At 35.4% G+C, this 937,200-nt stretch overlaps 3 protein-coding genes, 3 long non-coding RNA genes and 1 other non-coding gene across 65 annotated transcripts in view; 4 read left to right on the forward strand and 3 right to left on the reverse strand.

Moving 5' to 3' along the window:
• Positions 1 to 64,968, forward strand: part of LOC106507094 (uncharacterized) — a 398,065-nt gene extending 333,097 nt beyond the window's left edge. The window contains exons 6-8 of the long non-coding RNA XR_014829345.1: positions 25,423 to 25,494; positions 28,631 to 28,750; positions 64,845 to 64,968. This is a non-coding gene — a long non-coding RNA (uncharacterized LOC106507094). The remainder of the gene's footprint in view (positions 1 to 25,422; positions 25,495 to 28,630; positions 28,751 to 64,844) is intronic.
• On the reverse strand, positions 48,370 to 48,476 carry LOC146396039 (U6 spliceosomal RNA). The gene has a single exon (XR_014830652.1). It is a non-coding gene; the product is annotated as a U6 spliceosomal RNA (small nuclear RNA).
• Positions 64,969 to 145,597: 80,629 nt separating the features above from the next.
• GULP1 (GULP PTB domain containing engulfment adaptor 1) lies at positions 145,598 to 409,155 on the forward strand. 50 transcript variants are annotated; one of them, XM_084999181.1, is made up of 17 exons: positions 145,598 to 145,728; positions 231,392 to 231,517; positions 255,407 to 255,488; positions 255,833 to 255,916; positions 304,134 to 304,188; positions 311,610 to 311,684; positions 315,998 to 316,059; positions 318,044 to 318,124; positions 356,469 to 356,540; positions 362,432 to 362,530; positions 367,032 to 367,169; positions 379,366 to 379,482; positions 379,733 to 379,756; positions 380,161 to 380,253; positions 396,136 to 396,274; positions 400,555 to 400,649; positions 407,183 to 409,155. In XM_084999181.1, exons 8-17 carry the CDS (start codon positions 318,113 to 318,115, stop codon positions 407,252 to 407,254), a joined length of 861 nt encoding a protein of 286 aa, XP_084855307.1. In that variant the 5' UTR covers positions 145,598 to 145,728; positions 231,392 to 231,517; positions 255,407 to 255,488; positions 255,833 to 255,916; positions 304,134 to 304,188; positions 311,610 to 311,684; positions 315,998 to 316,059; positions 318,044 to 318,112; the 3' UTR covers positions 407,255 to 409,155. The 50 variants fall into 50 exon arrangements, with proteins under 50 accessions (XP_084855307.1, XP_084855278.1, XP_084855292.1 ...); XM_084999152.1 differs by lacking the exon at positions 318,044 to 318,124 and adding an exon at positions 394,218 to 394,442 and having other exon boundaries at positions 379,676 to 379,756; XM_084999166.1 differs by lacking the exon at positions 318,044 to 318,124 and having other exon boundaries at positions 379,676 to 379,756.
• On the forward strand, positions 223,893 to 752,649 carry COL3A1 (collagen type III alpha 1 chain). 3 transcript variants are annotated; one of them, XM_084997936.1, is made up of 51 exons: positions 223,893 to 224,018; positions 724,318 to 724,715; positions 724,967 to 725,017; positions 725,447 to 725,560; positions 726,850 to 726,930; positions 728,838 to 728,891; positions 729,344 to 729,397; positions 730,174 to 730,227; positions 730,847 to 730,900; positions 731,065 to 731,118; positions 731,770 to 731,823; positions 732,263 to 732,307; positions 732,447 to 732,500; positions 732,948 to 732,992; positions 733,586 to 733,639; positions 734,067 to 734,165; positions 734,717 to 734,761; positions 734,911 to 735,009; positions 735,199 to 735,252; positions 735,376 to 735,483; positions 735,673 to 735,726; positions 736,317 to 736,415; positions 736,713 to 736,766; positions 736,929 to 737,027; positions 737,355 to 737,408; positions 737,537 to 737,590; positions 738,157 to 738,210; positions 738,769 to 738,822; positions 739,153 to 739,197; positions 739,716 to 739,814; positions 739,900 to 740,007; positions 740,265 to 740,318; positions 741,843 to 741,896; positions 742,011 to 742,064; positions 742,759 to 742,812; positions 743,420 to 743,527; positions 743,985 to 744,038; positions 744,321 to 744,374; positions 744,572 to 744,733; positions 744,855 to 744,962; positions 745,931 to 746,038; positions 746,709 to 746,762; positions 746,852 to 746,959; positions 747,427 to 747,480; positions 747,855 to 747,962; positions 748,259 to 748,312; positions 748,408 to 748,515; positions 749,386 to 749,680; positions 750,725 to 750,912; positions 751,252 to 751,494; positions 752,233 to 752,649. In XM_084997936.1, exons 2-51 carry the CDS (start codon positions 724,434 to 724,436, stop codon positions 752,377 to 752,379), a joined length of 4,398 nt encoding a protein of 1,465 aa, XP_084854062.1. In that variant the 5' UTR covers positions 223,893 to 224,018; positions 724,318 to 724,433; the 3' UTR covers positions 752,380 to 752,649. The 3 variants fall into 3 exon arrangements, with proteins under 3 accessions (XP_084854062.1, XP_084854063.1, NP_001230226.1); XM_084997937.1 differs by lacking the exon at positions 223,893 to 224,018 and adding an exon at positions 713,863 to 714,060 and having other exon boundaries at positions 724,513 to 724,715; positions 724,967 to 725,070; positions 725,404 to 725,560; NM_001243297.1 differs by lacking the exon at positions 223,893 to 224,018 and adding an exon at positions 713,863 to 714,060 and having other exon boundaries at positions 724,513 to 724,715; positions 752,233 to 752,630.
• On the reverse strand, positions 470,130 to 571,605 carry LOC102160390 (uncharacterized). Of its 5 annotated transcripts, none has more exons than XR_014829368.1 (5): positions 498,285 to 498,415; positions 491,896 to 491,967; positions 483,817 to 483,937; positions 477,503 to 477,616; positions 470,130 to 471,661 (listed from the first exon to the last, which is right to left on the reverse strand). It is a non-coding gene; the product is annotated as an uncharacterized LOC102160390 (long non-coding RNA). The 5 variants fall into 5 exon arrangements; XR_014829369.1 differs by lacking the exons at positions 470,130 to 471,661; positions 477,503 to 477,616 and adding exons at positions 484,051 to 484,143; positions 484,386 to 484,452; XR_014829370.1 differs by lacking the exons at positions 470,130 to 471,661; positions 477,503 to 477,616; positions 498,285 to 498,415 and adding exons at positions 479,805 to 479,937; positions 571,510 to 571,605.
• Positions 752,650 to 768,804: 16,155 nt separating the features above from the next.
• COL5A2 (collagen type V alpha 2 chain) lies at positions 768,805 to 915,739 on the reverse strand. 4 transcript variants are annotated; one of them, NM_001105289.1, is made up of 54 exons: positions 915,486 to 915,691; positions 844,007 to 844,231; positions 839,343 to 839,356; positions 834,363 to 834,395; positions 833,098 to 833,130; positions 831,702 to 831,755; positions 826,261 to 826,371; positions 824,864 to 824,941; positions 823,220 to 823,264; positions 821,888 to 821,941; positions 821,415 to 821,468; positions 819,960 to 820,013; positions 816,281 to 816,334; positions 815,247 to 815,300; positions 814,308 to 814,352; positions 813,856 to 813,909; positions 810,996 to 811,040; positions 809,865 to 809,918; positions 807,514 to 807,612; positions 807,142 to 807,186; positions 806,926 to 807,024; positions 805,205 to 805,258; positions 804,871 to 804,978; positions 803,726 to 803,779; positions 803,009 to 803,107; positions 801,772 to 801,825; positions 801,089 to 801,187; positions 800,928 to 800,981; positions 800,780 to 800,833; positions 799,531 to 799,584; positions 798,692 to 798,745; positions 796,889 to 796,933; positions 796,508 to 796,606; positions 795,391 to 795,498; positions 795,044 to 795,097; positions 791,745 to 791,798; positions 791,476 to 791,529; positions 791,017 to 791,070; positions 790,502 to 790,609; positions 790,342 to 790,395; positions 789,499 to 789,552; positions 788,578 to 788,739; positions 787,805 to 787,912; positions 786,584 to 786,691; positions 784,865 to 784,918; positions 782,866 to 782,973; positions 782,295 to 782,348; positions 780,095 to 780,202; positions 779,655 to 779,708; positions 778,542 to 778,649; positions 775,781 to 776,072; positions 774,011 to 774,198; positions 771,155 to 771,394; positions 769,735 to 770,479 (listed from the first exon to the last, which is right to left on the reverse strand). In NM_001105289.1, exons 1-54 carry the CDS (start codon positions 915,580 to 915,582, stop codon positions 770,333 to 770,335), a joined length of 4,500 nt encoding a protein of 1,499 aa, NP_001098759.1. In that variant the 5' UTR covers positions 915,583 to 915,691; the 3' UTR covers positions 769,735 to 770,332. The 4 variants fall into 4 exon arrangements, 3 of the variants coding, with proteins under 3 accessions (XP_084854450.1, XP_084854451.1, NP_001098759.1); XM_084998324.1 differs by lacking the exon at positions 839,343 to 839,356 and having other exon boundaries at positions 768,805 to 770,479; positions 843,999 to 844,231; positions 915,486 to 915,739; XR_014828846.1 differs by lacking the exons at positions 769,735 to 770,479; positions 771,155 to 771,394; positions 774,011 to 774,198; ... (6 more) ...; positions 784,865 to 784,918; positions 786,584 to 786,691 and having other exon boundaries at positions 791,745 to 792,309; positions 794,638 to 795,097; positions 915,486 to 915,739.
• LOC110257158 (uncharacterized) lies at positions 912,416 to 926,631 on the forward strand. The gene is made up of 3 exons (XR_002339402.2): positions 912,416 to 912,552; positions 923,487 to 923,589; positions 926,495 to 926,631. It is a non-coding gene; the product is annotated as an uncharacterized LOC110257158 (long non-coding RNA).
• Positions 926,632 to 937,200: the final 10,569 nt, after the last annotated feature.

The following is a 937,200-nucleotide window of genomic DNA, read 5'->3' on the forward strand; positions in this document are numbered from 1 at the left end:
GGCTATTAGCATCAGTAATAAATATTAATGGTAGCCACCACTTATTGGGGACTTATGATAGGCCAGGTACTGGTTCTAAGTGCTTTACCTATGTTAACCTATGTTACTTCCAGCCGTATCAGATACACAATATAATTTGGTCCATTTCTTAGATAACTAAATGCCTTAAATTTCTGTGCAGAATTATTTAAAACACTTTATATAGGGTTACACAACTAGTGAGTAGTCGTGCTAGGATTCAAACTCTGACAGTGCAACAAAGGCCATACAGTCTGGAAGCATGTATACTTACTACAGGTCACACAGAGGGCTCCAAAAGAGGATGTGAAATTCCTTAAAGAAGTGCCTGCAAAATTCATTCTATACTGTACTGACTGTCTCCTCTCGATGCCTAATCTTTACCAGTTCCCTGAGTCCAATAACTCTAGCCTCCCTTGCTTTTCCCTGAAAATGTATCTATATCATCTCTAGTTTTGTACATTTCTGGTTTATAATCTACCTTCTTGGGTCCTCATTTGTAGGGTTTTCCTCTTTCTGAGACACACAAATGCATGCATTGTCTAATAATCTGATATATGAGAGCTCTGGTGGTCTGACGCTCCCATACCCCTGCTTTATAATTCTGGATCCTTGACAAGGAGTTTTTAAAAAGTAACACCACCAGTCACCTAAGTGGCCTTCACATTCCAAACTACAAGTCTTAGATTAGATCCAGTTTTCAGGGATTTTGGTTTATGGGGTTTGAAATTTACCATGTGGGTATTAACTATCTAGAAAAGTCCCAGAGAGTGGTAATTTGAGATACCAGAGCTAATCAGTCTTTGGAATAGGAAAGTGGAGATGGATATAGAACCGATGGTTATTGAGTGCTTATTATATATAGGAATTAGGTGTTTTTTTCTTTGAGTCTGACCATCTTGCGGTAATCTAGAACATCAGCAAGAAGAACAGAGTTTATAGCTTTGCCCAGTTCTTCACAGAACTTCCCAAGGTTACCTCAATATTTTTAATTGAGGGTTTGTAACAGAGGGAGTTTGTAATTAAAATATATGTCAAGTTTGTAATCAAAGTATGTATTAAGTCAAGGCTTAAGTGGCAAACAGATACCAGCCTCAAACCAGAACCTTGGAAAAACAATTCCCTCCTCAAAGGATTAAAGCTGTAACATATTTGTTATAGCAGCAATTTGAAAGGGAATAGAAATCTTTAAGTTTATATTCTACTTATTTGAATATTTAGTAAAATTGTGCTTCTCTACAATTTACAACAAATAGGTTTTTACTGGGTTTTTTTAGGAATGTTCTTGCTGACTCTAATTGTATGGCTGTGTTGCAGTGTTATTCAGCTACTTGGCTTTAACTTCTGAAATGGCTTGAACAGGAAAACAAATGACCTGAGAGCTGAATTTAGTTTATTTTGCTGATCAATGCTCTATATTTTTATGGCTGTTGGAATTCTCTTGTCAATATGTTTATCATGTTGACAATATGACATTAGAACTGTGCTTTTAATACCTAGAAAGTATATGATCATGAGTTTCTTTAAATGAAAAGACTCTACTAAGGTTACCATTAAAATGACTATCAACTTTTAAAATGATTGATGTTTAGTTGATGCCTCACTACCTTATCTTAAAACTTCTAAGAATGTAATATGACTAGATTCTTATTGCCAGACTATAAACTCACTGCTATTTCCATGTGGAATGATAATCAGAGTTAGTCAAAAAATGATTGTGTGAACTAAACTATATCCATGGAGCCAATAGGCAAACTAGTAAGAGGAAAAAAAAAAAGGAAGAAAAAAATTAACCAAAACAAACTTTTGGTTTAAAAACATCAGATAAGAAGTTCTATTTGTTCAAATGTTTTCCTTGAGTTTGTAATTTCTATTATTAACATTATTTCAGAAAAAAAAAGTCAAGAATTTTTATGCTTCCTACATAATTTCACCCACACTTCTTTGAGTATGCTCTAAAATAATAACCATAGCTGCCAGTAGAAGCTTAGGGATTTTATAAACATCAATCAATGTCACAGCTAGACGTAGATGAATCGAAGAATACATCTGTAAATCATGAAGTGCCTTTTCTATGACCCTAGTCAGTTATTTCATTAATGAACATTTAGATTAAAAATAAAATGCACTGCATTTTTATCAGGGCAGACAAGGTTATAGAGATGGGGAAAGGAAGGGGAAAGATTGGTTCCTCAAATATTTTATTTGGAAAGGGGTTTAGACATGTCCCTGACTTCGCTTCTTTACCTTCAGGATAAGCCATCACAGTCCTTGAGCTCTAACAAATGTGGTAAACTGAAGTAGAAAAAAGTAAAAGTGTTTGTGCCTGTAGCTTAGAAGCAGGTGGAGTGATTTGCTTAAATAATCTGCTAGTCTCCAGGCTCCTCTTAATTCCCATGTGTTCTAATGCATGGTGTGAGGTGGAGGATTGGGGTTTCTGGGTTCTTCCACTCTAGAAGAAAAATTATTTAGGACAGGCGCCACAAGACAGGAGGGTACCTGATTCAGCTGTAAGTAGCTGTTTCAAATGAGGTAATCCAAAGAGGGTACAAGTGAGGACTTTAATGCTTTTGAATTATTTGTCCCTTTCACTCCAAGTCCAAAGCATAGCCAGTTGTATCCTCTCACAACAGAAATGGAATAAGCAGAAGGGCCCTTCAGTTCTCTGAAGTGGTTAAAGTGTGTCATTAAGGTTTCCTACATCTAGAGCTGAGGCACTGAGCCTAGTCAGCATAGAAATCTCTTCTTGAAAATTACAAATAAACCATAGTTTCTGGCAGTAAAATACTTCCTGTGGACTCTCCAGATTACCTCAACTGTCCCTCCTGAACTCCTATCTTGAAATCTATAAGCTCAGCATTGCTCCTACTAACTGACTCAAGAAGGAAAACACTTGAAGAGAACTGATAGCTTATCTATAAAATGCTTTTTCCAAAATGTTAGTTTTAGGCTTTCAACAGTTGACTCTAGAGAGTAGGTCAGTGTCTCACTATAGGACATGGCATACCTAGCCCACTGATCTATAGTCTTAGCACAGTGTGGACTTTCATACTCCACAGAGCCTAATGTGAAATATTTTTAATATCATCTTTGCCTAAAACGGAAGTTACCATGGAGATACCATCATTTTCTGCTGTCAGTAATTGAAATGTGCAGTGTCTCCTAGTAAGACTAGCGAATTTTTTGCATACATACTATGTCCCCAGCAGGTAAAATTATGTCGCACAGCTTGAGTCATCTAAGAGCAGTCAACTCAGGGATCTGAAAAATATAGAATATATCCCTATTACCTTGACAGTGATTCATCTTTTACTCTGGAGAAGTCAGCATCCTTCAGTAAATGAACTGAAGATCTCAAATTTAACTAGGGTAGTGTTGAATTAGATACATCCATCTAACACAGTTAATGCCCAAATGTAATCCATGTTTCTCTAAATTCCATCCTGTTTAAACCTTCATGAAGTAAAGTTTAAATATCAGGAAGAAAAGAAAAAAATTATGAAACTAAATAAGGTGATTCAAAAATAATTGCTAGAATTGTTGTAAGCGGTTCAAAATAAGTAAAACAAATTCTGTCATGACAGATTTTAGAGTCTTTGGATTTAGTCTCCAGAGCCAATATTCCATTTGAAAAGCTCTAACTCACAATGAAAACAGTGATATTGATGATTAGGTGAAGTACTTCATTCAAATTTATAATATTTGGAAGACCTTTCTGAATTTTTTTATAGTTCTGGGATTTCTGTCATTTTATCTGCTATGAAATGCATAAGCTTTTTAAACTGAAAAAGCCAAATCAGGCAATCTTTGCAACTATATTTTTTTCTTCCCCTGAAAAATGAATTCAGCCACTTTATCTAAACCGTTTTAGAAGCTTTTATGATAGTCTCAAAATATAATCTAATTTATTGTCATGAAAAGAAGTCCTTATCCCCTCATGTTATAAATACTTTTATATGTTGAATATCACCTTAATAATATACTAGGCTTCTTTTTCAACAGATTATAGGAATGAATAATTCAATTTAATATCTTTCATGAGAAGCAAGCAGATTTTAGACACAATTATACCACTACTGTGTCTGACCTCTCTCTCATCTTATCAAGAAAATGGATAATAATAGAATAAGCTCTTCACTGTGCTCATTGATCTTGCCTTGATTCCACAAATAGATTCTGACTGTGTTCCAGCATGAACAGTCTTGATAGAGATCCTAAGCTATTAATGCATCAACAAAGTCTGTACCATAATATTACTCTAAGACTCAGACCCAGGAGAGTTTCTGGCAGCTAAAATTCCCTTATTGTATGCCTTATGTGTGTGTTAGCCTCACCCTTGTTTTTTTAATATCTGATTAATTTACAAACTGTTTTAGATTAATACCCTGTATCAAATAGAGAAAACAACTGTCATCTTGTATATTGGTGGTTTTTATTATTAAAAAAAAGAAGGGAAAAAAAAAAAAAAAAAAACAAGATTCCAGAAGTTCCCATTGTGGCTCAGTTGAAACATACCTGACTGGAATTTATCAATCCCTGGCTTCGCTCAGTGGGTTAAGGATCTGGCATTGCTTGAGCTGTGGTGTAGGTCACAGACATGGCTCAGATCCCACATTGCTGTGGCTGTGGTGTAGACTGGCAGCTGCAACTCTGATTAGACACCTCGCCTAGGAAATTCCATATGCTGCAAGTGTGGCCCTAAAAAGAAAAAACAAGCAGCAGCAACAACAACAAAAAAACAAAATTCAGAATAAAAAACAAATTAAACTCTTGGCTAAATTATTACTAAAAAGAAAAATTTAGTATCAATAAAACTAAAATTAAATAATGATTTTTGATAGAATTTATCAAAATCTAACAATAGTAAATTACTCTTCTAACAAATTAACTTATTCTATCATTTTGGGATATTTGGCTATAATTCATCCTAAAATATCCCCTGGGATAAAACCCTACCAAAAAGCAAAAGTTGGGGTGGGGAGGATTCATGTATCTATGGATGTTGATGAACAACAAGGAGATCAAATAACAATGGCATATCTTAAAAAGAAAAATTATGTCAAAATCAGCTCTTCCATTTTTATGTTGCAATACATTGAAAAATTGCCCAGGGAACTTGGCAGTGAAATACTCTCTTTTGAAAATAAAATTGGCCCTGCTCCCAAGTTCTACTATAACTCAGTTTTCTTTGGAAATAAGATGGCCCTTTACCACTTAGTTCTAATACTTTATAATTATCTCTACCTACTTTCTATTATCAATACAACCTATTTTTTAAAAACATTTTGATTATTTTAAATGTTAGTAATCCTCTAGTCCTTATGGTACTAGATTATCACTTTCTGTTTTGTTTTATTTTTAAAGGTATTTAGGTATGCATGTATGTATTTACTCTTTTTGTCTCATGTTACTTATTGGAAGACTGTAACCTGTCCAGAACTTTGTTGCGGTTAGAAGAGAACATACTTGAAAAGCTTTACTCAGCTTAACTGGTGAACTGTGATACCAGGACCCCCTGCCCTGGGACACACCTGCAGACACCTGCTGAATCCCAAGAGGTTTCCCACAGTCTTGTGTTCCTTAGATGCAGAGGCTTTTCCCTGAGTTCTGGGGCAGCTCCAGATCTGGTCTGAAAATAAAGCTAAGTTTGCCATCTTGTCAGCTCCTTGTCATTTATATAATTTAGTATTGTGAATCGGTTACTTTATATCCATTTTGAAACTAGTCATGGTCTAATTGTGTTTTCTTACAAATGACAAAAATTACATTTAATGTCTTTTCCCATTCTTTTCCTATTAGACCATTTTGGGATCCCCATGAGTACTGTCAGCCACCATTTCCATTCACCTACTTTCCATTAGTGCCTAAATGAGAATAGCATTTCTAACTCTTCATCATGTAAGTTGATTGTTTACTAAAAACAACTATATTCCCTTTATGATGTCTATCCCTTTTGCTCAGAGTAAAATTTCTAATTTCAGCTTCAGGTCATCTATAAGACAAAGGACCATAATAATAAAATTAAGTTATGCCAAAATAAAATAGATTTCTCTCTAGGCTAATATGAAAGGGGAGGGGAAAAAGATTTATTATATGCAAATTTGAGCATTAATTGGAATTTATATTCTTTAGATGTTTTCCTAGGTACTATCATAATATGAAAATACCATAATTTTAAGAATATTTTGAAAAATTTTTATTTATATTACATAATTAATATGATTTAAGTTATTTTGATTGAATTATGTTCTAAAACGTTATCTATTGGATTTACATTTATAAAAAGCAATTATTCAGACTGTTAGTTCCTAATGAGCTTTCTTATTAGATGGATTTAAAGAATTTCTCATTTGCTTATAACATGTAGTAAAAGAGCCCACAGATGGCTGATACAACTTTTGAAAAAAAGCATATGCTCAGATTGCTCTCCAACATCTTTTTAAAAATTAATTATATGTATAGTAATCACCTTAAATTCAATCTAAAAATAATCTGTCAAACGTTTTGAAATAAGTGAAAATTTCCAAGGACATTTGGGTAAATTATTGCTAATAAAACACCAAATAGACAAATCTTTTCATGCATAATGTCTTATCACTACATCCCAAGTTTCTGTATTTGTGGGGGTTTTTTAATCTACTGAAGTCCTCCTGGTAATAATTTATACACCCTGTATATAGAAAAATTTTAATATTCAGTCAGGCATCTCTTTACTCAGGAAACATGTATTGAACTCCAACTCTCTTCCAGGTAATATGCTAATCACAAAGAATTCTAAGACAATTGGGAAGGAGGAAACATATTTGAATATATGTACAATAAGAGTTATGAAAGTATAATGTATCATATGGTTTGATTAATTATAGTATGTAAGTAAAGTATTAGAAAATACTTCAAATGTGCAATATGTTAATGACACAGCAAATATCTATGTAGCAACTGCTCAGCCTTAACATAATTTACATTTTCATATACCTCCTTCATATTTTTTAAAAAATAAAATGTAGCAGGTAAAATTGAAGCTGCACAGCTCTCTTAGATTCTCTCTCCTTTCTTTTAATAGCAGCCACTGCCTTGAATTTCTGTTTCATTATTTCCATTCATCATTTTATACTTTTAATATATTTGATTCGGAAAGAATATATAGCTTTCATTTGCATATTTTCATACTTTTGTATATGGTATTCAACTTCATGTATCATTAGTTAATTCCTTTCCCATGTCAATATTAGGCATTCTAGATTTATCCACATGAAATTAATTCCAACAATTTTCAAATAAAAGCTCTGATTCGTGAACAATCTTGTGTAGGTTTCCTACCCTATTAGTGAATGAAAGCATTTCTCTAGGGTGTATTCCTGGAAATGGAATTATTTGGTTGGGCATAAGGTAAATTTCTTTTGTAGCCTTTCTAGTGTGGTTGCACCAATTCACTCTTCTATCTGCATTGTATAAAAGTTTATATTTTGAATTTCCATCATTGCCAACGGTTGTATTTTCAGACTCTATATTATTTTGCCAAACTGATGAGCATGAAACTATAACTTATTTTTATATGTAGAGGAATGAGTTCCCTTTCATAGATTTATCAGCTTCCTGATTTTCCTCCGGTATGTATATTTCCTATACATATTCACAGACTAGTTTTCTATCAGGTCAGGTTTTTTTGTCACATTTTAAATATTGAAGATCTCGAAACAATTGAAGGTCTCACTGATATCACCTGAGGCAACCATAGTAATTTACAATATGTCTTTTAAAGTCCTAAATGGTTGTCAGGAGAACTGAATTAGCTAAAGTATATAAAAATTTATAAAACTTGGCACATGATACACAAACAATAATACTTGCTCCTGTCATCCTTATCAACATCATCATCATTATCATAAGTTAGCAGCAGCAGCACCAGCAGCTCACTCTCCTTCTTCTTCTTCTCCATCTTATTGTCTTCTTCTTATTATTATTATTATATAGTACATTACCATATGTGTGTTTCCAGGCTCCCTATTTGGTCACATTTTTCTTCCAGTTATTAGATAACTGGTATATATTTTCTATTCCCTTATTTTTATGTTTTCTATATGATTTTAACATGTGTGCTTGGTACAAAGCATGTTACAGTACTCTAGTTTTTCAAATCCATTTATTTCTAGTTTTATAGGTAAGAGAATACAGTTATTCTCAGATTATTACTAATATACGTAAGCTTAATTATCTCACCTTATTTTTTAACTTGATCATTTATCATTCTCTTCTTTTAATTATTTTTTTCTACTTTCTTGTCTGCTGCTGAACTGATAAAAATTTTCTATATTTTCCTTTTCCCCTTGTAATGTTTGGAAGCCATTCTTTCAGTGGTTACTTTTGTATTTTTGACGTACATTCTTAACCATAATTTTTTCTGTCAAGGTCTAAAGTTAATCGTTTTTTTTTCCTTCTGAACATTACCAAGAGTTCAGCATGTTTTAATTATTCATCATGTAGCCCTTCAATCTTGATATTTTTGTCTGTCCTCTTATTTATATTTATTAACATATAAAATTTTATTTTATTTTTCAGTTGAAATAAATACTTTTTTGTGTGTTTGTTTGTTTTTCTCACCCCAGTCTCCATTTCTTTTTATATAGTTGGTAGTTTCCTAATTGTCTCTAATTATCTCTGGAGCCCTTTAGTTCACAAAAAAAAAATAATAATTGTGTTCTTTAGGTTCCTGCCTCATGGTGATATTGAGGTGATATAGCAGATTCCATCTTCGGGGTGGCACTTAGCTCAGTTTTGGGACTCGGAGCTGAATCCCCCATTCCACCTACTATCCCATCCCTGTGTCTCTAGCCAGCAGTTTCCTAGGCAGAAGTGACTAACACGTTTTCGCAGCCTTATTTTTCAAGTAAAATATCACCAGCCATTCTACACCTAAGCTGTAAGTATTGTGCCGGGCTCTAATAACCTAATTGTCATGTCTTGTTGAAAAATTTAATACCATTATCCCAAAGAGGCCAAATCATGGATACTCTTCTGTCAGCTTACAGACCCAGACCCTTCAGCCTTGTGGCTTCAGCCTCACTAGCTCCTTTACATTTCTGGTTTCATTACTGGTTCACAGAGATGCTCATCTTATTTTTGAGATGGTGTGTTTTTTGGCTATGTTACTGTTTTGTCTATCTTTGTTTTGGGGTCTGTAGCAGAGAAAAAGCATCAAACTAAGACCATCCCTGCCATTGTAGCATAAATCTTGAATTGGTTCACCTAAATCTGGATATGCTTAAAATTCAAATTTCATACTGAGGGAAACAAAAATTCATTTCTTATCCTTTATTTTGCACAGCCATTCAGTATGAAACTGTGGGGTTAAGCGCAGTTGGCAATGAGATTTATTCAAAATTATAACCAACAATTGTTAATTAGTTAATTGCATTGATGTTATCAAGGTTATGTTACTTTTGTGAGAAAACAGGGCTTTTTCATATTATCTGAAATATAGTAATGAAATTTTATGATGGCTATGAATATGCATTTATATAAAGGCAAAAATAATTCCTCTTGTTTCTATATCAAATTTTTCAAAAATCACACAGTTTGGAAAATACACACTTGCTTTGTATTAACATATCATACTTATGTAGTTGTTCAGCAATTCCAGGGTGTTTTAAAACAGCAGTATTTGGATATAAAAAGAAATAAGAGTGTATACTTTTCTACCTACTTAAAGTATAATTGCTGCTTTAATCCCGTTAACAAAATTTAATTTTAGGTTAGGTCATATGTTTACATTTATTTTCCAAATCAGATATGTTTTTTCTAATGAACTCCCATTGTATGCTAACCCAATTATATTTATTTCAATTTCCTTTAAAATGTAGAGTTACTTTCATCACTTTTTTGAGTCAGATTGTTACTCATTAATAGTGGGCTGATATTTATTAGTTTTTGTATTTTTCTAATTTCTATGATATAATTTTATTAACCATGTCCATTTTTCTCACTATTACATAAAAAGCAGTAATTAACTAATTTAAGTATATATATGTTCTGCTGTTAAATTCAGAAGTGATTAAAATAATACTTTATATGTTTCACACTGTAGTCAGAACACTTTCACTTACATTACCTCATTGAATTCTCAGAACAGCAGCAGGAGAGAGGCAGAGTCTAAGAGTTATTTGTCTACCCATCCACAGCAGCAATGGAAAATAACATCCAGATAATTTGGTTCAAAACTGTTTCCCGTTTGGAAGTTGCAAAAGTATTGATGCAAAAGACAAATGATAGGGTTGCCACTATGGCACAGTAGGTTAAGAATCAGGCTACAGTGGCTCAGGTCACTGCAGAGGCTTGGGTTCCATCCCTGCCCCAGTGCAGTGGGTTAAAGGATTTGGCATAGGTCACAACTGCAGTTCAGATTCAATCCCTGGCCTAGGGAACTTCCTTATTCCACAGATGCACCACGCCCCCCAAAAGACAAATGGCAATAAGTAGTAAGATATAACTCACAATTGAAATAAAAATCATTAATTAATTCTTTTTTTTTCAGATTTTAATTTTAATGAAACTTTAAGTACATGGATAACCATTATTTCCCTCCCTGACAGAGGTTTCTGGCCCAGTCAGTTCTTGGTCAGAGGTGGTCCAGGCAATGTCTGCTTTCCAATGGGGCCTCTTGGTGGGAGTCTCCAAAGACTCAAGCAGAACTGTTCTCAGCAAGGATTCATTTATTAAAAAAAAAAAAATGTTGTTATGAAAAAATTATAACTCTTTGGAAATTCAAAAGATAATTGTATTACTTTTGGAGGAAAAGTATATCTATGTAGTTCTCTACTGAGAACACTGAAAATTAATTTTAGATAAGAAAATCGATGGGTTTTCCAAAAGTTTTTGGAAGAGAAGTTATATAGACAGAAACAGTTAGAGATTAATTTATATGAGTTGGTTTAGCAGCAGTAAGGACATTGGTCAGATTGTATATTTTATATATATAATCATATACAAAGAGATCATATATTATAATATTAGACTTTGGGTAAAGTCAAATAGACATATCTTTGAAATCTAGGATGAATATATGTGTGCAGTAATATAGGTATTCATCATTCTGAGAAAAATATGTCTCTTGTACATCTCATACACATCTCATACACATCTCATACATATTTTTTTGAGTGAATGATACTTAAAAAAACAAAAAATAAGAGGCCAAAGAGCTGGCCCCTGCCCAAGTGAGACAACTGTAAATGAAAAATAAGGGGCAGTTTAAAGTTGAAACTTTATCATGCAATAAGAATAGTTTCAGTATGTCCTTCATAATATTATTAATTAGTTCCTAGCTTTATGTAATATTTTAAAATAATTATTTAAAATAATTAGCTTTCTATGTATTTTGAGACAATATAAAATGAGTTAAATAACAAGTACTTGTGAATAATTTCTATCTATAATGATTAAAGTTTGACCATGTTTTTGCAGCCTCTCTTTCCTATTTCCTTTGTGGACTCATACTTAATCTTAAAGGTCATCTCTTTGTCACTCAGTCTTTATTGTTCTCTTTTGCATTATTATGTAAATTAGACAAAAAAAGGGTCAGGTAGTAAGACGTACTAAGTGCAGTATGTCTGAGGACACAATATTGAACACAGCCTCTGCTATTACTTTTTTAAATGAATACTAAAGTAACAATGCTACTTTGGTAGGTCAATGGAGAAAATTTTCTTTTTTTTCTTTTTTTTCTTTTTTTTTTTTTTGTCTTTTTGCTTTTCTAGGGCCGCTCCCATGGCATAAGGAGGTTCCCAGGTTAGGGGTCGAATCGGAGCTGTAGCCACCAGCCTACGCCACAGCCACAGCAATGCGGGATCTGAGCTGCGTCTGCAACCTACCCCACAGCTCACAGCAACGCCGGATCCTTAACCCACTGAGCAAGGCCAGGGATCGAACCCACAACCTCATGGTTCCTAGTTGGATTCGTTAACCACTGAGCCACGATGGTAACTCCGAGAAAATTTTCTAATAGGCTTACCATAAAATAACAGATAATTATAATGACCTCATAAGATTTCTGTGGAAGATAACTAATAAACTATTGAAAACTCTGTTCAAATGTAAAATTTTTCAAGACTATATTATGATCAGGATTACTGTCCAAGACTATAAAAAAATGAATATGATTTTTTCACAAAATTAAATCTAACAATGAGAAAAATTGGTAATCTAACTATACGTTATTTGTTCCTGTTCACTTGATAAAAAAATGCTCAGACTGCATTCACTCTAAGAGGCTGGGCATAAACGATTTAATGTCAGAGTCTGGATCAACAAAACAACTGTAGTAATTATCATTATTTCACATCATCATTTCAGTTGAAACAATTTGAAGAATTAAGCATTTAAAAATACCAGATGTTTAGAATACCAAAAAGTTCTAAGACTCAAAATGTTCTATTGGCCTTAAAAAATATAATTACATATTTCATTCCAACCCCAAGAGCCTTGTCTACATCTTATTTTGTCCATTCAATCAAAGGAGTAAGAAAGAGAAGATGATTAACCAAATTGGTGTCATGAATATGTATGTATAAATGACAAATGTATGTGCATGTTAAGATTTAGATGACAAATGTGGAGAAAACCCTAAAGCAGTATTGAATATTTTAGACGTTTAAAAATTCAGACGACAACCTTTAAAATGATAGTTCCCATATCGTTTTTAGAGGATAGGAACTAAAGCTTTAAAATTTAATCGAGTTAATACTCATAAAACAAAGCTGTATGTATCAGACATGATTACATTAAATATATAGGTAGAAAACTCACACAATGTGTAAAATAAAGACTATGATAATGCCTTAAATTTCTTACATTTTAATTTTCTTTGAAGTTTTTGTTTTAGATAATAATCCTTATGTTGAAATTAAAATTTCTTGTTTTAATTCTTTTGAGTATCTCCCATCTTGTGAAATCGGTCATCCATTCCTTTTTACTGCCTTTAATGGTCTAGGGCATAACCACTATGTCCCTTTGTCAGTTATACCCTGGCATACTGTCAGTAAAATAGAAGCAGCTGATCATTAACCAACTCTGAAATTTTTCCTGGACTTACTTCTTCCCTTACTACAATCCAACAGTGACACTTTTTTTTTGGTCTTGTTTTTCACATTGCCCATTTGAATGTGGTTTTGGTTTGGGGAGTCTGCTTTATTTGGGAAACCTAGACTAACACCATAGCTACAGTGAAATATACTTATATTACACTTTTATCATGCTTGTCCGTATTACCTCCAAAATGTATGCTTCTCCACTATCAACCATTTCCAAAAACCAGATTCTACATTTGTTGCTCAAAATAGTGACCGTCACCTATATTTCAGAATAAAACTACCTTTAATCCTTTTTTTAGTGTTCAAGAGTATGCTCAAACACATACATATTAATGAGTGCATGTATATGTGTGATTATGTTTGTCGAAAGAATGTTGCTAAAACTCTGCAGATGAGAATGTTGCAAGGCTAAGTCCATTACCTTCATCAAATAACCCAGCATTTCTGCAGGGATGGATCATGGCATACAGTTGAAAGGTGATGACTTAGTCTTTTGATGCTTAGTTCCCAAATTTGTGAATATGCACTGGGACAATATTTCTTTTCTGCTAAGGTTGAAATGCATCTCTCAATTCTGGAAATGAGTGACATTTGAAAGGCTTTGGCAGATACTCTGGCAACATGGACTATTTGGCAATAATAGCTATGATAGCAGAAACCCCAAGGAGCCTCAGAGGAGGCTCAGGGTCGGAGGCGAAAAGATGTAGCAGAGACCAGAGTCTCCAAGGGGAACCATAATGTGTTCCATTAGCCAAACTGCTGTCTCTCTGCTAGCAGGTAACAAAGCTTTAAAGGCACCAAAATCCATTGCTAAGAAAGTGAAAAGTGAATGAACTGAATTAACACCAACACTGAAGAAGAGAGTAATTCTCAGTCATGACTGACCATCAGAATTGTATTCAAAACAAAACCCCCAGGCTCCATCTCCAGAGAGTCTACTTCAATAAGGTTTAGGAAACTAGAACAAACCATATAAGGGCTTGTAGGGCAAGATAATTTAGATTTTACTCTGAGAGAAAAGGGAAGCTATTTTAAGCACTTGAAGCAAGGAAGGAATATAATTTCATTTATATTTTAAAAGTGACATTCTAGCTGTTCTGTAGAGAAGAATTTGTGATAGAAGGGACCAACATGAAGGCTATTGTTGGAGTCTGGAGAGATAATTGTGGCTGGGACTAGAATAGTGTCAGCAAGGTAGAAATTTGTCATGGATTTCAAGTACATTTGACTAGAAAAGGCAATCCCTAATAGATTGAAATGAGGGGATTAGGAAAAGAAGCAATGATGCATGACTTCTAAATTTTAAAAAATTAGCCTACATTTAAATATGATGAATAACCCATACTATCATTAGCCCTATTAAAATTATGAATAAAGCCATCAAGCCCCAATATCATGGAGCTTTCCAGATCATCTTGACTCTGAGAACAGTGAGGATCTCTTTTAAATCCTGGAAATTAAGTTTATTTTTAGTTGTAAGGAGTATTGCTACTTATACCATATAATTTTGGGAATACCACATGATTATTTACTCCCAATGATATAATGGCTCTGTAAGAAATGCCCACTACAGAGAATATAATACTTGTTTACCTCAAATTTATTGAGCATGAAATATATACTTAGTAAAATACATGTTATCTTTAGAAGATACAAACAATATGTATTGCTTTAGAATGTGGAAATACCCTGGCAAACATCTATAGTCTCTTTCTTTGCTGCAATATTTCCTAAGTTGTTGTCTGCAATATGTTAATGAGTTTCATAAATAAGATTGATTATCAAATAAGTTTTGAAAAATAAATTAAGAAGTTTCTCTACTATGGAACTTTTTAGTGTTTTTCTCTGTTAATGTGCATGGAGATCTTGAAGAGATATGTAAGATTTCCTAAACTCATTTTAAATTATTACTTTTGGACTTCCTTAGTGGCTCAGAGGGTTAAGGATGCAGTGTGTCACTGCTGTGGCATAGGTTCAACATGGGCGTGGAAAAAACATAAATTAGTTTAAAAAGTAAAATTATTACTTTTGAGTTGCATATCATTCTTTAATGTCAAGAAGGTGAGGTACTTTTGAGAAGCAAATAAAGTCAAAAGGAGATGGGCATTGTTGCTTTATGCTGAGATAAGTTTTTCAGTCACTCTCAATCTCGTTGATTCTTACCCATTGGCCAGACTTGTCTCCAGGAGCTAAAAACTTGACATTGTAGTTCTCTTTTGTCCCCTCTTTACTCCCTTTGGGCTCTCTCTTCCTTCTAAATGGTGATATGAGACAGCCAGGGATGTGGACCTGACCTGGAGACACCCTGGACTGAGAAGACCTGGCATGAGAGGCTCTTGATTTTGGGGAAAATTATCTGGCTTCTAGTTCTAGTTTTTATGCTCATTTGCTTGTTTTCTGTCAACTAAATTGACTTTTCTCATCAGAGGACAGGATTAATGGATATGAAGTCATTTACCTTCTTGAACTTGAGCCTGTCCTCAGTGAGGCCACAGAGTCCCTCTTTTGAACCTTCTAGCTAATATAGTCCTTCTAAAGCTGTTTTGATCTCTAATCAAAATAATAACAATGTTTCTATACTATGCCTCCAAATCTGTGTATACATTTCCTCAGGTGTCTCAAAAGCAAGAGGAAATAAATTAAGGATATTTTATTAGTGGTCCAGGTCATCTACCTCCCTCATCTCAACCAATTTTCACACTGATTCCAAGAAAGTAGTTCTTAATGAATCAGTCTCCTCTTGTCTTTATATTTCTTATACCTACACCATCTTCATATTCACCACATTTCAAAATCTTAGACATTTCCTTCCTCATTCCCAACCTCTAATTGGTGTTATTTCTTTTTCTTTTTCTTTTTATATATATATAATGATTTTTATTTTTTTTCCATTATAGCTGGTTTATAGTGTTCTGCCAATTTCCTACTGTACAGCATGGTGACCCAGTTACACATACATGTATACATTTCTTTTTAAAAATTTCTCTGATTTTCTTAGTTTAGGTATGCTGTCTCTTCTGTGATTAATCTCTTGTTTGATAATGGTCTATACATTTTCACTAGATAGTGAGCTCATTAAGAGAAAGGAATGAGTTGTTTACCCTTGGTATTCCCAGAAACCCATGTAGGAGTAAATGCATGTTGACATAGAAATACAGGAACAAATGTGCAAATAAGTGAATGAATTAATTAGCATGTGAAAGAAGGAAGATTTATCTTTGTAATAATTTTCTGAGCCATTCTTAATGGTATTATCCTTTTACCTCAATTATTGCCATAATCTTCTATAATGAGTATATTGTTCTTAGTCTCCCTCATCTCAATCCATTTTCATCCTCTGCTGTCTGACCTATTATCATGGATCATCTGCTTGATTATTTCATTTTTCTATTTAAAAACTCTCAGCGACTTCCCAGTGATACAATCTGTAGTAAAATCCAAACAGAAGCAAATACACTTCAACTTCTCTCTCTTATTATAAGGATACTCATTACCTGGAATGGGATGAGCTATTCTCTCTTTCGTAGTGTCTCTGGTGCTCCATGACTTTACTGTCTTCTTTAAACTATTTTTTTGCCAATTAGATTCCTGAACCCCATTTTTATTTTCTGGTTATGCCCACCATGGCCCCTTCAGATTCTTCCCCTAATCATGACAGTTGTTCTTTAATCTCCACCACCCACTAATTTATTCTCACTGTATTTCTTATTTAAAACTCACTGGCTTACCTTGGTTATTTGCAGAAAATATTCAGTAGGATTTGCAAAAAATATCTTTTCTCTGAGAGCATGACAGGAAGGCAGGACTTTATGATTAAGAAACACAGCCCATGAGAACTACCCTTTTTTTTTTTTTTTTTTTTTTTTTTTTTGTCTTTTTGTTGTTGCTATTTCTTGGGCCGCTCCCGCGGCATATGGAGGGTCCCAGGCTAGGGGTTGAATCGGAGCTGTAGCCAGCGGCCTACGCCAGAGCCACAGCAACGCAGGATCCAAGCCGCTTCTGCAACCTACACCACAGCTCACGGCAACGCCGGATCGTTAACCCACTGAGCAAGGGCAGGGACCGAACCCACAACCTCATGGCTCCTAGTCGGATTCGTTAACCACTGCGCCACGACGGGAACTCCCCCAGAACTACCCTTTTAAGAGCTGTGGGCAGAGCAGATGATCTCAAAATGGGATATAGAATGAAAGACACTGGTGCTGGATCTAGTCTGCATGGCTAGCTGTTACAAGCTGTGTGTCCTTGGGAAAGTTTCCCAATCTCTTGTTACCTTAATTTCTTTATTTATGTACTGGTGACTGTAATAATACCGACTCAGATGTGAGGACAATCTGGCTGCAACATCAGTCACCTCATTGCTCACTGGGTATGATTTGGCTTATCTGGCAAGGCAGATGTCTCCACTGCTCCATGTATCTGTCCTGAACCTGAACACTCAGTAGAAGAGGACAACCTTCCCCAGTAGAGGAGGATGCTTCATCACATATACACCAGTGGCTGCTCTCTCTTGCTAGAACCTCCAAACAAGCTCTCTGGTAGGACCAACCTAATAGGATTTTGTAAGTACTAAAGGACTACATATGCATAAGGCACATGGAATGTTACCTGACCCCTAATAAGCACTAAAAGTGTTAAATAGTTAATTTTTATCTAACTCCATCAACACCCAGGTTAAATGAAACTTCCAGCCCAAACTCATCTAAACACCCTACTCACCACCATTCCTAGAACAACTGAAACACAGATATTAATTCTTCTCCTCTGAAATTGTCTTCCCTCTATTATACTGGATGGTTCAGGCTCTCTCTCATGTTATTTGCACCTCCCACTTTGGGACAACACATATCAAATCTTTGCTTAATTTAACTCTATTTAAAAGGAAATCTCAGTTTTGAATTGTGATTTTTTTTAGCAAATATAATATTTTCACATTTCTCAGGAGATATATAGTTTTAAGGAATATGATTAGATCTTGGTCATTTTTTTCTCTGGCTTGCAAATTGCTCATCTGAGAGTGGGAATTCAACACCTCATCAGGTCCACTGAGCTCACTCTATGCTAATCTGAAGTGTCCTCCTTATTTATTAGACAAAGATAGAGTTAATGGGCATAGTTAATACTGGCAAAGTCTGATATTCCAGCTCATCGGGTCCTTATTATGAATAATTATTTTATGGAAGACTCGCAGTTGTTTAAACTAGATGAATGATTGGAATAAAATGAATGCCCAGCTTACTAGTTAAAAAGATCAATTACTTGAACATACAGTTAAAGAGAGTATTACTTCTAATGTAGTTACTGAAGTTGTATAAATGTTTATCAATCTTTATGTGTAATAGTATTCAAGTCTTTTTTTGTCTCAGGAAATATTTATTTATGGCAAATGCTTATCTTCCAATGCCATTCATTTTTAGAAAGGGGAAACAAAACAGTGATTATGTATTACAGATTTAAAAATGCAAACTATCCTAATAGATAGAAGGACTCTTTATTGAATAAATAACCTCATTTATGGTTAGTAGTGGCCAATGCATAGATTCTGACCACTACCTCTTTTAGAATCACAGTATATTTTTGGATAGCCAAATATTGTCCAGAGATCCACTAGACTTCTACCTCTCTCAGATATAGAATCCCAACTAATCATCACATCTAATTCAAGATGCCATTGGTTGATTTTTCAAATGAATTCTCATATGACAGAAATGAGAATGAATAGGAATCTTGAAAGACAAAAATAATGGTGGCCAAGAGAAAATTCCCATCTAGTACAGGATATTGGTTCTTTAAAAATGAAAATGCCAGAGTTCCTGCTGTGGGTTAAGGACCTGACATTGTCTTTGTGAGGATGTGGGTTCGATCTCTGGCCTTGCTCACTAGGTTAAGGAGCTAGCATTGCTGCAAGCTATGGCATAGATCACACATACAGCTTGGATCCCCAGTTGTGGCGACTGTGGCATAAGCCTTCAGCTCCAACTCAAGCTCAGCCCAGGAGCTTTAAGATTGCAGGTGTGGGAGTTCCCATCGTGGCTCAGCTGTTAGCGAACCTGACTAGGATCCATGAGGATGCAGGTTCAATCCCTGGCCTTACTCAGTGGATTAAGGATCCAGCATTGCTGTGAGGTTGCAGATGCAGCTTGGATCCCAAGTTGCTGTGGCTGTGGCATAGGCCAGTGTTTACAGTTCTGATTGGACCCCTAGCCTGAGAACCTCCATATGCCACATGTGTGGCCCTAAAAGACAAAAAAAAAAACAAAAAACAAAAAAAACAAAAACAAAAAAAAAACAGATTGCAGGCATGACTGTAAAACAAAACAAAACAAAAAAAGGGGGAAATGCCATTATCAGTTATTCTAAAACAAACAACCAACAAATTCTGACTTTGATTAACCTAAGTTGAAAAGTGAGAATGGCATAGAGAAACTGAGACAACCAACAGCAAGGCTGGAATAAAGGCTGTAGCATGCATGAGCCAAGCTGTAGATGCACAGGGCTTTGCCATTTGCAGCATGGATGCACACTGCTACCACCTCTGGCACTGAGAACATTTAAACTTTTCAGACACACAGCTAGGCACTCACTGCTTTGCCTCAAACTTTCTACTCTACCACTGACATCTCTGGCTGGCCTTACTCCAGATGTTCCTCAGTTGACGCATATTCACCATAGACTCCTACATTTCAGAGAATATATTTCACCTATTAAAAGTTAAATATGATCTTAACATACTGAGTGAATTACAGATCATTCTTATAGACTATTGTGAATTTTTAAGCAATTATTACAGTTACAAATACTGTTCAATGTGTATTAGGGAGAAAGGATTGCTTTTATAGTTCTGGAGTTGTTTAAAAGATTTTTCCAGTCTCATAATCTACAGCAAAGATGATCTGCGAAAATAATATGTAATTAGAGTTCATGTTTCAGAAGTGAACACAGTCAATATAGTTCAGAAAGAAGACAGTCAATAATCATATAAGTAAAAACATATGACTCTTAATAATGATCAATGGAACTGAGAAAGAAATAGTTCCTTAAATATGGGAATCATCTTTATTTTATTTATTTATTTATTTTATCTTTTTTGCCTTTTCTAGGGCTGCTCCTGTGGCATATGGAGGTCCCAGGCTAGGGGTGTAATCAGAACTGTAGCCACCAGCCTACGTCAGAACCACAGCAATGCGGGATCTGAGCCGCTTCTGCAACCTACACCACAGCTCACGGCAACGCCGGATCCTTAACCCACTGAGCAAGGCCAGGGATCGAACCTGCAACCTCATGGTTCCTAGTTGGATTCGTTAACCCCTGAGCCACGATGGAAACTCTGGGAATCATATTTAAATATATATTTAATATAAATATATAAATCATTAATAAAGTATGGTTATATTTGATATACATGAAGGCATAAAAAGGAAGCAATGAGTTTAATTTTAGAACAGTGATTTTTGGAGTAATATTATTCATATCAATGAGACATACATTCAGTGTTATTTTTTCCAGTAAAGATAAGATTCAAATTAATATCACTTTATGGAATCAAGGGGAAACATATGAGTCAATAGCTATAGCTGGAAAGTCATTCCATAACAGCAAAGTCGACTGGACCACATAGATGTGGAACTGGTGATCTTGCTGTCTGCATCACATTGTCTAGACCTACAGAACTCAGTTGTTATAAATACCCACAGTGCTGTGCTGCTAAATGTTTAACAGTTAGCTTTCTGATTGTAGTTCCAGCATGAATGTTAGTTGATATGTTTATTTACATTAAGTAAGGTGTGAGTAAAATAAAGATGTATGCCATAACTTCTGAGTTTTATCAGTGATATGAATTATTATTTTATTTAATTAGGCAATACCTTTTGAATAGTGGAAGTTTCCTCCTTTATAAAAACTCTATTCACATTAAAAAGCTACAAAAGGAGTTCCCACTGTGGCTCAGTGGTTAACAAATCCGACTAGGAACCATGAGGTTATAGGTTCGATCCCTGGCCTTGCTCAGTGGGTTAAGGATCTGGCGTTGCCGTGAGCTGTGGTGTAGGTTGCAGACACGGCTTGGATCCTGAGTTGCTGTGGCTCTGGTGTAGGCTGGTGGCTACAGCTCCGATTAGACCCCCTAGCCTGGGAACCTCCATATGCTGCGGGAGCGGCCCTAGAAAAGGCAAAAAGACAAAAAAAAAAAAAAAAAAAAGCTACAAAAACTCTACCTTTTAAAGTTGAGGCTTTATTATTAACATTTTAACCCATTCTATATAATTTGAGAATATATTCAAATGTGTAAGTTCATCAAGATATCTCTAGTGAATGTATAGATCTAGTTCACACATGTATTAAAATGGTGATTTGATTTTTATCTTTCACTAAATAAGTTTAAAGAATATAAATGATATGGTGATATAATAGAGATGGTGTTTTATATATTTATGTACAAATACAAGATCTTTTTTCAGTAATTTGTTAAAATTTGTTTTATTAAGTAGTAAGAAAACAATATAAAATAAGTCACTAAAGTGTGATTCTGGACCTCTTTCTGGTCAGAGTCTCTAATGAACGTGTAGATATACATACAATATTTTAAATTAAGTATCTGAGAATTCAGTAATCCTAGGGTTTAAAAATGCACATCAACACATATATGCACTCAATTCCCATCTAAGGCAAACATTTATTTTGCTGAAAAGCAAAAACATGCTAAGTTCTTTTTCCATAGGCCAAATAGATTAATACTTCAAATGGGTGAAAAGCACAGCATGAATAACTAATACAATTTAAGGCTTCCTATCTTTTTCCAGAAAATTGAGCCAAAGTATCTAATCAGTCCAATGTGCTTAAATGGGGTAAACCTGATCTAATTATGTCGTTTCTTTCTTTTTAAAGCTTGCCTTGGTAGAAGATGTGACTCATTAGAAGTTGTGATACATCCTGCCAATAAAATCTAGCAGATTGCACATTAGAAGCAGGTAATTAAGTTAATATATAAGACACATAAACTCACAAGTCCTATTTTAAGCTTCTAATCAGTCAGACACCACAGGAAAGACAAATATTTGAAGCTAAATGATATTTTCAGCATATACACATGCCATTTTTAAAAGGCAAAATTAATTCATTATTTTAGCACATAAACACCTTAAATGTTAAAGCACAAAGGAAATTTTTCTCTTAACTTGTGAAAGAAGGGTCATGAATGTTGGGGGTCATGCCTTCTGTTGGCTACCTCAATTTGTATCTTCTAATATCCTGATTTATGTTGTTGGTTCCGAGAGTTACTCCGTATCCATCAAAATTTTCATTTTGGACCTAATTTAAGAGTGTTTGTTGTTGCTTAAGACCAAACTTCTTCACCAATACACATTTATAAGATGAGGAGACCAAAAACATGTGGCCATCATATGAAAGATAATGGTAAAATACACTTTATCAAAATAAAGTGTAACACATATCAAGAATAGAAGATTAGTATAAATAAAGGGAGAAAGATGGAAAAGTAGCCTTATAAAATATATACTTGCATGTAATAAACTAAGCAAGATTGTTAACTATTTAATGATCAATCCAGAAAGATTTTCCAGCATAAGTGAAATATTGTTAGATACCATTTAAGAGATGGGGCTTGGGAGGGGAGTCAGATATTTTGGTAGTCATTGAAGGAAAATAATTTCAGTCTGTGGCATTGCTTTGAGAGGGGAAAAAACTCAAAGATGGGAGTAAAGAAAACTGACGTAAGGCTTCCAGGAAATAAGTTCAGAAAATTGTATTTTAAAATAGAAAATTAGGAGGAGAAACACATCTACCTTAGTGGGAGAGTTTTGATGTATGGCATAAGGACCTGAGACTTGATCTATAGTGGAATGGGAAGACAGAGATAAACTTCCAGGGGCTCAGAGTGGGTGTGATATATTCAAAGTATCCTAACTAGAACACCTTTGATGGTAGAAATAAGGGTAGATTGTCGGGGCAGAGCCTCAATGGATGAGAATAAGAGTATTGAAAGAATATCCTGTGAAGTGACAGTTCCAAAAGTATTTCTAGAAGAAATGACATCCAGGACTGTACTGCAGGTAAAATAGGAAGGGTGTCTCAGGGGAACTATATGAAGAAGCAGCAGGATCTTTCAACCCAATGTATATGACAGTCAAAAGAGAGATGCACTGAAAACCACTTTATGTCCTCACTTGAGATGTCAGCAAAATAACACATTTTCATCCAGTTAGATGGATATTATACAAGTAGGAAAAAGTTAAATTATATGTGTGAGTATAATTATGTATATATATGTGTATCTTCATTATGTGTAGCTGAAGTTGACAATAGGTCACTCAATCAAATTTGAATACACACAGATGCTATAGAAAACTAAATACAAAACATGAGTGTGAAGTGGAAGGAGTGGACCCCATCCTCTGTCCACTGCATTAGACAGTCTTTCTTCTCATATGGAAATAAGGAGAAAATAATAATCACAAAGTTGAAATCAGAAGAGTAAACCTCATTAGGCTGGTTATTAGAAGGATAAAGACATTATTATTATTATTACTACTAAAACCTATCAGTTCAATTTGAAAGCTGAAGAAAGAAAGCATTTACTTCCTTTTGTTTTTAGTGATATAACTCTGTCGTCGCAGTATTTTATTTTTAAGCATTAAACTTAATATATGAAATCCCTGACAAAAGTTCACTGTGTCTCCCGATTATTTTATCTTGCTATTTTATACATGAAGACAGTCTTGGATAATACTCTCTGAAGCATCTACTGTTCTCAGTGATCAAAAATTTAACAAAGCTTTAACCAAATAGGGGGAAAATTGCATTATAGTAAGAAGCCTTTACTCTTAGTTAAAATGTATAAGGAGATAACAATGTGAAGGTACCATCTTCAAAGTTTAAAATGAATCTTTAAAAGAAAATGTGCAGCTTTTCATCTGCATTTTTGTGTATAACTGAATAGGAAAATCCACATTTGAGAGTGTATAGATTAAAATATCTAGGAAAATGTCAGCATAGTATAAAAGAACCTAAAAGGGAGATATTGTATATTGCTGTGTCAGTGAGCATTTATTCCAAAATACTGCAATAAGCTATGACCTGAAGAGTGTTTAGGACCTGGCTGAGTAAACAGTGGCCAAAAGAACATTTGCGATAGAGAAGCATATGTGTAAAAACTTCAAAGAAAAAAATAACTGGAAGCCAAATGAAAATTTAGAGGGGGTTAGGATATAACAAGAGGAAAAAGTGGCTTGAGGTGAGTAGTTATGAGTAAGACCTTTAACACCATCTTAAGGATTTGAAGCATATGCTAACTATAAAAAGTTATTAAAAAGTATAAAGCAGAGGTTTTTTATGAAAAATGATAAGAGAGTAAAAAGAAAATCAGGGACACCAAGAAACATACTGCTGCGATCGAAGAGATATAATTGCAGCTTGAATTGAGAAGGAGAAGTGAAGTAAAAGGATTATAAAGTAAAAGAATTTAATGGGAGATTTCAAGTCAGAGTTCAGGAGAAGGACAAATAATGAAGGAGGATACCAATATTTCTGGAGCAAGCAACAAAATGGGGCAGGGGTGATGGTAGTAAGTGGATATCAGAAAATTTAAGATGTCTGTAAACATATATGAGTGCTGGATATATGGGGCAGAAAATTGTGTGTGTGTGTGTGTGTGTGTGTGTGTGTGTGTGTGTGTGTGTGTGTCTGTACTAAAGAAATACATTTGGGATCAAGCATATGAAAGGCTTTGGAAGCTTATCATAATGGATAAAAGTGAGGAGTAAAAGCAAAGATAAGGATGCCTAGAACTGAGCCCCAGCAGCATAGAAGAGAGATTAAGAAAGGTCAGATTTATAAGAGGAAAACCAGGAAAATGTGCTATCAAACTTCTTTTCACAAACAAATAGAATGTTTCTAGAATAGATTCTTAGGCCACAAGGAAAATCTCAATAAATAATAAAATTTAGAGCATGTTTTTAAGAAACTGATATATAAATGTAAATATCAAAACCTCAAAAACATGATCCATAAAAAAAAGTTGGGCTTTTATTTAAATTTAAAACTTCTGTTCAGTGGAAGACAGAAGTTCAGAGAAAGAAATAAAACACAGCTTGATTGGGGGTAGATATTTGCAAAACACATAGGCATGTGTTAGTAAGCAGAGCAAAGAAACTCATCCATTGCTGGTAGAAATGCAAAATAGTATAGCCACTTTCAGAGACAGTTTTGCAAGTTCTTACAAAACTAGACACAATCTTACCATATAATCTAGTGATTGTGCTCCTAGGTATTTACCAAATTGATTTTAAAATTTATATCCACACAGATCTCCACATGAATGTAGCAGCTTTATTCAAAATTGTCAGATACAGGAAGCAACCAAGGTGTCCTTCAATAGGTGAGTGGATAAATAAATTATGGTATATCTGTACAATGGAGGATTAATCAGTGATAAAGAAAAAGGAGCTAGCAAGTCAGAGAAATACATGGATGAATCTTAAATGAATACTGCTGAGTGAAGCAAGCCAAGGTTAGCTTGATGCCAAATATATGATGTTCTGGAAAAGGCAAAACTATGGAAACATTAAAGATATCAGTGGTTTCAGAAGATCCAGTGACAAGGGAAGAGAATTGAATAGATGTTGTGTGGAAAATCTTTTTCAGGACAATAAAACCATTCTGTGTGATATTTTAATAGTGGAGATATGACATTACCCATTTTCCAAAATCCTTATAACTTTCTTGCACAGAGTGAATTTTTATCCAAATATTTTTAAAAAATGTTTAGAAGGTTGGGAATCCTATGATGGAATGTAGAACATAGCAAGACAGTCTAACAGTATTAAAATATATGAAAGAACTTCACTAAAGGGCGTGGAGATAAAAAGCATTAAGTAATTTTTTTTTAATGAGTGGAATCTCTAAGACTAAAGGTGAAAGAAACTGGAAATAAACATTGTATTCTAGTACATAAAATTAATCTCCATGGGGGTATGAAGTAACAATTCTGATACCACTATACACTTATATTAGAATGGAAAGATTAAGGAAATGGATGGTAGATGGTGTGAGCCAGGTTTCTCACTTTTTTTTTTCACATACATATACACATGCTATTTTCTCACATTACCATACTCCATCATAAGTAACTAGACATAGTTCCCAGCGCTACACAGCAGGATCTCATTGCTAATAAATACAAACTATTGCCTTTGGAATAGTTTAGGTTTCTCACTTTTAGAGTGTGGGACAACAGAGAAACAAAGGAAGGAGGGTAGAATGATTCATCTGGTAATGGATTATAGTTGGAGTCATTGTATTTAGCTTAATGTGGATAAAGATGGTTACATAAAGAAAGGTATATAGATTTATGTATATACACAAGTTTATACACATGAATTCCTTTGATCTGTCAGCTGAGAAGACCTAGAAACAATGAACCTCCAAGAGCAATGAACACACCTAGTTCTTGGATCTTGGTTTCTAATACTGTCCTCCAGCAAGAGAAACCAAGATCATTGGAGAAATGGCTTATGCTAGGAATGGGGCAGAAAATATAGAGATGAGCCTATAGTATCTTGTAGTGTTAGAAAATAAGTATTCAAAAAAGAGAAAATTTAAAAAAAAAAGGAAAGAAAAAGTAAACTACAGTGGTGCCAAAGGAATACATGAGCCAAATGAAATAGCTGCCAATGGCCAAGCTGTAACAATTTGAGAAAGAAAATAAATGAAATAGTACTGGATTATAGCCCAAAGTATTAAATAACTATGGGTCCCTACTGATATAAATAAATAATCAAATAAATTTTGTAAATGGGAGAGAATAGACATCTCCAATGCAAAAGAATTCCAAATAATTTATGTAGATACTCTCCCCTCAAAGAAATGGAGCATAATTTTCACTTCTTAACTGTGGTTGTGTACAGTGACTTCTTTCCAAATTACAGTATGCAAAAGGGGAAACAACTTTACAGCAGAGAAACTTGGCAAATGCTATTTCAACAGGTAATCAAAATAAGTCACCTTGACAGTAGGTATATTGCTACGGTATGATGAAAATGACATTTTACCTCTGTAGTCTTTCTCCCAAAAATCCACAACCCTAATCTGATCATAAGAGAAATGTCAGGTGAAAACCAGTATAGGGACATTCTATAAAATATTTGACTACTACTCTTCAAAAGTGTCAAAATCTTCAAAAACTAGGGAAGTATGAAAAATTGTCACAGCCAAGTGGTATCTAAGGAGACCTGACAACTAAATGTAATGTATTCTTGATGGGATTCTGAAACAGAAGAAGGACATGCATTAAAAACCAAGGAAATCTAGGAAGTTCCCATTGTGGCTCAGCAGTAACAAACCTGACTAGTATTTATGAGGATATGGGTTCGATCCCTGGCCTCACTCAGTGGGTTAAGGATCCGGTGTTGCTGTGAGCTGTGGTATAGGTCACAGCTGTGGCTTGGATCCTGTGTTTCTGCGGCTGTGGTGTAGGCCAGCAACTGTAACTCTGATTTGACACCTACTCAGGGGACTTCTATATGCTGCAGATGTGGCCCTAAAAACCAAAAAAAAAAAAAAAAAAAAAAAAAAAAAGGAAATCTTAAGGAAATATGGACTGTAGTTAATATTAACATCACAACTTTTCTGTAAATTAAAAACTGTTCTAAAATATAAAGTTTATTGAAATGGTACTTAAAAGAAAAAATTATACTCTGAAGGTAAAAAATTTTATCCTCAAAGTTTGAGAGGAAAAAAAAATATGTCTTTTAGAAAAGATATTCAACTGTCTACATGAGATTAAGGTGTGTGAAACTTAAATACAACCTAAAGTTAACTTGGTTTGACACAGAGTCTTTCATCTTCCAAATATGTTAAATATACTTTCTTTTGAAGAGATGTGCCAGCTTCTTCTGCTACTCAAATGGGTTATTTCCAAACATAATGTCTTTTTAGTTTTCCTATGCTGCTGGTTCTCTGTGACTTTTTAATGAAGATCTTGTTTGTTATTGCTTTTATCTATGCCATTATTTTTCAAAACAATGTGCTTCTTTATTACAGTTTCCAAATAATGAATCAGGAAAACATTACCATTTTATTGAGAAAATGCCACCACCCAACGCATTCTCTTTCTTTCATTACTTGCATATTTTTTTACCTGAATTCAAAATAATTTATTGCTTTCTTTTAAGAAATGATTCTACAGATCTCACTGGTATATTGTCTTAATAGATGCATATATATGACAAACACTCTTATTCATGAAAACATAAGAAAATGCATTTGTTTTGAGACCTTAGGTTTCAAATGGTACCCTAAATGATGTAAATACCAAAAGATGGGGTAAAAATTAAAAAAAAAAACAACAACCTGTCTTCATCTTTAAGTATTACTGTGCATTTTAGATATACACAATTAAAAATCAAATAAACTTTAACTTTCCAAGATGAATAATTGGATAAGGTAAGGATGTCTTACTAGTTGATTATTTGAATTGCATCAATAATATTTTTTCTCTTGTTCACCATGTGAAGTTCTATACCAGAAGAAAAACATAGTGATTAAGTGAACCTTGGTGAAAACCAAGCTTCCAGCATTTTCTTAAGACAATGAAGATTGAAGGATTCAGTAAACTGTAAAGTGGTGTGTGAAAGGTAATGTTTAATTATATTTTAATCCCTGTGAGAATATGAGTTAGAGATGTGGGAAATCAACAGATTGTTGAAGATGCTAAGGCCATTTTAGGTCATCTTTCACAAGACCAGGATCAAAATGAAATTAAAGTCTTCAAAAAAAGGATCAGGATACTCTTCCATTTTGTAGCTTCCTCCTGCAGACTTTAAGGGAAGGTCTAAAAATCTCTTCCGTTCACAAAGTGAAGGATCAACAGAGCCTTTTTAGATAACTTTTGCCTTAAACTTATCACTGTACTTATCTGAATGCTGGGGCACCCACCTCTATTGTTCAAACCTTTTTCCTTCCTGTTGATAAGGTATAATCACATTAGATTAGATTCAAGTCTTCTATTTTCCCACTGTGAATGCTTTCATGGAGGTTGTGATTAAAGAAAGTTTCACCATTTGCCCAATAAAGCATGGATAAGCACCTCCAATTTTCCTCAAAGGCAGACATATAAAATTGCATAAAATGCAACAATAGGGCTAAAGTAAAATGGCACATTAGCATTTAAAAATTCTTGAATTTTTCATTTTTAACTAAATCATGTTGAGGATTTTTATTTTATCTTTAATTTTCTTGTCCTTGTTTCAACTTTTTACAAGGAATAGTAATAACATTTATAGTAATAATAAAAAAATAGTGGTACTTTACATATACCTTACGTTGTTATTTTAAAACTCTGATTAAAATTATATAATACAATCAGAATAAATTCTAACCTTCTTAAATGTGACTCATGTCTGTTATTCTATATCCATCACTTTCTAGATGCACTCTGTACTTGAGCTATTCTAAGTTGCTTATAATTATGGGAATATGGAATTTTGTCTTTAGCCTCTGGTACTTTTTGCATGTTTTTTTCTCTACCTCTCCTCCTGTTAACTCATATTCATCCTGCAAATCTTGGTTTAGAAAATTCAGCCCTTTTCACTCTCAAGTTTGGATTAGATGACCTTCATTAGTGCTGACTTTCATAAAATATAGCACTTCCAGTATCAGAGTATTTAATGTGTTTTGAAATTGCCTGTATACTGACTGTATTCATTACTATACACAAAGCCCTTAGTCTTCAGTGTGCAACTATTGCCTGACACATACCCATACCTGGCACATAGGAGGTGATAAGTAGATACTTATGGATAAATGGATGATGGAGGGATAAATGGGGCTTGAGAAAATCTTAGGAAAAGAAAAACAAATGGGGGCGATGGGCCTGTCCAGGTGACAGGGAGATGAAAGTGCACACGGCAAAAATCCTCCATCATAAGAATGAAAAGGAAAGCTAGAGCTGAGAATCTGATAATGGAGCAATAGTGGAGGTGGGGAATACATGAGGCTGGGTTTGAAAGCAGAGAAGATGTTGGAATAGACAGGTTGGAACCAATGATTGTTCTCAATCAGTACAGTAGCAGAGTTCAATGTGTGCTTGAATGTAATTGAATAGAAATACTTAATATTGGTTAATGACAGAAATAAGGAGACCAGAAGATAGTTTCAGTAATCCAGGGCAAGGTGGCTAAGGCCTGGAAAAAGCTAGTAGTTCTGAATAAGGAAAGGTGAAATCAAGAATTGCAAACAATGAGAAAATTAGGTCTTTAATCCATTTTGAGTTTTATTTTGCATATGTGCTAGTGCATTTATTCTTTTGGCTTATACATTAATTAATGCTTCGTTAAGCCTCCTTTTTCTTTGGAAAGTTAATAAATCCTTAAACCTCATAATGAATTAATTGATCAGACTAGCAGTATCCCACTATTAAGCATTCCTTGCTCCAGGGTGATAGTTTTCGCAAATTCAACCCACATAAATGTTATGTGTTTTTATGGAACTAAGTTTTCTCTTTTCCTAGTAAGCACAGAGAAGAAGAGTATTAAGAGAAAAAATAGAAAAAAAGAGCTATTTTTTTTGTCTCACTTCATTTATACACTTTAAATATTAAACAAAGACCTATTTAAAGAAGTAAAAGTGAATGACTGTGCCATGATGTATTCATGGCTCTCCTTGCCCCTGTGCCCCTTTAAACAGTAAAACATATTTTCCTGATGAGTTAAAACTCTCAATGATGGCCTCACATGACTGGAAAATAACTCACGAGAACAAGATCTGAACCAAGGCTCTGAAATTCATTATGGGAAATGTGCAAAAGCATCCCCCTCAGAAGAGCAGTAGCAAACATAGATGGCATTGTACTTAAGTTAAAAATTCTCTCATGATACTTGGAACATACTCATAATTATGCAAATTTAAAAGCACACATTTTTTCTGGAATGTTAAAAATTAAAATTAATTTTGAACCCAGTAATGACAGGCATGATCTATATTGACCAATACTCTCCTTTGCCTTAATATGATCGGGTCACATTAAAATTCTGGCCAAATTCTCTTTTTATCTACTTAGTGGGAAAACACATTTTTCAAAGTTTATGAATGATGGTTTTATAAAAATGCAAGTATGATCCAGTTATTCCCCGACTTTGAACTGTTCTGTGTCTTAGCGTTGCTTTTGGTCTGTTCTGATAATTTTAAACTAGCCTATAATCTTCTTCCTATATCTCCCATTCATTGTATGCTGTTTTCCCTTTGCCTTCTAGATCTCAGCCATGCTGATCTTCTTTTGCTTTCTCAGATGTCACTGTTTCCTCCATTCTCAAAACTTGAGCCTGCCAGTCACTCCCCTGGATTAGGGTGGAATTCTCTGTCCTGGTAGACTAGGGCAAGTACCCCTATTGTCATTGTCTGAGACCTTTTCTTCATAATACATAACAGTATATAATTGTATTTTTGTATTATGATTTGATTGAGAATCCTGCCCACATTAGTCTTTAAGTATCCTGATAGCAAAGATCTGAGGTGCTTTTTATTATATTCCCTGTACTAGCCCAGAGCCTAGCACCTGGCAAGCACAGAAATATTTACTGAAAGAACAAACAATTTGATTATTGGACAGCACCGGAGCTGCTGCATGGGAAATCATGCCCCATAGGCTCCAAATTCAGAGCACAAAAGGTGACACGTACTACATTTAGCATATGTCATAGCTTTAGTCAACCCAAGATTTCTAGATCTTCAGAGAGCCATAAAGTAGTGGGGACACTCAAGCTCCAAGAATAATTATGCTCTTATCCTGAAAAATAGTGCACAAAATGATTAAAATACCAACTCTTTTGGACTGTGACATTGGACATCATTTCAGTATTCCAACTCATGCTCATCAAGGGCTTTGATTCGCTTCTGTATGTGTGTGAGTAATACCAAATGGGAAAAGCATCATTTATAAAAAGCAGTTTAGAAGGCCAAGTTCTTTAGGATACGATCCACTAAGGAGAAAAGCAGTGGAAGTGGTCTAGAGGCTTAGACAAAAAGACAGAGAAGTGAGGATATCAACTCTCAGTTCTCAGCTGTGCTACTCCCAACTCTATAAATTTCTCACAAATGTCTTAAACCAAGTGAGCCTCAGTTCCTAATCTATAAGACAGGGATAAGAATATTTACTGTATATATGTAAGGTGCTTAACACATTTCTACATTAGAGGGAAGGCACTGTCAGTGATGAGCGCCAGTGTGGATAGTGCCAGTAGAATTAGTAACTCCAGTAGACATATGAAGACAAGAATCAGTTTTTACTAAGATGTCTTAAATGGCATCTGTAAACAGAATTTTAGCATGTGCATTAGCATGTCTTTTCATAAGTTTAAACTAAGCAGATAGCAAATATGTTTCAGTGAGGGAATTTTTCCTATCTTAATTGACTGACATGTTTTAGTAAAAATTATAGGAGACTATCTATAATCTAATTTTTAGCTATTTTGACTTTTAAATTGCTTCTACCCTTTGATTTTCTGGCCACATCAAGGTAAATATAATCAAGTTTGCACATTTCCCATGCATCTTTTATTGAGCCAGTTTAATTTTGTATGTTTGTAATGGCCATTTTTTTGGTTGTCTGAAACATGACAAACTTTTTTTTTTTTTTCCCACTGTACAGCAAAGGGGTCAGGTTATCCTTACATGTATACATTACAATTACATTTTTTCCCCGCACCCTTTCTTCTGTTGCAACATGATTATCTAGACAAAGTTCTCAATGCTATTCAGCAGGATCTCCTTGTAAATCTATTCTAAGTTGTGTCTGATAAGCCCAAGCTCCCAATCCCTCCCACTCCCTCCCTCTCCCATCAGGCAGCCACAAGTCTCTTCTCCAAGTCCATGATTTTCTTTTCTGAGGAGATGTTCATTTGTGCTGGATATTAGATTCCAGTTAGAAGTGATATCATATGGTATTTGCCTTTGTCTTTCTGGCTCATTTCACTCAGGATGAGATTCTCTAGTTCCATCCATGTTGCTGCAAATGGCATTATGTCGTTCTTTTTTATGGCTGAGTAGTATTCCATTGTGTATATATACCACTTCTTCCGAATCCAATCATCTGTGGATGGACATTTGGGTTGTTTCCATGTCCTGGCTATTGTGAATAGTGCTGCAATGAACATGCGGGTGCATGTGCCTCTTTTAAGTAGAGTTTTGTCTGGATAGATGCCCAAGAGTGGGATTGCGGGGTCATATGGAAGTTCTATGTATAGATTTCTAAGGTATCTCCAAACTGTTCTCCATAGTGGCTGTACCAGTTTACATTCCCACCAACAGTGCAGGAGGGTTCCCTTTTCTCCACAGCCCCTCCAGCACTTGCCATTTGTGGATTTATGAATGATGGCCATTCTGACTGGTGTGAGGTGATATCTCATGGTAGTTTTGATTTGCATTTCTCTTATAATCAGCGATGTTGAGCATTTTTTCATGTGTTTGCTGGCCATCTGTATATCTTCTTTGGAGAAATGTCTATTCAGGTCTTTTGCCCATTTTTCCATTGATTGATTGGCTTTTTTGCTGTTGGGTTGTATAAGTTGTTTATATATTCTAGAGATTAAGCCCTTGTCAGTTGCATCATTTGAAACTATTTTCTCCCATTCTGTAAGTTGTCTTTTTGAAACATGACAAACATTTTAATCACTGCTAAAAATTACAAAATAATTCTGTTTGTACCTCACACTTACACAGTATTTTCAAGTGGATGTATCTATAATATTTAAAATTTTTAATTTTAGGAGTTCCCGTCGTGGTGCAGTGGTTAACGAATCTGACTAGGAACCATGAGGTTGCGGGTTCAATCCCTGGCCTCTCTCAGTGGGTTGGGGATCAAGCGTTGCCGTGAGCTGTGGTGTAGGTTGCAGACGCGGCTCAGATCCCGCGTTGCTGTGGCTCTGGTGTAGGCCAGCGGCTACAGCTCCAACTTGACCCCTAGCCTGGGAACTTCCATATGCCGTGGGAGCGGCCCAAGAAATGGCAAAAAGACAAAAAAAAACAAAAACAAAAAAAAAAAAAACACTGCAAAAAATTACAAAATAATTCTGTTTGTACCTCACACTTACACAATATTTTCAGATGGATGTATCTATAATATTTAAATTTTTAATTTTAGGAGTTCCCGTCGTGGCTCAGTGGTTAACAATCCAATTAGTAACCATGAGGTTGCGGGTTTGATACCTGGCTTTGCTCAGTGGGTTAAGGATCCGGTGTTACCATGAGCTGTGGTGGAGGTCGCAAACACGGCTCAGATTCCACGTTCCTGTGGCTGTGGCATAGGCTGGCAGCTACAGCTCCAATTCGACCCCTAGCCTGGGAACTTCCATATGCCGTGGGTGCAGCCCTAAAAAGACAAAAGACAAAAAAAAAATTAATTTTATGTACTAGGTGAAAGGAGGTACAGAGCAAATCTTAATTTATTAGAAGACAGTTTTATTGAACCACCATAATAAAAAGAAAAACTAACACAATGGTTATTTGCATTCACACAAGGCAAAAATGATTCTCTTATCTCCTAAGTCAATACACAGATATACATCTCTTTTTTTTTTTTTGAAAAAAAGAATTTACATGTCTCACAAATCCATTAACATTTATTTTTACCCCGTGTTCAATTATAAGCTGTAATAAGGATTTTATTTTCAAGTTCTCAAATCCTTAGGATACAGCAAAATATAAACACTGATATGAAAATTGTATTTCTACCAAGATGGACATTTGCAATAGGCTTCAGAGTGTCTATCAATTCTCTGCAGACTATATCCCAATGGTTGTACATGTTCTCATGTTTCTTAAGAGTATGTCAGAAATTTAAAGGAGTCTCTCTGTCCCTGGATCTTTGAAGTGAAGGCCATTATATAAGAGAAGACACATTTTGTGCACTCATGAATCTTACATCATGGAGAATATGGACAAAAAAATGTAAGAAATGTGTGTATAAGTATGTCTCATAATGGGAAAAGCAGCAGCATCTACTTTATATTCATTCATTCATTAAGCATCTTTTGAGAATTAAAGTACAAGCAAATTATTCTAGGTTTTGGAGATAAAGTTACAAAAAAAAAAAAAAACAACCCAATAAATCTTTAGTCTTATTGAAGCTATATTCTAGAAGTGGTGACAATAAACAAGGTCAACAACAGTAACAAAAGTCACACATTAGAAAGCAATTAATGTTAATGAGACAAATAAGGCAGAAAGTGAACCTAGAAACTATGGTAGCAATGGGAGAGGTTGCAGCTTTAGACAGGGAAGGTCTTGCTGAGGATACGATTTTTGAAAAATGATCGAAAGAAGTGTTTTGAATCAAATCACTGAAAGACAAGCCTTCCAGGCAGATGAAATACAAATTAAAATAGGGAATGTACACGTGGTTGCATTCCTTGCTTATTCAAGAAGCAGCTAGGGAATCTACACTTCATGCAGTGGAGTAATAAGCAAGGGACAGATTTATAGGAGATAAGGTAGTTATGTTGTGAGCCACATGGGAAGTCCTGTAGGAGATAAGGTAATCAGGCCCTGTAGGTCATTATAAGAATTGTGTCTGTTGTCTGACTGAGATTGTGTGACTTTGGAGGATTTTGGACAAAAGAATAACATGAATAGACATGTTAAGGAGTCTTACTCTGATTTCTGAGCTGAGAATATACTTTAGGAGTATAGCCATGAAGTCAAGGTGACAGGCTAGGTAAGAAGACAATGTCATCATCAAGGTGAGGTATGATTATTATCGTTTGGACAAGTAGTAACAATGGAAGTGGTAAGAAGTAGTAGACTCTGCATAGATTTTAAAGGTAGAGCTCACAAAATAATGACAGCACATTGGATGAGGCACATAAAAGAGATCAGTAAAATGACTGGAAGGCTTTTATTCTGAGCACATTGAAAATAGAGGTATCATTTACTACCATGAGGAAGTGTGGGGTACAAGCAGAGTTGAGGAGCATGTTATTCCAGAACCTCAGCTTTTGACATATCGTGTTGGAGATGCCTATTAAACATCCAAGTATAGTTTTCCAATAGATGGTTTGATATATGATCCTGGAATTCAGAGGAGAGGTCCTGGCTGAAGCTATACATTTGGGAATAAGAGAAGCATCAGAATATACAGTGTATCACCAAAAAAAAAGTGGATAAAAAGTAAAGTGAAAGGGGTTCCTAGGATTCTGAATCAAAATTTAGAGATCAGGGAAACAACAGGAACCAGCAAATATGACCAGTGAACTAGAGGGAAAAAAGCAAGCATGTAATCATGGAAGTGAGGAAAAAAATGTATTAACTCTGCTATATGCTGCTGAAGTTTAAGTAATAGGGAATTGACCACTAGATTTGACAACATGGAGGTCACTTTTCACCTTGACAAGATTATGTTCAGAGCCTAGTTAGGGCAAAACTTGATAGAGAATTGTAGATTAAAATTTAAGATCATAACAATTGACTTCCTTTTCAATGGTTATTTCTGCAAAAAGGATAGAAAAGAGGCAGGATCTAGCAAGAAAAGTAGAGTCAAGAAAAATGCTCTTCTGTGGGTGGGAGAAATAACACATCTTTATCTACCTATGGAAATGATCTGGGAGATGTGGATAATGGATGAGCAGTTCATAAGATGGTTCATATTTTAACATTCCCATTCTGGCATCTGGGTGGAGAATACACTTGACAGGAACAAGAATGTAAGCAGATCAAACTAAGTAACAAGAATGGAAATGGTGAGAAATAATTCTAATCAGGATAGATTTTGACGCTAAAAGGGAAAAATTAATAAAAATAATTTCCTTGAGCAAGTGATAGGTGAAGAAATCTAATGAACAAGTGTATGCATTTAGCTTTAAATAAAAGCATGGAAGCACAACAATAAAAACAAGAGAATATGAACATGGACAGAGCTAGGTATATAGATGGAGTGATGGAGCCTTGTAAGTGGTGTTTTTTTGGGGGTTTTTTTTTGTTTGTTTGTTTGTTTGTTTCCTTTTGCTTCTATTTTCTCAGTAGCATAAGAAAATAAGTGTAAGCTTAGGATGTGGAACATGTAGAAATGGACTGAGGAAAAAGGAAAGTGTGGGAAACTATCATTAGTAGAATAGAAGATAGAATAGAATAAGGAACTATAGCTGGGCACATTTAAGAGTTCATTTGAGGTACATGATTATGAATTTGAAGTCAGACTAGCTGGAAGTTTTCATGTTTTCCTTCAGTTATTTTCAGCTACATAAGTATAAACACAGAGTTGGGTTTAGCCAGAATGTAGTTTAGCCAGACAAATACAACCGAAAGAGGCAAGAAATTGACAGAGTAAGTGAGGAAATAATAGTCTTCAATTGCTGCCATAGCGAATCACCATTAATGTAGCAGCTTAACACAAATGTGTAATCTTACAGTTTTGTAGTTCAGAAGTCTAACATGGGTCTCACTGGGCTAAAATCAAGGTATCAACAGGGTTACATTCTTTTCTGGAGATTCCAGGGGAGAATACATTTCTTTGCATTTGCCCATTTTCTAAAAGTGGCCCACATTCCTTGGCTCATGGACCCCTTCTTACATCTTCAAATCCAATAATGACTTTGCACATCATCATGCCTTTCTTCCATAACCACACGTCTCTCTGACCAAAGCAGGAAAACGGTTTCCTCTTTTAAGGACTCATGTGATTGAATTGGATAATTTCTTCATTTTAATGGTCTTACCTTAATCACATTGTCGTGGCTTTCTGTCAAGAGCAGAGTTCTGATTTTCACAATTTTGCCAGTATTTTTGTTGTATTTATGAAGTGGATTTATGGAGTTTCTCATTCACTCTGACATTTAGGGAGTCCCTATTGCTGCTTAGAGAGTGGGCTGGAAGGCATTGTAGATGGAGGATACCCCCAATGAGGTGGCATTTGCAGTGCCCTGAAGAAGAATGGTGATACCTTGGGCATGTAGTTGCAGAGCTATAAAGGTGAGACTTGAAGGGACTTGCAGTATATTTATCCTTCTTACTGACTGATTCCAAATCTTTTAACACTTATTTCCTCTCTCATTCAATCAAGGATATAAGAGGAAGCAATAAAACTTCATGCTTTTACTTTACCTATTTTATTAATTCATAGGAGAACAAGTCTTAACTCCTATAACTTTATCCTACTGTTAGTAGCTTTTTAAAACTCTTTGGTTTGCAAGGAGTAGACATGTTCTAACCTGGGCCATGTGCCCTTGTGTAAGCCTATCCAGATTTGTATTTGGATTAATTCTTACTTAAACACAGACTTTCAATTACTGTGTAATTCACAGGCACTTGTATCCACACCTTTTTCTCCTCAGCCTAGGTGTATACACCCATGAGGTCTGATTGTTCCACTGAGGGTACAGTTTAGACGAGTAGCTTTTCTCTGAACCTTAAGGCTTTCTAAACTAGGAAGGCCCTGCTTCATCCTGGTTGGCTATATTTATTTTGTTCTTTATGCCTCCTAAAAATTAAACAAATAGGTTTTGATTCAATTTGAGTCAAAACATTAATGACAAAAACATTGGTAAAGATTTTTCTAAACATAGAGTGACCAATAAAAGGATTTTTTATTCTAGAAACACATTTTGGTGAACATTCTCTTCAAAAATAAGTCAAATGCTGATATATTCTTTTCTATTTCACTCAGTTGTAATTCACATCTCATATCTACACTAATAGAAAAGTAAACACACTTTTTCTCTGAAGAAACCAATGCCTATTCATGCATCATGCCATGCGTCCCTTTCGCTACCAGATAAACACCACATGCTAATGACCTCTGTCAGTCTTAGAGACTGACACTATCTAGAGGGTAGAGTAATACTAAGAATAGTATATATTTCATTCTGTTTCTCCTAATTAAGAACAAAGTAGACAGACCAACAAGAGTTTTAGTGGAATTGTACATTTTTAAAGTTTATGAAGTCTATTCTAAGTCACACTAAGTCAAATTTATAAATGTCCTGTCTACAAATTACTGTAATTAAGCCTAAGAGATAATTTGAACAAAAGTAATTTTCTTTTTCTTATCTGTGATCATGACTGGACTGTCATTTAAAAAAAAAAGACTTTGGCCTTACACTTGAAAGTGGTTCTTCAGACTGTAAAAGGAATATCTAGTGAATGATTTGATGTGGTTCAAATTTTAAAACAAATAGATTACTTTTAAGACCTACTACCAATATTTGGTAGTATGTTCATTTATTTTTATATTTGAATGAGATATTTTGATGTGTTTTCTAATTTAGAATCAAGGAATGAACATAATACTCAGGTTTTAAGTTTCCAATAAATAATTTATGCTTATATATATGAGCTTTTCAAGGTCAAGGACTTACTGAATTTTCTAATACTAAGATTCAAAACAGTATATGGTTATTCTAGAATGATCATTGAGTGTGCAGGAGAAAGATGAGCAGAAATATTCTTGGCAGGAGTTCCCGTCGTGGCGCAGTGGTTAACAAATCCGACTAGGAACCATGAGGTTGCGGGTTCGGTCCCTGCCCTTGCTCAGTGGGTTAACAATCCGGCGTTGCTGTGAGCTGTGGTGTAGGTTGCAGACGCGGCTCGGATCCCGCGTTGCTGTGGCTCTGGCATAGGCCGGTGGCTGCAGCTCTGATTCGACCCCTAGCCTGGGAACCTCTATATGCTGCGGGAGCGGCCCAAAGAAATAGCAAAAAGACAAAAAAAAAAAAAAAAAAAAAAAATTAAAATTAAAAAAAAAAAAGAAAGAAATATTCTTGGCATATAGGTTTTAGACTTCAACCCAGGGTTGTTTTGGTCAAAATCTCTTCCCACAAAAATATCCCAAAGATTCAAAACACCAACAAGAGTCTTATTTTATTGCCTTCTTTATTCTGTGTTTAACCCGATTGTTGTGTCTTCTCCATTACCCATGCCTTTAATTAAGTTCAGAATTCTCTAGCTGATATCTCTCCAAGAAATCTTCTGATACTTGTAACCAATCTTTTATTATTTGCCTCATAGCATTATGATGTGGTTTGTAATAGAATTTAGAAGATATTTTTGCTATGGAAAGATAGCTTAGAGACAGATGATCTAGGCTCTTTTATAGGCAAAAATATCAAAACCTAGAGAATCATAGCAGGGACTTGTTCAAGTTTAGACATTGTATTGGGGCAGAAGCAGGAACTGACCTAAGGTCTGCTTTAAAGCAATTCAGAGTTGATGAGATCCCATGTCATCCAAAACACATTTGTTCTAATGTCTACTTTTTTTTTTTTTTTTTTTTTTTTTTTTGGTATTTTTGCCATTTCTTGGGCCACTCCTGCGGCACATGAAGGTTCCCAGGCTAGTGGTCCAATCGGAACTATAGCTGCCAGCCTACGCCAGAGCCACAGCAACGTGGGATCCAAGCCATGTCTGCAACCTACACCACAGCTCAGGGCAACGCCAGGTCACTAACCCACTAAGCAAGGCCAGGGATCGAACCTGCAACCTCATGGTTCCTAGTCGGATTCATTAACCACTGAGCCATGATGGGAACTCCCTCCAATGTCTAATTTTAAATCAACATATCTGAATCATGTCAAAGAATAGCAGGAAAGCACACAATATATACCACAAGCTTAAGCCAGTTCCACCATGGCAGATATGCATACCACCTGCATAGAGTAAAGGTAAATGAAGTGAGAGAAATGTCAGTTTAATATATATGACTGTCATAAAAACCTATGTGCAGCAAAATAAGGCATTCCTAGAACTTTGACAAACTGAACAGGGAAATCAAGAATAATAGCTAGCAAGTGTGGTGAGCGACTTGTGGAAATGATCCACCCTGAAGAACAGAGAGAAAATGGGTGAAGAAAAAGCTTCCATCAGAATGACTACAGCAGTCTCAATTATACAATTTTTATCCTAATCATAATAATAAATTATTCTGTAGCTTAAATCAATTGTAGAAATGGATGGAGTTTATCATAGACACAATCAGTGGTACTGAAACCTGTCTGAAGGAAAAAAATGTCAGTGTAAGGGGATTTATCAGAATGGCGATTATTATTTGTTTCTAGTAAACTCTTTAAAAACCCATTTCTTTGGTTTCACTCTTTTCTATATAGACTTTTTTATTAACATACCTGTCACCTTCTTTGACAGCACAATCTCCTGAAGGATCTAACGTTAATTAGGAAAATTGTGTCAGGGATTGGAGAATCTGTCAGTTTTTAGCATCTGTACACATGAAGCACTAAATTTGAAGATCATAATCATTCTGGGATTAAAGGAGAATTTTCTGTTTTGAGGCAGAAGCAATATTTAAGGTTTCTTTGTTGCCTGGATAAAATATACCTTCTCACTAGTCAGCTTTCTTTCCTCTCATTCCATATTCACGGTGCTCATTCATTCACCTCATTGCCAATTTGGACTCTGAGAGGCTCTATTATTTGGAGGGCAGTGATTTAGAGGTAAGAACATCTGGTATTCCAGGACTGGGAAAAAATGTCCCCTTAGTGAGTTAATAGGCATTCTGACTTAAATATTTTGAGTTTTTCTACTGTTAACTCTCTCTCTCACCTCTCTCATGTTCTAGATTTACAAATCTGAAGTACAGCCCACAAAATGTATTTATTCCACTCTGTGTATCCCCACATGTGATGTCCCACCTAAGTGAAAGGCTGGCTTCCTGTTGTCCTTTCAAATCATCATAATTGTTGTCATAAAACTGATGCATATTTTTTAATTAGAAAGTTGTGAAATAAACATGAAATTTTAAAACATGAGAAGAAAATAGCATAAAAAGAAAGCCAGCTCTATTTTTTCATTTCTTCTAAATGCTCTCTGAACTCTAAACTCTCTCCTTTAGCTTCATTCCGCCTCATAAAGACCTCTTTATTAAACATTCTTGCCAGCTTCTTTGAGAGGCTAAGCTCCTGGAAGACAGGAATTCAGTAGTAATAGCTTTTGTATCCCTGGAGTCTGGCACAATGTCTGTTATATAATGGCCACTAAATAATTTTTTTAATAATGAGAAAATTAATGAACGAATTTGCTTTCTGACGGAAAGAAACAATTCATTCTTTCCTATATGTCTCATATGTTTATAGGATCTCTAAGTAATCATTATCAATAACAAAGAGAATTGATTGAGTGCCTGTTTAGATAATTGTATTCAAATAATGAGCAAGCATATTCTTTCTCTTCTTAACTAGATGACTCCTTTGTTTTGAAGTACTGAAGTTCAAAATAGTATTCAAGATAATTTGTTAATAAATACATTAAAGGAGGAAAACAATTATACAAAAATGAAGATACAGGAGTAGATGAATAAAGAGAAAATCCAGAAATATTTCTTATAATGGATTCCTCTAGAGTTATGACTCCAAATATGAAAGTCACAAGGTAGAGGTTTGCCTTCCATGTTGATCAGAAAAGCCTTGGAATTTTAAACAACTTACTTTATAATTATTTATTAGGTAATATTTACTGCCCTTGCTTTCATTACTCTTGGACATTAGACACAGTATGAATCTATGTTGATCATTTATTCCAACATCTGTGTAATCGTGTAAGAGGAAAGAGGTCATTGTTCAGCATAATAATAGTGCATTACAGTACCATTATAATGGCAAGTAATTGAAAGAGAGCAGGTGTTTTCCCAGTAGATGTTTGTGATAAGCAAAAGATCGCTTCTCCCATACTCAAGTAGGCCATTGCCATGATAAAGATGACAGTAGTTTGGAAAATTATAAAGCTCCCATTTAGTCAAAGTGTGTCCTTGTCTATGACTCTGTAATCACTTTTTAATGGGCTATGCTGACTAACTGAACATGCATTATCTATGGTTCTCATAGTTTTTATTGCCTAACCTCTTAAGTACATCCCTTCATTATTTCCATGCTACAGGCTACTTGTCTTTTTTTGCTTTAAAGTTAACATCATCACCAAACTTGTGAATGCTACATTTCCAACTTCTCTTCAAATACTATGGAAAATCTAAATGTTTTAAAAAATAAAAATTCAGGAAAAAATTCTGGAGAAACTAATTGCTAGATCATGGCACTTATTTTTAAAGTTTTACTGCTTTTATAACAAAATAGCCATTTGGAGTTATGCATATACATCAGTCTTCATAGCCAATTTGACATTCTTTTTAAGAATTTCAGCTCCAGATTTTCAGATCAATGATGGAAATTAATTGATCTTAATTAATTAATTAAACAAGCTATGATTATTATTTTCTACCACTTCTAGTTCAGGATCAACATTTTGATAATTACATTCCTGAACCCACCTTCCAGGTTGTTTTTTGAAGTGTAGTGCAATATTTCAATGGCTGCTAACCTTAATAATATAGTAATATCTCCAAAGAAGAAATTCAAGATAGCTTATGTTGACATGACTGAAACTATCTTGACTTTTTAAGGCAAGTTTTCATATGGCCTCAGTATCTACAGTAACAGATGGTTGGTGGTTATTTCCCCTACTTGTTTGTTGCATATTCAGATTCCAACATCAAAGCCTCAGCTGGAACATCAGGTAGAAAAGTACTGTCTAGCATATTTAAGTTTTGCCAAATCCAAATGCCAGTGTAAATCCAAGGCCATAGTGCTCTGTTCAGAGACATACCACCTATCAAATATTAAAATTCACATCTTAAACCTAATAGTGAACTATTAAGTGAACTGTTAATATAATTATAGTGAATATAGTGAATTAATGGTGAACTATTAATATAATGATAAAAGAAAATGATAGTTTTAATTGTGTAAACTAGAATTAATTTAATTAATTAAATTGAAAACGAGAACAACTCAATCAAAAATATTTCTGGTGATTTTGTTCAACAAAACACACTTTTACTATACATATACTTTGTGCAAAATAATATGGTAATTATAAGGGGAGCAGAAGTGGCACAAGCAAGGAGCAATACAAAGTAAGACACAAATCCTGATTTCATTATACCTACAAATAGTATTTTTTAAATAGAGAAAATGCTAAAATACCTTTTATAATCTACGTAATTTTATGATTTGGGTGTTTGCTATTTTTTTCTGTATTGGAAAAACTCTGTCTCTCCTTTACACAGAACACTTCTGAAACTAGATGTATATAGGTTTTCCACACATCAAGCAATTGTGTAACACCTGCTGGTGTCCTACAATTCAATTCAGTTCTGACAGTATCTACCTGGGGTTATCATTAGATCCTGCAGGTTAAGTGATTAGTCCAGCAAGACTGTACCCCTACCCACTTCTCCCTCATTTCAGACACCAGTCCCAATTCTAGGTTGTCATCTGTACTTCTAACCTCCTGGCTGTAGATTGGAGGTTTTTGTGAACCTTTCCTGGAGTTCAGTTAATTTCTAGAGCAGCTCAAAGAACACAGGAAAACATTTTACTTATTAGATTACCACTTCATTATAAAAGGATATAACTCAAGAACAACCAGATAAAAGAGATGCACAGGACAAAGTGTGTGAGAGAGCCACTCTTCCAGTACCTCCAGGTGTTCACCAACCTATAAGCTTCCCAAATTCATACTATTGGGAATTTTAAGGCGGTTTCATCACTTATACATTAATGATTATTAACTCCATTTTCAGCCCCTCTCTCTTTTTTGGAAAATAGAGGGTGGGATAAAAATTCCAAGCTCCTAATCATGGCTGCGATGGGCTTTTTGGTGACCAACCTTCATCCAAAAGCCCATCAAGAGTCATCTCATTAAATCAAAAATCATACCTATCACCCAGAAAATCCCAAGGGATTTAGAAGTTCAGTGTCAGAGGCTGTTATCACTCAGGAAATTACAAAGGTCTTTCTTAGGAGCTCTGTATGTCAGAAACCAGGAAATATGTAAGAAATGTATTTCATATTATTTCAAAGTTTGTTGAAAGCAGAATAAGCTAAACTATAATAGAGATTCAAGAAAGTAATAAGTGACTGTTATCTGATGGCTTGGCTCATGGAAAGCTTTATGAATGAGGTAGCATTTTTAAAGAATGGTAGAAGTCAAAAAAAGGTAAAATAAAACAGTAAGGAGAGGTGTAGAAGTGGGACAATATATAGTGTGTTAAGGAAACATCCAGGTGTCCAAATTCAGCATCTGTGAAGAATAATAAGAGATGAATCTGGAGAAACAGGTGGGAGCCAGATCACTCACTGAGTGCCTTAAAATGCGAGCCTGACAAGTTTAAGCTCTAGGCAGTTGGAAGTACTGGCAGTTTCTGTTTTGTTTGTTTTTTAGCAGATGGCTCAAGTTTTATTAGAATTCTACTTAAGAAAGAATAGCCTTTTAGTCTTGTGCTGGGTGGAATTCAGGAGTGGAAGCAAAATGAGAGACCTTTACTCTATATGGTGCAGACTCAAGCCCTGGATTGAAATGATGATGGTAAAAGAGAGAACTTATGTGGGTGAAATTATTTCCCTTTTGAGATCTTGAAAGAAAATCTTTCTACATCCCTTATGCAACTATTATCTTGTCATATTTTAACAGTGAAAGTCTATCATTAACATTTTCTGCAGTAATTTATCTTGCTAAATACTAAAATAGTTTGTTTGCAATGTGAAACTTTATTTTCTATGCTGTCTCTGTGAATGTGAAAGTGGTCTGAAGGTTGGAAAAATATTGGAAGTTAAAGAGATATTTGGTGGTCAAACATATTCATATTCAGAGTTTTTCATTTGTTGTCTTTCAGAGGTCTTTTTAAGAATCAGTTTGGCTTCCAAACTAATAGCTCAAAGAATATAATAAAATTTAGAAGCCATAAACATATAGCATAAATAACCAGTAAAAGGAAGAAAACTCAATACATAGTTGTAGAACTGATTTAACTGTTGGAACTGAGTGATGCAATAAACTTGTTGGGAAAATAAGGCATAAAAATAGAAGCTAGCCATCTGAAAATATGGACCTCAATAAAGTAGAGAAGCATGTATTCTTTCATTCATTTATTCACTCTATCATGACTTAACCATGACCTAGACATTATATTTGACAGAAAACTGACTTTGTGTTTTTAATCAGTTATTAATTGTTTAGTATGAAACAATTGAAATGTTTTCTAGTATTTAAGGACTATAAAGCATAAGTAAATATACTAATATTTAAGGCAATCTTCTACATAATTATTTTCTTTAATAAATTCATACTATGAATCAAATATATGAGCAATGATGTTCCTTAGATTTCTCCTTAAAGTAGCAAACACTTGGACACCATGTGAATTTCTGATTATTTTGGTATATATGTGTTGCTATTTACATATTGATTGTATCTTTAAAAATTATTTTATAGTGGTCTATTTATCAACATGAAAAAATACTTAATATATTATTAAATTTCTAAAGCCAAGCTAAAATTTACATAGTATAATTTATCATCTCTATAGGTAGAGAAGAAAAAAATTTTATAAATGTGTGCATTATAAAATGTATTGATTACTTTTAGAATCATAATAGCAGTTATTTCTGAATGAGGGGCTTAAAGAATGATTTTTATTTACCCTAATATTTTTCAAAACATAATTTTACAATTGGAAAGGAAAACACATATTTTAACCTTACCAGTTTAAATAATTTCATATTTTAAGGGATATCTGAAGATGGAAAATTTTTCAAATAAAATAGTGTGGGCATTCTTTTAGCCCAGTTTAAATTGTACTAGAGAATAAAGGAGCCGTTCCCTAGTAGCCTAGTAGTTAAGGATTCAGCATTGTCACTGCTGTGGCTTGGGCTTGATCCCTAGCCTGTGAATTTCTGCATTCCATGGGGCACCCCCCCAAAAAAACAAAAAGATTAAAGGGAAGTTTATAAAACTTATTCTAATTCAGACTTATTCTAATTTTCAACAGTGGGAAGAGTGTGCATTACATGAATAGAAAATATATAATTAAAATAACTTCAATATAAAATATATGGCTGTCGTGAAACCCATTGATATTAAAGCACACGAGAGAAAGTAAGCCATTCCCAGAATTTTAACAAGATGAAGAATGAAATCCAGAAGAATAGCAATCAAATATTATAAGCCACCTGTGGGCAATTGCCTACTAGAAGAAGCAGAAAGTAAATCCAGGAATAAAACACTTAGGTCTGGCCAGATTTATAAGAGAGACAAGAGCAAGTAAAAAAGCAAGTCTCCAGCTGTAATCTAATCCTAAAAATAAATGAGGATGTGTCATAATCCATTATAAAAATAGATGAAGCTTACCCTTGTCATAACAGTTGTCATAACAGAATTTACATTACACAAAATATTTTCCTAATACAATATTCTCTAAAAGGACCCTAAAACTGAAATAATGAAAGTAAAAAATGACACTGGTACTGGATCTCACTTTTTACAAAGTACATTTCATTAACCATGTTTTCCTACTTTTTAAAACTTTCTCTTTTCAGATAACTGTAGATATATGTAAAAGTGTGAGAAATAATACGGAGGCTATACTTGTCATCCAGTGTCCCATAATGATAACATTTTGCATAACTGTAATGCTATATCACAACCAGAAAGTGAACATTTATACGATCCATTGACCTTATTCAGATTTCAGCAGTATTATATGTTATCATTTAGTTCTAGTTTATATGTTATCATTTAATTTAGTGTATATTTAGTTATATCTAATTTTGTCACATGTATAGATTTGTGTGACTATGACAGAGTCAAGATACAGAATAGTTCCATCAACAGAATCCCTTCGGGTATGCTTTTATGGCCAAAGCTACTTTCTTCCTCCCATGATCTTGACCCCACCACTAATCTGTTCTTCATTTCTGTAATTGACATTTCAAACATACTGTATCAGTGGAATCATACAGAATGTTATCTCTTGAGATTGGCTTTTTACATTCAGCTCAATTCCCTGGAGATTCATCTAAGGTGTTATAGGGATCAGTGATTTGTTCGTTTTTATTGTTGAGTGGTATCCACTGTTGTCAGAGATAACGATTCCTTCCACTTTATTATCCTTTTCAAGATTTTTTTTTAACTATTCTAGTTTGACTTTCCATATAAATTTTAGAATAATTTTATCTGGGTCTAAAAAAAAACTTGCTAAATTTTTTATAAGAATTGCATTAAACCTATGGCTCAATTCTGGGAGAGGTGAATCTTCTTTTCTACATTGAGTGTTCCAAACTATAAATATATGTTTCTCCTTTTATTTGGGTCTTTTTAAAAATGTTTTATTAGAGTATAGTTGTGTTACAATGTTGTGCCAATTTCTGATGTGCAGCAAAGTGACCCATTAATACATATAGATACATTTCCTTTCTTAAATGAACTTAAAAATATGGAATGCTTCACAAATTTGCCTGTCATCCTTGCACAGGGGCCATGCTAATTTTCTCTGTATTGTTCTAATTTTAATGTATGTACTGCCAAAGCAAGCATTATAAGATCTTTTTTTATAATTTCTTCCATCGGTATTTATAATTTCCACAAGGATTTTGTAGAAATTTTATTGTATTTATACCGAAGTATTTAATTTTTATTGGAGTGATTATAAATGTTCTATAGATATGCATTATTAGCATATAGAAACAGATTGATTTTTGTGTGTTGGTCTTATATCCAGTAGCCTCGCCTAAGTGACTTATTAGTTCTAGGATATTAGGTTTATTTGTTTGGATGGTTTTTGTTTTGTGTTGTAGACTTCTTGCTGTTGTTGACATAGGCAATCACGTAATTTAAAATTGGAGACAAATTTTCTTCCTTTCTAATCTGTATGCTTTTTACAAGCATAGCTCAGAAATACTACAGGTTAGGTTCCAGACCAATTTAATTAAGCAAACATTCCCATCAAGTGAGTCACACAGATTTTTTGATTTCTCAGTGAATGTAAAATTTATGTTTATACTGTTGACAGAAATAATCAATAAACAATCTATAATAAGGTTAGAAAAGAATATTACTGGAGCCAACCTGGAGACTATAGCCCAGAGACACAGATTCAAGAAGCACTTGAATTGTGTTCTGCTGGACTACAAAATAGGGGAGGCTTATAAAAATAGAAACTGCAAAATTATGTAAGTTGTTTGTCAAGAGTTATAATTGGAGCTGGCAAGAAATAAGAGTGCTTGTTAAGCTAGCATTGGTTGGGGTCCGAAATGGTTGCATAGTTACAAGGAGAAACCTTGAGATCATAAGGTTGCAGCTGGCAGCTGCTAGCAGATGCTATTTTGAGAATGGCTGGTGGTGTCCTTGAGTATGAAAGTGTTCAGAACATTCAAGTTCTCAGTGATGCAGGAATATATCTGAAACTACATACACATGACCACCTTGCTCCATTTTGGATGCCTGAACCACAGTTTCTCCATTTTAATTTTTAAATGCATTCTTTTCTTTAACAGATACAGCAGGTATACAGTGTATGTTTGACAGCCCTAAGACATGTTGTACTAGTTAACATCAGGTTCAAGTCAAATCATGTATAAGGTAGAATGACTTTCACATACCTCAACATGTGAAAATTTCTTCCATCAACACTATACTGTAGTCTCTTATGTGTTCAATAGAATTATCTATAAAAATAATGCATATATCTTAATTTTAAAATACTTAATTGCTAAAAAGTGCTATCATCTGAGCTTTCAGTGAGTTATAATCTTTTTTTTTTACTGGTGAAGGGTCTTATATCCACTGATCACCACTTGATTAGTCAGTTGTTGGCTGCTGACTAATCAAGGTAGTGGTTGCCAAAGGTTGGGTGGTTATGGCAATTTCTTAAAATAAGGCAATAATGAAGTTTGTCCATCAATTGACCCTTTCACTGGAACACTAAAAACCATTGTGGGGTTATTAAGTGGCCTAATTTCAATAATCTTGTGTTTCAGAGAATAGGCAGGCCCTCAGAGAGGAAGAGAAACAGAGGAACAACTGGTCAGTAAAGCATCCAGAACACATACAACATTTATTAAGTTTGCCATCTTATATGGGCACAGTTTGTGGTGCCCCAAAACAATTACAATAGTAACATCAAAGATCACTGATCACAGATCACTAGAACAAATATAATAATAATGAAAAAGATTGAAATTTTTTTGAGGATTACCAAAATGTGACAGAGAGACACTAACTGAGCAGATGCTGTTGGGAAAAAAAAAGTCAAGTAGATTTGCTTAAAGAGTGCCAGCAACCTTCAATGTGTAAAAAAAAAAAAAAAAAAAAAAAAAAATGTAGTATGTGCAAAGTTCAGTAAAGTGAAGCACAATGAAATTAAGTATACTTTTGCTTTGTTTTCTTACTTTTTAAAGTGTGCTGTTATATATAGATAGATGAAGATACCAAGAGTTCTAAAAATATATACCTACACAATTTTATTTTCTATAAATAATAGTTTTAATAAAATGAAATATAGAAAGAAAATTACACTGTAAACTATCTCTAAACTGTATTATTTTGTAATCACTTCAAGTCAGTCCCCAAAAATGACATTAATAAGTTGGGAACACATTTCTGTGGGTAAGTTTCGCTCAACTGTATCAAGTATGTTGTTAAAATTATTTTTCTTCTCTCAACAACTAATTTCTTAGAAACAAATCAGAATAAATTGAATCTATTATAGTCTGTAATCTTAATCAAGAGGTTTTTATTTTAATCACTTCAAATATAAATGAGTATTCTTATGATTACCACAAATTAATTATAGTCAAGAGTTTGGATCTGTTATGAAATTAAAACTCTATAAATTCTTTTTTTAATGTCTAAATGAGAGAAAGTAATATTACAAAAGTTTCATTTTATCTTTTAGCAATACCTTCAAAAATAAAATTTCATACAAGGCTAACTTTGTCTTTGCACAGGGAACTCTTGCTTTGCCAAATGGTTGAAATCAGGGCTTTATACTGTGGATTTATTATTAATAGATCTAGGAGAGCATGTTCCAAAGAGCATGTTCCATAAAATACTGGCCAAAAGAGAGATTCTAGCACAAAGGTATTCATTGATTAGTTTAGTTTGGGATAAATTATATAAATCTCTTTTCGAGATCATTACCTATTATCTTATTCAAAGATCTCTGAAGTCCTGCCATACTGAAACCTTTTTACCTTTGTTTAATTCATTGTTTCTTTTATTTATTCGACCATTAAACATACTCTGGACTAATAAACACACCAGATTTTATAGATTCTTAGAATTCATGCTGGGAAATGCTAATGTAGGAAATGCTGGCCTAAGCTGTTCAGTAAGTGCTTAGTGCTTAGGGATATCGAGGGGGAGGGGGAGGCATTACTGAAATATTTGGTATTCTCTTTTCTCTAGTCACTATTCCTCTGGATATAATGCCACCATCTGGTACTAAATAATGGTGTGCCAGTATCTGACTGGATGACTAGTAAACTAATCTGAAAACTGTTCCTGCTAGTTTATAGCTGAACAAATCTTATTGTATAAATGCTTCACAGCTAACATAGCAAGTCAGTGCACTTCTGTGAATAGTACAGAGTATTTGAAAAATGTTTATTTTTCTCCCACCCTTACCTCTGTCTCCAATACTTAGACCCAACCAAATTATAGTTGTAAGCACCTCAGGAAATGTGACAGCCTTAAAAAGCTGTTTTGGAGTCAGCAAACTTTTAACTTTCCATATATCATACAACTTGAATGACTGGCCAGTCTATGAAGAATGTCTATTCAAATAAATGACTTTAAATTCTAGCTGCTGTAGTTGATTTCAAAGGAATACTAAGATTAGGTCAATTTGAGACTATCTCTTAATTTTAATTTTGTTACTCTTATCAAAGGATATTAGCAATATAGCAGCTTATAAACTTTCAAGTTACAGTAGGCTCATAGAATGAATTAATGTCATAATTTCATATCACTGACAACCACTGATTATGTTTCTCTGAACTTGTTTACCCAATGTATTATTTTAAATTAAACTACCAAAATGAAGGAATTACTTTTCAACTATTTTATTAGCTGCTTCTAATCATTCGAATTGTTGCTCTGCTATTTTTTGTCAGTTTTTCAAAATCAAATTCCTCTTAATGGAATATTTGCTACACTGTTTCTCTGTTTACATTAAAGAAAAGCTGTGAGGACACTATGAAAAGCCAGGGAATACATTTCTTTTCCAAAAACTATCATACCAAAGTCTTTGTATGAAACAGTCCATTTTATTATCCTAGCAATAACCTTTAAACCAGTTTAGTCCTCTTTCAATGAAAACATGTCAAAAACTTTGACTCGATTTAACATAACCCTTGGCTTATATCTCTTTTTTGAAATAGCTCTGTGTTTACATGTCATTCCTAAATTTCTTAAATCCAGATGACACTTTTTTTGGTTATTCTTTTAAAACCAGCCAAATCAACACTTAACAGTTTAAAATACAACAAATATTAAAAGCAAAATGAATTTTCTTTTTATGTTTGACCATTGAATTTTTTCTAAAGCTTATAAAATTTCACCTTCTGCTTACATTCTTCTCCAGAAAGAACTAATACTTTGAAACATTGAAGAGACACCTTCATGATACGTAAAGAAAACTTCTGTAATCATCCTTGTGCATTTCATATTTTATTTTCATATCACATATGTCTATGTTTGCATTTCAGAAAATATCTAAGCTTCTTAGAGACCTGAAGCAGATCTTTCCAATAAATATTCAAGAGCAAGCCTGGTAGGATTTTCAAGAATTCAGGTGTTGAAGTCAACTAATTAGAATAGGGATTTTTGTAAGAATTTGCTCAGGGAATTAAGAGCTATGACATAAAGATGATTAGGACTATAGGGAAACTTGTAGGTAATTCTCTCATTCTGTCATTCCAACAAAGAGGCAATAATCTCTGACTAGTTATTGTACATTCTTCCTAACAAATGAAATTAACTCTTAACTTAACCTGGTTCCTGGCAAAATTATCTAGACATATTAGCCTACTATTCAGCCACCTCACTTGGAACCAGATAATTTAGGCACATATGATATGCTCTAGAAATTGTGGGATATTCTTGTTGAAAACATGTAAACTACAGATTTGGATAGTTAAAGCTCTAAACTGGAGAAGCCCTGGGCATAATTCCTTGACAAATATGAAGATGTATTTTTACAACCACATGTAATACCTCAAATTTAATGCCTAGGATAGCTTGATTTTCTTGTTTGCAATCAACAAAAACTTGTCAAGTTATCTCAAGTAATCAAAAGTTGTAAGAATAAATATTGTGGTTCATACGTATTAGGTTATTTTTTTCAGCCTCTTTTCTCTGAAAACTACCTACCTTTAACACTGAAGTCGCTTCCACGGTCCTTTTTCGGTGTATAACTCTGCTTCCTCAAGTATCTTAATAAAACATCTAAAAAAAAGCTAGGATAATCAACTATTTTTGCCTACAAATTAGTAATTTTAAACTAGATAATAGAGAGTTTGAGTTCATGGGAACTGAATTAGATTAATGGCAACATGTTAAAATTTTCATAAAATCTTATTTTTTCCACATCTGGTGGTCCAACTATTCACTGGGTTGGAGTCAGTGATAGGCCCAAGTATTTCATAATAAATAATTATTCTTACAGAAGTTATTGTAACCAAAAGAACCTTGACTTTTATATATGAACATTTAAGTTCATAAAATGCTGAGCAGTCAAAGCTGAATAGCATGGCCTGAGAAAAGCCAGATACCTGGCTAAATCTGGAATCTATGGTAATGCTTATCCTAAAATTTTTAGTCCATGGGCCATGACTGAAGATGCTTGCTAAAATTCTTTGTTTCAGGCTATGTCAGTTTTTCTCAATCTCTACTATATATTTTTTCTCTGCCTAATAGTGTCTGCTGAAATGGGATTTCAGCTTCCTTAGGATGTTGACTTGTTATAACTCTTCAGAGTCTTAACTCAAAACCTTATGACTTCTTAGCTTCCAATCTCATTGCTAACAGTATTTTTATTTTAATAGTTTTAGTTAAATTTCTAAGAAAGACAATTACCTTTTCTTGTCCAGTTTGCCACAGATCGATGGACAGCCATCAGTGGAATGACTGTCCTTAAGTTACCTGATGACCTCTTGTTCGTACAACTAAAAAAATCTCAGAATTTGTATAGCTCCCCCATTTCAGCATTGCAGGTCCATCTAGTACTAGGACAAAAAATTATTAACTTTACAAGCTTTAAAATTAGACAGAGTTTAACTTAAAAGAAACTTATTCTAAAGCTAAATATAATTTTGTTTTAAAATAGAACGGCAACATAGCTCTGTCCTTGATATTAGATAATAATATCTGAAATTGTCAGATGCCAAGTTGTAAATTTAACTATTCAATACTACATATCATCATGGGGACCTAAAAGTGGGCAATTTTAGAGACAGATGATCCTTGTTGGTGGTTTACAATGGCTTTTTATCATGCATTTCTAAGCCTGTTGTCATAAAAACATGAATATCATCAGATGGCATCTGCTTCTCTAGATATAGTAGAGACAAAAATGGGGAAGGAAGTACAAGAGGACTTATATTTGTGAGACTTGGTCTTTTTATTTGGGAAAAAAAGCCTTTCTCAGTATTTGTGAATACATGCCATTGGCCAAATCTGTGTCACATGGCCTCCCATGGCTATAATGGAAACTGAGAGTGAAATGACTTTGCTTCCCAACCTAATGTCTGCCTTCACAATATCTGCCTCTGCAAATATATAGTTCCTCAGAAAACAGAGGATTCTAGTTTGGAAAGCTGGAGTCAGTAGATAAATGGAAATGAAGAGCACAGCCTACGTACAGCCAGTATATCTCATGTGAAAATAGTTTCAGGAAAAAAAAAAAAAAAGTTGGTTGCTTTTCAGCAGCACTGTAGATCTCAGATGTATGTGTACAGCTGAAGATAACATGTATCAAAGTATCTTAAACCCTACAATAGATGTCTTTTGTAATGCATACCGGTGTGTAAAGCCTCCCAGCAGTCTTAAATTTATTATTGGGTGTTTGTTTTGTCTTGCTTAAGAGTCATTTAAAATGGAGAAATATCAACAGGTATCGTAGAATAATGAAATAATAAACTAATAATGCCAATGTGGATTAACTAAATTAAATGTGGATAGTTTGTATACTACCATAGTAACTACTTACTCCATCTGAAGAAAGCAGAACTCTCTTATCTATATAGTTCTTGCATGGAATTTACCATTAACCAAATGTGGGACTACTCTTTTTAAATTGTTTTATAGCACAAATGAGCAACTTAGATATCAGGAGCCACATCATGTCCCCTCCCTTAGATCCTATTTTACAAAAGTATCAGTGAACAGTGTGTAATTTATTAATAATTTTGTATGGGACACAGAATATATCAAAAGCCCACAGCAAGATTCTTGAAATCCTATGAAGGGATGTTTGCTCTCCAAATTCCCTTTGAAGCCAGACTGTCACCAAAGAGTCTAGCTTACTTCATCTTTAATCATGTAGCATATAGCCTTGCTTTCTCCTGTCTCCTTCATCTTGAATTTTTTTTTTCTTTTTTTTTTTTTTTTTTTGTCTTTTTGACATTTCTTGGGCTGCTCCCGTGGCATATGGAGGTTCCCAGGCTAGGGGTCTAATTGGAGCTGTAGTCACTGGCCTACACCAGAGCCACAGCAAGTGGGATCTGAGCCGCGTCTGCAACCTACACCACAGCTCAAGGCAACGCCAGATCCTTAACCCACTGAGCAAGGCCAGGGACCCAACCCACAACCTCGTGGTTCCTAGTCGGATTCGTTAATCACTGCGCCACAACAGGAACTCCGAGAGAGAGTCTTTTATTACAAAATGTGCTCTCTCCTTTGTCAAAAAGAGTTGTTTCTTACCTTCTATCTAATACTTACATACTAAATCCACCATGTTTGGAAAGTCTTTCCAATTAATAGCATCCTCTCTTCGGATTTCCCATCGTGGCTCAGCAGTAACGAATGTACCTAGTATCCGTGAAGATGCGGATTTGATCCCTGGACTCGCTCAGTGGTTTAAGAATCTGGCATTGCTGAGAACTATAGTGTAGGTTGTAGATGTGGCTCTGATCCTGCTTTGCTGTGGCTGTGGTATAGGCTGGCAGCTGCAGCTCCAATTTGACCCTAGGCTGAGAACTTCCATATGCTGCTGGTGTGGCCCTAAAAGACAAAAAAGAAACAAACAAATAAACAAAAATAGCATCCTCTTTTCTTAGAAAGCAAGGAGAAGTGATAAATAGAATTTTCATTGCTAAACTAGAAAATTATTCCTATTATTTACCTTCCTCCAACTCCCTATCTTAGTATATCTTGGCCATATTTCTTTCTATTTTATCTTTTTTTTTTAATGAACACAAGTTAGGAGAACATATAGAATCAGAATAGTAAGTAAACTATTGGTGAGATGATGAAGAGATGAGAGAATACAAGCTAGTATTATCAAGCAGTACAAGGACAAAGTGTTTTTATCCTTGCAGAGAATATATTTGGAAGTAGACTCAATATCAGCTAATGTATGTTCTAGGAATATTTTACACTGTGAAAATACAACTTACCAAAATTTGTGGGATATAGCAAAATCAGTTTTTAGAGGTAAACTTATGGCCTTGAAAGCATATATTACAAAAGAAGAAATATCTAAAAATCAATACTCTGTCTCCATCTTAGAAAACTTAAAAAAGAACAGTGTAAGTCTAAAGTAAGCAAAAAAAAAGAGAGAAATAATTAGATCAGAAATGAAACTAGGAGTTCCCGTCGTGGCGCAGTGGTTAACGAATCCGACTAGGAACAATGAGGTTGCGGGTTCGGTCCCTGCGCTTGCTCAGTGGGCTAACGATCTGGCGTTGCCGTGAGCTGTGGTGTAGGTTGCAGACGCGGCTCAGATCCTGCGTTGCTGTGGCTCTGGCGTGGGCCGGTGGCTACAGCTCCGATTGGACCCCTAGCCTGGGAACCTCCATATGCCGCGGAAGCGGCCCAAAGAATTAGCAAAAAAAAAAAAAAAAAGAAAGAAACTAAAAACAGGGAATTAGTAGATTAAATAAAGCCAAATTCTGATTCTTTTTTAAAGATCAATGTATTGATAAACCTGAAACCAAGTTTACCAAGAATAAAAGAAAGATAACACAAATTACTAATATCAGAAACAGAGGCCATCATATCAGATCCTATAGAGATTAAAGAATAATAAAGAAATACTATGAGCAACTCTATGCCCATTTTGATGAAATGGACCAATTTCTTGAAAAACACAATTTAAAACTCATACAAGAAGAAATTGATCATCTAAACCAGCCTGTATCTTTTAAAGAAATTGAATCAACAATTAATAAACTTCTTACAGAAAACATCAATGTCAATTGGCTTCACTGGTGAAGTCTACCAAACATTTAAGGAATAAATTAATCAGTTCTTGGTAAGTCACTTTTTAACATATGCTTAAACATATTCTGTATATTACCTTCTCCCAAATTTAAGGAAAATGAGAATTGTGTCCTGTTGATTAAGTTATTCTCTCTCAATTTTAATAATTTCCTAAAACTACTTAGAAATATATGTAGTGTCCCTATTATATGTCTATTAAAGAAACATACCAATAAAAGTTTGGATATACAAAAGAGAAGGAATAAATTGTACGTCATAGGTATCCCTCTCTTTTTAAGGTTTTGGGACAGTAATGCATATAATGCCTAAAAACAATAAGGAGAAAAATTGTGCCTAAATCAAACATTTCTGACTTTTAGAACAAATTTTTAAAGATTTACATGTTACAAATAAAAGTAAATACACTAATGTCTTAATAAATCATAAAAATCTTTCTATGGCCATATTTTTCTTTGAGTTCTATTACAGTCAGTATGGATTTTATATCACTTTACACTTCTGTTTTTCTGAAAGCTAAATATGGTGTAAATAAATCTATGTATAACATTTCTTAATAATGATAATGTGGGAGTTCCCGTCGTGGCGCAGTGATTAACGAATCCGACTAGGAACCATGAGGTTGCGGGTTCGGTCTCTGCCCTTGCTCAGTGGGTTTATGATCCAGAGTTGCCGTGAGCTGTGGTGTAGGTTGCAGACGCGGCTCGGAGGCTCGGATCCAGCGTTGCTGTGGCTCTGGCGTAGGCTGGTGGCTGCAGCTCCGATTCAACCCCTAGCCTGGGAACCTCCATGTGCCGCAGGAGCGGCCCAAAAAAATAGCAAAAAGACAAAAACAAACAAAAACAAAAAACAAAAAACAAAATGACAATGTGACAATATATACTACTACACACCATGATAGTTCTACAAAATTAAAAGTACTTATCGTGACTGATTTATATAAAACAATAAAATATATGTAATATTTTTTGAAAATTCTTATAATGAGCTGAAACTTGTGCTGATTACATTTTATGCAAGTTATTAAAACATGCATGTATGGTGCTTAACTCCCTATATGATGCCTCATTTTTCAAAGAGAAAATGACAGTTATTCTTAGAAGGTCTTCAGTTCCCCCAGGAAGTATTGTCAGTGAACCAAAAATGTTTTTCTCTTTCCTTAATAATGTTTTAATTTTTGGTGTAACATAGTAGAAAATGTTATTATTCCTATTTCTGTTTCATTATTAACAGATCATTTCCTTTTTTTACGCCCAATATGGCTAAGAACTACAATTAATCATGATTTGTCTAGCGATATTCTGAAAACTAACTCTTAGGATTTAGGATGCCAGCCATAACATGTTTCTTTGAGACTAGACTAAAGCATAGTAAGGAAGTTAATTAAAAGTTAATTTTCTGAAAAACCATGATCAGTAGTGAAACAGACTTCAAACCGCAATATAACTAAGACATTGTTTCTTTGGATTACTTAATTGTGGCAAGGGTTTAATACAGACAAATCGACTACACTTTTACATTTGCTATAACATAAATAATGGGATCTCTCAAACTATTTTTTCTGCTATGTAGAAGAAAACTATAAATGCCAAGTGCAAGATCCTTCCCATCCAAATTTCAGTTTTGCTAAATACAACAAAGCCTTTCTTCCCCACTCATAAGATACATCTGAGTGTCACAGATGGTGACATTATTGAAGAAATAATTTGAATCCACTTAAACATATTTAAGATATAAATTATTCAAATTCCTCATTATCTTTTTTTTGAGAGAATCACTTTCAACACACTTCACAATTGATTGGACTAAAACTAGTAACACCTACTGCAAGGAGGAATTACGTTAAGTGAATAATTTGTGATGATATGCACTGTATGAAGTGTCACACTATTTAAAAAAGTGAGTCCATATTTAAAAAAGTGAGTCCTTTTTTATGCCATAAATTAATTGTACAGATAGATGAAAAACTACCTTGACACCAACTCATATTCATTTCATTAAAATAACCAAAATTCTTATTTAATATCCTCCCCAGAATTAGTTTTATCATTCTCCTTATAAATTTCAAATCCTTATCAACAATGAGACATTGATATGTGATTACCACCTTCTTAGAAACAAAGATAATAAAAACATGCTTCAGTCACAAATAAAGTAAAAGAAAACCAAGGACTTTAGTTAATTCTATGTAAAATTCAGTGAAGAAAGGTACAAAAATAAATACGTTGGTAACTAAAGATATAAGGGTACCATAACATGTGCTACTCTTGGTGACCAAAAAAATTTTTTTAATTCAACATTGTATTAGTTTCCCACAGCTGCAATAAAAAGATACCACAGGTTAGGTGACTTAAAACAACAGATAGTTCTGAAGGTTAGAAATCCAAAGTCAAAATATTGGTACGGTCTTGCTCCCTCCAAAGCCTCTAGGAGAGGATCTCTCTTTGCCTATTCCCCAGCTTCAGATGGCCCCAGGCATTATCAAGCTTGTGGACCAATCTCTGCTTCTGTTGTCACATGGCTGTCTTCCGTCTGTCTCAGATCATAGAACAGATCCTGGATTTTCCAGAAAGAACTGCAGGTAGGGCCAGAAGAGCTTTCCCCTCATGTCCTGGATATGATTCCCTTGCTGGGTATATCCAATACCACATGCTTCCCCCATTTTAGGAATAATCATACTATATTGTAATTATTTACTTAGTTGTGTGTTTCACCTAGTTTATTCTAATATTCCTAAAGGCAAATTCGGTGCATATTCTGCTCATTGTATTTCTGGTGTATTAACAGTGCCTGGCACAATCAGTACTTACTAATGAATGAATTTTTCAAAATGAATAAATGAGTAAGTGAATATACGAAGCATTGTTGAGAACTGTGGTTGAGGTTGCAGGAGGGCAGAGGGAGGACATTTACTTTGTCTATTTCAGGGGAAGGAAGATATTGAAAATACTATCTCAGGATGAGAATATTGTTATTTGTTTTTTGTTTTTGTTTTTGTATTTAGTAAAAGAGAGCCAAGAGAGGATAGAAATGCAACTAAAAGCTACTTAATGAAGTACTGCCTTAGAGAAATGATTATCAAATTTTGAGCATGTACAGATGATGTAGATATTGTGTTAAAAACACAGGTCTGATTTAGCACATCTGGGATGGTACATGTGATACTATATTTCTAAAAACCTCTCAAGTGATACTGATGCTTGGTAATATCACTATCCTAAAGTCTGGGGACAAAACTTTAAGGGACACTGTGCCAGAAAATGTAGGACAAGATGGATTCAAGGGAACTGCAATAAGTGTTACCCTAGCAAGGAAGAAACATTTCAGTTTACACAGACAGGTATATAGACAGGTGAAGACAGAAACTTGAAGAAGGAAAAAAAGGGAAATTAATAGGATATTCTCAATTCTCCAATAAATGGGTGAAAGATTACTTAAGAATTAAAAGTGAAGAGAGACCAGGACTTGCACAAAGAAGAAATATAGGGAAACTTTTGCAGGGAAGGTACTGTGACAATGGTTCTCAATTTTTGACTTTTCCAAATAAAATTGCCAGGGACTTTTTTAAAATTCCAATGCTTAGATCACACACCAGGCCAGTTTATCAGAATCTCTTGAGAGTGTCCCAGGTGTCAGTATTCATTGGAGCTTCCAAGGATGAGAATTACAAATTACCCAAATCAGTTTGGCAGCTGTCAATGATTTGAGGCAGATGAGACCAATAGTTTTCCTCTCCTAGAACCTCGCTACCAGGTGATATGTGATGATAACAGTAACTCTCAGACTGAAGTTTTCTATGTTGTTTTGGCCATGCCTACTGCATGCAGAAGTTCCAGGCCAGGGATCAAACTTGAGCCACAGCAGTGACAATACCAAATCCTTAACCAATATGCCACCAGGGAGTTCTCCGTATTTATAAAAACCTACAAAAATAGTTAAAGCCATGTTAATGTAAGCTACATGAAGTCTCACCTTTCTATCCTTTTAGGCACTCCAACTAATGTCTTGATAAAAATTTCAGCTGAGGCAAATTCAACCAATATTTGCTGGCAAATATGATCACCTATTATGATCCTTCCTAGTTGGATCAAGAGAAAACCCTCTAGACAAGCGAAGGGGAAAATCATGGAACACTAGAACTCGAGTGATCCTCCAAAGGTGTCCAAATGCTGATCTTCCTAGATTTTGGTACCCTGTTAATGGATACCTGTATAACTTTTTCTTTATTCTTATTTTTTAAATTGAGGTATAGTTGATTTACAGGTGTACAACATAATGATTTGATGCTTTTATAAATTATTCTCCATGTAAAATTATAAAATATTGGTTATATTATTCCCTGTGTTATGTGTTCAATCCTTATATCTTTTTCTATACCTAGTAGTGTGTATATCTTAATCCCCTGCCCTTATTTGGCCCTTCCCCACCCACCTGTGCATTATTTTTAACCAATCATGTATCTTGTATCACTCATTTTGCAGGTAAAAATTTATTTTATTGTTTCCTATGTTAACAAATTAGTGCAAATTTAGATAACGCTAATTAAATGGCTTGCTAAACCTATGGCTGAAGTTTGGGCCTTTGATTAAAGTCTTTCAAATGCTAATTAACCACCCTTGAATTTAAACAACTGATTCTGGTACTAGAAATTTAAAGAACACTTCCTAAAGTATTGATTGAAGTCAATATCAGCAAAACATATAACATCCTGTCTCTATGTAGAAGGTGAGGGCTATTTGAGACTCTGGTTGTTATTACTATGTAATTGATGGGTGCTTAGTGAATAGAGGCTAGAATTGCTAGATATACTGCAGGACATAGAAGAGTCCCTTACAAAAAAGAATTTGACAGACTCAGTTTTGAACTGCCTGTCTAGTAAATGAATATTTTATTCATATATATCTGGTCCCAGACTTATTCTCTACTTTACAGAAAAGTGTATTTCTGCAACTTTTTAGTAAACATATAATTTTCCAACTATGCAAGTGACTTATGAGTTAGGGACAACACTTGCTGTCCCTAAATCTTTATCAAGAATTGCTTATAATTACAAGAAATAAAAGTCACCAATGCCAGCATTAATCATACTATTTGAATCAATCAGTACAACACACAGTGTCCATCTACATTTGTGGCTGTCGTAATCACAGTAATATTAAACACTGGTGCAAACATCAGGCTATTTCATATTGCCTCTTAGTATAAGTTGTACATAATCTTTTATAAAATAAAATGCATATAATTTTATTATAACTTTCCTTTTATATTATAACTGTTTCATTTATGTTACAGTAATTTAATTTTTTAAAATTCTATGTCTAAGTTGGTCATATTACTTAATGGATTTCATTTCATAATAGTAAAGAGACAGTTTAAAATATTAAGCCATCGGCTACACTGCACTGTTTTAAGGTAAATTATAGAAAATATAAGAGTTTTTGAACAAATCTGTTAAATAGTGTTGTGGACATGATAACTCAATAGAAGACAGAGTATGTGCTTTTAAAGTTGACTTAATCACATTGTTTTGTGATGTTTTCCATCAGCCCTTTTTAGTTGATCCATAAGCATAGTTGTTCCTGAAGATGACAGACAATAAGAGGTGAGAATCACTTTGACTAAGTTCATAAACTCATCTAACAAGATGAAAAAGTGTGTTAGATGTAATTAGATGTGTGAGTGATCGGAAAGAGACAGGAATAAAGATTTTCTTTTTCAAAGCAAAACTCACATCAGACAATGTTAAACAGGTAAAGAAGACTTTATTCAAGGCTGCTGCAACAGAAAAGAGATTAGCAGGCAGTATAAACTCAGCTCCATTTAAATATGAGCCAGGATAGTTTTTGAAAAGCTGAGATGGGTCATCAAACGTCATTTGTATTTGCTAATTGGCCTTCCCCAGAGCAAAACTAAACCTTCTCAAACCTCAGGATGGAAGGTAGTCTTGTTACTTAGAGCAAGGAACACCGCCAAGTTAGACCCCTACCTTCCCACTGGGATTTGGAAATAGGGGTGCTGCCTCCCTTGTTTACATTTCAAAGAGATGGAAACCCTGTCCCAGAAAAAGACATTCCTGGGTTGAAAAACTTCAAGGGGAGAGAAAGAATTATAATTACGTCTTTACCAAATAAGATGTTCTAAGAAAAGGAAGGTCAGGGCTAGAGTCAGGAAGAAGCCTGCCTAAAATTCAGTCAAGCTGAGGGAAGCATTAAGAACACCTTGGTCACCTCCAGATTAATCACCCTGAGAACCATAGCTGAATCCAGTGACACTGTAGTTTACTCCACGGTTTCTAGAACTCTTCTTTAGGATGAGGGCATGACTGTATTTTGAATCATTTGCCCAGTTTTCTTGGTCTAATTCCTCTAGTTACTAAAATTTTGAGGCTAAGACAAAAGCAATTCCCGTATAGGTTCTATCACATGTGAAGAAAATACTGTGGCTGATATTAATGTACACATGAAAGATAAATCCGGAAGTGTCTGTCAAATGTGTTATTGCACTTATACATCTTAATGCACAGGGTGAATATTGCATTTTATTGATGAATAAGATTGCCCCAAATGCCACAATTTATCATGATTTACCCTATTAACATTGACAATATAAGTAATTACTTAAATGACTAAGCAATAAAATAATTTTACTTTATAAAATTCAGACTCAAGACCCCACAAGTACATTTTATATACTCCTTAAAACTGATCTACTTCTGCTATATTCCATCTAAAATAGGTTTTCATTTATATAATGCTCTACTGGTAGAACACTGGGCACTTACTTTAGAAATGTGCATTGCATTTTAAAGTACAAGACAGTGCAAAATACAAAACCTCTCATTATTATCTCCACTTGAAAATATGTTTATGCAAGACTTGAAAATAAGCAAAATGTTTTCTTAAGAAACCATTAAGCAAGAATTTATTTATCCCTAAGGATAGAAATAATCGTATCTGGCTTTATAATTTATCTAATATGTCTAAATTTGCAGATAATTTCTATTAGAGTTTTTCCTAGATATACCCTGAAATAACAATTTCCAGATACCAATAATGAGTCTTTGAAAAATATACTGTAATATTTTTTCTTTATCTCTCTTATTTGCATCATCTTTGCTTCATATTTGTCCCTAAATGGTTAAACACAGTTCTAATAATATGGCACTTGGGAGCCAGAGAATATTTCCTATGTAAAGGATCAAAAAAAGTGCATTTTTCTCTTCCAAAGTCTTGTTGCTAGTCTGTCTTATTTAGCCTCTTGAGTAGACATAATTCTTTTTTTTGTTCTTTTTTTTTTTTGGCTGAGCCCCATGCATGTGGAAGTTCCCAGGTGTGGAACAGAACCCAAGCCACAACATAAACTAGAAAATATTTAGCAAGGACACCTGTTTCATTTGCAATTTGAATCATTAAAAATTAATTTGATCATTTTTTTAATTCAATTTATTCATCCTAAATTTCCCAGGAATAAGAGAACAAAAATGTTTGAAGTGAGGCAAATCGCTCATTTGGAAAAGGAGGTCTGAGACTCCCTGTGGGAATGAGGGTGATCCTGCAGCAACTCCAGGCAGCCTACTGTTTGGAAAATCAGTAGATTCAGAGGCAGGTAGATATGGATCTGAATTTCAGATGTATCTCCTGGCACGTCTTCTTTTTTTTCCCCTTTTATTTTTAAATTTTTTAATGATTTTTATTTTTTCCATTATAGTTGGTTTACAGTGTTCTGTCAGTTTCTACTGTACAGCCAAATGACCCAGACACATATATATGTACATTCTTTTTCTCACATTATCTTCCATCATGTTCCATCATAAGTGACCAGATATAGTTCCCCATGCTAGGCAGCAGGATCTCATTGCCTATCCACTCCAAATGCAATAGTTTGCATCTACTAACCCCAGAAAACAAAGAATGACTTGTTACTTTCTTTCTTGTCTATATTCACATATCAGCATGTGATTATTAAATTGTTCTTCACCTTTATATTGTTAAATATGCTCAGAATTTAGACTGTTTAGCCCTCTTCCCTCTTTAGCAATAATTTTATAATTTTTATCTATTTTTATTTTATTTCTTTTTAACTTTCTTTTAAGTTCCTCTTTAACTTTGCAGTTCACACCAGACAAGAAGTAGTGTGAGTAAACTTTCAGATCGGAAATGTATCATCCAGTGGATCACCTTTAGACATGTATCTAGTAGCAGCCACATGGTTCTGATATTTCCCCTGATCTAAATCTATCCTCTCCATAAAACTATACAAAGATTCTACCTGTAGAATAATAGATGGCTTTTTCCTTCCCTGTATTTTCCAAATTTTCAAATTTTGATGATTTCAACTCAGCTGCTGCATTGTATTTAGATGACACTGACCTGAGGTAGTAATAGAATGGTATTAACATTTTTTAAAAATTCCCCTTGTTTTGATTCTCCTCTCTTTGCAAGAGTTTCAACTCTGAGTTCCTCCCTGATAGCTTTTATTTTCTTTAGGACAGTGTCTTTTTTTGCTCACCAAATATTGATCTCGGTTGCCCCCTGCTGTGTCTGTGGTTTTTCATACCCTTGCTCTATTTCCTTGTGGGGTCTACCATCAAAGCTATCAAGACTGGCACCAGAGGTAGCACCAGTCAGGTTGAAAGCACCAAGACTTGATGTCTGTTTCCTATCCCAAACATAAGCTAGTCTGAATGGACATCATGCACTGGAAACTGCAGCTCAAACATTGCTCTTCTGTTTTAAAAGACCTAAGTAGTGCTTTCAATATCTTATATAAAATATAAAGCAACTGACACTAAGTTTTTCTTTTTCTCTCATTGGAGCTTTTTCCCTCTGGAGTTAAGACATAAGTTCTTGGATGTGAGGCACAGAATAATCTAAGGAGAGCCTACAGCTTTAGCTCTGATCAGTTTTCTCCTGCTACTGATGCCATGTCTTTAAACCAACCTTACATGCCTTTACTCTTTATGTTGTTTTTTCTCCAAAGGGATTTCTTTGTTTCTTAAGTAGGCAGGCATCCTAAGAGATAAATTTTCCTAATGCCACTTACCCCTACATGGCTGCTTTCACAATAGTTTAGAAAAAAAAGACAAGTCTAAGTTCTATTCTGAGTTGTTTTGGGATGTGTATAGCCCCCTTCAGTAAAAGGACATCTTAAGCTCTATAGAGTACAGTTATTTATTGTTGGTTGGCTGGTTTTGTTTTGTTTTATTTTCCCCCTAGGCAGACATAATAACAGTTAGAAGAAGAAAAAAAGAAGTACCTATGTCCCAATCACTGGGACTTAATCTGAAGTAGGCTAAAGGGAACTATGGAACACTAAGTCTTATATGGTGCACTACAAACAGAAAAGACTAAAGAACTCACTCTGAAGAAAGCAAAGAACATTTCTCCCAAGATGCCACTAGCAAATAAACAAATTAACCTAAAAACTGCAAGGACAATTCGTTTCATATTTTAATTACATCTATAGCTATGATAAATTTTATACTTTATTATCTTCAGCATTTTCATACTTTTAGATATAAATAAAAAGTGCAAAGTTGGAGTTGCTGTCGTGGCTCAGTCGTTAACAAACCCGATGAGTATCCATGAGGTCGCAGGTTCAATCCCTGGCCTCTCTCAGTGGGTTAAGGATCTGGCGTTGCTATGAGCCATGGTGTAGGTCGCAGACACAGCTCAGATTCCCTGTTGCTGTAGCTGTGGTGTAGGCCAGCAGCTACAGCTCTGATTTAACTCCTAGCCTGGGAACTTCCATATACCATAGGTGCAGCCATAAAAAGCAAAAAAAAAAAAAAGTGCAAAGTTAATGAAAATTGATAGATTTTTTGAATTACTAAACCCATTTTAATTTAGCAGTATCAAAAAACATAACTTCATAGTAAAGGCATCATGGGTCCAAGCAAAATACTTAAGTGGAATTGATAACATGTTACCCTACTATGTAGCAAATTAAGATTATTCTGTGCTTCTAGATTAGCAAAACTATTCTACCAATGCTGAAATAAAAAATTAACCCAGGAGTTCCTGTTGTGGCTCAGTGATAATGAACCCAATTAGTATCCATGAGGACACAGATTCGATTCCCTAGCCCCCCTCAGTGGATTAAGGTCCGGTGTTGCCATAAGCTGTGGTGTAGGTCGTAGGTCGCAGGTTTAGCTCAGATCCTGCGTTGCTGTGGCTGTGTCATAGGCCGGCAGCTGCAGCTCCCATTTGAACCTTAGCCTGGGGACTTCCATATGTCACAGTGTGGCTTTAAAAAAAAAATTAACCTAATGAGTGATTTTGTGGATGATTTACTCTTGAATGGCCATATTCTACTTTGGCATTCTCCATTTACTCCATTTTACCTTTTAAAGTAGTCAATCTTGAAAGGAACAATATATATATTTTAAAATATATATTACATATAAGTATACATATATACTATGTAGAATATATATGTGTGTGTGTATATATATAGCTAAAAAGATCCCACTAGAAACCCCTTCTGTTGGTTTTCTTTTCCATCTCTGAACAATGTCCTGGATAGAATCTATAGCTATGCATTAACTTGTGGATATTTGAACTGTATTTTTGTCAGATATTAAAAATCTTTGTCTAATTTAATATAGGCTCCTTGGAGAGATTGTGGGTTTGGCTCCAGACCAGTGCAATGAAATGAATGTCGCGATAAAGTGAGTTACATGAATTTTTTGGTTTCCCAATGCATATAAATGTTGTTTACACTATACTGTAGTTTATTAAGTTTGCAAGAGCATAATGTCTAAAAGAGCAATGTGCTACCTGAATTTAAATACCATATTAATAGAAAATGTTAACCATTATCTGAGCCCTCAGTGAGTCATAATCTTTTTTCTGGTGGACAGTTTTGGCTCAGTGTTTGATAGCTGCTGACTGATCAGGGTAGTAGCTGGTGAAGGTTAGGGTCAGTGTGTCAATTTCTTAAAATAACAGTAAAGTTTGCTGTATTGATTGACTCTTCCTTTCACAAATGATTTCTCAGTAGCATGCAATAGCTTTTGATTTTGATAGCATTTTACCTCCAGAACGTCTTCAATATTGGAGTCAGTCTTCTCAAAGTCTACTGTGGCTTTATTAACTAAGCTTGTATAATCTAAATCCTTTGTTGTCATTTTAACAATCTTCAAAGCATCTTCATCAGGAGTAGATTTCATCTTAAAAACCACTTCTTTTTCTCATCCATAAGAAGCAAATCCTTATTCATTAACTTTTTTTCATGAGATTGTAGTTCTTCAGTCCCATATTCAGGCTTCACTTCTAATTCTAGTTCTCTTACTATTTCCACCATATCTTCTGTTACTTCATCCACTGAAGTATTAAATCCCTCAAAGTCATCCATGAGGGTTGAAATCAGTTTTATTCCAAATTCCCATTAATATTGGTATTTTGACCTCTTCCCATTTACAAATGTTCTTAAAGGTACCTAGAATTATGAATCCTTTCCAAAATGTTTTCAATTTACTTTACTCAGATCCATCAGAGGAATCACTCTCTATAGCAACTATAGCCTTACAAAATGTATTTCTTAAAGAATTAGACTTGAAAGTCTAAATTACACCTTGATCCATGGCCTAGAGAATGAATGTTGTATTATCAGGCATGGAACAGAATTGAAGAGTTAAGAGTTAGGGCCTTGCTATGGATTAGGGGTTGACCTGAGGAAATGTTGTGGTTGGTTTGATCTATCCAGACCACTACAACTTCCTCCATATCAGGAAAAAGGTGGTTTCACTTTCTTATCATTCATGTGTTCTCTGGAGTGGCACTTTTAATTTCCTTCAGAACCTTTTTCTTTTCAATCACAACTTGGCTAACTGGTGGTAGAGGCCTAGCTATTAGCCTGTCTCAGCTTTTGACATGCCTTCGTCACTAAGTTTAATCATTTTTAGCTTTTGATTTAAAGTGAGAGACATGCCCCCAAAACAGTTACAGTAGTAGCATAAAAGATTACTAATTACAGATCACAATGACAAATATAGCAATAATGAAAAAGTTTGAAATACTGCAAGAATTACCAAAATGTGGCACAGAGATATGAAGTGAACAAATGGTGTTGGAAAAACGGCATCGATAGACTTGCCTGAGGCAGGGTTGCCACAAACCTTCAATTTGTTAAAAATGCAGTATTTGCAAAGTACAATTTAAAAAAGTGCAATAAAATAAAATAAGCCTGTATTAATTAATATCAAATCTGGCTCCTTCTCTTGTAGGACACTTTCTTAGAATCCTTGGAACATCTTCCTTTGTCAATCAGCTATTATTACATGACAAACTACCCCCAAAATCAGTGGTTTTAAACAACAATATATTATGATTTTTCAGAAGTCCATGGTTTGGCTTAATTTTTTGAGTGGCTGAGTGGCCCTGTTCCACCTGTCTGTCACTCTTCGTCCCTCTGGGATGAAGGGACCAGCTGAGGCATGTTCTTTTCATAGTCATGGCAGAGGAATGTGTGAGAACAGCCTACTGTGTAGGCATGATTCAAATCTATTTTGTGTCACATATGCTCTCATTTCAATAGCCAAAGCAAATGGGCAAGACCAACATCAGTGAAGCATATACTCATTCCATGGAATGGATCAACCATACTCTCTCACATCCCTGACCTGCCCCAGCTCCCATGGCACTATTCTCTGAATTAGTGATGCAGATAACTGGGATCTTACTGCTTTTTCTCAGTCTTTTTGTGTAGAAGTTGGTACATCTTAGAGGCAGTCCTTTCCACCTCCAGAATAGTATCCTTTTAGAATAATTCTAGTCTGCGACCTTCTAAAGGGTCTTTATAGCCCATTGAAAAACTCAGCATCTTTGAGCCATCACACTATAAAAGTTGTGGTCACTTCCACAACCACTCTGTCTGTTTACACCACTCAGAGGCATTTCCAGTGAGCTTTTTGCTATTTGGTTTTCCAGGTGAAATGTAGGCATTATCTCCATGACCTTCCCAAACTCCGGGGAACATAGATCAAGATTTTCCAACATTTACTCATGTGTTGGCACCTGGAATCTTTGAACTCTCTTATGTTGCCTGATCACCAAGATAGAAGAGAAGAAAAACTCAGGCATCATAACTTAGCTAAAAGTTTAAGTATCCCCACCCCCTATCATCAGAGATCACACAACAGCAATGTGCTATAGGTGAGCAAAATCTGCCACCCAAAAATGTGTCTCTTTGGCATGAGAATTAATTTAGGTTGATTATTTTCAAGGCCCAAAAGATTCAGGAAGAAACCTTGACCTTCCTCTAACTACCTAAAGAATGTAGATAGAGCAGCTGTTCCAGGAAGGGAGCAATCACCATAGTTAACTATAGTATGAGCTAGGTGTACAAGCAGGGAGGGATCTAGCAAACTCTGTTTGTTAAAATTTCTCTGTATCCCACTTTCTCTGCCTGGTCCAGCAAACATTTGTTTAGTAAACATTTGCTTTTCTGTCTCCATGCCAATTGCCTTCCTTCCCTTTGAAGTCTCAAACCACTACTCCCAACACTGTCTTCTGTCTTTAGCTAAACATGGTATTTAAGGTGAGATTTTAGCCATTTGGGTGAGTTACTTAGTTCTCCTGGGTCTCTCCCCTGTATAATATTATTAAATTTTTGTGTGATTTCCTCCTGTTAATCTGTCTCATGTCAGTTTATACTTTAGAACCTAGAAGGGTAGAGAAAATTTCTTCTTTCCCAATCTTACCATCTTCAGAGCCCCATTGCCCTTATGTGCTTTATTTTAAGTCTAATTTAGAATGCAGAGTTGGAGCTGAAAAAGTGAAAAGAACACATATATTTTAATCAAGATATTGACAATTAACTATTTTATGAGGGTCACCTGTGGAAAGAATAATTAGAATGCCAAGTTTGACGTGATAAGTAAAGGTTAGTTTTACTCCTTTCAGTATCAGCTCTGAGAGTATCAATACAACACAAAACTGTTGGTCCTTATGTTTGTTTCAAAGTATTCAATTTATTAAATATAGATTAGTTTATTTATGGAAAAATTAAATATAGAATACTGTAATCAATTTTGGCATATATGCAAATAAATTTCATCATCTACTACTTTAAGTTTCCTGGAGATGATTTAATAAAGTATCAAACACTGGGTAGCTTAAAACTGCAGAAATTTATTGTCATAATTAGAGAGACTAGAAGTCTGAAATCAAGGTGTCAGCAGAACCATATTCCCTCTGACACCTGAGGAGAATCCTTTCTTGCCTCTTTCTAGCTTCTAGAGGTTTGCCAGCAGTTATTAACATCCTTTGGCTTGTAGGTGCATCACTCCAATCTTCCATCTTCCCATTTTTTCCTGTGTCTTCCCTGTGTCCTCCCCCTGTGCGTTTCTATCTCTGTGTTCAAATTTCTCCTTTTTGTAAGCACATCAGTCATGCTGAATTGGAGCCCACCTTAACAACCTCATTTTAACTACATTGCCACTGTAAAAACATGAGACTCACAGAGTAAAAAGGTGACTTACCTTAAATTTACACAATGTTATGTGTCAATTATATTTCAATAAAGCTAGAAAAGATCTATCCATATGAGGTAACCTTCTGACTGCTAGGGATTTAGGACTCTAACTTATCTTTTTAGAAGGAGTACAATTCAACTCATAGTATGTACATTAGTTCTATTAAAATTAATGTGGCAAGATAATGGTAACTAAGGTGATAAATCTAAGTCTGTGGATTTGCAATAAAAAATTAAAGGCTAGTGAATATATTTATAACACAAATTTCTCATGAGGAACTTACTCTGTAACTCCATAAGCCATAACTTCTAATGCAATTTTTATTGGAATTGTATTATCTTGTGGATTTAATATGAAAAGTTGATTTCTTTTTGATATGAAATATCCCATCCATAAACACAGTATTGTTTTGCATATACTCAAGCACTATCTTTATATTTTTATATTAACGTTGTTTTTCATAATAGTCTTGGCCATTTCATGTTTGATTAATTTCCAGAAAGTTTATACTTCTACTATAATTGGTTATGAGGCCCATATAATTATATAGATTAATAACACATGTCCATAAATATCTTTCTCTTCCTCCATTCCTTTTCTCTTTCTGTCCATCTGGGTTCACACATACACACACACATACCCTCCATATTTTGAAGATATTATAGAGGATATTATTACTACATTGGGAATTGGAGCGATCATGGCATTAAGAAGTAAATAACAAAACAAGAAAATGACTTTGCATGGCCCTGATAATGGTTTTTCAGTAAGTGAAGGGTGTGATTAATTGAACTTTATGCACTTAAAGGCAATAATTCAATTGCAAAATCAATGTCTCTTTATGATTTTGACACTTTTAGATACGAAGAAAAAATTTTATATCCAATGTGGTGACAAATGCAATGAAAGAATAAGTTTCCTCTGACTAATTAGACAAGTTTAGATAATCTTTAAGATGATACTACCAATAAATAACAGCAGGTTTAAAACTGAAGAGAAAAATATTCTTCATTGAAGGAGCAGGAGGGGGAGAATAGAAAAAATATTCCCCTACTTGGATTGTTCAGTGCTCACTAGGAGGACTTCTTCATTTCAGCTGGTCATTTTGCAGCAGTCTAGTCAGAGAATTTAGGTCAGGAGCCACATCTTCCAGGAAGGCCCATCAGCCATTTCCTTTGCACAAGAATTGTCTTCTCAGCAGTCTGCAGCTGTCCTTTTACAAGCTTTTCTTTTTCATCCCCAGGTGACAGCCCAGGTAGAAGGGAATGTAACTCACTTGAGGTAGATGTGCTGATTACTCTGATTTTAAAAACGAAAGAGACAAAACTTGCTGTGATATCTCCAATGGCCTAGCTTCCAAATTATCTGTAGTGATGTGCCCAGTTTCAGAAATCGTTGTAATTGGAGCAATGTCAAAAGACATTATTTCTCAACAGATTACCAAGGGACAAAAATAGAAAATAAATTCTGTCTCACAAAGAAGGGGAAAATATTTGATAACTCTTCAGCAGAGAGTACAAAGTAAAAAGTAAGCAGCAAATTTTGCATTCAGGCAGAGGATAATATTTCTAATTCCTTCTGTTCCACTTTTTGCCTTATTATCTTTTTTTTTTCTTTGGTTTTTTTTTTTTTTTTTTTCGCTATTTCTTGGGCCGCTCCCGCGGCATATGGGGGTTCCCAGGCTAGGGGTCGAATCAGAGCTGTAGCCACCGGCCTACGCCAGAGCCACAGCAACGCAGGATCCGAGCCGCGTCTGCAACCTACACCACAGCTCACGGCAACGCCGGATCGCCAACCCACTGAGCAAGGGCAGGGACCGAACCCGCAACCTCATGGTTCCTAGTCGGATTCGTTAACCACTGCGCCACGACGGGAACTCCTCTTTTTTTCTTTTTAATTCTTAGGTCATATTTACCCCAATCAGACCACGATAGTCATGCATGGTTCACCTAGTTTGGGCAACTATGAGAACTGACATAACTAAGTCTCACTACATAAATCTAATAATTAGCTAAAGATATAAGAGAGGTCTACCCTGCAGATTTGTTTCAATAACTTTTTATTCTGAAAAAGAAATACCAGGCAGTTTAGCTTAGCACTGCTTTGTTTTCCCTTAAATAGGAGCATTGCTCTTTCAGTACTTTCATATTCCCTTAAGCCAGCTTTCTCTTCACGTTCCACTTCATTGTTGCATTCCTTCTAAGTCCCTTAGATCTGGCATCACTACTGCTTTCTCTCGTCCCTGGATTCTCTGCTTTTAACCAATCACCAATTTTGCCAATTCCTACTTCATATTGTCTTCCACAATCTTCCTTTAACTTCTATTCCCTCATTTCTCATTAGCAAAGGCTAACATACATATTATGTTTTCAGTTCCAGGAAGCTACGTGGTAAAAAGAAGGGCTCCTGGATAGCTATGTGGACATTTTAAAAGAAGAAGGAAAGAATCACTCTAGTTTTATCCCATGGAAAAACCAAACTACCAAACATTATTCTTTTCAATGAGGTTGTGAAGTTTTAGTCAGTATGTTCACTCTTGAAAGTGCTTCCTCTGTGCTCTCTTTCATCCTCAGTGTCAGCAAAACATGCACTTTGGAATTCTTTGCCATCAAAACTTATTATATCATTTTTATTCCTTTTCCTGTCTTGCATTGTGATCTCCTAAAAGAATGTTTGTATAGCTTAGGGATGTGACTCACTGGTTGAGACTCTGGCACTCAAACTCTTGACCACAGTGGTCTCAATAAGGCCTAAGAATAAGGTAGATTTCATAGGTCAGGGAAGATAATCACCTAAAGTTAGAGCAGTATCTTCTATCTTTGAGTCATCCATATTTTTTATCTAGGGGCTTGAACTATTTAGTGATAGATTACATATAAAACTGTAGCTGGAAATAAGCAAAATACAAAAGAAAAAAGTTCTTGAACTCAACACTGAAAACCCAGCCCAAATTACACAATAACTATGTGTGAACATGATTTTTAAACTTCCAAACTGTAGGTCATAGAATCTTTTAATATGATTATTCTCAGAAAAGAAGTAATAAGGAGGCAGAAACACTATTTATGAGTGTTTCTATTAAGAGAGTAAGGTTTTGTTCCAGAAATTATGTGCTTATAACTTTTAACTCTTTAGTGAGCTCTTCAAGTTATTTTGCTTGATTGTTTTTATTGGAGTTAGGAACTTGTTATTTCATTTTTTTTCACATTTTCTGTTAAGCTATTCAGTTGATACCTTTAAACTACAGAAATATAGTTCAGTTTGTTTCAATTGTTTTCCCAAATTGCCATCTCCATTTGTCTGTTATTTTTTTAGGAAGTTGATAATTTTTCTTTTCTTATAAAAAGCCTTTTCTATTTGATGATTCTTCTGCTTCCAGAGTAATTAATTTTCTGTTCATAAAGTCCCTCATTATGTTTCCCAGTAAATATTTATCTTTCTATAAATCCTGCAATCTGTTGCTTTGGGTTTTTTTAAATCTGCCAAAAAAATACTATAATGAAAATTGCTAATCTCTATCTGCAAAAACTGAAAAATAATCAGTTAACAGATTTAACTTTATTAAGAACTCAGATCATAATTTCACTTTACAAATTGTGACTTTATAGAAAATGCAATGCAGTTCCATATTTTCATGTAATTATGAAAGCCTTTGGCTTAGCAGAGGTATTAATAGGTTCCACTGAGACTCATTCTGAAAAAAATAAAAATAAAAACAAAAGAAAGGGACTATGGAATTCCTCCACAGCAAGCAAAAGTATTAACAGGTTCCACTGAGACTCATTTTTAAAAAAGAGTAAGGGACTATGCAATTCCTCCACAGCAAACCTCTCTACATTTTTGAGTGGCATCAACTCATGCTGGTGCTACAGATGATAGTAAACAGAGGATGAGCATTTATGTGCAGAGACCCCAGAGAATGCCTCTGGATTCGCCATGCTCTGTCTTCAGCCCGGAGGAGTTCAGGACACAGACTGGAAAACCAGCCAGAGGGAGGACCTTCTTCTTACCAATCAAGAAATGAAATGGAGATAACAGTTATTTTATGAAAATTATAATGAAGTATAAAAAGAGAGAGAGAAGAAGAACATAAATGAATAAATGAATAAATAAATAAACAAATAAATAAATAAATAAATAAACACAAAAGCAAGCCTGATATCCTGGGCCCTCTGAAAATGATAAAGCTCTCTTTGCAGCATGAGGTTGAACTCATTTGCCATTTGTCCTTGAATTAGGTTTTTAAAGCTTAGCTGTCATCTAGAAATCATCCCATCAATTCAAAGGAAAAACAAAAGAGAAACCCAGAGTAATTTATCAGCCCTGGTTGCCCAGCTTGGATGCAGAATAGAAACAAGAAGCCAGACTTTCTGACTCCAAATCTAGGCCCTTTCTCTCCATCTTACTCTTAAAAATGGGAGAATTGGGGATAATTTTTCTCTAGACTGAATTCCTATCTTTGCAAAAGATTAATCCCTCACCTGCTATCTAAAGTCAACTTTGGATCCTTATGTTGATCAAGAGCTAACGACTGACCTTATACTGACCTCTTTCCCCTCTTCTTGAACAGCTCATGAAGTCATCACCCCCATTACATGATCTTTCTGTTTCTCTGTGACTTCATTTTAAAATCCTCTTTTCTGCCCCTGCAATGCTTCCTCGCTGTCCCTTGAATGTATCCCAGGCACATTCACAGTTCAGGGCTTTGCACTTACTCCCCTGTAAGCAGGTAACATTATGCCTCCAGATACTTGCATGGCTCACTCCCTTCCTACCTTCAGTTTTCTGCACACACATCACCTTATCAGTGAGGACTGTCTTAACTGTACTACATGAAACAGGCCCACCCCAACTTTAAGACTCTCTATTTCTCTTCTCTGCTTTCTTTTTCTCCATAACCCTTACCATTATGTGACGTGCTATGTTTTGTGTATTCATTTGTTGATTGTTCTATCCACTAGAAATATAACTTCTTTGAGGGTAGATTTTTTTTTTCTCTTTTTTTTTTAGGGCTGCACCTGTGGTATATGGAAGTTCCCAGGCTGGGAGTTGAATCAGAGCTGCAGCAGCCAGCCTGCTCCACAGCCACAGCAAAGCCAGATCTGAGCCACATTTGCCGACCTACACCACAGCTCACAGCAATGCTGGATCCCTAACCCACTGAGCAAGACCAGAGATTGGACAACATCCTCATGGATACTAGCCATGTACTTAACCCACTGAGCCACAACTTGAACTCCTGAGGGTATATTTGTGCTTGTTTTGTGTGCTACTGTATGCCCAGAACCTAGAACAGTACTTGATATAATTTGTACTCAATAAGTAGTTGTTGAATGAATTAATTGTTAGAGCCTCTCTGGCAGATTCCTATTTCTCCGAGTTCCTTTACCCCTCAACGTAGTTCACCACTGCTTTTCTTTTAGGACTGCTAGGCATTCCAGATAGAAAGAGACAGAAAAAATGAAAACTTGAGATTAGCTAAGTCACAAAGGAGAAATTACATCAGCAACAAGGCAACAAAGCAATAGGTCTCTGTTGGCTATGTATACATCAAGGGAAATGAAACATAAATGTCAAATGTAGTGATGAGCAGTCCTCTCTCTTTACCTTGCTCCCAAAGGTATAAAGTTATATCCTTTCTCAAAACTCCCACAAGTTGAATAAACATCTATCTTACCAGTCATTATACTCTGCCTTATATGTTTGTAAATGTTGGTCTCTCTAACCTGAGATTCTTAAGTCAGAGATGGTGCTACATCTGTGTTTCCCTCAGGATAGTGACTTATAAACAGGAGATGCTAGAAAATGTTTACTTGGTTGACTTAAATATTATAGAGAAAGTAGGACAGAAAGAACTCCATGAAGCCTTGTATCCCTGGAGTCCCAGTGCTTGGAGCAATGTTTGCAGATAGGAGGAAACCAATAAATTTGGAATGAATGAAAAAAATAAGGCGACAGAGTTGGAAAAAGGCAAAAGTTCAGAGTAAAGGGAATATGGGTAAAGTGATTCATGCCAAAAATGAGGGGAAAAAAATTTAAAGCCTGAGGCAAAGAGAGAAGCTCTTCCAGAAACAGACTGAAAACTTTGATGCTTTACTATGTCTTCATTTAATTTTTCTTTGGACTCGTTACACTTATAGCAGTCAACTGCTCACCATTAACTATCTCCCACTTGGCACTTACCTACGAGATAACTCTGTGCAAAAGTTTCACTCTCCCTTCATTTGTGGAAAAAATAGCCCATGAGCCAAGAATATACTCCAACTTTATTTCAATTTATTTAATATGCCTAAACACTCTCACTGAGACTTCACTTCACAAATAGTTCCAAAAGCCTCAACTTCTCTACATAATTATTAATATTTCAAGCAACAATATGAATATACTCTTTTTTTCAGATATTCACTCAAAGGAAGTTCTCTGTAAGTTTTTTTAAACTGAACAATTTTAATTTATTGAACTTGTCATAATAAATAATTATTATCAAATTTTCTCTAAACATAAGCTTCAAGTCCCAAGGATCTGTTGTTTAGAAACATAAATATTTATAGAGTGACCCTTGGAAATCCATCATTCTATTAGGTGCTTGTTAACCACTGTAGAAACAGATAAGTGTGTACAGGCACTGAAATACCTACTTATCCTGAGAAGCCAAATCCCATAAACCCAGATAAATTAACTCTATTCAAACTGATTTGATCAGAGAACCACCAGGAATCCGAGGCATTTGCCACACTATTAGCAAAAATAGTGCCTAAACTGCTTTCAAATTGAATCAAGGACAGCAGTAGGATATAAAAGAAAGTATCAACAATGAATGATTCTAGAGCTTTCCTTTTGGTGCTTCTAAAGGAATGTAGGCTGACTTTATTTGAGCTGTTGTATGTATAATTGTATTTTGTACATATAAAATAGCATTTGCACACTAAGAAATCAATGGTAAATTCAAAATCATTTTAAAGTGCACAAGTAACTTGGGTTTTAGAATTTTTTAAATTTATATGTATCATGTGTGGATTCCCCTGCACACCCCTTCCAAATATAGTGTGTTCCTGTGAAATCTGTTGTTGGTTGAAACAGTGTAAAGTGAAGAAGCAATTACCTTTGAATCCTCTTGCTAATGGATGCACAAAGTAAATTGAAACAAAGCACAAATGTTTACAGACACCATTCAAAGCTGTGGGCACTTGATGCTGAGATACTGAGTGTAGGTCCCAGGGAAGGAGCTTGGCCCAGAGGTTCTTGCTGCCTCTGTAACACTGTCCTTCAAAACAAACACCGAGTGCTACTTTTACTTTCTGCCCTTTTTCCATAAAAGTGAAAATTCTCTTTAGATTTCTTTCAGTGAGTGAAAACAGAGACTAATGTAGGTCTTCTAAAAGCAAAGTTGTGTAAACTTTAAAAAGTGAGAGATAGTTGTGTATCAACAGCAAGTTAGTATTATGTTCTTGTAGAATTTGAAAGACAAGCACAGCATAGCTAAGATAAAACCTGCACACAGCACATTTACAGTGAAATACATTGGTACACTTAAATTAGAAAAATATGAGGCCTGAAGCTTTGAGCAATTGACATCTATTTGATAGATTCACAGAGAAAGGAAAGATATTTGAGGCAGCAAGAACAACATAATTATAATTAATTATAATTTTAAAAATTATAATTCAGAATATAATGAAACAGAAGACTTTCCAGAAATATCTCCATTATGTAATGATTTTTTATGACCCTTTTATTTATAAAACTATTCCGTAAAATATTCGTCAAGTATTTAATATCCCCAAGTCTGGAATTATTGCCAAAATCCTTAATTATGCAGCTCTTTACTTATTTTATTTATTTATTTTTTACAGTCGCACCTATGGCATGTGAAAGTTCCCATACCAGGAGTCATATCAGAGCTTCAGCTGCTGGCCTATGCCACAGTCACAGCAACACTGGATCCAAGCAGCATCCAGTGACGTATGACATAGCTTGCCGCCGTGCTGGACCCCGAACCCACAGAGCAAGGCCAGGGATCAAATTTTCATCCTCACAGTGATGTCAGGTCTTTAACCTGCTGAGCCACAGTGGGAACTCCTCAGTATATTAGTTTATAATCTTTCTTAGTTATGAGTTTATAATAAACTATTCTTTTCACCCCGTAAACTAATTTTAAACCATGAGATTTTTTTCCCCTATGACCTTTTAGTTTCATGAATGTTGTAAAGAAACAAAGCAGATTCCTTAAGCAATTTTTTTTACAGAGGAAAGAATATTTATTTACAACTCTTTGAAGGAAAACATCTTCATATACTGAGAGATCCTTTTCACTGAACTTATAGGTTAAGATATCTAGAAAAGGAAAATAAACTTCTGTCCAAGTATTGATAGTTGTCTGAGAAGCTTATTTATCTCCTTGGTTATCTTACCTATTTTAAATGAACATAGTCTGCCTTAGAATATTCAGTGTATATTCCATGCAGAGGCTAAAGCCTCATATCCTCTGTGGTGGCTGATGCTTCTCCTTGAGAACTAAGAAATACATTCTCCTGCCCAAGATTTTCATTCCCTTGGAAGCATAACTACCATATGTTTGCCTACCTATTGAGGCTTCTATTGTTTCTGCCCTAGGAGAGGGTTCCAGAAACTAATTCTATCCATTGCACTGTTGACAAAGGATTTCTTTGGATTTCCCATACAATCCTTCTGTCAGTTTCTTTTTGAAAGCCTGTTGGCTAGTCTCTTTACACCTGAGATCAACAAAAGCTCAGCATACATTACAATGACAGTGTCACATAATATTTCAAAGTCAGATGTTTTCTCCACAGCTCTCATCACTTTAGTTGTTGTTAGTTTCCCCCACTGATACTCTTTCCTTCACTATATATATATATTTGAGAGTTTTCCCCTCCTTTTCTCTGACTTACCCAAGTCCTATCTTTCCTGAAAACCTTTTCTACTCTGGTGTCTAGAAACCACATTCCATATTTACTAAGCTTTCCTCTCAACACAAAATCCTCTCTTTGTCTCCATGATTTGGCCTCAACTCAAATGTAAATCTTTCCTTGGTATGATCTTTACACTGGAACCTTCCCAGGAGAAGCTGTTTTTACACTCCATGTTCCATAAGCCATTTCGCAATATAAATCACTACTCCATTCCCTAATGCTACCTACCATTCACTTACATCCTTATCAGGTTCTTAAAGTGATTGCAAACTTTTTACCCAAGCAACAGAATTTCTCTAAACTCTAAATTCCCACATTACTCCCTAGTCTTGACTCTTTACACACCTTACTTCCATTAAACTGGGCTTCTATTCCCTCAAACAATCAGTATTTGTAGCCATGACCTCTATGTTGTTCATGTTTCTTGCCCAGAAACACTTGATTTCATCTTTTATTCATCTTTAATGACTTCCTGGTAGTGTCCTTGTTGTTCTCTGAACATACCAAACTTATTGTCACTACTGTTTCTCTACACAAACTCATTTCTGGACTGTATATGTCAGTCAGGATGATTTCAGCTTCAGGTAGCAGGAGAAAAAAAAAAAGAGTATTAAACAATAGAACATATATTGGTTCACATAAGTAGAAATTAGAGGGAGGTCATGCTTTAGGGTTGGTTGATCCAGAGCTCAATACTATAATAAAGTTCATTAATTCTTTCTACCTTTTGATTTCATCACCCATCATGCTGACTTCATTCTAAATCTAGTTCTTATGTTCTAAGGACATCTTCCAGTTGGAATCAGGATAAGATGCTTTCTCTTTGATACCCAGAATTGGATTGTCATCAACCTCTAGAAAAGCTGTCAACTTCCCTTTCCTGAAACCCTCATAAATCCCTCTTTTCATCTCATTCCACAGAAAGAGAGTCATATACCCATTCCTAAATCAATAACTGTGACCAGGCAGACGGGATTACTTTGGTCAGCAGGAATTTGGACCCAGCCCAGGAGCTAGAAATGAGCATTTCGGAAGGTGGATATATAGATAGATGATAGATGATAGATAGGTAGATAGATAGATAGATAGATAGATAGATAGATAGATAGATAGATATGGAGATATGTGTAGATATAGATAGATAGATCTATCTATGCTAACAGAATTGTCCCTATGTTGGATACTAATCCAATGTGATTCAGGAATTGAGCTTAAGGAATCTATAGAAAAGGATGGTTCCCATAATCCTTAGAACAGTGATTTGCAAACCTCCTTTTTGTTTGAGAAACGTTTTCCAAATGAATGCTTGTGCAGGGGCTAATATTGAAAGATATCAAAGCAAACCTCCTTTTCTTGCAGAGGACAGAGGTTAGCAATGGTTCCTTATCTACCCAGGAAGCTTCTTAAGGCTAACTTGAAAACTCTGGAGAAACCCTTGTGCTGCATAGGATGTAGTTAGAGAACCAATGTCTTAGATTGTTTCATGAGTGGCATTCAGTTATTTTAACCAGATTACAAAGAGGGTGATTATTAACTAATATAAGAATGGTGTCTGAATTTATTCCTTATTACTTATTGAGTGACAAAACTCTATACATTCTAAATAGCAGGCATGCTGTTATCATAGTTGATATTTAACTATGAAAATTAATAAACTCACTGTGATTTTACTTCAAATGAAGAACTTTTCTGTCGCTACATAAAGATGGATACCAGGAGTACCTGTAAGACAGAACCAGGATTTTATCATGAATCATAAGATTTACTCCATATATGTCAAAATCTAACCTGGAGTTAATTTGTTTATCCTAGGTAATGGTTTGGCCAAAGGAAAGTCTTCATAGAACCACATTTAGAACCATTAGATCACATTTAGGACCAGTCTTTTTGTACCAAGAGAAAAGCATGACCACATAGAGCCTGAAAGACCCATTTACATTTTGAGTTATTTACATTATGAATCCTTGACATTTTGATTCAAAGTTTAAAGACCAGACCTGTAGCCACTTGAATTTCTCTTCCCCATGCATTTCTACCATTCCCTTTTATTGTTGAGATGTGGGGAAAGGAGATAATAAAATGTCACATATTTTTAGTAATCAGTCCAGACTTCCTACAAGGACATTACTTTTCTACAAGAATAGTCAGAGATCAGTCACAGAGGGTTCATAAAGTGTATTAAACTCAGGTATCTGAATTGCTTTTTTGAGAGCTAGCAAGTCTTGATACTGCCTGTCAAGCTCTTATCAGGGACAACCACTGTGATGGAAGAATAAAGTGAGAAATAGAGTTATACACTTGAAAATGCCTAGCTTCCCCTTCTTAGACTTCAAAAGCTGTACAGAACTTCAGTCATGCTTAAGTCATCTCAGTGTCTCTAGATAGAAATGAAACCAGGACCACATTCCAGCACCAAGCCTTCAGTTTAGTTGTTTGTTATTGTACTTGTTCATTTGTTTGTCTGTAACAAACAACTTCAGAAGGAAATAAGATACAAAACGTATGCCACATTTCTCAACTTTTTGTTCATAGCAGGCATCATTAATCAGAACTGGCCCCTACTGATACAACCTATTTGCCATTCCCGATTTGTTACACTAAAATTAACTTTAAAATGAGATGATTTTAGAAGATTTAATACCTAAGATGAACAAAAAAATAACCGTATGAACCAAACATAATTAGAGAAGATGGGTAGCTGTGGAGAAATCAGAGTTAAAACTGAAGAAACCTGGAGTTCCCACTGTGGCACATTGGGTTAAGAATCCAGCATTGCTGCAGCTGTGGCATAGGTTGCAGCTGTAGCTCATATTTAATCCCTGGTCCTGGAAGTTCCATATGCTGTGGGAATAGCCAAATAAACAAACTAACGAAAAACCTTAAGAAATCTGGCGTAAGAAAATAGAATTAAAATGTACAAAACTTCTTAAGCGTATGAAAACGTTACTTCATTTTAAAAGCTAAGGTTTAAACTATAAATGTATGAAGTCAAAAAAAACTAAAATGGAGAAAAATGGGAAAAAATTTAAAATGGGTATCAAGGAAAAAGATAGAACCTTCTTGAACAAGTTTTCAAATGAGACAGTAAGAAAAAAAGAGTTGAAAACAATAAGGTAACTGATGAAATGACAAAGTTTTAAAAGTCTAACTGGAGTTCCCATCGTGGTGCAGTGGTTAACGAATCTGACTAGGAACCATGAGGTTGCAGGTTCGATCCCTGGCCTTGCTCAGTGGGTTAAGGATCCAACGTTGCCCATGGGCTGTGGTGTAGGTCGCTGACGGGGCTCGGATCCTGCGTTGCTGTGGCTCTGGCGTAGGCTGGTGGCTGCAGCTCCGATTAGACCCCTAGCCTGGGAACCTCCATGTACCACAGGAGCAGCCCTAGAAAAGGCAAAAAAGACAAAAAAATAAAAATAAAAGTCTAACAAATTGTAGAGTGGGAGGAATAGGAATACAGTTTCATTGCTAATGAATGATAGAAAAACTGATTTGCCTTAAATTCAGGCTGACAACCACTAATGGCCCATACACTGCCCAATATCATAGGTCTCTAGCCAGTTTCCAGTTGATATACTCCACAAAGGTCAAAGTCTCCACTGTGCCTTGTGGTTATGCACCTTATAACTGTAGGGAGCACTCTTCTCACAGCATGGTAACCCCTGAAGTGAATGGGGTACAACTTGCTCATCTGCGCATGGCTGTCCTGCCCTCCACGGTGTTCTCAAATCCTCTCTTCTCACATTCTGACTCCTGGTGCCATCTCCTCAGTCACTCTCAGCAGATGAGTTTACACCTATTACAGACAGAAAATAGCAAATGGAATTACATCAAAATTCTGCCTCCAGGCCTCCAGTTATTTTTCATCTGTCTTCATCCTTTTCTACTCTCCTGCAGATGGAATTGCTGTCTTATTACTTGACTAGAGACAATTACTCCACTACCAATTATGTCTTTTTCACAATGTCTTCAAATTGTTTGTATTTATGATTTATTCTATAATAATCTAATTATAAAAAAATGTTCCTATCTTGGAAGTTTTCTGGTGGTCTAGTGATTAAGACTCTATGCTTTCACTGCTGTGGCCCAAGTTCAATCCCTGGTCTGGGAACTGAGATCCCACATCAAGCTGCTGAATGCCCTGGCCAAAGAAAAAAAAAGAAAAGAAAAGAAAAGGTTCCTATCTTAAAAGATCCTCCCCTTTAGACCCTCTTTTCCCTTGAGCTTCTGTCCCACTCTCTGTTTTCTCATGATGAGTTTTCTTTAAAAAGTACACCACTTCCGCTCTTGGTAAATCCCCTTTAGTCTGCTGTAACTAGGTCACTAGACAATGCCATGTAACTAAACACAGAGTGCATTTTTCTTGCCTAAATCAGGAGATTGTAAGTGACTCTGTCTAACTTTCAGTATCCTTAAAAGGAAGAAATGACCTCCTCTTTTCCCTTTCCTTTGGCCTGGAATGTGTTCGGCATGGCATAGGCTACAACAGCCACCACAGGTCCGGAGATAAAACTATATCCTGAAATTCATAGAGTTAATTGACCAGCCCTGTATTACCTTCCTCTGCACTGTTGAAAATGATATATATCAATTTCTATCTTGTTTAATCCATTATATTTAGTATTTCTTTCATTAGAACAACTTAAGACTAAACCCTGACCAATATATTGATGTTGATGACTCTCAAATCTGTTTTTCCAGGGCAAGCTCCAAATTCCTATACTCATCTACTTACTTGACGTGTCTCATAGACATCATAAACTAATAAATCCAAAAATTAGCATTTTTGATCTTCATCTGCAAACTTGATTTTTCTCTTGCTTTCCAGTCTTTGATACTCATACCATTATCCACTGACCCTTGGAGTCATGTTGGTCCTCTCCCGATTCCTCACATTCTTGTTCTCAGGAAGGTACCCAGTCCCTTCCTGTTGATCAACAATTTATGTTTCTCTTTTTTCACTGCCAGTAGCATAGTTCATCCTTTCTGACCTCAAATCTTCTAATAACCTGAGCATGACCTGCATAATACAGGGCTTTGTGCTTCTCAGTCATTTAATAGGACACTCTGTCCACGTCTCTCCATGCCAGCTGTCTGGGGTTCTCTCATTTCCTTACACCCATTTAACTGTTTGTCCTCTCAGAGTCTTTGCCTACTTTTCCTTCTGCCTGGAACACTCTTCTCTTTGTCTTTGCCTACATAATCGCTATTCTCCTTCATGACTTAACATTGCTTCCTACGGGAAATGCTTCCTGTACTCCCAGGCTAGGGTAAGTTACCCTATTTGTTATAAACTTCTATGGCCAACTGGAAATATTGTTTTAAACAATACACTTTTCAACATCTAATTCTGTATTTACTTGAAGTAATCATTCATTCATTTTCCTACCTAGAATGGCGAAATATGTCTATTCTATTCTCTCCAAGCCAACACTTGGAATCAGGAACAATTCTTTATACAAGCTTAGGTGTTCCGTGAAAACTTTTGACCTCTGATTTTGAAAACAATGAACAATAGATGGCAATGTTGAAAAATAATAATTAAAGCATGTTTAACTAGGGCTTAATTTAAGAGACTTTATTAAACTAGTAGTCTGAATTGCATTCACTCACCAACTTATTTAGTGAAATGAAATGTCCTGGTTTATGTATTTGAGCAAATTATCCAACAAATTATTTCCTAATTTCTCTACTACTAGTGAAAATGTTTATGAAGACTTTGTCATAAAATAGGCAGCAGATAAGTAATGAATAAAAGGAATGAAAAATACCAGAGGAGAGAGGACACAGTAAAGAGAAATCTGAATAAGACTAGCATTTGTTCTTTCAGTGACCGAATAGTTTTGCTGAAGTCGCTCATTTAGGCAAGGCAGTAACACATAGTGAGACTTTTCTCCCATAGATTTCTCCAGTCTAGCTTTTGTAAGTGAAATAATAGATGTTGCTTTTTTGCTCTTATTGGTGTTTAGCTCATCCATTTTAAACAACTATATATCTGAGCTAGATGCCAAACTTAGAAATATAAAATGGCCATTAGGTGGCTCTAATATTCTCCACCCTACAATTTTTAGTACATTTGTGTCAATGTAACCATCTAGTCAATACAAAAAAGTAAAAAAACAAAAAACATACTTTTGTTGCACCGCTGCTTTTCTTTGTCTAATTGGTTTGTGCTGAATAGTTAAGACATATTCTTATTTGAGAATAATCCTTTCTGCCTTTTTGTATTAAGGAAAATCTGCCTAATATTTTGTAGGAATCCTTTAAACAAAGGCTCTACCACTATGGTCCCCAACAGTTAAGTTTATGTGTGTGCATTGGAGTATATTTAACTTGACGAATTCACTTAAGTGACAATTTCCAAAGTTAATAAAAATCACGTTGATATAAAATGTCATAGGAAATTTTCCTTTTAAAAGAAGAAAGATAACTCGAAGAATAGCCAAGGTGATTTAAATAATTTATCCTCCAAGAAGAGGACCTTTAAAATCCCACAATAAGTGTTATAATTTTTCCATATGCTCAACATATAAATATCCTAGATGGGAAGTTCCCTGGTGGCTCAGTGGGTTAAGGATACGGTATTTTCACTGCTGTGACACTGGAACTTCCGCAGTCTAAATAAATAAATAAATATCCAAATAGTCTATTCTGTACTGAAAAAAAAGTCCATTTCTTAAGGGACAGCAGCACAAAACAATTAAATAAAACAAACCATGACTTGTCATCACGTTAGGATTCATGTAAGTGATGGAAAGAGAATAGACAAGAGGACTTGTTGAGAATCTACACACACACATACCAGCTCATCAGTAACAAGATAAAATTGTCCACATTTGTCTGAGTATGCTGTAAAATAGATTGAAAGTTGAAGTGCAGCAAAGAGGCCTTTAAAAAGTAACAGTTAACTGAGTTTGAAGAATCGGTACTCCTTCTTACCTAACTAATGGGGGTTTCATCCTGAGGCATATAAAAAAAAGGAAACAAAGAGAAATCTCACCATATGACCTTTGGAACATTGTCTTTACTTCAAGAACCTACCACCTCTATGTCTTGGCTTTTCAATTTCGAAGTATTTATTTTTGTTTGAGTTTTCTGAATATTAAATATTGTATTAGACAAACTCACAGGGAAGCAAAGCTTTCTAAAAATGTCTATCAGAAAACAACAACAAAAACAAGCCATGCTTGAGTGTCTGCAGGGAAGATAACTGAATGAAAGAAAAGTAGTCAAATTAGCATTATTCTCCTCTGAGGTTCACTCAGGAGCCTACTCCACCTGAGAAAATAGCACTCTCCAGTCCAACCCTGCCCATTAAAAAAATGTTTTACACACAACTAATGATCCAAGATAATGCTAAATGTTAGGAGCAGCTTAAGTATAAGAAACCTAAACTCATTTAAGGAAATGGCTCTGTTTTTCTTCCCATTTATACATCTTCTTAACTAACATGTCAGCAAATAAAAATTATATGTGCTTCATACCCTACAGCTTTCTCTAAGCACTCCAGATAAAGTGATAAGAAAAATTTTCAGATTAATTAAACTCTAGCCTGAGCTCATGAAAAAGGTAAAGTTAGCAAAAAGAAAATGGATTTACTCTAAGAAAGCTAAAGGAAGAATCTGTTGGCTTCCTCTCCCCATCTATGAAATGGAAATGCTCACAACTATTCTCTGTTCTGTATGGTACAGCTCGATGGATCAGAAGAAAGATTGGATGCAAAAATCTTCACAAGCATGAAGGACTATACAAATTCTGTTAGTATTGCTGATAGTATAAATTCTGCATAGTATTCTGATAGTATTGCTCTTAGATACTTTGTAGATACTATTCATTTCCAAGCAACATGCAAAAACAAAGGTAGAAAACTTGCTTTTATTTTTATCTATATGAATAATTTTTCCAATACAAACTCCTTTATCAAAATTTCTCAGAAGTGATGGTTTTAATCATTTTAATAAAATTTCAAATGAAAACCTACAGTACCCAAGATGGTACTATACATATTTCATAATCATTATTTCTTTGTGACTAATTTGGTGAGTTTTGATTCTAAATAATTTAGCCTAATGGAATAAGTTGTAGAGATGCATAATTCAAGGTGAAATATTACTCTATCCATGGTAGTTGTCAGTTTCTTTCAACCCTAAGCATACGTTGAAACATTTTTAAGGTTTATTTTAAAATTTTAAAATTATTTAAAATTCACTGTTTGTAGTGAGCACTAGTCAGTTTTGGCTGCCCAGCATGTAAATTCCTTTTGCTATGTTTAGATGTTCCACCTTTCAGGTCTTGGTGGAATGTAGAGCTTACTATTGAATGTAAAATACTAGAAACTCACTTTTGTGGCCTCCCTCACAGTGCAGCCAATCAGATACATAGGAAATAAGAGCTAGAGATTCAAACATAACTTGAAGCGATTTCAAGAGGAATGCCACTAACTATATAGCCCCCATGAGCATCTGTGGCAACACTGGCAAATGTAGTGCCACTGTTCTATGCCAGCAGCTCCAGAGTAAAAGTTATGACAGGTGTTTAATAGTGATTTCGTCAGAGTCCTCCCTGCCCTGTTCTGCCATGATTTTAACTGTGACCCTGGTTCTGTGGTCCCCATAATCCCTCTTCCTTTTTTTCCAGGAAGTTCTATCTACAGTCATCCTTTGTTCTGCTAGCAACCCAATATCATTTTAACAAAATTTATAGCCGATGCTGATACACTATTGATAATAAACTATTGGTACTTTGGCCCCAGAACTTCTGCATGCCATGGGTGCAGCAGTAAATAAATAAACAAATAAATATGCCCTTGTAAAAATCCTTTCCAGTTCTCCAGTCCATCATTTTGACATGCTCATCAGTAACTCTTTATATGTAGTATTAAAAAACAAGAAGTTGTAAGTTTTCATTGAATAGATTTAAGATGCAATAAAAAAGCAATTCAGTAAATTACTTCTATGTTTTAACTTAATACCTATGTTTGTTTTATGGAAATGTATAAATGCACAGTCAAAAGTTAAAAAATTTAAATGTCATCCATTTTTCTCCTGTCCATATGGAATTTCTTTCATCTTGATATAGCTCCATGTCACGGCTCAGTAAAGTGAAATAGTAAAGTATTATCACCTGTGGTTTCTGGCACCACTCAACCTGACTCCAGGAATTAGTCAGAAATGCCATACCTAAGACAAGGTCAGGGGTATAACTGTAGATTTAACATCTTTTCTCCTAGCCTCCATAACCATTTTGTCTACTCTTCCATATCTGTAAAGTCAGCCAACTGAAATATCCTTGTTAATACTATTAATAGAATTATCCTTGCTAATACTATTAATAGTATTTGTTAATAGTGTCCGGAGAACAGAACTGGGCCGCCTTGGAAAATCACAGCAGTAGCTGCATGAGGAAGGCCCTTCACTCGTAAGAGAACACACACAAATAGCCAAGGAATTCATTCCAACTAATCTTTATTACTATAAGAATTTTAAACTCATGTTGGAGAGAGGCTGTGAGAATGCAGTAGGGCATGGCCCTCATATGGGTGAAACAATGACTGAGGGTAAAAGATCAGGTTCCCTGGAGAGACCACTTTGGATGGGTTCACAGCCAGCTGACTCCAAGGGGCAAATGGACAGTAATCACTGATCCCTGACATTTATATGTGGCATTCCTAGTACATACAAATGTGATAAATAGGTATAGAAGTGAAAAAAAAATTCTAGAAAAGAAAGAGGAATGTTATACTACTCAAGTTATAGTAGGTTTCTTGAATTTTATTTTAAAATATTTTTCTGGGAGTTCCCCTCGTGGCTCAGTGGTTAGTGAATCCGACTAGGAACCATGAGGTTGAGGGTTCAATCCTTGGCCTTGCTCATTGGGTTAAGAATCTGGCATTGCTATGAGCTGTGGTGTAGGTTGCAGACGCGGCTCAGATCCCGCATTGCTGTGGCTCTGGCGTAGGCCGGTGTCTACAGCTCCGATTCGACCCCTAGCATGGGAACCTCCATGTGCCGCAGAAGCGGCCCTAGAAATGGCAGAAAGACAAAAAGACAAAAAAAAAAAAAAAAATCATTAAAATATTTTTCCTGGAGACACTTTGTCACAATTTCTCCAAATCTTGGTTTTCTTTATGTATATGCTTAATAGAACTTAGTCAATATTTGGATGTGGAAAATAATTGCTCTTTTCTTAAAGGTAGGGCTTCAGACCCAGCCCCATGAATAACAAAAAAGATTTTTTTTCTTTCTTATAATCAAATCTCATTTAATTTTGCAGTTTAGTCATTAACCTTATTCAATAGATATGGGTTTTAATGTTACAAGCTGTTTAAAAAATAAAAGTTATCTTTAAAGAACCATGTTTTGCTACTATAAAGGTTATCTGATAAAAACCTGCCTAGATTGCAAAGACAAATCCACAGGCAACACCAAACAACAATCTTTGGGTCCACAGCTTTTGTTCAGCTACATTTGAAGACTATTTCCTATGCTGAAATAGTTGGAGCTGAAAACACATGGCTCTAGAAATTATGTTAAGTAGTATTCATCAGAAATGTACCATGAAGATGAAAATAAACAGAATAACCATTGATATCCTTGACTGCAAGGAAAATCAGTACCATCTATCATATTGTAATGATGTTTACATCACCCGGGAGTTTTTCAAATAAACATTGGAGTGAAAGGAGTCCTCTAGGAGAAAACATAGTTTTCAGTATTCTCGGAAAACTGTCATCTCCATTTGGTAAACTTCACACTCATTGTTTAGTTGTTACGAATTAATTTGGCTACTTGTCATTTCAGATTTTTTTCTTCTTACCTACTTTTGAAGCATCTAGTGTTGAATTTTCTGGTCAAACAGTCACTCATATGAAACTTGTATTCTAAGTTTCAAGTCTTTGTGTTCTATATTTAGTGTGGGTGGGTGTGTGCGTGCATGCGTGCACAAGCACTCACACACACAACCATGTGTATGAAAGAGAGACAGAGTGACAGAGAAAATGATGCATATTTGATGTGATAAATTATAAGACCCTAAAGGAAAATATTCTAATGCATAAAATTTATTAGCATCCAAATTTTCTTGTTTAGTATGCCTTTCTGAATCTATAAAACTTTTCTGAAAATCTACTAAATACTTTTTCAAGAGAATGTTGCTTATGGTTTTCCTGTGCTTCTGTTTGTTTAGGCTTAAGGCTTGGGTGGGGGTTCCTTGTATTGTGTGTGGTTTTCTAAGAGCAGAGGATAACATTTTTTGTGTAGTTCAGTTAAACTGAAATCAAGAAATGTAACATATGACTAGACTTTGAAGGTGATTCTAATACAATTCTTTATATGTTCAAATTCCATAATCAGGGGTAACATTGCATTTTAGTAATCCCATTTATTGAGGGTTTTTTTTTTTTCTTTTTTGTATTGAGTTAGTTAATCTTGAATTGGTGATATGTAATTTTGATTTTTTTTTCTCCAGGATAAAAGGCCTTCAATTTTTCTGCCATTTTTCATGTGAAATGACTGCACCTCCTCTTCGTTCTGATGATTTCTCCAGATACATTCCAGTTTAGGCCTTACTTAAGAGGCAGTGCCCATAAATAAACCTAGCCTTCTAAGTAGAATGCGATAATAGCACACTTGATGTGGAAGTTGACCATGCAATTGGTCAATAGTGGTCAATTAATTTTAATGAAGAAATATTTCTTACTCATTAGCCACTCACTAGCTTAGGCCTCCAACTCCTCTCACCTGGGCTAATTCAACAGCTGCCTCGGTGATGTCTCTTCCTTGCAACCACTTCCGCCCCCACCCAGCTCTATCATCACCACGACTGTCAGAAAACCTTCCTAACACACAAATCTGATAGTACCACTGACTGCCATGTGTCAGACATTTGCCATGTGCTTTATCTTCATTTCCCAAATTCTCTAGTTTAGTCTTCATGTTAGAAACTGTTATGTATTTTATAGCTGATAATACCAAGATTTGGAAAGAATGGCTAAATTTCCCAAGATGACACATCCACTGGGTTGGGGAGCTGGAATTTGAATAGGTCTGCCAACACCCAAACACCATATCTGTACCTACCTCAGAATCCAAGTATCCATAGAAGGTGTATCACTTTCTGACCTCATCAACTGCCACTTCCTCCCCACACAGTAAAATTCAGCAATTGCAGTTTCCTGGACTTTTTATTCTCTCTCACAGTTCTTTCTGACTGCAGTATCCTTTCCTCATTCTTATCTAGAGATAACGATGTTGAAGACAATCCTGATAAAAATGACATAGTAGTTTCCTAGAGCTACTGTAACATAGTACCACAAACATGGTTGCTTTTTCAAAAGAAATTTATTTTTCAGTTCTAGAAGCAAGTCAAAAGTCAAGTGTCAGAGGGCCATGTTTTCTCTCTGCCAGCTTCTGGTGGTTGCCAGCAATACTTGGCCTTCCTGAGTTTGCATCTGTACAACTCCAATCTTTGCCTCTCTCATCACATGGCTTGTCTTCCTTCTGTGTTTGTCTGTGTCTTTACATGTTTTCCTCTGTGTGTGTATCTATCTCCATGTCTCTCCTCTACTCACAAGGATACCACATATGAGTCCACCCTACTCCAGTATAATCTCACCTTAACTTTCATCTTAATTACATCTATAAGGACCCTAATTCCTAAATAAGTTCACATTCACTGGTAACAGGGGTTAGGACTTCAGTGTATGCTTTTGGGGGAAACAATTCAACTTACAACAAATTGGAACAGTAAATAATAATAAAATAATAGCAAATTATTGTTGCCATTGTAACTGACAAATCCACATTCACTTTAAGCTATTAAAATTCAGTTGAGGAGTTCTCATCGTGGCTCAGCAGTTAACAAACCCGACCAGCTAGTATCCATGAGGACGTGGGTTAGATCCCTGGCCTTGCTCGGTGGGTTAAGGATCTGGCATTGCCATGAGCTATGGTGTAGGTTCACAGATATGGCTTAGATCCTGTGTTGCTGTGGCCGTGGCATAGGCTGGCAGCTACAGCTCCGATTGGACCCCTAGCCTGGGAACTTTCACATGCCATGGCTATGGTCCTAAAAAGACAGAAAGACAAAAAAAAAAAAAAAAAAAAAAAAATTCAGTTGAAACATTACTTACCCTGAGCAGCTTCCCTGATACCGCCTCTTCATCTCACATGTTAGACAATGATGTGTTCCTTCCTCTAGATCCCTATTCACATTTCCATTACAGTATTTAGACATGCTGTAATTATCTATGTCCAAGTGTTTTCCCCTCCAGAATATGAAATCAGATCATCTGTCTTATTCAGCTTCTTAACCTTAGTAACTTGCCTCACAACTAGCACGTAACAGATATGCATTAAATAGCTGTTTAGTTAAATTGATTATCTGCTGCATTGCCACACTGATAAATACCATAGTGCTGACAGGGTAGAATTCATAGAGTACTCAGTATGTACTCACCATTGTCTAAGTATCAAAAACCCTGAGTGGTCCGAGTTTGTTTTTTGTTTTTTTTTTTCCTACTTGCAAACTATGAAGTTAGCCTACTACAGTTTCATTGATGCAGGCAGGAAATTATAATGTCAGGGTCACAGGCAAATGACTTTATTACGCATGGCACAGCAGTCCCCCTGAGTTTCAAGATTGAATCTGTTCTTTCTACCTCTCATACCTCTCAACACCCGCAGCAACAGTGCTGCCCACACAATGGGTTTGTGTCACAGCTGGGGAACCCAGAGTTTAAGAAACCTTAATCTCTTTTTCTTTTAAGAGCCACACCTGCAGCACATGGAGGTTCTTGGGCTAGGGGTCGAATTGGAGCTGCAGTTTGCAAGCCTACGCCACAGCTAGCAACACCAGATGCAAACCAAATCTGCAACATGTGCCGCAGCTTGCAACAATACCAAATCCTTAACCCGCATCCTCATGGACACTATATTGGGTTCTTAAACTGCTAAGCCACAATGGGAACTCCCGAAACCTTAATCTTTTAAGGAAAGTTGCTAGCAAATCTGCCAAATCTTTGTCCTAGAGGGAAATAATATCTTTAAAAGATAATAATCCTGGCCTCTGCCCTGATGGGAGACATTATCTCTATTTCTCATGACTGTTTCCTCTACAAACACCCTTAAAAAGATAGCTCAGAACAAAAAAATCTAAGATATGCAGAAAAGCCATGGAGAATTATATACTGTAATATGTGTTTTATATTCATTACTTCACTTAGCTTCAACCTGATTTTATCCCTCTTCGTAGATAGGCAAAGTAATGCAACTGCTTTGTCATAAGTAGGAAGTGGAATGAGACTTTGTGATTGGATGAGTTTCCTTTGCCTGCTGCTTGTTTTTAGGGTTTCAGAAAACTTTTTTACACCTCACCATCTTGATTCAATGAATGCTTATTATATGCTAGGAACTATTTCATGTGATTTTATACTCTTTAAAACAACTCTAAAGTATAGCTGTTATAGTAATAACAACTCTGCCTACCTCATTAAGATGGTGAAAATAGTAGTTGAGTTAATATCTGAAAGCATTTTTTGTACTGCCTGGTGTACATCATGTTTGGAGCATTGAAAAACCTTCCCCAGTCTCATGTCCCTTAGAAAAGTCTCTCTAGGAGTTCCCATCGTGGCTCAACAGAAACGAATCTGACTAGCCTCCATGATAATGCAGGTTCGATCCCTGGCCTCACTCAATGGGTTAAGGATCCGGTATTGCCATGAGCTTTGGTGTAGGTCACAGACACAGCTTGGATACCACCTTGCTGTGGCTGTGCTATAGGCCAGCAGGTACAGCTCCAATTGGACCCCTAGCCTGGGAACCTCCACATACCCAAGGTGTGGCCCTAAAAAGACAAAAGACGGAAAAAAAAAAAAAGAAAGAAAGAAAAGAAAAGGCTCTCTAGTGCAGTGGTTCTCAAACTGCTGGGTGCATACTCAGTGCACTATAAAATAAATTTGGTGAGTCAGGAATAGCATCTTAATAAAATAGACTAAAACAGAATACTACAGAAAGTGAACAAAATAAAGTAGAAAATGTTAGATTGCATCTCATCTGAAAAAGGAAGATAATGTGTGTGTGTGTGTGTGTGTGTGTGTGTGTGTGTGTGAGTGTGTACATGCACACACTGTCCCAATGTATACTAACAAAGGTTTGAAAGCCACTTCTTCAGTTAAATTCTGTATATAGAAATTCATGTACTGCTAAAACCTCTTCACTCTGGAATCTAAATGTTTGGACTAAACCTTTAAAAAAATTCTATCCCATTTTCAAACAGATTTTAGGTAAAAGTAGTCAACTCACCATCAAATTATCACCAACTGCATTACCAGAACCTAGGTTTGTTTTTTTTTCCCCAGTATTTTCTCCAATAGAAAGTCTACATTTTAGCTTTTAAAATCAAGGAGCTACAATTCAGGGATCTTCTTTTCAGGTTCTAACACAGCTAGTCTGGCTCAGGCATTATGGCATTTCTTATTTAGTCTGAAAAAGACTTCAGTATTAATCTTAATAAACCTATTCTTTCTTTTTACTAGATATAAACACATAAAAATTTGATGCTAATAAAAGTTATTTTTCTTACAATGACCATTTCTCTTTATATTGCTCTCACACAGTCTTTTAACTAATTCCCTTATAATTTCCTCACATGTTGGGATGCATCCTTCAAGGAAATTTCCTTACTTTTCATCAGCAATCAATTAGTAATCATTAGTTAGTCTATCATTTATTCGATTCATTTAGTGCCAGTGTCCCCTTTGATGGAATATTTATACCCTCTAAATATACAGAAGAGTTAGATTTTATTCATTTAAGCAGGAAGAGAGACTAAGGACTTGAAATTACATTCAAAGCTTTCTCAATAAGTGTTGGTTGTCTTCTCTACTTCTATGAATTCCTCTAATATTAGTTTCCTGTGGCTGCTGTAACATTATCACAGATGTAGTGGTTTAAAACAATAGAAATTTATTATCTTATAGTGGTAGAGTTCACAAGTCTGAGATGGATCTCATTGGGTTTGTGAGGTGTTAGCAGGACCACACTTCTGCTGAAGGCCTGCCTTAGAACCTGTTCCCTTGCCTTTTCTCGCTTCTAGGGGCCACCCACATTTCTTGACTCATGACACTTTCACTCTGTTGTCAGAACCAGCAGCTTCAGGCTAAATCTTTCTCATGCTGCCATCTATCTGTTTCTCTCTCTTCTGCACCCCCTCGTCCATATATAAATACTCTTGTGATTACTTTGGACCCTTTCAGTTAATACAGAATAATCTCTCTAGGTCAAAGTCAGTTAATTAGCAAACATAATTCTATTTGCAACCTTAATTCTCCTCTGCCATGTAATCACAAATACTGAGGTAATATTAGAACATGCAGTTTTTTAGGTGGCTAGTACTCTGCCTACCACAGTAGGAAGAATAGGTAAACTATTACGTGTAGGACACTAGAGAAATGGAAAGAGATTTTTTTTTTAAGTCAAAATAGAAAGAAAAGGATGATGGATAGTGAGATACAGAAAAGTATAGGTATAGATGTACCTGGCATGACCTCATTCACTACCTTCAGGTACAAGTTAAAAATTATATTCTCACCAAAAATTTTAATCTCCCAAGTGCCAAAATTAACAAGATGTTCCAAAACTCTCTTTTGTTTTAAAACTCTCTTCCAAGAATTATTCAAGAACCTTAATGGTTTACTCAGTTCAAAAGGGAGTTCCCGTCGTGGCTCAGTGGTTAATGAATCCAACTAGGAACCGTGAGGTTGCAGGTTAGGTCCCTGGCCTTGCTCAGTGGGTTAAGGATCTGGCGTTGCGGTGAACTGTGGTGTAGATTGCAGACACGGCTCAGATCCCACATTGCTGTGGCTCTGGCGTAGGCTGGCAGCTACAGCTCCGATTGGACTCCTGGCCTGGGAACCTCCATATGCTGTGGGAGCGGCTCAAGAAATGGCCAAAAAAAAAGACAAAAAAAAAAAAGAAGGTATACTCTTCCTTCCAAGATCCTACTGGTAATAGATTAGTAAATTAAATCGGGGCAGGAGAATTCCTAGTTTTCGTTGTTCCCATTTCAGTTATTACCAGAACAATGGAAAATATAGACTAAAGAGAAATATGATACTAAATAGAACTTTATCTATTAATGAAACTTAAGGAGTAATTAAAATTATACCTAGTACAAAAACAAACAAAAATATCATGTCTAGTGAATGTTCCAAGCAAATCATATCTCAATCTGCGAGTAAATGTTTGAGTACCAAAAAAAAAGGGGGGGGGTGATGCTCTCTTAATTCATTTATAACCTTAATACCAAAACTTTTCACTAGGAAAACATAAAAGGTCAATCCTATTTATAAGCATAGCTTAAATTTTTAAAAAATATTATCAACCAAAATCAAGCAACATAAAAAATAAATGATCAAGTTTTATCTAATCTCCAAGATATAAAAAGAGATGAAATTCAGACAATATATTAATGTGCTTGGTTTACTTAAAAATTAAAGGAGAAAAGTCAGATTGTCATTTCAAATGAGTAAGAATAAAGTTGTTTTTTTTTTTTCCTTCTTAATGGCTGCACCTGCAGCATATGGAAGTTTCTGGGCCAGGTGTCTAGTCAGACCTGCAGGCCTTTGCCACAGCAACACCAGATTTGAGCTGTATCTACAACCTATGCTGCAACCCAGGATCCTTAACCCACTGAGCAAGGCCAGGGATCAAACCTACATCTTCACAGAGACTACATTGAATTCTTAACCCACTGAGCCACAGTGAGAACTCCCAGGGACAAGGGGGAAAAAAGTATCAGGATTTGGTTTAGAGAAAAAAATTAATTCTCTACAGACTTTTAAAAAATATATTATTGGAGTTCCCGTTGTGGCGCAGTGGTTAACGAATGCGACTAGGAACCATGAGGTTGTGGGTTCGATCCCTGCCCTTGCTCAGTGGGTTAACGATCCGGTGTTGCCATGAGCTGTGGTGTAGGTCACAGACACGGCTCGGATCCTGCGTTGCTGTGGCTCTGGCGTAGGCTGGCAGCTACAGCTCCGATTCGACCCCCAGCCTGGGAACCTCCATATGCCGCGGGAGCGGCCCAAAGAAATGGCAAAAAGACAAAAAAAAAAAAAAAAGTAAAAATTATATTATTAAGGCTTTATTTTTTTAAGAGCAGTTTAAGGTTCACAGCAAAATCAAAGAGAAAGTACAGAGATTTCTTATACATCCTCTACCCCCACACATACATAAACTCCCATTATCAGTATCCCCCATTGAAGGAAAAATCTGTTGAAACTGATGAGCCTATTGGCCTATCATTATTATCCAAAGTCCATAGTTTAAATTACAATATAGGCGGTTCCCTTGTGGCACAGTGGGTTAAGGATCCAACATTGCCGCTGTTGAGGGGAAACTGACCAGGGGGAACTTCTACATGCCACTGGTACAGCTAAAAAACAAAATAAATGAATAAATTACAATATAGTCTTTATATTGTGCATTCTAAGGGTTTTACCTTTAATGAAATCAATGTGTCAATTATTTTCTTTAATAGATTATGCCTTTGTTGTTGAATCTAAAAACTCATTGCCATACCCAAGTCATTTAGATTTCTCATAGTTATCTTCTAGTTTATAGTTTTGTGTTTTACTCTTAGGTCTCTGATCCATTTTCAGTTAATTTTTGTGAGGGGTACAAGGTCTGTGTTTTGATTTCTCTCTCTCTCTCTCTTTTCTTTACTTTTCTTTCTTTTTTTTTTTTTTTTTTTTTTTTTGCATGTAAATGTTTCAGCTCCATTTGCTGAATAGACTGATAGGCTGTCTTTGCTCTGTCATATTGCCTTTGCTCCTTTGTCAAAAATCAGTTAACTGTATAATGGGTATCTATTTCAGGGCTTTCTAACCTGCATCATTGATCTGTTTGTCTGTTATTTTACCAATACTGTACTGCCTTGATTACTGTAGCTTTATGGTAAATCTTGGAGCTGGATAGTCAATTCTCCAACTTTATTTTTCTCCTCATGTTGTATTGGCTACAGTCTTAAGTATGTTAGGTATGTGTTAGGTATGATGCTAGCTGTAGGGTTTTTGTAGATATTCCTTCTCATGTTGAGGAAGTTTCCATCTATTACTAGTTTACTGAGAGTATTTTTTCATGAATGTATGTTGCGTTTTGTCAAATTCTTTTTATTCATCTATTGATGCGATGGATTATATTCATTGACTTTCAATTATTGAATCATTTTTGCAGAACTAAGATAAGTCCCGATGGTTGTGTATGTAATTTTTTTAAAAATTGTTGGATTCAATTTGCTAATACTTTGTTAAGTATATTTACATCTATGTTCATGAGAAATTTTGGAGAAATTCCAATTTCTTGTAATGTTTTTGTCTGGTTTTGGCACTAGAATAATATTGGCCTCACAGAATGAGTTAGGAAGTATTCACTCTGCTGCTGATTTCCAGTACAAATTTTAGCAGGCTTGTATAATTTCATCCTCAATGTTTTAAATTCTCAGTCTGATAATTTCAAAATTCCTTCCCTATCTGGTTTTAGATCATGTTTTTTGCCTTTTGGCATACCTTATAGGTTTTTCTTGATAGCAGGATATGAAGTATTGGATAAAAGGAATACTACAAATAGGTCTATGGTAATGGTTCTCAGTCTTTTAGTGAGTCTTTGCTTCTGGACGTTGAACTTCACAAAGTCTCTCCATTACTCCTCCTGCTCCCATAGGTGGGACAGGAGGGCTAGATAGGCTGGAGTTGAGTATTTACCTTCCCCTGGATCAGTTAAGCTTTGATAATACCCCTGCTCTGCTTAACTCGTTTCTCCTAAGGACAGGCATTTTTATGAAGAACAGCATGCTCTGGTTTATTTCAAAATGGTTTCTTTTCCCCTCTCCCTGTAGGAAGTAGAAGGGGATTTTTGGTCTGATATTTATTATGGGAACATGATTGAGCTCCTGATGGTAAATTTCACAATATCATGGGGGTCCTCCTATGACTTGGTAACCTTGGAGTTTTTTGCTTTCAGAATTGTCTCCACTGAGCCTCCAAAAATTCAAACATTACAGTTCAGGCTTTCCTACCCCAGCATTGGGGTTTCTGCTGGTGAGGCTCTGCTCTGGTAAAGATGACCTATATTTGCCTGTCTATCTCTCTAATCTTGGTGCAGAGGTTTGTCTTGTGTCCTCCTCTCTCTTACAGATCCAAGAAGAGTTATTGATTTTTCAGTCTACTTAGCTTTTTACTTGTTAGGACAGAGTAATGACTTGCAAGCTCCTTATATGCAAGGACCAGAACAGAGGTTCATTACAAAGAAAGTTTAAAAAAAACTACAAAGTATTAAAATGACTCCATGGTGATGAAATAAAAATTTATATTTTAAGATAAGACGAGAACAATTTGAACATAATTTGTTGTTCTGCACATTTTGACCTCCTTCTTCCCCTCTAGTGTGCATTGTGCATCTAAATTATGTGTTAACCAGACCTTCCCAATGGCAGAAAGACCTGCTCAACCATAAAAATCATTTTTCTTCTTCTGGCACTAGCCATGTAACTCCTTAGAAGAAAACATTCTATAAGGGGTCACAGTGACCCACCACTAGCTTTGTACATGCAGACATCTTAGGTGCAACGCCAGTAACTCATTTCGCTTAAAGATAGTAGTGGTGCTTGGGGTTCCCCATCGTGGTGCAGTGGTTAATGAATCTGACTAGGAACCATGAGGTTGCTGGTTCGATCCCTGGCCTTGCTCAGTGGGTTAAGGATCTGGCATTGCCATGAGCTGTGGTGTGGGTTGCAGACATGGCTCGGATCCCACATTAATGTGGCTCTGGTGTAGGCCAGTGCTCCAATTAGACCCCTAGCCTGGGAACCTCCACATGCCGCAGGAGCGGCCCTAGAAAAGGCAAAAAGACAAAAAAAAAAAAAAAAAAAAAAAGATAGTAGTGGTACAGAACAGATAAGTCAGATGGTCAGAGGAAATTCTGGGCCATGCCTAATTGAAGTTCTTAGCTTTAAATTCTTACTATTGCCTTATTAATGTTACTAGATATATTACTTGTATTCTGCCTACTTTATAAGACCATTTCTTGCATTACCAAATGTGTGACTGAGCCTCAGATAAAAGTAATCGTGATTAGGAGTTCCCTGGTGGCTCAGCGGGTTAAGGATCCAACATTATTACTGCTGTGGCTCTGGTAACTTCTATGGCACAGGTTCAGTCCCTGACCTGGGAATGTCTGTGTCCCATGAGCATGCTCTAAAAAAAATTAGTGATTAGGTGACTTGAAACAATTGACCAAACATATATTTCTGTTAAGATTAATGACTATAATAGTGTAACTCTAAAATGTGGGAAGACACTAACAAGAGGGAATCTTCTCTTAGACCATAACACACTGGTTAGATAGATGGTCCAGGCACCTTTGGCTACCATTAACAGGGTCTGGTCTATTAATAACATAGTAATGTCTCATCAATGAAATCCTTGACTGACCTGGGAATAAGCATTCCTAGTGACGTGGGACAATTTGATCATGAAATGCCTCCCAAACCTTAGTTGAAATTAAGACCAAAAAGAAAGCAATTGTAAAATAAAAACATTGCCTACCATCCACTTCTCCAAGAATCAAGTCGTTAGCCATTGCAGTCAACTACCTACAACTCACCCTGAAAGGAATTCGGGGTTGAGATCAGGATGAGGCACTCTGTGCTCTGGGGAAATCAACAGAACTGGCCCTCAAATCGTTAAATATTTTCAGAAGGAAATTTTTATGAAATAGATTCTTTCATCTTTCCATACTTAGAAAAGCACTACAATCATTGACTAAGATTGTGTTCCTCAAGACCAGCACCAACCTTATATGGAGATGTGCGCCTGACTGCACACACCTCTTTTGCCAAGATCACATATATATCAGCCTCCCCCTTCACCTGTTCAAAGCAGTTCTCAGATTTCTCCGAGACACTGCCTTCCCAGTTTTAATCCTCACTTTTCCTCAAATAAGATTTTCCATTTCATTCTTAGATTGAGTATTGATTAATTTTCTTCATTGACAGTGGTAACCTTCTTAATGAGGCTTCCTTTGATCAGCACTAGCTACACACACACACACCACAGTTCACATCATATCTGTTTTTCCCGGTTCAATTTTGTATCTCTTTAGCACTTATCACTACCTAATGTTTTATGTTTTACTCATTTATTTTATTTATTACAACCACTGGAATATTAAGTTCCATAAAGGCAATGGTTTTTAGCTGATTTTTTTTATATACTGCTATACCTCCTGTACCTTACAATACTTAGAACACAGTAAGTGAATAAATGAATGAAGAAACACATAGAAGGATTCAACAAGATTACTGTAGATTTAGTATATTTTTAATCAGAATCTCAACAGGATTTTTCTTGGAGCTCTGTGGTCTCATTTAAAACGTATATTGAAGAGTAAAAAGCCAGAGAAAGCAAAAATTTTAAGAATAAAAAAAATGAAAGAATTAGGAGTTCCCATCATGGTGCAGTGGTTAACGAATCTGACTAGGAACCATGAGGTTGCAGATTCAATCCCTGTCCTTGCTCAGTGGGTTAAGGATCCCGTGTTGCAGTGAGCTGTGGTGTAGGTCGCAGACGTGGCTCAGATCTGGCATATTGCTGTAGCCAGTGGCTACAGCTCTGATTGGACCCCTAGCCATGGGAGCAGCACTAGAAAAGGCAAAATGACAAAAAAAAAAAAAAAAGAAAGAAAGAAAGAAAGAAAGAATTAACCGAACCAGAAAACAAGCTCTAGTATTTGAGATTGTGTGGTTATAATTGAAGAATTAGATAGATGATTAGTTTAATAACTCAAAATACAGATAATTGATACATGATTTTACCAAAAATATAATAATGGACTATTTTACAAATGGTGCTAGAAAAATTCTTAATCCATATGAAACAAGATAATTCTATATTTCTATATCATCTCATATACCAAAAACTCACTTAAATTTCAGATGAGTAAATACTTTAACATAAAGAGCAATTCGTAGCCCTTCTACAAGTAAGGGTAGTAGCCTATGTTTAGGACTCCAGATAAATGAGTTTATTAAACAAACATGAATAGGTAAGCTCCAAAAAATGATAACTTTGACCACACTGAAATTTAAACATTTAGTACTATAAATAATTTCATAAAATGTGAAATATCTAGCCGTTATTAATATTCAGAAACATTATGGTTACCTACAGATCAGTAAGAGAAAGTAAAACAATCTAATTAAAACAAAACAACAGTAAGGGCTAGGAACAGGCAAGTCACGAAAGGAGAAACCCAAATGGTTGAAAAACTGATGGAATGGTGTTCAATCTCTCTAGAAATTAGGGAAATGAAAAATAAGATTGTAAGAAAATGCCATTCATCAATTCAGAAACTTTTTTTAAATGCCTGGTTCTAGAGAGGAAGTAGAGAAAATAGAATCATACCTTGCTGAGGGAAATATAAGTTTGTAAAATTTCCCTTGGAAGGAAGTTTTGCACTGTCTTGTAACATTTGCATTATCTTGTAATATTGGCGATGCATGTGATCTAAGACCCAGCATTTTCACTCCTAGGCATACATATATCCTGAAGAAATTTAACACTTGTGTATAAGACACATAAATCAAGATAATTTCTAAATCATTTTTTAAGAATGATAAGTAACATTATCATGTAGAGTCTTATTCTACTAAATGTTTTACCTATTTAGGTTTTATATTAACTATTTTAGGTTTCACAACAACCCTCTGAGGTAGGCGGCTAATTATAACCCCTTTTGTAGATAATGAACTTAAGGCATGGAAAGAGTATAGAGTTTGCCGGTTAACACAGCTGGTAAGTGGTGGAACAAGGATTTCAAAAGAGGTATCTAGCCCCACAGTCCATCCTCCTGATCTATATGCTATACCATCCCCAAAGCCTACAGGGAAGTATTTCAAAGCAATCTAAACATCTGTCAACAAAGGAATAAAGTGTATAGCCATTCAATAGAGAACTTTGCAGTAGCTTCATCTATCTACGTGGATATAGCTGAAATCATAACCCTCAACAACAAAATTTGCAGATGAATAACTCACTTTTATATCATATATATATGTTATTTAAAATTATGTACATATGGAGTTCCCATAGTGGCTTAGTGGATTAAGAACCCAACATAAGCCTAGGAATTTCCACATGTTGTAAGTGCAACTGTAAAAAAAAGCATGTTTTAATTTAAAAAATTTCTAAAGATTAAAAAGAAAGAATCTGAAGCAAGTCTGACACAACGTTAATATTTGTCAGAATTATGAAACAGGTACTCAAATGTTTCTTGTATTATTTTGTAAAAATCTTTTGGAGGGAAAAAACCATCTACCCCCAACCCCATCATCTCATTCATGGTTAAGGATATTTTACACGTGGACTCCTAAAGTTGTGACTCATCACACTGAACTCCACTCTCCTTGACATAGTTGCTGGATCAAAACTGGAGTCTTGGTCACATGCGGTGCTAGACCTGCTCTCCCCACCCTCTGTTATTTTTGGCCTTGAGTCCTACTGCAGCCATCATGGTGAGTTTACTTAGGTAACATGTAGTATTATTTGCCTTCAAAAGAATTAAGATCAGCTTTCACCATAAAAAGTGGATATAATAAAACTATATTATAAAAGAGAATGATATATATATACCCTGTGTCTTGCAGAGCTCCCCCAGGTGTTCTGCAGATTTTTCATGTCCTCCTCAGGAGACCTTGAACCCTTCCTACCAAGAATATTAAGGGAACACCTTTATAAGGAAACAATAGCGATAGCAACAACAAAGTTTTCATCACTCTAAATTCATACCACTAAGATGAGCCACTTAAAGGATTCTAAACAAATGCTGTCCACTCAGAAAGGACCCACTGTCTACCCCAAGACCAGGAAGCTGTTGACAGCTTTTAAAGAGCAACACTGACTGCTCAGCTTCTGGCTGATCAGGTTTCCACCAATATACTTCATTCATATTTAAACGCTCTCTTTAAGAACCTGAGTGTGGATATGATGATATTCTGTCTCTATTTTTCAAGTCATCTGCAATTTTAAAAAAAGGGGGAATTTTACCGTGGCTTTAAAAAAAGGCATTTTAACTGGAATTGAAAACTTTAAGTGGAATGAATTCTGCTTCCACAGCTCAATTTCAGGCATCAGTGAGTAGGGGGAGATTTGCCCCCTTACTCCCTATTTAAGGCTTTGACTTTGCTTATGTCTAAATCTAAAAACATTCTTTTACTAAAGTGATTATTTCCACATAATTAAATTCCCCCACCTCAACATATTTAATTTCCACCTATGCAATATTTATTTTCATTTAGGAAATAAGTATCTAATATTTGACTGTTGCAATAATTTTTAAGAAGCTGTTCATCTCTTTATACAATACTGTTTAGAATGCAAAAGAGTAGTGGTTTAATTTGGCACTTACATAATTTCGTAGAAAAATATCCCTTTCCTCCCTGCCTTTCTGTATTGAGAAAGGATGTCAATATGTAAAATATTTTCTCTATTATGTTTACTATTATGATCATGTTATCATGAAATATAACTTAACCTAACATTTTAAAAACAAATATTATTGTAGATGTGGCTTACTTCATAAATCTATAGAATTAAATCTATACTAAATAATCCTACAAGAAGAAAGTGTGCACATTTATTTTTGAGAATTCAAAAGGAATACTCTTTGAGGATGAATGTAAATGATGTGCTCTCCACAATTTAGTGTCTTTCCACACAGATACTTCAAATTCCATTGTGACAGGGACACACTTTATTTTACCGATGAAAGAAGTGAGGTAGATTAATCCCTCCATCCCCCCCTTTTCTTTTCTTGGACAAAATGTTTTTGGCAGAAGTCAAAACTTTATTATTCTCCAGACAAACTGCTTGAGTGCTCCGTTAATAATTCTGATACAGGTTCTGCCACATGCCTGACATGGTAAGATGTGTTTGGCAGATGACATCAGGATATAATCTGAGTGCATAGTGGTTCATGTTAGAAGTGCTTATACCTAAGAATTGTATGGTTTTAATGTAGGAACATCAGAGTTCAGCAGGCCCTAGATACTACTGTGGATTTATAATGTTTATCTCTAATTCATTCAGTAAATGATTTTCAAATGCCTACATATGTGATGCACTAACTAGGTGTTGAGGAAACAAAAGACTAATAAAATTAGTTTCTTGACTGAAGGAATCTTGGTTTCATGAAGAAGCAAACACAAATAAACAACTATTGAAAAGTAAAATACTATGCAAAATAGTGCATTTTTTTGCCATAATGCCTCTGTGGTGGAGTGTATAATTAATTGTCTGTAAGTACTCACTGTCTTTTCCAGTTAGGGAAGGGAAATCATTTTTACATGAGAACAATATTTGAGAACTTAATTACAAATAGTAAAATATTTAAATATCTGTAACTTCTTTGATTACATTAGGTATAAATTATGTAGATTTTTAAATGAATAATTTTTAAAGGAACAAACTATCTGCAGATAAAGGATGATGAGAAGGAAATCACAAAGGTGAACAGTACTAATGAGTATTTTTCAATATAATTCAAAGTTTAACTGGTTTCAGATGTTCTGAAAGAACTGGGTAAAGAGTGAGAAGATGTTAGGAGATCAAGTAGGTGATATTCCTCAGTTTGAAGTCAGTTAAGCTTCAACTTCTCTTCTCACACCCCCTTTAAATATTGCTAATCGAGGATTGTCAGATTACAGCTCTGTACAGAAGAAGGACATAGCTGCAAAACCAGGATAAGCACTACTTCTCTAACTCTGCGTACCCGAATCACCAAGGGATATTATTAAAATGCAACTTCTGAGACAGCAAGTCTGGGGTTAGGGTCTGCATTTCTAACAAGCTTCACCTGATACCTATCCAGCCAATCTTGTCATCACATATTTGTGTGTCAAGATTGGTGCTGGTATGTTTCCAGTCTGATGCTCTTTTGTCTGTGATTTACTACCTTAATTAATTAGCTATTCACTATACTTTTTTTTTTGCAGTAACAAAATAATTTCTTTGTAGGTGATAATACAATGAAAATAATCTCTTTATATTACTTAATCTACCATTTCAGTTAAATTGAGTGAATTTTGGAAAAATGAAATGGAATGAGAAAAAGATATTTTCTCAAATAACTACTTAAGAAAATTAAGCAAGCAGAAAAATAAAATGAACAATACTTTGTCTAAATGATAGTTTGTTCTTTATTAGACCATATAATACTATCACTTAAAATACCTAAATAATTTTTGTAATAGTAAGTCAGTTTTGTTCTATCTAGATGACTGGCTTGAAATAATATGACTAAATTTTCCTGTCCTAATCTATATAAATAAGTTCGATAAAATTAGTTTAATATCTTCAAAGTTCTGAAAATGTATACGAATGTTTAAACCCTTATTTAGCATTAACATAAAACAAATATTGGTTAGTGGATTTAATACAAGTTTAACCTCAAAGCCCAGATCATCAAAAGCAAGAGTATAGAAATCTGATAGCTTAATAAGACAGGGTAATAAGAGGTTTGAATACCAGCTCTTCTACTTCCTGGCCAAGGCTATGTTTCCCTTTAGTCACTTAATAAAAAGAGAAATAAAGCAAAATTTTATCTCCTAGGGTTGTTTTAAAGACTAGACAGTTTAGTAAATGTAAGAATTTAAAACCATATATACATATGTTTAATGTGTATAAAGGCAAGCAAAGGACAGTCCCGCTTCAATAACAAATTCTGTACAATTCTTGTGGTGGGGTTGAGAAGGAAAGGGAAGAGTCCCAGTGAAGACCTAAATAAACATTCCTCCAAAGAAGACATGCAGATACAAATAACAAATAACAAATGCTGGAGAGTGTGTGGAGGAAAGGGAACCCTCCCACACTTCTGGGGGGAATGTACATTGGTACAACCACTATGGAAAACAGTAAGGAGGTTCCTCAGAAAACTGAAGATAGAACTACCATATGACCCAGCAATCCCACTCATGGGCATATATCCAGACAAAACTTTCATTGAAAAAGATACACCCATATGTTCATTGCAGCACTATTCACAATAGTCAAGACATGGAAAAAACCTAACTGTCCATCAACAGATGAATGGATCAAGAAGATGTGGTATATATATACAATGGAATACTACTCAGCCATAAAAAGAATGCAATAACACCATTTGCTGCAATATGGATGCAACTAGAGATTATCACACTAAGTGAAGTAAGTCAGAAAGAGAAAGATAAATGCCATGTGATATCCTTTATATCCCTTATACCACAGAAGTGAACCTATCTACAAAACAGAAACAGACTCACAGACATAGAGAACAGACTTGTGGTTGCCAAGAGGAGGGCTGGGTGAAGGAGGGAAGGATTGGGAGTTTGGGATTAGCAGATACAGACTATTGTGTATAGAGTGGATAAACAAGTTCCTACTATAAAGCACAGGGAACTGTATTCAATATCCTGTGATAAACCATAATGGAAAAGAATATGTATCTGGATAACTCTATTCAATTATTAACTGCTCAGAACCATTGTAAATCAACTGTACTTCAATAAATTTTTGACTTAAAAAATAAATATATGCCTACAAATTAGGAAGCTATTTATTAAATTAATCATCAAGAATAGAAAAGTGAAATATTAGAGGAGTCCGAACTGTAACAAAAATAAGCATAGCAATTTTTAAACTATAATTATTAAAAATATCTTGCAAGTTTCCTCTATAATAGAAGCTTCAAAATAAAAGCAAAAACTCCAAAATTCAATGTCAGTTGTAAATTAAGCCTGAAAACTTAAAGGGTAAACAAAAACTATCAAGTTTTTTACCATTAGTCAAAGTCAAGTACAGTGATCTAATAGAAAGGACATGTTCTTATCAGAAGCATGAATTTTAAACTTCTTACGGGAATAGTTTTTTTTTTTTCTTGAATAATTTAGTAATGTTAAGTGAAGTCAGTCAGAAAGAGAAAGACAAATACCATATGGTATCACCTATATCTGGAATCTAATATATGGCACAAATGACCTTTCCACAGAAAAGAAAATCATGGACTTGGAGAATAGACTTGTGGTTGTCAAGGGGAGGGAGAGGGAGTGGGATGGACAGGGAGTCTGGTCACCATGCTGTATAGCAGAAAATTGACAGAACACTGTAAACCAGCTATAATGGAAAAAATAAATAAAAATCATCAAAAAACCACAAAATTTAGTTGAGTAAAATTGGCTTTATAATAGGGCAGCATCCCATCTAGCAACTTCAAGGAGCTATAAAAAAATGAAAGGCTTTTAACAAGCAGAAGGTGGGTGGGACGAGGAAGTTAAAGTAATAAATTATTTCAAGCAAAGTCACTTTCGCCTCTGGGAAGGCAAGGGGGTCTTATCACTGCAGATGACTACAAGAGTGTTGATCAGGAATTTCCAGACTGATTGGTTTAAAATTACTCTCCTGGGAGAGACTGAAATTGCAGTTAGGTTAGGTATTAAGTCTTGGTAGGGCTTAGGATAAGTGACTTCAGTTTGGGCCTGTTTCCTTTTTCTTTTTTCATTTTTTAAAGTTTTGTTGAAGTATAGTTGATTTACAGTGTTGTAATAATTCCTGCTGTACAACAAAGTGACTCAGTTATACATATACACACATCAATTCTTTTTCATATTTTTCCCCATATAGATTATCACAGAATTTTGGGTAGAGTTTCCTATGCTATACAGCAGGTCCTCATTGGCCAGTCATTCCATGTATCACAGTGTGCCACTCTCAAACCACCAGTCCATCCCTTACCCCACTCCCAACCAGTCGCCTTTAGTAACCATAAGTTTGTTTTCAAAGTCTGTGGGTCTGTTTCTATTCTGCACATAAGTCCATTTGTATCCTTTTTTTATATTCCATATATAAGCAATATAATATTATGCTTGTCTTTTACTGTCTTTACTTAGTATGATAAGCTCTAGTTGCATCCATTTTGCTGCAAATGGCATTATTAATTCTTTTTTATGGCTGAGTAGTATTCCATTGTATATATGTGTCACATATTCTTTATCCATTCTTCTTGGGTTTTTTTTATTATTTATTTATTTTTATTTTTTATTGTTATTTCAGAAAATAGTTTCAAACGATGAAACTGACAAGGGCTTAATCTCTAGAATGTATAAGCAACTTATACAACTCAACAGCAAAAAAGCCAACAACCCATTTGAAAAGTGGGCAAAAGACCTGAATAGACATTTCTCCAAGGAATATATACAGATGGCCAACAAGCACATGAAAAATGTTCAACATCCCTGACTATTAGAGAAATGCCAATCAAAACTACCATGAGACCACCATTCCTCTGTTGATGGACATGTAGGTTGATTCCTTGTCTTGGCTATGGTAAATAGTGCTGCAATAACATTGAGGTGCATATGTCTTTCTGAATTATGATTTTCTCTGGATAAAGGCCCAAGAGTGGGGTTTCTGGATCATATGGTAATTCTATTTTTAGTTTTTTGAGGAACCTCTATACTGTTTTCCATAATTATTTTACCAATGTACATTCCCACCAACAGTGTAGGAGGTTTCCCTTTTCTCCACACCCTCTCCAGCATTTATTGTTTGTAGACTTATGAATGATGGCCATTCTGACAGATGTGAAGAGATACCTCACAGTGGGTTTGATTTGCATTTCCCTAATAATTAGTGATGTTGAGCATTTTTTCATGTGCTTTTTGGCCATCTGCCTATCTTTGAAGAAATGTCTGTTTAGATCTTCTGCCCATTTTTTGATTGGATTGTTTGGTTTTTTTGGTATTGAGTTGCATGAGTTGTTTGTATAGATTGGAGATTAATCCCTTGTCAGTTGCTTCATTTGCAAATATTTTCTCCCATTCTGTGGGTTGTCTTTTCATTTTGTTTATGGTTTCCTTTGCTGTGCAAAAACTTTTAAGTTTAATTAGGTCCCATTTGCTTATTTTTGCTTTTATTTTCAATACTCTAGGAGGTAAATCTGAAAAGCTATTGCTGTGGTTTATGTCAAAGTGATCTGTCTATGTTTTCCCTCTAAGAGTTTTATGGTATCCAGTCATATATTTAGGTCTTTAATACATTGTAGTGTATCTAAACAATGGGATACTGTTGGCAATCAAAAGGAATGATGCATTTGTACAAAAAACAACAAATTGGGATCTCAAGATAATTATGATGAGTGACAGAAACCAAAAGAAAAAGACAATGTAAAAATATGATTTAATTTATATTAAATTCTAGAAAGGAATATAAGCAGACTTCTGCTGATGGATGTTTATTATCTTGATGTTGATTTTACAATTGTATACATATGTTATAAACTTAACAGTTTGCACACATTAAAGTATACAGTTTATTTTATGTCAGTAATGCTTCAGTAAAGCTGTTTTTTAAGAGGGGGCAAACAAAATACATATAATTCCTGCAATATAAAAATATAACAAAAATATTTAAGAATATATAATTAATAAAATGTATTATATACTATATTAATAATAATATATAATAAAATATAAATTATGGTTTAACAAGTTCTCTTTTTTGGGAGAACTGAACAGAAGTTTTTGGGGTTTTTTTAATTAAGGACAATCTTTTTACAAGTGATAAATATTAACACATTTCTTAGTGTAACTTTGCTGTACGTCCAGATAGCTGGTGAGGTCTCTCATGACAGAAATTAGTACTATTAGTGATAATTTTGCAGCAGCACCAGGATTGTGTACAACACTGATTCTAGTGACTGTGTAAAAAGAATGATGAAGAATAACTGCCAAAGGGCAAAGGACTCAGACTATTTCCTCCAATAACTTCTGCACACACATTTTTTAAAGAGCAAGATAATGAATGTTTCCCAGGTGAGGAGGAGAAAAAGGAATTAAGGAGCTTAAAAAATATAAATGCAAGAAAAGTCCCTGTTTTCTTCACCCCAGTTGTGGGATTAATCTCTTTCAGTAGGACAGGCTTTCAACTACTCACAGGAGAAAAAAAATCATTCTTAGAACATCTTGCCCAGGTTCAATATTCCCCAGATAATTATTTTCCATCTAAAAGGAATGTTGGCTCAAACATAAATAAATAAACAAAAAACGTGTGAATTTGGAAGCCAGACAGACTTAAATTTGAATCTTGGTTTCAATAGCTAAACTTTAGGTTTTTTTTTTAAAATCTATGTAATGGATGAATTAATGCAAGCATTGCAAGATCATTGTGAAGATTTGAAAAAATTTGTATGAACTATAAAAGGTAAAAGGTAGTAGTATGAAATTGTCTAAGCTCCTCTATATTCATTTATTGATTCATTCATTTATTCATATGGCCCCTATTTCAGCTTCTATTATATATCAGAGGTCAGATACTCTTCTAAATGCACGAATGCTATCTGTGAAAGAGATAAATATTTCCCAGCCTTGTTAAATTGAAGCATGGGAGGCTTGCAATTAAATATAGTAAAAGTAATAAGTTATGTTCTTTGTTGGAAAGTACAAAATTGAAGCAAGCTAAAAGAGATCAGTGGTGCAGGGGTGGGGGTTGGTTGTAATTTAAAATAAGGGGGATTCAAAGTAAGCCTCATTGACATGGTGATATTTGGCAAAGGAGATAAGGGAATTAGCTTTGTGAATATTTGACAGAAGGGCAGGAAGTGAGAAAGCTGGTGCAAAGCCCTAAAAGCTGGAAGATGCTTTATAAGTCAAAAGCAAGGAGAAAAGGGAGAGAGATGATATTAGAGAGATGCTGTGGTTGTGGGGATAGAGGGGTGGCTAGTAGTGCTCATGTTGGATTTTACAAGTTACTATGGACTGGCTTTTCCTATTAGTGAAATAGAAAAGTTTTGACTAGAGGAGTGACATAATCTGACTTTCATTTGAAAATATTCATTCTGGCTACAGTATTAAGACTAAAACATTTGAGTTGAAAGCAGTTAAGAGTGTATGGCGTTGTGCTATGGTAGTCTTTCTCCCTTAGCAGGTTCAACACATCTTTAATAGGATTATATGAATTTAACCTGGTTAGTGGCTTAGGCAGCAGGAAGGGAGATGGAAGGAGATCCTGAGGGGACTGTATATTGTCTTACAGTGTAGCTGACCTTGATGGTCTTTAAGAAGTGGATGGAGCTTTAACAGAGAGTAGTGGACCATTAATGCAGTCACAGAGCATTCAGAAGAACATGGAAGGTCAAGATTTTTAAGATTATCAACCCACATATCCCATCCCATGTGTCAGGATCTAATTTTTCCCAATAAGTCTCTGGCCTTGTCAAATAGATATATCTAGTTGAGAGTTTAACTTTGTTCAGAGCTTGGCTACATTTGTGATTGAGTCCGGGGCCTTGGTTCAGCTTTTTCTTCCCTTTTCCTAAAGAGTTTGAGAGTTATGGTATCAAGGAGTCTCCCTGGTTTTTATATTTGGCTTTTAATTGCTAATGGTTCATTCTCAGTTTTTCTTAACCTTTACCCAGAACAATTGTACTTCATAATAGCCAACCAACTTCCTTGCCCTTATAATCAAAATTTCCCCCTAATGTTTCTCAAATGCTGAAACATCTCACTAGCTAATATAGTTTATTTATAGACCATCTCCTACATCAATGGAAAAAGTTTTTATAACTACTTTGTTACCTTATGCTTTCTGAACTTTTCTTCTGAATCTCGGTTACCAATGACTGAGTCCACTTTCCTAACTGGGTGATAGATGATCTGGCTCCAGAATTTCATCCTAACATCTGCTTTCTTAAACCACTCCCTGATATCAATTTTTGCACATTGAGCTTTGGGGGAAGAAGAATCTAAGAGGTATATTAACGTGTAGATATTTATTAAGAATCTTGTCAGGAAGGGGGAAAAAGCAGGATTGATCAGAAAAAGATGAGTTATAATGCAGTCCAAACTAAATTCCCAGCTGACCTTGGTGAGGAGATATGGCACTGGAATGGTCCTAAGGGTTATCTTGAGTTGGGGCAAGGTGACCAGATGCTTTATTCATACAAACAGATGGTAGGTACTGAACAGAAATTTGATAAAATCACTTATTAATGGGAGGTTTTGTTGGGAGCTATGATTTAACATTCTGAAAGGGCCCCACAATATAAACACTTCTAGAATAGCCTAGAGCATGATAAAAGCAATAGCTCGCATATTGTGAGATAGGATTGCCATAATTACTGAGGTAGACAGTGAAATAACAATTTAAAAGACTCACAGAAAAGTAAATTTGGGGATGGAGGTGTGGGAGGTAGTATGATATAAGGCTGTAAAACCTCAACAGTTGACCACATTCCATGAGAGGGCCTTGAAGGTCACAAAAGCAAGAAAAGTTACACACATAGCAGGAACACCTGCATCTCTAAGAAGTTTGGTGGTTGTGCTCCTCAGCAGCTAAGACTGACAGTTGGCAATACCATTACAGAACTGGGAAGGGAACGATAAGACCCCAAAACAATATAGGAGAGATGGCAGTGACTGACGGATGGAAATCTGCATCTGGTAGCCGCAAGGGAACCTTCTCTGAAGAGAATTATAGAAATGGTCTTTAGAACAAGCCAATCCAGGAACAAAATTTAAAAAGTAGTGTTTATTCTGTTTGGTCATAAGAAATCAAGGATGAATGATCAAGAGGCCAAAGAAAGTGACAGTCATAAATAAGCATCATTCCTTGACTGCTTTACTGACCTAGAATCCTTTGGCTTGCCAAAAAATAATAAACAAAGTAAACCTCAGACTTCTACAAAACTTGTCTCATTTGCCTGAGTAACTGTACACTAAAGGAAGAGAAATGTATTTGGAGAACAGTTGAACACAGGATCCAAGTAAATAGTGATACGCATAAGCATGACCTACCTGATAGAATGGGGCTAAATGGGCCAGGTAATAAATGGGATCCTGGGGCCTAGCTACATATTTTTGAAGCCCATTGCGAAACGAAAATACAAGGTTTCTAGTTAAAAAAACTATTGAGAATTTATAGAGGGCAGCAGTGGAGCATTAACCCAAGTATAGAATACTTCTAAGTATGGGAGCCTATGCAACTGCACAGGGACCTGTGCCCAGATATGACTTACAGTGGATTCATTTGGTCTTTGGACCCTCCCAGTTGTCAGCTCCTTGTTCCCCAGATATATAATTGGAATGAATCTACTTAGCAGTTGGCACACTCCCATATTGGGTCTTTGACATGTGGGGTGAATTCTCTGATGCACTACATAGGTTCCCTTTAAGAAAGACATAATTATTCTGCTAATTCTCTGGAGTAATGCCAGAAGCCAGCTCTCAGCCATTAGTCCTCTTTAGGCATTGCCTCAGCTAGAGAAATTTGCCAAACACAAAGTGATGCCTTTGTTTGGATGCTTCCATCCAATTACTAATCATTACTAATCATGAATAGAGGTTCAGCCCAAGCGGCCCAAGAAATGGCAAAAAAAGACAAAAAAAAACAAAAAAAAGTCCTGCACATAAATTTCCATTCCAACTCTGTTTCCCAGGGGACCCAACCCATGACAGTATTCTAGCAACTGTGACTGAAATATTCTGAAATCAAAGGCAACCACTCACCTGAGGGGCCCAGCAGTTTATACAAAGAAGAACAACAAAACATTTAGTATAGTTCTTTATTAAAATAGAAGTTTGGAGGAAGAACGTTTAAAGACAAACATATATGCAAAAGAATTTCTGTAAATGATACATAACCTTGCACTAAAATCTCTGCAGATAAGATAAACTATGGGTACTTTTGAAATTTCACAGAAACAAATAGATGATCTAGTGCAAGAGATAGCTCCAAGCACCACACAAAAGCACTAACACATGGAAAAAGTAAGTGAAGATAAGAGACTTAAAGAATAGATAGAGGCAACCTATCTAACAATTGAAAAATAGTTCCAGAAAAAGAAAAAAAGAATACATGGAGAGAGGCAATGATTAAACTAATAGTAAAAAAAAAAAAAATTCTTCAAGCTAGATAAAGCTTACTCATTAAAATTCCTCATCAAATTCCAAATAGTGTTCATGACAAAAATTTTCTTTTTTTTCTTTTTTTTCTTTTTTTTTTTTTTTTTTTTTTGTCCTTTTGCCATTTCTTGGGCCGCTCCCCCGCGGGCATATGGAGGTTCCCAGGCTAGAGGTGGAATCGGAGCTGTAGCCACCAGCCTACGCCAGAGCCACAGCAACGCTGGATCTGAACCGCGTCTGCAACATACACCACAGCTCACGGCAACGCCAGATCGTTAACACACTGAGCAAAGGCAGGGTTAACCACTGCGCCACGACGGGAACTCCATGACAAAAGATTTTCTACCAAAGCACAATCTGGTAAAAATTTTTGAACTCAAAAAATTATGAGAAAATTCTACAAATTTCTAGATAGAAAGAACTAGTCTTTTACAAGGAAAAAGAATGGCTTATGTCTAACTTCTTTTCTTCTAGAGAGAAATGGGTTAATACTCAGACTACTGAAAAAAAAAGAATGAAAACCTGAGAATTCTGTAGTCAAAACGGATGTCATTCTCCTGAAACAGAGAAAGATATTTGTGGATATAAAGATTCAGAGCTTATTATCCACATTCATCATTTGAGAATAATAGTTAAGAAAAGTGTTACAGTTAAGATGCAGCTTTATCAGAGTTGATAATTCGAGATAAAGAGGAAGCAAAGGTTAGTAATAACCCTGGAGATATATAGATACAGATATATAGATATAGATATCTCAGAGGATAGCGGACCATCAAAGAGTATGAATGTAAGTTTCTAGTTTCAAAAAATCTTAATATAGAAGGGGTATGTTCCAAGAGAAATTATACAACTTGTAAGAAACTAAAATATTTACCTGCCTTAGTGAAATCCAGGATCAGAATTAGGAGTGTAGAGAGAAAGGGAAAAGTACTCCTGCATGTCCCAATGAAATAGGGCAACATGGTAGAAAGGAAAGTTATGTTCACATAAAAATAATCCAGGCACATAAGACACTTACTTAGGTGATTTCTTGCAGTCTGTACTTGTTACAAGACATATGATTGGTGTCACAGTTTCCATAATAGAAATGACATAGTTTTGATATGACCACATTTGCCAATATTTACTATAATAATCAACAAATTCTGTTGATTAAGAAATAGATTAGAACAAGACGCTAGAATCTGGGAGGGGGAAATCCAAGAAAACTCCAAAAGAAAATGGATAGAAACAGCTGCAAGTTGCTTTTTTCCTTCAGCTACAAAACATCCCCCTCTGCTTAAAATGTTTTTGCCTTGAATCTCAACTCTCATTGAAAAGTTTTACTAAATAATTAAGAAAATAAAAAGAGTGAATGAATCAGTGAATGAATAATAAAATTCACATACTCAACTCCCAACTATAAATGTCACAGAGAAGAATTACCTGCTTTTTAATAAGAAACAATTTACTCTTAGAATCTCTATTTTAAGGTACTCCTTTTTCAGAATTTCTTTTGTCTTTCCCTTTACTGATGTTCTCTACATAAAATGAGTTCAGGTTTCTTTGTAGTCATTAATCAACCAGTAAAAAAGAAAATGTGTAATATATGCAAATTAAAAGCATTTTTCCAAGTTTTTTGTACCATAAATATGAATGGGAAGATGTGTGAATGTTTTCATACAAAATCACTGATATAGCTTATAACAAGTGTTTTAGTAGTCTTACCTATTGTTCTAGTTTTTTTTTCTCTCTTCCTACCTATAGATGAAATAATATGTAAGAAAAAAGGGATATTTTTTTTTCCATCAGAATTTTCTAGCCAAAACCACAACACAGAATGAAGATATCTATCTGCAACATGATCAACCAAAGATTAGAACCTAGAATATAGAAACTATAAAGCAATAGGAAAGAGCAAATAATGGTATTCTACACAATAGCAGGCAATTAAATGAAAGAATGAACAAGTTCTAGACATATCAACATGGATAAATACCTAAACATGAGTAAAAATAAAGCAAATTCTCAAGAGTTATCATACTTGGTATAATATATGTAAATTTAGGATCTGAACAAATAATAGTGTAAATATAATGTAGATAGAATATATGCCTTCAAAAAGGGAAGTGCAGGGATTGGTTGGGGAAAGGAACATTTAGCTGTACCTATAGCTTTTTTTAAAAGGACAAATTTGAAACAAATTAGACAAAATATGAATATCTTTAAAATTGAGACAGGTATGTCAGGTTAATTAAAATATTTTCACTCTATTTAAATATTAAATCACATGGCTTTTAAATGTTGTGGGCTGAAACACTGTCTCTGTTACTCTGAGTTACTCTAAGCAGCAAGCAAAATAGATTATTGAAAAAAAAGATGTCACACCACATTTTTTTCTCTCAAACGTTGGATCTATAATTTCATCTTCAATAAAAAAATATATCTATGATCCAAAGAGTTAGCTTTTATATTTTTATGAGAATATTTTAAAAAGTGGAATCAGAAAAAAAAGTAATCTGATTCTGTCTTGAAATGGAATATGGCAACGTAAAGAATTAAATGTGAATAGTATTCTACTTAAAATCACAGTGCATACCATTTGACTGTTTGGATCTCAGTTTCTTTCTCTAGTTTTTTCTATTCTGTACTACATTGCCCAGATCCTCTCGCCCATTAACTTTAGCCAGTGTCAACCAAAGGAAGCACTCACAGGACCTTAGAATACAGAATGAAATAAATCAGGATGTTTTACCTCATAGTCTCTCTCCATAAAGCATCTACCTCCACTGGCATCTCCAGCAGTGGCTGAATTTTGGTGGGCCTTTTAGCCCACCAAATAATCCTTCACAGCATGTATTAAGGTCTTATTGTACGGACCCACTGTATTTCCAGATACTCCTAGGTTTATCTTTGGCTTCTGAAATTCAGTAATGTGGCCTTCTTGCTTTGTCCTTCCAGCCTACTGATGATGGCAATTTCTTGCTATTACAAATTGTCTTATCATCCTTATTTTGGCCTTGCAGTTTGACTTTCACCTGTGTAAATATTCTCTGTGTTAAATTCTTCTTGTTTGAAATCTAAGGATAGTTTTCTGACTTGATTCTGACTGGTACATCAATACCATCAAAAACAAAAACAAAAAACTCAGCGTGCCTTGCTATTAGACCCTCCACAAACAAGTATAAAATATATGGACAATATAATATAGAACTCTTTTTTGGGAAGTTCTTATTCTATTAAAGGGAGGAACTCACATTCCCAGATCCTTTCATTTTCTGCACTTATGTATCATTGTGAAATTTGTTAATTTATTCCTTCAGTCATCTATTCATTCATTTGACAAAATATTTGATGAGCATTTATCTTGTTGGTAAATTATTGAGGATATAGCTATTGACAAAATTAAGTTGCTGCTTTCAAGGAACTTAACAATGGCAATCTTTCTAAGGCGTTTTAAAATAATAAAACGATATAATCCCCTGGTGGTAAAAATTAATGAAATCAAATCATCATCTATAGCTATTACAGACTGTTTGTCTCCCTCCACATTCATATGCTGAAGCTTTATTCCCCATTGTGATAGCCTTTGGGAGGTAATTAGGGTTCAGTTAGGTCACGAGGGCATTAATAGCCTTATAAGAAGAACTAGCCTCTTCCCCTCCCTTCCCTCCATCTCTCTCTGTTCTGTCTGCATGCAAGCACCAAGGAAAGGCCATGTGAGGAGATAGCAAGAAGGCAGTAGTCTGCAAGCCAGGAAAAAAATCTCTGACCAATAACTAATGTCATGGCATCTTGATCTTGAACTTCCCAGACTCCAGAACTATGAGAAAGGAATTTCTGCCATTTAAACCACCCAGGTAATCGTATTTCATTATGGCAGCCCAGTCTAATACACTATTTCATATACTGAAGTTTAGCAAAAAAGATTTATTAAGATGTCAAACTCAGCATTCATTTGCTTTTTCTATTTTGAGTAGATAGCTAGAATTTTCTCATTTTTTCATTAGGAAATTATCTTTCAATGTAGTATATTTCAGTACATGACTAAAAAGTTGTTTCACAAAAGTTCAAAGTTAAATTCTCACACTTGTTGGCATGGGAAAGAGTTCCAGTTTACTCTAGTCTTTTGATATATTGACCCCTGTACAACAATATACTTGTTCCTTTAATAGAATGACTTCTAGTCCTTTCATTCAATAGGTAACATGCAACCTCAAAGCCAGATGTTCATGTCAATTTAAAGCTACCAGAGTAAACAGAAGATAATTACATGTATTTATCTCAAAAGTTGCATTTTATTCATTGTTTTTGATTGTTTGCTTATGTGTTATTGGGTTGAGGTGAGGAGTTTTTTGGCATAATGTGTATTTATTGATACTGCTAGTCATGCAAACTATTTCATTCAGTTGGGTTTTAAACAAAGTCAGAGTTTTCAACTCTGAATATGCTCTATTTGGTATTTGTTTATAAAATTGTTATTGTGCGTTTTTCCGCACTGTATAGTCACCTTATTTTTTGGTCCCCACGTGTAAACTTCAAGAGAGAATTCACATGGTAGCTCAGAAGAGATAAGGTATTCGACAAGACATGCATTCTGCTTTAATGCCCTAGTGAGATAAAGAAAATTTTTGATGTGGGGATGCTTTAAAGTACCTCTAAGTTTTCAGATTTCATTATATACAATTTGATGAGGAAAATCACAGAGCAATAAAAAAAAAAAAACAAAGTCCTTCACAGCGTAGCTATCTAGCTGAGAAAATACTCTTGGAGCAGTTATGCCCAATGCAGTGCTGTGTTCAGTTTGTTTTGTTTTTCTTCCTTTCTGGTATTTGTATGCATTCAAGACATATTTTATTGCAATCCACTTTTACACATAGTAAGTGCTGGTGGATAAAAAATGAATCAGATAAAATTACAACCTTCAATAAGCACACAGTGATGAAGATAACTAGATATTAAGAAATAATTACATTATAGTGTTATATGTACACAGATGGTGTGTAAGAGATGAAGCACTGGTACAGAGTGAAATGAAGTTTGCAAGCAAGAGATGAGGAGAGGGAGATGCATACTATCATTGGAGCTGCCATCGAAAACATCAGTATAATCTTTGTGCTGGACCTTAATCTAAAAATATAATATACCTGGATAATGAAAGTGCTTTTCCATTGCTAGACCAAAATGGAGAGAAGGGTAATATGGTAGGAAAAGTCCAAGGAGGAGGGTCCTTCAACTCCTATAGCATTATTACTATCTTTTTGATTCAGGATTCTTTCAATTTCAAGCAATAAAAACCCTAAACATGTTAGCTTAATATAAAAACGGAATTTTTTTTTCATGCAACAGAAACATCCCGAGATAGCATCAGAAAAGAAGATACTGGAAACTAGATCCAGATGAATTTATGAAAGTCAATATTTAAGTATCATAAAATTGCTGGAGATTTAGGTTGATGCACTAAGGGATTTAAGAGAATTGATCATCTTCTCCCTACTGATTCTTGTGACCATAGAAATAATGATACCATTGCCTCAGCAAAGCACAGTCAGTAGTGAGGAAACTGGAGATACTTAGGAAGCCAGGCTTACTCAACAGCTACTATCCTGCTGTTTATAAAATTGTATAATTGTATTGTAAAATTGTAAAATTGTATTGTATTCTTTGAACTTATAGGTATAAAATCTACCTTATGAAAGAACATATTCATTGAAGTGCTCATTTTCACAGTTCGTCAAATCTAGTGCTCTACTGGATCCACTTATTTCTTAAGTAATTCTGAGATGCCATTATCAGAAGCACAGCTTGTTAGACAAAAAACCCTTCTAAGTCCACTTAGAAGCTAACTGCTTAATTGTGTAAGGGGCTATAAAAGAAAAGGAAAATGTTCCCAAACTTCTTAACTTTCTGTATCACTCAAAAGAAAGTTGAATTAGAATGCATAAAATTTATAAGATTTTATTAAGACCAACTAAACAGCTTCTTCCTTTTCTACAGTATTTTTTCCTGAATCCCAAAGAACTTGTTTATATTACACATTTTATTACTGACATTTGGAGCCTATACATTTGCTAAATAATTTCGAATGTGCAAAAGTTTTGTCATTTTAATTAGGTTATAACCACCTAGTCGATAGGCTATGCTTTTTATCCTATCCCTCTGCCAGCCAGCTGCTACTACAAAGTCATTAATTTATTCAATTATCCTCTTGCTTATCAAATACATCTCTGGCTAATTGCCAGAGATACAAAGATAAGTATGATACTATCCCTTACTATAGATTTCAAATTAATTGTTTTACAACATTTCTTACCAAAAGTGTGTCCTAATAAATAAATCACTACACTGCAATCAAGAAAATAGTATGAGGAAATTCTCAGGGCAGCCTCACCAATGAGATGATTGTTTAGACTAAATTGTATAATGTAAACTGAGCTTACTTGAGAGAAGGAAAATCAACTACTTCAGTGTCTAACTTTGTTTCTTTCTATCTGTCTGTGCTATCTATCTATCTATCTATCTATTTATCTATCTATCATCCATCTATCTATTATGGGTCTATTGACGAAAATTCCTTCAGATCCTCTTTATCTAGAATTTTTTTAATTTTCCTTAAATTTGGGGAGTTTTTACTAGTATAAAGTGATAGCTTGGGATTATTTTCTTTTAGCACTATGAAAAAGTTATTTCATTACATGATTGTTTCTGCAATTTTTGAGTCATTTGTAAGTATTTCTGTTGTTCTTTTAAAGATAATACATTTTCCCCACTCTTAAGGTTTGTCTTTAGTTTTCGTCAGTGTTAATATAGTTTTTGAAACATGTTTTGTTTGAATTTATCTTGAATGAGTTCAGAAAGCTTCTTAAATCAGTTTTGGAAAAATAGCAGCCATTAGTGATCACTTCAAGTATTGCATTCTCTCTCCTCTCCTAAAATCACAATGCTAGTAAGAAGGAAAGATTTGGTCAACTCCAAGAAAATATGCCTTTTCTTTTATTAGCTATGCCTTTTTTTTTTTCTGTGCTATAATAACAAGTATTTTAGCTAAAATATAAGATGAGCTTTTCTATTTCCACCTTTGTTCAAAAGAATCAATTTTGGAAGAATTTTCTCAAATATCATTTTCTATAAATTATTTTAATGTCTCTCTAAACAAACCAAGGGTTTCAAAGACACAATTTAACTTCCCATTTCATTATGTTTAAAATGAGATTTTATCTTTTTCTAGAAACACAGTTTTAACCTATCACAAAATATTTGCTAAGTATGTGTGTGTCTGTGTGTGTGTGTTTTCAATTCTCCATTGTTGGAGATTTCTTAGAACTAGAGTTTCTAACTTAAGCAGTATTTCCTGACTTTAATGTTAGCATCTTTTCATTTATATATTGGGACTTTATACATTGTTTTTGAAGTTGTTTTTATATTACTCCTGATGACTTTTCTTTTAAACAATTTCCTATTTCCTAAAAGGGCATTTTTAACAACATACCATCTCATTGTTTCTTTCAATTATAATAGGCTCAGAATTTTTAACATGTACTGTTTAAGAAAAATGATTTTCAATATGTAACAGGGGAAAGATTTTTATTTATACCACTAATTAGGAAACATCACAAAATACTATTTTAAAAAGAACAATTATTTGTCCCAAGAAATATTATGACCAAGAAGAAAATAAACAATTATTGTTAGAGTAGTATTTGAATTAGCAAAGTATTATACTAATGTTCTCTTTATGTATTTACACTAGTATATCTATATAAAAATAAAATAATGTCCAAATTATTCTTTAATTTTCTCTAAATTAACACCATTTTTCTCAAGAAATGTTACCCTTTTTCGTATATGTAGCTTCACATTACGTAATTTAAGATTAATTGATCTGATATGAAAATATACCAAATTTTAAAGAATGTGTTAAACTGAAACCACAAGGGTATATAAAGTAGGAGAAATGAAAACATGAGCTTAAATATTTTCACAACTGTAAATATGCAAGAATGTTTTCTTACGAACATTCTTATAAACAAAATGTCTATGTTTATTTTCATTTGGAAAAGAATAAATTATCTTAATTATTGTAATTATACATGCAATTTCCAATGTTGCTGTTTACTTATCTATTTTATCGTATATAATCAGTGTCCATACACAGAAGCATGGTATTTAAAAGTGAAAAGGCAACCGATGTAGTAGAATCTCTGGAAAATTATTTATTAAAAACATTTGTAGATCTTATTAATTAAAATTATACCTTTAAGTGGTATTTTTCTAAAGTTAATATAGTTTATGTTGATTCTAAACATTATGTTGTATGGTTGAAATAAATTACCTATTTCAACTGAGAGTGTAATTAATCAAATCTGTATTATTCTCTATTTTGAAAACATTAAGGTGTATCATAACACTAGAGACCTTTGCTCCAAAGCATCCTGTCATCTCTACAATGAGTCCGTGAGGAGAGGGGCTTAGCCAAGGCTGAGATTTTAGGGGTTAAATGGGGTCAACCCATTTAACTCTGGCAATCCAAATTTATTTAAAGGATCACTAGAGGAGTTCCTATTGTGGCTCAGCTGGTTACGACCTCAACTAGTATCCATGAAGATGCAAGTCTAATCCCTGGCCTCCCTCAGTGAGTTGAGGGTCTGGCATTGCTGCAAGCTGTGGTGTAGGCCAGCAGATGGATTTGACCACTAGCCTAGGAACTTCCATATGCCCTAAAAAGAAAAAATAAATAAATAAAATTTAAAAAAAGATCACTAGAGAATTACCAAGTATGTAAATACTTTTACTTATTATTGTATTAATCCATGCACTGGAAAATAAACAGAGAAACCAACTACAGTATGAAAAGTGTGAGCTATTGTCCAGAAGGTTCAGGGCAACATGGAACCTGAATGTGTACCTCAACCACTATGAACTTTGGTTTATTATCAAGAAGGGAAAAGAAGTGTCTTAGTTCAGAGCAAGCTGGAAAAATGGAATTGAGATTTCAATGAAAGGAACATTTAATGCCATTAAATGAAAATTGAAAATAATAAAGATGAAACAAAATATAATGAAAGAACAAGAACCACAAACAGAAAAAGAGTGATTCAAGAAAAATAATTTCTGAAGTGAAAAATATAGAAATTGCAATTTAAAACTAGGTGTATAGTTTTTGTTTGTTGTCTTTTTAGGGCCGCACCACGGCATATGGAGGTTCCCAGACTAGGGGTTGAATCTGAGCTGCAGCTGCCAGCCTATGCCACAGCCACATCAAGGCCAGATCTGAACTGTGTCTGCGACCTACACCACAGTTCATGACAACACAGGATCCTTAACTCACTGAATGAAGCCAGGGATCGAACCTGCGTCCTCACGAGTACTAGTCAGATTTGTTTCAGCTGAGCCACGATGAGAATACCTAAACCTAAGTGTATAGTTAAACATTGGAGTTCCTGCTGTGGTGTAGCAGGTTAAGGATCCAGCGTTGAATCTGTGACAGTGTGGTTTTGATTTCCGGCCCGGTGCAGTGGGTTAAAGTTCTGGGGTTGCCCAGCTGTGGCACAGGTTGCAGCTGCAGCTCAGATCTGATCTCTGGCACAGGAACTTCCATATGCCCTGGGTGTGGCAAAAAAAAAAAAAAAAAAAGGTGTGTTGTTAATGCATGAATAGATAGAGTGAGACAAAATAAAGTAAATGGAAACAGATCCACAAATATGACATTAGTATACAAGTGATATGGAATTATAAATCAGTAAAGAGGTGGACAGTTGCTGGGACAACTGGCTATTCACATGAATGAAAGTAAAATAAAATTAGATCTTCATCTCATATAAACAAAAATTCAGTCCGGTTAAGTCAAAATATAGAATTTTAGGGCATTTCAAACTGTATTTGCATGTATTTTTTAATTGATAAAAAGATTTTTCTCTGTAAGCATTATTTTAATCTATTCTAGATAACCTTGATTCCTTTTTTATGGAAATATATTTTATATACATACTTGCCTTTCTTTTCTTTTTTATTATGAGCTAGTTATTTATAAAAAAATGCACTTCCTAAAATTGCAGGTTTATTTACTATAGTTAAACTATAGTCATCCATCAGTCAATATTTTAAACATCAACTAAAAGTAAGGTACATAACATTAAAGATGGTTATAAAATCTTTAAGCTTTTTCAATAATTCTTGGTTAATATTTTTGTTTCCAAAATTTCCTCTATTCCTTTTACCATCTATCATACACGTATTCTAATGTATTTAGAATACATTTTCTAAATATATTCTTTAAACACATGGTTAAATCTTCATATGAATATCTGCCCCCTCTTTTTCCACCCTCCTTCCCGAGAAATATGCTTCATGGTCTCCTTCTGAGTTTCTATGGTCTTTTCAAATGTCATGTGTTTTGGTTATTTATTGCTGTGAAAACACTCCCCTAAAACATAGTAGCTTAAAACAACCTCCATTTAATTATTATGTAATACTACAGGTGTGATATGTGAACAGAGCACAGTGGGTTTGGATAGTCTCAGCTCCACAGGATGTCTGCTGGGCAGGACAAGCTACCTGATTTGTCAGGCCAGTGCAAGGTGAAAATGTGAAACTTCGTTTATAAATTATTAAGGATTTCAAGTTGGTGGCAGCAAGAATACTAAACCAAGCAGGGAGCTTTTAAAGGCATGGATATCTTCTGTGTGACTCTTCAGGTCACATACCATCGAGCAGCATGCACTGCTGTCAGTGCTGGAACATCCAAAATGGCGTCTTCACTCATATGTTCAGTGTGTTAAGTTGGATAGTTGGAAAAACTGGGCACTTGGCTAGAGTGACTCAATTGAGTTCACTTGTTTGGGACCTTGTTCTCACTGTTGGCTGGGTTTCTTGGTTCTCTATGTAGTTTGAGAACTTTTCTTTCCACATGGCATTGCCGCATGGGCTCTTTGGTTTGGGCTTCTCGCAGCCTGGAAGCTAGAGTCCAAGAGAAACAAACAAAATGAAAGTGCCTTGTTCTTTTTAAACCTGGTCTTAAAAGTCCACTGAATTCTACAGGGTGAATCTAGTCACAGGGCCGGCAAAGATTGAAGGAGAGGGTAATTAAGCTGTTTCCCTTGGGAGAAGTAGAATGTGATGTGAAGGGGAAGGAAATATGGAGATTACCAGATTAAGTGCATAATGTTAGAGATAAGATGATGTAAAAATGTTAGGTAGAAAGCTTAGCATTTGAACCCAAGGTTGTTTTCAAAATTCACACTCTTTCTACTGGTTCAAACTTTATCCCAAGGATGAGAGACTGTATTTACTTTAAGAATTACATCAAAATAGAAGGGCATATAACTATCAGGTTTTGTTTTTGTTTTGCTTTGATTTTTCAGAATCATGGTGTATAAGCTAAACACATCAAACTTAGTTAACATTCAGTGAACTGGGGATTTAAATTGGAATTGTAAACATTTTTCACTAAGTGGTATTTTTCCACTAATTTTTGGAATAAAGAGAGGAAAATATATTGCTTTCATACTACTAAATGATTTCTATAGAACTCAAATGACATAATATTTCTATCAATTTTATCTTGTTATAATTTAGGCATTAGAAAACTACAGCTAAATTAAAAAGAATGCAAGTTGTATAAAATTTAGGAAATGCAAACAATTTAAAAAATTAACTAATTTTTATTTCTACCACCAAGACTAGTGGCTATTATGCACATCATATCACCATTGTACACAATTTAATGTGTGTTTTTTAATCACCATTTTACACAGTACAAAAAAAAATCAGCTTAGAAACATCTATTATTATTTTATTCATCAGGACCTTCTCCTTACCTTAAATTATGTTTTTTCTGTATTGTTACATTTGTTCGTGGTTTATTCTCAGTTATCTATTATTTCTAAGATTTGGCCAAATGTTACTTGCTTCAGCAAAGATATTACAAAGAAAAGGAATTTTTTCCTGTCCTGGAGTAGACTGAGGTTTTAGAGTCAAATTATTTGGCAGTAGATGGAATAAAGAATATGAAACAATAAAAGAAACAGTGTTATCTGAGATAGAAGAAGAAAACTGAAGGAAATGTACAGTCTCATATTTCCAAAATAATCCTACTAGATTTTCTTACATTGTTATTTCTCAAATAATACCAACAGCATAACTTTCTTACAAAGGGAAAAAGGAAAGTCTTATCCATAATTTAAGTGTGAGTCTAAAGTAATTAACTGGTTCATTCAAACTTTTGAAAATAATACATTAGTTAAAATTACATCTTTTACAGAGCTTTCTTGCCCTCAATACATTTTTTCCTATTTCCCTCATATTCTGGAATGGGAGGTTAAATAGAATTCACTGAGTTGTTTCCAAGTCAGAGTGAGAACCTTTAAAAACAGAGCTCCTAACAGTGTGGCATTGTTTCTAATTTAATCTTTCTTAAATATTTTCCACCACTAACGTTCTATGAAAATAATGCCTTACAGAACAAGTCTATTTATAAATCAGAGTTTTCATATTTTTCTGAGTAATAATACATGCTGTGTGTGTCCTTACAACATACTCTGTATGATTTCCAAGTGGAATCATGCTGTGTCACAATGACCAGTCCAATTTTCCATTGTATAAAAAATGTATTATGTAGCTATATCCTGAAGCAGATGTAAATGAGGTGTATCATTACATCAAAATTATCCTTCAGTTTTGACAGCTAGGTCTTATATTCCAGATAGCAGTTTTCATGAACTTTTTATATTGAATAAAATGCACATAGGAATCCATGTTTCGAAAACATGTTAAATGTGTTCTTTTCTCCTTTGCAAACTCGTTTTATCATTGCTGAAATGTCAACAAGCAACATTATAATTGCTTAACTTCTCAACTTAGATTGTAATCTTTAAAAAATTATTTCTGAATTACCATAAATTATGTCACAGTTATTTCTAGATGATCTTCAGGACATTTGCATAACAGAACATTGAATGGGATTTTCCTGCTGTCCTATTGTGCTCTAGCCTTAGGCTAGAGGTAAAGAATGTACATTCTAAAGGGAGCCTCCCACAAGTGGTTCAGTCCCAGCTAACTCTGAAGCAAAACAAACCCCTTTTTAACAGACAGTGCAGACAGGAAGAGGACTGGGACCTAAAAAGAAGGGTTGTAGTCCTCAGCTTCCTGGGGAGTGCAGTGTTCACAGAGAAAATTTCATGCCATCTCACTGAGAAGATGGGGCTCTCCTTAGCCTGTGAGTGGGATTCTCTCCCATAGACCCACTTACTCTTAACTCTCTGGCAAAGTGGTGGGTACTACAGAGCTTCAAGGCAATTATGAAATCTAAGTAGCTGTAGCTGCTATTTTCAGAATCACCCAAATTAAGACTTTGTTTGTTTGGCGCAGGAAAGGTGATAGATTATCACTCATCTCTACTTGGGTTTCTGTCATTATTTCCACCAACCTTGCCTTTAATATGCAAAACCCAGCTTTCAAAATTCCAAATGAACCTTTTCTCTCTCAACAAAGCCTGTCACTTGGAAATCAAAAGCACTTTTGCTTTCAAGGTATTGTTTGCAAGATGAATTTTAAAAAGCAAGAATACATGCACTTGTATGTGCATAAGCATAGGACAGAAGGACATATTGCTACCAGAGCAATGGGTACAGGAAGCATGTAAAACAATATCTAATTTACTATCATACACTATTATCCTGGGCTGGTACAGTTGATGCACAGGGCTCCAGAAGAACATAACCAAGATGCAAATCCAATTGGACTTCAATTCACGCATTTTTTGAAATCTTTTTCTGTGTCACTACGTTATTTCTCTCTCTCATGATCTCAAATTATTTTTTTAAACTTGTCAAGGCCAATTACATAATAATGACATTTATTACTCATATTTATGACTAGAACTTTTGCATCTGTTTAACATTTGAGTGTTCTTGTCGAGAAAATAAAAATAATACTATCACATTAACAAAAATCAGTTATTAAAATTGAAAGCTATGGAAATAGTCTACTTAGTACAGTTGAAAAGTCAAGACTTTCCGTACACAAATAAATGTGAAAATTACCTCCTCTCTGTAAAAATAAAACTAAAGATATTTACCAGCAACAATTAATATTTATATAGTACTTTTGACCATGACCTGGCTAATAGAAACTAATTTTGTAGCTGATACAAAATAAAATATTCTGAAAAAGAACACAAAATTTGTAAAATAAGTTGCCTTAAGACTTTTATTCTCAAGCAAGTATTTGAATATTGTTTTACTTTAAATATTTACAATAAAAAGGAAATTATTTTCCCACACTGGTTGAAATAATAAGCACTAATACTCTTGGCTACTAAAATTATAATCTTCTTCTACTTTTAAACATTATTTGAAGTAGATAATGAAACAATATTGTTTCAATTATCCATTTGAAAATCCAAGCATTGTATCAACAGATGTGCAAAAAAATCCCCAGATTCTTACATGATATACTTTGCTTGAAGAAGAAATTTTAGATGTTAGTATCATAAAAACACATTCTGCTTTGCCTAAAGGCATCTAAGTGGATTTTGATATTTGAGTATTATGTAAATGATTTTTCTAAATATCTTTTATGGATTTTCATATTTATTTTAATGTCAAATTGGATTTCAGGATGCCCAGTAGGCAACTGATATTTTTAAGCTTATAAACTATACCCATTTTTACACTTTATGTCATTCTTTTATATTTTATTTGCATGTTCCTTCTGCTTCCAATAACTATAAAATTTATTTTTAAATGATAGAAAATCTTCAACATGCTAAGTTCTATGCTTCCCCCAAATTTAATGAATCCCAAACCAAAGAAACTTATATTAAAACCCCTCTATCTTTAAAGAGAGTTACACTCAAATAAAATCCAATTTTATGAAAGATAAATCTTTTTTGCTTCTTACAAATTATTAGTTAAAATGTGTTAAATATCTTCAGTCTAACCCTGCAGATTCACTCTCCATCATCCTTTATCCTGCTCTGCTCCCTGGAGAAGGACCCATCAGGGCTGCCTCCCATTGCTTCATTGCCTTCAGATTTTCAACTGCAGTAGGGCAAAGGGAAGCAGCAGCAGGAGATGGGATTGTGGGAGGAGAGTGATGGCAGCACATTTATAAACAAACCCCCATTCTCTTCCTGACCAGTTGCCATTTGGCTGTGCCCCTTACTGAAGGCCACAACTTTTAATAGGTATTCTCCACATAATTATCCTGTCTGGGTTCTAGTAACCTTTCTTCCCCCTTCCTCTTGCCCCTCTAGGTCTAGGTGTGTTAATAGCTTCCCAAAGTATTTCCCTGTGAGGATAACTATATTTCTTAAAACTTGCGTACACCTTTATAAACAGTCTTTTAATTAAACTCTTTTCAGATTACCTAGTTTGAATGACCTCTTTGTTTCCTTCCAGGACTCTGACTGATACATACAGTTTCTCATAGAACTTTCTGAAATATTTGTGTAGGTTAATACTCCTGGTACTAATGGAAGCTTAAATATTTTTATACATAAACTCATAGGTCAACCTGTTGCTAGCGCATCAGAGTAACATGTAATCTAAATTGCCAATAACTATGCATTTCTCTTTAATATCTCATTAGCCCCATTGTATGATGTAGAGTCTTTGTTCTTCAGTAATAACGAGTGTTTCTTTACAGTTTACCTTCCCTCATGAGCTTCTTAATCTTATCCTTTTCTGAAATTCCTTTAATCATAGGCTTTACTCGCGTGACTGTTTTCTCAACAGCTGAGATTAAATATTAACTTAAAATAATGAAAAAAGTGTGATCCCTGGTAAATATAACTTTAGGAATTTGCATTTAATAGGTTCCCTAGAGGTACCCATTCCATTCTAGTTTTCTACATAATATTAAAGATTATGAAAATATACATTGCAGGGTTGTAAAGGTAGCTAGACAAAAGCAGTGGCTACAAGAACTAAATTTTCCATTATCATGTTATATCATTGACGGTTCTCAGAAGTCAGGCGAATCTGAAACATCAATAATGCAAAATTTTAAGATACTCAAAAATGCTAGAGTCATGAGCTGGGCTCATAATTTGTTAAATTAAATCTGTACAACCTTCTGGTACCTTTTTCTAATATAATAATCACATTACTCTAAAGTTTGTCATTTTTATGCCCTCTTGTATTTAGTGCTCAGATACCCAATAATACTAAATTTGATAAAAAGGGAGGCCAAGTCCCTTAATTGGTCTCCCCACTTTCATTTTTATACAACTTCAGTATTTTTTTCTAAACAGTCACCCCAGTGTATTTCCCAAAACAAAAGTGTGTATTAGAAGACTTTGAGTAGCTCACATCACTTTTACAAGATAAATTCAAGACTGTCACTGAATACTTACTAACACACTAATCTGTTTGAACTTCCTCGTATTTATCTTTGTATCTCAAGCTTCTCAGCCTTTGATCGTACTCTCTGCCAAGAATGCCTTTCTCTGTCTTGCCTGCCTGCTGAACACCCAATCACATTTCAAAACTCAGCTCACTTTGTGACAATGTACCTGGTTTCTCAATTGTTAACACATCTTGCCCCCAACACTAAGGAATGTACTTATTAAATGTAACCTGCATTTATTTATTACATGAGTTTCTCTCCATTAGGCTGCGAATTCCTTAAGGGCAAATACAGGGCTTATTTACTATCATTTCTCTGTACCAACTCAATGCCTGGCATTAGAGGTACTCAATTCTGAATGCAGCATCATGAGTGATGATGGAACTCCTGGAGCAGGTCTGACCTCCATCATTCCTGCTCCCTAGCAGTACACTTACTCCAGTTCTTTGAACAGACACAGTTTTAAGATTCAAAGGAAACTCAGTCAAATGATGACATTAGATGAGGTGGAAGAAACATACCACCTTACAAAAGAATCCCAATTAATAATTGCAAAAATGGTGAGGAAAAGAAAAATCACTGTTAGAACATCATAGTCAAGTTGTTGGAGGCAAGATCTGTCAATGCATGTTAAAATTACTGGGCAGAAGTTTAAGGAGAAATTGGATATATTCACATAGTCTCAAAGTATCTCCTCCTATTAATTACAAAGAGAAAAAGAGTAACTTTACAGTGGAGAAACCTGGTGGATACCACCTTAACTACATTTACATCACCAGTGAACTCATGTCAATATCATGTACCTCCATGATGATAGGACAAGGATGCTTCACCTCTGCACTATCTTCCCCCAGTATAATTATGAGAAAACAGCAGACAAACCTGATTTGAGAGACATTCTACAAAATACTCTTCAAAAGAATGAAGATCTGGAAAGACCAGGGTAGAGGAAGGAACTCTTAGGGAAGCCACAGATTAGGGGAGATGTAAAAGCTGTGTGGGATTCTGGAACAGAAAATGTACATTTGCAGAAAAACTGGCAATATCTGAATAAATGCTATTGATTACTTGAAAGATAAAAATAAATACATAACTGGAACTTGATACTTTTTCACCACCATTTTAAACTTCTGGTTATAAAATAAATAGTAACTGGAATGCAATGTACAGTATTATTGACTATAGTTAACAATACTGTATTAAATATGTGAAAGTTACGGCAAGAGTAGATCTTAAAGTTCTCATCACAAGAAAAAAAAATTGTAATCATGTGTGGTGGTGGATGTTAACAAAACTTCCTGTTGTGATCATTTAAAAATATACTACATATATCAGTAGTTCCTGTTGTGGCACAGTGGAAACAAATCTGTCTAGGATCCATGAGGATGCAGGTTCGATCCCTGGCCTCATTCAATGGGTTAAGGATCTGGCTATGCCATGAGCTGTGGCATAGGTCTCAGATGTGGCTTGGATCTGGTGTTGCTATGGCTGTGGTGTAAGCCCATGGCAATAGCTCCAATTTGACCCCTAGCCTGGGAACCTCCATATGCTGCAGGTACGGGCGGTCCTAAAAAGCAAAAACAAACAAACAAAAAAACAAACAAAAAACATGCATATATCAAATCATTATGTTGTATACCTGGAACTAATCAACATATAACAAACCTCAATAATTTATAAATTTATTGAGATACAGTTGATACACAATATTACATATGTTTCAGGCATATAACAAGTGATTCAAAATTTTTAAAGGTCATATTCCATTTATAGTTATTATAAAATATTGGCTATATTGCCTGAGTTGTACAATATATCCTTGTAGCTTATTTATTTTACACATGATAGCTTATACCTCTTAATCTTCAAATGTCTTTTTTTATTAAAAAAAAAGAGTCAGAAATATCTTTTACTTCCCCAAAGAAAAATGTAAGGTTATAGTTTAATTTTTAGCCAAACTATTATTTTCCTTTTATTTTGGCCCACATTGATTCAGTTTCAAGACAAACTCCCATAAACATATCAAAAAATCAAATAGTTTTATGTTTCTTTGTACAACTACCATATATTTTATATCTACTTTCCAGTCTATGTTAAATGCTTTACATTTACTAACTAGTAATTTTGACAAAAATGCTGTTTCAGAAATGAGGAAACTAATTTTAAAGGAGGGGAAATTACTTGTCCAAGATTCCATAGCCAGGAAGTGGCAGAGCACATATTTGAACCCATGACTATGACTCCAAAGCCCATATTTAAAACTATGCTATGCTTTTTCCTTCAAAAATCAACAGCCCAAAAGTTCACATTTATAAGAAATATCTGAAACAATTCTGCAAAAGGATTTTAAGCTGCGAAAGCTTCTTGAAATTTTAAACACTATCTTATAAGATAAATCCATGCTATCATTCACTTACACTTCATTAATTCTCCCCTAAACTCATGGCCCAGTACACAAAATTTTCAATAAAAACAACTTAATGTCATTAAGTACTTTATTATATTCTTCATGTGTGCAATGTATAGATTTTCAAATAGGACATTGTCTTTATAGATAATGGTGTTCATTTTAAGATCTTCAGCAAGTTATTTTTATGTAGAAAATGGACGATCCTTACCTACACTATCAGTATGTGTGAAAGATTGAAAGATTTGTGTAATTTTTATGTTGCTTCTGGAAGGCTTCACTTCTGAAATTCAACAGTGGGCTTGCACAGTTACACCTCTTGAAAACCAGCCAATTTCCATTGGACTGATAGCATTTTATCTGTGTGTATTCTCAGGTTGCCGGGCTAGAGAGATTGTTGACAGAGAACCAACATGACAGGTCTATGTTCTAGTGATTCATGTCACAGATTGCATTTTGCAGAAAAGTCACTGTTGGAATTATTTAACCCTTGTAATGAAAAAGAGACTCAGTGCTTTGTTCTTAGATTGTGATAGGACCCAATGTTCCCTTTGCATTTTAAAGAATGATGACATTTTCCCAAATCACATTATATCAAGCTCAAGCGTATAGGTGCATTGCTTTGCTTTGCTTTTCTGTCAAGCCCTATCCTCAGGTCTGGGTAAGTTCTGATATAGAATTTTGAAGGGCATTTAAGAAATTAGCATTTTCATAAAAGACTGCAAATCATAATTTTCCAAAGAAAAAGTTTTCTGTTGCTCCAAATCACTTTTTAGACAATCTAGAATGTATTATTTGTTTCCAACCTTATTGAAAAAAAAATTATTCTACTTACAGTAAAATTGTTTGTTCTACTTTTTTGTATTTTAAGTATGTGAGGCTTCAAATGGACAAAATATCTTCTGAACTCAGCAGTTTTTCGTGCAAATGAAACTGCTTTGAGCAAACTTTCCAGGCCTGCAGATGCTGGGGCAGGAGAGCATATCTCAGGAGACCACTCCTGGTCATTAGGCCAGGCCTTTCCATGAAACAGGTCCAAGTTTTTCTCTTTTGATCATGACTGGCTTCCACAAAAGACACTCACTCTGGTCTTGGGTGCACACAAACTGGAAATAGAAGTTGAAACCTGACCTGGATTAAGATCTGTGTTTTCCTTCATTCCTGCTGTAAAGTAGGGTTTGGCATTCCAAGTGTTTTTGTGTGTGTGTATGTGTATGTTCTGTAGTTCCTGTAGAATAATGGCCCTTTCATTCTCAGCAGTAAACAAGATCTCAACAAGTAGCAGCGTAATGGGTTGGAAGGTAAAGATATCATATAAGTGGGTGGAGAAGTCAACTCTGTTCATGTTGGAAATGCATCTTCTGTTTCAGGTTCAGAAGAAAAAATTGAATAATGAAGTGGTTCAGGTAAACTGATATATATGTTTAACACAATTCTAACAGAAGACTTTGGGATTCAAAGGCAGAAAAGAAGAAGATGTGATAAGGAAACATAAAATTACTCCAAAATTCATTTTGGCAAAATAAACTTGATAGAATAGTGATGAAACTTTTGAATGGGATGTAATTAAGGGAAACTTAGCCAACAATTTTTTAAAAAAATTATTGGCTGAAAAAATTAATAACATTTTATTGCAGGAATACACTGAAGGATAAATGAGAAAGGGCTGCTGCTAGCCCATCTGGTGCCTTTGTGCAAACTAGAGAAACCCTGAGCACCCTTCCAAGGAAGCTGTGCAGGTACTTAGCTAAGAACTGAGGATGTCTTTGTATTAGAAAGATACCCCTTTCTTCATACTCATACTCATGGATGAGCTCCACTGGCTTGGCTGGAAGAGGAGCCTGGCTGCATTTCAGTCTGCATTATACCTTTTTTGGGGGGAATGTCTTACTGCATTATCTATACTGTTTTATCACACCTGGGAGTTCATAAACAGACACTATTTTATATCTAAATTGATATATGATAAGGATTACTTCTAAAATCACTGCAGAAAGAATAGATCATTCAGTAAGTGGTATTGGACACTCAGGTAATTATCCTGGTGAAGCGGGGGAAAGACAGAAGCCCTTAGATTTCATCAACTAAATTGAAAAGAAAAAACAAAAAGTGAAACTACAAAATATTAGAAGAAAATATAGGTGATCAGTTCCAGTAGAATGTCTTTATAAGCATTACCAGAGAACCTAGAAATCATAAAAGACCACATATAAAGAAATTCTATACAGTCCAAAGAAGAAGAAGAAGAAAGAAGAAGGAGGAGAAGAAGAAGAATCCCACAGTTAAGGATTTGGCATGCTGTGAGCTGTGGTGTAGATTGCAGATGCAGTTCAGAGCCCATGATGCTGTGGCTGTGGCATAGGCTGGCAGCTACAGCTCCAATTTGACCCCTAGCCTGGGGAAATTCTATATGCTGTGGATGCGGCCTGAAAAGAACCAAACAAATCACAATAATTATTTAAATTAAGTTTAAAGAAACAAATACTTTAGGTTTTTTTCTATACATTAATACATTTATTAAAGAACACTTAAAATGAGTAAGGAGAAAAAAATATACAGGGAGTTCCCTTCGTGGCGCAGTGGTTAACGAATCCGACTAGGAACCATGAGGTTGCGGGTTCTGTCCCTGCCCTTGCTCAGTGGGTTGACGATCTGGCGTTGCCGTGAGCTGTGGTATAGGTCGCAGACACGGCTCGGATCCCATGTTGCTGTGGCTCTGGTGTAGGCCGGTGGGTACAGCTCGGATTGGACCCCTAGCCTGGGAACCTCCATATGCTGCGGGAGCGGCCCAAGAAATAGCAAAAAAAAAAAAACAAAAATATATATATATATATATAAATCCATAAGGAAAAGAGGAAAATAGGCAATAGGCATAAACAGCCAATTCATAAAAGAAAATATCAAAGCTTCCTAACTATATTAACAACTTTATTAACAGAGAAAGTAATAAAAATTAAAACAGGAGTTCCCGTCGTGGCGCAGTGGTTGACGAATCCGACTGGGAACCATGAGGTTGCGGGTTCCATCCCTGGCCTTGTTCAGTGGGTTGGGGATCCCACGTTGCCGTGGGCTATGATGTGGGTCGCAGACGTGGATCGGATCCTACGTTGCTATGGCTCTGGTGTGGGTTGGTGGCTGCAGCTCCGATTGGACCCCTAGCCTGGGAACCTTCATATGCCGTGGGAGCAGCCCAATAAATGGCAAAAAGACAAAAAAAAATTAAATCAATTATTGAGCTTATTTTTCACTTAAATTATTTGAAATCAGAAGTGTCTGGGAGAAAAAGCAATGACCAAGTTGGCGTAGTTTACACAATAGCATTTGTACATTTAAATTATATATAAAATACATTTTTAGAGTTATTTCTAATTCAGGCACACCTATATAAACAAAAAAGATACATATTAAACGCAATAGAATGAGTATCTGTGCTAGGTAAGTGAATAGGAGAAAATAGGAATAAAATGAGAGGGGTCTGTGGGAATTTGCAGGATAATGTGATGTGACAGACACCAAGAAGCACGCTTCACACAGCCAATCTGCACCTGTTTCCTTACTAACTACGTACACAATATAGGTAAAAAATAAAATAGAAGTGAGTAAATGGTGTTCTGATACTTTTGAAGAAATGGCACTCAGTTATATGTTGTGCATGGGAGTACACATTTTCATAAACTTTCCAGAAGTAATTTGATAATATGATATTCAGTTATTAGGAGGGGCAGGTGAGTAAACGTTCACATTAACACCTGAACTGGGGGATTGCAATGGCCCAGAGAGCAGCTAAGAAGCTGGGATGTGGTGAAAATGGTGTCACTGTGGAAGATCAACCTCCTAACAAGTTGGAGCCTGAGCAAGATGCAGTGGAAATCTATACAGAAGGCAGCCTGGGCAATGTACTGGAGCCTTAGGTGGGTGAAGAGTCCAGAAGAAAGCTGACCTTCTTGAGTTGTTGGCCCTTGAGCAGAACAACGAAGATGTTCCTAAAGAGGAGTGACCTGACCTGGCCACATAGGGGAAAGGGCTGTGACAGTATGAGAGACTAGTATATATGACAATATATAATAAGAAAAATGGGAGTGGAAGCCATATTTTTACCAGAAGAGAAGGGAGCTACAAATATGAAAAGTGGTATTGGCTGAAATTGAAAACAAGTGTATGAACTCATGGCTTCCATAAAGAGAGAGAGAGGAAGGAAGAAAGAAGGAAAGAGAGGGAAAGGAAGGGAGGGAGGGAGGACGGAGGGGAGGAAGGGAAAAGAAATAGGTGTATGTTTTCTCTTCTTTTGGCCACTGAGAGGACCTAAGTGAAGCAGAAGTCCAATAGCAGCAACGTTGGACCTAGAACTCGAGCTTCTAAATACCATTCTTTGGTAAAAGGGACTGACTTCTTTGGAGAAATATCTGATTCCAGGGTTGGGGTTGGAAAAATACAAGATGAAATGTAGATACATTTTTGTGCCCTAAGTAAGAAAGTGCTCCTGAATGATAGAGACTTTGCAAAAGAGCACACAAGTCAGCTTGAAAACTGAGCCAAACCGAAGACAATTTGATTGTCAAAGTAAATGATAAAAACAGATTATAAAGTGTTTGAGTGAAGTAGGAAACCATATGTCTATACTAACATAAATAAATAAATGAATAAATTGAAAATTTGATGAGGAATGAAATACTTACATAGTTTCAAAGTACCCCCCCCCCAAAATACCTACCAATTACCAAGGAAAAAAGATTATCATTACAGAGAAGCCTGACAATATCATCACCTTAATCAAGTGAAGATCATCAGCAATGGGACAATTTAATGTTAGATGCAACTTGACAGAATTTTAGTAAAAAGAATATAGTATCAGAGCTCTTGCTGTGGCACAATGGAATTTCCAGTGAGCCAAGTTTGATCCTTGCCCTGGCACAGTAATTTAAGTATCCTGCATTGCCGAAGTTGCTACGTAGGTTGCATCTGATCCCTGGCCTGGGAACTCCATATGCTCTGGGGCGCCCTCCTGCAAAAAAAAAAAAAGGAATATAGTATCATACTTCCTTGTTTTAGCAGCCAAAGATTCATAACTTGAATCTAACATGATAAATTAAAAGACGTTTTGCAGTATAACTAGAGGGCAAGTCTCAAAAAAACTATTAATGTCATTGAAGTCAAAGAGACATGGTAACTACATGTTACATGTGATCTCAAACTTGACCCTGTTTATATAAAGGACATAATAAGGATAATTGGAAAAAACTTGAATGGGCTCCAAGAGGTAGATATAGAAATGTATCAGTATTAATGTCTTGAATTTTGATGATTTAACAACCTTTATGGAGAGGTCTGTGTTTATAGGAATTACACTAAATTGTTTGGGGAGGAATGGGATATTGGGGAGGAATGGTAAGTATTGTGTGTGGTAACCATACCCAAATGCTTCAGAGAAAAATAATTATTTGCACTATACCTGCAAATTTTCTGTAACTTGAGATTTTTTTCAAAATGAATCAGAGTCTATTCTCTAAACTTGAGAATCTACTTCTAGGTATTTATTCTGATGAAATAACTGGTAAGGGGTAGGCAAAATATGTACAGATGGTGTACAAAAATATGTGCACAAATGTTCTTAATTTCTTCAGTTATAATACCAAAAGTGTCAATAGACACTGGTAAGGGAAAAGCTCACAATATACTGGGATATTGTTAGGAAGTAGTAAGTATGTACAGTATACTTTCATGTGAAAAAAAGTGAAAGAGGAAAGAAGTGGCTCAAGGTATTGGATAAAGCCTTTCTTCTACTCTTGATTTCCATGCAAAAATTTTTTTTCTGCATCTTTACTCACTTGCCCTTGGAGAAGTGTTATGACATATTTGATAAATACATTTAGGAATAAACCTGGGAAGAATTATTGGGAATGCAGCGTTCAGCTACATTCCTCCTCCTCTTCCTCCCCATCCTCCTTCTTCTCCTAATCCTTCTTCCTCTCTCTCCCTCTCTCTCTCTCTCTCTCTCTCTCTCTCTCTCTCTCTCTCTCTCATGCTCTCTCTCTCTCTCAGATCTCAGTGAACTCCTTTTTCAAAGACACTAGCTCCTTGTAGGTAGGGAACCTGGGAACCACAGTGAGACTGAGAATGTTATTTTGGTTGTTCATTTTTAGATCTACCAGTTCAAACGAGGTCTCTGTTAGTCCTACAGGTAATATTTTAGCCTCCATTTTAAACTTTTATTTTATTTTTCAATTTATTCCCAATCCAATATATATAAAGCAAATATTAGCAATGGGTTCTCTCGATGGTGACACAGGTGCTATTGCCCTGTTCTTTCTTTTGCAATTAATATATCTCATGTTCTTAATCAGGAGGACCAAAATTAACTGAGAGATAAAATGATAGAAGACAGATAGTAATTGTAACTCTGGAACCCTGATTCCCTTAGGAGTTCAGTGGGCATTTGGCTTTTGTTGCACATAACAGAAAGAAATACACCCCTTTTCGAACGCTCCTGCACTGTTGGTGGGAATGTAAACTGGTACAGCCCACTATGGAGAACAGTTTGGAGATACCTTAGAAATTTATACATAGAACTTCCATATGACCCCACAATCCCACTCTTGGGCATCTATCCGGACAAAACTTTACTTAAAAGAGACACATGCACCTGCATGTTCATTGCAGCACTATTCACAATAGCCAGGACATGGAAACAACCCAAATGTCCATCGACAGATGATTGGATTCGGAAGAAGTGGTATATATACACAATGGAATACTACTCAGCCATAAAAAAGAATGACATAATGCCATTTGCAGCAACATGGATGGAACTAGAGAATCTCATACCAAGTGAAATGAGCCAGAAAGACAAAGACAAATACCATATGGTATCACTTATAACTGGAATCTAATATCCAGCACAAATGACCATCTCCTCAGAAAAGAAAATCATGGACTTGGAGAAAAAAGACTTGTGGCTGCCTGATGAGAGGGGGAGGGAGTGGGAGGGATCGGGAGCTTGGGTTTATCAGACACAACTTAGAATAGATTTACAAGGAGATCCTGCTGAGTAGCATTGAGAACTTTGTCTAGATACTCATGTTGCAACAAAACAAAGGGTGGGGGAAAAAATGTAATTGTAATGTATACATGTAAGGATAACTTGATCCCCTTGCTGTACAGTGGGAAAATAAAAAAAAAAAAAAAAAAAAAGAAATACACCCCTTTTCAATTCACATGACTGAGATTTTGAATTCCATCTTGTGTTTTATTTCCTTTTAGAAAAATTTTCAAATACTTTAACTGATTGCTTTGCAGTAATACGGCTAAACAACCAGTACATGAGTATGTTTTTGTAATAATCAGCAACAAAATTGTTATTCTCACCATAAATAACAGATCTGTCTTAGTCAAAGTTCTTTTAGTTCAAGTAAGAGTAACTTGAAACTGGCTTGAGCCAGAAAATTAATTTTAAAATATTGGGAGGCTGCTGAGTCTCTATCAGGGTCCATATATTCCTATGATGACTGGGAAGGCTTTTCAAACGGAAATCTGAGTATTTGCTATGGGGAGAATTAGGCATATTGGTAGTATTCTGCCAGAACCCCTGCAGCCCTTCTCCTTGGCATCTCCCTTCTTCAGTTCCAGGGGCATGCTATAGATCTGATTTTAAATCTTGTTTTATTTGATTTTAGTGTTTTTAAAAACTTGTTTCTGACATCCTTGAGGTTTTTATACCTCTAAGCCATTTCATAAAGCAGTGCATATCGAAAGTCAGGTTCTAAGAATTACAGAGCAATAGCAAATTTGGAGATTCTAAACACTGGGAGGAAATATAAAAATGAGTAATCTTTAGCCTTGTATGTCATGACTGGAAAAAGAGAGTTATAGGGATCCATGCTTCCCCATTCTTACATCTATGATGGATATACTATGTAAATTAACTATATAAATAAATAGTTATATAAACTATTATTTATATAATAGTCTAAATTTATTTTATATTTATACTATATAAATTATAATTTTTTCTCTTTTTGGCAACTTCCAAAATTTCAAATATTGTGTTAAAAGAACACAGAGATGTTTATAATTATATAATGGAAGCATGGGTTTGATCAGCTGGTCAACTTCCTTATTCATATTGGGCTATCTCTTGATTTATTTTTATAATCATTTTGATATTAAGTAAGCATCATTTTTTAGTGATTGAATATTGTTATTTACAGAAAAAGCAACCAACATTGTCCTATGATTCATGTTTTCAGTGGAGTCATTTTACTGTGTGCTTGGCTGTTGTAATAAAGTAGGAAGCATACTGAAAAGATAATAATGCCCACATATGAAGAGGCCTAATTTCTGGCCCTATTTGGCGTGTCCCAACAATGAGATTTGGGGAAAGTCAATTAAGATTATTGGACTTCAGTTGCCTTGTATTTAAATTAAGAGAGTTTGGCTAGAATTAGCTAATCCCTAAATTTAGTTTAGTTTTGTCTTTGTAGGGCCATACCTGCAACTGTTCCCAAGTTAGGGGTCGAATGGCAGCTGCAGCTGCTGGCCTACCCCACAGCAACATGGGATCCGAGCTGTATCTGTGACCCATACCACAGCTCACAGCAAAGTCGGATCCTTAACCCACTGAGCGAGGCCAGGGATCGAACCTGCTTTCTCATGGATACTAGTCAGATTTGTTTCTGCTGAGCCACTACAGGAACTCCTAAACTTAGTTTTCATTTCAAAAATTGTGATTTTACATTTTTAAAGCATTTGGGAGAAGAAAACTGATTCAATTAAAGTCTTTGGGGGAAATTTCTAGTACTATCTTCTAGTTACAAATATAGTGTGACATAAGAACCAAATATTTATTGACTACTTTCTCCATGCCTGATGCTATTCTAACTCCTGTAAATGTGATCTTGACTCTATGAGTTCTCTTATACAGTTTCTTTGGCAGCTGTAATTGTGACCAGTGACCTAGGGTAGAGAATAAGTGTGTAGTCTTGAAAGGAATATGACCAGTCTGATTCTAAGCCCCAGATTCCACTGTAACACAATATATTTAAGTCTTGCAAAATGCTTCCCCCCCTCTCCATCTATTTTCACATTCAAATTAAAAATTTAGTAAACTAAATTCTGAGCAATGTCTAGAAAAACTTTAGTAAAGTTCCACTTGTTCTCAAAGAATCACTTAAACGAGGATACTACTCCTTGTCCTTCTTCCCACATAGAAGTTAATCGTGTCAGTGAGAACATTTGCTGTGTTTTCCCTTGAACCTGTAGAAGTCCTGAGTTCTGAGGTTAATATCTGAAAGGAGCAAAGGAGCATTATCTGGTGGTGTTGGCAGTTTTCTTTCTTTCCCTTCCTTTCTTTTTTATTTTTAAGGCATAACAAAGTGCAGAGATTCGATCTGAATTTTTTAAAAATGAGGAAAAATAGAGAAAAAGTGTAGAGGTGCAGTCAGAGCCACAGCAAACACTGTATCCACGCTTTCTTGATAAAGGCTGTAAAGAAGGCGTGTTCTACTCAAATTCGTGTGTCTGCTTCTTTTGACACTCTTTCCGCCGTTGTTAAGCAGCACAAGTGTTTTAAGATTGTGTTCGGAAACACATAGAGATAAGGGAAGGCAAATAATCCCCATTCAGTGCTTCAGGCAGGAGGTTCGAAAGGAAACGCGGCGGGGGACGAGGGCTGGGGGTGGGAGAGGAGCTGCATTTTTGCTTCTGTGCCGGCTAAGAAGCCAGCAAGGTAAGGCTTCCCTTCTCCAGTCGGGTTTCTCTCGCATTCCATTCTCCCCCATGGGTCCTGCGTGCAGACGACACATAGCTCAGTGGGCGCACAGGAGGCGAGCATTAGAGATTAAAGAAAGTCAGCGAGATTGAACACGGGCGTCCCGTTTGGAAGTGTCCAAGGAGACCAGCCGAGACTGGGAGCGTTTCCTTCTGGCCGAGAGGGGGAGCCCCGCGTTCCCAGCCTGGAGCGACCCGGAGTCCCGAGCCTCGAGCCCCAGCCGCCAGCCAGCGCGTTTTGGCTCCAGCCGCTAAGGAAGAGGAGGGAGGGGGCAGAGAATGCGTAGAGGGAGGGGACCGGAGCCGGAGGGTCCCGAGTCCAGCACGGTGTTGACGTAGAGAAACTTTCCCTCTCGGCCGCGGAAACGGCGCCCCGGCTGTGCTGGAGCGGAGATCGCCAGGTTCCGAGGACGCCGCGGCTCTCCACGCCCCTGCCCGGAGCCTGACCCGACTGCATCAGTCAGTAAGGTACGGAGAGACGCCGTTTATCCTGGGGCTTCGCTGGCTGCAAACCCCAGCGTCCCGCCAGGTAGCGTTCAGTCCCTTTTAAGTCGACATCCTGAGAAACGGCGGGCCGGTGGTCAGCCCCGGCCGGGTGCAGGGGAAGGAGGGCGCGGGGCTGTGAGCCGCCGCTGCTGCCGCTGGGCAGGTTGCAAAGATTGGGACAGTGAAAGGCTTTGGGAGACGTCCGGCAAGGAAGGAGAATAAGACCTGTTGACGACCGCTGTGGCAGTGCTTCAGGGATGACGAGGAGTCAGTCTCACGAGGTCGGGGACGCAGTGTTCTCCCGACTCCTGGAGCCCTTTGTGGTAACTTTGGTCCGGGTGACCGGGGCCGGCGGGCGGGAGCTGGAGGGAGCCGAGGGTCGACTGTGGTCAGTACGGCTGCGGGGGTAGGGACCAGACGCGACTGAGCAAGCAAGTCTTCGCCGGGTCACAGCGGGGCGACCCAGGAGCTAAACTTCTTTAGCTTAACCTCCCTTTTGTTGGCCGCGGGAGGGAGTGTGAGCAGGGGGGGCGGGGAGGCGCGAAGCTCCGAGGCCCGGCCGCGGATTCTTTAAAGCCCAGGCTGGGAGGGCCCAAACTCAGGGGCCGCGCCCACAGGGTTACCCTTTGGCTGGGTGGGTCAAGTATTTCTTTCTGGTGGGCGCTACTTAGAGGGGCGCGTGGCGCTGCGCGGTATTGAGACCCTGGGTTCTCGCTGGGGTCCACCACCCTGTGGGCTGAATCACTGCACGGATCAGAACCCAAAGAGATCGGTTCTTCCCTGAGGCTCCTGGGGCCGCCTCTCAGACTTCCCTGTGTGCGGGAGGGAACTCTGGGCAGGCTGGTTTTCTTGGAATGTGTTTACGATGTTGAATGGAACTTGAACAGGAAGCTGGACGCTGCAGCTGGAACCAGCTTGCCAGGGTAGAGTAAGGAAGACGTAGCTGGAGTTGGACTTGTCATGTGCACTTAGTACCTTGGGCAAACCCCGAGTAAAAGCGGGCCGTCGATCAACATATCCCTTCCTGGGTCCCAATAGTTTTTCCCGACTGAGCTCACCTTACTTTCACTTGCAATCAGACATTTGAATGCACTATTTCAATCTGCAAATTTGACAAAGTATAATGCAATTAGGAAGGCTTTAATAACTTTGGGACCTGCTTTTTTTTAAAAAAAAATCTTGCATCAGCAGTTGAGAATAAAAGTTTTTGAAGAATGTTCTAGTTATGACTCCCTTCTAGGATTAGAATGAGACTAGGATACTGGTGATTTTGTGTCTTTGATGCCAAATGGGTGATAAGGTGCTAAAAGAAGGCAGTAATGAGACGGAGTGAATGTGAGGAAGTAGGAAACTGTGAGAGGAGTTGGACATTTTTCAGATTTGCAAATCAACCCTTTTTCTGCTAGTCTTTCTCTCCTTCCCCCACATAAACAAGTGGTCTTGCTAGAAAATCCACCAATTGGGAGAGTGCAGTCACTGGCGACTACAACCCTTGCTGGAAACAGCAGACAGGCTAAGGTACTGCCCCACTGCATAATTAAAAGGTCTCCTTGAGCTGTCCAGGAGTGTTTTCCAAGTTTTTACGACTGACAAGGAAAGAAGAGAGGAACCTGGCCGGCAGCCAAACTAGACTGAGCTCAGTAGCCAGGCATGAAAGAGACTGGGGAAGTTGCAGGGGATAATTGGAAAGGAGCTGTTGGTTGTACTTGGATTTAAACAAGGGGTTTCTTTTGCAATGAGAATTTTTAGGTGACTAAGATCAGCCTTCTTGGCAAAAAAAAAAAATAAATAAATAAATAAACCGAGCATAGAGTGCAGTGGGATGTGACAGAGGAGAGTGAAAGAAGTGGTTCTAGGAGGGAAGTGAGATCCTTCCCTATCTGTGTTGCTGTGGAATAGCTGGGGGCATGATGCATTTTGCACTAATCATTCTGTGCAGATACCCACACTTTGTTGCTTTTTGTCTCCTCAACTTGGACCAGGCTTGCTGAAACTTCAAGCTCTTGACCTTGACTTTCCTTGTTTTTCCTAGCCAGTATGAACTGAAGACTTGGGTTTTGAGCAGATGGTTTTCCACCTTAATCGAATAATTCCATTAGGTATTCTCAAATGGAACAGATTTGGGTCATGAAATTAAAGTGGAAAATGCATCCAACTGTCTTCCTTGTATTTGTCAAAGTAATCCAGATAATAGATCTCCTTCACGGAAAGGAGTAGAAGTTGGTGTGATCTCAGTATTTCTCGCATTTGCCTAATACTTAAGGGCCTGCTGCTTCTAAGTTACAGACCAGCCAGGACCTCAGAGCCTTATCTGAAATTAGTTCCCATCGTTTACATTGGAAACGTTTTATGTTTCCTCTATTTTTTTTTTTTTTTCAGGAATGTAGGTCTACTATTGTGGGTTTGGGAGTTGATTAGTAAAAAATTGCTAATGTAATTTGTATTTCTTCTGGGTTGGTGAGTTTGAGATTGTGAATATCAGCCTACTCTGAGATTGACTTTATGAATCACCCTTGGCAAAGTGTTTTCCTGTTCCTATGATTTTAGTTTTCCACTTGCAAAGTAAAGAAATTTCCTTTACATAATTACAAGCTTACAGTGAGCATTAAAAAGATGAAGTTATATTAATAGGTTTTTAGACATAAAGGTCATAGGGCTTCTAGCTCAGTTGATTCACTTGAGATTTATAGGGGTAAATTGGAATATTTATATCTAAAATACACATTTAATAGTGACATATCTGTATTTAATTTATAAAAATTACTACTTTGCATTTTAATCATAGCTTTAGTTTAATCATAAATTTTATTCTTTGTGAATATTGGGTGAGATTATCTTAAGGCTAAAGCTGAGTCATTCTCTCAAATAGAAAAGAACAATCAGCAGATTCTGTTTTTTTTTTTTTTATTTTGGCTTATATTTATACTTAAGGACCGGTTATGTTTTTAAGACCAGCTCAATTTTGCCTTTATGAGAAGTTACCAAATATATTTGCAGAATTTGGCTCCCTTCTCGGAAATAACACTTGAGAGACAGAAATACACTGATGATGTACAAACAAACTTTCTTTTCACCATGGCCACAACAATTTCCTTAAAAGTTTAAAGGGTATATTTAGGAGCCATTCATTAATTGATTCAACCAGTATTTGTTTCATACTTTCTATGTCACAGGAAACATCAGGTTTGGATCTGAATCCTGGCACAGAACTTTTCAGCACTGTGATTTGTGCAGGTTATTTTACTTCTTAAACTTTTTGCCAACATATAATTTATTATCTGTGTTGCTATCTGTACTGTATGAACTTGTTAATTATTGATATACACATGATAATAATTGTTAAATATTTAATTTTTCGTTTGACATGTCATTAGTAAAATGAGTGCAATAAGCTACCTACTTTTTTTTCAATGTACTGTATCTACCCTTAGTTGCTTAGCTTAACTATTTTTCAGTTGAACAGGTCACTGTATTAGAGAAGGAATACAGAATAAATATGAATAAATTAAAGTATAAAATCTTTTGGTAAAATAATTATAACTTTTAGACTATCATTAATAGTGAATCTATAAAAGGTGGGAGCAAATTATAGTTGTATTTATGGTCATACTAACACGATAGACTTCTTTGCATAATCAAAGAATGAGTGAGTGTTCAGGGACATAATAGAGTAATTTTAATGTAAAATATCTAGTTTTGCTTTTGATTTCAAGTTAACTCTTTAAAATCTTAATCTCCATTGCTGAATATTAGATAATTTTTATTTAGATTTTACTTAGCAGAGCACTTTGCGGTTGCAGTTTGTTTTTTAAAATCTCTAAAGAACACTAAAAAGTTGTTTTATTCAAATGTAATAATGAATTCAAAAGTAATTACCAGAGACAACTGAATGACCGGCCTGAGCCCTGGTCTCTAAACGTAATTAGAGGCTGGTGGATCTAATAGTGTTTGTCTTAATGCATTTAGTGATCAGGAAACTTAAACTTGTTCCTATGGGAGCTTAAATATATTCACATTGGAAAAAAAAAAAGTATAAACTTTGAGCGGAGAAATTGCTTTGCTTCCAAATAGTGAGGATATGAAGTTGAAATCAACTCTTTTATTTTTAAAGATAAAGGCTACAAGTTATTGTTCCAGAGTTAGGCTTAGAAAACGTTCTTATACATTTCTTAGGCCCTGTTATTTGTTTCTTTTGTGTTTGTTTTATGGTAAGAAAATGTTTTCAGATACTCTAGTGTTGCTTACACTGCATGATTATTTTTTCATCAGAAGACAGTTAATTGACTCAAATGTTGTGCAGTAGAGTGTCAGTTTTTACTGTTGAAATGTATAGTTATGGTAAATTTGGAATTATTTTTGTCATTCAGTATTATGTACTTAAAGATATTTTTGGAAAGACTTCTCTAATTTGCACAGGTAATATGAGTCAGTAAGTTAGTTTTTATAACATGCGATTGCAGAAATCAATATGACTTTTGAAAAGAGTTTTAAATAACACCATATATATTTTTCAGGATTCACCTGAGACCGTATCTAGGTAGTAATAGCTGCTATTCATGTTTGTTTTTTTGCTATTAATGTTATGTAAATATACCTACATAGTCTTCCTCACATACCTTCTGAAGAGGAGATTCAGAATATACCTTAGGAACTTCCAAGCTTTGGATAACTAATCCCTCCTTCATATATATGTCACATGGATGTATATAATGCATGTAGAATTATGACATATATATTCTTTGATGTTTCTCTATTTGTGCTAGGTATATTTTTCATGGGGAAAAACAATGTCAATCAATTGATATTTCTGAGCTAATTTTTACCATTAATTTAAAATCTTTTCCAGACAACTCTTGCCATAGGTTCTTGATTGCCCTCCCCCAAAAAATTCTAAAGGAGTTTTCAGGCTTTTATTTATACCTGTAAAGGTAAAGAAAAATAGTGGGAGAAACCTATTATCATCATTGTTGGTTAATGGTTCTGATGATGACAAAATCATCGAAGCCTTTTCTACTTAAGTAGAACACAGGCAAATGGGCATTTAACTGCTGTCATAATGTAAATGTAAATTCACTGCTTGGAAGATAGCTATTACTGGTATGTTTGTAAGGTTCTGCGAAGTGAGAATTGTGTGTGAATGTAGTGTTTTCCTGGTATTGTGTGGCTTTTTCTTATGGTTATTATAATTGACCTGTTTCCTAAAACTTCAACCACAAGTTCTCCAAGAATTTCAGGGAACTTAAATTTTGCCAAGCTATGAACCAAAAGCTCATTGAGTGATTTGGACCCAATCTTTTGTCCTTAGAAATGATGATAGTCATTAAACTGACCAAAACAGGAGTTCCTATTGTGGCTCAGCGGATTAAGGACCTGATGTTTCTGTAAGGATGTGAATTTTATCCCTGGCCTCCCTCTGTGGGTTAAGGATATGACATTGCCACAAGCCGTGGCATAGATCACAGATGGGGCTCAGATCTGATGTTGGTATGGCTGTGGCATAGGCCACAGCTACAGCTCTAATTCTTCCCCTAGTCTGAGAACTTCCCTGTGTTACAGGTGTGGCTATAAAAGAAAAACAAAATTAAAAAAGGACCAAAACACAGCTAGTGGAGAGGTTTGGGAGAAGAAAATGTAGATCACAAGTAACTTACTAAAGGAAACATCAAGAATTGACTGTATAACCTTTTAAAATAATTATGTAATATTTCATCAAATGATAACTAAGATCTTGAATGAGGTAATACTGATTTTGGACAGCATTTTAGCTAAAAAAGCAAACAGAACTATCTGTTTGGTGGCAGCAGATCTCCAAATTTGGGGTAACAAAAAGTTGATATAAGAGAATGAGCTTCATTTTAGCCTCTTGATTTCCCCTCTGTTTACAACCATCAAGAGTGCCAGTAGAATCTTAACAGCAAATAGGTTAATTTACCCAGATTTCCACTTGGGTTAGTGGATGTAACTTGATGTAAGTACTGATAAAAGATATATTTAAGAAGACTAAGAGCACTAAGTGTTTTTAAAGGTCGACTTGCATGTTATTCTCTGTAATCTATTTAATTTTGTCTACCTTTGAGGAACTCCATAATAAATACAGAATTTTAGCTGATAGTTGAATCTTCCTGCTACCTCCTTGAGGTAGTATTAAATGTGCACTATTGTCATCATAAAAAATGACTTTAAATGTTGATTATTGCTGGTGGTTTACATAAATACAGAGAAAGTTTAGCTTATTGTAAAAAACGACTGTATAACTGAGTTAATTTCAAAGCAATTTATCTCTGTGCTGCTGTAGTAACTGAGTATAATTAATAAGAGGATGCAGCTTATGCAGCAGTGTAGTTTAGCAAAATGCATTTGAGAGAATTGTTAATCACATTTGCGTAAACGAATTATATTTGAAATTATCTAAATGCCATCTGAAATGGCAAAATATATTGAATTTTCAGATATATAAAGTAAGAATTCTTTATAATAAGAATAGGTATTGTTTTGAAATTTCGTGAGTTATTATTTCTGTTTTAATGCATCATCGCGACTTTGGATGAGTAGGAGAAAAGCCTTTAAAATTCTAAACTGGGAGTTTCCATCGTGGCGCAGTGGTTAATGAATCCGACTAGGAACCATGAGGTTGTGGGTTCGGTCCCTGCCCTTGCTCAGTGAGTTAACTATCCGGCGTTGCCATTAGCTGTGGTGTAGGTTGCAGATGCGTTGCTGTGGCTCTAGCGTAGGCCGGCAGCTACAGCTCCTATTTGACCCCTAGCCTGGGAACCTCCAAATGCCGCGAGAAGGGCCCAAGAAATGGCAAAAAGACAAAAAAAAAAAAACTAAACTGCAAACAAACAAGATATATCATATTGCCCACATTGCCTTTAATTCTTTTTAAAGGAGGAATTGCTACTAAATTTAAAACATCTGAATTATCATAGGCTTAACTGATTAAATTAGATAGACTAGGAAACTTATGATTAATTTGGATAAATGAAATTTCCTAGATTAGTGCAGATGAGGCTTTAAAGAACAATGTTATAATCAATCTTTCTTTGGGACTTTCTTACTCGATGAGATACTGACTTTGACTCAAGTCCTCATAAAAATTTGCAGTCTGTTTTCCCCCTCTTCTCATTCTGAAAAATGTGACTATGTTTAAACTATGAGTTGACAAGTAAAGGGATTCTAATATGATCTTTGAATTTAATAAATATTTATTGAATACCACTTTTTTTCTGGCAATTAGATCCTTTTTATAATAGGTGTCAGAGACTGATCTCAAATTAACTTTATTAGATTTAAATAGAACTTGTTATTTTTATATAATTCTGTGCCACGATGGAGAGAATGTTGAAGGAGTAGGGGTGGAGGCTGTTTATCAGCGTGAGGGGAAGCAGTATCTGGAAAGAAAAAGTGTGGTGGTGATTCCTGGGCAAAGATGAAGATGTGTTAGCAGGCAACAAAGCGGGGGCAGCTCAAGATTGCAAGTGGTGTGTGCTTGGAGGCATGGTACCATTTGAATGGGTTAATAGAGCAAGCTGAATTTTGGAACTTCAGAGATGTTTCTCCTTTCTGTCTTCATGTTGATGACTATGATCATTAGTAATTACATAAGCGAGTTTAGGAACTTTAACTGGATTAATCATCATAAAAAACTCTATCTTATTTTTATTTTTCCAGATCTAACTAATGTGTAATTGGAGTCATAAGGTATTGTGTGTGGGCTCCATTTTACACTCCAGGGGATCCATGAACTTGGATATAAAACAATAACATTATTACTCTAAAGGGTATCTCACTTAAGTTTAGTATCATTATAGTTTTGAAGGCAGGGAAGCATGCACACAACTAGTCTTTACATGTAGCTTCTAGAAGCTGCACATATTTATTGTCATGTCTCATTGCTCTGACTGCACATATTTTGAAATTTTTTTATGTTTACAACCAGTTTAAAATTACAATAAAAATTACACCTGCTTCTAGGTATTATTTTTATATGTAGATATATCTATAGATATGAAGCTGTGTATCAAATTTTAAATATAATTTTTGTATTTTTTAATATAATTTAATCATTTTACTTTAAGCCTGCTTTTTTTCACATAATTTATATTTTGTTTCATGCGTTGAAAAACAGATTTTGAGAAGGGGTCCATAGACTTCCTTAGCTGCCAAACGGATTCATAGCTCAAAAAAGGTTAAGAACACTTAGAAATCTATACTAATTTATTTAGAGGTGCCAGTAGGCTGTGCTGTCATTTAATGAGGTTAAAAGAAATTGAAGCTATTTAACTCAGTTCTATCTGATAGCATATAGTTATACAGCGGTGTCCTAAATTGTCTTTGAAAGTAAATTCCTGATAAATAATGCTTATTTTGTGGATAATTTGCACTATTCAAGAAGAGTGTCTGTGGTTTTTGGTAATCTTACTTAGTGACACAGTTCAACAAAGAAGCATTTAATTCTATTTTAGAACTTGTACATTTAAAAATAGGTTTATCTTTTTCACATTACAACATTAACTATTTTTTTCTTTCTTTCTTTTTTTTTTTTTGTCTTTTTAGGGCCTCACCCATGGTATATGGCAATTCCCAGGCAAGGGGTCGAATCAGAGCTGTAGCTGCCAGCCTGCCTGCCTATGCCACAGCCACGGCAACACCAGATACAAGCTGGGTCTGTGAACTTCATCATAGCTCATGGCAACGCCAGACCCTTGACCCACTGAGTGAGGCCAGGGATCCAACCCCCGTCCTCATGGATACTATCCAGGTTAGTTACCGCTGAGCCAAGATGGTAACTCCAGCATTAACTATTTTTAACAATTCCTGGTTGGCTGGTAGTTTAGTCTTGTGGTACTGATTTGTTTTTAATATAAATGTTTTGTCTCCTCAGCTTCACTTTAAGTTTCAGGAGAGAATAGATATGTTAAGCAGGTTTTTGTATCCCTGGTTAGTAACAGGTAACCATGCCAGTATTAGCAATTTCCTCTGAATACCAAGGAAGAAATAAATAAATTATGTGCATTGGAAACTTGATATTTCTTTATGCATCGCTGAGTTACTTAAGGTTATACATTTGGTTAGATGATGTGTATTATTCGTGACCACTACTGATGAAAAATTTAATGTATGCCAAGAATTCTGGAAAATAAGAATACATAATACATAAAAGTATAGCAAATTTTGGTGTTATGAAGGAGATATATAATTAAACATAGATGACGTAATTTTTGCCCTATTTTCCCTTTCTTCTTTTTGCTTGACTTGGCAACTCTATGAAGATACCTTCATTTTAAAATTAGTTTCCTGTTTTATTGGTATTTGATTTAATTGAAATCGATGACTCAATTTTATTTTTGAAGTATGTGACAAAAGCTATTTCTTTAAAATTATTAATTTGAGATAATTACTTTGTAAAGCTTCAGATTCAATTATCAGTTCAGTTGTAGTTAGTCTGGAGCACCTTAACATTCTAAGCGGTGGGTGCAAAGTTTTGTACTTGAATTGACAGTAACTTCAAAATCACAGTGAATGATGATTGTCTTTTAATTTGCTTCCTGTTTGTGGCTCTACTTTGTGTCTCCTTTAATGGTGGGCATCAACATGCCTTTGCCTCCCTTCCCTGTTGCTCTCCATGTTCCCTCTGAATGACACTGGATAGCACAAGCCAGGTGGGATTCTCTACCGAAAGGTAATTCTCCTTTCCTATTTATGCACATCGATTCCTAGGAAGCATGTTTTCACTTCTAAGAGTCACTGACAGTCCTTGATATTGATGGTTCATTGATGATTTCCTTATTCCTTTTTGTTCATAGAACTCTGATATTATGCAGATATCCACTCTTTCCCACATAAATCAGAGGAAGACAATTCATTCCTAAGAGAAGTGAAATTTGGATTAGGCTGAGCTAACCGGTCATGGTGTTTCTATTCCCCTTGTCAGTGACTGATTATTGTGAGGTCACTTGTTTCTTGTCCCAGTCATAAACAATTATGTAAAACGACATAGCTGTAGGGAGATCAGGTAGAAAAAAAGTTTTTTACACTTGGAAAGGGGACATTGGCTGAGATAGCCTGTATCAGCTATTGATTTGGGTCCTGTCTCAAATTGCAACAGAGGGTCATCTTCTGTCCTTGAGGAGATCTAGCCCAAAGGCAAAACAAATGCTTTAATGATGAAAGAAAAAAATGTAAGGAACCTGGATGCTTGATGCCATTGTTGGGTTGCTGAATCAACTTACCATATTTCTGGGTTTACTATTGTGTGAGAGAATGAATTTATTTTTCAAACCAATTTGAACTAGAACTTTCAGTTACTTAAATGAGATGGTATCTTAATTAGAATATTTATTAAGTGGTAATTTAGGTAATTAAAGGAAATTTATAGACTACTTGGGTTTTATAAGCTGTGGATATGACTGGTGCTATTACGCTATACAAATATTTCATTATTCCATTCACCAAATTTTATTTTGTTTTTAATACAGTAAATTTATTAATCATCTTAGTTAAATGTATTCTGGGTTGACTATATTCTACGTATATCTCAGAATACATTATTCAATAAAAAATAAAATAATTTGAAGTACAAATTCAAAATCTAATCTATAAAATCATACCACTGTTTGTTCAGTGTCTTTAGTGTATTGAGAACATTAAATGTATCTTAAGAAACACTAAAGGAATCTCAGTGCTTTGTCTGAGTAATTTTAAGATTGGAGTCATGATAAAACTAACATAATTATTTAAATATAAATATAAGAATAAAATTAATAAAATAGTGAAGTGCAGATCCATTCACAGAGATTAAAAAATGCAGACATATAATAATCTAGACATATAATAAACTAGTCAGAACTAGTTATAAACTGGTTATAAAACTAGTTCACGAACCATAAACAATTTAATTATTTTCTGCCACTATGTTCTTGAGTTAACTTTTTTGATGATTTAGCATTATGCACATTTTTTTGATAATTTGTTATTTCAAAGTATGGAGATATATCTGAGTCTTTGTCTTCTTGTTCTAAAGTGGTTAGGAATTACCCAAAGCTGAGAATTGACCAAAGCAAGAGTGACATATATTTTAAAGTATTAATGCTGTCCTTATTGGAAATGGCTAACCAGTAGTTTAAGCAGGAGGTGGAGGCAAGCAAAACCAGGAATAATCTAACAGGCTCAGAATAGGCAAGTATCACAGTGGGCAGTTTTGTTGGAAATGAGTGAGTGTGAGAAAAAGAAAGTTAAAGATTGTGTCGGCAGTGGAGATGAAGAAGAGCAGTTGTTGAAACTGGAAGTGGAAATATTACAGATATTAGAAGCCTGCAGTCAGGCATAGTGGCAAATGGCTCTTTGGTCAAGAAAGAGCAAGGCTATTGTATTGGAACTCTATCTATGTGGATGTTGAAAGCATGAAGACAGGTTGGAGAGGGATATGGAGAGCCAGTAATTTGAATACCAAAGGAAAGTGAGAGACCTTAGGAGAAGTTACTGGATGGAGATATCCAAAGAACATTACTGTGATTGAGATGTGCTTATTAGTTTTATGCATAAAAATGAGGTAAACATACTTGAGATGCTTGCTCTAGGAGATCATGACCTTTCAAATTTAGGCAAAAGAACCAGAGAATACAAAGTACTGCCATTATCAGAGGATTATTGTTCTTTTAAAAGCTGTGATTCAGGGGTTGGTCTGGGGTATCTCATTATCCAGAATCAGAGTGCCCTCTGATTTTCCTTGGTTTTAAAGGGACCCACATTCTTATGGGCTTTTGAATGTGAATAAATGTCTCTTGGTATGGAAACTTATAAAGGGACTCTGCTTATCTACTTTGGAAATTTTAGTTGAACATGTAAGTTGCTCACAGCAGATGTAAAATGAGGAAGAGGTTAAGTATGCAGATAATTAAAATTCCAACTCTCACTAGTGCTGAAATAATCAAATAAGTTGAAAATGGTAACCACCCCCCACCCTCATCATTGTCTCTCTTTTTGATCTTCATGGCATGAGAATTCTTTTCTTAATCTGTTCTCTTATACCTGTGAGTCCACAAAACATTTTTTGAACAAGAGAGAAATGGTAATAAGAATGTAATGGGGATAATATAATATCTTATAATCAGGATAATAAGAATAAATTTTGAGGCCAGGCTACCTGAAAATATGGCCCCTTGACATATTGAATATTTCAACCTGAAAGAATTTGAAAAATGGCATGTGAAGGAAGGATGTTCTGAACTGCTCTTGAAGCAGTTCGTAAAATCCTTATGCGAGAAGTACCCTCTCTATCCTAAGAGGAAAGGAACATCCTTAGCTCTGAAAACATAGGGACACAGAGAGGTATCTCAGTGAACTTGCTAAGCTTCCCTTAGTTTGCAATATTTAGCTCATACTCTCTGTCCTATCATACCTTTCTGAGACTTGTAACTCTCCTTCAAACTTAGCATAAAAAAGAAAATGTTTAGGTTTAATTATTTTTGTTCAGGTCTTCATTTCTTTTTTTTGGCTGCACCTGGGCATGTGGAAGTTCCAAGCCAGTGATTGAACTTAAGACACAGCAGTTTCAACACTGAATTCTTAGCCACTAGGCCACCAGGAAACTCCTGGGTCTTCATTTCTTTATGCAGGTACTATGTCATGAAAAACTTATATTAAACTGTCTTTTGTTACAGAGAGTTTCAGATGAGAATCCAGGAGGGTAGAGGGAAAAAAATATTTTTCCTCCCCTACAAATAGCATTTATAGAGTGCTCACTATGTCCTAAGCATTGTGCTAAATGTTGTTTTTAATGATTCATAAATGATTAAGAAATGTGTCTACTGTTCCATAGCTGGCAAACAGTGGACCAGGCAGATAATAGGGTGGGAAGTAGCGCATCTTAACCACTGTATAAGTTGGGGAATGTTCTGTAAAGTGGCCAGAGTCCCCCTAAAGGTCCTCTAGTCCTCTTCACTGGTGAGAGCAAATAACCATTGAATACCTGATGGTCTAGACTCCTGCCTGAGGCTTCACTCCCCGTGTTTTGCAGCACCATGGGCTGCTCATCTCCTAGTCTTAGAAGTGACGACTTGGAACTCCCATTGGATAGGATATTTGTTTACTTTACTCTGTTTAGTTAGATAAAGTATGAAAATTAATTCATCGCCTAAATGGTGTCTGCATATTGCTTTGGCTTTCTCTTGATGTGAATTGTCAGGAGAGTTAAAATGTTGAGTGAGAAAATATGACTTTTTTTTTGGTTTTTAGGGCCTTACCTGCGGCATATGGAGGTTCCCAGGCCAGGGGTCCAGTGGGAGCTACAGCTGACACCACAGCTATAGCAATGCCAAATCCGAGCCACGTGTGCGACCTACACCACAGGTCACGGCAACGCTGGATCCTTAACCCACTGAGCAAGGCCAGGGATTGAACCCACAACCTCATTGTTCCTATTCGGATTCTTTTCTGCTGTGCCACGACAGGAACTCCAAAATATGACTTTCTTAATCCTGTATTTCCTTGGTTTTGTCAAAATGATAAGGTTTGTATAAATAAAGCCCAAGGTATTAAATAACTAATATTATTAGTTTCTAATAACATGTCATGTACTTTTCATTTAAGCATTTGATATTTCCTTCACTGAGAAGATGGACTAGGTAACTTCAAAGAACATTTCAGCCCTTACAGCAGTCTACATTTTAATTTTAAATAGTTTTTTTAAAACTAAAACAAGTTTCTTAGTCAAAATAGTTTATTTAAAGTTGACCTGATTTTAATACTCAATTTCATCCTTTTGTCTTTTTTGAGTAAGTTAACAGACATTTGATCTCCTGTGGTATTTATAGTTTCTGTATTCTGAAAAGGTTCTCTTGAACACTTAGAGTCAAAGCCTGGGGGTATGACAAATCTTCAAGCTAGGAAAGACTCAGCAGTAGAAAGCAAGGAGCACAGAGTGAGTGATTCAAGCAAATAGGAAGTCCTAAAGGAGCGAGTATATGATTCTGCCACAGAATTGCAAGACTGAAAATAGAGCCGGAGAATAGAGTGTAAGGGAAAGAACTAGAATTGCCGGAGATAAAACCAGTGAGGCAAAGACTGAGTCTTAAAGGACTTTCAAATGCAGGGTTCTCTCTTTATTCTGTTAGCAGTTGGAAACCCTTGAAGGATTCAAATAAAGTTGGTGGCAAATGTCCTCTGCATTTGTGAAAGATTTAAGTAGATGCACTACCAGTAAGTCTAGGCAAGAGAAGGGGTAGTTGAGAGGGATGGCAATGAAAAATGAGTTTCTTCCAGAGGTATTTAGGAGGAAACAAATCTGTACATTTTGATGATTTGTTAGTGATTGTGGAGCAGGCCAGAACTGTGGCATAAATGTTGATGCTAAGATTTCTAATTTTGGCAACCTGGGTGTTGGCATCCATCAGGAAAATGAATAAAGTAGAAGTAGAATTATTGAAGGAAATGAATGATTTCAATTTTGGACACATTTTGATATGTCTCTGAATCATTTCTTTTGTAGATGTCCAGTAGCAGTCATTTATGTATATACACATATATGCCTGGAGCTAAGAAGTTTGGTGTTAGCTGGTGATATACACATATATATTTATTTCTCTATCTATCTATCTATCTACCTATCTATCTATCTATTGACTTCAGATTACAAATGGTAGATTTTCATTTAGAAGGGGCCATCTTATGACAAGGCTCAGAGGAACAGAATGCCAAGCCCCAAGCACAACTAAGAAGGAATTATCAGTGATGTGAAATTTAAGATAAAAAATAATAATTTGAGAAGGAGAGGATGATCAATAATCTTAAATAGTATAGAAAGATAAGTAAACCAACAGATTAAAGTGTCAATTATGTGTCTGTTGTACTTGGTGAGAAGGTCCTTCGTGACTGTAGTGAGAACAGTTTTGGAGGGATTATGTATGTGGTGAGTTGTGGAGTAGAGTAACTGAAAACACAGTATAAATCTGTAGGTTGTTCTGGAAATAGCTTGAGCTTTGGCCTCTTTGGAGACAGGATTTGCTGTTTACAACCCGAGTGCTCTTCAACGGGCAAATAAATCACATATTGTTACCCTTTCTCAACCTGTAGGATGGCACAGACAGTAACTCCATGCAGGATTAAACATGTTGCATATAGCATAGTGGCTAGAGTTTTGTAAGTGGTCCGTAAATGGCAGCTAGTGTTATTATATAAATTATACTTTTTACACTGTTATATTTAACCTCACAATAAAATGATATTCTGGTAGTTCCCGTCATGGCTCAGTGGTTAACGAATCCGACTAGGAACCATGAGGTTGTGGGTTTGATCACCTGGCCTTGCTCAGTGGGTTGAGGATCCGGTGTTGCCGTGAGCTGTGGTGTAGGTCGTAGATGCAGCTCGGATCCAGCGTTGCTGTGGCTGTGGCGTAGGCCAGTGGCTACAGCTCCGATTCGACCCCTAACCTGGAAACCTCCATATGCCGTGAGAGCGGCCCTAGGGAAGAAAAAAAAAAATGATATTCTGTTTTCATTCTGAGTAACAAATATGCTATTGTATGTAAATGAATTTACCCTAAACTATAAATACAAATGGAACAACTTCAGGGTAGTATGTCTTTTGCAACTTCGAAGATATAATAAATTAGGGGAGTACAGAATGAGTCTCTGTTTTTGACTATATCTCCATCAAAAATTATATATTTTCAACGAAAGAGCCCCACTTAAAACATCGTGTAATTTGAACTGAGATATATCTCCTCTTTTTAGACTTGTTTTGGTTCTTTTTTATATATTACAGATGAAACATGGTAGAAGAAAACTTGTAAATATTAACCTGAAACAAAGTAAGAAATCCTTAATCCTAAAATTATGTAGGATAAAGCTATTTTTAACTTTTTAGTGTATATACAGCAACACTTTTTTCTAAATTTTACAATTGATGCATGCTGTTGCAATAAGTTAAGAATACTGAAGAGGATAAGGGGAAAAATGGTTTCACTGATTGATTTGATGACATTTCTTTAGTTAAAAAAAATGATGTTCTGTGCTACACACTAGTTGTTAATTTGACTTTTTTACTTGTTGTGCTGTGACGGCCCTTAGAGCTGTCTTGGGTGTGTGGACTGGTATCGGGGAAGAAAGAATTGGAGGAAAGAATCCTGTAGATATCACTTCATGATTTCAAACCCACGTTACTTTTAAGGATGAACGTAACAGGCTGTGGATTGATAACATCTAAACAGAAAAAAGTAATCAAGGATAAATCATTTGACAGTGGTTTCTGTCAGAATCAAGATTTTTTTCCCTGAGAAGACAGGTGACTGAGGAAGGACCAGTACGCTATAAACAGATCAACACAAGAGCCAGTCTGTGCCCCTTTGCTTTTTCTTACTCACACTTTCAAGACTTGGTTCATTTTTCAACCCAATAGCTGTATCCGTGATTACCAGAGGCCTAAAATCTGGATTATTTAGGCTGGTATTTTCTGGATGCACCCATTAGCACCCACATATGCCTGGACTCAACTTATTTTTGGTTTCTAGAGAAGGCTGGATCTCTGAGTCTCTTCTTGGTTTCAAACAGGCATTAAAGTCACTTGGACCTCGAGGATGGGATCTGTTTTTCAAGTCTCATGTTTAAAATACTTCATTTCCATCAAGGGCTAAGAGCAAGCAGCATTGTGTTTTGTAAATTTGCATTTGAAAACGATTATCACAGAAAAGTATTTTAGAAACTAATTTTCAGTATTAAAATTTAAACCTTACAAAAACCAGCTTTTGATATTTTTTTTTCTCCTTAACACTTTTAAAAGAAATTTCCCCTGGTTAAAATTTGGAAAGCAAAGAAATATACAAAAAAAAAAAAAAAAAAAGAGAGAAAACAAACTCACAAAGCAGCAGTGCAGTGGGGCTAGGTTTAACCTTTATGTACTTCCCACACATCTTTTGCACTGAACCTGTGCAATAAAAGATCAGGTGAAATGTGTAGAACGTGAGCTGTTATGGAAGATTCCCGATGAGTTTTTGAAGACTTACTGCGATACAGATAAACTTGGCCCCTTACCAAATGTTCCCATGCTGTGTAGTCTTGCTTGGGCTCCATCATTTACTAGCTTAGGGATCCTGGGGAGGTTATTTAGCATCTCTGGAACTTTTTTCTTGAATGTAAAATGAAGGTAATGACCTGAACCTTGTGTGTATCACTGAGAAGCATAAAACAATCTTCCGTGGCACCAGTAGATTTTCACAGAGCTTTCTCTTATGTGTGTTGACTTGAAAAACACACAGACTGAGAGTTGTGAGTCTTAAGTTTTATTCAGGGACCTTCCTGAGGACTATAGCCTGGGAGATAGCCTCTCAGTAGCTCTGAGAAAATTGCTCCAAAAGCTAGGGAAGAAGCCAGTGTTTGTATGATTTTTGACTGCAGAGTATGTGCAGTCAAGCATGCATCTTTGTAAAAGATTACTGCTAGTCACAAAGGGCAGATAATGATTTTAGTGCTTTTCTATGAAGGGGAAGAGGCAAGAATCTGAGTTCATTAAAATTCTTCCTGAGATATACATCTGACCATCAAAAGGACCTGCTTTTCCAAAGCACAAAGTGTCTCATCCTGTTTTTCATACTGAATTTCTCTCAGGGTGCACAGTTGGTCAGTGACTGCAATAGCTAGCATCTTAATCCTTGTAGAACAAGATGCTGAGCAGAATATTTTGTCTCTTCCCTTGGCTTCAAGATTTTTACAGTTTGCACTGTCTCCATTGGGCTCAGAGAGCAGGCAGCATCGGATTTCCTTGTTTTCCTTATCAGATAGGGAGGAGGCTTCTGAGGGTCAATAAATGGTTAAAGTTCCTATTGTTACATTGTTATTTTTGAAACTGTTCCTTTTCATAGTTTGAATCCAGTGGCATTTTCCTCTATCAGTCTGTATTTTGGGAGATGTAACATTATGAATGGTCTCTATGTGAAGAAGAAATTGTGTTATCTTCAGATTCCAATCCTGTATAAGAAAGCAGTTTCTGACAGTGCATCAAGATTGATTATTTGATAGTGATGTTCTGTTACTGAACCTATTTGGAGAAGGGCTGAATAGCTATGGTCAGTGCTGCTATAGAAAATATCCTGTAGCTTCTCTGTAGCTTGAGACATTAGGTAAGAAAATTTCTAAGATTCACCTGTGATAATGGTTGAAATTTAAATGGAGTGATCAGTCTCCTGGAGTAACATTTATAAAATAAGGGAGAGCCAATAATTGTGTGCTAAGTGGAATAAAACTACTGAGATTTAATCATGCAGAACTTCATTCATTCAAAATACTTTGCAAAGTTTATTCTTATGTACCAGCTACTGTGCTAGATTCTTCCAAAGTATCCTCCTGTCAAAGAAATGTGGACTAACAAGCTTAATCTGCCTGCTCCAAATTCAGTTTCTTTGAAGTCTCAAATTCATTTGAATTTGAACTTCTACTCTATAAGCTTTGTTTTAATGTGGAATATTTATTTTTATTATAGTGAGGCTACACCTGTCCTTCAGGATTATGGCGTATTTGTCCTGTGACTTCATTTACCCCTTGGCTCGATGTTACTTTTCCCTAATAGCTAGTATATGTGCCTCTGTTAGTTCTATGGCTGAGAGCTGTACTGAGTCCATCAAGGTTTCAAACCTTGAAGAGAGAAAGGTAGAGAATGGAAGAAATAGGAGAATAAGGGTAAAGGTAAAGGATGGAAGGAACTTGGTAAACTGTGTTTATGAAATCTTATGGCTTTGGGCAAGATGGAGTGAAGAGATATGAGGATAACATCATGGAGCTAAGGAAATGTTAACATATTCTAGATGAGGGATAATAAGGGCCTGAGTGTAGGAGCTGTCAGTAATACTGGAAGAGAATGAATTGAAGTGATGTTTAATTTATAGAATTGTTGGCTAATTGGATGTGAGCATTTTAGAAAGAAGGAATAAAGAGGCTCAGTGCAGACTTGGATTGTTGAGTAGATTGTGGTACTGTTCATCACAATAGAATACACAATACAAAGACACGATGCTAGGAAAAGACTAAAAATTCCACTTTGGATTTTTGAATTTGAGGTGTTTGGGGACCATTACCGAGGAGATACCCTATAGCAAGCTGGATATGCCATTTGGAAATAAGGAAAAATCCTGGGATAGAGATAAAGCTTTGAAAATTATCAACTTAGGGTGATTATTAGTTCCCTGATGTCAGACCCTTGAGAGCATTGATAGTTGAGAGGAATTAGAAAATGAAAAGGCAGCAAAAGAGACTGAGAAGAACCCCCAAATGAACCTGAAGTCTTTATTTATTTATTTTTGTCCTTTTTAGGGCTGCATCCACAGCACATGGAGGTTCCCAGGCTAGGGGTTGAATTGGAGCTGTAGCTGCCAGCCTACACCACAGCCACAGCAACATGGGACCTGAGCCGTGTCTGTGACCTACACCATAGCTCATGGCAATGCCAGATCCTTAACCCATTGAGTGAGGCCAGGGGTCACACCTGTGTCCTCATGGATGCTAGTTGGATTTGTTTCCACTGAGCCACAATGGGAACTATTTATTTAAAACTATTTATTTAATAAATACTGTGAAGGATTTATTCCACAGAAGAGTCCTGCCTGCCTGGGAGGTCAATAATAGAGATCTAAACTAGAATCATCCTATAGGGATAGGAAAGAAAGGACTGACTTGCCAAATATTTAAAAAGAACTATTTTGTAATGTTCAAGGTAAAGGCCAAATTGCACCTAATTTAAGGCAGGTATTTCTAGAACTGGCCAGTTTAGCTGGCCAGGGCTTCATGTTCATTTTAGGGTTGGGGCTTTCTGTGTTTACACCATGCCACTCCAGAAACTGAATATGAATTTTACAGGTTGGCAAAGTGAACCTCAATCCATGGTCAAAGAATGAAATATAGGACTCCCTAGGTTATCCTTAATTCCCCAAAGACTGTGTCTACAGTTGTTTCCACCAAGCTATTCTTAAAGGTAACGAGAATTGCATTGTGGAGTTATCTGTACCCGTTTGTGACTCCACATTGGGCTTTGCTGATTCCCCACACCATTTTGAATTTGACCAGTCATTGAAGTAGACGTAGCTAGAAGTGAATATGAGTATATATAATCCATTATGACAAAGTGGTTTTTCCTAGATTATTGAACACTATTTACTATAGGGTTATATTAATATTAATCAGATAGGCATTTCATTATTTATGATAAACACTATAAATTTGTGCCTATATGTCAAGTATAGTTATATTATTAAACATTTTTATTGTCTTAAATCAAACCTGATTTTCATAAAATAATTCTGCTGGAAAAATAAAGAATTGAGAAAGAGTATTGAAATAGAATTCAGACCCTACTTTTGTTCCGATCTTTTTTGATAGCCCCTTCAATACAATTCCAAACAGCATACCTAGATTTGTTATTCTCTTTAAGTTTTTCTTTAAAAACCAGGACTTAAGAAGATACCCAAGGCTTTAAAATTTTCTTCTTTATAAATTTTTTTTCATAAAAAGGAAAATAAAAAGATAAAAATTCATATAAAAGAATCTTTTTAAATTAACTTGGTAAGACACTGTTCTTGGATATAGTACAGAAATGGATTCTTTTAGCACTTCATCTAGATTCATTTTTAGCACATTTTTAGTTGTGGACTCTTGAATTTTCTACCTGATTCTTGGTACTAACTGGATAGACTTCATCGGATTACTTAGAATTTAGGGGGGTGGGTGAGAAATAATAATGTATTTAAGTGTTAAGTCCTTTTATGCTTGTATGTCTTGCTCGCTAAAATGGATGTCCTGCAAAAGCAGGAAATGTGGTGCATTTGCTTATCTCTAGAGACCAAAACCTAAAAGCATGCCTTAAGATGAAATGTGCCTCATCCAACATGCGTATCCTAAAATAATGTCTTGGTAAGAGCAGTTTGAAAGATGCAAATGTTGGTTAATGGATTAGGGAAGGACATACCTGTACATTGACCCTTAACCTATCCATTACATGAGGACTAGTGCTTGGAAAAATCAGTTTTTAATCTCAGAAGTATCCTCAGAAAGATTTCAGACTCTTCACCATAAACCACACAGCTCTGCAGACTCTTGCATTGGCATCTCACCACCTCACCTTGTGCCATGTGAAGGAATGATAGGATTTTTCATGGCCCACTTTTTCTATGATTATTTAGGATTATACATATGATTTACCTATGTGAGGACTTCAGTCCTAAAAATATGTTGCTTCTCAGATTGAATTGGAATAGTCTGAGGTCGAATGAAATAGAAATTGTATTTTTACAAAATGTACTGGAAGCAAAACGGAGTTGACGCTATCTAGTCAACTGGTATTTCAGTTGATAATTGGGGGAACAAATTCTAAGTAGTGATAACTAAAGAGAACTATATCTAGCATAATTTAGTAGTAAGTTGGTTTGCATGTGTTTGTTGGAATGATACATGGATTTATTCTGGTATCTTTTACTACATTATTTCAAGTTTATTTCTCCATATTGTGGTGCAGCCAGTCAAAATGTTTATGTGTTGAAAAATGCCACTTAGTAATAAAGCATGAGAAATAAAGACTAAACATGTTTTTAATTAGCCAATGCTCTGTTAGTGGATAAATATCCTTGAAAATTTGAGGAGGAAATTGGTTTTACCTCTAATATATAATAATATACCTAAACATATGATCATATGACTATAAGCATATGTTTTGTAAAGACATGTTTATAATATTCTTTAAAATATGCTAGTAAATGTATTAGTATAGTTGTTTTATTCTTTGTATATTATAATATCTGTATCTATAGCCGTTCATTGAATAGAAGATGATTTTAGATGGAACAAGAAATATTTTTCTGAGAATGAAATTATAGTTCCATAAAAAGGTTGATTTTATGATCACAACTTTTTCATTTACAGTTTTTCATTGTTAATTTTTTTTTTTTTTTTTTTTTGTCTTTTTTGTCTTGTTGTTGTTGTTGTTGTTGTTGCTATTTCTTGGGCCACTCCCGCGGCATATGGAGGTTCCCAGGCTAGGGGTTGAATCGGAGCTGTAGCCACCGGCCTACGCCAGAGCCACAGCAACTCGGGATCCGAGCCGCGTCTGCAACCTACACCACAGCTCACGGCAACGCCGGATCGTTAACCCACTGAGCAAGGGCAGGGACCGAACCCGCAACCTCATGGTTCTTCGTCGGATTCGTTAACCACTGCGCCACGACGGGAACTCCTTCATTGTTAATTTTTTATACCTTGGCAAGTCTATCTTAAGCATCAGCCAAAATTTCGCTTGGCTATTTATTGTAAATTACCCTAGTTGATGAGTGAGCAAACTTTATGATAACCTGCATAATTTTAGTTGGATGAAATAACTGATTTTCTTCTGATTCTTTTTTTTGCCCCTTAAAATGATATGTTAATAAATGAGAAAAATCAATCATAAAATAGCAAAGTGCAGTTATTTGTGCTCAGAATTAAATAAAGCAGAATGGAAAAAATTCAAAATGGTTCTTAATTTTTCATCAACTATTGATGTGTATACTACATCAGTGAATCAGAATAGCCCTCATAAAAGTTGTAAAACACTTATAGAATCCATTTCAGAAGTGTACAATTTTTTTTATAACTATTAGGAGAATTTGTAAGTTCTTAAAAATGCCTTAAGTGCTGCAATGGCATCAACTGATTAATTTTCAGAAAGAATCAAAGAAAACCTGTCAGTAAAATTCCCAGGGGTAACAATGATGTGCTGATGGTATTCAATTGTTCTTCTTTTTCAATAAACTCCATATATGGAAATTTAGCTCAATATGTCATTTAGTTAATGAGCGATTTTTTTTTTTTTTTTTTTTTTTATTTTTCTTAATGTCCACACTTGCTGCATATGGAAGTTCCCGGGCCAGGGACCGAATCCAAGCCCCAGCTGCAGCAACACCAGATCCTTTAATCCACTGCATAGGTCAGGGAATCAAACCCACACCTTCGTAATGACCCAAGCTCCTGCGGTTAGATTCTTAACCCAATGCGTCAAGGTGGAAACTCCATGTTTTCTAAAAAGTTTTTTAACCCTGTGAAATAAATTCTGCAGGATTTCTTTAACTAGCAAATTCCTTTTTCGGAGTATGATTTAAGCTGTTACAACAACTTTTAAACAACATATATCTCATATAAAGCGATATTGTGTTAAGTGTTTACAGACCATAGCATAATATTTGAATTTTGCTTTTCGGAAAATTCATTAAAAAAACATTATTACACATGAACACATTCCCAGCATAAAAGATTTGAATACTCCCAAGATCTAGCAAAATGTGAATGTTTACCTTCATGCCTTGTCACACCCATGCTCCTCAGAGGTAAACATTAAGAATTTAGTATGCATTATTCCAACACAAATTCTATCCATTTACAAACATATACACCTTCAGATGTTGGTAAATGTACTCTGGGGGCCAAAAGCACCCCCAGCTGATGCACCTGTCCTCTAGGAGTGCATAATCCCTCATTGAGAACATGGTTTAGTAGCATTTCTAAACTCTTATTTTTCTGGCATACATTTGAAGGGATAGATATTGTTCCCTAAACCAGTCCATAATATGTTTTTTGTTTTTTGTTTGTTTGTTTGTTTTGCCATTTCTAGGCCGCTCCCACGGCATATGGATGTTCCCAGGCTAGGGGTCTAATCATAACTGTAGACATTGGCCTACACCAGAGCCACAGCAACTCGGGATCCGAGCTGCATCTGCAGCCTACACCACAGCTCACGGCAACGCCGGATCCTTAACCCACTGAGCAAGGCCAGGGATCGAACCCACAACCTCATGGTTCCTAGTCGGATTCGTTAACCACTGAGCCACGACGGGAACTCCAATAATATGTTTTGAAGTATCATTAAAATTGTATAAATACAACACTGTTAGAACTTCATGCCATATAGCTATAATTGACTTTAACTCTCTTAGAAATAAATAGGTGTTTGCTGTATAGTTGGGTTAAAATATGTATCTATATTTAAATAATTGCTGTGGAAAAGACCTCTCAACTTGAAAAAAATGTCCTTCCTATCTATATGGGTGAAATCTGAAACCTGAAATTAAATCTTTTTCCTTATGTCTTGAGAAAGTTATTTCAGCACTTTAACTCTTAGTACTTTATATGTGTATGTACACACACACACACACACACACACACACAATGTATATGCATTTGGGCTATTGCAATGTGACATATAAACATGTATTCTGAGAAGGTGTTGAACCAAACCAAACTACTTTCCAGAATAGACCAGGGATCATCATAAAGTCTAAATATATATGGATTTTTTTCACACATAACCCCTCAGTATTTATTTTCTCAGATATGTGAATCTGAGTATGTTCAATTTAAATGAAAATGACATAAACTGAAATTTTAATATTTTGTATGAAATTTGTGAAGCTCAGTAAAAGTGATTTAATAATAAAAATCCTACCCTATGTACTATCTAGGAAATGTTTTCAGACATATTTATCTTTGAAACTTAGCGCTTTGGCACTCCTCCAGAAAAAGGGCCAAGAGCAAAAAAACTGACCTTCACAATGAAATCCAGACTACTTCAAACAATGTTTCCTGTATTTTATACTTTATATTCCTATTTCTGCCCTTAATATATTTTCTTGTTTAATTAATTTCCTGTTGATTTTAAAGGAATTTCTTACTATAAGCTATTTTAAAAGAATTACGTATTTCAAGCTTTTCTCAATATATATTTAAATCATTTTCTTTGCAGAAACAGCACTCATCAGTTTTTGAAGTTAAACTTTGAGTGTTTTTGTTCTTTTTTATGTACCACAACTTCCTAATCCAATCATCTGTCCATGGACATTTGGGTTGTTTTCATGTCTTGGCTATTGTGAATAGTGCTGCAATGAACATGCGGGTGCATGTGTCTTTTTTAAGGAAAAGTTTTGTCCAGATATATGCCCAAGAGTGGGATTGCTGGGTCATATGGTAGTTCTATGTATGGATTTCTAAGGTATCGCCATACTGTTCTCCATAGTGTTGTACCAGCTTATATTCACACCACTAGTGCCAGGAGGGTTCCCTTTTCTCCACACCCCCTGTAACACTGAGAACTATGTCTAGTCACTTATGATAGAGCATGATAATGGGAGAAAAAAGAATGTATACATGTATGTATAACTGGGTCCCCATTCTGTAGAAGAAAAATTGTATTGGGGAAATAACAATTAAAAACATTTTAAAAAATTTGAGTGTTTTTGAAATCCAAGCATTATATTAATTTTAATCTGTCAAATTATGGTTTTCAATTCAGCCATCTTTAAATCTGTAATTTCTTTTTTTTGTTTTTTGTTTTTTTTTTGTCTTCTAGCCATTTCTCGGGCCGCTCTCGCGGCATATGGAGGTTCCCAGGCTAGGGGTCGAATTGAATCGGAGCTGTAGCCACCAGCCTACACCAGAGCCACAGCAACGCAGGATCCAATCTGCGTCTGCAACCTACAGCAACGCCGGATCGTTAACCCACTGAGCAAGGGCAGGGACCGAACCCGCAACCTCATGGTTCCTAGTCGGATTCGCTAACCACTGCACCACGACGGGAACTCCTAAATCTGTAATTTCTGATTCTCTTTTTATAATTTCTCCTTTAAATTACCCAGTCCAGTTTAAAAGATTTGAAAATGTCAAATGCAATAGAAAGAGGAAATGTTTTCTTTGTTCTCAGACTGATATAAACCGCATTCTATATATTGAATTTAATACTAATATAAATTCTGACTAAAGTAATAGACCTTTTTTCCTTAAACTTGAGATCACGTAAAAATTATTATAAGTAATATTATGATAAAAATATCTATGCCACTAAATTTAATGGATATTAAAATCTATGTGCACAGTGTCATGCTAAAAGTATTTTCCATATTTAAGTCTTTATTGTTTCACTGGCAATATCACCAGCAATATGAGTATCACTGTACAGCTTTTAATATTTTTATTTAAATAAACCTGACTTAAAACCTAAATATATTTAAAAGAGAAATATAATGGTCCATATTTTTCAATCCACATTAAAATAAATAGTAAAATGAAAAAGGCTACAGAAAAGGTTACTCATGAATCACTTTATGTCATCTATCTAATCACCTGCCACATTTGGGAAACACTGATTTGAGAGAAATAATCTGTGCATTATAAGAGTTAGCCTCTGATTTGCAGAGGCTTCAGGTTACAGAAGTAGGAATTTTCCAGAACGTGACCAAAAATTCTTCTGTTTCATTATTTTGAAATTTGATACACAATGATCCCTGTAAAATACTCATTGCTATAGAATATAGTGGAGTCTAATACATATGTCTTAGAACTCTTTTTGAGGGGGAAGGAAGGAGATTGGTGTTGGCTATTAGGTGGAATTGTGAAGAAAATAACAATATGGCCTCTTCATTTGGTTCTGTTCTCATGACATTAACTTTAGTAATACCTTAAAGGAGAGAGTTGAAACTGATTCTAGTTTGTTGTTTAATTCTAAATTTCCACAAGAATCATATTAAGAACAGTTTATAGCATATGGCTGAGCATAATATTAACGGTGATATATTTCAAATTTGTAGTTGTTCTTTTACCAGATATTTCTTTGGTTGTTTCTTGGTCTTTCACAACACTACAATTCTTCCCTACCTTTGTTATTTCAGCTGTGTCATGGAGGTTTATTTTGGAAATGTGTATTGACTAAAGTTTCTTACTCTACCCTCACTTAGCTCTATGTAGTAAAGGTCACATTTATTTAGAATGTAGACTTTATGGCTGAGAGGTACATTAGAACCAGCCAATTTCCATTCCATTCCATTCCTATTACCTCTTTGACCTTAATTTGGCCTTTACTACTTCTTCCCTTATTACTTGAAATTCTGTCTTAACTTTTCTCTCAGCCTTTGGTGTTTTCTCAATCTAGTTCATTGCAGCTCTGAATTTGTTTCATCTTTGTCAAAAGTCTTCAACATTGCATCTTTGCAAAAACCTCTTTTTTCCTGCTGTGTTCCCGCCATTATCTGTCATATGTTCCTATTCCTCTTGTATTCTACACAAACTATAGTCATTGGGCCTTTAGGAGACTGTACCTGTGCTTTTTCTGTCCTCTTTTCTTATTCACTTACTCTTTCTCAACACCAAAGTATATTTACTTGTCTGTTAATAAATGTCTACACTCCTTTCCAGGCTCTCTACCCCTCACTTGAGGCTTCTTGGGTTCTCTTTTAACCCTCCACAACAGAATGTACTACCTCTCTTCTCCCTGAATCACCACTGTACTTCTTAAAAAAAAAAAAAAATAGCATGACTGTAACCTCAGCATAGAGGTAAGGCATGGATTTTTGGGTCTGCTTTGTTCCCTGTGCAACTCCCATGAGCAGGGACTGTGTTGTGTCATATATAGATAGTCCCCGATTTACAGTGATTCTTATGATTTTTCGACTTTACCATGGTGTAAAAGTGATATGCATTCAGTAGGAACCATACTTAGAATTTTAATCTTTTCCCGGTCAGCAGCGTGATGTAAGATATTCTCTGACACAGGGCGGTGGTGGTGAACTACAGCTCCCAGTCAGGCAGGTGATCAAGATTGCAATAGTCTATACACTTACAATCATTCTGTACCCAAATAACCATTCTAGTTTTTTTCACTTTCGGCACAGTATTCAATAAATTACATGATATATTCAACACTTTATTACAAAATAGGTTTTGCATTAGATGGTTTGCCCAACTGGTGGACAATATAAATGTTCTGAGCATTTTAAGGTAGGCTAGGTTAAGTTATGATACTAGGTACTTTAGGTGTATTAAATGCATTTTTGACTTAGGATATTTTCAATTTAGGATGAGTTTATCAGGACGTAAGCACATCATAGATTGAAGAAAATAGGTGTTCTTTTATGTTCTGGGGACTATATTCTTGCACACAAAGTTGTGTTGGCAATGCATTGTTAGAAGGATGAATAACTACTTATTTATGAAAGAATGTTATTTTAATATTTACCCAAAGAGTATCCTGAAGAATCTCAGTGTTTTTTGCCACCCACAGGGAACTAATTTCCTTTACAATAAAATGCACAGTTAAGGGGTTTGCGAGCAGGAATTGAATGAAAATTCACCATTGAAGAGAGAGCTGAAGATTTCCTTTGCGTGTTTGTACAAAATTGGAGAAAGAGGTTTCTCTTACCAGCAATGCTTCCCAATTGTTTTTAGTCGGTGTGTACCTATCAAATGTATTCAGTCCCACTTCATTTTAGAGCCATCTGGGGTCACTTATGAGCCCTAATGCCAGTTTCCAAATTTTAAGGGGGAAATTGCTGTGGCAGTGAATTCAGAGCTCATGGGGCATCCCAGTCTCTTATTCCTCCATGGTTTATTTATCTCCTTGCAGCAGGTTACCAGACATGAAAAAAGATGACTTGTTTGAGAATATGAAGAATATCAAATGATTTTGTAATTTGATAATAATCTATTAATTGATTATTACGTGTTTAGGCTCCTGAATATAATAATTTGCTTTTATACTTTCTTGTGTCTTCCATGAAGCCTTGTTATTGCAGCATGCATGATGTGGCAAAATTTAGTACCAGGTATATTTTTCTTAAACGTAGACCAAAGTGCTAATGACAAAAATAGGAAAGGGGATTTAATTATATGACATAATAAATCTAAAGCCTGGACCTCCATGCTGCTTATGCACAGAGGTGTCTGTGATTACTCTGAGCACTTTTTTTTTTTTTGTATTTATTTGGGACTAAATGAGTAAATGACTCAATGTCAGCAGTGTTAATTAAACTCGTTGAAGAATCTCTGATGCCTCTGAATCATTTTCCAGGAGACATTCTGAAACTAGACCTGTAACAATAATTGCTTAGTGAACATAGAAAATGCTCTCCTTTCAAGAAGAGTAATATTCAAAGAAGCCTCCTTCTAAAGGATCCACAAGCATTTTTTTTTCTCCCTCCTTAGATGCCTGTTTATTTTAACTGGAATTTTAAGACTGAATATAGCAATTCAGGATTCGTTAAGTTTATACCTCAGCTTAATTATTTAACCAGTTCAAAAATTGATTTCCTTTAGAAGCATCTTCTCATTTCTAATCTACTGAAGTCAGTGGCAGATATGTTGGTGTTAAATGAATCTATTGCATACTGAAACTTTTATTAACGTGTATTTTCTAAAACTCAGTGCAGTAATATCTCTTCGTATATCCTTAACGTAGATTACATGGAATTGTGTTGATATTCTCTGATGTGGAGAATCTGGGGCATTCTCTAGAAATATATAAGGTCTTGACTATAGTTGGAAGACTCAGAGAATACAATATGATTTCTGATTATATTTTAGACTGGCAGCTTTGAATACAATGGAGATAGTAGAAGGAAAACAAGTAAAATTTTTAAGTATGGCTATAGTTCCTTCATGCTTTGTTTAATCTCCTGCTATATCTGGTCAAATAGAATTATTTTAAATTTGATTTTCTTTGTTTCTTTCTATCAGAGATTCGTATTTATACATGGGAGAATTATGTGTAGAAAAACCCCATACTGAACTGATATTCATAATTGACTATAACTTTTCTAAGTTTTTGAATGCTCCTTTAGATAGCAATAATGTTATTAGTCTTTCTGTAATTTTAAGAGGAATATATAAATATCTTAAAATTTCATTTTATTTTATGGTTAAATATTTTTTGCTGGCTTTCCTTTTATAGCTCTTTATTTGGAAATAATTTCAAAACTGGAATGAATTTGTAAGGATAGTCAAAGGGGTGCCCTTTACCTACAGTAACCTATTGGTAATACTTCATTTATGTTATCATTCATGCTCTCTCTCTCAATGTGTGTATGTGTGTATATATACATGTGTGTTTATGTAATATGTTTATATATATATTTATGTGTATTACATTTTTTTTAAACCACTTAAAAGTGACATTTTAAAAAACTTTGTTTCTAGTAAGCCTTCTTATATCCTTTATTTTTGAATACATGTGTTCATGATTTAATCAAGATGTTTTGGTCTGATTTAGTGTTGATAATCAGAGCATTCTGGTAAATTTGACTTTCCATTATTAGTAATTTTTATCCTAGTTGCAATTTTTTTAATATTCTCCAGGCTGCTTTATCGTAGCTACAATTTTTATGCTCAGTTTATAGGACTACTGTGAAAATTTGTAGAGCAGTAGAACCAGTATATGCTCTTTCTTCTATCTTCCTTTGAGGTATTTTGACTAATAGTTCCAGGGGAGGAGGTAAGGGGAATGGTGGTACAGGGAGAGGATGGCATTAGCTCTCCATAGGGTAATGTTGGCTCTTTGGGATAGAACTACCAGCTAACCTTGTCACTTAGCATAGTTACCACTTTCATGTTCAAGGTGGGTTTTAGTATGAAAATTACATATTGAACACAGATGTTCTTGAGTTCTCACTCTTCATAGATCCTTGATTTTCAAGGGTGTAGACTAATATTTCATTTTGCTACTTATTTCATCATTACTCTTTTATGCATTGCTCCAAACAACAGACTAATGTAATACTTGTATATGTTCTACAGTCTTAAAATACAGTTTCAGAAGGACCATTATTACTTTCTTTGCAGTTTCCTGCTATGCTTGAGTAGGCATTTAATACATGCTGACTGAATTAAATGATGACATGCCCCACGCAGCTGCTCGGCTCCATTTTTGTTAGCTTACTCTTCAGATCTGTGTTATCAACAAGGCAGTGTCTTTGATCACCTGATGAGGTGCTTGAAGTTTTCTGAATGTTTTCCATGTTCAATCTGGAGCTAATATATACAATCTGTATAAACTTTGAATTTCATAATATTTTAATAACAAATATTTTATTTCATACCTCTGATGTAGAATGCTCAATGCTTTATCTATATTATCTTTAATTTTTTACCAAAATCTTATGAAATAAGTAAAATTATTGTTGTTTTAAAAGTGAGAAAAGTGAAGCTTACAGGGTTAACATTAGATAATAATACCTCCCTTATTGTATAAATGTGAGAATCGAGACACTTATATGTGTTGGAAGTAGCTCACACAGAGACTGGCACATAATAATCCTTCAATAAATAAAAGTTCTAACACTATTGTCATTGGTTGTTGTTATCACTCTTATCAGTGCCAGTGTGTCATCCAGTGGCATAGCTCATGTTCTGCCTTATCTGAATCTATGGTCTATGCTGATTATATTTAATATCTTTCAAACTATAAATGGACTGAACATTTGATGTAGTTGTATTTATTACCTTTACCTTATGCAGCTGTGTTCTTAATGACTGCAGAGAAGCCAGGTGTTAAGGACCTGCTGGAATAAGTTTTCATCATTGGCTTTCACTTCCAAAGCCATCCTTTAATGGTGAGGGCTGACACCATGTTTCATGCTGATGACACCACTACTAGAAGCTCTGCAACAGATGGTAGCTGTTGTGGAGACTCAGTACAGTTCCCCTGGACTGTGCTGCCAACTCAGCATCATTCTGCAGATAAGCAGTTTGCCTTTATAAGGCATCAGTGTGAGGTGGAGAGATTCATCTGTAAAGCCAGAGGGGGAATACAAAGATTCTTACTAAGATGGGTTGAGGACTGTAGCTGAACTTTGTTCTCTGTGTGGCATTTTGTGTCCAATTTTAAAAGCATATGGCCAGAGAGCTACTTCACTGTAGGTCCATTTAGCAAATGGGCTGGTGTCAGGTTCCACATAAACCAAGAGTTTACATTTTACATTGAGAACATTTTTATATGAGGGCCCTGCGGTTTCAAAGTGCTCACATAGGGGCAAGAGGCCTGCTGTCCAGAACATGCAATTGATGAAAGCCTTAGGGAATAATGATAGGGAGTTGAGATTCCTGTGCCAACAAAAGACTCTTTGTTTCACAGAAATTTTCATCATTTGGACAGGATTATTTGAATCTGGTAATGGATGGATAAGGCTTGCTCTGCTTGTGTCTATAAACTGGGAATCGTTTCTGTGCGACATGTGGGAACTATTTCTTTGGGAGGAAAAAGAAGTGTGTTAGCTTTTCCGACATGCCTTGTAGATTTCCCTGGGACTGCTCAGATAACAAAACTTTCAGTGAGCTATAGCATTGGGACTGCAGAGTGATTTACTGTGAAATTAATGAAGCTTAGGCTTTAGGCTCCTTATTTTCCTGGGTCCTTTCCCAGACCTTGGGCCTTATTCACGTGATCATATGTAAAATTTGCAATTAAGATGTTTTAAACATAATCAGGTAAGATGGTAATCTTTCTGCCCACCTACTCCCCTCTGTAACATTTCTTCTAGTGCAAAGTGTGCTCAAGTTGCCACAGTCAGTTTTAGAATCTGGCTGACGGGATGCTGAGTTGGAGATACACATATTTTGGGCTTAGTGGGATATATTAATGTGAGAAATATGAAATTGTCATTTTTGGAGTTCAAAGATGACTGAACATTGGCAATTTCGTATGGTCATATGTGGTTGGAAGTTAGTTCAGTGTATAATTAAGTTATTTCTACTATCCTGGTAAAGGAATGTCTTCCAGGAATCTTCCCACTGCTCACTGAGCCTATATATCCAGTGTGATGAGTACGTGGACAGAGGTCATTTTCTGAAATGCATGTGTCCCAGAGCACCTGGTGCAGAAAACATGAATAAAGGAGAAACAACAATATATAAAACTTTGAATGACCTGATAGCAAAAACTGCATTATCCTTTTAGTCTTCCCATAGAAAGTAATATACAATCCTTAAAATATTAAGAGGCAACTAAAGTGTATAAAGCCAAAGTAAAATAAAACACCATAAAAAGAAAATATACAGAGGCATGTCTAGTAATTACTTGAAAACATGCAGTCTTTCTGGATTTTGTGATTTTTTTGTAATAAGTATTAAATTATTTGTCTGTGATATTTTGAAATTTATTTACTTAAAGGGCTCCCCTGCTCCAATATGTAAACTTCAAAGTTCATAATTCTTGGATCTGCCCCTAAATAGGAAGCCTATGGAATGGGGTCCTGATAGCATACAGGTTTTCTTCTAGGAACCCAAAAATCCTTTTCAGAGATTATTTTTATAACTTCTTGAATTGAGGATCAATCATTGTAACATAACTGATTTCCTTTCAGAGAAAAAAGGTGTGTAACAAGATGAAAATAGATTATAAGAATGATACTAGAATATATAAATTTATGTTTCTAGGGTTAGGATTAGAGCAAATTTCGAAGACCATAGCAACTCAATCCGTGTGTTTCTATCCCTGTCTTCTCTCAGCCTTGTTTGTCACCATCTTTCCTTTCAGGAAAACAAAGACAGATAGGGATCAACAGTGAGTAAGATTCTTTACTTAATGAATTGGGTGTGGGTGTGAAAAAACTTCTCTAAGGCTATCTTCTAGTATTTTCCAATCTGTCTCCTAATGATATGTTACCCTGGGAGCTTTGTTTTTGCTTTTTCTTCAGGGGTGGACTGGGAGGCCCTACTAGAATCAGCAAATACATTATTTGCTAATAAATTGCCCATCGTCATGAATTTCTCAGTTTTCAGAAGTAAAACAGATGTATTTTTCTTCTGCCCTGTTGTTTTATTTTTTCCTCTAATTGTACCGACTTCAGGGAATCTGGGAAACTAACGAAAAATGAATGCTCTTCTTATTTCTGCATGCAAGTCCCCAAATGTCACAAATAATTTAGAAAACTGAGGAATCAGAAATTCTACTAATGTTTGTTCCTCAAAGAACTTTTCTTTAACGAACCCTTGTCAGGGGGATGAAACGTCTCATGAGAAGCACTGCTTGATTTATTCATGTCATAGTTGAGTATGTAGGATGGATATTTAAACATTTAATACTCTCTTACCCTTCAGAATATAACATACGTATGACTTTTATCCCATTGTTTGTTTGTTTCTTTCTTTCTTTCTTTTTTTTGTCTTTTTAGGGCTGCACACATGGCGTATGGAGGTTCCCAGGCTAGGGGTCTAGTCAGAGCTGCAGCTACTGGCCAACACCACAGCAACAGCAACACCAGATCCAAGCCACGTCTGCAACCTACACTACAGCTCACTGCACCACTGGATCCTTAACCCACTAAGCAAGGCCAGGGATCAAACCAGCAACCTCTTGGTTCCTAGTCGGATTCATTAACCCCTGAGCCACAATGGGAACTCCCATTGTTTCTTTATCAGAAACATTTATGTCATAAATCAAACATCAGGGATCAACTTACCATAAATCACTTGCAAAGCATCAAGGTTGGCAGTGGGTGGAGGTCAATGCAGTACCCACCCATGACCCCACCTCCTTTCTTGCATGTTTTTCTGTCTTGGTGAACACGATAACCAACTTAAGTTCTTTAAGGCAGAATGTGAGACAAGCAAGATACCTCATGACCTATTCACCATATCAAGCTTATTAAGCCTTCTCAGTCTCTTCATTGGATGACCTCTGTGGCTCCTAACTCCTTCTGACCCACTGTCAGAGGAGTTCTTTTAAGTAACCATAATTTCTATAGCATGTTTCAAAGCCTTATTCAATGGACAGTCACCATTGCTTTATACTGATTCATTGAACAAATACTGCTTGAGTGCTAGGGAGAAATGGAATGAAGTGATGGGCTGGATGTCTTCAGATATCTCTTCCAAGTCCATTAATTACTCTTCTTCATTTTGCTCTCTGCGCTGGGAGGCAAATCAATACAAACCATATTAATAGACCCCCTTGGTAAGAGAGAGAGAGAGAAAGAGAAAGAGAGAGAGAGAGGTAAGAGTTCACACTATTTATTCTCTTAGCTCTTTTCTTGCAGGTGGTCTTAACCTGACTGCTGCCCCATTCCAGTTGTCAATGTTCCTCTCAAGGCCGCCCTTTCTCCCTCTTGGACTCTTTCTGGTTTTCAGTATCTTTTCTCTGTCTGCCCTTTTAAGAGCTAAGAGTGGCAGTAGCCCCACTATTACTATTCATGTGGTTCTGCATTATCCCTTTTGATTTCCCTACACCCTTCCCAAACTCTTATAAATAGTTCTTTATTAAACTCTCCATTGATTATCTTAATTTTAGTGTGGTACTCATTTCCTTCTAGACCATGACTGATACAGATCTTAGCCACGGAATACCTCCATGATGCTTTGATATATCAATGATATATGAAGTAGGTGAGGAAAAAAGTCATGTAGGAAAAGAACCTTCTGGGAGGAAAAAATCTTTCCTTGGAATATTGGAAGGACAGCAAGGTGGACTGGGTAGCTGGAATGAAATAGTCAAATGGGAGAGTAGCAAGAAATTAAATCAAGATAGTAGTGGAAAGACCACAGAGTGCTTTATAGAGCTTATTTCCAGTGTGAGATTGGAAGTCACTGAGGGTGATGACTGGTTTATAATGTGTTGTTCTGGCTACTATTTGGAGAATAGACTGGGAGCAAAGGTAAAAGCAGGGAGGCCAGTTAAGAGGTTTTTGAGAAAGTTGATGGTGATTGCAGCAGCAAAAGTAGTGAGAAATGGTGGGATTCTGTAAGTATTTTGGAATATGGAGACATGATTTTGCTGATGGTTAAGAAAGAATCAGAATCCTGACAAGTTTATCAATTAGGTGAATGGACCTGTCATTTCTGGTATGGAGATGACCACTGGAGGAGGAGTTTAAGGAGGAAGATTAAGAATTTGATTGGGGAACTGTTAAGTTCGAGATGCATTGAAGTAGATATATTGGGTGGGTGTGGCTCATAGGAAATGTGTAGGGTGGTGGTACAAATTTAGGAGTCATTAACATATAGGTGATATTTAAATTGAAATTACCTAGGTTGTTGATTCTCAAACTTGTTCGATATTTGTAAATATAATTTTCACTGTAAATATATGGTGGTCGGGTCAGTCAGTCAACCTCTCAGAACAATATTATTAGAATTAGATGTGGTATTTTATGAAAATAAAAAGAACTTTTATGTTCTATAATTAACACGTATACAATGTAAGCGTCTATAAACAAGCATATCCATTAAGATACTGATGTGTATATAAACTCAGGTAGACATATAAAGTGTAACATAAAGACTATGTTTGAAAATATTTTTTGTCTTTTTGGAAAGCATTTTTATTTAAATGTCAGAAAGTGAGAGCAGTCACTGATTTTCCTGCCAAACAAGGAAATTAAATTATAACTCAGAGAAGAAGAACATAAGGAACATTATTGCAACTATCCCTGAAATGTCAGTCAGCTTTTAAAATGCAATTATTTTAAGCCATTTGTTTACAATAGGGCATCTTTATTTGTATACAGTTTCAAACACTTGGCCCTTGTGTGGTTTATCTCTAACTAGCATCCATGAGGACACAAGTTCGATCCCTTACCTTGCTCAGTGGGTTAAGTATCTGGGTTGCCTTTGAGCTGTGGTATAGGCAGATGAGGCTCGGATCTGATGTGGCTGTGGTGCTACAGCTCTGATTTGACCCCTAGCCTGGGAACCCACACATGCTGCAGGTATGGCCCTAAAAAGACAAAAAAAAAAAAAAAAGAAGAAAGAAAGAAAATTGGAAGGTGAAATTAGATTACCGGTATTTCCATAGTTCTGCGCGTGCATGCGCGTACACACACACACACACACACACACCACTCCCCTTCAGCCCCGCCCCCTTCCCGTCCTGACTCAGTCCCCAGACTAGTCATAGTATGCCATGCATACCTGTGTCCTTCACTCCTTCAGCCAGAGCCTTTACTTTTTATTTGCTCTCTGTTAGTGCTACCAAGGAAGACATTTTTGAAATATAGGGTCACCGGTTTAATGGTCTTAGAAAACCAGCTAATTGCTAATCTTTTCTAGAAAAATAATTCTTTTCAATTAATGATGTGAAAGTTTTTGTCAGCTTTGAGAGCTGCCTTACATCTAAACCACTGTCCAAAAAACATCCAGTCAGTTCCATAACTCTCTTCCCAGGTAACTTTTTTTTTTTTTTGCCTCTGAACTATATTTTAGCCTTGACATTCTTTAATTATGGAGTCTTGGAATTTTACAGTTGAGACAGACCTTAGAAATTATCTCTTTCAGCCTCTTTCCTGATACAGAATGACCACCACATCCTTGAGACTAGTTATTCAAAATCTATTTGCAGAGTACGAGGGGCTCATCAACTAGGATGGTAACCCATTCCATTTTGTAATAGCTCTTATGCTTTTCTTATGTGCAGCCAAAATAAATACCTTTGAAACCTTCATTTTTCTGTCCTTTACCATAGGGATTTGAAAACACTATCTGTGGTTAGTGACTCTCAAAGTTTACTGTACATAGAATTATATTCCAAGACACCAACTATCCAAAGATTGTTTCAAGAGATTAAGAGATGGAGTCCAGCAGTCTACATTTTTAATAAACTTTTTACCTGTTCAAACTGCCTCTTGCAGTTCTCTCAAGGGCAACCAGCCCTTTAGCCATCTCAAATTACGTACAGTTCCCCACTTATGATACAGAAAGTTAAATTTCCATGGGCTAAGAATATGCTTCTCAAGGAAAAAATCTCCCCGTCTTCTCATCAGCTTAGATAAGACTGCTCCAAGGAAAGACATCTCCTCTGTTCTTTATACTACTTTTGCCTCCTCTGCTCTGGTAAGAATTTGGTACACAGGTTTTCCTTTATAGCTTTAGAGAGTGGCATAGATCCTATGAACACAAATGTTTGTTGAAAGAACAAACGGATGACTGATAATATGGCCTTGGACAGATTAATGAGGTGACAACAATGCTGAGCATTATTCTCCTGAAACTGAGTTCCCCCAAACCTGATTCCTTTACTGGGTTTATGATTAGTATCTCTATCCAAATCCTTATTATCTTCCTTGTCCCACCCCTGTTCTCTTCAGGATTGAGGAGTATCAAAGGAAAGGGGAGTTGAAACCAGACAGAACCCCACTGGGCCTTCCAGGTGCAAAAGCCCCTCCATATCCCGTTTTTTTGTTTGTAGAAAAGGGTTTTAGTCTCCTAGGCCTTCTCCGAGTTCCAAAGAGCAGATTCAAACAGTTAATGATTAAGATGACGGAGTCACAGGACTCCTAGTTCCTCCTGAAGGGATACAGATAACAATCTGATCCACATCTTTGAGTAGTCAGGTAGGAAATAACACCCTCAACTGGTGGAGGATGGTGGCTACATGCTGATCACAAGCACCAGACCTCAGACTGGTTGGAACCATAAGGTCGAGATTCCTGAAACATCATCCTGATACCTCACCACTAACCAATCAGAATGTCCACAGGCTGATTATACACACTATGACCCTGTCCCCTAACAATGTCTTTTGAAACCCTTGCCTGAAAGCCATTGGGAAGTTCGGGTCTTTTGAGCATGTACTGCCCGTTCTTCTTGTTTGGAGTCCTGTAAATAAACCCTAACTTTGCTATAAACACCCCCTATCAGAGTTTGGGTTTCTGTGTCACAAGCACACAGAGCCTGTGCTTGGTAACACCCCCTGTAGAACAGTGGAAGAGTCAGTATTTTTTATCCCAAGATCATAACTCTAATTTGCCCTGAAAGGACTCAGATGCAGTAACATCTGCTATGTGACATATCTTCTTCCTTGCAAGTCTTTGACCTCCATAAAATCACCTTTATGATAAGTACTGGGAATGATAAATGACTCATTAAAATTTACAATTTTTAATGATAAAAGTCATATATAATCATCATAAAAATATCAGAATGTAAAGATAAGTGAAAGTATAAGTTGTCCCATAATCCCAATAGGCAGAAATAATACTACCATTCCGGTGACATCCCCCTAAATTGATCTTGCTAATATAAACAGATGCTATTACATACAAAAATGGAATCATATAAACTATTTTATAACTGAATTTTTCATTTCACAATATTCTGTGATGAGTTATAGTGATGACCTACAATCATAATCACATGAAGAGTAAGCAGGAGCACCATCTCAGAGCATCTCATACACCATTTTAAAGAACCTGGGAATTTAGGCAAGTAACTTGATGACCTTTATAATGTGACAGCAGCGTGGCAGGTAGATTGGAGGGGGTGGCTGGAGATTGCAAAACTATTCTGGTACTAAGAAAACACGTTAGAGGCAGGAGTTATTAAAGGGTTGGAATAAGCAGAACGTCTTGACTGAGTGGTTATGGGGGATAATGAAGAGGAAGGAGCCTGGCATGATTCCTCGTTTTTTGTAGACAGTTTCTGGGTGGCTTGGATTCTAGCATCATTTTCTGCAAGTCAGTAGATAGGAGGATATTAGTCATTAAAATTATTTTCAATTTAGAATATTATTCCTCTCATGGTATGGAACAGGCAAAAATTACATGGCATATAATCGGCATAAAAGAGAATAAAATATCGGAATTCTCCCTGTAGACCTTGTTTTCCATGTGCCCATCTCTATATTTAATTTCAGCATTTTTATGTCTCAGAAGCTTTTTGTGGCCTGGAAGGTTTTCATTGTGACTTCTCATTTATGCTACTTCTCCCTTTGTCTGTGTGAATCTAGAGATAACTGTGAGAGAGATAATAACCTTTTAAAAAAATCAGAAAGTCCATATTGACCAGATAAGAACAGGATATGCATATGGTCTCTGTAGGCATCATTAGATAATTTTACATAAAGGGTAAGACTCTACAACTAAATGAGCTTAAGTGATTTTTTCAGTGTGTCGATGGTAGCTGCTAATGCAGTGTATCTAGTCAGTTGATTTGCAAAAGTAATTTTCTTGTACCTTGACCAAGAAATAGCGACTGCTGTATCTCTAAAGCAAATTTATCATACATTTCTAAAAGTAACATATATTTTAATTTTTAAAAAAGGTACAAAAATGGAAGTAAAATGTAAAGTATAATTTGATGAGTATTCTTCCATATTTATATGTGTCTTGTTGCCTGAAGAAAAATGCATGACCTAAAAGTTGAGAATTATGATTTATTCGGGGGGGGACTGGCTGAGGACTTAGGTCCATGAGGCAGCCTCCCCGAAAGCTCTGAAGCACTGTTCGAAGAAGTAAGGGAGGAGCCAGGATGTATGGGGTGGGGGGTATCAAACACAACAAATCAGTAATCAAAAGATTACTGCTAATTAAAGAAAACCAGATATCGCCAGTTAATAAGTTGAGCTCTTGTCTATGTTTGGGAAGATGCAAGAGTCTGGGCTCATGGAGATCATTTCTTCTATATGCTCCTTAACTGTCTAGGGCTGGTGTCCCATTTTTCTCCATCCTGAATCCCCTCAGGGTGCACAGTAGCGTTGGCTGCAGTGCCTGATGGCTTGATGGCTGCAGCATCCTTTATTTATTGACATGCAGGCAACACTTCTTTGTCTGTGGTTTGTATAAATACCCTCTCTTTCTTAAAGTATATTACTCAAATGATATAAGATGATAGGAATAAAACAGCCTTGGAAAATATTGTGTAATTTAAGTCTTGATAGGCGATAGCATTCCAGCTACTCAAGCAGGTGACCATATTTTGGGCAAAAATGCTTATCTGTTACTAAAAAAATCAGTAATTTGTTTAGGTGAAACCAGGATTAATTGTCTTTGTAGTTGTTTTCTCAAAGGAGATAGTAGTTATGTATGGCATCTGTTACTCTTTTAACTTCTCTCATCACCCCAAGAACCTAATAACCTTAGTTTAGTTTGATAAAAACAGTTGATTGAGGAACATAAAGAAAAGATAACCATTTATCCTCCAGCATCTGCTAAAAGGGAGTTACTTTTATATTCCTTAGAGTTGGAGAAGAGGCTGTATGTTAGAAGAAAAGATGTAAAAGACTTGCAGGGGTTTTTTGTTGTTGGTGGTGGTGGTGGTGGTAGTGGTTTTTTTTTTTTTTTTGCAACTGTTAGTGTCCTCTGGCCTGAATTTTAATGACCACATATCACTCTGAATTTTATTGGGAACTTTGCCCTCAAGCCTATGAATAGCATTTTGAAACCAGAAGATTCTCTGAGATCTCTCCTCAAGACCAGCTGCAGTTCAGATGTGGCCACTTATTGTTCTGGAATGAGCAGCTTAGACCCGTCTAGCCACCCTGTGGACTGTCCCCGTACAAAGCTGTTTCTGTCCCACATAGGCAGGAACTCCAGTCTCAACTGTGGGGCCTGCTGAATTAATCAAAGGATGCTTAGACCACATTCCCTAAAGACTAGCAGATTTCTATGGTGACTCCACCCCAACCCTGTGAACTCCTGCCCTTTTATGTGACAGCTGGAGAGCTGAGAGCAGTCTAACTTTGGCAAGACAGCTTAGGAAGAATGCTCTCAGAGGTTTATTAGTGAGAAATGTGGGTTTACATGTCCTTTTGCCTGTCAAAATTTATAATTAACATTTTTAAGCACCTAGAATTTAATAAGCACTGAATTTAGTGTGACTTTCACTGCTTTGTTTAGTCTCCATAACACCTGATGAGATACCTGTGTTTATTTCTGTTTTACATGGAAGGAAACTGAGAGTATCCTAAAATATGAGTGTTTAACAATTTAGGAGGATAAATGGGTTTTGACTCTGACTGCACATTGGATTCACTTGAAAAGCTTTTTTTCCCCCAGGCTTGGGGTTGAATCAGAGCTACAGCTTCAGGCCTATGCCATAACCACAGCAAAGCCAGATCTGAGCCATGTCTGTGACCTACACTGCAGTTCATGGCAATGCAGATCCTTAACCCACTGGGAAGAGCCAGGGATCAAACCCATGTCCTCATGGACACTTGGGTTCGTTACTGTGAGCCACAACAGAAACTCTGAAAAGCTTTTTTGAAATACAGATTCTGGAGTTCCCTGGTGACCTAGTGAGTTAAGGATCCATTGTCACTGCTGTGGCAAGTGTTTGATTCCTGGCATCAGAACTTCTGCATGCTGTGAAAAATAAAAAAATTAGTGAATAAAAGTACACAAACCATCTCCTGAAGTGGTTCCAGTTTGCAGCCAGGGTTGCAAACCTTTGTCCTAATTTGTCTGACATCCATGCCCTAGCAAATCTTGGTCCCTGAACCAATAGCATTTGCATGAAGTAGAAACTTGTTAGAACTTCATACTAGCTGGACTCCTCCCCCACCCTCCAGCTCAGACCTGCTGTATCAGAATCTGAATTTTAAAAAGATCCCTAGGGAACTATTTGTACTGCCTTTGCAACTTTTCTGTAAATCTAAAGCTCTTCTAAAATTAAAAATGTTTATTAGAAAAAAAAGAGCATGTTTAGGATACAAAGATCAAAACCTTCCCTCCAGAAGCTCGATATAGCAAGAGAGAAACTTATTAAAAGGCAATTTGCTAAGAGCAATAATGGAAGTAATATAGAAAGTGCTGTCACTTTATGGAAGGAAATGAAAAATGCTGCTTGGAAGAATTAAGAGAAAATTGCCCAAGGAAGGTGACTTTAAGGCATTCTGGGCACAGAGAAGGACACAAAGGACAATTCCTTTTAGAAAATTTGCTAACATGAAGGGAATTAAAAAAGAAAATAAACAATGAAAATATAATGTTGAAAACTCATGTATGTATTTTTAAAAAATGATAAATCCAAACCCCAAACTGAGGATTAGTGCCAAACTAGAGAGGTACTCATAATTAATGGGAGAATTTCTTTCTCCTTTTTGAGAAAAGCAAAGTAATTAAGGGACAGTTAATCATTTGTAGTATTAGTGCTCTTGAAGGGGGTTGAGGAGAAGCCATTTTTTGAAATTCTCTCTTCTGGGGACTGTTGTAACCTTACTGTCTTGAACTTTCTGGTTCCTTAGAGGTGCTGTGCTTTATTTCTTCACGGGGCCTTTGCAGCTGCTATTTTCTCTGCCAGGAGGTCTGACCCCGTCTCCTACTCCTGGTTAACAACTCATTTTCCTTCAGCTGGGATTCTGCCCAGAACCCCTTCTTCCAGTTTACGCTCTAGGTCAGATACCGATCTTCTGGGTTCCTATAGCATCTTATATATGTCGCATTATTGCTAATTTTCTATGTTTTTATCTCCTGAAACAGTAAGTACCTGGAAGGCAGGGATTATTTTTCAATGGCTTCTGTGTCTCTAGAACTTTTTTTTATTATCCCGATATATGCTTTGAGGGAATTCCCTGGTGGCCTCCTGGTTAGGACTCAGTGCTTTCACCACTGTGGCCCGGGTCCGGGTGCATGGGGTCTGGGAACTGAGATCTCACATGGAGCTGCTGCACACCATGGCAAAAATAAATAAATAAATAAATAAAAAGGTTTGAAATAAATGAAAAGAGTGAAGTAATAGTTTATTTTTGCTCTTAGTTTACAGTTACAAGATAATCTTTGGAGATAGCTGTAAGCAATTGAAATGTCTTTAACGTTAACAGCTAGGGAGAAATTTAGAAACTTCAGCCTGTGCATAACAGGAACCTATGCCTGACATAAAGCAGATTCCCAATAAATTTTAGTTGTGGGAAAGAATGAACATTTCATTTTAATTATGAGAACTCTGATGTAGATTATATTAAGGGTATTTCTCTTAGCTTGTTATTAAGAGAATGAACTCAGATGTGTTCATGACTCAAATTTAACAACCCTTTTTATGGCCTCCAAATGTTAAGCACCCATATCTGTCACTTGTTATAGAGTTAACAGATATGTATAATATACATATATAGTCGTATTTAATTCTCTGGGAAAATGATGAGGCTTATGTTAGGTTTGGGGGCACAGATTTGAACTCAGCAATGTATGATTATAGAACTCATGCCTTTTTCTTCATCAGTGTTCTGCTCTTCCCTGCTGCCTTCCTTTCTTTAAGAAGCAGCTGAAACTGCTTACCTTTCTCTTCCTGGAAACTGCATGGTCAGGAATCAAGGACTTGCCCTTTATTACTCTTCTGTGTGGTCATATACAAATCATGGAATCTCTCTTCCTCAGTCTCCACATTTATAAGATGGATCAATTAAACTATAGCAGGCATCCATTCATTATGCAAAACATATTTGAAAGGCTAACAGTACCAGACAATGTTCTAGGTGCTGAAGATACAGTAGCAAATAAAGGAAAGACAATTCCTATAGTCCCACAGAACTGACATTATTGTGATTATGGCAGTTGAAGCTGAAAACAAATAAGTAAAACAAAATCAAATGGTGATCAGTACCATGATGCAAATAGAACAGGTGACAAGGAAGAATGTGGCTGGAGTAGGGTGAGCACATCCATGGATGGGGTGGTCTGGAAATCTCCCGCAGAAAGTGATATTGAAGTTGAGACCAGAAGGCAAAGCAAGAGGTGGCCATGAATACATCTGGAGGCGTAGAGTTTGAAGCAGAGGGAAACTCTGGGGCAGAAATCCTAAAGCCAGAAGATCTCTGCGTGTTGGAGGACCACTAAAGACCACTGTGGCTGGTGGGAAGAGAGTGGTAGGAGATGAGAGCAGAGGTTGGCAGTTCCATGTTATGGATCTATATTCAATGGTGGAGGCTGTTTCTCAAATGCCAGGGTGCAGATACTCCGGGGAAATCTATCCTGATACTCTCACATCTTTGATACCTATGGCATCTTAGATATTTCTTCCAACATCTTTGCCACTTTTCACATGTTTGGGAAAATCCTTTCTTAGGAGCAGTGTCCCGGAATAGAAGCCAGAATCTTGCTTCCTCAGCCTCTTGTGCATCAAGCACATGATTATGACCCAGGCTGTGTTGATCAGATACACAGGTAAGATTTCCAACTGGAAATTAATGACAAGTAACAGGCACTATAGACTCCATTCTGGTAGTGGTGGCAGGTGATTCATTTTATCTATAGGAGTAGCCATGCAGAGTTCCTGATAAAGCGTCCGATGTACACATTTTGTTTAGCAAAGTGGTCTCTGGTGACAATGCCTGGTGATGGCAGCAATTCTGAGCCTATGGAACCAATTCAACACTCTTGTTTAGGACTGTTTCTGACTGTACAGCTTGGTTCTTTAGCCATCATGGAGTTTTTGTGAGTCTCTAATATCCTTCCATAAATTTCTTTTTACTTACATTTACTAGAGTGCATTTCCATTGTTTGCTATTAAGAGCCCTGTGTCAATGACCCCAACCTTGAGTTTTATTTTTTTTTATTTTTTTTGGTCTTTTTGCCATTTCTTGGGCCGCTCCCGTGGCATATGGAGTTTCCCAGGCTAGAGGTCAAATCGGAGCTGTAGCTGCCAGCCTACACCAGAGCCACAGCAACGTGGGATCCGAGCCATGTCTGCAACCTACACCACAGCTCACGGCAACGCCGGATCATTAACCCACTGAGCAAGGCTGGGGATCGAACCCGCAACCTCATGGTTCCTAGTCGGATTCGTTAACCACTGCGCCATGACGGGAACTCCCCAACCTTGAAAATAAAGGTCTAGGAGATTTACTACCTGTATCTGAGAAGCTTAAATCTATGGGGTTCATTCCAGCTCTAAATTCTTTAATTAGCAGCTAAAAGTGACCTGAAGATGTGAACACTGCTTATTTCAAAACCCTATTTCACATGTTTTTATTTACAAAACTAGTATTTGTAAACTTGTTCCTGTTGTAGAAGCCTACTTTATTCTTTGCAGACTTTCATGGGAAGGCAGACTAATTATTCAGTTGTTTCTTCTGGAAATCTCTCACTGACCTTCTTTAATTTAAAGAGCAGGATCAAGTACAAAGACGCTACCTTCCCATTAAGCTGAAGATCTCTTCAGGCTCCCAGAAATATCACTCATAAGGGATGCATTACCCTGGATAACTCCTCTCTCATTAGGAGCTCCCCACCCCCCTTGTAGGTAAAACTAAGTGAGTATTTAATTATTAATTGCAATCTTAAACATATATGCACTTTAAGAGAAATGCTTATCTGTTTAGTAGTCATTATTTGAATAATATATGTAACTAGCCATTTTTGAGGTCTGCTCTGCTGGATTTGAGAAAGGGCTTCTAAAAGTTAAGTGGTCCTTAATGGCTGCACAAAAGTAAGGTGAAAATATGTTTATAATTGTCATCACCCCCATCTGTCCTGCACTTGTGCCAGGCTATTCTTGGAAGAGTTCTTAAAAATGTAGCTACTTAGCTAAAATGGCTTTTCATTTTCTGCCTCTCTGGCTATCTGTCCACTCTGTGTTCAAGTTCTGAATCTTTACTAACTCATGCCAATTTTATTTCTTAGAATATATTCTTTTATTTATAGCTGAATTTGTTTTCTTTTTCATTGACATGTCAGTTGAATGCAGTGCTCTGCATGATGACTGTACAAGTCAAGAAAATCACTCTTTCACCATCTTCGCAGGTAAACATGGTGATTCCTGGAAATATTTTCACAATGGGACTTGCTCATTGTTACAGATAAGAGGGAAAGAAGTACCCCATTTTTCTTATTTAAAGGCATTAGCTCTCAATGATACCACTGTATACTCTTAAGAGTGACTTAGATTGAGTATCAATTGAAAAGCAGATTTTTGACTCAGAGTGTCTTTATGTCAGATATAATCACTAGGCTTATGCATATTCAGGTTTTGCCTTTGGCAGTGAATTTTCAGCAACTTCATACTTAGTTCGTACTTTCTCAGGAAGTTTAGGTGTAAACATATATGGTCACTTGAATGTTAATACCTAGGGAGATTCTCTTTGCTTTTATGGGTTTAGAGATAGAATGCTTAGGGTGGAAAATTTTCATTCTGGAATGTCTTTTCTGGGTGTTTCTTTTCCTCCTTTTGACTTAGTACATGATGCACATTTTAAATTATGTGTTACAGCTGGAGATGTGTATTTGTTATTTTATTAGAGAGATTTTGAGATGTTAAAGTAATTCTTCTAAATAAACATAGCTGGATTATGGGTATATGATGGTTTACTATATTATTATGTTACTTTATATATGTTTGCTTTTTTTTCATCATAAAAAGTTGAGGAAAACATTATATGTTAGACTATTCTAACACTGTGACTTAGGCAGTACACTAGGCTTCTTTGAGCTTCAGTGTCCTGAACAAAGAGAATACATAAATAAATAAAGAAATGCTTCATTTATAGGATTAGGATTTTATCATGAAATGAATGCTCTAGTGTTCCAGTGTGGACTCTACTCTGAAATACTATTCACATGTTGAGTATTAATTATAGAAGGGTTTTGTGCAAGTGTCACTCAATATTGATTAACCTAAAAAGAACTAGATGGAGATTTGCATAATTGTTTTTTGTATTAGAAAAATGGAGGATCATAGAGGCCAAGAGAGGACATGGGTTGCCTTTAGAAGGTGGCCATTTAGGAAATGGTGGAACACTTTGGGGCGAGAAACTCTTCATTTCCTGTGTTAGTGAAGTAATTGGTGATCCTAGTTAAAAATAGATAACTGTTTGTCTTAGGAGATATTCTTAGTATTATCTTACTTAAATTAGTTGGATAGAAGGATAGGTAGATAAATATGTGATAAAAAAAACATGTATGGAAAAATTTTAATAATAGAATCAAGGTGGTGAGAATACCAGTGATCACTGTTAATTTTTTTTTCAACTTTGTTGTATGTTAAAAATGTTCATAATAAAAATCTGGGGGAAAGTTAAATTACCCTTAATACTTAAAAAGACTGTCTTAAATTAATATCAGTTTTGTGGGTGAGGTTCTTTAACACTAGAGCAGCTGTCACTGGAGAAATAACAGGCTAGCTTCTCAGGGAGACTCATGAGAATTTATATTTGCTCCAAAGGGATAGACTTGGAGATGATCCATTATGAATATTTAATTCTAATTAATAACAGATAACAGTTATTCAGAGTTTACTGTATGCCTGGAAATGTGCAAAAATTTTAACATAAACTCTTGTATGTTTTTCATAACCACAGAAGAAAGAGTGTTATTATCTTTTGTTATACAGATGAGGTAGGTCATTGTGGCTTAGAGATGTTATATATGAAGTTCATATGAATACAGGAATTTCCGTGATGGTGCAGAGGAAACAATGCAGCTAGGAACCATGAAGTTGTGGGTTCAATCTCTGGCCTCACTCAGTGGGTTAAGGGATCCGGTGTTGCCGTGAGCTATGGTGTAGGTCTCAGACGAGACGAGGCTTGGATCTGGCATTGCTGTTGCTGTGGTATAGGCCGGCAGCTGTAGCTCTGATTAGACCCCTAGTCTGGGAATCTTCATATGGGACAGGTGCGGCCCTAAAAAGCAAAAAAAAAAAAAAAAAAAAAACAAAACACATGAATACAAAAATGATAGAATTAAGAATAGAATTTGGCATTCTAATCCTAAGACCTATAGTCTTTACTGTATGTACCATATTGTTTCTTTATAGCAATTATTTTAGGTTTTTTCCTAGATTTTTTTGTTTTTTCTACCTCTTTCTGTGTGCTTCTTTATTTAGCTATATATATGAGCAGGTATATATCAAATGGTCCAGAAAGACTATTTTTGGAAGTCAAAAGGGAATTAAATGAAAATGTGTAAATGCATATAGGTAATCATATTGTATCAATTTCCTAGGACTACCATAACAAATATCACACACTTGGTGGCTTAAAACAACAGAAATGTATTTTCTCATAGTTCTGGAGGTGAGAAGTCCAACATCTATGTGTTGGCAGGGTTGATTTCTTCTGGAAGCTCTGAGTGAAAATCAGTTCATGGTTCGCTTCTGATGATGGTTGGCTGTCCTCAGCAAACCTTGGCTTGTAGCTTCATAACTCCAGTCTTGGCCTCTGTCTTCACATGGCCTTCTCTCTATCATTCTGTGTCTCAGATTTTCCTCTCTTCTAAGGACGCTTGTCATCGGCTGCTGAGCCCACCCCTAATTCAGAATGATCTCATCTTAGATTTTTAACTGATATAATTATCATTTGCCAGCCTCTATTAACAAATAAGGTCACAGGTACCTGAGCTTAGGATTTGGACATATTTTGGTGGGGGTTATTATTTGACTCACTGTTTATGTTTTACGTCTGTATTAAAGGCATAGGTAAAACGGTACGAGTACAATGCAAACTTTAATTTCAGACTATCTCAACTAACTGATTACTTAGTTTTAAGTGTATTTTAATTTGCTATTTTATGTACATTATCTCAATGCCAGAAACACCCCTTAAAGATTTTAGACTTAAATTTTATTTTCTTTCTGCTGCTTTGCTAGTAAAAATACATGCAAATTGTCATTTTTCAGTTATTTCCTGAAGCTATGATATTTGAAATTATTTTTAAGAGGCTCTAAAAGGTAAAAAATATTTTCTCCATCTCAATGGGGTCTCCTGATTCTCATCCCAAAGCACTTACTAACATAAAGTAAAATATTAGCACTAGATTTACTGAAGAGAGATTGAATTTGAAAGATTGACATGACAAAGAGAATGTAATATTTGGTGAGTGACCAAAATTTGGGGCATCTACAAGAGGAGAACCAAACTTGACATCAAGAAATCTGGATTCTTTTCTCAGCATTCTACAAGTTCTCCACCTCTGTAGAGTGGAACAGAAAACAAAACTTCTAGAGAACAAAATGAATGTGGAGATAATCACAGCTGGCAGATTGCTAAGAGCCTAGGAGAGGGTAATTCATGAAGAAACATGGATCAGATTTTGAGCAAACTTCTAGAGATTAAAAAAGGGAACCAAGAGTGAAAGGTGATCCATACATGTTTAGAGCGATCTATGTATTTTTGACATAAATAGAAATACTTGATTTGTTTTTAATCAGTTTAGTGGTATATTAGGACCTAGGAGGATGCGAAGTGAACAATAACCAGTAGTAAGGAGTTCCCTTGTGGCCTAATGGTTAAGGATCTGGCATCGTCATTATTGTGGCTCGGGTTTGATCCCCGGCCTGGGAACTTCTGCATGATGTTGATGTGGACAACCCCCCCCCAAACAAACAAAACCCCAATAAAAACCCAAACTCCCAATAACCAGAAGTATTGCTGATGCATATCTACTTAAACTATCTTATTTTAACATAAAGCTTATACAAATGTATTTATTAGTCAAACTTTTCAAGTAACTTAATGCATTTTCTTTGAGTGTGAGTCTGTTGATTGGAGTTCTACAGACTTCCTTACTTAAAAATACCCATGACACATCATCATCCCAATGATTACTTCATCAAATGAGCAGGAGAACTTAGAGACATTTACACACATGCACATTCCTTCTAAATTGTAATAATTTTATCCCAATCTTTTTTTTTTTTTTTTGTCTTTTTGCCTTTTTCTAGGGCCGCTCCCATGGCATATGGAGGTTCCCAGGCTAGGTCTAATCGGAGCCGCAGCCACCGGCCTATGCCAGAGACACAGCAACATGGGATCCGATCCGTGTCTGCAACCTACACCACAGCTCACAGCAATGCCGGATCCTTAGCCCACTGAGCAAGGCCAGGGATCGAACCCGCAACCTCATGGTTCCTAGTCGGATTCGATAACTACTGAGCCACAACGGGAACTCCTATCCCAATCTTTTATAAATGTATTGCCCACATATAATATGACAGTAGGGAGTAAATACTTGACTAAATTGTGGTTTTTTACTAGGAAGGAAGACTGAAGAATAGATGCTTGTTGGGCAGCCAACAGTTTTCATCACAGTGAGCATGCAACAGAATTGGTGGGAACAGGACTGCTTAAATACATATGGGACAAAGTCTAGTAGCTGTAAATTTTCACTTAGCTACGGGCAGTGGTTGCTGTGGTTTACATGTTAATGGAGAGTTTCAATTTATCTAGCAAGTGATGAACTGGTTAAATGGAACTCTGTTTTGAGAGCCTCTATTCTTCTAAGTGAGCTTTAAAATACTACAGAGGCTGACACAAGATGCAAGTGGAAGGAATTTGCAGAGAAAATTAGATTTGAACCAACTTTGAAGGAGAAGACAGTAGAAGGATTCATGATAAGGAGAGTGCTTGTTTGTTTTGTGAGGTTGAGAAACTGTATCAATTCCTGGCATGTGTAGCACAGACTGAGAGATAAAGAGGAATTCCCAGCGTTGAATTGATTTCAGGTCCTAAGAGAGCATTTCTATGAGGACTGGGTCACCTAGTTATGTAGCTATGCTGTTGGGTGGTCTTTTCTTGGGTGGCCATTGTTATCCCATTTGAACATGGTAAATCAGACACAAATGTAGATGTGATGATCTTGGCGGGCTGAAAACTGTATCTGTTTGTTGCATGATATCATTTATATACATACACACATTTAGTTTAATATCAGTTAATTAGAACAGATACGTCTTTGCAAAATAAGGTTAAATACTTTTCTAAAGTGTAACTTTGTTATTATAAAAACAATTAGAATCTTATTTTCATGAATAATATTTTTTTTTTGCCAAAACTCTGAACAATGCTTGTAAATATCTTAAAAATTTCAGATTATGTAATTTAGGCTCTGCCAGAAATGCACTTTTTGCTTACTAAGTATCGTTTTGAAAAATTTTCTTTTTGTTTTCATGACCCATTTGTAGTGCTGGCTGTGAAGCAGATGTACCTCCTCCCCTCCATTCAGTTATGCAAGACTATTTTCCTAAATCATTAGCATCATACCACTCTCCTAAGCAATTTGCACTATCCTCCAGTTGCCCCTGCTGTCACAACAGAACGCTGTAAAATGTTTTTCATGATCCTTTTTACTTTACCCATTTTTTAAAAATCCCTTTAAGAAACTTCACTACACTTCGGCTAGCTTGTTTGATCTCACAGACAATGGGAGGGAACTTATCTCAGAGGACAATAAACAGGGTAGAATGGTGAAGGGACGCAGGATTGCTGTGTTTTCACCTGTACGTGGGAAGTAAGAAAATACAAATATTCTATGAAGACCACTCTTCCAAAAAGGTTAGCTATGAATGGGAAGGGATAGAGTGGATATAAGATTTTATTTAAATTAAAATAAATGTGATTATAAAGAAGCAGTAAGAGACAATAGAAATAATAGAAGAGATGAGAAAATTGATATATCCTGGACCTATTCACTCTTCCTGAAACAGTGTTCTCCCTCATTTTTTCAAACCCTTATTGATAGCAATAGCTTCACTATTACTTGAATATATTGAATGTGTCACTCTGTCAGATGTTATATGAAGAGAACTATGAGGTTCTTATTCTTGCTCTTTGGAATTTACTGTCTAAAGCCATAGCACATGCTTGTGATTAGGGATCATTCCTGCTTTGAGCATGTTCTTTCACAGGGTTTTAATAGGGCCTATTTTTTGAGAGTTATGATTTAATACACCTATCTGAATCACATGGAGCGGAACTTCTTAACCTTGGCACCAAAAACAGAAATAACCCTTGTTTTATAGGCGCTCGTGCTAGTAGTATTTTATCTGGCTTCTATTGTTTAAGATGATAACATTGTTTAAGATGGCTTGATCAAAGGTAGAGTTAGAACCATGTAATGATCAGTTGTGTTATAATGGGATGGTTGGCTTGAGCCCAGAGAGAACTTTCAAAGACATTGCAGACATTTCCAGGTTAGTGGGACTTCCTGATGAGTCAATTAATGCCTCCAAATGCTTATCAAAGTAGTCAGTTAGTGGCTGCTGGACTCAAGTGTACACAAAATTCTAATGAAGGCTAATAACAGAGTCTTAAAAAAAAAGACAAGACTTGGAGCTTTTTTTTTGGAAACAGCCTTCATAATCCATTGTGAGTATTTGATAAATCACAGTATTAAAGAATGTTTTACATTTGTGGACTACCCATTACTTACAGTTTATCAAACAATATCATTGGCATTATTGCTTTTGATTCCCAATACAGGTGATCCATAGGCAGAAGTGTTTCTATTGTATTATCACGGGCAAGGAAAGTGAGGCTCATAAACATTAGTATTAACAGCTGACATGTTGAGGGCTTATTATGCACCAGGAATGGAGTTAAGAAATTTACATGTAGTTTATCTTTTAACACTTTCTTGTACTATAGAGGTTATTAATACACAGATTTTGTAGTTGATAAAGTTGAGACAAGGCTAAGTAACTTATCCAAGTGTATATTGTCTGGTAAGTGACAGAGTCAGGACTCAAACCCAGATGGACCTGCCCAAGGGCAGTTGGAGCCTCTGTGTAATATTATGTTGCCTCTTCAGGCTCTTTATAAGTGAGTTTTCTTTCTTCTCTGTGGCTCTTATAACCTCTAATTACAATAAACTATGAGAAACCATACATTACATAATAGTTATTTAAATACCCTCAAAAAAGTCAGCGGACTAAATATAATCTTGCTTTTAATTGGCACTTGAGTGATTTCAGTGTCCAGTCAGTGACTGGTTCTTCTGATAGGGTTTTTTGTTTGTTTGTTTGTTTGTTTATTGGAGAATTAAAACATATTATCTACTGAAGTGAATTTTGGAACTTGTTATCAACTAGAGCCAGTACCTGTTTTTCCTTTGTAAACATTCTAGATGTAATAGGAAAGGAATAAAATTCACTAAAGGAGGGATTTATCATGAAATATTTGAGAAAACATGATTACTTTATATAGCACTTGACAGATGTGTTCTTAAGAATGCTTATTTTAATGAAACTGTTAATTGATATTTATGGGCTATATCAATATTATATAACTATTCTCTGATATTAGCTTTAGATATATCTAAGAAGAATGCTAAACTTATTTTATTGTTGGGCAATAATCTGCATTTAATAGTTAATGGGTCATATCCACCATGCCAGGAAGTTATCTAGTCAACTGTGTAAATATTGACTGGGACATTAGCCCATGGGTTGGTTTTATACACTAACAGCCCCCGCTGAAACATGTAGTCCATTCAGCAATTGCAGAGTATGCTCCAAGTCTTGCCTCATGATTTAAATGTGATGCTGATGTTACTCGATGATTAATATAGGTTAAACATCCATTTGTGTAAACACCAGTTCTTGTTCTATGGAGGTGAATAAAAAAGATTTTGGTTAAAAGCCTAATCTTGAATTGTTCTTCTAGTCATATCTGAAACAAATAGGACATCATCAGAATACTTAAAAGTGGAAATGAGGAGATATGATGTTTTTTAAAAATTTTATTTTGTTTACTATGGTGTCGCAAGAGTTGTAAAACTAGTGAGAATTCCCATGTACCCAATACCCAGCTTCCCGTCTGGTAACATCTTACATGACTATAGTACATTATCTACTATTAATAAATAACCTGAAGTGACAGTTGCCTACGTATAAACCAGTTTTGCAAATATTGAAATTTAATACCTTTCTCTCAATAATAGATGAAAATTACTGACACCTTCTGATACACACAAAAAGACAGATATTAAAATGTATCTCAGAAAGAAAACCTGACATTTTATCTTTTTTTTAAGGAGCTATCATTTATTTAAAATGGACCACCTAAGAGTTCCTTTGAATAGCTACCAATAGGAAAGACTTATACATGTAAATATAAGGTAATTACAATATAAATAATTACAGTAATATCATTTTATCTTAAAGAAATAAATTAATGCAGAATGAATTCAAAGTTCTGGTGGTTTTTGAAACTTACACTTTCCAAAGAAATAAAGTTTCTACAAATTCCTCATTCTAACACAATTTGTTTATGCGTTTTTCCATTGATAAACATCTAGGTTATTTCTATTTTTTATTTATTTTGAATAATGCTGCTGAGAATATTTGTGTAAATTTTTTTTGTGTGTACACATATGTTTTCAGTTCTCTTGGGTATATACTTCAGAGAAGAATTAGTGGATCATATGGTAACTCTGTTTTTAATATTTTGAAGACCTGCCAGACTCTCCCCTAAGTGGCCACACCACTGTACAATCTTACCAGCCATGTTTGAGGATTCTGATTTCTCTTCATGGTTGCCAACAATTCTTAATGTCTATCTTGTTTATTTCAGCCATGTTGCGGGGTGGCATGTAGTGTTATCTTTTTGCGGCTTTGATTTTTGTTTATCTGATAACTAATGATATTGAGCATCTTTTCAAGCATTTATTGGTCAACTGTATATCTTCTTTGGAGAAATAGCAATTTAGAGCCTTTGCTCTGTTTTTAGTTGAATTTCTTTTTTATTGTTGAGTTGTTCTCTTATCAGATGTATGATTGGCAAATACTTTCTGCCATCCTGTGAGTGTCTTCACTTTCTTGATGACCTTTGAAGCACAAAATTTTAAAGTTTTGGTGCAAACCCATGTTTATATATCTTTTGTTGCTTTTGCTTTTGGTGTCATATCTAAGAAATCATTCCCTAAATTAAAGTCATGAAAATTTACTCCTACATTTTCTTTTATAGTTTTAGTTGTTGCATTATGGTCTATATACTACATTTTGAATGACATTTTATATATAGTATAATGTAGAGGTCCAATTTCATTTTTTTTGGCATGTGGATAGCTACCACAATTTATTGAAAAAAATTTTTCTTTTTTATTTGGCATGGCATTATTGCAGAAAATCAATTGATAAATAAATGAAGGGCTTATTTTTGACTTTCAGTTTTATTCCACTGGTCTATATGTTTAGCCTTAATGTCAACACAACACTGTTTTAATTACTAGAGCTTTGTAGTAAATTTTAAAATTAGGGAAAAGGAGTTACAACTTTTTTTTTTCCTTTTCAAGATTGTTTTGTCTATTCTGGGTTCTTTGTACTACTATTTTGGCATCAGCTTGTCAATTCAGAAAAAAAAAAAAATCCAAGGCAGCTGGATATTGATAGGGACTGCTTTAAATCTGTAGGGTAATTTTGAGGAATTGCCTTTTAAACTATATTAAGTCATCTATTCTGTGACCGTGGAGTATCTTTCTGTTAGTCAGAGATGCTTTAATTTCTTTTAATAACATTTTGTAGTTTTCAGTGTACACATCTTGTACTCTTTTGTCAGATTTATCTTATACTAGTCTTATTAGTATTATTATAAATAGAATTGTTTCCTTAATTTCACTTTCAAATTGTTCATTACTAATATATAGAAATAGAATTGATTTTTGTATTTATCTTACTGAACTGTTGTATTAGTTCTTAAATTTTTTTGGTTGTTTCTGTTGGATTTTCTATATATAATATCTTCTGTGAGTAGGGATGATCATCGTTCTTCTTTTCCATATTGTTCTGCTCAGGCCACTGTATCTAAATACCACTGATTAAGTGTCTTACTACAAACATTTTGTTTTCAGTTCAGAAGACTGGGAAATCTAAGATCAATGTGGTGGCAGATTCCATGTCTGGAGAGGGCTCTCTTCCTAGCTTGTACATGGCTGCCTTCTTGCTGTATCTTCACAAGACAGAGAGAGATCTGGTCCCTCCTTATGAAGACACTAGTCTCATAATGGGACACCACCCTCATAACTTATTAATCTAATCCTAATTACTTCCCAGAGGCCTCACCTCCTAATAGTATTACACTGGGGAGTGGGATGGGTTTAGGACTTTAGTCTATGAAATTTGGAGGACACAAACATTCCATCCATAACACTCCCTAATCTGATCCCTTTTATTTCTTTTGCTTAACTAATTTTGATTTTTATAGTAAAATACATATAATAATATTTAATCATAACAGGTTTTAAAGCATTACAGTCATATTCATTTGGACATCTGTTTCATTCAGTACAACAATGGGTAAACCTGGAAAGCAAACTATCCTCAGTGTGCCAATATGGTTGTCAGCTGATGCTTATTGAAGGCAACATTAATTTCCAGGAATGTAGCAGGCATTGTGGAAAGTATTTTTGAAAAATGAGGTCTGTCCACAAACTTAATTTTATAGAAAAGCCAAGTTTCAACATGCTTGAAATACCTCCAAAGAAAATGTAGAACCAAATACAAATTCTGTAGGTATTAGGAAAACTAAATTGAGATTGCACACAGAGGCAAATAACAAGACTATGGAAATGACAGAATGCAGTCTCATTCTTTTAAAGAATGGATTGGTCTTGGCAAAGAAGGCAAATAAAGCAGAAATTATTCTACATACAAACTGGCATGAGTAAGGTCAGAGTGTAGGGAAAATTTTTTTTTTTTTTTTGTCTTTTTGCCATTTCTTGGGCCGCTCCTGAGGCATATGGAGGTTCCCAAGCTAGGGGTCTAATCGGAACTGTAGCTGCTGGCCTCCACCACAGCCACAGCAACGCAGGATCCGAGCCATGTCTGCAACCTACACCACAGCTCACGGCAACGCTGGATCGTTAACCCGCTTAGCAAGGGCAGGGACTGAACCCGCAGCCTCATGGTTCCTAGTCGGATTCGTTAACCACTGCGCTACAATGGGAACTCCAAAGATTCTTTTTTTTTTTTTTTTTTTTTTTTTTTTTTGTCTTTTTGCCATTTCTTGGGCCGCTCCCACAGCATATGGAGGTTCCCAGGCTAGGGGTCTAATCGAAGCTGTAGCCACCGGCCTACACCAGAGCCAAAGCAATGCAGGATCCAAGCCCCGTCTGCAACTTACACCACAGCTCACGGCAAGGCCCAATCGTTAACCCACTGAACAAGGGCAGGGATCGAACCCGCAACCTCATGTTTCCTAGTCAGATTCGTTAACCACTGCGCCACGACAGAAACTCAAAATATTTTTTTAAATTATTTTTGACTCCAAAAAAATCATGCAGGGGCTAGAATATAGTGTGAGGAAGACTGAAGAAGAAAAAAAAAAAAAAGGAAGAGTGGTAAGATGCATCTTATAGTAAGACAAATATAAAGAGAAGAGGATACTCTTAATAATAATTGAAAAGAAGGGTGACAAGAGAACCTCAGGGGGACAAAAAATAACTCTTGTTATAAGATTGATGACAGTAGAATGAAGAGGAGGAAGTGGCAAAAATTACTGATATTGCCAGCTAAAAATCTGAGAAGAGATCCTGTGAATTGGTCGAGGACTCAAAGCCATGAATGGCAGAACTAGGACTTAAAATAACCCTCTGACTCAAAATCTTGCTGCATTTCAGGAGTAACTACAGAGGATTGTGGGCTTTATTACACCCCCAAATCTCCAACCCATGTTTCTCAGCAGAAAAAATTGTACTTTACAACAGAGGAGTGTGAGGTCTTCACAAATTCTAGAGGTTTTAGCCAAAGGTGCTCACAGAAAATAGGAAAAAGGGAAAGAGCAAACATTTATATTAAAAATTTACATGAATGTGTTATAATCCATAATATGCAACTGATGCTTTTGTTAGCATCACCCAGTCACACAAGTTTGGACTCCTATGGGTAATCCTACTGCAGGAGCCAAGTGTAACTGATATATTGTGCTCCCTTTCTGTCATTTGACTTGAGAATCCCGTGTACATACTTCATGTATTCATTTATTTATTGAGCAAGTATTTACTTCATCCCAAATATTCATTTACATCCCAAGCTCCATGAAGAGAAACTAAGGCTTTGGGAAAAGAAGAAGGTAACTTACTTCTTCTAGTAGCTAAATTTTTCTTTACTATCCCCACTCTTTCAGTGGGGGGTAACATTGCAACCATACCAGTCAGGGATAATCTGAGTTTGTACCAGTTGTCCCAGTATCCTATCTAGTTAGCTCTCTTCTTACTGTCAGAAGTGTCCCAATTTGGATGCTAAATTACATGGTACCCTACATGTGATAGATTCAAACGCATATTTCAGTAAAATTTCACTTTGAATGCTAATCTCCAGCCTTCAGCATTGCTATTGAGGAGCTGAAATCAGCAAATGTTCAGTGTATGAATGACACCAAATCTTCAGTAATTTTAGTTTGAACTTCCAAGAAAACCATCTAAACTAGAGGTGAAGAAGTCTGGTAATTCACAAAACGAGACAACACTGATTTGACATTTATGGAATATAGTATATTTCTATTTTAAATAAAACCAGTTAAATAAAACCTCTTTCCCCCTTTCAGTTGATTGCTAAGGCTTTAGCAGAAATGTGAGATGAGTTGCTTTTGTGTACAAAGACTTATAATAAATAAACTATTATCCTGGCAAAATCCATAAGATAATAAATGAGGCAACAGCTTTAAATTTATATTCTTTATTTACAGGGTGGAAAATACCTTACTAGACCCTTTAAGTGAACTGTTTTAGAAAAAGACCTGGTAGGGATAGGAAGAACTTCCATTAGTGATAGGAAATACTAAATAAAAAATGAAAGCTAACATCCACTAGGCCCTCACTATATGCCAGGCACATTTTTAAGCCCTTTACTTATACTTATGCCATACACAAACCTTGATGATATTATTTTAACCCCACAAATGAAGAAAATGAGAATGAAACACAGATTAGTTAACTTGCAGGGCCACTTAATTGGCAATTTAAAACCAGGTATTCTGGGTCCACAGGCTGTGCTTTTAAATACCGCTTAACAGCTCTCCTTTGTTCTTGGGTGCCCATTTACACTTAATAATGATGATGCTATGTTACATTTTTAGAACACTTTTTGGTTAACAAAGTCCTTATCTGCATATTCTGCCATATTCTCTTTGTCTGTCTGTCTCTCTCTTTCACACACACACACACACACACACACACACACGTGTATATATGCATAGATCCTCTGAAGCAATACACATTGATACCTTCTTATACAGAAGGGATATATTTATGTGGTTTGTCTAAAGTTTTCCAGTTAGGAAGCAGTGGAACAGAGGTTGGCTGAAGCTTCTTCATAGTCTATGAGCTTGTCATTCTACAGTGCACACATCACAATGCACATGCTGAAATTGTTGTCACATTGGACCCTGGGAAGAATCCTTCTTGGCAGCATAAAAATGGAAACCAGCATATTCATCAACCTTTTATCCTGGATATTTTCCCATACTAAGGTGACTTTATAAAGTTTCATGCTGATATAATGAATCCATCAAAAATAGACTGATAGTTCACTTTAATTTCCCATCTGTGAAATAGTGGTAATATTAGTACTTAACTGTATACTTGCTGTCAGAAATTTAGTAACTAACACATCTGTAAAGCACACAGAACTGTATCTGGTACTCTTGTTATCTCATGTTATTAATAAGAACTGGGTTTTTTAAGGTGGAGTTCCCATCGTGGCTCAGTGGAAACAAATCTGACCAGTATCCATGAATACGCAGGTTTGATCCCTGGCCTCCTTCAGTGGGTTAAGGATCCAGCGTTGCCACGAGCTGTGATGTAGGTCGCAGATGAGGCTCAGATCCCACGTTGCTGTGGCTGTGGTACAGGCCAGTGGCCAGAGCTCCTATTCAACCCCTAGCCTGGGAACCTCCTTATGCCTCTGGTGCAGCCCTAAAAAGACAAAATAAAATAAAAGTATAGGTAGGTTGTGAGAAATCATCCTCATTATTGGAAGTAACTTCCAATGCACAGGCACCTCTGATCTTCAGAAAACAATGCAATGTTTTTGTGCTAATTATGAAGAGAGATTGTCAATGACCAACACATACTTGAGGAAAGACCTCTATGCAGTAAAGTTTGAAGAAATATAAAATGTATTTTAGGAAGTTCATTTCCTCAATGAATTCATACTTTCCCAACATTTATAAATACATTAATTTCTTCAGGGCCTGCAAAGAGTGAGGATTACTGACAATGGGGATTGATGTTTAATAGAGTGTAGTGTGTTTCAAAATGAAACACAGTTTTTGCAAAATGAAGAGTGTTGGAAATGATTGCACAACAAGGTGAATGTACTTATAACTGAACTGTTCACTTAATGGTTAAAGAGGTAAATTTTATGTTATATATATTTTGCTAGAATGAAAAACTTAAAAAAAGAAAAAAATGGGGTTTTTTAGTCTTAAGAAATCTTACTTTCATATTTTATTCAAGCCCAAATCTGTGGAAGTTAAAAAAGATACACAGGAATAAATAACACATGAATCAGAAAGTTGTCAAATAAGAAAATTGGGTCTATAATAAAGGAGCTTTGACAGATAGCTCCTCCCACCACCTTCCACCCCCAAAGACTGAATAGAAAACTGATGTAAAAGGCTGATGAGCAAAAATGAAATAGGCAAGTACTTCATCAAAGACAAAAAGAATACAAACAGAGTACAGTTTAAACATTCCATAGTGAAACATCCATTCTGTAAATCTGAGAAAATGCCGAACTTGGATTAATAGGTTTTATTTTTATATTTTTATTTACATGAGTGAAAAGTATTATTTCTTTTCCTTTCCTTTTACTCCCTCCCTCCCTTTCTTCCTTGTCAAAATACCCAGTCTAACTTGATTTTGCAAAAGATACTCTGCTTTGTTTTTTGTTTGGTTCTCTCAAGCTAGTCAGCTAAGCAATAAGATGTTTGTTATAACACACAAAAAAGTAAGAATGACTGTCAGACTTTGGATAAATGTATTTGTAAAGCATTGACATGGCCCATTATCACAGCAGGGCAAGTAAACAAATTAGTGTATTTGCTAAGGAATTTTTATCTGTGACTCTTGTGCTTTGGTATGGTATTGTTATCACTGCACTTAATTTTATTGCATATATTTATTTATGTTAAATTAGAAACTAAGTGAAATATTTCTAAAATCTTTTAACCTATGTTACTAATCTGTATATCTTTAGACCACTCACAGACTCACAAATTCACATCAGCTTATGTACGGAAGAAGCAATAAAAGTTAAGTGGCAATTCTTAGTATATTGGGGTTATAGGCCCTTTTGAGAATAGGCTCAAAATACCTATGAACACATCTAATATTGTATATAATTTTAGGTCATCTTGGAACTTCTTGGAATACATTCATATAGCTATAAACTAGTTGGAGACCAAAAAACCTCCCCAACTAAGAGAGAATAGAAAATAGAATGAAGACCTTGTCAGAGATGCTGATGAATAACTTTCTAGACCAAGACAGAACAATCAGTTGCTTTCGGTGATGAGGTTTTAAAAAATTTTACCTTTAGGATACATGTACATATGCCTTAGTACATAGTTGTGTAACTTTTGATAGCTATTATTTCATTTATTTATTTATTTATTTATTTATTTATTTATTGCTTTCTAGGGCTGCACCTGAAGCATATGGAAGTTCCCAGGCTAGGGGTCGAATTGGAGCTGCAGCTGCCAGCCTACACCACAGCCACAGCAATGCTATATCTGACCTGCATCTGCAACTTACACCACAGCTACCAGAATCCGGGTTCTTGTTTGAGCTGAAGAATATTCTTTGCCAACACACAGGTGGCAAGCAAACAAAAGTCTTTGTTACAGGAAGGCAGACAGCTCCCAGCACAGACATTGGGATGGGGAGGAAGAGTTACTGTCCTCTAATCTTCTAAGGAGGTTTTATCTCTTACAGACAGGGATACCAATGTGGGGTCCTGTATTATCAGTTCTTCTCCCTATTGGCCTTGCCCAACACCTGTATTGGGCCTTGTCCAGTAGGGGCTTAGAGTTAGGATAGGCTCCATATGTTTAATGGAACTTTTATTCTTCTTTCTCTAGACTTAGAGTTGCCATTTTTACATTTTTTTCTAACAGTAAGATGTGTAGATCAGAGGTTAATGTCCACAGATGTACTTTCAAAGTTAATCTTCCAACAAGCAAGGCCTGTTTATCTTGATTTGTTTTTACAAATTTTAAACCATGGACATTAATCAGGGAATATATCGAAGCCCATATGCCTACACTAACTACCTGAATTATTATTCTGCCTCAACAGTAACGCCAGATCCTTAACCCACTGAGCAAGGCCAGGGATCGAACCTGCATCCTTTTGGGTACTAGTCAGGTTCGTAACCTGCTGAGCCACAACAGGAACTCCTGTTATTATTTTAAAAGGATAATTTTCTATTTCAGTTTGTAGAATCTTACTCTCTATTTTTAAACATATAGATATTAATCATTTTAGTTAAGTATCAATTTTAACCCATGTAGAAATATTCAAGTACATGTAAACAATAACCACTCCAAAAAAAGTTGAAATAACTTTTAAAGAAAAAGGCATTGTCATAGAGAATTTCAAAATGATGTGTTCAAAACAATGTAGTCATAATCAGAGTCTTCAGAAATTTATTCTTCGTGATAAATAAAATCTTTTTAAATCTTTCTATTAAATAGTAATTGGAAATTTTCATTTTCCATATAAAATAAAATGAAATACAGTAAAATTAATATATATATATGAAATTAACAAATCATGGTCTCTTTATTTTTGTATATTTATACCATTAACTTATATTCATGTATGTAAACTTATGCATCACTGATACACTGTATGATTAGAATAAAAATTTTCACTTTTTAGCCATATTTAGGTCATGGGCAGTACAGTTCTGAATATGAGGAAAAATCCTTTTTCATTTTATCAAAGTTCAAAAACTTTCTCTGTAGCCTTATATCTTGATATATTTTATTCAAGATCCTCCTGTTGGTAAGCAGGTGATGAAGCCCACCCAATAAGATCAGCTGAAAAGATTAATTAATGTTATAGGTCTTAGATTAGAATGGATATTTAATCAATGTGTATACTGGGATCTATTAGGGGGTCGTTTTGGTGGCAGATCACACTGATTGGTTGTATTTTAGGTACACTAATGCTTTGAAGTACCAAACAAAAGGACAAACAGACTTGGCACCGAGAAATATTGCATTCTGTATGTTTTTTACTTTTGTGAGCTAGGGTTTAGGACAGATATTTCTTGATAACATCATGTAAATTGTGATAGAGGAGAAAGAAAGGAAATAGAAATACTTGAGAAAAACAGTTATGTTATTAAAGAGGTAAGAAACTGAAAAAAGATTTAGTATTAAGAATCTAGATTTTTAAAATTATTAGGCAAAATATTGCATAACTTCCTGCTACTATAATTCTAATAGAGATGGTGACAAATATAATAAAATTTGGAGTTCATGGAGTTGAGAACTGAACCAGCAAATTTGCCTTATTGCCTAAGAAATTATTTTCCACTGAATACTAAGTTTAGGGTTAAGGAATATGAGGGGGGTTTTGTTTGTTTGTTTTTCATGGCTGTACCCATGGCATGTGGAAGTTCCCAGGCCAAGGATTGAATCGGAGCCCCAGCTGCAACCTATACCACAGCTGCAGGAACAGCAAATCCTTTAACTTACTGTGCCAGGTCAGGGATCAAATCCACGCCTCCACAGTGACCTAGGCTGCTGCAGTCAGATTCTTAACCTTCTATGCCACCGTGGGAACTCCTGAGTTAATATTTTTTGAGGTGATTGGAAAAAGAATAGATAAACTCTTAACATGTCAAATAAAAAAAAAGAAAAGAAAAAGAATAGAAATAATGTTTATTTTTAATAACAATTATAGGATTCTAAAAAAATGTGTGAGAAAAAGCTATAAAATCACAAACAAAAGTTTTTGTGTGTATGCTTCATGGTTGTTTTTCTGGTATTTTCTTATTGTCCTGAAAAATTTTGATAGAGATACAAAATTATCTTTAGGAGACATTTAACAATGTCAGTATAGAATTTACAGGATAACATTTAAGACTGCTTACTCCTTGCACAGTGTTTTACATGAAGAAAAGAAAAGAAAAATAAACTTGTTTCTAATGCCAAGTGTATTTGAGACCATCCTTTTAAAAGCATGAACACTGAACATCCTTTTTTAAAAATCTGTAAGGTATTATTTTTTTTAATTGAGGTGTAATTGACATAAAAAGTCATGTTAGTTTAAGGTGTACACTATAATGGATCAAAATTTGTATATATTATGATATGATTAGCACAGTAAGTCTAGTTAACATCCATCTTCATACATAGTTATAGAATTTTTTTTCCTTGTGATCAGAACTTTTAAAATCTGTTCTCTTTTCAACTTTCTATTATGCAGTACAGTTAAAATTAACTGTAGTTTCCATGCTGTATGTTACATTTCCATGACTTATTTATTTTATAACTGAAAGTCTGTACCTTTGACTCCCTTCATTCATTTTTCCCACCACCCACCCTCTATGTTGTTTCTCATGGTGGCTGCACCGATTTATATTCCCACCAGCGGTGTACAAGGGTTTCCTTTTCTCCTCACCCTTGCCACCATTTGTTATTTTTGTCTTTTTGATAATAGCCATCCTAACAAGGGTGAGATGATATCTAATTATAGTTTTTCACTTGCATTCTCCTGATGATTGTTCATGCTTTGAGCATCTTTTGGACATCCATTTCTAATCAGAAAATATCGAGTAATTGATACATTTAAAAAATAAGTAATCAGTCTAGCTTCTTAATTATATGGTGGGTAATTGACTCAATTATATTCTTTTGGCTCTTTGGTCTTTTTATTTTGAGAAGAGAACCAAAAATTCTTTTTGACTTAAAAAAAATGCCAACATAATTATAAGATAATTACAAAGATGTATTGGAAGGCTTATCAATGATAATTTTCTTCATAGATAAATTTAGTATTTTTAAATTGAATTTGTATGCCAAAAAATACAGAAAAGTTTCAAGTATCTGTTTCAAAGTACCTATAAACTGATATGCTGCCACCCTGCTCTCACTTCCTTATAAATTTTTAACAATTTATTCTTTGAACAGATATTTATTGAGTTACAGTTAGATGCCAGGCATTGTACCAAATGTTGAAGATATAGCAGTGAGCAAAACAGATGTAGTCACTGATAATTAATTAGGCTCCAGAGTGGTACAAACCATGAAGGAGAAGTAAATGGTGCTATGATTATGTTTAACAGTCCTTAAAATGAGAGTAAAAACACTGGCACAAGCTATTCTCTACTCACTCAAATTATCTATCTATGTAAACCAAAATTTTGGAATGCTTTTCTCCTCTAGCAGGTTAGTGAATACATTTCCTGTTATGTTTGCTTCATGATTCTACAACCTGCAAAATCAAAACCTTTAATTCGGTGGTGATCAGATTCATCTCAGAAAAACTGGACTTCCTGTGTGGCTCACAACATCTCATGGAAAAAGTTGTACAGTTTTGAATAAAAGTGGTGGTGAATAAAAGTGACTTAATAGTTACAGATGTAAGAGCCAGTTGAATTAAAAAATGATGCTCATTTAGGAGTTCCCGTCATGGCTCAGTGGTTAACGAATGCAACTAGGAACCATGAGGTTGCGGGTTCATTCCCTGCCTTGCTCAGTGGGCTAAGGATCCGGTGTTGCCCTGAGCTGTGGTGTAGGTTGCAGACACGGCTCGGATCCTGCGTTGCTGTGGCTCTGGCTTAGGCTGGTGACTACAGCTCTGATTGGACCCCTAGCCTGGGAACCTCCATATGCCACTGGAGCGGCTCAAGAAATAGCAAAAAGACAAAAAAAAAAAAAAAAAAAAAAAAAAAGATACTCATTTAGTATTAATTTTCCTAAAGAGAGGTGACAGGCCTAATATACTTGATTGTTCTTTTTTTTTTTATAATTTTAGAAGGAAAATACTTTGTTTTTTTACATGATATTAACAGTGCTATAGGACTTAGAAAAGTGAACTCAATTTGATATGTTGCTTATACATTGGTTAGCTTTAGGAATTGTGCAAGATGATGTATGTCTGAGTTATTGTCACAGAAAGGAAAGAAAAGGATAGATAAGTAAATGGGGGTAGGAAAAAGGTTGGAAACTAGCTAAATATAAAGATTTCAGTGTTTATTTTGTGGTTGTTTCATATTTTATGACTACAGTTGCTTTAAAAAATATCTTGTAATAGGATGTGAACTCTTCGATGTTGGAGAATTTTGTTTCCCCTTTGGAAATAAGCTCTGCTGCCTCTTGATCTCCAATTCTCTTTGATTGACATCCTGTAGTTAGTGCCTCACTGGCTTACTTTGATGATTTTACCTAGTTCATTCTGTGATTCTCTAGTTATAATCCTATAAACAGTGTCATTCATGACTCAGAATGTTTTCTGACCAAAATAGGCTTCACTTCTACTCCTAACTGCTGATATTTTTCAGGTAGAAAGACCTTCAGTCACAATCCCTAAAGTCTCTGTTTACTCAGCATAACTTTTAAAGACACCTGATTGAGCACTATAAACAACTCCATGTTTTCTTTTAACATTGGTTTTTCAAGCAATGAAAATTTCCTCTACTAATTGGAAACTACTAGAAACATTCCAAGATTTTCATCACTTTTTTTGGCACCAAATCTTGGATGTGTCAAATTGTGGAAAGCCCTTTGGCAGTAAGAGCTGCTTCTACCTGTGAAACCTTTAATCTGATTTCTTGAGGAAGATTTGATTTAATTATTAATGTTGACTAAGTCAGTGGTGAGCCATTTGATTTTTGTTTGAGTCAAGATGTGCACAGTGTTTGATCCCTATACCCTTGACAGTGCTCTTGTCTGCTGAGTTGCTGGAGGAAGAGATTTGGCTGCTATTTTTGGAAGGATGGGAAGATATGACATGCTTACTTTAATGCAGGGCAATAAGACATAAACTGCTTTCTAGAATTTTATTGTGGGAGTTGATATTTCATTTTATTATCAAGTTATAAAAACTGAAGAGTAAATAGCTCAATTAACAGTGTTAGTTTTAGTATATCATGCGTTAACCACACAATTGAAGGCTATTATCATTCAACACAATCATGGAAAGAACTCCTCCTTTATAGTGACAGAAACTTGAAAACAAATTATTTTCCCCAACAAATTAGCAATCTGAAACGGTCTTTGCCTTTCTAAAATGTCCATGTACTGTGTAACATTGAACAGATGACAATTATAGATATCTTGACCATTAAATATTAAATGCTAAATATTGCATGCAACATTCCAAATATGATCATCTCTGTAAATGTATTTGATAGGAAGTAGGTGTCTTCATTTATGTCACTCAGTCCTTCATTTATTCACTTATTACATCACAGACATCTTTCTCTCTAGTCATTCTCAAGAAACACATGCCTAAGCCTTTATTGCATACTATTTAAGTTAGAAATGCGTAACACTCAGGCATTTGCACATTTTAAAACCTTTTAGGGTTTCTAATATACGACTAGATTTGTAAAGCATGTTTTTGAGTAGTAAAGAAGAAAGCTAAGAGCTCTCATTTTAGTGAAGGAAACATACAATAAACAAATGAAAAATTAAGCTGCTGATAAACACGAAAAAGGAAAGTAAGAGTAAGAGGAGAGGGCATGGAAGCATGTGAAATTATTATAGAGCAGGAGTCAGATAGGAGCATTTTTTTCATGTGGTGACATTTGTGCAGAAGGTTGAGCGATGGTTGAATTGAAGATTCTTGAGCTACATGAAGGTCTAGGAAAAAGGTTGTATAAAGACCCTAAGACAAGAGTGACCCTGGCTTGTTTGAGGCAGAGCAAGAAGACTTGTGTGGATGGGTTGGAGGAAGAGGAAGAGAGAGAGGAAAGGAAGAGGATGGGAAGGGAAGAGAGAGAGCTCAAGAGAGAAAACATGGGACAGCTCATGCAGGGTTTCCTGGTGAGAAGGGTAAGCAGAAACAATTAATGATTTGACCTTATTTACATTTAAAAAAAATTACAAGTATATCATTATCGTTACAAAAGAAAATACAGAGAATATCTTTGGACATTCCACCTTTGATGTTATTATGATTTGTCAGGCATTCACACCTACAACAAATCTAGGTGATTCTTTTTTCCAAACTAAATTGTATGAGAAAAAAACATATTGGGGCAAATTGACACACACATACATCTTTTGATGACCTGGTTTAAAAAGCAACTTGGTTTTCACCATGTCTTTGATGTGTTTGGTAATAATTATTACATTCTAATGGGGAAGAGGCATGTTTCTTTTAAGAAAATACACATGTCATTTATGTTCAATAAAACTTTTTCTTAATTCAGAGGGACTTTGAACAAAACCTAGTTTACATCATGATTGTCTGTCTTTTCAAATATAATTCTATTTCCTTTTTAATGACAAAATGTTCTTTATGAATACTGGTATATATTGCCAGCTGCATTTTAAAAAATAGAAATCATTTCATGGCCTCTTTCTGAATCTGATTTTATATGCTCTTGACTACTTGCATGTCAGATCCTTCTGCATTCCAGTTAAGAGGTTAGTTGTAAAAATTGACTCACTTTCTGGAAATAAAATTGTTAATCATGAAACCATCTCTATCTCCTCATTTTTCTGGAAGCATTATGAATAAAACTCTGGAGGTACTCCAAGAAAAAGTGTTTTCCTGGTGAAATAAAATAAGGAATCCTGTTACAATATATTTTTGGAGCTTCAAAATACATAATAATATTTTAAAAACATGAGAAATACCAAAGTAAAAACATTGTTTAAATTTATTTTTCCAAATGTTTTCCAAACCTATGTAACTATGGAACCTTTTGAGTGTGTGTGTGTGTTTGTGTGTGTGAGACATGTATTTCATGTAGTGTTTTTCCGAATTAATTTTGAGAAAGGTTATACTACATATGTAACTGAGTTTTATTTCTGCAGGTTTTATTATTGATGCTTTACTCACCTGCACATGTTTATAAATGGAATAGTGGATGGTTTATGATTCTTTTTGACACTGAGCAGACGTGAATTTTATTCCCTTATTATTACCTGAGAGACTTACAAATAAACCTGTTGATAGGTTGCTTGTTTTCCAAAGTCTTAAGTTTACATTCATTGATGACTCCAGGCTTCTCATGGAAAGAATAGCTGAGGTCCTCCTAGCCATAAGCCAAAATATTAAATGATTTTTTTTCTTTCATAAGCCTTGGAACATTGAGCAGTATGGGTTCTTTCTATTTTTTTTTTCTCTATTATCTGACCTAAAAGGCTACTAGGTAATACTGGAGAAGAGAGTAGAACATTCTTTGATTCCTTTGGTGTACACAGTGGCTTTTTCCACCAAATATGTGACAATTGAACCATCTGGAGAATTATCACCACTTACTTCCAACCAGGTAAAGGATATAGAGTAGATAGAGAAAAAGAAACTGATGCTGGAGTTCCCGTCGTGGCTCAGTGGTTAACGAATCCGACTAGGAACCATGAGGTTGCGGGTTCGGTCCCTGCACTTGCTCAGTGGGTTAACGATCCGGCGTTGCCGTGAGCTGTGGTGTAGGTTGCAGACGCGGCTCGGATCCCGTGTTGCTGTGGCTCTGGCGTAGGCCGGTGGCTACAGCTCCCATTCGACCCCTAGCCTGGGAGCCTCCATATGCCGCCGGAGCGGCCCAAGAAATAGCAAAAAGACAAAAAAAAAAAAAAAAAAAAAAAAAAGAAAAAAAGAAACTGATACTTAATAGGAGGTGGGTTCCATCTATTGTAAGAAAAACCAAACATGGATTTTAAAGACAGGTGGAAGACATAGCTGTGTAAGTGATTGGAAAGCCCTTTCCACTCTTAGTTTCCCAGGAGCAATGGATATATTAAATTTTGAAAATCTATTTCCTTCCCAATTTTAATATCTTTTCTGTTAACATCATTGCCTATTTCTTCTAGAAAATATTATTTTTGTCAGTTGTACTTACAGAATTCAGAGTTATAACTTGAATTGCCTTTGGTACTTTCAAGGATTCATTTTTATACCTTTGAACAATAGTAGTGTGTTTCTGCATGTGATGTTTTTAGTCTAGAGAAGATAATTGGTGTACCTGTGGACTTGGAGATGCTTTGCAGGACCTTTATAGTCACTCAGGGAATTGAATCCATTGAACAGGAACTATTGAAAGCAGTGGAAATGCATCAGGTAATGGTTGACTAGTGGTGGTTTTAGTGGTGTCTGTAGGGACCAAATTATGGAAGCCTGTGAAATTTATCCTGCAGATTCCAAGGATGCACTGAAGGATGGTTAATAGGTGGGTGGCAGAATCAAGATTTGCATTTCTGGGTGGTGCAGCCAGGAGGTAGGGCAAGAACTGGGGGGAGCATGCAGATGATGAAAGTTAGTCCAGTTTTCAAGGCAAAGTGTTTTTAGCGTCTGGCAGAGGGAGTGGAGAAGATGGAATAGATTCTAGAGCTCTTTTGAAAGTAAAATGGACAAGATATGGTGGCAGGATATAAGGAGTTGACTAAAGGGAAGAGATGTGATGTAATTTGAAGGGTTGGCAACATTTTCCTAGGTGAAAAATTTGGAAGCAGAGCAGCATTGGCTGTCACAAAGATAAGAGCTTATTTTGGTTTGTCTAATTTGTGACACCTTTGGGAGCTGATCTAGTGGCAATGATCTTGCTAGTTATACTTCATATGCTTGTGCAACACTGAATATTGTAGATTGTGTTTTATTAAACATAGCAGATCTAATAGTGCCATTTTTCAAAAAGTATATTAAAAATCTTCAATTTACATGCAGTGGGCTTTAATATATGCTATGGCTACTTTCTTGTCTGTCTTACTCAGAACTAGCCTACCTCCCTTGGTATTGCTCAGAAAAATCTTTTACTATCATTAAACAAATAAATCCTTGTTGTTTCCTATTTGATTATCCTGCTGCTGGTGCTCAAGTAATTGGAAGCCCTTTTGCCATGCTGGGCATGCACAGCCCAGAGGAAGTCCTGTTGGCTTTCCATGTGGGGGTTTGAAGTTCTGTTACTTGGAAGGAATGAGCCTCCCGAGAACATCTTTGGTTTCCCAGAATTACATGGGTAACTTACTGGTACAGAGATGTGTGTGGAGAGAATTCACAGTGGAACGTGAGGATTTTATATTCCAAGCAGCATAGTCAGAGTATCAAGTTCATGGTACCAGGCCCTCAGCACCTGCATCCATGTTCTAGTGAAGCCCAACTAATTTGGAGTAGTCTATCTCTAGAATGTATAAAAGAGAGATCACATATATTTTATTTCTTGTAGTAATAGACAATGATTTTTTCTTCGTGTGTAGTTAGATTTTAGTTTCTATATGTAGATAAATAGAATATAAATTACTTGAGGGCAGAGAATCTGTCTTGTTCATCATTGTATCACTACTGTCTGGATATATCCCTGACACTCAGTAAGTATGGATTAAATAAATGAGGTTTATAGTTACTGAAACAGTGATTTCAGTTTCTCTCTTATTGTCTGTCTCTGTGTGAACTGGCCAGAAAGGATAAAGGAGAGGGCACACGGCTGGGGAAGTTGCCTCAGTTGTAAGGGCAGACAGTGAGTTCCAGCAGGTAAATAGAACTGTTGTGTCCAAGGTTACCTTAGACTCCCTCCAGGCACTCTCATGGAAATAGCTTAACTCCAGGAGTTCAGGTTGAAGCAACAGGGAGCCTTAGCTTGTGGGTATAGCACAGCACAGCCATGGAGAATCAGATGGCGTTTAATGCATATATACCCCAGGCCTTTACAGGTGTTTTTTGAGGTCTAGGTGAGCCCATGCCATTGAGTAGAATTTATTTGTTAAGTTATAGTTCTAAAGGTGTGACAAAAGTACAGTATCATCCTAGCAACTTCAGAAACATGTACCAAGTTAGTAACAGTTACATGCCAACCTATATGAGGGATACACAGTTAGGAAAGTGGACATCTCTGTTTTTCTTACCAGAATGGGTGGCTTTGGGAGGGAGGGACTGTGACTCAGAGCCATCAGCATGTCCTTCAGCCAATAAGATGAATGATCAACATCAATGAATGAGAAATGGAAAAGTCTATTTTGCTCTTTGCCCTGCCAAGCTTTGGCTCTAGAGTGGGTGGGTGGCAACCTGGCGTAAAACCTGGGAATAAGGATGTGGTGATGGTCCATGGCGCACTGCAACTATTAGTCCTCCGCCTCCCTTTTCCTTCCCCTGTTGCATCCTTTTACTTCTCCTTACCTCCTTTCTACATCCTATCCTCTCCTCTTCTCCCTTTTGACGTGTTCATTCCCCCTTTCTCATCTTCCTTTCTTCCAGCTGCAGAGTATGATTTTTAAGGACAAATTCTGTACCTGTATTTTATATTATAGGAAAATAAAATTTGGTGCATAAATAAGGATGATCTAGGGAAAATGTCTGGATTTTGAGAGATGCATAACATTGAAAAGAATTAATTTTTCTGCTATATGAATATCATCTATGAATACATTTAATTTAGCCTTGAGTTAAAAAAAAAATTAACACAGGAAGGAAAATACAGAAGCCATAGGTAAATCATATCTGCTTTATTGCTCTTATGAAGAAACAGAAAAATCATAGCACAGATTTGTTTGTTTGCTTTTGCTTTTTAATTAGCTGTAGGAGAACAGATGTCTGCAAAATGTAGAGCATATTTTCTTTTTTGGAGAGCACACTTTTTCAGTGACTTGAGATGTGTAAATTTGTGTGGCTTTCTTTTTTTTCATTGGATTACTATAATTTTTGAGACTATTAATTTGGTAGGGTAAAAAATAATATTTTTACAGTGTTCTATATGGTAAAGTTTTGATCATTTGTGGTTTTAAGACTGATTCCTTAGGTGACTATTGAGCCCAAACAGAAGAGACGATGCTGGGTTCTTTTGATGCAAGGAAAAACACTCACTCAGTTTACTTCCGTAAAGTGAAGTTTAGGAATGAAGACGACAGGAATCCCATTCTTTAAGAGAACCCAGGGAAGATGGACTGAAATTCAGAAATGGGAAGTAACCAGTACAGCTTTTCTGAGCTGATTCCCTCTCTGCCCCCTAGTGACAGAGTCGATCCTTTGCCGTTGGAAGGATGTAGCTCCCTTCTGTCTGCTTTTCCTGCTCCTACCAGCATTCTTTCTCTTCTTTCCATATATTTCTCCACTTTTCTTTTTGACTCAGTTTCTGATCACTCATAGTTGTTATTCTTCATGACTTCTACTGCTTCCTAATATCAATAAAGCACATTCTCCCTGTGTATCTTGTTTTCTGCTCTAAGTGCAAATAGTCTGATTCTCTTCCCTGTCAAAAGTTCAGAATCTAGAGCATGTTCTTGGTTCACTGTTGCTTTGTTTAGGTGGAGCTTTTGCCTGAGGTCTCCATGCAGATGATGCAGTCTTATCTTAGGTGCACATTTTAGTCTCCTCAGAGGGGAAAGTTATGCCAGGTGCTTCCAGGTGGGTCGATCTTGTAGCAGGAGGACCAGGGCAGGACCCTCATAGATAGGATTTATAGGCACTGTAGGCATTTTGAGAGCAGCAGATGGCTAGTTTGCATATAGTGAGAAATTACTTTGGCATAGGAGTGTGGTGGTTGGAGGACACTAGCCCAGTGACCTGTTCATATTTGGCTGTCCATGTATTTTGGCCTTGATGAAGCAATCAATGAATGAGAAATAACTGTTCCTTGCTTAGCTTTGGAGGCCTTCCTTGGATCTCATTCCATGTTTATTTATCACCCTTCTCATTTAATTCACACATTTTTCTTCCAACTTAATTTTTATTTTGCGGGTTATTTCAACCCATAGATGGGGCATACATGCATACACACACACACACACACACACACACACACACACACACACACACAAACAATTTCTAAAGGAGTTAAACTTATTTCATAATGAGGCTCTTTCAGTTTTAAAAGATGATAAAGATTGCATCTCAGAGTGTTGTCTCTATCTTGGACAAATTACTTATCTGAAAGTATAGTCTCTGAGCATATACTCAAAGACTATATGGCTAACACTGGCAAAAAAGCAGAGTTACAGTTTTTAAAATGTGAGAAGAGGTTGTGTTTAAATGTATATATTGCTTCTGTTTCACTAACTGTGTGTGTGTGTGTGGTTTTATTACTATTGGTATTTTTATTTGTTTGATTTTTGGCAAGGTGGACCTTGATGACCTATTGGTAAGATTTTTCTCTCTTCTAGCACTCTGCCTTTCATCCCTCAAATCTTTCTTGTATATCTATTGAACATTTACAATGTACCAGACACAAAGAAAGTGATTCAGTTTTTATCTAATTCAGACATACAGTAAGCCTGTGATTGCTGTACTTATAATTCAGCTGGCAAGATGTAAATAGATTAGAAAGTATGGTTTCCTTGATTAGGCAGCAATTTTCAGTGTGTACAAGCACCTAATATATTCTTTCAGACTTCACGCTGTGTCTGTTTTCCTCTATAGAAGGTTTCCTTGGCAGGTACTAATAGACGAAAAATAAATTTCACCATTATTTTATTTGATAATAAGCAATTCATAGCTTTGAATAATTTTCTCACAAAAGCATGAATTAGCTACAATGGGTAAGAGTTTTTCTCTTCCGGTATTATCAATTAAAGCTTAGAGTTCACTAAGAATATGTGAAATAAAATGGTATTTAGTACATGGAATTTTAACTTGCAAACTGGATGTGGGTTATCTTCTAGTCGTGAAAAGTAAATAGTCAGAATTCCTGAGTTGTGGTCTTGGCTCTGATACTTCTAATTCGCCTCTCAATATTAATTGTATTGATTTTAGTTTTGGTAAAATAAGGAAACACAGCCCTTTGGGGACAGGGTTGTCTTGAAAGTAAAATGCTATACCACTGAAAAACATTTTGAAAAGCTAAAAGATCCTAAAAGATTCATCATCATTGGCGGCTGACCTCGTTTAAATAAATTGCTATTTAGAAATTAAGAATTAAGTTAGATGTAAGCTCCTAATAAGATGACATCTATTTTAGTTTTTATAGTAACAAGTTATAATATCTTAAATGTCTCATTCCTCTGCTAGATTTAAAGCTCCATTTCTTTGTCTGCATGCCCAGTGCAGAGCACTGAGCAAGTATTCAGTAAATGTTCATTGGATGAATGAGACTGGGGAGGAGATGAGGAAAGAACATTTCTAACATCATAGTCTGATTACTATAAACTAGAGGACTAGCTTTCAGCCATATTTTGGAGAGAGGACAATCTATTAAACAGGTCATTGTTTCCCCTTTGCCTCAACCTATAAGACTGTCAGGTTTTTGTTTCTTTAATTTCACCTTATTTGCCATTGAGTGGGTATAGAGAGGATATGCTCTTGGTAATACCATCTTTGTTAGCTGTATTAGGTGAAGCCATCATTGCCTAAAAGAATGTACTTGTACTGATTTGATTTTTAAGTGTTTTTGTTCATAGCAAAGAGATGAAGATTGGTTTGCCCAGTCTTACCTGGTTGTGAGTTCTTCCAAAGAGTGACCTGCTCTGGCTAATGCTAGTACTTTTCCCTGTAATAATAGATTCAGAACATTACTGAGACTGCTCTTTAATCATTTATTTCTTTTAACTACTCACAGCTTGCAAATTAGACATAGGTGGCATTACATGGTTTTTTGATTTCTGAGGCTCAATGTTGAAATCTAGTGACATGTCTTTGCAAAAGTTTACATGTATGTGTGGACTCTGATATCCTTTAGAAAATGGAAATTTGGTTGTCAATTTTACTTTTTCAGCACAAGTCATAAATGCTCCTGGAATGCATCTTTTTTTGGCTGGTAACATGATCTCTTACACTATACTATGCTGTTTGTATAGTAGTTTACAGTTTTGAAATTGTTTTCATATGGAACTCCTTTGAAAATACCCCTGAAGAGAGAAAAGACAGGTATTATAGGCATCGTGTTACAAGTGCTCTGTAGGTTATTTGACCTAATTTATATATAAAATACTTAATTGTCAAATAAAATTAGACAACCTAATTATGTTGACATCGCCACACTTTTTACCATTCTGATAAATCCATGAACCAAGGAGAGGCTGTCTATATCTATGCTAAATCATATCATTGGTTTTGGGGACCTTATGTCTCAAGAGATTAGGCTCAGATGAGAGATCGCAATCTCCTTTGTTCACAGATAGGAAACAATCTTCATTTATCGCAGAGTACCTGAAGAATAACTGAAAGAGAGATTTTTCATCTTTTATCAAGATAGAAATGTCTCCCTTCTGGTGAGGAAAATGACTAACAGAAACGGCTGAAGAGAAAAATGTTTTTATAGCTTGGATAAATATAATGGTGGTTTATTGTAAGTGCTTTATGTGTTTATTTTATAGCTTTGTCTCTATCCTGTGGGGTCAGGGGGAGAAACGATTCAAATATATATTTATAATCCATGACCTCTTTCTTTAGTGACTATAGTTTATTGAATTCTGTTTGAGATGGGGCTAAGGTCTAAAAGAGTGGGAGGGGGCGGGAAATGGAGAGAAAATTCTAGAGGAGGATCGTGTGTCTTTGGGGAGCAATGGATATTTAGATAGCGTAATATGTTTAAAACTATTTGTGAAAAAAGGAAAATGGTCATATTTTTTTTTCTTAACAAAGGAACAATGAAGAAAAATGAACTTGGTAAGCTAAACTTTTATTTCTTTATAGCTGATATTTGAAGAGAACTTTTTGGTACCTTATGATATTCTGTACAGTCTTAAAAATAAAGTTGTGAAATTGTAGGCCCAAGTATCTGATATACCCTTAAGTATCTTATAAAGTTTTTTTTTTCCAGTCTATAAACACTGATAGTTCAAGTCTTTATTTTTTATGGGTCATTCAGATAGCACATAGTAGATATCAAATCCTTATCAGACAGTGAAAGTCTATAAAAGGTCCAGATGTCAAAGCAAATAGCTTTAGAAATTTCTATGACCAGTTAGTAAGGCACAAAAGATTTACTTGGTGTCATTCTCAAAAACTTAAAAGAAATAAGAAGGTACCTTATTAGAATACAGTTGGGTTGAATAATTCTTTTCAACTGCCAATCAATTTTTTATTTGCTTTCATGTAAACCATAATATTAATTCAGCAGGAGGAAGAGATATCACCCATCTTGTATGATTTTTAATTAGTAAAATTTCACCTCTTATCACATATGAGATTTATTAAGTTGTTCATATCTATCCTGAATCTGTTAAGTATAATTGTTTAAACCAATCGCATTTATACTGTATTCAACAGAATTGAAGATGTGATTAATGTAATAGTCCAACCTAAGTTCAATGAAAAGCTATATTATATGATTTCCTAAGAAAACACAAACATTTTAAAGTATGTAGATTCTGCCCTGATAATTCTGAAAAATCTAATGATGGCACATTATGCCTTCAGCTTCAAGCAACAAGATACCTTCAAACACCAAAGGAGTTGTTGAATAACAATTTTGTAGAAAATTTTTTTATTGTTTTCAATATATCAATCAATCATTTTGGCCTGTTATTATTTTATACTGTTAGATCAATTTAGGGAAAGTCACATAAAACATGTATTACACATTAGTAAATAACATATTTGAGAGTGATTATTTGGTTGTACTTGACATAAAGCCAACTAAAACAAAAGGTATATTGGTTATGATAATTGAAAGTTCCATAGTGATGCCTCAGACATAGCTGAATCCAGGCACTCACTCTCAGAGCTCTGTTTTCCTCTGAGATTCATTTTAAGGCAGGAAACCTGAGAACAAAATAGCCATGAGGCTTTCAATCTTCCATTTACTCAAGTGGATAGGAATTGCTTCTTTTTATTTATTTATTTTTATTTTTTGGAATGGCTTCTTTTTAAATAATTTTAGAAAAGGGTTCTGATTTGACTTGCTTTGTTTTAACTTAATCCAACTCTCTTTTTTTTTTTTTTTTTTGATTTTTAGGGCTGCACTCACGGCATATGGAAATTCCCAGGCTAGGGGTCAAATCGTAGCTACAGCTGCCAGCCTATGCCACGGCCACAGCAACTCGGGATCCGAGCCGCAACTGCACCTTACACCACAGCTCATGGCAACACTGGATCCTTAACCCACTGAGTGTGGCCAGGGATCAAACCCGCAACCTCATGGTTCCTAGTCACATTCGTTTCCACTGCGCCAGGTTGGGAATTCCAGTTTAGTCCAATTTTCCATTCCTGAATGAATATGTATGACTAAGGTTATGGTGCATTAACTGGCCTATCCTGGATCATAACTAAGAAGAAGGAGGAATGAAGTATAGGTCTGCAAGGGAAACCGAGGGTGCTATTATGAGAATGTATTTTGCTTTGTCTTTGTTTTTGTTTTGGTGAGAGGCAGTGGTGGCAGCAGCAAAGCAGAATGTGTACATCCACTGACTTAAATGAAGAGTGAAATGTGTAGCATTATGTGTAAATCCCATTGAACAAAAGAGCAGCAGCTTAAAATGGTATACTAATATTTGGTAGCAGAGCAATGTAAAGAATGTTTGTAAAACCTTAATACTTGAAAATGTTGGCTAAAGAAAGGCCTTGGAACATAACCAATCATCATACAAAATACTTGTGATCGTGGCATTTTTGAGACTTTTTCATGTGTAAAATAATAATTATTTGGTTAACAGTGGATACATTTATATACTTTTTTGCACTGAATATATTAATATAGAAGGTATTGCTGATTTTATTGAACAATGTTTGTGTAATTTAATTATACCCAATTATGGTGATATTGCAATTAATTTAGACTAAAGACAAGGATTAGTAAAACTCTCCTCCCTACCCCCTGCCTTAACTGTAGGAAATTGGAACGCTGCATTAGAACTCACAGAAATTTGCCTTTAAATACATTATTCATTTCATGGATATTAATGTGAATAAAATTAAACTCCACAGGACTGGAAAAATTAAACTAATGACTTTTTATGTAATCCAAGTTAATGAACACTTTCTGGTCCAATTTTTCATTAAGGAATCAACCACAGTTTCTTGATTCCCTTCATTTGAATAGTCTCTATTGTGGACTATTTACCAAAATGCTTAATAAGAGCCTTTGATGAATAGGTGCTCTATTTCTTTCTTTCTTTCTTTTCTTTTTTTTTGGCTTTTTAGGGCCACACCTGAGGCATATAGAGGTTTCCAAGCTAGGGGGTGAATTGGAGATACAGCTGCTGGCCTACGCCACAGCCACAGCAATGCAGGATCCAAGCCATGTCTGTGACCTATACCACAGCTCGTGGCAACGCCAGATCCTTAACCCACTGAGCAACGCCATGGATCGAACCTGAAACCTCATGGTTCCTAGTCAGATTCATTTCCTCGGAGCCACAATGGGAACTCCAGGTGCTCTATTTCTATACATATTGAAATATATTTACACAGTTTTACAGTTTTGGGGTATTAATGTAAAGTCTTTTAAAAATTGAGTGGCTTTTAGCATAGGTGTTTTGTAAATTTAATTTATAAATTTAATTGCTGGAATATGTTTTTATTGTATTAAGTACTATAGTAAAGAATAGTGACTCATAATTTTCATCTTCTAAGTTGAAGGAAGGAAAGGAAGAAGAGTGGAAAGAAGAGGTAGGAAGAAAGAATGAAGGAAGGAGAGAAGGTGCCTTTTAAAAATGGGGAATATTTGAAAAAAATTCTATTCCCAAATAACTTGGTGCTGAAATCCATATTTGCAGTGCTTTAGAAATAGTCCTAGTATTAGGAGATACAGTGAATAAGATAACTAATTCAAAAAAATTAAATGTAATTAAATCTGTAAAATATATTAGAGAAATAAAATTTTAACCATTAATTAAATAAAAGTCTTTGACGCTTTTGATAATGACTTAGTTGCTTTAATACCTTTGTATCAATTCATAGCTCAGATCTTAATATAAGGATTAACAACTTGTATTATTTTGTGTGTAAAATATGTATCCAACATTAAGGGAACTCTAACATACAAACCAGTCTTCCTAATTTAATGGAGGAGTTGAGGAAATAAATGTAGTAATCTGAGAGAAGAACAATGAAGGCAGAGGAAACTAAAAAAGTTCAAAGGTCCTGAGACTTGCATGAAAATCTCAAAAAAACCTTGTCAAAATATAAAAATAAAAAGTCACATCAAAAGGAAAATAAACCTTATAAATTAAATATTTAATAAATTAAACACATAAAAGCTGCACTTCACTTGCAACTAAAGCAGTGTACGTTTCAGGAAAAAAGAGAATTTTTTTATAATCCAATTGTCAAAAGATTAGAAAAAAGATCATTGCTGGAAAGGATGGCTTGAAATTAGCATGGCTTGAAATTAGCATTATCATCTGCTGTTGGTAGAAGTCTGTATTGGTATGTCTTTCTAGAAAGCTATTTGGTGATATATAAGAAAATACTTCAAATACTTTTTCACCTAGTAATTTCATTTCTAGGAAGACGTAATAAAGGAGTAACTTGAGATGAGCACAAATGGTTATACATGAAGATGTGTATTGCAGTTCTAGTTATACTCTGAAAGTATGGAACTTTTAAACAATTCATCATCATAATAATTGTCTTGAATTATTGTCTTTTTTTTAATGTGCCAGGCACCGTGTGTGGCACATTTATATAATGTATAGTTAGTGTTTATTTGTTAATTTTCCTACCACTGTGTTTATAACAGGTCAGCTTTTCCTTGGTGAAATTCATCTTTCATAGTGGATAGTAGTCGTGAGTCTAAAGCAAACTGGCCATTATCTGTATCTCCATTGGCCTATGACAGTCAGTGAGTCTACATCCAAAGTGATTGATTAGGGATGTGTGTGTCACCTTATTGGCCCAATCAGAGGAAGTCCCAGAATTTTTGATTACTGACTAAGGGAGAAATGCTCACTCTCCTTTAGCTCTCACTTTTGGTTTTGGTCTGGATTTCTTGCTCTTTTTTTCTTTTTCCCTCACCTCTTTCCTCCAAACATTTCTAAATGTTCCATTCCTTTCTCTAATCAGATTTATTTTCTTCTTCAAATTTCCATCGCATTAAGAAGTTAATCTACCCCAGTATGAATTTCACTCTATCATACATATTCACAAACTCAAGTAAATTTTTAACCCGTGCCCAGTTTTCACTACTTTGAAACCATCTCAGTGCCCAGGTGGTGTTTTACATAACAAGATCTAAATATTTGAGAGGTCAGAGTTTGTGAAGCGCTAATGTTAAAAAGAACTAATACTTTACCTTAGCCTGTTTACGCTGAAAAATATAATAACGAAAGTTTCATAGAAAGTGGCTTGTGTTTTCCACTGATTGCAGCAGAAAGACGAAATGACTTGATAATGGTTCTCCTACTTCTTCTAATTAGGAAAATTTCCTGCTGGTGACAGCTTCAAAGCACTGCTAAAAGTTTCATGTTAAGTGGAGAGGAAAGAGCTAGATTTAATTTGTTTTTAAATTCGTGAACTTAAAATTGCTATTAATTCTGAAATAGTTTGTCATATCTCATCCTCTATCACTTTCTTCTTTACCATATTGAGAGCTGAGGGTTAAGAATTTAAAACACACATGAAACTGTAACGGATGATGTCAATTCTTGCTCCTGCTTGACATCTCTGAGAATAGGAAAGACCAGAACCAGGGCTGCCTTGGTCTTGTGCTCTTCTTACATTAATTAAATCCCAAGCACCATTGCCCTTTTATGTCTTACAAATATGAATGCCCTGAGTCTATTTCTGTTTTCCATTGCCGTTTAACAAATATACACAAATTCCTAACAAGCAATGTGTTGGTCTCACCTTCTTTCTTTCATGGTCACTTCAGAGCCACATGAACCACATGATCTTCCTAAAATACGTCTTCTTACACCACTTCCTTGTTTTCCCTCTCATACTCATATCACCTTTAGGATAAAATCCAAATTTCATAGCATAGCATTCAGGAGGCTTCTTGATATGGCCTTACTGTACTGCAGAAATGTCTTATAAATTAATTCCATAAACTCTATTTTCAAGTCATGTATACCTAATCCCTTACCTGTGCTTAAAAGTAGCAGGTTCTTTTCTCATTTCTGTGCCTTTGCTTATGATGTTCCCTCCACCAGCTGTGACCTTAACCAGTTTCTTCATTGACACCTTCTGAACTGATGGTTCATAGGTTTCATATTTTTAAGGAAGACTTTCCTGAACCTTCTCTATGTTTCTTCAGTACCTCACTTTGCCATTAACATAGTCCTTATTGGGTTGACAGATTCAAAGGAGGGTATCAATGGATTTTCCTCTCTCTAATGACTAGTACTATTAGGCATTCAGTAGGTATTCATTGAATATTTGTTTAATGAACTAAATTAGTTTTCCGGGTTTACTTTCCTTAGAGCATAGGGATATCATTAGGACTGGATGGATGGCACTGCCTCACTAAGAAGACTAGAACGTGCAGGAAAAGCTTGCCTCAGGCTGCTTATGACAATCATCTCATGTTTGTATTCCTTGCCTAGAGCATTAGGGTGAAAACATTTGAGAAGGCATCTCTAAGGAAAGATGCTAAGGCATTTGGACTAAGATGCTCAGGCATGCTAAGTCATTTGGACTTTGTCCAGAGGGTGTTGTGGTTAGATTATTTGTTAGAAAATTATGGCCGACTACTGATGGGTTGGTGAGGACGTAAACTTGGAGAGGTAACAAAGTGGAGTGTTCTGTATTAAGTAGAATTGAATTTATTCCGATTTAACTGCATGTAGATGGTAAGGGAAATAAAAGGGATTAATAATGCCAGGTTTCTGGCTTGAACAGTTAGAATGAAAATTGTACTATAAATGTAATTAAAATCACAGGACAAAGAAAGAAAAACAAAAAAGATAATCATGGGCCAAGGATCTGATTTCATATATTTTGACTTTGGATGTTTTAGATAGAAATAAGAAATGAATTACCAGGAAACTTTTTTTGCAACATTTTGCAAATTAATTTAAAATATTGCTGAATTCTTGGAGCTAGCTATAAAAAGGAAAATAAGTAGTCAAACGATTTTTAAAAAAATTTTTAAGATCATAATAATGGTGGTCTTTATTTCAGGGTGGTCTCTATTTCATTTGATGACAAGTAAAAATAGCTTTTAGCTTGGCATGTTTGTTTAGGTTGGTTTTATTATGTATGGAATATTTAAATATGGAAAGTATTATATTAACAAATTGAGGCATCTAGTTATATAGCAATGTTAATAATGTTTTTCTTAAACTAATACTGTTAGAAAAAAACGAAGATTTCGGTAAAGAAATGGTTGTCCTCATTTAATTTCACGTATGTCTTTGGATTTCATTATGTAGAACAAATGGTGGGAAAAAAGAATAAATTTGAGTGTATTAATTGTGCATACTAAAAATTTAAGAATCAAGATTTTATATTTGAAAGTAAAAATATGTTAAAAAATGCAGCTTATAAGCACTTCTTTTTTTCAAGAATATTTAAGATATCCTTTATATGAACAAATCTAAATCATATAAGACAGTGGAATAATAGATTCGCTTCAGAGTGTATGTCATTTTCCTGCAAGGAGAAAGATAGAAGTGGGCACAAGTTCATTCTTGTTTTTTGATGTGGGTATTTTTGTGTTCTTCTTTATTCTGTCACATTGCATAAAATATTCTATGTTGAAAAGTATTTTCCACAGTGAGAGTGGATTTCAGTCGATTTGAGATAGAAATAAAAGCTGTGGAGATAAGTTGAATTAACCATTTTAAGTAAAATATTTACTTTGCTGTACTTTTTTGAACAGTTTTCTTTTTAACAGTAATTTTTTTGAACAGTTTTTTCCTTAACAGTTACTTATGTTATTTTGGGTGATTTCCTTCTTATTTCATCCCATTAGACTAGTATTTGCACAAAATAAATAAAGAACTAGCCATTATGCTAAAAAGAACTAATCTTGTCTCCTCTTTTCTCTCCCTTCTCCAAGACTGACACAAAATAAAAACTGATTTGATTTGGATAATCACTTTGGAAGTCATGAAGTAGTTTCATGGTTACCTTTGCTGTGCCATGTTTGAAATTTCCTATGCAGGATGAACAGATCTATTTTTAAAGCTAGAAGTATGTGATAATGCATTTTGAAGAAAGATAAAATGAGTTGTATCATTTATATACCTTGAGAGTCAACACTAAGAGAAACCATGCATATGATCTAATAAATAATAGCATCACTGGGGAGATAAATTTTTTTTTCACTAAAATTATAAAATACTTATAAATGGCCTTAAAATATACCCTGCTTATATTTTAATTCAGATTTTCAGTTGTTGCCTTCTCTGTGAGATGCTGATGATGATCTGCCATGGGCCCTCCCCCTCAGCATCTCCCAAATAAGAGAGCTTTTTTACTTGAATTATTGACCCCGAGTTTGTCTCTGGGGCCTCCTAAACTAAAATCCTTTCTTTCTTTGTCTCTAAAGTTATGTTAGAAAATGAAAAAGAATAGGATGAACAAATAGATAAAACAGGCCTCTAAAGAAAACTGTGGCTAAGTTGGAAAAAGATAGTTTCAGAGTATTCAGATGGTTCAGATACAAAGAGGCAAAAAAAAAAAAAAAAAATATTTGAGGTCTGTCTTTATAATTTTAGAAGTAAATATATATAGGTCTGGCTTTATCAATGATCTGTATCAGAAGGATGGAAATAGGCAGAATTATGGAGGCTAGATATGTTTCTGTACTTTTGCTCCACCTCAAAAAAAAGAAAGAAAAAAAGCTATTGTTGCTGTTTTGGCAAGAAGAGATACTATACTATGAATCTTTCTGCTGCTATTTAAATTGATATCAGAGGTCCATTTGACATGGAATTAAGGAAAGGCATGATTTGTGCTGTTGCATCTGGAAGGACTTTTTCCCTTTGTCTGTTGGAATAAAAATGTAAAAATCTTAATCATCCGCTATGTCTGTTCTAGTTATAGCATGAGAATAAATAGAAGGATAAGCTACCATAATGCTTCTCCATAACAGTCAAAGTGGAATGAAAGTTAAAATAGATCAGTGCTTTTCTCGAATTCTGTTTCACCTTCTTAATCAGGGACAGAGTATGTGCTTGGTTAGTCTAATTAGCTAATAAGTAAAAGAGATAGCTGGGCCTAGTTGTTGCACAGCTCGAGGGACAAAGGGGGTATACTGTTGACTAACTATCACTGTATCTTAATAGTAACCTATCCATGAGTTAAAACATTTAACTCATTATCTAGCAGTCTTACTATTTGACTTTCTTTAACAATCTGTTATTCTACCTTTGAAATAAAATTACATGCATTACTATTGTTTTCCTATTATTGGGTAACTTTCTTGAACTTTCACAGGAAATATTAGAATTTTACAATATGTATTGTAATATCTAAATTAAAATACACAAAAATGTAATTATTGATTAATTCTACTGAGTCCAGTTTTAACTTTATTTTTAGTTATATGTGATTCCATCTAATATACACAAGGCAGAAAGTAATTGAAGGACAATTCAGATGGCAGCTGTATGATTGAAAGTCAAGTGTCGCATATTCTTTCAACTGTATTTGAACATATCTACCCAGGTAAGAAGAAAGGATTGCTTGTTTATGTACTTAACATTTTGAAAAAATATTTGAAACTATAAAAGTTGTTTTTTTAATACCAATTATTTATAAAGTTTTACTATAGAAAATAGTAAAATACGTAAAAATAAAACAAATCATGAATGAGTCTTTTTTAAAAACAACATCTGTTATCATTTTGTTCTATATCATTTGATTTTTGTTTTGGTACCTTTTGCCTTAAAACAGGTTGGGCTAATATTATATGTATTCTTTGTTGAATTTCTTTATTATTTTTGTAACAAATCTATTTGTTCTATTTGAGAATATGAATGACTACTTCATATATTCCATTGTATCTGTTAATATAAACATAAATGATTAAATAGGAGTTCCTTTGTAGCTCAGTGGGTTAAAGATCTGGTATTGTCACTGCCGTGGCTCTGGTTGCTGTTGTGGTGCAGGTTCTTTCCTTGGCCTGGTAACTTCATCATGCCATGGGTGCAGCCAAAAAGAAAGAAAAAAATAAATGATTTAAAATATTTTTTAGATTGAGTTTATTATTTGGAGAATATCCTTATAGATAAATTGATGTATACACGGTGCTCACTTTTCATTAGTGGAGTTACTAAAATTAGAGTCTCTGACCCAATGGCTATGATATTTTAAAGGCTTTTTGCATTGAGAACTATTTCTAGATACTCATATTGCAGCAGAACAAAAGGTGGGGGAAAAATATATACATGTAAGGATAACTTGATCCCCTTGCTATACAGTGGGAAAAAAATAAATTTAAATAAATAAATAAATAAATAATAAAGGCTTTTTATTCTTATTGTTGAATTTTTACCTCCATAAGGTGGTAATGAATTATAGTTTTCATTAGCTGTTTCTAAAAACATTTGTTAACCCATTGAATCATATCATTCAAAAAAATTTCCCTAACAAAACCTGGTTTGTGTTCAATTAAAAATACAAAACTAAGTTAAGATTCTGAATTTTGGTTGCAAGCAACCCTTGCATGACTAAGCCTGGAAAAAAAGTGAATATTATATATGAATAATCCTTTCATTCTGTCTAAAAATACATTATTTGTAGATGACAGCAAGTATATATTTATTCAGTTAATATTTATTGAAAACTTACTGTTGCACTAAACCCAAGCTCTATGATTATTTGAGCAATGATGGTAGTGATGGCAGACATTAGGGACAGGAAAGCACAAAAGTGCTTGCCTCTTCTCATTTTCAATAAATTGAGACAAAATAAGAAACATATTTCAGTTCCTGGGTACAGGTAGGATATATTAAGTGTCAAGAAAGAAGTAAAACTAAAGGGCAACTGCTGATGATACTTTCATCTTGGGAATTGAACCCTTCACAAACGAGAGACCAGTTGAGTTGTGTTTTTTAGAGGAGGTAGAACTTTGGAAGGTGAACATTTTAATGAAGGGCCAATTGGAGCAAAGATACAGGGTTGAGAAAGCCCAGGGGATATTCTGGAAATTGGAAAGATAGGGTAGATACAGCAGAGTACTGGGAAATATGTTCTGTGATTTGATTCCTGTACTTTGGCATTTATATTTCATCATTATATGATGAGGGACAGTTGCAGGGGAATAAGATGATCCATGATTTATTCTAAGAAGCTTAATTTAGATGTGATATGTGCATTAGACTAATGAAGAGAGAGAAAATCCAAAGGGAGGGAGAATAATTTGCAGACTTTTCTGGTTTATTTTCATTAGCATCTGTTTAAACACTTGCTATTTGCCAGGCACTATGGTAGGAACTGTAGAAAAAAGATAAAGAAGACATTGTCTTTTCTCCTGAGGCTCTTATAGTGTAGTGAGTAAGACGTGCATGGCAAACAAATGAATATAATACATCATGACAGTGTAACAATGGAATCATATTCCAGGTAAGACTAATTGGTAACTAATTATATTGAGATTCAGGTACTGGGTTAGCAACTGATACAGTTTTCCCTAAGACATCAAGTCTGTTCAGGATTACCCTAGGGAGTTCCCGTCATGGCTCCGTGGAAAGGAATCTGACTAGGAACCATGAGGTTGAAGGTTCAATCCCTGGCCTCACTCAGTGGGTTAAGGATCGTTATTGCTGTGAGCTGTGGTGTAGGTTGCAGATGCGGCTCGGATCTGGTGTGGCTCTGGTGTAGGCTGGTGGCAACAGCTCAGATAAGACCCTAGCCTGGGAACCTCCATATGCCATGAGTGTGGCCCTAAAAAGACAAAAAGACAAAAAAACAAAAAACAAAGATTATGCTAGAAGCAGTATTTTCCAAACTTGAAAAGAATTCAAACAAGAAACAGTGAAACTTCATCTAGGGTAAAAGCAGTAAAAATAAAAAACAAGGAAGTGGTAGAAGTGGTGGAAGATTAAGGAGAAGGTCTTTTATCTTAAGCAAAAAGAACGTCTTAATGGCTAACAGATGTGGGGGAAAATAGCAAAAGTAGGACTTTTGTATTGGTAAAATAATAGGTTTAGTTTTACTTGTTCTCTCATTGAGTTTTGCTCCTACCTTTGCTAGAGCCCTCAAGGAGTTTTAAAATTTCATTGTAATTTTTTACATAATTAAAGACTCATTTAGTATAAAGAGTGATACAAGTTTCCTTAAAAGTATGAGTAAAAATAAGTGTAAAAAAAAGTATGAGTGAAAATAAGTTAACACCAAACAAAACGTGTGAAGTATGAAGTAATGACCTGATTTGATTCATAGCCACTGTGTATATAATTTAGCTTTAGCCTTTCCAGCAGTCACAAAAGTGGATATATGTTCTTGTCCTTAGAGCTTAAATAAATTTGTTATAGAAGTCTTAGTATAATGGACAGGAAAATTGTCCTTAGCATTTAGAGGTGCCTTAAATTTTGTGTTGTTGAAAGGAAAAGGATCTTTGTTAATACATGGTTATATGTCATATATATATTACGTAGATAAGTTTGTGGAATTTGAGAATTCAACCACTCCAGGAAGTCTTTCCTAATTTTTGGAAAGTAGGCCAGATCCTTCTTCCTTTTGCTACGTACCTTAACACCATTTACATTCCTTGGTCATGCTACTCATTGTGGTTTTGTCTTTCGTTTCCTGAGACTAAGATTCTTACTGAGTGGGTTGCCATTTATCATTACAGATATAAATACACATCTAAATAAAACTCACCACAATGTTGACTTAATAGATACATCTTAAATGCAAAATCAAATCCACTTTCATGGCTTGTCTTAATGACTGCTGTCCTAGCCTAGACATTTTTGTGAGCTCCATGTTAGTTTTCAATTGCTGTGTGATAAATCACTTCAAAACTTAGCTTAAGACAGTGCTATGTATTATCTCACAATTTTCTGTGGGCTATAAATCTAGGCACAGCTTAGCTGAAGCCTCTGGCTCTAGCTCTCTCATAATGTTGCACTCAAGCTGTCCACTGCAACTACAGTCATTTCACAGCTCAACTGGGGCTAAAGGGTCCAAACCTAGCCATGGAGGGCCTCTCTCTGTAGAGCTGCCTCCTAATATGGAAGCAAGAAATCCAAGAAAGAACAAAAGTGAGCACCCGTGACAGAAACCACATTCCTTTATAACCAAATCTAGGAAGTGTCATCCCATTTGTGGTGAGTTGAGCGATGGCCTCCAAAAAAGCTATGTTCCCAAGTCCTAACCTCTGTTACTGGTGAAGGTGACATTATTTGGAAAAAGAGTGAAGACTTCAAAGGTAGGTAGAATTAAATTAAGGATCTGGAGTGTGAACATCCTGGATTAACCATATGAGCCTTAAATCCAATAACATGTGTCCTTGTGAGGAAGACAGGAGAGAAGATTCTGTGAAGACAGAGGCAAGGACTGATGTGAGGCAACCACACATCAGGGATCTCCTGGAGCCACTGGAAACTGGAAGAGGCAAGAGCAGAAGCTCCCATAGAGCCTTCAGAGGAAGTATAGCCTTTCTGACACCTCACTTTCAGACTTCTGGACTTCCAAAGCATGAGATAATAAATTTCTGTTGTTTGAAGTCATTCAATTTGTGGTAGTTTGTTCTAGAAGCCACAGGAAACTAGCACACAGCCCTTTTTTGCTGCCTTCCATATTTTAGCAGTGAGTCATAGGTCCAGGCCACATTCAAGGGCAGAGTACGCAAGGGCATGAGGAATAGGAGGCAGAGATCTTCGGAAGGCATCTGAGAATCTTCTATCAGATTTCCAAATGCCTCCGTTTGTGTGATGTTTGTTCGACATATCTGTGTAGATGGACCAAACTGTGCAAGCCAGAGATTAGAATCACATTCCTAAAAATTATGATCTTCCTTTTGTATCTCCTATCTCTCTAATTACTATTCATTTGCATAGTCAAATTGGAAACCTTAGAGTTAATTTGAATTTCTACTTTTTTCTCAATACTTACAGCCTTTAATTGATTAACCCAGTCTATTTCTTTCTGTTCCTTAAATTACTTTCATCTACCCCTTTCTTTTCAATCTCTCTGCCACTGTTTGCGGGCTTCTATTATCCCTTTCTAGAAGTAGCAGTCTAGCCCCTAAAATGGTCAATCTGTTTCTGAGTTTTTCCCTTCAGATCTTTCCTAGCAAAGTGGCTTTTGAAAACTCAAATGGGATTATGTAATTCCCTTTATAATTAACATTCTCAGAAAAAAAGATCTAGTTTGTGATCTGACTCTTCCCTTCCTAAAATCCATACTGTATCTTTAATCATTCCTTAGTATAGATCTATAAAATTATAGTAAACTTTCCAGATACATTATATTCTTTCATTTTTGCTTGCCTTTTTCTGAGATTCTCTTTTTTCCAGTAATCATATGTGTTTGTTTGTTTTTATATCCAAAACACCTAGCAGAATGTCTAACATAATGGCCAACACAGAATAGGTTTTCATCTGTTGTAAACTAATATTAAAGATGAAAGAGAAGAAAGATGAAGGGAAGAAAGAGGAGGCCTCAAATAGCCATAAAATGGCTAAACTCACAGACTTGCCTAACAGGGAAACAAATGAAAGAGAAAGGGAAACAATAGACTAATGATGGAGCAAGACTGGATAATTTAAGGTAGGATAAAGGCAAATGTGTGTTCAGTGTAAATGTGCAGAAGTAGAAGGTCAAGAAAATGTGACAGAAAGAGAGTTTTAGTTTTGAGACCCTAAATGAAGTTTAGTTTCAAATGTGGCTACAATGTTGTTTTATGCTTTTAGGAATATTAAAGTGTATATCCTCAGGGACCTTACAATATATTAGGTGACAAGTGTAAGGAAAATGATGTAGTCGTTGAAGACAATAGGAGTGAAATAAATAGATGACAAAAATGTGATGCACTGTTAAGAAAGTAGCAGAAAGGAACTAGAAGTATAATTTCTTTTGCCCCCTTTGATTGTAATAAGTAAGACTATTGCCTTTGGAGTGGATAAGCAATGAGATCCTGCTGTGTAGCCCTGGGAACTATATCTAGTCACTTATGATGGAGCATGATAATGTGAGAAAAAAAGAAAGTATACATGTATGTGTAACTGGGTCACCATGCTGTACAGTAGAAAATTGACAGAACACTGTAAACCAGCTATAAAGAAAAACAAAAATAAAATAAAAAACATTATATATATAAAAAAAGTCATTAAGTCCTGCCTATACTGAAAAGGGTAATTGGATTTCACCTGAAGAAAGGAGTATTAAATAATGTGTGAAATTGACAGAATACTGTAAACCAACCATAGTGGAAAAAATAAAATTCATTTAAAAAAATAAATAAGACAAACAGCACTATAGTCTGACGAGTGTCTCTGGGGAAATCCCTCAGTGGAAAGCAAATTCATATCTTATTCAGGAGATGTGTTATGCTTGATCAGCATTTGAACACCAAAGGAAATAATCTTTAAGCCGTTTGAAGAGATTGAAGAAAGCCGTTTTGCTTTCACTGACCTTTGGTTGTACATTGAAAATTTATATTCAGTACATCTGTGTGTGTAAACCATACTTCTAGCCTAATAATTGATGATACTCAAGTTAATCTTTACTGATATAATATTAACATTCAAGGAAGAGATTTAAAAGAAAAAAGTATTGTATGTATAGTTAAGTATTGTAATGAATGGTTTCTTTGTAAATTAATTGCTATTTGAATGAAATAGTGAAATCTGGGGAAGTGGTTTTTTCATCATATATTAGTTTCTATGTTACAAAGTGGTGAACTGTGGGCTTTTTAGTGTAAACTAATTATTCATGCTGTGAGAGTAGTGTATATGATATACCAAAGCCTTCACTTATTGAAAGGTAACATTCATTTTTTTTGACCTCTGAACCATATTCCCCAAGAGTATTATAAAATGGTTTACTTTGATTTTAGGAGCATAATTTACATTGGGAAAATTTAATATAGTGAAAAATAAAAAAAAATCTTTAAAAAGGATAACTTTTACACATAAAGACAGAAATAAATGAGGAAGAATACTAGGATTTACATAATTGTGCAGTAAATGAAGAGATGGAAATTGGTCATCTCAGAGAAGGAAATTGGTTAAGTCATGGGTTTGGAATTGCATGGTTCATCATTGGGTGGCCTGACAATCTAAACTGGAATCTTTTTCATCAAGTGACTATCTGTGATCAGTCAATACTTATTTATACAAGTAGTCTTTACTAGGTGGTAATCACATCTACCTCTGAAGAGTCTTTCAATTATGGTTCTTAATTTGCAAGTAACAAAAACTATTTCTGGGGACTTCAAGCCAAAGAAGGCATTTTTTGTAAAGATATGTGTTAACTCATAGAATCAGAGGGTATTCAGAAAAACAGTTCTCAGGAAAAATAGGAGCTAGAGTGTTTCCAGGGATCTATGCCAAGACCAGCTCAACAGGATGGGGCTGAAGAACAGGTGCTGTGAAACTTAAGGAAAAAAGTTTACATAAAACAAGACACAGAGACATTTATCTTAAGTAAAGGTGGGAACCGGGGGACTCAAGGTCTCAGGGACCAAGAGTTCTGCCTCAAGAAACCACACTGCTTTTACTGTGCTCTTTAGGATTAAGTCAAGTGAGGAGGGGCTATGGATGGAGGATATAGGGTTTGTTTACTATTTTATAAGTTCTTTTATTATTTTAAAAGCCACTTAGCTGGTAGAAGGTTAAGCTTTTTACTCTGACCTTTAGGCACATAACAATCATTAGAATTTGAGTTAGCTATGTATACATAGCTTTCCAGAGAATCCTCCCTGTGCTTCCGCATTTGCAGCAACCTGACCTGCCTAGGTTTGCACCTTGGTTCTCTTTGCTAATGCATATTCTGCTAACCACCACTCATAAACCGCTTGGCCATGAGGTTCCTCTTTGTCTTATTCTTTAGAGGACATATCATGCTTGTGCAAATGGCATGCCATTCTGCACAGGTCCAGCATGCCTAGACCAACTCATTATGTCCTCATTCAGTTGACCCTATGAATAGCTTATGCCTTTAGGTCTTTGTTCTTAAGCGTAAGTCATTTACCAGCACTGTGACTGTTTTTCAAGCAGGAAGATGGGATAAAGTAAAACAGGACAAGATGGAGTTTTCAGCAAACAGGCTAAGAAAATATTGTAGAAACATGTCTTGCGATAGATCTAGAAAGCAGGAAGTGGGGACTGTGAGAGGTACTCCTTGGAGCTAAATCTGGACCAATAATGTAGTTTAATGCTATTCCTCCCACATTCACAAAAGGAGTGTGCATGGCTGGGTTTGAATCATGTGTCCTCTGCTAAGAGCCATGGCACTTGATTAATGATTCTCCAGAGACTGCCAGCATGTAGGGTGGTTAGGTTCCCAAAAAGAATTTCAAAGTTTTAGAATCAGGATGGGGAGTTGATGTGGGTGGGGCAAGTAAAAACAATAGAAATTGCTAAAATCTTTCTTCAGAAATATTATTCGAGGAGTTCCCGTCGTGGCGCAGTGGAAACGGATCCGACTAGGAACCCTGAGGTTGTGGGTTTGATCCCTGGCCTTGCTCAGTGGGTTAAGGATCTGGTGTTGCCGTGAGCTGTGGTGTCAGCCAAAGATGCAGCTCGGATCCCACGTTTCTGTGGCTGTGGTGCTGTGGTGCAGGCTGGCAACTATAGCTCCAATTGGACCCCTAGCCTGGGGACTTCCATATGCCTTGAGTGTGGCCCTCAAAAGACCAAAAAAAAAAAAAAAATTATTCGAAATCCATCAAACTTAAATGGTGATAAAATCTCAAATATAGTTTTGCCATTAAAATGAACTTGGGTTAAATAATAGTGTTTCTTGGGTTTCCATAGATACCTACTATTATGAAAATTTTATTCTTTCTTTCTTTTATCCGTATGCTTATTAATTGCCTGTCATGTGCTAAGTGCTATCCTGAGCAGTGAACATAAAACTATAAACAATAGTATTATTCCTTACTTTGCTTAGAGCTTGTAGTCTAGTTAGAATTGAAACATGTACAACAGTTAATACATTTCAGTAAGCCTAGGATGGGAAGTGTATTAGTTTCCTAGGGCTTCTGTAACAAAGAGCCACTAATTGCATGGCTTTAAACAACAAAAATTCTAGAGGCTAGAAGTCTGAAATCTAGTTGTCAGGAGGGTCATCATGCTCCTGCCAGAGACTCTAGGGGAGGAACCTTCTTTGTTTCTTCCAGCTTCTAGTAGCTGATGGTGTTTCTTGGCTTTTGGCAGCCTAACTCTGATCTTTGGCTCCCTCTTCATGTGGCCTTAGAGTACTTTATACCCTTCTTATAAAAGTACCAGTCATGGGCTTAGGGTCTATTCTAAATCCATAATGATTTTTACCTCAAGGTCATGAGCTGATTCCATCTGTAAAGACCCTATTTCCAAATAAGGTCACATTCTGAGGTTCTGATTAAACATGAATTTTACGGAGATGCTATCTAACCCACTTATGGCGGGTACATGATACCATTTTCCTAGTAGGGTCCCTGGGCCTGTTATAGGGGTATATTAGAGAAGGCCACCTAGTGAGAACTGAGTGGGAAGGCCACCTAGCAGAAGGAATGGGATGTATAATGGACCCTCCAGCACTTATGAGGAAGCATAGTTCATTAGAAGAACTGAAAGTGGTTCAGTGCAGCTGGATCAAAGAGTACACATGGCTGGGTAAGAGGTAGAGAGGAGAGAGATTGTGACGAGGTTAAGTAGGGCAGATGTTAAGGGAATGTGCAAGGAATATGACATTATCCCAAGTGTAGTGGGGTGCCACTGAGGGAATAACCATTATAAAATGCAAAAAGAACAAAGTTAAAAAAGCGAAACTGGGACACACAACTGAATCTACAGCAAGATCTCAACACTCTATGTATCTAAAATTAAATGCTCAGTATAAGAGTCTCTAGTTCCATACATGTTGCTACAAATGGAATTATTTTGTTCTTTTGTATGGCTGAGTAGTATTCTGTTGTGTATATATACCACATCTTCCTAATCCAATCATCTGTTGATGGACATTTAGGTTGTTTCTATGTCTTGGTTATTGTGAATAAGTGGGTGCATGTGTCTTTTTTAAGGAAAGTTTTGTCCGGATATATGCCCAAGAGTGGGATTGCTGGGTCATATGATAGTTCTATGTATATTTTTCTAAGGTACCTCCATACTGTTCTCCATAGTGGTTGTACCAGCTTACATTCCCATCAGCAGTGCAGAAGGGTTAGCAATGAGATCTTGCTCTGTAGCACTGGGAACTATGTCTGGTCACTTGTGATGGAGCATGATAATGTGAGAAAAAAAGAATGTATACATGTATGTGTAACTGGGTCACCATGCTGTATAGTAGAAAATTGACAGAACACTGTAAACCAGCTATAATGGAAAAAAATAAAAATAATTACATAAAAAAATAAAATGAGAAGCATCACAGACAAGGCAAAAAATTAAATTAAATTAAATTAAATTAAATGCTGAAAGTAAATGCACCTGTTAGCAGTGGTTATTCTTAGGGGACTTCAATTTTATTCTTTCTAACATTTTGAAAGCATGGTGAGTTCAATGAGCATATATTACTTTTACAATGAGGAAAAAAAAAGGCTTTTTTGGTAAATTGTAACACATTTGAAATAAGATTTTCATAGCATAGTTTTTTAAAAATAAGTAATTAATTTTAAGGATTGAGTATCTTTTGAATTAGGAGGAAAAAGAGTTATGAGTGAATAAAGTATTATACCACCTGAGCCAGGTATTTCATAAAATACCCTGAAATATCTATGGGGATATAGATTGCACATCCTCAGCTGGGTTAAATAGCCATTAGATAAATCAGGGGAAGAACTTCTACTTTTGGACATAAAATAGGAAATGAATTTGTATTGAAAGCACTTTTCTCTTGATTTTGAAAACCATGTCAGTGAATGAGCAATTTAATAAAACATAGAAATTGAACCTTTTATGTAAGTTGTCATTGGCAGTGCCAGGTTGCCTTATGTAAGGTGATTAGACATAACATTCCTGTGAAGATTTTACTAATTTTTGTAAGACTGAAGTGGTATTTAGATTTCTGGAATGCAAAATTAGAGCTTTAATATTAAATCTACTTTACATATCCAAGGGTACTGTGAGAACAGAACATATTTGCATGTTCTTCTGTTTTTTTCCACCCGGTTTCAGAATATTAAACACCTATTCTGTTAACACATACTGGATGATATGATAGGGCAATTAAAACTCTCACGTCCTCTTTAGAATATTTTCTTTTTTTGAAGTTACTGAGAGATAATACAGCTTAATTAATGTCTCATAATAAGGTTTATAAAAGGCTGAATGCTGGCTAATACTTGCAATTAGGAAAATCATTTGATACATCTACAAGAGGTTTTTTTTTTTTTTTCAAAAATGTTGATAATTGCTTGAATCACATTGTTTACTTTGATTCATCAATAAAATTATTTGCTAATCCTGACTTGGATTGAAGTATAAACATTTTGTTGTTCAAGGATAGTTCAGAGTTCGAACATTTTGCTTGCTAATGACTATTAAGTAAGCAGACCTTCTTTCTTTAAAAATAGCTTCAAATATACTCTACTAGTAGGTATACTAGAAATATATTTATTGGTTAATTTAGTTATAAGAAAATGTAATTAATAATAATTGTAATTTTAAAAGTACACTTACATTTCAGTGGAGAGTTTAACTTTTTCATAGCAAGTGTATATTAGACTCTTCCAAGAATATTTTAGGTGACTTGTCCTAATCAAAATTTAACTTAATGGACTATGAGCCTGAAATTTGACTAGAAAATCTGCCTGCTTGAAGTTTATAGGCCCTCCCCTTGTCCCCCCATTCTTTCTTTTTTTTAGGGCTGTACCTGAATATGGAGGCTCCCAGACTAGGGGTGGAATCAGAGCTGTAGCCCCTGGCCTGTGCCACAGCAACACCAGATCCAAGCCACGTCTGCAGTCTACACCATAGCTCACTGCATTGCCGGATCCTCAACCCACTGAGCCGGGCCAGGGATCGAACCTATGTCCTCATGGATACTAGTTAGATTTGTTTCACTGAGCGGTGACGGGAACTCCTCCCCTGCTCCCTCCATTCTTGAGTGGAGTTTTCTAAACTCCTGAGAATCAGAAATCTTCCATGGCAGTCCTAGAAACATTAATAGTATTGATTTTAATGTCCAACACTTACATGTTGCTTAGTATCAGGCACTGTTTTTAAGATATCTTTACAAATTAACATATTTAATCCTCAGAGGTATGTTTTGAGGTAGGAACTCAGTTTACAGATGAGAAAGCTGGGTCAGAAACACACAAAGTAAATTTGCTCAAGATCAAATGGTAGAGAGGAGATTAGAACGCAGGTATTTATTTTATCCATTGCACTACTGTATGAAGAACACATATATTAACCATGAGAGAGAGCATTTTAATCCTCAGATATCAAACACCTTGTCAGTATTCCCTTGTCAGTTTCTCGTGGGAAGATCTGACATTACAACTCTGTGCTAGACACATTTCATATTTCATCTTCTCCCACATTTTGTACCTCTCATCCTCCTCAATCCTTCTCATGTTTCATTTATCTCAGATCCTTTAACTCTTCTCTTACCTCATATTCAGTTAGTTTTATAGTTTTATTTACATGTTGTCTAGTATGCATCAAGAGATTCTAAGATAAACCTCTTATTTTAATTAGAAAGGATGAAAACATCATTTTGAGAAAGTAAAACATAAGTACATTATTTCTGTGTTCTAACACTGATATAAACAGCCATAGTAAGTTTCAAGGTAATGAGATTTATTAAAATAGTTTTTGATATCCCCTTTCATAATTTAAACTTAGACTTGATATTAAATTTTATTTTGAGAAGAAAATTATAGAGTTTCTATTCTTTATGATAAACCAAGCATACACAGTCATGTCCCAGTTTCTAACCTCACATCCCTGGATAGAACAGAAAATAAGTATGTATAATTCAATTCAGTGCTGTGTTGGAAACTAAGTCAGAGAACCCTCAACAGACCAAAAGGTATGAGGAACCTGGAAAAAAATACAGTGTCAGATTTGAGAAGGAAGCCACAACACGCTATGCACCTTACTAAGGGTGAGTACAGCACAAGAATGTGCCATTCTCGGAAATGAGAGGTTCCAGATTCCTGGAGAAGCCATGAGTCCAGGGATGAGTAACTAGTTGCTTAGTTGTGGTAAAAACAGAGGAGTAGTTCAGTATTCAAACCTACAGAGGCCCCTTTTATCTTCTGTGGTGTAATCACTGAGGATGCAGGCTTGGATTAGAGAAAAAGAGTGAAGTGTTCCCATACTAGCAGTGATGAGGAGAATCAGGGAACCCTACCACCAAAGTGGTCCTTTCTTCCCTCACTCTCATTGAAGCCAGATTACAGCCAGATTATCAAGGGTTAATAAAGTAAGCAGGGTGCAATTAATATTTATTAATACTTAGCAGCACAGTGGTCGAAGAGATTTTCCTTGGGTAGAAGAGAGTAAAACAGATATTAATTAATATATTGCTCATATTCCTTTAACATTTCCATTAGGCCAAAGCATAAATCAGAAATATTTCAGCCTAAAATTCCACTGTATATTTGAAATGTTAGAAATAATGCTAAAAATCGGGAACCAAGATGGAGATCATTATATCATTTCAAAACAAAAAATTTTTTGAGAATGCCGTCTTGTTTTATTTTGTATAATTCTTTCCAAACTTACAGTACGATGTGTCTTTTTTACTTTAGAACATCTTCAAATATTTCAATTCTTAAACCATAGAAAATATTTCAGTCTTAAATGGTGTCATAATCAGAATTTCACTAAGTTATTTTCTGACAAATGCAGTTTAACAGCAGGAAGAAAACTTGTTTGCCTGTGTAGAGTTTGAGCTGTTTATTCTGTGTGTAGAGTTTACACTGTTTATTCTCATTGTTTATTCTCACTTCTCAAGGACAATATAAACAATTTTGAAGAAAATAAACTCTGATAAAAAATGAAGTATTTGAATGCAAAAAGGTATTTCTCCATCCCAACCTTTATTTAGGAAATAAATTGAACCCACTTTAAAGAGTAGCAGATGGCACTCTAGTTTGTCAGGCTTTTATAATGACTGGATATTTATTCTAGAAATAGAGAGCTGTGTGCATGTGTCTATCTGTGTGGTAGGGCATAAAGAATACTTTTTTCCTATCTCTGAGCTTTGAAAGTTTCCAAAATGTAACAAAATATTTTAATTGTTTTAAACTGTAGATTTTTTAGCTTTTTGACACTGGCTTGCTTCTTTCCATTGCCAAAACTAGGTGTAATATTATTTAGCTTTATTAGCCTATTATCCTCAAGCCTAACAGATTCCCAGTCATACTCTTAATATTTCATTGCAAACAAACCTTTTAAATTAGTATTGAAAAGGTGTTGGATACTTTTCCCCTCTACCCCTGATAGCCATATGTATAATGCTGAGGAAAGTTGGAATCTTTTGGAGTCCTTGGTTTTTTCCCAAATTACAGAATTGCTAGCCCATTAGTGTTTTTAGTATTGTTGCTGTTTCAGTAACTAGTCAGAATGATGCTGGAATAAAGACAATAATATATATTATTTAACATATATTTTTAAAGCTCCACTTATTTAGTGCCTGCTTTGTTTCTGGTACTGATGTAACTGATGCTTTCATACGTATCCAACATTTATTTCTCAAAAAACTCAGTATATAAGAAACCTCACATTCTTCTCTTGTGCAGATGAGAAAGCTGGGATTCAGAAGGATTAAGCTACTTGCCCAAGTAAATTCAGGAAACATAACCCTGAAGACAAAGTTCAAGTTCAGTGCAGGCCCTTCTGACTGAAATTGGTCATTTTTTCACAGTACTTTTAAAAAAATTGTGGACATTCTTTTTGTATGAGGTTCTGCATCAGCATTTTTTTAGCATATTAAAAATTGAAGTAAAGTTGATGTACAATATGTTACAGGTACACAGTATAGTGATATACAACTTTTAAAGTTTATACTCCATTCATAGTTTTTATAAAATATTTGTTGTTATGTCCCATATTGTATAGTATATCCTCATAGCTTATTTTACACCTGATAGTTTGTACCTCTTAATCTGCCACTCCTGTATTTCCTCCCCTCTTCCCTCTCCACACTGGTAACCACTAGTTTGTTCTCTGTCTGTGAGTCGGTTTCTTTTTTGTTATATTCACTAGTTTGTTGTACTTTTTAGATTAGATATATAAGTGATATCATACAGTATTTGTCTTTTCTCTGTCTGACTTAATTCAGTTAGCATAATGTTCTCCAAGTCCATCCATGTTACTGCAAATAGAAACATTTTGCTCTTATATGGCTGAGTAGTATTCCAGTTTGTGTGTGTGTGTGTGTGTGTGTGTGTGTGTGTGTGTGTACCACATCTTTATCTGTCAGTGGACACAGTTGTTTCCATACCTTGGTAATTGTAAATAATGCTGCTATGAACATTGCCTTGCATGTATCTTTTCAAATTAGTGGTTTTCTTCTTTTGTATTCGTTTTTGTTTTTGTTTGGATACCTACTCAGGAGTGCTGGGTCATATGGTAGTTTTATTCATTTTTTGAGAAATTTCCATAATGTTTTCCACAGTTGCTGCACGAATTTACATTCTCACCATCAATGTACAAGGGCTCCCTTTTCTCCACATCCTCTCTACACATTTGTTATTTGTGTTCTTGTTGATAAGGGCCATTCTAATGGGTGTGAGGTAATATCACATTGTGGTTTTGATTTGCATTTGCTTGATGATTAGCAATGTTGAGCATCTCACAGTAATTCTTAATAGGTGTTAATAAAGATGCATGTTGCTGATATTTTCAGAAATAATATCATATGCATAAGAATGCAGTATAAGATCTGGCTGCTTCTTGTACTTTGTCCTCATTCTCCCTGCCAAGCCCGCAAGAGTGAGAATGTAGGTACGGGCATTTGAGGGCGTTATTCCCGACTTCCTAGGCAGATGCTTTAAGTTGCTGGAATTGTTAGTTTCAGTTTGGACCTGTGATACTTAGTCATGATCTCTATATACATCATTCATTCACATTCATTCATTCATTCACACTTTTATTCTGCGGGTATTTATTGAACAGCCACCATGTGCCTGGCACTGTTGTAGGCACTGTGGATTCAGTAAGAAGCAAAATAGACAAAACCCCTTACTTTCCAGTGCCAGAGCATTACTGCAGCCACTTCCTTCTCAATTTCCATGACCATGAATTAAAGGACTTCTTTAAAAATAGAAACTGCCTTTTCAGTTTTTTGGTTTTTTTGTTGTTGGTGTTGTTTTTTTGTTTGTTTTTGTCTTTTTGCTTTTTAGGGCTGCACTTGTGGCATATGGAGGTTCCCAGGCTAGGGGTTCTAATTGGAGCTACAGCTCCTGGCCTATGCCACAGCCACAGCAACTCTGGATCCGAGCCGCATTTGTGACCTACAACACAGCTCACAGCAATGCTGAATCCTTAACCCACTGAGTGAGGCCAGGGATCAAACCTGCAACCTCATAGTTCCTAGTCAGATTTGTTTTCCTTGTGCCATGATGAGAACTCCAGTTTTTTGCATATTTAAAAAAAATGAAATAATAATGGAAAAAATGTAATAAGGTCATTAACTGCAAGCTAATACTTTACAGATAAATCTGACCAACATGTAGAAATTGTTAGCTTTCAGACAGTGCCACCATGTTATAGTTTGAAATTTCCATTGAAAGTACAAAGAATGTATTCATAATAAGAGAGACCCCCATAGAGGTGTCTGTGAACAATATTCAGAAGCCTGGACTGTGTGAAGGTTAAATTCCACCTCTCTAACTCTAGATCTGGATTTAACTATCTGTCCCTCCTCGCTTCCATGGATTGACAAGGGCAGCCAGGCTATTCTCTCCATTTAGATTCTGTCCAACTCTATCCTTTAACTTCAAACGCTTGGTCATCCTCCTCTGCGTCTCAAAGTTTATAACGCTACTGTGAACATTGGGGTGCATGTATCTTTTCAAATTGGTCTCTTCATGTTGGCAGAACATGTGTATTAAGGCTACAGTTTGGGGTCTGTCTGAGAGCTTACTTATAGGACAGTATTCAAAGCATAACTTTTCTGTATCTATAAGAGTTTTATTGATTACATTTTTGAACTGTTTCTGTCATTTTTATAGAGGTAGCTGGGTGTTTTAAAATGTTGGTGACCCATAAGAGAAGGCCTGTGGTGACTGAGAATGTTTTTGGCTTATAAGTCTGCAATTACATATTAGAATATTTTCTATGAATTATCTGTAGCAGCTGAAGTCAGAGGATTACTTACTTGAACTGTAGAATTGCTGCTGAGTTTGAGACCAAACATCAATTTATGTTCAAGATATTAATGTGCATGGTTCAGTGGTTCTCCTCCATACTCCAATACTGGGAAGCATTTTCCTCCAGAGGTATTTTGGTTTTATTTTTTGTCTCAGGATACATACTCTCTCCTTTACCACCTAATAGATTCAAACTATAGTTAAGAGATGTTTGATGCTAGATATTTAAATATTTCATACTGACAAATAACTACAACAAAATTTTCAGCCAGCTTTATAAGCATATTATGCTCATTTGTTATCTGCTTTTTTGGTGCTTCTTAGAGTTCACCTTGAGTATCATTTATCTGTCCTTTGTAGTGATTCCATGTTGTTGGATAAGGATTTATGTCCCCAATTTATAAGAAAATGATGGAGATGTGGCAAAACTCAATTAAATATCGTTATTCCTTTTCCTCCTTAATAAAATATTACGAGTTCCTTGTTTTTTTTAACTGATATTTAACCCAATCTACATTTAATTGCAAAAACATCATGCTTTACCCTTCACTCTGGAATCTTTGGATAAATTTCCAATCTTTCAGTTTTCACAAAAGGCTTGAATTCCTTGTATAGCAAATTTGATTAAATAGTTAATCTAAAACCATATTGAGTCAGGTAAGGCAGCTTTTCTTTGACTAGAAGAGCTGTATCTCTTTCCTAGAACTAGTCCTCTTTTCCAGATTCACCAGGGCTTCAATTTACTACTAAAGCTTTAATTCTGTGGTATTTTGTCTGCCCTCCTACACCCCCGTACTTTCAGGCACTAAATCTTGCCCATTAAACCTTTTAAATATAATGCATTTACCTTCTTCTGTTCTCGGAAACAAGCTTGTTTCTTTACCATCATCTTTTTCTTTTATTTTTCTTTCTTTCTCTCTCTTTTTTTTTTTTTCCCCCACATCTGCAGTATGTGGAAGTTCCCAGGCCAGGGATCAAACCTGTGCCACATTTGCAGTCTGTGCTACTGCCATGGCAACAGCTGGATCCTTAACCCCTGCACCACAAGGGAACTTCCACTCTATGGTAATCTTGCTTGAGTTACAGTAACTGCTTTTTAACTCTTCTAGTATTTGTTTCAGTAATAGGAATATATTAATATGTATATTTACATGCAGATTTAACATCTCCCAGTCAACTTCAGTTGCTTCCTATTGCAGTGCTCAAGGTACTCAACAGCTTTCTTCCTGGTCTCACCTCTTCAGCTCTGTCTGTTGTCACTCCTTCCCCACTTCTCTGCTCTTCATCCTTATTGGCCTGTTTTCAGTTCTTTGAATACAATGTTTGCACACCTTCAAACTTTGCACACCATGTTCTTTCTGCTTGGTAAACTTTACCTAGATCTTTCAAATTGTAGTTCAAACATTACTTCCTCAGGAAAGGCTCCCTTGATTTTTTAAATTTAGTTAACGTTCTCTTTAATGTGCTACCATAACACCCTATATATAATTATTTTTTTCTTCTCATTATGTGTGCAATAATTTTTTCCCAGTTTCTGCCTTTCCTGATAGTGTGTAAGCTCCACTGGACATAGGTTTATTCTGTCTTGTTCACGTGTATTATTATATCATCCAAAATATAAATTCATAGCAAATATTATTTAAATGAGGGACTGAATGATTGAAAGATACTTTTAAAGATGGAGTATTTTTGAGATAAGTCAATTTATCTCTTTTGTATCTTTCAGATTATCAAATTCTTTGATATTATCTCTAAATAAATGACCTGAATAATTTAAAAGCCTATGCCTTTACCTCATGCAGTAATTATGACTAAATGTTAAAATAACTTTTTGGGGAATAAATTGTATAACTGGTTATTATATTTGTTGAGAGATGTTCCTGTTTCAGCTTGGTAAACACTAAATTTACTTTCATGTATTAAAAATAAAGTTAATGCTGTTTTATAAGGAAAATGTTTTTAGTTATTGATTGATTTTTATATCCTGCTATTTGGTGACCAATTTTTGCTCTATGTCTTCCTTACTGAATTCTGTCATTTCCTTTTCAAAGAAGCTACACAAATATATTTTAATTGGAATATTGACTACAGCTCTGTAACCATTAGACAAATCATTTTTATGACTTATTCTAGCCTGTAGGCAGTTATTCTAAATCACAACACTTCAGTAATCTTCATTAGAAAAAAATGATTTGTGTGTTTTTTAAGAGCTTAATTTAGCAAGAACTAAATAAGGATTTGACAGATAAGATGCTTGCCCTCCTAGAGTGTTCAAAAGAATGCTGAGGCTGGAAAGGCTAAATATGTCAGTAGCTTGGCAATTCCTCTGAGAACTCAACACTATTAATCATTAAAAGAAGTTTTTGTATTTTGTCAGGGGCTTATAATTTTGTTCTATTCTAAAATAATATTTGTGACAGGAAAATGATTTCATTTTCTGTGTTTGGATCTATGAAAATTTTTAATCACACAATGACAGAAATAATTCTGGTCTCTTCAGAAAACAAACTTTATTTAGAGTAATTTATAATTTCTTAAGTGGAATTATTTTACATGACTGTTTTATAGTTATAAAACAGGTTTCTAACAGAGTTGAATAGGTGGTGTTACATCTCTTTTGTAAAGATAATCATTCTTGGTCTTATGGAATAATATTATATTAAGAGTAAATATGTTACCATGTGGAATGAATCTTAAGGTGTTGTAATGCAGTGTTTAAAGATGACTTTTAGCAGTATGCAAGAAATGAAAGTTGACTTCCCTCATTTTGCAGTCCCAAATTACTTTGCAAATACCTAAGATTCCTTGCTATAGATTAATATGATCCTGAGAATTTTCTTCATATTTTTTGGTACCTCTGATAGAATATCTGATAGAATAAGGAGTAAATCTAAGGAAACTGTGTACTTTATAGACAAGAGTAAAAGGCACATTTTGGGGACTTTTATTTAAAGACTAGAGCATGAAGCTACTATGGTTTCTATATCTCAGGGATAGCTGGAATGATTTCTGATAAAATCTAATTCATCTAAGTGATAAAGCAACTTTATCTCAAAAGATTGCAAAGAGATATATAATATATATATAGATATAAATAATATATCTATGTAATGTAGCCCAGATACCAAAAAGCTCAATGCTAATTCCTGTGAGTTGGCTTTTTGAAGTGTCCCATGATAACTTGAAGAATGTGACACTTATTCTTCTACACTAGCAAATTTCAAAGAAAAATTTGGATGAAATGTTAACATTTGTCTTAATCCTTTGTCAATGTAGAACAAATCAGAGAAAAAAAAAAAGATGTTTGTAATTGGAAAAGAAAGAATAGAAGAATTTAGAATTCAACACCTGTTTCTGATAAAGACTCTCCAGAGAGTGGGCATAAAGAGAACCTATCTCAGCATAATTGCCTCTCAGTCTTGGGGTTATTTCTGACACATATTATGCACCTATTGACAACTTGTTGAGCACTCTTCTGAAGATGTGGTTCTTTCAAGGTAAGGTCTCATCAGATCCAGTAGTGCATCACAGCGTCAGTGAGAACTCTCATGTATATATATTTTTAAAACCAAAATATACCAGAGCCTCAGGCAACAATATCATGCCCTATGCAGCTACTTTCCAACAAGAATGGGGGTCATTGTTAGTGACTCTCTAGTCTCATGCCTTTTCTTGATCTTTTTCAGTATATACCTCTAAGAAGGGAGACAAGTCTACCTGTGGTACCAAAGCTGCAGCCACCAGAGGGGGCCCTTAAGCCACCTGTTGGGAAGCTTCATCAGCAGTCTGGTTCCCTTTGACCATTAACAGTGTCTACTTGTTGATGTCTAGGATAATGCATGATAACTATAGCCTCTGGCAGAGGAATTACCTGTCACAGGATATTTTAATATTTTATCAGGATATTTGATTTCCCTGTTCCTTACATCAAAAGCCCCCTTTTTTTCCAAATGGCTCCAATGGTTATTATGAAAGCATACCTAGAATTGGTGTAGGTATTTACCTTCTTACCCTGAGACAGTTCTATGGCTCGGGTGAATGCTATCAGCTTGGCCTTCTGTGCAGATGTACCAGCTGGCAAGGCCCAAGCCTCAATCACCTGTTCCTGTGTGACCACTGCATACCCTGCTCATCATTGTCCATTGTCCATGAAGCCGTTCCCATCAGTATAGAGAATCCAATCCACAGTTAGCAGAGGCTGGTCACTCAGGTCAAGTCTGCTAGAAAACACAGTGTCTGTGATTTCCAAGCAGTCATGGTCTACAGCCCTACCCTCACCGGCAGGGAGGAGGGTGGCTGGGTTGAGGGCTTCTGTTGTTCAAGTAGGCATATTAGGATCATCTAGTAGGACACTGACTAATCCTGGAGTCAGTACCCATCCTTGTTGCAGCAGTGTCAATGCTTGATGAGGAATGTTCCCAGTCATTTCCTGGCCTGAAGCAAAAATTTTCAGCTTCTTTTAATATATCACAAGTAAAAGCTACTGCTCTTAAGCAAGGAGGTCAGCCTCTAGCAGTTTGTTCTAATTATTTTGAGAAATATGCCTCCAGCTGGGGCACTTCTCTAACATTTTGAATGAGGACCCCCCAATCCTAGTCCATGTTTTTTATGCACTTGGAGACAGAAGGGTTTCCTGAGATCTGGCAAGCCCAAAGTCAGGGCTGTTATTAACTTTTATGATATTGGAAGCATTCTGGCATTCCATGGTCCAAATCAGGGCCTCTGAGTCAAGGCCCTTCAGGGTTTCATATAAAGTTTCACAGTAAGACCATTTTTAGATATCCAGATTCAGCAAAAGCCAGACATCCTTAGAAATCCCCTCAATTGTCTTCAGTTGGTGGGGGCCTTAAGAGAGCTCAGGTAGTAGGCTTCGTCCTCCTTTTTTTTGTACCAAATCCTCAGTAATTACCAGTCTCCTTCACTTCTGTGCCTTGGGGGGAGAAATTTTGTACCCAGTGTGCTGGGTGATTGAGCCCCACGATAGTATTTTCCAGGTGCTGGTGCTGTTAGTAGGTTGGACTGGCTGTTAACAAGCCATCTACATATTACAGTAGCATTCTGTTAATTCTAAGTCTTGCAAGTCTCAGGCTAATAATTCCCTAAAGACGGTGGGGGAATTCTTAAATCCTTGTGGAAGTCCAATCCAGCAATACTGGAAGACAGCCTAAGTTTTGGGACTTTGTTATTCAAAAGTAAGCAGAAATTGGGATTATTCCTTCAAGGGGTTGCAAAAAAAAAAAGCATCTTTCAAAACTGAACACCATTTGTAATCTCCTGGAATGGCCATCAAAATAGTGTAAGGATTGGAAACAGTAGGATGTATGTCCTGGCCAATATTGGTAATTACCCTTAAATCCTGGACAAATCTGTACTTATTGGTATGTGGCTTCTTGACCAAGATGTTAGAAGGGGACCTGCATTCTCAAATGAAGCCAGAGATTAAAAATCTGTAAAGGAAAGTTTGTTTTCCTTCTAAGACTTCCCTTTTAACCAAGTATTGTTTCTTCCTAAGGGTTAAAACCCTGTTTTTTTTTTTTTAAATTCATTATCACTGTCCTCACAGTCTTGGCTCTCCCAGGGATACCATCAGCCCTTGTAGATTTCAGATAGAAAGAGTCTCAGTTACATCGTTTGGTTGGGTCAGGTGCAGATTGGAGACACAGGGCCTGCTCTGGAGGAACTTGGATTTTAAGCATCTGTTTTTGGGGGGAGAAAACGAGTTTTCTCTTTCTCAACTTAAAACTCGAGTTTTAAGTTTGCACGGCAAACCTTATCCCAGAAAAGGGATAGGTCAGTCTGCCATGTAAAGTAAGCTATGTTTTAGGTTTAAGGTTCCTAACTTTCATTTCAGAGGATGAAGAAATGGATATTGTTGAAGTTCGCCTGTAACCCCCACCACTGCATTGGCATTTTTTGAGTTTCCAGTAAATTTATTATTCAGCACACTGTAAGTGACCCTGATATCAAGTAAACATAATATATTAGTCGATTCTCTACTGTCAGTTGTACGTGGAGCTCCTATGGAATTGAGTTGGAGGAACCAAACGGTGTCCCTGGGCAGCCTCATTCACTATTTGAATCATGTTCTTGTTCCACCATCTACCTCTGGTCCTTTCTTTTGACATTCCTTATCCTTCTAATTTCCTTTCAGCTTTGGGCAGTCTTTCTTCCAATGTTCTTCTCCCTTACAGTATATACACTGATTTCCCCCTAAGAGGGCTTGTGCCTTGCCAGGGCCTTTTCCAGGTAAAAGTCCTGGTTCCCTTTGAAGAACACTTTGAACAAACAGTGGCTTGTTTAAGCCTCCTGGTTTCTCTGGCACCTTGTATGCTATGTCAACCAATTGAAATGGATTCATTCCGATTGCTCCTTCTAAATTCTGAAGCTGCCTCCTAATGTCTGGGCACTTTGTCCTGTAAAGGTCATGTTTACCATCCAGGTATTCTCAGGGACTTCAGGGGCCATATCTGAATACTTCCTGTGTACTTGTTAAGTTCTTTTCTACCAAGCAGCTGTATTCTCATTAGCCTCTCGCTGCATCTCTTGAATTTCATTTAGACTCCTTTGTTTAGGGCCCCCTTTCTGCAAGCCAGCCAGAGTACACTGGCCATAGTATCCTAGTTGGAGCATGCCATCTCCATTGGGGGTTAGACTTGGCCATTGGAACAGCCAGACTGGGTTCTGGGGTATTGGCTGGATCTCCTAGTGGAGGTGACTGACCTCTTTTCTGGCTTTATCTAAGACCAGCCAGCATTCAGTCAGCAGTGAGCATGATACTCATCAGAGCCTGCACATTAGCCCAAGAAGGGCAATGAGTTGAGACTATGCTAATAAGCATTTCAACCATTTTTTGAGGATCATCTTTCTAGGGTAGACTAGCATTTTTCCAGTGAAGTGAGTCAGCAGTAGAAAAAGGAGTATAAGTCCAGTAATATCCAATGGGTTTTCCCTGAACATTCAATCCACCAGCAGGAAATTGTTTTAACGGAAATTACCCTCCTGCTGGATGGTTGATTCCCTAGCCAAATTAGGTGCCCTGTCAAGTCTTAAGTGGAGAGAGAGACCATTTTGGGCCCTGTCTTATAACTCTGTTTTCGTGGTTCTAAAGCATTGGACAAACAAGAGTCTTTTTCCAGGAACTGGCAAGGGAGGAAGGCTCCAGATTGAAGATCTTCCACCATGGCTCCAGGTTGAAGATCTAGTAGGACTGAAGCAAAGGTCAGTTCAGATAGTGGAGGGAGGTTTAGTTCCTGTAGTGGCAAATCTTTCTCCTCCATAGCCTGCTGGGTTTCATCAAAAGAGGGAGTAGTCTTTTTCCCTTCCTTTTAGCCTGTTGTACCATTAGCTTATTCTCTTTATTAGAAGAGCCTTTGCTGTGTAACAGTATAAAGGCTTGTACCCAAAATACCTCATTCCATTTCCCTGATCTTTGACTGAACAATTCTCATGTGGAATGGTATGGCAGTTCAGAGATCCATTCAAAGACCACTATTCTTCTGGTTCTAAAACATACAAGGGCCAAATAGTATTACACCACAAAATCATTTTCTTCTTTGTCATAGGATTATAGCTATAATTCTGCCAATCTGCTAAAATCCTTCCCAAGGGACTTCAAGATGGAATGGATTCCCTCCTGCCCTAACTAGGTACATATTCTTTTTCTTTTTAACTTCAAATAGCTAATCTGTAAACAAACAAACAGTTTCCCCTTTGGAAGAGACTGGTATGGAGTGACCACTGAGCCATTTCCCACCCCAAATGGTGCCAACAATGACCCTTCTGGTCCAAATGGCACAAGTGCCCAAATGGGCAGAAAGGAAGGCTCCCAGCTTTCACCAGTAGACTTACGCAGTGTTTCCCTCTCCCAAGTAAAGTAAAAGTAGGCTGTTTGTGCCAAGCAGGAAAAGGTAGGAAGAATCTCATAAACAAATGCTTTTGGCAGCTACTGGGATGTGTCCCCCCAAATCTCCCTCTTGGGACTGACAGGATATAAGCAATGGGGTTCCCCATTGGCCTACCCAAACACTCCTGGCCTTTCAGACAGGGGGTGGCTAGGAGAGGTAGGGATAAGACACTCCTGGGCTGGTTTGCCAGAAATCTGTTACTGCATTCAGGTTTGGTTGCTGAGTTGTGGCCCAGCAGTCCAATACTGAGAGACAAATGTTGCAGAAAAGGAAAGATAGCTTTATTAAGAAAGCCAGCAGTCCTGGGGAGAAGGTGGACTTGTGTCCCAAAGAACCAGTTCCCAACTTTCCAGGTTTTGTTCAGAGATCATATAGGGAAAAGAGAAAGGGCTGTGAGTTGGACGGGGGCAATTTTCTGTTTTCAGAGATGATTGCCTTTGTCATGGTTCCATGACAAGTCTTATTTGTGCTGGAACATTATCAAAGTCATAAATCTCTGGCTAGCTAATCCTGAAAAGCAAGACACAAAGGGCAAAAACAAAACTAATCTTCAATCTTAACAAGCATCACCAGCTTTTTCCATTAGCAGCAAGGTAAGCTAAGTTAATGGTGATCTAGGGTAGAAGTCAGATGTGGTAAGTATAAAGTCATAGTCATATCGTAAGTAAGAACTAGGGTTGGAGTAATGCCAAGGAGCTGAGAGTCTCTAGTTATAGTCTCACTGCTTCAGTTACAGAAATACTTTAATTATTTCAAAATTCCTCAAGGTAACATGGAATGAGTCCAACTACTCTTAGTTAAAAGTGAATTTCATGGTTTGCAAAGTGATAGAACTAATCCAAGATGCCCCAGTGCTCTGTTTACAAAATTCTATTCCAGGAATCTTTTGCCCATCCTGTTACTAATAATGAAAAAGGAAGGAAAGATATAATCATCTAGAATAAAGTGAGAAATATACTTTAAAAATTTTATTGAATATATATTTACAGTGTTTTTTTAAAGTTCCTATTTTTTATAAGCATTGTTTTCACTCTTTAAAATGAAATTCCTTCTTTCCTTCTTTCCCTTTCTTCCTCTTTTTTCCTCTTCTTCTCTTCTTCCTTTGGGAGGTCTTTTTGGGGTGATGAAAATGTTCTGCCTAAGTGTAATTAGATTATGTGATGGTTGCACAATTTTGTAAATATTCTAAAAACCATTGAATTGTGTATTTAAATGAGCGAACTCTATGGTATGTAAATTATATATCAAGTAAACTGTTTTTACAAAGTGAAATGCCAGAGGTTAACTAAGGTGACGGGACTGGAGTGAGTAAAGTACAAAGACACTAGGTCTTTTCTCAGATTGATTACAGCAAATCACAAGGCTAGCCACTCCGTTTCAGAACTCAATTGGTAAGTCTTTTCAGGTCTTAACAATCTTGTGCTTTTTAGTCTTGTGTTGGAAGAGATGGACTGACAATCAGAAAATTGGCATCAGTCACAGCTTTAATTCACCTATTTCAATTTGTGGACTTTGTGCCCTACATCCTGGGAAGGGAAATTGTCAGTGATAATTCAGAGACAGGATTTGCCCTTTATGAAGACAAGCCACAGGATGGCAAGCCCTTGAATACGTAGTGTTCAACTGAAAGCTGAATAAATAGCACACAAAATATACAAGACATTTACCGCATTTAATCAAATATAGTTGAGTAAACATATTTGGACATTTGTTTTTAAGGTCTGATAGTCTTTATTCATTCTCAAGTAAATGCCCAGATTACAATGGTGAAGACTGAGTTTTTGAAAAAGTGTTATAATTTCTGATTTTGAAAAAGTTTTGGGTACCCAGAAAATATTTTTGTCCACGTCAGGAAATTTTTCAAAATGCTTAATGGTTAATCTTTATTGTAAAACCGGGACAGTGAAAATCCAGGCAATCAAAGTAAGTGTGACATTATACAAATACTAGGTTGTTTTCTTTTTCTTGTTCTGTAAAGCAGCATCAATTTGGTTGTTTTCGTTACTTTGTCTCACTCATTACAGCAGGAAATTCCTTTTTACATTATCTCTTATGGGATAACATTGCTGCTTTTTAATGACTGTGAGTGCTTCTCAGGGAACACTAGAGCTTTTAAAGCATGGCTCATTGGATTATAAAAGATTTTTGTTTTGTTACATGTTAGCTCAAACTAGTGCTGTTTGCTAAAATTACCCAATAGTTTCTTTGCACTTAGTGTGCCAGAAGTTGTCTATACACTCTAAGTTATGGGAATAGTGCAGACGATATTTGTTAGCAGGAAGAAAGATGCATTTTAATAGTTTTTTCCCAATGACAACTATATAATTTATTCCAATTATTTAAAAATAGCAAAAAATATATTACTATTGAAGTCTACAGAATTAGTTCATATTCAACTGTGCTATTATTTGAAAAAATTATATTCACTTCATTTTAAAATGTTGTTCCTTTCTAATACATGAAGATATCCAATCTTAAAGTTTGGTTTAATGGAAGTTTGACTTCATGGAAACAGTTATTTAAAATTCGAATTCAAAGGGTCCTTATTGATTATTTGGTCTCACCTTCTCATCCACAAAGAGCAAATTTGTTCTTTTAAGGAGGAGCTTATATTTCCCTCATTTAAAAGTTTTGAGGAGTTCCTGTCGTGACTCAGTGGAAATGAATCTGACTAGTATCCATGAGGATTCAGGTTTGATCCTTGGCCTCACTCATTAGTTTAAGGATCCAGCGTTGCCATGAGCTGTGGTTTAGGTCGTGGACGTGGCTCAGATCCCGCGTTGCTATGGCCGTGGTGTAGACCGGTGGCTACAGCTTCAGTTCAACCCCTAGCCTGGGAACCTCCATATGCTAATTGTGCAGCCCTAAAAAAAGAAATAAATAAAAATATAAAATAAAATTTTTGAGTCTGTCACAGTCATTAATAAATTTGTCATCTATACCCCTGTGAAAATTATGAAAATTTAAATATGTGAAGTCCAAACTAATAAAGTTTATATTTTAACTTGGAATATTTGTGTGTGTGTGAGAGATGTGTTTCCAGAGGGATGTAGGAGTGAATACAATGTCAGTATTCTCAAATACCAAAAATGTTTTTATCTTAACATCAGCCTTCATTTAAAGTGCTTAATGTTTTTATCTTAAAACATTTTTTTACTAAAATTTCAGATTAAAAAGATAAAAGGTTATCATCAACAGTCCTTTGTTGTTGGTACTTCCATTGCCTCCATTCAGTCATTCATCAATCAGTTCAGTGTTTTTTATGTGTCAGGTTTGAGCTTATAACCATGCAGAGGGCATGGCTTTTGTGTTTGAGAGTCTTTTCTGTTTAATAGAGTGAAAACATGTATAAGTTAATAACTTCAAATAATGTGAAAGATAATATATGGGGACATATGGAGGAAGTGACCATCTTTTGGGGAGTGGAGCACTCAAATGCATATTTAATATGGGAGAAAGCTTGACAGGCAGAGAGACAGGTAGAGCTGAAGAGTGGAAGTATGAAGGACTCAGTAGGAGACTGGAAAATCACATTTTAATTTTTAGGAATATAACTGTAGCTGCTTTTTGCTTCCCATGTGGACAAACACCTCAAGTAGAGCTAAGTAGCTATTCTTTTTTTTTTTTTTTGCTCTTTGATTTAAAATTATATTACAAAGCTACAGCAATCAAAACAATATAATATTGACATAAAAACAGAGATGAATGGAACTGAAGAGAAAACCCAAAAATAAATCCACGTATCAATGATCAATTAATTTATGACAAAGGAGGCAAGACTATAATGCAGAAAGGATAGTCTCTTCAAAAACATGTTGGGAAAAATTGACAGCCACATGCACAAATAAAACTGGACCCCTTTCTTATGTCATACACAAAAATCAACTCAAAATGATTCACGTGTTTAAACATAGACCTGAAATTGTAAAATTCCTAGAAGAAAACGTTTGGGGAACATTCTTTTTTTTAAATTTATTTTTTATTGTTACTTCCCCCAACACACTTTTTTTTCCCACTGTGTAGCATGGGGACCCAGTTACACATACATGTATACATAATTTTTTTTCCCATTGTCATGCTGCATAGTAAGTATTTACACATAGTTCTTAGTGCTACACAGCAGGATCTCATTGTAAATCCATTCCGTGTAGCTATTCTTTATTTTTATTCCAAAGTAAAGTGTTGAACCTCTTTCTTCATATTTTCTTTTATATATCTTTTGCATGTCAAAAAATTCAAAATTAAAAAAAAAATCCACAATGTAGATAAACATTGAATAACCTCTGGACACACTGTTATTTTCTTGACCTTTTCATTTCTTTTTTTTTTTTTGGTCTTTTGTCTTTTTTGTTGTTGTTATTGTTGCTATTTCTTGGGCCGCTCCCGTGGCATATGGAGGTTCCCAGGCTAGGGGTCGAATCGAGCTGTAGCCACCGGCCTACGCCAGAGCCACAGCAACGCGGGATCCCAGCCGCGTCTGCAACCTACACCACAGCTCACGGCAACGCCGGATCGTTAACCCACTGAGCAAGGGCAGGGACCGAACCCGCGACCTCATGGTTCCTAGTCGGATTCGTTAACCACTGCGCCACAACGGGAACTCCTCATTTCTTTTTAAGTTTACTTTTTTTCTCCATCATGTATTATATTTTTTAAACATTTTATTTATTCCTTTCAAAATTCTTTTTAATACTTCAGTCTAGAATTCATCAGCCTTCATTTAAAGTGCTTAATTAGTGATAAATTTAACCATTAATTAGTTCTTATCAGTGGCCTTTTTTTGCAGCTTAATAATTTAGGCATTTTAATTGGTTAATTTCTAATAGCAAATCAGTTATCATGCTTTTACAAATATGTATGTATTACACATACACTATGCACATATATCAGACATACACACATAAAATTTACATATGATTTATATATATATATATATATATATATATATACTCATAAATTCATTCTTGGAACTAAATGATAGGCCATTTCTTCAACAATTTCCTACACCGAAATAACATTAGTCAATTTGATGTTTTCTTATTTGGCAAACATGAAATTTAAAAATAGAAACTTATTTTAGACTTGCTTTTTTACTTTAGATTTTGAAGCTCTGATATATTTTCTAATGTAATTGAATATGTGTACATCTATTTGAAATAAATAAGCATTAAAATTAAATAATTTTAATAAAATATTATTAATTAATATTGAACTCAGGAATTGTGATTTAGAAAAAAATCCCTGCAGCACATTGAAAAGAAATTTTCTCAACTGTTAACTGAAAGTACCTTTTCTTTCCTAAGCATTTTCCAGGACACACAGGTTACAGGATGTAATAAGACTCTCTTTCTCACTTGTGACTATGTAAGAGCAGTGGAGGTTCTCTTTGTGCTAATTAGAGGCACTGACCCTAAGGAGACACTATTTATTTCTCTGCTGCTTCAGTTTCCAGACCCCTGGACTCCTCAGACATCTCTTTGACCTCCTTTCTGAGAAATACTGCATAGAAGATGATTTGCTCGCAAATCAGATAGAGATTCAGGTTAATCTTTCATACTATATGGTCTGCTTTTCTAAAGTCAACCACGGAGGGAGTCTTTTTCCTAGCAGTTTCCAGTTTATTCATTTCTCCTGAGGATGAAAGAAAAATCAGGTTCTACCAGCTGAGGGTGAGTTTTTCGGAGTTTGCTTATAATTATACCCTGCTTTTCTGAAGCACTCAATGAGCCCAGGAAAGAATCAACATTATTATCCCATTTTAAAGATGAGATATCTCTGTTCCTTTAAAATTATTGAATGTGTTTGCAGAAACAATTTATTCCTATTTTATGATACCAATGAAAGAAATTCAATTCTAGATAGTATATGATTTTCCCTTGGCCATATAGATAATGATAGTAACAATCAGAACCTGTGTTTATCTATTCCTAAGGGAGTATTTTTTTTTTTTTTTTTTTTTTTTTTGCTGCACAATACTGCTTACACATATATGCCTCTTTCATTATTTTTAAATAAAACAGTAGATTGTTCCAAAAATTCCATGATGATGACCTGATTCCATTTTAAGAGTACTACATCCTTGTAAATACTCTTTTAGAGATTTCTGAGAAAGAAGTATTTTAAATTTTAAAAATGTGATAAAAACAAAATTTGTGTGCTAATGAGTATTTTCTAGATCCATATAATTTTAGTAACTGGAAATTCAATTAGACGTACTGTTGTGAAAAATTTAACATGTCAAAATTATTTTCATATAAGTTAACAGCATGATTTCATATAAGTTAACAGCATGATTAGCATCTTAAAATAGAGTTGAATTGAAAATAGCACTTTTTAAAATTTATTTCTCTTTATTTTCAGACCTCTATTATGTTTCTATTTTAAAAATATATATTTTATATATACATATCCACAAATATATATACATGTGTATACATATATATGTATGTCTATGTGTGTGTACTTGAGTTTCAGTCCTAAAAATAAACCTTTTTTAAAGTCAAGTGTAGCTTTGACTCATTTCAGGATATTTTGGTATTTCATTTATTCTAGGTATTAAAAAATAATTATGTGTTCTTAAATGTGTAGCTATTAGAGGAATCATTCTTTAGCCAAGTGATATCAATCTTTCTGTTAAATTAAAATGTCAAGGAGGTCCCATCGTGGCTCAGCGGAAATGAATCCAACTTGGAACCGTGAGGTTGCAGGTTCAATCCCTGGCCTTGCTCAGTGGGTTAAGGATACGGCATTGCCTTAAGCTGTCGCAGATGCAGCTCGGATCTGGTGTGTCTGTGGCTGTGGTGTAGGCCAGCAGCTGTAGCTCCGATTAGACCCCCTAGCCTGGGAACCTCCATATGCTGGTGTGGCCCTAAAAAGACAAATACATACATACATACATACATACAACAATCCCAAAATAAAAAAAAAAAAAAAATTAAAATGTCATATGTAAAGTTGAGTAGCTGAGAATGTTATTTGAATTGATGACAAAGAGGACTACTATTAGCACATACAATATGCCTATTAAAAATTGCAATTCTTTTAATTTCTTAAAATCTTTACATGTGTGTAAATTTTATAATATAAAAATACTTAAAAGTACTAGTGTCAGTTGAGTTGAATTCACTGTAATAGTTCCAAATTGGTTTTAATTTTACTATGAAAAACGTCAGACATGTACAGAGGTTCACAGTAGTGTAATGAACCCTCATGTATCCATCATTTATCCTCAGCAATTTCCATGTATGACCATTTTGTTCATTCCTATGGCCATTCCTTACCCCTCGCCTAATATTATTTTGATGAAAATTCCAACATTCTCTAATTTCATCCATAAGTATTTCTGTGTGACTCTCTAAAAGATAAAACTATTTTAAATGTAATTACCATGCTATTGACTTTAAAATAAATAATTATTTAATATCATCAATAGCTAGCCATGTTTAAACTCCCAACTGTCTCATAAACATCATAGTGTTTTCAATTTACTTTTAAAATATAACCCATCTTCCTTAAAAAGTCCAAAATTTATAATTTTTCATGTCTTTTTGATCTCTTTTAATCAAAAATTTTCTCTTTTGGAGTTCCTGTCATGGCTCAGCGGAAATGAATCTGACTAGTATCCATGAGGATGCAGGTTCGATCCCTGGCCTTGCTCAGTGGGTTAAGCCACGAGCGTTGCCACGAGCTGTGGTGTAGGTCACAGAAGCAGCTTGAATCTGGTGTTGCTGTGGCTGTGGTGTAGGTCAGCAGCTACAGCTCCAGTTTGACCCCTAGCCTAGGAAACTCCATATGCCATCGATGCCCTAAAAAGATGAAAAAAAAAAAAATTCTCTTTCATCTCTCTCTCTTTTTTCCACATGTAACAAATAAATGTTGAAAAAGCCTGGTCCTTTGTGCTGTAGAGTTTCTCACCATCTGGATTTTAATGATGAGGCATCCCCATGGAGTAGTTTAACATGTTCCTCAGTTGTATGAATTTTCTGTAAGCTGTTAGTTGGATATAGAGGTTTGATCAGAATCAGGTTTGATTTTTCTTTCAGCAAGTCTGTTTCATAGTGGTGTAATGTTCTTTCATCAGGAGTTATGTAACCTTTGTTTTTCTTGGTTTGATATTAATAGCCATTGATGATTAATTGCTTCATTAATTTATTAGGTATTGAAAATAAATATCCCAACTCCATCATTACTTTTTCACTTACTAGTAGGATACTTCTAAAGAAAAAATTGCTCTTCTACTATTGGGTTAAAATGAAATGGTATATATAGGAAAATCAAGATTAAGTGGTTGGTTCTTTACCTTTATTTGCTGGCTCTCAAAGTAATGAATTTGTTTTCTGGCATTTTCCACTGTTGAGTGATGAGTTATTATCCTTTTTATTCTTATTAGCTCATGGATTTAGACATATTTGACGTGTTTCAATCCATTGTAGTTAATTATTCTAATTGATGATGAATTTTCCATTGGGGCCTCTTCAAGCTTGTACTTAGAATCTGTGTAATTCCTGTCTCAGACATTGAATCAACTATTTGCCCAAGGAACTTTGGTTTGCTGGTGAAAAATAGTATTTTCAAGACTAAAATTTGAGTGCCAGAATGCTGCTCATTCCTTTTCAATATTCCGTTTTTTACGAGATAGAAATGTGTCGAGTATTTATACTGATAGTTCCAGTTTGAAATCGGGACTGCAGAGTTTTTACGTAACTATTTCTGTTTCACATATGTATCTTCTTTCACGTTCGTTAAGAATCCCTGTTCTCAGTACTAATGAAGGTAATATAATATCATGTTATGCACTGTTTTCCCACTATATACACAAAAGAAACTCTCAATCGCAATTCCAATACTGTCTCACCTGTGAATACTGAAATGAGTTTAAATTTTGTTTGCACTTCCTTTTACCCTTATGATACATCCCCTTAGAGATATTAGGTCAAATTACTCCATTTTGGACTCACATGAAATAGCTCCTATCTGTGTGGTTATGCTACCAATAGGTTACATATTTAGGATCATAATTTTCATTTTATTTTCTATTTTCTGAAATTACCCTTTTAAAATTTAATTTTGCTTTATAATTTGGTAAAAATGTACCTGTTTTCGAAGGTCAGTCTGTTAAACAATGTATACTTAAAGAAGACTGGTTTCAATCTTTGTCCTCTCCAGCCTACATCGTCTTCTCATTAGAGATGACCAATGAAGTCTGATAATTATGACACAATCTTTTTTAAAAGGAAGTTTCTATTGTACAGATGTGTTTTAAGCATAATATGAAAAACTCCATTTAATCTTATCTAGCTTTCCATTTGTTGTAATTTTACTGCAATAGGCATATATCATTTTTTTCTCTATCCTTCTCTCTTCTCTGTATGTGTGTATACATGCATATACATACATTTACACATCCACTGTGTAGTACCTAATAACACACGTAAATATAAAATGTTTTTCAGAACCATTTGAGATGAAGTAGCAGACATGCTGTTCCATTACCTCTATTATTTCAGTGACTTTCTCCTGAAAACGAGGACATTCTCCTTTTTAACCACAGTATAGCCATCAGAATCACAAAACTGACATTGAATTCCATCATCTCACTCACTGACTCTATTCATGTTTTGCTGATAGTCCCAATAGTGTCCTCCAAGATCCAATTAAGGATTGCATATCACATTTAGCTGTCTCTTTAATCTCTTAGTTTGGAAAGTTACCAGGCCTTTTCTTTCATGACCTTGACATTTCTTAAGAGTCCTACTTTGTAGAATATCTCTCAGCTTGGGTTTGTCTGATGTTTTCTCATGATTAGATGATTAGATTCAGGTTATGCTCTTTATTGCCTTGAACTTCATAGAAGTGATGTTGTGTTCTCAATACATCACAAGTCACACGATGTCTCTGTATCCCAATTCTGGTGATTATTTTCTCAACTTGGTTAATATGGTATCTGCTATTACTCTTCTGTAAAGTTTGGCAATCAGTAGTTTCATGCAAATTAGTAATTAGTAGTAGGAAAGTTATTTTAATATCTTGTGAATAACTTGAGCTTCATCAAATTTCACCTGTTAGTTTTAGCACTGATTACCCTTATATTCATTAGTTATTGCTGTGATGATCACCAAATAGTGACTTTTTAAATCTGTCATTCCTATATGTTGGCATTCTACTATAAAGTATAACTTTTCTTCTCCATAACATATGTCTTTATCATTATTGACTCATGGTGCCTATTTTATTCAATAGTTTATAATCCATTACTATCATTATTTATGTTGTTCTTTAAATTGTCTCAGTGGTAACTCTTTAGGCTCCTGTGTCACATTGACATGTCTCCATCATTCTTTGAGCACTTTTTTGCTTTTTGGTACAGAAGAGATTTGGGCTTTTCTTGTATTTTCTCTGCTTTAGTCCTACTATCAATCATCTCTCCAAGGACTGCCAGCACTGGCCTTGACAAAGAACACACAGGAACTGGCTGGCAGGTCCCAGTTCAGCATGGTGAACATATCAGTCTAGTCCTGAGTAATACCCTGGGCTAGACTGAGTTCTGACTGTATGAACCCTTTGTTTTATGTATTTATTTATTTATTTATTTAAATTAATGAATTTTATTACATTTATAGTTGTACAACGATCATCACAACCCAATTTTATAGCATTTCCATCCCAAACCCCCAGTGCATCCCACCATTCCCTAGCCTGTCTCCTTTGGAAACCTTAAGTTTTTCAAAATCTCTGAGTCAGTATCCGTTCTGCAAAGAAGTTCATTGTGTTGGTTTTTTATTTTTATTTATTTATTTATTTTATTTATTTATTTTTTTTGTCTTTTTGCTATTTCTTTGGGCCGCTCCTGCGGCATATGGAGGTTCCCAGGCTAGGGGTCGAATCGGAGCCACAGCCACCAGCCTACGCCAGAGCCACAGCAACGCAGGATCCGAGCCGCGTCTGCAACCTACACCACAGCTCACGGCAAGGCCGGATCGTTAACCCACTGAGCAAGGGCAGGGACTGAACCCGCAACCTCATGGTTCCTAGTCGGATTCGTTAACCACTGCGCCACGACGGGAACTCCAGTGTGTTGGTTTTTTAGATTCCACATGTAAGTGATACCATATGATGTTGGTGTCTTGCTGTCTGACTGACTTCACTTAGCATGATAATTTCTAGTCCATCCTTGTTGCTGCAAATGCTGTTATTTCTTTCCTTTTAATGGCTGAGTGAGATTCCATTGTGGATATGTACCACGTGTTCTTGATCCACTCCTCTGTCAGTGGACATTTATGTTGTTTCCATGTCTTGGCTATTGAAAATATTGCTGCAGTGAACATTGGAGTACATGTATCTTTTTGAGTCATGGTTTTCTCTGGATAGATGCCTAGGAGTGGGATTGCTGAATCAAATGGTAATCCTATTTTTAGTTTTCTGAGGAATCTCCATTCTGTTTTCCACAGTGGTTGCACCAAACTACATTCCAACCAACAGTGTAATAGGGTTCCCTTTCCTCTACACCCTCTCCAGCATTTACTGTTCATAGAATTTTTGATGATGGCCATTCTGGCTGGTGTAAGGTGGTATCTCATAGTGGTTTTGATTTGCATTTCTCTAATGAGTGATGTTGAACATCTTTTCATGTGTTTTTTTTGGCCATCTGTGTGTCTTCTTTGGAGAATTGTCTGTTTAGATCTTCTGCCCATTTTTTGATGGGGTTGTTTGTTTTTTTGGTACTGAGCTGCAAAAGGTGTTTATAAATTTTGGAGATTAATCCCTTCATTAGTTAGTTGCTTCATTTGCAAAGATTTCTCCCATTCTGTGGATTGTCTTTTCATTTTGTTTAGGGTTTCCTTTGCTGTACACCCTTTGTTTTATTTTATGTTTTGTTTCAATCTTGTTTTCCTGATGAGCAATATCAGATCTCATCTTCTTTCTCTCCTCATTAACTCCAGCATCTGACTCAAATTATTTTATTTATACTCAAATTATTTTAATGATGAAACTTTATTTTACCATTAATTTATAAAAGACAATTAACAAGACTATTCTACTTTTCAGAAAATTTCCATGATTACATCTATTTTTGATTTTGACCTTTACATTGTACACTATGTAGTCTATCTTGTGCTCATTTCATCTTAGTTTTACATGTAAACATATACATCTTTTAAAATTTTGATTTCTATTTTATAAATGAAATTCACAACATAAAAATAATTAATGTCAAAGTGTGCAATTCAGTGGTAGTTAGTACTCTTATAGTGTCCTTTATCCACCTTCTCCATCTAGTTCCAAAATGTTTTCATTGTGCTGAGAGAAAGCCCCATACCTATTAAGCAGTCAGTCTTTATTCCTACCTACCCCTAGCACCTGACCACCACCAATTTGCTTTCTGATTTACTCATTCTAGATATTTTTAAAAAATGAAGTCCTATAATAATCTGTTTTTTTGTCTGATTTCTTTCACTTGGTACAATGTTTCTGAGGTTTATCCAGGTCATAAAATGTATCAATATTTCAGTCCTTTTAATAACTAAATAATATCCCATTGTGTGTATATACCCGATTTTGTTTAACTATTCATCCATTGATGGACATTGGGTTGTTTCCAGATTTTGGTTAATATAAATAGTGCTGCCATGAGCATTGGCAACCAAGTATTTGAGTACTTGTTTTCAATTCTTTTGGGTCAGTTCTTGGGTCTTGGAGTAATTATATGTTTAACTTTTGAGGAACAACCAAACTGTTCCATAGTGGTTGCATCATTTTACATCCTCACCAGCAATGTCTTCATAAAGGTATTATTATAGCGATTCTGGTGAACATGAAATGGTATCTCATTATGGTTTTGATTTGCATTTCCCTAATGATTGATGCTGTCAGGCATCTTTTCATATAGTTGTTGGCCCTCTATGTATCTTTGGAGAAACATCCATTCAATTCCTTTGACCTTTTTATTTTTCTTTTAATGGCCGAACCCACAGCATTTGGAAGTTCCTGGGCCAGGGGTCAAATTGCAGCTGCAATGCTGAATCCTTAATCCACTGAGCGCGGCCAGGGATCAAACCTGAATCCTCACAGAGACTGAATCAGGTCCTTAATCCACTGAGCCACAACAGGAACTCCTAACCATTTTTAATTGGGTTGTCTTTTTGTTGTTTGAATAATAAATGTCCTTTATATAGTAAAGATGCATTTGATGTTTACTATTAGCCTTATGTGATGGTTTCTCCTATTAGTTTGGCTGCCTGAAGGTGATACCTAAGGAAGAACTGATTGGAATGTTTCCTTAATTCTCACATTCAGACAACATTTGGTCTGCATACTAATATTTCAAAATCACTAGTTGATTGATCTAAAATCATTAGTTCCATTTTCCTTTCTTTAATTGCCTTCTGCCATTAGCATCATTGTCAAAACTTTGATTTCAATCTGACTTTTTTCTTCTTTGTAAGTACTTTGAAGTTTTTGCCTACATTCCCAAAGTAGTTTTTTTTCCCTTACTCTTTCTTTCTTTCACTTTAAATTTTATTGAAATTTGACTAGACTATATCCTGTTGGTCACTTTGGTGACTTTGCCCAAGTATACATATTCATATGCACATATTTAAAAATTTTTTTTTCCATTATAGTAAGAGTTTTTTTTTTTTAAGTTTTAATTTTAGTATTCATTCTGTCTCATCACTTTAGCTGTTTTCTTTGCGGACTCATTATATGTTGGGAGGTTTTTTTTTGCATTCTATATTTGAGACTTCATTTCAAATCCTTTGTATCTCTTTCTTCATTTCTTTTTCTAACTTAAAAATTCCTCCTATTTTTATCTTTTAGTTCTTTATAGCATTGCTCTGGTTTAGTTTTCTTTTCTGAAATTATTGATTTCATTTATTTCTAAATTTTCTGAGTTTTATCACCTAATTTTTGAGTTTTCTTAATTTTTATTTATGTCATTTTTCATGTATTTTATTTTCTTTATTTTGGCTTATTTTGAAAATTTAGGCTAGAATTTTAATCTGATTTGTTGTCAAGTCTTTGGTATGCTTTCATTGCTTCTGGTGATATTCTCTTCTCATTTTCTTTTATGTTTTTATTACAACTTTATAAGATTCAAATATAATCCTTTTTTTCATTTTAATTCTTTCACATGAGTTAGGATTGCTGAAAGTTTGAACAAAAAAAGTGGCTTACAATAGATCTTTCTTAGCTTCCCAATGCTGAAATTCTCTATTCTGTGATATAGCTTCATACTTTCAAATTCTGGCCCTATCTTTTCCCCTAAACTTTTATGGACTTTTTCTTTAGTCACCATTATTCTAGTTTATCTCATTTGTTTATCTCCCCAGAATTTATAATGTGTAGCTTTTGGAAATTCATGGTGTCCAGATTGCTCTGACCATTTTGGACCTTAACCCAAATCTCTTGCCCTCCTCAGTGAGTTGGAATGGAAAATGCTCTCAGTCGCTGCAACTCTCACTGAGGACTCTCGGCTATTTTGGTGTGTTACATGATCTTTTGATTTCCTTTATTTTCTCCATCACAGATGTTGTTACTGTGAGTGCCTCTGGCTGTCAGTTGTTTATCCCCACTCAGTTGCATTATGAGACTCTTGGAGATAGCTCGTGTATTCATTTTCTATGCCTTGTAACAAATGTTATGTTGTATTAAACATGTTACTGCTTAAAGCAATAGTCATTTATCACCTCACAGTTTTTGGGTGTCAAAAGTCCCATAGACTTTCTAAGCTGGGTCCTCTTCTTAGGGTATCACAAGGCTGAAATTAAGGTATTAGCCAAACTGCATTCTCATCAGTAGACTTGACTGGAGAAGAATCTGCTTCTAAGACTCCATGAGTTTTTGTCAGAATTCATTTTCTTGCAGCTGTACAATTCATGGCAAAGTCATTGAAGAAAAGTCAAAGTCTGTTCTTTGGGGGAGAAGCTGGGCTCTCTTCATAGGCAGTTCACAGCATGGCTCTTTGCTTCTTCAAGGATAGAAGGAGAGTTTCTCTCTTCAGAAAGGGCCCTGTCTCTCTTTTAAGGACTTTCACTTGATTAACCCAGGTCCGCCCAGAATATACTTTTTTGATTAAAAAATCAACTGTTTGGGGACCTTAATTGTACCTACAAAATCTCTCCACCTTTACTCTGTTATCTAATGTAATCCTGAGAGTGCTATCCCATTATATTCACAGGTACAGCCCATGTTCAATAGGGAGACATTTAAAGGGTGTGTATACTAGCAGGCAAGAATCTTGGGGACATCTTAAAATTCTGCCCATCACATTTTGTCACCTAATTTTATTGTCAGTTTCATACCTGGATTTTTTTTATTTTGCTCTACTGGTTTTGTTACAGCTGTGTTTTTTGTTTTGTTTCTTTCTTTTTCTTTTTTTTTTTTTTTTTTAGCTCTTGCACACCTGCAGCAAAGAATTGAAAGTGTAAACAATCTCTTAAAGCAAAAGTGTTACAGCAACTTTGTTAAAGCAAAAGTACACTCTCAGAGGGAGAGAGGGCCACCCCTTGAATAGGGACTGGCCCCGCTTTACAATTGGGTTTCCCTTATATCCCCTGCTGTGGACTTCTTCTTAAGAAGAGGCCCACTCTGTGTTTGTGTGTGAGGGCTGCATGTTGGTTGGTCTCTGTATGAGTGTATTTGATCTTCTGATTGGTCTAGAGAAGGATATTTCATTTGCATGGGGGACAGGTTATGGGGAAGTTCCCTGGAGAGTCCCTTTACATTGTGCCTGCATGTGTTTTTATGGCTCCTATAGAGGCAGGGTGAGGAGTAGGCCACATACCTTTCCTAGTAGGGAGTATGAAGGAGTAGGCCAGGTTGCTCAAAGTGGGAGAAGGGGCTTTGCATGAGTCAGGTGGGTTGATGATAAGGGTCTGGTAATTCTTATCTTGGCCAGAGGCTTCGAGTTCAGTCTCCTTGAAGCGGATTTGAAGCCCAACAGTTGTACTGTCTTTTTTTAAGTGAAGGAATTCACAAATTATCCACCATTATCAGCTTTTTAAAAATCCTATAATTAATTTTTATGCTAACAAAATTAAACAGGAGGTAATATAATAACAAAAGACACTATAGTATCATAGGTGTGATCTTCCTATTTTATCAAAGTGTAGGTACTTAAGTCCTCATCGTTTTATTTGTGGATTACCTTCCTCCTTGCTAATTTAAATAGTCCTCCAAGAACCCATCACACAGAAAAAAAAAATATGCCCTTTTTTGGTAGTAATTAGTACATTTTACTGTCTTTTTTCTTTGAACAGTGGTTTCCAAAGTGGGATACATGAACCCCTGTAGGGAATTTAAGGAGAAAAAAAAAAAAAAGAAATATTGAAATTTTTAATCAACATCAATTTTTATCTCATATCTTTTAATTTCTGTTTTTAGGTGTATTTCACAATATCTTAATATTAAGAAAGTACAGTCATTAGATTATGTATTATAATATATCCTTTATGTATATATGAATTTGTACATGTGTTGGGACACATGCTCAAGAATTTTCTACATACAATCATTGTAAAGAAAACATTTTGAAAACTGCTTTTTTAATAGTGAAATACTTCAAGAGGGGCTATATACTAGCTCTATATCCTTACCAATAAAATAGGCTGTTTTGCCATAAAAATAACAAATATTATTACTTATCTGGACCATAGCATTATTCATCATAGTCTTACCTTCTTTTATCAGATTTACCATACTTGTTTTGCTAGGGTAACTTTGCTAGGATCTTGTTTTTAGTATGTGAAAGTTACTGTTGAATTATATTTTTCATATTACTCATTAATATTTGTTAACTGATAGGACACATTAATACTTGAGGCAATGTGCCTGAATCTTTTATAGAAATGTAGAACTTATGCTTTCTAGGTTACATTTTGTTCCTGAAGAATGAAGAGCATTAAGAACTAAATTTACTGATTCTTTTTGAAAATGTTCTTCAGGCCTCTTTAAAATTCAGAGCCCACACAATCTAATTGGCAGTTGCACATATCAAGTTGAAGTTGGAATTGATTATACATTGGTATCATCTGTTTGTTCTATTTAGAGGTGAAATAGCATTTTTTTTTCCCCACTTTGGCTTCAGTATTTGCTTGGCAAGCAAAGTGCTTGGAGTTGTAAGTTATATCGGCATAAGAAAATGAAGGAGAATTTTTTTAAAAATTAATTCTTCAAAAGAATGTTTAGCAGTTCTGAGATCAAAGGTCAGCTAGTAATATCTTGCATCTTATCCAAAAACAGATATTAATTCCCTAGATGCACATAGCATGGTGCCTGTACAACACCAATGAAATAAACATCCTTTTTGGCTGTCAAGAAATGTTTATTTGTGTTTTTTGCCCCTATGAGTGAAAGTCCTGCTTCACTTAAAATTGTTTTTATATCCCCACCCTGTGGACCTGAGTGGAGACCTGGTTCTGCTGCCCCAGCCCCCTAAGCCATGCATAAGGACTGAATGTTGTTTGATCTTTGTATGGGGCGTATCTGATCTTCTGATTGGTCTTGGGCAGGATACCTTATTTGCATGGGGAACAGGTTATGTAGGTGGGGTGAGGAATGGGCAGCATTCCTTCCCTGGTAGGGAGTGAGCATCTCTGTTTGCTTAAGGTGGAGAAAGGGACCTTACAATGAGAGAGGACCAGAGGGTTTAACCTCCTCCAAGGGAACTTGAAGCCTATAAGCTAAGACTTAACATATTAATAATGTGTTCTATCAATTCATAAATGTAAAAATATTAAATTAAAAACTTAAAATCTCAACAATTTAAACTGAATAATATAGAAGGATTTTTTAGGCCATCTACAAATTTGATCTTGTTAACACAAATATCTTTGAATCTGTCAGATAATCCAAACAATGGCATGATCTTTGTAACTTTAACATTGACTTGAATATTTTTAAATGTTATGATAATTGTACTGCATAGTACTTCATAGACAGGTCAGGAAGAGATCAAACCAACATGAAAAGTAAGTATCATGCATATTTAGATACCACACTCCATGGTTTTTGTGATTAGAGAAAGGAAAAGTAGAGCATAAGCTACATTGCCACCAGCCTCTTTGTTACTCTAGTTGAAGCTAGCCCCAGGTATAAAGAAAGGAACAGAAACAGGGGCTTTTGCTTTAAGATTATGTTTTAGGAAGTGTTTTTCCAAATCAGTAGTACTGTTAGTCCATCTCTTAGAAAAATGTCCAGAAGAGAAATCTTGACTTGCAGTTGACCCCCAAGTTTGCTTCATCCTCATTTTTTTTCCTTTAAGATCCCACAGATCACTGATTTTTCACTTTCTTTCAAATCTGCTATACCCCATAGTCCAGCTGTTAGTAAGAACTTTGGTTCCATCCTCAAAATGTATGCACCAATTTTTTCCACTGTGTCATTAAGTCCTTAGGGCAAAATACCTTTATCTGTCATTTCCAGCAAGCCCCCTACTTGGCCTCCCAGCTTCCTCTCTTTTGCAATGTTCCCTCCCGTTGATGGTCTATTTTTCATTTGCTGTCAGAGTGATACTTTAAATAAAAAGTTAAATAAAAAATATATAGGCTTTTTTGCTAAATATTCTCTGTGTCTTATACTTAAGAACAGAATCCATAACCTTTACCATGTTTACAAAGCCCTCAGTATCTGGCCCTGCTGACCTCTTCTCCTACCACTTTCCTTCTTACCTGCAGCCTCTGTATACTGGTTTCCTTGCTATTTTTCAAAATGCCAGACTTGTTTTTCCCTCCTGCTCTTCTTAGAAATCTTCTTGACTTACTGCCCCACTTCACTTAAGTCTCAACTCAAAATCGTGTTATCTTCCTTCTCTAAACCACCAGTCTAAAATTGTGGCCCATCGCATCAATTTCTTTTTACCCTATCTTATTTTTAGAGTACTTTTCACTGCTTAAAATTGTTATATATTCATTTTATTAATGCCTCCTCCTACCTCCAGCCCCGCCACCAACACACACACAAACAAGAATGTCAGGAGAGCAGGGAGTTTGTCTTCTTCAGCGCCATCTTCCCAGCCTTTGGATCCATGCCAGGGAACAGAGAAGATGCTCAGTAAATATTTGTGAAAAGGAAGAAGGAAAGAATGAAGGAAAGGAGGGAAAGAGGGAAGAAAGAATGTTGATTTCCTTAAGGCCTGTTTTCATTGTCCTTGTGAAAGGAAAAAAAAAAACCATGCTATTTCCTTCTACTCACAACACATCTGACAGCTCATGTGTGAGTTTTCCACAGCACGCAATTCTCCAGTTCTTGGTGGACACCAACTGACCATATCTACCTGTAGTTAGTACAGATCTCACAGGTTCATGATTCCAGTCCCACAAGGCTGCCCACAAGTCCCAGATTGTCACCTGTACTTTTTCTGACCAGTTGGATATAAATTCCCATGATCCTCTTTGCACGTTTAATAATTTGTTTATAGAATTCAGGGGAATAGTCCACTTACAATTACTGATTTATTACAAATTATATTTTACAGGACACACATGAGTAGTCAAATGGAGGGTCCTCAGCACAGGGGCTTCTGTCTCTGTGCAGTCCGGGGTGCCCCACCCTCCAGGCACATGGGTACATCTTGTCCACCAACCCAGAAGCTCTTCAGACTCCTTTATTTGGGGTTTTTATGAGGTTCCATTATGTCGGCAGGGATTATTAGACCATTGGTCACTGCATTAAGCTCAGTCTCTAGTTCCTCTCCCTCCCCCAGAGGTGGGAGGTACAGCTGAAAGTTCCAACGCTCATATTTAATCCTCTAGCAGGGAGCCCCCATCCTGCAGGAGTCACCTCATTAGCATAAATGCAGATCTGGTAGAAAAGGGCTTATTATGAATAACAAAAGGCACCCCTCTCATCCCAGTCACTCAGGAAATATCAAAGGTTTTAGGAGCTCTGCCTGGATCCAGAAAGAAGACCAAATATACATTTCTTATTATATCAAAACATCATACCCTCTAAACTGGAATGATCTCTCATATTACTTTAAATACTTGTTTCATTTGATACTTTTACTCTCTATTATTTATTATTTATATGTATGCACACATTGAATCTTTCCTGATGACTGTCATCTCCTTAAAGCCAAGTTCTGCTCTTTGATTTGAGTATATAGTATCATAGGCTCTTAATAAATAATTGTTTAGTGAACAAGTCACACTACTCGGCCTTGCCTAGGTGAGTTTTGGTCTGAGGCACCTCCCAAAAGTGAGAATTAATTGTGATGTTATTATTATTCTTAACTTTCTGCTCAGTTTCTTCCAATGCTTTTTATTTACTTATTCCATGTTCAAATAAGCTAGTCAGGGACAGGCCGTTTGAGTGGCTTTGGGTAAATATCAAGTTAATCTAATGTGGACTGAACTCTCCTTCTATTTTATATAGTTAGAAATATTTGAAAGATATCCAAAAAGTGTTTGAGTGTTCAGCCAAATTCTGAAGATAGGAAAGTCATTCTGGGATAGAAGATATAGCCTTGGGCTTGCTGAAAATGAGATTGCTGACATCCAGCTACATACATAAAGCTTGAGTGTTGCCACCACTATGAACAGGAGGTTAAAAAATAAAAACCTGTCCACTGATCTAGGTAAGCAGTTTGAACACTTTTTTCCGTATAGGTTCTTGGATGGGAGAAAAATAATCATCAAGTAATTCAAATTCCAGGCCTAGGGAGTTCCCGTCATGGCTCAGAGGAAACGAATCTGAGTAGGAAGTGTGAGGTTGCAGGTTCGACCCCTGGCCTCGCTCAGTAGGTTAAGGATCTGGTGTTGCTGTGGCTGTGGTGTAGGCTAACAGCTACAGTTCCAATTGGACCCCTAGCCTGGGAACCTCCATGTACCGTGGGTGCGGCCCTAAAAAGACAAAAAGACAAAACAAAACAAAGGAACAAAATAAACCCCAACAAATTCTAGGCCTAAAAATGCAGGGAAGGGAATTCTGATATATACTACCAGTGTGGTACAAGAAACCCAGTCTGAAATTAATATGAAATTCTATCCAGAACAAATCAGAGTTCAGAAGCAGCTATGCATTGTTGAAAAGCAAATACACTTCATTTCAGCCTACTTCTTGCATTTTATCTTCAAACATCTCACTGGCTAATGCAGGTTAGTGTTCAAGCCTAAAGCCAGCCACCATGAGGTTGTGTCATGGGTATGTACATATAATGTTGTAACATGAGAGTGAGGAATTGGGAACAGTCATTCATTCAAACACTGTGATAATCCAGTAGTAACTAGGAAGAGGAAACAAAAAATGTATAGTAAGGCATAGAAAAAGCACAAAATAAAGTTGCATGAACAAATCCAAATATATTAGTAGTGTCAATATATGTAAACAGATAAAATTGGTTAAAAGGCATGTTATCAGACTGAAATAAATATGAGTTCAGCCATACTAAGTTTGTACAGTGCTTAAAATCATGTATTCTTGCTCTAAGTGTTTTTATGTGATTGTAATAAATGCTATTGTGTAATATTAAAAAAAGTGAATCCAGCACAAAATACCTTCATTTATATGTGAAGTAGATATTCCACAAATATTCAAAAATCAAATTTCACTTAAAGGTTTGGGAGGGGATTTTTTTAAAAAAGAAACAATTATTTCCTCAAATTAGAACTATAATTATCATTTTGAAATTATACTGTTCTCAAAAAGCCATATCCCATTACTTTTCATTTCCCTAGGGGAACAGAAATTGATATTCAATAAATATTTGGAAATGATGGTGAGCTAATAATCTTAACAATCCAGAGAATAAGTGAATTCAGAAAAAGTAAAATTTGGGGTTGGGAAGGGATAGATTTCATGAAGATTAAAATCTAAAAACTCATGAATTTTGCTAATGGAGAAATCCTTAGCCCCTCACTTAAAGCGCATTTGTCATTTTATATGGCATTCTAATCAGCTTGATTCTCCAAGTTCCTGTCAGGTAGCAAATTAAAACCATTAAATTAAAGTTAGAGGAGGAAAAAAAATCTGTCCTAGAAAAATTCTTCAGCAGACAAAGCTGTACATACAGGAATGTCTTTATAACATTCTTTCTATATCCTCAATCCAAAAAATATTTATTAATTAGAGTTTGGATAAATAAATCGTAGTGTATCTATACAGCAGAATGGCAATTGACCTCCTCTCCATTTTATTGAAGTATAACTGACAAATAAAAAATTGCATATGTTTAGTGTGTACAGCTTGATTTAATATATCTATATATTGTTAAATGAATACAACAATCAAGCTAATTAACACATTCATCACCTCACATAGAAACCTAACTGCTTGATGAGAACAAATAAGATTTATTCAGCACATTTCAAATTTGCAATACAGTATTATTAACTGTAGTTGCCATGTTGTACATTTGACTCTCAGAACTTACTTATTTTATAACTGAAAGTTTATACTCTTGCCCAGCATCTCCCCATATCCCTGACCCCCACGCTCCCACCCCAGCTCCTGGCACCATTCTTCTCTCTATTTCTGTGAGTGACTTTTTTAGGTTTCAGATTAAGTAAGGTCATGCAGTATTTGTTTTTCTGTGTCAGGCTTATTTCTCTCGGCTTAATGTTCTCTAGGGTCATCCATATTGTTAAAAGTGGTAAGATTTACTTCTTTTATGGCTGAATAATATTTCATTTTGTATATATACCACATTTTCCTTATCCATTCATCTGGACACTTAGGTTGTTCATATACCTTGGCCATTGTGAATAATGCTGCAGTGAACATGAGAGATGTTTGTTTATCTGATATGAGAGTAGCCACCACTAATCTATTTTGGTTACTCTTTTCATGGAATTTCTTTTTCTACCCCTTCACTTTCATCATATGTGTGTCCTTAAAGCTGAGTTAGTCTTTATAGGTAGCATATTGTTGGATTTTTTTTTTTTTATCCTTTCAACCATTCTGAATTATTTGATTGAAGAATTTAATCCATTTCTATAGAAGTAATTATTTAGACATAAGGATTTAACTATTGCCATTTTGTTAATTGTTTTCTGATTCATTTGTAGTTTGTTTCTTTTTTCCTCTCTTTATATCTGCCTTTGGTATTTTTTGATTGGGACTAGAATCAAGTCTCAAGGCTCCTTTAGGGACACAGATTGACATGCCTCCTGCCAGGTTCCTGAGGGGGCAGGAGTGCCCCTAGATTGGGGCAAAGTGAGGCTTGAGCTGGGTCATAGGGTTGCCTAAAGATCCTAAGCTGGATCAAGATTATTGGGTCTTCCTTCTGGGGCGTAGATGAACTTATCTCCCTCTAGTTCCCTGAGCAGACAGACCACTCCTGGAAAGGAGCTGAAAGGAGCTAGACCCAGGTTAAAGGGCTGCTTCAGGATCCACAGACAAAATGCCTATATCTGGGGACACAGACAGGTGTGTCTCCTGGGTTAGGGGAGGTTTCTGGGTAGCCAGGACCACCTTTAGCCTGTGACTGGGGACTGAATTCAAGTTACAGGGCTCTTTAACGCTCTGCAGTGGAGTTGAGGTTGGTAGGCTTGTCTTGGGGCACAGACAGGTGTGTCTCCTGCCCCATCATTGAGTAGCAAGGCCATTTCTGGGCTACAGCCAAAAGGAACAAGACCCAAGGTTTAGGGCCTTTACAGGGTCTATTTAAGACCGAGGAGGTTGGTGGGCCAACCTCCCGGTGCTCGGACAGGTGTGCCTCCTGGCAGTTGTCTAAGAGAGCAGAATTGCTCCCAGCCTGAGACTGGATCCCAGAGCTTCCAGAAAGCACTTTTGACATTGATAGCTGTCAAGTTGTTGTTGCTGAGGGGGAATATGAGCAGGACAGCTTCTCTTCTGTCCACTTGCTGATATCACTAGGGTAATCATTGACCTTGAAAGATGTGACAAGTGAGAGAAAGGCTGCAAATACACCTCCCTCACACACACACACACACACACACACACACACACACACACACACAAATGCTGTGTGTACATGTGTTTGTAACATTCTATACCAAATTGTTACCAGTGGTCAGCATGGTCTTTGAGGTATGGCTCTACCAGGAAGAAACAACTAGAAGAAGGGGAGAAAGGAACAGTAGTTAAAGTGGGGAGATGGGTTTTAATCTTTCCCTTTCTGTATCTCTGTATTTTTCAAAATTTTGTAACAGATATGCAGATTTTTATCATAAAAAAATCAATAAGAAAAAAGTGTAAAATACTAGAGACACCATATGAAGCAGTGTTTAAGAGTAAGGTGATGCAGGAAAACCATAATGAAATGAGACTGTATCGCATCAGGTAGCATCAGATGATAGGAAAAGGAAATTGTTTATATCCTTCCTTATTTATGCATATTCTACGTTTTTCAAAAAAGAGCACAATCGAAACATCTAAGAGAATTCAAAAGTGAGGAAATGACACAGAAGGGATAAACAAAGGAAGTGAAACTGAAGTGAACTGGTTTATATATGTATATCCTGGGGGTCTAGCATATTTGCTAAAATAGGCCATAAATATGGATTCCAAGTTTTCTATAGAACAGAACAGATAAAGAAACCTCATTCAGTGTTCATTACACAAAAACGTATCTACTTGGGGGAAGGTCTAGAAGTCATTTTGTGTTGAGCTGAGAATAACTGCTGAAGCTCCTTTCCAAGTCTCTCTCAGCTACCAAATTTAACCGTACGAAGGTTCCATTCTGACATTTAGATACCAGCCAGATTTAAAGACAAAAAAATCTGAAAAGTTACTCATGTGGAATATCTCAATCCTCAGGGATAAGTGGGAGCATTACTAATATTTTTCTGCAGAATCACACAAACAGAAATATATTTTGATTTTGTAGTATTTCGACTTTGTAATGACTCCTATCTTCAATTTACCACCTGTGTTGTGGGTTATGGCTATAAATTTTGATTAATTGTAGTGTTCACAAGGCCTTTACTATAATTTGCACAAGAATTGGAAGATATTCAAAACATGCAGATGTAAGAGTTAACAACTTGAAAGCAGAACTGTGAATGATCATGTACTTGATTACCCAATACTTTAAGGATTACTTTTGGTAGGAAAAAAAGATGAAATTTCACTGTTACCCTCATTGGGAATTTTCATTTATGTTAATGGTGAAATAGTCAGATAATCATGATCTGTTAATCAGTTTCAGACGTCTGTTTCCTCCATGCTCAGCATGGTGTTAGGGGGATGGATGGGGGAGGGAGATGTAAGAAGTGGCCTCTACCTTGGGTTGTTTACACAGAGGGCAAATGCATTCGAATAGCCTTGAAAGCCTGATTGGGACAGGTGAACATGAGGTTGACACTGTATAAATCAAAGTGTGGAGATGAATATAGCATAACCAGAATTTACAGAGCCCCTTAATGTTTACAAAATACTTGCCCATATGTTTGATCCTCCCAGAAACCGCAAGATTTCTCTTAGTCTCCTAGCATATATAATAAACGGTAGCTATATATGTCAGATCCTCTACAAGCCCTTTTGTATGCTCTTTCACTGAATCGTAATTACAAAGTAAGTGGTTATTATAAGCTTTAAAGTTTGGGAATCTGAGGCTGAGGACAGTTGATATTTAGTCTACATCACCCTCTAAATTTGTTGCTGGGTGTGAAACCAAGCTCTGCCCTCCCCGAATCCAGTGAGCGTTTCTGCCAGCATTCCAAGGTGCTAGCATCCTGTCTGTGGTGCTTATGCTCAGTTTCAGGGTTCATTACATGGCATCAGAGAACCCTTGCAATGGGTGTTTGCTTTCATGCTTAACCACTCACCCACAGTGAATCTTTTAGAAAGCTACCTAAAAGGGGAAACCTGAAATTCCATATTATCTTGGTTCAGGTTAACCCAAACGATGAACAGAGAGGCCTGGTACTGTCTAGTCCACCTTGAGCCCAGCTCCGTCCACCAGCTTCTCATCTTCTGTGGTTTGGCTAAATGAGTCAACAAAGCCTCTCCCTTCTTTGCTTGAGCTAAAATGGATTTTTCTTTACTTGGGACCAAAAGAGCTCTGACTGATAAAGCTTTGTTAAGTTTAAAATAATGCAACAGAGCAAACATTTTGAATTAGACTTTACGATGATGGGTTGATGGGTTAAGATCATTGGTTTTCAAAAACATGAAAAATAGCCTTTTAAAAACTAGGTGTAAAGTTGTCAAATGTCAGCACATAAAAATGTTCTTTTATTTTTAGAATGTCAGTAAAATGACTCTTCTGATGATGATTACAGAGAGACAGTAAGAAATTAGCTAAAATGAAGGGTACTGACCACATTCTAACTCAGTGGTTGGCCAAAAGTCTTCAAGCTGGGTTTGTGCTTCCAGGTCCTTAGGAGCCCCAGTGCTCCTTTTGTATTGCAACTGGCAGAATTTTCGTGTTTATTTTACCTGCAGGTTCTTGAAGTCTTCTCAGTGTTCAATATCTGATCGAAAGCTACATGCACCACACTGCAGACGTTCAATGGGAACTCTCTATGGGGTTTTGTTTGTTTGTTTGTTTGTTCTTTGCTTTTTAGGGCCGTACCCATGGCATATGGAGGTTCCCAGGCTAGGGATCGAATCGGAGCTGTAGCCAACCGGCCTATGCCAGAGCCACAACAACACCGGTCCTGAGCCTCATGTGTGAACTACACCACAGCTCATGGCAACGCCGGATCCTTAGCCCACTGAGAGAGGCCTGGGATCGAGCTTGCAACCTCATGCATTTTTAATCAATGTTTTTTTTTTTTTTTTTTTTTGCTATTTCTTTGGGGCCGCTCCCACAGCATATGGAGGTTCCCAGGCTAGGGGTCGAATCGGAGCTGTAGCCACCGGCCTACGCCAGAGCCACAGCAATGCGGGATCCGAGCCGCGTCTGCAACCTACACCACAGTTCACGGCAACGCCGGATCGTTAACCCACTGAGCAAGGGCAGGGATCGAACCCTCAACCTCATTGTTCCTAGTCGGATTCGTTAACCACTGCGCCATGACGGGAACTCCATTAATCAATGTTAAATACAATGACCACCACTGCACCACAAGGAAAAAATTTTATAACAGTTTCAACTCTGGAACCTAAGGAGTAAAGCAAATAAGTAGTTAGAACACTATTTTATCAATTTATATTTTCATTAGTTTAGATTACAAACCAGCAAGCATTTCTTTGAAAAAACTTTTTATTAAAAAATTATTTTATGAAGTTCTTTTGGGTCACAGTAGGTTAAGGATCCAGTGTTGTCACTGCAGTAGCTTGAGTCACTACTGTGGCACAGGTTTGATCCCTGGTCTGGGAACTTTCATATACTGTGGGCAAAGCCAAGGGAAAAAAAAAAACATTTTATAAAATACCTTAACTGAAAACATTTGAGTTTCTAAGAAGTTTTAATTGTATCTGAACATGAAATTTCAATATATATTAAAATAATAATTCTAATCATACGTACTTTCTCTCAGAAAGTCAATTGCACATGTTTTCTTTAATTTTTATTTTTTGGCCTCATCTGTGGCATATGGAAATTCCCAGGCCAGGGATTCAACCTGCATTGCAGCAGTGACCTGAGCTGCAGCAGTGACAACACCAGATCCTTAACCTGCTGAGCCACCAGGGAACTCCATGACTCAAACATATTAAAAAAATTTTTAATTACAGTTGATTTACAATGTTCTCTCAATTTATGCTGTACAGCAAAGTGAAAGTGACCCAGTTATACACACACGCACACACACATTATATACATTCTTTTCCTCATAATCTCTTCGATCATGTTCTAGCCCAAGTGATTGGGTATAGTTCTCTGTGCTATGCAGCAGGACCTTACTGCTTATCCATTCTAAATGTAATAGTTTGCATGTACTAATTCTAACCTCCCAGTCCATCCTACTTCTTTCCCCAACCCCTTGACAACCACAAGTCTGTTTTCCATGTCTCTGAGCTGTTTCTGTTCATCTGCTTTTCTGTTCAGATAGGTTCATTTGCAATTGTACATGTTTTCTTATGCAAAAGATAGTTCTAGAAAGTTTTTTTTTTTTTTTTTTTGTCTTTTTGCTATTTCTTGGGCCGCTCCCACGGCATATGGAGGTTCCCAGGCTAGGGGTCTAATCGGAGCTGTAGCCACCGGCCTACACCAGAGCCACAGCAACGCGGGATCTGAGCCACATCTGCAACTTACACCACAGCTCACGGCAACACCGGATCGTTAACCCACTGAGCAAGGGCAGGGACCGAACCCCCAACCTCATGGCTCCTAGTCGGATTCGTTAACCAATGCGCCACGACGGGAACTCCTAGAAAGATTTTTAAATAGCCACTGTTGTATCCCACTTTTTTCTCCTAGTGCTACATGAGTTTCTAGCATTCTTACACCTTTTCTGGTTCCACTTAGGCCTTTCCTCTGGCCCAGACCATTTCAGTCCACCCTTAGGCGATTTCCCTGCCTTGTAAACTCTTCCTATTCAAATTATCCTGTTCTCTGCTACCAGATTAATATTAATAAAACATATTTTCTTGGATCAATATCCAATATCAGTAACTGTCAAAGTATTTTTTTTTTCTAGCCTAAATTTAATTGGGAGTTCCCATTGTGGTGCAGCAGAAACAAATCCGACCAGGAACCAGGAGGTTTCGGGTTCGATCCCTGGCCTCACTCAGTGGGTTAAGGTTCCGGCATTGCTGTGAGCTGTGTAGGTCGCAGATGCAGCTCAGATCTGGCGTTGCTGTGGCTGTGGCTGAGGCCAGCAGCAGCAGCTGCGATTAGACCCCTAGCCTGGGAGCCTCTGTATGCCACCGGCGCAGCCCTAAAAAAAGACAAAAATAAATAAATTTAATTGGAAAAGCTGGCTCCTCATATAAGCCAAGAGTGATTTCTGCCTTCTTCTGGATCACTCCTAGGTCACAGACTCGTGGCAGTTTTCCATGACCACACTGTATTCCTTTCAGTCATCAGCACATCAGCACACTGAGCTGCTGTGCTGGAAAATGCCCAGGGCTTGTTTGATCAAAAGCAGTCAATAAATTTTTGTCGAAATTCTAAGGTTGTGTATTCTGGGCCGGAAAGATATAGACAGGTTCTACAAAAATATTCTATGTCTTTTTATCTAAAACTGACATTATCTTACAAAAAAATTTTAAGAATCCAGTCTACTAAGTGTCCATTTTGAATAACAGAATTATAAGAATATGAAGGAATTTCAAAAACGGACTCCAACTGATTGTCACCTCATTTTTTAAAAATGTTAACATTCTCCTTGTTTTGTCATATTTGTAATTGAGAACTTTGTATTTGTCAAAGAGGAAGAGGTTTCTACTTCATGCAGAGATAGAACTTTGAGTGGCTTAGTATCATTAGTTTAGGGAATCCTAAGCCCTGTATTGTTTTTGACTTTGGTTGGTGTATGATCCTTGAAGTTGATTCCACTCAGCCTTATCTCAATTCTAGGTCCCCTCATCCAGTTGCTAACTATGTCCTGCCATTTATCCAGCCCCTTAATAAATTAAAATTAAAACAACAAAAGTTCCCGCTGTGGTGCAGTGGGTTAAGAATCTGACTAGAGAGCCTCAGGTCACTGTGAAAGTATGGGTTTGATTCCCAACCCAGTGCAGTGGGTTAAAGGATTCAATGTTGGCACAGCTGTGACATAGGTTGCAGCTGTGGCTCAGATTCAGTCCCTGACCTGGGAACTTCCATATGCGAGGCCATACATTTTTTAAAAACCATTAAAAAATAAAAACAACAACAATAAACTACAAATTAAGGAGTTCCCCTTGTGGCACAGTGAAAATGAATCCAACCAGGAACCATGAGGTTGCGGGTTTGATCCCTGGCCTTGCTTAGTGGGTTAAGGATCTGGCATTGCCGTGAGCTGTGGTGTAGGTTGCAGATGTGGCTCAGATCTGGCATTGCTGTGGCTCTGGCATAGGCCGGTGGCCACAGCTCCGATTAGACCCCTAGCCTGGGAACCTCCATATGCCATGCGCGTGACCCTAAAAAGACAAAAACAAACAAACGAACTAAAAAACCCCTACAAATTAAGAATTCTTAAAAAGACATTAAAAGCAGACAAGGAAAACAGGTATAGAATGTATTTCATAGTGAATAATTGGGAGAGTGATTCAAAGACAGTAAATATGAGGGGACTCACAGAGGCTCATTTATGAGTAGCTAAAACAACGATTATGAAAATGATTGTATACCAAATGCTCTAGCAGTCATTGGCTTTGACAAAAAAATAAATATAATAATTTTGAAAGACAGGATTAGCAATGAAAGAGACATATTTCAGGTCTCTGCATGATTTTTTAATTTCCTACCACAGAGTCCTCTCCAGGTCTGTCATGATCCTGGTTTAGATCCATTACCATGGTTTAAGAGATGTTTCATCTTTAAGACATTTAGGTTGGTATGTTTCAGCATAACCACAGATATTTTCATTTTATTCATGCTCTATTCATTTACTCTTTGTTTCATTTTAAATTTATTACTAATCCTAGAAGTTGAAACTATTCTCTTAACCTCCTGATAAATTCCATAGGTGGATGGGAAAAGCAGTGAAACAAAATCGAGGAGTTCCCATTGTGGCACAGTGGAAACGAACCCATGAGGATATGGGTTCTGTCCCTGGCCTTGCTCAGTGGGTAGGGAATCCAGCATTGCCATAAGTTGTGGTGTAGGTACCAGATGTGGCTTGGATCCCGCATTGCTGTGACTGGGGTGCGGGCAGGCAACTTTAGTTCCAATTTGACCCCTATCCTGGGAACTTACATATGCCCCCCCCCAAAAAAAAAAAAACCTGAACATGTCAGATAATTTTAGGAAAGCATCTATTGCAAAGAATGGTCATTTAAGATCTTATCGTGTTTGTGATTACAGATTTACATGTAGTAGACACTATCAGCTGCATATCCTTCAGCCAGTCTCCCATCCTTTCTTACCAGTGAGCCCACGTGAAGAAGCTAAAATGTTTGATACTTACTTTCCCGTGTTTGGTTTTCAACGCGTTCTAGTTGTGAGAACCAGTTCTTCTTGGAAGCTTCTAGAAAGTTTGTGGGTTTATTCCAGTGAGTAAATGAAATACCCTTCTTGCTACATTTGTATGGGTTTAGGTGAATAGGAGCAGTCATTTTGTGAATGCAAAGGCACAACCTAAAGACAAACGCCAACATACTGAGGATCAGAGCAGAAGAACTGAAAGCACTGTGGTCTCTGGTGACAGCTATGTGTTGCCGTATTTACCAACCCAGGAACCATTTGCCTTCAGATTTCTTGTTATGTGAGACAATAAGCCCCTATTATGCAAGCCATATTTAGTCAGTCTCTTACTTGCATCCCCAAAGCACCCTAAGTAAGACAAACTGGGTCCAAGTTTGGCAGCTCTTTAAGTTGGCATCATACAATTGTGCATAGGAAACACGCACATTCTGACTTCCTAGATTCTGTGTTCAGCCTTGCTTCCTGGGTTTTGTGTTTGGATTCTGCTGTTCTGACTGGGTGTAGGTAACTTGTCTGTCCTTGTCTGCCGCAGGTGACTTGTCTGGTCTAGATCTCTTCAGGGTTTGTGCATGTTATGTCCTCAGGATTCTCTCATCCCACTACATGGTAACCAGGCAAGATTTTAAAACAGTAAATTTCAATTTATACACATTGAAAGTATTGTGGGGTTTTTTTGTTTTTTGTTTTTTTTCCACTGGCATAAGTGAAGTATGATTTAGTTAATTATGTATTGGTATTTCTTGCTAGATGTCTTACAGGTTTGGGAATAAGAGTTGTTATGGTCATTTCATTGTACACAGTGGTAATTTAGAAGGAATTTGCTTTAATGAATCCAAGGTGAGAGTCAGGCTGATAAAGTAGAAAGTTCAAACATATCCATAAGAGTCACATCAACTTACAGTAAAATTCTAACTCTGCTGCTTTGATTGACACATAGATTTGGGTAAATCATTTTATTCCGTTCGTCCAGATGTGGTCATATCGAATTGCTACCACTCTGAGAATATAATTTTGAAAAGTAAATGAGATGCTGTAGTTAAAGTACTAGTGCATTGCCAGGCACACACTAGATACCAAATACATGGTATATTAACTCTCCAGAGCTCCCTGAAAATGAGACTGAGGTAAGAATTCTAGTTACTCTATTAACCCATTGATTCTATTTATTTCATATCCATAGACTGTATGACCCTCTACATGTATCTTGCTATCTTACCATTGATCATAACATGTCCTTTGGGAGAAAGAATTTAAATATATTTCTTTCAGGGTAAAACATAACATAAAGTATCAGTATCTAACATTATTATAGGAATATAGAGTGCATACTGGTCAAAGCAAAAATCAGACACCAAGACTAAACACATGATAGAAAACATCAGAGCCTGTAGTCTGTATCAGGTCCAGAAAAAAGAGGTAAAGTCAGAGGGATATGGTTCAGATTCTGAGATAGTGGAATTTCTGAGATATTTTGATCTCATAATGGTGAAAGGGAAAATTATGAGCATCCTAGAAGGTCTGTGATTAAAAGTTTAAATAGATGTTTGATCACGTGTATAAAGTTGCACTGCTAAATTGTAACTTATCTATTTTTAAGAAATATCAGAATTCTCACTGGGTCAGCAGGTTAAAAACCCAAAATAGGAGTTCCCGTCGTGGCGCATTGGTTAACGAATCCGACTAGGAGCCATGAGGTTGGGGGTTCGGTCCCTGCCCTTGCTCAGTGGGTTAACGATCCGGCGTTGCCATGAGCTGTGGTGTAGGTCTCAGACGCGGCTCAGATCCTGCATTGCTGTGGCTCTCTGGTGTAGGCCAGTGGCTACAGCTCCGATTCAACTCCTAGCCTGGGAGCCTCCATATGCCGCAGAAGTGGCACAAAGAAATAGCAAAAAGACAAAAAACAAAACAAAACCCAAAATAGTGTCCATGATGATGCAGGCTTGATCCCTGGCCTCACTCAGTGGGTTAAGGCTATGGCATTGCCATCCATGCTGTGGTATAGGCCTCGGCTGCAGCTCCAATTGACCCCTAGCCTGGGAACTTCCTTATGTGGCAGATGTGATCGTAAAAAAAAGCAAAAACAAACAAAATCTGTGTAACCCTTTGACCTACATTATTACAATCAGTTAAAACCCATATTGTTTTCCTCCTTTGCAACCCCAATTTTAGTTCCACTAGAAAAAACAAAAAACAAAAAACTGTTTCCCCACATCACTAAAGAAATGAATAAATTAAAACAAATATTTTATGTAACAAATTTATCTCCCTTCTATCTTCCATATGAGAATGTATTTGTATGGAATTTGTAATATAATGTAAAAGTCTCTTGAACTTATCATTAGAAGACCTAGGGTTAAATATTCAGTATGTCTTTTACCAGCCTTTTGATTTGGAGAATATTTAAAACCTACATGATCCTCTGTATACCCATCTATAAATAGTATTGCCTGCCTCAAAGAATGGCTGTATTAAACAGAAACATATGTGAAAGCACCTAGATAAACAGAGCCTGGCACAAAATAGGCACACAGATGATGTTTGGTGAATCACACATTATTCTTAATTTTGGTGTTTATTGCCTCCCACCTTGCTTTCCCTGGCCTTGCAAAGAAACAGAGTATTTATTTTGCAAAAATATGTTAGCCCTATAGCAACTTTACTCTCATTTATCTTGTCATATAGTAAAGCTAACCTCAGATATAGCAAATGTGTTTACTATTTTTTCATCTTCCTTCATCCATAAGTTTTCTTTATATTCCTCTCCATCCCTAATTGAATCTCTATTTGAGCCTCAGCTTTGGCTGGCCTCCCCAATACATCTGTGTATTTTTTCTCACTAAAGAAATTTTTTAAATGAATACTAATTTGATAGTAAATATACTTCTGGTAACAGCATTATGGAATCCAACATAGAACAGTATGAGAACACAGATGGCCATGAGCATTGTGAGATCTCATTGCTTCCATGGGTTAGTGTGTGCAATATAGGGTAAGTAGCACAGAGATAAAGCTAGAAAATTAAAATAGATGTTTCTGCTACAGATTTTCCAAATAAGAATACATTTCTGCTAATGGTAAAGAGTGCAAAGCGGAGTTCCCGTCATGGCGCAGTGGTTAACGAATCCGACTAGGAACCATGAGGTTGCGGGTTCGATCCCTGCCCTTGCTCAGTGGGTTAACGATCCGGCGTTGCCGTGAGCTGTGGTGTAGGTTGCAGACACGGCTCGGATCCTGTGTTGCTGTGGCTCTGGCGTAGGCTGGCAGCTACAGCTCCATTTAGACCCCTAGCCTGGGAACTTCCATATGCTGCGGGAGCAGCCCAAGAAATGACAAAAAAAAAAAAAAAGAGTGCAAAGCCATTCCCATTGCTCTGGGATTCGAAGTCTTGGAATCATGCCTGGAAATAATGCATTGGAAGGTTATATAAGTCTATGACCATAATGAATTATTGCCACATTACTGGCAAATTCATTGAGAAACTGGTTTTGCCTGAACTTTAAAGGAAGTAGAGTATAGCAATAGTTCAAATGGCCTCTGTAGAGTTTCTTTTTTTTTTTATTTTTTAAGGTATTTGGAAAATTGTCCTTGTCTCTGATTTACTTTCCTTCTCCTTTGCTAATAGTTTAAATTTAGATTTCAGCTAATTCAATTTTTCTAAGTCTAAACAATATTGCAATATATATGGCTTACATATTAACAGATGCAAATTGGAGTTCCCATTGTGGCTCAGTGGCTAACAAATCCTACTAGGAACCATAAGGTTGCTGGTTTGATCCCTGGCCTTGCTTAGTGGGTTAAGGATCCGGTGTTGCCATGAGCTATGGTGTATGTTGCAGACATGGCTCAGATCCTGTGTTACTGTGGCTGTGGCGTAGGCCATCGGCTACAGCTCCAATTCAACCCCTAGCCTGGGAACCTCCATGTGCAGTGGGGGTGCCCTAAAAAGACAAAAGACAAAAAAAAATGCAAATTGATTATTACCTAAAATATTAAAAATGTACATTATATGAAGAAAATACCAAAAATATGTATTACATTATCAGCAATACCATTAAGACAGATATTTTAGTGTTCTTGCACTATATTTTTGTCATCATAACAGGTGATTTAGAATTTCCAGAATGTGACAAAAATAATTCTGACTTTAGTAGCTAAAGTGGGAATTTTCTTTCAGATTCACATTAATTTGCTATCTAATTACTGTTTTAATCTTAATATTTAAAATATATAATTGCTTATTGGTTTATGATCAATAATATACACACAGTTACATTTTTGATCCATTTCTAATTAATATTTTGAATTAGAGGAATAATAGTTACCCGGAATAACTAAATGGAGGAAACGAGTTGACCACACAAATTTTGTAATGACTCTTTAGTATTAAAAAAGCAGTGTATGTTTAATCACTGTAGAAATATATACATGTTACATTTATACATGCAATTATATATTATTCAATATATATATAAGTATATATGTGTGTGTATATATAATATATACACATATATATTCAAGTACAAAAATCCATGCATCTGTGACTAAGATGTATTACTATCATTTTCTATTTTTTTTTTTTTTTCTTTTTAGGGCCGCACCCATAGCACATGGAAGTTCCCAGACTAGGGGTCAAATCAGAGCTGCAGCTGCCAGCCTACACCACAGCCACAGCAATGTGGGATCCGGGCCACATCTTCGACCTAACACCACAGCTCATAGAATCACCAATCCCAACCACTGAGCAAGGGAAGGGCATCCTCATGGGTAGTCAGGTTCATTACCGCTGAACCACAATGGGAACTCCACTATCATTTTCTTAACACTCTTCAATTTAGTATGTTTTAATCAATATAAAAGGAATAGAAGATATTAGAACATGAGATTTCTTTTTTGAGCCAAAGATGTTTTCTGTCTGGTAGATATATTTGGACTTACTAAACTTTCAGAAGGAATTGTTCTTCAACAGTCCAAAGCAGGGAACACAGCGGAAGCAAGAGTAGAATTCCTCCATTTTTCAGGAGCTCCATCACTACTGTTCAAAAAGAGCTCTAATTCAGTCTGAAGCACCATCTGTCTCACAGCCCAAGTTCACTAAGTTTCAGCAACATTCCCCCTTTTTAATTCCTGATTTTTCCCAAGCAAATGAGAGGTTTTCCCTTTACCTTATAGCAAATTATACTCAGGCCATAAATGAAGATATGCACTCATTTAAACTGTGAAATGTGGTGACTCTTTTTGGCTTAAAACAAAAGCAGTACTGGTGTATTAACTATTAACATTATATTTTGGTTGATGATTTCTGAATTTAAATTACTGAAGAATGAGTTTTCTACTGATTTTTTTTTCTAACAGTTTATTTTCTAAAAATATAATACATTCCAGAGCAAAGACACGTTGTTTACTGTACCTGGCCAACACTGTCACAGAAAAGATCAAAGACATTCACAACATTCAGTCACTTTTTTTGGACTGCTGAGTGAGCACATTTGTGTAATGTTAAAGGAATGAGCCAGGCTGCATATTGTCACATAAGGTTTACATTATGAGAACAGAATGTTAATAGGAAAAAAAAAAAAAAGGCACTAAGAAACATGAGAAAACTCCAGATTTCGTTTCCCTTTAAAAGAACGCTTTGATTTCACCTCCACCAAGATAGGACTTCTTTTTAATGGTGCATATACTGCATTTTTATCCTTAAGTAATGATTATCTGCTTATGATTCTATTGGTTAAATGGAGAAATCCCAGCATTTAAAATGTGTTTACACTTTGCCAATAGTCCCATCATTTTAAAATGCTTATTTTAATTTAAGCTTCTTATTCTCAATTTTAATATTGTTCTCAATATTAATCTGAACTTTACAAAGAAGGTCACTGGGAAATGTACACCTTATCTCAGTTTACTTTTATCTTTGAATCCCTACTAGGGTGTACTAGGAGAAAGAGGAATAAATTTAAAATTGCATGAAGTCATTTCTAATCCATTGAAACACTTGTTTTCTATGCACGATAGAAATGTATGTCATACCATAGATATATTAACGTTTTAATATAAAAGCAAAGGTAGATGGACCTCAATTTATGTTTTTAAATATTTAGAATTCAATATTTCTCTAACAGATAAAATAAAATTTTAAAAGATGTGTAGAATTAAGATGAATTTTGTTGTAATTATTTGCATTATTTTTATAACTTTGGATCATTAAAAGTAAGTATACAAACTACAGTATTTAATATATTCTAAAACGCAGCTAATACTTAGCTAAACTAATAGTCAAGCTGATACTTAGCTTTCTAAATATAAGTAGGCTAGGGATCAACTATTCTTGTTATTCCCAGACAGACTTGTTTCTTCTCTGTCTGGTTGCCACTAAATCTGGAACTTATATTTTTGTGACTTCTCTTTTTATATGTTAAAAATAACAAAAGCACCAGATCCAGAAGCAAGTGTGTGCTCCTGCAGAGAAATCACACAATGAGCCTTTTCACCTCCAGGTCATTGGCCTGAAAGCAGAGCCAGCCTACCAGGTTGTACCTGACAGCAGTTCTAAGATACAAAAATGCAAAGTAAGGAGATGGACTCACATCACATGGTTCGAAAGTCTCCTTGCTAGATATTAAAAATGCCAAGGATTATATTTGTATCTGTTCCCTAACATACTTAGAGACTTTTCAAACCCACCTTGCTTAAAAGGATTTTCTCATTTTATGTTCTGTAGTTCTCACCAACCAAGATTTTTATAGAGCTTCCTTCTTGTATCTTCTGTTATGAACCTAATAAATACACTGTTTACATGTTTTTCAAAACTACAAATGCCACGTCCCTTCCCTGCTCCCACTGCTGACAGTGGGAGGTGTGTCTTCCCACCGTCCCCATCCCCATGGGAATCACAAGTCCAGAGTAATCCACACTGATATTTTTTGTATTATTTTTGTTTCTAGATATGGAATGTTAATATTTATTAATATAATACCATGGCATATTTCAAAAGCAGTAAATACACCTTTAAGAATTATTAGAGCTTACACAATTAAGTGGTAAGATACAAAACAAAAATATCAAATATACCTTTGTGAAGGATTGCCTGTGAAACAGTAAAGTTGAATAACTATATCTGTTGAAAGATGTGCTTTCCTTTTCAAATTAGAATGACTCACTTCTGTCTTCCATTTATTTATCCATAAATATTTATGTACTAAAATTACATAATTCACAAGATACTGACAATACTTTTATTTCTGTATGTGAGTACATATATACAAGATACTAGCAAAATGGGGAGGAATTCAAAAATATTGATATATTTAGAAATATACATGCTTATAAATATTAAAAAAGTTATTGTTTTATAAAATTATTTCATCCTAAAAATTATTATAGATTTGTTGCCATCTATAACCCCTCTAGGATATGTTTATACGAATATTTTTCGGTCGTTAGATATATGCTTTTAGAGGAATTGGCATTGATTGGTAGATGTGACTCAATACTTTTATCTCTTAAGACTTTGAAAGCAAAACTCAAATTGAGCAAAGATATAAATATTAATCACAAATCCCAGAGATTGGGAGCTCTGAGTGTTCCTTTTGCTTTGCAGTAAGCAAAATCTAAATAATAACAGTTATTGACTTATTTTAAGAAACAGAACAAGGGCCACGTGTAGTTTGAATTTTTGTCTTTTTCTCTGAATAACTTACTCAGAGGAGAGCATCACCTTTAGTTAACCACTCCGTTTGGTGTCTAGTCCAGGGAAAAAAAGGAAATTACTCCATTAGTGGAATGGAGGCCAGAATATGAAAAGAGTCAGAGTTTCAAGATTTTTCAGTAGAGGAGTCCCGTTGTGGTGCATCAGATCCACAGCATCTCTGCAGCTCCAGGACACAGGTTCGATCCCTGGCCCAGCACAGTGGGTTAAAGGACCTGGCATTTCTGCAGCTGTGTCATAGGTCACAACTGTGGCTTGGATATGATCCCTGGCCCTGGAATTCCACATGCTGCAGGCAGCCAATTAAAAGAAAAAGGGAAAAAATTTTTTTTCAGTAACTCTTCTAGAAGGGTGAGGGTATAGTTGCAAATACCTGAGTACTCTCTTGGCATTTCTCTCCTTTCTCTCTGTGACACTGGACTCCAATTTCTCAGCCCAGACCTGCTCATTCCTTCTGGCAGATCAGCGTCAAAAAAACCTAGCTGAAATTCAATAAAAGGACTTAATGAGTGAAAAGGATGGGGAATTTCAAAACTGAAAAGTCGTAGTACTAATATATAAAGATAATCAGTAATTTTAGTCACTGACCCACATTTGTGTTGAAATGCACATTAAGCCCATAGGGACACTAAAATGTATCTGCCTCTAACCTGTGCTGCCCCGTTAAAAGAAATTCAGGAAAGCCTTCTTAGGTATAAATGTGTTAGTATGGCAAATATAATGTATGAGGGTGTATGTATGTATATATTTCCCCCTTGGTTATTAAACGGTGGACGAGTTTTCCTACTATGATAATTTAAAAATATTTCTGTAATAGTAAATTGTAACTGAATATTTGTGTAAACTTCAATAAAGAGATTAGTAAAAGAGGGGATAATTGATGTCATTTCTAAGGCAAGTCTTGTTTCAATATATGGAATATAATTTACCAAGACACTTTTACTTCCCTTTTCTCACTGTTATACTTGCCAGGAAAAATCCCTACTCCTATTGACTGACTGTTCTCTTCTATGCTTAAGTAGCCCATAAACACGCATGGAACAAACACGCATGCACACACAAACTCATATGAATGTGTTGATTAGTCTGCCTTTTTTTTAGATTGCAGTCCTCATCGGGTTAAAATTGCCCAGATATTCAACTGCCTTGTCGCTTCAGTTTGCTCTTCTATTCGAGACTACTCTTTTCTGATCCCTCCTCTCCTCTTCTCTTCTTTAATCCTTAACCCCTTCATTTTCCTCACTTAGAGATAATAACCTGCTTTTTACTTAACTGATAAGATGCATGCAATTAGAAAAGAAATTTCATATTTTCTCACCACTAATTCTACTTCACTACCAAATACTTTTATATGTTCCAAAGACTCAGCCTTTCCTTTAATGTTAACTGCTGCTCCTTTTGTCTAAGGATGGTCACTTCATTTGTGGATTTGACCATATCCCTTTAGGCCTGTTAAAGGAATTGGCTCCTGCATTTATTCTTTCTCCTATCTGTGTCATCAGTTTTCTCCTGTTAAAGTTAACTTCGCATCAGCCGAAATACACCTGCAGTTGTACCAGTAAACATCTGTTCCTTGAATTTATCACCCTTAAGACCTGCCTTATTACTTGCTTTCCTTTATAAAATTCCATGAGTTTCTCCACTTCTTGCCTTTATTTCCTCCCTTCATAGTCTCTCATAAACCAAATCCAACGAAGCTATCTTAGCTCCTCCAACCCTGACACTACAATGCAAAAGTCACTGATAATCTCCATGTTGCAAAACTGATAGCCATTTCTCAGACTTCCTTTTTGTAGATATGTCCGTATTATTTAATCTTCTCTTAATGAAAACATTCTTCATTTGATTGCTAGAACTGCACAGTTTCTTGGTTTTCATTTGATTTTGTTGGCTGTTTCTTAATTATCTCCCAGCTTAATCTTCTTTTTCTGCCTAATTTATAAAATTAGGCATGCCCATGGGCTCAGTTATCATTTGACTATTTATATCCACTTCCTAGCTGACCTCATCATCTAGAAACTGGTTACTTCACAAATTATATTTCTATTCCAATTCTGCCTGCCAGTTCCAGACCCCATATCTAACCATTTACTCAACTTCTCTTAGACATCTAGTAGATATCTCAAATTAAAATATCCAAAACAGAAGTCTTGAATTCCACTTTCCAAACTTTGCTGTCCCCAAGTCCCCTTCTCAGGACATAATTTACTCGGCTAAAGAGAAAAAAAGAAAATAGTTTTGTCCTTGTGTTCTCTTTCCCTTACTTTCAATATCCATCCATCAATTAGACTGGTCAGCTCTCCATTTGCAATAAAGATCAAAAAATATTGGAAAGTGTCTGAGGACATGACATAATGGAAAAAAGTAACCAAAGTTTCAAGAACTTTGTGGCAAAAGTTAAAAGGGGAATCTACAACTCTAATGATTTCTCTCTCTTGATGGAGGGAGGATGATAATGGTTCTAATTCTCAAGAATTGGAAAGAACTGGAATTAAACTAAACAAAGGCTGGGAAGCTGTTCCTGTACCTCCAAGATAAGAGAGAAGGTGAAGAGACTAGGCAGAGATTAATGACGGGGAATTTGGATTTCGGCCTTAAAGTGGGTAATCACCATTGCCCAAATGACTAGTGGAGATAGAAAAAAAAATGAGGGGATGTGAATGGGCTAACATCAATCATCTCAGTAAAGTAAGAGGCAAAGTTATCTCCTAGCAAATGACTTGACAAGCATATAAAGCATATTTGAAATAGCTGCTATGAGGTATCAAAGGACAAGGAATAAAAGGAACACTGAGTAGCCAGGAGGGCCCAGTCTAGATTCCTCCATTGTGTGGAAGATATGGTTTTCCAATCTTAGATGAGCCTCTGTGTTTTCCTGTACTGAAGGGCAGGGGCTCTGACATCACCCCATAAATGTACCACAAGACTCGCTGTATCCTGGGTGACTGAATAAAGAAGAGGGGCAAGAGAGAGCCAGCCTTGTATACATACATATCATACACACACACACACACACACACACTATATATATATATATATATATTATATACATATGATTTATATATCGATGGCAAGTGCAAAGTATTAAAATAGTCATACTCCTTAGGGCTGCTCCAAATCAGTCCTCTGATTTATTTCCTTTTATGCCCATTCTTTACCCCCTTTCTCCCTCTTCACTACACTCAGTTGTTTGTATTTTTGTTTGTATTTATTCTTTTAAAATTAGTATTGTACTGTTTGTATTTATACTTTTAAAATTAGTATAAGCACTGTGTAATTTGGGGATTTTCTTGGTCACCTTCTTATTGGTTGTAATCAGTATTGTTCCTAAGATCCATTCATGTTGTTATGTGCACATTTAATCATCATTTTCAATCAGTTGTTCTGCATAGCAGTCTCTGATGTACCTCTACCACATTTTGTCTGTTTCTTCTACTGGTGGTAAACAACCAAACTGCCCCAGCTCCTTACCACAAAAAGTATTAACGAGATTTTCCTCAGAAGTCTTTGGGGATCTGTGAGAATTCCTTTGGGATGAATATTCAGGAACAGAGTTTCTGAATTATAGGGTATGTGAACATTAAATTTGCTTAAGCACTATGGATTGGTCTTCAAATGAGCCTTGATATTTATAAATGGTCCCCAATAGTGCTTGAAGGCTACTATGTCCTAGTTTTCCTCAACTCTCCTTGAGTGGTAGCACTACCTGGAAGATTCTTTAAAAATGGTAAAGTCAGGACCCTATATTCTGATTGAAATAGAGTAAATCTTTGACATTTAATAGTTTTTAATCTTCCCAGGTGATTCTAATGAGCATATAAATGTGAGAATGATTGTTATAACGTCATAACATCACTGATACTTGGCATTATACAATTTTCTAACTTTGCCAGTCAAATTAATATAAATAATATGGTTTAAATTTGCATTTCAGTGATTACCGATACGTTTGAGCATATGTTTATATGCTTCTTAGCCTTTTGGGTTCCTCTATAAACTGGTAGTTCTTATGGTTTGTCCATTGAGGGGAGAGTTACTGACTTTTGCAAACTGATTTTTAGTAAAGTCTGTATATTTTAGATATTACCAGATTGAGAGAGACAACATATCTTTTCTCAGAATTGTCATTTGTCTATTACCTCTTTCATGGTTACCTTTTCTGAAATGAAATCTGTAATTGTATAATCAAATTTATTTCTATTTTTGCATATTTTTTGAAGAAATTCTTTTCTTGCTTTAGTTCAAAATGATATTCTTTTTTTTTTAAAGGTCACACCTTTGGCATATAGAAGTTCCTGGGCCAGGGGTGGAATCAGAACCACAGCTACAGGCCTACACCACAGCCATGGCAACACTGGATCCTAACCCCATCTGCAACCTACACTACAGCTTGAGGCAATACTAGATCCTTAACCTACTGAGCGAGGCCAGGGATCCAACATGCATCCTTATGGAAACTTCCTCAGGTTCTTAACCCACTGAGCCACAACGGGAACTCAAAATGATATTCCTTTTACATTTTCTTATATTTTATAGGTTTTGTTTCTTATTCATAAAGGCATCAATGCATTTGAATCCCAACGTTGTGTAAAGGATAAAATGTTTTGTTTTGTTTTTTCCCCTGATTTTTGAATACCATCTGTTAAAGAGCATATCCTTTGATTTGTGATGTCCACTTAATTATATACTAAGATTCCATCCTTAATCAGAATTAAGATACCATCTTTCAGGAATGTTTATGAACTCTTTATTCCAATCTATTTCTTAAATTTTTTAAAATTTCTTGCAGTGTTACACTGTTTTATGTTTTGTTGTTTTTGTTACACCTGCAGTATACAGAAATTCCCAGGCCAGGGATTGAATCCAAGCCATAGTAGTGACATGCAGTGCATTTTCATAAGTTACTAAATATAGTTGGAAATTTTGATTATATGTATTATATATATAAATTATTTAGGGAGTAATTGACACTTTTATAACATTATGTTATCAGAGCAAGAAATATATCCATTCGTTTAACTCTTCTTTGTTTATATACAAGTTAAAATACTTTTCTTCGTAGAAATATTAAGAATTTTTATATTAACTTCCAGTGTACTTTGTACTTGAAAATATCTTCAAGTTAATTCAAGATTTTTTGTTATAAATTTTCAACAGATTTTCCGAGCTAAGATATATTGCAATAAAATACGTTATTTTAGAAGACTTAATTTGTTAATTCACTTTGTAATTAAACAGGCATTTTCTATAGATATGAACTAGATGCTAAGGATATAAAGAGATGAAATTTTTAAAGCCCAAATTCATTTACTTTTCCTGGACATCTTTTTGCACTTTATTTAATGTGAAATGAAAGTACCCCTGAGTGCAAGAGACTGAGACGGCTGGCTCCATTTGAGTAGATATATTCAAAGGAAAATTTGCGAATTATTTCAGTGAAGTAGGTTGACGTTAGTTGCCAGCACTCTTTCTAAAATATGATCAAATGGAGTGTCAAATAAAAGATAATTCCAGATTTAGGTAAAGAAAACCTTATTTGAAAAGATGACTGCAATAAAGGGAGTGGGTGATGGCAGTAGGGAGAATATGCCAAGCATAAGATCTGTAAGCCTCTCGATAGCTAGGCAGAAGGGGGCTTTTCTCTTAAGAGTGAAAGAGCCTGGAAAGAATGGGATGTGGGAGGGAAGATAGGATGAGGATGGGGACGGTACACCCAAGAATATTTTCCTCCCAGGTCAGCCTCTTCTTAGGCAAGACTGTGAAGGGAGGGTTGAGGCTGCTAGGCTGAGTCTGGGTCAAAGTTCAGGATCCTGGGAGAAGGAGAGAAGCTTAGCTAAAGTTTAGTCAAATCAAAGTAGCAGGTATTTTGTCCAAATTGGTCAGTGGCATAAACAGTTCAGATAATCATTAGTGAAGCAAAGAATGGGAATTTGGAGGGTATAAAGTCTGGCCTTATCTTAGGGAAACAGAGGAGTGCCCTAAAGCTAAGTCCTGTGGGGAAGGGTGGTTCTTTGTTGCAAGCCATTTCCAGAACACAAAGGGAAGCAGGGTGGATTTCCTTAACCTTTGTTATTTTCCAGGATCATGGGCTAGGGTAAAGTTCAGTATTGTCCGGATGGTGATGAAGATAAAGAGATTTCTGAGGAGAAATGTTTAGGCAGCTAGATGGCTAAGACAGGCAGAAAGCCCACTGGCAGAAAGCCAGCATATTTAAGATTATCATAGATCCACTCAAGTTAAAAATAGAAAGTTTTGATTGAAGTAGCAGAGGCAGAATGCATTATTAACTGGGGTCAAGCGGTATTGCTTGTAAGCAAGTGCCTCTAGTACTAACAGTAATGCCGGTAAGGAAAGCATGATTTTCCAGTGGAAGTATTTGGAGGCTCAGTTTTGGAGGATTTGATTTCCTGCCCATCAGTGCCCACTCAGTGAAGCCTCTAACACTGTGAGATGCTCTAGATATGAGGTCAAAAGATATGAGAATTCTATCTATCTTAAACAAAACTCTTAAAACAAAACTGTATTAAGTGGTTAAATAGTAAATATATTCATATTTATGACTGATTGTTAGAATTAACATAGAGATAAAAACTGCTTACCATAAGAAACACCAAAAAAAAAAAAAAGGGGGCAGAAAAAAAACCCCGATCACATTAAAGCAGGACATTTAAATAAAAAAATCCTTCCAAGTGAAATATGCTAATAAAAACCAGAAAATTTGAAACTGAAATAAAGTATTTTTTGTTGTTGCTTTATCTGTAGAGATCAATCAGCCAAATCTTTTTGTGTGTGTGTGCTTTTTAGGGCCACACCTGCAGCATATGGAAGTTCCCAGGCTAGGGCTCGAATTGATAGGGATGGAATAGGAACTACAGCTACCAGCCTATGCCGCAGCCACAGCAACGTAGGATTTGAGCCTTGTCTGTGACCTACCTACACCACAGCTCACAGCAGTGCCGGATCCTGGACCCACTGAGTAAGGCCACAGACCAAACCTGCAGCCTCATGGATACTAGTGGAATTCCTTTCCTGTGTGCCACAATGGGAACTCCAATCAACTGAATTTTAAAACATGTATTTTACAAATTCTAGTCTTAAAATACATAAAGTCTTGAGCCCTAGACTATATAATAGCATTAATTGAGCAATCAAGCAGTTTTATTCTAGTCTTTCAAAGGAATTCAGACAGTTTTGCTAAAGATAATATTACCTCAGTAATTGGATCCCACAAGTTCTCACTCACAGGATATGGATATCAAAGTGTTTGGTGAAATGAGGAAAACAGCAAGTCTAAAAAGATATAGGTCTTTTGTGTTCAATCAGAATAAAAAGGAGGAGTTCCCGTCGTGGCGCAGTGGTTAACGAATCCGACTAGGAACCATGAGGTTGCGGGTTCGGTCCCTGCCCTTGCTCAGTGGGTTAACGATCCGGCATTGCCGTGAGCTGTGGTGTAGGTTGCAGATGCGGCTGGGATCCTGCGTTGCTGTGCCTCTGGCGTAGGCCGGTGGCTACAGCTCCGATTCAACCCCTAGCCTGGGAACCTCCATATGCCGCGAGAGCGGCCCAAGAAATAGCAACAACAAGAACAACAACAACTAAAGACAAAAAGACAAAAAGACAAAAAAAAAAAAAAAAAAAGAATAAAAAGGAGAGACAGTATATTGTGATTTAAAAGGGGGGGGTGGATACTGAGAAGGACTTCTACAAAGAACATCAAAATCTAAAGTTCATGGAGTTCCTTTCGTGGTTCAGTGGTTAACAAACCTGACTAGTATCCATGAGGACGTGGGTTCGATCTCTGGCCTTGCTCAGTGGGTTAAGGATCTCACGTTGCCATGAGCTATGGTGTAGGTCTCAGATGAGGCCCTGATCCCATGTTGCTGTGGTCAGTGGTTTCAGCTCTAATTCGACCCCTAGCCTGGGAACCCTAAAAAGCCAAAAATAAAATAAAATAAATAATCTAATGTTCACAATGAAACTAAACCTAGATGCTCAGAGGAGAGTCATAGTCTATTGTAAATAGTGTGTGTTTCAAGATAATTATTTATCTTAGTTTAACTTATTTATTGTTGTGATTGTCACATTTTAGAGAAAGGTAACTGACCTCCCATTAAGAACATAAGATAAGGAGTTCCTACTGTGGAAGGCCTGGTCCTCAGCATCTCTGCAGCACCGGGACACAGGTTCGATCCCTGGTGGAGCACAGTGGGTTAAAGGATCCAGCAGTTGCCTCAGCTGTGGTGTAGGTTACAACTGGGACTCAGATCTGATCCCTGGCCCAGAAACTCCATATGCCTGAGGGTGGAGAAAAAGAAAAAGAAAAAGGAAACAAAACAAAACAAAACAAAACAAAAAATGTAAGATAATGAAGAAAATCCAGGGAGAGAAATAGTTAATTGATCTTTAGATGCAGTTTTCATGAAAAATCTTAGTATCTGATTATTGAAACAGACTGCTACAAGCCTGCCAAAGTTTAGCTCAGAATTTTATAGATACTTATGAAGTATATTGGGGTACTTACTCATCATGCCCCTGGGATTGCTCAGACAGTTTGAGATTTGTGCTACATGTCCTTTCTCTCTTTTGGCTGCAGGGGCTCAAAAAGGACCCATGATATCCTCATTCTGGAGGTGCTGAGTGGTGGCCTCACTTCCAGGCCGATACCCAATCCCTGCTTGGAGCGTTGTGATATCCCAACATTGCCATAATTATGGCCCAGATACTTCCTGCACAATACTTAGAGGGTTTCCAGCTCTGGGAATGACTTTTGAACATGCCTCATTCAAATCATCTTTTGGTAGAAAGTGTTATTGTCAAAATAAAGTGGTTCACATTTCAGTAGCTTTCATTGTCAGTAAGGATAGGTTGCGTATGCCTATTTTTACTTTTGATTCATTGTAGCCTTTATTTTGACCTCAGCCTTGGCATTGGAAGAAATCCAGACCCTTTATATTTTGTCCCATAGATCTGGTATTTCTGTACCTTGTACTCTAAGGTTTTCCCATATAATAAGCCATTCTGAAGAGTTGACCACATTATCAAGCACCAAAGCTCTTCTTAGACCGTCTCTGCTTCTAGTCAAGGGTGTTGAAGAATAGTCTAGAGCCTCGGGGAGGGCCAGGGCATGGCTCCCAGAAGGTGATTAGCAGTGCGGCCAGGAGTCCCATGCCTGCAGTCAACACACACCACACATGCTCTGCCCTTGGGCCTGAAACCTTCTTTCCTCCTCTCACATTTAACCTTTGCCCATTTGGGAAGTGACTGGTTACCTACACTCTGAAGCATCCCCATTCCATGCTTCATCCTCTCACTTTCAATGGTACCTACCTCTTTTCTAGGGCTCATCATTATCCATGGAGTCCCATACCCATCCTCCCTTACCTCTCAAAGATGGTAAGTTCTTTGAAAGCAGGGACTTTTCTTTACTTATTTTCACTTCTCCACTCTTACAATGCTCATCAAATAATGTGGTCTCCATATTATCTACTAGAAGGGAAAAGGATGTTTTTATAAATGTTAAGAGATACAGGGGGAGTTTCCGTCAAGGCACAGCGGAAACTAATCTGACTAGGAACCATGAGGTTGTGGGTTCGGTCCCTGCCCTTGCTCAGTGGGTTAAGGATCTGAGGTTGCACTGAGCTGTGGTGTAGGTCACAGACATGGCTCAGATCTGGCCTTGCTGTGGCTGTGGCATAGGCCATCAGCTTCAGCTCCGATTTGACCCCTAGCCTGGGAACCTCCATATACCACAGATGTGGCCCTAGAAAGACAAAAAAAAAAAGAGAGCAAGAGAGAGAGATAGGTCGATTTCATTTAAAAAAAGGAAAATAACTATAGGCATTTATATCCCAAGTTAGGGAATTACAAAAGACACTAATGTTGCTATTTCTCATAAATTATAAATGTATAGTCTCTGAAACACATTATCATGTGACTTCCTTTCCTGTGAAATATGTTTGTTTACTGGTTAGTTTTCTTGGCTACCCTTAGATAGTATTGATCTACAAAAGCAAAGATTCCCTTGCAAATTACAGTCCTAAAATATGGTGAAGAAGAGTATTACAAGATTTCTTACAACTGGGAGATTTAAAAAGAGAACCTTTACAATAGAGATGAATTAGATCCAGAAGACTGTAAAAAATGAGCTGAGTTCTCCCAGGAAGATTTTGGAAGTTTTGTTCACCATTGCAAGCAGGGAAGTTCCAATTGTTAGCACCTACTTTAGAGCATTTAGCAACGTGGAGGATTTAATGCAGGATCTAAAATTGTCTGACATTGTCTCAAGATTACCTTCCTAAATTATATATTCAAAAAGCACAGAAAAAGTTTGAGAATAAAAAAATGCATATTATATGCATTCACAGAAGAAGCAACTTTTTTGACTTCACCTAGTTTACCATCCTACACAGAACTAATGATGAGTTTTCATTATTTTAGCATCATCTCAGATCTCTTAGGGAACAATAGTATTTTAGTGTCTTATGACATATTAATGTGAATCATGTTTCAATCAGTTTTGAGGGTTTTTTTTTTTTTTTTCTTTTAACCATGACAGAATTCCAGGGAAGTTTGATATTAAATGTACTCATAAGGATAAAATGAAATTCAGAACCAGCTGTTTTTGCAGCTTTTAATATTCCTACCACATAGAGTTTCTTTAGTCATGACAGTATGATTTAATTTTTTAAAATAAATGCTTGGGCAGCAGGTTGCAAAGCAAGAAACTGCCATTCATTAAAAAGCTACTCCAAACTTTTTCTGAGCTAGTTTATAAATATCTGTGAATTTCCTTTGGTAAATAGTTTTCAAATTTGTATGTCCTGGATTTATTTTAAAAAATGATTGTTGGCTTCACATTTCTTTTAAAAGAAGGCCTAAAATTTATAGAGTAAATGAATACCAAGTGGCCTTATGGTATTTTGTCATAAAATTTGGGATTATATAATTCATCTAATGACATCTGCCTTTAATGTTCTTAATGTATTTTAAATTTTTTATTTAGAGGTTTAAAATTTCCAATTGGCTTTAAAATTGAAGTGATAATATGATAATAAATTACAAACGTATTATGAGTTATGAGTTTTTTTCTTGATCATGGTTAAATATTCCATTTATATTTTGACATAGCTATCAAATGAATTTATAAGGTTCCCTAATGATATTTACAGTATGTTATAAATATTTAATATAGGATCTTAATTCTGGGTTCTTAAGAAAGATAAAAGCAAAAATGTAAATAGCGGTGTTTTATAAAGAAATTCAGAATGGCTACCAGAAAAAAAAGTCCCTCTTACCTTTCCCCATATATAATTAGATTATCTGTTTCTTCTTGATTAAGCTTTGGTCTTTTTCATATTTTGTAGATGTTCCCCCTCTATCTTCTAGTTGGCAATGTTTCAGATTTAAAAACTGCTTCCATCCTCATCTTTTTTCCTCTATACATAATGTCTTTTCTTCTGGCTGTTTTTAAGCATTTCAATTTGTTCTTGAATTTGAGCAATTTGATTATGATGTGTCATGGTGTTTTTGTTTCTTGTATTTGGTGTTTAAGCTTGTTAAATCTCTGGATTTATATTTTTAATCATTTGGAAAATTCTCAGTCTATATTTCTTCAAATATGTTCCTATCCTTCTTCTATCTCTCCTCTCTTTCAAAGACTATTTGATCACACGAAGTTTTTCCATAATTATGTGATCCTCTTTCTCTCCCTTTGTTTTTGTTTTTGTTTTTTAGGGCCACACCTGTGGCATATGGAGGTTCCCAGGCTAGGGGTCAAATCAGAGCTGTAGCCACCAGCCTACACCAGAGCCACAGCAACATGGGATCCGAGCCACATCTGGGACCTACACCACAGCTCACGGCAACACCAGATTCCTTAACTCACTGAGCAAGGCCAGGGATCCAACCCGCATCCTCATAGATGCTAGTCAGGTTCATTAACAACTGAGCCACGTAGGGAACTCCCCTTCCTACCTTCTTACTATCCTTCTATCCATCCTGCCTGCTCACAAGACTCTTTTCTGTCTGTGTTGCATTTTGAGTAGTTTTTATGTCTGTATCTTCAATTTCATCACTCTTTTCTTTGCAATATCTTATCTGCTATTTATCCCAGGTAGTGTATATTTTATTTTATACATTATGGTTTTTATACCTAGAAGTTCAATTTAAGTGCTTTTTTGTATCTCCCACATTTCTAAGTAGCAACTGCTTAATCAGTCCTTTGGGTTCTTTTTTTTTTTTTTTTTTTTTTTTTGTCTTTTTGCTATTTCTTTGGGCTGCTCCCGTGGCATATGGAGGTTCCCAGGCTAGAGGTCGAATCGGAGCTGTAGCCACTAGCCTACACCATAGCCACAGCAACGCGGGATCCGAGCCGCGTCTGAGACCTACACCACAGCTCACGGCAACGCCGGATCGTTAACCCACTGAGCAAGGGCAGGGACCGAACCCCCAACCTCATGGTTCCTAGTCGGATTCGTTAACCACTGCGCCACGACGGGAACTCCTCCTTTGGGTTCTTGAGTGTAGGGAACCTGTCTGAATGTTCTTGCCAACCACTGCTGTTTCCCATGTCGCTTGTCACTCGTGGATCAGTTTTGATTAATTTTTCTCATTGTGGATTGTATTTTTCTGCTTCTTTGCACACATTGGGTGCAAGATATTGTGCACTTTACCTTGTTGGATGCTAATTATTTTTACAGTCCTTAAAATCTTTTGAAGCATAGTTTGAGATATAGTGAAGTTACTTGGAAATAGTTTAATTCTTTTGGGTCTTGTTTTTAAAAGTTATTAGGTAGGGCTAAAGCAACATTTAGTCTAGCCTTAATTTTTTCCTGCTGATAAGGAGAAACTCTTCTTAGTAATCTAGTTGAAGTTCTGTAAATTCAGAATTTTCCTTCCTTGCTGTTTGCTCTTTAGTGAGCTACAGACACTGTTCTTTCTAAACTTTGAGGGGGCTCTTTCCTCAGTTTTGGGTAGTTGTCAGTATTAGACTCACTTGTAAGAAGGATTTTCTGCAGGTATGTTTAGGGCTCTCTGTGAAGCTAACTCCTCTCCAGTGCTCTGGATTACAAAATAGGCATCTTCACTTCACCACATTATCAGCCATACTTCCAAAATTCAAGGAGATTGCTTAGATTGGACTGAATTCCACCTCCCTGGACGAGTGCCTGGAAACTTTCTCCATGCATTAAGCTAGGGAAATCATAGGGCTTACCTTATTTGTAATCACTGTCCATTGTTGCCTGATGTCTAATGTCTTAATGGTCTTTGTTTTATACATTTTTGTCTCATTTTTAGGTGTTTCAGATGGTTAAGATAAATATAGCCTCTGTTACTTTCTCTTGTTCAGAATCAAAGTGTCTGTATAACTGAATGTAATATATGGAAAGTTGGTAACATAAATTTTTTTTTTTTTTTTTTTTTTTAGGGCTGCACTTGTGGCATGTGGAGGTTCCTAGGCTAGGGGTCCAATCAGAGCTACAGCTGCCGGCCTATACCACAGCCGCAGCAATGCGGGATCCGAGCTGCGTCTGTGACCTACACCACTGCTCATGGCAATGCCGGATCCTTAATCCGCTGAGTAAGGCCAGGGATCAAACCCACAATCTCATGGTTCCTAGTTGGATTCATTTCCACTGGGCCATGATGGGAACTCCATAAATTTCTAAAAAAAAAAAGAAAATAAAAGAATAGAGCTCCCGTCGCGGCTCAGTGGTTAATGAACCCGGTTAACATCCATGAAGACGTGGGTTTGATCCCTGGCCTCTCTCAGTGGGTTAAGGATCTGGCATTGCCTTGAGCTGTGGTGTAGGTCGCAGATGCAGCTTGGATCCCGCATTGCTGTGGCTCTGGTGTAGGCCAGCTGTGATAGCTCCGATTGGACCCCTAGCCTGGGACCCTCCATTTGCCACAGGTGCAGCCTTAAAAAGACCAAAAAAAAAAAAAAAAAAAAAAAGATAAATTTCTGAGGAAGGTTTGAGCTATTCATTGAATGATAAGTGCCTCTTGTATTATATACATTGGGGAAATCAGTGTAAGTTCTCATACCATATAACACTATTAATCCTGAAGACTTTTATATTTTAAAAACAGGGTTATAAAAATATAGCACACACAAGTATACCTAGAGACACATAGTATTCGGTATTCAATCCTGGGGAGTATAAAGTTAAATGAGTGTTGTCATACATAACTGATGGCCTTGCTGAATTGTTATAATCCCTTTGTGTTTAATTAAAAAAAAAAAAGAAAAAGAAAACCTAAATAGTAATACTTCAGACCTTATGATCTTCACTCTGGGATGCTATTAAAGGTAATTTTATGTGAATTATTTCTGTATATTTGCTGAAATTTAAAAATAACAATTTTTTAATGATAAGGAAATTATGTGTCCATGTGTATACAGCCACTGAAACAATGTTTATGAAAAGTTTATCCTAAAGGAAAGATTTATGTTATATTGTAAATGGAAGTAAAATATGTTTATGTAGAACTTAATTTCTTAATTTATTAACATGTTAAATTGATAAAAATATATAACTTATCATCTCAACTGTATAGTGCATGAAAACATTAATACTTTAAACAAGTATAAGTATATTAAATACTGACTTGGTGTAATGCACTGTATTATATATATGTTATAGTGTTAACATACATGACATATGGAGTTTCTGTCGTGGCTCAGTGTGTTAAGGATCTGGCATTGCCATATGAGCTGTGGTGTAGTGCTGAGACCAACTCAGCAGATGAGGGCTGAAGAACGGGTGCTGTGAAACTTAAGGAAAAAATTAACATAAAACAAGACACAGAGACATTTACTTTAATTAAAGGTGGGAACCAGGGGACTCAAGGTCTCAGGGACCAAGAGTTCTGCCTCAAGAAACCATGCTGCTTTTACTATGCTCTTTAGGATGAAGTCAAGTGAAGAGGGGGCTATAGATACAGGATACAGGTTTTTTTTATTACTTTAAAAGTTCTTTTATTATTTTAAAAGTCACATAGCTGGTAGATGTTTAAGTTTTTATTGTGACCTTTAGGCATTTAACAATCATTAGCATTTGAGGAAGCTTGGCCTTAGCTATCTATGCATAGCATCTAGAGAATCATCACTGTGCTGCAAATGGCATGCCTATCTGCAGCGACCACGCCAGGTTTGCACCTTGGTTCTCTTTGCTAATGCATATTCTGCTAATGACCACTCATAAACCACTTGGGGCCATGAGGTTCCTCTTTCTCTTATTCTCTTATTCTTATCATGCTGTGCAAGCGGCGTGCCAATCTGCACAGGTCCTGCATGCCCAGACCAATGCATTATGTCCACATTCAGCTGACCCTATGAATAACTTATGCCTTTAGGTCTTTGTTCTTAAGCTTAAGTCATTTACCAGCACTGCGACTGTTTTTCAAGCAGGAAGATGGGGTAAAGGAAAAAGAGGAGAGCTAGAGAGAAAGCCTCCATCTTCTTAGAGAATACATAGGTAACAGTAAACAGAATGTCAGTAGAAATATAAATGGTAAAGACCATTCTGATATGGTTTTAGAAAAGTAGAACATGTTTCTGAACAAGGGAAAAAAGGGGATCCTTGTTATAGAGTCACCAAAAATTCAGCCGAATTGTATTTGTATTCCAGTGTTTTGTGGAGGGTAGAGCTTGGCATCAATGAAATTGGATATTAAGCTGAGGGGATTTCTAAGCCAAATATTGAAGGAATGGCTTTGTTTCTCCTAAGTGATTATGCTAAAATGCCAGAAGGAAATGAATTTGTTAAGCAGAAATAATCTGATCCATGTAGCAGAGAACACCAAGAGCCCAGCCAACCAGCCCTTTGAGGAGATTAGTATCCATGTGAACCACAGACCTAATCAGCTCTTCTGGCAGAAACACTGCCAGTTTCAACTGAAGGAGTTGCAGATGGGATGAAATGAAGAAAAGCTATTGGATTTCTTAGCTCCTATAGGACAAGATCATAGAGCTATTTGGCTTGAATGTGCACTATTCTTCAAGACTAGGGATAAATGATCTTGAAGGTGATTCAGAGATCATCAAGCCTCCTTCCTTGGTTTAAGGGAAAAGGAGGTGTACCATGCATTGCCTTGGTACAGAATCAAGCTTAGCCTGAGGGGGGCATGACCTCCACTTTTCATAATCAAAAGACTTCTGTTTTTCCACCACTGCTGTTAATGATAACCCAAAACTTTACCACACTTCTTACCAACAAGATCGGGGAAAAATTAATCTAATTTCTTCCTAAATTTGCAGGTAAAAATAATTCGTGATAGATGCAGAATATGAAAAAAAGAAAAAAGAAAAGAAAATTAAGGAACTGGAGGGATTTGATATATTCAGTATACTCATTTGATATACTGTGGTTTTTTTGCCTGTTTTTTAGGGCTACATTTGCAGCAGGTATATCGAATTTCTCAGGCTAGGTGTCGAATCAGTGCTATAGCTGCCAGCCTATGCCACAGCCATAGCAATGCCAGATCTGAGCTGCATCTGCAACCCACACCACAGCTCACAGCAATGCCAGATCCTTAACTCACTAAGCAAGGCCAGTGATCGAACCCGAATCCTCATGGATCCCAATTGAGTTGGTTACCCCTGAGCCACAGCAGAAACTCCCTGCTATGTTGTTCTTATCGGCTATGCCACTCATAATATTTAGTACTTTTGTTTATTCTTATCCAGTGTCCTCGAGGACATTTCAGAATACTATTTGTAAATGTTTAAAAAATTTAAAAAGACTTCATGATTAAAAGGCATTTGGTCAACATTCCTTTATTTATGCTTCACTATTTTCTTATTTTTATAGGATATAGAGTGTGATTGAACTGAACATCTATTTGGCTGATCCTCATCATGAACCGTGCTTTTAGCCGGAAGAAAGGTAAGTGTGCCCATTTGAAGCACCTGGGAGTCAATTCAATATTACTGTTAAAACGGAGCAGAGATGTTGAACATCAGTTTTTCCTATTATCAAACTATGTGGCTCCAGAATGAAGTTAGAGTAGAGTAACCCAAACCTGTAAATATTGCTAATTAATCTTTTTTGGTTATCATCCCAATGAAGGTGTAGGATTGTTTAGTGTATTTAGTTCAGAAAACATTTATGATAATATGTTATCTGGCTATATGATTCTGTGGTGTGAAATTACAAAAAATAAAGTGATTTGACTTAGGAAGTTAGTCCTAACTTCACTTTTCATAACCATAATACTAAATTTCCTGGGTTTACATAGGTTACAGTGATTTAAATCCACTCATATGTGTATATTTCACTTTTATTGAATAATGTGTGAGGATTAATATTAGGTGAATTGATAGCAATGAGGCCAAAGTAAATTTGTTATTAATTTTACTGTAGGAGTTTAAAATAAATTTAAATATACCATAGTTATCAGTACAGGAATGGACACAGCTGTTTTTTTTTAATAAAATGACTTTTATTTTTCCATTAACTGTTATTTTTTTATAAAGTGATTTTTATTTTTTCCATTAGCTGTTTTTTTTTTTTTTTTAAAGGGCAGGAAAACGTGACATTTGATAATATATTTCATGATATACTCATAGGAAAGATAGGAAAATTTGATAGTTTTCTATAGTTCAGTGAAGTTAAAATAATGTATCCTTGTCATCCTGGAAAGAGTTCTCTAGTGATGGGCACCAGGCTGTCTCCTGTTTAACATGCTCTCAGTGACCTGGGAGAGAATACTTAGACAATGCTGCTCAAGTTCTTAGGTAATTGAAAGTAGGAAGAGATGGCTGATGTGGTAGGTATGTGGGGAGGAAATGACCAGTTTGGTCATATTCCATACGACAAACTGAATAAGATACTGTAAATTGCCAAACATGGGTCTAAAAACTCTAATGCTTCTATACTGTTTATATATTGTTATTATTGGGAAGATGCACCCAATTTCTGTGCAGGTAAAAGCATGGCTGAAAAATAAAAGTCCTCAGTGTGATTATCAAGGGTTCTAGTTCATTTTCTAATAGATGAATAATGAACCTTCTTGAACCAAGAAATAGATTGTCTGTACTACTCCATGCCATCAGGCACAGTGTGTTCTTGCTTTAAAGGATTAATTGATACATTACAACATGCCTGGTTATAAAGGATGACTTCAGGACTTTCAGCCATGTAATAGGAAGCATAGCTGAGAACTCTTGGTGTTTTTCCTTGCAATGTTTGAAGACCTTTGAATGTTCGAATGCGGTTATTTAGTTATGGGGCTAAGTTTAACAAAGGGAAAATAGGTGTAAATTATAAGGTCATTGATTAAATGTAGGGAAAAATTTCCAACAAAGTTGTACTAAAATATAATGGCATTATTCAAAGTACTAACTTTTTTTGTTACTGAAAAGAGAAGTGTTCAAACATTTGGATGTGGTACAGAGGATCAATGTATTCAGTAGGGATTTAGGTAAAGTGAAGAACTTTTAGGCACTTTTCAACCCTGGGAAACTAGGAATTTATTATTTTACTTATTTTTTCTGAGTAAAAGGAAAGCAAAATGACATTTGCTGTAGTCTCTAGCTTGCTTCCCAGATTTTTGTGATTTTTTTAATCACACTATCTTGTTTTTTAAAAACTCTTCTAGATCCTCCCTCTTTTTTTTCCTTACAATTCCTTTTCCCATGGTTTTAAAGTAGAAACTTTACATTTCTAATTTACTATTTATTTGAAGGGGATTTGGAGTGTTTTTTAATTACTATGCCAAGAGCTGGATAGTGAGATGAGTAACTAGCAGTTAAATATTTGTTTCACTTGAAGGCAGTGGGACTAGAACCATGAGGAAAATTAGAATGATTTAGAGAATCAAGAAGCAGAAGCACCTGCTATTTCCTGCTTTGCTGCGTTCTCTTTTTTCTTTTGACGTCTCTTATTATTTCTGTCAAGTGATTATATGTCTTTATCAGGAAATTATTGATCAACATTTTACTCCAGTTCAGTTAGAACTTGATACCAGAAGTTCTGCTTTAAGTCCACCAGTCACTTTGGACTCTCATGTAGTACAGCTGTTAAAAGAAAAATTCTTGGAGTCTGTGCTCCTAGGTTCAACCAATCGCACTCTTTAGTTGAATTTTAATTTGAGATGCAAAACTGAAATTTTATGAGGGAGTTTATATAATTTGGCCATTGAGAACTATAATTGTAGCCCTAGAGGATATATAACTCATCTTTCCAATAACTAGCATCATCATACACTGTACTGTACTCTAAACAAAGCAAGACGCTCTTCTATCATTAAAAACTTATCTCTTATTTATAGATATCCAATTTACTTGGTTATCATGTGTAAACTTACTAAAAGTTGCTTCATCCTGTGCCTCAGAAACCTAAGGAAAAGAGATAGTTACGTTAAACCTAAATATAATTTTTTTTCTCTTTTTATTAAATCTCTCAATTAGTAATTTGCCTGGTATTCTTTGATGGAATTGGCCAGATACTTCACTGATTTTAATTGTAAATGCTTTAATGGTTATTAGAGTTGCTCATAGGTTCTGAAAAAAGACCAAATGTACTAGAATTGCATCATTTGGGACTATTTTGAAGAGCTCTGTAAAAATTACTTAGCTTCATAATCATAGATTAAACCTTAATGAATGTATTTGTTTTATAGCTTCTTTCTCTATGTTAGCTTTCTTTTTGATTTTTAAAAATCCTATAGTCTGTATTACATCAAAATGAATCATTTAGTCAAAAAAGCGTAAAATATAGCATGTGAATAGATGTGATTAAATAATTAAACTAATTACACTTTAGGTTCTTCAGCTTATCAGTTGACGTACTGATGAGTAGCTATAACCATAGTGCAAAGCACTTAAAATTCAATAACATTTAAATATTATTTCCTTTTTATGAAAATTTTACTCAAATATATCCATTAATCCAACAATATTTAGTTTTAAATTTAATTAATTAATTAATTAATTAATTTATTTATTTATTTATTTATTTTATTTTTTTGTCTTTTTGACTTTTTTTCTATGCCACTACCGCAGCATGTGGAGATTCCCAGGTTAGGGGTCTAATTGGAGCTCTAGCCACCGGCCTGCACCAGACCCACTGCAATGTGGGATCCAAGCCGTGTCTGTGACCCACAACACAGCTCACAGCAATGCTGGGTCCTTAACCCACTGAGGAAGGTCAGGGATTGAACCCGAAACCTCATGGTTCCTAGTTAGATTCGTTAACCACTGAGCCATGACGGGAACTCCAGTTTTAAACTTAATATAGTCAGAAAAGGCACTTTCACTCTCTTAAGCTCTGGTGACAAGAATAATGGTGTTTACTGCGTCTTTCTAGATGAGCTCTTAATCTAAATACGTTTTGAACACCTAGATTTACTGACCCAGTAGTCAGAGTGGTTTGACATCTGACTGATATTTTGAAATGTTGGCATTTCCTTTCATGTGAATGTTCACTATTGAATTAGTGATTACAGTTTAATTTCAAGAAAAGGAACACATTCTAGAGTGTCAGTGTTCCTATTTCTGCACCAGTTCCATTATCTAATATCTTCTGTGGGTCTAAGGACCACTATTTGTACCCTCTCTTCAAGGTCAGACACATCTGTATGAGTTAACATAGAGTTTTGTCCTATCATTTTTTTTCTTTTGCCAAAGTATACATTAAAATGACATGAAGGGAAGTTCCCTTGCGGCACAGTAGGTTAAGGATCCGGTGCTGTTGCATCTGTGGCACAGGCTGCAGCAATGGCATGGGTTTGTTCCCTGGACCAGGAACTTCCACATGCTGTAGGTACGACCAAAAAAAATCTTGATGCTGAGGAGTAGTAATAATCATAACTAAAGAGCGGGTTATAAGACTAATAACCTGTAATTCATGAAAGTATAATGTAAAAGAAGAAAGATAACACATTAATCATTTACTTAATTGATATAATTACTTATGGCCTAACTGATGTTACTTTTTAATATTCTTTAAAAATTAAGAGTTGTTTTATTATTTGAAAACTTTTAAAAGGAAAAGACTTTTATATCAAGGAAAAATTCCTGTAATGCTTTCTGGTTACATTGTTCTTATATCTGACTAGTTATGCTTTGTCTATTTGGCAAAAGAATCTCAGAATGAGAAATGCTTCCACTCATATCAGACTCCTTACAAATGCTAATGCATGAATGACACCCTTAGAACCTGTGATTCAATTTGACACTGTGTATTCTTCATTGCAGACAAAACATGGATGCATACACCTGAAGCTTTATCAAAACATTACATTCCCTATAATGCAAAGGTAAAAAAATTCATCTGATATCACCGAATTTTATTTTGTTATAATATTATTGCTGATTTGTGGCTGATCTTAGAAAGATCGCTCATGCATTGGAATTGCTTGGTATATGGTCCCTGAAAAAATGTTTCATGAATAAAATAATTTTGTAGTATATAATACGAGAAGATATTTTTTTCCAAAGAAGTATTCTTTATTGAAAAACACTGTCCTTTATCATTTCTGTTTAAGTCATGCATGTATTTTCTTCCAATGATTTTAGCTATGATTTTCAGTATCATGGCCTATAGGAAATAAAACAATCAACAAATTAGTTTCCTTTAAAAATACTTCATGTTGCATTACACAGACGAATGTAAATACAAATGTGGAAATGAGCTACAGTTTTAGTGAATGTAATTATCACCCAAAAAAGGAGACAAAAACTGTTAAGAAAATGCAGAAAAAGATGCTTTTTTAATGAATCTTTTGTTCAGATTGCTGCATTTTAGTAGAAAATGGAAACAGTTCTATGTCTTCAAAGCTCTGTGTCTTCAAAGATTTGATTCATTGCTGTTATTGGAAAAGTAGACAAATCAATGAATGCAATTTACAAGAGTCTTTAGGAGTGCCCATCATGGCTCAGCAGAAATGAATCTGACTGGCATCCATGAGGACACAGGTTCTATCCCTGGCCTCACCTGGTGAGTTAAGGGTCCACTGTTGCCTCGAGCTGTGGTGTAGGTCACAGATGTGGCTCAGATCCTGCGTTACTGTTGCCATGGCTAGGCCAGCAGCTGTAACTCCAATTTTGACCTCTAGCCTGGGAACCTCCATATGCTGCAGGTGTGGCCCTAAAAAAAAAAAAAAAAAAAAGGAGTCTTTAAAGAAAGGTATTATTTTATAATTAATGATCACAAAACTTGAAATAGATTTTAGAAAAATCTGTTTAAATTTGGGAGAGACAGAAGTGAATTAAGGAAATGGGTTTGGGAATAAGAATAAGAGAGTGGGCTAGACTTAAGCAACTGACTTTCAGAAATGGCATGGGGAAAAATAGAAAATGATAAAAATTATTTACTTATTTGTTTATTTTCTTTTTCAGCTGCCTCAAGGCATATGGAGTTCCCCAGCCAGGGATCAGATCCAAGCCTCGGCAACCATGCCCCAGCTGTGGCAACACTGGATCCTTAACCCACTGTGCCAGGCTAAGAATTGAACCTGTGTCCCAGTGCTCCAGAGACACAGCTGATACTTTTGTGCCCCAGTGGGAACTCTGATAAACTTATTTTTATAAGAGAGCAGTGGACTGGTATACTCTACACTGAGATGTAAGGAGATTACTTATGAGATATTATTTCAGGAAACTTTTTCTAAAGATTTATTGAACTAAGAATCAATAGTGTTTAATAAAGAACCTCTACAGTGCTGGTCTGAGTCTGAATCAGCAGGAAGTAGCATTTAAAAAACCATCTAGAAGTCCTTCCAGAGGGTTGCTCAGTAGTGAGCTTTTTAGAGTGCAGCAACTATTTGTCTTCTTACTGACTTTGCAACAAAGAAAATGCTAAAAAATGTTTTCTGTGTGAAACTAACATACTTGAAACCACTACAATGCTTATAAGTTTCCCTGTAAACTTACCATGAAGATTGATTGCCATGATTTAGTTTTTGCCCTTAAAAGTTTACTTAACTGAATGAGAAAAGATGAGTTAATATTATCCATCTTTCCAGATATTCCTCATATTAGCTCTATGACATCTTCATAGAAAAAAAATTATCTAGAAAACCACAATTATTTTAAAGCACATACTTCATTTTTTAAAATCTAATCAGTCGACATAGAATTATATCCATAAGTGAAAATGATTGAAGTGCCTCATTTTGAAATACTGGTTTATAAAGGGTTGAAAAATTATATTGTAATTAGGACTATCTTTAAATCTTTGGGTTAATGTGACAATGGAGATCTGCTTGTCTACATGGAAAAGTTGCCCTTGCTAATTCACAGGTCCATAACAACTGTAAGACATCCCACACAAAGTAGAAGGCACATCTTCCAGACAGGAGTCAGTCAAATATGGAAGAGCAGGTTGGTTTCCTTCATTCTCATGTGACTTTCTGAGTGATATCACGTGTACCAAGAAGTGTTAAAAATATTTGAAGGACACTTTTTTTTTTTCTGAATTCCTTTCTTTGTGGCACTTTTAAAATTGATTGTTTAGTTGTTATTCTTGAAAAATTTCTCTACCTCTTATTAGAATACCTATACCACTTGAAAGCCAAATTCATGTCCACAGGAAGTATCTTGGAACAACAGGAAAAAAATACAGACTCTAGAACTAGATTGCCTTGGGTTACATCCTGACTCCAATACTTAATAGCTGTGTGTTTCGGGGCAAATTATTTAACCTTTCTGTGTCTATGGTTATTTGCAAATAGGGGTGATAGTAATTTATCATTAGAGTTGTTATAAACATAAAGATGTTACACGATGTGTTAGGATAGTATCTGGAATAAAATAACCACTCATAAATGTTAGCAATTATTAATTTATCTTTTTATTTTTCACTGGACTTACCAAGTGCCTATCTCACCGTAGATATTCACTAGATATGTGTTTGATGAATTAATGCATAATAACATTTCCAAAGTAACTACAAAATAGTTAAATTTCATTGAGCCCAGGGTATGCAAGGAACTGTGCTGGTATGTTTCTATATGATTTAATATTTCCATGAACCAGTACAGTGATTATTAATGTTATTACCACTTTACATAAGAGAAAACTAAAGCTGAAAGATTACTTTGCCTATTGTCACAAAACAAGTAATGCAGAGCCAGACTAAAACAAGTAATGCAGAGCCAGACTAAAAAACTGAAGTCTATCTGACTTCAAAGATTTGCTTCTTTTATGTATATAATAACACTTGATTATTGATTCATTAAATGACTGTTATGTCTAAGGCACTACTGCTAACACTTAATTGAACATTGGTGGGGCTTCAGACACACGGGTTGTATAATCTTATGGAACTTTTTATCATAAGGAAATATCTTACACAAATAACTAACATAAAAGGCAGATCTTATTCTTTGCCATTCAAGTGGCACTTAATAGAAAACTATGAGAGAATGGTGAGTCACTCCTGTTTTATGAAACTGGGAGTGAGATAGGGTTTCTGAGAGTCAAAACAAGAGTGGATTGACTATTTTAAGCTGAGGAATCTGGAAGAGGAGGAGCTCTGTCGGGTCTAAGGCACAAACTGAAAATGGGAAGAGTTGGGTTGGGCATAAAATGCTAATGATGGTAAAGTACTTTATCAGTCAATGTTCCACCTAAGAAACAGAACTAGTAGAATGTACACACATACACACTCACGTTTATTTCAAGGAATGGGTTACACAATTAGGGGTCCTGTCCTGGCAAGTGTGAAATCCATATGGCAGATCATCAGGAAGGGCAGGCTCAATCTCTTGGGCAGGCACTGACTGCAGGTAGAATTTCTTCTTCAGGAACATAGCAGGTCTGTCTCAGTTCTGTTAAAGCCTTTAAAGTGATTGTATCAAGACTAGACAGATTACGCAGAATAAGCTCCGCAGAATAAGCTCCTTTTCGTAAAGTCAACTGATTATAGATGTTAATCATATCTACAGAATAACTTTGTGACAACATCTAGATGAGTATTTGATTGATTAACTGCATAGTGTACCCTGGTGAAGCTGACATGTGACATTGACCATCGCAAGTATTAATGATGGACTAAGATAAATTGGGAAGGCTTTGAATGACAAGAGAAGCAATTTGTGTACTGAACTAATCAAATAGGATTTGGGGAAGATAAATCTATAGTCATCTGAAAGTTGATTTGGATCAAGAGAGATAAGACGACATTAAACTTCAGCTATCCAGTGTGTGGTTTTAAGTTTATATGGGATAGTAGATAAACATGTAGTAGAAAATAAAGTTGAAAGAATGGATGCAACAGAGAACTTACTTGTATATGGTAGAAAACAAAAATATCTATTTTTGTTCTATCTAAAAGGGAAAATGATCATACCATTAAAAAATTGCCATCACTTTATTCACTGTTGGCATCCACTGGTTACAAATTAATCTGATAAATTTAACAGAGCTGTTTAAGAATTACAATTCTTGGAGTTCCTGTCATGGCTCAGTGGTTAACGAATCCGACTAGGAACCATGAGGTTGTGGGTTCGGTCCCTGCCCTTGCTCAGTGGGTTAACGATCCGGTGTTGCCATGAGCTGTGGTGTAGGTCTTAGACGCGGCTCGGATCCTGCATTGCTGTGGCTCTGGCGTAGGCCAGTGGCTACAGCTCCGATTCAACCCCTATCCTGGGAGCCTCCATATGCCGCAAGAGCGGCCCAAGAAAATGGCAAAAAGACAAAAAAAAAAAAAAAAAAAAAAAAAGAATTACAATTCTTCCTGGGGAAATATGTAATAACCTTTACCCTTTTTTCAGTTTTAAAGTAATTAATTTTTTGTTTTCATATTCTAATTTCTTTAGTTTCTTTTTTAGGAGCATATTTTATTTCCATATTCTTTCATTTTATAAAACATTCTATTTCAAAAATTCGCATTTAATATTCATAGTGTACTTATTTCAGATCATATGTAGATATAAAATAGTAGTTGGTTTTGAAAGCATTTTCTATGTAGGGTTCATTTTTTGTTGTTGTTTTAATGAGCAGTCACAGCATTAGTACTAGCTAATTGGGAAGTCTACAGTTTTCCTATGTACCTTGTAGTGATGCCCCTGATGGGGCAGGGGTGTCACATAGTACCTCACAGGTGGCTCAGGGTAGGGCACCTCAAAATATGTCGCAATGGCATATTGATAATTTTGAATTAAAATTACTTAAGGAATTGCCAACACAAGAGGAACATGCTAACCTTCTTTTCTATCTTTCTAAAAGCAAGAAATAAATCTCTCTTATGAAAGGTGCATTCCCTACACCTGGAAATAGGACACCCTTATTGCCAGAGACAGGGGATTTGGACTAGAAGCTGACATAAACAAACCTTGTTAGTTCTTTAATTTACTACCTCAAGCCCATATTCTATTTAGATTCTTCACTGTTTGAGCAACCCAAGTTTCTTTGGCTTGTCAATTCCTCACAAATTTATTGTTTCTTTGTCTTAACAGTATGAAAATATAAAAGCTTCCTGTTTTGGCCACTTCTTATGTGCTGTTTTTCTGAGACCTTGTTGTACATGAATTAAAATTTGTTTTTTCTCCTGTTAATCTGTCCTGCATTAATTTTATTATTAGTCCAGCCACAAGAACTCAAGAGGGGTAGAGAGGTAAGCTCCCCCTCCTCGATATAGACCATTGTAAAATTTGAGAACTCCCCATTTACAGAGTTTTGATAGAAAGAATGACAAGAAGTAAGACAAGTTTACCAAGAATCAGCTGTGAGGCAAAAATGAGTACACGTCAGGAGTCTAGTACAGGGGTCCAGGCAAGGAGAGTGATTGTGGCTTGAAGCTGAATAGGAGCTGAAGAAGGAAAGTGGTAGGCATCCAGGTATGTTTTGATGATAGTGCTGAAGGGCTCTATAGGTGGATTGTGTATTAGCTTTCTATTGCTTCTATAATTAGAACATTAAAGCATAGATTTAGAAATAATTTTTGATCACCCTTAAGGAAGAATGTAGTATTTTCCATTTCTCCAAACTTTTGATGAGATGACTAAACTGTCTTTTCTATATAAAGATGAAATATTGGAACAATTTAATGAACTTATTATTATGTTGGTATGAGAAAGTCATTTCCCAGATGAAGAACTGTCATGTAATTTATAAAAAACACATTTATTTATTGTTTTGTTCTAAAATGTATAACTGCCCCCCCAAACATGATGTATTTATCTTTTTATGAAACATCTAGCTTTGTTAAAGTATATAAGAATTCAATTCTAAAGAGATTACTACATTATTTGGCACCATGTGGCAGTAAAGAGAGTCAGTGTTCCTTGATTTTCTGTTTACTGTGTTTCAAACAAATAGGAACATAGACCTTGACCGTAAAAACTTCTGACTTCTCTAGGAAGAGAGAGCAGGCACATTAAATAAATTTTGGAAGAAAACTAAGTAGATGATGACCACCAATAAACTATGAAAGTTAAAGAGGTTTAAAAAGAAAGATTGTCATATTTCAGTAATTTCTAGAAGTATCAGAGTTTCATATATGAAAATACATGTTTTTTCCCACTAGATGTGGTTGATAAATCAGAGAAGGTTTGACTGAGCGGTGACCCTCAAGATGGTCTTTATTCAGTGAGTTTGTGGTTTCAAACCAGCTTTCTCAATCTTTACAACCTAATCTTTTTCAACAACATTTATAGCCTGTAAGCTCTTATTTGGCTTTGAAAAAACAACAGAGAACAAAAACAAAACAAAAACCAGATGCAATCTCAGATATGACAGTGGTTAGAACTTGAGTTCTAACCCTTAGATAGTTGAAATCCACATCTTAGCCACTTACATTTGAAATTTCCAGCTAAACTTATGCAATAGTCATTAATGGAGGAAAATTAGAATCTAGAAATGTAGTGTGTTCAGATGCATGCCAACATCTGCACTGATGCTTTTAGAATTTAATAGCCTCATAGTTGCTACAGTGATTGGATCAGCCACTTCTCAGTCAAATTATCTGGGTTCAAATTTCAGCTCCCCCAAATAATATCTGAATTACGTAACTTTTCTGTCCCTTAGTAGTCTCATTTGTTAAATGAAATTAATAATCGTACCTACCTTATTGGATTATTAGGAGGTTTAAACGAGTTAATGTATTTTGAGAAAACCCTTAGATTAGTGTTTTATATATCAAAAGCTTGTTATGTCTTTGTTACAAAATGTGTGCTGTCAGCTCTAGAGCTGGACTGGTTATTGTTATCTCTTGAAATAATTTAGCCTTTGCATTGTTATCTGAGAACAGAGAACCAAGTTCCTAGAATACAAGTCAGATACCATATCTTTTTTTTTTTTAATTTACCTCAGAAACGGTGAAATCAGCCAGAGTATCTGTTGTGGCTAGTCTGAGAGTTTCAATTGGGGAAGGAATGGCTTTTCCTGCAAGGATGGCAGGAAATGCTAATTACCTTGTGGGTTAATACACAAAAGGCAGCTTTGATTATTAAAGAAAAATACCTCTGTAATCATACTTTCCTATTACTTTCAGTTTTCAACAACTGTGTTCCAGAGCAAGATGTTAATGTAAAGATCATCTTGGTCTTAAAATTAAATGCAGAAGTATAAGGAAGTCTACATAAACCTTTTAAAACTGTTATGCAGTTTGATTAGTAAGAAGTAAATAAAGAGAGACTGTTACAACATTATGTGGCCTAATGAATGATGGTAAAGGAAGGTATTAATAGAACTAAAGCATTTTACCAAAGCGTCTCAAAATTAGTTTTGATGAATATATGATAAATTACCCTACAATGGAAAGTTAATATTATTTTATGACTTAATAGAAGAAAATTTGACATGAGACATAAATGATGTCTATAGTCAGGTCAAAAGAAAAAAGAAAGGAAATTGGGAAAGAAAACATTCATGTTCAAATTGAACCTTGTGAAACCTTTAAAGGTTGGGAAAAAGCTACATCCTTCTTTCTTTCTTTTCTTTTTTTCTTTTTTTTTTTTTTTGCCATATCCCATGGCATGTGGAAGTTCCTGGGCCCGGGATTAAACCTGCCCCATAGCAGTGACCCAAGCTGCTGCAATGACAATGCTGGATCATTAACCCACTGTACCACAAGAGAACTCCAAAAGATACATTCTTATAATCAATGAGATGCATTGCTAAAACATCCAAAATAGTTCAGAATTCCAAATTCATAAGATTCTTTTCTTTTTTTCTTCTTTGTCTTTTCTAGGGCCGCACCCGTGGCATATGGAAGTTCCAGACTAGGGGTCTAATCGGAGCTGTAGCCACCAGCCTATGCCAGAACCACAGCAATGCGGGATCCGAGCCGTGTCAGTGACGTATACCACAGCTCATGGCAACGCGGGATCCTTAACCTGCTGAGCGGGGTCAGGGATTGAACCCGCAATCTCATGGTTCCTAGTTGGATTCGTTAACCACTGAGCCATGACAGGAACTCCAAATTCATAAGATTCTTTTTTTCTTTTTTTTTTTTTTTTGTCTTTTGTCTTTTTTGTTGTTGTTGTTGTTGTTGTTGTTGCTATTTCTTGGGCCGCTCCCGCAGCATATGGAGGTTCCCAGGCTAGGGGTTGAATCGGAGCTGTAGCCACCGGCCTACGCCAGAGCCACAGCAACGCGGGATCCGAGCCGTGTCTGCAACCTACACCACAGCTCACAGCAACGCCGCATCGTTAACCCACTGAGCAAGGGCAGGGACCGAACCCTCAACCTCATGGTTCCTAGTCGGATTCGTTAACCACTGCGCCACGACGGGAACTCCAAAATTCATAAGATTCTTAATGCAGTTTTGTAATAGCAGGAAACATAAGCATTTGCCAGTTTTGCTGGTTGTGGATGGATACCTGGAGGAATGTAAAAAATATGAAGAATATGAGTTGCTCAACTACATTCCATGTAATTCATTTTGTTTGTTCAAAAATCAGTTTTTAGTTAATTTCAAAGTGTAAGAACTACTTCAAAAAATCAATTGTAGAGTTCCTGTTGTGGCACAGTGGGTAAACAATCTGGCTTGGGTCACTGCAAATGTTTGAGTTTGATCCCTGACCTGGTGCAGTGGGTTAAAAGGATCCGGTGTTGCCACAACTGAGGTAGTTATTCAATACCCAGCCCAGGAACTTCCGTGTGCCTCAAGTGCACCATAAAATTAAAAAATATATATATATTTTTAAAATCAATTTTATGTAGCACCTTTATAAAAAGTTTTCTTAGATTTTAAAATTGGTCCTCAATAAAGCTAATATGTACAACTTATTTTCATTCTTAACATGTAAACATTTTATAAGCATATCTGTTGAACATTAAATGTCATTCCCTTCAATTAAAAGTGATATATACTGTTATATTTATTGATAGTAATTCTGCATCTGTAACCATATGTAAATGTCCCTTTCTTTATGTGTCACAGCAGTGCTGACACATACTTAAAAGGAAATTAGAATGCTATAATGTTATCTTTCCATTGCTTTCTTTAGAGTGGGAAGTTATAAGTGTTTTTCATACCTAGACAATGTGAAAACAAATAAGAATATAGTAATAACTGGAAGTTTGTTGAATTATGACTTTATGGTTGGTATGTGCTTATAAAATATAAGAATAAATGTAAAAAGAGAAATGAAACTAAAGACTGAACATTACCTACTTCTCAATTCTTAAGATGAATTTATAAAATTAATTTAATTTTTAAAGATCATATGCTTATTTTAAAAAGAATACTTTGTTTCCTCCCCCAAGTTTTCTGAATTAACTAGAATAGTTATTTATTTTAAATTTTTATTTATTTAGTATTATTTTTTGTTGTATATACAAACCATTTTGGTTTCAAGTGTATAACATAAACATTCCATATTTGTGAATATTGTGAAATGATCACCAGAAAAATTGAGCTAACATTTAATAGTTATTAAATGTAATGTTGAAGTTCATCATCATTGGAAACTATTACTCTATATGAGAAAGTTCTAAAAAAAGTGTAATGTGGCTGTTAGAAGTTGCTGAATAGGAAAAAAAAAATTTACTGAATAAAAACTAAAGACTCCATGTTAATTATTCCTTACATTTCATTGTGGGTTTCAGTGTCTTTAAAAAGACAACACATGTGCTACAGGTTCAAGACATTTAGTCTTGAAAAGGACTTCGGGAATCATTTATTCCAGTGCCATCATTTTCTTGATAAAGTAAATCGAAGCCTAGAAAGGCTAAGTGATTTGCTAAAAGCTTGTATAACAGGATAGCAAAATTAGGTCTAGAAATCGTCTCCTCTTCAACATTCATTTTTTCTTTCCATTGTAATATATTATTCCCAATTTTAAAGAGATAACCTACTTAGCAGGCACATGAATGAAACCAGAGAAAAAATAGACTGTGTGTATCTGCCTTTTGTATATGTCATATGTGAGATTGGTTCCTCTGTGGAGCCCTGTCCATAATTGATCCCTTGAACATCATTTAAAGTCAGCCAGGAGTTTGGCAAAGATATGAGCCTAGCAGATTAAAGTCTATACATGCCTCCCTAACAGAGAGGCCACAGAGTCTTGGCTTTTGTAAAGTATTTTATTTCCATTACTCTGCTTTGCATAATAATATCTCTGTTAATATCACCCCTGGATAAAATTGCCTTTGGTGTAATCTATCTTTAAATGCCTCTTCAACTTGAGAGTACCTGATCATAAATTAGGATTTTTCTGAATGTTGGATATATTTATTATTTATCTCATATTTCTACATAGTTATATGTGGCAATACATGAGATGACAAGAAAGCTTGTTCAGAGCCGAAGAGTATAAAAAATGAAAAGTCTGATTTGATCTCAAAAGGGTCAAGAAGTAGCATTCTGAATCCTGAAATATGAAGCTTAGGGATCTGAGCAGAAAAGACAGGAAATATCGTAGTTTGGGAGGAAAAGTGTTTGAAAAAGGTAAAAAAAAAAATAATGTTTCCATCAAAATCATTTCAGTAGTGGTTTTGTTGAGTAACTAAAACAAACATATGCTAAATATAAGAAGATTAGCAAAGAGGTGAGTGTTTTTTGAACAAAGGAGCCAATAGAAATGAAAAATGGAAATGAAGATGAAGGGGTTGTTGTGAGAGCAGGAATACAGCAGGAAATACCAGGGTTTTTAAAATCATTTAGATTTAAACATCTAATCAGCATTATCATTGGATATATGGTTGCATTTCAAATATTGATTAGAAAACTGTAGGTACAAGAAAGTTGCCTCCAGAGTTTTCTTTTTGTTGTTGAATTTGAGTGGTGTGAGATAAGGAAAGTAGTCTGTTCATTTCAGAGACAGAATCCCTTCAGATTACAAACCAAGATGCCAGCTCCCCTGTCCTTACATTTTAAGAGACATTTGGAGGAAAAAAATCTTTCATCCCTTAAGAAATACGTACATAAATACACCTATTTTAAATCAAACTAAAGTCATTTTTGCCCTTCTTCTAATTTTATGAACTATGGGAAACTTCATCTCCAGAGCAGTTATGCATATTTTTACATTTAAGAATGGTCTCCTATTGTGTGCATATTTCTTCTGTTTCCAAGAAAGTGTTTATCATCTTCTCTTTTTAGTTCCTACTGAAACTAAGTACTTTCTTTTTCTGAACCTTTAAAAATCATATTCAAGAAAGTAAAGGTAGAGTCAAATGTCAGTCTGTACATCAGAGAATATCAGAGCACTTCCTTTCTCTGTGACTTGTATAGTCGTGATAGCAAAGCAGTAAAAAGAAAGGCCATCAGGGAGCTAAAGATCTGATGTAATTTATGCAACCATAGCTGAGAAAAGATATCATCTCAAAGAGAACACAGGACAAAGCATAGAAGAGGCAATTGTTCACACTATAGATCTGCACTGTATTATTTTCTAAGAATAATAACCTTGTTTTTTTGTAAACATAGTATGTTGCAAGACATGTTTCCTTGAAAACTCCATCTTGTCCTTCTTTACTTTATCCCATCTTCTTGTCTTACTTTATCCCATCTTCCTTCTTGGAAAAACAGTCATAGCAGTGCTGGTAAATGGCTTAACCTTAAGAGCAAAGACCTAAAGGCATAAATGACTTAAGCTTAAGAACTGTTATGTGCCTAGAGGTCAGAGTAAGAGCTTAACCCTTTACCACCTAAGTGGCTTTCTAAACAAACCCTGTATCATCCACCCATAGCCACCCCTCACTTAATCTCACAATAAAAGCAGTGTGGTTTCTTGAGGCAGGGCTCTTGGTCCCTGAGACCTTGAGTCCCTGGCTCCCACCTTTACTTAAGATAAATGTCTCTGTGTCTTGTTTTATGTTAACTATTTTTCCCTAAGTTCCACAGCACCCGTTCTTCAGCCCCATCCTGCTGAGCTGGCCCCGGCAATAGTATGTGCTCATTATTAAGATTTAAGCCATACAGAAAAGCACGGAAGTATAGACATCAACACACTGCTCAAAATCCTAGCAGGCAGATATAACCCAGTATTATTTTTGATTAACATAAGTCTATGCATAAATAGATAAATAGGTAAAAAATAGCATTCAACAATGTATAAACAACCCTATACCAATAACTTTCTAAGCATTTTCCAGCTATTATATCCTTTTATCTTCACAAATGCCCAATGAAATTGGGAATATTAATATCCCCCATTAAACAGTGGAATTATAACATTAAAGGTATAAGTAATTAAATAATTAAGGAGATTGAGGCTGGGAATGAATAGATGCAAAGAATTAACTTTATAAGAAGGAAATTTTAACATGCATGCTATTTTGTAATAAGAAGCACTGAACTTTACTTGAATTTAGCAGAAGAAAAAATGAAACTGAAGTCAGTCTAAGGAGTTACTAAATTTCAGATACGTATATCTGTGCCAAAAGTAATATTAGTTCCTCAAAGATTGCTCTTGGGTTAAAGGAAGACAATTATGAAAGTCATTAAGTGTTTGGCATCCTTCTGTTTTTCCTTAACAGAGCATTTCGGTTTTTGACAGTGTGTACATGTGAATGATGGGGTGGATAGCCTACTTTCATTTCCTACCTCTAGTGTGCTTCACTCCTCAGTTTCTGCTGCTCCTTTCACTTTTACTTGCCAGGATTTGCAACATATACATTTTGTTCTGAAACAATAATTCCCCAGTTGTTTAATCTTAATTGTGTATTGAAATGGATTCAAATCACCAACACCCCATTTACCATTTCTTCTCTATTCCTGAGTTCTGTATTCGATTTTGGTTTTCCTCTTCAAGAAGTACTTTCCGAGGAGGCTTCATAACTTCAGTATATCATGAGGTATTTCACATTTGAGAATGTCTATCATCTTAGATCTTTCTTTCCCTCAGAACATTAGTCCCTGCTGCACTGTCTTTCCTCATTCTCTGTTGAGGAAAATGTCTGAATCTACCTCACTTTCCCCCCTGGAAGGTATCTTACTTTTTCTGTATGGATACCTGTGACTTCATTCTTTATCATTAAGTTTTAATAACCTAGCTTATGGGCCTAATTTAAGTCCCAGCAAGCATGCTTTGGAACCAGAAAATGACATCCTCAGTTCTGTTGGGAAGGCTGCCTATGAGGAGAAGTTAGAATAAAATGTGGTTTATGGTCTTCAAAATATAAAAACAAATTCACTTTTTCAAAGAAATATATATGCTAATTAAGAGCTATTATGCTCTCAGTACAGCAAAACCAACAGTTCTGGATGTCGGAAGGCAGTGTGCTATAATCAAAAGAGTGTTGGGTTCTGGAGTCTCATAGAAAGGAGTTGAAAGTAAACTCTGCAACTGAAGAGCAAGCCTATATTTAACTCATTTTTCACATCTATAAAGTGCAAATGATATCTTCCTCATAAAGCTTTGTCTGTACAGTGCCTGGTACATGGTTGGTACTCACTAAATGTTGGTTTTCCCCTTTTCTCTCTTTCAGGTCTACCTACATTTAACAAAGATTTGATATAACGTTGTTGCTGTGGGAAATAACTTCCATAGTTTCAAACAGTCAACATACAGATTGGAGTTTTTAGAACATAGGGTATTCATTAGGAGATTAGTTCCTGATTCTTTGCATATTTGAATAGCATGGCTATCCCAGGATTCACTGTTGTGAAATAGTAGAAGCAAGCTGGTAGACTCGCACAACCCCCCCTCTCTTCCTACCCTGTCTCAGGCAGATTTTATCTGTGATGGAATTACAGACGGTGAGAGGCAGGCAGCAATGGTTAATTATTTCCTAGGAGATTTAGAGTCAGAAAGGCATAAATCACCCCACCCCAGACTCTGCAGGTTCAGATAAAAAATGGTGCCCTGGGCAGCAAACAAGCAGTGAAGGGGCTTGATCTACCTTTAGTTGATCCCCAGTCATAATCCTAAATAATTAAAGCTTGATCTCTAGCTCCGTGAAGTTTTGCATTTATTTCTAAGGATTACCATACCACTTACTTGGTAACATGTCTGCTTTTATTGCTCATTAGAATGGTATTACTCCAGGCTTGCTCATACAAACACTTGCTGAGACAATGGGATGTAAACAAAGCAAGTCTTACAAGCAGAGAAGCTATTTCCATTTGCAAATATTCAGACCAAATGATATGTTGCAGGAACTGCTGGGGAAAATAGGTGGGATTGCTATGTTCAAGCCTTGCCAGGAGAAACATGTCAATAAATTTACTTTTTTAAAAAGTTAGTAGAAAGAGTAAGGGAACAACAGCTAAATAATTTAAGAAGTGAACTTAGAATTCTACAGGTGCTTTGGTGTGTTTAGGTGTGAGTGTGGCAATGGCAGGTTAAAGTAGTATCAGGTATTATAATGAATGAATTGATTGTCCTTTTTGGAAAAGTAAGACAAAAAAAATTTATGGCAAAGATGTGCTGCAGAGCATAGACCTATGAGCATTGTATCAATGGTACTTGTGCACATTTAGCTTGAACTTTTATAATGGATTAGTGAATAAATATGTTTTTTACCATCTAATTAGTAGATTTCATAAGCAATATTCTCCCATATGTTTTCCAGTTTACTATAATAAAAGTATAGTAAATGATCTAAATAACAGAACATTAATTAAGTGGGTGCAGTGATTCTTTCAATGGCCACCATTATAAAATGGAAATCACTGTAGTTAAAAAAATAGTTAATGGACTATTACAAATTTAAATGATTTTGTTTTCAATTTCACCATGAATCACCTCATGGTGAGATGATGTGTATAATTGTATCTATAGGGGTTTGGTTTTATGGCATAAATTAACAATCTTTTAAGCTAGTACCAAGAGCCAGGTTTGTAATTCCAGAATATCTGATTAACAAAAGACATGAACTTTTACTTTACAGATGTTTACAGACTGGTTCAGCCCTCTTCTTTTTAGCAGGTACTAGGTGCCAGACTCCAGGTGTTTAAAGTGCCTGCCCCACAGACCCATGGAAGAGGTAGACTCTCTCCAAGGATTACACAAGGCTGGATGATTATTAGAACATACAAGACCCCTTGGGCCTCATGCATGTCCTTACTCATGCAAGGCTTTTAAAAAAGCAATGCAAATGTTACGGTGAGAGAAAGAATTCACACAGAAGCATCAGGAGCCCAAGAAGCTTCCAGACATCCCTCTCTAGGGTGCTTGGTTAGTCACACAAGACTCATCTCCAGATTACAAGCCACTAACATATGTGGAAGGAATTTGGGGTTCAGAAGACTTTTTTATTTTTATTTTTTGTCTTTTTGTCATTTCTTTGGCCACTCCCACGGCATATGGAGGTTCCCAGGCAAGGGGTCTAATCGAAGCTGTAGCCACCGGCCTACGCCAGAGCCACAGCAATGTGGGATCTGAGCCGCGTCTGTGACCTACACCATAGCTCACAGCAACGCCGGATCCTTAACCTACTGAGCAAGGCCAAGGATCGAACCTGCAACCTCATTGTTCCCAGTCAGATCCGTTAACCACTGAGCCACGCGGGAACTCCCTGTTTTTATCTTGGCCAAGTATTTAGTATCAGGCTTCTACACATTCCAAAGATATGCATATAGCTGGCTCACTGTCTTACACACCATGGCACCTTGAATCATACTGAAGTGTTATCTGTGGGAAGGGTGAAGAAAGATTTCCTAATGGAGATCAAGAACCGGTAGAGGAGTTCCATCATGGCTCAGCAGGTTAAGGATCTGGCATTGTCACTGCTGTGACTCTGGTTACAGCTGTGGTGTGGTTTTGATCTCTGGCCCAGAGAACTTACTGCATGCTGCAGGCTCAGTTAAAAAAAAAAAAAAAAAGGAACCAGTACAAACCCTCAGTAATGGAGACAAGGTGGCCATTACAGTCAGAGGAAACAGTATATATGACCTTCCAGAGACATCCCAGAACATGACTAATTGTAGAAAGGCTAAGGGTTCAATAGGTTGTAGTGCAAATGTATACAGGTAAAGTAGATAAAGAAATATGAGGCTAATCCCCCAGTTGTATTCCTAGGTGATAAGAGTGCAGTGATAGACACAAACTTAAAATGGGGGTAATGAGGTTCCAGGTCAGAAATATCTCTTGGTTCCAGGCATTGAATTAGGTCGTATGGAACATTTAGATTGGAGATATGCAAGAAAGAATTTAAAGCAAAGAATATTCAGCATAATATTTTGTGACCATTCAGTAAACACTAAACAACTAAAAGGGTAATTTTGTGATCTTGCATTTTAAAAGCTCTAATAATTTCTGTCAGAAACCTACATGTTATAAATAGGAAAAACAAGCTAACAAAAATTGCTTTTAAATCTGTCTCATGCTGTGAACTTATGTTAGAACAGACTACTGTTTTCGAGTTTCAACATTGTCAAGGGAAAGGATGTTTTTCTCAGTTAACAAAGGTGCTTGCAGAAGATCAGGTGAAAGTTGGCTTCCTGTGGAGGAGTTTTGCCTTGAGAATTTCAATGTGGCTTTTTTTCACTACAGAGAATCAAATGAGACTTTCTCTTCTTTTTGTTCCATTTTCTCTTTTATTCAAGATTTTTTTTTTTTTTTTTTTTGGTCTTTTTGTGTTTTAGGGCCACCCCTGAGGCATATGGAGGTTCCCAGGCTAGGGGTCCAGTCAGAGCTGCAGCTGCTGGCCTACACCACAGCCACAGTAAAGAGGGATCCGAGCCATGTCTGTGACCTACACCACAGCTCATGGCAATGCCAGATCCTTAACCCACTGAGGGAGGCCAGGGATCAAACCCGCATCCTTGTGGACACTCAGCTAACCGCTGAGCCACGATGGGACCTCCTATCCAAGGATTTTAATTTGACTTCCAAAATAATTAACTGAAGTTAAATTCATGTATACAAATATACATAAGGTACACACATCTGTATATATCCATATATATACACTCATGTAAGTGCAGGTAAGAATAAGAACTGAGTTTATTGTCTCGTACAGATCAAAGGACAAATGATACCAGCTTTTAAATCTGCCCATCTTCATGTTTGCATAGCATTTTTTAAATAAGCAATTTCTTGACATCTGAAAAAAAACCCCACAAAACTTGATTTTTTTCTAAATGATGAGCCACTTCCTTTCAAATACTAAACAGCAAGAAGAGTCATCAATATCATATTGTATATGTCCTCATCCTCCCTCACGATGAAATGTCTAAAAAAGTAATCACAAACATCAAAAAGCCATTTTCTGTGAACCACAAAATTACCTATGCCATGTAGAGTAGTGGTCTCTATACCTTTGCAAACTGCAGTGTCTCTTTGCTAAGTATCATTACCTTACATTTGTTTTTGCTTTTGCATTACAGTGAGATAGTCAGAACCACTATTATTATATTTTACAAATAGGAATACAATCTTAGAGTGCTTAAATTATCTGTCTAAAGTCACACCACATAAAGACTAAAACCTGACCTGTGCAGATAAAGTTCATTTAAGTTCTAACCTATTTGAAATACCATGTTTTTCCTCTCCAAGCTGCCTTCTCTAATTTCAGAAACTAATAGTAGACGAACATATTGTATAACTTCAAAATTTTTAAACTTCAAAATTTTTAAACAGATATAGTATTTTTATTGTCACGTATATGCCTTTTATTTTGAATTTTACGTTAAAGCAACTTTCTGCATAGAAGTATAAAAAAAGAAAACTGCTTTTGAGAGCTGTGGGCTTTTATACAGAGGAATGGTGCTGTGTGCTACCCTATTGCCCCATTTTTTTAAACCTATACATGCCCTTTCTGCACTATCCTAATACAAATAGACATTTTAATAAGTAGGGCATGCATGTCTTTGACCAGATTAAGAACTGTCACAATGCTTTGTGGCACAAGGAAACGTTATCACTGAATATGCAGAAGTAATCTTATTTGGTTTTATTTAGAATTGATCAGTGCTTCTTAAACTGGTGTGCTTGTAAAAAAAAAAAAAAAAAAATGCAGATTTCCTGTTCATGTATTTTGATTGAGTAGGTCCAGAGTGAGCCTAAAACCTTGCACTTTGACTGCAATTGTACTTGTGAAGCACTGGGAAAGACAGGGTATTTTCTTTGTGTTGGAAGATACAAATAGCTAAAAACACCAAATGAAATACACAGATAAAGCCTATTTAATCAATGCTCTCTACCTTGCTCCCTACTACTCTTTAGAGGAAGCTAATAATGAGCTGAAAAATTGAGTTGCTTTAGTTTCAGTTCTTTTTGCTGTTGCACACCAGCTGTAGCAGTGTTAATAAGCATTAAACCATCCAAAGATGATGATTAGGAAGAATAAGAAGAAAATTGCAGGATCTGAATAATCCATGTACTGGTGATACCTGGATGAATAAAACTTTCAAGTACAAAAGTCTTATAATAAAATGGATTGTTATAAACTAAGGAGTAAATTTCCAGTGCAGTGGAATACTTTTCTTAAGCTGTTCCTGTATGTATTTGTATAGTATAGCTATCTCTATCAAGATTTTCTGAATGTCTCTCTATGATTAGCAAGACTTGTGGAGTCGAATTTATCGGGAGTCATTTGTTTTAGTAACCCCTTGCCTTTCTCCAGTTTCTCTTTCATGCTCCCTCCGTGGTGACTTGCCCAACTTCCTTTTCCTTGAATTCATATTCTCTAACCTGCTACTTTTGATCATATTGGATAAGGGTTTGTGTTTGGTCATTGGTATGTGCTAACTGACCCCTGTTTTAGCAGTGATACTAGTCCTAGCATTGTCGACTGCTCTAAATTGTTAGACAGGTATTCTCTTCCCATCCTCCTGTCAATACTATGAGGTAGTTAATGTAATTATAACAACTCTCTATATTGTTACCTGCTTTGGTTCCTATTATGTCCCCTACTTCACAAATAAGGATGTTGAAGTTTAGAATAATTAAATTTCTTGCCCATGGTTACATGGTTATTTTTTAAATTAGAATTCACCTTTAATGTGTTTTATAATTAAATTACATGAAGAACAAAAATTATCTATTATAGTACCTAGACATAGTGGTGGGCATCTGCTATTCGTCTCACCATTATCAGTCCCCCATACTATTTTTTGTTGTTGTTTTACATTTTTTTCTAGTTTTATTGAGATAAAATTGACATAGGACACTGCATAAGATGTATAGCATAATGACTTATACACCCTGTGAAATGATTACCACAATAGGTTTCATAAAATCCAACATCTTGTATAGATACAAAGATAAAATTACAAAATGTTTTTTTCCTTTTGATGAGAACTCTTAAGATTTACTCTTAACAGCTTTCACATATATCATTCAGTAGTGTTAACTATAGTCATCATGTTTTACGTTAAATCTCTAGTTACTTATCTTATAAATCCCCCCACCCCCAGCTTCTGATTGGTTACAGTTATTAATCAGCAGAGTTCTCAAGTTCAGACAGTATGATTTTAGAGTATGAGCTTCTAATCACTGTAGCCTGTCATCAGGGCTTAGAACTTGAAAGCTTTTGACTTATATAAGTAGAAGTTGTCTCCTGTTAAAGATTTCCTGTATCTTATTCTGTTCTGTTAGAAGGAGTTTCTCTAGGTCTCATTGCTTGATAGGCTCCTGCTCTTCTGATGAAGTTTCTAGCAATTTATTCCTGAGAAATTGCCAGAACAGAAAAGAACAAGTAAGTATCCTATTGTCCCGCCCTCTTCCAGAACGTATCTGCCAGTAGGCTGCCTTCCCTTCCTCCCTCAGACTGCCTTTCCCCACCTTGAACACTCATCTTGTCACTTCTTCCTATGCACTAGTTTTTCCAGAGCTAAGTTTTCTGTTCCTCTGCTTATAAATTTCATTTTATCCAAAAAGTACATTTGTTCCTCATTTGCTCTGATTTCATAGGGCACTCATGCTTTATTAGAGTTCTGGTACTTAGGAAAGCCCTGGCAGGGTAAGAAGCGATTGTGGGAGGCTTTGAGTAGAGAAGGACGCAAAGGGTGGAATGGACAGTTCTACACTGGGCCAGTTCCTGTAAGAAGAAGGAGCGAGAGGGGACAGAGCCAGATTTGATGGCCATGGATAGAGGAGTTCCATTAGGCATTTAATTTGTCATGATTGCCCCATGGTTGATAAGGCGATTCTTAAAAATTATCTGAACATTTTAGAACTCCTCTTTTCTAAATTTGCCAGAATTAGAACTTAGACTCACTTTTAATAAGGAGCCTATGGTATGTTTGTTATTAGCTCTAAGAGTATACTAGGGTAAATCATTTACTTTGTCCATAAGGTAATGTCTATAATTTTAATTTATGTACAAATGAATATTAATTATCATACTAAAGATAAAAAAAAATTGTCAGCCTTCGGTCTGCAAACTTATGGAACATTTCCTGATGTTTTCGTTATCCTTAACGAAATGAGGTATTATAGGTATTGAAATGAGGTATTATATTGAATGAAGTATTATATTGAAATAAGGTATTGTATTGAAAACAGTATGTGACACATAGAGATGTTAGGAATCACCCCTTTCTCTGTGCTTGCCAGCCATCTGCAAGAACTTCATTTAATCTCTGAGTATTTCAAAATGCCAGCAGAACATAACTTCTTGACGGAGCTTTTAAAGGACACTCTAATGGAGTTTTCTTGGAAAGTCTCCTTTTCCTGTAAACATAAAATAGATGTGAATACAGCTGCCATGGGCTTGGCATATAAACCACTCACTGAATCATTTCTACAAATGACTCTGAGCATATCCAGCTAATACTTTATGAATCCATGAACCAGTAATGTTCTCATCATGTTTATTTTGGTAATATTTTATAATAGAAAGTGTTAGTAATTGATATACATTTAAATTAATTCTCAGAGATCTATCCCTACCTGCACCCTGACTCTCTGGATTTAACTTTATGTTAACACATACTTATTAAAATTGTTTGTAAACTGTTTATTATAAATGGCCCAAATACATTTTTTCCCTGATAGTTACTACCTTTGATTTAGTACTACACAATATCTCAAAAATAAAGGTAGCAATGATACTTAGGAGAGCTAAGTAGGAAAAATATTTCAGCTGTCACTACCCTGTAGAAGGGAATGTCATGACTTCTAACATCCAACATTAAGAGTGTTGAGATAAGGAAAGTTCTAAGAAGAACATATTGTCTGAAAAATAAAACTGGCAAAATGTCATGATTCATATGTTTTCAGTTTGGAAAACCTGACTCTGGAATCTCCTTGAGACTTTCAAAAGCTCTGTGGATCTACTGGAGGTGAATCTAAGGAGAATCATTTTTAAAGCAGGGTTTGAGTTGCCTGTAAGTTATATATACACTACAATCCCTCAAAGTGCATTTCACAGCCAAGAATTAGTTCATGGTTGAGTAAATTAAATGTTGATGTAATAATTATAAAGAAAGTTATTTAAGAGTTCCCACTGTGGCACAGTGCCTTAAGGATCTGACTGCAGCAGCTCAGGTTGCTGCAGAGGCTCAGGTTCAATCCCCAACCCAGGAACTTCCATCTACCCCAGGTGCAGCCAAAAACAAAACAAAACAAAACAAAAAAACAAGAAAGAAGAAAAAGAAAAAAAAGAAAAGACAAAAGAAAGGCTGTTGTGTAGGACAGAATGTAAAAGCCAAAGTAATTAATGTTTTATCCTGTTTTGATTGAAAGTGATAGGTATCTCTCTCCAGTGCACCTGGACATAGTAAAGAAGATGATAGGTTGATATAAAGTCAATAATAACTGTGAAGTTGTTTTCCATATTCATAGTTATTGTAAAAATAAAGCTAATATCTAGTGGTCTATTTGAAATGTAATTTACTATCAAACAATCCTGCTAGTGAGATCACGTATTAATCCAGTTACATGTCAAAGTCCCATTTTATAATGAAACACTTATTTTTATTTTAATTTTGCCTTGTCAACAGTGAATCTTACAGTTAAATGATAGTGTTTCTTTATGCTGCTGCTCAAGAATTTCAAGCCTAGTTTATGACCCACTTCTAGCAAATTTACAGGATTTCATGGTTTTTGACTATAAGCCTATTTCTACTCTATGTTCTTGATTTATTTTCCCTTAGCTTCATTTTTATAATTTATTTTACCTTCCTCTATTTTATAACTCTTTATAAGACACTTTAAATGCATTTGGGGACATAGTGGAATTATTTTTTAAATCAGTGAAATGAAAAAAAAGGTGTTTTTTTCTTTGAAGGATTAACAATGCCTGGGTCTCTGGAAACTCAAGATCAATCATCAGCAAAATCCCTTTTGTCTTTCACCTCTCCTTTGAACCTTGCTTCTTCTTTCTTCAAAGAAAACCAGCTCCTTCAGAAGACCCTAAGTCCCCTGTTGCCTTTCCCAACCTTGACACTTTCCACAAGTGGTGGATGTTTTCTCTGCCCATCTCTCCTCAGAACACCTGTCCTGGCAGGCAACTGAGTTTCCTTCTTCTGTCTTTCTCCCTCAAATCCCCTAGATCTGAGTCTCATGTTATCAAACTGTGCCACTCTTCCTCACCCACTGACAATCCTCACCCCTTCCTTCCTTCAGTTTTCTAGTTTCTAGTCATTCTCCCCTAAATAACTCCATGCTAGGAAGAAGATTATACAGAATGGTCATTCTAGTGGCAGTGCCCTTGTGAGGTAGTAACCTCCCTGTCAGCAAGTATGCTCAAGCAAACAGATATCACATGCCACATCTTTGAACGTGGCCTATAACTCATTTGTCCATTGAGTGCAGATGTGTTATTCTCGCTGGCAGTGGAATTATCAGTATGCAATTCTATTCGTACAGAAAATCATAACCAATAGGTTAAATACTTTGGCCTCAACTCAGTACATCTGTCTATCTACATATTGACCTTGAGGGATATAAATTCAAGGCATTGAGATCATTTACATGATGTGTTTCCTGAATGCTGTGCTTTGATCTTCACAAACTGGATCATTTACCAGGGCAAGTTTCAACTTTAGACAATGTCTAGTCACTGAAGTAGAGCATTTCTGATTACCTCAGACTAACTTCTTTTGTACCATATGGTTGACCAACTGCATGATCTCATTAATGAAATTACCACACACTTAACATTGTATACTTACACCACATAATTAAAGAAGCAACATAATTATAGTAACTTATCAAATATTTACTGTATTAAACATAGAAGTTTCTAAGAAAAGATCATATGCAGTATACTTATTACCTAATTAAGTTTTAATGCAGTATTTCCTATAGATTTTAATCTTTAACATTTGATAAATAGTACTGTATTTATCATTTTCCTTTTGTCTTTATTTTAAATACTGACTCATGGTTATATTTAGACACATACATTTCAAAACCACTATTTATTTATTTATTTATTTATTTATTTATTTATTTTGCCTTTTCTAGGGCCACACCCATGGCATGTGGAGGTTCCCAGGATAGGGGTCTAATCAGAGCTGTAGCTGCCAAGCCTATGCCAGAGCCACAGCAACAAGGGATCCGAGCCGCATCTGCAACCCACACCACAGCTCACAGCAACGCCAGATCCTTAAACCACTGAGCAAGGCCAGGGATCGAACCCGCAACCTCATGGTTCCCAGTCAGATTCGTTAACCACTGAGCCACGATGGGAACTCCTCAAAAGCACTTTTAAATAACAGATTTCCATTTATTAAATTCCTGGAGTTATACTGGGACATTAAAATCGGGAGGGAACTAGCATGACAAACACCCTTTCCTTTCAGTCTCATTTGTATAATTTCAAAGTCATAGATAAAAACCAGAAACTAATTGATTATAGTTGTTTTTTTATTATATTCTTGGATCATGTAGTATGGAACAGTTTAATTTCAAGGAGACTTTTTTCTTTTTATTATAAAATAGTTTTACTTCTCTTTCTTGATGAAGTGAGACAAACATTCAATACTAATTTATTTTTTATTTTTTTTATTTTTTTATTTATTTTTTTGTCTTTTGTTGTTGTTGCTATTTCTTGGGCCGCTTCCGCGGCATATGGAGGTTCCCAGGCTAGGGGTTGAATCGGAGCTGTAGCCACCGGCCTACGCCAGAGCCACAGCAACGCAGGATCCGAGCCACGTCTGCAACCTACACCACAGCTCACGGCAACACCGGATCGTTAACCCACTGAGCAAGGGCAGGGACCGAACCCGCAACCTCATGGTTCCTAGTCGGATTCGTTAACCACTGCGCCACGACGGGAACGCCTCAATACTAATTTATTAAGTAAATAACCATACTAAATTCAATTGTCTCATTATCTTCAGCAATCCTCAGAATGATTCAATTTAGAAGTATCACTACCATGTTTTATAAAGACTAACAGATTTGGGGATATAAAGTAGATTGACGCAAAAACAGAGTAGCAATAGAGCCAAAAGTCAAATCTTAATCTCCATGAATCCATAGATTCTTCTTAGCTCTATGTCATTGTTCAGAATGAAGTTTGACCTGGTCATTCAGTAAGCAGCCAATCTTTGAAGACAATAAGAATTAACAAAAATGAAGCCCCTTGACTTCAGCGTTTCCCTGAAGATTTGTGTTTTACACATGTGGCAAGTTGATTAATTTATTATCTTAATAACAAATGGAAATGCAATCAAAGTACAGAAGAACCAACAAACCACAACCTGAATTTCTTCCTTCTCAAAAGAAGTGTTTTTTTTTATTTATTTATTTTGGCCATGCCTGTGGCATGCAGAAGTATCGAGGCCAAGGATCAAACCTGCACCACAGCAGCAACCTGAGCGACAGCAGTGACCACACCAGACCCTTAATCCACTAGGCTGCCAGAGAAGTCCCCAAGAAGTATTTTTAGAGCAGCAAACCAAAAAAACACTTTCTGTGGAGAGGCTAGTATGACTGTTGAGAGAATAAGAGAAAGTTATTTGCCCTTCTCCTGACATTTTCCCTACCAACCCAGTTTGCCTTCTTTCCTGCAAGCTGCTAGCAGGATTTCTATAGGCAGGTTTGACAGATGGGGTTCTATTGACTGAGGCCCCACCAACTCCAATGAGATGATGTAAAGGACTTCAAAAGGCCCCTCCCCAAGGTGTCAGGGTGTGAAGTGCTCTCTACCTTCAGATAAAGAATTAATCGTGTTTAAATAACAGTAGCTCTTGAAATTGTTAGTAAAATTCCTTTTCAGGGTTTATTGGAGCCTTATAGATTGAGGCTTCCTGTGTTCGGATAGATCTTTTAACTAGAGCATGCAGTAACAGAGTGTAAACTTGTGGTACAAAGAGAGAATACCATTTGTTTTCTAATTCTTACATGTAACAGCATCATAATTTCTATTATGGAAAACTATAAACTTCATGTATAATTTTTAAATTTATACTAGATTAGCTCTGAAATGAGATGCAATTAAGTATAATTTTAATGCTATTATATCCTTGCTCTACTTCACTTATCTGTGTATTTTAATAGCATTTATTGCTTTTAAATGAAAACAAATTAATCTTAGGATTGAGACAGTATATGTATTTTAAATTAAGCCTGATGGGCAAGAAATTGAAATAGTATGTCACAAAATGCATAAGTTAAAAATGTTAAAAATAAAGCTTTCTTTCAACTTTAGTTATATTAATAATGGAACTGCATGTATGGTATAGATTCTTCTAAGATACCAGTTTTACAGTCTTAAAATAGCAAATTTAAGTTATTTAATATATTAATCAAATATATCATAGGAAATAGAAACATATATAATTCTTTCTGAGAAAAGTAATATGCTGCAATATAATTCTGTATATATAAAGGGATGTTTTTATATCTTTTGGAATTATATTCACTAATCAGGTTATTAAATTTTTAGAGGTATTCCAATAAAAACATAAAGGTCTGTGTTAATACCAGGATTAGAATTTTCAAAGGGCAACTGGAAAATGCTCTCAAAAGCTCCCTAGGCATATGTGACAATTGATTTTTTTTAAAGGTCAAGGAAAAATCAAAGAAAATCAGCATATAGTAGAGTTCGAGAAAAACCAATTAAGCATTGCAGTGAAGACTGGTGGTAATTAGTTATAATTGACTTCAAGTATTGAAAAAAAGACTAAGTAAAATTGTCTTTAAAAAGAAAAAAGCATGGATCTAAAAAATAAATTATCAAATTAAGTTAGAAGTATAGAGAATCACCCTAATGGTAGCAAAAGCAGAAAGAATGAGTTGTAACCATAGAAGCAGAATAGCTGCTCATTTTTACAAAGAGGAGGAGAGAGAGAATTAGGCTATTAGCTAATGAGATAAAACAGCATATGTCCTTATATCAGCATCTGATTACAAGGCAGATTCCTTATGTAGATACACTCAACTGATTACACAAAACAGAGTGACCCACTCGTTCTCCTGTTCTGCTGTAGGAGTTGCCAGGACCCTGCCAGGGTTGGATGCTTGATGTGTCTGTGCTTCCCCATCTGCCGCTTAATTAGCTAGAGTCATCTGCTTCCCAGCAGATTATTAATAGAATTTTGTTGAATCTATAAAATAAGGATGAAAATGGCCTGACTGTTGTTGCAAATAAAGTCACAGACTTTGTTCCAGCATTATTCTAGGATCTAGAACCAAATAATCAGTACTTAGGCAGCACTTAGGAGCATTTATTGAATGGAGAAAATTCTTTTTGAATGCCTGACACTTTTTGCTGACCCATACAATTTTTGGTGACAACCCACTTATAAGTATAGAGATATTTTATCTATGTTTTATAAAAGAAGAAGCTACTACTCAGAGAGTTTAAGATTCATATGCCTATTAAGTGGCAGAGTCAGAATTCAAACCCTGTATCCATGTGGTTCAAAAACCCTTTTGCATGGTTCCAACCAAGACACTTTCATAGAGATCTTTGAGTTTTCTGTTCATCACTATACAGTGCCTGACACAATATAGGTCCTCAGTAAACAGCTCTTGAATAAAAGAAGTCCTGCTCTGTGCAGAGCCTGCTATCCTTTGTGCCAATGGAAGGGAGTAGGATAGTACATTCATAGTCAGTGACATTGAGCTTGTCTCATTCCGTTCCAGATCTTAGGGTTTTGTTTGTTTGTCTTGGGTTTTTTGTTGTTCTCTTTGCCTTTTCTTGTGTGTGTTTGAATCTCTAAATCTAAGAAATAAGACCCCAGGGGGCAGTATTCGGTGTTTGCTTGTACCATCACGACATACTAAAGAATGTTCTGCATGCAGTGGGCTTTCACAGAGTGATCAGGTTATATTAATCATGGACAGAAAGTCTGTTGAAAGAAAGAAAGAAATCTGCATTTCAGGAGTATCATTAGCCCACACTATTTAATATGATCCCTCATTTTCTGTGATGTTTAAATGTTAAGGAGAAGTTCTGTTCACAGCTTGAAATGAGGTCTTCTCCAGGATGCCTTAAGATTTCAAAACTTCTCACTTACAGTCAGAAAACTCCACTATGGCAATTATTGTCGATTTGGAAGCTTTCTTGTTGCTGTCTATTTAGATAGTTGGAGTGGAATGGAAGAACCTGTGAAAAATTATCGGCACCCTCTCTGGGCATTGAAGAAAGGGGTATAGCCTACAGCATCATTAGTAGGTCAGGGATTTGGGTCTGTTTTGTTCACTACTGTATCCCTGGTATCCCCAACAGTACCTGTGACACGTAGATGATGCACAACAAATATTTTTAAATGGATTAGTATGTAGACATGATGATGATGATAATTAGGGTGTAGAAATTATGATGATGATGATACAGTGTCTCAAAGCGGAAGTAATGGGAATGCTATCCCCTGAATTAGGAGGGATACAAGAGCTTTTAAAGAACATTCTCTCCAAAAGAGGGGAAAAAAGATAAATTTAGCTCAGGGGAGCTGTGAGGGTTCTTGAAATGTTAGAGCCTTCTCCAGATAAATATATTCTCTTTGGACAGAGTTCAGGAACACAAGAAGTTTGGGGGCAATTACATTGTTGAAGTTTAAAACTGATGTAGAATGGTAGGCAGTATATTATATTGCCAGAGCTTAATTAAATGCCATGAAAATTAAGAATATGAAATGGATACTTGTTATCACTGTTACGTAACATTGTTTTATAAGCAAGGAAAATGAAAGAATTGGTAGCAATATTGAAAAAGAAAAGAAAATGTATTTTTGCTTTATTAATAATTACATTCCAGTAGACTCAAATTTTTCAAGCTTAATAAGAAAATTGGGTAAGCTGACCAGATGTGGGATAGATGTTTCCTACAGTAACAATAATTTATTATAAATAGAATTTAAGAAGCTTACCCGAAACTATAAAGGACCTGGAAATATTATTTAGCAAGAAAAGTACTTGGCCTTCCTGAAAAACAGTATAAAGACTTGCTGATAATGCATCAAGTAAGTTCTAAAAAAAAAAAATCTCACTTTTCTCAAGTTTTACATAATTGATTGAATTGCAAGTAAGTTAAATTACAATGAGAATTTAGAAAAATAAATGTTTGAAACTAGCCAATAAAATTTTGAGGAAAAAATACACTCGTGGTATGAGTTGGTGAGGGTTCTAGATGTCTGTACAGCTAAAATCTGATTATCAGTGGCCTAAAATAACCTTTTTTCTTGCTTACTTCATAATCTGATATGGACAGGTTGGCTTTTTAAATTTTCTTGCTGTGACTTTTATTTTATCATTGCATTTTAATTTCTAATCATAAATTCAGTGAATATTCACTCTGCCGCTGGTTATGTTTTCTTATTTAATTCTCACAAAAAACACTATGTGTTATCCCCATTTTATGAATAAGGAAACTGAGGCTCTGAGAGGCTCAGAAAAATAACTGGTAGAGGAAACTCAAGTTACCTAACTGTAAAGACAAGCAAATATTCATTTGACTTTTTTGGATTTTACACATATCTCACAGTAGAAAGAACATACAACAAAAAACTTAATAAGCCTAGTGGATATGGAGTAAATGGGTAATATATACCCAGTATACTATATTGTCTTTCATTCTATTTCTGTTTTATTTGAGATAGCAAAAATAAAAAGTGTGTGTCTGAAAATTAGGAAAGCTAGAGTCTTAGCCCTAATTCAGCTACTGAAAGTTTTGTGACCTTGCGAAGTCACTTCACCTTCATGGTCCTCAGTTTATATTTTCTATAAATTAATGAGAGTTGAATAAATCTTCACAGTTCACAATCCAGTGGTTCTCGAATGAGAAAATGGGTTATAAACCATGTCTGGATCCAAAACCCATGCTTTTGTTTTCTTCTAAGTTGCTGTTTATTTTTGTTAACACTTCTGTTTATTACAACACAGGTGAATGCCCTGCCCTGCCCTTCACTCCTCAGATGTGAAGGAAGTTTGACAAGAGAGGGGCCTCTAGGACAGAACAAAAACTAACTACCTCTTATTGCGATCATGTGACTGGAAACTCTATTTTAGAGACCCTTCCACAGCGGGCAATAAGCACAGTTCCTCGTTTATAGCAAATAGGTTTATTTTGGTTTAAACTTAGAAACTTTAAAAGCCAGAGCCTGTTAAAATAATACACTCTGTATTCATGCAAAATAAGATAAGATGTGTTAATAGAAAGTTACTATGATAAAATGAGAATAAATATCAAATCAAATGTAAAATGTAGACTTTTAAATATTGACCCCAGTATTTTTAAAATTTTCTATTAAATTCTGCTCCTCTGCTAAAGGATAACCTTCAGAGTGTTTAGTTTAAAAGTATAACCTTTCTTTTTTGGCAGATCTATTTTATTTTATTTTTTAGGATTATGGTTTTGATGATTAAGTAATAGGTTTAAATTTGATTGATTCTGACCTTTCTTTAGCAATTGACTATTATGATGTGCTTTTGAAAAATGATTTTTCCTGTATTGCTTGGCACTGTGACATGGCAAGTCAGCCAAATAAAGACTATAAAATAAAATTGGCTTACTCCTATATGGCTTATCTACAGGATGCAGTTGAGTAGCTAGAAGGTTTAAGTACTTGTTTTTTGTTTTTTCACACATATGCAGTCAAGTTAATACAAAGAAAATTATCCCCTTAGTATACAGAGATAGAGACATACTCTTCTTTTTTTTTTCTATAGTTAGAATATCCATTGGTTATTATGCTCCCAATAGATATTTATTAGCTTTGATTTTAGATAAAGCTTTTATGTGGTAAAAAATGAAAGTTATTTTCCTTTAATACTTTAAAATAATTATATAGAGAATGTATTATCTACATAACAACTGGCTTATTTTGAATTTGATATAAACAAAACATAAATTAGCTCTTTCTTATGTTAAATAGTGTCAGATTTCATAGCAATTAGGCTTAGTAACTCAAGTTAATTATTTTAATTGTTGTTTATCTGGCATTTATTTTTAAGAAACCTACATTATTCATATTTATAGTGATTCTAAAAACATTTGAGAAAGCAAGCAAAGCAGATGTAATAATTGGGTCCATGCAATGTCCAACACTGCTCTCTACTGGCAAAGAAGCAAGTCATAAAACAAACTATTCAGTCTTACAAATGAAAAAAAATCTATTTCAAGTAATAGTTGAAAATGAAGGAGAAATTCTCAAACTTTCACAGATGTTTTTGCAGAATGCTTATTGTAGGCATAATGGAATACAGTGAAATAACTGGAAGAAATGACTGCAGACATCATGAGACCAATTTAAAAGAAAAGCCTGTGTGATTTTAATTAATTGAAAGATAGTTGTGGGGGTTTTGGAAAATATTAAGTCAAACACGAAACATCTTTCTAGCATTCTGATTTTTAAAGTCTAAAAAGTATTTTTATATAATAGTGATTTTGATGATTTTTTTTTTTTTTTAATAGCCGCACCTGTGTCATGTATGGAAGTTCCTGGGCTAGGGGTTAAATCTGAGTTGTGGCTGCAGCCTATGCCACCGCATCCAAGCCGAATTTGCAACCTACACCACAACTCACAGCAACACGGGATCCTTGATCCACTGAGCAAGGCCCCGGATCAAGCCCACATCCTCACAGGGATGTCGGGTCTTAACCCCCTGAGCCACAAAAGAAACTCCCTGATGATATTTTGTTTTTAATTTCAACAAACTGAAGCTTCTAAAATACCCATTGTTAGTAATCTTCTAAGTATCCAAATGCACTGAGCAAAGAGATAAATAGGTTGGCATATTGGCGTGGCATATGTAGTTAGCTTTATACTATAAAAAATTTGCTCTTGGGGGTAGGGAAAAATTTTTTTAATTGCTCTGTATTTGTCAAGGTTTTTATTGACTGTTTTCCAAAGGTATTCTGTAGTTTGTAAAATCTGTGGAAAATATATTCTATTTTGTTATACCTTTCAATATGTAAACTAAGAATACACAATACATTTTTAGATCACTATCATTTTTCACAAATTAATATATTTTAAATGTCCCCTTGGTGTTTTATAGCTTTCTCATCTGTTCATATTATTTAGAAGTCATAGTCAGTGTTTTAAGCTTCAACTGTTCTTTTTTTTTTTTTTTTTTTTTTTTTTAATGGCTATACCCATGGAATATGGAAGTTCCCAGGTCAGGAATCAAATCCAAGATGCAGCTACCTACACCACAGCTGTGGATCCTTTAACCCGGAATCTAATCCATGCCTATGCAGTGACCCTAGCTGTTGCAGTTGGATTCTTAACCCACTGAGCTACAGAGGGAACTCTATAATCTTCAATCCTATTTATAATTTAACTAGTAGCCAAAATTTAAGTATATACACACATAATAATGCCCAATAAGTGAATCAATCACATACAGTCAATTAAGAGGTTTTGTTTGTTTTTGTAGGGTTGCCGAGTACCGGCATTGGCTGATTAGTTTTATTGTAGTAAATTTAGTATATATATTAAATTTTCAATGATAATTTACCTTTGATTATGAAAAATAAATTGATGCTTATTTTCCTTGATACTTTTTTCTGTAGTTTCTAAACTTTCTATAGTGAACCTACATCACTATTAAAATATACATGAGTAAACAGGAAAAATTTATTGTAAATTTCAAAGCACAGGCACACAAGATACACACTTGTACTTATGTGAAGTCTAGTGCCTGATCACATAAAAAAATGTGTTGAAAAGAATGTTTTGTATTTGATACCATAAAGAAAAATAATTGATAAAATCTGGAATACTTAGAGTAAGGGAAATAGCACTCAGCGTTATCACTAGCCATGGAACACATAACTTTCTTTCGCTCTTTTGCCACACTGAAAAATTGCGCTTGCAGTTGCTGCATGTACAAAGCAAAACAGTCTTATATGTTATACTCTTTCTCATCATTATTTTCTACCACATGGAGGAGCTAAGACATAAAGTTGCCAAAAACATAAAAGCAATTATTTTTTGCTTAGTTTTGTATTACCAATACCAATGTCCTGTGTTCTAAGAGAATATAATTTTTTTCCTATGTTTTTTATTTTGATTAAATCCAAAGTAGAAAAGAAAAAAATTTTAAATCGATTATCTTTTATTCAGCATACTTCCCTTAATATCCATCCAGGTTGTGTGTATAACAATAATTCATTCATTTGTATTGCTGAGTAGTGTTCCATGGGATGGATGTACCACAGTTGGTTTAACCATTTACTCACTGAAGAACATTTGGGCTGTTTCTGACATTTGACTATTACAAATAGATCTGTTGTAAACAACATTCACAAAAATATTTGCAGGAATATAAGTTTTCCTCTCTTTGGGATAAATACCAAAAAGTGTAGTCACTGTATCTTATGATAAGGGCATGTTTAGATTTCAGAGAAACTACCAAACTGTCGTCCAGAGTGGCTGTCACATTTTACACTCCCACCACCAGCAGCATCCTATAATTTTATTTGCTAATCTGAAAATCCTAATTATTTGTGGACTTTTCCTAAAAGTTGAGAGTTATGTTTTATTTGGGGCAAAACGGGAGGCATCATCTAAAGTAACTGTGAGAGGAGTTCCCGTCGTGGCTCAGTGGTTAACGAATCTGACTAGGAACCATGAGGTTGTGGGTTTGATCCCTGGCCTTGCTCAATGGGTTAAGGATCTGGCGTTGCCGTGAGCTGTAGTGTTGGTCACAGACGTGGCTTGGATCTGGCATTGCTGTGGTTCTGGAGAAGGCTGGCATCTACCGCTCCAATTAGACCCCTAGCCTGGGAACCTCCCCATGCCGCGGGTGCGGCCCTAGAAAAGACAAAAAACAAAAAAACTGAGAAAACTGCTCAGAGGAAGCAAGGTGGGGAGCTAGAACATATAGGAGTTTTGTAACAAAGGGCAGCCAGTAGGAATAAAAGATTGCTGTTAACAGAAGACATCTAGATCTCTCAAGGAATTTAGCACTTTTGCTTTTCTGTATGAGAACATGCAAGGTCTGGGCTCGCTGAAATCTTTCCTTTGATATGCACCTCAGTTATCTCGGGCCAGTATCCTATGTTTTCACATCCTGAATTTCTTCAGGGTGCACTGTCCGGGAGTGGCTGCAAGTCTGATGCAGGTATTCTTTGTTTCCTTCCTGAGTTCCTTCAGGGTTCATCTGCTCAAAGGTGGCTTCAATCAATGAATGATGACTGTGACAGCCTTTGTTTAGTGATACAGCAGATAATATTTTACTTCTCAACTAATATTAAGGATCTAACTTTCTTTATTTTCCTGAACATTAAACATTATTGTTTGCGGCATTATTCTCTTTCATCTCCCTCTGCAACATGGCAGCTACATGGGGTCCCCATGATTCTGGCACTCCTCAGCCCTTCCACTGAGACCTCAGTGCCAAGGTCTCCCTAACCCACACCTTCTACCCAGAATTCTGCTTTCCTAAGCTTCACTTGAAATACGCTACTGTTGAATCTGCTTCCCTAGCTGACTCACCAGGGGAATTTGAACTCAATATGTTTGAGTACATGTTTCATTTCTTCCTTTCATTCAAGTCTCTATTAAAACATCACCTTTCTCCATGTCCAGCTATAATGGAAAAAAATTAAAAAAAAAACAAAAAATAAACCATCACCTTTTTAGAGAAGACTTTCCTGATCACGCAGTCTTAAATATTACACTTTGCAAAGTCTATGCTATTATTTATGTTATTTTAACTTATGCCATCTAAGATATATCTGTGATCTAGACATGAACATAGAAATAAAGATGAATGGATAGATACATACATACATACATAGACAGACAGATACACACATATGTACAAGACACAGGTATGCTCACTAGGACATAAACTCCACTAGAACAGTAACATTTTCCCCTTGTTTTACACTCAGCACTTAGTAAATGCTTGACTCGTAAATACTCAGTGTTTTGGGTTTTTTTTTTTAAGGAATAAATGCACATGTCCAATATCAACTTGTTACCATTTGGGGGCTTAATTTATTTTCTATTTCATCATCCTTTTTTTTTTTTTTTTTTTCTTTTTAGGGCCACACCTGTGACACATGGAGATTTCCAGGCTAGGGGTTGAATCAGAGCTGTAGCTGCCGGCCTATGCCATTGCCACAGCAACACCAGATCCAAGCCATATCTGTGATCCACACCACAGCTCAGGCAAGGCGGATTCTTAACCCACTGAGCGAGGCCGGGGATCAAATCTGCATCCTCATGGATACTAGTCAGATTTGTTTCCGCTGAGCCATGACAGGAACTCCACCTTCGTCCATGTCCATTTTAAACAGTCATATCTCCCCGAGGCTTAGAAAGAAAAAGCAAAACATCCCCCAGCTCTTCTCCCAGCTGTCACTCACTGAAGCAACCATTTGCAACTCATTGTTTTCTTCTTTATTCTTGGATAACCTGCTCCACTGCTATGCCTTGACTTGTCATACTTGCAGTGGTTATCTACACCCTCTGTCATTCCTCCCTGTTTCCTGGGTTCCATTGCTTCTTCTGCTTTATTTTATGCACTCCCCACTTTTGTGACAGAGAACCAGGGCATGGGAGTTTAAATTTTCAGTCCCTTCCACATCTCTGTGTGTATTTTTTCTCTCTTCGTAATCCGTAAACTTGGCTCTAAATCTTTTCTTCCTTAGAATTTGAAGTTATTTTTCTTCCATTGTGGCTGACACAAAGTCTGATGTCATTCATATTCCTGGTCCTGTGTGTTTTTTTCTGTTTCTCTCTGGGATCTTTCGTGGGCTTTTCTCTATCTTTAGTGTGTTAATGATGAGCTTAATATCTTGTGCTTGTCTATATGTTTTCACTCATTACAATGGTGTAATCTTGAGCCCTTTAGCCTGAAATTTCATATCTTTGTTTCTGGAAAGGTGCTACATAATTTTCTTCCTTCAGTTTTTATAGTTCCCTATTTCTAGAACTCTATCTGGCTTGGATGTTGGATCTCCTAGAACAGTGGTTTTCACATTGAAGCTTGCATCAGAATTTCCAGGAGAAGATATTAAAATAGATTGCTGGACCCTCCCCAGAGTTTTCTGATTCAGTAGAATTTGTTATTTATAACAACTTCTCAGATAATGCTGATAGTACTATTCCAGGGACCAAATTTTGAAAAATGCTGTCCTAGACCAATTCTCTAATAGTTATATTTTTAATCTTCTTTTAAAGTATCTGGCTTTTGCATTTTCTGTTCCCTTGACCTGACTTGCCTTCCCTCATGCATCTAGATGCATCACTGCCTTTTTGGTTGGTTTACACTTCACTTTATCAGTGAGGTCTCCACCCATCCTGTTTGAAATGGCCTAACTCACAGATGCACTCACATGCTTTGCACTTCTGTTCCTCTCTTCCTTCTTTCTCTCTCTCAAGTAATATATAATTCACTTATTTATATAACATTGCTTGTGTTTGGCTCCCTCCACTAAGGTGTAACATCTGTAAGGGCAGGCAGTTTGCTTTGTTTCCTTTTCTGCTGTATCCCCAATTCCTAAAATAGTACTTGATAAATAGTAAGGACCCAATAATTACTTCCTGGTGAATTTCCTCAACTTTATCTTCTAATATCCTTTTTACTTTTTAAGTTGCCTGCATCATATTTTTAATCTCGGTGAGTTCTTTGTTGTTCTCTAAATACTGCTTTTTATATTATCCTGTTTTTATCATGGATGAAATATATTTATATTGACTTTGGATTTTTAGTCATCTTTTTTTTGTCCCTGCTTTCTCTCTGATTCCTTCCTGCTCTACTGTGTTCCTGTTTCTTTGTTTTTCTCCCTATTTTTTTTGTGTGAGTAGCTTTCCTCAAGTATACACACATATGTGATACATTTTGCTGTTGAAGCCTGACTCAAAAGCTTGCTAGCAATTCTGTGTACCTGGGCTTGTCAGCTGGTAGCAGCAGCTCAGGTGGCCCATATATTTCATGTAGAAACCCCAGCGGTCAGCAAGCATTGTCCTTTGAGGGGAGGCACTTGCCCTAGGGAAGAATCCTGGTCTTTAGGGGCTTAGAGGGCTAACAGCCAGTCTTCTGGGAGACAGGCTGGGAAAGTGGTCCAGTGGGTGTTCAATTCTGCATGTGGACATTGGCTCTTTTTCTTTGTTTCAGTGGGATGCTTCGCCTCTGCTCTTAGTCAGGCTGAGCATTTCCACAACTCCCCTGGCCGTGTTTTTCCAGCTAGTTAACAGCTCTGTTGGGATGGGATGAATTAATCCCTTGGCCATGGCTTGATTCATTTCCATTTTTTCTTTCACTCTTTGGGCCCCAGGCAGAGTGGGAAAAAATGAAAACTAAAGTCCTACGACTAACCTGTACTGGGTACAAGCCTTTCGAGAGCACTTACGACAAGAGTATTTCAGTGTTTGTAAGTTTTGTATACTAGATTATATGTCCCTGAGTGGAAGTGTTTAAGCGTTTAACAGCGTGTTAAGCCAGTTTCTCCCAGAATTACACCCAGAGACTAAGATTTAGGGGCAAGTGATTTGTTGAGGGAGTGCCCCCAGGAGCAACAAGCAGGACAGAGCAGGGGAAGAAAGCCCCAGCCTCAGCCTGATTCTAAGGGAAGCTCTGCATCATGATATTATGCCTTAGAGTTTACCCCACTTTCAAGCAAAGGACCAGGCCTCTGTGCTTCCACACCAGTCATTGGCTCAGGAATGTTGATATGGAGGGAAGCAAAAAAACTTCCAGGCATTTCTAGCTCTCAAGACTGGCAAGGTTATCTCATTGCCTAAAGGGAAATCCTCTGAAGTCTTGGGTGTGAGCCATTACCAGCAAAGCCTGGGGAAGCTGGAAGATGTGCCCCAGCGGTGATAAAGAGGGTCCAAGGAAAGCTGAGCAGGCACCACCAGTATCCACTAAATTCTAGTGTCTTCCCGAAACAGTCATTACATAAAACAGTGGCATTCCCTCATAATTTTAAAGCACTTTGCAGTTTACAGGATTTTTTTTTCTCATCTCTTATTATAATTACTCTGCAGAGCAATTTTATAAGGGAGAAGAATAATCTTATCTTTATTTTTTAAGAGTCAAGTAAGGCAGAGATTGTGACTTTCTTAACATCTTCAGATTCTAAGCCTAGAGTTTATTCCAGCATGCTGCATCAGACTCAAGAGTCTTGCAGATACTTTATACAGACATGGAAGGCATAAAAATATGAACTTTTTAATCCAAGTATCATGACCTTTATAACTTAAAAATGCAGGAAATATTATAAGGAATAATCTGCTCCTCAGTTTTTTAAAGTATTTCCATTCAATTCATCCAACAGGACATAGAACATCTAGGTGGCAAAGTCCATATTAGATATCTTTTTAGTTTAGTTCTTACCATCATTCAAGGCTTCTCCCTGTGCTTTATTTTCAGACAGTTTAATTAAAGCCAGTGTGAAAGAAACGCATTAAAAGTTCCTGGAGCACTACAAGAAGTTGATTCATTTAGAATGTTCTTGGAGCTCTTCCATAATTTTCCCATATGGGCCTATTTACATGTAACACTAATGACTCATGACATTACTGCCAATGTACGAATATCTTTCCACAAATATTTCCAGTAACTTTTACAGTCTGTTATCAACAGATCACATACTTCTTTCTTGTAGTTCAAGAATCACTTATCAGTATAGGGTCTGCTTTTGCCTCCCTGTACCACTAACACTAGACCACCCACCAATGGGGAAATTCTCCGTGATATGATAAATTCAGGACATTGAGAACAGGAGTTTGCTCCATGGATTTACTCAGAACTAAATAGTGTCTATTGTGTTAGCTCTCCTTCTGTCACTTGAACCCTTTATCCTTTCTGGATGATCTGAAGCAGTGCTTTTCAAATCTGGTGGCATGTTAAAATCATCTGGGGAGGTTTAAAATACACAGATGCCCTGGCTCCTCCCCAGACTAATTAAACCAGAGTCCCAGGCACTGGTCTAAGTTTAAAGCTCCCATGTGATTGTATAATGCAGCCAAAGTTGAATACTTTGACCTGAAACAGAAGAAATGTAATGGGTCCATTGGTGTCAGGAATTGATTTAGCATCTCTTATATCTTAGTAGCAGTTTTTCAGTGTCTAAAAGCTGAGAATTTCTCCATTTATTTTGGTCTTTTTTTGCAAGCCTGGTAACCAACTTAAGGTCACAGTGGGGCAAACCAGTGCCTAATGATATATTACATCTAGACGAGGTAGCAGTTGTTTTGGCATAGTTTGCACATATAACAAAAAGAAGCTGTTGTACCTTATCAAATCTTAAGACTGAATCTTTTTGGCCTTAATGCTTCTGGGCTTCACTCTCTCTCCATGAGGTCATCGGAAAGGGATCAGCGTTATCGCCTGTATTTCCAGCTCACCATTTCTATCTACCTTCCACTATTCTCCTGACCTCTTACTATTTTCTCAGTCTGTACCTTAGACTTTAGTACCAGGAATCACCTGTGATGCTTTTAGAAATAGAACTCCCTAGCCCTACCCTTATTAGACCAAAGAATCTACGTTGTTCGTTTTAACCGACTATAGAGAGCCCATTTTGAAAAACAACTCTAATTTCTTTAGTTGTCATTGTTAGTTTTTCAAGAATGCAAGAAGGAATAAAATGCGATTTTAAAAAGATACCCTGACATTACTATTTTGCTCTCTTCCGTTTTGTGAGTTAACACATAAAAAAGACTCTACTCAATTATTTGATGCAAAGTGTATACAAATACATATTCATGCATATATCTATTTATATAAGAAGTGATGAATTCATGACTCACTTTGGTGTCATAATTGGTAGTATGTGACAAGAAAAAAAGTCTTTGGGAAATTATATATGCCTAGTGAATTTAATGATTATTTGCTATTTATATAGGAATATTCCATAAAATAAAATATCTGTATTTCAGTTCTAATTGGTCATAAACATTTCATTACACTAAAAACCTCCAATGATATTTTAAAACAATAAAATTATAGAGCATGTGTGTTTTATTTTTTTAATGTTCTTTAGCTTATAGCTTTAGTGGGTGATATATACCGGGTGTTAAAAAAAAGTGTGTATTTTTAAATTTTACATGTTATATGAATGTCCTAATTGGAAAACAAAGACATTGTAAATTGTATTAAACCACATTAATATCTCAAAATATACTATTGACAATTAAATAACATAAAAATTTATATGCTTTAAATTTTCAGAGAACAATTTTCAATTAATATGTTTTCAGTTTTAAATTTGAGATCATCCTTATTCCTTTGAACCCAGTAAAAAGCTACAAGTAAAATACTTAGGAAAAGTACGGGGTTTTTTTTTTTTTTGTTTGTTTGTTTGTTTTGCTTTTTAGCCCCTCACCCATGGCATATGGAGGTTCCTAGGCTAGGGGTCCAATCGGAGCTATAGCCACTGGCCTATGCCACAGCAACACCAGATCTGAGCCGCATCTGCAATCTACACCACAGCTCACGGCAACACTGGATCTTTAACCCACTGAGCAAAGCCAGGGGTTCCTAGTTAGATTCGTTTCTGCTGCACCCTGATGGGAACTCCAGGAAAAGTATGTTTTAAAAAAACTTTGATTAATAGGAATTGTATGTGTTTTTTTTGTTTTGTTTTGTTTTGTTTTGCTTTTTAGGGCTATACCTGCAGCATATGGAAGTTCCCAGGCTAGGGGTCTAATCAGAGCTGCAGCTGCCGCCGGCCTACACCACAGCCACAGCAACACCAGATCCAAGTTGTGTCTGCAACCTATGCAGAGTCTTTTTCACAGCTCGAAGCAAGGTGGGATCCTTAATGATTGAGCAAGGCCAGGGATTGAACCCGCATCCTCGTGGATACTAGCCAAGTTCGTTACAGCCGAGCACAGTGGGAACTCCTGTGTGTGATTAATATATTCACATTTTCATATAATATAAAAGAATGTAAATTAATAACTTTTTTAGGACCTCAATTTACATTAGTATCACATCATTCTGTTATTCCATGTTGTATATCAAAATGATTTAATAATGTATGATATAGTAAAGCATGTCTCACAAATGACCATTTTCAGTTTCTTGGAAGCACAGAAGTGGAGCAGCCCAAAGGAACAGAAGTTGTGAGAGATGCTGTAAGGAAACTAAAGGTAGGTCAAGCCCTCCAAATAAATGTCTAGTGTATTCAACTTTGATTACTTCTCTGAATGTGGCACACACTCTTTGTATTTTTTTAAGGTATAAGTTCCATACTCAACAAAAAAATGTAACAGCAGTATTTCCCAAGTGTCATTTAGTAGCTTGCCTTTACTTTGCTTGGATAATTTGGACTCATGCTCTAACTCAAAACCCAATAATGACAGAACTGTCTCTAATATTTAGAATATCATATCTACCAATTGAAAGTATAGAGCTAGAGGTAATTCCAAAGCAGAGTTTTGCAGTGACGTTGTATGTTAAGGATGTCCCAGCGGACAACTGCACAAGGATCTGGCCATGTCCATGAGCAGATATGAGGAACTTGTGAGACTAAGGACAAAAAAGGACATTTAAAGCAACTCCACATATTATTACCAAGTTTCCTGAGAAAATCTTATGAAAGCTGCCACACATCCTTTACATTTTTTTCTGATTGCATTCCATCCCAAAAGACATTGTTCCCACTGAGATATTAAGATTTGAAAAACTCCTTCAATGGAATTCTAATGTTTATCTCAGTAGGAAAATTTAACATAGCAATATTTATTAACACAGTTTATTGTTATTCTCTGTGGCTGCTATCAAAAATTTTGAGAAACAGCCTTTCTCTAACTATTCAGTTAGGGATCATCTAATTATTCCATAGTAGGACTGTGCCTAGCAATTATTGTATAGGAGGAATGGTGCCAGGCAAAGTCATAGACACTAAAAAGTATTACTTTGCTTTGAGAATGTTTACCAACTGGAATTTACTGAGTGTTTAAATTGAGAAAAAATTCATGTGGGTTGGCTTATTTTCTGGACAAAGAAATAAAAGTAGGTAATTTTTGTATCTATTTTTTATGTAAATATTTTATCTAATTTTACCTAATTTTTAATATTTTAAAAATAATTTATATATTTTATGTTTTACTTATTTTTAAGTAAATGTACTAAAAGGTCTCAAAATGGTATCACACCCATTTGGAAAAAAAGAGGACTAGCCTAACCATTTCTTTCATTAGGCAATAAGTCATGCTTGCACTTGTTTGGCAAATAATTTTAAGCACTAATAGAGGATTTAAAAGGTCTCAAAATTTATGGACAATGTTTGGAAGATTCTATTTAAATATTCAAAATGTTGCACATTCTGGCCATGATTCCAACCTGACTACAATTAGAGTGTTTTATAAAAGAGTAATGATATTTACACTTAATATTTCTGTGTACCTAGAAGGTTCTTTATTCATTAAATCTAAATCCAAACCGAAAAGGATTCAATTACATAATGACTATATAAAATATAAAGAGATATTCCAGATGATATGCTTTCCAAACAATGGCTAGTTTTCGTATATTTCTTGTGAGACTTTATATGTAATTCTTACATAGTTTCGTATTTGGAAGTGTGCTCTATTAATAAGGGTATGTGACTCAATAAGATAAAAGTCATAAAAAAAATAAATAAAAGTCATGCAGCATAGCTTAAAAATGTATACTCAGTTGATAACAGCTTTTGTCTTTCAGGTATCTTCCAGAATACTTAATCTGATAAGCAGTGTGTACTCTGTTGATTGCAAAAATTTTATAGATCAGGAAAGTATATCTAAGGATAATGATTCATAAACCAATGAAAATGAAGAAAACAAGCCTTTTTATTTTAATATTTTCTGGTTTCTTTGTGTCAAAGGTTAGATACTACAATTCAAGAGTATACAAAAGTATTTACATTTAAGAGTTTAGTCCCTGGCTCCTCTTTAATTCTGTTGTCATGAAGAAATGGCCAGAAGATGGTGCTATGGCTCTACTTAAAAAAAAAAGAAAGAAATTTGCTTATTAATTCAGTTTTGACACATCCCCCATTTTAATTTCCTGCTTATTTTTCTTAAACATATGTTTCCTGATTACTTTTTAAATTCACTATGGTTCAGTAATTTTATTTGCCACATAAGGTAACATTATATTTATATTTAATAATTTTTTTAAAGTTTGCAATGTTAATATATTGGCTTCTGACATTAAAGAAAAATTCAAAATTTAAGGCTAATACAGGATGTTAGAAACCTTCCAAGATTTTCAGTAATGTATTTTTAATCCTTCTGTGTTTAATGATGCTTAACTGTTTTCCAAGAAGAATTTTAAACTTTGATTTATTTTATTGAGTACTATTTTTCTATAATTTTGTGGAGAATTTATAAAGTTTTCATAAATATAATTTTGTTAAGTGTTTACTTTCAGAAATTCAATATTCTCTGAACAACATATTTTTCCATTTCTCAGTCATGTTCAACAATTTCTACCACTTATGCATGTTTAGTCTACCATTTAAGAAAATACCAAATTTTTCAAAAAGTGGTAATTTAAAAGCCCTTTTAACTTGTGCATATGTAATACCATTGTTATTGTAATGAATTTTGTTTTTAATAGTGAGTTATTTTTATTCATACAACAGGATTAGAATTAATTCATTAATTTTATTGCCTAATAAGTATATTCCATTAATAATTAGTTAGATTTCACTTTTTTAAAGTCTTTCGAGAAAGGAATAGAAATTGTGTGATCATGATAATTAAAATTCAATTGCATTCCCTTTAGTATTCTTTAAACTATTCCACTTACCAGTAGCATATTATTACAAAGAACTTTATGTATTTCAAGTAATAGTTCATCCTTCCACATCATTTGCGGTGATAAAGGCTTGTTTTTATTTGTTTGTTGTATCCAGGTAACCTCCAAAATTCTTAGGCTTTACCCCCTTTTACTATTTTTTTTGGACTATTGTATTCAAGCTTTTTGGTCATCTAAATCACTCTATCTAGATGACCAAAAGATAAATTCAGTGGAGCAAAAATAGAAAATAAAACTGCAAAAAGGCTGTTTAGCATTAACATTCCAGTAATAAATAGGGAGAAAAAAAGAATACAATGTAAGAATGAAAGTGTCTTCAAAATGTAAATTAGAAGTGTTCTGGAACACAGTTGAGAGGTCTCCAAGTAGGAAAAGAAATGTAGATCATGCAAACTATAGAATATGGTCATCTTAAATTTTAAAAATAAGGGCAGGAATGAGAATATTAAACCGTTTAAAATATAGATTGAACAGATGTAACCTTAAGCTTAAATGTTTTGCAATATCTATGCAACAATCAAGGCCAGTAACCAGTGAAAACCTTGATAAACATGACAATAGAACTGAAATTTTTTTTGTCTAACTCAGAAAATGTGCTGTGCAAAAGAAAAGTGTTATTTAGTAGGTAGCAGAACTAGGTTCTAGGCCTGATTGCTATAGATTCATGTTATGATCCAAGTAAATAACTTCTTTGAGACTTACTTTCTCACCTTTGAAATGGGAGGATTGGATTGGGTGACCTCTGAATCTTCTTTGAGCACAATTACTTTATCTTGATGTGAAGCAGAGGAAAAGGTTTCACAAGCTGTAGGCCAGGTATTTTATGTTCCTTTCTTTTTCTTTGTCCCATTCTCTTGCTTCCCTTCCTCCCTCCCATGTTTTTTCTACTTCTAGCCCCTACTTCCTCCCTTTGTTCATTTTTTCCATTATTTCTTCCCTTTTTTTTTTTTTTTTTTTTTTTTTCCGGGCAGAAAAGAAATAACTCAACAGATAAGTTTAATATTAGTGGTTGTTTTGTGATGTACTTTTTGGAAAGTAAAAGAGGTCACAGGAACGGTGGTGTCCAGATGTGGAAAAGGAGCTATTGCTCATTGTCTGTTTCTGGAAAAGAGCAGCACCCAGGAAGCCAGCTTAGACTGCTTCTGCAGCCAACCATGGGAATGGCTTTGTTCAGATGCGTTCCCATAGATGGAAAGCAGCTGACTTACTTTGTCAGACTCCATATGTGAAAACCCGCAAATTGTTTTGATTATACCAATACAGGAAGAAGATTATGAAGGGAAAAGAAACAAATTAATCCACTTTCTTTGGGAGGGAGCTGGGATAATTTTTAAAGATCTTTACTGAAGCAAAACATAGTTTCTTAAAGACAAAAGAAAAAGAAAATTCCTCTGGCATGAATTAGTCAAATTTATGTGCAAAATGTAAGACTGCTGAAGACCAAGAAAAAAAGCTGTCTGTATTTATAGAACAGGACAGACAGCAAGCTGAAAAATTATACCATCCAAAATGAAATAAAAGAAATAGAACCACCCCCTGACCCCCCCATTCCCCCTCTGTCTTGGCTAACAAGGCAGACACTTCAAGGCATTCTTATATGCATTAAGTACATTATTCTCCATGCAGTGCAAAGCCATGAAGAGAGAAAGAGGCCTTCAGCCACTCTCTGCTCTGGGACTGAACTATACCATGTGTATTCACATCTGGCCTGAATTAGAAAGAAATGCACAATGCAATAAATATGACACACAAAAGAAGACTGAAACCCCACCCTGCCTTACGTATAGTCTATTTTGAATCAAGTTAGGGTGAGCCATATGCTGAAAAATTTTATACTAGAAACTAACTTTTGAAGCCCTCACAAGGGGAGAATGAATAAAATTATTTTCCAATGGTTCTTTTCTGTTTCTTGAAAAAAAAAAGGTAGGCAGGGGAGGACGGAAAGAAGGAAAGTGGGGAGAGAGTAGCATTGCCAAATAAAACTAAGACACTTGGTAAACTTTGAATTTCAGATAAACAATGAATGATTTTTTTGGTACAACTGTGTCCCAAGTATTGCATGGGACATACTTATACTAAATAGCATATATATGTTATATATAAGTGTGTGTGTGTGTGTGTGTGTGGAGTGTATATGTGTATTCTAAAATAAAGATTTTTGAAAATAGTCATTGTTTAATATTCATATTTAACTGAGCTTCTGTAATTTTTCTACCACTAAATCTGACAGTGCTGAGAGAGAGAGGAAGAAACTCCATCCACTAAGTGCATGAGTATTCTGATTTTCTTTTTGATTTTTTTTTTGGTTTGTTTTGCTTTTTAGGACCGAACTCGCAGCATATGGAAATTCCCAGGCTAGGGGTCAAATCAGAGCTGCAGCTGCCAGGCTATGCCACAGGCACAGTAACGCCAGATCCAAGCTGCATTTGCAACCTGCACCACAGCTCACAGCAATGCCGAATTCTTAACCCGCTGAGCGAGGCCAGAGATCGAAACGCTACCTCAAGGATACTAGTCAGATTTGTTACCACTGAGCCACAATGGAAACTCTCCTTTTTGATTTTATAACAGAATCTAACATGCATTTATATATACCTACTAACTCAATAAGAAGAAACAATAAATACTACTATGAAAGCACTGAAAAAAGTTTGTCTTTGAGAAACCTACTATATTTCTACTTCTAGGCTGAGTCTTGTTCTGAGTCTTTTAGCTGGGAAAACTACTTCAGTTCCTAGCTTCAGTTTGAAGGTAGTAGTCTGTCTCTTTTCACTCATTGATTTGATTGGGTAGGAGAGTACACCAAACAAGGTAAGTATTTAAAAATGGCAAAGATGACATATCCAATACTGGTGGACTTAAAGTTCTCTGAAGTTATGGCAAACAAAAGATCCAGAGAAAAAGAAATCTCTGCTTCTTGATCTCTGCTTATTTTCCCACAAAGAGTTTTCATTTTCTGTTTGGTATGAATATAGTTTTTTAAATATCATGGAAGAAATGCATTAAAAATGTTTTTTAAAGTTATTGGAAATTAATATGATTTTAATTACAGTAATGGAAGATTACTCTGATTTCTAAATATTTAGGTGCTGTGTGGGGTTTCTAAAAACACTTTATAATGGGTGATAATTAACTTAATGAAAGTTCAACATTGAATACAAACTCCAAATATATATTTGTGGTCATTTTACTTAGAAATGGAATTATTATTTTGTGAATAAATTTTCATTTGTAGTTTGCAAGACATATCAAGAAATCTGAAGGCCAGAAAATTCCTAAAGTTGAGTTGCAAATATCAATTTATGGAGTAAAAATTTTAGAACCCAAAACAAAGGTAAGGCTTATTTTTGAACATTGGAAGCACTCTAATCTTTAATTAATTGCAATTACATTCTTATTTTAATGAATACTTAAAATTTGTTATCCATTAAAACTCTTTAGTTCTCAGTTAACTAGACTTTAAAACTCCATAGGATTTATAGGGCAAAAAACGTCTGGGATTGCTTTCTGAGTGGTTTGTTCTTCAGTCTCTTTGAGATATCAAAATTTATATTAAGTAGATTTAATGTTATTTGGTCTGATATTTAAGAATTTTGTATTCATGTGCTGTGAAGGAAATGCATGTAAGTGTGCTTCACTGAGTGTGAAAGAAGACAAAATCTGTATGTTGTTCATCAAAAAGTCCTGGACTGACCCTTATTGCCTGTAGACATAGTCAATATCTATTGGTTTATCTCCATAATAAAATACCACAGACCTGCTGGGTCAAACAACAGAAGTTTATTTTTCATAGTCCTGGAGGCTGGAAATCCAAGTTTTTTTTTTTTTTTTTTTTGGTCTTTTTGCCTTTTCTAGGGCTGCTCCCTGTGCAGCATATGGAGGTTCCCAGGCTAGGGGGTCTAATCAGAGCTATAGCCACTGGCCTATGCCAGAGCCACAGCAACGTGGGATCCAGCCATGCCTGCAACCTACACCACAGCTCACGGCAACGCTGGATCCTTAACCCACTGAGCAAGGCCACTGATCGAACCTGCAACCTCATGGTTCCTAGTCAGATTCGTTAACCACCGCGCCACGAGGGGAACTCCTGGAAATCCAAGATTAAGTTGACAGAAGCAGGCAAGGTTTCTTCCAAGGCTTTTCTCTTTGGCTTGCAAATGGCAGCCCATCTGCTGCCTCTTAACATGGTTGTCTGTGTGCACACACCCTTAGGGTCTCTTTGTGTGTCCAATTTCCTCTTCTTTTAAGGACACAAGTCAGGTTGGATCAGAAACCACCCTGAAGATCTTATTTTAACTTAATCACCTCTTTCAAGCCTTATCTCCAAATACAGTCACATTCTCAGGCAAGGGGAATTAAGGCTTTACCATATATGTTTGAGAGGAACATAATTCAGCCTATAACACTGTATAAAATTAAAGTTCCTGTATTTAAGAGCTTTTCCTCCTACAGATCCAATGAGAAAAAAAGTTGAAAATATAATCTATTCTAGATTCATATTTATTAATATGTACTAATATGTTGTGAATGTGAATTTTTTTCACCTAAAATTCCTATGTTTAAGCCTAATCAGCAATGTGACTATATTTGGAGATAGAGCCTGTAGGGTAATTAAAGTTAAATGATGTCTTAATTGGGCCTTAATCCAGTAAGGCTACTGTCCTTACAATAAGAGAAAGAGACACCAGGGGTTTGTGAGCACAGAGGAAAAGCAATGTGAGGACACAGCAAGAAGATAGGCATCTGCAATCCAAAGGGCAAGACTTCAGCAGAAACCAAACCTTCCAACACCTTGACCTTCGACTTTTAGCCTCCAGAACTGTGAGGAAATACATTTCTGTTGTTGAAGTCACCCAGCCTGTGGTATTTTGTTATGGCAGCCCTAAAAAATAAATATAGTACTTTATTCACAGAACCTCAGAATTACTGTTTAGTAATGTTGGTAAACCACTGAAAGTCAGTTTGGAAAAATTGACTAACGTTCAACTCCAATTATTTTTCAAATATATATTATCAATACTTTCTTTTAATAATGTAGTATGCTTACTGACAAATTAATTCAACATGAAAGCCCAAGGAAACCCTGGACTATAAAAAGGTTATGAAAATATTTTTACAGATCTTGGAGTACCCTTGCAGCACGGTGGGTTAAAGATCAGCTTATGTCACTGCTGTGGCATGGGTGTGATCCCTGGTCCAGGAACTTCCATGTGACTCAGCCCTGTGAATGAATGAATCAATCAATAAATAAATAAATAAAATTGTTTCACAGGTCTGCAGTTTTCACTAGTCCAGGTTTGCCACTGATACCTTCAATCTATGTGCTTAACAACCCCTGACAATGTCTTGCTCTTCACAGTGGACTAGCAGTATCTGCATCACCTGGAAGCTTGTTAGAACCGTAAAAACGCAGGCCCTGTTCCAGACTTACTAAATCTGTAATTCAAGAAGAAACACAGTACCTACCATGCACGCTAAAGTTTGAGGAGTTCTAGTATAGTGCACAGACTGCTGGCTACATGCAGTAGCCTTCCCTTTCAAATTATAATCCGTGGAATACTTGCATCAAAATGCCTGAGACATTTGCAAAAATAAGTCCTACCCCATATCTTAGCCTACAGAATTGCCATGGAGATTTTGCCTTTTTAATATGTTTGAGGACAGCTGGACAATGGCATGGATGCACCCACAGTTACTGTTCAATTCCAACTTAAAGAATAATTACATTCCTTCAAACCTTTCAAACCATGAATTTAAGACCTCCCATAGCTGTTCTAACTTCCTCCCATTCTCTATACTCGATATTAAATAATAATTAAAGAGTTGGAGACTTCACTTTGGTTATGGTTATCCCACGATTACTATTGCCAAGATGGCTGAAAGCAGACAAAAGAAGTCATGGTGAAAGGAAACTAAATATATAGTTTTATATATATATAGTTTGCCAGGAAACAAGGCAGTTGCAAATGAGGAATTATCTACTGAACGGTGTGTCTGCTGAGATGAATTCATTAGGTAAATGGTAGTTACTAAAGAACAGTAGGCTGAGGAAGCCATAAACTACAGAGAGACAATTCAGCCAAAAGTGTAGCAACGAATGAAAAAGAAAAACAATCCTAGTCCTGCATATCCTTTTTAAAATCAAGTGCATGTCCAATTAGAACAGGTCATTTGTAGACAGTGTTTGTGTTTAAAGTTTTTTCTAAACCATATGGGTCAGTTTTGGAGTGTATGTGTGTAATTTATGAATAGATAATTTCTTACATGAATTTTAGGACTTGCTAAACACACCTTGAAATATGTAGGCCTGATAATACATGTTATGTATCTTCTACACGTGTTCTTGTTTGTTTTGATTAGAAACTACCAATAATATATCCTAGACCATAAGAATTTCACCAATACCATAATCTATAAATTATAATCTACTAAACCATTCTTCCGTTATTGAGCATTTAGAATGCTTCATTTTTTCAGTAATTAATACAGAGTTTAAGTATTAGGAAAATACAAATATGATTAAATGCAGTATATAAAGAGAACTTCTTTAGTGTTTAGAATTGACAGTTTAATAATGGCATATCTTTACAAAAGCACAAAATGTAAAGACTTAAGGATACTGCAGGATAACTAACACTGGTTTAGTATCTGGTGTGGAGTGTGTGTGTATGTATGTATGTATGTATGTACGTATGTAAAAACAGACAGAGAGGCAGGTGGATCATGGGAATCCCAAATGAATGGAAGGATGGATGAAAATGGAAGCAAAAAGCAATCTCAGTTGACTCCAATATCTTTCTTTCTGTGCCTTCATCAGAAGTTTTAGTTAATTGAGCATTGTTTCTCCTTGCTGTTGAAATGGATGAAACAGGCTATCTAGTAATGACAAAAACCATTACAATTATACAGTATACTTCCTCATTTTAATTTTGACGCTTGCAAACCACCGTTTGCTGACTACCATTTGCTTTGTATGTGGGGAAAGAATGCAGTACTGTGGATGCATTCTTTTAACATCTATTTGTATATCTCATGTACTTGTTTTCAATCTGATGAGCAGTAATGCAATTCAGTTTGGTAGATCAAATCTCAACAAGCTGACACATCAAACCTTGAACTTGGAAAGATTCAGTGACATGCTAGCTGTAGTTTTATGTATATATACACACATATATATATATATATACATGCAATATTTATTTTTGTACTGATTAACAAGGTTGATTCAGTCATTTGGATGCTGGATGTGTAGACCTCCATTCACTGCTCCAATGGAAATATTACAGAAGTTGCAAGCATGATCTTCCTTAGACAGAAGAGTTTCAGTAGTATATATATATATATGTTACCATGAAGATATGTACTGTGTAGTTATGTTTCATATAAAATTGTGTACAGATGAAGTTATGTTTTACACAGGAATGTTTATTTGCAGCAGTAAAATAAAATGAAAAGTATTTTGGTTAAAAAGCATTCTTCTAATTCTGTAACCTTGTGGAAGTATTTTAATCTCTCTAGACCTCAATATCCTCCTAAGTAAAGTTGCACAGTTTAAAGTAATGGTTTATGTAGCTCCCTTGTAGCTCAGGAAGCCCATGAACCTCTGATCCTTTTTTCCCTTGTGTTTTTCTAACTGCTATTGAAATGACTTAGTTTAATCCTGAGTCAGGAGGTTTATCTCCATTACATATTTGTTAAAGTTTGAGGTGTATATAATTATAAAACCAAAATATGATAGGTAATGTTTCATAAATTGTAAATTATTAACACAGCTGGTATTTCAGAAAATGAAAAAAAGTCTCTTCAACTATGTTTATTTTCGTCTGTGTTCACAGGAAGTTCAACACAATTGCCAGCTTCACAGAATATCATTTTGTGCAGATGATAAAACTGACAAGAGAATATTCACTTTCATATGCAAAGATTCTGAGTCAAATAAACATTTGTGCTATGTATTTGACAGTGAAAAGTGTGTAAGTATGCCAGATGTTTTAGGGTGGTTGGTTCTGTTTTACAAGCCAGGAATTGTCTTGTTTCCGGTATTAGTAAAGTATTTGGAAGTGAATAAGGTCTGCAAATACTTAACTACACTAATAGATTCATCCTGTCATGAGAATATGTTTTAGGATTTCATTCCTAACTAAATTCTCATGTTCATGGGCACAAGCTTGCATGCAAATATTTTTTCTTAGAACGTCATGCCTGCTTATGTTATACATTTATTTATGTTATAATCATTTAATTTATTCGGAGTTTTAAACTCAAGTACAGTTTAGTGATATGCATAGAATGCAAAAGTATAATAATGAGCAGAGTTTTGTTTTTTTTTTTCCCCTGGAGTGTGATGGATCAGATGAAAATAAATATTTTAAACTCCAGGAAATGAAATCTGTATGGCTCCTCAAAAAACTTTAATACTTTGAAAATCTGGATCTTGATTTTCATTATTCAGTAAACTTAATATAATGAAAGGTGATAGAATTGTATGTGCTTGTGTATGTGCCTATTTGAGTTCATGTGTGTGAGCTTATGAATGTACTCTAAAGTAAGAACAATTAAGGAGGTCCAAAGCTAAATTCTGTAACAGCTTTTTAATCATCTGGGATCCTAAGGAAAACCCTATATCTTGACTATAAGCATAAGAGAATGCTAATCATAACTTAGTCTAGGGTCCTGTTATAAAACAAAGGAAGTGAATTTGAAGCACACATTATAGCCATTGATGGCTTTACTTGAAGAAGAACATCTAACCTCAACAACATGATTGCCTTCAACAGGAAGAAACTTTATTTGCTCATTCTTCATACTGCCAAAAATAGCAGGGACTAGTATTATCAGCATTATGTAATTTATTTCTGTGGTTTCAGTATTCAGGAGCTTCTGGAGAACAAATACTTTTTGATTTGTTCATGTTAACTCCTACATCAGGTGGATAATAGGTTCTCAATGAATTTTTTTCCTTAAAGAAAACACTATGTGGACAAATTTACAAAGGTAGAGCAAGTTATTATCTGTATTATTTAAACTACAGTTCTCTAAAATGTTAAACTAATGTGCTAAGCTACTTGACATCATAATACATTCTAAGAGTTTAATGAACATTTTGAAACTTGCCTCAGAAAAATATGTTTATCCATATAAGACAATATTTTGTGAACAAGACGGAACTTTATATGAAGTTTAAAAAGTCAGTTTTTGGAGATCCCATCATGGTGCAGCAGAAATGAATCCAACTAGAAACCATGAGGTTGCAGGTTTGATCCCTGGCCTCACTCAGTGGGTTAAGGATTCCGCATTGCTGTGAGCTGTGGTGTAGGTCACAGAGGCAGCTCAGATTCCGAGGTTGCTAGGCTGTGGTGTAGGCCAGCAGCTACACCTCCGATTTGACCCCTAGCCTGGGAACCTTCATATGCCACAGGTGCTGCCCTAAAAAAGACAAAAAAAAGTTGATTTTTAAATTTATCTTATTGAATGAATGCATTGTATTTAATGTTCCAGTTGCTTCTTAACTATGACAGCTTGCAGATCTTTTCTCTGTGATTAAAAAGACTCAGGTTGATATTGGCCAAATATCTTCTACTTGTAGGATATTTTAATCTTTTACCACTTATAACACAGTAAATTCAGTTGTCTTTCTTTCTTGTCTTACACATAGAAATAAACTTCCTTGGGCTCCTGTCAAATACTCATAAACCAAGTCCATTATAAATATTGGTCTTCTTATAGCTTTTTATCACATGTTTTATCTTTCTTGATCTCCATCCAAATTTGTTACGTGATTATTTAAAATATAAAAGTGCCAGAATTCCCATGTAGTTATATTGTTTTCAAAGTATAAAGTTTATTTTTTCCTGATCATAATTGTTTGTAACTGATTTCCACAATTTCAATTATTTGATCCATTTTTGTCTCTGGATATAGCATATTAGCTTTCTTTTTTCTTAAAGGTCGAAAATATTTTCTTGACACCTACAACAGTGGCTCACAGCCATTAATGTGCATATTATGAGGAGAACCTTTTAAAATACAGCTCATTGGTTCCCACTTCAAAAAAATAAGTTCATATCAACTGGGGCTAGAACTCAGGAAATCCTCATTTAGCAAGTTTACCAAGTGATTCTGCTTTAGCTAGGTGGAAGTCTGAACTTTGTAAAGCAAGGATCCAAGATAATCTCTCCAGCTAGAAGGGAACATCACTTTCATTAGCTTAAAGAGGACATGTTTCCTCAAAGTTTCATTATGTCATTTCCACTTCAAAGTTTTATTGGCTCTAATTATACCAGTGTCCACACCTATAAAATTTATTTGATATGTATGTAAAATTTTTTAAATGCCATCCTCTCCAATTTTCTTTTTATATAGTTATTGAAAATTAAAACAGCAAAGTAAATTATGGCCCAATTGGCACAACCCTTTCCTCTTATTTTAAGAAACAAAGTCCAGAGAGGTTTGAGTGCCTTTCCCAAAGTTACAAAGCAAGGTAATAATAGAATCAGGATTAAAATTTAAGACCTTAGATTGCCATTGTGACATTCATCCAGTCATGCTATATTGCAACCATAAATGTGACCTGTTCCAGGGACCTTGTCCTATTTATTCATTATATTTATCCCTTCAGTAGTACTTCCCACCAAGAGGACATAGCAATCCCAAATTTGTATGACCAAATTATAAATGAACCAAAAATTGATACAACTGAAATGATATAAAATGTAAATAGACAAATAGCCAATTATAATTGGATATTTAACCACCACTTTCCTTAAAATTAGTAGAACAACTAGACAGGAAATCATCAAGAATATAGAATTACCCAACAACATCATCAACTAATGGGATCTAATTAGCAACTAAAGAGAACTTCATTTAACAACAGCGGAATGTACATTGTTTTCCATTGCCAAAGGAACACGTACCAAAAAAGGCTGTATCCTGGGCTGTAAAACAAATCCCAAAAGTTTAAAAGAGTTGAAATTATAAAGCATATGTTCTCTGACAACAAAAGTCAATCTAAAAATCAGTAACAGAAAGATAATAGGAATGTCTTCAAAAACTTGGAAATTTTGTTTTTCCATATATCAAAAAGTACATCATATTTGTAAACATCAGTTTGTCAAACAGAAATCTAAAAATAAAAAAATTAAATGCATGAACTGTATAAAAATGAAATATAACATATCAACATTTGTGTAATATAGCTAAAACGGTTCCGAAAGAGAAATTTATAACAACGAAGTTAATATATTTGAAAGCAGAAAGTCTCAAATCAGTAATCTAAGTTCCTATCTCATGCACTCAGAGAACAGATTGTCAAATTAAATCAAAATAAGCAGAAAGAAGGAAATAAGAAAGATAACAGAAATTAATGAAATTGAAAACAGAACCAAGAAAATCAAAACAAAGAGCTGGTTCTTTGAAAGATTGTAAAAGTAAAAAATTTTTAGTTAAGATTGGGAAAGAAAAAAAAAAAAAAAGACACAAGTTACCAATGTCAGGAATGAAACAGGATTTCACTAAAGACCTCCATATATCAAAAGAATAATCAGTAGAGGCCAGAGGAGAATATAACAATATCTTTAACATGAATAAAGTAAAATGATGTCATAACAGAATTTTATACCCATTGAAGATGTCTTTCAAATTTTAACTTAAAATATTTTGAGATAAATTAAATTGGAGTGATTTCTCACTAGCAGAACTGTGCTTCAGGGTATGCTAAAGGAAGTTCTTTAACCCAAAGAGAAATGACACAAAAAGGAAATTCACTTGTACAAAAAAGATAAAGGAAAAAAAAAAGCACAGGCTAAAACCTCTACATTTATTATGTATTCCTTATTCTTTTTTTTTTTTTCTTTCGTCTTATGCCTTTCCTAGGGCTGCTCCCATGGCATATGGAGGTTCCTAGCCTAGGGGTTGAATCAGAGCTGTAGCCGCTGGCCTATGCCAGAGCCACAGCAACTCGGGATCCGAGCCGCATCTGCAACCTACACCACAGCTCACGGCAATGCCAGATCCTTAACCCACTGAACAAGGCCAGGGATTGAACCCGCAACCTCATGGTTCCTAGTCGGATTCATTAACCACTGCGCTACGATGGGAACTCCTATGTCCCTCCACCCTTTAAAACAGAACTGTTTTAAAGCAAAAAATTATAGTGTTGTATCATAATGTTGTATAATGATGTTAATAATGACAATAATAGCACAAAGGAGGTATACTGTGGGACTTAAAGAATGTATACTATTTCAAGGTTGTTATTATTTATGTAAAAAGATACTGTATTAACTCTAAGTAGACTCTGCTAACTTAAGGGTTGTTATTATTTATGTAAAATGATACCATGTTAACTCTAAGTAGACTCTTAACTTTTTTTTTGTCTTTTGTCTTTTTAGGACCACACCCATGGCATATGGAGGTCCCCAGGCTAGGGGCTGAATCAGAGCTACAACTGCTGGCCTATACCACAGCCACAGCAACCTCGGAATCTGAGCTGCCTCTGCAACTTACAACACAGCTCACGGCAACACCAGATCCTTAACCCACTGATTGAGGCCAGGGATCGAACCTGCGTCCTCATGGGTACTAGTCAGATCTGTTTCCACTGAGCAACGATGGGAACTCCTTAGACTCTTAACTTTTAATCACTAGAGCAATCCACTAAAAAATAATTCAAATGTATATAGCTAAAAGTCTATAGAGAAAGTTAAATGGAAAACAATTTTTTTTAATGAAACTAAAAGAAGACAGGAAATGAAAAGAAACATGAAAACAGATGGACCAAATAGAAGATAAAGAAATAGAATACAGTTACAAGGTAAATGTAAAAAGACTGAATACACCAATCGAAGACTGAGATTATCAGAATTTTTTTTTTTTTTTTTTTTGTCTTTTTGCCCTTTCTAGGGCCACTCCTGCAGCATATGGAGGTTTCTAGGCTAGGGGTCGAATCGGACCTGTAGACGCCAGCCTACCCAGAGCCACAGCAACTCGGGATCCGAGCCATGTCTGCAACGTACACCACAGCTCATGGCAATGCCAGATCCTTAACCCACTGAGCAAGGCCAGGGATCGAACCCTCAACCTCATGGTTCCTTGTCAGATTTGTTAACCACTGAGCCACGACGGGAACTCCCGGAAAAAATTTTTAAACGTACAACTGTTTGCTCTCTAGAAGATACATACTTTAAATATAAAGACAAATATAGTTGAAAAACAGAATATTGAAAAAAAAATATTCCAGGAGTTCCCATTGTGGCTCAGTGGAAGTAAATGAGCCTGACTAGTATCTAGGGTGTGGGTTTGATCCTTGGCCTTGCTCAGTTGGCCAGGGAACCGGTGTTGCCATGAGCTGTGGTATAGGTCGCAGATGTGGCTTGGATCCTGCGTTGCTGTGCCGATGGCATAGACCTGCAGATGCAGCAGTGACTCCACCCTTAGCCTGAGAACTTCTATGTATTGCAGGTGAAGCCCTAAAAAAGCAAAAAAAGAAAAGAAAAAGAAAAAATATGCCATGTGAACAGTAAGTATGAAAGTTGGTGTGGCTATACTCATATCAAAAACGTGACCAAGGCAAGGAATATTATCAGACATTAAGAGAAACAGCTCACAATGATTAAAGGACCAATGAATTCCATTTCAATAGCGTTGCTTTTTAAGAAATTAAGCAGCAAGAAAAATACCTAAGTTAGAGGAAGAAATAGACAATGACCAATAGTTTGAAGCCATTCTTAGCACTTGAAAGAATAGAAATAAATCAGTAAAGTTACAAAAAATGAAAAAAAATTATTCCCCATTTTGATACAGTTGATGTGTATGTATAGAACATCATTATCCTAAACAACAGCATACTTTCCTTGTGAGTACATATGGGATGTTTTCAAAGATATATACTGGACCATATTGCAAGACTTCAAATTCCAAAATTGAAAATATCACAGAGTATGTTCTCTGACCACAAATTATGAAAGTGTTTTATGTTTAAATACACTTTATGTAACAACAGCTCAAAGAAAAGTCATAAGAGGAATTAAATTATTTTTATCTCAGTAGCAACAAAACACAATGTATCAAAATTTGTGAAAGACATTAAAGCAGTGCTTGGAGAAGTATTTATAGCTTTAAATGTTTCTATGAGGAAAGACAAAAAAGGTTAAAAGTAATCATCATACTATTGACCTTAAGGAGTTAGAATAAGAATAATATAAAAACAAAATAAAAGGTCAAAAATAAGAAAAAGGACAATGAGTGATGAGTGCAAACAGGCAAATTATAAAGAGAATTAATAAAGCCAAGAGTTGATTCTTTGATGAGGATGATAAAATTAACAGTTCTCTAAAAACGAAGATCAGGAGTTCCTGTTGTGGCTCAGCATATTAAGATTCAGATATAATGGCCATGAGGATGTGGGTTTGATCCCTGGCCTCATTCAGTGGGTTAAGGATTCAGCATTGCAAGCTGCAGTGTAGGTTGCAGATGAGGCTCTGATTTGGTTTTGCCATGGCCGTGACCTAGGCCTATAGCTGCAGCTCTAATTTGACCCCTAGTCTAGGAAATTCCATATGCTGTGGCCATTAAATAAATGAATTAAATAAATAAATAAATAACAACTCAAAGACAAAAATGAGAGAAAGCACAAATTACCAATATTAAAAATAAAAGCATGGATTATAAATAAGTACAGATCCTACATCTTTATAGTTATTATTAATTAAATTTGGCAAGGAGAAATTGATGAATATTTGAAAACTCATGTTACTGAAACTGAATAACAAATCTGAATATACATGTAATAAAATATATTTTTTAAAAAATCTCTTGGAGTTTCCATTGTGGCGCAATGGAAATGAATCTGAATCTGACTAGTATCCATGAGGATGCTAGTTCAAACCCTGGCTTCACTCAGTGGGTCGGGGATCTGGTGTTGTCATGAGCTGTGGTGTAGGTCACAGACCACAGCTCAGATCCTGCATTGCTGTGGCTGTGGCGTAGAACAGCAGCTGTAGCTCTGATTTGACCCCTATCCTGGGAACTTCCGTATGCTGAGGTGAGGCCCTAGAAAGCAAAAAATTTAAAAAAAAAAAAAAATCTTTTGGAGTTCCTGTCGTGGCGCAGTGGAAATGAATCTAAGAACCATGAGGTTGTGGATTTGATCCCTGGCCTCACTCAGTGGATTAAAGATCTGGCGTTGCTGTGAGCTGTGGTATAGGTTGCAGATGTGACTCGGATCTCATGTTGCTATGGCTCTGATTAGACCCCTAGCCTGGGAATCTCTACATGCCGCAGGTCCTGCCCTAAAAGGACAAAAGACAAAAAAAAAAAAAAAAAAAAAAAAAAAATCTTTTGTCAAATAAATATCAGATCCAGATAGTTTCAATGGTAAGTTCTATAAAAAATCATCTCACAGATGCAGAAAAAGCACTAGACAAAATTCAATCCAATTGATGATAAAATTCACAGTATCCTAGGGACACAAGGAATGTTTTTTTATTTCAATAAGGACTTTAAAAACCCTGCAGGTGGAGTTCCCGTCGTGGCACAGTGGTTAACGAATCCGACTAGGAACCATGAGGTTGAGGGTTCGGTCCCTGCCCTTGCTCAGTGGGTTAAGGATCCGGCGTTGCCGTGAGCTGTGGTGTAGGTCTCAGACGCGGCTCGGATCCCGCGTTGCTGTGGCTCTGGCATAGGCCAGTGGCTACAGCTCTGATTAGACCCCCTAGCCTGGGAACCTCCATATGCTGCACGGGGAGCAGCCCTAGAAAAGGCAAAAAGACCAAAAAAAAAAAACAAAAACAAGAAAAAACCCTGCAGGTGACTGACATCAGAATTAGTGGTGAATTATTATATGCTTTTCCCTAAGACTGGGAACAGGGCAAGGTTGTTTATTCTTACCATCTCTATTTAGTATGGTAGTAGATATCTTAGCTGGGGAATAGTCTGTGAAAATAGTCCTGTGAAATCTATAAATCACTATAACTATGAAGCAAATTTAGTCACAGAATTCATGGCTCTCATGCAAAAATTGCTTCTGCCTACTAGAAAAAAGAAAAATCTATTTACTATAGCATCAACAAATATAAAATAATTAGTATTTTTAAAAGAAGACATGCTGAAATCTCTAAAACATTGCAGAAACTACAGAAAACCTAAAAAAAATGGGAGAGAGAAACTATATTAATGGAAGCTTTAGTTTAGTTAAATGATCAATTCCACCAAATTGATCTGTATTTCAATATGGTAATTGTCAAAATCACAATGGGATTTTTAGTAGAAGTTGAAAAGTAGTTTTTAATATATAAAACCACACAATAGCAAAATTAAACCTTGAAAGGAAAGACCAAAGCGGGAAAACACATTCTATCTGACCTCACAAAATACTTTAAAGAAACTCTTATCAGAATCGGTGGTACTGATGTAATGATAGATAAATAATAAGTGAACATTACTGTAGAGGCCTGAAATACCCACAAATACATTGTCAATTGATTTTTCGACAAATGTGACAAGACAATTCAATGGAGAAAGTCTCTGACAAATGGTATTAGAACAACTAGCTAAATATATGAAAAAATAATTAAAAATTAACCCCTACCAGAGTTCCCATGTGGTTCAGTGTGTTAAGGATCTGGCATTGTCACTGCAGTGGCTTAGGTCACTGTTGTGGCACAGGTTTGATCCCTGGCCTGGGAACTTTCACATGCTGTGAGCACAGCTAAAAAAAAATTAACCCCTACGTATGCTACATAAAAATAATTTGAGATGAATCATAGATATAAAGTAGAAGCTTTTATATCAGACTATAAAACTTCAATTTTATAGTCTGATATAAAAGTAGAAGCTTTTATAGTCTGCTATAAAACTTTCCCTCTATGAACTTTGAGTAGGCAATGACTTCTTGGAAATGACCCCAAAAGTACTAAACATAACAGAGAAAAGAGTTTGTACAATGGCACTTTTAACCCCCTGCCAATTTTTTTCTGTTATTCTGCAATCTATATTACAAAGTGAAATGGCAAGTCACATACATACATCTGAAAAAGAATTTGTATCCAGAATATATGAAGAACTAAATATCAGAGTTCCCATTGTGGTTCAACTGTAACAAACTCGACTAGTATCCATGAAGATGTGGGTTCAATCCCTGGCCTTGCTCGGTGGGTTAAGGATCCAGGGTTGCTGTGAATTGTGGTATAGTTTGCAGACATGGCTTAGATTTGGCATTGCTGTGGTGTAGGCTGATAGCTACAACTCCAGTTTGACTCCTAGTTTGGTTCCTTATGCTAGGAAACAAAATGAAACAAACTTAAAACAACAAAATGAAACAAACTTAAATATCAATAATAAAAGGACAAAAAAACCTGATAAAAAATGGGCAGGAGACTGTCTTCCACAGGGGAATCCAAATTGAAAACACATTGTGTTTTACTCATGCCGTAAAATGACCAAATTAAAAAATGTTCATATTTGTTGTTGGTGAGAATGCAGAGCAAGTAGAGATCTCTTACTATAGGAGGGAATGGAAAATGATACAAATACTTTGGAAAACAGTTTGGCAGTATTTTATAATGTTAAACATAGACCCGTCTTAGGGTAGGTATTTACCCAGACATATGAAAACATATGTCCACAAAAATTTTTATAAGAATATTTGTATTTGTAACAGTTTTATTTATAACTAAGAACTGAAAACATCACAAATGTCCCTCAGTAGACAAATGGAAAAAATCATTTGCGGTATATACACTGGATGGAAAGTAATCAGCAATAAAACAAATGATTCATGTAACATTTGAGAAACTCCAAAAGAAGATAGACGCAAAAGAATATATACTTTATTGCCCATTTTATAGATTAAAGGACAGGCAAAATTGACCCTTGGCAATAGAAATTAGAGGGATGATTATCCATAAGAAATGTGATTTGACTAGAAGTAGCCATAAGAGAACTTTCAAGGGTGATAGAAATATTCTATTTCTTTAATGATGCAGTGGTTATGTAGGTACACACATTTATCAAAACACATCTGATTGTACAATTATGATCTGTACATTTCATTGTATATAAATTCCCCCCCCCCCCCAAGAAGTGTGAGGCTTACAGAGTCAGATATTATGGATTTGAATCCAGGTTCTTTAAGACTTTAATCAAGTTATACAACCTCAAAGAATTGCAGTTGCATAAGTATTGTGGGGGTAATAATAATCCCCACCTTATAGAGTCTTTATGAGAACAAAGTGAGATAGTATATGGTGAATATTTACTAGGGAGCTAAATGCTGTCTTACCGTAAAAAGGGAATATGGCTTTTAAAAAGTTATAATTGTAAAAAATAATTACTAATGAAGTCAAATGTTATAGTGATGAATCTATGGTGTTACCATTTAAATGATTCTCTGTACAGCTTGGGTATTTGAGGAAAACACATTGTCCTATTAAGAGGACACAATGAACTCATTTTCATTTAGTTAGTATATTTTATTTTATTTTATTTATTTATTTTTTTGCCTTTTCTAGGGCCACTTCCCACGGCATATGGAGGTTCCCAGGCTAGGGGTCTAACCAGAGCTGTAGCCCCAGCCTATGCCAGAGCCACAGCAACATGGGATCTGAGCCGTGTCTGCAACCTATACCACAGCTCACAGCAATGCCGGATACTTAACCCACTGAGCAAGGCCAGGGAGCAAGGCCAGGGATCGAACCAGCAACCTCATGGTTCCTAGTCGGATTTGTTAACCACTGAGCCACGACGGGAACTCCAAGTTAGTATATTTTAATATTCCTTAATGTAGCTATTTTCTTTTCCTGCATTTATGTAAGACAGATAGTTCTCATATATAATTTTAAGCATATATTTTGCATTTAGTTAATGGAATTAAACACAATTTTTTTTTTTGGCTAAAAGCCTTTTTAAACAATTTCTGAACTAAAAAAAAAAAAGACTTGATGTCTTAAGAAATCTAAGCTTTATTGGTAAAGCGTATTTTCAATTTAGACTGCACATGGGAAATCATTAAATTTTTAGGATTTGCAATAGATTAGTGAAAGCATGGCATTTTCTTTCTTTTCTTCTTTTTTTTTAATGGCCACACCCACTGCATATGGAAGTTCCCAGGCCAGGGATTGAATTCTAGCCACTTTAACCTACTGCACTGGGCCAGGGATCGAACCTATACCTCCACAGCGACCCAAGCTTTTGCAGCCGGGTACTTAACTTACTTTGGGAACTCCAGCATGGCATTTTCAAGATTTAATATTGTTACCAATTGTTATGTCATCTAGAGGTCTTATAATTAAATATGAAGTACTTATGATGCATTAAATCAATTAATGCCTTTACCAAACTTCTTTATAATGTCAATAAAGTAAATAAATCTTTATTGAGTGTTTACATTATGATATAAGAGTGGAGAAGGAATGAGCTGGGTGGACTTAGGACGTTTGTGACAGTTTCTCATTGATAGATCAGGGATTGTTAATTGTTTAGGAGGCCAAATTCCTATAGCAGATATATTTTGTTCAGTTAACACTGTTTTTTACAAAAATATTGTTTCCTATCAATTAAAATTAGGAGCTTTCCATATAAAAATTTGGGATTTCTGGCCTCTTCTCACCTATTTAAAAATCTGACAAGTCTGGGTTGGAATTGCCCATTTCCATAAGCCAGCACTTAACTGGAACTGAGTAGCAGTTTGCTCCGTTTAAGAGAGGGCACACCTCAGGTTTTCCACAGACACCAGCCAGCCAACCTCATTCAAGTTACCTGCCAGGTTTAACAAACCCTCCTCACTATGAAAATGAAGTAAATAGCAAAGCAAAAGAAAAGCTGCAGTTGCCACTATGCTTTCATTTAATAGGCACCAAATATTTGAGGAAGGAGGAAAACAAACTAGGGGGAAAATACTATGATAAAAGAGGTGAGACACTGGATGGGACTCTTGCTTCCAACTTCAACAGCTATTCATTTAATTGCCAAAAGATTTCTTATTTTTTATGTTGGACATAGGTAGACATTGAACTATTATGTTAGCATAGGCTACTATACTCATTTACTCCATCTCTAACCCTAGACATTGCCCTTTGGCAGTACCTCCTGTTAATGTTTTTTCTTGATCCAAAGAATAGTCTGACATATTATTATTAAAATGCAAATCTTCTTTGTTTGGTTTTTACAAAGGCTGAAGAGATAACGTTAACAATTGGCCAAGCGTTTGACCTGGCATACAGGAAATTTCTAGAATCTGGAGGAAAAGATGTTGAAACAAGAAAGCAGATTGCAGGGTTACAGAAAAGAGTGAGTAAACTAAGCTTGTTTCACATTTATGTGATGTAAGTACAGGGAAACTTGCATATCATCAAACAAATTTAAAAGGCCTGCCATTAAATTTTCCCCACACTGATTGGAACTGCTTTCACTGTGTTCCTATAATTTTTCATTCCTGATCCCCTGCACAGTTTTTAACCATTTTATATTGAATTCCCACAAGAACTTAGTGTTCTCATGTGACTTTGCTTCACTTCCTGATGCTTCTCATGGGGATCAGAGCAGCAGAAGCAGCAGATGCTGGGTAAGTGGTTTCCCATGCAGCTCAGATTCCTTTATAATTAAATTACACCCTTTCTCCACTCTCTTCAAAATCGTCATAAGCAAGTTTCACTGTCTTGCGGTTATACTCCAAGATTATGGGTACAGATTGCACAGTGCTACAAGAAAACACAGAGATGAGGTATCAGGAACACGAAAGTTGCACACACATAAAAACATGTTTTAAATGTAATAATATGCCTTTCCAGTGACCTAGAATTCTATGATAAATCCCAAGCTTTATCAAAGAAATTTTTTCCCGTGTCAAAAAAACACATTAAAAATTTAAATAATATGAAATCCTGTTCATTAATGTAGTCAATATAACAACCAATATTTTCCAGGAATGCATTTCTGAAGGTTATTCAATAATCATTTGCTTTTTAGATTCAAGACTTAGAAACAGAAAATATGGAACTTAAAAACAAAGTACAAGATTTGGAAAACCAGTTAAGAATAACCCAAGTATCAGCATCTCCAGTAAGTATATAGAATGCATGCATCTTTTTGTAGAAACAAGATTTCATGGTGATAAAACATGTCTGGATCATCAGCTCTTCAATATTTCAAATAATACTCTGGTGTCAGTAATTTTAAACTAAATGGAAATAGAAATTAAAGGTGCTAAATAAGATTAATTTAAAAATTAAAAGTATCTAGGTAGCTCAAGTCAGAGTTGTTTTTCTATGTTTCTAGAAAAATTCAGCCCTCAATTTGGTCTTTTCCTCTTTCTGGCATAATCTTTCTTTCATTCCAATCAATTACTGTTTACTGAGGTTAGATTTAATAATCTAAGCCAATCTACCCTTGGAGTATAGAACTTCATTATAGAAACTGGACTGTTAACAAGATCAAATTGGTTTCTTATATTACATAGCAAAAGTTCCTTTTAGGAGTGACACCGTTATATTTCAGACACTAAAATCAGTAGTAGTCTCTGCAGACAACTCTCAGTATTTTATAATTAAATGTTTTACTTTTCGTTTATCATAGATTTGAAATTCTTTTCTCAATGCCATGCATGATGCCATTATTTTGTGATTTTTGGCTAAGGTAATTTTTTAGAGGAAGACAGAAATTAAAACAATTACTTTTTTTTACACACAAAATATACTTAGGCATTTCATTTTCTTTTTGAATCATTTGTACCACTAATATTATCCATTAAAATGTGTATTTTATTTGGCATTTAGAAATTTTAATGTTTATAACTGTTGGCATGATACTATGAAGTGATCACCATTATGGCATTTATCAACTTCTGAAAAGAATTTTCACTGCAAAATTTTATTTGCCAGTCCATTTTGGTTCAAACTCTAGGTTAACTCAATGAAAACTTTGTGTAGGTGTGTGTATATATATATATATATATACACACACACACACACAATATATATATTGCTGTACTAGACTATTTCACCAGTTCATTACCATGAAATATGCTTCTATAAGAAGCTGCAATTAGGGTTTTAAATTTGATGTGCCCTGGAAATGGGTCAAATTCATTTTTTCTCTTCTGGCCTCCCACTTTGCCATCTTCCACACTGAGAAAGTTCATATTTCCATTGCTCAGTGTATCCTGTGTGACAGTGGGGTTGACATGGCTGAGGTAAGAGAGGTTGGAAGTTGAGGTTCCAGTGTTGCTGTGAACCTCTGTTATGCACAGTGAGGTTCTAGAGCATCCTCTTCAGGTACTGGTTTTATTATAACATTGCTCTCTGTTTGTTTGTTTTTCTTTACTACCATTATTATTTGCTTCTCATCAGGATTATGATTTTTTCTTGCCTTCCCCACCCCAAGGAAAGTCAAATTCTTCACCTTCAGACCCAAAAGGAGCAACATTTTTTGGGGTCTTATTGAAAGTCTCATAAGCCATCCTGTGAAACACATTAGGAGTATAAAGATAAGTTGAAGTTAAGGGAAGTTGCTTTTTGAAGCAGGCTTAATAAGGTGGTCTTTGCTGGAATTCATTGCATATGAAAAGTAACTTTACTTCAGACTTTGTGTTTACGAAGGACTAAAAATAAGATCCATCACCATTTTGAATACAAACCCAAAGCTTATTCATTGTGTATCTTCCTTCCTAGAAAGAGAGCTAGGGGTACATGTTAAAGGGTGTGGTAGATTTGGGAAGAGCAGACAAGTTTGGGACATGTTGGTAGAACAGCACATCTTTCTTTATCTCCTGAAAGCAGACACTGCCCTAGACTAGCACCGGGGCAACTGAGCAGAAGGTGGGTCAGGGTTGGAGTTGTGCATGTGCATTGGTGATCTCACGTGGTTATCAGGACAGCTCCAGAAATAGCAAGGGCCAGAAAGAATGAAATAACACTCTTCAGTTTCTTGGGCCCTCTGGCTGAGATAGTTATTAGAAGCAGTGAGCTTGAAAGTTGGTATGTAATTTCTATACATATGGAATTCATAAGTATGCATATTCATTTATTCAACAATTCTTATTGGTGGAGTCAGTTATGTAAAAAAAAAAAAAAAAAAAAAAAAACCACAATAAAATCATTCAAATAGCCAGTTATCAGAATGGAGTAACTCTCAAGTTGTCATTTAGTTTATTATCATAGGCATTGTGTTTGTCTCAGTACTGAATGCCTCAGAGGAGTGCTTCAAAGAGTATGACTAAAAGGTTCAATTAAATAAAGAGAAATAATGTTCTCTAAACCATTCTTTTGTGCTTTATGCACCTGTGTAGAAAATGTATTGCATTATTGATCATTATGTAACTAGCTCAAATTATAACTTTTGCAATCTCCTTATATTCTTTTATCACGGTTATATCTTTGTCTTTGTTTTTCTTTAACTTTTAAAAATTACTTGTCTCATAACTTTTCAGCTCCTTAGAGTTTCATTATGTGGTTTTTGAAATTGCTGATACCTCAGAGAATGTACATTTTCTTTAAGATTAAAAAATAGAATTATTCAATTCTTTTTAAATTTTATCTTTTTCTATAAAGTTGATTTACAATGTTGTGCCATTTTCTGCTGTATAGCAAAGTGACCCAATCATATTTACATGTGCATTCCCTTTCTTATATTATCTTCCATTATGTTCTATCTTAAGATTCCCCATTGTGGCGCAGTGGTTAACGAATCCAACTAGGAACCATGAGGTTGCGGGTTCGATCCCTGGCCTTGTTCAGTGGGTTAAGGATCTGGCGTTGCCGTGGGCTGTGGTGTAGGTCACAGACACGGCTCGGATCCCATGTTGCTATGGCTATGGTGTAGGCCGGCAGCTACAGCTCCGATTAGACCCTTAGCCTGGGAACCTCCGTATGCCATGGGAGCTGCCCTAGAAAAGGCAAAAAGAAAAAAAAAAGAAACTGGATATAATTGCCTCTGCTATATAGTAGGACCTCATTGCTTATTCATTCTAAATGTAATAGTTAGCATCTACTAACCCCAAATTCTCAGTCCATCCCACTCCCTTCCCTCTCACCCTTGGCAGTAACAAGTCTGCTCTCCATGTCTGCGAGTCTGTTTCTGTTTTGTAGATAGGTTCATGTGTGCCATATTTTAGATTCCACATATAAGTCATATCATATGGTATTTGTCTTTCTGACTTACTTCACATAGCATAAGAATCTCTAGTTGCATCCATGTTGCTGCAAATGGCATTATGTCATTCTTTTTAATGGCTGAGTAGTATTAATCCACTCATCTGTTGATGGACATTTAGGTTGCTTTCATGTCTTGGCTATTGTGAATAGTGCTGTTATGAACAGAGTAGTTTCTTTCTTGTTTTGTTTTGTCTTTTTTTGGTCTTTTTTTTCCTTTTTCCATGTCTGCCCCCACAGCACATGGAGGTTCCCAGGCTAGGGGCCTAATCAGAGTTGTAGCTGCCGGCCTACACCCAGAGCCACAAAAACGCCAGATCCTTAACCCACTGAGCAAGGCCAGGGATCAAACCTGCAACCTCATGGTTCCTAGTCAGATTCGTTAACCACTGGGCCACAACGGGAACTCCAAGAGTAGTTTTTGAATTATAGTTTTGTTCAGATATATGCCCAGGAGTGGGATTGCTGGATCATATGGTAGTTCAATATTCAGCTTTCTGAGGAACCTCCATACTGTTCTGCATAATGGTTGTAACAATTTACATTCCCATCAGCAGTGCAGGAGGGTTCTCTTTTCTCCACACCCTCTCCAGCATTTGTTATTCGTAGGCTTATTAGTGATGGCCATTCAGACTGGTATGAGGTGGTACTTCATTTTAGTTTTGATTTACATTTCTCTAATGATTAGTGATGTGAATTCAAAATTTTAAATTGCTAAAGATACCTGATTAATTTAAATGATTTTGAAGATACTGTTATAGGTACTTATTAACTTATTTCTAAAACATTTTGAAGAGTATAAAAATATTTTTGCTTTTTATGTTCAATTTTAGTTATGTAGCTAAGAAATAACTTAATATAACTCTAAGTCATCTCTTTCATACCTGTTGAAAAGATGTCCCAATTTTCTGATTTAAAAATAAACTAAAATAAATAAAATTAAAATACCTGCAATTAATTATTAAGTATGAAATATTGCCATGCTTATAAATATCCACTCTGCCAAAGGTTTATTTTATTTTATTTTATTTTTTTAGGGCCACACCTATGGCATATGGAAGTTCCAAGGTTAGGGGTTGAATCGGAGCTACAGCTGCTGGCCAACACCACAGCCACAGCAGTGCAGGATCCCCAACACTGAGTGAGGCCAGGGATCAGATCTACATTCTCATGATACTAGTCATATTTGTTTCCTCTGCACCACAGTGGGAACCCCTGCTGAAGGTATTAATTATTCAAACTATTGAAATTGAACTTGAAAAATAATGAAAATTATAAATAATTAAAATATAGAGATTTTTTTTGTTGTTTTTTCTATTTAGGGCCACACAGGTGGCATAAGGAAGTTCTTAGATTAGGGGTTGAATTGTAGTAGCAGCAGCTTCCAGCCTTACACCAGAGCTCACAGCAACACCAGACCCCTTACCCACTGAGTGAGGCCAGGGATGGAATCCCCATCCTCCGGTTACTAGTTGGGTTCCTTAACACTGAGACACAGCAGGAACTCCCTAAAATATAAATTCAAATTATATGTACCTCTTATTTAATAGCTTGCAATGAGTCTACAGTAAAGTGAATTTCAGTAAAATTAGAAGTGTTTTACATTTGTTCTTTCTTATGAAATGTGAGCATTAGTTTTACGGAACACGCAATTTGGGACACCAAGTACCGCACAGAGTGCCATTGTGCCCAGCAAAGTTCATGAACAGTAAATGCCTGCTAGACTTATAACTCTGGAAATGAGATTCTGTAGGTTTTGTTTGTTTTGCTTTTAGAGGACTGAAGGCTAGAAGGCTCCAAAATTGTTAAAGTTTTTGGCAGTTTGTCGAAAGGATTACAGGCAGCAATTAATATGTTAACTGAAGAAGCATTGGAGTAAATTGTGAATCCTATTATGTACATTGAAATTAGAATATAGGTGGGTTTGTTATATAGGATTAATTGGGCTTCAGCTTCTCCATGAGTTTTTAAGTGTGTAATGATGACAGGAACCCCCAAGACAGATGACTCTTCTCAAATGACCTCCAAACAGGCCTTAATTCTATTGGGAGCCAAATTTTCCTAAGTCACAGTCACATAGAGGTAACTTTTTTGCCATATAAAGCCCTCCAATTTGGAAGTGGTTCTCTATAAATAATTTAATAAGACAGTTTGGTTCATTAAAAAAGATACAGTAATTTTCTGAAATATCAGAAATTACTAAACACAATATAATCCATCAAGAAACTGCTAGTCAAAGTAAAATAGATTTATCTCTAATTTCAGCTTTTACATAGTCTTTGAGAAGAGGGAACAAAGAGAACAAAAGTTTGAATGGAATTTTGAGGGTTTTGTGGCATTAAATTTAATGTAAAAAATGAAAATGATGTAAATTACTGGTATGGATGCTATTCTTCTTATCAGCATGTGACAAAGTAACAGATAAAGTCAGTTATGGGAAGAATCAGAAAAATAATAAGAAACATTGTAGGTAAAATTTGATTAGATAACTAAACGATCACAAGCCACCTCCCCTAGCAAGTGATCCAAGGTTAAAGTTGAATTTCTGTAACATAGAACAGTTGCTCAAAGGTCAGTTCTTCAAATAAAAAATTTCAGTCATATAGATGTTGATTCTTCTATTCTGTATTAAAGCATAGATTAAAAATGTGAGGCCCTGGTACGTAGAATGTCCACGTGGAGAACCTTTGCACTCTGAAGAGTCACTGTGTGGGTGAGAACATAGATGAATTTCTCTAGTCTCCTCAGAGGCATCCTGAGGAAAGGTGGCTATTTCTTAGATGGTAGCCCACCAACCACATATGTTTTATATATGTCAATGTGATTTGGTCATAGTGATGTATTTTGAAAATGAGAACTCATTTTAGGTTCAGTTTTTTTTAAATTTTATAATGATTTTTATTTTTTCCATTATAGCTGGTTTACAGTGTTCTGTCAATTTTCTATTGTATAGCAAACAGTCGCACATACATGTATATATTCTCACATTATCATGCTCCATCATAAGTGACTAGATATGGTTATCAGTGCTATACACCAGGAAGGTTCAAGTTTTTAATAAAAATCTTTAAGAATTCTAAAAATTCTCTCAAGGTATGATTATATAAATTTTATTTTTATTTTTATTTTTCCTAATCCCACTAAGTCATCACTGGTTATTTCAAAATGATATCTAAGGGATATATTTTAAGTATTATAATGCCTACCACTTTGATTTTTATTTTCTCATATTTGCCAATTGGATAGATTCAATACAGTTGTGATCTGTTACAGCAGCTTGTAAACCATTTGTTAAACATCTTATATGACCATATGATATTATAGACCTTAGGTTTTAGCAGTATATAAATTTCAGCTCTTAAGAAACTTGCATAGCATAGAGAAAAAGAGAGATAATAAACCCATAGGTAAATGAATAAATAAACTTGGAAGTTTAGATCTTATGCATGTTATGAATAAAATAAAATAGAGCAGAATTGAAGAGAATGATTAGGAGTTTATTTTAGAGACAGTGATCTGGGAAGCCCTTTCTAAGAAGGTAGCATTTAAATTGAAAATAATTAAAAGTTACTGAAAATAAAAAGTTAATCACTACAAAGAACTGAAAACAATAACAAGAACCTTTGTGCATAGTAACCAAGAGACAAAAAAATTGAAGAGAAACTCAGAGGCTAGATTTTATAGGCCCCATGGTTTAATTTTTTTTTCTTTAATTGCCATGAGAAACTACTCACAGTTTTAAACAGGGGATTTGGAGATGGTCTGGCTGCTGTATGCACCATGGGATATAAAGAGGCCAAAATGAGGTTCCTGAACTGGTGGGAGGCTATCTCAGTATCTAGGAGAGGAGGAGAGTAAACTGGCCTAGAATTCTGTCAGTTGGGGTGATGTATATAGCTTGATATATTTTGGAAATAGAATTTGAAGAATTTACTAATGGATTGGTTGTGGACTCTAGAATAAAAGAGGCATCTGGATTGTCCCTCAGGGTTTTATCCTAATCATCTGGGCAGTGGTGCCACTTTCCAAAATAGACATCACTTGGGGAAGGCGAATGATATACAGTCAGTATTTTTTTCTTTCTTTTCTTTTTCTCTTTTTGGGGCTGCACCTGTGGCATATAGAAGTTCCTGGGTAGGGGCTGAATCAGAGTGCCTCTGCTGGCCTACACCACAGCCACAGCAATGCTAGATCCCAGCTGTGTCTGCAACCTACCCCAAGCTCACTGCAATGCTGGATCCATAACCCACTGAATGAGACCAGGGATTGAACCCTCATCCTCATGGATACTGTATTCTTAACCTGCTGAACCACAATGGGAACAACAGTCAGTATTTCACTTTTGCTCATGTTACTTCTGCCTGCTAGACCACCAAGTGGAGACACTTATTAAAAGGTTGGATATACAAATCTGGCATTCAAAGAAGAGGTCTGGCTTCATGATAGAGTACTCAGATTTAAAAGTTTGCTCTCATGGAGTTCCCGTCGTGGCGCAGTGGTTAACGAATCCGACTAGGAACCATGAGGTTGCGGGTTCGGTCCCTGCCCTTGCTCAGTGGGTTAACGATCCGGCGTTGCCGTGAGCTGTGGTGTACGATCCGGCGTTGCCGTGAGCTGTGGTGTAGGTTGCAGACGCGGCTCGGATCCTGCGTTGCTGTGGCTCTGGCGTAGGCCGGTGGCTGCAGCTCCGATTCAACCCCTAGCCTGGGAACCTCCATATGCCGCGGGAGCGGCCCAAAGAAATAGCAAAAAGACCAAAAAATAAATAAATAAATAAATAAAAGTTTGCTCTTTTTCTATCATCATTTGGACTACTATTTATTGTTTTAGTTCATACACCCAGTATAAACTTTAATGTGAGATTATAGAGTGGTTTAGTTCTAAGGAAAACAAGAGGCTTTTTTTTTCCTTTCTTTTTTTTTTTTTTTTCTCAGTATTAGATTAAAAGACCTTCTTCCTAACTACAGAAATGTATATTATTAGTATATATCTCAAACCTTTTTTTCCAGTTAAAACCAATTCCTCATATGCATAATTAATAAAGAACTGCTCTTATTTTTCAGTTTTTCATGTATAAATTGACATTCTGTTTTTTTAACTTGTTCTTAACAGAATGCTTACAGGTCTCCTAAATACCACTAGAATGATTCAATCTTGTATTCCTTTTCTGGCAAATGAAATAACCTTTTGATAGTCTCCATATTACGTACCTCTACATCACACTGAATTTGTGGAAATCTTTTCATTGGTTTTAGAAATTGGGTCTTTATTTTATATGGTCATTTAGATACACTGAGAAATTTCCGTTACTTGACTGTGCTCTTTGCTTTTTGCTGTGTTCTAGTGGTTTGGCAATAGATTAGAGGTTGGGTTTTCCACCATTTGGTACTAATTAACTAGGGACAATCTGATTTCCATTTATTACATTCACATGGAAGTGCTGCCTATATTTATATGAGAAAAAAAGGGTTTATTCGGCCCTCCTAGCCTCATGAATGACTCCAGAAGATTGTTCCATTATAAGATGTGGGCATAGCAAGTTAAATCAAATTGTTCTTCTTGATTCTTGTGTTTGGATGTTTACATTTTACTTTTCTGGCTAGAGAAGGTTTTAGCCAAATCAGACTATTGCCAGGAAGTTAAATGAATAAAATTGTAGTCCTAAGAAATACTGGACCTTCTATTGCTGAGTATAATAAATGTCTCCCTTTCAATTAAACCAAGTGTTACCGGATAAAATTCTACCTTTACATAATCAACTGTGTGGCCACTGATTAGACTCGATAGGACAAATTATAACCTAAAATGAGTATTTCGCTGTGGGTAAATAAAACTGCCTATTTATCATCCTCTGGGGTTTTCTCAACTACTATTGAAGTCAAAATGAGCAAGAGAAGATTGTGAAAACTCTGAATTACACAACAAGCCAAATGTGAATCTCTAAACAAAGGCATAAATTTTAAACATGAACATTGATTCAAGAATATTTGTTGCCCACAAAAAAAATGACAACCAGTTCACAACTTCACTTTCACAATTTTTACTTACACACATGATGATTCTGAAGAAGTAATCCCTATTTAACAGGGAGAAAAACATATTTCATTCCAGTTCTGACCTCAAGTACCTAATCAAGTCATCTGATCTCTTCTTGTTCCAGTTTTACTCTTTGGGATACGTAGATCATGATATCCATTTAATTTGCAAGATTCCTATAAGAACATGCAAAGGTCTTACAATTAAGAGACCAATATAACCAAACTGTGTATCTAGAAGTCTTAAAAATAACATACATGGTACTATAAATTCTAAATTCTAGAAGTTGTTACTTTTAAAACATACTTCTTTTTTTAAATTTAGTTTCTGCTACAATTGTATTTTTTCTTTTCTTTCTTTATTTATTGCTTTTTAGGGCCACACGGAAGGTATATGGAAGTTCCCAGGCTAGGGTCAAATTGGAGCTAGAGCTGCCGGCCTACACCATAGCCAAAGCAACACCATATCTGAGCTGCCTCTGCAACTTACACCACAGCTCACAGCAATGCAGGATCCTTAACCCACTGAGTGAGGCCAGGGATCTAAGCCACATCCTCATGGATACTAGTTTGGATTCCTTTCCACAAGCTTATTTAAAAAGTGACGTTGAAAATGTGCCGAAATAGTGAACTCCAAGATAATGAATCTTCATGGCAATGTAGAAGGATTTGCTAGAACATTTTATGTTACATTTGCATTTTCCCATCTTTAACGTTTTTCATAATCTACCAGCTTTTTAACTAGAAAAATTTCAACATGTACTTGTTGAACACTGTTCCTCATTCCCTTTAGTAGAATGATTCAGATCTTGTGTACCTTCCTAGAGACCAAAGCCCTTAAGATTATAAGCATAAAAGGATTTGTCAAATAGTAGTGCCATAAACCTCTATAGGAAAGTCTCAAAAATTTGGTTTCTAGCCATCTGTCAAAATGGTCAGAAACTGATAGAAAGGCCAATGTAAAAATATGTAACCATTTTCACTTGATATTTCATTTCTTAAAAAAAAAACATCCTCAATCAGTTAAAAATGGAGAATTAAAAAATGCCTCGTTCCTGAACCCTTAAATTTAGAGACACTACTCCAAATATTTATCCAGTGCCCAGATTGGCACTGTATGCCATTTAGGGGCTATATTCACATATTTAATAGGCCTAATAGTTTGGTGCAGAATCAGATTCTATTGAAATATGTCTGTATATTTAAATATGCTGGGCTTAGATTTCATTCTTATAAGGAATCAGATGTAACTTGTAATTCCCTGACTTGAATTGTTTATGAGTCAGGAATCATAAACTCAAATGTCAGCAGAGCCCAGGCTATGGCATAAATGTGTGAAAGGGATTGTGTAGTGGAGAACACACACCAACTTAAAAGACACAGCAAATACTCAATCCCAGTCAGTTACTGTTACACAATGTGTGTGCCCACTTTCTAGATTGTCTACTTCTAAACGAACTCTCTGGATTTTATGTACAACCTCTTAATATTAACCTGTAAGCAACTGAGTCAATATTTTAAAGACCTCTGTGACCCAAACAAAAAATCCTAGTTGACCAAAACTGCATTACTGATGACCCAAAGTAAACATAATAATTAGTGCTAGAGTTTTAAACTTTAGATACCAAAATTATTGGTAGATATCCCTACTTTACCCTTCTGAAAGTGAACATACTTCTTAATTGGGGTATTTAAGTACCCCAATTGCTTATTTTCATAGTATATACATTATTCATTTGTATATATATACTTTCTCAGAAAAAGTAGAATGCATGGTATTAACACCATGATAAAACAGTAGAGCACTTTCAAGTTAGGCTATATTGGCTTTTAGCTTGTTTTGAGGCACCTGGTAAAGATTTTTGATTGATACAAGTCATAAAACCATATATAGTACTCTTATTTGTGTTATAAGCCAAATGATACCAACAACACCTTCCATTTAATATCTTTTTTTTTTTTTTTTTTTTTGTCTTTTGTCTTTTGTTGTTGTTGTTGTTGCTATTTCTTGGGCCGCTCCCGCGGCATATGGAGGTTCCCAGGCTAGGGGTTGAATCGGAGCTGTAGCCACCGGCCTACGCCAGAGCCACAGCAACGCGGGATCCCAGTCGTGTCTGCAACCTACACCACAGCTCACGGCAACGCCTGATCGTTAACCCACTGAGCAAGGGCAGGGACCGAACCCGCAACCTCATGGTTCCTAGTCGGATTCATTAACCACTGCGCCATGACGGGAACTCCTTAATATCTTTTTGTGTTGTACTCAGTACAGACATCTGTATCAATTTGCAATTTAATTTTAAAATGTCTGCAGTATAACTTAGACAATAAATATTCATTGATACTTAACTAAGTACTCCTATGTGTTATTTAAAGTATTTAAAAAAAGCAAATTTTGTCCAAAAAGAGCCTTTGGTTGTTACCTACAATTAAGTAAAAAGTGGCTGCCAATTACAAAATTTTACAGTAAACAATATAGACCATAAAAAATTATGCAATTATATACATACACACATGCATGTATGCATATCTATAGATAGATAGCTCACTATGGCGATCAATAGGGAAAGTAATGATTATGTGACTATATGCATATTAATAGAGTGATATTTAATTCAGACCATCAGTAATTTGCTTCCACACTGAATTCTTTCCTCAACTTAAATTTCTCACTCTGTGGTGCCTTGTTTTCCCTTCTGCTTCCTGAAATGTGTGAAGAGGTGACTCCTAGTTTAAAGATTCTTTCAAACTTGTTGGTTCTCCTAACTATAATTTTAGTTACAACCTTTCACCATGAGGTTTATCAAAAGCCAGATTTGTGTTAGCTGCCTCTAAGTTCTATTAGTGTTGAAAAAAATCTCTGCAGTGTGACTTATAGCTGAGAAGTCTGGCTCTAGGCCAAACCCTTCAGGCCCTACCAAGTTACAAGCCTCAGCCTCATGGGGGACAGCTGCCCTCTGCACCCCAGATTTAGTGCACTGCATGGAAGAGTTGCAGTCAGGGAGCCAGCTCCTACTCCACCCAGGCCAGCCACACTGTTATGCACAACTGCATTCCCAGCTCAGGTCTCCATTTGGAGGCCTCCTTACTGAAGGCCCTTGGCCTAGGTCTCTCTTAAGTGCCTCTTTCAGACCACCTTTTACGGGCTTTAAAGACACTTTTCTCCATATGACTCCTTTTTCAGTATTTTCTACTCTTAGTTCTTTTCCCTTTTTCTCTCTCTACCCCTCCTCCCAAACAAAACAAAATAAAACCAGCCTTTTGTTCGGGGTTCCCTCAGAAGGAAGATAACATCCTGCTTCTGTACTGATACTTCTGACCTTTGCCCAGTGCCATTCACTGGGGAAAAATGGGGCATTTAGGGAGCCAACACTTTCTCTCTGCCCTCTTGCTTACACTATCACAGTAAATGAATAAAGACTCAATTATTACGTACTTTAATTTTGGTGGTTGTTTTAACAGACTGCTCTGACATCTGGCTGCTCTGCTCTATTCCAACTCAGTTCTTGACAGTAGCTTTCTATGATGTAATGGAAATAGCTTCCAAAAGTCATCCAAAGACTGGATGTGCAGACCCAGTACAGTGTACTACTTATTATTATTTGCTATCTCTCTGACTTATTTGAAATGCCGACAACTCCCTTCACACATGCCCCCAAAGTTTTACCACTTGGAACTCACTAGCTATAGACTGGACATGATGAATAGAGTCAGATTGTATTGAACTTTGGCTTTGCTTCTTACCTTATAAAGAATAAGTCACAAAGATTCTATGGGCCTTGAGTCCCCTATCTTTATTATAATAAGGACATACTATTACTATTGTTAGTCCTTCAAAAGAATGTTTTGGAGTTCCCGTCGTGGCGCAGTGGTTAACGAACCGACTAGGAACCATGAGGTTGCAGGTTCTGTCCCTGGCCTTGCTCAGTGAGTTAAGGATCCGGCATTGCCATGAGCTGTGGTGTAGGTCGAGTTGCTGTGGCTCTGGTGTAGGCTGGCGGCTACAGCTCGGATTCGACCCCTAGCCTGGGAACTTCCATATGCCGCAGGAACAGCCCAAGAAATGGCAAAAAGACAAAAAAAAAAAAAAGAATGTTTTGAGCCATAAATCTAAAATGCATGTAGCCCTTTTTGAAAATTCTAGAAAGGGTCTTAACATTTTACTAGACTTTACTCCAACTTCAGTGACTGTAATTTTCTTATTGCTATTCTTTCTTCTCACATTTCATTACACAGAGGCTCCCCCAGAAATAAATCTTCAGGGTTTTGTCATTTTCCTCTCCATTGTCTTCCACTCAAGTCATACTGAATGCAATATTTTATATAAATATCTAAAAATGTAATATTTCAGTGAAAAATCATCACACTAAAACAACCCAGAATCTGGAGAGTCTTGCAGTAGGAAAAAAGTGTTCTCAAACTATTTGAGTTTTTTTGTCTGTTTGCTTGCTTGCTTGCTTGCTTGCTTTTTAGGGCCACACCTGCAACATATGGAAGTTCCCAGGCAAGGTGACGAATCAGAGCTACAGCTTCAGGCCTACACCACAGCCACAACAACTCAAGATCCAAGCCATGTCTGTGACCTACAGCTCAGGGCAATACCAGATCCTTATCCCACTGAGCAAGGCCAGGGATTGAAGCCGCATCCTCATGGATAATAGTTGGGTTCATTACCACTGAGCCATGATAAGAACTCCCAAACTATTTGTTTTAATTTTAGGAAAGTTATTTTGAAATTACTTATCATTTTTCACCAAATATCCTTTTATGAGTAAATTTTCATATATACTTTTTTCCTCCACGTCTTCTTTCTTCTTAGTATATATCTGTCATTCCTTTACAGCTGCTGCACAAAATGTCTGATCATGAACAACATGGGTTTCAGAGATGCTCACCCTCTTTCTGGCATAATACTGATGGTTCATCTCCCTGTCTAAATATTTCTTCCATTACTGTCACTCCTGTCAACTCGCCTGATTCCAGACTATCATTGGGACTGTTAATACCATCACCTTCTAAATGTGGCCTTCCAAAGCCAGTCAGTGAGAGCAGCATCCCAAGACCTCATGTAATTTGCTAAACAGAAAATTTTTATTATCCCATTTATTTTTTTTTAATTCTGCCAAAACATACCATGTATATTGTAATGAAAAAAATCAGGTATGTCTTTAACTGATGTTAAGTGATCTGGGGCTCTTGGTGCTATTTTTGCATCCTTTGATCATCTGATATTAGAGAGTTTCTGGTAGAGAGGGGTGGTACAAATCCACAAAAAAAAAAAAAAAAAAAGTGAAATAGGACAGGTACTTCCCAGAATTTATTGGATATGGTAGTTGGGAAATTAGGCCCTTAGTGATATTGGCAAAAGCTATTGAAATCAATAGAATTCAGCAAAAAGAGCAAAATCTAGAATGATATGAATTCAGGATTGAACGAAGTAAAAGTTAGGGTAAGGAGCTCAGCTTTGAAAGGAAGAGAAAGGAGATGAAAGTCTAGAGAGGTAAAGAGGGACTTGGGTAAAGACCGTTTTGGTTGAAAGTTTTATTTTTCACAACAGTCAAGAATTGAGTATCTTTATTTCTCTACAAAGAGAAGAGAGATGGAAGCCAGGGAAAAGAGAGGGCTAGGATGATTTGGAGAACAATATTCCTGAGTAGGAGCAAAGAACAGGTGGATAAAGTTGCCTCCAAGTCTTTGATAATGTTAATCACTGATAAACTGTTAAAGTAAATTGCTAAAGAAAGGGAGATGACAGCAGTGTTCCTGCATTAAAAAATGTACTAACAGTCATGTTAACTGAATAAGAAATCTGTCATTCTTTACACACATTCAGCCTTATTTTCTTTATTATCAGCATCATCTGTGAATCAGAAAAAATACATGTATTATGAGAACACAAATTTTAATATGAACCACTCTAAGCAATTCTAAACAACGTTCATGTTCTTATAAAGTTTTCCTCACTATTTCTCTCCAAATTGGGAATTCCCTTTCTTTTATAGAAGACAAATAAGATATATGTATGAAAATAATTTTTTCCCAATATGACAATCAAAGTGATGATTGTTTCATTCTTACATTATGTCCTAGCCCAGACTAGCCCAGATAACTTAATGATTGGGGGTGTGTGTTTAGTAATTGTAATAAACGAAAATTACTAAAGGTAGCTATTTATTGTAGAAAGCTTGATGAAATCTTATTCCAAGAATAAAGGGCATTGCAATGAATGTAATAGTTGGCTGCCATTATAATTATATGTACAAATGAAAATAGACTCCTTAAACTTTTAAAAATTGTTATCAAATGCCTTTAAATGGTTATATTTAAGAAGGTGCATCTCTTATGTTCATTTATTTCTAAATTTTATAAGCTTATGCAAAATATGTTACCAAAATCATGTTTTTATATAAATAGTTTCTAGCATGTTTTCAGTTCTCTAATATAAATGGCAATTATTTCTAGATATACAAAAAATCCAATATATCTTTTACATCTATCTAGAATAGTACCATCAGCATTTCTGTCGTCATCTTCAAGAACATTTTTGTAGAAGTTTTCTTGCCAATGAGTACTTGGCCTAAGTGGTTGAATCATATGAATTGGCAATATTTAACTACTTTTGATCTATAGAATGGCAGGTTCATCTGACTCAGCCGCATTCGTTGTTGTGGTTATGTTATGTTTTATATATGTATGAAATGTTTAGCGTTAAAAGGTTGCTGCAAGGAATAGTGCCCTAATTCATGTTATCTTCATTGCAGGCAGGCAGTGTGACACCTAAGTCACCCTCCACTGACATCTTTGACATGATTCCGTTCTCTGCACTGTCACACCAGTCTTCAATACCTACTCGCAACGGCACACAGCCTCCTCCAGTACCTAGTAGATCTACCGAGATTAGTAAGCTTTCTAAACAAATCAATATTTTTGGCTTTATTTAAGTACATTTTAGATGTTTCATTAACATTGTATGGCAATTTGTGTACCTTACCAAGCTGACTAAAAATTTTAATCACTGCACAATTATGTTAATATACGTGCCAAATTCAGTTAATTTTATTTTACTTTATAATTCAGAGTATACTGCTAAAGACATCACTATTTGCAGTTGCAACTATTTTATGAAAGGTGGTATTTTGCTATAGGCTTAATTACAGCATAATACGTAGTACCTAATTATGTTTTTATGGTGTTTAGGGCTATATTTTTTAAAGGTTTTTAATGATTAAAAACAATTCTAGCGGTAATTATTTTAATCATCTTTGACATTTTATAGAGCTCAGTTTACATTTTTTATTATGGAGTACATGGATAGTCTCAGTTAAAGAAATATGTAAATCTGTGAATTCCATGATTTACATTTTATTAACCCCCTGTAAGTGTTCTTTCTTGGATGTCTAAAAAGCTGTAAATTCATTGCTTTTCTGACTTTCTGTATGTCTGTAAGGAACATAAAAGTCCCTTTTTGATGAATTGGAAAGCATCTAAGAACTGCTCACCATCAAGGTCTTGACTGTATTTTGCTCTGTGCCCAGTAACAGAGAGTGAAAGAATAGTTTCCAGTGGCCGTGATCGGTCCTCAGAGCCAAAGGGGCACTGAAGAAGAGACTTTTACATATTCTTCTCTATTCCATCCCCTCTGGTTCACATTTAAGACATTTTCAATGTAACTCTGAAGTTTTAGCTTAAGGCTATTAAACATTTGGGGGCTTATAGTTTATTTATTTCCCTTGTGGAATTTTTTTTTTATTTTATTTTCCCACTGTACAGCAAGGGGGTCAGGTTATCCTTAGATGTATACATTGCAATTACAGTTTTTTCCCCCACCCTTTCTTCTGTTGCAACTTGAGTATCTAGACATAGTTCTCAATGCTATTCAGCAGGATCTCCTTGTAAATCTATTCTAGGTTGTGTCTGATAAGCCCAAGCTCCCGATCCCTCCCACTCCCTCCCCCTCCCATCAGGCAACCACAAGTCTCTTCTCCAAGTCCATGATTTTCTTTTCTGAGGAGATGTTCATTTGTGCTGGATATTAGATTCCAGTTATAAGTGATATCTTAAATCCCTTGTGGAATTTAACAGATTACATTGCACCTTTTAGGCATTCAATAGATTTCAGAGGACTAATTTGTAAATACAAAGTCATAACATTAGGACTTCAAAACTCAGTGTACAAAAATATTTCAATACTTTACATAAGTTGAAACATGGTATATTTAAATTCCTCGGAATATATTTTGTGTCAATGCAAATTTTTTTCAAGGATATAACTCATAATATACACATCTTAGTGTGTTTTTTAGAAAATGTTGCCAATATCTTGATATCATAAGGGGTAATTTTTGTCTCTATGAATGTCCCACCTCTCTTTCTTGGCCACTGTTTTTTACTTTCTTGGACTTCATCACTGATTTACACATTTATTTATTTAATTCAATGGGCCTTTGTTTAGCATGTACAGTGCACTTGAGTTATATGCTAGAATTTGAAATATAAATTAGCAATGTATCCACACTGGAAGATTTTAATTCAAGTAGAAATATAAGTTGAGAAGAGCGATTTTAAGATATTTAGAAGGGATAATTCATCAGGAAGGTAATTGAGATCTGAAAATCAACTACGATTCAGGATTCTAGATCAGATGTTAACAGGAGAGCTAGAGGTAGAGAAGGAGAAAAATGATGGTTTCTCTTTTAGACATTTATGAGTTTTGAAACACCTTCTGTAAATGTAGGTAGAGATAATCAAATGGTTTTACGGTATTTTTTTAATGAGAAACTGAAGTAACACCTTGCTATATTTTTTTAATGTCTTCATATCCTGAATGCCAAAATTTAGTATATACAGCAGTCTATATCAATAGATAGAAAGATTAGATAAATAGAAATGGTGTTCTGATTACCACTGCACCATCTCTCTCTACCTATCAATCATCTTTTTGTCTATCTATAACTCATAATTAAAGGACAGATTATTCAACTCAATTTTAATTGTAAAACTCTAATCCACTGGGACTTCAGTAATAGGACTTTTGTTTAAATTAAATCTTAAGTGTATTCATTCATTTTCTTTATATTCTAAATACATCAAAGCAGAAACCTACAAGATTGTTCCTTAGTTTCTGTCCTTACTGCCTGAGAACTCTAGCAGTTCTCCAGAACATATTTTTGATCTTTGAATATGTATCAAACTTTAATTAATTTGTTTAAGATCATGTTTCCTAACTGATTATAAATTACATGAGGGAAGAGACTTGGTTGTAAAGTCCTTTCCTCACTGCTTTAATCCAATGCCTAGAAAAATGTATGGCACATAATATGGGTTCAATAAATATTTAGTAGATAAAGGAAATAATGACTGAGTAAAGAATCACCTATTTTTTAATTCTTCCATTCTTGCATTAGATTAAATAATTTTCATTTTATTAATTACACAGCAAAATCTTTTTAAATTGTGAATTGAACTTATATGATTTTTTTGTTATAAATTTTAGGTTCATCTAAGCTGAATGAAATATGCCAAAGAGCTCTGTAATGTTTATTAATTTGCACAGTGTTTATATCTATAGGTAATATATAAAGTAGCATTACCTTAACTTGTGGGGGAGTTATGGACTCTTGAGAATAAGATAAAAGTTAAACATGTCACAGAAAAACACAACATGCCCACTCATAAAATTTTGCATTGCATTTCAAGAATAAGGATGCCTTTTAGCCCATCTGAAATCTCTGGTGATTTTGAGTACTAACTTTAAAAAATCTCTGTAATGAGTACATGTTTCTTCTGATATCTATACTTCCTCTTTATTAATTCATTTTTTTTGACAAACATCTACCATATGTAAAGCATTGTTTGATGTGTTTGTGGTATGGTGGTAACCAGGATATCCTCCAAAGAAAAGTTCCTCTGTCTCTAAGTTCTGGTTTATTGCCTACAATAAACATCAGACTGAGGAAAGCAAACAGTAATAACAATAATAATACCCATCAATTATATGCAAGATGACAATAAATTCCCATTTGTTAAGGACCACCCTGGCTAATACCTTTTGTCTTGGTGAAACTATTGGTAGCACTCTTCACTTTTAGTATCTTTATTTGGATGATAAATTATATGTTCTTCTTATTTATAAAATACTCACCAGCACCAGGAGCTTCTAAGCATTTCACATTTATTAACTTACTTAGTACATGAATCTGCAAAAAACTGTTATAAATAGGGAAGCAAGAATCTCTCATAGTGGGAGTCACAGAATGATTTTGAGGATATGGTAGAATTCAAGTGGTGTAAATACTCTTTTTTTACATAACATTGAATTTAGAGAATATGGTTTCCCAAAAAACAAAAGTCTTGAAACATTATAAATTCCCCAGTCCATATATAATTTAACTTTTTGTCAATTAAGGCTGCATTTGAATTGATTCAGAAGAAATAAACATCTTATATTAAAAAGAACTTTAATTGTATAATGTCACAGTCTTATCAATTATAAACATCAATTTTAACTTTGATACTTCTTTAGTGATTCAAAACAACATATACGTTAAAATATACATCTGGAGAGCTCTTTGGTAGTTAATTACTGCTGTTTTTAAAAAGAAATTTGGGGAATAGAATGCATTTTTAAAGAACCTATCTCAATTGTGTTATCTACGAAAGTGATATGATTTCATTCAGCATGAGATGATGTGCCTTATTTCTTTTCTGGCTAAAAGGTGAGATTAAAGTACATGAACTATGAGTAAAAGCACTTACTAATCTACCAGGTCCTATATATTGCTTCACTATTGTGTTGCAAAGTCATCAATAAATGGAACAGGGAAGTCTCAGTGAATAACATATTAATTTTAGTACATTTAAATTGCTTCAGTAAAATATGGATATTTTAATATATTAGTTATCAAATATTTGATGAATTTAGTATTAATAGGTCTTAAAGACACAGGAAACTATGAATACTTTGTAATCAAATAGTCTTTAAGTCATAATGAAATGGATCTTCGCTTCTTTGTTGGTATTTAACCAGCCTAAGTTCAGGAAAGCCCAACATGAAGTGTCCATGTGGATAGAGGCTCATTTGGTTGTGCAGGTATTTCTTTATGTAATCTTGCCTTTGAAATCTGACTTGCCCCCACTCACTCCTTGTCATTTCATTTACTAAATTATTTTCTTCCTTTTAGAACGAGACCTGTTTGGAGCAGAACCTTTTGACCCATTTAACTGTGGAGCAGGGGATTTCCCTCCAGATATTCAATCAAAATTAGATGAGATGCAGGTGACTATTTTAACAGATTGGCTCATATTTTTTTTTCTTTTTTCTATGGCACTAAGAGGATGCTAAACATTAAAACTACTATTCCCTTGAATTATTATCAATTACTTAAAATAATTACTTTAAAGTCATAGTATACATTTAGTCCTAAAAATACTCAGACAGATGCTAAGGATAAGGTTTTGCTGTATTTTGTTCTGAATGATGCAATTTATGATGGCAATAAGATGGTTCATTTTTTTATACAAAATTACATGAATTCTAAAGATTCATTATTCAAAATTCAAAAATTAAAAGGTCATTGAACTAGATTTCCAAGATTTGATCTCAGTTTTAACAATTATGAATTTCAAAATTGTGAATGGGTGGATGAAGGAAAATCTTTGTAAGAATGATATCAGTCTCTCTTAGAAAGAACCATTGTAAATAAGGTCAACTATATGGTTGGTGATGGATGGAAATTAAACTTTTAGTGGTAAGCACACTATAGTGTTTATAGAGGTAGCAATATAATATTGTACACATGAAACATATAATGTTACAAACCAGTGTTACCTCAATTAATTAAACAAAAAGTTAGAGCTGTGAGCTAAAACAGAGAGTTCCAGAGGAGCAGGGTGGGTATTAAAAAAAAAAAGAAGCATTGTAACTGCAGTTCATAACCTCTGGGCTCTTACTGAAAAAGCAGATACCCAATGACAACGTCTTCAGGAATGTAGTCCAGTTGGGTTTTCATTTATTTCTCTCCCTTTTATTGTTCAATTCTTAATTGCTCTGGAATTTTGAACATATTGGTTTCGAAAGCTTTGTAGAGTGGAGCATGATTAGTAAGCAATCTTATAAGCACTATAATAAAGCCTTCTCTTCATATTTCCCTTTATATTTTGATGAAATTATTATGTCTTATTTTTCATCAAAAAGGCTAGATATATGGTAGAATGTTGACACAGACCAATGGTATGAAGCTGATTAAGGAGATGTGGTGAAAAGAAGGCGTGATATTTATTTATCAGGCCTAGGTTAATACATTCACTCTCTATGCTTCACTTCCTGGGAAAAAAATTAGTTAGTGGATTATGATCACACTGATGAAACACTGCCTCCTAGAAGGAAAATAAATATGCTTTCACAGATTTTAGACTGCAGGTATGAAGCAGTCTTTTTTTCTAGGTATTACATGAATTTCCTTATTGTTCTAGATCTCATAATAACTTTGCATTTTAAAATTTAGATTTTAAAGTATATGTTAAAACAAAATTTCTCAAGTTGGGTTATTTATAATTCCCTTTTACATGAAAAATTATTTTAATTCTTAATATTGACTTAAACTATTATTATAGCATTTCTTAAGTATTTACGAAAAAGTTATAAACATTTTATCCTTATAGCTATTATTATAACATTTCTTAAAATATTTACAAAAAAATTATGAAAATTATATCCTTATAGCTTTTATACAACTATTAATTCAAAACATAAATTAAATAAAAACAAAATTACAACACCTAATAAAATTCAAATTAAGAACTTTAGTAGTTTCTATTGTGGCTCAGTGGGTTAAGGACTGAACTTTGTCTCCATGAGGATGTGGCTTCCATCCCTGGCCTCACTCAGTGGGCTAAGGATCTGGCATTGCCACAAGCTGTGGTGTAAGTCACAGATGTGGCTTGGATCCAGCGTTGCTGTGGCTGTGGAGTAGTCCTCAGCTATATCTCTGATTCGACCCTTAGCCTGAGAACTTGTATTTGCTGCAGGTACGGCCATTAAAAAGAAAAAAAAGAAACTAAAACCATCAACATCAAACTTCTATTGATTTCAGCATGTATCCTGTTTGATGATACAATTTCCCTTCATCTTTTCTGTAGTTCAAATACTATGAGAATTTCACTCAAATAGTGCATGATTATTTAGTAAGAATGCTTTATTTACTTCATATGAAATTAATTTCTTTCCTTTTTCATCAATTCTACCAATTATGCTTGTACTACTTGAGACTAATGCTTTTGTAGAAATAAACACAAACATGGGCACTGATGTGGTAGTATTTGTTCTCAAAGATTATATATAACAACAGAATGTCTATTAATATTTTTTAGATTTTCACACAATAAATATTTTCTATAGATTTTTTGAAGATAAGCCTATATTTCCAGATTCTTGTCAGGACTTAGTTTGGGAAATACTGTATTAGAATGATTTAATAATGTGTTAGTCAAATAATGCTACACTGTGGTATTTTTGCTTTTGGTTTTGTTTTTGTTATTTCTAATATATTCTTAATGTCTTTTTTATTTTTTTCTGCTTTCATGGTGGGTAGCGCCAGAGATGGTTGGTATATTGTTTTCATAATTTTAAACAACTTATTCTTAAAGCTAAACCTTAATATTTGCATGTTTTATTTAGTAAGTACTCAAGTAGCAGTTTCATATGGATATGTCTGATTATTAGTTGTGTTTAGCGAGGTTTTATAAGCCATATTTTGGGAGTTATTTTTCAATTACTTGGTCACATTGTCCACCTCATTTTTCAATTACTTGGTCACATTGTCCACCTCATTGTTTGTCTTTCTTTTAGTCCACAGTTTGTTTGCAAGGTCACTTTAACTAAAGTAAAATAGTATTTTATCTGAAGGCTGTGGTGACTTTCATTATTAATCTTATTAGCCTAGTTAATTGAATGAACACATTTAGTCACTGTTTTTAATCTTTGCATATAATGCAAAAACCTAATACAGTATAATGGATTGCATAAACCATACTGAGTAAGCCTAGTGAACTTTTGGTTTTCCTCTTTTATTTGCAGAAGAAATCAAAGAAATATTTCATGAATATAAGAATTTAAACAGAAATATTAAGCCATATGATTTTTTAAACTTGTTAGATATTTGTTTGAAATCAGTTTAGATGTATGATTTGACAAAATTTAAACTTCTCAATACATGTTACCAACAGGCAAATCAATGTAATAGTATTGATAACCCAGAAGTGTACCTTGTATGTTATAATAATTCCATACATTAAAAAAGAAGCATAGCAAGTCAATGAAAGAGTTTCGCAGTAAATGGTGTTAAGTCAACTACTTAATAATTTGGGAGAAGATCAATGTATAGCTGAAATGTGTAACAAATACATAAATTTTAGAAGCATTGGCATTTTAAAATGTTTGAAATGTGATTCAATATTTATCAGATTTTTGAACTGGAAAGAAATTTTTACTAACAAAATAAAAATATATACATATAGTCTCCTATAGAAGAACTTCTATAGTTCTTTTAAATTTTCTCTTAAAAAATATAAATATAGCATATACGCATAATTTAAGTAGACAAGTTATTAGGTCACTAAATAATCAACAGATAAATAAAAAAGTAGTTGTTCACAAAAGAAGACCACAGGTGGCTACTTACTTGTAGACATGTTAAGTCTTATCAAAGAAAACATACAAATTAAGAACTATAAATGCTGTTTTGCTCATTAAAATAGAACTTTTATTTGTTTACTAATATAAGTACAAATAAAAGTGTGAAATAAACACTCTAAATCATTTCTGGGCCAGGGTCAGTTCATAGCATCCTTTTGGAGAGTAATTTGTTACTAATACTTGGATTTGTATTTGATATTAAAACTTTAATAAAATCTATTCTGAGGAGAAAATAACTATAAATATGGAAAATCTCAATTCATAAAAGCATCCAGTCAATCTTATATGTAATTATGAAGTATAGGAAATGAATCACGTAAAATTAATAGAACATTATAAAATCATTTTAGGGACTCAAACTAATAAAGTTGTTCTTCTAAGATTACCAAAAAATAGAAATGTGTATATATATATATATGTGATTCAGTAAATACATTATATATAATGTATAGTTATTTGTAATATTATTAAAATTATTTTTTACTATATAGGTAGAGTAAAGGGAGACTTAAAGGGAATGCGTCAACATGTAAATTGCAGCATATGAGTAGTTTTTTTTTCCTTGATATGGTTTTTTCCCTATGTCAAGGTAACAAAATGCAACTGGGCAAAATATTTTATATTAGTAATAACATATTAATAACAAAATCAGTCTTTTGTGTGATATTAGTTTATAATAGTTTCCATTACAACATAAATTAAATAAAGCCTTATTTTCCTTCAGAGGTTTAAAATTCAAGAGATATGAAAACCTTAGAAGGATTTAGAACCCATTATATCATAACTTACTAAATGAGACCTAGAAGGAAAGGTCAGAAAATGTGTGGGACATTTTATTTTAGGAGGAAAGAAAACCAAGGAGATATAAAACAATCTGTCTGTCAATAGGGATAATTAAGTTAATCTAAGAGGACTCCAAAAGAATCCTTAAAAAATCATGGAGAAATTCTTGTGATATGACTTTGTTGAAATAATGATAGATTCCTATTTTACTTTGATTGTTATTCTGCCTTTCATATATTTATAATACATTGATAAATAGTATTTTCAGGGTAATTGAAGTGATAGCAATGTAACATTTAAAAAACAATTGTATCAAATTTTTCCAAAAGTAATATATATCCACGTTTCTTATCTATCTATCTATCTATCTATCCATCTAGTTTAGCAGAAGATGACATAGTACCTAGATTCTTAGATATCCAAATAAAAGATTTTTAAAAACAGTTTGCTTTCAATATTTTTAATTTGAAGTAGAGACTTCTCTAAGTATTTGGCAGCTATTTAAAAATATACGTACATGTGGCAAAATATTTCTCCTGGTGTTAGTCTTAGTCTTTAAGGAGTTCCTGTCATGGCTGAGCAGAAATGAATCTGACTAGTATCCATGAGGCCTCGCTCAGTGGGTTAAGGATCTGGGGTTGCCTTGAGCTGTGATGAAGGTCGCAGATGCGGCTCAGATCCCGTGTGGCTCTGGCTGTGGCGTAGGCAGCAGTGGTTCTGATTTGACCCCTGGTCTGGGAACTTCCATATGCCATACCTGTGGGCCTAAAAAGCAAAAAAAAAAAAAAAAATGTATACACACACACACACACACACTCATAGATATAATTTGTATTCTAAGTACCAGGAAGTAGTTTTGAAAAACCCTTAAAGTGACAGCATTGCTGTGTGGTCTTTGTGCTGTAGACATAATGAAGAGTGGTCTCTATAAACATTAATCCTGAAAAGGGTGTTGCTTGCATTTTGTAATGAATTCTTCCTCTATATGATACTGTTTACGTTGGATGTATAATAAGATAGATACATTGGATACCTGATCTAAGCGAAAGTAATTTGAGTAAATGCAAATAGATACGCAATTGGCTAACACACAAGTAGATAAAAAACAAAACATAAAGCAGAACAGAGGACAGAAGTCTTCTCTTTGAGAGAAATTTTCTTCTCCTGGGGAATAGACTGCCCTTCACATTTCATTTTATGAGCAAGGATGGGGGGCGGAGAAGGTGATAAGACCAGAGATGGTCCTCAGTTCAGTTATCTTATACAGAAAAGAGAGCTTTGAGTAGGGAAGGACAAACTCCTTTGCCACTAACTTTTAACTCAACTCCCCCCCACAAAAAAAAAAAAAAAAAAGAAAAGAAAGAAAGAAAACCAAGACAATTCATGGTAATTGTATTCTTGCTCTCAATAAATCAAAGGCAATGTAATTTCCAGAAATATCTAAAACATACTTGGGGAGAGTGGGATTTGAAGCAGTAATTTGCTACTACAGGCAGCTGCAAGGCTGATAAAGGAAGCTTTCTCTGTGGCAAAGTGGTCTGCAATCCTGTGTTCCATATAGGATACAGCATTGCATTTAGGGAAAATATTTTAAAGTATTTTACCAGGCTCTGGACAGTGGTAACCAGGAAGAAAAGGTGAAAATCATCAAACTGTTATCAACTTGCAGTCTAGCTATCTTATGTTTAAATGAATATTGCCCTTTCAAACCAAGGGATTTAAGCTACAGGAGAATGACATAATTAATTAGACTTTTCTGAAAAGAAGCGTTTAAGTCTTAAAACTACTTAATTCCACATATTTCTGTTTTCTTCTATCTCTTATACATGCTAACCTCATGAATATTTAAAACTTTTAAAGGGATAATGGGCAGTTCCCCTGTGGCTCAGTGGTTAACCAATCCAACTAGGTTGAGGTTGCGGGTTCAATCCCTGGCCTCGCTCACTCAGTGGGTTAAGGATCCGGCGTTGCCCTGAGCTGTGGTGTAGGTCGCAGACATGGCTCGGATCCTACTTGCTGTGGCCTTGGCCTAGGCCGGCCGGCGGCTACAGCTCCGATTAGACCCCTTAGCCTGGGAACCTCCATATGCTGTGGGTGCAGTCCTAGAAAAGACAAAAAGACAAAAAAAAAAGGGCGCCCTAATGGGTAAGAAAGCACTTGATAAAAATTTGACAAGCCAACATTTGACATGATTATTTCTTAGTTGATCAAAGTGTGAAGATTTCAACTTCTGTTCATACTGTCTCATTTATGGTTTCTTTCCTTTCTTTTTTTTTTTTTTTTTTTTTTGCTATGAACATTTCCTATTTTAATGATTTTACTTTGTTTTATAGGAGGGGTTCAAAATGGGACTAACTCTTGAAGGCACAGTATTTTGTCTCGACCCATTAGACAGTAGGTGCTGATGTCAAGAAGAAGAGGTCCTGAATGTGTTAAATTTGTTTTGTATACATATGTATCATTCATCATTTACTTACGACAGGTATTATACATGTGCCAATATATTTTTGAATATCTTAACTTTTTGATGATTATTTCAGTAAAATTTCCCAACATCCACTGTAGATCTGTAATATTTTGTTTGAAAAACAACCACTGTAAAGTAGGTCATACTTTTATGTTCCTTTCTGTTTCTGTTTGTAAAATTTATAATTGAAAGACAAATTATCCAAATATCTGCCTTGTCTGAGTTCTAAATAATTAGTTTTTTCGAATTTCTGCCCACACTGCAGGCTACTAATTTATTACTGATTTCCCAAAAGCCATACCTTAATAATGTGTTTGAAAGTCCTAAAGAGATACACCAATGCCAGACTAAATAGGTTCTGTATTCAAACCAAGAAACATGTTATCACTCATGAGACAGATGGCATTTTATGTATGAAATGTTGTTCATATTATTGGGAAAATGTAAACTTTGAATATAATATCACCAGGTTATTTTTAGCAGGTAAGATAACAAAAATATAAATTCCAATATTAATTACACCAAATGTATTTAGAGTATTTATTAGTAAAGTCAAGGTAATAATTTTAGTTATTATTATCAATTATACTCTAAATATTTTATTTATTTCGTCAATAAAGATTTGTGGAAAAAACAAAAACTTGCTATTTACACTTAAAATTTAATTTCTAATGAGGTAAGTTACATTACCAGACAGATGTTTACTGAACATCATCTGATCTGATGTTTTCTAAAAAATGTTTGGAATATATGCTATTGTTTCAGTATCTATTGCCCATATTTACTTTACCAAATATATTTTTTCTCACTGAATAAGACTGTCCTTCTTATATTTTTCTCCTTTAAAAAGATATTTTCTCACCAAAGTTTATTTTGTGATGGCACATTTGTTTTGATACTTTAAAAAATCTATGGCACCTCTACTTATGAATTGTCAATGTTATTTAGCAAATTTAATTTGTATTTGATTTGTTAAAGTCAGAATGTCATATTTCACAAAAATCAAATTACTGCTCAGTTTGGTTTTAATATGAACAATAACATTTTCTTGTACCTGATTCTTGACATGCTGATGAACTCTGACTTTTAAAAATGTTTCTTTCCTATGCCTTTGCCAGTTACGTAACAGATTCTAATTTGTCCTCAGTGCAGCAAAAATTTATGGTCAAATTTATAATTTGGTTCATCACATTATAAGAAAAATAAATTAATGAACCTGTGAGCTTAGATTGAGGGTAGATCTCAAAAATTTTCTTTTCTTTTAGTCATGGGGATTTACTTTAAGTGCTAAAGGTATATTTTCACTAGGAAAAGAGATCAAATATGCTTATGCAATATTATATTTGTATGTATCTTCATAATGTTCTATGGTATATATAAGCCTTCTTGTTTGTTTTCTGTTATTTGCTAAGTTGTACCTTAACTAGAGGTAGTATATGTTTCATAAAGAGGAGTCTTTTTAATTTTGTTTGTCATATAGTATTTTGGAATTTGTATAATGAGAATGTTTAGAAGCCATATCAATGGCTTTTTTTAACAGATAGAATTTGTATTTTTATTGTACTTTAAAAAGCTTTATGTAATAGGTATATATTTAGTGGCAATTTATTATCAATGGTAACACAATAGAGTACTTTGCACATTTAAGGTATGTTCCTTTACCAATTTTTAATGGTAATCAATTCTGCTACTGGCATGATTAAACAGTACATAATTGGTCATTAATTATGAACATTTATTTCACCAGTGCATTTTTATGAAGATCCAGTTGAAAATTGTATTTCTATGTAAACTCAGTGATATGTTTGATTTTGCTGAGAATAAATAATTTTAAATAAATTATATTGTATAATTTACTCATTTAATAACCTCTAATTAATTTAGGCACATTCTGAAGCTACTTCATGCCAGATTTTCCTGGTCATAAATTAAAGCCAAAAGAAAGACAGAATGAGAAAGAAGAAAGCATGAAGATATTTTACCTTTAATTTCATTTCTTACAGCCCACACACATTTTAGCCTTATGATGAAACATCCTTTGGTTGTGAAAACAGTGGACTTCATCCTGTTGATGAGAGAGATCATAGTTTGGTTCCATTCACGAAGCATTTGGTATAATAATTATATTATGTAAGTATCTCTTTTGAAAATGGAGAGCCTTTTTATCCTGGTAATACAAAGAGTGTCTTGGCCAATGGTCTTAAAAAGGTGGACTTGATAATAGGATTTGAGCTGTGGCTAATTGGAATATCGTGAAGACGTTTTGAACCTATTTAAAACACAATGTAAAGTATTCGAATGGCACACAGGACTCACATGCACAGCCTTTGCACACCTATGAACAATTCATCCAGCCATTCAATAAAGTTCATTTATTACTCACTCTATGTGAATGACATGTATTGGGTGGGTAGGCATGTCTGGCAAGTTTGCTAATAGTCATTGTTAAATTGAAGATGATAGGAGCCTTGCCTTTAGTGAATTTATCATTGTAAAGGAAAAGTAAGGCAAATATATGAATAAATAAATGAAAGTTAATATATATTAAAGTACTATGTGAACCAAAATGGATCTTGAAAACACTTATATTTAACTATGTTTAAATTTGGGTACCTAGCACTGGCTAGTTTATATAATGTTAGATAACCAGTGTGAGACTTAGAAAGACAGGCCAATGACAGTAATTTTCTTTATCTCTTCTTGTTTTTTGTGTTTGGGCTTTAAATTTTTTTTTTAATTTTAGTCACATTATGGGAATTTGTTTTCACAGAATTCTAATAAATTTTGTGTTGTTGCATTTCTAAATACTGACTTTTATTTTTACCCTTTTTGATGTTACTTAACATAACCATGAAAACAACTGGCTGTTAATATTTTTCTGTTCCAGTGTTTCCCTCTATAGTTCCAAATTCAATATTTATTCATGATTTTGGGTTTCAGCCTCTGTTGAATTACTTGAAGAATCTTGGACTCAGTTTTGACAACTGAATCCCAGCTCCACCCAAACTACACTTTTTACCGGCAAATAACACACTGTTGATATGGACATGGGTATCATTACCCTTGGACCCCTAAGTCTCATGCAGGAAGTGCCTAGCTTAAGTGGCCTCTCCTTCCTAGATAACCTCAGACAAATGTCTCAAGAACTTCCCCCTCCAACACCCATCTCATAAACTTGACACAAACCTTAATTCTTATACACTTGTTACATGTCTTGATCTCATGTTATTAAGGTCCAAATATAACCCACTTCTAGAATTCTCTCCCTCAAAACATATTTTCTCTGGAATTCATCTAAAGCAGGATTCCTTACAGTAGTGAGGAGACTGCCTCCTAAAATAATTTGTATCTTCTATTTCCTTACTTTCAAGTGAAATTTTATGAAACTGGATATTATTTAAATAGCAAAAGCCATTATCTTTCTCTGAATTCATTTCTTTCCACTCTAGTTCATGAATCCTAAGACATACAACTTCCAAAATCATAGTTAAACAATATACATACTGAAGAAGGAACTGAGTTTAAAAGTTCACTTCAAATTTTTCTGACACTACAGGATAAACTGAAAGATCTGATTTTCTTATTTCTATATCACCAACATTGGGTTCTGTGTGAGCTAACAGTAAGTACCATCACAACTGTATAACCAAAACTATGCTAAAACTATGCCTTATAGTTACCTTTAGCTACATTTTTGGTATTTATTCAGATGCACACTCAAAATTCATTGAACCAAATTTTTCCAGTTTGTAAGCATCGTTCTAGGCATTTTGGAACTTGAATTGACCTTTTAAATGTTGCTGTTTTCATTAAAAGAATCTAGCTAGAAGCTGTAGGAGCTATCTTCTTAGAAGAATTCCCCAGTACACACTGGGCCTAATTAGGTTTTCTGTTCAAGGACATTCTGAAATCTCACAGCATTTTCTCTGTCAATTGTAGTTTATCAACTTATTGTTACTAATATATTTTGTAAAAATCAATAAAATACTGTATTGGAAACATCTTTTAAATATATTTCAATAAAGTTTTTTTTTAAACTTCTGTTTATTCTCCAAAAATCTTAAAGGAGGTTTGCTTTACAATTTTATATCTTCTTTGGTGCTATAAGCATTCAGTGAAAGATTGAATGATTCTTAAGCATGTTTTTTGCTAATGATGTGAACTAAACCTTCTTAGGCTCTCTATGAAAGAAAAGAATGACACGCCTTCGAAGTAAATATTAGGAGATAACCATTTTGTTCTCTCTTTTTTTTAATCAGTATTTTAACTGTCTTCATATGTAACAATGATTTTCTACATAAAGATTTTGACATTCTCTAAGAGCATCTATTAACCACCATAGCTTCATAGACTAAGAAAATGTGGCTCAGTAAAGGGAGGAAAAACAATTGGTTACTGTTTATATGATTATGTTATATTAATTATGTTAGTATTATTTATTAATTGATTATTAGAACTTCAATGAGGCTGTGAAGATTCAAAGATTAATGTTGTATAATTAAGGGACATTGCCTACACTCAGCAGGTGGAGAACTATATTTGTTGAACATATGAAGTAAAAAATGATAGGAAAGGCTCAAATTGAGTCTTTTCTTGAATCCAATGTTGTGGTCACACGGTTTTCATTGGCTTTAAATGTTTTTAAGTTCATTTATTTGTCCTTAGCTTTTTATTGTCCTCTTACTTCAAATGACATTTCATAGGAACATGTTGGGACCCTTCCCAGTTGACTACTCCTTCCCCTCTGTCTGGCCAAGCTGCTATGTTCTAGTCTGTTCCAAAGGTCACTTGTTCCAGTTGAAATAGCTGTCTGGATGGCCTGGAAATAATCCAGATACTGGTTCTTTCCTGCAAAGAAAGCAAAGAAAGATGTTTGTTTCTTGGCTACATTTTGAAAGGAAAAAAAAATTTATGGCTGAATCTACTAGTAGTTGAAAAAAATTAATGTAACTCTGAGACTAACTGAAAGGGTTATTATTTTCCAGTGCTTTGTATTATTTTGCTTTTCTATATAGTTTTCAAAATGTAATATTAGTATCATTTATTGATTGGTATTAAATAGCTAAGTACATGTAGAAAGGGTATGAAGACAGATTTTGGCCAAGATTCAGTTTATATTAATTTCTCTTGTACATAGACAAACACACGCTTCATTTAGCTATTTAGTTCTTCATTTATTTTACTCTTGGCATCTTCTTCAACTGAGAAAAAAAAAAAACTTGTACTAGACAGTACAAGGGGTGGGAGGAGACAGATAGTGAGTGGGTATCACAAATGTTCAAAGATACCAACTAACCCACACTTGGCAAAGTGACTAGCACAGATACCTGACCTGTTCTCCCTTCATTTTTCAGACAGTTTGGACCATTTGCAGGCTAGGGAGTGATAAGTATGATGCAATTATGTAAAAAGCTGTTTCTATAGTAATTCCTCTTTAATTCCTTTTAATTCTCTGATAATGCCTCCAGTTTTCATCTTTTCTACATAAAAGGAATTAAACAGGAAAGTGCCTGAAGAAAAGCTGGCCACTTCTTTCATGCCTTCCTGCCATCAATGGCCATTAGAAAAATATATATCACTTTTTTTGAATCACATGATTTTGAAAATTTCTAAACCATAGTTACGTGAATTAAGTAATTTTTTAAGAAGATTACTTACATAAACTGCATTTGCTTTAGAACAACTCAGTCTGAGCTATAGGCAACCACTGAACTAGATTGAAAACTTCATTCTTTGATGTTAACTTACAGTTATAGCTCTAGACTGATCTTTGACTTTGGGAAAGTTGTGTAATGGGGTTCATAAAGTTCCTGAACATTAGCTATTCTTGGCATAAAAAAGGAAGTCTTCCAAATAAACCAAAGATTAGAAAACACTGTCATAGAAAGCACATATTTCCTCTTTTATTTACACATACTAGTTATAAACAAAAATTGAATCAATGGCTCCTAGGTAAATAGTGCCTCTGGAGGACCAGGGTCCTATAAAAGAAGACAACAGAAACCACAAAACTGTCTTGGCTTTTGTATCTGTTTATCATCTTAAAATCCATGTGTAGAGTTCTGTCCCTTCATAACTAAGTTGAATGGGAGGCAAAAGCATGATTCAAAAACTCTCTCCTTTCTCAGCCTTTCCTAATCCCAGGGACACAGACCTCAGAGTACATGTATTTACAGGGCAGAAATGGGACCTGTGCTTCCTTCAAAAGTACTATTGGCTTTTCCATATTTTCAAAATAACTTTAAGATAAATGATGTCTCAAAGGAATTCCCATCTTTCCAAGTACACATTAAACCTTAAAAATGCCAGCAAAAAAAAAAAAAATGCTGAAATGTATAAGATAATCCTAGATCAAACTATCAAAGCATAAATATTCTTAAATGTTTACATGGAGTCAAATATTTAGACTCACAAAAAATTTGTTATATTTCTGGATTTTATAGACACCTACTTGTATGTGCTTAGGTTTTGTAATGAAGCTTCATATGTGAGATTGTGAATAGTAGAATATTTTCTTGAAATGTATTCAGATAAAACTTTCCTTTGACATATGTTGTGTTTAATCCTTTGTTATCAGTTTTTTGGTAGCATTTTTCTTATTGCTGTACTTATAAAGAAAAGAAAAACAGAACATAAAAATTCCCCAGCATGCCTGTTATATCTTCCAAAGGCAGCAATTGCATTTCTCATCACTCTGTATCCCTTCCTTAAGGCTTAATCATAGAACTGAAACTAGAGAAAACAGCTGTCTTTGAAAACCACAAGGGGCTAAGTATTTATTTTTGCTATGCAAATTGATCAGATCTGTACAAACCTTTAGAAGATATCTTGCCAAAAAACCCTAAAGCAGTACCTCATTCTTAGCGAACCGTTCAATTTTTTAAAAAAAGTAATTAAGAACATATATATAATCAAAAAATTAATTAGAAAGTTTGTAGACATAAAATAAAGTCAGACCATGGAAAGCCCATGAGTCATATGACCTAGTTGAGTTTATTTAGAACACACACACTTAAAATTTTGGGATTCCATCAAAACCAGATTGTTTCCCGTACTGTTCCCCAACTCAAAATTAGAAGGTCAAGGGAAAATTGTACAAAAATGTCCCCAAAAGCAATGCATGAAAATTGTTTAACAACCAACAAAAAAATTAAATGGAAAAGTAAAAGGAAGACTATGTTTTATCAGTTTGAATTTTATGTGTTAGAGACTTCAACAGTTTTTACATCATATAATATTTAATATTAACTTGCATATAATACCACTCATTTTTTCCTCTAGCAATTATCAAGAAAATTGCCATAGTGAATTCATTTTTTCAGATGTATAATGAAACAGTGTAGCTAGGATTTAAAGAACACAGAGAGCTATTTTGGAATGTGCTTGCTCTCAAAAAAGGCCAAGTGAGATTAAAATAAATGCATTAATTGGTTATTGTTCTTCATGAGAATGAGCAATTTCAAGTAGAGAGAAACTTCAGCTCTGTTTCAAAAGGTCAGCTGTGATGGTATTTAAGAAGAAAACTGAAGTCACATTTTTAATACTTAAGACAGATGCCTTATGTTAAAAGGCTTCTCTGATGCCTTTTGTGCTGACTGAAGTCTACTCTCCTGGGTGGGTATAGATGGAAAGAAAAAATAAGTTATTGTGCTTCACTGATTCTTTTATGTGCCCTAACTGTACATATTTTGAAGGGAGAAATGAAATTTCTGTGCCCTGGCTGCACCTCCGCTCTGACTATGCTCATTTCAACAAGATAAATCTTTCTCTCAAAAGAAAAAAAGAAAAAAAGATAGAAAGAAAGAGAAGCTTCTAGAAATGTGGTTCTGAGTTTGGTCTAAGTCAATTATTAAAGTAGCTTGTGTTATTTAATAAAAATTTGGAAAAAATAGAGACATACTTCTTTTTTTCTCATTTCCTAAAGGCTAATATATCAAAAGAAATGGTCTGAATAATGAATCTATATTGACAAGAATAATGTATATTTAGGACTGCCAAAATTTCAAGACTACTGATACAGATTGTGGTATGTCTATGTGGCCAGAAAGATCATTGTGAGATGAACAATCTTTTCCATTTGGCACTCATCACAGAATATTTCTTGGTATATGTGAAACCACAAATGCATCAGTGGGTACTTACTTGTATGGAAATACTATACTCAAACCACTAATCATGGCAGCCAGATTTCCCAGAATAAAGCAGTTGCTCTAGAAACTCTGCCAACTACTTGGGATAAAAATATGTCCCCAAAAAATTGCGGATCAGCATAATATAGCAAGATTATTAGTAAACTACAGAATGTGATTCTAAAGTAGATGGTGTTGAACAGCAATTCATGCTGCCTTATTCTTTCCCTTAGGGAGGTTTAAACAAAAGAAAGTTCAAACAAAATCAGTTATACATTCAGTCAAGCTGGTTTGCATCTAAATATCTCTGTCCTGCCTAAATAAATTTTAACCCAAAATATGGAAGACTTTTGTATAGAATACAGGTCACTATATAGAAACAATTTTTCTCATTTTAAAGTACATACTTATTCAGATATTTTACTAACATTATTCTTGACTTTATTATTTGACATAATATTTCATAATAGTTGTAAATTAATACGAATTAGAGCCAAGGCAATTATGGATATAGAAAAATGTTACTTCTATTTATTTATAGATATATTCCAGACAGATTTTGTATGAAAGGCAAACATATCCACTATATTTAAGCTTCTGTAAGAACTTCAAATTTTAAAATCTAATGATTATGCATATATTCATTAAGCATGTTTGTTTTTATATCAAGATTTTGTGAAAATAAATTCACAAAATGTTTCTATTTCTTAATTTTACTGTATACTTTAGTACTACATAATGTTCATTTGCTCTACAAGATATTTTTTAAAGTTAGCTTACTCATATAAATAATGCTTTTTTCTGTTCCCTATTAATTTATCTCTAATATGGCACCATACAGAAAATTTTATTCAGTGTCTTCCATTGAGCTATTTCAGTAGAGCAGAAATCATCTATTAGTGCTGTGATAGAAGGATTATTTACTATCAAATGTTCTAGCTTAGGTTTTTCACAGAGTACATAAAGTGGTAGAGAAATTTCTCATTGTGATGTCATAACCCTTTATTCCTATACATGTGAAAGTGCAACATGGACTATTGAGTTTTTGATATGAATAGTCAAAAATTTGCAAGCTGAAAGGAGTTTCTGCTGTGGTGCAGTGGGTTAATAATCTGATTGCAGTGGCTCGGGTCACTGGTAGAGGTCTGGATTCTCTCCCTGGCCAGATGCAGTGGGTTAAAGGATCCAGTATTGCTGCAGTTGTGGCTGGGATTTAACCCCTAGCCTGGGAACTTCCAATGGCATGGCAGGTGCAGCCATTTAAAAAAAAAAAAAATCTGACTGCAGCAGCTAGGGTCACCATGGTCACTCGGGTTTGAAGCCCAGCTGGGTACAGTGGGTTAAAGGATCTAGCATTGCTGCAACTGCAGCATAGGTTGCAGCTGTGGCTTAGATTCAATCCCTGGCCCAGGAAACTTCTATATGCTGTGGGTGTGCCCATAAAAATACAATACAATACAATGCAATAATACAATACAGTACTGATTGCAGACAAGGATGTAGCACAATAGAAACTCTCATTCATTGCTGATGATAATGGAAAATGGCACAGTGTGGCAGCTTCTTACAAAACTAAACACGGTCCTACCATTTGATTCAACGATAACTCTCATAGGTGTTTATCCAACTAATTTACACAAAAACCTGTATGTAAATGCTTAAATCAACTTTATTCATGATTGCCGCAGATAGCAACCAAGATGTCCTTCAAGAGGTGAATGTATAAACTGTGGTACATTTGTACAATGTACATCCATAAAATACTATTAAAGGAAAAAAGAAATGAGCTATCAGACCACAAAAAGATGTGGATGAATTTAAAACACATTGTTTCCCATTCTTGGCCACACCCACATCACATGGAAGTTCATAGGCCAGGAATCGAATCTGAGCCACATCTGTGACCTATGCCACAGCTGCTGCAACACCAGATCCTTAACCCAGTGTGCTAGGAAGGGCATCTAACTGACAATGCTACAGGGACAAGATGGATCATTAATCCACTGCACCACAGTGAGAACACCTTAAACACATATTTCTACCCCAAAGAAGTCACTCTGAAAAGGCTATGTACTGTATGATTCCAAAACTATGTATTGTGGAAAAAGCAAAAGTACAGTCATGGTAAAAAAAAAGGTCAGTATTTGCCAAGGGTTTAGATAAGGAGAGAGAATTTAATAGATGAAGCATAGAAAAAAAATTTAAAGCAGTGAAACTATTTTGTATGATACTATAATGGTGGATAAATGACACTGTGCAGCACATGCAGAAACTTAATGCATGAAAAATTTTAAAAGTCACTTAGGATATTGGGAGATCCTAGAATGAAATGTGGAACATAGCAAAAACAATCTAACTGTAAGAATGTATGGAACAGGTTCACAGAAAAGGGAGGAAGTAAATGTGCTGACCTAAGTCATCTTGGAAATTAGTGGGTCTTCAAGGCAAAGTGAATTGTGCATAAGCAATATGCTCTAGGTCTTATAGTTATTTCACATGGGGATGTGAGTAAATAATTCTAATACCACTATATATGCATGTTGGAATTAAACAATTAAGTAAATCTATGGCCAATGATGGTAACCAGGTTTCTCACTATTGGAGTGGACGTTTACAGATAAGCAAGGGAAGAAGCCCACACAGTGATCTATGTGGAAATGGATTAGATTTGGATACACCAGCAAAGACCCATTTTTAACTTAATATAGATATAAATAGTTACATATAGATATATTTATAGATAAGCATGTATACACCAATTAGAATACAAACATTCCTTGCTTTGTCAGCTCAGAGGCTCTAGAAGCAGTGACATCCTAGTAGCAATGAGCACATGTGTTACTTAGATCTTGGCTTCTAATACCATTTTTCAATAAAAGGAACCAGGGCTCCTCCTTGAAATGTTGGTTGATTCTATAATTTGTGTAAAAAATACCCCCAATGAGTTTGGAGCATCTTGTAGTATCTGAAAATAAGGAAACAGTTAAAAAGAAAAGCAAGAAAAGGAAAACACACTGATGGATTGCATCAGAGGGATACAGGAGTCAACTGAAAGAACTTCCAATGGCCAAAGATGGAAAAATTTGAGCACCAAAATAAAGTAGAATTGGATTACAATCCAAAGTTACAAATAAATATCCATGAGTTTATCTTGATATAAACAAGTGATTGAATAAATTAATAAATTGTGGAGAAAAGATAAATATGGCATACAGAAGAATTCCAAATAATTTGTGCAGATACTTTCCCCTCAAGGAGGTGAAGCAGAACTCCCCACTCCTTAAGTGTGGACTGTTTAGAGAAAAGCATAACATAGGGAAAAAAAAATGGAAAATAGTACAGCATCAGAAGTTGGGAAAAGTTAACTTTGCAGTGGAAAAACCTGAGAGACACTACCTCTGACAGGGAATCAGTGTTCACATCAAAAGTAATCAACCATGTTGATATTATGCACCCTAGAAACGATGGAATCAAAATGGCACTTTACCTCTGAGAACGTCCTCTCATAAACCACGGCCACATCTACTCACAAGGAAAAATCATCAGACAAGTCAGAATAGAGGGCTGTTCTACAAAATAGCTAACTAGGATGACTCAAAACTCTCATGGTCATCAAAAACTAAGCCAACGTGGAATTCCCTGTGGCATAGCAAGTTAGGTTCTGGTGTTGTCACTGCTGCAGCTTGGGTTGCTGCTGTGGTGAGTGCGTGTTTTATCTCTGGCCTGGAAACTTCCGCATGCCACAGGCATGGCCAAAAATAAGCAAAAACAAAAGCAAAAAACCTAGGAAAACATGAGAAATTGACACTGCCAAGAGGAACCTAAGGAGATGTGACTACTCAATAGAATGTGGTATCTGGATGGGATTCAGAAACAGAAAGAGGACCTTAGGTAAAAACTAAGGAAATCTGAATAATTTTTGGAATTTAGTTAACAATAATACATCAATATTAGTCATTAATTGTAACAAATGCACTAATCAAGACAAGTGAATAAGAGAGGTATATGTGTGCAGTACATGGGAACTCACTGAACTATCTTCGTGATTTTCCTCCAAATCTAAAATGATCTCTGAATTTAAAAGTTTATTTTAAACATGACTTAAATGTTTTCTAGGGAATTTTTTAAATTAATTAACATAACACTCAAATATTTACAAAGCAAAATAAAGATAAAAGAAGAAATTAACTTTAGACATGCCAGTTTTTCTCTAGACCTAAGCAATAGAAGAAAAGATGATTAAATCTAAAAAAAATAAGAGAAATGTGCATCATAAATACAGAAGTGGTGATAAACTAGAAATATGTGAGAATTAATTTTACATAAACTCAGTAAAATATTAGATTATTTAAGTTGTAGAAATGTTACAAAATGATATTTTACAATGGTATTCCAAAGAACCTGTTTATTTCATTTTAAGGGTTAGTGTCTGCCAAGTGTAAATAAAGTAACTTTGGGAGATGAAAAAATAGTATGGCATATATAATATACTTAAGGTTACACAGAAGAAAAGATATACACATATACTATTGTGCAGTCACAGGTTAAAAGTGCAAAAGCAAGTGTCTATTCAGATTTTCTGCCCAGTTTTTTAATTGGTTTGTTTGTTTTTTTGATATTGAGTTCCGTGTGTTGTTCTTGTATTTTGGAGATTAATCACTTGTTGGTCACTTCTTCAGAAATATTTTCTTCCCTTCTGTGGGTTGTCTTTTCATTTTGTTTATGGTCTCCTTTGCTGTGCAAAAGCTTTTAGGTTTAATTAAATCCCATTCATTTATTTTTGTTTTTATTGTCATAATTCTAGGAGGTATATCAAAAAGATATTGCTCCAGTTTATGTCAAAGTGTGTTCTGCTTACGTTTTCTTCTACGGGTTTTATGGTATCCAGAATTAAATTTAGATCTTTATCCTTTTTAAGTTTATTTTTGTTTATGGTGTTAGTGTTCTAATTTCATTCTTTTACATGTAGCCATACAGCTTTCCCAGCACTGCTTAATTGAAGAAGCTATCTTTTTTCCATTGTATATTCTTGCCTCCTTCATCAAAGATTAATTGACCATAGGTGCATGGGTTTATTTCTGGGCTTTCTATCCAATTCCATTGATCTACACTTCCGTTTTTGTTTCCATACCATACTGTCTTGATGACTGTAGCTTTGTAGTATGGTCTGAAGAAATAGAGATGGCTAAAATGCACACGAAAGGATGTTCAACATCACCAATTATTAGAAAAATCCAAATCAAAACTACAATTAGGTATCACCTAACACCAGTCAGAATGGTCCTCATCAAAAAGTCTATAAACAATAAATGCTACAGAGAGTGTGGAGAAAAGGGAACCCTCTTACACTGTTGGTGGGAATGTAAATTAGTACAACCACTATGGAAAACAGTATGGAGTTTATTTAGAAAAGTAAAAATATTACTACCATATGATCAAGCAGTCCCACACCTGGGCATATATCCAGAGAAAACCATACTTCAAAAAGATAGGAATTTCTGCTGTTGCGCAGTGGGTTGCGAATCTGATGCAGTGGCTTGGGTCACTGTGGAGGTGCAAGTTTGATCCCTGGCCTAGTGTAGTGGGTTAAGGGCCAGGCATTGCCACACCTGCAGCATAGGTTGCAGCTGTAGCTTAGAATCAATCCCTGGCCCAAGAACTTTCATATGCTATGGGTACAGCCAAAAAGTAAAAAGAAAAAAAAAAAAGAAAAGATTAGATATTCATTGCAGACTGTTCATTGCAGAACTATTTATAGTAGCCAAGACATGGAAACAACCTAAATGTCCATCAACAGATGAATAGATAAAAAATTGTGGTGCATATGTAAAATGGAATATTACTCAGCCATAAAAAATTAAATAATGCCACTTGCAGCAACATGGGTGGGACCAGTGATTATCATAGTAAGTGATTATCAGTAAGAGAAAGATGAATATTATATGATATTAGTTATATGTGGAATCTGAAAAAATGATGCAAATGAATTTATTTAAAAACAGAAACAGACTTACAGACTTCAAAAACAAAACTATTGCTACCAAAGGGGAAGTTTCAGGGTAGGGAGGGTTTGGGAGGATGGGATGTCATGGCAGCTATGATATATGGAATGGATGGTCCATAGGGACCTGCAATCTAGCACAGGGAAATCTACTCAATTTTCTATGATAATCCATATGGGACTGGATATGTGTATATATATATATATATATATATATATATATATATATATATATATAACTGAATCACATTTCCTTACAGCAGAAATTAATACAGCATTGTAAATCAACTATACTTCAACACAATTTTTAAAAAAAATTTAAAATGTGCAGAAGCAAAAACAATGAAGGCAGAGCTTCTGTTGTGGCTCCACAGAAATGAATCTGACTAGTATCCATGAGGACGCAGTTTTGCTCCTTGGCCTCATTCAGTGGGTTAAAGATCTGGCATTGCTATGAGCTGTGGTGTAGACTCGGCTTGGATCCCATATTGCTGTGGCTGTGGCATAGGCCAGCGGCTACAGCTTCGATTGGACCCCTAGCCTGGGAACCTCCATATGCTGCAGGTGCTGCCCTAAAAAAACAAACACAAACAAACAAAAAACAAAACCAATGAAGGCAAATGAATATAATCTCATTCAGTCACATCAGATGCCACATAAATACTTTGAGTAGAGCAATTTTTTTTTGTTGGAGAGAAACGTGAAAGTGTAAACATAACACATTATGTTTGCAACAATCATGGAAAAGGTGTTGAATCAAGTCGAAGTGACTTCTATTTGTCAATTCTATTAAATCAATCCAGGCCAGGAAATACTGTGTCAACAAGTGACCCCCAATTTTCAGAAGTGAACAACAGTTTTTTCACTCACATTTCATGCCCATTACAAAATGTTGCTTCTGTTTACCCCAAGATGGATCTACTCCAGGCTAAAGGAGCTGTCTCTAACTGGAGCATTACTGAGTGTGTGGTAAAAAAGGAAAAAGTCATGATGAGCAATTTGCTGACTCTTAACACTTCTGCTTGGCAGTGGCACACACCACTTTTGCTTAGAAGTGAACATACATTATTTCATTGGCCAAAACAAGGACATGCCTTTTCCTGGGTTCATCAGGAAAGGGATATAGTGGGAAACTACAAGGAAGGAAACCAAATTTTGCAAGCATTGACATAATCCATCATACTCATTAAATACCTCAAACACTTATTGTGACCTTAGAAAAAACTTTGTGACCTTGGAAAAACACTTAGTATCTTTAAGCTTCAGTCTCCTTGCCTATAAAATATAAACAATATTTAATGACAGAGTTAAGTATAAAATGAAAATGAATACATAAAGCATCTAAATTAGATAGGAACTAAATAAGTGATAGCTATTATTATAAAAATGCCCAATGTATGTCAAGGTACTGTTACAGCAATGTCAATTCTTATGCTTCAAAACAATTCTTAGGTAATAAAAATAAAGCATTAAGGAAATTAATATAAAAGGGCTTAACCTTGTATTTCTTTCACTCTTTTATATATCATCAAATGACTTAATAACAAATATTATCTGGATACATTTTTTAGAATAATTTCATTTGGTCTGGCCAATAAATGTCCTGTAATGTTGAGCTGCTTCTTTGCTCCATATGATATCTTTAATGAAAGTAAGATTCAATCTTTCCAGGATTTGATATCCAGAACTAAATAAATCATAACAAGACCTACATAATTGAAAACAGGAATATTGGTCTTTTGAAGGGCTTACCCCTGCAATAGTGGCCATTGGCATGGCTTTCAAAATGGGTCTGTGTCTGCCAGAAGCCTTTGCGCTGAGCATGGCTGGAGAACTGAGAGTCCCACAAAGTATAATCTGGGTTGCCTTACTGGTAAGCCAAAAAACTATGTGTTTTCTCTTTGGTTTGAAATTTTCCCAAAGAAGAATTCAAACCAAAGCCAAAACTGGCTAACAGTCTTAGAAAATATGAGTACTCAGGCAACTCAAATGTGCTGAACTGTAAATGGCTGCTGACAGAGGATCTGTTCAATTTTGCTTCGTTGAACATGGTAGACAGACTAGAAAGTGATGCATAAAGCTTAGATGGACTGCCCTTATCTTTCTTCTGCTTGACAATTTGAATTTTTGTTTCCATGAATCTACACTCTTCTGATACTCCATTTTATACAAGAAGAGATTCTTTCTTTCTCACTAGTAGGTCTCCCCTCATGTTCTTATTGTTTTTATCCACTTCTACTTGGATACTGTTAAATCCTTAGATTTAATGTTATCTTATGTGACATCTTTTGCCTTTCCATCTAGCTTTTAGGTGCTTACTAACAGCAACTATAAAGTATACTTTTTTATGTCCTGCCCAGTGTCTAGCACAGTGCAGTTATATATACAATGTATTAATAAGCATGCATTTTGCTCATAAACCCTTTCATCTGTCTACTCATCATTTTTCTTGGTTTTATTGCTATCATATATACAAAATTATATTTTTCCTCAAATATAATTATGGTCTGAGGGTTGACTCAGAGAAATATTTGATTAGTTTTAACCGAGGAAACAAAAACTATTTTTAAATATTTTCAAGTCAGTCCATGTGGGACTTTGCTTAATAAAGGCACAATTTAAAACTGTATTTGTCCTACATAAATCTCTAAAAACGTGTGTTTAAGATATTCCTGGCATTGAAACCACCAAGCTGCTCTCCTTGCATAAAGTCAGAAGAGAGTACAGATACTTTCAGCAAAAATGTGGGAGGTTGGGTAAAAATGGAAACTTGAGAATTATTAAAGGATGGATTACCCAGAATGGAATATCTGGAGTAAACAATCCCAAACTGGGCTTCAAATCAGAGAAATAAAAGAGGGTGAATGCAGGAGATGCTGCTGAATTTGGGCAGTTTGAGCTATAACTTAGTAAAGATCTTTTGAGCTTTCACAAACAAGAAACAATATAAGCAGTACAGCAGCCTTTTCCATGTGAAAGAGCCTGTTTGGAAAAGACTCCATTTCTCCAGAATCCTGGGAAGAAAGGGCCCAGAGTCCAGGGGACAAGGGGCTTACAGCAATTACAAGAATCAAAGAATCGCCCAAGGAAAGACCACTTTGGAAGTGTGGCACTGGGAGGTGAGAGTCAAATTAACATGTTTGAAATATATGCAAAATAATTAAGATGTAATAATGTCACAGGACAAGTTCCCTAGGAAAAGGACTCTGAGATGGATATTTGCATACAGGTGGTTCAGTGGGGATTGTTTTTGGCAGGCAATGCTGTCTTTGCATGAGTGAGAGAGGTGGGTTGGGCAGAAGGAGATGTTCAACTGTGATGCAACACAGGCTTCAGTCATCCAGCAGGGAGCTCTGGGGCTGGAATGAACCTTCAAAGATACTCTGAACTGAATAAAGTGGGCTATGTCTACTCCTGGTTTAGTAATTATATGCAAGTTGCTTTGGAGTATCCCAGTTAATTTGACTGAGGCATCTCCCTTCAGCCGAAAATAATTACTGGAGAAGGATTTGACTAGGAGCTGTTAGAAGGCAATATTTCTGGCAACCAGAAACATCAATGCCTTGGAACATCCTAATGGAGGTATGTGGGGATCTAAGATTTTCCCATTTGGAAACAGCCCCTCAGTGATTGTGGTTGGTCTTTGTTTCATGAAGAAATGTACATGAGTAAGATTGATGGGAAAAACTAGGGCTTCCTCCACTGCAGCCGGTATTTACAAAGCAAATAATTTTTATCATTATCTTCTACTACTATCCATTTTAAATCCCTGTCATAACTGGCACATTTTTTGGTATAAATGCTTGCTCTAGTGGGGAAAGCAAGACACTTATTAACAAGGAGACTGAGGCTCTGCCTGACATAATTTTCTAGTTTATAACTTCTACATTTGTTTATTTATAATTAGAATTGAGCAGAGGAATTACCAAGCAGTACCCCCAGTGGATCACCTGGCCCCATTGTGTAGCAGCAGCCCTATTTCCACCTGTTGATCAGAATAGATTATTCCTACCAGGATAGTGACGCCTTTCCTTGCCAGAAGACCTCTAACATGAGGAGCATCAAATAAATGATGGCATAGATAGCATAAAATTTAATGGGACTCTTGCTATTTTCCTGGTAGAAGCACTTCTGAACAAGGAATTGAGACTTCTGAAGCCACAGAGCCAAAAATTGCAGGAACTAGAAGCATAAATTCCTCCTGGGGGGTCATTGGGAGAAATTGTAAGCAGGGCCACACTTACTCCTCGGTTATGGGTACCATGTATTACACCTGTCAGTGACACATCACTGATAATGGTAATTAATTGAAGGTATATATTATGCTTTGGATGATGACTCTTCATGCTAATGGAAAATCATCTCCAAGTTAGTAGCTTAGGTTCATTGTCAAAAGGCCATCATGCTCTCAGGAGTGCAGTTCTTGAATTATACAATATGTGACTGGACCACTGGACCCCCAGGATATGTACTCACTACTGTACCTTCTATTCTGTAAAATCAGTCCCTCAGTCAAAAGCGATGTTACTCAGAAATTCCTTGTTAATATAACAAACCCATTTTAAGTCCTGAAGTCTTATATGCAAGAAAGGTAAAGCCATACCCAGAACATATATCTATTATATTATAGATGGATTGCTATGCCTTCTATGGTAAAAGTGGTCCAATATAGTCAAGTTGCCATTGAATGCTACTTTTCCTTCTCAGAGAATGTATTTGGGGAATTTGGGATGTCTTCCACTACTAGAAGACTGACATTGGGCAATGCCAGTGACATTGTCAGCCTTAGCGAATGAGAGCCTAGGCTGCTGGACCATGCATTGCTCCCATCTCTGTCACAATGATACTCTGTTCTTGTACAAATTTTTCTGGAGACAGAGTATGCCTGTGTCTACAAAACTTTCTAAGTCATTCTTATGACCTGAATGTTAATTACAACTTCCATAATGCCATCCACATGCCATAAACTCAGATTTACTTGTTCTTGATCCTACAATTTTTCTCTAGGTCTCAGACCAACAAACCAATTCACTCATCACTGCCTCTAAGTCTGTATGTATATTATTACAAGAAGACACTTCTTCACAAAGTGGATGATTAAATGCATCATCAATAATATGCTTATTTTGAGGATTTCCTGTCATGATGGTCTTACTGGGAAATGGAATGGAAAAACATCCATTCTCCAGGTCAAATCACATATCATTTATCTGAGACCCAGTTAATCTGTTCTGGCAGAAGAGCTGTAATTGAGACTACTGATGGGTTGAATTTGTTTTGGAACACTCATCTACCAGCAGTGAGAATCAGACTTTTGCATTAAATAGAGTTTTGATGGGACCATTGATTCTGCATCCTTCAGATCTTTAATAATAGAAATATTTACTCCCATTCCCACTCTCCATTCTCTTGGAATTCAGTTTTTATTGTTTTTGATTTACTCTCTTGTCTGGAGAAGGAGAGGATATAGTTTCAATGGTTTCTACTTTAATTATTGCACTGCAATGTCTCTGACTCTATGGACCAAAGAATGAATTTTGGAGTTTTGCTTAATAATACATACATTAATTAAAGTTATAAATTTATATACCAGGGGAATGACCAAGAACCCAACTGACGCATTGCAAGTTAAACTTTAGCCAGGAATTCATTTATCACTAGGCCTCAAACACTGTCACTTTAACAGAGGGTCTATGATGAAGTCTTGTGTCTTCACAAGTTAATTTTTTTTCCTCAGTATACAATTACTCAAATAATAGTCCATAGATCCTTTGGGAGAAAGTTTGCTATATGTCATCATTATCATATACACTTGATACAGTGTTGCAGAGTCCTTATTTCTGAGGATTTGTCTTCTTCAGTCAGTGGGCTCTAATTCTGAAAACATGCTTAATTATAGCTCTAGACAAAGGATTATGAAATTTTATTGGAGTAGCTGAACTCAGTCTCCTGATTATCTATCCTTCACTTTTCACTGATCCAGGTAAACTGTTTGAAATTTTTGTCTGTACAGGGTCTTGAATGGGAGAAAATTCATCATCAAGTAATCAAATTCCAGGCTTAAAAATGCAGTGAGGGCACTATGTCTAGTCACTTATGATGGAGCATGATAATGTGAGAAAAAGGAATGTATACATGTATGTGTAATTGGGTTACCATGCTGTACAATAGAAAAGAAAAAATAATGTATTGCGGAATAAAAAAAATAAAAATAAAAATAAATGAAAGAAAAAAAAAGCAGTGAGGGGAGTTCTAATACATACTGTCAGTGTGGTGCAAGAAACCTAAAATTAATATAAAATCTTATCTAGGACAAACCAGAGTTCAAAAGCAACTGTGAAAATTTCTCAGCAGGTTATGAACCCGACACAGTGTCTGTGAGGATAGGTTCGACCCCTGCCCTCGCTCAGTGGGTTAAGGATCTAGCATTGCCACAAGCTGTGGCGTAGGTTGCAGATGCAGCACAGATCTGACATTGCCCTGGCCATGGCATAATCCTGTAGCTACAGCTCCAGTTCAATCTCTAACCTGGGAAGTTCTATATGCCACAGTTATGCTGAAAAAAAAAAAAAAAAAGATTGGGCCTTTTCTGTGGCTTCAGAGGGTTTAAGGCAATCTTAGTATTCAAGATTTTAATGCATTTACTCATGTGTCCCACTCCATTTCTTCCCAGTCATAGCCCTGACATTGTGTAATGGATTTCTCAGTTTGAGAATTCCACCTTTTCTGGAGCCAGCCTCTTCTTTATATCCTGAATCTTTCCTTAGTTTTTTCCTTCCCTTTAGATGAAGCAGATAAGAGTCTCTCTCTCTCTCCTTTTTTTTTTTTTTTGCAAGGTGTTTTAATGAGTTCTCAAATATTTCCCTTTTGGAAGGCGGTAGGATATTATATTTAAAAAAAAAAAGTTGTGCAATGGGGATGTGGGATGGAAATCCTATAAAACTGGATTGTGATGATCAAAGAGTCTCTTTACATTGTGTCAAGGCTCTCTGGTTTTCATAGTTTGTCTTAAATTGTTGATTAATTGTTTTTTACAACTATTGTTTTCTTTTGTTTTTCTTTTCCTAATCTATCCACATACTCAAGCAACAGCTATCAGATTCCACAGTCCTTATAATTACTACATTATCCAAACCCTTGAGAATATATGGTATTGCATCTAGCAGTGTGTTCCCTTCCAATGGTACCTGATCCTTTTCATCACTTTTATCAACTTCATTTTTGCTGCATCCCAGGCCCTTGGTATTCTGCCCATCAGCAGTGATTGGTCTTAACCGTCAATTTGCCAAAAATTTACTTGCTTCAAAATATCACCTTAGAGTTTGCCTTTTAGGACCACACCCTGTATTAACTGTCATAGGTCAGTTTCCTGAGGAAATAGACTCTGTCTTGGGAATTTGCAGTACCAACACTTGTAAAGAAAGTAGGATTGGGCAGAGGGAGAAATTGCAGTGCAATGTAGTTGCAACAAAGACTTAAAATGATCCCATATGGAACCCTGTAGTTGTAATCTCTTTTCAGAAATGTCCCAAATTAAAGAAAGTTTGTACATCCTATTTAGATTAGTCATCAGATATAGCCCTCCCTGAGGATGGTGTGTAATGTTAGGTGAGGTAGCTCCCTTTGGCAGAGGGCAATTCCTAGGGACACATTCAGCTATAGATCCATCAGGGGGCAACACTACCAGCATTTGGGAGAATGAGTACCTCAAGCTCTGTGGAAGTATCTGAGAGGCAGAGGCATACCATTCAGCATCAGTCTCAAACACTGTATGGTAGTAAAATGCATCACTGTGCTTGATTTGTAAAACAAAATAATCTCACTCAGTAATAAATTTTAATGATATTCTGTCGTAACATTCCCAGTGTCCAGATGTGGTAAGTATATTTTAAAAAGAGCCTCCAGATTCCCACCCTGTAGTTTACATGTCCTGTATGATTCCCTTTTCTCAATGTGAGCAGGACCAGTGAACATAGTGGGCCATCAGTCATTCCCATGATTGTGTTACTAATCTATTGAATTTGAGTTAATCCAAAGGAAGCGATTATCTTGAGTGGGTCTGGAATACTCAAGTGAGCCTAATAAAAAACAGTGAAGAGAGTTCCCATTGTGGCTCAGCAGGTTAAAAACATGATGTTGCCTCTGTGAGGATGTGTGTTCTATCCCTGGCCTCCCTCAGTGGGTTAGGATCTCGCATTTGCTGCAAGCTGTAGCATAGGTCATAGTGTGGCTCAGGTCCAGTGTTGGTGTGGCTGTGGCATAGACCTCAGCTGCAGCTCCTACTCAACACCTAGCCTGGGAACTTCCATATGCTGCATGTGCAACCAATAAAAAAAAAAGAAAAATCAGGGTGAGGAAGACGGTCTACCCGTGACCATTAAGAAGCTGCACACTCCCTTGCTGTCAGAATGTTTGGGAATGGAAGGCTTCTGGCTGCTAAGAGAGAACCGTGACTGACAGCTAGCAAGAAACTGAGGGCTCAATCACACAAACACAAAGTAACAAATTCTGTCAATAACCTGAATGAGCTTAAAAGAGGACCCCAAGTCTCAGATAAGAAGCAGTTCCAGTTTTGGAACTTGACTCCAGCCTTATTTCAGCCTTGTATGATACTGAGCAGAGAATCCAGCTAAGCCATGCCTGGACTCCTGATTTATAGAAACTGAGATAACAAATATGTGTTGTTTTGAGTCACTACATTTGTGGTAATTTTTATGTGGCAATTGATCACTTATGACAAACATTTAAGACACTCTACAACTCAAACTTGGTTTATCTATCCTGGGGTATTTCTCAAGATAAGCCAGAACGAAAACATTTTTTCAGTACTTCCAGCTTTCCTAATTTTGCCCCTAAACACATGGTTCTCATTCCTGCATCTGTACTTGTTCCGATGATGTGTCCTCTATGTGGAATTCTTGCTTCATCCACTCCACTTATCTAAATATGAATCATTCTTCAAGTTCCAAGATCCACAACTTTTATACAGAATTTAATCTGTATATGAGACTATATGTATATATATGACTATATGTATATATATGACTATATGTATATATATGACTATATGTGTATGTGTGTATATCCATATATATAAAAGACTATAAATACATACCCATAGCCTTAAAAAGTAAGAGAATGTGTATATGTGTATATATATGTGTATGTGTGTATATGAGTGTATATATGTGTATATGAGTGTGTATGTGTATATATATTTTTTTTTTCCAGATTTATTTCAAAAATGTGACAAACTTTGGAGAGAGGAATATTCTATGTCTTTTTCTCCCCACTACCGTCTTTATCCTAGTTCAATTTTGATACTTTAACGATAAAGTGGCTACTGAAATAAATGGGCAAATTCTACAGAATGAAGAGTTGGCATTAGGGGGCAAAAGGGACTTTGTACAATATTTATTCTAAAAATCCCATTATACACACAATGAAAGTGAAGCACAAAGAGTTTAAAGTCAAAATTCCTCAGTTCTAAATTGGAATAGAGATCTAATATCTCCCAGTTTCCAATTTAGTAAGTTAATGATCAGAGAAATGCTAAACATAACAATAAAAAACTAGATCCGTACTTGTCTAACTCGTAAATAATTATTAACTTGATCTATCACGAGTGATGGTATAATATTATAATAGGGTATCAGAATATTGTCATGAGTAGTGGGTCTATGTCTCTAAATCCCGAGTTTGAACCCTATTTTGCCATAGTGAGTTATATGGCTTCTAGTAAGTAATCTTTGCTACTAGTGATAATTTTATGCTTCAGTTTTATATAAAGAATATCCGTAATAAAACGTACTATCTTCTAGTGTATTTCCCACAATAAAAATTGGCTTAATTACATTTCCTTAATTAAAAAATTTTTATTACCTTAAAAAACACATAAGAATTGTTGCACTAAAAATTGTTCTGAAAAATATGTTGGATATATTGTGCCATTGCTTTTGGTAAGTGAAAGAAGCCCTTTTCTTGATGTCCAGGTGATGTTTAGACAGACAAGTCTGTAGGTGGCGTAAACAGTCAACAGAGAGCCAGCCATTCACAGAATGGGAACACGTTGGAGTAACTGATAAACAAGCAGGAGAGAGTGAGTGCGAAGCATGCTGACAGTTCAATTTTTTATTCAGATTATTTTAACAAACTCTTCCCAATTTGTCCCTAGAGTGCTTCAGAATTACTTCTAGATTTTACATTTTTAAGGAGACTTCCAACTTGTGAGTATTTTTTTTTTTAATCAAATTAAATTTGAATTTCGGGTCAATACAGCTTGAAGGTCTTTGGCAGTACTCCACTTATTCCTGATGTTCTGCAATTGGTGATTCATTGCTTTCTCTAGAATTCATTATTTTAAAGTAAAATAATTCTGCTCTAAAAATAAAAATGCAATTCTTAGCATTGCTTGATCACTGATTTGCATGTTGTAACGAATAACTACAGAGGGACAGAGATATTCTCAGTGAACTTGTAAACAAACACACTTTTTTTTTTTTTTTGTCTTTTGTTGTTGTTGTTGTTGCTATTTCTTGGGCCGCTCCCGCAGCATATGGAGGTTCCCAGGCTAGGGGTTGAATCGGAGCTGTAGCCACCGGCCTACGCCAGAGCCACAGCAACGCGGGATCCGAGCCGCATCTGCAACCTACACCACAGCTCACGGGCAACGCCTGATCGTTAACCCACTGAGCAGGGGCAGGGATCGAACCCGCAACCTCATGGTTCCTAGTCCGATTCGTTAACCACTGCGCCGCGACGGGAACTCCCATTTACACACTTTTGATTTGGATGGATAGAAACTATTGAAGCAGCTTTGTTTTTCTTTTTTGTTTGCTTTTTTTTTTTTAGGGCTTCACCTGTGGCATATGGAATTTCCCAGGCTAGAGGTCGAATGGGAGCTGCAATTGCTGGCCTACACCACAGACACAGCAACTCAGGATATAAGCCAAATCTGCGAACTACACCACAGCTCACGGCAATGCTGAATCCTTAACCCACTGATGGAGACTGGGAATGGAACCTTTATCCTCATGGATACTAGTTGGATTTGTTTCCGCTACACCATAACGGGAACTCCCACTGAGGCACTTTGTACAATTAAATAAAAAAAAAAAGAAAAGTTCTAGGAAGTGCTGGGTAGTTTAATAAAACAGCCAAATAAACAACTCCAGATAAACCATATTTACCTGGCAAGAGCATGTTAGAGATATGTTCACAATTTTTCCTCAACTGTTTTCTGGGTCTGGGGGAAAAAAAGATAATCCCCCAGTTCCCATGCCAATATTGGTTTCATGTGCTACTATGGGAAATATACTTCTTCATGCCTTTTTCCTTAAAGGAAAGATGGTAGATCTCTGCTTATTTAGTTGAGAAAGTGATGATGAGTGGTAAGTAGAATAATGGATGTTAAAACAGAAAAACAGTGTAAAAAAACTATCAAATACAAGAAATTGGCTTTGTTCATTTTGGTTATGAAGGAATCAAGAATATGTAAATATGTTTCATTAATAAATAGATACTTGATTTCAGTGAATACTGAATATACTTGCTTAGAGTAATGTGAAACTCTCTATCAACATTTAAAAATGTACAAACTAATCTAATTGTTATTCATTCGAAGTATAAGAGGAATGATTTTGCGTCTTTGGTTGGGAGGGAGAAAAATAATGCTTATCAAAATGATTCTTTCATTTTTATATAGTTATCTGGAAAGACTAGGGAGGATATTGCTTTCCTTCTAGCAGACTTCACATGTTTAACCACTGCACACTGGCCTGATATGAAACTTGACACTGTCATATGAAACAGTGGGATTTGGGAAGGAAAGAGAAAGAAAAAAACAATCTGACTCATTGCGGCAGAGATTTCTTATTCTGATAATCTCTCTCTGATTTTACAGATCACAATTTGATGATCATGGACAGATCACAATTTGATGACTTTTTTTTTTTATTTTACAAGGAGAAGTAAAGTTTTGTAGCAGAACAATTTATTTTTTTCCTCTTTCTTTTTCTTGCGTGACCTGACCACAGACTGAACCCGTCACTGCAATTGTGCTGTTTCCACTTTGGTTTATTCTCTGATGTGAAATGATATCATGTTTCCGTTGTTTCTGGATAAACTCAAGCACAGGCTAAACCTCAGCATGTCTTGTGGCTTTGATCTAAGCCTCTGTCTATGGTTCATAAGCCCCAGACAGTGCTATGGTAAAATATTTGCAAACTGTCTATTTCTTATAAAACTGTTAAGTTTTACTGAAATGAATCTGGTGATTTTCATGCCTCTATGTGTCTCTTCTTTTCCAGATGCCCAACATGAAAGGGCTAGAGCCTACTTATCATACAAATAAATAAAAATCCTTTCATTAAAAAGTAGACTTTCTGCTTGGAACTTCTAATTTAGCATTTTCTTTCCTGGAAGGGTCCCTACAGGCCTGAAGATTTGTTATTTTTGTTTGTTCATTTTTATATCTCAGTATCACTGACATTGTTCAAATCATTTAATAGCCTGATTTTTTTTTCTTTCTTTTTAGGGCCTCACCCGTGGCATATGAAAGTTCTCAGGCTAGGGGTTTAATCCAAGCTACAACTGCCAGCCTATGCCATAGCCACAACAACATAGGATCCGAGCTGTGTCTGCAACCTACACCACAGCTCACAGAAACACCAGATCCTTAACCCACTGAGCAAGGCGAAGGACTGAACCCGCAACCTCATGGTTAGCAGTTGGATTCATTTCCATTGTGCCACAACAGGAACTCCTAATAGTCTGATTTTTTTAAATCGAATTGCTCAAAAAATTAAACAAATGACCAAAAACTCCCTCTAAGTTCAAATTTCATCACATGACTTATTTTATATTGTCTTTATCTGATATTAAATTTAAATAGATTGAGACTAATTCCCAAGGCAGATTTCATCAATATCATATAATGGATGTTCAACTTTCTGAGATCAGATTTTGGAGGCAAATATTCAAAGTGAGAGACTGCTGAACATACTTCCTTTCTGCCCCTAGTCAGTTCTTTATGACATTATGGAAGTCAGCTAAAATCCTAGGAGACATGTTAATTTTACCTGGCAGCTCATCTAGGAAGTCTCTACAATCTGTGTGTTACCTCCTTGTCTCCACATGTCACTCACCCCATAATGCTGGTATATATATATATATATATATATATATATATATATATATATATATATGAAAGAAAATTTTTCCCTTCTTATATTCATCCATCCTCATGTAAACACAGACACAGACACAGACACAGACACACACACACACACACACACACACACACACACAGAGTTATGTGCTATTTTGGACATAGTACGTAGCATAAAATACTACATTTTATTCTTATATCTCAATGATTAATAAATGCATACATGAAGGGATTTTTGTTACTAAAATTACTTACCTCCTTATATGCCTTTGTAGCTGTGGTATGACATCCCTGGGTAAATCTGTATTTTTCCTTGATATAAAAGGAAATAGTAAGATGATCTTTTTATTTCCCCCTTTGCATCTTGGACTACAGGCATTATGCCTAAATGTTTTTTAGCTAGTTTGTACTATATGGATAAAAACTAGGTACTTACAGACAACAGAAAATATGGTGAAGCCTCTTTAATGGCGTTATGCTTCCCCCCACCCATACCAATTCTGAGCTATTTACCTCTGAATTTCTTGTTATGGCAGAAAAAATATAGTTAAGCCAATAGATTGAATACCTGATGCATAGAAAAAAACTAAACAACAAAAATGTATGTATTTTTAAAAAAACTATTCAATCAGTAAGGCCTTAAAGTAATAGCCCGTAACTTGAATTTTTGTCTCTTCATTTTATAGTATCTGAATTTTCCTGTCTGGAAGGAAAAAAAATAAAATCTTTTTTTTTTTTTTCCAATTATCAGAATTCCTGGCAAGTAGGTTTAAGGGCAAAATGATAAACTCTTTCTTTTCATAAAAGGAATACTGAGTTCACAAGACAATGTAGAGAATAATTGAACTATCCATGTAAAAAAGAAACACTAATTTTATAATTTCATAACTTTCAAATGTTTAGTTTTTATTTTTTTGTGCTTTTTAGGGCTGCACCCACAGTGTATAGAGATTCCCAGGCTAGAGGTCTAATCGGAGCTGTAGCCACTGGCCTGCGCCAGAGCCACAGCAACTCCAGATCCGAGCAGCACCTGCGACCTACACCACAGCTCATGGCAACGCCAGATCCCCAACTGACTGAGCGAGGCCAGGGATCAAACCCGCAACCCCATGGTTCCTAGTTGTATTCGTTTCCACTGCACCACGATGGGAACTCCAAATGTTTATTTTTTTATTTTTAATGATTTTTATTTTTTCACTATAGTTGGTTTACTGTGTTCTGTCAATTTTTTACTATATAGCAAACTGACCCAGTCTCATACACACACACACAGACACACACACACATTCTTTTTCTCACATTATCTTCCATTATGTTCCATCACTAGTGACTAGATATAGTTCCCTGTGCTATGCAGCAGGATCTCATTGCTTATTCATTCTAAATGCAGTAGTTTGCGTCTATTATCCCCAAGCTCCCAGTTACTGTCTCATAGGCTTAGAACTGATATTGAAAGATCACTAAGTCATACATGTATTTATCCTCCAGGTGTTTCTTCTCTTCAGAGAAATTAGGAATAATTTATCTAAACCATATATGAATATTCTGGGATAGCCCCAGTTTCAATAATTCTTACAGGCCATGCACCCTGATCTCTTTTTTAAATTATTTTACTCTTTGTTCTAAAACTCTCCCTGTAGGCTATGCTATTTTGGAAGTCAGATGTAAGTTCTCTCAGATTTTGATCCTTTTTCCTTTCACTCATTTTGAGGTTTTACTTCTCTATATGAATTCTAAATTTTTCTTTGAGATTGCACTTCGATTTTTTTCTGTGTCTGGGATCCCTCACAGAATTCATCACCTTGCTCAAAACCTAAAATATACCCATCCACAATTTCTGTCTGACACTCAATGCCTTCTGAGACATAGTGCCAAGCCAAACTTCTTAATTGTGTCTCCACCTGCATTCTTGTGCAAAAGAAAGCTGGACCCTTAGGAAAATGAATTGCATTATTTCTAATGATTCATTTTCAAGGCAGCTCTGAGTCCATAACATTCAAGAAGTCCCTTAGTAGTATAGCTCTGAAGACCTCTTAAAGGTTTGGTTAGAAAAAAAAAAAAAAAGAAAGAAAAGAGGATCCCTTGGAATCTTTGTGTTAAGGATGAAGATCCGGTTTCATTGCTCAATTATGGAGCTAAGGCTCACAGAAAGTGAAAGACACATCTCAAAGTTATATGCATGTGGTAGAGATGTTACAAATCACCTTCAACCGATTGGTCTCCAACTTGTTTAGATCATTCATCCAAACCTGATCCTAATGCTCCATCCCATCATGCTAGTTACAGTCTTGATGCACGTGGACATCATGGGGCTTCTTGGGATTATCTACATCAAGTCTGAGCAAAGTTTTGTGGCACAGACAAGGGTTAACTCCTGCTCAGCCATTGGTGGTGGGGGTTGGGCTTCATTAGTGCAGTGAGATGACCAACCAGGCTAGCCCCAGATGCATGTGACTTTATGTTCCTACCAGAGAGAAAAGACTGAATAATCAGTCAAAGGAGCCTCAAGCTCAACTAAGACCAAGTTTTATAACAATGTCTCCTGAAGGAGTCTTTTACTTGGTTCCGTATCTGACATTTTTACTTGGCGGCAACTTCTATTCTTTCTTAAGTACCATGACTGTGGTTGAGTACCTAGACTTCTCTCTCCTCCCTTCCAGGTTCCTGCTGACCCACCTTTCCCCATCTTCTTTATCTCTCAATATCTTCTTCACTTCCACTTCAAATAAGGAAAGAAATATCTTGTGTCATGTCTTTTCATAGTAGGACAAAGTTCCAATTATAGACTCAGAGTCATTTGCAAAAAAACACTCTCCAGTTCCCAGAGGACACAGAGAAGCTTAATCACACAACCTCCTCATTTGATGCAAACTAATTATACTATAAAATCTAACTACATATAATATAAACATTTACATACATATATACACATGTATAATGAAATGTTCTAAATTTAAAATAGAATACAATTTCTGTTTTGCTTCATTTAAGCTATGTATTTTATGTTGCCTCTTAAAAATCATACCAGAAAAGAAATGGGGGTGGGGCTACGTACCTCAGGGACATCCATTTTGGATCTTACAAGTCTCATTGCTAAGGAGCTTGACAATGGTCCTGATGTGGGAAATCCCCCAGTTCTAGCTTCTATTGCAGACTCAGCCAGAAGCTGGGAGATATGCAAGAAAAAAGGGTGAATACTGCAGAAGCTTGCAAAGTTTCTTTTGTGCTTGGCATCACAGAATACCAGGAACAAGAGACATAGTACACAGCCAATGGTGAAGACACCAAAAAGCCCCAGATTGGAGCATTACTCATCCCCAGACACTGTGAAATTCAGGATTTAAAGATTTCTCATTCCCCCAAGTTTCAAGTGTAATCTTATAACTGGAACTCAAGATTGAGCAGTTGTCCCCCCTTATATTTATGAAGAAGTTATTCTGTGCTCAGCCTCAGGTATGTGAACAATTTCAGGAGAGAACACTGTGTGCCCTCAGCTAAGGTCAGAGTGATGAAAGTGAGAGCCTCCAGAGATGTTTAGTCTGAGGAATCCACGGGAAACTAGAATTCATTCTGAGCACAAGCACCTGACAGAATTGGGACAGGAACCTTGGAGGTGGAGACCTTGAATGAGGCTGTTTTCTACCTCTCTCCACAGCTGTGACGTCTGAGTAAGGAAAGCAGGATGTGGATGGGAAATGTTAGAGAAAATGCAGGATGCTCCTTTTCTTTTGAATGTTTTAGATGCTTTGCCTGAGATCACTGTACTGTGAGAGCTGAGCCAGGCCAGGGATCTGGAAGATAACATTTGCTGTTTGTTCTTGGTGTCCGACGAGGTGCAGCGCTCTAGGATTCTTGCATGTGCAGGCCTTGCTCTATGTGGAAGGGTTTGCTGTGGATAAATATGAGTGTATATTGTTCAGGAAAAGCTCAGTGGGTTGATAGTCCTTTCATCATCCTTTGTGTAACTCATGGCCAAGAAAACCCCTGGAGGAAGGGCAGAGATCTGAGGGGAATGGGCTCTTCAGGATCCAAATGCACCCTTATTCTTGCTGACTTCCTGTGGGCATTAGGGTTGGCAGTCAAACTCCTGGAGGCCTGGGAAGAATAACCTTGTTGTAAAGCTGTCTCCCTTGAATCTGTCTCAAAAAAAGAAAAGAAAAATGAAAAAAAGAAAGAAAAAGAAAAAAAAAGAAAAGAAAAATGAAAAAAAGAAAGAAAAAGAAAAAAAAAGTCTTCATACAGATGGTGAAAACTTTTCTCAGCCTCTACTGGGGGAAAGTGAAAAGGTTAAAAGTCAGCATTCATTCCATTCCTGAATCTTAGAGCATCTTTATAATTCTGTCGAGAGCAAGCAAAATAGACCTTAAAGGTCTCATACTTCAGCAGTCTAATGTTGACACAAAGGCAGCCAATTTTGATGGTTTTTATAGATGGCTCTTGCCCAAGATTCCAACTCAAATTCCCTAGGCACTGTTCTAGATTTGGAGAGTCAGTGGCAGAGTGGGCAGAAAACTGTGGAATGAGAAGGGAAGCTCTAGGCTTCCAGGCCCCCATTCTGCTGTAGAACTTTAGGAGAGGCCAGGATGAAGCCTTCATAACAGTGTATTTTATTGTATTTAAATTTTCATTATAACATCTCATCAAATCTAATGCCATATGGGTATAAATTTTAATCTATACACTGGGGCAAGTACCTTACTTCAGCCGTGCGTAACTCAGGAATGGTTAGATAGCATTCTAAAAACTCTAGTTACCAATGCACACATCAGAAGGAATTAACAGAAAGGAGGTTTTAATATTCTATTTTATTTTTTAATTTATTTTTTGTCTTTTTTTTTAGGGCCGCACCTGTGACATACGGAGGTTCCCAGGCTAGAGGTCTAAACGGAGCTGTAGCCCTGGGCTTACACCAGAGCCACAGCAACGTGGGATCTGAGATGCGTCTGTGACCTACACCACAGCTCACAGCAATGCTGGATCCTTAACCAACTGAGTGAGGTCAGGGACCGAACCTGTATCCTCATGGTTCCTAGTAGGATTTGTTTCCTCTGAGCCAGGATGGGAATTCCTTTTTTTTTTTTTCTTAGGGCCTCACTCTTGGCATATGGAGTTTCCCAGGCTAGGGGTTCAACTGGAGCTATAGCTGCCAGCCTACACCACAGCCACAGCAATGCTGGATCCTTAACCCCCACTGAGTGAGTCCAAAGATCGAACCCGCAACCTCATGGTTCCCCAGTCGGATTCTGGTTCCTGACACAACAGGAACTGCAATAATTCTATTTTAATATGCCTTCGCGAGTTTATTGTTTTTTTCATAAGAAATGGTAGAAATCCATGTGGATGAGCTAGACATAACAGACAGGCAGCTTGGCTCTTGTGCAAACAGAATGAATAATCTGGTGGGATAACATCCTAGGCTGAGAAATTTGGTCTCATGCAAAACCATGTAAAGTGATTCTACTCTGATGAGAAGATTAGCAGCATCCTGCCCCTGAAGCAATGTTGAATATGCCTCACATGAACTTTTCATGAAAGGCACTTGATGGAATGTCTAAATCTTGGAACTCCCCAAATTTATGGAATAGAATTATAAAATGGTTTTGTGCTTGCTTGCAAATAAATGTAGATATGGCAGAATTTGGTCTTAGATTGCTTTCATTGTATCTTATCATTAACAAGCTCCAGGACAGGGGTAAAAATGAAGGTCCATATACCCTAAATTTAAATATTTAAAGTTAGAAATCAAGTTTTCAAACTTTGAAGTAACTTAACCTTCTATCCTTCTACCTTGACAACTGAAATATTATTGATTGATACCATCTAAGAGGAAGAACTTAATTAATTAACAAAGTTGCATCTTGCCTAGACCAAATGCTTAAATCCATAATATTTGGTTTAATTTAGATAGCTCAGAGTTTGTATAGACATTCTAATGCTAGGTACTATTTACTACAGATGGCTTTTAGTAGCCAGGTATAATATGCTTCTAGGAAATGAGATAATGTAATGCTTACTATTTTGGAGGATTATTTTCAATTAAGTTATGTGTGTATTTGGATAATTTGTTCAGATCAGACAATAAATAGGCAATGAAGGTAAGAATAGTAGTGAGTTTCTAATGTTTAATAATCAGTAATTAAATGTACATTCGTATCATACCTGTACATAGCAAAAAAGTTAGTTTTACATTCAGTTGAAGTTTCCAGACATTTAAAACTTTTTTTTATATTAGTGTCACCTGTTTATTTCACAGTCATTTTTTAAAAAATTTTATTGGAATATAGTTGACTTACAATGTTGAATTAGTTTCAGATGTACAGCGAAGTGAATCACACACACATTCTTTTTTCCCCATATAGGTTATTATAGAACCTTGAGTATAGTTCCCTGGGTCCTTGTTAGTTATCTATTTTATATATAGTAGTGTGTGTATGTTAGTACCATTCCCTTAATTTATCCCTTTCCCCAAGAGTATCCTATTTTGTAATTAAAAGTTTGATTTTGAAATCTTCTTTCACAGTTTTTTAGAATTTGTTATTTATTCTTAAATTTACTTCAAACATGTCTGGGATGCTTGGCAAATGGAAACAGAGTCTCTCTACTATTGTTAAAAAACAAAGGATCTGTTTTGAAAAAAGCCTCTACTTAATTATTGTAGTCTCTGAAATATTCGTGTTACTTAAATTTATTTCCCGTGATGTAATCTTTTCAATCCAAGAGATGACCATGTGAGCGGCAAATGCAAATACAAAGGAGTAAGACATTATGTCCTAAGTTTTATGAATCAACTCTTTTTTTCCTTGACTTTTCTTTGCAAATGTTACTGTTATTTACTTTCACCTAATTCTGTGCAGAGCATTTTGTTGGGTATCTGGGAAATTAAAAGTTTGGCAAGTCACAACTCTTGCCCTCAAAGTTGCACATATTTAAAAAGGTAAGATAAAATTTGTACATTATTTTAAAGGAAGTATATTGTGGATATATCTGTATATTGGATTTTCAAGGGCAAGGAAAACTCTCTTTATGTACGTTCATATATGTTCTTGGAAAATATAGTGTTTGGAATGCAATAAAGGTAATATAACAACAAGGCAACATTTTATGATAATACAATTTAAATTAATAATTATAAATTAGTATAATGACTACTTATATAATTTCACTTTTGTGATTTCATTAATTGCCTACTACTTATGTAGTTAAAACGCATATCATCCTAGAGAAATGAAAGAGTTAATTTCTTTCTAAAGTGCAAGTTATTCTAAACATTATCACAAATGGGCCAAATTCAGTTTTCTTAAATTTCATTTTATCTAATATAACAACTCTATTTTGCCTTTTTTTTTATGCCTTCAGCCATGATTTGAAATCTATCCAGCTGCTCATACAAAAGTTTTTATTCAGGCAAATTTCTCCTGGATAGCTTTTACAAATCTTTATTTCATTTAGTTTCCATTTCTCTTTAATCAGTTCTATAAGTGGGACTGAATTAAAAAATTCAGCTTATCTTTTTGAGCTGAGTAGTAGTAGTCTTAATATGCTCTAGGTATACGGATCTCTAGCCAAACAGAATAAAACCAGAATAATTCTTGCTTCCTAAATAAGTTTTTGAAGGAATGCCCATACAAATTCAAGGTACATAGTTTGTAAGGAGATAGATAAAAGTCTCCTTGAACTTTTGAATGAACTCTTGAATCTGCTACTGCTTTTAGCCAAATCACTTTTGATTTTATAAAACAAGTTGACTAAAGAAAACTGGATTTAATAGTGTGACAAAATTATTTATTTACAATTACTTCCAATATTAGTTTGCAATCATCATGATGGTTAATTTTTGTGTCAACTTGATTGGGCTAAAGGGTGCCCCAGAGAGCTGGTAAAAATTATTTCTGGAGGTATCAGTAAGGGTGTTTCCTGAAAAGATTAGCACTTGGATCAGGATCAGTAGACTAAAGAAGATTGTCTCCACCCATGCACTGTGGGCCCAAATAGGACTCAAAGGGAGAGAAAGGGCAAATTTTCTCTCTCTGCTTGAGCTGGGACATCTATTTCCTTCTGCCCTTGTACTTCAGTGCTCCCAGTTCTTACGCCCTTTGACTCAGACTCTGGGACTTACTCCATTGGCTGTGCTGCTTTTCAAGCCTTTGTGTTTGCAATGAAATTACACCACCAGCTTTCCTGGGCTTCCAGCTCAAAAAAGGCAGACAGTGAGACTCTCAGCCTCCATAATCGTGTGAGTCAATTCCCCATAATAAATCTCTTTCTGTATGTCTTTTTATACCCTATTGATTCTATTTTTCTGGACAATCCTAAAAATTCACCAATAATATTTCATTTACTTGTTTGATATTCGGTTATTGAAACCTCATTTGGTGTCAGGATGCATGCTCAGCTCAGGAATAACAAAGCTGAAAGCTCAGTTGTAGGAAGTTTTGGCCAGACTTATGCTATTCACCAATAATAACTACTTCTCATTATTTAGCAACTATAAGATAGAAGCATATGCATAGACTTTCACAAAATGTATTTAATATTTGTCATATTGCAACTCAAACACATTTTTACATAGTCATGAATGTGGGCAGAGGTCAGGGTTATAGGTCACTTCATTCTTACTGTGACAAGCCTTGGGAGCCAAACTTTCCTGAATGTCTTGGTCCTTCTTTAGGTTTTACTTGGGCTTTCTTGTTTTTCTTTTTTTTTCTAACTCCTAAATATATCTCAACTAAAATGTAACAATACATTTTCTGCTTAATCTCTCCAATCAAGTATTTATTAATATTAATAGGATTAATCTAGGCTTTAAAAAATATATCATTTACTCAAAAGTAGGAACTCTAGTTTTTTTTTAAATAATTGCCATACATTTGAATCATTCTTTATCAAATTTTTTCTTATATGTTAAATTATTTGCTCTCCTTTGAATGGAAATGATTGGAGAAATAACACACAACTTCTGTGTGTTGTCTGAAGGCCGGAAGCTCTGTATTCAGAGACCCCCAAATTAGAGGAGCTCAGTACTTTGGCAGAGAGACATATGGCACCCACCTCATGTTTCTCAGAAAGAATTTAGCTCTCTCTTTTAAGTACAGCACACTTAAAATCTCTAGAACAAAATCTTCTTATCTTTTCTTAGTCCAAGAGATAAAAATGCAGCTGGACTCATGGTTTTGAATTTCTTTGAGGAAAAGTGTGATTTACATCCAAAGACACTAAAACTGAACTGTAGCCATTTCACAATGTTACTATAGGGTCTTATTCTCTCCGTGTCCTTACAGAGAACTCACTAACCACTATTTGACCTTGCAGATGTTTGCAGATATTCCACTGTAGCTAACAATCTTTGTTGTGCCTTAGTGCTTCACCTCTACTTGTTTTAAGTCTTAATCCAATTTTCTTCTGCTTAAACAAGGGATGGGAAGGTGGAGAAAGATGTGATGACAGAAAAAAGATGATTCATGTAATTTACAGGCTTTCTCACTAGATGCAGTATCATTTCTCTGCGAAGACTGTTTTAATGATTAAAGTGTGCTGTAAGACAGTTTTTTCAGCCTAATTTATGTAATATTGTGACAGTTCTGCCCCTAAAAGTGAACAATTGGTGGTGACCCTGAAGGAGGAGGTCATGTTCTAGGAGGAGAGAACTTGATCTTGTTTAGTTTAAAATATATTACTGGAGGTAGGTGACCATCCTCATCTTGCCTTGAGAAGAGTTTCTGAAAGAATAGAATGGGATTGACAATAAAATTTGACACCAAACCTGTTCTTACATCTCTTCTTTCATTTTTTCAGCATACACTTACTGACTGCCAACTTCATGATTATCTATGTGCCAGGACTGGGACTTACACAGGCACTACAGATAAGACTCTGCTCTCGTGGTGATGCAACATTGTGAGCCTTGTGCAGGGAGAAAGAAAATGAACAATAAACAGATGAAATGATTTCAGTTATTGATAAACACTACGAAAAAATTAAATCGTGGCAGTGAGACGCAGAGTAACAGTGATGGTTCAGGAATATATAGTGGCCAGTGAGGGTGGAGGATGGCAAATAGTGAGATGAGTCGTACAAGACAAGGATGGAGATGTAGGTAGGGGCCTGATGGTAAGCATGTAATATATTTAAATATAGGATTTATAATTAAAGTAAATGTAGGAACAAAAACGAAAACATGATGCAAAAATTTTATATATATATATGTATTTTTAGGGCTGCACCTTCAGCATATGGAAGTTTCCAGGCTAGGGGTTGAATTGGAGCTGCGACTGCCAGCCTATGCCACAGCCACAGCAACACTTGATGAGAGAGGCATCTGCAACCTATGCCACAGCTCATGGTAATGCCAGATCCTTAACTCACTGTGGGAGGCCAAGAATCTAACCTGCATCTTCACAGACACCATGTTGAGTTCTTAATCCTCTGAGCCACAACAGGAACTCCATAAATATTATATATTCTAATAAAATAGAAATAATGCAAATTAAAATTATAGAATTAGGGAAAGAGAAGGAAGACAGTAGAATGAGCTCATTGATTGTTTGCAAAGGTGATAGTGGAAATCAAAGGGTAGCATCAATAGCAGCATACAAGTTAGTAAAATATTAAATAAGGAAAACAGTGGACTAAGGGCATTTAAAGAAGATATGCGTACAAAGGTAACAACCAGAAGAGAAAAGGAAAAACTCCCTACATACTTAAAGAACCATTAAAAGGTATTAGAACAGAGAGAATATAAGATGCAGAGAAATAAACATGGCAAATATGCCAGGATGCTCATAAATTATAACATAAAATACATGGTAGAAATGATCTCAAATATATGGCATTAATATAGTTCAATGGATTTAATTCATATTTTAAAGAAAAGTGTTTTCAACTTGAATTCGAAAGCAAAACTAAATGCTGACACACCTCAGTTTACAAATAAAGGGAAGGGTAAATGTCAAATATACTAGACAAATGGAAAATGTAAAACACAGGCAGTGTCACCCTAATATCAGAAAAGAAGGATTCAGTGTGAAAAAGAACACTTTTAATGCAAACTACCACAATTTTTAATAATTATATAATAGTTATATATATTTATGCACTGAAATAGTATAGTAGCTGCCTTTACAAGTTAAAAGGTACAGTAGATTCAAGAGAATATATGTGTATATATGTATATATATATATAAACACACAAATAAGAGGCTGCTATTGAATATGAGAGAGCAAATTGACAAAAAATAAGTAGAGCTGTAAAATACAAAGCTATATAACAAATAAGTTATATTTTATGAATACATATATAATCTATATGAAATTTGCCCTCTGATAATAAAGAATATACTTTCTTCTCAGGTGCATGTGGAATATCACAAAATTTGATAATATGTTAGGTCCCAAAAATGTATAAGCAAATTTTATGGGATAAAGATATTTTAATCAACAAACTTTGATCATAATGCAGTAAATATTATTTTTTTAACATTGTAAGAGAAAAAAATGTATGTTTTTAACATCATTTAATTTGTTAGAGTCACAATAAAAACTAACATATGAAGTAGGTGGGAAAGGGTGAATTCTTCTATAACCCTGTGTAGAGAAGGGCTTCCTAGTAGTGAATCACATGTTAAAATAATGGCCTCCAAGGATATCTAACCTTAATCCCTGGAGTTTTTAAATATGTTACTTTACATGACAAAAGGGAGTTTGCAGATGTTATAAAGCATAAGAACATTGAGATGGAAAAATCTTCCTGGATTATCTGGGTAAATCCAATGTAACCACATACATTTTTTAAAGCAGAGAACCTTCCCAACTAGGCCAAAAAGAAATGTGGCCCCCAGAAGAAGGAAGTGTGACAGGAATTCTACATGACTTTCTGACTTTGAAGGTGGTGGAAGGGATCACAGTGGAGGAATATGAGCAGCTCTTAGAAGCTGGGAATGGAGAGAAAAAGGATTCTCCCAGAGTTTTGAGAAAGTAAGGTTGTCTCGTTGACACTTTGATTGCACCCAGTGAGATCTATATCAGACTTCTGACTTACAGAGCTGCAAAACAGTAAATTTGTCTTGTGGTAATTCATTGCAGCAGCAGTAGAAAACATATACACCTCATAATCCAGATGGCATAAAAAATTGACACATTGGACTCACAAAAATTTTAAAAATATACTTGTCTTGCATCACCACAAATTCAATAGGTGCATGAAAATCTAAAAATATATTTTACTATGCATCAGATATAAGTGGCTACTGTCCCTAATATGTAATGAAATCTTACAATCTAAGGAATACATGATTAAAACCCAATTATAAAAATGGGCATAAGACATTAACAGATCAAAAAAAGATATAATTAAGGCCCTTAATTATAATAAGATAAAGGCAAATTAAAATGACATTGAGAGAAAAGTTTCTGCATCTAGAAAGATGGAATAGACATACTTTGCCCTTTTTTCAGTACAACTGAAAACCACGAACTTTATTATATAAATTATACTTAATACTCAGAAAGGTTGAAAGAAGGCTGACTGGCTAGGAGCCTCCAGAACCAAGGAAGGATGCAGGTGAATTCCTTTGGTTTTCTTTTTGACTAATATGTTTTCAGACTTGGGACTGAATAAGCTTGCAGCCCAGAAAAGCAAATGCTCACAGACAAAAAAATGCCCCATTGAAAGCCTACTCTCTGTAGCCAGATTCCTAGAAAGGCAACCACTCTACTCCAGGTAAACACCGCAGACAAACCAGGTAAACACCACAGACAAACCTGTGGCCTGACATATCCCCAAGTCAGCAAATGTTGAAAGGGGAACCTAGAGCTTCGACCTTCTACCTGCTGCAATGAGGCATTTAAACTCCTCTGTTGGGATGGTATGAGAGGCCTAGGAAGGGAAATGTGACATTCATTGCCACCAGATGTAGAGTCCCCAACCTCACCATGGTGTCAGTAGATGCCAACTAATTAGAGAACCTAGACTTCTTTCCCTCATCCAGAAGTGATGAGGGTCCCCTACACCACCTCACTAAGGTGGTGTCAGAGGAGGCCCAATAGAGAGTCAGGAATTTCACCACCACCACCCAGTGGGAATGAAGCCACACACTTCTCTGGTTTAAGTGGAGACCCTGTGAGGAACAGTAATGATATTTGCCCTGTCACCTATCCTTGCACCCTGGGAGGTATCAGTGGCAGTCTTATTGAGAGCCAGAACACCCACCCTCACTCATCAATAATGGGGAGCATCCCACTCAAATGTCAATGGCTGGAGTGCCAGAGCAGGGAAAAGGAAGTTGGCTAAATTAGAAGGTTCAAATAAGATCTATAAAGTTTACATCATTGCATGATACCCAAACTTTCCAGTTTAACTAAAGATCAGTCATAATACAAGGAATCAGGAAGATCTTAACCCAGAAAAAAAGACAAACTGAGGTGACCGAGGTAGTAAAATTATCTGACATTCTAAAGCAGCCATCAAAAGAATGCTTCAATGAGAAATTATGAATGCACTTGAAACAACCATAATAGAAAGCCTCAGCACACAAATATGAGATAGTAACTACTAAATGGAAATGTTAGAATTGAAAAATATACAGCCTCAACAGCAAAATGGAGGGGAGGGTAGAAAGAATTGGTGAACTGAAAGATTTAAGCATAGAATAATAGAAATAGAATACAAAGAAAGAAGCAGAGCCTTGAAGTTATATGGGAGGATAATGAAAGATCAAATGTACTTGTTGGAGATTCACAAAAGAGAGGAAAAAGAGGGTGGGGATGAAAAAATATTCAAAGAAAGAATGGCTGAGAACTTCACAATTTAGCAAAGGACACAAACTTACAGATATGAAAAGCTGAGCAAATCCAAATCAAAGAATTCCACACAAAGACACATCATAGTCAAAGTTCTAAAAACTAAAGGTAAATAAAAGTTCTTGAAAGAAATAAGATAGATTTCTCATAGGAGAAAAAAAATTGGAATGATAGTGTATTTCTTATTAAAAACATGGAATCCAAAAGAAAATGGCAAAACATTTTACAAGTTCTGAAAGTGAAGAACAGTCATGAATCTCATATCTGACATAACTATCTTTGAGGAATTCGGAAGAAACGGAGATATGCTCAGACGAATAAAACATTATTTGTTGTCAGCAGGCCTGTGTTTTAATAAAAAGAGGTATTCTAAACAGAAAATGAACGATAAATGAAGAAATCTTGTATCATAGGAAGGAAGAAAGAATATAGCAAAAATTGGGTAAGTATGATAGAATTTGTCTTGGGTTGTCTAAATTATTTTTGACTATTAAAAAAAGTATAATACTATCTAATGTTGGTTCTAAATGTATGTAGAAGAAATATTTAAGACAATTATATTATAAATGTGGAAGGGTAAAAGGATGTAAAGGAGGAAAGGTTTTTTACAATTTACTCAAATTGTAAAATTATGACATTAGTAGTTTTGAAAAGTTATGTATATAACATGAAATACCTAAAGGGATAAATAAAGTACAGAGACACTCAAATAATTTTAAATCAGTAGAATTCTAAAAAGATGTTCAAGCTATACATATAAAGCCAAGACAAACAAAACAGGGATGAAAAACAGAACTATCAGAAAAAAATGGCAAAATTAAGCCCCAACATGTTAATAATCACATTAAAGTTAAATAATCTTAATACACCAAATAAAAGAGAGAAATTGTCAGAAAGACGTGGCCCAACTATAGATTGTCTATAAATATAAAATATAATGATAGTGGCAGATTTAAAGTAAAAAGATGGGAAAATATATACCATGCATACATTTATCAAAAGAAAGCACTGAAAGCTATATTACTATCAAATGAGTTAAACTTCAGAGCACAGGAAATTGTCAGACATACAAAAAAACTATTATCTAGTGATTAAAAAGGTCAGAACACCAATAAAACAACATAATCCTATGACAAATAAGAGAGCTGCAAAATATGTATAGCAAACCTGATGGAAGAGATAGAAATGGATAAACCCATGATTAAAGTTGAAGTCTTAAATACCTCTGTCTCAATAAAAACAACTTAGACAGAAAATCAGCCAGGATACAGAAGAATTAAACACCACCATCAACCAACAGTATTAAACTGGGTTTTACAGGATGTTTCCCCAACCCACAGCAGAATGTGCATTCTTTTCCTGTGTCCACAGAAGATAATCCAAGATAGTCTACATCTGTGGCCATAAAATAATTCTCAACAAATTTAAAAGAATTGATATCACACCAAGTGTTCAACAACTATAATAAAATCAAAACAGAAAGCAGCAAGAGATAAGATGAAAAGCTCCAAACACTTGGAAACTGAACAACGCATTTCTAAATAATTCTTTTGCTCAAGACACATTCTAATAATACTGAGAAATAACAAAATACAATGTCAGAATGGAAATGAAAACGCAATGTGTTAAAACATCTGAGACAGCTAAAGCAACACTGAAAGGAAAATTTATAGCACTAACACATATACTACTTATTAGAAAAGAAGAAAAGTTTCACAGTGATAATCCAAGTCTCTATCCAAGAATCTTAAAAGCCAAAATAAACTCAATGCAAGTAGAAAGAAGGAAATTATAAAGATAAGAGTATAAATCAATGAAATAAAACATATGTATCAGAAAAAGAACAAATAAAACATTCTTCGTTTGCATACAATATGATTGTCTAGGAAAAAAAATCAAAAGAATCTACAAAATGTCCCCAGAATTTATAAGGAGGTTTAGCATACTCACAAGATACAAAATAAACGTGAGAAAATCAATGAAATTTCTATATACTACCAATATACTTGAGAACTTCAAAGTTAAAATTACAGTATCATTTACAATTGCTCAAAAAAACAAAATACTCAGGTGTAAATCTAACAAAATTTGTATACAGAAAGCTACAATATTCTAGTGAAAAAAATAAAAGAAGATCTAATCACTGGAAAGACATACTTTATTTAGGGATTGGAGGATTCAACATAGTAAAGACAAATTCTCCTCCAAAACAATATACATGTTTAATGCAATGCCAATCAAAATTCCATAAAGGCTGTTTAAGATTATTCTAAAATGTGTATGGAAATGAAAAGGAACTTGAATTGCTAAAGCAACTTTGGAAAGGAGGGATAAAGTAAGAAGAATATGACTTTTAAGAATTAGAATATAGTCTTGGCTTGATCACAGTTCAAAACCATGTGGTATTAGCAGGTGGACAGATACATAAATCAATGGAACAGAATAGAGAATGAAGAAATAGACACATACAAATATGCCTAACTTATTTTGGACACATGTACAAAAACAATCCAATGGTGAAAAGATGACTTTTTCAACAATGGTGCTGGAGCAATTAGATATCCTTAGCAGGAAAAAGTACTTGACCTCAATCTCATACATTTTACAAAAGCATATCTTGTACCTAACTCCTTCCTTTTTTCATTTCTTCCTTGCTTTCCTCCTCTTATATACCTTTCCCCTTTATTCTTTCTTCCTTCCCTTCATTTCTTGCTGCATGTCTTTTTACCTCCATTCTCTCTTGTCTCTTCCTTTCCTCCTATATTCCGTCTCCTTCTTTGTTTTATTTTTTATTTTCCCTTTCCTCTCTTATTTTCCTGATTACCCCAAAAACTATTCTATACACTTTCAGATCAAACATTACACAAAATAAGAATATTAGGGGGTACAAAAAACGTAAATTAAGTGAAGCAATGATTAAATTAAATTTATCAACTCTTTAAGAATTGAAAGCTGGAGTTCCCATCGTGGCTCAGTGGTTAATGAATCTGACTAGGAACCATGAGGTTGCAGGTTCGATCCCTGGCCTTGCTCAGTGGGTTAAGGATCTGGTGTTGCCATGAGCTGTGGTATAGTTTGCAGACACGGCTCGGATCCTGCGTTGCTGTGGCTGTGGCATAGGCCAGTGGCTATAGCTCCGATTAGACCCCCAGCCTGGGAACCTCCATATGCCGCGGGAGCGGCCCAAGAAATGGCGCAAAAAAAAAAAAAAAAAAGAATTGAAAGCTATGAAATTTAAAATTGTTTCTAAAGTTTCTGGGTAATTATAAAAAGAAAATATATTTTAAGGGTTATGGTTTTATTACCCAAGAAATTAAAATGTATCTTAATGTGTGCAAAGACATTTCTCCTGAAATTAAATTTAGCAGAACATTTTTGCATTAGTTTGGGTTTGAGAAACATTGTGGAAGGAAGTAGATTCTACTTAAAAAAAAAATGTTTTGGATGCAGCTATTCTCTAGCTAAATATATGCTTTATTACTGGCCTTAATTCTAACATTTATCACTGACATATTTGAGGATTATTCCTGGATTATTCATTCCTTTAACCTCAACTGTGTGGAATGCAGTATACTGAGAATACACTCAAGTTGACTGTAGCTGCCTTGGCATTAACTTTGAAATTCCCAGGATCAGTGAGCTTTCAAACTACCTTCTGTTCACATGCTGCAGGAAGTTCATTGAACATGACCTTCTAGGTTCTTTACTATTAGGGTCCTACTAATAACATTTACTACTCAAAGTGTGACTTGAGAACCAGCAGCATACATCATTTAAGCTTAGGAAAAAAATGTGTAACCTCAGGCTCATCCTAGATCTACTATTTATAATCTAGATTTTAACAAGATTCCCCAGGTTATATGTATATCACTTATTTTGCACATGCTTGGGGGCTCCTAATTAGAGGTAGACTCATTTGTTGCCATGCTGGTACTTAGCATCTTCCACTTGGCTAGACTATTGTTAGGGGAGACCCAGGCATTGTTTTATGTAAGCCTTATCAAGGAGCAAAGAAAAACTTTTCAAGTACAAGCATACTTTTTTTTATTGTACTTTATTTCATTTTCCAAATATTATTATTATTATTTAGATTTTTAACTTTATTTTTTTTTTTTTACAAATTGAATGTATATGGTAACCCCGTTTTGAGTAAGTTTATTAGCACCATTTTCCAAACAGCATTCATTCACTTTATCTCTCTGTGTTACATTTTCATAATTTTTGCAATATTTTGAACTTTTTCATATTTATTTATATGTTATAAAGATCTGTGATCAGTGATCTTTGATGTTATTATCGCAGTTGTGTAGGGTGCCATGAACCACCCCATAAGACAGTGAATTTAATTGATAAATGTTGTGTGTGTTCTGATTGCCCCACTGACCAGCCATTCTTCCATCTCTCTCCCTTTCCTTGAACTTCCCTACTGCATGAAACAAAATAAAATTGAAATTATATCAGTTAATAAACCTACAATGTCCTGTAAGTGTTGAAGTGAAACGAAGGCTCTTTCACTTTAAATCTAAAGCTGGAGATGATTAAGTTTAGTGAGGATGGCATGTCAAAAACCAAAGAAGGCCAAAAGCAGATCTTTTGCACCAATTAACCAAGTTGTGAATGCAAAGGGAAAGTTCTTGAAGGAAATGAAAAATTCTACTCCAGAGAACACACAAGTGATAAGAAAGCAAAACAGCCATATTCCTGATATGGAGAAACTATTAGTGGTCTGGATAGAAAATCAAAACAGCCACATTTCCTTATGCCAAAGCCTAATCCAGAGAAATTACTACATCTCTTTAATTCTAAGAAGGATGAGAGAGGTGAGGAAGCTGCCAAAGAAAAATTTGAACCAGTAGAAGTTGGTTAATGAAGTTTAAGGAGATAAACCATCTCCATAAGGTAAAAGTGCAGGGTGAAGCAACAAGAACTGATGTAGAGGCTACTGTGAGTTATCTAGAAAATTTAGGTAAGCTAATGAATGAAGGTGGCTCCACTGAACAACAAATTTTCAGTGTAAACAAAATAGTCTTCTTTTGGAAGTATATCCTAGGACTCTCATAGCTAGAGAGGAGAAGTCAATATCTGGTTTCAAAACTTCAAAGGTCAGACTGACTCTTTAGTTAGAGGCTAATGCAGTGGATGATTTGAAGTGAAGCCAATATTCATTTACCATTCTTAAAATCCTAGAGCTAAGAATTATGCTAAATCTACTCTGACTGTGCTCTGTAAATGGAACCACAATGACTGGATGATAGCATATCTGTTTATAACATGTAAGTGAGTATTTAAGCCAACCGTTGAGACCTATTGCCCAGAAAAAAAGATTCCTTTCAAAATATTCCCACTCACTGACAATAAACCTGGTCACCAAGAGCTCTGATGGAGATCTACAATGAGATTAATATTGTTTTCATGACTGCTAACATAACGTCCATTCTGCATCCTGTGGATCAAGGGGTAGTTTTGACTTTAAAATCTTATTATATAAGAAGTACATATCATAGGGCTATATAGCTGCCATAGATAATGATTCCTCTGGTGGATCTGGGAAAAGCAAATTTAAAACTTTCTGGAAAGGATCCATCATTCTGATAATATAAGAATATTTGTGATTGATAATAAGAGGTCAAAACATCAATATTCATAGGAGTTTGAAAGAGGTCGATTCTAACCTATTCTTTATGGATGACTCTGAGGAGATCAAGACGTTAGTGGAGGAAGTCACTGCAGATGTGGTGGAAATAGCAAGCGAACTAGAATTAGAAGTAGAAGATGAGACTGAATTGCTACAATCTTAGGCTAAAACTTTCACGGATGAGCAGTTGCTTCTTAGGGATGAGAAAAGAAAGTGGTTTCTTGAGATAGAATCTTCTCCTGATGAGGATGCTATGAAGATTGTTGAAATGACTACAAAAGATTTAGAATGTGACATAAACTTGGTTGCTAAAGCAGCAGCAAGGTTTGAAAGAGTTGATTTCAAGTTTGAAAGAGATTCTACTGTGGGTTAAAAGCTATCAAACAGCATTGCCAGCTACAGAGAAATTGTTTGTGAAAAGAAGAGACAATCGGGTAAATTTCATTGTAGTCTTATTTTAACAAATTGACACACCGACCTCCACTTTCAGCAAACACCACCCTGTTCAGTCAACAGCTGTCAACAACATGAAGACAAGACCCTTGCCCAGGAAAAAAATTACAACTGACTGAAAGCTAAGGTAATAGTTACCATTTCTTAGTAATAAAGTATATTTTCTTTCCTTTTTTAGCCACACCCACAGCATATGGAATTTCCCAGGCCAGGAATCGAATCCAAGCCTAATCTGCTGCTTATACCACAGCTGTGGCAAAGCCGGATCCGTAACACACTGTGCTAGGCTGAGTATTGAATGAACCAGCAACGCCACAAAGACAAGCAAGATCCTTAATCCACTGCACCACAGAAGGAACTCCCAGCAATAAAGTATTTTTTAAATTAGGATATGTGCATTGTTTTTAAGGACATAATAGTATTGCCCACTTAAGCTAGTACAATAAAGTTTAAACATAACGTTTTAAAATAATCAATAATTATTTATTCCTCAGTACTGGAGGCTGGGGAGTCCAAGATCAAGTGTCTGGTGAGAGCAAGCTTCCTGGATCATAAACCCCTGTCTTTTTGCTGTAACCTCACATGGCAGAAAGGGCAGGAGAGCTATCTGGTGTTTCTAAGGACTCTAAACCTATTCAGGAGGGCTCCACTCTCATTACCTAATTGCCCCCAAAGGTCCTCCCACCAAGTACTGTAACATTGGGGAATAAGTATAACTCACATATTCATGTGATTCATTTTAATGTGATATCCAATTCACTGCCGTGGTATGGAACCAAACCCACAATATTTCTGAGGTATGCCTATAAAAACATCACATGCACCTTCATAGTGAAGAAAAAGTTATTTTTTGAGGCACTAGACAGCTTGAATTTATATTTATTGTCATAGTTAAATGTCATAGGTATACAAACATTCCTGTCAATTTTCCGCATTTAGCATGAAATTAGAATGCAACGACATTATATACCTGTACACAAACCACATACTACTCTAAAAAAATTTTCATGTGGAAATATACTCTAGTCAAGGAGAGTGTTATCACTAATGTAAGTACTACCAGTTGTCACTGACATATTTTAAGCTCTTTCCTGGATTATTCATTCTTCAGCCTCTACCATTTGGAAACACTTTGCAGTTTGACTTTCTAAAGCCAAATGATGTAGTAAATTTCATTCATCACTGTGAAGTATAGAATAATACATAAGTACTACGCTTTGGAGTTCCCTTGGTGGTGCAGCAGGTTTAGGATTCTGGCGTTGTCACTGGCCCTGAAATTTCCACGTGCCCTGAGGCTGGGAGGTGGGGCGCAAAAAAAAGTACTGCACTTTCAGTGATGCATGAAGGCAGTATTTATACAATAAAAGCTTTTTTTACATAATTTTTTTAGAAAGAGTATAAATGGGATAAGATTCAGAGTAATAAGATCTTACTTTTATTCACAATTATTTACCAAGTGGTCCCAGAAATAACCTTTTTTGACACTTTGTTTCATCATTTATGAATAATAAAATTAATGGTTTGATTTTATAGAAATAATGTATATTGTACCAATGTAAATTATTAGTTCTGCCTTAATTTTGTTTGAAAATCCAAGAATACATGGTATGTTTTGCTTTTGTGAGATGATATGAAACAGAGGAGATCCGTGATTATGAAAACGGTTTTGAATTCTTCATTTAAAAGTCATTTATGAAAACTAGAAAAAATTTATATTTCCTGATACTCAATCTTAGGGAATTGTAGTTCAAGCTGTAAGGTTTTGATTTTGCAGCTGTGTTTATTGAGATAACTTTGGGCTAAGTGTCGGAAAAAAATATTGCTGCCAGGAAGTCCATCACTAAAGATTTTAAGTTCCACTAAAGCTGCTAAGGCTGTGTTTCTCAAACATTGAGTTTACAGTAATAATGCAAAAGTTCTCATTACACCACATTTTATAAAATAAAAAAGTTACTAATAAACCTTGATAAATGTCAAAGAGAAAATTGTTCAATTCCAGTGTTTGAACATCTGCATGTCTTTTGGTTCAAATGGCTGAATTGGAAAGTTTCAGTGAAGGCTGAAGAGTTTTAGAGATTAGGTTTAAGAAATCTTGCCAAGAAAGCTGAAGCAGAGCAGATTGTTAGCATTATCTTGCAGACAGGAGGACACTATAACTGATTTCAACATTCATTTCCTCCTTGTTCTTTACTCAACTCTGACTTCCTTTGAAAGACTGTTTTCTGAGACCACAGAGCTGGTACATGTACTGACTACAGACTTTGAGGATGGAGACAAGTGTTTGGCATCAAAGGTGCAACATGGTAGTATATTGGTGATGAAAAGGAATTGCCAATTACTGAATAAAGCTGAGAGTTTTGGAGTTTTTAAGGCTTTTGGAAATTTCATACTTTCATGCAACATTAACTATGAAGTTTGTTGATATAGAAACATCAGTACTAGGCATTTCTGATTGGAGCTTCAGCAAAAGATCCCAAGATCCATATGGCATCAAGAAAGAGAAATTATTGGGTTCCACAAAGCTTTGAGTTTAGACTACAAGCATCTCAGCAGTGCTCAGTGTGACCTGAGGAGCAGAATACAGTCCATTAAATTTCTCCATTGATGGGGTCTTATTACCACAGTAGGTCCCACCCTTCGCATGTAATGACTGATACTGGATATCTCAAAATCATCAGGAATAGCAGAGAAACTAAGATTTAATGTGATCAAAAAATAAATTAATATTTTATTGTAGGAGGCAAATACACTAGATTTTGATTCTAGTATGTTATGCACTATGTTACCAATTTAAAACAATAACTTAACCATGAAAACAAGAAGTGTGTACTTGCTATTCCCCTATCAATAAAAAGTCAGTTTTACATTAATAGCTGTCCTATGCTCAATTCACAAAGATAAAGTTTCATTAAAGTTATTTCTGGAATTCCTGTGTGGGTCAGCGGGTTAAGAACATGACACAGTGTACGCAAGGATGTGGTTTTGATCCCTGGCCCACTTTGTTAAGGATCCTGAACTGTTGCAAGTTGCAGTGTACGTTGCACTTGTGTCTGGGATCCTATGTTGCTGTGGCTGTGGTATAGGCCAGCATCTGCAGCTCCAATTTAATCCCAGCCCCAGGCACTTCCATTAGCTGCAGATGTGGCTGTAAAAAAAAAAAAAATTATTTGTAAAGACTATTACAAATTAAGACAAATGAAAATTAGTTTGGAAAAATTACAATGCATCAAGAAGCAAATACTGTGTGCACTTAAATTAACTGAGTCTTTGGAAAGAGTGGCTAACTGACAAGAAATTTGAAGAGCTTATAATGCTATGAGATTGTTTTTAAAACAAATATTTATAAAAATGCTATCAGTACATGATTTGTTTAAGAAAAGCAATGAAAGGGAAATTTGTTGCCAGCAAATTTGAGTAGCTTAAAGCAAATTTAGGCTTAAAGCAAATTAGAAAAATAAATTTGTTCAAAATATTTCATGTTCTGAAGTAGAGAAATGATCTATGTTACATTAGAAATCTATCTTCAAGGAAAAATTTTAGCATGAAAACTAAAACAAACAATCTAGAAAATTACCAAACAACTTTTTGCAAAAATAAATAAAAGGAGTGGTCAATGCACCAATAAGATCTGAGTTTATATAGGACAATAAATACATTTTGAAAGGAAATTGTTATACATTTGGCACAACTAATCAGGAAATAAAATTGTAAATAAATAGATTTAAGTCAATCAATGGAAAAACACAATTATTGTCACCATATTTATGAGGATATTCTGGCCAATTATAACAATAAATATTGTAAAATAGGCATAGACTTATAGAAAGTAATAAGATAATTATGAAGTGCAAATAATTCAGTGTTAACACCGACCCTAAAAATATGTACATCAACAGTGAGACATAAAAGTTTTGAGTAATGAGTTTAATAAATCCCAGGTTATTATGTTGCATTTGTTTAATTAAAAGGTAAATCTTCTTAGGCAGTATCTGCTTCTGTCAGGTGCTACAGCAAGTGTATCACCTTCTTAGGCAGTGTTTCTAACAATGATGACTTGTATACTGAAGTGGCAAATAAATGAATAACTCAACTAACATTATAAAAACTCAAGTAAATAAGTACATATTGCCCAATAAAAATAAAGCTTTTATCATGCATTTTTTAGTAGGATTTTGAACAAAATAAGGGCAAGGGAATCTTCCAAACTTTTACGAATTGTGAATTAATCCATAAAAGATGTGACATTTTAAGGGTTACCCAAAGAGAATATTTTGACAATATGAGGGTAATAAAAGAGCATTGCTTCAGTTTACTTGATAGAAGTGGTAGTAGCAGACACATTTGATTACTAAGAATTAAGGAGATAGGTAAATTGTGAAATTTTGGGAACCAATTGAATAAATTTCTTATATTGCTCTGCACTCCAAAATAAGCCAAATTATTCTAAATGGTTGAGTCTTAGACTTGTCAGTCCAAGTGCATCTATCACCTTACACCTGAATCATCTTATCCATCTTTTGGTGTATACCATGACCCACCAGTGATGGCCACTGACTAGATTATCTTACTTAAACTTTGGTTCATCATATTTGCTTTGCCATTCTTTGCGTTGGAACCTCCAATGACTCTCAATCTCTGTAATTATGGACAATTCCTTAGTCTGATGTTCAAATAATTGCTCTGCAGTTTTATCTTCTGTTGCAATGTAACATGCAACCTCTATCTAAGCCACCGTAGGCTTTTTGAACTTTTTCTAAACATACATCATGCTTTCTTGATTCTACTACCTGTGTTTGAAACACTTCTCTACTGTTTGTAACAATGAGCTTATTTCAAGATCTATCTCGTGTGACAGAGATCTCTTGAATAGACAGAAATTCAGCTCTGCACATTTAGGACAGTGCTTGGAAACTGGTAAGCCATGTATAAATAATTATAAATAAGATGATAATACTTGAGTTGAAGGACAGATTTCAATGACAGAGGTACTAAATATGTTCTATTCTTGATAATCTGACAAAAATATTGTATAAACTGTGCTATTTTCATTAATATAAAGCAATTGTATATTTAGATAACTTAAGTTGGTCATAGTACATATGAGTAAATAGAGCAAAAAAAATTTGTGGATGTTACTAATTGGATGACTTTTTTATAATGCAAATTTTCAATCTGCCATTATTATTAAATTGGAACTGTACATAAAGATTATCTTTTATACATGCTTACTTCTGTATTACATTAAAATAATATTAATCAAACGTGGAGCATATATTTAATCTGTTTTGACATAATATCTAGACCATATATCTCCATTTTATGCATTTTTATACAGATTATAAAGAAAAAAGTATTTCAAAATACTTTATCTGCTGAATTTAAGATGTGACAGAGTTTGGAGGCTTACATTTAAATGTTAAGCATTTTTTCAAAGTAATTGAAGGTACTTAGAAAGTATCTGTTGATTCAAACGCAAAATTATGACAGAAAAAATGCCATCCTACAGATGAACTAATGCTAGTTCCATATCAGCAAGACCTAAAAAGCAACGAGACTTATGAAGGAATCGTATTTCATGTATTAAAAAACACCAGGGTCAATAACAAGCAATTTCAAAGCTGTGATGTAAAAAGAGATCTGTGTCTCTTTTGTGCATATGTTTATCTCATAGGTTTGCATTTACTTTTCTACTTCCTACCTTAACCACGCTGATGACTTATCTTATCCATGGAGTGGTATCATTGCATAGACATTTTTCTGTGTGCGGATTAAAGTTAATATATGTGAAATCCCTTTCTCTCTTTCCATCTGAAAGTTTCCCTGTCTATCCACAGCATATTATTTAAAATAATTTAAAAAACAATTCTGTGTGTGTGTTTTAAATAATTTAATCTATTCCAGCTTTGCTATGTGGGTGTTCTGGTCCCTAAGCATTTTTTAAGTGTAATATAGTTTGTGAACCTCTTAAGATCTTCTCAGGAGGGGAAGCTATCATGTTTAGTACAACACAGTCCTCAGTTTCTGGTTTCCTCAAAGTACTAATATCAGATTTTTGACTCTCTTCCAAACATAATATGCTTTGCTAGATTTTTCTTATAGAACCTAAAGGAAATGAGATAGGTCCTTTGTTTTCTCATGAAATAACTGAAGAAGCCTCCTCTGATCACTAAGAAACTGGAAATAGGCTGAGAGACAAGAACTCTGGTGTGAAGAGTGTTTACTAAGATCCCTTTTATGGCCTAGTAATATCTCTCATCTCCAAACCCATGTAATGTGTTGTGACCCAGGAGGTTTGTAGTTCAGATCCTCTTCCTGAGGATAATACTAAGCTCTAGGAGAATATGCTACAAAATGGTGTGAATTTTGTGTTGGTGTCCTTCGAGACACAAGGCATCTCTGGCTTATTTTTAATCCTTCATTGGGTTTTTTTTTTTATAGGGTCCTTTACCAATTCCCTGGTTAGATATCTAGTCTGTGTCTCCTACTATGGCATCTTCTCATCCAGATCCCCAAACCTCAACTTTAAAGAATCTTCTACTTCCTTCTGCAGGGGAAGAGTGAAGCAGGGGAAGTTTTAAATGCCCTTCTGCAGTACTACCACCATGAGGAAGGGTGCTGGTCCTCTTATACCAGCAAATAATATGCTGCCAATTCTCCCCTATGCAATCATACAGAACTCTTGCAGGAGATTATTGAATGAGAACTGACATCTTGGACTCTATCTTAAAAATATCTGTACAGTTCATCTTTCATTTTGGATCTCTAAATTTTAAAGAGGCTTCTCTCATTTACCACCCTTTCCATGGAATCGATGTAAGGCAGGGCAATAAGATGGTAGAAAACTTCCATTTATACCTAACTCATTATTTTTTCCCCCAACGTGTTGTTTTCTCTAATATTTCCTACCTCCCTCTCCAGTTTAGAGGATCTTATCTTTCCAAGGACTATAGATAGTTTAGCTATTGCCAAAATAATGCATATAACAAACCACCTCCAATTCAGTGGCATAAACAATATGCTTGAATGACTCTTTTTTTGCTGCCCTTGCAGCTAGGGGACTAATCGGAGCTACAGCTGCTGGCCTACACCACAGCTAGAGCGATGTCAGATTCCAAGCCGTGTCGGCAAGCTACACCACAGCTCATGGCAAGGCCAGATCCTTAACCCACTGAGCAAGACCAGGGATAGAAACTGCAACCTCATTGTTTCTAGTAGGATTTTGTTTCCGCTGCACCACGATGGGAACTCCTGCATAACTCTTGATTAGTGGAAGTTTAGCTTATCAAGTCTGGGTTCAGTTGAGCTTGACTCCAAGTTGCAGATTGGGTCTAGATCTGTTCTACCTTGGACCAGTGGCTACTCAAGGCAAGTTCTCATGGTGAAAAAGCAGAAATGAATGCCTGGAAACACTCCACACAAGGACATCTTAAGCCTCTTGTTCATATGATGTTACTGACATCCCTTTGGCCCAAATAACCCACAAGGCCATCCTCAAACTCCAGAGACTACAAAATATACTTTGTCCATCATGAGACTACTGGAGAAAGCCGGATGTATAATGCTACTACAGGGAAGTGAAGAATTAGGACTAATAATTCAAACTATCATAGATAAGAAGAGATGAAACATCACTCAGCAACTAGTACCCCTAATTCAATAAAAATTTCATATTTTCATTTGTCAACTTTTTCCTGAATCAGGAGAGACCAAAGTCTAGTCTGATTAGGGAGAAGAGCGATGGAGTGAGTGAAGCTATTTTAGGGATATTCAGCAAAATATACAAACATAATTATAGATTTCATCAAGCATTTGAGTCTTCTTTAACTCTCTGGAATTCTCTCCTCTCTTCCTCTCCTAGATTAGTAATATTTGGAAATTGATATTTTTTAATCTTCGCTCTCTTCCTCTGACTCAATGGAGGTCACAAACTTCTTACTTGGCCTGAAGACCCTATAACAGTGGTGCGAGTGAGGTGGGGGATGGGGGAGCTGGCTTCAAGAAGGAGACATATAAGGCTCAATCCATGCTAAGTGTCTGGGAAGCAAGGCTTGCTCTAGCATTAAGTCCACAGGGAAGATGGAGAGCAAGAACTAGATTGGAAGTGGAGGTTTACGATGAAAACCAAGTAAGACTGAGTGAGTGTTTGGATAGGTAATGCTGGGAGATGTATTTACTAGATGCCAGAAGATAAAGCATATTTTAATGAATGCCTGCAACTGAATCTGTTCATTGGAGAGGGCAATCTTGAAAGTTTTTAAAATTTAAAAGTTTTTTAAAAATTAAAGTATAGTTGATTTACAATGTTGTGCCAATTTTTGCTGTAGAGCAAAGGGACCCCATCATATCTCTATCTCTAGCTATATCTATCTATATACATTCTTTTTCCTCCACTATCTTCCATCATGGCCTATCTCAAGAGAATGGGTATAGCTCCCTGTGTTATACAGTAGGACCTTATTGCTTATCCATTCTAAATGTACTAGTTTGCATCTACTAACCCCAGACTCCCAGTCCATCCCATTCCCTCCCTTGAAAGTTGTAAGTCTGCTTATATACATGTGCCTTTTTCCTTGCATATTCCTTTGATTTATAATTATTACAAGGATAAGAGAATGAAAAGAGCAGAATGAAGTTTAGCATTGCTAAACTTCATGTTTCATGGAGAAGGGGTATTGTGAGGATTTTGTCCAGGTTTAACTTCAAAACCAAGGTATCCAAACAGATACTACAGCTAAGAATAAAAGCATTCTTGTGGTTAAAATTACCATATGTCTGAAATTTTGCCAGGGCAGTTTTCCAGGGGCATACATGTGGCTGATGACGTGAAATCTTAAGGTACATTTCATAATACAACTTTGCACACTAAGATTGTAGAGATTTTTAAAGATCCAAAACAACACTAATGAGACATCGATATCAACTATATGACCATTTTTTGCAAAATCCCCCAGTGTACACGAAAGCATCCTCAGTTGTTGTGTTTGTCATTTACCCTCTCTTCAGCTTCCTGTTAGAATGTACTTGGTTTTGTGTGTATTTCTACTTGCGTATGCATGAGGTAAAATTCTTTTTCTCTTAAAGATACAGTCTTCCTTTTGTAATATCTTGACTTTATCTTACCCCACTCACCCCCTATTCTAACAGATATCATTACACTTAGTAATAGACAAAGATACATTTTACAATTAAACAGAAACTGAAGGCACATCTGTGAAGAATTTTCAATGCAATAGTACACCAAGTTGGCATACGGAGACTCACTAAGGGATAAGGAGACAGCGACTCACTCAGAAAATAGCCTATTTCTAGCATCTGGGTATAGACTGTATTCACTTACGTAGTATTGGTCAAAAGATAACTCTTCCATCCATATAAACTTGAACATTTAGGGTCCCCTGGAAGGAGTAACATCTTGAGTTTTGGAATGTAGGTAGCTGTAGACTTTCTAGAGCCACTTAAATAGGATCCAAGACATGTTATGGATTTAGAAAACCAAAGTATCACTTTTCTATGGCTACACTTGATGAAGGACTAGCTTCCTTCATTCATTTTGGAATTAGGTGGCATATAAATCATTAAATAAATGATTACTCATAGTGCTGAATTGTTAATTAAATGCAACACCTTAAGTGTGTATATTACACATATCTCTTGCCTCAAAGGAACATCCTCCATATTATTAATAGAATAAAGGTTATACTGGATCCTGAGGTAATTTCCCACTCCTTCCTAACTTCTAATTAGAATGACAGAGGGCCTTTTGGCCTGTTGTAAGGTAGACAAATGGCCAATGTTTGTCATGAGATGATCAAATGAACACTGAAAAACCCAGGGGAAAGAGGTACTCTCTGTTACTGGCCTTTTTGCAGAAAAGAGGAGCCAAGGTTTTTTATATATATATAAAATCTGGTGTGAGAGACCCACAGATAAATACAGGAAGTCCTGGTGATCAGGAATTTCCAGGTGTGCCTTCCATTCCTATAATGTAAAAGCCATGACAGACCACAATGTGACCATGGGAGTGAGATGGTACACTGCTGGTTTGAAGACAAAGGAGGGAGCCAAGGGGTACAGGCTGCCTTTAGAAGTGGAAAAAAGCAAGAAAACAGATTCTCCCCTAGAGTCTCCAGAAGAAGCCAGTCCTGCAGGCACCTTGACTTTAGCCCAGGGAAACATACTCCAGACTAGAAGTGAAGAGGATATATTTACATTGTTTTAAGCCACTAAGTCTAAAATAATTTGTTATAGCAGCAGTAGGAAACTAATACATCGGCTTATTCAATATTCATCCGTGGGGACGCTGGGGAACCAGATGCACAAGGACTGCTGGCGATTAGGTCCATTTAAGACCAGTTTTGAATAAAGAGTATGAAATACATTAAAAAAAAAAAAAAAAAAAAAAAGCCATGGAGTTCCTGTCATGGCGCAGTGGTTAACAAATCCGACTAGGAACCATGAGGTTGCGGGTTCGGTCCCTGCCCTTGCTCAGTGGGTTAACGATCCGGCGTTGCCGTGAGCTGTGGTGTAGGTTGCAGATGCGGCTCGGATCCCGCGTTGCTGTGGCTCTGGGTAGGCTGGCAGCTACAGCTCTGATTAGACCCCTAGCCTGGGAACCTCCATATGCCGCGGGAGCGGCCCAAAGAAATAGCAAAAAGCCAAAAAGCCAAAAAGCCAAAAAAAAAAAAAAAAAAAAAGCCATGAGAGATCAATTACACAAACATAAATCAGTAGTGACGAATATCTTTAAACATCACATTTAGATAACACTCATTGAACTAACAGCTCAAAACAATCTTATGTGGTTTGGCAATTAGTCTTATGTGGTTTGGTAGTTAGAGGCCAGATCACAGTTTGTTTTTTTTTTTTTTTTTTTTTTTTTTTTTGCTTTTTAAGGCCACATACGAGGCATGGAGGTTCCCAGGCTAGGGGTCAAATCAGAGCTACAGCTGCTGGCCTACACCATAGCCACAACAACGCAGGATCTGAGCCATGTCTGAGACCTACACCACAGCTCATGACAATGCCAGATCCTCAACCCACTAAACAAGGCCAGGGATAGAACCTGCAACCTCATGGTTCCTAGTCGGATTCATTTCTGCCGCACCGTGATAGGAACTCCCAGATCACTAATTTTTATGCCAGATTACTCACAGTTATTTTAGATACAGGATTTTTGTAGGTTTAGTCTTATAAACTTCTTTTAATAGGACAAAGGAATATTTGTGGCAAGTTTCACACCAGGAATTACTTTAACCAATAGCCCAAATCTTTAGAAATATAAGCTCTGGTAAGAGCATTATAGAGACCTACTTCTAAAAAAAAATTCTTAGGTAGGATGGCAGATGTACGTATGGAAATCTTGAAATGGTATTGATCTTATCAATTTAAAACTGTAGGACTTGCATAAATACTGTAGTCAAAGCCAGCTCATAATAACACCAGTTTATTATGAAGTACTTTTTCAAAGGGAAATCAAGAGCAAAGAGCAAGTGTCAGATACATTTAGTGAAGTCTGTATCATTGCTGAATAAGACATCCCTCATTTATGTGCTCCCATCCCATTAAAAACAAAAAGTTGGCCTCAATCCATGGACAAAAGTGTGTTTATAGGAGTTGTGGGATCCAGTAACATATACCAAGGGACCCAAGAGTAGTCTTGCCCACCCGTGCATTGGGTATCAGGCCTATAGATTTTGGTGCCAGCTGTGGAACCTGCAGCTAACCATTAACTGCCTCCAGTCCTCTCTGCCATGGTCCAAGAGCCACAGACAACATTATCTTAGGTAATCACTCACAGATGAGAGAGCCTTTATGGAAGTCTAGGTTTCCAGCATAGAAGTTCCAGGATGCCACTGGAACCAAAAAATCTGAGTTTGGAAACAATGGAGATGGTAGGAGAACTTAACCTGCATCATCCCTCCCCCAGGACTGCACAGCTCACAGACAAGAAAGAGCTTCCTAGGTCAGTGATTTCTCCTGCAGGAGAAAGTGAGTGCCTGTCGATGAGGACTGGACTTCCCCAGCTGTGCAGGATGCTGCCCAAAAGCCTCCTCTCTCTCTCACCCTACCCAGAGTGCCAAATCATGAGCTGAATGACTGGGAACAGGAAGAGGCTGGTAGAGTGGAAGATAAGATTGTTGGAGGGCATTGAGGGACTTGGATTCTACTAAATTTGTTGTGGACTATATCAAGAAGCCTACTCACAAATCGTTGGGGGCTTCTTCCCCGTGGAACCCCCAACTGGCCCAGGGGCACCCCCAGCACTCCGTGGGTCTCACCCACACACCCCTTCTGAGGCCAGCTCCCAGAGATATTTTAATTTCATAAGTCTTTTACTCTTTACCAAGACCAAGATTCAGGGGATTTTTAAAAATCAACATTAAGCTTTTAGAAGAATAGGAACTTATGATGAAAAAGAATGTATTGATATTAGAACAATAAGCAGTAGTATTCCTTTTCTAACCATATACATTAGTTATGTATCTTCACAGAGATTTTTTTAAACTAGCAAAAATTATGTGGTATCAAGAAGATAATATTTGTTTCTGTATAATTTTTCTCCATAAGGTAACAAAATTAATAGATTTATTAATTTAGTAATTATTGATTAAAGATGTTATTCATGCTCTTTCAAGTTGCTGGACATATACACATTTTTAATTTTATGATACTATAGAGGAAACTTAAACCAATAGGATGAGATTTAGAGATGTTTCACATTCAAGGTTAAATTTGGACTGATACTTTTATTTATTTATTTTTTTGCTTTTTATAGCCACACCTGTGGCATATGGAGATTCCCAGATTAGGGGTCCAATCAGAGCTACAGCTGCTGGTCTACGCCACAGCTGCAGCAATGCAGGATCCAATCCTCGTCTGTGACCTACACCACAGCTCAAGGCAACACCAGATTCTTAACCCACTGAGCGAGGCCAGAGATCCAACATGCAACCTCATGGTTCCTATTCGGATTCTTTTTTGTTGTGCCGTGACAGGAACTTCTGGACTGATTCTTAAAGGAAAATTACTTCTAATTAGAGAGAAGGGAGGACAATGAATACCAAAAGAACAGTTGGACATGTTTTCAAAGCAGAGACTGTGGATACCAAGTTGTATTTTCATGGGTTGTCAAGTTATGTTTTCATGTTGAGGAATAGCAGCATAGGAAGAAACATCCATCTGTTTTTCAAATGTTTTCTGATGTCCTCAACACATAGATCTTATATGGAATAAAATCGAAAAAAGATTGCTTTTATTATTTAGTGTGAGTGGAAAATAATTATCAATTTAACTGTGAAATTTAACTATTTACCAAACAAAGTGAATAAATGTTTTTTTTTTATCAAACTTGGACAGTTATCTATGTCAAAATATAGATAAATAGTTGCTTCATCAGTTAAGGCTTTGCTTTTATTCTTATGACTTGCTAAATTTTTCCAAATATTTCAAGATAAATTTAAAATTCTCCAAATAAAATTAATTTAGTTTTAATAAATGTGATAGATTTTAACCACACTGACTTTATTATTAAGAAGTTATCCTCTAAAAATATATATCAGAACCTAAAATTTTGGATAAGTAAGGAATCACCTGAAGAGACTTCAGACTCAAGAAATGTTTTTAAATTTCAAGAAATAGGTAAGTGCAGTGATAATATTGAAAATAGTAGAAAGCGGGTAAACATATATTCTTGAATATTATGGTTTTTCTCAATATCGGTAAAAACATAATTATAGCACTTCAAAAGATTTATATGTACATACTTTGAAGATCACAGGATTCTGTGGGAAAAAAAAAAAACCTGTCAACTTTGTTTTAATAAAAAGAAGTCCAGAGTAATTCTATACTTCTTTATGCATAGAGGATAAGAGACCACAGCAGTCAAACTATTTCCCTTTTTCTTTACACAAGTTATTTAGTTTCATGTGTCTTGTTCCAAAGTTGTTTGTAAGTTTATCATATCATATCACTGGTTGCTTGAAATATGGGCACATTGGAATGTTCCCACTGCACCGATGGTACAGCAGTTCAAGGATACAGCATTGTCTCTGTGGCAGCAGTTTTAATCACAATCCTGAAGCTGTGGGTTAAGGCTATGACGTTGCTGCAGCTGTGGTATACATTGCACCTGCAGCTTGGATTTGATCCCTGGCCTAGGAACTTCCATATGCCAAGGGTGGGGCTGAAAAAAAAAAAGCACATTAGAATGTTTCCAGTTGTAGTTTACAAAAATGGGCTTTTTTAGTCAGCTAAATTTGAGTTTATACTAAAAATACGAGGAGCAAAGAAGAGCAGAAAAACATTTCACAATCACTAACATTGATAAATTTCATAATAGACTGACCAAGAAAAAAAGAAAGAAAAAAGGAATTATCTAATAATAAATGAAAAAAGGAATATTATGGAGTTCCTGTTGTGGTGCAGTGGTTAACAAATCCCACTAGGAACCATGAGGTTGCAGGTTCGATCCCTGGCCTTGCTCAGTGGGTTAAGGATCCAGCGTTGCTGTGAGCTGTGGTGTAGGTCACAGACGCAGCTTGGATCCTGCGTTGCTGTGGCTCTGGCGAAGGCCGATATCTACAGCTCCGATTGGACCCCTAGCCTGTGAACCTTCATATGCTATGAGTGCGGCCATAGAAAAGATTTAAAAAAAAAAAAAAGGAATATTATTACTGACCTCTCAGACATTGAAAAGGTTAATAATAGTACAAATAACTCATGTAAATCCAACTAGTTGGAAGAAAGAGACTAATTCTTTGAAGATAAACTTATAAATAGATAATCTAAATAATTACATATATGATAAATTGAATTGCTATCTAAAAATCTTCCAAAAGAAAGATTTAGGCCCAGATGATTTCATGGACTAATTTAACAAAAATTTAAGAAGAAATCATGTCAATTCCCTACAATCTTTTCCAGAAAATAGAGAAGGATAAAATACTTCCCAAATCATTTTAGGGAATGTACAATACCACGAAATAACACAAAAGACATCATTGGAAAAGAAAACTGTAAACAAATGCTTGTTAAAAAGAGTGTTTTTTCAAATAAGAGTGAAATTTAAAAAATTAATATTATAATCTAAATGTTTATATTTTACCTAAATTTAAATATTTTTATAGATATTTTTGTCTAAACAAAGGACAGCAATTAATAATCTAAAACACGATCATAAAGACTTTTTAAGAGTTGCTTTTTCATTTTGTTTGTTTTGGCACATGACACTGGAGTTTTCCACTCACAGAAGACTACCAAGTAAAGGTGGACACATTATTTTAATAGATTAGTTTTGACATTGTGATCCAGAACATTAATTTCTTTGTTCTAAAGCCCTAAAAAGTTTTAGGCACTGGTTCTTGAATGGAGTGCAAAGTTAAGAAACTGAGATTAGGTTCCTAGCTAAAGGATGATGAAAGCAGTATTGGAATGGAAGAGGATAGGAAATTTGGGCTGTAGGAAGCTTCCCTATAGTGTTCACTGATCCAATTGCCCATATGGTTTGCTCTGTGTTTCTAAGGTAAATGATTGGGTTAGGAGTGTTAATCAGTATGAGTCTAACCCTGCCTTATTCTAGTCTGTCTGCATTAGGATTGCTACACTTAATTGTAATGAAGTGGGCTGAATCTTCAGTAGGTTCTTAACTTATTTAATTGATCAGATTTTTTGATATATACTTCCCATATTCTGTTCCCAAATTCACCACAGTCTCCACACTTAAATTTCAGTATATCATGGATAACTAGAATTTAAATTTTTTAAATGTGGGAAATGATAGTATGCCACATATAAACTCTAAAATTCCAGACATATACATGTGATTACAATTTACCAGATACATGCATATTGAAGACTTGTACAACACTGCTCTTTGAAGAATTCAAACAGCATGCATGTTTTAAATAGCAAAACAGTTTACATTCCAGAATCCTTATGATCCTTTCCCTAAAACCTTTTGCGTGGTTTTGAAAGTGTAATGTTCTCAGGAAAGGAATTTTCATTTAAAGTTGACATAGATACTTACCTCTTGTTTTTAAACCAGGCTCTGGGTTTATTGCCATAACTCACACACAGAGCTGTTTTACTTCTAAGATACTGAACACTTTTGATGTATAAAATTTGTTTTACAATACTCAGAAGGAGTACTTAAATATTTTAGCAGACACTGCACATAATCATAATCTTTCCCTGTACGCTGAAACTTTCTCATGGTCTCTACTGTTAGATATAGACTTTTATGATGAATGATAATGAATGAATCCAGCCTCTTGAAGCTCTTTCTAGACAAAGGTCACTGCTATCTGTTGAGAAAATTAAGGCATAATTTAAAATTTAGCTTTTAAGAATAAAATATTTTGGAATTCTCTTGTGGTGCAGTGGGTTAAAAATCCAACATTGTCACTTCTGTGGCCCAGGTTGCTGCTGTGGCATGAGTTTGATCCCTGGCCTGGGAACTTCTTCATGCAACAGGTGTAGTCAAAAAAAAAAAAAAAAAAAAAAAAGGTAATGAAATATCTTGACAATAGATTCTTAATTAATTTTCCTACTCACATCTACAAAATTTACTAACATAAAGTTGGAGAAGAGATTGGGGACAGAACATTTTCTGCTACAACATTCATCAATTTCCTTCCTAGTTTCCTAAATGTTATGAATAATTACTACTTGCTGTTAGTTTGTCATTATTAACTCTTATCCATTTAAAAATTTATTTCTTTCATTTTATAAATCATGAGGGAGCAGAGATAGTCTTACTTTGAGTTTTTCAATAGAAAATGGTTATGAAATTCAGTAAACAAATACAGAAATTCTTAAGTAGACAATAGGCATATGGTCCCTGGCTGTCAAGATATATTTTTAAAATTTTAGTGTAACACACACGATAAAAAATTTACTATTTTAACCATTTTAAAATGTGCAATTAAGAGTCACTTAAGGAGTTCCTGTTGTGGTTCAGTGGGTTAAGAACCTGGCTAGGATACATGAGGATGCATGTTGGATCCCCGGCCTCACCCAGTGGGTTAAGGATCTGGCGTTGTTGCAAGCTGTGGCATATGTTGAAAATTCAGCTTGGATCCAGTGTTGCTGCGGCTATGATGTAGGCCAACAGCTGTAGCTCTAATTCAACCCCTAGCCTGGAACTTCCATGTGCTTCAGACATAACCCTAAAAAAAAAAAAAAAAAAGGTAATTTAATACACTTAGAGTGTTATCAATCATTGCCACTCTGTATTTCCAGAACATTTTCTTCATCCCCAAAGGAAACTCCATACCCATTTAGCAGTCATTCTCCATCCCCTCACTCCTCCAGCTGCTGGCAACTATTATCCTGCTTTCTGACCCTATGTATTTGCCTATTTGGGGGTATTTCATATAAAATAATCCCCTACATATTTGCCTATTTGGGGGTAGTTCGTATAAATTAAATGATACAATATTTCTCTTTTTTGTGTATTGCTTTTTTCATGTAGCATAATGTTTTCAAGTTTGCTATTGTAAAATGATCAGTACTCTATTTCTTTTCATGGTTGAATAATATTCCATTAAATGTATGTACCACATTTTTGTAGCTCTTCATCAGTTGGTGGATATTTGGGTTCTTTTCACTTTTTACTATTGCAAAAAATGCTGCTATGAACTTTCATGTGCAACTTTTGTTTATTTAAACACCTGTTTTAATTATTTTGCGTATATACCTAGGAGTAAAATGGCTGAGTCCTAAGATAAGTCTATGTTTAACTTATTTAATTAATTATTATTATTTATTTTTCTGGCTGCACCTGTGGCATATGGAAGTTCCTGGGCTAGGAGTCAAATTGCAGCTGCAGCTGTAGGCCTAAGCCCCAGCCACAGGAATGACATTACATCTGCTACCTACACCTTAGTTTGTGGCAATGATGGATCCTTAAACCACTGAGCAAGGCCTGGGATCAAACCTGCATCCTCACAGACATTATGTCAGTTTCTTAACCCACTGAACCACAATGGGAACTCCCTATGTTTAATATATTGAAGAACCCCCAAACTGTTTTCTACTAGGGCTGCACCACTTTTCATTCCCATTAGCAATGTGTGAGTATTCCAGTTTCTCCTCATTCTTGCACTTTCCATATATTCTCTATTTTAAAATTCTAGCCATTCTAGTGATGAACTAGTATTGCACTGTGGTTTTGATTTAAAAAGTGTACTTTTAACATGATATTATGTATTGAGGGAGAAAAAAATGATACATCTTATCAACTTTGAATTATTTATACATAAAAATTGAATGTAGAGAAATTAGAAATGAGACTATGGAAGAAGTTGTTTTTGGATTTAAAACATATGACAACTTAACAAAATTTAATGTTAACTAAATTCAATTCTATGCATAATCTACACATGCATTACTCTCTGGCTATCACCATTATTGAAATTATATTCTCCCATGCATTGCTAATGAGAAATATAATTTATGAATATAAAAACCTGTGAGATAAAATCTGAATTTCCAAATTTTGATATTAAGTACACTTCCTCTTTTTCAGGCTGCTAATGAAATGATCAGATGTAATTTTTCTTTCTTATTTTTTTTTTTTTAATCTCTTTGAGGCCACGCCCATAGCATAAGGAGCGTCCCAGGCTAGGGACTGAATCAGGAGCTGTAGCCGCCAGCCTAGGCCAAATCCAAGCGGTGTCTGCAACCTACACCACAGCTCAGGGCAACGCCAGACCCTTTAACCCAATGAGTCAGGACAGGGATGGAACCTGAGTCCTCAAGGATGCTAGTCAGATTTGTTTCTGCTGAGCCATGATGAGAACTCCCAGATGTAATTTTTTAAACTACTTTCTTGCCTTTGTGCTTTGTATTTTGGCAATGATTTGCAAAACTTAACAGAAGTTTTACTTTCTTTACCTGAGATCTAAAACTTTTCTTACTTAAGTGAAGAGGCACAAACCCTTTTACATATCAGAAAGAAGTCCTAACAGAAATACATTGGTTTCTACAATTGAGTTATAAAATGTTAAGCAAATTTGTGCTTCAAATTGAAAAACTGAAACAAGAAAAATGGATATGCTTCCCTTTAGCTATATAGATTAAACTTCACATCATAACATCAGTAGGTCCCAAGGAACTTATCTTAAAGTGTCTGTGTGGATGTATTTAGAGATGCTGTGGGTCTTCATTGTCAGTGTATATCATGTCTATGGAATCTTTTTAGTAAACAGAGTCCATAGAATGAGCAGCTGCACTGATGATTTTAACAGTTTCAGAAAGATGTTTTATGTAATGCCAGGTCAAGTTTTGCTCTACCTGATAAATATGGAAACAAGTGTATAATGCATCAAATAGTCCTAGAGATGCTTTTTATTTGACAACACATCTGGAATCTATAAAGATAATTTTGCATTTATAATCTGCTTTGGAAAAGATAACACAAAAAATGTTTTGAAACCTAGTTATTTAACACAAAATAGTTATAATTGTACCCCTTGCTAAAAGTTTTTTTTCCCCGATGGTGAATTTCCACACATGGAATGGTGGGAAATCAATAGAAATGAATTTCAACTTGTCTTCAATTTTACAAGTGAATGCTTTAAAAAAGAACGTGAAAATGGACAAAAGGATCAGTTATAGAATTCACAAAAGATAAACAATTCAAAATAAATAGCAAAAAACAAATGAGACTTTATTAAAACTGAAAAGAACAAAAATGAGTGCATAAAAATGAAAATATAGATACAAACACCAATTATTTATTATAACAGATTAAAATATATTTTAAATATATGATAATATATATATTTTGTTGCCTGAGTCTTACTTTACGGTAAAATATAATCGAGGAATAATTGCCCCTTTTTTGTTGATTAACTCACAAATGATTTAGTGACTACTCTTTTTTGCTATTTTTTTCACTTAACTATATTTGCATTACAGATAACATAAAATCAAAACCTTTGGGGAGTTCTGTGTCTCAGCAGAAACAAATCTGACTAGTATCCATGAGGACACAGGTTTGATCCTTGGTCTCACTCAGTGGGTTAAAGACCTGGAGTTGCCATGAGCTGTGGTGTAGGTTGCAGACGTGGCTCAGATCTGGCGTTGCTGTGGCTGTGGCATATGCTGGCAGCTGAAGATCTGATTCGACCCCTAGCCTGAGGACTTCCATATGCTGCAGCTGTGGCCATAAAAACAAACAAACGAACAAACAAACAAACAAAAAAACGCCTTTGGAGATGCAAGGATCTTAAGCAAGACACCTAAAGATTTAATGATATATTAGAGAAAAATATTTAACAATATGCACTGTTGTGTAGCTGTTACACTTCAGCAGCTCACAGGGTCTGAGAAACTCTCTTATTATGCGTGATGTCAATCCTTCCTCTGAACTCTTCACTTTGCTTGTATAATGTATGGTGGTCATTGTACTTTTGGCCTCTTCCAAAGCACACAGAGTTTGAACTTTTTATATGATTTCAGTATTTCATTAGGTGTCAACTTGAGATGTGTGCATATCTAGAGCACAGTAACTAAATACAGCTGCCTCTTTGGGAATTATGACATATTCTTCTTGTCTGGAGCCAAGAGAAATGGCTGCAAAGTAACAGAGTGGCTTTCAGGGGGGAAAACCAGAAAAGACAGAGCCTTCCTTCTGCAGAAAGGAGAAAGAAACATCCACATTCTTGGTCAGTTTTCACTCTTCTTTGAGCTAGTTTACCATGTCACAGACGTCCACCTCACAGAGGTTGTTTAAGAATGAAAAATAGAAATTGAGCCTTTCAAGAAGTGGAATGACTTTACATTTTTCTGTCTTGTTTATACAAATTGGTAAAACTGAAACCCTTACTTTCAAAAATAATACAAACTGCAAGGTATCAAAACATTCTGTCACTTTATCTTATCATTCCTGGCATTGAGTCTCCTTGCTTTTTTAGTGTCTTTGGGAGAAATGTTATCCTAAGTGAGTGGAGTTTCCAAGTCAGCAAAACATTCTTTCAAGCACAAAACTTTTTCATCATTTTAAAACATTTGGATCCTAGAACTCTTTCTAAAATTCATTGTTCTCTGTTTAATAAGACAGCAAATATTGAAGTAATATATATGGAAAATAATTTATTAAATTATCCTTTTATTTATTTTATTTTTTTACTTGTTATTTCCCCAATATAATTTTTTTCTACTGTACAGCATGGTGATCCAGTTACACATACATGCACACATCCTATTTTCTCACATTATCATGCTCCATCATAATCTAATATTTATTTTATTTTATGGTGGCTTGTGTTCTCCTTTTCAGCTTCTCCATTATCTCCTTCCTCTCTTTTCCTCCTTCCCTCTTAACAACTCTTCTCTACTTGTTCTCTCCTTTCCTTCCTCTCTTTTCTCTCTCTCTTTTTTTTCTTTCCTTTCTTTCTTTCTTTTTTCTTTTTTTTTTTTTTGTTGTTGTTTTTTACGACCACACCTGTGGTATATGCTTACAGCAATGCTGGATCCTTAGCCCACTGAGCGAGGCCAGGGATCAAACCCACAATCTCAGGGTTACCGGTAGGGTTCATTTCCGCTGGGCCACAATGGAAACGCCTCTCTTTTCTTTTTACTCCTCCTTTCCTCTTTCTTGTTCTGTCTCTTCCCACCATTCATGACTTTTTTCTTCTCTCTATCTTTCCATCTTTCCCTCCACCTCCCACCATGGAGTGATTAGGTCTTTCTTCAAGTGTCTCCCCACTACTCGATCTTTGCTTTGATCTCCTTCCTTATCTCCATCAGTCCCTGTTCATTCTACCTCAGGGACACTGTGACTTTAACCCCTGGTGGTGATTTCTCTAAGAATCACAAGTTGCTACTTTGGGAGCTGGGAGTGGATGGAAGTGGGTGGAGGGAGGGAGAGGACAGGAAGAGTAGCATGGGGAAATGTGGAGAGCGAGTCGACTCCAGGTAGCTGCCTTGAGGCTGCTCACTGAGTATCTAGCTCTCCCAAGCCCTGGCCGTTGAGTTTTGTCTCCGGGAAACTTGATCCTAGACTAGCCTTCTAAGTCCCAGTGTCCAGAAGGGAGTCTGGCTCTTTGTTAGCCCACAACAAATGGTGTTTGAGTGAATTCCATCCTCAGAAGGAATGGCTTTTATCCCTAAAGAAAAGGTTGGTAGTGGGATAAGCTTTAGGAGAAGGTTGGTAATAGGTGCAGATTGCAGTTAGGGTTGAGTTAGATTGAGTGTTTGTATCAGGATAGGATTAGATTTAAGATCTGCTTGAGGATTAATCACTTACTGGCTCATCTATCCATCAGATATTCACTGAAACCTTCCCTACTCTGTGCCCTGTACTGGTTGCTGGCACCCCAAAGATGAATAAGCTTGCCTCTGCCCTCAAGGAGAGACAAATAACTTTGACCAAATGTAACAGGTGCCACATTTATGTGTAGAGGACCAAAAAAGGAAGCAATTGTTTCTACCTGATGAAGTGGTTAGGTGAATATTTTCCTGTTAGGGATATTTCTTCATTTGTTATGAAGTTGTATAACAGTAATTTTGAGTAAGTTTCTTTATTCTTCAAGAAATTTGGGTTCAACAATGCATAATTTATTCATCATATATTTTATTACTATTATTTTTATTATTTTGCTTTTTAGGGCTGCACCTGCGGCATATGAAAGTTTCCAGGCTAAGGGTCGAATCAGAGCTGCAGCTTTCAGCCTAGGCCACAGCAGCCACAGCAATGTGGGATTTGAGTTTCATCTGTGTAGGTCACACAGCTCACTGCAACACCAGATCCTTAATCCACTGAGTGAGGTCAGGGATCGAGCCCACGTCCTCATTTATACTTGTCCAGTTTGTTACCACTGAGCCACCGTGAGAACTCCTCTTTTATTTTTTATTATGAGCTTTCTATTATGTAAAAAGAAAGAAAGACATATTTCTGCCCTCATGGAGCTTACAGTCTAGTGGAAATAAAAACAATAATCATTTTGTACTTATTCACAGGTCAGAAACTCTAATATCTTAGCAATTAGTGTCAACTTTACCTCATAAATGAGAAGAGGATGCATTTCTATCTGCAAATTGCATTAAATAGCAGCTTCCTTAATTTTTTCTTCCTTTCTTCTTTCTCTTCTTTCTTGCCTTTTTTGCCTTCCTTTCTTCACCCCAGAATGAAAGAATAAAATATACATATTTTGGACAATATCTGCAGGAAATTGGTGATTTATCATCTTCATTATCATTTTACTAATAAAAATGGTTTCTGCTTATCAAGCACACAGTTTATTCCAGGCACTGTTTTAAGCACATGCCATATCTAATTATAGAAATGTTACAGTGTGAACATAGGCTTATTAGACTTCATAAAAAACACATGATATACATAAAAACAAAGACAACACTGCACATAATCAACAGTTTATGGGGGAAGTGGGAAGGGTGAAGGCTGAATTTAAACAGGATCCACTGGAATGACCGAGGCAGTATTTTAGAAAAGAAAAAAAAGTTTTAACCCCCAATTTTTAAAACTAGAACAGCAAATATAATCCCAAGCACAGTTTTGAGATTATTTATTTATTTATTTATTTTGCTCTTTAGCGATGCACTTGTGGCATTTAGAGGTTCCCAGGTTAGGGGTCCAATCAGAGCTACAGCAGCCGGCCTACACCACAGCCACAGCAATGCAGGATCCAAGCCGAATCTGCAACCTACACTACAGTTCATGGCAACGCCAGATCCTTAACCCACTGAGTGAAGCCAGGGATCGAACTCACAACCTAATAGTTCCTAGTTGGATTTCTTTCTGCTGCGCTACAATGGGAACTCTGAGATTATTTATTTTATACATAACCTGTAGGACATACATTCTTGGTAAATTACACATAGTAAAATGTTGAGTTCTGTTCTAGCAAGCACTTAACTTCCTGGGTGATGATTTTGACCCTGTGCAAGCTTTGGTTTTAGGTTTTGTTGGTTGATCTATTCCAGGTTTTAGGCTTTGTTGGTTGAGCTATTCCAGGTTTGCCATCTCCTGTCCTGCTGGGCATAGCACTTGCTCTTAGGGCATGATTCTGGGAGTAAGGATGTGGCCTTTTTGCCTCAACTGAAGGCCTAGTAATTTTTCTGCCAAGTCTCTTCACTCTGTCCATGCCCAGGTTCCAAGTTCTTCCCTGCATCATGCAACCTCTGAAATCTGTTCAGCCCTCAGCCTACTGGTAGCTGTGAGGATGGTCTCCGGGAATCTCACTCTGTGAATCTGCAGCTCAGGAGTTGGCCAAGAACCAGAGGAAATTTTTGTGCAGTTTTTATGGTTCTTTCCCTGTGGATCCTCCCTCTCTAGAACTCCCCCCCAAAGTCCAGCTGTGCTGGCAGCCTCAAGTGGTGATCTCAGTTCACTTCCAGAAAGAAGACTGCTCTCTGCTTGGACTCCTTTTCTCTGATTGGATTGGACTGTAAAACTACCTCAAGTATGTTGTATGCTATCCGGAGTCAAGGATCTCAGACTCATCATCTTTATTTTAAAAGCAAGATGTAAGTTTAAAACCCAAACATTTTAAGTCAAAAATTTGAGAGTAAGAAACAATATGAGGGACATAAACATTTGGATTTTAGGCAATGAGACTCCAGTAATCACTTGGTGGTTTTATCAGAATTAAAAAATGTAACAGACTGAATTTGCCCATTATGAGTCTCGACCATTTTATCATGGATAGTAAAGATTTTAATACAAAAATTTGGGAAAGGATATAGAATTTAAGTCCTTAAACTCATGAATCCCATGATGAAAAACTCATCATTTTTCATGCTGAGACTACTTTCCTGAATGTTTTTTTAAGATGACTGACACACAGACAGAACAGTTGATGTGATTTGATTTCAGTCTGTTTCTCTCTGATATGCACCTGTGACTAATACTCTGAGTAATAGTCTTGGTTGTCTGAAATTTAAAGTGTTTTGGGGGATTTTAAGAAATACTAGAATGATACAGATGTCAGATTAATGCACTACTTCATATGGTGAATAACTTAAAAAATAATGTTAACCTAATACACTGGATGACTTCTGTTGACAGTATTCTAAATGAATAAAAATGAAAGTGCTAATTGATGTTGTACAATTTATTTTTGACTGTTTCTGTAGTTTACATAAGAATGATAATTTTTACCTTTGGCACTTTAATACCATTTTAAGCATAGAATTATACATTGATTTTTATTCAAAAACTCAAGTTTTTATTTTGCTGGAGATAGGTGTTATGAAATAGCAACCATTAAAAACACTTAGGAATTTTTTAATATTTAATATTAATTTAATAAGTTTCATGGGAACAGTTTTAGTTGCTTTGGACATATTCTTGTGATCATGAAAAGCTGCTTTCTCTTTCTCTCTTATTTTCTTCATTTCAGAAACAGCTGGGATTTTGAAGTTTAGAAAGTGTGCAGCAAATCTCAGTTCTGGTTAAAAATGTCTTGGAGAATCTCTATATAGTGGGAAATGAGAAACAGATCACTTTCAATGTATTTTATCCCACCACCTATTTTAATAAGATAGTTATTCATTAGTAGCTGGTTGACAAAGGTGATGACATTTGGTTCTCTCAATTTTTAGTTTAAAAGATTATACAGGTAAAATTCATTTTAAGCCCTTATTATGCACACAGCTGTGTTATTGTTCATAAGTCAATGGATTTTTAAGTAGGTTTAACTAACAGAAGCAGTTGTAAGATGCAAAATATTGAAGCTGAGACTCAAAATGGAAACTATTACAGCATAGGGAGCAGAACTAAATTTCAAAGGATTGGAGATCTGCCAAGGCTCTTTTGAAAACTAAAGTCCCACATACCTATGGCTCCCATGGCAACAGACACAGGAAAAAATAAAAAGAGGTTCAGTGACTATCACATGCAGAGACAAGCTGTCCCACAAAAGCAGAACTGAAGGAAAGAGTGGGTCACAATATTACTCTTCGTTTTGGAAGTAATCAGTAAAAAGGGAAGTCAATGATTTCCATTTCCTATAAAATCTAAAATGTCTTAAACACCTTAGCTCATCTTGGTGAGAGCCACATTAAATAATTTTTTTTTGGTGTTTCTATCTCTCTTGATTTTTGTCACCTCAGAATGTTAATCTTTAACTATAGACGGGATCATTCCAATAACCTGTTATTCAAACATAGCAAATGTAAACATTTGTGAGAAGGTGGCAAGATTTTCTTGACTCCTGGTGCATCTTGGAACTCAAGCATGGTCCCTATATATAGGGAGCATTCAGTAAATATTGTTATTGGTATTCATTCTATTTCATATGTTTTTCCATCATTTAAGAAAGATATAATATCTGCTTGACATAATGATAATAAGCCTATTATGTCAACTAGTTTTTGTGATATAGCAAACTATCCCAAAACATAGTGGCTTAAAACAACATTTGTTTAGTTCAGGATTCTGTAGTTATCAGTTTTGGTGGGACTGGCCAGTTGTGCTAACCTGGACCAGGCCTGGTCCTAGCTAAGATTTTTCATTATGTCTGTAATTGGTTGCCAGGTTAGCTAGGAGTTTGTTTGGCCCAAAACAGTTAGATAGAGTTCCTGTTGTGCCTCAGTGGGTTAAGAACCCGACATAGGGTTCATGAGGATGCAGGTCAATCCCTGGCCTCACTCAGTGGATTAAGGATCTGGTGTTGCTTCAAGCTGCAGCATAGCCCTCAGCCGCAGCTCTGATTTGATCTCTAGCCCAGGAACTTCCACATGCTTCAGGTGTGGTAATAAAAAGAAAAAAAAAAAAAGGTTAGATACTATAAATTGTGCTTAAAAGGTCAATGGTTCATGATTGATTCTTGCTACCTCCTGAAATATATTTTATTTTATTTTATTATTATTATTATTTTTTGTCTTTTTGCCTTTTCTAGGGCCACTCCCGCAGCATATGGAGGTTGCCAGGCTAGGGGTCTAATCGGAACTGTAGTCACCAGCTTAAGCCAGAGCCACAGCAACGTGGGATCCGAGCCGCTTCTGCAACCTACACCTCAGCTCACGGTAGCGCCGGATCCTTAACCCACTGAGCAAGGCCAGGGATTGAACCTGCAACCTCATGGTTCCTAGTCAGATTCGTTAATCACTGTGCTACGACAGGAACTCCATTGAAATATATTTTAGAAAACTATAAATTTAACCAATAGCTTCCAAATTTGTTTTTACCAATCCTATATTCTAGTATAGAGCTGACTGATTTTCAGGTTGTCAGCCCTTTGGGGGAACTGTAGTGATGCCTACAGATATTTAAATTAGATAACCCTCTAATTTGGGGAGCGATATTTACAGCTGACAGGCCAAATCTAGCCCACCATCTACTTTTGTAAATAAAGTTTTATCGAAACACAAATTAGATAACCCTCTAATTTGGGGAGCGATATTTACAGCTGACAGGCCAAATCTAGCCCACCATCTACTTTTGTAAATAAAGTTTTATCGAAACACAAACATAATCATTTAAAAATATATTATCTCCTACAACTTCCATGCTACAATGGCAGAATTGTCACAGCTCAAATGTTGGTTTCCTAAAGAGGCTTTCCCTAAAAATTCATCTAAAGAAAAAAATCTTAACCTATTTTGTTATTCACTTCCTGAACATGTGGACTATTTTCCATCACTGTACTTATCAAAACTTGCACTTTTACATTTATTTGTTTGTACACCTGTTTATTATCTGTGTTCCTCAAGATAACCTCATGAGGGCAAAAATAATGTCTACCTCATTCATAATTTCTAACAAAGTACCTGGCTCATAGTAGATGTTCAACAAATGCTCATTGAATAATGGAGAAATAAATTGCCAAATGGGATTTCAAAAACTATTGTTTATATATTAATAAAATTATAGGACTTTTCTGCAATGTTTAGACATCTCACATTTACCAAGAGCTACTTTTAAAGAGCAACATTTAAGCATGTGTGTGTGTAATAAGGCATATAATATATGTAATATAATACATATAATATATATGTGTAACACACACAATATTTCATTGCTCTCAAGTACTCCTTTCTGAGCACAAAATTCCCTCTCTAACCATTAACCATCCATCCATCCATCCAAACTCATCCATTTGTCCTTTTACTATTGTAATTACCAACCCAATGTTTTTCCAATTTAAAATCTAATGACTACAAGGAAATTTTCAAAATCATTGGTAATTTTAAAAACTAGGATCTTTTAAAGGTTCCCTCGTATTAAAAATCGAGTCCAAATTCTCTAGCATGTCATTCCAGTTGACCCAACTTCAGGTTCCCTTATATGGCAAATCCTATATGCACCCTGTTTTAAACTTCTATTCATAATACTTCTCAGTATGATTCCCATCAGTTAATATAATTTTATTATCAGTATTAATTCAGTTAACATCTTGTCACAAATATGTGATGCAAGCAACTCTACTACTCTGTATAATAGGGGGAATTATTTGTTAGTTAATTGCACTTACTGTTGAACTTATACTAAAAATTCATTTATATGTATAACTCACTAAGAAAAGGTGCATTTTCCTTAATATGCTATAATAATAAACATTTTTACTTGTGATATAGGCATCTTATTTCGGAATAGACTGGGAAGATAGTCTTAAGTAAGCTCTGTGTGTTTGGATTTTTAAGGTCAGTTTAGAAATAAATTTAAAACATAGGTTGATGTGTTTCTAGAAAAAAAAAAGCAGCTGTGGAGCATTTCAAGTATTTGATGTGTTTAGTGTCTAAGTGCTAACAATGCCCTTTTTGGAACAAGTGGGGGTGATAATCTTGGAGAGGTTTCAATGGGTACCACACCATTCGTCCCCATTCTTTTCATGTTATAAATCAAAGGGATTAACTGGATCATTTGTGCCTATTTGTAAACCTGCACATTTATGGTTAATTCTTTGAGCATAAGAATTAAAATTTCAAAGTAAAAGCAAAACTTCTTGAGATGGAATCACAATCACAATGTGGATAAAATGCATGCAGAATTTTGGGATTAAAAAAAAAAAGGTGACACCTCAGAGTTCCATGCAGTTTCTCTTTCTTTTGCTTTCCCTTTAGCAGAAAAGACTTTCAGTTCCCTCCAGTTCAGTCTTTTTTCTCCTTTTCCATCTTTTGATCCATTGCCAGTCTCCCTGTCTAAAGCTGGGCTGAGGGAAGGCAGACTGAAAGCCTTGGCTGCAATTAATGCAGCAATGATATTCTGGACTGGGCATTGGATTTGGAATCAGAGACGTAGACTCGCATTCCAGTTCAGTAACTCACAACCTGGGTGATCCTGACCACATTTTGAGCCTGTTGTCTCCCTTCCCTCACAAGGTAGTTTTCAGAATCAAATTAAAAACTGTACCTGAGGGGAGTTCCCTGCTGGCTCAGCAGCTTAAAGATTGGCACTGTCATGGCTGTGGCTCAGGTGGCTGCTGTAGCACAGGTTTGATTCTTGTCCCAGGAGCTTCTGCATGCCATAGGCACTGCAAAAAAAAAAAAAGTGAGAATCCCCAGACACCCATCTATCATTAGTCTGTCACAAGTCCTTTCTCACAGGACCTGTCTGATTTTTGGCTTTTCTCTGCTTACAACATACATGAGAAATTTTGAAAGTAGATTTGGAACTTCAGCATTCCATTTCCTTCCTAGTGTCAAACGTTCCAGTGTTCCAGAATATTTATTGAATATCCTGAAGAAATAAATTAGTCAGTCATTATATTGTTTCTTAATAGCTGAGTATTGAGTTGTGTAGACAGTTAATATCTAGATGACCAATTGCATTTTCTGCTGATCATCAGATATGACCTGTATAATGAGGATGACATCAGAACTTAAAAAAATAAATAAATGAGTAAATGAATAAAAAGACAGTGACAATTAAGTATCCTTCTGAGGTGATATGAAGGCATCTAAAATCACTATTTGACTTACTTTCTTTTAAGAAATCCCATTTTAACTTTAAGTGAAGCAGAAAAATTCTATATCAGAGCTTCTTTACCTGTGAAGAATTTAAACATCTGGTAAGCAAGGGCTTTCATAAGAAACTTAGTGAATGCAATTGGTGTAACAATAAATTATCTTGTTCACAAAATGATTCAATGTTTGTTGAATGAACAAACAGGTGAACGTATATAGTAATGTCTGTCAGGATTATGAAGGCTAGGAAAAAGAAAAATGAAGTTGAAAATTGTATATATTCATAATTTTAGACTCACAACTGAAAAAATGTTTATCACTATTTCACAGTAGTATAATAAAAATTTAATTTGAGAAACAAAAGTTTTTAATCTGATAGTTTACTTGTGGAGTCCAGGAATTTGTAGATAACATGATGGCTGTCTTCTTGAAATTTGGTGCTTTGAAATTTCTAATAAGTCACTTTCTGGCAGATATGCACTATTATCTTGTTCTAAGAATCCACCCAATAATTTACTGAACACTTATTGAACACCTAAAAAGATTAGGTGTTAGATACTATAGTAAGAAAGATGAAGAGGACACTTTATTCTCAGGAATTCATTCAGTAGCTCAGACAGGTGTGTAATTATAGCATAGCATCTTCTCTCAGTTTTAACCTGGTTGACCTGTTTATACCATTCATGTTTCTTTGGAGTTGTCAACTCTTAAGAAAAGCATAGATTCCTAACATGTGTATGCTGCTTTACCCTTGGCTAAACACAATAATTAACTGGTCCTTTAAATGGTTGGAAAACAACACTGTATTTCCTTTAGAAATAAATATGATAAAACCAGAAAAAAACATATTTTTCTAACACAGGCCTTTAGGGTAAATGGCCAGGAAGCAGGTTCTTAATATCTTCTAACAACTAAGAGTTTGTTTATAGATTTCCAGATATATTTGCTTACAGAGTTTGAAAATAGTTGAGATCATGAATGAAATTTTAAAGCTTTAATTACCATGTAATATGTCTTTGAGATCTTTCCTTACTGAGACCTAGAGAAAAGGACATGGTAGAGAGTTGTTCTGATTCTGCACTGGTTCTCTCCCCGGGTGCTACAGCTAAGGATGTAGACATTCAAATAAATCTGAATTTTTCCCATAATTTATTAATAAGCTTTTTGACTAAACATCAAAACAGCATAACTAGATCATACAAATGTTGCAGAAAGAGAGCCTCTGAGAAAAACATTTTGCCATTCAATGCATAATATAATTTACTTAGGTTTTGGTGAGGCAATACCTAAATAACAAAACATCATCCTGAAATATTTTGTTCTTATGAAAATAAGAATTTTTTTCACATGGTAGAAATCATGGAAAAATCAAATAATGTTATAAAGAGAACTCGTGCAGATTGCAAACATCTATGAGAAATAATAATATATGTGTTTTAGGCGATAAAATTAAATTTCAAAAATTAATGCGATATCATGAATGAAAAAATCTTGAATGAGATAAATTTGCTAAATGTTACTTGGCCAGTTTAGATATGAGATCAAAAGTAAGCCCTGTAGAAAAGATAACTATAATTTTCAATGACTGTATTTTCAAAATACTATTTTCATATAGTACTCTGTGTGAACTGATACTATTGAATTCCTAAAAAATGCAAAGGAAAGCAATTTTCTCAGTTGTCGATAATATTAAAAATATCTATTTTTAAATATCTACCTTTAAATTCATTTATAAGTACCAATTAGGCATGATGAATAAATTACATAGAACTTCCCTATGACCCCACAATCCCACTCCTGGGCATATATCCAGACAAAACTCTACTTAAAAGAGACACATGCACCCGCATGTTCATTGCAGCCCTATTCACAATAGCCAGGACATGGAAACAACCCAAATGTCCATCCACAGATGATTGGATTCGGAAGAGGTGGTATATATACACAATGGACTACTACTCAGCCATAAAAAAGAATGCCATAATGCCATTTGCAGCAACATGGATGGAACTAGAGAATCTCATACTGAGTGAAATGAGCCAGAAAGACAAAGACAAATACCATATGATATCACTTCTAACTGGAATCTAATATCCAGCACAAATGACCATCTCCTCAGAAAAGAAAATCATGGACTTGGAAAAAAGACTTGTGGCTACCTGATGGGAGAGGGAGGGAGTGGGAGGGATTGGGAGCTTGGGCTTATCAGACACAACTTAGAATAGATTTACAAGGAGATCCTGCTGAGTAGCATTGAGAACTTCGTCTAGATACTCATGTTGCAACAGAACAAAGGGTGGGGAAAAAAAAAATGTAATGCATACATGTAAGGATAACTTGATCCCCTTGCTGTACAGTGGGAAAATAAAATTAAAAAAAATAATTTTGTAAGCAAAATGATGTAATAACCCAAATTTTATGTACATAGTATTTTTTTTTTTTTTTTTTTTTTTGTCTTTTTGGGCCTATCCCCACTGCATATGGAAGTTCCCAGATTAGGGGCTGAATTGGAGCTGCAGCTGTCAGCCTACACCACAGCCGCAGCAACACCAGATCCGAGCAGTGACTGTGACCTACGCCACAGCTCACAGCAAAGCTGGCTACTTAACCCACTGAGTTGGGCCAGGGATCAAACCCACGTCCTCATGAATACTAGTCAGGGTCATTACTGAGCCACAATGGTAACTCCTGTACATAATATTCTTGAAAGCAAAAAAAAGCATAAAGAACTTTTTAGAAAAACAATAGTATTAATAAAAATATTTTAAATGCATAAAACAAAAAGTGCAGTCTTTGGATAATGTTGCCATTTTTTCACATAAAGAATACTAGAAAAGTAAGTAGAAAGAAAGCTAATTTCTGCTGTGAACCTCACCATCAGCCTATGATATCGGTCTTAGAAAGAAAGACATCTAATGGACAGTTCAGTATTCTGGATACCATATGAATAAATCACTGTTAACTACTGAAAATTTTGCAATTGAAATTATGAACAGAAAGAGAAAAATTATTATGTTTTTTTCTGTAATCTAGCTTGAGTCTTGATGAAATGTTATACTACATGTATAATGATAATTTATCTCATGATTTTTCATACACTTCTGTGGTCCTTGCTGTATATCTAATTTTGCCATTATTACCAAAATTAAAATTTACCGAAAACAGTGTAAACCCCAAAAATATCACAGAAAAGATTGTCAAATCTAGTGACAATATCTGTACTAAATTAGATCAAGTAAACAATCTTAAAGAATTGCATTTTCAATAAAATATTTAACTACTTCATTTCATCCTAGCGATTTTGAGTTGCTAAATGTTATGGTTAAACCTTCTAATTTTTAAATTATTTTTGTATTTTGATTTTTGTTATTCACCCAGATATACCCTGGGGTTGTTATGGAGAACTATATAGTAGCTTCCTTTAGTGACTCTGCTAGAATTATGCCACTTTTTTAACTGCTTTTTTGTGTCATTTCATATAGATGTATTATCAATTATTTAACCATTCCATTCTGATTGATTGTTACCAACTTTTTAAAAAAATAGTAGTGCCCTTAATTTCTGTATATCTACACTCACAGACATTTCTATAGGATATTAACAGAAATAGCATCAATCAAAGAGTATATACAATTTAAAATGATAGAAATTGCCAAAGTATTCTTAAAGGGTGATGAAAACTTTTACTCCCCTCAAAATTGAAAGCGAATGTCCCTTTCCTTACAGTTTGAGAACGCTAGGCATTATAAAGCTATTTAACTCTTGATTTCTTTTTTTTCGTCATAGTAATAATTTTATTTTATTATTTTTTATAATGTGTTTAAATTTTTTTTTCATTATAACTGGTTTACAGTGTTCTGTCAATTTTCTACTGTACAGCATGGTGACCCATTTATACATACATGTATAGATTCTTTTTTCTCACATTATCATGCTCCATCATAAGTGACATAGTTCCCACTGCTACACAGCAGGATCTCATTGCTAATCCATTCCAAAGGCGATAGTCTGCATCTATCAACCCCAAGTTCCCAGTCCATCCTGCTCCCTCCTCCTCCCCCTTGGCAACCTCAATTTATTTATCTTGGTATTAAATGCTTGCAATGAGCACCATTTTACACATTTTTGACAAGTGATTATTTTTTTCTTTGTTGAATTGCCTCATTTTCTGAGTCCAGTTTCCTATTTAATTATCTTTTTTGGGGGAGTATTGATTTCTAGGAGATATTTATAAAATGAAACTAATGTCAATTCCTTGTCCTTTCTACATGGTGAAAATATTTCTGCCAGTCTGTTTTAGATCTATTTCAACTTAATTTATCAAATTTTTTTCTGAAATGAACTAGAAATGTAGTCAAAGCTGTCAATCATTTTTTTTATGACTTCTAGTAAGAAATAGTTTATATAATGTATATTGGATATATGAATTGTGTACGTATATATTCATAATTATATATCAATGAGTTTTAGAGTTTTTAAACATTTAATTATTTAATATCCCAAACCTACAATAATCCAAGATTTTGACTTTCTATACCTCTTAAATATTGCTTTCAATCTAGCCAGTTTACTTCTGAATTTATCTCTGTCTTATGGAAACTTGTTAAATGCACACAATGGCACCACAACAGGCAAAGTACACTGTTTCCTAACAGACTAAAGGCACAAGCTCAATCAGTACATTATCTGCTTTCAAAAGACAACTGGTGACAGTTTAAAAGTGTTTTATCACTGTATGCCATCACCATCCTTCTAATCTCAAGGAAGAGTTTTCTCACTGTTCCCTAACTGCTCATCAGGCCTGTGACACACTGAGGTTTTTCTGCTATGGAAACACCCAATTTGTGTATCAATCAGGAAACACAAAGTTATGCCTGCAGTAATAAAACCACCAAATCCCTCACAAAACTATGGTGTAAAATTGTCTATTTTCTCATACTGTGTATATATCCATTGAGGGTTATATCAGGCAGAAATGATGACTCTCCCTAGATTCTGGAATATTACGCAGTGGCAAAATATTTTACTTTCACTCCTATAGTTTTTCACTCCAGGATCCAGGCTAAAAATAGTCTCTATCTAGAAAAAAAAAGCAAGTTTCTTGGAAGACAGAGGAAAGAAAAATGGAGTTAAAGCTTCTGTTCAGAAGTTGCATACATAATTGTCACAAATGGTTAATTGGTTCAAGCAAGTCACTTGCAATTCCTGGGTTTAATAAAGCAGAAATGTACAATGTTCTGGCAGGGAGAGGAGGAAATTCATGACAATAATAAAAGCAACCTATTTCCTTAAAATTCACCTTTCCCCTCTGTTGTTTCTATTCTCTCTAGGGATTCTTTCTTGGTCTTAAGTCATTTTGCCGTATGTTCTAGGGTATTTGAATTTATCTTCTACATGACTAATTTAGTCTTCAATGGTGTTTAATCTATTATTTTTCTAATCAGTTTAAACATGCAATTAATTCCAATGTACTGATTTCTGTTCTCTTGATTGCTCCAGTTTAGAGCTGTCCAGTCTTGTTTGACCAATGTTATATTCCCATAAATCTATTATGGATGTAGATTTATATTCAAATTTTCCTTTTTATTTCTCACATTATCTTCTTAAATCAATTTCTTTCCTTACTTGATCTTATCTTAAATATTTTATGATATTTTATCCTTCATTTATATTTATTAATGAAAGGCTATGCTGTCAGTATAGGTAGATGATAGTATAGGTAGCTCTCTCTGCAGTCTGTCTCTGGGTCAGACCTCTCTCCTGACTTAGGACTATTTGAAATCTGTGCAAATGTGTGAGGCGTACAGATGGGCAAGATTCACTTTAAGTACAAGAAACAGCATAGAGACTACTTGTTTTCAACTATTACAATAAAGAGAATTTTACTTGGGAAGAGAACATTTTCATGCATATTTTTTCTTTTTGATATCTTCACGTAAGACTTCCAAAATTTTGTGTATTCCTTCAATCTTCAATAAACAAAGGATAGAAAAAATTGAAATTTATTAAGGAAGAAATAAGAGTGAGACATGAATATCTCTGTATTTTAGCTTGGACAACTCAACCCAATAATATGTGGATGAGAATACTAAAACTCCCTGGCTCCTTCACTTATACAGTTAAATGACTACTTACTCATTCTCCCAGAACAGCACGATAATTTATGGGGCTAGACGAAAAATCTGAGTCATTCTGTCATTGTTGGGATAGATAATCCTTTCAGGGCCTAAGCCCAGTAATTTAAATGTATAGTGTTAAATAAATGATGGCTTCTTAACCCCTGTTAACCAAACTCTCATGCATTTCTTTTTCTCTCTTTATGTTTGATATTTAAATATCAAGTTGTTGCATTGGCTTTGTGAGTAAAGAATTTTCAGTGAGGGGTTCGTTGAAAGGAAAGAAAAGGGAAGTAAGAATGCTGGAATGCAATTTATTACAGCAACTGAGATGGTAAAAATGGATGTTCAGACATATAAAAATATCTTTTGATATGTGGCTATGGTTTTGTCTTAGATGGATTTCTTCTGTGGCTCTGACTCAGACTCATGTGCTTCTCAAAATCCCTTTTCAAAGGAGATTATTCTATTTTTCTTTTTATATACCAGATTCTTTTCTCTACCAATGGTCTCTTCCAGCGGTCACTGGCTCCACTCCATTGACAGATTATGTTTCTGTTTCTTCAAACCATTTTACTCCTCTGAGATGTTATGAAAATGTTCTGTTTTCTTCAGTGTTGCACACCCATATGCCTGGAACATAGTAGGCATGTAATTCATTTCATTGAATGAATTAAAAATGCACAAATCAGGCATCTAGTTGTACATGTGGTGATAAGTATTTCCCTAAGTGTGCATTGTTCAGAAGAATTGAATCATAATAATTAAAACCACATCAAGATCCACCACCAAACTCTTTGATGGTGAAGCCATTCTGTCATTCTCACTTAATTATAACAATTCTTGTCATACTGACCTAGACATTTGAGGCACAGATTTTGATAGATTCATGTCTTTTTGATATTTTGGGGGTTGGATCCCATCTTTGTGCATTTTTTTTATATTGAATTTATTATATTTTGCCATATTTTTTATTTGAAGTGTTTGCTTCCATTGTTTATAATTATCAAGTAACCATATCTTAATATTATAATTTTAAGGTGGTTAATATTTAGTAAGTCAATGTTAAAAGTTAAAAGAACTAAGACAAATACATAATTTAAATTTTACTTACCTTCACAATTTATTTTTAAATGATTCACTGTTGTTTTGGTTGTAAAGAACAGAAAAATTCAAAATTCTCTTGGTTATTTGATTTATTAGCTCACCGAGGAAGAAAAAGTAAATAAGTGCAACCAGGTGTTAGACACAGATGTGTATTACTATAGTTAATAATATGTCATGCTTTTCCCCTGAAAAATCTCCTAATACATTATTTTTCGGAATCATAAGTCATTGCAATGCAAACCAAAGATTCTATTTAAAGAGGAAACAATCATAGCTCAATATATAATTAAATCTTTATTTACCTTCTTCGTCTGTTCAGATGTCCACTGGTTGCAGGACATATATTCAGGAACATGTTGGCTTGCATTCATAAGCTTTGATGGACAGAGCCGGAATAATATATGATCAGAGGGTATCAAAGAATTAAAAAAATCACGCTTGAATTGAATTTTAAGAGCTAGGAACATAAAGATGCACATTACATAAGACTAAAGATCTTTGCTCTTGAAGCCAGGCCACCTGGGTTCAAATCCTGGCCCAGTTAGAAACTGGAAAATTCACTTAACCTCTCCATGTCCTAGTTAACTCATCTGTGAAATGGGAACTTTTTTACTTAGGGGTATTCACCGAATTTACACTTGTGTTTTCTTAGTCTGGATGAGATAATAGTGTCATCTCCTGGAGAGGTGTTAATTTACTTAAGGTTCAATCAGTTATTGACAGGAGTGGGATGCCCATGATTGGCTTAGACTATAAGCCAAAGTAAAACCCCAAGGCAAACACTGAGAAAACCACAGAATTTACTAAACTACCTTCAATTCAACAATTAGTAATGGCTAGTATTTGCTGAGTACACAGTATATCCCAGAGAGTACTGTAAGGATTTTTCATTTATACTGTCATTTATTCCTCAGAGCAAAACTGCAATTAGGTATTGTGTCTTCACTTCACGAAAGAAAAAATAAGGCCCAAGAAGGGTGAAATAATTACACCAAGCCACATGGTTTGCTGGTGTCATGGCATACATCTACATTCTTATTCACCGTCAGAGACCATGCTCTTAATCACTAGACAAAGCTATGCTTCTATTACTCGTAGCAATGGAAGGAAGTTAAGTTAGTGAACATTAGGAATGAGAGTTAACTCTTAGACCTTGTCATTTACTGCAGATCTATTTGGTTGAAATCAACAAAACACTAGCACAGTATGATTATGAAGTGAACAAATGCATGGAAAGAAAAGGACACATGTATCATACGGACAGTAGAACTGTCAAGATTTGGCTATCGCCTATGGGGGAAGATATTTGCTGCAGAGGATACAATGCAATTTCTCTCTCTAGGAGATGTCTCCAGTTTGAGAATTTTGATTCCATTTTCATGAGATATTAGGGTGTGGTTTATTGAAAAAAAATATGAATTAGAACATCAGCAATATTCTTAGTATGTAAAAGTACAGAATAACCATGTAATGGTCTTAACAGAAAAAAATGTCTAAAGAAACTTTTTTTGGGGTCAAAAACCTCATTAGATTGAGAGTGCTATTTAATGGTGAATGCATGTAAAATAAGCATTGTGAGAAGAAAGTAGAAGAGTGAAAGATAAAATTATTTCTATGATGATCAAAAATGTAATCCAATCAAATATAAAAACTTGTGTGAAAACTTCAAAAAATTACAATAAATATACTACTGAAATGATGTTCTCTTTCCAATAGATACTATGTGTGTATGTGTGTGTTTACTTATTTTATTAACTAGGAGAAAGGGTATATCTCTTAATACCCAATTGGGCCCTACACATACTTTTATCTATCAATTTCCATGTTTTAGTTTTAAACCGCTGTTACTTTAAATCAAAAATTGGCTGGCCTATATCAGAGTATCCAGAGTATAAAATTTCAGTTTCCTCAGTTTTAGGGCTATTCATTTGGTTTCGCACATGGAAAATGAAGCTGCAAACTTGGGTAAACAAAGCTAGTTGATTTTTAAGGTAATGATAGGACTTGATATAATAGAAATGGGCTCCAGTGTTGATAATTATTGAGCCTCTTTCTTTCATAATTTTTCTATCTGAGAAAAAAGGATTACTCATGTAGAGTCTCATTGCCTTTCACTTTCTGTTGGCTTATCAGTGGTTAGCTGTGGCAGCCAAAAAGATGTTCCACTATCTCCTGTCAAGCTAGAACCTGTCATGAGGAGTGGTTAGTTGAGAGTCTTCAGCTGTGGAATAAATAAATATTTTCATGATTTCAAGATGAAGTCATGCTTTTCCTAGAAAGCACAGACAATATAAGACAGACACTGGCAGAGCATGATGGGAATATGAGTGGCTGGCCATTTCTACACGGTCTAAGTCCTTTCTACCCAATCTTCTTTCCTTAGTTCTCTCTTTTCATAGGCTTCAGATCTATATAATGGCCTGAAGGCTCTTCTTGCTGCCTATTTCTGATCCTGTCACAGGCATTGTCTCCTGTAAAGCAAGTTGCACTTTTAAATCTGTCTTGGTTTCTGCCTTCTGAAGAATTCAACTGGCACATGTCAAAGGTGAACACCTTCTCTTTGTGATGGTGTTCTCACAAGAAGCCAGAGGGATCCTTATCAGTGGGTAGAAATACTAGCAAAACACATTTATATTTGTGAATAAAGATATTAATTAACTCAAATATATTTGAGAGCTTACTATGTTCCACACTATTCTATGCACTTGAAATATATCAGCAAAAAAATAATATAAATAACCAAAAAATCAATATAGAAGAGATATATCGCTCAAAGTGTCCCAAATTTAGCTATTTACTAAAAAAGTACTTTGGCATTGTCAGCTGACCCTATAATCCAATATAAGTACTAAATTTATTAATCATTAAATTTAAAATAAGAATAAAGAATAACTCACAAAAACCAAAACTGAAACTATAGAAGGGCTAGAAGAAAATAGTTGCAAATATGCATCTATTCTCTATGTGGGAAAAGTATTTTTCTAAATATAAAAAAATTGAATTCATTTACTAAGCTGTAAGAACTTCTGCACATCGAAAACATTGCCATGATTTCTAATGCAAGTGGTGAGTACAGTAGTAATACCTTTTGATGTGGAACCACCATATTCTTTCCAATTGTGTTGGAGACATGGAAGAAGGCTGACACTCAGAAGAACAAAAGAGTCTTACAGAAAAATGGTAACTAAATCTACAGAAAAAAACACTCATTGTTTACCCAATTTTACAATTCACAAAAGATACCAGGTAATAAAAATACTAAGCTGAGATGATTCCCAGCTTCCCTGGAGACATACAGCTCTTCATAACCATCGTTTTTGGCCCACAGGTGAAGTGCTTTGAAGCAAATAGAAATTCTCCTTTTTCATTACACAGGTCTTTGACTCTTTACCTCTACTCCCTCTATGTTAGGAGTTCTTTACCTTTTTTTTAGGGTAAACATTTAATGATTTTGGCAATCTAAAGAAGCCTATAGACTATATCTCAGAATAATGGCTCTTAGATAGGTAAAATATAATATCTAGGATTCAAAGGGAACTAATTATACTCAAATACATTCATTAAAATATTTTAAAAATTATATGATGTAAAAATAAAGCTTTTTCTCATTAATGTTATAAATAAAAATATTAGCATAAATTTAATGCCTAATTCTAATAAATTTTATTTTGAAATACATGCAATATCTATGATGTGAGAGAAATATAGCTTTGATTTCTATTGATAATAGCACCACAATTATGCCACTATTTTCTGTTTTTAAGTGTTTATAATTGAAGCTCATGCAAAATTTTGGTTGGAAGTTGGTGAAAATAAATATGTAGTTTATTCTCATACAAATCCATAGACCCTGAAAATTGTTTTTGGAAATGTAGTCCAAATCTAGAAAAGATCTGGAAAAGAAGTAAGAGTGAACTGGCAACAGTACAATGTTTTCTGGAATGAATAGTTTGTATGAGTAAAACACTATGGATAAATAGTAATTCAGAAATAATTTGAGGGAAAGTTGTGTTTGTAAATTACACTTTTTTAGTACACTCTTAATTACCAGCATCAGAAAACGGAGCAATAGGGCAAGTGCCACTACAATGTAGAAGTCACGTCAGCAAAAACGTGTTGGCTAAATAAAACTAGCCTAGGAACAACACAGGCGTAGCATTTTGGAAATGCAAAGGCCAAGAGAATGTTCTCTTAAATAATGCTCACTTGCAACCATTTGGTTATTTACAATGAGACTAAAATGAAATCAGGTTCAGACTCTGTGCCACATAAATTAGGAGAACAGAATGGAGTACCACTTAACAGCGTTTAGGCAAAGTTATCTCTTAAGATGTGAATATCTTGACAGGTTTTCTTTCATAAATGAAAGCAACAAAAATACATAAGATCACCTGAATATATAATTCAAAATCTAAGTATCGTGATAAGATTAATAGTACACAAAAGAAAAATATTAGCCTTAAAACAGAGCACTGAATCTAGTTAAAATAGAAGTGATTATGATTATTTGCATTTAATTATTTATAATATAATAATAATTGTTATTGTTTTAAATATATTTTAAACATTAATATGTCAAAACTTTTATATACTTATATACTAATTTTAAAAATACTAGTGATTGGAGTTCCTATAGTGTCTCAGTGGTAACATAACCAACTAGGATCCATGAGGATGTGGGTTCAATCCCTGGCCTCACTCAGTGGCTTAAGGATCTGGCGTTGCCATGAGCTGTGGTGTAGGTAGCAGATGTGGCTTGGATCTGGCATTGCCCTGACTGTGGTGTAGGCTGGCAGCTGCAGCTCTGATTCCACTCCTAGCCTGGGAACTTCCATGTGCTGCAGGTACGGCTCTAAAAAGCAACAAAACAAAAGAAAACAAACAAAAAAAGCAAAAAACAAACCAAGTTATAATCTAAAAAATCAACTTAAACTAAATTAAACTAACTTAGTAACTTAACTAAACTAGTATTTACCCTAAGAATTAGGAGGGAAAAGAAAAGAGTAACTTTCGGCTTAACACCGAATATTAAAGAAAAGATGTCCAAATGCTGTTTGCTAGAAATCTGAAGTTGATCAAATCAAAACAAGTGAAACAAAAAGCTTTGAGAAAAAAGATGAGTGACTTGTAAAAACAGGGGATCCAATACTGATATGTTAGTATAGAAACCAAAGCAAAACTCGTTCAATAGGACACCACCAGTAGAGTATTGATTACAGATTTCCTAGTGATAAAAAAGCAATTGCACACATTACAATAGAATGAAGCATACTAAAAATGAGAGGAAAAAGAAAACCTTACTTAAATCTCTTCCTCAAAACTCATTGAAAACAACAGAAAGTAATAAAAAGGGTGGAGGGGGAATATCTCATCAGTGATTTGAGAAAACAACCAAAACCTCAAACCACAAACCATGGAGTACACTTGCCAAAACTGTAAAGCCTGGACTTTGTCAAGAGTTATATTTATTGCCTTTAAACTTTAGCAAAGTACATGTTCTCCTCAAGGGTCACCTTCATGGAAAGCATGTGTTAAGTAGAGTTTGATTAGAGAGATTGGACCTGGTTCAGTACAGGTCATAGGTTTTATATACAGTGTCCAGAAAGAAATCCAGTTCAAGGTTGGTAGGGAAGCTAAGGGAAATATCAAGCTGAGAAGTAACTTCTTTCATTTAGCATTTGGTTTCCTGGCTCCGGGAGACTACAGAGTGGAGTGGAATGAAAGAAGGAGAGGAGCCAGACCACCAAACAGCCAGCCTGAACCTGAACAGATATGGCTGTGAAGCCCATGCTTTCTTAAGCAGAATTTGATGGAAGTTATGTCTTTGTACAAAGAATGTGGACACATACCTAGAAAACAGAAGGGTGTGTGTTCTGGACAGTAAATATTCTGCGTGCCTTATTTCCAACTGCCTCTCCTTACACTGTGTTTTCCGGAGGCCACTGCTCATTCAAAGGTGAGTTTTAGGAGTTCTCCTGTGGGTTAAGGATTGGCATTTTTATTGCAGTGGCTTGGGTCACTGCTGTGACACAGGTTCGATCCCTGACCCGGGAACTTCCACATGCCATGCACATGGCCAAAAACCCCCCAAAATCCTAAGACGAGTTTTAATGGGAAGCAAACTAGTAAAGTTTCTATACATAAAAACTGCCAAACATAAAAGGAACAGACATATAATCAAAAGATAAACATCATACACCTCCGGAAGAATCACTCCTTCAAAATATAGAAAGACCTTAGAAATCACCTTTTAAAACCTCAAACTAATGAAAGATAACCTTATCTTTTTTAAAGAGGTAAAGAGATGAGAAAAAAGTTTTAAGAAATCAGAAGCTCATAGATCAGTGCAAATGAAAAACTTGAGAATAGGAAATAGGGAAGAAACGAAAGTGAATTAAAATACTAAAGGTTCGATAGAAACAAAAAAAAGAGATAATATCACGGAAAAAAATGTCAGAAAGATGTGGATAGACTTGAGCCAAAACACGTAACAAAAGGAAAATGCCAACTAGCTAAATAGGGCTACACAAATTAAAAATATGGTAACAAAGGACATCTGGACCACACATGATCAGCGGTTTTGAACAGAACAGAATACAAAGAATACAAAATCTATTCAGATATATAATAGGTGCAAATTTTGAAACAAAGATTGGACTCTCTAGACTTATGGAACATGCGTACTACTTACCAGGGAAAATTGATAGAGAACAATAGACACCACACGCCTTGGGGGTTTAGCATCACTAATTGGTGTCCAGACAGAACGGAACAGCCTTTTATACCAGAAGGCAGTGCTTTCAAACCAGTAAATGATGTCTCCAAATCCTGAGACCAAGAAAATATAACCCTTGCTTTCTTTCTTAGGAAAATTTTCATGTATAACAGCAGAAGAGATCGCAAGTGTCCAAGAACTTTAGCAAATTCAGATCCAGACAAATGACAAATAAAATTGTTCTATGACAACCAGCATAAAGAGACCAGTACTATAGAAACTAACTTGAGGAGATGGAAGAGAAATTGTAGGGAGTAAAAACTCCTTTTAAATATAAAACTGAAATCAGCCATAGTAATTATTTCATTTAGAAAGACAGAAAGGAGTTCCTGTCATGGCTCAGTGGTTAATGAACCCTACTGGTATCCATGAGGACGCGGATTCCATCCCTGACCTTGCTCAGTGGGTTAAGGATACCACATTGCCGTGAACTGTAGTGTAGGTCACAGACGCAGCTGGGATCCCATATTGCGGTGGCTGCGGTGTAGGCATGCAGCTACAGCTCTGAATCAACTCCTAGCCTGGAAACCTCCATATGCTGTGGCTGAGGCCCTAAAAAAGACAAAAGACAAAAAAATTAAAAATAAAAAAAGAAAGGAAGTATGAATATAATTGTATCAAAAACACAAATCAAGGGACTAAGAAGAACATATGTGCATTATATCATCTTTACTAACAAGGAATGAATAGAAACTGTATTAATGGAAACATAATTTTTTAAAATGCCAGAAAAACATCAATAACTCTGACAACCTATGTAAAGGGTATGGGAATGGGTCTTCATTTTACTGTTCTAACATATTATCTGTGAATACCAAAATTTTCAAAATAAGAAGTTGTGACAAAATGTGAAAATCATTTGTTGTTTAAATAAATCTCCAATCACTTCAGGTTTTTATTATCTTTTTAATTTTTGGCCATATCCATAGCATATAGATATTCCTAGGCCAGGGATTGAACCTGTGCCATGGTAGCAACTCGAGTAGCTGCAGTGACAATGACAGATCCTTAACCCACTGTGCCACAAGAGAACTCCCTTATTATCCGTTTATTTATTTATTTAGTTTTTTAGGGCTGTACCCACAGCATATGGAGGTTCCCAGGCTAGGGGCTGAATTAGAGCTGTAGCTGCTGGCCTATGCCACAATCACAGCAACACCAGATCCTTAACCCACTGAGTGAGGCCAGTGATGGAACATGCGTCCCCATGGATACTAGTCAGATTCATTTCCACTGAGCCACTACAGGAACTCCTCTATTATCCTTTTAAATATTAACTTCAGAATAATATTTTAGGAAATAATATCACTATAAATAAAGAAGCCATTGCCTGAATTTTAGCAGTTCCACCAATTTTATGGCAAATTTAAGTTACATTCAATTAAAATTAAATATTATAATTTTATTAACACTAGAACACATCTCTAAAATTAAATCTGTATTTTTTTCTTTCTTTCTAGGGAGTTATCTGGAATAATGGTGATCAATGTTATGGATGATTCTAGTAATTGGGATTTGGATGAATTTAAAAAAAAATATCTTCCTCACATTTGTAAAGGCGTTATTTTTTAAAATTAATTAATATATAAGTAAAAATTTATATGCACATATGGATAAAATTTCAGAAACTTAATAGTGAGAGTGTATATCTCTAAGAATTTGCAAAGCATTTTTTATGATTTGGAAACTATCTTTTTTTGGTTATTTCTATTTAATTATTTATTTATTTTTTAATTGTTATTTCCCCAATACATTTTTTTTCTACTGTACAGCATGGTGACCCAGTTACACATACATGTACACATTCTATGTTCACACATTATCATGCTCCATCATAAGTGACTAGACATAGTTCCCAGTGCTATACAGCAGGATCTCATTGCTAATCCATTCCAAAGGCAATAGTCTGCATCTATTAACACAAGCTCCCCATCTGTCCCACTCCATTCCCTTCCCCCTTGGCAACCACAAGTCTATTCTGCAAGTCCATGATTTTCTTTTCTGTGGAAAGTTTCATTTGTGCCTTATAATAGATTTTAGATATGTGATATCATATGGTATTTGTCTTTCTCTTTATGACTTACTTCACTCAGTATGAGAGTCTCCAGTTGCATCTATGTGGCTGCAAATGGCATTATTTTGTTCTTTTTTGTGGCTGAGTAGTATTCCATTGTGTATACATACCACATCTTCCTAATCCAATCATTTGTCAATGGACATTTGGGTTGTTTCCATGTCTTGGCTATTGCGAATAGTGCTGCAATGAACATGTGGGTGCATGTATCTTTTTCAAGGAAAGTTTTGTCTGGATATATGCCCAAGAGTAGGATTGCTGGGTCCTATGGTAGTTCTATGTATAGTTTTCTAAGGTACCTCCATACTGTTCTCCATAGTGGTTGTACCAGCTTACATACAGACCAAAGGAACAGAATAGAGAACCCAGAAATAAATCCAGACACCTATGGTCAATTAATCTTTGACAAAGGAGACAAGAACATAAAATGGGAAAAAGACAGTCTTTTCAGCAAGTATTGCTGGGAAACCCGGACAGCTGCATGCAAATCAATGAAACTAGAACACACCTTCACACCATGCAGAAAAATAAACGCCAAATGGCTGAAAGACTTAAATATAAGACAAGACACCATCAAACTCCTAGAAGAGAGCACAGACAAAACATTCTCTGACATCAACCTTACAAATGTTTTCTCATGTCAGTCTCCCAAAGCAACAGAAATAAAAGCAAAAATATTAACCAGTGGGACCTAATCAAACAGACAAGCTTTTGCACAGCAAAGAAAACCAAAAAGAAAACAAAAAGACAACTTACAGAATGGGAGAAAATAGTTTCAAATGATGCAACTGACAAGGGCTTAATCTCTAGAATATAGAAGCAACTTATATAACTCAACAGCAAAAAAGCCAACAACCCAATTGAAAAATGGAAACTATCTTTATTAAGTTTTTCATATATTAAACTACTGTAGAATATACCTTCTTTTCAAATAGTCAAAAATCACTTGCAAAAAATAGCATTGTTCAAAAAATAATATTAAAATTATAAATGTAATATTTAATATAACAAGAAAAGTTCAGCAAAAATTGTCACAAACAAAGCAGGAAAGGGTTTTCTTAACATTTAAAATTTTATCATATTATAGAGAAAATATGCATTTGCTACTAAAGAACCTAGGATATGAATAGAAAGAGGAGAAAAAAGAAAATATTTTTTAAACATTTTATGAACACTATATACTTAAAGAAACTGAATATAAATATAATGATAACACTTTTGATTTGGGTTATTTTTAAACTGAGAATTTGCAAGTTTTAAGAGTAATGTTAGAAAGACATTCATTCATTACTACTCTCATTTCATTACTTTCTTACTAGTTTCAACATTGTAACAATATTAAGGAAAACATTTTTCCAATAGTCAATTCTTTTAAAAAATATTCTTTCTTATAATGTGTTCCAAAAATATGACTTCTAGGAATTTATCCTAAAAGGGGAAAAAAAAAAATCTGACAATGATACTGAAACTGTGGGTGGCATGGTATGAAATAGTGGAAAGGACATGGACTCCAGAGAAAAACTGGCTGGTTAAATCTTATTACTGCCTCTTACTAGCAGTGTGACCTTAACCTTGCTATGCCTCAGCCGCTCATCTGTAAAATAAGGATAATTATAGTCACAGGGTTATTATGAAGATTAAGTGAGACCATATAGAAACATGGTTCGAAGAGCTAGTGTTAGCTGTTATTACATGCAAATATCCCATAATAGTGGTATTTATAACAGCAAACACCATAACAAACTTAAAGTCTAAAAATAATGGAATGATTAAATAAATCATAGTTCACAGATAGAATTCTGAAACCACTGTAAAATCTTTGTTGAGGAAATATTCATCTATAGATAACACTTATGGATTGAGGCAGAGTATAAAAGTTATCAAAAGTAAGGCTTCAATTAGTTCTAAGATTAGGTAAATATTCCCAAATATTTATAGGAATTTAGTGAACTATCCCTGATTTTTCCTCCATGTTAATTGTATTTTGCAAATATATACATGCACCAAATTTTCTTTTCCTTTCTTTTTCTTTTTCTTTCTTTCTTTTTTTTTGGGGGGGGGGGCTGTACCCATGACATGTGGAAGTTCCTGGGCCAGTGGTCTAAACTGCACCACAGCAACAACTCAAGCCAGTGCAGTGACAATGCTGAAGCCTTAACCAGCTGTGCCATGAGAGAACTCCAACATGCACTAAATTTTTGTGTTGAGTGTATATTGATTAAATAAGCAGAAATTAATGAATTTTAAAAGTTAAGTCACTCATGAAACAAATACACAATACCTTCTTTATAATCTAAAATGTACCTTTCTTGAATTAGAGAAATTACATATATGTAACTTAGTCCAATAAGGTATATTATTGTATAATTTCAGAAAACTAATGAAAAAGAGACGATCCTAAAAACCTGCTAATATGTCTGAATGTTCATGTCCTTCAAAAATGTGTATGTTGAAAACCTCATATCCAGGTAATGGTATCAGGAGGTGGAGCCTTTGAGAGGTGATTAGGTTATGAGAGTGGAACACTCAAAATTGAGATTAGTGCCCTTATCACCATGTGAGGATTCTACAGAGTCTGCAACCCACAAGAGGCCCATCACTTGACTATGCTAGCACCCTGATCTCAGACTTTCAGCCTCCAGACCTGAGAGAAATAAAATTCTATTGTTTATAAGACACCCAGTCTTCAGCATTTTGTTATAGAAGCCCAAACAGGACTGAGATATTTCTGGAAAGGGGAGGAAAATGGTCACGGGGATGAATGATTACAGAATACTCAACAGTATATGGGAAGACAAAAGACTTTGTCTTCTCAACCTTCGGAGAAGGAAAGTTTTTCAACCAACTTTAAATCTAAAGTTGGCTGTATGAACAGTTAGAAAGTGAAGTATATGTAACTTCTGACCTCCAGGGACTGTATAAACACTTGTCTTTTATACAACCATTCTCAGGAACTTTGGGGAGGATATGCTACACAAACCTGGATGAGCAGAACAAGGGGGGATCTAGGATACAGGAAACAGCATATCCAATAAAAGAGGGAGGCAAAGAGATTCCCTCAGATGATGAGGAATGCAGATGGCAGATGTCCGCATATAGTGGCCACTGAGGGGAAAGAGTCTAGAATGGACTATATCAAACTACTCTAGGAGGGTCTTATTTTAGGTTATTAAATAGAATGCCTGATTAATTTGGATTTATTGTAACAACTTTAATACTGCCAAGATATGGGGCTTAAATAATGGAAAATAAAGAGAAAATTTTTAAAAATTGAAAAATTCAAATCATTTATTAATACCAACAAAAACAAAAGCCATACATGAAAGACCTGTAATCATAGTCTTCAATATCTAATTGTAATGTAAATGCCAGACACTAAAGTAATCAAAATACAACTTAACTATGGGCATACCCTGGACATAGTGTGGGTTTGGTTCCGGACCACCACAATAAAATGAATATCGATATAAAATGAACCATACTAACTTTCTGGTTTCCCAATACATATAAAAGTTTATGTTTATGCTATACTGTAGTCTAAATGTGCAAAAGTATTGAATCTAAACAAGTAATGTACATAGCTTATTTAAAAATAATTTATTGCTAAAAATGTCAACGATTATTTGAGCCTTGGTAAGTTGTAATCTTTGTGCTGGTAGAGAGTTTTGCCTCCATGTGATGGCTACTGGCTGATCAGGGTGGTGGTTGCTGAATATTGGGGTAGCTGTGTCAATTTCATAAGACCACACCAATGTTTTCCTCATTGTCTCTTTCTTCCATGAATGATTTCTCAGTAGCATGCAATGATTGTGACAGCATTTTACTTAAAGAACTTTCAAAATTGAAGTCAATCCTCTCAAAACCTGCCACTGCTTTATCAAATAATTTCATGTAATATTCTAAAGCCTTTGCTGTCTTTTGAATAATCTTTACAAGATCCTCAACAGGTGTAGATTCTATCTCAAGAAACCCCCTTCCTTTACTAATTCATAAAAAGCAACTCCTCATTCATTAATATTTATCCTGAGATTGCAGCAATTCAATACCATTTTCAGGCTCCAGTTATAATTCTACTTCTGCTATTTCCACCACACCGGAAGTTAATTTACCCACTGAAGAACCGAACCCTCAAAGTCATCCATGAGGGTTGGAATTAACTTCTTTCAAATTCTTGTTAAAGTTAATATTTGGACCTCTCCCTATGAATCTATATTCTTCATTGCATCTAAAATAGTGAATCCTCTCCAGAAGGTTTTCAATTTAGTTTTCCCAGATTCATTGGGAAAATCATCAGCTATGGTGACTGCAGCCTTACAAAATGTATTTCTTAAAGAGTAAGACTTGGAAATCACAATTACTCCTTGATCCATGTGCTGCAGAATTACTGCTGTGTTAGCAGGCATAAAAACAATAGTAATCTCATTGTACTTCTCCACTGAGCTCCTGAAAAACTAGAGCATTTTCAATGAGTAGTGATATTTGGAAAGGAATTTTTTTTTTTCTGAATAGTAGGTCTCAACAGTGGCCTTTAAATATTCAATAAACCATGTTGTCAACTGATGTGCTGTAATCTAGGCTTTATTTTTCCATATATAGAGTGCAGGCAGAGCAGACATCATAATTCTTAAAGGCCCTAACATTTTCAAAATAGTAAATGAGCACTGGCTTCAACTTCAAGTCACTTGCTGCATTAGCCCCTAACAAGAGAGTCAGACTCTGAAATTTTGAAGCTGGTCATTGGCTTCTCCTCTCTAGCTATGATAATCCTAGATGTCATCTTCTTCCGGTAGAAATCTGTTTTGTCTCCACTGGATATTTGTTGGGTAGTGGAGCCACTTTCATTCATTACAGTAACTAGAACTTCTGGATAATTTCCTGCAGCTTCTACATCAGCACTTACTGCTTTACCTTGCACTTTTGTATTATGGAGCTGGCTTCTTTCCGTAAACCTAATGAACTAAACTCCATTAGCGTCAAACTTTTTCGGCTTCTTCATTTTTCTTAGCCTTCATGGAATTGAAGAATTAGGGTCTTGTTCTGGATTTGGCTTTGGTCTAAGGGAATGGTGTAGCTAGTTTGATCTCTCCAGATCACTAAAACTTTCTCCATAACAGCAGTAAGGCTGTTTCACTCTATTATCATCCATGTGTTCACTGGAGTAGCACTTTTCATATCCTTTAAGAACTTTTCCTTCACATTCACAGCTTGGCTAATTGGCTCAAGAGACCTAGCTTTCTGCCCATCTCAGCTTTAGATATGCCTTCTTCACCAAGCTTTATTATTTCTAGTTTTTTTTTTTATTTAAAGTGTTACTCTTCCTATTATTTGACTGCTTAGAGGCATGGTAGGAGTATTAATTGGCCAAATTTCAATATTGTCCTATCTTAGGGAATAGAGAGAGAGAGATGAGAGAATGTCGGTTGGTGAACAGCCAGGACACACACGGTGTTTATCAGTCTTATATGGGAGCAGTCATGTAATTACAATTACAAAACAGTTGCAGTAGTAACATCAAAGATCACTGGCCACAGATCACCATAACAAACATAATAATAATACAAACATTTGAAATACTGCTAGAATTACCAAAAAGTGACACAGCAAATGCTGTTGGGAAAAAAAATGAGCCAATAGACTTGTTTGACACAGGATTGCTACAAAATATCAATTTGTGAAAATAAGCAACATCTTCAAGGTCCAGTAAAACAATGTGTACCTGTATGTTGGGAAGAAGGATACTTAGGTAAGACATAACCTAAAGGGGAGAGAAAGTGAAAGGCAACTAAAACTCCATTTCTATAGTGGTGAGTAAGTAATGCTTACAGAAATCTGAAATACATTCATCAGTACACAATAAGACTAATTGAGCATTAATATGGCTCTTATTTACCACTCTCACTTGTTCCAGGACATGCAGTCCTAAGTACTTTTCTGAACTTATTTCTGAAAAAGCAGAACAAAAGCCAGTTATCTGGACACTTCTGAATAACTCAGGCTAACAGACTCTTGGATCAATTTGGGGTCATATTTTACAGGCCCTAAAACAGAAATGAGCAAAGCATGCTTAAAAAAAAGAACGAAGGCACATGTGGCTTGCAGGATAGTGTGCTATGAAAGAAACTGAATAAGACAAGGTTCAGAGGGTACTTGGGGGTGTTATGACAACGAAACTTTCAAATGACAGTTGAATTCTTCCCCAAGACATCTGTTTCATGAGAGAAAAATCAGTGTGGATATATTATTTCAGATTATGGTTAATCACAGCCAAATGAACCCTTGTGAATACAGGAATTATGGGTTGAAACTGTAGGAAGAATCATATATTTCTTCTTTGGTTAGTATCCCTAAATTAAGCCATAATATGGGAACTTTTGCTCCTTCAGAAGTATTGGCAAGAAAGAATCTTCCCATTCTTCTGTCCCTCTCACTCTCACATACCCACATTGATTGCTGAGTCTGAGGAACGGGATTGCTGCATTCAGAGCTGAAATTTACCTTAGCTTTCTCTTGCTGCTTCTGTGCTCCATGAAGAGAACTAGTGTCCTGGGCCACTCTCAGCTGGAGGTTTGCCTGACTGTGTCCTGGCTGTTAGAGTTCTTTGTACTCATTTAAGTTCAAAATACTCATTTAGTACAAAGAAAGCCTTCATTCCTCATGTAGCTGCCTAAATTACTACAAAAGATGTAACATAACAGTAAAGACACTAAAAAATATAAACTGCTGGTTTGAGAATCTCTGCAACAAAAAATTCAAAACAGAACAGAATAAAACAAAAACATTCAAAAGCAAAATGTCTTGGTATAGATTTTTTTCATGTATGCTTGCCCCATAATCAAAGGGCTAATTTGAATTTCTATTATAAATTTTTTCTACACTTTAAAAATTTTGAAGCAACTTTAAAATTATGAAACAGCTTGCATAATATGAACTTCCTATAAATTCTGTTTCATATAATTCTGGGATAGTATTCAATTTGACTTAATGTTTATTTGATTGTATCCTTGTATTGTCCCCGTTTATTGACATCTTTTATAATATCACAGCTTGGTTAACATAATGATATTGGTACAGAGTAGGATGCACTGGGTCCATACATAGAGAAGAGTATCTGTAGTGTCAGCAGCAGAAGCCTCAGGAATCCTGACCTTGAGCCAGCAGGAGGTGACCTAAGGGCAAACAGTATTGGAGGCCAGATGTGAACTATAAAGTTAGTGACATCCAAGATGGATTTGTGTTGTAAGTAAGAATTCCTAGAATTATTAGGAAATGGGATTATGTTAAAGGAAGAGTTTATGTGAACTTCAAGTCATTGTGATTTTGTCATTAAAAGGCTGGTAAACTCACAGGATTTTGAGACCCAAGAGGAAATATCTACTGTGATATAATTGCCTTTTTTTTTTTACTACTCAAATTACTCTTCTGAGTAATTTGATATTCTTAAACTGTTTTCTGATAATGCCCGGGCATTATACACAATTATGAACCTGGAGTGAGTTCTGAAAAATGTGACTGGAACCAAAATTATATGAATTAATTTGTATTCATGACATTCCTTATTCAAAGAGATGATTGCTATTACCAGACTAGTACTTCTCCTTTTTGCCCCCTGAGATTAAAGGAGTACTATCTTATTAAATTCTAAGTTAACATTCATAATAAAAGATTGGAGAGAAAGGAAAGTGGAGGAGAAGGAGAAAAAGCTTGTTGGGGATCAAGGAAGAGTGATGACTATAGAGGATAAAGAGGATGAGAGTTGGAAGGGCAATGTTATAAATGTTGCTAGAATTTTACACTTTGATTATTTTCAGAATTCTGTGAAAAATATAGGTCAATGGTTTTTAACTGTTTACAAAATAGCTTAGTTGCTGAACTGCATTTGTTTGACTTCTAAGTGGTTCAGACACACCCAGAGAGCTAAGTAATATTACATCTATAAATAAATAAATAAATTTACTTATACCTATGAATAGATAGTTAATCCTATTTCACTCTAGAAAAATATTCATGAGCATTGCTAAAATATACTCAGGATGAAAACAGAGAAACAGCTGAAACTGTATAGTTTCTGGGAAAAGATTTTTCCAGTATTATTTCCACTAATCACAAGCCAATTATTTAATTTATCCAATACTTAACTATGTAATTCTACAAATTTTTCTTATTGAGGAATCCTTGGAAGAGGATACAGTAGTTTTATGTTTTAAGTTCTCTTGATGTTGAAATTGGATTTGCTTTTCAGGAGTCTTCTGGACACTTTTGATAATGGTAATTCTAAGCCATCTTGTACATTCTATAAACTGATAAACTACTAAAGAAAATTCTCACATAGAAAATTTTCAGTCCAGCTGTTTTCCATGTTCATGTTTCATGAACAAAATTGCTTACAATCATTAAAATAGAATTATGTGACTCATAGGAAATATTTTCTCATATTGTGAAGATTGTTAGAAATAATCATTGAACATGGGCAATCTATTTTCTTGGAGAAGGAAGACAATTTCATAAAGGTGTATAGTTCATGTGAACTTCTGGTGAAACACACTTTTCTAGAAACAAGACTTTAAAACATATATAAGTTTTATACCCTTCAGAGCTAACATATTTTCTGTGTTGATCTGAAAATTCGTTGATTGTGTCTTGCTCCACCATTTCCAAAAACTTTTAAATTCCTATTTAGCCCCACTGCTTATGCATGAATGTAAGTTACTACTGCAGTACCTTCAAGAAAGACCTTGCCATCTAGGTGCAAGGAGTGTGGTTAGCTGACAGCCTCTAGCCGTTAGAACCTGGAAGATCTGGTCACTTTTGAGCTAAGGTCCAATACCTCTAGAGCAGCCCATGCCAAATACTGCACATAGTGAGGATAGTAGGGCCTGGCGAATTCTGCACAATGAAAGACTTAAATGGCTTGTAACTTTTGCTCCAGAGCTCTCCTTTGGGTTGACTCAGATTTGGTCAAAAATGAATTATAGTCTGAGACACTCTTTGCCCAATCCTGCTTTCTCTGATCCCCTGGGTTACCTCTCAATAAATCTCTTACACTTCTAACTTCATTTCAGCATCTAACCAGAGATTATTAAATACTCCATATATCCAGCATCAAAAATACACATCTGGACCTTATTTTCACAGTTGATGATGTGAGGGGAAAGAATTCTGGACCCGTAGCCAGAGGATATGGATTTAAGTCTTGTTTCCTACATTATCTAACTTTATGCCTGGTGAAATTGTTTAACCTTTCTAATGATTAGTGTCCATGTTAGCAAATAAGTGTTTCAAAAGTTCCACGCCAAGAGATAACGTGAGGCTAAAATGAAAGCATGTATGTAATGGGGTTTCTAGAAATGCTCTAAGGCATGGGTTTATGAAATGAAATAAATGGTCATTAAACTGTAACTTTGTGCTTTTAAATCTTCCTCTCATCCCACCCCTTTTTATAGTATTGGCTTTAAAGTATTAGAGAAATGGACCAGTTCATATGAATGAACAAGATTCCCATGAACCATCAATTGAAAGAAAACATCAATGCTCGTTGATCTGTGGAGACTATTGTCTTATTTCTCCAGTATTTTAAGGCATAATGGATGCACTTTCCTGTTATCATTTATGCAAAAATATCCAAGCAGGGTGACTAAGTGCTGAGAAATCAAACAAGAGTTACATAGGCTTTCTGTACTTTTATTTCTCCAAGTCTGGTGTGGAAGTCTGCAACATAAATTGTTACAGCAAAAGTGAGAGAAAGATAAGTACACACAGGCCTTCATGATAGCACAGGGAAGGGTTGATAATTACCTATTAGGGATGGTGGGTGATTATAAAAACAAAGTGATATTTAATCTTAATGTGAAAAGGTAAATAAACATTCACCAGCCCAACAAAAGCAGCGAGTGGAAAATGTGTTTCAGGTAAGTGAACTGGCATTTGTACAAAGGTCTGGTGGTGAAAAGAGAAAAGTTCCTTTAGGTAACTTAATTTGTTGTGTTTGTATTTTGGTGTATGTAGTGTTTGTGCAGGGCAGAAGTACATGAGTACCCAGGAGAGAAGAGAGTGAAAAAAACTAATCAGGTCATGAGGGCTTTTGAACTTGATGGAACGGGAAGCAGAAAACAGTATTTAGAAGGAAGAGACAAAATTAGCTTCTTTACATTGAAGAAATTTTGCTCTGATGGTGGCATAGAGATTGGATATAAGTTGGGGGTAAAGAGGTCAAGGCTATAATAATGAAATCCTAGTAGTGCTGACATTTCTATGCAAAAAGGACAAATGCAAGTGACAGCAATGACTTGTAATTGTTGCTACCTGGATGTGGAGTAAAGAGAGTGGTACAGGACAGAAGAGGAGAATCCTTAAGTGGCTTTCTGATTTCTAGCTTAGGTGATTAGGTTGTGGCAATGCAGAAGAGGAGAGATAGTGGGGTTTTTTTGTTTGTTTGTTTGTTTTCTTTTCTTTTCTTTTCTTTTCTTTTCTTTTTAATTGGCTGCTCTTGCGGCATATGGAATTTCCTGGGCCAGGGATTGAATCCAAGCTACAACTGTGACCTATGCTACAGCTGAACAACATCAGATCCTTTAACCCACTGTATTGGACTGGGGATCAAACTTGCATCTCTGCAGTGACCCAAGCCACTGCAGTCAGATTCTTAATCCACTGTGCCATGGCAGGAACTCCTAGAGGAGAGATAGATTTTATTTATGATAAAATAAATAGATATTGTCTATTCTCAATTTTAGGAGTATGGATTAGAGTTCAGTTCTGGATTTAATAAATCTAAGTTCAGAGACCCCATCATGGCTCAGTGGTTAATGAATCCAACTAGCATCCATGAGGATGTGAGTTTGATTCCTGGCCTTGCTCAGTGGGTTAAGGATCTGGCATTGCTGTGAGCTGTGGTGTATGTCTCAGACATGGCTTGGATCTGGCGTTGTTGTGAGCTTGTGTAGGCTGGCAGTTGTAGCTCTAATTAGATCCTAGCCTGGGAACCTCCATATGCTGCGGGTGCAGCCCTAAAAAGAAAAAGGACAATAAATAAATAAATAAATCTAGGTTGTTATTAAGAAATTCCAAGATGTACATGTATAGTAGGACTTAATTCTCTTACTTAGGAGGTTTTTTTGTTTTCAGCCTAGGTTGGGGCCTGAAAGAGACTTGAGAATCAACAATATGAAAAAGCTAGTTAAAGCTGTGAGGGTCTATCAATTTGTCTGGGGGAGAGAGTTGGGTAAAAATAGAATTTTGGTGTTAGCACAAAAAGATGGTTAAAAGGAAGGTCTAATTGTAACACAAATACAAAAATGGTTCATTTTTTTTTAACCAAAAAACCAACTGCAAGTACATTTTTTGCCCTTTGGTTCAATGAAAAATTTCAATTACATGAGTTAAAGAAAAGGTCTTTATTTAATAATACATTTCCTTGAACTCATTATTTTCATAGATTGGGAATTTTGACATAAAAACAAATTTCAATAATTCTTTTTCCTCTAGCTTAATGTTTAAAGGTAAACTTGTGGCGATGACAGCCTAAGCTAAAGCTGGGGGGAAACTCCTGGCTGTTGGCAACCATGGCCTTCAGTCTTCCGGGTTGGAACCACGGATCTCTTCAGCTTTGTCCCTAACACTTGCTCCTGAGGAATCAATCTGGAACCCAAGGGAAGCAGACGTATCTGTGTCAGTAGCCCTAGCAGACGAATGCCTCCCCTTGCTCTTTGTTTGGAATGAGAACAAACACTGGAAATATAACATCATTCTTTTCTTTCAAGAGCAAGCTTCTATCTGGAATAAAGTTAAGTCCTCTTGAAACACAGCAATTAACACAGAACTGCATGTACTTATAAGACTTTGGGTCTTACAGCTTAATATTACTTGAGCACATCATACTTTTACTGCCTTTACTTTGGGCTCCACTATGGCAAACATCAGCAACTTACTTGTATTATCTTACAACCAACTGAGAAGATCACTAACATAGTCTCCTAATTTTCAGTTACTAGCATTTATCATTAGCATGCATTTAAAGTTTATTACAGTAAGGTCTTTTAATACCTGCTAGATGTCTATTTCCATTTAACTAATAGTGAAAAAACACTGGGTTTCTCTAAATACAAACTTTCTATTTACCAGCTGCTTCTAAAATGTAAGACTATACATTTTATGTCTTTTGATTCTGCTAATCTGCCATCATTATTTTCAAATGTATTTGCTATGTTGCTTACCTTCTTTGTGCTTAAATTATAGGCAAATTTGGAAATAATGTTTTGGACTACTGGCAAGTTCTACCTTCAGTCTTAAAGTTTTCTACTGATGGAAAGAAACTAAGATAGAAATGAGATAAAATTATCCTGCCTGGATATGAAGAAATGCAATTTGTATTTAATTGCCCCATCACTGACTTCTCAAGAACAGTGAAAGATGAACAGATCTAAAGATCTTAAAAGATAGCAATATAAAAAAAAAAAAAGGATCCCATTGGTGTTGGCTATGTGACATTTCTGCAAATGTTTCCATGTGTTTGAAAATATTTTTTAACAAACATTCTGGAATAATGTGAAGAAAAATAAAGATGCTTTTGGGAGTGGGAGGAATGCTTTGGACATCATCACTTTCCAAATTCTCATTATCTCTTCAAGTATGACCTACAGCATTTATGAATAAAGTTATATAAAGACTAAAAAGTATCTATGAGATCATTTAAGTCTACTGTTCTATTGAAGGCATGGTGACCTTGCCTTACATGCATTATTCCTAGTGAATAAATAAACAGGTATATATTTATATCTATAAAAAAATCAAATTAACCATTGAGGAATTTTGAGTGATTTCTTTTCCAATAGGATTCCCTACTGCATGACTCATGAGAAAAGAACTTATTGCATAAAATATTCAGGGAATATTCAGGTAGTAGACAAAATTGTGAGATTTTTGTTCAAGTCAGTTGCAAAACATTTTATAATTTGCAGTAAGATATTTATGTAAAGTTCATCAGGTAAAATATTATTAAGGAGACTGACAAATGGACTATAATTATATATTTTTAAGAAAACATCTGCACATTTAATAGCCTGTTACTCTTGGTAAGATACATATTTTGAAGTGTAAAAAGTCAAAATATGTTTGGTCAATGAAAAATGAGCTAAAATATAAATAATTATAAAAATAAAACCAAGTAAGGAAGGTATTTAAATGATTATTTTCTTTTTTTTTTCTTTATGTTTCTGAGCAGTTAGGTAAACCCAACTCTTACTCTCTTTCTCAGAAGAGTTGATATCATTATTAACTACTGAGAAGAACTAAAACATCAGAAATCAATGTAAGGTAATATATTTCTGTGCTGGAAGAAATAGAATCAACAAGAATGATGGCCAGACTGTATGGAATCAATTATACCTGGCAATAAAACGAAAAGGATTGCGTTTCTTTTGTGCAATATTTTCCACATTGGTTCCAGCAATTTATGCATCATTAGTAACATCTGTGTCAGAAAAAAAAAAATCAGTTCAAGCTAAATCTAGTTTAGCAATGAAAAATAAAATCAGTTAAAAACCAGGAAGAGGTGGGGTGGGGGGAGAGACAGAGAGAGAGGAGAGAGAGAGCTTTGGCTCATTTGTTTTCTTACATCACCTGCAGTTTGTCCTAAGTTGTTCCAGTAACAGATCATAAAGGAAGCTGGAGAAGGCTAGATATATGAAATCTTTCTACCACATACATTGCACAGGCGTTTACTAAATACAGTCATATTTTCACTCCCTTTAGTAAACTGGAAACAATTCTTTGGATGATTCACTTGCTTAGGGGAGGCTAATTGAACAAGGACCACTAACTCCTTACTTCTGTTTGGCTGCTTTGTGTTAACAGCTACTCCTAGAGAGGAACAGCAACATGACCAGCAGATATAAGTTATCTTTTACTGCAACATTTCCACTAAGATAATATGTTCAATGTTTGTCTTATTTATATACACACATAGTTCTTCATGGGAAGTAAATGTAATGACTAGTCCTACAAGTAAATTCTTTTTTCTTTGCTTTGGTTGGAGGGCAAGTTCAATCCTAGTTTGTCACCTACATTGTAAGCCTGGACTTCGGTATTGTCCTGTTGTGAGCAAAATTTCAGTGGGAATGGGCCCTGCCTGACAAGAGTATTTTGGCCCATGCTAAATGCCTGAATGTTTTTTGTAAAAACATTTTTTTTTTTCAACTGTAGCCTTTCAAGGTACCAGCATTAATGCTTCAAGGAAGCACATCTTTAAAGGTTTTACCAAAAGAACACAAAGCATGTTCACTGCCATTTATTTATCATTATTTCAGTTCCTACTATATGCCAGGCATAGCGTTTCTTGCAGAAGTTAAAAACAAAAAACAACTATGAAATTTTAATAAGGACAAAATAGAAAATAAATTTCAAACTGTAGCAAAATAAGAAATACTTGAGGGTATGCCTATCTCCATGTTTAGCCGCCTGCGGATCATCATGTAAAACCTGTTGCTAAAATGAATATCTTAATTTTGAGGTTAACAGTTCTTTGTTCTGGAATATCTTAGGCAGTTCAGAGTAAGCTAATGTGACTTAGAGGCTAAAAACTGAGTATCTCTGGCAGTCAAAATCATTTCAAAGATTGGTTTGGAATGAACTCACTATTTACGGATACTACATCATATGCCTTGGCTATTTCCTGGCAATGGGAACTAGAAAGACTTCTCATTTGAATTTAATAATATGGGTGTGGCAATCCTATTGAAATGACTAATTAGGGCTGGCACGTGCACTGGCCCTTTGGATAGTATTAGAAGATACTCTCCTGTCTTTTCATGTGGAAACAGGGCCATAGTCACAAGACATGTAGATACAGACATGACATTGACTCAGTGACTTTTCATCTCCATGGCACTCTCAGCTGATATGCAGGCTACCTATCAGACAGGTTGGAGAGAAGTCAAATAAAAAAACCTTTTAGTTGTTGGAAGATATAAATTTTTATTTTTCTAATACATTCTGTCACTTTGTATCTGGTAAGAATAATTGTTGTAGACTGGAATAAGGCTAGGATAAAAAAAAGCAGTCATTTAAGAACTATATTTTGCAGGAATTATTTTCTAACTGCTTAATAGGATCTTCTTGAACGATTTCATAAAAACCAAAAAACTAATAAATATCTTAACTTCTTAAATGTCAGTATATGAATGTTAAGAGAAGATGCAGGTAATAAATCTAGAGGAAACATTGTCTCGAAACTATCAGGACTGCTATGGCTGCAACTTGAATAATTTGGAACAAAACATGTATGTACTGGCCAAGAATGTTAAAACTTAAGAAACCTGTTAACATTGGGCTAGTTGAAAGATATCTTGAGGCTTTCCATTTATAGGAACAATCTCACCTCCCACTATATAAACAATATTTTTCTCTGATCTGCAGTCTGCAGTTAAATGCATTCCTTTGACATTCTGAATATGAGTATATGTAAGCATGATAACCTGCTGGATGGCATGAAAAAACCACACATAAATGCAATTGGTCTAACTAAAACATACTTGCAGTTCATTCTCATTTTCTATTGTACAACACTAAAATATCGACTATTTTTTATTCTATTAAAATTAAGCAATTGTTTTCCCATTTCCCTGCTTTAACGGGGTAAAAATAATGATCCACTTTCAAAAAATGAAAAGGAAATTCCAGGTTCTGAGAATCTAACATTCGAAGTAACTAACATAACAAAACTTATCTAAGATTTTTATTTTCATTAGAATTGTTTCATTTTTAAAAATCTATAGATTGGTCTATTTTAAACAAAAATTTCCCTCAGTTTTATCCAAACAGTGATGCTTTCGAGTATACACATTGAGTGTATATTTATTTTTTAGCATGCCAGTGTGACATTAGAGCAAAAATTTCCAAGGATATTTAGAACTTGAACTTAACTTTTAAAATCTTTTTGTAGGACGTAACTGTTATTCCGAGTTTCTTAATGACAAGAAGAACAGAACCAGATTTTGGAATACAGATACCACAAATCATTTGCAAAACACACACAGAGGAGAGTCTTTCTATTTCTTTATTCTAAAGAATATGGACTTTCTCTATGTACAGGTATGATGGGACCTTTGCCCTAGATTTCCCCAAATGGATGTGTCAAGGTGAAAGACAATAGAGGGGAAATGCATGGGTGCTTATATTTGGTATTGGGTGACAAATATTTGGTGAAAGGAACACAGAAAATTGTGAGCTGTCCAACAGCCACAGCAATAAAGATATGCACAGTTTGTTTTTTGTTTGTTTGTTTTTTAGGGTTACTAATGAAGGGAAATGAAAACTTGAGTACTTGAGTACTTGAGCACTTGCTTGAGTCTATTCCTTGGACCAGGTCAGGGCAACAGGGCAGATATGCTAGAATCACTGGCTTGCTTAGTGGCTGCATTAGTACCAGTGCAGACAGTCAGCCAAACTCAATCAATTTCTTACTCTGTGCTTGGGTACAATTTGATCCTTTCTTTTTTATTCATCCAACCACTCTTTATTGAATGGATAGCGTGTGTACTGTGTGAGTTACTGGAGATGTTGGGATAGAAAAGTACATACATGTTCTTAACTCAGTTAGCTTACCTTCAGGGGAGGCTAGTTTGTAAATAAACAAGTAGAGCCCATGTGGGAAGCTAGTATTTCACCCACAGCTACTTTGAGGCTGAACCCAACACACTCTCATATTTCGACTCTTTCATCACTACCACCAGGACAGTTGCAACTTTGGAAGTACTTCTGTATGTAATGCATTTTCTTTTTCTCAACCTGGAATCACTTTTTTAAAATCTGAGAGTTCAGTTTTATTTTCTAGGCTCTTTATCTCGCTACTGTTCTTGGTCTATTTACTCCACTTACTCCCTTTTGCCTCTTTTATGGCATCATGCAATTTTGTACCAGCCCTCAACTTGCCTTCCCCCTTTGACAAAATTAAAATTAACCTGGCTGTTATCTTCCTTGAGTAATATTTCACCAACTTAGAAGCATCTTAGACCACAACTCCAGCAACTTATGAGAAAGCACTTGCTCTTTTAGGAGCAGGGTTTGAATCCTTTGTAAGAAAAATCACATTTCTCTATGCTAATAACACAAAATAGCAATACTTGCCTATACAGAAGTTTTTGTAATGTTAAATAGAAAAAGCTTTTAGTCTCTCCTGAGACAATAAGGAAAGATTTCACAGAGGAGGTAGCTGTTGACAAGATTTAAAGGACGAGCAAAGGTTCACTGAGCAGAAAGGCAGTGGAAGTAGCCTGGAGGTACAGCCTCAGTGCCTCCAATTCCTTTCCTCTCACAGATGCTAGAAAACTCTAGACTCTTGTCCCTCTCCTTTGTTCCTTCCTCTGTTGCACTTCCCATCATTATACTGTCCTGCTTCTCTGCTTAGCCCTTAGCTAGAGGAATGCATGATCTCTCCCAAGGAGGAGGTAACTTGTAGGTTTTTTTCTTTTTTTCTGGCTCAGAATGGAAGACAGGGAATAAAACTCAACATTTCTTCAATTTGCCTAATTGTTATAGTGTCTGTGGCAGGGATGGATGATATATATATATTGAGAGGAGCAGCAGGAGAAGAGTCCATATGGTCAAAACAGAGGAACATAAGGGGACATGGGACATTTTGAAGGATCAGAGGAGACAAAGGCACAGAGAGACTTGTGGAGTTAAAGATATAGTACTGGTCTTTCCCATGTGTCAGTGATTCATGCACAAAGAAGACTTAACTACATAGCAGGGAAATTTGCCAAGAAATATAAATAACAACCAAAAAAGATACATTAAAAATCAGAGTCCCCGTTGTGGTGCAGCAGAAATGAATCTGACTAGTATCCATGAGGATGTAGGTTCCATCCCTGGCCTCATTCAGTGGGTTAAGAATCTGGCGTTCCATGAGCTGTGGTGTAGGTCGCAGATGCGGCTCCAATCCCACGTTGCTTCGGCTGTGGTGTAGGCCAGCAGCTGTAGCTTGGATTTGACCCCTAGCCTGGGAAGCTCCATATGCCATGCATGCAGCCCTAAAAAGCAAAAATAAATTAAAAATAAGTAATAATAGGAAGGCAACATTTATATAAACTGCTTTAAGTTTTTACTACTTAACTTTGATGGATATAATGCACGTGCAAAGCACTAAATGTCACAGCAATATTTTTAGAAGTGTTTTTTTTTAATTTCAGAAGTGTTTTAAATTTCCTCATCAATATCTTTAGTAATACCACTGAACATCAAATTCATGAATATATGTGTGTCCCCATCTTAATTTTACGCTCCAAGAGCAATTATTCACTAATCAATGGATTACTAAAGAATTCCATTTAATCATAAGTTCCTCTGGGAATTACATATTGATTTGAAAAATTGATTTGAAAATAAGTATTGATTTGAAAACTTTTAAGGAACACAATTGTAAAAAGAAAAAGAGAAAACATGAAATTTTAAGGCAAAATTTAAGTATTAGTCCTCTGTAATGTGCACAAAATGCTGAATTATCAATGAAATTTTTTTAACCCACCAGAATTGGAATTAGTTTTTCTTATCCCTTGCCTCCTCTGAGCTTTGTTTTATCTCCTACAAGGTTTACCACTTTTGTCTAATATCTTTATTGTTTCTTCTATACAAATCTGCTTCCCCAGCTAGATTTTTGTGGTCCAAGCAATGTCATATTTATTTTTTCCATACTAAAGGTATAACAAATACTTTCTGACATGAACATGGGAGGGATCAAGGTACATACTGGAATTTAGACAGAAATTGAAGGAGACAAGATAGGAAAAAAGAGTATGTTATAACTGCAGCTGTTTTAAGAGTTATCTCAGGAATAATTTAAACTAGATCTATGTTACTTGGTGTTGATTTCCAAGTCAATAAGCCTATATATTCCAAATGTTTCTATTTTACTTTAGTAAGAAGAAAATCACAGGCATATTATAAACATGGCATATTATGCAGCATAACATTTTAAATGTCATCTAAATGGAGTGAGGGAATGTGTTTTTTGAATAAATAATTCAATCCAGAAATGTGAGTAAATAATTGAATAAATGATTGAGTAAAAAACTGAATCCACTACGTGTTTGTAAAACAACACCAGGTGCAGATAATGGCAAATAAATTCAAGGTTTAGACTCTCAAAACAAGCGATTTACATTCTAAATAAATATTTTTAATATATACTTTTAGTCAAATTTCTTTACTAAAAATCCATCCAATTTCTGTTCCTTCCAACATTATGAAAAAAAAGCCATTTTCTGATACCCACATTAGAGCTGATATTATGGAGTTCCTGTTGTGGTTCAGTGGGTTAGGTACCTGACGTTATCTCTGTGAGAATGAGGGTGCAATCCGTGGCCTCACTCAGAAGGTTAAGGATTTGGCATTACTGAAAGCTGCAGTATAGGTCACAGATACAGCTTGCTTCCATGGCTGTAGCATAGGCCTCACCCGCAGCTCCGATTTGACTCCTAGCCTAGGACGTTCCATATGTTGCATGTGCAGCCATAGGAAAAAAAAAGAGTTGACAATATGTCTTTTTTTAAAAAAATAATTATCGGAGTTCCTATCGTGGGTCAACAGCAATGAATCTGACTAATATCCATGAGGACACAGGTTCTATCCCTGGCCTCACCAGTGGGTTAAGGATCTGGCTTTGTTGTGAGCTACAGTGTAAGTTGCAGACACGGCTCAAATCCTGCGTTGCTGTGGCTGTGGTGTGGGACAGCGGCTACAGCTTGGTTTCGATCCCTGGACTAGGAACCTCCATGTGCCATGGGTGTGGCCCTAAAAAAATAATAATAATTGTTAGTATGATGAGTTAAAAATTGTTTCTAATTATTTTAATATATGTTTTTCAAATTTTAGTGAGGCCGAGCTTCTTTTAAATGATTATAGGCCATTATTATTTCATCTATTGTGAGATGTCTATTCATATTTTGGCTGCTTCCCATTGAATTTTTACCTTTAAAAGAAGAATTTTAGATCTTTTAAAGTATATTTTAACTGTTTATTGTATATACTGCAAATATTTACTTAGCCTTTTCATTTATCTTTTAAACTATTTAAAAATATACATTGTATATAGATATTTTATTTTTACACAGGCTGATGTATCTGTCTTCTGTTTTAGAGTTTGCATTTTGAGTGTTAATTACTATGACCTCCAATCACATACCTCAAAATTATGATTATAATCATAATTCTCAGTTCTGCAGTTAATGTGGTTAATGTCATATTATATAGGTTTTAAAATAAATATTCCATCTTTAATTGAAATTCATTTTTATTTTGTGAATATTTTAGGGTAAGGATTAACTTTACATTTTTCTCTAGATGACTGTCAGCCACAGAGTTCCCTGGTGGCTCAGTGGGTTAAGGATTCTGTGCTATCACTACTGTGGCTGGGGTTGCTGCTGTGGTGTGGGCTCAATCCCTGGTCCAGGGACTTCTGCATGTTTTGGGTGAGGCCAAAAAAAAAGAAAGAGAAAAAAACAAAACAAGAAAATCAGTCAAATATCCCAACACAGTTCAATGTCATTCCTTTTTTTTTTTTTTCTTTAAAAAAGAATTCCAGAACAATTAAGGAGGACATATGGAATGGACCTATCTGAGAATGGTTTTGGATGAAGGGAAAATCAACACAGATTTTGGGGGTAATGAAAGTACAGATTAGAAGGAGATGACATGGTGCGCAGTAGCAGGTATTAGAGTTCATTGAGGTTTGGTTGATTTTATCAGATCTGTTTCCTAAGTGAGCTGCAATGGCTTAGCCTCACACTATTCAACGAAGACCTAGTAGCAAGACAATCTTTTTTTGTTGGTTGCAGAACTGGGTGCCTGAGATGACGGACAGCTCCACTGCAGCAACAAGAGAAGGAGTCTGAATATTCTGGATCGGTGTGCACATGTGGTGGGCATTGCTGGTGGCATGTAACAGGAAACAGGCTGGCTGCTCCCTTGATTTGTGGTGGGCAGTGATGTTTGCAGGCTGCATGTAAGCCTCAAGCATTTGTTGGAGTGGGTGGCCAGGCCATGTTTCTTCTACATGAGTCAGAAGAAACAGACCCACTGAGAATAGTATATAAGTTCACTACATAAAATTTACAAATACGTGTTTGGAAGATTTCTGTAAGAGGGATGGGAGTAGACTGGGGTCTAAGACCAAGTAAATAGGGTATGTTACATAAATGGAGTTGTAATAACTTCTATTCATCAATGTAAATACTGCTTATGTTTCCAAGAACATTTGGAATATCTTACGAGAATAAATTGTTTGAAGCCAAAGTAGAATTTTTCCCCCCAATATTGAAGGTTACAAAGGATTTCTGATTCATTTATGTAACTTGGTTTTAGATGAATTGCTGAAATTTAGTGTCATTTTAATTTTTAGTATTGTTTAGTGTAGTGTGTACAAAATTACCTAGGAAATTTAAATTTTATTTACTGCAAGATAAAAAGTATACTTTAATACTTTTAGAAATTTTCATTTTACAGAATTATAGACCCAGAGATTTTTCTTACATCTGCATTTTCTTACCACCCTTAATCTTAGCATCTGAGTTGACTTAAATTTGAAATCCCAAGTCTAAATTAACATACATTTGTTTTTGTCTTCTTAGGAACAGTTTTGAATCATCAAGTTGTCTTTATCTCAAATGGCAACAGTTATGAGCCCAACTTAACACCATGAGTGACTTTAAACATACTTGTTGATGTAAACATCATTGTGTATTGGAAATGAAAGAGAAACTTGTGGCAGAATCAGATTCAGGAGAAAACAACCTAAAATGCAACTGAATATTTGCAAATATTGAGTGCAAAGGAAGATTTATGTGCATCATCTCCAGGCTTCCTGATACACAAATTGATAAACTGGGGCAAACAAGATAAACTGAGTTCTTTCTAAAGCATAGCTCATTTGTGCAGAGCTGTGCAAGACTCCAGGCCCTGAATTCTAATACTCCAGGATTTTTTTTTCTGATGTTTATTCACCTGTTTAGATGTAATATGTTCCAATCTTCAAATTTAAATAATGTTTGATTGATATGCCTTATTATAGACATTTTATAGTTTAGGGTTGAGTATGGGTTTTAAAATGGATGGTACAGAACAAATCCTAACTATTGTTTCCTAGCTGTATGACTCTGACATGACATTTGGTCTCCCTAAGCTTCTCTTTCTCCCGTTGCAAAAATGGGCATTGTTGTAATTTTATCTACCAAAAAAAAATTTGTGGGGCTCTAATGAGGTAATCTCTTTAAAGGACCTATATTAGTCCCTACATATGTTGATCACTGATTTATTTTCATTACAGTCTCAAACTTTTCTAGTCATTTTGACTATTCTTTAGCACTTATTATTTTCAATTGTATTCTGTTTTTCTGTATAATCTTTGATATATAATCTGACTCATTCTGGAAATTAGCATATACCTCAACTCAGATCAAGAATTTTTTATGAATCCTCAGGAAGGGTCCGTTTTCCTTTGAAATTATAAAATTAAAATAGCATTATTTTACATATCTTAGAAATATTGAAAGCACTTTAGTCATTCCAGGGAATATTTATTACCTTGCCTTTTAGTAAAAGAAGATATCACTTGCATATTCCAGAAATAAAATCATGGGCTGTATATGCACCACACCCAGATTCTGAAGCATGTTATATGTATATAATAAATACATTGTATATCTTTGCAGTTCTTTGACTAAGCATATATGTAATTCCACAGATTGTTTAATTTCATGATTTTTTTTTCCAAATTTGTTTTTATGTAATTGTCATCTGCTTTATATACAGCCATTTTTACAACTCTGGGAAACATCTAAGTATATTTCTGAAATTTATAATCTGAGAGTTTGGTTCAAAAAAAACCATTTGTCTCTTAAAAAATTGTTCTTGTCAGGTACTGTGGTAGATATTGGAGATAAAAGAAAGGGAAAATGGTTTCTCAAAATGCTTACAAATATGATGGTTTATATGTATTGTATTAGAGACAAGTGCTTATATATCTAGGATGTTAAAAAGACAATGTAGGGAAAGAGCTATTCTAAACTAATAACGTGAGTGGTTTTATTTATTTATTCCTGCCAAATTTATCTGCATTTTATTTATTATTATTATTATTTTTTATTACTCAAATGAATTTATCACATCTGTAGTTGTATAATGATCATAGCAATCCAATTTCACAGGATTTCCATCCCATAACCCAAGTACATCCCTTCACCCCCTGAACTGTCTCCTCCGGAGACCATAAGTTTTTCAATGTCTGTCCTACAAAGAAGTTCAGTCTGTCCTTGGTTTTAAATCTGTGTTTCTATATTGGTAAAGTTGACTTGACTTAACCTGCAAATTCTTATTTTTCTGCACATGAAACTCAAGATATAAGTTAGCACAGGATTTCCCATCGTGGCTCAGCCAATGGTTAAGGAACCCAACTAGGATCCATGAGGATTGGGGCTGATTCTCGGACTTGCTCAGTGGGTTATGGATCCTGTATTGCCATGAGCTGTGGTGTAGGTCACAGACTCTGCTCGGATTTGGTGTTGCTGTGGCATAGGACAGCAGCTGTAGCTCCGATTTGACCCCTAGCCTGGGAACCTCCATATGCCACAAGTTCAGCCCTAAAAAGTTAGCACAGAGAGGTGAGATGGTTAACACTCTGGCTCTAGGTTCTGCAGTCAGACATAGCTGGGTGTAATGACTCCTTATTTACAATTTATTTGGGTAAACTGGGAAAACTTTCTAACTTCTTCAGTAGTCAGTGTTCATGTACTGAAAGTACACATAGGATTTCTATGTGGATCAAATTAGAAGTGATAAGACATGCAAATATCTTAGCACAGTGTTGGATACAAAGTTGGCACTCACTAAATGTTAATTATAATTTTATGATATGAAATGTCAACATAAATGTCTACCATCAGTGAACGACAATGTTTATTTTTGTATCTTAATTTTTGTTCTTTTGTGTACTTTTCAAATCTTTGGTAAATAAGACTAGACAGTCTCACAGAAATAAGAATCTTTTAAGTGGCCTCACACAAAACATGATATATTCTTGACACATACTTCATTTTCATGATTGACATAAGTTCATGGAAATCATTATAAACAGCGGGATAGCACAGGAAAAAAAAATGACCTTTTGAACTTACATTCTAAATATTCCTAATCACAAAATATTCTTTTGTTTCTAAGAATATAGTCAATGTGGTTATTGTTTTTTTAAAATGCGGTTGTTAATTTTATAAAATATTTGCCAAATTCTCTTACAGTAAATAATAAAAAGGAGCTCTGTATAACTGTGTAAGTTCGAAGTCAAATAGGGCTTCTTGCCAGTGACACAAAATAGAATGCCATTATGTTTAACAACATGCAGTCTATTATTCAAGGAAGAACATAGATGGATCAGAATTCCTACTGGATGAAAATGTTAAATATCATCCTGTATAATACTGACTGTTCAAAAACTGATTTTAAAGCATATGTAATTTAGACCTAACAATGATAAACTTAAAAATTAAATAATGTGCCATCTGAAGCAAGTAATAGTCACTCTATCCAAATTATTTATTCTAAAAGAAAAAAAGTAAAAAGAAAAAATAGTAAAAAAATTTAAAATTAAAAAAATGAGAAACAAAAGAAAAAATAGAAATAAAAATATTTTTAAAAAATTAAAAAAGAAAGAAAAAATACAAAATATTTCTTCTATAGCCAATGGAGCAATATAAAGCTGATGCCATTAAAAAAAAACAATTGTGGAGTTCCCGTCGTGGCGCAGTGGTTAACGAATCCGACTAGGAACCATGAGGTTGCGGGTTCGGTCCCTGCCCTTGCTCAGTGGGTTAACGATCCGGCGTTGCCGTGAGCTGTGGTGTAGGTTGCAGACGCGGCTCGGATCCTGCGTTGCTGTGGCTCTGGCGTAGGCCGGTGGCTACAGCTCCAATTCGACCCCTAGCCTGGGAACCTCCATATGCCGCGGAAGCGGCCCAAGAAATAGCAACAATAACAACAACAACAACAACAACAACAACAACAACAAAAAAACAATTGTAACTATTAAATTTAAAGTTATATATTTCTGGTTAACTTGATGTGAGTTGAATTGTCAAACTCTTAAAATTCATTTTTATTCTTGTTATTTGTAATATACCAGAACTTATGAAATTTCTAAAATTCTAAATTACATTATGACAAAATATTTTTCTTCTTAGCTAACAGTGTATTCTTATTCAGAAACAATGGAGTTTTAGGACTGAAGTGGGTTGGGACAAGGAAAATGATGAAAATGAAACATGAACAATGAAAAATATAAAACGTCTTTTAAAGTTATTTTAAATATTTATCACACTTCTGGATTTCATTTTTATTACATTTCAGTGAAGTACTTAGAAGTACCATCTGGATCTCCAAATCATCCTTTTATATAATAATTTCTTTAGTACTTTGTGAATATGTCCTTCAGACTTAGACCTCAGAAATGATGATAAACAAAGGCACCAATATTAATTTGAACATAGTTTCTGACATTTAAAATATAACACAGCTATGAAAAATATTTACTCTATACTTCATTTATTGAGATAGTAATTTTTTTCTACATTTTATCAAAGAAATTTGAATTATGTATTTAATAAAATTTTCCACAGTTTATAATTTTAAATTAAAATGACACAATGCAGTACTGCAAAAATATAATTTTCAGGTTTATTCGGAAATGTTTGTATAATGGTGGAGTAATTTAATAATATAAAAATAGGATAAAATTATATATAAAAAGAGAAGTGTAATATTGAGCAAGATTTCCCCATTAATAAGCTATTAAAAAAACCCCAGAAAACTAAATTTAAAGGAAGTACGAGAAAAGAAATGATAAAGATAATTGGAAAGATGGCAAATTATAAGAAAAAATAATAAAAAAGTTATTGTTTAGAAGTTAAATAAAATTGATAACCCCTTACCTAGACTTGTCAAGAAAAAACAAAAAAAGAAGAAATGAAAAATCCATTGTAAAAAGTGAAAAAAATTAGAATCCTTCCCAACTGATTTTATGTGAGTTGGGATGTATTCTAATTGAAAAACCTGACAAAGATACTATAAAAAAAAGGAAATTGCAGAATAACCTTCTTCATGAACAAGGATGTAAATATCCTTAATAAAATATTGACAAATTGAGTCTAGAAATATTGTAAAAATACAATAATTTGTGATCAAAAAAATTTATCCCAAGGATTAATGTTAGGTGATCTGAATATTGATTTATAAAATGAAAGACATTACTAGAAAATTAAACCAAAGCATACAATCTCTTAAAACATGCAAGGAAAAGCATTTGACAAATCCAAATGCCATTCATGGTTAGAAGCTCTTGGCAGAATAAGAACAGAAGGGCATTTCTGCCACCTAACAGAGAACCTCAATGAAAATTATAGCTGAGAAAGCAGTTTCCAATTCTGCATGTAAGGAGCTTGGAAGTTACCACTTCATCTAACAATAAGTAAAAAGGTAAGCATATTAAATAAACAATAACCCTTGTTGGATCCATGGAGAGCAGAGGACACAGGGCAAACTGCTGTCCCCAAGACCAGAGAAGGGAGTCATGGTTTAATCAGACCAGGGATTTACAAGCAGAAACCCTACAGGAACCAGTGCCAGAAAGAAAATTCTAAATGGTAATTGATGAATTGCTGGAGGCTCAATGTGGACAGTCTAAGAGTTAAAAATTCAAGGGGATCCAGTCATGGGGAAACCCATAGTTTTGTCACACTTACTTTCCAGAGATTAACCAAGTTCCCACAGTAAATATCTGACTAAATAAATATCTTGTGCTTCCATCAAGAGAAAGGGAAAAGGAACTATTTTGATATACACCAGAACACTTTCTTCTTAAAAAGGGCAATCATCAAGGAAAATCTAGTCAATCAGGGCCTAGCCCATGGATTTCATCAGAATCTGACATGGAGGAAAGAAAATATCCAACTCTAGCCTACTTTAGACATCCCATCCCACCTGAGGGAGGGGGGAAATAAAGCAGAAACTCTTGTAAAGTTTACTGTCCAGAGACAGAAGCTCACTAAAAGACTGAGAACAATGTTTACATATGCATAATGTGAGAAGAGAGAAAGCAAGAGAAAAAATATTTGAAACAATAATGGCTGGTAATTTCCCCTAAATTAATGTCAGACTGCAAACTTCAGATCCAGGAAGCTCCGAGAACACCACACAGGATAAAGGCAGACAAAAAACAAACAAGTAAACACACTACACATTGGCATATTACTTTCAAACTAGAGGAAATTAAAAGATAAATACAAATCCTGAAAAGTCAGAGGACAAAAACACATCACCTGTAGAGGAACAAAGATAAGAATCACATCTGACTTCTCCACATGAAACCATGTAAGCAAGGAGAAAATGAAATAGAAAGTGGTGAGTGAAAAACACCACCAACCTAGAATTCTGTACCCTAAAAATTTATCCTTCAAAAGTGAAGGAAGATACAAACAAAAGTTGAGTATGTTGCCAGTAGACATGACTTGCAAGAAATGTTAAGAGAGTACTTAGGAGTGAAAGAAAATAATATAGATTAAAAAATTTGATATACATAAAGTAAGGAAGAATGTTAAGAAGGAAAAGTGAAAGCTAAAAACTTTATTTTTAATTAATCTAAAATGTAAGAGTTTGTTCAAATTAATACAAAACATGTATTTGATTATGTGTGCTTATGTATATGTGTCATATGTGTTTATATGTATATATGTGTGTATACATACATGTGCTTATGCATAAGTGAAATGAATTACAGTAATGATACAACTGTTGGGAGGGAGGAATTAGGATTTCTTGTTGGTAAAAGTTATGGGTATTATCCATGAAGTGGTTATACATTATGGTTGACCCTTGAAACAAGGGAGTTATGCACAACCTACCCAAGTGAAGTAGAAAATTTGCATATGACTTTATAGTTAGCTTTCCATATCCATTGTTCCACATCTGAGGATTCAACCAGCCATGGTTTGTGTAGTACTTTAGTTCATATTTATTCTAAAAAATCCATGTAAATGTGGATCTGTGATGTTCAAACCCATGTTGTTCAGGGGTCAACAGTGTTTAAAAGTAGACTTGAATTATTTGGAAATGAATATTAAAATCTCTAGGGCAACCACTAAAAAAGTAAAAAAGTAAATATTACTAATATTCCAAGAACAGAGAAAAAATAGAATCATATAAAATGTCCAATTAAAACCCACATAGGGGAGTTGTGGCAAAACAGAAACGAATCTGACTAGGAACCATGAGGTTGTAGGTTTGATACCTAGCTCTCTCCAGAGGGTTTAAGATCTTGTGTTGCCATGAGTTCCAGTGTAGGTCATAGACACAGCTTGGATCCTGTATTGTTGTGGCTGTGGCTTAGGCTGGCAGCTGTAGCTCTGATTCAACCCCTAGCATGGGAGGCTCCATATGCCATGAGTGTGGCACTAAAAGTCAAAAAATATAAAAAAAAATAAAACCCACAGAAAGGCAGAAAGAGTGGAAGAAAAAAAGAGAACAAAGGATAAGGGCAGCAAATATAAAAGAGGAATAAATATGATAGATATTGTTCCAACTATGTCAAATAATCACTTTGAATGCCAATCACCTAATGTACCAATTATAAGAGAGATTAGCAGAGTGGATGAAAAACAAAGACCCTACTGTCTGTAGTATACATGATACCCACTTTAAATATAAAGGAACATATAGATTAAAAGTAAATAGATGGAGAAAAAATATACCATGCGAACACTAATCAAAAGAAAGCAAGAGTAGCTCTATTAGTTTCAGACACAGCAGTCTTCAAAGCAAGGAAAGTTATCACGAATAAAGGGGGACGTTACATAATGACAATAGGTCAGTTCTCCAAGAAGATATAACAAACCTTAATGTGGACATGCTTAACAACAGAGCATCAAACTATGTGAGGTAAAAACTGGTAGAGCTGCAAAGAGAAATAGATAAAACCAGTATCAGTTTTGGAGATTTCAATACTCCTCTCTCAGAAATGGATGGCAGGAAGAAAACAGTAATGACAGAGTGAATCTCAACAACACCATCAATCAACAGGATACCATGGACATCTACTGACTATTTCATTCAACAATAGCAGAATACAGACTCGTCTCAAGCTCACACAAAGCATTCACCAAGATAGACCATATTCTAGGCAATACAATACGCTTACCAAATTTAAAAGGATTAAATAGAAATCATACATTTGCCTTCACAATGTAATTAAATTAGAAATAAATAACAGAAAGATACCTGGTAAAACCTATAGCTAACCTCGTACTCATTGTGTTATGCGTATACCCCCCTTCAATCAGGATAAAACTATATTCACTTATACCACTTCCATTTGAATAAAATTTTTTTCGTAATGTTTGGACTGTGTTATGTGGAAACAACATTTGGGAAGGGACTCTTGGAATACAGGAGAAAGATATGAAAAGGCTAAGTGGATAAGCTCCAAGAAATACTTCAAAATTTTAATTATAGCAATCTTGTCTATCTGTTGTGTATATTGGAATACTTTGTAAGATTTAATTTTAAAAGAAAACTTTTAACTTTAAAATTGTTAAAACTTTGCTGGGATGAATTATCTCTTAAATATCTCAAATTCTATGATTTGTGATAGAGATTATAATCTCTAGGGAGTTATACATAGAACTAGGAAGAAACAAATTTCTGGCAAGAATCTCTATGCTAATTTTTACCTTGTAGTATGTAAAATACTTAGTTAATACCTTTGTAACAATAAGGGTACCACTCCTTCCAAAATGTTCATTTCAGTAATATTCCTGAAATTTGGATGCCTCTTGACTGCCACAAGTGGGGTAACTCATGATATATCTGTTGTGTTTTTATTTGTACAATGCTAACTTAGTAATGGATAAAATATATATTCATGTGACAGTCATCCCACTTATATTATTTACTTTGATAGCACAACATGGGATGTAATTTCCTTTCAACTTGAGCAGAAAATTTTTAATTTAAATGGATTCAAATGTTGTAGCAGTGAGAAAAAATTCTGTAAACAAAACCAGCTTATTGTTACAAGACAGGTGCTTAACATTCAGCAGAATTTCTAGAGCATTTCTAGTTATGTTATAGAGCATAACATTTTTTTAAGTTAGGTAATCTGTGTTGTGTGGTTCAACCAATCTAAAGGCAAGAAGAGATCAAGTCTTCATATGTCAAAAGTTACCAGCTGACTTTTAGGAGACACCATTAATCTGCCAGAAATACACAATTCATTTAAAGGGGAAAACGAAGTTGTTAATTTAACTGAATAGGAAATTCTGATAAAACTTTATTATTCTTCAATATAACTCAAAATTATAAATTTAATCCAAAATATGATAAAGATCTCAGGATTAAAAAAACAAAAACTACAAAAATGTTAGTGTGATATTCAAAAGTAATTCAAAAAATGTTTTAGCCTCTTAATATGAAGAAGACTCAGGATCAGATTTTGACTGGAATCCACAAAAGTGATATATAATTGTGATATCATTACTATAATTCCCCAATTCTAAGAGTCTATAATTGTGGTGGCCATGAAAATGCTCTGCTTAGATCTCAAATCTCCACTGCAGGGAGCATAACTCATCAAAGGCCCCATGTGCTGCACTTCGAGATCTATCACTGAATTTGCACAGAAGCCACACTTCTCAGGGGTACCCTCAACCAATGATTGAGTCAGGCAGAGACTTAAAGAGGGGACTATTCCTGAGAAGTTGTATCCTCCTCTCTCAGGCCATTTTGGTTTAAAAACTTACTGGTTTTGCTTTATGAGAATTGCACTGCAATTTCCTCCCAAACTTTCTTTCTTTGGTCTCTCCTGCACCAAATTTGGACTTGCTCCATGGTCTGAAAAATCTCCCAGCTTCTTCTGGCCCCCAACCCATTTTCCCTCACAGAACTTTTTTCAATAAATCTCTTACAAGGTTAACCCACACAGTCTCCTCACAGAATCCAAACTGACAGAGAGACTTAAAACTCAGTTGGCAAATGTTTCCTATTGTTTATAGGTTAATAAAAAAGAAAAGTGTGATTAATGTAACACTTATTTCCAGAAAAAAAAGTTACCACATTTATCATGTTGTATAATTTATAGCTTTTTAAAATTGAGAAACTATATTAATGGGAGTTAGAGTTTTCAACAAATGAAACCCTGTCTTTTGAAAATTTTGAAATTTTACGGAGTTAGCCCAAGCCCTCTAACCCATTTTTGTGTGAAGTACACAGTTCTGCCCAAGATTTCTTCAAATTCCCTTGTGCTCATATTTGCATGGTCATTGCTAGCTTTTAGTTACTGCTTCCTCTGCATTCTTGATTTCATTTCTCTTCTCTTGCATAGTGGAATTTTCTTTTTCCTTCTTTCCAAGTGAAATACAGAACTCAACTATTTTCTTTGACTTCTATTTTTTATAAAGCATTGATAAGGCATTTATATATGTGTAATAGAGTTTACAAAGGTTTTGGAAATCAGAGAAAGATTATTTAATAATAGGCATTTACTTGACTATTAGATAAGTCTAATCTTTTGTCTTTTGACCAACTTGATGTGAGGAATATTTCACTAGCCTACTTTCTCTTCACATTCCACCCTCCTGCTGTGATAGCCACATCTGTCCATCTGTGTGTCTCTTTACCTTTCCCCTCTATATCCTTCCTACTTTTCTCCTACCTTCAAATTTATATTTATTTCTTAGGCAGAGAACTTTAGTAATTTCTTTTTTTATATATATAAGGATTTTTATTTTTTTTTCATTATAGCTGGTTTAGTGTTCTGTCAATTTTATACTGTATAGTATGGTGACCCAGTTGTACATACATGCATACATTCTTTTTTCTCACATTATCATGTTCCATCAGAAGTGACTAGACATAGTTCCCAGTGCTACACAGCAGGATCTCATTGCTAATCCATTTCAAAGGCAATAGTATGCATCTATTAACCTCAAGCTGTCCATCCATTCCACTCCCTCCCACTCCCCCTTGGCAACCACAAGTCTCTTCTCCAAGTCCCTGATTTTCTTTTCTGTGGAAAGTTTCATTTGTGTCATATATTAGATTCCAGATATAAGTGATATCATATGGTATTTGTCTTTCCCTTTCTGACTTCCTTCACTCAGTGTAAGAGTCTCTAGTTTCATCCATGTTGCTGCAAATGGAATTATTTTCTTTTTTTTCTTTAGGGCTGAGTAGTATTTCAATGTGAATATATACCACATCTTCCTAATCTCATCATCTGTTGATGGACATTTGAGTTGTTTCCATGTCTTGGCTATTGTGAATAATGCTGCAATGAACATATGGGTGCATGTGTTTTTTCAAGGAAAGTTGTGTCTGGGTATATGCCCAAGAGTGGGATTTCTGGGTCACAGTAGTTCTATCTGTAGATTTCTAAGTTACCTCTGTACTGTTCTCCATAGTGGCTGTACCAGCTCACATTCCCACCAAGAGTGCAGAAATTTATATGGAACCACTAAAGACCCAGAATTGCCAAAGCAATTCTGAGGAACAAAAACCAAGCAGGAGGCATAACTCTCCCACACTTCAGGCAATATTACAAAGACACAGTCATCAAGATAGTGTGGTACTGGTACCAAAACAGACAGACAGACCAATGGAACAGAACAGAGAACCCAGAAATAAACCCAGACACCTATGGTCAATTAATCTTTGACAAAGGAGGCAAGAACATCAAATGGGAAAAAGACAGTCTTTTCAGCAAGCATTGCTGGGAAAACCTGGACAGCTGCATGCAAATCAATGAAACTAGAACACACTGTCCCACCATGTGCAAAAATAAACTCAAAATGGCTTAAAATGTAAGATAAGACACCATCAAACTCCTGGAAGAGAACATAAGCAAAAGATTCTCTGACATCAACCTTACAAATGTCTTCTCAGGTCAGTCTACCAAAGCAACAGAAATAAAAGCAATTTCTTTATTGACTCTTGCCAAGTCAGGCTTTCAGACTTCACCAACTCTCTTCTTAATTATTCAGCAATTTTTATAGAAATACTATGTAATAATCTCAATAACTTGATCAATCAAAATAAAATATGTCCTTATCTTTCATAGGTCTCATTTGTTTTAAAGTTTAGTTGATCCAAGTTGGGATGTGCCTACAGATTGGGATTCTTACTGTGGGAACAGCAGGTACCAAGGCTGGGGGGAGATACTTTTCTTAGTGGATTGTGGAAACTCAGGAGGCCAAGATGAATAATATATACATAAAGCCTTAAAAATAAGTAAATATAAAGACTTGCCTTGTGTCACATTTGCTCATGTTTCAATTGGTCAAAGTAACTTGTAAGGCCATCCAAGCCAAAATTAATAAAGTAGATAAATGTTCTCTGACTACTCTAAGGGGAAGTAGTGCAGTCACACGGCACAGTGTGCTAAAGTGTAATTTCCTAACAGAGAGGAGTGATGGGTAGAGAACAAGAATCCAGTCCATTATAATATCCAACTCCCCAAAGGTATTTTCCTAAGTAAGGTCATTATCTAAGAGCAACTCTTTTCTATCAATCATTAAAATAATAATTTTGGCCCTTTTAAACATAATGTGACTCTTTGAAATGCAAATACAAGACCTGGTTCTGACTTGTGGGACCTGGGGATATGCAGAGAAATAATGACAAAGAAAGAGTGAAAAAAATACCAAAACATAACTGAATCACTTCGTTGCATAGCAGAAATTATCACCACTCTCCAAATCAACGATACTGTTAAAACTTTAAAAACTAGAAAACCAACCTTCAATTATGTGTTAGTATACAAATCAAAATTACAAAACAAGTGAAGAAGATAATGCTAAAATAGTTATAAACAAAATCAATATTTATTTCAGTTCATTCCAAATGAAATAAAATAATAAAGCAATGTAAAATTGATTTCATAAGAAATATATTTATGATTTTTAAAAAGATGAATAACAGTCATGTATAGAGAATGTAAATGATAAAAAACAGGTAGAATTGACACAAGAAGCAATCAGGAAATCTGAAAATGAAATATAGAATCATCGAAACTTAACAATAACACTAACTGGTAAATGCAGTGGTGGTACTGAAGAAGTCTCCCAGGATGCAGCATAAGAGAAAAAGACATGAAATATGACACTATTGAAGACATAGAGGTTGGGTTTAGATGTGTCAACATAGATCAAAGAAGAGTTTCAGAAGAAAAAAGTAGAGGAAAGGGCAGAAAATAGATTTTTGAGAAGAAAATAGGTGAGGGTGAGATGTTTTTTATAGAACTGAAGACATGTAACCTCCAACTGAAAGTAGGAAGCAATATATAAATGATAAAGAAGTAAATATCAACAGCTAAATGCTGTGTGAAGCAAAACATCAGAGAAAATGAGAGGAAAAAAAGGCAGATCCACAACAAAAGAATATGTGTTCAACAAAAGAATCATTCACCTGGAATCTGTCATTCAACTAATCTATCATCCAAAAATGTAGGTCAAATAAAGACAGTTTCAAATACACAAAGATGAGGAGAGTTTTATGAACCACAGTCCACTCTGCAAGAACTATTGTAGACATATGCTGTGTAATACCACACAATTTCATATCACTGAAAAATTTACAGGTGATTTAACATACTATTTTGTGCAAATTCTCAACAAATATTAAAACTGAAGTTGCTGGAAGTGATAAGTAACATGCTCCAATTCATATAGTAGACTCAGCACTCTAATACAGGGTCTATGAATTTCTAATATTAAAAAATATAGTTACAGATTTGACCTGTCAGATCTAAGGGCTGATTCTGGAGTTGTAACTGGTTGCGAAGAACAAGTTTAAGTTCTGAAACTTTAAGTCACTAGCATCATCTGTTGTCAGAGGGGAATTAGCTGACATTTTCCTGCCCTGTTCATCTGGAAAACCTGAGAAAAAATTTTGATTGATGAGGATTGCTTTCTGAGGATTTGGAATGGCTGTGTGTGTATAACTATTATTTTATTCACTTATTGTTATTTATCTTGTTTACTTCATTTGGCTCTTCGTTTGGGCAAGTGTAATGGTTATTGGAGAGTTCCTTGTTAGCCTTGCTGGTGCAGTAGAGTCATGACTCAACTCCTATCTGATCCCTGGTTACTGATGAAGGATTTGCACATATTTATTTATTTATTTATTTATTTATTGTCTTTTGTCTTTTTATTTTTTGTTGTTGTTGTTTCCATTTCTTGGGCCGCTCCCGCGGCATATGGAGGTTCCCAGGCTAGGGGTTGAATTGGAGCTGTAGCCACCGGCCTATGCCAGAGCCACAGCAACGCGGAATCCGAGCCGCATCTGCAACCTACACCACAGCTCACGGCAACGCCGGATCGTCAACCCACTGAGCATAGGGCAGGGATCGAACCCGCAACCTCATGGTTCCTAGTCGGATTCGTTAACCACTGCGCCACGACGGGAACTCCTGCACATTATTTAAAACAAAAATAGAAACCAGGAAATTCTTTCTTGGAACCATAATACTGTAGACACCTAAAGTTTTTAAGAAGATGAAATGGAGATTAATTTTCCCAATTCTGCATAAACTCCTACTACATTTCTCTTCTAGGTACTTATTTCTGGACAATAGGAAAGCCATATAATTGACCACAACTTTAAAATAATCAATTACTCATATCTCATGCTATGAATATGGAATGTGGTTAGTTGATGCCAGTCATTGTTATTTAAAATATAAATCTATTCTCCCAAAGCACAAGAGAATTAACCACTGGTTGTTTTAGGGTGTGGTATGAACTAGTCAGTTAATATTTTTGGCTTTGATTATACCTCTGAGAGAAGTGTACTAAAAATCTGAGCTGTTCCTGTAGCTGGTACGTGTTACTCAGAGTACATGTGGTAACTGAGAATTGTGTCATCATGGAGAGGAAGACTAATTATTTCCAGTGCCCTCACTGAAATTTAACTGTGTTCTAAAATATACCTGATAGATTTTAATAGGGCTGGTGTTTACAAAGCTCTCTGTGGTTAATGTGGTCATGTCTATAAAAGAATATAAAATTTATTGAATTTGGTTAAGTTCCTAACCTGCAAAATGAAAGAGATTCAATGACCTCAATGTTGACATATTTCAGAGGCAATTTCCAACAAATGAAAATGAAATATGTGACTTCTAAATGTCACTACACACTTGAGAAGCAGTATGAGTATAATTGGAATCCTCCTACTACAGACAGTTTTGGATGCCACAGGTCAAGACCATGGAAGAATGCTTGTCTAGAGGCAGAGGACAAATTTGTACAGAGTGAGTGTGGGGAGCTAAGCCAGAGAAGTCTCTTTAAATTCTATCATGAAGCAAAGAATCAAATAGCTTGAGATATTGGCAAAGTCAAGAATGCTGAGATTGACTCAAGAGAATATTGGATAAAACCGGCTTGATCCTGGCAGAGCTCTTGTGTTTTCTTTATAGTGTGATTCATGGGATGGGGTCAAGATGAAATAATCAAAACAATAAAAGCCATAGTTAATAGTTAATGATCTTTACTGTGTACTGGGCACATATTTTGTTCTCCACCAGATGATTAGAAGGCTATGATTAAGCCCTTTTATACACTTGCCCTCTGCTTCTCCATGCATTAACAACACCTTCTGAATCTAATATCATTTCCCACTGTATGTTCATTATTATTATAAAGATTGATTTTTCTTTTGATTAGTGTTAGCATGGTGTATTTTCCTCCATCCACTTGCTTTAAATCTATATTCGTCTTTATATTTAAAGTGGGTTTCTTGTATGCAATATATATAGATGGGTCCTGTTTTTTGATCCACTCTGACAATCTCTGTCTTTTAATTGGTGCATTTAGACCATTGATATTCAAAGAATTATTTGACTATTTGAAAAAATATCTACTATATTCATTACTATTTTCTATTTGTTGTCCTTGTTCTTTGTTCCTATTTTTGTCTTCCACTCTTTTTCTGCCTTTATGTGGTTTTAATTCAGCACTACTTAATTCCATTTTTCTCCTTTCTTAGCATATCAGTTATTCTTCATTTTTAAACTTTTTTAAATGGTTGCCATAGAGGTTACAATGTACATTTCTAGCTAATCCAAGCCCAACACTATACCATTTTATGGATAATATGAGTATCTTGCAATAACAAAATAATTCTAATTCCTCCCTCCTGTAAGTTGTATTATTGTTGTCAATCATTTATTTATATATAAACACATGTATATATATACATACACATAATCAAGTACATTGTTGGAATTATTATGTTATCTGTTGAATGAATTAAAGTTTTTTAAAAAAATTTACCTTAATTTATTCCCTCTTTGACACTCTTCCTTACTTTATGAGGATATGAGTTTCTGATCTGTATTATTTTCCTTCTTTCTAAACAGCACTCTTAACATTTCTTGCAAGGCATACCTACTGGGAACTAGTTCCTTTAATCTTTGTTTGTCTAAGAAATTCTTTATTTCTTTTGTACTTTTGAAGGATAATTTTATAGGTACAGAATTCTAGGTTGGTGGGTTTTTTTTCCCCTCAAAACTTTAATTAACACACCTCATTCTCTTGTTTGAATGATTTCTGAGAAGTTGGATATAATTCTTTTCTTTGTTTCTCTATAGGTGAGGGTTTTTTTTCTTCAAGCTTCTTTCAGAATTTTTCTTCATCTTTGGATTCTCTGTAGTTTGAAAGTAATATGTCTAGTTATAGATGTTTTGGGAATTTTTCCTGCTTGGTGTTTTCTGAGCTTCCTGGATTTGTGGTTTGGTGTCTGAACTTAGTTTGGGAAACATTTTCAGTCATTATTATTTCAAATATTTCTTTTCTGGTTTTCTCTCTTTCTTCTCCTGGTATCCTCATTATGTATGTGTTACACCATGTCACACCATTGTCGCACAGTCCTTGGTTATTGTTTTTGTTTTTTGTTTTTAGTCTTTGTTCTCTTTGCTTTGTGGTGTTCAAGGATTCTATAGATATAGCCTCTAGCTCAGAGATGCCTTCCTCAGTCATGTCAGCTTGCTGTTAAACCCATCAAAGGCATTCTTCCTATCTGTTAAAGTATTTTTTATCTCCTGGATTTATTTTAGTTCTTTCTTAGGATTTCCATAGTTCTGCTTACTTTTCTCATCTCTTCTTGCCTGCTGTCTACTTAATCTACTAGAATTCTTGGTATATTAATGTTGTTTTAAATCCCTGGTCTGATAATCCCAGCATCCCTGTCAAGTTTGGTTCTGATCCTTGTACTGTATCTTCAAATCATGTTTCTCTGCTTTTGGGTATGCCTTGTAATTTTTTTCCTGATAGCTGGACATGTTGTGCTGGGTAAAAGGAATGGCTCTAAATAAGATTTAGCACATGTGGTGATGAGCTGTGTGGAGGGAAAATATTCTGAGTCCTATAATTGGGTCTCAATCTTCTAGTGAACCTATGCCTTTACATTGTTGACATCACAAGAAATTCTCAGTGTTTTTTTTTTTTTCCTTTAGATGATTCAGGATGGATAGAGTGTGCTAGATTCACATATTTTCCTTCTTCCCAGTCAGTTAGGCTTTGATAATACCCCAGGAGTTTAGGTTCTGGTTAACTGGCTTCCTTGCTGGCTGGTCTTCTTAAAAAGATGCTCTATTTCAAAATTGTTCCTTTTCCCCTCCCCATGTCAGATGCACAATGGATTTTTTGGTCATATTTACTCTGAGAAATTGATTGAGCTCCTGGAGGAGAACTCACCATATTATGTGGTCTTCCTGTGACTGGATCCCCTGGCATTTTTAACTTTCAGAGTTATACATATTGAGCCTACAGCAATTCATCAATAACAGTTCAGGTTTTCCCACCCCAGCACTGGCTCCTGCTGTGGTTCTGCATGAGAATCTCTGATCTTGTAAGACATGACCCCCTGTTTTTGCTGGTCTGTCTCTCCAATCTTGAGACATTGTTTTATCTGAGTACTGGTCTTTTAGGGATCTAATAAGCATTGTTGATTTTTCAGTCTATTTAATGTTCTACTTGTTGTTAGGAAGGAGCATGACTTCCAAGCTCCTTACATGTGGAAACAGAAATTCTCTCAAGATAAACTTTTCTTACAGTTTATGACATACTACCTCACTGTTCATCTTTACAGCATAAAATAGCATTTTTCTTTATTCTTTTAAACAACACAGTTTTCCATAAACAAAAGTCAAATACATAAACTTTTACTGATTTGTTTTACCTACTTTTAAATTTGGGTGCATGATATTCTTTTAAATGTTTATCATTAAATGATAGCTTTTAATAATATCATTAAAAGTTTCAGGAACTTTTATTGAAAGTAATATTATCTTCATAAGCACACATAATTTCTTTCTTCTGCTATTTGTCTCTGAAAGTACCCCATGTGCCTGCTGTATTTAGTAAATATTAGTAGATCTAACAATATAATATTTTTGCTTAAAATATTGTTACTTCTCAACTTACAACATTTAAGCACAAACTTCCCAGAATAATGCATATCACTCATTCATAACTTAGTTCTGTAATTTCATCTCTTTCTAGCCTTACACTCTATATTGTAGCTAAATAGCTACACAATAACAATTAGCCAATTCATAACATTCTGCCTTTGTTCAGGCTAAGTCATCCCATAGTCTTCATTTTTAGTAATGACATTTTTTAGATACTCTCAGAATTTGAATTGATATAGCCCTTTTATAAGCAGTCTAATCATAGCATTTTCATATGCACAGATACATACAGATATTATTTTTTGCAAAATTATCATTCTATGGACCAGTTTTGTTCATAGTCACTCTAACTCTGAAGTGAGATAGGTACTCATGCCACCCTCAATCTCCAGTGTTTATTCAATATCCAGGACACTCTGCATGCACTGACCTAAATTAGAGCCCATGTCCCCTGTTTATCTTTTCAATTATACTATTTCTTATGATACAATAAACTATATATTGATGGAAATCTAATTTTTAATTATGGAATATTTTAATTTGTATCAATTAAGTGATATTCACTCGTAAGTATTAGAAATCTTAATTAAAACTTTTTTTTTTAAACCACAAAAGGCTGGTGCCAGTTCATGTAAACTAAAACTTTAGGAGTAGAAGGACTTCAGGATATATATAAACAGAGTTCTAACTATTTCCCAGTGACTCTCTCACCTTTGGTCACAGGATATTTCCCATCATGGTGGCAAAATGGCTGACATAATCTAGGTTTCACCCAAAATACACTGCCCCAAAAAAGAAACATAACATGTCTTCCCTACTCCAGGAAGGGGTGGGTTTAGGTCAGCAGGACTCATAGGCAGAAATTAGTGGCAGATACATAATTGAAACCAGGAATTGTGATTCCAGTACTAATACATGATTATCTATAGAAAATTACAATGTTTTTGTCCTTTTATAAGATAACTAAAGTAAGAGTCAGATTTTATTCTACATTATACTATCCTTAGAATTCCTCAAGGTTCATAAAAGGATCTAAAATTTACTGGTTAAGATATTTTTACACAAGTTTTTAAATATTAATGTTATACCTGAAATATTCTAGAAATATTCCAGATTTCTTACTCAAATAAACCTCCAGGGGTTACCCTCAAACTTTTCAAAATAGAACAACAGACAAAACAAGCAAACAAGCAAGCCTTATACTATACTCTGGATTACATAAAATATTAAATTTATGAATTAAAATATTTTTGAAATATATAGAAAAGAAAATAACACCCAATAAAATGGGTGTTATTTCAGTTATAATGCTTCTCAAAAAATTATGACTAAAAATAAAGGGTAAAATTTCAGTTGATGGCAACTTTCTATGAAACAGATTAAATGAAGTCAGTAATAATAAATACTAAAAAATAAAGTAATAGAAATGACTCAGAAAAAGTCATTTTATTGGAAATTGTGCTCACAATAATTTATGCACTTCAATGAAAAATTTAATTTTTCAGGTGCCTCCCTCTTTATAGAAGATATTTTAGAACATATTTTATAACCACCCTATCTTCATGTTGGGTGTGCACTATAACATATTAAATCTATGGGAGGTGAAGTAATTGCATATTCAGGCCAAAGAGAGACTGGATTTCTTCTGAAAGTTATAAGGAGGAGTCCTTTTTCAGTATTCTAACACTCAAAGTTGATGATTTATAAAATGTACATGGCCTCTTCTAACTCCGCCCATAGTTTGCATGTCTTCTTTGTGCACCCTGTTTACCCCATCTAGATTCCTTTCCCACTATTTTCTGTAATGCAAAATTTATAACATACTTCTGTGTGTTTGTACCAACTGTTCTTTTGGTATTCATTGCCACCCCCCTTTAATTAGAAGGAATTTTCCTTTAAGAATGATCCAGATTTAACCTCCAATGTGAAACATTTCTAAATCCAGTTTTATTGGTTAAAATTTCCTCTATAGGAGTTCCTGTCATGGCTCAGTGGTTAATGAACCTGACTAGTATCCATGAGGACATGAGTTTGATCCCTGGCCTCGCTCAGTCTGGTAATGATCTGGCGTTGCTGTGAGCTGTGGTGTAGGTCGCAGATGTGGCTAGGATCGTGTATTGCTGCAGCTGTGGTGTAGGCTGGTGGCTACAGCTCTGACTGGACTCCTAGCCTGGTAACCTCCATATGCCACAGGTGAGGCCCTAAAAAGACCAAAAAAAAAAAAAAATTCCTCTATAGTTTCATATAATTAAAGGTGTGTATGTGTCCAGCAATTTGAAAGGGCACAAATAACATTTTTAATCAATAATTACTAAGTAAATAAACCCATTAATTTTGTGAATTTATAAAGAAAATTATACAGAAGAAATTAAACTTTGTCTTTTTGATATCACATGATTTTTGCTAATTTAAAAATTCTCTGTGAAGATGGATAACAGTAAGACTAATGTCAATGGTTACAAAGAGATAACCATTGTTGCTTTTTTTTCTATTATCAATATAGTCTTTTACATCATAAGTTTCCTATTCTTCTAAACGCTTAATGTTGGATTTTAAAAAATCCCCGGAATCTTGGCCCTTGGTAAATATTTAAAAGACTTATGAAATTAAAATATCTCTAATGGATAAGAAGTTGTGACAGATTCTGCAAATTGCATATATAATATACATTTCCCCAGATTTTGTTTGATGTGGGAGTGTCCAGGTAAATACATCAAATTCTCCATCCTCTCATATTGCTGAGGATGACTATATTTCTGACCCCAGAATCAAAACAATTTTTTTAGTAAATTGCTTTCCTGTTACATGTGTTATTCATTTCTTTCTTTTTTTTCTGGAATGTGGATGAGTTAGAAGTGAAAGGGTCATGTTGAGATCCTAGTGATCAAATCTGCATATAAAGAATGAATGGTCAGAAGATTCTTATTCTGACCACGGTGTTGAATAGCTAAACCAGTCCTGCCTGAATTAGATTCCTTGCCCTATGGAAATTTAGAAAACAGTGTAATTTATATGCCTTACAATTCACCCATTTTAGTCTATTCACATAGCAACATGTTTTTAAGGTTGATCCCATGTGGTGTCATGTATTGGTGTTTCTTTTATATGGCAAAATAATATTTTGAATATTAATATTCAAAAATGTATTTATGTAGGACATTTTGTTTGTCCACTGGAAGTGAATTGAGCATTTGAATTGCTTCCACTTTTTGACTTTTACAAATAATGCTGTTAAAATATTAGCGTAGATTTTTTTAGTATGTGTGGATATGTTTTCATTTCTCTTGGGTATATACCTAGGAATAGAATTGCTGACTCATGATAATTCTATGCTTAATTATTGAGGAACTCCCAGATTATGTCCTGGAATTAGCTAAACTTCTAAGAAGAAAGTGTCATAAATTTATAACATTACAAGATAATGATTTGCAGTATGTTCCCTTCATTTTATGTTTAGGAAATTCTATAAAATCTTTGCTCACTGTAACATATATAAAGATGTTGCAGATTTGCAACATTAATCAATGTGAATGAAATGTCACACCATGTAACTTTGTTATACCATATGCAAAAAGGATCCATTATGTAACAACTTAAATATTTAGAAAGAAAAAAAAAATCAGGCATTATAATTTACAACTCTAGATTTACCCCTGGGTTTTCTTAAAGAACAAACTTTTATATGTGAATATATATTACTTAGAAACTTGATTATTAAACCCTTTTTCAGAAAAGTGTTACTTAAATGAGAAAAATTACATACACTTTTATTTATAGCTTATTGGCTGGTGAAAACACTGAGAAGTAAGGAAATAAAAGCACAGTATTCTGTGAGTAATCCTTGCTCAATTCAGTCACACTTGGCTTAGATCCACTGGAGGGACTGTTTTAGAAATGTACTCAATGTCTGCAGTTTTATGGCTAGTCTTTAAGGTATGGAATATGTTCCATATTACTTATTATCATAGTGTACCAAACTAACGAATTAAAAGTAGTTAATGTTGGAACTAAAAAAAAAATCTTTGCCAAGTTGTAAGAAGTGGATTTAGACATGCCCAAGCAGTAAGGAACAGAAATATCTATCATGTGTTTCTGTCACTTTTTGTGAAGGATACAGGGCAGGATGGATATAGGTCATAATTTACAACAGATGCTAAAGTAGAAAATCCCTAATCTTTATAAAAACTTTACATTTAAAGGAAATCATACTTTGCTGGTTATAATATATTAACAATTTAAATATATTTTGAACACTTTAAAAAAGCAATTAACTCATGAGCAAAAGAAATTTTAACAAAATAGATATAAATCCCATCTACATTGTCTTTTTTTTTTTTTTTTTGTCTTTTTGCCTTTTCTAGGGCCGCTTCCTGCGGCCTATGGAGGTTCCCCGAGTAGGGGTCCAATCGGAGCTGTAGCCACCAGCCTACACCAGAGCAATAGCAAGGTGGGATCAGAGCCGTGTCTGCAACCCACACCACAGCTCACAGCAACGCCGGATCATTCACCCACTGAGCAAGGGCAGGGACCGAACCCTCAACCTCATGGTCCCTAGTTGGATTTGTTAACCACTGCGCCACGACGGGAACTCCCATCCAGTCTGTTTTGAGAAGCCACACCATCAATCATGGCACAGAATGAGATACATTAATGTAACTGCCTTCAGAGCTCATGATCCTGCTGCTTTCTTAAGGAACCGAGGGTAATGCCTTTCACTGTCAGGCAAATATATTTCTCATTTGTATTTGTTTATTGTAAATAAGAACTTTACCTAAATGAGAACAAAATATTTCATTTATATTGATGAAATTGTAGAAGCTAGTAACAAATGAAAGTGAAATAAATATTTTCACATGTGAGAGACAATGAACTTTTTTTAGTTTAAATAAATTAAATTAAATTTTAAAAATAAATAAAGAAAGAGATAATGAATTGTATAGATTCTGCTCACCAGGCCAGGCAGATCCTAAGCCAGAAATCTGTATCATCTTATACATTTTTCTAGTTACTTATATCCAAATGACACCAACTGATTTTATTTCTTCATTGCATCTTGAATATACCACCCAAACTAAGACACCTCTTCTCTCCTATCTGTGTAACTGACATATGTTTTGTTTTAATTTTTTTTTTTTTTTTTTGTCTTTTGTCTTTTTGTTGTTGTTGTTGCTATTTCTTGGGCCGCTCCTGCGGCATATGGAGGTTCCCAGGCTTAGGGTTGAATCGGAGCTGTAGCCACCGGCCTACGCCAGAGCCACAGCAACGCAGGATCCGAGCCGCGTCTGCAACCTACACCACAGCTCACGGCAACGCCGGATCATTCACCCACTGAGCAAGGGCAGGGACCGAACCCGCAACCTCATGGTTCCTAGTCGGATTCGTTAACCACTGCGCCACGACGGGAACTCCTGTTTTAATTTTATGTATAACATATATTTGATAAGGAAGAGAGATTATACAAAGTAAAATAAGGATTTTCACAATATTTGCAGTTCCCTAGACTTCCCCCAAAATTCGTATAATTTAGTCTGTATCCTTCAAAATAATTCATGCAAATACGAACACAAATTAACTCATGGCAGCACAATGACACACATATTTTTGGCTGTGCCCGTGGCATGCAGAAGTTCCTGGGCCAGGGATCGAACCTGTGCCATGTAGTGACCTGAGCCACAGCAGTGACAGTGCTGAATCCCTAATCTCCTGAGCCACTAGGGAATTCCCTGACACACATTTACATAGCTTATCAAGGTTGTAGCATATACTCTACAATGTTCTACAGTTTACATACTCCACTTAACAATATATCTTAGAGGTAATTCTGTGATAGTTCCTATTGAAACAATATTTGTTTTAAAAGTAGCATAGTAGCCTCTTCTCTAAATGTATGATAGCACATTTGATACATTATACAACGTATATTTTATATTTTATTTTACATGTACATTGTCTGATGAATGTCCCTTATTAATATATATTTCCACATAGTTTGGTCAATACAAATAAGCATGTCCCAATGCATATTCATAAACTTACAATTTTAGATGCTTGAAGAGTAAAATTGTTGGAAGTGGTTATATATATTTTGTTCTTTTATATCGACAAAATGATCTCCAAAGATTTTATGTCAATTTACTCTCCCACCAGTAACAAATGGTGTTGCCTGTTTCTCCTTCTCCTTGTTTATAGAGCATTTAATGATTTTTAAAAATTCTACCAATATGATTGGTAAAAAAGAACAAATTTAACTTTATATTTCATTTCACTTATTAGAAGTGAGATTATATATCTTTCTTTTTTTTAATTTATTTTTTATTGTTATTTCCCCCAACACCTTTTTTTTTTTCCCCCACTGTACAGCATGGGGACCCAGTTACACGTATATGTATACATATTTTTTTCTCCTGTTGTCATGCTGCGTTGTAAGTATCTAGACATATTTCTCAGTACCACACAGCCGGATCTCATTGTTAATCCATTCCAAAAGCAATAGTTTGCATCCATTAACCCCAAGCTCCCAAATCCATCCCACTCCTTCCCTCTCCCCCTGGGCAACCACAAGTCTATTTATCTCTTCACAAGTTTAAAACTGATTTGATTTTCCTTTTATGTGTGCCATTCATGTCACTTTACCAATTTTCATTTGGCCTTTGGTCTATTGGGATTTACCTGTTTATATAAACTTTTAAATATGAATAAAACTGACTTTTTTTGCTCATATAAGTCTGTTTGGCTTTTGACTTTGTTTCTGGTGGGGTTTTTTTCCCAGTTATTTTATAATTTTTATGAAGTCATATTCATACTTTTTGATCTCTTAGGATTGTGTTACTTCATGTTTGTGTTTGTCTGCACCCAGCACAATGCTTGGCCATAGAAAATACCATACAAATATTTGTTGAAAAAAATTGTTGAATTAAAATGTGAGGATGTTTATGTATTTAAATCCTAAATCCAATTTATTTCTTCTCAATTTCTATTAGATTTTAAAGTTTCTAAAGTGGAAAATCAATTCTTCAAAGTCTTATTTCCCATTTTCTCAAATACACTGGAAATTGAAATTAGGATGAAACTACGAAGCAGTTTGTATAAACCTGACATTTTTAAATGCTGAAAATCAAATTATATTTTTAATAATAATGTCTATATTTTGTAAACACAAGTTACTTGAGTTATTTAAGATTCAGCCAAACAATTGTCAAAATCACTTTAGTATCTGACTAATGAACTAAATTACAATTTATTATGACAATTCATGAGTTAAAAGCATCTTATTCGAGTAGTTGAAGTAAAGCAGTTTTATTGTTCTTAAATAATTATTTCAAGTCATTAACATGTATTGAACACATCATTTCATATTATATTCCCAAAGAACCTAAGATTTGAAAAGGCATTTATGAGTTATTTCAATGTCAAACCAAATTTTGTCATTAAAAAAAAATCAAGCAATGATCTCATCATTCATATATTGAGTTAATGGTACCAATAGTGGATCCCAAATATGAAATGGGTTAAGTATTTGCTCAATAATCCAGTATTTTCTGCATCACTAATTCCTATCCTTATTTATTTAGCAACCCTCAAGGAATTCAAGATGAAGAAAATTTATGTTGGTTAAGTATTTCAGGACAATTTGTAAATTTATAAAAACTATATTTAATAAATTGTCAATATAACTCATATGTAATTCTATAAGTCATATCTTCAAAATCAATTTAAAAGGGCTTTAGTTTTATCTTAAGATGTAGAAAACTTGAGAGAGCATTGTTCTCCTTCCAACAACGTCAAGTTGGATAATTTACCAAATCATAAATTTTCTTGAACCCATCAAAAAGCTGAGGCCGCAGGAAATCAAGTAGCCTTAAGTCTAAGGAAATACAGGTGCCTCCAAAGAGAGGCAAGATGTGAACACTGGTTCACCCACAGGAAGCATGGTAGGCAGGGACATATATCAAACAAACTGTTAGGAAAATTAGCTAAATGTTTTAACAGATTTCTAAAGGTTGAATGTTGGCTAGTAGAAGAGTCTAGATTGCTTCAAGCTATAGACATAAGGAGATTGCCCTTAATCTCAGGCTTTTGTCCACTCCCATCTCTAGGTGCTCATAAGAAAGATTTGGGTCAGGCTGGGCAATCAGGGATTGTCTCCTGATTGATGTAGCCTTCATGAGGAAAGTAACAACCACTCTGGGAAAGCCACAAAACCTCATCTGGATTATTCTTTCCCATTTCCTCTACTGAACATCAGCTTTATACAACTGAGGCAAACACCTGTAGCTTTCAAAAAACACCTGGAAATCCACTGAAGTTTAAGAAAAGAAAGGAAAAAATAGCCTTTGATACCAGGGAAAAGTCAGAACATTAGAAGTCATGTACCACTGATATAGTGACAGGGTTACTAAGAAAGCTCCAAGATCAGGGAACAGAGTGTGTGTAGACTAAGGGTAGACATCTCAAAGTGACATCTTTAAAATACCTCAAGGGAAAAACATGTCAAATGAATACCCTCTCTAGTATAAATTATTTTCAAAAGTGGAAGAAAAGTAAAACTTTTTCAGATAAAGAAAAAACAACATAGTTTGTTTATTTATTTGCTTTTTTTGCTCTTTAGGGCCAAACCCACGGCATATGGAGGTTCCCAGGCTAGGGGTTGAATCGAAGCTACAGCTGCCGACCTGCGCCATAACCATAACAACACCAGATCCCAGCTGCGTCTGTGACCTACAGCATAACTCACGGCAATGCCAGATCCCTAACCCATGGAGTGAGGCCAGGGATTGAACCCGTAACCTCATGATTACTAGTTGGATCCATTTCCACTGGACCACAAGATGGAACTCCATAAAAACAGCATAGTTTATAACAACAAACACCCACAACAAAATATTAAAAGTAATTCTTTAGACAACATGTATATAATAAAAACTTGAATTTACACAATGGATTGAGAAACACTTGAAAAGGTATAAATGAAAGTACATATAAAATTAATTTTTTCTCATTTTTAATTGCTCTATTTACTGATTAATGCAAGCTGCATCAGCTTGTGTCTGAATTCCATCTCAAACTTGAAATGCAGATATTCTGTAGAGGGTTGATACCAAAGCTGAAGGTTGAAAATCAAATATTTATTATTTGCTTTAATATAGACTAATGTCTGAATGTATAAATCAATGAGTGAACTGAATGAAAGTTCTCACCTCCTGTTACTCACCATCAATATTGGATGAGTACATTTATAATTTTTTTTTTTTGTCTTTTTGCCTTTTCTAGGGCCGCACCCACGGCATATGGAAGTTCCCAGGCTAGGGGTCTAACTGAAGCTGTAGCCGCTGGCCTACACCAGAGCCACAGCAGTGCGGCATCTGAGCCAGGTCTGCAACCTACACCACAGCTCACGGCAACGCTGGATCCTTAACCCACTGAGCGAGGCCAGGGATCGAACCAGCAACCTCATGGTTCCTAGTAGGACTTGTTAACCACTGAGCCACGATGGTTACTCCCATTTATAATTATTAAAATAAATTTATTACCTTCTACCAGCTTATGAAAAGAACTGTAAGTAGGATGTTAAGGGAGGGGGAATGAGATATTAAACAATAATGATTATCTTCTTGAAGCACAAAAAAAAATACTTCTTCAAACACAGATAGATTTAATTAAATTACAATGATGTTCCAAAATTAAAAAAAAAAAACAAAAAAACAAAAAACAGCGTTCCCATTGTGGCGCAACAGAAGTAAATCCAACTAGGAACCATGAGGTTTAGGGTTCTATCCTGGACCTCACTCAGTGGGTTAAGGATCCGGCATTGCCATGAGCTGTGGTGTAAGTCACAGATTCGGCTTGGATCCTGCATTGCTGTGGCTGTGGCATAGGTCTGCAGCTATAGCTTCGATTAGACCCCTAGCCTGGGAACCTCCATATGCTGGTGGTGCAGCCTTAAAAAGACAGACCAAAAAAAAAAAAAAAGAAAAAACCTAACATAAAGTAAGATATTCTTTTGATAAAATAGAAGCCAATTTTTACCAACTAAATGTCTTAGTATCAACAGTTCATAATGCATATATAGATAGTATTTCTAAACAGTACCTGTTATTGAAATTCATTTGTAGTTTTGTTACTAAAAAGTATTTTAAAAGCTAGGTGGAAACTTTTTTTTTTCTTTTCCATTATGGTTTATTACAGGATATTGAATATAGTTCCTTGTGCTATACAGTAGGACCTTGTTGTATATTTTATATATAGTAGTCTGTACCTGCAAGTCACAAATTCCTAATTTATCGTTTCTTCTCCTTCCCCTTTTGGTAACAATAAGTTTTCCACATCTCTCTGAGTCTGTTTCAGTTTTGTAAATAAGTTAATTTTTATTATATTTTAGATTTCACATATATGTGATATATGATATTTGTCTTTCTTTTTCTGGCTGACTTCAGTTGGTATGATAATCTCTAGGTCTAACCATGTTGCTGCAAATGCCCATTATTTCATTCTTTTTTATGGTTGAGTAGTATTCCACTATATATATATGTACCACATCTTCTCAATCCTTTCATCTATCAATAAACTTTTAGTTTGCTTCCATGTTTTGGCTATTATAAATAGTGCTGCTATTGGGGTTCATCTATCTTTTCCAATTATAGTTTTCCACAGATATATTCCCAAGCATGGGATTGCTGGATTACATGGCAATTCTATTTTTAGTTTTTTAAGGAACTTCCTTACTGTTTTCCATAGTGGCTGCACAAATTTACATTCCCACACATGATGTATGTGGGTTCTCTTCTCTCCACACCCTGTCAAGCTTTTATTATTCATAGACTTTTTGATGATAGACATTCTGTCCAGTGTCAGAGGATGTCTCATTGTAGTTTTTGTTTATTTGTTTGGTTTTCTTTTTATGCGCACATCTGCAGCAAATGAAATTTCCTAGGATGGGGTCAACTCGGAGCTGCAGCTACCAGCATATTGCCACAACCATGCAACACTGGATCAAAACCACATATGCAACCTACACCACAACTTGCAGCAATGCCAAATTCTTAACCCACTGAGCAAGGCCAGGGATTGAACCAGCATTCTCAAGGACACTACGTCGGGTTCTAAACCCACTGAGCTGCAATGGGAACTCTCCTCATTTTAGTTTTGATTTGCATTTCTCCTAATAACTAGTGATGTTGAGCATCTGTATGTCATCTTTGGAAAACTGTCTATTTAGAGCTTTTGCCCATTTTTGATTTGGTTGTTTGTTGTTTTGTTTTTGAGTTGTCTGAGCTGTTTGTATATTTTGGAAATTAAGCCCAGCAAGGTGAAAACTTCTCTTAAGCACTCTCCTCAGAATTCTGCTAATAAAAAGCTAGAAGAAAGAATGCTGAAAACCAATAACTATGTTAGCAAAATGTTCATGGAGATTTAATGACAAATATAATTTTCACCCTTTTGGTTTTACTAAAGAGTTCCACAACAGTATCATTTAGGGGTCAGAGCACAGTTCTGACATCCAAGGTTATTGTAACCTTCAGAAAGAACATGCTCAGTGATGAAAACTTCTCAATTGTCACTTAGCTGTTTTATATCTCAGGCAAGTTATACTGGCAAGTACATGTGTGAGGAAATATTTATATATTCTTCTTGACCATTGTGGATTGGGAGTTTTAAACTAAAAACAAAATATAAAACATATCACAAAATAGTATACTTTGCAAAAACATTGGACTTTCAAGCATCATCTATCCCAAGTGATCACATGAGATTCCTAGAGAAAACAGAATATCTATAAAGCAGTAAGAAAAACTGCTACTGCAACTGGCCTTAGAAAACCAAGACTGTGATAAAAAGTGCTGGTTTGCAAAGAAAATGGCCCAGTCCTCTTAGGGAAAATGATTCCAGTTTAAACCATAATTGGCAGATATGATGTCTGGTCTCATAACTCTACCAAATATAGTCTTCACAGTTATAGGTGGTTGATTTTGCATAGTTGAAATTAATTACATGGTTAAATATTATGTATTATTAAAATTCTCCTGTAAAAACCAAGCTCTCGACAGGTTCTTAACACACAGTGACTTTCTTCATGATAATTGGCAAGCTAAGTATGAGAATTTTGTGAAATAGCCTCATGCCTCCAAGATTAATGTTTTGTGTATCATGTAACTTATTGAGTCTGAGCTTTCCAGATGCCATTTTAATTTTTAGGTGTTGCACCAAGTTGTGAAACTTCAGGGACATTAATTTACTCAATGAAATACAAAGGATATGCTATTTTAGCAGGGTTTGTCTTGGCAGTCCATCTGAGCAATCAAACTCACCATCATCTAATATATATTAGAGATATATTATACTCTAATATATCCTTTAATAGGCCTGAGATCATCAGGGGACAAACATCGAGTAATTTGGGAAACTTTAAAAAATGAACATATGGCCCCTTTATAGACAATAAAGGAAAATAATCAGTACTTAAGCACTCTCATTAGGATGAGAAGCTTCTTTATCAAAACTAGAGGCAACAGATGTATGGGGGAAAATTGACAGAAGAAAACAGCAAATATAACATTGAGTAGAAAAAAATGAGCCAATTATATGCTTCATCTCTGCTTACAACAGAAGTAAAGACTAATTTTAAAGAAACGGAAAAGTCTAGTGAATGCCAAGAGAATTTTTCCATGCATTATAGCTCTTTGGCATAGAATCTATATGTATTTATCCAGATGTTAAGGGTGGAAATTATGGGATTTAATTGTAACTGGGTGTATTTGAAGTACAAAATAGTAATAAAATGAAAATAGATAACTGAATGTGAAAAAAAAAGTACTTGATTCTTGAAGGAATTTAGGATCACACCATGCTGTAAATGTTTAAGTACACTGGCGATAAAAACACAAACAAAATTGCTTTTCCTCTAAAATTCACACAGAATAAAATGACGGTACGATGATATTTCCTACAAACAATTTTGATGCAAACCATTCTATGATCTATAAAAGGTATATTTTAACAATATATATTCAAAATACTATTTTCTGATTGTGCTCTGATGAGCATTCCTTCTTTATGAGGTGATAACGGAAAGAAGCAGAACCCTAGTGGGTAAGAGCATGCACTCAGGATCCCCTAGACCAGGGTTAAAACCCAGTCCCAACATGTGTAAACTGCATGACTGGGCAAGTGACTAACCTCTCAGAGCCTCATTTTTCCCATTTGTAAAAAAAACCATCCACCTCAGAGAACCTGAGAGGATTAAAGTCAATTAAAGCAAATAATTGGGATTATTATTATTATTACCAAGAATACTTTTACCAAGGAGTAAACCTTTTATTAGGACCATCTTGACTATTTCTGATGTCAAATGGGTATCAGCGTAATTGGAGCAATTCTGTTTCCAGAGCACAATTCAGTTTCCAAATCACCTTCCCTTAAGCTTCCTGACTCCCAAAGTCTCTTAATCTGATTAGTTTCCTTAGTTTCAGGAGTGTAGTGCCTATGGGAAAAAAACTAACAGGAAGGGATTGAGAAAGTAGGCAGGAGCTAGGTTCTGTGTATATTTTTGAAAATCATGCTAAGAAACTGTAATTTTATTCAAAGTGCAATGATAAGTGCATAGAAAGATCACCCTTATTGCTGAAAGGATAAAAGGAGACAGTGCTATTTTTTATGTAACACAAACAGTACAGTGATAATTATCTGTGTATATTCAAAAATTAAAAGAAAAGGGGAATTTTGATCCTCCTCCAAACCCCATAGGAATCAAAATAAAAAAAATATTTTTACAAAGAAACTTAAAGTACAAGTTACCTAATTCATTTCTCAATATTTAAATTTTACTCAGAAAATATATCTGACTCAATTTAATGAGTTAATAAGAATTTAGTGTTATTCAAATAACTTCTGAGTAATTCATTCTTTAGAACCTACATTTTTTTTCTGTTACTTATTTCACTATTGGTGTATGGGAAAAGGTCATTTAAAAGTATGCTAGAGGAATTCCCATCATGGCTCAGTGGTTAATGAATCCAACTAGTATCCATGAGGATGTGGGTTCAATCCCTGTCCTTGCTCAGTGGGTTAAGGATCTGGCATTGCTGTGAGCTTGGTGCAGGTCGCGAAACGGCTAGGGTCCCGTATTGCTGTGGCTGTGGTGTAGGCTGACAGCTACAGCTCCTATTGAACCCCTAGCCTGGGAACCTCCATATTCTGTGGGTGCAGCCCTAAAAAGACAAAAGATAAAAGTATGCTAGAATCACAATAATCCCTGATATTCTCATAAGAGCTACATCTTTCTGAAACCTGTTGTTCAGACTTTTAAATACATCAGTTCTCTTGGAGTAATAATGAAAATAGAGTCACCATTCTCATCTTCATAGGAGATTAAATAACTTACCTAAAGCAAAACTCACAGTCTGGTGCTTAGCAGTAACTCATCCAAGCACATTTTAAAAGTTTTCATTGATTGACAGTTGAGTTCCAGAATTGATTATAATACCTGGAAACCAAGAATCGGAGGGGCATTTACAGATGATCTGCTCCTTTCTTCACTAAAGAAGCAGAAACTCAGAAAAGTGATTCCCAGTTAAAGTAAAAAGAAACATATTGGTAGTCAAGTGACTTAGCTTCCAGGCCCAGTTCTGTCATCTAAATTCAAAGAATGAGTATTTAGTTTAAAAATAAAAGAATTAGTAATATCAAAAATAAGAAGAAAAATAAAAGTCTATTTCCCTGAATTTATTAAAGAATAAATGAAGTACCCAGACATAAGTCTAACTTTTGTTGAAAGGAAGTTCAATGGCATCTTAAGCATTTCCAAAGAAACTTATCTTCTAGTTCTCATGAATATCCCCAGTGGGTCCATCCTGGATTTACTCATTCTGCATCTTATAATTCCCATGTTTAATGGGAGGAAATACGCCAAGAAGAAAATCTCTGGTGGTCAAGGAAACAACTCCTCAGGGCTCAGCAAAAAAGATAGAACAAAACCCCCGATTCTATTCTGTGTAAATGATTGAAAAGAAAGGCTCTCTTTTGGCTGGTAATGTCTATGATGATAGTAATTTAGGGAATAGCACAAGCAGAAACGTCTGGGAAAGTGATGAGAGAGCGAAAAATAGAGATTATAAGTGAAAACACAAGTGTTACAATATAGCAATAATTGTTATTTAGTCCAATGCCCCACACAACACACAGCTGAATATCTAGCTGTCTGTACCCAGCACGGTACAATGATTTAATAGTGAAACATGATATTGATTTGAAGAATAGTTCTGATATAATAAAACATATTTTTTAATTAGGGAAGAGTTCTTGTCGTGGCGCAGTGGTTAACGAATCCGACTAGGAACCATGAAGCTGAGGGTTCGATCCCTGGCCTTGCTCAGTGAGTTAAGGATCGGGCATTGCCGTGAGCTGTGGTGTAGGTCGCAGATGCGGCTCGGATCCTATATTGCTGTGGCTCTGGCATAGGCCGGAGACTACAACTCTGATTAGACCCCTAGCCTGGGAACCTCTATGTGCCATGGGAGGGGCCCTAGAAAAAGCAAAAAGACAAAAAATTTTAAAAAATTAAAAAAATAAATAAAAAATTAGGGAGAACTCAAAGCTAGATAGAGGATTAACTTGTTAAATATCACTTATTTTTCAAGATTACTGTATAGTTGAAGTTTTAACTTTCCCTTTCGGTGACATACATGGGTTGTTATGTTTATCATTATTAAATTTTTATCCATTTGTGAAATTCTTGGTTTTTTAAAATTATCTTTAATAAGCAGGTTATTTCTTTGCACATATATTATTCAAATTCCTCAAAAAGTAGTATAATAGTTTGTACTTGATAAGCCTTCATTAATTACTTGTTGATTTTATCACCATTGATTCACACCAGTGAAATTATATTTACTCCTACCTACTTACACTACATCTTTAACTCATTCATTCTCATTCTAATTAAATTAAATATTCAATTTTTAAATGAAAATTATAAAATTATATAATTAAATGTAGCGCACTTTGTTAACATCTATTGAACTGTTAAAAATGACTAGATCTATGTTGTAATTGTAACATTACGCATGAATATACTTCTAAATATTATCATTAATTTATCTAGTGAAATTTACCGATAGAGCCCCAGCTCAAGTATTTGTATTAAAATATACTGCCAGTGTTAAATTTGGGAGTATACTGTAATATTCTTCTATCCTTCCTTCTTTGTCTTTCTTCTTTTCCATTCTTGCTGCCAGCCCCATACCTCAGTTTGATTATTTTAAGATTTTGCAGTGGTTCAGGGTTGTGAAGTGACTTTCATGCTCACATGTTTTAGTCACTTCAACTCTCCTATGTATTTCTGAAAAATTAATTGCTCTAAAGCATTTATTTCATGTGTCACTTGTCTGTTAAGAAACTCAATTGACTTTCCTATGGAATAAAGGCCACACCTCTCATCCTAGCCTTTAAAGTTTTCCACAGTCTGGCCACAGTCTAGCTTCAGCACTGGCTGTGTTCCAGCCAAACTGAACCATGCAATACTCTATAAACCACCTGTGATTATTTGACTCTATTCCTACCATCTGGAATGCCTCTCCTTCCATATATATTTGCATATGCTGAAATAATCAGCCTCAGCAATGAGCGAATTATCTCCCTTACCAAAAGCCCACGTGTGTCACTTATATTGCTTTTGTCACTCTGTCATGGTTTTGTGAACTGCTTTTATGTCCAACCTATTTAGTAAACCTCTATCTACTTAAAGTCATTTTGTGTTTTTTTTCAAACTGCTCTCTGCTCAGTATTGTGCCTGTCTTATAGCACACTCATCAAATATTCAATAGAAATCTCTGGACCAAAATGTGAGTGCACCTTATTTTCCTCTTTCATATTTTCTAAACTGCCATGCTAGAGCTGAATATTAAATGTTCTGAAGTTGACATGATTTGTATTCTTATTAAATCAAAATCAAAATTATCACATTTTGCATTCATTCCCATTACATTCTGTGGAATTATCAAATGCTAAAATCTGATTCCACTTAGAAATAGATAATCCCTGTAATTAGCGGTCCTTGAAAGGAAAAAATTAAAACAAAACAAAAGCAAACCACACTGCTATATCATTAGGATTATGGAAATCTGACTTTTGGAGTGCTGGTTTACCATGAATCAAATCACTGAGAGAATTTTACCAATGAGCAAAGTCGCTCATTCAACGATTATATTTATTGCCTGAAACAATGATTCTTAAACTTTTGGAGTTCGTGTATATTTCATGATACTCATTCTTCCTTAATGTCCTGCTTTCTGAATACTGGTGATTTTTTTAGTAATTAAAATGAATTAAGAGCTACTTTGTTCTGAAAGGCTTTATGGGGTGGTAAAGTTTGAGATTTCCACCATAATCTTGGACATAATTTTGAACGTCCTGAGTTATTACACAAGGACATGGAGAAGTCCTGTCATATCATTTGATGTTGTCAGTTTCCTAACAGGAGCACATATTGTCCATTGTATAAACATCTGTGCAGAATGAAATATGAAACCAAATATAATAAAATTTTCAGCATTTTTGAATCGGAGTTTAATGATATGGTGAAAGGGGATATCTGAAAAAATTTTGGTTTGATTTGCATAATGTATTGTCTTCACACATAACGTTTCTATACTTCTTACTAGCTGCTAAAACCTTTGACATTTCTTATTTTTAAGTTTAAGTAACTCAAGTAATGAATTTTCCATCCAATGACAGCTGTTTTTGTCTAAATATCATTTTATTGGAATGAGAATTCTTCTTGCATGTTGCTGTTTTACCCTGTGAAAATTTGCATAATGCTAAACATTTGTTGTCCATGTTTTTTGTTCACACCCTTCAAATTCTTTCAGCCCTATTCCCTCTTACTCATCAGTTGGCCTAACTGAGAAGATTTAGTTCTTTTCATCTGTTAAAATAAATCAATACCATATTTTCAACAGAGCATTTCTATTCTCCATGTATTCTTTGTATTCTCACCAAATTTTAGAAGACATTCTGATACAATCGTAACTAGGAAAATACTTCATGTGGTTCCAAAACTGAAGTATAAAAACAATAAGTATCACTAAATTAATTATTCAAGGGCCAAAATGGCTTCTAGCAAGTGTTCCATTATCAAACCACATAATGAAGAGCAACCTCCTCTCTATCATCTCACAGGACTTGGCAGAGGAAGACTTTGAACTACGAATTGAAGAAGAGAGGAAAGAATCCTGAACAGATAGCTTACAGATGCACCCACTAACTTTTGCTAGCGTGCACTAAAGTCTACAGAAAATAACTTACAATTGTCCTTTGTATTTCACGTGCTGTTTTATGTTAGTATACTGAAGTTTCCATTGATGTAATTAATTTTACATTAAATTTCAACTTCCCACTCTTATTTGTGAGTGGAACAACAATGCATATTGACATATTGATCCGTATTTATCTTTGACGACCTTACATCTTTGTTCTTTTTTTTTTTTTTTTTTTTTTGGTCTTTTCAGGGCCTCACCCGCATCATATGGAGGTTCCCAGGCTAGGGGTCTAATCAGAGCTGTAGCCACCCACCTACACCACAGCCACAGCAACGTAGGATCTAAGCCACATCTGCAACCTACACCACAGTTCATGGCAATGCCGGATCATTAACCCACTGAGTGAGGTCAGGGATCGAACCTGAAACCTCATGGTTCCTAATCAGATTGGTTAGCCACTGCACCACGATGGCAACTCCCACCTTGCATCTTTTTAAACAATTAAGACTAAACATTGGGCACACAGAATTTCATGGTGACCTCCTACTATCTATGTATTTTTGGAGAATTATATCTGGTGTGGTAACTGCCTCTGACTTTCTCCCTGAGGTATGTTTTACCTTCTTTCAAAAAGAAAACACTGTATGCTGAAGTTATGAACACACACGAGTGTAATTTGTCAAATTTAAAATATAAAAAGAATTACAGAAAGTATTAATCATACATTTTTGTGAAAATATCCTCAGCATAGGCATACTTCATGTTGTTTAATAATACTTAAATTATTGAAAACCACAAAATAGGAACTTTTTTATTTATAAAGACTCTTCTAGATGAAATGACCTTTTTAGACACAGATATATAGCTGACTCTTAATTTTCTATATGAAACAAAAATCCACCTACTTGAGCATACATCCCTTCACAGCTCTCCAAGACTACTGGCTTTGTCTCCTAATTTTAAGAACATTTTACCATTTAAATCACTTCTTATAATTATACGACAAAGACAAAAATTTATTCATAATATCCACTAAATTTTTTACATATTACTTGGAGGTAGAGGTCAAAGAGAGGCTTGTCTTATTCTCTGTTAATCTTTATCACACCAGTGAACTAAGAGCCTCTTGTTTTTACAAAACGGAGAAGACACTGCTAAGAAAAGGAGACACATTATCTACCGATTTTTTTTTTTTTTTTTTTTGTCTTTTTAGGGCTGAACCCACTGCATATATATGTTCCCAGGCCAGGGGTTGAAGCAGAGCTGTAGCCCCTGGCCTATGCCACAGCCACAGCAATGCCAGATCTGATTCGCGTCTTCTTTGTACCTGGCACTAAATTAAGTGCTGGGAAATGGGGGAAATTAAGCATACACCTGTACCCACTCCCCTCACACAGTTTCTGTCCCATGAGACTCAGTTCAGTCAAGAATATAGACAAATTATTATTATGATAACTGGAGAGCTTTTTACATCACACTAGGATTTTAGATGGTATTTTGAAGAAGTGAGAGTTACAGGATGATTATATTGAAAGTTGAACGAATAGTTTAATACTGTTAAGAAGGATGTATTGGTGCAAGAGAAAAAAGAGGCATTATTTTCACCATAATTTCTTTATTTCTCATCTTAAAACAAAAAAGACAAAAGAGAAATTTAACAGAGAGAAAGAGGATGAGGCAGCAAAAAGAGTTTTAAGGGTTGAAAGATATAGGAGATATAGCAGTTAAAGGTGAAGGCAGAAGAGATGAGTATCACTTTCTGGGTGCTCTTCTCATGTCCACAGCCACATTAAGGGGAGAGCAAGCAGGGGCACCTTGGCCACGGCTTTAGTCTCTATTGAGGACATCACCTGAACAGGTGGGGAAGTATGGTGGCTGCTAGTTAGCTAAGGTGTTCCTTACAACTGCTAAAACGTAAATTGAATTGGCTTCTCCCAAGCCAAGCATTGGTAAGTTCAGCTTACACATTTGGTATTTTGGTAAGAAGATAAAACTAAATGGAATGCTCTTTACGTTCATTAACTCTGCCCCCACTGCATAATGTTGATTATATCTTTAAATAAAGGCAGTTTGCAGGGACAAACAATTATTAGCTTTCCTTTTGCATCAGATAATAATCTTGGCTGGGGAAGCCCCATGTCTCTGTCAGAACTTGAATATGCATTTAGATATTTTGTCTTTTCTATAGAAATGAAGAAGAGAAAAGAGAGGCCAGAGAGGAGGAAGCTATTTGGAGAAAGAGTCCAAACACACATAAAGACAAATGTACCTAACTTTATAAAAATTGACAATCTTAGAAATAAAGGCAATCCAAAGGGAATCTGAGAGGAAACTCAGAACCTCAGAGATGAGCTAAAAGATTTTTACTAATAAAAAGATCATGTTAAAGTAATCTTACCAAAGGTACAATAGATAGTAAGGAAGAATGAAAGTTCCAATCTCTGAAAAATTAGAAAGAGAAAACAGTATGTGAACCTCTGTAGAGTATGTGACATATGTCATGTCCTTATATGGACCATGTCCTGGCCATAAAACAAACCTCAACAAATTAAAAAAAAAAAAATGAAATACATAGAGTATTTTCCAACCACAACAGAATCAAGCTAGAAGTCATGAATAGAATGATAAAAGAGAAAACTTCTAAACATGTGAAAACTAAGCACCATATTACTGAATAATTCAGAGCTCAAAAAGGAAGTCTCAAGGTGATCAAGAAATAGGTCAAATTGAAAGAAAATGAGATACAATATATCAAAAATTTGGTGATACAGTTAAAGCATTGCTGAGAGGGAAATCTATAACACTAAAAAGATAATAGTGGAAAAAATAATGTCACAAATCAATCATCTAATCTCAAGAATCTAGAAATAGAGGAGCAAAATAAACCCAAAGCAAGAAGTAAGGTAAGATAGACACCAAAGAAATTGAAAACAAGCAAAAAATATAGAGAGAAGGAGTTCCCATTTCAGCCTAGTGGAAATGAATCTGACTTGTAGCCATAAGGCAGGTTCAATCCTGGGCCTTGCTCAGTGGGTTAAGGATCTGGCATTGCCGTGAGCTGTGGTGCAGGTCACAGATGCTGCTCAGATCTGGCATCGCTGTGGCTGTGGTGTAGGCCAGCAGCTACAGCTCCAACTAGACTCCTAGCCTGGGAGCATCCATGTGCCTCGGGTGCGGCCCTAAAAAAGACATATATATATGTATATATAGAGAAAGAGACAGATAAATTAGTAAAACAAAAAGCTTATTCTTCAAAAATGTTAATAAAATTGACAAATCTCCAAGACTGACAAAGAAATAAGGAGAATAGATACAAATTACCATTTCAGAAATGAAACAGAAGATAACCACTACAGACCCTAAAAATATCAGTAGGAATACTACAAATAAACCTTGACTGTAGTTTGACCATATTAATGTTAAGATCTCAGACATGAATTGTCCATTACTACTGAGGCAAACTGTATGTGGCATGTACATAAATACCAGATAATACAAATGTTTGACTTTAATTTTTAGAAGCAATTGACTGATAACATAGGTTGTGGACAGACCATGGAGAAATCTTGAAAGACAGGCTAAAGAGTGTGGAATTTTTTTTCCTAAGTTGTAAAAAATTAGTGGGTGGTTTTTAAATTGAGGAGCAGATGTTCCGTGCATTAATTCAGTATGAAAAATACTAGGCATCAATGTGGAAAACTTTTAATTCCAAACTATGGTAGTGAGATTTGCAAAGTTGGTGTTCTAAAAAGAAATCATTTCCTTGATATATGGACTTTAAAATTAAATACAATTTGTCAGTGTTGGCAAAACCCTGGCTCCATCTCTGGTTCCTGACTGTTGGTGAGTCATTCTGTGATTTCAAAGAATATATCTGAGTTTGTTTTTGTTTTATTTTAACTCAGTTTCCTAAAAAGCTATGCTTGGTTATGCTATAGAAAGGAGAACAGAAGTAAACTCCTACACTTTACCTAATTAAGCCACTACCAGGTTTGCAGCTTTGGCCGTATTATTTGTGAATTGATCTTCTTTGTGTTCAGAGTGACTTTTTATTTTTATTTTTTTAGGGCCACACCTAGGGCATATGGAAGTTCCCAGATTAGGGGTTGAATTGAAACTGCAGCTGCTAGCCTACACCACAGCCACAGCAACAGCAACGCCATATCCAAGCCATGTCTGAGACCTATGCTGCAGCTCTCAGGAATGGCAATGCTGGATCCTTAACCCACTGAGTGGGGCCAGGGATTGAACCTGCATCCTCATGGATACTAGCTGGGTTTGTCACCACTGAGCCACAACAGAACTCGCAGAGTGACTTTCGAATCTTTGTTTTGTATGGAGTGGTACTTTATCTTGGTTTGGTTGGGTTGCACGGAAATACAGAGAATTTGGCTTAGTATATAAAATTTATAAATAGTAGTCAAACTCAAGAAGCTACAGATTGTAAAGTTTACGTATTTTTACTAACCTATAATAATGAACATTTTTATATCTCTTTATAAACTGGAACTATAGTTTTATAGCTACGTGCTGAGATAACATTGGCATTACAAAAAGTTAACATTTCAATGAACTTTATTATATTAACACTTGTTAAAATATGCTCAGGAGTTCCCGTCGTGGTTTAGTGGTTAACGAATGAGACTAGGAATTATGAGGTTGCAGGTTCGATCCCTGGCCTTGCTCAGTGGTTTAAGGATCCAGAGTTGCCGTGAGCTGTGGTGTAGGTCTCAGATGCAGCTTGGATCCTGCAATTGTTGTGGCTCTGGCTAGGCCGGTGGCTACAGTTCTCATTAGACCCCTAGCCTGGGAACCTCCATATGCCATGCGTGCAGCCCTAGAAAAGACAAAAAGACAAAAAAATATATGTATGCTTAGAAGCGTGGATTATATAATTTGAAAACCTTTGACCATTGGATATTAAAATCCAAATTAATTTGCTTTCTATATATATGAGGTCTGGAACACATGTTTTATTGTGAATAGGTAATATTAATTAGAGTCTTCTTGAACTGAATTTGGTCAGTATTACATTTCTAATGCTCTTTCCTTACTAGTTTTTGGTCTTAAATTTCCTTCTCTACCTGACAACTTATACCCTGTTCAAATTTTACTAACGAACCAAATGTTTTCCTACTGGATCAGAAAATAAGATGTTTATTTTATTTTAAAATGAAGGTAATTCTCCATGGGAAATATGTGAGATTTTAATTCTCCGTAATCTATATTCACATATTTATAAAACCAAATTCCTTTCAGTTGACAGAACAAAGATTAGCGATTTTTGTAGCATAAGTTATCTGTGCAGGAATGCACTGCACATTGACTGAAAACTATCATATAGTTAATGACATACAGGGCCTGGGTCAGAGGTCTGAATTCCAGCATCTTTCTGCCACTTTTAGCCCCAAGAATTTGCATAGTTACAGTTTCTTTCACCCAGTTTCCTTCCTGTTAAAGAGTAATAAAATGCTAAAATTAACAGTAAAATGATAATGATATTTAAATACATATTATCCTATGTCACTCTAAAAATTTTGAACACACTTAACTCTGGCAGGAATTAAGGGAAAAAGATCTTGATGGTGGGAACAACAAAATTAAGAGCTAGTATAGCTACATGTTAAATTCAACTACCTTAATAGAGAATAGTGAGTCTTCAGTTAGCTAATAGAACTAAAAATTCTTAGGGTTTTGACTGGTTGTTGCCTCCTTGTAAGTGAACTGTGTGATTTAGTTGCTTAAAAAATCATGAAATCTCATGTTGTTGCATGTATGATTATGCAACAGAAGTCATGTCAAGGACTGAGATGTTGCCAGAAATTACTGAAGCAAACTTCTAAGTGGTTAAATTGTTCCATGTCTTTATTAACACCCTCCTTCCAATGCATTGTATACAAGCACAGAATGACATTTTGAAATTTTGACATGAATCTCTCCAGCTTAAAATAAGTCCATGGTTCTCTGTTGCTTTAGGCAAAAGTGTCCAAACTCATTAACATGGCATCTACCTCTCCCTGGAATAAGACTTCTATTAAATCTCCTGGCCTTATCTGTGCCCATTCCTTTTGCTCTTTGATCCTGGACACTGTTTGTGACACACTCTCTTGTAACACCAGGTTTATCTCAGCTCTTTGTGTCTTTACCCATAGTGCTTCCTTTGCCAGGATTTCCCCTCATTCTGTTCTAGTCTTCACTCTTGACTCAGTATGCTTGGAATAACCTATTTATCTTTCAAGATGCAACTGAATCATTCTGCCTTAAAAACTACTTTCTGATAATTGACCATTCCTATAGTTCTTTTTTTAACAAAAATTTTAAATTTGTTTATTATTATTGTTGTTATTATTATTATTTGTAGTGGGAACACTTAACACACAATTTCCCCTCTTAAATACTGAACTGCATGATACCATATTGCTAACTATGGTAGATCTCTAGAACTTATTCATCTAGCATAACTGAAGTTTATACCCCTTGAACAATGACCCCTCTCCCCCATGCCCCAAACCCTAGGCAACTAGTATTTGATCTTCTGCTTCTATGAGTTTGACTATTTTGATACTGTACATAAGTGAAATCATACAATATTTGTCCTTCTGTTATACTCTGTCCTACTGTTAATAATACTTACAAATTTTTTCCTGACTACTAGTTTGCAAGTCCCTTGAAATACTCATGTCTGTCTCATTTCTTATATCTCTAGCTCATGACTAAGTACACACATGGTTTTAAATAACTATAGTATGTATGTGTTCTAACATAATGACTAGGTATATCAATCCCATGTAGCAGCAGTGGGCAGAACCAGAATGTAAGCTGGGCAGAGCAAACTGCTGTAAATTTTTAGCAATTAAAAATGTTTAATAAAAAGTTTGGATAAATCATCTAGAAATTAGATTGTAGGAGAGACTGCTTCCTTGGATGAGGAATTAGATTAGATATCTAAATAATAACAACATAATAATAGTAATCATTTTATTCATATTATTACTGCCCACAACAATTAATGAATGCTTGTATGTGCCAGGTACTATGCTAACTGTTTTACACAGATTATCTCCTGTACCAGCAAATAAATAAATAAATGGAGGTTCAGGTATATGAATTGATTTGGCCTTGTTGCACATGATTGATTGAAAAAAATTCACACTTATTTTGATCTGAGTCCTGAGCTTTTGCTTTTCCATGTGATTTGCTATAGAAAAATAAAGTATATTCTGCATTTCTGTGGCAGCTGAGAGGCAGAGCCTGAGGCCACAGCATCTCATCTGATGACTGTGATACAAGAGCACTAGGGCCAAGACAGAGGCCAGTATCAAGGGAACAGGAAAATTGAGAGGGCACCATGAAAATAAGAAAGAGATTCTTAGAATGCAGAGGTCTTGGGGAAGAGGGACAGGACCTGAGATTCAGGTTAATGAGAGATGGCAAAACATGGAGGCTGGTTCTGCTCCCTTCACCCTCTTCAAAAGAAACAGAAACCACCACAGAAGCTACATAGTTTTTGCTTATAGATTTTGGCAACAAAGAGCTTCCTTGGACTCTTTCATCCCTTTGGCACCACCCCCAACTCCATTCATTCTGCCTACACTTGCTCGTTTAATATTTTTTTAAACTAGAAACAAAGCTTTCCAGTTTACAATAAAATATAAAATTTGAGGAATGACACCTTTGTCCAAGAGTAACACCTAAATTTATCACATGGTTAATATCCAAAATGCTTTTATTTTTCCCCAGAAAGCCAAATGATTACTGGACTGCACTATATCATTTTCTGGGAGCATATATAATATATTTGTTTTTTTACATTTAGTTTTAGCCTGGAGCATAAATAGAAGGAATTTGAGCTGGGGCCAAACTTTGGAAATAGTAAGAAAAGAGTTCATGAGAACACGTGTTCATAGACCATTAGACATAATGAAAATGAATCTTCCAGAGGCCATATTGCCACTCTGGCAGAGGCAAGGAATAATATGATTGCAAAGAAAGGCAAAATAGTTTAGCAAGGCTCCGTAGAGATCTGATCACACCATCCTACTCTAGGAATTCTCTTCTTCCCTTCCTCAATATAACAGTCCTTACCATTTCCATCTGTCCTTTAACTGACACCCATGCCTCAATCTATAATAAACTTGCTTTACCAGAGCAGGGGTATATTAGAACTTTGTTCTTAGTATACTCTTTGCTGTTCAAAATTTTATTCATTTTTTTATTCTCCAAATTCTGTTGACTTCAGTTCAAACTAAATCCCAACCTGCTCTGAGGTGAATGAAAAAAGGAGGATACAACTGTTTTTGACTTCTCACTACTTTGTAGAACTTACCACTTTCTGTCAAAGAACTTTTTCTTTAATAAAGCATAACTCACCAAATATCCAAATGATTCTGTTAAAGTATGTGTAACAGATTGCTTACCAAATTCTGTTGAATTTTTTCTCATATTAATAACACATCAGAAGCATTATTTATTATTTTGATATTTTGTGCATGTATAAATATATATCCTACAATTTACAGTTCAATAATGTATTAATGTATTGTTAATGTAATATGATAATGTAAATTCATGTATTATTTGTAATATATAAATAAATATAAAAGATATAATTTATACATATATAAAAAACTATAATACAGATATATTGAATTGTTTTTTTCTTTTTTTTAGGGCCACACCCAGTGGCATATGGAAGTTCCAGGCTGGGGGTCAAATCAGAGCTGTAGCTGCCAGCCTATGTCACAGCCACAACAGCACCATTATCTGAGCCACATCTGCGACCTATACCACAGCTCACAGCAATGCTGGATCCTTAACTCACTAACGAGCCCAGGGATCAAACCTGCAACTTCATGGTTCCTAGTCGACTTTGTTTCCACTATGCCATGACAGGAAATCCCCCTCCTCCCCAGATACCTTAATGTTCAAATAGCAGCCTTAATATGTACACAGTTGTGGAAAATAAAACATATATTTCATGTTTGGAGATGTAGTATAATCCCCTTTAGGTTCTAACCAAAAATGCTGATGTGAAAATGGGGACTTATGGACTCAGAATCTAATAATTCTTTCATTTTTGTTGGGATTAAAATAATTAGGGAATAAAAGTCTAAAGTAAAAATAGTCTTTATCACCTTAAACGTCTATGTTTCAGAGGACCTTATATGTTTCAGTGGACCCATAATTCTGTCTCAAAATAATTTGTCAACTTCTTTAATATGGCAGGTTTTAGTGCAGAATAATAGTGAATATCTTTGTTATAATCTTTACCGGCAGTTCTCAAGATGTATTTTATTGAGACCTATGATCACTCACTATGTTAAATGTAAATACATGCCTATGAATTTATATTATTTGCACCAGTGGAAATTCATTATTTTAGAAACATAATATGCAGATATTTAGAAATTCTAACTTTATTTTTCAATATCCTGAAATAATTCGATAACCCTGATCATTTTATAGCAACCCAAAGATATTTTCTGAGTATTTTATAGTACTTTAAATATTTAGAGTAATTCACATATTAAGCTTTCTCTGAATTAGTTTATTAATAAATTTGTTCAAGTATCTATTAAACATTAGTCACTTCAGGATGTCGAGAATCAATTTATAGCCACCCACAGAAGTTCCTCCAGGAATCTGAGGGTGATGTTTTTGTTTTTTTTTCCAGTGGCAAACAAAAGTTTATTCTTTAATCAAAGAATAGAGTGGTGCAAAGTATAGGTTCTGGCTGGGGAGAGGGGTGGATTTCTCAAGGGACTGGTTTCTCAAATCAGCTATCTAAAACCATATTAAAATAATTACTCATTACTAGATCTAGAAATAACATAGTATTAGTTTATTCTTTGTTCATTACATATAAAGCTCCATAAAGTTTGTTTGTTCCTCTTTTTAAAGGTCAGAGATTCAAATTTCTAGTATTTCCCCATTCTTCAAATGTGTTTATCTATGAAGAGTTGAAAGATCTGAAAGTGAATTTCAAATATGTGTAGTCCTTTAATTATGCCCTTAAAGATAGTACAGACCTTTCCCTCTTAGATGAATAAGTGCATGCCTGAGGCTGAGGCTGAAATAAACCAGCCCTTGCTTTTCCCTTTAGCAGCATAATCATCCCTACCAAGTCTGCCTCCGATGGGCAACAGACTATCCTCTCTCTTTGGTTACCCTCTCTCTTCTTCCATTCTGTGGGTCCATGCTGATGAAAATGATCTGCTGTCTAAACCTCTGGAAATTGATTGCTTTAGAAACATAATATGTAGATATTTAGAAATTCTAACTTAATTTTTCAACATCCTGAAATAATTTGGTAATATATTTTCCTAGGTAATCCAAATGTCTCCAGATCCTCTTTCATCTAATGTAGCTGGAGCTAGTGCAGAGCACTCTGCCATATTTCTGAAGATTACCAGAAGATATATCTTGTCTCTTGGTCACTCTTATCTCTCATTCTGAACTCCTGGCTTCCTTTTAATCACCGTGGCCTCATTGCTCACTGTTCATGCCAGATGCTGTCCTCTCCCCGCCCCTCCGCCACTTATTCCCAAATGTGGACATAAAACATTCTGTAAGTCCCAATTAACACAGAGCTAGTGTGCGTATAAAGACTGTACTAGAGCTTTGAACCTGTTGGAGAAGAATCATAATACAAGACATGAAACACGTTAAAACTGGGTATAGATATCATGTTGCTTAATTTTTTCGGCCATTCCTATAAAAGAGGGCTCTTTTGTGCCTGCCCCTCTCTGATGGCACAGACCTCTTCTGATGTCTCTGTTTTCTGCTTATCATCCCTCCTCCCCCACCCCCCACTAACCAACAACCAAGAATAAATCCACCTGCAACAAGTCATACAAAGAAAGACAAAACCTTCTCTAAGGCTAACACCCTCTACTTCATTACAGAGTGAATTCGTGTATTTTCTTAACTTCTCCCTATAGATGCTTCATTTCCTATAACTACAAAGCCTATTAAAGAGCTTTCCTAAACAAAGGAGCAGTTTTCCCTAGAAGTGAACCTGTCGCCACAGAAGACGTAAGGAATTACACAGACAGTACTCTGCAGTTTGTTAACTAACATTTTCCCCACCTCCTTTCCCATGACTTTGCATTTCTCTGTTTGCATAATCTCTGTCTAACTTTCTACCTGGAGAAATATAATTTCAAGCAGCATTTCTAAGAAACCGTAATCCTGTTCTCTGGGAAAGGACAGCCACAAGCAAATCATCTGAAATAAGAGTGAGTAATTTGGAAGAGGCAGACTGGTTTGGCCTGGAGAAGGTATGAAAACATGACACAAGGGAAACTCAGACTTTGTATGGGACTGAAGAGTTTTGAGCATTTGTATCTTTTGAATGAGGATTGCAAATATCTACATATCTACAGGCTCATTAATCCTTTATTAATGCCAACAGTTGAAAATAAGTCTTTGGCAATGTTCTATCTGCTTCAATCTCTCTGTGCCAACCCCACCTTTCAGCATTTTTAAGCCAAAGTTATCTCTGGGCCAAAAGGCAATAAATATCTTCTATTCCCTGGTCAAAAAATCTGCAATCACTAGTAGCTACTCTAGGCTGTAGAATTCTCTCTTCCATCCCTCTGTTTCTTTCCACCACTGTTCCAGTTTTCCTTCTTGTACCTTTCCATTTCTCCCATGAAAGCTGTTCCCTCTCTCTTTGTTTCTTAATTCTTCTTAAATTGGGGGGAGGGAAGCATTTGGGTTAAGGAGGGCAAGAAAGGCTGCAATATTCACTGTCCTTTTGTTCCCTAAGATAGACAGTCTTTCCATACTTCACAACATTTTCTTTTCTCTAGTAGGTTTGCTGTTTTCATGACAGCTTTGTAAAATTGCATTCCTAAGTTAGTGCATCACTGTTTTTTGTTGTATGCTCTTGAAATTCTCCAGAACCCTTAACCAAGCAGGCTCAGTAAATGGAGTTAGTATTTGGGCCCTCCAAAGAGTCAGAGACAAAAAAAAATAGTTACTTGGTCAAGAATTTTTATACAGTACTTAACCATCTGAGCTCACAAGATAAATGGCAGACATTTATTCATAACACAGTCAGTGAAACTGGGCTTGTAGAAGGCTTTTTGGTCCTTGTTATTTGCAGGAATACTGAGTTCTCAAAGGATAACTCTATATTTAATTATGCTTATCGACACACAAAGTATGCAGCACATAAATATTTAATTACATAACTACATAGTTCTCACAGTGAATATATGTCCCTGTTCTTTACACAGAAGTAGCCTTGATTCCAGGCAGCATTGTCCACATTATGAAAGGCAGAATTAGAACTTTTTTTAAGTAGTTAATAAGTAATTAAAGTAGAGTGGATTAAACTAACATAGTTTGGAGAACATTGCAGAGATAACTCGACTTCCTAAACTTTTAGAATGTAGGATTTATGCCTTTGTTACTTTTCTGAAAGATATGGACTGAGTTTTTTTTTTTTTTTTCCTGAGAAGCTACGTGGCATTACTTCATCCTCAGATTCACTTTTGCCCTTGGACTCCTTCTCACCCTTCTCCTCCTTAGGGAGAAAGAGAGAGGGGGAAAAAAGTACTGTTTTAGCCAACTGGCTTTATTAAAGCTTTCTCATCTACAAGGCATGAGAATATGTTTATGAATCTCTTCTGATTGGCAATAAGATGTACAATTGTTCTCTAATTAGAAACTTCTGAGTCCTATCGTATTGTTTAACCTACCTCAATCCCAGTGCAAGTTGGTGACATGGGTCAACTAATAATTTTATTTAATTATTATTAGACAATGTAGGACTAACTAAAAACTACCACCAGCATTTTGCTGAGTTATTTTCTTTGCTGGTGATGAGAGCAGGGAAAGATGGAGCTCTGGAGGGAGGGTACTGGAAATCACAGTGAACTTGGTTATGAGATTGAATGCTAGCCTTGATTCTGACAAAATGTATCTGTATGGAGCTGACCAAACCCCGCAAGATTACTGGAATTTGGTTTTCCTGTCTGTAAAAATACAATTTATAAGATTCTCTCTAGATCCTGTAATTCTAATTAACTCAGAGAAAGAGACTGAAGGACGGGAAGAAATACACACATCTGTTACCAAATGGCTGGGTGGATTTGAGAAACCCATATTTAGTTAATACTTTATCAGTGTTGTTTTGCTTTTGCAACATTTTAATAAAAATGTTTGCTAACATTGTCAAGGAATTTCCTAGCTAAAATACAATCAAGAGATATCTTTGAAGACCATTTCTCTCCCTGTTCCAATTCCAACTCTGGGATCTACCACAACTAACCAAAAATATCAATGTCATTGACAGATAGTAAAAGATACAGTTAATCATACCTCATTGAAAATCAAACAGTTGCCTCCTTTCCCTGATGTTTGGCTATAAACAAAATCCAAAAGCAGTATCTTTTATTTGTGTGTGTTAATTCCTGTTCGTGTGTTGAGAACATCAGTCAGTGACTCATATTACTGACACACAGCCAGCACAGCTGGATAGGCACAGAATGTATTTCATAACAACAGGACAAAGAAAGAAAGACAAGGAGAAAAGTTTATTTAAAAAATTTGTATAGCTTGCTGTTATAAATGCACCATGCAAACTTTTCTAAGAAAATAGCTTAAGGGAAATGCAAGTTATTTGGACCTAATTAAAAATTACTTTATTAACTCCTTGAAGGTAGCTATTCCCTCTAGAAACCTCACTTTCCCCGACTGAAAAGAAGCAACAATTTATGAATATTACCAGAGTGTCCCTCTGGTGACAAGTTAGAGATATAAATAAAATCAAAATACTTCAGAATAATTTTGGAACTCTTTTGAAATAAATAGGAATAGGAAGTGGATTAAATGTAAGAGGAAAAAAAGGTATCATTTAACTCCTTAGAGAACTGATAAATTAACTTAGAAATATTTGCACTCTAGCTTTGAAAGGGTGAGTCAATTGATGCAGAACAATGCCAAAGATGACACGTTTTAACGGAATAGTCCATGGATAACATTTCCCAGTGCAGTAAATGTAAATGACATTGTCACTCATTGTGTCTTCTATCTACAATATATAGAAAGTCAAATTAAGTTGTTGACTGGATAGTTAAATTAAACATAAAGTTTTTAAGATATGAGATAGGTTACAATATGTCTATTGTCACTGGTTTTTTTTTTTTTTAAGTTCTCATAATTGTAAGAGGAAAGATCACTTCTTCAGAACGTGCTGATAGAGAAGGCTTCCTTGAGCCAAATAACTTATGATTGAGAAACGAGTGCCTTGGCAAATCCCCTATTTAGACAGAGCTCACATATGCTTCTCATTCTGATGGTGAGAAACCATGCTAGAATAATCAGTCCAGCCATGTTCACCTTCATTCTGAGAAATACAATAAACAGCAATGCATTTGTAGAGAGGTATAAGATGTATTACCTTAACAATTGATGTAAAATTTTTCCTAAACGTGTATTGTGTTTGTTGGAGGAAAATATCTTGGAAGTCATTTAGAAGTGGAAAGTGAGATTTTGAAGGCAAGAGAAAAATCTGCCATAAGAAAAGACAAATGCTTTGAATTAGAAATAAACAGGAAACTGGGGGTGAAAGGAAGAATAAAACAAGAATCATAGGCAAAAGAAGACCTTGGCTACATGATCACAACCTGGAGACCAATATTTGGAATGAGGGAGAGAATTTTAGATACATCAATTATCTAAAAGTCTATTTTTCTTCAATTTTTTATCATTGGAAAATAGAGTAACATAAAATTTAAAATCTTAACAATTTTAATTATACACTTCAGTGGTATTAAATATATTCATAATATTGGGCAAACATCACCGTCATTCATCTCCATAATCCTTTTCATCTTGTAAAACCTCCCCCATTGATCTGTAATTTCACTGCCATCCTAATCAACATTTCAGCAGGACATTTTTCACAGAATTTGAAAAGTTGATTGTAAATATTTATCTAAAATCAAAGGTAATAAAATAACAAACACACTTGAAAAATAATAACAAATTTGTAGTTACATCTTCAACTGGGGGAAAAAAATCTACTCAATAAGTGGAAATATAACCATTGTATATTCATTGCAAAATGAGTGAACATCAAGCCCTAAATTATACAAAATTCATCCTGATTATATAGTAGAAATAAATATGAAGCTGGGAAACTAAAGAAGAAAACGTGGAATATCTTCTTGTCTTTAGAATAGGTAAAAAAGCCTTATACAGAATACAGTAAGAGATAATAGAAAAAATTTCAAAATTAGATTCCTTAAAAATTAATCCACATGTTATTTGAATATATGTTTAAGAAAATAAACAAGGAGGCCAAGTAATAGGAGAAAATAATATGTATGCATCTATGGGATAAAATACTTATATCCATATAAGTGTGGCTTTATTTCTGTGTTGTCTATTCTGTTCCATTAATCTGTATGTCTGTTTTTGTGCCAATTATACTGCTTTGATTACTGTAGCTTTGTAGTATAGTTTGAAATCAGGAGTGTAAGACCTTCTATGTTCTTGCTCAAGACTTCTTTCTTTTCTTTTCTTTTTTTTTGAAAATTTGGATTCTTTTGTGGTTCCATACAAATTTTAGAATTATTTCTTTAAGTTTTTTTTAAATACCATTAATATTTTGATAGAGATTGCATTGAATCTGTAGACTGCCTTGAGTAGAATGATCATCTTAGTATTAATTCTTCCAATCCATGAGCATGGCATATCTCTTCATTTGTTTTTACTGTCTTCATTTCTTACAACAATGTTTTATTATGTTAAGATATGATCTCCCGCTACCCACTTTGTTGAAAGTTTTTAGCATAAACGGACGTTGAATTTTTTCAAATGTTTTTCTACATCCATTGAGAAGATCCTATAATTTTTAATCCTTTATTTTGTTAATGTGGTGTATTACATTAAGGCTCTAAATTTTTTACTTTCAGCACTTTAAATGTCCTCTGCCATTCTCTTCTGGCCTATAAAGTTTCTGTGAATGTTATGTATGCTTGATGTTGTCTGAGAGGTGATCAAAACTTTTCTAACTAAAATTTTTTTTATTTCCTTCTTCCTTTCTTTTTTTCTTTCTTTCTTTTTGTGTTGTTCTGATTGTTTGATTTCCACTATCCTTTCTGTTTGCCTTTCTGTTCTTCTGTTTCCACTATCCTTTCTGATTGCCTTTCTGTTCTTCTGTTTCATCTCTGCTATTGATTCCCTCTAGGTTATTTTTTTTTTTATTTCAGTTATTTATTTTTTATTTCAGTTATTGTATTCTTCACTTTGATTGATCCTTTCTTACATTTTCTAAGTATTTGTTGAAGTTCTCATTGAGTTCCTCCATTCTTCTCCTGGTTTCATAAGCCTCCTTATGACTGTTTTTTTTTTTTTTTTTTTCTTTTTGAATTCTATCAGATGAATTACTTATCTCCATTTTATGAGGTATCTTTTCCCCAGAGTTTTATTTTGTTCTTTCATTTGTAACATATTTTTCTGTTTCCTCATTTTGTTTGACTTTTGGTTTTTGTTTCTACGAATTAGGCAAAACAGCTACCTCTCCTGGTCTTGAAGGAATGGCCTTGTGTGGGAGCATCTCCTGTGTAGATTGCTTGTGTCTGGTGGCTTTGGCAGAACGGCTGGGGCTGGAGGGATCCCAGGAAAGAGGTATTCTCCTGGGCATGCTGCACCCTGGCCTCCTTGGAGGGACAGCTGCGGCTGGAGCTGGAGCAGTGCAGTTGGGGATAGTCCTGAGGGAACTCTAACAATAACTCATTCCAGTGCCTCCACTCCAGGGGGTGCTCTAGCAATTCCATGCTCATTTGGCAGAAGCTCCAAGGTTGGTAAATATAGACTGCCTGTATAGTCTAGATGCCCTTTAAGTTGCCTTTTTTTTCCCCTATATCCCAGGGCAGGCTGGCAAGTCCGTGATCAGGCCCCTCAGCTATATCCCTCCCTATTGCAGGTTTCCCTGATATGGGGTGGGGGTTCCCATGGATACAGCATCTCTATATTTTCCACTAATTTCTGTGTGGTCCTTCTTTGCGAAATAGTGTTCAATTAGTCCTCAGGCCTTTATCAGGAGGAATTTTTCTATATGTAGATTTATTTTCAATATGTCCATGGGAGGAGGTGAGCTCATAGTCTTCCTATACCATTATCACATCCTTCCCTGGGAGGGTTGTTTTTAATTACATGGTTCTCTAGCTTATTTAGAAATATTTAGTTTATACTTATCTTGTAACATCTGATTAAATGAAGCATATCTTTTGGTGTCTATTTTAAACATTTAATGATTTGAATATTTATTTGGTTTGGGAGGTTAAAACAGAAGATGTGTTTATTTTTTAAGACTTCTCAGAAAAATATAAAATCCTTGCCTTTGGAAACAGGCCTAAAGATAGAAGCAATTATTAAAGTTGAATAAACCTTCAGTAAAAGTTATTCCCTTTGCCTTTCCCCCTCCTATTAGTCAACTGCCATTATTCAAAGCTTGAGTCCTGCAGCATCTGCTATAGAAATCTTTTATCAAGCTCCTCCATGTGCCAGCATGGGTTATATGTTCTACTGAGAATTTCTGTTGCAGCCTAAGTTAGTGTACATTTAGTTGAATGAGTGGGCTGTGTAGACGTTTTGCCAGACTTTGATTTCAGGCTCTACCACTTATTTTGTGTGTACTTTTGACAAGTTTCCTAAACAGTTTGTTCCTTAGTTTTATCTGTACCTGCTATATGGGATTGCTGTGAGGACTAAATGAACTAATGATTGAGAGGCATCTGAAGTAGTACCTTGCCCAAGTGAAGCACTCAATAAACACTGGCTACCATTAACATGATTCCAGGCCAAGCACAGAGTATCACAACGTTAATTGTCCTTGTCTATCTTCCTGAATACATTAGTTCACTGAAAGAATTCAAACAGTTGGCCTGCAATCCATTTGTTCCCTTTTCAGGGAGTGGAGGAATTCTTTGGGGGGAGGGTAAAAAGTTACCCAGTCTTATTGCTTTGATCTTTGAACCTTTAGGTAAATAGAGTAATAGTATTACTAAGAGAAATAACCTTATCTTTGAATGCCCTTATTCAGATGCCCCTAACTAAAGGATTATTGATGATAAATAAACCCAGACTCTATGAGGCATAGATATCTAGAGAATGTCACATAAGCTATATAAATCTCTTGGAATATAAAAAATGTTTCATAACTTAAATAATTTAAATGTTCCTTACCATGTGAAGAACACTGCCACACCTCATGCAGAGCCCTCATCCATTATTCTGGACCAGAGAGCACACGTCCATATAGAAAGGAGGAATGTACATTTTTTTTTGTCTTTTTAGGGCTGCACCCATGGCATATGGAGGTCCCCAGGCTAGGGGTCAAATAGGAGTGATAGCTGCCAGCCTACGCCACCGCCACAGTAACGCCAGATCAGAGCGGTATCTGAGACCTACACCACCGCTCACCGGAACGCCAGATCCTTAACCTACTGAGTGAGGCTAGGGATAAAACCTGCATCCTCATGGATCTTAGTCAGGTTCATTAACCACTAAATCATGACAAGAACTCCAGGAATGTACATTTTTTAGCAACAAAATTAAACTACTGCTTGGAAGCTCATAGGATGTCTCAAATCTCTTCCTGCCACATTGATGCTTTTCTTTTTTTTTTTGATAACCTATACCTCTGAAATTATTAGTAAGATTTCTCTTTCATGCATGTCATTTCATAATCTGTATCTGTATTTGCTCAATTTATAAATTATTGTAACTCTAGAGACTTTGCCTTTGATCTCCAAGACCATAATGTACCTGTTTCAGGACTCAAAATAAATACTAAAAGACTACCGATACAATAAAGAAATAATTTTTTTCCTCTGAAATTCAGTCCACTGACTGATGAGTGATCACTGCTCTTCTAGCTGAGACCACAGATGCATCAAAAGGTTCATAAATCATGCACCATCATTCTGTGAAATACAGTTGCCCTTGTTTCTTATATAATTTAATATGAAGATGAGGTTGTTGCATTTGTTCACATATTATACTATATTTAGAAACTTAACTTGTATCCCTATCTCCTGTCAGCCAGATAACCTCCAAACTAATGTTTTTTTCTCTATCCTGGCAGAAGGATTTGGACCACCTAGACGAATATGTCACATTTATTCAGGAGTTAGCACAACTTAATTATTCTGAAACTTATTCTTATTTGGAACAAAAGTTAGATCTAGCTTTCTCAAAGTAATTATGGTATTATATGTATAATTTATGTATTTTTAAAATGTTTTTTATATTTTTAGAATATCTTAATTATTGAAGCACAGTGGAGTATTGATAGATAAATATATGATAGATGGGTTGATTTATTGATAGATAAAATAGTAAGACAGATATGGGACTTGTTCAGTGACCACAAGAATTGTTATCCTGGTTTTATAAAAATTTTAAAAATAATGTGATGCTTTTCACCTTCTGTTAATTATTCTTTTAATTGTTATTTATATAAATACTATTTATTATTTAATATAATTTAAGGTGAACAGGCTAGGCAGGCTTCAGCCAGGTAAGAAAGAGAGCAGCTATTGTTAAATGTGTAATTATAAGAGAACAATTATAAAACAGCATTTGCTGTATCAAGGTTATTTCTCTGCCTCTGCCAATGGCCCAGTTTTCTGAATACTCCTTTGTAAAATCTTTTCTTGGTCTTTGTCACACATTGTCAAAATAGCTTGTTTGTGTGCTGATTTCATCCTAGAACTAATTGACACTCATTTTTGAATTCTTTTGTTAAGGACATCAACAACCATTCTTCCATTTTGCCTTCCTGCCTCACTTATAGTTTAACTCTTACTGGGAAAATAAATCTAATTTCCCAGAGCACCCACTTAACAGGCAGCATTCAAGAGCTTATGGAAAAATGGATTGGGATAGAAAGAAATTGGTGTGTTTTCCTAATTAAAAATAGGTACTGGTACCAAGGCTCTTTTTTCCCCTTCACACAACGCTATGTGGATTATAATATTGAATTCATTCCTAACAGTTTCTTTTGACTGAAAATTGTAAAGCTTGTATGATAGTCATCATGAGGTTTTACCATGTGGACAATGAAGATACACAGATTTCTAAAAAAGGAAGAACATATATTTGCATAATCTTTATTTCTAGCTCATGTCAAGGAGAAATGAAAAGGGATACCAATAAATGAGAGGACATCTAAAAATGAGAAAGGGAATATCCATGTGCTTCATCTTCCCCAGAGTTCCCTACAGTGGACATGCTTCTTTCTTTTCAGGGTATCGGTAATGCTTAAGTTTTAATTGTATAAAGTGACAAATACACCAAATCTAGCACATTTTAATCTACCTTCCATATTTTAAGACAAAATTAATTTTTGTACTTCCTTACCTAGTTTTTTTTTTTTTTTTTTTTTAAGGACTTCATCTGTGGCATACAGAGGTTCTCCCATAGCAGTCTAATCAGACCTGTAGCTGCTGGCCTACACCACAGCCACAGCAACACCAGATCCCACCCTCATCTGCGACCTACACTGCAGTTCACAGCAATGCCAGATGCTTAACCTACTGAGCCAGGCCAGGGATCGAATCGGCATCCACGCAGACATTATGTCAGGTTCTTAAAACACTAAACCAAAATGGGAACTCTTGTACTTACTTAACATATTCTCTTTAGCTTTTTTAAAAAATTAAAATGTAGCTCATAGACAGTATTACACTGGTTTCATGTGTGCAAAAGAGTGATTCAACATTTAAACACATTATGAAATGATCACCACAATAATCCTACTAATCATTTTTCCCCTTAAAATTTTACTATATTATTGACCAGATTGTTTATGTTTTTTTATTACAACCTGAGACTTACTATTTTATGCTGGAGTTTTTGTGCTATTAGTTCCCTTCAGCTATTTTGTCCAACCTTTGGCAACCACCCATTTGTTCTTTGTTTCTGAGTCTGTTTTCGAATCTTTTTGTTTGTTTTGTTTTTTAGGTTCCAAATGTAAGTGAAATCATATGGTATTTGTCTTTATCTTTATGGTTAATTCCACTTATCATGATACTCTCTACATCCATCCATGCTGTATCAAACGGCAAGATTTCATTCTTTTTTATGGTTCATAATATGTCTTTTTATTAATTTATCCATTGATGGACACTTAGGTTGCTCCATATCATGGTTATTATAAATATGTACTGCTATGAACATGGGGGTGCATTATCTTTTTGAATTAGCATTTTTGTTTTCTTAGAAAAAATACCCAGAAATGGACCTTCTGGATCATGTGGTAGTTCTATTTTTAGTTCACTGAGGAATTCCATACTGTTTTCTATTCTGGCTGCCCTAACAACAGGGCATGAGGGGTCCCATTTCTCCATATCCTCCCCCAAATTTAGAATTTCTTGCCTTTTTGAAAACAGCCATTCTGACAAGTGTGATGTGATATTTCACTGTGGTTTTGATTTGCATCCCCTTGATGATTAATGATGTTGGGCATCTTTTTACTTGTCAATTGTCCATATATAAGTCCTCTTTGGAAAATGTCTATTCAGGTTTATCTGTCCATTATTTAATTGACTTTTTTTATATTGTGCTGCATGGGTTGTTCATATATTTTGAATATTAACTCCTTATTGAATATATTACTCGCAAAAATCATCTCCCATTTGGTAGGCAACCTTATCATTTTATTGATGGTTTCCTTTGCTTTGCAAAGGTGTTTTTAGTTTATTTTAGTTCCATTTGTTTATTTTTGCTTTTGTTTCTCTTGTCTGAAGAGACAGATCCAAAAAAATATTGCTGAGACTGCTGTCAAAGAACTTGCTGTGTGTGTTTTCTTCTTAAAAAGGGTTTCAAGTCTTACATTTGAATCTTTAATTCATTTTGAGTTTATTTTTGTATATGGTGTGAGAAAGTAGTCCAGTTTTATTATTTTGCATTTAGCTGTCCAGTTTTCACAACATCATTTATTGAAGAGGCTGATCTTTCTCCATTGTATATTCTTGCTTCCTTTGTGTTTGGGTTCCTTTGTGTAATTCTCTATTTATTTTTAACGCTTGCTATTTGAATTATATGTCTTACTGTGCATCTCTCTGATGATCTTGTTTGAGATTCTCTGTGCTTCCTGAACCTGGATGTCTGTTTTCTTCTTTAGGTTAGAGAAGTTTTCATTGATAATTTCATGGAATACACTTTTGCCCTTTTCTTTCTCTCTTCCCTTTCTGGAACATCTTTAAGGTGAATATTGGTTTGCTTTATGTTTCAGACGTCTCTTAAACTTTCCTTGTTTTTTGAATTTTTTCTATTCTACTGTTCCATTTGGGTAATTCACACTATTTTATCTTCCATGTAGCTTATGAGTTCTTCTGCATCACCTAATCTGCTGCTAATTTCTTCTGGTGTATTTTTCATTTCAGTTACAATATTCTTCAGTTCTCACCAGTCCCTTTTATTTTTTCTAACTCTTCGTTGAAATTCACACTCTGTTCATCTATTTTCCTCCCAAGTTCAGTGAGCTTCTTTATAATTAATATCTTAACCTACTTATTGGTTACATTGCTTATCTCATTTTTTTTGTTTAGTTTTTTTTTATGAGCTTTTGTCTTGTTCTTTTTTTTTTTTTTTTTTTTTTTGGAACATCCTCTCTCTCTCATTTTGCTGAAATTTCTGTGTCTATTTCTATGTATCATTTAGGTCTGTTACATCTCCCAATCTTGAAGAAGTGGCCTTATGTAGATGTCCTATGGGTCCAGTAGCATGTTTCCCTCTGGCTACCGGAGATAGATTCTCTAGTGGTGTCCCCTGTATCAGCTGCATGCTCACTTTGGTTCTGGCAGAGTCAAATACTGTGGGTGGGCTGATAAGGATGGCTGGCTCCTGTCCCAGCTGGCTGTGAGGCCTTGCCTCATGCAGTTGTGGCAGATACTCTGGTAGGTGAGTCAGGGCCCAGCTTGGCTGACTGCATGCCTGGCACTGGGCAGCAGCTGCAGGTTCACTGGTGGATGACAAGCCCCCAGCTAATAATCTAGAGAGAAAATTCCATAACTCCGCTTGCAAGTACCTGTGTCAGTTCAGAACAAGATCCTCAAAATGATGCCACTAATGTTTCTATCCCTAGGGATAGTCTTATCTGCCTCCTACTTTTCTAGGAATCTCTCCAAGATCAGCAAGTGGATCACCCAAGTGCCTTTAAACTATTGCCTCTGCACTGTAACTTGGAGCATGCAAGGTTTTGCAAACACCGTTTAAGAGTTCGAGCCTCTTCCTTATAGTCTTTAAAAGTTCCTGAACATAAGTACTACTGATTTTTAGAGACAGACTTTCTGGGATCTCACCTTCCTGATAAAGGACCCTTGGATTGGAGAGCCTGATATGGGACTCAGACACTTTTCTCCTTGGAGAGGACCTCTGTGGTTGTAATATCCCTCTTGTCTGTGGGTTGCCAACTCAGAGATGTGGCATCTCGACCCTCCTTCCCATCTCATTGTGGATCCTTCTTTGTATCTTTAGTTGTGCAAAATGTTTTCTACTAGAATCCAAGTCATTCTCTTAGATAATCACTCTGTAATTAGGTGTAATTTTGGTGTGCCTGTGGAAAGAGGTGAATTCTGGGTTTCTCTACTCTGCCATGTTGATCCCACCCTGCCTCCTATTTAGCTTTAGCACTCTGTCCATTTGTTTGTGCTAAATAAAAGTTCATTGGTATTTGCAATTAATTGTTTTCAAAAGATAGGCTGAAACTCAATGTCAACAGGATCTTAACTGTCATGTAGTATCCACAAGACTTCCTCTTGTTTACATTTCTTCTGCATTATTCACAACTCAGTAGGGAACCTGAATGCCATTTAATTTGGTTTTCTAATCTCTCTCTGCCTTTTCTGTAGTTCTTGTCTGGCTCATCCATATTTTCTACTACTGTACAATGTTCCTGAACATTCTGGAGAGATGAGTATCACCAGGTAGTTACTGCTGCTTCAAATTCACCAAATTAAAATAGCAATTAATACTCCACAATTTTGAAGCTTAACATAATTATTTTAGTGATATAATAAATGTTTTTTATAAGACTTTAAATTTCTGTTAATTAAAAGTGACTAAGAATCTATTTCAGGAAAATATCTTAAAATATTACCTTGAACATGGTAATTTAAATAGAAGTCAAGAATTCCCTTGTGGTGCAGTGGGTAAAGGATCTGGCATTGCCACTGCAGCAGCCCAGGTCACTGATATGGCATGGGTTTGATCCCTGGCCCAGGAACTTCTACATGCTGCAAATGTAACCAAAAAATAAAAATATAAAATAAAATAAAAAGACACCAGCTAGAGTAATACAATGGGGACTGATAATAATAGCTTTTAATTAATGAGTTTTATTCTTTAAGTCATCTATTTAACAAAATTTTGTTTAATATAAAGTAGGCAATTCATTATATGGCAGGGAAATGCTGGAGGATTTTTATTACAAGGTCTGCTAGAAAGACATTCTAGTTCTCTTTGACATGAAATATTGCCCCATAACTACTACCCAAAGGATAACATCACATTCACACCTCATAATAGAAATATACCAGATTGGAAATTATTTCCTCATAGATGAAAACCTGTATGTACATCTATTTATTTTCATCATATGAATATAAAATCTGTAGCACTTCTGCTTAAGGAAAAGGTGAGCTCAAGCACTAACCTGTCCATATGGTTAATACATATGGATAATTAAACCCAGAGTGTTCTTTTACAACCCATGCTTCTGTAAGATGAATGAGAACATGTGCACTTGGTAAATGGAGGGTGATGTAAGTACAATATAAATTCATGTAGGTCCCTATGAAATTTTTCCTATCACATTAATTTGTTTGCCATCAAGGATTTGCAGCTGAATGCAAAGCACACTAGAACAGTTAATGTACCAGACCACAGAGGGATACAGTGCTTTCCAGGAAGTCCATCCATTCCCCATTCTTCCTCTTGGCTCAGGTGGATCACGTGTTCAAATTTTGAAAAAGATATTTGTGTACAGCCTCTAGTAGGTTGATAATTTCCTTTGATTATTTAAATATAGAGCACATACCACTTTTAATTATATTCAGAAATATTTTCTCTTCTCCCACACATTTTATTTAAATGATGTATCCCTTTAATATTAATTACTCTTCATGCATATATTGATCCATGTTTGTCACTGACAATAAATTACTAATAAAAAGTGAGTCAGGATAGCAGTTCCTTGGTTAATTGTTTCATCCATGTGTTTGCAATGTGCTAGGTCACATTATTTGCAGGATGTTCATATATTCACTGGGGAGCCATGAGCAATGGAACTGTTGGAAATATCTGGCTTCATGTTGTACTATAGAAAATGGAAAATTCTGAGGACAGCTGTGTAATATAAGCAACAGCTGGAAAAACTATGTCCAAGAAAAATGGGAGCCTTGGGTATCTGTGTTATCAACCAACTAAAACAAATCATACCCTTTCCCAAGCTGAATATTTAAAGTCTAATTTCATAAGATTTAGAGTAAATTTTACAGTACAGTTGAAACAATATGTTTCTACTTATTTTATTTTTGTGCATACCCGCCCTGCTTATTGCCAAATATATAGTAAAGGGCTAATGTAAATAATTCAAAGGAACACTGACTTCCAGACTGTGTTCTCTAAATACAATTTTCTACTGAAACAAATCGGGATTCTTGGGGGAAAGAATGTTGATTACCGATATGGGGCAGGAAACACTGACTAATGTTTCAGGCCAAGTTGAGCCTGAGATATCTTTTCATTGAATGCAAGAAAACTGTAAATATTAGTGGAGTCATGGCAGAATGAAATAGGTGCCAACTTGAAGGAACTCCTACTGCCCAATTATGGGACAGTTGAGTGTCAGAAAGCACAGTGATTGAAATAATTGAAGCATACCACATACATAAAAAATATATAAGTTCATATTGATGTTTAAGAAACTTGGACATTTCTACAGTTTGCTATGATACCAATTCATTGTTTTAAATATTGACAAATAAAGGTAAAGACTCAAGTATCTATTTTACCTCTTTTTGTGGATATAGTTCAGACTAGCAAAAAAGCTAATGAAAGAAACATGTTTTTTAATAGAATAATCACAGTTAATGAAAGAAGAAATGATAGAATTACAAGGTTATTTTCAAACACCAAAAGAAATAATGGGTATATACATGAATAATCAATGGCTACTCAACCATTAGAAGATAAGTTGATGGGAAACTCTATAAAGAGTTAGGCTGATTTCACCTGAACCCACTGATGAACCTTACCATCACTAAAAGTGAATATATAGACATTTAGTGCTTATGTTGTGAAACAATAGGAAATAAACAGCATTCCATGTGAAGTTTTCTTGCTAAAGATTGATATATGAATATAATCAAGCCTCTGATAGCAATTTATAGAAAAACAAGGAAGAGAGGATCACATTAAATGATTCCACAAAGACTCAATCATTCAAATTAAGAATCAAAGGCACTCTTGAAAACCAATATCCCAGTTTTGACTTGTAAAAGCACAAAAAAAAATGAGAAAGGGCTGTCATAAATTTTAAAAGACTAAGATACATATCAATAAAAAATTGGACGTCTGTTTGGACCCTAATTTGAACAAACTGACTGCAAAAACAAAATCAAAATCACATTTTTATACAATTGGGGAAAATGGGATACATTTTAGATAAATTAAGAAATGATGTGTAATTGTTCATTTTGTGGGATGTGATGATGGTATCGTGGTATATTTTGTAAACATCCTTATCTCTTAGAAACAGAGAGTTCCCACTGTGGCTCAGTGGTAGTGAAACTAACTCAGGGATAGATATGTGTTCTATCCCTGGCCTTGCTCATTGGGCTAAGGATCTGGCATTGCTGTGAGCTGTAGTATAGGCCGGAAGCTGCAGCTCCAATGCTAACCCTAGCCTGGGAACTTCCATATGCCACAGATATAGCCCTAAAAAGAAAAAAAAAAAGATACAATTAAATACTAACATGTGAAATTCTTTGATATCTAGGATTTGCTTTTTAGCATTTAAAAATGTCTGAATGATAAAACAAGAAGTTCAGGATATTGATCATTGTTGGAGTGATGGGTTATAGATTTAACTATATAGCTGTCTGTACTTTCTAAATGTTTTATAATACAAAATTAAAAGAATAAAAACCAAGTAGATAAATAAGACATCACTGGCTGAGTATACAGTGCCCAGAAATAAATATTAGTATATTTGAAAATTTTACCGAAAATAAATGTGGTAGTTGAGATATGTATAAAGGATGCTTGTTTTAATGTTAGAAATAGCATAAGACATGCTAAAAGAAAATATTTAGGCCATCACATAAGAGAATGTACAATAATATAAATAAGTGGTAGATTTAACAACCAGTCTAAGAATTTAAGGGCATTATTCTCTGAGGAGCCCTGTAATCATATTCTGGAATTGGTTAGTTTCCAACAAAACCATGAACATTCACCACCTCCCCTGAGGAATCTATTAGAGTTGGGTGGTGAGACTGGGAAAAGTTGCATTCTATATAATTTCCACTCCTCCTGTGGAGCCATGGAATGAGAGTACGAATGGCCAGTTAAATTAATTCATTTTTAGTGTTTGTGGAAGATGGATCTGAATCTCTGGGAGAGATTATTAGTGAGATTTAACCTCATGAATGAGGTTAATGTCCTTATAAATGAGGCCTGAGGGCTGAGAGAATTCTCTTGCCCTTCCCAGCATACATATATAGGGAATAGTGAAAAGTTGGTGATCCGCAACTCAGAAGAAGGCCTTCACTAGAACCATGCTGGCACCCTGGTCTTGGACTTCCAGCCGCCAAAACTAGGAGAAATAATTTGTGTTGTTTTTAAGCTAACTAGTCCATGGCATTTTGTTACATCAGCCCTGATAGACTAAGACAGTGAGCATAATTAATAAACTCCCCATGTACTTTTCTCTTTCAAATAAATTAACTGTTCAGTCCACTAAAAATCTTGAAAGCACTGATCAGCTCAGAAGCAACAATTATCACAAATACCCAGGTTTTGACTGGTCTTGTGGACAAACCCTAGTGGGGTCCTTAATGCAGCACACCTTTGTGTAGCCCCCTTACCTTGAGTGCAAGCAGAATATGTAACTTGCTTCTAGTCTATAGAATGGACAAAGATGATGAGATATCACTCTCATGATCACACTACCTTATATAAAATTCCATGCCATCTGACTTTTGTGAGAGAGATTCTTCTGTGGCCTTGAAGAAGCCAGTTGCAGTGATGTGAACCACTCATAAAGAGGGCCATAGAGTGGGGACCTGCGGGTGACATCCAGCCAACAGCCAGTAAGAAGGTGGGGCCCTTAATCATACAGACATAAGAAAATGATTTCAGCCAATAACCTCAATGAGCTTGAAAGCAAATTATTCCTTAGTCAAGCCTCCAAATAATAATGCAGCTCAGCTTGAATCTTGGAGTTCAATCTTGTGATACCCAAAAGAGATGACTCAGCTAAGTCATGCCCAAATTTCTGACCTATGGAATCTATAATATAGACATAGTTTTATTTATATGTATAAAATTATACGTGTGTGTGTGTGTGTGTGTGTGTGTGTGTGTGTGTGAAGTCACTAGCTTTTTGTAATTTGTTACATAGAAGTATACTTTGTCTCAACAAGAAAAAACAGGAATCCTTGAAGGTATGACTGGTTGTGTCAGAAAATATACTATGTAAGACTAGAACATTTTGTCATCAAGAAAGCAGAATATCCTCAAAGACTATCTTTGTCTTATTAAAAAGTACATAAAGAACCAACTTGAAGAAACCTCCACTGGCTAGATATGGGGAAATTTGATATCAAGAAAAATGATGACAGTAATGCATTCTAACACATTAAATACATTCTAGGGATTCAAAAGATCCTTGATATTTTTGGAAGTTATTATGCCAATATCTCATTTTCTTGAATATTTTAATTACAGATGATTTGTATTTTTTTTTCATTTGTATACAATCTCTGGATTTGGGCACATTCCATTATATAGTAAAAACATATAATATATAATAAATATATGATATAATTCCACAAAAGATCTGATTTCTTCGACAAATAAAGAAGAAAAGAATGGGTAATTATTTTGGACTTTAAACTCTAAGAAAATATGTTCTAATGCAATATGTAGAACCGGTTTGGACATAAGCCAACTTTAAAATACATGTGTGTGGCAGTGGGAGAAATTTGAAACTGGATATTTGATGATATAAAGTATTAGTGTTCACTTAAAAAAGTTCATGGAGTTCCCCCGTGGTCTAGCAGTTAAGGATTCAGCTTTATCACTGCTGTGGCTCATGTTCAATCCCTAGCCTGGGAACTTCTGCATGCCACGGGGAAAACCCCCCTCCAAAAATTGTTCCTATCCCTTGGAGATATAAGTTGAATTATTTATGGCTAATATGAAGACATGTCTGAGCTTGTAAAGTATGGGTTATCTGACACATCTACCCATAAAATCTGATATGCCAATTAGTAAGAGTCTAATGGATGGAATTTGGTCCAAAGAAGTTCTGGAAGCACATATAATTTGCATGACCTAGTGACTCTTTTTTGAAATGAGCCTCTTCGTGTTCCATCACTCTCTCAACTTCAGTCAATGTCACAGATGGCCTCCCAGAGAATTTCTTACAACCAGTTGACTAAAAAGAAAAATATTTTAGTCTGCTTTATGGCTCCATGACATAAGTATATAGCAGCTGATAATCCAATTCTGTGGTAGAAATCTTTACTTAGGTGGGTTCTAAAGGATAATGGAAATAGAATACACCCCCTGTGGCAAAATTTTGAGTGACATATCTTTTACACTTCGCTGTGATGAGCTGAAGTTAAGATCTGCAGTATTCATGGACAGCTGTTAATGATATGTGGGAAAGTTCAGGGATAGAATTAAAAGATGAATGACAAGACATTTTGTGAAAATTCATAGATCTTTCAAAATAGGCTTAAAGTACAAAAAATAGGTCCTTTTCGAAGGAGGTTCTTAATATCCAAATGGAAAAAAACCTGCCATATGGATGCTGTATGTGATATGAATTTCCACTCGCTTCAGCCATAGATCCGTGGGCTTATGGTGTGGCAAGGATGGATTTTACTTTAACCATGTAACATTTACCATTCTTTTTCTTTTTTATTTATTTATTTATTTTAGGGCCGCACCTGTGGCATATGGCAGTTCCCAGGATAGGGGTTGAATTGGAGCTGTAGCTGCTGGCTATGCCACAGCCACAACAACACCAGATCAGAACCATGTCTGTGACTACACCACACTAATGGCAACACCAGAACCTTAACCCACTGAGTAAGTCCAAGGATTGAACCTTCGTCCTCCTGGATGCTAGTCAGATTTGGTACTGCTCAGCCACAACTGGAACTCTCATTCTTTTTCTCTTCAACTGGGCAATATTTTAACTCCCTTCTAGATTTTTGGGGAGTTCTCCATCTGATGAGCCTTGCTGGCAGTAGAGTACATACTTTTTTCATTATAAAACCTGAAAATGACTGTTCTTTCCAAGCCCCCCTTGGAGTTAAGGTGCAAACATAAGACCTAGGTAGGCGGATAAAATATATCCACCTTGGACTTTGAATCAGGAGCTAGTGATCTTAAGACTGAAACCTACATATAATTCTCCCAGGAGGTCATGGTGGTAAACATTAAGATTCAGTTCTTTAATCAGCAGTGGTAGAAGAGCTGGAGGTAACATCCAGAGTCTAATATATTCAGAGTGGGTATATGTGAAAATTAAATGTATTTTGATGTGTAATTGTGTTGCACAATGTCCTGACTATCTGTGCTCTTAACAGCTCATTCATGCCACCGAGATATAGATGCCACATTAATAATAAATGTGGTTAATTTTAAGGCCACCCAAGTCTTGTTCTGTTTCTCTCATTTGCTCTTGTTGCTCATACTCAGTTCTTTTGGTTCTGTCCTTTTCTTATTGGTGATCTGGTTGAAAGGAATGTCTGGACTTGCTTTGTCCCTGAATCACATTTAATTACATTATTTGTGATTTGAGTGAAAGTCCTTCTTGTTCCTTTCTTTAGCCAAGCTTTCAAAATATATTAATCCATCTCAGGTACAGACTCTGGATTCCCGTTTTTCTATAAAAGGGAATCTAATAATGAAAACAAAGTACCATGAAAACAATTTAGTAGACTTATTTTCTCCATTTTAACTATCATTATTTACCTCTTCCTAGATATTTAAAGCAAAATCTCATAGACATCTAAAGTTTGGTTTGGATAACTTAATATCTGTTATATGCAATTTCAACAGTTTAAAAACATATTCTACTTACAGAATAATTATTAACAATTTTTAAAATTTTGCTATCAAAGGAAGACAACTAGGATTTCCCACTGTGGTGCAGTGGGTTAATGATCTGGCTTGTCTCTCTGGAGGCAGGGGTTCTTTCTATCCCCATCCCGGTCCAGGCATAGTGGGCTAAGGATCCGGCAACACCAGAACCTTAACCCACTGAGGAAGGCCAGGGATTAATAATATTGCTGCAGCTGTGGTGTAAATCACAGCTCTGACAAGCTCAGATTCGTTCCTGATCAGGGAACGTCCATGTGCCATGGGGCAGGGAGGCCAAAAGAGAAAAAGAGAAAGTAAGAAAACTATTGCAGATACAAAGATGAATTCTAGAATATCAGAAGAAAGAAATTATTATTTGCAAGATATTCAATTGATTCAGTGTTCAATGCTAATGTAGCCTACCTCTCTCCTTATTTTATTTTTCCTATTCAGATTGAAACATAATCAACCAGCCAATCAATGATTATTCTAAACCTCTGTTTAGACCTGTTGCTATTTGGATTAGGGTTGCAGACTAGAAAACAGGGAAAGAACCAGCACTTTGATGGGAAAAAAAAAAAAGGCCACTACTGAGGATGAAAATAATACAGTAAGCCAAGTGACAGACTATTGTCACTGAAGACCACATTTATAACAGCCATCCTCCTTGCTGTTTACCTTCACCTGGTCACAGACAATGGGCAGCACACAGAGACCATTGTGTGACCTGGTACTTTGACAAGTTAGCAGAATTCTTATTGTATTCTTGGTGAGCTGGATAAAGCCAATCAAGGCTTATTATTTTATAAACTTAGTGATATAATTAAATGAAATAAAACTGAATAAAAACAGGTAAGCAAAAGGCTCTACTTTCTATTCAGTTCAGTTGCAATATTGCTGTATTATTTGCTTCCCAGTTACTGAAATCTACATATGGTAAAAGGGATAGAAACGGGGTCCTTTTGTCCCGGGACATGGTTTCTCTCACAGACTCTTCAGAAATCCCTTGGGAGCCCTTAGCTAGATTGTAGAGACTCTCCCACAGGAAAGAAGTAGTGGTAACCCACGGTAGAGGTGAACTTTTCCATTTCACCTGCTCTAATGGAGGCTATCCTAAAGACTGCTGATTCAGAGGATATTTAATGCAATAGCTTCACTTTGAGGGTCTTTGACTAAAGAAAAAGGGGGAATTCTGTTACCTTTTTTATAAATAAAATGTCCTGCAACTGTTCCAGTGTTTTCCTTCTCACCGAAGCGTGGGAGGAGGTTACAGGGAGCAAATGAAAGTGAAGTATAATACTATTTATCTCTCTTTGATCTACAACAGGAAATTGTAATGATAAGACTTTAAGTTCCTGATTAATAATGAAATGAATGATGTGTATTTTTCTTTTTGAGGCGTTCTTCCTGGGAATTTTTACTTTGTGCTATGGTGGCTTTCTCTAGTACTAGATTATATATCTCTATGAATAAAGTAAGCTATAAAAATCTTCTCATGTTGGTTTCATGGAAAAAAAGAAACCCTGAAAATGATATGTACAAAGGAATATGACTGTTAGCAGATACTTTTAAACCACACTGATCTGTCATAGGCAGGAAAATATTTTGATGACTAACTGTGGTTATCTTGACTAAGCATCTCCTTATTTATTAAGTTTCTAACTAGGGTCTTTAAAGATATTAAATTAACTTTGAGATCCTCTTACCATGGCAAGTAAGTGGCTAACGTGTTTTTCCAAAACTCTGTGCGGAGTTGTAATTTTCTGTGGGGGATTTTCCCAAATGTTGAAATGCCCTCCCTGGTTCCCAACGACTAAGTTCCAATTTGGCTGGCATTTTTACAGCAAGACTGGAAAACCATTTTTCCCAGAGAAGTCTCTTTAACTAATGTTTCTGCAGAATTAAAGGTAAAACAAAGATTGCCTGAAACTGAATGGTCCTAGCATTCAGACCATATGTCTCTATGTGGTTCAGGCCAAGGTGACAGATATTTCTCACTGTCAGCAATAAATTTTAGAGTGATTGAACAAACCAGGCACCTTCAGCTCCTCTAAGTCAGGGAATCAGGATAGGAATGCGTTGGTGAGACAGGCTTAGTCCTGGCCAAAGTCTGGAAAGAGTCAGTCTAACACTGTGAGCTTCTGGGGTCCGGTCCAATGCTGACTTAAGACAGGAAATGTGTGCTCCGATGGCGCTCTGTCAGACCTAGTTGGGTCTAAGACGTGCAGAAATCACAAAACGTACTTGAGGCTTTATGGCTCCAACTGGTAAATTCAACATTAAGCCTCTCTTTCCTGCTTTTTGACCTAATAGGAATTCTCCCCCTTCGTTGTATTTAAATACTACCAAGTGTATTTTGGCTTTTGCTAAGTAGAAAAGCAGAAGTCTACTGCATGTGCCCTGTCTCTGAATTTGAGACTGCCATGATATCATAACTAAAGGGAGCACCATTAATCACCTGGGGCCTAGAAAAATCAGGGAAAGAGATTTTTCTCTTAATAAAATCCAGACTAAAGTTGAGGTGGTGAGAGGAAAATGCTGAAAGAAAAAAAAAATCTTAACTAGTATACTTGAAAACTTGGAAATATTTAAATTGAGCTGTTTAAAATTATATATTATATATTATAATATATATATATCATAAATACATGGAAATATTTATATACACATGCAATGTACCATACATGATATAAACATAAATCACATATAATTTCTATATTATGCTTACTACAATTTTGTAAAAAATTTTAAATAAGTATTTTTATTATTTTTTTAATAATTATTTCCCCAATACAATTTTTTTTCCTACTGTTTAGCAAGGTGAATCAGTTACACATACATGTACACATTCCTTTTTCTCACATTATCATGCTCCATCATAAGTGACTAGACATAGTTCCCAGTGCTACACAGCAGAATCTCATTTTAAATAAGTATTAAGTTTAGGAGTTCCTGTTGTGACTCAGCGGTAATGAACCCAACCAGCATCCATGAGAACAAGGATTCAGTTCCTGGCCCCACTCAGTAGATTAAGAATCCAGAATTGCCCTGAGCTGCAGTATAAGTCACAGACACAGCTTGGATATGGAGTTGCTGTGGCTGTAGTATAGGCCAGCAGCTGCAGCTCCAATTCAACCCCTAACCTGAGAACTCCCATACGGTGCAGGTGCAGCCCTAAAAAGCAAAATAAATACATAAATAAATAAATAAATATTAAGTTTAGAAAAATGTGTTTTGTTTTAACTTTAAACGATACTCATTTTTAACAATCCATTTACCATTAGAGGTATGCCCATTAAAACAGCCCTTCCCACTTTGTTGAGTTTAAGGGTGAAACAGAGACTACATCAAAGAAATTAAGCAGAGGTAGTAACACTGGTAGAAGCTGAAAGTAAAATGGCTTTGATGGTAAATCTCAGACACCTTTTTCCCAAAGAAACCCTACTGTAAATCACGAGGATTTGTTCTCTCTGTAATCTAAAAGAATGACATAACAGAGATGTAATGGAGTAGAAAGGTTTACTCATGTACATCAACATACATCATACAGAAAAAAATATTATATTCTGTGAATGAGATAAAAAGCCTGAAAAAACATGACTTGGTATATTGTAGATTATTATTTTCATATAATGAACAAAACTTTTAGTTGGCAGCAGGGCCTATGAGTTTAAGTAAGAAGAGTAAAATTAATTGAAAACTTAGAGATAACTATCTAGGTCTTCTAATAAAAAGAGAAACACCCTCATATATTGAGTATATTTTTTTTTATTTCAGGACAGTTTTGTTTAGAAAGATAATATCTCAGGCTTCCTTCAATATTCAGGTCCCAGATCAAGTTGAAGGATTATTACTTCTACAAGCATTTATTTTTTTTTAATTTTTAAAAATTGTAATCAATTGTTATTTCCCCAATACATTTTTTTCTACTGTACAACATGGTGACCCAGTTACGCATACATGTATACATTCTAAGTTTCTCACATTATCATGCTTCATCATAAGTGACTGGACATAGCTCCCAGTGTTACACAGCAGGATCTCATTGCTAATCCATTCCAAAGGCAATAGTTTGCATCTATTAACCCCAGCACCCCATCCATCCTTCTCCCTCCCCCTCCCCCTTGGCAACCACAAGTCTATTCTTCATATTTTTCTGTGGAAAGTTTCATTTGTGCCATATTTAGATTCCAGGTATGTGACATCATATGGTAACTGTCTTTCTCTTTCTGACTCTAGTTCCATCCATGTTGCTGCAAATGGCATTATTTTGTTCTTTTTTGTGGCTGAGTGGTATTCCACTGTGTATATATACCACATCTTCCTGATCCAATCATTTGTCAGTGGACATTTGGGTAGATTCCTTGTCTTGGCTATTGTGAATAGTGCTGCAATGAACATGCAGGTGCATGTGTATTTTTCAAAGAAAGTTTTGTCTGGATATATGCCCAAGAGTGGGATTGCTGGTCATATGGTAGTTCTATGTATAGTTTTCTAAGGTACCTCCATACTGTTCTCCATAGTGGCTGTACCAGATTACATTCCCACCAACAGTGCAGGAGGGTTCACTTTTCTCCACACCCCTCCAGCATTTGTTATTTGTGGACTTATTAATGATGGCCATTCTGACTGGTGTGAGGTGGTACCTCATGGCAGTTTTGATTTGTGTTTCTCTAATAATCATTGATGTTGAGCATTTTTTCATGTGCTTTTTGGCCATCTGTATATCTTCCTTGGAGAAATGTCTATTCAGGTCTTTTGCCCATTTTTCCATTGGGTTGTTGGCTTTTTTGCTGTTGAGTTGTATAAGTTGTTTGTATATTTTAGAGATTAAGCCCTTGTCAGTGGCATCATTTGAAACTATGCTCTCCCATTCTGTAAATTGTCTTTTTGTTTTCTTTTTGGTTTCCTTTGCTGTGCAAAATCTTGTCAGTTTGATTAGGTCACATTGGTTTCTTTTTGCTTTTATTTCTGTTGCTTTGGGAGACTGATCTGAGAAAACATTTGTCAGGTTGATGTTAGAGAATGTTTTGTCTATGTTCTCTTCCAGGAGTTTGATGGTGTCTTGTCTTCTATTTAAGTCTTTAAGCCATTTTGAGTTTGTTTTTGTGCATGGTGTGAGGGTGTGTTCTAGTTTCATTGATTTGCATCCAGCTGGCTAGGTTTCCCAGCAATACTTGCTAAAAAGACTGTCTTTTTCCCATTTTATGTTCTTGCCTCCTTTGTCAAAGATTAATTGACCGTAGGTGTCTGGGTTCATTTCTGAGGTCTCTGTTCTGTTCCATTGGTCTGTCTGTTTTGGTACCAGTACCACAGTGTCTTGATGACTGTGTCTTTGTAATATTGCCTGAAGTCTGGGAGAGTTATGCCTCCTGCTTGGTTTTTGTTCCTCAGAATTGCTTTGGCAATTCTGGGTCTTTTGTAGTTCCATATAAATTTTGGGATTGTTCTAGTTCTGTGAAAAATTCTTGTACTTAAAAAAAATTCTTGGTACATCATTGCTTGGTATATTCCTTGAAGAGAGTATCTTGGATCATCACACATGCACATTTTCATATGCTGCCAAAGAGTTGTTCAAAGTTATAATACTGGTTTATACTTTCACTGGCATTCCAGTTGACTTCTGTCCTTCTCACCACCAAAAGCTGTCATTTTAAAAAATTTCATCATTTTAATTTGCATTTCTCTGGTGACTATGTTGAGCAATTTTTCACATATTTATTAGCTATTTGAAAATCCTTTCTTGGTAACTGTCCAAGGCTTTTCCTCTGCTTTATTAAATTCAAATTTTTGCTTTTTATCTCGTGTGGATTCTTTAATTTCTCTTGAGATTCCTTTGACCCATGGGTTATTTAGAACTATGTTGTTTAATTTCCAAATATTTAGGATTTTTTCAGCTATTTTTCTGTTATATATTTTTTAATGTTTTCTGCTGTTTTATTTTTTCAACTTTTTTTATTGTTATTTCCCCAATACAAATTTTTTTTTTCTACTGCACAGCATGGTTACCCAGTTATACATACATGTATTGACTTTTAGTTTAATTCCTTTGTGGTCAGAGAAAACAGTTTGTATGATTTCTGGTCTTTTAAATGTGTTATGTTTTATGGTCTATATGAGTGAAGGTTCTATACGAGCTTGAGTAGTGCCCTGCTGTTACTGGATGGAGTATTCTAGAAATGTAAAGGAATAGTCTATAAATGGTGAGGTGTGAATGAGGGGAACATTCTATAATCTTCTAATTAAATCTTAATCCATTTCATGGACCTGGGTCTCAGGGCCATGACATTCACAAATTCTATCTACAGTGATACATTTTTTTCCCCTACTCCCTAACTCCCCTCTCTGGCTACAGCATTCTCCAAGCCCTAACACCTTGATTATGTTAACTGCCCCCCCATCTCTGTAGAGGCAGGACTGCTAGAGGGAGAGGAACTGGGAGGAATTCCCTTCCCAGTTCTTTTCCCTTTAGAATAGACTTTTGCTATAGAGGAGGCTCTAAATGTGTTTCAAAATGATTACTCAAACCAAGAAGGGATTTTTTTTTTTTAAGATGTTCACAGTGAGAACTCAGTGGGCTCACTGAAGCTAAAGCCTACTAAACAGTAGAGGCCCAGAGGTATTTCTGGTTCCCATGCTAGTCCACACTCAGCTTCCAGCAGTTCACCACATTTACCATTTAACCACTCACCAAGTCATGGCTCCTGTGACTTCAACTCCAGGTAATCCACTTTCTAGACTTGTCTATCACTCCAGATTGTGAGATGGTGTTTTTTCCTGAAACCTTAGTTCTCTGATAGGTCAAACAAAAGTTGTTGATTATCATATTATCCAGCTTTTTCTTATATAAGAATGGGATTGATAATTTACAAGCTCTTTACACGTCAGAATTAAAAAGTAGAAGTCCAATATATGTTTAAGGATTCTTTGTATATTCTGTTTCCCTTATTTTGTGTATTAGAAATATTTTATTTTACTGTGGCTATGCATTTCATCTTATGGTGTTTGGGGTGAAGAGAAGCTTCTGATTTTAATGTCATAACAATCAAAAGATTCATTTGTTGGCAGTATTTTTGTGTTCTAATATGGCTAAAAGTTATGAAGATATTTTTCCATGATTTCATTTACTAGCTATATGGTTTGATATTTCATATTTATATCTACAATGCCCCTGTGCCTGGGATAGGGATCAAGATTAATTTTTTTCCATAGGCTATATAGAGTTGACTTGGCACCTTCATTGGAAACACAATGCTGTTCCCACTGCTCTGGTCTTAAAGTAAGGGTGCATTTAAGTGTGCTTCTGATTCTGAACCTTATAATCTGTTGTATTTGTTTATTTGTCTGTGTTTGTCTATCACATAATGCTTAATTACTCTTATAATAAAGGTAGTTAACTATTTAACTATTTTATAATGTCTTAATATTCAGTAGTAATAGCCTCCCAAATTTGTTCTTATCTTTAAGTTTGTCTAGACCCAGAGTTGGCCGAATTTTTCTCCAAAGGGACAGATAATGAATATTTCCCACTTTGTGAGTTAATTTTATCTGATGTGCTCAGTTCTGCTATTGCAGTGGCCACAGACAATATATAAAATAATGGGGGGTGGTTCCTGTTGTGGCACAGTAGAAACGAATCTGACTAGTACCCATGAAGGTGTGGGTTCAATCCCTGGCCTCGCTCAGTAGGTCAGGGATCTGGCACTGCCATGAGTTGTGCTGTAGGCCACAGACATGGCTTGGATCCTGGGTTGCTATGGCTGTGGTGTAGGCCAGCAACTCTAGCTCTGATTCGACCCCTAGCCCGCAAACTTCCATATGCTGCAGTGTGCCCTCCCTCCAAAATAGCCCCTCCCCTGAAAATGATGGGTGTGGTTGTTTTCCAATAAAAATTTATTTACAAAATAGGCAGTAGACCCAAATTTCGTCCACAGGCTATAGTCTGTAGAACCCTGGCCTAGACTCCTTTAAATCTTGTTTGGATTTTAAATGGGATTGAAATGAAGTCATAAAAAAAGTTAAGAAGACATCACATCTTCATATTATTGAGTATCCTAATCCATGAATATGAGACTGTTCTCCATTTATTTAGATCTTCTTTAATTTGTCTCAATAGTGTTTATGGTTTTCTGTGTAGAAATTTTGCACATCTTATTGGATTTTTTTTCTAGGTATTTGAGTAGGGGTAAATAATTTTCTGTAACTATTGGGATGATTATATTATTTTTCTTTTAAATTGTTGAATTACAGTGATTAACTATCAAAAGTAGATTAATATTTTATTTCTGTAATAAAATCCATCTGGCATAATGTATTATTTTTCTAATATAACACTGTATTTTTTGGTGCTTTTATTTTGTTTAGATTTTTCATGTTTGTTCAGAATAGAGGTTGGTCTTAATTTTCTCTTCTTGGAGTGCATCTATAAGTTTTGATATCAAGATTATGCTGGCCTTATCAAAAGGACCAAAAAATATTTTTAATACCTATATTTTGGAAGAATTTTCATAAGATGAATGCTGTTTTCCTCTAGTTTTAAGAAAGAATTTACCAGTAGGGTTTGGAAATTTCTTTGGGAAAAGATTTTTTTTTTTTAAATTACAGATTTAACTTCTTTAGTAATTACAAAGCTATTCAAAATTTCTATTTCTTATATCCATTTTGGTAAGTTTTTTTTCTTTCTAGAAATTTATGCAGTTCATTTAAATCTTCACAATCCATTTTGGAAGTGACTAGCTATTTAAATTTAAATTAATTAAATTGAATACATTAAAAATTTTTGTTCTTTAGTTAGTCCAGACACTTTAAATACTCATTTGAAACAGGTAGCCAGAAGCTACTATATTGAATATGCAGATTATAAAACATTAATCATCTTAGAAATTTCTATTGGACAGCACTATTCAAATTTCATAGCATATATTTTTATAACTTTTTTGTTTGTCTTTTTTTGTCTTTTTGCCATTTCTAGGGCCACTCCCGTGGTATATGGAGGTTTCCAGGCTAGGGGTCTAATTGGAGCTGTAGCCCCCTGGCCTGCGCCAGAGCCACAGCAACGTGGGATCTGAGCCACATCTGCGACCCACACCACAGCTCACGGCAACACCGGATCCTTAACCCACTGAGCAAGGCCAGGGATAGAACCCGCAACCTCATGGTTCCTAGTAGGATTCGTTAACCTCTGAGCCACGACAGGGACTCCTTTTATAACTTTCTTTTAAAATACCAGTGGCATCTAAGATGCTACCTCCTTTAATGTTACTGATATTACTCATTTATTTATTTTTGTATCATTTTTCATTAGAGTTATTATTTATTCTAAGTAATCAACTTTTGGCTTTGTTGTTTTTTTTTACCACATTTCAGGTTTTTGTTTTGTTTTGTTTTGTTTTCTTAATTTCATTAATTTCCTCTCTTTATTACATATTCTCTCTCATTTTTTCTTGGGTTTTATTAGCGTCATATTCTAATTTAGGGAGTGAACACTTGGATAATTATTTCCCATCTTTTGTTCTTTTCTAGTATATGCATTTGAGGCTAAACTTTTTCCTCTAAGTATAATTAGCTGCTTTCTATATGTTATATTTCATAAGCACTCAGTTCCAAGTATTTTAAAATTTTTATTGTAAACAGGCCCACTGGTTATTTGGAATTGTATTGCTTAATTTCCAAATATTTGTAGATCTTTTAGTTACCAATATTGAGTTCTAGAGTAATCTAACAATGGTTAGAGGCCATACCCTATAGAATATTAGGCCTTCAAAATTGACTATTTATGCAAAAAATAATAATTATTTTCGTAAATGCTTTTTATGCATTTGAAAATAATACTTATTTTGCAGTTTCTGTATTTGTTGTATTCAGTCAAATTTACTAAATACTGCTCAAATTTTTATTTTATGTTTTTAAATTTATTTTTGTTATTTCCCCCAACAGACTATTTTTTTCCCACTGTACAGCATGGGGACCCAGTTTCACATACATGTATACATAATTTTTTCTCCCATTGTCATGCTGCATTGTAAGTATCTAGACATATTTCTCAGTGCTACACAACAGGATCTCATTGTTAATCCATTCCAAAAGCAATAGTTTGCATGCATTAACCCCAAGCTCCCAACCACGAATCTATTCTCCAAGTCCATGATTTTCTTTTCTGTTGAAAGGTTCATTTGTGCTATATATTAGATACCAGATGTGAGTAATATCATAATACTGCTCAAAATTTTATATACAAACATTCTTTTTAGGACTGTATGAGACAACCTGCTATATTAATCCATATAGTCAGAATAATAGGAAATATATTAAAGCATTATAGCTCTTCTTTCCCGACATTTTATACTTTGACACTTATCATTCTGAGACTACATCTTAACTCAAAAAGTAACTCTAATGATGAAGATTGGACAATCTGACATATAATTTTGTCAGTAAAGAGATGATTTTAGGATAATATTAGCTAATAGTTGTAAGGGGGAAAAATCTAAGGATTTCTGATTTTGAGGTGATAAAAACACTCATCAGAGTTATTCTATGGTTGATACATCTGTTTACGTATGCATTGTGCAAACGTACTTCAAGAAGGTGTTTGATAATAATATATTCTTATTTATACTCTTGTTAAAACCAGGGTATTACTTGAATCAGATATTATTACATCACATTTCTTGTGAACTCCAGAAATAAACACAGGACATCTCACTAAAACAATATATTTGTTCTCTCTTCTAAATTTGTTATAGGGTTTGGATGTATTTTTCAGAGGAGAGTGGTTTTTCAATCTTAAGAGAATCTAAAATCTTAAATATCACAGATTTTCCCATGCTTGATTCCTGTCATCCACAGTCTTGTGAAATAATTTTCCAGATATTACCACTCAATGTTTGGCCATGATCTAATCAAGATTTTCCTAAGTTTAGCTATCCTAGATCCTTGCTCGTTATCCCAAATACTTGTTACTTTATTACATTCGGAGATGAAATTTAGTCACCCTTCTTTTAATGTTATTTTGAGACTCTTGCTGAAAGTTTTGTAAGGATGGGATTTCCATCACTACCTGACTTTATTGATTTCTCAGAAAAGCAAACAGAAGCCTAGAGGCTGATTTGGTCTACTAACACTAGACATACTGAAAAATATGGTCAGTGGTATAAATACAGCAGAAATTGATTCCATGACTGCTACATTGAGAAGGAAAATATACTTTGGCTTTCACACAAAGCACACAGTGAACATGGCCAAGCTCTCCCTTGCCACCAAAAGGATTCTCTCAGAGGTAATGACTCAACTCAGGCAGCTGGAAAAAGCATAAATAGTTGCTGTAATTGTCTTGTTAATGAAGATATCAGACCTACAGGCATTTTATTCAAGCAGTCAGAAATTTGATGTCACGTTCTTACTTTCTTTGTAGTTTTAACAATAAAAATCACTCTGCTAGTTGATCCTTAGAGACAAAATGCCAATTGCAACCAAATTTATTCCTGTTAATGATTATATTGTGAAAACTCCCAAGAGTTATTAGAGAAGCAAAATGTAAGATCTATATTTCAATTGAAATCTCATTACTGTAATAGCCATGCCATGTGCTGTGTATTTTCTCAAGTAGAATTTTTTCTATATGATACCAAATCATGTAAATGGGAAGAAAAAAGTAAATTCCAGCATCCAGATACAGGAACATGATAAGCTTATACTGGTGGGTAAATTTTGTTATATAAAATTTTTGTGTAAACTAAGACTGAATTGTGTCCATTCACGTATTTGATCAGTGCAAATATATGGGTACTATTCTTAATCAGAATGGGGGAAAAGTACATATATCTAGTACAAACACTGTAATAAATTATTATAGACCATTCCTTCGGAAAAGAATGATATAAGAAGAGCATATGAGACAGAAATTCCACTCTATACCTTTGTACCAATTCTATGTCTAGATGAAAACTCCTCTACTTATGTGCAAAACCTCTTGTTTTTAAGACTCAGAAAATCTAGAAATGCTATATATTTCCTTTCCTCATGTGTGCATTTTATGACTACCTGGGCACTCCCAACCTTCCCTAATAATTTTGGCACCGAGCTCACCTTTTTTCTTTATAAGCTCTTTGGTTTTCTTGGGTGACTTCAACATCCACACATCTAATATTTTAGTTTGGGGACATTTCTTAATTCAATACGCCTCTCACCTTCAGCAATCTGTTCCCATAATCATATACTGGATTTTGTCATTCCTTGGGACCACTTTACTCTGAAATATTAAAATTAACTAATATCTTATATAAAAACCTCACTGTTACTTCACAAATCCAATCTGGTCTGCTCTACCCTTCCAATCACTTTGGCTTACGAATCACATTGAGAAATTCATTCCATTGAACTTTCTGCTCAACATCTCTTAGCCCTTTTAATCTTAAAATCTGCAAGTTTCACTCCATGGTCCTTCACTTTAACTTCCCTCCTGGAATATGTTGAGAATCCTTGCCCTTTGATTCACTGGATATTTTCAACATCTCTAAGCTTCTCTTATTTTAAAGACACTATCTCAAAGAAATTCCTTGAGATTAAATACAAGCATATATATATATATATATATATAATTATATATATATAATTTCTTCGCTACCAAAAGCTTTGAAAGACACACTGTTTCTATTTTATTCCCCTTTCATAACTGACCTACAATCTGGCCTCCATCTCCAGCAGTCTAAAAGTAATCTTAAAGTTACAAGGAATCCTATTGCTAAATCCAGTTGTCTACTCTCCTTCCTTAATTGGCCTCTTGGCAGCCTTGGTCATGGTTAATGTCTGTCTTCCCTGCTACTTTGTATGATATATCAGATGTCAGTATCTGAGTAATAAAAAAATATTCACTTATACCTAATCCAGTCCTTTCACTCAGATCATCCTCCTTGTCCCCTACTTATTAAAACCTACCCATCTTTCAGAATCGTTCTTATATTTTAGCTCACTCACAACTATATCCTTGATTATGCTGTGGGAATTATATTCTTTTGAATTCATTCAACATTCAATTAAAAATAATATTTATTAAGCATCTGCTTGGCTCTGATCTATGTGCATGGAATAGATCAATAACCAAAAATGAGCTTCCTACACAGGAGAAGACAGAAATTATAGAACATTGTCTTCATCATCCATTTAAAAATTAGTTGTGATACTCATTTACATGCCTTTGTTTTAAAAGGATATCATTATAATTTGTTACGTATACTTTTGTGAGTCTTAATACATTAAATTTAAAGTTGTTCATATCTTCCTTTAAAAACTAAAATGGTGTTGTTGCAAGCTGTGGCATGGGTCACAGATATAGCTAGGATCTGGTATTGCTTTGGCTGTGGTGCAGGCCTGCAGCTGCAGCTCTGATTTGACCCCTAGCCCAGGAACTTCATCTACCACAAATGCAGCCATTAAAAAAAAAAAAGAAGAAGAAAAAAGAAAGGAAGGACTGTTTGTTGCAATAAGTATCTCTTTGAATGCCTATTTTTGTGGCTACCCACAAAAATACAGCTTCTTCGTGTCATTTTTATGAGTAATCATTACATCCTTTGGTGAATAATCTATGGGAAAATAGAAATTTTGAAATAACTGCAAGCAGTAGATTCTTAATACACTTTGTAAGTATCTTCTCTCTCTCTCTCCATATATATATACATATATATATATATGTATATATATACACACACACATATATATATCCTAAAATGAGAACTAAAAACTAATTAAACACTAGGGTTTATCTACACATGTAGAATTAAAATTGGCAAGCAATTTCCATAATTAATCATATAAAACAAAATATATGAAATATTATTGAAAAGATATTTGTAATTAGATTTTGACTGTATGAAATTCCACTATTAGTGATGGTTCATAATTTGGCCATAAATATAGGTTACTTTTAATATAAAATATGAAAATAAGGCACAGTAGAGACCATTTGATCTCATAGTTATTAATTGAAATACAAGAAGATAGAGATTTTTCAAAACTTGCTATCAAAACACTCTCCCCTTACTTCTGATTCACAATATTTGGGATAGAGTGTATATACAAGTATTTCTATGGTGTGTTCCTGCTTCATATCTGTCAGCAAGTCAACTTCTATTACGGTTAGAGGAACTGAGTACTAAAGAGATACAGTATTTTACAAAATTAGAGGTACTAATATAAAAAAATTAAAATATAGTAAGTCACATATTAAAATGATGTTTAATCACTTTATTGAAAGTATGAAATATATATTTTTGGCTTTAAATTTCCAGATCCTATTGAAAATATATAACATTCTTGAAATTATAATTTATGGATATGAGAAAAATCATATGCTCATAGGAACATGTATTAAATTTTCTATAGATTTTCCAAATTTCATCATAATTATTTCTTTTCTATGAGTGGCAATATTTTTTTTCCTTTTGAATAGCCAATTTATTTTGCATCTTACTGACTAGATGGGCTACTTCAAAAAAAAAAGGTAAAAAATTGTTTTAATTGAGGTAAAATTCACAAAATATAAAATTAACCATTTTAAAGCAAACAATCCAGTAATAATTAGGACAGTTACAATGTTGTGCAATCACCACCTCTATCCAGTTCCAAAATATTTTCATCACTCCAAGAGGAAAATTTATACCCATTAAGAAATTTCTCATTTCCCCTATTTTCTATCCACCTGGCAACCACCAACCTGCATCATTGTCCCCATTAACTTACCTCTTTTGGATATTTTATATAAATAAAATCATATAATATGCTACCTTTTGCATCTGGTTCATCTCACTTATCATAATATTTTCAAGATATATTCATTACCAGTACTATATTCTATTGTGTGTATACAACCATTTGTTTATCTATTTATCCAGCAATGGGCATTGGATTGTTTTTACTTTTAGCTGTTGTGAATAATGATGTATGCACATGCGTACATGTATTTGTTTGAGTACTGATTTTCACTTTTGGTGGGTGTATATAGAAGGACCACTTTTAAGGAAAATAATATAAGAACTCTTGAATGAGTTTCCACATATCTAAAATTAAAAAAACAAGCTATTAAAAGAAATATTAAAACAAAGATTTATCACACTGGACAGATATAAGTGAATAAACAAGGTTGATTGCCTTCCATCTCTGAGTTCTTCTAGGTATATATGCTTAGATTCCTTTCATCCCACTTCCCTGCAGCTACCACCATATACCTTTCCATCCCCATTTCTATGTCACATCCTATCTCATCTGAGGAATGAATGAGAGTAAAACAGTAATGACTTATTTGCCAGAGTAGCTTTCAGATTTCTTCTAGTAACTCAATAAACAATGTTTGTGATTTTCTGGAACATGGCTATGTTTCATTTAGCCAGACTACTCACAAACCCCTAGCAGAGTGTCATGCTAAATAAATGGAAATGTGGGTGAATGCATTTTAAATGTATCAAGATATATTGTGTTTTATGACCACTTTACAATGAGACTAGCTAAGTTTCACCTAAATAAATATGAAACCATGGAGCTCTCTTCCTTTAATGAACTTATGTGATAGAAATAATTGTAATATCACATGGTTGACTTTTTCTCAACCATTCTGGACTTTACTACTGAATTTGTGGAGACAATCAAAAATACTGTCAACTTTATCCAATCTTATTAAGAACTGTAGAATAATAATAACCCCTACAAGAAGTTTTAAATGCTTGTAGAATTTTTAAAAAAAGTAGAAAAAAATCAATAAAACCAAGAGCTGTTTCTTTGAAAAGATAAACAAAATTGACAAACCTCTGGCTAAACTCACCAAGAAGAGGAGAGAAAAAACCCAAATAAACAAAATAAGAAATGAAAAAGGAGAGTCACAACGGATACTGCAGAAATACAAAAAGCCCTGAGAGAATACTAGGAACAACTGTATGCTAACAAATTTGACAACCTGGAAGAAATGGAAAACTTTCTAGAGACTTACAGCCTGCCAAAACTGAATCAAGAAGAAACAGATCAGCTGAACTGACTGATCACTAGAAATGAAATTGAATATGTCATAAAAATACTCCCTACAAATAAAAGTCCAGGACCAGATGGCTTCACAGGCAAATTCTACCAAACATACAAGGAGGAAATTATACCCTTCCTCCTTAAAGTTTTTCAAAAGGTTGAAGAAGAAGGAACAGTCCCAAAGACATTCTATGCTGCCATCATCACCCTAATTCCAAAACCAGACAAAGATACCACCAAAAAAGAAAACCATAGGCCAATATCTTTGATGAATATAGACACAAAAATTCTCAACAAAATTTTAGCCAACCAAATCCAACAACAGATAAAAAAGATCATATACCACAACCAGGTGGGATTCATCCCAGGTGCACAAGGATGGTTCATTCAACATAACGTCATACACCACATTAACAAAAGAAAAGTAAAGAACCACATGATCATCTCAATAGATGCAGAAAAAGCATTTGACAGAGTCCAACATCCATTCATGATAAAATCTCTTACCAAAGTCGGTATAGAGGAAACATACCCTAACATAATAAAAGCCATTTATGACAAACCCACAGCAAATATAATACTCAATGGAGAAAAGCTGAAAGCCTTTCCACTAAAATCTGGAACAAGACAAGGATGCCCGCTCTCACCACTGTTATTCAACATAGTATTGGAAGTCCTAGCCACAGCAATCAGACAAACAAAAGAAATAAAAGGCATCCAAATAGAAAGAGAAGAGGTAACATCCAAATAGAAAGAGAAGAGGTAAAACTGTCACTGTATGCAGATGACATGATACTATACATAGAAAACTCTAGGACTCAACCCAAAAACTACTTGAATGGACCAACAAATTCAGCAAAGTAGCAGGACATAAGATTAACATTCAGAAATCAGTCGCATTTCTGTATACCAACAATGAAATATTATAAAAGGAATACAAAAACACAGTACCTTTTAAAATTGCATCTCAAAGAAACAAATACCTGGGAATAAACCTGACCAAGGAGGTGAAAGACTTATATGCTAAGAACTATAAGACATTAATCAAGGAAATTAAAGAAGATGTAAAGAAATGGAAAGATATTCCATGCTCCTGGGTTGGAAAAATTAATATAGTAAAAATGGCCATACTACCCAAAGCAATCTACAGATTCAATGCAATCCCTATCAAATTATCCATGACATTTTTCACAGAACTAGAATAAACAATCCAAAAATTTATATGGAACCACAAAAGACCCAGAATTGTCAAAGAAATTCTGAGGAACAAAAACCAAGCAAGAGGCATAACTCTCCCAGACATCAGGCAATATTACAAAGCCACAGTCATCAAGACAGTGTGGTACTGGTACCAAAATAGACAGACAGACCAATGGAACAGAATGGAGAACCCAGAAATAAACCCAGACAACTATGGTCAATTAATCTTTGACAAAGGATACGTGTGTGTGTAACTGGGTCACCATGCCGTACAGTAGAAAACTGACAGAGCACTGTAAACCAGCAATAACAGGAAAAAATAAAAATGATTATATATATAAAAAAGGAATTTTCACAGAATAATTCATAATAGCCAACACCAGAATCATCTAAATATTCCTCAATAGTAGAAAACACAAGTGAATTGTGGCACAACACAACGGACACAATTAGCATGGAAAATGACCAAACAGTATCTTTACATTTAGGCCTTCGATTCATTTTTAGTTTCTTTGTGGGTGATGTTAGAGAATGTTCTAATTTCACTCTTTTACATGTAGGTTTCCAGTTTTCCCAGCTCCTCTTATTGAAGAGACTGTCTCTCCTCCATTGTCTATTCTTGCCTCCTTTGTCATAGATTAGTTGGCCATAGGTGCTATATATACGAAAAAAATCTGAAAAAGAATGGAAATATATATATGAAACAGATTCATTTTGCAATACACCTGAAACTAACACAATATTGTAAATCAACTATATGCTAATAAAAATTTTAATAAGTAAAAAAAATAAATAAAATCAGAGAGAATGATTTAAAAAAAAAAGACCAAACATGCTATATACAACAACATGAATGAATCTCACAATCAAAAACCTGAATGCAAGACTCAACCCCAAGCAATTCAGACAGTATGATTCCTTTCATATAAAGTTCAAAAACAAGGCAAAAATAATTCTTGATATTAGAAGGCAGAATAGTGGTTATTAAGCTGTGATGAGCTGGGTGATGCACAAAGGGTGTTTCTAAGATGCTGGTGATGCTTTATTCCTAGACTTTGTTGGTTACATGATCTGATATTTTGTCACAATTCACAAATCTGTACACTTTGATATAATGTATTTTCCATAACATGCTTTATTTCAATAAAAAATTTATTTAAAAAATTGAAGATAAAATACCAAATTTCACAGTGTGGAATATGGTCATTATTGTTTTAGCACTGAGGACTCCATACCACCCTAGCACTCTTATTCTCTGCATCTAAAACATGAATATAGTCTTAAGATACTTAAGGAGCTATTTCAGCAGACTCTAGCTTTTTAGTAAGAAAAAATAAAACTATTCATTTTTAAAAGTTTGACTTACATTCCAAAACATTATGTAATTTCCTGTTTGATAGAGGAAAGTTCCTTGCTTAAATGATAAATGACCTTTCTGTGTCCTCTACAGCATTAGAAAAACATCATTCTGTAAAATCCCTTTTAAGTTTTCAGTTTTTGGGGGGGTTATTGATGTTCTTTCAATGCTAGAGAAGGGAGCTGAAATTCCTGTTATTGGTTTGCATGACTGATTGTAAGCTTAGGACTGGGATCCTCAGAGTTGCTAATGCAACTCCTTCATGTTTCTGATTACAGTTGTACCTAATGCAACTTAATGCATTAATACAGCTTGATTATTCTTTATCCTTAAAGTGGCATTTTTTATCCATAAAGCAAATAAGTATAGAATTTTACATCAGATTGCACTTTGATAAATGTATCTGTTCTTTGATGATTTAACTATTAAATAAGCAAGTATAACTAATTTGTTTCAATTAAAGGATTTTCTTTAGGTAGCCACACATCAGATTGCATTCTTGCATTAATATATAGTCCCTTGAATTCTTTTTTTATATAATGATTTTTATTTTTTTCTACTATACCTGGTTTACAGTGTTCTGTCAATTTTCTACTGTACAGCATGGTGACCCAGTTACACATACATGTATACATTCTTTTTTCTCACATTATCGTGCTTTATCATAAGTGACCAGATTCTAATTCAAATTGTCAATTATCCTTCTCATGAAAATATTTTTTATTATTTTTGGGGCAAAGTTATCCAGGATTTCTTATTATATTATTTTGTCCTATTTTTAGTTAAATAATAACTAAGTCCATGTAAAGAAAATAATAGGTATGTGCATTGAATGCATTGATTCATCAATATATTTTATTTCTCTAGAAAAAATTCATTAATAAAATAACTAATCTGAAAAACACCAGTTTTCTGTCTACACTAAAATGAGATTTGGGAGCCATATTTTATGTGGAAGGTGGACTGTTAGAAATGCCCCATACTAAGGCTGTGTTTGTGCATCAGAATATACAAGGCTATTGTTAGTAAAAAATGAATTATTGCTCTCTCTTGGGCTGAACATTGTTTATCACAGAGTGTTAATTGTATAAGTCAATCAGTCACAACCCTTAGATAATTTACATATTGGTGAGCCAAGCACTACCTCATTATATAATGATCCACACTAGCTCTTGCTTTTATTTTTGCTTTTTCCATTTCTCAAATATTTATCTTCCCCCTTTCCTTTCAAATTAAAAATAAGCTTGGATGACTCCCGTAAGATGGAGAAAGAGGCAGATTGAGTAATGGAAAAATGAATAAACTTGGAATTTGGAAGCTTGTCTTCCAGTCCTGGCATTACCCTTCACCATTTCTTTGGGCAAATTCAGTCTTTGTGAGTCTCAGTTTCCTCATTTGTAAAATGTGGATAATAACTCTTGTTCCACTTACCTCACTAGTTGTTGTGAACGACTGAGGTAAAGGCGAAAGGTCTGTGAAAACCTATTACATAAGTGTAAAGCGTTACAATTACGACTACTACTTTTATAGATTTATTGGGACTAAATTTCTAACCTGGTGTCCTTGCACCTGACTCAGTCACTTTACTTACATTGAATTTATTTTTTGATAGACCTAGAATCTTCAAGACTCTGTCCAATGTTGTAACTTGTGAGGGAATATTTATTTCAAGCTTTAGAAACTACGCTTATTTGGGTGAAAATGGTTTGCAAAGACTACCACATCTCCTGTTTTAAATAGTTGTAGAATTAAAGCTGAGGGGGAAAAATGCAGGGGGAAGCATCTCTTATGAAATCTGAATCACACTGGCCATCTCCGTGTATCTAAGTGTATTAGACTGAAACAGAGGAGCTATCTCTTGTAAATGTACTACCAGGGGGCACCCGAGGCCATTTGCTGAAAGATACTGGCTCTGGCTCAGTTACTTCTAAGTAACTTCCAGATATTTTCCCCCATGACTTTACCACTTGGCTCCCCTTGCTAGTCAGCACCAGCCTCCAGGCTCTCCCTTTTCCAGACTGAGCAGTGCTCCCCACCCTGCTTTACTTCCTCTAAATGCCAAAGCTTTGAGGTTTCCAAAAAGCAAACACAGCCTGATCCATCGTCCGGTGGCTGCATTTGAGTGTCTCAAACCATTTATTCCTTTTATTGGCCTTGGAGACACAGGATAAAGAAAACTTAGGGGAAGGATCCTGGAGTTTTAAAAAGGGCTGACTCATGTGCCCTAGGTCACAATGACCTTTTGGAGTCCTCAGAACTTTCTCGACATACCCTCAGATCTCTCTAACCAGTTGCTAGCAGCATTATCACAGAAGTAGCAGTCTGTAATTCCCCCTAGACTGGTGGAGCCCCAACCACAGTTGGGAGATACAGCCTGAATGATGACAGAAGCACCCTGACTCCAGCGTGGCTTTGTGTGTGGCAGGAAAATTATTTGGTCCAGTTGCTCTACTTAAGGATTTCCTCAACTGGTCAAGGGGATTTAAATTGTGGAATGGAAAACACTGGCCTCTTTTCTCAGTTATGTATATGCATCTGTTATTATGCTATATATTTCATATACTTCTAAATTATATTTTCAATGCTCACATTAGATGATTCCTAATTTTCAGGTGCTGAAAATTGCTTGTGGAATACTGGAAATAAGAAGAAAGGAGGGGCGCGGGAACAGTTGCCTAGAACATCACTTGTAACGTGTTGACAGTATTTTCCCTCTCCCCTTCAGGAGGGTGTGAAAATCAACTCAGCCAATAGAGAAATAGTTTAATAATACTGCAGCCAGGGATCTCTGAGAAGTGCTTCCAATTCTCCACATTGATCTTAGCAGTGACATTTCTATATTGACATCAGTTTTCACTAGTTCCCACCAGTAAAACACCACCAGTAAAACACAAATTCCATCAGGTTGCTCCTATTGAGCAGAGCATAGTCTGGTTTGACTACTGAATATTTTATAAAGTGATCCATATTTTTATTTTATAATCCCTCAAAATATTTTATATTTATCTTCTTGTTTCAATTTCAACATTTCCTGCTTATTTCACATGTATTTCCTCTGTGTAGGTCTGTGCCACTATATATGGTAAGGATTTCCAAAATGCACTTTTTTCTAAATATTTTTCCTTGAAGATTTTTTTTATTTATGTGCAATAATCTGAAAAAGTAACCTCTCCTACTTCCAAAGGCAGTGCTCAAGCAAAACACTTTCACTTTCCACTCTGGCCCCTTCCTTTTCTGGCTTCATCCATTTTTCAGACCTTAAAATAAATGTCCTTCTTTAGAGAAACATCCCATAAATTCTAAGAATAGTTTAGGTCTTTCAGTAATAGATCCACATAGGTCCCAGTACTTCAGGTTCATGTCAAATTACATTGTTTCTAGTAAATACCAATTTGTATAATTGTTTGTGTGATTTTAATGGCTTTATTTCTGGACTTGAGGCTGCGTGAGGGCAGATAATCATGCTTTTCTTGAACACCGCTAAGTTTCCTTTTTCTACCAGCGTACCTGGAACTCAGTAGTAGCACAGAAACATTTTTGCATGAGTGAAGAATGAATAAACCAACCACTCTCTGGCATACAATTCCCTGTGAACCTAAAACATGTAATCCTGATGAAACCTGGTGAACATTTATGCCACTAGTTGATCAGGGGTAGAAGCAAAAGAGTCAGGAAAAATTGCTTCTCTGAATCTTGCATTAGTTGACTAAGTTTTCATGATGCATTAATTCTCCAATCTTCTCAAGCTAATTTTAGACTCCAAAGCCATGTAGAGATGATCTGTTTTGTACTTCTGACATCTTTTGATGGACCACCTGACAGCTCTAAGTCAAATACATTTAGAGTCTAGCCCTAAGACATGGGTGTATTCTCAGTTCTCAGTCAGTTCAACCACTGCATAGGCTGATTCAATGGTTCTTATCTGCAGAAGGCAAAAGCAGAGGTGTAGAATTATTGCTCTCATTGCTCTTAGAATCTGTCAATGGTGGTTGAAAAGATAAGGATGAGACATTTCTTTATTTCTTCTTTTCACTATGTCTGTTAAAGAGATTACCAACAACCCACCCTTTTTTAGGTCCCTCTGTGCATATTAATAATTTGTCATTCTTTCTGATTACTCAGTTATACTGATACAGTCATCAACTGAGTCTACTTGCTTGCCAAACATTAAGAAATGACCACTAAAAAAAAAAGACAAGGTCAGGAATGGTAAAGACAGCAAATCCTTTGAGCCATTTTATTAGACTCAAAAGAGTCATTTTGGTGACAATATTCCTTTGCTTTAGTGGAAATAGACTAAAACCAAATTCTCTCTTGACTTCTCAGTTAAGAAGCTACTACTTATTATGTACACACAAAATAGATTTCTTATGCACTCTCTTCTATAAAGACATGGTTCAAAAGTCTTAAAGTCCCCAATGACTGTCATGCACTCTTTCAATTCTAGGTAAACTTAAAACTTTGGCCTTAAATTTCTTTTTCTAAACAAATTAAACAACACAAAATCAATTTGTTTATTCCAAGGGTCATTGTTATTTGTTCTGAATATATATTTTGGAAGATATGCTTTGAGCACAGTACATACACTCAACAATTTTCACCAACAGATAATTGTAATCTTCGTAGTCTTTATACTTAATTTGATTGTAAAATGTGGGGCTTAGACATCAATTTGAAATGTTTGGTAATCTTTTGTTTCTCTTCACTGTAGGGCTTGTGATATCAAAACCAACATGTGGCAGAATTTCTAGGACTAATGCCAAACATATGGTATCCACAACCAGTCAGCACAACCTTTGGAATTCTAATTGCAAAGAAGTGCCAAATGAAAATGCTTAATAGTACACATATGGCCAGTTGAGGATTTCCTAATAGACTGATTTCTCTAAGGCCTATAAATGTCTTTGTCATGTAGAACAGACCAATTTTAATGTTGCAAGAAAGACCATGACTAAATACAGTCTTTTAACATTTTTATGTATTTTTAAGATATGAAAATAAAATGTAATCTTCAAATCTTTATTAAACTTTTAAGCCTTCAAAGTCTCTTTTCCAAAACTATATGCAATCTAGAAGGGCCTGCTAATTATCCTACTCATTTTTAGCCTAAGGCTAACAGAATTAAGGATGCAATCATTTTCCTTGAACTAGATACATAATTCCATGAAAACACTACCACAGCAGCATAAATCTGACATTTAGCTAATGCTGTATTTATAATAAGCACTAATCATGGAATCAAAACTTTTCAGTTCAAAGGATGTTGAAGATCATCTAGTTTATTTTTCATTTTTTATTATTTTTATTTTTCCATTATAGTTGATTTACTGTGTTCTGTCAATTTCTACTGTACAGCAAAGTGACCCAGTCATATATATATATATAGTCACATTATCCTCCACCATGTCCCATCACAAGTGACTAGATACAGTTCCCTCTGCTATACAGCAGGATCTCATTGCTTATCCACTCCAAATGCAATAATTTGCATCTATTAACCCCAGATTCCCTGTCCATCCCACTCCCTTCCCCTCCCCCTTGGCAACCACAAGTCTGTTTTCCAAGTCCATAAATTTCTTCTCTGTGGAAAGGTTCATTTGTGCCATATATTAGATTCCAGATATAAGTGATATAATGTGGTATTTGTCTTGCTCTTTTTTACTTACTTCACTTAGTATGAGAGTCTCTAATTCCATCCATGTCGTTGCAAATGGAATTATTTTGTTCTTTTTTTATGGCTGAGAAGTATTCCATTGTGTATATATACCACATCTTAATCCATTCATCTGTTGATGGACATTTAAGTTGTTTCCATGTCTTGGCTCTTGCGAATAGTTCTGCTATGAACATAAGGGTGCATGTATCTTTTTCAATGAAAGTTTTGAGCTAGTTTCATCTGGTTTAAATAATTCATTGGATACAAAAAGAAATTGAGATACAGAAGTTTTTTGACTTTCCCAAAGCACACAGCTTGAATGTGCCTGAGCCCAAACTGAACCCATGATTTCATTACCCAATCCCAGTGTTCTTTTCATTACATTAGTCTATCAAACACAATATATTATCATAAAGAATTTGAATGGCTCTTTAAGACTTTGTTGAAGTGATTATTTTCTTAGGAACAAAATGAATGAAATTTTGGCCTTTCGTTCAACGTTCTTGGGGGGTGTGTTTCTAGTGTCTTCTCTTTATAGACCCCATCTTGTATGAAGCTGGTCCTTCCACGTACTATACTTTCTCAACATAAAAAAAAAATTTATGTAGCTGACACAAGTCTGACTTTCCTCTCCTATCTGCTATCTCAAACCATTATTCTAGCCTCATCACAAATTAATAGCTTAAGTGAATTAAAATTGTCTCTAGAGTCTATGGCCAAATTTAAAAAGTGAAAATTTTTATGTCACAAGTTATTTCATGTATATGGTCACTGTGATTTAAGGGTGAGGTATAGCTTTATGTCTTGAAGGAAGAAGTGGTATATAAATTTAGGTGTGGGAGCAATTGTTGACTCCTTCTGTGGACAATCACTTATGTAAGTTAATGGTTCTTATTTATGTAAGGCATTCCTGTTGTGGCTTAGCAGGTTAGGACCCAACATTGTCTCTGTGAGGATGCAAGTTCTATCCCTGCCCTCACTCAGTGGGTTAATGATCCAGTGTTTCCACAAACCATGATACAGGTCATAGACGTGGCTCAGATCCCATGTTGCTATGCTGTGGCATAGGACTCAGCTGCAATTTCAGTTCCAATTTGACCCCTGTCCTGGGAAATTTCATATGCCACAGGTGTGAGAGTATGGTGCTATCTTGAACTACTAATTCACTTTCACTATAGCATTGGTAAAATAATCAAAAATAGCAAAGATATTAATGAGTGTTTTGTTCTAACTAGGTCCTCTTTTTTGTCATATGACCGTGTGTCACCTTCTGCTCTACTTCTGAATTACTTCTTTGTGTCAATAGTAAGGAGCACGAGTACTGGATCATATAGTAAAAGTATATTTAATTCTGTATAAAATTCCATATTGTCTTAATGGTTGTATCATTTTACATTCCCGCTAGCAACGAATGTGGGTTCCTTGTGCTCCACATTCTTGCCAGTATTTAGTGTTGTCAGTGTTACAAATTTTGACCATTCTAATAGGACTGCTGTGCTATCTTATCATTTCAATTTGCATTTCCCTGATGATATATGATATGAAGTTCTTTTAATATGTTTATTTGCCTGCTATATATCTTCTTTTAGTGAGGTGTCTGATAAAGTCTTTGGCTCATTTTATAACTGGGTTGTTTTCTTATGGTTTAGTTTGGAGAGTTCTTTGTATATTTTGGATAATAATTTTTTATCATAAATATCTTTTGCAGGAGTTCCCGTCGTGGCGCAGTGGTTAACGAATCCGACTAGGAACCATGAGGTTGCGGGTCGGTCCCTGCCCTTGCTCAGTGGGTTAACGATCCGGCGTTGCCGTGAGCTGTGGTGTAAGGTTGCAGACGCGGCTCGGATCCCGCGTTGCTGTGGCTCTGGCGTAGGCCGGTGGCTACAGCTCCGATTCAACCCCTGGCCTGGGAACCTCCATATGCCGCGGGAGCGGCCGAAGAAATAGCAACAACAACAACAACAACAACAACAACAAAAGAAAAAAAAAAATCTTTTGCAAATGATTTCTCCAAGTCTGTGACCTGTCTTCTCATTTTCTTGATATTGTCTTTCGCAAAGCAAAAATTTTTTATATTAATGAAGTTCCAACTTAATTATTTCTTTCATGGATCCTGCCTTTGGTGTTGTATATACATAGTCCTCATTATCCACAAAGTCGTCTAGATTTTCTCCTATGTTATCTTCTAGAAGTTTTATAGTTTCATGATTTTTATGTATGTCTATGATACATTTTGAGTTATTTTTTTGTGAAGGCTGTAACATCTGTGTATACATATTTTTTTGCATGTAGATATCCAATTGTTCCAGCACCATTTGTTGACAAGACTATCTTTGCCATGCTGTGTTGACTTTGCTCCTTTGTTAAAGATTAGTTGACTATATTCATGGGAGTTTATTTTTTGGCTTTCTATTCTATTACATTGATCCACTTGTCTATTATTTCACCTATACCACATTATCTTGTTTACTGCAGCTTTATAGCAAAACTTGAAGATGGGTAGAATCAGTTCTTCAACTTTATTCCTCTCTTTCAAAATTGTGTTGCTTATTCTAAGTCTTTTGCCACTCCATATAAACTTTACAATGACTGTCAATATCCACAAAAATAATTTGAATTTAACTGGAGTTTCATTGACTCTACACATCATTTTGGGAAGAACTGACATTGGTTTGGTAATAACTGAATCTTGACCATGTTGAGTCTTCCTATCCATAAACATGGAATGTATCTTTACTTATTTAGTTCTTCTTTGACTTTGTTTATCAATTTTGTGGTTTTTGTTCATATTGACCTTGTATATATTTTGTTACATTTATACATGTTTTTTTTTTTAATTTTGGGGGAAGTTCTTATGCCAATCGTGTGTTTTTAATTGCAAATTCTACTTGTTCATTGTTGGCATAATTGACTTTTCTGTACTATCCTTGTATTCTTCAACCTTGTTATAATTTCTTACATGTTCCAGGAGTTTTTGTCAGTTTTTTCCTACATGAATGCTCATGTCATTTGTGAACAAATATATTTTTATTTCTTCCTTCCCAATCTGTATACCCACTGTTTCTTTTTCTTGCCTTGTTTTACTAGCAAGGACTTCCCTTATGAGGGTAAAAAGAAGTGGTGAGAAGGGACGTCCTTGTCTTGTACTTGATCTTGGTGAAAATCTTCAAGTTTCTCATCATGAAGTGTGATGTTAGCTGTAGGCTTTTTGTAGATATTCTTTATCAAGTTGAGAAAATTCTCCTTTATTCCTAGTTTTCTGAGAGTTTATCATGAATATATGGGTATTGGTATATCTGCTTTTTCAACCACAGTTTATTTACCTAAACTTTTATTGCTCTAATGTTTCTCTCCCTAATTTTCTTGGCACAAGTTCATCATATGTAAGAAATTTAGAAGATGTTACTTCCTCTAATGAATACCCACTCTACTACTTTTCTCTGAAAGATGATGATAAATCTGTTTTGTGAAAATGTCATTGAATAAAGATTCCCCATGCAAAATAATTTTTAAAGTAAAAGTTGTAATATGCTTGTCTGACTTTGAGGGGAATATCTCAAGAGAGATATGTTGATTTTAACATAGAAGACTGTAACTTTTTTTTTTTTTTTGTCTTTTCCTAGGGCTGCACCCGTGGCATATGGAGGTTCCCAGGCTAGGGGTCAAAGCAGAGCTGTAGCTGTTGGCCTACACCACAGCCACAGCAACACCAGATCCAAGCTGCCTCTGCGACCTACACCACAGCTCACAGCAATGCCGGATCCTTAACCCATTGTGCAAGGCCAGGGATTGAACCCACAGCCTAATGGTTCCTAGTCGGATTCATTAACCACTGAGCCATGACGGGAACTCCTATAACTTATTTTCAAATTTTATTTATCCTATGATTATTTCTTCACTTCATTTATTAACCCCCCCTTTATGTCTCTTTCTACTGTTCACACTATTCCCGAGATTCAAGCAACTTACCTTCATGACAGTTTGGTATTAATTTATTTTATGTTTGCTATGAATATTTTATAGAGTTCCCATCATGGTGCAGCAGAAACAAATCTGACTAGAAACCACGAGGTTGCAGGTTTGATCCCTGGCCTCGCTTAGTGGGTTAAAGATCCAGCGTTGCCGTGAGCTGTGGTGTAGGTCGCAGATGCAGCTCGGATCTGACACTGCTGTGGCTCTGGCATAGGCCAGTGGCTATAGCTTCGATTAGACGCCTAGCCTGGGAACCTCCATATGCCACAGGTGTGGCCCTAAAAAGACAAAAAGACAAAAAAAAAAGAATATTTTATATTCATAAACCATATACCAAGTAAATTTAATAATTGTTCCAAATATTTCATTTCTATACCAAATAAAGCCTCAACTAATCATACTAACTAAAGGATCAGGGATGTCTTCCTTGAAGAAGGAGGTGAAAAAGGACATTCTAGGCTGAGGGAAGAATGTGAATCTATGTGTGGGTCTGGAAAGTGTACGAAATAGTAAATGAGCCTGTATGACTAAAACAGGCTTAAACATAGCTTGAAGATCATGTTTACAACATGTTTGTTTAGGTAAAGCAATATTTTTAAAGTGTTTGAATTATTTGTCAATATTTAATAACCGGGAGATTTCACATTATATTTCAGATTCCTGGTTTGTCTTGAAATACTGAAATGGAAATTCTGAACCTGCTTAGCAGGGCAATATAAATTTATCAGGCTAGGCTGAATTCAGTAAACAATAGCAAATTTTCAATAACTTAACACAATAAATATTTATTTCTTCCCAAAGCAGTGGTTCAACAAAGGCATTCCTGATCTGGTGTCTTTTCTGGATAGCTTTCCACTGAGTGATATATCAAAGGCACATGTTCATTTTATTTTATTATTATACCCTCCTCTGGGTCTTTGGTGTTCTCTCTATTCAGCAGGGGAAAGAAGAAAGAGAATAGAGAATTATGCATGGTAGGTTTTATGGTCCAGGCCTAGATATGGAGTTTGTCAATCCCACCCATGTTTCATTAGCCAACAGTCAACCACATGCCTTACCTAATGCCAGTAAAGGCTGGGAAATATATTTTAGCTGTGCACTCAAGAGGAAAGAAAATGGCTTGTAGACAATCTTGTTTTACTACATGATAGCTGGTTGGATGTAAGTAGTCTCTACTCCCTTATCAGGCTTGTGTGTCCACTCTGTCACCACATTTGTACCTATTCTGCTAGGCTGATCTGGGTTGCCTTTCTGATTGCTATAGGCATTTGAGTGTGTAATTCTCAGGGTAGAAAATGAAAAGGTATATGTTTGGAAGTAGTGAAAAAGGCTTTCTCTGGGAAAGGATTTAGTAGACCTTGTATTAAACAGAAATTTTGTTCTGCTTTTTCTTTTTTTTTTTTTTTTTTTTTTTTTTTAGCAAGGGCACAATTCCCTCTTTAGGTCAATGACCATAGAAATATGTACCAAGAGATACAGTTGTAGGACCTGTAAGTCAATCACTAAATATTTTATAACTTTCAGCATTGCTTTTGCTGTATTTCTAAATGAAATGGAATACTTGTGGCATTTTTATGGTGCAAGCATTTTTTCTCATAGTCAGAGAACTATGATTTATGGACCATGATTTTGGATGTCTAAGAAATGTTTAATACATAGCTTAGTTTGTTGATATTTTTACCTTTAAGCCCATCAATTTCTTGATTGTTCAGATCAAGATAAAGCCAGAATTTTTTGAAAAATCTTTCTTTGAAAGCATAATTCTTTTAAAAGTTCTATCTCTTGGAGTCCCTGTTGTGGATCAGTGGTAATGAACCCAACTAGTATCCATAAGGATGTGGGTTCAATTCCTGGCCTCACTCTGGTGTTGCCGTAAGCTGTGGTGTAGGTGGCAGACATGGCTTGGATCCCATGTTGTTGTGGCCGTGCAGCTCCAATTCAAATCCTAGCCTGGGAACTTCATATGTCACATGTGCAGCCCTAAAAAACAACAACCACAAAATAAAAAAAAAAAAAAGTTGTATCTCTGAAACCTGGGAACATGTTAGGAATTTCTATTTTGATCTTCCTTTATGCACTTGCTAAAGGGAAGAGAATACAGTTGGCTCACTGTATCTGTGGGGTTCTGCATCCATGAATTCAACCAACCACAGAGCAAAAATAGTAAAAATAAATAAATAAATAAACAAACAAAAATTCCAGAAAGTTCAAAAGAGCAAAACTTTTTCTGCACCATTTCACATAGCACTTACAATGTACTTAAAACTATTTACATAGCATTTACAATATATTAAGTGTTATAAGTAACCTAGAGATGATTTAAATATATGGGAAGATGTGTGTAGGTTATATGCAAATACTCCACCATTTTCTATATGCAAATCTTGAGATTTGCAGATTTTGGTATCAGTAGGGGTTCCCAGAACCAATTCTGCATGGATACCAAGGGACAACTGTATAAGGAAATGTTCTGATGAAATTTTAGTGATGGGAAAGAACTTGAGCACCACTAAATCTACCCTCATCTCACAATGAAGTCACTGGGGTCACAGAAGGTAGACAGTCTTGTCCAAGTACTCAGAGACATTTAAGTTTGGGGAACTCCTTGTTGTTTTACAGCATGGTTCTTTCACCTGTCTCCAAACCATCATTAAATTCTGCAAACACCTTTGAGGTGATGGTTTAGGGGACATCTCGATGGCATTGGCGGGGGGCACAGACAGACATAGATTAGGAAGTGCAGCATGGAACTGATTTAAAGTGAGCATTAAATATATTTCCAAAATATGCTAGGAAGTTTAATTATCCCTAAAGAGACATTTTAAGATGTTGGAGCTTTCTAATACCATCAAACAAACAATATTGTCTCTTACTATTGCTCCTTCATTCATCTCTAATATTTCTCAGCTGCAAATTCTGGGAGTTTCTCTCAATATTTTTTCCACACCCCCCCCCCTTTTTTTAGGGCTGAACCTGCAGCATGTGGAAGTTCCCAGGCTAGGGGTCGAATTGAAGTTGTAGCTGCCTGCCTAGGCCATAGGTATAGCAACACAGGATCTGAGCTGCTCTGACAGTTCAGGGCAACGCTGGATCCTTAGCCCACTGGGCAAGGCCAGGGATTGAACCCATGTCCTCATGGATACTAGTTGGTTTCATAACCTACTGAGCCACAACAGGAACTCCCTTTCCACCCCAACTTTTATCACTCAGTAAAGATCAGAAAGACAGAACTGGCAGTAATGTCGTTTATTCCTTTCCAGGCTCTGGTGGAATTTAGCCGGTCATACCAGCCCACATTAGAAATGTCATGTTAGATTGGTTTTCCCTTATTCCCATCTATAGAAGATTCCTCATCTCCCTCCATGTCAGTTATAAGAGAGCTCTTCACTCTTCTTTCTTATGAAGGGCTTGTCCCTTCCTGGATTTTAGTTTATTTAGATTACTTTTTTGTTGTCGTTGTTCCTTGATGGGTTTTTATAAAAGATACCATGATATACTTTTCCAGTGTTTTGATTGGTTTAAAACTTCTAACATCTAAAATGGAAGTAAGACTCTTACTAAAAGTTGAGAACAGAAAAGCAAATTATAGAAAGGTTTTTAGTATGTAGTGAACATTTTTCAAGTTTTAGGTCCTATAGGACCTAAGAAATAAGCAAACAACAAAGTTCCTGGGCCTCAGATTTTCTTGTTTCTAGTACTTCTGTCTCCCCAGTAGAGTATCAGAATTCAGACATAATCCCTACCATAATATACCATGACAAGGACTTCCTTGGTGGCTCAGTGTGGTAAGGATCAGGCATCGTCACTGCTGTGGTTCAGGTTCAATCCCTAGTTGAGGAACCTCTACATGCTGCTGGCATGGCCAAAATATATCACACACACACACACACACACACAAAACATATAAAATACAAAATATATATATATATATATATATATATATATTATATCAGGGAAAGTTATGCCTAGACATATGACGTAGCCAAAGGAGGTTCTCAGAATCACATTGGTGAACCTACCCAGTCTTCTGCAGTCTTTCTGTATCTGTTTAGAGAAAATACTTCTGCCAGGAAATATTCAATAAAAGAGGATTGAGGGGCTCCCATCATGGCTCAGGAGTTAATGAACCCAACAAGTATCCATGAGGATGCAGGTTCAATCCCTGGCCTTGCTCATTGGGTTAAGGATCAGGGCATTGCTGTAAGCTGTGGTATAGGTCACAGATGTGGCTAGGATCCCTTATTGCTGTAGCTGTGGCATAGGCCAGTGCTACAGCTCCAACTGGACTCCTAACCTGGGAACCTCCATATGCTGTGGGTGAGGCCCTAAAAAGACAATAAAAACAAAAACAAAAGTAATAAATAATTTTAAAAATGAGGATTGAATCTCTTCTTTTGGTTACTCTGGTGAAAGAAGGTCAGACCCATTGATGCCATAAGAAAGAGATCATAAAGCTACATCGTTTTTCTTGAGCAAGAAATTCCTTCTGTGCTAAAAAGATAAAGTCTCGGGTACCACATGACCCTTTCTATGCTGCTTACATAAAATGCACAAGCCCATAGACCAGAATCTCTCATATGAAAGATTCCTCTTATCTTATGGTCTAAAACTGACCCATAAATTTCAGCTGTTCCTCTATGAACAACAAAAGATCAGACAAAGAGCTAAAGTATCCACTTGTATCCTCAATATGGTATATATCCCAAGTATAGTTTGCTCAGCTTAATTCTTGGAGCATTAATAAACCAAAGTGCAAACGATCATGAACAGTGTCTTAGGAATTGATGTTCATTATAACTCAGTAGTTGGAGTTCCCTTCATGGCACAGTGTGTTAAAAATCCAATGGCAGTGGGTCAGGTTGCTCTAAAGGTACAGGTTTGATCTCTAGCCTGGTACAGTAGGCTAAAAGATCTGGTGTTGCCATAGCTGTGGTATAAGTTGGATTTGATCCCTGACATAGGAACTTCTATATCTTGTAGTGCAGGTATTAAAAAAAAAACCTCAGTGGCTGACAATAATAATAATGATGGTATAAAACTTATTAATAATGACGATGAAGTCATATGTTTCTGGTACTATTCTGGTTCTTTATATTTAAGCCATACCAAAACAAAGCAAAACTCTAGGAGTTGGGTAAAATTTTTATCCCCATTTTACTAATGAGCAAATCGAGGAAAAAAGTGGTCAAGGAATTTGTTCAAGCCACAGACACTTGTTTTTTGTATATAAAGCTCATAGGAAAGAAACTTGAATTATGCTATTATTCATTTGCAATTTAAAGTAACTATTTTAATTATCAGACATTATTGTCATAATGCTGATGAAGATCAGGTGTGGGTATTCTGACTTTGCACTGAATCATTTTTTTAACTGTTGATTTATACTATGAAACCTCCATTCCTGTCTGTGTTCTTCCTTCACAATAAATTCACCTATATCCTGAAGTGAAAGGAAAAATGTTCATGGAATATAGACTACTGAAGTAACAAAGGAAAAAAGCCAAATTGTACACATCTTTAAATTTATCATTATCACTCCCAAAAATAAAATACACTTGAATTATACAATATTACTTTCATTCTTTTACTGTTGTGCCTTTTAAGAAAGTTGATACATAATAAATTTTACCTATCATTAAAATCACTCAAATTTAAACGTTTTCTTACTAACTCCTTTCTCTTCCTTATACTTTGAAGCCTTTTTTTCCAGATAACATATTTCAATTTTAGCATTTTTCATATTATTTGAAATGGCATTGAAATGCTCATGCCCAGCCTCCATTCAATCTGCACCATGGATGGATCGGCTTATATCCATGAGTCCCTCTGTAAAAGTGGAATACTTGAGGCTAACGGGAGACTCTCCCATTAGTTTATATTCATACTGAGTAAAATCATAACCTAAAATATCATTTTCATTATTTAATTAAAAAAATTAAATCCACAATAAATGACTTTACTTAAAGTAATCCAATCATGAATTTGACAAATCTTTCATGAAGCATTCAATTATGAAAAGAATCACCATATAATAACAATGACAGAATCAGCGGCTTAATCATTCTTTCAACTTGCATACACTCACGAAGCATAGCTGCATGTAGAGGATTCTGTGAGAAGTTTTTTCACTGGCTCATCATTAAATGTCTTGCTTTCCCCACTGGTTTTTCATGTCATTTAAAAAAATTGTGTAATAAACATTTATATATAATTTGTATTAGTCTGTTTCTAGGATTTAAAAAATTATGTCCTCTGTGTATGTAGCCCCAAGATGAGTGTCATTGCATGCAGACATTTACTTGTCAGAGGTACAAAGAATAGAATTCACCTTGAAAAAGGAACTTGCCCAAAATGAAGGCGGCTGTTTTCCAGAACTCTATGTTCCTAGAAATGATTGAGTTTCTAGAAGGCCTTCGAGCATGGGTAAACTGATCAACTTACACCTGTAAGGCTTTCAATACAAGGAATGTTATTTTTAACGATATTAATAGTCTTTTCTGTTTTTTGTGTATCTGATCACCTCCCTTGAAATAGCGAAGTTTGGTTTTTTTTTTTTTTTTTTTTTTTTTTTTGGTCTTTTTGCCTTTACTAGGGCTGCTCCCACGGCATATGGCATATGGAGGTTCCCAGGCTAGGGTTCTAATCAGAGCTGTAGCCACTGGCCTACGCCAGAGCCACAGCAACATAGGATCCAAGCCGCGTCTTCGACCCACACCACAGCTCACAGCAACGCCGGATCCTTAACACAGTGAGCAAGGCCAGGGATTGAATCTGCAACCTCATGGTTCCTAGTAGGATTCATTAACCACTGAACCACGACGGGAACTCCATAGTTAAGATTTTTAATGCAAGAATTAAAGACAGTGGAGTTCCCGTCATGGCTCAGCAGTTAGCGAACCTGAATAGCATCCATGAAGACGTGGGTTCGATTCTTGGCCTCGCTCAGTAGGTTAAGGATCACAGACATGGCTCAGATCCTGTGTTGCTGTGGTTGTGGTGTAAGCTGGTGGCTACAGCTCTGATTGGACCCCTAGCCTGGTAACCTCTATATGCCATAGGTGTGGCTCTAAAAAGACAAAAAGACCAAAAAAAAAAAAAATTAGAGACAGTGTTAGTGTATTGCTTCTTATATTCAAAATAGAAATTTTACAGAAAAATATTATTAACAGAGAGCATTTTCTAAATTTCTTCTTTACCTATGCTCCCTCCACGTCATATCTCCCACTGAAATATCAAAAGTAAATCTTAGTTGATTAAATCAGAGGGTTGTGCATAAGGAGGTTCCAACAGAGGAGGAGAAATTGGGGAAATCCATTTCCTACCTACCCTAAGGAATTGTGGGGAAAGTGTAAGGACAGGACAAAAGAGTATATGTAAAGATTTCATTTAGTCTCTCCCACTCATCAGTTGACCCCAGGATTGATGGGTGTTTAACCATCAATATCAAGACAAATTAGAGGAAATTAAGAATAGAATGCCTTGGCTGAGTTCCATGCAAAGGACTCTGGAGTAAAACTGCTTCCTGAGCCGCTGATTCCAGGTCAAAGTAAACTTGGTGGAGATCTGTGTGTTTGGACAGGAAAGTCCCTCATATTTCATCCTTCTGATTGGATGGAAGCAAGAAGCAGATGACCATCTGGAAGGGAGGATTGCCAGAGGAGGCCTCCATCCAGGAGGAGCACAGAAGTCATGTGGGGGTCACCTGGGCAAATGGGTGTCACAGCTGGGCTGAACAAGTCCTTCGGTAAAGCTGAATCAGCCAAGGGGTTACTTTGTGCCTCTGGTGAAGACCAAGGAGATCAAGACATCTCTGTTCATAAAGATATTGCCTTGGTCAGGCCATTCAGAAACCAAAAGAGGCAAAGGTCAAAGTTCAGATCTAAGGACACCACCTCATCAATGCCAAAACTTCCCTAAGTCTCCTACTGTCACACCGTTACTGCTTCTTTAAGATCTGTCTTGAAGAACAGGGTCAGGGATGGTGGTATGAAGGAAAACTGTTTAAAATAACTAAAGGGACTTAGTTTGCCTATGAGACTAAAAATTAGATCGTTTTGGTTTTTTGCCTCTTGTCTAACAAAGTCTGTAAACACATGAGGAAGACTATTTATCAGAGGCCAAATAAAGATGCTAAAACTTTTTTTCTATATCTTAGTGACATTTTTTATAAATTATGTCCTTGGTATATTAATTTAGGGATATGGATTTTATGTCTTTATATTTAGATTTACTGCAGTATTACATTTGTTTGTTATTTATCCTTACAAGAAAATTAATAATCACAACAAATATTGACATTGCTATGTGCTAAATATTGTCCAAAATTATTTACATAAGATGAATCATTTATTTTTCATTTAAAAAAAAATCTAGTGAGGGTGCAGTTATTGGTTCCACTTTTTCAGGAGTAAAAAAACCAAAGCAGAGATGGTCAATTCATTTGCCAAAAGTATAGAGTTAGGATTCCAACCAAGGCATGCTGATTACAAAGCTTGCTTTTTAAATAACTGGCTTGAAGACTGAGAATTCATTACACAGTTCACTTTGATCTGAGACTGTGTCAAGTAAGTCACTTGGCACCAAGTAGGGAAAATGTCTGGATGAATAAAATAATTTTTTACTGAGTTGATCATGTCTATGTTTTAAAATGGCAAGTACGTTTTGGGTTGTCTCTACAGACCTTAAAAAAAGATTGCATTTTCTTAAGCTATATGAGTTGAAAACTCCTCTGTTGGGATTTCAGTTTGCAGGTCTTCTATTGACCTGTTTATAGTTCCATGTGTTCCATTCATCATTAAGTGGAGACCTCCCAACATAATAATTAGTCTCAGATTAATAACAATTTTATTATTCCTCTTATTTTAGGTATTACTTCTGGTTTTCTTTCCCCCTTCTGCACTCCTTCCACTCATTTATTTTCATCTTCTCTTTATATCTTTATCTCATCATCTCATCTTTTTCACCCAGATTAATTCATCAGTTTCTTTTGGCGAGAGCTAATTTTTCTTCATTAATCTTTTGCCTTCTTCTATCGATATGATCAACTACAGCAGAAAGTACATTAAAATAAGAGGCAGAGATTCTAAGTCAGTTAATGTTGGCCAAGTCATTTAATTTTTCTAGAACTCTGTTTACCCATCTATAATATACAGTCATTAACATAGAAAGTTTCTAAAATTTACTCTAGTTTAAGATTTCTTCATTAGACTTGTTGAGTATACTGTTACACTTTACATAGTACATGATTACTTTAGGATGTGTCTGTATAATGCCAAATGTTAAAGCAATTTAATAAAATCATTTAGCCAGTCATCAGATGTTTTGTCTCTTTGACACCAACCATCTGGAAGAACTGGATTTTTGACATATTTGACCTAATACTTGACCTGGCACTGGATAGGGCTGCCCAATCTATATATTAGCTGAACTGATAGTGTGTATCTAGTTCCCCAAACGTATTTTATATGTTAATGAGGTTCTTCTGTCTAATATCTGTGTTTTAATTGCAACTACATTTTACAATTTCTCAAGAGCTAATTAAAATTTGAATAAAACCCCAGGAACTTGGTGAGCCTAGATTACAGAAAGATTTATCTCATTAGCAGATGCGAATGAACATTCTCATTGAATTTAAGGATGAGACAGACAACTTGTTTCCTATAGGAGTTTCAGTATTCAATTTTTAAATTCTTGGAAGAATCAATTCCTGTGCTACCAATAGCTATAAGTGTTATCTAACAATTCTTAGGCTTCTATTCCTCATACATGCATATCTATCCTTATTCTCTAGAGCCAGAGCTTGCTCATTCCACTTGATCATTCCTTATGGATGATAAAACACATTTGGTTACCGTCCTCCTTTTTCAAATAACTAAAGTACTTTAAGATGCTTCCCTTCATGATACCATCTTCGAGATGCATTGTGTATAGGATCTGTTTTGTTTTTCAATTTAAAATGTCTATGCCATTGTCAAAGGGTGGAATATGCTTTGCTGGATGCACAGGATTAAATGAATAATTATGACTATATGGTCACTTTGTTTTAGGGTTATTGGAGAAAGCCCGGATGCAAATAATTAAAGATTGGAGACTGTATGGAAATGGGAAGAAAGTCTAGTTACAGTGAGTCATGGTTAATAAAATGTGCTATTTATTGATTACTTCTATTATAGACATTAAAAAACTATAATATTTTCATTTTGAAACTTAGGACACAAAGGTTCAAAAGGGCTATAATAACTGCACAACCATACAAATAACTGTCTGCATCGGAATTTATACTCTTGTCTGTCTGTCTCCAAAATCCATACATTTTCAAATACATAATATTGCCTCTATACCAAAAAGGTCTAAGGACCTTTATCTCACATAAACCCCACAGATATATTTGAACTGTTTTGAAAAGTTTTAAAATAGTATTTCAACATTGGAGTGTTTCACATAAGATCCAGATTTCCAACTTCTTTAGAAAAAGTCAGAAGTTCTAGCAAGACCAATCCCATTATTAGGGAGTTAAAAAAATAGTGTCTATTGCCCTTTAAAATAGACATATGTTATCCAGTTTGCCCCAGTCCCCACCACCTTTTAATACCTTCTTTTCAATGTGTATGAATATCTTCTGTATGAAAATATTAAATAGTTTGTCATTAGACTACTAGGAAAATACCCATTCTAGTTAACTTACTTAAATTACATGTACAGTCACATTTAAATGCATGTGAAAACAGCTAGATGTTAAAACAGGAGAGGAAGCCAGAATTGAAAAATATATACATTTCAATGAAGTTTTCATTTAACTACCATCTAGTTAATGAATGTGCTGAGAATCTCTCTTCAGTTCTAAATAAACATTTATCTATAATTTTAGTCTACTGGAGGTATAACTGCCCAAATTCATGGTCACCTGAATGGACTTTTTATTGTTGTTGTTGTTTTTGTTTTTGTCTTTGTCTTTTCTAGGGCCGCACCCTTGGCATGTGGAGGATCCCAAGCTAGGGGTCTAACTGGAGCTTCAGCTGCTGGCCTTCACCACAGCCACAGCCGTGCGAGATCCGAACCACCTCTTTGACCTAAACCACAGCTCACGCCAATGCTGGATCCTTAAACCACTTAGCTGAGTGAGGCCAGGGATCGAACCCGCAACCTCATGGTTCCTAGTCAGATTCGTTAACCACTGAACCACGACGGGAACTCCGGTCACCTGAATGGTAAGAAAAATGTATCAAAGACATTGCACACAAAAAAAATGTGACACATGGGCAGCGTTGGTTTACCATAGCATCCAGATGGAACGCATGATCCTCTCTAATAATGTGTTTCCACTCAAAACAATGTGTTCACAGAGCCAACATGCTCTTGCTCTTCTATAAGACTATGACACATATACATCTGTCTCCCAGCTGTGTAATCTAGAGTTTCTAAAAATAAAAAGAGCTATTTTCAAATAAATAAATCTTAATAACATTAATTTTTTGGATAAATGTTTTGAGCCAGATGAATTCCATATCTGATGCCAAATCTTATCCTTTCAACCCATTATGATTTTGCCACGAAACCAGAAGTGCTCAATGTCGTTATACATTATAAATGTTGTTTTGCATAGTCCTTCCCTAATAGATCTTGTTTAAAAAGGGTAATTTAGTCCATAAATACTTGGTAGAAGAGTCTGGTTTAGGAGGTAGTAACACCATACAAACTTCGAACTTGCAGTGTTCCAAGCAGTGAAGTTATTGGCTAGAGAAACCACGAAATGGCAAAAGAATAATAAATGGTATTTAACATTTTATTTTTTTGTTTTCCTAACAAATTTTGTTTTGTGCCTATGTTCTAGACACTGGATCAAATATTGTAGACACCACGTTAAAGAAAACTAGGAGTTCTTGCTGTCACACAGTGAGTGAAGGATCTGGCATTGCCACAGTTGTGGGGTAGGTCACAGCCTGTGGCTTGGATTTGATCCTTGGGGCTGGGAAATTCCATATGCTAGAATACGGTGAAAGAAAGAAGAAAGGAAGGAAGGAAGGAGGAGAGAAGAGAAGAGAAGAGAAGGGGAGAAAAGAGAAGAGAAGGGGAGAGAAGAAAAGAGAAGAGAAGAGAAGAATATATGGTCCTTGCTCTCATGCAGCTTGTATTCTAGTGGAAGGGAAAGGTAATAATCAAAGAATAACAGGCAAAAATGTTCTCTGCCAAATACTGTGAGGGAGATTTGATCTGGAAAGAGGTGACCTCCTCAAGGAAATGAGGTTTTACACAGAAATATGAAGGACAAGTAGGTGTTAACTATGTGAGAAAAAAAAATGATTAACGTAGTAGGCAGAGGACATTGCATTTGTAAATGGCCCATAGTGGATGCATGTAGTGAGTACAAAGGGATGAAAGAAATTCATTATGGCTGAGCAGGAAGCAGACCTGAATGTGAAATGAGTCTAGGATATTAAGAGAAGGTAGACTATGATGGGCTCTATCTACCATATTTAGCAGTTAGTCTGAAATAAATGGAAAGCTTTCAAAGCATTTAAATGGAAAATAGCTTGATTTATGTTACGAAAAGTTCACTTTGACTGCCATATGAAGAAGTGATTTTTAAGATTCCAGACTGGATGGATGTAGGTAGCAGGCTAGTACAGTTACTAGATGTATTTGCTATTTATGGCTGTGTCCTGTGTCCTCAATGTCTTATGAAGCAAATACATTTTCCCACAGATTCCGTGGATCAGGAATCTGGGCAGTGCACAGTTGGGTTCCCTGGCTGTAGCTCTCTCACAAAGTTGCAATAAAGGTGCCATCTGGAGCTACAATCATCTCAAGGCTCAACAGGACAAGGATCCACTTCCAAACTCACTCACATGGTTGTTGGCAGGATTCAGCTCCTCACGGGATCTTGGATGAGAGCTTCAGTTTCCTTGCTAGCTTTTGGCAAGAAATATTTCTCAGCTCCTTGCTACTTGGGCCTCTCTATAGGTCAACTCACATTATGGCAACTGGCTTTCAACAGCATGAGCGAGTGAGAGAACAAGAAAATGAGAGCAAGATGGAAGTCCAAGTTGTTTCTTGACCCAGTGTCAAAAGTGATATTCATTAGTCACTTGGTATAGACCCAAGAGTAGGCTATAATATAAGCACATGTATACTTGGAGGCAGAGATTACTGAGAGCCATCTTAGATATTTATCGCACTGGGTAAGAGAATGGTAGCTTGAATTAAGGGATAGAGATAAGTATGTGGATTCTAGAGATATTTACTTAAAGAAAAAGATAAAATGAATTTGGTGATAGATTTTTATGGGTTAAATTTTGACCATTCCCCCAAAATTCATATGTTGAAGCCCTCCCCCTGATACCTCAGGATGTGATTACATTTGGACACAGAGCTTTTAAAGAGGTGATTAAATTAAAAGGAAGCCATTAGGGTAGACCTCAATCCACGCTGAGTACTATCCTCATAAGAAAAGGAAAATTGAACACACAGATGCCTGTGATGCACGCACACAGAGGAAAGGATCATGTGAAGATATAGTGTAATGGTGGCCATCTGTGAGCCAAGCAGAACTGCCTCAGGAGGAATTGAACCAGCAGACACCTTGATCTTGGACTTCTAATTCCACAACCATGGGAAAACATGGTGTTTAAACCACATAGTCTGTGGTATTTCATCATGGTAGCCCTCACAAACTAATACAATTGTCAATTCTGGGGTTGAAGGAAATGGAAAAGTCAACAAATTTTCCTAGGCTCTTTAACAGAATAAATGATCATGCTTTGTACTGATAGAAAATACTAAAAGAGGATCCTGTTTGGGCAGATTCTTTTTTCTTTCATTAAACAAATATTTATTGCTCAACTATTACGTTCTAGGCACAATTGAATGCCCTGGGGGTAGAAGAGACAAAACAAGCAGCCACTGCCTTCATGGAGATTACATTTCATGTAATGTAAGGGTCTGCCATTCAAGACAGCTGAGGTGGAGATAGATATTTATGAATCATCAGATTAAGGGAATAATTAAAGGAGCAGGAGATACATAGAGAGTAGAAAATAAAAAGAAACCATCAAAGGGAGAATGTAAGACCAAGTCTTGATACACTCTAACAATAAATATACACAAGAGGAAGGGGAAAAGGAAGAGAGTAGGAAAAAGCCAAGGGAAGAGAGTGTTTAAAAGCATAGAAAGTGTTCAACAGAGTGGAATGCTGGTGAGAGTTCAGATGAATTGAGAAATGAAAATGTGCGCTGGATTTAGTGCCATGGAGGTCGCTTGTAGAGTTGGTGAAAGCTGAATGGGTAGAGGCTCAAGACTGAAGAAGGTGCTGAGTAGAGAGTGAGAAAGGTGAGGAAATTATATAGATAGGAAGAACAGATATCTATTCCAAAAATGTGTGTGTTGAGGGGTAGATGGAAAGAAGGAGCTGAGTGAATGAAAAGAGTGTGAATCTACACAAAAGGAGAAAGGTTAGGAAATCATGTTAGGTAGCTAGGCAGAAATAGAGCATGAAACCCAAAGCAATGGTTTTATGGGAAGGATTGACCCTGGATAAGAGAAAGGAGAGCTTCTTCATTACAAGATGCAAGTGGCTTGCAGGTTGGTATGAGGTGGAGGCAGTATGAATAGTGGTAAAAATATAGACTCAAATTAGAGTCCTGACAGCCTGAAAATCTGACTCTCCACTTGCTAGTTGTGTGACTATGGGTAAATTACTCAAACTCTTTGGTGCCTCCATTTTCTCATCTATAAAATGGTGATAAAAAATAATGCCTATTTCCCAGGGCTGTTATAATTATTGAATTAGTTAATCTATGCAAAGTTTTAAAGACTAGTGCCTGGCACACAATAAGCATTATGAGTGCATTTATTACTATTTTTTTCTAAATTGGAGGTAAGGTAATCTGCTGAGGGTGAGGATGAAAGAGGAGAATTGGAGGTTTGGTGACAATAGAAAAAGTCATGGAGAGGTACTGCTGAGAGTGGAAATGTGTAGTAAGATTTTTTTTTTCTTAAGACCAAATGAAATTACCAGACATTTATGGAAACCTCCATTCTATGGAAGCCAATTACACATTTTTCTCCAGTCCCATGGGAGATTCTCCAGAATAGATAATACAATAGGTCACAAAAGAAGTCTAAACAAATTTAACAAGATTAAAATATGCAAAATATATTTTCTGTCCATATGGTCTAAAGCTGGAAATCATAATAAGATGGCAACATAGAAGGCCCCTGAACTCATTTCTTCCCATGGACACACCAAATCTACAGCTACATGTGGAAAAAATTCCTCTGAAAGAAATCCAGAAATTAATTGAATATCTACTACACATCAGGTAAACAAGCAAATACAGACATCACATTAGAGCTTTTCCTCTAAGATCAGGAACAAGACAAAGATGCCTACTCTCACCACTTTTAATCAACATAATATTGGAAGTCTTGGAGCATTTGGGCAAGAAAAAGAGATGTCATCCAAATGGGAAAACAAAAAGTGAAATTGTCTCTATTTGCAGATGACAGGATATTACATATAGAAAATCCTAAACACTCCACCAAAAACCTGTTAAAACTAAGAAACAAACTCAGTAAAGTTGCAGGATACAAATTTGATACACAAAAATAGTTTGCTTTTCTATGCACTAACAACAAAGCATCTGAGAAAAAATAAACTGACAATAGAATCAAAAATAACAAAATAGGAATAATTTTAATCAAGGTGGTGAAATATCTGTACACTATAAACTACAAGCCTTTGATGAAAAAATTGAAGAAGACCCAAACAAATGGAAAGGTAGTCATGTTCCTGGAGAAGAATAATTAATAGCATTGAAGTGTCCATATTATCCAAAGCCATCTATAGAATCAATGCACTTTCTATTCATATCTCAATGGAATTTCTCACAGAAATAGAAAAAAATCCTAAAATTTGTATGGAACCACAAAAGATCTAAAATAGCCAAAGCAGTCTTAATAAAGAAGAATATAGTTGGAGTTAAAAATTTTTCTGATTTTTAATTATACTACAAAATTATACTAATCAAAACAGTGTGGTACTGGCATGAAAATAGACACATAAACCAATGGAACAGAGTCAAGAGGCCAGATAAAACCCTCAAATATATGGTTAACTAATATTTGACAAGATTGCCAAGAATATTCACTTAGGGAAAGGATAGTCTATCTAATAAATGATGATAACCACATGGAGAAAAATGAAATTGGGCTCCTGCCTTGCACCACACACAGAAATTAACTTGAAATGGATTGAAGTTATAAACATAAGACCTGAAACTATAAAACTTCTAGAAAAAAAATGTACTGGATAAATCCCTTCACTTCAGTCTTAGCAAAGATTTTTTGGATTTGACATCAGAAGCACAAGCAAAAATAAAAATGTAAGGACTACATCAAACTAAAAATCTTCTGCATACTCAAAGAAATGATCAACAAAATGAAAAGGAAATCTATGAAAATTATTTGCAAAATATATATTTAATAAGTGGTTAGTATATAAAATTGTAAGAACTCATAAAACTTAATACCAAAAAAACTGATTAAAAGTGAGGCAGAGGAACTAAACAGACATTTTTCCAGTGAAGACATCCAAATTGCCAACAAATACACAAAAAAGTTCTCAACATCACCAATCATCAAGGAAATGCAAATTAAAACACGATGAGACAACACCTCAGATTTGGCAGAATGGCTGTTATCAAACAACAAGTGTTGGTGACAATGTGAAGAAAAGGGAATATTTGTGCTCTAGTGGTAAGTTGTAAATTGATATAGCCAGTATGGAAAATCATATGCAGACTCCTCAAGATATTAAAAATAGAACTACCAAATGATTCTGCTTTGGGCTATCTATCCAAAGAAATGAAAACAAAATCTTGAAGCGATATCTGCACTTCCATATTCGTTGCATCATTATTCAAAATAGTCTATATATACCAAATGGAATATTTTCAGCCATGAGAAGGAAGGAAATCTTGCCATTTGCTACAACATAGATGGACTTGAGGGTATTATGCTAAGAGAAATAAGGCAGACAGAGAAGACAAATATTGTATGATACCACTCGTATGCAGAATCTTAAAATGTGAACTTAAAGAAACAGATAATAGAACGGTGGTTACCAGGGGCTTGGGAGTGGGGAAAATGGGGAGAAGTTTGTCAGTGGGTTTCAGTTAGAAGAGAAATTAAATTAGGGATGTAATGTAGAGCATAATGGTTATCGTTCCTAATGCTATATTGCCGAGACCAGTTCAGCAGGATGGGGCTGAAGAATGGGTGCTGTGAAACTTAAGGAAAAAAGTTAACATAAAACAAGACACAGAGACATTTACCTTAAGTAAAGGTGGGAACCAGGGGACTCAAGGTCTCAGGGACCAAGAGCGCCACCTCAAGAAACCACACTGCTTTTATTGTGCTCTTGAGGATGACATCAAGTGAGGAGGGGGTTGTAGGTGCAGGATATAAGGGGTTTTTTTTTTAACTATTTTAAAAGTCACATAGCCAGTTGCTGATTAAGCTTTTACTCTGACCTTTAGGCATTTAACAATCATTAGCTTTTGAGGAAGTTTGGCATCAGCTATCTATGCAAAGCATTCTAGAGAATCACCATTGTGCTTTTCTGCCCAGGGCGCCTATCTGCAGCAACCCAGCGTGCCTAGGTTTGCACCTCGGTTCTCCTTGCTAATGCATATCCTGCTAATGACCCCTCATAAATCCCTTGGGGCCATGAGGCTCCTCTTTCTCTTATTCTTAATAGGACATATCATGCTGGGCAAACAGCGTGCCTATCTGCACAGGTCTGTCGTGCCTAGACTGACGCATTATGTCCTCATTCAGCTGACCCTACGAATAACTTATGCCTTTAGGTCTTTGTTCTTAAGCTTAAGTCATTTACCAGCACTGTGACTGTTTTTCAAGCAGGAATATGGGGTAAACTAAAGCAGGACAAGATGGAGTTTTCAGCATAGAAAATAGAAGCAAAAAGGCTAAGAAAATATTGTAGAAACATGTCTTGTGACACTATGTTATATACTTGAAAGTTGCCAAGAGAATAGATCTTAAATATTCTTAACACACACACACACACACACACACACACACACACACACACACACACACACTAAGGTAATTATGTGACATGAATGAGATGTAGATAATACTATGGTGGTAATCATTTTGCATGTATGTATATATATGCATCCAATCAAGACATTGTACAATGCAAACTCACACAATGTTATATATCAACTAGATAGCAATTTTTAGAAAAATGATAATCATTTAGGATAAAATAATTTAGTGTGGCTTTGTCTGTTGAGAAATATTAAAAGTGCATCAGTTGAGTACTTGAAATCCCTTAAGTGATATCCTTAAGACAAGACCCTTTCCTCAAGATATTATAAAAAGGAAAGAAAAAATAAAGGAAGCATTGCTTTGGCATTACTACCCCTGGGAAGTGGAAATTGCTGCACTGAAAAGAATGAAGTAATTGAGAAAGATTTTCAGAAAGGGAAAGTGTAGAAGAACATTTAATAATCTGCATAGTTTCTTAGTGAAAGGTTAAATTTAAAACTGGCCTTCAAGGAGTTCTTGTTGTGGCTCATTGGGTTAAGAATGCAGCAGAGTATCTGTGAGGATGCTGGTTCAATCCCTAGCCTCTTTCAGTGGGTTAAGGATTTGGCCTTGCCACAAGCTGCAACAGGGGTCACAGACGTAGCTCCGATCTGGTATTGCTATGTCTGTGATGTAGGCCTCAGCTGCAGCTCTGATTCCACCTCTAGCCTGGAGACTTCCATATGCTGCAGGTACAGTCCTAAAAAGGAAAATACACACACACACACACACCACACACAAAAAACCACAAACAAAAAAACCCACAAAAAAAAAAAAAAAAAACACCTGGCTTTCAATGTTCCTGTTCAGGGGAAAAAAAGTCATAGTTCGACTTGAAATGCTGAGACCACCCCAACCCCTCTGGTGAGTGAGTGGTTGTGCTAAAGTGACTTCAATCCTCTCTGTAACCTCTGAGACACTTGAGTACTATCTGTGTAATCTCAGATCTCAGATCAAATCCCATGGCATCCCAGGGATTTGACAACAAAAGTAACAGTTATTCTCTTCCTGGAAGAGGCAAATTTTATGCACACATTCACAGCCTGAAGTTATTTTAGATATGGGTCTGAGATCCTGAGGCAGACTTGGAACTGTTTATTCGAACACCGAATTTGAACGTGGTGCAGTTTTAATTTCAGAAGACTAGAAAGAAATTTCTCACTTTCATTACCTATCGATGGATTTTTCATAATATATTGTCAAAACTCAAAATTATTGTTATAATTCAGAGACATTGTGCAGAAATTACTGAAATGTATATTTGGATCACAAAAATTCAAGTTTTAATGACCAGGAATCTCTGTTGAAACCCAGAGGAACAATGTTGACTGTTACAAAATAGATGGGTATGAAGTGGCTCTCATGCCAGGACAAGGCAACAATCCAGCAGCTCTTTTGGATCAGAGGATGAGGAACTAGGTTCAAGGCAGAAATGGCTTGCTAGTGTTAAATATTTAAACTGAATTCTAACATTACTTCTTGACACGTTCAACTGATGATATGGAGTGGGAAGACATGTAACTGTACAATTCAACAAATGGATCCCCTGCTGGAATCTATGTTCAGTAGGAATGTGGTGATTAACTGGGGTGGATCCCGGCTGAAAATGAAGTCACTAAGCCTAATTTTGCTTCTTATGCTAACCACGGGCAAAAGCTCTACCTCTCTAAGCCTCTGTTTTCCCACCTGCAAATAGTGCTTGATTTTAATTGATTTCTGCGAATTTTTCAGTTCTCAGATCTGTGACTGTGTGTCTAGGGCTGCTGTTTTCTAGGTCAGCTATAACAACATTCCCTGGAGTGTGCTTAGTAACTTAGATGTATTCACAGCAGATCATCCGTTGCTTGCTGGAGATAGAATTCAAGAAGGGCTTAATTTCGTGATTTTAAAGAGGCCCAAGGAGCGTATTTCCTCCATGTGGTTTTGGTTATAGGAAAATGTATAAAGTACATCTCTGACTCAACTTGTGGGTGGTCAAGTAGGGGGAAAGTAAACAAAGACTGGATCTGTAATATGTTAGGTCACTGCAATTTTGTGTTTGTAGAAGCTGCCTGAGAAAAGATAAACAAACAAATGCTCAAATCATGTGAAAAAATAAAACTTTTTTTATATGCAGCTAAAATCACACAGACTATACTGCTTCTTAAAATGGAGAAAGCAAAAGATGCCAAATTTTAATCATTTTATATTCTTTTCTACTCCCACACAGACACTAGAAAACAGACAAGAACCCTCCTGAAAATTATCTTTGCAGCATTAGTAATCTGCAAGTTAACTTCAAGTAAACCAAAGCTCCATTTTGCAAGTTTTCTTTGTCCTTTACATATCCATAGATAAGTATTTTTATAATAAAATTGTTTAAGTACATGGAATTTTAATATAGCAGGATGTAATAAAGGCTCACATGGAACGTACATGCTTTCTTCACAGGAAGTCACAGCATTATGGAGCTGTCTTATGTGAAGAAAATGTAACATAAAATTTTGGAAATATACTATGGAAGTTTTCCTATCAGCTAAATAGACCCAGTCTTTCGATGCATTGAATCAATTAACATAGGACATTTATCATATACCAATAAAAGACAGATGAGAATTCAGACTCACAGAGATTCCATTATTTATTTTTTATTTTTTTAAAAAGCATAGTTATGTAACATGTGTTTATTTATTTATTTATTTATTGTCTTTTTGTCTTTTCTAGGGCCACAGCCTCGGCTTATGTAGTTTCCCAGGCTAGGGGTCTAATGGGAGCTGTGGCTGCCGCCGGCCTACACCACAACCACAGCAACGCCAGATCTGAGCCGTGTCTGCGACCCACACCACAGCTCATGGCACCCGGGATCCTTAACCCACTGAGCAAGGCCAGGGATCGAACCCGAAACCTTATGGTTGGATTCGTTAACCACTGAGCCACGACAGGAACTCCAGATTCCATTATTTAAAATTGCACGATATTTATTTTTTTGAATCTCTGAATATAAATACTGATTAAAAATCAAGTTAATGTTATTTTGCTGACAATACAGAAAAATCAACCTCTAAGGAAATTTCAAAAAAAAAAAAAAAAAAGGCCTGAATCACTCACATGATCTGTATCTTTGTCATGGATGGATAATTGGTATTTCTCTGTTTATAATTATTTCACTTAAGTCAAGGAACTTTTAAATGGAAATTATCAGGGCAATTTGGTATCACACATAAAATCTCACATTTGAAAGGGTTGGAAATAATCCCTTTAATTATAAGAATAATTTCTATATTTTTAATAAACACTTCCTTTCATTATCAGATGTTGTCTCTGAAAAAATATACCGTGCTGATATCTTAAAAGAGAGGTATATGCAAACATTTTAAACACTTTATTTCAGTTTTTTTTTTTTTTGGTTGTTTGCTCTCTGCAAGTGTACTATAGACATATTCATCTGTGTACACTGATGAGGGCTAAAGCTAAAACAAGAACTGATATAACAATACTCAAACCACAACTCTTAGGCCGTACTTAGCTGTTTTCTGGGCTGAGAAAGAATTCAAATATTTTAATTTTTATTTCACAGTTTAAAAATCACCAACTTGAAGTATTTAAAAACATAACTAGGAGTTCCTTTCATGGCTCGGTGGTTAATGAATCAGACTAGGAAACATGAGGTTGCAGGTTCAATCCCTGGCCTTGCTCAGTGGGTTAACGATCTGGCGGTGCTGTGGGCAGTGGTGTAGGTCACAGACGTGGCTTGGATCCCTCATTGCTGTGGCTCTGGCGTAGGCCGGCAGCTACAGCTCCGATTAGACCCCTAGCCTGGGAACCTCCATATGCCGCAGGAGCAGCCCTAGAAAAAGGCAAAAAGCCAAAAATAAATAAATAAATAAATAACTGTTGAGTAGAGGGAAGATACTATCAACTTTTAATCTTTTGACTAATTAATACTGTTTTATTTGGTTGCCATGTAAAAGAATGCGATTTCTACTTAATTTCAGACTTCTTTTAGTTTTTTAATGTGACATTTCTTAGAAATTAAGAAATTTTTACTTTAAGCCTTTAAAAGCATTAGTTAGCCAACTCAATTCCTTGTCCAAGAGCAGGAAGTAGATTTCCAACACACACTTCATGGTAAAAGGGCCTCTGCCACACAAGTGAAATTATATGGTATTTGTCATTCCCTGTCTGATTTATTTTACTTAGCATAACATCTAGGTCCATCTGAATTGTTGCAAATAGCAAGATTTTATTCTTTTTATGGCTGAGTAATATTCCATTGTATGTATATATAGCACATCTTATTTATCTATTCATTTACCAAGGGACAATTAGGTTGTTTCTATATCTCAGCTGTTGTGACTAATGCTGCAGTGGAAATAGGGGTGCCTTTATTCTTTCAAATTAGCATTTTTCTTTCTTTGGAAAAATAACCAGAAATGAAATTGCTGCTTGATATAGTAGTTGTATTTTTAATTTTTGGAGGAACCTCTGTACTTCTTTCCATAGTGGCTGTATCAATTTGCATTCCCACCAATAGCACATGAGGGTTCCATTTTCTCCATATCCTCACTAACAGTTACTATTTGTGGTCTTCTTGATAATAGCCATTCTGAGAGGTGTAAGGTGATAACTCATTTTGTTTTTGTTTTTGTTTTTGTTTTTTTGCTATTTCTTTGGGCCGCTCTCGCGGCATATGGAGGCTCCCAGGATAAGGGTCGAATCGGAGCTGTAGCCACTGGCCTACGCCAGAGCCACAGCAACGCAGGATCCTAGCCGCGTCTGCAACCTACACCACAGCTCATGGCAACGCCGGATTGTTAACCCACTGAGCAAGGGCAGGGACCGAACCCACAACCTCATGGTTCCTAGTCGGATTCGTTAACCACTGTGCCACGATGGGAACTCCTCATTTTGGTTTTGATTTTCATTTCCCAGGTGACTGGTAGAAGATTATCCCTCAAAAAGATTGAGGAGCAGCCATGGGAGAATAGGAAAGAGTGGTGTCAGAAAAGTGGGGCAAGAGATTTTCATGAAGAATACTGGCTAGACTTCACCAAGATGTCTATTACTTTTTTTTTTTTCCTTTGTGTGTAGCAAGAGCAATTTTTTTTTGAAAAATAATACCCAATTACTTTACTTTTCTGGAAACAAGTTTTTCTCTCCCCATACGCCATCTACTTCCCATCTCAGGAATTGTGAAAAAAACAAAGTGGAGAGGGAAGGGATAGCTGATGGGTGAGCTATGTGAATCCAAGCCTCCCCTCTCTGCACATCCGCCTGGAATGTGACAAAAGTGTTAAATAAATTGAGGATAATGCCAAAGGAATGAGGCTTTTGGAGAAGTAACTGATCTAAGAGGCAATTTCATGCCAACAGAGTCCTTGCCAGTAAAACTATGAGGGAGGTATGGTGTAATCAAGCAGGGAAGAAGTCTAGTCCTCATTTTATAAGGCTCATGGATTCCAAGTTTAAAGCCAGCAGATCTCTCAGGGGGTCTGGCATAGGTGGCAAAGTGAGAGATGAGAGAGCCAGAGAACACTGGCAAATGAGACCAAGACTCTGAGAGGTGTATAGCACCTTGTCCAATGGAGGACAAGTTAGTAAAGAAGAGAACCCCAGGGCTGAGCAAACGAGAATGAATAGGCTACAACTTAACCAGAAATCCTCAACAGAATGACAGTGGACAAGTCAGGTCAGTTATATGTCAAGAGAGCCCCATCATGCACATTATTACTAGGGGATTCTTTTTTTCCTTTTGTCTTTTTAGGGCTGTACCTGTGGTATATGGAGGTTCCCAGGCTAGGAGTCAAATTGGAGCTGTAGCTGTCTACCTACACCAGAGCCATAGCAATGCAGGATCCTTAACCCACTGAGCTAGGCCAGGGATCGAACCTGCATCCTCATGGATGCTAGTCAGATTCGTTTCCACTGAGCCACAATGGGAACTCCAGGGATTCTTTTCCCCTGCCATTAAAAGGTCACAAAATGCTTCTCCCTCATGCCTCAGAGGAGGATTCTGAAAGATTTGAACTTCAAAATTATTGAGTTAAATCTAAAGAGCCTCTTTAAATTATACATTCTAAATATTTAAATTGATCTATATTTAATTTCTTCCACCCCTCAACTTGCAACTACCTAATGGATGAAGGTGATAGGGATATAAAAATCAATTTTAGAAAATAAAGAAATCGTATCAGTTTTCTGACATACAGTACAAAGTAATTTATTTTTTCAGGTTTCAAATGTGCTATTTATTGACTATTTTCATGACTATGAATACGTGTTTCCACTGTGGAAAAGAAGTTAGCAGAGTACATTCTCGTGACTGGGGAAAGGATTTTCTGAAGTCATCCTCAATAGGGCAAAAACTGAGCACAAAACAACCTGAATGTTGGAAGTCAGTTCTTTATATAAAGTCCCTTGTTAAAACATAATAAAAAACAAACCAAAAAGAAGGGGAAGGAAAAAATGTAAAAAAAGAGAGGAAAGAAAGGAGAAAAGAACATGGGAGCCGACTAATTGCTCCTCCCTGGCTGGCTCCATGGTCTCTTCCTCCAGCTGGGTGCCCTCCTGCACCTAGAGGGCATCTAGCTTCTCTGCCACTTTCTCAGTGCTATCGTTTTTTGCCGGATCCTGCCCAGTCACAGGGACGTGATAAGAAACAGAAGTACCGCTCCTCCCAGCCCCGCTGCACCTGAGCACCAACCTACCGGCAGGCTGCTCCTCCTCGTGCCTCTAAGGTCACAGGTAAACGTGCTCACGCCTGGAACCCAGAGCAAACAGGTGATGGCGAGGTCCTCTCGAAGCCCCTTTAGCTCCTGGGGGACTCCAGGAGACATTGTGACCTGGCTGCCAGGCCGAATGCCAGTAAGCATACATCACGGCCCTGAGCAGCCGCTTGCCCCCAAGAAAGCACTGCGTGTACCCAGGCGGCCCCCTTCCCATTCATTGACAGGTCAAAGTGGTCACAGCGCCCAGGGCCGTTCCTGTGGCAGACAGAACAAAGTGGCTATTTTTTCAACCAAAAAATATACATCATTTTTTGGTTTTTCATCCCTCAATAGTTTTTTTGTTGTTGTTTTTGTTTTGTTTTGTTTTGGCAAGGTTGACCTTTTACTTGAAGAGTTAAATGGAGTCAGTAAATGAGGTCAGAGCTCTCCATTGTCCCAGAAACTTTCTGTCCTCAAGCACACAAATATTTTTTGGATTACTAGGCATCTAAAAATCTTTGATTAATGACTGATGCCGTTTGTCAAAAGACTCTTAGCAAGAGAGATGCAATTTGTAGCTGTCGGTAATTGAGTATGTGTTGATTATTTGGTATGTGGTAGTTAGTTCTGGATAAAGTTTGGAAGATATAGTATGTAGAAAAGGAGGAAGGAGGTCTGATATATAGAAATTCCTAGGAAAAATGAATGGAGTATGGGGCTAAGAACATCTAACTGAAGCCCGGGGCATTAGGTTATTCAGATGAGGAGACACTCTAAAACATAATCGAAGACATTGAAATTAAGGGGAAGAAGAATTGAAGGTTAATACAATTAACATTTATTTTTATTTAAAATGCACAAAGATGGGAATCCCATCATGGCTCAGTGGAAACAAATCTGACTAGTGTCAGTGAGGACACAGGTTTGATTCCTGGCCTTTCAGTGGGTTGAGGATCCAGCATTGACATGAGCTGTGGTATAGGTCCCAGATGTAGCTTGGATCTGGCATTGCTGTGGCATAGGCCAGCATCTACAGCTCTCATTCAACCCCTGGCCTAGAACTTCCATATGCTGCAGGTGTGGCCCTCAGAAGAAAAAAGGGAAAGAAATGCACAAAGATTTTTAATTTTGTATAATATTCCATTGGATCTTCACGCCAATCTCAGAATCTTTTATTATCTCTATTTCATCAGTGAAGAATCCAGAATTTCAAGTCCAAGTGGATTTATCCAAGGTCATATCACATCATGCGGCAGAATCAGAGCTGGAATCGTTGTTTCCTGCCTCCATGTGCATTTCTTTTCTAATTTTCTGTTATAGAAGCAACTTTGCAAACTTCACATGTCCAGCTCTATGCTTTAGAATAATCCAGAATAAGAATAAAGTCTAAAAAACACAATGGCCCATCAACTTCCAGGACTATAAACACTTGAGCTCATGCGATCCAATGTAATCTCTCCAGCTCTGTTTTTCATTAATATTTAGATTTACTAACATGTGCCTAAACTCTAGGATTAGGGTTTTGAAATGTTTTTGGTAAAAATTATTTCACTTTGTCTAAAGTACAAAAAAAGATGACATGGCACATAAGAGTTGCTTGCATTCCAGACTTGTCAAAATGAGAAGGACGAATGAAATAAAATAAATATAATATAAATATATAATATCCAAAATCTGGAAGGAGAAGTGAGGTAGAAAAGCAATAAATAAATAGAAGTTATTTCTTAAAAAAGTAAATGCACTCTACTGTAAGTTACTGACATGCAAGTGTTGTTTGTTATACTGTATTATTGATGCCAATTTCTGAATTCTGCAATATCTTTCATCAGTTTTGAAAAATTCTAAGAGATTTTCTTTTTCTTTTGCCCCCTTTTTCTGTCTTCCAATTATATATATGCTAAATCTTTCAAGTTTTACTTTCTCTTTTAGTCACGAATGAAAATTACATCTTTTGATAACTCTGTACTTGATGTAATTTCTTCTAATTTATATTCTAGATTATAAAGGCCCTCTAAAAATTTGTTGAATCTGATTTTCAAAATATCTATGGAGGTTTTTTCTATAATTTCAATTTGATTATTTTTCAAATATGATATGCCATTTTAATATATTCCTATCTTCAATCTTGTCTTTTATTATTTTTAACTTAATTATAGGTAGGATAATTTCTTACTCTGCCTCTAATAATTTCATAATCTGAAGTCTTCACAGTCAGTTTCCTTTTTCTCTTATTTCTTCTAGCTCACAATCATTTTCTTTGTGACTGATCATCTTTTAGTACTGGTTATATTTTTAAAATATTGAACCTGTGGAAAAGGTTCTTATGTTTCAGAAAAGATTTATATTCTTTTCTGACATATGGCTAGGAAAGATACCTGTCCGTGGTCTACTTTAAACCACGCAAACGTCTCAAATTCCTTGGATCATCCTCAGTTATAGACCTGGTTTGTAATTCCATGCAAGATTAGTTCTCTTCCTGTTTGTATTCACCAAGAAGTTGTAGCCCTTAGAGTCCAAATTAACGTGAAGATCTTCTAGTAGACTCTCCACCTTATTTTATGCCCTCAGTTTGAAATCTCTCCTCTTCATTTTAGGCAGTTTCTAATTTTTTAGATCAACAAATGCCAATAGGCAAAAGTAGCTTCTTATGCTTGTTTCCCTGCTTGATTTCTAGCATTCCATTTATTTTTGTCATTGATTATTGCTTAAAATTTTGTGATTTCCTTAAGTGTTTTAAGGGAAAATTTTATTTTTTCAAAAAATCTTTTATCTAAGTTTTAAGTTGCTGTTAGCAGGGTAAGTGTTCTGAATAACGTAGTCCATCATTATCAGAAACAGGAAGTGTCTCACAGTTTTTTCTAGGCCTTTTCATTATATTACTTCTTTTTTTCTGTTTAATTTCCTTTCCTTCCATCCGTTCTTTCCACTATCTTACACATTTGCACTGGAATCAATCCTGACTCAAATGAAAGTGATTTTCAAAATCTAAAACAGCAGAAAGTCACTGTTGCTGTTAGTCTGACCCTCATCTTTCGTTTTTATGGAGCTGGGAACAAACCCTCATCTTGAGCCCCAGGGTTTATTTTTATTTATTTATTTATTTATTTCTCTTCTGATTAAGATATCTTATAAGACATATCTTATAAAATATTTATTTTATTTATTTATTTTTTCTCTTTTGTGTATATTGTCTAGAAAGTCTGGACCAATTTTCTAATATTGTTTCAGTGACTTATTTTTCCAACTCTTTCTATTTCATTGCTGAAATCCTGTTTGTACTCTTAAAATTTCATTGCAAATGTTAAATTTGTTTAGAAAACACCATCTTGATGCAGATGTCTGACCTTTATCTCCATGTGTTATTTTCTACATGAATCATTGTTTCAGTGCTTCATTGGCCTCACACAAACCTCAGTGAGTTTCTGAACTTCTTTGGTACTGACTGCTAATGGAGTTACCTCATTTTAACCTGCTTTGTGGATGCCAGTTCTCCCTGCTGACTCACTTTGTCCCACTTCCTCCAGCAGCATATGTGGTTTACCCACAAATTTTACCCTTCTCATGGACTAAATGTGGTTCCAAATTTTGGACCCCCTCTGAGGATACTATCAGCTTATGAACAATTTCATAAACTTTCATGTCACAAAACATGACCCTTCACCATTTTTCAGTGAGAGGTACAGAAAAAAGATGAAAATTAATTAGTTTATTTAATTATTTGATTACACATTTTTCTCAAAGGTGAGATATTTAGGGATGAATACATCAATTGAGTCAGCAGTATTTTGGCCACAGCTGCAGCATGTAACCAAAGCCACAGCAGTGACAATGCCAGATCCTTAACCCACTGAGCCACCAGGGAACTCCAAGTCAGCAGTATTTTTAAAAAACTGAAAATTCCTACTAACAACAGGAATACCCCTGCTTTCGGCCATTGAAAGTTGATTGCATTGACAGATTCTCTCTCTATGAAATTTATTAAATGTACTTATCTCAATATTTTGGCTTATTTTTGGAACCCAACTCATGGAGGGAAGGCATCAGACATAAAATGTGAATTACAGCTGTGCTATTTCAAAATGAATAACGTCTACTGGGTGAGACACTGAGTCAAGGGTTTAGTTTGCAGCATAAGGAAAATATTTGTGAGTGTTGCTGGAAAAGCTGACAGCCTACCATATGCAGCCTCCCTTTTAGATAGAGAAACATGGTAACGGGAGCAAATTGCTATTTTGGCTAGAAAACTAAATGCAATTTATGTATTCACATCAGTTGTATCCAGAAGACTCTCTGTAAGTTTCATCTTCTTTTTCTTGTTTTAGAAAATAAAGTTATGGACTTTGAAAACATTAATATAACATTAACTTCTGGTCATAAATTCGGTGGGAAATATTTTCTGGAAAAAGTCAGCAAAATTCTTATTGCTCAACATGGAATGTTATCTACAAGAGATAGTGGGCTTAAAATTGAGTTCACTAGCCATTGCTCCCACAAGCATAGGAAAGTAATATGATCGTTGTGTTGAGCTAGGCAGATTTATTGAGGTTGTGTTTTCTAACTATTCATTCATTATTCAGATAACATATAAAAATTTCTTTATTGAAAATACAGGTTCTTCATTTAGATAAGTTCTTCACATAGATCAATTTCACTAGACAGTTAATACTAAAAGTTAGAGAAAGTTTTAATTACCTTTCAGGAAGAATGGATCTAAAAATATTAGGCTGTATGTATATTTAAGGCAATTTTTAAAAAAAAATATTTGAGCTAAATTAAACTGATAGGCAAGAAATTGGCGAGTTCTTAGCTGAAATCTCAGTTTATTAATTCTAAGGGGTATTCCTTTGCTGTCATTCCTGAACCAAATTTGTACTAATACGTGAGCATGTATGAAGTATAACTTGGCTATTTATGTGATGGGATTAAAAGGGACTAATGGGATTATTGATGGAATTAAAAGAATACTGTAGTACCAGTCGAAGCAATATATTTCTAACACCATCATAAACTAGCTGTATAATTCTGAATAAAGGGCAAAACCTCTCGTTTTATGTTAGAATACTTTGAAATCATTGAAAATATAATAGTGAACAGGTCATTGAAGGGGCAAACCAAACTATTCCATAAAATCTAAGTGTTTTCCAAATTCAATCAAGTACATATTGAGCTACAAACTTAGATGGCATGAACTTGCCTCTAGTAGTTCAACTCCATCCATAGACAACACAGATAGACTAGCAGAAGTGTAGGGTAGTTTATCTGGAAAGTACTTTTCAGTCTTTCTTTTCTTTGACAATTCAAGATGAGACCAGCTACTCTGCCTGCCTGAGCAATAAGACTTCAGCATTAGGGAAGTTATGAGACAGATGCAGTACACACACAGTTAATTGAAAGCAAATGAGCTAATGAACTCTAGGGAGGCAACCATCTTGCAATATAAAACATTTTCTTGGCTTCTAAAGTAAGAATTGATTTAATAATGCAATAAATGAAGTAATGTGAAAACAGAGAGCCAGTATCAGTCAGTCAAAACCTGTTAGCAAGTTGACGAACCTGACCTCATTTTTAAAAAGCCTTTTGTATGGGCAAATAAGCATCATTATTAACAAAGTAAATAAAATACAAATATGTTTAAATTTAACAGGTAAATTTAGGGATAAATTGAAATCTTTATCAAGGACAACTGGGTTTTTAGATAGCTTGAAAAAAGTCAGAAGTCATGGTTCATCCATTTATATAAAAAGCCATAGTGATTAATTTTAACTATTGCAGTCAACTATGTCAACTATAGTCAACTATGGTCATTTATTAATGGAGTCTAATGATCTTATCCAAAATTGGTTATGTCCATTAGAGATGATCTGAAGAAGTTTTTAAGTCAATATATTTGGCACAATATAAGAGACCTGAGAGGAAAAAAAAGGGAGAAAACACAGTGAAGGGAAAGGAAATATTGTCTGTGATGACTCAACTGAGACTAGTTAAATCCTTCTGGGATTACCAACAAAAAGTCCTTTAAACTTGTTTTAAAAATCTGCTTTTTGAATTTGTTAGACATATGTGAAGTAAATTAGAACAATGATGAAATCAGGTAGTACTGCCAGCAAACTTGCCCACTGTCTCCCCCCCAACCCCCAACTTCTCTAAGGAAAAATGAAATAATGTTCTAGAGTTGAAAAATAACTCTTTTATTGTACTGTGCCAGTATGGGAAGTTGGCTAAGAAATTAGTCTGACATGAAGATACCTTCTTCTGCGTTTCCTTCATCCAGGGAAATTAAAAAAGTGTTTCGTGATGTAAGATGTCAACAGATTAATGCAATTGCTTTGCAACATTGTCAATTCAAAACACTAAATTTAATTCAAGTCCTTTGCCAGCCATTATTATCACAAAACACTTGTGATTAATTTTAAGTCATGCCCTTACTGCTTAAAACAAAATATTGCACAAAAATAAAATTTCTGAGATATTTGAGAATTTATGAAATTAGCTGTTATATATGTAGATGAATGCTGACATGGCTGACTTTCTTCAACTTTGGTTTACTTCAGAATTATTGTTGAATAAAACAATATCTCATGTAATTGTAAGAGAGAAAACTATTAATCCTAATATCTAAAACAGACTTCAAATCATTATTTAGTTCAATCAAACATGAAATTGATAGCTTTTTTAGCAGAAAGAGAGTTATTTTTGGTCTGCATATCAAGAAAAAGAAAATATGAGATTTTTAACAAAGCAATGTCATTTAGCTATAAAAATTTAAAAAATAAAAATAAAACTGCTTTACTAGTAGATATCCCTCATACATCTACCAAATAATATATAGACTGTATATAGTTCTTTGCCACAAGAAAAATATTTAGGAACTAACGGATAATACTATAAGATTACTTAGTATTCCATTGTGTATATTTACCACATCTTCCTAATCCAATCGTCTTTTCAATGGACGTTTAGGTTGGCTATTGTGAATAGTGCTGCAATGAACATGTGGGTGCATGTGTCTTTTTTAAAGAAAGTTTTGTCTGGATATATGCCCAAGAGTGGGATTGCTGGTCATATGGTAGTTCTATGTATAGTTTTCTAAGGTACCTCCATACTGTTCTCCATAGTGGTTGTACCAGCTTACATTTCCACCAACGGTGCAGGAGGGTTCCCTTTTCTCCACACCCCCTCCAGCATCTGTTATTTGTGGACTTATTTATGATGGCCATTCTGACTGGTGTGAGGTGGTAGCTCATGTAGACTTCTGGTTGCCAAGGGGGAGGGAGAGGGAGTAGGGTGGATTGGGAGCTTAGGGTTAATAAATGCAAACTATTGCCTTTGGAAAGGATTAGCAATGAGATCCTGCTGTGTAGCACTGTGTAGTCTAATCACTTATGATGGAGCATGATAATGTGAGAAAAAAATGTATACATATATGTGTAATTGCATCACCATGCTGTACAGTAGGAAAAAAAATTGTATTGGGGAAGTAACAATTTAAAAAAAATAAATAAATAAATTACTGTATATAGCACATTGTATTTTCCTTTAATTAAAAAGTCCTAGCTGAAAAAATTTTTTCTCCTTTATCAGCTTTAAGAATTTTTTTTTAAAGAGGGGAAAAAATAAGGAAGAGGGAGGGAAGGAAAGAAGAAAAGAAGGAAAGAAACTCAAATCTATGCTCTTTTTCAACAGGTTGTCATTTGCCTACCCACTCAATGTGTTTCCAGCTTTAAATGATCTTATATCTGAAAAGTTTGTACATATCACAGAAATCTAGTAGAAAAGAAAACCAATTTTCCTAGTCCAGTGATTTCAAAATGTTATTGAACTAATTAACTAAATAATTTCCATTTCTCATAACTACATGCAAGCCTCTAAGTAACAACAGAGGAAGCCATAAAATGGTTTTTTTCCTTCTCATGGGTGCAGAATCAAATTAATAATGACACATTAGTCCAAGTAATAAAAGGTTTTGTAATTTTTCTGTATGTGGGTCTTTCCTGAACATTGCCGTTCTTGCTGATATCGCATCTTGATATGCTCTTTTTCTTCTTCCTGGCATTGAATATCTGTTTCATAATACATAGTAAAGACATTTAGTAAATTATACAGTAAGTACCAAGTCTATATTCCTTCTGCCTTAGTTGAGTCAGTGGCCAATCTGATAATTCTCTGCAAGGTTTTGAACCGAGAGTCTAAGAGAAAACAACCACTGAGTCACATTAATAGTGAAACTTTAGAAGGAAGGTCCTTCAAACACTAAAATACCACTGCTTATGTCTCCAGATCCCCCATGGTCCTTAGCCAGAATTATCACTGCATATGTCCCCAGATTTCCCTGGCTTTCTTCTTGGTTGTTCAATGCCTAATTACATTTCCAGTAAATTTTGTTTTATGCTTAAACTGGATTAAGTTTCTGTTACTTGCACATTTAAAGAAAATTATAGCATGTAGTTTGTGTGCAAGTGAATTCACTAATTCATATATAGTATATGTTTTACTAAAAACCACCTTTCTTGGAGTTCCCGTTGTGGCTTAGTGGTTAATGAACACGACTAGAATCCATGAGGATCTGGGTTTGATCTCTGCCCTTGCTCAGTGGTTTAAGGATCTGGCATTGCTGTGAGCTGTGGTTTAGGTCGCAGACACAGCTAGTATCCGCATTGCTGTGGCTATGGCATAGGCCGGCAATTACAGCTCCAATTTAACCCCTAGCCTGAGAACCTCCATATGCCGCTGGTGTGGCCCTGGAAAGACAAAAGACAAAAAAAATAAAATAAAAACCGCTTTTTTTCCCTTGAAAGAGGGGATTTACATAAATATGAAAGAAACGGGAAAGTACATTTTTTTGAAACCGAAAAGAGACTCTCAGAATATAGACCTTCATATTTTCTCTTATAACCTGGATCTGACTACGTATTTAGAAGAAAGCTTATCTTCAGTCATTGCATACATTTGCTGAGAGATTAAAAACTGCTATATTTTTCTGTAAGAATATTTGAATTTTTAGCCTGTATAAACATATACTTTTTTTTGCACCAATGCTTATTGAATCAAGAAATTAAATATTTACATTTTGTCTTGACTAGTAATTGATATAGATAGAAATTTTCAAGTCCAATGATATAATAGGATCTTTACTGAGTTCCAGAAAATGAAACAAGACATAGAAATAAAAGAAAAGGATTTCAGTTGCATTACAGAACTATTCTCTGTGGGCACTCCACTTCCCACAGCCTCTAACAATCAGGCAGCGTAAATGGCTTTAAAGTGGGATCAGGCTTAAATAAATACATTCTCAGCCACCCAAACTGTCTGCTGATTTCTGAAGGTTCAGAAACATTGGTGAATGTTTTGCATTTCTGGATTCTGACCTGGATTGAACTGGACACACTGAAATAATGTGAGAAAGGCTGTTTTTTGGCTAGAAGTGGAAATAAATCTGCCAGCATTCCCGTGAGCACGCCTTTCTTCTGTCCAACTTTGACTGTTTGAAAAGTCAAGTTATGTTAGACCCAGCCCTGAATCTGAACTATAGCTAGACTCTGAAACTTTTCAAAGAATGACAGAAATGTCCAACCCAAATTTGTGAGGGCAGAGCTTTGAGGAGGGCTGCTATTGCCACAAGTCAAAAACATTTGGTGAGAGAAGTGGACTGTCCAAACGTGTCAGTGGACACATTGTCCTGAGCAGCTGAGGTGACCAGGAGGAGCTGCTCACCTCATATGTGAACAAAACCACTCCAGATAGAATTCCCTAGCTGAGGTTTTTGAAATATTTTAGAACTAATCTATCATCCATGTTTAGTGAGAAGCAGAAGGCTTGCCAATAGTTCAATCTCCGTTCCAGTCTTAGCATACCGAGCTTATGTTTTACTGATGGGATATTTGAGATGATAGCATTTTGTAATGTATAAGTAAACTTGAACTTTATTAATCTTCAAATTGATCTCCTCTTACCAAATATTATTTTACTTTTAGGATTATGAAGTTTTGCAAAGAGGAACACAGGGTAATGACTAATCTGGGGCTGTGTAACTGTTACACATTCTGATAGTTTTTCTTCTCTCCTACTTACACACTTATCTTATTCAAACATAATTTTGTTCTTTTAGAGTCATGAAACAGAGCTGAAAGTCTCCTTCAAAGGTCACATCATCCGAGTATATCCTTCTGAGGAAAAGAGTGGCATGGTATTCCCCCTTTACACAAATATTAGATTTTGCCCAGGCCTGCATCCACAGGATAGTCACAAATGGAGCCCATTTTTGCCTTTTCTGTCACCAGGGAAGAAGGAGTAACAGCTGGATCATCTCTTTTGTATATTCATCTTTTATGTACTTAGCGATCAGACTCATCTCTTAGTGTTTAATCAAGACTAAACAATGAGGATCCTTTGGACTTTACTCATCACTTTTATTCCCAGTTCATTCATAATCATGTGGTTGACCCCTGAAACTTTCCTGATGTTTTCCCCTCTTAAATTGTAGGATTATAAGCAACAGTAGTCTTGAAAGGATATATGTTTAAAGAATTTCCTCATGGTTCTTAAAGATTTTTATATATCACCTTACTTCTGTAGTAAGTGTGACCCACCATTGACATGTGTGCTCAAACGGGGTTTGTTATTTCACCCATTTCCAGCAATGTTTTGTGAGCATGCTGACAGCATGTATTTTCTTCCCATGTCTGCTATTTTCACCCCAGCTTCAATCAGGAAGCTAAATATTTATATTTGAGTTTTACTGATAACCAATCTGATATCTTCAGCCACCTGATATTTACATGCCTGTCTATATATGAAGGGTTTTAAAACATGACCACTACCCATAGAAAAGATTCTAAAAGCATCTAAATTCATTTTAAACAGGTAGAAGAAAGAAACATTTAAACAGGAGAAGCAGGAGTTCCTGTGGTGGCCCAGCGGAAGCAAACCCGACTAAGAACCATGAGGTTGCGGGTTCAATCCCTGGCCTCACTCAATGGGTTAAGGATCCGGCATTGCTGTGAGCTGTGGTGTAGCTCACAGACGTGGCTTGGATCTTGCACTGCTATGGCTGTGGCAAAGGCCAGGAGCTGTCGCTCTGATTCGACCTCTAGCCTGGGAACCTCCATATGCCACAGGTGTGGCCCTTAAAAAAAAAAAAAAAAAATAGGAGAAGCAGCACATTTCAGAATCAATGAACTAAAGAATGAATTACCCTGCGACTATTACTCTAAATTACATTGGAATTAGACTTTCCAGTGTGCTCTGCTACATAATTACCTTTAACAAGACACAAGCAACCAGAAGAGATAATCTTCAGAGTTGGCACCCCAAATTGACATTTGTTATTAAGGACAAATTCAAGGGCATAGTAGCCCAATATATAATAGATATATTTCTATATTTATTGTTATTGTTCCATATAACTTCTGTGCCTTAGAGCTGAAAACAAGTTTTCTAAATATAACCATTAATGAGGAAATAGTTACTATCCACCTTGATTTCTTTTTAGTTTAAAATATTTAATATGCTAAAACTTTCATCCAATACCATTTAGTCTTTAAACTGCTGTCTGTTAGGATACTTTTGGCTACAAGTAACAGAACACCTGAAGGAGAGTGGCTTAAACCATTAAAATATTTATTGTTTACTTAACAAAAACTCTCTCAATGTTGATCACGCAGCTTAGGAATGTCATCAAGGATCCAGGTTTTTTCTCTTCTGTTTCACCATATTTTCACATTTCCCATTTGTCTTCTGATTAATAGATGTCTACTGTAGCTCAAGACATTTCTATCTTCAGAGTAGGAAGAAGAGGAAAGAAAAGGCTCATCCAACATTAGTCTCATATTTGTCTCTTTTATCGGGAAACTTATTTTTTCCCAGAACGCCTCTTCCTAGGAGAATTTCTCTCTAATTACTTTGTCACTCCCATCTGCAAGAAGTCTAGAAAACTGAGTTGCTATCAAATTAGGACAAAATTACAATGCTTAAAATTAACTAATCACAATTTATTTCCTAGTTTTGGCAGATTTCCTTATTTTTCTGGAGATCAAGACCTCTCAGTCCACCACTTAAACAAACTGGACTTCAGTGAAGCAAAAAAGTAAAGTTTGGGAGCATCTGTTGGTAGGCAGCCAAGTGTCTACCACAGTAACCATCCTTTCTGAGCCTTTTATGTACTTTAATAGGCACCTCTTATAATCAAACATGTCTTGACAAAGTTTCAGGAAATAACATCAGACAGTTTTCTCTAAAAGGGTGATGTGAAAAAAAGGCTGGGATGTAGAAATGAAAGGGCTCACTGTGTCTCCAGGCTCTATGTCCCTGTTTCATCTGAGGTGATGGCTCCTGGGGTCTCTGGAGGGCTGGGCTGATGCTGAGAAAGCCCCAGACATTCCTAATGTCTCTTTCCCCACAGTGATCATACTCTCCCACAGTCAGGTCTGGCCTCTCTTCCTTCTGGAGACCCTCTCTTCCCAATCCAATGAATTTCATATATGGGCAAGACTCATCTCAACCCAGCCTCAGGGAGACTCAGCCAGCTGGTGGAGGGACCAAGTACACAGTACATTGTGTTGAGATATGTAACAAGACATGGATCTTTCCAAGCCTCACTTACCTCACCTGTAAAATGGAGATAAAAATAATAGCTGCTTCACTGGATCATCATAAGGATTAAATAAGATAGTTACACATGCTAAGAGTCTTATAGTCTGACTATGAAATGTTTAGATTTATGTATGAAATTAATGGTCAATGACCACTGCTTAGTTGAGGTGAAACAGTTGAGGTTCAAAAGGAAATAATATCAGAGACTTCTCTAAAAAGATATAATAAATGTGGTCTACACAAATAGAAAAATAAGAATCATCTCACCTTTCTCCTCTACCACATTAAATGTTGGAAGTCACTAATGTAACATCCACTGAGTTTTCAAGTGGAAAAGTTGAGGACCCAAGACATTTTTACTTACATAATACAAACAATGGAAGGAGCTTCAAATACTCGAGGACTTGATGTGTAGCCCACACAGTATTCATGGGGGGGAGGGGGAAGTTATTCAAAACATACTTTAACCAAAAATAGCAGCCAGCGTCATCCTTTTAAAATGTAGGTCATATTGTGTCATTGTTCTGATCCAGTCTCCAGTCCCTCCCTATTCACTTTAGAGTGTGAAGGCAATAGTCAAAAAGGACCAAGAAACTCTGGCCATGATTATTTTTCTTCCCGCATGTCTGACCAGCCTCAGTGTTGGTCACTTATCTCTGGTGGCAGGTACTTCCTTGCTGGTCCTCAAATAAGCCAGGCAAATTCCCACCTCTGGGCCTTCACAGAGACAGTCCTCCCTGCCTGGAAAGCAAGATTCACTCCTTCCATCTTCTTGCTCAAATATCCCTTCTCCCTGTGGCCTCCTCTGACCAAATATTTTCTTGATTATCCTTATCCTTATTCCATCTTCCCATTTCTTGCCATCTGCAATCTGTGCTAGCATGTGGGTTCTCTGTCTCCATATCTATTAACTTTTCTTCTTTTTGCTGATGTCTGATCCTATTGCTCAACTTTATTTCCAACTTTCTAATTATTTTTTTGAATTAGATCTCTATTATTTAAATTTTTATGCATATTTTTTATTTTTAAGACTTCTTATCTTAATCTATGATTACTCCTATTCCCTAACTTGTTTTTGTTTTATGGATTAGTCTCTCAAATATCTCTAAGGAGACATATTAGAATTTTTTAATTCCCTTACAATTTATTGCATTCTTTCTACATTGAGGATCTGTTGTTCTGTTTGTCCATCTTGGTCTTTCTCTCTCAGGATGTTTAAGTATTCTATAAAGGCCTAATAAATCCTTCACTAACAATGCATATTTATGGACAAAATTTGATTTGACTTCACATGAATTGCTATTCTTCTCAGTAGTATATATCAATTGACCTGAGTAGGTAGGGCTGACTGAGAACACCCTTGTAAATCGATGGTTCCTGTTGAAAACTATGTTTTTCTTTATGCTATGGACATAGGAATAGGAAGGCTAGCTCAAGAACTCCACCAATGCCAAGGTAAGGTATGTATTATTTTGGAAGTAGACAACTTTTCCACAATATACTTCTGCCATGCACTGTCTCTCCCTCTGCTATTGTGGATATACGATATCCTTTCAGGTTCTTTGTTATTCCTTTCACCTCACCTCACAGACTATGACTAACCCTTCCCCAAATCTTTTACTCACTTTGTATAGAAGGTAAGTCTTGGATTTCCAATGTGAACAAATGTTCTAGAAATTGCTCCCAAAAAAATACATGGGCAATGAAGTGTTAAATTAGATCATATGCATTTCTTTGACTCTTTCCAATCCTGTTCTTTCATTGCCCACCATCTCCAAACTTCAAATTTCTCTGCAACTCAGCTAGGAAGAGCTTCTGTCTTATCTGGACCATCTTGCATCTCTTCTTATCTGTGACTTCATTTTAACTCATCTGCTTTATCTATTCTATCACCCTTTCTACTTTCAGAGTTCCAAAAGTTTGTCATATCTCTGGTTTCCTGGAGGAATCCTTTCTGGTCTACTGTATTACCAGGGAGTAATTATGTTTTATATATATATATATATATATTTTTTTTTTTTGTCTTTTGTCTTTTTTGTTGTTGTTGTTGCTATTTCTTGGGCCGCTCCCGCGGCATATGGAGGTTCCCAGGCTAGGGGTTGAATCGGAGCTGTAGCCACCGGCCTACGCCAGAGCCACAGCAACGCGGGATCCGAGCCGCGTCTGCAACCTACACCACAGCTCATGGCAACGCCGGATCGTTAACCCACTGAGCAAGGGCAGGGATCGAACCCGCAACCTCATGGTTCCTAGTTGGATTCTTTAACCACTGCGCCACGACGGGAACTCCATGTTTTATATTTTTATTGCCATTCAGTGGGATCTGTGGATGGAGGGGAGGTTCCTATGAGTGTCCAGTTTGCCACTGTAGACTAAAAAACAGGTGAAAGAGTTAACAGTACAGTGGTAAGAAACATTTCAGATGAAGAAATTAGAATAATAGGAGTAGGAAATGTGAATTAGGGATTTTCCTAAGATAAACCAACATGTCATCCCCTATTCAGTTTTTAACCTGAAATAAAAACAACTTCCCCATGTTTTTATATCCTTGTGAATTACCTCTTTTTGTATCTCAAGGATTCTCATGAAATGTAATGTGATGGCCTGATGGAGCCAACATCTATCTCTTTAGTCTTTACCTAGGAAATTCAGAAAAGGTAAATGTGGAAGTCAGCCAAAAGTTCAGGCTCTGGTCTTAGGTCTTAGAGCAAAGATGGCAATAAAATTTACCAAAGAAAAGTAGGACCACGTTCCAAGCAAATATTTTGGATATAACATTAATTTTATAGAAACCATCTATAAAATATCATGGATGAAATTTCTCTCAAACTTATTTTAATACATTCTTAATCTGACTCTTTCGTCTTTGCTGATTTTTTTAATTTGGCCCTTTGATTTGCTCTTTATTCTTTCCATCTCCACCTCCTCTGTAAAATCCTGTAAGAAAGTAATTCAAGATGATAGAGGCAACATCTTAATTTCATTATGATTTTCCATCCCTTAGCAATTAGCATCACTAGAGAATGACAGATGCAGTTGGACCAGGAGCCTAATACTAAAACTGAGTTTTTGAGAACAAAAGTGAAAACATCAAAGCCAGCAGGACAAATGAAGGAGGCACAAACCCACCACATTCTCTAATTTAACACAAAGGAATGAAAATCCTTTTTTTCAATTTTAAATTGATGACTCAACTAAATTAGGGCAAGAGAAACTGGGATATAGGATTGGCGGGTTTGATGCAAGTGTTAATTTACCATTGTTTTCATATTTGCCTTAATGACTGCTGAAATGTACATATGTTTATGATGGTTGTCACTTACAGTCTGAAGTTTCATTAGATGATGGAAAATCTCCCTTGGGAGTTTTATAATAGCATAGCCAACCATCATCTGGTTTTGATGATTTTGGAGACGGAATTTTTAGGTCCCTTCCAGCTCTGAGCCTATGTCTGGGTCTAAACGAAATGAAACATTCCCAAACAATTTTCCTAAATGCCCACATCAGCACTTCCTGGTGCTGCCTTGTCTCAACCGTGAGCATGAATTTGGAAACAACCACTTACCATCCTTTATCTCAACAACATTCACCCCAAAACACACTTCAACTGTGGTCTTCCAAGGATGCTCCTATCCAGTCTTGCCACATCTGCTTCCCTGTCTTCCCCTCCTTTATTCACACACTTGCTTACTCTTTGTGGCTCATCAACTAATCCCTCATTTCTCCTCCAAGTCAGGCTGCCCAGCTGCAAAGAGCATCATTAAAACATGGTTTGTATATCTCCTTCCTGCTCTGATGTGAAGTAAATCCCTGTTTCAGAAGGTGTTTTTCTCTAGAAAATTCCATTCTTTTTTCTAAGAGCTAAGTTTTTACACAAATAAGGAAATTAAGACTTTTGGCCTTGGTAGGTAAACAGTTTTCACACCTGCATACAGTGATCTAACATTAAGCAATATTTTTTATCAAGCTCAACATTATCCATCTTTGATTTATGATATAGCATTAATCCATCTCTGCTACAAAAATTCTAAATAAAATTAGGACAGCTAACAAAAATACTTTAGAGTCAAGTAGGTTTTTGAATTCTGTTTTTCTATTGACTTCCATTATAACATAGGGAAAAATGGAAATAATAATAATACCTAATATTTCTTGAGCTCTTACCCTGTGCCAGGTGCTATTCTCAGCACTCCAAATGGAATAATTCATTTAATCTTCACTACATCTCTATGGATTGGGTGTTATTTTTATAACTATTTAATGCATAAGAAAATGAGATACAGTGGTTTTACATACCCCTCCCCAAATCACTACTACTATGTGGTAAACTCAGGATTCAGATCTATAGCCTAGCTCCAGAGTTCATTGTCTTAACCCACATAACCTCAATATAATAAAATAGTGCTAAGTAGTAATAAAACCATGAAAATTATTTAATGGGAAATAAAATGATGGGCCACCAATGATAGTACTGAACATTTTAATAATAATGTAGATACATGCTGGGAAATTTTACAAAATGAGTTAAAATAAATAGTTATTTACAATGAAGGATAAATAATACACAAAGCTTTTTCTACAGTAAAATTATACTATGCACGTGCTACATTCACACACTCCCCTAGAGCTACTATGAAATGACAGATAAGTATGCAAAATGCAACACTGTGCACAATAAATGTTTGTTGAATTGGATGAATTTTTATTGGTAGCACTAAAGGGAATTTTGAGGCATAAAATACTCAAGTGCCTTTTTCAAACTAATTGAATTAAATTCTATTAGGATTTATAAACTTTGGAGTAAATCTTTTTTTAAGTCTTCAAGAAGGAATCAAGAAGTGGAAATGGGGGCTGCACCACTCACTATTATCCCTACTGACTCACTAGCAAAGTTTTTGTTTCCTGTTTCCACAATTTTATGCTCTGTTGCCTAAGGTCTTAGTTCCAAAGGGTTGAATGCTTCTACCAGGAGATACAACAGTGATTTCATTGAACTGAAGTTAAGACTGTCATGGAACCACTTTGGGATTCTTTTTCTTCTGAATCAATGGGCAAAGAAGGGAGTTACAGAATTGGCTGGAGTGGCTGATTCTGACTGCCAAGGGGAAATGGGACTACTACTCCACAGTAGAGGCAAGGAAGAGAATGGCTGGAATGTAGGAGATCCTTTTAAGTGTCTATTGGGTCATCTCACCAGAGAAAGAATCTTGACCAGCTGAGGTGCTTGCTGAAAGCAAAGGGAAAGTAGAATGAGTATTACAAGGAAGTGGTTATAAATACTATCTACGGGAGTTCTAGTTGTGGCTCAGTGGGTTAAGAACCTGACTAGTATCCATGAGGATGCAGGTTTAATCCCTGGTCTTGCTCAATGAGTTAAGTATCTGGCATTGCCGAAGCTGCAGTGTAGGTCATGGTTGAGACTTGGATCTGGCATTGCTGTGGCTGTGGTGTAGGCTGCAGCTGCAGCTCCAATTCGACTCCTATCTCCAGGAACTTTTGTATATCATGTGTGTGGCTCTAAAAAATTAAAAAAAAATACTATCTATGACAGTGTGATGTGTCAGAAATGAAGACTGTAATTCTCATCAGCATTTCTGCCTCATTTTACTAAGAATATGTGTATCAGATACATGTATATATACACATATATATGTTTTCTTTATTTTCTTATTATATAACATGTATTGATTTTATAACATAATCTTTAAGTACAGTTAATTTTACATCATATTACTCAAGTTATAGGACATTAAGAAGAAGAGGAAACATTGTCCAAGGACTTTACCTCCTCTTCCAGGGCAGGCATTAGTGTGTTTTGTATACAGGATAGCTGTATCATGGTAGGTGATATTATGACCTTGTTATTATCTTTATTTGAAGATTAAGCATGGTTTAAAGATATGTGTGTGGGTATTAATTAGACAAGGGGTTGACATGGTGGTTATTTTTATGTGTCAATTTGAATAGTCCACAAGGTGTCCAGATAAAACATTTGCTTTTTGGTGTGTTTATGACAGTGTTTCTGTATGAGATTAACACGTGAATCAGTGGACTCAACAAGGTAGACTGCCCTCCCCAATGTGATTGGGCATCAACTAATCCATTGAATTTCTGAGTAGAACAAAAAAAGTTGGAGGTATGAAGAATTTAGCCCTATTTTTCTGCCTTGCTACTGGAGTTACCTGATTTCATTTTCTCCTACCCTCAGATTGGGATACACATCACTGGCTCCTCTGGTTCTCAGACCTTTGGACCCAGCTTGAATTACATCATCAACATTCCTGGGTCTCTAGCTTGCAAAGAGCAGATGGTGGGAATTCTTAGCTTCTGTAATCACATGATCCAATTCCTCATAATAAATCTCCTTTCAAGGTACCAACTATTGGGTGTGAGATAGGTTAAGGTGTGTATTGCACAACATGGGGAATATAGACAATATTTTGTAATTACTGGAAATGGAGTGCAACCTTTAAAAATTATAGAAAATATTTTTAAATTTTTTTTAAAGAATATAGGATAGGTATATCTCAAACATTTGTGAGAGTTTTGTTCTGTTTTGCTTTTTAGGGCTGCACCTAAGGCATATGGAAGTTCTCAGGATAGGGGTCGAATCTGAGCTGGAGCTGCCAGCCTACACCACAGCCACAGCAACACAGGATTGTTAACCCACTGAGCAAGGGCAGGGAACAAACCAGCATCCTCATGGATACTACATGGGTTCATTACCACTGAGCCACAATGGGATGTGTGTGTGTGTGTGTGTGTGTGTGAGGTTTTTTTTTTTTGTTCTTTTTTTGTCTTTTTAGGTGAGTTTTAAGTGCAGAAACATTACTTAGAAAATCAGAAAATGTATCTGAGGAACTAAAGTACTCTTGCTAACTTACTGCCTTTTACATTTTGAGAAACTATCTATAGATTTAATCACAGTCAGAATGGGATCTTAAAAAAATCTCCTTTCATATCCTATTGGTTCTGATTCTCTGGAGAACTCTAATATGATATTATTTTTAATTATGTAAATAAACTAAGTCAGCTGCTACCCAAGATTTTAAAAGAAAGAAAAAGAACAATGGCTTGACTTCTTACACTTTTCATGAGTTGGTACTGCTGTTTGTGGTTGCCAGGCAACAGCTAATTGCATATTTTCTACAATCCCATTGGCAGGCACTTTCTTATGCTTCTGGAGAATGATCTCAGGAGACATCTGGAACTTGTCCTTCCATAGCATTTTTATTTATCTTAAAATTCTTAATCCTAAAGTGATATCCACCTCCCCAAGCTTAAGAGAGTGCCGTGGCTGACTAAGTATATAGAGGGAATCCTAGTCTAACTGCCATCTCTTGTTTATCTTGCCAACTTGGCAGCTCTTAGACGTAAAAATATAATCAGAAAATTGAATATCTAGCACACAATGTAAACCGAATCATATCTGTTAACTCCTTAAAGCCATATTATCCATCTATTTACTAGTATAGATTAACTACAAATTTAACTGTTATAATGACTATGGTTGATGCCCCCAAATCTAGTTTACCTAGCTCCAACAAGTAGTATCAATACAATTTTTGACAAAGGTTGGACCCTGACTGTTGAAGATACTCTTGATAATCTCACCACTTTGCCAGTGAATGTATTAAAGAATGAGTCCTTTAATCAACTTGGTCTGATGAGGCATAAAAGAAAATATTCACGAGGCTTCCAGGAAGTTCTTTCACTCTCAAAAACAAGTTATAGGAAAAAAATAGTCAGTCCCCCTTTCCCTTTCTGCCACTGCATATAAATAAGGGAACATGTAGCCCTTATTGCTATTGAAACAATTATTTAATGAATTATCTGTGCTACTTGAATATTTAGCAGCATCCCTGGCCTCTAGAACTAGATGCCAGTAGAAACCTTCCAGCTGTGAAAATCAAAATATTTTAGGTATTTTCAAATGTTCCCTTTTGGGTAAAAATCTCTCCCAGTTGAGAAATATTGACTTAGAAGAAGCTGGAGGAATACATAGCAGCAAGAGGATACCAAAATAAATTAGATTTATGATTATATCATTGAATCTCTAGATCGACTAATTCTGAAACTCTCTTCACATCTGGTCTATGATGTAAACTAATAAATTCCTTTATCTTTTAGCCAGTGTAAGTGGAACTGGCACTTGCTGTATGCAGCTTAATGGATACTGGACAGGATCTGGAGTGAACGGATAATGGTAGGAAAAGGTAAAATAATACAATCTTAAAGCAAAGGCTTGTGAAAGAAAGTGAGGGATTTACTACTGTGGCTCAGCAGTAAGGAACACAACTAGTATCCATGAGGGCATGGGTTTGATCCCTGGCCTTGTTCAGTGGGTTAAAGGATCCAGCATTGCCATGAACTATAGTGTAGTCTGAAGATGAGGCTCAGATCCTGCATTGCTGTGGCTGTGGTATAGGCCAGCAGCTGCAGCTCCCAAATGAACCCTAGCCTAGGAACTTCCATATGCTGTGGGTGCAGCCCCCCACCAAAAAAAGAAAGTGAGAAATATGGGGTATAGGGCACATGATGGTTATTAACTTGGAGAAGGAAGTACTAAATTAGGTTGTGAAAAGGGATTAGGAAAGAGCAGAGCCACAAGATAGATTTGTTTCTATTAGAAAGAATGTTATACAAATGCTAGCCCCCATATTGTTATTCTTCTCACATATTTGTTTCAAGAGCAAATCTAATACATTTGCTCTCCGACTCCCCTAAATGACTACTTCATATATCTAATCTTCTCAAACTACCATCTCCCCATCTTCACTGTCAGCCAGTGACATTGCTCTCTACTGCACTGTGAAAATGAAAGCAGATGAAACCTTCAGATGCCCCCATCCAAATCCATTTACCAACCAGAACTTCCATCCATATAATATACTTTGTCGTCTGTTACTATAAATAAACTCTTCCAATCTCTTCATTTTTGCAATAAATCACATTCCCTTTTTCTTGCTAAAACACATAATCCCACAAATTTTCCCTTTCTCTCTATCCTGTATTATTCCAATCAGCTTACAAGCATGCTACAATTTCTCCCACTTTGTGTTAGTCTGGGATCTCCAGAGAATCAGAGTCAATAGGATATTTACATCTCTATTATATCTGTGTCTGTATTTCTATCTATACTTCTATATTGACGATAAAGAGATAGATAGATAGATAGATAGATAGATAGATAGATAGATAGATAGATAGATAGACAGATAGATAGATAGATAATAGATAGAAAGAAATATATTATAAGGAATTGGCTCACACAGTTATAGATGCTGAGAAGTCCCAAGATTGGCAGTTGACAACCTAGAGACCCAGGAGAACCAATGGCATATGTTGCAGTCTGAGTTCAAAGTCAGGAGTAAACCAATGTCCCAGCTCAAACACAGATGGAGAAAGCTCACTTTCCCTTGCTTAACTTTTTTGATCTATGCAGGCCTCCAATGGATTGGATGAGACCTGCCCACACTGGAGAGGGCAGTTTGCTTCACTCAGTCTATTGATTCAAATGTTAACGTCATCCAGAAATACCCTTAGAAACACACCCAGAATAACATTGCACCAAATATCTGAGCACTCAATGGAGCAGTCAAGTTAACACATAAAATTAACCATCACATATTTTAAATTGAAAAAAAAAAATAACCTTTTCATGACCTCACTTTCCCTGCCAGCAACAGCCACATTCGCCTACTTTCTTTTCCAGCAACTTCTCAAAAGTTATCCTCAATAGAGCTATCTGTACTCATCTCCCACTCTCCTCCCACTATGCTCTTTTAATGTCTCTCCAGTCAAACTTTCACTCCCATTTCTCCACCAGAGATGCCTTTATCAAGATTAATAATGACCTCAATGTTGTTAGAGTCAATCAATTTTCATTCCTCCTTTAAAATAACTGATCAGGAGCATTGAACAAAGCTGACCACCCCCTTCTCCTTGACATATCTTTTTCCTTAATTTCCTACAGCACTGCCATCTCCAGGTTATTTTACTAGGTCCTCCTCATCTCATGTACCTCAGTCCTGAGCCTGGCGTCTCAGTTCTTGGTTCTATTCTTTTTTCTCTGCTTCAACTTACTATTTTGGTGATTTTTGCCCAATCAGAGATATAAATTGATATGCTAATGTCTTCCAATTTTATGTTTCCAACCCAGACCTCTCTGGAATCTGAAACATGTATATGCAGTTATCTACTTGATATACAGTCTTTATGATCTAATAGATATCTCAAACATAAGAAGTCCAAAATTATATTCTCGACATCCTCCTACCCACACATGATCCATCCCACGTTTACCTTTTCTAAGTCGAAGACTTAGCTGTCCTTTTAGTTTTTAAGACTAAATGACTTTATAATCATTTATGATTTCTCTCTTTCCCTCACTCTCCAGATTAAATCTGTCAGTACATCCAGTTGGATCTATCCTCAGAGTATATTAAGAATCTGATTATTTCTTAGCAGCTCTGATATTACACTCTACCATATATCTTGCCTGAGTTACTAAAATAACTTCAAACTGATGTTCCTGTTTAAGTTCTCCCCCCACGACTCTAATATTTTCTCAATGCCAGAGAAATATCTTTACAAGAGCAACATTACTCCTCTGACAAACTATCCACGGGTTCTCTACCTAAATTTTACAAGCCAAACTTCTCTTTAAAAACCTCAAACCTTCTATAAAAGATGACTTCTCTACTTCTTCTCCTGCATTCCCTCTTCCTCACTGCTCCAGTTGTCCAAACTTTCTTCTTGTTCAGCAAATACCCTAGGGCATGCTTCTGCACTATGAATCAGGGTTTGATGATTATTTTGTTGATTGACCATACTTAAGAAAATGATTGAGAAAATATTAATAATGAGGATTAAACTGAAAAGTATGTAGCCTTTACATTTTGAATAGCATAAAAACAATTAAAGAAATATTCTTCCAGTATTCAAAAACTATTATGGAATTCAACAGAGAAATTACTCAAAGTGTTGACTAATGAATAAAGTTCCAATATGTGTCTTTGCTATTTCACTTTCATCTTACTCATTAATATTAATGAAAATGTTAAATGGGGAGTTTCATTGTGGCACAGCAGAAACGAATCCGACTAGGAACCATGAGGTTGCAGGTTCAATACCTGTTCAACTCACTCAGTGGGTTGAGGATCTGGCATTGCCATGAGCTGCAGTGTAGGGATGCAGCTCAGATCTGGCATTGCTGCAGCTGTGGTGTAGGCCTGCAACTATAGCTCCGATTAGAACCCTAGCCTGGGAACATCCATATGCTGTGGGTGTGGCCATAAAAAGCCAAAAAAAAAAAAAAAAAAAAACCCCAACAACAAAAGAGAAAATGTCAAACAGTGTCCATGTCAGAGTTGCATTTACCCATCATTTACTTACAGATATATGGATACTGGGTTTAGCAAAAATCAAAGAGAGTATCTTGTGAGACTCATTTGGCTATGTGGAATTTACAACAGAGTACTTTATTTCACAACAGAGTATCTTTGATAATAAATTGTGTGCTATCTATATACATCTTTTAAGTAAGTAAACATTATATATAGTAAGGTTATGTGTATAGATAAATTTATTTATGCATATAGTTAATATATGTGTGAGTATATAGGCCTATGTTTATTTCTCCACAGATTTGGTGGTTAAACAGTATCACATTACTGAATCGTGGGCATATCCCCTAACTCTGAAAATTTCCTAGACACAGTTTCACATATAAAAATTAATAGGTTCAATGTGAGAATAATACAACCTAAAAACTGCCCAACCAGGTGCCTAGTAAGAAGTGGAAACTACTATGACAAAGATTATAATCACTGTTATTAGTACTTTTACTACTACTAGATGATCATGGCTGGTCCCTGCTGTGTTAATTCCTCATATTATTTCTTACCCTCCTTGTGTGGCTTAGAGAAGCTTATCTGAAAAATACTTGTGCCATGTACAAATCCCTCAGGTATTTGGTTTTTTTCCTATTCTAGTTTGCTCGCCTCAAAACAAGAGAGCTGTATTTCTCCCTAGACTTCAATGTTCTCATCAGTGAATGAAGGCTGAAATAACATCACACAGTGTTGTGCATGCCTTTTTGTGAATGACTGACTGTGTCTATGAGCTCTGCTTCCAATTCTGACATTTTATGATATTTGGGAATTGAAAACACTCCTGACTATATTTTCTATAAAAAAGAGTAATGTCTTAGTCTTTTTTAGTCTTATCTTTACATCCTGAGTCTAAGAATCCTGAGACTAAGAATCCTTAGTCTTATCATTACATCCTGAATATCATTTTAGCTCAGTATACAACATATCTAGCATATTTCATAATTGCATATTATTAGATTAAGAAAAACTACTGTAGGAGTTAATCATTTTCCTTTTGTTGACATTTTGTGTCCTATGTTATCCTACAAATTCTATTCTACAAGAAATAATTTTTTTCCATTTTTATGTATTAGCATTTTGAATTCTGCTTTTGAATGAGATCTTAATTTCAATGTATAACTAACTTTTAGTATAAAGGGAAATTTTTTTAGTTAGTCTTATATCCATTTAGCTTATAACATTTTTATTAGATTTGATAAATTTTTAGTTAAATACCTCAAATTTTATGACATTATCTTTTCCTTTGTGATATTTCATGTAATTAATTCTGATGTTACCCTTAATAGAAATTCCAAAAACTATTTGAATGATAGGGATAATAAAAATTTTCCCGACCTCTTACCACACTATTTGTAGAATATAACTGTTTAAAAATATGTCAAAAATTTGACTTCTCATAATTTTTAATTACATTTAAAAAGGTTTCTTCTATTATTATTATTATTATTTTTAACCAAGAATGGATGCTGCTGATGTTTGTCAAATACCTTTTTGGAGTGTAACATTGCCTGATGTAATTGTTTCATTTTTCTCAATTTTTTAATGACAAATTATATTGGTGAATTTCTCTATATTAAATCACCTTTTCATTTCTGAAATAAGCCAGTTTAGACTTTGGATAATACGCACTGATTTATTCCTTTGTTATACACTTGGGATTTCTTTAAGGACTGGAACTTGTTTAATAAGTGTCTATTTGGCCAATGTGCATATTGGACTAATCATAAATTTTCAATTCTCAGGGAATTAGAATCAAAATCTGACCTCCTGACTTAGTAGCTCTGACTCGGGCAAATTAGAATCTCTGAGTCTCAATTTTATCATCTTTATGCAGCACTATTATGGGTTGCTATAAGGAATTCATAAAGGATAAAATGTGAGAATATATATAAAACCCTAGCCAGGACCTCTGCCCTCAGTAAATGTTAATCTACCTGTTCTGTGAGCTAAGGAGTAAGGAGAGTAGCATAACACACACACACACACACACACACACACACACACACACACACACACATATACTTTCAAATGGATCAGGGTGGCCCCTCTCCTGAATTATAGTGGAAAAATCTGTGTCCATAAATAGCAAGGGTGATATAAATATCACACTAAATAAAGTATTTTTGACTATTCATGCTTTAGTAATAACAGCCACTGGTAAGTGAATCTCCTGGCTGTCCTACCTTTCCAGCAGTCTCTCTTTTGCATAACAGGACTATTTGATCCAAACATGTGTTCATGTTGAGCCTTTCCCAGGACTCCTTATTTATAACTACACTGTGGCCAGTGCAGTTCTCCTTACATATAATCTCTAAAACATATTTGCAATTGAGTACTTACTGCCATTTCCTTCTCTGAATTTCTTTCTAGGACACATGGAAATGAGGAAGGCCACTATTTGCACAGCCAAACATTCTGTGTCCAGAAATTTCCTTTGGCAGTCAATGTAGCAGGTTTCTAAGTGTGATGAGAATACATACTACACTGTGAATTGTGAAAGCAGCTACTAGCACTATGCCTGGCATAAACCAGGTTTTAAATAAACACTAAGTGAATGAATAAATGAAAGGAGAAGAATTCAATTTTTGTAAAAAGAAGTCATTTGTTTGGGAAATATTTAGCACCTTAAAGAACTAGGAAAATGTTTTAGTAGAAAATATAACTTATTCATCTACCATTCATTCATTCAATAAATATTGATTGAGAGTTTGCTGTTTTCCAGGCAAGTCACTCTGAACACCGCTCAGCACGACATGCTCGTCTACATTGGAAGACTGCAATCTGCTGAGGAGATGGATATTGAATACAATTCCAAAATTACCAGGTAATGGAAGAGTCCAAATACACAAGCATATTAATGAAGAATAAAAATACAGAAATTTCATGTTTTATCTATAAAATTGTAGGATTCAGTGTGTTGATAGAATGTAGATTCTTTAATCTGCATTTGTACTGTTAATGTTCAAGAATGATAATTTAATATATCATGACAGGGTTCTGAATACTGGATGATCCAAATCGTGGCTCAAGGTCTAATGTTAAATAAGTTTATTATAAACTCATCAACTACAACATCAAGGGGTGATGCATATGACCAAAAGACCACATTGAGATTCAGTGGTTTGGAGATTCAGTGGTCTCTTTCAGGAGCTAAATATCTCTTTCCTGCCCATCAATGACACAGCACCAAAAATACTACTACTTGAAAAAACAGATAGCTAAATCTTTGAAAGCTAATCTAGTATAACCCCCCAAAACTGACAAAAGTAACACAAAAGAAAAAGCAGAATATGCTCAACAAACTGACATATAATCAAACAAAAATTTACTTAAAAATAGTTTTAAGAAAAATAACAGATGAACTTCTCAGAAGGTCGAAGATCCTATGTAGATAATCAAGAAAAGAATGCTTTCAGACCAGTCTGAATCTACAGTCTGAACTAGGGTAACTTTTGCTTCCAGTGAGATAAAGCAACAAGTAAACAATTAGCATGCAGTATGCTCATCCCTGGCAATAATCATCACATCCTTTACTGCCTTGTTCCCATAATTTTCTGGCAACAAGTCATAGGTCTCTTAAGATATGTCAGTTTCTACCCACACAAATTCCACTATGAATGCCTGAGGCACTCTTGATAAGATTCTGAAAAACCACCAAAGCCTTTCTCACCCACCTCCCACTCTGACACAGTAAGTGGACCCCCTCCCATTACTTTCTACCCTTATAAAATAATCCTATCAAGGAGCTTTAGGGAAAACAAGATTCTGAAAAGCAGAATAAACCTTCCCCTGAGGCAACTGATTGCCAAGGCCTGGCTCTCTCCTTAGAAAGGGAAATGGAAAAGTACAGTGAACACAAAATACGTATAAATATTCCAATATACTTGACATACTTTCTGACTTGGATTACCCCCATTGACCTAAAAAACAAAAATAAAAATTCCCTTACCCCCAAGACATCTACATTGTTATTAAAGTCATCAAACTGTTTTTTTCAGTCTTCTGAGTTATCGGCCAGCTTTTGTATAGAAATAAACTTCAATTGAAAAAAATCATTGTCAATGTAACATCTCACTGGCCTCAGCATTTTTGGTTAGCTCCTCCTTCAACCATTCTCTTTCCTTTGTGTAACAACAACCCATTGGTAATACTCCCAAATCTAGTCAACTCTCAGCCTCTTCAACCCAACAGTTAAGAGTTCTTCAAGCCTAGGCTGTGAGACTTCTCTTTATTCTACACTCTCAACTAAATTTATAGTTTCAATTACCAATCTAGTCAACTGGTGACTGGATACCCAAGTCTTTCAAATTTACATTTTTAGCCCTAGATTATTTCATTGGTTTCCAAACCTGCACAGGTACCCCTGCTTTGTGAAAGTCTTCACCACTTCACTTTTATGAAAGACCTAGGTTAGTACCTGTTTTTGCTAACAGAAAGACATTGAAGGGGATTTTTACTTTTACAAAAAAAAAAAAAAAAAAAAAAAGAGAAAAACAAAAATAGTCTTAAACATTGGTTGTTCAGGGAGCCCATGACAGATAGCCCAAACCCCAGAAGTGAGTGTGGAGCGGCCACGCTCCTTCTCCAGGAACTACACTTGGCATCAAGATGCCAAAATTTTGAACTATGTCCATGATCATCTGTGCTTTACCTCAATTTATTTAATGCATCCATTAGCAAGAAGTGTCCTGAGGTAATTGCTTTTGGCTTCATGCCATTTCAGCTTAGGAAAGGTGTCATAGGAATAGTCTACTTTCAGACAGCAGGAAAAAGATGTATAATATAAAAACCACTGTGAAGGTTTCGCAGATCCACTTGGATATCTCAGATGCATCTCAAACTCAACATGGGCCAAAACCAAATCCTCGATTTCTCCCCACCCAGTCAAAACTATACAAATGAATGAACAAAGCAAGTCCCTCTCCACAGAAGCAACTATCTGGTTCTCTTCCAGTGTTTCCTATCTTAATATAGTGATCATTCATATTCTAATTGTATGAATTAGAAAGAACATAATTCTTTTCCTTATTTCCACATTTCAATAAATTATTTAGATTCAATTTATAAGCATCTCTTAAATGCATTCACTCTTCTTTAACCTGCCTTTTACCACCTTAGTATTGGCTTCCTTTTGCCCAAGACTTAATTTCTGAGTTCGCTAGTGATTGGACTCTTATAGACATTCTTATTCCAATCCAATCCTTTCTTCATACTACCATAAAAGCAATGTTTTGAAATGTAAAATTTCATCACTTTGTTCTTATTTGCTTAGAATCTCATGAGTGGCCTTTCAGCCCAAGGAGAATGAAGACTTATAACCTTCATATAGCACACAATGCCTTTCATGGTTTCAACCCTGCCTACATCTCCAGCTTTGCCCCTCACACCTGTGCTCTATGCTCCAGCTTCACTGGCATTTTTTTACTTTCTCAAAATGTTATGTTCTGACACACAGCAGAGATTTTGCTAGAACTCTTCTCTCTGCCTGGGATATTCTCTGTTATTTTCCCAACTTTGAAGAATAGTTACTGAGGTCAAATATCGCTTCCTGAGGAAAGAATTCTCAAACACCACAGAGCAGGTCCAAATTCTTTTATTATATACTCTGGTAGCACAACATGCCAGAACTTGGCTTGTTGTGTATTAAATAATAATTTGTGCCATAAATCTGATTAATGTTTTCTTTCACAATACCTCTCTGTGCTGGCAGGCACCATGGCTACTTTTGTTAACATTGCATACCTAGAGTCTAGCACAGGGCCTGTCGTATAATTGATGCTTAATAAATTTTCATGGTATGAATAAATCAAATGAATTGATTCTGTAGAGATGGATATTCATTAATTTGATAGATTGAAATAATGAAATGTCTTTTTTTCAGTTTTATACCTCTGAATACAACTACATGGATACAACTTTTTTTTTTTTTTTTAGGGCTGCACGGGCAGTATATGGAAGTTTCCAGGCTAGGGGTCAAATCAGAGCTATAGCCACCAGCCTACCCCGCAGCCCTGTGGGATCTGAGCTGCGTCTGCTACCTATACCACAGTTCATGGCAACACCAGATCCTTAACCCACTCAGCGAGGCCAGGAATCGAACCTACAACCTCACGGTTCCTAATCGCATTCATTTCTGCTGAGCCACAATGGGAACTCCTTCATGGATACATCTTGATCAAGTAAAATTGACTAAAAAAAAAATGCCAATTTTCTCTCCCATGTACATAGTACTGTTTCTGAATGACTAGCTGGCAGTGGAGCAAGAGTGATGTAGAACTTTGTACTTGTACTGATTCTCCAGTTTCATAATGCAAAATGCCAGCAATTGAAACATATTGTTGATAGATATATTTATATTTTTATAAACATATATATTTTATCATAAAATATACTGACAAAATATTTAAGGGAGCTGGACCTTCCCCATCTCCAACAGTAAAATTTAGATTTAGAGCAGTCTTTTTTTAAATTCAGGAAGAGATACTTTTGACATCTTGATACCAGCAAGCCCCACAGTGATAGGATATTATACTTTAACTTAAATGTGACTAAATAGAAGTAATGGGAATTCTCTGGGCAATGCTTTACTATTCTCTTGAGAAAGCATCTGATTTTAATGTTGAATGGTAAAATTTACCATAGTTGGCTAATTTACCAGCCACGCAAAGAAGGAAGAGGCATTATTTTAAGTGGTTTATGCAATTTAAGGTGGTTACTGCCAATTTTGAACTGAAAAAAATTGGAGGTAATCGAGGCATTCCCTTGTGTCTCAGCAGGTTAAGGATTTGGCATTGTCACTGCTGTGGTGCAGGTTCAACCCCTGGCCCAGGAACTTCCACATGCTGTGGGCATGGCCAAAAAAACAATTTGAGGCCATTGACTTAAAATATAAACTACACAGCAAATATCCAACCATAACCAATTCTTTGAATATTGGTGTATAAATTCAATGCATATGTAATACCTATTACCGTGGAATTATGATTTTTAATTATCACATAAGATATCAAAGTTTGTATTTTAATTTCAGAATATATTGATTGACTGTAAGATTATCTACTAGTCATAAAATGTTCAGCTGAATATGTCCTATGCTGTAATAAAGAGATTACTATGTGCCACTTTACTGCTAATGTCATTGAATCAAAATTTGTATGACACTCCACTCCTGTTTAAAAAGCTATAAATACCATTACACAGAAAGAAACACTAAAAATAGATTCAGAGACCTTTCAAATGAGAAAAATGGCAAATATACATTTAGCTAACAAAACTGAAGACATCACATTCATTCAACAAATAAATATGTCTGATAGCTAAAAATGTTTCTTACATCCCAGAGCTTAATGTAGTCCTGGCTCCAAAAATTTTAATCTCAATTTTGATAATTCCCATCATATAGAGATTTATTTTTTAACCTCAATTATTGAAATCATATTATGATTCTCATTATACCCAAATAGTACATGAGGTTGACATTTAAATGTTCATATTATACACACAAAACAGAAAATAAATGCTTTGATTTCTCACTAGTTGATTGTGTTACTTTTTCAAGTATTTTTAAAAATCTCATATGTATATAAAACAATAAAATTAACTTAAAAAGTAGATACCATGCTTAGAAGTGAAATTAGTTTTTCATTTCTTTTCAGTAGCAGAGTCTTCATATTTTAAAGTAATCTAAGTCATTTATGAAAACAAATTTCTCATCTGTTCCTCATTACTATTTATACACCTTCTAGATCCACCCCACAGGTTGGCAGGAATCTGCCTAGTTATGTTGTTGGAGAAAAATATTCATTCTGCTGGAGGGAAGCATGAATGAATGGGGTGTGTTCAAACATCAGCAGAAGTGTTTTTCTTGAACTGCATCAACTGTTCTTTAATGCCAGTTCACTCACTGACTAATGCAAAATCACACACATTTCCAGCACAATGAGGGAGAAAGATATCAATTCTCCATCCATGTCATTTGAGACATGAGTATGGAAACCAGCCATTCTATCCAATAACCGTTTTATTTTATCTATTCATCACAAAATGGTATCTTGCATTCAGGTGAATTATATCTGGATAGACAGAAATGCTCCAAGAACAAATAATACTACAGATAAATAATATCAGTAGGCAAAAACCAGCTATCCCTTTGTCTTAAAATCCTCAATGACATTAAAGACTCTTAACCTGTCTCCACCATGACAGGAAGTCCTTAAGGACAGGGAATACATGTTAAATGTCTTTTGTTGGGTTTTTTTGTTTTATTTTGTTTTTGTTTTTGGCTGCACCCACTTCATGCCGAAGTTTGCAGGCCATGGATTGAAACCGTGCCCAAACCACAGCAGGGAACACCGGATCCTTAACCCACTGTGCCACCAGGGAACTCCTGTTATTTGTATTTATACTACCAGCATTTAGCAAATATTTAGACTTTTAGTAGGCATTTTTAAAATGTTTGCAAGAGGAAAATGTGTCAATTCTCCATTTAACATTCAATTAATAAAGAAAATCACAAGGTGTGGAAGAAAAACACCAGAATTGTATCAACCAATAGCTAAGATCTTGCTGCCACTCCTGCCTACTTTGTTCATCTTGCAATGGTTTTCATATTTAGTTGCACAGTGGAGTCATCTGGGGGAGTGTTTTCAAAGATCCCTCCCAGATCACCTCTCATATTAAATACATCAAAATCGCTGAAAATGAGAAGCAAGCATCTGTATTTCTTAAAGCTTCATTGTTGATTTCAATGTGCAATTAAGTTTGAAAATCACTCTCTCATAGAGAAACCTGAAGAATGAAGCTATTTCACTGATATGTTTTAAAAAGAAAACTCTAAATTAATTTCAAAGTTGATAATAATGAAAATTAATTTAAACAGACTTAGGTTTTCTTAGAGAAGAATGGTCAATATTTCAGTTCCTCAATCCTAAATTGCATATTTTCAGATCAAAAAAATGAAAATATACGTGCTTGAAAATTTGCATGATGTGATAGACAGTACATTCCACCTCTAAGGAAGCTTCCTGGGTTTTCAAGACCTTCATCCATACATTAAACTATATATCTGTTTTCTCACCTGTAAAATGACCAAGTGGGGCTGAATCTCTATGATTCTTTTAGCCCCACAATTCTGTAACTGGTTTGAGGAGCATCCTGAATGATTAACGTACAACTTTTCAGAGTTCCCATTGTGGCTTAGAGGTTAATGAGAACCCATAGCATTCATGAGGATGTGGGTTCGATCCCTGGCCTCGCTCAGTGGGTTAAGGATACAAAGTTCTTGCCGTGAGCTGTGGTGTAGGTCACAGAAGCGGCTCGGATCCTGCAATGCTGTGGCTGTGGCATAGGCCAGTGGCTATAGCTCCTGCTGGGCCTGGAAACCTCCACATGCCGTGGGTGTGGCCCTAAAAAGACAAAAAAAAAAAAAAAAAAAAGACAAATAAATAAATAAAATGTACAACTTTTCATTTGAGAGCGTATCCTTTGTAACTACAATGAAATAGGCTTTTGGTGTCAATGAAAGTTCTTTATTTTATACTTGAGTTCTATTAAATAATAAAAAATAAATCTAGAGCCCTTTCATTCAAGTTGAGTCCAGATACCAAAAATCCCTGCCCATTGTCCACATGAATAATTCCAACTGCTGGCCATCATATTCTGCAAAACATAGTTCATGGAATAAGATTGATTCTGACCAAGAAAGGGCTTTGCCAACTAAAGAGAACTGTAAGAATTAATTCTAGCTGTCACCAATTTCTGGAGATATCATATAAAATACTTTATGATAAATATATCAGAATTAAACATAAAATCTAGTCCATTGTTGAAAGTTTCACTCTGAAATTTAATATTATATCTAATCTTCCATCTTTCCTTCATACTTTCATAATTTTTTTGTGGGGTTAAGTGCCCAATATCTATGTCCAAAGTCAGTCTGAGGTAGAGCCAAGGTTCGTACTCTGTGTTCTTGACTCAAGTCATGGATGTTTCTTACTATGCCTGCTGCCATAACCAGGCACATTGTTAGTCATGTGGTTCTTTTTTTTCTTTTAATTGACTCAATTTTTAATTTGATTTACAGTGTCTACCTCTTCAGTTCTTTTCAAGGCAGAGGAAGGGACTGAACAGATTCTCACACTCATGCTTGGAATCCGGGACAATGGCATAAGAGACAGTGAAGATGTCAGTGATACTAAGAAGGAGCAGAAGAAACAGAGTTCTGGGATTGGAAATGGGAAATGTAGTATCAGCTTTACCATCAAATGACTATATCTTCTTAGGCAAATCAACATATAAATAAAGACATATAAATGGAGCATTTTTTGTAGTTTCTTCTTCAATACCTATTCTAATGTAAGTTTTCTTAGTAGTAAATAGATGATACTTAAACTGACCAGGTTGTCACTTTTAATTAAATTTGTTTCCTTCTATGAGTACAGACTTCAGCTAACTCTTTGTCTATAGTAAACTGTGTATAGATCACCAAACAATTTTCTCAAGTAGATGTTTAATTAAATAATTAAAATGTCTTATTATGCCTTTCAAAACCATAAGTAGGTAATTAGAATCTTTTCTCTGTAGTTTTGATTGAATTGACAGAAATGAATGCCTGATTTCCCAATTTAGAGTGCATTTTATTTCTTTATTTATAATACATTGACTAAATTTTGTATATGTCACATCCCTTGACCTAATAATGTTAAATATTAAACAAATCTGTAGAAACCACATTCTAATATTCCAATTACATAGGTGTTAACAAATCTATCTGTATCTAAAAATCTATATTAAAAATGTTCCTGGAGTGTAAAGACTTCCAAGATGACTCCCAAAATATCCTATCCTAATCCCTAGGATTGTGACTAAAACAGACATTACTTTCATGATTAGGTTATTAATGGGATAATTGACTCAGTAGGGATAATTGACTCAGTAGAGGTAATTGAAGTGTGATTGACCTAATCACAAGAATCTTTTAAAAGCCAAGATTTCTGAGGCTAGTTACAGAAGAGGAAGTCAGAAATTCAAAACCCAAAAAAGGATCTCAACACCATTGCTGGTTTGAAAATGAAGGCCACTTGACAAAGAATAGGGTGGGCACTCTCTTGATAGCAAGGGAATGAAGACTTCACCCCTTCAACTGCAAGGAACAAGAATATACTTACAAGTGATATTTCCACTGAGACTCCAGATAAGAACTCAACCAGCCAACATTTTGATTTCAGCCTTGTGACACCCTGAGCAGAGAACCCAAGCACACTATACCAGATGTGTGTCTGAGAAAACCGAACCAGTAATGGACATTGTTTTAAGCCATTAAATTTATGATAATATGTCACAGAGAAATATAAAACTAATACATCCCAGCTCAGTCTCAGTTTTCTTTTAGGTAAAGTTAACAGTTATAGATGCATGCTATAGGTAAAATTATCATTCAAAAATAAATTAAAAATATTTTTCATGGAAGAGCTTTGCTATAGCATTTATTCATGCTTTCTTTGGCAAACATAAATTTGATTTATTCTCCCAAATGATAAACTATTCTATTTCTAAGCCATTCCAGAAAGTCCCTTCTTAATGCATTTCTGTGCTACATAATGCATCATTAGGAAATTTGCTCTTAATCTCTATTTCCTCCAAATAGTGAAAATTAGTATAATTTATGCTTGCTATATGCTGCCCCTACTGACCAATATTATCCCTTACACAACAATTTATACATGCTGTTGTTAAACAATAAAAATACATAAACTCCTTGAAGTTGTTAGAGATGAAAAGGGAAGGACTGTAATGGGAATGAGAATGGTGGTAAAGACCCAAGGAATCTTAGCAGCATCTCATTTCTCTCATGAGCTGCTGAATTTTTCTCTTAGTGTATTGCTCACAACAAATTTCCTCTAATTTGTCATAAATTTAGCTTCATCTATATGTGTTCTATGCTCACATTATAACAATTAAATTTATGTAATTCTCACAAAAACCCTTTGAGATAGATGCTATTGGTTTTTTCTTTTCAATTTTAAGACAATTGGCTATAATGTATAAAGAAATCCAGTATATTCATGTGTATCTGTGGAGGTGTATATGAGGCTATTTCCCTGTTATTACTTTAAGAGTTAAGAGGAGAGAAAATGACAAGTAAATATGGATAGGACCAAGCACAAACTAGTAAACTAAAAAGAATATTCAATTTTTGGAAATTCATTTGAAAAACTAATAAGCAATGATTGCTTTGTGGGTAAATTTGCTTGTGAGCCTTTTTAAACTCTGAAATATTTCAGATATCCAAGGCAACATTCAATATGCCATTTATTTCAAAGAACGTATAGTTTATGATTCTGAGCTGTCGCTTATCCCTAGTTCCCACAATTTATCACTCAGAGACCACAGACTCGAATACTCTTTTCAGAATTTAGCTGGGGTTTCTTTCATCTATTTTGTTTTTAAATTGAGATCTATGATAATTGAATCTACTCAGTTTGTTCTTTTCAGTCCAATAATATGTGATAGAATTAACCATAAAAACCATAATTTAAAAGCTGATTATTGCAAGAAAAAAAACCCCAACATTTTATGTACTGGTTGCCTATGATTCTTGATTGCACTGAAATGGAATAGAAACATCAAATTGATTAGCAATTAGAGATTATTTTTCCTAAACTTGTGCTTAGCTACTAATATTCAATGAACTCGCCCTTATTTCATCAGTCAAGTTCACAAAGCCAGAGAAGCATACTTTCTAACCACTTCATTTGACCTATCAGACAATAGACATTTATGTATTATTGATATATTTTATTCCAGTGATAAGTTTACAGTCTTGGTTGAAAGAGAAATGTTTTCATTTCTACACTGAACTTAACTGAAAATTAGAAAGATTCCAAAGAAGTAAGTCCACCAAAGCTGCAGAAAAAATTTAGAGATACTGACCTACTTAAAGGACAGTGGTTTGTGATAGCAAATCAATTTTTTATTTTTTAAAAAAACTGTGGAAATTAGTAAAAGTTGAATAATTTTTTTTTTGTATTTCTCAAATAAAATTCTTTGAATGAAAACTTCTATAACTTTGTTGGATGTATGGTATTCCTTTGACCCAGGAAACCACTCGTGGTCTTCTCATGTTTTCATTGTCTTTAGGTTCACTTTTAAGGTCTAAACCAAAGAATTCCTCAACTTTAGAGAAAACCACCAAGGTTTACATGGTTTTATTATTGTTTCTAACAATCTTGGTTGTATAAGTCACTTTCAAAAGGCATACTGGTTTTCTTTCATCTTCCTCTGTCTTCTCAAATGTCTTATAATTTCCTAAAATGGATAGCTAAAGATTAAATTATAATCCAACATCTAATATGAAAGTTGATTTCAATTTCCTTCAAAGATGGGAAGTAACCAGTTTCCTATACCGTGAAATACCTAATTTTGTTTATGAAGTATTTAATAAATATTGTCTAAATGATTTCTCAGCTCTCTGTGCATGGGTAAGTAACCTCATATGGAATATTTACTATTATTCAGCAAAATTTCTAAATTTTTTTTATATCAGAAGATTTCTTCTGAGGGCACATCTCAGGTCATATTATTTTCTTCTGTTCATGAAAGATGACCAGAGAAGGCATGTTTTTGGGAACAATTTAAAATTGTCCAATTCTCCATGTTCTCTTCAGCTAGCAGGGGGGAACCCTAAAGTCTCTTGCTAACATGACAGCAGAGGCTTCATCAATCTGATTCCTTGAGTGACCATACTTAACAAAACCCCTACCAATCTGCATTGACATGTAGCATAAGCACAAAATAAATCTATTTTATGAGTTCTTTGTCAACTCTGGATACATGTTCTTTATCAACTATGCAACCTGCAAATATTTTCTCCCAGTCTGTAGCTTGCCTCTTTACGTTCTTAAAAGTATCTTCCACAGAGCAAAAGTTCTTAGTTTTTAATAAAGTACTTTTGTTTTTCTTTCATGAATAGTATTCTTGGCATTGTATTTATAAATTCATAACCAAATATGGGGTCATGCAGATTTCCTCTAATTATTCTTCTAGAAGTTTTATAGCTTTGCATTTTACATTATATCTTTGGTCTATTTTGAGTTGATTTTGTATAAAGTGTCAGATCTGCATATAGGCTCATATTTTTGCATAAGGACATCTCATTATTTCAAAACTGTTTAAGAAAAAAAAATACCCTATCGGCATAGAAATGCCATTGAATTTTTGTCAAAAATCATTTAACTATATCTGTGTGTGTTTACTTCAGGGCTTTCTATTCTGTACCATTAATCAATGTGTCTATTTTTTGTCAATACTAGATTGTTTTGATCCTGGTAGCTTTATAGTAAACATAGTAGTGAATAAAATTCTTCTTTCAGAATAGTGCTGGGTATTCTAGTCCCTTTGACTTTCAATATAAATTTTAGCATTTTTTTAAATGCCTACAAAAAAGCTTGTGAGGATTTTGATTGGATTATATTTAATCTTTAGATCAGGCTGGGAAAAACAGATATCCTAACTATGCTGAATTTTCCAATTCATAGACAAGGAAATACCTTTTCTTTCCATTTACTTAGATGTTATGTGATTTCTTTCATCCACACTTGCAGTATTACACATGCAGATTCTGTACATATCTTGTAGATTTGTAATTAATTGTTTCATTTTTCTTTTTCATGCTTTTATAAATTCTTTTTTTTTTCTAATTTCAAATTTCAATTGTTAACTGCTGGTATATGGGAAAGTAAATGCCTTGTGCCTCTGTTGCTTTACATCATTGAAGTTTTTGTGTTATTTGCTACCAATTAATTATCTTGTTGAATATAAAAATTGTACCAAAGTATGCTGATTCCCTAATAAAAACCTAAACTATGTCTTACTGTCTTAAGGATCTAATAGCTGGCAGTGAGGAAAAGTACTGGAAACTGAAAAGATGGAGATTTGTGCTCTAGAGCATGGTGAAACACTTGCTAAGTCCTATAATAACATGAAAGGTAGATCATGTTCCCAATGCACTTGTAGCTCTAGGGGAATGTATTGGAAAGTTCAATATTGGTTATGTGTTTTGGTTACCATTAGATAGTTTGGCAATAAATTGCCAGAAATAAACAAACTTAGGAAAGAACCAGCCAGTTTCCAAAACAGAGAGAAAAGGGCATAGAATGAGTCCAGAAAATACTTTTTCATCCAAAACTATGAACGATAAGATTGAGAAATATTTTGTGAAATCAAAATCCATTAAAAACCTTTCAAGTGATTAAATTACCTCAGAGCCAGTATCAAATTAAGTGTATTTAATTCATAAGTCCTTTCAGTTGTTAAGAAGAAAAATATATTAGATCCCAGGGTCTCAAAGTACCTGACACTAAAGACAGAGAGACAGAGAGAGAGAGAGACAACATGGAAGAGAAAACAAAGTAATGTAGCAGTTTGGGGAACTATGTCTTAGAAAATACCATTGGTCTGGTTATAGGCCCAAGGAGCTGACTAAAAGCAGATAGATAATAATCTTACTGAGTTTCTGAGGAGTCTGTTTCTCTTCCAGACTTCAAATATTCTTTGGGAACCCAACCATATATAGGCAGGAAATGAGTTAAGAAAGCAGAAATGCATTTTTCCCAGTGTCCACTTAAGATGTGGCCAAGAAATGTATTGGGAAAGGAATACTCTCCCAGAGGGTGAATCTAGTGACTTGAAAAACAATGAACTAAATTCTTCCTAAGGAATAGAATCAGAGCATAAACAAGGAACATTCCATAACTCCAGGGATGAGAGCCTCATTATATCTTCCCCTTGGAATTTTAGAATTGCTGTGAGCCAGAGTGAGTAGAAAGTCCCCCATTCTTTCTCTTTCTGAATGAGACTATTTTTGTTTTTCTTTCCTACCCTTGCATATTGCACATGTATCTGGTTGGGAAGGTGGTGCATTTTAGCTCCTTTCAGTTCACTGTTCTCCAAATCAAGGGAAGCCACATTATGACCTGATGAATAAACCAAGGAGTGATAGATACTCAGAGAGCCTGAATTTTAAGTTCTATACCATGACTGGAATGGACTTTTGGATTTTCTTTTCTGAGGTGATGTGGGTAAATTCTGCATATGGGAAGGAGATTGAACATAACACTTGCTGATGAAAAGAGCAAGCTGTGATATATATTACTATCATTCCCAGAGATTTCTGGTTCTCCTCTCCTTCCATGAATACGCACTATAAGTTATGCATTGCTATGGGACTTGTTTTGGCCAATGGGATGGGAATGAAAGAGATATGGCACCCTTGAGTGGAAGCACTTAAGAAATTCAATTCTCCTGTTCTTTGATCCTACCATGGCTAAGCATGAAACCTCACATTCAGATGGCAACAGAACCTCAATTAAGATGGTCTTCTGAGCAACTCCAATGAACATATTGCCATTTCTTGACCTGGATCACACATGTAGCATAAACATGAAATAGATTTCTGGCCTTTTAAATCACTAAGGTGTGGTGATTCTTTGAGTTTCAGCCTAAGAAAACCTATACTGATTATTGCACCAAGTAAATTGCTTAACAACCCTTAACACTTTGTTAACACTTTGATGAATTAAAGCTCAATGACTTTGTAGGTAAGTTAAAATGTCCAGATCCTGCATGAAATTCTCAGAAAAAAAAAAAAAAAATCATGACTGTAGTCAAGTTTCTAAATCCCTTCAAAATGCAGTATCCATAATAAGTATACTAGAAGAATAGGATATACAGATCTGGAAAAAGCCAACCTTGTAAAATTTGTTTTTTGAACACTTTTGCTTCTCTTCCCTATGGCCATCAGTCTCCAGAGAGACCTAATCTCCACCCATCATCTCCAATCTCTAAATACATAATCGTACACAACTTAGTGTACAACAATGTAAAAGTGGTGCCATTTGGAGTTAGTGCAAATTATTGCTATTACTTTGTTTGGAAACCTTGGAAAAAATGATTTTGGAAACCTTGTGAAAAATAATGAGCAGGTTTATACACATCTCCAGTAGAAGCAGTAGTATTCAATCATATTTACCCTCCTCTTCTCTTTCTTACCTTTTCCTTTTCTCTTTTTTTCTATTTTTCTCCATTTACTTTCCATTTTACCATGCCTCAAAAAAAGGCAGTTTTAAAATAAAATGGAACAATGTGCTATATCAGAAAAATACATGTGATGATGTATTCATTTACAGTTTAATTTCTCAGACCTATGTTTTAAGACATCTAGGAGTTACGTAGGAATCCAGAAAAATTCTGTTTTAGAATTTGAAAATTGAAACAGAGAAATTCGTTTGTCTGGTTTCATGATAACAAGGAAATTAAGATACTATAGCTGGTAAAAACAAATACAACTAAATAATAATGTAAAATCTCATTTTATAATATAGCATGTGGTGTGCTACTGATTATTCTGGACATTTTCACTAAAGGTTAAAGGAAATAGATATTAGCACTTTATTTGAAATGAAGGCAGATATATGAAATACATCTTAGTTATTTTATTTCTCAAGATATTATTATTATCCATTAAAAATCTTTCAAGTCATTTAACACCTAGATATGGTCTGAAGGTCCCAATGTCCTTTGGATAAAAGAAATTCAATGCATAACAACTAATTTCCAGTGATAAAAAAATTAACAAACACCTATATGTGAATAACATTTTTTCAATATCACGTCAACATTAAATGGAGTACATATTGGTTTGAAAAGACAATTTAAAAGTATGAATGTAAAGAGCTATAAAGTGTCAACACAAAATATATACAACAAAGGAAGACTTTCAGTGTAGAAGACATTTTGATTCTCTCAGGAATATGTTCCCAGGATCAGACTATTGACTGAGGGCTTTTTTCCATGGCAGTGATGAGACTCAGCTGGGCTGCTAACCATCCCCTCCAGGGAGCTGGCAACTCCAAAGGAGATTGCTGCAATGGGCTACCCTGCCCCCACCCTCGCTCTGCTGCCCTCAGTGAAACTGTCTGGGAAGACAAAAGCATTCAGACAGAGAATTCGACATCAAGTTTCAAGCAGTGCCAAAACCCACTTTATTTAATGTAGGCAATGACTTTCCACCCACAGCTTCCATCTCTTCTAAATGTTCCAGTCCTGTCGGCTCATGAACAATCTTTTCCTGTGGACAACTGCCAGTTTCTTGATTATTATATTTTCCTTTCTAACTTTGAACTGAATTATCTTTCACTGGTTGAAAAATCTTGCAGAAATGTCCCCCAGTAAAAGTTAACTCTTTCTTTTCATCTTTTCTTTTTACCTTATGGAAAATGTAAGAATATGAGGCTAGCTAGCACTAAAGTAAAATTAGAGTTAGAAAAGTAAAATCAAATCCATATATTTTATTGGCACAGGGAGGAGACTGGTTTGTGAAGGAAAAGTGGTTGATGTTTGATACTATATATTACCTCTTTCAATGTAGAACTCAAACTCTGATACCTTAGTCTTCTCCTTAACTTTTTGGAAATTTACATTTAATTTATTTTCATATTCACTAACATAGCCACAAAAATGCTGGTTTTCTCTAATCCACTTTTTTTCCTCAACATTCTTCATTATAGCTCACCTTACTTGGCTAGAAGGTACTAGGTGTGACTTTATGTATATAATTGAATAAGGCTATTTTAGCATAGAATGAGAAAGTTTAACCAGACTCATTTAAATCTTATGACTACTTAGTAAGCATGATAATGCAGGATATGGGAATAGGAATGAGGGATTTTTAGCACTGGATATAACTATCGAAACAAGAGAATACAAATGAGTGTTTTTAAATTCTCCTCCTTTGTGAAAAAACTAATCACCATCTAGTTTACCTAGACCAACTGGTTTTCTATACAGAGAAAATTTCAAATTTTTAGACTATATTTCATTAAGAAAGTATTGCTTGAGGCTCAGATATCATGAGGGGTTGGTAAATTGTTGGTTTCTTTGGATATGGGTATAAAAATCTGCTCATATACAAATATATACAACCCACAAGGAAGATATTATCCATATGTCCTACATTTAATGTGAGAAATTTTAAGAGCCTCTTCTACCATAGCCAAGGGTAGGGTTTTTTGAAATAAACAACACTTCCCAAAAAAGCACTCTTTGGCTGTCGCATCCCAATGACACACCCAATTTCTAGTTCCCTTGTAAAAGCTTCCACTTCATTTGAGGACAGGTGCCATATGAGGTCAAGAGTACAGTGGTCGGAACACGTTTTACACATGGGCAATGGTAGACATGACTTCTGGATAGAAGAATGAAAAGTTAATATATCTGAATGTCAGTTAACAACTCAGTCTTTGGTGGTGATGACGGATGGGTGGGGAGGGCCTTGTATGGCTTTCTTTGTCTCACTATGGTTTTAGCAGTTTCAAAAATGTACACATGATTCCAAAATAAACTACTCAGTATTAAATAAAATAATTGGAGAATTTTATAAATTTTAATGGTGCTCTTTACTTTGATATAAAAAAATGTGCAAAGGAAAAAAATTGGTTTTCTGTGAGTAATTGAGGCATTAAAGTAGTAGTAGTAGAATTAAAGTGTAATAATAATAACAATAATAATAATATTATATTTTATTTGGCAAAGAGAAGCATCTATGGAAGTTCTAAACAAATTGCAAGTGCCACTTAGTAAGCATGATAATGAAGGATGTGGGAAATGGCAGATCTCTGTCCAGTTGGAAGGTGACAACAAGAAAGATTTATTTTTCATTAAAAGTCAAGATTTCTTTCCAAGTTTACTAAAGCCCCTTTGCCAAAATCATTAAAATTATTAAGAGTACAAGGTATAATGCTCCTGTTATTTAATAAATTAAAGGATTTCTGAAGTGATATCTATTACTTGCCATTTTTCTCTCTTTGTTTACTTAGCTCATACATTTTAACTTGAGGTAACTAGTTTAATCTTGACAAGTCATCTTGACAGGTAGAGAGAATATTTAGTTTATTCTGTAACTTGAGGAAAATTGTCTTTCTATCCATTCAACATCTTTCTATCCATTCATTTAACATCAAATGGTAAACATTCTATAATGGCAACGCCAGTCTTGTATATTGATTGAAAGTGTGGAGACTGTACTAGTTTTCTATTGCTGCTATAACAAATTACCACAAACTTAGTGGCTTAAGACAACACATGTTTTTTAGCTTACAGATCAAGAGATGAGTCCAATGGGTCTCACAGCCTAAAACCAAGACAGAGCTTGCATTCCTTTCAGGAGGCTCTTGTTTCCTTGCCCTTTCTGGCTTCTAGAGGCTGCCCACATTGCTTGATTTGTGGTTTCCTTTCATCTTCAAAGCCAGTAGTGGCTGGTGGAATCTTTTTCACACGATATCACAGTGACCTAACTCTTTTGCCTCCCTCATCCACATTTAAGAACCCCTGTGAATACCTTAGGAGCACACAGATAACCAGGAAAATCTCCCTATTTGAGAGCCAGCTGATTAGCAACCTGAATTTCATCTACTTCTTTAATTCTTTTGCTGTGGACACCCCCATATGCACAGGTTCTGGGAACAAGAATATGACATCTGCCGCCTGCCACAGAGCTATGCTGTACACATTTGTGAAAAGGAACATTTTAAGGAAGTGATTTTCAGTGTGAGACATGTGGTTATTAATATACTGTCATGAACTTCTCCAGCAACAAAAACCATCTGCATCTCTTCCTAAGGCCACATTTTCATTACATCTAGCATCTTCTTTCCTTGGAGAAAAAAATAATTTCAAAAAAATTCATTTTCCTTAAATGAGTTACTTGCTAGGCATATATTCAGGCCCACCAATTAATTAAAACCTTTGTAGAAAAAGTAACGAAATTTCCGTATTTTAAAAACAACATGCAGTTCAGCAATAGTTTCATTAGAATGAGTGATTCTTCAATAATATCATAATAATAATGTCAGGAAGTCTTCAAATGTACAGTTCTCTTCTTTAAACCTTAGCCTAATATACTCAACAGTTTATTTTAAATGAGAAATTTACCTAGTCGAATGCATAAAATCTTTTTTTCGAACATTGTAAACAGCAAATTTAATCTATAAGCAATTGTATGTTTATTGTTTTGTATTCTCTAAAGGTGTTGTACATACTTTATTTCAACAAATCACCAAATACAATTGGACATACAAGTGTGTCACTAGCCTCCCCTTGAAGATGAGGAAATGGGGGGATTAGAGCAATCTGTGATTTTTCTAACATTACTCATCTGGAAAACAGCACAAACAGATTTCAAACCCAGGGATTCTGGCGATTGATTTATGGTGAAGGGTGCTTTGAATTCTGGCATTTGTTATCAGAATAGTCTGATAGGAAACACTCATACTGAAATACAATAAGATTAGAATTTACGCTCTTAAGATTGAATTTATGAAAGTTCAGGAGATATTAAATTACATAGGCAGGTCTCGGTTTTGTAATATAATAATTTCAGTTATTTAGTATTATTTCTATGATTTTGACTATTACCATTGCATGAATTCAATATTTGTCATGAGCCATTGTATTTACATGGATACATGTTTTCTTATATTCATAATTGGTATGAGCTGAGGTACAAACATAGTCAAAAATAATAGATTTAAATTGTAATTTTTCATGTTAAAAACATAGTAATATTAACATGTTTATGCAAGATAGCCTTAGCAAAATTCTGAGTATGAGGGAATTTTTCTTAATTCCTTGTATTTATGATGTTGAAAGTATTGGTAGAAATTGGCGAACTGTACTGCAAATCCACAGATATAATTTTTCCCTCAATGGAGGCATTTATTTTGAATTTCAAAAATTTTGCCTAAGCTCAGAATTGGATTTTAAGTTACTATGTTTACTTAATTGGTTTTCTCTGTAATTATATAGTCTTTCTTTGTATACCTAAGAATCCCTGCCAAAAGTGCTAATCACATCTTATCCAAGTCCAGATATGCCTCCTGGTTTATCTATTTTATTATTCTATATTATTTCTAGACATTATGAAAAATAATCAAAACCTCGCCTCAATTTTTCTAATTCTCTTCCCTTCTGTTTTGTTCTAATTTCTTTCAAGAATTTAAAAGTTTAGTTTTCTCATATAAAGATTTTCTCTAAGTACCCATAATGCTTTTTAGCCCTCTTTCCATGTTTCACATGCAATCAACGCCATTCAAAGAGGTGTGGTTTGATGGATCTATTACTTCTCCTGAACTCATATTATCAACTTCTTATCACCCACAAAAAGAAATCTACCTCTTCATTGTGTTTTCATTTGCCTGTAATACATGTCACATATTAGCATATGCATAACTTCATGCTTTTGATAGCATGAAGACATAATTATAAAAACCAAACAAACACAAAACATAAAGTAAGAAGTAAACAGTCTAGTCACAAATAAGGTTTAGCTAAAACTGCATTGGCATTTATCACAAGGTGCCATGAAGGTCTGTTATGACAGTTAAGGAAGAAACCTGAATATTTCATTTTCCAGATTTTGTCCAGAATATTTCATTTTCCACCCACTATAATTTCGTTTTTGCATGAATTGGTTTTTCCTCCCTATAAGATTAATGTGTCTTTCTCCAAAATGAGGTATTATACCAAGATTAGTCACTGGGCTCCCTCACCTCTGTTTATTTTCTAGAAAGTTTACAATATTAAAAACTAGAACATAGGGTGAAAAAGAGAGGCCAAAAGAAACTAAGACTCTAGGATGAGATTCAAAAGAACTGTTTCAAAGATGCCATATTCTCATTTAAATTACTGATTGAAAATGTCATGTGTATTTAGATATTAATGTGGTAAAAGTAATTCTTCTTTCTCCATTAGTTGCTTAAAATCATACTTTTTAAAATTTTATTTATTTATTTATTTATTTTTTGTCTTTTTTTCTAGGGCTGCACCCACGGCATATGGAGGTTCCCAGGCTAGGGGTCTAATCACAGCTGTTGCTGCCGGCCTACTCCAGAGCCACAGCAACTTGGGATCTGAGCTGCATCTGTGACCTACACCACAGTTCATGGCAACGCCAGATCCTTAACCCACTGAGCAAGGCTAGAAATCGAACCCGCAACCTCATGGTTCCTAGTCGGATTCATTAACCACTGAGCCACGACGGGAACTCCTATTTTTATATTTGATCCATGACTTTCTGGTGAACATTGTGTATTTCTTGGCGTTTCTAAATTGCCTTTGTATTTTTATTGTTATTGACCAAAAAAAAAAAAAAAAGGCCCTTTCAGTTGATCATTTTTTCAACAAAATTGTCTTGTTTTCCCAAAGACATATCTCCTGGAGGCCTCCAACTTGTACAGCTCTTTTGCACATGACACACATACACAAATCTTGATTATTTTGAGTGATAGCCCCACTTAGCATTCTGCTTTTTGTATCTGCAGCACTAAGTCTCCCTGTGGCATCTCTTGGACAGTTAGATTCTCTACCAACATGCTCAACTCTGTCATTTGTGGGGCACTGGAAAGAGAATGAACAGAGGTCCATTTGGTATTTGGCTAAATAGTTAAAGAATATAAACCAAGTCAACAAACTGCTAGTAAATTATGCTTTATCCCTGAGCCTTACGAGTGTACATTCATAAAAATATATTTTAAAATGTGTAAAGCTATGGTTTGTATATTATTAACAGTCAAACTAATATCAAAGATGATTGAAATCAATTATTACAGTGCATATACGCACTCTGTCGATACCTGACATTTTTTTTTGGAAGGAAAAAAAAATTAAGATATAATAAATTATCATACATTTAGTCCATAACATTTGCTTTTATTTATTTCCATTTTAGCATGTTATTATATGCTAATCTTAAAAATATGCAATAGGGAGTTCCCATTGTGGCTCAGTGGTTAATGAATCCGACTAGGAACCATGAGGTTGTGGGTTCGATCCCTGGCCTCGCTCAGTGGGTTAAGGATCTGGCAGTGCCATGAACTGTGGTGTAGGTCAGAGACATGGCTCGGATCCCTCATTGCTGTGGCTCTGGAGTAGGCCGGCAGCAACAGCTGTGATTAGACCCCTAGCGTGGGAACCTCCATATGCTGTGGGTGCGGCCCTAGAAAAAGCAAAAAGACCAAAAAAAAAAAAAAAAAAAGAAATAAAATGCAATCATATTAAAAATATACCTATAAAATTAAAATAACTAAATTATGCATTTTTCCAAAAAGTTATTATTATAAATTATTTAAAATTATCTATTAGAATTTAGAGGCAAAGTATAATTATAATTATTAAATACTAAAACTTTTAGAGTTCCCATTGTGGCTCAGCAGAAATGAATCCGACTAGTAACCATGAGATCATGGGTTCAATCCCTGGCCTTGCTCAGTGGGTTTTGGGTACAGCGTTGCCGTGAGCTGTGGTATAGGTCATAGACATGGCTCAGATTCTACAATGTGGCTGTGGCTGGCAGCTGTAGCTCCAAGCTCCAATTTGACCCCTAGCCTGGGAACTGCCTTATGACACAGGGGCAGCACTAAAAAGCAAAATAAATAAATAAATAAATAAATTTAAGTCAAAATGATTTAAGTAAAGCTAAAATTGTCATAAACCTGTAGAAATTAAATTAAAAAAATACAATTATATCACTTGGCAATTTATAGAATTAATAACACACTTCAAATTTGGTACAGCTAGACCCCAGAAAGATATAGTGAAAATAACATGTTTAAGATTGCAAAAAGTAATACATTAATTGTTTAAAATTGCAAAATATCCCTCATTGCCATGAGCAGTACCTGTGAACACCACGCTAACTTGTGAGTGCTTTCAAAACCGCAAAAAGGAAAAAAAAGTAAAGTAAATCTCAGCACTACTAGGAAAGGATGATACTTCATTAGGCAAGAATCTATGGTAATCATGCTATTTTAGTGGAAGTGTATGACACATGAATTTGTCTTTTTCTTGTCTAGCACTTCTGCCACTCAGATCCTGTGGGCACTCCAAAGCACTGTCAGTCCACAATTTTGGACTAAAATGAAGTAAAATTTTCACAGCGTTAGGACTGAGTTGACTTTAGCTTCCAAACATTGGGCAAGAGAAGCAGAAGAGTTTCCTAGGGGTCAGAACGGTGTTAGCTCAGACAGTGGATGCTCTATTTTGCTGCTAAATGCTGGATCCTTTGTGACAGACAAACTCAGGCATTCCTTAATGTATAGTGAAGAATTAACTTACCCAAAGGAAGGTCTGGTCTTTGTCCTTAGCTACTGGGAAGTGATTCCAAGCTATGGAATGTCTTGCTGATAAGCACATCTTTGTTTATCAGAGGCTTTGGCCACCATACAATCTAACAATGTAATTTGTGCTGAGGGCTTTAGACTATGCAACATTAATTTGCACCTCCATAAGAAACTGGACACTAAAGGTATTAGCCAGACCTCTGGAGGGAGGGGTGTACTGGAGTCTAAAGGACAGACTTGTGGGTAGTATGTGAGCCCCAATAAAAAAAAAATTCTTGATACCAAACACTAGCATGAACTTCTCTGCTTGTAGTACTTTTTGAGTTTGTCACACTTCAATGCCAGGAGTGTAACTTGTTCCTGAGGACGATAGGAGATTCATGCTCAGAACCCTTTGAGATTTGCCCTATTTGTCTTGTTTTGGCTGATTCTAATACATATACTTTCTCTGTTAAAAAAAAAAAAATGCTGTAATTATAAATATATTGCTTTACCAAGTTCTATGAGCTATTCCGCAAATTCTCATACCTGATTGGCATTCTGGCAATACCTGAATTTTTAGTCAGTTGGTCCAAAATGAAGGTGGCCTTAGGGACCCCAGACTTGTGGCTGGTGTCTAATGTGAGTGCAGTGTTTTAGGCACTATTCCCTAGATTGTACAATTTGTCTAAGCTCCAGGGTACTTAAAGTATTTGCTTTTTTTTTTTTTTAAGACATTAAACTTTTTTTTTTTTTGGTCTTTTTGCTATTTCTTTGGGCCGCTCCCGCGGCATATGGAGGTTCCCAGGCTAGGGGTCCAATCGGAGCTGTAGTCACTGGCCTACGCCAGAGCCACAGCAACGCGGGATCCGAGCCGCGTCTGCAACCTACACCACAGCTCATGGCAACGCCGGATCGTTAACCCACTGAGCAAGGGCAGGGACAGAACCCGCAACCTCATGGTTCCTAGTCGGATTCGTTAACCACTGCGCCATGACGGGAACTCCTAAGACATTAAACTTTTAATTGGAATTTTAAGATACTCTTTTAGTAAACATTTAGGGGGGAATCTACCTTGTTTTCAGCTTTCATATTATAAACATGGACATTTGCTTTTTGTGTGTTTGTACATGTGAGTCCTTTAGAGCAGAGTGTCCATGGGAAGGGTGTCTCTCCCTAGTCAATGTGTGACCTTATTCCTCAGAACACCTGTGTACTTGACTTTGTTTAATCCGTAAATAATACTTCTCCACATTTCCTCTCACTGTTACCAAGCCAAGCTCCTTGTGCTCACCTCATGATAGGCCAAAACATCAAGAGAACAGTCGCTGTGGCAAGGATAATGACTTTTAACTGGAAAGCCAGCAGACAGAGAAGATGGTAGACTAGTGTCTCAGAGAACCATCTCCCCTCAGTCAGAATTCAGGGACTCCTTTTACATAAAAAGAGGGGGGGAATGGGGTGTGTGGTTAGTTGTTGCAAACTTCTTGGTATAGAAATCCTTTGTTCTTGTAGCTGTCCATGTACATAAGGTCACACCTCACGATATTCCTATGAACCTCCAACAAAACATGTTATTCTCCATTGTGCAAATTTTTAATCTAAAAGTATAATACTCTTTTTTAAATAAGATTTTTATTCTTTCTATTATAGTTGATTTACAATATTCTGTGAATTTCTGCTGTATAGCAAAGTGACCCAGTCATACATATATATAAACATACATTCTTTTTCTCATATTATCCTACATCATCTTCCATCACAAGTGACTAGATATGGTTCCTTGTGCTATATAGCAGGATAAAGGTCATGGCCTCGAGAATAGACTATCCTGTGTATTTCAGGCTACAGACAGCATCCTTTTGCAAAAGGTGCAGAGCCAGGATGACTGAGAATATGTGACAGAGGACAAGGTTTAAAGAAAGGTTAAAGTAAAGGGAACAGATCCAATATGGAGTCAGATTTTCTTTCGTGTTACACTGCAAAAAATCCATTGTCTGCTGACTTCTTCCTTGCCCCTTCACATTTTCCTTCACTTGTGCGACCTCTTTTTTCTTTCTAAACTGCTTATGATTAAAGTTTAAAATTGATAATATTTGATATATGTATATGCTCATGAAACTATCAACAAAATCAAGACAATAAGCAACCCCCCTTCAAAATTTCTTTAAGTCCTTTGTCATCGCTCTCTGCTCATCCCCAACCTCTCCCTTCCAGAAAAGCATTTATTTGCTCTCTGTCACTATAGATGAACTTGAATTTTATAGAATTTAATATGTGTAGTCAATGAATAAATGCTTGTTCTTATTTTTTTATAACTATAACATCTATAGCAATATCACCTCTCTCATTCCCAATATGGGTGGTTGGTTTATTTTCTGTATTTTTTTTTTTCTTTTCTTGATTAGCCTGACTAGAGTTTTATTAGTTTTCTTAATCATGTCACAAATTACCATTGTTTTTATAATTTTTTTCTATTTTGTATGGTGTTCTGATTTCCTATTACACTGATTTTTTGCTTATTTATTATTTGTTATATTTTGAGTTTAATATAGGCAGCATCTAGTTGAGTTTATTTGTCCAGTTTGACAAACTCTATTTTCAGTTGGATATTTGGGCCGTTTATATTTAAAGCTAATATAAATGGCCCAAATATGGCCCAAAGCTAATATAAATGGCCCAAATAGCTTATAAATACAAGCTATTATTATTAAGCTTAGTTTTAAATTTCTGTTTCTTTATCTCATTGTGCATATGTGTGTGTATCTCTGTTTTATCTTGCTTGAATGCTCTATGGGTATATATACATATATATTTGAAATATGTGCAAATGTTACATAGCCCTTTGCCTTTAAACATTAAAAATAACAATGTTCTCCCATGTAATCATGGTACAATTTCAGTTTCATAAATTTATATCAATACTATTCTTATATTTAATTTATCCTCAATACTTCAATTTTTGTCAGTTGTTCAAATGATGTCTATATCATTTTTTACCTCTAGTAGAGGACTTATTCCAGGGTCAGATATCATGCTATCTACCATGTCTTTCGAGCTTCCTTTAATCTGGAACATTTCCACAGTCTTCATTTATATTTTATAATATGGACATTTTGAAAAATAAAGACTCTCATTTTAAGTCATTTTTTCCTTTTTTTTTTTTTTTTTTTTTGGTCTGATATCCTCACAATTATATTTCAGTTATGTCTTTTTTGCTAAAATATTGCATAATTGATGTATATCTTTCCAAGTTATCACAACTGGAGGCATGATTTCCATCTGCCCCTCACTGATTATGTCCATTTTGATCACCTGGTCAAGTCTCCACTGAATAACTACAGGTTTTTCTCCCTTAAAATTAATAATTAGTCTGCAAGTATTCTACTCCTAGTGATAAGTTAATTTTAAATTTATCATACATTCATGATCTTCCTTAATTCAATGTATGGCATGTTTTTCAATGCTTATTTTCCAACTCTGTGTTCCTTCCATGTTTATCCTCAGAATTTACTATAAAGAAGAAATTTCATTTCTCCATTTATTTATTCTTCTATTTATTATCAATATGGACTCATGAATTCCCATCTGCTCAGTGGATTCATTAAGGTGCGTAATTATTTCAGTGCTCAAATTGTGCCAATTTGACCAATTAGACTATTGTTAGAGCCCCTTCAAATTGGGACCTGTACCATTATGACATGGCCCTATAATTCTGGGTTTACTACTTCCATACTTTGTGGCCTAACAATACATGTCAGAACCATCCTGTACCTACTGTGGCCCAGCCCTAGTATCAGACATTTCTGCAAGGTGTCTTGTTTCATTTTAAGAAAGAGTGGTAACAGAAAACAAGATATGGGCACTCTGTGGGTTCATTGCCACTGGGGTGTCATTTCTTCTTGATCCTTTCCTAGGACGGAGCTAGGAAAAATATGCAGGTATATACATACACTTATCTAAATTACAGATACTGGCATACAAAGGCATATATAACCTTACACATGTACATATAAACACTCACACACACTAATAAAAAATATTTAAGAAAGCATGAGTTCACACCAGTACCTCCAGTTCCAGTCTAGACCCATCGGTCTCTCACATGCCTTTCCCTCTTCACTATCTACTGTTTTTCCACAGTGAAAACTCCCAACAACATTAAAACATTTATTCTGTTACTTAACATATTTTAAATAGTTTCAGAATGGCCTTGCTTACACTAATACAATACGAAACCTAATAAAAAGATTTAAGGATTTGTTTGTGATTCTTCACACCGCATTTTGCTCAAGAGTAAGAATATGTAAATACCCTGCTCACAAACTACTTTGGCTAGTTTATTTCACTTATTATTCCCTATAGTGTGCTTACAGTATTCAACTGAAATACAATTAGGACTCTCTGTTTCAGTGTTTTTGAGTTTTTGAGTTTTCTCCTTTCCCATTTATATTAACTGATATTTAAATTATATGACAATTTCAAATGTCAAAATTATACAAAAGTGTATTTTCATTCTCCTTTATAGCTTCTACTTTGTTCTCCACTTAATTTTTTCCACCACTTTTGTCTTTTCAAGCTACTGTGAAACTTCAATTCACAAATCAAGCCATGAAAATATTTGAACTTGGAGAAAATACATTTATATGCTAATTATTAACTACTCTTTTCACTGTTCTCTTAGTTCAACTCAATTAGAATAGTTTTATTTGGCACCCAAATGCTGTAAACACAAACATAAAAACAAAGACTATTGTTTGGCCCCAGCTGATTACAGAAGTGCCATACTTATTATCCAGAGTATACGTATGCATGTGGGTTTGTTTATATCACCAAAATGAGACTATAATAATATAGGGGAGCTTTATAGGGAACTCACTGACTTCTGAGAATTCATCTGTGGATTCAAGTATGAGAAACATGTATACTTTTCCAATTATCTCTTTCTTAGGAATTTTACTATAATTGGCAGGGGGCGAAAAAAGATAAATGCTACCACCATTATTAGTTTATGTATAAGCCATTGGATTTTGCTCTTTAGTGGTACATCATTTTCACAGAATACATAAATATAGAATGATTCTTATTTTCTTTTTTTGGCCGTGCCCATGGCATGTGAAAACTAGTTCCCTGGCCAGGGACTGAACACGCTCCACAGTAGTAACCAGAGCCACAACACTGACAACACTAGAACCTTAAGCCACTGAGCTGCCAGGGAACTCCCAATAGTGACATTTTTTAAAAAAATAAGTAGTATGTGTGTGCTTTATTAAATATGACATGTTCATATTCTTCCTAATGGTATGAATGGTAAATTTTAGGAAAACTCTGAACCTAACTGATAACTTTTTCCCACATTCTTCATTTGAGTTTTGGTGGGAAATGTGCTCAATATTCAGGTTTACTTATTAACTGGAGAATGAGTAGAGATTCAATGTTAATAATCAAATTATGGGTATAAATAAAATAGGATTTGTCCAACTACCTGTTTTCTTACATCTCCTCCTACTTTCTTCATTTTGTGCTCCTAGGCCAGCCAGTATGCTGGCTCCTACATCACAAACTTGCTCAGTGCTTTATCCATCTCAAAATCTCACTCCGATCAATTTCTTTTCCAAGTTATTCCATATGTTAATTTCACATTCTTTTCACTCACTTCTCAGATCTCACTTTAACATATCAGACTCGTTCATTTCGTATTTCTAGAAATCACACTGTAGTAAACTGAAAATTTTGTGGTGAATTAATATCCAACATATTATAAAGTCATCTTTATACATATGGATAAAGCAGAAAAATTCTAAGTACCAGTCTTCAGTTAAGGCAGAAAAATAGTAACTAACCAATATGAGTACCCAACATTTGGCTTTAAATGATAAAATATGGTAAGCTCATGTTTTTTAAGGCTAATATTTATTAATTTTTAAGTCCTCTTTCTCACATATTATTCCTGTATTCAGTTAGGAATTTGTTCCTAGAGTCATTGATATCTTATGGAAGCAGAACTGGAAGAAAAGCATTACACTAAAATGTGAGTTGGGAGTATATTGGCAAATAAAAAAGAAAATTCAAGGCACAATGAAACAAGGACTAAAACATTCATATGTAAAATTTTTCCCTGTAATTTGTTTTGTTTGTTTTAGTGCATATTTAATTTTGCCAAATTGGATGAGAAAGAGAAAGTTCTACTTAGTGATATATAGGAGCTCTTCATCAGCATTCTTGTCTTAAGCATGAAGATTGAGTTTAATCCTCTAATGAGACCAGATGGTGTACTATCCTGCATTAGCTCATGATCTGAGAAGAACTGCAACACGTGGCAGACTCAGAAAAAAGAGATGGATTCCAAACACTTAGCAGAGCTCTGAAAGATGGCAATAATACTTTGGCAAGGAAAAATCGATACACATGATGCTGGCAGCAGTTTCAAGCTCAGACTGGTTCCACCCTTTTTTTTCACCTACATTTCCAACTTTGTTTCAGAACAGTTATTGTTGCAGATTTGAGAGGAGTGGACAAACAAGAAGACTTATCAGGCTATGAATATGTGAGGCCATTCGGCCTTCTCTACAGCACGGCTTCTAGGTTCAGGCAGATTGAATAGACAAATAATTTGTCTCATTATCCTTGAAAGACAAGGGCAGAAGAAATCTGATCAAAGTTAGGGGAAATAAGAGGGAGGCTAATCTTTGGTGGTTTGAGAAGTCTGGAAAGATTAGAAGTATCAAGCATCCTAGAAAGATTTGAATAGGTAGTATTAAAACAGCAGGAAACACTTAACACAGTGATTGATAATTTATGGAACATGATTGCCCAAGGGTTGATGCTGTTTGAAGATGTTGTGATTTAATAGCAATTTTGAGGAATATGTAGATAATAAAATACAGTTAGTTCAGAAGTACTTGAATAAAAATCCATTGCATAGAAATGACCCCTGAGAGGTGTCCTGTCCACTTCTATCCAGGGAATCAGTCTCAGTCTTCTGGTGAACAGTGGGCTGGGTGAACCAGGTCCTGGCCTGAAGGGTATTTTAAATGCACTCACTAAAATCTAGTAAATTTATTGAACAATCTGTATACTCACATAGATTTTGTCTTATCTGGCTGAAAAGAATAGCCTTGTATGTTTTTTACCAGATATTTATTTAGTAACTGTTATGGCCTGGGGAGCATATTGGGTAAATAAATAAATAAAGTAAGAGAGTTGTGATTTAAAGATAACATTGAAATATTTTCTGCAGGACTTTAGATGTGTTTTTATTATCTAATTAAAATTTTTTTAAGATAAGAAAATTTATCTCCATGAAAAATCTGAGCTTGTCTTCTTTTAAATACAGAATAAAGTCTAATCCCACTCCTTCAACTGCCTGTCTTTCAATTCTTTCTTATTCATTCATTCTCCTTTTTATCTTCAACTAATATCAAATGTATAACATAAGCTAGACACCATGCTAAGTTTTGGCGATCTGGGTATGAGTGAAACAAACAAGATGACTATCTGCATGGTACTTAGACCCCAAGAGAGGACACAGAGGAATAATCAATTTAAATATTTGAGAAAATGCCCATACTGAATAGTACTTATCAGGAACAACTGGCTGTGTTTCTGGGAAAGCTTCCCAGGCAAGATCATCTGACACTGAGAGACCAATAAAGTGGATTGTGAGAAGGGTGTGTTGAGCAGGATGTAGGTGAATATCTGGAAGTAAGAAAGAAGTGATGAGTCTGAGGAATTTAAAATAGTTGGGGATGACCAGAATGAAGACTAGGGCGCTAGGACCTGAGACAAGAAAGTGAGATGAAGAAAGCTAGCATGGCTCTTCTTAAAATGCAGATTTTTCTTCTAAGGGTGGTAAAATCCATTGGAAAATTATAAATTGGTGAGTAGCAGGATCAGATTGGGATTTTAGAATAATTTCTTAAGACAGTGCAGAGAATAAACATAAAAAGGAGAAAGAATGGAAGCAGGGCTAGAAACTAGAAGGGTGTTACCCGAATCCAGCAGGAGATGGACTGAAGTGATGATCTCCAGGGTTAAGATGTGTGACACTCAGGAAAGAGGTAAATGTTTAGGGTTTATTTATACATTCATTTGTTTTACAGGTATTTATTGAAGACTTCCAATGTCCAATATGAGATTTAAATAAGACAGTTCAAAAAGTGCTTTGTGTAACATTTGAGCAAACATTTGCAGAAGATGAGGGAGCAAACCTTGCAGATATTGGGGAAGAGTCATGTGGGATGAGGAAAAGGAGGAAAAGAAGAAGGGGAAGAAAAAGAAAAGAGCTTGTAGGATAAACACTAGCTAGATTACTCTAAAAACAGACATTTAGATAGAACTCTTTCTCAAATGCATTGCAAAATTTCCTGATTCCTTTAATAGAATATAGTATATGACATCTCTAACTAGCAAACGTTATTGACAGTACTATGCAACAGGGCTTATTCAGGGGCCAGTGGCTATTATAGATGTGTTTGTTCCAACTCTGGATGTTTTGAGGCATTATGACCTGGAAATAAGAAAGAATAAATAATCTTCCTTTTAGATTTCTTTTATTTATCCTCTTTCTTACTTTTTCTCCTAAAAAACTGCTGGGGTTCACAACTTGAATGCAACTCTGTTTCTTATCAAGAAGAGATACATATGTAAGCCCTTTGGTTCTCAGAATCTTTCAATGCCCAGGTTTACTTTTATAAGATTATTCTGGATGGTTGAGGAAGTTGGAAATGATACCACACTCAGTCTTTTCCAGATACTATAGAGGAGGGGGAAGGGTAGCAAGATCATTATAGAACAGGCCAAGACTGGGATTTAGGTATAACTGGATGACTCTCTTTGTGTGATATTGGTGGAAAATAGACATGATATCATTTTTGAAATAATTTGCTCTGGAAAACTCATCCTGATCCCTATGGACTGGATCATGTGGCCTTCACATATTTCAAACAATATTTAACAAAGCATTTATCACTCTGAGTTGAAATTGCTTCTTGTTAGCCTTCCACACAAGATTTATTAAAGATATGGATCAGGTCTATTTCCTCACTAAGTCCTATGCCAGGCATGATGCTTAGCACACTATAGGCATTCAATAAGTATACATTTAGCTCATATATGAGGGCATGGACCAATTCAACATCCATATTTCCCTGTAAGACCAACCAAATCTGGAGTTCCTGTCCTGGCTCAGTGAAAACAAATCTGACTAGCATCCATGAGGATGCAGGTTTGATCCCTGGCCTTGCTCAGTGGGTTAAGGATTTGGTGTTGCCGTGAGCTGTGGTGTAGGTTGCAGACGCTGCTTGGATCCTGTGTTGATGTGGCTGTGGTAAGGCCAACAGCTACAGCTCTGATTCAGTTCCTAGCCTGGGAACCTTATATTGCACAGGTGCAGCCCTAAAAATACATAAAAAAATAAATAAACATTTTTTTTTTGTCTTTTTGCCTTTTCTAGGGCTGCTTCTGCAGCATATGGAGGTTCCCAGGCCAGGGGTCGAATCGGAGCTGTAGCCACCGGCCTAGGCCAGAACCACAGCAACGTGGGATCCGAGCCGCGTCTGCAACCTACACCACAGCTCACGGCAACGCCAGATCCTTAACCCACTGAGCAAGGCCAGGGATGGAACTCACAACCTCATGGTTCCTAGTCGGATTCGTTAACCACTGCACCATGACAGGAACTCCAAAATAAAAATTTTTTTAAAAAACCTTACCAACATTTTTTTTCACATCAACTGCTGTTGCAGCTATATATCTCTTCACCATATTCTTTAGCAATCAGTTTTTAATAGATGCTTTTACATTAATCTCTTATACAACTTCATTATATTGATATCAGGCTACCATCTCTAAATTCTAACATTTTAATTTTAATCCTAACGCTATTTCACAATATGTAGTTTTGTATTACATACAGACTTGATAAGAATTTCTGCCATGTCTATTAGTCATTACTCTATAGGAATATTAGATTTCACAACTTTTATTTCAATATCATCCTACCTTTAAGTTTTTATTTGTCTGGCAAAGGATAATCTGAGAGATTTTGCCAAAAGTCACCAACATGAACTTCAGAATCAAGAAGAAAGTTCTAATTAGCCCCAAATATGTAGCCTTGTCCAATTGGAAGGTAGTAATGTTGAGATTTATGTCCCATTATTTTAAAGTATGTTCACTGCTCTCTGCACAAATAAGGGTTACATTGTTATCAGCACTTTCTTAAGTCAGAGTGAAGCATTTGATTAGAAATGCTAGTAGAGAGCATGCTTGCAAGACCTTGGACCTTCTATAGGACAGTATGAATCAGACTCGATTGCTGTGACTGACAAATAAAACAATGTGACAGCCAGATGAAGAATATGCTTGCCATAACTCAACAAAGCAGTCACAAAAAGACTAACCACCCATCTGTGCATCATGAATATTAACAGCCCCAATATTTATTAAGCAGTTAGTATTGCTTTCAAAATGCTGCATCTTTTTATTTGTTTATGGTTTTTTGTATTTCGGCCACGCCAAATAGAATCACAGGATCCTTAACCAGTAGGCTACCAGGGAATTCCATGAATTGCACATTGTGTTTCTGTTTGTATCCTAACAAACTTAGTGCGGTACCTTGCATATGACAGGCATTTGAATAGTATAATTAGTTAATATATTGGAAACTGCTGGATTTATAATCAAGTAGATACTACTATCTACCTAGATACACTTACCTGAATTTGTGGAAAGTATTTTGGAGGCAAAAAATGCAAAAAATTGACAGTGTCCTTAAAAATCAAAATCTGTAAAATGAGAGCAAATCTATCACATGATTAAAGTAAAACAGTAAATTAAAAAAATTGAATTTAGTTAGCTGCTTTAATTTAGCTGTTAACAATCCACAATGTCCTCCAGTATAAGTATTTTTGATGTTCTTCAATTGCTTCTTAGCACTGAATCAACATGTAATATACATCAAAATAAAAATGTTGTTTGAACAAAAATTTTTCTTTGGAGAAATTGAAAGATAATCAAACTCTTTTTAAAAAAAAATGATAAAGAGAAAAAGTGATAAAGAGAAGACCAAGTGGAAAAATGTTGAAACATCTACAAAATATTGTTTTAAAGAAAAACTTATGATCCTTTTGGAAATATTTGTCTAAGTATGTCATTTCGGGACAGCTCCCTGCCACATATGTAAGTTCTGTTGGAAATTGTTCATTTCTGCACTGTCAGGATGGGATCTTTTTGTACAGTTTACAACGTGGACAGGCTCTGAGGGGAGGGAAAGCCTAATTTTTCTCTTTCTGGTTTTGCTTGGCTAATCCTAGCTTAATATTGACTGCAATAACACTTGGATTGTCCTAACAGATTCTGAAAATAGTAGAAATAGTATTAAAACTATAGTTTAGTGGAAGAATGAGATTTTACACACAAACCTCTTTATTTATATATGTATTTAATATTATAAAAACAGAATATATAATATGTATATATCATTTATTTAGTCTTTAGCTGTATTCATTTCAGTTTTTTTCCTCAATTACATCTTTGTTTGAAACAAAACACACATTGTGTATTTTACAAAATCACTTTTGTATCTAATCTATAGGATTGTCTTTAAAATTATTTTATCAGACCTCAAAGAAAATTGGAATTATTACCTTATATTCTTGTTTTGTTTTCTGATGCAATGTCACACAACTTGAGCTGTCTAACTCTACTGCTTCACCAGCAATTGCAACAAATTGTTTTTGGTAGTTAAAAAATTAAGCCTACCCTCAACGGATTCACCAATGGAAACTGGAAATAGTATGTTTCGAACAAATATGTAATTGTGGAAAAAAACTGAAATAAATACAGCTACTCCAATTTTTTCATTGAAGATGAAAACACTCATTTAAACATAAAATTTCTGATCTATTTAAAAGCATTTAGGGCTATTAAATTCAACTTAATACATGGGGAATAAAAGCATGGATCCCAGAACCAGATTTCCTGGGTTTGAATTTTGGCTCTGTTCACTAATCATGTGATCGTCGGTAAGTCATTTTGCTCATTTGCAAGACAGGTACAACCTTACTCATATTCGTAGGGTTGAGGTAAAGACTAAATAAATGATATATACATATTATATATTCTGTTTTTATAATATTAAATACATATATAAATAAGTACATATATATAAAACAATGTTTGGCACATAGCACTACATCAATATTTCTGTTATTATTATTATTAAAGGCTTTATTTATTTATTCATTTGTTTTTTGAGTGTGTGCATGGCATGTGGAAGCTTCCAGGCCAGGGATCAAATCTGTGCGACAGCACTGACCTGAGCTGCTACAGAGACAACACCAGATCCTCAAACTCCTGCACCACAAGGGAACTCCTGCATATTGTTTTCCATTATGGATCATCACCCACAATTATTTTTTCATGAAAATAACCTTCTTTGTACTAATAAAATTGAAACATGAAAACTCACTTCTAGGAATTCCCATTGTGTCTCAGCAGGTTAAGAATCCAAATAGTATCCATAAGGATGTGGGTTCGATCCCTGGCCTGGCTCAGTGGGTTAGAGGATCTGGCGTTGCCATGAATTGTGGTATAGGTTGAAGACATAGCTTGGGTCCCACATTGCTATGGCTGTGGCGCAAGCCAGCAGCTAGAGTTTAGATTCGACCCCTAGCCTGCAAACTTCTATATGCCTCAGGTGCAGCCCTAAAAAGACAAGAAAAAAAGAAAACCGCTTCTTCATTCATTCATCCAATATTTAAAATACTGAGCACATTATCTGCCAGGAACTGCATCAGGTATTAAACACTTAATATTTTTGAGGTTTTATTTTGAGATGATTGAAGCTCTCTGCATTAACATTATTTAGGGCCAGGTGCTTAATTAGCACAGTCAGAAACAATTTCTGAGAATAGTTTAATTGTAAGAGGCTCTCTTTCTCTTCCTCACTCAACTCCATTCCTTGCCTTTATCTCTACAAGCTAACATTTACAGGCCAAGCCCAGCTTTTTCTTATAAGCTTTAAAAAAAAAAATCTCTTGGATAGTAATCCAAAATAAACAGTTCAAATAAGATATGCTTTGGGAAAATGTTAATAAACTTGCCTTGGCAAATTAGTTGAGTTCCCTTGTATTACTTTCATTTGGCAGAGGTTTTTATTTTGGGGACTTAAAAAAAAAAAAAGCAATGAAGAAAAATATAAGATTTTATAGATGGATACTTTTAGTCTAAAGTGATGATTTTCCTATAAAACCACTATTGCAGGTTGAGAATTAGGAAACTTTTAATTTAAAAGTAAATTATATAAATTAGACTGGAAAATAATGAAATCACTAGAAAGCTTAAAATCATTGGTATTGGCCTGGATTCTCACATCTCATCAGTCAGCTGGTCCTTACTAAGTACTTGCTCTTTGAGAATACTTGCAAACTAGGAGAAACAATGACCACCAGAACAGCCACTGCCTTTTCTCCATGGAGCTTTAAGTCTTGCAGAAAATATAAAATAATAATTATGAGCAATCAGGAAAATTATTATAATAAATACATAATTACCAGAAAATAAATGAATCACTCCAGGGGAATGTAGCCATTCAATATGGCCCATATATTGGCATTCTTTTTCAATATGTTAAAATCCTGTGTCTTAAGATTTCTTTACCCCAAACTCTTTTTTTTTTTTAATGGCCACACCCACAGCATATAGAAGTTCTTGGGCCAGGGATTAAAGATGAGCCACAGCTGCAGCAACACCACCAGGAATCAAACCACACCTCTGCAGAAACCTGAGCTGCTGCAATTTGGATTTTTAACCCACTGCACCACAGCAGGAATTCCTTTACTCCCAACTCCTGACGCCTGTTTCCCCTAAGTCCTAAGCTGTTGAAAAGAGGAAATGAGAAATGTCATCTTCACCTTTTTCAGCCAAGGAGAAGAAAGTTTAACTATACTGATGCAGTGCTGGAAAAAACCACTAGAACAAAGCTAAAGCCATGATGGTTATGTGTGTGTCCCCAAGGATGCTATTGTTTCCTCTAGTTCCGTTGTCACCCTTTCTTCTTATGAACTGCTATGAAGAATTTTGCTAACTAGCATGGCTGCAATCATTAACAATTTGGTGATATTCCAAAATCCACAACCCCTAGAAATTTTCCTGGAGTCCCTACTTGGAGAAACATTGCAAGCAACTTACAGCACACTAAATCAGAAAGGTTGGCCTGGAAAACCATTTATGTAATTTCTCTGCTTTTGTTTTGGGGAATCTTCCAAATGAAGTGTCTAGAGAATCAGATATAATTCTGAGCAGGGTATGCTAACGTGGCTTCAACAATGATTTTACTTTTCTTGTAATTTTGCACTCAACATCATTTTTTCCAGCGATGTGTCATGCTGTCCCAGTTGACTGTCTGGCCATATTTTGTTCTGGTGTTTGCTATAGCAAAAAGTGCAGATATAAAATTACCTTCCTCAACTTGATGTTAATTTCAGTGAAATCCCTCAAGATGCATCTTGTCCCCTTTCCTTCACTAAATCTAGATGATTTCGAAGAGTCCATTAGTTCTTGATTATATTTTTAATAGGAAATAGTAACACTCTGATATTTTTAATTAATTCAAGAGCCTTGTTTTAGCTATAGAATTTCTTTTTAATTAGTTAGACATCACTACTAGTAACTACCAAACATTTCTTCCTATTTCTTCTCTTCCCCACCATAAAAGTACATCACATATACACTTCAAATTGGGAGATGGGAGATGGGGAGGGTCAGGGAATATTCACACAATCCTCTGCAGTTTGATCACAAATTTCCAAGAACTATTAACTTTTAGCTTTTGGCCTCCCACTGCCAGTCACACCCTGTGGCTATTTCAACATTCAGCAGGCAGCAATCAAGAGAGATACAACCCTGATGCCGAATCTAGGTCACAAGGCTGCTCACTTTGGTTGACACTAATAACCAAAAACTGGATTCTAACTTCTTCACACAGGGATCCTCTCAAGAATTCTACTACCTGACTTCTATATGTTCCTTGGCATATTCAACTAAACCAACTGATGTTTCCATTCTTCTTCAGGGAATTTAAATCAATAAAGCAAGCAATACAAAACAAGGCATTCGACATTTGTTTTACATTATGTGTGGGGGTGCCTTTGTGGAAGGGAAGGGAAGGTAAATTTCAGTATTTTGATGACGATATTTTAATTTTTAAATTCCTTTTTAAGATTTTGACTGCAAGGAAACTGAGTCAAGTGAAACAATTGAAGAGTGTAAGAACTCTTCTTTGAAGAATTTCGTTCTCATGAAACTCATTTATATGTCATTTAAAATTTTTTATCTCCAAAATAAAACAGGTTAAATTTGTGATACATTTCTAGCTCAATTATTTAAATTAATTTTAAAATTAACTTTTGACTTTCCTGTCATTCTCTCTTATAATCTTTTGCAAATTACCTGTGTTTCCTTCCATTAAAAAAATTTTTTGTTGCTGTTGTTTTCTTTTTTAATGGTCTTTTGTGATACTTGAGCTAAACACAGAGTTTGAATGCTTTCAATCTGTTTGCTAACTAGTTCTATTGTTTATTTTTTTCTATTTTAGAAATAAATTTATAACATCTGGAAGTTTTAAAAATCCATTATAAATCCAAAGACTTCCTGTGCTGGAAACTGTGACCTTCCCGTTTTCAGAGTGATAGAAATATTGAGGATAATTAGCTTACTGAAAATTATGAGTTCTAAAGAATACAAAAGAAAAAGAATACTTCATATGCATTTTGTTGGATTAGGAGTTTCATATTGTATATTGCATGCCACTTGACATTTGTTAATTGTATACTATACATAAGTCCCTGTAATATCATTAGGTATAAGGTGATGAATAAACATGTATCTCAACCTGGAGTAGCTTTCAATCTAGAAAGAAAGATAAAAACACTATAAATTAAAAGAAACCAAGAGCCATGGGAAGTTCAGGGAGATGAGAGGAAGGGGAAAATCATCTCAACAGGGAGGATCGGAGAGATTTCTTAAATTTGGTGATCTTTGGGTTGGGTATTAAAAATTGAGCAGGATTTGAGCATATAGAGATGCTGAGGGATCATTTCAGACAGAAGGGCAGCGTAAGCAAAGGCATGGAAACAAATAAATATGTTAGGTGTTGGGAAAAGGGAACCATTTGATTTGTTAAGAAATTAGCACCTGAATCAGGATGAATTGCATATCAGAAATGTTCTTAAAAAGTGCTGGGGGAGTTCCCATCATGGTTCAGCAGTTAAAGAATCCAACCAGTATCCATGAGAATGTGGGTTCTCTCCCTGGCCTCACTCAGTGGGTTAAGGATCTGGCATTGCAACAAGCTGTGGTGCAAGTCACAGACACAGCTCAGATCCTGTGTGGCTGTGGCTTAGGCCAACAGCTGTAGCTCTGATTCTGCCCCTAGCTTGGGAATTCTATATGCCAAAGGTACAGCCCTAAAAAGCCAAAAAAAAAAGTGTTGAGGTAGGGTTGGTTAATGGAGATGGTGACTGGACAGGAAAGAATAGAAATAAAGCAATATGAATCTGGTCAGTATCATCATCCAAAGATTAGCACTTTGAATAATCAAGAAGACAGATTTTTTATGTGGAAAATTTCCCCTTGGAGTGGTTTATTTGCATTATTCAGATGCTTTGACTTAATCACTTCATGAAATCTATCTAACATCTGTAAAATGGTGAAGAGTAGATTCCTGGTATGGGTCCTGAAAATTTCAAGAAATGCCTATATCATTAAACACCTAATTTTCTTCCATGTACACTTTTATTTATTTATTTTTCAGTAAGTTCAAAACCTGGAGAGGAACAGCATCCCATGCATTCTGTGGCCAATGGCCTAAGCAGGAAGATTGCTTCAGAATTTGGCACAAACCGTGGTACCATTTCCATGGGCACAACTGAAGTGACTTTTCCCCAGATTTTTTTGATTTTGTTTGGTTTGCCACCAGGAGTCACTGCATTCTTTTCTTTGATACAAAAGAACATTTCTTGCCTAAATGGAGTTCAGTTTTATTTCAGGCGTTAGCATCTTCAACTTTAAGAAGACCTGTGTGGTGCTTTCTTTAGCTCTGAAGATCCCACTTACACCAGCCAAAAATTGCCTTGGGCACAGCTTTCCAAATATCGGCATTTTAGAAATCCTGTTCCCAGCAGGCATCCACAGGTCCCAGGATGGTGGGAAGAAAATGTTCAATATTTTAACTACTCCATTCCAATCCAGTCATTCTTTTTTTAGATGGATCACCTACTACCTATTATCTACACAGGACTATACTTGCTGTTGCATGTGATTTTTAAAGGGGATGGGAGTGAAATGTAAGAACAACCTATAACCAGGAATAAAATAAATGTATAAATAAACATAAATATAAAGCAAAGCTAATGAAATGGACATTACCATATGAAAGCAAAGCCTCCACAGGACAACACTTGGATCGTTTGGAGAAAAAGAAAGCTACTTACCACAACTTCCTTCCACCAAGACTCTAACGTTGCAGCTATTCCATAGACCAATAACATGGCTAAATATAGAGCATCTTTAAACACTATTTAATACATAGACAAAAATGCAGTCTTTAGACAAACAAAGTATTTTTTATAAGAGTAATAATTATGACCTGAAGAGGAGGTAGTTTTCATGTAAAGTTATACCTGGAAAGGCCATATTACTTCCATTTATTTTGGTAGAGAGAAGCAGATGGCTCTAAATTTCTGTGGCCCGAAGACTTATTTGGATTAAAAGACCCTAAATATGGCCCCCTGTGGAATATCTGAATGTAAAAATATTGAAAGGAATTAAAATCAGTCTCCATTGGAAGCATGTAAATCCAATGAGTTTGACTTTGGCCTCCTATCTCATGCTTCTATCAGAAGATTGTGATTTGGGCCTTTTTATCTTCAGACAGAATTGGCTTCATCTGAAAAGCTATTGCAGCTGTGTTGGATACTGCTGAAAATTCCTAAGTATGACTCAGATGACAAATTATATTTGATAGAAAGTCTGGTGGGATTTACAGAGTGGAGCTTCAATCCTGAGAATGATTAAGTTAACTGAAGACCCAATAGGGAACTTCTGAACTCCTACAAGATGTTGATCCCAGACTCTGTGTCACCTTTGTGGCAAAATTTATAAAAGAGTCATACTGTTCTGGGATGAATCCATATGTTAGTTAATGAGAGGGATTCCAATTTTCTATGAATTTTCAAATATAACTGTCATAATTAGGATGGCAAAAATATATCATTGAAACATAAATATATAAAGATTTCATTCCAGGAGAACACATTACAGTACTTTATAAACTTTCCCAATTCAAACATGTATATTAAGTCAGTCTCCAGGAAGTTTTACTTGCTCAGATTTTTTGTCAACCTTTAAAACTATATATGAATATATTAAATATGTATGTGCATATATGTTACAGGTAAACATATACACACAAGACATACAAACACAAATGTGAATTCTCTTGCACACCCTAAGACTGAGCTCCCTCATTCAGTATAAATTAATGAGTATTTATTCCAAACTTTTTAAATTACAGCAACACTGGAAATTAAGGATTAATGAGTTAAAATCAGAATATTTCTTTTTTAGTTGGCCATTAACTCTACAACTTTATCCTTTCTCTTTTCTCCATCCTTTTACAATCCTTCTTTGGGAAAAAATATGTAGTCACCCAATTCCTAAATTGCATAAAAATATTATTACCACATCAGTGACTAATCTAAGTGGAAAACATGGTGAAAAAAAAAATTGGAAAGTGTGCTCTTTAATTCCAATTCCAATGAGTAATTTTGAGAGTCATGTAAACTCTTTGAACTTTCTGTTCAATCTTGGGGTAATTTTCAGCTGAAAAATTCAAGGAGAGAAATGCAGAACCTTGGACTTACCAGCAAAGGATATTAAGAAATAGATAAAAATAGAGATACTTAGTGGTTCTAAAATGAAAATGTTGTAGCCCACTTCATTTTACTAAAGGTCAAGGAAATGTGAATCCTGCCCAAGAGTGAAATTTCTATGTTAAAGAGAAGTGGCTATCGATACAGTTCTATAGGAACAAAAATAGGGAACAATTAACTCTAATGTGGAAAATAAGAGGAAATTAAAGGGTCTTGCAGAATTAATCATAGTAATTGTTCAAATATTTGCTTGTCATGTCTCATTACCAATTTTACTGCCCCAGTCTCAGATATATCTGTGGTTAAATATATCCAGGTCCTTCAACTACAACATGACATTTTTCAACCACATTTTGGCTCTACCACACACACATTGGTATTTGTTTAAATTATTTTAAAGGGAACACATCTCTCCAAACATGGTTTCACCACATAAAGTAAGTGAACTGATCCTTCTAAGAATGGCAAAGAAAACTTACCTTGTATTTTACAATTGTAAATTATCCTATTTTAGGCTGCAATTCTGCTATGGAGTCAGTATGTTTTAAATGTATCTTATCACAGATACATTTTACAAGGTCCTACAGTGATATGAAAGCATAAAGAAAATATCCATAAAAAATACATCTCCTTTTCTTTAAAAAAGAAAATCATACATGAAGCAGTACAAGTGAGAGAGGCTTTTCTTCCATGTGTTTTTCATGATGGAGATAATTGATTTTCTTATTGCTATTGTAGAGAGCACTGCTGACATTCACTGGCCTACTGAGTTCATCACAGCTGTGCTTATGTATCTCTTCTCAAGCTCTGTTTTCCACTGAACTGGAAAAGATTTGAATTTCTGTTTGATAATTTGCCACACCCTTGCTTTGCCTCATCTCTCTAGTCACTCTCTTGGTTAAAGGAGCACCAGATTAATCAGTGCTTTAGTTGGTGCAAGTGTTTAGATTTGTGTTAAAACTCAAAATGCAATCCAGAGAGCAAAATGACATGTCTATGTGAGCTGGTTAATATCAGGGCAGTCCAGGATGTATGGAAAAAAAATGTGTGTCTAGATTACAATGAGGGCATCAGCTCTTGGGCTGCATGAGAGAATTTACCAGCATGTATGTCTCTCAGCCATGACCCCAGCTGAGATTCACATCCATCTAGACACCATATAAGAAAACATTTTGATATGAAGAGGGAAAAGAGGATCTGGGACACAGAATGCAAAGGATGCTGGTGCAGGACCTCCAAATATACTTGAGGTGGTCAAGAATGCTAAATCAGAAAATCAGGAATATGAGATTTATCTTGGATCTCTCGTGGATACCCTAAAACACAACAATGTTTTTTTGGTGTGTGTGCAAAATATCAGCTAACATGTCTAAAATGAGTGCATCAATTGTGAATTTTTGTCATGGGTATAAAACTTTTTAAATGGATAACCAAATTAAGACTTTTAGGACAAACAAAAATACAATAGAAATTGTACATGAAATGCATGAAAAAAGCATTATTTTAAAAATAATAAAAATTCTAATGAAGAAATTTAATACATTTAAACTTTTAATGATCGTTTAAAATAATAAGATAATGAATATAGATATACAAAATTTTTATGTAAGTGTCAGAGACTTGCTAAAAATAAAAAAAAATCATGTTTCTGAATTGGTTTGAACACAAGGGGATTTTTTAAGAAAAAAATTAAATGATTGAAAGGGAGAAGCATATAAATGAGTCTTTTCCCCCAACATCTCCACTATGACCCAGTAGCAAAGCTTATTTTCATGACTGTTCAGTTGTTACTTGTTTTTCCTTCAAGTAGTGACTCTCTAGTCTACAATCAGAAGATGCACAAGAGATTGGTCCAACTAATTTTCTTTTCCTGTCACTAGATGATGTCATCTACATTGTGATGGCTTTGTGTTTTTGTAACTGGGCCTGTAGGCAGGCAAATGTACTTCTGTGCTTGGTTATAGAATAGATGTACATCTAGAATTATACAGATAATATGTGAAATTTGAGTAACATGAATGGGGAGAAAGAGAAAGAAGAAGCTGAAAACAAGCATAATAAAGGAAAGTTTTAAACTGGGTACTAGAGCAGTGACTTCCATGAATTGGTGTGAGGTGAGGAGAATACTATGTGCACATACATGCATGAGGATGGGCATCATTTAGTTGATGTGGAAAAAATAAAATAAATGCAAAATATTTTGATTAGAATTGAATAGTTCATGTAGAATATAGCGATGACTGAAGGAACCATGGACTGATGATTAGGATGTAAAGGAATATCTTTATTACTAGAAATAATCTGGTATTGAGAACAAGCATATTTTTCTTGCAAAGATTACCTATAAATAGTTTTTGTTCCTCTTCCAAATATAGCCCAGAAATTACTCCTCAGATCCAGAAATACATTGAAAAGCTATATTAATGTGGCCTGGAAATTTTAGAAAATTTAGAAATATTTATACTAGCATTTATACCAACCCAGGTAAAATGATAACTTTTGGTACTGTTTTGACACTTCATTTGATAAGCTCTTTCTCTGTTTCTTACAAAGTCAAGACATGAAAGGCTAAATTTTTCTCTGGCAAAATCCATTTCAGTTTTTACAAGCAGCATAAAATTTGAAATCTCAGAAGAGGTCCCCCTTTGGCTGGCTAAAGAAATTTGTGAGTAGAAACAGCTATAGATAAGCATCTAACCTTTGAGGTGCTGTTTAAACATACCTTAGGTACTTAGTCCTTTGACATGTGCCTGAAACTGAACTTCCAGGACCCAGAGTGGATGATGAATGAAAGGGACATCAGAGGTTTTTCTTCCAGTTAATCTTTTACAGTTCCCTATTTAAATTGGGCCGGGTGGATTCTGGCAAAAGCCCAGTATAAAAATCTAGGAAGATCAGGTTTGCAAATTAGTCATGCTTAAAAAAAGGGCATCAAGCAATTTCTCAAAATTATGCATTTGTTAATACTATGAGGGAAAATGAAAAAATACATACATCAAATTCTTCCATTAAAACTCAGGGCAGAACATTTTTATATCTAAGTTATGCAAACATATATATGACTAAAATATGTAAAAAACTTATACATAAACAGATGCACACAAGCTCCAGATGTGTAATCTTTCTTACTTTGTGGGTTGTGTCTTCCATAAGGGAAAAAGACATATTAATCATTTCTTTTACTGCTAAGGGGATGGGTGCTGCTCTCATATTTCAGAAAGGGGCTGGAAAGTGAGGGAAGCCAAACTTTTTCCTATTTAAGGCCAAAGCACAGGAATCTCAGTGGCTGAGTTTTATGACGGGCCCGGTGCTGAAGGGCAGGGAACAACTGATGGTGCTACTTTGAACTGCTTTTCTTTTCTCCTTTTTGCACAAAGAGTCTCATGTCTGATATTTAGACATGACGAGCTTTGTGCAAAAGGGGACCTGGTTACTTTTTGCTCTACTTCATCCCACTGTTATTTTGGCACAACAACAGGAAGGTGAGTAGGTACTAATTTTGAGAAACTTTATGGGGTTTTTGTCTTTACTTTTTCTTACAAATAGGTCTAAAGGGGAAAATAGGTCTCCTAAAAGCTAATTTCCTCTCTAAGCTCCCAGCTGTGAAATGTAGAACTGACCTGAATGCTGCCTTTTATTTTTGCTTAAAAAGAATATTGTCATTTTTGTATTTAAAAGTTCTCTGGTTGTTCCAGATAAAGATGTTCTTGTACTAACTTGTTTTCATGTTAACGGCACTGGAAACTTTAAATGGTTTTTAAAAGTTCCCCTCCTGGATTGTTAACATCTTGGAATGCTTCCCTAGGCAATCTGGAAGTTATTTGTCTCTTGTAATACTTTTATGCTCTCCTTTGTATTCTGGATTCTTTGTCAGGATAGAGAATTAAGCATTGTTTAACCGTAAGATAATGCATTTAAAAAATAGCATGCATTAAGTATAGTCTAAAGGAAAATGCTACACATTATTAGAATCATTGAAGGTATTTCTATAAAAGAACAACAAGGTAATATCTGCAAGGCTCTTTAAACTGGTTCAAACTGTAAAAAATGTTTCATTGTTCCTGTTTTTATTTGGTTTCCAGCACTTACATGGTGGATTAGTATCCATTTTCTAATAATTTATTGTTAAGGGTCTAGTGTTTTCTGCATGTTCTACATTTTAACTTCATTTACACTTAATAAAGAGAATATTTATTGAAGTACTTTCAATAGAAATGTTTGACTTTTCCACAAATAAGGTAAAGATACTAGCACTGTTTGACTTCAAAGAGGTGATTTGTTCTATTTTCTAATTAGTGCAAACAATAGTTTTCATGTTCACATTTCCTCAAAACCATGTTTGGTTCATTATTGCATTGTGTGAAAAGATTTCTTTTAATTCATATGTTTCTCAGAGTCATGAAAATACCGGACGTATTGGAATTAAAACTTGCATAGAGATCAATCTTTAAATGCTAAATTCGAAGATGCCAGAAGAAATTATTACACATCCACTTCTATTTGTACATAATAAAAATTGTTTACATTTAAACCTATAGTTTTTGCAAGCACAGTGTCTGAAAAAAGTGTTTTGTCTCTAACATCAAATATCTTTAATGTCCTCACAGGTCATATATGTAAGTGAGGGGGGAACACCAATGACATGTCTTCAGTTACATTCAGCCCATGGCCACAAAAGCAAACATCCATATCCCTTGTTCCCCTCATTTCCTCTTTCTTTTTTCCTCTTCTCCCTTCCATTCTCACCTTTTTATCTCTCCACCCCTTTTGGCTCCTTTGGACCTCCTCCCCCTTGTCATTCCTTCACTGTTACCCCACCCCCTTCCTAGGGAAGCCTCTCCCTCTCCCTTTCCCCTTCCTCTATCACCCCCCCTTCTTCATCCCCAAGTGTCCTCCCTATGCCTCCATCTCTTTTCTTTCTTCCTCTTGCCTCCTCCCTCTTTTTTTTTCCTTGAATTCTCAGTCCTCCTTCCTCTCTGCTCCTCTCTTCTTTCCCTCCCCATTCTATTCTCCCAGAAGATGCTACAAATCCCAGACCCTGGCTAGGATACCAAATGACTTCTACCACATCCCCACCTCAATCAAGACTTCTCTCTTTTTTAAAGTTCTTAAATTCTCCTAATTTCTGGAAAAAAAAAAATCACCAAATTCCCATTTATTGGAAAGACTACAAACCTTTGGTGTTTAGTTCAAAAGCAAAACAAAATATTTGTAGTTGCCTGGTGATCACAATTTTTTATAATTTTTATGGCAAGTTTTCTTCTCAATCCCACTTTAGAGGGAAAAAATGTTTGAGATCTACATAACTTTATATCACATATGTTTTTTTCTATTTTCTCTTTTCCCTTCAGCTTCAGAATATAACAAATAGCTATGAAAATCTGTTGATACATTTATAGGCTTTTATGCTCAAAAGAAGTTGAAAGAATTTTGTTCATCTTACTGCTTTTGTTTGTCATGAAAAAAAGTTTAAGTTTTTTAAGATAGTACATCTTATGTTCCCTTCAGGTTTTACAAAAAAAAAAAAAAATTCTGTTAGATTAGCTTCGGAAAGGTTGCAGGAGGTGGTTGAATATACAGCACTTTGAGAATAGTCATATATAGTCCTGGAGTATGGGTTTCTTAGAAATGCCCTGAGAATCCCACAGAGAAACAGCGCAGCTCTAACGAACACTAACTTCTAGTCTACTCACACAAATTTTCTGGAGCATAAAACATGTCCTCAAAAAGAATTTTGGTCTTTTTATAAATCTGTGAAAGTTCTATTTAATTCATGTATTTTCTTCCACCAATGGAGAAATGTGGTCTGTTTTATATTTCCTGTAGTTTATAAACATGCCAAATTTAAGCACAAAGACTCGCCACCTAGTGGCTGACAGAGTTACCATTTGCATGACCAATGCCAACATAAATTCAATGCAGCTGGACTCTGTATTTCATAATGAGATTTAAAAATATCATGTGTTAATTTTAAATATTAAACACTACTTTCCTAAGAAACTAAGTATGTTGCTGATAAAATATTGCTAAACACACATACTCACAAATACATGGTAACAATATTCAAAGACTTTTTGAAAATGTGCTTAAATGTTACCGCCATTTTCAAAATTCCATATATAACTACTCCACATATAACTATTTTTTTGAATATTTGTCAAGTTTCTGATTTTTTAGAATATTTTACATCTGTATTTTCATTACTGTTTATTAGACAGATAAAAGAATAAAAAGATATTACCAAGTATTATTACTTCACTAGGGCAGGGAGATAAGCTTTATTTTAATTAAAAGTGTTCTGACATTTGAGTTTATATTTTGATATTCTGACAATTCTGCTGTGATAATGAACCGTGGGCCTTTAACTATTATAGAATTAAAGTCCATTGTAAAGGGATTCAGAGAATCAGTTCCTTATCACAGGTTGTGATACTCTATTTCCTTTTATGCTTATTTCTATTATGCTTTAAGGGGGGATTTGTAACCGATCAAGCATATTCAAGTTTTCTGGTTTGTGCTGCCTCTAAAATTAAACACGCCAAACTAATGAAAGCATACAGCACAAAATCACTAGAAACAACAGTACTTTTAAAAAGAAAGAATGCATAACTGCTCTGATATTTCAGTGCAAGTCACCTAACATGGATTCAGTGCTTTTCTTGAGATTATACATCTAGGAAATAACAGAGTTAAGACTAGGACCAAAATTCTGTTACATCTTAGGTAATTAGAAGATACAAAACATACATTGAATCCGAAGCATCGGATTTTTAAAAATTTTTTAACTGTCCTTGATAAGAGATACTAAAAAATCGTATATTGTCCTAGAAAACATAAGATAATGCACTTCAAGGTGAATAAAAACATAGATTTTTTTTTCTGTTGAATTGATAAATCAAGTTTTTAAATAGGTGGTTCGTCCGTGATCTAACCAGAAATTATCTTTGGTTCTGTAATGATATAAATTCCAAGTAAATAAAGCATTGATACAAAATTTTGTGTTTTTCATTCATGATACCTTGCATTTCCCTCCTACCTGTAGAGTATTCAACATTAGATGATTTAAAAGCCTATGAGTAAATAGATATTCTGATTAAATTCTGAAATTAAATATCTCCATATTGTAAGAGAAAAGAGCAAAGCCTCTGGAACAACTCTGGGAAAGAAAGCAAGCCTGTGATTATGTGCTTTTAACTAATTCAAACTCTTGGGTTGAATCTTCTGTCTTATCTACAGGCTCATTTTAAAAAAATCGCGAACTGTTGGGTGTCTGTTTTCCAGGAGTAGAGTTAAGACTAAAAGCCCTCACAAAAAGTCCCTGCTCCACACTTGGAGAGTCTCAGGCAGACCTTGAGTGGTCACCCAGGGGGAAGAGTGCCATCTACCGAAACCCTGTGGTTTCCTTTGTGGATGATTGGAGCAAAGCGCCAAAGATCATGCAGCTCAGTTCTTTCATTTTGTAACATCAAACGACACCACCACCTTGAAGGGATTAAAGTGGATTGCTTAAGAGTTAAAGTTTTAAAGTTGAAAGATGTTATTGCCTTTGCTGGACATGAACAACATTTGTAAAGTTTCCAGGTCTACAATAACTTTTTGGAAACGCCTCTGTGGGCTGTTTCTTGTAAAACAATTTTCCCTCGCAAAAAAGTTTAGTGCTGTTGTTTTCCACACTCAGAAAAAAAAGAAAAGAAAAGAAAGGAAAGGAAAGGAAGGGGGTGGTATGGTGAATCTTGACGTTTCAAAGGGGAAACTGCCTGTTTCATGTCAAGATGACAACGGAAAAAATGAGATGGCAATTCTTACACAAATCATTTGTTAACTGCAGTTTGGGGAGTTACATTAACCACTAGAATGTCTGTCTGTGCCTAATGAAAACACAGCAGAAATGGATTCCTTTCAGATTAACTAATAAAACCCTTGTATTTTCCATGACTGAGGTCAAGAACTGGCTTTTAAAATGTAATCTTAGTGAACAAAATGAAAAGTTCAAAGAAGAAGGCAAAAATTAAAATGCCTCGAAGACGTAAAAATTGAAGCTAAAGGATCCAGATCCTATTAAAAGTTAAACTTCCTTTGAAAACTCACATTAAGAAATTACTGCTTCAGTAAAAGGCATTTATTTTTCTGAAACTGTTTTCTATAGTATATGGTGTGGAAGATAGCAAACAGCGACTGTGTTTCTCAAATTAATTAAAATCTGAGAAACGCTCTTGAGCTGCCTGGTATGTTCATAATATTCAAATTTAGAAGGGAAGCTTTTAATGAAATTAGAAGTTAATTAATAGGAATCATTTAATAACTATATTTTCTGAAAATCAATATCATAGTGAACCATCTTAAACATGGGTTTTCTTGCTTGTGTGTGTGTGTGTGTGTGTGTGTGTTTCATTGACTACATAAGCCTTATCTGTTTGTTGCTGTTGCTGCTGTTAGGATGCTGTTTCTCAGTATCTAGTAAGCCATATGCTGAGTTTCCACTCACAGTTAATCTTGATGGTGGTCTGGATGTCATTAGGGTGGTCTCAGAGATAAAACTCTTTTTCATAAGGTCAGGAGAAAATAAACAACAGAATTCAACTCCAGATGTTATCTTCCTGTTCTAGGGCCAGAAAGAAAAAATATTCTGTAGAAAAATGTTACTCCTTAAAAAAAATATATATACTTATTAGATTCTGATTTTAAGTTTGCATAACTTAGAAACCATAATGAGACAGAACTTTGAAGCTGGCTTCTCTAATCCTACCTTGCCTTTGAAACTTCAGAAAGGGAATAGAATGCAATAGTTTCAAATGTAAGACAACTTTCCTAGGTTCAAATCTTAGCCTTACCCCTTACCATATAACCTTGGGACAGTTACTTCATGTCACTGTGCCTCAGATACCCCATCTGTAGAATGAAGATTATGAATGCACCCACCTCATAGGGCCTTTGGGAAGGTTAAGTAGCATAGATAGGCAAAGCACTCAGAACAGTGCCTGAAAAATAGAACATACAGATACAAACTCTACCTAGTGTTAGTTTTACTAACTCTGGAAAATGAAATTACTATGAGGAAGAAATTAAAGTACTTAGTGACTTGGTGATAAGGAAGATAAGATGTAACACTTTGGTTATCAGACATAAAACTCAAAGGTGTTTGCCAACTGTAATTACACAAGTAGAATGTATTTGCCTTGGTATTCCTATAATTTGTCACTAATCAGATAATATTGTAATACAGTTGCTGATTGTTAGATATAAGATACTTTTAATTCTAAATCTCTATTTTTTATAGGATAAAATACTAATCACTTTAAAGCAAATTTCTAATTAGGGACATAAAAATCATATATCTATCAAGAATAAAACAAAGAAACATCTAGAAATGATGATCCATATTTTCTTGGTTTTTTTGTTGGGGACAAGAATAAGCATAATCTACATTGTTCATGCAAAATAACATTTTAAACTTGAAATTATCCACCTATATAGGTCTATAGCTATTTTCTTCAATATTGTTTGTCAACTTATGTAACATGTTTTACCATATTCTGATTAATATATAAGCAGTAGAAACATATTTTATAAAAATGTATTTTCTCCAAATATTAGTATCATTTAAAAGCCATACATAATTCAGCTGGAAACTATATGAACTCCCTCTATTCACTTATAAAATACTCAACTTTCTACAGTAAGAGAAAAATAATATTATGATAATTTACATATCACACCTGTTATTTTTAGATTTTCAGGTTAAAGAACAGCTTTTCTCTGAGGAGGATTCAGTGAGAAAAGAAAAGAAAAAAAAATTCAACTTGTCACTCAAGCTAAAATAACAATTTAATTGGACACTTTGGGGCATATTATTTTTATTCCAAAAATGGAATTAAGACAAATATAACTTGCATTATTTTTCAGTCATAAGAGTAAAATTCTAGCAAATCAGCATGTTAACATTTGAAGAATGGAAACCAAAACAGCAAAAAAGAAAGCTTTCAAGGACATCTAAAAATATTAGATTATGTTACTCAGTTTTATTTTTCTTTAAAGTTTCAAAACAGTGAGCTAGGAAATAAAAGAAGCAGAGTGGATTGTCATAGACTAGCTTTATTTCCTTTTATAACTTAGAATTCAGTTATAAAACAAGGAGATGACTTAATCTAATGCATTACTTGTGTGACCACAAATAAATGTATTTCAGGACTGTTCTTTGTACTAAGGAACAGAAATATGAAGTGACATGAGAGGTGGAGTTTAAAATTAATTACAAATTGGAATAGGGAAGACTGAGTTTAATCAATAACAATAAAGGAAGGAATTGTGAAATCCATTGCTTGCCCAGTAGTAAAAATGAAATTATTTGCCTTTATTTAACACTTTCACAAAAGAATTTAACTCTTTTTTTTTTTTTAAATCAAAGCTGCTCTGAATTTAGATATCTTGGGGGGAGGGAAGGAATAATATGAGATGACTATTGCTTCTGAATTCCAGTTTCTATTTTATTGCTAAATGCTGCAGGTGTCTAACCAGAGAATTTTATCCCTCTTGAAAACAAAACGCTTTTTTCCTTGACTCTGCCATGATTTTCCCATGTATAACTAGGCTATGGTACTAACACTGAGGGCCATGAGACATGTGTGTGAGAGGTTTAGCTTCCTAGAGAACATATTGCCAACCACATTTTGTCATGTACTAAACAAAAAGTTAGAGGGAACTACATAAAACTCTCCATTATTTCAACAAGCGTGAGTTGGCTAGAACAGCAGAGAAAAGTGACTTTCAGCTGCAATTTCAATAGGCACTGACTTTTCAGGAGAGCCAAATTTCTTTCAAATGGATGAGAAATAAGTTATTGTAATAAGCATTAATTCTTACTTTTCAAGCATTCCAACTTTCTTTTTTCACTTAGAACAACATCATCTTTAAAGAGAAGTATACTAAAACAACTTTTATGTTGAGACCTCTATGTTTTAAAAAGCATAATACACATGATTTCTATTAAACTTTGGAAACAAAAGGCTAAATAATTTTCATTTACATAATAACAATGGGTTTAACCAAGTTATAAAAAATTCATTTACAATTGTAATGGTAATATTATGTTCATTTGTTTAATAGTTTACAGAGCAAATGGAAAATACTGTATTTCTAGGTTGTTATGATACCTTAGATGAGACATACACTAGAAAGATAAATACACAAGGGAAAACATTTTATGTTAATATTAAAGCAGATTAAGAATAAAGGAAGAGAAGATATTTAAAATATTAGATGCTTATCCCTATCTTTAACTGTTTTTTTTATTTGTCATTAATACGCTATCAGTATCCACAGCTAATTATTATAACAGAGGTCCTATGTTAAACATAGAAAGGTATTCTTGATCCAGAGATAAAGAGCTAAAATAACCATTAGTATATACTAGTATATTTTTCTTTTTTCTCAGACTTATTGAAGTATAATTAACAAAATTGTATATATTTGAGATGTACAACATAATGTGTTGATATATATATGTGTATATATATATATATATATATATACACACACATCATGAAATGATCACAACATCAAGTTAACTAATATACCTAGCACCTCACGTGGTTACTTTTGTGTGTGTATGTTAAAAACCTTTAATATCTTACCAATTTCAAACATACAATACAGTACTATTACTTATAGTCAACATTCTGTATACTAGTAATATTTTCAAGGAATCTAAGGCTGAGATCCACATTACTAATGGGAAAATTTTAACTAAAACATCTGTTGGAACATTGTCCATAAAGTAAATTTAGAGAAAGTTTTAAAATGATTCATTTTAAGAAAAGGGAGCCAGTGTAAAGATTGAAGAATATGTTTCATGCAATTTTACTAAACAATCTTCCATCTTATTAAAACTTTTAGACCTTTTTCAAAAACCAGTGAACTTAGTTCCTAAACATGTCAGTTCTGCTTTGAGAACAATGAGTTTAATGCCTAGAACCTCTTATATTATTTCTATTTATGATAATATAAAAGAGATTGTGCTTCTCTTAAGCATACCTTGCAAAGCACCCCTTAAATAGGCCTACTTCATTCGCACTAGGTCAGCATTTTGGCATTCAGCTTTTACTCTCACAAAGTATAAAGGAATGCTCCTTTAAAAGCTTAGACAATATTTCTTTCCAATGTTCTCATCTATTTCAAACACAGAGGAGAAACTAAAATAACTTTTTAAAATAAACAGATTCTTGCCTACTTAAAATTGCAATGAAACAAGCATGGTTTCTTTTATTAGCTGTAAACCACACTGAGTAATTATAACAAGTAAGAATGGACATTGAAACCTCTTGAATCCATCAAGGGTGTGGCCAAAGATCATTAAAATTGTATCATATAAGTGGAAATGAGAAATGGAGATATGCTGTACAGTCCATAGGTTCTAAAATTCTTCTTTTTGTGTGTGAATTTTACTGAATCATCTAAACTTCCAAACCCAAAATATTTAGCATTAATTTAAGTTTGGAGAGGATACAGAAAGAGGAAGCTTTCATGGCTGTATGTAGCATATAGATGGAAAAACCTCAGGATCCTCTCAAAGGCCTCTTGGCCACAAGGCACCAAAAGATGTAGTTAAACTATTTGCCTTTTCCCAGCAGGCCTCTTTCAACAGACATTTTCAAAATCTTGGCTCTGAGAAAATAACATTTCACTGTTTCATAAAAATGCAAATACTAAACAAGTATATGATTTGTTGTTTGCAAAAATTCTTGCAGATGTTTAGAGACTTCTTATTTATGTACTCAATTACTGGCAAGCTATCAGAGCAATCCTCAGGAACTAAAGTTGTATTCAACCACAATCTACAGCTAATGCCTTAGGAATTGAGACCAGGTTTTATTCTGGCATCCCCTAAGCTGATTCATTGTTAATAGCTGCTGAAATGTCAGTACCTTATATGTAATTAGGAAACAAGTCTAAAATTTTGGTTGAAGAGAATTTTAGACCACTTTAAGCCACAAATACACATGGTCATGATTCATATTTTTTCCTATTATTTTTACATTTTCCTTGCCAATATTTGTTTTAAAAACTTTTTTGCTATTGCTTTTAGTGATTTGGAAACCTATTTACATCCATATGGGATACGTTATATATTATGTCATATTATGTTGACCTTCTAATGCCCAACAGAGATAGCAATGCTATTCAGTACATGCAGTAAGCTTTGTTAAGGTTTTCCCAGGAATCTGGGAGAGTTTTAGGCTGCCAAGAGTAGCTCAGTTTTCCCCTGACTCTCTCACCTAGCTTAATAAAATCCAGAAAATCTGCAGGGTTAGTGACAAAATCAACTTTAGAGTTTAATGCTCCCATCTACAATGAAAGGAAAGAAAAGCAATTAGAAGCAAAAACTTGTCTACAATTGCACAATTAATAAATGTTTAAGTGCTTATGGGATTTCCATTGCTGTTAAATTCTTACTAACAAGCAAAATTAAAATACCTACTGGCTCTAAGGAAAATTTACCTCAGTGTGCCAATTTGATATTAATAAGCATATTTGATATTTTAAGCAGCCCCTTATCACTTAAAAATTATGCAGGGGAAAATGATATTCTTGGTAATTTAATTTCTTTCTTTCTTTTTTTTTTCTGTCTTTTTGCCATTTCTTGGACCACTCTGGCGGCATATGGAGGTTCCCAGGCTAGTGGGTCTAATCGGAGCTGAGCTGCCAGCCTATGCCAGAGCCACAGCAACACAGGATCTGAGCAGCATCTGCGACCTACACCACAGCTCACAGCAAGGCTGGGTCCTTAAACCACTGAGCAAGGCCAGGGATCGAACCCGCAACCTCATGGTTCCTAGTCGGATTCGTTAACCACTATGCCATGACAGGAACTCCTGGTAATTTAATTTCTGAATTTTTTTGCATGTGCAAAACATCACACCATCTCTCTTGTTTTCCAGCTATTGAAGGAGGATGCTCCCATCTTGGTCAGTCCTATGCGGATAGAGATGTCTGGAAGCCAGAACCATGCCAAATATGCGTCTGTGACTCAGGATCTGTTCTCTGCGATGATATAATATGTGATGATCAAGAATTAGACTGTCCCAACCCTGAGATCCCATTTGGAGAATGTTGTGCAGTTTGTCCACAACCTCCAACAGCTGTGAGTTTAAAGAAAATCTGTATCAAGATTCATATTTAAACCCATAAATATTTCCTATGCCGTAGGAGCTTAAAAAGAAACAAAAGTAATGTCTGGCAAACAATTATACAGGTCTTACAAGTAAAAAGTGAACAACATCCTGTTTAAAATCAAGAATTGGATATGGTTTAGGATAAGAAATTGGGATACACTTCATGGGAAAGCTGTTTCTGTCTATGTCTCTTTTAATCTGTATCTTTTCCATTTATTAGCCCACCCGCCCTCCCAATGGTCATGGACCTCAAGGCCCCAAGGGAGATCCAGTAAGTAAACACTGTGCAGTAAAATGAAGTTAATTCCTTGATTATTTTGCTGGGTTTTTTTCCTTCTAATAGCCTTTCCATATTTGAACTTTAATCATCTATACATTTCCTTTGGTACCACGTATTAAATAATGACGCACAATAACTCAAACTGAGAATCCATAACTGTGCGTGTAAAGATTCTGATTTCCCGAACTTTGTATGTCTTCAGCCTTATTATCAGTTTAAAAAATAAAATAATACATCAAAATGCAAAGAAATAAATTACATTGTAATTATTTACACGATTTTGGGTAAAAATATTCCCAAGAAAATGGATTACTTATATTGATTTCTTGCATTATAAAGCATAGAAGCTACAATTTGATAATATTCTAAATCACTAGGACATCTCAGTGTTTATTCATGTTTATCCCTGATTTTTTTTAGGGCCCTCCTGGTATTCCTGGGAGAAATGGAGACCCTGGTCTTCCAGGACAACCAGGTTCCCCTGGTTCTCCTGGGCCTCCTGGAATCTGTGAATCATGCCCTACTGGTGGCCAGGTAATAAATCCCAGGACTAAAATAATTGCCTCATTTAAAACTGCCTAGTTCACTTTCTTTTCTTTAGTCTATATTACCTCTCATTTCTGTGGGTTCCTTATATCTATTCTCTGATTTGATGTATTTAACAAATTCCTATTAGTGCTTATATGTGCAGGCACTATTCTAAGTGCTTTGTAAATATTCACTTTTCCTCATAATTCTAGTGCTATCGCTACTATATCTTTGCAAAATTTCCCAACCTCTCAGCAGGCATAAAATGTATGCTCTATGTTTGAGAAATAAGCAAACATTTCCCCAAAAGAATTAACCTAGAGGATTTTAGGAATTGCTACAATTGTGCTTTATTCCCCTTATAATCCTGATGGGAAAGCTTCTGAAATTTTGGAAAAAAAGCAGCTGAAGAGCTATGAACACTCCTTAATGACTTCAAGTCAACAGTATTTTTCTAGCCTATGCAACTACCATTGCCAAACCTTCAGAGTACATCCTGCTCCTCTTAAAAAGCATGGCAACCAACTAACTCTGCATGTAAAATAAATAACCAAACAAATAAATAAGACAAAATTTCTGCTGCATGAAATTAGGAAATATTAGAAATTTACATGTAAAAATTACCATGGGCTTTTTTTCTAAAAAAAAGCTTTTTGAAAGTCAATTCAACACAAAGCAAGGGGTATAGTCTAACTTATTCTTATTCTGGTATGATACAGAATCCACTGCTCGGCCTAGAATTCAAAATAAAATAATCTCCAAAACAATCCAATAAGCACAAGAGCCTTTTATTATTCCTGTACTTGTTTTCTATGGGGATGTTTATTTTGATATGAATCTATTAGACATATTAATCAAAAAACTGGAGCTATAAATTTACTTGTATCATTAACTGCTGGGAAAGTAATTTGACATCTCAATTTTTCTGCTCAAAATGACAAGGTCAGAGTATATGATCTCAAGGTACTTTCAGTCTTAGTCTATGATCCTATGTTTCTTATACTATGGATTGAATTTAGAAAAAATAGTTTTAGTAAGAGCACATAGAAACAAATCATTTAAGGTCAATATTGCACACAGTTGAAAGATTTGTGCATTGCATAAGCAAGTATTTCTGTAGGATATCTAATATTCAAAGTTACAGAGAGATAGATAATTAATACATACCACACTCAGGCAGGCAGAAAACTTCCTGTCAGTGAATAGATATTGCATGCATTTCTTCTAAATGCTTTTGAAAAGAACTATGACCTATATATCAACATGATCTTATCTATCTGGTCTCTTTGCCACAGAACTATTCTCCCCAGTATGAGTCATATGATGTCAAGGCTGGAGTAGCAGGAGGAGGAATCGGAGGCTATCCTGGGCCAGCAGTATGTACAAATTTGTCAGCATTTTAGTGCATTATTTAGCCTTCAACTATGTTAAGTATTGAATGGTTGTTCTTCTAGTAATATGGTATTATTACAGAATTATGCAAAATAGCTTATTCTTTTTTAAGCTGGGAAAGAAAATGGTAGGATTATCATGAACTTTCTATCCTAACTCATTTTGCCATCACTGCCTCTTATTTCATGCCTGTTTTGCCACTCCCTTCCTTCTTTACACAACCACCTATACCAGGGCACACCTGCCTTCATGCTTAGGTCTCACTCATGTATTTTTTCATTTTAACCAAACTATATTATTTTTTCACTTCCACTATTCCTCCTTTTCACCTGAGTTGTTCAGAATATTCTTTTAATGTCTGTCCATTAATTAAATGCTACTTTCTCAATGACAATCCAAGTAATGACTGTCATATGAGTGATGACTCATCTCAAATCCTGAACTCAAATACAAATATTCCCAGAATTTATGGAGTTTTCAAATTCATCTACTGTAAAAGATAGCTGTTCATATTGTACTCAAAGGGTTTCCCTCAATGTAAATGACTTAGAGTTTTAACAGAAGACAATGACATTAAAGCATTGAAATTTGGGCATGTGTGTGCAGGATGCATGGTATCCCATGTAATTGACCCCAGTAGAAGAATAGCCTCTTAAGAGGAGCAATGTTAGGGAAGGCTATCATTTTACTGCCAGGAACAGGTACATCTGTGTAAATGAGACATGAATCTGGATTCCCAGCAATCACTAAAGATTGTTGTCCAGATCATTGGACCCCATATTTGTGACTTTTAAAACTAGAGAGGACAAAATTCCAGCTATAAATCTAAATGATCAGTTAAAGAAAGACCATAATTGGTATAAAGTAAACTGTAAAAAAGAGAATTTTACTAATCCTTAAAGTTTCAGAACCTGTTTTGTTGTTGTTGTTTGTTTTTTTTTTTTGGTATCTGTTAAAGCCAGCAGAACAATTATATTAACTATGTATATAGTTGATGGTACTCTATATACCATATATATATGGTGTGTGTGTGTGTGTGTGTGTGTGTGTGTGTGTATAAAACTATGTATATAGTTGATGGAACTATGTATACATCTGGTGGTACTCAGCTACATTCACATTACGAGTCCTATTTTCGATACATAGTTTTTACTAAAAAACTAATAAATCCACTACTTGTAAGTTCCAGAAGAAAAACTTACAAGAGAAAATTTAATGGCAAACTGTAGTTTTATAAATTTATTGTCAACATTTATAAATAGTATGCCACAAAACTTAAGATTTCCTAATTTAATCTGTATTTCTGAACAATGATGAATCAGTTGTTTATAAACATAATTTATTGTTGTTCCATGTATGGTGATTTGCATTTATACTTCTAAATCTTCATATCAACACAACTCAGCAATACAGTTAAGAAATTTTGGATTGATTTACATCATTATTTTTAGAAACTGGCATTTATAGAATGCAGATAAATATTTCTCCACATTGAGTTGGGCTGCAAGGCAAAAAGTGCATATTCAGAATTTCCAGTATCATCTTAATGTGGCAGAAATTCTTTTAGCATTTTGTGTAGGTTTTTCTAGAATTTGAATACCCTTTTGGGGGAATTCAGGCCAACATTTTATACATTTACCAGGTTTTTTTTTTAATTTACCAGTCATTTTTATTGACTCAGAGGGACTTTCATTTAGAGTAAAGTTTTTGTGATAAGATATTCATTTAAATATAATAAAATGAATTGTATGCCTGAATAGTTACCAGTGAAGTATGAGTTCTCATTTTTAAATATGTCAGGATCGTTCCAAACAGAGGCATCTCTAATGCCTGGATAAAGCGTGTTTCAGATGCATTTATTTTGTACTTATCCTTCAAATTTGTGTTCCAGGGTCCCCCTGGCCCACCTGGTCCCCCTGGTGTATCTGGTCATCCTGGTGCCCCTGTAAGTATAGCCATTAGTGGGGATTTCTTCTTCATGCATATTATAGGAATCTTGCTGTAATTTAACCATTCCAGCATGTATAATCCCAGTTAAGTAGAGAAGTAGCAACCAAAAACTATCATTCCTTCAAAGATGTTGGAATTTCACATTTAATTCCTTTCCAACAACAATTATCAGCAATTGAAACCTTGGTAAAATTAAACTACATGTTTAATTTCCATGTAATATGGCTTTATGTTTGAAACAATTCCGTTACAATGAAATTAAGTGGGTGGAGTGGGATAAATTAGCTCTATTCTGACATGAACATTTTTGGTTTCAGTCTTTATAACTGGAATAAAATTCACTGAATAGATTCACAAATCCTGATTTCATACTGGCTTCAAGATGTAAATGAATCATATGAAGATTAAGTTAGTTTAAAACTATTTACATGTTATTCTTTTCACTAGGGTTCTCCAGGATACCAAGGGCCCCCTGGTGAACCTGGGCAAGCTGGTCCTGCAGTAAGTAACAATTATATCTATATTTAATAAATTGACAATTCTAGATAGAAACCACCTTCATTTTCTAAACCATAATCTTAAGACTCTACAAAGTATAGATTTAATTTATGCTTACATTTTAAAGTAATAAATTATATTTTTATGATTATTGATCTGGTTTCACAAATCTTTTGAACTCTTTTAATGGTTTAGATATTTTGGAAATGCTTACTATTTTAATCCAGGAAGTCCTCAGCTAATTAGCTGCCGTAACACCTACTTCCTAGTGCAAATACAAATCCTCTGTCTTTTTAATGAAGATTAATTTTTCTGGAGCTACTCAGTTCACTTGCATGTTTACTCTTTTGAAAAATATTTTTTAAACTTAATTTAGTAGAAATAAGCATAATCTAACAGAGTCCCCGAAGTAAACATGTCCTATAAATAAGGTGAAGTTAAAGTTAATATTTCAAAATATTTATAAATATCTACATACTTAAAAATTTAATATATTCATAAATTTAGAAGTGCATTTGGGTTTATAAATAAACATATTGATATAAAATACAGATACATGATACTTTTAATTTTCAGAAAAACAAGTTTAAAAACAGTAAAAATTGCATATAGTATTGGTATACTATTAACTCAATGTGTCATTTTCATGATGAGAAACATTGATAGAATTTTCTAGAAGGAGTATTTTTCTCTAGGGATACACATAATTATAATAATGCATTGATTGTAACAGAAAAAAACTATAGATACATATTCATTTTTTATCTCCTTATTTTCAGGGTCCTCCAGGGCCTCCTGGTGCTATAGGTCCATCTGGTCCTGCCGGAAAAGATGTAAGTTTTTAAGACTTGAATGGGATACAGCGAAAACAATTTGGAATGTTCTAAATAGAATGCCTCATATTCTAGAATATCAAAGAGAAAAATCTTACTCAAAAAATTGTTGACATCTTACCCTTTGAATTTATATAGTATTTGCATAGCTGCATAAACCATTTTTTGAATCCCAAACAAAAACCCCAAATGTGCTTCTTGACTCAGTTAAGATTCCTCCAGTGAGTAGACCATTTATCCAGAGAAGAAGCTTCTCTCTGTCTCTTATAATGAAGAAATAGATAACAGCAATTTATGTCCTTGAAAATTTGAAAACATCATTAATATTATACCATTCTTTCCTTACCATTTAATTTTCAATGGCAAATTCTTCCCACTAAATTGAGAGATTGTCATAATATTGAGGTTTGAGAGATGCCTACATTTTTTCTAAGCTTATGTCAAATTGGGAGAAGCTCTTTCCATTCCTTTTTCTAGGAAAGCTGTTCTCACAACAATATGTTTAGCCCAATCATTTTCATGGGAACTTGGTGAGAAAAATGCAAAGTAATCAGTTCACTAATTGGCTACATGTTTTATCTTACACAAGCTCCCATATATTCTTTATTTCTCCACCTAGGGGGAGTCAGGAAGACCCGGACGACCTGGAGAACGAGGATTGCCTGGCCCTCCAGTAAGTCTTCAGCATCCAGTAAATTACTTGGAGCAATCACAATGAACTTAGATTGAAAATTATTATAAAATTACATTAAACTGAACAAAAATAGAAGGCATTGTACTCTTGGGTGGTGAGTCTCTGAAAGCTCAGCAGTATTTTTTTTTATTTCTTATTTTTAGGGTCTCAAAGGTCCAGCTGGCATGCCTGGATTCCCTGGTATGAAAGGGCATAGAGTAAGTAGAGTTTCTAAACTGACTATGAGTTGTTCCCTTTGGCTATGCTTACTATCTAGCCAATTTTATTGGACAATCAAGTGTGTGCCAAAGTGATTGATTTTGACTAGTTGTTCGATTTTCAATCAACTTCATTTTTGACCAAACCAACTACTTATTTTACATAAAGTAATAAAGCTGACTTTAAGTGTATGGAAAATACTGCAAAAGAATGATTTGTTTCCTATCACCACAGCCAGAAAATATGAAAATATATTATTGACAACTATTCATTGACTTAGTCAATATGATTTATGGAGCAAAACAAATGACTTTATTCTATGCAAAACATTAGGTAGAGTCAACCAACTGAACCCAAAATGTGTCAACTTACTATAAATAAAATCTATGAAACTGAGGGGTATTTGCTACTCTATAGTTAAGGCAACTTCCTAGTTAGCCTTAAATTGTACCTTCTAATTACTTCATATTTTTTGCTATAAAATTAGTGTTCAATGTCTTCAGTGCACTTAAAAGCATTTGATATTATTCTTGTCAATTTTGAATATAGTGCTATGTGGTAAAGCTAGCTATAAAAAATAATGTCAGGTTTTAACATTTCTGAATTGTTAACAAATCTTAATATTTTTACTACTTTTTTGTATTTCACAGGGCTTTGATGGACGAAATGGAGAAAAAGGTGATACAGGTGCTCCTGGGCTGAAGGTAAATAACAACAAAAGCACATTTTCGTAAATTAACTTTTTAAAATGTTGTAGCTATATTTAAGATTTATACTCTAGTGTTTACCTTTTTCAAAAATTTAATTAAATTTTGCCTTTTAGGAACTAAATAACAGCAACTAATTGAGCTGTTCTGTTAAAGCTTCCATGAAAGCTGATAACTTGATCTGTCTAGGTTAGAAATGATAGAGCATCCACAAGTAACACACTGATTTACATTTTTGCATTTTAAAAACAACTCAAGTTTTTAAAATGCAAAAATGGAGATTTGTAGTAAATAAGATCACTGGCAAAAATTCGTACTATTAGAATGTAATCTTTTTCTTAGTCTCCATACGTTTTATAATAATACACTGTGTTTAAAAAACTATAAAGCTCTCCTCCTGTTGTACAAAATGGTAACCTATTTTACACTTTTCTAGGGTGAAAATGGCCTTCCAGGTGAAAATGGAGCTCCTGGACCCATGGTAACTATGTTTCTTATCATACAATTTTCATTTTTACTGTGGAATTATATCTAACCCAAAACTTGCTTCGCTCCCTCCCCAGCCATTTTTAAGCATGTCTAGTTTAAAGTAAGACTGCACTTTCAATTTTATCCTACAGGGTCCAAGAGGGGCTCCTGGTGAGCGAGGACGGCCAGGACTTCCTGGAGCTGCAGTGAGTATTCTTACTGCCATTGCACACTTACCACCCAAGTCACAGATAAGTGTCTTAGTCAGTTTTCAGGCTGTGACAATTTACAAGAAATTTTCTATAAAATTGCATTTAAAGTAACTAAAACAAAACTTTAGCATAATTATAGGGAAACCAATACGTGTTTTATAGTTATTTTCCAGGATTTTTTAAAAGTGTTAACTTGGCATATTCATGCATTAATTTGCATTCAGTTCTGTAAAACACAGAATCCAATCTTTCTACATCAGATCATTGATGTACACATCAGAATTTTAATAATTTGTATCTAAAAGACTATAATTACTAGGCAGATTTTAATATACTTGAGGAAAAGTCAACTCAACTGAATCAGACTTTCAGTTAAAAATGCTTACTTGTGACCAGCCTTTCAGAAATAAGAAGATAATTAAGACAAACTTCTCTTTTTAGGGGGCTCGAGGTAATGATGGTGCCCGAGGAAGTGATGGACAACCAGTAAGTAACTATTTATTTAACCCTGATGTGCTTTAGGTTAATGAGAGATTATGGAATTATGGAATGTTGGAATAATATGGATTGTAGACCCCAAACTCAACATTGTTCACAAATATCTGATTCAAACTGACACTAATCTCATAAATGAAACCTAGAAATAATCAATGTAGAAACACTAAGCCCATAAACAAAATCCTGATACTTCTTATCATACTTGGCCCATTGCTAACATCTGTATGGTATTTATGTGTCAGCTAAAGGCCGGTATTGGGTATGTCAGTTAAAAGGGCCCTGCAAAATAGATAACAATGTTATCTCTATTTTACAAATGAGAACTCAAGCAAAAGTAACTTGCACAAAATCATAGAATTCGTGGCAGAAGTGGTCGGGTACAGGGGATCCAAATTTTCTAACTTTAGACTTTACTTTCTATTTTACTACATTGCTTCCCCACATAATATTCATCCCTGATGATAAATACTATTCCTATCTACATAATTGCCTTCTGTATTGTGTCTGTATCCACTTATAATTTACTAGTAGTGTTAGCTTTCCTTTACTTGATTAACAACTCTTGATATTTTAATTTTTAGGGTCCCCCTGGTCCCCCTGGAACTGCAGGATTCCCTGGTTCCCCTGGTGCTAAGGTAAACATATATGTCTATAGAAGAATGTAAATATATACTGGAGACAACAAAAAAATCATTGGATTGCTTCTTGAAAATGGTTCTTATTAACAGTCCCTGGATTTCTTTGATCTATATAGATCTTTAAAGACTTATTCTTGATACCAAAAGAGGTGGTGTTGTCCCTGGCATTCAGCTATTCTGATATCCTCTGACATCTTTTTTTTTTTTTTTCCCAGTCTCTTTCTGGGAACAGAGATAACACAGTGATTCACGTAGTTACCATTTTTTTCTGCCTTTATGATTAATGACACTTTGCTTTAGTTAGAGGATCTAGTCATACTACTCCAAACTTTGGGAGATGGATTTAAATGAGACTGAATAGCACCCTGGCTAAGAGATTAGAAGTGGAAAAGGGAGACTGACTATTTAGGGTTTTATCCCTTAGGGTGAAGTTGGACCCGCGGGATCTCCTGGTCCAAGTGGATCCCCTGGACAAAGAGGAGAACCTGGACCTCAGGGACATGCCGGTGCTGCAGGTCCTCCTGTAAGTACCAAATTGGGCTGATGAGAGGAAAAATGTAGCTACACTTATTTCATGAAAACATATGTGTTAATGTTGCTATCAATTAAAATTACTTTTCTGAAAAAAATTTTGCTTAGTGCTCTGCAATGACTCTACTGTGATAAACAATGATTTGACTGGTACTGAAATTGGTAGTTTTAGACTTTTTTATACTTTTCTAGAATTTATGACTTTTGTGGTTATATGAAGCAGAATGAAGCAGAGGTTACCTTATACGATGAAGAATATGCCCCCAAACTAATCACCAATCAGAAAAATTCATAGAAGAAACAAGACCAAAAACCTCTTCTGTTTATGTACTTATTTAATAATTTAGACCAAGTGCATATTATCTTTAATTTATTCCAATAATGGTAATTTTTGCTACATTTTATGTGCTGTGCTATAGTCAGAGGAATCACCTAATCTCTAAAAAGCACAACATCCCCCAATAATATTTTGCAGTTATGTAAACAACTTCATATAAAAATGCACTATTTGCATTATTGGTAATGTGCTCTTTCCCCCTCTAGGGCCCTCCTGGGAGTAATGGTAGTCCTGGTGGCAAAGGTGAAATGGTAAGATGACCCCACTGCTTACCCTCATCTCAACCACACACATATTATTGGTTTCCTTTGCATTTTGCATGACAATACACTTTTAAATGATCTATTCAGAAAAGAAAGTTCAAATTTGGCTAATTTTAATGTTCTTGGATTGTTTTTAGGGTCCTGCTGGCATCCCTGGAGCTCCTGGATTGATGGGAGCCCGTGGTCCTCCAGGACCACCTGGTACCAATGGTGCTCCTGGGCAACGAGGTGCAGCAGTAAGTTGCCTTTCCTTTTCCACACCTGGAAGATGTAGCTTAATTCTCACCACAAACACATAAATAGCAGGTTCTTTGTTCTTGTTCTGTTAAATTTATATTAAATCTTATAATTGAATCAGGGATGACTGGGGATGGTTTTGATCGTCTATTCTCCCTGTCTTTAAACCAAGAATATGTTTCATTTAGGGTGAACCTGGTAAAAATGGGGCCAAAGGAGAGCCAGGACCACGTGGTGAACGTGTAAGTATTGCACCAAGAGATTTGGTTATTTCTTAGGAATATATAACATAATTAGGAACTACACAGGTAAAAAAATTTGCTTGAAAAATAAAGAAAAATTCCTTTATTGGCATCCTTTCACAGGGGGAAGCTGGTTCTCCGGGTATTCCAGGACCCAAGGGTGAAGATGGCAAAGATGGTTCTCCTGGAGAACCTGGTGCAAATGGACTTCCAGGAGCTGCAGGAGAAAGGGTATGTTTCCCACAGGCATCTAAAAGGAAAACAATCATAAAACTTCACCTTCATGGCTAGGTAACCATGTTTTTTCTTAATTTGAGTAGTACTCAGTCCCAAATATTGTTTTGAAGCACTTCATAATGTGAGACTTATGGAAAAGATTTAATACTTTAGACTGACATATTTGCCTTTCACAATTTCCAGGGTATGCCTGGATTCCGAGGAGCTCCTGGAGCAAATGGCCTTCCAGGAGAAAAGGTAAATAACTTCAGTTTGGATTTTTATAAATTCTGGTGCTGTACATAAGTGTATTCTTCAATACAGTTTCCCATTAATTAAAACCTAAATATCTGAATGAAATATCTTGAAGTTAAAAAAGTAATAATAATTCCCAGTGTAAAGCAATGATTCCAGCCCCTCCTAGCTTTGTAACTAAAGTCATTTATCCTCTATGAGAATTCTTTGTCTGTCAGTTGGGAATTATCTATCTCAAGATCACTGCAAGAATAAGTTAAACTAAAATGCCTGAAAGTTCTTCAAAAACTGTGAAGTGCAATACACATCTGATTTCATAACACCAAATATATTTGACTTTATATGCACCAAAATACATTGCTAAGCCCACTAAATATTGCTTTTTAAAGCATGTGATGTTCATCAGTGTTGTCTTAAGATATTTCCAAGGTGACAACTCCAACTAATATGTAACAGTGATTTATATTGAGCATGCCGGTAACACCCTACCTCTATTTAAGGAGCCAAAAGAAGTTCTCTAGTTGCAACCTAAGTACTGTCAATGTCTAGGTCAATGAAGGCTCTTTTACATACCTGTTGGTTTCACCATGTAGGGTCCCGCTGGCGAGCGCGGTGGTCCAGGCCCCGCAGGGCCCAGAGGAGTTGCCGGAGAACCTGGCCGAGATGGTGTTCCTGGAGGTCCAGGATTGAGGGTAACGTTCTCTTTACCCTTGTTTGACTGACACTGTCCATTACTAAGAGGGAAAGCAAATGAATAACATTTAAAAACAACTTAAAGTGTATCTTTTGTAGGCTCAAAATAAAACAAAATTCTTTTAAGAACATTTAAGCAAGTATAGTTTGAAGAACAGAAGAAAGGCTTAACTAAGATATTTACAGTTAGGAAATCATGTGTGTAGATATGAGGCTAAATGGAAATCTCTAAATATTACAGATTGATTTTTTTAAGTTATCATTTTAACATCAGCTAACTAAATTCTTCGATTTAGGGCATGCCCGGTAGCCCCGGAGGACCAGGCAGTGATGGGAAACCAGGACCTCCTGTAAGTACATTTTTAACCTCTCATTTTACAGGCCCAGAGAATAAGTCAATGCATGGTTCAGACTAGTCCTAATGTATGTTGTAGAGCCTTGATATGTATATTGTATATTTTGATCAGATTTTTATCTAATCTCTATTAATATAATTTTTTTTTTCTCATTAGGGAAGTCAGGGAGAAAGTGGTCGACCAGGTCCTCCAGGCTCACCTGGTCCCCGAGGTCAGCCTGGAGTCATGGGCTTCCCTGGTCCTAAAGGAAATGACGTGAGTTCTTTCCTTCATGTCTTCAATAAGTATTTGACAGAAAGCCTTTCACTTTCCACATGGGAATGCAGATAGCCAAAAATTGATCTCCACTTCAAAGCACAGAATTGTGTATGAAAATCAAAATACCACGTGAGACGGGAGCTAAAATATTTTTTGTGCAGTTCTGAGCCAAGAGTGGAACATTTATGGAAACCTAGTTCTAGAAAGTAGTGTTTGATTGTGGATGTATGCATGTGTCAGGGGAGAGGAATAGCAAAAGCATGGGGGAACACTGTAGGGAATGGTTTCCTTTGGAGAATTAGTAAACACTGGCTCCTTCTTTAGGGTGCTCCTGGAAAGAATGGAGAAAGAGGTGGCCCTGGAGGTCCCGGCCTTCCGGTATGTAGCTTTCACCCATTCATTTCCAGCCTTGTGGTAAAGGCATTTATCTCCAAACCTGTGACTTTTCTCTACTAGCTGACTAGCTTTATCTCTGCTTCCCTAACTGCTTTTTTTTTTCCCCCTAGGGTCCTCCTGGAAAGAATGGTGAGACAGGACCTCAGGGTCCCCCAGGACCTACTGTAAGTTTACTCACATAAATTGGAAATGGAAGTGGATGGGAGTGGAGAGGAGGGAGGACTTTGGGAATTATACAGTGTCCGACACTTTATCATTATGATTCACCAAAACAATTACCACATTTACTTAGCTAATTAGCTAGCTAAATGCTGACGTTGAGCAAAGTTTATGTTGTACATGTCTCCTTTGCATCACTTCCACAGGCCAGACTCTGCCCCCCCTTCACACTATTGATTTTTAAACAATTGGCCTGTTGAAATGAAAACTATTGAGGTGAGGGGAGGGATAATATATACACACTACTGTGAAAAATAGATGATTAATGGGAACCTACTGTATAGCACAGGAAAATCTACTCAATAGTATAATAACCTATATGGGAAAAAAGAATAGATGTATTTATATGTATGACTAATTCACTTTGCTGTACTCCTGAAACTAATATAACATGGTACATCAACCATACTCCAATAAAATTAAATGTAAAAAATAAAGAAATGAAAACTGTGTGGCTTCAACTTCAAAGGATATTTTATAATGAAGTATCTCATTATATTTTTCTACTTAGGGGCCAGGTGGTGACAAAGGAGACACAGGACCCCCTGGTCAACAAGGATTACAAGTAAGAACTTTTTATTTAAAAGTTATTGGGCACCTACTTTTGCCAATGTTTTCCTTCGATAGCTGGATTTGTTGAGTTAATTGACAGTTCAATTTTTTTGTGATACTAATAGATTACAATTCACCTTAAGCTTAAAATTTGTGTGTCTATATTCTACCTTGAAATAAAATAATAGGCAATGTTAATAGACATACATAGCTTCTGTGTCTATTCTAGAATGGGCACATTAATAATTTTTTAAAAAATAATCTCACAATTATATATGCTTATACTTATTTTCATTATAATTTAAATTTATATAGCCAAATTCATTTCACCATGTTCATCAATTCATTTTTATTTATGGCAAGAGAAAGAAAAGAGGGAGATGAATATAGCTTCGTAATACATAATTATCACCTCTCTGTCATTGGATTTTGAGAGCTACAAATTTTCCATGCCTAAAAAGGCTGCTAAAATCACTTTCTGAATACTTTGCAGAAAGATACTTACAAAAGATAAGCTTTTTTACAAACAATGTTTTAAGTGATTACACAAAACAAATATTATTTGTTATAGGGCTTGCCTGGAACCAGTGGTCCTCCAGGAGAAAATGGAAAACCTGGTGAACCCGTAAGTTGCATGTTATTTTTTCAAAACTTAGAAACCAAAAGAGTAACTAGTAATTACTTATACATTATTAGCTTTTGCATTTGCTCATGCTATGGTGTTTGAGTTTTAACATTTAGCTTTGAAACATTCATTAACAAAACAAGGAAAATTATTCAATCATAACTATTACATGGAAAGTTTGAATTTTAACATAAAAGGAACTGAAGAAGATAACACAACTCACAATTGGATAAATTATACAGTACACAAACAAGTCAAGTGTGTCTTTTGCTTATGCTTATATATTATACATTCTGATAGAGACCTAATCATTCAATGTCAATCTCCTAGGGCCCAAAAGGTGAAGCTGGTGCACCTGGAATTCCAGGAGGCAAGGTAAATATTTCAATTTCTTCCTAATTTCTTCAGCATGTTATGAAGGTGTTGTCAGTGAAATTTTTAGAAGCACACCATTGCAAAAGTTTGGTGAATCCACTTAGGGTAACCGAAGACATTTCCAATACATTGTATTTGTATTACCTGGAAAAATTAAACTTTCTGACATTAATAAACACTGTAGAGTCAACCATGGGCCTGAAATTTCAAGAGAAAACCTTTGTAATGCATTTGGTTCCATACAGGAAAACTGCCTTGGTAGAAGAACTTTCATAATGTGCTCTTGTGATAAAATAATAATAATAGTTCCAAAGCTAGCTCATCAGGCCACGTATCCAACTTTCCTTGTTTAACTTTTTTTGAGTTTCCATTTGTTGCTCAATTGATCAAATGTCTTTTATAGTTATAAAAATGTCCAAATTGTTCAAAAATGTAAGAACCTCATAGTTTATGTCAAAATAATAATATGATTTTGGCATTGAGTTTCCTAACAGGGTTATTACATTTTGCTACTACAGGGTGATTCTGGTGCCCCCGGTGAACGTGGACCTCCTGGTGCAGTAGGTCCCTCAGGACCTAGAGGTGGAGCTGGCCCCCCTGGTCCCGAAGGAGGAAAGGTAACTCCACGTGATTCAATTCACAGAGTTTACAAAATGCATTAGAGTTCCTTCTTGCGAATTCCTATATCTCCTCTAATTTCAGGGCCCTGCTGGTCCCCCTGGGCCGCCTGGTGCCGCTGGTACACCTGGTCTGCAAGGGATGCCTGGAGAAAGAGGAGGTTCTGGAGGCCCCGGCCCAAAGGGTGACAAGGTACCAACTTATTTTCTGTTAATTATGTAATATAACAGACTTTACTGGTTAAAGGAAGGCAATGTTGCTGGAAAGTAATCTATTTTCAAAATTAACATTATCATTTGATAGTAATTGAAATTTGATATGGATACCTAGAGCAACTATTAATCAGAACACTTACTCTACATTAAAGAGCATCTTGGGGTCACTCCTCTTCTTGGCATGTTCTCATTAAGGATACCTCTAATCTGATGACATTGGCTTTTATTTGACAGGGTGACCCTGGCGGTTCAGGTGCTGATGGTGCTCCAGGAAAAGATGGTCCAAGGGTGAGTACTCGAACTGGGGAGAAAGGATTTACCTGTACACGAGTCCCTCACCTCAACTCCTATTTTTTACAAGAACATGTCACTCATGATAAGTTAGACTATACTTTTGCCACCTTCTGGGCATTAAGAAAACCGAAATGACTTGATTGTTCAACTTCCTGATTTATGTCTATTGATACCTAATAGTTCAACAGTGACCTGAGCATGGAAAATTCTCAAAAGTTTGATAAAATTTACAAGCTAAAGTCATAATGTCACTAAAATCCAGGATAATCAATACTGCTCATGAAGTTTTTTATTAAAAAAAATATTGAAATCCCATGGTACATTCATACTACTTAGCAATAAAAAAGAATGAACTGTTGATACATGCAACAACTTGTACAAACACGGAGAACATCATGCTGAGTGACAGTAGTCAATCTCAGAAGGATACATACTACATGATTCCATTCATATAACATTTGTGAAATAACATAATTATCAAGATGTAGAATAGCTTTGTGCTTGTTCAAAGTTAGGAACTGGGGAGAAGAAGCTGAGTGTAACTATAAAGAGGTGACATGAGGGAGTCTTATGGTGACTGTACATTTGAATATCTTGATTATGGTGGTGGTCATACAAGGCTACACATACTAAAATTGCATAGACATGTACATACACACATGAGTGCATATATTATTCAGGGGAGACCTGAATAGGCTCTATGGATTGTACCAATGTCAATTTCTTGGTTTTATACTATACCATAGTTGTGTTAAGAAGCAATATTGAGGAGGGCCAGGAGAAGTGATAAGCAACCTTATTTCCAACCTCCTGTGAATCTATGTAACTATTTCAAAATAAAATAATAGCTAAAAAAACACATTAAAATCAATTCTATTCACATTAGCAAATAACCTAGATATGACTGTAGCAAATAAACATGATAGCCAAATCATTAGATAGTCACAATCTTTACTATAATTGCCTTAAATAAATTCGTATATACTTCACTTTTGACAGACTAGATGGGTAAGCCATCATCCATCAAGAACCAAAAAAAAAAAAAAAAAAAAAAAAAAAAACCTAAAAAATAAAGTATGCATGTATTTTAAAATCTAATATTTTATTTATGTAATGTAAGTAAAACTTCAATATTTGAAAATGTCAATGTGAAAACTTAGTATGTGTAACATATTTGGAATACTTAAATGAAATATTTTGAATTATCATGCACTTGAATAAGGCCATACACTTTAATTTTAAAAGGTATTACTGTAAGATACATTTTATTTATCTTCTGCAATATAAAGAAATTGAATCAATAATTTTCCACTGAATTGTATAAGCCATGGAATCTTATGTTTATTAAACTCTACAGTATTTATACACTGAGGGAAGAGAAAATCATTCAAGCCATCAAATAAAATATATTATCTAGTTTATTAGATGATAATATGTCCATCTATATGCTCTTTGATAAATAGAGAAAATGATGCTTTATATCTTCAAAATTACAAGTATATTTCTATTTTTTTTTAGGGTCCTACTGGTCCCATTGGTCCCCCTGGTCCAGCTGGTCAGCCTGGAGATAAGGTAACACTTAACATTGCTTAGAAATAAAAATAAAATATCTTTTGTTGGGTTTGGGTTTTTTTTGTGGGGGGGGGAGAGAAAGAGGGAAATATTAATTTTTTTCTCTTTATTAAGGGTGAAAGTGGTGCCCCTGGACTTCCTGGTATAGCTGGTCCTCGTGGTGGCCCTGTAAGTGTTAAAGAGATTTCAACATCATTTTAACCCCACACTGGCAGCAGCTACCTGTGCTTCCCTCTTTAGTAATTCTGCCAAGTAGCCCTAGTCTCAATGATAGGATACTGTCTTTAGGTATCATATGTCAGGCAAGGGAAGGTTACAGTTCTAAAATCTAAAATTCACAAGAGACAATTTTAAATCTTGCTACTTCCTAAATAATTCTAAAAAAATAAAAATTGCACAAAGAATATGCATTTGTAAATAAGTATTTCTTAAAGCTATAGGATCTTTGTCAAGGTCCTTCTAGATCTAAAATTCTCTACCTTCAGAGTTTGCAGACTCTGGAGAGTATATAGTAAATGTTTTTAGTTAATTAATTAATTGAATAAGTGGTGCATTTCTCACCCCTTTTACCATATTTTTAAATCCCTACATTTTAAGAAATTATACAGTTGTTTGAAACACTTCAAAACTCTCAAATTATTTTTCTTGCAAATGATATCAGAGCAGAAGGAATCAATGATTCTGGTGTTGTCCACTTCTAATATTATTAAGGAATGGAAAAGTCTTCAAAACTTGAACTATGTTAGTTAGTTAGCTTTGCGCACTTCCCACCTAAAGGAAAATTATGATGATATAGAGGATTACATGAGCTTCCAATGGGAAGGTGTCTTCACTGTGACTAATGAGATGCTTTTCACTTCAGGGTGAGAGAGGTGAACATGGGCCACCAGGACCTGCCGGCTTCCCTGGTGCTCCTGTAAGTATAAAGTTAAAGCATGCCTGTGCCACGGCCCAGAATCGCAATCTGCTTGAAAAATAGCAGAAGTATAAGTCAAATCTGGATTTTAGTTGCTCTCAGCCACTCATTCCCTATGGGATTAGTTTACCGACCCCCCCCCCCGGCCTTTTTTAAATTTTCTTGCTATCCTTACTGTTTGAAAGATGGAGATAAAAACACCTAGCCTGGCTTCATGCCAGGTTAAGGAGGCTAAGATGATTTCCTAGGCTTAAAGCACTCTGAAAATTTTGGAAGTTCTTCCATTATTAGGGAATACTAATTAACATTAGCTGTAATCCCCTTTTTTCTCAAATGCCTTTACCGGTGCTCACTTTGACACACACCATTCTCAGAAAGACTTCTCCCTTATGACAATAATATGCACTTTACCACTTTCCTGATTATCTTCTTTTATCATGTAATGTTTTCACTGCCTTTGTTTTTCCATGTCTTCAAAAAATCTTTTCCAATTTTATTTCAACATATATCCACCTGAAGAATCCTATTTTCTGAAGAAAAATAATGATAAGCTCAGTGTGTTGTAAAGGATGTCAGCTTACTGGCTGTTGTTGCTTTCTGGATGTAGGGCCAGAACGGTGAGCCTGGTGCCAAAGGAGAAAGAGGCGCTCCTGGTGAGAAAGGTGAAGGAGGACCTCCTGGGATTGCAGGACAGCCCGGAGGCACTGGGCCTCCTGTAAGTAGTTCTCTTCCTCTAAGCCTTCTAATGGAAAGCACTTAGGTTTGTGGATAATTTAATATTTCATACTGAGAGAACTTGTCATGGTGTCCAAAGCGTACCTCATAGGACCACAGTTCTGAGTTTGAAGGTTGGCTCCAACAATCTAGATATAACTTCAATCAACTTATTTTACTCTCCTCCTAGACTTACTCTTTTTCAGATGTTTTATTTTTTATTATCATTTTTTAATGTAGTTTCTCATTTCTGCTGTAGCTTTTTTTCCTTAAGTTTTATTGAGGGACATAGAACATTATGTAAGTTTAAGGTATACAACATAATAGTTATATATATATATATATAACTGAAAGGTGATTATCACAATAAGTAGAATTATTGACTTTGAAAGGCTTAATACTTCTCCCAAGTTTTGCTTTTGGTGCTATTCTTATACACCATTTCCATTTCCACACAGGGTCCCCCTGGTCCCCAAGGTGTCAAAGGTGAACGTGGCAGTCCTGGTGGTCCTGTAAGTATTGGTCCTCTTAACTATTATTGAAAAACATTAATTGATATAAATCTGTATAAAAACTGCTTTCAAAGCACTAGATACCTAATGAGAGTATAAAATTATAATCATTCATTGGTATGTGACTTATATGTAAATTCCAAGAGGGAAAAACAAATCGTAAGTGATCTCAGAGTAGAATATAGGTCCTACCACATTTCTTTTCATTTATATGTGTTTTTAGTGATTAATTATTTGTTCTCTTTGATTTTTGAGATTCAAAAATGTGTTATCATTTCACAGGGTGCTGCTGGGTTCCCCGGTGGTCGTGGTCTTCCTGGTCCTCCTGGCAGTAACGTAAGTACTTTATAAAGTATTTTTTTAACCATATATTCCATAAAGGGCATTTATATATGCATATAATGAGAAACTTACCCATTGCTACTTCTGTTTGTATTAAATCCCATATAAAATTGTTCAAACGCAAGTAAAAAAGGGAAGAAAATTTTACTTTTTCATTATAAAATATTCAAATTTCAAATATTTCCTTGTAGGGTAACCCAGGCCCCCCTGGCTCCAGTGGTCCTCCAGGCAAAGATGGTCCCCCAGGTCCACCTGGTAGCAGTGGTGCTCCTGGCAGCCCTGGAGTATCTGGACCGAAAGGTGATGCCGGTCAACCAGGTGAAAAAGGATCACCTGGCCCCCAGGGCCCTCCGGTGAGTGGTTTCTTTTCTTCGCTCTATTGATTGACAATAGTTTTAATTTCAATCACAAATTCAATAGAGGAAAACACAGTCAAATAAAGGAGAACTAAGACTTCATTGTCTGTCACAACAGGGAGCTCCAGGCCCAGGTGGAATTTCAGGGATTACTGGAGCACGAGGTCTCGCAGGCCCACCAGGCATGCCAGGTGCTAGGGGAAGCCCTGGCCCACAGGGCGTCAAGGTGAGTGTAATTATCTTTCTCTAGACTCTTTGTTTCCTTTGGTAGTCTTCAGAGCTCACATAGCTATAGCAAGTACGTAATGAATAAGTTTTCCTGTAATTAGATCCAAATTCTTGATGTTTCCACATTTTCAGGAAGCATGCGTATTATTAAAACAAAAACAATGTGCCTCACAGACCAGCCTTGAACACAAACGTAAATAGATTGATATCACAGAAAGATACCTTGCCATCTCAAATATCTCAGTTAGGAAATTTGTTGGTATTCTTCAGTTTGCTGACCGTTGGTCTTGAAGAGGGAAATAATATCAGCTTATAGACCTAGAAAGTCTTTAATTGATACCAATTATCCATCAACTCAATATATTTTGTACTCCTTTCTTTCACTAATATTACTGTACCAGCCTAGTGCTTAGTATCTTAAATAGCCATTTAGCAAATAGGGTAATAAAATTCTATTTTACTAGGGCTCACATTTTGACACTTTGAGCATCTCTTTAGATTAAATGTCATACAGTATTGTAGTGAAATTACAGTGTAACATTTAAGTGTATCCAGTTTATATGAATGTATCCAATAAATGTATATTCCTTAAACAGAGCCAAGTTGTAAATGTAACCTAATTCTAATGTGCACCATAAACCTATAGTTTATGATGGCTCATTATCATTTTTTTCTTACCATAGCCCTGTCTATTTATGCACCTCACATTAGGATGTATTCTGAATGTGATGATCATTGTAATTAGTCAGTCTTTTAGTATCCAGAATCACTGGGCAAGCTGACAAACACAAGAAACTTCTTCCCTAGAGCCTTTCCTTTATGACAGGAATAGTTTTAGGGGGAAAAAAATCAAGAGAAATTGAGTAAAACAAGGTTTTTCCCTGGGATATAAAGACAATCTGAGAATGTCATAGTAATTGATTTCTTAGGTGAAAATACAAATTGCTTTTATTCCTTTGTATACAGGGTGAAAATGGAAAACCAGGACCTAGTGGTCTCAATGGAGAACGTGGTCCTCCTGGACCCCAGGGTCTTCCTGGTCTGGCTGGTGCAGCTGGTGAACCTGGACGAGATGTGAGTACTAGTTCTCAGGAAATATCCAGCCAGCAGGGTAGTATTTGAGAATTTATTTTAGCAACAGTCAAATTGGGCCTTAATTTGGGTCTAAAAGTGTAAATATTGCCACATGCCGAAGTTTCCCTTCTTTCTCTAGTAAAAGATAGTTTTTCTCTTACAACTTAGAATAGCCTTAAAATATTCATGTTCATTAATATTTACCCAATGAATTATCATTAAAGGAGAATAATAGGATCTTTAGGTAAATAAAGAAAAAAGTTGGGAGGTGGGGAGAGTCCCAATTTACCCTCTGGGTAAAAATGTTCTGCATGTTATCTGTGATTAGTCTTTTCTTAAATTGTAGATTTCCATTATCAACTTAAATTACTGTGTGTCAGGATTTTATTTATTCTCTCTCCTCTAAGGATCCTTTTTAGACTTTTTTTTCCTACTCACTTCTCCCTCTCTCACCCATGAAACTTTAATACTCCAGATATACTGCTTATCTGTTTAGATATTGTTACCCACTGCAGGGCTACTCCCATTGTAATATATGTTTTTCACTCCCAAGAACCAATTGTTATCCTCTTTAGGATGATATTGTCCCCTTTGAGAATGCATGGCTTAGATGGTATTAAAATGGTTCCAAAGAATTTGATTTCTTTTCTTCCTTTTTTTCTTTACTCAGGGAAACCCTGGATCAGATGGTCTGCCAGGCCGAGACGGAGCTCCCGGTAGCAAGGTACACCAAACACATGTACAGTAGATTTGTGTAATTAAAAGAATAACATGCCGGTCAGACCTATTTTGTAACCGTGAACTTTTCCCCAGGGCGATCGTGGTGAAAATGGCTCTCCTGGTGCCCCTGGTGCTCCTGGTCACCCAGGCCCACCTGGCCCTGTTGGTCCTGCTGGAAAGAATGGTGACAGAGGAGAAACTGTGAGTTCTGAAGGATACAATCCTTCTTGTCTATTTTCCACAATAAAGAGGTCAATAGGTAGAAGATAGAAAGAACATCACATCTGCTAACCAGAAGGTCTGCTCTTATCTGTTTCAGTTTTTTTAAGCTAGTCTTCATATAGGCAATTGTGGTAGTAAAGATACAGGAGAAATTTCCATTATTAAAATTCAAAACCATGTTAGTCACACCAAGTGTATATTCACTTGGAAAATATAAGGTTGAATTAACAGGATTTTATCAGTTTTCCTGTTTAGATCCCCTGGTAAAGCTATAAACAGAGAAAGCATTTTGAAGGAAGATATAACACTGACTTTCAATTATAGTAGGCATACCATTATTCCCTCACACTGAAAGTATTAATGTTTAAATAAAACAAAACTGTACCCATATCCATAAATAAACAACTTACTGTGCGTTGTTGTTCACTTGTTTATTTTAATTTTAGGGCCCTGCTGGTCCTGCTGGTGCTCCAGGTCCTGCTGGTTCAAGAGGTGCTCCTGTAAGTCTGATTTTTTTTTAAAAAAAGCTAATTCTACAGTGTGGAAAATATTCTATTTTCTGGCATGTTCAGGAAAATGGGATGGCTAAATATGTATCTATAGAACCAAATTTAAGCTTGATGATATAGAAAGCAATTTGGGACCTAAAAGTTCCTTGGGGCTGTGCGTATACAGGTCAATTATTGAGGCTCTATACAAATCTTAGTCCAAAATCAAAACAACCACAAGAACAATCTTTATTGTTCCATGTATATGGTGTTCTGTTGATAGGATTTCTAGCTTGCAGAATGCTATAAAATGGACTTAATTGTGATAAATTCCATTCTATTTTTCTAATGTGTGTATAACCTTAATTTGAAATGTGCTTGTCAAGGGTCCCCAAGGCCCACGCGGTGACAAAGGTGAAACCGGTGAACGTGGTGCTAATGGCATCAAAGGACATCGAGGATTCCCTGGTAATCCAGGTGCCCCAGGTTCTCCAGTAAGTGCATCCACTTTTTTAGAAAATCCCCTTCAATGTGTTTAAACTGATAAGACTGGCAATTCTTAGAGACCAAGAGTAGAAAATTTTTCATCTCCGAAAGTCTCTGCTGAAAGAGATTAGAAATGGATTTGAGGGTTTATTTGAAATGGTAGTTAGTATGAGACAATGGGGAGATTAAAGGAAAAGGAAATCGTGTTTCACCATGATCCCCATGTTTCTTGATCTGCGTTTGATTATGCAATTTCCTAAACCTTTTTAAAGTCTTCACTTACATTCATCTTCCTTTCTTTTAGGGTCCCGCTGGTCACCAAGGTGCAGTAGGTAGCCCAGGACCTGCAGGCCCCAGAGTATGTACCACAGAAAGATATTAGAAGGTCCATATTTTTAAATGTTTGCACTGCAGCAAAGTATTCTAGCATTGTGATATCGTGTAATTTCTTAGGGACCTGTTGGACCGAGTGGGCCCCCTGGCAAAGATGGAGCAAGTGGACACCCTGGTCCCATTGGACCACCAGGGCCTCGAGGTAACAGAGGTGAAAGAGGATCTGAGGTAAGACATAACTTATAAATATGTGTTTTTAATTTGCTACTCTATCCTTCACCTATATTGCTATCCTTCACCTTTGTGGAAACACTCTATCAATTTTAAAAACTGAGATAGTGAGTTAAACACAATGTAATTACTGAACTTAATTCAGGAAATGAACAATGACTTTAAGATATTCTCTATCACAAAAAAGACTTTCTCCATCACACTGTAACAACAGGGAGGAAAAAACCCTTCTTAAATTTTGATCTGATAACAATAACATCAGAATAAAGACATAGCACATTAGCTACATGAATTCTGCCAGTGCTGATCTCCTAATAAAGATCTTACAGGTATGATAATAATAACGCTTTACCAGTGTAAAGTACATTTTGCTTCTCAAATAACTTCCATGATTCCACTTTTGCTACTGATACTATCATTCCTAATACATTCATATTCCATACCTTTGGGGTAAATGGAAGAAAAACTATTGTCCCCACATGTTACGTAATCAAAACACAAATAAATTAAGTGGTCAGCCTCCAAACACAAAGTTAATGACAAATCTGGAATCAGAATCTAGGTTTCTGTCATGTCAGCATTAGAATTATTTACATCATTTACACAGAAGGAAACAGGATAGAGTAAAATTTGTGTTCCAACACCACATCTTCTTGCATCATGGAACACAATAAATTTCATGATGCATGAATTATAGTTCTTATAGATGGGTTAATATTTGATCACAAAACAATTCAAACTTTTATTGAAATAATTATGATGACATAATGTATTGATTGCTTGTAATGCATTTTCTTGGGCTGGCAACATATTCTTTCAGTGAAGACCAAACATGCAGACTTCAATGATGTATGTTATCCTTCCCAGGGCTCCCCAGGCCATCCAGGACAACCAGGCCCTCCTGGACCCCCTGGTGCCCCTGGTCCATGTTGTGGTGGTGGGGCTGCTGCCATCGCTGGTGTTGGAGGTGAAAAAGCTGGTGGTTTTGCCCCATATTATGGAGATGAACCAATGGATTTCAAAATCAACACCGACGAGATTATGACTTCACTTAAATCCGTCAACGGACAAATAGAAAGCCTCATTAGTCCCGATGGTTCTCGTAAAAACCCTGCTCGTAACTGCAGAGACCTAAAATTCTGCCATCCTGAGCTCAAGAGCGGTATGTTGGGGAATCTTTCCACACTCATGGCAACAGGATTACAGAGAAAGCTCCTAATATTGGAATTTAGGGAAAAGGAAAGTTTTATTGTGAATAGAAAATATTATATAGCAGAAATGGTACTTTAGTAATATTAGTTGAATTAAAACTCCTCAATATTGTAAGAAAACATGAATTTTGCAGGTATACTTAGGATGTAATGTAACTTCAAAATATTCCAAATGTGGGAAAATTTAAAAACAGTTTTACAGGAATTTTAATACCAATCAGAGTTTAACATGTTTCTGCATATCATTAAAAATTATTTGAATGCTAAACAACATATACCACTGTGTTCTCAATAACAAATATATATAATTTGATCAGAAATAATTTTCAATTTAATTATTGCAACATTTATTTATTGAACCTAAATTTTTATAAATATAGTTACTAAATTTTGCAAATTAAGAAACAACTAAATGGAAAATTTCAGAATATTAAAATTCAGAAATTGTATAGAATCAAATCTAATATTGTAATAGAGTAAAGTTTTGCATATATTAGGTTAATTTTTTATGAAAGGCAAAATTATTTCAAGCTTTCAAATATCTTGACCTGGAAGATTGACTGTTAGAATTCATTTCTGAAAATTATTTAAAATATGGGACAATTATCAATCATGGGGGCTTTCAGATTTATTGGCATAAATAGAGATTAGGTAAAGAGTTTACATTATTAAGCAAAACTACAGTAAAGAGATTTAAAAAAAGAGAAATTTCAGTAAATACATCAATCAAAATGTCTTGGCTCAGTATACCTTCCTTGTTCAATATCAAGATGCTTATTTTTTACCCCAGTGCTTTCTAACTGTTAACTCTTCTTTACTTCAATAGTTTCAATCTAAAAGCTTCTCTATTATGCTATACTATAAAATATAATGACATAAAACACAAATACATGAACAGTCATCATTACGTGTGTCTTACAAGATAAACAGTTTTGGTCCAAAGCCTATAACTGAATTTTATAACTGATTTCCATTATCCTTTTGTGACTATCCAGGAGAATATTGGGTTGATCCTAACCAAGGCTGCAAAATGGATGCTATTAAAGTATTTTGTAACATGGAAACTGGGGAAACATGCATAAGTGCCAGTCCTTCTACTGTTCCACGTAAGAACTGGTGGACAGATTCTGGTGCTGAGAAGAAATATGTTTGGTTTGGAGAATCCATGAATGGTGGTTTTCAGGTAAGAAAGGATACCCAATTTTTTTTTAAACTAAGCCATCCCTACTTACTTTTTTTCCCTCCCATTTGTTCATCACAAAGTAAAGTTTAGTTAATAAATGGAAAAGTGCAAAAGATTTTATATATGCAGGTATATAACTACTTTTATAACTTGTCTCTTAAGACCTAAAGTAGATTATATTATTCTTTGTCTGCAACCATCTTTCACTTCTTAAGACATTCTTTAGTAATACATAAAATATATGAACAACTTATATTACAATGACCATGCTACACTGCATGATTCTCTTATAATTGCAGCTAAAATGTTTGACCAGCTTTATTTTTTTCCCTATCACAGTTTAGCTATGGCAATCCTGAACTTCCTGAAGATGTCCTTGATGTCCAGTTGGCATTCCTTCGACTTCTCTCTAGCCGAGCTTCCCAGAACATCACATATCACTGCAAGAATAGCATTGCGTACATGGAACATGCCAGTGGGAATGTAAAGAAAGCCTTGAGGCTGATGGGATCAAATGAAGGTGAATTCAAGGCTGAAGGAAATAGCAAATTCACATACACCGTTCTGGAGGATGGTTGCACTGTAAGTAACAGCATTTTTATAAGCATGTATTATAATGAGCTCAGCACTTCTCATTTAATCACCCTATTTTGAAAAATATATGAAAATAATGAGGGTGAACAAAAGATGGCATCTGGCATGAGTTATACTAAATCTACTGATTCATTCCAAAGAAGGTTAAATGCCACAAAAAATGAACATGTTTTCTCAGCCTCCAGGTGAAAACCAGTTGATGTGAAAGCAAAGGAAATTTAAATCCATGATATAAACTTTATCAGATAATTTAGATGGTTACTATTAATTCTACATATTAGCCATCATATGAACTCAATATAAAATCTTTCTTTTTGAAAGTTATTTTAAAGGTTAACTTTAAGTCAATCTTTTGTTACTATTAGTTATGAACAGAAGGAGAATTCAGCTCTAAGATTAGCAAATTCCAATGTGAGAGACCTATCTACTTAGTAAACCAGCTCTATTCCTTGTAACAATGACCAGAACCAAGATATCTTGGAATAGATTAGCCTATGGCAATCTCCCAACTGGGTTTACCCTGAATCCATTAACAATATGGTGTATCATCTGAGAGGATTATAACTTTGAACTGAAACAGGTCTCATAGGTACAGAAAATAACATGGCAAGTTGGCAACTGCCTTCAAGCAATTTTTTTTAACTTCCTCAATCAGAGAAAGTATCTGAGTAACTATAATGTCATTACCACTGACATTTTTTTTTTTTTTTTTGCTCTTTTTTACAGAAACACACTGGGGAATGGGGCAAGACAGTCTTCGAATATCGAACACGCAAGGCTGTGAGACTACCTATTGTAGATATTGCACCCTATGATATTGGTGGTCCTGATCAAGAATTTGGTGCGGACATTGGCCCTGTTTGCTTTTTATAAACCAAACTCTATCTGAATTCCCAGCAAAAGATTTCACACTCCATATGTGTTCCTTTTGTTCTCATCTTGTCAACCAGTACAAGTGACCAACTAAATTCCAGTTATTTATTTCCAAAATTTTTGGAAAAAGGATAATTTGACCTAAAAAGGATACTTTTTTCTGTCACACCAAATACAGTTCGAATGCTTTTTGTTCTATTTTTTTACCAGTTCCAATTTCAAATGTCTCAATGGTGCTATAATAAATAAACTTCAACACTCTTCCAATTACACTGCGTTACATTCTTTGAATCCTAGCCCATTTGCAAAGCAATGACTATGTTTATCGTTAAAAGATAACCATTCTTTCTGAAATAGTCAAACACGCAATTCAAAAAGACCTCCCTGTTTCAACTACCTCAACCTGGTCAGAAACACAAAAGTCCCAGAAGATGAAAAACATTTCTATAAAATGCCAAAACTTATACATTTCCCTGATTAATTTTCTAAAATATTGGTTTAAAAAGTAGAGTGTAGTGCAAGAATTTAAAGAAATATTTTAAAAGCCGTAATTATTTTAATCTTGAAAATCAACTGCTTTTAAAGGTGCTTTACTTTTTTCTTGTCATTGCTGGTCAAGACTTTGGCAAGGCTTTAAAAACATGTTATGGTGCTAATGTACTTTCACTTTTAAAACTCTAAGTCAGAATTGTTGCCTTGCATTCAAAACTTTGATGCACACCATCTGTACATGTCTCCTGTCAAAAAAGATTTATTGGTGTGTCACTGCAGAGGACTCTCACCCTATATCCTGTAAAAGTCAACAACAAAAAACAATCATGGGGCTGCTTTTGTCACAGTAACACAGAGAATGTGTTAAAATTAAACTTTGTAAGCTTGTATGTGGTTGTTGATCTTTTTTTCTTACAGACACCCATAATAAAATGTCATAAGAAAACATTCCTGGTTTTTGTCAACTTTTCATAGATTTTTAAAAAATGCATGTTTACACTCAGGAACTTTAGTGATTTTTCTTGAAAAAAGCATGTTGAGCTTACATTATTGAGCTCTCTAGCTCAATAATGTAACTCATGCTCATGTTCAGAGTTAATACTCAGTGGGAAATCTTGCAGGTTTTTAGATCATATTTAGCAGAACCCCTCGGGACATTTTGAAAACTGAAGGCTTCTATTTGGCACAACCCCTGGAAATAGTAACATAATAAATTGTGTTACTATTATTATTCCCAAAGTGGGAGTAATCAGGGAGGAAATTTCCAGTAATTATAATAAAAATAAATAAATAAAAAAGGAAATAAGCAGGGTTTAGCAAAACAGACATTAATATTAAGAATAATTGCAAGCTTAGGCTTTATCTACCACCGCTACCCACCATTTCATTGCCCTCTTGGATCAGCCCGTTTGCCACCAACAAGTTATAAATCTCTTAGTTACTAAATTAAAGTAGTATTGTCTTGTGTATCTGACTTTATAATTTGAAAAGTACTTGCTCTACATGTTTAGTAATAATAATAATACTTTAAAAAATAACAGTAGGGAGTTCCCATCGTGGCGCAGTGGTTAACGAATCCGACTAGGAACCATGAGGTTGCGGGTTCGGTCCCTGCCCTTGCTCAGTGGGTTAACGATCCGGCGTTGCCGTGAGCTGTGGTGTAGGTTGCAGACGCGGCTTGGATCCCGCGTTGCTGTGGCTTTGGGGTAGGCTGGGGGGCTACAGCTCCGATTGGACCCCTAGCCTGGGAACCTCCATATGCCGCGGGAGTGGCCCAAAGAAATAGCAAAAAGACAAAAAAAATAAAAAATAAAAAAATAATAAAAAATAACAGTATAATACTTTCAAAAATGAAAACCCCATCAGTCAAATGTCAAGACTTTAATACACTTATCCTCCAAGGTAGAGGCAAGCAATGTTAGCAGTTTCTCATGCATCTTTTTAGAAATATCTATCTATCTATTTATCTATCTATCTATCTATCTATATTTACTGAGACTATTTACACCAGGCATTAAAGATTAAATTCCTTGGAACTTTGTTTTAGACATATTCAGAGCTAGCAATATTTGGTTAATTCTTTCTCACATGGTATCACTCTGACATTGGCTGTCTTGCATCATTTTTCATTTATAGGGACTCTTTTAAAGACATCAGTCCCAAGTAAATAATTCAGAATAATCTCCCCATTTTAAGGTTAGTTGATTAGCAAACTTAATTCCATCTGAAACCTTAATTCCTCCTTGCTTTGCCATCTAAAATAACATATTCCCAGGATCCAGGGCTTAGGATGTGGATATATTTTGGAGATACTATTCTGCCTACTTCGACAGTGATGCAAAGAAGTAAGGATAATGGTAGTGGTCACAGTGGTAGGTAGTCAGGGCAAAAATAGCCAGATTTCTAAAGAAATTTGGCCGGGAATACCATAAATGTCATCCAGTGTCCAATCCTTTGTTTTCAACAGGTCTGCTTCTGGGGTATGATTTTGAAGATGGCTCTGAATGTCAGCAGTCTCTTCAGATCTCTTCATTTTATGAACCTGGGTTCTATAGCTTTCTCTGAATTTCCTGAACTTCAAATAAAATCTATAAATTACATTTCTACTTAAATTAGCCCAAGTTGGTTTAGGTTGCTTGCAACTAAGAACCCCTGACTAGACTAAACAGCAATGAGGGAGGGAGTAGAAATTCAGGAAAATGGAGAGACTCTGGCATCAAATATTGTACTGGTTAGGAATAAATGTAAGAAAATCCAGGTTGTATCCAGGGATGAGAACTGCAGTCCATGGAAACAGGATTTATTATTTGTGGTTACCTGGAATGATTTTCACTTTGAAGTCAAGACTTAAGAAGATGAATGGTCTCTGCTGTACAATAATACATTTAAATTTCATGAGAAATTGCTAGACAGCATGGGGGGGGTATGGCTGCTTTTCTAATGAAGCACAGAAAAAGAATGACAAGTTCAAATCCCAAAATTCTTGACTCAAGGGGAGGCAGGAAAGCTATAGCATTTCCCTGTGCAAAAATAAAAACATAAATAGTTTAAAATATATTTTAAAACTCATCTCTTTGTAGAATTTTGAGATAACTGCAAAGCAAATATAAATCTTAATTCAGCAGATAAACAACTTCAACACAAATCTAAATAGATTTTCTAATTCTCTGTTTGATTTTTATGTAATTAGGAAATAAGAAGATCCCAGAAATTTGAATGGGATTTCTGGAAGAATTCTCTTCAAACATTCCTGTTTCACATTATATTTCTTTATCCATCTAAAATAAGATCCCTTATTTCCTGCCTGATAATAATTCTGCCTTTCTTAAAATGCAAGATGCCTATGAGAAAAGACCAATTCTCCTCATACCTCACTAGCACAACTGATTATTGTCTTCAGATTTACAACTAGAGTCAGATCTCAGAATGCTTCAGGGAGGTAATAATTAAAAGGTTGATCTTAGGAGGAAGCTTACACATGAAAAGAATAGAAGGATTTAGTTAATTAATGTTGTCTAAAATCTGAGCCATATGTGTGGAGTTGAGTGGTGAAGTTACTAAACAAAGAAGAATTGTGCAATTCAAATTAGATAAAATTTATCTTTAGGTCAATGTAACAGTGAGTGCTAGGAAAGTTATAATTATGAACATGGTTGGTTAACTGAACCAGGCCTCAGAAGCAGCCCAAAGTAAATGAATGTGAGACATCGCAAACGTCTTGGCAAAAGGAGAATGTAACTCAAAAATGTAAGATAGACTGTCAGAATGGCTTATATGCTCAAGGTGGACCACCAAGGTCTTGAGAAATACATAGCCAGATGTGTGAAAGCACCTTTGAAAACCTCCTTGTAAATGTGTCTGTAGTCAAAAATAGAAGTAGACAAAATCCAACTGAGAAAAACCTCTTAGTTTCAGTGGAAATGACAGGAGTCCATGCTAAAGGGACTCTCTAGACTATCATAAACTAAAGTAAGAAGAACCGGAAGAGACAGCAGGGTGGCATGTTTTTTTTTTGTTTTTTTTGTTTTTTTTAAATCTTAACAGAATTTTTTTTTCTTGTTTTTAGGGCTGCACTTGAGTGATATGGAAATTCCCAGGCTAGGGGTAGAATCAGAGCTGTAGCTGCTGGCCTAAGCTGTAGCCATAGCAACATAGGATCTGGGTTACAACTGAAACCTACACCACAGCTCAAGGCAATGGCATATTGTTAACCCACTGAGCAAGGCCAGGGATCATGGATACTAGTCAGGTTCTTAACGTGCTGAGCCACAACGGGAATTCCAGAAATATCTTTAATGATGGCTAATTGATAGTGGCCTACTAGATGGACTCTTTTAAATGGGTTGCCTGTGGCTGCTTCATTTAATTTTTTTTTAAGGGCCGAATCTGAGGCACATGAAAGTTCCCGGGGTAGACATCAAATTGGAGCTGCAGCTGCCAGTCTACACCACAGTCACAGCAACCCAGGATCTGAGGTGCATCTGCAACATACAACACTGCACATGGCAATGCCAGATACTAAACCCACTGAGCAAGGCCAGTGATTGAACCCACATAATTATGGATGTTAGTCAGGCTCATTACCCTTGAGCTACTGCAGTAACTGCCCATTGAATATTTTATAAGCAAAAAAAATTTTTTTAATGATAAAAATCCAGTGCAGGTGAAAGGAGAGCTTAGTTGAACAACTGCACAGGCCATAGGACTTTCACCCAATTGCCAAACAATGAGTTCATAGTGCTAGCATCTCGAATGAAGAAGGTCAGTGCTCTGGATGTTGTCCCCTGCAATAACAACATAACTAATGGGCAGTTACCATAGGACAAACATTGATCTGGTCACTTTAAACATTGATCTCATTCACTTTAATCCTGTGAGGTGCTATTATCTTCATGTTAACCAACTTGATCATAAAATGTTTATTGAACATCTCATGTGTACCAATCATTGAGAAGATAGCTTAGCTGAAGTGAATTTCCTCACTAATACCTGGCCATCCCTTTTCTATCTCCTTCATCTTCCTCTATCCAAGTCATTAGAGTAAATTAGTCACTTTAAAAATCTAATTTTTCTCCCTTAACAATCTTATCTAATTCCACAATTTTAGTCATCACTTTCACTGAAGATAACTTATAAATCTACATCTGCATTTCATGAAACTAAAGACTCATATATTCTATGTTCTAATTAAAATTCCCACTAAAGTTTTCAAATATTTTTCATGAATTAAGCAATATGGTAGTCTTGAGGATCATTCCAAGCTGAGGGATATTCTTGGTGTACTCAAAGAAACAGCAAAGGTAGCATATTTGGAGCAGAGTTAGCACATGGAAGTGTAGTACAAGAAAAGACTACAGAAAGAATGAGAGACAGACTGTATGGTATCATATAGGGAGGAAACCATAGGTCCAGGTTTTCCGAGGAAAACCCCAGTTTATGCATGTTTATTTAATGTCTCAAAACATTTAAAATTTTAGAACTCTCATAAGTATCCTGATTTGATGATATTATATGATCACCCTACTTTTATTTCGTTGCCATGAGGATTTTTGCCTTTGTTCTCAGTGAGATGAGGAACCATTGAGCAAATGGATGACACGATCTTGCTTAATGGTCTTAGAATGTTGCTGTGACTGCTCTTTTGAGATAATAGCATATTGGAACAGAATCTATTAAAACAGTTCAGAGTCCACTGCAATACTTTGGTGAAGGTAGCCTCCACCTGGATGGTAATAGTGGAAGTGATGAAAAGTAATCAGGTTATGGATATACTTTGAATAGAGAGGCAGTGGAAAGTGCTAACAAATTGGAGATACGGTCTAAAAGAATGAGGTGCCAAACATGAATCCAAATGTTTTGGCCTGATTAACTGGAAGAACAGTCACAAGTAGCTGAGATGGAGGAGACTGTCAAGGTAAAAGATTTTGAAGTGCTAAAAGATTTAACAAGACTGGGCACGTTAAATTTAGAATGAATCTATCATCTAAGAATCAATCATCTAAGTAGACTTGCTGAGTTGGAAGTTAGAAATCTGGAGGTCAGAAGAGAGGTCCAATTTAGGGAAATAAATTTAGGAATTTTAGCATATGTGTAGACTTTATATCCATGGAAATAGATCAATCATCAAAAGATTGAGTTTTGAAAGAAAGGAGAAATTGCATAAGAACTGAACTCTGGGATAGTTGAATATTTTACAGGTTGGAGAAGTGAAAAAGAAGCAGATAAGGAGATGAAGTAGAAATGATGGGAAATCAGGAAATTGTAGTGACCTAGACATTATGTGAATAAAAATGTGGTTTAAATTTGAGAATTATAGCATATCTAGAGGATAAGGAAGCTTAAGATTGATGTATTCCAAGGCCACTAATTACATATTTTAAAAAGTGAGCTCAAGGATTTACCTGGTGGCTAAGTGGGTTAACGATCTGGTGCTGTCACTGCTGTGGCTTGGGTCACTGCTGTAGCAATGTTTGACCTGGCTTGGGGATTTTTGCATGCTGCACGTGCAGCAAAAAATAAAATAAAATAAAAAATAAAAAGTAAGATCATGTGAGTTTATATTAATTTTCCTATACATATAGATGTCAAATACTGATGTAATTAAATCTTCTAATTCACAGTTCTCACCTTATCTCTTTCTTGATGGAGAATGGAATAGAACTCTCTTTACCTTCAAACTGGTATCTAAGCAAAAATTATTTCACTCGTAAAATTTATTTTATGTCTTGGGGGTAAAATTTTTGCAGTCATTATAACATTTTTGTAAAATGGAGATAAGTAAGACAAAAATTATTTCTCACATCAGTGAACCCTTCTTTAAAGTCTTCTTTGAATATGACATAATTCTGACAAAACACATGTACAATTCTGTATAGTGCTTATTTCATTTAACACAATACCATTTTTATCCATGAATTTTTTATTTTGATAATAATTAGGAAAAATATAGAGAAAAAAATTAAAGGAATGGCACCAAGGTTAGAAATAACACCAAAGTGACTGTACTGTTATCTAGTTTATACTAAAATTATACTTGTCTGAGTTCTGTCTTAGAGGAATGTCTTTATTTTTAAAAGTGAGTCATAAACTGTGAAAAATATTTTCCTTTCAGACATAACTCTCCATTGAGTCATAACTCACTAAGTGAGCTTGATACAACATTGGTGAAAATATTTCATGTGACAGAGCATACATGAAACCTCTCACCAAATTGTATGTTTCCCACTTTACCACACCCAAAGTTGTCAGAAATTGTCGAAGAATCACTTTTGACTCAATGCCATAAAGGAAAAAAGATTAAGATCCATAGCCAGTATTTTTTTAAACAAATTCTTGTCTGATAATTTTTGCTTCCCCTTCTTCTTTTCACCTCTTTAAATCTTGTTCAAAAAGTATTTCCCTTTAGACTCCTGAGTGTTTTCACTAAAATACATAGAATGACTTGACATCTTTTTAACCACATTTGTCATGACATTTATTAACAGAAGGCCACCCTATGTAGTCCATAAAAGTTATAAATGGGAATTACTGTATTTCATGCCAGTTTAGTGTTAATGGGAAAGCAACTATATGTTTGTTGGAATTTTGAAAATGAGACATTTCACAATTAAATAAAAGGGAGAAAAAAATTAAAATATTTAACTTCTGTCTTAGATTAGGTTCCCTGGAAACATACTCTACGATGGCGACTTATGTATGGAAGATTTATTGGGCATCAGCTCAGGAGATACTGAAAGCCAAGCTTGGACAGAAAGAGAAGATGACCCACATGCAGTTGACACGGAGGCTTCTGGCAATCCTCCAAGAAGCTCTGGCGCCAAGATGGCCTTTCTGAATTGTTGTAATTCACAGTAAGAAGGATGGGTCTGTGTATCCTTCACTCAGATACTCGCTGACTCTGGGCCAGAACCTGGAAGGAATGGAGAGTAGGGGAAACTTCTGTAAGGCAGTCTTGGCAACTGAAGGAATCTTCAGTGAGGGACATGGCCGTGAGCCCTCCGTAATAGGAGCTGATAGGTCAACACTCTGGCTCTGAAGAGATAACATGGCTGGAACAACACATTATCTACTACAAGCTCCGATTCCACTCTCACACTCCGCCAAACACTCTAGGGAAATATAACACATGATTCCTCTCTGTTAGGAATGTGTTGTCTAGAATAGATCATTTGAACCCATATGAAATGGTACAAAAGCCTTCAAGATGAACAATTAAGTGCTAAATTGTGCTCTGTCAACCGTGCAAGATCTAGGTAGTAGAGTAGAAAATGAATTGGCCAGTGATGATTATACTGTCATAACATTCTTCTTTAAGAAAATTAAACTTGAGTTGTACAGTAAAGGAGTATGATTTTGGTAAACTGGAGCAAATGAAAGCTACTTTAGAGTAAGAAACCAAAAAAAAAAAAAAAAGGAGAATTAGAAACAGGAATGATTATTCCACGGTCATGGGATGGTGACAAATCCGGGCTACCTAAATCTATTTATATCAACTCAACGACATTATTGAGCAATTATTAATGCAAAGCTCAGAACTACATGCTCAAAAAGATTTGAGCAATAGAACAAGATTCCACAAAATTTAGAAACCAACATGTCACAGGACTCAAAGTAATAAGTTGTATTAGAAAGTTAGAAAGGAGTTCCCTGGTGGCCTAGCAGGTGGGGATTTGTGGCTCAAGTTCCATCCCTGTCCCGGGAACTTCTGCATGCCATGGATGTCGCCAAAACAAAGAAAGAAAGAATGATATAAGTCACATAGAGAGGCACAAGAATGGAACCATCATGCCTCTTTGGAGGCATTCAGGAAAGGTTATGTGAAGTATATTTGGCAATTTATATTAGCCCAGTTTCAGCTGAAGCATGGGTTTCATGTAGTGGTGTTAGAGTCTGCACCAAAGAGCTTAGAATAGCAAGGTGACAGATTTTTGTCTTTTTTTTTTCTAATCTACATTTCATGGAGATCCATCAAAAGAATGATATTAAATATTGGCAGGCTGTTGCTCAAGGGGAGCACAAGTTCAAGGGAAGTATAGTGAAACAGAATCAGGTTTATAGGCAATAAAGAATGAATACATTCTTCTATAATGAACCTGTTGCAGGATAAAGAAGGATGAGTCTTCATTTTAGGGAAGAAAAGGATGAGACTAAAGAGACTTGGCAAGGACACAGAGAACTTTTTTTTTTTTTTTTTTTTTCAAAGACTAGACCGAGGGAAGAGTCACAGGGTGTAGACATACTTACTGAGGAAATTAGGTTAAGAGGGGAAAATGGGGACAGCAAAAGGAGGACATCAGAAGTCATGCAGGAGATGTTTCTATTTAACACAGAAGAACTCAGTGGAAAGTTGCGCAACTTCAGTCTTCCGCAGAGCTTTCTACGTGGCAGTTCACCATGACAGTGATTCATTTGGAAGGGTGGTTCAACATGATAAAATGTGTGACTGATTGGAGAATACCAGGTCAGGGGCGGCTAAGTAGATTTGGAAAGTATCCTTATACAGATGGTCGATGAAATCATCTGGCTCCAGAATGAAATTATTAGGGAGCAGAACTTCCAAAGAAAAGGGCAAAAGGACAGCATGATGTGACTGTGATGAGAAGGAAGAAAGCATCACAGAGTCTGGTTGGCATCCTGGAGTTTTCAATGGTTTAGGAAAAGGAGGCTTTAATTTTGAGGGCTAAGGTTGGGATTAACTCAAGAGTTATGAGGGCATAGAGGAAACTAAACAGAATGAGGGTTATCATTTGTGATTTTGATAAAAACAATTTGGATCTGATTTTCAAATTTCACCTTGAATTTAAACCACCTGGAAACTGTCCCCCATGGAGGCAGCAGGAGCACAGATTTGAAGGCGCAAAGACTGCCACTGCCTGCAAGAATCCACAGAAAACAGCATTAATTCTGCAAAGAAACGTGTCTGATGTTTCAGGGAGGGACTTGGACAGCAGCTTCCTATCTGAATCTTTAGGGCTTACATTTTGACTACAGCTGTCCTCAATTTCTGTTGCATTTTTCTCATTAAAGTGACTAACAGATGTGGTCGTTCTTTATCCCCAGCTGCCTTTCATTATAAGATCAATCTCATAACAGTTCCAGCTGGTGGGAAAATTGTTCACAATGCAGATCTACCTTCCTCTATTTATTTACACTTTGATCCACGTTTTTTTTACCTCATGTGGGCATAGCCCAAACTCTTCTAATATTAATGGAATTAACCGTCGTTGTTTATATGCATAGGTTTTTGGTATGCCCTCCTTAAAATGTGAAATTTAAGTTCCTAGATAAAAATGAATGTAATCTTCATGTTTTTGGTTTAACTTGGATGATAGTCTCATGGTAAGGAATCAATGTGAATTAAGTACCATTTATGTGTATTGGTGGTATCAAAATAAAATCCAGCAGAGAATTAAAAGTACAAGTTATATAGGATCATGCTCAATTAGTAAAATTTTATCTTTAGGGTTTCTTATTATATATAACATTCTCATTGGTATCTTTGCTCAGATTTATTTTCAACCAGAATTTTCATCTTTCTTCATATTTCCTTCTCTTGATCTTCTTGAGTTTAGTGTAAAAATGAGAATAAGAACTGCATTCTTGCATCAAAGGAGGCTTCAGTCAATCTTTTCCAAAGTTCACGGTTACATTTAGCAACCAAGGTTCAGGATCCTATAACTGAAAAATAATATTCCTAATAATAGGAACATGATTTTCCTCTTTCTCTCTTTTCCCCTAAATATTGGTGTTTCTGGGTGATCTGTTCTGGCTCACTGCTCTCCTTTGACATCCTTCTTGAGTGACCTCATTCCCACCCCAAGCTCTAATAGCTTCTCGATGTGATGGCTCTCATATTTTTAGGTCTACTCCCCAACTTATCCCCTGAGAGATGCTCCACAAATACATCAATTACAACCTCAGACTATTTTGTTCTCTATCTCCCATACTGTAAATGTCGTCATCTTCCATTCAGCTACCTAAAAAGTGAGAAACTGGAGAATAATCCTAAATTTCTCACTTCCTTACCATCCCACTCTTTAACAAGATTATGTTGATTCTATTTTTTAATTATCTCTCAAGTCCCTCTCTCTTTCTCTATCCTCAGTGGTATTGACTTCTCATTCCGTTTCTTTTCCTCCAAAATTGTTTTAACTAGTCTCTCTGTTGGCAGTTCCCCGTTAAAAAGTTCTCCCTGAGGACTGATGCTGAGGTGATCTTTCCAAGATGCAATCACTACATGTGTTTTACTTGCCTAAAACACTTCAGTATTTTGCAGTAAAAGTTTTATTGCCATTTAATTAACTTTATTAACTAATTTATTTAATGGCTGTGCCCACTGCATATGGAAGTTCCTGGGCCAGTGATTAAATCTGAACCACAGATGCAAACTATGTTGAAGCTATAGCAACACAGGATTCTTTAACCCACTACCCAAGGCCTGGAAACCAATCAGCACCTCCATAGTGACCTGAGCCACTGCAGTGGTACTCTTAGCCCACTGTGCCACAGTGGGAATGCTACTGATACTTTAGATTTTGTTCTAAGGTATTAGCCTACATGCAAGATATTCAACATCTTTGGCCCATCCACAAAAAGCCTAGCATATTTCCCAATTTTTTAATGACAAACACCTTCCTCAGGCATTTACAAGGCCCCCCTAGAGAGTATGGTTACACCCTCTAGCTGAGAACCAAAAATAAGAGCTAAAAAAAGAGAAAAAAATTTCAGAATAATTTTCATTCTCTTTAGCTTGATGTACCTTCATGGTAAAGCTTTCTACTTTATCTTCCAACAATCCCTTGTATGCAATTGACTGCCATGCTGGCCCATTTGGGGTTGCCCAAACAAGCCACATCTTTTAAGAACCACATGCCTTGTTATGCTGTTCTTTTTTATCTGGTATGACTTCATTTCTCATTTATCCCATTTCTCTTTATCCCTTAAAACTCATTGAGAAGCATTTTCCAGCTAGTTATCTTTGCTCCTTCTCCTCTCCAAACCCCAGCCTTGTTTAGAGGGCATACATCTATGATACCACCGTGCATACTCCATTTAGATCAGTTATCACCATGCATTCAATTCAGTTGGTGTGTTGGTCTGTTTTACCCACTAAAAGTTAAAATGGTTACAACAACATATAAAGCATGGGACTTCCTGTAGCATCAACTGGATAATCATTTTACTTTCCAAACAAAAAAAACACACCAATATCCTTACATGAAATACACATGCAAAACAGGCACTCACAACAGATTCTTAGGCTATAGAGTAAATGAATTGGTCACCATTGTGAAATCAGTTTTGTTATGTAAATTTTAAGTTCCACTCTATTTTCTATTTGTATTTGCAATTTTTGCAAGAGATATTTTAAGTTACTAAGCATGTGTTAAAAATTCATTGTCCTGGAAGATACCAGTGTATCCTGCTCTTTATCTTACCCCAGATCATTTCTGGCCATAACTGGTCACATTTACAGGAATTCTAAGTAAACTGATTTGATAAAATGACTTTATTCATTCCACATCCAGTAGGAAAAACAGACAGAAAGTGTTTTTGAGTGTTTTCCTGCATCTTCTTTTATACCTAACACAACCAGACATTCTAACATTTGTCAAATTCATATAGATGGTATGTAATATCTGACTGTTTTCATACCATTTTTTTATTTATAATAATATTACATATCTTCCACATATTTATTGGCCTTTATATTATGGCTTTCTGAATTATCTATATGGGATTTTGCATCATTTAATTTTTTTGTGCATAAGTTTAAGGGATTTTTGCAGGTAAAGTATATGAAGTCTTTTCTGTCATAGTTATCACTAAATTTTTCCCTGTTTGAACAAGCTTGTAAGTATGCTTATTGAGAGTTTTATAATATAGATTTAAAATGTAAATTTTAAATTTAGAATCTGATCTTTCAACATTTTACTTTGTTATTTATATATTTCTTTTCATTATCATTCCAAGATTATAAAACTACTCAAAATATTTTATGCAAATAATATATTGAGAGGTTTTTTTAAATTGAAATATTAAGTCCACTTGGGAAATGAGAAGAAAATATTTAGAGTTCCCATCATGGCTCAGTGGTTAACAAATCCAACTAGGAACTATGAGGTTATGGGTTCGATCCCTGGCCTTGCTCTTTGGGTTAAGGATCCGGCATTGCTTTGAGCTGTGGTGTAGGTTGCAGATGTGGCTTGGATCCCGCGTTGCTGTGGCTCTGGCATAGGCCAGTGGCTACAGCTCCAATTAGACCCCTAGTCTGGGAACCTCCATGTGCCACGAGTGCAGCCCTAGAAATGGCAAAAAGACAAAAAAAATAAAATAAAATAAAATAAAAAAAACATTCTTTAAAGTGATAAATGTCTATCAACTAATACCATCTATTGAATAAATGAGAATTAATTGAGCTATACATTAAATTCTAGTATATATAGATTCAATTCTAACCTCTTCTTTCACTATGGTGTGTAGCTATCTATTATTTTTCATGTCTGGTAGGAACAGTGACACATCTTGACTACTCATTTCTATTTTGGGGAGGATTCCTTATAACTTTCTTGCATATTTTTGATTCTAATGAGCCCTAAAGTGATTTCATCATTTTCCATGCTTTTAAAATCCTATAGGGATTTTGAGTAAGATTGTACTTATGTATTAATTTAGGAAAAAGAATTACATTTTTCAGGTAATGAACTTCCCTATGTGAGAAAAAGGCACAATTATTCCCATTTTCATATGATTTTACATTATGTCAGCCAAGAGTTATAGTTTTTTTCTATCACGCTCTACAATTGACTTGTCAAATTAAGTCCTTAGTGTTGTATGTTGCTATTGCTTTTGTGCATAGAATCATTTCTTCTATTATGTTTTCTATCCACTAATACACTATAAACAGTAATCATAATATGGTAGTGATAATAAGTGCTTCACACTAGTACATACATCAAATATGAATATTCTCTAAATATACTTTTCCAGTCATACAGTGTATGTTTTCTCATCATTCATTCAATGAATGTATTTGGAACAAACACAAATACCAAGAAGTATGTTGGATTCTTCTGAATATCCCCTGGCTTTGTAACAAATCAATTAATAGAGAAGATTGGTATTAATCAAGTAATCATACAATTACAGAAAGCATCATAATTTATGCTGTAAGGGAAAAATACAGACTGCCAAGAAAATTTATAAAGGGAGATTTTATCTAACCTGGGAGGTAGTGAAGGTTGAGGAGTCTAGGAGGGATTTCATGAGGATGCAGCATTGAACAGAGCTCTAAAAGATAAGTACAAGTAAACTGGGCAACAGAAATATAAATGCAAATGGCCTCTGACAGGATGGCGACTCTGGCTTTTGGGAAAATGACAGAAAATTATTGTGGGGGAGCAGAGAGTAAGGCAGCTGGTGGCAAAATGAAGCTTGAGAACTAGACAGGAAGTCAGGTCATGCCAGAGCCTCGTACAATACCACTGAAGTTTTTTTAAGGGGTGTGTGTGTGCGCGTGTGTGTGTTGGATGGAGAGGGAGAGTAAGGTGATGTATTCATGTTTATATTTCAGATTGATTGCTTTGGATCTCCTGGGAAGAATGGATTAGAAGAGAGCAAGATGCTTGCAAAACCATTATTAGGCTATTGAGGGAGCCCAGGTGAGAAACAATGACAATGTGGACTAGGATAGTGGCAGCAGAGATGGAACAAAGGGTATGGCCCTAAGGAACATTTAGGAGTTGAAACTGAAAATACTTAGCAATGCCAGAGAGAGGGGTGACAAGAATGACTATCAGGTTTCTGGTGCCTAAATAGATGAATTATGAGGCTCTTACCTGGGATATTGGGAACATAGAATATAAACCAGCCTTGAGATACAAATACCATAATTCTTTTTAACATAATGAGTTACAAGTACCCCTGAAGTCCAAAGGAAGCTGGTGAGTTAAACATTTGCATGTGCAATTCTTGAGCTCCCAGGAGAGATCTGGATTAGGTATGTACATCGGAAGTAATGACATTAGACAGTAATTAAAGCCATGCATGGATAAGGGCCAGTGATAAGACAGTATTGAGTGTGAGAATAAAGAGAAAAAGACTGATCCCTGGGGAATGCTGACACTTCACTATTGAGTAAAATGATGTACTGATAAAGAAGGCTAAGAAAAGCTACTCTTGGGTAAGCCAGCCAGCGTGATGAAAGCATCAGCCTATTTACTGGCTTGCTCCATGCTCCAGGACTTTGGTTGTCTTTGTCCATCATTGCCCTCAGCCTCCAAATTAGCTTTTAAGAGATTATGCTTAGTGTCTCCTAAAATCTTTATACTTTCAAAGAAAAGAGTTATCTTGAGATGGTTCTTTTTTTTTCACGACGGGACAGGGACTCTGAGATAGTTTCAATCATTGGTTTGAGGAATTTTTTTTTTTTTTTTTTCAGTTGCTTTCTGCCATGTAACATTGTTCTCTTGAAAAGAATTGTTCTCCAAAATTTCTTAGAATCTCTTTTCAATTTGGAATCAGTTATATTGAAACTGGTCATACTTTGCCAAATTTTGTATTATGAGTTTGGAACTTTTGGGGTGACATTTGTGTTTCGTTGCTTTTTCTTCATTTTTGTTAATTTGGGGATTTTTCATTTGCATTTTTAATAAAGTAATAAAAGATTAATGTCACCCATACTCCCCAGATGTAGATATTTCACTTATGATGATGTAGAGTTTGAGGTGCCTATTGGGCACAAAGGAAAGAAGTACTCTAATCTAAAGGGACCTATAGATCTGGAACTTGGGCAAGAAATTTGAGGGCTCCTGGAATGGGGCAGAATCACATTTATAACATGTATGAGCTCCAAATAAGAAGTGGTATTTCTATAGCCGGAAGTTATTAGTGCTTTTGAGGTAAGAGAATCAACACATTTCTGTCTCATTCAACTGAAATTGCACAACCTTTCTAAGTTGGCCTTGGAGGAAGTTTTAATACAAACAAAACTCACAAATCTTTAGGTATATGCATATTCAAGTTCAGGATGTGGAGCTCAATAATAACCAATTTGGGGAAAAACAATATTGTGAAATAAATAGTGAAAGAAAACTCTGAAAACATTTACGCTAAATTCATATGTGATACATTGAGACATATGTTTTATTATCAGTTTATTCAACCATGAAAAATCAGTTGCTTTTCTCTTTTTATCAATAGTTATGACCCTGAGATTTTTAAGGGCATAGACAGTGAGAATTAGTGTCCTGTTGCCTTTGTGAGTGATTCTGCAAATTGATTTTTCATTATAAGCCAGTATCTACAAGATGAAAGGTATTTGTTGTTTTATCTTTTAAACAAATGGCAAACAAAGAATACCACAACACCTACTTTTCACTATTGAAAATGAAATGGATCTCATAAGTTCAAAGGAATTCCACGAAACAAAAACCATTGACATGACAAAAGCGTGCATTTAATTCAATGCTTTGCAGAGATACATGACTAAAGTTGTGTGCATGGCTTGTCCTTTGGGATGGTCCCAGCTGTTTATTTTTAAAGAAAAAAATAAAAATGGAGCCAACAAATGCAATTAAGGAAAAAAAAAAATCCTTGAGACATAAGGGCACCTACATGTTCTAGTCTAAGAAACATGCAAGTATTACAAAACATTCCAGATACAGTATGACAGATGAACAGTGAAAAGGCACTGGAACAATGCTCCTTCTTTCAGAAACGGGAAATCTAACAGTTACGTTTTCACAAATGGTACTGATGAAACCATCTTTATTTTTAAAGAATTTTATAGAAGGAATTTTAGCACCATCATTAAAGGAAAAATAATAATACATTTTAGCCCTGCCTATCTCCAGTCTTGGAATAATCACAGAAGCATAGCACCTTTTAGTATCTAAAATATAAACAAGAATAGTTAAGTCCATCCCAGCTTCTAGAGATGAGGTAGCTCATGCTAAGAAATATTGGGTCATTTTTCCTATGAGAGTTCAAAGGCCAAATGTTCTAATTCTAGTCATCACATTTGATCAGAGTCCTGCAACTCTGAGTTTCTAAATCTTTTTCATTATAGGCTTGAGGAAGATGAGTTTGTACATGTGGAAGACTTTCAACTTTGGGTCCTGAACATTTGTTTATAAAGTTGTATGGAATTTATTTTGCAATCAAATTCTTCTTAAACGAGAAAGTGCAAATGGCTTACTCACTTAACTTCTATCTATATTGATAGGTTGAGTCAAAAGGGAAAGGTAGCTTTAAATTTGAATGAAGAAGTCTAGATTTACCACACTTTACCAAAATTTAAATTCACTTTTTTTGAGCGGAAATTCCATTGAATATATATTATTTTAAAATTCTATTTAGGACAGAAACTGATATATTTTCATGGTTCTCTCTAAAGAGTCTATCTTTAGTTTTACAACATCAAGACATGCATGTGGGTTTCTATCACAAGTATAGACACTTTGATTTCATTTTTAATTGTTAATCTGGGAATAAGAGGTCACAAAAGGGCACTACTTTCTATGTTTCAAACTGAAGCCATGTGAAATAAACCTATGTTGTGGTTTTACATACCCCACTCTTTAAGCTACCTGCCAGGAAGAAGAATTTTCTCATAAATACTAAGCAACTTTGTATTACATTGAAATAAATTGAAGAAAACAGAGATTTATTTATTCAATCAGTTTACTTTTTTTAAAAGGTGGTCATTGTCATTGGTCATCTTAAACCTAAACTGCTGTATTGCAAAATATTTTCAATCAATTAAAACTTGAGGACTGTAAGTAAAATAAATATTCTGAAGGATAAGGAGGCCAGGCACTTAAGACCATATATACAGTGCTGATGCAGGATCAGCCATTACTTCAAGAGTCTCAGGATCAGCTTCAAACAGTCAAAGTCTTGTGAATGGTGGTGGTCACTGGTGGTGGGGATGGTGTGCATTGTCGATGTATCTCGGCTCGCTTTACACAAAACAAACTGGCCCAATTTCGACGCCAAATTCTTGGTCTGTACTGCCAACATCCACAGGGGCAAGATCTATGATGGGCAAGCGTGCCACATTCTGTGTTCTATATTCAAAGATGGTCTTGCCCACGTTTCCATTTCGTTTCTGGAATTCAATGGTGCAGTGAGTTAAGAGGATATACAAATCGTTCCAAAGATGTCAGACAGAAACTTCCAAACCAATTTTTATCATGTAAAAGAATAATTTTTAGAGCATTACTTAAAAGTAAGAGCACTGTGACATAAAGTGAGGTACTGGCCTACCTGGCAGGCATTTCTCTCATGCTTTAAATTGAGGAATTGCCCTTTGTTCTTTTGCAACTTCCCAAATGGTCACAACAACATGAGTTATGAAAGCCTTTTTGGTTTTTACAAGTGAAACCATAATTCATCATTAAATCTTTTTTTTTATATCTAGATATGCAAGGGGGAAGACATATAAGTCAGTGAAAAATATAAGGTACCTCAGATTGATTATATATTTTAGAATCATAGAACTCCAAGCATGGAATTAAGATGAAATAAATTAAGTAACTTGCGGGAGAACCAAAGTGACTTTGTAAAGAGCTGCAAGGATCCACTCCTTTTTTTATTGTCTTGTATTAAATGCTCTAGTGTGCTTCACATATAACACACATTCAAGTTCACCCTAAGGAATAACTATAAACTGCTGTTGTGTTTATATACAGAGTAAAATTGCCCCTCCCCAGTACCATGACAGTATTTTTAACAAAATAAATTTTTTTCTTCAACCCAATCAAAATGGATCAAAAGTACTTACAGAGCAAGTATCGTGAAGAACGGTGTATCTGAATCTAACATTTCCCTCTGCTTTGATTTCTAAGTCATTTGACCCTTTCAGAACCACAGCTTTCTTGAGGTTCTTAGCCTGATCATCCATGTATCCTACACTGTTTTTACAGATGTAAGTAATGTTCTGGGAGGCTTCTTTTGATAAAAGTCGCAAGAAGGTCATTTGAGTAATGGCTGCATTAGGTGACTGGTGGTCTCCATAAACAAACTAGAAAAACAAAAGGAGTCTTTGTTATTCGTGTCCACTCCCTTGAGTTCTTGTGGTTGAACTAATAAAACTGACACAAGGCAGATTAACAAGAGAAAAACAACTTTAATTCGTCACACACAGGTCTAGAAATGGGACCTAAGAAGTTGCTGAAGCAGGCAGCTGTTATACTTTTCAGACAAAGAAACAATAAATTTGAGAGGAACTGACAGGACAAAGAGACTTGGGTTTGGGTACTTAATTGGTAAGGAATTTAAAGTTTGGACTTGGGTAGTAAATTAGTAAAGAGGTAACAAGGTTTGTTTATACAGGCTTTTCGATTCTAAATTCCCCATCTCTGAGGATAAGGATGTCTTTTTATCTCCCAGAACTGGGAGGGCACCTTTCACAAGGGAGATTTATTTCCTGCTTTCAGGGAGACAGAGAGCAGGAGTAAAGTGTCCCTCTTGCATTAACCTTTTCTTAAATAACTTTAATTCAAAAGAATATGCCAAGGAAGCATATTTTGGAATGTTCTGCCCTGGGCCCCAATATATGTAATATGGATGGGTTTTATAGAGCTCTGTGTGTGTGTTTGTGTCTTAATTTCAGACAAATAAATTTTGGAGAGTATTACTTTTATTCTTTCATATGAGATATTCTACCTATATACACAGAAATATCTTAAAATTTATATAAATATTCATAAGAACCTTTGTCTTTACTACCTCAAACAAGTAGCGATGAAACCAAAAATAATTATAACTCACCAGAGAAAGTTTAAATTTACTTAAATTTTTGAATTTGCTTCTCTATTTGTTTAAAAAAATTTTGAATATTAATTTTTAGAAAAAGTTATATACTTGAGCATAGGTGTGGATGTTCAATCGTGTATCAAAAGGAACTCACTGTTTTTATTGCTAATTATAAAAAGAATTAGGACTAAATTACTGGTATAAAATCTTTCTTAATCCAACTTGTAAAAAATATGAATTATGAACTTTTTACTGGCTCAGAAAAACAAATAATAAAAAATAATAATAATTTTCTACAGCTAACAATATTAAAAAGCTTGACCTCTCACTTAAGTATTTTGTAGTTGAATTTTACATGGTATATACCAGATTTCTAAGTATTAAACATATAAACATTTTCTTAAAGAATTTCTTACATAAGTTCTGATTCTCAATTTATTAAATTCTCTTGGTTTATTATTCTAGCAGTGTATATTTAGTAAACAAGTCATTTGTTTTTACACTGAGAAGGTCTTGTACATTTTGTAAGAAATTTTGTGAGTGGTTGAGCAGGAGGGTACGGTTTTCATTTTGAGTATTTTATCATCTTTCTTGAGAAATTCTTAATAAAACAGTAAGCTACAAAAAAAATAATAATTTCCTGTAGGATATTTCCTTCTCATCTTCTAGTTTGAGTTTTATTTTCAAGCTCCATTTGAGCTTTTTTACATTATGTATTAACTAAATTATATTTCAATTTGGTATATTTAAATTTAAAAATTTTCCTGTTCATTAAATAATGGTAGATTCTAGTATATCTCGCACACACCCATAATGTCTTCCTACTGCGTTTATTATGCACATGATTTCTGAGAAAAGGTCAAGACCAAAGTTGAGAAGAAAACTTTAGAGTTAGACTACCATAAAGAGATCTGGAATAAAAGATTCATATTGCACTCATAAGTGGCAAGGCTAGTTAAGACTCTAAATACTGGACCATGAAAGAAACATAGAAGGGAATGGACTCATAAAAATATTAACATAATTTATATAATTATAAAAATGCCTTAAGTTTAAATAATACTATAAAGTTTACAAAGGGATTCCATTACTAAAAATAATATATTAATTATCTAATATTTATCTGTAACTTACCAAATACTGGATATTATATTAACATTATATTAAGTACTTTATCTACACACAGAGATTGTAAGATAAATATTAGCACCCTCACTTTAAAATGGTAAAACTGAAGCTTCAAAAGGTTAAGTGACTTTCTAAGTTCCCAAAGTTAGTAAAGATCCAGGTACGAGTCACCTAGGTTGCCTGATCCTAAATGTAATCCCTGTCTTTTGACCATGGCGAGAGCCCTTCAGCTGTATCCCACTGTCAGTGTCAAATGCATTAAAGGAACTAATATGAAAAATAATTACTTCTGTATATTCAATCAATGTGAAAATTATCATTCAAAATTTATGTTGATTTAATTCATAATGGTATTTTTTTGTTGTTTTTTTCTTTTTATATGAAAGTCCTCAGCTAGGGATCAAATTGGAGCTATAGCTGCAGGCCTATGTCACAGCCAAGGCACTAAGGGATAGGAGCCACATCTGTTACCTATGCCATAGCTTGAGGTAACCCCAGATCCTTAACCTATTGAGTAAGCCTCATGGAGAGTATGTCAGGTTCTTAACCCACTGAGCCACAATGGGAACTCCCTAATTCATAGTCATGTTTCTGCAATGATATTACAATTGTAACCAATGAGACTATATCACCTCAAAATAAATATGGTAAAATAAACCTGGTAAAACAATAGAGCATAGTTCTAAATAAACATTAAAATAAAATAAATAAGGATAAGCAATGAATACAATTTTAAGTAAGCATATTAAATTACCTGAGATCCTCTATTCATGTCAAGACCATACCAAACAGGCTTATAATCAGGAGATTTGCTGGCCCACCACATTTTCCGTGGTATACTGTATGGGTTTGCCGAAATACACGTTTCTCCTGTTTCCATGTTGCAGTAAACTTTGATTGCATCTTCAGCAGATCCCTGGTTAGGATCAATCCAGTACTCACCTATTTTCAAAAATAAAAAATTTGCTAAATAAAAAGCATTTCAAACATTATGAGTTTCTAAAAGAATTAAGAGAGGGTTTGAAAATATGAACTCATTGATTAAAGACTTTTAAGAAAGAATCCCAGTTAAGGAAATACTCTGCATCTAAGGAAAAAGAACTACTATGCATATGGGTTCTTTCTACATGCCAGGCACATTCTAAGGCACCTTGCCAAATGTGAAGAAACACAAATGAGAAGAAAATATCATTACATATATTTTCTAGATGAGGAACTATTCCAAAAAGAGTTAATCTACCGTAAGATGCTTTGTAAAAATGAATGTGTTCTCATTAAATTTATAAAACCAATATTTTAAAACAAATAATGGAATGTAATAAAATAATGTATTGTCAAAATGATGAATGAAGTAGGTAAATGAGTCAAACTATAATTAGAATGCTATGAATTATTTCACTGGCTCTATTTAAAAATTATTTCATGTAGAAGAGATTTTTAAAGCAGGTTATATCAAGTTAGTGTTTGGTGCTAGAAACACAGTCTAATAAGCACACAATTACTTTGTTGCGCATATGTCTCTATGTACATATCTGAGTGTGTATGTATATTCTGTATACATACATAAAATATGCATAAAATATATATGAAATATGTATACAATATATGTATATTTATGTTATATAAATAAAAAGTTTATATAGTAGTATTATATATAATATATAAATATATGTATGCATATAAATATATATGTGTGTATATATAATATGTATTAAAAACTGCATTTTAAATGCTGAACAGGTGGTCAGACGTAAAATACAGAGGCATATCAAAATGCTTACTCTGCAAAGATAATTTTAGCTATCTCTGTCAATGTCATTTTAAAGCCAACTGAAACTCTTAAGCATTTCATAGCTCATTCTTGTGGCCGTCCTTCTTCACCAGGTCTTATTAATCAAAATTATAGAATTTTGCAAACTTTAGGCATTATGTACGCAACTAAGGAAAAAGACTATTTAATTTCAAAATATTTTATAACATTACTGTAACATAATCTTTCAGCAGAGATTACTAAAGTGTGATTTACAGAACATTAAACCACATGAAAGAAATCCCGTACTCAAATAAATTTGGGAAATAGTGTATACTTTATTCTACTCTTCATGATCCAACCATATATGTCATCATACTAAACCCCTGAGAATTATTGTGGTAACTTAATATGTTTAACCTTTCGCATTTAAAAAAAAGAAAAAATGGGTCTTCTCTGTTAGATGTAAGTATTTTCTACATTTATAGCACCACAAAATTATCAATATTTTAGGACTTCTGGATGGAAATGGAACTACCACCATGAAACTGCAGCAATAATAGGATATGTCCTCTATTACAGAACTTATCTCACAGCATAATTTTTCATATCATCAACTGTCCCCACCAGTAGACTATATATTCTGTGCCTGTCTACCATTTTATCTCTTGCTTCTATTACAAAGTAGACAGTAAATAAAATGCTCCGAAATGCATTTGAGAATTACACATCAGAGACAACAAGCTTTGCTCAAATGGGCAGCTGTCTACTCACCGCTCTGCTTTGCAGAATGGCAAAGCTTTAAGTCATCACAAGTCCGGGCAGGGTGTTTTTTAGAGCCATCAGGGCTGCGCATGGTTTCAATCTGACTACTGAGTGACTTCAGAGTAGCATGGACCCCTGGGTCAGTTTTGTTTTTGTCATCAGGAGCCGCCTGATCTTCAGTAAACTCTGGAAGTGGATCTGGCATGCTCTCATCATAGTGCCCCATGATATCCCCAAGAGCAGCTGTAAGGTGGCCAGGGGGACCCGGAGGGCCAGGTGGACCAGGCTCACCAGGAGGACCCTAATTTAAAAAAATGGAAAACACATTTAATTCAGTTTGGGGGTTTGGTTTTTCAATTGGATGCAAAGGCACTGATGAGGCTTGGTGCACAGGAAGTTACAATGAAACCCCTGAATTTGATGGTTACAGAGAGATCTGTAATTCATGCCCTTTTTAAACTAGATGGTTCTGGCCCGTGAACCCATAACATTCCAAGAATGAGAAATGATGCATAACTGTTTCTCAGGCAACATACCTGCAAGACAGCATCTGAGATAAAGATCAAAGCACAACACGGAGTTCCCGTCATAGCGCAGGGAAAATGAATCTGACTAGGAACCATGAGGATGTGGGTTCGATCCCTGGTCTCATTCAGTGGATTACAGTTCAGGCATTGCCTGAGCTGTGGTGTAGGTTGCAGATGCAGCTCAGATCTTGGCGTTACTGTGGCTGTGGCATAGGCAGGCAGCTACAGCTCCGAATGGACTCCTACTAGCCTGGGAACCTCCATATGCCGTGGTGTATCCCTAAAAAGACAAAAGACAAAAAAAAAAAAAATCAAAGCACAACATATATGCTCTGATGTTTACCTTAAAGATGCGATACATTTTATGTTAAGAATAGGTAGATATGTACATTCATTTCCAAATTTATTTTGGGCTAGACAACTGAATGTTTTAAAAGGATTTATGGACAGAAGCTGAATGAGGATATGCAGAGGACTTACGGCTGCTGGTTCTATAAGACCACATATCAATACAAAGGAAATACACACCAGAAACACCCACAAGAGAATTCCCCCCTGTTTCCAAATAAGGAGAAAAGCACAGGAAATCTTTATGTGCATTAATTAGTGTATAGATAAAAATTCTCTGTACTAAACAAAATTGGAGAAATTTCTCTTTACATTTTTCACTAACAAAAAAAAAAAAGAGTTCTCACAGAGTTCCCACTGTGGCTCAGAGGGTTAAGAACCCACCTAGTATCCATGAGGATGTAGGTTTGATCCCTGGCCTTGCTTAGTGGGTTAAAGGATTCAGCATTGTCATGAGATGCGGTATAGGCTACAGACATGGCTCATATCTGGTGTTGCTGTGGTTGTGATGTAGGCCAGAAACTGCAGCTCTGATTCGACCCCTAACCTGGGAACTTCCATATGCCATGGGTGTGGCACTTAAAAAAAATAAAAAATAAATAAGATAAAATAAAGGGTTCTCTTTTTTTTTTGAGTTAATTGGAGATAAGCATGAAACGTGGCAGAGTCTAGAAAAGTGGATCTTCTCTGTTAATTTTTTTCTCCATTTTCACAGGGAAGAACTGAGCAACTTGAGAGAATCGTCCAACAACCTGAAGAGATGCGTGGTCTGCAACTCTTACGGGGAGCTCAGTCCTGACAGGTAGAAGGCTGGAGCTCTGTTACTGGCTCTGCCACTTGTTATATGGCTCTGGACAAGTTGTCTCAACCTTTGATGTAAACATTTCCTCATCCTCAAGACACTATTGAAACTGGTTTTGGGTATTTTTTTTTTTTTTTTGGTTTTTTGGTTTTTTGGTCTTTAAGGTACTATCATGATCCTGTACATTCCTTTATGCTAGCTCAGGGGTAGAGTTTCTGCTTTTTTTTTTTTCATCAAGGACCACTAAATCACAAAGTCAAGTCAATTAAAAGCCACATAAGTGAGAGTCATTCCAATTCTGCAGCTGTTTTCCATTTAAGGTTAGAGAAATAAATAAATAAGAAATATTTCTTTTGACCAGAGGAAATGTAAAGTTATTTTTTCCATGTAACAAATAATAAATATTTGGTTTAACGGTATTTCCAAGAAAGGGCAGAGACAGAATAAACAAGAAAAGGAAAGGAAAATAAAACCAAAGAGGAAGAAACACCAGGGAGGGGAACAAAATTATATATATATATATATATATACACACACATGCACATACATACATGCGTGCATGGCAAATAGGTGAGAGGTTTTTTTTCAAAGCTTGGTTTTTGAGAAGTCAATGTCTAACTAAAGCAATTTATAATTTACATAATTCTCAAGTTGATACTACTGAAATACTCTATTAAAAGTTTTAATTGAAATCCTTTCTGAATTTCATTTTCAGTGAATAAAACTTCAATATCATATGCCTTACTTTTCAGGATTTTCATGAATGAATACATGCATCAAATCTCACAGTCTATTGCCACTTAAAGCAAAGCAACATTTTCATAACTCTAATTATAATACAATCATAACACTATTTGCTCATTGGCATCACATGAAGTCAAGGCCAGGTAGCTTGGACTCTTATTTTATATACTCTGAATAAGCTGTATTAAAATGTATGAAATAGCTTCTTATACAGACAAGCTCATGACTTTTAGGCTTGTTTTCAGAGTTCCTTCAGTCTTGTCCATCATGCTGCACAGACCTTCTTTAGATAGAATCCAAGCTATGGGAACCAAAAGTATTACTTGCATACAAATCTCAGTGATTTTACCTCGGGGCCGGCTTCTCCAACACTGCCTCGCACACCAGGAGGTCCGACTGGCCCAAGCGGCCCAGGGTTTCCCTCTTTCCCCGAAGGACCAACAGGGCCTGGAGGACCCTGCAAGAAACAAAGACTGTATTTTAGACTTCAGGAAGAAAACCTTTGCCGTGTATTTGTCTAATCAAAGGACTATTTCTTTATGGAGCTATCACAATGATTTCTCAGATTCATTTTCCTAATGACTAATAAATGTAGTTCCAGCACTTTCCAATGTTTACTACTTCATCACACACAACTTCCCCATCATCCATGCAGAGTAAAAGACCAGTGTCACTTAAAAACTTTAATGGACTAGTCATTGACTTTTACTGGTAGATGTTTCATCAAATTTCATGTATTATAAACTTAATTAGAAACTCAATTAACTAGGAATAAGCAAATGACAGAAGTTGGAGTGTTATAAATTAAATTTGTGTGCTTATACACCAGAATCTCATTACATCCTAGTAATTTTGATACTATTCTCAATTTTATGTATGATTTATTTACACTATATTAAGACAAAGCAGAAATTCCTTCTAATGATATTCCCAAATAGTTATGTATATGTCAATTGTCTCATGGCATTAATGACCTATTAGAGGCAGCATTAATACTAATATAGAATTTCTAAAAGCTTCAAATATTGGTTTTATTTTATGATTTGCTTCCTAATTAGCCTTATGCCAATGACTTCTAAGGAACAATTACAATTACTTAGAGGAATCTATATCCAGCTTCAAAATCTGTCTCCACTTCATAGTAAATCTTATTGTATTATCTCAAAGAGTAAGATTAAATGGAAATTTCAATAAACACAGAATACGAAAATAAACTAACAGAGAACAATATCCACCCTAGGTAAAAGTTTTAATTTATGACCTATGAGGTAATATGTCGTATTTCAGGATATTTTTACTTAAAGGTAAGGGCTGAATAGTTTGTCTCATACATTCACTGCCTGCTTCAGAGAACCGAGGCCCACCCAGCTTCAATGCCATGAAAACAATACCCAAATACTAAGAATAAGTCACCAAGCACATTATTATTTGCATCTGCAACTTATTAAGTTTTGTTACTTACTCTTGGGCCAAATGGCCCAGGGATTCCAGCACTGCCTTGTTCACCATTGGGACCCTAAGTAGGAAAAAAAAAATGATGCCAGAATATTTATATCCTATGAATTACAATTTTCAGCTTTTAAAAATGTCCTATCATTGACTTTAGCAGCACTAACTACTTTCATAAAGTAATAAATCTCTACAATGTCTACATGAGTTGACCAATAATAAACCCAGCGGTAGGAGTAATGGTGCAATCCCCTTTTGCTTTTTTTCTTAGAAATTACAGCAAATAAATGAACAATTATATAGGATAACTAGGTAATTAGTTATTCATCAAGATATTCTTTAAAAAATGAAAAGACAAAAACATCCATCCATTTATAGACAAATAAATATTTATGTCAAGACACACGTGTATTTTCACTTGGAGGGTAAGTAATACTTAAAGGAATAACTTACGGGAGGTCCAGGAAGACCTTGAAGACCAGTGAAGCCTCTGTGACCCTTCTGACCTCGGTCACCTCGGTCACCATGATCCCCTTTGTCACCGCGAGGTCCTTGGGGTCCCTAAAAAATAGGGTCATGGAATAGATATTGCCTGTTGAGACCATAGTTTACTACAATTTTACTTTGTGCAACTGTACTTGCTACATTTTGAGTACTATCTTTTATACATATTAATATATTTACTTATCTAAATAGTATTAGACCTACTAATTTTTTTCTATTTTTCTCAAAGAATGAAAGTGGTCACTAAAAACATAAAATGCATAGTAATGCTTTCCAAAAGATTCAGATTTTTTTAATGTTTTTCCTACAGTCAGACTAAAAAGAGGTAGTTTTAGGTTTGATCTAGCCTGAGACATTTTTCAAAGACTATATTTCACATATTTAGCTGATATCATTATGTAAAAATATTGCCACTACATATTCTTTTAAATTAAAATGAGTTCTTATTTACTTATGTTACTTCTAAGAATAAAACATTTATTAAATTTGCATATGCAGATAAACTAGCTAGATATGACAGCTGGGACTATACTAAGAAATTGGCCGTACTTAAAAGTTGCAAGGACAGTAGACTTTACAAGTTCAAACCACAAAAAAATAAAATTTCTAACTATATGAAATTACAGATGTTAATTAAAATTACTGTGGTAATCATTTTACAATATATACCTATATAAAATCATTATGTTGTACACCTTAAACACATACAGTGTTATACACGAATTATAGCTCAATAAAACTGGTGGAAAAAAGAAATTGGCAAAAACTTTTTTGAGCAAATGAAAAGAGGAATATCATCATCAAGCCACACTTTTCTAAAGAAAACACAAATAAATTCTATATGATCCTCATATCTGCAATATCTGTACCCAAATTTATCAACCCTAATCCTGGGGAACTAAAGAAAAAGTAACAGGTAAGAATCTAAGTATGGGAATAGAAGCTACACTAAGAGGTGAAAATTATCTGATCAATCTTATAAGTCAGAGGCTTCTCCTTTGTTAGTTTATTTTTAAGTCTTGGGGAATAAAGGCAGCTCCAAGGGTTGAGTAGTTCACAGGAAACTGATAAATAGCATAGAGTCACCTATTATAGGTGAAGCTTCTGTTGTCTTTAAAGTTTTCCTAAAAGAGAAATGAAACTATCCATCCAACTTTGGAGAATGGAGGATCATCAAACAGACTGGCTCTCGGGTTAATCTTTCCCTTATTAGTTTTTTGTTCTTATTTTGTTTGGTTCCTATTTTGTTTGGATATACTAATTGTCAAATAGTATGGGAATCTTTTTTATAATAAAAACAAGACTAGATCTCAGTAACTTTTATGCATTTTATACAATAATGTACTTAAATGCTAAAATCAGTCCGAATGTTTTTATCATGTCAGAAAGGTTAGTTTAATTTAGGGATTTCCCTAAGTTTCATAATTAAAAGTAAACTGAACCAAATTAACTAACTAAACCAGAAAGCATTAACTAAATTATTAACTAGAATTCATGGAAATCACGGAAAAAAAAACTGTAACTGGTTAGAAAATCATTTTTGACATTAACTATGAAATCTCCTCAAGCCTAGCTCAAATCAAAGCTGAGAATGATGATTTACTAACAGGACATAATTCTAAGGCTAAAATTGTTTTTCATGAGTATAGATATTCATTTATATAATGGGTGTGAAAGAAATATGATCACAGGCTGCCCATAAGAGATGCTTCATTCATGAAAAAACAACAATCATTAATCTGGAAGCAACTGCAAATACAAAAAAATCAAAACATGGGTAGGGCAGTCTAGTTGAAAATAAAATATATTTGAATAGCACTTTCGAAGTTTACAAAGAACTTTTAAACCCATTTCCCTATGTAAATATTAGAAAATCTCAGCAAATGGCACTATTACTGCCATTATTTTGGGAGAAAATTGTGACTCCAAAGTCTTGATTGATTACTGAAATAATTCACAGTTAAATTCAGAAGAGCTATATTAAAATTATAAAAACAAATATAAACACCTGGATATTATTTTAAATTAATATTTTGTCCAAAGCTTGAAGAATTTGGTAATTTTCATTCGTGAACCTTAAATTGTACTTATTTGGGAGTATATTTTATATAGGAAGACATATTAAAACAAAACAAAACAGAAAACTTACAAGTAAGCCACGTTTCCCGGCTCGACCAGGTGGTCCTATAGGACCCCGAGAACCCTAGAAGAGATGTTCACAAAAATTGATATGTTAAAATAAGTGGATAAATTATATAGATGTAATATTCAAGAACATGTATTTGTAGTTGAATATTTATATGTGTGTATGCGTATCTAAGGATATACTATTATGGCTAATTAATTAAAATCAGGGTAATGTCCTTAAGTATAAAAAAAGAATATGCTCACTATAACTCCAATGACACTTCTAAGGTCAGTTTTACTAATGGACTTCACTGAATGAAGATCACCTTAGTTGATTACATAAGACATTATTACTTAAATTTGACATGATACTTATTATTTGATTTCCTAAAGATGATGAAAGTCAAAGCATCAGGGTTTTTGAACACCTATTAGAATTAAATTTTTAAGACTAAAAAAATTAAATCATCATTGACCATTTATTATTCTTTAGAGTCCCTAAGCACACATGTCATTGTATGCATGCGTATATGTAGCTCATAAGACAGCATATTGATGTTTTTAATGGTCAGTGTAAAATGGACACTTCTTACCGGGTCTCCTCTTTGTCCTGCATCTCCTGGGGCACCAACAGGGCCGGGGGTTCCAGGGGCACCCCGAGAGCCCGGCAGACCTGCAGGCCCAGGGTCTCCGCGATCACCCTGACAAGAAAACCATGATATTGTCCTTTTAATATTTATTCTAAAATAACAGTATTCTATATGCTCATGCTATTCATAAGGAAAAAAAATATTTTTTTAAAACATTATTTTACTTAAATATTTTACTTAAATTTATTATTAATAAATCAAACTGAAAGGAATAAGATATTTCTCCCCAGTTTCATCTCTGCCCTCATTCTCACCCTATTATTCCCATAATCAAGATTGCTAGAGAACAGGAATGGTTATCTCCAGAATTCAGCCTGTTTCTTTGACCAGAAATCCTTCCAACTGGGGTATCTGTACACTTGGTATAAACAAAAACTTTCCAGAGTGTAAAAACCAAGACAGAAAATTTTAAGGAAACCACTTCCTAGTTTTCAACTTCACATGTGTTCTTTCAGGAAACTGATTTGGAGCATCCTTCCTTATCACTCTTCTCCCATTTCATGAAATAAAAGCAGATCTTATCCCTTGGCAGTCTTACTGCGGTGCAATGCTCCAAGGAGTAAACACCACTGGGTATCAAACTAAGGGACTTTTCCAGAATCCAAAGTCACCTTGAGAATAAAGCAAAGAGGTATTTGGAGATAAAGAGAATGCTCCTTATTTTACCCAGGTGACTTAATTAGGACAAGGTTCCAAACCTTACTTGTCTCTTTAAGAGGTCAGAGAGAGATTATTGTTAATATTAACATATATTAATACAATTATTTGACTTGAAAAAAATGGAGTCTGTCCTTTTTTATGGAAATTAAGTCTTTTTGACTAATTAGTTTGGTAACCAGGACAAACTGGTGATTCGTTTAGAAAATGGACACGTAATACATTGAATATTGAAAGCACATATACACTTAGGATTTACCACAAATTACCTCCTTTGCAACTATTAAAACTTATGATTAAAATAAAATGTGATGGCAAGTTAAAATATCCATAGGGCTACACAGAATTTCAAAACCGAATCAGGGGATACATCAGCAAAACCTTTGACTACTGTACTAGAGAATATACACCACCAAGGGAAAAACTCAGATGCTAAGAGAATTTGCATTCCCTGGCTTTATGGTAGATGGCAGTGGGGAGGAGGGGCGGAGTCCTCAAAACTCTTTCTTCCTCTCTCTTTGAATGCCTACCAGACACTTTAAACACATCATTTAAAACAAAATGCCCAGTGGTATAGGGATTAATCACATTTAAACTATTTGAAAACTGAGGTTCAGAAAATTTGTTCAAGATCACATAGTTAGTTACTTAAGGAATCAAGATTCCAATCTAGGTCTTGCTGGTTTCAAAGTCCACGTTGCATCATAACAGACATCAGAGAGAGTTGGGGTTTTTTATTTGTTTGGTTGCCTTCTGTTTACTACTCTGTAGTCTGAGACAACTGTGTGACTTCCCAAAGGCACTAGAGCTTCAGATACGGTTGGGGATATTTTCAGTTCAGCACCCTTCAAATTTTTTAAAACACATCATGAAATATAAAATATTTAGAGAGAGATGGATTATTTCCTCACGTGACATTCACTTTAGGTGAGTAGAGAAATTTAGATGTTATACAGCTTCCGTACTTTTGTGAATGAGTTTAATAATCAGACTACTTCATATGTATCTTTATTCAAAGCCTTCACGATGCACCAAATATGAAAGCAATTTGTTTCCTACTGTTAATTTGAAAAAGGCCATCTCACATTGCTGCATTGCTGTGTATTCAAACCTCATTTCACTTACAAGATCTACTCAAATTATGACCTAACAAAAAAGACTGCTACTATCAGAAAAATCAGGGCCAAACTGGAACCAGGAGAAGAAAAAGTAGATTTTTACTTTTCAGTAAAATGGTTCAAATTTACATCACTCCAGATATTTTAATCAGTGAAATTGCCCTTACACGTTCTCCAACAGCACCATCCCGTCCCGGAGTACCGTCATTACCAGCTGGACCCTATAAAGAAACACATTTGAAAAAAGAATTAACTGAGTAATAAAAAAAAAAAAATCACATTCCAATTGTCAGAAAAATTATAGCATGTTTCCCACCTCTCTTCCATATTATAAATTAGCATTTATGGAAATTTCAGTAGAAGCAAGTCTTCTGCCATATTTTTATTACTTTGATCTGCTTGTAAAATTATTAACACATTCTTATATTTTTGGTGCCAATTTTAAATACAGTTTTATTTGACACATATTTTCCACTTATAATATAGTACTTCTAAAGTACAATATCATTACCTTTCCCTGTGTACATATTTCATATTCAAGTGTTAAGAATGCCCATTATTTACTACAGCAGCTCCACTTTAAGACTGTCCTAGAATTTGCTATAGATTTGGGTTCTTCAGTGTTTGGTGTCAGTTGGCTTAACCTCTTCAATGGTGGGCCCAGAGGTGCCACCAGATGGAGGAGCTCCACCACCAGGGAGGCCCCTGGACACTCCTCCTGGTGTGCCTCCTACACTTCATCTAAATTCTTACTTTCTATTTTTTATATTAAAAAAGAAAAAATAGGAGTTCCTGGTGTGGCTCAGTGGAAATGAATCTGACTGGCATCCATCAGGACGCAGGTTTGATCCTGGGCCTTGCTCAGTGAGTTAAGAATCTGGCATTGCCGTGAACCATGGTGTATGTTGCAGATGTGGCTCAGATCTGGTGTTGCTGTGGCTGGTGGCTACAGCTCCGATGGGCTGGCGGCTACAGCTCCGATGCAATCCCTAGCCTGGGAACTTCCTTCCATATGTCATAGGTGTGGCCCCAAAAAGGCAAAAAAGAAAAGTATTCAAAGTCTTTGAAATAAATAGACAAAAAAATCCATTCCTGGTATTTTACATTTTGTTTATATTACCATTGTATGGTTTTCCTCACTTTTACTAACCCGAATAATACCTTGAAAGTTCTGAAATAATTATGTTTAGATACTAAATTACTTTTAAAAACATAGTCTTCTTTCCCTATTTTCTTTCCTTTTTTTTCCCCAGAATTATACTTTTACCACTTGATCAAAAATTGCTCTGAAAGGCATTGTTTCTTTCAAGAAGATGTGACATTAACTATTTTGTGATTTACTCAATAAAGCACTGAAGAGAGGAAATTCCAAATTGCAACTTCTCAAATTACCTTTCCAAAGCTGATTTCCTCTCAAAAGAGCCTAAGGGAACATGATATCCATAATGTTACTTTATAGGGACACTTAAGCAAAATGATCTCTGCTTATTTTGCCCTTTTCATAAGCTGGAACAATTATATTAATCCTATCACCATAAAACTTGGCAATTCTGATAAATATGCCATTACAGAATGAAATAATAACAAGATAAAAGACAAATGGTTATGTTCTTTCACCTTCAAAACAATTTGGTAACAACTTAAATCATCAAAAATACTTGATTCCAGAATAGATGGTCAGAGCAAAGACACCAATATCATTACCTTTCCCTTACGTTATCATTTAGTCAACTCTTTAGAAAAGAATACATTAAAAAACATCACTAGGAAACTTCCTTCAGGTCAAAAGTACAATTTCTAAATTTCTAAAGTGATTGGTAAATAAAAAAAATGTCCCCATGACACCGAGCTAGGAAGGGGAGAGCGATTTTCACTACAGTACTTACCTCAGGTCCTGGTTCTCCCACAGGGCCATTTGAGCCTGGGGGTCCCACAGGTCCAGGGGGGCCTTTATCTCCTGGTGCACCAGTCGGTCCTACTTTTCCTGGTGTGCCCTGAAATGAAAGTATAAATAAGGCAACCACTTCTGAAGAAGTTAAGGATGTCAGTTCACATCAAGGCTATGTTTATTCAAACAGCATCCCCACCCCTCCTTCTATGAGAATAATTGTCCATTATTCCACAACACCCATGTCACTGGAGTGCCTTCTGAGGGGGTTGCCTACTTCTTATCGCACTCATCTTGACATATAAAAGTAACCTTTGCACCAACTCAGATGCACTTTGGGTTCTAATCTGAGGTACTGTCATCAGTTCTGGATGTCTTTCTTGAATCTGCATCACTGGTAAGATATGCTCATCTTTATTCATTTTGCCTTCACTTCCCTTTATTTCTATATCCTGGCACTTTGGTCTCACTATTGGCAGAGTTTACTTCCAGGTTCCATGGCTCACCTCCATAACACCAAAACATCCCTTAACCCCTGGTTTGCTGGTTTCAGATCTCCATCCACATGTCCCCAGTTCCAAGGTGCCAGCAGTACCTCTCTCTGTCTTCATTCTATATAAAACATCTTTTTTTTTTTTTTTCCCCTCAAACATGTAAACTTTCAGCAGTAAAATTTAGTCTCTTCAAAGCTAACTTTTATCCTTACTCTAGGGAATATGAGATTCTTCACAGCCTCCAGGGACCAGGAGATTACTTTCAGAATCCTTCTTTATAGTTCACCCCACTTTCACCTCCAGTATGACTTTAGCTCAACTACTTCTTCCCTTTGATGGTTTATGAAAACTTACTCTCTGAACTGTGAAATACGAATGTTTCTGTTAGGCATGTTTATTTAAAAAGAGGCTACCTACTCACCAGGAGATCATCCCCCTTCTCCAACTCAATGATATTTTTAATCTTTGAAGAAAGATTTAGAGTCACCCAAAATCCATATCCTTATTTGTCTACTTCTCTAGTCCCGGGGTTAAATAAATATATTTTTCAAAGGCTTTTGAAGGTACTTAAGTAAAGAATTTGACATTTCAAGTCAAAAGGCTTCTGAGATATTCAGAAGTTGTGTCTGAAAAAGACTTGTTTATTAAGAAAAAAACATAAATCCTCTCTTCACAAGTTATATTACCCATAATCAGATGAAATATTGACCAATACAGCTACTCACTGCTGGGCCTGGAAGGCCAGGCATCCCTCGCTCTCCACGCTGCCCGGGCATGCCGACGATTCCTCTTTGCCCAGTAGTTCCAGCTGGACCCGGGGGACCATCTGGACCCTAATTTTGAAGACAAACTGTAATGAGAAGTTCTCCAGGGAAAACCATATGCAAGCACTTTATAACAGATCACAGCTTTACCTATTTTTTGGGTATGAGAATAAGTTCTCTGTTCCATAAAACCATCTACTTTTGAGTAGTCATAATGTGTAATTCACACCAAACCTCTAACATGATTTAAAGGTGAGAATGGCTAATTAGTTGGGAAGGAACTTGAATATTAATGTGAATATTGGTAGAATAAAAGAGGTAGCTATTTGGGCAAATAAGTTTCCTCTTTTAGAATGACAAGGAAATTTTTAAAACAAAGAAAATAAATAGGGCTCTATCTAAATACATTATGTTGAGGCATATGAATATTAAATAAAATAGTTTGCTTTAAAAAGTTTTCTTCATTCAGTATGGATATTTAACAAAAAAAAAATGTTTCGTTGTTAGTTTTTGAAAACCATATCCATTACTGTTGTATTTTTGTATCTGTACATACACCTTTTTCCTAGAGCACAGAATAGTAAATTAAAAACTTATAGGGTACAAGGCACTTAAAGGATTACAAAAGTGCCCAGGATAATATATAACCCATTTCTCTATGGCAGTAGTTATTATGGGTTTCTACCAGTAAATATTCCAGTTAGAGATAGTCTAGAACCAAGATGCAAACTTACAGGTTGCCCATCTTCTCCTGGGTCCCCTTTGTCTCCTGGGCCACCAGGAGGGCCAGCTGGTCCTCTATCTCCCACTCGCCCGTGAGAGCCGGGGTCTCCACGAAGACCTGGAGGTCCCTCCTTCCCAGGTTCCCCTAAGGGCCCTGCAGGTCCTGGAGCTCCCTAGTACAACACAGAAAGAGATCCAGAAGGGCAAAGTAGAAGCCATGTTAGAAGACCTAATGCCCTCAGAGGGAGATTCCCAAGCCTTACAGGTCCATTTTTCCTATCAGTCACTCAGTGGATTTAAATAAAACATAATACACAACTGCAGATTCATTTCCCAGAGGAAAATCTAAATTATTTGCAGATGATTACCTTTGAGTCATTATTAAAACCGTGCTGACAATATTATAAATCAGCTATATTTCAACTGAAAAAATTAAAGATAAAAGTAAAGTGATTTGAAATTTTTTAAAAAAAGTGTGTGTTGAATTAACTTGAATTTTGAAACCTCATAAGGCTCTGACCCAACTATGAATATGTAATATTTATTCTGTCTGATTTGATGTTATAATGAAATAATAACATTTCCTAACTGAAAAAAAAAATTATTATTAGCACACAAAACTGTTAGTATTTAGCTGCCAAATGAAGTAATAGTCAAACATTGGGGTTAAAAGGACTTGTAAATAAACTCCTCTAAGAAACATTAGATGATTAAAGACGGATTTGCCTGACAACATACCAGTATGAATTACTGGGACAAGAGAATTTAGGTCAACAAATAGGTCAACAAATCATTAAGGGATTAAACAAAAGAACCAAAATAACTCAAATACATATATGTGTAGCATAATATTATGTATAGGTATGTGTGTATTTTTATGTGTGTATGTAATTACTCCACTATTAATGATCTGAATTACTGAATTGACTTACAGTAGGACCTGGGGGTCCAACTCTGCCAGCAGAACCAGGAAATCCTGTAGCACCCTAGAAATATAATATCACACAATGTTATTTTTTTATTATAGTTGACCTACAATGTTTTATCAATTTCTGCTGTACAGCTAAGTGACCCAGTCATACATATATATATACATACATACATTCTTTTTCTCACATTATCCTTATGTTCCATCACAAGTGACTAGATACAGTTCCCTGTGCTGTATAGCTGGATCTCACTGCTATCCACTCCAAATGCAATAGTTTGCATCTACTAACCCCAAACTCCCAGTCCATCTGACTCCCTCCCTCTCCCCCTTGGCAATCACATGTCTAAACAATTCTAAAGTAAAAATTAGCTACACATACTTTCTAGGGTCTATTTTTTTACAGGGATACTTAGGCCTTTATATTCCACTCCCTGTTTGTGATCAATATTTTTTTTTTTCTTGAATCCTATGTGTTTGAGAATGGATCTGGATTAATTGGTAGGAAGGATGCTATTTTTCTCTTTCCACCTTCCATTTATCTCAAATATATATAAGTATGTTCAAGGTAAGGCCTAGAACCACATCAATATTTTATATAACAGAAATATAAAGTATTTTCACATTATTTGTTCCCTCTTCTACAGGTAATATATTATTTATGTTACATATGAGGCAGCTGGGCCTCCAAGATCATAAGATCGTCATCAAAGTAAAGTGCTTTCTACTACAGTACAGTTATACAACTAATACCTTGTTATAGCTTCCAATTAACTTAAAATGGCTATAAAGTACTAGACATCTGTATCTAGCTGTGTGTAATTTCCAGAGCTTCAAACCAACTTACAGGAGGACCCTGAGTTCCTCGACCACCTTTCAGTCCAGGAACACCATTAGGACCCTAAATAGAAACAAACAAAAGATTGCTGAGGTAAAGAAAGATGGTCTAAACATAAGGTTTACATTGGCACTGGACTCAAGTTGTGTCTCCCTTTTTTAAGACTTACATGAGGGCCTGGGGATCCTGCTAGACCTTGTGGTCCAGGAGACCCAGCATCTCCCTTCTGTCCTGGCTCTCCAGGTTCACCTTTTACTCCAGGCTGCCCATCAGGACCCTATATCAATTGAATAATTATGCAATTGATTTTAACACTTATAGACAAATCATTTTATAATAATTATTACTAACAAACCATTTTTTTTATATATTGTAAATTGCTTTGTAATCGCTATAAAAGCTTGAAAGTAGAAAATATTCCAATGAAATTTTTGAAGATGGTCTGAAAAAATAAGTTATCCCACCACATTTTTACTATAGCAAATATATAATCAAAATAATGTAAATTCATCCATTTTTGCGTCAATCAATGAAAAAATGTATTGAAAATGAGAATATTGCCTAGAAAACTATGTTTTCCAGACTCTTGAATATACTTTCAAAACATATGACAATGATAATTAGACTTATTGCTATAACAAAAATAATGACCATTTGCAAATTAAGGATACTGGAAAATTATACCTGGGGTCCAGCAAAACCAACAGCTCCAGTTGGGCCATTTTCACCACGAGAACCCTAGAAGACGACAAACATTACCGTAGCTTTCACACACTTTAAAATACAATTATATAATTCTGTAGTGTTTTATAATGTATATATAAAGAAAGTAGACATATTGCTTGAGGCAGCCTCATAAGGGTGATGTAGAGATAAGGGTCATAGAAAAAATTTCCAAGGCCCAAGTCTCAAAGGAGCTTATAAATATTTAATAAATGAGGTGCTTACTTAAACTTAATAGACGGTATAGAAATAATACACTGATTTTTTTAAGTTTCATGAGAAAACTAAAAGGTAAAACCAGGAAGTTAAAAGAAACTTAAATCCAGTGGGCATGGTTTTATATTAAAAAATCAAAACAAAATGATGAATTGTTTTACTGCTCTATCTCATACTAGAGAACATCAAAATACTGTCACTTACAGGATTGCCACGGGAGCCAGGTGGGCCAACTAAACCTCGAGGGCCAGGTTCACCCTAGAAAGCAGATTTTAGGTGGTTATTGTCCAATGCAGTAGCAAAACATAGTCCAACTATAGGGCACTGGGCTCTAGATGTGGGGCAGATGGAGGAGAACTCTGTGGTAAACTCTAGCCCAACCATAATATTTTATGAAAGAGTAAACACTACGAAAAAGAGCCGGCATTCAATCTCATGATTTTGAGTCCACAAAGTAACAATTTGTGAATTACCTTTTCTCCGGTGGGACCTGCAGGACCTGGAGGACCCAAGGGACCTGGAAGACCCTGTCAATTAACAGAACATAAGCATATTGAGGAAAAGAATGCACAGAAATTTTCAAGTTTAAATAAACTAACAAAGAAAGGACCATATTGTTATGGCTTAGCTGCATGTGTAAAACACGACCTGTAATAAATGATATAATCTGTATCTCCTCAATGTTTTTCTATCTAGCCTAAAACAATTTCCACTGGATTTTCTCCACAAAATGTGAATCTCTTTCATCCAACTCAACTCATCCATATATAACACTGTCTTTAAACAGCACTACGTTACTGTTACCCTTCAACAAATGTTTCTATGTTTCTTAGCCTATTTAATTTTGCTAATACCTATGTGAAATTGGACTACAGATTGAAAAGAGGCTTTTCTTCTTTCGTATAGAATACTAAATTCTTAAATTATGCTGATGAAATATCTCATTTTTTTTTTTTAAAGGGAGGAGTTCCTGTTGTGGCTCAGTGGAAACAGATCTGACTAGTATCTATGAGGACACAGGTTAGATCCCTGTCCTCCCTCAGTGGGTTAAGGATCCAGTGTTGCCTTGAGCTGTGGTGTAGGTCGCAGACGCGGCTTGGATCCTACCTCGCTGTGGCTGTGGTGTAGGCTGCCAGCTATAGCTCCAATTTGACCCCTAGCCTGGGAACCTCCATATGCCATGGGTGCCGCCCTAAAAAGACAAAAAAAAAAAAAAAAAAAAAGGTAAAAAAATGTGAAATTGTGCTAATGCATTCAGTCTTCTGCTTTCTCCTGAGGTGAAAAGGAGTGGCACTACCCAGCTACACTGAAGCTGACAGCTTCCGTCACTCACAGTATAGGGGACTAGCTACTGCATGGAGTTTCCTTGACACATGGTCACAATCTTTACACTGCTGTTTAATCTTTCAAACTGGAGTCCTTTGCCAGACAACTTTTCTCTATGATATTTGTGCATTTGCCTCTTCACAAGCCTCCCAGATATTCTTTTGTCATTTAATTTCCGTATGCATTACTAAAGAAACTTAAGGAACAAAGTGATTTTTTTAATTGTATATTTTTGACAAGAACATGAGAAAACTGATCTTAAATTCTCTAGATCTATAATAAAACAATATTCCGCCGGCCATTTACCTAATATACTTCTTTAAAGGATCTGATTAAATATAAAGATGACTTCATTAAACTCACAGACTTTTTTCATAGAGAAAAAAATGTTATTCATTTTTTCCTTTACCATGAGATTACAGCAAATACCCTGCTTCTTCTGCAAAACAGTATATTTCCCTCACTAAAAATAAAGCAGGCATTGCTTAAATCTTGATCCTATTACACTGAATTTTCGAAGTAATTCAAAGGAATAGTACAAACGCATTTCAAATTTCTCCTTAAACTATCAATGCATCACTCCTTCAAACAGCACATCACTACTTACGGTGCATTCCAGACCAACCATGATATGAAATACAAACAGCAAACCAGATTTACTTACACTGTATTTGACATAGTAAACCAAATATTAGATTTAATTAAAAAGCAAGAGACAATTTGTGTTCATAAATTTCCTAAACTATTTCATCCTTAATTAGCTTTTTAGAAAAAAAGGGATAATTATCACTAAGGCTAAAACTTTTCTATAATATACTTTATTTTTTAATCAAAAGTTAAAATAATCACCGTATTAACAGTGGCTCAATGGGCAGAATAAAAATATTAACAGTGGCTATGTATCATCTCTTATTTATTATTTATTTTTTAAATTAAAAACAAATTTTTGGGCCACACATGTGATATGTGGAAGTTCCTGGGCCAGGGACTGAACCCTGAGCCACAGCAGTAATCAGAGCCATAGCAGTGACAATGTTGGATTGCTCACCCACTGAGCCACCAGGCAACTCTGAGTGCCATCTCTTTTTTAATAATACAGCTGCTACTGTCAGGGCACAGGATGACAACTAACAACAAAGCATGTCATACTAAAACAGAAACTATTTATCAAATATCAAGAACTATTTCCAGGAAATATTGAACGTCTGAGTGACTGTAACTACCTGAGATAATCATTCATGTCTGAAAATATATTTTTAATCTGATTGCCTGATTATCCTTGGAATTGCAAATACATTCTATTTTTGAGGACATAAGGCTAATTAAAGGTCAATTTTTGACATGGAGTTAAACAATGCTTTGAGGTCAACAATGCTTCTTTACATTTCACTTATTCAGTCTCTTTATTGATGAAAGCATTAATGATGATTCATCAGGCAGTAATTTTCTCAACCCAACATGTAGTATATTGCGAAACATTTATCACACCTTTGTCTACTCTATAAAATTCTACTTGCCTGCACTGGAATGAAATCTAAAATGACTCATTAGATCATTATTCTTTTTTTTTTTTTTTTTTTTTTTTTTGTCTTTTCAGGGCCGCGCTCGTGGCATATGGAAGTTCCAAGGGTAGGGGTCTAATCGGAGCTACAGCTGCCAGCCTACACCAGAGCCACAGCAATGTGGGATCCAAGCTGTGTTTGCGATCTACACCACAGTTCACAGCAACGCCGGATCCTTAACCCACTGAGCAAGGCCAGGGATCAAACCCGCAACCTCATGGTTCCTAGTCGAATTTGTTTCCACTGCGCCATGAGGGGAACTCCTAGATCATCACTCTAATTTTAAAATTGCACATGAAATTAAAGGATGATAAAGATAAAAAGGGCCCCACTGCTTAAAGCACCAATCTCACATGTACAATAATAATACGTCTTATTTCATTCTCTCAATAATGACTTTACAGAGTTCCCTCATGGCTCAGTGGAAATGAAATCTGACTAGCATCCATGAGGATGCAGGTTCGATCCTTGGCCTCACTCAGTGAGTTAAGGATACGATGTTGCCATGAGCTGCAGTGTAGGTGGCAGACCAGGCTTGGATCTGGTGCCGCTGTGGCAGTGGCTACAACTCGATTCGACCCCTAGCCTAGGAACTTCCACATGCCGAGGGTGTGACCCTAAAAAGACCAATAACAGTAATAAGAATAAGTAATAATAACAGTAATAAGAATAATAATAATGACTTTCCTTTTTGGCTTGTTCTAAGTTAAGGTAAGCAAAATTAATATCTATGGTCAATCAACGTCAAATCTAAAATTTAATCATTTTCCAAATCCTGACCACCATGGAAACATGAACTTTATTTTGGAAAGTTCAGGCAAATTCATATGATAATCATGACGTTGATTCCTAGCCCAGGTGATAAAATGAATGATTTCACTTACTCTCGCTCCATCATTTCCAGCTGTGCCTTCAGCACCTTTCTCTCCTATGCCTCCCTGGGAAAAAAACACAAAACACCATTTAGTCAGTCAATTTCTTTATCCTGTGCTTCCGGGGAAGCTTCATGACAGCAGGGATTTATCTCTTATGTCCATAGCTGTATCCCCTTGAGCCTAGAACAATGCCCCCAGACTGTGTATTTTTTTCTCTCTCTCCCCATATATATAAATATGAGAAGAAAGAAAGAATCAATTAATGAATGACTTGTGATTCAGGATGGTAGAAGTCTGCCCAGGAGATCCTTACCAGTAGAAAGTCTAAATGGATGAACTAAAAAAACCAAACTTACTCTGTCACCCTTGGGGCCAGGAGTTCCTGCAATTCCTCTTTCTCCTGGCATACCTTGAAGACCTGGTGGGCCTGTATCTCCAGGGGTCCCACTTGGTCCTGGACTGCCCTAGAATGAACCAACAATAAGTTAGCTCACCTACATGTTAAGGTTGAATCACAGAGAATTTCTGTTTTGGTAGGGCAAATAGAATCTCAGCAATTTCATATGGTTTAACATAGTGCTTAATATTTTTCATTTAGGAAAATTGTCTCATTCATTAAAAAAAAATCAGACCTTCCTGTTTTGATTGTTGGTTTATGCTTTCAATGTCTCTTTTGGGAAATTCAGTACCAATTAAAATAAAATGACAGAGTTGCCTTTTTTTTTTCTTTTTATTTTTTTGGCAATAGGCTTAGGGATTCTAATAAAAAAAAAAAAGACATTACATTTAGAAAATGGAATATTCTTTTCTTTCTCTAAAGAACCCATGATATTAAGCTGGTTTTCAGGCTCATTGAGTAACTAAATTGAAGAAGATCTTATGCAATCACCTGTCCCTTGAAGATGATAAGGGATGTTGTATGATCATGGAAATTCGTCTTCAATTGTTTGCACTGAAGTTGGCCACAATGTCTTTTACCAATTTTAAAATGGCATCCAAAAAGAAATGGTACTGATTTTTGCCTTATTATGTACTCTACTTTCAGATTTCAAAAATGACATATGTTCATATATTTAGTAAGCAGAATTATAGAAACTAAGACAAGAAAAAGGAGATTAGGAATACCTTCTTATACTATGCAACTTTAAATTTCCTATCTCTGCTTATTAATAAAAGTCATTAAAAATTTTTGTAAATAATTAGAAATGCATTTGCATATGAGAATGCAACACTACTTTGTACCATGTACTACTTTGTACTACCATAAATCCCATCACAGAAGAGACTCCTTTTTCAGCTGACTCTTTAGTGCCAAAGAAAAGCCAAGTAGGTGCTCATTAAATATTTGTTAAAGAATAAAGTATATAATCAAGTATTTTGTAAAAACAAGAGATACATATTCTAGTACCATCATGTGTTATTAAGCAGTGATTCTAGAACATTTTAAAACACCGAGCTCATGACCATACTTACTTTTGGGCCATCAGGACCATGTCCTCCAGCCATTCCCTTCTCACCAGGAAGTCCAGTTATTCCTGGTTCTCCTCTTTCCCCTGGATTTCCTCGTTCTCCCTAGCAGAACATAGGAATGACAAACAGACTCAGTGCTTGATCTGAAAATGGGTGAAAAATGTTTCTGGAAATCTGAAAAATGAGTTCTATTGGGGAAAAATTTAGAAATAAGCAACTTGAAGTAAGCATATGCAGTTTCACAGGACAAAATATCTTTCATAAGATTAACTTTCATTGAGTATAAGAATTTTAATGATTAAAATAAAGCCTGGTTTAAGATTAAAGATGCTCTTTTAAAATGAAGCCAATGGAAACTCAGTTAATCATGAAGAAAATACTTACTCTAGGTCCTAATGGGCCAACTGCTCCAGGATCTCCAGGAACACCCTATAAAATAATTTTTTTAATGAATAACTGTCACTTATTTTAGGTATTTATTAGAAATCTTTCCAGATCATATAGCTAATTTCTTTTAACATACTATTTGAAGTCTGACTAAGCCCATAATAGTGAAAAAGGAAAAATGTGTATGGCCTCTCATAAATGACGGACTATCACTTATATTGCATGGAAATACTTTTCCAGAAAAATTTATACTATACCCAAATGATTAATCCTTATCAAGGAGTATATGCAAAATATTATCTCATTAGCTTTTTTGGTGACAATAAATGTAAGCAAAGGCTTTTTATTTCATAATGGAATGTGAAAAACCTTTAATAAAAGTAAATTAAAAGCAATGAATTATTAATCTTTTAAATAGACCCAATTCAATTCAATTTAGTAAATATTTCTTGAACATGTAAAATGGACAAGACTCTACTAGGAATTGTGAATTCAAACTAATGTAGTTTGAGCTTAACTAAAGGAAAATTTGTCATTTTAAACTTCTCTGTCTGATATTGATAATAACTGTATCATGTAGGTGTCCAGTCTTGTCCCTTGAAATGCACTGGCTTTGCTGTAGCCTAATCTTCCTAAAACCCAAATCTAATAGTATTTCTCTCAACTTAAAAGCCCTTTGTTAGCTTCCCATTACTCTAATAATAAGAAAAAATTAGACTCGAACTAAGACTTTCCATAATGGCGCCCCTGTTACCCTCCAGGCTCATCTTCACCCTCCTCAAGTTGTATTCCACATTCCTGACTTACCAAACTTGCTTAAATTTCATTAGCAAGCTTTTGTGCTTGCTATTCCCATTTCCTGGAGTATTTTCTTTCTTTCTTCTTTTTTTTTTTTTTTTTGCCACCTGCAGCATATGGAAGTTCCCAGGCTAGGGGTCAAATTGGAGCCATAGCAATGCCATATCTGAGCTACATCTGCAACCTACACCACAGCTCAGGGCAATGCTGGATCCTTAACCCACTGAGCGAGGTCAGGGATTGAATCTGTGTCCTCATGGATAGAGTTGGGTTCGTTACCACTGAGCCACAACAGGAACTCCTAGAGCATTTTTTCACCTTCCCTCCTCCTGCTTATCATCACTCATCCTTCAGATATCATAAAAGATACTACTTGTTCAGGAAAATTTTCCTAAACTCCAAAGTCTGAGTTAGGTGCATCCTCTAGGTTTACACATACTGTGCCTCGCCTACTGTTGTAACTGACTTCCTACACTGTCTCTTATTAGAATAATATGTAAGGGCAAGGTCCATGTCCATATGGTTCAGTTGGTTAAGACCAAGGTTTAGTAGAGCTTAGCATAGAGTGCAGAGCAAATATTGGTTGAACAGTTAAATGAATGAATAAGTCACTCAAAAAAATTAAATACACCAATGTGCTGGTAAAATGATAGAGATAAAATGGTAAGTTTCTGTGCATAACCATTTATGAATCCTCCAGTAAAACTCTACAGTTACAATAAGATATATTTAGTGATTAAGAACACAATTCTATAAGTACATGATCTGGATTCAAATCATATCCTATGTGACTTTGGGAAATTTACTTAACATCTGCATGCTTCATTTTCCTCACCTCGAAAATGGGCATAATAATAGTACCTAGTACATAGAGTTGTTCTGACGATTAAAGGAGATTATAAATGTAAAGCAAAGCAGAACAGAACAGAGTGTTATACATAATAAGTGATAATATAAGCCAGTTATTTTTAATATTGCTATTCTTGTTAATTAAAAACTTACCTGATCACCTGGTTTTCCACCTTCCCCAGGAGGCCCTGGAGGACCAGGAAGCCCCTAAAACAAAAGTAAGAAAATGAAATTGTGACTTTGGAAGTTTAATAAGCCACCAGTGTTAACAGTTCACCTTTTATAATGGATGGAGCTCTCTGGTTGTATTTTCAAACAAAAGATACTGTTCAAACAAAAGTTAAGCAAAGCAAAATGAGAAACCTGTATCTTCTAACAATACAAGGCAGCTAGTCAGTTCATTGGTTTAGATATTTGTTTGCACACCGCTTAGCAAAAAAGAGGTAAAATTATAACAATAGGTTCTTTATATTTGTGGGGATATGTATATATATATAATATATATTTGTGGGGATATATATATATAAAATATATATTTTATATTTTAACAGCTCTGAGAACAATATTTTAGGCTGCTAGAGTAAATACTGAAAGTCAGTCCTGAAAGTTTTTTCCGAAATTATAATTATCCATGCTATTAACTAATCTACCATACTAAAAATTTAGATAAATCATGAAAATTTGATCAACAAAAATTTAGACACTGTGACAATAAAATTAGATAAGCTTTAATATAGTTAAGTAAACTTTATTGAGATATCAAGAACATTACATGATTTTTTAATTTGTTATTAAATTTGGGTTTTGATCAGTTTTTCAGGGGACGTCTGTTCCTTCTCTTTGAACACAAATGTTGTATTCTGTATCCTATTTACTAAAAGAGGGATGACTTCTTTGAAAATTGTAGAATTCCACATCACTCAACCATATCATTTTATTAAAAAGCACTTTAGTTAGGGGAAGAATAAATGGACAGCTGCGTTAGTGCATACCTGAAAGCCAGTGGGGCCTGGAGGGCCCTGTTCTCCTCTCTCCCCAGCTAGACCCTAAGTTATAAAGGAAAGAAAATCATGAACATGAAGAGCCAGATTCTTCTGCCTGCTTCCTGTTTGTGTGAACCACCACAAATATTTCTCCTTTGTATTTCTTCTAATCACAAGTTTTTCATCTTTTCCAGGTAATAAACTAGTCCTAAAAACCATCTAATGGTATTGTCTGAAGTCCCTGTGGGTGAGAAAAAAATCTTCTAAAGCCAGTGAAGAAACTGATAATATGTGTTTATTTTTAAAAATGGGGAAGAAACTGACAATATTGGACATGGACAAATTCATTACTTTTGCATATCTAATCTAAAAGGATAATGTTTCCATTGCAGCTTGTTTCTCAGTGTCATAAAAATTATTAATCAAGCCTTCAAAACTAGAGTATCTAAAGAAAACAAAGCTAACATTTTAGAAAGATATTTAAATTGGCCTATTCCAAAACAAATAAATATGCAAAAATGTTTCTGATAAACACAATTTTAAAATCCTGAGATGGAAATATACCTCAAAGGATAAATATCAGTCCCTCCTCCAAAAAGCTTAAATAAATTTCTATAAGACATTGTTAGGAAAAAAAGGTATAATTCAATATTGATATGTTTTATTTATTTATTTATTTATTTATTTATTTATTTATTGTCTTTTTGCCTTTTGTAGGGCCACGGCATATGGAGGTTCCCAGGCTAGGGGTTAATCAGAGCTGTAGCCACCGGCCTACGCCAGGGCCACAGCAATGTGGGATCCGAGCCACATCTGCAACCAACACCACAGCTCACAGCAACACCGGATCCTTAACCCACTGAGTGAGGCCAGGGATCGAACCTGCAACCTCACGGCTCCTAATCGGATTCGTTAACCACTGTGCCACGTCGGGAACTCCAATATTGATAGGTTTTAAATAAAATACTATAAAATATTTCTCAAACATTATTTTCCTCAGTTTCAACTGTGACAACACAGAGATGATAAGGTAGCTTTTGCCATCAGCATTTCTAGAAGTTTAAAACGGAAAGGTCAACCACTCTATTTAAAAAAACAGAAGATGTCAGCCCAAGAATCAAAAGAAAAGATATAACTGAAATTCTTTCATCTTGCACTTTGTTATTTACTTCCCTCTGAAACTTATTCTTAAGTAAAGTCTTGGACAAACATCATTGAAGAATGCAATGTGAATATATTCTTATTAAAAATTACATACCGGCGGACCCACAGGTCCAGAAGGACCGACTTCGCCATCTTTTCCAGGAGCTCCCTAGCATGGCAGAGAGAGAATTTATGAGATGAGGCCATGAGAATTTGGAGAATTTCATATCTAGTTTGTCTTTTAGCAGAAAGTGTATAGTTACCCTCTGCCCAGGAACACCAGCATTTCCTGCTTCTCCAGGTTTTCCAGGGTCACCCTAAAGAATCAATACAAGCTAATTTAAATTTTAGTCAATTTGCTATAAACATGCTTTTTCCAAGTGAGGATGATGGTGAGATGGCAAACATTATACACTGTACTCACACTGCTACCTTTGGGGCCTGGAAGACCCATACTCCCAGGCTGCCCTCTGATTCCTATGGAGCCTGGAGGCCCTGGCCGGCCATCCTCCCCTGGAGCACCCTACAAAATTGACAGGAGCAATGTAAGTTTTACATAAGACTCTAAATTTCATATCATCCAAGCTGAGACTTGTCTTTGCTTACCATAAAAGTTACACACAATACTATGTATCAAATAAATAACCGACAAGGACCTAAGTATAGAACAGGGAACTATATTTGATATTTTATAATAATCTATAAGGGAAAAAAATTTGAAAAAATTAGATATATGCATCTAAAACTGAATCACTTTGCTATACACCTGAAACTAACATAACACTGTAAATCAACTATACTTCAATTAACAATATTTTTTTAAATTTAAAAATAAAGTCATCAAAAAATAGTTATGTAATTTTTAAATTATGCTATACTTTTTAGTGAATCAGAACAGTTGAGTGTTTTAAAAATTGCTGAGATATCTGAGCATTTAGAACAGAGATTCTATTCTTATTCTATACATAAAGTCTATCTTTATGTCTCCTCATACTCTTATATTAAGAGGAGAAAAACAAAATAAACCTTAAATAAATATCTCATCATTTAAGTTGCATATCTTTTGAGAAATATTACTGATAGTGAACTTTTGTTTAAATTACTTACCAAAGGTCCAAGTTTTCCTTCAGGACCTTGAACACCAGGATTTCCTGTCAGACCCTAAAAATTGAAAGCAGTTGTCGGTTTGTTGCTGATGTGCAATTGAAGTAAATTCTAAAGAGTAAAAATGGCACTGCATTTAAAAGATCAAGCTCCACTTTGCAATGTCCACTCTCAGTAGCCTAGGGCTCCTCTAGACAAACTCACAGGACCATCATGGGCCTCACCCAACCTGTCTTCAGAAGGATACAGGGCAGACGACACAGCATGCCAATGAGGCATCACAGGTGGACTCTCCATTGGGAGGAGTGCTCACAGCACAGCCTCCCCAGCTAGCCTTTGGCCTCCCACAAGGGGAGGCCAGATGTGAGGGAACAAGTCTACATGGTGGCTGTAGGAGCCACCCTAGTTTGAAATCTCACATAACCAATATTTGTAATAGCACCCTGGACATTGTATACCGGTCCCAGCAAGGTGAACCCCCAGGTACAGGTCCTTGCAAGTTCAGGAAATCCAAAGCTATGCCTCCTATCAGGTTTTTATAATTCATTCATAGTCCTCCAAGTCCAATGCAATCTATAATCTGGGCTCATTTTTACTAAAAGCAATGTTCACTGGTCATTTAGCTGGCATTCCAGCTTTATCAGGTATCTAGGAAGAATACTGAAGCAAAGATGAACCCAATGCCTGTTTCTCATTTAGAAGGAGAAAGTATGGTAGGAAACTTACTCATACATTTAATATTGGGTTTAAGACAAAGAGCTTAGGTTGAGTCAGATGTATTTCCCCATGCAACTTTTTGTATAATACTTTTCTCTTTAAGGGGCATTGCTGACAACTTAATATAAGGGTAATTCCATAGTTCAAATGAATGTTCAAGTGACATTTTGTTAAAATGAAATTTATCAGGAAAGATGTCTGCCAAAAGTCAAATACGTTTTTGTCAGGAAGAAAAATTATAAAAATTGACAAACAGGATTTTTTTTCATATCATGTGGCAAAACTAATGATACATACTCCTTTGGAAAAAAAGAGACTAAAAGTTACTGTGCTTTCTATACATGATAAAAATAACAAACCTTTGATTATTAAAAATAATGAATCAAGTCAAACCCATAAAAACAAGTATTCCAAGTCATAAAAGCATGCTATTAAAAAACAAAAGAACAAACAAAAAACAACCCTTCAATGAATTCTCAGAAGCATTTCTCCAGGGTTGATGTAGCAAATACTGTGTTCTTACCCGAGCACCTGGAAGCCCAGGTTCGCCTGGACGTCCTGGATCCCCCTGACCTCCTTTAGGTCCTGAAGAACCTACAGGACCTCTCTCTCCTTGAGCCCCCTATTTCAAAGCAAAAGAGAACATGACAGAAAAAAGAGAACAGGGAAACGAAAGCAAGCATATACAAAATTCTTGTTCTACAAATCAAACCCCTAGTATAACATAAAAGAGTTTGTCAAAGGAGTTACAAAAACATTAAACATTTTTGTAAACTTGTCACTTCACATTTTGTTCTCATTTGGATTCCTTGTAGAATAGTGGTTCTTCATCATTAACTACTTAAAGTTGTGTCTAGAACCTCACTCCAATAATTTAGAGTTAGAAAAGAAAACCCAGAATTTTGAGAGTTTAAATTACTACACTCTTGAAGGTAAGTCTAGTAAAGGAAAAAAAAAAACATATATTGGCTAAAGGAAAGGTCTATGGCCTGTTCTTCTCAGGACTGTCCCTGGAAAGTTTGAAAACAAACTCCAATACACCTCCAACTATTGTCCTTCCCTGCCAAGTCACTATAATGAACATATTTCATAAGAAGGACTTGTTAGGCATGACATCTGTGTCCGACTATTTTTTAGATCTGGACCCACATGGGCCAATGCTAGATCACCACGGTGGACAATGGCATCTTTTGCAGCACCAGCCACATAAGTGTCATCAACGTTGATGGGATAACCTCACCTTTGGTCCAGGTAAACCATCAGAGCCTGGAAAACCACGATTGCCAGGAGCACCCTACAAATGACCAAAATGAAGTTCTTAATTGTTGCAGATGTTTTTGTAATATATAATGAGTGGGTAATTTTTATTTTTAATACTATAATATTTTAGGAGCTGTGATCAAGCCAGTACAATATATATGTATGTATATATATGTATGTATATATATGTATGTATATATATATATGTCTTATATATGTATAGAAAAGATAACCTGACTATACAAAAATTTTTAATTTTGAAAAATATATAAGGACTGAGCCAAAATTATCCAAACCGAAAAAAAATTCTAACTCATTGTAAAATTAAACCTAGCAAAAAACTGATGCGCAGATATGAGAGGCAAAGGAATGGCACCATCAACCACAATCAAAATGTTGTTGATTGCATCTATTAGTGTGGTTTTCGATGTGAAGCCCTCCGCCTTCTCTGAGGTTCTATATAAAAGGAAGGTGATGTTGTTATTCTCCCTTTCAGACCTGCTTCATTACACTCCAGTCATAGACCTTTTCTGATCTTGAAAATCACCAAGCCCTTTCTGGCCTCCTGGTTGTGTGTTTGCTGTTCCTTCTGCCAAAACTGCTCTTTCACTCAAGTTTCCTTGATAGGTCATCCTTATCTTCAATTAGATGCCATCTTCTCAAAGAATCTTATTTCCTAATCACTCGATCTAATGTCACACTACTGTTAAATATTCATAGTTACTCTTTATCACATAACCCTGCTATTCCCTACCTGTACATGGCACTTATGCAAATGTGTAATTATATTTTTATTTACCTGCTGACTTGCTTTTTGCTTACCTCTCCACTAAACTATTGTTTATAGCTCCCCCATGAAGGCTGAGACCACAGTGTTCTTGCTCAATGATATATCCCAAGTACCATATATCACATTGGCATGGTGTAGTTGTTCAATCAATCTTAGTTGCATGAATGAATCAACCATGATTAGTTGGCTCCTTTAATTCAAAGATAGTCATATTGAATTGTGCAGTATACCTGCTAGAATTTCTCTTAACTGCTCTACTTTTCTTAACTATCCCAAAAGTTACTCATGTAATTTGCCTACAACTATAAGAATTTATTTTATTATTCCAATTTTACCCTTTCTCCCATCGGGCCTGGAGGACCGACTGTTCCTGGATCACCACGAGGACCTCTTTTGCCTTCTTCACCAGGTGGGCCTATTGGTCCCTGAATACCATGTGGCCCCTATTAAAAAGAGAAGGACAGTTACCAGAAAGAGTCATTCACCAGGTGAGTTATAGTCAAAAGATTCATATAAGGAAGTCAATCACAAATTTTAAATTATATTAAACTATTTTCATCCAAAGGTATTATAATTCTCCTTGTCATGACTTTAAATACTTGAGTACTTGGACCTTACACTTCTGGATAATGTTCGTATTCTTATCATTTAAAAGAAATAAAACCTTACTGGTTCCCCTTTTGGGCCAGCTTCTCCTTTGAAACCTGGAACTCCTGGATCACCCTAAAACAAAAACATCAGTAGTTGTCAGAATTAGGATATTGGCCAGTCCAGCCTGCTTTAATTATTACAATGAATGGGCCTTGAACATTATATGCAGCCAAGTTTGTACTGAAACAGCAGTATAATATTTCTTTTTAACTTTTGCAAGTCTTCTAAATTGCATGTGAAATTTTATAAAATTCAGTATATTTACTATTTGGCCATAAAAAAAGAACAAAATAATGCCATTTGCAGCAACGTGGATGGAACTAGAGACTCCCATACTAAGTGAAATAAGTCAGAAAGAGAAAGACAAATACCATATGATATCACTTATCTAGAATCTAATATATTGCACAAAAGAACCTTTCCACAGACAAGAAATTTGCTTATTTTAGAGTTGTCTTCAAGAGATTTGTTTTTAATCATGCATACTAGGATAATAAGAATTATTAAGTTATTATTCCAATTTGATAATAAAATTACAACTAACAATTACAATTGCAATAGGTAAATCAATTTAAGTATATTCTAGGAAATAGATTTGTTCACCCAGAATCAGAACAATTTTATGTTTATATTCTATTTGTTGAGATTTGACAACTTCAAATAGGGTATTTTATCTTTGGAGTTGTCTAGGGTTTGGAGTATGTGTGTCTTTATAATACCAATTATACTTGAGTTTGTGGGAACCAGATTGCTAAATTGAGAACATGATAAAATCAAATGTTAAATATCAGCAACACTCATGTTTTAATAAATCTTTCACCAGCATTATGTATCAGTATAACTAAATCACTTGGAACAGAATCCAAAATATTTGTTTTAAGTAGTACTAGGAAAAAAAGTTTTAATTTTTATATATCAAGCTAAAAAATCCATGGAGTTCCCGTTGTGGCGCAGTGGTTAACGAATCTGACTAGGAACCATGAGGTTGCGGGTTCGGTCCCTGCCCTTGCTCAGTGGGTTAACGATCTGGCGTTGCCGTGAGCTGTGGTGTAGGTTGCAGACGCGGCTCGGATCCCGCGTTGCTGTGGCTCTGGCATAGGCTGGTGGCTATGGCTCCGATTCGACCCCTAGCCTGGGGACCTCCATATGCCGCGGGAGCGGCCCAAGAAATAGCAAAAAAAAAATAAAATAAAATAAAATAAATAAAAATAAAAAATCCAAAAGCACAACTTCTCAATGTATTTATTTCTTAAGGAGTAACCATAATATTTTTATCAATAAATAATATTTCTGCAAAATATGGAAAATCATCCAATCTGAATATGTTGGAATCACTCCTCATGAATAAATCTCAAGAAATAGCTGTTGAACCCATTTTTAGCCAAACTGTCATTATAAATCCCCATGAAACCTCTGTATTTCCCTATACTGGTTTGCAAAATATTTCCATAACATTCAACTATTCATAAAACTCTATGAGGTGGATCATGAACTTATGACCTTATCATTTTAAATAAAATAATACTAAAATTTAATATAATGCAATAATTTTCCATTTTGAATTTAAACATCTAAACTGTACATTAACATTTGGCTTCCACTTTGCAAAAATTCCTTTCTTCCTTTGCCTCATTCAGGTAAGTCACATTATCTTTGTTTCACTGTACCTAACTGCTATTTCTCTTGGCGATCTTAGTTGTGTTATACTAACGGATGATAAATGTTTTAGAGGACATTACCGGTTGGCCTCGAATTCCTGGAGGTCCAGTACTACCCTGTGGTCCTGGAGATCCAGGGGGGCCTGCTAAGCCAGGAGGACCAGAAGTACCTGGAGAACCCTATCAGAATACAAGAGTAACATGATGAGCAGAGACCTAGGCAGAAGTCCACAGTCACTGTCCAAAGGATTGTGTCCATTTGAACTTTGGGTGGCATAAGTGCAGTTAGTTACTCACCGTTGGGCCTTTGGCACCAGGTGTACCATCAGTTCCCACTGCACCCTAAAAGATACATGAAACGTTTATGACATATTAAGCCATATCTAGGGTGGTATTCGGATGTCACCCATCTTCCAAAAGGAGGCAAAAAATTTATGAAAAAAGAAAATCAACTACCATTATGTCATAAAAATCACTTGTATGACTAATTCCTTTTTCCATGAAATAGACAAACTTTGCAGAGTTGACAAGGGAAATGTGGTTTTTTTCATGGATTCTACACACTCATTCAGCTTCAAAGAGACTGTATTAAAATAGACTGCCTTTGTTCTAATGTTATATAACATATCCAGCTTTCAGTGATAGTTTATAAATACACTAGGAACTTACAGGAAGACCTTGAGAGCCAACGGGACCTGGTGGCCCAGTTTCACCTCTTTGCCCCTGAGGACCTTCAGGGCCTCGTGCCCCAGTGGGACCTGCTTCTCCCTAAAGGGGTACAAGGGAAATGTTAATTTAAGAAAAGCATAAATGCGGTGTGGTTAAAAGCTGATTGCTTATTTGGAGTCTTACTTTACACACCCAAACACTCAAAGAAGTCAAGAGCACAAAGAGATTTACAAGGGGTGTGTGCCGAGCCTAGCTTAAGAGTGGACTTGCCTTCCTACACCTCTGGGTCTAATGATGCCCCCAGAATGTAGAGCAGAGCCAAGTGGTCAAGGTCACCTTGTAGCTACCTTTGTTTCAACCTAAGATAGGGGTCCAGATAGTAAATAAAAATTCAATATGCCTGGTTAAGTTTTAATTCAGATAACTAACAAATGATTTCAGCTTACATTTGCCCCATGAAATATTTGACACATGTTTATACAAAAAAAATTTATTTATTTATCTGAAATTCAGACTTAACTGGGTTTCTGTCTTTTATCCAACACATTAGGTACCTAATTTATATCTAAACCTAGAGGGACCTGGACCTTGAATTTTAGGACTAAAATTCTAAGCCTAAGGGGGTCATTAGTACCACTAAAACACACAAATCCCTACTGAATCCCTATTACCTTTCACTGAAATACAAAGAACCAGATGGGAAAGCTTGTTCTTATCCAAAGAGCCAGAGACTTTGAAAGAACATTATAGATGTAGTAGAATTTTGGCTCCAAAACAAGGACCTGGGTTGGTGGTCTTTATGCTGGGGTGGGGGGCTGGTAGAACAGGGAAATGATTTCTGAAACAGTTTTGCAAGGTGTTTGACTTTATTAAACAGTTTTCAATAGCGAACAGCCAGTACCAAGAAAACCCGGAAGGAAAGGGAAATATACAGAGTGAGCTACTGTATAAACTGTGGTTGCTGGTGAAGTCTTCCCTAGATATTACAGCAAGAAACCTCTTCCTGCTAAGTCTTAGTCCTGGACATTGTGAGTATTCTTTCTCTAATTCTCTAGCCAGTGCTCCGTTTGAGGGTGGAGTCACAAAGAGAGGGAAGGAGTTTTGCATCTGTGACTGAGGTACTTAGGGAAGTTGGGCCCTCCAAGGTAAGAGTCAGCAGCAGAAGAATTAGGACTTCAGGGAGCAGATCAGATACAGAGGGGAAACAAAGAAGGGTCCACTGAGTTCACATTGAGTTCTCAGTTAAAGGAGGGACTGGTTAGTGAACTGATTTAGGGCACCAATTTAAAGCAGCCACATCCCTGTGGCATAGAATTTAAAGTCAGCATTAGAGAGAGCCTGAAGAATAATTTGATTTGATGACTCTCACATTTCAAAGAGTATGTGAAATGTCAACTGCAGACTTTCGTTTGTTTTGAAGTTCAAATCCAACTTGAGTTCTTACTACTCACTAGAAGCATGAACCTATACTGAGGGCATCCTCTACCTCAGGTACTGTGCTAAGGGTCTGCACATTATCTCACTTGATCTTCAACAAAATTCCAGGAGAAAACTAGATTTACAGAAATGAGGTGACAGGCCATGGTCATTTCCATACAGCAAAACCTTGTAAGTAGATACTTTCTTTCTTCAAAACGAAGAAAATTCTTGCCAAAGAAAAACGGCGTGAGAAGAATCAAATGCATTGTGTTATTCAAAATTTGAAAGTAGTGTTTTGAATTTACTCACTAATTTAGCTAATATAATCTTAGTGACCTCCTACTGTAACCCTTGAATTTATCATGCAAAGTATTGAGAGAAAGAACAAATTATGACTCATGACAAATGTAAATCATCCCAGCAGAATATTTTAATCCATTCCCATGTGCAGAGCCAAATAGCCTCCCTCCCCATTCCTTTAATGATTGTGTAAACTGAGTGGGGAGAAGGGAGGGAGATGTGAAGGCCAATACTGTGAGAGAACAGCCCTTTGAGAACCTCTAATTTACTTTAACCTTTTACTGTTTAGAACATTCTGGTATTTATTACTGTCAGGCACTGTATCCAAGAACAGAGTTCCAACTCAGATTAAACAGTTATTCCTTGCAGCTGTTACAATTGTCTGGCATTAGAGCTCTAAGGCAACAGATGCCTTGATATTACAATTGTATGATTATAAGTAATTATCTTTTAACTACTTATTATATAATAATACCATTTTCCCCCTACCATAATGGACATTAAGAATACTCTAGGCTCTTTCCTTCAATAGGAGCAACTACCATACACTTCAGTGAATGAAATGACAGTTTTACTTAGGGATTCATGTAATTCAATCATGTCACCAAGAGCTAAAAATACAAACGTCTTACCTTCATTCCAGGATTTCCTGGAAAACCAGGGGAGCCAGGTATCCCAAGAGGACCCTATTAAAGAAACCAGAAAAGTGATAAGACAGTATGTAATTAAGTTGCCTTTTATACGTTGACAACATTCTGCATTTTGACACATAATTTAGGAGTAATCCGCTTTGTACTTTAAAATCAAAAAGATAATATATAATTTCATTGTAAGAATCTTCTAACATTGATATGAAACAGTGCTCAAAGATATGACCAGTAGTACTAAACATAATAGGATTGCCTAGTTGTAGCATATAAGAGACTGCTAGTCACAAATACAAACTGAAACAATTGCTTAAGAAATTACTTTCTTTGTGTTAACTGAGTAATAAAGGTAGTTTTTCAGAAAGTTCTGCATTATACCACAATCTAGGACTTCACTTTATAAAAATCATGCTTAAGAATCACCTGGATATTTTAGAGTAATTTTTTTCAAGCTAGTAAAAAGAGAATATGTGTCACTATACTACATTTGGGAAGGAATGAATAAAGTTTAAACCATTGATTTAAAAGCTGGATTTAAAGGAAATGAAGTGTAAGAGGAATTTCACTCGAGGTTATTCTGATTCTTCACTGAATCGTATTTTAATTCCATCAGTTCTGCATTAAGAAAACTCCTTTTAAACTATACTTCATTTTCTCTCCTATAGTTATTTTTTTCCTTTTTATGAGTAAGAAGAGAGAAAATATCTTAAGCTGAAATAATTTCAAATCTGACTACCCTCCGTATTTCCCTGAGCTCATCGTGTTTTTCACCTATCCATCCTCTGGACCAGGCTATAATTTTCCTCTTTTTATACACTCGTCTTTCAAGACCTGGTTTGAAAGTTTGCTCCTCTTTAAGTCTTACCTTACATCTTTGTCTCACTCTAGTGTAGGCGAAGGTAGGTTCTGATATTTCAGATTCCTTTCTCTACTATAGCAGTTAGCAGTGGCATTTTTTGCTACAATATTAATAGCTATATCTCTCTCTTCCTTGACATGGTAGTTTTGAAAGCAAAGTACTGTGTGTTTATCATGTTTAGGACACAGTAGGTTCTTTGTAAATGTAAATGAATGTACAAATGGAAGAATGAAGGAATATGACAATAATACACTCACCATTGGCCCAGGTTTTCCAGGCATACCATGTGCACCTCGTTGTCCCTAATTAGGAGAAGAGATACGATTGTATTTTCTACAGGACTTGCTCATGATTCATTTACTTTATAAAAATTTCCATGTTTAAAATTGCAGAATAAATATTAAAGTTAACTGACAACCACCTTAAATAGGTTAACAGCAATAAAAATACATATTTACACAACACAGGTAAGGTAGCAATAAATATAAGTATCCTTATAGCCATAAAAAGAAAAATCAAGATTGGAAATATAAAACTGATTAAGATGGTTCTTTTTACTTGGATGTATCACCTTCTATCAAATGAGCTCAAAGACAATAAATTTTGAACTTCTTGGTCTTCTTCATAGCCAGAATAACTCAGAGGAAGAATGTGCTCCTTGTAAAATGAAAAAACTACAGCACACATGTACACACATGCACATACAAAGGAAATTAAGTAGTAGTGATTGCTGTGGGTGTCACCCAGATCCCTCTTGAGAACCAAAGTAATCATTCCACCACTGCTGGAAGTGTTCAGAGCTGATGGCTCACAGTTGAGATCCTCCCCACAAACTGCCCTCAGCTGAAAGAAGTTAGCTATCCCAAGGTTATGCTCCTTCCATGGTCAATGCAGTTGTACAAAGGAATAGCCCCTATTTAAGACAAGTCTGAAGAGCCATCCTAGCCCCACAGTTCCCATGGAACTGAAGATTCATGGAGACTGAGGTATCTGTTACAGCTATAACACAGTTTAATTTCTTCCTGTGACAAGTCTGGCTTATTTTATTAATAATTTCATAAGTACAGTTTCTGAGCCCTCCCCAATAAATTTCCTACACCTAAGTCTTTACTTTGATGCCATTTCCCATGGAAAATGATCTATGTACCACTGGTGCCAGAGGTGGTACAAGAAAGCAGCCTCTAAAATGGAAATTTTAAGCTGGATTCCTCACTGGCCAGCTGGAGATGGTGTATGGATTTCTCTTGGCATGCTGTAGTGATGCAATAGTAAACATTGACTCCAATGGTGAACTGAGAGCACAAGTATAAGGTAATGGGATATGGGTGCAATAGCTCAGGCATTTGAGAAGGTTTAGGGGATGTAACAATTATAAAGTTAATGGAATTGCATGGGTCTTGTTTGAGTGAATCCACTGGAGAATGATATTGTAAGGCTGATGGTAACTAAACATTAAGATAAGCCCCCTTGGCAGCATTTAAAAATATGGTTATCTTCTACAACCAGAGGGAAGAAAAAGCTGAAGATCAAGTCCAGGACTCAATGACAAAGGTTTAAGAGCTCTTGAGAAATTCGAATTCTAAAACATGAGAAAGTCTGCTATGGCATGGTCAGGGCCCTTGATTGGAAGGCCCTGAAATTTTGCATCGGGATATCTTAAGAACTTTAACATCTCAGATACCCTGAAGCCTCTGAGCCTATAGAAGTGGTCCTTTAAGAGCTTATACTTCCCTCTTACTTAAAGATGATAGAGAAGCTTCTACTTTACTGGACAACACATGCTACCATCACCACCACCTGCCTCTCCCCCAGCCACCAGACCAACAAATAACATCAAGTCACAAAATAACTAAGTTGAAGAAATGCTATTTCTGATAAAAGAGGGAAGAGACTGTACATCAAAAAAAAAAAAAAAAAAAAGCTACAAGTCCTATACATCACGTAAAGGCAGGATCCAAGAAAGAATGTATGGGTATAGGTCCTGAAGGTACTGGATAGATAAGGACAGGGATGTAAAGCTGGAAGACTTTAATGATTTGGAAGCACTCCCCCATGATACATATTTAATACCCTGATAACAGGTGGGAGATAGTGTTAACATGGGTAATGGTTCTTGGAAACCTGGAAAGAGCAATGGCCACACAAATTAAGATAGAAATGGCAGAACTGCCTGGGCAAATGGCAGAGGAAAGCACAGAAAAGTGAACACAGTAGATTGCATATACTACATATGGATGGATAAGGTGAGAGCTGACTATATTCTACAATATTCTCTCCATTTCCAGAGGACACTCTGCTTACAGTGATAAGAAAGGGCCTAGTGACAGGGCCTCACTTCTCCTGAACCAAGGCCCTGACTTTGGTACCATTGAGAGGCTCTAAGGTGATTGTCTTCTGTGGGCTAACGGTAGGGGATGCTGTAAACCCGGGATCCCTAATTCTAATGGGAGGATAGGATATCAAAATAATAGAGGTCAGGTGGCAGTCTTTAACTGTCAGAAAAGTGGATACAATGTAATGAATTGCAAGTGTAGCCTGACCTTCAGGGAACCATGAAGAGAATTAATAGGATACACCCCCACCTAGGTTCAAGGTTCATGAGCAGACAGACTAGCTCTCAATCTATACAATTAAAATAAATCAAAAGAATATGATCAGGAGACTAATATTTAAAAGGGTTTATTCATAGCACTTACATTTTAGAATTGTGATGAAACAAGAAATAAAGATGTTTAGAAGAATGCTTGCCAAATAAGTGCTTGGGAAATGTTACCTACTATTATAATGTTACTACATTCAAATGATTCTCCATGGACTATATTCCATGCTGCTAAATGTTTTTATTATTTTCTTATTTTTTGTGTTAAAATAAGTAGGCAACAAATGTACTGTGATTATGTAGGATGCTAACATTCACAGAAGGTAGGTGAAGGGTACCTGGGAACTCTTATTCTATCTTTGCAACTTTTCTGTAAATTATTATTAACTTTTCTAAATTATTTCAAAATAAAAAGTAAAGAAATTAAAAATTTAAAAAGTAGGCAACTTGTATTGTTATGCTCATTTAAAAGGCATATTCTGTAAAGCATTTGAGAGAGCTGAAATACACATACTTACAGGAGCACCCTGTGGCCCAAGTCTCCCTCTCTCTCCTGGCATCCCTCTTGGACCCTATAAACAGATGAGAGAGAGAAAACATCCCTTGAAACATCTTATTTGAATTCTATGATAATTTGATTACACTGCTCAATATAATTGAGACTCAATATAATTGGCCTAAATAGATTTCACTTAACCTAACTTTAGTGGCCCAAATCTACAATAATCCTGATTTGACCACTGGCTATAGAAAAATCATAAGAGCATTCAACAGTTAAGGAAAACAATGCAATGCAGGAAGCCTCTTCTATTTGAAGAGGGCAATTCTTAGTGTGCTTGCCTTTCAGGGGGTAATTTAGATTATTTCACTAGCTAACATATTTTTCCATATATGTTTTTTTCTCATTTAAACATTCTCTTAAGGTAATTTAAAAAGCAAAGAAATAACAAAGAATTAAAATGATACATACCATAGGACCCATAGCACCCATTGGACCAGTAGGGCCAGCTTCACCCTGAAGAAAAAATAAGATCATATTACAATATGAGAAGCCTGCAATTGATAATTCACATCATTTTGCCCTATGTGTATGTTAGCTTAAAGGCTTATGTTCAAAGGAGCAGGCATACTTTCAACGAAGGATGTTGAAATTCTATTGTATCACCTCTTCTCAAAATGCAATGGAAACTTAGTTTCTACAAAAATGTCTAAAATAAATTTAGAGGTTTAAACAAGATTGATAAAACTATCAAACCTAGCCACACTAATTAACATTTTAAAACTAATTATTTGTTTATGTCTGATAATACTTTAGGTCAAGTAAAATTTTACAAAGCTGAAGCTGACTATAACATTCCTTTAAGATCTCTATAGGAAGCTTAGAAATAATAAATTTAAAGTCAAATACTTTTCCACATGAATCTCATAGTACTTTCAACTAAAAAGTCCTCTGCACTTTCTAGATGTTCTCTCTCTTTCTCTCTCCAGAAACATAAATAAATTTTGGGAAGAAACACTGGCCAAAAGGCCCTAGAATTAAAAGCATACTAAATAAAGCAGCTAATGAACCATCTAAATCCCTCAAATATTTTTAAAGAAGAAAAAAAACAGTGAATGTGGCTTAGAAGGTAGATTCTTAGTGCCACCTTCATATAGAGACAATACCCCTCCTACACAGGTAGAAACCAGTGTTGTGGTAGCTGTTCTTTGTGGCAGAGTTAGGTCATGTCATGTGTCCTGCTAAACCTATTGCCACTTATCTAGAAAAAATTAAATTTATCTACTTAACCATTCATTTTTTATATTCCTCTTTCCTCCAAGATTATTTAGGTAGTCCTAAAAAAATTTTAGACTTGAGGCAGAACCAAATGCTGGTTGGTGAGGCTGTATTGAGATATTATACAATTACCTTGGAACCAGTTGCTCCAACTTCACCTTTAGGGCCCTCAAGACCTTTGTGTCCCTGAAAAGAAAAATGTAAATTTGTATTTTACTGCTTTTTCAATCCTCAGATGCGTAAAAGAAGAACCAAAACTAAGCTCACAGAAAGTGACTTATGAAAACGGACCTCAAATTTAAAGTAGTTACTCAAAATGTTTTCAAATTCTCAACATTTTAAGAAAGTCTATTTAAAGAAAATTTCCCTCTTTAAAGAAAGTTTCCCTCTTTAGATAATATTTTCAATTTTTAATGTTCTCTCAAATATTTATGACTTCATAGAAATTTAATTTATAGCTACAAATATAAAACATATGGTGGCTTTAGGGAAAACAAATAGTTACAGAGTTTATATAGTTATATGACATAGTGATATATGTTACATATCACCAGGAGTGATATTCAAAATATTTAATAACTAGCAAAGCAGCAAGCATTCTAATCATAAGCTCAAACACTTAAAACATAGGCCAGCCAATGTACACTGAATGAATATCAACCATACTTTCAGATAGATAGATAGATATGTAATTTTTACATATGTATGTAACATAATAATTACATTGATTATCTTGAGTTATCAAAAGAGAAGCAGTCTATGGCTTCCCATGTCTGAGTTGCCTAGGCCCCTCCTGTGATCTAATGCATGGGATCTAGTACCATGTCACTTATTCTACTATGTAGTAATTGCCTATTTTTAAAACTATATCTCATAGCCTGAAGCTGAAAGTCATGGACATTTCTCATTTATCACTGTTTTCTCTTTTATAACACAGTATTCAATATACAGTAAGAATTCAAAATATATTTGTTTATAAAAACAAATGAAATTCAAAGGAAATGGAAAAAAGCATTGTGATTTTTGGTAACCACAGATGACTACTGCAAGCACAGCCAGTTAGAAACAACTGACAAATGGAACTGTAAAGATTTTGAAAGTCATGCTCCCCAGACCCTATTCCATAAGCCACAGCATCTGAAAGGATTACAAAGGATTGAACTTACTCGGTGACCCTTCAGGCCTGGAAGACCAGGAGCCCCAGGAAATCCTCGAGCTCCCTGTGGGAGTTGGGAGGAATAGATAAGGCATTTCAGTCATTCATAAGATTGTATAATACACTTCAAAAGAAAATCTGGTACATAGTTTTTTTACCAACAAACCTAACAAGGAAAAGAAGTATAATTTTATCTGTCAAAATACATCTAGGTGATTAAAAATTAGCAAGGCAAACCCCCTGTTAGAAGTGGAAACATATCTTACACAGAGACATGGACTAATGCCAGGTATTGACACTTTTAAATTTGATGACACTTTTAAATTTTCGAATAATTTCACCATATTATAATTAATAAAGAAAAAATAACAGTAAGTCTGAATCAACACATTTAGTGTCTGAATCATGTAGGTCAAGGTATAGGAAAAAAATCAGGAGAACTTAAGGAAAACTTGGCTTTCCCTCCTTTATATTGTGTTTTATTTGTGGTAGAAGAATAAATGCATTTGTAGCAAACCAATTTGCTTTATTTTCCCAAATTTCTAAATATTAATAGCAGAATATACTTAGAAAGAGGATGTTAAAATGTGATTGGAATATTTTTAAAGTAAAATATTTAAGAAATGTTTTTAAAACTATAGGAGTTCCCTGGCAGCTCAGTGGATTAAGGATCCAGCATTGCCAGTGATGTGGCCTGGGTCACTACAGTAGTGCAGGTTCAATTCCTGGCCCTGGAAGCTCTGCCCCTCCAAAAAACTAACTGAGAAAATGAAATATCCAATAGAAAAGAAAGTCAGGAAACACGAAGAGAATGGGTTGGTTTCTTGACTCAATAAGTTCTCAATTTCTGTTAATTCTCTGCATCCTTCACCTAAACATATCAAATTTAAAAATGATATAAATCAAACACTAAATCAAATCCAAATGACAACTATTTTTAAATGATGATTGAAAATTTTTCCTCATAACTTCTTAAAATATATAAGGACAACAGTGACTTAGTTATTCACTTATTCTTGTTGCCTACGTTAATTAGGTTTTGAATTGAATGCTATTACTACTGCCACCATAGACTGAGCTCCTTGATAGCACAGACTGATACTATCAATTATTATCAATTAGTATTATTAATCTGCATATACCTGGCTTTTAGCCTTATGCCTTATTAGTGGGCATTCAATGAATAAGCATTAAATAGACAACTGAATAAAAAAATGGTTTAACATTCATCATCTCCACTCTTTTAAGAAAATTTTTTAATTACAGTTGATCTGCAGTGTTCTGTTAATTTCTGCCATACAGCGAAGTTATACATACGTATGTGTGTGAATATATATGTATATATACACACACACACATGTATATACATTCTTCTTCTCATATTATCTTCTATTGAGTTCTATCACAAGTGATTGGATATAGCTCCCTGTGCCATACAGCAGGACCTCATTGCTTATCCATTCTAAATGTGATAGTTTGCATCTACTAACCCCAAACGCCCAGTCCATCCTACTCACAGCACTTTTCCTTTTCTTCCTTTCTTTTCTTTCTCTTTTCTTTCTTTCTTTCCTTTTTCTTTTTCTTTTTCTTTCTTTCTTTCTCTTTCTTTCTTTCTTTCTTTCTTTCTTTCTTTTCTTTCTCTCTCTCTTTCTTTCTCTTTTTCTTTCTTTTCTTTTTCTTTCTCTCTCTCTTTCTTTCTTTCCTTCTTTCTTTTTTTAGGGCTGCACTTGTGGCATATAGAAGTTCCAAGGCTAGGAGGCTAGGGGTTGAATGAGAGCTGCAGCTGCCAGCCTACAGCACAGCCACAGCTATGACGGCTCTGAGCTGCATCTGCAATCTATGCCACAGCTTGCCTCTATTTACTGTTAATTAAATGAATGAATGAATAATTCAATAAATGAACTCTGTATGATAAAAGAAAAGCAATGATTCCTCTGCAACCTCTTGCAGGGAAAATGTTTCTGTAGTGTTTTGCAGGGGGTTATCACAGTAAGGGCACATAAAACCATGTCTCTGAGCAAATAAAGCTTCACTGATTCTTCTGTTTACACAGCCCTACTTAGGAATTCTTTCATTTCAAAAACTCCCTTTAAGTTTTTCCACTGGATTGCTTCCTTTTACTGAGATTTGTCTCCCCTCCATCCCCAGCAGAAACTTAGTACACATCCATCTACGCCTATAGGGGAATTACTATGCTGTGTTATTTCAAATAATTAGTTAACTTCTGAGTTTTTGTGGTCTGCAAGGGAATTCTCATGTGATTATATATCTCTACTATAACAAGAAAATAAACCAGATGTACTAGTGCTCATAAAATGTTTTTCATTCTGCTGACCCAAGACTGTCATCACACCCAAATCACGCGTTGTTGCACTGCACTTGCAGAGTGCATCTGTGACATGCTGGCAGGACGCATTTCCTCCCCATGGAGGGCCCCACACTGTGAGTATGTGCAAAAGTGCAGCAGGGTGGGAGGTTCAAGCGAGGATTGGTTGACATGGACATCTGTGCTAATGACTAAACCACATGTCTTTGTCTGCATTGACTTTTCAGGCTAATGAGAGAGGAAAGGAAAGAGAGAGCAGGGAGCTGGGGAACTGGTTTTGTGTTTGAAACTAAATAACCCTTAGAGTCCCATAAAGGATCAGCATTTATTTGTTTAAAAAAAAAATCTCAGCATGGAATCTCATCAATTTTCAGAAAGTAAATGGAGAATAATTCAGTATTGTTGGATGTATTGAGTGGTAGAAACATTAGGCTATTATAGAAAATACAATAAGCAGAAGGCCAAATCAGTTTAGGGGATGTTGGACAAGGAGAAAGTTTAAGAGCAGGAATTTTAGAATATTTTTGCTTGCTTATCATTTTCTAAGTTTCCTTTATTGCCTGTGTAGCACACCCTAGGGGAGAGTCTGTCAAAGTAATATGAGTAAAGTAAGAAAGGTGGGTTCAGACTGTGGCCAAGTGGCCCAGGTCTTGAATTCTGGTGGAGCTGTTTGCTAGGGACCTCTCCTTCTAGTGAGCCAAGGGGGAAGAAAACAGCTGTATTAGGAGAGTTGGCGATCAGTGCACCTTGTAACAAGATCTTAGGACCCAGAACATCAATCCAGACTTTTAGTCAACAATAGGGTTTGGGGAGCAACCAAAGAGGCATCCTGTCCACAAGCTATTGTTCTAGCGTATATGTGTATGTGTGTATGTGTGTGTGTGTGTGTGTGTGTGTATATGTATATATATATATATAAAACAAATCAATAAACTCTTGAAAGCTGTGGTTTTAGACATGTGAAAACTACAAAATAAAAAAATCTAAAAATGTTTTCAAAAGATAAATGGAATGGAGATGTTATGAAATGTAAGTCAGTCAGGTTGGTGACTTACCTGAAAATTTGATACTCATTTTGGAGAGAATCCATGTTAGGTTATGATATAATTCTCTGGCTCTAGGAGGGTCATTCATATGGCGCCAATGCAAAGCAGGGAATTGGAATTAGCCCTCACTCTTGCAAAAATGCCTATTCACAATGGCATTTTGTGAATGTTCCTTTCACAGAACAGAATGTGTCTTGGTGAGAGTGTCTAATGCATATGCAGACAATAAACTGTGAGTTCATGTTAAATATTCTTTATTTTTTTTTTATTTTTTGAAGTTTGTCTTTACATTGTTGTACTGATCAGAGTAAACTTACCGGAGATCCTGCAAATCCCACTTCACCAGGATTTCCATTTCTACCCGGCTCACCCTTTATGGAAAAAAAGGAAAATGGGGGAAGCAAAGAGGGATTAAAATGTTCTCTTCTGAAACTATATAACAAATTAACTGCAGATAAAAAGGCTTCTTTAGAAAGCTCATGCCCAATGCTCTAAGCAGTGTAAAAACACTGCATTCTATTTTTCGTGGCAATCCATTACAGCAAATCAGTCTGTGGAGGTTTAATTCATTTATCAGAAGAATTAAATATAAACTACACTTGTCTGACCCAGCTTACCATTTTATGAACATCAAAATTACACACACGCACGCTCTGAAATTCTTTCTCAACATGTGGCACTGAATTAAACAGTGCTTCTTAAAATAACATCTGCCATTTTTCTTGTGATTAAAAATATTAAAAACTGCCAAAGATATTTTCTTTATGGCCAAATTCATTGTAATCCCCTTAAATAAGTCTCATAACATACAAAGAGAAAATATTTTCTTGGTTTAATATCACACAGAAATTGATGGTCTACCCATGATTTGATCCTCAACTTTTGTACAACTAAGAAAAGCATCATGGGAGTTCCCGTCATGGCTCAGTGGTTAACAAATCTGACTAGGAACCACAAGGTTGTGGTTCGATCCTTGGCCTCACTCAGTGGGTTAAGGATCCAGCGTTGCCATGAGCTGTGGTGTAGGTCGCAGATGTGGCTCGGACCTGGCGTTGCTGTGGCTGTGGTGTAGGCCAGTGGCTACAGCTCCGATTCAACCCCTAGCCTGGGAACTTCCATATGCCATGGGTGCAGCCCTAGAAAAGGCAAAATAAATAAATAAATAAATAAATAAATAAATAAATAAATAATAATAATAATTAATTTAATTAAATTTTTAAAAAAGCTTCAAGCAAAGCAGATCTGTTGTTATATACCCTGTTGTTTGATCACATGGTCTCAATGTTAAATCTGGAGCTGAGTCTTAACTTTAAAAATCTGATTGAAGAAATGACTTTTTGAGGACTGGAGAGCAATACTGACACTATTCTTCTAACACATTTTAAAAATCCATCTACTGAGGACCTGATAATGTTTTGGGATTGGAGCAATGTATATTTCCTTGAGATCACATCAAAGTCTACCTCCAAAAGTTGTCCCAATTCTAGTATCTCACGGAGAAACTGTAATGAAAACCCTGAAGAATACAGACAAAGATATAGTACCTAATGATAAAATACCATCAAAATTAAGATGGTATTATATCCATCTTAAGATGGAGCACTTTTAAATTTTTTGACTCCACTCTGAGCTTTCCAGCTTTGATGGACTTTAATGACAGTTAAAAGTGGGGGAAGTAAATTGGGAAACAATGAACAATATCCATGTTAATGCTGTAGCTCCTTCTTAGCCTCTTTCAAAATTTCAAAGCAAAATGAAGAAAGGCAGCTTACATCTTCACCAGGTTTTCCAGGGGGGCCCTCTGGTCCACGTGCACCAATTGGACCCTAATAAAAAAAATGAAACAGAACAAAAAGAAGAATATTTACCTACATTTACCCATACATATCAATAATATAATCCAAACTATTGTTGAGACAAATGAAAAATATCAGAGAAAATAACATTATTAATATTCCAAATTTTATGTTCTATCCCTCAAATTATGTACTCAACAGAAAAACTGTTTTAATTTCACAAATGAAAATAGCTCTGCACTTTCTGCTAAGCACATTTACAGCCTCTGAATTTAAACACTCTGCCATAAGAAACAGTTAACTTAAGCACAGTCCATAATACAGGGCTCCTAAACTGGACTGTAATTTCTTGCCACAGTAGGAAAAAGCTGGTAAAATAAATAGCTCATGACATCATTATAATGGTGGACCCATATTTAACTGGGTCTACATGCTTACTTGACATTTACCATTGGTCCAGGTTCACCAGGTTCACCAGGAGGTCCCATAGGGCCAGCACCACCCTAAAGTTGAGAGTAAGTTATATGTAGATATGTAATATACACACGTAAATATAGATAGATACATATGTACATATACACATACATACAAATTATACAAAAAAGAAAAACACAGTACTAAATTCTATATCCTCTGCGGTATAGCGCAATTGTTCAAAATTCTGGCTCTACCACTCTCCGGCTGTGTGTCTTTGGATGAATTCCTTATTTCTCTATACCACATTTCCTAATCTGCGAAATGAGAATGATATGGTACCGCCTTCATTTTGCAGCTATAGCTCTTTAGATAACTAATGCATGTTAAGGACCTAAAACAGTGCTGGCATTCAATAATGGCAGTCGTCATCATCATCATCTTCTTCCTCATCAGCAACTACACTTTCTACACACAATGGCAGTAAAACTCCACACACAGTAATGAGAATACAGTATCTCTGACTGAGCTAAGAATTCTTTTCTTTCTCTCTTTTGAAAAATCACCCTCTACTGCCTAATTACTACAAAAATGAAAATAGCTCTATATCACTATTTTATTGATATTTGATAGGCTATGGAAAGAAAGTACCATATTATATTCTTTTTAAATATTCCATAGAGTGGAGTTTCCACTATGGGTCAGTGGTAACAAGATCAATTAGTAACCATGAGGATATGGGTTCGATCCCTGGCCTCGCTCAGTGGGTAGAGGATCCAGCGTTGCTGTGAGTTGTGGTGTAGGTCACAGATAAGGCTTGGATGTAGCATTGTTGTGGCTGTGGTGTAGGCCAGCAGTTGCAGCTCCAATTCGAACCCTAGCCTGGTAACTTCCATATGCCATATGTGGGGCCCTAAAAAGCAATGCATATATAAAATATCACACATGTATATGTGATATCTCGACAATTACTTCTTGACATAGAGTGATCATCTTGATAATTACTTCTAGTAATACCACATGGCATTGTCCTTCTATGATCTGATTTAATAGCCCAAGTCTTGGCACAAAACTAATTATGAGAATTTCGTCATGACATAAGATAATGATCTGTTATTTCAGAAGCAGAGGCACATAAAAATTCTTCATATTTGAGATCAGTCACATAAGAAACCAGATGATAAAACTCTAGCATCATGAAGAATCTTTTAAAAACATACTGCTTATTCTTCTGAGTGAAAATTAATTGAATACAGTGCATGCAAAGTAAGCATTACAATATGCAATTTAAAGTCCAGCCAAAAGCAGTCATTCACAGAGACCTTATTTATACATTTTTCTTTCTTGCTACAGTATAAAAGACTTACTTGCTGCCCCTGTAAACCTTGAGGTCCCCTTGGGCCAACAGGACCCTTAAAAAACAAACGAGAAGAAGAATTATGTAGTGTTTATGACAATTAAGTCAAACATTTCAAAAATGTTGAATCAGCTTTAGAATCTGAAAAAGTGAATCTTTGTCAGTGGAAGGCGATGACATTGTCGTTCTGTACTCAACTGGAATACAGCTAAATTCAAAAAGACTCAAACTTGGACAACATTTGGGATTATTTTGTACATACCCTCACTGTCATAAAAAGAAATAAAGAATATGCCTGTACACACCCAATGTCTTTGGGAAAAGAACACTTACATGCTTAAGGGATGGTTCTGTTAAAGCAGAACAGCCAACAAGGAAAAATCTTGGCAAGCATAAAGTCATCATCAAACTGATCTATTTAATTCTTCAGCTTCACAGCAGCTAACTTAAATGAGCAAGTTGAATTAAAGGTTCATGAAACTATCAACAATGATGACTAAGTTATTTTAAATGTAAGTTTAAAATGATCTAGAGCACTGTTTTCTGGGTTCTTTCTTTTATAATACACATTTAGGTATCCACACAGGCTTTTCCCATTTAAACATGACATGATTATATTGAGGTATAACAAAGGGAGAAAAAGGAAAATGCAAGTTTAAAAATTGTTAGTATATGTCTATGTAATTTTTTAAATGTCATACTTTAAAAGGTGAGATCAAAATCTGGTTTGTTCTTATGTTGAAAACTTGAATTTTTGTTTTGGATTGATCAGATTTTTAGCTAGTAAGAAAATAAAACCTTCATTAAAAAAATAAACACATATATAATCTGAAACTCAAATGATTAAACACTCATACATTTAAGAAAAATATCTCAAGATAATCATTGAATACAACCATACTGCTAGTGACTTAAAATATACACAAACAAATAATGTTTAAGTTACTTGTAATGCTGGTCTTAAGGATGGGTAAAAGGGGTGTTTTTCTATGAAGTCTGACTTCACACTTCTTATTGTCTGAAATGTCATTAACCTGGAATGCCTTTGAATTATGTTATGAGCAAAAAAGCATGGAAGAGTTGGTTTGAATAGTGTTAATTCACTCCAAATACCCAAATAAAGTACCTACCCAGAGAAAATGGGAATCTTTCTGGCTGTTGAAGAAATTCAAAAGAGGATAGAAATGGCCCAGGGAGTAAATTTTAGAGTTGTTGGTATAAGGCAACCAGAGAGTATTAAGATACGTAGGAAATAATACAAATTACAGTGGCAAAACTTCTCACTTCAAAATTTTGCCAAATAACCTTCTAACAATACCATAAAACAGCTGCTCTTTTTAAATTTAAAAAGTACAGTTTTTATTGTTGTAGCGGTGGTGTTGGTGGTTATACATTTTTTAACTCTTTATTTTCTTCAAATATTAAGTGAAATACACAGACAACCTTTATTAATGTTGACAAATAGTTTGCACAGTTATGAAAGCAACACCATTGGGCTTTTAACTGGCTCAGGGCAGGGTTTGATAAGTTAATTGAATGAATGGATGGATGGAGGGATATGTTTTAAAAGACATTACTTAACTAGCCAACTCAAACCTCTCTGTGTAATGATTTTTCCACAAGTATTTTGATTATCAGTAAAATCTGCACTTACCACAGAGCCAGGCATCAGTCCTACTTGACTCCCAAGTCCAGATTTTTCATCCAACCCAGCCATCTGAGCTGAAAATGGCTGTAAAAGCAATGTGTTGACATTATTTCCACTGTAAAAGACATATATTAACATACTTTTTTAACCTGAGAAGTGTGCATTCTCTGGGATTCCTAAAGAATGGCTCTTCTGAGAATCATTTTAAACTTTTGACTTTAAAGCAAGGATAAAGATTCAAAGATCTTTTTCATTGCATGTGCTTTTGATTGAACAATCTTCCTCAGGGTATTTTATTACTATGTTGCTTCAGAATAAGTACTACAATGAGCCAAATGTCTGATACTTGATAAAAGCATGGATTATTCTGATAAGTATTTAGCCAGTCTAATCGATTTCAGGTTCAAATCGTTTCATTTGAATTCCTCTGACAATTAGAGCATGCCAAACAGCTGAATAAGACCTAAAAGTCCCTTTAAACATTTGTCCCTAAAGACTCCAGACTCCATTTAAGACTATTTTACTTAGATGTTATTCTTCTTTGTGGCCAGTAAACTTTAAACTGTATTTATAAAAATTGAATAAAATTTTATAAATCTTGGAATGTTCCAAAACTGGCAACGGTTTTACCTATTGTCTTTCACATCGAAAAGACTCTGGTAACCCAACTGACCAAAACTATCCATATTCATTCTAAAACTTCTATGAATTTTCTGATTTTAGTGAGAAAAGAATGTGCATATTCTGTTAAAATTGGCTATTCTTTCTACAATCAGTTGAAAATCGTCTGTATAAATTACTGGAAAACAAAATATTTCAGGGTTCCATACATTCCCTTGTCATGCTATGCAACCTACTCATAAACCCCATGCCTCTGCCACTAAGAATTCAAAGAGGCAGGTATAGAAAGACATTTGGTTTTACTCTACTTCTGGTAGGAAACTAATATTCAGGAAATAACCAGGTAGCAACTTTTAGCATCTACTCAGTGGCCCTTTCACAGATGTTGCCATGGATGCATCAACCACCTTTGGTGTGAAGGACACGACAGATTTTGTCAGTCTAGAGGACAGAGAAGGATGAAGACATAGTTCTCTTTTCAATTAATAATGGGAATAATGCTAGTGGTCCTTTAGAATCAAATGGAAAAAATAAAATTCCAGTGTTCAGAACTAAGAACTACAAATAACTTGAAGCAGCACTTTTTAAAAATGATACTTTGAATTTTCCAACAATTCCCTGTGGATTTCTTAGTTTTATTGTTATTCATAGCAACATTGCATGCCCTCAGTTGCTCTCTACAGTCAAGGGTCAACATCTGAACACAATTTAAAATCACAACCATAAATTAATAATGTAATATATCATCCCAAAGATGATATTGGACAATGCACACAACTCACTCTGCTCATGCCATCTGGTCCTGGGTGAGACGGATGTCCAGGAGGTCCTGGGGCACCTGGTTGACCAGGAACACCTGGTTCTCCATCAATTCCCTGAGGACCACGCGGACCCTGGAAAACAAGCAAGTAGAAGTTAGAACCCATTGCTAAATACGTACTTAGTAGGAGTTCCCGTCGTGGCGCAGTGGTTAACGAATCCGACTAGGAACCATGAGGTTGCGGGTTCGGTCCCTGCCCTTGCTCAGTGGGTTAAGGATCCGGCGTTGCCGTGAGCTGTGGTGTAGGTTGCAGACGCGGCTCGGATCCTGCGTTGCTGTGGCTCTGGCGTAGGCCGGTGGCTACAGCTCCGATTCGACCCCTAGCCTGGGAACCTCCATATGCCGCGGGAGCGGCCCAAAGAAATAGCAAAAAGACAAAAAATAAATAAATAAATAAATAAATAAATAAATATGTACTTAGTAGAAAACAAAATGCACAGACTTCTCAATGGAGAAGTGTTTTCGTTATTTTTTAAATGACTAGCCATACTGTATGATTCCAACTCTATGACATTCTGGTAAAAGCAAAACTATTGAGACAGCAAAAGGTTGGTGGCTGCAGGGGTTAGGGTGAGGATGTGGGGGATGAATAGACAGAGCACAATGATTTTTAGGGCAGTGAAAATACTCTTAAGATACTATAATGGTATACACATGTAAATATACACTTGCTTGAAGACACAAAATATATAACACCAAGAGGGAACCTTAATGTACACTATGGACTCTGACAGGGGATGTTGATAATGGGGAAAGCTATGCATGTATGGGGGCAGAGAGTATATAGGAACTCTCTGTACTTTACCTTCAATTTGATGTAAACCTAAAACTACCTTTAAAAAATTGTCTTAAAAAATAGCAAGCCAGCCCCCTACAGTATGTTTCATCAGCTATGCCAACATTGCAGATTTCAGCACTGGTTACAGCCTCTACCATCAGAACATGGTATATTCTGTGTAAGAATTTTACTTTTGATGTGTTAAATCCCCAGTAATCATTCTTCTTGGAAGACTGAATTCAGTTCATCAGTATTTTATAATCAGCTTGCTTATTTGGTTGAGTTTTGCTCTTCAAGAATATCTAATCAACATTGTCTTTTTCTTTTTTTCTTTTTTTTTTTTTTTTTGGCCATGCCCATGGCATACAGAAATTCCTAGGCCAGGAATCAAACCTGTGCCACAACAGTGACCTGAGCCACAGCAGTGATAATGCTAGACCCTTTAACCACTCGGACACCAGGAAACTCCAACAATTTCTAAATTCATTTGTCTGTCTTAGATTAAATTAACTTTGTATGTGCTTGCTTAATCTCTCCTCACTTATAAAAAGAATGTGATGGGTTCCTGATCGGGGTTTGTGGTTTTTCTCATCTTTCTAATTTTTTAATGCTTCACATATTTCCTGGCTGATAGTAGACATTCAGTATATGCTTATTACATTTTCACATTTCAATCCTCTTTACCCTAGTACTTGAAGTCTGGCACGCTTTATTTTCCCTACCACTCCCAAAGGTAGACCAGAGCAATGAGAAGGAGAGGGAAAGGCATGGGGACTCTGCCAAGTCTAGTTCTCAGGGAAGTGAGCAATGAGCGTTAGCTGCCAAATTCCACCCTCCTCCTAACCCACATTCTGAAGGCAGCTTGGGGAACAGCCACGTCCTCAGTTCTGGAAAGGCTCCGTCTCCTAACCTCATCATTCCCATAAGACTTGTTAAGTATTTGCTGGCTTTTTAACCCTGGAGATTCTAAACAGGAAGAAAGAAAGGAAAGAAAGGACTAAAGAACTCAAAATCCAATGTGATTTTACTAAATAGAAGCAGGGATCAAGAAAAATATGGTAAGTGAGTTAGAGTTTAATAGCAAAAGAAGCTTCTTATGCTTAAGCATGAGAATATCTACATAATAAGCCAAAATGACCTGATACAGCAGAGGGAGTAAATATGGGATAAGCAGAGGGGGCAGTTTGTATAGGATGTTTGGGGGCATAATAGCTATTGAGAAATTTAACTAATATATTTCAATATATTCAAACATTTATGTTTGACATGTTTACTTTCTGGAGTAGTGGAATAATTCAGCTAATTTATCTATTCAAATAGAAGTAGGTAACTTAGCCTAAAAAAGCTCACATTTTCAAAACTAATTTCTCAGAAAATTATTCTCACCCTTTAAAAATCAAGACCCTTCTGACTGCTAAACCACTAACAAATCACTGCACTCTTTTTTCATTATACATAATGGAGGCTAATTTTTAATTGCTATATAGGACTTCTGAATCATATAAATGTGACACCATGAGCTGGAAATGTATATTGGCAATAGTCCAGCCTACTCACAAAACCTTGTGTGGAAAACTCTTAAAGTATTTTTAAAGTGTGAAACTGATCATTGATAACCAAGTATTGTTAATATTGAGAAAAATGAGATAAAAAAATAACAACAACAACAAAAAAAGAGCTAAAACAATCTCTGCTCCCAAAGAGATTTCCAAAGACAAAACCAAAAACAACATTTAGTGTCCGTGGGAGTAGAGAGAGGTTTGGCTAATATTAATCCTCAAAAACGTATGTCCTTTTTCCAGTTCTCTGTGATTAATGATCATGTTTAAAAGTCTGCTCTGAAGACAGCTCACTTTCTCACTGGCTTCATGATGCATTCTGTGCCTCCATGGTATCTCCTCTAAATAGCTTACATGATTTACTTCCATACAAATTGAGATTAAAATCAATAAAAACTTGTTAAAGTTATCAAAATTAAGTGAGCATAATGAGCATGATTATAAGAGAAAATAAGAAAAAATATTATATATTTTACTGATAAAACTTTAAAACAAAAATTATGTTTAGAATACATTAAAACACATACTTTCATATTTCCAAGTGATCTGATGCACATAAGTTTTATATTAAGGTGAGTGTTCAATGTATAATTATTCCTTCCCATCCTCCAGAATATTCCCAGTATCTCAGGCAGCAATCCACGATAAAACAGAAAGTACTTGTAGATTGCCACTAGGTGGCGACTTTAAACAGTCCCAAGTAGAAAAGACTACTAATGATGTTAGAGTTAGTAAGAACTGGTATATTTCCACTTTTACAGATGAGGAAACAGATCTATAGAGGTTAAGTGTCCTGTAGAATTAGAACTCAGCACACCATTGACTGTCCACCTCCTGACAGGTTCCTAGTTTGTCTCTATGAAGTTTCCAGGACAATACACTTAAAACTAAGGACATGCTGAGAGCCAATCATGATGATAACTGGTTAGTAATAAAGGCTTCATGAAAGTATCACTACATCAGTAGTTATTAATCTTAAGCACTTTCCACCCCTCACCAAGGGACATGTGGCAACACCAAGAGGTATTTTATGAGGGAGGGGGCAGGTGCTGCTACTAGCATCTAAAGGGTAGAAATGAGGAATGCTGCCAAGTGTCCTACAATGCATAAGGAATTATCTGGCCCCAAACATCAATCGTGTTAAGAAATTGTGTTCTACTGTGTGAAGTAGTGGTTGATGGTTATGGAAGTAAGGGGAGAAAAATCATATTTATGATAACAGCACCAGCTTATATTTTGCTGGCCATATATCTCTTGTCCAGGTAGACAAGTCTTGGGACCTGAGATAAAGCATTCTACCTGTATGTGTTTTATGACATCATTCCAGTATCTTGAAAACAGCCATGGTGGGAGTATTTACACCAGGGAAATCAGCAAAAGCTACAGGCACATTTTTTAAAATGAGTCAGTTACTAAACACCATCACACGACTGTTTGCTAGGATAAGAGAGGGACAGATTTCCTACTTGGGTGTCTGCCAGGATTGCCTTGCTCAATTCTACATAAATAACTATTCCTCATTCTTTTCACACACACACACACACACACACACACACACACTTCACACTGACTGTCTCAGGTCTAATCAAGATAGGAAATGGAGCATATCACTTACAAAGAGAAAAGAAGAGAAGGGAAGGGAAGCAGAAAGGAGGGGAAACAGAAGAGTAAGAGGAATAAGGAGTAGATTCACTGAATCCTAACAAGAATTTCTGGAAGTCCAATCACTGTTTCCATAGCAACTTCCGCCTAGACTTAGGACTCAGTTTTATCAATTATTCTGTGCACATCGACACACAGTGTTTTCTACATGACCACCTACCTCTACCCAACTGAAGTCACCTTCCAACTATCTGTCATCCTGGACACTGGACAGACATCTGAAGAACTACCAACAGTGTTTAAGTTACCAACATAGGCAAGGCAACTCAGCAGAACAGCAACGAAAAATGGGACATAAGGTAATCGGAACACAGTACTGCTGCCCAACTACGTGGCTGTGCATTACTTCCCTGGGGCCACTGCAAATACCTTCCATAACTCCAGCTGCAGTTTGGAAAAAGTATTGGCATCAACCTATACTTGGTGAAATGTGTAGAAACAAAAAATAATATCAAGGATGAAACCAGTGGCAAGCATTTCTAGCAACATAATCTAAAATAAGGCGTTTCCTTGTTTATATATTTAAGGTTATTTGTTGCTTCCTTGCTCATCTATTTCTCCCATTTAGATATAGATAAATAGATGTTTGGAAGGTTAAAAATCCATAGAGAGTTAGATATTAGTATATATAATTTTAGACAGAAAATCAAACAGCATAAATTTTTTCTGATTGAAATATGGGATGATGATAGTAATATATAAAATAATATAGGTATCTAGTATATAAAAGGCATAAGTTTTTGAGAATGATATATAGAAAAGAAGGAGAATTGGGGAAAACATTTGGTATACATAATGTAATAACCTCACGTCTTAAGAATATAGAGTTGATTAAATTTGAAGGTATTCCCTTAGTAATGAATTTGTTGATTTTTAAAATTACTCCTTTGACAGCTCTGCAGCAGCCGCTCAGTGGAAAAGGCAATGTTACTCAGGAAATAAATTCATATACAACCACTTGAAAGACAATTTTGTCCTCTAACATGTCTTTTTCCTTTATTCAATATGGTTATTCCTGCAGTGACCACAGATCACAGAACTTGGGTTTTATCTCAACAATGCATTCTTGGCATTGTTTACTCATGAGTTACAACCTCTGAAAACAACATGAGGTATTCATTATATTTCCTTAGATCCTACTTTGTTTTAATTTGATCTCATAAAGGAGAAAGAAATATCACGTGTTATCCAAGAAGATAATAGGTAATTAGTAGCACGTGATAATTTCCTCTGAAACAGGATCAATACACAATCACTCCAAGACCTGAATTCTGGCTCATATTTAATAGAAGTGAGAAAGGAACAGTACCACTGGCTCTTTGCTGTAAAGAGGGAACAGGGTGTAGACGGGCTTACTCAGTACACAGCACAGTTCACAAAAGGGGAACTCCACTGTCAACTCACAGGTTTTCCTTTTGGGCCTCTCTCTCCCCTTGGTCCTTGAGATCCTGGAGGTCCCTAAAACAGAAAATGTCAGTTATGCCTGCAAAACATGTATACTTCAGATATTTTTGTTTAAAAGGTTTACTGATAAGAAAATTGCAAAACAAGTATCACCCTTCTTTTTTTAATTTAACTCAGTTGAAGACTATTGAAAATAAAGCCTTGTGAATATAAAAGCTCTGTGTGCATAGAAAGGCTGTTTATTTTAGTGTTGAAGCTTAAAGGCTTGTAAAGAAATAAGAGTAATGTTATAGCAATGTGGAGCTCAATGAGCTGTATATATTAGTTTGAACAGTAACTGTAAGTTCGTAAGGATCCTTTTTGCTGTCTTATCTCAGACACCAAAACCTATAATTCGGATTTTGAGAACTACATAATTGTACAAAACTCAAATTTTCAACTTTATGAGGGAATGTATGAGTTCATATTGGTAAATGACATCCCAAACTATTCATCAAGTTGCCGATAAAAGCAATGGAGAGAGAAGCCTCCTATTCTATTATGCTTTATGCACCTTCAGGTATCTAGTATCTTTTTTTTTTAACTTGATTTAGAATGTTGCATCATCTTCACCTGTATATTTAAAACCCACTGAGAATTTTCCAAATAGTAATTGCGGTTATTTCTCCCTTAAAATAACAAATGATTATTACATTTCAAAAGTGGCATTTTATGCCAGTATCTTAATTTTTTTCTGGAAAATAGCAGTTGCCAGGAGAATTTTATTTCACTTCAAAAGAGAGTTTTAATTGAGCTATGAAAATTAAACCATGCATTTATTCACTCAATCCAACATACAGTATTGTTTAAAAGCAAAAGCTTCAGAATGACTAGAGCAGATTTGTCAAAGTGTATTAGTATTTTACTTATGTTGATTTAATGTGCTTTAAAATTTACAGGAAGTGTGTGTGTGTGTGTGCGTGTAGTACCCATCTGGTTCCCTATGACTGCTACTGCTACACCAAACCTGAAATCAGTAGTCTTTTATGCTCAACCATAAATATGTTACTCTGATGTGTAATTCTCTAATTCTACTGCAATATATGATTTAATTTTGGTAACAGATGAAATTAAGTTTCTTTCATTAAACAGATGAAAGTACCTAATCACTCTCAAATAGCAGACTCAAATGTCCTAATTTGAATGAGTAAAGTTGACCTAAATAGGGTTCATCAATTTCATTCATTGCTGCAAAGGAATGCTTAAACTTGAAGATGTTTCAAAACAAAATGTTTCAAGAAACCCAGCATCATTGTTTAGTAAATTCTATTGTCTTCTCATAGATATAATACCTATAAAGATTTCCAGTATCTCAAAGAAGTTAGGAGTACCACAAATATCGGACGAAACTACTTACTGCAGGTCCTGGACGTCCACGTATGCCTGTTACCTAAATGACAGACAAGATGATATGTAAGGATAAAGTTTCTAAAGATTTTTAGAAAACTCAATAGTCAAACAAATAATAACAACAAAAGCCCCAGGGATTAAAAAAAAAAAAAATTGATATTGACACTTGATGTCCATTTCCTCCTTGCCTACAAAGTTAAGATAAGACATGATCTAATTTAAACTCTAATCCAGGGAGGCAGTACAGGTATAGTAAGAGCACCAATGCTGGAGCCTAGAGGCCTGGGTTGAAATCTTAACTCTCTCCCTTACCAGCTGTATGATTTTGGACTAATTAATGATCCTCTCTGTGCTTAAGGTTCTTCTTCTGTAAAATAGTGATAAGGATTATGAAATTTACCTCCCTCTCAGAGCTGTTGCGAATACAAGTAAAAAAATATTTGGGAAGTGCTTAAAACAGCACCTAAGACATTGCAATTGTTATTATTATTTTTGGTCATGTCCATGGCATGTGAAAGTTCCTAGGCCAGGGATCGAAACTGAGACACAGTAGTGACAACACCAGATCTGATCCACCAGGGAACTCCAAAACAATGTGTTTTTAAATGAAAAAAAAAAAAAAGAATTATTTACTTTTTAGGTAATCTTTATTAAAAATGTGCCAATTTAAAGGCAAAGCAAAAATGCAAATATTGCCAAATAAACCAACATGCTGTACTTTTGTCTTGACGGAATGATAGTAACTCCTTTAAAATCTAGGAGAGTGGTGGTTAAAGAAATTTCATCCTATTTAATGATATACTTTTTGATCATCTACAACTTTAAATACTCAAGAACTCATACAACATGGAATTTAAATCAAGATAATGGCATAATGTATTTTCAGTAGTATGGCACATTAAATCATGTCTTTATATTTGAATTATATGGTTATTGGTACTATAAATATACATTTTAACTATCACTTTATATCAACATACAATATTTAATTCTGTAAAACCCTAATTTATACCTTTAGTCATGGAACAATAAAAGTCAGGAATATTGTGAAAAATAAACATGAAATATTTTATTAAAGAATTGATCTATTTTGGCTACTTATTTCATACAAAAAACTTGGTTATAAAACAAATAATTTCCCTTTTTTGAAAGTATGTACATAAATAATAATATACAACAATGCTCTAAGTTTAACAAAGGTACATGAAAACAACACACACACACACACACACACACACACACATCTATATATCTATATATATATATACTTACAATAGGCACTAATCCTGGTTCTCCTTTTTGTCCCTATGAAGCAAAAAAAAAAGTTCAACTAGCAAAATATATGGCTTGTTGAGTATTAACATGTCATATTAGAATATTCCATGGAAACACTGGAAATGTCTATGTAAGAAAGGTTAAGAAAAAGATTGGAGTTCCCGTCGTGGCACAGTGGTTAACGAATCCGACTGGGAACCATGAGGTTGCCGGTTCGATCCCTGGCCTTGCTCAGTGGGTTAAGGATCCAGCGTTGCCGTGAGCTGTGGTGTAGGTTGCAGACACGGCTCAGATCCCGCGTTGCTGTGGCTCTGTCGTAGGCTGGCAGCTACAGCTCCAATTTGACCCCTAGCCTGGGAACTTCCATATGCCACAAGTGTGACCCTGAAAGAAAGAAAGAAATTAGGAGTTCCTGTCATGGCGCAGTGGTTAACGAATCTGACTAGGAACCATGAAGTTGTAGGTTCAATCCCTGGCCTTGCTCAGTAGGTTAAGGATCTGGCGTTGCCGTGAGCTGTGGTGTAGGTTGCAGACACGGCTCAGATCCCGCGTTGCTGTGGCTCTGTCGTAGGCTGGCAGCTACAGCTCCTATTTGACCCCTAGCCTGGGAACCTCCATGTGCTGAGGGAGCAGCCCAAGAAATGGCAAAAAGACAAAAAAAAAAAAAAGAGGTTAAGAAAAAGATAAAAAGAAAAAAGTTAACAGTCTTTAGAGGAGTTAATCAGACATTAATCATGAGAAAATACTACTTTGCTGAAAGACACAAAAAGAAAACTAATCCAATGTGTGAAATATGTAAAGTTGTTTCCCTTCAGTTTTTACAGTGAGCAAACCCAGAGTTGGCTAGACCAAGAAATGCTTGTGATGAAAAAGTGTAAAGTCAAAGGACTGTAGGAAAAACCACCCAAAGACCGAAAAAGCAAAGGAAAATACAAAAATGTGAATAATTTGAATTTTCACACTCACATTACATGCCACCTAGTTTTTTGTAAGTTATGCTATTTCTGAAACACTTCCCACCCCTTTTTTAAATTCATGGAAGAATCTGAAAAATAAGAGATGTGTTGTGTGGTCATCTTCCAAAAAGAAAAAGACAAGACATAATTCTATTAGTCTGGTAATTCTCAATATCAGGAAAATCTGGGAAAAATACTAGTTGAATAGGAAAATAAAATAATACAAGAAACTATCACGACTTAAAGAAAACAAACCAGGCAGTTTAATTTTCTTGTATAACAGATGTAGCTAACACAATAGATATAGATGGAATTTCTTTTGATACTTAGAATATTAGATTATCAAAAATTGTATTCCTTTTTTTTTTAACGGCCACACCTGTGGCATATGAAAGTCTCAAGGCTAAGGGTAGAATCAGAGCTGTAGCTGTCAGCCTCCACCACAGCCACAGTAATGCCAGACATGAGCTACATCTGTGACCTAAGTTGCAACTTGTGGCAACGCCAGATCCCTAATCCACTGAATGAGGCCCCAGATTGAACCTGCATCCTCGTGAACACTATGTCTGGTTCTTAACCTGCTGAGCCACAATGGGAACAGTAAAAATTGAATTTTTTTTTTTTTTTTTTGTCTTTTTGCCTCTCCTAGGGCTGCTCCTGCGGCATATGGAGGTTCCCAGGCTAGGGGTCAAATCGAAGCTGTAGCTGCCAGCCTACGCCAGGGCCACAGCAACACGGGATCTGAGCCGTGTCTGCAACCTACACCACAGCTCACGGCAACGCTGGATCCTTAACCCACTGAGCAAGGCCAGGGATCAAACCCGCAACCTCATGGTTCCTAGTCAGATTCGTTAACCACTGCGCCATGATGGGAACTCCTACAAATTGTATTCTTATGGCATGATGTTAAGTATATAGTTTAAATAACATTGGATGAATTATACCTTTATGTACCTCTTTTTTTTATCGCATATTTACTGGTATTTTTTATTTCAGGATTTGGCTTCCATCCAACAGATTATGGTCTTCCTAAGGTCATGATTATGTCTACTTCACATTCTGAGCTGAACACAGAGAAATTCTCAATAAATTAATATATTAGTTTCTACTAATACACTATGAAAATGCTTTTCCTAGGCAATTACAAAGAATGAATACATTAAGGATTATAGCTAAACTACAGAGAAAGCAAGGGTAATGAGCTCTATTTTATTTACTTTTTCCTATCACATATAATACTTTTTTATCTGATTATAAAATTAATATGAGTTCATAGTAAGGAGTTTTGAAAATAGAGAAAACATAAACTAAATATCATACTCAACAACCAAGAGTATCATGGTCTTTTTAGTTTTCCATCATATACCTGAGCATGATTTGTTTACCTAATCAAGCCTAAATATTTTCCTCTTAGATTTTGTTTTTATTTAAAAAGTTATTTTACAATCTTTATTGTCTTAATAGTGGACTCAACTACAGAACAATACCCTGATTCTAATGCTGAGGTAGCTAATAATCAGGGAGTCAGGAATAAATTGAGAATTCAGAGGTATTGGAAAGGGCCCTATAGAAGCAGGAGGATGTAGGTAGAACACAAGAGTCTGAAAAACACCTACAAAAAGACTAGAGAAAGAAGGGATCAAAACATAGGGGCCGAAAAGTAAAACAGGCTTATCTCTGCATTTCCACTTCCACTAACTTCTAGACTATGTCTTTCCATTTTAAAGACAAAAATAATAGAAATTAGCCTTTTAAGACGTATAAGAGCTTTCTTTGAAATACTAAGAAAGTTTGAATTGTTCAGAAATAACAATAAGGAAAGGACTTTATGAGAGTGATGCTGAAGAAAATGTTCATTTTGAGAGCAAGTCTAGAAAAACAAATGAAAAGAGAGGAGAAATTATTTCTGCCAAAATTAGAAAAATGAGCCTTCTCTTGTTCCACAATACTTTATATGGGATTAAACATTCTAGTGTCAGGTCCTGATAACACATTTATCTAATGATTCTATGATACTTCTTATTTTGGAAATAAGCTACAAATATAAATATTTGTTGCTTTGTTCACATGGGTTTTGAATAAATCGATTTATGTGGAGTGATAGTCTTAATAAATTGGATTTTCATAAAATTCAAGTACTCAGATTCAGAGGAGAATTAGTTTAACTTCTCATCTGTTACTCATCACTTAATACTTGGTAGACATGCCTCATCACTTTTACAGGATGCCATTACCACAGAGGCAGTCACAGCATTTTTCCCACCATCACGTCATCTGCATAATTTGCCTCATACAGAGTTTTAAGAAAGCCTCAATAATTATTTAGGGGTTAACATGAATGAAAGAATAAAATAAAAACCAGTATTATATAATCAAGCACAAATGTTATTTATATAACCTTACTCTGTTCTCATATTTCTTCCTTTTTTTATGGCCACACCCACAGCATATGGAAGTTCCTACACCAGTGAATGAATCTGAGCTGCAGCTGCGACCTATGCCACAGTTGTGGCAACACCTGCTGAATCTTTTAATCCACTGTGCTACGTGGGAGAAAGAACCTGCACCTCTGCAGTGACTGGAGCTGCTGCAGTTGGATTCTTAACCCACTGCGCCATAGCAGGAACTTTTGTTCTCATATTTCTGTTGGCACTTAATAATAAATGACAGTCATGAAGATAATAGCACACGACTAGAGTGTGCTAAATTGACAGCTGCTATAAGTATGTCCTTCTCCCAGGTGTCCCACACCACCTTTGGAAAAAGACAGTAAACTGTACAACAGCCTGAGCATTGTCCCTCACTAAATTGAGTGATTATTAACCAAATTAAATTGATTACATCAGGGCAGTTCTCACTGTCAGTTTTTTTTTTCCTTTACTTCACAGATTGTTTATCCATCTGTCTACCTACCTACTCACTTATCCATCTAGTTTGAGGCCTATACTCAAGCTTTTAAGTTTCATTTTTTCTTTCAGTTGTAAATTTAATGTTACCTGGTGTTAGCAGTCCTTCTCCTTTGACATATTCAAATCTAAATAATTTCACAGTATTTATGTCAAATAAGACAAATTTATGGTATTGCCCTCTGAGCCAAAAAAATGTAAAGGTAACCAGGCCCTCCTCTTGATAGTATCACTTTCATTTACCATGAAGATATGGCATTTGCTTTATCTGATTACCTGATTATCACTTTACTGAAGTTTCATGCACGCAAAGGCAAAGAATTTAAATTTGCTGGTAATCTGTCTAATATCTGCTATGAAATCTGTGATGGCTGCCCATTTCCATTCTTGATTCCTGTGCTCTTTCCATCTGGATAAGACCAAAGCAACTGCCATAATTTTCAACTTTACCAGAAAACTGAAAGCACTTCCAAGGAAATGGAAATTTCTTCACTTCAGTGGGATTACCTATGTCCAGATGACAATTGACTAAGCTGGCTGAGCTGAACCAGGGTCATGGCTATACCCCAATACCCCAATATTGTCCTCTGGAGTGTAAGGCTTGTCTCTGGGAGTAGGGAGAGAAAGGGAGTTGACGTTTGTTAGGGACAGTGTTCAATTAATTCTTTTAATTAAATCTACTTCCCAATCAGTGGGAGTGGAACCATAATTCCACTGATGCAGAACTAATACCCTCCTTTCTTTCCTTCCTTCCTTCCTTCTTCCTTCTCTTCCTTTCCTTCCTTCAATTAGATATTTATTGCACTTCTAATATATGTAAGGTATATCCTAAGTGCTGTGATAAATGCAAGTAATACAAAGGTCACTATGACGCAGTCTCAATCCCTAAGGGATTCACAACCTTCTAGAAGAAATATATATAACAAAAATTAGCAAAGTAAAATATAAGTAACTGTAATCTATAATCAAAGTAGCTAAACTTTGCTCATATATTTATAATTGTATGGTACTTCATACTTGACAAAAGGCTTTCAAACACTTCAAAGCACAGTCCTATGGACAGCATTAGAATAAAAAAAAAATACAAAAATGCAACTATGCAAAGTAAAACTTACCTTTCTTCCTCTACCTATAAAAAGAAAAGAACAAATACATTATTTTATGCAGAAACAGGTACTGAGAATCTCCTAAATATTTATTTTTAGCAATTTGTGTGTGTGTGTGTGTGTAGCCAGAATTTAATTTAAGCACCTTTTCTTACCACCATCAGGTAGAACTCAAAAGTTGTTTTGGATCAATATTTCCACAAAAGGCAAAATAATGCATCCCTTTGGAAAATTCTGATGTTATTTGAATATTCTTCACATCCTTTATATTGCATTTAAAATCCATCAAATTATAAAATTAACTATTAAAAGTATAATTATCTTTAATCATGTCTATTTTTGTTTTCTATAGTTTGTTGAGTAGGTTATTCATTCACATGGTTAAAAAACCAACACAAAAATATACTAATAAAGGTATACAATTACACAGTGAAAAATCTCCTTCCATCTTGTCCCCTTTCTTCTGTTTCCCCACATTTCACTTATTAGAGGTCACTATTACTGATTTTCCTATTATTAATCTTCCTATCCAAGAATAATAGAACATTACATTTGTTAAAGTCATCATTTTAATTAGTAGTGTTTTAAAGTTTTCTTCAAAGAGATCCTGAACATTTTGTGTTAAGTTTATCCTTAGCCATTCTATCCTCTATATTGCTATTAAAAATGAGGTATTTTTTAATTGCCATTATTTATGCTATTAGGTAATTATATACAGTAAATCTACTAATTTGTTAATTTTATACTGCATTATCTTACTAAATTGTTTCATTTTGTTTTTTTACTTCATTCCCTCAGATTTTGTAAGTAAACAATTATGTTTTCTGTAAATTGATCATTTTACCCCCCTCTTTTCTAATTTCTAAGCCGCTAATTTCTTTTTCTTGTTTAATTGTTTAATCAGGTACATTCAATAATGCTAAATTGTGTCATTAAAATGGACATCTATGTTCTATCTCTGAGTTTAAAGAGAATGTATCTAATTATTATTAAACATAGTAAAGCTTCTAAGCTGAAATGTAAATATTTTGTCATGTTAATGAAATGTTATTACTAAGTATCTTCATCAAGAATATATATTCACCTTTGCCAAATATTTTCAATTATGGAGAAAAGCATATGCTCTTTAATACATCTGTTAAGATGACAGCTTTCCTAATGTTGAATTATTCTTTTACTTAAGGAATAATTTCTCTTTCATGGCTATTCTTTTAATGTGCTAATAAATTTAATATTTTATTTGTTTTTAAACAAATATTTATAAGATTACTCTAGTTTTCTTTTTTGTGCAATCTTTGCCACATTTTGCTCTCAAGAATATACTGCCTTCACAATAAAACACTGGAAGTTTGCCTTCTCATTGCATGTCCTAGAAGAGCTTAAAAAGCATTAAAACTGTTGGAGTTCCCACTGCGGCTCAGTGGTTAATGAACTCGACTTGTATCCAGGTTCCATCCCTGCCCTTGCTCAGTGGGTTAAGGATCTGGCATTGCCATAAGCTGTGGTGTAGGTTGCAGATGCTGCTCAGATCCTGTGTTGCTGTGGCTGTGGCATAAGCCGGCAGCTGTAGCTCCAATTTGACCCCTAGCCTGGGAACCTCCATATGCTGTGGGTGCGGCCTTAAAAAGACAAAAAGAAAGCATTAAAGTTGTCTGTTTTGTAATGGTTTAGCACAACTGTGAAATCATCTGCTACTTTTTAGAGGTCTATCTGTTTTACAAATTTTTCTATTTTTTTCTAGGAAAATTAGCATGCTCACTTTCTCTTACCAGGGACAGTTTTAGCAGTTTATATTTTCCTAGGAAGGTATCCATGCCATATAAGTTTTCAAATTTATCAGTGTAAAGTTGTGCAAAGAAGCCTTTCATTATTCTTTTACGTTCTTTGTTTTCATTTGGTCATTTTCCTATTACCATTTCTTATTTTATGGGTAATTTATTTTGTTGATTTCTTATAGAACTGTCTTTTTAAATTTGCATGTTATTGCTACTATATTTCAGTTTTCTCAGTTTTAAACTTCTGTTTTTTCTCTATGAATTTCTTCTGCTAATTTTCAGTTTATTTTGTTGTTCTTTTGATATGGATGTTAAACGCACATATTTTTATTCTTTTTCATTTTTTAAGAATATAGCTGTATTTTTCATTTTTAAAAAAAAATGTTTCACAATGTTTTCAAGAATATATGTATTGTTTGGGATGTTAGTCCTTCTGATGCTTAAGAAGATTTATATATTGACTTCACTATCATTATACTTTTACATTACTTTTAGATATTTATTTACTTAGACAGTTTTTATTAGCTCCATTAAAATGAGAAGTGATAAAAAATTACAGTGCTTCCTACTTCTTCTCTTCCCCCTATGCTTTCTTCCAGCACTCAATTTAAGACAAGGAAATGCCCTTTCTTAATATTTATTTCTGTAGTGTTAAATGTGCTACCAATATTCTTTAACTTCTACCTCTTAAAAGTGAGGAATTAACAAACTCAATTCTACTTCATTCCTTATTGTCGTCTCCTTTCATTATATATTAGTTGTACTATTTCTCTATTGCAGATTCAATAACATTTACATTCCCGTCTGTCACCCTAAATTGCACTTTTGTTTTAGTCCCCTTCTAGAGTTAAATGTATCAGTGCTCACATCAGTTCTTTGACAGTTACCCCAACTAACTCTTGGTCTTTGTCTGTCCCATTGTAGTTTCCCTAAGAAATTTATGGAAACATTCTCAGAGTTCCTGTGTGTTTTGTTGTTTTCTCTATAATTTTTATACTTGAAGGGCAGAACAGATTTTTAAACTTTGGTCCCACATATTTCTTTCCTTGAGAAACATGCAGCTATTATTCTGCTCTCTTATGGCACTGAATGGAGAAATCTGTGACTAATCTGAATAGTTTTTCTCCCTAAAATTTACAATTTTCTTTTTCATTGATTTTTCAAAGGGTTCTTTCTTTTTCTTTAAAGATTAATAACTTTACTAATATGTGAGTCTATACTGAGTCCTCTATGTCAATTTTTTAAACATTTGGTGTCCATTTTCAATATCAAAATGAAAGTTTAATTTTACTTCAGAAAAGTTTTCTTGGATTATATCATTATTTGTTCTTATCCACTGCATTTATTTCTTCTTTGGGATTCTTCTTAAGGACCATCCTTTACCTATCTTCTATATTATTTTCTTTCAAATCATTTTCACTTGTTAATTCTCTCATTTCTATTTCTACATGCCATACTATATTTTTTGCAGTATCAGTTCTCCTTGTGCATATTCTTATTTCACCTTTATTTTCCTAAGATAATTTCCTTTTCCTTCGATTTTTTTTACTCATCATTCCCTCTTTGTATTTCTAAATTATGACATTATTTCTTAGAGACAATTACTTCATTAAGTTTTATTTAGCTTATGGTAAAATGGTTGATCAGAATTTTTACCTTTTCAGTGATAATATATTTACTGGTGTGTTCTTTATATCATAAATGTAGCTAAACTGTGCTACTTTTTCCCTTATAGTATCTTTCTATCAACGCTGTTGTCAGCTCTTTTTTTATTACTTTTATTCATTTTGGAATAAATTGAGCTTTCCTAAACTGGCTATTTACAGTAAGTTGTGTATTTCATTCTTTTTTTTTTTTTTTTTTTTTTTTTATTTGCTACCATTGTTCCAACATGCTCTTCATTTATCCCCACAGGTTTAATTTTGTTTTACTCCTGGAGATTCTGTGCAGATTGTATCTACTTCAGGTTAGCCCTTCAGTGTCTTGTTTTTAATTTTTCCCATTGTATCTTCCTTATAAAAGGCTAAAAATTAAACCTTGGCATTTACTCCAGGAAAGCTGTTACTGTTGAATAATATCCAAGAGGATAACTGATAAATTACTACCTGATGCTTCCATGGAAATACTTTTGATTACTTCACTGTATTTGTTGTTATTTGCAATGAAATTGGGGGAAAAAACAAATCCTTGACACTGTCTTGACAAGAATGCACACAAGTCTCCATTCATGACTACTAAAACAGATAATCTAAAAGTTTAATATTAATCTTATCTGGTTCACAAAAACACATAAATAGGAACTATACAATCTATGTTAAGTGCAGACACTTTTATCTAAAAAAAAAAAAAACCTTAGAAATCAATCATTTATATCATTCTTTTCTCCAGGAAATTGATTCCATTCTCTTGACTTTCTTAGCCAACAGTAAAGCATTCTGCATTTATGAGCCAATGTAGTAGAGAGTGCTGTGACACTAAATAACATAAGAAATAATTATTCCATTACCAAGTGCAAAGTTGGCACCAGGGAAGATAAATGTGTTTTAGATCTCCTCTTAGATATTAATGGACTTCATAGAAAACCAACAAATATCTTGGAGTCACCTGGCATGGATAGGGTTACAAATGACCACTTAAGTGGTACAAGGAATTTTCAAATTAGATATAACCACCTAAAATGCAGCCGAAAAAAAAAATCCCCTGGCTTTTAAGAAGGTAGGAAATGCGTTTATTTTCATTGCTGTTAGATAAAATGGGTGAGTGAAATTATTAACCCCAAAGACCAATGAATAGTGTCTTAATTATTCTCTTGGGTTGCTGAATTCTGGGAGCAAAAAATACTATAAACATAAAGATGAATCATTGGACCAATTCTGAGTTGGCCCTAAGCAATCTTACCAATATTGGTATTGCCACCTCCAGTTGTATGCGGACAGACAGGACAGCATTCCCCAGGGGGAGTTATGGGGTCAGCACATTCAAGCACATCCTGGCACTGTATCTTGTCACAAAGAATGGCACCATTGTCACAGACACAGATCTGGCAAGGGGCAGGTTTCCAAATGTCCCTGTTTAAGTACATCTGACCATTCTGAGTGCAGGCTATTTCTTCACCATATCCTTCTAGAATAAGAAAAAAAAAAAGAAAGAAAGACAAAAGGAGGTTAGTAATCTTGAAATTTCAGAATCTGGGAAATATTTAAGAAGGTGAATCATTTTGTGGGTTCTAAAAAAACTCTGGGTAAGCAGTGACCTCCAAAGGAGGCAAAACACAGATGAACTTACTTCATTTAGCATTTAAAGACAAAGCATCTAATTCACAATTAAATTATTATGATACTTATATCCTAGCATGATAGGGTAAGGAAAAAATGCGATGAAAAGCAAGTATACTTAATCAGAAAATGCTTTTCAAAATAATTTTTGAAGATAAAAATAACCAAACATGATAAGATTATGTTTCAAGGATAAAAATAAGCTATTTGTAAAAGGAGGGGGGAAAAGAGGTCTAAAGAGAATACATTATTTCAGTGATTGGTCAACCCTATGTGACTGTCAACAGACTACAAACTCAGTAAATTCCTCAACAACAGAAAACAATAGGTATTTGTGTACCATGAAGAAAAACTTAAATTAGTTTTAAAAATTAAGATAGAAAAACATGGTTGGACCTAGAAATTATCATGCTAAGTGAAGTTAGTCAATGAGACACCAACATCAGATGCTATCATTTACATGTGGAATCTAAAAAAAAGGACACAATGAACTTCTTTGCAGAACAGACACCAACTCACAGACTTTGAAAAACTTATGGTTTCCAAATGAGACAGGTCGTGGGGTCAGGGGGATGTGCTGGGGGTTGGGGATGGAAATGCTATAAAATGGGGCTGTGATGATCACTGTACAACTATAAATGTAATAAAATTCATTAATTTTTTTTTAAAAAAAACATTAAGGTAGAAAAGAATAATGGTGACCCATTTCATGGAGTGGATTTCCATTAAACATCCTAAACTAAAGGTGCTCCCTAAACTGTAATGGAAATTCAAAGCTTATACAGGCAATGCATTCATTATCTTTGCATCAAAATTAACTAAGGAAAGTCATGACCAAAACAGTATGGAAAGATATTACATAACATCTGCCAAATACTTTTCTACATTTAGATAAAAATTAACACAAATTTGGAAAATATATATGTACATTTATATACATAGTAATAGTAATTCTATTATACAGTTATCATAAAATGAACACAAACATTACATCTTTAACTTTGTGATTCTTAAGAAACAAAACTACAGTATTTTAAAATACAATGTGGATCATATAATCCTTGCTTAATTGCTTCAGGAGCTTTCAAACTACTTAAGTTCAAAGCTCCTTTTTAAAGCCAAAGGCCCTCCCTCCCAGTCCATGTACAACTTGATCTTTTTGCCTGGAATACCTTTCCCTCCCTCAACTCAGAGGCTGATAGCTCACAGCTCACTATTATGTTTTGCTTAATTGCCACCTGCCCCCACAATTCTTCTCTGATTATCCTGTAAAAAGACTTCCTTTATGCAATTGATATGCTTCACAGAACTCTTTAAAGAGTTCATTCATTCATCCATCCATTCATTCATTTTGTTTTATATACAAGGTAATTAAATATTTACTAAAGTGAAACAGCTAGGCAAAAATTTCTGCCTTCATAAGACTTAGCACTATTAGTATGTATTTATTTTTACTTGTTTATTTTCTTATTTCTATCACTAGACAATAAATCTTATGAAGGTAATAACTAGTGTTTCTTGTTCATCATTTGTATTTCTAAAGCTTGACCTCATACTATGCATAGAGCTGATATTCAGCAAATACTTGTTCAATGGATATGAACGAATGAACCTAAATTATGGTTCACCAACTTAATTGCACCAGAATTAACTTTGTACTTTACAATTAGTTTATGAAATAAATTTATAATGTTAATGTAGAAAACTATAGATGAAAATGGTCTCAGTTTAGAGTCAAGACATTAGTCCAAACATCCATCTGCTTAACTTTAGAAAGTTTTTCTTGTATAACATTCTTCTCACTGCTCTATGGAATATTTTGCTTCACATATTTAGTCTTTCATCACAGATATTTGATAAATGGAAAACTGTTTTCAGACATGACAACACATTCTGGCTTGTGTGTTACTCAAAAGAAGAGCACATGGATAATTCAAAAAGATACATGCACCTGAATATTCACTGCAGCACTATTTACAATAGTCAAGACATGGAGGTAACCTAAGTGTCCATCAATAGATGAATGGATAAAAAGATGTGGTATATATACACTGGAATATTACTCAGCCATAAAAACAATGAAATAATGTCATTTGCAGCCTCATGGATGGATGTAAAGATTATCATATAAGTGAAGGAAGCCAGGCAAAGACAAGTATTACATGATATTTCTTATATGTGGATTTAAAAAAAAATGATACAAATTGACTTATATACAAAACCAAAACAGATACACAGACACAGAAAGCAGACTTATGGTTACCAAAGGTAAGGTGGGAAGGGATAAATTAGGAGTTTGGGATTAACATATACATAAAATACTATATATTAAAATACATAATAAATAAGAACGTACTGTATAGCACAGGGAACTATACTCAATATTTTGTAATAACTTATAATGGAAAAGAATATGTAAAGAATACACACACACACACACACACACACACACACACACACACAACTGAACCGCTTTGCTGTACACCTGAAACTAACACAACATTGTAAATCAACTATATTTTTTTAAAAAAATAAGAGCATGAAGTTTCTAATCTGTTTCATCTTCATCAAAAGATGCTTATCACATAATACATGGGTAATCAAGAAAACAATATTGGCTCTACCTATCTAGTATTACTATAGGCATTTTAAACTAAGGAGAAAATAGGAGTTCCCATTGTGGCTTACTGGGTTAAGAACCTGACATAGCATTCATGAGGATGCAGGTTTGATCCCTGACCTCCCTTAGTGAGTTAAGGTTCCAGGGTTGCTGCAAGCTGTGGAATAGGTTGCAGATGCAGCTTGGATCTGGTGTTGCTGTGGCTGTGGTGTAGGCCTCAGTTGCAGCTCTGATTTGACCCCTAGCCTGGGAATTTCTGTATGCTGCAGGTGTGGCCATAAAAAGAATAAATAAATAAGTAAATACATAAATACATAAATACATAAATAATCTTGTTTTCATATGATTCTCTATAGAAATATTTTGAAAAAATAAGAAATTTGTAGTCAAATAAGCAGCATTACTTTCAGATAAAAAAAAAATCACTTTGAAATAATGCAGTTCCATGGTGAATATGTCCACAAAACACAACCTATACAGAAATGGACTTATACCCACAGTCCATTGAACTATCCCATTAAGTAAATAAAGGATAACTTTGTTCATTAAATTTTATGATTGAGAAAGGAATACCCAGCCACAAGTGCTGAATATCATTTTGGTTGAAAATGAGATACAACACAACTTCAATTAGTTTGCTTCTCCCTTCCCACACCCTGGAGGCAAAAGTGTTCACATGTATTTACTGCAGGTTATGTGAGTATGTGCCTACAACTGTACATGCAAAATATTGAAAGTATATGTTTTCTGCTCTCAAAAATACACACTATCATTGTGAAATAGATCTCAATTTCACCAATAAAACAACTGTATATGGGGAAATAGAGAATATAAAAAAAACAAAAACAAGATGATATACAATAATACTGTCAATTAAATATCATTAAAATGTGTGAGAGACTCTTTAGGGGTAAATTATCCTGTAATCTATGGTTCCTTCAGGATTGGAATAAAAAGACATTCTCTCAGTCTTGTGTTAATTCATAGGTCAGTTTCTTCCTGCAAGTTTAAGACAGCATGACCTCAATCCAAGGAGCAAAGAAGTAGGCCACTATATTACTTGCTTTAAATGATAATGTTAAAAGTTACTTTTATACTCTGAACCATCACTGGTCCTTTTCTCCCTGAGAATTTATAATTAAATTTAAGATGATGTGGAAAGTTAGTTGGAATGCTTTTAAATAGCAAGGAGATGAAAAACCACATTTGCTGCTAAACTCTGCCTTCTCTTCCCCCACACAGAATCCATGCACATCACAGAGGGCACAGAAACTCAGTGAACTCTCATTGTTTTGAGTCTGAATGAAAGACATGTACAAAGAAATGCTGGGTAGAAAATACAGGGTGGCTTGCAGTTCTCAAGTTTGTACATGGTAGTTGGGTACATTATGATTAGGCTGTCTCTTCTGTTTTCTACATAGATGTTTATTTAAATGAAAAGAAAAGTAAAATAGGAAACAAAATTGTAGCCAATTTGCAGTGAAGTTGTCATGACATAATTATTTTATGAATGACAATATTATTAAAAAATAATTAAGTAAGAATTTTCATATGACATTCTGAGACAGTCAATACTGTCCTTTCCTAATTCCTCTATAGCAATCATAAAATTAACACAGGCTGACATTAACCTTTATCAAAGGCCTAGAATTTTAAAAATACTTCTTATAAAATCTAAAAAAGTATTCCAAAACCAAAATATTATGACATTTGTATTTTTTTCTACTTATGTTTCTTTAACTTTCCTAAAATTGAGGAGGACTAGTAGCTATCTGATAGTACTGCCATTATTTTGTCATCTTCCATGGTATTGTAACTTTCAAAAATTTTATCTTCTAAACCACATGATTCTTTCACTCTTACCAAACGTTCCAACAAATTGATCCAATCCATTGCAAAAATCATTACCACAAACATCTTGGCACTGATATCTTAGAGAAAAGAGATGTATTTTATCTGGCCATGTTTTGTTTGAGAGTAATTCAGGTGTCCTGTGTTTCTCATATATCCTCATAGATCTGTCTTCTCACAGTTTGTGCTTTTAAATTTAGTTGTAAGTATTCAGTCCTTAATCACTAGATGGCAGACCAAATCCACCATCTTGTTATAGTAGCCATTTAGAAACTCAGTCGTCAGACCTGCTATGTGACAACTATGGGCCACACCCCAGGGCTACACTCCTTTATTATAATTACAGTTGTATAAAAATGTTTGCATAGAAATGGACTTACTGAAATCTTTGACTGTCCAAGAGAGACGTGATTCTATTTTTAATACTAAATTACTGGAGTCTACAGAAAAAATTTGAAAAACACATAAAATAAATGCCCTCTAAGCCTATTAACTAGAGATCTTCCTTGCAGAAATGTGTTCGAAGATCAGAGAAATTTTTAATCTCTTATTTAGACAAGTGTTTGTTCAGATCATTTTCTCTCACTGGACTGTGAGCTCCATACATGTGTTCATCTCAGTAGCCTTCACACCCATGTCATATAATTAGTCTTTGATAAGTATATTTGCTATGTGGATAAATGTTTGAGTACAGGACTAGTTCACAAGGAAGGAAGGACTAGTTCATTTATGTGCTTATTAAAAAGACAGAATGAAGCCCTCTTTCCTCCTTTCCTAAACTTGCCAGAGAGGATGTGCACTTAAGACCCCAATTTGAATGAAAGGGAAAGGGTGGTTCTTGCTAAGTGTGTCCTTGACATCTAGACCTTTGTATGGCCAGAAAGGAGGAAGACTGTTTCAGTCACTGTGGCTGTTATTTTGAAAAAAGTCTTCATAAAGTTATAGTAGCCCATCAGTCTTCCTGGCCTAGTTGGTCTAGGTTCTTTTTGGGATTATAAAAGTCTGTGTTAACATTATTTAAAGTTTCTCTAACTGTGAAAGTTTTCAAAGGATTAGAATCATGGCAAGGTCAGCTGATGCACTCATGAAGTAGTCAGAAAATGCTTTATGGAACAAGGGAGGCAGCAGCAGAGCAGACCCACCGGCCCCCTCTGGACCAAACCACAGATTCTACCTTTCCTAATGCACAGCAGAGCTCCAGCTGCTGGTTTCAGTTCCAGAGAATCTTCCAAGGAAATCCCTCCCTTCCTTCTGCTCTCAGGCTCTGTTTATTGTCATAAAGGACAGACAAAGAGGTTAGAGGATTCAGTTCTTTCTTTAGACCCTTCTGACTGAATGCCAACAATTCCACATTCATCATTTCTCTTTCCTTATATGATCCCCAACATTTCAAAAATTAGATACATATGAAGCCACCAGGGATAGCTGAGGGGGTTCTGTTTTATGCTTTGACAATATTTTCCCACCTCAGCCTCTGGGTCTGTGAGGAGAGTGGGTGGGTAGATGAGTATGGAGAAGGCCTGAGAAGTTTTCCATCTTTTGTTTTTTTAATCCACTTATAGACTTGTACTTTCCTACGAGCTCTCCAAATTTAAATCTCTTTTTAGGATGCTTCTTCAAATTATTACTTCTTTGTGTCCTTCTCTATTTTTTTTTGTACCAACTAAACAAGAGCAACCATTCAATGATAATTTGAGCTGAGTTAAATTTCTGTTCCAAGAAGGCCAATCATATTTTATATTCTAAAGCAATAAAATAACAATTCATTTTTAAAACCTATCTTGAAATCTGAGAAAGTAAAAAGAAGGCAACTCACATATAGTATTTCAGTGATGTATGCAAATAAAATGAGATTAGGTAAATTACAAAGGTAGTTCCTTCAATGCAACTATAGAATGTGTCTCAATCTCATATGCAAAGACTTTTCAGCTAACTAGTAAAACTGCTATTTTTCCTTTACTTAAAATGGAAAAAATAAAAAGGAAAAATCTTTTTTTATATTAGGTACTACTTAAGTTTCTTTCCATGTATCATTGGGAAATCTAAATGACTGTGGCCAAAATGTGAAACTAAAACTACACATAATGCACATGTAAATTCTCTTCTACAATTTTGTCTGGAAAACCAACTTTCAGTCTGTTAATCCATTTAACACAGTTGTTTTTTTTTCTCCAAGTACATGGCTCAAACTATTGATTAGCTGTAAAAACACCACAAAGAGAATTGGGCCTGTCTTATATTGAATGCATTAGAAATTTCAGGAGTAAATTCTATAGAAAATCCCTATTCTCAAATATTAATCCTAAATTAATAATTAAGTGTGGTCTGTGTTATTCCAAATGTGTCTGCCTGGCTAAATGCATGAAAGGATTTGAATTTTTTGAATGCAGCCAGTCTACTTAATCTCTCCCCAGCAATGACGTCGCATGAAATAAAGAAGAGAATAAAAATCTGCCTAGCTATATATATCTACTTCAAATGGGTAATATCATAGCTTTTCTGTAGTCTGGAGATAAATTAAGTAAGAAAAAATTCTGAGCAATATATAGTTCCCAAAGTTCAGATTTCCTTCATCTCCCTCAAGTCTTATCTCAAATGTTATCTTCTTCATGAAGCCTACTTTGACCGTCTTACAAAAAATCGAGAATACCACACACACACACACACACACACACACACATACACATACACACACCCATAATACCCCCCGTCTACCCATTCCTATTCTTTTTTCCTTTAATGTGGTATTTAGCACTTTTGAACCCACTATATTATTGTATTTTTGTCTAATTTTTATCTCCTCGTGATAGAATTATAGATTTATAAGTCAGATATAATTTATTCTGGCTTGTCCATTGATACATCCTGATATCTTAGAATAGTAGTCAGAATGATAGTGAATGCTTATTAAATATTTGTTGTAAAAATTTGTTGAATATTGCATTAGCACTTTAGATGGTGGAGTTGTTTTGTAATTGTAGAGTTATTACATAACTAAAAAGGTTATTGTTATAAAAGAATATTTAGTATGAGATATTCAAGTAAGTATAAGATTAAATAGTGTATATGATAAGGCATTTTTACAATCAAGTTAACTCTGTATCCTACGACTTTTTTGCAGTTGCATTTTGCTTTATTTTCCTATCTTTTCTGATACAGAATAGGCTTCTAGAGAAAATCTAGACATCATTCTAGTCAGTTTATTCCTTCTAAATCATTCTTTATTGACTTATTCTTTGTTCACTGCCCTTATCCTAAGTTGAACTTGCATTTACAATGAAATAAACATTCCACAGTTCTCAATGGCTCTTTGATCTCATTCATTTTACTGATTCTAAAATATTTTTTTAAGTGTCTCAAGGAATTTGAAGGAGTTATCTCTTTCAGCACTATTTTCTGGAGTGGGGGTGGGAGGAGCACTAGCGTTTTTATCCTAATGGCATAATTTCTGAGTTTATCCACCTGTGTATATTTAGAGACTTGAACCCATAGTACCCAACTTTGTCCTCATCTACCTAGACTTAATTTATGTCTATTTTGTGGCTATTAAAAATTAGGAGGTTATTTCTCTGAAGAATAGAAATTCTACCTTTCTTTCTGGCACTCCCCTACCAAATCACTTCCAAATTCTTTAAAAAGACTAACGCCGTTATTTTAGAATATAAATCCATCTCTTTACCTTCGTGTTCAGCTTACCTTCTATAATGCACATTAATGACTATACAGAAACCATCTTATTTAAAGGCCAAGCCTCAATGTGCATTGAATTCCAACAGTGGACAAATGCCCCAGTAATATTCAGGAAAAGAAAGAAAAGCTGCTGCCTCTACTGGAAAGTTATATTAATAACTTTCTAGATGCACGACAAAGTTATTCACGGGGGAAATTCTGTGCTTGTAGGGAGAACAATAGACAAGAAAATCAAAGATAGAAGGAGGAGGAGAAAGAAGAGGAGGAGAAAGTGGGAGAGACAGAGGGAGAGGGAGGAGGAGAGGCTAAGAAGATCAGCCACCAAGACAGCCATTCTCTCCTCCCCTTATATCTTTACTACATTGAAAAGGAATATTTTCAAGTTTCTTTAGCAAAATACAGAACTAAAACTGGGGCTATTTCATTATCCTGTGGTTAGATAAGAAAAATACAAAAAGAAAAAAAATGAAATCCATGATTTTGACCTGTAAAGCCATGTGCTTCTGTGCAGTTATTATCCTCAACAGGTAAATGAATGGGGAAGAAATGAAAACATCCTTATGTGTTGGAGTTCCCGTCATGGTGCAGTGGAAACTAATCTGACTAGGAACCATGAGGTTGCATGTTCGATTCCTAGCCTCACTCAGTGGGTTAAGGATCTGGCGTTGCCGTGAGCTGTGGTGTAGGTCACAGACATGGCTCTGATCTGGTATTGCTGTGGCTCTGGCGTAGGCCGGCAGCTACAGCTTGATTAGACCCCTAGCCTGGGAACCTCCCTATGCCGTGGGTGTGGCCCTAAAAGGACAAAAAGCCAAAAAAAAAAAAAAAAAAAAACCTTATGTGGAGGAAATATGAACATGGACAAGTTTTATTAGAATTTCAAAAGTGTTAAGTTATTAATAATTATTCAATATTGTTCCTTTTAGTTTTGTTTAAATTCCAAACTTTATCATTACTATTTAATTTCTTAAAACAGGGTGACTATAAAGAAAATATAAAGGAAAGGAACACACATTATTTTCTTAAAACATCTGTAGGAAGATTTAGAGTTTTCAAAAAACTTGTCATTATTTGTTCAATCCCAAATAGCTATGGAACACTTGTTTTGTACTAACGCATCGGTTAGCAGGTGTTGAGATCAGAAGAGAAGAATGTAGAACATTTGCTAACCTGTGGAGGGTAGGATTTTGGTTGTATAAAAAGGACAGATTAACTAGGTTTGTTTGGTTTAACAAAGCAAAATGTGCCTCAGTTTCTTTACTCATTAACCTATAGGAAAAGGTAGAACAGGGAGCTTTCACTTAGGTGAAATGAAATATAATAGCACGTCGCACATAAATTCGCCTTAAATTCCTGCTGAAAGTTTGTCCAAATAAATTAGTCAACCTAGAAAAAGGAATGGTGGCATTATTTAATCCATTTAGTCAATACTTATTTATCCAGAAAGTTTTACTGAATACTTGTCTAGTATAAGAACATAGTTTAGGTCATAGAATGAGACATTTGGAGTCCAGCTTTCTTGCCAAAAATGATCGAAATATACAGAAGCTGCAAAAGGTAATGAAACTTTCTTATATGAGAAAAAAATAAGTTTACAATTTAAGAAAAAACAAGAAATAATAAGTTTAAAAATTAAAAATAAATTTAATAAGAAAAAAATAACAAATGTGTATTTCAATAGTTCATCTGGAAACTATGCATATACAGTGAAATTTTTATAAACTTAATTCTCTTTTCTCATTAACCTATATGAGTCCTGGGCCCTTCTGAATTATTGCTTCTTAGCCTGGAAACCTTTCTCTGTGTTTTGAGGGATCTTTGCCTAATGCTATTTATTTTAATTAGCTAGAACTAATTCTCAGAAACAAAAACCTGAGGGCTTTCTAAAGTTCCAAGCAAAAACAATCTTCAATCATTTGGGGGGAAGAAGTTATGTTTATAAAAGCAGACTTCAAAAATGCTAAGAGTAAAAGGAATACAGAATTCCAAATAGCATTAATTTAAGAGTAGACTGATCATCTACTGACTTTCCTTCAATGTCTTATTTGTAAGAAAATGTATCTCAGACTCTAGGACAGTCTGAATGCATATCAGTGAGAGAGTAGAAACCCATAATTCACACCATCCAATGATCCTCCACAGTACAGCAGCCCCCCTTGTGATAATATAGTTTATTTAACAAATATTTATTATCTGTTACGTTGCTAAGCATTGGGAATACAGAGGTAAGGTAATGAATTCCTCCCCATCCTCAAGAAGCTCACAGACTAGGGAAGGAACCAGGGAACCAGTCCAGCAATAGACTATTAGAACAAAGTCTTTAAGAATAAAACTAGAAGCAAACCCACGTTGTTGTGAGAATATATAGGAGGGGCACTTCACCTAGGCTAGAGGTCAGAGAAATCAAAATGGTTCTGTAATGTCTTTATTTCCTTCCTTTAACTTAATAGCCCTTTAGTTTTTTTTTTTTTTTTGAAGTTATAAAACTAAGATCCAAAATGGTTTCTTCCAAAAATTAGCTTCCAAGCTGTATAATACTGTCACTCCTGGCTCATTGCTGGTACCTGGCAATGAACTCCTTCTTTCTGCCAACTGGCTGAGATGGATATGAAGGAGCATGGGCATTTCCTCTCATTCTTCACTTCCTATTTTCATGTCTTTGGCATTTATTCTCTTGCCTAAGGATGAAACAGCAGCACTCTTGTTTCTAAACCTCCTGATGCCTCCATAGGTGGGTGCCTTAGAAGGGAGCAGGGATGCAGTTCATCAGTCATGGAGGTATAGAAGCCAGGACAGTGTGGACAGCAACACGGGAGGAATCGGTTACCACTGATGACTAAGTCTGGCAACACTGTGATGAACTATAAATGCATTTTTCCAGGTCCAATTCTACAGCCATTTGGAAATTCAGTAAAGTTGAATTTAAATACCATTCCTCAAATTCAGATACAGAATTCTAGGTTACACTGCCTTCACACTTTAGGAAGTCAAAAATTGTGTTGTATAACATTTAGCTTGAAAGACAATAAGTTTCATCCTCAGATGCCAGTTTATAATTTAGAAAATTTAGAAAAAAAGTTATCAAATATCTGAGCTAGAAGTTCACTAATTTTATACTCAAAAAATCCACTCATATCCATTTTCATAGATTACATAATGATCTATCAAGAGTCTACTCAGTGTTTGACCATATTCCATGATATAAAAGTAAGAGACACATAAGCTACTCCAGAATTTTTAGTTGAGGAAATAAGAAGGAAGTTTATTAAAATCACGCTTTTAACAAATATTTACTATGGATTATCTAAATATAAATTATCTTCTATTCAGTTATTTCTCCAATGAGGACACATAGTCAAGGAAGCACACTGTTTATATAAGACACTAGGTTTGAAGAATTATAGATAAGAAATCTGAAAAGATGGGATAACATTGAGGTGAAATTTTCTGAGGAGAAGTGACTAGAAGTGGGGTCTAAAGTAGGTCTTAAAAAATGCCAGGTATTTGAGATGGTGGAAGAAAACTCTGCCTGAGACGGGAGCAGGAACCTCTTAAAAGAGGCTCGGAGAAGAAGGCAAACATGTCGTATCAGGAGGGAACAGTTCCACTTACTAAAAAAAAAAAAAAAGAGGTGATGTGAATTCTTGGTAAGTGCGAAGGTAAAACAGTGACTGACGCACAGAGTGTGTCCAGTAAGTAAATGAATAAATGAATAAATAGAAGAAGGTCTAGTAAGTAAATGAATAAGTGAATAAATAGGAGAATGTACAAGTAGCTTTCAGGAACATTAACAATAGAACTGAAGATGAATTGGAAGCACATGAGACTAAAGGTCACTCGTTTAAGATGCAATACTGTAGTTAGGAGAAATAGCTGTTCTAGAAATGAAGAGGGGTAAAAGCATAAGACATCGGATAGATAAATCTGATTAACTATGGGTTTAACTATGGGTGGGATGAGGTATTAGAAAAATTAAAAAATAACTTTTGAGGTTCAGGAATGAATGGAAGAGCTAACATCTATTGAATATAGTTGTGGGCTGTACTGTGTACTCCACTAAAAGAAGTTGACCTGGAAATAAGTCCTTTGAAGATGTAATTATTTAAGATAAGGTCTTACTAGAATAGGGTTGGTCCTTAATCCAAAATGACTGGTGTCCTTATTAAGAGAGAAGAGACCACACAAACACAGACACATGTGATAGAGGCAGAGCTTGGAGGGCTGCAGCTGCAGAGCAGAGAAAATCAAGGATTTCAGGCAACCATCACAACCTAGGAAGAGGCAAGGGAAGATTATTCCTCTACAGGTTTCAGGGAGATCATGGTCCTGCCAACACCTTGATTTTGGACTTCTAGCCTCCAGAACGGTGAGACCATACATTTCTGTTAAGCCACCCATTGTGTTCTAGTTTGTTATATGACAGCCCCAGGAAACTAATACAAATACCTACAGGAGATTGGTCTGGACATTGACTAAAATGAGTTTTGAAAGTTAAATAAATGTACTGGAGAAATTATAAACCTTATTTAAGGCATACTGGAATGAATATTAAGGAAGAATAGCCCAGTATAAATATTAATAGCCACTCTTTATTGTGTTGTAAGCACTATGCTAAGTTCCTATGAACATTTTATAGTTTTAATCCTTAAACCACCTTCACAGAGGCTTGGATCACAGAGTTGGTGAGTAGCAGAGCCAATATTTGAACAACCACACATTCCGAGCTACTGCATTCTAAGGTGGGCAGTTGGACTGCTACTTATAGAGAGTAAATAAAAGACAAGCTTGTATATAAAGGATTTAAAATTCACACTTTAATTGTAGATTTTGAATATGTGAGATTAGTAACTTGACAATCCATATGAAGGATGAAGAGCCAAAGGAGTCTGGATTAACTTGAAAGCAAAATTTAAAAGAGCAAAGCATGGTTTACCTTAGAGATAAGAAAAGGGAGAGATAATGCTCTTTTAAAAATGAGTTTGTTATCAAAGGGAAGCAAGTGAAACATACTAAGAATGTGAAGTCCATTCTTTCTTTCTATTCAGCTCCCAATTCTAAACGGTCAATATTTCATTTCCTGATGCTATGCTTGTTTAGCTACCAAATGTTACCATCCTAATATCCTGTGAAATTTCCCCCAGCTTTCCTGTGGCTTCACAGGATATTGATGGGAAAAACTAGCTCCATGACACAAATAAGGCTTCGGGCATTTTGATGAGTATGGATAGTAAATGACTGCATTCCAACTATTATTTAGTTTTTTTTAAAGACTGGTTTATAGGGCACAGGAAATGAAATTTTCCCCCAGAAAATTCAGCTTACATTGTATAAAGGTGATTCCCCTCATAGCAAACAACATACTTTATTCTATCTACTTTATTTAAACTAAAGAGGGTGATGCTAAAAAAGCTATTTGGGGAAATCCAATAAAATTCAACATAAAAAATACAATTTAAAGAAACCATCAACCACCTGCTTCTTATATTACACCTTATTCAGGTCTTCATTTCCTTTCATTTTGCTGAAGTCTGAAGGCGTCTTTACAGGAGTTGTTAACTGTTTTCCTTTTTTAAATAATCTTCTTGAAAGAGCTTTGAAAGTAGAAACTTCTTCCAAGACCCAATCTACAACCTCAATTTTTTCCTGTTTAACAACTATCAGTTCAGTCACAATCAATTCAGCTGGCATTAATGATACAGAAATAAAAGCAAATAATGGAATAGACACAATTGCTCATTTTGTTTTATAATAATAAAAGAGGGCATGTGACCTAATAAAATGAAAACCTGACCTATTTGCAACCTGATTTAATGGAAGATAATTGGGTGAATCTGAATGTTCTTATGATGTTAATAGAACAGTACTAAGATTTATTTACTGGAACATTTATGGCTAAATATCAAAAATAAAGACTGATGGGATTTATCATGTGCTCAGCCAAACTTTTCATTACTGGATCATATTATCAAACAGGATAATGAGACAACAAAGTGGTCTAGATACAAAAACAAACACACAAACAAACAAATAAAACATCCCTGCAGTATGTCTCCACCAACAAAACCTCTCTGGAGTTGCAGAGCTTCAACCACAGGGGAAAATGTCATTCTCAGCATCTTAATTGCCAAAGAGAATAGATTTAGAGGCATTATTTCATGCATGTCTACATTTACCAATGACTTCTCTGTGAGTTAAGAATTCTAAGGCACAGACAAAATCCTTCTCCATATACACACCAAATTGCATGTCCTGTACAGCAGAATTCATATATTCAACATCATTCTACCTCATCTCATAAAGTTAAGAGGCTTTTTATCTCTTATGGGCCCCCTAGGCTTTGAAGTTCTTAAACTGTCCATTAAGTAAATGAAGAGATTACCCAGGACTCACAGGAATACAAAACGTGCAGTGATAACCCTCTCTCAGACACAACCTTGTGCTACTTTATGCTAGCCCATGTATGATAATCTATAAACCCTACTATTTAGAGTATTCTAATGATACCAGAAATTTAAAAACTACTTCTTCTATGGTCTAGATTATACTTAGTTGTTGAGGATTAATTTAGCTCAACTTGAATCATTCAGTTTTTCAATCTTAAAAGTGAAATAATCTAACATATCTGTGAAAGAAAAAAGCTAATGTGACAATAAGATAGCAAATGTCAGTCAATATATGTGGATTTTTTACATGGTGTGTTTTGTGTGATGGAAAGGAACGATGGCAAAATTTCCTCAGTTATGACTATTAACACTACATTGATATCTTCTATTTTTAAAAATATTGGAATTATTTTAAAATAAAAAGATATTTTTCTTCCTTATTTGACAAAATCTATAACATTTTATTTCTTTCATGCTGCTAAACAAGGATTTCAAGAAAAGTGATATGGCACCAAGAGCACATCAAGTGGAATATTCTGCAGAATTTAAGAGGAAAGAGGAAATTAGCTCTTTGGCAGTTACACTAAAACCTCATAAAATCTTAAAACTCAGGTGGAATAAGTTATGTTTCTTAGTAAAGCATGTAAATAAAATAATATAAATCAAACCTAATTTCCCCTACAGAGGTAGTAGATAGAATTGCAGTAAAAAATGCATTTCAAAGGGCCTAACAACAGCAATGACAAAAATGACCATGTTCAATAAAATGAAATATATACAATTCAGTGTGCCACACAGGGGCCTTGAAAAGATCTTGGCAGAGTAAAGGAATGAAACAGAGTCTCCAAAGAAATATCCACAGAAACACTCCAAGGAATGCTAGGGCCTTGAGGAAATACCGCCTTTATCCATCCTATAAACATTGAGCACCTACTGCGTGCCATTTCTCCAGCAGGTACTAGATGAGAACAAAACAAAAGATACCATTCTAATTCCAAATAGCCATAGCCCAGTGAGGAAGACAGATAATTAAGCAATTAAAGTACCCTGGTAGAAATAAACATAGGATGCTAAGGGAGCACAGATGAGCATTGCTTCAGGCATTTTGTAGGCAGTACAGGTTAGTCTTTCTGGTGGAAGCTGGTTGTTAGGAGAGAATTGGGAAAGAAGTAGAATTTATCTCATAGCTATATGTAATTCACTATGGCTAGAAAGAAAAGAGGGAAAGAGAAGATAAAGAAAAGGGAATAGAAATTGAATGGTGGGTTAAAGGGATAGGGCTAGAAGAAATGGCACCTCTTTCTTGGCTCCAGCTTCAGGGTGAATAGGACTCTGCCAACTCAATTCAAGAGGAATAGGAATGGGGAATGAGAAAGCAAACTTGCAGCTCTAGCTGATGAAATTTTCAGATAAATTTCAACTCTTAATCCAGTCATTGGGAACCCCTAAAACGCAAAGTGATTCGGGGGAATGGAAATTGAGGGATTGAAGAAAGCTAAACTTTTGGTTTTATTTTGCTTTTCTAATAATGGCACTAAATATTACTTATGTAACTTTCGGCAACTGATAACTTTTTTGGTCCTCAAATTTTTTCGTCTAAAAAATAGGGTAATATTAACCCCACCTCCCCTCCCCGCAAGATTGCTTTGGGAACTAAATAGATGTGAAAGTGCTTTGAAAAATCAATGTTATTCAAATGCAACCATTATTATTAGTTAGCACAGAGGTTCCAAGACCACATTTTTATGTATATCAAAAGCAAATTCACGCTCTCCTCTCTCTCTCCCTCGTAAGTACATATCAAAATCTGGCGTAGGTTAGGGGAGGAGAGAGAAATCCTTCATTACATTACATTCATATAGGGCTATGATCACAGTAGAGGAATCCTGTTTCTCCCACAAAGACCCTGAGGTCAAATATTCTGATTTGATCAGTCCTCTGATTTGTGCACATAAATAACATCACAAAACAGGAATGCATGCAGATTTCAAGAATAGCAGTGCTAAGGCATAGGGACGAGGGGAAAGTTGATTTCTGTAGGGCAAGAGTAATTTTTCTGAGTTGGCACATGATACAGGTCAAAGCTGTCGTAGGAGTTAACTGGGCCTGTTAATACCTCAATATCTGAGCTACCTTCCCACAGCAATACACCTGAGTTTAATGTAACCACAGTTAATTATATGGCACTTTGATAGGAGGCTTTTTAAGTTGTCGTGTGATATTCTGTAATTTCAGCCAATAGGACCCATACCTTGCCAGTTATGTTTTAAGTGGTATTGAGCCTGCAGGGATGGGAGGCAAATACGGTATCATCTTTCAGAGACATTTAAAGCTTTGGGTTATTTTCATGTCCATAGCTGATGACCTTTCAGTTTTTCCTTTAGTCAAAGATTTCACCCCAAATCAGTCTCATAAAAATTATATGTGTTTCGTGACTTCAAATGCTGTGTATCCCTCCAACTGAAAGGTTTCTTCTCAATTTTTTTTTTAACTTCAGCCCTTATTTTAAGTTGGTGCATCCGAAGCACTCAAAGAATTTTCTAAAAAATACCAATTCCTAGATATGATTTCTTGTGATTCTGATTTTGTTTTGCAACTAAAAATCAATATATTTTTAAGTGCTTTTCTGCTTTTTGATGCCAGATTTGGGAACAGTTACTACAGTCCTCTTCCAATGATGCACTACTTTCTTCAAATGGAAGAAATAACAGGAAAACTATTGTTCCTTAGTATAATCATTCCCATTTAAGGTGTTTCCTTCCTTATGTCCAAGTTGTTAGAAAAGAATATATTTTCTCCTTGCAATAACACAGATAAAAGCTAAATGACATTCCCCTTCGTAGATGATTTACCACAAAGAACTACCACTCAAATAACCACTCAATAACCTCACTCAATCTCACTCAATAACCATTTTTTTAAAAGTATAAACATCCTTAAATTTAAGTTGTCTTAATCATTATGACTCTTTGGAATTTTAATAATAAATCTCCCTTGAAAAGTATCCAATTGAGATCAGAACAGGGAGACTCTGGTATGAATGTAAGAAGCTGCAAAGCTCCCTAAGAATCCATTTGTGCCTTTATGGTCCACTAGTGAGTTGTTCCACTGGGTAGAATTCACAGACCAAAAAAGAAATCTCAAGGAAAACGTTTCACAGGGAGAATTTAACAAGAAAAAACAACAACTACCTTATAGAAAACAGATGGCTGACATTACTAAAGCTGGAAAGCTGTCAGCTGTGCCTTTGCCTATTTTCTGTGCTTTTATAAATTGGCAGGAAAAAAAAAATCCCTTACATTTTACCAAAAAAGGCCTAGCCCAATGATTTGCTAAAGATATCTGCAAATCCACATTTTGAATACGGAATATGTTAAAATGACTGAAGAATGACTTTTTAGTTCCTTTCATTTTGGAAGGTGATTCTGAGACATTCCTTAAATGCAAGATAGAGAAAAATGGAATAATCAAAATAATAGTTTATATGACAAATGTAACTTTTGTTTTCATCTTTTAAAACCCTCTTCTCTTTTTCATGAACCTCCTATTTCATAAATCACCTATTTAATCTCAAAATGGACAAATTTTATGGTCTAGGAAATTATTTTCAAGTTAGGAATCAAACAGGGACTTAACTGTACTTTGTGCAATCATTCAAATTTAATTTATGCTAAGACTTAAGAGGCTGGAGTATAATTTAGCCATTTATTAAACAAACATATTATATAGCTACATTATAGAATATACATACTGGGAGGTTTACAGTGATATAAAGTTCATTCCTCTGTGTGGCACAAACACTTCAGTTATTTTAAATTGTGTGCTTTTAATGGTTCTATCTATAGCAGCTATGAATTTTATGACCATAACTGACAAAGAAATATGAAAGAAATAAACATTTAACTAAAGTAAGATATCTATATTATGATATTCAAGAGATATTTTTGGCTATAGATTTAAAATACTTTTGCAGAGTTCCCATCATGGCTCAGTGGAAACGAATCTGACTAGCATCCATGAGGATGCAGGTTCTATCCCTGGCCTCACTCAGTGGGTTAAGGATCCAGTGTTGCCATGAGCTATGGTGTAGGTAGCTGTCACAGCTCGGATCTGGTGTTGCTGTGGCTGTGGTGTAGGCCAGGGGCTGCAGCTCTGACTTGATCCCCAGCCTGGGAACCTCCATGTGCCATGGGTGTGGCCCTAAAAAGACAAAAATACATACATACATACAATATTTTTCTCTCCTTATGTTTCTTCACTTCAATTTGACAAAAATGTATTTTCTGTCTTCTCTATGCCAGACAATTCCCTGGACACTGGTGGGATGCAGCGATGGACAACACAGGGCTGAATACTTTTACTTCTGAAAGGAACAGTCTCACCTGGCTTTGTATGATAATTTTCCTTCCTTTAATAATTCATGGCAGTATTTTGTAGATAGAATCTATGTGCGTAATTTGGACAAATTACTGCAAAACTTGTTCATCACAGAGATATTGTGGGAGGAGCTTCTATGTAAAAATGTTTGGTTTTCACTTATAAGAATAAGTGAAAAGAGATTAAATTTTGATTTTGAATTTTTAAAAATTAATTTACTCATTTATTTAACAATTATTTATTGAGTATCTAATATATGCTCAATTTCAAAAGGGCACTTACTTCTATAAAAAGCTGATCATAATCATCCCCAATTTTTGTTATACTACCTCTTAGACTACACTGAGGCAGAATATCTCTGTCTTATTCATTCAAGGTGATCCCTTGACATCTAACCAGGGGTATGAGCCATAGGGGGTGTTCATTGTAACTGCATGGTTAACTAAAAGGAAGAAATCAAATCAAAGGATTGCTACCATATTTAAATAGCCACTTTTGCTCTGAAAAGATTCCATATATATCTATCATTTCTTCAACAGGAATAAGTGTCCACTTCATTTTATAGATGAAGAAATATTCAGAGGATAAACCAGTCTACAATTTTAACTTTTGTACAGTAGCTGTGAACTGTGAGTCCAGATTTAAAATGCCAAGTCACATCAAATGTTCAGTATATTTCTTTTTTATTCACTCAAAACAGATGTTTGAGTATGTGCTCTGTGTTGGCACCATAGCAGTTTTAGGAAGTGTGGACAGAATATAAAAAGTCTTGTCCTCAAAGAATTTACATACTTGTGGAGGAAATCAGAAAATAAGCAAATAAATACATTATCATATGATCTGTCTAATAGAGATAAGCAAAGAAAACTGCAGCAAGGAAAAGACAGAGTACTAGGAGAGACGTGAATTGAATAGACAGGGTGAATAGGGGTTAATTTTGAATAATCAGGGATGATCTCACAGATAAAGTAGAATGTGAGCAAAGATCTGAAGGAAATAACACAGTACTTTTAAATGACCATTCTTATCAGGAGGAATGTCATCTTCAAATATTATAATCATCAACACTTATTTCAAGTTCATTCTTGAGTTATAGGAAATAACTGACAGCTAAGCATATTGTAAAGTTCATAAATAGGACACTTTACAAATGTGACTTAACAGCAAATAAAATACAAAGCATCAAAAAGTATTCTTGGAGTTCCCGTCGTGGCTCAGTGGAAACGAATCTGAATAGGAAACATGAGATTGTGGGTTCGATCCCTGGCCTTGCTCAGTGGGTTAAGGATCACAGACATGGCTCGGATCTGGTGTTGCTGTGGCTGTGGTGTAGGCCAGCAGCTACAGCTCTGATTAGACCCCTAGCCTGGGATCCTCCCAATGCCATGGGTGCGGCACTAAAAAGACAAAAAAAAAAAAAAAAAAAAGTATTCTGTCTTGCCCTTAAATTGTTCACACCATTTCAAAAATTTCAGGAAAATATGACAATCATTCAGTGAGAAAATTTAACTTTTGTTTAAATAGTTCTCAGCTGAAAAACAAAGCTTAATTAATTAGATTAGATTGCTTTAAGACACCAAATCAGACAGTCTTAGAACACTCCATTGGACAAAAGATTTAAGAGACAAAGGTTGGGTCGAAGCTGCCATTGGATACTGAAGACAGCTTTAAGCACTCTGCTTAATTCATAGAGAAAGGTATGTGTGTGTCACTGGCTGATGGATTTCTGTTGAGCAGGAACAATAAGCAACTAGGCTTAGAGCTCACTAATAAGATGATCAGCCTGTCTGGACCTGGGAGATATGGAAAAATATATGATTCTTGATGCAACTGTCTTTAGAAGAACACACTAATGATACTCTCTTTAGCCCCCAAAGGTAAAAATCTAGCAACTTTAGTGAAATGTGAATTTAAAAACCAAATTGTTGATAAGAATAAAAACTAATTAAATCAGTTTTACAGTCTCTCTCTAAGAGAATTTTCTCATATATATGTAAATTCATGTATTAATAATTATATATTTCTCATAATATTTGAATTTTGAGCAAAATAATTTATGTCCTGTATTTGATAATATAAAATATAAATACTGAATTGAGTTTAATTCAGAGGATATTAGATTTGATTATAAGGTATCTATAATCATCCACTGAGGTTCATATTTTGATTGTCTTGTATTAAAATGTTTGTTATTTGAAAAATTAAGTCATTGAGATATATGAACTTGTGATTAAACATGCTCATGGCAAGGTTCTTTGACCTCAAGAGGCCAGAATAGCCACGTTTTACATCTATTTTTATGATATGTAATCACGGCCTACTTTTTAGAGACATAAGTAGAAGTTTCCTACCACATCAACATTCCATAATAACAGTATCATTTTGGTACAGACAACTTCAGAAAATCAGAGTGAAAAAATGATCTGTTTTAGGAAGAGTTACAAACTTGATTATATATTTAAAAAAAAAACTTTTGCTAATCAGATAAAATGAATTTTACATGCTTAAGGGAGTTGTATAAATAACTTTTTAAGCCCTGGTTTCAACTATTAAGTAAAAGCCATCTTAAATTTCTAACAATTTGTACTTTTATGTAAACCAAACACCATGAATTATTTTTAAAGCATAATAGGATTTTTTAAGAATGAATGAAATTCAACAAAATCACAATATAGCAATAAAATATGTATAATTTTTAACTATGTTTTATTGTCAAAAATCAATAAAACAATATTTACTGAGTAATCATGCCTGTGAATGCCTGGCTAGGAGCTTCTGAAGTAACAACTGGGGAGATAATCAGTTACTCACAGATAAGGAGTTAAAGATGCGAGGAACTTGGGGGGCATTCTCGAATTTGGTTTGCCTGATATAGAATATTCTCCATAAGGAATAAGTGGAAGAAATGCCAGAAAGTGTCAGTTATCTCCAATCATAGAAATCCTGAACACCAGCTAACAGCGTTGTATTTAATTTGCTTGATGGTGATGTGATAGCATTGAAGTCTTTTCCTTTATGGAGTAGAAAAATGAAAGAAGGAATATTTAATCTCCTGAGATTTTAGAGTAAACCGAGAGAATCATGGAGAAAAGAAAGATTCCAGGCAGCAAACCGGGTAAGTAGTCATTACTCTGGTTCTAGTAGGAACTGAGCAGGGTTCAGCCTAAGGACAGAGGGGAAAAAGAAAGACGCTAGAGGCGCTATGTGAAGGCAAATGTTGGTGACAGAGTTAGAGGAGTTCAGAAGTTATTTCTTATAAGATAATGACTTTTTGGAGCACTTTGTCCTGCCTTAATGAGTGGAAAGACTAATTTTTTTAGGTGTCTATTTCTGAACAAGAGACTGGGGAGACATCACTGCCCTGCCCTTACAGACCTTACAGTCCAGTGAGGACATCCATATAGAATTGGGTCACCATTCCTGAAAGCTCTTCTATCACTAATTAAAAAAAAGAAGCAAATACTGAAAATATGTTCATCAATGTTCTTCGGTATTAAGAAAGAGTTCTAGATCTAACATTTTCTCCATGCTGCTCGTTTTGTTTTTTGTTTTGGCTGCACCCAGGGATCGAACCTACACCACAACAGTGTTCTGAGCCACAGCAGTGATGACACTGGATCCTTAACTCACTAGGCCACTAGGGAACTCCATCTCTATGCTGCTCTGTTATTAGTAGCTCCAGCCCTCCAGTCTCCAAAAGTCATTCACTTAGCAACTTCTCTCACCAGCCAGGAAGCCTTTATAGAATTGATAGTAATTTTAACTTGAGTCTAAAAGTTATTCAATTAAGGAAGTTGATAACATAAACATAATAATCTTTTGGCACTTTGCCACACGCTCCTGGAGTGCATCATTTTCAACAGTTTTGTGTAAAATAAATTTAAATTTGATGAAATACAAAGGAAAAAAAAACATAAAAACATCCTCTTCGAATCTGGAAGTTGCCAAACACCAAGAAATAAAAGACAAATTCCAGGAAAATTAGTCAAATTATATAATAAATGGCAATGCAAGGAGTTTTATGTATATCTCTTTAGCCTGTCTAAAAAGAAGATGAGGTGGATAACCAGTTTAATGATTCACAAAATGAAAACCTCCTGGTCCCAGTTAATCCATCATTAGTGAAAACACTAGCTCCTCCATACCTTAATAACCACATAAAATTAGTACGCTCTAAGAAGTTATAAGAAGCATTAGTTTCAAAGCTTTGGAAACTCATCTTACTTTTAAGAACAGTATCCATACCTAAAATAAAGTACTAGCTTAATTAAAAAACCCATAACTTCTAATTCAAACCAACCAAAGAGCAAAAACAGAGCCTATCACAGATGGTCACAGATTTCTAGATTTTTATCTCAACCCCTTTAGCAACTTTTTTTTTCCCTAACCTGGATAATTATATGTAATGTTTTGGGACAAAATATTTCCTCACAGGCAACTGGGTATTCTGAATAGCAACCCAACTGTTTTCAGTGCTCCATGGAGCTGCAAGGTACCCGGTAAGAGAAGCACTACCCAAGCCTGCAAATGAGGTACTACAATGATTTCTAACAAATCCTACTCTTCTGTGTCATAATTATTGGTTGCAAATAGTAAACAGAAAAATGAAAGGTAGTATCCCACTTGGCAGTTTATTGTTCATAATAATCTGCAGGCTAAAGTACTTCAATTGTTTTAGCTTCAAACAGTTGAAAACATGATGGTCATACCTACACACTTAGGAAATCTCCGGATTAATGACGATGAAATGGTGACTCAGCATTTGAATGTTGGTCTTTTTCAATTTTATAAGTTATTTAAAAGGACTTTATTTAAATTGATGGCAGTCACAGTAATGATAGAAATAGCAATAGAAGGTTATAGTAATTGAATACATGATATGTGCTAAGTACTGTCCAAATTGTTTTATATACTTGACCTCATTTAATCCTAAACATATTATCATCCCTATGAGGTAATTGATAGTGGCTCACAGTGATTAAACAACTTACCCCAGGGCCAAGATCCCCACACCTCAGAAGTGATAGGTCCTGGATTTAAAACTAGACAGTATTATTGCAGGTGTAAGCTTTTTCATGAGGAATAAAGATCAGCAGAGAAACAAGTTTTCATTAATCATACATTTTTTATCAATCATATTCATTCTCTGGTTGCACTTGGGTCAGGTGGATGTTAGTATAAAGTAATTGGTAGCATAAGACTTACTAAAATAGGACCCTTGCTCAAGCTCTCATTTCTCAGCACTAAAAGTCCAGAATCTTAATGGTTAACTCAGGCAATATCCATCAGATTTATTTTTCTAAGTGTTAGTTTATGTGGTATAAATTCATACGAATTAATTTGTATATGAAACCAACATGTTGTTCTGCAGACCAGAAAGTTCCACTGAGTTCAGCAGCATCTTCTAGTAGAAATATTACTAATATGTATGTAAAAATATCTAGTAAAAACCCAACATATGTATGTATGTATTTATGTATGTAAATAGAAATATTACTAATATGTATGTAAAAATATCTAGTAAAAACCCAACATAAGTATGTATGTATTTATGTATATATATAAAATATAGTTTTATATTATATATTGTGATTGTTGATATTTTCTTTTATATAAATGATTATACACACTTGTAGGCAACTGTAATTTTTATAAATACATATTATACATAATATTATATATGCGTAAACATGGTGAAATTTTATGTTTTTATATTTATACACACAGACATGCATAAACACAGTAAAATTTATGATGCCGACAATTCTGCAATGACATGGGGGATATTACTAATATGTATGTAAAAATATCTAGTAAAAACCCAACATCATATATACGTGTGTATGTACTTATATATATGTAAATATGTGCCTATATTTCTTTTTTTTTTTTTTTTTTTAATCTTTTGTCTTTTGTCGTTGTTGTTGTTGTTGCTATTTCTTGGGCCGCTCCCGCGGCATATGGAGTTTCCCAGGCTAGGGGTCTAATCGGAGCTGTAGCCACCGGCCTACGCCAGAGCCACAGCAACGCAGGATCCGAGCCGTGTCTGCAACCTACACCACAGCTCACGGCAACGCCAGATCCTTAACCCACTGAGCAAGGGCAGGGATCGAACCCGCAACCTCATGGTTCCTAGTCGGATTCGTTAACCACTGCGCCACGATGGGAACTCCTGCCTATATTTCTATACACATATATATAAAACAGTTTCATATTATATATTGTGATTGTAGATATTTTTATATTTATATACACAGATAGACACACATGGATAAACACAGTAAAATTTATGATGCTGACAATTCTGCAATGACATGGGGGAGGGGGAGATGGATAAATTGCTAAACCTGATTTATTTTATAAACTTTAAAAGTTTCCTTTTATACTGCATTTATTTTTATACTTCAAACCCTGATTTAAACAGTCTTTGTTTCTTGTCAGTCCACTGTCTTTTTTTTTTTTGATAGGCAAGAAATAGATTTATTACAATAGGACACCTGTGAGAGATGCACGTGGGCAAGCAAGGAGGCACTCTGCCTATCAGTCCATTGTCTTGCCAAATATATTTACTTTAGTTCAGTCATAAAACATGGCAAGCTATAAGCTTGCTTCACTTCTAGCTACTTACAACCTGGTTTTATTTTCATTTTAATTGTTGATGGCTCAAACTTTTTATTTTCCCATAATGTTCATCATTTTAAAAACAGAAAACAAATGTCAAATACAATGCTGAACCTGTATTCTATATATTTAGCATACCATAAATCTATATTCTACAATTAATAAATATTTACTTCATCCATTTCCCTCCTGAATAACACTAACTGGACTGATCTCTAAAAGCAAAGGTACAAATACAGTGCTTTTTTTTTGTTTGTTTTGTTTTTTGTTTTTTGCCTTTTCTAGGGCCGCTCCCACAGTATATGGAGGTTCCCAGGCTAGGGGTCTAATCGGAGCTGTAGCCGCCGGCCTATACCACAGCTCACAGCAACGCCAGATCCTTAACCCACTGAGCAAGGCCAGGGATCGTACCTGCAACCTCATGGTTCCCAGTTGGATTTGTTAACCACTGAGCCATGACAGGAACTCCAAAATATAGTGCTTTAAATAAAACAGTAAAATGTAGTTTATAGATCCTGAGTAAATTATCATTGGCCATTTACACAAAAAAATGTAGTTCAAGATTTATAAAAAATTGTGGAGTTTCTGCTGTGGTGCCAAGGGACTGGCAGCATCTCTGGAGCTCTGGGATGCAGGTTCAATCCCTGGCCCTGTGCAGTAGGTTAAGGATCCATTGTTGCTGCAGCTGGAGCATAGATCACACTTAGGCTCAGATCTGATTCCTGGCCCAGGAGCTCTATATGCCCCAGGTAGCCAACAAGAAAATAAAGTATGGACTTAAAAAAAAAGAAAAAAAAAAAAAAAAAAGAGTTCCTGCGTGGCTCAGCAATAACGGACCTGACTAAGATCCAAGAGGACACAGGTTCAATCCCTGCCCTCACTCAGTGGATTAAGGATCTGGCGTTGCGGTGAGGTGTGGTACAGGTCACAGGTGCAGCTCAGATCCTGCATTGCTGTGGCTGTGGCACGGGCCAGCAGCTGCAGCTCCAATTAGACCCCTAGCCCCAGGAACTTCCATATGCCACAGGCGCAACCCTAAAAAGACAAATAAAAAAAAAAAAAAAAAGAAGAAGAGGGGAAAATCGGGTCTGGAGTATACAGAGCCCTAGGTACTCTCTACACAATTTTTCTGTAAATATAAAACTTTTAAAATTAAAAATATATTTTTAAAAAAAATGGCCAAAGTTAAAGCATGTCAAAGTACAATTGCTTAGAATTTTTATGATTATCTAGTTCTAGAAAGTGAGAATAAAAATAAGCATCAAAGTTTTAAAATAGTTCATTTATACTAACAAAGAGAACTCATTTTAGCATATACACACACTCCATGCAACACCATATAGAGCAAAGAACAAAATATAAAACTTTCCCAGAACATTAAAACACCAAAAATATGCTCAAGCCCTCAAAGATGAACAGAGCCTCCTGATTCCCACTCTAGAGCTTTCCTAGTGGCCAAGTTGCTGTCTTTCCTTTATTCTGTCTTAAAGAGATTAGAAAACTATTCCGAACATCAGTATATTTTAAGTCTAGAGGCACATTTGATGCTTTATTATGAAACACAGATATGTTACAGAACAGATAGCTGAACATAGAGATACTGCTGTGCTTCAAGAAAGCTAATGATAAGGGTATAGAAGTTTTATGTGGAAGTGTGTATGTCTACATATATACAGAAAGGAGGAGAGAACAAGGAAGTTTGTCTTTGCTCAAAATGTATAATGCTATATTGTCAGAACTTTAAAATAGACACCCCTTTCCTTTTAGGGTATTATCTTTATCCCTCCCCCTTCTTTTTATTGTCTCATTTCTCATTCTAGCAGTTTAGCAGTTTAATGTATATTGGGAAAAATCTCTTCTAGCATCAGAAGACTCTGCAATAGAAATTACTAGCAGGGACACCTTAAGTATTTCTTTTTCTTTTTCTTTTTTGGCCACCCCATGGCATATGGAGTTCCCAGGTGAGGGCTCAGATTCAAGCCTCAATTGTGATGCACACTGCAGCTGCAGCAATGTTGGATCCTTTTAACCCACTGTGCTGGGCCAGGCATCGAACCTGTGTCCTGGCACTCCAGAAACACAACTGATGCTGTTGCACCACATTGGAAACTCAGTCATTTATTTTTCTAGGCCTCAATTCTTCCAACTTAAAAAATACATTTATTAATCCTCACCTCAAGTCAAATGGGATAATTTACATGAAAAAAGCACTGTAATTTATTAAGCATTACACAAATATTTTTTCTTAATTGATATAGATTCAAATATTCTAAAATGTATTAAAAATCATACTTTTCTCATTTGAAATTTTAAAATATTTTAATAGTAAATCATCATTCTTTTATTGAAAGGAATAATAGCAGATATATTCTTTTTAATAGAGATGTGCTGAAAGTAAAGAATTTTGGTAAATAAGGCAAAATTGACAGGCAATGAGTAACATGGGCTAAGGATTCTAGATGGTTTGGTGTGGAAATACAGTATGCAACAAGTCAACGAAGACATTTGTTAATTAAGATGCTTAAGTTCACCAGTAATAAAAAGAATTATTACTAAGTGCTTACTTTATACAAGGCATTTTCAGATGGTATCCAATAAACACACAACTCACAATTATTTTAGGTAGAAGTTATTCTATCTCCCCATTTTACACATAAAGGGACTGGGGCTTACAGAAGCAAGCGATTCCCCCAAAGTACCGAAGAGTTAGTTTTCAAAGCTTTATTTATATGACTAAGAAGGTCTTCTTTCTACTACTTTAGCCCACAGCTATGTCACTGATATATAGTAGAATGCCCATCTGTCCAGGATGATTAATTTGTGGCTCTGGCTAAAGTTCTCCTCTCACTTAATAAATAAAATGAGTTTACACAGTCACACGGGTCACATGGTTAAAGCAAACTTTTCCCTTGAATTCTTGAAATTTACCAGTGCTTCAGGGAATGGGTGAAATGCACTGCTAAATTTCCTCTGGATTCTTAAGGTATATTCTGACCTATAAATAAGGTTAACTGGACAGTTAATTGGATCAAAGAGATTACAGAGCTTAGTAGTGAAGCCATCTCTTCTAAACTTGAAGAAATCCAGTTGTTCAATATACTTCACTTGCTTAATTTCATAGTGAAATTTATGTCAAGGATCAAAGACCAAAAGTTAAGCTTTGTGATACTAAGGAAAAAAAAATTGAGATGTTTTACGGATAGTCGTTTTACAGATACTATCAACCTCTTTTCTGGAATCTCTTATGCCTTCTGCTAACAGATTATATAAATTTGATGTAAGTAATGGCTAAATTTTCCCTAATTATATGTAAATATTGAAAACACTGCATAGACTTGACAATCTACAATTGGAATAGATACAGACTATCCTAAAAGATTTAAATTAAAACTATTTAAAGCGTTTTGATATGATGGAAAATAACTTTAAACCAAAATTTTCTTTAAAATAATAAAATTCTGGAAGTTCCCATCATGGTGCAGGGGAAACAAATCTGACTAGGAACCATGAGGTTGTGGGTTTGATCCCTGGCTTTGCTCAGGGGTTAAGGATCCGGCGTTTCCGTGAGCTGGGTGTAGGTCACAGACGCGGTTCAGATCTGGCGTTGCTGTGGCTGTGGTGTAGGCCAGCAGCTACAGCTCTGATTAGACCCCTAGGCTGGGATCCTCCATATGCCATGGGTGCAGCCCTAAAAAAGACAAAAAGACAAAATAAAAATAAAAATACAAATAAAAAATAAAATAATAAGAGTCTTTTTAATACAAAACGTCTTCTTTCCAAATATATATGTCTAAACATTTATAATTCTCCCCAAATTATTTTTTCTTATTTTCGAGCTCAATGCTTAAAATTTATAAGTAAACAGTACATTATTATTTCCCCTATGATAGTCAACTAGTTCACCATAATTATAAATTTTATTTGTTTATATTGTGTACTATTTTTTATCTGTATTTTCCCTTAAAATTTAAGTCGACTCTTCCATTTTTGAACTGAGCTCTAAATAAACCTAAGATTTGATAAGCTATATAGTTTTTTCCTAACATAAAGCACATAACTTTCAAAACATAAAATGTGTGCTACTTGAAATTATCCCATGTATCACTACAGACTCATTTCCTATACTTTAAGAAACATTCTCATAAGACCACAAAATTTTAGAGTAATTTTTTTGTTCTTTGGATTGGTTTCATTTTTTTTGTTCCCAAGCCAAGGATCAAACTTACCGCTGCAGTGACAACACCAGATCCTTAACCCACTATGTCACAAGGGAACTCCAAGACTGAAGTAATTTTTAAAGTTTATGGTTTATTCCATAAAAATCATAAGCAGATTATCAATTAAGGAAAACAAATGATCTTCTATCGAAAAGAATACTTTAAACCTATACTGAGCTAACATTTTTGAATGCCAATTCAGTATTACCTACTTGCTTTATTTAGGAATGCTTAGTAATTGAGTACACATATTAGGGACTCAGTAATGGTACTCTCAGAATAATAATTATTATTGCATTCATGAATATCCATGGTATAATAATTTGAATAATCATTATCCATTCCTCTACATTCAGAAAATACATCTTCAGATTGTATATCCACATGGAGTCAACCAGAAATTTCTCTCCATGCTTTACCTTAATCATGCCCCCTTTCTGCTTTCAATACCACAGACATCCTGCAAATTTCTTTCTACTATTGCTACCCTGTAATCTATTTTAAGTGTAGGTACTAAAACTGCCTTCTTAAATGGCACTTCAACCATGTCCCCCTTCTCAAACCTCAGCAATAGCCCTCAGTTGCACTCTGCCCCAGTAACAAATTCATCTACACCTTCAGAATTGTGTCATTTTCTTCACTCTGACTGTTGCTCACATCCTACAAACCTCATTTACTGCTTTCTTGCTACCTACCCATTCTCTGGACTTTTCAACCTCTAAAAAATTATTTTTAAACACTAATTTAAAACCTAGATTCTTAAATAAATCTTTTTCACATCAGCTACAACTACTCACAACTCTCTCCCAGTGTGTAACCCATAAAATTTTCTGGGTTCTTAGCCTCTAGCTTCATGCCCCACAGAGTATATTGCACAGAGTAGGTACTTCCTAAACTACTAAAATTCCTTTACTTGCCTGCATCATCTGTACCACTACTTGGAGGGCTGCTATTTATCATTTACATTTTGTACATTTCGCAAAGACTCCAACTGAGGGGGCTAACAGGAGCTGGCATTCATTCCAAGCTTCCTTTGCCATGCTATGAACCCTAGCCAGAAGGCTGCACCTACTGGGTGAAGCAAGGCCCTTTTGCTTCACTTTATCTACTTGCCTAAGATCACCTGGAGGTTACATCTTCTCTAATTCACACAAAGGTTATGTAAAGGCTAGACCTGACTCTGTAATTGACTTTATTATTTTCACACTGTACATTTTTTTCCCTAACTTAATCCCTTCCTAATATAATCTCTCCCACTATCTGTATTAGAATGAGACTCTGTCCATGGTGTAAATGAAGAATTTATTCAACAACTAGGTCTTGAATATCCACTGTGTCCCTTATACTGTCCCTTATACTTCACAAAATAAAACAAAAATGATAGTATTATCAAACAATTTACACTCTGATTGAGGAGACAAAGCACATGTGAAACATTCAGACCAACATACACTTTGATTTGGTGTGAAGACAATTGCTCCAGGCAAGGAAAGAGAGATTCATGAAGGTTAGATTAACTAGGAAAGATTCCACAGGAAAAACAAATCTTAAACCAGCCTTTGAAAAAGGAGTAAGATGTGGCTAGGCTATAGAAAATAATAAAGACATTACAGCACCATGGAAAATGTCCGACAAATGGAATGTCATAAGTAGGGTCTGTTTCATCTTTAAAAAACATATAGCTGGAGAATTGAATTCCTGAAGAATTTGACATGGTAATGAAGATTAATATATTAGGGATCACCAGGGTAGAAATTTGGTCCAATCTGTTTCCCAGATTGTTAGGGGAAAAAAAAACACCCGAGTGCTTGTATTTATCATCTGCAAGCCAGATGGTTATGGAAAGGGGTTCGGGCTCTCAAAGACATTCTTCCCCTACAAGAAACATGTTACTGCGATGCAAAACTCTTGAGTCTCTAAAAACAGTGAATTCAAAAGTACTTGAGAGTTTTCTCAAAATTCAAGAAATCAAAAGATAGATAAATAAAAGAAAAGAAATATACAGTTTGACACACATGAAGAGTAGGAATCTCAGTTCCAACAAGCAAGTACTTAACTAAGAATTTGCTTTTAGTTTTATCTAGTTAGGGGAGCAAAAGTTTTATTTGGGGGCAAGAGTTTTCTTAAAGGAGAAGGAGGAAAAGCAAACAACCAGTGCTTATTTATTGTAAATGTTGGATTAAAAAACTGGATTGTGATTTTATAAATATATACTCAGCTTCATAAAGGCTCATAGGCTTCAATGTTCCTGTTGTGACCACACAATGCTGAAAGATTGGGAGCAAACAAAATAGATGTACATAATATTACATGTAATACTTTTTCAAAAAATGTGACTGAGTTCCATGAGCCATCTTGTTTAATTTTTTAAAGGTATACATTTTCATCAGCATTCTTTAAAATCATAATGAACTTGAGAAATAGTAAATGCTTCTTTTTCCAGCAAATAATGTGAAATGCTAGCTGAACTAACTCGTCAGTATGAATAGAATATCCTGAGCAGTAAGTACAGTTTGAGCACTGAGCAGCCCTGACTTGCTGATGTGGATGAAGAATTCTCCATTTGGTTCTGAGTAGGAACAGATGCCTCATTTTCTTTTAGAAAGGAAATTACATTCTACATAAGAGGAACTTAGCTCTGCCAAATTAATAAGATAAGAGATTTCATCATCTCCTGGAATACATTAGCACACAATTTTCCTCCTATTACAATAATTCTTACTGAATTAGCCTTTTTTTAAGTTTGGAAACTCATGGAAAACTGAGCTATAGTGCACAATCAGCATGCCTTTAGAGCACTGCAGAATTCTTTCTAAATTCCTACATTATGGCACAACGGGAGCCATGAGTGTTTCTTTATTCTCATAGGTTTCCTTACCCCAGACTCTGAAAAAGTGGGATATGACAGGATATAAGAATTCTTACATGTAAAAAGCATGAAAAATACTACATGAGAACTATGAATCCAAAATAAACCTTACCTAAAAATGAATATAATAATGTGAGAAATCACTTCCATCAAAAATTAAGGATAATAGATGTGGCTCGGAGCTGGTGTTGCTGGGGCTGTGGCCTACGCTGGCAGCTGTAGCTCCGATTAGACCAACCTGGGAACCTCCATATGCCACAGGTGAGGCCCTTAAAAAAGCAAAAAAAAAAAATTAAGAATAATTTATTCCTTGAGCATCATTACTTTGTGTAATATTTTTACAGAGGTTCAAGACAATGTTTACCGAATTTCTCATTTAAGAGTAAAAATACAGTAATGAAATATACTATAATACACTAAAATAATGAAACTAAGTTGAAAATATACACAATCCATTCATATAACCCTAAATATGTATTAAATACATATAATATTTAATAATGCATGGTTACATGTAGGAATGGAAGTATGTATGGCAGCCATAGGAATGGCACCAAATCTAGCTGGGGATCCAAATCAAGTAACCTGTAACTATTCATTGCTCTTTGGATCACATACTAAATTAGAAACTCCAAGAATGCAAAAATCTTATCTGATCTCTCACCATTATATAACTGGTGTCTACTCTGTTGCGTAGATTGTTGTGTGCATTTTAAAAATGATAGGTAATAATCTAAAGAAGATTTTATTCAGTACAATTTATATTGCGCAAGTACAATATTTTTGTTTGTTTCTTATTATTAATTTATTTACTGCTTTTTAGGGCCACATCCACAGCATATGGAAATTCCTAGGGGTCAAATCACAGCTGCTGCTGCCAGTCTATGCCACAGCCACAGCAATGCCAGATCTGAGCCACATCTGTGACCTACACCACAGCTCATAGCAACACCAGATCCCTAACCCACTGAGCGAGGCCAGGGATTGAACCTGCATCCTAGTGGGGTTCATTACCACTGAGCCACAATGGGAACTCCCAGTACAATATTTTTATACAAAGAATATATTTGCTAAGTTGCTTAGAGTATAGAGAAAGCCCATATAAAAAGTGAGATCAGGCTATAAAAATGTATGAAATAAGGAAAGGATTTTTGTTTGGTTGGTTTTGGGCTGTCACCACAGCATGCAGGAGTTCCTGGGCCAGGAACTGAATCTGTGACACAGCTATAAGCCATAGCAGTGACAATGCGAGATCCTTAACCTGCTGAGCCACCAGGGAATTCCAAAAGACTTTTTTTTTTTTTTTTTCTCCTAAAAAGAAAGGTAAGGGAGAAAGAAAAGAGAGATGAATAAAGATAAAGAGATGGTGACAGAGACAGACAGAAGTGTGAAAGGACAAAGAAGGAAAGTAATTGAGATCTTTGTCCTTAACAATGTGACCCTTCCTTAGAACCCTAAATTTCCAATTAAATTATTAAATTCTCAAAAAAGGACTTGAGAGTGGCATACATGTTCTTTATGGCATATATGAGTGAGATGCTGATTCTCACATCTGGACTAACACAGAGCCAGACAGTAGAATTACATAGAAGGCAAAGGATCATAGATTTAGGGAAAGTTGCTTATAATTTAACTGGAAAGTGATCTATAGCTACCTTTCTGATAATAGTGGACATTTTGATTACATTTAAATATATGAATAACGAAGAAGATAGGGAAAAATATTCCAGGAAGATTTGGGAGAAAGTACAGAGTTGCAAAATGTTGTTTAGGAAGAACTTTGCTGTGAAAGAAAAGGAAGAGTTCATGTGGGAAGTAAATGGAGACAGGGTAATTAGGGACCATATGATCAAAGGCTTTGGTTGTTAAACTAAAGATTACAAACCTCATTCTGAATGCTACAGGAAACTATTTTAAGGAAAATAATCAGAATAGTATATGATAATTAATAAAGTGAAAATACTTGATAAATCAATGATCATGCAAATGAATATAGTCATTCATCCATAGGCAGATAGAGTTCACATTTAAATGCAAGGATACAAGAGATCTGCTTGCTAGAACTGAATTTTCAGAGTCTAGACTGATTTGAGCAGAAACTAATGTAGGTTGTACCATGAGCACCCATTTCTGTCTACTCATTATTTACAACAATTAGGCTCAGCATCTGGACAAAGGAAGGAATGCCATATAAAATAATTTAATTTTAAGAAAGAGAGCTCAGGAAAATGTGGCCATTATTAAAAAAATAAAATAAAAAGGAATAGTTTAAAATAAAACAAACCACAGAAAGTCTGGAGACTATTTTAAAATACAGCATCAGAAGCCCAAGATGAAATCATAAAAACAAGCCAGATGCAAAAAAAAAAAAAAAAAAAAATGCTTTTACAGCAAATTGTCACAGTAAAAGCTGACTTCACAGAGAGTAAAGCAATAAGCATAAAATGTGAAAAAAGGAAGATTCCAAAATGTGACAGATCAGATACAAATAGAAAGAAGGCATATCAGAAAAATGTCTGTGAAAAATGTGAAAATATCTTCCAGGGAACATCAAAGCCACTAATGAAAAGGATCCTTAAAAATGTTAAAGGGAAGAAGAAATCCAACCACAGAATCCAAAAGAATCCTAAATATAAAATGGTTATTTGGAGAAAAGTCTAAGAATAGTTATTTTCTGTTTGGTGGGTGTATTCACATTGTGACTTCAACAATTAAACTGTATATTGCGGTAGGCACATCAGAGGTACTAGATTCAAATTGCCAAAAATACATGAAATATTTTATTCCTTAGAAAATCTGGCACAGGAGTTCCCGTTGTGGCGCAGTGGTTAACGAATCTGACTAGGAACCATGAGGTTGCAGGTTCGATCCCTGCCCTTGCTCAGTGGGTTAAGGATCTGGCGTTGCCGTGAGCTGTGGTGTAGGTTGCAGACAAGGCTCGGATCCTGTGTTGCTGTAGCTCTGGCGTAGGCTGGCAGCTACAGCTCCGATTTGACCCCTAGCCTGGGAACCTCCATATGCCGTGGGAGCGGCCCAAAGAAATGGCAAAAAGACAAAAAAAAAAAAAAAAAAAAAACTTAAAAAAAGAGAAAATCTGGCACAGATAAATATTTATGATGCTATAGTATCTATACAAAAATTATGAAAGAATTTAAGAGTGGATGTTGAACAGTGAGCTAAGACACATGACCTATCAATAACAAATTACACCAAGCCAGAAAAAGTAAAATATCAATATGAGCCCTATGCACAAATACAGAATCCACTTAAGACCTTGGAAATCTAAGACTCATTCCCACCCAGGCAATCTTATGGAATCTGTTATAAAGTAGGACATAACTATGTACTTAATACAAAAGAACCCACGGAGGAATCATGGTCCTGGAAGGGGAAATGATGCTTGACTAACCTATTAGTGTTGTCAGGCTAATTAAGCAATTTGGACAGAAGAGACCTGGTGGATGTAATTTATTTATATTTTCAAAAGGCCTCTGACAAGGCTCATACCAAAACTACTTGAATACTTAGTCACTGTGAGACTTAGGAAGATGTTTTGACATGCATAAGGAGCTGGCTTAGAGTCAGGAAACAAAAGGTAGGAGGGCCAAATAAGTATTTCTTCAGATACAGGAGTTCAAATAGTGGCATCTTCCAAGGAGTGGAGTGCCATAATTCCTTTAGACAAACCGTGCCCAGAGAATTCTCCAGTCTTACAGATAACAGCAGTGTAATTTTTACCTTCAGATCTGTCTACAAACCTTCCCAATATTCTAGCACCCAAGCAAAATCCCGCAGCTAAGGAAATGAGATGAGGAGAAAGTGGAGGAGATGGAGGAGGAAAAGGAGGAGAAGAGGAGAAGCCTCATCTCTCTCGTGTTTTCTGGGTCTCTACCAAAAGAGCTAGTAAAAAAAAAAAAAAATTGAGCATTCTAATCATAAATCCTTAGAATCACTACTTAGACAATCCTGACCATCCTAAACCCTCCTGGGAATTAAAAAAACCAAATTGTGAGTCATTATCATTGAAAAGTTCCCTGATGCTCTTAGTTGATAGATAAAAGGACTGATGAACTTCTCTGTGGAAAATACAGTTACATTTACAGAAAAACAAAATTCCATTCATTGGGAAGGGGGGGTCCTTAGATAAAAAGCTACATTACGCTGGGAAAGACTCAGAAAAATAATCTGAATTTTTGTATAGTTATTTCTGAAGATATTCCAGCAAGACGCTAGTTTAAAAAGCCAATATATTTGTGAAGAGATAAAAGCATATAAACAAAGTAGTATCTGACACTTAAAGTAATAATATGGCTGGGCCATATTATGTGGTTTAGGTTTCTGCATCTAAGGAAAGATACATAGAAGTAGAAAGAATCCAGCAAAGACCAAGCACAGACCCAAGGGAGATAAGCACCTGGATAAATCCATACAGAAGAAATGAGCCTTCCAGGCTGAGAAGATGAAGCCAAGAAGAGTATGATAGGCCAGTGACCTCTACTTAGTCGTGGAAGGTGAAAATTGAGACTTGAAAGATATAAATACAGGATTGAAAAGAAAACATTACCAAATTGGTAATCAACATAAAATCCATACTGCCCACCTATATGGTATTAGAAAATTATGAAGTACTGCAACAATCAAGATTTAGCTAAACCTAGAAATGCTAGGCAAAGAACAAAGATATTCTGAAGTACCTTTAAAAGTGTTTCACCTCCACATATTCTAGAATCATATATTTAGCTGAATCTTCATTTTTTTCTACAAAGAATCACTGCACAAACTTGATCCCACGTATAGATCAATAATTCATATAGAACATGGCCTTAACCAAAGATGGAATTTCTAAAATATTTGAGTGGTAATTAAGTTCATTTTATTTATTTTTATTTGTATTTTTAATTTTTGGCACTGCCTGCAGCAGGTGGAAGTTCCCAGGCTAGGGACTGAACTTGCACCACAGCAGGGACCTGAGGCACTAAAGTGACAATGCCAGGATCCTTAACCCACTGCACCACCAGAGGACTCCAGAGGTCTTTTTTCCTCTCTCTCTCTCTCTCTCTCTCTCTCTCTCTCTCTCTCTCTCTCTCTCTCTCTCTCTCTCTCTCTCTCGGCCTCCCAGGGGCATATGGAATACCTAGCCAGGGATCAGATCTGAGCCACAGTTGCAACCAACACTACACCTGTGGCAATGCTGGACCCTTTAACCCACTGTACTGGGCCTAGGATCGAACCTGCGCCCTGGCGCTGCAGAGATGCTGCTGATTCCATTGCACCAAAGCAGGAATTCCTTTAAAGCTCATTTTAATTGCAATATGTGATTTTAGAAGAAATACTGATTGTTCTCCAATAAAAGTTTGAAAAATGGAAAATGTTATTCCTCCATCAAAACCATTTTACTCACTTCTTATCAAAAAGAAAACTTGATATATGAATCTCAAGGTAAAAGTTTTCTCACCATTATATCTTATATGTTGTTTCAGAAACCAGTGATGAAGACAACTAGAACTAAATTTCTACAAACTCGAGCAAGACTGTTTTAGAAAGTAAAATAAATGCAGTAACATTTGCTGATTAATAAGCTTGGAACATTAATATTTCATGATTACTAAAAATTTTTACTTTCCACAATCTAAAATAAATTACTTGTAAATATTTTTAATATTGGGTCTAAATTCATTTGCATAAGTCTAATAGAATAAAAACTAATGTGATACTGATACCCTCACAGTCTCCTCAGTTCCTGATTCACCATAACAAAGCATTGGAATGGCAGCTGTTTTACAAATTTATTAAAGAAAAAGTACATTTTCAGAGAGGGAGAAGGACTCATAAGTGCACCGGTTAAAAAAAAGAGGGCCCAATTCACTCTGCAATAGTCTTTATACCCCACAATGTGACCTGCGTGTAGACCCAACTTGATCTTCTGATTGGTCTTGGGCAGGATACCTTATCTGCATGGGAACAGGTTATATGGTGGCCTGGTGAAGAATGGGTGACATTCCTTCTCTAGCAGAGAGTGAGAGGCCCAGGCTGGTCAAGGTGCAGGAAGGGGCATTACAATGAGACATGGCCAGAGGCTTTTAGGTTTAATCTCCTTGAAGGGAACTTGAAGACTATAATACTACTTTAGATTTATAAAAAAAAAAACAAAAACAAAAACAAAAAAAAACTTCCACATTATTAACCAAAAAAAATCACATATAATAAAGATTAACTATACAATTAAATTGTGCTTTTTAATGTGATTCTAAATGGGATTGTTTCCCTAATTTCTCTTTCTGATCTTTTGTTGTTAGTATATAGAAATGCACTTGATTTCTGTGTATTAATTTTGTATCCTGCGACTTTGCCAAATACTTAGGAATAAACCTACCTAAAGAGACAAAAGACCTGTACTCTGAAAACTTAAGATGCTGATGAAAGAAATCAAAGATGACACAAACAGATGGAAAGTTTCTGCACAGCAAAGGAAACCCTAAACAAAATGAAAAGATAACACACAGAATGGGAGAAAATATTTGCAAATGAAGTGACTGACAAGAGATGAATCTCCAAAATTTATAAACACCTTCTGCCGCTCAGTACCAAAAAAAACAAACAAACAACCCCATCAAAAAATGGACAGAAGATTTAAACAGACAATTCTCCAAGGAAGACATACAGATGGCCAAAAAAACACATGAAAAGATGTTCAACATCACTAATTATTATAAAAATGCAAATCAAAACCACTATTGGGTACCACCTTACACTGGCCAGAATGGCCATCATCAAAAAGTCTACAAACAATAAATGCTGGAGAGGGTGTGGAGAAAAGGGAACCCTATTGGTGAGAATGTAATGTGGTGCAACCACTGTGGAAAATAGCATGGAAATTCCTCAGAAAACTGAAAAATAGAATTACCATTTAATCTAGCAATCCCACTCCTGGGCATCTATCCAGAGAAAACCATGACCTGAAAAGATGCAAGTACTCCAATGTTCATTGCAGCACTCTATACAATAGCCAAGACATGGAAACAACCTAAATGTCATCGACAGAGGAAAGAATAAAGAAGATGGGGTACATATGCACAACAGAACATTACTCAGCCTTTAAAAGGAAAGAAATAACGGTATTTGCAGCAACATGGATGGACCTAGAAATTATCATGCTAAGTGAAGTCAGTCAGACAGCGAGACACCAACATCATATGCTATCACTTACATGTGTAATCTAAAAAAAAGGACACAATGAACTTCTTTGCAGAACAGATTCTGACTCACAGACTTTGAAAAACTTACGGTTTCCAAATGACACAGGTTGCGGGGGTCAGGGGACACGTGGCAGGGTTGGGATGGAAATGCTATGAAAATGGGTTGTTATGATCACTGTACAACTATAAATGTAATAAAATTCATTGAGTAATTAAAAAAATTAAATTAAATTAAATTAAATTGGACTTGGCTAAATATCAACATATTCTGCTAACACAGAAAATGAAGTACATTAAAAACGGCTGATCTTTCCAGCCGGTTAGTACATAAAAATCTAGATTTCCTTTTCAAGTTTTTAGTGGTTGCAAAACAGCTTGGAAGGCTAGCATTAGAAATTTCTATCAACAAATCATTAGCCTCCAGAATAAAAATGTGGGGTTCTACAATGACATTCCTCTTTCATAGCCAAATTTTCTAGAGAAAACTTTTATGATAACACTTACTAAAACAGAACCTTTTATTTTCTTTGTAATGTCTTAGTGGAAACTTAAACATACACTTTTCAAAAATGATATATGGCCTATATGGCTATGTAATTTCAAGCTTAGTGCAAGGGCTTTAAAATCCCTCTGTGAAGTGTATTTTATGTGAAACCTCAGTTGTTATGGTTTGCTTTAACTTATGTAATTATGTATGAGGTCAATATGGAAAACTAGCCCTCACTCATTACTGGCAAACATTCCTAAACAATGTGTGTGCCTTCAGGAATCAAACTAACAGGCTCACAGTCCATAACAAGGTCAAATGAAAGCGACCAATTGTTCGGCCACTAAACGGTTGTGATTGTTTCCTAAATTACAATTGTACTTTGGAGATGGCTTAACAGGCAATAAATTATATCCCAGATGCTCTCAGATGACAAGCAACAGCACAGGAAATGAATAGAGTTCATGCTAATTGTCACATATCAAAGCACAAACACAAATCTTCCATTATGTCAATATAAAAACCTTTGAGACATGGTGCATAAGAAAGATTTCTATTTGAAATTTAGTCAACTAAAATTCACAGACATGTTTGAAGATATAAAATTTAAAGCCCTTTAAAAGTTTTCAAATTTAAAATGTTAGTTTGAAATGTCAGTGTCTCAGTGGGCTATAATTATTTCTATCTTTCAAGAAAAACAATCTAAATCAGGCTTGGATTTCTTTCTCCATTAAAAAAAAATTCTTTGAAAGATTAGAGTTTTGTACATACAATAAGCGTCCCTACTCTGATATTCATTGGTCTGTTTGGTTACTTCAAGATGTGGAGAATTCACCACTTCAGCAAGAGCCCATTCTATTTGTAGTTAGGTCAGATCATTAAAAAGATCTTCCATATCACAAAATCAAATACCTCGGAATACACCTGACCAAGGAGGTAAAGGACCTATATGCCGAGAACTATAAAACTTTAATCAAAGAAATCAAAGAAGATGTAAAGAAATGGAAAGATATTCCATGTTCCTGGATTGGAAAAATCAATATTGTGAAAATGGCCATACTACCCAAAGCAATCTACAGATTCAATGCAATCCCTATCAAATTACCCATGACATTGTTCACAGAACTAGAACAAACAATCCAAACATTTATATGGAACCACAAAAGACCCAGAATCGCCAAAGCAATCCTGAGAAACAAAAACCAAGCAGGAGGCATAACTCTCCCAGACTTCAAGAAATACTACAAAGCCACAGTCATCAAAACAGTGTGGTATTGGTACCAAAACAGACAGACAGACCAATGGAACAGAAGAGAGAACCCGGAAATAAACCCTGACACCTATGGTCAATTAATCTTTGACAAGGGAGGCAAGAACATAAAATGGGAAAAAGAAAGTCTATTCAGCAAGCATTGCTGGGAAACCTGGACAGCTGCATGCAAAGCAATGAAACTAGAACACACCCTCACACCATGCACAAAAATAAACTCCAAATGGCTGAAAGACTTAAGTATACGACAGGACACCATCAAACTCCTAGAAGAAAACATAGGCAAAACACTCTCTGACATCAACATCATGAATATTTTCTCAGGTCAGTCTCCCAAAGCAATAGAAATTAGAGCAAAAATAAACCCATGGGACCTCATCAAACTGAAAAGCTTTTGCACAGCCAAGGAAACCCAAAAGAAAACAAAAAGACAACTGACAGAATGGGAGAAAACAGTTTCAAATGATGCAACCGACAAGGGCTTAATCTCTAGAATATATAAACAACTTATACAACCCAACAGCAAAAAAGCCAATCAATCAATGGAAAAATGGGCAAAAGACCTGAATAGACATTTCTCCAAAGAAGATATACAGATGGCCAACAAACACATGAAAAAATGCTCAACATCGCTGATTATAAGAGAAATGCAAATCAAAACTACCATGAGATACCACCTCACCCCAGTCAGAATGGCCATCATTAATAAATCCACAAATAACAAGTACTGGAGGGGCTGTGGAGAAAAGGGAACCCTCCTGCACTGTTGGTGGGAATGTAAACTGGTACAGCCACTATGGAGAATAGTTTGGAGATACCTTAGAAATCTATACATAGAACTTCCATATGATCCTGCAATCCCACTCTTGGGCATCTATCCGGACAAAACTCTACTTAAAAGAGGCACGTGCACCCGCATGTTCATTGCAGCACTATTCACAATAGCCAGGACATGGAAATAACCTAAATGTCCATCGACAGATGATTGGATTCGGAAGATGTGGTATATATACACAATGGAATCCTACTCAGCCATAAAAAAGAATGACATAATGCCATTTGTGGCAACATGGATGGAACTAGAGAATCTCATTCTGAGTGAAATGAGCCAGAAAGACAAAGACAAATACCATATGATATCACTTACAACTGGAATCTAATATCCAGCACAAATGAACATCTCCTCAGAAAAGAAAATCATGGACTTGGAGAAGAGACTTGTGGCTACCTGATGGGAGGGGGAGGGAGTGGGAGGGATCGGGAGCTTGGGCTTATCAGACACAACTTAGAATAGATTTACAAGGAGATCCTGCTGAATAGCATTGAGAACTATGTCTAGATACTCATGTTGCAACAGAAGAAAGGGTGGAGGAAAAAATGTAATTGTAATGTATACATGTAAGGATAACCTGACCCCCTTGCTGTACAGTGGGAAAATAAAAAATATTATTAAAAAAAAAAAAGAAAAAAAAGATCTTCCATTGAGAATCCCAAGTGGCATTTTATTTATTTATTTGTCTTTTTAGGGCCACACCTGCAGCATATGGAGGTTCCCAGGCTAGGGGTCGAATCTGAGCTATTGCTGCTGGCCCACGACACAGCCACAGCCACACCAGATCCAAGCCGTGTCTGTGACCTACACCACAGCTCATAGCAACACCAGATCCTTAAGCCACTGAACAAGGCCAGGGGTCAAACCTGAGTCCTCATGGATGCTAGTCAGATTCATTTCTGCTGAGCCATGACGGGAACTCCCCCAAGTGGCATTTTAGAGTATACCTATGTATATAAATACAGAGCAGAACAGCCTTTAATGTAATTCAGTGAACATACTGTGAATTATGCGGCAGCCAAAATCAACCTACCTATACTTTCTACCATATGGCTCTACCTGGCCTGTCAGAGTTGCAAGAAATAAAACTAATTCATATCCACACTGACGATCCCTTTAAATATCTTGAGGTACAAACAAGGCCGCCACCTCCCCATCTTACCTTCTCTGATAGGTACTCAATCACTTACACTTTGTATTACAATAGAATTACCATATTCTTCCCTGAACATACTTCTAAAAAGTATCTTCTTTAAACTAAAATGATCTCTATGGCCAATGGTCTTATAGTCGGTCCCAAAAATGGTTTTATGGTTTATATTTAAAAGGCATAATGACAAGTGAAACAAACTTCAGAGTGAAGATACTCATAATCTAGATAACAGACCTTCTCAAGAAAAGCAATAGTGAAAATAAATGCGCTTGAACTATTTGTCTTCTATTGTATCTATGACTGAAGACATGAATGCATGGTAAATGCTCAAAGAGAAGTGATTGTATAGATCATCTAAAAATCAAATAAACACCTGACATTTAGCTATTACTTTTATAAGATTCTATTTCAGTGAGCTTATCCTCTTTCCACAATGAGTTTCAAAGGTGTATTTAAATTAAACACACTTTACATATCCCAGTAAGAAATGATATAAAAGCTATACTTATTTTAAAAACCACTTTGCTTTTTGAAAAAAATCACATAATTATTGAGTTCACCTGAAAGCTGTATTGTTGGGTTTATGCTCCTAGCATTTATGTTAGAAAGAGAACTGCTCTGCTCCTTTGTTTACTTAAGAGGTTTAAGAAGATAAAGCCTTACAATTCAAGGCACAATATTGTTTTCAAACTTCCAGTACAATCATCTAATGTAGGAGAACATTTGTGTTTGGGTAAAGAAAATCTCACTGGGAGTATTTTTTTGATTGTTGAGTACCTACAATAAAAATAAAACCTAAGGAATTTTGTAAGTTTAATCCCTATCATACACTGTGTTAAATGTTGTAAACTTATTCTCTTGTTAGATAAGTGAATTCGATAAGCAACAACTTTCATCCCATTTTACAAATGAGATAACTGAGACTCCATGAAGTTAATTTCCTGCTCAAAGTCACAAAGAACAAGGCAGCCAGAGATGTGGATTTACTGCAGTTTGACTTGAGAGACCCCACACTTCAGAATGTTCTATATACTTCCCCTGGACCAACCAAGTGCTAGATAGTGAGTTTGTGACAAATGCACAGAAATAAAAATGATCTCTATCTTTTAATTCCTAAGGAGAGAGAGTCAAATAACTACAATGTAAACAGAGTTATTAAAATCTCAGAAAACTGAGGAGTCATCTACTCTGCTTTAAGTATTTGAACACACATGATATCAATCTGCACCGAACACAAGGCAGGCAGAGCAAGTAGTCTTATCCTCTACACATGATAGGTACAGAACCTGAGGCTTATGTGTATGATTTAAAACAGAAGATCACACCTCTGTTAGGTGGAAGAGCTAAGATTTAGGCTGAAAATTTCTAACTCCAAGTATAATAATAGGTAAGGTCAGCGCCCTCTGACTTCTAGGCTACACAAATGATGATACCAAAAAACTCTGAATTTTATCTCTCATGTTTCTTTGGAGGAATCAGGATGGCAAGGGGCATGAGCAACAAAAGATGAAGTGGCAGGAAGATCAACACATGGTGTAGCTCAAAATTTAGACTTCAAAGCTCTGACGGCAAATTCACAGAGGGACATAGCCAAATGTCCAGGTGTGGAATGATCTGCTTCCCCACAGGGATCTCTTCCTGTTATCCTGGCTCCCCATACTCCACCCCCTGGGAAAATAGTTGGAGTATGAATTAGGTTTTTAGGTTCCAACTCCTGCAGAGGCTGGCTTTTTCTGGCCCAGGACCAGGCTTAGCACAGAGATTGGGAAAAAAAAAATCTCTATTTCAGAAAAGATCTGTGGCAGGATGGATTTTTAGAGGGAAGGAGGGAAATGAAAATGATTTAGAAAGCAAAGTCCAAGATCTCAATAAGATGTAAAAGCAGATGGGAAATTTTATGTGTCTTGAACTGCTTGGAACTGGTTGACCTGTTTGGGATGTCAGTTAACTGTCTGCATTTTAAAATCAGCACATAGGGTAAAAGAATGCTGGAATAAAAGAAGCAACGTGATATTCAGGGTGTAAAAGGAAATAGTTCATCGAGGATGGATTTTTACGTTTGTATTTTCTTCACCTTTTATGGAACAATTCCAAGAGGGTGCCTAATATTAGAGACAGTACCTGGTTGCCTGTGTGATTCCATTACAAGAGCTCATGAAAGGTCAACCTGGCCAATCTGTAAATTCAGATAGCTTCGAAAAATGTGTTTTTTGTAACTGGACAAAAACATAATGCTAATTCCGGAGGTTGGCTGAAGGGGACAAAAGGGAGAAAAAATCATTTATGCATGCACTTTGCATATATTATTTCATTTGATTCTCACTACAAGTCTTTGGTGATGATGCTATAACCCCCATTCTAGATATGAAGAAACTGGACAGTTTAGAGGTTAAACAACTCAGCGAAGGCCACCCTGGTAACAAACAGTGAACCCAAAATTTGAAGACAAATCTGTTTGACTCCAAACACACAGGTCTTATTAACCCCATAATATCTTAAAAAAAGCATTAGCCAGGAAGAGTGTCCCGATTAACATACTGACATCAATAGTTACAAGAAAGATAATGGAGGTATAGGAAGGGGTATGTGGGGTGAACAGCAGTGATAAGCTTGTGTGTGCATCCAAGGCCAGAGGCAGACATACTTTAACTACATGCAATTAATGGGGCTCCAAATTTTGCTTTCTTGGCTCAACTATCTTCCCTTTATCTGTATTCTCTGGGTTCTTCTTGCCTTGCTTACTATGTGCCTGATCCCTCTTACATCAACTCTTCACATCCCTTCTAGTTGTTCTGGCAAGACATGTTTCAGTTTTCTGGAGCAGTTGCCAAAACAAGCATTTCAACATCTGGAAATCATCCTCCATCACTTTCACCAGTAAGACATATTTGCCTTAAAAGGTAGTTCCCATATAGACCCCTGGAGATTCCACATTACCTTCGAGTAACAACTTTCCAATATTCCCTGGCTATGGAAAATTGCAACCCACTGACTTCAAACTCTGGCACTTTCTATCACTTTAATAATGACATATTTTATAAGTCAATATTACAGCATCCTAAAGTAAAATAATTTTAAAAGGAAAAATTAAGACAAATGATCAAGCAAACAAAAAAGCATACAAACACACACACACTCTCACAATTCTCTAGATTCTTTAAAGGAGACAGACATACCAGAAACTCTGTTTTGTTATTCTATCATACATGATAGTTGAAAGTCAATATCACTAATATAAACTGCAAAACAACAATGAAATAAATACATAGCAGCAATAACAACAAAAATTCACTATCAAGATAAGGTTCTACTTCAAGAATTACTAACAGAAGACTTAAATTTTACTGAAGATGAGCATCATTTGCTGGGGGAGCCAGGATTCAAGACTCCTAGTTCTGCTTCTTGCACTGATTTGCTTTGTATTTTTAGCAGGGATGAATCAGTTCCACAAAATGACCAGGAAAATGCCTTCGATAAAGGACAGGTAGGCAGTGCCCAGTAAAGCAGAATCTTGATAGTCCCCCATCTTCCCCCACCTTCCCTAGAACAATGCGAAACTGCAGTTTAACGCTCTACCTACACAATCAACAGCCTTCTGAAGCCATCAAAATAAACTATTATTTTTAATGCAGAGTTCCACCAGACTGAGTTTCACGAGTTTAGCATCTTGACTGGATTTTATGCAACCTTTTTTCCTTGAATTAACAGCAGTTAAAAAAAAAAAAGAAAATGAAAAAAAAAAAAAAAAAAGACTGGTTAGTTTTGTAGATCTTTTCGTTGCTGTAATATGACATGAACCTTAGAGATGGTAAAATAGAGATAGTTGGAACTAATGTACAGAACCAAATTTTTTAAACTTTGTTTTCCTTTAACTTCTGTGAAGTTTCACTTATCTAAAAAAATTTATACAAATATGAAATGTAATGTTTCATATTGCATTGCAATATAGTGCACTGTAACATAGTATTTGTAAAATACTCTTTGTCTAATAATATTAAACAAAATTAAATAAAACCTGAAACAAAATTAAGGCAATCAGTAAATGCTTGTGGAATGACTGAATGGTTCTTTATGGGTAATTAAGATGAAAGGGTAGCCATGACCCTAAAGCACACTGAGAGGTTTCAAATGCTATCCATCCCATCCATTTTATTTTTATTTATTTTTTTAATATGTTATTGCCATTTTTTTTGACTTTTGACTTTATTAGAATGTCCTTTTTTTCTCACTACAAATATTCCTCTTTTCTTTTCTTTTTTTTTTTTTTTTTGTCTTTTTGCCATTTCTTGGGCCGCTCCCGCGGCATATGGAGGTTCCCAGGCTAGGGGTTGAATCGGAACTGCAGCTGCCAGCCTATGCCAGAGCCACAGCAACGCAGGATCCGAGCCGCGTCTGCAACCTACACCACAGCTCACGGCAACGCCGGATCGTTAACCCACTAAGCAAGGGCAGGGACAGAACCCACAACCTCATGGTTCCTAGTCGGATTCGTTAACCACTGCGCCACGACGGGAACTCCCCATCCGTTTTATTTATTTTACAGCACTTATTGCTCTGAATTTTGCTCCTTCTGTCGGGAATGGCCTTCCCTTGGACTTTCACACGTCTGATATCATCTCCTCATTCAGATCGTCACACAAACTAAATCCACTTTAAGTAAAGGAGCACTCACTACTCTTCAGCTCTCCAGAATAGTACCATCCAGAGGACTTTCTGTTGGGATGAAAATGTTCGATTATCTGCACTGTCTAATAAAGTAGTCACTAGCCACACTGGCAGCACTTAAATTTAAATTAAATTAAATTAAAATATCTACAAGTGGTAGCGGTTAATGGATGTTATATTGGCCAGCACAGCTTCAGAACCCTACTCTGTTTTAATTCCTTTATGCCACTTTAGTAACTGAAGTTATCTCTTTTGTAAAAAAAATATTTTGTTCACATATTACCTTATCCTATTGCATTAATTTTTTAATTGCTGCTAAAACAAACTATCACAGACTGAGTAACATTAAAAACACCAGCAATTTCTTCTGGAGGTCAAAAATCTCAAATGGGTCTCACTGACGAAAATGAAAGTGTTGGCATTCCTTCTGGTAGCTCTAGTAGAGAACTCATTCCATGGCCTCTTCCAGCTTCTAGAGGCTGCCTGTATTCCTAGGCTCATGGATCCTTTCCATCTTCAAAGCCAGCAACATCAGGCCAGTCCATCTCTCCATTTCTTTCTTCCAATTCCCCTCTTCTACTTTTATATTGTTGAATTTGTTCTTACTGCTGCTATAACAAATTGCTACAAATTTACTGTCTTAGCAATACAAATTTATTATCTTGCAGTGCTGGAGAGCAGTAGTCTAAAATAGGACTCACTGGGCTAAACTCAAGGAACCCGCTGGACTGAACTCATTCTGCAGGCCCTAGAAGAGAATTCATTGCTTTGTCTTTTTCAGCTTCTAACAGCCACCTGCATTCCATGACACAAGGCCCCTTTCTCACTTTTCATAACAAGCAACATAATACCTTTACATGCCCTTCTTTGATTCTGACCCTGCTCTGGTCATTACATCTTTCCCTGATGTAATGACCTGATCTTTTCTGTCTCCTTTTTAATCTTATAAAGATCCTTATGATTACATTGAGCCCACTCAGATAATCCAAGTTAATCTCCCTCTCTTAAACCAGCTAATAAGCAACCATAATGCCATCTATAAACTTAATTTCCCTTTAACGTGTGAAGTAACACATATACAGGTTACAGGGATTAGAGCGTGGACTTTTTTGGAGGGGCACTACTTGTCAGCCACATCCTGGAACAGAATTCTAGTTCCATGTGATCAGAGACCTGCTCATTGTTGCATTCCCAGAGCCACAGAATTTTGTCTATATCACACTGCATTCAATAAATATTTGTTAAAGAAATTAATTTTAAATTTCCTTTTTAGGGAACAATTTCTGACTGTGTATACTGAAGGTGATAGAATTTAAAAAGAAAAGAATGAAAAAACACCATAAAATTATAATTTATATTACATTTGAAAACAAACCAATATACTATTTCTTCTTTTTAACAGTGTTCTTTTATAAGGACTTGGCAAGACAAATACACTCAGTTTTCTAATTATAGTGATGGTTTTGTCCTCATATATTAACTTGAAAAGGGTCTGGCTATACTGCTTTTTTGGAGAGATTGCCCCAATAAGTTATAGGCATTATATAAAAATATCACACATTTATGCATTAATAGAAAAAAATTAATGTTACTTTTGCATTCCACAAAATATATATTGATGTTTTTCAACTATGTTTTTGTGCTAAATATTTGAGTTTGTTTTCTAGGGATAAATTCCATTAAACTGTCAGTGCTACATTATCTTCTGACACTTTCAATATAGCTAGTATAAAACCCAGTGTTAATTCACACTAGGGAATATAATAAGCATATGGTCTATTAAGTTACTCTAATAATTTTCAATAAAATAGTGGAAATATGATGGGAGGATTAGTTGCTATGGTAGATGAAAAATAACATCTGGTAACAAAATGGAAAATTCAGCCTAGGCAACTGTTAATGTGACTATGCAATAGCTTTGATTGCCTTCAATATTTTTCACCCAACTCCCCAATGGAGAGCTCAGCAAACAGGCCATAATGAAGCAAGTAACTAAGTATTCTATACAATTTAATGAAGTTGTAGGTATAGACAGGTAGATAGATCACCAAGCACAGCAAAATGTTCTAAATGAGTTTTGTGAGATATATGAAGATCTGAATACAAATAATGCTAAAACTACTAAATCACATTAAAAGTGAAAGTTGGATGAATTTATTTTCTTTCTTTAAAATCTCTTTCTTCCATGTTTATCAAAGCATATACAAATAACAACACATTTGGAAGTTCAACCCAAAACAAAAGTAAAAACAATATAATATTACAGAAGAATTTCAAGTATTCATTGAGTTAACAGGGCATACTACGGACATTTAAGTAAAAAGGTCCAAAAAGAACAGGAATACAATTTCATCAATTATCTTGAACAATAATCACAAACAGAGGATTCTGTTGTTTTCTTAGGCAAAAGGAAGTAAGAGCTGCACCACTTTGCTGAACTGACTGGACGGAAGAGACAACATGGAATCCCAACCTAGGCTATTGTCTACTTCAAAGTGTATTTCACACATACCAATAAGAGGAAGTCTGGAATGTAATGTGCTTTGGATGACAAAAATAAAATGTGGGCTAATTCTTCAGCAGAACTAAATGTTTTGTGGTATTCTTGCTTGAAATAAAACTTTGCCAAGAGTTTGGTCAAAATGCCCTACTCCTTCTGGTATGTTCTGGTTTGAAGAAAGAATATTTTTACCATCAGTGAACTGACTGAAATAATAAACAATTTTTATTTGATGTAAATTATACCTATATGATTTTTCTTGATTTAAATACAAAAAGTTATTTGTGACAATTAAATTTGTAAGACATTCCCATTCTATATACTTGTTTTTCCCTCTCTCTCTAGATAGACTACGAGTTCAGTGAAAACAAGGGGTCTTATACACTGTGGTATCCTTACAGCTTCACATAATACCTGGAACACAGCAGTGTCCAATAAATGTTTGTCGAATTGGAATTAGAAGATCAATTTTTTTTAGGCAAATCATACCAGTAATTAATAGATGAATCTCTGAGAATCAGCACAATAATAGCTGAAGATATGTGCAATGATTAACTCCATAGAAATCACTTTATTGAATACTTCATGGAAAATTATATTATTTTAAATGTAATAGCAAGTATTCTCATCACATACAGATCAAATATCATTAAGCCAAGGAGAATTTTATGCAGCTTTCTTTCTAATCCACTGATTATAGTCCTTTACTTTTGTACCATACTTCTCCAGCTCTACAAACATTTCCTAGCACTAAAAATATTAACATAATGGAAACACCAACAGACCATATCTATTATTTCATTAATAATATTCAATAGATCCTTAAGGATTAGAAAACAACATAGAACTAAAATTATCAGAGTATAATCTAGTTAAATATATGACCTAATAGAAAGCAATTATAGAACTAAAATTAGCTGAGTACTATCTAGTTAAATACATGACCTAAATGGCTAACACGTGAAATTAGTTCAGTAATTAGTATATGAGAGTATACGAGAAGTCTAGTCTCTGAAAACTTTGCTTTGATTCTTAACTGTTTGGACAACCACTCTCAAAGGTGAACACAAAACTCCACACTGCCAGATCTAGTACCTTTCCTCCATCACCTTTCCCTTGGATATCTGTAATAAAATTACCATTGATTTCTTTTTATAACACCTCTGATGGCCTCCACAGTACTAAGACTGCTGCCTCCTTCCTCTCTGAACGCTTCACTCATTCCTGACAATGCCAAGTGATTTTCCCTTCTCCTGCTGACTCTAAGCTTATTCTTAAAAGTTTAACATATTTTAGTGCATATTACATAGTCTATTTCTTAGCCTAATTATTTCAAATGTTTACTTTCCAGCTAAATTAGAAACTTCCCAAGGTTAGGAATCAAGGATTCTACTTCCTAATTTATTAATAAATATATAGGTTAAGTGCACCTTAGCACTCAGCTTGCTACATAGGAGTCAAATAAGTATTCTTATTGCCAGATTTAGTGATTATCAATGGTAGCACAAATTGGTATAAAATTTCTGCAGGTAAATTTTTAAACTCATTTGTAATTACCTTCATGGAAACATACATATTTTGATAAAAAATGTCACTACCATAAGAAGAAAAATATTTTCTTAGCAAATAAACATTTTCATTGAAGATCCTTCCACTGAAAATGTTTGGTTCAGACATCTCATATTTACAACTTTTGACTAATTTATAAACCAGCTTAAGATGGTCTACATGTATGTTGTTACTTATATATCCATCATTTCTCTTTACAAAAGAGAAAGTATATAACTAGTTGTATCTCTCATATTGAGATTCTTAAATATGAAGATTATTTCTTATTCTTTCTACTTACAATTTTTAACATGGTGCTTAGGATTCAGTGATCAAGGAAACACTCAATAAATATTTGGCCAATTACTATTTCATTATCTGTATAATCAGTAAGCCAGGACAGAAAGCCTAATAATTAGAGGTATCTTGCTGAATGCTAAACCAGCCTTAGTTTTTCTTTCCAAAAGTTATATTTGGCTCTTGCCCTATAACACAACTTGTGATTGCATTTGCTTTTGCCTCTATGCAGAATCCAGGTTACATGATTTCCTATTTCATCTCAAGAAAACATTTTAGTTGGATAAATTAAAAGTTATATGGTTATTTTCTTCTCACTATAGCTCTTCATGATAATTCTCAACTTCCAGGACTCAAAAAAATCTAAAAAAAAAAAATTATAAGCTTCTACAAGAGATTGAATTATACTTTCCCTAATCATTGCCTATCACAGATTTGGTCTCACTGAAATCTCTAAGAATATAGCACTGAATAAAAATGATTTTCAAATGGTAGTGTGGATTGTTTTTCTTAGTAATTAAAACTGTCTCCCCTGTGGCTCTGGTGTAGGCTGGCGGCTATAGCTCCGATTGGACCCCTAGCCTGGGAATCTCCACATGCCGCGGGAGCGGCCCAAGAAATAGCAAAAAGACCAAAAAAATAAAAATAAATAAAACTGTCTCCCTCTTTCCTTTTCCTCTCTCTATAAGATACAATTGAAAAAAATCCCAGGAACCAGAAAATCTAGACTCTCTATCTCTGTCCAACATCTGCTGCATCCTTCATCCCTTATGAGTCTCAGTTTCTTCATCTGTAATCTAAGGTGCTGGGTTTTGACATATATGTCAAATGAATGAATGTACTTTGTGAACTACACAATCCTACTTAGATATAGTGTGATATTATTACTAATAGAATCAGAAGATTCTACAAATAAATGTCAACTGACTATAGACCACTGTCCAGCACAGAAAATCCTAGCCTTGCCTCTGAGAAAGTGAATCTTTTTATTGTTGTTATTAGGTTTAATACCTGAGGTAGGTATTAAGTGGGGAGAAGGGGTTAGAAACTGATAGAAGGTTGAAATTATCAAACAAAAGCAAAACATACTGACCAGCCAGAAAAAGAAACAACATGTATCCTGATGTAAGCATTTTGAGCAACTGTTTGATGTTTAACCAATATTCACAGTAAAAACAAATGATTTACTGATAACTTAATCTTGATATCATGCTAGTGCAAATACAGGAATAGGTAAAATAATTGGTCTCAAAGGACATTCTAGCATACATAATTTGTTTAAATTAAATTGATTTAATTTTAATTTTAATTAAAATTGATGCATTAAAATGACTTGGACATTAAAATAACTGAGATAATAAAAGTTGATGTACTCAAGCATGAACTATCACAACCTCCCCCTCCCACCCCATATACCCTGAATTTATTTCTTTCACTTGAAGCTACAACTACATCTTTGCCTCCTTGCATCTAATGTCAAAGATATAATAGCCAATATCCTCTTAAAGGCTAACTCTTCTTAACACTCAGTGTTTTGTCTTCTCTATCCTGGTTGATCTTTATTCCCCCTTTCTTTCTGTATCTTCATCATCTCCCCTTCCATGGGACTCTTCCACTAAGTCTATGAACTTCCTACTGCATCATCTAAAAACAAAGTAAAACAAAAATCCTCACTTGACTCTACTCCTTATCCTATATATGGTCCTATATTTCTTCTTCCTTTCACAATCAAGTTGCTTAATGAAGGGGGGGGGAGGAGTCTATACCTATTAATTCTAGTATTATTAGATACTGCATTTTAAACAGTCAAGAAATTATGCAAAAAATTGTCTATAATTTAAATGAGATCATCCTACATTCCATTCTCCAAGCATTAAAGTAGTTGTAGTTTCCTGCAAAACAATGCTAAATAATACTTCTGAGTATTTCTTCATTTATTTTTTCCTATATAGATGCTATCTTCTTGCTCCTCTTATCAGATTTCTGCTGGTTATTGCACAGCCATCATTTATATATTAGTTCTGTCTCCTCCAAGAAATCAACCTTTGCTCTTACAAGTGCGTTAGATATTCCTCTGCCATTCTTTTTCATCATATTTACTATACTGTTTTATCATTATTTGTTCAAATGTCTATTCTCTTCATTAGGGATGCCCATTAAATATAGGAGAGTGTGTTAATCATCTCTGTGTCTCCAAAGCTTGACTAAAATCACTAAAAATAAAATAGGTAAGTTATAAAATTCTCTTGTTTCTGTATTGTAGCCAGTTAGTGTCCTTTGAAGTATGTATTTTTATGAGGTTTTACACAAAAGGGCAAACCTATATATAAAAAGCTGATTCCATTTTTTTTAAGTTTGCTGCTATATATGTGTGTGTGTGTGTGTGTGTGTGTGTGTGTGTGTGTGTGTAAACAAGATTACATAATGTAATTGGGCAACAATCTGACAATTAATGGATAAAACGTATTTTATTTTATTGGCCATGCCTCTGACATGCAGAAGTTCCCGGACCAGGGATCAAACGTGAGCTACAGCAGTAACCTGAGCCACAGCAGTGACAACATCAAGTCCTTAACTGCTGGGGCACCAAGAAACTCCCAGAGGGCATTTGATTTTAAAACATCAAAAGAAATATATTTAAATTGTTAGTCACAAGCATTTATTGAATACCTCTTATATGCATAGCACTGAATCTATATCTGACTTTCTGGGTTGGAGAAATTTCTTTACAGTTAAAGTGTATATAACTAAGAGATCAATGACACTTATTAACCGATGTTAAAACAATGGACAATGAAAAAAAAGGTTCTATTATGGGCTAAATATGCCATAAAAAAGGGAAGTGGTATAGTTTAGAGAAAAAGATCAAAGATATCTGGGATAACCAAAAGGTTTCAAAGAGACTATATGGCAGCCATGATTATGATTTGAAGGATGTGGATGCGTGAAGAAGAAGCTGGCATACAGATTACAGAATGGGGTGAATGCAGGGTAATGACTCTACTCAGGTGTTTCCTCCTCTGAGACTTTCCCTGACCTCACATCCCATTTTCCACCTCTCAGGCAGTATGTGTTAGAGATGCTTTTAGAGCTCCCCGAGATCCTCTGTCTGTCTCCATCACAGCCTGGACCACATGTTTTTTTCTTGATTTTACTTGTCCACATTAGACAATTAGCTCCCTGGACTGGGGGAGGAGGAGAACAAGGATTAAATATTCATTTCTGTATCATCCAGTAAAGTACCTAGTAAACAGGAGGTACTCAGCAAATGTTTACTGAATTAAGGAACAATGAAAGAATGAAAATCGGCTGCATGGTAGGCATACACTGCTCTGTAGAGAAGAGTAAGTCAAAATCATCATCACTTGAGATCAGAGCATTATTTCTTTTAACAAAAAGTCAAATTTTTCAGAATCATTTGAAGTAAATTCTAATGTCATTAAAACACTTTTATAATGGTTCTTGAAGATGGAATGGGATTTATACTCCCCAAAGATGTAAATTATTATCAAGTACTTTCAGATGATCAAGTATATGTCATTTATTGAAGAATATATTAATTTAGAACCTGACAGTTTTCCCCCAATGGCATTTCTTATTTTAACATAGATGTGAGCATTTATGAGTGCCTTTTAAAAATCTCATCAGATTTTTAATCTAAATTTTTCATGTGCCTGAATTAGATACATGCACTTAAAGCTATTTTCTGTCCGGAATGCCTGGGAGCAAAATTCTAGCAGGGCCTGGGGTCACAGATGTTTAAAGGACTAAGTCAGTATTAGTGAAGGAGAAAGATTGGGAAATAAAACACAAAAACGGAGTCCCTCATTTTTCTCTGAAGAAAAGGGGAGGCAAGCAGCATGTTTCAAAAGTTTTGTGCTCAAGAAATGTCAATGGATGAAATCAAGCCTTTTAAATATTCAGACTAAACCTGTACATATCTCCCAACAAACATTACTGCAAAGAAAAATAAGGCTCAAAAAAAGAATAAAATAAGAAACTGAGAACAAATATGATAACCTCATGATCAACTCCTCAGCTAAAGCTCAGAAATTTTTAATTCTCCTTCCTTCCTTCTTTCCTTCCATCTTTTTTTTTTTTTTTAAAGGCTGGAGAGAATAGCAGTTAGTAGATGCATTAGGTTGTCAGGAAAAATAAGCAGTTTTCATTGCAAAGACAAATCCATCAACTTTAAGGTAAGAGTCCAGGATGCCACTAAACTCTGGCCATCATATCATCAAAAAATATTTAGAGAGTTCCCATCGTGGCTCAGTGGTTAATGAATCCGACTAGGAACCATGAGGTTGCAGGTTTGATCCCTGACCTTGCTCAGTGGGTTAAGGATCCAGTGTTGTGGTGAGCTGTGGTGTAGGTTACAGATGCGGCTTGGATCTGGCGTTGCTATGGCTGTGGCGTAGGCCAGCAGCTGTAGCTCTGATAAGACCCCTAGCCTGGGAATCTCCATATGCCATGCCATAGATGCGGCCCTAAAAAAAAAAAAAAATTTAGAGAGCATTGAGTCTTATGGTTATAATAGTGTAACCCAATATGTAATAAATTTACATATGCTACCTATAATTGGAAAATTCAAAATTAATATGAAATATACAAAATCTACTGCCAGATTATTGTGAACATTTCCAAAATGCTCTTTTACAACAATGTCTAGGAACTCTGTTGTAAAGCCATTTACTAAAAATCAAATAATTTTACCGAGCTATAAATTGGAAGTGATGTTCCTTAATGAACCACAGTCAGGTAAATAACTGGAAACCTCAATCAAAACTTCAAATCCTAATTTAAGAGTACAGAGACATATTACCTACAGAAATTATACATAATGCCTCGATTACCAAAACATGTACATGAGATTTTTACAGTGATATAGCACAAATGTGACCTGTGTGAAGTAAATTTATATAAACCTTCTGTGGTCAGTGACTTTCAGAGCAGGAGGTAGCCCAGGGTTAGTACATCACAGGTTTTACAAAGGAGGAAACTGAGGTCCAGAGAATTTAAGTCACTTCCACAAAATCACCAAGTTAGTTTATGATAGAGCTACAATTACAATACAGATTTCCTGTGTCCTGGTCCAGTTTTAATTTAGAAGCTTTTCTTTAAAGTTATTTCAACAATTCATTCATGGAAGAAAAAAACAATCTATTTAGTTGAGGTCTTCATCTCTTTAACTGCATGTTTCTCTCTGTGCAAGATGAGAGTCTTAAAATATACCAGAAAGTAGACAGGCTTGAGGGATGATGGAACCTTTGTCTAAACACTTGGCTCAAATTGCTGTGGATACTTAACACCAGTTTAAACTTCTGACTCAGAGTCACCTTGTGACCCAGGAAAAGGAATACCATGCTACAAACAGGCCCTTAGAGCTTAACTTTGATTTCGCGACAGGCTTCCTGATGAGAGATGAATAGGGAAAAAGTAGTCATAATAGTGGATTCAGCCTTCTGCCAGGAAGCTACAATTTTGCTTGTAGGGAGACTGTAGTCCAGTTATATTAGAAAAAAAATCACATTTTGCTTTTCCATCTGTTCTGCTTATCCTCAAGTCAAGGTCTCTATTCTTATTTTTTCATGCTTAAGTCCTATTTGGGGGCTTTGGGAGTTTTCTGGAAAGTTGTGTAAGCAAGGTGTTTACTCTCCTCAATGAAAGGTTTGAAAAAAACCCACCAATTTTGCTTTCTTTCACATCCATGAAGAGTCTTATATTCTCTTGGATTATAAACATTATCATTTACTTAAAAGCAAACATTTATTTTGTATTCAACTAACTTTTCCTTACAGTAAAAGCATACTAAAATAATAACATTACCCTTATAAAGGCTTTTAAATCTGACCCAAAATTCCTGCAGATATTATACATTCTTTATTTTGAACCCATGAGATGTAAAATAACAGCTATTATCCCTGTTTTCTAAATGAGATGTAAAATAACTATTATCCCTGTTTTCTAAATGTGTTAAGACTCCAACACATTATATTTATAAGGAATTTATAAGGAAAGAGTCAGGACTTTACTCCAGTTGTCTGACTCAGGGCCAGTGCTCTTTGGACCATCTTGCCATGTTGAGTTAGCGGAAGTTGAATGAGTTCACGCAGCTCCTTCCTCTACAGTGACCACCCAGGTGGAGGTGCGTAACATAAAAACATTGCCCAGGGTTCACATAGATCTGTCTTGAACCAGAAAATATTAGAAAAGTAAATTGATGTTTTATGTATTAGGATAGTTTCACTTTCCTTGAACAATTCTACCTGAACCAAATGTGTAAACAACTGTCAACAGCATTATACTAGAAAATTAAATAAATAAAATTAAATAATTACACATATCACTAAGTTTGTGAAATGCATCCTAATACCAAAGTATAACTTTCGGGTGTTATACCAGTTTGCTTTTCTTGACTTGCTTTGTGAATATTCAAGAGCCGAGCACAGGCCTAGTCCAAGGGAAAAATATGAAATAAGTAAAAATTCCTCATTGCCATTTCCAACCTCGCAATTATATCTATCCCTACTCCTCTCTCCCTCTGCTCCTGGTTCCTAGGAGTCACTACTCCCCCATCCTTTTTCCTATCAAACCTAGTAACTAGGAGGGGTCTGATAAAAATTTATTCAATTAGGGAGAAAACAGCTTGGAATGGCCCAATCTGGGAATCCATCCTAAAAGAACTAATAATGTCTACTTTTTTCAGTGGTTATAAAATTTAATTCAATTATTCAATATGCAGATGAGAAAACTGAATCTAAAAGATAAGTAACTTGTTCAAGGTCAAGTTTGCAAATGGAAAACTCAGGATTCAAATGTGAGACTCCAAAGACCCAGGTTCTGCTAATTGCTTATTGAAAAAGTAAACTGAAAAGAAATTACAAGTGTAGAAATTGCTCATGCTAAAGTTTCTAAGTACAGAAAAATGGTAATAGTTGGGAACTGAGGGTATGTCTCAGAATCAAAAATAATCTCACTGTGGGACAGTGCCCTATTCCTACCTACTGCCTGTAGGCCTATTTGAAAATATATGTGCTGTTAGCTCAAAAGAATAAAGATCTATAGTATCGTGGTAGTGCTTATTTATTCTAAAATGACTATATTTTAGGAATACTGGAGAACAAAAAAATCAGAGAAATCAAAGAACTAAAATTAAGGGATATCAAAAACTTCCCCAACCTCTTTGAAATCCCCAGATAAATCCCACGAGACATGATATAGGTATAATCATGGAGTCACATTAATTTGGAGCCTTACATTTTAGTATATTATTTCAATAAGGCTATCTGAGCTAACGCTAGTAGGTATCCTTCCATACCCTAATCTTCCCACAGATTTATGCCATCCATATGAAGCTCAAATGTCCTCTGCAGAAACAGTGAGCAAATTTTTATTTTGATTTTACTAAGGCATTTTAGTTTATATTCGAATGGATCTGAAGTGATTCTGATGCCCTGACTATGGTACCCTTGATGAACAAATACAGAATGTCCATGACAGCTGTGTTTCATCCGCCTACAGTGTGAGCCATAGAGTCCATCTGATATTGGGCTTTTTACCCAGAGCCATGATGTCAGCTGATTCTGATGATCAGAGAATACTGGGGGGAAAAAATCACAAAAGGCAAGTTGCCATATAATATGCTCACATTATCCATATTATATGGTGTGCATTGGAATATTGGCTAGAGAGGGCATGTGTTATAGATTAGTTTCTTATGGAAAAGAAAAGAAAGAGGACACAAAACAGATAAGTTTTGATAGAAGGTCAGGTTCAAAGAAAAATTCTGTGACTTGAACCAAATTTGGGAAGGTGACATCCAAGTAAGGCTACAGTGTGAGACTTTGATTCTCAGGCAGACTTCTGAATGCCTTTTCTTCAAAAAGAAAGGAGATTGAAAGTAAATTTTCCTAATAAGTTAATAAAATAAAATTAAGTTATATATAAAAGTCATCTATTTCAAAACCATTTTCTTAGAACTGGACCTGCTTATCTCCTGGGACTTTAGCTACATTGCATCCATGGAACAGATGTGGAAGGAGTAAAAGGTAACTCAACTGAATGCAGTTTTAGCAAGTCTATGAAATATTTATATACTGAATATACCAAAATATCACTTAAAAATACTAGTTTAATTTTATTCCATTATCCATCACATACCTAAACATAAACACTGCCAAGGAGCTTCAAATATATTCATAGAACTAATTGTTTCAATTTTGACTCATTCTCTACATCAAGGAACTACCCTACTTTTTTTTTTTTTTTTTTTTTTTTTTAATAAAACAGACTCTATGTATCCGGAAATCTTTCCAGGCTAGTAAAAACTCCATTTGTTCAGGAATTTATTCATTATTTCTCAGCAAAATGCAGGTCAGTTTTACTGTGCTTAAGGGAAAAAAATAAAAGCACAAACACATGCCTAATCTAATTTGTAGCGATCAAGATTTAAGAGGAAATGGGGAAGGGTTGGAGAAAGAAGTTTTTTTTTAAAAGAACACTCAGAGAGACATAACACTTGTAGCATCTTAAGACTTAAACACAAGCTCTTGATGTAATGTTCAGTTGTTCCTTCTTCACTGGCCCCAAGTTGTTTTTTTTTTTTTTTTTTTTTTTTTTTTTTTTAGTACAAACTCATGCAAAGAAGATTCTTATATCAGAATCACTCATTTGCCTTAGAATGGCCAGTATCCTTCTGTCCTCTCAAAAGAAAGTATAAGCCTTCTTTATAAAACTTCAGAGGTTTTGTGTTGGTGGCCAAAGACCAGAAAACTAGAAACTTTTTCTTTGTAGTTTATCTTCCCATGGTAACCAGCCAACCTCACTGTCCACCCAAGAGTCCATCCTACCAGAAACTCTAGCTAAAAATTTAGGACTAACATGGAAGCATAATATATTGATTTAAACTATAACTTACTTAACCATTTCTTCAGTAGAAAGCTCTGGAAAGAATGAGAAAAATTTTTAAAATAATTTCAAACTAGCACAAATGAATCTGATAGGTTCTTCGAACTCAGGAGCAAGTGCTATTTAAGATAAATGAAAATATTAAATATCTATAAAAAAATTGTATTTGCTATGAGAAGCATCCATATTTTTAAAATTCCGTAATGAAAAACTCTAAAGCTGATGGCCACAGAATAACTGTACTGAATAACAAAGACTTAATTAAAGGAATTCATAGCTACAAATTATCTGGTGAAATTCCATGTGCATACCTCCTTCCAAGTCAAACCCATCATTTTGTTTAAGTCTGAAAAACCAAAACAAAAGTGCTGCAAAGTAAGGAAAGTGTGAGTATGAAGAATGAGCCTACATCTTACACCAGTTTCTGCTTTCTGGAGTTAATTTCACAAAAATCTCCTGGGAATGAAGGGAGTGAAGAAACCAGCAGCCTCTGGAAAATGATGAGTCTTGCTGCAGGTTTGGGAAAAGATGTCACCCCCATTACTGTATCCAAATAGTCCTGGGAGCTGCCTTGTAAATCCCTGTGTGGTGAAGCAATTCCTCTCATTCCACATGTAACCCAGAGCAGTGCAGTGTGGAAAATAAGTTTCCAATTTTTAATACAGACTTTTATGACTATCATATTTTCAGAAAATAAACTCTGAAACAGACAGAGCTGGTAGACAGACATGAGGTAGCACTGGGGCATGGAATGAATGGTGCTTGGCTTGCTCACGTCCTGGGAAGAGTCACAGAGAATGAAATGTGTGTGGGGTGTGAAACAGGAGAACAGGAGTAATGCTTCAAATCACATGGCCATTAGAAAGCCTTCAATGGAAAGAGGTTCTAGTTTCTTTCGTTTTTCCCCATAGTAAACCTACCTAAGAAAAAAGCTCTTCTATTTGAAGAGTGAAATTTATAAATGGGCATAAAATACAGCCTATTTAGGTATCAGGTTAAAATACTGATGTAGTGTCCAAATGATCAAAATGGAATTATGTTTCACACTAATTTTAATATCTTTGAAGGCAAAAGTTGTTTATTTTTTTCTATAACATATAACAGTTTGGTTCTCATAATCACCAAATAAGCATTTTTTTTATCATTGCCATGTTATTAAACAGTAATGGAATGATAATATCAACTGGATAATAATGTTGGATAATAACATCAATAATCATTCGATGAGCTCCTACAATTTGTTAGGAGCCATACTACTACACAGGTGGTTTATATACATGATAGTCTTCAAAATAATTATTTAAGGTAAATATTATTTTTCCAATTTTATAGATGAACCAAGATGTAAAAAAATCAAGAAAATAGCCCAAAAATATACAAATATAATTTGCAAAATCTGAATTTGAAATCAGTTTACTTTTATTTGAATAACTACAGAGTGTGAGAGATATTTTTTAGATTTTCAAAAATAATACTCAAGTGGAATACACACATGGAATAACCATTGTGTACCAAACACATAAAATAAATTTATGAAATCAAGTGGAACCTAGAAAGCAGACTTAAAAAAAAGGATAAGTGTGTGTATGCCTGTGTGTAGTGGCAGGTAAGAACTAGAGGCAATTCCTTATTTTGAGGCAAAAAATGACAGCTACTATGACTTAAATTCTAGAAATGGGCCACATCATGGAAAGTCTTGAATGCCTTGCTTAGGAGCTTGAACATTATTTTTTCTCAAGTTATTGGGAATTAATGGAAAGTTTTAAGGAAGGTAATAATGTGATCATACTTTAATTTTATATTACAGTGGCGAAAGAGGAGGTCTATATAGGTGTGGGTGGGAAGTAGCCACGTGGATGGCAAGGAGACAAACTTAGATGCCACTGTGGTAAACTGCAGTGATCCAAGGATTATTGCAATAATGATGGTGAGAGCCTAAACTGAGGCATTGGTAGTACAGAGGACAGGAGGTATATCTGGGAAGGAATTAGCCGGTAAAATGGTAGAATCTAATGACTGATTAGATTTTTGCTTGAATAACCAGGTAGGATGATGTTGCCATTAACTGACAAAAAGAATACATGAGAAAGATGATCCTGTCTTAGACGGAAGATACTGAGTTGCGTTTTGGACACTGAACTTGAAGTGGCCATGGACCACCCAGTGGGAAACTGGGTATTCTGAAGTTCATGTAGAACGTCAGGATTGGAAAGAGAGATCCAAGAATGATCAGCAACCGGCTATTAAGAAAAACTCTGAGTGAGTAAGATTCTTAGATAATCTAACACACGGAGAGGACTAGTGGACTAACTCCTATGACAAAACAATGTGCTAAGGATAAATAAAGAGAAGAAGACCATTAAACTGAGAGGAAAAGGTCAGGAAGGTATAGGGAGAACCTTCAGAGAGTAGCCTTTCAGGAAAGTTGGAGTGGTCAGTGGTAGGTGAAAGGACCCCAGTGGAACATCACACATTTCAGTTCTCCTCTTATTAGACCAACTTAAGTGGAATGGAGAGGGTTTGTGGGATGTGCACACAGTCAGAGTACAGTTGGATGAGTGAGGGCATGGAGGCAGATAGAAAACTGCACTGCTCCTTTAAAGCAACTGAACTTTTCATTTAAAGGGAGGGTGGGAGCCGGACACAGGCCCTGGGAGAGAGCCGAGCTTGTTTACAGGCTAAGGGGAAAAAGCTCATACAAAGGAAGCTGTTGAAGCTATGGAAAAGAGAGCATGATTGATGGAGCAAGTTCCCCCAGGATATGGAGAACAAACAAAATACAGAAGGAGAACAAATCCATAAGGTTCCTCAAAACAAAATCAAAGATCTGGTAAAAGTAAAAAAAAAATATACCACCAAGGTCTGTATCTGTGATGACTGAAATCAGTTACAATATTACTTTCTGTGTCTCATTTAAGTGCTCTAAAACTATCTTCAGGTAAAGTTCCCAAATGACCCTCCTAATAGTCCTACCAGATTGACAGGGGTGTGTATAATTCCATCAATATCAGATGAGCACCCAAAGGCTCACTGAAGTTAAGGGACTCTGCTAAATAGCAGAAATGGACCAGAATCCAGGAGTTCTCTCCAATGATAGATGGACCATGGCTTACTTTACTTTCTTAAGTATAAAGACTAAAATGAGCCTATGATGCTTATCTTGCAAGTAATGTTTTGAATAACCCAGTCTACTGTCATCTTGAAACTGAATTTATAATTCTGATTGAATGGACACCTGGGAAAAAAAGATAAAACAAAAAAAAAAAGAAAGAAAAAAGAAAAACAACTATAAAAATGTTTTTCCTTCTCCCTATATCTAACTAATACAAAAAAAAGATATAAATATTTTTGAGCTTGAAAATTATAGCAGAACCTAGAGGGACAAAGTTCCATTATTTTATTAATATTAATTTATTAATATTGCTAATATTACTGACTTATCTGTAGAAGGAAACACATGGGTAAGGAAAATCTTGTTCCTTAGAGAACATATAAAATATAAGTGAATTTCTGTTGAAGGATTATTTTTAAACATACAAATAAAATAAAATAAAAACACCAAGGTTGCCAATGTAGTCACAACTTTAAGGCAAAATTTTCCATTGGCTAGATGGCCCTCCATGCAAATGTCAAGAATTCATGCTGTTTTAAATATGGAGTTCCCGTCATGGAGCAGTGGTTAACAAACCTGACTAGGAACCATGAGGTTGCAGGTTCGATCCCTGGCCTTGCTCAGTGGGTTAAGGATCTGGCATTGCCGTGAGCTGCGGTGTAGGTTGCAGACGCGGCTCGGATCCCGCGTTGCTGTGTCTCCGGCATAGGTTGGTGGCTACAGCTCCAATTGGATCCCTAGCCTGGGAACCTCCATATGCCGTGGGAGCGGCCCTAGAAAAGGCAAAAAGACCAAAAAAAAAAAAAAAAAAAAAGTTTAAATATTGAATATAATGGCTCATCAGTCTTAAATGAAATTTAGAAAAAATTCACCTAGAGACTCTCATACTGAGTGAAAGAAGTCAGAAAGACAAATACCATATGATATCACTTATATCTGGAATCTAATATATGGCACAAATTAACCTTTCCACAGAAAAGAAAATCATGGACTTGGAGAATAGACTTGTGGTTGCCAAGAGGGAGGGAGTGGGATGGATTGGGAGCTTGGGGTTAATAGATGCGAACTATTGCTTTGGAGTGGATAAGCAATGAGATTCTGCTGTGTAGCACTGAGAACTATGTCTAGTCACTTCTGATGGAGCATGATAATGAGAGAAAAAAGAATGTAAACATGTATGTGTAACTGGGTCACCACGCTGTACAGTAGGAAAAAAATGTACTGGGGAAATAATAAAAAAATTTAAAAAAAAAGAAAAAATTCACCTGAAATTTAAATGGAAGGAAATTTGAATTGTCAATATGTTCCCAGCAATTCCATCATCTTATATAAACTTGTGCAACTTGCCCAAATTCATACAATAGGTCAATTAATAATTAACAATTTTAGTCTTTTTATCCTACAATTTCCTCTCATGTGCCAATCTAAACTTTTCAATGCTGAAATCTCAGAGCAAAAAAAAGACTACAGTCAAAAAGTGATCCATTTTTAAACATTTTATAAGTCGCCATATAAGGCTAAGTGATGATGCATGAATTATCCTTCAAGCAGGATTTTAAAAAAGAAAAAAAACCCAGATTAACATGACTTCAATCTTCTAAGTCCCCTCTTCTCAAAACAAAGCATTCTCTATGTTTTTACCTCATATATTGTGTTAGGTGCATTTCTAGAATGATGAACACAATAAGTGTTAGGTCTGTGGTGATATGATAGAAGTGTAAAGAGAAAGTAAGAGAGAGAAAATGAAAACTATATATTCACCTGTAAACAGATTAATAGTGCGTGCCCTTTGGTAGCAGAATATTCATCTAACCCACCATGAGGAGGACTTGGGCCTTGAGCTGCTTTTCCAGAGATAACGATGAATTTGCAATGGTTTACCTACAAACTTTAATTAGGCAACCTTATAACTGAAAGGAATAACTAGAATAGTAAGTTATTACCAAAGTCACAGTGTTCAGCCTTGGAACAGGAAAGCAACTAGTATCCACATCAAGATCAAGAGTGTTAGGTGGATTTTCACCACAGTGGTTCACAGCATGAATCAGAATCACCCAGAGAGCTTCCCACCCATAGCTATAAATCAGGATATATGGAAATGAGGGGAGCCTAGAATCTATATTGGCAACCACTTCTTCAGGTGATTCTTCATGCAGCCAGCTCAACATTGATCTGTGGATTGTTTACCTACTAACCTAAAGAATCATAGTCCAAGTATACATCATGTTTGTCAATATAAAAAATTTGTTATATCTATCAATCTACCAATCTACATATATAGAGTGAGATACTCTTCAAAATAAAGCCTCATTCTAGTTTGAATAAAAGTTATAGTTACTTCTAAATTTATCTGATGAGAATAAGGAAAGAACTGTAACCTAATATTTAAGTGCCATCCAGTATTCTTTGCTTTATAATCTGCTCAGAAATAAACAATAAGCAGAGTAGAATTGTTTACTCAACTATATTCTGCCCACTAAAACCAGAAGATCTATTCCACTGAAAGTGGCTGACAATTATACTCACTGTGGTCGGGCTTGTAGTTGCCCCCTAATATCTATTTGCCCATTTATATCCTTCATAATATAACTCTATTTAGTAGAGTACATTGCCAGTGCTACCTAGCTAAGACTATGTTTCCCAGAAGCCCTTAGAGCTTTGTGAGACCATATGACTAAATTCTAGCTAACTTACAAGTAAGTTGAAATATGGGGATTTAATAGTCTCCATTTAAAAAGAGGGAATTTTGTCTCCCATCTTCTGTCCAGATGCTTGAAGGTAAATATAATGGCTGGAACTCTAGCAGCTGCATAGGAATATAACAAGGGCTGTCCCCTAAAGATATGAGAGCTGGAAAAAAACTGAATCCCTAATTTGTAGAGCTGGTATACCAGCTTTTCACTACATAACTAAAAGCTTATTTTATGTAAGCAAAAAACAAAACAATATTTTTTTTGGTTTAAACTACTGCATTCTGCTATAAGCACCTGAACATTGATTAAAACATCCACTGCAAAAGCAGAGTTTGCATACCCTACATGATCTGAAGTATCTATGTCAACAGTAATGAGTTTATAACAATCTATGAATGAACAAGTATCTTAGGCTATGTATTCATATTCTTAATCTCCTTTAAAATGAACCCATCCAAACACTAGTGTTAATCATTAGTTTCTTCATGTTTGTTTTTAACAATGAGATAAATGGTAGATATAATAAAAAATATAGGGGACTATGCTATAGAAAAGACCATGAGCCCCTCACTTCTTAGCCCCTCACAACTTAGCCAAGCAGAAGTTGGCTTGGGTCCAGGATATTAGTGTAGAGCTGCAACAAGAGGGTTGCAAATTTATGGTCCATGAGCCAGACTTGGCACCCAGATATATTGCATTTGGCTTATGCAACACTTTCTGAAAACATTAGATTTGAATGCCTTCAAGTGGGCATGCACCTTCAGTTCTCCACAGGCCCACCATCCCCTGATGATGTACGAACACCCGCTTGCTTCACTTGTTGATGTTACCTGCCTGGTCTCTGAGAAGCATTGACGTTTATAGTCTCTGGAAAGAAAATGGTACGTTTCTGTTCTGCACCTTCCCTTCTGTCCATTGCTTCTCTCTTTCATTGTTGAAATCAACGATTCATCACAAGGATTATTTTCTAAGATTAGGTGTAGCCACTTCTAAAAACAAGAATGTATATAAGCTCACTAGGTGTTAGACTTTTATTTTGGAATATAAAAGTTACTACAAATGCACTAGTATTTTCTCCTACAAAAAACAAATGGGGAATCTCTCAAAGCACCCTGCCCCACAAGTAACACACACACACATACACACAACTCATGAAAAGCTGATTTTGTCATCTTAACTCATTTTTGTAACTTAATTTTACCTAATAGTCTCAACTAAAGTTAGCTGAACTCTCAAACTTTCTCATTTTTATAAATTTAAAATATCAATTCAGTTCTTAAAATTTAGTGAGAAGTAGTACTGATTTTGGCCTAACAGGCCTAAAACTTTATTTACTTTCTCTTATCTCATCATTCACAAATATTTCTATCAGACAGGTACTATGTAACATAAGTTTTAAATTTCTGGTAAATAATCACAGTCAAACAGAAGAAAAATATACCTTGAAGTCTTGAAAAGAAAAAATAAAAGCTTATAAATATGTACTTACATGTGAAAATAAGTATATACATTTAAAAGGGGACATATTTGTATACAAAGTCAATACGACGTTATATGACTTACTTATAGCTAAAAGTTGAAAAACATATATGTTTTTACATGTATCCTTACATATTTCTTTGGTTTTAAAGCATTTACCTGAACTTACTTTTCCCCAAATTTAAAATCACATGGGAGTTTCAAATTTCTGACCACTTTTGTTAAGCTTGTAACAAGTCTGTACAGGGGAAAAAAGTATTGCCAAGTATCCATACAACATAAATTAAAGCAAAATATGCATGGTAAATCAGCACAAGTTATGTAGCTCTGAATATCCTGGATTCTGGAATTCTTTTCTATATCATCTTTAATTAGGACTACAACTGTTTTCTTTGGTATTGAATTTTTATCACATATATTCTCACAGTTTGAATAGTAAAACTGAGGAATTTATTTTTCACAATACGTATGCAAGCAACTACCCTTTTTCTGTAAAATCTAATGTTTAGTATTCCAGTTTCTACGCTATTTGGTTATACTGAGGGGGAGGTGAGTTGGTGTGGAATCAGGGACTTTTTGCATCAAGCCTCAAATTTTAACATTTATATAAATTAGTATTATGATAATTATAAGTATTTGGGAAAGTCTTTTAACATGTGGCCTATTCCACATACCTTATGAAACATCCTTTTCAGTTATGCACATGTTCCATTATTTTCATGTTATAAATGTAAGTTATTTATTTTAAAATATGTTAACAAGGAAAGTTGTATTAATGAAGCTTTAAATTAAAACTGTTGGGGTTTTTAGGGGGGAGGGGAGTCAACTATTTCTTTTATATTTAGATTTTCTACCTCTACTGGAATTTTTCTGTATTTTTTCTTCCCTTTCCTGACTACTACTTCCTATTCAACTACCTCCCCAACCCTTCCAAACAACACATGCTTTTTATAACACTGCAAAGAAACTCAAGAGTTTATCTTTTATAAATGATCTCATTTTTTTCCGACATAAAAAGTAACATAAAAAGTTTCAAGATTTTAGAAAGTGCCCCCTCTATGGGACTCTGGACAGACTGTTGGGTATTCTTCCCAGATTCTTATTTTCACTCTTTAAATGTTTTTTAGATCTTAGGTGTCTAGATTAATTTTAATGAACATCTATGAAACAAAAAATACACAGAAGCAGGTATTAAAATATATATATACACACATTGCACATACATATATGTGTATATATACACAAATATATAAATGAAAGACAATAACAGAAAAGTTCAATAAATGTGCTAAGTTTTAAAAGCTTGAGTTTGATGTTAAATTGTTATGAAAATCTATAATGGCCTATTATGAAAGAGTACATGTCTGTATTTGAAACTTCAGGCCTAGAGGGCAAGGATTTAATAATCAGTGGAACCAGTTTAAATATTTTCTTATATTCTATAGCAGCCAAGCATTTTTGCTTAACCACAGAACCTAACGCTAACATATGTAAATTGCATAGGAAAAAAAAAACTGGTAACCAGGCAAGATTTGTCTTACATTTTTAAAAAAGGAAAGAGAAGAAAGGAAACCTGTGCCTCATGAATAATATCCATACAAATAGTCCATGATAAATAAATTATATAAGGCATGCCAATTTCCTGCCTTCCGCCATCCAACAGAGAACCACCACTGTCCTGATAATCAAGTCAGTAGGGTGGGAAAATAAGAAATCTGGCTTCTATCAGCCTCTGCCATGGAGATATAAACGAGACTGTCTCTCAGAAAGCAAAAGTGATTGTAAGATCACAAATGAAAATGGGAAAGACAAAGACGTAAAAGTTGGTAAACAGAAAAGAATAAAGATCCAAAGACAAAGAAAAATCAGTTATCAGAGTGGCTGCAGAGGTTTTTCTAAACAAAGAATTTTATGAAGCAGCTGAAGTTCAGTACAAAAAAGACTCCACCCTACTCTGCTTCTGCGGCAACTTCTTGCTCTGAAAACTCCAGCCCACATAACAGAACTCCTCTAACTAAAAGTGCCTTTAGGACTCCGTTTTAAGCAGTCTCTTTTCTTTGAAACGTCCCACTCTCCACATTCAGGCAAAAGGACTTATCCCAGGCTTTCCCAGAAATATTTCAGCAGTGTACTCTTCCCAGGGGCAGATGTAGAAGCTCCGGATTTACAAACATCCCAATTGTCTTCGGAGCCGTTTCCCAGGTGCAAATCTGTCAGCCCCCTTCTCAACTTCAAACCAGAACCTCCTCTTCATGCTCTTCCTGAGGCTTAACATTCCACCTATTTCCCAAACCATGCAATAAACACCACAAGGAAAGGCAAATGGCAAACTCACCATCCTCGTCTTCTTCCTGGGCTTTTATTGAGACAAATTGCCCTAATAAAACAGTAAGAATGAGGAGAGGTCTTGCTTCTGCCCAGTTTGCCATCATGTCTAAATATTAGACATGTGGGTCCTCCTGGGAGTGAAAAGTAGATTCTAAGGTTATTGTAGCACCATGAAGTCAGCTCCGGGCTCTTCTTTCAGCACTAGCCCCAGGGCAGCCTCTGCAAACCCCCTTTTTCAGCACCAGCTCCGGCACAGTCTGCGAAAACTTTTTTCAAGCGATGCAGCTTTAAATAGGAAGAATGCTGCCTCCACTTCTTTTCCTGCCCCTTTTCAGCTTGTTCAGGCTCATAACCATCCAGTGTCTGCCAAGCAACGGTCTGATTGATGGTAAACAACCAAATCAGAACACGCGCCTCCTGTGCCTTTAACTGTCCTTAATTCATTTATGTTTTAAACATAAATATGGCTTAATCGCAGAAAAAAACGTTTGTTTCTCGTTCCTTTTTTTTTTTTTTTTTAAAAAAAAAAAAAAGCCTGTTAGAAGGAAAGAGTCTTAGAGTCTTATTCTCCCGTCCCTAACCCTTCCCCCAGACACACACCCATTCACTTTTTCCCTATAAGCTGAAAAAGACATTAGGGAGGAATTACAGTCTTTTAGCCTAGTTTTTGGTATCTATATAATTCAGGATTCTCGTCCATCTTAAACTTTCAAAGGATCAAATTTTAACCCTTTCTTTTTACTAAGTGTGATTTATTCTTGTCCCCTTGTCACAGTATGTTTATTTTCCCAGATTCTAGAAGGGACTGTTAAATGTCCAGGTAAAGAAATTACTTTAGACAAATAAATGTGTGATGCATCATACTTTTAATTAAGATCATCTTCTTATCTCTCTGTATTATTTATGAAAACCTATCTGCAGATCCCTTTTGTTCCTGAGAGTTTTATTGTGGAGAAAAATAAACCACTGTGCCAGTGTGGAGGACTGGGAAATACACTGCATTTGGAGGCAGAAAACTTCACTTCACACATCAGCTCTGCTACTCACCCATTTTGTAAACACAAAGTCTTTATCTCTGTGCACTCCAATTTTCTCATTTGAGAATAGGGCTTTGCCCTGACCAATGGACAGGGTTTAGTGACACTAAAATAATATGAGTAATATTAACTAAGTTCCAAGTTACAGAGAAATACAAAAAAGTAGATGGTGGTGTTATTAACCCTAAACCCAGTTTTTCAGGGAATATGGTATTCCAGTTTCACGTGACATTCAAGAGCAATATACATGAACTTTTGTGCCACACTCATGTTTGCTAAGATCTTAATGACCCCAGAGTGTTCCACATAATACATTTGCCACCTTGAGTCTACCCAGAATCAGAATGGCTGTTCTACACAAGAAAGGTAAGTCAATGGTTTATAACAACTCAGCAGTGATCACAGCGATCAGGTAGCCAGCACTGTCCTAAGCACTGGAGGGAGAGGATGATTCAAAAATAAGTAAAAGGTGGGAGTTCACATCGTGGCGCAGTGGTTAACGAATCCGACTAGGAACCATGAGGTTGCGGGTTCCACCCCTGGCCTTGCTCAGCTGGTTAAGGATCCTGCGTTGCCGTGAGCTGTGGTGTAGGTTGCAGATGTGGCTTGGATCCCGCGTTGCCGTGGCTGTGGCATAGGCTGATGGCTACAGCTCCGATTAGACCCCTAGCCTGGGAACCTCCATGTGCCATGGGAGCGGCCCTAGAAAAGGCAAAAAAAAAAAGACAAAAAAAAAAAAAAAAGTAAAAGGCAAAAAAATAAATAAATAAGTAAAAGTCATGCCCACTGTCTCCAAGGAACACTAATGTAGACACTAAGAAAAGAAATTTTCATGAAACTAGAAATATAAGCCAGAGCACATAAATATATGTGGGGTACCTTAAGCCCAGTAGAAATTCAGAGAAAAGAGAGATTATAGGATAATATTAGATAAGTGAAGCATTATCATCACTTTTCTTAATAGAAGTATCCAATTACCTTTTAATTTTAACTTTGGAGTTAGAGTCTCTGCAGAAGTATTCCAGAGGAAGTCAGGTCTCCAAGCAGCTGTACCCTCTAACTTTTCACTTAGACATGTCCTGTTTCAATTACTTCCATCAACATAATACTTAAATTCCCTGCTCCCATTTAAAGGAATGGGCCGAGTAAGGACCAAAACTCACCCTTCTACTAGTTCTATCTAGAATATCTGACAGAGGACTTGGAAAAAACACCTTGCTAAATATTTGAAAAGAAAAACAGGAAAATGCAGAGAAGAAAATTTACTCCAATTGCTTGTCACTTCTATTCTATTTTGAAATGCTTTTAGCCATCAACACACCAATACCAAAGGCTTGGTACAATTTTCAGGCATCTTATGTGGAATCTTTACTGGACCGCAGAGACTAAAGACAGTTATGGAGAATCTGCAATTCTCAAGTATTCTGGATGCTGAGGGCACAGAGATAATAACATAACAGGACTTGCAGCAGAATCAGTATATATAAACAGTGCTTGCTCAGATCAGCATCTTAGTATCTGTTATTAAAGCAGCTTATCAATACAGTTATTTAAAATCTAACTGTAAGGCAACCTCTCACAGTGTCTTCCTGTTTCAGCCTCCTCTTACCATCATACAAAAAGCACATGGTATGATAAGGGCAGAGCAAATATTTTCAAGAGAACTGAGATAAATTAGCATTCTCTCTTATCCTTGCAAGCTTTGTGCCTTGGGCTTTTCTTCTGTGTTTGGCTTTAGGATCTTATATTACACTTCAGAAAAGAGTAAAACACATACAAGTGTTGACCATGTCTGTTTAGTAGATGTGGCTTAATTCCAGAAGATTTGACTATTTCTCAGTCCTCGAAGAACTGATTCTAGGTTTCAGTGCTTGAGTGGGAAGCTCAGAAACCTGTCACAAATCCAGTGTAATAATATATGCCTTGTGGATGAAGTTTTACTAATTCATTTTTCACAGCAATTCTGGGAGGTATTTATTATTTTTCTCAGGTCATACATAGGGAATCTCCCTTCAAAGAAGTTTCAACTTTGCTAAACTAATAAGTGGTAGATTAAGGATTCTATTACTCCAAAGTGAGTGTTCTCACCACTTCCTAGCCTTTAGATCTACTGACATAATCTTTCAAGGCTCAGAAAATGTCTTAGCACCCTTCAGAGTTAATCTCTCCCTCTGTACTCTTCATCATTTCCCTTTACCTCTCCCTCAATTTCTTCAAAAAAGAAGCAAAAAAAAAAAAAAAAAAAAAAAAGAACCAAAGGGTTTCCCTCTTGACTCCACATCTTTTACAGTTTCTTTTCCCTTCCCTTCCCCTCCTGGTTATACTTCACCCTGTAGCATCAGTTTGTCATCACCAGCACTACAAGAGACACCAATATCCCTTTGATAAACTCAAAGATCTTTCCTCTTTCCTCCTATAATGTCTGATACTCAAGCTATGCCATTCTTCTTACTGAAACTTTTTCCTCCCATGGCTTTCTGGTCCCATATGCTACTCCTCCTCCTTCTCTGCTTTTGGAACCAGATTTCCTTTGCTAATTCCTCTCAGAAAATTATCCTTCTTTCTGTGTTGAACTATCAGCTTTTTTCTCTCTCCTTGCTCATTGTCTTGGGCTTTTTTAACTGTTAGGTCCCTTGACTTTATTTCCATTTACATATTAATAACTTCAAGCCAAGGCTCCCATCCTGACCTGCAGACCTGTATTCCTAGATGCTCGAACAGAGCATCTGCCTCTGGACAAGTCCATGAAGCTCAGAGTCCAGAATGAAACAAACCATGATCTCCCATTGTTCTTTATAACAATTAATGCTACTACAATTACCCTAGTCCCAAAGATAAGACACAGAAAAGGACACTCTTCCTTTCCCTCAACCCAATTCCAATTTTTCACTGTCTCGTTAGTTTTTCTCTGCATTGTGTTTTTTTTTTTTTAATTTGAAGTATATTTGATTTAAAATATAACTTAGTTTCAGGTGTACAACACAATGATTCAATATTTCTATAGATTATACTCTAAAGTTATTTTACAATATTGGCTATATTCCCTGTACTATGCAATATATCCTTGTAGCTTATTTATTTTATTTTGTTTTATTGAAGTCTAGTTGATTCACAATGTTGTGTTAGCTTCAGATGTATAGCAAAGTGATTCAGTTTTATATATATATTCTTTTTTCAGATTCTTTCCACAGGTTATTACAAAAGATTGAGTATAATTCTCTGTACTATAAGGTAGTTCCTCTGATGGTTATCTATTTTATATTTAGTAGCGTGTATATGTGAATCCCAAACTCCTAATTTATTCCTCCCTCCTTTCCCCTTTGGTATCATAAATTTGTTTTCTATGTTTGTGAATGTATTTGTGTTTTGTATTTAAAAATTTTTTTTTGGCTTTTTTAGGGCTGCACCCACGACATATGGAAATTCCCAGGCTAGGGGTTGAATAGGATCCACAGCCGCCCGCCTACGCCACAGCCAGAGCATCCAAGATCTGAGCTGCATCCACTCAAAGAACCCACTGAGCAAGGCCAGGAATCAAACCTGCACCCTCATGGATACTAGTTGGGATCTTAACCCCCGAGCTACAAAAGGTACTCCTATTTGTGTTTTGTAAATAAGTTCATTTGTATCATTTTTTTTTAGATTCCACATATAAGTGATATCATAAGATATTTTTATTTCTCTGTCTTACTTCACTTAGTATGATAATCTCTAGGTCCATCCATGTTGCTGAAATAGTATTATTTCACTCTTTTTTATGGCTAAGTAGTATTCGTGTGTGTGTGTGTGTGTGTGTGTGTGTGTGTGTACCGTTATCTTCTTTATCCATTCATCTGTCCATGGTCATTCAGGTTGCTTTGCTATTTTAAATAGTACTACAACAAACAGTGGACTACATGAGTCTTTTCAAATTATAGTTTTCCTCCAGATATATGCCCAGGAGAGGGATCACTGGATTATATAGTAACTCTATTTTCAGTTTTTTCAGAACCATCCATATTGTTCTCCATAGTGGCTGTATCAATTTACATTCCCACCAACAGTGTAGGAGGGTTCCCTTTTCTCCACACCCTGTCCAGTATTTATTATTTGCAGACTTTCTGATGATATCCACTCTAATTGCAGTGAAGTGATACCTCACTGCAGTTTTGATTTGCATTTCTCTGATAATTAGAGATGTTGAGCATCTTTTCATTTGCTTGTTGGCCATGTGTATGTCTTTCTAGAGAAATGTCTATTTAGATCTTCTGCCCATTTTTTGGATTTTTTTTTTTTTATTGAGCTGTATGAGCTATTTGTCTATTTTGGAAATTAGTCCCTTATCAGAAACATCATTTGCAAATATTTTCTCCCATTCTGTAGGTTGACTTTTTGTTTTATTTATGTTTTCCTTTGCTGTGCAAAAGCTTTAGTGAGGTCTCATTTGTTTATTTTTGTTTTTAATTTCCATTACTTTACGAGATGGATTCAAAAAAAATGTTACTGTGGCTTATTTATTTTATACATAGTAGTTTGTACCTCTTAATCCCTTACCCCTATCTTGCCCCTCCCCCATCCCTCTCCCCACTGGTAACCTACTAGTTTGTTTTCTATCTGTGAGTCCATTTGTTTTGCTATATTCATTCATTTTTTTTTAGATTCCACATATAAGTGATAACATACCATTTTTGTCTTTCTCTGTCTGACTTATTTCACTGAGTATATTAACTTCTAGTTCTACCCATGTTGTTGTAAATGCATTTATTATACCCTTTCTTTAAAAATTTAAATTAATTCCTAAGTACTTATATGATTAGCAACATATTTTGAAATAATAACAATAATAATAATAAAGAGGAAGAGAAGGAAAATGCCTATTTCTTGGTTCCATCTCCTCTGCTTTCCTCTTTTGGCTTCAGCCATTGGAAACACAGATTTTCCCAGGAACATAAGCAGTTTCACACCTCAGAATTTGCTCAGGCTCTGACCTTTGCCTGAAATAACCATCTCCCTAGTTTAATTCATTTTCTCATTCAGCAAATGTTTGTTGATTTCTATTATGTGCTAGGTTCTACTCAAAGCACTGAGGATATGGAGTGACATAGACATGGTTCTTAATGCTATGGAGCTTAAAACAGCAATAAATAAATGAACAAACAGTGATTTGCCATAACGTAAATAAAGAGATTGTCGTTGTAGAGTTGTTCAGGAGTCGGTGGTGGGAAGGATGCTGAAGATAGAGCTAACAGAATAGAACCTTTAAGGAGGTAACAGTGAATCTGAGACCTAAAATTTGAAAAGGAGCATTCTGTGGAGAACTAGGGGTGGGGGGTGGGGGTGGGATAATGGCATTTCAAGCAGGAGGAAGAGAAAATATGAGTGGCCTAGAATGTTGTATTAAATTTCTATGGCTGCCATAAAAATTACCACAAACTTAGTAGCTTAAAACAACAGAAATGTATTATCTTACAGTTCTGTAGGTCAGACGCCTGAGTCTCATTAGACTGAAATGAAGGCGTCAGCAGGACTGTGCTCCTTTTCCGAGGTTCTGGGGGGAAATCAATTTCTTCGTCTTTTCAAGCTTCTAGAGATCACCCACATTCTTGTAGCATCTTCCTCCATCTTCAAAGCCAGCAACATACCATCACTCCGACACTACCTCTATGGTCATCTCTCTCTCCCTGACCATCTGACCATAGCCAGGAAAGTTTCCCTGCTTGTAATGACACATGTGACTTGACTGCACTGGTTCCACCTGGATATCCAGGATAACTTCTCCATCTCAACATCCTTGATCACATTTCACAAAATCCTTTTTGACATGTAAAGTAACATATTCACAAGTTCTAGATATTAGGACATGGACATCTTTGGGAGGCCTTTATTCATCTTACCAAAGATAGGAATAAGCTTTGAGTGTGCAAAAGTAGAAAGAAAGCCATCACAGCTAGTCTGCTACATATAAGGTTGAAGATGAGGTCTGTCAGTAAAGCCTTACAGGTCACAGGTAAGAGTTTAGGTTTTTCTAAATGCAATGAGAATCCAATGAAGAGGTTTTAAACAGAAGAATGACATACTCTTATTTATGTCTGATTTTTTAAAAATCAGAATGGCTTGTAAGAAATATATTATAGCAAGGCAAGAATGGAAGTGAGAACACAGGTTAGGAAACACTTTTATACCAGATGACAGATGACGGAGGCTTGGACTAGGGAAGTGCAGTGGAAGTGGAAAGAAGTATAGGAATTCAGGGTATATTTTGAAAATAAAATCACTGATGAATTATGAGAAATTAAAGTGCAGATTTGAGAAGGACACCTCTGCCAACTAAGTGGATGACAGAGCCAGCAAAGCTCAAGTGTTGCCCCTAGGACAAACCAGGCTGCTCCTGTAATAGAACAGACCAACAAATTCTGTACGGGCCTCCCTAACCTCACACCATATTTGTATGTCTGATCTCCTTGTCACACTGAAAGCTCCTTAAGATTATGGACACTCTTTGGTCATTTACATTTGCCCAATAGTTACTGCTAAACACAGTGTATTGTTTGGAAAAGAATCAGAACTTGATGATTGAATGGCCATGACAGAAGTGACAATGAGCATAAATAAAAATGATTATAAGGTGTCATCTCCAGAGGACTAAGAATAAAATGGTTCTAGTGAAAGAAATATCTAAGCAAGGAAGAGAAACTGGTAAAAGAGTAGAAGAAAAGCACATAACTCATTAGGTGCCTTGCTACACATATATGCTATAAAATAGAAAAACCACACCTTTTAAACAGAAAAAGACTAGATATTGTAAATACACTTTCTTTCTAGCTGAAAACCACGGTGACAATAATAACTATAACGATAATAATGATGATAGTTAAAATGTATTAAGGACTCACTATGTGCCAAATACTATGTAAGTACTTTATATGTACTCATTAACTTAATCCTCAGATTAATGCTGTGGACTAAATCCTATTATTTTCCTTGTTTTGCAGATGAAGAAAGGAAATTGAGACTCACAGAAGCTAAATAACTCATGTCAAGTCATACTAGACATGTCAAGAAATGACAAACTTGTCAAGAAATGGCTAGATCCAGGTTTGGAACTCTGGTTGCAAAGTCTTTTATCTATCTTAAGGTTCTGAGGTTCAAAGAAACTATATGATGTTATTTCTTTAGTGTAAACTCCATTACTGATTTTTTTTAAACAAATGACAATACCTACAGAATCTCTCAAAATGTCTTTAGCATAACATCTTTTCAAGTAAACAAATATGAACCAATTTCATTCTAAATGCTATCTATATCCAAATTTTATAAATATAGGTTAGCTCTATCTGAATATTTATATTAAAATATATCTTAACACCTCTTTATTTAAGACATATTTTCTCTTTTAACTTCTTAAAATATGAACTTTCTTTTTAACCTGGATATTTATATTTTAATATAATTCATATTTTGAGAAAAGTTTACAATTTTACATTTTAAAATATTGTTTTATCTCCTGAGGCAATCAACAGACACATTTAGAAGTTATGGAGAGTCCTGTGAGCCAAAATCATAAATGATCTGATTACTAATGTTGGTTCACACAGCACCTAACTCTTTACATATTGAGTACACACATACTTGCTGAGACTCAAAATAGACCAGTGAAATAATATTAGTAGGATGATGATTCCCACTTAATATTTGGAGGTTAAGTGACTTTTCAGACAATGCAAACAACACTTTCCAAAATGGTTTCCAAGCTCTAGTCCTCTACTCACTGTACTTCATGATAATTAAACTATAATCCAATTTTACTAAGCAGGAAAATAGCATCAAAAGAGTCTGCAGGCTAGATAAGAGAGTAGTAGGTTTCCACCACACTCACACACAAAGGTAACTATGTTATGTTTATTAAGGCATATTTTAAATAGAGTAAAATTCACCTTTTTTAGACATGTAGTTCTTTGAGTACGACAAAGGTATATAATCGTGTCACCACCATCACAATCTAGAGGATATTTTCTTCACCCCCAAAAGTTTTTCAATCTTCTCCTCCCAACCCCATTTCTGATACCACTAATCTGATTTCCATTCCCATAGCTTTGCCTTTCCAGAACATTATATAAATGGAATCAGACATCTGGTGTCTGGTTCTAAGATTCATCCATGTTGTTGTACGTATTGATAGTTCATTACTTTTTTTTAAAAGTCCTATGTTTATATTTAAAAAATTTATTCCCTCTTTCTTAACCATTAATCCATTATTTATTTGTTAAGCCTAATAAATTCTGAAATGTGGATGGATGATTGTTTGTATTGGAGTAGACAATTCTCTGTAGCTAAAATGAGAATCCATGAGTCAGGGCTTCCCCTGAGGGAAACTTTTTAGATGGCAGGAGTACGTACAGGCTACAAAGGGGAAATTGTCCAGAAACTCAGCAACACCAAAGGCCATTTATACCAAATGAGCTTGCCATGCTCCAAAGACTCTTTAAAAATATCAAAGGCTTTAGAGTCTCAAGTTGTTTCCCAACAAAATAAGGAGTTATGTCAGCCCATCTGACTCTTACAGTTTTTATATTATAACTTCTTACAATTCTTACATTATAAGTTCTTACATTGTAATTGACAATTATGTGGTGAACAGAGGTCTGGGAAATTGGTATGGAGAGGGCAGTAGAGGGCAAGGAAATCAATGTGATACATTTTCATTTAATATTTTACATTTTCCTGTGTCTTGGGGCAAAATATTCCCTCAGCCACTTTAGTAACTTTATTTTTGTTTTATAGAGCTATGGAATCCTCTACCTTTGTGAGGAAAGAAAAGAAGTTTTGTAAATTGGCTGCTGAGAAAGTATAGCATTTTACATAACCTGCCATTTCAAGTATCATTTATGTTGTAGTTCTGTTCTACACTTTACATTTGTGCCCCATGTTTGAATATGAAAAATAGTTACATCAGTTATCAGTGTGTTGGGAGTATTCAATGTCAACTTTTTAAAACATTTTTAAAACAATCTATGAGTAATAAAAAGATTTATCCCTATCTCCTTCTTGCCAATGTGCATATATCAAATGAGAAATGGCCAGCACTGGTCGAGTCTAAAGGCTGAAAAGCAGAAAATTCTACTCTCAGTCTCTACTATCACAATCATTTGTTTTTGTAAGGCTTTAATAATCATGAAAAAGCTGAAATATAATGAGACACCAACATCAAATGCTTTCACTGACATGTGGAATCTGAAAAAAGGACAGACTGAACTTCTTTGCAGAACAGATGCTGACTCACAGACATTGAAAAACTTATGGTCTCTGGAGGAGACAGTTTGCGGGGTAGGGGGATGTGTTTGGGCTGTGGGATGGAAATCCTGTGAAATCAGATTGTTATGATCATTATAAAACTACAGATGTGATAAATTCATTTGAGTAATAAAAAAAGAAAGAAAAAAGCTAAAATATATTATTGATTAAAAACATGACTCATTTGGATATAATTTTTATTTCAATATCTCCAAATAATCAATGAGTTCACTTTGGTATAAATACATAAGTATAAATTATGATAGGCTCTGACTGCAGAAATGAAAGTCTTAAATAAATTTTAAAATTAGTCATTTTGTAGCCAAGTTTTTCAATGTTCTAAACACAGGGACCCAAGAAGAAATTGGTCCACATAAATCTGATTTATGCAGCCACATAAATCTGAGTCCTCCCTGATACCCAAGGATAAAGAAAAGCAAAGCCTTCTGTGATCAATTATTACCAAAAAAAGAAGTGGGTTATTAGTCTTAATACATAGAAAATACTAATGCAGGCTTCACTCATCAGCTGAATAGTGTATTATTTTAATTTCTTTAAGTATGTGAGTGATATCATCTCATGAGATTAGGGGGAACACATGGATCTCATTTTCTTATTTTACAGACTTTTGTTTTCTCTGGAATAACTGCAATCATAAGATATTATTGGCGAGTAAAATTTTATAAATGTGCCTTGTCTTCTCTTTCAGCATCATCTCTACTTCCATGGTTTTGGAATGAGAGGAATACAGAAAATTGTTCCTGGGACATCTGAAATCTCCTCTCCATAAATACATAGCTAAAACCATCAAGGGACACAAAACATTTGGCAATTCCTTTCCCTCCAAACTAACTAAAATTATTTGTACACACATTTACTTGTAAGAAGAGATCCTTTATTAATTCACATCTTGTAGTCAATCTCTAAGGCCCATCATCTGGCTCCAAAAAACGCAACATGCTTAATTTACTAAATGCATTCTGGATTCTCCTCAAATTTTTATGAATCTGTTAAAAACTCTCCAATTATTTCAATTATTTGTGACTTGTATATCATTAATAACAAGAAGAATTAATAAGTTCACAGTGCTCCTAAGACACGAGCTCAACACCCTCATTTCATACCCACATCCTACTATGTCCTACCTAACTTAAGGAAGAGGAGGTTCCGGTTTCAGAAGTTACACACAATTCAATACAGTGCATGTTTGTTGTGAGACTGTTTTGAGGATGCAAATACATATAGGACCTAGCCTTGACCTTTCAAGGACTTACCTGGTTTGGTGGTAATAGACACATGCACTGATATCTATAATCTACAAAATACTGGCATAAATTCTATCATAAAATATACAGAACAATGGCCGAACAGGGTAGAGTAAAAGGACTTTGGAAAAAGCTTAGGGATGTAGTAGAATTTAAGCAAAGTATCAAAGAATGAATAACACTCCAACAAAGATGGGCTGAAGGGAGGTTAGGGAAGACACAGGGGAAAACAGTCAAGTGACAGCGAAACTGATAGTAATCTAGCAGAGTTACATCACAGACCACCAAACACTACAAAGTGGGGGAATAAAAACACAATGTTTTAAAAAGCATTAAGTATTTAAGTAAAACTTATACTTAATTATACTTAAAAATTTATTAAAGCCAGTATTTTATTTATTTATTTGTTTGTTTGTTAGTTTACTTATTTATTTACTGACCAGGCCTGCAGTATAAGAAAATTCCCAGGACATGAATGGAACCTGTGCTATGGCAGCAACCCAAACCTCTGCATTGACAAGCCAGAGCCTTAACCTGCTTCCACAAGAGAATTCCAAATCACAATACCTTAAAAGCAAAAGGTATTTACAGTCAAGGAGATGGGGTCAGGGAATATTTAAAAATCAATTGCAATAAATCCTAACCTTAATGATACTTTTACCTTTTAATGGTCTAGTCAGTATTTCAAGACAATATCTATAGTAATTATTATATCTCAGGATACAGTGATTTTAAAATGATTTTTCTAAACTAATAAACTACTGTACTGGATTCTTCAGAACTCTGTCATTAGAGAGGCACAGAAAGATGCTGCTAGTATCTCTTTAGTCCGGTAGCAAAAAGTAAAAGCATTTCTAAAACTCTGCATGGTTTTGTTTCTTGTAGAACCACACCCATATCTTAGCTTCCAAAAGAAGACATAGCTCAAGAAAAAATGTGCATGAATCAGTAACCATACATAGACTTGAATTCTGTTTTCTACATAGCAACCTCATCTCATCTTCTAAGCTCCCTCCAAAGTGGTTTTTCAGCAGCCTGAGTCAACACAGTAAAGAGAAGTAGAAAACACACATCTGTAGGTCCCTATCTTATCTAAGTCCATGAGTGTTACTAGCCCTTTAAAATATTTGGAAAGATAAATACAGTTCCAAATTCCAAATCCTGAAGAGAGGGAATGACTACTAGTATAGTCAAAGTAATATTAGTTTAAAAAAAATGAAAACTGCAAAAACTCATCTTATATCATTAAGAACTTCAAGTGTGGTATCTCTGAAAGAACTGTTCTACAGAATATTATCTCTGGCAGTACTGAGCCTTGGGAACCATGAGCTCTGATCCTGGAACAGTCTCTGATTAATCTCCCGACCTGAGGAGAACCCCCTATGTCTTCAGAGCCTAATTCATTGTTTGTAAAATGGGATAGTAAAAGTCCCTTCATATTTCCAAGTATTGTTATAGGAACTATTCATGAATGACGTTTATAAATTCTAAATGTTAATAAAATAGAAGCTCTCATTCTCATTACTATACTTAAAGGTTGATTAAATACAAATATGCCATTTAAGAAAAAGCCTATTCATTTCTTTGCTTAAGAATGGACAATAGATCCTGAAGTTATTTTTAGCCATTAAAAGCATATTTTCAATGGGCAAAAGGACAAGACAAGTGAGCAATGCAATATTCCTTGGTTTGGCAGGGTTCCCTTTAGACCGCTTAAACTATAAAGAACTTCCAAATGGAGCATTAATCTAACAGAATGAGCTAAGAGGAGAGTAAGAGTTTGGAGAGACAAGCTGGGAAAGAATAATGAAGGGGACAGTCTGCTATATACCTGAAAAAAAAAAATAGACCTGCTATTTGCTTAAAAGTAATGCACAGAATTAAAATATTATTACTTTACCATTTACAAGTATGAGAGCTACAAACATGGCTATTATTAGAACTAGAAGTCAGATCTGGGTTTGAATTCTGAGTGATTTAGTTACTAGTTGTATAATTTTCACATTTCATTTAACCCCAATGAACTAAATGTTAGTTATCTATAAAACAAAATTTATATCCCACTGTGTGGTTGAGAAAATTCATTGTTGTGAAAATTCTTTGCAGTATCAAATAGACTTGAGACATAACATGCCATTTTGTATTTTCTCTATTTAATCAGATACTACATATTTCCAGTTCTTCCTCTACCTAAGAGGAAGATCTAAGTATTCTTGGGTGCTCCTAAAGTTCTTTATTATTATGAGGGTGGAGATGAGGGTATATCTCTGAAGTTCTCCCTATTCCAGTTACATATCTGCCTGAGGCCAAGTTTTTTCATATACTTTAACCATAACAAAATATAGCAACAGATTAAAGTCAGATACAAATATAGAACCCTGCTATATTCTGTTAGGTCAGACATTAAAAAGATTTGCAAAAAATTAAACTAATGCTACTCCTCTCAATAAGTTTTTATTTTGGTAAATACAGTTATTTTCACAAAAATACATCACTGATTTTAACACAAAACAGGTATACTGTTTCTTTTAAATGAATTACTAACTCTTAAAAAATGTCTGAGGTTTAACTTTTAAAATAGTAAATGCCAATAGGTATAATCTACTAAATGCTATTTGTGGTCCTTGATAATTATAAAAATGAAAAGGAGACAAAACCAGAACCAGAAGTTTGAGAAACACTGCTCTACACCGTGATCTAAGCATGCCCATTTCTCTTCTATATTTTTAATATAGTATGTAATTTTCATGTTTATAAGATTAGCATATGCTCCCCCCTCATCCCTAGAATAGGGAAAATGCAGAAACTATAAAGAAAATGATTTATAATCATTGTCAACACAATATTTATTTCTCTTCATTTTTTTTTCATTTGCGAATATATTTTACATGTAATCTCTACTACTTTCCCCCCAATTAACACTATGAGATAAGCATTTAATGGATGTTACTAAAAATGCTATGAACAGCCCTTTCAATGACTGTATAATATTCTACCATACATCTAATCTATAATTTATTTGGCCATTCCTCTGTTGTCGGATACTTAAGCTGTTCCCCAAATTACAATATTATTAATAAAGGAAGGTGGAGAGAGCTCTCTAAATTTCTGGATAGTAGGTAAAGGCACCTGGAGACATGCATATGTTTTGCTGTCATTAGAAAGGATATGTCAAAGCTGTTGAATTGGTTTTAAAAGCATGTTTATTTAGGCTTCTTTAGTTCACTAACGATGTTTAAACTGAGATCCAAATGTCCAAAAGTAGCTAGCCATGAGAATTTCCAGAAGAAAACTCCAGCAAAAGCTCATACAAATGTATTAAGACAGGATCTGCTTAATGTATTTAAGAAACAGAGATGACTAGTATGGCCAGAGGCTTCAGATTACTGTTATTCTCTTATGTGGCATAAATTTCTCATAGGCCCTATTGTTTTTTATTCTGTTACTTTAACCTTTAATAAGATATACATTTAGATCTAGGAGTATATCACTCCTACCTGGAAGAAGCATATATTACTCTTTACTCTCAATTTTCCACATGGAGATTGGGAGAATAAATATATAAATGTTATTATTTTTAAATAATAAAGATATATAAATATAAATGTAATGAATACACTTACAAGTATAGAATCTAGCCTGCAATCATTCAACTTTACCAATGCAGATGGAGGAGTAAAGTGATATCTTTTGCCATCATTCTGTGATTATTTGATTATGAGCAAAAGAGCTTCTGAATACAAAACACTATGAAACTCATCTTTAAGCAAATGAAACATGGATAGCAAAAGAGGAAACATGGTAGAAGCTATTGTTTTTTGGAAAAATCTGGAGATAATGCAAAGTCAGGCTAGAAAATTTGCTAGAAAAATGAGAGCAATAGGAAAAGTTTTACTTGTTTTGTTGACAGATGAGAGGCACATATTGACCAGAGCCACTTATCAGATACTACCAGTAATATCTCTGAGAAGTCAATTAATCATCCAGAAATTGCTTTCATAATACTATATGGAAAACAAATTAAAGATCTGAAAATCAACACCTTATCTACTGCTGTATAACATATGTAAGTTGCCCGTTTGAAGGATACACATAAGTGATAACAATAAATAATCATTAGGAACTATGGTTAACATCAGGCCATCCACCTCTTAACTTGAGAGATAAATTCATTTTTCTTTTCAGCAATAGTCAACGTTTTTAGATCCTGAGTTGGAAAGCAAGAGAGAGTTGCTGATTTTTATTTTCAGAGTACTTCTACTCTAAATTATAATTTATTTATCAACCACTTTACAAATTCATTCAGCCATGTTAATATTTTTTCTTCTCTAAAATTACATTTTCAGAGATATTCTATCTCTTTTATGGTTCAAGAGAAAGAATCAAGACCAATTCTCTTTGCAACATTCTGTGAGCTGGATTTCCATAAATATGAATTGTTGTGCAGGCCCATGATGAAAAAGCAATATAGGGTACTTTATTAATTCTATTCTTATTTAGAAAAAGATTTATATAATCCACAAATAAGTGGTCATTAAAAACCTAAGTATAACAGTATTTGATTAATGTTAGAAAGAGGCATGAACCATGGGATAATGCCATAAGCAACTATAGAGTAATTTATTAAGGTAGGATTTAAACAAATTTTTATTTCTTTAAAATCTGAAACAACCCACAAAATTGGGTTTGTGTTTATTTCAAGTCACAAAACTGTAGAGTGGTTAATTAAAAAAAAAATTAGCCAGAACTCTTAAAAATTCAATTGAAAAAAGCTATTCAATATAAAGTCTAAATTATGTACAGATACAGCTCTACAGAATTTTCTACTAAATATTTTAAAGTTAGAATATTTATCCTAATATAATAAATTCCCAAAGAAAGCAACAGATGTACTTGGTTCTCTACTTTTGCCCCATCAGATTCATTCTTCATCTTTGTCCATCTCTTTGCCCCAAGAGGCTGGCATTTACAGTGTGCAAAAACAGACACCCTTGTCCTCTAGCTACTTTTTAAGGTTTGGCCATTTGGAAACACAGCAGGGGACTGGAAAGCAGGAAGAGAATGAGGTCAGAGTATTTATTCCCCCGGCTCCCTCCTATCAGGCTGTGGTTAGAGAAGGGCTATAATGCTATGGGGTAATTTTTCCTACAGCAGCATTTCCCCAGATTCCAAAAACTGCTCTCTTCTTTCCTTTTTTCAAGCCTAAGGATGATAAACAGACCTTGGTGCTTTACCATTTGTCCATCATAATTTCCCTACCATACCTTTGTAAACGTTTCCATTCATCGTCTTTCATTATCCCCTTGGAGGATTTCATTTGTTTCTGCCAGGGTCCTGAGAGATACAATCTATCAAAAATAGAATGCTTCCAAGTATAAAATACAGGAAAGTATTGGTGAGAAACAGAAAAAGATGACTAAGCAAAGGTTATCCAGGTGAGATTAAGGAAGATACTTGCTTTAGTAATTTATAGGTAAGGATTTCACAAAATTTATAAGTCAGACAGAATTAGTAGTTAAAAGCAAAATGATGTATATAATAAAACAAAAAATAGTAAGAATAAGAATAATTAAATTTATTGAACACTTGGTGCCAGGTGTACTTCTAAGTGATGCCTGGGCATTATATCATTTATTACAAATACCACCTACAAAATAAGTTCAAAGTTAAGAAAACCAAACCTTAGAACAATTAAGTATAATCAGGCAAAGATATGGGTTTCAAAGTCTGGTACCTTTGACTCCAGAGTCCATTCTCTCAACTACAATCAATACAATATCACCAAATGGTAGTTATTTAACCATAGGATTTCTACCTTTTTCTTTCTTTCCCCTTTTTTTTTTCTTCTGCTTGTTTTTTTAGGGCCAACCTGTGGCATATGGAAGTTCCCAGGCTAGGGGCGAATTGGAGCTACAGCTGCTGGCCTGTGCCGCAGCCACAGTAACATCAGATTCAAGCCATCTCTGCGACCTACACCACAGCTCATGGCAACGCCAGATCTTTAACCCACTGAGAGAGGCCAGACATCGAACCTGCATCCTCATAGATACTAGTTGGGTTTATAACCCTCTGATCCACAACAGGAACTCCTCTACCTTTTCAACGTTTGTATTTATATGTAACATTTACATGAGGAGGCAGCATAGCACTTAATCAAATGCTCTGTAACATTTACCAGATCAAAGCTCAGAAAGTCTGTGGGGAAAGGACAAGCAGGCAGCAAAAAGAGCTTTACTGTAAACATCATTATCAGCCATGCCGATCTCATGGATGCTGAAAACTAAATGAAGATGTGCCTTGAAAGAGTGCTAAAGAAAATAAATCCAAATCAAAGTCACAGACTGTTCCAGCTTGTTTCTTTGCTATTACTTTTCTTTATCCACTTTATATTTAAGAAAATTTCAAGCCCATTAATGCCAGAATAGAAGCTAAAAAATAAAAGGAGAAAAAGAATGCAAGCAAAAGGCAGAAGAGGAGGGAAAATACATGCAAAAACAGAGGCAAATTTAAACAGAGTTCTTCAGACTCAATAAAATTAGTATATGATAGTTTATTAACAAATCATACTAATAATACATTATAATGATACATTAAAAAGATTCAAAAAGTTCACGTTTATAGAAGGAGATGAAAAACACATGTATAAGAGCTCATAAAGGAAACAGAAGATAAATATGAAACTATTTAGAAATAAAAGCCATAGTTGAAAGTAAAAGCAATGGAATAAATAAAAACAGAAAGATATCGAACAGGTTAAAGGTACTCATACAAAAATGAAATGGAAGATAATATAGTTATTAAAATATACAACAGCAATGATAGATATTGGAAGACTAAAGAAATGAGATAAAATATATACATAATTGGTGCTCCTGAATAGAAAAACAGAACAAATTGAACAGAAAACATATATAAGGATATGAGAGAAAAAAATTTAATAATGATAACATCATAATATACATATAGAAAGAAGATATGTATCATAACAAAAGTTGTTACCAGACAATCACCACCAGGTCATATCATAGGGGACTTAATTAATTTCTGTGATAAATAAAAAAATGATATGAATATTGAGATAGTTGAAAGAAAAAGCCCAATACAAAGGAGAAAATCAAGTTGGCTTGGAAATTTTCCACAGTCCTGTTCAGTACCAGTACAAAATGAAGTGACATCTACAAAATACTGAGAGAAATGGAAAGTGGCAAAATAATTAATGCTTTTCAAAAATAAAAATCTGTAATAATGAAATTCAGCCCATCAAGAGATGGCTTTATACACAATGAAATATAGGTGCAAAGTGTAGTGTAAAGATCATGCTAAAAACTGAAAAAAAGATTGGCTAAAGGAAAAAAAAGGTGTTAAGTTTGATTATATAAGTAACAAACAAATAAATAAATGAAGAAACAAATTAATCCAAAGTAAGGGATTAGAGAAGAGGGAAATAGAAAGAAGATGAAATGTGCTAATTTTCACGTTTTATTGCTCAAAGTCATCAGCTATATCTCCAAATAAAATATAAAATTAGAGAGCATCTAGCTTCTAAGTGGGAAGTAGAAAGCAAATAAGTGGAGTTCCCTTGTGTCACAGCAGATTAAGGATCTGGTATTGTCACTACAGCAGCTCGGGTACTACAGTGGCGTGAGTTCAGTCCCCGGCCTGGGAACTTCCACATGCTGCAGGCACAGCTAAGAAAAAAAAAAGGAAAAGAAAGTTAATAAGTGCATCACTCTGATCCTAAGTAAGTTGAAAGCCAGGGAATCTTCAAAATCATAATTTTTCTTTAACCCAATAGCAATTTGAGGTTACAGAGAAGCCATACAAAAGATAAAATGGGATTGCAAAACAACTTGAAGAAGAGAAAGAGAAAGATACAGAAAAAAAATTTGCAGTGATAATGGCTGTTACTCTTAAATAATAAAATATATAAAAGGCACTAATTCAAGAAGCTCAGTGAACACTAAGCAAGATCAATACCAGAAAAAACGGGGGGGGGGGGGGGGAGCCATGTAAGCACTTTATATTTATAATTCTAAAAACCAAAGATAGAAACGAAAATCTTTAAGGAAGCTGAGTCTAAATGATAAAATACATAAAGAACAAAGAATTATATCAGATTTCTCATCAAAAACATTGCAGGACAGAAGACAATTAAATACCACTTTTATTAAAGTAGTAAAAGAAAACAATGCCAAACAAAAATTATTTATCCCCTCAAAATATCTTTTAAACAAAATATAGACTTAAAAAAAAAAAAAACCATAACTGACATCATTTAGTACAAGAAGCCCTGCACTATAAGAAATCTTAAAGAAAATTCTCTAGGCAAAAGGACTATAATCAGAAACTTGGGTCTATACAAAAAAATGAAGATTTCTGGAAATGGTTAAAACTAAGGTAAATGTAAAAGACACTATTTCATTATTTTACTCTATAAATGAAATGTCTAAAGCAACAGTAGCAGCAATTATAGCATATGGAAAATTAAACTGTAAGATAAAAAGAGCATAAAAGATGAAAAAGAATTGGAAATGCACTGTTGTAAAGTTTACCACTACATAAAAGGTTGATCTTGATTTAAAATGATACAAAGGAGAAAATGCAAATAAACCATACAGCAACAAATAAAAAATATTAAAAGGAGATATTAATAAAAAGTCCATGATGGAGATAAAATAAAATCAAACAAAATAGTTAATCCAAAAGCAGACATACTAGACACAGCTAAGGAAAGAATTAATAAATTGGAAAATATAACTTAAAAATATCCAGAATACAACATAGAAAAATTAATAAAATAAGAAATATGAAAGGGACTAGAGAGGGTTATGTGATATAGAGGTTAGAATAAGAAGTTTTAACATACATCTAATTAGAATCCCAAAAAGAGAAAGTTAAGAGAATGGGAAAGAGGTAATACTTAAAAGATAATGGCTAATAACGTTTTCAAAATTGAAAAGTACTCTGATTCTCAAAGAAATATGAAAATCTTAAACAGGATAAAAAGGAAACTCACATATAAGTACTCTATTGAAACTGCAGCACATGGAAGATATAATATTACAAAAGCAGCATGAGAAAAATAAAGGCAAATTACTGTGAAAGAAACAACAAAGCTAAGAGCTAATTTCTCAGCAGCAACAATGGAACCCAGAAGCCAGTGTAAGTCACTTTAGGGTTGTACTTTAGGAAGAAAACAAAGGTTAACTCAGAAAAATAATCTGGAATGCAAGCAAAAAAAATGTTACATATGTGGATAAATCTAAGCCATCACTGACCATATAAAACAATTTCTAAAAACTCTAGTGGATCAACAAATTTTATATAAAACTAAAATTATAGGGAGTTCCCATTGTGGCTCAGTGGTAACAAACCTGACTAGTATCCTGAGGATGCAGGTTCGATCCCTGGCCTTGCTCAGTGGGTTAAGGATCCAGTGTTGCCACAAGCTGTGGTGTAGGTTGCAGATACTGCTCAGATCCCGCATTGCTATAGCTATGGTATAGGCCAGTGGCTACAGCTCCAATTTGACCCCTAGCCTGGGAACTTCCATATGCCACAAGTGTGACCCTGAAAGAAAGAAAGAAATTAGGAGTTCCTGTCATGGCGCAGTGGTTAACGAATCTGACTAGGAACCATGAAGTTGTAGGCTCGATCCCTGGCCTTGCTCAGTGAGTTAAGGATCTGGCGTTGCCGTGAGCTGTGGTGTAGGTCACAGATGCGGCTCGGATCCCCCGTTGCTGTGGCTCTGGTGTAAGCTGGCGGCTACAGCTCCGATTGGACCCCTAGCCTGGGAACCTCCATATGCCACAGGAGCAGCCCTAGAAAAGGCAAAAAGACAAAAAAAAAAAAAAAAAAAAAAAAAAAGAAAAAAAAGAAAGAAAGAAAACTAAAATTACAAATTATCATCTCATATTAATTGATATATAATACATGTTATATTGTATGCAATGAAAATACAATATATGATAAATTATATATTCTATGTGTTATACCATATATGATACATATATTCTATGTATTAGATAATATATACATATTATATATGTGTTGTATTTTATGTATTATATAAATAAATATACACACATAGGGTTTTGGGAGTAAAGTATTTTAAGGTCCTCTTTTGGTTAGTAAGATATTAAATATATGA

This window comes from Sus scrofa, chromosome 15 (genome assembly GCF_054392235.1).
Source record: "Sus scrofa isolate SSC_HxYL_T2T_F1_AM1 chromosome 15, Sscrofa_HxYL_maternal_Yorkshire_Landrace_v2.0, whole genome shotgun sequence".
Lineage (NCBI taxonomy): Eukaryota > Metazoa > Chordata > Mammalia > Artiodactyla > Suidae > Sus > Sus scrofa.

Bases quoted from the DNA above. Each gene is read 5' to 3' on its own strand.
- GULP1 (XM_021075367.2), top strand. From the start codon at position 311,657: ATGAACCGTGCTTTTAGCCGGAAGAAAG. The intron at 380,254-394,217 runs GTAAGTATATAG...ATTCCTTTACAG, and splicing joins CCCAAGTATCAGCATCTCCA to CTGCTGCACAAAATGTCTGA. The intron at 394,443-396,135 runs GTAATTTGCTAA...TCTTCATTGCAG, and splicing joins GCAGCATCCCAAGACCTCAT to GCAGGCAGTGTGACACCTAA.
- COL3A1 (NM_001243297.1), top strand. From the start codon at position 713,979: ATGACGAGCTTTGTGCAAAAGGGGACCTGGTTACTTTTTGCTCTACTT. The intron at 714,061-724,512 runs GTGAGTAGGTAC...CTTGTTTTCCAG, and splicing joins TTTGGCACAACAACAGGAAG to CTATTGAAGGAGGATGCTCC. The intron at 726,931-728,837 runs GTATGTACAAAT...TTTGTGTTCCAG, and splicing joins GAGGCTATCCTGGGCCAGCA to GGTCCCCCTGGCCCACCTGG.
- COL5A2 (NM_001105289.1), bottom strand. From the start codon at position 915,582: ATGATGGCAAACTGGGCAGAAGCAAGACCTCTCCTCATTCTTACTGTT. The intron at 803,108-803,725 runs GTGAGGTTATCC...GCTTTGAAATAG, and splicing joins ATGGTTTACCTGGACCAAAG to GGGGCTCAAGGAGAGAGAGG. The intron at 790,396-790,501 runs GTAAGTCTTAAA...GTTTCTATTTAG, and splicing joins CAGGATCCCCAGGCCCTCAT to GGTCCTAATGGTGTTCCTGG.